This window comes from Ovis aries, chromosome 2 (assembly GCF_016772045.2).
Source record: "Ovis aries strain OAR_USU_Benz2616 breed Rambouillet chromosome 2, ARS-UI_Ramb_v3.0, whole genome shotgun sequence".
Lineage (NCBI taxonomy): Eukaryota > Metazoa > Chordata > Mammalia > Artiodactyla > Bovidae > Ovis > Ovis aries.
This window is the reverse complement of record NC_056055.1, coordinates 67,534,075-68,482,375: the sequence shown is the minus strand read 5'-3', so window position 1 is coordinate 68,482,375 and position 948,301 is coordinate 67,534,075. Positions and strand designations below refer to the sequence as shown.

Sequence of the window (948,301 nt, the reverse complement as noted above, 5' to 3'; positions counted from 1 at the left end):
GTCAGCAAAAATAAGACCGGGAGCTGACTATGGCTCAGATCATGAACTCCTTATTGCAAAGTTCAGACTTAAATTGAAGAAAGTAGGGAAAACCACTAGACCATTTAGCTATGACGCAAATCAAGTCTTTTATGTCTATACAGTGGAAGTGACAAATAGACTCAAGGGATTAGATCTGATAGGGTGCCGGAAGAACTGTGGATAGAGGTTCGTGACATTGTACAGGAAGCAGTGATCAAGACCAATACCATTTAAAAAAAAATGCAAAAAGGAAAAATGATTGTCTGAAGAAGCCTTAGAAATAGCTGAGGAAAGAAGAGAAGCTAAAGGCAAAGGAGAAAAGGAAAGACCCATTTGAATGCAGAGTTCCAAAAGAATAGCAAGGAGAGATAAGAAAGCCTTCCTCAGTGATCAAAGCAAAGAAATAGAGGAAAATAATAGAATGGGAAAAACTAGAGATCTCTTCAGGAAGATTAGAGATACCAAGGGAACATTTCATGCAAAGATGGGCACACTAAAGCACAGAAATGGTATGGACCTAACAGAAGCAGAAGATATTAAAAAGAGGTGGCAAAAATACACAGAAGAACTATACAAAAAAGATCTTCATGACCCAGATAACCAGGATGTTGTGATCACTTACCTAGAGCCAGACATCCTGGAATGTGAAGTCAAGTGGGCCTTAGGAGGCATCACTATGAACAAAGCTAGTGGAGGTGATGGAATTGCAGTTGACCTATTTCAAATCTTAGTAAAAGATGATGCTGTGAAAGTGGTGCACTCAATATGCCAGCAAATTTGGAAAACTCAGCAGTGGCCACAGGACTGGAAAAGGTCAGTTTTCATTCCAATCCCAAAGAAAGGCAATGCCAGAGAATGTTCAAACTACCACACAATTACATTCATTTCACATGCTAGCAAAGTAATGCTCACAATTCTCCAAGCCAGGCTTCAGCAGTATGTGAGCCGTGAGCTTCCAGGTGTTCAAGATGGATTTAAAAAAGGCAGAGGAATCAGAGATCAGATTGCCAACATCTGTTGGCACATAGAAAAAGCAAGAGAATTCCAGAAAAAGCATCTACTTCTGCTTTATTGATTATACCAAAGCCTTTGACTGTGTAGATCACAAGAAACTGTGGAAAATTCTTAAAGAGAAGGGAATACCAGACCACCTTAACTGCATCCTGAGAAATCTGTATGCAGGGCAACAAGCAACAGTTAGAACCGGACATGGAACAACAGACTGGTTCCAAATTGGGAAAGGAGTAAGTCAAGGCTGTATATTGTCACCCTGCTTATTTAACTTATATGCAGAGTACATCATGTGAAATGCCAGGCTGGATGAAGCACAAGCTGTAATCAAGATTGCTGAGAGAAATATCAGTAACCTCAGATATGCAGATGACACCACCCTTATGGCAGAAAGTGAAGAGGAACTAAAGAGCCTCTTGATGAAAGTGAAAGAGGAGAGTGAAAAAGCTGGCTTAAAACTCAACATTCAGAAAACTAAAGATCTTGGCACCTGGTCCCATCACTTCATGGCAAATAGATGGGGGAACAGTGGAAACAGTGAGAAACTTTATTTTGGGGGGCTCCAAAATCACTGCTGTTGGTGATTGCAGCCATGAAATTAAAAGATGCTTGCTTCTTGGAAGAAAAGCTATGACCAACCTAGACAGCATATTAAAAGGCAGAGACATTACTTTACCGGCAAAGGTTGGTCTAGTCAAACCCATGGTTTTTCCAGTAGTCATGTATGGATATGAGAGTTGGACTATAAAGAAAGCTGAGCAACAAAGAATTGATGCTTTTGAACTGTGGTGCTGGGGAAGATTCTTGAGAGTCCCTTGGACTGCAAGGAGATCCAACCAGTCCATCCTAAAAGAAATCAGTCCTGAATGTTCGTTGGAAGGACTGATGCTGAAGCTTACACTCTAATACTTTGGTCACCTGATGTGAAGAACTGACTCATTGGAAAAGACCCTGATGCTGCGAAATTTGAAAGCAGGAGGAGAAGAGAATGACACAGGATGAGATGGTTGGATGGCATCACTGACTTGATAGACATGAGTTTGAGTAAGCTCCCAGAGTTGGTGATGGACAGGGAAGCCTGGCATGCTGCAGTCATGGGATTGCAGAGAGTCAGACACACCCAAACAACTGAACTGAAGTGATAGTTTATTTGGATATCCTTAGTTTGTACTTCGGAGAAGGCAATGGCACCCCACTCCAGTACTCTTGCCTGGAAAATCCCATGGACGGAGGAGCCTGGTAGGCTGCAGTCCATGGGGTCGCTAAGAGTTAGGCACGACTGAGAGACTTCACTTTCACTTTTCACTTTCATGCATTGGAGAAGGAAATGGCAACCCACTCCAGTATTCTTGCCTGGAGAATCCCAGGGACAGAGGAGCCTAGTGGGCTGCCATCTATGGGGGTCACACACAGTCGGACACGACTGAAGTGACTTAGCAGTAGCAGCAGCAGTTTGTACTTAGGAGCTTCTTTGTGTGGCCTTGTGGGTGTGGTGTGCCTGCCTTTCAGGAACATACCATATACAATAGCTAGAACATGGAAGGAACGTAGATATCCATCAACAGAATAATGGATAAAAAGTTGTGGTACAAGATATACAAGCTAGATTTAGAAAAGGCAGAGGAACCAGAGATCAAATTGCCAACATACACTGGATCCTAGAAAAAGCAAGAGAATTCCAAAAAAACTACTTTTGCTAAAGCCTTTGACTGTTGGGCATGGCACAACGGACTAGTTCAAAATTGGGAATGGAGTATGTCAATGCTGTATATTGTCACCCTGCATATTTAACTTATATACAGAGCAAATCATGCAAAATGCCAGGGTGGATGAATCACAAGCTGGAATCAAGATTGCCAGGAGAAATAGCAACAGCCTCAGAAATACAGATGATAGCAGTTTAATGGCAGAAAGTGAAGAGGAACTAAAGAGCCTCTTGATGAAAGTGAAAAGGAGAGTGAAAAAGCTGGCTTAAAACTCAACTTTCAGAAAACGAATATCATGGCATCTGGTCACACCACTTCATGGCAAATAGATGGGGAAAATGTGGAAACAGTGACAGATTTCATTTTCTTGGTCTCCAAAATCAATGCAGATGGTGACTGCAGCCACAAAATTATAAGATTCTTGCTCCTTGGAAGTATAGCTATGACAAACCTAGATAGTGTATTCGGAGAAGGCAATGCCAACCCACTCCAGTGTTCTTGCCTGGAGAATCCCAGGGATAGGGGAGCCTGGTGGGCTGCCATCTATGGGGTTGCACAGAGTCGAACATGACTGAAGCAATTTAGCAGCAGGAGTTTGTACTTAATGTCCTTTTTCTGTTCCAGGATCTCACACAGGATACCACATTACAGTTACTGTTACCTGATATCAAGGGTACATACTGTCAGTGTGATTTGTGATTGTTGATGATGACATTTTTACCTAACACCTGGGTGAAACCTGTTAGGTTTCTCCAAGGTAACTTATTCTCTCTCCCCCCACTTCAAAAGGTTCTGTTTGGAAGGAAGTCATTGTGCACTGCCTACAGTAAAAGATGGGGGTGGGGGGGGTTATGCTCCATCTCCTAAAGGGTGAAATATCTACATAATTTACCTGGAGTTTTTCTGCAAGGGAGATTTGCGTTTTTACCCCCATGTACTGGATAAAGAATCTGCTCTCAATGCAGGAGACACCAGAGACATAGGTTCAGTCCCTGGGTTAGGAAGATCCCCTGGAGGAGGAAATGGCAACCTACTCTAGTACTCTTGCCTGGAAAATCCCATGGACAAAGGATCCTGGCACATTACAGTCCATAGGGTCACAGAGAGTCAGGCACAATTGAACATGCACACATGCTTTCTTCCTTCTGCCCATGTATTACTTTACTCAATCTTCTATTTTTTATACTTTGGTTAACAAGCTTATGCTACTTGCATTTTGTTGCTCAGATTGTCCTGGTTCTGGCCATGGGGAGCTCTTTCTTGTTTCCCAGTGCCCCCTTTAACATACTTTCATCAGTGGGGGTAGTTTTGTTTTGTTTTTAAAGAGTGTCCGTCCTTTTCTCCTTTCGTTTTTAAATAACCGCAGTCCCCATAGAAGTTGACTCTAGGAAAATTAACAATGCTCCCTTTCCCAGGTAATCGGATTCCTGTACTGATGGAGAAAAGTGCCTTACCTGCAGGGGGCTGAGGGGGAGGCATCAGGGAATCAAAGGTTGAATAAGACACCTGTCCCAGCCCTCCTGAATCTTAGCTGAGTAGGTCACACACCTAATTGATTAATTTGGGATTCAAGCACAAATCTGTTAGGCTTGAAAACTTCTGTTATTTGTTCTGTTTTAGACTGCATACAACTGAGAAGACTTAGAGGGTAAACACCTCAGAAGTAGAGGATAAAACTTTAAAAAGACTAGTAAGAACGCTGTTTTCAAAATTTTCTACTGAAGAAACTAACTCCTTTAAGCTATTTTTGGTTATATTAGCCAACTTCTGATTTCTCACTGCAAATTGTCATTTTTCAAATTCTAATAGAGGATTTACTATCTATCAGTAACAATCAGTGGCATAGTACAATATTTTCATTCTGCATTTTTACTAGATGCCACCTCAAATTTTTGAAGGTTAGGGGGTATTAAATTATGAATATATACTATTGCTTGGTATTTTATCATAATGCACATTAAATTATGTTGTACTGAGCACTGCTACTTTATTCTCTGGGCTGATTTAAATGATGCCAATCTAAAAACTATGTTACTCCGAGGGATGGCAAGTGACTGAAACAGAGCATCTCTGTCATCTCGTTTCTCCAGTGTGAGTAGGGAATGATGACCTGGTGATTTAGTTAAAGACAGTGAAACTGCCGCCCTCTTTTGCCTCACTTAAGTTTCAAGATTATAATTTATTATTACAGTAAAAAGTGCTTAATGTTGGTTCTTAAAGAAGAGAAAGACTGAGTCTCAGACTGGGTGTATCCTTTGAAATTGTCAAGCCATTTTGGTAAAAGATATTTCAAACTGGGTTTGTACTAGTCAGTTGGTACAATTTAGTTGGTCATGGCCATTAAAAAAAATCAATGATTACCTGTTTTATGAAACTTACCTCAGTTGTATAAGTCTGTATGCAAGATCATGGTATAAAATATATTTCATACTGAGGTTAAATGTTCAAAGAATTTGAGAATCACTGCTGGAAGGGGACTTCTCTCTAACCCTCCTGCTTTCCCTCCACCCATAACTTCCACAACTTCATGGCAGGATATTTCAATCTTCTGAAAATTTGAGTCATGGAGAACATTTTGGGAAGCTGAGATAGGAGGTAGTAGGGACAAGGCAACACTCTCACACTTCACTCTTGAGCTGGGGAGTGTAGTTAGAACATTAAAAATATTTCAACTCCTTATTTCAGCTCTTATGGAGGACAGAACCCATCAATGAAAACGGGTGACTATGAAACAAAAACATTTATTGTTACACATTCTTTTACAGTTAAAACACTGTATACATTTCAGTGTCCTCTCTGGCTTCTTATTTTTAATCCTTCGAGACAGGTTTGCATATGGATGTAGCCTTAGATTGTTGGGTACATATTTTCCTACACCCCCGCCCCCGCTTTTTCATTTGAGAGGTTTTCAAAGCCGTTAACAGAGTCTATGCAACTCCCGGCCCGATTGGCCGGCTGATCTTGAGGAGTGAAGCACCTTCCGTGCTGGCGGGTGGGTGCAAGAAGGAGGAGGCTGAAGGCTCTTGTGTCGGGTAATGCTCAAAGGACCCTCATCACTGCACTGCGTTGGGAGGCAGGAAGGGCGCTCTGAAGTAGGGAGAGAAAGGGTCTGAAGAGGGGCGGCAGAGTCCATCACACAAGGACCCAGAAACTTCAATAAAAGGCAAAGTGCATCTTTGCCGGACAGTGTGGGAAAGGACAAATCGGCAGAAGTAAAAGACCACCATCTACAAGGGGGACCCCGAGCGTCTCAGCTTCTTGGAACATTCAACACAGGCTTCCAGCCCGGAGCCAGGTAGAGCGGCCGCTACCTCCCCGGCATCTGCAGAACCTGCTCCTCCATGAACTTGCCTAGAGCTGAGCGCCTTCGCCCTACACCTCCGCGCCGCCTCCGGGGCTCCGATGCGGAAGATGGTGAGATCGATATCCTGGGAGAGGGGGAAGATGAAGAGGAGGAGGAAGATGAACCCGAGGGAAGTCAGCGGTTCCCAGAGCCTCTGCACCAGCCGCAGCCGCAGGAGGCGCGGCAGAGGGCTGGCGCGCTTCCCCGAGAGCGCACCGAGAGCAGCGGCGGCCCGAGCAACTCTTCCGAATTCTGCCCCAAGTTCGGGGTTTCGACCGGGTCTACAGCGGTCTCTCGGGACGCCCCGCAGCCGGCGAAGCCCCCCTACTCTTACATCGCGCTCATCACCATGGCCATTCTGCAGAGCCCGCACAAGCGCCTCACGCTCAGCGGCATCTGTGCCTTCATCAGTGGCCGCTTCCCTTATTATCGCCGCAAGTTCCCCGCCTGGCAGAATAGCATTCGCCACAACCTCTCCCTCAATGATTGCTTCGTCAAGATCCCCCGCGAGCCAGGACACCCGGGCAAGGGCAACTACTGGAGCCTGGACCCCGCCTCCCAGGACATGTTTGACAACGGCAGCTTCCTTCGGCGCAGGAAGCGCTTCAAGCGCCACCACCCACCTCCCGGAGCCCACCTGCACCACCCTTTCCCCCTGTCCGCTGCGCCCGCTGCTCTGCACGGCCCCTACCCGGGCATGCTGCTTGGGCCCCCGGCCCCGCCACAGCCTGTCCCTGGGGCCTATCCCGTCTCCACCCCTGGGAGCCGCCAGTGCGCGCTGCTACATCCTCACCCCCTCCGCTACCTGCTGCTCTCCGCCCCGGCCTACGCTGAGGTTCTCAGGAAAGAGCAAGGCGGGGATATGGGGACTCCCGGCGCCCTTCCGGCGCTGCAGCCCACGTTAGACTCCCAGCCTTGGGAAGAGAGCAAGGGGCCAGCGTCGCGGCCAGCTGGCGAATGCACCTCCTTCAGCATCGAGAGTATCATGCAAGGGGTCCAGGGAGCGGGTGCAGGCGCCGCGCAGAGTCTGCCCCCGACCCCGTGGGGTTACTGCCACCTGCTGCAGCGTTCGTCGTGCCTGTTGCATCCTCAGGCCGCTGCCCCCTTGCTCCATGTATCCGCTGCCCGGACAATTTTGAAGCAGCAGCAGCAGGATTGTACTAGCGGCTGCGCTCCCAGCAAGGGCGCTCTGCTGGGCCGTCACCTGTCCGCCACCGCGGCGCTGCTGGGGTGTCAGTCCGGAGCAGAGGGCTCTAGGCTGACGTCTCTGGTCGCCCTTTCGGGCGGAGAGGGGACCTCACCGGCCTTTTGAATAGCACCACCAGTCCCGGAGCTGACTAAGTAAGGCGGACGGTGAGCCAACCAGGAGGGCGGAGCCATCCGAGGTCGTCCTGTCCTCGCCATGGCGCACTTCACTTTGCACACTAGGCTTGCGTGTATCAGAATCCTGCCGCCGGGCAACCACAAATATCGGTTCGCATGGCGTCAGCGTCACCTCGCCATTTCTTTTGCTGCCTCCAGTCCTGACTTCCAAGGCTTTTTCGATTTGCACATTTCCAGAGGAACTATGAGGAGAAGGAAATGGCACCCCACTCCAGTACTCCTGCCTGGAAAATCCCATGGACAGAGGAGCCTGGTAGGCTGCAATCCATGGGGTCGCTAAGAGTCGGACACGACTGAGCGACTTCACTTTCACTTTTCACTTTCATGCATTGGAGAAGGAAATGGCAACCCACTCCAGTGTTCTTGCCTGGAGAATCCCAGGGATGGGGGAGCCTGGTGGGCTGCCGTCTATGGGGTCGCACAGAGTCAGGCACGACTGAAGTGACTTAGCAGCAGCAGCAGCAGCAGCAGCAGCAGCAGAGGACATATGAACGTGAGTGGGGCGTTTTGTTCTGGTGTTAAAAGCAAAACAAAGTAAATCGTCCAATGCACTGTGTTTCCCCCGTCTTCACTCCCGAGGAACTGCAAGTATCATTCCCAAGTCCAGTGCAGAATGCTTGTGCCCTTTATGCCTTCCTGAAATTGATGTGTAATGAGTAGAATTTTAATTGCAGAGGATTTATTCCCTATCCGTGTGTCTGATGTGCCATCTTCCGTGGAACAGTGTTAAAATTAAACCTAACTGTACAGACTAAATAAAGTGCTAAAACATTACACGATATGGTTTATGTTATTTCGCCTTCCAAGTGGAATTTAGAACTCCTTTAAAACTTAGTTCTTTCCTCTCAATTAAACAATTTAGTTTTATAACCCATATTCATTATGGACATAAGAAACAAATCTGTTTTCAAAATGGTTTGTAAAACTTGCGAATATTTGAAGTTGAAAAAATCCTGGTTTTTAAAATGCGGGATTTAGTATTTATGAAATCTATAAATAAAAAATAATTGGAAGCAATCTAACTATATATTCTCCATTTATTTTCCGTCTTTCTAAAGCATTGATTTTTTTTTCTCCCAACTAAACTGAAGGGTGATATGAGGTGAATCTTAAATGTAGTGGCCAAAGTTTATTCAGGAAAAATAAAAGGCAATTTAAAAATAGAAATTTAAAAACTAGAGCCCAGAGAAAAGGGAAATATCAAACGAAGCATTCGGATCCTGGATATTTGCAGTTTTGGAAACTCTTTCTCTGTACCTTCTATAAACTTCTATTCCCTTTCTTTAGAATAGAAAGAAGTTAAAAAAAAAAAATCTGAAAGGACTTTGCCACCAGGAAGGTTTCACTGTATTTGGTTTCAGGGAGGGAGGCAAACAAAACGAAGATGTCCATCAATAAATAACTCTCGCCAGAAAAAAGCGAATTTCTAGACACCCTGCAGCTCTTGCGGTCCTGCGCAGGTCTCAGGTTTCAAAAGAATCGTGTTCCTTGCGGGTTTTGAAGAAGTTCCTCTGTGAATGTAAGCTGGTTCCCCGTCGTCTACTACCCTGCCCCAAGTGAGAATTTCTCTTTCCGGGAGGGAGGGATCACACAGAGACGTTTTTAGAGCTGTGTAATTGACCGTTTTTATCCCAGCTTCTCATTTCCGTCCCATCACTCTATCTAAGATCTCCACTTCCTCCCGGCTTGCAACAGTTTGTTCAGAGGGTGTTCTGGAAAGTTCCCAAGCTCAACCTTGGTAGCCGCCATACGCGTTTCTGCTTCCGATTCTGCCCTCCCTTCAACACCTGCAGCCACCGCCCGCAAGGCAGACACCACCAGTTGACTACGTCTGCTCTTGTTCTCGGCCTTCAGGCGATCCTCAAACCCCCCTACTCCCCCTTCTCCCTCCGTAGACTTTGCCAAATCCTGAACTCAGTCTGCCTCGCCCTCCTCACCTCAGCTTTAAGATCCTTTTCGCAAATTTTGCGGGTCCGGTGTCACCTAAATGCTTGGAAACAAGCGAGAATATAAAGGGAACCTATTTCATGCTAACGACTCACCCGTTCACATTCCAATTTCCCCCTGCCCCTTGTGCGAAAACTCTCCAGGCCTACATTCGTTCATTTGTACGAGCAATAAACGTCAGGGCGCGGGGCACAGCCGCGGAAGAGCCCAGAGCCGGCCGGAGTTTCTCCTGCGCGCCCCGCAGAACACGAGAGATTACGTTCTTCCCGCGGCCCCAGGCCAGAACAGCGGAGCCCGGAGCCCGGCCCAAGCCCGCCCCTCATTGCCTAATTACTACGACGAATCTTCGATTCTGTGGAAGAGTAAGTTAAACGTTCTCCTATCGAACGTGGCTCTCGGGTCACCTGCACGAAGCGCCGCGATCGCGCGGAGAGATCGGGCCTTCTCTGGGGCTTGCCGACCGGACCGGCGCCTGTGCGGCTGCTACAGAGGGCCCACCCACAACACCGAGCCCTGGCGGAGCCCTCGGAGCTCGGCGGCCTGGCTGCGCCAGGCCGGCCTTGTGGCGGCGCAGTTCCTGGGCTGGGCGGCCTGCGGCGGGAACATGCGGAGGGCGCGCCATGCTCTGCGCGGTGAGTCGGCCGGGCCGAGTTCTGGAACGCGCTGAGCGCGAGGCCGCGCCTCTGGTTCCAGGTCCGGCTCCGAGGCCTCTGTACAGGCATCAGGGCTCCTCCCAGGCCCGGAGCTCTGTCCACCCTGCGGCTGACCTGGGCCCAAGGCTTGGGCAAGAACGCGGGCCCTTCTGAGGCAGGACTGATTGGAAGCGTCCAGAGCTGCCGGGGTAGTGGAGCCTCAGGGCTGGAGCTCAGTGAGAAGGATTTGGGAATCACAAAGAGACCAGGGCGAGGTTAGAAGAAAAAACAAGGAAAAGTCACTTTCCCCGGGGTGGTGGTGTAGTCGCTAAGTCGTGTCGGACTCTTTGCGACCCTGTAGACTGTAGCCTGCCCGGCTCCTCTGTCTGGAGTGGGTTGCCATTTCCTTCCCCAGGGGATCTTCCTGACCCAGGGATCGAACACGAGTCTCCTGCATTACAGCCAGATTCTTTACTGACTGAGCCACCAGGCAAACCCTTGGGTCCAGCCCGCTAATAATAACACTAATATTATTAACAATAGTGGCTAATCCTGATCTGCTCCCTGTCTGCGGAGCAATGGATTTCCCTTTAACCTTCCTAGCACCCAATGAAGACGACACAATGAAATCTCCATCATATAAAGAAGAAATCTGGACTTAGAGAAATTAAGAAACTTGCCCGAGGACCTTAGGCGGTGGTACTGGGCTCTGTCGGGTTTCTCAACTACTAACCGCCATGGGCGTCTGTCACTTTATAATACCTGGGCCTCGAGTAGGCCTCTGAGGCTGTGGCGACCCGGGTCCTAGAGCCTACATCCAGGCTCCTGGTCTCTGGCCCCTTGCGTCAGGAGGCGCCTTTCTTTCCTCAAGAGCCAGATGCCCTAAGGACACGCGCCGTGCCATCCCCAGCCCGGCGCCTGGGCTCTGCGTTTCCCTAGGAAGCTAGGAAGCGCCTGGGCGGAGCGGAGGGAAGATCAAGGAGCGGCCCGGCACTGGCCATGCCCGGCCCACGCCAAACTAGAGGACTTAGTTTAACCCAAGGTCGTCAGTGAGGAGTCAGCCGAGAGTCCTTAGTGAGTTTTTCCTCCTCAGCAAGATTTTCGCCCTTTCCCCTCGTGATCTCCAGGAACCCAGGCACCCTCCATGTACGTAACGGGACCCCATCCGTCCGCCTGCCGTCCCGGGGCCGCTGCCTCCTCCCCAGCCGCCCGCCCATCTTGGAGGTGGAGGTACGCCCGCGCTGCCCAGCCAAGCCCCGGTTCTCTTCGGAATCCTGACCCTGCGCTTCACCTCACGCTCCGCGGGGGCCTGGATCCTGACAGCGCGGAAGGGACCCTGATGTGCCCAGGTTGTCAGGCGCGGCCGGCCTGGCGAGAGGCGATGAGGGGTGGGGGCTCCGGGATGAGGAAGGACTAGCCCTTAGTCCCCCGCAGCCGGCAGGAATAGGAGTGCAGGTGGGGCCCCCGCAGAGAAGGAAGGAGGGCGTCTGTGGATTGGGCGGACTGGACCCCAAGGTGGTCCAAGGCTGCTAGCCTGGGGGCCTGCACGCCCCACGTAGGTGCGACGTGGCACCGCGATAACGTGAGTTTCGCCCGGTTCCTGCGTACAGTGGTTGTGCGGTACTGGCTTATTCAAGGGAATGTAGCTAATGATTCAGGAACCTCTCTCGGCTCCTAAACCAGGCATCTGCCTAAACCAGACACTCCCTCTCATTCATTTTGACATGGATGAAATAACGGACTGTAGAATATCTAGAGGTACAGCGGACGCTACGGTAATTAGAATCAAAGCACAATAAGAATTAACAAAGGCTGGGGGAGGGAGATAGAGCACATTTCGTTTTCTAATAATTTGCACCCTGCTTCACATTTTATGGTAGTGTGAGGAACTTCTAGTCCTCATCCCCGCAACTCCCAGCATTTAGGAAGAATGTTCAGAAATGTCTTCCCACGTTAATATATGATTCCAGTCTGAATGGTAAAATTACTCTAATTGCTAATGTCACCTTGTAATTTCTACAAAAATAGGTTAGTCTTAATGGCCATGTTTTCATATCAGCACTGATATTAAGTGGGTTTAAACATTAATTCGGGACTTCCCTGTGGCTCAGACGGTAAAGCGTCTGTCTACAATGCGGAAGACACGAGTTCGATCCCTGGGTTGGGAAGATCCCCTGGAGAAGGAAATGGCAGTCCACTCCAGGACTATTGCCTGGAAAATCCCCTGGACAGAGGAGCCTGGTAGGCTATAGCCCATGGGGTCGCAAAGAGTCGGACACGACTGAGCCGACTTCACTTCAAACATTAATTCGGAGAAGGCGATGGCATCCCACTCCAGTACTCTTGCCTGGAAAATCCCATGGACGGAAAAGCCTGGTAGGCTACAGTCCATGGGGTCGCGAAGAGTCCGACACGACTGAGCGACCTCACTTTCACTTTTCATTTTCATGCATTGGAGAAGAAAATGGCAACCCACTCCAGTGTTCTTGCCTGGAGAATCCCAGGGACAGAGGAGCCTGTGGGCTGCCGTCTGTGGGGTCAGACAGAGTCGGACAGGACTGAGGCGACTTAGCAGCAGCAGCAAACATTAATTGAGTTCATATACACCACCAGGTGTAAAGAACTTAAATAAGTGATAGCTATTAATACCAAAATTTGCCCTTCCCTCAAAAAAAAAAAAAAAACCACCAAACAGAACCCACAGGAAAATTAGGTGTAGGAAAAGGAAAACGATTTGAAGACCCAGTCGAAATTCAGTAACACCAGCTTCCTGTTGCTCAGCTGTTTTAACATAATTAAGGTTTATATGTTAAAATGAATGCTTATAAAAGACGTACTTAGTTATAAACTTCCTTTTCTTATTTGTTCTTAGAATGCAGGGTATGCTTATTGAAATCAGTAATTAAATCTATTTGGGGATAGTTATGATTTATTCTAACAGTGAAGCAGTTTCTGTTCAGGCAAAGAGAACAATGAGATTGAATTAAGCATGATTAAAATTAATTCCTTTTCTTTAGATACTGTCATTTTACTACCAGTAACTATGTCTATATTCAAAGCCATGCTTATGACCAATAGTTCTTAAAATTAAATTGACTGTATTATTATGTTATTCATGGTCTCTGTTGTGTAAGAGACATTGTGCCATATTTCAAGCTGTGTTTATTTTTTCATTTATTAAACTTATTCTATAATGGAAGCTTCCAAACATATAAAGAGATTAACATAATTAACCTCTATATATCTCTTTATTAGGCCAGTTTTGTTTCATATTTACCCTCTGACAGTCCTCTCCCACTGGATTATTTTGAATCAAACCCCAGATATCTTATCATTCCATCTACAAATATTTTTGAAAATTTCTCTAAAAGATAAGAATTACATCGTTGTTACCACAGTGTCATGATCACCATATCTAAATAATTCATTAATAGTGTCAATTTATCCAGGGTATGCTTAAATATCTTCTATTCTCTCAAAACAAATTTTTATTAGTTGGCTGGTCTGAATTTGGATGCAAATAAGGGCTACACATTATATTTGTTTGATATAGTCTCTTCTGTCTCTTTTAGGTTTCATCAATTCTTTTTCTTTAAATTGCATTTTTGTGGAAGAATCTGGACTATCTCCAAGAATTTGACATTTGTGAACTTGCGGTTACAAGCAATGTTTTTATAATATTTAGAGATATTTCCAGGGATAAGATTATTTGGACAATTGAGTATTAGCAAATATTGATAATAATACTGTTTGCAGAGGGGGCAGAGCTTAGTTAAGATACCTTTAAGAGCAGAGCTAACTGTTGAGAAAGTATTATTAGGGTAAGCATGAGTCTGGGAAATGTAATTTTTTTCCTAAATGTAAATATAACATTCTCTTACAACTTTAAAAATGAAATTATTTCCCATGTATTTATAGAAATATAAAATTACCAATCAAATACTTCATCTAAAAATTTAAATCTAGTCTTATTTTGGCATGAATGAAGCTCTTTACACCTTTAAATTTTTAGTTGAAGTTCCAAAGACATTTTATATTTCAAAATTTTATGTTTTAGGGACTTCCCTGGCAGTCCAGTGGTTAAGACTCTGAGCTCCCAATGCAGGGGGCATAGGTTTGATCCCTGGTCTGGGAGCTAAGACCCAACATGCTGCAGGCCCCATCCCACAAATTGTTTTATATTGTTTTGTATTTTAGAATGAAAAGTGGTGACATTAAGTGAGATCAGGGATAGGGTAATTGCATAAATTCTGTGCTCATGAGAAGAAAATTCATTTTAGGATAAGTCTAAATTGAACAGACTTATGAAAGAAATTAGACTAAACAGAAAAAAATTCACTTTAAGAAATATATTTACTAAAAATTATATGCCTACTAAATTCAATTTCCATTTTTCTGTTGTACATTTGGGTTTTGTTATCGTTTGTCTCATTCTGCAGTTCTTTGTAGAAGTTTTGGTGTTCCCAGTCTCTGGAATCCCTATGTAGATAGAGACCAAGTTTTAGTCATCTTAGTATCTCATGAAATTAATTTGATTCTGTTGTATCTGTCATACTGATGTTTGTAAAAATGTGTTACGTATTTTGGGCTCTGATTTGTTTAGATGGATCTAACTATTATCCAAATTATTGTTGTTCAAAAAGTATTATTCACCTAGAACAAATAGAGATTTTAGGTAAAACTAGATTTGGGTATTCTAATACATTAATTAATAGATTACTTTGTTAGTACCTGTTAAGTAAGCAGGTGGTGTTTTATATAATGTTGGGTATTTTTTGCTTATCTGAATTTCCTAATTCACTGCATTTGGCACTTAATCAATATAATATTACATACCATATCACATGGTGTATACAAATATATGTATATATTTTATGTTCAGTAGCTTTCAAACTTTAATCCTGGAATCGATTTCCAATGTTTTCTTAAACCATTTAAATACCTGCTATAGGGAACAGCTTCTGTTTGTTAAAATAAAATGTAGATTCCAGTTTTCTCAGGACTAACCTAGCTTCCAAGAATAGACGGTAGTGAGGAATTGGGTCTCTGGATGAAAAGTGTGTTGGTTTGCATTCCATTTCTGTCTCTTACTAGCTCTGCTGTCTTGGACAAACAGCCTCTCAATTTCCCCATCTATACAATGGTGATAATTTTAGATTTCGTTGTAAAGATCACCTGAAATAATGCATGTGAATGGTTAGTCGGGCAGGTTAAATACTCTAAACATCAGCTGTTAGTTAGTGATGATAATAACCGTGATGTGTCCTTAAATATTGGTGGCATCTTCCCTGATACCTTCTTTCTTGTGTCCTGCTCGGTCTTCACATGGCGGACACTCTTTAGTTCCTGCCCCGTATGGTTGATGTATAGGGCATGCCGTTTCTTTCCTGCCAGACAGTTCCCAGTGCAGATCTCCTGCTAACTTAGCTTAGCCTTCTGGTGTGAGGGACAAGCACGTGCACCATCACTTCCCAAGGACCGGTGTAGTGAAGTACACACCCTTTGGGCGAACTGTTCCTGTTTACAAAGAGAACTGCTTTTGCCTGTCACCAAAGCCTCGGAAAATAAGACGAAGTCACCACAACACCTCTAAAATTAGAATTCACGCTTATAGAATAAAGGAGCATCCTTTCTTTGAATGAACCCCCTGCTTCATTTCTGCTCAGCTTGATTTTCACTTGATATGTTGGTTTATCTTTCATTCATTCATCTAGAAAGTATTCCTTGAGCAATTACTCTGTTAAGTACTGTGCTAGGAGCAACGGATAATACCATGATGAAGATGACTGAAGGAGTCCCCACCACCAGGGCTCAGAGTCCAGCAGAGGACACAGACAAGGAAGCAGGCAACTATAGGATTGTGTGATAGGGGCAATGCAGGGTAAACCCACGGTGTTGTAAGAACATGTAGAGGATGGCACATGTGTGCAGCTCAGTGGCAGAGGGCATCAGCTTCTTCAGGTCATACTTATCAACGATATTGAAGGTGAGGAGAAAGACATGGATTCTAGTTTGTTTTCATGGGTTCCAGTTGGCTCTGGTGGGTTTCCATCTGTCCCTGCTTTTCCCAGCATCATGTGTAGCTTCACTCGAGACAGATGCATTGTCTACCTGCAGTGACCTTTGGCCCCCACCGGGCCCAAAGGCATCAGTCTCCTGTGGACTTCTTCACCAGCTCCTACAGTTACACATTGTCTAATCCTTGTAATAAATCCCTTATTGCATATTACTTGTCATGTTTCTGCTTCTTAGAATGAATCCTAATGTATAAATTCCCCATTAGGTTAAAAACACCTGTGAAAATGGACCATGTGATATCCTTTTCCCTTTGAAGTCTAGACCAAGGATCAGTGAAATATTTTTTGCTCTGTGGGCCACTTATAATCAATCTCTCTCCCTTTATTTCATCTCTTCCTTCTCTTTCTCCTACTATTTTTACTTGTCCTCCTCTTCCTTTTTCTTTTCTTCTCCTCTCTCCTCTTCCTCTTAACAATCTTTAAAAAATGTGAAACTATTTTTTGCTCACAGGCAATACAAATGGGGCCCATAGTTTGCTGGCCCTGATGTGTTGTAGCTCAGTGGCTCTCAGAGAAGCGACACCACATTGTAGGGAGGGATTTTTGAGTTTTCTGTGCAGTGATTGGGAGGCATTACTGACATTTTTGGGGGTGAGATTTAGGGTTGATGAACATCCTGAAATAGTCCCACCCAAGAAAGAAAACCATTCATGGTATATGAATTTGAATCACCTTCTACAATGGTCTACATTTGTAGCTGTTGCGGTCAGGTAATCTGCATGTTTAAATGTAAGCAGGTAACTAGTGACAGTCTTACTTAAGCATTTGGAAAAATTTTAATCTTTATTTCTGTAAGTACTTTTCTGTCCCTTCTTCCCGCAGTGATTCTAAACTCACATAATATTAGGACTTCCCAGGTGGTGCTAGTGGTGAAGAACCTGCCTGCCAATGCAGGAGGGCGTAAAAGACACAGGTTCGATCCCTGGGTTGGGAAGACGCCCTGGAGGAGGGCATGGCAACCCACTCCAGTATTCCTGCCTGGAGAATCCAATGGACTGAAGAGCCTAGCAGGCTGCAGCCCATAGGGACAGAGTCCAACACAACTGAAGTGACTTAGCACAAACACACAAAGTTGTCCCATAGCCCACTGCTACTCTATTAGCCTCTTTTCTCTGTGTTTCATTTTGAGTAATTTGTATTGCTATGTTTTAAAATTTGTCTTTTTTTCCTGTGATGTTTAATTGGTCATTAATCCTATCCAATGTATTTTTTATCTCACACTTCATAATGTTCACCTCTAGAAGTATAATTTGAGTCTTTTCCTAGATTTTTCATGTCTCTGGTTTCAGTCTTTCCTATAGCTTCTGGAACATGTGGAATACAGTTGCAATAACTTCAAATGTATACTAGTTCGGTCATGTCTGTCATTTCTTGGATGGATTTTAATTAACCTTTGTGTCATATTTTCTGACCTCTTGACAGCCTTGATAATTTTTGATTGGATGATGACAGACATTGTGTGTTTTACATTTTTGGGTAAGTGATAGGTTATAATCTCTTTTTTTTCCTATAAATATTCTTAAGCTTTAGTTTCTCATGCCATTAAGCTGCTTGGAAAGAGTCTGATCTTTTCAGATCTTGCTTTATTAAATGATAAGAACAGCATTTAGTGTAGGACTGCTTTGCTCCCTGCAGAGACAAAAACCCCTCTGAGTCCTCTACGCCTGCCTCATGAGTTGAGGTTTTCCGTTTCGGCTGATGGCAGCAGGCACTATTTGTTGCCCCGTGTGAACACCCAGTGCTTTTCCCTAGTGGATGGTTCTTCCTCCAGGTTCAGGTGACTTTCTCACATCGATTCTCTGGTCAATACTGTGCTGGATACATAGGAGGATGAGTATTCGCTGCAGTTTTGTGTAGCGCTTTTCTCCCCAGTACCTTGCTGTGGAAGTTCTAGCCACCTCAGCCTTCCCAGACCCCCAGCTCTGTCCTCTGCCCTCAGAGAAACCTCTGAGCTCTGTCTGCATCCCTCTTCCTGTGCTGTGGCCTGGGAGCCCTGACAATGCAGTAAACCAGAAACAAAGCCCATTTGTTTCCCCAAACAGGGGAATTCAGACTTTTGTTGCTTGATTCCAGTGTCTTCAAGACCATTGTTTCATGCCTTTTGTCCAGTTTTTTAGTTGTTTCTGGTGAGAGCGTAATTTTGGTCTTTGTTACTGTCTTGGCCAAAAGTATGTCATTTCCCCAAGCATTTATACATCAAAATACATATACTTTTATTTTAAGCTACTTTCACTTTAAATCTTCTTTACCTTCTATCTAGGGCATTACATCAGTTATTTGGAAATTTTATTCAGATTATCAGTTTTATTTAAGGAATGGTACACAGGGCCTTCCAGAATAATCATTAGACAAAGGAATCATTGTGTCAGGGTGAGAATCATGGTTCTAATACCTATGGTGACTTTATAATCTATTATGCATGTTGGAGCACTATTAAAAGTAACCGAGAGCACTGTTAATAATTATGTCAGGACCATTGCCTAAACTGGATTGTCCTAGGCGACCTAGGACTTGGTTGTACCCCACCTCTGCTTGGCCCTGTACTCCCAGTTATTTAGTTCTAGAGCCTGTGATGCGACTGAGCGACTTCACTTTCACTTTTCACTTTCATGCATTGGAGAAGGAAATGGCAACCCACTCCAGTGTTCTTGCCTGGAGAATCCCAGGGACTGGGGAGCCTGGTGGGCTGCCGTCTATGGCATTGCACAGAGTTGGACACGACTGAAGCGACTTAGCAGCAGCAGCAGCAGCAGCAGCAGCAGCAGCAGCAGCAGCAGCGCCTGTGATGAGCTGCTTTGTGCCAGGTGCTGGCGTTACCAGAATCAATAAGGCAAAGTCCTTGGCTGAGGAGCTGACTGAGAGGCAGGAGGCAGTTTGTTATGATCCAGTATGATTTGTGCTCTGACAGAGGAACTGATGAGAGCCTGCTGAGGAGCACATCTGACCCCAGTGGAGGGGAGATGCATTTTGAAGCATGTTCCCTAGTTCTTGGGCTGAGAAGGGAGAGGGTAAGGTATTCCAGGCAGTGTGTGTGGAGGCCAGGGGCCAGGGGAACACAAAGAATGATGAGAGAGTGATTCTGGCTGCTGGATAGCAAGGTACATGGGGAACTGGGAGTAAAGGAGGGAGAATGGTTTCCATAGCAACAGCGGTTACTCTTCAGTGCTCACTTCCCACCTGCTGGACACAGTTCCAGCACTTCAAACATATTAGCTCGTTTAATCTTTATAACAACCCAATGAGGTAGTACTGCTATTATCCCCATTTTACAGATAAGAAATCTAATCTGAGGTGCAGAGAGGTTAAGTACCTTGTCCAAGGCCACATAGCAAGCAGCCTTAAAGTGGGATTTGGTAAGGTTTTCCACTAGTCACAGAGATAGTGAGAGCCTGAGGTAGAGCTGCAGCAGCAGCAGGTATGGAAAGAAGAGCATGGAGTCCCCAGACCCTCACAGGCAGCATTCGATGGCCTTGATCGTTACTGTGAAGGGTGCAGTGGGGTACCAAGAAGAGGGCTAGTATTCGACCTGCACCCCTGAGTGGACACGCTGTCTAGAGGAGAAGCAGGTTTGTTTGAGAAGGGAGTTCTAGATGATGACTTCCATCTAAGCCATGTGGTATTTGAGGTGCTTGTATGAGTGCCAGGTGGAAATGGCCAGGAGGCAGTAGGAAATCCAAACTAGAACTCAGGAGAGTAGGTGGGGGTGTGTGGGGGACACAGCTTGGAGATGGTAGGAGAGGGGCTGTTTGGGTGAGATCACAGCAGGGAGTGAATAGAGGAGACAGGGGATGAACCCAGGGACACTGCCCTTCAGTGGGAGGGCTGCGTGTGTAGGAGGCAGGGAGGGTCTCAGAAGGCTGTGGAGGAGAACCATGGGCTAGCGATGTTACAGCCGCAGAAGAGCAACAGGGAATAAATGAGCAACATGAGTCTGAAAGGTTGTTGCTGAACCACGAAAGACACCAGGATTCTTGGCCTCCAGAGAAGAATTCAATCTAGGGCCAGAGACAAGGCTTGATCACTCAGAGCTTTTGTGTAATAGTTTTATTAAAGTATAGAAGGCATAGAGAAGGCCTCTGACATAGACATAAGAAGAGGGCAGAAAGAGTATCCCCTCGCTAGTGTTAGCAATGGAGTTATATACTTTTTAATTACTTATTACAGTGAATCAAAAGAATGTCTGGAGGTTGTAAAGACATTACTAGACTCACTCCATAATTTACATTTTAAGATAACAGGATTAGCCAGAAGGTTTTTTCCAGAGACTGTCCTCAAGCAGGATACATTATTGTTATATAATCCTAAGGAATGTAGAGGAAAAAAAAGTTTGTCCTTTCCTCCTCCTTGAAAATCCCAGAACCCTCTCTCCTTGGGGACCCCTAGACTTCTTATCAACCTGCTTAGGAATTGACTCTCTCAAAGTCCAGGAAGTCAAATAAAATGAAGATTGGATTTGGCTCTAGCAGGTCACATGCAGAGGAATCCTGAAGCCAGAAATAACACTACTGATTTAGGGGTGTACTAGTTTCCTAGGGCTGCCATGACAAAGTGCCTCAAACTGAGTGGCTTAAAATAACAGAAATTCATTTTCTCACAGTTCTGGAGGCTAAAAGCCTGAAGTCAGGTATCAGAAGGGCCATGCTCTCTCTGAAGGCTCTAAGAAAGGATCTGTTCCAGGCCTTTCTGTTAGCTTCTGATGCTTCCAGCAACACTTGGTATTTCTTGGCCTGTGGACACATTACCCAAATCTGTGCCTCCTCTCTCGTATAGGCTTCTCCCTGTGTGCTGTCTGTGCCTCTTCTCCTCTTCTCATAAAGACACCATCATACTGGAGCCTTAATTGATTAAATCTGTAACAACCCTATTTCCAAATAAGATCACATTCTGAGGTTCCTGGGAGAGACATGAATTTTGTGGGGGACACTGGCCCACTCAGTACAGGAGTTAATAAGTAGGAAAAAATATTGGTAGACTTTGCTTTCAAAAGAAGGAACTGTTTCACTGATTTTTAGCATAAACTTAGACAAAGTCCTTTGAGGCTTTTGTATTCCATAGAATTAATGAAATGGTTGTTTGTCCTATAAAAAATGATGTAAGATAGCTAGGAACACCATGTCAAAGCATTCTTAATTAACTTTTTTCTTTTATTTTGAGAATTAAAAATTCTGTCATTTACTATTTAATCGATAGTTAAGTATTTGCTATGATTGCTTCAATATTTCTTTAATAAAATGAATGAAATAAAACAATTTTTAAAAATCTAGAGGACACAGGGATAAAGGAGGATTTTTTTTCCAAGGTGGGAGAGGCTTAAGCATGTTGCTCTGTAGAATAAATGAAGTAGCCCTGAGGATGGAAGGTTAGATTCCTGACTGAGTGCAAGGAATCGATGGTGCAAGCTCCCAAGGGTCTGAGGTCTGGAGCACAGGTGGATGGACCAGTGGTGGGCAGCCTTGTGAGAGGGAGTGGGGTGAGAGGGTAGGTGCGTGCAGACACAGATGTATTTGAGGATGGAGGGGGCAGAAAGCTGAGCAGGATGCAGTGTGAGCAGTGTGACAGTGCTGCGGCTCCATGCGTGCTGGAGGTGTTCAGCAAGCAAGTCAGGAGCAGATGTCGAGTGAGCAGCTGAAACAACAGCTTGTGAAACTGTCCTACTTTGTGGGTAGAGAATTAGTTAAGGATTCTGGCCATGGGAACCAAGAAGGGGAGGGTAATCTGTTTATGCTTATTAGAGAGATTTGGGGAAGCAGTTTCAGCTTGAACCTGGAAAGTGTCCGTGAAGGCCAGAGAGAGAGAAGCCCTGCCATGTAGGGTTCTGGCCCCTGACTTTGAGATGAAGTCTTCCCCTGGCACTGTGGTTGCCCTCCATGTCATGGCCCTAGACTGTGGTAATGTGGAGAAGTCCTTATGGAAAAGGATGGAGGAGTAAGGATGTAGCCCCAGTGCTGAGATACAAAGAGAATTCTCCAAGGTAGTCAGGCAGGGTGGTGTGGTGCAGGCGAATGGAAGGAGCCCTCTGCTGTTTCAATGTCAGATGGAATTCAGTTCATGGAGAGCAGAGCCAATCTCCATTTGGACCCCTGTGTTGGCCATAATTTATTCTCAGACTTGAGGACTGCTTCTCAGTGTGAACTCAAGAAGGGAAACCCAGGAGCACTTCTAAATGACAGAGTCACACACCTACTTGGTGACTGACCCCCCCACCCCATTCTTTTGTTTCAAAATTCCTTTGCCTCTTAGAGTCTGTGAGGAACCAGTAACTTTTAGGAATATTTAGTCCACATAAAATCCCTTCTGCTGCTGCTGCTGCTAAGTCGCTTCAGTCGTGTCCAACTCTGTGCGACCCCATAGACAGCAGCCCACCAGGCTCCCCCGTCCCTGGGATTCTCCAGGCAAGAACACTGGAGTGGGTTGCCATTTCCTTCTCCAGTGCATGAAAATGAAAAGTAAAAGTGAAGTCGCTCAGTCGTGCCCGACTCTTAGCGACCCCATGGACTGGAGCCCACGAGGCTCCTCCATCCATGGTATTTTCCAGGCAAGAGTACTGGAGTGGGGTGCCATTGCCTTCTCCGATAAAATCCCTAGGGTTAATAAAATGAACAGGAAGCTTAAACCAGTGTAAGAATCTCTACTAGGCTTATTTCTATCATGTCGGTTCTGGATCCACAAGGAGGAGCCTTTTCTGGGTCGTTGTGCAGATCCTGGCTGAAAATCAGAGCAGATAAAAACCATTTGAAGAGAAATTCTAGCCCTTAGTGGTGTAAAACAGAGCCCAGCCCTAGCCTTGTGTTTTTGCCCATACATTTCAGTGAGATGCCCCTACAGCCAACAGTGGTTCTCAACCAGAGGTGATTTTGTCCTCCCAGGGATGTGGCAACCATCTGGAGACATTTTCCCCTCCATTAAAAAAAAAAATTGTGGTAAAACATACACGTAACATAGAATGTATCATTTTGACCATTTTTTAAGTGTACAGTTTAGTGGCTTAAAGTCCATTCACACTGTTGTGCTCCCATCAGCATCATCCAGCTCCAGAACTATTTCCATCTTGTGAAACTGGAACTCTGCCCCCATTAAACAGTGACTCCCGTCCCTTCCCTCTCTCCATCCCCTGGAAACTGCCATCTTACTTTCTGCCTCTGTGAGTCTGACCACTCGTACTCAGGTTAAGTGGAATCATACCACCTAGAGACATCTTGGATTGTCACAGCTAGGGAAAGGGTGTCAGGGAAGCTGCTCAGCACCCTCCGCAATACAGGTGTATCCAGTGCCGTTTCAGTTGTGCTGAGGTTTCTCAACGATGAATCAACAGACACTAGTTATGCTGGGCTTTCCAGGTGGCGCAGTGATAAATAATCCACCTGCCAATGCAGGAGGCACAAAAGACCCAGGTTTGGTCCCTGGGTTGGGAAGATCCCCTGGAGGAAGAAATGGCAACCTGCTCTGGTATTCTTCTCTGAAAATCCCATGGAGAGAGGAGCCTGGTGGGCTGTAGTCCATGTGGTCCCAAGAGTCAGACACAACTGAGCAGCTGAGCATCACACACACACACACACACACACACACACACACGCACAATTTATGCCACAATAATAACCAAACTCCAACTGTCTGTGATTTAATACAAAATGTTTAATTTTTGCTCTAACAAGAGGCATCCTTAGTGACTGAGGCGTGGTGAAGTGTGTAATGGCTTTGAAAGCTTCCATCGGAAGCACCTGCTCACTTTTATTCACATCTTATTGGCCAGATCAGATCACATGTGCATACCTCAAAAGGAGGTGAGCAAGTATCTTTGTCCTCTGAGCCTGTTAGAAACGCAGCCGACACACAGCAATTAAAAGCAACCCCCATGGCGGTAGCATCTGCCTGCCACACTGGTATCTGAAGCAGGCCTTCCGGCAGGAGGGCTCAGGCTGCAGGTAAAGAGAAGCTGTGGCTGCATGTGGTGTCCACGGGGTCATCTGGTGGCTACCGCCTCCGCGTCTTCACGGCTTGCTGTCAGATTGGCTTCTGCTCCACTTCCGGATTTCTTGTTGCTTCTGCTCCATCTCCTGTTTGGAGCCTTAGTCTACTTACTTCTTAACTGCAGACTCACTGCTTCTTTCGGGCTCAGATAATGAGGCAGCTATGCCTGGGGCATCCTGGTACTTCCTAGGATCTAGTCTTCACGACTTTGACTCAAAGGCTCTCGCATCAGACTGTTGGTTTCTTTCTGCTTCCTGTTTTAAAAAATCGTTTTTATTTTTAAAGTACATTATTGTTATTTAAATTTTTATTTATTTATTTATTTATTTTTGGTTGTGCTGTGCAAGGGCTTTCTCTGGTTGTGGCGAGTGGGGCTGCTCTCTAATTGAAGTGCAAGGGCTTCTCGTTGCGGTAGCTTCTCTTGTTGGCTGAGAAGGGCTCTAGGCACACAGGCTTCAGTAGTTGCGGTGCACGTGGGCTCATTTGCCCTGAGACATGTGCAATCTTAGTTCCCAGGCCAGGGTCCAGTCCATGTCCCCTGCATTGGCAGGTGGATTCCTAGCCACTGGACCACCAGTGAAGTCTCAGTGGACTTTATTTTTCAAGAGCAGTTTTAGGGTCTCAGCAAAGTTGAGTGGAAGGTACATGTATTCCTCACATACCCTCTCCCCTCACCATGCATATTCTCCTCCATTATCAACATTATCAACATCCCCACCTGAGTGGTACATTTGTTACAGATGATGAACCTACATTGACACGTCATTATTTTCCAAAGTCTGTAGCTTATGTCAGGGATCATTCTTGGTGCTATATATTTTATGGTTTTGGAAAAATGTGTAATGACATGTACTCATGATTATAGTATCATGTGAAATAGTTTCACTGCCTAAAAATCCTCTGTGCTCTGCCTGTTCTTCTCTTCCTCCTGGCAACCGCCAATCTTTTCCTGTCTCCATAGTTTCGCCTTTTACAGAATATCATATAGTTAGAATCATGCAGTACGTGGCCTTTTAGATTAGCTTCTCTCACTTAGTAATATGCATTTAAGATACCTCCTTATTTTTTCATGGCTTGGTACTTCATTTCTTTTTAGTGCTAAGTAATTTTCTATTGTCTGGATGTACCACAGTCTATTTCTCCATCTGCCTTCTGAAGGACATCTTTCTTGATTGCCTCCAGGATTTTGGCCACTTTTCACAAAGTGATTTAGCAGCAATTATGCTGAGACTCAGGTAATTTGGAAGACATTTTAAATATTTAAATGAGTCAATTCTTTCCCTCCTTCCAACAGATCATTAAAAAAAAAAAAAAGCCTGTGGTTGGTAGATTTTCATTCTGGCTGTATTCTAGAGTCACTGGAGGGCTCTTAAAAATACTTTGATGCTGGGATCCATTTCAAGGAATTCTAAATTAATTGTTTGAATTGTTTTATGTGCAGCCAGTATTAAGAATGATTTATCTTTTCTGTTGGAGCACATTTTACATAGAACTCATCCTTGCTGGTACTATGAACACTTCATTTGCCTTAGAAATCATTTGCCTTAGATATTCTGCTCTGATAAGGCCGTTGATTAGTAACTCTTGTTCTTATAACATTTTTATCTTTTCTCTGTGGTAAGAACCAGAAATATAAAAGTGAAAGTGAAGTTGCTCAGTCATGTCTCTTTGCGACCCCATGGACTGTAGCCGACCAAGCTCCTCTGTCCATGGGATTTTCCAGGCAATAGTACTGGAGTGGATTGCCATTTCCTTCTCCAGGGGATCTTCCCGACTCAGGGATCGAACCCAGGTCTCCCGCATTGTAGACAGACGCTTTACCATCTGAGCCACCAGGAAGTCAACCAGAATTATGAGGACCTCAGTTGAATCAAAATTTATTGAAGAGACAATTTTAAGCTATTTTTTTGAGGAAAATCTTGTTGTTAGCAAAGGTATTTTTGAGACTCATGTCCATGTGGAAATAAAATAAGCCTTTGCCCTAGTGAGAATAAAAACATTACTTATCACTTACTGAGGGGCAACTGTGTAATGAGCATCATACAAAACTCTATGACATATATTATTTAAAATTCTTTTCTTTAGAGCTGCAGTCTAAATCTATCATCAGTGTGAGTGTGAGAATTATTTTGAAGAGAGGGAGGGATTCTATTTTGAGGCAGAATAATGAGTAAGAATCAGTGGCTGAGGTCCCAGTAATCACATCATAATTTGTACAGAAGGGAGAAGGGTTTAGAATGGTGATTTTATGTGAAGGGTTGGAGGGTTGGGAGTTGCCTTGGAGCAGTGCTTGCATAGCAACCACAACATTTTCATTTCCATCATGTGTTCATTTGGGGTGACCTTGGCAGTGGGTCCCTGGAGTTTATAGGGGTTTAGAGCCCTTCAGGCACCCAAGACACCATCATTGTGAGAAACAGAGTTAGAAGAAAAAAAAAAAAAACGTAGTCATTGATTATGACATGGAAATGTTTTGGTAGAACAGGTGAAAAGGAAGTTTTTTTTTTGACAACAAGTATCTGATCAAGGTTTTAGTAACTTTTTAGAACATAGAGTTGAAGACATTTTTCCAGCAAATGAAGCAACTGACAAACAACTAATCTCAAAAATATACAAGCAACTTATGCAGCTCAATTCCAGAAAAATAAACGACCCAATCAAAAAATGGGCCAAAGAACTAAATAGACATTTCTCCAAAGAAGACATACGGATGGCTAACAAACACATGAAAAGATGCTCAACATCACTCATTACCAGAGAAATGCAAATCAAAACCACAATGAGGTACCACTTCACACCAGTCAGAATGGCTGCGATCCAAAAATCTGCAAGCAATAAATGCTGGAGAGGGTGTGGAGAAAGGGAACCCTCCTACACTGTTGGTGGGAATGCAAACTAGTACAGCCACTATGGAGAACAGTATGGAGATTCCTTTAAAAATTGCAAATAGAACTACCTTATGACCCAGCAATCCCACTTCTGGGCATACACACCAAGGAAACCAGAATTGAAAGAGACACATGTACCCCAATGTTCATCACAGCACTGTTTATAATAGCCAGGACATGGAAACAACCTAGATGTCCATCAGCAGATGAATGGATAAGAAAGCTGTGGTACATATACACAATGGAGTATTACTCAGCCGTTAAAAAGAATTCATTTGAATCAGTTCTGATGAGATGGATGAAACTGGAGCCAATTATACAGAGTGAAGTAAGCCAGAAAGAAAAACACCAATATAGTATACTAACACATATATATGGAATTTAGAAAGATGGCAATGACGACTCTGTATGCAAGACAGGAAAAAAGACACAGATGTGTATAATGGACTTTTGGACTCAGAGGGAGAGGGAGAGGGTGGGATGATTTGGGAGAATGGCATTTTAACATGTATACTATCATGTAAGAATTGAATCGCCAGTCTATGTCTGACGCAGGATACAGCATGCTTGGGGCTGATGCATGGGGATGACCCAGAGAGATGTTATGGGGAGGGAGGTGGGAGGGGGGTTCATGTTTGGGAACACATGTAAGAATTAAAGATTTTAAAATTAAAAAAAGAAAAAGTGGTAGACACCCCCCCCCCAAAAAAAAGACATTTTTCCATAAAGTCCCCTGATACAGGGCCCATGTAATAAAGTTTTATTTTAGCTCATATTCTTTGGCTGACTAGAATGGCTGTTCATTCATTTTTTGCTGACTTTTCTGCTGCTGATTCTTCTCCAGTTTTCTCTGTCCTTATGGGTTTGTGTCATTAAAAAACTTTCCTCAGTGGTTTTGGGAGGAAGTTGAGACAAAGAGGTGCGTCAGTCTTCCATGTTTCTCCATATGACTTTAGGGTCCTTCACGGTCGTGCTCTGTATCTAGATAATTTGTGTATTTCTCTCTGTTAGCAGAAATGCCATTGTCATGGACGTGAATGAGGCCAGGATGGATTGGCCTGAGCTTGTTACCCGGAGTGGCTGAAAGATGACATATTCTGAGAGGTGAATACACGTTGTAAGAAAGAGGAGCATCCAAGTCACATGAAAAGCAAGAAAACTTAAGGCACAGAAAGAGAGGTCAGGGACAGGTCAGGAATGGATGCCCTAGGAGGGGTCAGGCCAGAGGTTTCAGGGTCCAGTAGACCATAACCAAATCAAGGACCTCAGCAACTTGCTCTGATTGGCCAGAAGATCTAGAGTGATTTAAAAACTCAAAGACTGGCCATTCTGGTTGTCAGCCTTAGGGCTTGTGTATTTATAAATGGAGTGTTTATGAATCCCTAATGGGAAAGGATTTGAGGGGAACCACAATACTCAGCTTAATCAGAGGATCCACCCTAGCAGCCTTTAGGAGGTTATGAAAAAGTTAGCATTGCCTTAGTATTTTTTGGTGAATAATATTTGTTAGAATTAAAGCAAGCACTACCAGTCTTCTGCCTCTGCTTTAGAAGCACCTTGTTAAGAGAGGCAGCAGGGCTCACCTGACCCTGAACAGTGTGATTTGCTGGAGTACAGGACTGGTTGAGTTTGCAGTAATGTATGCCTCCGTGTGGCTAAAGAAAAGGACTTGCTTCAGTGTGAATCATAGGATGTTAAAGCTAAATGGAACCTTATGAGGGAGGGCAGATTGGGTTCATTGTAAGGATCATCTCTGACCAGTTGGCAGAGGCTGCTAAGAACATAGGGTTAGAAAATACTCCCAGGTCTTGTCTAGACTGAAAAAGATCCATGGTCCATTAGAGTGTCTGTTGGGCATGGGATGACACATGGATGAGCGTGGCCATATCTGCAGCAGGATTTTTCCAGGCCCAGTTCTCATCTAATATTTTAATATGTGTGGAAACTGAGGCTCAGAGATGTAGTGATATTTAGAGGTCATCTCCTTATTGCTTTGTGTCAAAATGTTGAGAACTTAAATCTCCTGCCTTCAAGAGGGTTAGCTGTCTCATTACCTTGTCACATGGCTAGGTTTTCCAGTTCATACATATAGTAAATATTTATTGAGGGCCTACTTGGTTTCCAGCCCTGAGAAAGGAGCTGAATATATATCAGTGGGTAACACTAAGTCTGTGTCCTCACTAGCCTTACATTTTGGGAAGGAGCTAGATTACTAATTACTAGGAGAAAGCGGAAGTTTTTGCTTTCTGGGATAGGATACTTGAAGATAAGTCATGATGAAAGGAAATCTGGGGACAAATCCCCAGCATAGGTATACTGTAGGATGGCTGGGGTTGTGTGGTAAAGGGCATAGACTCTCTGGAACAGTTAAGTGAAATGAAAGTCTCTTAGTCATGTCCAACTGTTTGCGACCACATGGACTATACAGTCCATGGAATTCTCCAGGCCAGAATACTGGAGTGGGTAGCCTTTCCCTTCTCCAGGGGATCTTCCCAACCCAGGGATCGAACCCAGGTCTCCATCACTGCAGTCAGGTTCTTTACCAGCTGGGTCATAAAGGAAGCCCCTTGAGCAGTCAAAGGGTACCAGAAATCTCATCTCTTAAGACTCCAAGCTTCCCTTGCTGTCCGCATTCATGTCAAACTCACTTCTTCCTCAGGACCCTTGCACTTGCTGATTCCCTTTGCCTGGATATTCTAATGGCATTCCTTTACTTTCTTCAAGTCTCTGTCAAAAATCCCCTTAGGAGAGAGGCTTTCCCTGGCCTCCATGGTACAGAGAAGCAGAAGGCAGCTGCAAGGGAAGAACTTAGGGCACAGCTTTTATTGGGGTTTCCATTATGACTGGCTAGTTTGAGAAACCGGAACTTTTCAGGTAGAAGGTGGGGTCATGCATGCATTCACCAGGTTCTGCGTCTACATAGACCATCTCAAGTGCTGTGATGAACTCTCATGCTCTATGGGAGGGAAGTGGTTTTCAGCCAGGAAAACTGCTTAGAGGATTGAAGATTTTGGAGCTGACCTGGGACTTTGGCAGGAAAATAATGGAGATAAAGAAGGGAGATTCCTGGCAGAGAAGCACCTCTGGGTTTGTTTCAGGGAGAGGTTGAGAGACCTATAGAGTATTACAGGGGTGAGAGATGCCTGAGGGCAGAGTGAGGGCCATTGCATGCCAGGCTGAAATGTTTTGATTTTCTGTGTTTATGCAGAGGAACTATGCGAGAATGACACACCTAGGAAGGACTCTAGAGATCACTGAGTTCTTGTTCGTTGTGTTATACAGGAGGAAATTGAGGCCTCAGTTCACACAAGTACTAAATGGCCAACATCAGGCAATTGTGGAAGGGGCAAAGTTTGAGGGATTGGCAAGCTCTGTGATAAACACTGGTGGGTCAGGGCTAAGGGTCCCTGGGTGGGGAAGGGAGCTACTCTGGATACAGGCTTCAGTATGGGGCAAGGGAGGTCCTGAGACGCCAGCAGGGACTAAGGAAACAGGCTGAGGCAGGAGCTGTGCTGTGCCCTGTTGCATGAGGTCAGCAAAGGAAGAATTAGCGAAATGGCTCAGAAGACCTGAAAAGAGGCAGGAGAGACTGAGACCATCTAGTGCAGAGAAATCAAGGCAGGAGAGGATTTACAGTAGGCAGGATTTACAAAGGGCAATCAAGGGTTCGAAGAAATTCGTAGTTTGAGTTAGTTGTGGAGCAAGGAAATGGCTTTCTGTATCACTGCTGTGAGAGACACCCAGACTGCAAGAGGGGATGGGCACCCCAGAGAATTCTAGATGTTGGCTGAAGTCAAGGAAGAGAGAGAGAGGATGGGCTCTTGTGGGAGTAACAAGTTAAAGAATATATCTTTAGGAGAAGGGAGATGTATTTTTGGCTTGAGGGAATAAACTAATCTTGCATAATGGGATTAAAGTTTTATTTTTCTTTTATCTCTGAGCTTTAGGTCTTTCATCTTGAAACCAGGGATTAAAAAGAATCTATGTCACACGCTTATGAAGATTAAGTGGGAAAACACACAAAAATGTTTAGCACAGTGCCTGGCACATTATAAACATATAATACATGGTAGTTATTTTTTAATATTTATTTTTATTTATTCACTTATTTGGCTGCTTTGGGTCTTAGTTGTAGCATGTAGGATCTTCAGTCTTTGTTGCGGCATGTGGGATCTAGTTTCCTGACCAGGGATTGAACCCAGACCCTTGTACTGGGAGCTAGGAGTCTTAGCCACTGGACCACCAGGTAAGTCCCCAAGGTAGTTATTTTTAATATTTTATTTCTACAAGCTTGTGAAGGGCTCATCTCAGAATCTTGAGGAAAGTATTACTTGCATTTTAAATCTTGATATCATATATTTATCATTTTATGGAGTCCAGTTGATAAAGAAGTACAATTTCACATATTTTGAAGGACTGAGCTGGAAATAGGCCCAAAGATGATTTCTTTCTCTCTCTCACGTACCTGTGGAAGTTATAGATTTTAATTAAGTGCTATTGTGTGAGCCAAATTGCTGCCTCATGGGTGCTGGTGAGAGTTCATGTCTTGAGGGAGAATTTGGTTTTGAATTTATTACTTACATCTGCAAGAGGAGTAAGTAAGAGTAAGAACAGAACACTCTGATAAGCAACTTAACTATTTTTTCATTTTGATCTGAAACCTGTAATCCAAGATTGAGGCAACTTTTCTCTCTCTCTCTTTTTTTTTTTTAACTTTTCCAAGGCTGGAATGCTCTTATTTAAGCAAGATAAATCATAGATGATGAAGAAAATTTTCTTTTGAAGGATTCCATCTCTATTCTTTTTGATGCAAATTTTGTGAAAAAGAGCCCCCAAAAGTGGGGGACTGCCAGGAAACCAAGGCACAAAATCTTTTTAAAGAAGACACCTGTGATGCCAGCTAGCGAGCAGGGCCGCATGGAGCGGAAAGGAATTAGTTACAGCCCTAAAACAGGGATAAATGCATCTGGTGTCAGATTAACTTCAGCAAACAATCTTGCTTAGCCTGAAGCACTCTGACTCAACAGCATGCTGATTTCAGTGTGAAAAACAGATGTGTAGAGGCGACTTCTCAATAAGCAAAATGTGGTTGGGTGCATCTTACGTGGACATAAAGCAGTGTCTTAAAATCATGATGTTGAGTACAATGATAAGAAAAGAGATTTCTAATACAGTTCCACTATGTTATTTACACTAAAGCCTTTGACTGTGTGGATCACAACAAACTGTGGAAAATTCTTAAAGAGACGGGAATACCAGACCACCTTACCTTCCTCCTGAGAAACCTGTATGCAGGGCAACAAGCAACAGTTGGAAATGGACATGGAATAACGGACTAGTTCAAAATTGGGAAAGGAGTATGTCAAGGCTGTATATTGTCAACTTGCTTATTTAACGTCTATGCAAAGTACATCTATGACATGCCAGGCTGGATGAAGCACAAGCTGGAATCAAGATTGCCAGGAGAAATATCAATAACCTCAGATATTGATAACCGCAGATGACACCACCCTATGTCAGAAAGTGAAAAGGAACTACAAAAAGCCTCTTGATGAGTGTATAAGAGGAGAGTGAAAAAGCTGGCTTAAAATTCAACATTCAAAAAATTAAGATGATGGCATACGGTCCCATCACTTCATGGTAAATAGATGGGGAAACAATAGAAACAGTGAGAGACTTTATTTTCTTGGGCTCCAAAATTACTGCAGATGGTGACTGCAGCCATGAAGTTAAAAGATGCTTGCTCCTTGGAAGAAAAGCTATGACCAACCTAGACAGCATATTAAAAAAGCAGACATTACTTTACTGACAAAGGTTGGTCTAGTCAAACCTATGATTTTTCCATAGTCATGTATGGATGTCAGAGTTGGGCCATAAAGAAGGCTGAGCACTGATGAACTGATGCTTTTGAACTGTGGTATTGGAGAAGACTCTTGAGAGTCCCTTGGACTGCAAGGAGATCCAACCAGTCAACCCTAAAGGAAATCAATCCTGAATATTCATTGGAAGGACTGATGCTGAAGCTGACACTCCAATACTTTGGCCACCTGATGTGAAGAGCTGACCCATTAGAAAAGACCCTGATACTTGGAAAGATTGAAGGCAGGAGGAGAAGGGGATGACAGAAGACAAGATGGTTGGATGGCCTCACCGGCTCAATGGACATGAATCTGAGGAAGCTCCAGGAGTTGGTGATGGACAGGGAGGCCTGGCATGCTGCAGTCCATGGGGTTGCAAATAGTCAGACATGACTGAGCAACTGGACAAAACAAATGTAATTTAAAGCCACATATGCATACAAAGGGGCTTCCCAGGTGGTGCTAATGGTAAAAGAACCAACCTGCCAACGCAGGAGACATAGAAGATGCCGGTTGGATCTTTGGATCTGGAAAATCCCCTGGAGGAGGGCATGGCAACCCACTCCAGTATTTCTGTCTGGAGAATCCCATGTAGGAGGAGCCTGATGAGCTGCAGTCCAGAGAGGTGCAGAGTTGGAGACGACTGAAGCGACCTAGCAGTCTTACATGCACATGCATACAAAGCAGCCCTACTCATTTCTACAGGGATACACGTACATTTAAGGACGTATCTCTAACAGAGAGGCTGCCTAAGGAATAATGCAGTTGAGTGTGGGGATCAGAAATGAGAGGACAAGAAAAAAAGAGAAAAAGAAAACAAAACAAGAGGGGATTTGCACAAACTGATAATGACGATGTGCTGTGAATTGAGTATGAATTTAAAGAGAGAGTTCTTTTAGTTGTTGGTCTTTTCTTTGTTGCTCTATAATAAGTGGTGCAAGGCAAGTGTGTTTGGGAAAACATGCTGTCCTAGAGGTAACATGGCTTTCAAGGGATTCTTCAGAGCAGTTTATGGTGGCTTCCTGAGGTGAAAACAAAGAGACTGTTGCTCAGTTGCTAAGTCTTGCCTGACTCTCTGCGACACATGGAGTGTAGCCCTCCAGGCTCCGCTGTCCATGGAGTTCTCCAGGTAAGAATACTGCAGTGGATTGCCATTGCCTTCTTAGAGATACTTCCCAACCCTGGTCTCCTGCACTGCATGCAATTCTTTACTGTCTGAGCCACCAGGGAAGGGGTGATTTCCACCAAATGTCAGATGCAGGGCACCACCTGCAGCAGCACTCCAGGGGACATTCTTCACACAAAGAGGAATGGCTCCAACCTGCCTACTTGAGCTGAAACCCAGAGCCAGACTCCTTCAGGGGTTTTTCAGGGGCTGTATCCCAAGATATGTTACAACTAATGTTTAGACCTCATTCTTGTGGAAAAGTTATTTTATGAGGATGAAAACAGGCTGAGAACTGGCATTTTTATATTTAGAGAAATATGAATATATGAGGGAACAGATGAAATACTTTAAGTAGTTCATAGTTAAACTTTTTTCATCCTTAAGATGCTTGCTTCAACTTCAGCTTATTTATGGGTCTAGAATAGTTCTTGGCATGAGTTTGAGCTTTGATCTGTATGTATGGTATGGTCTGCCTAACTATCAGGATTCTCAAAATCTGGTCCCTAGACCAGCAGTATCAGCATGGAACTTGTTGGAAATGCAGATATATAGGTCTCACCAGAATCTCCTAAACCAGAAACTCTGGTGCTGGAGCCAAACCATCTGTGGTTTACCAAGCCCTTCAAGTGGTTCTGGGGCAGTTAAAGTTCTAGTACCACTGATCTGGACTCTTCTTCCTTAAACTTGGCTATACAAAGGCTTTAATTTCTTATAACCTGCCAGCCTTTTCTAAGTGGAAGAGTTTTGAAAAAACTGCCTAGGCCCAGATCAAACCCCAGACACTTAACATCAGAATATCTGGGAGGCAGAGCCCAAGCATCAGTATTTCTTAAGTCTCCCTAGATGGTTCTAGTGTGCTGCCAAGTTAGAGAACCATTGATCTAGACTAGGGCTTCTCCAACTTTCACGTGTACCTGAAGCGACTGGGATCTTGTTAAAGTGCAGATTCCCATTGAGTAGGCCTGGGGTGGGGCCTAAGCTTGTGCATTTTTTATAAGCCTCCAGTGTAGACTAATGCTTCTGGGTTGCCAGCCACATTTGGAGAAATAAGATCTGGGGATCAGAGGAAAGAGCATTATCCAAGGGGCCAGTGGACGTGGCTGCCATCTTGCTTGGACTGTCACCTTAATTCTTTGGGCCCAGAATTTGTTCTGTCTGCCTCCTCAGGATGTTGAGAAAACTTAATGAATAATGCAGAATTGTTTTCTTGAACATGTGCACATATCTCATGAATTTAGAACATGTGTGGATAAACATTTAAATTTTTTAACAGTTATGAATTTATTGTTATGAGTACTTTACTTAGATCAAATGTTATTGGCCTTCAGTATATAGTAGCTCTAAAGCTTCCCTTTAAAAGACATATATTTAGAAAGCAAGGCCATTTAAATAAATAACAGTAGAGATAGCTGACAGAGCAAAATTATGAGGATAGGATGAGAGTGACTCACGTTTGAGAAGTGCTGAGAAAGCAGGTGCAAAAGAGGCTGTGAGGGCTAAAAAGAAAAGTAGAGCTTGATTTTGATGAGGTAAATGAGTTGATATGTTAGATCATTAAGGGGGTATGCATTCTGTAGCACTCATGTACTTGGTTGTTAGAATCATTATTTATTCAGAAAATATTGATTTATTGCTGCTTTGCATTCGATATTCTTTTGGTCACTGGTTAGAGAGAGAGAAACAAATCATTTATGTCCCCATGAAAATTAGAGGAGGATCAGAGGATCAGATGAAATAAACAAGTCTGCACTTTTAAATTTAATATTTTACTATAAAATATGAAAAAATAAAGTCTTGCTCACTAACAGCAAGGAAAGCTGTCCTAACAACAATGACTGTTTTATACACAAATCAAAATCCAAGGGAGTTGAAAGTCTCAATTCTGACAGCTTCTAATGGATAGATTTCATTTACTGGATGTGGGGAACAGAGCTAGGCTCTGGTGCCTGGGTTCATTTCTTGAACTTGCTGAATGCTTTTGTGTAGAATGATGCAAGAACATCTTGTGAGAGAGCATGGGGACAGCACTCAGTGAACCTGGAAAAGAAGTCACTGACTCTGACTCAAAATAAGGATTTTCTGAGATTTCTAAATGAGGAGGCAAGAATATAGTACAGTTCATCAATACCTTGCAATCCCAGGCCTCTGCCCTTGGATGTGAGTGGGAATTGTCTACTGATCATCTTCTATTTCACTTACTTAGGGCTTTGGGAATATATAACTTAACTTTCTTTGGGCTTCAGTGTCCTCACCCATCAAATTATAATATTGGGCAGTCACTAGACTCCCTAAAGGCATAACATTTTGGTATCTAGACTTTAAATTTGAGAAGGAGTGTCTATTGGAGTATACATAAAGAAGAGTGGAGGGCTTATTAAAAGTGTAGTTACACACTGAACTATAAGAATTTCATTTTCTATTAATATCTTTGCTCAATCAGGGTTTGTAATCTTACCTGATTATGGCATCTGGAGGAATGAACAGATTAAAAATGAGATAAAACAAGAATTTATTTGAACTTAGAACTTAATAATACTGCTGGTTCTTTGATTTGAGGAGGTTAAAGCTATTGAAAATGTGTCCTGAATTGGGTCTATCCAGACAAAGTAAAGATGGAGTCACTGTGTGATGAATTTAATCAATGTAGCCAATAAAAGGGGCTTCCCAGGTGGCTCCAGTGGTTAAGAACCTGCCTGTCAATGCAGATAGATGTAAGGGATGGGGTTCAATCCCTGGGTTGGGAAGATCCCCTGGAGGAGAGCACGGCCACCCACTCCAGTATTCTCACCTGGAGAATCCCATGGACAGAGGAGCCTTGCGGGCTACAGTCCCACACAAAGTCCAACTCTTTGGGTCACAAAGAGTCCAACTCCACTGAAGTGACTTAGCACGCACATGCATGCATACAGCAAATAAAAAGGAGAGTTTAAACTCCTTCTTTCATCAACACACATATATGAAGGGACAGACAAAATTTTCCAATCCTAATTGTAGGGTTTGGGGAATTGAAATGCATCCACAATTGCTTGCACCTCTCCATGCCAGCTTACTTGCATACAGAAAGCAGAAAGGGCTTTTCCAAGGCAGATCTCCCTAGCCAAGCCTCCCTCGCCTGTAACCTGCCATCTGCAGACAGCAGTCTAAGATTTATCTTACTTTAAACAGGAAAGAGCCAAGGGGAGTATGGAAGGCTGATGACTTTGTTGCTCTGTGTGGAAAGGAAACAGACTTGAGTGAATTTGTATATGATCCCTTAGGAGAAAACATCTTTGTGCTGCATTTCTTTTTGTCCTGGAGATCCTGAAAGTAAGCTAGTTGGAAGAGGCAGTTCATAAAGTTTGGATTTGTTTGAGTTTGGGGGAGAGCCTTGATTACAAAGGAGGAGGTGCTTTATTTATATACACCAGATGTAATACGGGATTCCCTAGTCTATTTTTCCAGAAACTGGGAGCCTCTGGTGAAAATCAGCTTGTCTCAAGTGGGAGTCATTCCTCATTGATCAGCAGAGCCTGATATGAACATTTTCTCCCCAGAATTTGCTAGAATCTTTGTATTAACTTCAAATGATGACAAACTAATTGCACTGGCTTCCTGTCCTGGGCACAGTCTTTCTGTGCCCAGATTTTCACAGATTTCTGGGGAAAAATCAATGTTTCTGATGAGCCAGCTTGCTTTTCTTTGCTGACATGGACCAACAACCTTGCACTTACCAGCTCTTACTGTAAGTGGTGCTGTTGGACCATTTTCCCATGTACACTTTTAGTCAGTACCTAAGTGCATTTAGAGGATGATCAGCAAGATTGTTCCTTTTGACTAGCAGAATAAGCTTTCTTCATTTAATACTTTCTTCCTCCTGAGATATGCGGAGGCTGCTCTGTCTCCTTCTAGTTTGCAATCCTGAGATTTCTCTAGGATGTGATAAAAAAAATTAAATAAACCAGTAGGGATGAGTTAATGGTACCTACTGCATATACCTATCTGTTCTAACCTAAGAGAAAGTAAGGGGTTTGAGGAAACCTAGGAGCTGGCAGACAATACTATAGATAGTGTGGGGGAATGGGGGAGGGCTACAGATTACAGAAAGTTAATTGATCATTTATATATAAAAGAAGTTTTATAAAAGGTGCTCAGAACGGTGCAGGAAAAGGAGAAAAGATTTGCCTTGATGATTAGCCAGGAGAAGTCATTATGGGCTAATTACATGTATATAAGTCATACTTTTGTATATATATAGCTGCATATATGTGTATGTTATTTTTATAATTAGCAAGTGGATTTACTTCTTTTTTCCCTGGCAGGCTCCCTTGCATTTAACAGCTCATCCCTGAACACCGAAGGACAGCTGAGCCTCATAACCCCTGTTCCAGGAGGGTTTGCAATGTAAACATGGCATGTCTAGGTAGCTCACTGTTTAGACAAAATGTGTCACATTTTAAAAACTGTGACTCATTTTTTTTTGTTGCTGTGCTTATTTCATAAACTTAAGAGACATTTGACTTGTTGTTATTTTCATGGAGAAGTGAGTTTAGTGGCTGTTGTAATCGATAAACTTATTTTTGCTCCAGTGCCATCAGCTAAAGTGCTGCACAAGAATGAGAGGATGACCAGTGCCCCTGCAGGGCATATTTGAACTGTTTTTACAGACTGAAAATGCAAGAACTTTAGTCTGGGGCAATCTGGCAGGAGAAGGCTGGTACTTGGTTTCCTTCTGTCACACTTTTGGTGGAATGAATTAGACTTTTAAATCAGGAAATTCAGCAAGATGAGTTAAGTCTTTGCACAAAAGCAGTGGAAGATTTCCAGCTGCTTGGGGGTACAATATGGAAATGTCTTGCTAAATCAGGGTCTGGTGGAATGTTGCTCTCCTGGCAGTCAGGCTTTGTTTCTCAGCAAGCAATCTGTGGGTTGCATGTAGGATGGAGCATGCTGAGAGCATAAGCATCGCCTTGCTCGCGGAAGACTTGGTGGTTCAGATGTTTTCCATTAGAAACTGGGCGTGGGCTTTTTCAATTTAAACTAAAGCAGCAGTTCTAGTAGGAAGAAACTCCCTGATCTGTGTCTTCTGTTTCTGGATGCCGTTCCTCAGAGAGCCAGATTTCAGCAGAAAGAGTTGTTAATGGTGGACTTCGGGCAACTGAAACCCCATGGGAGGAACAAGAAAGATGGAGAAAGAGGGGGTACTGTCATGATCTTCAACACTTTATTAGAGGCTGTTGATGCTAGAATAATAAGTCAAGATGAACAAAGGCACTCACTTTGGATGAAATATTACCTTCTCTTGTAATTTCAGGTAACTGAGTTTTAAGCCTTACAATAACCACACGTTTTCCTAACTGATGGCCGATTTTTCTGGTTATGCAAGCAGTGTCCAAGTGATCAGGTAAATAGCTGGTTCCAGAACAAATATTTTATACTGTACTGAGACAATCACAAGGTAAGGCCTGATCTTTCCTTTCCCTCCATCGTATAATTTTTGTGTGTTAGGTATGAACTTCGTCTTGGTTTGGTGGATTGACTCTGATTTAACCTGAATGAAGCTCTTAATATTCTTTTTCAGACAGGAACACAATTTGACTCATGGTTCCTGAGTTCATATTCCTGTTTCTTTCTGCTGGATACCTGGGACTTTTCTGCCGGAGGGCTAGATGTTGCTGTACTCAAGGCTATGCTGTATCCAGAATTGTGGCCTGGGGGGAGGGGCTGCTGCTCAGAACTCAGGATACAAATGAGCGGGTGTGGAGGTGGGTGATCCTGGGTAACTCAGAACCTGCAGATTCTTGTGTGGGAGAATTAACTGCTCACACTCTTCCTGGCAATGTGTGTGTCTTTGGTCAAAGAAGAGCTAGACGAGAATGTTTGATGAAGGGATGAAACTGATATTCATTATCATATTAAAAACAACTTAGATAACTAGTTTTCAGACGGTGATCAGTCACTGATCCCTTAGTTAGGGCAGGTTGAAGGGAAAACCATGAGGTGAGTTTTCTTTGTCACATCCTATCTTGCCCCTACTCCTCAAGGATGCCCTCTGCTCACCCAATCTGACCCTCCCCTTCAGTGCCTTGCCTTAAGAAGGGGAACCAACAAATTTCCCAGTGTTAGCATATATTTAGTCTTTCAAGATTTTTATTTCTGTTTTAATTAGGGAGCTCTAGGAGAAGAGCTGAGCACTCTAAGCTCTTAAGTAAAAAAATCTGAAATGGTGGACTTTTTTTATAACAAGGAGAGATATTTGGGGGCAAGTTGAGTTTTCCAGATGAGTGGGGAATGTGGGTGCCAACTTCTTTGGTACCTGAAATATGCCTTCATTTTAATAGGGCAGTTCCACTTCCTCTTGGGACAATTTGGGACAATACTTGTAGTGGTTAGGTGATTGGAACCTGAATTTTGCTATTTACCAACTGTGTGACCTTAAATAAGTCACTTAATCAGTTCAAGCTTCAACTTCATCATGTACAATGGTAGTAATAATGATACCTTTTCAATGAGTTTTTGTGAGCTTCAAATGGGTTAATACAAACACACACATATATATAGTTTACATGGGATATTCTTTAAGGATAGTAAAAAATCTAGAAACATTTATTTCTAGATTAACAAGGAGATAAACAAGGGCCGTACTGGAAAACTTCATGGCCCTTTTGTATTTTTTGAATTTTGAACCTTCAGTTCAGTTCAGTTGCTCAGTTGTGTCCGACTCTTTGTGACCCCATGAATCGCAGCACGCCAGGCCTCCCTGTCCATCACCATCTCCTGGAGTTCACTCAGACTCACATCCATCGAGTCCGTGATGCCATCCAGCCATCTCATCCTCGGTCGTCCCCTTCTCCTCCTGCCCCCAATCCCTCCCAGCATCAGAGTCTTTTCCAATGAGTCAACTCTTCACATGAGGTGTCCAAAGTACTGGAGCTTCAGCTTTAGCATCATTCCTTCCAAAGCAATCCCAGGGTTGATCTCCTTCAGAATGGACTGGTTGGATCTCCTTGCTATGAATGTACAGTTTACATAAAGTATTAAAATTAAAATGTCTGTAAGTAACTTACCAGGAATTTGGTTAATGTAAAGTAATGCCATCTAAATGGTGACTGTTTCATCCAGTGCAGGTTACTGATGAGTGCTTCACAGAGCTGGCCTCACTGAATCCTCACAAGTGTGCGGGGGAGCTGTTCTGGAGGGACTCATGACTGGGATATCAAAGTAGGGACTTTGGCAGCTATATTCTGTATGTGTAATAATTTAAAAATATGTTTGTCATAAAATACTTCAAACATACAGGAAAATATGCAGAAGTATATTTCTATTATTATTTAAAGTGTTCTGAAAGGATGGTCATAGAACTTAGTATCCAAAGTGGAATACTCTTAAGAGAGAAGGGGCTGCTGTTGTTAATTATGCTGGGATAACAAATGTAAACTCAACAGCCCCAGGCAAACTGAGTCATATGGTCACCTGGAAATCAAGCATTACCATAACTGTTGAAGTTCCTCTTTAGGCCTCTTCCTGGCCCGTGTCTCCCTTGCTCTCAAGGCAATCATGATCTTGATATAGATGCGCACACTGTTAAACAGTGTGCTCATTCTATGTACGTGTGCATAATAAACTGTACAGAGTATTCCTTTGTGTGTTTCCAAATGTTAGATAAATGGTATCTTATGTTGTCACTTTTTCCTTCTTTTTCTGAAAAATTAGAGGAACTGGGCCAAGGAATAATGATGTATTAGCTAAGGTTCTTCTGACTGAAAGCAGCAGAAACTAATTTTGGCTAGCTTAAACCAGGGAGGGATTTCATGAAGAACACTGGGACGTCTTAAGTACCTCATGACTGGGAAAGAGCATTCAGGCCAAGTTCTGGGATCTAAGCAACAGGTAGATATAGATTCTGTTGCTCCCACACCTGTCATCAATATCAATATGGCCACAGTGGCCCCCAGTTTCTGTTTGTCTGGGTTCCAGTATTCAAGTTCCAGAGACAGTAAAGAGAATCCAGTTGGGCCAGCTGTCCTTCCTAGTCAACATCCTGTATATGGTCAGGAATGCAGGGTGATACAGAAAGGAAATAACCACCAAGAACTTGTCTACGGAATTGGGGCTATTCCCAGAGGAAGAGAAGTTATGAGCAAGCAGGGCATGTAAAGAGGTGACAACCATAGTGAGCAGAGAACATTTGGAGATGAGAAGGAATTCTCTCATGTTCACGGCTTCTTCTGAAAAGGAATATAGGGAAAAACACTTTTCCATTTGGGGATTCCTTTCTGGCATTTCTGAGAGAAATTTAAATGGACTCCAAAATTCTAGATTCTGAAAAAAAGCGGTTGAAAAAAAAAAATGGAAGAAATGTTACAGTTCTTCTGTGAGAATTAAAGCTTAAAAGTCCATTACTTATTTGAAGAAATTCACTGACTTCAAGTTGAAAGCAAGAGCAGGAAATATTGCTGTGCAGGATCAAAGGTCAAGGTCAGCATTTCTGGGAACAAGGACATGAGCAGTGGAAGGGAAGCGTCAGTGAGACTCTGCTGCATCTTCTGCTCTAAGTGTGTTCATGGCTCTGTCCACTGCCAACAGCGCATTATTCTTACAGATAAATATTAGTAAGTTTATAGGTCTAAGATACTTTTTACAAATCCTTTGGTGTTCTAAGACATACCAGGTATTGGAAGCAAGACATACCAGGTATCCTTAAATTGACTATTCTGACATTTGCTTCTCTGTAGTACTCTTGACCTTGCCTTCAAATATTACTTGAATTCTATCGGAAAGAACATTCGATGCTTTGTGGGGTTAAAAATTTCATTTAAAGAATAAGAGTCTTTGATTGTGGAATTATCTTCCAATTTAAAAATTATTTTTATTTAGCACCATTTTGTGTTAATGTTCATTTCTTTTTAATGTTTTCTATTATTTTGTGTGTCTATCGGGTAGAGATCATTTTTACATAGTATTGGATTTTATAATCTCATTGCAATTTATTGGTTAATTATAATGATAATATTTTTTATTTGTTAAATACCAAAATCCATACTTTTGGTATTATATCTTTAAACAGAAGACCATGAAAACTTTTCATACATTCCTATCATGGAAAAATGATTCTCTGCTTGTTATTATGGTCACTTAATATTTTTGCAGAGTACATCATGAGAAACGGTGGGCTGGAAGAAGTACAAGCTGGAATCAAGATTGCCGGGAGAAATATCAATAACCTCAGATATGCAGATGACACCACCCTTATGGCAGAAAGTGAAGAGGAACTAAAAAGCCTCTTGATGAAGGTGAAAGTGGAGAGTGAAAAAGTTGGCTTAAAGCTCAACATTCAGAAAACGAAGATCATGGCGTCTAGTCCCATCACTTCATGGGAAATAGATGGGGAAACAGTGGAAACAGTGTCAGACTTTATTTTTTTGGGCTCCAAAATCACTGCAGATGGTGACTGCAGCCATGAAATTAAAAGATGCTTACTCCTTGGAAGGAAAGTTATGACCAACCTAGATAGCACGTTCAAAAGCAGAGACATTACTTTGCCGACTAAGGTCCGTCTAGTCAAGGCTATGGTTTTTCCTGTGGTCATGTATGGATGTGAGAGTTGGACTGTGAAGAAAGCTGAGCACCAAAGAATTGATGCTTTTGAACTGTGGTGTTGGAGAAGACTCTTGAGAGTCCCTTGGACTGCAAGGAGATCCAACCAGTCCATTCTGAAGATCAGCCCTGGGATTTCTTTGGAAGGAATGATGCTAAAGCTGAAACTCCAGTACTTTGGCCACCTCATGCGAAGAGTTGACTCATTGGAGAAGACTCTGATGCTGGGAGGGATTGGGGGCAGGAGGAGAAGGGGACAACAGAGGATGAGATGGCTGGATGGCATCACTGACTCGATGGACGCAAGTCTGAGTGAACTCCGGGAGTTGGTGATGGACAGGGAGGCCTGGTGTGCTGTGATTCATGGGGTCGCAAAGAGTCGGACACGACTGAGCGACTGAACTGAACTAAACTGAATAGTTTTTGGAAACATGTAAGTACAAGTGCTATGAGAATTACAGAATACTGACATGAATTCTGGAATTTCTAAGAATTCTCAGAAAGTCTATCTCCTCATTCTTGAATCCCAATGATTAATATCTGTCAGAAGTTTGGACACAGTGAAAGGAAATAACACCCTCTGTTGATACCTGGCAGGTCAGTGATGGAAGGTTACTGTTGAGCTCTGAGCTGCTGTTATGAGCAGTGTCCCTGAGTCAGTCATACTTGTTGGGGGATCTCAGATACACGAAGAGAATTGTTGTTAACTACAAACCTCTGGGTTGATCTTGGCTCCTACTGAAAGTTGGAAAGTCAATTCCATGATAAATGAAAAGTGACTACTTTCTGGCTTTCAAGGAAATACTAGAAACAGGGTGAAGAAAAATGCCAGAACAATGAAGATAACCCTTGGGAAGTTGGGAACCATATTTTAGGCTATGAAATGCTAACCACTGACACCACTTTTGGGTTAAAACAGCATGTCCAGAAAACTTTAGGTTAAACTGCAATGATTAAAAAAACAAACAAACAAAAACTGCAATGATCATGGTCATGTACATTGTTTCTCTATTTGGTTGAGTTACTTTTCAGATATGTGTCCGCTGTAGATGTGCTCTGAGGGAATGAGAGAAAGGCTGAAAAAAAATCTCATGGAGAAAACTGACCTGTCAGGGTATATAGAATTATCAGGCACAGTGGTTCCTGGTTAAGTGGGTGAGTAAAACCTGAGTTGAACCTCGGCTGAGCTAGAGGGACTTGAGGATGGCATCAAACTGACGGGTCCTGATAACACAGTACTTCACTATCAGTCATGCAGACTCACCCCTACCTCATGGTTGAGAAAAATTCATTCAGAAGGCTTATATGGCAAGCCATGTTATTTAGCTCCATGAAATAGATGGATATAAAATTGCTTTTTTGAAATGACTACATAGGAATATTAAAATATTTATTCAGAGATTAGCCATATATGGGAGGGGGGTCCCTTTCTAAAACCCAAACATAAAAACCACCAAAGGAATATTTGATATAGGCTGTGATTGCAAACGACTGTTGCAATATAATTTAAGTAAAACTTGGAGTATACATTTTCTTTTTAATAAAGATCTAAATTGTGTTCCTTTTTGAAGACTTTAAAAGCAAAATTCATCTGCTGAAAAGTATTGAGATTCCTCTAGAAAAGTAAGCTTTCTTTTTTTGCCTTTTATAGAATTAAGAACTTTGATAAAATTCTTTCTAAAGTTTTAAATAATCTGTTACTGTAATCATTGTCATTCCTAGATATTAAAGGGGGACACATGGAAATGGTATTTTTATTCTTGGCAGATCAGAGGCCTATTATTTTTAGGTAAAATTGAATTAAAATGAAAACTTTTGCTTTCCCCAAACCACCATTTTTACAAGTTAGTTAACATTAAGTGTTTTTCAAAGTTGAGGCCAGGGCATGCAGCAGTCAAGAGACCACATCTGCATTGGCTGAGCCAGTCACCTTCTTGTGCTGGTCTCAGGAGATTTATAAACAGCATTTCAGTGTTCCTAAGCATGACTGAGAGACTGAACTGAACTGAAGCATCCTTTGGTTACCTCCAAAAACAAACTCCAGAGGAACTGGAGTTCCGTGTATGAGGCTCATGGCTCTTTTTGCACATTTAAGGGTCAATAAGAATAGTTTTTTTCATCCTTAACCCTCGTTTCCTGATTTGCACGTAATCTCGTACAGATACTGTCCTGTAAAGGTTTTCAGACATAGTATATTGTTGCCGCAAAGACAATACTATCTGATACAAAGATTAAAAATTGTTATAGTAATAATAATTGTAGTCGTTATTATAGTAATGATTATAATATCAGTGATAATTACTTTATTGATAGTAATATTAATATAATAATCACAATAATTACATCATGCACTTATTAAGCCCTTAAAATATTCTAGGCCCTGTGCTAAGCAGTTTTTACATATTAGCTTTTTGAGTATGGTAGGTAGTATTGTGTCCATTTTACAGATTCAGAAACTGAGCTTTGGAGAGAGTAAACAACTTGTCCAAGGTCATGTGGGTGGTTGCTAATGAAGGTGGGAAACAGAGTTTTGAAGCCCAAATGTGAGAAATCAGAGACAAGTGCCAAACATTTATAAGGTACACATGTGACATGGACCTTTCCATCACTTGAACATTCATCCACTTAGTGACCTTTTGCTGAAGGAAGTAGAAAAGCAGTAAGTTCTGTTGGAATTAGTATGTGTTATTTCATTTGTTGGGGGACAGAAGGCTTTGGGGAAGGTAGTGTTTTAGGAGAAATGTGTAACTAACTTTCCCCACTCACCAGAAGATGTTTGGGTAGATTTAAAAGGGAACTAGCGCTTTCTTAGAGGACTGCCTCATGACATTTTCCACCTGCTTTTTCTGCCTCTAGTCCTGTACTTTTGGCATTTCTTCTGCTGTTGGAGTCAGTGAGTCTACTGCATGTTTTTAGCATGCCCTGTGTGCACAGAAGCAGACTCAGTAGGAATATAGAACTACCAAGGGCCAGACATGTGTGCCTGCCTTTCCTGTCAGCCAGGAGATTAGGGGTGGGGCAGAAAATAAAATTATATGTAAATGTATATGTGTGTATATATATATATATATGTATGTAAAATTCATTTTAAGTCTCAAAACCATTCAAGGATTTTTTTTTTAACTGGGCAATTTTACCTGCTCCTGTTTGCATATTCTGATAAGTTCCTAAACGGTAGCCTGATAGGAATTAATCTTTTAATGTCTCATAAGTAAAAAAAGCAAATCATAGAATGATATGGCTGGAAGGGACCCCAGAGAGCTAAAGAGTTTCATGGAATATTGATGACCTTGATCTCTTAATAGATGATTTGGAAATGGACCCCAGGGTCAAATAAAATTTAGAAGTGCTGAGTTAAAGTTAAATAGGTTTTTTCCTATGGAACTTCATGGAGTCTTTCATATGCTAATATGCTTTGTGAATCTACAAGAGGGTGGAGAAAGTCTGAAATGTTTCAAGACTGATTTTACTCAAATTCCCTTTTGGGAAAGGCTGAGTGGCTGAGCCGCTAGCATAGTCTCTACAGGAAGATGGCAACTGACACCTTTTTGAGAACAAGGAAATCCCAAGGGGAAGGAAGGATATACCAGTTGCCTCTGTTTCAGGCCAAGAATTCTCAGTGAGAGGACTTTCCCTAGAGACTCAGAGGAGGCTGGAAGGCACCTGCAGGCAAACAGGACACACTTCATTGTGAGACACGTTGTAGAGAAATTGTGAATTCAGCACAAAGGGGTGACCAGCCCCTTTAGAATCAGGACAAAGTATTTATCCCTGACCTAGCCCACTGAGGACACAGGAAGCACAGGAAGGGGGAGGAGATTGTCACCAGCTGCAGTCACAAAGTCTGAGTCTGAGTCCCTTTCCCCAGACAAACTAGTTGTGTGGGTTTAAGTTGCAAAGTGCAGGTTTTTAAAAAAACCAAAACATTAAACTCATATCTCTTTTTGCAGAACTTTTCAGAGGTTTCAATATGAAAACACGCATCAGGAAACTCCAAGAATGAGATACAACATGCAGGATTTTTAAAAGTTACTTCACTGTGAAATGCTTGTTTGTGCAGCATTTGGAAGGCACTCATGTTCTGAGGAAAACCCTTTGGGAAATATTGATCTAATCTGACCTCATTTTACCGGTGGGCAACTATGGGCAGGCATTTCTTACCTGTGAGGCCCTCTCAGCTTCCTTTCTCCATCAGTGACACATTTATTGGAATTAACTTGATCAAAATTGGGGGCAACTTTGAAGAGATTTCTTTAGTTCAAAAGCCCTTTTTTTCTGTTTCAAGGACAAATATTCTATATACCTTGAGTTTCCATTGTCAGAAACTACAGAATAATTCAGCCAAACTTTATATAATATCACCTTTGCTCAAAGATGTTTAAGTACAGTGGTGGTCTATAAAGATATAAACTGTAGTTCTTACTATATAGGACATTAATCATAATGACAAATACATTGCTGGCAATAATATGAATATCTAACATTTATTGAATGCCTTTCTATTTGTCAGGTACTGTACTAATATTTTCATCCTCCCAGCAATTTATGAGGTTGGGATTATGATAATCCCCATTTCACAGTAATGATTCTTAAGTGAGGAGAAGATAAGGAATTATTCCAAGCCACATATAGTTGGAGGAGAGAAAACCTATTGCAAGATTTAGCAGCACATGGAACATTCCTTGTGAATGATACCAAGTGCTATATGAATTCAGGGAAAAGAAAATTTTTGAAAGACTTGATCAGTGGAATTTTCAATTGTGTGGTGGACAATTATGGTTCATTTGCCAATCTCTCCTCCTTTTGGAGACCAGCACCCCGTGACTTTGGAGAAATTTTTTCCCCTTTCACTGTGGGGTTCCTGCTATGTGGCTGGGTGCATTGCCTCAAACTGGACCAGTCAGAGTCTCTGGTCTTTGGGGATTAGACAAGGGAAGAGGCTTTCTTTTAGGCTGGTAAAGCTCTAAAGTCCTGTCTGAGATGTACGTGACTTGCCCTCAGCCCTGGGGAAGGAGCTGGGCTGTGTCAGGAGAGAATGATGGTGATGTCAAAAGAGAGGCATGCCTTGGGAGTGGAGAGATGGAGTCTTGGAGACCTTCTGGTTGTCTGTGAAGCTTGGGGGCCGAGTCGCCAAGTCTCCAAGTCTGAAGGTTGTCTTTTCTGGGACTGAGCACTTAACGACTTTCTCTTGTTCTGGGAATGATGCTGTGCTTCCCTGCAAAATGAAGTGTTATTAGATAGTGATTAAAAGAATCCCACACTGTAATAGAAGGGTTGACATTCTATTTGGTGCTAAGGCTCCCTCAACCATAAAGTCAGGAACTTTAATTTACAGGGGAATGGACTTTTGGGTGCCTGAGGATAGGGTGGACGCAAAACAACAACAATAACCACACCCACAAACACAAAAAATCTTTGCCATCAATAGGATTCAGTTAATGACTTCACACTTTAAAGATATTAATCAAAAGGGGAGGGGCCATATAAGAATTTGGACTGAATGTAGGCCATCTTCTCCACTTCCTTTAACCTCACAGAAAGCCTTTCTTATCTGTAAAATAGGAATGATATGAATGCCATTACTACTAATTTTAGATATTTTGAGTCTCTAAAGACTGATGCAAAGCCTTTTGTAAACTGCAAAACAGCACATAAGTGTGAACTGTTATTCACAGTCATTTTACTATGATCAAATACTTTATAATCCTGTAGCAAATTGAGCTTAGTCCCAGGAAGTGGATGATATTTAGCGAAGAAGCAGCAGCAGGAGATTTTAGTGACTTTACTGGGTGCGAAAATGCTTTGGGGGTGAAAAGAGAAACAAAAATAAGAATTGTTTCTTGGAACTTGCCTGGTGGTCCAGCAGTTAAGACACTGTGCTTCCACTGCAGGGGGCACGAATTTGATCCTTGGTCTGGGGAGCTGCTGCATGGCCGAAAAGTTAAGAAAAAAAAAAAAAAGAATTGTGTCTTCTGTTTTGGGGCTTTATGCTTTTTACCTGTTTTCTCTTCACTCTGATTTTCTACAGGGAATTTCTTGAATTGGGATATTTTGGTGGGCTTTATTGAGAGAAGACCCCCTTCTTTGAGCCCTCTTCCCACCAGAATGCCAGAATGCCTGTGAAAGGAACAAGCCCAGTTCTTGGTACCCAGTCCTTGTTTAGTTTGGGTTTGTTCATTCATTCATCCCTAATAGGACCTTACAAAGGGCTTTACCCTCCTTCCAGTGAAAGCAATGGATCCTGGTGAGAGCTCAGCAGTGTGGACAAGTACAGTGTGGGACAGCCTGTTTTCTAAGCAGGAGAGGGGCTAGGGAGGGTGAGAGGGTGAGAATAAGGAAACGGGCATCTGTGCCTCAGTGTTGCTGCTGTTGCGACCACCACAAAAAAAACAAGCAAAAAACTTTTTTTTCCTTTCTGAGAAGTGTGCTGCCTTCAGACAGCCTGGGGAAAAGTGTGGATAGCTGGGTGGGTCCTGTTGGATTGAAGGGCCTGACAGTATGTGATTCCCTGCAACAAATGGTAGTGGTGGGGGTGTGTGTGTACACACACAGACACATTCGAAGCGCCCAGCCTCCAATTTCAGCGCTGGCAGAAGATAACAATTCTCAGCTCGCCTTTCCAGGGTTATTTTTGGCTGGGGCTGTTCTCTGATGGCAAAAGGTTTCAGCCCCCTCCCAACTCCACCCCTGCCCTTGTTCAAAAGAGAAACTGGTGCTTGCGAACCACTCATTCCCTGGGAGGCCGGAAGACAGGACTGCTAGGTGGAGGGGAGAGGAGCTGCGGGTGCAGGAGAGGACCCCCGATCCTGCTCAAACTCTCCCCACCCCGCCACTGTTTTCTAAAGGAGGGTGTGCGGGAGAGACCCGATCACCCGGGGAAGGCTCAGGTTAGGCCAGCCAGGAGGCGTCCTAGAGTCAGTGAGGGTAGTTGGCACTGGGAAGGGACTTTTGGGACACCCTGAAAGTGAGTCCAGCAGAAAGAAGAAGCTTCGGGCACATTGAGCTCTCCGGCCAGAGAGGAAGTTGGGCGGGAGCAAACTTTCTTGGAAGGTAGAGGCCAAACTCTGCCGGGGCAGCTAGGGGCCGCGCGCAGAGGGAGGAGCGGTCTGCACGGCGGGAGGGCGCCGGGCGCGGACCGGCAGCGGAGGGGGCCGCAGCGCGAGGCGGAGCTCGGGCGCACCGCCAGGCTGGTGGGGGCCCCGTCGGGCTGCAGATTCCCTCCGGCTCCGGGAGCCGCGGCAGGACCGGCCAGGAGGCGCCATGGAGGGGAGCCCCATCCCGGTGCTGACGGTGCCCACGGCCCCCTACGAGGACCAGCGGCCGGCTGGAGGCGGGGGGCTGCGGCGGCCCACCGGGCTCTTTGAGGGCCAGCGCAACTACCTGCCCAACTTCATCCAGAGCGTGCTGTCGTCCATCGACCTGCGCGACCGCCAGGGCTGCACCATGGTGGTGGGCAGTGACGGCAGGTACTTCAGCAGGACGGCCACGGAAATCGTGGTGCAGATGGCTGCGGCCAACGGGGTGAGTGACCCGCTGTCCGTGGAGTCCGCCACCCTCCCCTCCAGCCAGCCCCGACCCCCATCCTGCTCCACAGCTCGGCCGCTCTCCCAGGCCCTTTACCCTTGCCCCACCGCTGTCTCCCCCTCAGCGTCCCCAGCGCACCAGGGACCCCTGGGCTACGTTGTGTTAGCCACTCTGAAAGGCCTTAAGAGTTCCTAGCCTTTCTTTGAGCCCCGCCGGGCATCCCGATGGATGCCACATCGCCCTCACCTCTCCCTGGACTCTGACCATGTTCTGCACCTGCTCGCTGTTCTTTTCAACTTTCTCTTCCTCGGCCCTTTAAAAATATTTGCTCTGATTGCTTTCACTACCCTCCAGCTACCAATATAGTTCTACCCCCACCACTCGTGTATTCTGTTTGCAGTCTTCCACTCTAAATCTTGGCTCTGCCAAATTTAACAGTAGTGTTGGCTCAGAAACACACACACACACACACACACACACACACACACACAGTGTTTATCTCTGACATATTTGGCAAGCGTGAAGGTTTTTAATATCATTGGTTTGTGGAGTTATTTCATAATTGATTTGACGAGGAAAGGGATGGGGCGGGGGTCAACTTGAAATTATACAGACTGGGATCTCAGTTCCCCGGAGGAAAATCTAAATGGTCGGAAATGAGATTTGCCGTGCTTTTCTTAAAGCTATTCCCAATTTCTCTCCTAGATGCCCTTTGACAGTTGACAACATTTCAGGCCCCTTCTCCCTTGCAGTTTTCATTCTGTCCCTTTTCCCACGACCTATGTAATCTCCTTTCCCTGAGTTTTTTTCTTTCTCCCCTTTTTCTTCCTGTCCTACAATTTGATGCACTTTTTGGCATATCCTCATACCCTGATTTCCTCCTTTCCAAAGCCAGCAGCATTTCAAGGGGAATACCTAACTTCAAGAGTCGCTGAGTTTTCTGTGGGAAACATTGTCTAAATGAGGAATTTCAGCCTTTTTAATGCAGTCAGATCCACACCTATAGAACTTTTCTTTAAGGGAAACCTCTGCAGAGGTTTAAATAAATGAGTATAAATGAATATGAACATTTTAAAAAGTGAAACTAAACAATTACCTGGCATTTGAATTTCTTCCCCCCTCCTTTCCAACTCATTTTTAATTTTCTCATGTCTTGCTTAAAAAAAAACAGCTCTAAGGTTGTTTATTCTTTACATTTATCTACTATAATTCCCACTTCTCAGTGTTTCCGGGATAGGGAAAAAGGATTTTTTTTTTTAATAACCAAAAAGCAGTTGGGAAAACAGGGCCTGGTTTGGGTGGAAGTGGGGGTGAGGGGACTGGGAGCCCATTGGGTTGTGGAGTTGTGATCTCTAACCCCAGCAGAGGCTGCTGCTGAAGATACAAGACTTGTATTTCTCTCTGGCTCCTCACTTGGGATTGATGAAAGTTGGCTTGAATCAGACAGTTGGAGAGAGGTTGACAAATAGTCTTTTACTCTTGTCTGACAAAGCTGTTCCCATGGAATGATGGAGAATAATGAGCCTTGGAAGAGCTGTGGCAGCTTTCATACTCCTTCCTGGGCCAGTTTTCCTAAGAAGAGAAACGTAGCCTGTCCAGTATTTATTATGGGTCTGGATAGTTTTGAAGCTACGGTTGGTGATTTGCATGGGCAAATTGTTATTATGCTGTATTATTTATTGGTACACTTTGCCCTAAGGACGCTTCAGTCTCTTACTTCAGTGTGTCTTCTCTGATAAATACACATTAACTTTAAGAATGGAGTTAATTTTAGGAGATAGCATATGTTAATATATATGCCTAAAATAGTCAAGTTTAATCTAGCAGTTATGAAGGAAAGAATGACAAACTAAAGTCCACACAGAAGCACCATCTCTCAAATAATCTGAAAGTATTACTTCTAGGATGGATGGGCATGGGGGAAAGGGATGGTTGACTTTATCAAGATTTCAAACAACCAATTTTTTCCAATCTTTTCCTCGTTTTGTTCACCTTCTTTGGCGCTTTTGATAAAGCAAAATGGAAAATCAGAAGGCTGGCTTCAGGAGAAAGGTTGTTTAAAGGGACCACTGTAAGCAAAATTGGTCTTGTGTGATTGCAAATCGGTGGGGATACGCTTACCTCCTGACTTGACTTGCTGACTATACTCAGGTATAGGGAACTTATGATTCCAAATACTTTGGCCATTTTTTATTTCCCATTGGATATTCATAAACTACCTAGAAAAATAGTAGAATGTAGAATTTATTCTCTTTGAACTGACTTGAATCTGACCAGGTGGGCTGCATTCTCTCTGTCTGGAAAATCTTGATTTTAATAGAAAAAGTTAATTTTACAAAGCACATTTTCTATAAGAAATGATACTTGCTCTTTGATTATATAGTTTCTGGATGAAAACATAAGTTTTCAGAATTTCTAAAATGATAAATGCACTTCTTGTTGTTCAGCTGCTAAGTCATATGTGGCTCTTTGCAACCCCATGAACTGCAGCATGCCAGGCTCCCCTGTCCCTCACTGTCTCCTGGAATTTGCTCAAATTCATGTTCATTGAGTCAGTGATGCCATCTAGCCATCTCATCCTCTGCCATTCCCTTCTCTTTTTGCCTTCAATCTTTCGAAAGTAAAACTACACTGTTAATGTTTTAATATCTCATAGAGTTTGAAATGTATTGGACAAATACCTGTATAATTTGAGATTTAAGGAATTTTTGTAATAAAGCTATTAAAATTTATAAGCTTTCAGCAAAGTGGAGAGAATAGATTACGACATCCACATACTCCTGTCCTGGATTGTTCATGTTTTTCTATATTTGATTCATCTTTTTGAGGGGCTAAAGTATATTTAAAAAAATGAAAATTTACCCACAAGTTCTTCAGTATGAATCTCTAAAAAAGAAGAACATTTTACTTGATAGTTATAATATCGTTAGGGCTTCCCTTGTGACTCACCTGGTAAAGAATCCCACTGCAATGCAGGAGACCTGGCTTTGATCCCTGGGTTGGAAAGATCCCCCGGAGAAGGGAAAAGCTACCCACTCCAGTATTCTGGCCTGGAGAATTCCATGGACTGTATAAGTCCATGGGATTGCAAAGAGTCAGACATGACTGAGTGACTTTCACTTCACTATAATATCATTAACATCCCAAACAAAATTTAAAAAATATTTCTACATATTAGTTATGACCCAATCTACCTTCAGATTTCCTCAGTTATTCTGAAACGTCTTTTATACCTGATTTGTTCAAACTTGTTTCTTATAATCAAGGAACACACATTACATTTGTCTTCAGTTCAGTTCAGTCGCGCTCAGTCGTGTCCAACTCTTTGCGACCCCATGAATTGCAGCATGCCGGGCCTCCCTGTCCATCACCAACTCCTGGAGTTCACTCAGATTCACATCCATCGAGTCAGTGATGCCATCCAGCCGTCTCATCCTCTGTCGTCCCCTTCTCCTCCTGCCCCCAATCCTTCCCAGCATCAAAGTCTTTTCCAATGAGTCAACATAAAGTACCTCCCTCTTTATTTTCATTTTGTTAATGAAATTGACTTGAAGAGACTAGGTCGGTTGTCTTTCTATAAAATGCCTCCTCCACTTCCTTTCTGGAATTTTATGATTAATTCTTTATGGTGTCATTTACCTTTTCATTCCGTTTCCTCTGTGTATGTGTGTGTGTGAGAACTAGAAATCAGTCTAGAGGTTTAATTAGATTCAGGTTTAATATTTTCTTTTTGTAAGATTATTTCATGGCAATGGTGTGTATTCAGTTGCATAATACAAGGAAACATAATCTCTGGTTGCTTCATCATTCGTGATTCCGAGATGATTATAGAGATATGGTGGTATGGTCCATTATTTTCCCCTTTGGGACTAGCAGTAGCCTATGGGGTTAATTCATACCATGTGAATATTCAGTTCCTTATCAACTTTTACCCAATTGTTTTAGCATTCATTAATGTTACTGACTTGAACTGATTATTTCATTAGAGATTTCAAAATGATGAGTTTCAAATTCTCTAATTCCATCTGTATGTTTTAGCTGACATTTTTCTATAAACTGGGTATTTTTCTCACTAATGGGCTCTTTGATTATCCTGTAATATAGTTCCTTATGAAAGACAGAATGTGTGTTTATTTCCCTCTCTTTTTTTTAATTACCAATTTTCAGAGTAAGAGTTCGTTGAAATAGCCACCTCCATTGGTATGAACTTTGTTTTTTTTGTTGTTTTTTTGAATATAATGGAGCTTCCCTGGTGGCTCAGTGGTAAAGTATGTTCCTTCCAATGTAGAAGACGCTGGTTAGATCCCTGGGTCAGGAAGATCCTCTGAAGAAGGAAATAGCAACCCATTCCAGTATTCCTTTTTTTTTTTTTTCATTCCAGTATTCTTAACTGGGAAATCCCATGGACAGAAGAGCCTGGTGGGCTACAGTACATGGTTTGCAATAGAGTCAGATATGACTTAGCAACTAAGCAGTAACATAAATAGATTGTTGGATTTTTATATAATTAATTTGAATAAGTTAATGAAAAATGTAAAGAAACTACCTTTTTACAGTAGTTTTTATGGGGCTATGTGAATTTATCTGAAAATCTCCAGAAGTGTTTAAATCCCCCTTCAAAGATTATGTCCTGCTATATAGAGCAGAAAACAAACTATAGAAAACTAAGTACATGGAGTAAATAGTGTTATTTAAATGAAGTGTGATTAAACTTGGTTTGTAACGAGTTTATTTTTATCCTATTTCTATTTCCAGCTGCTTTAGATACTCCTCAGGGGTTTAGATCCTCTATGTATCAACTTATTCTAATGTCTTAAAGAGTTGAAAAGCTAAATGGATCATAATATTAGGCTATAAGAATGCCTTTGCCCTTCCCTGGGTAGATCCATCAATGGCTAAGACCACCTGTCTATCTTTCTCCTCTTTGTTACATTCTTCTTTTTTAGTCCTAAACTGTCTTTAATATTGAACAGATGACAGCACAGTGCCTGCCTTAAGATGTTTCTGACTTTTTCTAAAGTCTTCTTTCTCTAAGATGATATTGTATATCAGCACTGTGTAATAGAACTTACTGTGAGAATGGGCATGTTCTGAAGTCTGCACTGTCTTAGCCAACTAGGACACTTCACTGTTGAATACTTGAAATGTAGCTGATGCTGCTAAAGAACCAAATTTTAAATTTAATTTAATTAAGATTTCAACTTAGCCACAAGTGGCTAGTAGCTACTGTACTAGACAGCACAGTTCTGTAACTTAGCATTTTAAATGTATGTGTGTGTTTCATGGAGCCAGATTGTTACAGCAACTATTGATTAAATGAAATAAAAGTAGGTCACCAAGTCCTGTGCCGTGCTGTGCTGTGCTTAGTCGCTCAGTCGTGTCTGACTCTTTGCCACCCTGTGGATAGTAGCCCACCAGGCTCCTCTGTCCATGGGGAGTCTCCAGGCAGGAATACTGGAGTGGGTTGCCATGCCCTCCTCCAGGGGATCTTCCCAACCCAGGAATATTACTTCTGCATGGCAAGCGGATTCTTTACCAGCTGAGCTACCAGGGAAGCCCCATCAAATACTACAGATACAGAATTGGCAAACCCAAACCTGATTTCTGCATATGATAACCACACTCTCTTTTGACTTTAGCCCAGGAGGCATGAGGTATGGTAGAGAAAACACTGAATCAGCAGCTGGAAGGCTTGCCTCATTTTCTAGCTCTGCCAAACAAGTTGCAGTCCAAAGCTTGAGCCTCTTGACATACCTAGGAACCATTTGTTTTCTCATCTATAAACTGTGTATGACTGCATTTCTGAATTATCCTGGGAATCAAATGAAGCACTGCTTATGAAAACATTTTGTAACATCTACAAAACTAAGAAATGCAGGGGAGTATTATTATAGTCAACTGAATACATCTCATGTACTAATTTGACTCTATGTATGAACTGAAACAATGTAGAGCTCTGTTACAAGATTTAGCCAAGAGAAAATCCATTTTTTGGCTAGTCATGCACTGTACTGGCCACATGATGATCAGCATTAATGATTGTAATATTGGCCTGCAGTGCAGCTTACAGAATTAAAGAGCTTCTCAATGTCTTGTGAAATCTTTTAGAGGTAGAAAATAAAGTGAATATGAGGAATGCCGGGTCAGCAAGGGACCTGGGTGTGCTCTCTGGATAGATACTGTCACAGATTGTATTTGATTCCAATAGATCCTGAAGAGGTATTTGCTGCAGTGAATAAGAATATATGAACCTTGGCCAATTATGAGAACTGTCTGAGGAACAAATCTTGGTTTGGTGCCAAAGACAAGGAACATTCATTTGGAAGAGAAGCAGATTGGGATGTGGTGGTGGGTGGCAAGTAAGGAGGAAAGAAGCAAGAAGCAAGAGAGGGAAGCATGTGCTTCAACATGAAGGCTTCCTTCCTGAAATGGATCTGGAAATCTGGGCATGGCTGGCTCCAGGTCCTGTCTCTAGAAGGGAAAAGAACTGGACAGCGATTGCTCTGTATTTTCTACTCGTGTCAACTCCAGAATAGGTGAATGGAATGGCCTACTATGGCTCAGACATTAGGAAGGACTGGTGTGTAGTACGTTAGAAAAGCCTAAAGGACCCACCGTAACTTTATCTTGCTTCCCTTCCCAAATCTTCCTCCCAGAATTGTGGAAATAGGAAATCTATTATATAAGCAATAGCAAGTTTTAGGGAGTCCTTGGTTCCACCCATCTCCCTGTTTGGGTCAGTTCATTCTTTACTCTTGTAGCCTTAAGTCCTCATTTACTTTTTTATGAGGAAGTAAAAGGAGTAGGAGAGGTTTTGAGAACAGCTGGGCCCTCCCAGTTGCTGGGGTGGGTTATTTTAAGCTTTGTTTAATGTGTCCAGAGACCCAGATGGCATTTTTAACTAAGCTGCTTTATTAAATCTTGTGAGAAAACATAATGATGTTTGTTGAAAAGACAAATACATATCAGCAGCATTATGCTTGAAACTTGCCCTAAAATTTTTCTGTAAAACATCTGTTCCCTTTGTGAACTCTGGAAGTTTGTTAGTTTCTGTACAGCCTTGAGGAATAGAAGTTGGAACCTATTTTGGGGGAATCTAAGCAGAGGTATTGGCTTTAGCAACCTTAACCTTCATCTTTTGGGCCTTGGCCACTCTTCCATTAGACAACAGTGACATGAATGAACACTGTAATAAGATTTGAATATGATTATTTGAGAATAATAGGCAGCAAAAAAAAAATAACAAAAAAGATCTATATTGCCCAGGGATCTTTAAATTGAAGGTAGAAAGCTAGTACTGCAAAGTCCTTTGTTAGTGTACAGCCTTGACAGCTAATTGCAAATACTCAAGATTTGGCCAGTATGCCTTTACTGTTTATATTTGCATAGCCAAAGGGAAAGTTTTGGGTTCTTTCATCTGACTTGACTCACATTAGTTATGAATAAGAGGATATCTAGGATATACACAAGACTTGTTAAAGCCCACATTTTCTGAGTCTTTAAATATCTTTCATCTCCTACATTGTTAGTGACATCAAATTTTGGAGTAATGCCTGTATTTTTTAGGAATATTAAGTCCCCAAAGACATTTTTTTCTTGGCATAAGGTCACAATTTTCTTTCCTTTTCCAAGTCTCTACTAATAGGTATTTTGTACAAATAGAACAATTATTGCCTTTCAGTTGTTTTCCTCTAGTGAGAATCTGGTTTGCTAACTAGGGCTATCTGGCTTTGTATTTAAGACATTTACAATGGAAAAGAGAGAGGAATTTGAAATCATAGTACCAGAGTTTATCCTACTTGACAAAAGACCCCACAGAATGTTGGGAGGAGAGTTTTACAGCAAATGGCTAGTATCATAATATACGAAATGCTTTCTGAAATTAATAAAAATTCAAACAATTTATAAGAAATATTGTCAACAACTACAAATGTAGGAAAAGATGATTAGTAACCAAAGAAATATAAATAAAAACAATCCATTAATTTGAAAAAAACATAGAAAATACTCAGAGCTGGCATAGATGTTGGAAAATCGTCATGTTTGTTCAGTCTTGGTGGAAGTTGAATTGCTACAACTTCTTTGTTAGGTGGTTGGACAGTATGTATCTAAATTAACAGAATACTTGTCCAATTATCTAGGAATCCCTTAATTTAAGAATCCATCCTGTAAATTTTCTAATACAAATGTGGAAACATTTATGTACAAGAATATTCACTGCAGCATTTTGCTAAGGAAAACTTGAAAACAGTTTATATGTTTAGCAGTAGAGAGCAGGTACATAATTTATGACACAACCATACCAGAAATGCATTAGTATCCATAAATAAAGGAAGTGGGTCTATATGAGACATGAGAAAGATGGGGATTATAGTTTGTTAAAGTGAAATACAGCAATTAATAGAAGATCATGTGTAGCATGATGTAGCATGATCCTACTTATGTGTATATAATTAGGTATATAAAGTAGGGTCGGAGGAACATACTGCCAACAGTTAACAGTGAATATATCTAGGGCATGAAGGTGTGTGTGGTGGGGAGAGAGGAATCCTTTCCCTTTCTACTTCATATATGTCTCTTTATTAAGTAATTACACACATATGTATGCATTGCTTTCATAGTTAAACACATCCCTAAAAAACAGTGAAGAAAGGAGATCCTCTGAATTAGAATTATGGTACTACTATTTGCAACATGTATGACTGTGGGGAAGTTGCCTAGGTTTCTGGGGTTTGTTTCCTCATTTATAAAACTAGGGAATGTCATAATACTTCCTCCCACATCTTCCAGGGGTTTTGGGAGGATTGAATGAGGTAATGGATTATTATCAATTATTTATTGATTCATATGACTCAATTAAAACCAAACTATTCCTCCAGTTAAAATAAAAGAAGGACATGTGCATATGTGCTTTTTATGCTGAGTAGCCTTACTGATTGGAGAAGGAAATGGCAACCCACTCCAGTGTTCTTGCCTGGAGAATCCCAGGGACGGGGGAGCCTGGTGGGCTGCTGTCTATGGGGTCGCGCAGAGTCGGACACAACTGAAGCGACTTAGCAGCAGTAGCAGCAGCAGCCTTACTGATAGAAGGTGCCTGTTGATCACAGTTCCATAGGCAAGGCTTTTGGCATTTCTGCAGGCTGCTGCCTAAGGCTTGGGAGGCAACTGCTCAAGTCATGATCCTCTCCCCGCTCACACACACACACACACACACACACACACACACGCACACAAATACACATGCACATGCATCCTGTCACGGTACTTGAGGTGGCAGCAGCTGCTCTGGCATAGACTGTAACTCAACATACAAGCCTTGTTTTTTGCATGATCTGTGCATTATTTCCTGTTATGAATCAGCTGAGTCAATGCTACGCTTTTCAATCTAAAATCTTTCTGAGGCTTAGACTGTGCTAAGAGCAGACCCACCCCCTCTATCCCTGCTCCACTGAGGCCAGACTTTAATCTGTTCATTTCATGAGGATTTTAAAGCCTAATGGACTGGACCATGTGAGAGATTACTGAGAGGAACAGACTGAGCAGAGGCTAAGAAACTCCATGCTCATCTGCTGAGCCGTCTGAAAACGCACAGCTGCAAGCTCTAGTGATGCTTTAAAGTATTTTGTCAGGATGTTTGTCAGGGTGCCTGTTCCTGCAGTCCTGCTGAATGTTTGGTTAGGAGGCATAATCTTTTTTTGGACAGGATCTCCCAAATGTAAAGTGACAGATGCTAATGTGGAATATAATACAGAAGACCAAGCTTTGCTGTCATAAATAACAGTAAATTGTTTAATCTTGCTGAGTTGTAAATCTATGATTGCCAGAGGTCTTTAGTTCATTGGAAAATAGTAGAACGGATGGAGTCATTTAGCAAATGGACAGTAATTACTTCCCAACCAGATATTGGTCTGATGGAATTTATTTAAAGATCCACATATTTGTACTTTAATTGACTGTGACAACTATTCATAGCTATAAGGAGAGACTAGAGCATAGCTATAAAGAGAGACTGAGGTTTTTCTGGGAAAAAATATATACATATACTGGAATATGTGTAGAATAATACACTATTTATAAAAATGCCAAAATACTGAGTTTTGGGTGAGTATTATATATATGAAATAAATATTTATGTGTATATATATATATGCACACACACACACATATATATGTATTTCTGTCTACCTATAAATGTTCCAAATGGAAAGTATTCTTAAGCATTTATATAGTTTATCAAGTAGCTTATATGTGTGTATATGTGCCTGGGATACCCTATCCCCAAAGATACATCTTCTTCCCTGGGTATATTCAAGGAGAGTGTGGAGCAGAGTCCCAGATGTCAGAAATATCTGAAGACAGCACAGAGTTGAAGGAAGTGACTAAATGTTCCCGAATGCCCTATGTTTCTGTGGTAATAAATAGAATTTGTGCTAGAGCTGGATGGACTGCTAGTAAGAAACATAAGTAATATAAATCTTGCTATTCTAGTCAAGAACTAATCTTGCATGGACAGCTTTCTACTGTGAGCTCAGCAACAGAGGTAGGTTAGCAGCCTGGAATGGGACATACAAGTGGATGGTGCAAGTCAGAGGCATAGATGGGTCAATGAAAGAAGATCTGGGCCAAGACAAGGATACAGACATGGTCCTTTCTCTTCTCGTCATGGACTTCAGCAGTTTTTCAGTGAGGAGGTTTGGTGGTTAAAGAAGAAAGAAGACATTTCACTTGTGCAGATTGTAGACATGTTATAGGGGCTTCCTTGGTGGCTCAGACATTAAAGAATCTGCCTGCAGTACAGGAGACCTGGGTTTAATCCCTGGGTCAAGAAGATCCCCTGGAGAAGGGAATGGCTACCCACTTCAGTATTCTTGCATGGAGAATCCCATTGACACAAATATTTTTCTGTTTAATTAGTGGCAAGCTACTTTCAGTTTAATTTATTCCATAGTGTGAGTTACTCCTCAAACATTTTTTCAGTTCAGTTGCTCAGTGGTGTCCGACTCTGCGACACCATTGAATCGCAGCACGCCAGGCCTCCCTGTCCATCAACAACTCCCGGAGTTCACCCAAACTCATGTCCATCGAGTTGGTGATAACATCCATCCATCCATCTCATCCTCTGTTGTCCCCTTCTCCTCCTGCCCCCAATCCCTCCCAGCATCAGGATCTTTTCCAATGAGTCAACTCTTCACATGAGGTGGCCAAAGTATTTGAGTTTCAGCTTCAGCATCAGTCCTTCCAGTGAACACCCAGGACTGATCTTTAGGATGGACTGGTTGGACGTCCTTGCAGTCCAAGGGACTCTCAAGAGTCTTCTCTAACACCACAGTTCAGAAGCACCAATTCTTCGGTGCTCAGCTTTCTTTATAGTCCAACTCTCACATCCATACATGACTACTGGAAAAACCATAGCCTTGACTAGACGGACCTTTGTTGGCAAAGTAATGTCTCTGCTTTTGAATATGCTATCTAGGTTGGTCATAACTTTCCTTCCAAGGAGAAAGCGTCTTTTAATTTCATGGCTGCAATCACCATCTGCAGTGATTCTGGAGGCAAAAAAAAAAAAAAAAAGTCTGACACTGTTTCCACTGTTTCCCATCTATTTCCCATGAAGTGATGGGACCAGATGCCATGATCTTCGTTTTCTGAATGTTGAGCTTTAAGCCAACTTTTTCACTGTCCTCTTTCACTTTCATCAAGAGGCTTTTTAGTTCCTCTTCACTTTCTGCCATAAGGGTGGTGTCATCTGCATATCTGAAGGTTATTGACATTTCTCCTGGCAATCTTGATTTCAGCTTAGGCTTCTTCCAGCCCAGCATTTCTCATGATGTACTCTGCATATCAGTTAAATAAGCAGAGTGAAATATACAGCCTTAACATACTCTTTTTCCTATTTACATATAAAAACTTAGCTAAAAAAGCACATTTATATTGGTCAGTAAACCATGATACCTTTAAATAATGGAAGACTATACAGCACTATGGAAAAGTATCCAGTGACAGAGAGAGAGAGGCTCCACGGAAGGAGTAGATGCATTAAGTGAAAAATGTTGGCTACGTCTTTCCCTTTTGTAAAAATATATAACTATGTAAATGGAAGAGAGAAGGGGATACACAAAGACAGATGGACAAAAGGTAGACACTGAAATGTTTACTGTAATCACTTTTAGATTTGCAGATGATTTTTATTTTCTTCTAATGAATAATTCCTCAATGTCTTATATTCCACATATGTATTTGTCATATATGTATAAATGTCACATATAAAATATATAAATGTCATATAGGGCTTCCCTTGTGGCTCAGCTGGCAAAGAATATGCCTACATTCAGTCCCTGGGTTGAGAAGATCCCCTGGATAAGGGAATGGCTACCCACTCCCATATTCTGGCCTGGAGAATTCCATGGACTGTATAGCCCGTGGAGTAGCAAAAAGTTAGACGTGACTGAGTGACTTTCACTTCACTTCACTTCTTCAAATGTCATATATATATATATATACATATATATGATTTAAAAATGACTGCAGGTTAGTAAAACATCAAATGTGTTCAATTACTGTGAATTAGAAATTCATAATTAAGAATTAAGAAATGATACCAGCAAGGAAGATGAAGGAAATACATCAAGGATTTTTTGGGTGCCAGACACTGAAGCCACAGAGTTTGGCTTTGTTGCTATCTTTCACCCTACATCTTTTAGATAACAAAACTGAAATACAGAGATTTCAGAATCTTTTCTAAAGTCATATAGTCGGTAGGTGGCAAATCTGTTTTTACATCATTTCCCATTGAATACCAAAATCTCAGTTTATCTCAGGGCGCTCAGCTCTGCCTTCTTGACCTGGATAGATCCAATAGTTCTTATCCAGGTATCCAATTGGCTTGATCACTTTGAAAAGCGGCAGCAGATAGGCCCTTTTTGATTTCAGTGAGCCATGTCCTCTATCTTAAGGTAGAGTTCAGTATCTTCCAAGCACCTAATTACCAGTAGGAACATAAGCTTCCAGTTTCATTGCCCCCATTTTGTACTTAAGGAAAGCTTGCTATCTGCTCAGCGAGACCTTGAGAGTTGGTGGACTAATTGAGGAACAGAACTTGGGCCAAACTTGCAGATACCTGTGACTTTTCTACACCTGTTGAGAGGTTGGGAATTGAATGTGAAACCCATCTTGGTTTGGATCTAATGAGAGCTCATCTCTCCTCTGGCCCCTAGGTGTGTGTCAAGACTTCAGGGCAACAGGCAGCTGAGGATGAGCTCCGTTGCTTCCATCTGGTTTCCCTGTAGCAAAATGTATAACTGTACAATTACCCATGTGCAAATGGAGAAGTCCCTTGATGTTTGGATAACCACATCCATGTCTTGAGTTTGTTATTTCTCAAAATTCCACTTCACCATCTCCTACTTACTCATGTGCAGCACTGGTCAGGGGCTGGCACTCATCTCTGACACCTGGGACAAGAGCCTGAAGCCCTGCCATCCATGGCAGTTTGACTCTGGGTTTCCTTCATGGCTTTTGTTTTTTGTTTAACCAAGAAGATGAGAAACAGGCATCTTTGTGTTTATGACTTTCCATGCACTTCGTAGGTGGATGTCGTGGTGGCTGTGTGGTCCTGAACAGCACTCTCTGTGAACCATCAAGAAAGTTTCTGTTTAGTGTGCTCTTTAACTCTCTCTGATTCACTTTGAGAATTACAGGGATGTGACATAGTGAACAGAGGATACTGAAGAATGTCATGCTTACTTTTTCTTTTCTCTCTCTGGGACTCTTTTTTTTTTTTATGACTCATTTAAAGTTAAAAGGAAATCATAAAGGGGAAGTCTTATTTATGGGAGTTTACACATGAAAACAATCCTGCTTTCATTAGTGTTATGTTGCTGGGGAATAATCATTTGGAATCAAAATTCTGCATCTACTCTGAGATTTCAGCCCCAGGGTTTAAATTATATATTGCTGCTCTCTAGGACTTTAATCTTGAGTTAATTAGAAACTGAACTCGTACTAAATCTAATTTAGAGTAGTTGTTAGTATTCTGAAAAGAGGGAGCCATCAGAAATAAAATGAGTTAAATAATTCGTTGTATATAGCACATGGTGTAAAGTATGGACATGCTGGGAGAAAGCTTAATATAATAAAATTTTCTCTTTCTCAGGACACTGGTCTTTGGTATGTGGAGGGGCATATCGATTCCTGAGGTACTTGCTGTGCCCATTCATGGGTGGAGTAAACAGTGATGTAATCTAGGTGAGATTTAAGAGTTGGTGGAAGACATTGGCATCTAGAAGAATAGACTCAGAGGGATTATAAGTAATTGCATCATGGGATATGATTGATGATAATTGTGCATAGCTGCTGCCTACACCTTCTCTTTCCCAAGCATTTAGAAGACGGGGTGACAGCAAGTTCGTGCTGGCTCTATGCATCTGTGTGTCTGGGGAAGTGTGTACCTCACATGTGTGTCTGCAGGCGCCTGTGTGACAGTGTTCTCATGGCTACCCGTGGATCCTGGGACCTGTGTCTGTGTGCCTTTATGTGCATGTGCAAGTGACAGTGACTCGGGTCTGCTTTGCCCCCTTTTCCTGGTGGAACTGAAAGATGTCTTTCTCAAGGGCAGTAAGGCCCACCCAGGTTGGTGCAGGGCTGGGTGGGATTTCTCTTCTTCCAGCCAAACACAGACATTATCATATACAGTTCAGAGAATCCTCAGTTTACAAGAAACTCTGAAATGTGTTTGATTTCTGAAGAAAAGGCCTCCAAAATTCTTACTAAGATTTAATAATCCATTAAGTGAGGCCTAGAATGTCACTTTAACAATAGGATTTTGCAAATTGAAAGACAAGCCAACCATGTTATTGAAATGCCTCTTCACTTACAGGAACTTGTTAAATGTGTTAAAAAAAGAATTAATGAAAAATGTATCCTGTTAAGTGTCAAGGCTAATCTCAAAATAAAATAAAGCAATATCACTTAACAGGAAAACAAATTCTAGTTGAAGTATATAATTGTTAAGATAGTTGTCCTGGCTGTTTTTTGAGATAGATTTCATCCCTTAAAGAATTCAATTCTTGTACAGAGATTTTAGTAAATAAACTTGTTCAGCATGGGAACATGAAATCATCACGTGGAGCATTGAAGAAGGATGGAATAAAATTGATAACAAAACAAACAAAGAAAAGAAAGACCATATGGTGTGGGCATGCCTGTTCCTCCAGTGCCCCTTTGGGAGGGTCAGTGAGGGGACAGCAGAGTGACACAGCTCAGACCTCCCCAGGTTGCGACTGGATTTCACATGTGAGTGAAAGTCAGCTGTTGCCTACTTCAGTGCTGTAAATAAAACCAAAGCCAGTATTGGAAGTAGACCATCTTTTCCTTGCAAGGTAGCAGTCTGCAACATTGGCAGAGGATAGTACTTCTAAGACTTTCAGAAAGGGAAGTGGTAGTTTAAAGGATTATCAGCGGCTATACTTTGCAGGAGCAGCCATGAAGAGATACCCCACGTCCAAGGTAAGAGAAACCCAAGTAAGACGGTAAGTGTTGCGAGAGGGCATCAGAGGGCAGACACACTGAAACCATAATCATAGAAAACTAGTCAGTCTAATCACATGGACCACAGCCTGGTCTAACTCAATGAAACTAAGCCATGCCCTGTGGGGCCACCCAAGACGGGTGGGTTATGGTGGAGAGGTCTGACAGAATGTGGTCCACTGGAGAAGGGAATGGCAAACCACTTCAGTATTCTTACTTTGAGAACCCCATGATCAGTATGAAAAGGCAAAATGATAGCATACTGAAAGAGGAACTCTCCAGGTCGTGAGTGAACTCTGGGAGTTGGTGATGGACAGGGAGGCCTGGCGTGCTGCAACTCATGGGGTTACAAAGAGTCAGACACGACTGAGTGACTGAACTGAACTGAACTGAACTGAAGGTCTAAAATTAAATTTTAAATGGGGAGGGGAGACAATTTGGGTAAGGCAATAGCATGATTTGTGTCATGTTGAAGCTCATAAAGGGTTTATATAATCCCATCTTAAGTAACTTTTCATGACTCTGAACCTTCTTGACTTTGCAGATGAAGACCCCGAGCCTCAGAGAAATTACATGATTTGCCTTAGATCAGGGGTAGAGCCAAGACTTAAATCTAGATCTTTTAACTTTGGGGGTGCTTTTTCTTTATACAACAGGGCTTCCAAAGGTTATATTTCTTTAACCAGTTATTAGATCTTGAAAGCCATAGCTTTTCTGATGACATTTGCCTTGGTTCCAAATTGGGAAAGGAGTACATCAAAGCTGTATATTGTCACCTTGCTTATTTAACTTATATTCAGAGTACATCATGCAAAATGCTGGACTGGATGAAGCACAAGCTGGAATCAAGAAGAAATATCAATAACCTCAGGTATGAAAATGACACACCCTTATGGCAGAAAGCAGAGGAACTAAAGAGCCTCTGATGAAAGTGAAAGAGGAGAGTGAAAAAGCTGGCTTAAAACTCAACATTCAAAAAACTGAGATCATGGCATCCAATTCTGTCACCTCGTGGCAAGTAGATGGGGACATGATGGAAACATGGCAGACTATTTTCTTGGGCTCCAAAATCACTTTGGATGGTGACTGCAGCCATGAAATTAAAAGATGCTTGCTCCTTGGAAGAAAAGCTATGACAAACCTAGACAGCATATTAAAAACCAGAGACAGTACCTTGCCCACAAAGATCCATCTAGTCAAAGCTATGGTTTTTCCATAGTCATGTGTGGATGTGAGAGTTGGACTATAAAGAAAGCTGAGTGCTGAAGAATTGATGCTTTTGAACTGTGATATTGGAGAAGACTTTCGAGAGTCCCTTGGACTGCAAGGAGATCCGGTCAGTCAATCCTAAAGGAAATCAGTCCCGAATATTTATTGGAAGGACTGATGCTGAAGCTGAAACTCCGATACTTTGGCCACCTGATGAGAAGAACTGACTCCTTTGAAAAGACCCTAATGATGGGAAGGATTGAAGGCAGGAGGAGAAGGGCATGACAGAAGATGATATTGTTGGATGGCATCACCAATGCAGTGGACATGAGTTTGAGCAAGCCTCAGGAGTTGGTGATGGACAGGGAAGCCTGGTGTACTGCACTCCATGTGGTCGCAGAGTTAGACATGACTGAGTGACTGAGCTGAACTGAACTGAATTGGGAGAGGGAGAATTCACAAAAGAGGAGAACACAGACACAAAGAGAAGGTGATATGAACACAGGTGGAGACGGGACTGAGGGTTGGTCTCTGCTGGGGGCAGATGGAGTCCTCAGTGGTAGATGCAGCCATGTTGGCCTCAATGTGTAGAGGTCCATGTGGTAAGCCCATGCTTGACCTCTGTCCTTGCCATCATTGGCCACTGTGTTCACAAGCCCATTGGAAAATGATAGGAGTGGCTGGGGAAAGAGGCTGAGTGGTACTGACGGAGCAGGTCATCTTAGCCCCTTGATTGTTTAAATCCTCTTCTGCTGAGGTCCCCTTTTGGTGAGCACTCCTGTGGTACACAAATATCTTCATGATTTTCCTTTTCTTATCTTAGAAGCCTTATCACTCGTTCTCCTCCGCCTCCTCCAGCACTTGTTTCTTTTTAGAATTCTCTCAACTAGAGTTATCTACAGTGTCCAGCATTACTGCATTTTGGGGGGCATATTGGTGGGTTAATGAGTAGGTCTACACGGGTAGAATTTCCAGTGATAACTAAAATGTTTTAGGTTGAAATTTTATTCAAGTGTATTTTTTCACTTTTAAACAGATTACATGTTATCTTAAAAAATTCAAATTTAATAAGATAAAGATATGTTTATAATCTTTCCTATTTAACAAACTATACATTTTTATTTCTGTGCATATTTATTTATTATTTTTCTAAGTGCCAGCCCCAAAGTGTACATAATTGTACATTTTTGTAATCGCTTAAAAGTTATTTAGATTTCTGCATTTTTGACGAAGCATTAAATTATTGTCTATATTCCTTCTCTACTGCTTAAGAAAATGTAAGTTGTTACAGCAAATACACTTGAAATTTAGGCAACTTTTATTGCCTTAAAACAATAGAAATTATTATCTCACTCACATAATAGTCCAATGTGGATGTTGCTGGTGGGCAAAGACTCTTGTCCATCCAATGAGGAGCTGGGACTCAGGTACTTTCCGTCTTCTAGTGCTGGCATCTCCTAGAGCTTCATGGTCATCTGTGTTGAGCTTTTGAAAGGGGAAATAAACAGTGAGGAGAAAGGTATATTAACGTCTCTTAATGTGTAAGCCAGAACAAACGTCTCTAGCCAGAACAACACGCATTACTTCTGTTCTTTCTCACACTAGTTTTTCCCTTGTTCTGAGATTTGGTCACATGGTCACACGTAGCTACAAGGGTGGGTCTGGAGAATGTAGCTCCTGGCTGGGCATCTGTTGCCCAGCAACAGCTCTGCCCTATGGAAGAGGAGCATAACTCTGTGGATTGTTCACCCAGTCTGCCCAACTGGTCAGTCTTCATGATTACCCTTTTAGATGGCTGAAGAATATTCCATAAGTTCAGACATCACACTTTATTTGACAGGTTCTTCATTCAGTTCAGTTCAGTCGCTCAGTCGTGTCCGACTCTTTGCGACCCCATGAATCATGCATGCCAGGCCTCCTTGTCTATCACCAACTCCCGGAGTTCACTCAGACTCATGTCGATTGAGTCCGTGATGCCATCCAGCCATCTCATCCTCTGTCGTCCCCTTCTCCTCCTGCCCCCAGTCCCTCCCAGCATCAGAGTCTTTTCCAATGAGTGGACTCTTCACATGAGGTGGCCAAAATACTGGAGTTTCAGCTTTAGCATCATACCTTCCAAAGAAATCCCAGGGTTGATCTCCTTCAGAATGGACTGGTTGGATTTCTTTGCAGTCCAAGGGACTCTCAAGAGTCTTCTCCAACACCACAGTTCAAAAGCATCAATTCTTTGGCGCTCAGCCTTCTTCACAGTCCAACTCTCACATCCATACATGACCACAGGAAAAACCATAGCCTTGACTAGACGGACCTTTGTTGGCAAAATAATGTCTCTGCTTTTCAATATACTGTCTAGGTTGGTCATAACTTTTCTTCCAAGGAGTAAGCGTCTTTTAATTTCATGGCTGCAGTCACCATCTGCAGTGATTTTGGAGCCCCCAAAAATAAAGTCTGACCCTGTTTCCACTGTTTCCCCATCTATTTGCCATGAAGTGATGGGACCGGATGCCATGATCTTCGTTTTCTGAATGTTGAGCTTTAAGCCAACTTTTTCACTCTCCATTTTCACTTTCATCAAGAGACTTTTTAGTTCCTCTTCACTTTCTGCCATAAGGGTGGTATCATCTGCATATCTGAGGTGATTGATATTTCTCCCGGCAATCTTGATTCCAGCTTGTGCTTCTTCCAGTCCAGCGTTTCTCATGATGTACTCTGCATATCAGTTAAATAAGCAGGGTGACGGTATACAGCCTTGACGTACTCCTTTTCCTATTAGGAACCAGTCTGTTGTTCCATATCCAGTTCTAACTGTTGCTTCCTGACCTGCATACAGATTTCTCAAGAGGCAGGTCAGGTGGTCTGTATTCCCATCTCTTTCAGAATTTTCCACAGTTTATTGTGATCCACACAGTCAAAGGCTTTGGCATAGTCAATAAAGCAGAAATAGCTGTTTTTCTGAAACTCTCTTGCTTTTTCCATGATCCAGCAGATGTTGGCAATTTGATCTCTGGTTCCTCTGCCTTTTCTAAAATCAGCTTGAACATCAGGAAGTTCATGGTTCACGTATTGCTGAAGCCTGGCTTGGAGAATTTTGAGTATTACTTTACTAGCGTGTGCTGCTGCTACTGCTAAGTCACTTCAGTCGTGTCTGACTCTGTGTGACCCCATAGATAGCAGCCCACCAGGCTCCCCCGTCCCTGGGATTCTCCAGGTGAGAACACTGGAGTGGGTTGCCATTTCCTTCTCCAATGCATGAAAGTGAAAAGTGAAAGTAAAGTCGCTCAGTCGTGTCCGACTCTTAGCCACCCCATGGACTGCAGCCTACCAGGCCCCTCTGTCCATGGGATTTTCCAGGCAAGAGTACTGGAGTGGGGTGCCATTGCCTTTTCCAGTAGCGTGTGAAATGAGTGCAGTTGTGTGGTAGTTTGAGCATTCTTTGGCATTGCCTTTCTTTGGGATTGGAATGAAAATGGACCTGTTCCAGTCCTGTGGCCACTGCTGAGTTTTCCAAATTTGTTGGCATATTGAGTGCAGCACTTTCACAGCATCATCTTTCAGGATTTGAAACAGCTCAGCTGGAATTCCATCACCTCCACTATCTTTGTTCGTAGCGATGCTTTCTAAGGCCCACTTGACTTCACATTCCAGGATGTCTGGCTCTAGATGAGTGATCACACCATCGTGATTATCTGGGTCGTGAAGCTCTTTTTGTACAGTTCTTCTGTGTATTCTTGCCACCTCTTCTTAATATCTTCTGCTTCTGTTAGGTCCTTACCATTTCTGTCCTTTATCGAGCCCATCTTTGCATGAAATGTTCTTTTGGTGTCTCTAATTTTCTTGAGGAGATCTCTAGTCTTTTCCATTCTGTTGTTTTCCTCTATTTCTTTGCATTGATCACTGAGGAAGGGTTTCTTCTCTCTTCTTGCTATTCTTTGGAACTCTGCAGTCAGATGTTTATATCTTTCCTTTTCTCCTTGGCTTTTTGCTTCTCTTCTTTTCACAGCTATTTGTAAGGCCTCCCCAGAGAGCCGTTTTGCTTTTTTGCATTTCTTTTCCATGGGGATGGTCTTGATCCCTGTTTCCTGTACAATGTCATGAACCTCATTCCATAGTTCATCAGGCACTCTATCTATCAGATCTAGGCCCTTAAATCAATTTTTTACTTCCACTGTATAATCATAAAGGATTTGATTTAGGTCATACCTGAATGGTCTAGCGGTTTTCCCTACTTTCTTCAATTTAAGTCTGAATTTGGTAGTAAGGAGTTCATGATCTGAGCCACAGTCAGCCCCTGGTCTTGTTTTTGTTGACTGTCTAGAGCTTCTCCATCTTTGGCTCAAAGAATATAATCAATCTGATTTCGGTGTTGACCAACTAGTGATGTCTGTGTGTAGAGGTTCTTCATTATTAAGCATTTATAGGAATTGTTTAAAATTTTCCACCCCTAATATCTAGATCCCACTGCAGGAAATGTGTACACACACATAACTTTCCACCCTTTGAGAATTATTTCTGTAAGAATAATTCTGAAAAAATGGGAGAGAGAGAAAATAATGAATTTAAGTTACAGATATTTTTCAGGCTTTGGAATATATAAGCTTAGTCCTTGAGAACAGTGTTTAGTTTGTCTTCCTTGCTTCATATGCAAGGTCTTCACCATTGCTTCCGTTCAGTTCAGTCGCTCAGTGGTGTCTGACTCTTTGCAACCCCATGAATCGCAGCACGCCAGGCCTCCCTGTCCATCACCAACTCCTGGAGTTCACTCAGACTCATGTCCATCGAGTCAGTGATGCCATCCAGCCATCTCATCCTCTGTCGTCCCCTTCTCCTCCTGGCCCCATTCCCTCCCAGCATCAGAGTCTTTTCCAATGAGTCACCATTGCTTGTTTCATGGTAATACTCAAAATGAGTTGAATGATGAAATAAAATATAACATAAGCACGTGGAACATGATTTATCACCACTCTGGATAAAATGACTGTAATTTTTGTCCTATATCTTTCTCATCTTAATAAATGGTGCCATCGTTCATCAGATTATTCAAGGTAGAAGCTGGGAGTTGACTCCTTTCCTTACTGTCCCTGTTTTATTTATTTCTGTGTAAGAAATTATGACAGAACTTAGAGGCTTAAAATAGCAATGGATATTTATTGTTGCTCACAGTTTCTATGGGCGTGGAGGTAGGTTGCTTTGACTCAGTCACAGCTGCATATCAGTAGGGTCTAGACGGGCCAGTGCAGGATGGCTCACCTACACACTTACACACAGCTGGAAAGTGATGCTGGCTGTTGGTGGGAGAACTCAGGTGCTCTCGGTCCAGGTGGCTGCACAGGGCCTCCTTGAATGTCCCAGTGACATGACTCTATTTCCCAGAGTGAGCAATCCAAGACAGCAAGGCAGAAGTGGCAGTGTCATTTATTGGGAAGTCACACACCTTCAGTTTTGCAGTGTTCCACTAACCACCCAGATCGTCCTTATTCGCTGTGGGAGGGGGCTGCACCAAGGCATGGATGCCAGAGGCATGGATTGTTGGGGGCCATCTTGAAGGCTGGCTACCATAGTATCTCCATTCCTTCATTATACCCACATATTCTGTTCATTCTCCTTCCAAAGATACATTCAGATATAATCACTTCGCTTCATTTCTACTACTTCTAGTCTAGTCTAAGACAGGGTCCACACTCAGCTCTGCCGTGATAGCGTTCCATCTGACCTTTCTCCTTTTTCTCTTCTACTTCTCGCTCTCTAATGCATTTTTTCACATCGCAGCCGCTCATTCATCATTTATTCATTTTCTATTTGTCAATTCTATTTTTTATTAATGAATATAATTAATTAATAGAAAATCTATTCATCATTCATCTTTTCTATTCTATTAAGTATATTTATTGTGTACTTACTATATGCTAGGTTTGTTCTAGATTCTCAAGAGTATAGCAGTGAAACTTATATATAGTGAGGAAATAAATAAGATGGAAAATATTAAAGGGTAATGTGTGTAACCCAAAGGACTAAACAAGGTAAGGAAAATAGAGGACAACAAGGAAATTAGAGACTTACATGTGCTGTACTATATAGGGCTGTCATGGGTTGTCTTTGATTAGTTGGCATTGAATAGTAACCAAAACACAGGAGGAGGCAGGCAGGAAAGAGCAAGCACAAAGCATGCTTGATGTGTGTGAGGAACAGGAGACCAGCCAGTGTCGTTGAAGCAGAGAGGAAGGGGGGTGGAGAGTGGCAGGTGATGGGGGCAGATCACGGAGGGCCTGGTGGACTGAAGACTTTGACTTTACCTGAGGACATGAGGACAGTCGTTGGAATGTTTTGCTAATATGATATGACTTGCTTTTTAATAAGATCTTTTGGATTGCTCAGCCCATGATCTTTATAACTGATAAGGTCACTTCTAGTGCTTAAAACCCTTCCATGGATTCCTGTAATACCTAGAGTAAAATCTAAGCTCTGTTAGCTATTATTACTATAATTGTTATTGCTGTTATTAAAATTAACACCCCATTATTATCACAGATCCTGCTGATTTTTTTTTTCTGGTATCTATCCAACTAGTAATTACTATTAATACTACTATTACGATTACCACTACTACTAGGTTTATTTGTTTATAATCTACCTCATCCGCTTGAGAATATATACTATGGAGATGTTGTAGCTGAGTGTCTTTCCATACTAAATTATCCCCAAACTGTTTTATTTTTGGAGCTCTTGTGTTTGATCTTTAAGAAAATTTTTTCCCTATATCTTTCCTCATTGTCATATTTGGTCAGTGACCTACTTCCAGGAATGCTGTTATTGGTGCCAGGGTAACTTTGCAATTGTGCTGGACATAAGAGCTGGTCTTGGCTTCAAGGCTATGCCAGTACTTCTCAGACTTTAAAGGACAAGTGAATTATGTGGAAAGGTAGGGATCTTGCTAAGTGTGGGGTGGGCCTTGAGATTTGGCATTTCTCCCAAGTGTTGCCCATGCCACTGGTTTTTTTGAGTAAGGAGAGGGTTTGATCACCAAACTTGACTGGATGTTGGAAAAGCCTGTGGAGCTCAGGCTCCTCCCCTGCCATGCCTGATCCTGAGGCAATCTTAGTACTAAGAATCTTCCAGTTCTCATTAATGATTCTAATTGGTAGCAACATTTGAGAACCACTGCATTGGATGACACTGAGTCCTATTTGAAAACAAAGCACGCACAATAATGCTCTACAGGGTTATGCTGCTTTATTTCTTTTTTAAAACTCAATTTCATGGTTATAGGGAGTCTGGCCACACAGATGGATGACCTCCAGATTGCTGCCTAGCATGGCTGGATTTCTCCAGTGTCCCCAGCACATGCTATCACTTAGTGGCCAGAATAGGACTTCTGCCCTCAGGAAACTGGGGCTTCCAAGTGCAGTTAAAATACACTTGCTGACAACAAGGCTGTAGCAAGTCAGGTCCCTCCTGTGTGAGCTTGTGCTGAGGCAGGGAAGGAAGGTGAAGCAGGGAAGTGCTCTGTTTTTCTTTCTTGTAATTTCCAGAATGTACAGATGCAGTTTCTGAGCCAATAACAAACTAAGAACTTCTTGTATGAGTCAAGCTAACCCTTTGGTCATCAGAAGCAGGTGTTTTAAACTGCTGAAAAGCAATGAGGCATATCTCACTTACAGGTTAATAACTGACTACGACACATGGGTGTCCCAAATGGTCTTGGAGATACTGGGCTGGAGAGCTGCCTCCCTGTGCCCCCACACGTCTCTCCCCACCTGAAGCCCCCTCAGTTCTTTTTGCCAAGTGACCAGTATGTGCTAACAGAGCCTGGGACACTTTCTCATAGAAATGTACTTCAATCCCATGTAACCAGATTGATTTTTTTTTTCTGGCTGATCTAGATTGGTCGACTGATTATTGGACAGAATGGCATCTTGTCGACACCTGCTGTGTCCTGCATTATCAGAAAGATCAAGGCAGCTGGTGGAATCATCCTGACAGCTAGCCACTGCCCTGGAGGACCAGGGGGAGAGTTTGGAGTGAAGTTTAATGTTGCCAATGGAGGTATGTGGTTCAGAATATGCCTTAATTGTCATGGTTTCTTTCCTCTTATATCATGGTCTTACAATGACCCCATGATGTCAGATAAGCAAGGCAGAAAGGGAATGGCTCAGAAAAGTCCAGTGAGGTGCCTGTAGTAGTCAGGGATTTTTAGAGAAGCAGAACCAATAGGACATATAGATTGTCTCCAACTTAACGATGGTTTGATTTAAAGATTTTTTTGACTTTACACTTTATAGTGTAAAAGCAATATGCATTCAGTAGAAACCTTGTTTCACTGGAATTTCAAATTTTGATCTTTTCCTCAGCTGACAATGCTGTATAATTCTGTCTCGTGATGCCGGGCAGGAAGTGCAGCTCCTATCCGATCACAAGGGTAAACAACTAGTACATTTACAACTGCCCTGTACCCATTCAGCTCAGTTGGTAAAGAATCTGTCTGCAATGTAGGAGACCATTGTTTGATTCCTGGGTCGGGATGATCTGCTGGAGAAGGGATAGGCTACCCACTCTAGTATTCTTGGGCTTCCCTTGTGGCTCAGCTGGTAAAGTATCTGCCTGCAGTTTGGGAGACCTGGGTTTGATCCCTGGGTTGGGAAGATCCTCTGGAGAAGGGAAAAGCTACCCACTCCAGTATTCTGGCCTGGAGAATTCTATACAGTCCATGGGGTGATAAAGAGTCAGACACGACTGAATGAGCTTCACTTTCACTTTGCATCTACTCTGTTGCTCTCTTTCAGTACAGTATTTGATACATTAAATGAGATATTCAGCACTTTACTATAAAACAGGCTTCAGGATAGATGATTTTGTACAACTGTAGCCTACCAAGGTGTTCTCAGCATTCTTATGATAGGTTAGGCTAAGCCCTGATGTTAGGTGTATTAAATGCATTTTTGACTTATGATATTTTCAGTTTACAATGGATTAGTCAGAATGTAACTTGTAAGTCCAGGAAGATCTAGAAAGAGATTTATTTTAATGAATTGGGTTATGTGATTACGGAGGCTGTGAAGTCCCAAGATCTTTCTAGGAGAGTGGATGATATAGGTCTAATCTGAGTATGAAGGCCTGAGAAGCAACAGAGCTGATGATATAAGTTCCAGTCTGAGTCCATGTCTGAAAGCAGAGTGGCACCAATGTGTCAGGTGGAAAGTGAATTCTCCCTTCCTCAGTCTTTTTGTTTTGTCCATGCCTTTGATGGGTTGGGTGAGGCCAAGCCATGCTGGGGAGGGCAGTCTGCTTCACTCAATCTGTTAATCTCATCCAGAAACACCCTCACAGACATACTCAGAGCAACATTTAACTGAACATCTGGGCTCTCTGTGACACAAGCAAGCTGACACGTAAAATTAAGCATCATGTTGCCTCAGGTGATGGGACAAGGAAGGGGCACAAGGGGTTTTATACCCATTTGGTCTCTTGGTCCCCTGCACTCCTCAGCACAGTGAAATGGTTGAATATTGATGCTTATCTGACATGGAAGGACCCTGGATTTTAAAGTTGAAGCAGACCCTCAAAGTCATTTAGATCATTCCCATCATTTTACAAATAGACAGATCAAAGCCCTGGGAGGCTGTTTGCTCAAGGTCACATTGTCAGACAGGACTTCTTAGCATAAGTCCTACATTCTCCCTTTCCTATAGTGTTGACTTTCTCTTACTGACATGCTTAGAATTATTTCACTTTTTCTTGTATTTTTAGAAATTTATAGTTTAGAAGGGCTTCCCTGGTGGGCCAATGGTAAAGAATCTGTGCAGTGCAGGAGACTCAGGAGATGCTGGTTTGATCCCTGGGTTGGAAGATCCCCTGAAGGAGGGCATGGCAACCCACTCTAGTATTCTTGCCTGGAGAATCCCATGGGCAAAGGAGCCTGGCAGGCTACAGTCCATGGGACCACAAGAGTCAGACACAACTGTAGTGAATGAGCATGGACAGTTTAGAAGTCCTAGTGGGTGGGATATGTGTATAAGGGTGAATTAAAACATTTTTGAACATATATAAAATGTAGGGTAGGAAGGATAATAATAGATGGATACCATATATTCCTTACTCTGTTTTTCCATTTTGCTTTTTTCCCCTAAAGACTTTTAAGGTAAATTACAACATGACGGCTTGAATATTTCTGACTACATCTCTTTAAAATAAAGATGTATTCCTGTATAACTACATGATCATACCTAACAAAAATCATAGTAATTCTCTAATGTCATCTAAAGTCTAATCTATATTTAAAATTTTCTGAGTGTCCTCCAAATGTTGTTTACATCTGCTTTGTTAAAACCAAGTTTTGTCCCAGAACTATGTGTTGCATTTGGTTTTTAAGTCTCTTAAATCTCTTTTAATCTAGAACACTAAGTCTTCATGTATATGTGGGTGGGAGCTGAATTTTAACCAACAACTGTTGCCATTATGAAGCATTCCTGGCCCAGGCACAGTAGCACATCTTGAAAGGGAAGTACATGATTGCCCCCTCCTTGCAGCCATTTTGGATATTATTCAAAGAAAGAATGTTGCTCAAGCCAAGTGTTTAAAAAAAATAAAAACAACCTTATGAAGAGCCTTATTTTTGAAGGTATGATTCAAGAAACGCTGCTTCACTAAAAAGCACACCTTGGGCCAACATTTAGTCTTGCAGAAGCTACTGAATATTTCAGGAAAAAATATGCAAAGCACAGGTATTCTATATACTTATAGGACATTTCATGTACTCAGAATATGGCAATGAAATGTAATATATAAGTAATATAAAAGTTGCCAAACTAAATAATGTATTTAAACATTTGAATTAATATCTGACTGAATATCTTATAAGAGAATCTCAGTCATCTCTGTGATAATGTGTGAGGAATAAAAGGAAAAGATACTATTTAAATAACCATTTTTTAGACTGAATTGCAGGAGTTTATGAGACTTGCTCAGTCATATCCTGAATAGGTGAAGGGGGTTGAATTTATCATTTAGCCTTTAACTGTATTGAAAGTCCTTCCTTTTACATTTATTTCTTCATGTTTACATGTCTTGGTGTCATTAATGAGACTAACATTCCTGCTAGCATGGAGAGATTGAGTTGGCTTCTTCCTGCTTAGAGTGAGTTTTATCATGACATCTTTCATCCGAAGTTACAAGTTGCTCACAGTCATCTCTTCCATTGAATGTCATACAGATACATCTCATGGAATAAGTTAAAAGGCAAAATGTCTACAGAATTGGTAGGTACATCCAGAGAAATAGGACGCATCTAAAGCTATGTTGCTTTAAAAATTATTTATAGAATAGGACTTTTCTGAGCATGTTTGTAAATAGGGGAGAAGATGCTAGAGGACAAAAGGAATCAATAATGAAAATGCTTTTTAAAATACTTAGAGTGTGCCAAGCTACATACTCAGAACTTTACGTACATGTTCTCATTTAATGCTCATAGCAGCCTGATGAAGTCACTGAGGAATAAAAGTGGCTTAAAAAACTTGACCAGTATCACAGAAGTCATGAGTTGTGGAGCTCATTTGGAACCTAGATTCCAAGAAGTAGGCAGAACTTCTGAGTGAAAAGGCAGAGCTGGGGGGAAAGAAGCATCTAGAAGGGTGTAGAATGGAAACTTTGGGAAATAGTTGCTTATACCTCTTGTAAAGGAAGAGGAGGAAATGTTGCCTGTCAAACTGGTCAATCTAAGGAAAAGGAAATCATTACTGAATAGTCATTGGGAGAACTGATGCTAAAGCTGAAATTCCAATATTTTGGCCACCCGATGCAAAGAACTGACTCCTTGGAAAAGACCCTGATGCTGGGAAAGATTGAAGGCAGGAAGAGAAGGGGATGACAGAGAATAAGATGATTGGATGGCATCACCGACTCAGTGGACATGAGTTTGAGCAAGTTCCCGGAGTTGGTGGTGGACAGGGAAGCCTGGTGTGCTGCAGTCCACGGGGTTGCAAAGAGTCGGACGTGACTGAGCAACTGAACTGAACTGAAGATAATGGAGCAAGGATAGCTAAGGGACTTGGGATAAATGGAGATGTTTTGTTTTGTTCTTTTTTAATATATATTATTTATTTATTATTATTATTATTTTTTTACTTTACAATATTGTATTGGTTTTGCCACACATCAACATGAATCCACCACGGGTGTACACATGTTCCAATCCTGAACCCCCCTCTCACCTCCCCCACAACAATCTCTCCGGGTCATCCCAGTGCACCAGCCCCAAGCATTCTGCACCCTGCATCGAACCTAGACTGGCGATTTGTTTCTTGTATGATATTATACATGTTTCAATGCCATTCTCCCAAATCATCCCACCTTCTCCCTCTCCCACAGAGTCCAAAAGACTGTTCTATACATCTGTGTCTCTTTTGCTGTCTCGCATACAGGGTTATCATTACCATCTTTCTAAATTCCATATATATGTGTTAGTATACTGTATTGGTGTTTTTCTTTCTGGCTTACTTCACTCTGTATAATCGGCTCCAATTTCATCCACCTCAATAGAACGGATTCAAATGTATTCTTTTTAATGACTGAGTAATACTCCATTGTGTATATGTACCACAGCTTTCTTATCCATTCATCTGCTGATGGACATCTAGGTTGCTTCCATGTCCTGGCTATTATAAATAGTGCTGCGATGAACATTGGGGTACCCGTTGGAGACGTTTTCTAAAAGGTCCTCTGGGGAATTTGTTGAGGATATCTAAGGAATTGTGGGGATCAAGGTGAACTTAAGCAGCCTCATTCTTGGGGGTAACCAGTTTGGATTATTTCATGACTGTCTTCAGCAGCACATGGGAGTCTGGTAATGGCAGCAGTGGAGTAGATGATGGCGATGGGGAATGACAGTGTGGGCGCGGCAGAGCAGCAGGAGAGCTGGTAGTTGTTAAGAATGTCTGAGTTGACATTAGACTCTTAGGATTCAAACCCACCCTCTGTTACACCAGTGATGTGACCTTGCTTAAAGTCATCTCTTCTAAGTTCAGTTTCCATATTTGGAAAATGAAGATATTAATAGTTTTTACTTCATATACTTTTTGTGTGTGCTAAATTCTACATAAGGTGTGAAATGTGTTATATGTAAATTTCAACAAATGTTGGCTTGTCTTATTATGCTAACAATGAACAGCAAGGCTCAAATGCTAGACCATAGCATCCTTCTGGGATAAGAAACCAGTGAAATGAGAATGGACCGATAGTCTGGGAGTAATCAAGTGATGATGGGCTTCTGTATAGGAATGAAGAACAGGTTTGGCAGAAGTATGGAGTAAAAGTAGGGTAGATGGAAGATTAGGAATTTGTGGATTGAAGATACTCAAATTTGATATTTTTGAAATAAGAATTTCAAGAGACAATTCCTGGCATGACTGTACTAGGAACTGACTTAATGAAGAAGTCATTGGAGCGGAAAATGTTAAGAACTGGGAGGATGTAAAGAGATACAGTGGAGAAGGAAATGGCAACCCACTCCAGTATTCTTGCCTGGAGAATCCCATGGATGGAAGGGCCTGGTAGGTTACCATCCATGGGGTCACAAAGAGTCGGACACGACTGAGTGACTTCACTCACTCACTCAAAGAGATACAAAGGATTTTGATGACCTCAGAGGTTATCAGCATAGCTGACTGAGCAGCATCTAGCTGGTTACAACTTGTTTTACTTTTGGAAATCGGTATACTGTGGCATAACAAATTCAGACAGAGACTTTTAAAATGTGATAGAAGTATCCCACGAACATAACATGGTACCTGGGAGCCAGAGGGATATTCACATATCATCTGGCAAGCATTAAAAAAAATGTAAAGCTAAGTAACTCTATTTACTTTTTTAAGTTTTGGAGAAGAATGAAAAATGTAAGGTGTGAAGTTGAGAAGGACTTTGTTTATTTCTTTGTGGTTTTCACTCTTCCTGTAGAAGAACATGAGGGTATTAAAATATATTAGGCTTTTTTCCATCCACTGAAATGGTGCTATTACTATTCTTTTCCCCTCTCTCCCGCTTCATTGAGGTGTAATTGATATATTAAAAACCTGTACATATTTAATGTATGCAGCTTGAAGAGTTTGGTAATTATTCCTTTTTATATGTTCGAGGAACCTTTTTTGGGAGGTGATAACAGTGATATGGGCCTCCCTGGTGGCTCAGTGGTAAAGAATTCTCCTGCCAATGCAGGAGACTCATGTTTGATCTCTGGGTCAGGAAGATCCTCTTCAGAAGGAAATGGCAACACAGTCCAGTATTCTTGCCTGGAAAAATCCCATGGGCAGAGGAGCCTGGAGAGCTACAACCCATGGGGTCATGAAGAGTTGGACATAACTTAGTGACTAAAACAGCAACTACTGTGCTATATTCTAAGGCAGCACTGTCTAATAGAAATATATTGTAAGCCATACATGTAATTAAAAATTTTCTAGTAGCCACATAAAATAGTAAAAAGAAGCAGGTGAAATGAATAAAATATTTTAGTTCACTTGATATATCCAAAATATTATCACTTCAACATGTTACTATAAAATTATGAATATAATCTATTCTGGTTTTATACTAACTCTTCAAAATTTGGTGTGTATTTTATAATTATAGCACATGTCAATATAATTAGTCATATTTTAAGTGTTCAAGAGCCACATATGGCTAGAGGCTATTGAATTGAATAGCATAGTTCTGAAGGCTGGGATAGAAAAGAAATCAAGAAACAATTGCAGTTCAATAGAAAATGATAATGTAACTAGTGAGTGAGATCAATACACAAAGCTATCTATCTGTCAATCATTTATATTTTAGATCTTCAGTCTGCTTATTTACTTGATTCCCAAACTTACTGCAAAAAATCCAAAGTAGCTTGCAATAAGATATAAAAATTAAAAAGAAAAAGGAGAACAGCTATTGATTTTACGTTCAATTCATTTAAAGCCTGTCACTTGACCTTAATTGTCAACTTGGCCTTGTGAAGATGTGCGTCAGATATTTTAAACTTCACTTTGGAAACCTGGGAGTCTCTAGAGAGTATGAGTTGGGAAAACTAACGTTCCTGGGTCGACGTATACACCAAATAGGCAGCAGACCTGGGAGTAGGAGTCATACTTTCTTTCCCTAGGTGCGCTTGGGAGGCTGCAGTTTAACTCTGGAGTCCCTCGCTTCTGTCAAATGCATATCCTGTTTGTGACTCACATCCTGAATAAAGCTGATAACATAACCGGGTCTCCCTGGCAGGTGTGCAACTATTTTTAGGGAAGACGTCTCACTGCTTAGAAGTGAATTGACAAAGCAACATGTGGGTTATTGGCTTGCATGAACCAGGTGAGGCTGGCCCCGTTTCCTCCAGAGTGGATGGATAAGAAATACTGCAGTGATTTGAACTGTGAACTGTTGACTGTTGTCTAGAACACAAAGACATCTTCCTCCTGCTTGGTGGAGGAAGAGCTAACATTTCTCTGATTTATTTTTTATGCAGATTTATTTTTGGTGGTGCATTATTTTCCAATTTTAGGTCCTGCTCCAGATGTCGTCTCAGACAAAATCTACCAGATCAGCAAAACAATCGAGGAATATGCTATATGCCCTGATTTGCGAATTGACCTGTCTCGACTAGGAAGACAAGAATTTGACCTGGAGAACAAATTCAAACCATTTAGAGGTAATTGGGAAATTGTATTTTGAAGAAAATTAGAACTCTGTGGATGGAGGTGATATTTTTTTCTTCAGGGGAGAGCATATACAAAAGTGATGGAATTATCAATTTCAGGAGTGGCACTTGATAAATAGATATAAACTGAGTGTGGTACGGAGGGAAACGAGAGCAGCCAAGATATTTGGAACTGGCAACTTTCAACAACTGCTTTCCAAACTATCGTTTTTGACATAGGGAACATTTCACAGCTGACTCTTTTACAGTGTTCCAAGAATAGACTGTGAATTGCCAACACATGTCTTTACTTTTCTAAGCAATTAAGGTGAAGATGCTGAAATGCTTTAGATAATCAAAAAGAGACCTAAAAAGGTAAAGGAGTTATTAAATTTTCCGTGGAAGATAGGTGTTTCTTTTCCAAGCTAGGATCATGCAGTTTATCTTGATTCAATTCACAGTTGACCACCTGCTCTATACCACGCTCCATGATAGAAGATTTTACAAAGGAATTCACTAAGTAACAAGTGAATTTAGGAAAATGGTTCAAAAATTAAAAACCAGGATGAAATTGCCAAAAATATTATCCTGTATGGTAGAGTGAATAACACTTCTAAGTCCTCCAATTATAACCTTTCAATTTATAGATTAAAATTGAACCATGTAATAACATTAATACCAAGTAAATGCATATTATTTTTCACCCTCTATTTTATCCTGTTGCTTTCTCCTAGAAGGCATACAAGTAGCAATAAAACAAACTTCTTTTTTATCTCCTTCAGTGACCCTATCAGCTTAAATCCAGTTTGTATTAAGATGGTATCCTTATTTTACAAGTAATGTATTTAGTTCAAAAGGTAAAATAGCTAGTTCATGGCCACATGGTATTTTAGGGACAGAGAGGAGCTTGAAATGTACTATTTGGAGACAGTGTTGGGCTAACTCTACCAGTTTTCTTGGACGATTTTGAATCAATTGCTTGCTTAGCTAGTGAGCAGAAGTTAATTGAAAGCCATGTGATACTTACAGGATGCAATGATTCCTGATTTTATTAATCTAGGTGGGAGTATTCATACACACAATGGCTTGACAGCTAAAAGCAAGGGATATTTCATGTTAACTAAGTGATTTAGGTATACTTGATTACATATGTTTGGATGTACTGGAAAGTAAGATGACCGGAAAAGCAGGTATTATTATATTACCGGGGAGAAATTTTGCTGGTTGATTGAATCTTCACAGTTGTGTTAGTTGTCCAAGAGACCCAGACCTTTGGTGGCTCGGATTCAGGCCCACTGTTTCAGCTACATTGCTCGCCTGGTAAGTTTTTACAGGGCTGCAGACACCACGAGGTAGAGGGAGACATTCCCTGGTCCCAAGAATTTGAAAATGATTGTTTGGGATAATTTATGTGCTGTGTTCTTGCTATTTAAATGTTGAGCAAGGCTTGAGTTAATTGGAAACAATTTAGTCTTTGGCATTTCATCTTAAAGGATGAAGAGCAAGAACTATGTGATGTGAGCTTTCAGTTTTTCATGGAAATCTACTTGCTTCCTTGTGTTTTACGTTTTTGTTTGGTATTAATGCTATTTACCTGCTATAAATACCAAATGTATTTAGGCAAGTAGTTTGAGAGTTAGACCCAGAATGAAATTGCCAAAAATATTATGCTGTATTGTAGAGAGAGTAAAATTTCAAACATATTCAAGCCATAACCTTTCATTTTGTAGATGGATTTTTATTGTGATAAAATATATGTAACGTATACTATGTTAATAATTTTTAGATGTATTTTGTATAAATTTTTAATTAATTTATTTTATAGATTAGTATGGGCTTCCCTGGTGGCTCAGTGGTAAAGAATCCACCTGCAATATAGGAGACACAAGAGATGCAGGTTTGATCACTGAGTCAGAAAGATCCTTTGGAGGAGGAAATGGAAGCCCACTCCAGGATTTTTTCCTGGAGAAGCCCATGGACAGAGGAGCCTGGTGGGCTACAGTCTATAGGGTTGCAGAGTCAGACACAACTGAGCATAGATTAATATCCTCTTCCTATTAAAGATAATTAAAAACTATCTGTGTTCTTGAAAAAGTTATTATATTTGAACTTGATTTAAGTGCAACAGAAGTATTTTTAGTGTGTATTTGACCAGATGAAGGGATAGTTTCATGTTACATATAAAATCTCACCCACTAAATATTGCACCTGGATTTACTAAAAATTATTAAAGGTGGATTGGTAATATCTTTAGTGCAGGTTTAAATGTTTCAAGGTTCCTAAGTAGTAAGTGTTTGAAAAATTTGAAAAACAGCATATATAAGTTTCAAAATTTAACTACAAATTTCACAAGCAGAGCTCATGGACTAATTTTAGTGCCTAAAATAAAATATTTATTATTTATGGGAAAAATATTTTCTGGGTACTAATTATGTACTGAACACCAACTTTGAAATGTGTGATGTATTCTGGGTTTTATGAATCTGTGAAATAAATGGAAAAGACTTGATTTGGTTGTCTGGTCATTGGGTGGTGCAGGAGAGCACGTATGTTTAATGAAGATTTCTAAATATCTGGCACTCACCCTGAACCTGGTAATAGACTGGGCACATGGGAGACTTTACACAAACTCAGAAAAATGTCCTTTATCACCAATTCAGAACCTGAATCTGCTTGGTACCATGGCATTTAGAAAGTAGGGGGTCACTGCTGAGGTTACTTCTTGATTTGTTTCAGGCCAGCTGAGTCATTTTTTGGCCAGTCCCCACAGGAGAGGCAACCGATTTTGCCAAGATGCCTCTTAGCATTGAGGTGTTTGCAGTTTGTGGGAGGGAGGTGGTGGAATGAAGAGAGTGGGGACAATAGGCATAGTTTTATCTTAACTACTTTATTCTTGTGGTTGATTTTTCACTTGCAAAGAAGAATTGCAACTTGATATTTTTTTATACCATTTGATCACCTGCAAAGTTTGTAGTATCTTGATTGTGCTTTGTGATTTTCTCTGCAAATGGACACTTTGCTTCCCATGAAAATGTGTGGGGTTATGATGGGATTGTGATCAGAATTTGATGCCTTTTTATGCTTCCAAGAATCCCTCATGGATAGTCATTGGTGTCTCCTTTGGCTTTCCTATCCATAGTGGAGATAGTGGACCCAGTGGATATCTATCTCAACCTCCTTCGGACCATTTTTGACTTTAATGCCATTAAGAGTTTGCTGACCGGGCCTGGCCAACTGAAAATCCGAGTTGATGCCATGCATGGAGGTAAGCGTGTGGTCTTCTACCAGGTGGTGAACAAGAAATGGTGAAGGAGACCTCAATGTGTGTTGGGTTTCTGGGATTATGAGGAAGGTTGGATTTGTAGATATTCACATGACGTGTATAAGTTCAGATAAATATGTGGGATACTCTGGAAGGCTTCAGGGCTCTGATCTCTCTTTTTTGATGCAACTGAAAAAAAAGCGTGAGCATATGATTTTCAGGCTATGCCTGTTAGAGTGTGGAGTGGAAATAGCAAAATTGTAAATTAAAAAAAATTTTTGATCACAGTACATAGTTAAAAAAGTCAGATAGTTCATAGCTTGCTATGAAAAAAATCCTTCACAACTCCTTCCCCCAATTTTCTACTTTCCAGGGGCAGTCTTTTTTTTGGGGGGGGTGGTATTTCTCTCTCTATTATTAAATACTATGAATATACTGCTCCTTGTTGATTTTTCAGTTTGAGGCGTTACTGACTTCATACTATGGAAGATGAATCTATAGTTCTTTTTCACTGTCTCCACTCACTAAATCCACACAGTTCCTTAAACAAGTTATATCATCATTTTGGTAAGATCAGTATGAAATGTCTAGATTATTATAGCATGGTTGAGCCAAGCAAAATACTGTAATTATATTTTCCTTTCAACACAACTCTTTTACTTCTTTGGAATTAGTAATCATCTTGTTTTCTCATTATTTAGTTTTTGTGAAGTGTATTTACCACTGTTAACCCTCATACTCTTCTAGTGTCAAAATCTTCTCTCACTTCATTTTCCTGGAGACCTGGAATCTCCTCTGTCTGCACTGGTAGCTCTCTGAGCTGCTGTTGTCCTGAAATCTCCATGTAGCATCATCCTATGATTCCCTTTACCCCTTTCTTATGTTGACTCTCCTATTTCTGGATCCTTTGCCTTTTGCTTTCTTGATTTACTCCTACATTTTGGAGGAGAACATTCTCCAGTTACTCTGTGAGAGAGAACTCATGGGAGGTAAATGTTTTGAGTCATTGCATGGCTGAAAATGCCTGTTGTCTATGCTCATTCTGAATTGGTATTTATCTGAATATAGATATCTAGGTTGGATATTATTTTCCTTCAAAAGTTGAGAGAAATGCTCCATTGTCTTGTAGCCATTCCTACCAAACTTGGGAAATCTGATGCTATTCTGATTTTTAATTCATGTTTTGAAATCTTTCTTTTTTTCCTTTTCTGGAGGCTTTTGGGGCCGTTGATATGTGTTCAGTGTTCCTTCTTTTCACAGTGATGCGTCTTAGCGTGGGACTATATTTCTCTATTGTGCCAGGCACTTGGAGGATCCTCGGAATCTAGAAACGTATGTCCTTTCATTCTGGGAAATTTTCTTGCATTACTTCTTGGATGATTCCTCCGTTATTTTCTCTTTCCTTTCTCCATAATGGCTATTGTTTAGATGTTAACTCTACTGGACAGACCTTTTAATTATACTATTCTTTTCCCAGCACCCATTTTTCTTCTCTTTGTTTTGTGCTACTTTCTGGCAGATTTCCTCAACTTTAGCTCCAAGTCCTTCCATTGTTTTTCAGTTCCACTGTCATATTTTTAATTTCCCAAAACATTTTTTTTGTTTTCCAAATAACTCTTTTTAAAAATAACTTCCTATTAATGTTTCATGAATACCACGTTTTTAAAATAAGTCAGATGTATTCAGGTATAAAATTTACTTGCAGTAAAATTGATACTTTGTTGGTGTACAGTTTAATGAAATTGGACAAACATGTACCGTAATGTAACCACTCTGACAGTCAAGGTATAGAATATTTCCCTTGCTTCCACAAATTCTTTTGCATCCCTTGAAGTTCACCCTCTCCTCTTTCCCCTAGTCCGTGGTAATCACTTATCTGGTTTTTGCCCCATAGTTTTACCTTTTCCAGAAAGCCATATGAATGGAAACATACAATATGTAGCTGTTTTCTTCAGGCTTTTTTCACTCAGCATAAGATTTTAGAGATGCATTCATGGTGTTGTATGTATCAGTGGTTATGTCTTATTACTAATGAGTAGTATTCCTTTAAATAGATGTGCTACATTCTGTTTATCCATTCACCACTTGATACAGTTAGGGTTATTTCTAGGTTTTGGCTATTATAAACTGCTACACACATTTGTGAAAAAGCCTTTATAGGAATATATGATTTCCTCTGTTCTGCATAAATACCTAGGAGTGAGATTGCTAGGTCATATAATATGTATGTTGAACTTAATAAGTAATTGCCAAACTATTTTCCAGAGTGACTACCATTTGCACTAACAGAGTATGAAGGCTCCAGTTTCTCTATGCCCTCACCAACACTTGGTATTCTCAGTCTTCTCAGTTTTATAGCCAGTCTGCCACATCTTGTTGATCTCTATTAGGATATGATGGATACATACTTTAAAAGATTTCTTCTCCCTGTGTAGTTTCTCTTTCTTCCATGTTGTTTTTTACTCTGTTTGGTCTCATGTTAAAGAGTGAATTCAGCTCAGTCACTCAGTCATGTCCAACTCTTTGCAACCCCATGGACTGCAGCATGCCAGACTTCCCTGTCCATCACCATCTCCTGGAGCCTGCTGAAACTCATGTCCGTCATGTTGGTGATGTCATCCAACTGTCTCATCCTCTGTCATCCCCTTCTCCTCCTGTTTGAAGAGTGAGGCACTAAAAATTTTGCTGGGAGCTCTGAGCCGATGTGTGGAATTTATCTTCCAGGGGCTTCACTCTAAGGTTTTCTACCTGGGCTGTTTTGTTCTTTCCTATTCAGTTCAGTTTAGTTCAGTTGCTCAGTCGTGTCCGACTATTTGTGACCCCATGAACCACAGCATGCCTGGCCTCCCTGTCCATCGCCAACTGCCAGAGTTCACCCAAACCCATGTGCATTGAGTCGGTGATGCCATCCAACCATCTCATCCTCTGTCATCCCCTTCTCCTCCTGCCCTCAATCTTTCCCAGCATCAGGGTCTTTTCAAATGAGTCAGCTCTTCGCATCAGGTGGCCAAAGTATTGGAGTTTCAACTTCAACATCAGTCCTTCCAATGAACACCAAGGACTGATCTCCTTTAGGATGGACTGGTTGTATCTACTTGCAGTCCAAGGGACTCTCAAGAGTCTTCTCCAACACCACAGTTCAGAAGCACCAATTCTTCGGCGCTCAGCTTTCTTTATAGTCCAACTCTCACATCTATACATGACCACTGGAAAACTCATAGCCTTGACTAGATGGACCTTTGTTGACAAAGTAGTGTCTCTGCTTTTGAATATGCTATCTAGGTTGGTTATAACTTGCCTTCCAAGGAGTAAGCATCTTTTAATTTCATGGCTGCAGTCACCATCTACAGTGATTTTGGACCCCCCAAAATAAAGTCAGCCACTGTTTCCACTGTTTCCCCATCTATTTGCCATAAAGTGATAGGACCGGATGCCATGATCTTAGTCTTCTGAATGCTGAGCTTTAAGCCAACTTTTTCGCTTTCCTCTTTCACTTTCATCAAGAGACTCTTTAGCTTCTCTTCATTTTCTGCCATAAGGGTGGTGTCATCTGCATATCTGAGGTTATTGATATTTCTCTCGGCAATCTTGATTCCACCTTGTGATTCTTCCAGCCCAGCGTTTCTCGTGATGTACTCTGCATAGAAGTTAAATAAGCAGGGTGACAGTATACAGCCTTGACGTACTCCTTTTCCTATTTGGAACCAGTCTGTTGTTCCATGTCCAGTTCTAACTGTTGCTTCCCGACCTGCGTACAGATTTCTCAAGAGGCAGGTTAGGTGGTCTGGTATTCCCATCTCTTTCAGAATTCTGCACAGTTTATTGTGATCCACACAGTCAAAGGCTTTGGCATAGTCAATAAAGCAGAAATAGATGTTTTTCTGGAACTCTCTTGCTTTTTCCATGATCCAGCGGATGTTGGCAATTTGATCTCTGGTTCCTCTGCCTTTTCCGAAACCAGCTTGAACATCTGGAAGTTCACGGTTCATGTGTTGCTGAAGCCTGGCTTGGAGAATTTTGAGCATTACTTTACTAGCGTGTGAGATGAGTACAATTGTGCAGTAGTTTGAGCATTCTTTGGCATTGCCTTTCTTTAGGATTGGCATGAAAATTTACCTTTTCTAGTCCTGTGGCCACTGCTGAGTTTTCCAAATTTGCTGGCATATTGAGTGCAGCACTTTCACAGCATCATCTTTCAGGATTTGAAATAGCTCCACTGAAATTTTATCACCTCCACTAACCTTGTTTGTAGTGATGCTTCCTAAGGCCCACTTGACTTCACATTCCAAGATGTCTGGCTCTAGGTGAGTGTGAGTGATCACACCATCGTGATTATCTGGCTCGTGAAGATCTTTTTTGTACAGTTCTTCTGTGTATTCTTGCCACCTCTTCTTAATATCTTCTGCTTCTGTAGGTTCATACCATTTCTATCCTTTATTGATTCTATCTTTCCATGAAATGTTCCCTTGGTATGTCTAATTTTCTTGAAGCGATCTCTAGTCTTTCCTGTTCTATTGTTTTCCTCTGTTTCTTTGCATTGATTGCTGAGGAAGGCTTTCTTGTCTCTGCTTGATATTCTTTGGAACTCTGCATTCAAATGGGTATATCTTTCCTTTTCTCCTTTCCTTTTCACTTCTCTTCTTTTCATAGCTATTTGTAATGCTTCCTCAGGCAGCCATTTTGATTTTTTGCATTTCTTTTTCTTGCAGATGGTCTTGATTCCTGTCTCCTGTACAATGTCACGAACCTCCATCCATAGTTCATCTGGCACTCTGTCTATCAGATCTAGTCCCTTAAATCTATTTCTCACGTCCACTGTATAATCATAAGGAATTTGATTTAGGTCATAGCTGAATGGTCTAGTGGTTTTCCTACTTTTTTCAATTTAAGTCTGAATAAGGAACTCATGATCTGAGCCATAGTTAGCTCCTGGTCTTGTTTTTGCTGACTGTATAGAGCTTCTCCATCTTTGGCTACAAAGAATATAATCAATCTGATTTCGATGTTGACCATCTGGTGATGTCCATGTGTACAGTCTTCTCTTATGGAAGAGGGTGTTTGCTATGGCCAGTGTGTTCTCTTGGCAAAACTCTATTAGCCTTTGCCCTGCTTCATTCCTCATTCCAAGGCCAAATTTGCCTGTTACTCCAGGTGTTTCTTGACTTCCTACTTTTGCATTCCAGTTCCCTGTAATGAAAAGGACATCTTTCTTGGGTGTTAGTTCTAAGAGGTCTTGTAGGTCTTCATAAAACCATTCAACTTCAGGCTGGTTATATTCTGCAGAAATATAACTTTGGGCTGGTTATATTCCGTAGAAAAGGCTCTTTCTGTTTCTTGCCTTAGCATTATCTGACCTAGAGGGAAGAGAGTTACTCTTTTCAAGGAGGTTGAAAATTGTTTCTGGATTTGGGCCTCACTGCCTAGCTTGTACCATGTGTTCATCTCTGAATCAGTCACTCTGGTTGTGGATGGAGGACTGGCAGTCCTAGGTCACCTCCCTAGTCTTAGGGGAAGTAGGATTAGCCACACTCAGATTCCATGTACTGAGATGGAAAAAGGATTGGTTCTCTAAAGAAGACCCAGAATACTGCTATCAGAGGAAAGGAGAATTGGTGCTGGGCAGGCAAAATCAAAGTGTGTTCACCGTTTGTGGTTTGTATTCTATTGAAAATAAATGGAAAGTGGTACTATTTCAGCCAACAGGATTACATGCTTGTCCCCAAATGTGCTTATGTTTTACCTCAGGCTCCATTCCCTTGCTCATAGTGTTCTTTTCATTTGGATAGCACCCTTACTCCTGTCAAATTTATATTCTTTCATGTTCTCCCAGAAATGCTGCTCCATTTTGAAGCCTTGCCTATGGTCATTTCTCTTTTAAGTTGTTGGATTTCATTATTTAATAAATACATTATACATTGAATTGAACTAGTCTTACAAGTCCAGTCACTCACCTGCAGATTTGACTCATCCCACTGCCAGACTGAGAGCCCAGACTGAGAGCACTTTGTGTCCCTGTACACCCTCCATTCCTCACATAAGAGTTCTGTGTTAGGCGCTCCATGAATGTGTGTTGAACTGGAAAACACAACTCCTTAGCATTTATTTTGTAAAATGTACTTAGTTGCATATGTTTCAGTGGTTGGCAGTGTTTAATTATACACTTGGCAAAGTTAAAACATCTGTAGAGACAAAGAATATCGCTAGAGCCTTTAAGTGCTTTTGCATATATTTAAGTAATGCTTTTAATATAAAAAGTAACAGCCCATGAATTATTATTAGGTAGTTGATTTCTTTTTGGCAGTATTTTAGGAAAGTTTCGGAGAAAAATTTCATGCAACTGGATTATTGAATACAACTTCTATATGCCTAACATAGTCACTGGCACATAGGTGCTCAATGAGTAGTAATTTAAATACCCATTTTTCTGTGCTTGAAAAAACTTGTAGTATTTATCTTCTTTTTTCTTGTGCTATGAAGTAGCCTTCTTCTTCTAAGAAGAACAAAACACCCTTGGGGGAGGAGTTCTGCAAAGATCTCACATTGCTGTGTATCTTTTTTAAGTTATGGGACCCTATGTGAGAAAAGTTCTGTGTGATGAGCTGGGGGCCCCAGCCAATTCTGCAATCAACTGTGTTCCCCTGGAAGATTTTGGAGGGCAGCATCCTGACCCAAACCTGACATATGCAACCACCCTTTTGGAAGCTATGAAAGGAGGGGAATATGGATTTGGAGCTGCGTTTGATGCTGATGGGGTAAGGAGGAAAGCTTTCTGCCTGCTGATCCTTTTGATGTATAATGAACCAAACACTGGAAACCAGAGAATTATTGAATACCTTTGAGGCTGACACGTATGGGGCATACAAACCTTAACTGGCTTTGCATCTGCCCTTCTCTTTAATGGCCTAGTATTGCATGTGAATAGTTATTACTTTTCTTTTTCCAAGTAGCAGTATGTTATAAAGTTGCTATTTCTTTTAAAAAATTCATGCAGTACATCTTTATTTATGGCTGATCTTGTTGAAATCACCATGTTAAGAAGCCAGCTATTTTAGTAATAATCTCTGTTCTCCATTATGTTTGGGGGAAGTGTGAATGAAGAATGTAGAGGCTACTAAAGCCTGGGGAAGTCATCTACATTTCGACAGGTCGGATATTTTCCTAGTGGTGTCAAGATCCTGGGCCTGCAATATTGAGGGGTTTTAGTTTCCCATGCCCTCTTTGCCCTCCTTCAAGTGGTTTTGCATTGTTTAAATGTGAGGAAGGCAGTAAAGCACCTTGTGATGATGATGGGAATGGACTGCTAGCAGCAGATGCCTTTGCCTGAACATTGTCACGCATTCTTCACCACAGGACCGTTACATGATCCTAGGCCAAAATGGCTTCTTTGTGAGCCCTTCTGACTCCTTGGCCATCATTGCCGCCAACCTCTCTTGCATTCCGTATTTCCGTCAGATGGGAGTCCGAGGGTTTGGAAGGAGTATGCCCACCAGCACGGCCCTCGACAGGTAAGCAAAATGTCACTGTGGAAAACTGCATGACAGGCCTCTGATGTCACTGTTCCCTCCGCTGGTGGCTGTCATTCATTCTCCCCTCGCACTCTGGGAATTGTTGAATTTAGAGATATGGGAATTTAGAGACATGGTATAGTTAATAGAAGTGTGAAAAATCAGGTAGCCTGCGCTGGGTTCTGCTACGTCTTAGCTCTCAGGAACTTAGGAAACTTATTTGATTTCTGTGTCTCTTGTTTTCTTATCTTTAAGATGAGCATGATAATAGTATCATCCGTACATGGATTGTATGAGGTAGGAATGAGGCGATTCTTATAAACCATGTAACAGAACACATGGTTCATAGTAAATACTTCATAAATGTTTGGTAAGAAAACTTACTAAATATGTAAGCAAGGTAGAAAGAACATGAGTCTTAGGATCAGATAATATTATTTTAAAATGTTCACTTATCTCAGGCTTCCCTGGTAGCTCAGCTGGTAAAGAATCCGCCTGCAATCCAGGAGACCCCGGTTGGATTCCTGGGTTGAGAAGATCCCCTGGAGAAGGGATACACAACCCACTCTAGTATTCTGGCCTGGAGAATTTCATGGACAGAGGAGCCTGGCAGGCTACAGTCCATGGGGTTGCAAAGAGTCAGACATGACTGAGCAACATTTACTATATCATCATTAGTTCTGTAAAAACAGGGAAGAGAAGTTTGTTGTAAGAATGAAGCAAGATACACATGGAAAATGCTCAACAGGAAACTCGGTAGATAACAGTCTAAGGTTTCTTTCCCTGGCTCTATCCACCCATTTTTTACCTTATCTTAGAAAACAGTGAATTTCAGAGTCTAATATTTTCAAGCAATGTATATTATTGTGGAAGCAGTATTTGTTCATGCTGGAAAGTTAAAAAAACCAGAAAACTAGGAAAATGTAAGCAACTCTGCCTGAGCTGCTTATGTTAATTGATAAATGTATTTTCCCTACTGAATCTCTTTATATACATATATAATATATATGCATAGTTATAAATAATGTATAACATACATAATATAATACAATATGTATAATATATATTTGCCTTTTTGTGAAACCAAAAAGAGATCTGAAAGTACATACTGCCTTGTAACTTTTTTCCCCCATCAACAATCTCCAAGTTTGTTAATACACTTTGTCTTAATACACTTTTATAAAACCAAGATCATATTCAAATTTCCCGAGTGTCCCTGGAGTGTCTTTAATAGATGATTTTGCCCAAAGCAGCATCCTGTCTAACATCATACATTGCATCTGGTTGTCACATCTCTTAAGTCTTTTAGAATCTAGCACAAGCCTTTTATCTTTTAGTTAATGCTAATGATTTTTGAGGAGACCAGACCAGTTGTCCTGCAGAATCTCATCTTCTGGATGGTGAAGTTATTTCCTCATGGTGTTACCATTCATTCAGTCATTCCTGAAGTAAATTTTATATGCAGGGAAGGAGTTAATCTTAAGGGTACAATTCAATGAGTTTTGGAAAAGATATACATCTGGGTGACAACCAATGAAAGTAAGATATAGAACATTCCCATCACCCCCCAGAGTTCCTCCTTCCAATGCCCCATTGTTGTAATTTCTTCTGCTATATTTAGGCTTTGCCTGTTCTTGAGCTTCACAAAAATAGAATCATATACTACATATTTGTTACTAGTTTTTTCATTTAACATGTTTTTTAAATTCATCCACATTCACTGAATTTGTAACTGGTTAATTCCCCTATGTTACAGTATAGTATATCAGTGTATGAATATATCACAATTTATTTTCCCAGTATCCTGTTGATGAACATTTGGGTTGTTTTCACTTATTAGATACTATAAATCGTGCCATTATAAACATTCTTACACATGTATTTTTGTGTATGCATCTACATTTCTTCAGTTAATATCCAGGAGTAGAATGTTGATTGTAGGATAGATGTATGTTTAATTTAACAAGAAACTGCCAAACTATTTTCCATTTTATACTCTTATTTGCAGTGTGTGAGAGTTTTAGTTGCTTTATATCTTCAACAACATTTGGTGTTATCATTCTTTTTTATTTTAACCAATGTAGTGAGTGCAAAATAGTGTTTCATTTTGGTTTAAATTTGTATTGTTCTAGTGATGTTGAGCTCATTTTCATATGTTCATTGTCAATTTATGAACTTCTTTGTTATGTACCTGTTTGAAATGTATTTGCTCAGTTGAAGGTGCATTATTTGTCTGTTTGTTATTGACTTATTGAAGTTCTTTATATATTCTCGATAATAAGGTTTTTTTTGGCCATACTGCCAGCTTGTGGAATCTTATTTCCCTGACCAAGAATTGAACCCAGGCCCTCAGCCGTGAGAGGCCTAACTGCTGGTCCACTAGGGAATTCCCTGGATAATAAGTCTTTTGTCAGATATATGTATTACAGACATTTTTTCCATGCCTGTCACTTTCCCATTCAAATTCTTAATTGTGTCTTTTGATGAGGGTGAGTTTTAAATTTTGACAATGTCCAGCCTTTTTTATTATATAATTGTTTGCTTAGTCACTCAGTCATGTCTGACTTGTTGCAACCTTATGGACTGTAGCCCACCAGACTCTTCTGTCCATGGGGATTCTCCAGGCAAGAATACTGGAGTGGATTGCCATGCCCTTCTTCAGAGGATTTTCCCAACCCAGGGATCAAACCTAGGTTTCCCGAATTGCAGGTGGATTTTTTACAGTCTGAGCCACCAGGGAAGCCCAAGAATACTGGAATGGGTAGCCTATCCTTTCTCGAGGGGATCTTTCCAACCCAGGAATCAAACCAGGGTCTTCTGCATTGCACGCAGATTCTTTACCACCTGAGCTACCAGGGAAACCCTCATATAATTAATATATACTTTTTTATCTTCTGTAAGAAATCTTTGCTTACCCAAAGGTCAAAAAGATGTTTTTTCCTTTTCTTTCTTTTGGAATCATTGTAGTTTTAATTTTGCATTTAAATCTTTGATGATTTTGAATTAATTTTTCTGTTGATTATAAGGCAGGGGTTGAAGCTCACTTTTTCTCTATATCCACTTGTTATTGAAAAGAATTTACCTTTCCCTTGATGTGTTTGTTAAAAATCAGTTGACCGTATACATGTGAGTCTGTTTCAAGATTATCCCTTCTGCTCCATTGATCTATTGTCTATCCCCATGCCAATATTTCCTTGTCTTGATTATTGAAGTTTTAAAGTAGTTGTTTAAGTCAGATGACTCCCCCAACTCTTATTACCTTTTTCTTCATATAGAAAAAATTATGTGTCTAATGTCCTTTGCATTTCTATGTACATTTTAGAATCAACTTGTTATTTTCTACTAGGGCCAGTTGCAGTTTTGATTGAAATTGTGTTGAGTCCACAGAGCAATTCTGAAAGAATTACATTTCAATACTATTGAGATTTCTAGTCCATGAATGTGATATAGCTCTCATTTTATTTAGTTTTCTTTAATTTCTCTTACATACTTTGTAGGTTAGTTTCTCTTCCGTATATTTTGTAGTTTAGCATGGAAATCTTTACAATTTTTGTTAAATTGATTTCATGAGTATTTTGTATGGGTGAAGAGGAACTAAAAAGCCTCTTGATGAAAGTGAAAATGGAGAGTGAAAAAGTTGGCTTAAAGCTCAACATTCAGAAAATGAAGATCATGGCATCTGGTCCATCACTTCATGGGAAATAGATGGGAAACAGTGGAAACAGTGTCAGACTTTATTTTTGGGGCTCCAAAATCACTGCAGATGGTGACTGCAGCCATGAAATTAAAAGACGCTTACTCCTTGGAAGAAAAGTTATGACCAACCTAGACAGCATATTCAAAAGCAGAGACATTACTTTGCCGACTAAGGTCCGTCTAGTCAAGGCTATGGTTTTTCCAGTGGTCATGTATGGATGTGAGAGTTGGACTGTGAAGAAGGCTGAGTGCTGAAGAATTGATGCTTTTGAACTGTGGTGTTGGAGAAGACTGTTGAGAGTCCCTTGGACTGCAAGGAGATCCAACCAGTGCATTCTGAAGGAGATCAGCCCTGGGATTTCTTTGGAGGGAATGATGCTAAAGCTGAAACTCCAGTACTTTGGCCACCTCATGCGAAGAGTTGACTCACTGGAAAAGACTCTGATGCTGGGAGGGACTGGGGGCAGGAGGAGAAAGGGACGACCAAGGATGAGATGGCTGGATGGCATCACGGACTCGATGGACGTGAGTCTGAGTGAACTCCGAGAATTGGTGATGGACAGGGAGGCCTGGTGTGCTGCGATTAATGGGGTCACAAATAGTTGGACATGACTGAGTGACTGAACTGAACTGAACGCAAATGGAGTAGTTTTATAAGTTTAATTTTCCAGTTGTTTGCCACTAGTAATTAGAAATATAATTGATTTCTGTAAATTGATCTTTTAATCCTCTCCCAGTACAGAGATGAATCAGATGACTTTTGTATACCCGCTATGTTCCTTCTTTCCCTCAGGTGATATTGATGTCAAATCTGTGATAATTAATGAACCACAGTTTAAAATTCTTGCCTAGCAGCTCCAAAGGGTGGGATGTGTAATTCCATTCTTCCCCATTTGCCTTGGTTTATATCTTTCCTTTAAAAAAAAAAAATCAGCAAAACTTGTAGAAAGCAAAGCAAAAACCAGACTGTCTCTAGAAATGGAAAACCCAGAGTCATAGCGGATCCTGAGTTCTATGTAGGTTACCTAATATTCTGGGAGGATACACAAGGTGGCTCAGTGGTTGGTAAAGAATCCGCCTACCAGTGCGGACTTGGGGAGAAATGTGAGTTCAATCACGGTGTCAGAAAGATCCCCTGAAAGAGGAAATGGCAACCCACTCCAGTATTCTCCCCTAGAGGATCACATGGACAGAGGATCCTGGCTGGCTGCCATCCATGGGCTCACAAAGGGTCAGAAAGACCCAGCAACTGGGCATACATGTACTCTTATACATAATCTTACAATTTAGAAAGAACTTTCATTAATTTGAATTCACTTGATCTTTGCAGTAATTTAGAAGTGCATTGGGTAGACATTACTCTCAGCATATTAAAGATGCTGAACCAATTATCAGAGAGATTAAGTGACACAAGGTTACACAGCTAATAAGCAAGTGACCTGGGATTTGAAACGATTGCATCTGCCTAGTAGCTGCAACTTAATCAGGATGGTTTCTGAGAGACCAGTAGCGAATGTTGCTCGGCTCTCCTGTGGGGTAGTCAGCAGCTTCCCAAATCCTGGCCGGGAGGGGCCAGTTTCATTCTGAAAACACAACCCATTTGTGCTCTTTTCTTATGGAAATTTCCCAGTTGTTCTCGGTTTCAGTTTATCCCTCCTGCCCAATGAATCTCTGTTTCAGTCAGAAACCAGAAGCCTTGCTTAGAAAGTTCACAGAGGACCTGTTCTGATATGTAAGTGACCATTTAAAAGGATTATTCACGCTTGCTGGTTGGGATTCAGAATTCTGTGGGCCTCTGAAGTGGTGATTTGTTTTGGGTATTTTGATCTCTTGTGGAGTCCCTGGTGGAGTCTCATGATAGACACTTTATAAGTTTCTTCTTCGTGAAAGAAATGCTGCCTCAAAATTTTATCTTGTCAGTAGTTTCCCACTTAGGTTATTTTTTAATTAATAAAATCATAGGAATGTGCCCCTAAATGCCAGACCCTGGAAGAAAGACAACGAAGTGACAGACACATTCAATGGTGCACTTGCCCAAACTCCTTGGATTGCAGAATAAGGGAGCCCTGCACCCTTGATGCTGATGAATTATTCAGACAAACTTCCATTGTTTCATGGACAATTGTTTTTCCCTGAGGGAAGACTTTCAGTATCTTTTATTTCTACTCTTACAGTATCACTGAAACAAGGATTCCATTTACCCCAGAATAATACCATTTCAGCCTTGAAAATGGCATTCTTTTGGGCTTTGTCATTCTGAATGTGTCTGATTTGTGGTTACAGATGAATCTGTGTTGCTGAAATAATTTTGGTTCAAATTATTTGAGAAGTAAAGCACATTAGAAGTGTATTTGTGGCCGAAGATTTGTCTTTACCCTGTGAGGTGGTATTAAATAATCTGTGTTATCATCCTTCAATAATACTTATGAAGCACCCATCTGTGCTGGGTCCTGTGCTGAATGCTGTGTTAAGCAAGGCAGACACATGCAGACATGAACTCTCCTCATTAAGAGATATTTAGAGCCTCAATCAAGGCTGGCATCCTAGAATACACTGCAAGAGAGCCATATCTAGAAAGTATGTTTTGACTACAGGGAGGCCATATGAGGTCCACCACCCATAAACATGATGGAAAAAGGAATTAATACTCTTCTACTCTCTTTTTGCTTTTTGTGTCACTCCTGTTGTTCACCATTTATTCACTCAAGAAATATTTATTAAGGGCCTTCTATATCCTAGACAGTTGTCCCTTGCCCTGATGGAACTTACTGTCTGATGCAGAAGATGAATAATAACAAGTAAAGAAAAAGCATATAAACCCAAATTGGAATGCATGTTCAGGGAAAATGAACTTGGTATAGTAATAATAGAAAAGTGTGGAATATCCTCCTTGGTTAGATAGATAATGGACTTTCTGAGGAGTTTATGGGTAGGACCAAAGACTAGAAACACGCAGGTAGGCCTGGCTTTGATGCTGAGATTAGAAATGGCCCATAGCACATGTGAAAGTGCTTATTTTTTCAGAATGTGGTCTACAACTGTTTGTTGCCAGTCCTCAATCTGAAATATGTACTGTAGCTTTATCTTGAACCTACCCAGCTGGTCATTGGAATCTAGACAGTGTTAATCCAGCAAGTATGCAACATCTACTGATCTACGATGAACTTGGTCCTTGTTACACACTTTAGATCTGTGTTACTTTGTCTCCAAGATCAGTCAGGATGCACCGTGGTAAGGGAGAGAGAGTGTTGTGAGCTAATGTGTAATTATACAGTCTCCCATACATCCGTTGTGCTATAGAGTGATAGGAATTATTTTGCCTTAGCAGATAAATATGTTCAAGTGTAACCTATATTAAAACAGAAAAGAGAGGAAAAGCTCATTATAATAGTAGTTATTGCCCTAGAACCGTCCATAGCTGTTTAATTCATGGTCAAGGGACAAAGGAAATGGCACCATCAGAAGGGTTTGCTAAAAAGAATTTAGTAATAGTAGCTTTAATAACCTGGTCTACAGAAGTATGAACAAAGATAATGAAGGAAACCAAAAGAAAAAAAAAAAAAAAGCAAGAAGTGATGGAGTAGCATCCCAGGACTCACAGTATCAGAAAGCTAGTAATCCCCCAGGACTGAAGAGTCAGGGAGGTATTGGGTAACCATAGCCTGAGAAGATTTGGAGTTGGCAGGACTGATCTTGTCAGGGAGGTATAAATACCCTAACTTCTCTCTTTTCCCACCCTCCAGTCTCTTGCTGATGCCTCCTCTTGACCAAACCCCACAGGAAGCCGGGGGCAGCCCTTGCAGCTCAGCCTCCTAGGGAAGCCGACAGGGCAGAGATGGGCATTGAATGAAATGGAGGACTCTCAGGTGGAAGGGGCAAGCAAGGAACAGCCAGCACAAGGGCCGATCTTTTTGGTAATCTCTACCTGCTTGTCTCCAGTCTCATCCTCTCCCCAGTTTCTTGGACCTCAGGTGTAGCCAGCTGAGTTAATCATGCTCATCATTGAACAGTCTTTTCATAATGTGTCCAGTGGGAGACTCATTTCTTATTATTAAAAAAATAACGTATTTCTCTTTTCTTTGATTACCCTCCTCCCAGAGACAATCACAAATGTGTATTTGTTGGGTATCCTTTTGTTTGCGTATGTTGTTTTATTTGCATGTACTTCAAATGATTGTGACTAGTACTAAAAATAGACTGGATTTGGTTTCTTATTCTTTTCCACTGAAGACTTTATGTTACAATCCTCTTAGTGGCTAAGTGTGCGTGTAGTGTGTTGCTTCTGACTGCTGCTTAGTAGTCCATGGTGTGCATCCACAGGTTACTTCCATTCTTGATCCTCTGAACACTCAGGCTGCCTCTTACCTCCTGCATCAGTGAATGAGGCTTCATAGTCCCCTTGGGATTTATATGAGAGTTTCTTCAACATGTGTATCCAAGAGGAGAATTGTTGGGTCAGAAGCACTGTGTATACTTAATTTGACCAAATCCTGTGTTAGATTGTACTTCACTAGTCTGCTTCCCTGCTAGTTTCTGCATCTTCAAGTCCAGACCAATACTTTTATTGACTAATGGAAGAGTCAATCAATGAACAGTGGAAGAGATAGAGAGTAATACACCATTGCTGTACTAGATTTTCATTGCTCATATTAATAATGAACATCTCTTCAGATGCTTGAGATTTGGGGGTTTCCTTTCAATTAACTCTGTTGCTAGCCTTTGCCTGATTTTGTATTTAGGATTTTCTCCCCTTTTTTGGTGGATTTCCATGAGCTCATTGTACATTCTATATATTTGTTGCTATCGTTTAGTTGTTAAGTTGTGTCTGACTCTATTGTGACTCCATGGACTGTTGCCCACCAGGCTCCTCTGCCCATGGGATTTCCCAGGTGAGAATACTGGAATGCGTTGCCATTTCTTTCTCCAGGGGATCTTCCCAACCCAGGGATTGAGCCTGCATCTCCTGCTCGGCAGGCAGATTCTTTACCACTGAGCTGCCTGGGAAGCCCCCTTACAGGTTCCAAATTTGATGATCTCTCACACTGATGTACCTTTGCATATCCTGTTCTCTTTCCTTGAAATGTGTTCCCTTAACCTTGTCCACTGCCTACTTTGTCCTTCCTGATCTTTCAAGACTTGAGTCAGTATCACCTTCTTGGTAGTACCCTTTTGATGTCGTATTTCTCCATCCAAAGCAGCACATAGAACTTACTCTTCAGAGGTCTCTTTATCACAGTTGTCACAGACATTAAAAACATGTTTGTCCATTTCCTAATGTCCTGTAAATCCCCCACAAGCAAAGGTTTTGGCCAGTGCCTGGCATAGGATAGGTTCTCAAAAACGCTTACCAAATGAATGAATAAGGTTTTTTTCCCTTTTGGAATATTTTTTTATTTGGGAGAAAAAGTAGCTTGAGCTCCACAGATCTAATCACATAATTCTAAAAGTTAACTGCCATGATATATAAACAAGCTTCTTTGAACTTTTTTGCAAAATAAATTTGTCAATTTATTGGTTGCAGAGGATAATAAATATACCGAGTGATAAGGAGAAAAGGAATGATATATAATTTTTTAGTCTTTTGGGTGTCTGATAAAACTGTGCCTGACTTATGGTTTTCATTTATATTTAGGTAACTTTGAGGTGAGTTGAATTTTAGTTATGCTATGTATTGGTTATAACAATAAAAATGAGATCAAAGGAAGCAATGGCATAGCACTTATTTCTCAGTCAATAGGTAAACACACTTACCAGAGCCTGAACTTAAGCTCAGGTTTCTTTATTCCTTTCCCTGGTAGGTAGGGTGAGTACTGATTTCATCCTAGGTTAGAGGATACCTTCTATGCCTTTTGTGTCTACCTTCTGGAAAGGATGCTGATGGTGATTCAAGCCTGCTTGTCAGTATTTCTATGAGTTGGTGTCAGATGAGAAAGCAATTTCATGCCCACATTAAGTAGAGGGCATTAATAGATTAATTACCTAAAGTGAGAGGAATAAATTGATAACATTTAAGACTAGAATCTGCAAGAACTTTGGAGATGTTGGATAAACCATCTTTTGTTCAGTTGTTCAGAGCTGTCTTGGTTGGGTGTTTGCTCTCTGTGTTGGTCAGTAAAACAATTTTGAATGAGCAATCAGTAATCTGAGTTCCAAAACAGATAGTTATCATCACTGCTACATGTAATCTCGGACAAACCATTTTTAAGAATTGGCTTTCTCTGGCCTGCTATATCTGTAGGGACTCCTGGCCACTCTTGAGTTTTGTTTCTGGAAAGGCATAGTCATTAATAACAGTTCCAATATCCTATCCTCAGTCCTTCCATTCCCATTGGCTTGGCACTTGTTGGCAAATAATTTTGACCACTGGTGAGTTCTGCCAATACTGAAAGAAATTCATTTATACTACCCTAGGTGATTGGGAATTAAAGATCACTTAAGGCTAGGTTCCAATGCCATCTGGTCTAGAGCATATAACTAAGTGGCATGTAGTTCTCCAATGCAAACGTTGACTTCATGGCTTATCTTTACTTATAATCTCAGTTTTGATTTTTGAAGGGTCCATTTGGCTAAATATCCTTCTTTCTTTTTTGTGACTTCAAATACTTATACACTTTAAAAATCAATCCAATTCATTATTGCAAAGAGGTATGATGTAACTTTTTGGGCTGATGAAAATGTTCTGTATCTTAATTATGGTAGCAATATTAATAATACAACTCTATCTGTGTACCTATCTATCAAGATTCATACAATTGTACACTTAAAAACTGGTGAATTTTATTTTATATCAGTAATACCTTGATAAAAGTGATAAAAATAATCAAATCCTATTCATTCGAAAACAAACCAAAGAACTTCTCTTGGGTCTTCCTTTATGATTAAGGTCATGGATCATGACTCTGAGTACCTCTAGTTCCTAGCATCAAGGCTTGCATTTACCAGACTATCAATACAGACTGGCTGGTTTCAAGTGATACCAGTGGTCTTTGGAATTGCTGTCCACTACTTCCTTCTCTCTGGTGAGCCAAAACATCAGTACACTATTTTCAGTCTTGTCTTGGGAAAGATTTACATTTAGAGTTGAAAGTTCTAAGATTTCAAGGTCATTAGTCAAATTTATCGGTGGCATAAAGATATAAAGAAGATAGGATAGCCCAGCATAACTGAACTGTATGCTTTGTCAGGCAGCCAGAGAAGCTTGGCACTTGACAATGATTTTAAATGACGGAGGATAGTGATGAATCATCTCAGGCCTGAAGATCCTTTTGGAGTGAAAGAGCTTTTTGTGCAAAAATGTACTTTTGGTATATGCTTTATATTTTGAAATGAACTTTATAACTTTTACCTAAAAAAAGTTTTTTAATGGATTTTAAACCTCAGCCTCTTAGGGTCTTAAACTGAACCTGTTGGAACACTGGTTAAATTGCCAAGTCTATCAATTTCACTTTCCAGTAGGGCTGAGGTATGAATAGTATCTAAGAAAGATGCACAGGAGAATAAAAAAACCCTCCCCAAATTTTGCCTGCTCAACACAGAGGAAGAGGGTGAATGCATTTTTAATTATAGTGGATTTTGTTACAGTTTCTTATTCAATGGTCACATAAGCCCTCAGAAGTATTTGTGTTGTGTTATTGAAGCTTTATAGGAAAAGTATGATACTGGGAGATTAAGTAATATGTTTCGGTCCATATTAACTGAAGTAGACTTAGCCTCAGGTGAATCTTGACCTAGCAACTCGGTGACACCTGAAAATCCCTCTCTGCTTTGGCCGTTATGATGGCCCACAGTTGCCCATCAAAAAGCAAGCAGTCAAGACTGGTACTAGATTGTCTGATTTCCAATCTCATAACTTCTTTGCTGTTCCTTATTGCTGAGAATAGGAGAAATTCTGATTATATCTTGGGTGAAAGTCATTTGTGTCTATCAGTGTGTGTGTCGAGGGACCTATGTGTGTGGTGGGTGACATCAGACATGCATAATTTATTTTGACCCCAAAATGTCTTATAATTTTGACCTTAAACATCACTCTTGTTTAGTAAAGTTCTGGAAGAAGCAGTTGTTGGCTGTAATTTAAGACTTCCAGGACAGTGTTGACTGGAGTTTAAGGTAGGGTTTGAATTTTATACCCTTACCTCAGGATCGGCTTGAAGTAGTAAGATCAGGAGTGGCTGTATGAAAAAGCCTTTATCACATTTCAGCAGTGTGTCTCCATAACATTCTGTGTAAAGTGGGCTAAACTGATATGATTCCTTTTAAGAGTTTTTAGTCTTAGGCAACACTGATGAGCAGAAACATAAAGATTACCAGTTAAATAAAATGGGATCTTTTAATAAGTAATGTGTTAGTGGTTGGTTATGATATTTGATGCTTATAAAAAGAAAAGAAAAAAAATTGTGTAAGCCCCTGTCTATATGGCTTATACAGGTGAGGGTAGATTTCAGAACTGGGGAGTCATTCATCTCATCTCTGATCAGGTTTCTGCCTGAGGTTTAAATTTGTCATTTGGAATTCCAAGTTCTTTTAGAGTCCCTGGTGGCATCAGTGTTTTATATCCTAGCATAAAAGAAATTGTTTGGTGAGTTGGTGATTGTATTTAAGAATGCACATTCTCTATCCAGGACTCACAGAGAGATTGTATCAGTCAGGATCTTTGCCCTGCAGATGAGAGAACACTAGTTGAAATGGGACCTAAATAATAAAGGGAATGTTTCAGCCCATATTAACTGAAGTAGACTTGGCCTCAGGTGAATCTTGATCCAACAACTTGGTGACACCTGAGACACTCCCTCTCTGCTTTGCCTTAGAAGGTATCACTTTCATCCTCAGGTTCCCTGCCTCTCTCTCTAGGCTGTCTCTTTGAGGGAGCAAGTTTTCAGGCCTCACCTGCTTATATTACCTTGTCTAGGAGGATAAAGTTTTTTTTAATCAAAGTGTATTTGATTTATAGTTGACAATGTTGTGTTGGCTTTAGGTGTACAACACAGTGATTCAGTTATACATATGTATATGTATATATATATTCTTTTTTTTCAGATTCTTTTCCATTACAGGTTATTACAGAATATCATGCATAGTTCCCTGTGTTATACAGTTGGTCCTGTTCTTGTTGGTTATATACTTTATGTATAGTAGTATGTATATATTAATTCCAAACTAGGAGGATAAAGTGTACACATGTGTGTATGTGTTTGAGACAAAGATTTTCTAGAAAGAAGTAATTGAGAACATGCCCTTGAGTCTTGACTTTGTGGGTGTTTTTATCATCTCTGACCTTTTGGCTCACTGAGCATGGAGTGTGGGAGAGACTGAAAGTTTTGAGCCCTTTCTCCTCATTTAGTGGAGTTGGGAGGGCAGTTATTCCTTCCCAAACCAAGTGACAGAGAATGGATGCAGAGCAAGCTTCTTTCTTCCTCCTTCCAGAATTAGTAATGGTAGCAACTTGAGACCCAGTAGGTGGCCAGAGATGTGAACTAGGTGAGTGTACTGTGGTTCAGTTCTGGAATGAGAATTCAGGACCTGGTTAGGAACTCCAGAAGCCCTTCTTGTTACCTCCTCATATCCCTGCTGATCCTCTGCTGCTTCCCAGTAACTGACAACAGTGTTAGAATTTGGATGGTGGTGCTTGCCTCAGATCTCTGCATGTGTTCAGGAATTCATCCGTCTTTCTTTCCCATCCTTTTCTGTCTACCCCTTCCTTCCCTTTCTTCCTCCATTTCTCTTGCTCTTTCCCTCTTTCCTCACTTTATCCTTTGTCCTTCCTTTTTTCTCTGCCTCTATCCTTACCACGCTTCCCAGGTGGCGCTAGTGGTAAAGAACCCACCTACCAGTGCAGGAGACATAAGGGTTCGATCCCTGAGCTGGGAAGATCCTCTGTGGAAGGGCATGGCCACCCATTCCAGTATTCTTGCCTGGAGAATCCCATGGATATAGGAGCCTAGTGGGCTACCATCCATAGGATCACAAAGAGTTGGACACGACTGAAGCGACTTATCATGCATGCATGCATCCTTACCTACCTTCCACTTTGTCAATTTTCAAAAACCATTTTTAGTACCTGCTGTGTGCTGAGCCCACTGCTAGGTGCTGAATACATTGCTGAAGTTTGTCTTCTCTTCCACATTCTTTCTTCCTTTGTCAAACTTCACCATCAACAAGATTTATTAATATTCTCTCTGGAAGGTGTTCTGCTAGATTCAGAAAGGTTCATGACTTCAATCTGAATGTTAACGAGAGATTTGGAGAGTGTTTCCAGATCATGAGGTAGTATCCTGCAGATTGCCTTACACAGATTCTGCTACCTAAATTTAGGAGTGGGAGGGAAAGAGAGAGTGTGTGTGCTGCTGAGAGAGGACATAGGTTAAGGAGTGAAGACATTCCTGCCTGCCAGTACACACAAATGTGTTCATGCATGGAGTGGGACGTGGTACTCTGACTTTCACTGGCTTCTGCGTTCAAACTACCTGGGTTTGAATCCTCTGCTCTCTGGTTGTATGTCTTTGGGCTGGTTCCCTAATCAGGTTCTTTCCTGCTAAATGAGATAATAACGACATCATTCTCACTGGGATTAAAAGAGGTAATGTATGAACAGTGCTTTAACCTCTGAGCCACCTATGCCCTGGGTTTGATCCCTGGGTTGGGAAGATCCCCTGGAGAAGGAAATGGCAACCCACTCCAGTATTCTTGCCTGGAGAATCCCATGGACTGAGGAGCCTGGTGGACTACAGTCCACAGGGTCGCAAAGAGTCGGACACGACTGAGCGACTTCACTTTCACTTTTCACTTTCATGAACAGTGCTTAGAGCAGTGTGTTCACAGTAAGACCTCAAAGAAGGTTAATTGTTATCATCATGATGTTGAAATTTCACGGATAGCAAACTCAAACCAGCCTCAGTTCTTTAACACTAAGGAACTGGGACTAAAAATTTAACCAGTGGCCGCACTTAGACCCAATATCCCCCATGTAGATACTGGTGATTGAGTGGGAGTTCCTTCTATGGGTGCCTCACATTTCATAGCACAACAAGCTTTTAGAAGACTGCTGTTGTGATTCTCAAGTATCTTTATTTGGTAGTTTTTCAGATTACTTCGTAAATAATGATTGTTAATTTTCTTTAGCTCTTCTCTAGCTGTAAATGGAACGTTTCACTAGGGACCCAGGATTAGACCCATTGTTATTTGATCTTTTGCCTTTTTATTAATATTCTTTAAAGTTGTTACAATGAAAAGTTCTTTGTTCATAGAAGTAAGTGGACCCTGAACTATCGAACCCTGATCATCTCATCTCTTTAGAAAAATTGTCTTTCTGGAAAACCATAGCGTTTCTTTTTTTCTTTTAAAACACACCTGTGTCTGTCTGTATTTGGGGCAGAGCAATTAAACCCACATATGTGTGTGTGTGTGTGTATGTATATGTGTGTGTGTGTATGTTAGTTGCTCAGTTGTGTCTGACTCTTTGCGACCCCGTGGACTGTAGCCCACCAGGCTCCTCTGTCCATGGAATTCTCCGGGCGGGAATACTGAAGTGGGTAGCCATTCCCTCCTCCAGGGATCTTCCTGACCCAGAGATCAAACCCAGATCTCCTGCATTGTGAGTGGACTCTTTAGCATCTGAGCCACCAGAGAAGCCCTTTAAATCCCCATACAGAATTCAAATATTTTTCCCCTACTGCTACTTCTGCTGCTAGTATTTTTATATTGTGTTATATGTACATCCAATTAAAACATATAGTGCAATTTGTTTGCATAATATAAGTACTTGCCCATTTCACAATCTGTTCACTATTCAGCCAAAAGCTAAAAAGTAAAATAAGAGAAACACTATGACTAAATTAACTACTCTATGATATACCTGTGTTGGGGGGAGAAGAGGACAGAGGAGACATTTGTGAAAGTGGCTTTCTTTGTTACTAATATAGCGCTAGCTATTCCCTTTCTTAACAGTTAACATCTAAATCCCAATTTCTTGTTGTAATGGTTGTTTCCTGCATTTGTAATGACTTTTTAAAAGTTTATTAGCTCCTCCATAGTCTATTTATATGCAGATTCTTTAGCCAAGTCCTCAGGGGAACGAGGAAGAGGCTTGAGAGGTAGAAGGATGAGTATCCTCCACAAATGAGGTTTATTTTTGTGAATCCCATCAAGCAGGTGGGTGCCAGGAGCATGAGAAATTTGAGAATGAGAGTTGGTTTGCACAAGGCTGTTTGGATTTTTGGAGGAAACTTCCATCTGAAGACCAACTCTTGAATTAGGTCAGATATCAAAGACTGTTGTGGCTCTGGGTGGGCATGACATCAAGCCAGTGTGGGATGACTTGAGTGAGCTCTCAGGGAGATACAGTAGAATAAAACAGAAAAGAAGATATATATGTGAACATGTTGGTACTTCTGATTTTATCAGTGATTCCCATCATTTGTCAAAGCTGACGCACTCTTTCCAGAAGGGAAGTTGTCAGGGCTCGTATAGAGGCTCTTCTCCACAGAGCTCCCAAGGACTCATGTTCCTTCTAGCTTGTTGCTCTGACTCCTGCTGGTGCCGCTCTTACCCTCAGACTTTAAGACTGCAGAACTCCAACAACCATGTCTGCATTTTATGCAGCTACTGGAGTACAGGATAAAGAAGGGCAAAAGGAAGAGCAAAAATAGACACATTATATTTTTAAAGAGGTTAGACATTTGATGCTTTTGCTTATATCCTGCTGGCCAGAACTTAATGATATGGCAACACCTAGCTGCAAAGGAAGCTGGGAAGTGGAAGCTTCACTTTGAATGACCTGTGCACAGCTCAAATTCAAGTGTTTTCTTATCAAGAAAGAAGAGGAGCATAGTTACCATGGAACAACTTACAATTTCTGCCATGGGTTTAGATGATATCCCAAATATTCTGTGCAGAATAGTGTAGTCTATGCAGATATAAAATTTAATCTTTGACATGAATTTTTTTTCTTAGGCTGAAGAAGTTAGAGTGATGACATAATTGATGATGCTATTAATGATGACAATGAGGAAGAGGATAAGATATTCCTTATTAACCAAAGAAAAGATAAAAGATTTTATAAATAAGCAAACTGATGCTTGGAGCAGGAGAAACCCATTAATACCCATCCTTACCTATGGAATTATGATGTAACAACAAAGACTGGAAAGCAGGGTTAGGGGAAAGGAAACAAGGTCATTTTTAGTTTCAAGTAACAGAAACCTGAACTCCAAATAATGTAAACAGTAAGGAAAAACTGTAGCTCAGATGTTAAAATGTCTAGAAGGAACTAGCTCCCAGGTAAGGAGGCTAATTCACTGCCTTGGTCTCATCATTAAGGAGCTGGGTTCTGTCATCCTCAGGGTGTGGTCTTTGTCCTTGGTGAGCTTTCCTCATGGAGCTGCTCCAGAAATTGTAGCTCTTCCCCTATATATGATGTGGTCTTATGGAAGAAAAGAGGCTGCTTTTTATTCATGCATCTTTTGAGAGTCAAAGAAACTTTCCGGGAAACCATTCAGTGCAGTAGTTTTCCTTTTCTATGGTATGTTCACTTTTGCTTAGGATAAATGATAAAGCCATTGTTCTGTTAGTGAGGAAATCAGTGTCAGTGACTTTGGGAGGGGAACTGTCAGTGGCTGCTAACTCATTTAAAGTGTTTGCCCAGCATTAAAAGACATTGTAGAATTATGGGTGTTTCCTGAAAATGCCATTGTGTTGATGTCACTTGCTTATTACAGTTTGTTCACTTACTCATCAGTATACATTTATTGAATAATTTCTCTGGGTCAGATGGTGTTATAAGTGAATACAATTTGTGCTTACCCTAAAAAAAATTATGACTCAGAGAGAGAAACAGATATCCTGAGTAACACTTAAAATGTAGCGTGAGAAATGCTATACCAGGGGCCATGAAGTGCTGAGAGGAAACCATTTATGTTGGCCTAGTCCAGGATCAAGACTTAATGGTTGTTATGGAACTTTCTTCTCTAGGTTATGAATGTCTCTCATGGGAAGCTCTTGAATGAACTTTCTTTTCTTTCTTTTTTAACCCAAATATAATGCTTTGAGCAGAGTATTAATCATTCCTCATGGTGGTAAGCAGGGGTGAGTCAGGTCAGGAAAAGAGAAAATGTTCTGGAGCAAACCATTCATTGTGACCAGAAAAGATGCTACAGCATGACTATAAAGACCTTTAGAGTCACAAAGACCGGAGTTCAAATATGAGATCTGCTGTGACTTAGCTGTGTAAATGCAGGGAAGCTACCTAACCTCCCTGTGCTTGTTTTCTCATCTGTCAAATAAAAAGTAGAGTACTTGACTGCCTCAGATTGTTGTGTAACTCAGTTGGGATAATATATGTAAAATGATCAGCAGAAAATAGGCATTTGTGGATATTGCTGTTATTATTAGTTAATAACAGAGTCTACCTTATTTCTACCTTATTTTTTCCTCCCTCATCTAAATCTTCGATTTTATTGAGTGTTTGTTGAGGAAAATTCTTTCCTTCAATCAGAATGTTTCTGGCAACTGAAAGTAAGCCTTTCACGTACTTCCTGATACTTTAGTTTGAGAGTCATCGGGTTAACAGACATTTATAGTGTGATTCTGACAAATATCACATGCTAATATTTCCTACGTTCTGTTTATTCAGTGTTCTCTATTTCCTAAAATAGGAAAGGGCGCACAGCTGAAGAGTTGCCAAATGTTCTCCACAAGTGGCTGGGTTTTCCTTAATTGATGAAATCACCCTTTGTTGATTGGACCCATTTCCAGGGGAATCTCCAGATCTCAAGGCCCACACTCTGCATCCCCTGTCTATCCCCTAAAGCTGTTAGGTATTTTTAAGCCAAGAGTGTCAACTAGTCATGGCAGCTGCATGTCAGAGACCTATTTACTTTCATTGGCTCTGGGGGCCATTCTCTTAATAGTTTCTCCCTTTTATAAAACTTTGTGCCATGTTCCATTTATGAGAAGAACACGGAATTCCAGAGCACGTTGTTTAGGAATAACTGATCTAGCAAATGGAACAGTGACGTTAAGGAGAAATCCAGTTACATGGAGGCCCCGGTCTTCTGTGTGGCTTGAAGAGATGAAGGATGCTGATGTGTTCTTTAGGGAGAGAGATGCAGTTTGACAGGAAACATCTGCTTTCATCTGCTCCAACATCAACACAAGTGATGTGGTAGGAAACCTGTCATGACTGTGTGTTCCACTTCTCAAGCCAGGGCTGGGCCCGACATCGGGACTGTTTGAACAGGCAGCACAGTGTGGCCCCATCTGTCCAAATGTGGGCACGGCAAGCAGCATTATTTGAGAGTATCCTGAGCTATTTCTTATTTAGAGGGAACTATTACTCCCTTCAGGTACCTCTCTTCTTTATGGTTTCTCTCTCTCGTCACGTTTCTCTTCTAGACTTTGGTGATGAGTGTATACTTTTCAACCTTCGTTTTATGCCACATCCTCACTCACGAGTAAGGATGGCTCCCTGTGGAGGAGGATTCTCCCTAAAAATATCAAAATATCTTGGAAACGAGTACAAATAGAGAGATTCACATCCACTGACACACAATTTAGAGATTGTCGTCTACTCCTTAAGATATGTCTGCCTCCCCCCCCCACCTTCAAGATTACTACCTACAATTAATCACAGGCACTGTTACAGTAGCATTATATAATTGGTTTGCAGGAAAACCTGCTTCGTTTTTCAATATCCAAAAGAGTCAAGTTGGTATCTCATAGTGTTCAAAAATATTCAACATTATTCTAAAGAGTAAAGTCAGTATTTGCCTCTGAAGAGTTCAAAGTGAATGAAACTGCCATCAGGTCCAAAATAAATTGTGCTTACTTCTGGGAAGATGTAAGATCTGAGGAATTCCTTCTACAGATGCTTGGCCTATCTGATTATTACTTAGCCAGTGACTTCCTGCCATTCTCAGAAAACCCCACACTGAAATGGTAAGAAAAAATTAAATGTTAAGTGAGACACTTTGAGTCCAAGGGAGTCCACACAAGGAGTTATGGATGGCTCTGTTGTGACTGCTGCATGAGTGCCTGATGAGAGTTGGCGTATAAATACTCCTGTTCCCTTGCCCTTCAGTGGAAGCCTGAGACATGTATTTTCACAGTTTCCTAGAGCATCTTTGCAGGACTAAATTTCGATCACCCACTGTAACAACTGGTTTGAGAGCTCAGCCTTTATTAACTTTCTTCCGTCCCGTATCTTACTGCTCTTCCCCCCAGTCTATACTCACTCCAGTTGCTTCCCCCTCAGATTGATGTGTGCACCTGAACCCCTACTTCAGGATTCAGATCTGCTCCTGCGGACCTCAAACTAAGGCATCAGAAATACTTATTTTCTTCCTTCTCATTTGGGTTGATACATTTCAACATCCTAATTTTCCCTAAATATGCAGATCCAATTGTTTGTGCCTGGTTTATGAAAAGTAGGTAATGAGAAAATTGAGGCATGCAGAGAAACTGCAGTTATGGTGGGATGACTCAGAAGTGTGCCCAGCTCTAGAACTTTATCTCTGCCTCCTCTGAGCAGGAAATCTCAAGGAGGGGGTGCTTCTAGCTTTCATGATTATGTGTGATTTTGTTGTTTTATGAAATCTACTGCTGTGCGACTCTGTTGAGAAAAGACACTTGATAAAGCTAGAAAAATATACATCTGCCACAGAAGGAATTTTATCTCAAAACCGCTATTTCCTCCTCAGCTCTGAATGTTGACAGATTCTTTCTTTCCTCACGGGGTTCAGCAGGTTGGCTAGAAAGCCAGGATCAAATACCAATGGGAGGTGTGAAAACTGGGCAAGCTCGGCCCCATGAGTAGCCATCCTCTTGCTAGGCTCTCCATCCTGATAACTACCCTCTTGATGGGATACGGGCCTGCTGGTGTCTTTATAGTGTCTGTCACAACGATAGACAAAGTAGATATAGCTTTTAAATTAGGTTTAGCAGAAGGTTCCCTTGAAATAGGGTTTCCTTGTCAAAAAATGGTGAGACATAGTGACAGATTGTTTTCGGAGTCCCTTCACTGACAGTGGCGTGCGCTTTTAACTGGCAGACTACTGCTGAGAAGGGCATGTGGTAGCTCTCCACTCGCTCCTAGGTTTCTGCCAGACCTGGGACCCGGGAAGAAGCAGTTAGACTCAGAGAACCTGGGCTCGTGCTCTCCTGGGCCCTCGGGGGAGAATGAAATGCTGGTGCTTCATCTCCATTTGTGGAGAATTTTGATCAAGTACCTGCATGACCTTTTTTTGTGAACCATTGGGTCAAATATCCTCTCATTCCTGTCATTCAGGGCAATATCCAAAATGGAGGATAGGCATTTTGTAACCACAGAGTTGAATTGAAAAATGAAACAACTGCTAGAACAGGTACGTTATATGCCTAATCAGGCAAGAAGAGGCTAAAAACATATGGTGGTTTAGTCGCTCAGTTATGTCTGATTCTTTGCAACCCCATGGACAGACAGGCTCTTCTGTCCACAGGATTCTCCCAGGCAAGAATACTGCAGTGGGTTGCCATTTCCCTCTCCAGAGGATCTTCCCGAGCCAGGGATTGAACCTGGGTCTCCTGCATTGCAGGCAGATTCTTTATTGTTTGAGCCACCAGGGAAGCATATGGATGCTGCTAAATTCTGGGTCAGAATCTATCTTCAAAACCTGTTCAGTTCAGCTGTAGCCTCTGAGCCTTTCTTTTTTCCTGGCTGTCAAGAAAGATTTTTTTCTTCTGTGTTTCTGGAATTTGATGGCATCTGCCAGAACTTGAGGGAAACTGGGGAAAGTGTCTTAGCTCTGCCTCAGTTGGACTGTGTCTCCAGCCTGCCCCTGGCTTTTTGGGGACTTGAATTTCACTTTCTGTGTTATGGAATCTTGGGCAGTAACTGCTCCCTGCCTGGTTTACACTTCATTTGAGACAGTTGCCAAAGCCCTCTCTGACACCACCAGGGAGAAGGAATTAATTCTCCTGCCTTTGATCTTTCCTTTTTGCTCTGTTTTTGTCTTGACAAGAGCCAGAACTGTTATTCTTGGGGTCACCAAGGGCCTCTCGCTCTGCTTTCTTCTCCTGTCTGTCACCTCCTTGGATTATGGTCTTCTTACCCTTAAACCTGCTTGCAGGATCCTGTGTTTTGTTTGCTGAGTTTGACCAAAGGCACCTCAGGCTTGTTTGAACTCCAGAGTTCAGATCTACCTGCCAACCCCCGTGCCCCATTTCACTGGGCAATCCTGGTAGAATGCTTTTTTATTTACCTCTGTGCACTCAGAGGAAGGAGTCCCCCGAGATTTGCCCTGCTAGGTTTCGGCCGCCTCCCCTGCCACTCTGCTTCAGTTTAGACAAAGGCCTCCTGAGCTCTGAACCCACTCAGCCCCTGTGCTCTTGACAGACAAGTGGTCTTATTTTTAGCTTGCAGACCTTTTAGTTGACATCCTGTCCCGTTGAGGGTGTGAGAGAGAAGCGCTTTAGAAATCAAACCCTGTCACTGATAGCTTGTCCTGAACTCAAAGGGCGATAAAAGAAAGGATGCCTTATATTCAAGAAAGAAAGAGAACTGGGCGCTGCATGGCCACTGCAGGCTGCGTCTGTTCCTCTCACCTCACGCCTGCTCTCTGTCCAGATGACTCACTGCTTCTGATGCGCCTGCCCCACAAGGTGCTGTGCTTAATCCCGTCTGAGCCCCGGGGAGTCGGCTGTTATCAGTGGGCTGGCGGGAATAAGCCAAGGCCAGCACCCCTGTCAGGGTCAGGACCCCTCCCTCCTTACCTGCCTGGACCCCCCTCTTACCAGCACACAGCCTCTTAATTTGGGTGTCTGGGTCTGAGGGAGGAAAGAGGTGTGAGGAGACAAAAGTTGAGAAGGGAGACTGGGACAGCATGAGGCACCAGGCTTATGTGATCTTAATGTCGACTGAGAAAAGAGATTGTGGTAAAGATTTGGTGGACTGTTTTGAAATAGCTGTAACTTTTACTTAATACTTTACCAGCTACCTCCCCCTACCTCCTCTTGGTGCATAGAAATAAACCTCTGCTTTGGGATTCTGACAGAAGAAAATCAGATTAAAGAAATCTTATGAAATTAACATGATTTAATATAATACATAATTTATCTCAATTCCATAGCATATTACTATTTCTTTAATTAGGAGGGAGATACAGGCATTGTGATAAAAGTACACTCTGACATACTTTCAATTGAGACAGAAGATAAACAGAAGGTGATATGTCTTGAGGGCTTTTTTTGAAAGCTTTGAAAGCTTTGTGGCTGCTCATAATTTTCTGTAAACATGTGGAGTACACATCACTGGACATCTTATGGACAAAACACAGATTTTTAAAAACTTAATTACTAGCATATTTTAATTTTTAAATTAATTTATTTTAAATTTTATTTAATTTTTTATTGAAGTGAAAGTGAAGTCGCTCAGTCGTGCCCCGACTCTTTGCGACCCGGTGGACTGTAGCCTACCAGGCTCCTCTGTCCATGGGATTCTCTAGGCAAGAGTGCTGGAGCGAGTTGCCTTAGTATAGCTGATTTACAATGTTGTGTTAGTTTCAGGTATACAGCAAAATGATTCATATGCATATATATTCTTTTTCAGATTCTTTTCCCTTATAAATTGTTACAAAATATTAAGTACAGTTTCTGGTACTATAAAGTAGGTCCTTGTTGGCTGTATATTTTATATATAGTAGTGTGTGTATATTAATCCTAAACTCCTAATTTACCCCTTCCCTACTTTCTGCTTTGGTAACTATAAATTCATTTTCTGTGTCTGAAAACATGCATCGATTTAATGATCAGCTCCCAGACCTCACCTTTATTCCTCCTCCTCCATTTCTATCACCAGTCAGGCATCCAGACGGACAAGGGCACGCTGTTGGGAAGCTGATTGTGGGTGGAGCCTTGTCTGGGGAGATTTGGCCTCAGCTAGAGCCAGAGTGGGTATTGCTCAGACCCAGCTGGCATTTTGAAGCGGAAGTGGGTGAACCCGTACTGGAGAGGAGCTAGGAGAGGAAGCAGGACCCAGGAGCATCCCACAGCTCTTCTGCAAACCATCTCCTCCTTCTGTGACACTCAACTTTGTGTAGAAGCCTTTCATGGGAACCAGTACCCACTGCTCCTTTCACGCAGCACTTCAAAGCTCCCAGTCTGGAAATGTCAGTCACCCGAACTATGCCCTCCGCATATTCTCAGAGTCCAAACAGAACATTTTCATTGTAGAAATAAGAGAACTTTTGGTGTCACAGCTAGGGCATACTTTATGTCTTTTGTGAGATGGCTTTCTTCCCTTCCCCTCTGGTGAGAATTCTGTCAGAGCCCGACATTGTCTAGAAATCCTCATTCTCCTAAGTGCTAGGTCTGCTGGAAGACTGTCACAGTCAGATTCCAATCAGGCTGTGGTGCTCCATCGCCAGTAGTGTGACTGCTTTCGATCTGTAGTCCTGCTTAAGGATAGTTTCCAAAGGCATGGAAAGTGCCTTGATTCCAGTATTTGCAGCTGACACTCCTTGCAGACTCAATCAAGTTACCATCAAGCATTTTATGCAAAGGTAAACCAGGAGGAATACCAGCTATTTAATGCGATCAACCATTCCTGCCTTACTGGTGGCAGGCACAGCCCAGCCCTCCCTCTAGGACTCTGAAGACCCTGAAAGACTCTGTTACTCCCAGGAGCAAACCTCTGATGAATGGTGTGTTCCAGAGTCAAAGCTGCTTTGTCTGTGATTTGGAGGGTCAGGGAAATAGTTGGAAATAGAAATAGGTCGCATCTGAAGAAAAGTCCTCTAATTGGGATATTGAACACAAATGAAGGAGATGGATCCTTTGGAATTCATATAGAAGATCACATAATTCATATTATGTACAAGGAATGCAAAAAAAAAACACCCCACCATCCCCTGACTTGAATTTATTCACTCACAATGCCAGTAAACTAGATATGGGTTAGTTACCATGATGTATTTCAGGAGTATTATTAGATCACATAGGAAAATGAGGAGCACCTTTGTAAGCTGTCATGCACTGTACAAATTATTGCTAACATGAATTTTTCTTAAAATGGGTAACTTGAAGCATAAAGTTAATTAAGAGAGGCCATTGCCTGTGATTAACTTAATATAGCCTCGATTTTAGTCTGTAGCCAGCTGTGGTAACTTAGAGCCTAGAGATCTTACTTTGCTTGCCTGTGACCTTCAGGCATTCATCAGTAGGCAGAAGATAGAGTCTGGTCTTGGTGCCTGGGGAATCCAGGACTCTGGACCTATTTGTGCAGGGCATTAGGTTAGATACCTTAATCTCTCTACAATTGAGAATGTTAATCCACATGTTGCCTCGTGGTGGTTGTCAAAACTAAAAAGTACATGGATGGTTTTGAATGTGGTTTGAAGCAGTGGAATGTTACAGACATGTAAGGTATTATGATGATCATAGAAGATTTGAAAGAAATTAACTTAGGATTCATATTTTGGTCATGGATAATTTCGTCTTTGGAAGACGAGGCTGGGGAAAGATAGATGAATGAATAATGTGATATGTGTATGTGAGTGCATACATACATGTGCTCGCGTGGGTGCCTGTATCCCTGATGGAGAACACAGTGTGACAAGTGTGAGGTTAGGTGTGTCCTGGCCAGCTCCACTTTTACACTAAGATCCATTCCCTGCTTGCCCCCTCCTTTGCCCTGCATCTCAGGGAGCAGTGTTTCCCTAAGGTGTCTGCTGCCAGCTTGCTCCCTTACCCCAGAGGATGGTTGTAGCACCTGGGCTCTTCCTGTTGTCCCTGTAGCCCTGAAGGTTGTGACCATTTCCTGTTATTGCAAATCTTTGTAGGTCTCATTCTCTTCAGTTTGGCTGCTTACTCCTCCATCTCCTGGATTCTCCATTATTAATTTCCTACTGTTTGAAATACCTACTTTCCTGATTGGACCCTGACTGGTACAAGGTATTTGCTTCATAGGTGGATATTAAATTAAGACATGAGTACCAGCAATTTGTAGAGAGGAAAGATTATATAGAATTTTAAATGAATATTTAGCAAACTTATAGGTCTGTCGATTTGGTTATCCTATTTTAAAACAGGGTACTGTGTTGAGTGTACCCTGAATCTGCTTGAAAACTTAATTAGAAAAAGCAGTTTAGCAAAGTTTGTGATCTAATATTCTGGAGCAGATTTTTTGAAGTTTGGTTAACAAAATTTTTTCCCTTTAAAATCCTTTTTTAAAACTTAGAGTAACCAGCCAGATGTTTTATAGTGTCTGAGTTTGCTAGATCTTAGCTTGGATCTAAAAAGTGGGATAAGATCTATATCATCATGCAGTAAACATCAGTTCAGTCCAGTCACTCAATCGTGTCCAATCCTTTGCGACTCCATGGACTGCAGCACACCAGGCTTCCCTGTCTGTTACCGACTCCTGGAGCTTGCTCAAACTCATGTCCATCGAGTCAGTGATGCCATCCAACCATCTCATCCTCTCTCGTTCCCTTCTCCTCTCGCCTTCAATCTTTCCCGGCATCAGGGTCTTTTCCAAGGAATCAGTTCTTTGCATCAGGTGGCCAAAGTATTGGAGTTTCAGCTTTAGCATCAGTCCTTCCAATGAATATTCAGGACTGAGTTCCTTTAGGATGGACTGGTTGGATCGCCTTGCAGTCCAAGGGACACTCAATGGTCTTCTCCAACACCACAGTTCAAAAGCATCAATTCTTTGGCACTCAGCTTTCTTTACGGTCCAGCATGACTATGGAAAAACCATAGCTTTGACTATATGGACCTTTGTTGACAAAGTAATGTCTCTGCTTTTTAATATGCTGTCTAGGTTGGTCATAGCTTTTCTTCCAAGGAGCAAGCATCTTTTAATTTCATGGCTGCAGTCACCATCTGCAATGAATGAAATAAAAACTCAAGCTTGATTTTACAGAAAGAATACTGAAAAAGAGTATAATATAAATCTGAGTTCATTCATATTGTATTTACATATGATTAATTCTGAGTTCTGCTTATATGTTTATCTTATATATTTGAGTCTCTGTGTCTTTATAAAATTAAGAGTAGTATGTAATTTCCCAAGTTCTTAATCGTGGGAGGGACTGGGGATGACTTTAAATGACCACACTGTGCTATGTGATTAATGGACTTTCCAATTTCGGAAGTTGAAACAGCATCTTAAGAATTCTTCGAATCTTAGAAAGTTAGACAGTTCTACATTTTATTTTTTTTGTCCCTAAGATCTTAATGTTTCTTTTACATCTGGGGAGAGACTTAAACATCTGTATTGAGGTTCAGAACAAGTATGAGAATTAGGTGATGAGTTTTAACTTGGTTTCAGTTCAGTTCAGTTCAGTCGCTCAGTCATGTCCAACTCTTTGCGACCCCATGAATCGCAGCACACCAGGCCTCCCTGTCCATCACCAACTCCCGGAGTTCACTCAAACTCACATCCATCGAGTCAGTGATGCCATCCAGCCATCTCATCCTTGGTCGTCCCCTTCTCCTCCTGCCCCTAATCCCTCCCAGCATCAAAGTCTTTTCCAGTGAGTCAACTCTTCGCATGCGGTGGCCAAAGTACTGGAGTTTCAGCTTCAGCATCATTCCTTCCAAAGAAATCCCAGGGTTGATCTCCTTCAGAATGCACTGGTTGGATCTCCTTGCAGTCCAAGGGACTCTCAAGAGTCTTCCCCAACACCACAGTTCAAATGCATCAATTCTTCGGCACTCAGCCTTCTTCACAATCCAACTCTCACATCCGTACATGACTACTGGAAAAACCATAGCCTTGACTAGACGGACCTTTGATGGCAAAGTAATGTCTCTGCTTTTGAATATGCTATCTAGGTTGGTTTACATTATCCATATTAAGAATGGAAATGACCAAGTAAAGGCTGTTGATTAAATGATCAAAATGCCAACCTTTAAAGTATTAGTGTATAAGAGAAGTTACTCCTAACCTTTTTTAAAACATTGCATACTGATTATAATTATTTGAAGTTTAAAGAAGGTTGTATAGAGTCTGCGTGTTGTAAGTACTCAACAAATATGTGTTGAGTGAATAAACCACAAACAGAATTCAGAACAGGATGTACTACTGCTAAATCACTGAAGAAAATATAAGCAGTAAGATTGAGACAGAATTAGCAAACAAGTATAAAGTACAGAAAGTACAGAACAAGAGGACAGAAGGAAGTCTCTGCTTTGTGTCCATGTATGGATTGTAAATGTAAATGAATTAATATATCTTTTTATAGGAAAGAGTCTCAGAATGGAGTTTAAATAGTTAAGTAAAATGTTAAGCAAAAATATATTTTAAAAAATTAGGAGAAAAAAGCAAAAATCAAGGTAATAAAATGTTAAAGTAATGAAGATGGTTTCTATTGTTTTAAATTAATTTTTATGGGTCTCCCTGGGGTTCCATTGCTTGAGAATCTGCCTGCCAATGCAGGGGACATGCGTTCGATTCCTATTCTGGGAGGATCCCCCACATTGCAGGGCAATTAAGCCCATGTGCCACAACTACTGAGCCCATGCGCTGCAGCTTCTGAAGCCCATGGGCTTAGAGCTCTTGCTTCCCAAGGAGAGAAGCCACCACAGTGAGAAGCCCATGCCCCACAACGGTGAGTAGCCCCCACTTGCTGCAACAAGAGAAAAGCCTGTGCAGCGACAAAGACCCCAAAGATCCAACAAACCATAGCCAAAAATTAAGTAAAGAAGAGTTAATTTAAAATAACTTTTATGAATATCTATGTATTAAATAATAGCACCAAAATATATTCTTAAATATGCAATAAACTTAAAAAAAAAAACTATTGAAGTGAGAAAACTCACTGATTCTGCAAACTTTTGACAGAGAAAGTAAAAGGAAAAATCCTCAACAATAATAAAATAGTGATTTAATGACTTAACAAGGTATTTAATAACGTCAGTTAGTTCCACAGTGTCTGTATAGGGAGATTGTAGTCATCATAATTTTCAGAAGAGGTCTTGAAGAGTTGTTTTGAAATTCAGTTTGCATATGAAGAACTCAGTTTTTGTTCACATTTAGTTAAATTATTGGGAGGGATTGAAGGAGATAACAAGAGTGAGACAAAAGCTGCCGCCCCATCTTGGTAGCACAACTGATCCTCAAGATTCTCTCTATTCTCTGGTGCTCCCTCTTCCCCACTTAGGAGAGTGAAAAAGGTAAACACATAGGTGAGATGATTAAAGGCAAGAAAATAAATTAGCATACTAATAGGAAAATCAGTAATAGGAAAAAGCATTCTGCAAAGGCAAAAATACTTTTAAAAACACACACAATAATCTGAATTTAAGAGTAGCAAAGCTCTTAGGATGGCAAAGCTCCTTTGAAGGGAAAACAGCTTAGGAGCAGAGCTGAAAAGCTTTGCACAGTCACAGTTTGAATCGGGACAATATGGGAATGATGACAGTTTCAGGCAGGCCAGTTCTTCCACTCTCCCTTTTCTTTGGGGCCTGAGGTCCTTGAAGATCCGCTAGCCTTCCATGAATGATTAGAGACACCCTCAAATTCCGCAGCACATTTGGAGTGGGCAAATCATGGCGTGCAGATACATAACCCTTCCTCCTCCTCCGCTTCTTTCTCTCCTTACCATGGGAGGAGCAGTGAGTGGATAGGAAAATAGGGCAGCGCTGGGGACACAAAACTAACTCAGATGTAGAAGACGGGGCTGAATTTTAGGGGGCTGAGTGTTATTTTCAAACTCATGCAGATGTCAGTGCTACCATGTCACTTGACAAAATTAGAAGGAGATGCAGTTTGTGGTCATTTGTCTCCTAACATCTTTTCAGAATTCCTCTCCCTCTCCACATCTGCCCTTCAGTCACCCCTGACCTTGTAATGATCAAGAAGGGTGAAGTGTCTGGAAATTTTTCCTGTGAGGAGCTCTTGACAAAACCAGAGATGTTTAGCAAAGAAAAGACTCAGCTCTGGGATTCCCACAGTGTTTCTTAGAACACTACTCCTGAGAAATGTTAATGGGTGTTCCTCAGCAAGGCAGAGGGGTTCCATAGACAAAATATATTTGAAAAGGGATGAAATAAAGGCAGAATAGAGTTTTTCATTTTTTTTAAAAAAACTTTTCACAGCCTTTGATGGTTTCTGTGATTCTCCAACAGAAGAGTATAAAGTGCAATCTCTCCTCAACTTATTTGAGCAAATAATCCCCAACCCAGGTGCACCTGTGAATATCTCTTAAGAACTAGGGTTCCTTGGGAACCATTTGGGGGAAATCTTAACCTAAATGATTAAGTGGAAAAGCAATGGGTTTATTCTGTTTTTAATCAGAGGGCAGATGCTGGTGAAAGTTTTAGGGAGAGAAAAGATTTAATTCTATATAAGAGAAACATTAATTATTAATTCTGCTCTGAAAAGGAACTAAATGGATATCCTTGACATGGAAGTGCTGAAACCCACAGAAACTAGTGGGCTCCATTATCCCCCATTACAGGAGGGAATTTATATTGGGAGGGAGGATGAACTATATTTGATTTTAAAGAACTCTTCCAGAATCTGACACACTGATTTCAAGTTGCTTTCCCTACTCAGACATGTCTTCTGATGTCCAAAACTGGCTTTCTTCCTTCTTTATCTAAAATTAATATCATTATGTGATTAAACACATTTCTGGCAAGGCAAATTTGGTATTAGTCTCTGGATGTTCACTAGCTGTTCATTAAAATAATGAAGTTTCTTATTCCAAATAAAAAAATAATTCAAGAATTATAATGAGAGATTTGTTTTTTGAGAATTTTTCTGTATGTTCTTTGCAATGTGGGTCACCTTATCCTTGTTTCCTGCCCTTTGACAGGCAAAAGGACAAGCTTAGAAACAAACCAAGGTTATCAAAACTTCTATATCAGTGAGGGAAAAAAAGAGCAAGAGAAAGACAAGAGAGGCAACTCCCTTGATGACATGATAGAAACATCCAAATAGCTATGGTGTTTTCAAAAGATGACAAGCAAGGCTCATGGTGAAAGTGTCCCATTTGGTTAATGATATCCTAGCAACCCAATCTACCATAAGAAGGGGAGAGAGAGGTGAAGTGTAGACTAATGCAGATACTACTCCAAGTTACTGTTGCTGGTAAGGGGCGCTGTCAGTTCAGTTCAGCTCAGTTCAGTCGCTCAGTTGTGTGCGACTTTTTGTGACCCCATGAATCGCAGCATGCCAGGCCTCCCTGTGCATCACCAACTCCTGGAGTTCACTCAGACTCACGTCCATCGAGTCGGTGATGCCATCCAGCCATCTCATCCTCTGTCGTTCCCTTCTCCTCCTGCCCCCAATCCCTCCCAGCATCAGAGTCTTTTCCAATGAGTCAGCTCTTCACATGAGGTGGCCAAAGTACTGGAGTTTCAGCTTTAGCATCATTCCTTCCAAAGAACACCCAGGACTGATCTCCTTTAGGATGGACTGGTTGGATGTCCTTGCAGTCCAAGGGACTCTCAAGAGTCTTCTCCAGCACCACAGTTCAAAAGCATCAATTCTTCAGCGCTCGGCTTTCTTCACAGTCCAACTCTCACATCCATACATGACCACTGGAAAAACCGTAGCCTTCACTAGACGGACCTTTGATGGCAAAGTAATGTCTCTGCTTTTCAATATGCTATCTAGGTTGGTCATAACTTTCCTTTCAAGGAGTAAGCATCTTTTAATTTCATGGCTGCAGTCACCATCTGCAGTGATTTTGGAGCCCAAAAAAATAAAGTCTGACACTTTCCACTGTTTCCCCATCTATTTCCCATGAAGTGATGGGACCAGATGTGGAGACTTTTCAATTGTGTGTGTGTCTTAGAGCAAGTAGGCTTGGAATTTTGCAAATGTACATTTGATACTACATTCCTTGTATCAATATAGTATTGATACTATATACATAAGGGAGAGAGAAGGTCAAGAGCATACTCTCAGAGAACGTTGGGGTTGGATCAGATCCTATCCTAAGTATTGTCTTATTTTGCAGTTAAGATACCTAAATTCTAGAAATATCTTTAATACAGTGCAGCATTCAGATGAAATGATTTTTCTGCTTGGCATGTGTGAGGGAAACCATATTGAAGCCATTGTATTCCTTGGTCAGACAGTAGGATAACACATTAGCAACTTTTATTGACTTATAAATTAAAGCAAATTTTTAACTTTCACTGTCAGTAAACCGAGGACACACAAACAATGACAAAGGATGACTAAAGTGACTTTCTACAACTAGGATCAAGAGGAGATTGAATTAAAAGCAGACTAGGATTCTTATTTTCCTGATTTTCAGTTTTAGATAAAAAAGAAGCACCTCCTCAGTTCAGTTCAGTCACTCAGTCATGTCCGACTCTTTGCGACCCCGTGAATCACAGCACGCCAGGTCTCCCTGTCCATCACCATCTCCCAGAGTTCACTCAGACTCACATCCATTGAGTCGGTGATGCCACCCAGCTACCTCATCCTCTGTCGTTCCCTTCTCCTGCCCCCAATCCCTCCCAGCATCAGAGTCTTTTCCAATGAGTCAGCTCTTTGCATCAGGTGGCCAGAGTACTGGAGTTTCAGCTTTAGCATCATTCTTTCCAAAGAACACCCAGGACTGATCTCCTTTAGAATGGACTAGTTGGATCTCCTTGCAGTCCAAGGGACTCTCAAGAGTCTTCTCCAACACCACAGTTCAAAAGCATCAATTCTTTGGCGCTCAGCTTTCTTCACTGTCCAACTCTCACATCCATACATGACCACAGGAAAAACCATAGCCCTGACTAGAAGTACCTCCTAGTTCTCAGCAAAGTTGAGTATCGTTGTTATTTGGTATGTGAAACTCCTCAATGCTACTCTACATATATTTTTTAAGTTAAATGTGCTACTTAAAACACTTTAAATTATTTAAATATCTATTGGGTTAGCCAAAAAGCTTTTTCAGATTTTTCCATAAGCTGTTATGGAAATACCCAAACACAATTTTTGCTTCCCCCAAATATTGGTAATTAAAAACTAGCACATGTTTTGTCTATACTAGCCCAGCAATGATTTTAATTTTCTAGAAACAGAGTAGTATAATGGAAAGGACTTTGAGATTATATGTCTTTCTAGTGTTTAAGCTTTGTATTCTAATCTTCATTTTTTAGACATTGAAAAAATGTGGCTTCATAATCATTCTATTTATTTCCCAGAGTTGTTGTAAAGTATCCCAGAAGAGAATATGTAAAAGCAGCTTGCAATTTTCAAGTTCCTTACATATCCATATAATTACTTTTAGTTCCTTTCTGATCTTTGTTTACATATAAATGGTTCCAATCACAGTACCTTATACAAATTTGTGTTCTATTTTTTACATCTAACATTAGGTTGTGCTGTAATCTACTAGCTTTTTTTCTATTGATGGACATTTAAATGGTTTACAGTTGTTCCCTATTATAATAATATGGTGAAAAACATCTTTTTATATTTAGGCTTGGGTTTTTGGTTTGGTTTTTTTTTTTTTTTTTTTTTTTTTTTTGACCAAATTGCTCTGGGACTAGTTCCAGAGGAGGGATTATGGAGTCAAAGTGAATGAGCAGGTTTTTTGGTTTTTTTAATCTATCCTGTCTTTTGAGCTTTTCCCTTCATCCAACTACTCCTCCCTCTGGTAACTTTCCTAGAATGTCGCAGAATGTTTAAATGCCCTCTTGAAAGCAGCCAGCAGGATTCAGACTCTACATTTGGTGGCCATATTTCCATCTTTAGGCTCTATCAAAATGATTCAACTGTGAGGCCTCCCCCTAGACTACAGGGTCCTTCAGGGCAGGACTGTGTCTTAATCATCTATGCATCCTTGCATGGCCTGGCCTGTCATAAGATCTCAGTGAGTGAGTGTTCACTGGAAATGAACTGAGCAGATGGCTAATGCAGGATAGGCTCCTTACTGTCACCTGACTTGCTGAAACATTCATTCATCAAAGGATTGTTAAAAATGCCAGACACTGGTGCTAGAATCTGGAGCCAGAGAGGCAAATGCAGCACAGGTGGCCTCATTGCCCTAAGAGCAGAATTCCCAGTGGGAGTGGAAGAGTTTGGTCTTCAGTCTGCGAATTCCCCGAGAAAGGGTTGCAGGCTGGAGCTGGCCTGACCCATGTAACATGATTTCAGGGAAGCCTCTTGCTCTGGCCAAACATTTTAATCATCTCCCCTCTAATATCAGTCATTCTGTAAGCAAGATCTTGTTGCAGAGGTTGAGATGACAGAAGGGGTCTCTCCTGTGGTGCTTGAGAACCATATCCTGTGTCCAGAACTCCAGACTGTGCTGTAAGAGCCAGTGAAAACAGAATTCCTTGACAAAGCAGGGCCAGGGAGGATTTACAAATCCCCTCTGGAGCAGAAAATCCCTTTTTGATCCCATTGAGCATCATAAGGCCACCTGCTGTGGGCATGGGTGCTGGGGGGAGTCTCTGGCCAATTCAGGGAAGATCAGAACACTGAGCTTTTGACTTGTGTATAAATAAGTCCTTGTTTAAATATCACGTGTATGCCACTTGCCTATTGCTGGACAGCCTTGATAAGGGGAGTAGAAACTGAGTAAACAGTTCAGAAAAGTTTGCCTTGGCCTCAGACTCTGGGTTGTTTTGCAACCAATTCCTCAGGAGTCTCTCTAATTTATTGAAGGCTGGCTGAAAGCCAATCTTGGGTCTACCCTGAAGCCTCTTATAGTGTTGACTTAGCTTGAACTCTGAGGGCAGAGGTTGTTAAAGAGGACAGCTCTGCTCCAGAATTCTAATTATTCTTGTTTTCTGTGGAAACCCTCAGAGAACTCTGACACATTTTTCAGACCCCAGATTGTTTCATGTTGGACATTGCACGATTGAGCAATGACTTGGAGTTCTCTTTATGAGACAGAACATTGCAGCTTTCCTTTTACCATATTCTATTAAAGAGCTACCCAAATTTGGCTAAAAATTATGCTGCACTTTTTTATGCTTTGTGGTACAATCATCTGTAGAGTTTAGTAAAAATAAATGTATTGGACCTAACATACAGATGAAATACAGTATGATAATATTAATTAATTATTCTAATTTGACCAGAAAGATGTTATTTGCCCAAGATTTTCACTTAACCTGTTGGGACTAAGCAATTTTTCTATGTTTCAGACAGAGTATTAATGATCTGCAAGTTTTAACTGTAAAAAGGGAGATGGATATAGCACAGCTGTCTTGCATGGTGAGTAGGTGGCAGTTTCATATGTGCAGATGTAGTTAGAGGTTTGGTAGGTGTTTGATTTACTTTTGGCTACCCATAGGTGGTTTCATTATCCCAGGTTTATACTGATGAGCAAATGCTTTCAAACTTTTTCATCTCAGCTCCTGTTTCAAAGGTGCCTGTGTGTCTTCTTTTTTTGCCTCTGTTGACTGACTTTCAGGCAGGCACTGTAATTCTTTTTTCCCCTGAGCCAGGATCACATCCTGTGTTTCAGCTGCAAGCTAGCAACCTGTCAGGAGTATGGAAATATAAATCTGGAGTTTGTGATTCTGCATGGAATCAGGATTTCCAGGAATGTCAGTTAGAGGAAACCCTGTTCTGTGCTTGCAGCTGCTGGAGACCCAATTTCCCCTGGAAGTTGCTAGTTTTCACTTTCTGTAATCTCACATACACAGAAATCCAGTGCAACTGATGGAATTTCTAGGAGTATTTGTGTTTTGGAGAACACGCCCTGCAATTTAGATTTTCTGTGTAGATTCTACCACATAACTGGGGAAATGGAATCCATGGTGCCAGGGTGGGTTCCAGTGCCAACTCTATTCTTACTAGCTGGGTAGTCTTGGACAAGTCTTCTAGCCATTCTGTCTCTTGCTTTCCTCATCTACAAAATGAAGAGGAACACTGCCTTGGTTTAGTTTTGTCCAGTGGTTCAAGGCATGTGGGTAAAGCACTCTAGGGTCTGCTTTAGTAATTGTTCTGTTGTAAGGATTATACCAGTCTTGCTGTAAGAATTATATGAAGTAGTACTCTGAAGTTTTTAAAACAGTTCCTAGCACATGGTAGGCTTTTGGTATGCCTTAGTTTCTAGTATCATCTTAAGGATCTCAAGAAATATTAATTCTTTTCCTCTGAAATGAGCACTAATTGAATACATGCCTACTGTGGGGAGTTTACATTTTCTTAATTTCTACAGGAGTAAATACAATCAATGGTTAAAAATAATCAACTAATCAACTAACCAACAAAACCGATTAACAAATCAACTAACAAAACCAGTCAACTAATAAGACCAATCAATTCAGATTCTAAAGCAGTAGAGTGACACTTAACTGTACTTTCTGTTAACACAAGGTTCATAAAACACAATCTTACATCAAAGAATTAATCCAACTGCCAATTAATACTCTCCCTTTAAGAAGTAATTTTGGCTCTTGTGTCCCACAAGAAAACAAAACTCTTTGCCTGACAGTGTTCTTTGCCAGTGTTTTTGGAAGTTAAATGAAATAAGTGCATTTTGGAATGAAATAGTATAAAATATATTTGGCATGAAATGTGGTGAAAATTTTCCCCCAAGTACAGTTTTTCATTGGTTCCTAGGAAATACACTGTCTTGGATTAAAGAGTATTTGTTCTGTTTGTCCCAATATCTGGAGGACAGGGGATAGTTCTTTCTCAGACCTCCATCCTAGAGTTTAATCGCTATCACAGTTCTGAATTCTTTCTGAAAAATAATCTATATTGTTGCAATTCAAGGCAGTTTCCTTTTATTCTATCTTCCACACTGATCCTTTGAACAACTGCCAGGGATGAACTTGAACCTCACCATGCTGTTACATAGGGAAGAATGCCAGTGAGCAAGAACAGGACTTAGTGTTGGTATTGCTGTGAGGAGGAGCAGTGTCTGGGTACCTGGGTACCTGAGGCTGCTTATTATTTGCTTTATTCTCTTAACAAAACCCAATTGAAAAAGTTCCATTGTTATCTTGAGATATATCATTTGAAATGTAGAAATAACCTGAAAAATAGTTCTCAAAAATGAATACTTTGGGAAATATATGGTTTCCTTTTATCTTCTCTATGATTTCAAGTTTAACCTTGAGATATTTGTCCTCATTCTACAGGTTGAATTTTCCAGCCCAGACTAGCGTGGCTGTTATTGTTCTGTCTCATATCCCAGTTCCTGTGCTCGCAGTGGTTGTGCATGAGCATTCCACCAAACAGCTCCATGTCTCATGGATAATCAAATAAAGGCATTTCGTGCTTTTCCTTTTCAGAATGTTTACTCTGTTAAAGTAAATTCTACTTACTGATGTTTTCAGTGTTTGTAATCTCTTCTAGTGTATCACTAGTACAAGAGGTAAATAATTTAGAGAAAAATTAGGAGAGCATTTATGTATATTCCTTTCTGACCTTCACATTTTCTTATTCCCTAATTTAGTCCTGATTTTTTCAAGGCCCAATGACATTAAATTCATCCATCAACTTTTCAGGAATTAAGTTTACTTGGATATTATTTCTATTTGGAGACTTGTAGCCCTCATTACCAGGTGTAGAAATGGCTTCAGCTTTCTCATCTTAAGGGAAATCTCAGATTTCCTTTCCCATATCTGTATGTGTATATACTTGAGTTCTCCATGTCTTGTCTCTTATGAGCAGAAACAAAGACAGAAGGTTTGAAAACTTTTAGGTGATTGTTCTTTTCTGATTAGAGTATTATTTTCTCATTTAAGTCTTTCCTTGAATTCAAGTTCTTTGTCTTTTGAAATTATAAAAATCAGTTATTATATGCATATATGCATCTGATATTCAAATTTTATCAATAAATAATTTTTGTAATGAATTTTGATCTTTTTTCCCTCTAGTTTTATAGAGATATAATTGACACGTTACACTGTGTCAGTTTAAGTTGTACAGTGTGATGATTTGATAGATATATATATTGAGAAATAATCACCGCAATGAGTGCGTTAGCATATCCATCTCCACACATTTACCCTTTTTTATGCTGAGAACTTTTAAGATCTATTCTCTTAGCAACTTATAAGTCTACAATAGAGTATTGTTAACTATAGTCACTGTGCTGTGCATTACATCCTTGGAACTTACTTATAACTGGATGTTTGTACCCTTTGGCTATCTTCACTCATTTCCCTCAACCTTCCCCCCACCTCTGGCAGCCACCAATCTACTCTCTCTTTCAGTGATTTATTTTTTAGCTTTCACACATAATGATTTTTTTCTTTTTGATTCTGTTGTAAATAGATTGTTTATTTTTTTTCAGATAGTTTGTTGTTAGTGTTTAGAAACACAACTGATATTTTCTGTTGATTTTGTATCCTGCAACTTTATTGAATTCATTGATTAGTTCTTAAAGAGAGTTTTTCAGTGGAGTCTTTAGAGTTTTCTATGTATAAGATAATGTTATCTGCAAACAGAGACAATTTTACTTCTTTCTTTCTAATTTGGATACCTTTTATTTATTTTTTGTTTTACCTGATTGCTCTGGTTAGGACTTCAATTACTCTGTTGAATTAGAGTAAGTATTCTTGCCTGGAGAATTCCATGGACAGAGGAGCCTGGCAGCCCATGGTGTCGCAGAGCACGATGTGACTGAGTGACTAACACTTCACTTCGCTTTCTTTTTTTGAGGTGTCCTTATCTGGCTTTGATGTCACAGTAATGCTGGCCTCATAAAATGAGTTTGGGAGTGTGCCTTCCACGTCAGCTTTTTGGAAGACTGTGAAAAGGATCGACATTAATCCTTTAAATGTTTGGTGGAATTCACTAGTAAAACCATCTGGTCTTGGGCTTTTCTTTGTTGGAAGATTTTTGATTACTGACAATCTCCTTACTCATAGGTCTGTTCAGGTTTTATATTTCTTTGTGATTTAGTCTTAGTAGGTTTTATGCTTCTAGGAGTTTATCCATTTCTTCTAATTTGCCCAATTTGTTGGCAAATAATGGTTCCTAGTTGTCTTATGATCCTTTGTATTTCTGTGGTATCAGCTGATAATGCTTCTCTTTCATTTATAGTTTTATTCATTTTATTCCTCTTTTTTTTGGTGAGTCTAGCTAAAAGTTTATCAATTTTGTTGATCTTTTCAAAGAATCAACTCTTAGTTTTATTAATCTCTTCTGTTTTCCTTTTCTCTATTTCACTTATTTCTGACCTAATCTTTATTGTTTTGCTCCTTCTACTAACTTTGGGCTTCATTTTGTTCTAATTTCTTAGGGTGTACTGTTAGGTTGTTTATTTAAGAACTTTTTTTCTTAGTGTATGCCTTATACACTTTCCTCTCAAAATTGCTTTTTCTGCTTCCATTTTCATTTGTCTCAAAATAATTTTCAAAATTTCCTTTTTCATTTCTTCTTTGATTTAGTGTTTGTTCAGAAGTGTGTTGTTTAATTTCCATGGGTTTTTTAATTTTTCAGCTTTCTTCCTGGTATTGATTTCTAATTTTGTACCATTGTAGTTAGAAAAGATATTTGATGTAATTTCTGTTTTCTTAAATTTGTTTAGACTTGTTTTGTGGCCTAACATATGATCTGTCCTGGAAAATATTCCCTGTGCACTTGAGTAGAATGTGTATTCTGTTGGTGTTGGATAGAATGTTCTATATATGTCTATTAGGTTCATTTACTCTATAGTATTGTTTCAATCCTCTGTTTCCCTATTGGTTCTCACTGTGATTCTTTTAAATACAGTTCTATGAATATCATATCTGCCTGTTCCCTTGGAATATTTTGTGACCTGAATAAATTCTGACCTCATGTGACCAAGTTTCAGGGCTGTGTGCCATTCAAAGAAACAACCAAAAGCAAATGAACAGTGGTTCTAAACTTTGCTTACAGTTCTCAGAACATGTTAAAGTGGATCAAATGTACAGAACTTGTCTATGATTCTCATACTGTTCTGCCATTTCCTTATTGTTGGAGGCCGCCTGGAGCCTTCTTCTATACTTTCTCTTTTCCATGTCTCCCCAGTGCTCTCCTCTGTTTTTTCACATCTTGAATTCTTTTGAGTCCTACCTCTTTCTTCCCATTCTTATTCTGTGTCACAGGAAGCCAGCAATTAAGTTGGCAAGATTAAAAAAAAAATTTCTTCAGAGGCTACGCAGAGGAGACAATAAGCAGGCAGAGACAAAATTATCTTTACTGGGGAGCAGAGGCCTCCAGGGTTCAGAGTGAGGCTAGGAATACTCAAATAATAATAAATTTTGTTTCTGTTTCAAAAGCATTTTAAAAAAGAACACAGGGATTTAATATAGCTATTAAAGCTCTTGCTTTACTTAGCTGAGGTTAAGCTTTCCAAAAGAGGCAACTTATCCACAGTTCTTAAGCCTATGGCAATGGAATGCGTGCTCAGAGAAACCTCAGATAATACGTTTACAATCTTCTTCTAGATTTGTAACAGATACAGGGGTAAGATGCACTATTAAGAGTCTTAGTCTATTCCATCTCACAGGGAGGGCTGATTTTCCAGGAGTCTGTGCTGTGGTTTTCCAGAATTTCCCTCTAGGAATAGGTAAAGGGGGCAGCTGGTTGGAAGGGGGCAGTGCTGGGGAGAATGATACTCGGGTTTGAAAAGCACTTTATATAAGATGGAGGGAATATCATTTTTTCATGTCAAAGAATGCATGGAGTGGTGGTGACTGCTGGAGATCAATGCAGTGCCAAAACTACTGCCAAGTCCCACCCAGGGAATTCCTCCTGCTCACATGTGAGCTGTTTACAGCCCAGGAGCCTTTCCTGAGTACGATATGCCTCGGGTTACTAACATATTCTCAGATTATTTGATTATTCTTGTGGGAGACTTTTTGTAATGTTACTTTTTGTTTTTTTAAAATTCCTCCCTCCGTGGTATGTGGCTTTCCAGACGTATGCATACACACACACACGGACTTGTGCACACAGTTTTAATTTGTTTTTTAAACAAAAAAGAAAATGAGGTCATACTCACTCTTTGATCTGAAAATTGCTTTTTTCACTTTACAGGTTTTTATGAATATATGTCAGAATATTTAAATGCACTGTATTATTTTTAACAGCTGTTTTATTTCATTACATGGTAATAGAATCTTGTACTCAATAATTTCCCCATTGTTGCACATGTAGGTTGCTTTCAGCTATTCATTCCACAAACAGTGGTGCAGTGGATGTCCTAGTGTATATGATTTTTGCATATTTGTGCTGGTGTTTCTATACCATGAACTCCTAAAAGTGTAATTTCTAGCTTAAAGAGAGTGTACCTTCAAAATTTCAATTGCAATTGCAAAATTAACACCCGTCTCCAAAGAAAAAACCTTTTGCTCTCAAAGGCGTGGGTTCTAATCTGAATTCTTCTATTACCAAGTTATACACTTGAAGCAGGTTGCTTCTTCTCTCCTCTGTATTGGCTTCCTGTCTGTGAAATGAAAGAATGGAAGGTATTTGATGAGGTTCGTGACGTTGTACAGAAGACGGGGATCAAGACCATCCCCATGGAAAAGAAATGCAAAAAAGCAAAATGGCTGTCTGGGGAAGCCTTACAAATAGCTGTGAAAAGAAGAGAGGTGAAAAGCAAAGGAGAAAAGCAAAGATATAAGCATCTGAATGCAGAGTTCCAAAGAATAGCAAGAAGAGAGAAGAAAGCCTTCTTCAGCGATCAATGCAAAGAAATAGAGGAAAACAACAGAATGGGAAAGACTAGAGATCTCTTCAAGAAAATTAGAGATACCAAGGGAATATTTCATGCAAAGATGGGCTCAATAAAGGACAGAAATGGTATGGACCTAACAGAAGCAGAAGATATTAAGAAGAGGTGGCAAGAACACACTGAAGAACTGTACAAAAAGATCTTCATGACCCAGATAGTCATGATGATGTGATCACTAGTCTAGAGCCAGACATCTTGGAATGTGAAGTCAAGTGGGCCTTAGAAAGCATCACTACGAACAAAGCTAGTAGAGGTGATGGAATTCCAGCTGAGCTGTTTCAAATCCTGAAAGATGATGCTGTGAAAGTGCTGCACTCAATATGCCAGCAAGTTTGGAAAACTCAGCAGTGGCCAGGACTGGAACAGGTCTGTTTTCATTCCAATTCCAAAGAAAGGCAATGCCAAAGAATGCTCAAACTACCGCACAATTACACTCATCTCACATGCTAGTAAGGTAATGCTCGAAATTCTCCAAGCCAGACTTCAGCAATATGTGAACCGTGAACTTCTGATGTTCAAGCTGATTTTAGAAAAGGCAGAGGAACCAGAGATCAAATTGCGAACATCCGCTGGATCATGGAAAAAGCAAGAGAGTTCCAGAAAAACATCTATTTCTGCTTTATTGACTATGCCAAAGCCTTTGACTGTGTGGATCACAATCAACTGTGGAAAATTCTGAAAGAGATGGGAATACCAGACCACCTGACCTGCCTCTTGAGAAATCTGTATGCAGGTCAGGAAGCAACAGTTAGAACTGGACATGGAACAACAGACTGGTTCCAAATAGGAAAAGGAGTACGTCAAGGCTGTATACTGTCACCCTGCTTATTTAACTGATATGCAGAGTACATCATGAGAAACACTGGAGTGGAAGAAACACAAGCTGGAATCAAGATTATCAATCACCTCAGATATGCAGATGACATCACCCTTATGGCAGGAAGTGAAGAGGAGCTAAAAGCCTCTTGATGAAAGTGAAAGAGGAGAGCGAAAAAGTTGGCTTAAAGCTCAACATTCAGAAAACGAAGATCATGGCATCTGGTCCCATCACTTCATGGGAAATAGATGGGAAACAGTGGAAACAGTGTCAGACTTTATTTTTTGGGCTCCAAAATCACTGCAGATGGTGACTGCAGCCATGAAATTAAAAGACGCTTACTCCTTGGAAGGAAAGTTATGACCAACCTAGATAGCGTATTCGAAAGCAGAGACATTACTTTGCCGACTAAGGTCCGTCTAGTCAAGGCTATGGTTTTTCCTGTGGTCATGTATGAATGTGAGAGTTGGACTGTGAAGAAGGCTGAGCGCCAAAGAATTGATGGTTTTGAACTGTGGTGTTGGAGAAGACTCTTGAGAGTCCCTTGGACTGCAAGGAGATCCAACCAGTCCATTCTGAAGGAGATCAACCCTGGGATTTCTTTGGAAGGAATGATGCTAAAGCTGAAGCTCCAGTACTTTGGCCACCTCATGCGAAGAGTTGACTCATTGGAAAAGACTCTGATGCTGGGAGGGATTGGGGGCAGGAGGAGAAGGGCCGACCGAGGATGAAATGGCTGGATGGCATCACGGACTTGATGGACATGAGTCTGAGTGAACTCCGGGAGATGGTGATGGACAGTGAGGCCTGGCGTGCTGCAATTCATGGGGTCGCAAAGAGTCAGACACGACTGAGCGACTGAACTGAACTGAACTGAATTTTCAGTGGCCCATGTATCTTTACATTTACAAACTGATGTTGCCCATTTCAGAGAATTGTTTAGGGCAGTCCCTAACCAGTATGAAAATCTCCTCTTTAAAATATTGTGAAAGCAGAGGTAATTTAAGTTCCTTCTGATTTAGCTTTGATTAATAAACAAATCTGTTAACCCCCTGGAGGATTCTTTTGAGACATTCAAGCTGTGAATTTTTCTTTCAGGGCCTTTTGAAAGCTGAGAGACATAACTGAACAAACTCCCATTTAGACCAGATTTTGTTTATTTTGTCCAGTTCAAATCAGTTTGATGGCTATGTGTTTATGTGTGCTCTTAAACATTCCCCAGTACTTGGAAAGGGCACATTTGACCTGTTGGTCAATGAACAGATTTAGTTTTAATCAAGTTCCAAGTCAGTTATAGCACTCATGTGATGGTAATCTTTCATTTAATGGCTATGTTTTGCTTACTGAACCTTGTAAAAATCAAATACGTAAATAAAATGAAGAGGTTGGGAAAGATGTTGGTTTGGTTTCTTTTAACCTCCTGCTTTTGAAGGGCTTAGAGCCAAAAGAAGTGGAAGGGTAGAATGATGGAGACTTTACTCTTTATTTACTTAGCTGAACAAATCTGTAGATGTCTGGAACTATCTTCTGCAAAATTCAGTATTCACCAGTTCCTAGAAGTCCCTCAAGGAAACAGTCCAGGTTTAATACAGCAAATATCAAAGTGTATTTGAAAGCTATTCAAACCAATACAGGTATGGTTTTGAGTTTGCATTGGTTGATACTTTGACACCTTCTGTGTGAAAGACTATTTGGAAGTTATCCAGGTGCTAGTTATATTAGCTAAAGGTCTGAAATCTAGTGTTAAAATTTTAAATTTCTCTGTGATATTGGAACCTAACCAGAGTGAGTGTGCATCACAGATTTTGCCAATGAATGATATTAATTTGATTTTTAAATGAATTTGAGCCATAACAGATTAGGTCAAAGATGGGCAATTAGCTCAAATGTGGCTTTTTCACAGATTGGTCAGTGTCCTTTGAAATAGAGTGAAAAAGTATTCATAAACAGGAAATTAAAACGATCAGATTCTTTTTTTTTGTAAACTTGAATTTAGTAATATGAATATATAAGAACCAGGTTATAATCCTCCTTAAACAGGAGCAGAAGCTTTTAGGTCATAAGGTATTAATAGAAAGAATCTGGTGGGGCCATGATGGTCGTGAGTGAGTGGGAGTTACAGATAAGTCAGAGTAATGAAAAAACAGAACCTGGAAGATAAAGTAAGAAAAATACACATAGAATGGAATATGTGGCTGCCAGTGAGAAGGGATAGCTGGGTTAGGGTGGTGACAAGCCATATGACAAGTCATATGTCCTCCTTGGATTTTGAACTCCGTTGTATTTCCTGCATATTCAACTTATACGCAGAGTACATCATGAGAAATGCTGGGCTGGACGAAGCACAAGCTAGAATCAAAATTGCTGGGAGAAATATCAATAACCTCAGATATACAGATGACACCACCCTTGTGGCAGAAAGTGAAGAAGAACTAAAGAGCCCCTTGATGAAAATGAAAGAGGAGAGTGAAAAAGTTGACTTAAAACTCAGTATTCAGAAAATGAAAATCATGGCATCTGGTCCCATAACTTCACAGAAAATACATGGGGAAACAGTGGAAACAATGAGAGACTTTATTTTGGGGGGCTCCAAAATCACTGCTGATGGTGACTCCAACCATGAAATCATAAGAAGCTTGCTCCTTGAAAGAAAAGTTATGACCAACCTAGACAGCATGTTAAAAAGCAGAGACATTACTTTGCCAACAAAGGTCCATCTGGTCAAAGCTATGGTTTTTCCAGTAGTCATGTATGGATGGGAGAAGGCAGTGGCAACCCACTTCAGTACTCTTGCCTGGAGAATCCCAGGGACAGAGGAGTCTGGTGGGCTGCTGTCTATGGTGTCACACAGAGGCGGACACGACTGAAGTGACTTAGCAGCAGCAGCAGCATGTATGAATGTGGGAGTTGGGCTATAAAGAAAGCTGAGTGCTGAAGAATTGATGCTTTTGAACTGTGGTGTTGGAGAAGATTCTTGAGAGTCCCTTGGACTGCAAGGAGATCCAACCAGTGCATTGTAAAGGAGATCAGTTCTGGGTGTTCATTGGAAGGACTGATGCTGAAGCTGAAACTCCAATACTTTGGCTACCTGATGCGAAGAGCTAACTCCTTGGAAAAGACTCTGATGCTGGGAAAGATTGAAGGCAGGAGGAGAAGGGGACGACAGAGGATGAGATGGTTTGATGGCATCACCGACTCAATGGACATGAGTTTGGATAAACTCTAGGAGCTGGTGATGGACAGGGAGGCCTGGTGTGCTGTGGTCCATGTGGTTGCAGAGTCAGACATGACTGATCGACTCAAGTGAACTGTATTTCCTGATGTATTCAGGTGCTGAACTTCAGTTTGGATAGCAATGTGCTTCCACCACTTAAGTGAACCAGCTTGGAACTAAGTGTAAATTCTTATTTATTAATGAATTTCTTCACTAAAATTAAAATATGATGTTGTATTTATACATAAGTAACTCCTGATTTTCTATTATTGACAATAACAGAACTAGTATATATATAAAAAGTTTGTAGCATAGATTTCACTTCATTATCCCTGTCAGGTCACATCACTTTGAAATTAAAATCAAATCAGACATGTCACATACCCTTCGGTAACTTGCAAATTAAAAATACTTGGTAACATGTTTGAGATTTTTCTTTCTTTTACAAATTTCCTCCACTTGCTTCATTTCTTCTGGGTTCTGTTGAAAGAAGAGGTTTTGGTGAAAAGATATTCTTAGTGGGAGAAAAAGGAAGCCTGGCAAGTTCCATTTAATGTTTTCCCTTAAAGAAAAAGGAATTCTAAGTAACACCTCAGGGAGCCCAGTTCACAGGCAACCATCTATAAATTGGTAAATAGCTCTTTCCAAAGGGTGTTACACTTTATACATGTTGCTATATCACAAAGTTTCCAAACAATGACTAGTTTGGCTCCATGTAAGAGATCTTTAGGTATTAAAGGACAGAGATCAAATTTTTCAAAGGAACACACACAGACTCACATAAACATGCACACACATATGCACATACTAAACACATGCATAGTTCAGTTCAGTTCAGTTCAGTCGCTCAGTCGTGTCTGACTCTGCGACCCCATGGACTGCAACACGCCAGGCCTCCCTGTCCATCACCAGCTCCCGGAGTTCACCCAAACCCATGTCCATTGAGTCGGTGATGCCATCAAACCATCTCATCCTCTGTCATCCCCTTCTCCTCCTGCCCTCAATCTTTCCCAGCATCAGGGTCTTTTCCAATGAGTCAGCTCTTCACATCAGGTGGCCAAAGTATTGGAGTTTCAGCTTTAGCATCAGTCCTTCTAAAGAACACCCAGGACTGATCTCCTTTAGGATGGACTGGTTGAATCTCCTTGCAGTCCAAGGGACCCTCAAGAGTCTTCTCCAACACCACAGTTCAAAAGCATCAATTCTTTGGCGCTCAGCTTTCTTCACAGTCTGGACAGGAATATGGATTGGCTAATTGAGGACTCTAAAAGTAAGTAGTAGACAGATTGAGGAAGATCATAAATTAAAGCACTACGAAACTGGTAATGAGTTTACCTTTTGTGTGTATCTAGAATCTTCCAGCCTGAACTCATTGCAACCTAAAACTTGGACATGCACATCAGCACAGATAGAACTCCAGATAAGTCTTCTACTTCTGGTTCAAGGAGCCTAACACTTACAGAGTTTGAGTGAGAAAGTTCCCTATTTTTCTTGTTTCCCTCTCTTTTTTCCATTCTCTCATGCCATCGCTCCAAAGAAGTCCAGGGGTAGCAGTAACAGTAGTAGTAAAGTGACTAACTGGGGCCTAAAGCCTAGGGGGAAGGAAACATTCCTCTTACCTGGACAAGTAGTTCCAAGAGAGTGGGAAAAAAGCACTGCTTTGTTTTCCTTCTGTCTTCCCACTGCTTGACTCTCCCTACCCCCAGGAACAGGGGCAGACATGGGAAGTCTATGGTAGAATGGAGTAAATAAAGTGCCAGCTTTCTGGTCAGAGTACCAAAAAGAGCCCTAGGAAAGTTGGAAAGTATCAGGGAGATCAAAAAGAGCTAAGTTGCTTCAGTTGTGTCTGACTTTTTACAACCCTATGGACCATAGCTCGCCAGACTCCTCTGTCCATGGGATTCTCCAGGCAAAAATACTGAAGTGGGTTGCCATGCCCTCCTCAAGGGAAAATTACCAACCCAAGGATTGAACCCATGTCTCTTACTTATGTCTCTGGCATTGGTAAGTGGGTTCTTTTATTATTATTATTATTTATTTTTTATTGAAGGATAATTGCTTTACAGAATTTTGTTGTTTTCTGTCAAACCTCAACATGAATCAGCCATAGGGATACATATATACCCTCCCTCTTGAACCTCCCTCCCATTTCCCACCCTATGCCACCCCTCTAGGTTGATACAGAGCCCCAGTATGAGTTTCCTGAGCTATACAGCAAATTCCCACTGGCTATCTATTTTGAATATGGTAATATAAGTTTCCGTGTTAGTCTTTCCATATATCTCAACCTCTCCTTTCCTCTCACCACGTCCATAAATCTGTTCTCTATGTCTGTTTCTCCATTCAGTCAGTTCAGTTCAGTCGCTTAGTTGTGTCCAACTCTTTGCGACCCCATGAATTGCAGCACGCCAGGCCTCCCTGTCCATCACCAACTCCCGGAGTTCACTCAAACTTACATCCGTCCAGTTGGTCATGCCATGCAGCCATCTCATCCTCTGTCGTCCCCTTCTCCTCCTGCCACCAATCCCTCCCAGCATCAGAGTCTTTTCCAATGAGTCAACTGTGCGCATGAGGTGGCCAAAGTACTGGAGTTTCAGCTTTAGCATCATTCCTTCCAAAAGAACACCCAGGGCTGATCTCCTTTAGAATGAACTGTTTGGATCTCCTTGCAGTCCAAGGGACTCTCAAGAGTCTTCTCCAACACCATAGTTTGAAAGCATCAATTATTCGGCACTCAGCTTTCTTCACAGTCCAACTCTCACATTCATACATGACACTGGAAAAACCATAGCCTTGACTAGATGGACCTTTGTTGGCAAAGTGATATCTCTGTTTTTGAATATGCTATCTAGGTTGGTCATAACTTTCTTTCCAAGGAATAAGCGTCTTTTAATTTCATGGCTGCAGTCACCATCTGCAGTGATTTTGGAGCCCAAAAAATAAAGTCTGACACTGTTTCCACTGTTTCCCCATCTATTTCCCATGAAGTGATGGGACCAGATGCCATGATCTTCATTTTCTGAATGTTGAGCTTTAAGCCAACTTTTTCACTCTCCTCTTTCACTTTCATCAAGAGGCTTTTTAGCTCCTCTTCACTTTCTGCCATAAGGGTGGTGTCATCTGCATATCTGAGGTTATTGATATTTCTCCTGGCAATCTTGATTCTAGCTTGTGCTTCATCCACCCCAGCGTTTCTGATGATGTATTCTGCATATAAGTTAAATAAGCAGGGTGACAACATACAGCCTTGACGTACCAGTATGTTGTTCCATGTCCAGTTCTAACTGTTGCTTCCCGACCTGCATATAGGTTTCTCAAGAGGCAGGTCACATGGTCTGGTATTCCCATCTCTTTCAGAATTCTGCACAGTTTATTGTGGTCCACGCAGTCAAAGGCTTTGGCATAGTCAATAAAGCAGAAATAGATGCTTTTCTGGAACTCTCTTGCTTTTTCCATGATCCAGTGGATGTTGGCAATTTGATCTCTGGTTCCTCTGCCTTTTCTAAAACCAGCTTGAACACCAGGAAGTTCACGGTTCATGTATTGCTGAAGCCTGGCTTGGAGAATTTTGAGCATTTACTAGCGTATGAGATGAGAGCAATTGTGCGGTAGTTTGAGCATTCTTTGGCATTGCCTTTCTTTGAGATTAGAACGAAAACTGACCTTTTCCAGTCCTGTGGCCACTGCTGAGTTTTCCAAACTTGCTGGCATATTGAGTGCAGCACTTTCACAGCATCATCTTTCAGGATTTGAAACAGCTCAACTGGAATTACATCACCTCCACTAGCTTTGTTCGTAGTGATGCTTCCTAAGGCCCAGTTGACTTCACATTCTAGCATGTCTGGCTCTAGGTGATGGATGGATGGATGATCACACCATCATGATTATCTAGGTCCTGAAAATCTTTTTGTACAGTTCTTCTGTGTATTCTTGCCACCTCTTCTTAATATCTTCTGCTTCTGTTAGGTCCATACCATTTCTGTCCTTTATCGAGCCCATCTTTGCATGAAATATTCCCTTGGTATCTCTAATTTTCTTGAAGAGATCTCTAGTCTTTCCCATTCTGTTGTTTTCCTCTATTTCTTTGCATTGATCACTGAGGAAGGCTTTCTTATCTCTTCTTGCTATTCTTTGGAACTCTGCATTCAGATGCTTACATCTTTCCTTTTCTCTTTGCTTTTTGCTTGTCTTCTTTTCACAGCAATTTGTAAGGCCTCCTCAGACAGCCATTTTGCTTTTTTGCATTTCTTTTCCATGGGAATGGTCTTTTGCATTTCTTTTCCCTGGGGGGTTTCTCCATTGCTGCCCTGTAAATAAATTCTTCAGTACTATTTTCCATATATATGTGTTAAAATACAATGTTTATCTTTCTCTTTCAGACTCGCTTCACTCTGTATAATAGGTTCTAGGTTCATCCACCTCATCAGAACTGACTCAAATGCATTCCTTTTTATTTTTTTAATTTATTTATTTTTTTCTTTTGTTTTTATTGCATTCCTTTTTATAGGCGAGTAATATTCCATTGTGTATATACCACAACTTCTTTATCCATTCATCTGTTGATGGACATCTAATTGCTTCCATGTTCTAACTATTGTAATTAGTGCTGCAATGAACAATGGGATCCATGTGTCTTTTTCAATTTTGGTTTCCTCAGGGTATATGCCTAGGATTGGAATTGTTGGGTCATATGGTGGTTTTATTCCTAGTTTTTTAAGGAATCTCCATACTCTCTTCTATAGTGGCTATATCAATTTACATTCCCATCAACAGTGCCAAAGTGTTCGTTTTCTCCACACCCTCTCCAGCATTTATTGCTTGTAGAATTTTTGATGATGGCCATTCTGACTGGTGTGAGGTGATATTTCATTGTGGTTTTGATTTGCATTTCTCTAATAATGTGGAGAAGGAAATGGCAACCCACTCCAGTATTCTTGCCTAGAGAATCCCATGGACAGAGAAGCCTGGTGGGCTACAGTCCATGGGGTTGCAAAGAGTCGGACACGACTGAGAGACTTCACTTTCTTTCACTTTCTCTAATAATAGCGATGTTAAGCATCTTTTCATGTGTCTGTTTGCCATCTGTTGGGCTTCCCTCATAGCTCAGTTGGTAAAGAATCCGGCTGCAATGCAGCAGACACTGGTTCAATTCCTGGGTTGGGAAGATCCACTGGAGAAGCGATAGGCTACCCACTCCAGTATTCTTGGGCTTCCCTTGTGGCTTAGCTGGTAAAGAATCTGGCTGCAATGCGGGATACCTGGGTTTGATCCCTGGGTTGGGAAGATCCCCTGGAGAATGGAAAGACTACCCACTCCAATATTCTGGCCTGGAGATTTCCATGGACTGTATAGTCCATGGGGTCACAGAGAGTTGGACACGACTGAGTGACTTTATTCACATTAGCCATCTGTATGTCTTCTTTGGAGAAATGTCTGTTTAGGTCTTTTTCCCAATTTTTGATTGGGTTGTTTGTTTTTCAGCTATTGAGTTGCATGAGCTGGTTATATGTTTTGGAAATTAATCCTTTGTCAGTTGTTTCATTTGCTATTATTTTCTCCCATTCTGAGGGTTGTCTTTTCACCATGCTTATATTTTTCTTTGCTGTGCAAAAGCTTTTAAGTTTAATCAGGTCCCACTTATTTACTTTTGTTTTTATTTCCATTAGTCTAGGAGGTGGGTCATAGAGACTCTTGCTTTGATTTATGTCATTGAGTGTTCTGCCTATGTTTTCCTTGAAGAGTTTTATAGTTTCTGGTCATGCATTTAGGTCTTTAATCCATTTTGAGTCTATCTTTGTGTGTGGTGTTAGGAAGCGTTCTAATTTTATTCTTTTACATGTAGCTGTCCAGTTTTCGGTAGGTGGGTTCTTTACCATTAGCACCACCTGGGAAGCCCCTAAAAGAGGATGGAGTCAGGTAAAATAACCCTCAAGTTATGTATGAATTACTAGATTCACTCCTGAGCTGAGCATGCATGAATATGACCCTAAACAGTATACACTGGCTTTGAGAACTCAGAAGTACTGCAGAGTCTTTGAAAAACTGAAATTATGTTAGGCCAATTTATTGAAAGAATTTACTAAAAGTACATAATAATCCTAAGTATATTTGCTCCTATAACAGAACTTCAAAGTACATGAAGGAAAAATGGACAAAAGAGGAAGAAAAAATAGAGAATCCCAAAATTCTAGTTGAAGAAATCAACAGTTTTCTCCCAGAAACTTATAGAACAGCAAAATCAGATAGATTAGACAGAAGGTCAGCAAGGGCATGTAAATACTGAACAACACTATCCATCAACTGTGTATTACTGATATTTATAGAATACTCTTACCATCCGTAGAATAAGTATTCTTTTTAAGTACATGGAACATTCTCCAAGGGAGACCATATATCCTGGGTCATTAAGACAAACAGAAATAACAAAATATAGAAGAATTGTATGTTCCCTCACCATAAAGGAATTAGACTAAAGTTTGGTAAGAGAATGATAAAAGGAGAATCTCTAAATATTTGGAATTTAAAGAACAGTCTTCTAAATAACCTGTGGATCAAAGAGAAAGTTTCAAGGAAAGTTTAAAATATTTTGAACTAAATGAAAATAAATATGACACAGAAAAAATTGTGAGAGGCAGATAAAGCATTACAGAAGTGGGAAATTATAGCATCAAATGCCTATATTAAAAAAGCAGACAGTTATCAAACCAATAATGTATCCTTTCACCTTAAAAAACTAGAAAAAAAGAAAAATAAATACAAATCAAGGAAAAGACAGGAAATAATAAATATAAGAGCAGAAATCAATGATATTGAATACAATAAAACAAAAAATAAACATCAAAAAAACTGGTTCTTTGAAAAGATGAATAAAATTGATACTCTTCAATTTAAAATGTTTTTCAGTCTATTAAAGGGCATCTGCAAAGTAACCCACAGCTAAAACTATAGTTAGTGGTATAAAAATGAATGCTTCCCCCCTCAAGATCAGAAACAAGACACAGTTGTCCACTCTCACCACTACTGATCAACATTGTCCTGAAAGTTCTAGCAATGTGATAAGACATCTGAAAAGGAATTAAAAAGCATATAGAGTAGAAATGAAGAAATGAGACTGATCCTATTCACAGGTGACATGATTTGCTACATAGAAAATCCCAAGGAATCCACAAAAAAGTCCCAGATCTATTAAAGGAGGATAATAGGATACAAGTCAATGCTCAAAAATCAGTTTTATTTCCATATACTATCAATGTTCAGTTGGAAACTGAAATGAAAAAATGCAGTGCTAGTTATAGTGTTCAGAAAAATAAAATACTTAGCTATAAATTTAATAAAACAAACAAGGATCTATATGCTAAAAACTACAAAACATTTGTGGAAAATACCTAAATTGGAAGGGATGTATCATGTCCATGGATTGAAAAAAATCAACACAGTAAAGGTGTCATTTATTTTCGAATTGATACGTATATTTAATGGCATTCCAATAAATGTTCCCATAGGGTTTTGGTAGTTATAGACAGATCAACTCAAAATTTATATTTAAAGGAAAAGGAACTAGAATAAGCAAAATAATTTTGAAAAAGAAAAAGCTGGATGAGTCAGATTTACTAATTAGTGGAAAGTGATGTGGTACTGTCAAAGGGATAGACATATATATCATTGAGATGTGATAGAGAGTCCAGAAACAGACCTAAATAAATATGCCCGGTTGATTTTTTACTAAAGTGCTAAAGCAATTCATAGAAAAAGTATAATTTTTCAAATATATTGGAAGAATTGAAACTGTCAATCCAATTAAAAATGAGCAAAACACTTGATCTGAAGAAATGTATGAATGCCAGATAAGCACATTAAAAGATATTCAACATTATTAACCTTGAGGAGATGCAAATTAAAACCGGGATGATCACTTTTTGTCCTTTTGGCTAAAATCAAGTGTAAAACTGGGGTGAGACACCACTACATAATGATTAGAAAGACTAAAATAAAAAATCCTGCTAATACCAGGATGAGGTGCTGATGAGGGTGCACATCTCGAGCCCTTATACACTGTTGGTGGGAATGCAAAAGATATGGCTACTCTGGAAGACAGTTCATCAGTTGCCTATAAAGTTAAACAGATCATTATTATATGCCTCTGTAATCTTACGCCTGTGTACTTATTCTAGAGAATTGAAACTTTAGGTTCACAGAAAAACCTGGACACAAATATTTATAGCAGCTATATTCATAATATCCTCTAAATGGAAATAACCCCAAATCCTTCAACAGATGAATGGATAAATAAACTGTAATATATCCATACAATGGAATACTACTTAGCAATAAAAAGAAACTACTGGTACACATAACAACTTGGATGAATTTCAGGTGGTTGTGCTGAGTAAAAGGAGGCTGACTCAAAATGTCACATACTGTGTGAATCCATTTATATGGTATTCAGAAAGACAAAACTAAAGAAACTAGTGCAGTGGTTACCAGGGGCCAGAGCAGGTGAACGGTGTATAAAGGTGTTTTTTTGTGGGTGATAGCAATGTTTTGTCTCCTGATTGTGGTGCTAGTTACGTGAATCTATACATATGTCAAAATTCATAGAACACAACACATCAAAAATCCCACTTTATTGTTGGGATTTAAAAAACTACATTTAAAAATCTTTCCTTTTAGTGCTAAAGTGCTGTCTGGATTGAATAGCACTTCTCTGGAGCAACTACCCAATGATGGGCCTCTTAAACAACAGAGTTTTAGAACTCTGCTTTAAAAACTTAGATTTGTTTTAGAGAATCACAGTAAATAGTAAATAACCTGCAAAAGGAGACAGGAAGCCATTTCAAAGCAAGAACAGTAAAGAATCTGAAAGTTTGTCTTGCTGCCAAGTCAAACGGAAAACACAAATATTTGTATAACTTTGTAACAAAAGAGCCATATGGGTTTTGGCAGAAAGACCTCTTAATAGCATTTATGGCTTTAAAATAACAAGTCTTGCTCCTATTATGTGGAAATTGCACGCAGATGTCCTGCATGTCAGGGACCATAGTGCTGCCCTGGGGAGAGGACATTAAAGATAAAACCCAGACTGACAAGGAGGAGAATCTGTCTACTTGTGGAGATGTGGTGAGCCCAATGACTTCTTGGCACTGAATCTTGAGATTGCGTGCACCACTTAGAAGAGTCATTTGGATCACTTTGCAGTTATGGGTTCATGATTATTTCTATTTTCAGCTGCACAGATAGTATCTTAAGCCTTTTAGTTTAAGGGTGGAGTGATTGGGGATCAAAGGCAAGATACTAGGCTTTCTGGAAAGAGTAGTGTGGTGGGTATTGATGACAGGGGTTTTCAGTACTGCATCCCCACTCATCCAACTGCAAACTCTTGTATCCTTTCTGCTTCCAACAAAGATATTTAACCCCAATTTCCCTTTCTGTAGGATTGAATCAAATGCTTGCCTGTTTATGGTTTTGGGTTAAGAAAACCAGGGGTCAAGTAGAGTTCTTCGCATATAAACAACAGGCCAATTTTAGGTTACTTAAAAGGAATGCAATGGAAGGATAAGGAGTAACTCTCAGAATCAAAGGAAAAGCTGGTTTCAAAAATAATAGGAACCTGAGGTCAGAGGTCTCCTTTAGCATCAAACCCCTTACCTGCCAGAGATGCTCAGAGGGCTCAAACAAACCTTGTGTGTACCGGGACCCAGAGACCCCACAGAGACTGAGTCAGAACTGTGTTTGAATTGAGTGTCTCCTGCAAAGGTATGGGTCAGCAGTGGCCAGGTGCTCTAGGTGCAGCAGACCTGGGTGTGGCATAAGCCCTCTTGGAGGAGGTCGCCATTAACCCCATCAGAGAGCCACCAGAACTTACACAGGACTGGGGAAACAGAGTCTTGGAGGGCACAAACAGAACCTTGTATGCCCCAGGACCCAGGAGAGAGGAACAGTGACCCCGTGGGAGACTGACCGAGACTTGTCCGTGAGTGTCCAGGAGTCTCTGGCAGAGGCGTGGGTCATTGGTGGCCTGCTGCAGGGTCGGGGGCACTGAGTGAGGCAGTGCCTGCATGGGGCCTTTTGAAGGAGGTCACTGTTATCTTCATTACCTCCACCATAGTTTGGCCTCAGGTCCCACCCATCAACAGAAAATTGGATTAAAGAGTTACTGAGCCTGGCCCCACCCATCAGAACAAGACCCAGTTTCCCCCTCAGTCAGTCTCTCCCACCAGGAAGCTTCCTTATTCATCAGAGAGTAGACAGAATGAAAATCACAACCACAGAAAACTAACCAAACTGATCACATGGACCACAGCCTTGTCTAACTCAGTGAAACTATGAGCCATGCCATGTGTAGGGCTACCCAAGATGGATGGGTCATGGTGGACAGTTCTGACAAAATGTGGTCCACTGGAGAAGGGAATGGCTAATCACTTTAGTATTCTTGCCTTGAGAACCCCATAAAAAGCATGAAAAGGGAAAAAGGACACTGAAAGAGTAGGTCAGTAGGTCCCCAGTATGCTACTAGAGATCAGTGGAGAAACAACTCCAGAAAGAATGAAGAGATGGGGCCAAAGCAAAAACAACACATCCAAGAGTTGTGGATGAGACTGGTGATGGAAGTAAAGTCCGATGCTGTAAAGAGCAATATTGCATAGGAACCTGGAATGTTAGTCCCATGAATCAAGGCAAATTGAAAGTGGTCAAACGAGATGGCAAGCGTGAACATCAGCATCAACATTTTAGGAATCAGCAAACTAAAATGGACTGGAATGGGTGAATTTAAGTCAGATGACCATTATATCTACTACTGTGGGCAAAATCCCTTAGAAGTATAGTAGCCATCACAGTAAACAAAAGAGTTTGAAATGCAGTGGTGGTGGTGGTTTAGTCGATAAGTCATGTTTGACTCTTGCGACCCCATGGACTGTAGCCTGCCAGCCTCCCCTGTCCATGAGGATTCTCTAGGCAAGAATACTGGAGTGGGTTGTGAGTTCTTTCTCCAGGGGATCTTCCCAAACAGGAATCGAACCCAGGTCTCTTGCATTGCCAGCAGATTCTTTACCAACTGAGCTACAATCTCAAAAACGACAGAATGATCTCTGTTCATTTCCAAGGCAAACCATTAATATCACAGTAATCCAAGTCTATGCCCCAACCCAGTAATGCTGAAGAAGCTGAAGTTGAACGGTTCTATGAAGACCTACAAGACCTTCTAGAACTAATACCCAAAAAATACGTCCTTTTCATTATAGGGGACTGGAATGCAAAAGTAGGAAGTCAAGAAACACCTGGAGTAACAGGCAAATTTGGCCTTGGAGTACAAAACAAAGTAGGTCAAAGGCTAACAGAGTTTTGCCAAGAGAACACACTGGTCATAGCAAACACCCTCTTTCACAAGAGAAGACTCTACACATGGACATCACCAGATGGTCAACACCGAAATCAGATTGATTATATTCTTTGCAGCCAAAGATGGAGAAGCTCTATACAGTCAGCAAAAAACAAGACCAGGAGCTGACTGTGGCTCGGATCATGAACTCCTTATTGCCAAATTCAGACTTAAATTGAAAAAAGTAGGGAAAACCACTAGACCATTTAGGTATGACCTAAAGCAAGTCCTTTATGTCTATACAGTGGAAGTGACAAATAGACTCAAGGGATTAGATCTGATAGAGTGCCTAAAGAATTATGGATGGAAGCTCATGATACTGTACAAGAGGCAGTGATCAAGACCATCCCCAAGAAAAAGAAATGCAAAAAGGCAAAATGGTTGTCCGAGGCGGCCTTACAAATAGCTGAGAAAAGAAGAGAAGCTAAAGCCAAAGGAGAAAAACAAAGATATACCCATTTGAATGCAGAGTTCCAAAGAATAGCAAGGAGAGATAAGAAAGCCTTCCTCAGTGATCAAGACAAAGACAGAGGAAAATAATAGAATGGGAAAGACTAGAGATCTCTTCAAGAAAATTAGAGATACCAAGGGAACATTTCATTCAAAGATGGACACAATAAAGGACAGAAATAATATGAACCTAACAGAAGCAGAAGATAAGAGGTGGCAAGAATACGCAGAAGAACTGTACAAAAAAGATCTTCATGACCCAGAAAACCACAATGGTATGATCCAGACATCCTGGAATGCAAAGTCAAGTTGGCCTTAGGAAGCATCACTATGAACAAAGCTAGTGGAGATGATGGAATTCCAGTTGAGCTATTTCAAATCCTAAAAGCTGATGCTGTGAAAGTGTTGCAGTCAATATGCCAGCAAATTTGGAAAACTCAGCAGTGGCCACAGGACTGAAAAAGGTCAGTCCTGTTTTTTGTTTTCATTCCAATCCCCAAGAACGGCATTGCCAAAGAATGTTCAAACTACTGCACAGTTGCACTCATCTCACACGCTAGCTAAATAATGCTCAAAATTCTCAAGCGAGGCTTCAACAGTACGTGAACCAAGAAATTCCAGATGTTTAAGCTGGATTTAGAAAAGGCAGAGGAACCAGAGATCAAGTTGCCAATATCTGTTGGATCATCAAAAAAGCAAGTGATTTCCAGAAAAACATCTATTTCTGCTTTATTGACTATGCCAAAGCCTTTGACTGTGTGGATCACAACAAACTCTGGAAAATTTTTAAAGAGATGGGAACACCAGACCATCTGACCTGCCTCCTGAGAAATCTGTATGCAGGTCAGGAAGCAACAGTTAGAACTGTACATGGAACAACAGACTGGTTCCAAATCAGGAAAGGAGCATGTCAAGGCTGTATACTGTCACCCTGCTTATTTGACTTATATGCAGAGTACATCATGTGAACTGCTGAACTGGATGAAGCACAAGCTGGAATCAAGATTGCCAGCAGAAATATCAATAACCTCAGATATGCAGATGACACCACCCTATGTCAGAAAGTGAAGAGGAACTAAAGAGCCTCTTGACAAAAGTGAAAGAGGAGAGTGAAAAAGTTGGCTTAAAGCTCAACATTCAGAAAACTAAGATCATGGCATCCGGTACCATCACTTCATGGGAAATAGATGGGGAAACAATGAAAACAGTGACAGACTTTATTTTCTTGGGCTCCAAAATCACTGCAGATTGTGTCTGCAGCCATGAAGTTAAAAAATACTTGCTCCTTGGAAGAAAAGCTATGACCAACCTAGACAGTGTATTAAAAAGCAGAGACATTACTTTGCCAACAAAGGTCCATCTAGTCAAAGCTATGGTTTTTCCTGTGGTCATGTATGGATGAGAGAGTTGGACTATAAAAAAAGCTGAGACTGAAGAATTGATGCTTTTGAACTGTGGTGTTGGGGAAGACTCTTGAGAGTCTCTTGGACTGCAATGATATCCAACCAGTCAATCCTAAAAGAAATCAGTCCTGAATATTCATTGGAAGGACTGATGCTGAAGCTGATACTCCAATACTTTGGCCACCTGATGCGAAGAACGGACTCATTGGAAAGATTGGGGGAAAAAAAAAACTGACACTAGGAAAGAGTGAAGGCAGGAGGAGAAGGGAACGACAGAGGATGAGATGGCTGGATGGCATCACCGACTCTGTGGGCATGAGTTTGAGTGAACTCCAGGAGTTGGTGATGGACAGGGAAGCCTGGCGTGCTGCAGTCCATGGGGGCGCAAAGAGTCGGACACAACTGAGCGACTGAACTGAATTGAATAGCGGAAAAAGCAGTGTTCTGAGAACTGGACCAAGACCAGAACTCCCAAAGTACACTGCTAAGAGGTGGCAGCAGGATGCCACAGCGAGTCAGTCACTCTTCCTGGACCTCTGCTTTCCTTATTTACAGAATGAGGAGGCTGAATTAGCTCTTCCCTAAGACCCCTTTTTGATACAGATCTTAAGAGAAGTGTACCTTGGGGCCAGGGTCATGATTGTATACCTAAGCTGTGCATAAGACTTAAATTCAGCAGTTTCCTGAGTGCTTACAGCGTGTGTACTCTGTCGCTCAGTCGTGTTCTACTCTTTGTGGCTCCATGGACTGTAGCCTGCCAGGCTTCTCTCTCCATGAAATTTTCCAGGCAAGAATACTGGAGCAGCTTGCCATTTCCTACTCCAGGGACTCTTCGTGACCCAGGGGTCGAACCCACGTCTCCTGTGTCTTCAACATTGACAGGCAGATTCTTTACCACTGTGTCACCTGATGATTCTTAAATGTTTGCATGCATAGGAGTCTTTGAGGGGTTGGTTGGGGAGAGACATTCTTATTAAAATCCAGATGCCAAAGCCATATAGACAGAAATTCAGATTGAGTCATGCTGAGTGGAGCCCAGAGGTCTACATTTTAAATGAAATGGTCAGGTAGTTCTGATGCAGGTGATCATGCCTCCAGACTTGCCTGCCTGCTGTTCGGTTTTCAGTCAAACAAAAGGAAACCTCCTCAGTTGGAGCTGCAGGTATTTCAAAATGTTTAAAGTAGGGCAACAGGCATGGCCCTGAAAGCTCCCTCCTACGCCCCCTAGATAGTGTGAAGATGCTGGGAAGACAGTGAACACCAGGGTAGCCAGGGGCTCCATCAGTCAAGTATTCAGGCATAAAAGACACAACTGCCCAGGGTTCCTGCATTTTTCCTCATGCCTCTCAACACTTTCTGCCTTAAATGTAGCTGTGTGATAAAGCTGTGCAGTAGAAAGTTGGCCCTGAATACTTTGAGAGCTTCCCTTATCGTGCCAATCCTATGAGGCTATTAAATATACCTTTTTAAATGAAGACATGTTCTTGGGGTCAGCAGAGTTTGATTTCTGAATTTCTAGTTTTAAGAAATTGAAACTCCAGGCTATACTTTCACATTCAACACATCTCATTTGGGGAGTTATACTGAAGGAATCACAGTCCATTGTTTTCTTGAGTCTTATAGTTTGTACTGCACTCTCTGTCTGAGGATCTCCCAAGTGCTTTTTAAGAGTATTTCACCCAAGGTGCTCTATGCACACATCATTTTAAATGATGGAATATGCTTTATGTGTATAAAATGCCTGACTCTTTCTGTGCCTGCTAGCTTGTATGTGTATGCTAAGTTGCTTCAGTTATGTCTAACTCTTTGCGACCCTGTGGACCATAGATAGCCCACCAGGCTCCTCTGTCCATGGGATTCTCCAGGCAAGAATACTGGAGTGGATTGCCATTACAACATGCCATTAAAACCTATAATGGACACCCCAGGGTTCCTTGACTTTTTGAAACATGATAGAAGAGTTTTGTTATTTGGACCAGCCTATGCTTCGAATAGGAGGAGGCAATGGCACCCCACTCCAGCACTCTTGCCTGGAAAATCCCATGGACGGAGGAGCCTGTTGGGCTGCAGTCCATGGGGTCGCTAAGGGTCAGACACGACTGAGCAACTTCACTTTCAGTTTTCACTTTCATACATTGGAGAAGGAAATGGCAACCCACTCCAGTGTTCTTGCCTGGAGAATCCCAGGAACGGGGGAGCCTGGTGGGCTGCCGTCTATGGGGTCACACAGAGTCGGACACGACTGAAGCAACTTAGCAGCAGCATGCTTCGAATAGATTCAGAGTCCTGACCAAATGAAAGTAAAGTATAGTCAAGGTGAAAGTAGTTTAAATAGCAATATAGCTTATGCTTGGTTATAGCCAGGAAACCTACTTGTATATTATATAATACACAAAATAATAGTCACTTAAAAATTATATTACTAGGAGGACACTAACAAGTGTTTGAGTTAACTGTGGATGTCATATGATTTATGATGTACAAAGTACTTTCCTATACATTCCCATTCGATACACCCTCTTGTATTGATTCCTCTCTTAGGAGCAAGTTTGGATGGGAAAACTTAGGCTATAGCTTCCTAACAAAAGAACTAAGACCATTTATAGATAAGAACTCTTTGTTTTTGTAGCTGACTGTTCCTGAATAGGACTTTATCCTGTTTATCTGTTATACTTCAAATGAAATGGTCCTTTCTTTTCAGATGCTTGAGTGGTTGTATGTATGCTGTGTGTGTATGTGTATCTTTGTGTGTACTGAACGGAGAAACAAAGGCTAGAGCTGGAGGGGTAAATATATGAAGAAATCCTACAAATTTTAATTCTTGCTTTCTTTTTCTTTTTCTCTGATACTTGGGGGAGCTCAGCATATTCTTTGGCTTTAAGAAATGTTGATATTTGAGAGGAGCAAAAATGTTTATTCTTCAGAGTTAAAAAAAAACAAAAACGAAAAGAAACCTCAGCAAGTATGCATTCTGATCCACTTGGTCTTGGAAGTCCTTTGCCAGGGAGATGAGCTTTGTATCTTCTCTCTGGTGAAACCTCCCCATGTCTCCTGATGGACATTCCTCCACTCGCGTGCTTCATAAATTAGGAGGGAGGGTGCCATTGTCATACTTGACCATATAAGGGAAAGAGAGGCCCCACGTTATGTGGTCCTGCCCTCATGTCAGAACTGTATGTGCACTCAAGGCCTTTTAAGGGAGCGCGGCGTGTGCAGGCAAAACATCCCCGGGCACTCCATCCATTTTCCTCTTACTGCAGGGCTGCTGCCTGCAGGCTCTGTGTCACTTGGAAGCGTGAATCACAGGGCAGTGCTGGCGCCGAGCTCAGTGGAGGAAAACCTCAGAGGACCACACTCACTGCCTAGTGTTGTTAATCTCTTCACTTTTATTAAAAGCCTGTCTCACAACGTGGCCTTCTGACTTGCAGTGAGAACATCGCAACTTATATATCCATATTCATCTGGACATTCCCCACCCTGCTCCTTGTTATGAATTATTATGACAGCTGCAGCAAGGAGACCATGGCTTCCTTTGTATTTCAGATGAGTCTCGTCTACACTGTAGCATTTGTCTCTGTACAGCATGAGATCTCGAGTTCAGGGAGGCTGGCCTTGAACCACAGAGCTTCCTCTTCCTAGCTCTGAGACCTTGGACATGTTACATAACCTCTCTGAGGCCCAATGTCTTTATCTAAAAATTGGGCATATAAATGTGGTAAAATCCAGTTTAAAGTGTTTAGCACAATGCCTGGTGCATAGGAAATGCTTGATACCTCTTAGCTCTTATTATCATTACTATGGCTGTCTGGAGAGAGCTGTAGTTCTGCTCTTTGAGGCCAGAATTTCCTATAGCTCCCACTGCTCTGATCCAGCACTCTTTTTACAAACATTTTCTTTAAATGCAAAACACATCCAAAAGTATTCTTAGCAGCCCTGAAGAATGTCTTGGCACAGTTCGTTGTTCAGAAAATAGGTTCTGGAATCAGGCAGGTCAGGGCCTGAATCCCCACCCAGCCACTTATCAGTTACGGCACTGGACAAACAACTTAATCTCTTGGTACCTCGGTTTTGTGGTCTGTAGTCTGGTGATAATGGTCATTTACATCCATGCATTTCGGTTGCCAAGAGCCAGGACAGAGAAAGGGTTGATTACAGACCTACTAGAGATTTCATGTAAATAAGCTGCAGTTCTGAGGGCTCTTTACTGCCAATGGTAAGTGAGGTAGGGACGCTTCTGCTGTCTGTGGTCCAGTGTGGCTGCATGTACCTGGCGCACACCTGGTTCAGCCTTGGTTCAATCAGCTCAGATCACCTGTGCCGCAGAGCTTCTGCACTGGGGCACTTTCTCTGGAAGAGGCAGCAAGTAATAGAGCATGGCGAGGAGGATGGTGATACTTCCCTCCTGGGACTGCTGGCCAGAGTCAGTGCATAACCACAGGACACCAAGCACGGTGCCTGGTCCAAGGGCAATGCTCACCAAATGTTCACTCTGTCCCACTGTCTCCATAACTCCCTTCTCCAAGAGGAGACAACTCCACTCCTGGAGCCATAGCACCACAAAAAGGGAGAGGAAACAGACCACTGATGTCAATTCTAGGGTAGAAGTCAAAGGAAAAGAGACAGCTAAGTTTGGGGAGAGAGGAGGGAAAGAGAAGCCTTAAGAGGAGGAGAAGCTTCTTTCTACTTGTAGGCACACAGATCATCTCCTCTGGTTACAGTTAATCCTATACTCGCTTCCTTCTTTGAATTCTACCTGTTTGAGCTACATTTCCCAGGAAACAAAGTCCTTCAGGATAAGTCAGAAGGACAGAAATACGACTGTGTGTCTCCTGCAAACCCTGGTCCAGCATCAGCCAGGGCAACCAAGTTCACCCAAGCCAAGGGGCCATTGGAGGGTGCACTTAGGGAAACCTGCATAGGACATCCCTTCAGTGCAGAGCCCTGGTCCCATTCAGAGGGTTCTATCCAGCACTCCAGAGCCCCCTGCTAATTTCATTAAGAAGCCTCTCTTCTATTCTCAAGTTAGGTCAGAGGTTTTCAAGCTGCTTTTCTGTTCACATTTATAGCCAACTCCCATCAGGAGCACCTGTTGCTCCCTGTAGCAGTTCTCAAGCAGGTAAAGCTTGGGGATTAGAATCTCCCCACCTCTGAGTTTCTGATAATCTTTCCTGACCCTGTTAAAATGTAGCTCAGAAGTTGTTTTTCAATCATCAATATCCCTCAAGCACCTGTTAGTACCTAGCCCTATTCAAAAGTTGGTCTTTAGAGAAAGACACAGCCCTGATCCTCCTGAAGGTGTTGGAGGAGATGGACCAGGACAACGATGTTTTGCACAAAGCTATGGGAGAGCAGAAGAGACACTTGTGGTGGGGTGATCTTGTCACTTTAAGGAACCTCTGTGGGTCTGGAGGTTCTTCCCAGAAGCTGAGACTTAAAGGACATTTAAGAATTGGCTAGCTGAAGTGAGGGAAGATGTATCCCTGAGTCCTGGGGGACAGGAAGCATGGCTTACCTGGAAATTGCAAATATTTGGAGTCACTAGAAGTTAAAATTGGAGAGTATTTCTTCAAGGGAGGACAGGCTCTTTCCTTCAATGCAGAGCTCAGCTATGAGTGCCCTGGGGCCCCCAAGGTCATAGCCTTTTCAGTTCCCATGGCACACCTTCCCAGGAAACACTCTGTGCCGGTCCACAGTGGGGACAAGCAGGGTGGTGGTAGGTCCTGATTCGACATAGCCACCTCTCAGACTCAGACCCCTCTGGCAGTCCCCATTTCCTTTTAGGCTATCACTAATGGCTGAGTCACTTTTCTTGGAAGCCTTCAAAAGACCCGCTTATCCCAGCGAGGATGAGGATTTCTGCCTGTTAAATCATGCTGCTTTTCTGGCATGCTTACTGTGTGTCGTCTCTTCCTTTGAGGACACTGAGACTCACAGAAATCCGGCGACTTACCAAAATGAGTTATTGAAAGATGAAAGATGGATTCAGGATTTGAACCCAGGTTGGCTGATCCAAGAAGCCCAAGCTTGTTCCATTCTGCTGCCCAGTCTCCCTAGAGTGCTATAGGAAAAGTGAGTGGGGAAGTAAACCTATTCCTCTATTGCTGTTATTCAAGTTTCTTGGATGTAAACCCCAAATAAGAGATGATAAATGGCCTGTGAGGTTCACTGGATTAAAAGTGTAAGAGCTGTGCTTTGAACCCAGGCTTGTCAGATTTTCAAAGACAGTACAGTACTTGATGGTTAGGGGTAGTTGTCCTCGCATTTGCTATGGTGAGATGAGAGCTGAATCTCAGCCTTCCAAGGTTTGGTTGCCATCTTCTGTGTCTTCACAAGACAGACTCACATCTAGGCAAACCCTGATGCTCAGTATCAATCTGAGTAATTAATATTCTCTGAGGACTTCTTAAACATTGTGCAATATGTACATAAAATTTTATTAATATTTTGAATATACATACACATGTATATATGTATATCATATATATTTGTCATGTTTTATCCAAATACTTTACTGTATTTATCTTTAAAGGAATACACTAGTTGTAAATAAAGGTTTTTATCTTGCCCAAAGCCTGTAAACATATATAATTAACTTATATATATATAGTTGCATAGGTTAGTTCATCACTACCATTTGTATATATTGATAGTTTGTCTTAACTCACAGCTTTTTTAAACCTTCCTAAAATAAGATTCCTAGAATCTTCTAGAGATAAGAAATACTACTTGTTATAAGTATAAACACCAAGACCTACTAATTCAAGATCTTCTTGGAGAGGCCTAGCAATTTGTATGTTTCCTAAGTACAGATGATGGTTATTATCAAGAAAGACTGGGAGGGAAGCACTGACCTATACTGTGAAGGTGAGTGATTAAGTGCCACCAGCTAGACAAAAGAAGAGGAAAACTTTTCCAAGCTGTGTGCTCGGCGAGGCCTTTAAAAAACACTCTCTAGGTGCCCCATAGAGGTATTTGTACTCCTAGTCCAGGGTCATTGTACTCTACGTTTATAAAAGCTCACATCGTATGAAGTCATTTTGCCACTTCTCTTTGGGCTGAATATGCATGTTTGGTTTCACGAGGGGATAAAACCCCAGTGGTCATATTTCATCAGCTAGAATGTCTGTTACAACTGAATGATGATGTGTTTTTCTGACCCTTGGAGCACTGCCTTGAAATTTTCCAAGAAACTCAGTCAGCAGCCTAGTGCCAGGTTAGTGCGCTGGGCTTGCATTGCATCCATATCTGGCTTTCCAGATGGGCATACTTAACTGCATTGGATATTGGCAGAGAAAGTGGGAGCTGGTTGAAAGAATTCTGGGATGGAATGTTCAGAAATAAATTTGTAAGACCTGCTGAAAATGAGGATAGTATACACAGAACGTGGTAGGGATGAAGTGAAGGAGAAGATGAAGCACTCTCCGTAAAATCTTACTGTCCGAGAAACTACCTAAGGTTCTGACAACATTTATACTACCTTGCCTTGCCCCCAGCACCCACACATTCATCCGCACAATACACGTGCATGCACCCATATGACGGGCATACACATGCCCATCCCCACACACGTTTCACACACACACACACAAGCACGCACACACACACACATGCCCACATGCACTTGGGTCATTTTATTCCTCCTTGGCATTCTTGGCTTTTTGCCTAGGGCCTTTGATATTCATGAACTTAAAAGTAGCCACCTGAAAACAATTATGGTTGACCCTTGAGCAACATGAGTTTGAACTGCACAAGTCCAGTTATACACAGATTTCTGTCACTAAATACCTACTACAATAACACATGATCTGACGTTGGTTGAATCTGTGGATGCAAAACCATGGATACTGAGGGCTGACTGGAAAGTTATACATGGATTTTCAGCTGTGCATGGTAGGTGGCCCTACTCCTACATTGTTCAAGAATCAACTATATTAACTCCAAAATGAAGAAAACTGCAATATCAACATAATTAACTGCCTAGTTTAATGTAAAAAATGTAACATCTTGTCACTCTATTATTAAATTTAGTATCCAAATAATCAACGCTTAGAAATAATCTGTAGTGTATATGTCCTCATTTTGAAAGAATTCCCAAGTGTGCATAATAGATGAGAAATCTTGTCAATAGTTAATTAAATGAGTGACTTGTAGCATCATTTCAAAAACAAAATTATAAAAATCCTTTCAAGATTCTCTTGAAACAGGAAATCAATTTTTATGTGCGATGTGGGTATTTTTTAATATGGCTAGTATGATACGGGTTGAGGCCTTACCCACACGTGCACTACTTCTGAAGGCCGTTGGTCATGGATAAGAAAATGTGCATTTAAAGCTGTGTCTTCAACAATCCAAAGACTGTGAAAGGCTTTAGGGCTCAGCCTGAGTTAAGTGACCACTGGGGAGGGTCCCTCTGCTATGTGGAGTTAAGTGACCACTGGGGAGGGTCCCTCTGCCATGCCAGGAACGTGTTCAAGGGGCTTGAGGGCTGTAGCTCCCACTCTGGCTGCATCCAGGAGGAGCTGATGGAGAGCTGCTGCACCCAGTTGCACAGGCTGTGCACTGTGTAAGGCCCATGCATTCCAAGTGGGTAATGTGCGCACTGAGAACACTTCCATTTAAATATTTACTATGACAGTGTTTCTGCAGTTGGCATTAAAGTTCTCTCTTCTAAGAAAAGCAGTATGCCACAATACCTCTTGAAAGCTGGAAATTATTGGGGTCTAAAAGACACTGTAGTAGCTCTAGCCAAGGGCACTGCTTGGGCTGCAGCTCTAGGCTGACAGAGAGGGTGGTGCTCCTACTGCTCGTCTGTGTCATCCCTTCACCATAGGAAGTGGGATCTTGGCCTGAAGAGAATTGTTCCTCTCACACAAGACTGTTCTCCCACAGTGGCTTTCAACACCCAGAAGTCATCATGTCCTGTCCCGACCCCGTCCCTTCTCTGTAGGCCCCCAATTAGGCTGAGGCAGCATCAGCCTAAAACACAGAATAAATCCATACAGGGGATCTGTGCCTCAGTCTCTGAGAAGGGCGACAGAACAGTTGAGTGGCTTTCTGATTCCCTGTGGAGACTCTGCTTCTTCAATTAATTACCGGAACTGTGTGTTCTCACCAACCTATTTTGGTCCCCGTTCCCCAGAGACCTCTAGGCCCTCAAGAGAGAGTCTGTCCCACTGCAGGGTCACCCTGAATGCAAACAGCTGCTTTCCTCATCTCTTACTTCTTCCCCTACTGCTTCCCAGGACCAGACTTAGACAGTGAAGAGCCCTGCCATCCATCACCCCCACTAGCTGTGACCCTAGGCTGCCTCTCTCTACTGAGCCCAGAACTTCCTGCAGTCTGGGACCTGGTAGAAGGGTATTTGCCTCTCTGGGATGCCCTTCCAGTTAACTCATCTCTCAAACCTCTTTGGGAAAGGCTTCTTCCTGAGAATCCTTGATGTGACTCAAGGCTATTTGACATATTTCTTCTCCCTTGCTTTTCAAAACTGTTCAGTGGGAGTAAAGTCCTCTGAGGCACACCCCTGCCATAATCATATAGGGGATATATTTGGTTTATCTTAACCAGTGTTTTCCAGTATGTTTTGCATGAAACATCAGTCCCTCGAGGTGCTACTTATACACACGAGAAATATGTACCCTCCCCTCTCTATAGGTTTTACAGTGAAGTAAGCATTTACTTCCGAGAAATTCCACCAGAGTAAAGAGAGACCAGTTTTACCATAATCTCTTACCTTTTCATAGTAAACTTATTACAGCACTGGACTTAGTAAACTAACGTACAGTTATCAGTCTTTTTAGCCAACTCTGTGTGTAATTCCATTTGGAAGTTCATCTACCATAACTTAGTTTTATCCTGAGCTTTCAGTGGTCTCATGTACTTCTTCCCTCTGGTATTTGAAATACTTAGTTCTGGAATCTAGATGACATTGGTACCCATGTAGGAGAAGTCTGTGTTCTGATAGACCCTACGATACTTGCATAGAATTAGCAAATGTCACTAAGTACTTGATCTATACCAGTCAATGTCGTTGCCTTCCAGGGGCTCACAGATTAGAGGGGTCAGCTGTCCCAACATCTAATGCAGTACCCTGTTCTGACTGTATCGGGGGAGGTGCTATGGTGGCACAAAGAAGGGACTGGACAGATTAACGTGGACAGTCAAAGTAGCCTGAATCTGGCGGGCCGGATGAAGAGTGCTGGTATCTTCCATTTGCCCCAGGATCCCTGTCCACACTCTCCCTACACTCGGTCCCATAGGCTGACCTCTATGGACTGTCTTCCCTCCTGATTTCAGTTGGGTTTGGAGAATTGGGAGTACTGCAGATACCAGACAGACAGAGGAGAGTGCAGTCAGGAATTGATTCCTCTCCGTAGTGCATTTCTGTGGGCTGGCAACATGCCCCCTCTGAAGGTCGTGGCTCCTGCCAGGCAGCCCTGTCCACCCAGTTCTCTCTCTGATCAAGGGATGAGCCTGGGGGTGAGGTAGTGCTCACCCAGTGTTACTTGCCTGGGGGTCCTATGCTGCATGTTGTGTGCCCCTGCTCCAGTGCCCACCCCTGTGTAGATGGCGCCTGTGTTAAACTCTGCTCAAACTACTCCATGTGCGTGTGTCATCCATTTCTTTTGGGGCTGTAACTGATAGAAGAGCACCCCCATCTGTGTGAGCTCTGTGTGCCAGCGTCTGAAGCTGCGTGGTGCTCGAAGGAGGCTCTGTCATCTCAGTTTGCCCTGGCCAGAGGGCAGAGGGGAATGCAGGAAACAGCCACTGGAGAGGTAACAATGCCGCCAGCTGCTGCGCTGTCCCTCACTGCTTTGGGTGTCTGGGGCTTCCCAAGGATCACCCCATTTAGTCCTCCCCGTATAAGGAAATTCACTGTTATTCCATCTCATAGGTGAAAGAGTCTAAGTAACTTGGCCAGCCAGCCTAGAAGAAGAGTATCTGGGTGGGCACTCAGGCAGTCAGAATTCAGAGTCCGTTCTGTCATCCATGCAGATGTATTTGGACTTAATTCCACAGTAGTGCGTGTCTGCCTGCCTTTCCTGTCTACTCAACTTTGCCTTGTGCTGAGAACATCATTTCCCACAAAAGAGCATCAGCTCTTTCAGTAGTTTCTTTCCTTATAACTATGTCTCATTAGATCAAAACTTTTAAAAAAGATATGTTAATGAGGCGTGCACTTTCTTTATACTTAAAGACATTAAACCCAATCCTTGAGTAAGGATGAGCATCCTGGAAGAGTAAGTGCAGTCTTGAATGTATGGTACCTTTCAGTTGGGGTGACTGCTTCTTTGTCCCTTGATAGATGCTCATTTTCTCAGTGTCCATTTAGGGATGGCTGCCTGATGACTTGAGCTGGCTTCTCAGAAAACAGCAAGCTGGGTCATACATTAAGCCACAGATCTTTCAGAAAACTGATAATGCCCCGATATTTCAGTATTTACCTCTGCTTATGGTATTACCCATTGAGCAGTGATGCAGTAGTATACAAAATACTTGTTTTCCCTGGGCTTTGTTCTTCCTTTAAAATGAGTATGCATTTACAGCTGCTGTATGTTTATTTGCTGTTCCATGCCCAGATGCCCCATCTCTTCTGTTTTATGACACAGGATCAATAAGATTTTTTAATACCATCCAGGAAAAGATGCTAATTGAATCCAGAAGTGGAAGCACAGAAAGAAAGAGAAGCTTTGTGTCGTGAGATGTTTTATCTCCTGGGTTAGAGCTGATACATCATTTCGTATTTATTACTTTTAGTCTATAAGTGTAATTGATTCTAAATCTTCCAAGTGTATATAGGCTTTTTAAAAAGCTTCAGTGAATTGTCATCATACTTTAAAATTTAAAGCAAAACAGAAAAACAAGATGATTCACTTTTTGCTTTTCAGGGAGCAATCTTATGGGAATCTGAAAGACAGCTGACAGTCATCTCTGTCTCTCAGCTTAACTGGAACACTTCGGGCTTAGGGCGGGCTTAGAATTTGCCAGCCCTAGTCCCTCAGCAGTTTTTCTTCTTTGAAAATAAAATTAGAACCAGGAGCAGTTTACATCAAAGTGCTGAAGCATCAAGATGGTAAACATATAAACTTGTTGATTCCGGACATAAGGCTCTAGATTAATTCTAGCTTATGAGAGTGAACCTGTGACTCTTTCAGCTTTACATATTTTTCTCTTGGATCTTTGGTCACTTTCCCCAAGTCAATGTCTTTCTTTTAATAAAGATTCTCAAAAGTATGCGTGCCTTCTGTTTCCTAACAAAATTAAAAATCAAATTGGGAAGGATCCTATTTTCCCTTATAACACCTACCTAAAAGGAAAGTGCCATAGCTTTTCAATAAAGCAACCAAAGCAGCTGGGTTCAAGGTGCACCTTTGTTTTACAGTCACCCCAAATCTAGAATTTTATAGGAAGCATGACACACCCCGTTATATTTTGTTTTTTATTATAAATATTCTTTAAATGATATGTTTATTTCCCTTTGGATTAAGTGAAAGGTTCAGTACTCAGAAGAGTAACAACAAAACACTGCAGGACATTTTGCAGTTATTAGAGCACTTTCTTATCTTTATATACTGTCTCATTTGATCCTTATGACCTCCTTGATAAGGCAGGCAAGGGAGGTGGTATTTAATATGTGAGTTTTATGGTTTAGGCTGAGATATCACAGGTCCCAGGAACAGGCAGGTGTCTGCTAAAGTTTATATATTTGTATAATATATACAATTTGAATAATATAACAAAGATATATAATATATGAATATATAAAAATTTAAATTGGAGGATAATTATTTTACAGTGTTGTGGTGGTCTCTAGCATACATCAATGCAAATTAGTTATATATATATATATATATATATATATATATATGTATGTATGTATGTATATATATCCCTTCCTTCTTGAACCTCTGTGACTGCCCTGTCCCACCCTTCTCGGTCATCACAGAGTGCCAGGCTGGGCTCCGTGTGTTATACAGCAGCTTCCTGCTAGTTATCTGTTTTACATATGATAGTGTATATATGTTGATGCTACTTTCTCAATTTGTCCTGACCTCTCCTTCCCCTCCTGTGTCCGCAAGTCCATTCTCTACATCTGCATCTCCATTTCATCTCTGTAAAGAGGTTCATCAGTACTGTTTTTTTAGATTATATATATATATACATATATATATTCACATTAATATACTGTATTTGGTTTTCTCTGACTTTACAGAAATATATAAAATTTATATATAAACATACATTTATGTAATATATATATTTATAATGTTATATATATTTGCATATAAAATACATTATATATTATCTATATATGTTTGAAAAACTTTTGTGGTCATCTTATTATGACAGCCTCATGTTTTATACTTACTTTACCTAGAAGTATGAGTTGCTATAGAGCTTCCCTGGTGCCTCAATGGTAAAGAATCCGCCTGCCAATGCTGGAGATGTAAGTTTGATCCCTAGTCAGGAATATTCCCTGGAGAAGGAAATGGCAGCGCACTCCAGTATTCTTGCCTGGGAAATCCCATGGAGCCTGGAGAGCTACAGTCCATGGGGTCGCAAGAGTCAGGTCCCACTTAGTGACACTAAATAGCAACAACAGTGAGTTGCTCCATCCAAAAGAGTTGAAGAGTGGACTTTGAGATTTGCTATTGGAGAACAAGGCTTAGCTGAACTCTGGCTAATTTTTACTTATGAGCTGAGAAGGCTGCCTTAGATAGGCTTTTAAACTGCAAACTCACTTAAGCCTTTTACCTCAGAGCAGTTCTAGCCAGTGGTACCAGATATCAAAGAAGGGATCCGGTAGTGAACTCATCAATGTGAAAATACTGAAGGACTGACTTGCCAGCAGCTTTGTTACATGTCTACTAGACCTTAGCCCACTGTATCCAAATGCTATTAAACTCCATCTCCAGTGATTTGTTTGTTGGGATGATGTAAACATTACTAATTCAAACATGTACTTAGTCATAAGTACTACAGAGGGCTTTTTCTTCTAAATAAATGTTTCACTGAAGCATAACGCATATTTTATATGCATGAGGCACACCTGATGCATAGCCCAAGCACTTTCCATAAAGAATATACATTCACGAAACTACCATTGTAGATTAAGAAACAGAACCCATTCCTGAAGCTCTCTTGATCCCCATTCCAATTACTACCTTCCACTCCTCCCCAGAGATAACATCTATCCTGACTTTGTCACCAATGACTAGCTTTTCTGATTATTTTTTTTCTAACTATAGAAAAGTGAAAGTGAAGTCGCTCAGTCATGTCCGACTCTTCGTGACCCCATACACTGTAGCCTACCAGGCTCCTCCATCCATGGGATTTTCCAGGCAAGAGTACTGGAGTGGGCTGCCATTTCCTTCTCCAGGAGATCTTCCCAACCCAGGGATTGAACCCAGGTCTCCCACATTGTAGGCAGACACTTTACCGTCTGAGCCACCAGGGAAGTCAGGGAAGTTTCTAACTATATTGAGGTACAATTGACAGATAAAACTATAATATAAAGTGTACAGCATGATGATTTGATAACTGATACACATTGTGTTGGAGAAGGAAATGGTAACCTACTCCAGTATCCTTGCCTAGAGAATCCCATGGACCGAGGAGCCTGGCAGGCTACAGTCCATAGAGTCTCAAAGAGTCAGACATGACTGAAGTAGCAGCACACACGCACAGTGCAGGTATCTTGTAATCTATGTAGATGGAAGCTTTTTAAAAAGGGGCTGAGAGTTCAGTGTGTAGAAAATAGGACCAAGAAGTCTGCTAAGCTCTTTAGAAAGTGGATGTTTGCAGATAAATCAGAAGAAGAGGGACCTGGGTCTTGTCCTTTTTAAATCTATTGCTACTTTCTTAAAGTAGAATTCCAAGAACAGCTGATTCTGCTTCACATATTTGCTATAATTAGTCATTGTTTATTTGGCTGTTCTATAGCAAGGTAAGAGAGTCATTAATAACCATTGACATTCCAGTAAAATATTATTGCACCCAATGATATAGCACTGTATAATTAGGTTAATAGATATTTTAATACCTACTATGGGCACACACTGTGCTGGATGTGGGAGGCACAAAGATGGATATGCTAGCACCTGTATATGTAGTGAGCTTTTAGGGATTTTTCAGGATACTTTTGTATCTGTTACCTTGTTTGAGCACATGAGGGTAAGGTGACTACCGAGACTGGGAAGATAAAATGATGTGTCTTTCTGCTCTTCAAACCTTTGATGCTCATATATTCACTGCAGTAGTTCTGTTCTGCAGTCTTGACTTTCAGGAAATGCCTTTGTCTTATCCTGATAGCTAGTACTGCTGCTACGTGTGCTGCTCAGTCGCTCAGTCATGTCTGACTCTTTGTGACCCCGTGGACTGTGGCCCACTAGGCTTCTCTGTCCATGGGATTCTCCAGGCAAGAACACTGGAGTGGGTTGCCATTCTCTTCTCCAAAGGATCTTCCCAACCCAGGGATTGAACCCGAGTCTCCTGCATTGCAGGCAGATTCTTTACTTTCTGAGCCACCAGAGAAGCCTCTGTCCTGATAGCCCCACCGATTAATACCTGGAGAAATTCCCTTTGCTCAAAATGATTACGTTATAATCACTTAATTGTATCTTAATATAAGGAGCCTAAACAAATAGACTCATAGATACAAAGAATAAACTAGTGGTTGCTAGAGGAGAGGGAGAAGGAGATGGCAGCCCACTCCAGTGCTCTTGCCTGGAGAATCCTACGGATGGAGAAGCCTGGTGGGCTGCAGTCCATGGGGTCACTACTAGTCGGACGTGACTGAGCGACTTCCCTTTCACTTTTCACTTTCATGCATTGGAGAAGGAAATGGCAACCCACTCCAGTGTTCTTGCCTGGAGAATCCCAGGGACGAGGGAGCCTGGTGGGCTGTCATCTATGGGGTCGCACAGAGTTGGACACGACTGAAGCGACTTAGCAGCAGTAGCAGCAGCAAAATGAGAAAAGATCAAGTAGAGATAATTTCCCCCTTGCTATTCAACAGTATTCCTTAAATAGTAGATATTAGTCAACCAAAATCATATAGACTTTATTGAGGGCAAGTCTGACAAGGTACTTTGTTATCCTTGACATTGAAGAGCTATAAAGATACGCAAGATGTAGCTTCTACCCTCAAAGAACTAACACATTGGTGGTGGTGGTAGTGTCTGTGTGTGGAGGGAAAGTGTTAAGGAGGTAAAAACACATACAATGACCATGTGAACATAAAGACCCCATACCCAGAGAGGAAGCCTAAGGCAGGGAGGGCTACTCTGGGTTGATCATGGCAATGAAAAACAAATTATATTATTATGATAATAGAGCTGCTGCTATAAAACTAATCCCAAAATGTACAATGGCTCAAACACAACAGAAGATTTTTTCTCAGTCATTAAAAGTTAAAAACAAGTGTTTCTGATTGGTGATTAATTTTCTTCCAAATGGTGATTCAGAGATCCAGATTCTTCCAACTTATAGGCCCACCATCTTTAACATGTGGCTTCTAGGATGGCGGGGCTTGTCCATATTAAACTGGCAGAAGGAGAAGGAACAGGGAGGATGGGAAGTTTTAATAGCCATATCTGAAAAGAGTATGCATTATCTCCACTAGAGTTCCACTGGCTAGAACTCTACATGGCCACAGCGAACCTCAGGGGAAGCTAAGAAATGTAGTCTGGCTGAGCGTCCAGGAAAAGATGCATTTATTGACCACTAGCAGTCTTTGCCACAAGATTCATGATGGCGGGACATTTTAGATAGGTTTTGAAGCAACATGAAGTATTCTGAGAGACTGGAAAGGAAGATTAATCCATGTAACATGAAAAGCAGGAAGAAGGACTCAGAAATCAACAACAAAAATGCAACAGCATATCTAAAAAATAAGAGATGATTGGGACTTCCCTGTTGATCCAGTGGTTGAGACTCTGCACTTGCATAGCAGGGGCTCCAGTTTGATCCCTGGTTAGGGAACTAAGGTCCCGCATGCTGCGTGGTGACCCCCACCCCCGCAAAGTAAAAGAAAAAAAGAGAGTTCAGTTTTTTTAAAGGAGCATGTGGGAGGGGTCATGAGAGAAAGTGTTGGATTGGCAGATTGAGGCTATTTCCAACCTGAAGCCACATTTTTAGAGGCTCCTCCACAATGAGGAGCCTGTATCTACCATGTTTCTTTGTTTTCCAGTGTTTTACCTTTTTGCTAGGAGAGCTCACTCCCATTTTTAGGAAAATTTTGGCCCAGATTCACTTTCTTTCTTTTCCTTCTGGTCTTTCCTAGAAAGTGAGGTTTGTTTGTCTCCAGCATGTGATGGTGGGAGTTAAGAAGAGGGGAGCAGACCCTCAGCATGAGCAGCTTCAGTTTTAGCTTTTGTACCAGAGAGTTTCAGAGACTCCACGGGGGCCTCCTGCCAAAAAGAGGCCAGGCTCCTCCAGTCAGCCTGGTATCTGCTGAGTGCTATGTTTGGGATGGATCCCAAGTTCAGTGGAAGGAGAAGGGAGGGGGAATTCCTTTCTGACTTTAGGACCCAATCAACTCATGCTTGGGATCCTGGAATTTAATTACCCATATTGTTATCTTAGCTTGTATAACTGCAACTGTGGCTCATAGTTATAAAAGTATCCAGTCCTTTAAAATCCAGCCTCAGCCTTTAGCCTAATGACCTCCTAAGAGTGATTAACTGAAAAGGGTGGAGTTGGGGAAATCCTTTCTCCTCCCTTAAGTTCTGCCAACTTGGCTTTGAACCGACAAGAAAGTTTTAACCAGAGAATATATATCTCACACCCTCTAGCCTTTTTCTTACCCTCACCTCTGCCCCAGTTGCATTCTATTTTGTGATCATATACATTCATTTTAGCTAAATTAATTTTGAGCCAGCCTTCACTGTGAACTGCCCTTGAAAGCTTCTGTGTGAATGATTTCTTCTTTGTTGAACTTCTGACCATGAAATTAATGGCTTTGAAAACTTTCTCTCTCCAGTTTGGGGAGGATTTATTTCACTATTCCTACCAGGATGTAAGCATGATTGTGTATTTTTCTTGGAATATTTTGAGAATAGGAGAAAATCAACATCTCTAGCAGCTCATAGAAAGAATGTTCCTGTTCTATTGACTCAGTTGGTAGAGAATCTGCCTGCAATGCAGGAGACCCAGGGTTTGATTCTTGGGTCAGGAAGATCCCCTGGAGAAGAAGGAGATGGCAACCTCCTTGAGTAATCTTGCCTGGGAAATCCCATGGACAGAGGAGCCTGGTGGGCTACAGTCCATGGGTTTGCAAGAGTCAGACACAATTTAGTGACTAAACCACCAAAGTGTGTGTGTGTGTGTGTGTGTTGGGGGGTAAAGCTAAGCAGTGTACCACAGTGTCTACTATTTTCTAGGAGTTGAATTGCTTGTTCATGGGATGTGTATATATTCATCTTTAGTATGTGCATGCTAAGTCACTTCAGTCATATCCGACTGTGCAGTCCTATGGTCTATAGCCTACCAGGATCCTCTGTCCTTGGGATTCTCCAGGGAAGAGTACTGGAGTGGGTTGCCATGCCCTCCTCATATGCATCGTTAGTAGATAATGTCGAACAATATTCCAAAGTGTTTGCACCCAAGCACCACCTTAATTTAGATTCTCAGATCCCCAACTGGATCTTACCACAAAGGTTAAGGAATATATATAGAAGGGAAACATAAATGTGAGAATATGCTATCCATAAACTTTCACCTTTGGCTTCACATCTTGAAAACTGTCCACACTGTTCAAGGTGTTCTGAAATATAGTTTATGGCGTAAACAAATCTTAAAGACTTGCTTAGGTGCTGAGAAAAAAAAGAAAAGAGAAATATGGATTGATTGTTGCCTTAAATTCTGTTTTTCAGAGTGGCCAAATCAATGAAGGTCCCTGTGTATGAGACCCCAGCTGGATGGAGATTCTTCTCAAATCTGATGGACTCGGGCAGGTGCTCTCTGTGTGGAGAAGAGAGCTTTGGCACTGGTAGGCTTTATTGGGTTGGTATTACTGGAGAGGGTGGCTGTAGCATGCTGTGACCCCAGTTTGGAAACCTGTGAATCCATTGTGAGTCAAAGGCTAGAGAAGGAGTTAGAGGCAAAAAAAAAAAAAAAAAATTAGAATAATTTTTGGTGGGATACATGCTATGACACACTCCCATCTTATATATATATGTACATATATCTTATCTTTTGGCTTGCATAGTTCCCAAGAAAAGTGAAAGTGAAAGTTGCTCAGTCGTGTCCGACTCTCTGTGACTCCATGGACTGTGCAGTCCATGGAATTCTCCAGGCCAGAATACTGAAGAGGGTAGCCTTCCTTTCTCTAGGGGATCTCTTCCCAACCCAGGGATTGAACCCAGGTCTCCTGCATTGCAGGCAGATTCTTTACCAGCTGAGTCACAAGGGAAGCCCATAGTTCCCAAGAAATCAGCTCTAATTATTACTGTTGCTCTGTATTCAAATTTCCTCTACCTCCCACTTTTGTCTGCCTTTAATAGTTTCTTTTTATCTTTTGTTTTTAACAGTTTAGTTATAGTATCAGCAGTCTTTGAAGCACAAAATGAAATTGTTCTAAAAACAAAAGACAAAAAACACAAAGTATGAGAGTTTGTCTTGAAAACATTTTTTTAGAGGCAGCCAGGGTGCTGAGTTGGAGAAGGCAATGGCACCCCACTCCAGTACTCTTGCCTGGAAAATCCCATGGACGGAGGAGCCTGGTGGGCTGCAGTCCATGGGGTCTCTAAGAGTCGGACACGACTGAGCGACTTCACTTTCACTTTTCACTTTCATGCATTGGAGAAGGGAATGGCAACCCACTCCAGCGTTCTTGCCTAGAGAATCCCAGGGATGGGGGCGCCTGGTGGGCTGCCGTCTATGGGGTCGCACAGAGTCGGACACAACTGAAGCGACTTAGCAGCAGCAGCAGCAGGCACATGTATTTTTAAAATTCTTCTTGGGGTTCTTGGATCTGTTGTTTGTTGTCTTTCATTAATTTTAGAAAATTCTCAGCCATTATCTTTTTTAATATCTCTCTTTCCCTATTCTCTCATCTCCTCTGAGGCTCCAGTTACTCATATATTAGATAATTTGTGTCCATATGTTTGTCTCAGAGCTTTTACAAGCACTACTTGATTTTGTTTACTCTTTTTTCTTTTTGTGTTTCAGTTTAGATAATCTTTATCGGCATATTACTGATTGTTTACTGAGCTCTATCCAGTCTTTTGCTGAGCCTAGTGAAGCGTTTCTTCATCTCTCATACTGTGTTTTTTATTTCTAGCATTTCTTTTTGACTCTTCTTAAATAACTTTCATCTCTTTGATGCATTTCTTGATCTGTTTATGTCTGCTGTTTACCTTTTCCATTAGATTACTGAACATGTTAAACATAGTTATAAACTTTCTGACTGATAATTCCAATATCTGGTTTTTTTCTGGTTCTGGTTCTCTTGATTTCTTTGTCTGTTGATAAAACAGTGGTTTACTCATTCTTGGTTTTTGTATATCCTGTAATTTTTCATTTAATGCTGGACTGTATGTCTATAAAAACAGCAGAGACTAATGTAAGTAATATTTACACAAAGAAAAAGGTGTCATCTTTCTTTCTAAAGAGCATTAGTGTGCAAGGTTAAGCTAAATGTAATTAAGTCTTGAGCTGTGTTTGAGTTTCACTGTTTCTGTTGAAAATCTTTAGTGTATCACAGACTTCAAATTCTCCCAGGAGTGGGATATTTTTACCATGTACTGAAAGTGAGGATGGGTTATGAAAGAGATTTTTCAATGTTTCTGTTTCATTCACAGCTTTCAGCAGTTATTACATGTAGGTGATACAAAATAGACCTCTTATCACCAAGTACTTGACCCTTCTCTAATGGTAGCAGACCTCTACTTAGTATTGGTATAGAATTCTGGGCCCAAGATTTCCTACCCTGTCTCTAAGGTTTTTTACTTCAATTCTTATTTCAGTAGCAGCAAATCTTTGCCTGGGTCCTAGGCATAAGATGGTTTGCAGCTCATTCATCCAGGAACTTTAGCCTTTCATTTCCTATGAAAGAAATGTTTGGGGAACGAGAAGAGTTTCATGCTTATCTCTTGGGCAGAAGTTGATTATATCCTGCATACCAGCAGTAACAAATCTCTCTTTTTCCAGCCTTGCCTGAGTACCCAGTGGAACCTATGGAAAGAACTTACAAGTGTGCCCCTTATATCTGGGACTCTAGGCAATTTTAAAGTAACATGATAAAAGCTATACTTGGCCCTTACAAATTTTTAAACTCTTATGTGACTTCTTATTATTCATTTGTATGGAAGCATCTTCTTTTCCCTGTGGTCTGCCAGAGATGAGATGGTTTTGTGTCCTATCATTCCTTGAAGGGGCTTGAGACTCTTTGGAATCCACTTTATTGCCTGTGACATCAAATCTCTAATCAGTTCCACAAAAGTTGTGATTTTGCAGATTTCCTAATCTTTTCTTATTACTGGAATGGGTGTGGCACTGTCTTGTAGATTTTTACAGTTAGGATCCAAACGACCTTACATTGCAACTGGTTAATATCTCTCTTCAGTTCACCTTAGTTCAGCTGCTCAGTCATGTCCAACTCTTTGCGACCCCATGAATCGCAGCACGCCAGGCCTCCCTGTCCATCACCAACTCCTGGAGTTTACTCAAACTCTTGTCCATCGAGTCAGTGATGCCATCCAGCCATCTCATCCTCTGTCATCCCCTTCTCCTCCTGCCCCCAATCCCTCCCAGCATCAGAGTCTTTTCCAATGAGTCAACTCTTCGCATGAGGTGGCCAAAGTACTGGAGTTTCAGCTTTAGCATCAGTCCTTCCAATGAACACCCAGGACTGATCTCCTTTAGGATGGACTCCTTTAGGATGGACTGGTTGGATGTCCTTGCAGTCCAAGGGACTCTCAAGTGTCTTCTCCAACACCACAGTTCAAAAGCATCAGTTCTTCGGCACTCAGCTTTCTTCACAGTCCAACTCTCACATCCATACATGACCGCTGGAAAAACCATAGCCTTGACTAGACGGACCTTTGTTGGCAAACTAATGTCTCTGCTTTTGAATATGCTATCTAGGTTGGTCATAACTTTCCTTCCAAGGAGTAAGCGTCTTTTAATTTCATGGCTGCAGTCACCATCTGCAGGGATTTTGGAGCCCCCAAAAATAAAGTCCGAGTCTGCTTCTACTGTTTCCCCATCTACTTCCCATTGAAGTGATGGGACCAGATGCCATGATCTTCGTTTTCTGAATGATGAGCTTTAAGCCAACTTTTTCACTCTCCTCTTTCACTTTCATCGAGAGGCTCTTTAACTCCTCTTCACTTTCTGCCATAAGGGTGGTGTCATCTGCATATCTGAGGTGATTGATATTTCTCCTGGCAATCTTGATTCCAGCTTGTGTTTCTTCCAGTCCAGCGTTTCTCATGATGTACTCTGCATAGAAGTTAAATAAGCAGGCTGACAATATACAGCCTTGATGTACTCCTTTTCCTATTTGGAACCAGTCTGTTGTTCCATGTCCAGTTCTAACTGTTGCTTCCTGACATGCATATAGGTTTCTCAAGAGGCAGGTCAGATGGTCTGGTATTTCCATCTCTTTCAAAATTTTCCACAGTTTATTGTGGTCCACACAGTCAAAGGCTTTGGCATAGTCAGTAAAGCAGAAATAGATGTTTTTCTGGAACTCTCTTGCTTTTTCCATGATCCAGCAGATGTTGGCAATTTGATCTCTGGTTCCTCTGCCTTTTTAAAACCAGCTTGAACCTCAGGAAGTTCACGGTTCACGTATTGCTGAAGCCTGGCTTGGAGAATTTTGAGCATTAATTTACTAGCGTATGAGATGAGTGCAATTATGCGGTAGTTTGAGCATTCTTTGGCATTGCCTTTCTTTGAGATTGGAATGAAAACTGACCTTTTCCAGTCCTGTGGCCACTGCTGAGTTTTCCAAATTTGCTGGCATATTGAGTGCAGCACTTTCACAGCATCATCTTTCAGGATTTGAAACAGCTCAACTGGATTCCATCACCTCCACTAGCTTTGTTTGTAGTAATGCTTTCTAAGGCCCACTTGACTTCACATTCCAAGATGTCTGGCTCTAGATTAGTGATCACATCATCATGATTATCTGGGTCGTGAAGATCTTTTTTGTACAGTTCTTCTGTGTATTCTTGCCACCTCTTCTTAATATCTTCTGCTTCTGTTAGGTCCATACCATTTCTGTCCTTTATCGAGCCCATCTTTGCATGAAATGTTCCTTTGGTATCTCTAATTTTCTTGAAGAGATCTCTAGTCTTTCCCATTCTGTTGTTTTCCTCTATTTCTTTGCATTGATCACTGAGGAAGGCTTTCTTCTCTCTTCTTGCTATTCTTTGGAACTCTGCATTCAGATGCTTATATCTTTCCTTTTCTCCTTTGCTTTTCACTTGTCTTCTTTTCACAGCTATTTGTAAGGCCTCCCCAGACAGCCATTTTGCTTTTTGGCATTTCTTTTCCATGGGGATGGTCTTGATCACTGCCTCCCGTACAATGTCATGAACCTCCATCCATAGTTCATCAGGCACTCTATCAGATCTAGTCCCTTAAATCTATTTCTCACTTCCACTGTATAGTCATAAGGGATTTGATAATCTCTCTCTTAAGTCTCTTTTAATCTGCGTTTGTCTCCTCTATATTTTCTCTTTCTAATTTATCCATTGAAGAAACTGAGTCTTATGTCCTATAGAGCTGTTAATAGCCTTGATTTTAACGTTCCTTTCTAATTTGTTTAGTGTTACATAAAGAGAAACTATTAATAATTTTTTTTTCTGGTTTGCAGCCATGATAACGGATTCTGTTATTGACTATGGTATTTTCTTTTGTAACACTTCTACATTTTTGACATTCATTTTAGGTATACAGTATTATAATTTACAATTAAAAGATTTTTTATGTTTTTTCTACTATTTAGACCTTCTGTTTTATAGTCTTATATTAAAGACCTTATATTTTAAAGTCTACAATATTAAAAATAATATTAAAAACCAATTGTGACAGTTCGTGATTTTAATGGAAATTAATTCAATATTTTACCATCTGTTTTGATGACTGCTTTTTAATGTTAGTAAAATCCTTGTCATGCTTATGTAATACCCCCTCCATTCTCATATTACTTAGAATCCTATAATAAATGGCCGCTGGAAGATGTCCTTTCAGAGTCAAGTGATATATTAGTGGTTTTTTCTCCTTTATTATGTGAATGTAATTTTTACCAAAATTAGTTAGATTCTAACAGCATTAATGGCACAAAAGGGTTGGCAGGAAAAGGAGAAAAGGGTTCCAGGAAAAGGGTCTCCTGGAAAAGGAGAGACTGTATTAAGCTCTCTCAATGATTATGTTTGATATCAGAATGTTTGGCTGGCAGGTCTGCTTAGGACAGTTAAAACTGTTACATTTTTTTCTGCTGATGCTTTGAAAAATAAGTGTTCTGTATGTCTAAACCAGTGACTGTGACTCAAAAAACTCAAGAATTGTATATTGTATATAACAATTCTGCCTAAAATTGTTCTGCCCAAATAACACAAATCTAGCAACTGGGATAGAACTGGTAAGTCCAGATTATCTCCTTCTGTCTCTGTTTGTCTTTATAAATATTTACCGAGTGCTTACAATATACCATAAATTTGTAGTCTTTAAAATTAAAGAATAAAATATTATATGTATAAAACCATATTATACCCTTAATAACAAATATTTGCTGACTTCAGTGTAATAAACATTTATTCTGTACTTACAGAGTACAAGGCACTATATTGGATGATATATAGAATACAAAATGCTTAAGTTCATACCTTTAAGAAACTCAAGATCTTTAGGGTACATAGAAAGATGCACAGATAACTTTTCTACAAAACAGAAAATTTGAAGTTCCACAATAGAGGAATAGAAAAAGTACTGTGGCAGATAGGAAAAGGAGAAAGTAGTTTGGAACCGGAGGCTCAAAGCAGACTTCTTGGGAGAGATGGGAGTTGGATAGTTCCTAAAGAATGGGAAGGATTTGCACATATAGAGATGACAGGACAGAGCCTTGTTAGATGGAGACAGCAATGTCAAGAAAGTAATAGAAGTGGGAGATGAGAGGACATGTGTTGTAAGTAGCTAGCTGTTTAGTTTATCTAGAGAAGTGTTTTCCAGATATGAATCAAGGCTAATTTGGGATCATGAGATTGGTACAACTTTTTAAGACAGTAGACTAGAAACTATCAGATGCATTGCATTTAGTAAAGGTAAATGTTATTTTGGGAAATTTTACATACAAATATACATTACTGTATAAATATAAATATGTATAAATATACATATTTATTGTGGATCATGGGCAAAAACTGAAAAAGACTGTTCTATACCAGGGATTGGGAAACTTTTTCTGTAAAGGGCCAGGTAGTGAATATTTTAGACTTTGTGAACTGAGAGGCTATATACGTTCTCTTCCAGAGTTACTCAACTGAATGACCGTAGCACAAAAGCAGCCATAGACACTACATACATGAGTATGGTTGTGTGCCAATGAAAATTTACTTAGAAAAATAGGCCCAAGTCCAAATTTGGCCCATGGGCTGAAGTTTACTAACCTCTGACATATAGGGTAGGATAGAGAAGGGAGTATCAAGAAACAGTTTCTTCCAATCAAGATACTGGAAATACCAATGGCGAGGGGCCCACTGTAGAAGCCCTTTGCCTGCCTAGGTTAGATGTTGAGTGTCCTCAGTTCCCCAGTTGTGTCTGACTCTTTTCTGACCGCATGGACTGTAGCCTGCTAGGCTCCTCTGTCCATGGGATTTCCCAGGCAAGAATACGGGAGTGGGTTGCCATTTCCTTCTCCAGGGGATCTAGGAATCCATCCATGGTCTGCAGGGGAGGAGGGATATCTGTTTGCAGCCACTCTCCAGCAATCTTTGCTTTCAGATTGCTATGCTAGTTGCAGCACGTGGGTTGGACTAGAAGGGAAATTTTTAAAGTCTCTCACTGTTCTGCTTGCCCGTCATTCTCCTTTCAAGGAACACAACAGATTTTTCAGCGTGTAGAACCCAGCCCCACCATTCTTCAGGTTCGGATGACATTAGCCTGATTTGACAGATGAAGCTCCTGAACCCAGGAAGCAGTTAAGTGACTCACCCAGGGCCTCAGAGCCTGGAAAAGGCCTCAACTTGAATTAAATTACAGTTGAACTAACAGCCAGGTCTCCTGCCATAAGGCGCATACTGCTTTCCACTGTGCCAATCAGTCTTTCCCATGAAAGCAATGGCTAATTCTGTCTCTCCAGCACTTAACAGTAGATGACTGTTAGAAGGCCCGAGGAACTGGACCACTCATTCTTGGAAGGAGAAACCGGCTTCATGCTGTTCCTTATTAATGCTGGTTCTTGGAGAGGCATTGAGTTACATATGTTAAGAATCACTTGGGAAGCTTGATAAAAATATAGATTTTCTATCCTACCCTTGTTTGAAATCCCTAGCTCAAGCCTGAGAATCTGCATTTTAAGTAAGTGTCCTTATGTGATTCTGATGTGCAGTCAAGAGCAGGAAACATTCCCCTGGTGAGAACCGGTATTTGTTTTTCATCAGGAATGGTATAACAAGTATCTCTGAGATGTGATGCCAGGTTCAGGTCAGGAAGTCTAGAGGCCCAGAAACAGGAGGTTGTGATCCCCTGCCACTTACAGGCAGACCACATGGGCTCTCTGACCCCCTACAGTTCTCGCCTGTAACAGTCAGCTGCTCACAGGCGCTTCCCACCTACTTAGGTTATAGTTCTCAAAATCAAGTGAGCTAATAAGGGAAGGAAAAAGCAGAGAGATGAAAAGATTCTAAACCTGAGACTGGGAAGACACTTCTAAAGCTTATCAAAGCTTTCTCTAGTGAGTGAAGTAAAAGTCTCTCAGTTATGTTCGACTCTTTGTGACCCCATGGACTACCTAGTCCATGAAATTCTCTAGGCTAGAATGCTGGAGCGGGTACCTTTCCCTTCTCCAGGGGATCTTCCCAACCCAGGGATTGAACCCTGGTTTCCCACATTGCAGCTGGATTCTTTACCAGCTGAGCCACAAGGGAAGCCAAATCTTTCTCTAGTGGTGGCCTTTTTCAATGCCCTTGGGGCATGGAGCTGTGTACCAACTAGGAATGCAGACTTTAGTGCCAGAAAAGCTTGAAAATATGGATCTGTCTCAGGCTCAAGATGCCAAGCTTTTTGTCCAAGATGAGCAAGATATACCCTGAGTGGGAATTTCCCTTACCAGCATCTTGAACTCCCAGAACTTTCCAAGATAACATGCTAGTGGTAAGATCAGAGTCCATGCTTCTTGCCCATGGAAAGGTGTGAGTCTTAGATAATAGGAAACCTGTATTTATTGCTCTGTCAGAGAACCAAGGTCATTTCAGAAGCAAAACCATCTTTTGTGCTAGGAAAAATATTCATCCACTTCCTTGGAAGGGCTTTGGAAAACTCTTTTCAGAGGGAAAGGAGAACATTTTATAAATCCTTAGCTTTAAATAGAAAATAACTGTTCCTCTAAATGGCATTCTGGTTACTTTTCTCAAGTTCCAAATTGGGAAGAATCTGGACTCATTCCCACACACAAAAAGGGATACTAAAATCCTAAAACGAAGAGTTAAAAAACCAACAACTTTGAAGTTTGGGAGCATTTGTTGATGATGTTCTCCTGGTTGCCATCATTGTCATCAGTTTTCTGAGAAGTCATACCATCTGGGGAGTGTATGAATTACCATGCCTAGAACTTGTCCCTTTACAGATAATGCAAAGAATTGCTGGGTTTGTGACGGCCTAGAAGAGCTCCAAGCTGACCACCATCTTGAGTATTACTGTTACTTTTGTTATGTATTTTTAAAAAGCTAATGTCAATAGTATGGTTTCAGTGTGTCTGCCCTCTGATGCCCTCTTGCAACACCTACCATCTTACTTGGGTTTCTGTTACCTTGGGCGTGGGGTATCTCTTCACGGCTGCTCCAGCCAGGCACAGTTGCTGCTCCTTACCTTGGATGAGGGGTATCTCCTTACCGCCGCCATTCCTGACCTTCAATGTGGGATAGCTCCTCTAGGCCCTCCTGTGCCTGCGCAGCCACCACTCCTCGGGTTGCTCCTGCCGGCCACCGGCCCTGGCCTCGGGCATGGGTGGCTCCTCCCAGCTACCGGCCCTGGCCTCAGGCGCGAGGTGGCTTCTCCCGGTCGCCAATGGCCTCAGATGCAGGGTGTCTCCTCCCGGCCGCCAGTGACCTCGGACGCGGGGTAGCTCCTCTCGGCTGTTCCTTCACCGTCGCAGCCTGGCACTCTAGGCCACTGCCCCTGACCTCAGACGTGAGATAGCTCCTTTCGGCCACGCTTAAGTGGACACTAGGACCACAGCCTTGTCTAACTCAATGAAACCAAGCCATGCCTGCAGGGCAACCCAAGACAGGCGGGTCATGGTGGAGAGGTCTGACAGAATGTGGTCCATTGGAGAAGGGAATGGCAAGCCACTTCAGTATTCTTGCCTTGAGAACCCCATGAACAGTATGAAAAGGCAAAATGATAGGATACCAAAAGAGGAACTCCCCAGGTCATTAGGTGCCCAGTATGCTACTGGAGATCAGTGGAGAAATAACTCCAGAAAGAATGAAGAGATGGAGCCAAAGCAAAAACAATACCCAGTTGTGGATGTGACTGGTGATAGAAGCAAGATCTGATGCTATAAAGAGCAATATTGCATAGGAACCTGGAATGTCAAGTCCATAAATCAAGGCAAATTGGAAGTGGTCAAACAAGAGATGGCAAGGGTGAACGTCGACATTCTAGGAATCAGCAAACTAAAATGGACTGGAATGGGTGAATTTAACTCGGATGACCATTAAATCTACCACTGCAGGCAGGAATCCCTCAGAAGAAAAGGAGTAGCCATCATGGTCAACAAAAGGGTCCGAAATGCAGTACTTTGATGCAATCTCAAAAATGACAGAATGATCTCTGTTCGTCTCCAAGGCAAACCATTCAATATCACAGTTATCCAAGTCTATGCCCCAGCCAGTAATGCTGAAGAAACTGAAGTTGAACAGTTTTATGAAGACCTACAAGACCTTTTAGAACCAACACCCAAAAAAGATGTCCTTTTCATTATAGGGGACTGGAATGCAAAAGTAGGAAGTCAAGAAACACCTGGAGTAACAGGCAAATTTGGCCTTGGAATGCAGAATGAAGCAGGGCAAAGACTAATAGAGTTTTGCCAAGAAAATGCACTGGTCATAGCAAACACCCTCTTCCAAAAACACAAGAGAAGACTCTACACATGGACATCACCAGATGGCCAACACCGAAATCAGATTGATTATATTCTTTCCAGCCAAAGATGGAGAAGCTCTATACAGTCAACAAAAACAAGACCAGGAGCTGACTGTGGCTCAGATCATGAACTCCTTATTACCAAATTCAGACTCAAAATGAAGAAAATAGGGAAAACCACTAGACCATTCAGGTATGACCTAAATCAAATCCTTATGATTATACAGTGGAAGTGAGAAATAGATTTAAGGGCCTAGATCTGATAGACAGAATGCCTGATGAACTATGGAATGAGGTTCGTGACATTGTATAGGAGACAGGGATCAAGACCATCCCCATGGAAAAGAAATGCCAAAAAGCAAAATGGCTGTCTGGGGAGGCCTTACAAATAGCTGTGAAAAGAAGACAAGTGAAAAGCAAAGGAGAAAAGGAAAGATACAAGCATCTGAATGCAGAGTTCCAAAGAATAGCAAGAAGAGATAAGAAAGTGTTCTTCAGCGATCAATGCAAAGAAATAGAGGAAAAGAACAGAACGGGAAAGACTAGAGATCTCTTCAAGAAAATTAGAGATACCAAGGGAACATTTCATGCAAAGATGGGCTCGATAAAGGACAGAAATGGTATGGACCTAACAGAAGCAGAAGATATTAAGAAGAGGTGGCAAGAATACACAGAAGAACTGTACAAAAAAGATCTTCACGACCCAGATAATCATGATGATGTGATCACTAATCTAGAGCCAGACATCTTGGAATGTGAAGTCAAGTGGGCCTTAGAAAGCATTACTACAAACAAAGCTAGTGGAGGTGATGGAATCCAGTTGAGCTGTTTCAAATCCTGAAAGATCATGCTGTGAAAGTGCTGCACTCAATATGCCAGCAAATTTGGAAAACTCAGCAGTGGCCACAGGACTGCAAAAGGTCAGTTTTCATTCCAATCCCAAAGAAAGGCAATGCCAAAGAATGCTCAAACTACCGTACAATTGCACTCATCTCACATGCTAGTAAGGTAATGCTCAAAATTCTCCAAGCCAGGCTTCAGCAATATGTGAACCGTGAACTCCCTGATGTTCAAGCTGGTTTTAAAAGGCAGAGGAACCAGAGATCAAATTGCGAACATCCGCTGGATCATGGAAAAAGCAAGAGAGTTCCAGAAAAACATCTATTTCTGCTTTATTGACTATGCCAAAGCCTTTGACTCTGTGGATCACGATAATCTATGGAAAATTCTGAAAGAGATGGGAATACCAGACCACCTAACCTGCCTCTTGAGAAATCTGTACGCAGGTCGGGAAGCAACAGTTAGAACTGGACATGGAACAACAGACTGGTTCCAAATAGGAAAAGGAGTACGTCAAGGCTGTATATTGTCAGCCTGCTTATTTAACTTCTGTGCAGAGTACATCATGAGAAATGCTGGGCTGGAAGAAACACAAGCTGGAATCAAGATTGCTGGGAGAAATATCAATCACCTCAGATATGCAGATGACACCACCCTTATGGCAGAAAGTGAAGAGGAGCTAAAAAGCCTCTTGATGAAAGTGAAAGAGGAGAGTGAAAAAGTTGGCTTAAAGTTCAACATTCAGAAAACGAAGATCATGGCATCTGGTCCCATCACTTCATGGGAAATAGATGGGGAAACAGTGGCAACAGTGGCTGACTTTATTTTTGGGGCTCCAAAATCCCTGCAGATGGTGACTGCAGCCATGAAATTAAAAGACTTACTCCTTGGAAGAAAAGTTATGACCAACCTAGACAGCATATTCAAAAGCAGAGACATCACTTTGCCAACAAAGGTCCATCTAGTCAAGGCTATGGTTTTCCTGTGGTCATGTATGGATGTGAGAGTTGGACTGTGAAGAAGGCTGAGCGCCGAAGAATGGATGCTTTTGAACTGTGGTGTTGGAGAAGACACTTGAGAGTCCCTTGGACTGCAAGGAGATCCAACCAGTCCATTCTGAAGGAGATCAACCCTGGGATTTCTTTGGAAGGAATGATGCTGAAGCTGAAGCTCCAGTACTTTGGCCACCTCATGCGAAGAGTTGACTCATTGGAAAAGACTCTGATGCTGGGAGGGATTGGGGGCAGGAGGAGAAGGGGATGACAGAGGATGAGATGGCTGGATGGCATCACGGACTCGATGGACGTGAGTCTGAGTGAACTCCGGGAGATGGTGATGGACAGGGAGGCCTGGCGTGCTGTGATTTATGGGGTTGCAAAGAGTCGGACATGACTGAGGGACTGAACTGAACTGAACTGAATGTCAATAGTCAAACAAAATAAGGCAATGCAATAATGTTTACTTTGCCCAAGAAAGTGTTCTCTGATAAGTTTTCCACAATAATAATAGTTGTCTTTTACCATTAGCACTTAGTATGTACCAGAGTGTTGCTAAGCCTTTTGTATACAACCATCTCTTTCTGGTAATTTGATGTTGAATCCAGGTCTCCTGACTCCAACATAGCTCTTTCTACTGTGAACTCTGGAGTTCAGCCTGGTGCTAATAAAGTTGGCTCCTTTTATAGGCTGTAGCACAAAAGGAAGAGGCCCACAGTATGTATGTACTTCATGACACAGGAAATTGCAAGTATCTTTCCATTCTTTTGAGATTTTTCTGGATCCCTCTGCTTGCCATGTGACTATAAATGCCCTGAGAATAAAAGCCATGTCTATCTCGCTCAGCTCTATTTTGTTTTGTATATGATAGGCTTTGAGTATTTATGGGGTGGATGGAAGGATAGAAGGAAAGAAGGGAGGGAAGGAGATTGGGAAGATGGATGAAGTAAATGTATAGAAACAAAAAATTTCCATTTTGGTATATTTTCTTTGCATTATTACTAAGTATATTTTTATCACTCTTGAGTGGTTGTATTTCTGGAAATCTAGGCATTAGGGTATCCAAAGATTTGAGAGGATTCATAAAAACAAAACCACATAAACATAGGCCATTTGGAAGGGGGTGAATGAGATGTTATCCCAGGTGGTACTAGTGGTAAAGAACCTGCCTGTCAATGCAGGAAACATAAGAGATGTGAGTTTGATCCTCAGGTCGGGAAGATCCCCTGGAGGAGGGCATGGCAACCCACTCCAGTATTCTTGCCTGGAGAATCTCATGGACAGAGGAGGCTGGCGGGCTACGGTCCATGGGATCACAAAGAGTCGGACACGACTGAAGCGAGCACATGTACATAAGAATTACATAAAATTTCAAGATCAGGTTTTAACATTTTCAGCCATCCTATCATTATTAGCACAAATTAACAGCTAGCAAAGTATTTCTAGGAACACTTCATCCCCACATCTGTGTTAATGAAGCTTTAAAATTTTAAGTACTATTAAGTATTTGTAATTCACGTTGTATTACCTTATTTTCTTCCTGTGGTTGAGTGGTTGAGGGCTACTGACGATTACCTGTAAATAGCCATGTTCAATAGTGCTTGGGTTCTGGCTTTAGTGACTTTATGTATTTACTAAATTCTTACATCATAGACATTCTCTGCTCTACTGTCTTATGGTTTATATTACTGACTTCACTCTCCAGTTGCCTTGTGAATGGACATTTTATTTCCGCTAACAGGTAAAGAGTTTATAATACTTTCAAGTTCCATACCTCTTCCTTTGTTTATATTTCACACATGAACTATGTACATCCTAACTCAAGGTTGGGTTTATAGGAGTGCTGTTAAACAATATTGAGTAGGTTGAACTGTCTCTAATTTATAGATTTATTTTTATTTAATACCAGATTTTTAAAAGGTATGATAAAGGAAATCTTTAGTTCTTTCCCCATTTAGATAATCGTTAGTTCTTATATTTTGCAGTTTTCACATCTATCCAGCCTCTAGGCCAGAGAATGAGACCCATGTATCTGTGAATTTCAGATTATCAAGGTTCTACCACAGCTCTTTCTTTTGTTTGGATAGCAGATGTGACCTGAGGACGCTGTGATGACAGCATTATCAGCACTAGGAGAGCAATTTCTTTCCTGGGCAAGTTGAAACAGGATGTGTGTACATGTGCAATTCAATCTAGGCTGGGCTAGAGCACAGAAATGGTGTGATTGACATGTCCCAAGACACTCCTTGTAAACTCTGAAAACTGAAACTCTCATTTGGACCTCTACAAACTCTCAACCTGTGTGTTGGGAACGAGAACTCCCACCTGGAGTGGTAAGAATGTCTCCATCAGAAAAAAATCTTTTTCCTGATGGCTCCACAGTTCCAGTTCCTCTGACCCTTTAATTCATCCTGCAAGCTGATGAAAAGTGGCAAGAGCGGGTGTTGTGTGAAACTATAGTATGGAGCAGAAAGGAATGGGCCTCCGTCTGAGGCTGTGTCCATGCTTACCAGTGCAGCTTGGGACTGGGAATCCTGGGAAACCATCCTTCAGTCCTTACAGATTGAAGAATTCCAAACAGACTATAAAGGTTTCTTTTCACAATTTCTAGGAGACTTTTGGGCTTCTCTCATAGCTTAGCTGTAAAGAATCTGCCTGCAATGTAGGAGACCTGGGTTTGATCCCTGGGTTGAGAAGATCCTCTGGAGGAGGGCATGGACAATCCCCATGGACCGAGGAGCCTGGTAGCCTACAGTCCATGGGGTCACAAAGAGTTGGACACGACTGAGTGACTAAGCACAGCACAGCACAGCACAGGGGACTTTTAACAAGGGGGCCATCCCTTGGTATTTAAGATGCAATCCCTAACATTGTGCTTTGAGGCTCCCCCCGCCCCGCCCCACACTGTCTTCCAGTTGCCAGGTGGCTCCACTGGGACTAAATGACTAAAGGACTACAATGACTAAAGAGTGACAGGTCCTCACCCCTATGGTGCCGGCATTAAACCCCTTGGAGAGATTTCTGGTTCAGCTAATGACTGCTGCTGCTGCTAAGTCGCTTCAGTCGTGTCCGACTCTGTGCGGCCCCATAGATGGCAGCCCACCAGGCTCCCCTGTCCCTGGGATTCTCCAGGCAAGAACACTGGAGTGGGTTGCCATTTCCTTGTCCAATGTATGAAAGTGAAAAGTGAAAGTGAAGTTGCTTAGTCGTGTCTGACTCTTAGCAACCCCATGGACTGCAGCCCACCAGGCTCCTCCATCCATAGAATTTTCCAGGCCAGAGTACTGGAGTGGGGTGCCACTGCCTTCTCCGACTATTGAGGAACAATTCTTAGAGAATTGTATTGTTCCCACCAGCACTGGCAACAGAGAAGTGGGCTGGGATGTTTACGAGTCAGAAAGGCCCCCTGTCCTGTATGTTGGCGTACTTGTGTAAGGGAAAAGTGTCAGATGGCCGACCCGATGTTAACACTTTCTCCTCCTCTGGGATGGATGGCCCGGCTGCCTTAGGGCCTGTGTTAATGCAACAGTGCTAACACTTATTATTTACTGAGCACCTCCTGAGTGATAAGTATAATGCCTAGGGCCTCCTATATGACATTTCACTGAGACTTTTTGACTCTAAAATGAACTGCTGCTGCTGCTACTAGCAACCATAATAACTCCAATTTTATAGACAAGGTCATGGAGGATTAGGGAGGAATCTCACGTGGCAGAGCCAGGATTCAAAGCCAGTCTCATTGGCCCCACTGTACTCTGCTGCCTCTTTTAAGGACATGCCAAGGGGTCCTTCTCCCTGGTCTGGTTAATTCTTTTGGATGGGGTGAGATGCATGCCAGGAGACGTGGTGTCATGTAAACAGCACAGCACTAGGAAGTGACCCAGTTAGACCTTGACTCCTCCTCTCTGTCGTTGAACTACCCTACACAGATCACTCAACTTCTCTGGGCTTCAGTTTCCTCATTTATAAGATGAATCTGTTCAGTGGGATGATCTATAAAATTTTTTCCCATGTATTTTTTCAGTTCGCTTCCAGCTTTTTGTGAGGAACGAATCTGATGAATTATATCAAACTACATACTAGAGTTTCACCTAAGCATTCATTTATTCATTCAACAAATGTTTACTGTGCACTTTCTATGAGCCAGGGCCAAGATAGAATGATGAGTCATTTCAGATACAGGCCCTTCCCTCATGGAGTTTGCAGTGTGTTGCAACAGTCAGGATATTAGCCAAAAGCCCTGCTGCATTATTGTGTCAAATACCATCACCATCATCAAATTTATTGTTACATCTCATTGGGAGGCAGTATGCCCCCCAGGCATCATGAGCTACACAATCAGTTACTGCTGTCCTTCGTTTCTGAGCTGACAGCTGCCTCCAACCCGCCTATGAGCAGGACAACTTTGTTTTGCAGTTGGTAAACATTTTAGAGCATTAATTAAAAAAAATTTCTTTTTAATCATGGGAAAGTTTTTCCATGAGCCCTGATTTTTGGCCAGATTTGAAGAGCTGAACACAAACAATTTGAGACATGGAAAAAAAAAAATAACCTGTCACAGTTCAGTAACATGTTCTCGAATCTTAGATTCCCTGCAAGGGGTGCCTCCCAGTGTTCCCTCATAACTTCTCTATTTTAAAAGACAGATCCTTGAGTGGATAAAATGAGGATGGGAAGAATTTCACTGCCCATTAATGAAAGCTTCACTGGTAGATGAGAAGAATAAATTTATAAGAAAAGAGAAGTAAAGGGAAATGTAGCATCTTATCCTGAATGTCTAGGGAGGAAAAAATCAATCCATCATGCAGATATTCACAAGGGCTGCCTCAGGTCCAACCACATGCAGCATTTTATCTGCCTCATTGTGGCTCCTGAGGACCACCAGCATTACTGGGCATTTCCAGAGGTGGTTATGTCCACAGACGTTGGAGCCAAACTGTCCAGGTGTGAAGCTTTTCTTCACTTAGTGGCCATGTGACTTCATACAAATGACCTAACCTCAACCTCTTATCTGTAAAAAGAAGCTATCAAATTGTCAAAGTCAGATAATAGATGTGTAAAGTACTGAGTGAAGTGCTTGGTACCTTGCTGTTATTCTTCTAAAAATGTAATTTAACTCGCTGTGTCATTCTGCATCAAGAGCAAGTATATAGAGAAATTTCCCGTCATTTCTGGCTCTAGGAAATATGTGTGCTTAGGTATGTGCTGTATCTGCACATATTCTAAAAACCATCAGGAACCCCTTTAAGCAAGTGACCTTCCTTATCAGATGTCCAACCATTCTGGTGTGCCTGGGATGGAGAAGGTTCCTGGTATGTTGTTCATTTCCTGCTAAAACAGGGAAAGTCCTAGGCACACCAGGATGGGTTGATTACCCCAGATTTGGCAAGGCCCTCAGTAGATTTCCAGGCAAAAAGGAGGAAAACCATGATATTAAAGCTGGCTCCAGTGAGAGGCCCCTACCTGCCTAAGGCCAGGGGCATCCATTGAACTAGAGACCAATGGGTCCTTTCCTTTAGTGCTAAATTTGAGCAAATAGAGGAAGAGGCCTAATTCACTGTCCCTCAGTAATCTGCTGCCAATATTGGACTACTTTGAGTAACCTCTGAAAACAATGGTTCTCAACTCTGGCTGCCCATAAGAATTACTCAATGAATTTTAAAAAATATACTAATGCCTGGCTCCCATTGCCAAAAATTCTGGTTTTATTGTTCTGGGGTGGGGCCTGAGCATTGGTATTTTTTAATAAGTTCTTTAGGAGTTTCCAATGGGCAGCCTGGGTTGAGAAACACTAACTTATTTCTAGCTTGGAGTTGGCAACAGGTGCACCATGATTTGTATTTTCCTGAATGACAAAGTTAGACTTTCCTGATCAGAGTCTCAACTGAGATGACTTGATCTGTTAGTAACGTGTGTGGTGTTTTATTGAGTTGATTTGCCCATGCTGGCATTTCCATTAGAGGAAAATTCCTTTGAGATTGAGTACTCTTCCTTTTTTTCCCCATTTATTTTGTGAGGGCGGTATACTTACTGATATACTGCCTAGCTCAAAGTAATATGGTTTTAAAGCTTGAGAAAACTCAAGTCTAATTTGAGGGAATAGGGAAGTAGGGATGTTTTTGATGAGAAAAAAAATCAACCTGTCTTTGGAGTCAGTTCTTCCCAGAGTTGTGGCCAGAGAGCTGAGCTGGTATCTTGGTGAAGATGGTTGGTTCTCTGTGCTGGTCAGAGTGAGTCTGAGTAGGCTTCAGGCTGTGTTAGCTTGGATAGGGGAAGGGCAGTTGAGTGGTACTTACAGGCTTTGGAAATATGGGTTAAAGCTTCTTGCAGTGTCCCGAACCAGGTGACAAACTCTGGCTGCACTACAAGCCAGGTATCCAGAGAAGCAAACTTCAAAATTTGTGCTGTATTATTTAGTTCTAGGGCTTCCCTGGTGGCTCAGATGGTAAAGAATCTGCCTGTAATGCAGGAGACCTGGGTTGGATCCCTGGGTTAGGAAGATCCCCTGGAGAAGGGAATGGCTACCCACTCCAGTATTCTTGCCTGGAGAATTCCATGGCCGGAAGAGCCTGGCGGATTGCAGTCCATGGGGTCACAAAGAGCTGGACACGACTGATAAGGAGAAATGAGCTATTAAGACATGAGAAGACATCAAGGAAACTTAAATGCATATTACTCAGTGAAAAGAAGCCAAACTAAAAAGGCCATATATTGTGTGAGTCCAATTATGCGATAATCTGGAAGAGACAAAACTGTAAAGATAATAAAAGGCTTACTGGTTGCCCAGGGCTACAAGGGAGGGAAGGATGAATAATCAGAACCCAGAGGATTTTTAAGACAGTGAAACTGTACTGTATGATACTGTAATGATGGGTACATTTGTTAAAGCCCGTAGAAGGTACAACAGCAAGAATGAACACTAATGTGAACTGTGGACTCTAGGTGATAATGTGTCACCAGCATAAGCTCATCATTTGTAACAAGTGTCCCATTCTGGTGCAGGATGTTGATGATGGGGAGGCTGTGTTTGTGGAGACAGGGACTGTTATGAGAACTAGTACTTTTGATTCAATTTTGCTATGAAGCTGAAGCTGCTCTAAAAAAATAAAATCTGTTAAAAAAATTTACTGGCAGTAGTACACTTATATAAATGTTAGTGTCAAAGAATTTTTTCTGGAATCTCATGTCCTAAAGATGGAACAGATGTGAATATATGAAATGAGGAAGTGAAAGAACTATTTTATTTGCTTTTTTTCCCAAACAGCTGTTTGTAGAGTATAGAGATTTTGCCTGGGAACAAAGAGGGTGAAACAGCCTGGATGAATCCCTCTTCATGCCTGGTCAGCAATAGTAGAAACGCCCAGGGGCCTTTGGGGATGAATCTGAAACTTTGGTTTTGAAGGTGGGGTCTCCCTGTGAGGTGAACAAAACCCATCCCCTAAGCTCAGCTTCCCCCAAGGCCAGTGTTAACAGCTCAGCAGTGCACCGCCTTCCCTGTCCTCATTTTCTGTCAAGTCCTACAGCCATCTATTTGCCATGAAGTGATGGGACTAGATGCCATGATCATAGTTTTTTGAATGATGAGTTTTAAGCCAGCTTTTTCACTCTCCTCTTTCACCTTCATCAAAAAGCTCTTTAGTTCCACTCCACTGTCTGCCATTAGAGTGGTATCATCTGCATATCTGAGGTTGTTAATAAGCTGATTTTTTAAACATTTATTAAACTTGGATGAACATCATTACACCCATTACATGTGTTCCCAAAGATTCTTATTCAATATTTTGTATGCACAACAAGCTTTAGTATAGATTTTCCATAATTTCCTATTCTTTAACAATTATTATTAGGACTTCCCTGGTTAAGATTTCACTTTGCAATGCAGGGAGTGTGGGTTCCATCCCTGGTTGGAGAGTCAAGATCCCATATGCCTTGTGGCCAAAAAAGGAAAATATAAAACAGAAGCAATGTTGTAAAAAACTCAAAAAGACTAAAAAAATTTGTATTCATTTTTCAACTTTTCCTCTTCTTTTAAAAAATATTTTTTGTTTGTTATTATTTATTCAACTTTCCCTCTTCTTTTAGCTGCTTTGATGAATTTCCTTTTGACTAAAGGTTAAGAAATAGAATAGCTGGGTCCAAAGCTGGGCACTGTTTTAAGGCTATTGATCATAATTGTTATTCATTCGCTAAGTCATGTCCAGCTCTTTGTGAACCTATGGACTGCAACATGCCACGCTTCCCCCGTCCTTCACTATCTCCTGGAGTTTGCTCAAACTCATGTCCATTGTGTCAGTGATGCATTCAATCGTGTAATCTTCTGTCGCTTCCTTCTCCTCCTGCACTCAATCTTTCCCAGCATCAGTCTTTTCCAGTGAGTCAGCTCTTCGGGTGGCCAAAGTATTGGAGCTTCAGCTTTAACATCAAACCTTCCAATGAATATTCAGGGTTGATTTCCTTTAGGATTGACTAGTTTAATCTCCTTGCTGTCCAAGGAGCTCTCAAGAGTCTTCTCTAGCACCACAATTCAAAAGCATCAGTTCTTTGGCACTCAGCCTTCTTTATGGTTGAACTATCTCATCTGTACATGACTACAGGAAAAACCATAGCTTTGACTATATGGACTTTGTCAGAAAGTGATATCTCTGCTTTTGAATACACTATATAGGTTAGTCATTGCTTTTCTTCTTGTAATTTCATGGCTGCAGTCACTGTTCACATTGATTTTGGAGCCCCCCAAAATAAAATCTGCCACTGTTTCCATTTTTATCCCATTTATTTGCCATGAAGTGATGGGACTGGATACCATGATCATTACTGCCAAATTATTCTACCAAACTGTGCATGTTTACACTGGTACTTTGCTAGTACTAAGTGTTTGCTGCCCCCTTTGCTAATTTGAGAGTCCCAAATGGGATTCCATTTTGTGGACTTTTCTTTGACTGAGGTGAGATTGAACATTTGTTCAAATGTTTTTGACTATTAACATTTTTCTCTCTTGACAGTTGCTCATGGGTGCCTATCCACACAATTTTCTATTTGGGTCCCTCTTTTTTGGATTGACTTATAAAAACATTTTTAATATAAAGTTTAGTGGTCCTGTCATATGTATAGTATAAGGGTACCTTCCCTCCATTTTTCACTCTTTATAGTGGGGTCTTAGGAAATCATTTGATGCCTTTGTTTGTTTAATTTATCTGTCACCGTTATGGCATTATAGTTCACTTGCCTTGAAGTTATTAAAAGGAGAGCTGTTTCCCCAAAACCCCCTCTAAAGTAGACTATGAGAGTTCAGTGGAAGCGTGTGCATGTAGTTGCAAATCATCAGTGTTTCTATCCCCACCTCCAAAAGCTGTAAGGAACATGGTTGATTTTACTTGATCATTGGCCCCTTGTGACTCTTGGCAGTGTTTAACTTGTAAGTGAGGATATCCAGGCCAATTCACAATTTATTATGTGGTTGGCTGCTAACAGTTGAGGTGAGTTTGTATGTTTTTTTATATTTTTGATCATACTAAAATAACTCTGTGTCTCTCTACCCTAAATTATGACATCCTATCAGATGTCAAACTCAACAGCATCTCATGGGTCTATCTCCACGTAATGTAATCCAGCTGGAGATTCAGAGTATGCAAAGCCCATGTTTTAGAACAAAAAGGTATTTCTCTCTACCCAGTAAATGAAAGTGACTTTTTTCAGCTATAAAAGGACAAAGGATTTTGAAGTTATCCCACTGGGCAGGGCTTCCTAGACTTGTTTTTTTGGCACTAGGCCATGGAGCTAACCCAGCATCTTCTAAATTTCTTCCATTTATGTAGCAGTGTGCACAGTTACTTGGATAGGACTAGAGTCACTCCATGCTGTGATGATTAAAAGTCCTAAGTCTTCTCAGGCTAGAGGCAATGACAACCAGACATCTAAAAGTGTCACTAGCAGACCATTGATCGGTGTACGGAGGGGCCAAAGACTTGATCATTTCTCCTTTTAAGTATTTGCATTGACCTCTCAAGGCTGTATATTTTCTTGTTTGAGGAAAAACATGTAACATTGCAAATGTAACAAGAGGTATAAATGGTTCATAGCTTTGGTGAGAAGTTCTCAAAGATGTCTAGCTTAACTAAGGTATTATTTCAGCCTATTTTCAAAGTATAAACAGCTCGATGTCATTGGGTCTTCCTCTCTGAGTTATGTTTCATAACTCTGAACCCCAAGTACCCATTCTCATTACTCTGTTGAAGGAAGAAATGATCCACCCCATGGTCCTCATCCCCTTTCTTGTTGTTGTTGTTCAGTTGCTAACTTGTGTCCCACTCTTTGCAACCCCATGAACTGCAGCACTCCAGGCTTCTTGTCCTTCACTATCTTCTTGAGTTCGCTCAAATTCATGTCCATTGAGTCAGTGATGCCATTCAACCATCTCATCCTCTATCACCCCTTTTTCCTCTTGCCCACAATCTTTCCCAGCATCAGGGTCTTTTCCAATGTGCTGGTCCTTTGTATCAGGTGGCCAAAGTTTTGGAGCTTCAGCTTTAGCATCAATCCTTCCATGAATATTCAGGGTTGATTTCCCTTATGATTGACTAGTTTAATCTCCTTGATGTCCAAGGGACTCCTGAGAGTTTTCTCTAATACCACAGTTTGGAAACATCAGTTCTTCAGCACTCAGTCTTCCTTATAATCCAGCTCTCAGCTTTCTTTATGGTCCAGCTCTCACACATCCATATGTGACTATGGGAAAAATCATAGCTTTAACTATATTGACCTTTGTGGGCAAAGTGATGTCTCTGCATTTTAATATACTGTCTAGGTTTGCCATAGCTTTTCTTCCAAGGAGCAAGCATCTTTTTATTTCATGGCTGTAGTCACTGTCTGTAGTGATTTTGAAGCCCAAGAATATGAAATCTGCCACTGTTTTCACTTTTTCCCCATCTATTTGCCGTGAAGTGATGAGACTGGATGCCATGACCTTTGTTTCTTGAATGTTGAATTTTAAGCCAGCTTTTTCACTCTCCTCTTTCACCTTCATCAAGAGGATCTTTACTTCCTCTTCACTTTCTGTCATTAGAGTGGTATCAGCAGCATATCTGAAGTTGTTATTTCTCCTGGTAATCTTGATTCCAGCCTGTGAGTCATCCATACAGCATTTCACATGACATATTCTGCACAGAAGTTAAATAAGCAGGGTGACAATATACAGCCTTGCCATACTCCTTTCCCAGTTTTGAACTTGTTTGTTGTTCCATGTCCAGTTCTGACTGTTGCATCTTATCCTACATACAGGTTTCTCAGGAGGCAGATAATGTGCTCTAGTATTCCCATCTCTTTAAGAATTTTCTCTACAGTTTGTTGTGATCCACACAGTCAAAGGCTTTAGAGTAGTCAGTGAAGCAAAAGTAGATTTTTTTTTTTTTGAATTCCCTTGCTTTTTCTATGATCCAGTATATGTTGACAATTTGATCTCTGGTACCTCTGCCTCTTCTAAATTGATCTTGTACACATGGAAATTCTTGATCCACGTACTACTGAAGCCTAGCTCAAAGGATTTTGAATATAATCTTGCTAGCATGTGAAATGAGTGCGTTTGTACAGTAATTTGAACATTCTTTGGCATTGTCTTTCTTTGGGACTGAAGTGAAAACTGACCTTTTCCAGTCCTGTGGCCACTGCTGAGTTTTCCAAATTTGCTGCCATAATGGGTGTAGTGCTTTAACAGCATTATCCTTTGGGATTTGAAATAGCTCACCTGGAATTCCATTACTTCCACTAGCTTTATTTGTAGTGATGCTTCCTAAGGCCCACTTGACTTCACACTCCAGAATGTCTGGCTCTAGGTGAGTGACCACACCATCATGGTTATCTAGGTCATTAAAAGCTTTTTTGTACAGTTCTTCTGTGTGTTCTTGCCACCTCTTGTTAATATCTTCCACTTCTCTTAGGCCCTTGCTGTTTTTGTCCTTTATTGTGCCTGTCGTTGCATAAGATGTTCCCTTGGTATCTCCAGTTTTCTTAAAGAGAACTGTTTGTCTTTTCCATTCTATTGTTTCCTTCTATTTCTTTGCATTGTTCACTTAAAAAGGCTTTCTTATCTTTCCTTGCTATTCTCTGGAACTCTGCATTCAATTGGGAATATCTTTCCCTTTCTCCTTTACCTTTCACTTCTCTTCTTTTCTCGGCTATTTGTAAGGTCTCCTCAGACAACCACTTTGCTTTCTTGCACTTCTTTTTCTTGGGGATGGTTTTGGTTACCACCTCCTATATAGTGTTATGAACCTTGGTCCATAGTTGTTTCTTAAGACATTGCTGTTTGCTAAAGTCAGAGGATAAAAAGTATGTGAATAACTGAGAACACTCTGTCTCAAAGTGTGTATTGAATCAGCACCATGTTGGTGCTTTGTGTGAATTACCAATAAGAACAACCACCACCACCACCACCACTTGTGGTAACCCAGTCATTCACCTTAATACCTAGGCATAATCTAGTCACTTCCTCTTGATAGTAACCCATGGGATAAGGGCTGTTCTTTCCCTGTGTTAGAGATGAGGCCAGCAAAGGTCAGTGGCTGAGCCAGAATTTGAACTTCAAACAATTTGACTCCAGAGCCTTCCCTCTGAACTTGATTAAATTCAAAAGACAACCCCTCAAGATGGGCCATGGTGTCCCCATTTTACAAATGAGAACCCTAGACTCAGGTTAACAATTTTTCAGTAACTTCTCACACACCTGAGAAGTAGCAAAGTTTGATTTTAAACCCTGATTCCAAAACCCTCCTCAAGCCTTTCCCGCTGAACCATCTTTCTTATACTACAACGCATTCCTTTGTGTTTAGGACTTTATTCACTTCCAGAAAAAGTTACAGTTGGCCAATAGACAGGTACTTAAATGAGCCTGCAGCACATTCCTCTGGGTTCTTTTTGCACTAGAAGCTACGTGTTTAGCCTGCATGCTTCATTGTGTGAATGCCTCAATACAAGCTACCTCTGTTTGTAAATAGCTGTAGGAATAAGCTTCCCAGTTCCTTCCTCCCTCAGGACTTTGTACTGCTGTCCCTCAGCATGGAAGACTTTGTCCTGAGATCTCTGCAGGGCTGACTCTTCTCAGGTATCAGATCAGATGTCATCACCCCTGTGGGGCTAACCCTGACTCCCTGTATTTGTTTCCTAAGGCTGCCACAAAAATTTACCCAAAACGGGGTGGCTTAGAACAACAGGAATTTATTTTCTTATCATTCCGGAGGCCAAGAGTCTCAAATCAAGGTTTTGGTAGAGCCATGCTTCCTCTGAAGGCTTGAGGGGAAAATCTTTTCTTGCCTCTTTCAGTTTCTAGTGGCTCCATCCATTCCTTGGTTTATAGCAGCATAACTCCACTCTCAATGAAAAAGGTGGTGAAACTTAAAATTAAGAAAACTAAGATCATGACATCTGATCCCATCGCTTTATGGCAAATAGATGGAGAAACAGTGGAAACAGTGAGAAATTCTATTTTGGGGGACTCCAAAATCACTGCAGATGGTGACTGCAGCCATGAAATTAAAAGACTCTTGCTCCTTAGAAGAAAAGCTATGACCAATCTAGACAGCATATTCAAAAGCAGAGACATTTTTGCCAACAAAGGTCCGTCTAGTCAAGGCCATAGTTTTTCCAGTAGTCATGTATGGATGTGAGAGTTGGACTATAAAGAAAGCTGAGCACCGAAGAATTGGTGCTTCTGAACTGTGGTGTTGGAGAAGACTCTTGAGAGTCCCTTGGACTGCAAGGAGATCCAACCTGTCCATCCTAAAGGAAATCAGTCCTGAATATTCATTGGAAGGACTGATGCTAAAGCTGAAACTCAGCACCTGATGCGAAAAACTGATTGCTTGGAAAACACCCTGATGCTGGGAAAGATTGAAGGCAGGAGGAAAAGGGGACAGCAGAGAGTGAGATGGTTGGATGGCATCACCGACTCAATGGACATGAGTTTGAGTAAACTCCGGGAGTTGATGATGGACAGGGAGGCCTGGCGTGTTGCAGTCCATGGAGTCGCAAAGAGCTGGGCTTGACCGAGTGACTGAACTGAACTCCATTCCACTCTCTGCCTCAGTCTTCACATAAACTACTATTTTGTATTTATCCCCTGTCTTTTCTTCTAAGAACACTTGTCATTGCATTTAGGGCCTACCTGGATAATCCAGGCTGATCTCATCTCAGCATCCTTAATTATATCGGCAGGACTGTTTTCCCAAACAAGCTTACCTTCACAGGTTCGTGGTGGGCCACGGGGAGCAGTGGCCTATCTTTGGCAGGGGGAACATAGGATGCCATTCAGCCTGCTCTAGGAAAGTCATGCTGCTCTAATAAAGCAGCCTTTGCTGATGTCATGCTCTGTGGCAGCATTACCCAGTTTAATTTTTGTCACCATCCTTGTGCTTGTTTGATTCATCTTGTTCTTTTGTCTACTTTTCTATTGCTTGTCCCTGCCTACTTGAACTCCAACTTTATGAATAAAGAGCTATCTTTTTCACTGCTGGATCCCTATCACCTCCCCCAATGTTGGTGTAGTGTAAGGATCACCAAATATTTGCTGAATGAACAATACCGTTAGTCAAATGTGACATCAGGTTGGCTCTCTGATCCTTTCAACAATTTCCAGGGTTTTCATTTTTTATATTATTTATTTTATTTGAATTTCACTTGCATATGTTTGGAAATACAGGTATATTATGGGGTATATATTTAACACAATAGATAAATATCAATATATATGCTATCATTTCAATATACCACTCAAGATCTAACTGTCTTAATAGTTCATTTAGCTTTAATTTTTCCCCCATGAGCAAATCTTCAGAATAATATTTCTTTCTCCCATAGGCTCTGATCACCTCCGGGAGAAAGATGGCCTCTGGGCTGTCTTGGTCTGGCTCTCCATTATTGCTGCCCGGAAGCAGAGTGTGGAGGAAATTGTCCGAGATCACTGGGCCAAATTTGGCCGCCACTACTATTGCAGGTGAGAAGGCTAAGGGTCTCCATATGGACCTTAGGAAATTCCTTTTAGAAAAGTTAAAAAAAAAAGGAGCGGGGGGACTAGAATCCTATGAAGGAAGCATCTTTCAGGAAGATCTGAGGAATACAGAGGCTAGAGCGAGATAACCCCTGAGAGGTTGCAGGTGGTATCAAGGTAGTACCAAATTAGAGAATACAACTTTCTCTACCTCTGGTGACTCCTGTCTGTAATCTTTTCATCAGTGCCTATACAGTGGGCAGCCATCCTGAGATGAAATTTGAACTGTAGAACCTCAAAAGGTCCTCTGGCAGCCATTAAGAGTTGTACAGTCAGACCAGGGGTTTTTCTTGTTGGTTTTCCACCCATACTTATCAAGGAAATGGGGGAAGAGACAGAAGCTGCCACAGGTCAGGGTGATTTTTGTAATCCTCTCCCTACCATTCTTTGTCTTACCTCCCTACTAATGGTGCACAAAGTGACTGTTAGTGGGCTGGGAATCTCAACTACCTTCCTGTCCCCTGCAAGCAAGGGGGACAGTCTTTGGCTTGTGGCTGGCAGCTAGATGTGTGTACCTAGAGATGCTATTCATGTATAAATAGTGCCAAACCATGGTTTAGGAGGAGCAGTGGTCTTAAAAGATGTTAACTGTGAGGCTGTGGAATTAGGGCAGATAATCTTTGGGTAGTCTCAGCAGCTCTCAGTGTATTAACAACAGACACTGTACCTCATTTGCTTTGCTTTTGAATAGTTAACTACTTGGAGGTTTGGTTGCATTTCAAGAGCTTAAGGGACAGAAAGAAAGCTTTAGACTTCCCTTATAAGGTGATTGTTTCTTCTCTTAAGAGGTCATTTACTTAGATAAACATCAGAGAATAAGGAGGCTTGCCATATTACTCATTAAAATCCAAGAGGCTGCAGTGCTCTGGGAAATGGAGAGCCTCACATTCTTGGTTCCTATCTAATTAAGAAGGCTAAGAATGTGACAGCCTGCAAATCATCTCGAATTATTCATTGTGTTATAAAATAAAAACTGTAAAGGCAGGTAGGAACTTTTTTATTCACTAGTATTTCTAACAGCCACCCCAAATCCTGATTCTTGTGGGCTCTTTTGGCATACCAGAGGGGCCAGTTGGCACAGAAAATCCTTTTATTGTCTGAAGCTGTGCCATAAAATCCAACCTGATAAAATATATTTTGATTGCCAACCTCTGGCTTAGTGAAAGCACTTTGAGTCGGGGATGTGTTCCTCATAATTTCTGGAATGATTATCTAGCTTTCTGCCAGCATTTTGAAGACATGGTGTTATGATAAGTGTATTTATAATACAGTTCATTTTTTTGTGGCCAAGAGCTTACATGATAATTACTTTTTTCATAACAAATACCATATTAGAGAATATAATACAGTGGAGATATAGATTCTTGTAGGGCATTCAATTATGATTCAGGTTTCTGTCCAAAGAGATCACAGAGATAAAGAAAAAGGGAGGAGGGAGGAGGTAAAATGAAAGCAAACATTTCCTCCAGCCCCCGGGAGAGGTAGGTTGCAATGCTTGTGAAGGAGAAGTATTTATAGCCTGTTTTCTTAGTGGGCAGGAGACAATCAAATTTGGTTTAACTGATACTGAGCCTGAAGTTGTATCTGAGAACCTAGATGATTTTCCCTGTATGAGTGAACCCCAGAAAGAATTCTCCATTTTAAAATTTCTTTCCTTGAACGTGTGTTGGTAGTGGTGATGGTCAGAGGGGCTTGTTTGGGGGAGTGAGGGGAAGTTGTGATAGAACTTGCTCGTGTATGAAGATGAGTGTTGGGGCAGCTGGTCTGATGGTCTCAGCCACGGCTGAACGTGACCTGTCGCGTTCGTGTATTTTCTCAACTTCTAAGACTCTTTCAGAGCCTCTCTGTCTCTTACTAGAGCCTCTTATCTCGTCCTCATGCCCTTTTCTGCTTGGTTGGGTCTTTACCTTCCCAACAAACTACTGATAAAGAGAATCTAGGCTTAGAACACAAGCTGAGAAAGAATGTTCTGAGAGAGTTCCCTGTTTGTTTGTTTGTTTTTTTTCCTCAGGCTGGGAGGACACACCTTCTGTAGGAGGGAGAGAACAGAAGAAAGGGATGTAGGTGCAGGGGACCCATTGGTAGACACGGTATCAGTCCATGTTGGTGAATAACGTGATGTCTACTGAAGTCTCAAAAGATCTTGGGTGGAGAAAAACTGTCAACTATTCAGATCTTCCTTCTTTAGTTCACTCTGAGAACTCACCTTCCCTGTGTTACTTCCGCCCATGGGATTTTCCAGGCAAGAGTACTGGAGTGGGGTGCCATTGCCTTCTCCGTTCCCTGTGTTAAAGAGAGCCCAAATTTGAGATCCCACCACTTGAGCACAGCTGCCCCTTCTAGTATTTCCTTCTTAAACAGACCTCCCTGAGTATGCCATTAGGACTTGGCCAAACCCATCTGACACTGGGAAAGACTCTATAGTTTCTTTATGATAGTGACTAAGAATAAAAGTAAGAGCTTTAAGCACCAGTGTCTGGCATTGTGCCAACTACTTGGTATGTATTATCCTATTTAAACCCAGCAACAACAAATGAGATAGGTGTTATTTTTAGTCTTTTCCCCCCGTCTAATCGCCTCCCAGCCCCATTGTTATATGTGATGTTCTTGGCTAGGAGGACCTTTTTTTTTTTTTTTTTTTTAAAGAAACAATTGTAATATTTCTTCCAAGTTTCCAAGAGAATTTTATGGTACATTGAGTTCCCTTCCCCATCTCTCTTCCCTGCCTTGATTCCTCTCTCTCCTCCCTGCCTTGATTCCTCTCTCTCCTCACTTTCTGCCTTCACCTCCTCCCATATTCATTCCATTGCTTACAAAAACCACTACTTATCGGAAGCAACAGAGAGAACGAAACAGAGTAGATCTCTGCCCTCCTGGGGCTTACAGTCCTCATGAGCAAAGACAAGAAATAAGTAAATTAATATATAAACAAAGTAAATACAGATTGGGATAACTACCAAAAGAAGATGTAAAGGATGATGAGCGACGGGGAGAGACAGAGGGGAGGTGCCTTAGAGGTCTTGTCAGAGAAAGTGTTTCTAGGGGTGACAGTAGATCTGAAAACTGAAGGAAGGAAATGCATCAGCAATTGGAATAGCCTGGAGAAGACTGTACCAGGGAGAGGAAACAGCAAGAGCAAAGGCCCAGAGGGTGGAGCATCTTTGAGGACTGGAGAGGAGGCCTGTATGGCTGGAGCATAGTGAACAAGGGCCAAAGTGAGACACAGCCAAGTCAAGGAGGTGGGCATGTCATATCCCACAGGACTTTATAGACTGTGGTGAGTGTTTTAAATTTTAATCTCAAGATGATGGGCACTTTTAGAGGGATTCAAAGGAAAGGATGGCCATGATTTAATGTTTACAGGATGCTGCTGCTGCTGTGGGAATGAGTGAGGGACCAGGGGAAGAGGTTGACCAGGTATGGGCGCTTTTCTGTGCTGTTCTTCCCAAACAAAACCAGTGATTAGACAACCCGAGAGGCCTGCCTGGCTGCTGTTTCTCCGATTAGATTTGTCTTTAGCCTGTGTCCTGTCCCCCTCACCAGGTTTGACTATGAGGGATTAGAGCCCAAGACGACCTATTACATCATGAGGGACCTGGAGGCCTTGCTCACAGATAAGTCCTTCATCGGCCAGCAGTTTGCTGTGGGGAGCCACGTGTACAGTGTGGCGAAGACAGACAGCTTTGAATATGTGGACCCTGTGGATGGCACCGTGACCAAGAAACAGGTACTTGCTAGGACATTGCCAGAACAGGTTATCAAATGATGAGGCCAGGGGAAGTGCAAAATGTCCTACAACTGGAGAGGTCTTCAGGGGCAGTCTACTGTGATCCCTTCATTTTATAAATGAGAGCCCTGTAGCCAGCAGAGAGGAAAGCCCTTGGTGAAGATTACCTACGTACTTAATGGCAGTGGGCGGATTAGAACATGTGGCCCTGGCTCTCTGTCCAGTCTTCTTTCCCCTGGTAACTGATCGGCCTCAACACCATGAATGGATTTAGACTCAACATTTCTTCCTGAAATATTTGCAGCCTGAGTCTCTCTATGTAGCGGCCACGATGGGTGACAGATTCAGAAAAGTTTCCAACAACTTTTCCTTGGGACCCGCAGGTGCAGGGATGTTTCACCTTTTGTTACCTTATGTCTTTGAGGAATGAAGGGAGCTTAGCCAGATGGGTTTGTTGCTCCTGATAGGGGAAGAAAAAATTGGAAATTTTGCCCCACAACCCCAAAAAGAAAATCTATGGTTGAGAAGTATCATGAAAGATAAGTGGCAAAATCGACCACAATTTCTTCTGTGATCTCATCTCTGTGAATTGTGTAAGAGACATGGAAAGTGATTACAATTATTTTTCTTCTCAATTTTGGCAATGTTGGTCACTCTGGGAACATATTTTATCATTTATAGTCTGAATAAGACATTCTGGGTAATGTTAAGAAAAGTTCCATTATAAAATTCCCCAGTTCTTACCTTCTTATACATGCTTCATCAACTACAGACAACAAAATAAATCAGACGCTGTAGTTTGAGGGGACTAGATATAATGGTAGATATTGCTGTTTTTACTTTGACTAGTGTTTTATACTTAGTCCTTGTCCTAGGGTCCTCTGACTTGCTGATGTTCCAAAGCTCAGTGCCCTCCTGTTACTCTGGTTGTATTCTTAGTCTAGTCCGCTTTAGTTTTACAGTGATCTTTCATCTCTGTCAAAATGTCAGTCTTTCATTCTAGAAGGCCTTCCATAGCTGGACAAGTTCATCACAGTCTTCCTTTAGAAAGGTGTAGGATAGTGGAAAAACTAGTCATGAAGAAGTTTGAAGGCCCAGAATTGAATCCTGCTCCCACCACCTACTAGTTGGGAGAGTTGTTAGATTTCTTTGGTCTCTGGTTTCTTTCTCATCTGTAAAACATCTGGGTCACAGAGTTGTTTTAGAAATAGAATGAAATAACATATACAAAAACTCCTAGCCTTTACACAGGGAGTGTACCGTGCATCTTTCATGGCTCTGATCTGTTTTGCACAAGAATGCTTTCTTGTAGACCGGATTGAATTCTCTCTAAAATAATGCCAGTGAGTCCTGGAGATGTGAAGCCGGGAGCTCAGCACATCTTTGAACCTCCATGCCTCAGATAAAACTCTGTTCCGGTTTGTACCATATTCTAACTTCTATTTCATACAGAGTCCTCAGAACAAACTTCCCTAATCTAAGACTCGTTTTGTTGTTGTTGCTGTAGAACTCAAGAGTCGTAAAATACATGCTTTCTAAAGTATCCCTGAGAAGTTTTTTCTTCCCCGATGAGGCAGTCTTGAAAACGATTCCTTGAAGGGATTGTCTAGTCGTTGGTAGGTTCTGAACTGGATCTCCTTATGCAGAGCTTGAGCTCATTTGTTTTGCTGTTAAATCCACTAACACTCTGCTTTGTGTCTTCTTCAGTGGCCTCAGCATTTGGGTGCTTGTTTCTTGACTCCTCTTTAATCTTTCATAGCAGGCTAATTCTTCAACTGGATTTCAAATGTGGCCTTTGATTTATTCCATGTCCCTCCCCTTCAACCCTGAATATTGGTTTCCATTTTCACTATAGAATTTATTGATTTTTTTCCATATTCTTTCATCTGGATTTCCTTAGTGGCTCAGACGGTAAAGCGTCAGCCTGCAATGCAGGAGACTTGGGTTCAATCCCTGGGTCAGGAAGATCCCCTGGAGAAGGAAATGGCAACCCACTCCAGTACTCTTGCCTGGAAAATTCCACTGATAGAGGAGCCTGGTGGGCTACAGTCCATAGGGTTGCAAAGAGTTGGACACAACTGAGTGACTTCACTTTCACTTTCGTATGAGCTCAAAGGTGACCATAAATACTATCAGAACCTGCTCTTGGGAGTTTCTTTGGTAATGAAGGAAGGGTGGCTGTTCATCTTCCCAGATTCTAGGACCCAAGTGATGCCCTCATCAGCTGGTGTCCCAGAGTCACACTGGAGCTTCCTGCGGGTCTGGGTTGAACTCACTGGGGGTTTTGGGAGATCAGTTAACATTCAGGTTCATACCTAGTGTCAGCAAATCATAGATTGTTCTTTCACCACAGATGGTCCTGTTGGCACACAGGAGAAATTCCTCCACAGGTGGGGCCATTGCTAAGCTTTCACTCCCGAGGCCTATGTCTCAGAATTCCTGGGATGTCAGGATTATCACCATTCACTTCTGGGGACAATTGAGGCTGGGGAAATTGAGGCATGGTTGCAAGATACACTGCTGCTTCTGCTGCTAAGTCACTTCAGTTGTGTCCAACTCTGTGTGATCCCATAGACGGCAGCCCACCAGGCTCCCCTGTCCCTGGAACTCTCCAGGCAAGAACACTGGAGTAGGTTGCCATTGCCTTCTCCAATGCATGAAAGTGAAAAGTGAAAGGGAAATCGCTTAGTCATGTCCAGCTCTTCACGACCCCATGGACTGCAGCCTACCAGGCTCCTCCGTCCATGGGATTTTCCAGGCAAGAGTAATGGAGTGGGGTGCCATCGCCTTCTCCACTATCCATTCCTAAAAGACATATTTGAATTTAAATAAACTGGTATTATTTTAAGATAGCTATAAAATAAAATGCTTTGGTGCATTTATTCAATAGATATTTCTTGTCAGTTCAGTCAGTTCAATCACTCAGTTATGTCCGACTCTTTGTGACACCTTGGACTGCAGCACGCCAGGCCTCCCTGTCCATCACCAACTCCCGGGGCTTGCTCAAACTTATATCCATTGAGTCAGTGATGCCATCCAAGCATCTCATCCTCTGTAATCCCCTTCTCCTCCTGCCTTCAATCTTTCCCAGCAGCAGGGTCTTTTCAGATGAGTCAATTCTTTGTATCAGGTAGCCAAAGTATTGGAGTTTTAGCTTCAGCATCAGTCCTTCCAATGAATATTCAGGACTGATTTCTTTTAGGATGGACTGGTTGGATCTCTTTGCAGTCCAAGGGACTCTCAAGAGTCTTCTCCAACACCACAGTTCAAAAGCATCAATTCTTTGGCGCTCAGCCTTCTTCACAGTCCAACTCTCACATCCATACATGACTACTGGAAAAACCATATTTCTTGAGACGTTTCTTGAGAGCCTATCAAATGCATATAATTGGTTTTTCTCATGGTGCAGTTTTTTTACTGAAGTATAGTTGATTTACAATGTTATATTAATTTCTGCTATACAGCAATTGATTCATTTATACACACATGTACATTCTTTTTTAAAATATTCTTTTCCATTATGATTCATCATAGGATACTAAATAAAGTTCTTTGGGCTATACAGTAGGATCTTGTTATTATCCATTCTGTATATAATAGCTTATATCTCCTAAACCTAGTGGTGCAGTTTTTTAATATAAATTTATGACAGCTTCACTGAGATAAATAATACATGTAACATGCAATTCACCCATTTAAAGTGTACCATTCAGTGGTTTGTAGTACATGGACTTGTGCAGTTGATGCCATGTGCTGGCTGGATGATCTTAGTCAAGTTACTCAGCTTCCTTGTGCCTTTCTATCTTGTCTGTGGAAATAGGAATAGTAATTGTGGCCGCCTCATACAGCCATTGGGAGAATTCAATCAGATAATGCATATAAAGTCCTAGTATATAATACACATTAATAAATGATTAACTTAAATAAGTTATATTAAAAGAACAGCCTTGGGCATTTAATGAACTATGAACTAAGTTGCTTCAGTAGTGTCCAACTCTTTGTGACCCTATGTAGCTTGCCAGGCTTCTCTGTCTGTGGTAAGAAAAGCAGGGGAAAGAATTCAACAACATACAGCTTTGCAGGGTGTCACGTGAAGACATGGGAAAGCCCCTCAGTTTCTGCGTTATCTGTGAATTGATTCAAACTCACATTTCTCTGCTTCCCCCAACATCCTCTGTCCTCTGTCACACACACACTTCGCTTCAAATAGAAAAAGGATTTTTAAGGCAGCTCTGTTTCCTTTTTGTCCTTCATTTGAGGTCAGAGTCAGGGAACAGACCGTGGGAAAATAAAGTTGTTTCACATGTATCTCTAGAGATAAAGAAGAAATGTTTCTCCATCGAAAATGAAATTAAAATCCTGTTCTGGTGATAAGCCACTCCCCCATCCCCCACCCCCGTCCACTCCACTGCTACGAAGAAGTTCAGCAAAGTCTGTCCTGCCTGTGAGATTCTGCGGAGCCTCAGTCAGGGAGCAAGAAGGAGGGACTTCCCTGGTGATCCTGTGGCTAAGACTTTGCATTCCCAATGCAGGGGGCCTGAGTTCAATTCCCCGTCAGGGAACTAGATTCCACATGCTACAACTAAAAGATCCTGGCACAAGCAAATTGGAAAAAAAAAAAAAAGGAGCAAGAGGGAAACCCCTCACATGAATTCCCGGCGACTTCACTGGCCTTACTGTGGCCTGTCAGATCTCATGGAATTTATTATGGCTGCCTCTAAGCGTCTGATATTTTTGTGACTGTGGGCATGAAGAGAAAAGTTGATGTGTGCCTTCCACTAAACAGGACCCAAGAGAGACTCTGATTTAGAAATAGTTGAATGAGGTGTGGTTCAGTAATAGAAGCTCATCCTTCGTGGTCCCAAGAGGATATGTCACTGGTTATTTTCTGGTTGGTAAAATCTAGTAACATGAATGAATGATGATGGTTACTTCAAATGCAAGTGGAAATAGTAGCCAATAGCTAGCTACTCTAAGAATAGGGGTATAGTTGTTGATTAATAGTTGCATAAAGGGTGGCCCAGTCTTTTCTCAAGGATGGACTCATCGTGCAAATATCAATATTTTCCCTGGTGTTTGGCACATTCTCTCTTCCCTCAACAGTCACTATCCTGGGGGGTGTTATGGATACCCAGATTTTCTCTTACCATTGTCCTTCCTCATCCCCTCCTTATACCCCTAACTATGAGACTCTCCTGGCTCTGGGAGAAGGGGTGCTCCAATTCCAGTTCTGTGAAAGAAAGACAACTTGACAGATGGTACCAGCACCAAGTGAAGGCATATTGCCACCAGAATGGACCTCAATCCAGAACTGTGACCTGTAATTTGAAAATTAGCTTTGAAATGAGAAACCTTGATACTTTATGAGCAAAATTTAACCAATTGAGTCTCTCTTTATGACTCATCCAGCTCCCATATTTCTGTTTACCAAGATCAAAATCATTAAATTCTATGAGTGCTGAAGTAATTTGCAAGTAGAAGTTCAGCTGATAATTTAAAAAAAAAAACTGATGTAAATAAATGCATACCAGTTAGCTGATGTGGAAAACCAAATCCAATTTGATTATGTCAGACTAACTCTGAGCTTATTAATACCTCTTCAAGTTATGCAGGCTGTGTGGAAACATTTTGATGTCGTCCTCAACCTGGAAAAAAGAGCCATTTGAAATTAGTTCAGAGAAAAAGTACACTTTGAAGACTGATTCTGAAGTTAATTTGCTTTTAATGTTGTTATTTTAATATGCAGGGAGGTGTCTGTACTTTTTAATTTCAGTGTTTAGAAATAATAAAGATAGCAAATTGGCAATCTTGAAATCACATTTTAGTCTGACATGTGGTGCTTTAATATATACCATGGTATTGCCAACTCCTGGTCAACAGATATAGAGGTTTACTGAGGCCTCATTTCTGGCAGCCTCACATGAAGGCAACTGAATAATGTCAGCTGAAAAATCTAGGGCTCTGGAGGGGCTCTCTATTCAGAGTTAACTGGTCAGCCTTTAACTTCAAGCTTAAACTTTTATTATGTTCCAATCAATGAAGCAACTAAGAGACTGTCATATTAACAGCCCTTGTCCTATAACATGCCATTTGCTGGAGTGTGGTTTGCACACCTAGAAGTAGAATTGAACATATCACTTCAGTCAGACTTCTTCTCCCACCTGTAGATTTAGTTAAATCTGAATGTTAGAACCCATTAATGGTCCTCCTGTATCAAGCGACACACATGTTTAGGGAGTGAAGTGTTATCACTACATATATACTGTGATCAAATCTGGGTTAACAGACTCTCTTTCTGGGCTTCCCTGGTGGTCCAGTGGTTAAAACGCTGCATTTCTAATGCAAGGGTTGCAGATTTGACCCCTCATCATGGAACTAAGATCCCACATGCTACATGGCACAGCCAAAAATTAAATTAAAAAAAAGAAAGAAATCCTTATGCTGTTACAAGTTGTGGTTGTTAAAAAAATTCCTCTTAATAAATATATGTTCCTCTCCTACCTTAATACAACATGGTGAAGGTAGCAGAAGTTTGAGTCGTTCGTGTCTGACTCCATTGAATGACTAGTTTTCAAATATCTACTACATGCCAATCAGCTTGCTGGGCATCGAGGATATAGCAGCACATAGGACTTGCTAGCAGGAAAGACAGACTGCCATGAAACTTGTAATGACTACAGGGTTTACTGAAGAGCATTACAGAGAAATCACTTGTTTGGAAGTGCATAGCAGAAGGAGGGCTTCCCTTGTGGCTCAGACAGGAAAGAATCCGCCTGAAGTGTGGGAGACCTGGGTTTGATCCCAAGGTTGGGAAGATCTCTTGGAGGAGGGCACTCAAGGTATTCTTGCCTGGAGAATCCCCATGAACAGAGGAGCCTGGCAGGCTAGTCATGGAGTCACAAAGAGTCAGACACGACTGAGTAACTAAGCACAGGACAGCAGAAGGAACGAATCTAGGCTGGGGCTCTGGAAAGCTCTCCATGGGAAGGTGATATTTAAGCTGTGCCCTAAAGAGAGGATGGGGGCTGGCTCAGGTGAAACTGTCTTATCAGACTACTGTACATGTTTTTCTTCCATCAACTGTTCTTACACTGTTTAGCTTTCCGGAGAAAGAGCTGAGTTTCCTATGTGCTGTCACATTCCCAGTGGGATGTTACAATGGCTGTGATAATGATTCCAACTCCAGTGCTCATTCTGCAGCACTGTAGTTGTGGGAAATAAAGATAACTGGGCCTCTTGGTAGATACTTTGAAAATTATGGATTAAAAATTGCTTTTCCTGATGGGTACTTTTCCTGTGATTTTGCCTGTTTGCCTTCCGATCACCAAACATGTATTCAGTGCTTTGTGATGACCTGTTGGCTGATTCGGAGAGAGAGAGAGAGACTATTTTTGGTTAGTTGGGGAGTTCTGACTCACCTCCTTCTGATTCATTTGGGTTTTGTTTTGTTGTAATGAATTACCTTTTCCTGACATAACTGATTGCTTTAGGACTATCTTCTAAAATGTTGGTAGTATTGATAGCAACCTGCTAAGATGTGTGATAAGAATCTAAGCATTCTGGAATGGCATCCCAGTAAACTCCCTACTAAAGTACTAACATGTGTGTATAGTCAGGAGGGCAGATGTCCCCAGGAAAATTAACTATTAAAGGAAAAAGCTGCAACTTATCACAGGAACTGAGGGAGGAAACTACCCCTGTTGTCTGGGTAGAGTATGTCTGAATTCAAAATATCCCAGAACCAGGCCTGGTGTTGAGTGAACAGACATCAGCAGCCATCTTGGCTAAAGACACAGGGAAACGGAATGTGTATGACCTAGGTCCATTGTTCCAAACTTGACAGTTGAAATCTGGATGAGGACTGGCTTGCCAGTCTTCAGTTTCCAAGTAGGCTTCTCATCACTAATGTGACTTTTGCTGGATAGGTGTTTTAAAAGTACACTTAAGAAGCCATTTGACCTTGATTTTTTCAAGATGAGCATTTGCAATTGTTGGTTTCCAAGAGTGCTGGTTGTTTATTTAAAAGTCTAGATGAGATTTGCTCCCAAGGGTAGGGCAGCTGGGTACAGCTATGTAGTCAGTGCACTGCACAAAGGCAGGGGCCTAATTGGGGAGGAGAAGCATATGAACCATATGAAACCACTGATAGCCATTCTTGGCTAGTCCAGACCAGCCAAGAGGAAGGATGCTTCTGTGTAATTTGTCCACCCAGAGGGGGCACTGCCTGTAATTTATATAAGGGCATGGATTGGACTAGCAGCTGCCCAGCTCAGCCACTATTGAACTCATGCTCACAGCTAACTCTATGACTTAAACAAAGAAAAGTGGGGTAATTCTAGGTAATTTTTTTCATGGCAAGAAATGTCTATCCAGTCCAAATCTTCTGCTTTCTAGGCTGCATGCTTTCTTCTACAAAATATGGTTCAGATGTTACACAGTGATATTTTCACCTTGAAGCTTTCCAGATAAATCACTGGGATTTCGAATGGGAAGTAACATGTGAGTCAATCTCGCAGAGTCTCTCTCTCCCAAGCCTGCCCTGTCTCCAGGTTCATATGCCTGGGGGGGCCAACGGGCCGGATAGGTGACACTGTATGGATTTCAGGGCCATACGCTGTGTTCCCTTGGAATTCATCCTAAGTCAGTATTTGACTAGGGCAGATGCTGCCAAAGAACTGTTGGTAATGTACAGTTCCTCCTTCCCCGCCTGGCTGCAACATGTCATAGGATCTCCAAACCCACATCTGGCAGCTCTGCTTGTACTTAGCATCTTGCAAATTTCCCTGCATTGATTTACACAGGGCTTAAAAAAAAATCATGTATCAAACATTTATCAGATACCTACTCTATGTAAAGCTCTGTGCCAGTTTAGGGGACCCATACAAAGTCACAGGAGATATTGTTCAAATATTTCACATGAAAGCAAAGAATGGCTATCAGTGGTTTCATATGGTTCAACTAAGATTACAAGCCTGGAGCCAGAAGAAAAAAGGTAGGCTGAAACCCTGGCTCCTCCATTTACTGGTTGTGTGACCTTGAGCAAGTTTTCTAACCTCCCTTTTTTTAGTAAAAGGAGAAAGTGGCCTGGATTACCCTAAGGTCTTCCTTTCAGGACCTTAAAACTCTAAAATTGGCCAACCAGGAAAGAGTATTTTTTTTTTTTTTGTCAAAAAGCCATTCAGTGGGAAGCATGAAGAAGATAAATGTAACATACCTGTGTGTTTAGTAGTGATTTCAGAGGACATGGCAAAGTTTTAAAAGTAAAATTAATTTTAACTGCCCAATTTAAAAATACATATGTAGCATTGCTAGGAGACTCAGGTTTGATTCCTGGGTTGGGAAGATCCCCTGGAGAAGGGCATAGCAACCCACTCCAGTATTCTTGTCTGGGGAATCCCATGGACAGAGCAGCCTGGAGGGTTGCAGTCAACTGGGTCTCAAAAAAGTCAGACATGACTAAGTGACTAACACACATATACACACATGTAGCATTACACCACAAACCGCTGCCATTTTGGCATTATACAGCAATCTTTGGCAAAATCTGGAAAGTTGGACAAATTAGAGCACAGCACCATTTTCACTAAGAGCTTTAACCTAGAAAAAGAGTTCTCTTTACATTCTCTTTACAGCAGCAGGTGCTGCTGCTGCTAAGTCACTTCAGTCATGTCCGACTCTATACGACCCATAGACGGCAGCCCACCAGGCTCCCCCGTCCCTGGGATTCTCCAGGCAAGAACACAGGAGTGGGTTGCCGTTTCCTTCTCCAATGCATGAAAGTGAAAAGTGAAAGGGAAGTCGCTCAGTCGTATCCGCTTTACAGCAGCAGTGATTTGTAATTTTTAAAGCACTTCTCACATTTTCTGATCTGATACAACAGCCCAGTAAGCCAGGGTATATTATTTTCATAAACTTTTTAGGAAACTAAAGGTTGGAGAGCTTAAGTGACTTACTCAAGACCACCGGCTGATAGAGCTAGCCAGGATTCTAGTCCCGTTCTCTCTTTGTCGCTGTTATTCCTGTATCACTTCCACACTGACTCTCCACCAACAGCAAACCAGAAAGGGGCAGATATGGGGAGGAAATGAAATACTATAGAGATAACTGGAAGCAGACTGAAGGATTTCTGGGTGGAGTGGCTCTTTAACAATTCTTTTTCACTGGGACAAAGATAAGGTGGGAAAACCTACCCTGGTCACTGAAGCATATAGCTATGGTCACTCCAAGGGGGAAAAGACCCTAGGCTGGAAGTGCAATGCCCCATCCCATTAATTAACATTATCTTCTAATGGAGGAGGACATCTTTCTCCCTTCTTTGAGTGTGGCTGTTGTGTCATCATGGAAATTTCAGCTGCTATAGCTGCTGTGGTTAGTGGTATCATGGATCCCTTCAGTACTGCTTCAGAAATTCCTTAGGCAATTGTGCTAAAAAGTTGGTGTCAGATGCTCAAGAGGAGATGCTTCCGGTGGTTCTGCTGCTGACAAGGTACAAGGAGGAGGCTTTCAGGACTCAGCAGCAACATGATGTTTCATTAGGCCCCTGTGTTATGGCCTCCTAAGACCCCAGTTTGCTGGTAGTGTATGCCAGAAACCTCAGTTCATAAAGGCATCTTCCTTAAGACTGACATGTAGGATAGTCAGTCACTTGATACATGAAGTAGGTGACCTAGAGAAAAAAAGACTACTAGTCTGGTGTCCACACATGGCTACACATTAGAATTGCCTGGAGGGCTTTTACAGTACCGATGCCCAAGTCACACTCCATACAAACTAAATCACCATGCCTGTATGAAAGCTAGGTACCACTATTTTTAAAGACCCCCTGGCTGATTTTGGTATGTATTAAGTTTTGCAGTTAATGGGCTAGCTAACAATTTTTACAAGATCACACAACTGGGGAAAAGAGCTTACTATGGTTCAACTCCATTGTTTTTAACTGAAACTGACCTTTGCCCTAAAAATGAAGAATGAGCAGACACAGAGTCCTTCACAATTAACCTTCAGAGTGAATACGTTAGCTCCAGTTCGCCAGTGGAGAATATGAGTGTGTTTCCACTTGGCCTTGTAAAATGTGGAAGGAGGCCTTCTGGCGGTATCCATACCAGTTGTGGGGCATGTAATGACAATCACTCAGCAAGTGTCAATGGAGGGCCTACTGTGTACCAGGCTTTTCCTAGGCTGTATTAGTGAATGGTGAGCAAGGACATAAGGGTTTGCCCTCCCAGAGCTTATCAGCTAAAAAAGGACCAAGATATAATTCAGTGATTCCAACACTTTAGGGTTAAGACTTTAAAGGGAACTTATTTTATTCATTTGCTCTAGGCCTTGTTTCTTCAAGAGGATTTGTGGCAGCAAAAACACACATAATGAAATTGTTAGAATATAAATAAGAAACAGAAATCAAGACTAGGGAAAATATAAATAAGAGTAGAGAGTCAAAAACAGAGGAAGAAGAATTCATAATTATGCAAATCATAAGGATCCACTTGGGCTTAACCTCAAATTTGGCATAAAGTATCCTGGCAGCCATATTGAAAAGGGAACCATGGTTAGTTATAAAGGTCTTGTTGTCAGAAAGACAAAAAAAAAAAACAAAACAAAACACAAAACCTAGTTACTCAGCGGAGGAAAGGCTTTCCTAACACTTGGCTCTTGAGGACATGTCTCATGTGGACCTTCATACAGTCTCCTGTAGTGACTGCAAAAAGTAGATTTTATAACTGTGCCATGCAGACCCTGCAATAAAGGTGAGGACATAAAACTAAAATGTAATTTAATAAATCCATTTCTGTTACGAGTAGGTGATCAGAAGTAAGTTGATTGAGGCCAAATATCTGTCCAGATGAACAGTGACTAGAAGTTGGGGTACCTGGAGGACACACTTATAACAGTCCTCATAATTTCTTTCTACTGGGATTTCCATAGACATATAGTTATATTTTCAATTTTCTAGGGTAGAGTTGACAGGGTAGAGTTATTCCATGTTGTGGATAATGGAATGGTTATATGCTGCTGCTGCTGCTGCTACTAAGTCACTTCAGTCATGTCCAACTCTGGGGTTATATGAAGGGTCAGCAAATATTTTCTGTAGAGAGCCAGATAGTAAATATTTTAGCTCTTATGAGCCAGACAGTCTGTTGCAACAGTTCAGCCCTGCAGTTGTCACACAAATCAGTCATAGACAACACAGACATGAACAGGCATGGCTGTGTTTCAGTAAAACTTGATTTATAAGAACAAGTGGCAGGTCAAATTTGGCTGACAAACTATATCACTAAGCCTGAGTTTAACCTAAAAAAATAAGTAAATAAAAAGCAAAGTGTATTGCTGGTATTTTTGGTTGGAATTATGGAACATTTTGAAACTTGGCAAGTCTTGGTCAGTGGTGATTTTGGCCTCATTATTTAGTTGATAGCAGGTGATGATACATGGTGCAGAGAACATGGCTCACGCTGAGGCTACAGATTCCTGAAGTTCACCGGAGCAATGTACAGACCCCAAAACAATCTGGTACAACTCTTCATACATCCAAATGATGCTCAACAGTCATGGAATGATCAGGTTGTTGCAGCACAGAGCTGGACTCGTTCTACATATGTTTTTGGTTCCACGTGGAGAAAGAGAATTGTTATGTTCCTCACTGGGAGGTCTAACAAAGCAACGTGGATTCTCCATTAAGATCTCCTTAGGAAAGAGAGATGACATTGACATTGAGTTATTTCCAGCAGCTTAATGTGTGCTATTCACTCCTTTAACATATTTTCAAGTGCTAAATCTATTTCAAACTACCCAATGTAGATTCTAACCGAACTTCCATGAGTATAACCACACGCAGGGAAAAAAAACAAACAGAAAAAACATCATTTCACTGTGAAGAAAGGGCTTAGCTATGAGCAGATAATAAACCATGTTGATGGTTTATCATGGCCTGAATTCTTAAATACCCTCTGATGCTGGGAAAGATGGAAGACAAAAGGAGAAGGGGGCAGCAGATTATGAGATGATTTGATAACATTGCCAACTCAGTGGACATGAATTTTAGCAAACTCCAGAAGACAGTGAAGGACAGGGAAGCCTGGCATGCTATAGTCCAGAGGGTCACAAAGAGTCGGACAAGACAGCAACTGAACAACAACAACAGTGGCCATAAACTAACTGTGTAATTGTTAGTTGTGTACACAATTGTTAGTTGTGTAATGGAGCTGATTCAACTGATTTAGCATCTGCAACAAAAGATGCTTTAGGGCTTCAGCCTTGAAGTTTTTAAAAACATGGCTATGCATTCAGTGGTGGAACCAACCTTTGGGGTTTCATTATCAGTCTGTACAGAATTTGGTATATCATACTTTCTGGATAGCAGAGAAATTGATTTATTTGCTCCATTCAGAATTTCCTAACTATTCACTTATCCAGCAACACAAGATGGTTAAGAAAATAGTTTTGCTCATTGTAATAGAATATTTTAGGCTCATGGAGAGCACATACTGTCTTTATCTTCATATACCCAGGGCTTAGCCCTGTACCAGATCTACGAGGGTCACTGTAAAATGCATGCCCATGAATGACTCCTGGGCAAAACTATCCTGTTTGCAGAACTTGTGCCACAGAGCAATGGAAGGCACATGCCAGGAAGGGACATGGCTCCTTGTTATTACACAAATTGTGGCAGACATTGAACCACTCAAAAAGAGATTAAGCTTTTTATTTTGCAATTGGAACAAAATGTGCTTACAAACTTAAAAAGCAGAAAACTGCTCAGATGGAATCACAGTGTTTCCCAGCAATATCACCAGATGAGGGTAGGGGTAAGAGATTAGCAATCAGGTTCATGTGGCATGTATGAATATTTTTATTAATGGCTTATTCTTAACAAGCAGAATTTGAGGCCAGAGAAGTTTCTAAGCAAATTTCATAGGGAAAATGTCTGCTATCAATTTGCCTAAGACTTCTACTTTTTCAGAACCAACAAGCAGCCAGACATATTATTTTGTTCCTGCCTCTCTTTCCTCTGGCCCCTGTCAATATGGTTATTTATAATAATAACTTTATCAGTTGTCTCAAGAAAACAAATTTCCTTCAACAGAAGTCACAATGTGATCTCACAGTCATATTTTTTTAAAATGTTGCTGCCACTAATAAGAGATGCATAGAGAATGGATGCTGTTCTGAGCCAAAGTCAAATACTGGGCAGTGTGTGAGGTACTGCTGCAACTCTGCCCCCATCACACACTGGTGGCCAGGTCTTACGCGCAAGAAGGAAAAAGAGAGCCAAGAGGATGAGGCTGCACACAGAAACCCTCAAAACCCGGCAAAAGCTCCAGCCCTGAGCATTGCATTGTAGGACTCCATGGCTCCCAGGGAAGTGTGGGAACATGGGCAGAAGCAGAGAGGAGGTGAAGTTAGAGCCAAGTCTAACATCATGTGGGGGAGCTTTGATGTGGATCATTTGTCTCACTGTAACAGATAAATTGCCTACCTGATTGCATCCAGCAGGTTCCAAAGAGACAAACTTTGGCTCCAGTGACACTAATTAAATATCGCCCCATCCTTGTTACCGCCACCTCTTTCTGATTTCCACATTGCCAGGCCAAGGGAGCTTGAGCATCTGTTGATAGTGTTGCTCCTAATCCCACCCTCCCCAACACTCACCAGAAAGCAACAGAAACAGAATAGAGATGAATAGATAACCTTAGGGAGCATCTGGATTTACCTCACTGTTCCACTGGAGTGAGTGTAGAGAGCCAGTTATAAGTTGTCATGATGGTGAGCATCTTTGGAGTTGAGTTGCTCAGTCGTGTTCGACTCTTTGCAACCCCATGAATCGCAGCATGCCAGGCCTCCCTGTCCATCACCAACTCCTGAAGTTTACCCAAACTCATGTCCATCGAGTCAGTGATGCCATCCAGCCATCTCATCCTCTGTCGTCCCCTTCTCCTCCTGCCCACAATCCCTTCCAGCGTCAGGGTCTTTTCCAATGAGTCAACTCTTTGCGTGAGGTGGCCAAAATATTGGAGTTTCAGCTTCAGCATCAGTTCTTCCAATGAACACCCAGGACTGATCTCCTTTAGGATGGACTGGTTGGATCTCCTTGCAGTCCAAGGAAGTCTCAAGAGTCTTCTCCAACACTACAGTTCAAAAGCATCAATTCTTCGACACTCAGCTTTCTTCACAGTCCAACTCTCACGCCCATACATGACCACTGGAAAAACCATAGCCTGGACTAGATGGACCTTTGTTGGCAAAGTAATGTCTCTGCTTTTGAATATGCTATCTAGGTTGGTCATAACTTTCCTTCCAAGGAGTAAGCGTCTTTTAATTTCATGGCTGCAATCACCATCTGCAGTGATTCTGGAGGCAAAAAAAAAAAAAAGTCTGACACTGTTTCCACTGTTTCCCCATCTATTTCCCATGAAGTGATGGGACCAGATGCCATGATCTTCGTTTTCTGAATGTTGAGCTTTAAGCCAACTTTTTCACTCTCCTCTTTCACTTTCATTAAGAGACTTTTTAGTTCCTCTTCACTTTCTGCCATAAGGGTGGTGTTATCTGCATATCTGAGCATGGAAATATGCTAATCTCCAAAGTCAGTATTCATCATTTTTACATGTATATTTATTTGTTCACTGATCCATCCTCGATATTCTTGCTCTTAGGGTCTGAGGATCATTTTCTCTGATGCATCTCGGCTCATCTTCCGGCTCAGTTCCTCTAGTGGCGTGCGGGCCACCATCAGACTATATGCAGAAAGCTACGAGAGGGATCCCAGCGGTCATGACCAGGAGCCCCAGGTAACAAAACAGAGCTATACTTTCAGCATAGTGTATCTTACGCTCATGGCACATTTCAGGAGCTCCAATGGGCCTGTAGTGAGGGTGATTTTACTTTCTAGAAAGGCATATGGATAGCTACAACCAAAGGCACACTTAGAATGACTCTAAGCAATTTTAACTCTTTCACTCAGTGTTTGAAACAGAAAAATTGCTCTCAAGCATCTACGAGTTTAGACCAGCATTTCCCAAACTACTTGCTTCCCGACTGTCCTGTAGTTTTTGGATTGTAGTGACCTCAAGAGAGGCACCTTGTATAGATAAGTTGAGAAAATTTTGAGTTAGAGTCAAGCTGGTTAAACTCCTCAGAGCCTTGACTATACTCATTTAAATGATCAATTCCCAAGTGTTTGGAAAGCTCCAAGTTGGATGATGACCTTGAGGTGCCAGTACAGGTGCTACCCTGGACTTCCTCCCTGAGGTTGCTGCCTGGCCCAGCATGAGAAGAGGGGCCAGGGATGCTCTGAATTTAAAGTTCAGGGAGGACACTGACAAAGCTGGGCTGGCCTGAGTTTAGCAGAGCCCTCTCAAGTTGTCAAAAAAAGGCTAATTAAAAACTCACTTAGAAGAGCAACAGCACAACCATATCCCCACTCCCAAATTTGTTAAAGCTCCAGGCAACATTAAGTAATACCAGAAAACCCCCCACTCTAATGTTGGGTACTTCCAGCCTCACTGCAGGCTGCCCCTCCCTGCCTTGATCTCTAGTTTAACCTGGGTTTTGAAGCAGAATCCTTGATGAGATGGTTCCTTGCGATGAAAACACTGGTTCGCTCTGCAGCGCTTCTTTTGTGGAGAAGGAGAGGAACAAAGAAAAACTCATTGCTTCTCAGTTGAGTCATGCCCAGAATTTTCAGTTATAATTTGCCAAATTTGTGCCCTAGAAGGAATTAAATACCAGGAAGGGTTATTATTTCTTTGTCAGTAATTTAGTGGTTTTTAATTTTAAAAAATTGCCTCTTTCTTTGGAGAATCTCAAAGAATTTTATAAAAATGATACCATTGATTCTTACACCTGACCCTGTAACCAGTAGATCTGTCTGGAGTAAAATTATCTAAAACAGGAGACTGAGAACTATTGTTAGGATCACTGAGAGTGTGAAGGGGCAGAGCACAGGGCCAGCATTGAGACTCTGGCCTTTCCTTCTCAGGATCCCAGATTTTTCATGCAGGGATGTGCCACAGTCTGCCAACATAATTTGTTAGTGGGTACTTTTCATGCAAGATAGTACCTAATCGTGCAAGAATTGGAGACCATATAAAAATTCCATATAAAACTCTTCTACATTTCATGTTGGGAAGTGAGATTAAAGTGAGGGCCTGAAAGTCCAGAGCTACGTACAGGGTGAGGAATGATATTCCTGGCGTCACCAACTCTGACTCACTCTGACCCGAGGCCTCTGACTCACTCTGACTCAAGGCTATTTTTTCTCAATATTCTTTTCCCTATTTGCTTGGGGTAAGTGGTTATGATATTTGCTTATTTTTATTTACCTCTGCACCATGTGCAGAAGTATGATGTCTAGGCCATTAGACATGTGTAAAAAAATCCTATGCACATATGAGTGTCTCTCTGAAGTAGTCCCACAAAGCCAAGTGGTGTTAGTCTTTTTAAGGCTTCCTTTGAAACTGAAAGCCATCACAGGCCTGCTGCTAGAGGATTGTGGTAAGTATCTACATCAGTCTGTGGGTAAAAGAAAATAAAAACATAAGTAATGCTGGTTATAGTCGCCATGGCTATGTTATTATCCATTCCATTGGTTTAAAAAGTTTGCCATTTTGAATGACTCAGAAATCCTTTCATTGATATGGCTCTTCTCCTCATGACTGCTGTTCCCTTTCTAATCCTAAGTGAGGGCTTTCTCAGTTGTTGCTAGATGGGCCTCAGAATGTTAAACTTACGATCTAGCGAAACATTTTAGCTTAAAAATAGATTTTTTTATTCAAACAACAGACTTCATTGACTCATCAACTTCAGCCATATTGCATGATACAGTTCAGTCAAGATAAAATGTAGAGTAGATTTTCTAATCCCCTGAGGAAAAGGAAACAGCATTTCTCTGCAGGCCCACCTGGCTCAGTTACTGCTGACCTGTCCCTCAGCGTCTGAGTTTAACCGCCGGGGGCCTCCTTCCAGCATTGCTTTCCAGGACCACTTGCCTCTGCCTTCCAAGAGCTCTGGAAGGAAAAGCCTGTAGTTAACTGTTAACAGAGATCAAATATAAGACCTGCTCCAGCTGCTAAGATTATTACTGGTCCAGGGTTGGCCAGGCAACACCAGCTTGTGACGCTTTCTCAGTCACAGAGACCTCTTCCATCCTTCTAGCTTGTTCTCACAGCCTGGAAAGCAGAGAACAGATGCCCCCACCGACCCTCTCCTGGCACTCAGAAGCCTATAAAAGTACCTCTCTAATCTATAGAGGTTCTATTGATACTCTTATTTTAATTCAACAGGTATTTATTTTGATGTTTTACCCACCCTAATTTAATACTATCTCCATTTAAGTTATTTAATAAGAAGACTCCCTTACTGTTGTTATTCAACAAGAGTTCTTCCCAGGTGGCACGGTGGTGAAAAAAAAAAAAAAAAATCCACCTGCCAGTGCAGGAGACGCCAAAGACACAGGTTGGATCCTGGGTCGGGAAGGTCCCCTGGAGTAAGAAATGGCAACCTACTGCAATGTTCTTGCTTGGAAAATCCCATAGACAGAGGAGCCTGGCAGGCTACAGTCCACGGGCTGCAAAGAGTTGGACACGACCGAGTGCACATGCAGCGAGTTCCCTTTAACTAACTTATCAGCATCTGGCTCTTTCACTTTGCATGTGGATAGTTTCTTTTCCAGACGTTTTAAACGCATGTGAACAGAACATGTTTTAAACATTTATGCTGTGGTTGCCTTGTGGAAGTATTCATAACTATCTTGGTGATGCAACTAGGAAAACTTGTGATACAATCTCTATGCACACAAGTCTCTCCTCCTGTGTGTAGCTTTTCCGTTTGGGTCCTTTTGTCTAACAGTAATTATACCATTTGTCTTAAGTTGTGTAAAATGATTTCTTATCTGCATCAGATATAAAAATTCTGTCTATATACACCTGTGAGTTGATAGTAGGGGAGAAGAAGGTGGGGGGGTGCAGCTCTGAGGAGATGAGGAGGCGCTCGCCTTGCCCTCACCCTGTGCCCTTGGTAAATGAGGAGGGAAAGCTTCCAAGCCCTATTTCTGGAAGATTACATACTTTCAAAAATACAAGATTACTTTAATTTTACTGGGAGTCAGTAGGGCTTCAGTGAACCCTCACACCAGCTGGGAATAATTTGGAAAAAGGGATGAGCCAAACTAATTTAAATTCACAGGTAACCAGAAACAGTCCAATTGTTTCCATTTTCTTTCTCATCAAGTTTATTATCAGGGCCACTAAATTAACCTTTTTTTTTTTTTAACTTCTTTCCATGTCCCTTTGAGCCTGAGGGTGGAGTAGCTAATGAACAATTAAAGATCCAAAAGGAAAAGGAAGGAGAAGTTTTGCTAAGGCCTGGGGTAATCACAGGCTGATAATCAGCTCCCTACTAATCAGCAGCTGGCTTTGGTACTTTAATTGCAGGATATAACCATGCCCCACCCCCCCACCCCCCAGTCTCTTGAAGGAGACAGATTTTCTCTAACCCTCCTTACAAATTGAGGGAACGTATGTATGTATTTCTGATAAGCTGTACATAGTATTTTAAAAGCTAATATCTAAGCACCAGAAGTTTCTACACTGAATTTATCTGATATTTTCTTCTACCTGTTCTTATTATGACTTTATAATCTAGAAATATAAAGCCCAGAGCCCTTTTGTATTATGTTGGAAGAACATATAATTTATCATCTAAACTACAATTCTTCTGAGAGTGAAATGGGGGCACTGATAATCACTATGTTGAGACTATCCCCAACACACCAAAACAGATGGCTCCTCTAGCTGCACACCTCCATGCCATCTTAGATCTGCAGGCCTCTTTGCAGACAGGTTCTTAAAAGCATCAGCAATATAAGCCTAGTAGTACAAGGGGAGCAGGCCAGGAAGAGTTAGATCAGTGGTTCTAACCCAGATTGCACATCAGAACCACTTGGGGGCCTCGGTGAAGATACCATGACTGGGCCTATTCCCAGAGACTGACTTTAATTATTCTGTGTAGGCCTCTAATTTTAAAAAGCTTCCTATTAATAGGTGATTCTAATTAGATAAGTGTATTAAATACTTATATATATACTTGTATAGTATACATTAATATTCTTGTGTGTGTGTGTCCATGTGCACATACATGCGTTCCGTCATGTCCAACTCTTTGCAACCCGATGAACTGAAGCCTGCCCCTGAAATTCTCTGTCCGTGAAATTCTCCAGGCAAGAATGCTGGAGTGGGTTGCCATTTCCTACTACAGGAGATCTTCCCAACCCAAGGATCAAACCCACATGTCTTGTGCCTCCTGCATTGGCAGGTAGATTTTTTTTTACCACTGAGCCACCTGGGAAGCCCAAGATGCTTATATACATATACGTATATATTGACATGCATATACTTTGGTATACATATACTTTAATGTGTATAAGAATCACCTGGGGATCTGGCTAAGCTTATGCTGACTCAGGTTTGGGGAAGGCCAGAGTCTATATAGAGTTGGATTACTGTGATATTGAATGGTTTGCCTTGGAAACAGAGATCATTCTGTGGTTTTTGAGACTGCATCTAAGTACTGCATTTCGGACTCTTTTGTTGACCATGATGGCTACTCCATTTCTTCTGAGGGGTTTCTGCCCGCAGTAGTAGATATAATGGTCATCTGAGTTAAATTCACCCATTCCAGTCCATTTTAGTTCGCTGATTCCTAGAATGTCGACGTTCACTCTTGCTATCTCCTGTTTGACCACTTCCAATTTGCCTTGATTCATGGACCTGACATTCCAGGTTCCTATGCAATATTGCTCTTTACGGCATCGGGCCTTGCTACTATCACCAGTCACATCCACAACTGGGCATTGTTGTTGCTTTGGCTCCATCCCTTCATTCTTTCTGGAGTTATTTCTCCACTGATCTCCAGCAGCATATTGGGCACCTGCCAACCTGGGGCGTTCCTCTCTCAGTATCCTATCATTTTGCCTTTTCATACTGTTCATGGGGTTCTCAAGGCAAGAATACTGTAGTGGTTTGCCATTCCCTTCTCCAGTGGACCACATTCCATCAGACCTCTCCACCATGACCCGTCTGTCTTGTGTGGCCCCACACGGCATAGCTTAGTTTCATTGAGTTAGACAAGGCTGTGGTCCTAGTGTGATTAGATTGACTAGTTTTCTGTGATTATGGTTTCAGTGTGTCTGCCCTCTGATGCCCTCTTGCAACACCTACCGTCTTACTTGGGTTTCTCTTACCTTGGACATGGGGTATCTCTTCACGGCTGCTCCAGCAAAGCGCAGCCACTGCTCCTTACCTTGGACGAGGGGTATCTCCTCACGGCCGCCCCTCCTGACCTTGAATGTGGAGTAGATCCTCTCGGCACTCCTGCGCCTGTGCAGCCACTGCTCCTTGGATGTGGGGTTGTTCCTCTCGGCCGCTGCCAAGACCTTTTAGAACTAACATCCAAAAAGATGTCCTTTTCGTTAAGGGGACTGGAATGCAAAAGTAAGAAGTCAAGAAACACCTGGAGTAACAGGCAAATTTGGCCTTGGAATACAAAACAAAGTAGGTCAAAGGCTAACAGAGTTTTGCCAAGAGAACACACTGGTAATAGAAAACACCCACTTCCAACAACGCAAGAGAAGACTCTACACATGGACATCACCAGATGGTCAACACTGAAATCAGATTGAATATATTCTTTGCAGCCAAAGATGGAGAAGCTCTATACAGTCAGCAAAAACAAGACTGGGAGCTGACTGTGGCTCAGATCATGAACTCCTTATTGCCAAATTCAGACTTAAATTGAAGAAAGTAGGGAAAACCACTAGACCATTTAGGTATGACCTAAATCAAATCCCTTATGATTATACAGTAGAAGTGAGAAATAGATTTAAGGGACTAGATTTGATAGATAGAGTGCCTGATGAACTATGGACGGAGGTTCGTGACACTGTACAGGAGACAGGGATCAAGACCATCCCCATGGAAAAGAAAGGCAAAAAAGCAAAATGGCTGTCTGGGGAGACCTTACAAATAGCTGTGAAAAGAAGACAAGTGAAAAGCAAAGGAGAAAAGGAAAGATATAAGCATCTGAATGCACAGTTCCAAAGAATAGCAAGAAGAGAGAAGAAAGCCTTCCTCAGTGATCAATGCAAAGAAATAGAGGAAAACAACAGAATGGGAAAGACTAGAGATCTCTTCAAGAAAATTAGAGATACCAAGGGAACATTTCATGCAAAGATGGGCTCGATAAAGGACAGAAATGGTATGGACCTAACAGAAGCAGAAGATATTAAGAAGAGGTGGCAAGAATACACGGAAGAACTGTACAAAAAGAGCTTCACAACTCAGATAATCACGATGGTGTGATCACTCACCTAGAGCCAAACATCCTGGAATGCAAAGTCAAGTGGGCCTTAGAAAGCATCACTATGAACAAAGCTAGTGGAGGTGATAGAATTCCAGTTGAGCTATTTCAAATCCTGAAAGATGATGCTGTGAAAGTGCTGCACTCATTATGCCAGCAAATTTGGAAAACTCAGCAGTGGCCGCAGGACTGGAAAAGATCAGTTTTCATTCCAATCCCAAAGAAAGGCAATGCCAAAGAATGCTCAAACTACCGCACAATTGCACTCATCTCACACGCTAGTAAAGTAATGCTCAAAATTCTCCAAGCCAGGCTTCAGCAATACATGAACCATGAACTTCCTGATGTTCAAGCTGGTTTTAGAAAAGGCAGAGGAACCAGAGATCAAATTGCCAATATCTGCTGGATCATCAAAAAAGCAAGAGAGTTCCAGAAAAACATCTATTTCTGCTTTATTGACTATGCCAAAGCCTTTGACTGTGTGGATCACAATAAACTGTGGAAAATCCTGAGAGAGATGGGAATACCAGACCACCTGACCTGCCTCTTGAGAAGTCTGTATGCAGGTCAGGAAGCAACAGTTAGAACTGGACATGGAACAACAGACTGGTTCCAAATAGGAAAAGGAGTACATCAAGGCTATATATTGTCAGCCTGCTTATTTAACTTCTATGCAGAGTACATCATGAGAAATGCTGGGCTGGAAGAAGTATAAGCTGGAATCAAGATTGCCAGGAGAAATATCAATAACCTCAGATATGCAGATGACACCACCCTTATGGCAGAAAGTGAAGAGGAACTAAAAAGCCTCTTAATGAAAGTGAAAGAGGAGAGTGAAAAAGTTGGCTTAAAGCTCATCATTCAGAAAACGAAGATCATGGCATCTGGTCCCATCACTTCATGGCAAATAGATGGGGAAACAGTGGAAACAGTGGCTGACTTTATTTTGGGGGGCTCCAAAATCACTGCAGATGGTGATTGCAGCATGAAATTAAAAGACGCTTACTCCTTGGAAGGAAAGTTATGACCAACCTAGATAGCATATTCAAAAGCAGAGGCATTACTTTGCCAACAAAGGTCCGTCTAGTCAAGGCTATGGTTTTCCCAGTGGTCATATACGGATGTGAGAGTTGGACTGTGACGAAAGCTGAGCACCAAAGAATTGATGCTTTTGAACTGTGGTGTTGGAGAAGACTCTTGAGAGTCCCTTGGACTGCAAGGAGATCCAACCAGTCCATTCTAAAGTAGTTCAGCTCTGGGTGTTCTTAGAAGGACTGATGCTAAAGCTGAAACTCCAGTACTTTGGCCACCTCAAGCAAAGAGTTGACTCATTGGAAAAGACTTTGATGCTGGGAGGGATTGAGGGCAGGAGGAGAAGGGGACAACAGAGAATGAGATGGCTGGATGGCATGACCGACTCGATGGGCGTGAGTTTGAGTGAACTCCAGGAGTTGGTGATGGACAGGGATGCCTGGTATGCTGCAGTCCATGGGGTCACAAAGAGTCGGACACGACTGAGCAACTGAACTGAACTGAGAGTCTACATTTCTCACAAGCCCTGAGTCGTGTTGTGCTGCTAGTCCAGGGACCACACTTCGATCAGCAAAGAGTTAGATGAACCATGAAGCCCTAAAAACAATACCTTGAAAAAAATTTTATGGAGGAACTTAATTTTTACTCAAGTTTTTCTCCATTTTCAGAATTCAGAATTTTTTAACAGTGTAGTTCATTGACTTTGAAATTTTAAATGGCAGAAGGGGCAGCATGTGTTTTTAGTGCCCTTCACTGTCATCTAGACTTTCCAGTTGCCCACTGGGTTCCACATGAATGTTTTCTAGACATTTCAACTTGATGTGTGCAAAACTGAAGTTCTGCCAGCACCTCCCTCTCCCCCCCCAACCCCTGCTTCTTTCAGTTTCTTCATCTCAGTAAAGGGCATTTTCATCCTTCTAGTAGGTTTGGTTAGAAATCTAGGATTCATCCTTGACTCCTTTTTTTTTTTTTCCCTTTCCTAATGCACATCCAAGAGCAAGTCCTATCAACATGACCCTCAGAACTCGGCCAGAGTCTGAGTCTGTCTTCTGCCCAAACTGTTGCCACGCTGGGCCAGGGAGCTCTCCTTTGGAGGCCTGCAGTTCTCTCCCCACAGACCTCCTTCCTTCCTCTCTGTCCACTCCTGCGCACACCCTCATCTCAGCACAACCAGAAGAATTGCTTTAAAAAACATGTTAGATCACCTCGTTGCTCTAAAGTCCTTCGGGGCTCCCTGTCTCACTCAAAGAATTGCCAGACCCCTAACTGTGATCTCAGACACTGCTGGAAGCGGCCCCCCTCTCCCTTTCACCTTATCTCCTCCCTCTCATCCTGTTTCTCTCTCCACTCCAGCCATTATTTGATCAATATGCCAAGAACACTCTGCCTCAAGACACTTAACAGTGGCTGTTTCCTCTGTCTGGAATGCTTTTCCCTCTGAAATCTTCATGACCTGCCCCTTATGTCTCCATGAAGGTTCCCCTGGCCACCCTACATAAAATAGCCCTCACAGCTGAGTGCAGCTTAGGTCCCTTGCCCTGCTTTACTTTTCTTTGTAGCTCATAGTCCCATTCATATATATTTAGTTACTTGTTTTATTGTCTGTCTCCACCCAGTTGAAGAAAAGCATCAGGAAGCGAGGGCATAATTGTTTTCACTGCATCCCTAATGCACAGAGTACCACCTGGCATACGGGAAATGTCCAGTACAGTTTTGCCAAATGAACAAAACATACAGTCCCTGACTTATGATGGTGCAACTTGATTTTTCTACTTTTTGATGGTGTGATAGCTATAAACTTTCAGTAGAAACTGTACTTTGATTTTTGACCTTTTCCCAGGCTGAGCCTCACCTCCCAGGCAGCCACACAGTCTCAAAGGTAAACAACCGATACACCCACAACCACTCTGTATCCATAAAACCACTCTGCTTTTCACTTTCAGTACAATATTCAATAAACTAATGAGTTGTTCAACACTTTATTATAAAACAGGAATTGTGTTAGATGAATTTGCCCAACTATCAGCTAATGTAAGTACTCCAAGCATATTTAAGGCAGGCTAGGCTAACTGATGATGTATATGTTAGGTGTGTTAAATGCATTTCTGACTTATGGCATTTTCAGCTTTGTTGTTGTTCCTTGATCAGTCACTAACTAGTGTCTGACTCTTTGCAACCCCATTGACCCCAGGCTTTCCTGTCCTTCACTGTCTCCCAGAGTTTGCTCAAACTCATGACTATTGAGTCAGGTGATACCATCCAACCGTCTCATCTCTGTCACCCCTTTCTCCTCTTGCTTTCAAGCTTTCCCTGCATGAGGGTCTCTTCCAGTGAGTCAGCTCTTTGCATCAGGTGGTGAAGATGAAGTATTGAGTTTTAGTGTCAGTCCTTCCAATGAATATTCAGGGTTGATATCCTTTAGGATTGACTGGTTTGATCTCCTTGTAGTCCAAGGGACTCTCAAGAGTCTTCTCCAGCACCATAATTTGAAAGCATCAGTACAAATTGCTCAGCCTTCTTTATGGTCCAGCTCTCACATCCATTCATGACTACTAGAAATACCATAGCTTTAACTATACAGATCTTTGTCAGCAAAGTGATGACTCTCCTTTTACTACACTATCTAGGTTTGTCATAGCTTTCTTTCCAAGGAGCAGTCATCTTAATTTCATGACTGCAGTCACCATCTGTAGTGATTTTGGAGCCCAAGAAAAGAAAATGTCACTGCTTCCATTTTTTCCCCTTCTACTTTCCATGAAATGATGCGACCAGATGCCATGATCTTCGTTTTTTGAATGTTGAGTTGTAAGTCAGCTTTTTCAGTTTCCTCTTTCAATTCATCAAGAGGCCCTTTAGTTCCTCTTCACTTTCTGCCATTAGAGTGGTATCATGATCTGCATATCTGAGGTTGTTTATGCTTCTCCCAGCAATCTTGATTCCAGCTTGTGATTCATCCAGTCCAGCATTTTGCATGATGTACTCTGCATAGAAGTTAAATAAGCAGAGTGACAATCTACAGCCTTGTCTTACACCTTTCCCTATTTTGAACCAGTGAGTCATTCCATCTCCAGTTCTAACTGTTGCTTCTTGTTCTGCATACAAGTTTCTCAGGAGACAGATAAGGTGGTCTGATAATCCCATTTATTTAAGAATTTTCCACAGATTGTTGTGATCCACACAGTCAAAGGCTTTGGCATAGTCAATAAAGCAAAGATGTATGTTCCTTTGGATTTCCCTTGCTTTCTCTATGATCCAACAGATGCTGGCAATTTGATCTCCTATGCCTTTTCTAAATCCAGCTGGTACATCTGGATGTTCTCGATTCATATACTACTGAAGCCTAGCTTGAAGGATTTTGAGCATAACCTTACTATCATGTGAAATGAGTGCAGTTGTATGGTAATTTGAACATTCTTTGGCATTGCCCTTCCTTGGGATTGGAATGAAAACTGACCTTTTCCAGTCCTGTGGCCACTGTTGAATTTTCCAAATTTGCTGTCATATTGAGTGCAACACTTTAACAGCATCATCTTTTAGGAGCTGAAACAGCTCAGCTGGAATTCCATCCCCTCCACTAGCTTATTTGTAGTAGTGCTTCCTAAGGCCCACTTGACTTCATACTCCAGAATGTCTGAATCTAGGAGTGTGACCACACCATTGTGGTTATCTGGCCCCTTAAGATTTTTTTGTATAGTTCTTCTGTGTATTGCCATATCTTCTTAGTCTCTTCTGCTTCTGTTAGGTCCTACCATTTCTGTCCTTTATCGTACCCATCCGTGCATGAAAAGTTCCCTTGATATGTCCAGTTTTCTTGAAGAGATCTCTAGTCTTTCCCATTCTATTGTTTCCTCCATTTCTTTAAATTGTTCATTCAACAAGGCCTTTTTATCTTTCCTTGCTATTCTCTGGAACTCTGCATTCAGTTGGGAATGTCTTTCCCTTTCTCTCTTCCTTTTTGCTTCTCTTCTTTCCTCAGCTATTTGTAAAATCTCCGCAGACAACCACTTTGCATTCTTGCATTTCTTTTTCTTTAGAATGGTTTTGGTCACCACCTCCTGTACAATGTTCTGAACTTCTGTTCACAGTTCTTCAGGCACTCTGTCTACCAGATCTAATCCCTTGAATTTATTCATCAACTCCACTGTATAATAACAAGGGATTTGATTTAGGTCATACCTAAATGGCCTAGTGGTTTCCCCCACTTTCTTTAGTTTAAGCCTGAATTTTGCAATAAGAAGCTCATGATCTGAACCACAGTCAGCTCCAGGTCTTGTTTCTGCTGACTGTATACAGCTTTTCTCCATCTTTGGCTGCAAAGAATATAATCAGTCTGATTTTGATGTTGACTGTTTGATGAGGTCCATGTATAGAGTCATCTCTTGTTTTGTTGGAAGGGAGTATTTTCTATAACCAGTCTTCTATTGAGAAAACTGTTAGCCTTTGCCCTCCTTCATTTTGTACTCCAAGGTCAAACTTGCCTGTTACTCCAGGTATCTCTTGTCTTCCTACTTTTGCATTCTGATCTCCTATGATGAAAAGGACATCTTTTTTGGTGTTAGTTCTAGAAAGTGTTGCGGATGTTCATTGAACCAGTCAACTTCAGCTTCTTCAGCATTAGTGGTTGGGGTGTACACTTGGGTTACTGTGATGTTGAATGGATTGCCTTGGAAATGAACCAAGATCATTCTGTTGTTTTTGAGATTGCACCCAAGGACTGAATTTTAAATTCTTTTGTTGACTATGAAATGTCTACTCCATTTCTTCTAAAGGATTCTTGCCCACAGTAGTAGATATAATGGTCATCTGAATTAAATTCCCCCATTTCTGTCCATTTTCGTTCACTGATTGCTAAGATTTTGATGTTCACTCTTGCCATCTCCTTGACCACATCCAAATTACCTTGATTCATGGACCTAACGTTCCAGATTCCTATGCAATATTGTTCTTTATAGCATCAGACTTTATTTTCACCACCAGACATATCCACAACAGAATGTTGTTTCCACTTTGGCTCAGCCTCTTCATTCTTTCTGGAGCTGTCTTTCCGCTCTTCCCCAGTCGCGCATTGGACACCTGCTGACCCGGGGGGCTCATCTCCTAGTGCCACAGCTTTTTGCCTTTTCATGATCTTCATGGGGTTCTGGCAGTAAGAGGACTAGATGAGGTTTCCCATTCCCTCCTCCAGTGGGTCACATTTTGTCAGAACTCTTCATGCCCTGTCTGTCTTGGGTGGCCCTGCACAGCATGGCTCATAGCTTCATTGAGTTACACAAGTCCCTTTGCCATGACAAGGCTGTGATCCTTGAAGGGGAATTATCAATGAATAAGTCTTTTTAAAAAATCATTAAAAGAATAACGTTCTAAATACATACCAGTTATGTTTTATACCTAATAGGAAAGTGAGTGGTTAATACTTGGAGAATGAAGTTAGAAATTGAAATAATGTGTGTGATTGTGGAAGTTGGAAATACAATGGAGTTCAGAAGTGACACATAAATGCACACTAACTTAGACATTCATTTTTTATATGAAAGTGTATATATATGTATATTATGGGTACATATGGTACATGTTTGTGTATGTGGTATATACGTATAGGCTCTGCTGTGATTATTTGCTCAGTCGTGTCCAACTCTGCAACTGCGTGGACTGTAGCCCACCAGGCTCCTGTCCATGGGGAGTCTCCAGGTAAGAATACTGCAGTGGGTTGCCATGCCCTCCTCCAGGGAATCTTCCCAGCCCTGGGACTGAACCTAGGTCTCCTGTAATGTAGGCAGATTCTTTACCATCTGTGCCACTAGGGAAGCCCAGATATGCATATACACATCATGTATACATATGGCTTTGGTATCATACTAGGTAAATATGTATCAAAAACACTGTGCTGTATTTAAAAAGAGAGCCAGCACAGGGATGTATTAGTAGGCATACATGCAAGGAAAACCTTGAAATACTTCATTTTTCTCCTCATAGTTTAGCCTGTATTGCTGTAGTCTGAAAGTATAGGGAGGAGGGTGGGGTGATGTAGAGAGAGTTTAGAGAAGAAACACCCGGTTGAAGAGTTGGGATGTACACTTTTGGGCCAAGTTGAAGAGTTGGCTCATTTTGCTTGAGAGAGACAGCCATGACCTGGAGGTATTCAGGAATTTAAAGAATAATATGATGCTGAGAAAGATGACCAGCTGTTCTCCATAACTGATGAATATGTAATTTGAGGAAATAAATTCAAGCTGAATTGGAAGGAATTCAGACTGACTATTAGAACAGTTTCCCAACTATGAGGGCTCCTGCCCAAGTAAGATGGCTGGTTTGTGTTTTTCTGGAAGTCTCCATGACCACATAGATTCAAATAATTTTTAGAAGTGGGCAGGGATGGAAGGGGCAGAAAAGATAACATTTCTATATGTTTTTCAGCCTAAAAATTTTGATTCTGTGATATTCGTTTAAAAAAAGAAGGAAGAAGTCCTAGTTAGATTTAGATTTCCCTCTAGTGGCCTGGAAAGGAATTAAGTACAACTGTGTTCTCACAGATCAGAGTCACTGGGAGCCAAATTAAAATTGAGAAGTAAACATGTATGGGTTTTCTTTATTTTTTTCATTTAGGTGAATTTTCCCCTTAAATAAAACATCAAACAGTCCTTATTTTTCTTATTTGGATATTGAAATCTGGACTCATGTTCTGCCATTACTATGATTATTTTCCCTGGAACTGAGACCCTTTCCTGGGATGGTCATCTGACAGTGTGTGATAAACCCCCTTGGTTTGGTAATTTGGCAGGATTGTGACTAGTGACTGTCACAATCCAGTGCTGTTTAGGATTTTAATGACAATGGGCCTTTCCCTTGGCCTCTGCTGAGATCACAGTTCTCTTCAAGGTACTGAACACATGCTGGCTTGGGGCAGAGACCCACCCTGTCCGCCCGCGCTGTGGTCACTCTAGGACTAGAGGGAAAGTATGCTTCTTGCTGACAGCTTACTCCCACTGTAAGCCACTCATGTCAGTCCCACCAACAGAGCCTGTCTCAAGTCCTCCTTTTTTATATACCATATAACCCCCCCTCCCCCCGCCCTTGTTCCTGATCTCCTAGGGCTGTCTTGGTATTGCTGATTTATCCCAAGAACCTAGTGGTCTTAAAAGGCAGAAGAGCTAAATGTCATGCCTTGATCCTGACTTTGGGTCAATTTTGAATTATTGTTTAGAGACGCATAGCTCTGAACAGAAATTATATTTCCTCTCCCTATGTCCCCATGTGTCAATTCAAAATAAAAAACAAAATTAGCTTTAAAAATAAATGTAAGGAAATCTAACAGCACTTTGACTGTTTTTTCCTTATGAGGCTATTTCTTTTGGTGCTTCTACTTTGCTGTGCCCAAAGCGCATATTTAACCAGCTATTGGTTAACCTGGTGCTGTTTCTGTACACAAACCAGAGCCTTCTGGATCTTGTTTACTCAGCCTGAAAAGGGAGCATGAATGAATTTGCCTTGGTCACACAAGTACAGAGGGTCACTGGCCGTAACTCCTCTCGCCAGATGAATGGATTTGACAGGCTGCAGCCAGCACAATCTGGCTTTCCCAGCATTCTCTTTGTTCCAGCCCTGATGCACAGCACAACCAAGTTTTCATGCCTTTCAGCAAAAAGCTACTGAAGGCTCATTGGCTGGCAGTGATTCAGGGTTTCTTTGAATCAGTGCCCTTCTTTGGTGGATAGTAAAACTTGCGCTCATAAATAAGAGTGTATCTTGGCAAATTAACACTGGTGGTGAACCCAGAGATTGTCTGTGACCTTCAGAAGAAGGCTCAGCAGGAGACCATGTACTCAAGCAGCCTTAGGAGGAGGAGGCATCACCTGGGTTCCCCTCCATGATCACACTTTTTCCCGTGATGAACGCAGGATCTGGGCAGTCAGGTGAGGAACATACCTGTTTCACTCTCTTGTCTGCCCTCAGCTGATTCTAAGTTTGATGCCCTAATCTTCAGAAGAGACACCCTACTGAAGAAGCAGAAGACCCTACTGAAGAAAAGATGGGTTCCTCATCCTTTGTTTCTGCTTCCGGGGAAAGTTGAGAGGTGGGACACACACTTCAGAGAGCTGCGTTTCACTACCTTGAAGAATGCTTAGGCCTTAGGCAGGAGGAAAAGCAATGGAAGGTTTATGAAGCTCTCGTTTTACTATTATTGTTTTTGTTTGGGGGGCAGGAGTGGTGGTTGGTTAGTTTCATTTCTGAGCATTTTTGTTGGTGGAAGTCACTGTGTCAAGGCATTGTTTGGTAAGTATTCCAAACTTAATTATAGGGGGATGGGAGGTAGATGAGGCTATGAGAGTGTCTTAAAATACAGGTTTTATTATTGTTTGGGTATGGTGAGGCCAATAGATTAGGATGTGATTTGTCACTGAGAAGATAGCTTGTTACTCACCATTCCCAAGATGAGGGGCCAAGTCACTCCATGCAAGGCCTCAGGAGGAAGCACCAGGATTGGTTATGAGGCAGAAGGGATACGACAGGGAATGTAGGTAAGAACTTTTATTGTGGTTTCCATGAAAAGGAAGAGGTGAGGCAGGGTTTATAGGCTTAGAATTGGCTAGTCTGAATAATTTCATCAAGTTCTGGGGTACAGGCACTGCTCTTAGTTGTCCAGTACCTGGCCCTGGGGTCATTAGGGCTAGTAGATAGTGGTATGAGTTTGAGAGCCCAACAAAGCAGATGCTTGGGGGGTGTGCTCTGGATTGGTTGATGTGATTATGAAAGGTGTGCTTCCAAGAGAGCTATTTGCTATTTCTAGAAATTAACTAACCCTGAAAGAGCAGTCCCTTCCAACGTCGGCAACATCCTGAGATGTCAAAGCATCAGAATGAAAGACGTATCTAAGACAAAGAAGTAAAAAAACACAGTCACTTTTTCAGATGAATAAAATTGTGAAGGCATCAAGATTTTGTTTTTTTCATATGCCATATTGAGGCCAAATGACCCACTGTTGAAAGATTGAGCTTCAGAATCCTACATCTTTGATCTTGAGCCCTGGTTCTGCCATTTTCCAGTTCTGTAATCTTGGACAATTAGTTTCTGTAAATTTCAGGTACTTTATCAATCACAGAGGAATAAAAATACTTTTTATTTCATAGGATTACTGTGGTGATTATGTGAAATAATTAATATAAAGTGTTTTGGACATGCTTGGCACATAATATTATTGTTCTTGCCATTATTTTTATTAATAGCAATGTAGACCATATTTCTGATCATGTGAGGATCAAAAAGGCCCCAAATAACTAGTAATTTGTTTTGAAAATGAAATTAACCTGTCGTGCCTTATCATCTTCCCTTAAATTCTCTGAGGGCCAACTGGATCTATGGGAGATGTCCCCGGAGAACTGGCAGCCACTAAAAATGTTGGTCTTACAAGAGGGTGCCAGGGCTCTGTGGCACAATCTTTTAGTTACACAGCACTGTTTTGAAAGGTTCAGAAATGAATTTGAAATTCCTTTCCTGTCTCTCCATTCTCCTTTCTTTTTCTCACTTCTCCCATTATTGAGAATTCGTAAATTCACGGAGCTAGTGGAACTAATTTGCCACCTTCCTGGCTTGATGCAAGAGATACTGAGTTGGGTTGTTCAGTACTTCTGTTTTATCCAAGATAATGTGTAATTGGTTGGTTGTTCCCATCTCATTTGCAGGAGGAAAAAGATGATTCTAAAGACTAGAGTAAGTGTGAGATACAGGAAAGATTTCTGGAGTGTCTGTTGCTGGTCGTGAGACATGTGCTTGCTGATCTCAAAGCATTCAATGCAAAAATTAGCCCCATGAATTGGGAGATGGGTAGTGACATGTATACACTACTATATATAACACGTAAGGAGCTACTGTATAGCACAGCGAGCTCTAGTCAATGCTCTGTAATGTCCTACGTGGGAAAAGAGTCTAAAACAGAGTGGATACATGTATACGTATAACTGAGTCACTGTGCTGTACACCTGAAACTAATACAACATTGTAAATCAACTAAACTCCAATTAAATTTTTTAAGTGTTAGCAAGCTTTCTCTGTAAAAGCCACATAGTAAATACTTTGTTTTGCTCACTGTATTAGTTTCCTAGGGCTGCTGTAGCTAACCACAGACTGGGTGTTTCAACAACAGAAATGTATTGTCTCACACAATTCTGGAGACTAGAAGTTCAAGGTCAAGGCATTGGCAGGATTGGCTCCTTCTAAGGGCTGTGAGGGAAGGATCTGTTTCCAGGCTTATCTCCTGGGTTTGTAAATAGCTGCCTTCTGCCGCCATCTCTTTATATGATCTTCCTTCTATGTATGCCTGTGTCCAAATCCTCGTCTTATCAGTAGACCAGGCCTGTTGGAGTAGGGCCTCCCCTAGTGACTTCATTTTAATTTGATTGCCTCTGTAGAGACCTTGTCTCCAAAGATGATCACACTCTGATGTACTTCAGCACGTCAAGACTTCAGTATGTGGATTTGGAGGGGAACGCAGTTCAGCCCCTAACGCTTGTCATACAGTCTGTGTTGCAACTTCTCACCTGCTATTGTAGCAGAAAAGCAGCCACCAACAATACATAAATGAATTAGTAAATTTATTTATTGAATTTCATGTAACTTTCACAAATAACAAAAAACTCTTCTGATTTTTTCCCAACCATTTAAAAACACAAAAACTAGTCTTAGTTCACAGGCTATCCAAAAACCAGGTATACCAGGTTTAGTCTGAGGACCCTAGTTTGCTGATGCTGGCCTTTTTTAACTTTATGCACAATTTCTGATTACATTCACTGAAGTAAGTATACATCCAAATGAGTTTGGCTCAACAATGGATTTTGTAAAAGGTTCAGTTACATCTGTATTCACATTTGTGTTTACATACAGAGGTGAATTCTAATGTTTTCAAAAAAAAGTATCAAATATCCCTGGAAATCTCCAAAATTGGCCTCCTGAGATGGAGCTCCCTGGCTTTTGATTGCTGCAGAACATGAAAGAAAAATGTCTTTGGGCATGTTTGTTTCATGAAACTGAATTCCTTTTTCAAGTGTTTGGTTTCTTCTAGGAAGGACTCCTTCTTTTTCTTATTTAAAGCAATTGCTTATAAATAATTTTCATATGGGCAGCACTAGGACTATGTTGGAAGACAAAGGAAAACTATTCAGGAAGGACTTCATGGATAAATGGAATAAAAGAAGAAAGATATGAGAGAGAGCTCTGGTTGGTACTTAGAATGCATGGGCAGCAAGTGTGGGCTATCTTAGTGCTTGTGCACACCCAGGAGTGCCCTTGTGTGTTCTGGTGTGAATGGGGCTTCCAGGAGTGCCTAACAAGGAGTGATTGCATTTAAGATGCTTTCTGGGTGACCTTCAAATCCACTCCCCACAGAAGCCCCACATCCCTTAGGAAGCCAAGTCTATTGTTGCTTTTTGATCTTGGTTTGCTTTGTTACAAAGTTGCTTTGCTTAGTTACAACCTCAGGAATTACAGTGAAGATGGGCAGTGTAGTATTCCACAGAAGTTATGATACCTTGGTAACTGACTAAGATTTTCCAGTTGTACATTTTGTACTGTCTTTAACCACACGGGCATTTCTCTTCTAGTGAATCCAACTGCTGACCCGGACATATTAACATAGGGTATTTCATTTTGATATTGCTCAGAATTTGCAGTCCTGATGAATTCACCATGCATGTAATGAATAAGATTTACTAAAAAGTTTAAAAGCAGATGTAATTTATACTCTTTCTGTCAGTATTTGAAACTCTTACAACTTAAAGAGCAGTCCTTGGCCTAGCAGCATCAACATCAGTATCACGTGGCTGCTTCTTGGATGCAAAATCTCAGGCCCCACCCCAGACCTGCCAAATCAGATTTTGCATTTTAACAAGCTCCCCCAGGGGATCTGTGTCCACATTCAGGACTAAGCATTCCAGCTGTGGCAATCTTCAGGGTCCTTATCTCCTCCACTTCTGCTTGCAGGATTGACTTTCCCTTCAGACCAGATGGGGCATCCCTGGTGGCTCAGATGATAATCTGCCTGCAATGCAGGATTCACAGGCTTGATCCCTGGGTCTGGGTCAAGAAGATCCCCAGGAGATGGGAATGGCTACCCACTTCTGTGATCTTGCCTGGAGAATTCCATGGACAGAGGACCCTGACAGGCTACAGTCCATGGAGTCACAAAGAATCGAACATGACTGAGCAACTAACACTTTCACTTTCTTCCAGACAAGTCCCTCTAAAGCCCAACTGCTAGGAGGCATGTGTAGGGGTAACTGGCCTCTGCTACTATCTCCTCCTCCTGGAAAATTACCAAAAGTGCAGAAAATAACCTACAGTGTCCCAAGAGCTTTGAAGACCTGCTTCTGCTTCTCAGAACACTTAACAAAAAAAAACGAAACAAGAACAATGCAAGTTTCACTTTGCATCTCCGTAGAAACCCTACCTCAGTATCAGCTCCACAACATTAGACTGTTTTCTTCACACAATTACAGTAGTCAAACTGAGAGATTCAAAATAACCAGAGGATGAAGAAAGTTCTGATTCAGTTTTACCAAGATAGGGAACCTTGCTAAAGTTGTGGCAGACAGTTTAGCACTACTTCAGTTATTCAGTTCAGTTCAGTTCATTTCAGCCTCTCAGTCGGGTCCGACTCTTTGCGAGCCCATGAATCGCAGCATGCTGGGCCTCCCTGTCCATCACCAACTCCCGGAGTTCACCCAGACTCAAGTCCATTGAGTTGGTGAGGCCATCCAGCCATCTCATCCTCTGTCGTCCCCTTCTCCTCCTGCCCCCAATCCCTCCCAGCATCAGGGTCTTTTCTAATGAGTCAGCTCTTCACATGAAGTGGCCAAAGTACTGGAGTTTCAGCTTTAGCATCATTCCTTCCAAAAGAAATCCCAGGGCTGATCTCCTTCAGAATGGACTGGTTGGATCTCCTTGCAGTCCAAGGGACTCTCAAGAGTCTTCTCCAACACCGCAGTTCAAAAGCATCAATTCTTTGGCTCTCAGCCTTCTTCACAGTCCGACTCTCACATCCATACATGACTACTGGAAAAACCATAGCCTTGACTAGACGGACCTTAGTCAGCAAAGTAATGTCTCTGCTTTTGAATATGTTATCTAGGTTGGTCATAACTTTTCTTCCAAGGAATAAGCGTCTTTTAATTTCATGGCTACAGTCACCATCTGCAGTGATTTTGGAGCCCCCAAAAATAAAGTCTGCCACTGTTTCCACTGTTTCCCCATCTATTTCACATGAAGTGATGGGACCAAATGCCATGATCTTCGTTTTCTGAATGTTGAGCTTTAAGCCAACTTTTTCACTCTCCTCTTTTACTTTCATCAAGAGGCTTTTAGTTCCTCTTCACTTTTGGCCATAAGGGTGGTGTCGTCTGCATATCTGAGGTGATTGATATTTCTCCCGGCAATCTTAATTCCAGCTTGTGTTTCTTCCAGTCCAGCATTTCTCATGATGTACTCTGCATAGAAGTTAAATAAGCAGGGTGACAATATACAGCCTTGATGTACTCCTTTTCCTATTAGGAACCAGTCTGTCGTTCCATGTCCAGTTCTAACTGTTGCTTCCTGACCTGCATACAGATTTCTCAAAAGGCAGGTCAGGTGGTCTGTATTCCCATCTCTTTCAGAATTTTCCACAGTTGATTGTGATCCACACAGTCAAAGGCTTTGGCATAGTCAATAAAGCAGAAGTTTTTCTGGAACTCTCTTGCTTTTTCCATGATCCAGCGTTACTTCAATTATTAATACCAGGTAAAAATCATAGTGTACTTCAAGTACCTCAGGGTGATATGGCAGCCCAGTCTCAAAGGCAAAGTCCATAGAATAGCAGATTCTTTTGTTAAAAGCGGAAGACCCTGTCAGTCACTGCGCGCGTTAAATGCATATTCACCGTCCATAAATTCCACTCACAGTCTTTCTGTCTCGAGGAGGACATCCATTAATTCCACTCACACTCCTTGATGTCTCAAGGAGAGGTCGCCCCTACCATCTTAGAGCCTGGAGTTGAGGATTCCTCTCTGTGGCCCAGGCAGCCTCACAGCACAAGTTCTCTTTCTTCTCTCGCTGCTTTTGCTCCTCCTGCTCTGTGTTGTGGTCCTTGCTACCTCACCGCTGTAGACGCAGATACACCCTAAAGGAATGTGTTCCGAGTGCAGCCATGTCTGTTCCTTTGTTTTCAGCTTTGTCTGGTTCACCTGACGTCTAACTGTGTTCATGCTGGCTGGATAGAGGAGCCACGGGTGAACACAAGCAAAAAGGAAGGGATTTCCTGGGGCCCAGAGCATCTCACTGATGCAGAGAGATTTTAGTTCTGACTGGAGTGGCCTTAGGTGTCTTTCATTCAAAGAGCTAAGGATACTTGTGATATTCTTCATCTTCTTTTATCTAAGCTTCTATCAAAAAAAGATCATATGAACTTCACTTTATGGGCAAGGAAGCAGAAAGCAGTGGGGTTATTATGTGTCTACCAAAGGTTAACCTGCTGGGGCTAGAATGCTAGTCTACTCACTTCTGCCATGTTGTTATAGCAAGCCAGGCTTCCTGCTTCAAGAACAACAACAACGATAATAATATTCCTTAGCAAGTATCACATACCTGCCTGTATTCGGCTGGGTGAATGCTGCGTGTTTTGTGTGTGTTATACCTAATTCTCACCACAGTCCAATGGGATAGGTACTCATCCATTCTTATTGTGCAAATGAGAAAACTTTGGCCCTGAAAATTTGAATAACCTACTCTTTCTAAGTGGTATAGCTCTGCACTCATAAAATATATATTCACTGTCCATAAATTCCATCCACAGTCTATCATTTGAGAGCCTGGTGTTGGATATTCTGCTCCACTGTCTATAGAATGAGATGGAGGGTGCTAACAGTATCCTAGGTCTCAAGTTATTTCTGTATGTAATTTTTTCAAACAAAATGGTGTTTAAACAATAAAAGATTATAAAGCACCTGAAGAGACAGCAATGTGCACCACAGTTAATAGAAAATATAGACTAGAAAGAGGGTAAGACATGTGAAGGATATATTGAGGTCTGGCATAATTTAATTGGAGTCTCAAAAGGAGAGGAGAGATTGCAGTATAGGTTAAACTTGAAAACATAATAGCTGAGGATTTCCCAGAACCAATGGAGGAAAACAATTCACTGATTCTAGAAGCCCAAGCAGGATAAATAAAAATAAATTCACACCTAGACACATCAGACTAAAACTGCAAAAAATCGAAGACAAAAAATTAAAATCTAAAAATCAAAGGCAAAGTTGTTTGATTGGCAGCTAATTTTTCAACAACATTGAAAATCAGAAGGCTGAAATAAAATAACTGACAGTCTAGAAACTATCTCTCTAAATTGAAAACAAAATAAAGACATTTTTAGACAAATTAAAAACTGAGAGAATAGGCTACTGGCAGACCCACACAAAAAAAGATTCTCAAAGATATTTTTCAGTTAGGAAGAAAATTATCCCACATAGAACTTAAGTGATGCATCAAAGAATAAAAAGCAAAGTTAATAAGCCTGGTTTATATGAACATTAGCTGTGTAAAACATAAATAGTAATGTCATGATGCTGAAATTTTTATCATTTTCATATTATGCTGCTGCTGCTGCTGCTGCTATGTCGCTTCAGTCGTGTCCAACTCTATGCGACTCCACAGACAGCAGCCCACCAGGCTCCCCTGTCCCTGGGATTCTCCAGGCAAGAACACTGGAGTGGGTTGTCATTTCCTTCTCCAATGCATGAAAGTGAAAAGTGAAAGTGAAGTTGTTCAGTCGTGTCCGACACTTAGCAGCCCCATGGACTGCAGCCTACCAGGCTCCTCCGCCCGTGGGATTTTCCAGGCAAGAGAACTGAAGTGGGTTGCCATTGCCTTCTCCTATTCATATTATAAAGAACTAAAATAATATTATAAAGCCAGTAGGCTTCCCTGGTGGCTCAGTGGTAAAGAATCCACCTGCCAATCAGGAGATGCAGGTTCGATCCCTGGGTTGGGAAGATCCCTTGGAGAAGGAAATGGCTATCCACTCCAGTATTCTTGCCTTGGAAATTTCATTGACAGAGGGACCTGGTGGGCTACAGCCCAGGGCTGGCAGAGACTTGGATATGACTTAGTGTGCACACAAAATGTACAACCACAAGAGTTCGAAGAACCAGTGAGAGTAATCATAGTTAAGGTATATTAATATCCTTGCATATCTTGGGAAAAAGTAAAAATATGAATCGTTATTATACTTTGATAGATCGAGAAATGCTTTTTTAATTTCTAGGTAACCATAACACACACACACAAATAGAAGGGATAGAACTTCTGGTCTAAGAGAGGAAAACAGAGACTAGTTTTAAAAATCAAGACAAGAAAGAAAAACAGAGCAAATAAAAAGCTTGTAAGATGGTAGATTTAAATACAAGGGTATTTGTCATTGCATTAAATGTGGATGAGCTAAATGCTCCAGGGAAAAAACAAAGTCTGGATTTTTTTAAAAAGGCAAAAACTGTTTATAAGAGACCTGTTACACAAAAATACAGAAAATTTGGAAGTTCAAAAAAATGGAGAAAGCTATATACTAATAATAACCAAAAATCTGACTTTATTAGTTTCAGGTTAAAGTCAAAAGTATTGCTAAATATAAAGAGGAACTCTTCAAAATGATCAAAGGTTTAATTCCCCCAGGAAGATCTAACAATTTTATATTTATAAGGCAAAAATTTGATAAAAGATAAGAAGAAATAGAGAAATGTAAAATAGCCTTGGAATATTTCAGTACCGCTATCAGGAATTATTAGAACAAGGTGATAGAAAAATTAATAAGGCTATGGGATAGTTGAACGGCATAGTTAACATGCCTTATTTAGTGACATGCATGGATGCTACACCAAACAACATCCACATGTAAATTCTTTTCATGCCACAGGGAACATGTATGAAAATTAACTATATACTAGGGAATGAAATGATATGGAGTATTATCACAAGGGCAATTGATTTAGAAAATAATAACAAAGTGGATACAGAAAAGCATTTGACAGATGCTCTTTAAAGTCATCTATATTCATGATAAAAAAATTCTGCAAATAGGAATCAAAAGGAAGTCCTTTAATCTCATAGAGTACTGCTAAAGAAAACTCTTGGACATAGGCTATATGTGTTGACAGGATGTCATGCTAATTAGGGAAACAATTTGATGTGTTCATGTAGAACTCAAATCCTCAAGGGCCCCAGAAGCCAAGCATCAGCTTTACTTGTAATTCAGGTATAACTTTTAGTACTTCCCTGTGATTGCTGTATTTCACAGTACTGTGAACAGAGAAACCTTTTACAGCAAGGCATGAAAACATTATTTTAAATACTCATAAAATGGAAACATTTTCTTCAGTAGAAGGGTAGTGTAGGGTAGTGAGATACAGCCCAACTTTGCAGTTAAAATCATGCCAGTGACTGGGTTCAGATCTCAGCCCTGCCATCTACCAGCTGCATGTCTTTGAGCAAGTGATGTAATACTTCTGAGCCTCAGTTTTCTCATTTTTAAAATGGGGTGAATACTACCTACCTCACATAATAGATACATCTATCATAGATTATATAAAGATATAACCATCTACTATAAAGATTAACTCAGTGCATGAATTTGGAATACTGCTTGGCATGCAATACATAGACAGTGTCAGCTATTAAAAGCTGCTAAAGAAGAATCAAAACTTTAGCACCCAAGGCACAAACTATAGATGAAAGCAAGAGAAGGCATTTCATTTTCCCACGACTTTCGCAAGCCAGTAAATCAATTCTCTGTCTTCTTGTATAGCCGATTCTATTGCCTGTGACTTAAACCCAGCCGAGGAACAGAACATCTTCTGGCTTCCAAGACTGCTTAGACAAGAGCAGGAATTATGTGATCTTCATATGTGCAAGCTACATGTTTAGCAGGGTGAGGCCTCCTGGCAGCCTTCAGTGATAGAGCCACAAGTGCAAGTGGGGATGCTGCTGAGGGCCAGGCTGTATCTCATTTCATGCTTACAACAGTTCTGTGGGGCAGGAACTATTCTTAGCATCCCAATTTCAAAATTGATGCGCAGAAAAAACAAAACCAAGGATACACAGAGACATTAAGCATCTTGTCTAGTGAGTGCTGGAGGGGGATTTAAGGCCAAGCCTAATAGATCCAGGCGTGCAACCAACATACTAAAAGTCCTCTCATTGTACTTAAGTCTTAACTTCTTTCCCCACTTCCTGAGTGGTCAAGCAGTGTATCAGCCTAAAACACTGTTTGGATGGTTCATCTTTCGCTCTGATTGGCTACTCTTGCTTCACAAATCACCCTAACATTTGGTGGCAACCTACAACAATGATTTCAGCATGCTCATGGGGCCTGTAGGCTAGGAATTTGGGCATAACAGAGTTGGGTGGCTTGCCTCTGCACCTGAATGTCTTAGAATCTCCAGTGGGAAAACTAAAAAAACTGGGAGTGACTCAGATGGCTGGGAGCTGGAATCTTCTGGAGACCTCTTCACCATTTTGGCCTCGAGATAGTCATCTTCTTACACAGGAGGTTGCTGAGGGCAGTATGGGGAAGCTGCCAGGCATCTGTGACCAAGACTCACAAGTCATAGAACAGCACTCCTGCCAAACTCTATTGGCTGAACAAGCCTGCCAAGTTTTGAGAGAAGAGGGACTAGACTCCACCTCTTAGTGGGAAACTGTTAACATCATTTTTATCCTTTTAATTGGGATAATAATATCAATATTATAAAGATGGTCCTGGGCCTAAAAGCCAATGATGGTTCAGCAGCATGGAGTTCCTAAGACATATTCTCCTTCTCTATAGCTTCTGGTTTGGAAAATGGTTTTGAAATAAGTGTTATAAGTGTTTATACAGCAAACAAAAAAAATTATGTTTAATCACAAATAAGTGTGATTTCAATAGCTGAATGTGCACCAGAATCATTGTGGGAACTTGTTAGAGCTGCACATTCCCTGTCTGGTACCTAGATTCACTGAAACGGCATCTCTGTGATGGGAGCCCAGAGGAGCATCCCCAGGTGATTCCTATCTCATCCTCAGGTAGCCATCTGCTGACCAATCTTTGGGAGACTGCTCTTGATGCTTTTAATCTGTCTCTAAGGAGCAAGGCATTCTGGGATCTACATGCAGAAACCCAAGCTGAATCACATTATTGTTCCAACCCTAGGAATCTGGTTGTCTTAAAATGGCTATGACTACTGATAAGCTAGATCCTGGCTTCAAAAGAGGAGGTGAAAAACTACAAAGAGAGTCCCTTGAGAACATGAACTGGAGAGTGTTTTGTGTGTGTGTGTTTTAAACCTCTGCCTTTAATCTTGGAGTTCAGCTCAGTTGCTCAGTTGTGTCCAACTCTTTGCAAACCCATGAACCGCAGCACGCCAGGCCTCCCTGTCCATCACCAGCTCCCAGAGTTCACCCAAACCCATGTCCATTGAGTCAGTGATGCCATCCAACCATCTCATCCTCTGTCATCCCTTTCGCCTCCTGCCCTCAATCTTTCCCAGCATCAGGGTCTTTTCAGATGAGTCAGCTCTGCATCAGGTGGCCAAAGTATTGGAGTTTCAGCTTCAACATCAGTCCCTCCAATGAACACCCAGGATTGATCTCCTTTAGGATGGACTGGTTGAATCTCCTTGCAGTCCAAGGGATTCTCAAGAGTCTTCTCCAACACAACAGTTCAAAAGCATCAGTTCTTTGGCACTCAGCTTTCTTTATAGTCCAACTCTCACATCCATACATGACCACTGGAAAAACCATAGCCTTGACTAGACAGACCTTTGTTGACAAAGTAACGTCTCTGCTTTTCAATATGCTGTCTGGGTTGGTCATAACTTTCCTTCCAAGGAGTACGCGTCTTTTAATTTCATGGCTGCAGTCACCATCTGCAGTGATTTTGGAGCCCAGAAAAATAAAGTCAGCCACTGTTTTCACTGTTTCCCCATCTATTTGCCATGAAGTGATGGGACCAGATGCCATGATCTTGGAGTTACATTTTGCTAACAGTTTTGCAAGTGGGGAGGTGGGCAATCTATTCCCTTCAAACTGGCAAGTGTATTCTCATCAGGAAAACCTTTGATGTCTATTGTGGAGTTACACCAGTAAAGAGAAACATAAAGACACGCTAGGGACATTGGAGGAGGTAGGCAGAAAGTGTGGCAGTTTGAACCAGTCAGTCATTTCCCATCTTTTGCCCTGTTTTTGGTGGCAGGTAGGGGGATAGAAAGAAGAGAGGAAAGAGGGAAAGGGAGAGAGTGACCGGGGAGCAGTTCTATGAAAGGGAAGCTGTGAACTCTTGCAGGTTGGTCTGTGTTTGCACAACAGGACAATGAAAGGCCCCCAAGATTCTTCTCAGCGCCTTTCAACCATGCCCCCAAATGCTGGCCAGCACGTGTGTGTGTATTCTCTCCTTCTCCAGCCTAACATGATACTTTTGAGTGTGGACCCAAAGGCAGCTCCAGTTTGAATAAGTAGGGAAAATGGCTTCGTGACTCTTCTGCTTGATTTTGGATTTGCGACCTAAGTGCTGCCGTTCGCCTCCTAAAGTCCCAAGTCAATCGTAGTAAAGATGGGGGAGGGGGTAGAAGGAGGCCGAGCAGGCCTGGGCGGTGTGGTTTCTGTTAGGCTCATCACTGAATTCCCAGTACGCTAGTTTAGTTTTTGCTTTGATTGAACTTCTTTGGGAGTCTCTCATCGCTCATCTCCTGAGATGGTTTTCTCCCCCTCAGAAGAGAGCTTTTATGGAGGCCTGTTTTCTTATATTTGCAAGATAGATGGGCACCCTCAGGAAGGGAGCTTGTGCTTGGAATTCAGATTTATCTATAGTCATTTTTCATATTCTGTACTTTGGTTAATTTTAGGTCTATTTTGGATCAAGACACATAGATTTATTACATGAAAGGGGGATTAAATTTAGGAGCATGGTTGTATGCATTGTATTAATAATAAAAGAGCAAAATGTTTGCAGTGTTTAGCATTTTCAGTTAACTTTTATTAGCAAAAGAAATTATTTGATATTTGCTTTCAGTAACAGTTTCTCTTCTAGATGCTTCTCAAATGGATTTGAAATAACTAGTCATCATTGTTAGTTAAAATATTGCCTCCTGGAAACAGGGCAGCATCTAGCCCCTAGGGCTCCTTTTGGGGAATTAGAAAAAGGCCCCCTCAGGAGGAATGCACAGGATAGTGAGGCTGGGAAAGAGCATCTTTGTGAAAAGACAAAGGCAGCCTGTCCTTTGATGGAGCTCCTTGCGAGGACGCCCACCTTGCTGAGAGGAGCTGGCATACACTTCCACACTCACTTACCTCTTTGGGCCAGGCCCTTATAAAGTGGCCCTGACTGTTAGTTACAGATCCCAGGACATGGCTCTCTCTGGTACATTATGTGAGTGTTTGGGATTTGAGGGGCAATGTAATCAAAAACTTTCTCCCTACTGTAGAGCACAGGGAACTATACTCAAACTATAAACAAACTATAAGTATTTTGTAATAACTATAAGGGAAAAGAATCTGAAAAAGAACAGATATAGTGGCCACAGGACTGGAAAAGGTGTTTTCATTCCAATCCCAAAGAAACGCAATGCCAAAGAATGCTCAAACTACTGCAAAGTTGCACTCATCTCACATGCTAGTAAAGTAATGCTCAAAATTCTCCAAGCCAGGCTTCAGCAATATGTGAACCGTGAACTCCCAGATGCAAGCTGGTTTTAGAAAAGGCAGAGGAACCAGAGATCAAATTGCCAACATCCGCTGGATCATCGAAAAAGCAAGAGAGTTCCAGAAAAACATCTATTTCTGCTTTATCAGCTATGCCAAAGCCTTTGACTGTGTGGATCACAATACACTGTGGGAAATTCTGAAAGAGATGGGAATACCAGACCACCTGACCTGCATCTTGAGAAATCTGTATGCAGGTCAGGAAGCAACGTTAGAACTGGACATGGAACAACAGACTGGTTCCAAACAGGAAAAGGAGTACATCAAGGCTGTATATTGTCACCCTGCTTATTTAACTTCTATGCAGAGTACATCATGGGAAACGCTGGACTGGAAGAAGCACAAGCTGGAATCAAGATTGCTGGGAGAAATATCAATAACCTCAGATATGCAGATGACACCACCATTATGGCAGAAAGTGAAGAGAAACTAAAAAGCCTCTTGATGAAAGTGAAAGAGGAGAGTGAAAAAGTTGACTTAAGCTCACCATTCAGAAAACGAAGATCATGGCATCTGGTCCCATCACATCATGGGAAATAGATGGGGAAACAGTGGAAACAGTGTCAGACTTTATTTTGGGGGGCTCCAAAATCACTGCAGATGGTGATTGCAGCCATGAAATTAAAAGACGCTTATTCCTTGGAAGAAAAGTTATGACCAACCTAGATAGCATATTCAAAAGCAGAGACATTACTTTGCCAACAAAGGTCCATCTAGTCAAGGCTTTGTTTTTTCCAGTGGTCATGTATGGATGTGAGAATTGGACTGTGAAGAAAGCTGAACACCAAAGGATTGATGCTTTTGAACTGTGGTGTTGGAGAAGACTCTTGAGAGTCCCTTGGACTGCAAGGAGATCCAACCAGTCCATTCTGAAGGAAATCAGCCCTGGGATTTCTTTGGAGGGAATGATGCTGAAGCTGAAACTCCAATACTTCGGCCACCTCATGTAAAGAATTGACTCATTGGAAAAGACTCTGGTGCTGGGAGGGATTGGGGGCAGGAGGAGAAGGGGACGACCAAGGATGAGATGGCTGGATGGCATCACTGACTCAATGGACGTGAGTTTGAGTGAACTCCGGGAGATGGTGATGGACAGGGATGCCTGGCATGCTGCGATTCATGGGCTCGCAAAGAGTCGTACACGACTGAGCGACTGAACTGAACTGATACATATGTATGTATAACTGAATCACTTTGCTGTACACCTGAAACTAACACAATATTGTAAATCAATTATACTTCAACTTTTAAAAAGTTCAGAAAAAAAAAAAACCCAAGAACCCTTTCTCCAACACTGGAGACAAAGCCAGAGGATGCCTCCAAGTTATAGTCTCAGAATCTCAGCAAGTTGCTCCAAGACTCCTAGGATGCAAGAAATGTCACATTCCTGTATTGTATGGGTCTTTAGCTCCCATTTGAATTGGCAAGAAGCACAGCAGTGGCCATCTGGGGCTCCTTCCCTTTTCCAGATCATATGAAACAGCTCAGAGGAGATGGAACAGGGAGGTGGTGCACACCATCCTGGGGAAGAGTGCAGGCCTCTGTGGTTGCCTTCACCTCTGTCTGCGTGCTGTCCATCCTCTGTCTGGGGCACTGCTCTGGGCAGGGGTGCAGGGTCTTTTCCCTAATAGTCCTTTCCACTGCCCACGGGCCATCCTTTCCTCAGTGTGTCCCTCCCTCCTTGGTGGTGCTGCATCTGAGGGGGCTGAGGCTCCCACCAGTTCCAGAACTCAGAGATTTTTTTCCCTTCACTGCTTTCTTGGATTGGATAGCTTTCCTTTTCTTTGAATTCTGGATTGTGAAGGTTTCACCCAGCTCTAGCTGCACGTTTACACTTAGTGCTGGTTGGAACCACCCAAGTGCCTGTTGACCCTTTATGGGCAGAGCAGTTCCTGGCCTCTGCTTGGCCTGAGGAGGGGGCAGGTGGGGGACTGGATGGACAGTTTCATCTCTTCCTGGTGAATCTTCCTGATGAAGGGGGTGCAAAGCCCAAGGTAGTTTCTCAGTAGATCACCCACTGCATTAAGCACTCAAAACAGTATTCCAAGCCCACCATTTTTGTTTAGCATCTCTCAGAGGCAAGACACGTAGTATTTGCAAGAAAAGAGACACATTTAAGAAAAAGTTTGCCTTTTGTAGCTTAGACTTTGGTCAGAGAATGGAGAGATCCTGCCTGGGAATATCAGACAGACTTCATGAAAAAGGCCTTGAGGGACGGGTGAGATTTCAGCATCAGTCCAAAATGAAAGAACAATACATGTGAAAATGGAGAAGAGAATGTGGGCTACCTGCTCAGAATTCAAGGGGCACAGTGAGGTGAGACAAGGGGCAGGCAGAAGACTGGGGAGGTATTGTGAAAAGGAAGGATGTATTCATTTCTTCTGGCTGTTGTGTAACAAACTACCACAAACTGGGTTACTTAAAACAATAGACGTGTATTCCCTCAGAGTTCAAGAGGCCAGAATTCTGAGCTCATGGTGTCGGTAGGCACACACTCCCTTTGGAGGCTCTGGGAGAGGATCCTTTCCTTGATCTTCCATCTTCTGGTGGCTGCAGGCATTCTTTGGCTTGCGACCACATCCCTACATCGTCTCATCTCTTTCTTCTCTGTGTGTGCATGTGATGCCCCTCTGACTCTCTCCTGTAAGGACTCTTGCCATTGCATTTAGGGCCCAGCTGAAAAATTCAGGATAATCTTCTCATCTCAAAATCTTTCACTTAATCACATCTGTTTTCCAAGCAAGCTCACATTCATAGATTGCATGGAATAGGACATTATATCTTCAGGGATTAAGAGGTACTGTTCTGCTTGGGATGAGGGTGAGGTTAGCATGGTGCAAAATTTAAGGGAGTGCCAAAAAATTCAGTACTCAAGATAAATTTGTAATGCAATATTTTTTTTTAATGCAAAAAAAAATAATCCACAATAAACAAAGTATCCAAATTTTAACTAGAGACAGACTCCATTTCCCTCTTTAGGCTTATTAACTCAAGATAACAGCAGACTCCACTCAACCATCCAAGGTAGAGGAAGAACACTAGAACCATGGTTTGAGCATGGTTGAGTGGATGCCTTGCTGACACAGTTGGCTGCAGAATGAGCACTCACTGTTTCCTACTCGAGTGTAGAAAAACTGTGTCAAGCACTCCAGGAGACACTGGAAACAGAAAAAAAAAAAGAGGCTTTATTTCTAACGGATTGTTGTCTCTCTTAGTTTATTTCCTTTATTCATGAAGAGTCATCTTGGAACTTCTAGTACATTCACAAAATTGGAAATGCTCTTCTCCCCACTGTCCACTGCCCCCCTGTTCTCCCCACTGTCTACATGGCCCCTTATCTGACATGGGACTTGGCTGGTACAGTGGGCTGATGATCCTACTATTTCTCCCATCTTTCCCCTTAGGCTCATCTTGTCCACTCCAGTTTTCCTTGTCATGCACAGGTCTCACGTTCAAAACTGTGTCATAGAAAGAGCAGTAGAGGAGGAACCACTGTTACTTATCCCAGCTTAGCCACCAGACAGACATGTGACGCTGGGCCAATCATATCTCCTCTGTGAACTCCATTTCCGCATCTGTGACGTGAATGAGTCAAAACAGACCATCCCGTGCTCCTTTCTGCTTCTCAGGTGCTGTGTCCAGTAGCTCCTCAGAAATCTCATATCAACAGGCTTCTAATTTTTCATCCCTCTTCTCACTCCCCAATCTGAGAGCCTTTCCAGTTGCCTCAGGAAGATTCAGTTCAGTTCAGTTGCTCAGTCATGTCCTACTCTTTGCAACCCCATGAACCACAGCACGCCAGGCCTCCCTGTCCATCACCAGCTCCCAGAGTCCACCCAAACCCATGTCCATTGAGTCAGTGATGCCATCCAACCATCACATCCTCTGTCGTCCCGTTCTCCTCCTGCCCTCAATCTTTCCCAGCATCAGGGTCTTTTCAAATGAGTCAGCTCTTTGCATCAGGTGGCCAAAGTATTGGAGTTTCAGCTTCAACATCAGTCCCTCCAGTGAACATCCAGGACTGATCTCCTTTAGGATGGACTGGTTGAATCTCCTTGAAGTCCAGGGATTCTCAAGAGTCTTCTCCAACACCACAGTTCAAAAGCATCAATTCTTTGGCACTCAGCTTTCTTTATAGTCCAACTCTCATATCCATACATGACCACTGGAAAAACCATAGCCTTGACTAGACGGACCTCTGTTGGCAAAGTAATGTCTCTGCTTTTGAATATGCTATCTAGGTTGGTCATAACTTTCCTTCCAAGGAGTAAGCATCTCTTAATTTCATGGCTGCAGTCACCCTCTGCAGTGATTTTGGAGCCCCAAAAAATAGAGTCTGACACTGTTTCCACTGTTTCCCCATCTATTTCCCATGAAGTGATGGGACCAGATGCCATGATCTTAGTTTTAGCCCTATCTCTCTTTCATGATGAATGGTAGATGATATGAGAGCAGTATCTGGAGTTCACATATATTAAAGATGTAATTTCTAAAGAAAAACGTGATAGTAAAAATTCTGACCCTCCTGCTCACCCAGAGTGCCCTTCTTGAATAGCCACAGAAGTCTATCAGCCTCATCATGTTCTTTTCATCAAACTGATATAGCCTCCTTTCTGCCACCAACATTTATTCAGCGCCTCCTAAATAGCAGCACTTTTCTAGCCCTAAATAAAACCAAGTTCCTACCCTCTTGGTGTGACCATTCATGCTAGACCATGCATTCTATGTACACACACAAATACACACATTCTCTCTCTCTCTCTCTCTCTCACACACACACACACACACACACTCAAGCAAGAACAAACACACATTACTTTATGATCCTTAATCATGACTTGAAGCTCCCATTTCACAGGGCTGGCATAAAATTCACACTTGGGCATATTGAGGGATCTCAGAATTCCCTAGCTTCCTACAAAATATGTGGAAGGCTCCAAGTAATGTTCACTCCAAGGTGATCATCACGGATGCTCTTCTTCCCAAACCCTCACAGTCTCTTGAGGGGCAAATGGTTCCACAGTTTCTGGGTCAGGTTGACCTGGGGCTCAGAGTGGGGATTCTCATGTTTAAGGTCTTTCTCGTAGGGAGTTTTCAAAAATGTGTTTCCTTCCTTTCAGTTTTCGTAATTACCATGGAAGCCTTCTTCTATGACATGGTCAGGACAAGGGACAAGTGCTTGGTTCATTACAACAAAAAGAGAGTTAAGAGGTAATAGACACATGTACCCCAATGTTCATCGCAGCACTGTTTATAATAGCCAGGACATGGAAACAACCTAGATGTCCATCAGCAGATGAATGGATAAGAAAGCTGTGGTACATATACACAATGAAGTATTACTCAGCCGTAAAAAAGAATTCATTTGAATCAGTTCTGATGAGATGGATGAAACTGGAGCCGATTATACAGAGTGAAGTAAGCCAGAAAGAAAAACACCAATACAGTATACTAACACATATATATGGAATTTAGGAAGATGGCAGTGACGACCCTGTATGCAAGACAGGAAAAAAGACACAGATGTGTATAACGGACTTTTGGACTCAGAGGGAGAGGGAGAGGGTGGGATGATTTGGGAGAATGGCATTCTAACATGTATACTATCATGTAAGAATTGAATCGCCAGTCTATGTCTGACGCAGGATACAGCATGCTTGGGGCTGGTGCATGGGGATGACCCAGAGAGATGTTATGGGGAGGGAGGTGGGAGGGGGATTCATGTTTGGAAACGCATGTAAGAATTAAAGATTAAAAAAAACAAATACATGTAAAAAATAAAATAAAATAAATGCATTTGTATCTTGACCATTGTATTTTTAGCACAAAACAAATTACTTTCAATTTTTCAAACTGACATAGCATTCTTTTATTCTATCAATATTTATTCAGCACCTCCTAAGTAGCAGGCACTTTTCTAGCCTTAAATTAGACAAAGTTCCTGCTTTCTTGATGTGACTGCTTATATATATATATATGCTAGAATTTGGTCCAAGACCTTTTCTTTGAATAGGAAAGGTCTGTACTGTTTGGTGGTGTGATTATCTTTCTTCAAAAGATTCCCACTCATAATTCATCATCTGTAATGTTCACTTTAAATTCTTTATTGTCAGTGAGAACTTAAAGCCACTTATGAGGCAATCTGAAAAAAGAATTTTCTATACTTTAAAAAATTCTCCCCAATATTTTACAGAATCTCAAAGTTACATCTCAAATGTAACTTGACAGGCATAACTAATCACCATTATCTAATTCTTCCCAAAGCACTCAACTTAATTTTCATATAAAGAACTCTTCCTATTTATTCTCACATTTCACTGCCTTACATATAATTTAATAAATTCAAAGTTTCAATAACAAGTACAACAGGTATTAACATGTTTAGGAACAAATGTAACTGACTCCTAATAAGCACATAGCTCAGCTGCTGAGGCAGAAGTAGGTGACTGTGTTAGAGAACAGTGGCATCAGTCAGGATGTTTTACAGAAGAAACGGGGAGGATAGGTTCATCTGTAGAGTTCAGCAGAGATCTGTTAAGAGAACACCTGCAGTGTTTACAGTATTGATTTACAACTGAGTTGCTCTCACCTCTTGCCAATAGGTGCTACCATGTAAAGGTATGGCATAGAAAATCCTTAATCTTGAAACTTACAGTGATGTCAAACAAACTACATCAGTGCTCTCCATGGAAAAAAATAGTATTCCTTGATAAACTCACTTGATAAATAAAAGAGTAATCCCTTGATAAATAAAATTTGCCATAAGAATGAATTCAGTAAAAACATACAGCAGTATTGCCTTCTCTCTCACTGACTCTTGCCTGAGGCATGTTCTGTCTTGATAAATGTGTTAAAGATTGGCAGCAAGTAGATTTTCTCTTTGATGAAATTAGGAAGATTAAAGAAGAATGGAAAACAGTGACTTGCTCAGTGTTCAAGCACCATGTCCAGTGCACCATGGAAAATAATCCCAGCACCCCCTAAAACCATCTTGAACAGTGTGCACTCCTCACTTTGGAAAATATTGCCTGCTTCCCATGAAATGATGAGCAGCTGAAGGGCAAGACACAATTCATACTCCCCTTCATGTCCTTTGCTTTTCCAAGAATCTATCCCCTAGGCCCTCAAAGCTCCCTGCCTCCTCCTAAGGGACACCAAGTTGCCCTGTGAGCCGCCGTGTTACGAGATGGGAGGAGACAAGCTGTTATTTTCTGTTGCACAAGCTGAAGGGTTGGCCTTTCTCGAAAACATCAAGGTTCTTCAGGCCCGTGGACTTAGGATAGAGAATGCATGTTTTTCCTCAAGTTCATGTAGAGGGGGAGGGTGTGTGTTGTGGTGTGTACATGTGGAGGAGGGCACTGTCGCAGAGGAAGACTGGGGGGTTTTCTGAACTTCCTTGAATGACAGCACTCTGATCCTAGAACGCTCCAACGTTCCAGTAGTTGGACTGTGCAAGTTCCTGTCTTCGAGCAGTGTTTGCAGAGCTAGATAAGACTTTGGAGATCATCTTGTCCCTCTCCTCCCTGCCACCCTGCCCACCCCAGCCTCCTCTTACAGAAGAGGAAACCGAGGACCAGAGAAAGGGTGCCCTGTGACGACTGCCTATGCATCGCAAATTGGAACTGAATCCAGATGCTTGGATAGAAACCCATCCTGCGTCCCTCCTGTGACTGACATGAGTTGTTCACAGACTTTCTTCCTTCTTTTTCAGGCAGTGCTGAGCCCTCTCATAGCCATCGCGCTGAAAATATCCCAGATTCACGAGAGAACCGGCCGGAGGGGCCCCACCGTCATCACCTGAATGGAGGAAAGATCACTCACCAGGGCCAAAGAGTGCGCTCGGCGGGGGACACTTCACTCATGCCTTCTTGCTACCTGTTTGTGCCTCTTATGACTTTGAAAAAAAATGATTTGCTGGTTGGGGGGGGCGGGTGGGTGTAGGTGGGGAAAAAAAAATCTGTTTTGTTTGGGTTTTAGTCAGTTTCTGCAATGCAACAGGGTCTTCGGTTGTCTGTGAAAGCCACACTGCCTTTTGATACCTGTGGTTTGTCACAAGAGGGAATCTGCCCTTTGGAGAGAGAATCAGTGGTCCAGGAGCAGTCAGGGCATCTGTGCATCATTGGTGCCAGGTGAGAGAAGGTTCTGGAATAGTGGAGAGGGCAATGCCAGAAGTCAGCTGACCCTAAACCCCAGGTCCCCTCAGGCAGACCTAAGAAGACTCTCCTCCTTTTCATCCCAGGTTATATCTCCCTTGGGCAAAAGTTGTACAACTCCTAGTAGCCCACCTCATGCCCACCAACCACTTTATGGCCACTCACTCTCCTTCCCATCTCCAAAATCCCTGTGCCACCCTCTTCACATCTTCTAGAGCTTTCCACAAACCACAATGGCACACTTTCAACAAAACATATCAAAGGGTGTTTTTTCTCTCTTATTTTATAAATAGTATTAGCTATTAAGCTGGCTGCATTCCTTCAAATTCAGCCATTCATTATGCAGGCGGGAGGCTGTTTCCTGGAAGGATTCTGAGAATGAATGCTGAACATTTTCAGGCCCTTCCTTGATTATATCACATGGGTTGATACATGGGTCGATCTGATTCCCACTGAGACAGCAAAATACCACCACATCGGCTCTCTGACTTTCTCTCTCTGCTGTCTTATCTCCCAGTGAGGGTCTGCACTTGTTTGGACACGGTTCAGATCTTACTTATCGTGGCTGTAAAAGGAGACAGTGACATGCTCCACAAGTAGGAGATGAAGCGGATGCTGGAAGAGAACCTGACTGGTGGCACCGGGTGATGTCCCTAATGAGATGGAGGGGAGGGTGGGGTCCCCTGCTGGAGAGCAGAGGGTCACAATTGGCTTTCTTGGCCCAGAAAAAGGATATTGCAGCCCTGGCAGCCTCCATCAGCCCTCTCAGCCAGAAGCCTGGGTTCACGGGACCTGTTTGCACGTGTTTTGCTTCCTTGGGAACGGCAGTCACTTGCCGTGTCACTGGTGAGATAAGGTGATGCGCTTTGACTGTTCAGCAGTGTGTTATTGCTGTAGTCAAGATTAGGGCAAGCAGGGAAACATCCCCAGCAAGGTATTGTTTCCATTTTCTATCTATGCTTCTGTCAGATACTTGCTAGGACCTTTCTGTATTAGCCAATAAAAGAAATTTCTGATTTCAGCCTTATGCAAGAATTGTGGATTTTGCTTGTTTTGTCATTTGAGAAACTCCAGTAGTGGTCACTCTTCTGATAGGCTTGCCTTTCGGAACTCTTGCAGGGCTGGTTTTCCTTATGAGGACCTTGGGAATTTAGTAAATAGAACAGAGAAGGCACAATGCTCAAAACTGCCTTTAGGCATCAGAAGCATGGTATCTAACCTTTCATCACAAGTATCTTCATTTCAAAATAGCAGGAGAGTGGCTGAGAGTCTAAGGAACTAGTTATAAAGTTCATCAACGATGGAATACAACTTGTCTTGTTGCTTAGATTCTCGGCGTGTTTAAAGTGGAGGTCCATGACGGTCAGCACAACTAGACACACCCTTAGGCTTAACAAAGCCTATGTTTTTCTTCAATTTTTTTTCTCAAGTTTTTGAATTTTTCATCATCTCTAACTTTGAAGTCCCCAGGTAAATCAATCCTCACTTTAAAATTCTGTTTCTTTATTTCAGCATGGAGTCATGTGTGTCCAGCAGCCCAAATATACATTCACTCATTCAGCAAGCACTCCTTGAACAACTACTCTATGTGGCATCCTGGGTTTCTTGGTGTAGCACATGGGTGCATAAAATACTACTCCTGTGAGTCTGTGGTTTGGAAACAGGAGGTTGTGGTAAACATGCTAAAGAATCAGGTAGACATGAACTTCACGGCAGCACAAGCAGCCTGTTTGAGAGTGCACAGAAAGATGGACTCAGAGACGGAAGGCACTAGGCAACCAAGGTGTTTCCCAAAGAGCGGAGTTTCCTGAGCCTGACAATCACTTACAGAATTTCACCAGGGGTGAATGCAGCAAGAACAAGACTGGAAATTGAGAGGTAGGATGACTGGAGAGGAGGCTTGCTCTGGGTCTAGTGAGAGGTTGGCTTGGATGAATGGGATTGAAGCAGACACAGCGTTATGTGTATCAGACAGAGCAAATGCTTGGGTCCAGCTTTGGAAAGCAGCAGCTGCACAGCCACGTATTTTTATGAGCTTTTTCTCAGCAAGGTTGCCAAAGGACCCAGCCTGCCTCTGGATCCTGCTCAAATTCACATTGCCAAAGTATGATTTCTGCTCTTCATAGAATCCAAGCTTCTCTTGCCGAGCTGTATGTGGATGACCTCTTGCTTTAGCCTCAGGAGAGGTGAAGGGCAGGAAATCACCCTTGTGCACATGATGTTCCTCGTCTTCTTAAAGATAGAGCTGCAACTGCCAGTCTTACTTAAGAGTAAATGACTAGAGAGGTCCAAGAATGTTGTGGGGACCAGAGGAGATGATCCTAGAAGGGACAATGAATGTGGCAACTGTCTGGACCACCCTTGTGATCAGCTAGTATTGAGAGATTCACTCACTACACCATATGCCCCCAGGACAGTGGCAAGCAACAGTGTATATAATGCAGTGATTCTCAAATGGGGCAGTGCCACTACCCACCCAGGAGGTGTTTGGAGATGTGTGTGTATGTGTGTCAGGGAGGTATTTACTGGGAGGGGAACAAGGACGTGAAATATCCTGCTTAGTGTCAGCCAGCCCCCTAGATCAAAAAAGTTGTTTTGCCTCATCTGTGATTCTTGAGTTTATTGACTGACCTTGGAAATGGATAGACAGTCATTATTAAAATAAGATCTCTTATCAATTTTACTGATCTGAGATGCAGCCCACATCTACCATATTCACGGGATGAATAGTGCTGAATAACATTGCAGGCTGAAGGGTTTGCCTGTGACCTGAAGGCTTTCTGCACAGGAAGCCTCAGATTGATGACCCGTCCCACGGCGGCATAATGGGCTGACAGTTGGCTGCACTGAGCCAGCGTTCTCCGCATAGGCAATAACAGGGTTAATGGCGTGGTAACTTCTGATTGGCCAGTGTGGCTCAATGCAAGGCGTGGGATTTACCCGACGACATGTCCATCACTTGTGTAGGGCGTGGGGAATTTGAAACGCACCTGTGAAAACTGGTAGGGCTACAACAGGTGCCTCCATTTCATTGGTTGATCACGCACCAGGTACTTGTGAAACACATGGGCGCTGATATTCCAGATACCAGCCTTGAAGAGCGTTCCATTCCTGAGTGGTGAAGGGTTACAGAAATCATGCACCTTTGGAAATGAACTTACTGCTAGTGTTTCAGTCTTTGGCCCTTCAACAGTTACACACAGCAAGAGATTATCCAAGGCAGCAGAGCTTAGCGGAACGCCTGCTCCACTCGCACCGGCTGGAGACTTCAACAGCCGATGGCTCCTGCGGCTGACGGCAGGCCCACTTGGTATGTGAATCAGCCTAAGTTGTCATGGAGCATTATAGAATATGTTGAAGGGCTGCGGTGTAAACCCATGTCTTTTATCGTCTTTCCATGTCTTTGAGCACCTAGTAGGTGTCTTGCAAAATGGATGAGCTGGGGAGATACCTCGCTAAAGACAGCGTGTTTCAGTAAAATCTTAAAGGATGGATAGGATTGTTGGTAAACGTGCTTGTGAGTTTTTGAGTGGAGGGGTCAAAAAGGTGCGCTTGACACCTCGGTTGTGTGAAAGATGCCCCACACTGTCCTAACTGGCCGGGTCATGCTTGTCTTTGGGGGCGGAGGTGGGCACTTTCACTTGCTACTTAGAGAGACCTGATAATGGCGAGGACACCTCTGAGCATTTCCCCTCCCCACTGACACGTGAGCCCTCTGTTCACATTGGAGAGGAGGGGACCAGCAAAGCCTGCACTTTCTCAGTCTCAGCGCCCTCCCTGCCATTCACAAAATCGTGGTTCTCAGTTCATGGTATTAATTTTATTAATTTTATCATAAACTTTAGAAGGAGAAGGGGATAGGTTGTCTACTTCTCCTGAGTGAATCCTCTGGGGAAGTGAGGGGTTGGGCAACGAATTCTTCTTAATCACAACAGGACACTTTTGTTTGATTTGCCCAGTGGGTTTTAATAGCTTCTGAAAGGCAGAATTTGTTGTGGGTAATAATCATGTTCTTGATGCTTGCTTCAGAGTGTATTTGTTTTTGTGTTTTTAAAAGGCAGTTAACACCTGTTAGTCATATGTCCTCTCAAAAAGCACTGGGCTTATTTTCTGAATCAGTAGTTGATGTTCAGTAGTTAGGTTGTTAGGCTTTGCGAGATTAACCCATCTAGATGCTGTTAGTTTCACATGGAGAATAAAACTTTGACTTATGCTCCTCTATTGATTTTTTTTTCTGATACAAAACAGCGAAAAGGGGAAACATTTAAGTACAAAATTTATTGCAGTTAAGAGATTAAGACAATTTTCTCATATAAATGAAAATTACATTTGTCTCAGTAGTATTTGGAAAAAACATCTATTACAAATTCAAATTCTGGACAAAAGCCCAGTGATAGAGCTTGTTCTAGTCAGTGAATGTGCTCAGACCCTAAGGAGAATTCCAGGATCACCGTCTCAGTAGAGGAATAGAAAGAGATGACAAGAGAGAAATTATAAATTGCCTTGCTAATAAATGACCACCTTCCTGTTGGACAACCATGAGTGACCTTCATGTCCAGTTATGCTCTTGATGTCAAGGACTCAAATCACAGATGCCCAAAGTCCTGCTTTGTGTAAAGGAACCAGGATTTCCTCGTATGGCTTCCTGAGTGTCAGGACATGCTTCATCTGAGCGCTCCGCAATAACAGAAGGAGGAGGCCACAGGGTCCCCATCTCATCTCTACAACCCTAGCCTCCTCGAAAGCTCTTCATCTCTCCCTCCAGCGTCCAAAGCCCTCCCGTGCCCTTCACCAAGGCTGTCTGTTATCAGAAGGAGGTATCTTTCATCATGGTATAACAATCAGATGAAAGGAAATTACAACTTGGTGAGGGCCAAGCTCCGCAGAAAAACGGAGGAGGGTTTATTTACATTTTAAAAGAGAAGCCAGCGGTTAACACTAAAGCAACTTTTGCTGCCTCTAAGGGCTTTAAGATAATGCTGCTACCCTGGGGCTCCCCTTCCTGTTAGGGCCTACTTCCTGAGGGGGAGATAAGTCTTAACTTTTCCTTGGAAGGAGGGAAGTAAGACAGGATTAGCACAACCTAACACGGAAGTGTGAAGTCAAGTCTTCCCTGCTCTTCTATGGACCTTTCCTCACCCTCGTGGAAATAACTATGTTGTTGGAAAGGTTTAACTTCTCGAACTCTCAATTTATGCATCTTTGCAATGAGAATAACCACAGCACTTATCTCTAAAGACTATAATGAGGGCTAAATAAAAAGCATAAACAGTTGTAGTAAAGAGCGTGCCTTATAAAAGGTATTCCATAATTGTCATATATTAATCCCAGCATAAAGTCCTCACCTGACAGGGCAGGAAACTGAGGCCCAGAGAGATGAAGTTTCTTTCTCAAGCTCTAAAGCATCAGGCTGTGTATCCTCCCACCACTCTGCCACCTGCCTTGTCCTCATGTATTAAAACTTATAATAAGATCATAAGACATAGTAAAGCTGAAGAGGAAGCATTGGGCTTCAAAATAAATGTATTAAATCTAAAAGTGTCTGGATCTATGTTTTGAGACACAAAGAATTGTCTGTTAATAATTAAGGTACTACACTCTAGTCTCCTTTCTTTCAAATCCTAGAGATTTACAGGGGATTCACTGAAATACATGGGTATTTTAAAGCTTTTCAAGATTTGTGTCTTCTGTATTAATACAACCTATGGGTAGCACAAATTCTTTTTTTCCCCTGAATCCTGTGTATTGTGAATTTTTGAATATTCTCTTTATTCAACTTGAGTCTCTAGGAAATCTTCTATATATGCTTGTAAAACCATCCCATTTTTAAAATACTCATTTAAGACTTTGTGCTTGAACCATTTTGAAAGTAAGTATTGAAGTCACTTTCCTTTCAGACAGAAACAAAATATACATACTTAAAGTCATACAAAGTAACATTCATGGGTTCCAGGGGCAAATCTCTTACAATGTGTGAATTAGCGTGCCACTGGCAGTACGGTAAATGAGGATAACTATGAAACCAGCCAGCAGAACCCACAATTTAAACGATAATGACCGTTGGTGGCCAGCTTGCCTTTTCCCTTTGTGAGTATTTGTAATGCAGTCCATGAAGGTGCATGGTGTCCAAACGGCATCTCTTCCTCTGTGCTGCCGGTCAGGAGATGAGAGAAGTGTTGGGGATGAGCAGAAAGGAGCAGAGCTCTCACAAAACCCTTGCAGTCCAAAAGCTTCCCTGGGTTGGGGTGACTGCGAATCCTTTGAAATGTTTGCCTGGTGCCCCACCGTGCCCTTGCAGGCCAAGCACACATGCGGAATCGCATTGGCCTCACAGGGTCCCGCTGAGAGCTCTCCTCTGGGGTTGCTGATGTGGCTTCTCCTCCCACAGTCCCTGCCTGTGTTTATTATTAGTAGCTGCCTCCCATGAGGGTGCGTCGTGAGGGCTGGCGCACTTCCCCTGCTTCAGCACTCTTGGCTTTGCCTCTGAGCATCCTGCCACGGCCTTGCTGCTGCCACCCCGTCTGCCGCAGACTCGTCATAGGGTGGTGGGTCCTCTGGGTGGGCCCCATCCTCATCCTGAAATTCAAGGCCCATCTCTGTGTACAGAGGTGGAGGAGCACCTGAGATCTCTTGCTCTGTGTGACAGGCTTGCTTGTCAGCAGCAAGACTCTCTTCGTAAGCTGGAGGGTAAAAGCCTGGTCTGGGGGACAAAATGCCACAAACATTCGTGTGTTATTTAAGCAGGTTGTGCCAAGGAGGCGTATGTCCTCCTCTCCCAAATCACACTGTGTGAAGCTAAACTGTTAGAAAACATTGATTCTGAAACAGATGTTCTTCCTCCCTGGCATCCCAGGTTTTTTTTTTTTTTTTCTTTAATGTGCTGCTCATCCAGCAAAACCCTCTTTATCAGCCATGGGATGTATGCCTCTATAGTCATACTTTCCCCAGTGGGTTATTCCACATTATCCCCTCTCTCTTACTCATTGGAACCAGGAAATTTCAGCAGGAGATCCTTAGCAGGGGTATGGGACAGGCCTTGACTGTGGACTGTCTCTCTAACCAGTTATTTAGTTCATTCACATCCTTGTCCCCATTCACACACATCGTCTTCTAGTCAGCTGTACTCATGGTCTCAGAGCCTCACAGCCAACAAAATAATGAATGAAAACCAGCTCCATGAAGATTCCTGAACAATATCAGATGCTTCTCTTCCCTATTACTCACATTTCAAGTATTTTCGCCCCTACCCCATTTCCATGCACACACACAAAATACTGATTTCTCAAACTATTCCAACTGACAGCTTTATATAGATTTCAGTAGCGGCCCTTTCCATGCCAACAGGCTGATGGCTAAAGGAGCCTTTCATGCAAGAGTTGATGTACTCATCAGTAATCCTGCCCAATGTTGCTAATTGCTAAATCCTCTGGCTTCTCCATCATGAATGGGATAGAGGGTGGCACAGAAGTGGAGAAGAGTGAGGGTGAGCTTGATTGAGCTGTGTGATTATAGAGTGAACCCTTCCAGTGCCTGCAGGGAGTGTTTGTGGTGCGTAACCACAACAGAACAAGGACTGCCATTTGCAGCCACAGCTCCATTCCAAACGTTACCAGGCCCAAAGCCAAGGAACTGAAGGAGCCATCTACTGTGCAGCATAAATCTCAGCCTTCACTCAGAATAGCCAAGGCCGTGTCATGGGGCACATATGTAAAAGCGTTGAAGACACCAAGGTGAGCTGTTCCCTGGAGTGATTTGAGAGGCTCCAGGATGACTGCCGCCTGCCCCAGATCCCGTCCACTTCTCCCAGCCCCCGCCCTCCCCACACCACTTCACAGTCCCAGTGTCCTGAGTTCCACCTTTGCAGACCCCTTTGCTTTGAAGTCTCAATCTAGGTACCCCTTTCAAATGAAGATACTTCTGAGAAGTGTGACTTACCATTTACTGACCCCCTAGCCATGCTAAGTGGACTGGGCATCTATGAGATGTACCGGAAAGAGGCAGTAAAATGAGGGTGTTGTGACACCATCGCTTAAAGTGTTTCAGTACAATAGTATGCATGTGCTTAAAAATCTAAGCTACATCTTTAAGGCAATCAGTTACTCTTATCAAGATTCACATTCTAGAGGCAATCATATAACATTTATAGCAAAGGAAAAAAGAGAAAACATCACTCTAGAAGCATCTTCTGCAGTCACTTCACCTTTAATTTCCTTTAGCAAATCCAAAGACTTTGCAGTTAGTATAATAACATTGGAAATAGATTTTGGTCATTGTAGTTAGTATCTTATTAAATATAGTATCATGTATCATAGCATCATGTCAAAAATCAATTGTCATGGCTAATCACTCATATTCAAGATACATGGAGTAGCTAAAATATTTTAGATGAAGAGGACAAAGAGTTTATGGAGTCTCGCTTCCCTGATGGCTCAGATGGTAAAGAATCTGCCTACAATGACAGAGACCTGGATTCAGACCCTGGGTCAGGAAGATCCCCTGGAGGAGGGCATGGCAATCCACTCCAGTATTCTTGCCTGGAGAATTCCGTGGACAGAGGACCCTGGCAGGCTAGAGTCCATGAGATGGCAAAGAGTCAGACACAACTGAAATGACTTAGCAAGCACGCAGGCAGCCTGTCTGTATCTGAAGAATGATGCCTGGGTTTTATCCCTAAATGATTCTGTGTTTAGCCAAAAATTAGGAGATTTTTGGTTGTCTGATACTAATTGTAACTAAAGTTAATCAAAAATTTTTATTGTCATAAAGTATATATAACATAAAATTTACCACTTTAGCTGTTTTAAGTGCACAGTTTAATGGCATTAAATACATTCACATTGTTTTATAACCATCACCATTATTCATCTTCAGAACTTTTCCACCATCCTAAACTCAAACTCAGTACTCATTAAACAGTAACTCTTCATTCCCTCCTTCCCTTGGTACCTGGGAATCACTGTTGTACATTTTGTCTATGAAATTTGACTGCTCTAGGTACCTCATATAAGTGGAATCACATAGTATTTGTTTTGGGGGCCTATTTCTGGCCAGTTTCACTTAGTATAATGTCTTTAAGGTTCATTCATGTTATAGGTGCATCAGTATTTCCTTTCTCTTCAAGGATGAATAATATTCCATCTTTTGTATGTACTGTATGTTGTTTATCCATTCATCTGCTAGATGGATATGTGGGTTGTTTCCACCTTTTCACTATCATGAAGAATGCTGCTGTGAACACTGATATACAAGTATCTGTTCAAAGCCCTGTTTTCACTTCTTTTGTCTGTATACCCAGAAGTGGAATTGCTAGATCAAATGGTGGTTCTACGTTTAACGTTTTGAGGATCCTTCATACCATTTTCCAGAGCAGCTACACTATTTTACATTGCCACTAGCAATGCACAAACGTTCCAATTTCTCCACATCCCTGCTAACCCCATGGGACTTGTAAGTTGCTCCCCAGTAGATTAAAAGTCATTGACCTTTTCCAGAACTCAGCCACACCACAGCCCTCCCCAGTCCTCCGGCTTCTGAGCACATACCTGTCCACTGTGGCCAGGGGCAGGGCCCCCTGAGCACCATACTGTCTGAGCACACGGTTGAAAACCCCTTTGCTTTCACTGGCCTGGTGGTAGGTGCTCCAGAAAATTCCACTCAGAAGGATCACAAACCCCAGAGGCAGAAGCAAATAGGCCAGGGTCAAGTTCCCCTGGCAGTTGAACAGAGAGGCTGAGGAAATGAAGAAGGCCCCCAGGCAGATCATCAGGAAGCCCATCAGGAGGGCAAAGACACAGAGAACTAGACAGGTTCTGTTCTGCATCGCTGCTCCTTTGGAGCCCAGATCCCCGAGCCTGCCACTCCCCTTCTTCCCTTGCTCAGAGAGAATGCTCTCATTAGCCAGCTCACGGCTTTATATGCTCTGGGACCAACTGGCCTTTGGACAATTAAATGAAGCAGGCTCTTAGAAGCTATTCATTAACCATTGAAAATAACTCTAATATCCTTGGACGATTAACCTAAAAACACAGCATTGTGTCCTGCAGGAATGAGTGTCCTGCAGGCACAGCTCTCTTGTTCTTCTGAGCTGGATGGGACCCTAGGCTGACCCCAGTTATTTGAAAGCTCTCTCATCCTTTGATTCAAAGGTCTCTTGATCTCCAGGGCAGGTGATTCCAAATGAATGCTAGAGAAATTAGCATTCCTTGCTGAACTACTTTCTTTGTGGTTTGGCAGGTAGTCCTTTCCTAATTGCTTCTTCCTTTTTCTATCCTGAAAAGATATTTTTAAAGGCTTTTATCATATTTGTCTTGCTTCTCTCAATCTCTCTTTATTGACCTCACAACATGATGTTGGAAAAATTCCAAAAAAAAGCCCAGGGATGAATTCCCTGATTCAAAGAGGAGTGTCAGCAGGAGGGGGAAGAGAGTGCTGGCAAGGATTGTAATAGAGCTTCAGGAATGTGAGGGAATTTCTGAGGGTGGTTGTAAGTGGTAGTGATCTGGTGACTTCTGCTTTGATTCTGTGTCTTTCCCATTTTGGGGGCCCAAATGTTGAAATCCTAGGTCATTTTTATTTAATATATAGGTGTTAGATAAAATTATTTTGCTTACTGCTCACCTACCGGCCACCATACTTTGCTCACTAGAAATATTTAAACCAGATGTCACCCTTCCTCCTCTCAAAAAGGCCACTGATATTTGATAAAAGAGCATCCCCTAAACATTCGTAGCATGTTTCCACCTCCATGCAAAACAGCTACGTATAAGAAGTGCTGCCTGTTCAATCCTTACTCCGCCCCCCGCGACTATGTATCTTAGGGTTTCACAGAGTGCACTAACATATTAAAGGCTCTGAAAAGTCCTGCCTTTTTTTCTTTCATAAAATACATAGTAAATGAAATTTGTTTTGGTAGATGCTACTAAGGGACTTCCCAGGTGGCATAAGTGGTAAAGAATCTACCTGCCAGTGCAGGAGATCTAGATTTGAACCCTGGGTCGGGAAGATCCCGTGGAGAAGGAAATGGCAACCCACTCCAGTATTTTTACCTGGAGAATCCTATGGACAGAGGAGCCTGGTGGGCTGCAGTCCATGGGGTCGCCAAGAGTCTGACACGACTGAAGTGGCTGAGCACAGCACGGATGCTACTAAAAATCGTTCCCCTCCTCTCCCCTGTACCACTGCTCTATGAAGCATTGCCTTAAAAAACCTTTCCAGAACCAGTCTTCTGATTTCTATCTAGAATTTGTTTCTTCTGTCTTGTCTGTCTTTGGTTTGGATGGTGGTGGTGGTAGGTTAATCACTAAGTCGTGTCTAGCTCTTGTGACCCCATGGACTGTAGTCCTATGCCAGATCTGGTTCAGGCTGTGATTCCTTTCTCTTTTATTTGGTGCTCTGGCATATCCCTGGGCTTCTCTGATAGCTCAGTTGATAAAGAATCCACCTGCAATGCAGGAGACCCTGGTTTGATTCCTGGGTTGGGAAGATCCGCTGGAGAAGGGATAGGCTACCCACTCCAGTATTCTTGGGTTTCCTTTGTGGTTCAGCTGGTAACGAATTCGTCTGCAATGCAGGAGACCTGGGTTCAGTCCCTGGGTTGGGAAGATCCCCTAGAGAAGAGAAAGACAACCCACTCCAGTATTCTGACCTGGAGGATAGAGTCTATGGGGTTGCAAAGAGACCTGACTGAGCAACTTTCACCTTCACTTGGCATATTCCTGCCAAAACTCCTTCCCAGGGCGACTCTGTGTCACTTTTGTCCAAACAGATTCTCTTCAGTTCCTCTTTGATATTCCTCTACTCCACTACTGCATTATTGTTATTTTCCATTACTTTCCCAATGGAAACAGTTCTTTGTGCAATGCCCTAGTGGAAGTTCCATGGATACGCTTTAGCTTCATACCTACTATCTCCTCAGCTCTACCTTCATTTGTGGGCTAGGAGAGAGAGAGAGGTTCCTGGATAAAAAATGATACACAGTCTGTCCTCATTTCACCTCCTAACCTCTATCTCTGTTAGCTTCAATCCTTATCTTCAACTAACTTTCATCTTCTGGTCTTGATTTTATCCTTATAATCTTAAAGCAACTCCTCTCTTCTTTTCCAGTTTTTTGTAATATTCAAAATTGTAATCAAATATATGTTTATTTCCCCTATCTAACATGCCAATATAGTCATTATTAGCATAGAGAATGTTGTCCACCTCTCAAGGTACAATTCTTGAGCACTTTCAGTTAAACTTACAGAGGAATTCTTAGATCCAATTGGTCTTGAGGTTGACAGATTTCTAATGTGACCTCCAAAGATCCCTCCCTCCTGGGATCCATGTCCTCTTGAGTGTGGGCTGGACATAATGACCTGACTCCAACCAAGAGAATATGGCAAAGGTGATGGGATGACCCTTCTGAGATTAGGTTACAAAAGACTGACTTCTGTCTTGCTAGCAGACTCTCTCTGTTGCCGTTGTGGCTTGCACTCTTTGAGGATGAAAGTCGCCATATTGGAGAGGGCCGTATGAGAAGGCAGCTTCTGGCTGACAATCAATGAAGAGCTGAGGCCTTGAGTTACCCCAGCCAGGGAGGACAGGAAAAAGTCCTGCCTTTGCAGGACTGCCTTTGCAGTCCTGCTTTTGCATCCTGCAAAGGGCAGGAAAGACTTGCCCAGTTGAGCAGGGAGGTGACCAGACCCTAAGCAACACTTTGATGGAGAGACCTTGAAGCCGAGGACCCAGCTAAGTCATGGCCACATTGCAGACCCACAGAAACTGTGAGATGATAAGCATGTGTTGTTTTAAGCTGCTAAGTTTGGGGGCAAGTTGTTAGGCAGCAGTAGGTAATGAACTGTAGGTAAACAGTTTGTTAGGACTGGGAAACCAGAGGAGACGATCAGTGTTAAATGATGTTCCCAGTGTGGAGCACATAGAAAGTGCCCTATCAAAGTCAGCTATAGTCACCCTCACTATGCTTGTTACCACCATCACTGCTGGAACTCCAGAGAGCTGGAAAAGACCCAGTATTTTCAACTAAAAGTTCTGCACGAGGAGCAGAGTCCCAAGAACAGGTACTAGACAGGTACGAGGTATCAGGCAGTGCCTCCGAGCTATAATCAGGTATTAGAGTAAGGAGGGATTGCCTTCTCTTTGAGAACTGCCCACCCACAGGGTTGGGCTTCTTTGTTTCAAACCAAAACCTGAGGATGATCAGACTGGGCATTATGAAAAGTCAGGCCTAGTTCTTGTGGTCACATGAATATTTGAGCAAGGATGTATTCTCTCCTCCAGTTCCAATAAAGATTAACTGGTGCCTTCTAGTTTATCTGATAGGTCCTTTCTCTCCCACATCCTTTAAAGCGGTGTCTGTCATTTCAGAGCAGTGTATTTTGTTGTGGTGGTTGGTTTTTTGCTTGTTTCGGTGAGAAACTGAAGAGGGAAGAGCAAGATTCAGGAAGGGTGGAAGGTCTTAGTTATTTTGCATAAAATTTATATAAACTAAAGAGTGAGTTCCTGGACTCAGAGTACTTGAGTTTATTGAGGATGAGGTGGAGGCCCAAGGAGAAAGTATGAGAGAATCTGCAGTATAGGAAGAGAACAGATTAGAAAAAAGACAAAAACCAACATAGAAATATGAAGTATTTCTGAGAACTGTGTGTATCCTTCATAGTACTTGAGATATACTAGTTAGGATTTATGTTGAAGCTATTTGTGCATATTATGTTTATTATTATAATTAAATATATAAATTATTAAATAATTGCTTATTTTAGATATTCTGCCTCAGTTCTGAACTACACACATCATTGTTCTATGAGCATCTCCTTGGATGCCTCAAAAGTGACCGTGGCTAACTAAAACCAGTGATTCGTAGTTTTAAACAATCCTAACTGCTGTGGTTTCGCTCTTCTCTGGGCTCTGGTCGGCCCTCTTTCCCCATAATCACTCACAGTGGAAACATTTTTGAAAAGCGAAAAATGAAAGTAGATGTGTTGCTTCTATGATAATGAAGTGGCACAGAGACTGAGAGAAAGCCTCCTGGTCTGCGTCAGCCTCGAAGGGGTGGACAGCCCAGCAGAAGAACAGTTGTGATGATAGGAAAAAAAAGCAGGCCAAATCCTCCGAGCTGGGAAAAAATGAAGCAAATCCAATAAAGAGTCCAGCACCAGAAACATCACCTGAAAGAGTCAGCTTCGGGAGACCCGTGGGCCTCTGGCTGGGCTTTCATGGGCTCAGCCCTGTCTTCTGGTCCTGCCTTCACTCCCAGGGCATCTTTCCTATGCTTGCCCACCTTGCCACCTACCCAGCACTGAGTGCGAGAGGAAGGGGCTGGTGATACTCCTTTTAAGGCAGAGAAACTACAGGGCAAGAGATGTATGACTCACCTAAGTTCATATAGTGAGCATGGGATTGATGAGAAAATGCATATTCCAGGAGGGGCATGGACAGAGACCCACCCTCTATAAACAAACGTTCTGGGACCCAGTGGAAGCCAAGACCCGACACCCATCCTGATTCCCACGCCCTCCACAAGAGATTCACCTACACAGTGATGTCTTCCTTCTAAGCTAGTTTATTTATCATTATCATTCATTAAAATTCACCAATTAGCAGCAGTGCCTGACCTGAGAGCAGGCAGTGCTGGGTTATTTGGTTGCCAGCCAAACTAGTTTAAAACATAATCACACTTTCAACACTCTGTTCCTTTGAGCTGACCCACCAGCGCTGTTCTGAACATCGAGTCCAGCCGAGTTCCAGGTGCTGTCCTCCCTTCTACGTCAGAGCTCCGGAAACCTCACCCTTCTTTCAAACTCTCCCATGTAAGAGGCCTTAGAACTTCAAACAGCCCTCTGCATTCCAGTCTTCATTTCCTGGACACATGGGTCAGCACCCTTCCCTTGAAAGCAGGCAAAGCATGTTGCCCTGGCTGCAAGTGGACGCGGACTTTGGGAGGAAGCTAATGGTGTGTAGAAGTTTTTGTATAGGAGGAGCACGGGGCCAAGAGCTGGGGCAGAGTGGCCAGATTTCCTAAGGTCACTTGGGTTTAGGAAGTGAAGTTCCATGGCTGGTTCGGAAGGTGAGGTGTCTGTGTGGCGAGCGATGTCACCCGGTCTGGTTTCACGGTGGTGCTTACTGAGTGATTTCTGGATTAGCCTTTCACACTTGTGGGTTCACTGGGCACTGGCCACTTCCTCCTCCTGCTCCTTGTTTTCTTTGCTTTTGACCATTTCCCCCCACCTCACTCTTTCCCCCCTCATTCACTCAGGAAGATTTAAATGAAGGCATTAAAGGTTGGCAGAAGACAAACTGCAGCAAATGGGTGGCATTTTGGGTAAGGAGATATGAGACCAGCACACGAGACTCAGCCTCCCTCTGGAATGAACCGAGTGAATCTCCAGGGCAGAGGACCCTGAGCAATGCCAGAATAGGGTGAGGCCCAGGAGGCACTCGACCAGAGTATTCAACTTCTGAGGCCACCAGAAAACTTAGTCATCAAGATAAATCAAAATTTCAAACGTTTTTAAAAAAATCAAATTAGCAAATATGGCTTATGGGGTGCTCCCTCTGTAAGTAAAGGTTTGGTGAGGAAATCAGGTTCTGTCTGTGGATCAAACAAGACAAATTCTGTCCTAGATAGAGCTTAACTTTAATCCAGAAACAAGCCAGAAGAGATTTCATTTCATTATGGATCCTTGGAAAACTGAACGGGGACCATATTTCTGTGGCCAGTTTGGATGGGAGCAGAAACCTCCAGCCAGGGTAGCTTTGACTGCCTAAATTATACCAGTTAGTGTGACGGCCAGTGACTTGTACATATGAAGTGGGTTCTGTGTCCCACCTCATGAAATTTTCTTTAATACTGGTGTTCTATTTCCCACCTCCCTCATTTATAATACTCTTGGATAACTTAAATGATAGTGTAATTATATGATCCTCAAAGATTTGGTAAGAACACACCCATAAAACCACTAGTTCTAAGATATTTTTTCCCCTTTTTTATATCTTGTAGTTTTCTTTTAATTGAATGTCAGATGTTGTATATATGACAGTAGAGACTAAGAGAAGTAACATTTATACTGTACCTCAAAATGGAACTCCTCCTTCTGTGCTCCCCTATCAGTGGAATGGATCAACTGAGTCTAGTCAAGATGTGAGCTGAGTTTGGACTCCATCGTTGCTATGGTTCCCTTCAGCACACTGCTGCTGCTGCTGCTGCTAAGTCGCTTCAGTCGTGTCTGACTCTATGCGACCCCATAGACGGCAGCCCACCAGGCTCCCCAGTCCCTGGGATTCTCCAGGCAAGAATACTGGAGTGGGTTGCCATTTCCTTCTCCAATGAATGAAAGTGAAAAGTGAAAGCGAAGTCGCTCAGTCGTGTCCAACTCTTCGCGACCCCATGGACTGCAGCCTACCAGGCTCCTCCGTCAATGGGATTTTCCAGGCAAGAGTACTCCAGTGGGGTGCCATTGCCTTCTCCCCTTCAGCACACTGCTGCTGCTGCTGCTAAGTCACTTCAGTCATGTCCGACTCTGTGTGACCCCATAGACGGCAGCCCACCAGGCTCCCCTGTCCATGGGATTTTCCAGGCAAGAGTACTAGAGTGGGGTGCCATCGCCTTTTCCCCTTCAGCGCATGACTATTCTCCAATTCTTCTTGTGTTAACTGGTGCTTGGATTGAGGGTTGGGTTGCTTGAGGGCTTTTGTTTTTTCAGTGTTCCTCCTCTGCTCTCAACTGTAGAGCTTCACTGTGTGCCCTCAAGGAGTCTTCACACCCGCCCATTCCTTCAGCACTAGGGTACTGTTGCCTGTGACTTTTGCTTGCTAGCTGGATGCTGGGGTCAGAGGCTTTCTCTGTTATCCTGTCCACCTTAGTCTTAGGTCGGCTCTGTGGTCCTGGGTCTTGGGGGCGAAGGCTTTTGCAGTGGTCCCACCCTTTCTTCAATATGGTATGTGTGTGCTCAGTCGTGTCTGACTCTTTGTGACCCCATGGACTGTAGCCCACCAGGCTCTTTTGTCCATGGGATTCTCCAGGCAAGAATACTGGAGTGGGTTGTTATGCCCTCCTCCAGGGGATCTTCCCGACTCAAAGATTAAACCCATGTCTCGTGTGTCTCCAACGTTAGTCTCCTCTCAAGTTCTGGCCTCAGGATGGTTTCCTGACCCTCCTCTAGAGGTAGAGGGTTTTTTCTTTGCAGTGACCCCAGCTACGTGGGGTCACCTCTGTTCTGGTGGGGGTGGGTGGGGCAGGGGATGGTTGCTGCCCTTCTCTCTCTAAGCTGCTGTTTAACAAAATTTAGGTGGCATTTTGACATTCTTGCTGCAGCTTGGTGATGGTCCACAGAAAAGAACCTAGAAAAGTAGGTGAGAACTCCCTTTGCACCTGCACCTCCCAGTGGTTCTGTTCTCTCAAGTTAGCCCACATTTGACATTAAACAGTTCACTAAAAACGGTAACTGGATTCTCTATACTGGCTTATGTGACACTCCACATCTCTTCTTCCTGGGCTCTGTCACAGGTTAGCCAGACTTCATGCCCAGCTTCCTTTGGGGGTTCCCGCCCTTCCTTTGATTTCATGCTCTTTCCCCTCTAACCTCAGCTCTTCAATGGATTCAAGAAAAGTTATTATTTGCAGGTTTTCAGACATTTTCTTGGCGGGAGAGGGACAATGAAGGTTTTCCCAACTATCTACATTCTAGGCAGAAGCAGAACATTTTCGGCACAATGTTTTCAAGTGGGTCGATTGGGATTACACTTTCAAACTTTCATAGGGATTAGTATAGAGCTATCTCCTTTTCTTGAATCAATTTTTATAATGTACACTTTCCTAGGAAACACACTGACCCCATGGACTGTATCCCACCAGACTCCTCTGTCCATGGGATTCTCTAGGAAAGAGTACTGGAGTGGGTAGCTATGCCCCCTCCAGGGGACCTTCCCCATACCACAGGCAGATTCTTTACCATCTGAGCCACGAGGGAAGCCCAATACATATATAGTTTAAAGTTGCCTCACTCATAATCTTACAGTCTCCTCTGGCTCTGTAGGCATGTCACCGTTCCAGTCCTTGACCATTGCTGTTCGTGTCTTTGCGCTTCTTCCTTGATGAGACAAGTCAAAGCCATTTTGCTAGTCTCTTTTCAAAGCTACTTATTCACATACTGATCTTTTCCAAGAGCCTACACATTTGGTTTTAGGTCTTATCCAAAAGGACTCTGTTTTGCTTTGTAAGTTATTTTTTTCTTTTTACAATTTTTATTGGGGTATAGTTGCTTTGTTTTGTAAGTTTTATATGTCACAATTTTCTGCTCTTATCAAAAGCTCTTTATTGTACTTTAAAAGCATTCTTTGTCATTCTTTTATCTGCAGTGAATTGGGCCTTTACTTTTTTGTTGTTCATCTGAGTTTTATATTTCATCAGTTGCTGCTCTTTAGAATATGCTCTCTAATCTACTTTTAATGGTTGTTTTTGTCATCTTTTTGTAGTGTCTTCCATCAAATGCTTAGATGATTCATTTACCATCTTTATTGCTTTCTAATCAGTATAATTAGGGCTATATATTTTCTCTTGTGTGTCACTTTGGCCTTAGTCCCACAAGTTTTTACATACCATGATCATATTGTCCATCATTTCCAAATAACAAGTAATTTAATCTAACATAGAAATGAGCAAAATATGTAAACATGTAAATGATAGACAAAGAAGTGAAAAATATCACTTAAATAATGAAAAAAATGTTCAACCTTACTTATAATAAGAAAAAGTAAAATATAATTTCTCACCTATTTGGTAAGTCTCGAAGTTTGACAACACATTCTGTTGATAAGGCTTTGGAAAAGACATTCTCATATGTTACTGGTGGAAACACAAAATCTAACAAAATTACGTTTGTATTTTTCTTCTGACCCAGAAATCACGCTTCTGGAAATTCATTCCAAAGATACTCTGGCAAAAACTCAAAAGTTTAAATACATGGATCTGCTCATTACAACAGTACTGTTTGTAATTACCTAAGACTGGAACCACCCCATTGCCTACGAATAATGGTTAGGTAAAAAAAACTAAGGTACATCCACATGACATGATGTTATACAATTATAAAGGAATGACTAATATCTTCATGTTATTATAGAATGTTATCCAGGATATTTTAATAAGATAAAGTCAAAGTAACAGAGTTTAGAGGATAAAAAGATAGTCAAAGGAAACAGTAGAGTTTAGGGTATAAAAAAAGGAGCGGTTGATACCATGATGATAGATACATGCTATTATAAATTTGTCTAAACCCGTAGTATGTACAACACCAAGACTGAATCCAAATATAAACTATGGGCTGTAGATGATAGTAATCTATCACTATAGGTTCAGTAGTTGTGAGGTCTGATAATGGAGGAGGCTCTGCTTGTGAGGGCAGCAAGGGACATACATGGGAAATCTCTGCTCTTCCCTTCAATCTCGTTGTGAACCTAAAATTGTTCTAAAAAATAAAGTCTATTAAATAAAGTCACTTTTAGAAAAGAATGGGATAAAACTATATATGCATACATGCCTATATATTTTAAAAAAGAAACAAAGTATCAAACAAAGTTAATTTTTAAAAATGTTTACCTTTAGGCAGAGGGAGGTAACAGCGTGGGAGGGATAAGATTGGAAGATAGACTGAATGTGCCTTTTAAAAACAGTTTTGAAGGTTTCCAAGTGGCTCAGTGGCTCAGAATCTGCCTGCAGTGCAGGAGACACAGGTTCAGTCCCTGAGCCAGGAAGATCCCCTGGCAAAAGAAATGGCAATCCGCTCCAGTATTCTTGCCTGGAAAATCCCATGGACAGAGCTACAGTCCATGGGGTTACGCAGAGTCTGACATGACTTAGCAACTAAACAACAACAACCAGCAGAAAATCAATCTAGTCCCACATATTCACATCTGACGTTATTTACAGGAAGATCATACACATTTAAAACATTAGTAGGAAATTCACTTCTGGAAGTGCTAACAACTTTCTAAGCAATATAAGTCATCAAGAATAAAAGCAGGTTTGGCTTCATAAAAACGTAAAACATCTGCACGTTTGGAAAACACCTTAAACAGACTATTCATGCAAATTAATGAAAGATATTGAGAAAAAAAATATAGGTTTGACATTGGAACTATCTACATGTTTTACATATTTAAAATTAAAACTAAAAGACAGGGAAATCCCCAAATAATTATTTCAACTAGCCCAAGATGGGACAACCTGAAACCGAAAGTTTCAAAAACTGAAATGAATTGAAACAAATAAATTACATAAAAACCCTTGAGTTAATGTTTCTTCAGCTCTGAAAAATAATCTTCTCTGACTCTGAATGCCCTTCCATCTACTGCCTTTGTTCCTTCCATTACAAAACTCTCTAGACAGATGTAGTAGCTTCTGGAAATCCTTTATATCTTTGTCCTGTTTGGAAAGAGTTCCTCAGCTGAATGTTGCAGCTCATTAAAATAATATTCATCTGTGCCCACGGCTGGCCAGGCCACTCCAGATGGCTGTTTTCTTGCCCTCCGTACATCCCCTGCCTGACCAGTGCCTGTTTCACCTACCCCCTACTCATAGGACTGAACTGCCTACTTGCCCCAGGCCCCAGCTGATGGTTGTTCTTATCAAAGAGGCAGTGAGGGGTGGCCCCTCTGCTGGTCTCCTTGGTAACTAATGAGCCCACCTGACATCAGCCCCCTATCTTCGATGATTTCTAGCTCTGCCCTGGAGTGAAGAAGTTCTCCATATCCTACCCACCCTCAGCCGCAGATGGTGAGGTGCTGCTCCAGGACTTTGCTGCAGAAAAGTGAGTGCCCCCATCCATTAATCAATGTCTCTGTTTCGGACTCCAGGCTCTTTCTTAAAGCCTTGAAGCTGGGCAAGTATAGGCCTTGTAGGCCTTCCAGGTGCAGCCCAACAACTCGTTTGGATATTCAGCCCAATTTTAAGTATACTGATTGTACTTTCAATAAGCCAGAAGTCTGATTATTTCTCTCACCAGCCTCCTTTTCTATTTTATGGCTTCAGTAATCATTATAGTGAATGAAAGTTCTTAAGAGCCAGCTTCTAGGGTGTGCAGGGTAGAATATTGCCACTGTACAGGTAGATTATCCTGCTGTGGGAGGTGGCTGTCCTCAGCAGCTGAGGTCCGGGAACCTCTTTTATCGGAAGCATCTTGTGGTTTCTTGTTGCCTCTTTCTCCTCCAGTTCTGGTTGTGTGAATATAGTCATCAAGTTCCTCCCTATTTCTCCGTCCAGAATCAGCTCTTCTGATGGGAGACCATCCAGGTTCACTGGTTGAAGCAGCTGTTGAGGATTTTTTAAAGAATTGATAATTTATTTACGGCTGCACTAGGTCCTTGTTGCTCCATGCAGGCTTTTCCTAGTTGCGGCAAGCAGGGGCTAACTCTTTGTTTCAGTGTGTGGGTTTCTCATTGCAATGGCCTCTCGGTGTGGAGCACAGGCTCTGCGACTCGTGCTTCAGTAGTTGTGGCACTCTGACTTAGTTATCCCATGGCATGTGGAATCTTCCCAGACCAGGGATTGAACCTGTGTCACCTACTCTGACAGGTGGACTTTTAACTGCTAGCCCACCAGGGGAGTTGAATTGCTGAGGTTGTAACAGAGGAGCAGATACGTTATTGCCAGAACTTCAGTATGTGAAGGGCATGGCAGATTGTGATAAGCCTATCAGTTCATAATACCATCTTTTAATATATTGACCAGATAATTGACAAAGCCCGTCCCTACCCTGTACTGTTAACCCTGAACTTGAAGTTCCTTTAGAAGGTTAGTGTACAAAACAGCTGGTATCTTAGCAGGGTTCTTCTGCTGGCTTTCGAACCGCCCCACCCCGCCTCCGCTTTTATTGTTCTTTCAGTCCAATTCTTCATTCTCTTTTCCAGGGTATCTTCATATTTTCTGATCTTTGATTGTAACTTTTCTTGATTGGCATTTCAGTGGAATTTAGCGGGGGAAGGAAAAGCATACAGATGTGTTCAGCCTGTCAGTTTGATCCTCATATTTTTTCTGAGTGTATGAAGACGTGAGTGGATATTATTTACAAAATTAGAATCACTCTACTTATGTAATTTTATATTTTGCTTTTTTTCCCCACTAGAACAACAACACACGTTGAAAATGTTATTCTGAATGAATGAGCTTTCATAGTTCATCATACTGGAGTATACACACTAACTTTCTTCTGTTTCTTTGCCACTAAATCATAAGGTCCTTGAGGAAAAAGAAAAGTGTCAGCTTTTCAGATCCTTAAGACTAAATGAAATATCTGGCATGTAGCAATTCATCAGCATTCCTGATTCAATCTGATTTTTTTTTTTAATAGTTGAACAGGTAAGAACAAAGGGTAGCAGGTAGAGAGGGAACGCAAAGAGGGAGATTAATTTGGGAACAGAGAACGCTGACTAGTGTGCTCCTGTGGTTTACTTGACTTCCCCTCTCCATTTTTGTACTCTTACAGAAGTTGATCTTTGTGCAGCCACTATGGAAAATAGTATGGATATTTCTCAGAAAATTAAAAATAGAACAACCATATCCAGCTATTCCATTTCTGGGAATATATCCTAAGGGAAAAAACCCACTAATTTGAAAACAATACATGCATTCCTGAGCTCACTGTGGCATTGATTACTATAGCGAAGATATGCAAACAACCTAAGTGGCCACTGGTGGATGAATGAATTTAAAAAATGTGATATATACACACAGACAGTGGACTATTACTCAGTCATAAAAAGGGAAAAGGAAAAAAGAAGGAAATCTTGCCATTTGTGACAACATGAATGGAACGTGAGGGTATTATGCCAAGTGAAATAAGTCAGGCAGGGAAAGATAAATACTGTGTGATATCGCTTGTATGTGACTCTAAAAAAAGAAACAAAACCAACACCCAGATAGAGAACAGATTTGTAGTTATCAGAGGGGAAGGTGGTGGGGGGGTGTAAAATGGTGAGGGGGTCTCTTCTATAGTGATGAATGGCGACTAGACTTACGTGTTGATCACTTTGTAATGTATACAACCCTTGGATTATTATGTTGTACTCCTGATACTAACATAATGTTATATACCAATTTTACCTCCAAAAAAAAAAAAAAAAAAAAAGTTGATCCTTTTAGTTGGTTTGGGAAATATAGAAGAGATTTTCCTCCCTCTGACTAAAACCCAGAAACAAGAACCTATCTCTAAAGAACAATGTTTCTTTCAGCACTTATCAAACAGGTATAAAATGCTTCAGAGGGGATGTGTTTCTAAGTTACTGGTGCAGTAAGAAGTATAAAGATGGTGTTGATCTACCCAAGTTGCTATTCACTGCCTCAGAAGGATGAGTCATTTTCTGTTTACGTTGAGACTGAAGTCATGCCCCCCTCACAGCCAGGAGTGTAATCAAGTTGTGAAAATGCCATGGCAGGACCTGTAAACTCTCCTGGGATTGTGACATTCAGATTGTTAGAAATCTTTACTGAAGCATATTGGGAAGAATAGTTCACTATACTTGAGAAAGTGTTGAAAATTAAACCAAGAAGGCATAAGACAACATATTCAGAAGTTTTATCATTAAACTCAGAATTATTTTTTTGAAATTTATAAGTATAATTGGGAGCCTCAAAAGCTGATGATTCTCATTTTCATCCAGAGTTTTTAAATTTCCCCTCTCTTTCCCTTTTTTCAGTGCATCTATTTATTTAATATGAGTCACTGGTGTCTAGCAAGCACATAAAGTTGAATCACTTATTAAAATGTTTTCTCTCTGAATGAGAAGTTATATTTATACATAAATTATCATCTTTTCACATATCATAGTTTCATAGATTTTTACAGATCAATAGGGACCCAAATTTATTTTTTGAAAGTTGAATGAAAGAAGGTTGCTGGGAACAACTTGTTCCTGATGAATGGAAGGGTAGCAGTGAATACCTTGGTGGGATTTTCTAATTAGTTCGTTTGGCTACCTCAGGTCTTAGTTGTGGCATGTGGAATCTTTAGTTGCGGCATGCGGGATCTAGTTCCGTAATCAGGGGTTGAGTCTCGGCCCCCTGCACGGGGAGCACAGAGTCTTAGCCACTAGATCACCAGGGAAGTCCCAGTATCTTGGTTTAAACTGAAATATGTAGTTTCTCACATCCCACGGTCCAATGTGGAAAACACACCTAAATTGTGATAACGCTTTGCTGAGTACCACCCGTACCAGGTACCACTCATTTACCATTTCTGATGCCTGCAACAGCACCCCGAGGTAAATATGTAAGCTCTCACTGAGGTCAGAGAATGCTGAGTTCTGAGAGCATCAGTGGCCAAGCTCGTTCACAGCTCATTTACAGCCAGTTTGCAGACCCTAATGCGCTCTACATCCTACACTCCTCACAATGCCTCTCCTGACAGTTGAGTTTCAGCCTGGTGATTTTACTTGATCTACAGTTGATATAATTACTGATTACTGCTTCTAATGGATTTTGCAAAAGTTCTAGACTCACAGTACTGCCATTTACAAGTGTATCAGTCAGGATGGGCTAGGCTTTACTTTGTAGCAACCTCCAGAGCTCAGTGACTTTAAATAAGAAAAGTTTATTTCTTGTTCACTCACTATGGTCATCATAGATCAGCTGAGGCTCTGTTATAAGCTGACATTATCCCAGAGGAGTGAGGAACTATTCTCCAGAGCATGAACAGCCACAGTAGCCAAGAAGAAAGATGACCTAAAGGGTCTTGCATTGGGGATTTAGTTTTGGCCCAGGTTGTCACACATCACTTTACTTACACTCATTGGTGGTAATTGGCCACATGTCCCCACAACCTTAAGGGACCGAGCACCGAGAACCTGCTGTAGGTCCAGAAGACTCAAATAGCCAGAAATATTTGCTGAGTGGCAATAACTCTCACCAGGCATGCACCTAGTTGCTGGGGGAACACAAAGAGTAAGCCATAGTCTTTGCTCTTAGAAAACTTACGGTGAGACATGCTAACAAGCAATCATAAGGCAAAGGAAAGTTAAGTGCCACACTAGTATAAGCATCTCATTAGAAGATCACGGAGGAAAAAATTACTAATTTTAAATGGCAAGGGTACAGAAGCCTTTGCAGAGAAGACTACAGATGAGCTTTATAAGCTTGAAGGTATTTCAAAGCATTGAAGGACATTTTTTAGGGAGAAAGGCATTCCAACTAAGGGAACTGCATGAAAGGGTTTGGCATGTTCAGGCAAAGATGGGTAGACCAACAGGATAGGAGAGGCAGGTAGGCGAGATAAGCAAGGAAATAAAGACTGGAAAAGGCATTTTTGCACAAACCATGGAAGTGTAAATGCCACATAAGGAAATAGTGCGTTTATATTGGGGTTGTTACATCTTATCAGAACTATATCAGAGATGTTGTCTCAAATAAAGGAGCATCTTGGCATGTTTACCATTCTTAGAAGGACATGTTTTCATGCCAGTTAGAATAAAATAAGATTGTCAGAGCAGAAGGCCCAGTACATAACAGGTAGTCAATAAATATGAATGAATGAATAGGAAGAAAGTTGAGGAAGACATTTTATGTTAAACTTTTGACAGTTTGTCAAATTCTGAGTCCCACGCCTGATTTTTTTTTTTTTTTTAAGGAAGCAAGGGAGAAGGCGATGGCACCCCACTCCAGTATTCTTGCTGGGAAAATCCCATGGACGGAGGAGCCTGGTGGGCTACAGTCCATGGGGTCGCTAAGAGTCAGACATGACTGAGGGACTTCACTTTCACTTTTCACTTTCATGCATTGGAGAAGGAAATGGTAACCCACTCTAGTGTCTTGCCTGGAGAATCCCAGGGACAGGAGAGCCTGGTGGGCTGCCATCTATGGGGTTGCACAGAGTCAGACACGACTGAAGTGACTTAGCAGCAGCAGCAAGAAAGCAAGAATAAAAATTCCTAAGTTGTTGGGGTGAAGCCTCCTCAGTCATCCAATTTTCCGTGTTTAATTACTTACTCCTCTTTCTTCCTTCCCTCAGCCAGCAAATGTTAATCTTTTACCACTTCCTCTTGGGTTCAGTTCTCCAATTCTTTAACAAAATTTGTTCTTCTCTGAAATTTTTTTTTTAGGTCCTCTCTGTGTCTCTTAAAGTTTCAGAGCCTGAAACACTGGACAAAACTTGCTAAATGAGAGCCTGTCCCAATACTTGAGATTATTTGCTGGAGCTTCAGGGCAAAGATTACCTCATGCTCCCTGCAGAGCCTGCAGTAAAAAGAGACTATACTAAAAAATATTTTTTTATTTTAAAAAGGAAACGAAACCCCTCAATTCTGCCTAGGGCTGTGAAAGAAGACTGAACTTTCTGGCAGCCAAGTTATCAGCCTTGGCTAGGATTTCACACCTTGTCAGAACAGGATGATCTAAAGGAACAGTATTAAAGTGGTGGGCGGAGCACAGCTGGAAGCTTGCTGTGTTTATTCTAAAACCTTGCTCTGCCTCCTTATGCGGAGAGTGAAAAGAGGCCCTGCTAGAATAAATGAAGCAACGCCTTGCAAAGCATGTGTGGCCCTCTGAGATTTGTGACAGCAAATAAGTGAGGGAAGAAATGGACAAAGAGCAGAGCAGGGGGAGGCAACGTGGCAGATACCACGGGCGTCCTCGGTGTTGAGGCCTATGCTTCTCAAACTGCAAGTCCATGTAATCCCGCGAGGAGCCTGAGAACCTGCATGTTCTGATTCAGCAGGTCTGGGGTGGGGCTCGAAATTCTGCAGCTCTAGCAAGTTCCTGCATGATGCTGATGTTGCTGGTCCCTGGACCCCTCTTTAAGCAGCAGAGGCTAGGTGACTGCTTTCCCTAATGGCCAGGTGTTTACAATACCTTGTGCTCAGGGTGAGTAACCCCTGCTTGGTTCCATGGGATGGATATATCAAGCAGCTGAAGCCAATTGTGATAATTCTACTCCTGTAAGCAGTGACTGGCTTGGGCCTAGTGGTGTGATGAATCTTGGCCAGTGAGATAAAAGGGAAGTCTTGTAGATGCTTTTGGGAAGGGCTACTTGGTCTAATAAAGAGACCCAAGGTTGAGACTTGGCACTTTCTGGCTTTGGATATTACAGTAATGTTGTGGTCTTTGAAGCTGCTGTGTTCAACTTCCAAGTGGAAGGAGAAGCCTCGCTGACCGCTTTGGATCTGCCTTTTTTGTAGGTACCAACCTTCTCTAGTTGAGCCCTAACCCATGGATTTCCTCATGGTTCTATTTTGGACCCTCTTTTCTTCCCATCATGTGTTCTCTAAATTAGACTTTTCAAACTGTGGCTAGTAACTCACTGTCGGACCATTAAATCAACATAGACGTTTTGACCAGCATGGGGGAAAGAACAGACAGCCACTGAACATAACACATAGCAAAGGTAAGAATTGTTCAGGGGAACTGCATGTGTGTGTATGATGTAAAATGCATTTCTTATTTTAGTTCCTCATCAAAAAAGTGCAAGGACCAAAAGTATACATGATCTCATTTATTTCTATGACCCTCAAACCTCTATCTTTACTTGTCTATCTGTATCAGTTCCAAGCCCATATCTTCAACTTTCTGCTTGACTTGTCCACTCAGAAAACACAGAGCAATTCAGTCAAAGCTCAGCTCTCCATCATCAGTTTCAGGCCTCCGTCATCCTCACCCCACTGCCAGCTCTTGCTCCTGTGTTTCTTCCATCAGGAACAGACACGGCCATCTACCCACCTGGACAAACTGGAATCCTGGGAGTCATTCTTGGCCCTTCACACTCTGTACTCTCGGTCTCTAAGTTTTATTTTATTCCTATGTACTTTTGTTTTTATTTCTTTATTTATTTTTAATTGAAGGATAATTGCTTTATAGCTTTCGTCCCTGTTCTTTACATGCTACCATCCTGGTGCAATTTACTATCATCTCCCTCCTGGACAAGAGCATTTGCCTCCTTCCTCTCCACAACATCTCCTACACTTTCTAATCCATTCCTCACTCTGCAGACGGAGTGATCTATTTACCATGTCACTTTCGTACTCAAATTGAAGGGTAAAGCCACAAGTCAGTCTAGCTTTTAAGTAGCTCCTTAACTGGTCCCTAACCAACTGCTCCATCTGGCCCTCATCGCTTCCCATGTGGCACTGCTCTCTGCATTTCATAGGTACCATACTGTCTGATGTTTGGGTCTCCAGAGATGCTTTTCTCTCCAGGAGCTCTCGTCTCCCCTTATCTCCTATTGTATCCAACCCTCCCTCATTTGCTGACATCTCAGAAGGCTGTCACCTCCTTAGGAAGGCCTGCCTTGCTTGGCTCCCGAGTAAGATTCAGTCCTTCCAACATGACACATAGCACAACTGTAATTATTTCCTTGTTCTAAGGTCTGTATTCCCCATGAAACTCTAAGCTCCATCAAGTTTTGCCTCTGTGCTTTTGACTCACAGTGCCATGCCCAGGATTTGGTGTACAGAAGTGGCTCAATCATTCCTTTTTGAGTGGACTGAAGCAACTGTGTTTAAGACATTTCTTTTAAGTAATTTCCATGGTCAATTGCAATGTTGCATCCTCAGAAAAACACCTGATTGCCTGAAAGTGCAACACTGCCTTGTGATGTGTTCTGGGAGGTTTGGACTTCTTTAATATTCCAAAGAAGGGCTATCAGGGCTATCAGCTCCAACTGGACTTCATCTAACAGAAGCATGTTCACCCGGATTCCGATTCTGCTGCTCATTTGATATTAAGTTGCTGGCTACTCAGATGCCTATAGTGGCTCATCCTACTCTGACCTCTCTGTCTAAGGATCAGAACACATTCAGAGATGTGACTTAGCGACAGCTGAAGTAGCCTGATCCCCTCTACCTCCTACTTGCCTATCATTTGTCTGTCTCTTCTGCTCCCCTGCCAACCTCAGGCCTACGGAGAGGAGCCAGCAAGACCACTGACTCCTGATAACAGAGGCCTCGCTCGTTTCACCCTTCCTGCCCTTCGACATGGTGCACGTCACGGTGTCCCGAGGGGATACTACAGCAATTCCTTTGGCCTCTCTTTGAAGTTGAAAATTAAAATGAGTTTTCTCCGGTGACTTTAAGTAATATAGTTAAATATTACAGCGTGGTTGACCCCTGCCTCCCCACTTCTCTCCTTTGACGTGATTCTGACCAGCCTGCTGATCAGACGGACATGGGTGAGCTACAGAAGGGGGTTAGCAGGGAAAGGGACGTGTTATACTTTAATAAAAACAACAAAAGAAGCCATTTCGTGTTCCCAGGAAAGCTATCATGGGCCAGGCCTGGAGGTGCACGTACTGGGTTCTGAAGAAACCACGAAGGCCACACCTTGCTCAGGTACATCTTCCCTCCTGCACCAAGCAGTGCAGGGGATGGTGGAAGTGAGCCTCCTTCCTGCTGCAGGTGAAAAGCCTGCACGGCGGTGGGGCCTCTGCTGGCGTCGCCATCACCTGAAGCCCCAGCGCTGTCCCATAGGGAGGAACCTCGGACCTGCTGCTACCTTTGCAAGCTGCTGCCCAGATGCAAATGCAGAGTAGTCACTGGCTCCCCTACGAGGCCACAGGGAGACCTCTGTGGTGGAGCAAGTTCAAGCTGCATTGAGATAATGTCCCTAGCAGTGCTTCCCTGTTCGGTGCACTCGAGACGGAAAAGGCCGAGGTGGCCGCTGTGTCTTCTTGGCTTTGGGGAGTGGTGTCTGCCATGGCTCCCAGAGAAGCTCCAGGGAAGTCTTAATGACCATTTTGCTTCTGGGGACTGTTCACCTCATCTCCACTCTATATTGTACATGGACTCTCCCAATTACTGTCTCTCTCTTTACTTTGCCCTCTTTCCAGTGGGATGCGTCTTGGTGAAGTGTTTCTCTTTCTTCACATGCTTTCTGTGAGTGCAGTGCTCTGCACACCAGACTAATACAGCCTTGGCTTGGTTTGGGTTCCCTGGAAACGGACTCTTGATAGAGAGGCATGCAGGCTCATGGGGGAGCTCTCTAGGGAGCTGTGCCAGTAAGGATGTGAGAAAGGCAGAACTGGGCAAGGCAAGAAGTTGACCCATGATAGGGCTGCAACCCAAAGGCCTCAGCCCGTCCTGCAGGGGCCTCTGAAGCTGGATGGCCCCCAGCAGGTGTTCCAGAAGGAAGCTTGAGGTCAGGTATTTGTTTCTCTCTGTATCACCCGGTCATTGGCCATAGCCTGTCCTTGGGAAGGGGCTCGCTCCTGGACCAGGTCAGGGAGTTCCCTCCAGCAGAAGGAAGTTCTGATGGTGGGGACGGCAGTGAGCCGCCCAGAGCTGATGGTCCCAGCAGCTGGCAAGGAACACAGCAGCCCTCATCTTGAGAGTACCACTGCATTCACTCCCAGGCTGAATTTGGTCTTCAGATACCTGTTTTTCTTTTCACAATATTTTTAAAACTGAATAATTCCATAAAATGATCTACATACTCCACTTCTCCTAATGTCAAAAGAACTGGTAGATCAATCAGAGCTCAGTTAGGTAAACAAAACGTACATTGGGTATTTCAACAGAGATTTAATGTAGAGGCTTCATTAAATAAGTATTGGGGAGGATGAAAAGTAAAAATTGGGGACATTGTGGTAACCACATGTGGCCACTGCAGGAAGGAGCCACCACTCCTGGGTTTGGTGGAATGAAGGGAACAAACAGGGGTATCAAAACCCAGAGACTTAGAGAAGTGAGGTCTGTGGAGCTGAGGGGTAGCTGCTGGTTCCTTTGTGAGGACACAGGCTGGTTCTGAGAGTGGGAAAGGAAGCTGGCATCTGGAAGCAGATGTTGCTGCTGGGATGAAGCTGGTGGTTCCAGCAAGCAAACAGGCCCAAGGGACTTGCCCCCCCCAACTCCTGCCATCCAGGCTCCCTCTAGTGCCCCCTTCTGGCAGAACCTACTAGGAAGGCAGTTAACAAAAGAGAGAGGCTTCATTATCAAAACTGAATGTAGAGTAGATAATAGCTTCCTAACCTATGCATCTGGTGATTCTGCATCCCTGGTCCTGCATGATAACAATCCAAGAACTGCAACTCAGTTGCCTGTTTTAGAAAATAAAGTTCAGTTCAGTTGCTCAATCGTGTCTGACTCTCTGTGACCCCATGAATTGCAGCACGCCAGGCCTCCCTGTCCATCACCAACTCCCGGAGTTTACCCAGATTCACGTCCATCGAGCCAGTGATGCCATCCAGCCATCTCATCCTCTGTCATCCCTTTTTCCTCCTGCCCCCAATCCCTCACAGCATCAGAGTCTTTTCCATTGAGTCAACTCTTCGCATGAGGTGGCCAAAGTACTGGAGTTTCAGCTTTAGCATCAGTCCTTCCAAAAAACACCCAGAACTGATCTTCTTCAGAATGGACTGGCTGGATCTCCTTGCAGTCCATGGGACTCTCAAGAGTCTTCTCTAACACCACAGTTCAAAAGCATCAATTCTTTGGTGCTCAGCTTTCTTCACAGTCCAACTCTCACATCCATATGTGACTACTGGAAAAACCATAGCCCTGACTAGATGGACCTTTGTTGGCAAAGCAATGTCTCTGCTTTTGAATATGCTCTCTAGGTTGGTCATAACTTTCCTTCCAAAGAGTAAACGTCTTTTAATTTCATGACTGTAATCACCATCTGCAGTGATTTTGGAGCCCCCCAAAATAAAGTCTGACACTGTTTTCACTGTTTCCCCATCTATTTCCCATGAAGTGATGGGACCAGATGCCACGATCTTAGTTTTCTGAATGTTGAGCTTTAAGCCAACTTTTTCACTGTCTTCTTTCACTTTCATTAAGAGGCTTTTTAGTTCCTCTTCACTTTCTGCCGTAAGGGTGGTGTCATCTGCATATCTGAGGTGATTGATATTTCTCCCGGCAACCTTGATTCCAGCTTGTGCTTCTTCCAGCCCAGCGTTTCTCATGATGTACTCTGCATAGAAGTTAAATAAGCAGGGTGACAATATACAGCCTTGATGTACTCCTTTTCCTATTTGGAACCAATCTGTTGTTCCATGTCCAGTTCTAATTGTTGCTTCCTGACCTGCATATAGGTTTCTCAAGAGGCAGGTCAGGTGGTCTGTATTCCCATCTCTTTCAGAATTTTCCACAGTTGATTGTGATCCACACAGTCTAGTTGATTTAAAATGTGTTAGTTTCTGATGTACAAGAAAGTGGTTATACACATTTTAAAAATATTTTTCATTTTGGTTTATAATAGGATATTGGATATAGTTTCCTGTGCTTTACAGTAGGACCTTGTTGTTTCTCTATTTTATATATAGTAGTTTGTATCTGCTAATCCCAAACTCCTAATTTATCCCTCCCAGCACCTTTCACCTTTGGTTAACCATAAATTTGTTATCTATGTCTGTGAGTCTGTTTCTCTTTTGTTTCAATATCTAAGTTCATTTGTATCATTTTACTTTCCGTCTAAAGAAGGTGACTCCACTTAGTTTATAATTTATAGATCCATTCATGTTGCTGCAAATGGCATTATTTTCTTCTATTTTATGGCTGAGTAATATTCATACACACACACACACACACACACACACATCTTCTTTATCCATTCCTCTGTCAATGGACATTTAGGTTGCATCTGTGTCCTGACTTTTGTGAATAAGGCCCCCAGCTGCCATTTTAAAGAGAGACAGGTGAGAAGCCCTTCTGGTCGCTGTCCCTCTGGCCAGGGTCTCACTCCTTTACCTTCCCAGCTGGCCCTTGTGGGCTCTTTTTTGCTACCCTTGTACAAAAAACTTAGGCCCCCAAGGGATGCAACTCTTGCGGAGTTCTAGGAGTGGGTATGGCATGGAATTTAATGCTCGATCCATGAATCACAGTCAGCACCACTTCATGATGTTTTTCCCAGGACTAAATTCTCCTCTGTTTTCTCCCCCAAACCATGGACACCCAACACCCAGCCTGTCTGACTGAGAGAAGGTTGGGGGCTTCCTTTTGCTGGTTTTTCGGGAACTTGTTTGCACCACTCAGCGCTGGGTTTGTAACCTGTCTGTCCCGCCTTCTCCTCTTTGGTTCCCCTCACTGTCTTCCTCCTTTGGAAAAGGTGCTGCAAGACTAGGCTGTGTTCCATGGTATGTGACTCAGCAAATGCTGTCTTGAGGGAATCAGAATTGTCTTGAGACAGACCAAAGCTCCAAGTGCAACTATTTCCCTTTGCTGTGGACTTAGTTTGTTTTATCTTTTGAAAATTAATGTAATCAGGATTTGGCAAGAAAGTAAAAAAAGGCTTGGCTTTCTTGAGAAAGACTGCAAGGTTTTTTCAGAAAGGCTACAAATGTTACAGCAAATTACTAGATAGCATTGGAACCAAGGATCATTTTGGAAATTAAGATCCTGACTCTGGAAATATGGGTCTTCAGGGCATGGAGCCCCCTGATCAGCTCAGGAGAAGAGGGCCAATGGGACATCCAGTGGGAAGAGCTCAGTGCTCAGAGGTGCCTGAGAGTCTGGCTGCCTCTCACTACCTAGGGATTACAGGGAAGGGTCCTGCAGTCCAAAAGCTCTGCGTCCTGACCCATGACCTGAGGAGGAGTGGATTCTGTGATCTCCCTTGCTTTCCAACAGTTCTAAGACATTTATGATTGAACTTTCCTGTCTCTCCTTACCATCTATTTGGGACCCCTAGCAGATGAGCAGATTCCTCAGATCAGTAGCCCTCCCAGCTTCTTTACCCTGCCTCTGCTGAATGTGAAATATCACACCCACCCGACCCTTAGCCCACCCCTGCTCTGCTGACACAGGGACAGGAGACAGCCCCACCTGTGTCTCATCTCAAGAGAAATAAGGTGGCATGTCTTTTCAAGAAGTGACCACTGAACACAGTGGTTTTTTGAGTACCTACTGTGTGCCTGGCTTGGTATATATGTGATGTCTGCATCTCTAAGGCGGTTCTCATTTTCAGATAGAAACCTTGGGCTCAGGGCAGTCAGATAACACAGGGCAAAGAAGGGACAATATCAGGTTTGGAATCCAGAGCACATAATAAGAGAACGAAGTTTGAGAGTCTTTTATCTGTTGCAGTTATGTTAAGGAGAAAGTCAACTTTTATAGTGGCATTAATGCATACATTAAATTTTACTTTTTTTTGGTCTTATGTTTTGGTTTTCATGTGTTTTTAACACCTTGGTAACACCTGCTTCTCTTCTCCCGCTCCTTCTCAACAAAGAGAAAGCAAATCTCTGATCTTGGCAGGCCAGAGAATCAAGCTGAAAGTTAGTAACATTGTTTTGCGCTCATTCTATCTGTTTTCATAGTTACCTCCTATTTATGGCAAGTGATGCTGATTTTTCCATCTACAGTTAGAGACATGAAGTTTCCTTTGGAAACAAACTGGAGTTTAAAAAAACTTCAAGTTAAAAAAAATTCAGTACCTGGTAGCCAATGTATATTGGCTATAGCAAATATCATGCAGGTATGACTTTGCATGGGTTTCCCTGGTGGCTCAGACAGTAAAGAATCTGCCTGCAATGCAGGAGATCTAAGTTTGATCCCTGTCTCAGAAAGATCCCCTGAAGAAGGGAGTGGCTACACACTCCAGTATCCTTGCCTGGAAAATTCCATGGACAGAGGAGCCTGGTGGGCTACTTTGCATGGGGTCGCAAAGAGGGGCAGAATGACAGAGGGCAGCACAGCATATGGCCTTGCGTAATGGTTCTGGCCATCTCTGCGCCTCAGTTTCTCCCAGATAACACCTACCTCCCAAGGTGGCTGTGAGGATTAAATGTGTTAACCTATGTCAAGGACATAAAGAAGCACCTGGGACGCAGTAAGCAATCACAGAAGTGAGAGCCAGCATTATTACTATGCAACTGCGTGACATTTAGAGAAGATTTCCATTTGGTTCTTGTGTGTCTCCTGTGGAAAGACAGGCTGGCAAAGCGCTGACAACCAGGGATATCTAAGTTTTAAACACTGATTTATTGGTAAAAGCCTTACCTAGTTGCATACTCTTCTGTAAAACTGCAGAATGTGGGGGAAATTTTACTATAATTTAGTGTTATCAGCATGCAGTTTACCTTTTAAAATATTCAGGTTTTGTTTATGACTGTAAGGGACTTACAGCTTTTGAAGTATTTTATTTTCAACACACTTTCCCTGCAGCCACCCCCACCCCACACCGCCTCCCCCCAACCAAGAAATTGAAAATGGAAGTCAAGTTGTGGAGTCTGCTTCAATAATCATTTACTAAGTACTAAGCGTATTAAGGAAAGTCCAGGGACTTTCACAGCACGTATTTCACTCACATAATGATGATGAGGTAAAACTTTGGCATCTTCTCAAACAACCAAGTGTCTGGAAACACAAAGTGGAATCTGTGTGTAGAGGCAAAACTTTAAAAGAGCTCATGGGGCATATTTCAGTGCTATCATGGAGTTTCAGCAGGAATTATCTTTCAACAACCCGCCTTGTCATTATGGAAGTTAAAGGCTGGCGTGAGGTGTTGGTCATGGGAAACTGAAGTAACGTTTACCTGGGTTCTCAAGTGTGAGCTTTTTTGGTAGTCAGCAACAATTAAGTCCTTAGGATTGAAAGTAAAGGAGCATATTCCATGATATTTAAGATACAAGGATTCTAAAGGAATATACTGTCAAATGAAGAAAAATGTACAACCTGAACGATTCAAATTAAGTTTTATTCAGGGACTTTCTGAGAAGTATAGCCTAGGAGACAGCCTCTCAAATAACTCCAAGGAACTGCTCCAAAGAGGTTAGGGAGGAGCCAGGATATATAGTTTTCGCTGAGAAAAAAACAAAACCATATAGTCAAACATCACAAGATTATTGCTAATCACAAAAGCAGACACCTCAGGTTAGTGATTTTAGAGCTAGTCTGTGTACGGGAAGGTGCAAGAGTCTGGGGTCATTGAAGTCTTTCCTTGGATATGCATCTTAACTGTCTAGGCCCATGTCCTTTTTTTGTCCATCCTGAATTCCCCTCAGTGTACACCATCAGCGGTGGCCGCAGGGGCTGATGGCTTGATGGTGGCAACACCCTTTGTTTATTGAAACGCCAGGTGACCTTGGCCCACACCTTCTTTGGTGAGGGTGTTTCAAGAGGCCAGAGCTGGGCATCTCATCAGTTTTGCCATTGTTCTCACCCTTCATGAATCTACAGCCTGTCTCTCTGCACCTCTGGGCCTCAATATAATAAAAAGAACAGAGATCATGATGGTTTTAGCCTGTTATCACAAAGACAAGGGAACCTGCCTTTCTCCTCCACCACTGTTTCTCCAGGGCCTGTGTGCTACACGTGTGCTGATGTGTTAGTTGCTCAGTCGTGTCCCACTCTTCGTGACGCCATGTAGCCCACAGGCTTCTCTGTCCATGGGGTTCTCCAGACAAGAATACTGGAGTGGATTGCCATTCCCTTCTCCAGAGGTGTGCTACATAGATGATAAATAGTTGAAAAAACAATCAGCGAGGCTGGCAGTAGAGTTTGTTATCAAGATGAAAAGTGGGGCAGAATTTTCTCCCTCAGACAACCAGGCAGAGAAGAGCAAAAGGGAAACACTCATTATAGAGTGCCTTGGTCAATCCAAGGAAGTCAGGGGAAGTGTGAAAGTCCAGAAGGGAGGAATGGGGATGAAAACCGGAGACAGTCAGGGGCCAGGAGTTGGGCAGAACTGAACTTAAATGGGATCAAAGGAAAGAAATGAGATGAGGATAGTCCTGGTATCCATCAGCTGCCTGGTACATGAGTAGGTAATGTTGGCTTAGAGTTACATTAACTAATATTCAATAAATATTAAATCCCTGTTCTGTACCAGATACTAGTCTAAGTGGCACTTACGATTTTGCAGTGAATAGACAAAAACCTTTGCAATCATGGAGCAGATAGCAATTGGCTCTGGAGAGAATGTTAGTAATAGCTACTTAATGACTGATAATAGCAACTAATGATTGCTCACCATGTGCCAGGCATTGTCCCCCAGTAGCTCACTTAGACCTTGCAAATGGCTGATGAAGAAGTAGTTGCTATGTTTATGCCAAGTCTCACTTTTCCAAGACTCAGCCTTGTTTAGACCATCATCCTAGGAGCACAAACTTTAGGAGTAAGGCCAGGTCTTATGGCCTGGAAAGTAGCATTTCAACTCAGTTACTAACATGGAGGCAGGCACATTACTACTGGTTACAAAAGACTAAATAATATGATTGCATTTAATAGAATCATAAGAGGCTTTGGTGGTGTGTTTATATGAATAATAAGTAAGGGAAATGTTTAAAAAAATGAAAAGGAAATGTTTCAAAAGAATGAGCATCAAATGTTTTTATCTCATGGCATGTTGTCAGAAGAACATTAATAATGAACTCTTCTAGAAATTCTCTCCATAATGACCTTATAAAAAATTATACTGTGCAATTGATAAGAGTTTGGTTATAAATTCCAGCCAGATGGTGATTACTTGAAAAATCATCCTTACAAGTTAAACAAACATCCATACTCTTGTGTAAAAAATTTCTATAATATAAATCTAGAAATATCACCTCAAAGTGCCTGTAGAACAAGTGTACTCCTAGGCATCAAATAGGCTTTTCAGAAATTTTCAACTTTATCAAGGGGTTCTCATTGTTCTCATACCTTCCATGCATGGAGTTTGCTTATACTAAATAAATAAATGATGCTAGTTTAACTGATGACTGATTGTGAAGCATCTACGCTGTCCTGTGTGCTAAGGACACACCAGCAAACAGGACAGACAAGGCGATTACCCTCAATGGGAAGACAGATCCTGGACAAGTAAAGCTCAGATGTTGAGAGCTGTTGAGGGGAAAGCAGGATATTACTGTGGACTTTTGCTAGGTCAGGAGACACAGGGATGGGTTTCAAATGAGCCCTATGGATGTTCAGTGGCCACCAGGCAGAGGGGAGAGAGTTGCAGGGAGAAATAGGGGGTTGTGTTGTGCTCAGTTGTGTCTGACTCTTTGTGACCCCATGGACTGCCACCTGCCAGGCTGCCCTGGCCATGGTGTTTCCTAGGCAAGAATGTTGGAGTGGGTTGCCATTTCCTTCTTCAGGGCATCTTCCCATCCCAGGGGTGGAATTTGTGTCTCCTGCATTAGCAGGTGGATCCTTCATCACTGCACCACCTGGGAAGCCCAGGCGGAGCATAACGTATCCCTCCAGAGTCAAAGCTAAGTCCTGTTTCTGGCTGGGCTGATACCCCTTCCAGCTCATTCAGTTGCTTCTTTGTTTTGCTCACAAGACTGTGAGAACATCTTGAGGGCAGGGGCCAAATCTTGCTTGTTCGTGCATCTCTGGCATCCATCACATCTGATACATCTGTATTTAAAGGAGAACTAGCTTCAGCATGTGAGTGAGGCATGTAGCCTGCTTGTCCTGATCATTCCAGTACATGAAGGCACTTTGACTCACAGTTGTCCCAGCCCCCATTTGTTTCCTAGCAGGAAATCTGGCCTTTTGCCACATATACCTCTCCTTGTCTTTTTGGGATTCACCAGGTGAATGCTTTTGTGTGAAAGAGGAGAAAGCATAGCACTTAAAGGCCCACCCTCAGTAGTCAAGACACTTATTAGGTTCAATTTCTGGCACTGCCACTCACTAGCTGTCTGATCATTAAGCAAGTTATTTAATTTCCTCATGTCTCATTTTCTCCATCTATAAAATGGGATGGTAATAGTGCATCATACAGATAAAATGCTCGGTGTGGTCTCTGACACATAGTGGGTTTATGAAGGGAGCTGATCCTGTTCTCTTTTAGTCTGCCAGCCTGTCTTTTGCCCCCTCAGAGAGCCTAGACTGCCCTTTCTTCTGAAGGTTTTCATCTTCTATCCACAGTGTCTTCCTTCACATTGCCGCTGCTATCCAATGTCACCCCTGTAGTTCCCCACAGCGCAGAAGGACCATTAGTGTAGATGAGAGAGAGTGCCGAGGCACACCCTCTGAGACTGGCTTAGGGCTTGGGCCTGGCCTTTTCCACAAACCAGAGACAGTTCTGCTCAACCACTCATTCCAGGTGTCCTACACCTCAGAATATGCCTCTAGGAAATAGAACCCTGTTTTCCCCTCCCCCAGGCTATGGTCCACCCCTGGAGTGTCCTGTCCCTGGACAAACCCCTCTCTAGGATGGCAGAGAGTTGGAGCATCCCTACCCTTCAAGGTAAGCACTACCCCGCTCCACACACACGCAGGGATGTGAGACAGCCTTGAGGCCCCCAGAGCCACTCCCATCAGGGTTTGATTTAGAGATTGTCATGAAGTGCTTTGATAATTGCATACGGGCCCCCATCAGTCAAACCATGCTTTTCAGCTCCCATTCGGCCAATTCCTCCAAATCTAGATTCCAAAAGTCTGTCTTAGGTCACCTGGGGTCACTCTGACCTGGGAGAGCTTGGGGTTCTGAGAGACCCATGGGCTGTTCTAGGACTAAGAGTCCGCTGCTCTATCAAGGACAATTATAGTTAGAGTTTAGGACGAATTTGAGCATCCCCCGGGGACTTAACTCTATTTATAACATTGTTTCTATGGGAAAAGTGTTTCAAGTGACAATTTAGAACAGAATTCTTAGAACACAGTCTTTCTGCTGTTGGAGACTGCAAGTAATTATTTTTTCACATGTAGAGATGATTTTGAAGTTTTTTCTTTAATGCATATAAGTATAAACAAATAGAACAAGAATAAAGCAGGTGTTGCTTCTTGCGTTCTCTGGCAAGTTTTAAAAATTGAGGGATTTTTCTTTTTAAGAAGAAAATATTTTTATTTCAAAAAGTAGCATTTATTGAGTATTTACTATTTGCTAGCCACTGAGTTTAAGTCTGTTTGTGCGTAATTTCATGTAATCTTCATAACAATCATCTGAGGTGGTCTAATAAAGAATCTGACCCCATTTTAACAAATTATTTGTTTATTCATTTTGGCTGGATCAGGTCTCTGTTGCAGCTGATGGTATCCTCCATTGCGGCTTATGGGCTTAGCTGCCCTGGGGCCTGTGAGATCTTAGTTCCCTGGCAGGGACTGAACCCACATCCTCTACGTTGCAAGATGGATTCTTAATCATTGTGCCATTAGGGAAGTCCCTGACCGCATCTTTGATGCTTCGCTGCTGACAGCTGTCAGGCCCCACTTTGCCCTTTTACCCTATATCTTGGTGAGCTTATTAAACAAACAAACAAAACACAAGCACTCCCTACTTTGGTGCTGCTGGGAAATTAAAACCATGTAAACCGCTGTAAGTGGGAACCCTTACCCCAGCCCCACCCCTTCATTATAAAACATCAAAGCCAATGTCCCTCCCTTGTTCCCCTAAACTGTTCTTGGAGTTACTTGGGAAACCACCTTAGAGTTCCCCAGAAAACCTCCTTATGTGAGTCATAAATCTTCCCAGACCCTCTTCGTGTGTCTGTGTGACATCCTTGGTCTCCACATCCAAACCAAATTTTGAGTGAGGGGTCCATTTCATTTCTGCACAGTGACCACAACAGGTGACTACAACATTCTCTGTTTTCCAGAGGAAAAAACTGAGGGTTAGAGACATGAAGCTGCTTCCAAAGGTTACCGAGCCAGATAATAGTGTCATCTTAACCACTCTGTTCTTTCTCTGCTTCAGATCAGATGAGCTTGGTCTTTTGAAAACTAGCGAATAAAGTTGCATTGAGGGCTTATACCTCTTGCTAATAGCCAACATGTATGGAACACCTACCTGTTCCAAACCCTTTCCGTGCCTTAACTCGTGGCATCCTTTTAACAACTCTTTGAGTTACACACCATTATTATTCCTATTTTTATAGATGAGGAAACTGAGAGTCAGTAAACTTAAATATTATGGAGGGTCGATCAACTAAGAAATGGCAATGCTTGGAAATGAAATGGGCAGTCTGGCTCAGAACTCAGATTCTTAGTCATAGGGCTTCAATGCCTCAGACATGGTGTACAAATAAAGAAGCTGCTGTGAACCCAGATTACCAGGATTGTATTCTTGCCACTTCTTATGTAGACAGCACTTGTTTAAATAAAATGCTGTATTAATGACAAATTCACAGATTTCATTAATGCTCTTATCCATATGTATGTCACTCAATATTGTATACTTCTAGAGGGAAAAACCAATAATGTGTTGTCTGACATTCTCCTTCCTTCCCCTCTATAAACAGGAGACTGTTTTTGAGACAATGGAGGCTCAACAAATATCCTTTGAATAGCTTCAAATCCATGGGTGTTGCAGAATGAATCCCATGGGATTTACCTTCACCCTAGATGCTGCACTACACATCATTGCAAACAGGCCACGCCTCTTCTGCAATCACCATGGAAATGCTCTAGAATGCTTGTTCTTTGTCTTGTGCCGTCTGTCTGACTAAAGCTGTAACTTGGAAAATAATGATCTGTAATTTCTTATAGGAAAGTATCCCAAATTCACCAGGAAATATTTTTTTTTTTAAAAAAAAGAACCATCTGCTTTTCCTTCAGGCTTTCCAACAACTTCTCTGCAGCCTAATAAATAAAACTATGCCGTTTTGTGTGTGTGTGTGTGTGTGTGTGTGTGTGTGTGTGACTGGTTCACCCTACATAGCTATTAGGTTTAGAAACCCAGTTTTTGGATGATTAGGATTAAACAAACAAAAACTACAAATCAAAGAATATCAGCATGAATTATAGCACTAGAGTTGAAACAATTGTTAAAACTAGCCTCTTATTCAATCTGGGTACCAGAGACAAGGTTTGCTTCTTTAAAATCTTGGCCCTGACCTTGTCTCTCTCAAAACCCTTGGGCAATAAAGATTTATAATTTGCCCATGAACAAAGCTAGATGAAAAATGGCTTCCATGCAGAACTTTCAGAAGATAAAGTAGGGTGGAAGAGATTATGATGAGTAAACCTTTAGTTAAGTGTCAAGTACATTAATTCCTCTGAAGAAACAGATGAGAGTTAGAGAGTGAAGCATTTGAATCAGAAGGTCTAGTTGCATGCATGGGGGTTGCCCTCCAGCTGCGGTGCTCAGGCTTCTTATGTGGATGGCTTCTCTTATTGCAGAGCTCAGGCTCTGGGGCATGCAAGCGTCAGCAGCTGTGGCTCATGGGCTTAGCAGCTGTGGCTCCCAGGCTCTAGAATATAGGTTCGGTGGTTTGGGCACGTGGGCTTTGTTGCTCCATCGCTTGTGGGATCTTCCCAGATCAGGAATCGAACCTGTGTCTCCTGCCTTGGCAGGCAGATGGACTCTTTACCACTGAGGCACCAGGGAAACCCCATGGTATAATATTTTAATTTTAATTTTGAAATAATTTCACACTTAGAGAAAAGTTGCATTAAGGGTAAAGGATTCACAAATACTTTTTATCCAGATTCACCAATTAACACTTGCTACCTTTGCTTTATCATTCACTCTCTCTCTCCGCACCCCCCATACACATATATAAGTAAGGAAGTGTAAGTAAGTGTTAGTCGCTCGGTCGTGCCCAATTCTTTGTGACCCCATGGACTGCAGCCCACCAGGCTCCTCTGTCCATGAGATTTTCCAGGCAAGGATACTGGAGTGGATTGCCATTTGGTTCTCCAGGGGATCTTCCCAACCTAGGAATTGAACCCAGGTCTTCTGCACTGCTGGCAGATTCTTTACCAACTGAGCTACAAGGGAAGCCCATACATATATGTATATGTATAAAATCACATATGTGTCATATAATGAAAGTCTGTGTGTGTGTGTGTGTGTGTATTCACATATATATACACTAATCTTTAGTTCTTAAAGCGTGGTCCTGGGAATAAGTATCACTTGGGTAGTTGGTAGAAATGTAAATTCCTGGGCCCCACTCAGAACTACTAAATCAGGAATTCTGGGACTGGCACCCAGCCCTCCAGGAGATTTGGAGGTTACCCAGATTTAAGAACCAGTCCTATGGCAGAACACTTGAGGGGAAATTGTTCTGAGCACTTGCTATTTTTCTCATAAAACTAGAGTAGTTGGGAAGTATAGCTTAGTTTTTCTAGGGTTATTGCTCAGTTACCAAGTTGTATCCAACTCTTTGTTACCCCATGGACTGCAGCACACCAGGCTTCCCTGTCCTTCACTTCTAGGGTCGACTGTGACATTAAAGAATCATTGTCAAAATTTTCTCCAGCCCACTGAATTCACATAACAGAACTCCATAGGCTCAGGTAAGTTCTAAGGGCTTACAGCTCTAATAAAGGTTCAAATACAACTTTCCAAATTATTGCTTGGAATGAATTCCTTTCTGTGTACTTAATCCCTCTGAAATTGTTCTAACTTTATTCTCACACTCATACAGGAAAATCTTACGAAAAAATACAATCTTTACTGAGAAGCTTAATGACTCTATACATTACCATGTTCCCCAAAGTGGCTTATTATTTTCAGAGGATGAGAGTTCAAATTGAATCTAGAAAGCAGTTTAATAAGATTGTCAGACCTTGAGATAATCAATGAATTCATCGACTATGTACAATTTCATTAGTCTTCACAATTACAAAATCACATTTCTCCCTTTAAATAAATGATTCACGGTTTCACAACCTGCACAGTGAAGACTCTCAGCTTGAAAGTGTGTGTGCATGTGTGTATTTGAAAATGGAGACTGTCTTACAACCATGTAACAGGTTGACATGGTTACATAATTATTTCTATAGCCTGCTTCAGTTACCAGCCATCATAAAACAGGGGGATCATGGTTGTGTATAAAGAGCAAGGAATTAACTTCCAAAGAAGTAACACAGGAAAGCATTTCTTTGGGCTGTTAAAGTCTGGATTCTTCTCTGTGGGAGTAGTCCTTTCAGAGAAGTTCCTTCATAGTTACGATAGTATAACAGTTGAGTCTTCCCAGGTGCCTCAGTTGGTAGACTCCACCTGACAACGCAGGAGACCCAGGTTTGATCCCTGGATCAGGAAGATCCTCTGGAGTAGGAAGTGGCAACCCACTCCAGTATTCTTGCCTGGGTAAGCCCATTGATTGGCAGGCTACAGTCCATGCGGTCAAAAGAGTCGGACACAGCTGGGCACATACACACTGTAAGTCAAATTACAATAAACAGCTTAAATTTCAGAGCCTAGATAGTGGTACATTTATTTCAGAGAGAAGTCAATAAAGAGGCGGATGGGGAAGGGAGGAGGAGTGGGAAGACGAATAATAGTAATAATCAGGGACAGTTTCTTGGAGTGCTTTAAAATGAAATCCTGTATTTACAATTTTTGTGTGAAGAAGGGAAGGGATTTATAAGCTGTGGGATTTTGATAGTATATTTTGTTTATTTATTCTAAAACTTCAGAGATGCCCATCTTACGATATCTCAGACAACAAAGATGCTAGAACAGATGAATAAAGGACACAACCCTAATATATTTGAGGATTCTTTTTTTTTTTTCTTCACTCCTATCCTACAGGCAAATCGATCTTTTGGAAACTGACCATTCTCAATACTCTCCTTGTAACTTTGATGCTAGGTCTTTTCTCCCCCTCCCAGCAATCCCAGCCATCATTTATATTTAAAAGTCTTCCAACCTCCTGCTCATACCACCCCTGCCCCATTCAGTTCTCTCTCCTTAGGATTCACTTTGACAGCTGGCAACTCTGTCCTGTCCTAATTTCAAGTTCAAGATCTAGCATGTAAAGTCAGATCATGTTTCTGATGTGACCCATGAAAGATTAACAATACATGTTTTATGGCAATGTAATTGCAAGAACTCTGAATTTGGGATCCAGAAACCTAAATTTGGCTGCTAATTAGTTTGTAACCTTGAACTCACACTAAAACTCATTGTCCTCAGCTGTAAAATGAGTTGGTTGGAGTAGGTGAACTAGAAAATACCCTTGACCAGTCAACTCCTGTGATATCTTTTCTCCTCCAGTTTTATTGAGATATAATTGACATATGGCACAGTATAAGTTTAAGGTAAACAGTGTAAAGACTTGTCTATATTGTGAAAAAATTACTACAAGAAGTTTAGTTAAGGGGACTTCCCTTTTTTTAAGACTCCGTGCTTCCAAGGCAGGGGGCTCAGGTTTGATCCCTGGTCAGCAAACTATGATCCCACATGCCATGTGATGTGGCAAAAAAGAAAAAAAGTTTAGTTAACATCCATCATTTCATATAGACACACATACACAAAGGAAACTAAAGGAAAAAGGAAAAAGGAAAAAGAATGTTTATTTACCTTTGCTGAGAATTCTTAGGATCTATCCTCTGAACAGCTTTCAAATCTATCCTATAGCAGTGTTAACTATAGTCATCATGCTGTACATTGCATCCCCAGTACTTATAACTGGAGGTGTGAAACTTTTGACTGCCTTCATCCAGTTCTCTCATCCACTATCTTCTGCCTCTGATAACTACAAATTTATTCTCCTTTTCTATGAGTTTGGGGTTTTTCTTCTTCTTTTTTCAAACTCCACATATGAGATCATCGTTTGTCTTCGTGTGACCTGTTTCACTTATCATAATACCCATCCATGTTGCTGCAAATGGCAGGATTTTCTTCTTTTTATGTCTGAGTACTATTCTTGCGTGTGTGTGTGTGTGTGTGTGTGTGTGTGTGTATGTGTGTGTGTGTGTATGCTGCTGCTGCTGCTAAGTCACTTCAGTCGTGTCCGACTCTGTGCGACTCCATAGACGGCAGCCCACCAGGCTCCCCCGTCCCTAGGATTCTCCAGGCAAGAACACTGGAGTGGGTTGCCATTTCCTTCTCCAATGCAAGAAAGTGAAAAGTGAAAGTGAAGTTGCTCAGTCGAGTCCAACTCTTAGCAACCCCATGGACTGCAGCCCACCAGGCTCCCCCGTCCATGGGATTTTCCAGGCAAGAGTACTGGAGTGGGTTGTATGTGTGTATATATATGTACATATATATACACACATAGTAGAATAGTGTATATATATATATATATTTCACAAGTTATTTATTCATCCACTGATGGATACTTAAGTTGTTCCCATGTCTTAGCTATTGTGAATATCATGTCGCTATGAATGTGGGTATGCATATATCTCATTAATATCATATTTTTATTTCCTTTGTATATATTCCCAAAAGTATAATTTCTGGGTCATATGGTAATGCTATTTCTAGTGTTTGGATGAATCTCTGTACTGTTTTCCACAGTTGCTGCTAAGTCACATCAGTCGTGTCTGACTCTGTGTGACCCCATAGACAGCGCCCAACAGGCTCCTCTGTCCCTGGGATTCTCCAGGCAAGAATACTGGAGTGGGTTGCCATTTCCTTCTCCAATGAATTTCCTTCTCAACAATTTACAACCCAAGCCAACCATGCAAAGGGTTCCCTTTTCTGTACAGACTCTTCAGCATTTATTATTTGTAGACTTTTTGATGATGGCCTTTCTGACTGGTTTGAGGTAATACCTCACTGTAGTTTTGATTTGCATTTATCTGATAATGAGTGATGTTGAACATTTTTTTATGTGCTTTTTGTCCATCTCTATGTCTTCTTTGGATAAATGTCTATCTAGATCTTCTGCCAATTTTTTTTTTTGGAATCCTTGGTGGTTTGTTGGTTTGGTTGAGCTGCACTGGCTATTTCTATTAATAGATTTTGGAGATTAATCCCTTGTTGGTTGCATTCTTTGCAAATATTTTCTCCCATTCTATAAGCTGTCTTTTAATTGTTTATAGTTCTTTTGCTATACAAAAAGTTTTTAAGTTTAATTAAGTCCCATTTGTTTATTTTTGTTTTTATTCGTTACTCTCAGAGGTGGATCCAAAAAGATATTACTGCAATTTATGTCAAAGAGTGTCCTGTCTATGTTTTCCTCTAGGAGTTTTATAGATGTGATCTTACATTTAAGTATTTGATCTATTTGGAGTTAACTTTTCTGTATGGTGTTAGAGAATGTTCTCTTTCTTTTACATGTGGCTGTCCAGTTTCCCCAGCACGACTTATTGAAAGACCATTCTCCATTTGATATTCTTGCTTCCTTTGTCATAGTTTAATTAACTGTAGATTTGTGGGTTTATAACTGGGCTTTCTATCTTGCCCATTCGACTATATTTCTGTTTTTGTGCCAATACCATACTGTTTTGATTGCAAAATATTGACTATATTCCCTATACTGTATGGTGAAAATGAAGTGAAAGTGTGAGTCACTCAGTTGTGTCTGACTCTTTGCAACCCTATGGACTGTAACCCATCAGGATCCTCTGTCCATGGAATTCTCCAGGCAAGCGTACTGGAGCAGATTGCCATGCCCTTCTCTAGAGGATCTTCCCAATCCAGGGATAGAATCTGGGTCTCTTGCATTGCAGGCAGACTCTAACCATCTGAGCCACCAGGGAAGCCCCTATATCCTTGTAGTTTATTTATTTTGTACAGAGTAGTTTGTACCTCTCAATCCCCTACTCCTGTCTTGCTCCTCCTCCTTTCCCTCACCCCACTGGTAATCACTAGTTTGTTCACTGTGAATCTGTTTCTGTTTTGTTATATTCATTCATTTTATTTTTTAGATTATACCTATAAGTCATAAGATACAGTCTTTGTCTTTCTCTGACATTTCACTAAGCACAATACCCTCCAGGTCCATCTAAATTGTTGTAAAGAGCAAAAGTTTTATTCTTTTTCATGGCTGAGTAGTACTCCAGTGGGGTGGGGTGTGTGTGTGTGTAAGTAGCATATCTTCTTTACCCACCTGTTGATGGACAAGGTTGTTCCATATCCTGGCAATTGTAAATAGAGTAGCTGTGAACACTGGAACGTGTGTATCTTTTTGAATTAGTGATTTTGTTTTCTTTAGCTAGATACTCAGGAGTGGAATTGCTGGATCATATGGTAGTTCTAGTTTTAGAACTATTTTAAGGAACCTCAATACTGTTTTCCATAGTGGCTACACCAATTTATATTCCTTCCATCAATATACTAGAGTTCCCTTTTCTCCACATCCTCATCAATGGCTATTATTTGTGGTCTTTTGATGATGGGTGTGAGGTATGAGGTGATAGGGCTTCCCTGGTAGGTTAGATGGTATAGAATCCACCTGAAATGCAGGGGACCTCAGTTCAATTTCTGGGTCATGAAGATCCCCTGGAGAAGGGATAGGCTACCCACTCCAGTATTCTTGGGCTTCCCTGGTGGCACAGATAGTAAAGAATCTGCCTGCAATGGGGGAGACATGGGTTCTATCCTGGGTTGTGCAGATCCTCTGAGAGAAGGCATGGCAACCCACTCCAGTATTTTGGCCTGGAGAATCCCATGGACAGAGGAGTCTGGTGGGCTACAGTCCATGGGGTCACAAAGAGTCAGACATGACTGAGCAACTAAGCACAGCACAGCACAGCATGAGGTGATATCTCATTGTGGCATTGATTTGCAGTTCTCTGATGATTAGCGATCTTGAGCATTTTTCATTTGCCTGTTGGCCATCTGTATATTTTCTATTCAGGTCTTTTTCCCACTCTTAATCAAGTTGTTTGTTTGATTTTTGATATTGAGTTGTATGAGCTGTTTATATATTTTGAATATGAATCCCCTGTTGATCATATCATTTGCTAATATTTTTTCCCATTCAGTAAGTTGTCTTTTCATTTTGTCAATGGTTTACTTTTCTGTGAAAAAACTTTTAACTTTAATTAGATCCTACTAGTCTTGGAGGAACCTGGTGGGCCGCAGTCCATGGGATTGGTAAGAGTCGGACACGACTGAGTGACTTCACTTTCACTTTTCAGTTTCACGCATTGGAGAAGGAAATGGCAACCCACTCCAGTGTTCTTGCCTGGAGAATCCCAGGGACGGGGGAGCCTGGTGGGCTGCCGTCTATGGGGTCGCACAGAGTCGGACACGACTGAAGTGACTTAGCAGCAGCAGCAGCAGCAGTCTATTTTTGTCTTTGTTTCCTTTGCCTTGGGGACAGATAAAAAAATGTGGCTATAAATTATGTCAACGAGTATTTTACCTGTGTTATCTTCTAAGAGTTTTATGGTTTCCAGTCTTAAACTTAAGTCCTTAAGCCATTTTGAGTTTATTTTTTATGTGGTATGAGGAAGTGTTCTTATCTCATTCTTTTACATGTAGCTCTTCAGTTTTCCTGGCACCACGTAATGAAGAAACTGTCTTTTCCTCACTTTAGATTCTTGCCTCCTTTGTCATAGACTGATGGACCCTAGTGTGTAAGTTTGTTTATGGGATCTCCATTCTATTCCACTGATGTATGTATCTGGTTTTGTACCATTATCATACTGATTTTTATTACTGTAGTTATATAGTATAGTCTGATATCAGCAAGCATGATACCTCCAGCTCTGCTCTTTCTCAAGATTGCTTGGATGGTTTAGGGTCTTTTGTGTTTCCATACAAAATTTAGAATTATTTTTGGTCTAATTCTGTGAAAAATGCAATTAGTATTTTGATAGGGATTGCATTGACTCTGTAGATTGCCTAGAGTAATTTGGTCATTTTAACAATATTAATTCTTCTAATCCCTAGAAACAGTGTATCTTTCCATCTGCTGTGTCAACATCAATGTCTCTCATCAGTGTCTTATAGTTTTCCAAGTATAGGTCTTTTACTTTCTTAGATTTATTTCTAGATATCTTATTCTTTTTGATGTGATGGTAAATGAGATCGTTTTATTAATTTCTATTTATGATAATTCATTGTTAATGTATAGAAATGCAACAGATTTCAGGATGCTAATTTTGTATCCTGCAACTTTACCAAATTGATTGAGCTCTAGTAGGTTTTTGGTGGGTCCTTTAGGATTTTTCTGAATTGTGGCATGTCAAATGTAAATAGTGACAGTTTTACTTCTTCCTTTCCAATCTGATTTTCTTTTATTTCTCGTCTTTGTCTGATTATTGTGATATTACAACCAGTTTAGAGACTGATAAACTTGACCCACAAGAAATACATAACTCACTTGAGGATTAATTTTCTGATAGTAAAATTGGAAAGGAAGGTGCAGGGGGCACTCCGCAGAAAGAGAGAGGCAGTGGAACTTCCGTCAGCAGAGCTGAGGGGTCCCGAGGAAAATTGAGCCTGCTGTCCACCAACCCAGCCCCTCGGCGAGCGAGAGACAATCAGATGCGACAGGGGTTCTGTCTAAGCAGTTCCGCTTTATTGTCGTAAGCTCCTGGTTTATATAGGCAAGCAGGGGGGTTTTGCGAGGGACTTTCCATAGTTCTACCAATCAAGTTAAAGGTCAGATTACCATGTGCTTACATCATGACAGGGGTCTATGGTGTCACGCGTTGTCCACGTGCACGGAAATCAAGAAAGCCAATCAAAAATTTTGACAAACAACTTAAGCCACTCCCTCATCTCTTCCGCCAGGCGCCATCTTAGCCCTAAACTGCAAAGCTAGCCCTTCTTTTTAAGGTTTCCCATTTAGGGCCCCACAGGAAGGAATTTTTCCATATGGGTCTTCTGTAGATTTAGAAGTCAGAGATTTCACAGTGGGCATTGTGAAAACTATGTAGCCATAAGCAGTCTTCCAGGGAGAATGACAAAATGTGTCCTCTGAATTAAACTTTTTAAAATTCAAGTAGTTAGTTAACAAGTTGTAAATGTCTGTTTGGTGTCATAGGAGAGATCCTCGTGAGTGATGTGCAAATGCCATAACCTGGGCTGCATGGTTTGGGACATTTATTCAAATGACAAGGCTGATTTGGTCCTGAAGGAAAATAGCCCATTCATTTAAAGAAAGTGAAAATCTATTTTTCCCTAAGATGAGTCAAAAAAATTATGCAAATTCCATCCCACGCAAAGTGAAAGTGAAGCCGCTCAGTCGTGTCCGACCCTGTGACTCCATGGACTGTAGCCCACCACGCTCCTCTGTCCATGGGATTTTCCAGGCAAGAGTACTGGAGTGGGGTACCATTGCCTTCTCCATACAAGGTGTCACCACAAAGGAACAGTGTCAAAGGAAATACTTCTAACGGAAGAATACTGGCCAGTAAAATTTAACTGCCTAACTTTGCTTAAATCCCTGATCTTTGCTAGGATAGAAGTGTTCCTAGTTGGTTAATAAAGTAAACAATTCCATGCTACTGAGTCTACCATTTAGTGCTCTATGCCTGTAGGCAAGAAACATCCTTGGCAATATGTTCAGATCTAATGATTCATAGGCATTCAATATCTGATTATTGAATTATCTCAAGAATAATAAAAATAAAACTTCAGAACTACTGTTCTGAAGAATAGTAGTTTTTAATTTCAGTAGGTATAGGGCTCTGCAACAAACCAACGAAGGAACTATTTGGGGCATTTTTGACTCTCTTTTACAACTGTTCTCTTTAGGGCTGATTCTCTGCTAATTCTACATAGCTACTCAGCCTGCAGTCTAAAGCCTATATTAAATCACCAAGAAACACCAGATCAATACATTTTAAAAATCAGCGTTAACTTTAGGTTCATTGGGCTCTCGTTTTTGGCATAATCAAGTGGAAGTCACCCTTGTAAAATTGTGTTTTGAAACACTTCTTTTCTAATTGTGCTTTTATATACACAGTTGGGTCAGTTGGTAAAGAATCCGCCTGCAATGCAGGAGACCCGGGAAGATCCCCTGGAGGATCCCCTGGAGAAGGGATACGCTACCCAGTACAGTACTCTTGGGCTTCCCTTGCAGCTCAGCTGGTAAAGAATCTGCCTGCAAAGCGGGAGACCTGGGTTCAATCCCTGGGTTGAGAAGACCCTCGGGAGAAGGGAAAGGCTAGCAACTCCAGTATTCTGGCCTGGAGAATTCCATGGACTCTATAGTCCATAGTGTTGCAAAGAGTCGGGCACGACTGAGCAACTTTCATTTATACATAGCTGGACAAAATGTCTATTTCCCTTAGAGAAAGGACCATCAGCATAAACAAAGGTAGTAAAACTACTTCCTTCATTTTGGCCTTTATTTCTTTCATTCACTCATGTATATAATAACTCATTAACTACATAACCTACTGGATGCTGAAAAGTATAAAATGACAGTAATGTAGTTTCTGTCCTCAAGAAGTATGAATTTGATTAGGAAAGATGAATAAGTAAATAATCACTAAAATATGTGATAGAGAAAATTATCTGAGGATAAAAAAATGATTCTGAGCAAATGAGGCAATGTCCCCAAAGTCAGGGAACAGAGAGAGATGAGGGAGCAGTCACAACAATGGGTTGCTTGAGTCTGCCCAGCAGAGACTAGGAAGAGGAGGAGGGATCTTCTGTGGGTTTTCCTACAGGGGACTGAGAGCATGTCTAGAGCCCCTGGCTTTTCTATTTCACATGAGCCTGAGAATCTGTGGGAGAAAGAAGGGGAACTGCTGCTATACTTGGGGGTCAATGTGATGTCCATGCTGAAGAGAGAGAAATGGAGAAGGGAAGCTGCCAGTGAAAGGATAAGCCCCTAGTTGGGTAATAAAGAGCTTAGGAATTAAGAATGAGTATCCAGATTTATGAAGAAAAAATTAAAATGCCTTCAACTTTTTTATCTCGATTTTTAATGATGACTTGGGTGGGATATGATTTTTATCCTTTAATAACAGCAGTTGGTGGGCACCATATTCAGTTGTGTTTTTCTGTGTGTTTTGGTTCAGTCAATTATGTGGTCATTTAGCTACCTTTGGGATTTTGGGTGATGAAGATTTGCTATTTTCTTTCAGATATTTAGTGTCCAAACTGTCCCCCAGCAGGGATGCTCTGTATCATTGACCCACACAGTCTAAGAAGGATATGGCAGACTCTGCATACCCATCTACGGGGAAGAACAGAAGGAATCCTTGTGGTTTATGCATGTGTCTTTTAAGGTCACCCCTACCTCCCACTGGGCTTCGCAGGTGGATCAGTCAGTGAAGGATCTGCCTGCAATGCAGGAGATGCAGGACATGTCGGTTTGATCTCTGGGTCAGGAAGATCCCCTGGAGGAGGGCATGGCAACCCACTTCAGTGTTCTTGCCAGGAACATCCCGTGGACAGAGGAGCCTAATGGATTGTGGTTCATGGGGTCACAGAGAGTCGGACACGACTGAAGCAACTGAGCAACCAATCAACTGCCTCCCAATGTGTGTCCTAGAACAGAGATGAAAACACATCTAGGATGTACAACTCTGGCCAGTTGATGTGGGCCTTACAGAATCTCTATTGGGAAGGATTCTGCTGCTGTACCCAGACTATACTGGCAGAGATGGATGTTTTGACTGTGGATCTTGATACCACGTCTAGCTTTGCCACAAGATAGTTGTGTGATGTTAGAGGAGTCATTCCACCATCCTGGACCTCAGTTTCTTCACATTGGGAAGGATTCTGCTGCTGTACCCAGACTATACTGGCAGAGATGGATGTTTTGACTGTGGATCTTGATACCACATCTAGCTTTGCCACAAGATAGTTGTGTGATGTTAGAGGAGTCATTCCACCATCCTGGACCTCAGTTTCTTCACATCTAAAACACAGAAGTTAGGTTATCATTTCTTTCAGCCTTACCTTCAAATTCAAGATATGAAGAGGACTTTTTCTTTTACAGATTCATTCTCAGCTACTTCTTGTGCAGTCCTCCAAAACAAAAAAACAAAAAACAAACAAACAAAAAAAACCCTGGACACAGCATGTTAAGAAATAATTCATTTTAAACCTTAAGCTAATTTAAAAGTTTGACACTAATACACAATGCATTGTGACCATGTGTGGACATAACATGTGGGACTTTAATGGTCTGAGTTGAAGCTGTGGTTGGGTGAGGCCCTTAGCTCCTACTTAGCCGCGTGTTCCATGTTTTCATTCTTTCCTTATTTGTTGTTCTTTCTGTCTCTCTTCTTTTTGCTCCACTCAACCACCTTCCTTTTGAACCACGTTCCCTGGAGTCATAAGGGGACTGGATTCCTGCCTTGCTGGAGGGCAAGGCCTAGTTCTCAGCATTTGTGTTTTGGTAGTAGGTAGAAATGCTTGAGGATGGGTTGTTAGAGGTGAAGCTTATAGGGGAAGATATACAGATGAAGTTCTCAAGGCTGAGAGCCAGTTCAGTTCAGTCGCTCAGTCATGTCCGGCTGTTTATGACACCATGGACTGCAGCACACCAGGCTTCTCTGTCCATCACCAACTCCCTGAGCTTAGTCAAACTCATGTCCATCGAGTCAGTGATGCCATCCCACCATCTCATCCTCTGTCATCCCCGTCTCCTTCCACCTTCAATCTTTCCCAGCATCGGGGTCTTTTCAAAAGAGTCAGTTCTTCACATTAGGTGCCAAAGTATTGAAATTTCAGCTTCAGCATCTGTTCTTCCAATGAATATTCAGGATTGATATCCTTTAGGATTGATTGGTTTAATCTCCTCACAGTCCAAATGACTCTCAAGAGTCTTCTCCAACACCACAGTTCAAAAGCATCAGTTCCTTGGTGCTCAGCTTTCTTTACAGTCCAAATCTCACATCCATACATGACTACTGGAAAAACCATAGCTTTGACTAGATGGACCTTTGTTGGCAAAATAATGGCTCTGCTTTTTAATATGCTGTCTAGGTTGGTCATAGCTTTTCTTCCAAGGAGTAAGCGTCTTTTAATTTCATGGCTGCAGTCACCATCTGCAGTGATTTTGGAGCCCCCCAAAATAAAGTCTGTCAATGTTTCCATTGTTTACCCATCTATCTGCCATGAAGTGATGGGACCAGATGCTATGGTTTTAGTTTTCTGAATGTTGAGCTTTAAGCCAACTTTTTCACTCTTCTCTTTCACTTTCATCAAGAGGCTCTTTAGTTCTTCACTTTCTGCCATAAATGTGGTGTCATCTGCATATCTGAGGTTATTGATATTTCTCCTGGCAATCTTGACTCCAGCTTGTGCTTTATCCAGCCTGGCATTTCACATGATGTACTCTACATAGATAGTAGCACTGGCCAGGTCTTAATCTCCTTATCTAAGGAGATAAGCCAGGTCTGCAGGAATCTGTAGGAACTACAAGGACCACCACCAACATCCTTGAAAGTGTCTTCTCCAAACTTAGCCTCATCCAAAGTGTATCTGAGGGTGTTCCTATTGGCTTGTTTCTCAGGGCTGTCTCTGCTTCTCTGAGTTTGGAGGAGCAGCAGCAAAGCAGCCTGAAATGATGGTCCTCCAACCTGGCTGCTCAGTAGACTCCTTAAGGAAGCTTTTGAAAAATAGTAATGCCCAGTTCCCACCCCCAAAGATTCTGGATGAATTGGTCTGGTATAGAACCAAGAACTCATTTATGGCTATGTTTTTGTTCTTTAAATATTTATTTTTATTTGGCGGTGCTGAGTCTTAGTTGTGGCATACAAACTCTTAGTTGTGACATGGGGGACCTAGTTCCCTGACCAGGGATCAAAGCTGGGTGGGGCCAGAGTCTTAGTCACTGGATCACAAGGGAAGTCCCTTATGAGTATATTTTTTAAAACTCTTCATGTGATTCAAGTGCACAATTGAGGTTGAGAGAGGACTAGGAGGGTATCATGCCTAGTGACATGAGCCAGGCAGAGAATGAAAAATACTGTATGATATGTGGAATCTAAAAAATACCACAAACTGCTGAATGAGACAAAAAAGAAACAGACTCACAGATACAGAGAATGAGCTAGTGGTTACCAGCGGGAAGGGAGGGAGCTGCAATACAGGGGTAGGGGGTTAAGTGGTACAAATGACTATGTCTAAATAAATAAGCTACAAGGATGTATTGTGCAACACAGGGAATATAGCTAATATTTATTTCATAATAACTTTAAATGGAGTATAACCTTTAAAAATTGTGAATCACTATGTTGTTTACCTGAAACCTACATCATATTATAAATCAACTACACCTCACTAAAATAAGTAAATAAAAAATTTAAAGCTGCTCATGAAAGGAAGAATGGTCCACATCAGAAGTAACCCACTGGTGGCCTGTGAAGCTAGCATATGGACTGTAGATACATTATGTTTGGCCAGAACAATGTTAAAATAAAAATTATCAAACAAACAACCCTGAATTTGAGTACCTTTTCAGGAAGTGTGACACTCAGCTGCTGCTGTTGCTAAGTCGTTTCAGTCGTGTCCGACTCTGTGCGACCCCATAGATGGCAGCCCATGAGGCTCCCCATCCCTGGGATTCACCAGGCAGGAACACTGGAGTGGGTTGCCATTTCCTTCTCCAATGCATGAAAGTGAAAAGTGAAAGTGAAGTTGCTCAGTCATGTCCGACTCTTCGCGACCCCATGGACTGCAGCCCACCAGGCTCCTCCGTCCATGGTATTTTCCAGGCAAGAGTACTGGAGAGGGGTGCCATTGCGTTCTCTGGAGGCTTCTGTAATTTCTTTTATTGAACACTTGCTTGGTGTTTAGTTATACAGCTCCTGGTTTGCTGAGACAAGTGTACAGAAAGCCAGCTGTTGTCCCATCGTGAGAGGAAGAACACTGGTAGAGCGGTAGTGATCATGGTGGGGGTGATGGAGGGACAGTAAGGAGGTCATCAGAAGCTCTCAGGTAATCCACCTGAAATTAAGACTCCTCCCTTCCCTGAGTTCCTACCCATTAGCCACACTATTTTCATGGTTAGAGTAGTGCTCCAGCCCCAATTATGCGACAGGTACTTCCAAGCAGGAAAGAGTCCCGTAGGATGGGTCAGTTTCATGGATGTTAATTGGACCCTGGTGCTAGAGAGTCACGCAGCAGAGGAGCGGCACATGGAGCCCACTCCAAGAAAGCTTCTTTTTAGGAGCCTTGTTTGGTACAGTGAGTTGTGTCTGGGTATGGCTCCAGAAAGACTATTGTTGCAGGCTTCTACCAGCAGCATTGATTGGCAATGGGAAATACTCTTCAAGGTCGGGAGCAGGGCCTTTGCTTATATGTAGACAATCAGGAGGCATAGGATGCACTCAAACACTGTGACTTTCCTGCTCCCTTCAGTATTTCTCAATATATAGGAAATCTCTTTCTAGAAAATTACTAACACCCGTTATCTCAAACTGTCAACACAGATAGTGGTACTAACCCATCTTTTTTCTACCACAGGTATTGACTCATTTTCTTGGCATCAGAGATTCTATCACAGTTTTCAACCTGCTGCCCCTGCTCCCACACTACTCTTCCCAGCTGCAAAGCAAGGCATACTGTAGATGTCAATGAATGGTAAATGGGTTTAGTTCATTCCCTGTTCCATTTTTGTATACAGGTTGGGCTATACAGATCTCACAATTCACTTGGTGATCGCACATTACTACTAGTAGTGAAAGCTCAGAAGTAATCATAATTCCTCAGCCATAAAAAAGAATGAAATAATGCCATTTGCAGCAACATGGATGGACCCAGAGATCATCATACTAAGTGAAAGAAGTCAGAGAAAGACAGATATCACACGCTATCACTTATATGTGCAATCTAAATATGACACAAAAGAATCTATATACAGAACAGAAACAGACTCACAGACACAGAAAACAAACATGGTTACCAGAGGGGAGAGGGCAAGGGGAGTGATAAAGTAGGAGCGCGGGATTAACAGATAGAAGCTGCTATACAGAAAATAGATATGCAACAAGGATTTACTATATAGCTGCTGCTGCTAAGTCACTTCAGTCATGTCCGACTCTGTGCGACCCCATAGATGGCAGCCCACCAGGCTCCCCGTCCCTGGGATTCTCCAGGCAGGAACACTGGAGTGGGTTGCCATTTCCTTCTCCAGTGCATGAAAGTGAAAAGTGAAAGTGAAGTCGCTCAGTCGTGTCCATGTAGTCCACCAGGCTCCTCTGTCCATGGGATTCTCCAGGTAGGAACACTGGAGTGGGTTGCCATCTCCTTCTCCAATGCGTGAAAGTGAAGTCGCTCAGTCATGTCCGACTCCTATCGACCCATGGACTGCAGCCTACCAGACTCCTCCGTCCATGGGATTTTCCAGGCAAGAGTACTGGAGTGGGGTGCCACTGCCTTCTCCGAGCTACCTCCCTACAGGAAGACAAAATTTCTACCAAAGAACTAGATCCATTTCGACTGAAACAAGCCTCACGAATGGAGGTCATTCTGGCTTTAGTCTTCCCTCCTTCCTCTGGGGTAGTGGACGGTGATGCAGTTCTCTGTGAGCAGCTGGGACAGAGCCACTTCCCTGTTTATGAGGTTTTCACACATCTGTGTATTCTCTTCATCATCATGTAAGATATTTATGGGCATAAAAACTTATCTTCTGGGCTGTTTATTGCCACTCCCCACGGGGAGACTGACTTTGATCTCTTCTTTTTCTGTTCTCACATTGGACTCTCAATCACCTCATGTTGCCCTGGGGATGGACTTGCAGGGTCTCATTTGCTCTTTGGTCACTCGCTTAATGAGAGGGGCAGGGTCACATTAAACCCCTTCCTGTCCATTCTAATGCCAGGACCACATCGGTCACATCTTTCTTGAGGTCACACTCATGCACTGGTGATTCCAGTTCTTTGGAAGGTTTGACTCTGGAAACCAACCCAGTTCTGCTGTCTGTCATTGGAGGGGCTTATGCCCAAACCCCAGTGTCCTGGATAAGGAGAACTTAGCTCTCTGGCTGAACAATGTTTCTTTACTAAAATCTAATCCATAGAACACTAGGTAATGGGGATGTAAGTACACGTAATATAAAGCAAAAAATGGTACCATGTGTGTCCTTATGGAGGGGTGGGGGCCTTGTTCTTGTTCATTGATCCACTCATTTATTACATCCTTAGTGAGAACTCGAGGGGACACCCCTGTCACGCTTCCCAGGCCCCAGCTTTTTTGTGCTGCATGGCTAACTACTCACGGCTTCCCCTTTCCTCCAAGCTCTGACTGTGGCTGCTGAAGTCATCTTGTCTGCTTGGAGAGTGGGAGTTTATTACCCAGTGTGCACTCCCTGGCCTCTGCCGTGCAGTGACTGACCTCACTGTGGGAGGGAATATTTGGAATACTGCCTTCCTTGCCTCCCAGAGGGACAAACTCTGAGGTGCAGCTGACTTTCCAGAGCTCCCCTGGGACTCAGAGACCAGGACTTTCTTCTGCCATCGCACCATTTCTTGATGGCATCCCTTCTCTCTCCAGCCTCCCTGCTTCCTTAGCAGTTTCTCCCAGAAGCATGTCCTTAATAAATCACATGCCCTCACATTTCTTGATTCAGGGTCTGTTTCTAAGAAAAAGCCATCTAAGAGAAGCACTTTCTATATGCCAGGCAATGTGACTATGTTCTAGTGTGAGAGACCACAATAGGAAAATTAAAATATAAATCGGTTTTAAAATGTCATTAGACCAACAAGGATCTACTGTCTAGCACAGGGAACCCTGCTCAATGTTATGTGGCAGCCTGAGTGGGAGCGGAGTTTGGGGGAGGATGGACACATGTGTATATATGGCTGAGCTGCTCTGCTGTGCACTTGAAACTATCACAACATTGTTGATCGGCTATACCCCAACATAAAATAAAACACATTTAAATGTCATTAGGCATCTTGGATCTATAATGAAATACATGCTGTGGCAGTCAGTGTCGTTAAAAACTTCAGTTCAGTTCAGTTGCTCAGTCGTGTCCGACTCTTTGCGACTCCATGAATCACAGCACGCCGGGCCTCCCTGTCCATCACCAACTCCCAGAGTTCACTCAGACTCACGTCCATCGAGTCAGTGATGCCATCCAGCCATCTCATCCTCTGTCGTCCCCTTCTCCTCCTGTCCCCAATCCCTCCCATCATCAGAATCTTTTCCAATGAGTCAACTCTTCGCATGAGGTGGCCAAAGTACTGGAGTTTCAGCTTCACCATCATTCCTTCCAAAGAAATCCCAGAGCTGATCTCCTTCAGAATGGACTGGTTGGATCTCCTTGCAGTCCAAGGGACTCTCAAGAGTCTTCTCCAACACCAGAGTTCAAAAGCATCAGTTCTTCGGTGCTCAGCCTTCTTCACAGTCCAACTCTCACATCCATACATGACCACAGGAAAACCATAGCCTTGACTAGATGGACCTTATTCGGCAAAATAATGTCTCTGCTTTTGAATATGCTGTCTACAGGTAAAAGATCTGTTCTCAGAAAGCTATATGACTAATGCTGATGAAATTGAAAATGACACAAACAAACAGATACACTGTGTTCTTGGATTGGAAGAATGTACATTGTTAAAATGACACACTACCCAAGGCAATCTACAGATTCAATGTAATCCCTATCAAAATACCAATGGCATTTTTCAAAGAATTAGAACAAATAATTTTAAAATTTGTATGGAGACACAAAAGACCCTGAATAGCCAAAACAATCTTGAGAAGGAAGAACAAAGCTGGAGGAATCATGCTCCCAGACTTCACTACACTACAAACTACAGGCAGCACACCCCCACTTCATACCTTGTTATTTGTACTCGCAGTCATAGACCCACCTTGCCTCTCCTCACTGTGGTCTTTGCTCCCATCTTGACTCTGGTTCAGATTCTCCTCCAGTTATGCTCCCCTGGCTAATATCTGCTTTTTCTTCCATTACCGCTGGGCTGGAGGAAGCACAAGCTGGAATCAAGATTGCCGGGAGAAATATCAAAAACCTCAGATATGCAGATGACACCACCCTTATGGCAGAAAGTGAAGAGGAGATAAAGAGCCTCTTGATGAAAGTGAAAGAGGAAAGTGGAAAAGTTGACTTAAAACTCAACATTCAGAAAACTAAGATCATGGCATCCGGTCCCATCACCTCATGGCAAGTAGATGGGGAAACAGTGGAAATAGTATTAGACTTTATTTTTTGGGGGCTCCAAAATCACTGTAGATTGTGACTGCAGCCATGAAATTAAAAGATGCTTGCTCCTTGGAAGGAAAGTTATGACCAACCTAGACAGCATATTAAAAAAGCAGAGACATTACTTTGTCACCAAAGGTCTGTCTAGTCAAGGCTATGGTTTTCCAGTAGTCATGTATGGATGTGAGAGTTGGACTATAAAAGAAAGCTGAGGGCCGAAGAATTGATGCTTTTGAACTGCGGTGTTGGAGAAGACTCTTGAGAGTCCCTTGAATGGCAAGGAGATCCAACCAGTCCATCCTAAAGGAGATCAGTCCTGGGTGTTCATTGGAAGGACTAATGTTGAAGCTGAAACTCCAGTACTTTGGCCATCTGATGCGCAGAGCTGACTCATTTGAAAAGACCCTGATGCTGGGAAAGATTGAGGGGAGGAGGAGAAGGGGAAGACAGAGGAGGAGATGGTTGGATGGCATTGCCGACTCAATGGACATGAGTTTGGGTGGACTCCGGGAGTTGATGATGGACAGGGAGGCCTGGAGTGCTGTAGTTCATGGGATCACAAAGAGTTGGACATGACTGAGCGACCGAACTGAACTTCCATTACCAATACCTGCAAGACCATTTTCTGTCAAACAGTAGCCTGCCCTCCCCACCAGTACCCAACCCAACCACTATGGGCCAGTGCTTCCAGGCCAGGGAGTAGAATCCAGCCTTACCCTCCCTCCAAAAATGAGGCAAAAGACAAAATAGGATTTCCTCCAAAGCTCCCCGCTCACATGATCAGCCGCCCATCCTAAAAAGTCTTTTAACACTTCCATTTTTTTAATTTTTATTTTTTAGTTCTTTTCTACTCTTTAGGTTTGGATTCCATGGATCCTAAAAGGCATACATGTATTCAGACAGGAGATTATGTGTTTTGCACAGAGGGAAAGAGTTCAGATGTTCCCGCTGGAGCCTATTTAACCTATGGCATAAAGCAAAATTCTAATGAGCTCTGTTACCTCCTTTCTGAGTCCACAGCAGATTAGAGAGATGGTGGAGTCAACAGTGGTGTTAGAAATGGAGAACAGGTGAAAATGGAAATAGAAGTAAGAACTCAGAATGTAGGACAGGCAGTTCACATGAAGGCCACCAGGTTTGTAGTAGAAAAAAGTTGGATAACCGACTCAGACCTCTGCCACTTCTCAGCTCTTCATTCGGAAAAGGCAATGGCACCCCACTCCAATACTCTTGCCTGGAAAATCCCATGGATGGAGGAGCCTGGTAGGCTGCAGACCACAGGGTCGCTAAGAGTCAGAAACAACTGAGCGAGTTCCCTTTCACTTTTCACTTTCATGTATTGGAGAAGGAGATGGCAACCCACTCCAGTGTTCTTGCCTGGAGAATCCCAGGGATGGGGGAGCCTGGTGGGCTGCCATCTATGGGGTTGCACAGAGTCGGACATGACTGAAGTGACTTAGCAGCAGCAGCAGCTCTTCATTGCCTTATTGATGGGCATAGAGTCATTTTTCACAAGGAGAAATAGGAGTCTCCTAAGAAATGATTAATGTTGGTCATTGTACTTTGTCATAGAAGGCAACAAAGAAAGTAATACACCTTTTAAAAAAATGTTAATCTTCTGGTAAATAGTAATAGCATTTGCTAAGTGCAATGTGCTAATATATTTATTTGCATGCGTCCTCAGTTGTTTCTGACTCACTGTGACCCTGTGGACTGTAACCCAACAGTCTCCTCTGTTCAGCGCATTTCCCAGGCAAGAATACTGGAGTGGGTTGCCATTTCCTACTTCAGGAGATCTTCTAGACCCAGGGATCGAACCTGAGTCTCCTGCAGCTCCTGCATTCGCAGGCCGATTCTTCACCACTGAATTGTCATAACTCTGCAAGGTGGGAACTATCAGCATTCTCATTTTATAGGAAAGTGAGGTTTTTAAAAGTTAAGTCAGGTACCTGCCTGCCATCCAGTTGGCAGAACCAGCACGGGAACTAGGCATCACAGCCCACATCTTTAATCATTATCTTCTATCTGCAAAACCTGTCAAGTTATCATGGTCCATGGGTTGCACTATCAGCTCTTTGGAGCATTCTCTTTATTCATGGACCATGTCTGATAAACAGGGCTATATTCTACTCCTTAAATTGGCTAATTCCAAGAGGACGTTCAAAGTAACAGAATAAATAGAACATTAGCAAGTATTTAATTTAAAAAAAGACAATTAAATCATGAGAATTCATTAGACTCTGCTTCTAAGATATGTCGGTGTGGGGGACACGTCCACAAGCTCTGGAGGAGGTGACTCGTGTTTACCAGTTCCTCAGGTCAAGTTTGTCTTTGCCAATCCACGGGCTTCTCCGCAGTCCAGGTCTCTGCCCTTATGAGAAATGCGGACACCTTCTCCTGCCCTCCACAAGAGGGCGCTGGGCTTCCCAGTACAGGACCCATCCAAGTGCCAAGAGACTCGCTGAAACAGGACATAACCACTAGAGGGAGGCAATGAGGTCCATATACTTCATTCTTCCCTGAGGTTCAAATGTGTAGTATTTGTTTTTGATGTCCTCATTTGAAAGACGCTCGCATCTGAGAGACAAATTTTATAGTACGTGATGGTGCCAGAGAAAACCAGGCTCTGCAAAGCTAGGGGGCACACTTCAGCTCGGCATTTCTGTCTCATCAGGGTGAGTCTGATATCAGCAGTTAACTTCTCAGGAGGCCCCAGGTGCAGCTTACCTGGTAGAAAAGGCATTTTCTTCTGCTCAGTCTCCTCATAAACATTTTGCAGGATCTACTGAACCCATTAATTTTTTCCCCTGTTTCAAGAATGCATCATCAATCACAAAACATCGAATTCTTGTCATTTCTTTTTTGAGGGAGTTGGAGTGAATACAGAAATACAAGACAATAGAAGTCGGGTCAAGTCCGCACAGAAGTAGCCCACACAGTCATCAAATGAGTCAACTGTGTCCTGAAGGAACTGTGCCACCTAATAGCACCACCTGAAGACTCTCTGCCAGTCGGGAGAGTGCTCCATCAGGTATGCAATGAAAAGAGCTTGAAAGTGATTAACACAATGGGGATGATTACTCTGGGTTTGATTTTTCAAGTGCCCTCTTCTGTACATGTGGCTAAGTTCATCGCTTGAATGGATACAGTTAAGATTTTAACACGAATAGAAGTGGGAGATTGAAGACGGTTCAAGGTGTTCTTCAATATGGACTAAAAAATGGCGGTTTAAAATGATGCTGGGGAGTGTATTTACTTATATGGAAAGATAGTCACAAGATATTAAGTTTTCTAAAGTAGGTTCTAAAGCAGTATGAACCCACTTATGTAACATAAATTTATATCCATACATTGACAGAAGTCTGAAAGGCATAATAATATCTCTGGATGGTAGAATTATAAGTGTTATTTCTTTTTTCTTTCTTTTGCTTATCCATGTTTTCAAATTTTTCTACCCCAACCATGTATTACATGTACAATGTAAAGTTCACCAAAATATGCACTTTATACCATTTGCTCTGCAAGGGTTCGCTCAGGTAGAGTATTCTGATCTTTTTCCACAGGATGGTCTCAGAATCACACAAGTTTTATCTGCCTGTACTTATCCAGATCCACAAGGTTGAATTAAGAACAAGCAGGAACAATTGCTGCTTTCACGAGATGTGTTTGTCATCTTGCTTTCAGAAGGCAAGCCCATGTCTCCCAACTGTCTATTCAAGGTCCCTACCGCCAACCCAGCCGTCTGACATGTCCCATCTTACTCTCTTTCCCCAGCTCTGTTCTTACATAGATTTTTTTTCACCCCCTGCATGTTGCGGGGTCCCGGGCCATTGCTCAGTTTACCCATATCCTCTGGCCTCACCCATCGAAATCTCCATCCTCCAAGGTCCATTTCAAATGCCTCTTCACTGGAAGCCTTTCCTGAATTCCCACAGGCTGTGAGCAATTCAGTGTTGCGGGGGTGGGAGTGGGGGTGAGTGAGTGGGGAAGCCAGATGATGCTTCTGTGGTCTCTGCTTTTCATGGGTCCTTCTCAGGAACAGTAACTACACCAGTAAGCAACCAGCAACCCCCATCACCACCTCATCGGTAAAAGCACATTTATAAGGTGAAATGACATAGCTTAACCAAGAACACATACAACAAGAATTGGACTCTTATTAAAATGTTCCATCATAACTCACAGGTTGTTTAGGAGAATTTCAAAAGCATCTCTGAACACACCTCTCCCTCTAGAGTCATAGCATAGGTTTTGGCAGAGATAATTGTGCTGGCTGTTGCTAGTACAGCGCAGCAGGAAAAGGTGGTCTGGGTGCACACAGGGACATAGGAAGCAAGTCCACCCCACAGATCCCAGGGAAATGGGGCGTCTTCTGGCCTGGCACCCGCGGCCTGCCCCAGCAGCTTGTCCTGGCTGATGCACGTGGGCTCCGTGGGGCAGCAGGATGACAACTCCCCAACTCACTGCCTCCTCCTCAGCCCAGCTGAGAATCCTGACAGCCCTGGAGGCCCCCATCCCTGTTTCCTGGCTCTGTCCTGCCCCTGCATCCTGCCCTGAGACACTACTTCCACTTTCCAAGCTCCTCCCAGGCCATCTCTCCCAGGCCTCCCCTCAGCCAGGCAGTGGGGGTCTCACTGGGATGTAGGTGGCCTGGAAGGATAGTCACAGACTCCTGGGTTGGAGAGAGGCAGGTTCTGACCCAGCTGGGCTCAGCTTCCCATGGGGCGCCAAACCCCCCGTGTGCATACACCATGATCTCTGCCTGGAACTTTCTAAATTCCACTCCAGCTCCCACCCAACCTCCAAGGCCAGCTGAGGTCTCTCTTGCCTAGGAACCACCCCCTCCTCCCCCCACAAAGCATCTGTCCCTACATCCTCATAGCACTAGCCTTACTGTCATCTGTCTAGTCTGGGGCACATGTGGGCTTTGCTGTCAGGCTACTAGTTCCCAGGCCAGGGCCAACCACTTGCTGGCTATGTGACTCTGGACAGCTTACTTCCCTGCAGGTTCCTCAGTTTCCTTACCTGTGAAATGGGAATAATCACAGTACCTGCCTTATAGAGTTGTTGTGAGGATTCTATGAACTAAGTCAGAGTTTCTGCTACGTAATAAGAAAATGTTCACTTCCCTCTGCAGAGCACATCTTTCTCAATTTAGCACATTCTTATTTTACTTTCTATCATTTGCATCTTCTTTTCCTAATGAGGCTACAGTTCTTGTTTGTGCTACAGCTGAGGCATTTATCTCTAGTCCTTTTTTGGTAGTCTTCACAGCACAAAACCCATAACCAGTACAGAGTAGGTGCTTAATAATTACTTACCACTCAACTTACAAAGTGGCAAAGGTATTGTCATCAGCAGAATAGACTAAACCAAACTTTCAGTCACCGGTCAGTGTATCCAACTCTGCAAAACAAACCCCCCTAAACACGGTGACCTAAAGCCCCTGATGGCTATTTCTCGTGGTTCTGTGGGTCATCAGGGGGGTTAATGCCTGTTAGTTGGCAGCATTTGACCAGAGGGTCAGTGGGACTGGAAAGTTCAAGAAGGCCTGACTCACGTTTGGCAGTTGGTTCTGGCTGTTGGCTGGGCATCTTGGTTCCTCTCAAGTTTCATTCTCCAATAGGCCAGACTGGGCTGCCCAGCCTGGTGGGGCGGGGGGCGGGGGGCTGTCTCCGGAACCTGAAGTGTTCCAGGGAAAGACGCCTGCATGTTGAGGTCTAAGCTCGCGCTTGCTGTGTCACAGTCACCATATTCTGTGGATCGCAGCAGGTCCCAAGGCCGGCCCAGAGCTTAGGAGTGGAGAAACAGGCTCCCAGTTGATGGGAGGAGTGGCCGAGTCATGTTGCCAAAGGGGTGCAGATAGAGGGGGGCCCAGTCCACTGGGGGCCATTGCTGCGAGCACCTCCCACACATCCCTGCTAAGAGGTTTGGTACACTTGTGAGGTGACAGTCTCAGTACCCTTTCTCTGCTGTGCTTTATGGTTTAACAATGGATTGCACAAGCACTTGCAGTTTTGACCTTCACAACAACCCAGAATTCCTCTGAGGCGAGGAGAAGAGCTATGACCCTCTTTGCAATGTAGTAATAGAATAGAAAGCTGGAGTTGCACACGTTCCCTGGTTCACACAGGGACTATTAACAGAATTGTGCTAGTGTGGCAGTCTCCTTTTTTTTGAAAGTAAAAGTGTAAGTCGCTCAGTTGTGTCCAACTCTTTGCGACCCCGTGGACTATACAGTCCATGAAATTCTCCAGGCTAGAATACTGGAGTACCAGGGTAGCCGTTCCCTTTTCCAGGGGATCTTCCCAACCCAGGGATTGAACCCAGGTCTCCCACATTGCAGGCAGACTCTTTACTAGCTGAGCCACCAGGGAAGCCTTTTTCTATAAGTTGTGAAATAGCTGTCTTACAGAAAGTGTGGCGAGTAATACAAATAGCCACCCATGTGATACCGCCAAGCTTAAAGCTGGGAATGTGAACAATTGACTGGAAGTCTGAGCGTGCGTCTGTCCCCATAACATGCCCTGTTTCTGCATCACCGCTCTCTCTATGATGGCAGCTGTCTTTATTATTTTTATTTTTTAATTATTTATTTTTAATTGGAGGGTAATTGCTTTACAATAACGTGTTGGCTTCTTTCATATATCTACATGAATCAGCCATAGGTATTAATATGTAACCTCCCTCTTGGACCTCGCTCCCACCTCCCACCCCATTCCCATGCCTCTAGGTTGTCACAGAGCACCAGGTTTGAGCTCCCTGCACCATACAGCAGATTTCCACTGGCAGCAGTCTTTAAATGATGTTTATTATTTCTACACATAGTTTTTATGGTTTATAAATATGTCTTTATTCATAAATGACAACTACCATATTTCCTCATTTCTAAAGAACACATTTTTTTTCCCTTATAGTTTATTCCAAGATGTGGAATACAGTTCCCTGCGCTATATACTAGGACCTTGTTGGTCATCTGTTTTATATGTAGTCGTTTGTATCTGCTAATCCTGAATTCCTAATTTATCCCTTTCCCCTCTCTTTCCCCTTTGGTAACCATAAGTTTGTTTTCTGTGTCTGTGAGTCAGTTTCTGTTTTGTAAGTTCATTTGTATCATTTTTTTTAGATTCCACCCATAAGTGACATCAAAATGTTGGTTTCATTACGAAGCTGGATGGGAGGATGTAGCGCGACTGTGAAGGCAAGTGGGTTTGCTAAGACTCTCTTGTTTTGAACTTATCCTCCAAGATGTAAAACACACAACTTTTTCCCCGTTTGAATATCTCTGAAATCGCGATGCTCTTGTAACTGATGGCACCTTCTGATAGCTGGGTGGCAATTGTTCCCTACCGCCTACACATCCAAAAGCAGCAGGAGCAATCTTGCTGAAAATTGTGGAGACATTAGTAGGGGCACTCTTCCCCTTCAGGAATCACGTGATCGTGAGGGGATCGTGGGGGTGATGATAAATCAGAAATGCCCAGCAGTGTCATAGAAGGAGGACTGCAAAGAAGCTTAGTTATGCCTAGCTGCAAAAATAGCTTAAGAGGCCAGTGCCAATGACTGTGAGTTTTCTTATGGATTGCTTAAGAATGCCTTATCACCCATCCTGTAGTTGGAAGGACGATTTATTATTTGGGAAACACAGACATCTGTGACTTTAAGTCAAGAGAATTTAGAAGAGTTAGGATTTATATGTGCAAAAGTTGGGGGAACCCATAACTGATTTATTTCACTTCTATTTCCCCTTTTTATGCATGCATGGGAGTAATATATGGTGTAAAAGATTTTCTAATCAAGTATAAAGTATCTAATAAGTGACAAGAATGCATTTTGTCGGAGTTCAGTTCTCAGCATTTTTTTTTTCTCTCTTAAGGATGTGTAAAGTAATGGTGGACCTTACAAACTTTTGAGTGCAGGATGTCAAGTTGTGCCTGCATTTCTGTATACCCTGGCTCTTTGTTCAGCATTATGCTTTTGAGATTTTTCAGTTTGATAAATCCAGCCCCAGTTCATTCATCTTAACTCCTGCATAAAAATCCATCATATAAATATAGCATGTTTTATGTATCACATTTTATCCATTCTCCTACTCATGGACACCTAAATTGCTTCCATTTTTCATTTCAAAGAATATAGTTATGAGCATCTTCCTCATAACTTCTTGTGATGAAGTTTCTGGATTACAAAGCACACATATCTTTGACTTTACTGCTGCTGCTGCTGCTAAGTCACTTTAGTCGTATCTGACTCTGTGTGACCCAATAGATGGCAGCCCACCAGGCTCCTCTGTCCCTGGGATTCTCCAGCCAAGAACACCGGAGTGGGTTGCCATTTCCTTCTCCAATGCATGCATGCATGCTAAGTTGCTTCAGTCATGTATGACCCTGTGTGACCCCATGGACAGCAGCTCACCAGGCTCCTCCGTCCACTAGACCTTCTCAGACTGTTCTCCAGTGTATTGAATTTACACGCTCAGAAGCAGTGGTATGAGAGGTCCCAGGTGCAAGAGCCTCTTGACTGGATTTGCAGTCTCCTTTCTCATTCCCTCCAATTCACTCCCCTTACATAGTCCAAGTGATCATGGAAACACACAGCAGGTCAAATCACAGCTCAGCTTTAACCCTGCTGTGGGTTCCCTCTGAGTTTACTGACAAGGAGGCCGTGGCTTTCCTGTCTCTCAATGGGCTCTGTAGACTCTTCTCTCGCTAACTGTATATTGCAGCAGAGCCAGCCCTGACACGACAGACAGTCCAGCGACTTCACAATCCTTCTAGTTCCTAGCAAGACACACGCCCCTTCTGTCTCCCAGCCTGGGCATGTGCCGTCTCCGCTCTCTGGAATGCTCTTTCCAACTGAACTAGCCCCACCCCCCCGACACCCTGCTCGGCTAACTCATCCTGCATGTCTAAACGTATCCCTCTCTTTCTCCTCAGAGTCCTCTTTGACCTCTCCTGGACACACACACCACAACTGTTGCAGGAAGGGGACCCCTTCCAGGGCCCAAAAGTGGGCTCCTGTCTAACACTCGGAAATGAACTGTCCGAGGAGACACATGTGCTGAGAAAGCAAGAGATTTTACTGGGAAGGGGCGCCCAGGCAGAGAGCAGTAGGGTGAGGGAAACCGGGAGAACTGCTCTGCCACGTGGTTCCCAGTCTCAGGTTTTATGGTGACGGGGTTAGTTTCTGGGTTGCTCTGCCCATCATTCTGACTCACAGTCCTTCCTGGTGGCGCACACATTGCTCAACCAAGATGGATGCCAGCGAGAGGGATGCTGGAAGGTGGTCAGACAGGCGGTATCTCCTTGTGGCCCTTCCCGAACTCTTCCAGTTGGTGGTGGCTCATTAGTTCCATGTTCCTTACCAGGACCTCCTGGCATAAAGCAGCTCATGCAAATGCCACTCTGGCGCCTGGCCAGGGCGGGCAGTTTCAGTCGGTGCGCTCCCCCTATACAAGCACCGCAGCCTCTTCCACTGCCGCCACTGGCGTGTCCTCCACAGAGTGTCATCGACCCTCCCCACAGCACCTCCTCACGTGGTGCTGAAGTGGCCTCTTTGCTTGTTTGGACCTTGCACTTGACTTTTGTGCTCCCAAAACTGGGAGTGGAGGGGGGCATTGCCAGTCTTGCCCACTGCTGTGTTCTCACCTAGTAGCTAATCTACACAGTCTTCAGCGAATTCTGTGTTTGTTGAGCGAACAAGAACATGCGTCAAGTCAGCCCTGAAACCCAATTATTTGGGCCCAGTTCTTTGCATTTCCCGCTACAGGTTCCCATGCCATCGAGGACAGCTCTTGTTCCTAAACCTACAAATTATTAGCAGAGGGCCAGATGGGCTACAGAAGCCACCATGAGGGGAACATACCAAAGAAATTCAGAATTTGGGTGTCAAACTAAAGAAATGCCTTTTGGTTCAGTGCAACGGAAAGCCATTAAGTGGGCTCCTGGATTGAGACGAGGCGTGTTCACAGGAATGACTGTGTGCTGTCCCCAAAGAGGGCATCAAGGAAGGCGCTAGCAGGGCCAGCCCTGTTCGCAGCACCTGCAGTGTGCATCCTGGGTAACAGAAGGCACCTTTGGAGATGTTCGAGAAGAAACTAGCCATTCTATAAATAGGATGGGAATAGAACGCAAAAGGGTGAAGTTAACATCAAGAGACTGTAGACAGTCTGGGATTATTTTGAAAGAATGTGCTCTAGATGTTCAGTTTGTTTCTTAAGGAATGAAATTGGCAGATCCTGACAGCCCTATCCTACAACTCAAGAAAAAGGCAGAAACATTTTGGTTTTGAAACATTGATGTTGTCACAGGATTTTGGGCAGAATAACAAAATCCTGGATTTAGGAACCCAACAACTGCCTTCTGAGTTAAAGAGCCTGGGCTGACATCTCCTAAATCGGGAGTTCTTAGATACTAGGATGCATTCAAGGAACCAAAAGGCGGCTCAGAGCTTCTCGGGCATTAGGTCTGTGTGAGGCAGGAAATTTACATTTCTAAAAAGTTCCTAGAACTATAGAAATGAATGAAGTGTTAACACATGCTATAACCTGGATGAACCTCAAGAACATCATGCTAAGTGAAAGAAGCCAGCCACAAAATGTCACATATTGCATGACTCCAGTCATGTGGTCATGAAATGAAAAATGAAATATCCAGAATTGGCAAGTCCACAGAGGCAGAAAGTGATCAGTGGTTGCCAGGGGCTGGGGGCTGGGGGTGGGAGGGGAAGAGTGACTGCTTACTGGGCACAGGCTTTCCTTTTGGAATGATGAAAATGTTTTGGGACTAGGTAGAGGGGGGTAGTTGCATAGCACTAAGAAAGTACTACATGAGGATGAGTGGTACTCCTTAAAATGGTCAATTTGATGTTATGTCGTTTTTTTTAACCTCAATTGTAAGAGGGATTCCCAAGTAATGCTGATACTCTGGTCCAGGGACTGCACTCTGAGAGCCACTGTCCTGAGTTACAGCCCAGAGAGGGGAAGAGACTGAAGGAAAATTGATTTGCAAAGTGGATGGAAGTCTTTCCATAAAAGGCCAAACTTGTCTATGGCTGAGAGTTCTGAAAGTCTGAAACAATTTGTTACATTGAAATCTTTGTTCTCAGTTTGGGTGGGGACCCAACAGCTGGTAGCTGCTTTGGTATTTCAGATCTAAGCCCTGGACCACCTAAACCCAGGAGTGGCTGACAACTGGCTTTGCCCTTCTCAACTGATCACTCACCTCTAGCAGCTTATTCTTTATAAGCTTTGTTGGCTTAACGGGATGAGGGAACAGTTGCCAAATGCAGAGAGAATTTCTTTGGATGTAGTCATTGCTGTTCTCTGAATCTGACCACATGACTGGAGAAAGCGTGGGAATTCTTCCCTTTCACCTCATCAACCCTGTCTCCAGACACTCTTTGGTCTCCTTAGAACCATTTGTCTTTGTAAAGAACTTGGAGAAGGTGGAGATGATTTAATCCCCATTGTAATATGTAAAGAAGTGGATTCATATGTAATATGAAGCCAGAAGTACTAAACTCTTCTGAATGCCTTGATCAATTGTTTCCTTTCGCTGTGCTTGTTCCTCAAGGGAAAATGGAGTAAGAATAACCACCTTCATAAGACTCTTGGGAGACCCAAGCAAGATGCTCATAATTATCGTTGCTATTTCCCACGGTTACAGTGTTGCTCCGCTCTTGTCTTCAGGATCCAGTCCTGTGCCTCACATCCTCGGGGTGAGGCCTCTCCTCACAAGCAGGGGCAGTTCTTCATCTTTGTGTCTATGGGGACACATGAAAGATGGCATTTATGTGTGCCACGACATAGTGTGCATTTTTATTGAAGTAGGATTGCTTTGCGATGTCGTGTTAGCTTTTTGCTCTACCGCAAAGTGAGTCGGCTCTCTGTCTACTTTATCCCCTCTCTCTTGAACTTCCCTCGCTCCGCGCCCCATGCTGCTCCTCTGGGCCATCACAGAGCACTGAGCTGAGCTCCTTGTGCTGAACAGGGTCTTCCCACGAGTTACCCGTTTTGCACCTGATAGGCGTATATGTCAGGGCTACTCTGTCAGTTCGTCCTACCCTCTCCTTCCCCCGCTGTGTCCACAAGTCTGTTCTGTATATCTGCATCTCTATTCCTGCCCTTCAAATAGGTTCATCCGTACCATTTTCTAGATTCCATCTATAAGCTCAATAGATGATATTTGTTTTTCTGACTTGCTTCAGTCTTTATGACAGATTCTAAGTCCATCCGTGTTGCCCCAAATGACCCGATTTTGTTCCTTTTATGGCTGAGTCATACTCCATTGTATACATGAACCACATCTTCTTTATCCATAATTCAAAAAGACACATATACCTCATAGTATGCATTTGTGTATTGTTTAAGAAAAATCAGTGCTGCTTTAGAAGACAAGAAAAGCAAATAGGCAGTGTGGATACATAGGTTGGTGGCCCAGGAGACATGATAGGAATACAGAGCATGTAAGTACTGAATAGAGAGAGGAAAGAATGGAGGGACCAAGAGGTACTTAATGTTCATGGTGTTAATATTCATAAGGCTTTGATTATGATGGCTGTTCTGGGCCCAGGAAACCCAGCTGGATACCATAGCTGCTCATCAGGCTAAGGGGCAAAATGCAGCTTTGGCCAAGAGTGCTTACTCCTGGGTTCCTTCAGAGGAGCCAGTGTGTACTGATGACTGTAGACCTTTCATCTGCCAGTCTCCCTTGTTCAAACATCCACTCTGGTCCACATACTCATACTATGGGAAGGAGCAGGATTGATGGTTGCCAGGAGCTAGTGGTTGGCGATGGGAGGCTTGACTACAAGGAGGAATAGAAGAGTTTGGAAGAGGGGGGAGAACTGATCTATATCATGACTGTGGTGATGGTTTCATGAGTGTATTCCCTGGCCAAAATCCACAAAACTGTATGCTAAAAAGTATGAATTTTACTGTATGTAAATTATACCTTAATGAAAAAATACAAAGAAGTACAATTTATCCCCCTCCCCAAATTATAGTTCATTTGTTCTAGAATAAAACCAAGAGACTGTTTTACAAAATTCCCCAGATGGGGAGTATCTGCTTCAGTCTAAGATGGAGTAAGAGGGAGTGGATTTTCCTTCCTACCTGAGACAACTAAATAAACAGGCAAAGTATAGAAAAGTCATTTCCAAGTCAGTGGACTGCAGGCAATACCAAGGATAGTAAGCCTTGCAATTTGGAGTTGATAAATATATTTATTATCTTGATTTTGGTGGTTTCATGGATGTGTATGTATGTTAAAACATAAAATTGCTAACTCTATTTATAATGTATTGAATATCAGTTATATCTCTATAAAAGTTGTGTTTTTATTTAAAAGTCCGCAGATGATTCTAAGTGTATAGCCAGCTTTGAGCACCATCCACCCAAACATATGGCCTTACTTGGATCTAGTCTATATTTTTCAACCATGTTACATTAAATTCAAATTATTAGAATCATATGAGGTTAGATCCTATGATTCTAATAATTTGAATTTAGTGTAACTTGGTTGAAAAATATAAAGTACTAATGTTTATTAGAAGACATATTCTGCATAAACAGAACTCATGTTGGAAAATAAGTTTGCATTTGCAGGAATAATACTTATTGATAATGATTCCTTTGATAGCTCACTGTAAAGAAAGAGAAACCAGAACTTACATGGAGAATTTTTAATTGTTAGTACAAAATATGTTGATAAGGACTGCTAGGCAATTTGGAACATGTGTTAAAAGTCTCAAAAATTTTCAGAACATTTAAACCAGAATTTAAACTAAGGACATAAGAAATGAATGCAAGGATACCACTGAAGCAATATTGGATTTTTTTTTTTTTTTTAAAGAGCAGAGAAACTTTTCCCAGAAGTTCCCTAAAGACTTCCTTCCTGTCTGTTTGGCCAAAATATTGTCACATGTTTATTCCCAAGCCATTCACTGGCAAGATGAGTAGAATTTTTCAGAATGACCTAGACCAGTTAAGTTGCATTTCCTCAGGCCAGAGAAGGTCCCAGTCTTCCCTCGGGCACATGGCTGTCCTATATTTGAACAAAATCAGGGTTGACTTGCCAAGGAGAAAGCAGAGAAGTGGCTGTTAGGTAACATGGTAAATGGGATATGATTTCATTTTTAGAAAGAAAAGTGAACATAGATAGGCAGCCCCCCAAGCAATGGATGAAGTGTTATACATTTTTAAATATCATCTCCAGCTGATGGAATTGCAGTACATACTTATTTTTCTTATTTGTGCTTTTGTTTCCTTTTCTAAATTTTCTGTAAAGCATATGTAATATTTGACCCAAAAATTTTACCCAAGAAATGTCATTTAAAAATAAAACATGTTTAGCCAGGCTTCCCTGCTGGCTCAGCAGGTAAACAATCCGCCTGCAGTGCAGGAGACACAGGAGACTTGGGTTCGATCCCTGGGTGGGGAAGACCCTGGAGGAAGGCATGGCAACCCACTCCAGTATTCTTGCCTGGAGAATCTCATGGACTAGGAAGCCTGATGGGCTACAGTCCAAACAGTCACAAAAAGTGAGACACAATTAAGTACACAAAGAGCTTTTGAAAAAGTCTATTGTAAGAGTAATTACGTAAGATCCAAGCTAGGGCCTTCGGTGGTGGTTGGAAGGGCCTTTGAGTCTACATGACTCACTGGAACCCGGCGGCCCCACAGGGATTTCAGTGCCTCTGCCTGAGGGGCTCCCCCACTGCCTGAGGGGCCCCCCTGCTGCCTGAGGGCTCCCCCGCTGCCTGAGGGGCCCCCCGCCACCTGAGGGCTCCCCCGCCGCCTGAGGGCCCCCCCTGCTGCCTGAGGGGCCCCCCTGCTGCCTGAGGGGCCCGCTTGCTGCCTGAGGGGCCCACCTGCTGCCTGAGGGGCCCCCCTGCTGCCTGAGGGCCCCCCCTGCTGCCTGAGGGCCCCCCCTGCTGCCTGAGGGGCCCACCTGCTGCCTGAGGGGCTCCCCCGCTGCCTGCAAGACTGTGTCTGGTAGTTGTTTTCCCAAACAGAGGGATGGACAGCAGATTCTAAGCCAGTCCTTAGAGCCTGAGGGCAAAGAAGGTGTGTAGACCAGACTAGGAAACAGGGTTAAGCAGAAACCCTTGCCCCTCCCCACCCACCACAAGCCAGAAGACAGGGGTGGAGGAATGGAAATGAAAGGCATGAAAAAGAAGGGCAGTGAGGCCACCCTGTGCCCCCAGACTACGTGTCCAAGAGCTTGACCCATAAGCTCACTGATGCTGTGGCCAAGTCAGAGTGGAATTCTAGCGTGTCCTAAGAGTCACCCTTGACCATTTCTCAGTCTGTACTTGGGATTCAAAGGGATGAAGGAAACCAAGAATGGCCTGAGCTGACCAAAACTGAGGGAAGACAGTCAATAGCCAAGACGTTTCAAGGCTGTCTATATTTAGTCACCAAACCGCTGAGCACATGTCAAACCCAGCCAAATGTGGTCCCTGCATCCAACTCAGTCTCTCTCTCCAGCCTGGTCTTGGGAGATCAGGGCAGGCAGTACCATCAGGGAGATGGAGAGGCAGCCCAAGGGGAAAAGACACTGACTTCAGGGTAACACAACTTCCCTGGTAGCTCAGTTCGTAAAGAATCTGCCTGCAATGCAGGAGACTCCAGTTTGATTCCTGGGTCAGGAAGATCCCCTGGAGGAGGGATAAGCTACCCACTCCAGTATTCATGGAATTCCCTGGTGGCTCAGATGGTAAAAAATCCACTTGCAATGTGGAAGACCTGGGTTCAATCCCTGGGGTGGGAAGATCCCCTGGAGGAGGAAATGGCAACCTTCTCCAGTATTCTTGCCTGGAGAATCCCCATGGACAGAAGAGCCTGGCAGGCTATAATTGATGGGGTCACAAAGAGTCGGACACGACTGAGTGACAAAGTACAGCAGTTCCTATCTGACTCCACCAACCCTTGGCTATGAAAATTTGGGCAAACTGCTTCCCCTTCCTGTGCCTCAGTTTCATCACCTGTAAATGGGGACACAGCTAAGGCACTCAGTGAGCTGGCATATGCAGGGTGTGACAGACCTCATGTCCATAAAACCAAGTGGAGAAGCTGGGGGAGAAGCAGCTGAGTGTGAACGTACCTCTGATGTTTGCCCAAGAGATCCCTCTCTCCCTCACCTTGGACTTGGAGCTTGGAAATTAATCGAGGACCCCACGGCCGGGAGTCTGGAGCTGTCAGATTCACTTCTCTGAATCCAAGTTTTAGTGGAGGCTTATAACAGGGGATTACTGTTGCCCCTCCCCCTCAAAAAAATTTTTTTTTAAATTATACCCAGCTCACTTCACCTGCTCACAGCCAGACCACCTGGTGCTGGTGAAGTGAGCTCTGACTCTGGAAAAGAACAAATTGTGCCCGAGGGACAAAGGGAGAAAGTAAGTTCATATCACCAGAACCTTACCTCTCTGTGAAGGATGTTGTGGGCGGCTGGAAGGAAAGGAGCAGAGAGGGAGTAAAGAAAAAGGAGTGGGAGGCAGACACTGGGGTGAATCCTCTGTCTGGGAGTAGCTGACTTCAATTTATCTTTCCTTTGGAAATGTTGAGCTTTCTGCTGCTCCTTGTTCAGGAGCTTAGCACAGCAAGGGAACCAGTCCATGGGAGCCTGAGGGGAGGTGGAGAAGAAATTCTCTCCAGTGAAAATTTCTGAACCATCTGCTTCATTAGTTCCACCCAAGACATCTTACGCCTGCAAGAAGCACTCAGGGATCTCTCCAAGCGGGGGAAGATTATTTTTAGTGGCTTATCTGGACACTAAATTCTGGTTCAATAACTGTTGAAACTGTCCTGAGGGGAAAAATGTGGCATGTGAAAATGAGAACTCTCAAGGTCATATTTATTTATCTATATTGCATAGACTGAAAATGGATCTTTTACAAAGCTTGTTAGGCTATTAAACATGATCCATGACAAAACAGGGCCAGTATGTCAGAGTCTCAGAGTCTTTGTACTTCTTTCTTTTTTTTTTAACCTAAAATGTTTTGTTGTGTTTTAGTATTTTATCTATGAAAAAGAACTGTGCTTGTGAAAATAAGGAGTGACTTTTTTTTTTAGAGGTTTTGCAAGGTATTCTACAAATTCATGTTTTGATGACAGCATATTTGAGATTTTAAGGATTGTAGATAACAAGTTCAAACCTCCCACCTACAAATGGGGAAACTGAGAGGGGACCCCCAGGGGGCTTAATCCAAGTCACAAAACTTGCTGGTGTGGTTGATCCAGGACTGGAACTCAGGGCTTCATGTTGATATTAATATTCATTAGTTTTTAAATAGTAATGTAATCTTTAAAATATGGACACATACTGCTCTGAAATAGTCAAACAGCACTACCCAATTGTAACTGGAAACAGAAACCATAAAATCAATATAGAGATGTTATTGGTTCAAAGGATTTACTCATGTCCAGTTGAAAGAAAAAACCCAGAAGTGCTGATGTTAAGGTTGCTGTTAAAGTGCTGATGTCAAAGGTCAAGGTTGATATTTCCAGGAACCAGAACAGAGACACACCCCAGAGACCAAAACCATCTGGTCAGGTAGACTTGCTTGCAGCTGTTGCCCACAGTAGTCTCCATCCTTGAATACAGCTCCTCAGAAGAAACCACTTCCAAATCTCTCATGTACTTCATCCAGCACATGCCTCCATGTTTTTAAATAATCTGCTAATACTGATTTCTTGGTTTACCAAATTCAGGCATCATCTACTGATTTCCCAATTTGCAGGATGCAGATTTAACACTTCCCTGATTTTTCCTCCCCTGTTCCACCATGTCTGGCAGTTACTTTAAACTTTCTGATTAGATCAGTCATCAACAGAAAAAATTGTTGCAACCATGTCAATATAATCTTGCCTGCCAAGTCAAGTAATAATTATGATTTCCTTTTTTCAACATTTTCTCAATCTTAGAGTTAACAATTGCCTTATATTTTTATTTTTTTGAATTAAAGACATTTTTTGATCATACCACAAGGCATGCTGGATCTTAATTGCCCAGCCAGGGATCAAACAAACCCTCAGCCCCCTGCAGTGGGAAGCACAGAGTCTTAACCACTGGACCACTAGGGAATTCCCTTGCCTTATATTTTTGTGTGTCCTCAGTTATCCAGGTACTGTCATTAATTCTCAAACTTGCTGCCCTCTGGCACTGTTTTCCAAACACAGTAAGTCTCCTACCAGTTTAATATTGTTCCTGGGCAGGGCTCCCCCACAGCCCTGCCCTCCTGCTCCAAGGCCCTGTCAACAGATTCCCTTGATCTCAGGTTGGATTGCTCTGTTTCCTAACCCTGTGTATTCTTCTTGGATTGAATAACTCACTCATTTGGATGGAGTACCTTCTGTGGAAGGGCCCATAGGCTGCCAAATATATCATGCACATGACCTGTATTCTACCCTTATCCATACTTGATAGTTTGTCTGGGTAAAGACTTTCCTAATTTTGAAGGCATTGCTCCTTGGAAGTCTGATGCCACTTGGACTTCAATTTTTTTTATGTGAGCTATTCCTAGGATATTATTTTTGTGCCTTTGCACAGAAACCATATGTTGAGAATCTACCATACATGAGACTTTGTATTAGGTGCTTTCCATGTACTTATCTTATTTAGTCCTTACCAAAACCAAAAATAAAGCCCTGAAGTAGAAACTTCTCTTTTTATATAAGGGAACTAAGATTCAGAAAAGGCAAAAGGCAAAGCACTTGCTCAGTTGTGTCCGACTCTTTGTGACCCCATGGACTGTAGCCTACCAGGCTCCTCCATCCATGGGATTCTCCAGGCAAGAGTACTGGAGTGGGTTGCCATTTCCTTCTCCAGGAGATCTTCCCAACCCAGGGATCGAACCCGGGTCTCCTGCATTACAGGCAGATGCTTTACCATCTGTGCCACCAGGGATATGAGAGATGTCACTGTAGGTTTTGCTTATGCTGTAGTGACCAGCACAAATCTCACCAAAGTTTCCCATGGATATCACATGAGTGTCAGTGGGCTCTGCTTATCTTAGTCACTCAGAGACCCTGGTTCTGGAGGTTCTAATTCAACATGTGTTTCCATGGTTAGTGCAGCAGAAGGAACGTGGCGAATCTCATCATGATTCTGTTTCTGCCTGGAAGTAACATGTTCCATCCATGAAAGCCTGCACATGCTAGCCCTCACTTTTAAAGGCAGCGGTACTATTTTCATGGTGAAATGCCTTCTGGGTATTTTTCTAGAAATGTATATGTTTTTCCAAATCCCAAGTCCCAGTAAAACTCAATGAAGAAATGGGGAGAATGTGAAAAATTATGATTCTTCTAAAAGCGTTAAACCGTGAAGAATCAACTGGTTCAAGGGATTCACTCATGTCAAGTTGAAAGCAAGACCAAGAAATGCTCTTGTGCAGAATCAAAGGTTAGGGTTGATTTTTCCAGGAACAGGAAGAGGAACACCCCAGAAGCCAAGGTCATCGGATCAGGCAGCCTTGCTGGCACCTGTTGGTATGTTTTAAGTGTGTGTTCATGGCCCTTGCTGCTGGGTGAGCCATTCTTTCAAACAAATATCAATGAATTTTGTGCTTCATGTACTTCATAAGAATCCTTTGAGTGGTGTTCTAAGAAGTACGCTTTGTAAACATTCCGCGCATGTTCCTCTTTAGTGCTATTAACTTTGCTAGATCTGAGTGTGATGTTGTTTGGACATAGTCCCTGGTGGCTCAGCAGTAAAGAACCTGCCTTCCAGAGCAGGAGACACAAGTTAAATCCCTGGGTGGGGAAGATCCCCTTAAGGAGAAAATGTCATCCCCGCTCCAGTATTCTTACCTGGGAAATCCCATGAACAGAGGAGCCTGGCTGGCCCCAGTCCATGGTGTCTCAAAAGAGTCGGACAATGACTTAGCGACTAAACAACAACAGTAACATTCACTGGTGTTTTCCAGTGGTTGAATATTCCCTCTAGGCTACAATTCTTTATAAATACTTTAGCCGAAAGAAATGCAAAGAGCAGATGATGCAACAATTGTTGTGGAACGCTCCAATAGGAAATCAGAAAATGAACAGAAATCTGAATTAGCAAAAGCAATATCAATTTCAACAGCAAAAGCAAAACCAGGGCAAGCAGAAGAGACAAATAATTTTAAATTTTCATCAGTAGAAAAGAAAATGAACTTATGTAATATGTACTCTAGCATTTGACTTGAATTGCTTTTGGATGCTCTCCTAACAACTGGGCAACTGTCAAGGCATAAAGGAAAATTGGTTAGACAATGTTTGGTGTGTTCTAAATTTTCATTTTAATAATAATACCTTATAGAAATATGTACTGGCTTATATTCCATTTTTATAATAATTTTCTTGGATACTTATCTTATGCTACTCTCTCCTTCTTTTAGTATTTTTATTATCAAATGTCTATATAAAGAAGAGATTATTGGTGCCTGTTATTGAAATACATCATCTTGTCACAAGAGATTGATCCATAACAATAATAAACCATGCTTTTATTATTATTATTTTTTTTACAGAAAACCTCTTGCAGTATAATCCTATCTTGGGAAAATGATTTGATGTTAATTATTATGGCTACCTATTATTATTTAGATACATATAAATTGAATGTCATGAAAAATATGGAATAATTCATGATTTCAGAATTCCTGAGAATGCCTGAAAGTCCTGGTCTCTTACTCCCAAATCTCAAAGACTAATGTCTTCTGGGAATTTGGAAACACCTAAGCAGTGTGGGATAGAACTACCAAGTGCCTGAAATGAACATACACAGAAATATTTGGCTAATACTTAGTACTTAAGAACCACTCAAATGAAAGAGCCAGAATTGCAGTCTTGTTTATTCCAGAACTCATCTTCCGTCCTCTACCTGAAACTTCATCTTTTGTCACTAACTGTGTGTTAGTATTCATCCATCCATCCATCCATCCAACAGGCATTTACTGAGCCCCATGTGTGGGAACCATACTGGTCTGGCACAAGAAGTTCAATAATATTTGCTGACTGGCTGACTACCAGGCACAAAACATACTTAGGCATGAAACAGTGGCCCTGCGGGAATGAGACACAAGGCAGTCTACTTTTGATTGGGAGTAGAAGGGAAGGTCCAGGGAACAGTGGGGCAGTTTGGATCTAGAGTACAGTAGATGTCTGCTGCAGTCATACCTGGTCTTGTAAGTGTACTCATGAAGAAAGGAAAGAGGGAAGGTCCTGAAATGGAGACCATGGGATTTTTTTTTTAATTTATGTTTTTATTGAAGAATAATTGCTTTACAGAATTTTGTTGTTTTCTGTCAGGCCTCAACATGAATCAACCATAGGTATACACATATTCCCTCCCCTTTTGAATCTCCCTTCCATCTCCCATCCCATCCTATCCCTCTAGATTGATACAGAGCCCCTGTTTGAGTTTCCTGAGCCATACAGCAAATTCTCGTTGACTGTCTATTTTGCATATGGTAATATAAGTTTCCATGTTGCTCTTTCCATACATCTCACCCTCTTCTCCCCTCTTCCCATGTCCATAAGTCTATTCTCTATGTCTGTTTCTCCATTGCTGCCCGATAAATAAATTATTCAGTACTGTTTTTCTAGTTCCGTATATATGTGTTAGGATACAGTATTTATCTTTCTCTTTCTGACACACTTCACTCTGTATAATAGGTTCTAGGTTCATCCACCTCATCAGAACTTACTCAAATATGTTCCTTTTTATGGCTGAGTAATATTCCATTGTGTATATGCACCACAACTTCTTTATCCATTCATCTGTCGATGGACATCTAGGTTGCTTCAGTGTTCTAGCTATTGCAAATAGTGCTGCAATGAACAATGGGATACATGTGTCTTTTTCAATTTTGGTTTGCTCAGGGTATATGCCTAGCTTTTTAAGGAATCTCCATACTGTCTTCCATAGTTGCTGTATCAATTTACATTCCCACCAACAGTGCAGGAGCATTCCCTTTTCTCCACACCCTCTCCAGCATTTATTTTTTGTAGACTTTTTCATGATGGCCATTCTGACTTGTGTGAGGTGATATCTCATTGTATTTTTGATTTGTATTTCTCCAATAATGAGTGATGTTGAGCAACTTTTCATGTCTTTGTTAGCCATCTGTATATCTTGTTTGGAGAAATGTCTGTTTAGGTCTTTTTCCCACTTTTTGATTGGGTTGTTTGTTTTTCTGGTGTTGAGTTGTATGAGCTGCTTTTGGAAATTAATCATTTGTCAGTTATTTCATTTGCTATTATTTTCTCCCATTCTGAGGGTTGTCTTTTCACCTTGCTTATAGTTTCTTTTGCTGTGCAAAAGCTTTTAACTTTAATCAGGTCCCACTTGTTTACTTTTGTTTTTATTTCCACTACTCTAGGAGGTGGGTCATAGAGGATCTTGCTTTGATTTATGTCATCGAGTGTTCTGCCTATGTTTTCCTCTAAGAGTTTTATAGTTTCTGGTCTTACATTTAGGTCTTGAATCCATTTTGAGTTTATCTTTGTGTATGATGTTAGGAAGTGTTCTAATTTCATTCTTTTATATGTAGCTGTCCAGTTTTCCCAAAACTGTTTATTGAAGAGGCTGTCTTTGCCCCATTGTATATTCTGGCCTCCTTTGTCAGAAATAAGTACCTATAGGTGCATGGGTTTATTTCTGGGCTTTCTATCTTGTTCCATTGGTCTATATTTATGTTTTTATGCCAATATGATACTGTCTTGATGACTGTAGCTTTGTAGTATAATCTGAAGTCAGGAAGGTTGATTCCTCCAACTCCATTCTTTTTTCTCAAGACTGCTTTGGCTATTTGGGGTCTTTTGTGTTTCCATATGAAATGTGAAATTTTTTATTCTAGTTCTGTGAAAAATGCCATTGGATAGGGATCGCATTGAATCTGTAGATTGTGTTTGGTAGTATAGTCATTTTCACAGAATTGATTCTTCCTACCCAGGAACATGGAATATCTCTCCATCTGTTTATGTCATCTTTGATTTCTTTCATTAGTGTCATAATTTTCTGTATACAGTTTTTTTTTTTGTCTCTTTAGGTAAGTTTATTCCTAGATATTTAATTATTTTTGTTGCAATGGTGAATGGGATTGATTCCTTAATTTCTATTTCTTATTTTTTATTGTTAGTATATAGAAATGCAAGTGATTTCTGTGTATTGATTTTGTATCCTGCAACTTTGCTAAATTCACTGATTAGCTCTAGTAATTTTCTGATAATATCTTTAGGGTTTTCTATGTACAGTATCAAGTTATCTGCAAACAGTGAGAGCTTTACTCTTCTTTTCCAATCTAGATTCCTTTTATTTCTTTTTCTTCTCTGATTGCTGTAGCTAGGACTTCCAGAACTATGTTGAATAATAGTGGTGAAAGTGGACACGCTAGTCTTGTTCTTGATCTTAGGGGGAATGCTTTCAGTTTTTCACTGAAAGAATAATGTTTGCTGTAGGCTTATCACATACAGCCTTTACTATGTTGAGGTAGGTTCCTTCTATGCCCATTTTTTGAAGAATTTTAATCATAAATGGCTGCTGAATTTTGTCAAAGGCCTTTTCTGCATCTGTTGAGATGATCATATGGTTTTTATCTTAATTTGTTGATATGGTGTATCACATTGATTGATTTGTATATATTGAAGAATCCTTGCATTCCTGGAATCAAACCAACTTGATCATGGTGTATGAGCTTTTTGATGTGTTGCTGAATTCTGTTTGCTAAAATTTTTTTGAGGATTTTTGCATCTATGTTTATCAATGATACTGGCCTGTAGTTTTCTTTTTTTGTGTTCTTTGTCTGGTTTTGGTATCAGGGTGATGGTGGCCTTGTAGAATGAGTTTGGAAATGTTCCTTCCTCTGCAATTTTTGAAAGAGTTTTAGAAGGATAGGCATTAGCTCTTTTCTAAATGTTTGATAGAATTCTCCTGTGAAGCCATCTGGTCCTGAGCTTTTGTTTTGGGGGAGATTTTTTAAATCACAGCTTCAATTTCAGTGCTTATAATTGGGTTGTTCATAATTTCTATTTCTTCCTGAAGACTGAACTTTTCTAAGAATGGGTCCATTTCTTCACGGTTTTCCATTTTATTGCCATATCATTGTTCATGATGGTCTCATAATACTTTGTATTTCTGCATTGTCTGTTGCAAACATTTTCATCTAATTCTTGATAAGTATGGCTAAAGGCTTGTCAATTTTGTTTATCTTCTCAAAGAACCAGCTTTTAGTTTTATTAATATTTACTATTTTTTCTTTCATTTCTTCTTCATTTATCTCTGCCTGGATCATTATGATTTCTTTCCTTCTACTAATTTTGGGGGTTTTTTTGTTCTTCTTTTTCCAGTTGTTTTAGGTGTAAAGTTAGGTTGTCTATTGACATTTATCTTGTTTCTTGACATAGGATTCTATTGCTATAAACTTCCCTCTTAGAACTGCTTTTGCTGCATCCCATAGGCTTTGAGTTGTGTTTTCATTGTCATTTATTTCTAGAAAATTTTTTGATTTCCCTTTTGATTTCTTCAGTAACCTGTTGGTTATTCAGAAATGTGTTATTTAATCTCCATGTGTTTGTGTTTCTTAGTTTTTTCCCTGTAATTGATATTTAGTCTCATAGTGTTCTGGTTGGAGAACATTGGATATAATTTCAATTGTCTTAAATTTACTGAGGTTTGATTTGTGACCCAAGATGTGGTCTATCCTAGGGAATGTTCTATGTGTACCTGAGAAAAGGTTTATTCTTTTGCATTTGGATGGAATGTCCTGAAGATATCAGTGAGATCCATCTCATCAAATTTATCATTTAAGACTATGTTTGCTCATTAATTTTCTGTTTTGATGATCTGTCCACTGGTGTGATTGGGTGGTAAGGTCTCCTACTATTATTGTGTTACTGTCAATTTCTCCTTTTATGTCTGTTAGTGTTTGTCTTATGTATTGAGGTGCTCCTATGTTGGGTGCATAGATATTGACAATTGTTATGTCTTCCTCTTGAATTGATTTCTTCATCATTATGTAGTGTCCTTCCTTATTTCTTGTAATATACTTTATTTTGAGGTCTATTTTGTCTGATATGAAGATTGCTACTCCAGCTCTCTTTTGCTTCCCATTTGCATGGAATATATTTTTCCATCCTCTCACTTTCAGTCTATATGTGTCTTTAGGTCTGAAGTGGGTTTCTTGTAGACAGTATATATATGGGTCTTGTTTCTGTATCCATTCAGCCAGTCTGTGTCTTTTAGTTGGAGCATTTAATCCATTTACATTTAAAATAATTATTGATATATATATTCCTATTGCCATTTTTTATAATTGTTTGGGGTTGATTTTGTAGATCTTTTTTCTTCTCTTGTATTTCTCAACTATGTAAATCTCTTAAACATTTGTCATAAAGCTGGTTTGGTGGTCCTGAATGCTCTTAACTTTTACTTTAAATTAAATAAAAAGAAAAGCTTTTTATTTCTACATCAGTTTTGAATGAGATTCTTACTGGGTACAGTAATCTTGGTTGTAGATTTTTCCCTTTCAGTACTTTAACTATATCCTGCCCTTCCCTTCTGGCCTGCAGAGTTTCTGCTGAAAGATTGGCTGTTAAGCATATGGTGCTTCCCTTGCATGTTACTTGTTGCTGCCCCCTTGCTGCTTTTAATCTTCTTTCTTCGTGTTTAGTCTTTGTCAGTTTGATTATTATGTGTCTTGGTGTGTTTCTCCTTGGGTTTATCCTGTATGGGACTCTTTGTGCCTCTTGGACTTGATTGACTATTTCCATTCCCATGTTGGGGAAATTTTCAACTATAATCTCTTTAAAATTTTCTCACACACTTTTTTTTTCCCTCTTCTTCTGGGACCCCTATAATTCAAATGTTGTTGTGTTTGATATGGTCCCAGAGATCTCTGAGACTATCTTCAGTTCTTTTCATGCTTTTTACTTTATTCTGTTCTTCAGAAGTTATTTCCACCATTTTATCTTCCAGCTCACTGATTCATTCTGCTTCAGATATTCTGCTATTGATTCCTTCTAGAGAATTCTTAATTTTAGTAATTGTGTTGTTTGTCTCTGTATGTTTATTCTTTGATTCTTCTAGGTCTTTTGTTAATTGATTCTTGCATTTTCTCCATTTTGTTGTCAAGGTTTCTGATCATCTTTACTATGATTATTCTGAATTCTTTTTCAGGTAATTTGCCTATTTCCTCTTCATTTATTTCGACTTCAGTGTTTCTAGTTTGTTCCTTCATTTGTGTAGTATTTCTCTGCCTCTTATATTATTATTTTTTTTAACTTATTGTTTGAGGTCTCCTTTTCCCAGGCTTCAAGGTTGAATTCTTTCTTTTGGTTTCTGCCCTCCTAAGTTTGGTCCAGTGGTTTGTGTAAGCTTTGTATGGGGTGAGATTTGTGCTGAGTTTTGAGGTTTTGTTTGTTTGTTTGTTATTCTTCTGATGGGCAAGGCTGAGTGAGGTGATAATCCTTTCTGCTGTTGACTGGGTGATGCTGGGTCTTGTATTCAAGTGGTTTCCTTTGTGTGAATTCTATCTGATACTCCCTAGGGTTAGTTCTCTGGTAGTCTAGGGCCTTGGAGTCAGTGCTCCCACTCCAAAGGCTCAGGGCTTGATCTCTGGTCAGGAACAAAGATTCCATCATAGTTTGTTATGGCATTAAGTGAGATTAAAACAAATATCCAAAAATGAGAAACCAAAGATAAACCCCAGACAAATGGTAAATAATAATTAAAATAATGTAATGTATACATATACATATACACCCATGAGCAAGATCAAAACAGTCCAACAAAAATAAAGTACAGTAGTAGATTGACCCAGTGAACAAAGAAAATAAAAAATTATATTTACCAGTTAAGGACAAAACTAACTAAAGCACAACCTGGGAAACAAAAAACTAAAGCAAGGTGCCAAATGGGGAATAAAACAATGAAAACAAAACTAACAAGTACATTGAGAGGAAAGGAAAAAAAGAACAGATATGCAAAGTTAAATAGAGGTAGATGAAGAAGATTTATATACATTAAAGATTAACTGCAAGGGGAAAAGAACAGTAGGAAAGGCAAACAAAGAAATAAATGTTGAAAAAATATGATAGGTTAAAAAAATAAAATTATAAGAAAGAGAAAAGAAAAAAAATGGAAGAAGAGAGAAAAAAAAGGTAAACACCACAGAACTGCAAAAGCCCAACATAGAGGCAGAGGTTTATAGCAACAGTAAAAAGTGTGACTGAATATACACATATACATATACTCCTATAAGCAAAATCAAAATCGTCCAACAAAAGTAAAGTGCAATAGATTGACCCAGCAAACAAAGGAAACCAAATATTATGTCTATCAGAACAAAACTAACTAAAGCACAAACTGGAAAACAAAACTAAAGCAAGGTGCCAATTAGGGAATAAAGCAATGAAAATAAAACTAACAAATATGTGGAGAGGAAAGGAGAGAAGGAAAAGAAATAAAGAATAGATATGCAGAGTTAGAGGTAGATAAAGAAGATTTGTATACATTAAAGATTAACTGCAAGGGGAAAAGAACAGTAGGAAAGGCAAACAAAGGAATAAATGTAGAAAAAATAATAGGTTTAAAAAATTAAAAGTTAAAATTAAAAAAAGAGAGGAAAAAAAGGGAAAACTCCACAGAACTGCAAGAGCCCAATGTAAAGTCAGAGGTTTATAACAATAAAAAATGTGACTGAGAAAAAAGTAAAAGCTCAAAAGCTTAATTAGATTTCACAGTGCCAGTAGAATCGACAACTACAACAGAGGAGGATGAAAAAGGAAAAAGAAAAAGAAAAAAAAGTCCAAAAAAAAATCTATAGAACAAGTCAAAATGGAAGAAGAATAAATGTCTTTCTTGTTTCACTGCTGTCAGAGTCCTTTCCAGCGCTGGGAGTCACAGTCCACCTCACCTCCCTAGGATGCCCTCCAACACTGTGCTGATCTCGGGACCTGCTGTGGGGCAGCTCAGATTCTAATCTGGTCCTACTTCTCTGTGTTCTTGCCTCCAATGTCCACAGTTATCAGAATTAGTGTGTTTTCTTTTGTGGGAGTTCTCAATGAACTTTTATATATTCCATAGACACAGAGTCTGCCTAGTTGGTTGTGTGGATTTAATCTGCAGCTTGTACAGCTGGTGGGAAAGTTTGGGGTCTTCTTCCTTAGCCACACTGCCTCTGGGTTTTAATTATGGTTTTATTTCCACCTCTGGCATGTGGGTCATCCATTGGGGTTTCCTCCTGAGGCTGCCCTGGAGGACTTGGGTTTGCCCCTGTGAGGGCCAGGTGTGGAGGTGGTGCAGCTGCTTGGGTCGCAGGGGTTCTGGCAGCACCTGGTATTCAGGGGAGTTGGTGGCTAGGGCAGCAGGAAATTTAGAGCTCTAGAAGGATGTGGCAACCAGTATTGGCCAATACGCTCCAGTATTCTTGCCTAGAGAACCCCCCTCCCTGAGAATCCTGGCAGGCCACAGTCTATAGGGTCACAAAGAGTCAGACACGACCAAAGTGACCCTGCGTGCATAGATGCAAGACTCTTTTTTGCCTGTGTCAGCTCTGCCACAGTGAGAGTTGAGCGTGAAGGTGGCGCAGCTTCTTGGCTTGCAGGGACCCTGGCAGTGCCAAGTATGCTGCAACAGGGACTGCCTCCACCGCAGGAGTTATGGCCTTATCAGAGTCTTTTTTCAAGCCTCTTGTAGCTGTCAATCAGAATGCCTCTTTGGCCAGTCTTTCTCTGTAGCTCCGCCCGTTCAGGCACTTAGATGGCTCCCTTGCCTGGGGTCCTTCTCTGTTGTTCCCTGGCACTTCAGGCATATAGAGAGGCTCTCCTGGCTGGGGTCCTACTCTGTATACTGGCGCATCAGGCACTTAAAGGGGCACCCTGGGTGGGGTCCTGCTTTGTAGTTCAATGTGTCAGGCGTTTGATGGGCAGGCCTCTCTATTGTTCAGCTGCAGATGCTGGCATGTGGGGAAAGAGAGGCTATAGTGATGGCTCCACCCCCTACATGTGACTCAGCAGTACTGCTTTGCTTCCATTGCTGCCCAGCTTTCCTCCACAGGAATTTCCCACCTCAATCTCTTCCCTTAACTCCCCTCGATCGGTCTCTCTCCAGTCATCAGCAGCCCTTGCCCTGGGATTGCTCCACAATCCCTAAACTCCAGCTCCCAGCCACTGCACCTTCCAGGGAACCTGCATTCCATGTCCAGGGTATGCATGGCTGGGGCAAGGACTATCTGTTTCTCATTCCATTTAGACTGCCACAGATCAACTGTTTCACTCTCAGCCTTAAATGTTTCTCCTCTGACTTAGACAATTGCCCTGAGGTGGGGATTGGACCCCTGCTTCAGGGGCCCCACCCACCAAGGGCAAGTCCAGTCCTGCTAACACTCTTGCTTTCCCCATAATTCCTTCATCCTACCGAGTTTTGCGTGGTTCTATATATTCTTATCCGCTGGTCGGGTACTCCTGTCCACTCTCAGCTGGTGTTCTGCACGCACTTCTGAATCTGAAGGTGTATTCCTGATGTATCCATGGAGAGATGTGCTCCACATCCACCTACTCCTCCACCATCTAGTTCTCTCTAAGACTGTGGGATTTTAAGAGAAAGAGGAGAGGCCACCAAGACGCAGAGCTCATTGAGTAGGAACACAGACTTTGATATCTAACAGACTTCCATTTAAATTCCGATTCTGTGATCTTAGACATTACTGAAGTGCTCTGGGGCTCAGTTTTCTTGTTTGCAAAATAGGAATAATACTTATATTTAAAGCTTATTCTGTGAATTGCATACATTTATATTTAGTTAGAATGAATATCAAACTCTTAGCATGATATCTGAAACAGTAAATACTCAATAAGAAGTAGCTGTTAATCATATTTTATTAATATTGTCATTTTGCCTGATCCTCATTATTGTTGAGAAATTTCCAATATTTATGAGTAATGTGCTATAAAGAGTTTTAGATATTTCTTTAGTGAATTAGTTTTAGACGTGTCTTCAGTGCCTAAGGAGAGACTATTTAAAAGGTGGTCTGACTTGTGGAAGAAGAAAACAGCCCAAGCTTTCATATTTCCTTTTCTGTTCAGTGATGGGAAAAGTTTTTCTTGGCATGTTTGTCCTGAAACCATGGATACGGCACAAAAATAAAAGCATGTGGCTGCCCTGGGATTTGGGATGCATATGTTAGTCAGAAAGCATAAATAAATATATGTAATATGTTTCTAATATCTTTTCTTTCAAGATAAATGTGGAACCCAGCCCTCCTCAAGCCTGTTGCAGGGTCATGGTGCGCCCTCTGGTGGCCGCTCTTTCAATCGCCTCACCCGCCCTGTTGAGCAAACTTAAGGAACTCTCTCCTGGTGAGTACTTAATCTCTCTCTTCAAGTAAGGAGGAGGATCCACCGCTGGGGGACGACTTTCTAAAGTCAGAGTCCTGGAAATGGCCAGGTCAGAGCGGCTTCCATGATTTCTTGAGGGAAAGTTGCTTTACATGTGCACATTGAGGAGCTGCATGTGTTTCTTTTCCAAGAATATGTTTCATGTACAGTTATGCCACTTTGTGCCTGTCTTGGTCTGTCTGGCCAGAAGCGAGGTCAGTAAGTCAAGAAGTGGTTCCATGATGAAAAATGTCACTGGTGAAATGGGCCAACTCTAGGCTGCGGTCATTTTATCCCATGGTAGGGAGTTGAGACTTCTCACTTTAGCTAAATGATCCTCACAGGAATGAGGAGCTACCAAAGGGTGTACTGGGGTGAGGGTGGGGAGGGACACGATCAGATTGATACCACAGAAAGGTGACTCTGAATGAAGTGAAATGAATGGATTTGGGTTCACATAATCTTGGAGTTAAGGAGACAGTCAGGAGACTGTTGAAAAAGAGAAGGTGAGAGATAGTGGTAGCCTGAACCAGGTGGTACCGTAGGGCTGGAGAGAAGAGGATGGTTCTTGGAGATGTTTGGAAAGTATCATCACATAGGATGGTTGTTAATTAGATGTGGGGAGTCACAAGGAGTCAGAACTAGAGTGTGCTGCCCAGATTTTGGGCTTGGGCAACTTGGGTAGATAGTGGTGATGTTCACTGAAATCGGAACTCTGAGGGAAGTACAGGTTTGAGGGCATGGCTTCACAAAGGCGTTCAGTTTAGGCTGTGTTCATTTCGAGGAAGCTGTGGACTCTCCAGGTAGAGATGCTAGGCCACGGCTCATCTGCCTCTCAACCTCAGGCTCCGGTTGCTGTACCATGGCTGCCTCATCCTCCAGGCAGAGCTCAGACTTTGGGATGGTGGGGAGAAGGTGCTGTCAGGGACTTTTAGCCATAATGGCCAAAATGGTTTGCCTGGGGCATTCCTTCTGGTGTCAGAGGAGGAATATGGGGAAAGGTGCAAGGAAGAAACCTCGGTATTATTAATACAATATTCCTTTCTCCAGAAGCATCTATGCACCATTGTCATCGATTCAGGCAAGGATTATCAATGGATGCTAAAACCAGTTTGCTTGTAAACAAGCTATTTACATAGCCTAAAAGTAACTCTCCATAGGTTATTTAGTACAACAAAGAGAAAAAATTATCTCGAGTGAAAAGTGCTGGGTGACAATGCCAGTGTATACTCATCAATTATTTGCTGATTATGAAAAGGGAAAGGGTTCTGTAAAGTGGAGAAATCATCTGGGTACCACATGATCAAAAGTCACTGTCACCAATAATGGGGCAAACAGACAGCAAGTGCCTCCTAAGGTGATGTACTGAGAAGGACACAGCAGGTACATAGTTTGAATCTTGTCCAAAGGAAACACCAAATAAACCTAAATCAAAAGACATGCTAGAAAACCACTGGCCTGTACTCTTCAAGAATATCAGCATTATAAAAGACAAAGGCTGAGGAACCATTGAGTTGAAAGAGACTAAAGAAACATGACAACTAAGTGTACATATGCAATCCTAGATTCGAAGAGCATGTTCAGTTCAGTTCAGTTGCTCAGTCGTGTCTGACTCTTTGTGACCCCATGAACTGCAGCACACCAGGCCTCCTTGTCCATCACCAACTCACAGAGTTCACTCAAGCTCATGTCCATCAAGTTGGTGATGCCATCCAGCCATCTCATCCTCTGTCGTCCCCTTCTCCTCCTGCCCCCAATCCCTCCCAGCATCAGAGTCTTTTCCAATGAATCAACTGTTTGCATAAAGTGGCCAAAGTATTGGAGTTTCAGCTTTAGCATCAGTCCTTCCAATGAACTCCTAGGACGAACAATATTAGAAATATGGGCAAATTTGAATATGATTGTGTTCAATAATAGTATTATATTGGAGAGTGCCCTCAATTGGATCATTATACTGTGCCCTGTTCTCAGCAAACACTTGCACATATGTTTAGGTGAGAAGAAGCACAATGTCTAAAACTCAGCTCAAATACCGCCTGCCTTAGTCCATATGGGTTGCTGTAACAGAATACAACAGACTGGATGACTTATAAACTACAGAAAGTATTTCTCAGAGTTCTAGAGACTAGAAGTCCAAGATCATTGTGCATGTCCAAGTGAGGGCCCTCTTCTAGACTGTCTATTCTCTTTGTATCCTCAAAGGGGGAAAGGGTCAAGGGAGCTTTGTAGGCGGGGGGTGGGGGGGTCTCTTTTAAAAAAATTTTGGTAAATACTCTTTTTTTGAATTTTTGTTTTTTATCAGAATATAGTTGATTAACAATGCTGTGTTAGTTTCAGTTGTACAGCAAGATGAATCAGTTATACCATATGTATATGTATTCTTTTTCAAGTTCTTTTCCCATTTAGGTTATTACAGAATGTTGAGCAGAGTTCCCTGGGCTATAAAGTAGGTCCTTGTTGGTTATATATTTTAAGTATAGTGTAGTGTGTACATATCAATTCCAAATTCCTAATCTATCCCTCCCCTCAACCCTCCCCTCTAGTAACCATTAAGTTCATTATTTAAGTCTGTGAGTCTGCTTCTGTTTTGTAAATAAGTTAATTTGTCTCATTCTTTTAGATTCTATATATAAGTGATATCATATGATATTTATCTTTGTCTGACTTCCTTCACTTAGTATGATGATCTGTGGGTCCATCCATGTTGCTGCAGATGTCATTCTTTCATCCTTTTCTATGACTTGAGTAGTATTCCACTAGATATGTGTATGTGTACATATACAGATAGAGATACATCTTCTTTATTCATTCATCTGTTGAGGGACACTTAAGCTGCTTCCACGTCTTGGCTATTGTAAATAGTGCTGCTATGAACATTGGGGTGCATGTGTCTTTTCAAATTAGAGCTTTCATCCTTTCCTTATATACGCCCAGGAATGGGATGGCTAGATCATATGACAACTCTATTTTTTGTTTTTAAAGAAACCTCCTTGATCTTCTCCATAGTGGCTGTATTAATTTATATTCCCACCAACAGTGCAAGAGATTCCCTTTTCTCCACATCCTCTCTAGCATTTATTGTTTCTGATTGGTATGAAGTGGTATCTCATTGTAGTTTTGATTTGCATCATACTTAATGATGCCGAGCATCTTTTCATGTGCCTCTTGGCCATCTGTATGTCTTCTTTGGAGAAATGTCTCTTTAGGTCTTCTTGTAAGGGCACTACTCCTAATCTTGGGTGCTCTGCCTTTATGACCTGATCACCTCCCAAAGGTCCCACCCCAAAACCATCACAATGGGGGTTAGAATTTCAACACATGGATCAAGGGGGGCACAAACATTCAACCTATAGCAGTTCCTGACAATGATATTAATATGTATATTTATATAGACAGAGATAGAGAAGATCTGGTAAAATGTTAATAATTGGTGAATGTACGTATACAGATGTTCAATGTACTTTTTTGCAGTGTGTCTCGGGGTTATTTTTTTAAGGTAAAAAAGAATAGAAATATTTACATTTGTCCACCCCATGAACGAATAAAGGGGATTCTAAATACTGAAAATTCTAACCAATGTCTCTTTTTAAAGATCAACTATAATAATAATATATTTCATAGCCACTAAATTCCATCTTGATGAAATATCAAAATAGGAAACAGGTGAAGGAGTAATTTCCTGTCCTGCCAGGCCCTTAAGAATGTACAGTATTTGCTATCAATTCAGAACCTGCAGTGTTTAGAGAGGAATTTGCTTTCCTTTAAATCAAGGTACCAGATGAAAGCGCCCAAGGTACAAGAGCAGCTGGAACAAGCATTGCTGCCCGCAGGCGTTCCCGTCCACCAGCCACGTGTCAGTGGGCGGCCTCCGGAAGCAGCCCGGCTGTGTACGCTGGCTGTTCCTGGTGGGGGAAGGGAGGTCGGGGCCATTTGGATGCTCCTGTTCAGAGAGCTCCTCCTGAATCTTTCCTACCCCCCAGGGGAGCATGCGCAGGAAGTCAGGGACTCAGCACGTTGAAATAGATCTGGGAAGGCACACAGTCCAAATCTCTGCATCCCTTCCTTCCCATCTGTGGCTTTAATCTCTTTCACAGCATCTCAATGAAGTAGTCATTCACCCTCTGCTTAAACGTAGCCAGTGTCCAAAACTCTTAGAGGCCCCCTCCATTTTCAAACCTCTTAAATCAGTTGAACATTTTTTCCTCTTGGGAATATGTATGCTAAGTCGCTTTAGTTGTGTTCGACTTTGTGAGACCCTATGACTGTAGCCCGCCAGGCGCCCCTATCCATGGGATCATCCAGGCACAAATACTGGAGTGGGTTGCCATGCCCTTCTCCAGGGGATCTTCCCGACCCAGGGTTCAGAACCTGCATCTCATATCTCCTGAACTGGCAGGCGGGTTCTTTACCACTAGTGAACATGTGCCAGGGCAAAATATGGACTTATTTTTCAAGGCACCTACTAAAAGCTTTTAATGAAAAAAAAAAAAAAAAGTCAGAACAGGCTAACTAAAATTGCGGAACACTTCAAATCCTTATAGTCAAGAGTTAAAGTCATGTTTGACGGTTATCAATCCTTTAGCAAGGCATCCCTAGGTCACATCATTCAGAAATCTTTGAAATTTGCATAGGAGGGCCCTTCTTAACCTCCTGAGATATGCCAATTTTATGGCTATACTTTTAAGAATAAAACAAAAATAGAACAAAATCATATGTCAACATAGTATGCATGTGTATATGTGTGGATGGTGTGTTTGCACGTGCACAGATAGGGATGCCGGAGGATAAAGATCTAGAATATTCCTGAGGAATGGGTTTGGGTGGGGGAAGTGGGAACAGGTGGGAAGAGGAAGGCTTTTTAAATTTTCACCTTGTAGGTTTCATTCTCGTTTAAATTTTTTCCAAAGAGCACATGCTATTGTTATCATTAAAACATTTCCCTCAAAATTAAAACAACAACAAAAAGACAAGTCACTTAAATTGAGCCAAAATCTGATTGCCTGGAGTTTGTACCACACTCTGGGCAACTCAGAATAAGCCTATCCCTTCTTGCACACGGCAGTGAGTCAGTCATCTGATTCTACTCCTGGGGTCCCCCATGTTTCCCTACTCCAAGCTATATGTTCCCATTTTCTTCAGCTGTCATTCAGCTGGCAAGGTTTCAAGTCTCCTTGACATCCTGTCACCCTCCACTGAACTACAGCATATCAAGCGAGCTCAGAAAAAAATCCATTTGGATGTTCAGGTGGCAGTTGGTCATCTGTTGAAAATTACCTAGTCCATGTTTTTGTCCGCTAACTTGGCCTAACTTTGTGGGGTGTTCTATTAAGCAGTTGCATCAGTGATGGACAACCATGTCTGCAGGGCTCCCATGCAGGTCTTATCAGAATCCTACCATGAGCTCTCACAGCACTTATAAGACTTGGGTGACTTATCAATGGGCTTCCCTGGTGGCTCAGATGGTAAAGAATCTGCCTGCAAAATGCCAACCCAGGACAAGAATAAGAAAGATGTTACATAATATCCCAGTTGGGCTTATCCAGCATAAAACCTTTGTCATACCTTGAAGATGCTAGTTCTAGGGGGAAGGATAATTTAGGAGTATGGGATTAACAGATACACACATGCACAGAGAAAAGAGGCTAGTTTTAGTTTCATTTATCATTCTTGTCATGATATCGTCTATATGCCAAGTTGAGTCTTGGTTTTAATGCCAACTTGTCCTTGCTTAATTATTATCACTGCCCTCTTTACTCCTAAAAGTATTGCAATTTGTCGGATTAGTTATATGGTCACCCTACTTATCACATACCAATAATAATATCTCCTTCACAGAGAGAAATTTTCTTAGCATTAGAGAAGGAACTTAATTCTGGCTTCAGCCAAATCAAAAACATTTCTGAACATTTCAGATCCATAGATGCTGAAATTCAGGGGGTAAGACAGCTGCTAACATGGTTTTTTCCTCTCTGGAGTTACATAACCAATTTTGAAATGGGAGCTGCTAAACTTCATGTTGGGAAGGCAAACACTAGGTTCCTTGAGACAACCGATTTCAACCATGCATCTGGTCCCATCACTTCATGGGAAATAGATGGGGAAACAGTGGAAACAGTGGCAGACTTTATTTTTTGGGGCTCCAAAATCACTGCAGATGGTGACTGCAGCCATGAAATTAAAAGATGCTTACTCCTTGGAAGAAAAGTTATGACCAACCTAGATAGTATATTCAAAAGCAGAGATATTACTTTGCCGACTAAAGTCCATCTAATCAAGGCTATGGTTTTTCCTGTGGTCATGTATGGATGTGAGAGTTGGACTGTGAAGAAAGCTGAGCGCTGAAGAATTGATGCTTTTGAACTGTGGTGTTGGAGAAGACTCTTGAGAGTCCCTTGGACTGCAAGGAGATCCAACCAGTCCATTCTGAAGGAGATCAGCCCTGGGATTTCTTTGGAAGGAATGATGCTGAAGCTGAAACTCCAGTACTTTGGCCAGCTCATGCGAAGAGTTGACTCACTGGAAAAGACTCTGATGCTGGGAGGGATTGGGGGCAGGAGGAGAAGGGGATTACAGAGGATGAGATGGCTGGATGGCATCACTGACTCGATGGACATGAGTTTGAGTGAACTCCGGGAGTTGGTGATGGACAGGGAGGCCTGGCGTGCTGCAATTCATGGGGTCGCAAAGAGTCAGACCCAACTGAGCGACTGAACTGAACTGAAAGTTAACAGAGTGGCCACGGTATATTTTATCTTTCCCATCTTCCTTAGCAATATGCATTTCCTTGAAACTCCATCCCCACCTCTCCCACCCAGGAAAATTTATTCCCAGAGGAATCAGGAGAATCAGCATTGGTGCAGCCAAGAGGTGCAAATTATACCAGCATTTGTCAAAGATGAGAGCATGCAGCAAGTAGTCCAGGGTATTGAGTCGGTCACTTACTTGGTCAGGTTTCTTAACCACGCTGTGCCTCAGTTATCCCATCTGTAAAATGGGGATTATAGTGGTCCCTCATTCACTTAAAAGGAGGCATAAATTAGTTATTATTTTAAAACAATGTCTGGCATGTAACATGTATACATAGGCATTTGGTAAACAAAATATAAATGAGGTAACTTGACCTTGGTTCCATGGTTCCAAGACTGGAATAGTCAGAGGAAAGAATATAAACAAGAGGTGTGTGAGTGTATCTGCTTGGCAAATTTGAAAATTACACTGGGCTCTGTTTAGGAAACATCACCGAAGAATAGAATTCTATCATTGAAGCATCCCATGTGTTGCAAACACAGAGGAAATTGTCCTTTCATAGATTGGTACTCTGGACACCTGGCTGCCTGCCATTTCCTCCTTGTCAATAAAGACTAAAATACACCAACCTCATTAGTGCCAGATAGATAGAAACAGATTAAGTGGTGGCTACACTGAATCCTATGCCGAGTACACCATGAGAAACGCTGGGCTGGAAGAAGCACAAGCTGGAATCAAGATTGCTGGGAGAAATATCAATAACCTCAGATATGTAGATGACACCACCCTTATGGCAGAAAGTGAAGAGGAGCTAAAAAGCCTCTTGATGAAAGTGAAAGAGGAGGGTGAAAAAGTTGGCTTAAAGCTCAATATTCAGAAAACGAAGATCATGGCATCTAGTCCCATCACTTCATGGGAAATAGATGGAGAAACAGTGGAAACAGTGCCAGACTTTATTTTGGGGGGATCCAAAATCCCTGCAGATGGTGACTGCAGCCATGAAATTAAAAGATGCTTACTCCTTGGAAGAAAAGTTATGACCAACTTAGATAGCATATTGAAAAGCTGAGACATTATTTTGCCAACAAAGGTCCATCTAGTCAAGGCTATGGTTTTTCCTGTGGTCATGTATGGATGTGAGAATTGGACTGTGAAGAAAGCTGAGCGCTGAAGAATTGATGCTTTTGAACTGTGGTGTTAGAGAAGACTCTTGAGGGTCCCTTGGACTGTAAGGAGATCCAACCAGTCCATTCTGAAGGAGATCAGCCCTGGGATTTCTTTGGAAGGAATGATGCTAAAGCTGAAACTCCAAAACTTTGGCCACCTCATGCGAAGAGTTGACTCACTGGAAAAGACCCTGATGCTGGGAGGGATTGGGGGCAGGAGGAGAAGGGGATTACAGAGGATGAGATGGCTGGATGGCATCACTGGCTCAATGGACGTGAGTCTGAGTGAACTCCGGGAGTTGGTGATGGACAGGGAGGCCTGGCGTGCTGCGATTCATGGGGTCGCAAAGAGTTGGACACAACTGAGCGACTGAACTGAACTGAACTGACACTGAATCCTGTTCAAAGGTACAGTGACTGAGGGGGAACATCTGCCATTCCTTCTTTACATGAATCCTCAGTGAGTTTTGAGGATTCTACATTCCACCATTGGGGTACATTTCTCTATAATTTTCTACCTTACTGCACCATCATTATTTGTACCCAAGGCAGATTGGATGTTCAAGGAACTAGAGTTCTCACTATGCTGAACATATTAAGAAAATACAAATGATCCTTGAATCAGGTCTTTCCTAATTCTGAGTTCTTCCCTTTCTCTCCTTAGCTTTCCCTTGCTCCAGCTGGCATCTCCCAGCCAGGTATTTGCCAAGACCTTCCTCTTCAAATCTGCCTCACTTGTGCTCCATAGTTAATTACCCTCTTTCTTATCAAAACTTCCATTCATGTATTTGCTAATGTCGCAAGTTTTCTGGCAGTCATATGGCAGTTCTGGAAGGTTTTGAGTAGATGATGCGTGGATTTCATTAATTCAGCCCTCAGAGTTGAAGTGTTAGTCTTGTTTCCCTGTTTTAGTTTCTGAGGAGACATCTCATTTGGCCTTTCCCATGTACTGCTTATGGTTAACTGTAAATTTTGCTGTTTTAAAAAAGACGTGTGTGTGTGTGTGTGTGTGTGTGTGTGTGTGTGTGTGTGTGTGTGTACTATATATATGTAGAACTTTAGTGAACGAAAAATAAAAAACAAGAAAATAATTACTTTTTCCCTGAATTTAGAACCAGACTCTAATTCCTATTCCAGACTGTCATGACCACAGGAAATGAGGAATATTCTCCCATAAAATGTTTTCCTTCATGATTTCTTTCAGATGCTTCAAAACAGAAGTTTTAGGGTTTTAGCCAAAGTCTGGTTTGGGTTGCATATTTTCTCTGTGCCTGAGGGTGGCATGGTTTTGGAAGAACAAATAACATTGGAAATGTCTTCTAACTGGGATTGCCATATTTAGCAAATGGTAACTGAATTTCTGCTAAAAATGAATACATATTTAAAATCTGCCCCATTCAAAGTGACAATATCTTCAATATATATCTTCAATATATTCCCTGAAGAAGGGACATACTTATACTAACAAGTTATTTCTTGTTTATCTGAAACTGAACTTTAACTGGATGTCATGGGGCAGTGATCCGCAATCTTTCTGGCACCAGGGACCAGTTTCCTGGAAGACAGTGTTTCCATGAACTGGTTGGGGATGGTTTCAGGATAATTCAAGTATGTTATTACATTTATTATACACTTTATTTCTGTTATTATTATATCAGCTCCACTTCAGATCATCAGGCATTAGATCCCAGAGGCTGGACACCCCTGTCCTGGGGGTTTTGTTTCTTTTGTTTTTTGACTACACTAATTCCAACCAACAAGGTCAAAGCCACTTGTCAGTGACTTCTATATGCATGTACTACGACAAAGTTCATCCTCTCCCTCCCTCTCTCTCTCCCCTCTCCCATTAGTGTGTGGGACTTCCCTCATAGCTCAGTTGGTAAAGAATCTGCCTGTAATGCAGAAGACCCGGGTTCAATCACTGGGTTGGGCAGATTCCCTGGAGAAGGAAATAGCAACCCACTCCAGGATTCTTGCCTGGAGAATCTCATGGACAGAGAAGCCTGGCAGGCTACAGTCCATGGGTTGCAAGAGTCGGACACGACTTAGTGACTAAGCCCCCACTGTGGAGAGTGCTGTGCTGTGCTTGGGCACTCAGTCGTGTCTGACTCTGCGACTGCATGGATGCAGCCCACCAGGCTCTCCTGTCCTTGGGATTCTCCAAGCAAGAATCCTGGAGCTGGTCGCCATGTTCTTCTCCAGAGGATCTTCCCAACCCAAGGATCAAACCCACCTCTCTGGCATCTCCTGCATTGCAGGCAAATTCTTTAACTCTGTGCCACCTGGGGGAGGAGGGATACTTTCTGCAGAGACTGCTTTCTGTAAAGCCTGAATCTGGAGCCTTGGCCAGGGATAGGGTAGCTCCTGTTCAACCTCTGTGATCTTCCAGGTGAATGTCATATCTGCATCTGGTAATGGGGATCAAAGAGCGGGACACTGAAGAAAACCTTTCTCTCTCACATGCTTTTAGAACATGTTAAAGTTAAAATATAGTATATTGGAACCAAGAGAAAGTGTCAAATAACATAAAATAATTTAGCTGGTAAGTTATAAGTATGCATTCATCTATTATTCTTGAGTGGAAATGACTTTGGAGACAATCTCTCCTTCTCTCAACAAAACAGTTTCCTTTTGGAATGAGACGGAAGGGGCGTGTGTCTGTGTGTTCACGAATGTAGGGGAAGTGGGGGTAGAAGGAAGGAGAGGAGGAGCAGAGCCGAGGCAAAAATACCTGAAGTCTAAGTACCTTCCTACTGTGCCTGTCTTGCTACAACTTTGTGTTTTTGCAACCTTTTTTATAACGTAGAAGTGCTGCAGTCCATGGGCTCCCAAAGAGTTGGACACGACTGAGCTGAACTGATTACCTAGTACATGTTCCTTAGAGAAACTTAAGAAATATATGCAAACAGAAAAATCTCTTCTGTAAATCCAACGTGTGGGTATTGTCTTACTCCTGTCACTGGTTTGATGCCGAGAGAGCAGGTTGGCGTGGATACCAGCCTCAGTTCCCTTCCTCGGAAAGCCGCACCCATGCTCCGCTCTGAAGAGAGCCACCCAATCATGGAGCATCATTTCTGGTACAAGCGCCAGTCCAGACGTTGTGTCCTCCATGGCCAAAGTAGGTGGCCACGGTGGGATTCCAGGTGATCCCAAGGACTTGAAAATGCTGGAATTCCTTCATCCTGAGAGGAAAACCTTGAGCAGATCACTCACTAGTTGCCATCACAGGCAATTCCCAAGCATCCCTGGGTCCTGGGCCTTCTGAGAACTAAGTCTTCAGCTTTTCCTTCAGTTCTGTTATGATAAACTGATTGCATTGATGGTCCCCACTCGTGGGCTCCATATCCACACCCTTTGACAGAGGTTAGAGCCCTATAAGGAGAAGGCAATGGCACCCCACTCCAGTACTCTTGCCTGGAAAATACCATGGATGGAGGAGCCTGGTGGGCTGTAGTCCATGGGGTCGCTAAGAGTCAGACATGACTGAGCGACTTCACTTTCACTTTTCACTTTCATGCATTGGAGAAGGGAATGGCAACCCACTCCAGTATTCTTGCCTAGAGAATCCCAGGGATGGGGGAGCCTGGTGGGCTGCCGTCTTTGGGGTCGCACAGAGTCGGACATGACTGAAGCGACTTAGCAGCAGCAGCAGCAGCAGCAGCAGCAGCAGAGCCCTATGAAGAGGTGGAGTCTAGTTTCTCACTCCTTGGATCTGGAATGCCTTGTCATTTGCTTTGGCCAAAAGAATACAGCAGAAGTAAGAGTGTGCCAGCTCAGAGCATTGGCTTCAAGAAGCCCTGTGTGCTTCTACTCTCTTTTCTGGAACATTGACTCCACCGTAAGAACCAGACTGGCCTCACCTTGGCCTGTCTGCTGGAGGATGAGAAACCATTTGGAGGAAAGCCCATGGGTCCCAGCCAACTCACAGAAGCATAACTACCTAATGGACCCACAGCCTCAGACAGATGGGGAAGACTAGCCTACATTCCTGGGCTAAATAAATTGATTTTTTTTAAGCGACTAAGTTTAGGGTGGTTTGTTATGCAGCAATAGCTAACTTATACTTCTGTGAACTTCCACATCCTTCCAATAAATACCAGCTCTTGAGAGCCAGAGTGAATTTCTGTGGCTGAAAACCAAGATTCTTTGACCAGAATATGATCATACCACACATCCTCTTTTGTAATCTACCTTATTTCACTTAGCAACTGATTTTGAGCATCTTTCTCCGGCAATAAACTGGGCAGAGTAAAGAATGAAAGACTACCAAATGCTACCTCGGAGCCTCTGCTGAAAGCAGTTTTCATCATGACATCATGGCCATTGGCCAAAGTGCAATTCTTGGATAAGCCTCGCCTGATCCCTTTCATTCAGCAGGAAGTGCCTTTAACCTGTACCTTGGTGAGATTATTTAACAGCATGATGACTTTTCACAGCTCAGTGACCAAGAGGACAGAGCTATGCCTCAGAGGTACTTGAGAACATTAACATTTCCAGTCATTGTTTACTTCTTTGGAAAAGGAAAGCATTCAAAATGTTCAATTCTTTTCAAATGTATAAGACATTTGGATGGAGAAGACAGAAAAAGAGATAGATATTCCCTATAATGATTTTATTTTCTGATCCAAAACTGAGTGATGGAGGTTCTTCAGTCCTTTTCTTTTCGGTCATTTTATTTCCATCATCATTTCTTTCTCACTGAATGGTAGCTTTAATTTGAGATATTGTTTGCTTGGCAGAGTAGGACAAGGGGAGAGTGCAATGCTTGCCTAATAATCTTCATTTTTATGCTGGTGGAAGTACATTAATATTTTTCAAGAAAAATTAATGTCAAAAAATGGTTCCCCTGCAACTCTGCAAATGTTTCTATGGGAGGGAATTTTCTAGATGCATTATCTACATGGATCCTTTCCAATAAGGTGCCCCACTGGAAGTCAATTCTTTTTTTTTTTTTTTTTTTTACTTTATTTTACTTTACAATACTGTATTGGTTTTGCCATACATTGACATGAATCCACCACGGGTGTACATGTGATCCCAAACATGAACCCCCCTCCCACCTCCCTCCCCACAACATCCCTCTGTGTCATCCCTGTGCACCAGCCCCAAGCATGCTGTATCCTGCATCGGACATAGACTGGTGATTCGATTCTTACATGATAGTATAAATGTTTCAATGCCATTCTCCCAAATCATCCCACCCTCTCCCTCTCCCTCTGAGTCCAAAAGTCCGCTATACACATCTGTGTCTTTTTTGCTGTCTTGCATACAGGGTCATCATTGCCATCTTTCTAAATTCCATATATATGTGTTAGTATACTGTATTGGTGTTTTTCTTTCTGGCTTACTTCACTCTCCGACATAAATCACAGCAGGATCCTCTATGATCCACCCTCCAGAATTCTGGAAATAAAAGCAAAAATAAACAAATGGGATCTAATTAAAATTAAAAGCTTCTGTACAACAAAGGAAAATATAAGCAAGGTGAAAAGACAGCCTTCTGAATGGGAGAAAATAATAGCAAATGAAGCAACTGACAAACAACTAATCTCAAAAATATACAAGCAACTTATGCAGCTCAATTCCAGAAAAATAAACGTCCCAATCAAAAAATGGGCCAAGGAACTAAATAGACATTTCTCCAAAGAAGACATACGGATGGCTAACAAACACATGAAAAGATGCTCAGCATCACTCATTATTAGATAAATGCAAATCAAAGCCACAATGAGGTACCATTTCACACCAGTCAGAATGTCTGCGATCCAAAAATCTGCAAGCAATAAATGCTGGAGAGGGTGTGGAGAAAAGGGAACCCTCCTACACTGTTGGTGGGTATGCAAACTAGTACAACCACTATGGAAAACAGTGTGGAGATTCCTTAAAAAATTGCAAATAGAACTGCCATATGACCCAGCAATCCCACTGCTGGGCATACACACCGAGGAAACCAGAATTGAAAGAGACACATGTACCCCAATGTTCATCGCAGCACTATTTATAATAGCCAGGACATGGAAACAACCTAGATGTCCATCAGCAGATGAATGGATAAGAAAGCTGTGGTATATATACACAATGGAGTATTACTCAGCCGTTAAAAAGAATACATTTGAATCAGTTCTGATGAGATGAATGAAACTGGAAGTCAATTCTTAACTTGACTGCTTTTCTTTTGAATTTCTTTTTTTTTTTTGCTGATAATAACAATAGCTAGCATTTATAACATATCCTTGGACATTTATCTCATTTAATCCTCACAAAAACTCCATGAGATAGGTATTATTATGAGTCTCCTTTGAGTAAGTGAAGCTCAAAGAAGGTAAGTAAAGTAAATGGTGCGAGGGCTCACAGGTGACAAGGATCAGAGCTGGAATGTCCACCCCATGTGTCAGGCTCCCAAGTCAGAGTGCTCTACAGTATCTTTATGTTATATTGCCCCAATCACTATGGAATTTTATTTAAACAAAGGCATTACTTTTTTTTTTTTAACCAAAGTATGGGCTAAATACCTCTGATGCTTTTTTTCAAGTAGGAAGCAATAAGTGGTCTTAATGAGTTTCCTTTCAATCCTAAGAGGGTATGATGTTGAAATCATACCTGACCTTTTCTGTCTTTTTCCACCCTAAGCTACTTCCTCAGTCTTCCACAAGCCTGAAGGGGCCAGGAGAACACAGTGTTTCCCTGAATGAGACCACTGGGGACCCTGGTACAGAATACCATTCAAGAACTTGAGAAACATTCTCAATATCACTGCAGGAGACTGGTTAGGTACTAGACAGTGAGAAAGAATATACAGTGTGTAGAACATGCTGTCTTACTTCTGAGGTGGGTTTCACTTTAAAGAGCAAATACAAAAAACATAAGAATCCCTATAAGTAAAACCAGAACTAAGAATTATAGTATATTCTATAGATCTGTTCTGTCCAAGAACTGTTCCACCCAGAATCATAGCCCCTGATGTCATATGGCTATTGAACACCTGAAGTAGTCAATGAAAGGAGTGCATTTTAATTTTTAATTAATCTTAATTAATTATAATGAAATGAAATTTAAATGTAAATAGCCATATGTAACCACATCTGGCTTTTATATATATTGGACAGTACAACTCGAGATGACTACAGAAGTGTGGTGAATGAATGAAATAGGTGAGGCTTATGGGGAAAGGTCTCATCAAGATGTAACTTGAGTAGTTTCTGAAGTGGATTAAGGAGGAGAGAAAATGCAGCTGCATTGAAAAAAGGAGAGAGGAAAGGGGGAAAACAAAAGCTTTGGCCTAAGAGGACACCAGGGTTACAGATTCAAATGCCTACCACAAGGACCATGAAATTAACATAAACAAAAGAAACAGTTTAGGGGCAGGATAAGGACTGCGGGGAATTAGGGACCCTACCCACCTCCAGCACATCAGTCATTAGTCAGCACCAGCCACTGTCATACACAAATACAGATACGATCTTGACTGACTGATTTTTTCAAAAAGTCAGAAATTCAGATTTTTATGTGAAGTCATCTAACTTTAAATGTTGGTACCCAAATCAGTCAGGGCAGGCTGTGTCTTCAGCAGACACTGTTGATGCCCCATTCCTTTCCACTCAGCATTTGCCTGTGCCAGGCTATCTATCCCCCCAAACATGTTATGTATACCTTTGACCTTCATGCTGAGAATCCTGAAAAATTAAGGGTTCTTAGAAGTAGCTCTCTGCCCCTGCCAAACAGAGAGGAAGCCCCTAAACACCCGAGTCTCCCATCTCTCAGTTGGGATGGTTGTGCAGTACCCTCCAAATTGTCTCCCAGAGCTCCCCTGTAAGACAAGCTTTGGCTGCCCACAGCAGAGACTGGCAGAGGTTGGACATCCATTGGTTTCCACACCTTCCCTGTCGTACTGCCTCCCTCGCTTACTCATGTTTTCTGGGGTCACCTTCAAATAAACTGCTTACACACCAATCCATATCTCAGAACATGATTCTAGAAGAGCCTGAACAAAAACACAGTTGTAAGGAAAAGAAAACCAAAAAACTCAATATCTCAGGGGTAAACTCAATGAAGTTTTGCTTTTCACTCCATCACAACCAGTGTCGGTCACTGTGGAGATTCTATCTGGTCCTCGAAGGACCTGGGTTCCTTTCGTCAGGTTTGGCTCTGTGTCCTCTAAGATACTTTTCTTCTCTGCATGCGGCTGCAAATGGAGAAAAAGGGACCCTGCAGCGCTGGGAGAAGGATTTTTATTGGCCAGGCCTAGTGAGGAGCCCCTTTGCCCACTTTTCATTGGCAGAACGCAGTCACGTGGTCCTGCCTCCACGCTGAGGTAGCTGGGAGATGCAGCGTTGCTGTTTCAGCCACCGCACCTTACTTAAATTTTTGTATCACTGTCCAGACCGAATAAACCATGTCTGTGGACCAAATTCAGCTTGTTAGCCACCTGTTTGAAATTTCCTCCCCACATATCATTCCCTAAGATTGAGAAAATGGGCTAGAAAGTCAACCAGCGAGTTCTTAACTTACACATTAATATTACACAGAAACAAGTAAGACGCATTTTACCCAATTGTGCAATAAAATAACTGTATGGAAATTGAATTGGTTCTTCGTTAATTACAATTCTATAATTTCAGTGAGAAAATTACAATTTCGTTTCTGACAGTTCTTACATGGACAGGATCTTCCAAACAGAGTCCCTTTCTCTACTTTCTGTGATCTCTGTGATTATCTATCCATAAATAAAAGATTTAAAGGTGGCCCATGCCCACCTCATCTTTGACTACTCTCCCTCTGGCTCTCTGGACTTCAGCCATACTGTTTATTTCTTGAAGTTGCTGCCTTGGGGTCTTTGCAAATGTTCCCTCTTCTAGGAATATGTTTTCTCTCTTACCTCCTCTTCTTTCCTCACTCTTGACCTAACTGCCCCTGCTTATTCAGGGTCGGTATAAATATTCTTTCCTCAGGGTAGCTTTCACTGAACACTCTAAGTCAAGTCACCTTCTTCTGCCCACTGTTATTCTCTCATTCTGCCTATCACAATCCAGGACAATATTTGTATATTTTATATTGCCTCCTCCAGAGACTGTTTACTTCAGCATCATACACTCAGCACACAGTGTCTGGCACATTGCTGGTGCTCAAAACAGATTTGTTCAATAAATAAATGAATACTGAGAAAAGTCTACTGCTTTAAAGAATTTTGTGGGGATACCACTTACAATTAAAATAGCATTTCCCAATTTGTTTTGAAAGTTTACTTATACTTTATTGGGATTTTAGAAAGAGGAGTGTTTGTGCATTGAATGCTACCTGAAGCAATGAAATAAAATAAGGATTCTTCATCCCAGAAATCCTTGAATTTATTCTTTTCTAAAACTAGTCTAGATAAAACTGCAAGGGATCACTTATGGCAACAGAAGTGGAAACAGGAAAGCTCTTTGAGAAAGTGAAAGAGGCATTACAATGTAAAGGGTTATTTCTTAAGAGCATAACTGGCCTAAATAATCTGCCAAGATGCCTGGGGTCAAGACTAGGGCAGGGTGTGAGGGGGAGGTAGGAGTTCCTCAATTCTTTACTTCACCCTGCACATTTCCAGTCCATCAATCATCATTCTGAGTGGGACTCCCAGATAGAGCCCCTTCCGCCCCAACCCCCCCCCCCCGCCCCCCACGCCAAGTCCCTTTCCACCAGCAGTCAGAGTGGTCCTTCCTGTTTGTAACCTAACCTTTTAAGAACTGGTCTTAGAAGAAAATACAAATTCCTGTCAGGTTCTGCAAGACCTGCTTCTGGGCTGCTTCTCTATCTTCTCTGGTATTCCTCTCCCTGTCTGTCAATCTACTGTAGGATCATTTTATTTTTGTTTCCCAGACTAGCAAGATCTTCCCCCTTTGTGGCTTTGGTGCCCTCTGTTTGGGATGCCGTTTCCTGTCTCTTTGCCTTAGCTGGCACATTCTCAGCTGTCTGGAACATCATCTCTGTAAAGAGGCCCTTCCTGACCACCTCTCTAATGCAGACCCCCCTTTTTTTTTTACCACCAGGTACTATCTCATCACTTTTTATTTTCCCCACAGAACCTATCCCCATCTGCAAGCATCTACTTTGTTATTGTTTGTCTCCCCACTAGGTAATGAGCATAGGAATCATGTCTGTTTCTGTTTGCTACCATATCCCCAGCACTCAGGGCAATGCCTAACAAATAGTAGATGCTTAGTTAAGTGTTTGTTGAATGAATGAATGTCTAAATGTTTAGCTAGCATATTATAATAGAAAGTGTATATTCATACATGTTATATATCAACATTGTTAATTATTGTGTCACTATTACTATTATATTGGGTTGGCCAAAATGTTTGTTCAGGTTTTTCTGTTAAAAACCTGATCAACACACTATCTTTATACAGTTCAGTCCAATCAGTGGTCACTCATATATTCCAGTATTTCAGCAGACATTTCCTGAGTATCCATCAGATGCCAAGCTCTAGGTTACTCTAAGTACTAGCTCTCATTCCTAGCTGGACATTAGAATTACACTGAAATAAATAATTTCACAATGTATACATGTATCAAAATGTCACATTATACACCTTAAGTATATATAATTTTATTTTGTCAAAACTAAATTTGGTCCAATAAACCCTTGCTGTAAGAAGATAAATTTAAAAATAAAATTTTAAATATTTAAAGAGTAATTATGGCTACAGCCAGAGAAAATGACTTCTGCTAATCGTTATATTTTGTATAGAGGAAACCAAACAAGAAGAGAATCAAACTGATGCATACTGGGCCCCACCCCAGCTAAATAAACTGTATTTTCTAATGATAGACCTTGGGAGTCCGAAGGTTTTATAAACTTTGTAGTGTGCACAGTGACAGCTGAGAATCCCTGGCTCTGCAGCTGCACTGCCCAACACAGTAGCCATTAGAAAGATGTGACCATTTAAATTTAAATTAATTAAAATTCAAATCGGTTCCTTAGTTGCATTTTAAGTGCTTAGTAACCACATGTGGCAAGTGGCTACAGTATCAGTGCAAATGTAAGACATTTTTATCCCCTGGAAGTTCTGTTGGACAGTGCTGCTTGAGATACTCAAAGGAAAATAAGACAGTTTCTGCCATGGAAAAGCTCACAGTCTGAAGTAAATTATTCTTGAAGTCTTATCTCTTAGGAAATTTGAACCTGTAGTATTGCCATTAATTACCTTGTATGCCAGTGAAATATCCACAGGAAAGTTTCAAAACCAACCCAAGGTTTAAGAGGTAAACAGTGTCCTCATGGCTAACATATAAATGATGTTAGAGTCTGGCTTGTGATGTGCTCAGGGTCTGAAACAGAGGGGTGCTCAATAGACATCTCATGAATGAATGAAAGAATGAATGAATGAGTGAATGAGTACAGAGCCGTAAATGTATGTGGGTCAAAATGTGGTGTGCTCAATTCCCTTTCCTGCCTTCAGGGTCAAAACTAAAGAGATAGAGTGGCCTGCATGGAAACAAGTTCAGAGCGTTACATGAAAGGACTGCGGAGGTTCTTAAAGACTGTATCCTTCATGTCTGAGCTACATTTTGTCTTCAGTTCTAAAATGGTACTGGGGCTCTAAGATCAGGAGTGAGCTCATCAGAGACGAGGAGTAGGCTAGTCAGACTATCTGATTCCAGGACTGGCACTTGCCAGCTATAATGCTGGACGAGTCACTTAGCTGGGTCTCAGCCCTGATACCTCACGTGTGAAAGGAATGCTGGTATCTCCCTCATAAGGTGATCATGGCAGGGATGCATACTGTAACATGTGGACACTTTAAAAAGAAAGGAAAAGAGAGAGGGGCACTACCTTGAGTCCATTTTGAACTAGCTATATATTTAGGTACCTCGAACTCTCTGGGACACCCCTATATTTTCTAAAGCAAATGAAGGGGTGATGGAGACAGGACTTCTGTTGTGTTTTACCGCTGACATCTTCCAGTTCATGCTAAATGACAGGGACCTGAAGGTTCTGCTTCTGCCCAAGACTGTGTCACTCCGAGTTGCCAAATGCATAACAAAGCTATCTAAGAGGCACAGTTAAACTTTAGTTAGAGACATGATTTTTGGTTTGCAGTTTTTATTTTGGAGGGAGTTGTTGCCAACTGGTGGGATTTGAAAGTGTTTTCCCTGCAGGAGGCAGATTCGGAAGTCTGGCCTGCTAAGACTCTTTTGGAAGCTGAAACTAATTAAAATGTTTATTTTAGCCCCTGTAGCTAAGACACGGCAGGGGAGAAAGTCCAGCATTCGTTTTTATGAAAGTGTAATTATACCAACTAAGCTCTGTGTGACCTGTTCAGCATCTGCCCCAGGGCCACCCCACCTGCTCAAACACCTGCCCTGTATGGGAACATTCAGCAGAACAGTACTTAATGCCAACCTAAGACAACAGGGTTCCCCACCCCCACCCAAGGACCATGGAGCCTGTGTCACCTTCTGTTACCTATAGAGTCACCTCTGAGTGAAGCACAGTCAGCCTTCCTGTTGGCAGATGCAGAATCCAGGGATACAGAGGACCGACCATACTGCGTCACTGTATCTGAGGGCCTTGAGCATCTTGCATTTTGGTATCTGAGGGTGGGGATGATTGCTGGAACAAATGCCCCATGAATATTGAGGAGTGCAAATGACTGGACTGTACTTTCCTGGTTTCACCCTCAATGATATCCATAAAGATACACAAAGAGAAAAAGAGAACGGGAAAGAGAACTAAAAATGAAGTAATTGAGTGTTAGTGTTTTGAGTGTGGTGTCAGAGATTGAGAAAGATATGTGAGTACTTCCTGAGTACTTTCTCTGTACTTTCTGAGTATTTGCAAAATCCTTGAAGAAGTGTAAGACATAAGACAAGCTAATGGCAACATTCACTGCTTTTGAATGAAGACAATTAATGAGGTGACCTCTGAAAAGAGGGTGGCTGCTTCATATCCATTCCTCGTTACTTCTTGGTCTACCCCACTGTAGATGCTGTTATGAATACTTGGCAAATGAGGAACTGAGGCTCCAAGAAGCTCAGTGACTTGCGAAGTATAACTAGTGGGCTAAGGACATAGGGTTGGTGGTCCCATGGATGTGGGATGTAGTCCCAGCTTTGCTAATGACTGGCAGTGTGATCTGGAGCAAGTTATTCATCTCACTAAGCCTGTTTTGCCATCTATAAAGTGGGGGAGCTAATAGTTAGTGGACTATCTTTCTTATGAAGGTTCACTGAATTAGCCCATGCAGAATGCCTGGCATATCACTCATCACAGGAATCATGTCGAAGCAGATTTACCGTCATCCTCCTCTGAGACCACACACAGCTGGGGGGCAGGGTAGAAGGGTGGCGGAACTAGGATACCAACTTTGGGTTGTTTCACTCCACCTGTAAACCTTCCATGTGTTCCGTTTTCAAAAACTAAGTTCAGAGAACATAATAGGAAGTCGAAGAATTAGACAGGGAGAACACCAAAGCGTACTGGAAAGAGGCAGACTCGTCCTTCTGCCTTTGGGACATTCCCTGCAAGTAGGTCCTTTGACTCCCATTCCAGGCCCTAGAGAAAATCTGATTGATGAACTAAGAAGTATTTGTTTTTATCAAGAGCAGAGACAGTAAGCCTCTAGAACTCCCAGCCTTGATGGTGAAGAGTAATTACAATGTACATATTATATGTACGGTTACTGGCCAACTACCTGTTGTCTCCCCACCAAGACTTTTCTCACACCCTTTCCCATCTCCTTCTCCACCTCTTTATATTGGCCGCCTTCTTCAAGGCCAGCTAATATCCCACTACCTTCCCATGATCTGGTCTCCTCTTTCCCTAGATGCTAAAAGATTTATCTTCAGTTTAACATTTAAATTATTTCTCTGTTTCATAAAGACTAATCTCCCTTAAATAGATTTATGTAATTCCTTTGTCTGTGCCAAAGGGTTTGATACTAAGTTGAAAGCCTAGGAGTCTCTAGAGATGTACTTTTTATTCACTCTTGTTGAGAACTGGACTGATAATGCCATTTGTGAAATGCTAATGAGATAATGAGAACAAACTGAGACTTCAGTGCAGAATTTGAAGACATGGGTCTCCATCTGCAAGGTATTTTCATCCCTAAGGAGAACAAAGCTCATGGTATGTGGTAACTGGGAGACACTGTAGCAGAGAGGTTAGAACATGGGTTCTAGAGTTACTGAATTTCCCTTGCTTTTCTAAACAGTAAAATGAAAATTATAGTAGTATCTACTTCATGAGAGTCTTTGTTGAGTTTAAATAAAATAGTGCAAGTCAGCCTCAGTGCAGAGTGTGGCATCTCCTACGAGTTCAAAGTTAGCTATAGGTAGGTTCAGAAATGAGAAAAGCAATTGTTCAAAGGCCAGAGTAGAACAACAAACATCTTATACTCAAGAGGCTTACCTGGACATATTCCAGTTACAGCCCAAGCTGCTGTGAAATTATTTTGAAGGCGTTTAATGCTAAATACACAGCTCACAGTAGGAACAGACACCTGTGCCCATGCCAGTTTCTATGCATGGGGGCAGGGAAGAAGAGGAAAGAGCTGAGGAATAGAAAGGAGCAGGCTTCTAGGCTTGGGAAGACCCAAGTGGAAGTCAAGGCCATTTCTTGACTGACCTGGCCTGGCCTCTCTGACCCAAATCACAGGGGAGTGTAAACTGGAGACCCATGAGGTGACAGAGTTCCAGGTGGTGAACTTGGACTTGTGTTGCTCTGTATTCCACCACGCGGGGAGTGGAGCGCTGGGATGCAGTGGAACTGTGGGATCTCTTCTTTTTCAGCAGAGGTCCCATTTCCACACAGGCAACATTTCCTTTCTCTGAGACTGCTTTGAGGAGAACAAACAGGCAGATTTGATATTGCTGAGCTGGAATCATCCAGCCTCAGAGGCGTCTCTTGGAACAGCAGCCTAGTCCTGGGAGCAATTGTGTCTGATACTGGCACAGAGGAGGGGGTCAGCTTTTGGGGAAATGACTTTGGTGGACATTTTTGTGCTGTCCTTAGGAGAGTGGTAGGAGATCTTGGACGCGGTAGTGATTTGGTTGATGGTCCTGCCAGAAGCACTTAAAATGCAGCTCCCCCGGCCACTGCACTTAGCAGAAAGGTGCCAGGAATAGCTGAGGGTGGGGGGCATTGTTCTGGTTCAAAGGCTTCTGTTCCAATTTAATTGTGTTTTTGGTGAACTTGGTCGTGGGGCGAGGGATGGACATCTGCCGAGAGGATCTCAGGTTGATCCTATTAATATGCATCCCTGCAGCTGGGAAAGTCACACTGCTAAGTTGCACTTGGTTGAGCTTTGGTTTTGAATGTGATCATCCGCCTCGCCTGAATGGAGATAAAAGAGAACTGCCTGCGATTACAGATTCAACGGAAGCGCGTGTTGAAATGCAGAGGAAATGTTGCAGGCTCAGCAATAACAAGCTGAAACTCTCTTAGGAAGGTGGTAAGGTAGACGTCCTGAGATCAACATCAGCTACAGAGACTGTACTTCCTGCCGGCTTCCTCCATGTGCCGCGTCCCAGAGCACACCTGCCCCAGTGATCTCAGACTCCTCGTCATCGTCACTTGTGAGCTTCCTCTTCAGTCAAGGTGCCCAAGGCACTGAGAGGTCAAGCACCTGCCTGGAGCCACACAACCAGAAGGGGCAGAGGCAGCACTTGATTGCAGATTGGCCTGACTCCAAAGGCTCTGTTCTTTCCATAAGGCTGCCACTAATAACAGGCGGAATCGACAGCAACACATATTGAGCACCTGAGGGGTGTACAGGGAGACAGAAAAAAGTATAAAACCAACTGTGCCTGCGAAACAGTTCTGAAAAACCAAAGAAATATTTATGTGTTGGGGTTTCCCAGGTGGCCCAGTGGTAAAGAATCCACCTGCCGACGAAGGAGATGCAGGAGACAAGGGTTCAGTCCCTGGGTTGGGAAGATCCCCTGGAGAAGGAAATGGCAGCCCACTCCAGTATTCTTGCTGGAGAATCCCATGAACAGAGGAGCCTGGCGGCCTACAGTCCACGGGGTCGCAAAAGAGTCAGACACAACCTTAGCCATGGAGTAACAATAATTTGAATGTTGCTAATGAGATGAGAGTAAGAGCCATCTCCCAAAGTAAAGAGTCCTCCTTCCAAGGGGGAGGACGATGTCTGCTTCCTACCTAGAGTCCTTTGCTCAATAGCCTATGTCTAGTAGGCATCAGGTGAGCATTTCCTGGTGCTGAAAGACAAATAATGTCTTGGGGCTGAAGGTCCTGAGTTACTGTCCCAGCGCTACCCCAAACTAGCTCAATGCCCTGGACAAGTTACCTCACCTCTTTTGGGGACTCAGTTTCCTAGTTTACAGAATAGGAATAATAAAGTGAAATTTAATGTATTCCCTGGGTGATGTCACAAGTTCCAGTGGAGAACAAATGAAGTAATTGCATAAATATGCTAGAAAATATTGAGAAATTTCTTTATTGGGCTTTAATTCTGGGAGTATTAGGGAGAGGCAACCGCTGAGGCCTGAGTGCTGGGGATCAGGGGGTGATGGTGATCTCACTGATGAAGAGAATAAAGGGAGCTATAGAGTCTTCTGTATTCTAGAAGCCTTAAACTGGTCACTTCTCCTTTTATGGTGGACCATAATCAGGTTTAGAAGCCAGCAGGTGGAAGATAGGATCCAAAATTCTGTCCAGCTTTAAGATCAACGGTCTCTGTGTTCAGTCCAAGTAGTGTTGCCATCTTTCTTCCCTGTGAGCTTGCTGGCTTCCTCCTCCACATGGCTTTCCACACCCAAGAAGTGACATTTCCTGGGTGCTGTCAAGACCCTGGCTCTGGACTGCAGTTGTTCTTATTAGGACAGATTTCCTCACCACTTTAAACTGTTTCCTCAACAGGAAAGAAGGAAAAAAGAGAAAAAAAAAGATGATAATAGAACCAACCTCATAAAACTATTGTAAATATTTAAATATTGCCCAGTAGCTGGGAAATATAGGCAGTTATTAATATTATTAAAGTATTTATAATTCTAAGTACTATGTGTTCTGATCTTCTACCAGACTCATCCCCTGATATATAACACTCGTTTTCAGCTAAAGTTCAGTATCGTAGATAGAGATTTTAAGGAGCTGAGAAAGGTAGTGAAATCAGTGAACCAAAAGTCACTAAAAAATTATAAGGTAAGAAGCTGGAAGCATCATAGTCCAGGTTTTCATCCAGTAATCTAAACTGAAAAACATAAAGAGATAACCTGCCTTGTAGGATTATGTAACAAATGACATCCAAAGAATTTTGTATTTCATGGCTCCTCAGTTGAGAGTTTTGGGGAGAACAAATCTTTGTGTACAGTAATCACCATCTTTTGCTATGTGTGTCTAGTCACTCAGTCATGTCTGATTCTTTGCAACCCTTTGGACTCTAGCCTGCAAGATCCTCTGACCATGGGATTTCCCAGGCGAGAATACTGGAGTGGGTTGCCATTTCCTCCTCCAGTGGATCTTCCCGACCCAGGGATTGAACCTGTGTCACCTGCATCTTCTATGTTGCGGGTAGATTCTTTACCTGCTAAGCCATCATTTGCTAAGAATTGCCTTAGATTTCCAGGCTCCTCTTACTTCCAAAGCCATTCCCCTAGAAGCCCCAACAAAAACACGATGACTAAATCACAAGTCTGCTAAAGTTTCCTGATTCAACCTCCCAAGGCTGGGAATTCCTTCCAACAAAGAAGGTGAAGGGAAAGAAGAAACTTCAACAAAAATGTCTATTTGTATTATCTCATTAAACATCTTCACAGTTTATAGGTTTGGTGAAAGATTTTCTTTTGGGGTGAAGTAGAAGGAGGGAAGAAAGAGGCTCAAAAGCATTTCGTAGATTTTCAGAAGCAACAGTGGAAAATCCCTACCCTAGAGGCTTCCTTTCTCTCTAGACAAACAATACTCCTGGTTTTCCCCAGGAGTCCGGAGTCTTGCCCCAAACAGATGTCAATTATTGCTGGTGGACTTACTGGAGCTTAAAGATGAGGAAGTAAATCCATGTGCACATCCTGGTAACCTGCAGCCCCAGGTCAAATTTCACTAGCTGTTGTTAGTTGCTCAGTCATGTCTGACTCTTTGCGACCGCATGGACTGTAACCTGTCGGGCTCCTCTGTCCATGGAATTCTCCAGGCAAGAACAATGGAGTGGGTTGCCATGCCCTCCTCCAGGGGATCGTCCCAACCCAGGGATCAAACCCAGGTCTCCCACACTGCAGCAGATTCTTTACCATCTGCGCCACCAGGGAAGCCCACAGCTGAAGCCCCACCCCTAAGGAAAACTTCTAGGCAACCATTTTGTCTCAAGGAGACTGCTCAGATTCAGTATAAAGTCGTTCTGGATACATCTTGGTTGTGTATGGCACTGAAATAAGCAAATTGCTCTGGAAAAGACCACATGACAGAAGAAACTGAAGTTCTCTGTGATGGTGTGGAAACATGTTGCCTTTAAGTCCCCGCAAATATTTGCTCTCAGACTGCTCAGTAAAAGCCTGGAAATCCCAGAGCAGTAACTTGGAAGTCCCACCTGCTACAGATTTGCCTGCACATTGTTATGGTCATATCCACACTTGTCCTTCTGTGTAGTTTAGCCTTAAATACATTTGTTCCCTTTTTTAGGTGGCTTTTTTTTGTTTCATTTCTCCTGATTTTTTCCAATTTCCATTTCATTATCATTTCCATTCCCTCTGTGCAATCTCAAGAAGAGAAAGCCTTTAACTAAGGGATGATGCCTCAGTTGCCTTCAAGCCACAAACACAGGTGTTAATCTTAAGTGGGAAGAACTCTGCCTCCCTGCTCAGACTGGTTATGTCTGAGTTTATTTGTCAATCAGCATCTTTTCTGATGAGGCATGTAGCCCAGCATGGCAAAAAGAACCACTGCAGCAGGCAGATGACGCTTTGAATCCTATAGTTACCACTGGATAGTGCATGATCTCAGGTCACTTACTTAACCCCTCTGCCTTCAGCTCTCTGATCTGTTAAACTGAGACTACAGTAGCATCCTCCTCACAAGGATGTTTGGAGAAGGCAATGGCAATCCACTCCAGTACTCTTGCCTGGAAAATCCCATGGACTGAAGAGACTGGTAGGCTGCCGTCTATGGAGTCACACAGAGTTGGACACGACTGAAGTGACTTAGCAGCAGCAGCACAAAGATATTATGAGGATAACTTGATTTTATAAAGGTTCAGTAAACCCCAACTCCAACTATAGTATTTTATTGAGGTCTCATTGAACTAGATGCTTGAGAGAAAGATAAAATGGAGACACTTAACATTTTATGACAACTTTAACGTGAAATTCACTTTCCCTAAAGATTATACCAGTCCATTCTAAAGGAGATCAGCCCTGGGTGTTCTCTGGAAGGAATGATGCTAAAGCTGAAACTCCAGTACTTTGGCCACCGCATACGAAGAGCTGACTCATTGGAAAAGACTCTGATGCTTGGAGGAATTGGGGGCAGGAGGAAAAGAGGACAACAGAGGATGGGATGGCTGGATGGCATGATCAACTCTATGGACGTGAGTCTGAATGAACTCCAGGAGTTGGTGATGGACAGGGAGGCCTGGTGTGCTGCGATTCATGGGGTCACAGAGAGTCGGACACGACTGAGTGACTGAACTGAACTGAACTCAACTCAAAGATTATAATGCCTGTGCGACTTCGGTTTTCTCAAAATGACCTACCTTGGAGAGGATACGGACAAAATATTGTTCACCTTGAACTACAGTTTCCTACTTTCTGTGCCCAAATCCATATCTATTCTCCAATTTTAATTATACCTTCTCTTCAACCTCTTTAGAGTCAGCACAGGACCTGTGCTTTTCATCCACTATGTTCCTACCCTCTCAGAAACCTTAGAGGCAAGAGGCAACCTTCTTGCCTCTCAACTACGTCTTGTCATCAATATCTAAGACCATAAGGATTAGAAAATAACCACGCTGGCCCATATCCCCACTTTTGCTACTATTCCTTTTCTCTCTTTTCCTTCAGAGCCAGACTTTTATCAAATGATGTATTTATTGCAGTCATCTTTTCATAACTGATTCACTTCTTAGCCCATTATAATCTGGTTTCTAGCCCAAACATTCCTCCAAGAGTCCTCACTAATATCCTTAATGCTTTCTATCTTGTTAACTCCAAAAGACTTTTTCAGTTGTCATCTCACTGAGCCTTCATCAGCATTGGATGTGATCCCTCCTTGACTTCCTAGGCTTTGAGACATTACATCTTGGTTTTCCTTCCTTCTCTCTGGCTACTTCCTCTTTGCGTCCATTTCTGGCTCATTCTCACCACCCTCCTTTCATTAAATGTTAAATTTCCTCAAGTCTCAATCCTAGACTCTCTTTTCACTTTATGCACTATCTCCAGGAAATAATTATCAATTATGATTTCAGTTATCATCTACATGTCAGTGGGTACCAACTTATACCTCCAGCATAGACTACTTCTCTGTGTTCCAGACCCAGATGTCCAACTACGTATTAAATCTCCATTTGGAATACAGTTTTTTCAACATGTCCAAGACCAAGTTCATGATCTTTCTCAGCAAATCTGCTCCCCTTTTTTGTTCTCCATCTCAGTGAATGGCACCAGTATCCAGCCAGTGTGTAGCTTCCCTGCTGCTTTCCTTTCCCTTTCCTCATATGGGAAAGCATATGAAAGTTACCACCAAGGTCTGTCTCTTTCTCTTGCAAAATGTCTTTTCAATCAATCCCGATTCTAATATTTCCATAGACACTACCCTAATCTGTGCTGCCATTCTGTTCTCTCTGTTTTATTATTCTTCTTCCCTCTGTTTTCCCAGATCCATTCCTTCCACACACTATAGTCAATCAAACATGTGACATCTTCCCATGAAACTTGCCAGTGACTTCCTATTGATCACAGGGAAAATAACTAAAATCCTTCATTTGGTGTAACAGAGACTGCGTTTCCATAATATCCCATTTTCCTTCTTTGTCACAAAATGTAGTAAAATGGCAATGTCTCTCTCTTACACACACATACTCACACAAGACATTTCCTAGCCTCCCTTACAGAGAGAGATAACCTATAAGATATAAGCAAAAGTTGTTAACTGGGGTAGCTTGGGAAGCCTCTTTAACCTTGTGTTTTTAGTTCTGCATATCTGGGATGTGGCTGTGATGACTGGAAATCCAGCAGCCATCTTGAGACTTTGAAGGTACAAGTTGGTACTAGAGATAGTAAGGCAGAAAAATTAAAGAAACTTGGGCCCTGATGCTTTTGTGAAACCACCATACAAGACTTGACTGTCTGCTTCTGGGCTTCTTCCCTGTGAGGGAACAAAATCCATATTTGTATGGATTGAATTTGTTTGGATTAAACTCACATCATTGAATTTCTGTCTTTAAGAGTTGAACTAAACTTCTAAACTGATACTTAGAGGATTTATGAGGCCCTGTGGTCTTGTGTCTGTCTACCTCAACAGCTGCTTTCTGCCCCACCTCTCACCCTTATATTCTTCAGTTCATACTGGCCTGAGTTCAGTTGTTCCAATACATCATATGGGCCTTCCTTCATGGGGCCTTTGCATGCTCTTCTCTCTGTAGGACTTTCCTTTCTGACTCTTCATCCTCCAGCCTGACCTAGTCTACCTCTGCTCATCCTTCAGATCTCAGCACAACTTTTTTAGGAAAGCCCTCCCTGAACATCTGTTTTTGTCTTCACATTCCCTCCCTCCACCAATCTAGACCAGGTTCCTCTGTGATGTACTATCCTTGAACTTTATCCTTTTGCTTCAGATTGTTTTCTTAAGTTCAGTGATTACATATTCATTTATGTAATTATTTGATAAATAAGTGCAGAAGAATTGATGCTTTTGAACTGTGGTGTTGGAGAAGACTCTTGAGAGTCCCTTGGACTGCAAGGAGATCCAACCAGTCCATTTTGAAGGAGATCAGCCTTGGGATTTCTTTTGGAAGGAATGATGCTAAAGCTGAAACTCCCATACTTTGGCCACCTCATGCAAAGAGTTGACTCATTGGAAAAGACTCTGATGCTGGGAGGGATTGAGGGCAGGAGGAGAAGGGGACGACCCAGGATAAGATGGCTGGATGGCATCACGGACTCGATGGACGTGAGTCTGAGTGAACTCCGGGAGTTGGTGATGGACAGGGAGGCCTGGCGTGCTGTGATTCATGGGGTCGCAAAGAGTCGGACGTGACTGAGCGACTAAACTGAACTGAATATTAGATAAATATCTATCTCCCTTTTATGAAAGCAAGAAAGGGCCATGTCTTTGTTCAAAATTTTATTCCCAGTACCTGGCACAGCCCTTGGGATGTGTGTGTGTGTGTGTGTGTGTGTGTGTGTGTGTGTATACATATATAGATATTTTCAGGCACAATATATATATAGATATACCTCCTTTTATTGAACTTTGCTTTATTGTACTTTGTATATATTGCATTTTTATACATTGAAGGTTTGTGGCAACACTGTACCAAGCAAGGCTATCAGTGTCCTTTTCCAACAGCATTTTCTCACTTCATGTCCTATGTCCCACTTTGGTGATTATAGCAATGTTTCAAACTTTTTCATTATTATTGTATTTATTGTACTGATCTATGATCAGTGATTTTTGATGCTTCTACTGTGACTCACTAAAGGCTCAAATACTGGTTAGCATTTTTCAGCAACAGGGTATTTTTTAGTTGAGGTATGTGCACTGTTGTTTTAGACAATGCTACTGCACACAGTGCTATTGCTATTGGGAGATACCCCTCGTCCAAGGTAAGGAGCAGCGGCTGTGCTTTGCTGGACCAGGCTTGAAGAGATACCCCATGCCCAAGGTAAGAGAAACCCAAGTAAGATGGTAACTGTTGCAAGAGGGCATCAGAGGGCAGACACACTGAAACCATACTCACAGAAAACTAGGCAATCTAATCACACTAGGACCACAGCCTTGTCTAACTCAATGAAACTAAGCCATGCCTGCGGGGCAACCCAAAATGGGTGGGTCATGGTGGAGAGGTCTGACAGAGGTCCACTGGAGAAGGGAATGGCAAGCCACTTCAGTATTCTTGCCTTGAGAACCCCATGAACAGTATGAAAAGGCAAAATGATAGGATACCAAAGAGGAACTCCCCAGGTCATTAGGTACCCAACATGCTACTGGAGATCAGTGGAGAAATAACTCCAAAAAGAATGAAGGGATGGAGCCAAAGCAAAAACAATGCCCAGTTGTGGATGGGACTGGTGATAGAAGCAAGGTCCGATGCTGTAAAGAGCAATATTGCATAGGAACCTGGAATGTCAGGTCCATGAATCAAGGCAAATTGGAAGTGGTCAAACAAGAGATGGCAAGGGTGAACATCGACATTCTAGGAATCAGCGAACTAAAATGGACTGGAATGGGTGAATTTAACTCAGATGACCATTATATCTACTACTGCGGGGAGAAATCCCTCAGAAGAAATGGAGTAGCCATCATGGTCAAAAGAAGAGTCCAAAATGCAGTACTTGGATGCAATCTCAAAAACAACAGAATGATCTGTGTTCATCTCCAAGGCAAACCATTCAATATCACAGTAATCCAAGTCTATGCCCCAACCAGTAACACTGAAGAAACTGAAGTTGAATGGTTTTATGAAGACCTACAAGACCTTTTAGAACTAACACCCAAAGAAGATGTCCTTTTCATTATAGGGGACTGGAATGCAAAAGTAGGAAGTCAAGAAACACCTGGAGTAACAGGCAAATTTGGCCTTGGAATGCAGAATGAAGCAGGGCAAAGACTAATAGAGTTTTGCCAGGAAAATGCACTGGTCATAGCAAACACCCTCTTCCAACAACACAAGAGAAGACTCTACACATGGACATCACCAGATGGTCAACACCGAAATCAGATTGATTATATTCTTTGCAGCCAAAGATGGAGAAGCTCTATACAGTCAACAAAAACAAGACCAGGAGCTGACTGTGGCTCAGATCATGAACTCCTTATTACCAAATTCAGACTCAAATTGAAGAAAATAGGGAAAACCGCTAGACCATTTAGGTATGACCTTAATCAAATCCCTTATAATTATACAGTGGAAGTGAGAAATAGATTTAAGGGACTACATCTGATAGATAGAGTGCCTGATGAACAATGGAATGAGGTTCGTGACATTGTACAGGAGACAGGGATCAAGACCATCCCCATGGAAAAGAAATGCAAAAAAGCAAAATGGCTGTCTGGGGAGGCCTTACAAATAGCTGTGAAAAGAAGAGAGGCAAAAAGCAAAGGAGAAAAGGAAAGATATAAACATCTGAATGCAGAGTTCCAAAGAATAGCAAGAAGAGATAAGAAAGCGTTCTTCAGCAATCAATGCAAAGAAATAGAGGAAAACAACATAATGGGAAAGAATAGAGATCTCTTCAAGAAAATTAGAGATACCAAGGGAACATTTCATGCAAAGATGGGCTCATTAAAGGACAGAAATGGTATGGACCTAACAGAAGCAAAAGATATTAAGAAGAGGCGGCAAGAATACACGGAAGAACTGTACAAAAAAGAGCTGCACAACCCAGATAATCATGATGATGTGATCACTAATCTAGAGCCAGACATCTTGGAATGTGAAGTCAAGTGGGCCTTAGAAAGCATCGCTACAAAGCAAGCTAGTGGAAGTGATGGAATTCCAGTTGAGGTGATGGAATTCCAGTTGAGCTGTTTCAAATCCTGAAAGATGATGCTGTGAAAGTGCTGTACTCAATATGCCAGCAAATTTGGAAAACTCAGCAGTGGCCACAGGACTGGAACAGGTCTGTTTTCATCCCAATCCCAAAGAAAGGCAATGCCAAAGAATGCTCATACTACCGCACAGTTGCACTCATCTCACATGCTAGTAAAGTAATGCTCAAAATTCTCCAAGCCAGGCTTCAGCAATACGTGAACTGTCCCTGATGTTCAAGCTGGTTTTAGAAAAGGCAGAGGAACCAGAGATCAAATTGCGAACATCCGCTGGATCATGGAAAAGCAAGAGAGTTCCAGGAAAACATCTATTTCTGCCTTATTGACTATGCCAAAGCCTTTGACTGTGTGGATCACAATAAACTGTGGAAAATTTTGAAAGAGATGGAAATACCAGACCACCTAACCTGCCCCTTGAGAAATATGTATGCAGGTCAGGAAGCAATAGTTAGAACTGGTTATGGAACAACAGACTGGTTCCAAATAGGAAAAGCAGTACGTCAAGGCTGTATACTGTCACCCTGCTTATTTAACTTATATGCGGAGTACATCATGAGAAATGCTGGACTGGAAGAAACACAAGCTCAATCAAGATTGCCGGGAGAAATATCAGTAACCTCAGATATGCAGATGACACCACCCTTATGGCAGAAAGTGAAGAGGAGCTAAAAAGCCTCTTGATGAAAGTGAAAGAGGACAGTGAAAAAGTTGGCTTAAAGCTCAACATTCAGAAAACGAAGATCATGGCATCCGGTCCCATCATTTCATGGGAAATAGATGGGGAAACAGTAGAAACAGTGTCAGACTTTATTTTTTGGGGCTCCAAAATCCCTGCAGATGGTGACTGCAGCCATGAAATTCAAAGACGCTTACTCCTTGGAAGAAAAGTTATGACCAACCTAGATAACATATGCAAAAGCAGAGACATTACTTTGCCGACTAAGGTCCGTCTAGTCAAGGCTGTGGTTTTTCCTGTGGTCATGTATGGATGTGAGATTTGGACTGTGAAGAAGGCTGAGTGCCGAAGAATTGATGCTTTTGAACTGTGGTGTTAGAGAAGACTCTTGAGAGTCCCTTGGACTGCAAGGAGATCCAACCAGTCCATGCTGAAGGAGATCAGCCCTGGGATTTCTTTGGAAGGAATGATGCTAAAGCTGAAGCTCCAGTACTTTGGCCACCTCATGCGAAGAGTTGACTCACTGGAAAAGACTCTGATGCTGGGAGGGATTGAGGGCAGGAGGAGAAGGGGACGACCCAGGATGAGATGGCTGGATGGCATCATGCACTTGATGGATATGAGTCTGAGTGAACTCCGTGAGATGGTGATGGACAGGGAGGCCTAGTGTGCTACGACTCATGGGGTTGCAAAGAGTCGGACGCAACTGAACTGACTGATTGCACACTTAATAGACAGCAATGTAGTGTAAACATAACTTTTACATGCACTGGGAAACCAAAAAATTCATGTGACTCACTTTATCGCAATGGTTTGGAACCAAACCCACGCTATCTCCAGTATCTGCTTCTATTTTATGCCTAGTAACTAAGAGTCAAGTGAATGAATGAAGGAAGGAAGGAAGACCTTCAGTCTCTTTTTCATAATCTATCTCAGTTTTCCTCTTTCTCTTTTGCCTCTGCCACTCTTTTGTCAAAATGCTCAGCCACCTTGCACTAACATTTTCATAGACAGGTATCCTCCACTTATTGAAAGTTTGCTTTATGACACTTTGCTTTTACCAAAGACCTATGTTACTACATGTTTTTGCTAACCAAAAGAAATCTGAAGAATTTTGCTTTTACAAAAAAGGCAAGAAGCAAAAACATTGTCATGTTTGTCATGTACACCCTGAGCAGTGAGAGGGGCACTGCCACGCTCCTTCCCTGGGAACTACCCTACACTAAGCCTCTCAGCATCAAGCCTCCATAGCACTGAGCTTCATCAGTGAGCATCTGTGCTTTATACTGGTTTATTTTGTGCATCCACTAGCAAGATGTCCTAGGTGGTCTTCTTGCTAGCAATTCTCGTAGGTAATTACCTCTTCACTTTACATCATTTGACTCATGAAGGGTTTCATAGGAATGCTTTATTTTTGGATAGCAGGGGGCCAACCTGTATTTTATGACGTTAAAACACTTTCATACAAATTATCGCATTGTCAGTCACTCCAACAACTCTATAAGGTACTTAAAGATAGGCAAATCCTTCTTCAAACAAGACTTTCAACATAAAGTCAATTTTTCTAATCCATTTAAATGGTCACCCAAGCTTGTGACCTCATTTCCTTTGATTGAAATCTTGAGCTCAGTAGTGAATTACAATTTTGAGAATTTTTCAACAGGTTTGCACCTATCCAAAATATATATTCTGGCACAAAGACAGAAATATAGATCAATGGAACAAAATAGAAAGCCCAGAGATAAATCCACACACACATGGACACCTTATCTTTGACAAAAGAGGCAAGTATATACAATGGAGTAAAGACAATCTCTTTAACAAGTGGTGCTGGAAAACTGGTCAACCACTTGTAAAAGAATGAAACTGGATCTCTTTCTAACACCACACACAAAAATAAACTCAAAATGGATTAAAGATCTAAATGTAAGAGCAGAAACTATAAAATGCCTAGAGGAGAACATAGGCAAAACACTCTCCGACATAAATCACAGCAGGATCCTCTATGATCCACCTCCCAGAATTCTGGAAATAAAAGCAAAAATAAACAAATGGGATCTAATTAAAATTAAAAGCTTCTGCACAACAAAGGAAAATATAAGCAAGGTGAAAAGACAGCCTTCTGAATGGGAGAAAATAATAGCAAATGAAGTAACTGACAAACAACTAATCTCAAAAATATACAAGCAACTTATGCAGCTCAATTCCAGAAAATAAACGACCCAATCAAAAAATGGGCCAAAGAACTAAATAGACATTTCTCCAAAGAAGACATATGGATGGCTAACAAACACATGAAAGGATGGTCAACATCACTCATTATTAGATAAATGCAAATCAAAACCACAATGAGGTACCACTTCACACCAGTCAGAATGTCTGCAATCCAAAAGTCTGCAAGCAATAAATGCTGGAGAGGGTGTGGAGAAAAGGGAACCCTCCTACACTGTTGGTGGGAATGCAAACTAGTACAGCCACTATGGAGAACAGTGTGGAGATTCCTTAAAAAATTGCAAATAGAACTACCTTATGACCCAGCAATCCCACTGCTGGGCATACACACCGAGGAAACCAGAATTGAAAGAGACACATGTACCCCAATGTTCATCGCAGCACTGTTTATAATAGCCAGGACATGGAAACAACCTAGATGTCCATCAGCAGATGAATGGATAAGCAAGCTGTGGTACATATACACAATGGAGTATTACTCACCCATTAAAAAGAATACATTTGAATCAGTTCTAATGAGGTGGATGAAACTGGAGCCGATTATACAGAGTGAAGTAAGCCAGAAAGAAAAACACCAATACAGTATACTAACACATATATATGGAATTTAGAAAGATGGCAATGATGACCCTGTATGCAAGACAGCAAAAGAGACACAGATGTGTAGAGTGGACTTTTGGACTCAGAGGGAGAGAGAGAGGGTGGGATGATTTGGGAGAATGGCATTGAAACATGTATGCTATCATGTAAGAAATGAATCGCCAGTCTATGTCCGATGAAGGATACAGCATGCTTGGGGCTGGTGCATGGGGATGACCCAGAGAGATGTTATGGATGGGGAAGGAGGTGGGAGGGGGTTCATGTTTGGGAATGCATGTACACCTGTGGTGGATTCATGTCAATATATGGCAAAACCAATACAGTTTTGTAAAGTAAAATAAAGTAAAAATAAAAATTTTAAAAATAATAAAAAATAAAAAAGCAAAGGGGAGAAACTCTTAGCATCACAGAGTGCTCCCCTCCCACGTTTCAAATACTGCTTTCTGTATCCACTTTGATTCTCTTGACCATAAGATTCCAATTCATGCTGATGCTCCTGGTCCAGGCATGCTTTGGGAATCACTGTCTTAGTGATTCCTCGAGGAAAGAGGATGTGTCTCTTTAAAGGAACCCATCAGTGGATACATTTGCTGCTCTGCATGTCTGCAGAACATGACAACTTGGGTATAATTTCTTTCTCATCCGGAACAAAACAGTAGAGTTGTGATGATTCTGAGACCCACTGAGCTGTTGAATATCACCCTGTGGGTGTTGAGGAAGAGAAGCCATAGAACCTCAATGGGAAAACTCTGAGTGGGTGAGTGTCTTGCCCAGAGTCCTGAAACTACCTTCTTCCTATGACTGTAGGTCTTAGGGAGACCACAGCAGCAGTCGTTTGTGCTGACAGGTAGCCAACATTTCAGTCTCCAATTCAGCAGCCCCATTAGCTCAGGCCAACAGGTTCAGGTCTTCAAAATATAAATAGTGTGGAGAAAGCAGGCTGGCATCTCTGACTCCACTTTAACTCCACTGATGGCATATAAAGTGGAATTATTTCCTCTGCCATTCTAGCCATTCACCTGAGTCTGATAACCTTTGCCATCTTAGTATCTGAGCATTTTACAGTTTTTCCCCCACCAAGATACTCATGTCATTTTCATTCTTCACTTCCCAACTAAAATGGTCTGGGAGATTGGTTTGTTCCTAAAGTAAGATTGTATCCACTTTCACGATTAATTTTGAAAACATGTTTTTGGACCAAACTAAAGACTACTAAGATTTAACCATTCCTTTCATTTACTCAACAACTCTTTGTGAAGTTCCAGGCTATGGGAGACACCAAGATAAACACAGATACACAAAGAAAGAAAAAAATGCTTCTTTGCTCTTAGGGATCCTCTCTGAAGTCTCAGTTTCCTCACCTGAAAAATGAAGACAACACATTAACCCCTACCTTACTGGGTTGTTTTAGGAGTTAAGTGCGATAATACATATTAAGTCTTTAGCAGTGTGCCCCGTGCATCACTGATTATTATTAAATTAGATAGTAAAATAACAACACTAGTATTTCAACTCATAGGCAAAAATATATTATGAATTTATTATGATTTGAGTAAGTAAGTACTTAAAGCAAAAAGTGTAAAATTATATTATGTCTCTTGTCATCAACATGATCATCCTAATATTCACTTAGATTGTTACCCATGGTCTTTGTTTAAGGAGAATTGCATGCCTCCTCTAAAACAGTTTAAGTTGTGTCTTTATAGCCTTACCCTCTACCTCATGTACGATGACTGCTACTATCAAGTAATAATAACGCCTAACATTTTTTGAGCACTTACCTCAATGCTTTGCAAGTATGATCTCTTTTAACCCTCAAGACCACATTAGAACACAAACACTGTTTTTATCACCCTTTTACAGATGAGGAAACTGATAACCAGAGAGTTTAAGGAACATAGGAATACTTCCCATGACTCTTACTATAAACATGTATAGTGCTTTCCAGATATGCACATGTTTGTATGTCAGGAGGAAAATGATCAAGCACGTACGTGTCCAGATCTTACAATAAAAACGATTCTGGTTCTACCTGTTGCATTTCCTCTAATGTCTGAGAAAGATTCCAGCTTGTCAGAATTCTATTATGTTAGACCTTTGTGCTGTAAAATGGGTAAAGCCGTTGCAGAGAGAGAAGAATAGGAGAAACCTGAGTTAGGGCTGCTGGGGGAGTTGGAGTGTGGGGAAAGTAAGTGTGGGCTTGCCTCACTGTGTGTCAAACGTGGATGAGAGAGAGAAGAATTTTGAGAGGTACTCAACTCTAATGTTTTCTCAAAAGACAAGTAAATATCCTGAGGCTCTTTTAGACTGATTTGTTTTGTTTTTGGATACCAGGTGGGGTTTCTTTGAGAGACTTTGAAAACTGGATAATGTGGATGAACAACTTTTTTCCCACCCTTTTTTGGTGACTTTTTATTTTGTATTGGGGTATGGCTAATTAGGAGAAGGTGATGGCATCCCACTCCAGTACTCTTGCCTGGAAAATCCCATGGATGGAAAAGCCTGGTAGGCTACAGTCCATGGGGTCGCAGAGAGTCAGACATGACTGGTGACCTCACTTTCACTTTTCATTTTCATGCATTGGAGAAGGAAATGGCAACCCACTCCAATGTTCTTGCCTGGAGAATCCCAGGGACGGCGGAGCCTGGTGAGCTGTTGTCTATGGGGTCGCACAGAGCTGTACACGACTGAAGCGACTGAGCAGCAGCAGCATGGCCAATTAACAATGTTGTGACAGTTTCAGGTGAACAGTGAAGGGACTCAGCCATACATATACATGTATCCATTCTCTCCCAAACTCCCCTCCCATCCAGGCTGCTACATTACATTGAGCAGCGTTCCAGTGCTATACAGTAGGACTTTATTGGTTATCCTTTTTAAATATAGCAGTGTGTGTAAGTCGACCCCAAACTCCCTAACTATCGCTTCCCCACAATCTTCCCCTCCTGCAATCGTAAGTTCATTCCCTAAGTCTGTGAGTCTGTTTCTGTTTTGTAAATCAGTTCAGTTCAGTTCAGTCGCTCAGTCATATCTGACTCTTTGAGACCCCATGGACTGCAGCACACCAGGCCTCCCTGTCCATCACCAACTCCCAGAGTTTACTCAAACTCATGTCCATTGAGATGGTGATGCCATCCAACCATCTCATCCTCTGTCGTCCCCATCTCCTCCCGCCTTCAGTCTTTCCCAGCATCAGGGTCTTTTCAAATGAATCAGTTCTTCACATCAGGTGGCCAAAATTCATTTATTTGGTTTCTTTTTAGATTCACATGTAAGGGATATCATACGATATTTCTCATTCTCTGTCTGACTTATCTCACTCAGTGTGACAATCTCTAAGTACTGGATGAACAACTTTTAAACATCATGAACATATATTTAAAGCTTTATAACTTGATCAAAATTTTCCTGATTTTATGTGTGTGTTTGCATATAATGACTGATGACAACAAATTTTGAAAAACATTGTTCTGGGATAGTGTTTCTGATATTTTTCATGGATCAGAACACCAGTAAGTTACAGTGTCCTTTGCAGAATGCCATGAAATACTGCTATATCTAATTTTCTCACAGAATAATGTTTTAAAAATTATCAGTTGAGCTGAAGCTAGATTAGTGGAATTTGGGAGCTGAAAAAAAGTATTTTTATTAAAGAGATGGAAACACTCAGAATCATAGAAAAGTTTACTTCCAGAAATGAAGACTTGATTACATAAAATCTGTGCAGTTCTCTGCATCTTCATGGGTAAGCATATGTACAATATCCTAAACAAATCAAGTTTATAAGTGTGTCTGCTGTTATAACTTTCCTACTAGTTCATCCATTTTTGAGTAGCTGCCAACAAGTAATTCTCGGTACCTGAGCATTAGAAAAACAATGTGACGAAATTTTTTTTCTCTTACCTAACCCTTCCGTACAATGGTTATTTACAAACATAATATAGTTTTAATCCTAAGTGAATTTTATAATTTTTAAATTTTATATCTGCATGTAGTCGATTAACAATATTGGGGTTAGTTTCAGGTGAACAGCAAAGTAAGCTTCAATTATACATATACTTGTATCTATTCTTTTTCAAATTCTTTTTCCATTTAGGTTTTTACAGACTATTGAGCAGAGTTCCCTGTACTAGCAAGCCCTCGTTGATTATCTGTTTTAAATATAGTAGTGTGCACATGTCAATCCCAAACTCCCAGTTCATCCCTCCTCCCCACCTTTCTCCTTTGGGAACTATAAGTTTGTTTTCTAAGTCTGTAAGTTTGTTTCTGTTTGGTAAATATGTTTGTTTGTATCATTTTCTTTAGATTCTGCTTATAAGTGATATCATATGATATTTGTCTTTCTCTGTCTGACTTACTTCACTTACTAGTATGATAATTTCTAGGTCCATCCATGTTGCTGCAAATGGCATCATTTCACTCTTTTTAACGGCTGAGTAATATACTATTGTATATGTATACTAACATCTTCTTTATCCATTCATCTGTTGACAGACATTTAGGTTGTTTCCTTGTCTTGGCTATTGTAAACAACACTGCAGTGAATGATGGGATGCATGCATCCTTTTGAACTATAGTTTTCTCCAGATATATGCCCACGAATAGGATTGCTAGATCATATGTTAGCTCTATTTTTAGTTTTTTAAGGAAATTTGATAATGTTCTCCATAGTGGCTATACCAATTTACATTCCCACCAACAGTATAGGAGTTCCCTTTTGCTACATATTCTCTCCAGAATTAAATATTTGTGGAGTTTTGATGATGGCCATTCTGACTGGTGTGAGGTGATACCTTATTGTAGTTTTGATTTGCATTTCTCTAATACTTGGTTGAGTGCCAAAGAATTGATGCTTTTGAACTGTGGTGTTGGAGAAGACTCTTGAGAGTCCCTTGGACTGCAAGGAGATCCAACCAATACATTCTAAAGGAGATCAGTCCTGGGTGTTCTTTGGAAGGACTGATGCTAAAGCTGAAACTCCAATACTTTGGCTACCTCATGCGAAGAGTTGACTCATTGGAAAAGACTCTGATGCTGGGAGGGATTGAGGGCAGGAGGAGAAGGGGATGACCGAGGATGAGATGGCTGGATGGCATCACCGACTTGATGGACATGAGTTTGAGTGAACTCCGGAAGTTGGTGATGGACAGGGAGGCATAGTGTGCTGTGATTCATGTGGTAGCAAAGAGTTGGACACGACTGAACTACTGAACTGAACTGAACTGAATACTTAGCTACGTTGAATATCTTTTCATGTGCCCCTTGGCCCTGTATGTCTTATTTGGAGAAATGTCTATTTAGGTCTTCTGCCCATTTTTTGATTGGGCTGTTTGGTTTGTTTTTTTCTTAAAAAATATATATATATATTGGGCTGCCTGAGCTGTTTGTAGATCTTGGAGATCAATCCCTTGTCAGTCTCATTGTTTGCAAATATTTTCTTCCATTCTGTGGGGTGTCTTTTTATTTGTTATGATTTCTTTTGCTGTGTAAAAGTTTTTGGGTTTAATTAGGTTCTATTTGTTTATTTTTGTGTTTATTACTCTGGAAGTCATGCCAAAAAAGATATTTCATGTCAGAGTATTATTCCTGTTTTCCTCAAAGAGTTGTATAGTACCAGGTGTTCCATTTAGGTCTTTAATCCATTTTTATTTTATTTTTGGTTGTGGTGTATAATGTTAAAGAATGTTCTAATTTTATTATTTTACATGTAGTGGTCCAGCTTTCCCATTTATTGAAGATACTGCCCTTTCTCCATTGTATGTTCTTGCCTCTGTTGTGATGGGTTAATCAACCATATGTGCACGGGTTTATTGTTGTAGATTAATTGCCCATATTTGTGTGGGTTTATTTCTGGGCTTTCTACCCTGTTTCACTGATCTATAGTTCTGTTTTGTTCCAGTGCAGTTTTGATGACTGTAGCTTTATAGTGTAGTCTGAAGTCAAGGAGCCTGATACCTCCAGCTCTGTTTTCTTTCTCAAGACTGCTTTAGCTACTTGGGATCTTTTGTGTCACCATACAAATTAAAAAATAAAAAGTTCTAGTTCTGTGAAAATGCCATTGGTAATTTGATAGGGATAACATTGAATCTATATGCTGCCTTGGGTAGTAGGGTCATTTTGACATATTGATTCTTCCATTTCAAGACCATCTAATAGGAGTTTCATAAGAACAGAATAGAGGGTAGGGAGAATCAGTATTCAAGGCAGGACACTTAAACATATCATAGTATAACTGAAGAATACCAAAGGTAAAAATAAAGAAATCAGAGAGACTATTGATGGAAACTGTCAAGAAATGATGATAAAATTCCATCAAAATAAGCATTCTAGCATCCATTTTTTAAAAATGCAAAATATCAGTTTGTACTAAAATAAACCAGTCCGCCTTGGAGACATGGCTAATTCCAGATCTGTCCAGGAAGTCTCCAAAATTAACCTAGAATGTCTTTTTATTACCAACAGCAAGGAAATATCAAAGACTATGAAAGCCACTTTCAAATGACGGGAACCAGCCTGAATAAGCTCCCTTTGGCCAAGATGGAACAATTTGAACAAGAAAAAGAAAGATAGAGTTATAATTAGTCAAATGTGTTAAAAATCCATCACTTTATACTAATACTGGGGGGGGGGGGATCCCTCTATGATCACCTGGGAGGATGCCAAAGTTTTAATATAATAAAAGACACATAGATCAACCACATTATTTTGAAAACTGGTAAGAAAAGAAAAAAAATCTATTATTTATCCTAATTTTCCTATATGATCTCAAAATTCAGGATAACTGAAAGTATTTACAAAGGAATTTATAAAGGAATTTAGCTAGTATAGCAACTGGAAAAGTAATTATAGAATTAGACTATCATTTTACATACCTCAAGGAAATAATGAGTCTAGACAGGCTCACCCAAAATGACTAACATAACAAAAAGACAGGCAGATGTTATGTACTTCCTCATGTAAACATGCAACACCAACTGTGGAGGAGTCTTGCAAAACACAAAATGAAATAAAAACAGAAATCTGGTCAAGCCACTTAGATTAACTATCAACTTACAAGAAATGGAAGGAGCTGGGGAAGTGTTCATACCTTCAGGATGCAATCAGCAAAATCCAGATTGTGGGAAATTCTACAGAGCAAACTAACTAGGTTCTTCAACAAAATATCTCAAAGAAAAAAGAAAAAAAAAGATATATATATCAGTTCAGTCACTCATTCATGTCTGACTCTTTGTGACCACATGAATGGCAGCATGCCAGGCCTCCCTGTCCATCACCAACTCCTGGAGTTTACCCAAACTCATGTCCATCGAGTTGGTGATACCATCCAGCCATCTCATCCTCTGTTGTCCCCTTCTCCTCCTGCCCCCAATCCCTCCCAGCATCAGAGTCTTTTCCAATGAGTTAACTATTTGCATGAGGTGGCCAAAGTATTGGAGTTTCAGCTTCAGGATCAGTCCTTCCAATGAACACCCAGGAATGATCTCCTTTAGGATAGACTGGTTGGATCTCCTTGCAGTCCAAGGGACTCTCAAGAGTCTTCTCCAACACCACAATTCAAAAACATCAATTCTTCAGTGCTCAGCTTTTTTCACAGTCCAACTCTCACATCCATACATGACCACTGGAAAAACCATAGCCTTGACTAGACAGACCTTTGCTGGCAAAGTAATGTCTCTGCTTTTTAATATGCTGTCTAGGTTGGTCATAACTTTTCTTCCAAGGAGTAAGCGTCTTTTATTTTCATGGCCGCAATCACCATCTGCAGTGATTTTGGAGCCCCCCAAAATAAAATCTGACACTGTTTTCATTTTCCCCATCTATTTCCCATGAAGTGATGGGACCGGATGCCATGATCTTAGTTTTCTGAATGTTGAGCTTTAAGCCAGTTTTTTCACTCTCCTCTTTCACTTTCATCAAGAGACTTTTAGTTCCTCTTCAATAATACCTTGATATTAAATATCCTGCTGTGTTAACCTTTTTCTGATTTATGTATATATAATTTATATGTAAATTATATACATATATAAATATTTATATATAATATTTAATATTATATATATTTATATGTAAATTATATATATATAAATCAGAAAAATGTTAGCACAGCAGGATATTTAATATTGAGGTATTATTATTAACTTTAGATATGTTAATTTATCTTGTTTATGGTAAAATATACAAACACACAAATACAGTCCTTAAAATACTCTGGCTAAGCACAATTTGTTGCCGTGTTAATTTAAAAATCAAAGATACCTAGGAAATCTAGGACAAGGCAGTGAGAGTTGATGTGCGAGTATTAATCACACAGAACAACATATGATGACTAGTGAAAGTAGTTATTCTTATGTTCAGGAGCAGCACTGAAGAGCCAGCTTCTACACTATTGGGAACATGATTAGTCGGGGGGAATTCTCTATAACAGAGCTCTTAAGGTTATCAAAACGTGCATCAGGTGGGTTTTAATAAAACTGTGCTTTTTAAAAATGATAGTACATGAGGGATGGGATGGGGAGGGAGGTAGGAGGGGAGTTCAGGATGGGGAACGCATGTACACCCATGGCTGATTCATGTCAATGTATGGCAAAAACCACTACAATATTGTAAAGTATTTAGCCTCCAATTAAAATAAATAAATTAATTAAAAATAAATAAATAAAAATGGTAGTATATAGTATGGAAGTGAACCCTGTGACATTCAAGCTGATATTCTTTTAGTCATGATCAGGGAAGCTATGAAGACATGGTAATAAACCTCTGGAGCTAAGTGAATTGTTTTTTCAGGGGAAATAAGAACATGAGTTTGTTTTGATACATTGAATGAGGTGTCCATTTTAGGTCCATTATATTTACAGTACTGTATAAAATGCTAACTTTAAGAAATTACCACTGATTAAAGTATTACATTAGAGATATAGTGGAAAAGCTTCTCTGGTGGCTCAGAGAGTAAAGAATCTACCTGCAATGCAGGAGACCTGGGTACAACCCCTGGATTGGGAAGATACCTGGAGAATGGAATGGCTACCCACTCTAATAGAATTGCCCGGAGAATTCATGGACAGAGGAGCCTGGCAGGCTACAGTCCATGGCGTTGCAAAGAGTCAGACACAACTGAGTGACTTTCACTCACTTCACTCACTCATAGTAGAAAAATACCATTTTAAAATTATTCAAATAAGCACATGCAAATTGCAGAAATTATGGGACCTAAGGGGAGATTCGGAGATGGCAATGGCACCCCACTCCAGTACTCTTGCCTGGAAAATCCCATGGATGGAGGAGCCTGGTAGGCTGCAGTCCATGGGGTTGCTAGGAGTCAGACGCAACTGAGCAACTTCACTTTCACTTTCATGCATTGGAGAAGGAAATGGCAACCCACTCCAGTATTCTTGCCTGGAGGATCCCAGGGACAGGGGAGCCTGGTGGGCTGCTTTATATGGGGTCACACAGAGTTGGACATGACTGAAGCGAGTTAGCAGCAGCAGGGGAGATTCAGAGTTGGAAAAATATTGAGATTGTCCCTTTAAATTGTTTTGGGTTAATATGTTAAATAGATGTTAAAGTTGTTTTGCTGATTTTTCTTTAAATGCTCGTCTCTTGTAAAGAGTTTTTTCTTTTTGGAATTGAAGGGTTTCTTACAGTCATCAAAAACGCATTCTCATGATGTGTTATTTTTAAGAAATAAAAAATTTTAAAAATCTTTAATAGAACAGATTTGAAATCATGCATGAGTCAAAAAAGAGATTTTGACAGTAATTAGAATTATTTTTGAATTACGTGAAAGTCAATGAAATTAAAAACTTAAGGGAACAGTAATAGGAGTAAATGCAGCTGAAAAATACATGAAATAATCCAAAGAAAGAAGGGACCACATGCAATGAGAAATTGCAGATTAATGAAATTGAAAACAGAAATATTGTTTGTGCTTGAGAGAACCAAATAAATGACTCTGCTGTACTCTGTCACACGCGGTACCCATTGAGAGATCAACAGAGTCACATATGTGAAGATTAGGAGATCACCTTTATTACCGATAAACTACTGGGAGAGGATGGTTTAGAGAAAGAGACAAATGGGTCTACTAACACTCCTAGACTGTCCTGCAGGTGTAGAACTTGGAACCACACAAGAGTGAGAACCAGATGCACTCACTCAGCATCGTTATCTTGTACTTTGAGAACCATCAGAGATGAGCTTTTTATGCAACCCTGAAGACCTCATGTCTGTTTCATGAGATATTCCCCCCGCTGCTTTCTGTCTAGAATTCATCTTTGCAGAGTTCCATTTCTTTAAAGCCTCCTCTCCATTACATGTCATCATTCCTGAGAGGAGTAACACCCTAAGTTATAGAACTGAAACAGATGACAGACTGGGATGAGCTTAATTAAGATGGCATTTTGTAAGGAGTCGGGGGGTAGATGTTCCATTTTATCCTGGACCAGTTACTCCCCTCCAACCCCACAAGGTCCTCAAAGGAGATAAATATAAGCAGTAGACAGAGTGAGAGAAAGTGATGCTTTTGATTAACTTCCTCAGTGAAGAGGTGCTGGTCTGGGCATCAAGGAGGACTTCATTGGATACCCGCTCAACAAATCTGACCTTGACCCTCAGAACCTATCATCCCAGTGAAAAGCCACACACCTCCAGTGCCAGAGAAAAGGAAAAACAGGAATGCTTAGAGCTGACTCCCAACTCCTCACTCCATTCTCCCCAGTCCTCCCACATCTGCCCGCTATAAAAGAAGAGAGACCAGCTAAAGACGGAAAGGTAAAAGGCTAATGCTATCCCAAGATGCCCCATACAATTTGACCATTACAACTGGAAGGGTATTAGTAAAGAGAGACACACACCATTCCATGCACTGTCCCAGAAGCCATCCAGAGTCCCCTAGAATTTCACTGGGTCACTTGCAGGGACTCTGACCAAAACGGATTAGCACACTCTCTCCTTAGAGTGGAATAAAATGGGAGGGTGGAAGGAATGGATAAAGCTTTCTAAAGGTCACAAATTACTTCCTACATTGTTTACACATTAATATGAGTTAATCACAGGAAGTTGACAAAGTAAGCATATATTAAATATGACTGAGAGGAAAGTGTTTACCCATAAGGGATGGGGACAGTGTGAGAGCTCTGCTGTGCTAACAAGTTCGAGGTCCCAAAGCTGGTCAGTAGCAGAGGAAGGATTTCTATCTAATTCTTTAGATTTCAAAGATCATGCTGTCTTTTAGATTTTGAAAATCACCACCTTGTGTACAAAAAAAAAAAAAAAAAAAAAGGATGTCTAAGAAAGGCTTGAAAGTATCTCAACTATCCTAGATAGTATCACACCAAGGAACTACTTGAAAATAAATTCCTGTGTCTGGATCTGACTTAATTCTTCCACAGTATCCATTCTTGAGAAACACTGGAAGAGAGTGAATACATTGCTTTATTTGGTTAAAATAAACATGTCAGAAAAAGACTTGAGAGGACTGTTTTTGAATCCTTCATGCATATTTTCTTTTAAAGAATGGGATCAAAAGAGATGGAATGCACGGTCATACTTTGCAGTTCAACACCACATATTCCGAATGCCTATTAATGATACAAGTTATTCTGTGATACCTGTTGACACCTCAAGGAGATCTCAAGTGGCTATGTTGAGTTCTCAAGAAGCTGCATGTTCTAGGTGTTTTGAATCTCTAAATTAGACAAGCCACCCATGCTATTAAAAAAAGTTTTCATTCTTTGGTTTGTGATGAGATACCAGCAGTGTGTACAAGAGACAGTAAAATGGTACCCTGTGTCATTGATTTTCAAGAGAATGAGGGTTGACATGGACATTTATTGGAGTAAGGAGCCACTGTGTTGCCCTATTGTCAGCTGAGAAATTTGATTCCCAGGACCCCCTCCCCTATATTGATTCTGAGAGTTGGCCAAAAGTGATATTTTCCAAGACCCAGAGGTAAAAAATGGCAGAGCAAAGCAGCTGCCATTATTCACTGAAGGTAGTTGTTGGTTAGAGATGATGAGAGACAGCTTGAAAAGCCCATTGTTAGAGACCCAACCTATTTGAGACAAGTTAGTACCATCTTATTCTAACAGGCACTTGGATTCTAAAACACGATTTCAAAAATGACATAGACTATTAGAAATCACATTGGTTTAAAAGTCAGAAGCTTGTCCTAAGACAATTAATAACAATTGCACACATATCTTCTTTGCCGTCATCCTGCTCTGTGCTTTATGGTAAATGTCTCATTCAGTCTTAATAATGACCCTATGAGGTAGACACTGTAATTATTATCATGTTGCGGATGAGGAAACTGTAGCACTGAGATGTTAAGTAATTTGCTCATGGTTGTATATAGTGTATAAGAGGAAGGACCAGATATTAAAGCTTCACTGAATCTAAATTTCTGGTTATGTGATCGTGGTCCAGTCACTTCAACCCAGAGAGTCTCAGTTTTTTCATCTGTCAAATGAGAGACGCATGCTACATGGCCTCTGACGCTCCTGAGCCAGTTGTTGTATTATTCTACTTCCCTCATATTAGAGAGGTGGTATTCTCTCCAGCAGGAATTTGATGCCAGCAATTTAAAATTCCTTCATCAAAAATCACCTCTTAGGATAGACTGGAAGTTTGGGATTGACTTGTATATACTGCTATATTTAAGATAGAAACCAGGCCTTCCTGATGATCCAGTAGTTAGGAATTCTGCCGCCAGTGCAGGGGACACGGGTTCAGTCCCTGGTCTAGGAGGATCCTGCCGGCCTTGGGGCAACTGAGTCTATATGCCACAATTTTTGAACCCGTGCTCTGCAACAAGAGAAAGTACTGCGATGAGAAGCAGAGGCACCACAACTGGAGAAAGTCCAAGCACAGCAACAAAGACCTAGTGCAGCCTTAAATAAACAAACTGGAATAAATTAACCAATTAATTTAAAAGTATCACCTCTTAGCTGCCAGCCCAGGAAACTTATCCCAGGTGATTTAATCTTATCTTTATCTTTGTATCTTTTCATCCAGTACCACATTCAGTAGAAGTCAATGAGAAAATGATTCTATACATAAGTTTTTATCCGTTTTTACACAGATATTCTCAGCAAATCACCCAGAGTGAATGTCTGAATTTTCTTATTACCTTGAAATGCCTTCTCCCTTCTGAATTCTAGTATGTAACAAAATTCATAGAGTAACACCATTTCCTGTCACTTAGTACCCGTTGTCCAATTTGTTTCTAAAAGCCAGAAGACTCTGGTATCCCTAGTTTTCATTTTAATGCAAAGAACGAGTTGTGAACCTATGCTGAGAACAAAAAGCAAGATCAGCCGGCATTCCAGGCTGCCCTTGGAAATACTCATAAGGCATACAACTTGAGAAATATTTGGAGTCTTTCAAGTTTGGCAGGTTTCACAACCCATCCCTTACCTGGGTTCAAGGATAACAACAGCTCTAGTGAATTCTTTTCCATACACGCTAGTAAAAACCATCAGAAGCTGTTTGCTTTCAGCCGGCAGGCTTAGCAGTAAACCTTCTCCGTCCTTCCCCAGGGCTCTATCTGCTTTCCGATCCTCTGTCAACATCTAGAGTAACATCTAGATACCATTGCCTCTGTATCTTTAGGATGTGACGTTGGTCCTCTGCATGGGTGATACCATGCTGTTCGGAGCTGGGGAGCAGGAGGTAACAATTATCCCAGACAGTGTGGCATGACACACACATGCCAGAGGGTGGGAAACAAATCTAACAGAAATTCAGGTGTCTGCGAGGTTTCCTCCCATAGCCAGGATTTGTGTGTCCTGGAATCAAGGGGTAGAACGAGAGCGGCTTCTTTCTCTATTATCCCTAGTGATCCATTAGTAAAATGTTTGCTTTTTGTCCCTGTAATTTGGTGCTCTCAGTTTAGAGAATCTCAAATTGTAAGGGAAAAAATGTTCCACTGGGAGATACAACAAAGGGGATTTTAGCTGATATCTGACACACTCTGCTGATCATTTTAGGCAACTCAAGCCAATGAACAAACACAAACATATGACTGGTATGATTGATCCTGACCATCAAGGAGAAGTGGGGGCAGGGAAGAGTATGTCTGGAACACAGGAGATCCTTTTAAGCTGTCTCTTAGCCACCTTGTGTCCTATGACAAGTTAATGGAAAACTACAACATCCAGTACAAACAGGATTGTTAGTGGCTAAGAGCCTTCTGGAATGAAGGTTTGCTTTACCCCATCATGCAAGGTTATGATCGGCTACACTGTCTGCTGAGGGAAAAGAATATATAAGATATAGGAGTGTAAGAGAAAAGTAATAAATACCAGTTTTAACCACATGATCAGTTGTAGAAATGGGGGCTGTAGCACTTATGATTATTTCTTCCTCGCTTTGATATGAACATATCTGTAATATATATTAGCCAGTATATTTTTATTTTCCCAGTTGGGTCTCCTGCACTGCAGGCAGATTCTTTACCATCTGAGCCACCAAGAAAGCCCTGGTATCTAACGTAGGGTGTGTTAATAGCAGTCAATAATATGTTTAAGATAAAGGCCATCAGAGTGTAACTCAGCTAGAAGAAGACGAGACTTCATTCAACAGTGGACAAAGGTTACATGTGAATTTCCGAGTAGTCTTTTTTGGGAAAAGGGTTTGCATTTTTCCTGTATGAAGAATGCCTGTATTGTGTTAAAAGGAAGCATGATTTTGCTGTTGTCTTTATTTGAAAATTAAATATTTACAAAGCATGTATATGGCTGCCAGGGTGACAAAGAGTGGGTTGTGGTGGTTTGTGCTATGTCACTTGGGTTAAACTTGGAGTTACATTTCCCAGAGTCACATTTGTGTGTGCTTCCAAGATATAATTGAAGAGGAACTCGTGAAATTCAGGATGCAGAAGTGAGACAGTGGCTCGTGGTCTCTCTTGGCCATTCTGTTGTCCAGTATGGTGACAGATGGATGCAGAGATGTCCAACAGTTTCCAGATGGGACTTACTCTCTTCTCGTGAATGTCCAACTCTTCTTCCCAACTCTTGGCTCTGCTGACCACCCCAGATGTTTGACTGTGGACCCCCAGACATGGCAGCAGCTTCTCATAGATCTTGCCATGAATTCCCCGTTTCCAGCCCCTTCAGCAGCTCAGTGTGCTTGGCTTTCCGAAATGACCTCAAAAGTTGGTGATGCCTTCTCTATCCTCCAACTTTCTGCAGCTTCTCCAAAAATGTAGGGGCTGTTTTTCCATAATACATCCTTTATACTGTAACACTCATCACTGGAACTCTGATGGCTACACGTGAAATCAGAAATGTCATGTGCAACTTCTCAAAGTATCTATAAAAGGAAGAGGCTTTTCCATTCTTTATCCACTCCTTCTTTCTGCTGCCTGGAATGCTGAGGTGATGGCTGGGGCTCTAGTAGCCGTTCTTAGACCGTAAGGGAATCATTACATTCCATGGATGGAGGAAGACGAAAGGGAGAAGCCTAAGTTGATGATTGTTAAACCACAACCTGCTTACTTTTGGCTTCTGTTTAAAAGCCAAAAAGTATATTTCTGTTTGGACAACTCCAACTTTATTTCAGTTACAACCACTCTAACTTCAAATTTTCTCTCACTCATAGCCTAAGCTAATCTTAACTGAAATAGAACCTGAAGATCTTCTTTGTTCTCTTTCATCTGTTACATGTTATTCCATTATATTAATATACTATATTATATTTAATTATTTCTCCCTGTAGATGGGCACTGAGATTTTCTCCAGTTTCCTGATGTTAGAAACAATGAGGCAGTAAATATCTTTGGGAACACACCTTTTCCCTTCTTTATGTACAAGTCTCTCCCTCCTCCCATCTGTAAAGCCCCGAATGGACTTTTGCCGGGCTCGTTCTGTCTCCCTAAGTGCCTGGAACACTGTAGCACTCCAAGCAGGCCTGAGCGTGAATGGACGAAGGCCACGTGGCTCTAGTCGCAGTGCTGCGAGCCCTCCCCAGCTGCTGGTCCTGGTGACCGAGTTCTCACCTAAGAAGCCACATCCTGCAACCACCTTGAGCCCAGAAAATACCTACACAGCCCCAAAATGCAAGCTAATTTTTGTTTTAATGTCAAGCCCATGCTTTTTATGCCTTCACACCTCCATCCATCCATTATTGTCCACTCACTCATTTCTTCAATAAACACTTATTGAGCCTCCCTAAAATGTACCAGGCTAGGGATGCAATAATGAAAAAGAATGAAAACAGTAATGGAAAAGTCCTTATACTTAAAGAGGTCTCAGTCTAGTGGGGAGGCCAATGGGGGAAGAGTTATAAGGCAGAGGGACAAATACTCTGATGGGATAAGGTCAGTGTGTTGTGGGTAGAGAGGAGGCCTTCCAACATCAGGGCAAGGGGGAAAGAGAGCATAGAATTCTTCAAGGGCAGCTCCTCTGGTAGAGGAAGGTGGAGGGTATTTCCAGAAAAAGAGAAAAGGCCAATTCATAGCAACTGACTACCCAGGTTAACGTTCTTGAATCTTGTCCCTGATCTTTGGTGAGTCAGAGACACATTGTGTGATGGTTTAGACTCGTCACTTTCTTCTCTGTTCTTTAACTCTATTATGTTCTTTATCCCCTCTCACTGCCCCAAGTTTCTCCCCAAGCTTGAGCTTCAGTTTGTTTCCCTACTTGGAGCCTCTATTAGTTTTCCTGTTGTAACAAATTACCACAAACTGGGGGCTTAAACCAGAGAAATGTATTGTCTCCCAAGTCTGGAGGCTGGAAATCCATGATCAAGGTGTCAGCATGGTTGACTGCTTCTGAAGGCTTTGAGGAAGAATCTGTTCCTAGGCTTTCTTTGGCTTGTAGCTGGTGTTCTCCCTGTGTCTTCACATTTTCTTCCTTCTGTGAGTCTCTCTGTCTACATTTCCCATCTTTATAAGGACACTAGCCATACGACTGAGTGACTTCACTTTCACTTTTCACTTTCATGCATTGGAGAAGGAAATGGCAACCCACTCCAGTGTTCTTGCCTGGAGAATCCCAGGGACGGGGGAGCCTGGTGGGCTGCCGTCTATGGGGTCGCATACTGGCATCAGGTCATGGCATCCAGTCCCATCACTTCATGGCAAATAGATGAGGAAATGTTGGAAACAATGACAGACTCTATTTTCTTGGGCTTCAAAATCACTGTAGATGGTGACTACAGCTGTGAAATTCAAAGATGCATACTCCTTGGAAGAAAAGCTATGGCCGACCTAGACAGCATATTAAAGGGCAGAGGCATTACTTGTCTGACAAAGGTCCATATAGTCAAAGCTATGGTTTTCCCAGTAACCAGTAAGGATGAGAGTTAGACCATAAAGAATGCTGAGCGCTGAAGAATTGATGCTTTCGAACTGTGGTGTTGTATAAGACTCTTGAGAGTTCTTTGGACTGCAAGGAGATCAAACCAGTCAATCCTAAAGGAAATCAACCCTGAATATTCACCAGAAGGACTGATGCTGAAGCTCCAATACTTTGGCCACCTGATGCAAAGAGCCGACTCATTAGGAAAGACTGTGATGCTGGGAAAGATTGAACACAGCAGGAGAAAGGGACAACGGAAGATGAGTTGGTTGGATGCCATCACTGACTCAATGGACATGAGATTGAGCAAAATTCTGGGATATGGTGAAGGACAGGTAGGCCTGGCATGCTGCAGTCCCTGGGGTCACAAAGAGTTGGACACGACTGAGAGACTGAACAAAGTCATATTGCATTAGGGCCCATGCTAATGACCTCATCTTAACTCATCTGCAAAGACTCTGTTACCTGAAAACTGGGTTTCACCTCTTGGTGAGTGTTGAGCCAAAAGATACGACTAAGTTAAAGATAAGGAGAAAAAGGAATTTATTACTTGCAGCAAGTAAGGAGAACACTGGGAGTCTTTCCCAAGGCAATGTCTTCTTGAACAGCAAAATTGGGGAACTTTTAAGTTAAGGGTATATGCATATTCATGAAGGGGTCTGGGTAGTGAATGCAGGAAGGGGCTTGAGCAGAGAATTCAACACAGAGTGGGGCCAAGGTTAAGAGAGTCCAGGCTTTCGTTGATTGAAGTCATGAGGGTCAGAAAAGGTCAACATCATCATTCCTTACGGTTTGACCAGTCCAGGGATCTTAGCATATAGTTACCATTCTCCACCTGGTTGGGGGCCTTAGTTCCTAAAGAAAAGCTTAAGGGCATGTATCAGATTGTTACATATATCCCTTGAGGAGGAGTTAGGACTCTGTTTTATTGCTGAACTATTGTTTCTTGACTGCTTTTCCTCTGTTCCTGCATTCCTTTGTCCTCTTGTTGTTTAGTCGCTAAGTCATGTCCAACTCTTTGTTACCCCACGAACTGCAGCACGCCAGGCCTTCCTGTCCTTTACTGTCTCCCAGAGTTTGCTCAAATTCATATCCATTGTGTTGACTGTTATCTTAAGATCAGTAATTACAGAGACCTGTTCAAGGGCAAGCATTGCAGCCAGGCTTAGATCACAAAATGGCTTAGGCCAAAAATGGCTTCATTTATGTCGAGAAAACCGAACCTGATTTTCTTTCTCGGAGGACCCCTACTTTATCTGCTTACAACTCTACTTCCAAATAAGGTCACATTCGGAGGTGCTGAGAGTTTGGACTTCAACATCTTTAGGGGAGGTTCATGATTCAACCCTCAACAGAGTTGTTTCTGCTCTGTTCTCACCTCCTCCAATGTAACCATTAGGAAAGCCATCACCGAAAAGTCCTGATGCTTATGCTTGGGATTTTTTTTTAAAAAACTGTATTTCATTATAAGATCCCTGTGTTTGCTGCTTTACTACTTAATGAAACTGACCACCTCCTTTGTGGGTTTGAATTATAAGGCAGAGGAAATGAATAACAGAGCATCCAATCTGAGGTGGCAGTGAGGCCATTTCCATTTAGGTTTTTTGCAGATCTCCACTGTGTGCATTGTTCTCATAAACCATGGAGTTAAGCACATGAGTCCACAAGTCGGGCCTTGCTGTTCCTGACTGTCAGAAAGGATGTCTGGAGTAAATAGTGATAGCTGGGTCACATGCACAGATGGGGCTGTGGTAAGCTGAGCAGGCGGGTCAGCCTCATCATGGATGTCTATTGCAGGCTGCCTGGGAGAGGGCTCACTTGAATATCTGTTCTAAAAATGATGCCTAAGAGGATAAGCAAGTTATCTACAGCTAAACAGAACAATAGGATCTTACGACTGGAAGAGATGCTAGTAAACCTCTTCCAAAGACTTTTAACCCATGTGTGCGGATGAGTTTCCCAGGATCCATGGCAGTGTTAAAGCCCCACCCACATCCGCGCTTAGCCCACCCAGAACTTACCTTCAGCTTCAGTGAACAATTCCCATACACCCAGAAGCCTTTTTCTCAAACACCTGTTTTCTTTACCTGAGGGCTTTCTTGGCTGCACGAACGTGCTTGCCCCAGATAGAGAGGGCTGGAATAGCTGGGGAGTTAATGCTATAGTTCAAAGGTATGTTCTGCACTTTGTCTCAGAGGACCTGTGGCAAAACAGAGCCTCCATTACCACTAGTGGTACCCATAGGCTAGGTCCTTTATTGGGTTTCTTCCCTTCTCTGTTTTCCTTCCCCATCATATTCCTTGGCATCACCTCCCAAAGAAGCTACTGACATCCAAGTCCTTATCTCAGGGTCTATTTCTGAAGGAACCCAAATTAAACCAGAGTTTATAAACCCTCCGAAACTGTGGCAAAAGTCTGTGTGCCTGTGCATTTTTCTGGGAAAGGGACATAGCTTTCATCAAGTCCTCAAAAGCTTCCCAAACCCCCCAAAAAGTAAGAACCACTGCTCGTCATGGCATGGATGAGAATGGTTGTTTCTTTCAGATCTAATCTAATCACCTTCAGTTTGGGAAACCAAAGGAACAGAGTCAACATTTCAACTTGTTGACAGTTCAGTCTGATGGGAACCAGGGTGGCCGGGAGAGCAACACTGTGTGCGAGAAATCAGAACAAGAAGTCTTGACGTACAGAGCGCAAGTGCTATTTCCAAGGCCTGTGATTTTTTTAAATGTGTGGGTGTTTTACATTCAAATAGAAGGGCAGGTCACAAAAAGACAAAAACTATATTATTCCACTTATTTGAAGAACCTAGAGTAGTCTTATTCATGGAGATAGAAGTTAAAAGGTGGTTGCCCAGGGGCTAGGGAGAGGGGGGAATGGGGAGTTATTGTTTAATGGGTACAGAGGCTCAGATCTGCAAGATGATAAGAATTCTGGAGATTGGTTACATAACAGTGTGAATATATTTAACGCTATTGAACTGTACACTTAAAAACTGTCAAGATGGTAAGTTTTATGTTAAGTGTGTTTTATCACAATTGTAAAAGAAAATGTATAAAATTCACTGATCTCAATAACAACAAAAATGTAGAAGCAAATATGCCCCCCATGTTGGCACTATCTCTTTTCAGGAATGAGTACTCACAGCATATGGTAATGACTTTAAAGACAGAAGAGATTCTTTGGATCCTTAATGCTCAGTAAGAATATTTTAATGTAGTTTTCTCCATCATGATGATAAAAAACAATTTAAGCATATTCTGCTTGATATGGCATTTGAGTATGTGCGATTGCCCAACAGTCCCCTCACATTAGTGACTTTGACTTCTGTTGACTTTGAGTACTCGCCACGGTGAGAAGGGTACAGTGTCCTGTCAGACAGTAAGAGTGCTGTGTCTGCCACTGGCCTCATGTCACGGTCCTGTACAGTGATAATTTTCCATTGGAAAGTCTTTTTTTCCAGGAAAAGATTTTAGTCTCTCTGTTATTTAATAAATTGAGACTTGAATTTGCCATCATGACAATGACAGAGATTTGCAGTAATGTACCACTCTGATTGCCACAGGGGATGTCAGATGTAAGTGAGATGCCAGAGCCAGCAGCCACCAAAGGACATGTGACTTCTCGGTATGAACAGAGGCTTCATAGGAGTTTAGACATTCCTAGTGTGAAGTCAAAGAGACGATGATGTAAACAAAACTTGGCTTAAGATCAGGTCGTTAAAAAATATTCTGTTTCCAATATTTATAGGACTCTGTCAACATTCTAATAGTTAACTCTTTAATAAAGCCAGATATTTGTTTTTGGTTCAGTTCAGTCCCTCAGTTGTGTCCGACTCTTTGCGACCCCATGGACTGCAGCATGCTATACTTCCCTGTCCATCACAAACTCCCAGAGCTTGCTCAAATCCATGTCCATTGAGTCGGTGATGCCATCCAACCATCTCATCCTCTATTGTCCCCTTCTCCTCTTGCCTTCAATCTTGCCCTGCATCAGGGTCTTTTACAATGAGTCAGTTCTTTGCATCAGGTGGCCAAAGTGTTGGAGCTACAGCTTCAGCATCAGCCCTTCCAATGCATATTTAGGACTTATTTCTTTTAGGATGGACTGGTTGGATATCCTTGTACTCCAAGGGACTCTCAAGAGTCTTCTCCAACACCACAGTTCAAAAGCATCAATTCTTTGGCACTCAGCTTTCTTTATAGTCCAACTCTCCCATCCATACATGACTACTGGAAAAACCACAGCTTTGACTATATGGACCTTTGTTGGTAAAGTAATGTCTCTGCTTTTTAATATGCTGTCTACTTTGGTCATAACTTTTTTCCAAGGAGCAAGCATCTTTTAATTTCATGGCTGCAGTTACCATCTGCAGTGATTTTGGAGCCCAAGAAAACAAAGTCTGTCACTGTTTCTATTGTTTCTCCATCTATTTGCCATGAAGTGATGGGACCAGATGCCATGATCTCAGTTTTTTGAATGTTGAGTTTTAGGCCAGCTTTTTCACTCTCTTCTTTACTTTTATCAAGAAGCTCTTTAGTTATTCTTCATTTTCTGCCGTAAGGGTGGTATCATCTGTGTATCTGAAGTTATTGATATTTCTCCTGGCAATCTTGATTCTAGCTTGTGTTCAAGCCTGGTATTGATTCAGCCTGGTATTTTGCATGATGTACTCTGCATTTGAGTTAAATAGGCAGGGTGACAATATACAGCCTTGACATACTCCTTTCCTGATTAGGAAGGAACCAGTCTGTTGTTCCAGGTCCAGTTCCAACTGTTGCTTCTTGACCTACATACAGATTTCTCAGGAGGCAGGTCACGTGGTCTGGTATTCCATCTCTTGAAGAATTTTCCATAGTTTGTTGTCATCTACACAGTCAAAGGCTTTGGCATAGTCAGTAAAGCAGAAGTAGATGTTTTTCTGGAACTCTTGCTTTTTCAATGATCCAACAGATGTTGGCAATTTGATCTCTGGTTCCTCTGCCTTTTCTAAATCCAGCTTGAACATTTGGAAATCCATGATCCATGTTCTGTTGAACTCTGGCTTGGAGTATTTTGAGCAGAACTTTGCTGGCATGTGAGACGAGTGCAATTTTGTGGTAGTTTGAACATTCTATTTTATTGCCCTTCTTTGGGATTGGAATGAAAGCTGACCTTTTCCAGTCCTGTGGCCACTGTTGAGTTTTCCAAATTTGCTGACATATTGAGTGCAACGCTTTCACAGCATCATCTTTTAGGATTTGGAATAGCTCAACTGGAATTCCATCACCTCCACTAGCTTTGTTCGTAGTGATGCTTCTTAAAGCCCACTTGACTTCGCATTCCATGATGTCTGGCTCTATATAACCACCATCGTGGCTAGGTCATGAAGATCTTTTTTTGTATCATTCTTCTATGTATTCTTGCCACCTCTTCTTAATATCTTCTGCTTCTGTTAGGTTCATATCATTTCTGTCTTTTATTGTGCCCATCTTTCCATGAAATGTTCCCTTGATATCTCTAGTTTTCCTGAAAAGATCTCTAGTCTTTCCTATTCTATTGTTTTCCTCTATTTCTTTGCATTGATCACTAAGGAAGGCTTTCTTATCTCTCCTTGCTATCCTTTGGAACTCTGCATTCAAATGGGTATATCTTTCTTTTTCTCCATTGCCTTTTGCTTCTCTTCTTTTCTCAGCTATTTGTAAGGCCTCCTCAGACAACCATTTTGCCTTTTTGCATTTCTTTTTCTTGGGGATGGTCTTGATCCCTGCCTCCTGTATGATGTCACAAACCTCCATCCATAATTCTTCAGGCACTCTATCAGATCTAATTTCTTGAATCTATTTCTCATTTCTACTGTATAGTCATAAGTGATTTGATTTAGGTCATTCATAACTAAATGGTCTAGTGGTTTTTCCTACTTTCTTCAGTGTAAGTCTGAATTTTGCAATAATGAGTTCATGATCTGAGCCACAGTCAGCTCCCAGTCTTTTTGTTGTTGTTGTTGACTGTATAGAGCTTCTCCATCTTTGGCTGCAAAGAATATAATCAATCTGATTGTGGTATTGGCCATCTGGTGATGTCCATGTGTAGAGTCTTCTCTTGTGTTGTTGGAAGAGGGTGTTTGCTATGACCAGTGCATTCTCTTGGCAAAACTCTGTTAGCCTCTGCCCTGCTTCATTTTGTACTCCAAGGCCAAATTTCCCCGTTACTCCAGGTATCTCTTGACTTCCTACTTTTGCATTCCAGTCCCCTATGATGAAAAGGACATCTTTTTTTGGGTGTTAGATCTAGAAGGTCTTGTAGGTCTTCATGCTAAGTCGCCTCAGTCGTGTCCGACTCCATGCAACCCCATAGACAGCAGCCCACTAGGGTTACCCCCGTCCCTGGGATTCTCCAGGCAAGAACACTGGAGTGGGTTGCTATTTCCTTCTCCAATGCATGAAAGTGAAAAGTGAAAGTGAAGTCACTCAGTTGGGTAGGTCTTCATAGAGCCATTCAATTTCAGCTTCTTCAGCGTTACTGGTTGCGTATCTTCTAGGAAATAAACTTTGGATGTTATTTTCATATACTGATGCCACCAATAATTAGATTAAAAAACACATTTGGTCCAGATTTTGGTAATTCAGTAGAACTAACAACTTTTAAGTGAATATGATAACTTTTCAGAGTTCATAAAGCAATGCAACATTAAAGTTGCCTTTTAACTTTGTTTCAATATAAGGTATAAATATTCTGAATTAGAAAACAAAACATCATCATTAATATAATTTTGTTCAGAATATTTTACAAATAGGTATTATTCATATTGATATTCAGTTCAGTTCAGTCGCTCAGTTGTGTCTGACTCTGCGATCCCATGGACCACATTATGCCAGGCCTCCCTGTCCATCACCAATTCCCGGAGTCTACTCAAACTCATCTCCATTGAGTCAGTGATGCCATCCAACCATCTAATCCTATGTTGTCCCCTTCTCCTCCCATCTTCAATCTTTCCCAGCATCAGGGTCTTTTCAAATGAGTCAGCTCTTCGCATCAGATGGCCAAAGTATTGGAGTTTCAGCTTCAGCATCAGTCCTTCCAATGAATACTCAGGACTGATCTCCACATTGATATTAATAGAAATCAAAAAGAAACAGAGCAGGGTAAATGTAGAGCTGGACTTTTTATGTTTACCAGTATATTATAAAGGATACAGAAGACTAGCCAATTGAAGGGGGACACAAGGGTCTGAAGCACAACAGCTTCTGTCCTTGTGGAACTGGGGTACATCCACCTTCCAGGCATGCAAATGCATTTACCAACTCAGAACCTCTTTGAAACCCATCCTTTTATATTTTTATGGAGCTCTCATTACAGAGGCATGATTAATTCAATCATTGGCCACTGGCGATTGATTCATCCCAGCTGGTCTCTCCTCCCCACAGGTCAGGGAGTGGAGCTGAAAATTGTTTACCATGTTAACATTAAAACTTGCATCACAATTTAGTTTTAGCCAAGTAATAATTTGTAGACATTAGTTTCATATTATAAATATCAAATCAGTTGGTCTTTTTGTTTTAGGTTGCATTTAATTTATACATTTTTCCATTTGCCTAGTGTGTAAGAGCTATAGCAAAATTAAAGTATGCCTAGGTCTGCTGCTGCTGCTGCTGCTGCTGCTAAGTCGCTTCAGTCGTGTCCGACTCTGTGTGACCCAATAAACGGCAGCTCACCAGGCTCCCCTGTCCCTGGGATTCTCCAGGCAAGAACACTGGAGTGGGTTGGCATTGCCTTCTCCATGCCTAGGTCTAGTTGTACTTAAATGATGTTACAATAGAAGTGTGTAAGCTAACCTCAGGAAGTCTGTGGAACTTTGTTTTTTCAGAAGGGCTTTGTTTATCACTCAAGTTAGAGAGATACTGCCTAGAGACTCAGAAAAAGGCAATATCAATGTAGCCTGAGCTGTCAGTGTTGGGAGACCATTCTCCATGGAATTCTCATATTTCTAAATATCTAGACAGCATATTAAAAAACAGAGACATTACTTTGCCAACAAAGGTCTGTCTAGTCAAAGCTATGGTTTTTCTAGTAGTCATAAATGGATATAAGAGCTGGACTATAAAGAAAGCTGATCACCGAAGAATTGATGCTTTTGAACTGTGGTGCTGGAGAAGACTCTTGAGAGTCCCTTGGACTGCAAGGAGATCCAACCAGTCCATCCTAAAGGAGATCAGTCCTGAATATTCATTGGAAGGGCTGATGCTGAAGCTGAAACTCCAGTACTTTGGCCATCTGATGCAAAGAACTGACTCATTGGAAAAGACCCTGATGCTGGGAAAAATTGAAGGCAGGAGAAGAAGGGGATGACAGAGGATGAGATGGTTGGATGGCATCACCGACTCAATGGACATGAGTTTGAATAAACTTTGGGAGTTGGCAATGGACAGGGAGGCCTAGTGTGTTGCAGTCCATGGAGTCGTAAAGAGTTGGACACGACTGAGCGACTGAACTTAACTGAACTGAACTGTAAGGAGAGACACTAAATGCCTTTGTTCTGGACTGTATCTCTAAACATGTTTGTACTGTGAACAACATTGGCAGATAGAGACAAAATCTCTATGAAGCAAAGTGCAGATTTGGTTACAGCATTGGAAGATAAAGATAGTAAAAGGGGACCATGCTTACTGCCCATTATAAAAGATTTGGGTTCTCTAGGCTCTGTGTTCCTCTCCTGCAATGCAGCCTACAGTGTATGCAGGTCACCTGATCCTCTTCACGTTACCCTACGGGCATCAGGACTTGGGAAACTGGCACAAAATGCTAATACTCTGGCTATTACTATTACTGTTGCTAAAAAAACAGACAAACAAAAGACTATCCTTTGTCTTCGACACAGGAGTTTCATGGCTTCTGCCTTGAAAATTCTTGAAAATCCATGAAATTGTAGCTTGTTAAATTGTCATCTTGCCAGTGGGGTGAAATCTCACACCCTTTTTAGTTCTAGACAGTTAGGTTGGCCCTGTGGAGGAAGTAAAGTTTGAGATATGAGCTGAAGAATAGGTACAAATAGACTGGGTAGATATGAAGCTGGCATTCCAACTGGGTAAGTGTCACAAGATTCATAATGGGTATTGTCTGTGGTCTGTAGTGGGATGGTGAGTAGATTAATCTGATGAGAATGGAGGATTGGAACTAAGAAGCAATCACAGTTAGATGATAAAATTAATTTGGGGCTATATTGTTGCGTGTTTAAACATTCAGTTCAGTTCAGTTTATTCACTCAGTCATGTCCAACTCTTTGTGACCCCATGAATCGCAGCAGACCAGGCCTCCCTGTCCATCACCATCTCCTGGAGTTCACTCAGACTCACGTCCATCGAGTCCGTGATGCCATTCAGTCATCTCATCCTCGGTTGTCCCTTTCTCCTCCTGCCCCCAATCCCTCCCAGCATCAGAGTCTTTTTCAAAGAGTCAACTCTTTGCGTGAGGTGGCCAAAGTACTGGAGCTTCAGCTTTAGCATCATTCCTTCCAAAGAAATCCCAGGGTTGATCTCCTTCAGAATGTTAAAATAAATTCTGTATGTAGTAGAAAACCTTTAAAGTTTCTAGTCTCTGTCCTTTGAGTGACTGATTTGCTTATTAAGTTTCTAAGCAGGGAGATGACATGTTGAATCTTTAAGTATGATGTCAGAGTAAGGTGTGGTGTAATAAAAGAAGATCACTAGGTTTCTTATCCTGACTCTTCCATTTACTAGCTGTGTGACCTTAAGCAAGCTATAATACTTCTCTGATTCCAGTGTTTCCATCTGTAAAGGAAGAAGTAATATTCACCATAGGGAGGTATTGCAGAGGTTATAGATAATGTCTCTAAAATGCTTAATGAAGTGCCTAGTACATAGGGGATCAATAAATGGGGAATAGTTTTAACTAGCTGAGTGAAGAATGTAGAAGGGAAAGCACTGGTTTCCTCTGTTTGAAACTATTACAGTTATATAAGGATAAAACCATTAGGATCTGGACTAAGATAGTGATGGTGGTGATAGAAAGGACCCCGAATACGTGAAAATCTACTTGAACCTGGAGATTGATTGGATATGACAGCTAACATTTACTGGGTGCCTACTATGTGCGAGGTGCTATTCTAAGCACTTTAGTAGCAATTCTCCTAAAAATGCTCTAAGAATGTACTATTATTTTTTTTATTTTTTTATTTTACAATACTGTATTGGTTTTGCCATACCAGTTGAGTAAGCTGAAGTTCACTGAGATGAAATAACTTGCCTGAAATGAAATAACCGAGAAAAAGCCAACAGAGACTCAAACCCAGTCAGTACAGTACCGAGCCTATGTGCTCAAATAAGCATGCTACACTCTCCCTGGCCATCAGAGAAGCAAAGAAACAGCCAGTGAGACTTGCTGGGCTGATCATCCCAACACCCCTGCCGTGTCTGGCTCTGATTCTTTCCCTATCTCTTCACACTGTGTGTTTTGCATTTTAGTATGACTTATATTTTTTTCTTGAGAGCTAGATATGGTGTACCAGGTAACAGGAACTGCTGAAAATAGGCCTGTGGTAATGTGGTGGTGAGGTGTGGCAGAGGGGAAACATATTATAGTCCTATGATTAGGTCTCAGTCTTTGCCTATGCCCCTGGACAGTGAGCTTTACAAATGTTTCTCATTCTTTTCTTCCCACCTTAGATGGGACAGGATGGTGAGAGTTGGGATGGAATTGGGCATTTCCCTTTCCCTAGGTTATTTAGGCTCTGATAATATCCCAGCAGGTTAGGTTCCTGTTAACTAGTTTCCCCCTGAGGGCAGGCCTTGTTAAGAATAGAGTGCTCTGGAATATTTCACAATATTGGTGAAATTGTGAAATATTTCATAAGAAGATTTTTTTCCCCCAATATTTATTATGGGAACCTAGTTGAGTTCCTGAAGGGAGATTTCACAGTATTGTGAGAGCTCCAGCTGGGCCTCCCTGAAGTTTTTGACTCTCAGAGTTGTCCCTGCTGAGTCCCTAGCAGTTTGTCAATTACAGTGCAGGTTTTCCTCCCCCAGTGTTGAGGCACTGGTTACTGTGGCAGTTTCTGCTCTGTGAGTTCCAGCTCCCTCTATTTGCCTGTCTCTCCAATCTCAGAGGCAGTGGTTTGCCTTGCGTCCTCCCTCTGCTACATATGGAAGAAGAGTTGTTTACTTTTCAGTCTGTTCAACTTTTTACTTGTTGGATGGAGTTATGGCCTCCAAGCTTGGTACCTGCAGGATCAGGAACTGGAAGCCTTCCTCACCAGCCTGGGGATAGAGAGCAGGAGGAGCAGGAGCTTGCACTGGGAAAATGATGTTTGTGTTCTGACATGCTGAATCCGTGGTGGGGGAACATCAGAGTGGAGGTGGCCTGTACCTACCGGTGTGAGAGGCTGAGTCGAAAAGCACAGGTATGAGAGTAGCCTACTACACAGGAGACGGTTGAGCAGCTTCATCAACATTACCCTCTTCGACTTTCAAAGGTGTGTGACCTTGGGCAGAGACTGCCTGGCACAGCTGATCAGCAACTGGAGAACAGATAGGACATCTGGCATCTCCTAAACTGGGCTTGCAGGAGGTGGTGTCACACCTTGGTACACTTTCTTAGAAGGACACTGGGCCCCTCCTGCCACCAATGCCTCTGTTCCCCAAGAGTAACACAGTAAGACCATGGTCTTTTCCCTTTAAGCCCTTATAGCCCCCATCATTATACTGTCTGCCGTAGGTGACTCTTCTCCTTTCTCTATGATAGACTCATGGTATAATTGGCATAAGCTCTGGATTTGAAATAAGATGGGTCTGGGTTGAAATCCCAACTCTCTAACTCACTAGCTCAGGCACTTTGTGTAAGTCAGTTATAAGTTATTTAATTTTTGTACGTGTGAATTTTTTAAAACTGTAAAATGGAAACAATAACATCTTTCTCATGAGGTTTTGAAATACGATGTAAAGTCTTTAGTAAATGTTGGTCGCCTGCCCCAATGATTTCCTGACCCCCAGCTGGTTGTAAGCCATGACCACAAACTCTTTGATACTCTTCCTATTGAAAGGTAGGTATCTGTGTTCCCTCTCCTTGAATCTAGGCAAGTTCATGACTGCTTCAACCAACAGAGTATGGTGAATGGTCATTATGTGACTTCTGTGGCTAGGTCAAAAAACACACTGTAGTTTTTGCCTTATTCACTGGTACACTTGCTCTTGGAGCCCTGAGCTGCCATGTAAGAAGTCTAATTCCACTGAAACTCCAAGGCTGAAAAGGCCATGTGTAGACATGGTGGACAATCACAGCTGATCTCAGTTTTATAACCACTCTACCAAGGCACCAGACAAGTAATACAGCTGAATTGGACCTTTAGCCTAACTGCCAGCTAAATACAACCAGTGATCTCCATTGATGCCACATGGAACAGAAGGGTCAGCCAGCCAACCACTGTCTTCAGAATTATGGAATAGAATCAAATAGTTGTTTTAAGCCATTAAGTTTGGAGTAGCTTGTAATCCAGCAATAATTACCTAAAACAACCCCTTTAATCCCATGCCCTTCAATCTCCCAGTCTCCTTATTTGAAATTGCCAGTCCTGAGTATATTCTGATTTCAATCTCATTCTTCCTCATATCTCATCATGTGAAATGTGAATGGGGGAGGGTCATTTGTTCTATCTCCCTATCCTCTTTCCATCCTTCCTTCCTTCAATAAGAATTTCCTAAAAAAAAAAAAAAAAAGAAGAATTTCCTAAATGTTTCCCCTGCATCAGATGCTAGATTGGGCATGATGGCTTTCCTCTAGGTCAGGGGATCAGCAACTTTGTTGAAACTACCAGAGAGTACATAATTCAAGCTCTGCAAGCTCTGCTGCAAAAAGCAGCCATAATATAGGTATGGCCTTATTTTAATAAAATAGGTGGTAGGTTTGATTGGACCACAAGGCCATGGTTTGCTGACACTCTTCCCATTGAAAAGTAGAGCACATTACATAGGCAGGGGCTATAGTGGAAACATCAGGAAGAGAAAATTTAAAACATGTTTTATTTTCTTATTTTTAGCAAAATGTGGCTAACTACCTTTGACGATGGCATGGAAAGCCTGCAAAATCCATCCTATATAAATGGTACTCAGCACCTGGCTGGGGACGTTACCTGTGCAGATGTCTTTCTGGGCAGCATGTGGTACATGCCAGGACTAGTAGCTCAAGAAAGATTCTCCCTCTACCCCAATTCAGATAGGATCTGGGGTGTAAGCTGAGTCTTGGCTGATGGAAGGATGGAGGTTCAGATGCAGAGATTGTGGCACAAAAGCAGTAGCCCCAAAGTGCCAATGAGGATGTCAGAGAGGCTGATTGAGATGGTGATAATAGGCCTTGAGGAAGTGTAGGAGACAGGGCCGAATGCTGGATAATTTCATTCTCTGAAATTAAGAGAAGGCCTCTTTGGCTCACTCACTCTTGTCTCCCGAGGTGTTGTAAGCAAATCAGATAAGGTAAAATGACCACAAGCTCTGAAGATGACTGCCAGGCATGACTGAGGCGAGGCAATCAGCTCTGCTCTTCAGGAAAATAGCTCCTTTCAGGAGAATATCTTCAGAACACAGTGTAAACCTTTCCCCTCCCTCCAACAGAGCTGGCATCCATGGGAGGGAATCAGAATAGCATATCGTGTTCTAACAGCTCTTCCAGCAGTGAGACTAAATATACATAAACTATTCCAAATTTGTATCTGCTGTGAACATGAACAATGACACAGTGTCATTCCGCTATGAGATTTGTCTGGACAAATTATATGCAAAGAAGGATACGCACACTCTATCACCTTTCCTGATTTTTCCAACTTCAAACTTTGTGAGCATAAAAAAAAAAAAACCTTTGGCTCCATTTTTATTCTCCTTTATTTGGTAGCTCTGTCACGAAGATAGTGAATCCAGATTGAGATAGAAATATGAAATTTACAGGAGATTAATTGCATGTTTTTCTGGCTATCTCAGCTTTGTATCTTTAAATTAGCTCAGTTTATCTCAGTTAACAGAGTTTACTGGAGGGTTAGAGCTTCCCCAGTCGCTCAGACAGTAAAGAATCCACCTGCAATGTGGGAGACCTGGGTTCGATCCCTGGATTGGGAAGATCCCCTGGAAGAGGGCATGGAAACTCACTCCAGTATTCTTGCCTGGAGAATCCCATGGGCAGAGGAGCCTGTTGGGTTATAGTCCATAGGGTTGAAAAGAGTCAGTCATGACTGAGTGACGCTTTCACTGTCATCTGCTTACTCACACTTTCTAGGTCTCTCATTAACACTCCGTACGAGAAAGGGTATGACAAGGGTAATCAGTCCCATTAGGAGGAGGACAGTGGGAAGAGCACTGCAGGACCATTAAACAGCCTGTGACAGCTCAGGATCACCCTTGCTTACTCACCCTTGGTTCCATGAGCTGGGGCAGGGGAGTTGGGGTCAGGTGGGGGTCTCCTTGCTCATAGACTCCTTTCCTGACCTAAGTCAATACACCTCAGCCCCAGTGTCAAGTCATTGACACCAAAAGACAATGCACCATCCCCTAAGTATGGTGCTCCCACTCTCGTCCTGTGTCCACCAGTTTCCTGACTCTGAATTCTCTCCTAATCTTGATCCCACGTGGCCACTCATGTTTGTATCTGTCTCTCTGGAGTCTGAGTCTTCAGTATCCTTCGAAGACTTTGACTCAGCCTTCTTCTGCCCACTCTCTCCATTGCAAATTGCCTCCCAAATAAATCCTGACCCAGTCAGCCCACTGACAGTCAAGGATACAGGCTAAGCTGCTGTAACAAAAGACCCTCAAAGGACAGAGGCTTCAGCAAATATGAACTTAGAGGTCTCAAGTACAATCCAGAAGTATGTGGTCTACCTGGATCCAAGAGAGCTGCTCTATGAATGCCTGTATTCTAGCCAGCCGAAAAGGGGGAAAGAGAAAAAGGAAAGGGGATATCCTTGGCATTCCTCACATTCCTTGTGCTCATACTCCCCTGACAAAATCCTAGTCACATGGCCCTCCTTGTCTTCTCATATGACTGGGAAATATTGTTTCTGGGTGCGAAGTCACACCCAGCTAAAACATGGAGTGGGAGTGGGTGGTTGAGTCATTGAAAGGAAAGGGGGGGGCGGGTAAATGAATTCTGTAGAACAACTAGTGGGACTCAACCATAGGGAACAACTTCTGCTCTTGACCAGGGACCCTTCGGGATTTTATGAGGCCTGAAGCTTATGCAACTTTTGGGCTCCTCTTTAAAGAATGCAAACTGATAACCACAAAATAATGAACTCACGACTTTGGAACTAGCCCAAGCTAGTGAGGGGCTGGAAAGCTTAAATTTCGTCAGCTTCATGATAAACCTACCCCTGCTCAGGTCTGTTAGTCAATGTCCCAGTCAAGTTCGCACAACTCTGCAAAGGGTACATTCCTATAGGATGAGTTTTGTAGAGTTTCCATGCCAGTGCCATAAGTGGTAGCAACATCTTGTTAATTAATAAGAAAACAAAACATGTCTTAAATTTTCTCTTCCTGATGCTTTCGCTGAGGCCCCTGCCTATGTAATGTTTGCTAGTGGGCTATCCCCAGGAAAGATTGAAAAATGTTCTGCTGCTAATGGTGTAACTGGGCTATAGTCTTCAAACTTGCTGCTGTGATTTCTCCTTGGGTACAGTCTACTTCCCAGTCCCTGACTGGTAGAGAGACCTCCTTATTTATGGGCAATTATTCTGTGCAGACAGGATACCATAAGAAGCCCTTTGGGCAGCTGCTCACGGAAACTCTTACTGTGTCTTCATTTTCGTATCAGTAAGCATGCTGTAGGAGATGAAGAACAGTGAGGAGGACAGAATTATCCTGCATGCAGCCAATCAAGGCCAGGCTAATTAGATTTTTCAGGTGCTTGGATACTGTGGGACTGCATATTACATAAATGCATAGATAAACACTCCTAGCCATGAGAGCCAAAGAATTACTGCAGAAGGCTACAAAATAAGTCTTTAAGAAAAGCTTCAGTGTTCTTGCTTACATGCTCTCCCTCGCTCTTTTAGAAAACATAATAAAACTTCAACACAATTGAAATGCTAGGACTTGTGTACTATTAATGTTTCACAGGATATAGCAGTGTTCCTCAAAAAGTGAAAATCTGAAAATATATATACTGGAGGTTAGATGAAATCAAATAGATAAATACTTAGCAAGTTAGGGAAATAGTCAATAACAGTTTGCTGTAAGGGATAATGATTGCTTCCATATCTGTGTTCATACTGTCCCTCAACTACATTTAATCTCCCTGACTTTATATCAGAGATTTAAAAAAAATCATGTCCTCCATTCATTAGAGCTATAGCCTTGGTAAAGATTGCTTTTGGCCATTGAGAAGCCATGGGTTTAGTGGTGAGCCGACTGATTGTGTACAGCAAACCTGCCTTAACATGTCTCTCCCTGCCCCCCAAATACCAGTATCTATGTATCTAACAGCACTGTGACTTTGTGACTTCTGTGAATATGGACATCTGAGCATTTGCACTTCACTAGCATTTCCTCTGATGCCTTGCATGAATATTCTTCAGGAATTCATCCTTAGTCCTTCCCCTCTCCTTTATTTGTTTATTTTTGTTGAAGTATAGTTGATTTACAATGTTTGTTTCAAGTGTACAACATAGAGGTTCAAAATTTTTATAGATCATACTCCATTTAAACTTGTTATACAATAATGGATATATTTTTCTGTGCTATACAATATATTCTTGTCATTTATTTATTTTATGGTTGGTAGTTTGTATCTCTTCATCTCTTAACCCTGGTCTTGCCCCTCCCCTCTTCCTTTCCCCTCAGTAGCCTACCAATGCAAGAGATGCAGGTTCGATCGCTGGGTCAGGAAGATCCCCTGGAAAAGGAAATGGCAACCCATTCCAGTATTCTTGCCTGGGAAATCCCATAGACAGAGAACCTGGTGGGCTACAGTCCATGGGGTCACAAAGTCCTACACAACTTAGCAACTGAACAACAATCACCACTAGTTTGCTCTTTTAATCTCCCCCTTCTTTAACACTTATATGTTGATGGTTTTTCATGCTTTATCTCCAACTCAGAACTCTTTTTCCTCCCTGAATTTAACTTCTCTAATTAAATGTAGCACTAGCTCTGTATAATTCGCAAACCAGAACTCACTTTCTTCCCCAACCAATGTGAACCTCTTCTCATTTGCCATAGCTGTATGCACGGCTCTGTCATCCCACCAGTGTGGGAGCCAGACTTGACTCCTTTCTTTCATTTTTCTCACTCTGCATGTTCAGTCACAGTTTGTATTGATTCTATGTCACTAATTTATTTCACATTTGCCTACGGCCCATTCTCCACTGCAGAGGTGTCCAACCAGAATCTCACTCTCCCTTACCTGCATTTCTGGACAGCTTTTTATTCCTCTGCTTCCAATTGCCAGGGTAATTTTTCTAAATGCACGTATCAGTTCTATTACTGCCTGGTCTAAAACCTTTCACAACTCCCCGTAACTTTCAGGATAAAGCCAAAGGTCCTTAGCATGCCATACAAAGCCCTTCTTCTGTCTCTTGCTTACCCTATTTGGCAAAATTGAGTTACATCAGAACTCAGAAAAGTCAGTGCTTTCTTTGTCCTCTAGAATTTTAGTGTCCTACCCTTCTTCACATGAAGGTCTTGCCACTACTCTGGTCCTCCCACCACACTGGCTTTGAAACCTCTTCTTTGTGCTCTTACAGCCCACTATGTCTTCTTACATACTGTATGGATACTGCCTGTCCCTTTTTGACTTAGACTAAGCCCTTGAAGGGAGAAGGCAATGGCACCACACTCCAGTACTCCTGCCTGGAAAATCCCAGGGACAGAGGAGCCTGATGGGCTGCAGTCCATGGGGTCGCTGAGGATTGGACACGACTGAACGACTTCACTTTCACTTTTCACTTTCATGCACTGGAGAAGGAAATGGCAACCCACTCCAGTGTTCTTGCCTGGAGAATCCCAGGGATGGGGGAGCCTGGTGGGCCACCGTCTATAGAGTCACACAGAGTCAGACATGGCTGAAGTGACTTAGCAGTAGCAGCGTCAAGCCCTTGAAAAGATTTGTTCTTCTTATAAATAGACTCTGTGTCTTGTTCTTCTCTGTGTTGCCTTCATCTTAGCACGGTACTGACTCTTAATAGACACTCAAGAGATGTGTATTGAATGAGTGAATTTGGTAGAAGAGAATCAAGTATTAGATGGGTGATTAGAAATTTCTAAGAATTATGTATATAAAATTCTTTGGGTAGATTCTACTCTAATGTTTAAGCTCATATTCTCAGATCCATGTTTCTTACCCCTTAAACCATAGCTAAGTGCTTGATGAATACCTACTATGTGTTAGAAACTGTATAGACACCAGATAATGTCTGGCATGTAAACTAGTCTGTAGCATTGTCACTCCCTCAAGAATCTCACAGTCCAGGTTACAGACAAAGGTTACTAGCAGATAGTGATATTGCAATGAGATAATTTCTATTAAAATGATACAGGTCGTAAGGGAAGTCAAAGAAATGATCACTTTATTTTTTAGAAAAGGAAATAAGGAAAGGGTGATATTTGAATCTTGAAGGCTAGATTGATGTTTACCAGGATGATAAAGGGATTGGGTGTGGCTGTATAAGTACATTACAGAAGGAAAGGTCAGCCCCTAGATTATATCTATGACTGAGCTACAGGGGTGGGGCTCAGAGAGCTCACCCAGACAGCATTATGAAGGGCAAAGCAGGTCATGCATGCCAAGAAGTCTGGACTTTGCCTTAGAGAAGATGAGGAACCACTGAATGGGTGAAGCAAGTGTAATCCAATTTGCATTATTGAGGGATACTTTGTGTGGCTATGTGAAAGGTCTTTAGGAGGAGACAGAAGAAGCAGCAGGAATAGTTAGGAGATGATTGTAGGATTCCAGGTTAGACTGTGGAGACTGCATGCCCAGTTGCTCAGTTGTATCTGGCTCTTTGCAACCCCATGGGCTATATATAGCCCCTCAGGCCTCTCTATCCATGGGATGTTTCAGGCAAGAATACTGGAGTGGGTTGCCGTTTCCTACTCCAGGAGAGCTTCCTGACCCAGGGACCAAACTCGCATCTCATGTGTCTCCTGCACTGCCGGCAGGTTCTTTTCCACTGCACCACCTAGGAAGCCTCAAAGTTAGGTCGCTCAGTCGCGTCTGACTCTTTGCAATACCATGGGCTAGCCTACTAGGCTCCTCTGTCCATGGGATTTTCCAGGCAAGAGTACTGGAGTGGATTGCCATTTCCTTCTCCAATGAAGCCCCAAGGAGGCTGCATATCCAATAGTTAACATGGATTCCTGCACTCAAAGCCCAGTTCTGTTCATTACTAGCTTCAGGAAGTTACTCAACTTCTCTGTACCTCATTCTCATTCAGTGGAGTTGTAATAATAATGACTGATGAGATAGTTGGGCAGGATTAAGTAGAAACTTACACAAATGTTTAGAACAGCACTCATCTAAAGTTTAAAAAATATTTGCTCTTTTTATTATCTGAGACTGGACAAAAGAAGAAAACATAAACTAGTGGAGATAAGTCTAAGAAACATTTCACAAGGAAAATTTAAAGTGTTTGGAGTGTGATAAGATGTGGGGGTAAAGAAGATGGATAGGTGGGGTGTGATCCCCAGGTTTCAGGGTTGAGCAACTGGTGAGTAATGGTTCCTTTCATAGGAAGGGGAGCAGGAATTTCTTTGAAGGTTAAGGATTGTTAGTGAGTTTGATCTTATAAATGTCAAGTTTAATTTGATTGTAGAAAATTCAGGAGAATGTATTCACTAGGCTGGTGGGAAAATAGATCTTTGGCTTAAGGGGAGATTCCCAGGCTGGAGAATTGGGCTGGGTCCTATAAGCAGCCAGGTGGGGATTGAAGCAATGAAACTGTGCAGCCAGAGAGCTTATGGAGAAAGTAGAGATGGAGAAGCAAGTAGAGGGCAGAGCTCTAGAAGACACCAACATCAAACCTGTACGGGGAGAAATAGGTCCTGAAAAGGAGGCAAAGCAAGACAACACAAAGGAATATGAAGAGAATCACAGCAGAACCAACTAAAGAAATGACAAGGTCACCTGTTGCTTAGCAATGGCACAAAACAGTGAGTGCCTGATAATACACTGTACCAGGGCAGTGACTCCAAATCCCAAAATTTTATAAAATTAGTTTAGTAAATTCTCTTTTGTTGAGTCCAGCCTCAATTCTTTGAAGCTGCAGATTTGTGCTAATTTGCATGGATAGTTTGTATCCCAGAATGAAAGCAAAACTATGATATCGAAGCTGAAATTCTTTAATTTTCCATTTCAGGAAGCAGGCTATCAGTAAGTCAGTTTCAAACGAACATTCACTGTTTGTTAAACCAAAAGTTAAAACACCTACAAGGATTTTTGACAAGTGACGGGAAAAGAGCCATGTGATACTTTGGTCTGCCTGTTTAGCAGTTTAGAATTTCAGAACAAATTACCCATTGTGATTGATTTGAATCAAAACCTTATTTGTCATTCATGAAAAATATAGATATATCAGTAGGTGACACTTATTCATGAGGAAATCAGTAAATATTATCCCATAGGATTCTCATAATTAGAAATTAACCTAGAAGGTCTATTGGTCTAGAAGGCAGAATTAAAATTCCTCTGTATAGAAATGCATCTACCTGGAATTTTAAGGCTTCAAGAAATGTCGATTCTGTGTTAGAATGTGCAGTGTGATACCGTGTGTGTAATCTGACTTCATTTGCTCCTCATGTATATACTGAGTTTCTGTTTTTGTCAGCCACTATGCAGAGTGCAGGGCACACAGTGGCATCCAAGGCAGATGCCCCCATCCCTTCACAGAGCTCACACAAGTGCAAGGACATCAACTCAAAAAGTAACAGAAAAACAAAAGCTGCTTTAATTTGTAATAAATACTGTGGTAGAAAGCAGGAGCTGAGCAGGAGGATTTCAGGAAGAACCTACTTTAGTTAGGATAGTTGAACTGGAGTCTACGAGGTGGCTTTCAGACTGAGCTTAGAGATAAGAAGGAGCAAATCTGGGGAGAAAATATTTGCAAAAATGTGACCGATAAGGACTTAGTTTCCAAAATAGACAAATAATTCATACAACTTAATATCCAAACAACCAACCCAATAAAAAAATAGGCAGGTGATCTAAATAGATATATCTCCACAGAAAATATACATAAGGCCATTTAATGGCCAAAAGGCTCATGAAAAGATGCTCCACACTGCTCATTATTGGGGAAATGCAAGTCAAAACTACAATGAAGTACCACTTCACACTGGTCAGAATGGTTATCCAAAAAATCTACAAACAATAAAGGCTGGAGAGGATGTAGAGAAAAGGGAACACTCTTATACTGTTGGTGGGAATGTAAATTGGTATAGCCGCTATGGAGAACAGTATGGAGAGTCCTTTAAAAACTAGGACTAAAACAACCATATGACCCAGCAATCCCATCCCTGGGCATATATCCAGAAAAAGGCAAAAACTCTAATTCAAATAGATACATGCAATGCTCATTGCAACACTATTTACAGTAGCCAAGACATGGAAGTAACCTAAGTGCCCATTGACCAAAGAATGGATAAAGAAGATGTAGTGCATGTACAGAATGGAATATTATCCAGCCATAAAAAAGGAGGAGATAATGCAATTTGCACCAACATGGATGAACCTAGAGATTACCACTCTAAATGAAGTCAGACAGAGAAAGACAAATATATGATATCATTTATATGTGGGACCCAAAAAATGATACAGATAAACTTACTTACAAAAAAGAAATAGACTCACAAACATAGAAAACAAACTTAAGCTTACCAAAGGGAAGGAGTGGGGAGGGATAAATTAGGAACATGGGATTAACATATACACACTACCATATATAAAATAAACACCAAGGATTTACTGTATAGTACAGAAAACTATAGTCAATATTTTGTAATAACCTATAGTGGAAAATAATTGAAAATATGTGTGTGTGTGTGCCAAATCATTTTGCTGTACATCTGAAACTAACACAGTATTGTAAATCAACTATACTTCAGTTTTAAAAAAGATGCTCATGGTAGCCCTTAAAAAGAAAAAAAAAAAAGGAGTAACCCAGGAAAGAGCTGGGGGAAAGCTTTTCAAGAAGCAGTAATAGCACCTGCAAACCTACTTGGGAATTCAAGAAAGAGTCCAGTGTAACTGGAGCTTTGTAAACAGAATTGGTAGATGAGAGCTTCAGGAAATATCTAGAGGTTCAGGAAACATCATGATAAAGATCTAGATGTTTCCCTGAATGCATTGGGAAAGGAAGGGGTGGGACTTGTTATTGTTCAGTTGCTAAGTCATGTCTGACTGTTTGCAACCCCATGGATTGCACACGCCACTATCTCCTTCACTGTCTCCCCGAGTTTGCTCAAATTCATGTCCATGGAGTCAGTGATGTGACTGAGATGTTGAAATTCTTCATGTTTTTGAAGTTTGACCCAGGAACTTGCTGAATTGCTGTTCCTGTCCATATCCTTCAATGCATAATGGGCTGTCATCACATGGCTGCTATTATGAGGGGCATTGGAGACAGTTGGTTATGAATTGAAATAGCAGCTAAGGGTACTAAGCACTCCTTTGGATCCCTGGAACACTTCTTACCGTTGGAGGGATGTTATTTCTACTCTTGACTGGTGGGTGGCAGATTCCATCAGTCTGAAGGACAGCTTCCCTGACCTAATTTGTGAGCTGATGTATAAGTCAGGAAGGCTTTCCTGCTGCTGCTGCTGCGAAGTCGCTTCAGTCGTGTCCAACTCTGTGCGACCCCATAGACGGGAGCCCACCAGGCTCCCCCATCCTTGGGATTCTCCAGGCAAGAACCCTGGAGTGGGGTGCCATCGCCTTCTCCGAAGGCTTTCTTGAGCCTCTGTCAACTCACACAGCGAAGACATCAAAGAACTGGAGTGGTGCTAGCAGTCCCATAAACAAGATTTTCAGAAAGTAAATGGATTTTAAAAGAAAGTAGGGATCTCTGCCACTTGGTGACAAATATTTTTTTTGCCATTTTTAGCATGCAGCTTAGCAGTTTGTAGGTAGTAGGGGGCTGGCTGGCTGAGTCAGTGGGTAACGTGGCATGAATCGGGAGGCAGTGTGGTGTGATGAGAGGCAGCTGGACTCTAGAAGCATGCAGACTGTGCCACACTGGACCCCTGGGACCCTCTGCTTTTGCATGTGTATTATGGGAGTGATGATGCTTTGCTGGGAGGCTGGATAAAGATTGGAGATAATGGATTGAAGCACCTGGCATGCTAATTACCATTGATTATTCAGTTGCTGTTTTTATTATCATCATCTCAGGCTCCTTGCTTGGTGCCTTTGGCTCTCATTCATCTCCTAAGTCACCCCAATTCGGGTTTTGTCCCCTCTCCTCTTGTTGCCTCTAGTCATCTAGGTTGACTTGTCTCACTTATCCCTTGCCAACCACTGCTCACTCTCCACCACAGCTCACAAACCCACCCTCATCCTTCAGACCTTCCGATTTTTCTGACAGTTCTTTCTAGCCTGGAACCCTCTTTCTTTCTTTCTCCACCTTCTCATCTTTCAAGACTGGCTGATACTTGCAGGGCAATAAGTTGAAGTCTAACAACTGAGTCTTGAATGAAATCAAGGAAGCAAACCCAAGGTGGCCTCATTCCTCATCCTGTTTGCCAAAGGTGTTGCTGAAAGCCTCTGGTTACCTAAGATATTTTCATGGTTAGTGACTCTCTGCATAGAGTCACATTAGGTTTGGTTATTTTTCAGATTCTTCCTCATAAAGCCATGTTTCAGAGCCCAGAGTTAGAGGGGAGGTGGAGGGAATATTCCTTCTGGGAAATTGGAGGGATCCCTGACGAGTGTTGGGGAAATAAGGTTCTGTGAGTCACGTGCTTTGTTAATCTGAGACACATCAATAGTAAATAGATTTGGTGCACCTCACCTGCTCACAATAAGTGGGCATGAAGTTTTAAAAGCATAAGACATGCACTTACAGCTTCTAAAAAGTGGAGAGCTTAGTCATATAAGAAACCTCTAGTGCTGGATTTTTAAGGTTGCCAAGTGAAGCCGAAGAGAGATGATTCAGGAGAGGCGTCCGCTAGACACCGTGTAAGCCTAACCCTTCTTCCTCTGTCTCAGCTTCCCTGAGCTCTATAAAGGTGATTTCTGTATGTGCTGTCTCTTCATGGAGAAAGATTTGTAACTTATCCAGTAAACAAATTCCTTTTCTCTTTAAAGTAAGATTGGGAACCATGTCGATAATGAGGAAATAAGTGACTGCCAAGTGTACTGAGTACTTCACAGGGACCTCCAGAACATTGGTGTCTAGACATTTACCTCTAGGCTGGGGACTTGAAGGACTTCCTCTTCTAGGAAGCAGGGGCTGGGGCTGGGGAGATCTGGCCAGCTTAGGAGGAATGACTCTAGAATACTAGCACCAAAGTCCCCCCCAAAACTTACTTAGATAACCCTAGAGGGATGTTCAAAGTTAATAAGCACTAACCATGCCCTCAGAGAATCCATCAGCATTTTAGCTCCCCCATCATGAGCAGACAACCAAGATTCCCAGACAGCTTACAAATGCCTTCAGTAATCATGATTAGCAAATAATAACAGAACTAGGAAGAAACAGACTATTCAAGGAGAAAACAACTTCATCGCCATAAACTGTAATAAATATCTGGAGAGAGATAGAAATACTGCATCCTTGAAGTCAGAGCAGGATGCAGTAATAAAGGACAATTTAGAAAATAGAAAGTGCTTTTGGAAAAAGAGCTTTTAACAGAAGAAATAAAAATAATGCAAAAGAGAAGTTAGGAGATAAAGCTGAGAAAATCTCCCAGGTAGTGGAGCAAAATGACAGAGGTAAAAGATAAGAAAATAGAGGAGCAGTCCAGAAAGACGTTGATAAGTCCATGATAAGACATTGTGAATAAGAAGATTTTTTTTAAAAAAGAGGTAAATCAGTGATAAAACAGGTCACTAAAATTTTCCAGAACCGAAGGAGAGGAACCACTAGATTCAAAGGATACACAGTCTAATGAATGAGAGTAAACTCACACTAATGCACATCACAATGTTTCCAAAAACACTGAAGGCAAATATAAGATCTTAAAAACCTACAGAGAGAGAGAGAAAATAGGTCACCCAGAAAAGAGCAGTCAAAATAGGTGTAGACTTTTTTTTTTAACTTTTTATTTTGTAATGGGCCATAGCTGATTAACAATGTGATAGTTTCAGGTGAACAGTGAAGGGTTTCAGCCATAAATATACATTCTCCCTCAAACTCCCCTCCCCTCTCATCAAGCTGCCACATAACATTGAGCAGAGTTTCATGCACTAAATACAGTAGGTCCTTGTCGGTTGTCCCTTCTTAACAGCAAGACCGGAACCAAGAAGGTATGGAGCCCTTCCTTCAGAATTCTGAAGAGAAATGATGCTGCTCTAGAATTCCATACTTAGCCAAGCTATCTTTGTGTACGAGGGAGGAAGAAGGCTTTTTTCTGGAATGTATGAACTCAAGAAAGAAATCTCCCAGGCATGCCCCAATGAAAGAGGGCATACGCCTAGAAAAAAGATACAGAACAGGTGAGATACCATCACCGACTCAAAAATAAATGAGTTTGAACAAGCTCTGGGAGATGGTGAAGGACAGGGAAGCCTGGCATGCTACAGCCCATGGGGTCACAAAGAGTCGGATATGACTAAGTGACTGGACAGCAGCAACGACCAAAAAAGCAGGAGATCCAACACGGGAAATAGTGAAAGTATTCCTCAAGGAAGTGGCAAAGAGAGCGTTCAGGGGACAGCTCTGCAGCAGATGCAAGGGTTACTGGTTCAGATGGAACAATGTGGCAGGAAGAGAGAGCTGTCACTGTCGTGATGCTTGTGGCCACTGTCCTCTCTTAAACTAAATGCAACACGTCTGGGTGAAACTGGCCCAGTCTTTTCTGCACTTGGCCTGACTCCCCTCCATGCCCTGCTCCCTAGGTCAGCAGAGACATCTATCATAACCCCACAGATGAGTCTGCTTTGCCCTTTTTCTTCTTTAAAAAAACTGTGGTAAAATAGACACAACATCAAATTTACTGTTTTAGCTAACTATTTTTCATGACCAGGCTGGACTCGGCAGGATGGCATGAGATTTCCTCACCTACTCAGAATGAGGTGCAGTTTAAAATATATGGATTGTTTATTTCTAGAATTTTTCATTTAATGTTTTCATCCTGTGGTTGATCAGGGATAACTGACAATATGGAAAATGAAACCATGGGTAAGTTGTGACTACTGTATGTATCTAAACAAGGATACATCTTAGTTTTAAAACACTGGGTAGCAAGCACAAGCTAGTTATATAAGGACAGGGTGATTTTACCTATATTAGATGAAGACTCTCAGGAAAAGATAAGCTTAAGATTGGTACTTTTTGGAGACAGGGGTTTCATATCCTTTGGCTACATACTGAGAATTGGAGTTGATGGCTCAAAGAGCAGTCCTATTGTTAGATTTTTGAGCATCCTGCATATTGTTTTCCATAGTGACTATCCCAATTTACATTTCTACCAACAATGCAGAAAGGGTTCCAACTTTTCCACATCCCTGTAAACACTTGCTATTTGGCTATATTCTGTTTTTGTATTTTATAGTAGCCATCCAAATGTGTGTGAAGTGTTATCCCATGGTAGTTTACCTTGCTTTTGAGAGCTAAGGGAGTCCGTGGTAAACTCAGAGACACAAATTAGAGGACAACTCCTGATCACATTTCTGGTTGACATCTAATATCTGGGTAATTCTACAATATCGCCAAATGCCCCTACTATGGTGACTATAACAAGTTCACACAAAATGTCAGTCTTTCAAATGGGATGATAAGAATCCTAGATTTTACAGCAACAAACTACAAATGATTAAAAGGATACAGGCAAGCAACAGATACAACACAGAACATTCTTTTCCTGGAGGGCTCTAAAACTGCCAGTTTCCAAGTGTCCCTTTCTGCTATGTCAGGACATATTTTGGTGTCAGAGATACATATGAGTTTTGAGCTAGGTATGCAATTGCTCTCAAAGAAAGCTGTATTATACTTTATTTATATGTTATGTATTTATGCAGGTAGGAAATAATTATATAGGAAATGCCCTGCCCTTCCCAGTCTCCAGCCAGTTACGCTTCTTAAGCCACAAATCCAACATTTATTTGCAATGATCCGTCTAAACAGAGCAGATAATTCCTGTTAAAAACACATTATAAGTTCAGTTCAGTTCAGTCGTGTTCCACTCTTTGCGACCCCATGAATCGCAGCACGCCAGGCCTCCCTGTCCATCACCAACTCCCGGAGTTCACTCAGACTCACGTCCATCGAGTCCGTGATGCCATCCAGCCATCTCATCCTCTGTTGCCCCCTTCTCCTCCTGCCACCAATCCCTCCCAACATCAGAGTCTTTTCCAATGAGTCAGCTCTTCGCATGAGGTGGCCAAAGTACTGGAGTTTCAGCTTTAGCATCATTCCTTCCAAAAGAAATCCCAGGGCTGATCTCCTTCAGAATGGACTGGTTATAGACCCTCCTAAATCTTTCTCCTTAATACCACTGGCAAAATTATAGCAATGGTCTGACAAAGACATTCTCTAGTGGGAAAGGGGTGAGTTACAGACCTCTTTATCTGGGGGAGGGGTTAGTTGCTTTTCAATGTTCTGTTAGTTTCTGCTATACAGTGAAGAAAATCAGCTATATGTATACATATTCCCTTCTTTTTTGGATTTCCTTCCCAGTTAGGCCACCACAGAGCATTTAGAGTTCCCTGTGCTCTATAGCAGGTTTTCATTAGTTATCTATTTTATGTACTAGTGTATATAAGTCGATCCCAATCTCTCAGTTCACTCCACCACCACGCCATTTCCCCCTTGGTGTCCTTATATTTGTTCTCTACCTGTGGCCTTTTATTTCTGCCTTGCAAATGGGTTCCTCTGTACCATTTTTCTAGATTCCACCTATATGTGTTGATATGAAATATTTGTTTTTTTCTTCCTGACTTACTGCAAGACCTGTGTTAACGCTTTTCCTTTCCTTTTTTCCCCAGGACTCAGATGTGACCTTGCCCACTGACTCCCAGGGAACCTAAAAGCTGACTCTGGCTCTGAGAATTTTCAGCTTACCTTTCCCTGGGAGTCTTCATCTAACAGAGGTAAGATCACCTGTCCTTACATAGCTAGGTATGTGCTTGCTACTTAGTGTTTTAAAACTAAAATATATTTTGTTTAGATGCATACAGTAATCACCACTTTTCCATGGTTTTGCTTTGCATATTTTCCATTACCCTTGGTCAAAACATTAAATGAAAAATTCCAGAAATAAACAGCCCATAAGTTTGAACCATGCCCCATTCTGAGTAGATGAGGAAATCTTGCACCATCGCACTGGGTCCAGCCCAGGTTGTGAATTATCTCTTTGTCATGTGTATCCTGCTAACTGGTCATTCAGTAGCCTTTTGGTTTTTTAGATGACTATTGGTGATATCACAAGGCTTGTGTGCAAGTCACACTTATGGTGAAGAATCTGCCTCCAATGAAGGAGATGCAAAAGACACAAGTTCAGTCCCTGGGTTGGGAAGATCCACTGGATCTTGGCAACCCACTCCAGTATTCTTGCCTGGGAAATCCCATGGATAGAGGAACCTGGTGGGCTATAGCCTGTGGCGTCACAAAGAGTTGGACTTGACTGAGCACATGAGCCACAGAGAGCCACTGTGCACAATTTGAATCCAACAAAGAGAAATAGTAAGGTACTTCCTTTGAGTGAAAAAAAGTTAAAGTTCTTGATTTAATGAGGAAAGGAAAAAAAAATGTATCTGAGGTCGCTAAGATCTATGGAATGAATCTTCTATCAGTGAAATTGCAAAGAAGAAAAATGAAATTCATGCTAGTTTTGCTGTTGCAACTCAAACTGCAAAAGTTACGAGCACAGTGCGTGAAGAGTGCTTAGTTGAGATAGAAAAGGCAGTAGGTTGTACAATAGGTATTTTGAGAGAGAAAGATCACATTTACATAACTGTTACTATAGTAGATTGTTACAGTTCTATTTTATCATTATTTATTGTTAATCTCTTATGGCAATTTATAAATTAAACTGTATCATGGGTATGTATGTATGTGTAGGAAAAAACATAGTGTATACAGTGTCTGGTACTATCCATGCTCTCAACTGAGCTTCCCTGGTGGCTCACACAGTAAAGAAACTGCCTCTAATGCAGGAGACCTGGGTTCAATCCCTGGGTTGGGAAAATCCCCTGGAGAAGGGAATGGCTACCCACTCCAGTATTCTTGCCTGGAAAATTCCATGGACCAAAGAGCCTGATGGGCTACAGTCCATGGAGTTGCAAAGAGTCAGACATGACTGAGTGACCAGAACTTTCCCTTTCTTTCTTTTTTGTTTTTTTGTTTTTTTTCATGATCTCAGACATCCACTAGGGGTCTTGTGGTGTACCACCTTCAGAAAAGGCAGACTATTGTGTACACCAGTAGGAATGCTGTAAGAACAGCAAGGGACTGATTAACCCAAATTAAGGGAAATGTGTACCTGGAGGAGGGGGTGGGGGTGGGGAATGTGGTTAAGGAGGAATGTACAAGTGGCCTCTCAAGAGTGGGCAATGATCTGCTTCTTAACCGGGATATACGTACATGGATCTTTACTATTTCTCAAACTGTACAATTTTATACTTTCTAGATGTTTGACATATTTTACAATAAAAACCATTGAGTAAGTTATAATATTCTGGAAGTATCTGTGGTTAGAAGATATACTAGTGAATTCATACAGAAGCCAGCCCATCATTTTGACCTCTGTATTCTTTGGCATATTCCCCAAAGACAAGTGAGGATAGGGAGATAGTAAAGGAAAAAAAAAAAACCCTAACCTAAGAAAAGGCAGGCTGCTAGAATCTGACCTTCTCCCCTTACGCCAGAGCTGTGCTTCATTGGACAATAAAGCTCAGCTGCTGCTTTCATGGAACATGAAGACTGGTGGGACAAACAAGTAAATTTAGGCTCTGCAGGTGGGGCAGTGGAGCACATAGAAGGGATCTCTACCTACTAATCACAATGTGAAAATAAGATACTACCATATATTTTATACACACAAATATGTGTGTGTGTGTGTATTATTTTTACGGGAATTTTTCTACTTTGGGGCTTAAATAGAAGGCTATAGAAATTCTATCTCAAAAAATATGAATAAAGGATCATTCTTGCCTCTTTCTTGTCTCCCACCTCCAACCCTCCTACACATCTACCTCAGTTACAGTGTTTTGAGCATTCTATTCCGTCCGTTCTGTGTTTGCCTCTACCATTGATCATAGCCTCTCGAAGGCTGGGCTCTGTCTTACCTTTGTGTCAGATGTACTTGACTCAGGCACTGCTATTTTTCAAGGACTGAGAATCAAGTCTGTCTTATCACATCCTCTCCCTGCCTGCAGCCCCTTTGGCCCCTTTTGTCTCTTTTGTACCACTGTCTCTTGCTTAATGAAACCCCAGACACTCTGGACCCCTTCCTGTGCCTCAGTCATGCTGAGCTCATTCTCACCCCAGGGCCTTTGCATATGCTGTTTCTTCCTGGCAGGTTCTTGCCTCAGTTTGTTCTCCTTACTCAGGTCTTGGCTTAAATGATGCCCTTTGGGAGAGGTCTTCCACAACCACTGTATTTAATGCCACCTTTTTCTCTGTCTTCTCGCCTGTCCCCTCCATCCTATTAACCTTGACTTATTTTCTCCAAAACATTTTCACTACCTGAAATTTGCTTATGTATTTAGTTGTTTATTTATTGTCTCTCTTCTCCATTACAGCAGGGCTCTTCCTTTGTGTGTGTGTTTGTTTCTCTTGTTTGTTTTTGTGCTATATCTCTAGTAGCTAAACTATTACCTGGCCTACAGTAGGCACTCAACCTAGTTTTTGAATAAGTAAATTAATGGATGGTACTATGTTAAGTATTTGTGTAACTGAGATGCATAACTGCATCTTGAAGAATTTGTTAATGAACAAAGGTGACTCAAGATTAGTGTGCTAATATAGTATCTAACACATAGCAGGAACTCAATAAATATTTGTCCAATGAATAAATATACAGAATATGTAAAGGATTCTTGAAATAAATTTTAAAATCCCACAAACCAATATATAAGCTGGCAAAGGAAAAACCCCTAGAGGTAATGGGTTGAGCAGAGTTGCAGGATTTGAGGTCAATATATAAAACTCAATTTTATTTCTGTATACTAGCAATTGAAAAGCAATCTTTTTTATTTTTAAAAAAATTTAGTATATTTATTTCCCCTTTTTCTTTTTTTTTAAATCAGAGTATAATTGCTTTACAATATTGCATAGTTTCTGCTATACATTGAAAGTCAATCAGCTGCATGTATACATATATTTCCTCCCTCCCACCCCTACTCCCATTCTACCCATCTAGGTCATCACACAACACTGAGCTGAACTTTAACACATATATTTTAAAATATTTTTAAATTGAAGTATAGTTGATTTGCAATGTGTTAATTTCTGATATCCAGCAAAGTCACTCAGTTATACACATATATGCATTCTTTTTTGTATTCTTTTACTTTATGGTTTATCCCAGGATATTGAATATAGTAAGCTTCCCTCATGGCTCAGATAGTAGAGAATCTGCCTATAATATAGGAGACGTGGGTCTGATCCCTGGGTCAGGAAGATCCCCTGGAGAAGGAAATGGCTAACCACTCCAATATTCCTACCCGAAGAATTCCATGGACAGAGGAGCCTGGCAGGCTACAGTCAATGGGATCACAAAGAGTCGTACATGACTGAAGCGACTGAGCAGGCAAAAATTGCATACATACATGTGTATGCATGCTCAGTCACTTCAATCATGTTCTACCTCATGGACTGTAGACCACCAGGCTCCTCTGTCCATGGGACTCTCCAGGCAAGAATACTGGAGTGGGTTGCCATGCCCTCCTCCAGATGATCTTCCTGACCCACGGATCCAAATGGGATCTCATGCATTGGCAGGCAGGTTCTTTACCACTAGCGCCACCTGGGAAGCCCTCCAAAAAAGAATACTTCGGTATAAATCTAACAAAATATGTGTAGGATTTGTATGGTAAAAACTGGAAAACACTGATAAAACAAACAATGAACTGTGTATATATATATTAAAAGACACAAAGCCTTAGGAGAAGGCAATGGCACCCCACTCCAGTACTCTTGCCTAGAAAATCCCATGGATGGAGGAGCCTGGTGGGCTGCAGTCCATGGGGTCGCTAAAGAGTCAGACACGACTGAGCAACTTCACTTTCACTTTTCACTTTCATGCATTGGAGAAGGAAATGGCAACCCACTTCAGCGTTCTTGCCTGGAGAATCCCAGGGACGGGGGAGCCTGGTGGGCTGCCGTCTATGGGGTCGCACAGAGTCGGACATGACTGAAGCGACTTAGCAGCAGCAGCAGCAGCCTTGGGATAAACCATGATGGAAAATAATATAGAAAAGAATGTGTGCAATTTCCCTGGTGGCTCAGTGACAAAGAATCTGCCTGCCAAGATAAGAGACATGAATTTGATCCCTGGTCCGGGAAAATCTCACATGCCGCAGAGCAACTAAGGCCGTGTGCCACAACCATTGAAGCTGTGCTCTAGAGCCTGGGAATCACAACTACTGAGCCCTCAGGCTGCAACTGCTGAAGCTCATACACCCTAGAGCCCGTGCTCTGCAACAAGAAGGCCCCTCAGTGAGAACTCATGCACTGCAACTAGAGAGCATCCCCAGGCCCACTCACCACAACTAGAGAGAAGGAAGACCCAGCACAGCCATAAATAAATAAATAAAAAACTAAAAAGTATAAAAAAGAATCTGTTTATATATAAAATTGAGTCATTTTGCTGTAGAGCAGATATTAACATAACATTATAAATCAATTATACGTCAATAAATTTTTTTTTGCTTTTTAGTTTATATTGCGGTATAGGTGATTAAAAATGTTATGATAGTTTCAGGTGAACAGCAAAGGGACTCAGCCATTTACATACATGTATCCATTCTCCCCCAAACTCCCCTGCCATCCAGGCTGCCACAAACATTGAGCAGAGTTCCACGTGCTATATGTACAGTAGGTCCTTGTTATTCATTTTAAATATAACAGTGTGTACATGATCATCCCAAACTCCATAACTATCCTTCCCCCCCATTCCCATCCCCATAACCATAAATTCATTCTCTAAGTCTGAGTCTCTTTCTGAAAAAATAAAAAATTTTTTTAAGACAGATAGGCATGTTCATTGTTAAAATGTCAATTTTCCCCCAAATTAACTTATAGAGCTGACATAATCCTAATCAAAATCTCAGCAGATTTTTTTGTAGATATCAATAAACTGATTCTAAAACTGATATAAGAGACAAAGGAATTAGATTAGTCAATACAACTTTGCAAAAGAGGAACCAATTTGAAGAGTCATGCCATCTGATTGCGAGAATTACTATAAATCTCCAGTAATCAAGACAATGTGGTATTGACAAAAGGAAAGACCTATAGATCAATGAAATAGAACAGAGAACCTAGACATTGACCCACATATGTATATGTGGGTCATAGATTTTTGACAAAGATGCCAAATAGTCTTTTCAACAAAATAGTGCTAGAACAACTGGACATCCATAAGCACACACACACACACACACACACACACACACACAATCCAAACCAACAACAACCTTCAACTCATATCCTGTACTGTATATAACAATTACCCGCTTCCCTGGTGGCTCAGAGGTTAAAGCATCTGCCTGGAATGTTGGAGACCCGGGTTCAATTCCTGGGTTGGGAAGATCCCCTGGAGAAGGAAATGGCAACCCACTCCAGTACTCTTGTCTGGAGAATCCCATAGAGGGAGGAGCCTGGTAGGCTACAGTTCATGGGGTCGCAAAGAGTCGGACATGACTGAGCAACTTCTCACTCACTCATACAAAATGCATTATAGATGCACCATAGACCTAACTGTAAAACCTAAAAATATAAAACTTCTAGAAGATAAAATTGGAAAATCCTTGTAACCTTGGTTTAAACAAAGATTTCTTTGCTTAACCTTGGTTTTAACCTTGGGTTAAGCAAAAGATACGTTACCTGAAACAAAATCCATAAAAAACAAACTGATGAACTTGACTTCATCAAAATTTAAAACTTGTGCTCTGTAAAAGACACTTCAGAGTGTGAGAAGACAAGCCACAGACTGGGAGAAAAGATTTGCAAATCATATATATCCAACAAAGGACTTGTGTCTATGATATATAAGAGTTTACAAAACTCAATAGTAAGAGAACAAAATCCAGCTTTTTATTTATTCATTTTTTTCTTTCTTATTTTTTTTACTTTACAATACTGTATTGGTTTTGCCATACATTGACATGAATCTGCCATGGGTATACATGAGTTCCCAATCCTGAATCCCCCTCCCACCACCCTCCCCATATCATCTCTCTGGGTCATCCCAGGGCACCAGCCCCAAGCATCCTGTGAAACCCAGCTTTTTAAAAAAGAGCTGGTAAGAGTTTATTTAGACACAACTGACAAGAAAATTTGCAAAACCCAGTTTTTTACATGGGCAAAAGATTTGCACCAACACTTTACCAAAGAGAATATACGGAGAGAAAGTATCACATGAAAAGATGCTTCTCGCTATTACTCATTAGAGAAATATAAATGAAAACTACAATGAAGTACAATTTTGCATCCACCAGATTGTAAATATGTCTTTACAACTCCAAGTAGTGTGGAAGATGTAGAAAAATGAAACTTCTCATGGCCTATTGATAGGACTATAAATCTGAACAGTTTCTTTAGCAGGCAGTTTGGCCTTTATCTAGTTGGGTTGAACACTTACATACCCCGAGGACCCAGTATTCCACTCCTAGAATGAGAAAATTTTGAACATGTACACAAAGAAAATAATGTGTACAAGAATGTTAGGTACAACATTTCATAGTAACAGCAGAAAATGTAGAAAAATGTCCATCACAGGTGAACAGACAAACTGAAATTGCTACAGTGTCAAATAATACAGCAGGGGTTAGCAGACTGTGCAGCCCATGAGTCAAATCCATCCCAACACTCTGTGTAAATAAACCTTTATTGAAACACAGCCACCTGCAGTCCTTGATGTACTGTCTATGGATGCTTTCCTGCTACAATGACATCATTGAGTAGCTGCAACAAAAACTACATAGCCCACAAAGCCTAAAATATTGACTGTCTGTTTTCCACAAGAAAGCAACACCAATGAATGAATCAGAGGTGTGTATCAGGGTTCAACCCAGAGAAACAAACCATCAGTCAGGGTTCAACCAGAGGGAAAAACCAGTGGGAGATATATGGTGAGAGGTTTATTGCAAGAAATTGGCTTACATGATTGCAGACTTGGCTAGTTTAAGTCCAAAATCCACAGGGTAGGCCATCAGGAAGGGCAATCTGGAACTGTCAAGCAGGAGGTGAAGCTGCTGTCCACAGGATAATGTTTTTCTTCTTCAGAGAAGCCTCAGCTCTGCTCTTGATACCTTTCAACTGATTGAATCTTGTTCATCCAAATTATGTAGGATGATCTCCCTTACCTGAAATCAACTGGTCAAGGGCTTTAATCACATCTACAGAATACATTCACAATAATATCTAGATTAGCGTTTCATGGAATGACTGGACACTATAGTCAAGTTGACAAATAAAACTGACCAACACATGTATTAATAAAGATAGATCTTGTAAATATAATACTGAACAACAACAAGTTACAAAATGAGAACTTAAAATAATCATAGGAATTTAATGCCATTGATTGATACATGGATATATAAAACTATGTGGAACACTGATAAACAGCTACTGTATGATACTGTTTGACACTGGGGAGGAAGAAAAGGAATAGAATTGAGGGTGGGTGTTCTGTAGCTGTAAATTTTTTTTTTTAATGGCAAGAGACTCCAAAGCAAGGGAGGCATGTAGGAATCTTATTAAGCTTGACCCTTTATTACAATTTTCAAAATATATCATTGTTAACACTTGTATGTATGTTTGTAATTCTACACAATCATTAGATTTTTAAAAAATCATAATGATTGGGCTTCCCTGGTGGCTCAGTGGTAAAGAATCCACCTACTAGTGCAGGAGAGTCAGGTTTGACCTCTGATCTGGGAAGATCCCTCATGCCACAGAGCATAAGGCCAAGCGCCACAACTTTTGAGACTGTGCTCTAGAGCCTGGTAGTCGCAACTACTGAGCCCATGTGCCGAAACTACTGAAGCCCGAACACCCTGGAGATCATGCTCCGCAACGAGAAGCCCAAGCATCACAACCTGAGAGTAGCTTCTGCTCTCCACAGCTAGAGAAAGCCCACACAGCAGCAAAGACCCAACACAGCTGATAAGTAAATAAACTTTTTAAAAAATTGTAATGATTGCCCTCCTTTGGACAAACCTAAAAAGCATGTTCACACTGGGCAGTCAACTTTGAATCAGAACCACCTTTTTTTCCCCCCTAAATTCCAAACACCTCTTTGGAGGCTACATCAGACTTTTTTTCAGGGATCTGTATTTCAGGGACTGAGCCTCACATCCTGGGAGCCAAGCGTGGAAAATCAGTGTTCACTGTGCTGCAGCCTGTGTGCAGAGGAGAGCAGGGAGCAAGCTGTGAGTTATTCTTGCTGGAGCCCTGACCTTGGCTGACCTCCATGATGTCAAGCTCTGTAGCCAAACGGACCTCCTGACTTAAGGAGCTAGAGATAAAGAGGCAGGTGGCCAGTCACATGGCACGTGGCTGCTGATGGAATGAGACTTGTCAGACCTCCCAGGGGGCTCTCACCAGGGTCCACATGTGTGTTCACACACTAAGGAACAGCATTGAGCATGCTTCCTGAAGAAAGTCAGATGACTTCTGACTTAAGAGGTGTTAAGCCTGGATCCAGAGGTGGCAACCTTCAGTATGCCTGCAGAAATCAATCAACTGACATTTCCTACAGCAAAGCAACGTAACTCCTTTTGCAAAAAATTAACTTTTTTATGATTTGGAAAAGTACATGTTCTTTGTAAAAATTTAGAATATCTGAAAAGTTAGAGAGACGAAAACAAAAATTCCCCTATGTAGAGTTATTAGTGGTTATCATTTATTCTTTTCTTTGTCATATATATTTTTTTCTATAGCTAATTCATCTTTTTAGCAATGGTTATTGAGTGCCTACTATGTGCCAGGCTTTATTCTAGGCGCTAGAGATATATGAATAAACAAAACAGAACATCAAGTTTCCTACCTTATGGAGCTCACAGCGAGGAAGGTAAACTGATCATGGAAAAGTAAACACAAAAATATGCAAGATAAATTTAGACCATATGTACTATAGTGGAAAAAACAATACCTAAAAATACTGGAGACTTACCATGTGTTGTTCTAAGCCCTTCACCTCATATACTATTAATACATTGAGTAAATCTGGCATATGTGGGGGGTGTGTGTGTGTGTGTGTGTGTGTGTGTGTGTGTGTGCGCGCGCGCATGTGTATGTGTTTTAGATGGAAGATCATTACCATAAATCTTCTGTACAGTGGTCAGGGAAGTCTTGCAGGAAATGACACAGGAGTCAAGGTTTGTGTGAACGGAAGAAGACAACCAGAGAAGATCCAGGTTAAGGGCTTTCCTGGCAAAAGGAACAGCAAGTTTAAGTTCCCTGAGTACAAACTAGTTTTAACATGTTCATGAAACAGAAGGAAGAAGACAAGCATAGCTGAAACTCTGGGGCGCAAGGGGCAGAGTGGTCTGCAATGACACTAAAGATGTATGTTTTGTGATTAGGCCATGTAGGATCTTAAAGGCCACAGTAGAGAGTTTAACTTTTATTCTAAGACATTACAAAGCCTTTTGATTTTAAGCAGCAGAGTGACAAGATCTGATTTCCACTGGTTTAGAGATCATGCTGCACAGTGTTTGGCAAATGAATTTTAAGGATGCAAACCAGAATCTGGAAGACGAGCTGAAAGTTTCCTGAGGTCATCCAAGTGAAAGGCAATGGCCCGTTGGACCAGGCTAACAGCAGAATAGATGAACAGAAGTGGGGAGAGTTAGGATTCTATTAAAGTGACATTGGTTTTATAGTTTTATGTAGGCCCTGTTCATTTTCCTTCATTTTATAAAATAAAAAGGATTTAGAAAATTCTTCTAAAACAGAATTTTAAAATATATCAGCCACACTTCAGGAGACCCAAATTGGAAAACAAGCAGGGAAGCCTAAGAATGATAGATCCTAAGAAGATGGAAGGCTAACCCTGGACTGTGATTGGAGGCTCCAGGGAGCTCTTAAGTACAGCAGATCAAGGCAATGTTTTTTCCAGCTGTTTCATTCTCTCCTCATCCCACCTCTGTCTTCACACTCTCCTTGAAAGTGAAGGTGAAATCGCTCAGTCGTGTCCGACTCTTGCGACCCCATGGACTGTAGCCTACCAGGCTTCTCCGTCCGTGGGATTCTCTAGGTAAGAATACTGGAGTGGGTTACCATTTCCTTCTCCAGGGGATCTTCCCAACCCAGGGATCGAACCCGGGTCTCCTGCATTGGAGGCAGACGCTTTAACCTCTGAGCCACCAGGGAAGCCCTTCCTTAAGTATAATTAAAGGCTTGAACTTTTGCCACAGCTGAGACTCATGGAAAAATTGACACCACTCACTGACACAGTGCCTGTGCCTGACTTACCAACATCCTACAGTTGGAATTTGAAGCGTGGGGGCCCTCTTTGCTAAAACCCTGCCCACAATGCAAAGTTGAAGACAGTTGCAGATGGGGTTTTACCAAAGGCTATGGAGCCCATATTATTGATTACTGCACAAAGTCACTCTCTAACAGTTCTTCTTCCCCTGAGAGCCTGCCCTTTACTATAAAGAGTGATAGTGCCAGATATTTTCCCCAGTCTCCCTTGAGCTGGGCTTCCCTGGTTGCTCAGCTGGTAAAGAATCTGCCTGCAATGCAGGAGACCCTGGTTTGATTCCTGAGTCAGGAAGATCCCCTGAAGAAGGGACAGGCTTCCCACTTCAGTATTCTTGGGCTTCTCTGATAGTTCAGATGGTAAAGAATCCTCTGGAGAAGACATAGGCTTCCCACTCTGGGATTCTTGGGCTTCCCTGGTAGCTCCGATGGTAAAGAATCCACCTGTAATGCAAGAGACCTGGGTTCACTTCCTGGGTTGGGAAGATCCCCTGGAGGAGGGCATGGCAATCCAATCCAGTATTCTTGCCTGGAGAATCAAATTGACAGAGGAGCCTGGTGGGCTACAATCCAAGTGGTTGCAAAGAGCTGGACACGACTAAGCAACTCAACAACAGAACATCCCTTGCAGCCAGACCTCAAATCTCAGAGTATTGTCTTGGTTCTCAGATTTACTCCCTGATGACTCCAGGATGGCTGCCTCCGTTTTCTAACTAGAGTTTCCTACAGCCTAGATTTTGCTGATTGAATTCTTATGATGTCATTTAATGTGGCCCTCTGTTCTCTGCATTTCCTAGAAAATGATAGTTGTAAACCTCAACACATATAAACCTTGCAACAACCCAGTGAGGCAGGGCTATTAAATGTCCCCATTTTACAGAGGAATAATCAGCTAAGGCATAGAAAGTTTCTGTACTAGAGGTCACGTGGCCAGAATTTGCATCTAAGCAGATGCTTCTAACCTCTGTGCTGCACACGAGGAAATATATAAGCAAGACATTCATGCAGCTCACTTTGCTTGAACATTCTCCAGGAGCAGATGATTGGTTGGCTTGATTTCTAATCAATTAAGTCAATTAGCAGCAGCTAGTGAGCATCTACAGCGTGTCTGGGCTAAGCTGTGGGATGCAGAGTGACAAGATGATGTTGAAGATGATGATAGCTGCCCTACTGAGCACTTCCTGTGTATCAGACCCCGGGCTCAGTGCTATGAATACAGCACTGATCATCACAGTCAAAACGAGTTTCACTATGTATCAGTCTTATGAGAGAAGAACCACAGTGTGTTAAGTGCTATAATGGGGATTGTTGAGAGCTGTGTAAGTCCAATCCAATGGTCACTAGCCCCATGGGGCTATTTCACTTTAAATTAATTACAATTAAATAACATTTAAAATTCAATCTGTCAGTCTCTGTAGCTGCTTTTAAAATGCTCAATAACCACTTGTGGCTCAGTTCAGTTCAGTTCAGTCGCTCAGTCGTGTCTGACTCTTTGTGACCCCATGAATTGCAGCACGCCAGACCTCCCTGTCCATCACCAACTCCCGGAGTTCACTCAAACTCACATGCACCGAGTCAGTGATGCCATCCAGCCATCTCATCCTCAGTCGTCCCCTTCTCCTCCTGCACCCAAACCCTCCCAGCATCAGAGTCTTGTTCAATGAGCCAACTCTTCGCATGAGGTGGCCAAAGTACTGGAGTTTCTTCAGTGCTCAGCTTTCATCCATACATGACCACTGGAAAAACCATAGCCTTGACTAGACAGACCTTTGTTGGCAAAGTAATGTCTCTGCTTTTGAATATGCTGTCTAGATTGGTCATAACTTTCCTTCCAAGGAGCAAGCATCTTTTAATTTCATGGCTGCAGTCACCATTTGCAGTGATTTTGGAGCCCAAAAAAATAAAGTCTGACACTGTCTCCACTGTTTCCCCATCCATTTCCCATGAAGTGATGGGACCAGATGCCATGATCTTCGTTTTCTGAATGTAGCGACTACCTATTGGATAGCACAGATTACAGAATGGAATCATTGTGCTAAGTTCTATGGGGTAGTGCTGATTTAGATAATTGGGAAAGCACAGAGAAGAAACACCACCCTATCTGGACTTGGAGGTGAGGTGAGGGGTGAGGGAAGGGGTCCCAAACAAATGATATTATATTTAAGCTGAGACTTGAAGAATGAGTAATTTTAGTCCTGACTGTACTCCTATCACAGAGAAGGCAATGGCAACCCACTCCAGTGTTCTTGCCTGGAGAATCCCAGGGACGGGGGAGCCTGGTGGGCTGCCGTCTGTGGGGTCGCACAGAGTCGGACACGACTGAAGCAACTTAGCAGCAGCAGCAGCAGTACTCCTATCAGATGTCTTTGTTGTTGTTTAGTCACTAAGTGACTGAACTAATCTGACTCTTTGCAACCCCATGTACTGTAGCCCACTAGGCTCCTCTTGTTCAGGCAAGAATACTGGAGTGGGTGTCCATTTCCTTCTCCAGGGATCTTCCCAACCCAGGGATCGAACCCACGTCTCCTGCACTGTAGGCAGATTCTTTACTGCTGAGCCATCAGGTATGTCTTATATACCTGTGTAATGAATGAGGAAATGGACTTTGAAAATTTACAAAATTTGCCCAAAATCTCAAGAAAAAATGTGAGCATGAACATTTGATCCCAAATCTATAAAAAGGAAAAGAAAGTGAAGTTGCTCAGTCATGTCTGACTTTGCGACTCCACGGACTGTAGCCTACCAGACTCCTCTGTCCATGGAATTTTCCAGGCAAGAGTACTGGAGTGGGTTGGCATCCCCTTTCTCCAGGGGATTTTCCAGTGATTGAACGTGGGTCTCCCTCATTGCAGGCAGACACTTTACCATCTGAGCCACCAGGGAAGCCCAGATTTATCTGTCTGCTCAAAACACTAATGCTTGAAATGCTAATTCGAGAGGTAAAGGAACCCTGGGCAAAAGAGACCTGTTTTAGAAGAAGCGGGTGACATCTTCACAGATACTGATTGAACACTTTGTGCTATATTTCAAAGCACTCTGTTGGCACTGATGTCATGTGAGCAGTTTACAAAAACTGGGGCCTCTAACTACATGGAGTTTGTCATCTTACTGTGGAATGAGTGCAGAAAAGTGAGTGTACTCTAAGGGAATCCCAAGGGGTAGTGATGGCTTCCTGTGAAGACTCTTTGGAAAGAGAAAGAATTAAAGGGGTCTTGAAAGACACATTGGATGTGACTAGCTGGAGCATTCCAGGATGGAGGAGAGGCTTGTGGGAAAGCATAGGGTAAAGTGTACAATGCCAGTGCCAAGACTACAGGTAATACCTCCACCAGGTTAGAGATTTATTAAGATGAGATGACTCGATCCTTTCTGCAGACATGGAACTTCATTGAAAATTCTTCTTGAACAACATTTATGGGTATGTCTATGAACCAATCAATTCAGGGGCAGACCCAATACTTTGCTGATTTCTGCCTGACCTCTGAGAGCATCAAAGACATCACAGCAGAGTTTGTCTCTTTCCATTAGGAAAGTCTTTGGGAACATGCAAAAGAGGTTTGGAGGGTGATGCGTCATTGTTTTCAGAAAAATTGTGGTGCTTCCCCTGTCTCTCACCCTCATCTTCAAACTCTCAAATGGACACCAGCTCCAGAGAGGGAAGGACGTTTAATCATAGGGTGCAAAATTAATTTGGGGAATTTTATATTAATTTGTTTTTATTTCTTTGACTGTTCCAGGTCTTAGTTGTGGCATGTGGGATCTATTAACAATTCCCCAATCAGGGATCAAACCTGGACCCTCTGTATTGTGATCATGGGATCTTAGCCCCTGGACCACCAGAGAAGTCCCAGGGAATTTTAAATCAATATATTACTATGCACATCACTTTATGGGAAAAACAATTAACAAAAAAATATGAATTGACTTGTGAATGGTATAGATATATCAGTGCCGTACAAACATTTTATATAGTAGCGTTCACTATTCACAAACTGCCTATTGTTCCATTTTTTGTCTTAAATTATTTCATGTACATTTTTTTGCACATCAATATAGTCCAAATAGGACTTCTGTATTTGGGAAGCTCAGGCAGCAAAGAATCTGCATGCAATGGGGGAGACCTGGGTTCAATCCCTGGGTTGGGAAGATCCCCTGGAGGAGGGCATGACAACTCATTCCAGAATTCTTGCCTGGAGACCCATACTGACAGAGGAGCCTGGCGGGCTACAGTCCATGGGATTGTGAAGAGTCAGACATGACTAAGAAACTAAGCACAGCACAGCATAGTCCAAATAATACTTCCTTTTGGTGATAGTCTATAACATAATCAGTCTTCAGTTGTTGACTGTTGAATTTATTTCCTGCCACTATTAATATCAATGCACTGAATAGTTTTGTATAATCATTATTTAAGCTATATAATGTTTTAGAATATATTCCCCAAAGTAGGATGGCTGGGACATAGGTAATAATAATTGCATATTTCTTGTTAGCTGCTCTCTAAAAAGACTCTGCCAGTGTTCATTTGGTGTATTTATTCCCTCAAAGTGTCATCAACATTAGGTTTTGAATTATTCCTTTGCTTTCAATAATTTAAGGGATTTGGAGTCTTGGAAAATCTCAGCCTGTTAGGGACTTGACTTATCCGTTCTGCCTCAACTGCTTCATTGTGGAACATAAGTAATCTGACTACTTTTCTGGATTGGGATTGGATGAGATAGTTCAGATGAAGCAGCTGGCACAGTACACAGGCAGCCAGTGTCTACTCCACGTGCCTTAGGGAATTGGAGGTACCTTGGATAGAGCTAAGAGTCAGACACAACTGAGCAACTTCACTTTCACTTTTCACTTTCATGCACTGGAGAAGGAAATGGCAGCCCACTCCAGTATTCTTGCCTGAGAATCCCAGGGATGGGGGAGCCTACTGGGCTGCCATCTACGGGGTCACAGAGAGTCTGACACGACTGAAGCAACTTAGCAGCAGCAGCAGTAGTAGAGCTCTCACTCTGCATTTTCCTTTAACTGCTGCTGAGGTTATGCATTTTGTGGGGGTAATTATATATCATGGGAATACCCCTAGAATATTTAAGACCCCCAGTCCCCTCCTGTGCTCATGCTAAATTACTCCAGTCGTATCTGACTCTTTGCGACTTTTTGTGACCCTATGGACTATAGCCTGTGGGGCTCCTCTGCCCATGGGATTCTTCAGGCAAGAATACTGGAGTGGGTTCCCATTTCCTTCCTACTCTTCACCATCTCCTCTGTCTCACGGGATGCTTCAGTCTTGAACTAGAGTCCTTTCTATCATGCTTTCTTTGCCACCTGGTTCAAGGTGATATTTGCTATCACCATGGCATCCAGATTTGAGGTCCAGTGTTAACAGGATATAGCCTAGCATCCTCCTTACAAACCCAGAGTCCCAGACTTACAGACTCTCTGAGTTTAAAAGAAGCCACAATGGTTATCATCCAATTTTCCCTTGGGCACTCGACAGTTTCCAATCAGCAGAAATGGTCTTCTTAAAACTGATTAAATGATACCAATTGGATAAATGGGCTTCCCTGGTGGCTCAGTGGTAAAGAATCTGCCTGCAATGCAGGAGACCTGGGTTCAATCCCTGGGTCAGGAAGATCCCGTGGAGGAGGGCATGGCAACAAATTCCAATATTCTTACCTGGAAAATGCCATGGACAGAGGAGCCTGGCAGGCTACAGTCCATAGGATCACAAAGAGCTGGATGCGACTGAAGCAACTGAGCAGTAGCAGCATTGGATAAATACTATGATGAATTTAAGGTGAGGCTAGAATTTGGTCTCTCTGTTCTTGGCCCCCCAGGCAACACAGCATTCTCATCCACTATAGTCAATTCTCAAATAAATTATATTATCACTTAGCCAATTTATGAAACATCTTTGAGAAACATTTTAAGTTCTGAATGTCATAATTAAACAGGATAGACAGCAGGCTTTTGTTGATAGAACTCAGTATTTTATTTAATTGATTTTTTCCCATGTAGTTTATATAGTTATGAAACATCTAAAGTCTACTTCCTTCTAGTTAATAGATGGTGTCTAAAACCAATAAATCAAGAAATACAGATGAGTATATTATAAAAATGGAAACTATTACAAAAATAAGAAACACAAAAATTGGGAGGCAAAAAGGAGGAGAGGATGGGGAATTAGATTAAGAAAAGCAGAACTGTATTATTTAATGTTAAAATGAGAGTCAGATGAAAAACAAAAAACCAGAAACTTAAAAATGGTATTCTCTAGAACTAGAGGTTGGATGGTGAGTAGGAAGAAAAATCTTACTTTTAACTTTAAACTCTTATATGGTTTGAAATTGTTTGACATATGTATGTTGCTTTTTCCTTTTTAAAAACTGCTTTATTGAGATTAATTTACATACCATTCCATTCACCCACTTAAAATGTACAATTCAGTGTTTTCCAGCATATTCACAGAGTTGTACATCCATCACAGCTATCCACTTCAGAACATTCTCATTATCTCCCCCTAAATCTACCACCTAAATCTATTTTACCTATTCCCTGGTGGCTCAGATGGTAAAAGACTCCTCCTGCAATGTGGGAAATCTAGGTTCGATCCCTGGGTTGGGAAGATTCCCTGGAGAAGGGAACGGCTACCCAATCCACTCCACTGGCCTGGAGAATTCCATGGACAGAGGAGCCTGGCAGGTCACAAAGAGTCGGACATGACTGAACAACTTTCACTTTCACTTTCAGATCGCTTACTTATTAGCACTCACACCTCATTTCCCCAGGAAGTCCTTCTCTCCCTAGCTCTAGAGAACCTCTAATCTATTTTCAGTCTCTATAGATTTGCTCATTTTGAATATTTAATATAAATGAAGTCAAACAACTTATGGGACTTTTGTATCTGGCTTTTTTTCAGTTAGTGTAATGTTTTCAAAGTTCATCCATGTAATAGCAAGTACCAGTACTTCACTCTTTTATTGCTGAATAATCTTCCATTGTTTGGATATACTACATTTGTTTATCAGTTCATCAGTTACTGGAGAGTTGGGCTGTTTTTATGAATTTTCTTGTGAATGCTTGTTTTCGTTTCTCTCAGGCGTATACCTGGCAGTGAAATTGCTGAGTTATATGGTAACTATGTTTAACCTTTTGAGGAACTGTCAGAGCATTTTCTAAAGTAACTGCATCATTTTATATTCCCACCAGCAACACGTGAGGTTCCCTTCTCCACATCTTCACCAATACTTGCTATGATATCTTTCTAATTTTAGCCATCCTAGTGGGCCTGAGGTGGCATTTCATTGTGGTTGTGATTTACATTTTCCTACTAGCTCATTGGAAAAGACTCTGATGGTGGGAGGAATTGGGGGCAGGAGGAGAAGGGGACGACAGAGGATGAGATGGCTGGATGGCATCACTGACTCGATGGATGTGAGTCTGAGTGAACTCTGGGATTTGGTGATGGACAGGGAGGCCTGGCATACTGTGATTCATGGGATCGCAAAGAGTCAGACACGACTGAGCGATTGAACTGAACTGAATAGCTAATAATGTTGAGTATCTTTTCATATTCTTATTGGCTGTTTGTATTTCTTTGGAGAAATGTCTATTCAGTTCCTTTCTCCAATGCACATGTTATTTTCACCATTAAAAAATAGTATAAAATATCCTAACGCCTAGTAAGCAAACACTAAATGTTTAAGATGATAGTCTCTGAATGAAGAAAATTGAGCTATTTCTTTTTTTCTTTTCCATTTTTTCTAAAATTTTAAAACAAACATAACTTTTAATCATCAAATATTAATGTTTCCTTTTTCTTTATCTTTTTCTGATATAAAAAAGTAACACAAGGAATTTTTTTAAAGGAGACACAATATTAATTGAAAAGCAATAATAGTTAATATTTTAGCAGATTTCCCTCCAAGGTATTTTACTAGACCGTCTACAATTTTTGAGGTTGTATTATATGCACAAATTTAAATTATGCCTTTTGTTTTTATTCTAATGTAGTAAAGAAGCCCTTGCATTTTAAACAAAGTTCTTTAGCCATTTCTTCTGAGAGTTTCTAAAGAAAATGCCACTATATCTTTTGGTGTGCAGAATGGTCGTGAGAGAAGGCTCCTTTCTCACAGTTGTTGCTTTAAAATTGAAAAACAGTGAAAGTTGCTCAGTCATGTCCAACTCTTTGTGACCCCATGGACTAGTCCATGGAATTTTCCAGGCCAGAATACTGGAGTGGGTAGCCTTTCCCTTCTCCAGGGGATCCTCCCAACCCAGGGATCAAACCTTTAAAATTAAGGGGAAAAATTAGGTTGCACATGTACATACTGTCCCTTAACCTGCGGAAAACACAAACCTAGTAGAACTTGGAGAGGACATAGCCTGGTCCTTTACTTCCGTCTGATGCTCTGTCCCCACTTAAAACAGGAAAAAAAAGAAAGGAGTCTTGTGCAGTAGGAAGAAGCTGGGCCGCTCTCCAACCTCTTCTAACTTATATCTTCATGGTGTGGCTTTGCCTTTGGTTTAAAATATTTGCAAATCCCCATGGTACCACCAATTCCTGTATTTTTCCTTACAGAGTATTTGTACTAAAAAAAAAAAAAAAAGTATACTTTTCTTGTTTTCCCCATCCTCTTTCTCTTTCCCTCATTATAACTCTTTCTCCTGAAATCACTCATGCCATTAGGACAGGCTGACTGCAGACAGAGCTATGACTTAACATTTCTTCTCATGTTTTTTTTTGTTTTTTTTTCCTCCCAAAGCCTCCAAAGTTGCCAATTGCAGCCACTTCAAATGGAATCTGATTGCACAGATTCCATTTCCTCCCATGATGATGGAATCAATAGACCTCTCCTTGTGGTAAGAGCTCGGGAAAGGTACTTTTTATATACTTGCTTCAAATGTTCAATTTTCTATTACAATATAGGCTGTTGACTCTTTATGTTCCCATGTATGTCCACAAACACTTCCCAGACCACAATACCATCCCAAACTACATACACATAACAGGCTGTTTCTAGTCTAAAAATGTAGGGAAAACACCCAGACACAAGCATAAGGGAATAAATCTGACTACCAACAACTCTCCCCAGGTCCCCAATCACAGCTGTGCAAAAATAAACTTAAGATGAATGATTCATCTTTAATTCAGCACATTGGGAAGAAAATACATTGCTCACAGACACCCATGCTCCCCTCTTCTTCCTAAGGACAGCACTTAAACATAGCTTTCTAGGCTTCATGCTGGTAGGTGGGACCATGGACTAAGTTCTGCCCATTGGAATATGGGTGGATGCGATATTTGCCATTTCCATAGAGCCTGGATCTTAACTCTTCTGCCCTCTCTCCCAGTTTAGTAGGGATTTTGGAGGCCAGTTGTTGAAGATAAGATGCCACCAGATGGAAGCACCCAAGGTCCCTGAATGCAGGAAGCCAGTCTCACTACCATATTGAACAGAATCATGAATAAGAAATGAACCTTTATTATAGTAGTCCACATTACCTGAGGACTGGGGCTTGTATCTTACATCATTTGCCTACTCTGATTAACACATTTCCTTTTTCTACCTCCCACCCCAGCAAAATATTCTAGGTTGCTGTGATAGCTTGTAGACAAAGTCTTTAGAAAGGCATCACTATAAGGGCTCCATTTTGCTAGCCACGCATTCAAATTCAAATATTACCAAGAGGAGACACTTGCTAGTAAGGTTCTGCCTAAATGGTTTCAAGTCTGGGAAAGTCCAAACTTTTGGGGAGGGGGCAGGGAATAAAAGCAAAAATCAATACTGCCTTCCTGGTGGATTCACATGGTGAGGTGTTGTGGGAATCTGAGAAATCTTAGTGGGGGCTTCACTGGTTGACTGAAGTTAATGTTCGCTTTTGTCATCAGCATCTTGGCCCTGCCAGCTGCCCTTCCACACAGGGTGCAAGCTCATCTCACTCAACTGTTAGTACCCGAGCCCTTCCTGAAATGGCTACAGGAAGGCGTCACTTACACCAAGGGCATCTTGGGTGGCCAGTCGTTGCCTCTATTTAGGAAACTCAGATGACTTTGTTGATTTCATTACTTTTCCTTCTTTTTCAACCTTATTTGTAGATTCCATTGTTTCTTGGTATTGTTTCTAGACCTGTCACTCTTTTTGATACACTTTCATTTATTTATTTATTTTTGGCTGGGCTGGGTCTTCACTGCTGTGTGCAGGCTTTCTCTAGTTGCAGTGAGCAGGGGCCACGCTGTAGTTGTGACTCACAGGCTTCTCGCTGTGACGGCTTCTCTTTTCACAGATGGGCTCTAGAGTATGAGGGCTTCAGGAGTTGCAGTGTGTGGGCTCAGTACTTGCTGTTTGAAGGCTCTAGAGTGTGGGCTCAGTAGTTGTGGTGTGCGGGCTTAGTTGTTCTGAAGTATGTGGGATCTTCCTGGACCAGGAATTGAACCCATGTCCCCTGCATTGGCAGGCAGATTCTCAACCACTGGACCATCAGGAATGTCAACCTGTCATTCTTTTATTGTGTCCCATTTCAAGTGTGCTCATTATTGATGAGAAACTTGAATGTTTCAAGAAGGTAGACCCCAAACTGAGTATTTTAGAACAAAGCAGACTTTGACATGAAAAACTGGTGCTTAGTCATGAAAAGTCCAGAGCCCATGCTGTTGGCCACTTCCTAATGTAGGGATAAGATGGCAACCCTAGCTTTTGTCCCTGGTTCTGTAGCTGGTTTTTGTGACTTTAGATAGACTATTCTAACACACTGTTCTTGGGGTATAATCACTGCAATAGATTTTGTGAAGTTTTGAGGAACACCGCTAATTCATTTCTATCTTCTTCCTCTACTTTAAGCTTTTCAATCAGTATCTCCAACCAAAGGGGGATTTCTTTCTCTCTTATGACTTATGAAGACCTTGTCTTTCAGGTTCTTTAAAACCCAAGTTTGGACTTGATACACAAACTGTGGGTATAAATTTTACATGCCTTTAGTATGCTTTCTCAAAGGCAGCTGAATTCTCTGTGCCAGCCATCCTACCAACTCTCTATCTCTCCTTCTTTATTCCCTTCATTCTGCTATTGTTTTGTTTCTTGTTCAGGCTTCACATTGAATACTATTAAGTTTACGTTGTTTTTGCAACTTCTGGGCAAGGTGAACATTAGAAAAGGTATGTGTGTGAGGTCTGTAACAAGGAAAAAAACTATTGAAGAGAAAAAGAGTAACTGAACTCCACAGAAAACAGACTGTAGAAATTAGAAGAATTTCCACCTAGCAGAAATTAGAAGTTGAAGAGGCATATGTATTTTTTAAATGTAAAAACAGCGTAACATCAAAACATTTTTTAATCTTAGAATTCCCCTACCCTAGCACAGGCACTTTTCTTTTTAATTGCTTTCTTTTAGTAGTTGTTCATGTGCACATTTTCCCATATAATTATCATCTCAATGCATGTAATTTTGTATTTTGGTATGAATTTGTTACAGAAATCTTTCTTAACTCTTTTTCATAGTTTTTAGATGAGTTATCAGATATTTACGCAAACATTTTTAGGGTCAGACCTGAACGCCTGCTAACAGTGGGCCTCCGGTTTTCAAATTGTTTCTGGCCAAAGGACGGAAACAGTAGCTGGTGTCTTGAGAGGATGATACCAACATCCAGGCAAGGAGTAATGAATTAAATAGGGCTTGTAGGTGCTGGAGTTGCGTGTTTTCCAATAGAAAAAATAAATAAATAAAACACCTTAGGAGAAAGTACCTAGATGTTGGGAATTGCTTGAGAAGGACTGAGACACAAGTGTACCTCTTCTAAAGAGTTCTGAGTCCTTAATATTCACCCCCTTCAAGTCTTGAACTGTTTATGTGTTGCTCAAGGCATATAAGGATCATGTCTATCAGGCTTGTAAGTGACCTTTCCCAGAGCATCTCATGATACACCCTCATGATACACACATGAATCTGAATTCAAAGAATCTGGAGCCAAGAGAGAATGCAGACTTCACTGCCGCTGGAACAGAGGTGGGATGAGAAAGTAGGCCTAGGGCTCCTAGTTCAGTGCTGTAGGATTAAGGAAGAAAGGCTGCAGCAGGACAAGAAAACAAAGCTAGAGGAAAGGAAGATGGCACAGGGAGAAAGAAGAGATGGAAGGGATTTGGGGGTGAGGTTTTCAAGTCTCTGCTAATTTTAAGAGCAATCCTGAAATTAGAGAGTATAAGGTCCCCTGGGAAAATGCACCCTCTGAAATGAGCATCTCAAGTTATACAGGGGAGTCAGCTAAGCATTTAACTTACCTGCTTAGAAACGAAGTTTCTAGACAGAGAGGACAATGTGATGGAAGACAACTCTTCAGGAGTCGTGAGGGATGCAACTTCCTACTTTACTGTTCGATGTCCGTGGAGGCAGTGCCTGTCTTTCATGTGGCTTCTTGAGAATTTTTCCTTGAAAAATAAGTAACAGATGAAATGCTAGAACTACCCATCGTTGGCCAATGTGCCCCAAATTCCCTCTAACACCCTTCTAGGTATTTATTGGACTTCAGTTTGCCCTTGAGAGATCATCAAAGAAAAGGTTAAATATGCATTAGCAATATGGATAAACTTAACTCCCCTCATTTCATAGAGAAATTTTGAAAGGACTTGTAACTAGTCCAAAGTCCCATAACTTAGTCATGCAGAAAGAGAAAGGTCGTGAGAGGCAGACGGAGGTATCTGATGTATGAGTGAAGACTTCTCAGACCTTCTAATTTGGCCCAGCTGCCAGAGGCCACCTGCCAAGTTGCTTCAGTCGTGTCCGACTCTGTGCGACCCCATAGACGGCAGCCCAGCAGGCCCCCCCATCCCTGGGATTCTCCAGGCAAGAACACTGGAGTGGGTTGCCATTTCCTTCTCCAGTGCATGAAAGTGAAAAGTGAAAGTGAAGTCGCTCAGTCATGTCTGACTCTTAGCGACCCCAAGGACTGCAGCCCACTAGGCTCCTCCGTCCATGGGATTTTCCAGGCAAGAGTACTGAAGTGGGGTGCCATCGCCCTCTCTGAGAGGCCACCTAAATGCAGCCAATTGAGTGACTCTAGCCAAGGCCCAGCTGAGCCCAGTTGACTCACAGACTCATGAGAAATAGTAAATGGTGATTGTTTTGGCTATGAGTTTAGAAGTGGTTTGCCATGCAGCAACAGATAATTAATTGAACTCATAACTTAGAACAGCAACCATGTTTTATTTCTCCCGAATCTTTGATTTGCTTCTGTTGATCTGGACCAAGCTTGGCAGATCTCATTTGAACTTGTTTGTACCTCTGCGGCCAACTGAGGGCTGGCTGGTCAAGGATGACCTCAACTGCAATGAGTCAGCTCTGTTCCACAGGGTCTTTCATCCTTCAGTGGGCTTGTTCTCCTGGTGATGGCAGAATTCCAAGAACAGAAGCAGAAAAGCATACAATTAAAAAAAAAAATAGACTTCATTTTTTAGAGCAGTTTTGGTTCATAGCGAGATTGAAGGGAGGTTCAGAGATTTCCCATATACCACCTTCCCCTACACATGCATAGCCCCCTCTGTGATCAACATCCCCCACCTGAGGGGCACATTTGCCTCACCTGGTGAACCTACACAGACACCATCATTATCATCAAAGACCGTTAGGTTTTTACATTAGGATTTACATTAGGATTTATTTCACAGCAGGATTTAGTTTATATTAGGATTCATTCTTAATGAATTTTAAGGTTTTGGACAAATGTATAATGACATCTTCATTGTTAAAGTATCATACAGAGTAGTTTTTCTGCCCTAAAAATCCTCTGTGCTCTGCCTATTCATCCCTCCCTCCCCCTAACTCTGTCAGCCACTGATCTTTTTACTGTCTCCATAGTTTTCTCCAGAATATCATGTAGTTGGAATCATACCATATGTAGCCCTTTCAGACAGAGTTATTTCACTTAGTAATGTGCATTTAAGTTTCTTCCATTTGTTTTTGTGGCTTAATAGCTCTTTTTTTAAAAAAAGAGCACTGAATAATATTCCGTTTTACCACAGTTTATCCATTCACCTACCAAGCAAGACTTGGTTTACTTCCAAGTTTTTGCGATTTTGAATAAAGCTGCTATAAACATCCACATGCAGGTTTTTGTATGGACATAAGTTTTCAGCTCCTTAGGGTATATACTAAGGAATATGATTGCCAAATTACATGGTAAGAGTATGTTTAGTTTTGTAAGGAAGTGAAAAACTGTTGTTCAAAGTGGCCATTAAATTTTGCATTCCCACCAGTGATGAATGAAAGTTCCTTTTGCTCTATATTCTTGCCAGCATTTGGTTTTGTCAGTGTTCTGGGATTTTGAAAATTTTAACAGATGTGTAGTGGTATTTCCTTGTTGAAAAACATTTTTCAAACCTCCATTTACATCAAGTCTGCTACTGTTCCACTGATCAAAGTAAAGCATATGAGTGAACACAGAGTGGGAGGGTACTACAAAGTTAGAAAAAAAGGACATGGCTAAAGGGAGGTCATTAACTGGAGCCATTAATGCTATTAAATCTGTTATAAGAAATCTATGCCTGTTTCTCACAGGGGAGTACTAAATAGCATTATTAAGATTTTGGACTAAGATCTGAAATCAGTTGGAAAAGTTATACTCAAAATCAAGTAAAACAATTAGATAAGCATTATCTGATTTTTAAATATTTCCAGAGTTTATGGCCAAGCCACTATTGCTAACAGTTCAGTTCAGTTCAGTCACTCAGTCTTGTCTGATTCTTTGTGACCCCATGGACTGCAGCACGCCAGGACTCCCTGTCCATCACCAACTCCCAGAGTTTACTCAAACTCATGTCCATTGAGTCGGTGATGCCATCCAACCATTTCATCCTCTGTCGTCACCTTCTCCTGCTCCCTTCAATCTTTCCCAGCATCAGGGTCTTTTCAAATGAGCCAGTTCTTCGCATCAGGTGGCCAAAGTACTGAAGCTTTGCAAAGCTTCAGCCTCAGCCCTTTCAATGAATATTCAGAACCGATTTCCTTTAGGATGGACTGGTTGGATCTCCTTGCTGTTCAAGAAATGTCAAGAGTCTTCTCCAACACCACAGTTCAAAAGCATAAATTCTTTGGCACTCAGCTTTCTTGATTGTCCAACTCTCACATCCATACATGACTACTGGAAAAATCAGAGCACCTAGAATCCTGTTTAATGGTGTTAGCTCTCTAAATAGCCAGTGGGCATTCTGCTTTGTGAATTCGCTCTGCAAACTGAAGGCTGTTGGCCTCTGTGCTTTACAGAAGGGAATCAAACAGGCTTTTAATGGAAAAGGTGTGTACACGTGTGTGTGTGTCCATTTGTAAGTAGCATAGGTGACCACATCTGAGCCATTATTTTAATTTTAATTTTATCTGTTTTTGTCTCCTCTGTATTCCCAGGAAATATCGAGAACTAACTTTGTATTTTCACTTATTATTACCTCTCTGGGAAGCAGATTTGTTTACCACTCCTTGGATTTCAGAACAAATATCTGAGAAGCAGAGGAGAAACTGGGATTACCATCCCCAGATCCCAGCAGTCTGCTACTTACAGCGGTATGCTGCTGCCCTCTACACGGTGATTCACACCAGGCAGATGAACGGTTCTTTGATCTGTGTCTTTTTCCTCCACCCAGGCCTCTTTAGACCCAAACTGAACTTTGTTAGTCCAGCATTTCTGGGAATCAAGGAACCTGTGTTCTGGCCTGTGGGTCACTTAATATTTTGGGGTCTCAGTTTTTACTTCTGTGAAGTGATCATGCTGGTCTAGATTTGTATTCCTGCTCTTAGGCTTTGAAGAGCCTAGGGTGCTAAAACCAGACACAAGTCACAGGGTCCTAAACAAGTGATGCCCTAAAACTCCCAGGGGTGGCCTGACACATCTGGAAGAGGTATGCTAGAAAAAGTTCAACAGATATGTGTTACCAAGGAATTACTGCCCTCCGTTCTGAACTGGGAAGTACAAGATTTCAACTCAAAAAAGAGGTTTTTTCATTTGCTGAGAACTAACAGAGTATCCTTTCAAACAATTCATTTTGGCTCACCCATTAGGCGGTATCTGAGGATAAGGACATGAAAGGTTGGTTTTCTTGGGGCAGAATGTATCCCACATTTCCCACGAATGTGTTTGTTTTCAAAATAAGGGTAAAGGGGAAGCATCCGCCTGCAATGCAGGAGACGCAGGTTCGATCCCTGAATGGGGAAGATCCCCTGGAGAAGGAAATGGCAACCCACTCCAGTATTCTTGCCTGGAGAATCCCAGGGACGGAGGAGCCCGGTGGGCTGCCGTCTATGGGGTCGCAGAGAGTCGGACACAACTGAAGCGACTTAGCAGCAGTAGCAGCAGGTATAGCTTCCATGATAGCAGCTCCCTCCCCCTCCCCCAGACCCAAGAGAGTCCTTTAGACCTGGCCGGTGTCCTCTCCGTTGCTGGACTGAACGTCGGGTGAGATTACGAGGGCCCCACGCCCACTCAGCGCTGTCAGTAAGATTTGGCCCGGACCCTCATCACCGACCATCAGTGCCTGACGTCCCTCCAGCCTTCTCTCTCCCAGGACCCCTTTTCCTACCTATTTCTTTCTGTTGGGTAGGTCTTACTTCCTGGGAACACGTGCTGACTGCCTTGCCCCTTCCTGGTTAAAGTGGGGGGTTCGGCGCAAGCAGAGTCCAGCGGGCAGGAGACCAGGTGTCGAAGAGTTTGGTGGCCTGAGGAAGCGGGAGCCCTGTCCCAAACACAGCCCTGTTTTCCGGGGCTGCAAGACTTTGAGCACAGCCGAGAAGCCCTTGGCTAGCCCTGCAGGAAGCGGCTGGGTCTAGGGGCCCACTCCACCCCCGCTCTCTGTCTTAGGCACGCGGCGGCGGGACCAAGCGCCTTGTCCCCAGCGTCGACTCGGACGCCCAGTCCTACTGCGGTACAGGCTCCCGCCGCCGCAGCTGCAAACCGGTCTGGCTTCCCTGCAGGGCGTGCGGGGATGGAGCGAGGGGGTGGAGAGAAAAGGGGAAGAGCCTGGGCGGCCGGCGGGCGGGGCCTGCAGCCTTTCAGAGCTGCGGCCGCCGCCGCGCAGCCAGCTCTCTCCGCGCCTCGCTCCGACTCCAGCGCGCTCTGCGCAGGAACCTGCGCCCAAGCCCGGGGGCGCCCTGCTCCTCAGTCCCCGGCCCCCGACCCCGAACGCGCCGCGGCCAGAGTGCGCCCGGCGGTGGAGCCGCTCAGAGCACTGGGGGCTTCGGCGGGCGCTCGGGGCTCAGTCTGGCCGCAGGACCGGCGGGGAAGGAAGGGGAAAGCGGGGACACACTCTGGCCGCGGCGCGCGCGCATTGCACACTCGCAGCCGCGCGCCCCCGCTGAGGCGCGTCCGGGGCGAGTTTGGTCCCGCGGCTGGGGCCCCGGCACCTGCCCGCGCCGCGCCCGGGCCCGGGCCCCGCCCCGCTGACCACCCCCGCCCCTTGCCTGCACGGCTCTCCCTTCGACCCGGGGAAGAGACAACGTCCCGATAACTTGCACGCTGTGGCGCAACTGGTCTCGACACCGGAGGTGCCCGAAGGCTGTCCCGGTGAGGTAAGTTTCCTGCGCGTCCACTGCTCCTCCTCCCGCGACCCTCCTTTTGGACTCGAGCTTGGGGGCTCTGATGAATCCTGGCGATCTCTCGACGCTGACTTTGTCCGTCTGGTGCTGGAGGTAGGGTGGAGGGGGTTCTCGTGGCCACCGAAGCGGGACCTTCATTCCTCCGGGCCACGGCTGCGCGCTCCCCGCGGGCACCCAGTCCGCTTACTACCCGGATCCCCGGGGCCGCAGTGACACTGGGGATCACTCTGGGTTCACTTGAGCCGGAGCCCCCTTCCCTTTTTCTGGGTAGCCAGCTGAGTTTGGCTGCAAAAAGAGAGCTCTCCCACTACCGTCTCCGGATATTAAACAGCGGCGAACTTGTTAGGCGCCCCTGGGATCTCAAAAGGGGCTTACGAGTCGGTGTTCTGGTCTCTGGCGTCGGAGCCGGATTGAACAGGTGCGGCGTGGTTTCAGCCTAAATGCAGCAATATACAGACTTGTGCGTTTCACCTGCTTCTCTTCCCCAGCCGGGTCAACGTGACGCTTCAACAGCTGGGACAGGGGGGTGGGAGTGTGGGGGCACCGGAGAGGGAGAACTCCGGGGTTTGATTTGCCAAGCTGGTGCCAAGAGTCACCAAAACAGAAGACAACAAATGGCAGCTTATCGTTCATCTATGCAGATGAGCCTGTTGTCAGTTCTTACCCCCCCACCCAGCCTCAGCTCACTTGTCTCTGGTGCCCGGCGTGGCTGGATGGAAACCTGTTCCAGAGTTGTTTGGATAGGCTGATGAGTTTTTCCTTCTGATCAACTGACATCTGGGTTCTCAGCAAAGAAATGCTAGTTACTCTGATTTTTTTTTTTTTAAGGTAGCTAGCATGTTGCAGACCAAAAATGCTGCGCACCCCCACTCCCCCACCCTTCTATTTTTCTATCATATTCTCAGCCTGCCAGGGGCCCTAGCTCTAAGGTGAGTGACCCTTGAGAGGCCGGTTGGGCCTAAGAATGTGCTAGTCATCCGCAAAGAAGCAGCAGTCTCCCCATCAGTACTACCAAGCATGGGTTTGGGTAACCCTTGTTGCCCTTCCGGTGAAAAGCATCCACCCAGGCTTCTGTCTCTTCTATGTAAAGGCTGAGTGCTGGGAGTGGAGAAAAGCCAAAGGGTTGGATTCCTTTCCACTTTTAATGTGATGAAGTATAAGAGTGTTCATGGAAGCTTTTGTCAGGGCATTTCCAGTCGAAAGGAGGCCCTAGCAATAAGCCTTTCTCAGATAAGTCCTTGCCAGTGGGAAGCTGAGTAAGCAGCAAGCACAATCTCTGAGCTGAGGGGAATGGTGCCTTCTGTGGAGACTTAGGAAAACTGATGAGAAAGCTGGTGAGACTGAGACTGATGCATAACGACGTCTCAGTTGAGGAGGAACACTTCAAAAAATGAAAAAAATCTCGTCATATCTTTGTCCAAATAAGACTAGAGGGATTTGGTAATACCTCACATTTGCATCAATGCCTTGCTTTGTAAATGCTTTTTCATATTCTCTGAAGGGCTGTCCTGGTGGCTCAATGGTAAAGAACCTGCCTGCCAATGTAGGAGGCTCAGGTTCAATCCCTGGGTCTGGAAGATTCCCCAGATAAGGAAATGGCAACCCGCTCCAGTCTTGTTCACTGGAAAATCCTATGGATAGAGGAATCCCATGGGCTATATAGTCCATGGGGTTCCAAGAGTCAGATTTGAGTTAGCAACTGAAACAATAACAACAGTCTCTTAAAAACTTTTAATTCTGACCATTTCTGTGGGAGGCAGGGCAAAAATTATTAACCAGATATTCACAAGAGGAATGTGAGGCTCACAGGTTTAATGACTTATCAAGGTAACAAGTGGCTGGAATTAAAGTTGAAGCCAGGTTGTCTGAAGGAGAAGGCAACGGCAACCCACTCCAGTACTCTTGCCTGGAAAATCCCATGGACAGAGGAGCCTGGTAGGCTGCCGTCTATGGGGTCACACAGAGTCGGACACGACTGAGCGACTTCACTTTCCCTTTTCACTTTCATGCATTGGAGAAGGAAATGGCAACCCACTCCAGGGTTCTTGCCTGGAGAATCCCAGGGACGGCAGAGCCTGGTGGGCTGCCGTCTGTGGGGTCACACAGAGTCGGACACGACTGAAGCGACTTAGCAGCAGCAACAGGTTGTCTGAAATCATCACCACCACTATTATCATCCACCCAGTGCTACTTCTGTGCTTGTATAAGGTTTTTACAATGGCCAGACATTTCTGCATTTATTGTGGTTTGCACTGTCTCACTGTGAATTACTGTTCAAATTTCAACAGTTGAGAAAACTGAGGTTTAGACAAGTGATTAGTTTTGTATAGTATCATGTCTAATCTAGTAGAGTTTACAAGACTAGAACTCAAAGCTCTTGGTGTCTAGTCCTTTGCTTTGTAGATTGTGACATTGTTTCACTTCTGACAACAATGTGGAGGCATCATGGGATGCAAAACATCAGGGACTGTGAAGCCTGCTTGCTGGTGACCTGGGTTCTAGCTCTGGCAGTATACTTGACTGTGTGTTTTTCTTTAGTCTCTAAGTTGTGTGACTCTTTTGTGACCCCATGGACTGTAGCCGACAAGGCTCCTCTGTTCATGGGATTTTCCAGGCAAAAACATATAGGAGTGGGTTGCCGTTTTCTCCTCCAGGGATTTAGCTGTATAACTTGGACCAAATTCTACCACCTTTGAACCTCAAGTCTCTCACATATAAAACAAGAAGTTTGTATTATTTTTCTCTTTCTGGTTTTAGCATTCTATAATGCTTATCAATATATTTGTAATCCAATAAAATCATTTCTCTAGGGGAAAGAAAATTTTTCACCCTGTATTAACTGAGGTAATCCGAGTTACCTATTCCACTTGTAATTTACTTCCCCTTCATTACATACCACTTAATGAGGTGGTTCAGATGGTAAAGAATCTGCCTGCAGTGCAGGAGACTTGGGTTTGATCCTTGGGTTGGGAAGATTCCCTTGAGAACAGCATGGCTACTCACTCCAGTGCTCTTCCCTAGAGAATGCTGTGGACAAAGGGAGCCTGGTGGGCTACAGTCCATGGGATCACAAAGAGTCGGACATGACTGAGCGATTAACACACACTTCCCCTTCATCACATACCACTTAATGAAGGGAAAGAAAATTCCAAGGGCACTTTAGCTTAGCATCTATATTGTTTAGTATTATTGTTTTGTTTGGAAATATTCTCAGGGGCTGAACTACTCTAAAATAAATGTCAAGGTTTACATGAATATTATAGACTGTCAGTTCATACCTTCATTTATTTTTTTGGCTTTGGGATTTGATATAGTAAGTAGCCAATGAAGAGTTGAATGAAGGAGGAAAGCAAAGCATCTTATCCTTAGAGAGCATCTCATCATGTAAACTCCCAGCATCTGCTGACCCATAAGGTAATTTACCTGTGAGAGGTGTGTCTCCTGGAGCTGGCAGGCGCATGTTGTATCTTTCCTTCCTGATTACATCATACAAAGATGAGTGTTTATTTCTCAGTGTAGACCATAAATTGACATCTATGTCATTCTCTTTTGCTTGCCTCTTGCCTGCCTTAGTTGTTAGTAAAGTGCAACTGGCTGAAATATACATTCGTAGAAATTGACTTGTGCCCTTTCCTGAAAGAATATGTCTTGAGATGAAGATACCAACCATTCTTATATTTGGGTAAATTTCAGTATATGCTAATACTGACTCGTGGTTTCAGAGGAGGAACCTAATTAACAAAACCAGCCTCGCTTCTGTTCCCTCTAAGAATCCTCTTCTCTTTCCAGCCATCCTTCCTATATGCACAAAAGAGTGTTTTAACTTTTAGAAGAATGATGACAAATAATTAGAATGGTCTTACTAACCCATGGGGGATTGAGGGTAGATTTCTTTCTGATAAAGAATTCAAATATTAACTAGTTCAGAAACTTGGGCCTTTTATGGGTAAAATAGCTGAGGCTTGGAGTGGTGAATTGCCTTGTAGTCTCACAGATGTTTAGCAGGAGGACTACGGCTAGTGTGGAATTCTTGATTCTTACTCAAGGTTTTACTAGGGATTCTATGGTGAGAGCGCATTTTTGACTTCTAGAAATCATAGAGAGTAACAGAAAAATTCTGTTTACTAGTAATTGTTCATGAGGTTTCACATTTTTAATGGTTTCGTATTTATATTTTTACATCTTCTTGTCCAAACAGATAATAAAGGAGACAATGTCCATTTTCATCCGTTCACTATGATTCTCTTGGCTTATATATATCACTAGACTCAGAATTAGTACTTTGTTTCAACCAGTGCTTGGGGAGAAGGAACTATTTGAATAGAAATACAAATGTATGGTAGTTTTCCAGGTTTTTCTTCCTGGTTAATAAAACCAGAAGCCATAGGCCTTGTCATACATGGATAAAGTCATAAATATGTATACATTTAATTTGCATATTCATTTAAGTTGTACTTCTGTTAAATGGTGAGTCAGAACATTTAATATCCTGGAAAAATAATTCTTTTCCCCTATGGCTGGAGCCTTCATTAGTTACTCTGTAAAAATCAAGCCTGAAATATATTTGTTGCAGAAACATGTTCTTTTTGTATCAAGCACATTAACGGGCGTTGGAAGGAGTCCTTTTATTTTTCTAGAAGCTGCCCAGTTAGAACTGTACATTATGTAGCTCAGCTGTTCATTTGTGGACTTATCTAAATGCCAGGAAAATGGAGGAGGGAAGAAACCTAGCCTTTTGTTTTATTTAGTATTTTTCTTTTTTTTTTTTTTAACATTAAGCTTAATCTCTTGATGACATTTTTGAAGTCAAAATTGGCTCCTATTGATGAAGCATTTTATTCAGTCAGGTTCCTTTCAGGATAAAAGATTAGGCCAGAGAAACCAGGCTTAATTTTATGTATTCCATTGTATCTACTGTGTCTAACTTCATTAGAGGGGTGGGTGTGTGTGTGTGTGTGTGTGTGCGCGCGCGCGCGCGCGCGTGCTTGTGTTATTCACTTGGTCATGTCCAACTCTTTGTGACCCCATGGACTATAGCCTGACAGGCTTCTCTGTCCATGGAATTTTCCAGGCAAGAATACTGGACTGGGCAGCCATTCTTTTCCCCAGGGGATCTTCGCAACCCAGGGGTCGAACCCAGGTCTTCCACATTGCAGGCAGATTCTTTACCATCTCGGCCACCAGGGAAGTCCATCCGAGGTGTGTAAGGAGATAATATAGGAAAACACGGGAGCCCTACCCAAATTAGGTTACTCTTGGGAAGATTTGAAACATAATAACTGAGATGTCTTTACATGTCTAGTCAACTGACCGTTCTTAGGTATTGTCATTTTAAGTTAAAACAAACCTGTGTTTGAAAGACAACTCCATGAGGTGTGTATTCTTCTTTTAGAAAGTCTTCTGCATTGTTCACGGGATGAATTAACAGTAGGTGTGCAGTATGTTTGGAGGAGTTCACTAATGGGTGAGCAAGTTCTTGAGATCTGTTTCTCTAAAGGTTTTTGAAAGTCAGTTATAAAATTGTATATTGAACTACACAGCATTTGTGGGTAGTATTGCTCTCACTAAAAACGGGCTTGTGTCTTTCAGTAGAGTTTCTTCAGGCAAGGATGGAGCTTGCAAGTACTGCAGGCCCAAGAAGTACAATATAATTACCTTGAATTGGAACTAAAATCCCAGGACTAAAGACACAAGACTGTAGAAAATTCCTCTGTTTTGTAAGAGAAAGGTAATACTTAAGCCATTGCTATCCAATAATGTTGAGCAAGGGGTTTAGGAGGAAATTATAGCTGGCCATAAAAATGTGTTTCTTTGCTTCATAGATTTGCACAAGAAATTCAGTAGATTCTACTTACTGAGTAGTGAATTTTCTTTCTTTCTTTCTTTTTTTTTGCTTAAGGATAGTTGATTTCCAAAGTTATTGATTTCTGAGGTACAGCAAAGTTGTACATATATCTATATATATATATACACATACACACATACATTCTTTTAAAAATTCTTTCCTTTATGGTTTATCAGAGGATATTGTATATAGTTCCCTGTGCTGTACAATAGGACCTTGTTATTTATCCAGGATTTTCAGCATTTAAAGCATACTTTACAAAATACTACGATCAGCATAATTATCTCTTGATCATTTGGTCATAGCATTTACTGATAAAGTAAGGAAACAAAACAACAATAAAAAGAAGCAAAACTGTGACCAGCTTGAGGAAGTGGTAAGTGCATCATAGGTGTTTAGCTAATGTTTGTCAGTGGGAATGGTTAGGCATCACATTTTATTTTTGTATTCTTGGAACTTAGCATTATGTATGGGAAAAGATGGGGATTTAATAAATATATACCAAACAGCTTATGAATTTACATGAAGATTACTCTTCAAAACCTTGAGACATTTCATGATTATTCTGATTTCATTATTTTCCAGACCCTCTTAGAAATGGCAGACAGACTGATAAACACTAGTTTCAATAGTTTATTGTAGTCCTTCTTTTTACATCATAAATGGTATTTATTCACCAGACTGCCAACTTCAATGGTTCCTAGGAATGATTTTTTTCTCTTCCTTAACAGAAATAATAATCTAAATAGGAAATCTGTTCTTTCTACTGTTTATAATTATCAGGTAAACATTTTTAAAGCTCCTAGAGTGGCATATGAGTGAATTTGGTTCAGGATACACAGAAAAGAATGGACTTTAAGCCTCTCTAAGTTAATCAATTTAAATGTCGCCTCCTCTAGAGACTTTCTCTGATCATCTAACCTAAAGGGGACCTTCTTCCTATGTTTTCTTCACCTATCACAGTAGATACTTATACATCTCTGTATTTTACTTATTTTTTTTATCACCTCTACTCAAACTCACACTCAACTTAAGATTATAAACTCCTTAAGGGTGGATGTCATGGTTCCTTAACATTGCTTATCAAGAAAATGCTTGACATATACTAGGTGCCCAGTAAACAGTAAGTCAGTGAATGAATAGGTCCCATTCATCCTGTCAGGATGAATTGGGCCACCACTGAGGTTTCTCAAGCCAAATAGTTTGAGGTGTGAAGATTGTTCTTAAAGGCTGGCTATGACAACTCCATGAAAATGACAACTAGGTCCTCCAGAAGAAGGTAACAGTGATGGTTTAGGTTCTGGCATCAGTATGAAGAGGTATCTCTATATAAAGAGTTCTTGCTTTTTCTTTTTCAAAAATAACAGAACAAATAAGTAGAAATTATGAAGCATAAGACAAAACATTAGGAAACTATTAAAATAAGGTCTGAAAGTACAAAAATCCCAAACATATATAACTCTTAAGTGAGATACCACAGTGATAATATACAGGGCAACTTCCTATGACACTCCAGGTAAACCTTCCCAACTTCAGCTGGTTTCTTTTTAAATGTTAGTTAGAAATTGCCATTACCCAGTCTCAGGAAGAAGCCAGGTTCTTGGGTGTTGTCCCTAGAACTGAGGACTTGTTAGAAATGCAGATTCTTATACTGTACCCCAGGCTAACTGAGTCAGAAACTCTGGGGATGGGGATCAAGAATCTGAGTGACAGGTGATTCTGATGCGCACTCGATATCGGTGTGTGTGTGCATGCATGCGTGCTCAGTTGCTTCAGTCACGTCTCTTTGCAGCCCCATGGACTATAGCCCACGAGGGTCCTCTGTCCATGGGGATTCTCCAGGCAAGAATACTGAAGTGGTTTGCCATGCCTTCCTCCAGGGGATCTTCACAACTTAGGGATCGAACCCACTTACGCTGCGTGTCCTGCATTACAGGTGGATTCTTCTGAGCCACTTGGGAAATCCCAATATTGGCAGGAAATGGTAAATCCATTGCTCAAAATCTAAGCCTCCTGAAATGCTTGGTATTCCCAGATGAATTTCAGGGTGTATGGAGAGGGTGCCATCTGCCTGCTCTAGAAATACCAGAGAAGAGATAGAGCCAGTCTTGGCTTTTCTCGCATCCTTGTAGACCACAGGAGAACAACTTCATATGACCGGATTGGGTATCAAGGACTTTAGATAGTACAAACAAGCTGTGGATAGTCACTGGCCCCTGCCAAGTGGTGGGTACTCCCAGGGCTGGGAGATGCACCAGGGTATGTGGGTGATGGAGGAAGACATGCTCCATGCATAGCTTATGTTTGAGTGTTGCTTCAGTAGGGTGCCAGGTGGAGGAATGATTTTGAGAGCTAGTGGTTATCTAGGAAATAGTGGTTTGCTGACAATTCTGAGTATTTCAACAACTAAATTTAGTATTTCATACTAAATGTTGATGGAATCCTTAGCCAGGACAGTATCAAGTGCTAGGGGGTATACAAAAAAGCCCAGCATGGATCTGGCTCCCCTGTGCTGAGAACCTGCTCTGTTCCAGGCACTTCTCAAGTGCTGTTTCTCCTCATCTTCACCATGCTCCTGACGGTGGGCTGCAGCTTTCTTACTGATAAAGGGGAAATTGGAAACCTGATTGGGCTAGGTGCAGGCTTGTGAACACAGTCAGTAAGAGACAGTTTCATCTCTGGATTTTCTGATTTTAAAGCCCTCATTCTTTTCTGTTTCAAACACTTGTGTCTCAAAATGTAATTTTGAAGAAAAAATTTAAAAAGAAAGATATAAGTGAATCTAAAATTTACATCTCCAACCTAGGCCTCTCTGTGAGCACTAGATTACATAATTGACATTGCACTTGGCTATCTCAAAGGCACCTGAAACTTTTCATGCCCAAGACCATAATCCTGATCTTTTCCTGCCTTGTCCTCTTGCTTAGATCTGTGATGGGCATCACTAGCCACTGCCTCATAGGAAACAGAAACTTGGAGCTATCCTTGACCCCATCTTTCTCATTCACCACATCTAACCCATCACCTATTTCTGTCAATCTTACTTGTATTTCTGTCAATCTTGCTTGCTGAATATCTCCCTCTTCCATCTGGTTCTCATAGTTTCTGCTGATTCTGCCCTAGTCCAACTTCACATTTCTCTGCTGAATTCTAACCATCACCTCCCTGGGCTCCTGAGTCCACGCTGGCCCTCCTCTAATCCATCATCCATACTGCAGCCAGAGCAATTGAAGTGGCTGGAAAGGACCCTAGGTGTGCTGGCTGGATCCTTACCTCTCACACCCTGGCAGGCCCTTCAGGAAGCAGACATATTTTGGCCCCTGGGGCTCTCCAGATCTGTAGCTTTAGAACTCTTGCACAAGTCTGAGGACTTGCTCTTCCAAACAACATACTTTGATGGTTTTTCTCCCTGGAATGTGGTCAGGCCATGGTCATAACTATAGTTGGTTGCTCTTACAGCCACAGGATGAAGACTCCAGTGTGATCCTAGGGTCTTGCCCAAGCCTCACCAAATACCAAGATTTTATGGTTCACTTGGGCTTTCCTGGTGGCTCAGCAGTAAAGAATCCAACTGCCAGTGCAGGAAATGCAAGAGAAATCCAGGGGTTCGACCCTGGGTGGGAAGATCCCCTGGAGAAGAAAATGGCAACCCACTCTAGTTTTCTTGCCTGGAAGATTCCAAGGACAGAGGAGCCTGGTGGGCTATAGTCCGTAGGATCACAGAGTTGGCCATGACTGAGCAGCTGAGCACATAGGCGATATTCTAACAGGAACCAAAGACTGCTGTTTAGATAAGAGAAAAGCAGTTGTTGAGTAAGGAGTTAAAGGCTGAAAACGTTATCTTTGATCTTCTAGGTATTTTTAGGATGAATAGGAAACGGGATTGTAGGATCCTTTAGAGATCAGTTAACAGAAATTAGCTTATGCTAAGCTTGCTTTGGAGAAGGAAATGGCAACCCACTGCAGTATTCTTGCCTGGAAAATCCCATGGATGGGGCCTGGTAGGCTACATACAGTCCATGAGGTCGCAAAGAGTTGGACAGGACTGAGCGACTTCACTTCAAGCTTGCTTTTAATCTTCGCACATGGCCTTTTCAGTTACTCAGTGTCCCTTGAACTGTAAATAATAGAGAAGTACCAAACTGTGTTAATCAGTTTGGGCTGCTAAAACAAAGTAACACAGACTGGGTGGCTTGCAAACAACAGAAACTTATTTCTTACAGTTCTGGAGGCTGTTCATCTGAGATCAGGATGCCACCATGGTCCGGTTCTGGTGAGAACCCTCTTCTAGGTTGCAGACTGCTGACTTCTCATTGTCATCAAATGGTGGAAAGAGAGCAAGAACCCTCCCTGGGGTCTCTTTCATAAGAGCACTAAACCCATTCATAAAGGAACCCCCTTCATAGCCAGGCCACCTCCCAAAGGCTCCATCTTCTAATACCATCACACTGGGGTTAGGATTTCAAAATATGAATTTGGGGGGGTGGAGGGGGGTGTGTTAACCCTTTGTGGCCAACTCAGTGCCCTTTAAGAAGCACATTCTATATTGAAAGCCAGGACAGACATAGACATATAAATGATATATTCAAAACAAAGATTCATGGAACAATACTTAGCCTAGACTGTGTGAGATGTGCTCTTGTTGTTGTCCAGTTGCTAAGTCATGTCCCTTCTTTACAACCCCATGGACTGCAGCCCGCCAGGCTTCCTTGTCCTTCACTGTTTCCTGGAGTTTGTTCAAGCTCATGTCCATTGAGTCTATGATGCCATCCAACCATCTCAGTATTTTCTGATCAGTTCCGTCCCACCTCCAAGCTCTACCAAATACTGATCGTGATCTGCCATGTTGGTTTTACTCCCTGTTGATGGGCTGAGACCTGCAGTTTGGAAGACATGAATCTATTCTATTGTCCCCTCCAGTGCTGCCTTTGCAGAAGCTCAGTCCAGAGGTGTACATTTATTGAGGGCCTCTCTGTCATTCCCCATCCACTGCTCTTTCCACCTTTGGGGGTTCAGGGAGGGTTGTGAGTTAACAACCCTATCAGACTCTCCCTGCAAAATTTTAATTTCTGTCAAAAAACATTGTGAGATTGGAGAGTAGGCATCTAATAGAACTTGGTGTTGGGGAAAATTAACTCATAAAACCACTTTGTCTGCTATACAGGGTAAATCACCTACAGTGATGAAATATGACCTTTAAACTGGGGCATGGCTACATTTTTTCATAGAATGCTCATTCAAAAGTTCCTAATAATTTATTTTAGTAAGAACCTAAGGTACTATAAGAAGAAAAATGAAACTAACCTAAAAAATATGTCAAGAACAGTTTGACAGCATGTTTTTTTTCTGACTGAAATTCATTGAGACATCAAGTCTGCCAATTTTAATTGGCCATTCAAGCATAAAATGAAAGGAGCTTAAAACAGGGAACTCTTATTTTTTTAAATAATTTATTTATTTTTTTATTGAAGGATAATTGCTTTAGAGAATTTTCATTGTCAAACCTCAACATGAATCAGCCATAGGGATACATATATCCCCTCCCTTTTGAACTTCCCTCCCATCTTCCTTCCCATCCCATCCCTCTAGATTAATACAGAGCCCCTGTTTGAGTTTCCTGAGCCATACAGCAAATTCCCGTTGGCTATCTATGTTGCATATGGTAATGTAAGTTTCCATGTTACTCTTTCCATGCATCTCACCCTCTCCTCCCCTCTCCCCATGTCCATGAGTCTATTCTCTCTGTCTGTTTCTCCACTGCTGCCCTGTAAGTAAATTCTTCAGTACCATTTTTCTAGATTCCATATATATGCGTTAGAGTATGGTATTTATCTTTCTCTTTCTGACTTGCTTGACTCTGTATAATAGGTTCTATGTTCATCCACTTTATTAGGATTGACTCAAAGGTGTTCCTTTTAATGGCTGAGTAATATTCCATTGTGTATATGTACCACAACTTCTTTATCCATTCATCTGTTGATGGACATCTAGGTTCCTCCCATGTTCTAGGTACTGTGTATAGTGCTGCAGTGAAAAATGGGATACATGTGTGTTTTTCAATTTTGGTTTCCTCAGGGTATATGCCTAGGAGTGGGATTGCTGGGTCATATGGTGGTTTTATTCCTAGTTTTTTAAGGCATCTCCATACTGTCTTCCATAGTGGCTGTATCAATTTACATTCCCACCAACAGTGCAAGAGTGTTCCCTTTTCTCCACACCCTCTCTAGCATTTATTGCTTGTGGACTTCTTGATGATGGCTGTTCTGACTGGTGTGAGGTGATACCTCATTATAGTTTTGATTTGCATTTCTCTAACAATGAGCGATGTTGAGCATCTTTTCATGTGTTTTACAACAGGGAACTCTTGACTACTCAGAACTTTGGGGCAGGCTGTTTACTTCTAAAACAAAGTTCTTGATTGCTAAGGGTTTGCTTACTTAAGAATCCAAATTTATTATAGCCAATTTTTGTATAGAAAATTTCCCCAACGTTGCCACTACCTTCCCTGATTCTTTAAAAGATTTTACAGCATGGAGTATATCTCATTTGTTATAATAAAGTGATAACTTCCAGATTCATTCAGGGATATAAGGCTCTTTGCTCTTGTACGCAGTGACCCCACTTTGCTAATTTTGAAAATCTTACCTGCCTTTTAAAAAATATTTTTTGACCCCATTTCTGTGACTTTCAACAGTGATAACCCTTCCACTCACTGTTGGCTACTGAGAATATGTTGTGATCTTGGGAGCCAGATAACACCTATTTATCTGAATTGTTTCCCAAACAGACTCATCTTACTCATTGACTTGAAACTTATTTTAAGAAAGAAAAAGTGGCTTTTTTAGGGAAAATCTCAAGCAAGCAAGCTTTAGTTTTTCTCATTCATTTAGTTCTTTGGCCAATAAAGAGTATGGTTTTCTTATCTATTGTTTTTGGGCTAAGATAAAGTGCTACCTTTTTAGGCTGAGATATTCATGCTTTCTTTTTCATTTGTTTAAAATATTTGTGTGTGTTTACTACATTATGGTCTAAAGCATACTTTCATAGGCTTTTTTCTTTCCCATTTAATTTAAACAGTGGTAATTTATGGGTGTAATGGTGAGACTTTCATTTTTAATATTTTATGCCTTTGGAGGTTATAGATTACCAAAGGTAACTCATGTTCCATTGGAAAAATTGCATAGAAACTTCTCCAGTCTCTCTGATGTCCATCTTCTACTGGAAAAAATAACTTTAATACCTACAATAAAACAAGTGAGGTGAATATGAAAATTTTAACTTATTTTTAAGTGGTGAGAGCTAGACTGTCCTTAGGCCTATGCATTCATGTATGGAAACAGTAGTGTCATTGCTTTGGCAAGCTCTATTTAAACGCTCTTTATTGTTTTCCCCAAGACAGGTAGTTTAGGCAGAGTGGCAAAGATTTCTGGAAAATGAGAAATCAGTCTCTCACGCTAAGGGTTAAGAGAGAAACATGCCTTTGCTTATGTTTGTTTATAAAGGATTGAATGGAAATAGAACCTTTAAGATTTGTGTGGAGGTGGGCTTCACTGTTTTGCAGTTTCTCAGAAACTTCCTCTCCTACATGGCAATTTATATTGTAAACATGATGCATCATTTCATTTCATGCAAACCGTATATAAAGAACAGTCACTCTCCACATATGTCAGAAGACTTCTGGCAGCTTTTTAGAACTGAGCCTGAAGTGTCCTCCCCACGCACTTAGCAGCTTTAGAGATGGTCACAAGCACTTCCTGATATTCTGTTTTTGTTGTTTTCATCACTGTCCGCCTCTCACACTGGGAGGTGAACTTCTACAAGGGGAGGGACTGTGTGTGTTGGCTCCTGTATGCCCAGCACCTAGAAAAGTGTTTAGCACAGATAGCTCTCAGTGGATGTTTGTTGAATGAATGAATGATTTTCTTAAGCCACAATTGTCTTTTCTTCCTCTTCTTAGGTCCTCCTCCTTTCTAAAATGTTAACAAGTCTAGCTGCTAGTCTTCCAACTGATTTCAAGTTCCTTTCCCAATGAGCAGCCTTGTTTTACTCTTTTTGTCCACCTCTTGCTTTTTGGCCTGTAACATTTAGAACTATTTAATAATTCATGCTTCACTCTCTTAGTCACTTATCTGCTCTTGTGAGCCCAACTCTTACCCCTATGAAAAATACTTATAAAATCTATACTTGTACCTTTTAAAAACATGAATTGATCTGCATCCCTAAATTCTAGATTTTCATCAGATACCTTTCTTTTTAACCTGCTCTTGAAATTTTAGCAGTCTTTTTATTTTGCTCATCGTTATTTCTGTGCAGCTACCAAGTCACGAGGAATTTTTTTTTAAATTTTCTTCCATTTTCACGTATATTTGCTATATTAAACACCTCCTACCTGGACTATCATAGCAGCTTCCCAAATGGTTCCAATACCTCCCCCCTCTCCCTTTTTAGTCAGTTATAATACCTGTTACCAGAGATTATAATTTTATCAGTACCATGCCCCCAAATCCTTAGATGCTTTGTTATGCTCCAAATCTAAATGCTTTGGTCTTGTCCATAAGACCATAGTTGACCATTCATCATCATCATCATCAGTGTTGTTCTCATTGTCATCCTTGTAGTAGTGATACCAACTACCATTTCTTAAACTCTTCCTCTGTACCAAGCACAACACAGAAGACATAAAGCCATAAAGTTTCCTGGTATGTTTGGGAGCTATATAATCTGATAATGAGTAGGATATGTGTGGGTGGAAGGAAATCGGGCTGGAGGGGTGTGTTGGAGCCAGACCATGGACATCTTATCACATGTGCTGAGGAGTTTGAACTTTCTTCTGTTGGCAGTGAGGCAACACCTAGGAGATTTTCATAGACAAGTGATGACTCATGCTTTGTGCTAGATCAGCAGCCTGGGCTATGGTTTGGAAGGTGAATGAGATGGGAAAGGGACTGAAGACAGAAAGGCTAGTTACAGCAGATGATACAGCTACAGTAGAGATGAGGAGGACCTGAACGCGGTAGTGAGGATGGGGAAGCATGAGCAGATTTGAGATTGAAGAGAACTGATGCGACTTGGTGACCACTTGCATGTGGATTTTGAGGGAATGGAAGAGGTAGATGATGATGATTCTCTAGTTCTGGCTTGAGTAGCTGAGGAGATGGGAGAATGATGGTCCACTGAGAGTATGGAGAAGAGGCAGCACACATGTGGTGGCAGAGGCGGGAGGGCCGGGGTGATGAGTCCAGTTTTGCCCATTTGTTTGCGGTCCCTGTGGGATGTGTAGGTGGAGTGTGGCTGTAAGGAGAGGGGCTCATGATGGAGACACTAGCCGTGTTATGGTCATGGGTCTCTGAGCAGCAATTCAGACCAGCAGGACATTCAGTGTACAAGCGTGGAGGTGAGGAGAGAGGCCCATGATGCAGACAGTGATATGGTCTCCTGCCGGTGATCAAAGCCATGGAATTAGATGAAACTTCCCTGGAAGGGTTTGCAAACTAAGAAGAGAGCGTGCCTAAGAACCAACATCATTCCCTGATCTTCACTTGCAATTTCATGTCTTTATACCTTCCTCATTCTATTTCTTAAAAACTGAATCTTCTTCTATTTTCTTCTCTGTTGAAGGAAATGGTATCAGATTTTCATGATACCACCACATACGTCCCAGTTCTGATCCCCACATGTGCCCAAGAGTGATTTCTCAGGCATACACTCCCTTTGGCATTCTTGCTCTTACTACTGTCTTGGAACTTTCCCTGGAGGCTGACTTTTCTTTTGTTCTCAGCTTCTCTGTCCTTGCAGGCCCAGTCCTGACAGCCAGGTCCATGTCGTCTCCTGCTTTATCTTTCCCACACAGCCTGACAGCTCCAGTGTCTTCCTACACACTGGCTGCTGCTTCTGCTTTTTGTTTATTGTTATTCTCCTTTAGAGGAACCAGGTAAAAAGGTGAACAACTCAAAGTTCTTTAAGGATTTAGAGCAGTTGAGGCCTCTTGAACCAAATTGAAAATGCCTGCTTACAATGAATTTGTGACTAAAAGGTTCTATTTCTTATTAAACAAAAAAGAAACTAGCAAAACAAGTCCATGAAACCAGTGTAAAATTCTTGTCATCTGTTATTCTCACTATTTGAAACTTTCAGAGGAAGGGAATTTAGCTGCTTCCCTACACCTACCATTGCTTATTGCAAGCAGAGTTCATCTCCAGGTTTCATTGGATTGTACTTCCTCTATTTTTATTCCATGGACAGAGGCACCTGGCGGGCTACAGTCCATGGGGTCACAAAGACTCAGACACGACTGAGCAAGCACGCATACCTCATAGGTCTTCACTGGTGGCTTAGCTGGTAAAGAACCCACCTGCCAGTGCAGGACATGCAAGAGACATGAGTTCGATCCCTGGGTTGAAAAGATCCTTTGGAGAAGGAAATGGCAACCCACTCCAGTATTCTTGCCTGGAAAATTCGGTGGACAGAGGAGCCTTGCGGGCTCCAGTCCATGGGGTCACAAAGAGTCGGACATGACTGAGCAAGCATGCATACATCCCATACATTTGCCTAGGCTGAATCTGGGTTCAGTGAGAGATCTGGCCCTAAAAGCAGAGATTCTGGCTCATCCGGATCCATCTCCTGACATTTTGGTGACCTCTGGTCAGGGGTTTGACCCCTTTGCACCTTTTTATTCTCTTCTATTGGGCTTCCCTTGTGGCTGAGATGGTAAAGAATCCACCTGCAATGCGGGAGACCTGGGTTTGATCCCTGGGCTAGGAAGATCCCTTGGAGAAGGGAATGGCACCCCACTCCAGTACTCTTGCCTGGAAAATCCCATGGACGGAGGAGCCTGGTGGGCTGCAGTCCATGGGGTCGCTAAGAGTCAGACACAACTGAGCGACTTCACTTTCACTTTTCACTTTCATGCATTGGAGAAGGAAATGGCAACCCACTCCAGTGTTCTTGCCTGGAGAATCCCAGGGATGGAGGAGCCTGGTGGGCCACCACCTATGGGGTCATACAGAGTCAGACATGACTGAAGCGACTTACCAATCCACTCCAGTATTCTGGCCTGGAAAATTCCATGGACTGTATAGTCCATGGGGTTGCAAAGAGTCAGACATGACTGAGCAGGCTTCACTAGATTATTCTCATCTATGGAATAAGAATATATACACGGGCTCCTGGCCTAGTTCAAAGGTATGCTATGAGGTCAAATGGAATGATGGCCTCTGAATTCCATAGAGAAAAATCATGCACATTAGAGAATTTATTTCATAAGAATTACAGGAGGAGGCCAGGCTCCAAACAACCACCTCTATAGCCCATGGGTAAAGAGGTCTGAAGTAAAGGTTGTATTAATAGCAACTACTGTAATGGGGTCCCATAAAAGAAGTCTGCTCCCCAGTCTGAGACACCATAGGACTCTGCTAAAGTCTGCCTGATCAGAGTTCCAGAACTTAAATGTACCCTTAACATGAATGAGGAGAGCAGCATAGTTTTATCTTTAAAAAGAGGTGAATTTTGGACATGGAGATTTGTTGAAGAAAGTGAAACGTCTGTTTACTTGTTAAAGAAGAAGAATACTCTCCAATCTATAACAAAGAAGGTAAGCATATACAATGGAGAAAAGACTTCAGTAAGTGGTATTGGGAAAGCTGGACAGATACATGTGAAAGAATGAGATTAGACCATTTCCTCACACTGTGTACAAAAATAAGTGAATGACCTAAATGTAAGACCTGAAACTGTAAATCTTCTAGAAGAGAAAATAGAACATTCTTTCAACATAAATTGTAGCCGTATTCTTTTGGATCTGTTTCATAAGGCAAAAGAAAGGTGAAAATAAACAAATGTGACCTAATTAAATTTAAGAGCTTTTGCACAGCAGAGGACACCATCAACAAAATGAAAACAGCCTACTGGATGGGAGAAAATATTTACAGATGATAGGAAAGAGAAGGGGTTAATATCCAAAATATACATAAATAAACAACAGCCTGGTTAAAAATGGGCAGAAGACCTGAATAGACATGTTTCCAAAGGAGACATACAGATGGCCAACAGGCACATGAACTGATGCTCATCAGCTCTAATCATCAGTGAAATGCAAATCAAAGCCATCTGAGATAGCACTTTACATTTTACAGATACACTTTACAGACAGATAGCTATTGACAGATTAGTCAGAATAGCTATCATCAAAAAGTCTAGCAGATGTGGGTGAGGATGTGGAGAAAAGAGAACACTCATACACTCGCCCTCATGCACAGTGTTGGTGGGAATGTAAATTAAGGCAGCCACTATGGACAACAGTATGGAGGTTCCTCAAAAAACTTTAAACTACCATATGATCTGGCAATTCCACCCCTGGGTATATTTCTGGAAAAAACAGAAGCATTAATTTGAAAAGATACATATATCACAATGTTTATTAAGCAGCATTATTTGTAATAGCCAAGATATGGAAGCAACCCAATTGTCCAACAGATGAATGGATAAAAATGTTGTGTGTGTGTGTATATATATGTGTGTGTATGTGTGAACATATATATGTATATATATAGTGAAACATTACTTAACCATAAAAATGAAATTCTGTCATTTGCAACAAAGTGAATAAACTTAGAGAGTATTATGCTTGATGAAATAAATCAGAGAAAAGTACTGTATGTTATCACTTATATGTAGAATATAAAAAATAAAACATATGTAACAATAGACTCACAGATATAGAAAACAAACTAGTAATTACCAGTGGGGAGAGGGAGATGCAAGATAGGGGCATGGGATTAAGCAATACAAAGTACTCAGTGTAAAATAGATAAGCAATACGGATATATTGTACACCTCAGGGGAATATAGCCATTATTTTGTGATAATGTTAAATGGAGTATAATTTATAAAAATATTGACTCACTGTGCTGCATATCTGAAACCAATATGTAAATAAACCATATTTCAGTTGAAAATATAAGGAATGCTGATGGGCAGTAAATAGTTTATGATAGAGTCCAAACTAGGATATGATGCTCAGTGTATTTTTAAAATTCATTGCTTATTCAGTTTAGATTGAATGGTATGTGGTGGTCATTATCACCCCAGTGCTGTCCCTCACATATAGAATGGTCAGTGTTTGTTAGTGCATAATTAGATAGAGTAGGAGAAGCTCCTAGAAGTCATTCAGAAAGCATTTTTGATACCTGTGGAGTCCTTAAAGCTGCGTGAGGTTAACTAGACATTCCTCAAATGCTAATGAAGCTTCAATTAATAATATAAATATTTATAGTTCAGTACTTGTATCAGATGGCAGGGGGGTGACTGCGGTTACTGACATAGGTAAGTAATACTGGATCAAAAGTGAGGGGAACTCATAGAGTTTAACATCTTTGGCGCAGGGAAACACCATTGGATCTGTAATCATGACTTGGGATCTCTGGTAAGAGACTGAAGTCTTAATTCCTTCCTTAGCCTGGCTGTGAGGATAGTGGTATTATCATAATTATATAGGTGCTTTTCTTGGTTTTCTGTCCTTAATAGTTGATTATGGACTAAGTATGATGGACTTGGTTATGTTTATAGGCTAGATTACAAAGTGCAGCAACCTCAACAGAGCAAAACTGTAGCTGACAGAAGGTGGAATGGGAAACAGAAGAAAGGGCTAAATGTGCTACGATTCTCACCTCCTAAAATGAAGAGTAAGATGTGGTTGTTAAAAGTTGGTGGAATTCCACCAGCTGGAGATGGCATTGTGCCAGCTCATTTCCCACTGGTGGCATATGAGTGTTCCAGTTGCTCCGCATCTTCAGTTTCACTTGGTGTGCTTAGTCTTTTTCATTTTAGAGATTTGAATAGGTGTATAGTGGTAGCTCACTGTGGCTTTAAATTGTATTTTCCTAGTGGCTAATGGTGTTGAGCATTTTCTCATATGTTTATTTGCCATCCATATAAGTTCTTTGGTGAGCTGTTAAACTCAATGTATTGATTCTAACTTATTTTTTTGTAGTATGCATAGAATTTTATAGGGACAATCATGTCTGTGAATAAAGACAGAGTCACTTAAAAAAAATTGATGGAAACACAAGTGAAGACCTGAGTACTTGAAATTGCAATGATAATGAACAGAGAGGGGAAAAATGATATATGTTAAACTTTGGATGGAAACCAGAGCAGTAGAGGAAAGTACTTGCTATGAGTCAAGAACAAGATATTTAAGCCTGTTATCAAGAGTTACGCAGATAACCACCAGGAGACCAAAACAGAAAATTTTAAGAATGATTATCTTCAGAGAATGGAACTAATAGCAGGAATAGGGAAATCAAGGTTTATTCTCATGAGATCCTCTGTGTCACTTAATATATTACCTTGTACCTGCATTTTGTTGATAACAGTAAATCGTTGGTATGTTGGATCATAAAGATAAAAAACATGAAATAACTAAAGCAGGTAGAGGGTAAGAGCTGGATATTATAAAATAAACACTGGAGAAATAATCTGTGTTCGGAAGGCTGTGTAAAGGAAGGAGGGATCCTAAAATGACAGTCATTGCTGATCTGTACCTAACACTTTGTCGTCGTTTAGTAGCTAAGTCATGGACTGTAGCCTACCAGGCTCCTCTGTCCATGGAGATTTTCCAAGCAAAAATACTGGAAAGGGTTGCCATTCCCTTCTCCATGGGATCTTCCCGACCTAGGGATCAAACCAGTGTCTCCCCCATTGGCAGGTGGATTCTTTACCATTGAGCCACCAGGGAAACCACTGGGCACTTACTATATTCCAGGTATTTTTCAAACAGTAGACATGCATTAATTTGTTTAATATTTACAGCAACCTGTGAGGTCGGTACTGTTGTTGTCATTTTATAAGTGAGGCAGCCATGAAGCCGAGATTTAAGTATGTTACTTAAGGCCACAGTCAGGTTTCAAAGCCAGGTGGTCCAGCTCCAGAACCATCTTTCTTAGCTGTGATAGTGTGTGATGTCTCATGGTAGAAAGAAGGGTATAACATCCCACAGCACACACAGTGCATGCTCATTGATTCTGAGGTGACTTAGTCTTTGAAGATGTCTCCTAAAGAAATATTGAACTTGACTTTATAGTTCACTAATCATTCAACAGATGAGTGTCTAGTGACATGGTTTTAGGTTACTAGGATTATTCTATTCTAGTGGGGGAAGCCAATGATGACGATGGAGAACTTATATCCACAAAAAATACATGTAGAATTTAATGTAAGATGCTGCAGAGGAAAATAAAGCAGACTAAGGAGGAGAGTGATGGTAGTGGTTCAGAAAGCAAGGTCAAGGAAGACCTCTGTGAGGGACTGTACTTGAACATTGTCTTAGCTCAGGTTGCTCTAGCAAATATACCAAAGGCTGCATGGCTTAAACAGCAAACATTTCTGAAGATCCCAACAGATATGTCTGGTGAGAGGCTGCTTCCAGGTTTGCAAATGGCCTTCCTTCTTCTCATGGTATCCTCATATGGGGGAGAGCAGAGAGATGAGGGGAGCAGGCACTCTCATGTCTTCTGATAAGGGCACTAAGCACATTTATGAGGACTCTCTCTTCTTAAACCAATTACCTTGCACAGGCTCTACCTCATAATATCATACTAGGGGTTAGAATTTCAACATGAGAATTTTGAAGGGATACAAACATTCATTCCATAACAAGCATAGATCTAAATTAAATAGAGAAGGGAAATATCCAATATCAGTTAATTATACTGGAAAAAGCATTCCAGGCAGAAAGAATAGTCAGTGCAAAGCTCCTTTGGTTTGTTTGAGGATCTGTACAAATGGCCAGAGCTGAGGGAGTGGAGGGGAGTACTTGGTGCCCAGACAAGTAGAGCCTCATAAACCTGGTAGTGACTTTTATATTTAGTGTGATGAAAAGTTCTTTAGAGGGTTGAAAGAAGGGAAGGAAAAGGACATTGTTAAAAACTTCCTGCATTGTAAAAGGTGATCCAGGTTTTCTGTAATATCTTATGGGAAAATTGGAATGAACTTACTGGCCAACCCAGTATCTCTTGAAGAGGCAGTATTTCGAGAAGAGTGTTGAAGCTGAGAGCATTCTGCTGGTCAATGAAGGCAGGAATGAATGAACTGCTAGGGAAGTCAAGTCCTCTGTGAGCAAGGGAAAATGTTTGTGTTTACCATATTAATACGTACCTGGCTTAAAGGTGATTTGTTGGCTGGGACAGTAGTTAAGTTGTGTCTCCTTAGAGATGCTGATTCATGCACTGTTACTGATTGCTTCCTGTGTTTAATGAAGTTCATATGTTTAACAACCATTAAAACATTGTCTTTCTTAACTATAAACGGTTGCGGGGATATACATTAGGGGACTGTTTGGGGTGGTGCAAAAAGAGAGATTAGGAATTTCAAAGGAAGAGTTTAACTTGAATTCAAAATATTTGGACAAATGGAGATACTGAATACCTAAACATATTCATCTTTTATAATACTTTTCTTTTTTACTGAAGTATACTTAGTACTCTTGCCTGGAAAATCCCATGGATGGAGGAGCCTGGTAGGCTGTAGTCCATGGGGTCACCAAGAGTTGGGCTCGACTGGGCGACTTCACTTTCAGTTTTCAGTTTCATGCATTGGAGAAGGAAATGGCAACCCATTCCCGTGTTCTTGCCTGGAGAATCCCAGGGACGGGGGAGCCTGGTGGGCTGTAGTCTATGGGGTCGCACAGAGTCGGACACGACTGAAGCGACTTAGCAGCAGCAGCATACTTGATGTATAATGTTTCAGGTGTACAGCAAAGTTATTCAATTATTCATATATGTATTATTTATATAGTTTATATATATATATATATATTTTAGGTTCTTTTCCGTTAAAGTTTTCTACATAGTATTTTTCCTGTAAGAACTATTTTTATTTACTTACTCAAGGTATTTAAATTTTTAAATACATATTCACCAAAGAATAAGTATAAATCCTTAATCTCTATTTTATAGGACAAATTGTATCTTGGTTATTTCTGGAAGATATAAAAAATCTCATCTAATTTACTTATCCAAAATATGAAAGAAAGAATTTCTTAATATGTTCTATTGTTTAAAAAAATTATAAAATGAATGCTTTTTAAAAAGCAATGAAATAGGTAAAAAATATGTATCTATACAAATGCACACATATACACACATATAAAGGTTAATATTCAGAATGTATAAGGCATGTATATGTTACAACTAGTCTTTATTTTGATAAATGGCCAAAGGTTAAGTACTATCATTTTTACAACATGAAAAAGACCAATGTGTGCAAAAATTCATAGTAGATAATGAAGGAAAGGCAACCTGAGGTAACTGCAATTTTAAAAATTGATTAAGCTACAGTGTTGGTGGGACTTTAAAACTGGAAATATTTGCACATGATTGGTCGTATTTGAAGTAGTATACTTCCTATAGGGTGTTAACAATATTTAACAAAAGCTGTAATAGTGAATATACCCTTTGATTCAGTAATTTCTCTTTTCAGGGGAAGAAAAAGGATAAAAACATCTTTTTCAAACAGTGTTATTTTTAATAATGGAAAGCTAAAAATAACTTCATTATCTAACATTTGGGGAAATGATTAAATGAACTATAATAGCTCATAATGATGTTCTATCACTTGTACAAAGTGATGTCTATCACAAATACTATGAAAAAGCCTATGTAAGATGACTGGGAAAATACAATATTATGAAAGACAGTTTGTAACCAAGCACACTGATAAGGATGACTTTGTACAATTTGCTTTGATTTTGCTTTTCTATTGTATATTTGGTTGAATCTATATGAATATGATGTGAAGAATGTAAAAGAATATAATTCACATAAGAAAGGGTATCATAAGATGTAGAAAATAACATGTAGGGTTAAGAAGACTTGGAGCACTGATACCAGTGCTCTGATACCCAGCCAAGAACTGGGACAGAGTTTACTCTGTGCTCCAGTGAAGCTGAGGATGAGACAAGGAGGAAATACTCCTCAAGGCTAATTGAACATCAGATCCCAAAAAGTGACTCATATCAGCAGATGAGATTTACTTTGGGGTTAAAAATGTACTGCAGAGAAGGTTTTAGATCTATTATCATAACTTGTATCTAATTATATTTTTAAAGTTCCACTGCTATATTTAAAATTGATAACCAACAAGGACCTACTACACAGCACAAGGAGCTCTGCTCAACATTCTGTAATAACCTAAATGGGCAAAGATTTTGTAAAAGAATAGATGCAAGTATATGTATAACTGAGTCACTCTGTTGCAGACCTGAAGGTAACACAACATTGTTAGTCAACTGTACTCCAATATAAAGTAAAACGTTAAAGAAAAAAATTCCATAAATAAAAGTGAATTTCTCAATGGTTGACCCACTGATCCCTGATTATGATCACAGTTTATGATGTACAACTAAATTCCAGAAAACCAGAGAATATCAGTCATTGTAATGGAATTTGACCTTGACTACACCAAGAAATAAAACTCTAGAGGTTGTCTCATTAGGTTATATTGGAACTGGGCAATAAATTTAAAGGATTAAATTGGGTCCTTAAAGTGGGCCCCACCCACTTTATATAGACACTAACTGTCAATACAAATCAACTAGAATAAAAACAGAAAAAAATAATGGATTTCCTGATTGTTTTGAACTCAGGATGTTGCTCCAGTATGTCTTCTCTTTTCAGCAAAAATGGTTATCCCTGAGATTGGGCCTGAGTGGGGCACTTGTATAGTCGAAAGCTGGTTGTGCCTTACTCATCCTTCAATCATTAACAGATAAATAGATATGACTTCCATAGTCATCACTCTTAAGGAAAGTTACCTTTAGCACAAGCCTTTGGATCCTTTTTAATATGTGTTCAGTTTCAATATGTTCAGTTTCAAGGGTCATGGGTCATGTTTGAGTGCTGCTTTAGAATCTTAGAGGCCGTTCTAGAACTCTGGATGTCTAAAACTTGTAGCATTTTGGTGTATGAGTATCTGTCTGAAATGATTAGGTTCTCCTGATGTCTGGGTAGGAGTATGATGTGTATGTTTTGCAGAAGAAGGTGAGGTGAGGGGAACCTGACATTGTGTTGTGTATAGTGGACGAGGTCTGAAAGAATTCAATCTGTCTTCCTAACAAGAACAGTCTGTAAAATTAGCTAATGGTGCCCACTTCAATGGATTCTTGAGATAATTAATATAAAGGGATGAGTCACATGTACTTGGTTCCTCAAGCACATGTGACTTCCTTTCACTTCTGGTGTGCAAAGCCGTCTGTAAGGTGCTAAGGACAAAGGGGTAGCAGATTGAGGGGGTGGGGTGAGGAGGCAATAGTGAAAACAGTTGAGTGGTCCTTGCCCTCTCAACTTGACAATAAATGGGGAATTTACAATAGGTGGGGAAGCCAGGCAGAAGGCATCCTTAATTAGGTGAAAGCAATGCAGTTAAACCTGGAAAAGGGAACAGCTACCCACTCCAGTATTCTGGCCTGGAGAATTCCATGGACTCTACAGTCCATGGGGTCACAAAGAGTCAGACACGACTGAGCAACTTTCACTTCACTACAATGCAGTTAAAAGAAGGGTGGCAAAAGTGCTGAGTGTGGTTTGAGCTTGGGTAAAAGCCAGCCTCAGGGTTCCAAATTAAGCCTCTGAAGTTGTAGTGTGTGGTGATAGTTCTCTCCAGGTTCCAAAACAGGCTGGTGCCCAGGGCTAATGCAGCTATGATATTACTCTGAGAGAGTCACACTTTATTTAAAAGAGTAATAATACTAGAATTATGCTCTTTGCTTTTGAAAGTTGCCTCTTTTTCACTGTATTTCAGGAAGTACTTCATAATAAGCAAATTGAAGTCCTTTTTATTACGTGGATGAAAGGAGGCTGGGAAGAGAAGACTTTCAGCTCATCTTCCTCTTCCAGAGGCTTCTGTTACCTAGTCCCAAGGTAGAATTCTTCCAGAAGGTCCTGAAACCTTTGTGACGCTGGAGTAGACAGGGAGGTCAAGGAGATAAGCATTTTATTTATACTTCTCTGATGGGACTTACCACCTTTCAGTGTGTATTTTCAATTATTTGCAGGCGTGTCTTATCTTCCCTGCTGAATTGAAAGTTCCTTGAGGGCAGAAAGGTCTCTTGTCTATTTTTTAATAAATAAACTTGTTCAAAGCAGTTCCCTTTATCCCAGAGTCTTGCTGACAGATTGAATTACCTGGGTCACTTTTGCTTTATATTAGGGCTGTTCAAGAAGTATCTGGAACTCTGTATTCATTTGGTTTTTGGCATATTTGGAATTCAAAGGAAATTCATTCCCTCACCATTTCTGACTTAATCCTCTGCTAGCATTTTCCCTTCCTTCTACTTAGGAATCAGCTGGAGTATGTTTTAGTCTTCATTCAGCGTTGGTTTTTTTTTTTTTTTTCTAAGACTCAGAACTCTAGGTGCGTACTATTTGCAAAAGGACATCACAAGAGAAGGCACTGGTCCCAAATCTGAAAGCTAAACCAGACATGTGTCTGGTAAACAGAAGCTCCTCCGACCCTACAGAGGAGTAATTAACACATGCAACAGATGTAGGAAGGGCAGTATTGTCCCTGGCAAGGCTTTCTGGGAGTGCTCAGAGCTAAGGAGCCGCTGGCGCGAGAGTGACGGCAGGAACCAGGCAGAGCATAGAGGTCTGCCTATCCCTTAGGCTTAGCCTGATAATTCTTGATTGTGTGGAGTGGGTTTTACAATTGAATGCTGGCACAGTGCACTGGCATCCTTTCAAAGCGCATCGTCTGGTGGTGGTGCTAGTGGTGATGATGATGCTGGTGAAATGGGAGCCCAACACCAATTTTGAAGCTTTACACCTGCTGAGGAGTTCAGCATCATCTTCATCTCATAGAAAGTACAGTGGTTTAATTTAGCTGTGAGCTTATAACTGTAAATACTTATGTACTTGTGTAATTGAGTTGGTGGTAATTTATTTTTTGAACTCTTCTAAGAGGCTGATCATCCAAGCACAAAATTGCCAGTAGGAAATGAGAAGCAGATGGCTGAAGAGGACCTCGCTGTGTTGTCCGTGCCCATATGGGATGGCATTGGGTGCTGGGTGCTTTGTCTCTGCCCAGTTTCTTCAAAGCGTATGAGCCAGCCTGGCACTGCAGTCCAAACTGCCCAGGCTTGCATATTTTATTTTCCTCTCTTGGTTCATTCTGTGTCCGTCAGTCCTCCTAACTGGTTTGTGTGCAAAGAATGATGGCTAACCACAGTGCTTCCTAGAGAACTGGGTTTTGAAACTGCTTTATTGAGGTAAACTTTATATACTGAAATTTCACCCCTTTTAAGTGTGTAATTGGAAGACTTCTAGTAAATTTATACAGTTGTGCAACCATCATTACTATCCAGTTTTATAACATTTCTGTCACCCCCAAAGTTATCTGGTACCCCTTTTGCAACCAGTTCACACTTTGTCATTAAGCCTGAGGCAACCACTGAAAATAATTTATTTTTCAGTAAAAGCACAAATAAGGATTTTACTGATGCTCAATGTCAGAATATATACAATGGAATTACTAAATTCCACAGAGAGAAATTTACACAAATAATGGAGTATATAAAATGCTATCTCCTAAAGACTTTTTAAAAAGTACTGTCTCCCGTGAGTCCTATTGCCTGTGCTATACGTAAACTCTAACTTTTAGGGTTTTGGGGGAGGGACAATTGAAAAAAAGAAACGTTCCCAGTCAATTTGGAATCCATAGACCAAGGGTTTTTAAACTTTCCTTCTAAGATTACCACCTAATACCTAGACTCTGTGAAGGATCACTTATCTAGTAAGTATGAATTAGGAGGCAATAGAATGTACTATGGAGAAGGCAATGGCCGCCCACTCCAGTACTCTTGCCTGGAAAGTCCCATGGGCGGAGGAGTCTGGTAGGCTGCAGTCCATGGGGCCGCAAAGAGTCGGACACGACTGAGCGACTTCACTTTCATGCATTGGAGAAGGAAATGGCAACTCACTCCAGTGTTCTTGCCTGGAGAATCCCAGGAACAGGGGAGCCTGGTGGGCTGCCATCTATGGGGTCGCACAGTCGGACACGACTGAAGCGACTTAGCAGCAGCAGCAGCAGAATGTACTATGGTGATTAAGAGCTTGAATTTGGGTTCAAATTCAGGTGGGTGCTGTAACTTCCATGTGACCCTAGTAAAGTCATTCAGATCCTTTATTCCTCAGTGTTTTCAGCTCTGAAGTGGAGGTCATTATATGCCTACTTCATTGTTGGCAGATTAAACATTCAGTGGCAAGTGCTCAAGTATTTGTTGGTGTTTTCGAGGCAATTTGAATGATCAATGCACAAAGTGTCTACAGAAAAGTAGAGAAAGTTCTCCCCAGTGAGGAGCTTGAAGTGTAGTTGAGATAACGCTTATGAAATCAATGGTGCTAAGAATGCAGTGACTAAGGTGGGATTTAGGAGGGTTCAGAGAAGGGGAAAATCACTCCTGTGTGGGAGGCATATTGGATTAATGAAGCTGCAAGAAAGGAGAATAGGGAAATAGCCTCTGGGAAGGCTTAATAGGGAGATGGGAGTGAAGGACAGCAAGAACAAGGGCCTAAGCTACACCATGCCAAGTGGGCAGTGCCGAGTAGACCAGTCGTGCTTCTTTTCTCCATACTTTAACATGGGGCTGATGCTTGCTCCCAGGGCTTCCTGCCCATGAGGTCCTGAGACTCACAGGGATGGGACTGTCTCTCCCATCAACAGAAGATAAGAGGAGAAACAGGATTGATAAACAAGCATAGCTATAAATCTAGTCTGCTGGAGGAACCATTCTGCAGAGCATTAGGTGAAGTTAAAAGGGAACAACACGAAAAAAAAAAAAAAAAAGTTGTTAGCCTTAACACTAACCACTAAGCAAGAGTTACTTTATGAGGTGGAAGTTGGAGGAGCCTTTGAAGGCAGTGATCAGGATGTCTTAAAATGATTTTTAGCACATTTTTAATTTTAAATATTCTTAGAGAACTCCCAAGAAGATAGTATAGAAGACTCATATACTTCACGCAGAGATTTTTTTCCCCTTTCATTGTCTTGCATGAGTGTGGTATATTGGTCCCAATTCATGATCCAACACTGATATATTATTGTGTTAAGTCCATACTCCATTCAGATTTACTGCTTCACCCTATTTGTTGTTGTTCGTCTCATCTGGGACACCACGTTACATCTAGTTGTCCTGTCTCCCTGGTCTCCTGTTGGTTGTGATAGTTTCTCAGATTTTCCTTGTTTTTGGTGACCTTAATTAACAGTTCTGAGAATTACTCTCAGATGGTTTATAGAATGTCCTTAAATTGGGGTTTACCTGTTTTTTCTCATGATTAAAGTGGGTAGTGTGTTTTGGGGGAGATGAGTGACATTCTCATATCAAGGGGATATACTATTCATATGACATCACTGTTGCAGTTGATTTGGATTGCCTGGCTGATGCAGTGTTTGCAAGTTTCTTCACAGTAACGTCATTCTTATTTTCCCTCTCTCTTCCTATACTGTACTGTTTGCAGCCCACGCTGCAAGAGTGGGGAGTTACGTTTCTCTTCTTTTAAGGAGGTGTCTCTATAAAAATTACGTGAAATTCTTCTGCATGAGAGATTTGTCTGTTCTCCATTTGTTTACTTATTCTGTCATTTATTTATATCACTATGAACTCATATTAATTATACTTTGAGTTACAATCCTGTGCTACTATTATGTTTTACTCAGATTGCTCTTTGACTCCTTCTTTTGTTTGCTCTTGCAGTCAACTCCTGTATCCATTGATGTACCCCCTTACTTTGTGAACATTACAAGATGGTCCTGACTCATTTGATGTATTACTGTCTTAGATATCTGGGAATTTGTAACCATAAAGAAAAAAAACCAAACTATTGTCATAGACATGTTGCCAGAGCTTTAGCAGAGCAGATTTTAAAACATCCAGTGGAAGTACATTGAATTTCATGGCTTTTGAGGAACATGTGACCCAAAGGAGATGAAGGTTTCTGAAAAAATGAAATTCTCATCATACAAATATCATGAAACTGCATGAGAGAGATGGGGAGACAGCATCTAAAGCCACTAGTCTGGCTTCAGAGGATACTTTATGATTAATTTGGATTTTAAAGAGGTATGCACAGAAGACTTGTGATTGAACTGTTTCTAAAAATAGCATCATCAGAATTGACCTAGCAGCTAGTTTGTTTAAACAATGCTATGAGTGCAGTAAATGAAGTTATTTAGCGTAGGTTCCCCTTGAAAACAGTTCTATTAAAATGGGAGTTCTTTTCATTTCTTTGAAGTCATCTCTACTCTTAAATCATTCCCTCAACAAATATGTATTAAATGCAGAACACATGCACTTGTTTAGATTTTGTGGATACATCATAAACAAAGCTGGGGAAGTCTGTGCTCTTGTGGAATTTACATTCTAAGTCAGAAAGATAGGTAAAAGTAGGTATTGTTTAATATAACAGGTGGTAATAGACGCTGTAGAGAAAAGTGAAGCAGAAATAGGGGACTGAGGGATTCTGGGGCTAGGTAATGAAATTGTTACTCAGTATAAGGTGGCCAAGGAAAGCCTTTTCATAAGGTGGCAGCGTGAGAGTGGAGGGAAGCAAGATAATGAATCATCAACATTCAAATGACACACTACAGATGCTACATACTAGACGCACAGGCACACACACTTCCAGGGAAAAGGTTCAACTTAGCCAGTGAAGAGGTGAACACAGCAAAATGTCATAACAAACCTAGGAGACACACCTTTTAAGAAATAAAAAGCAGTTCTTCTGAGGTTGTAGGGAAAGAAACATGCTCAGGTATTTACTGATGATGTAGCTCTGTGTTTGGAGAGCAAATATATAAGATGTTCATGCCCTTTGTTCCAGGAAACCTGTACCTAGACATTAAGTGCTTAGGGCATTAGGAACAGTGAATGCAAAAAGTACGGAGGAGTGTGCTTCATATGTGCTAGAAATAGTGAGCTGGCTGGTGAGGCTGCAGTGGTGTCAACAAGACAGAGGAAGCGTGAAGGTGAGGGAGATGGGGTGAATGTGGGCAAACCCACGCCGGAGAAGGGGGTGTCTTGCACACTTCCAGGATGCTGGTCATATTAAATATGTGTGAGTGCCTCTCCCCAGAGCATGCACTGCTGTGGACCTGGGCTTTGTAGGTCCTTCTCAGGACTTGGGCTTTTTCTTTGAGAAGATTGGAGCCATTGGGGGATTTTGAGCAGTGGAATCTGATTTTGTATTTGAAGAGGACCACTCAGACTGTTCTGGGTGTTAGGGGCCCAAGAGCAGAAGCAAGGAGACCAGCTTAGAAGTCTTTTACTCTATTAGCAGGTTTTAATCTATGAATCTTGATCTATTTGTAGGTATATTTTACATATTAGATTATGCAATAATTTTAAATAATTATGTACATACAATTTTCAGTTTGCATATGTTAATATTTTTCATTTGTTGCTATACAGTCCTCATATTCATAATATCTATGCTTAGTTGCTCAGTCATGTCCCAATTCCTTGTGACCCCATGGACTGCAGCCCGCCAGACTCCTCTATCCGTGGGGATTCTCCAGGCAAGAATACTGAAGTGAGTTGCCATGCCTCCCTCCAGGGGATCTTCCCAACCCAGGGATCAAAGCCAGGTCTCCCACACTGCAGGTGGATTCTTTACCATCTGAGCCACCAGGGAAGCCCATTTATCTAGTGGCTGCTTAATAGTTAGTGTGTTAGTTCTTTAGTGTGTTAGTTCTTTATTATTGCTGTAAAAAAAATTGCCTCAAATTTAGTGACTTGGAAGGACACAATATTAAAGTTCTAGATATCAGAATTCTTGAAATTGAGATGCTGTAGGGCTGTGTTCCTTCTAGAGGCGATAGGGGAGAATCTCTTGCCTTTTCCAGCCTCTAGGGGCCCCTTTCTTCTGGGTTTTTTTTCCCCCCCCTTTGGCTGTGCCATGCAGCGTGCAGGATCTCAGTTCCCCTCATGCCCCCTGCAACGGAATCTTAACCTCTGGACCACCAGGGAATTCCCCCTTGCTCTGTCTTTAAAGCCATAGCATCTTTGTCTCTCTCTCCACCCTCCATCCCCCGTCCATCTCTCTGTCTCTCACCTCTGCTACTGTCATCACATCTCTGATTTTAACCCTCCTGCCTCCCTCTTATGTGGACACATGATTACACTGGATTCACCTATATACTTCAGAATAATCTCCCCGTCTAAAAATTCACAATTTGTTCACATCTGGAAAGGTCCTTTTACCACGTAAGGTAGTATATTCTGAGGTTCTGGGATTAGGAGGTGAATGTCTTTGCTGTGGGGCTGGGATGACCACAGTTGGTATTTTGTGGTTTATCTAGCCATTGTCGTGTTGGACACTTAGACTGAATCCAGTTTGGGCTACTGTGAGATTCCTAAAGATGTATTTGTATACTTGGACCTTCTTTTCTTTTTGTGATGTGTTCTTTAAGTTAAATGTGCAGGTGTAGGGTTCCTGGAGGAAAGGTCATGAGCATCTTGTATTTGCTCTCCAAATAGTTACATTATCCGTAAATATAAGTCTGTTCATTTACTTACAACCTCATCAGCATTACTTTGGTTACTTAAAAGGTATGTTTCTGTGGTTTGTTACTAAACTACATTTAATTGTTGTGCTCATTTAATTTCTTTGCTGGCTAAGTTGAACATTTTTGGTGCATGTGAGTGTGTAAAAGTGTGTAATATGCTTATTATGTCATTTTTATTCTGAAAGCAGTATTTTAGCTTGTTTTTCTTTTTAGTTGTATGTGGAGCTAGAAGCATGGAGATAGAGATAGACTCTTGCTTAAGTGAGTAAGGCCAGTATCAGTAGATGGCATATGCAGAACTGCTTTCCATTAAAGAGAATGATCTGCAAAATGAAAAATAATTAAGGATTTAGAAGACAGTGAAAGATCATCTAGGTAGTTTGAATGAGTTCACATCTCTAGGGTACCCTAGATTGTATCTCAGGGTGTTGAAAGAGTTAGCAGATATCATCTCTGAGTCACTGCCAGTGATTGTTGAGTAAATCTTGGAGAGTGGGCAAGCTTCCAGAAGACCAGAGACATGTAGATGTTCTGTGTAGCTTTTGAAAAAGCCCAGTTCCTGAAACTGTTAATGTAGAAATGCTCTCTTCAAAAATTCTATATTATCATCTTACAAATGGTGATGAGCCTGTAGAAGGCACTGCATTGATCCCTGGGAACCAGTGTAATGTCACATTTTTTTAAAGTGACAGTTTTAGACTGGTAGAGGAAGAAAATGCCAAACACATTAAGCAGTTGACAAAAATCTCCCACAGGTCTCCTTATGTACCTAGTAGAGAAAAGTTGGGGGGATGATGGAATAATGACATTCACAACGATTCTTTTCATAAGCCATAGCATAATGGCTGAGCGTCAGCCTGAAAAGAAGTTTCTAGTGTCAGAACTTCAAATTTTTCTTTGACCCCAACTTAAGAAAGCACCTTAGGACTTGGATAGAAATCCTAAAAAGTCATATTTTGTGTGATTAATTTGCTTCATAAAATAAAGATTCACACTGTGAAATAGATGTTCACCAATGATTGCAAATGCCTCAAAACCAACTAAATAGATTTAATAGAAATGATGAGAATTTTTAAAAGCTGAGGTTTTAAAAATCAAAATTGCAGTTCATTCTCCTCCTTTTTTTTCGGCTTTCTTAGACTTCCTCCAGTTGAAAATGAAAGCAGTAGTACTTGTCTGGTGAAAATGATTCTTTTGAGTTTAATTCATGTATGATGGGAGAATGGTGGGTTCATGGTTGATATTTGAGCAAGGTGTAACATAAAAATGGACGGAATAAGAGGAAAAGATCTGGATGCCAACTCTGGCATTGCTGTGTACTAGTTGTCATCCTGGCATCAGTTGGCATCATCTTTCTTATCCGAAAGTTGGGGATGGCAAAGGGTGGAGTGAAGCTGATTGCTTTGCCTTATTCCCACTCTCAGGTTCTGTCAGACTACTACAAGTTCATCCTCATGTTCCTCGGTAAATTTGGCTAAATTTCTAGACTAAATGGAAACTTTCAGAGTTTTTGGATTAAATAGACCCTTTGAGGCCATCTCTGAAAGAGGCTTGAGTTTCTTTTAATCTGTAAGCTCTTTCAGATCCCCTCCCTTCAAGGTTCTGTTGATGTTGTTGAGCCACTAAGTTGCGTCCACCTCTGGGACCTCATGTATTGTAGCATGCGGCTTCCCTGTCCTCCACGCTCTCCCAGAGTTCGCTCAGATTCATGTCCATTGAGTCAGTGATGCTGCCTAACCATCTCATCCTCTGTTGCCCCCTTCTTCTTTTCCTTCAGCATCAGGGTCTTTCCATTGAGTCGGCTCTTCACATCAGGTGGCCAAAGTATTGGAGCTTTAGCAACAGCCTTTTAGAGCTTTAGCAACAGCCTTTCCGATGAATATTCAGGGTTGATTTCCTTTAGGATTCACTGTTTTGATCTCCTTGCTGTCCAAGGGACTCTTCAAGACATCTTTTCTAGCACCACAGTTCAAAGCATAAATTCTTTGGCACTCAGCCTTCTTTACGGTCCAAATCTCACATCCTTACATGCCTACAAGAAAAACCATGGCTTTAACTCTATGGATTTTTGTCCACAAAGTGATATCTCTGCTTTTTAATAAACTGTCTAGGTTTGTCATAGCTTTCCTTTAATTTCTTTCCTTTAATAAAATCTGTCACTGCTTTCACTTTTGCCCCTTCTGTTTGCCAAGAAGTGATGAGACCAGATGTCATAATCTTTGTTTTTTGAATGTTGAGTTTCAAGCTAGCTTTTTCACCCTCCTCTTTCATCCTCAGCAAGAGGGTCTTTAGTTCCTCTTCACTTTCTGCTGTTAGAGTGATATCATCTCCATATCTGAGGTTGTTGTTATTTCTCCTGGCAATCTTGATTCCAGTTTGTGAATCCTCCAGCCTGGCACTTCACATGATGTATGCTGCATAAAAGTTAAATAAGCAGTTTGACAATATACAGCCTTGTCATACTCCTTTCCAAACTTTGAACCAGTCAGTTTTATGTCTGATTCTAACTGTCGCATGGGAAATGATAACAATTGTATGGTAGTGTGAACATTCTCTGATATTGCCCTTCTTTGGAATTGGAATGAAAACCTTTCCCAGTTCTGCGGTCACTGCTGTTTTCCAAATTTGCTGACATACTGAGTGCAGCACTGTAACAGCATCATCTTTGGGGATTTTAAATATCTCAACTGGAATTCCATCACCTCCACTAGCTTTGTTCATAGTAATGCTTTCTAAGGCCCACTTGACTTCACACTCCAGGATGTCTGTCTCTAAGTGAGTGATCACACTATCATGGTTATCTGGGGCATTAAGACCTTTTATGTATAGTTCTTCTACATATACTTGCCACCTCCTCTTAATGTCTTCTACTTCTGTTAGGTCCTTACCATTATCTGTCCTTTATCCTGCCCATCCTTGCATGAAATGTTCCCTTAGTATCTCTAATTTTCTTGAAGAGATCGCTAGTCTTACCCATTCTATTGTTTTCCTCTATTTCTTAGCATTGTTCATTTAAGAAGGCCTTTTTGTTTTTCCTTGCTATTCTCTGGAATTCTGCATTCAGTTGGCTGTGTCTTTCCCTTTTCCCATTGCCTTTTGCTTCTCTTCTTTCCTCAACTATTTGTAAGGCCTCCCCAGACAACCACTTTGCCTTCATGGCATTTCTTTTTTCTTTGGGATGGTTTCAGTCTCTGCCTCCTATACAATGTTATAAACTTCCATCTATAGTTTTTCAGGCACTCTATCAGATTTAATCACTTGAATTTACTCATTACCTCCACTGTATAATCATAAGGGATTTGATTTAGACCACACGTGAATTGCCTAGTGGTTTTCCCCACTTTCTTCAGTTTAAGACTGAATTTTGCAATAAGGAGCTCATGATCTGAGCCACAGTCAGCTCTAGGTCTTATTTTCACCAGCTGTATGGAACTTCCCATCCTTGGCTGCAAAGAACATAATCAGTCTGACTTCAGTATTGTAGAGTCATCTCTTGGGTTGTTGGAAAAGGGTGTTTGCTATGACCAGTGTGCTCTCTTGACAAAACTCTGTTAGCTTGTGCTCTGCTTCATTCTGTACTCCAAGGCCAAACTTGCCTGTTATTCTGGGATCTCTTGACTTCTTCTTGCATTCCAATCCCCTATGATGAAAAGGATTTTTTGTTGTTGTTGTTGTTGTTAGTTCTAGAAGGTCTTGTAGGTCTTCATAGAATTGATCAACTTCAGCTTCTTTGGCATCAGTGGTTGGGGCATAGACTTGGATTACTGTGATGTTGGATGGTTTGCCTTTGAAACGAACTGAGATCATTCTGTCATTTTTTGAGAATGCACCAGAGTTCTGCATTTCTGAGTCTTGTTGACTATGAGAGCTATTCCATTTCTTCTATGGGATTCTTGCCTGCAGGTAGATATAATGGTCATTTGCATTAAATTCACCTTTCCTGTCCATTTTAGTTCACTGATTACCAAGTTGTCAATGTTCACTCATGCCATCTCCTTTTTGACCACTTCCAATTTACCTTGATTCATGGACCTAACATCAGGTTCCTATGTAATATTGTTCTTTACAGCATACAACATTACATTTACCACCAGACATATCCGCAAGGATATCGGCCCATCCTTTTCTTAACCCTTACATCCAAGAGTAATGAAGCACTGTACTTGGGCCCCCTTTAATGTTAGGAAGACCAATTTTTTTGTTTGTTTGTTTGTTTAGGGCTCAAGCCCATCCCTTGGGATTTCTGGATGAGATTGGAGCCTCTGGTTCACCACTCCAAAAAGCTTTCCATGGCTTTACCCAAGGAGTACTTGCCTACAGCACCTCTATGCCCCATCCAGTCTACCCTGAACCATCTTGTCCTGTTCCTTGGCCTTCCTCCTAGCTCTCTGCCTAACACCACTGCAGTATTTTGATTTAGTTGTAGCCGTAATGAATGTTTAATTTTGAATTTTAAACTTCATATTGTTTCTCATTTGTATCTTCATGTTATCGTTTTTAAAGTGGTTGAGACTATTTCATGTGTCTTAATTTACTCTTGTCTGATGTTCCCCATCATTAGTCATCAAATAGGATCTAGTGTTTTTAAATCTGCTCTTAGAGAATACAATGTATTATGCATCTTCATACAGCCTAACCTTTTGTACCATTTGTCTTCTTGACTTAGATTCTCAGGGTTGACTTTTTTTTTTTTAAGTTTTTTATTTTTTAAATTTTAAAATCTTTAATTCTTACATGCATTCCCAAACATGAACCCCCCTCCCACCTCCCTCCCCATAACATCTCTCTGGGTCATCCCCATGCACCAGCCCCAAGCATGCTGCATCCTGCGTCAGACATAGACTGGCGATTTAATTCTTACATGATAGTATACATGTTAGAATGCCATTCTCCCAAATCATCCCACCCTCTCCCTCTCCCTCTGAGTCCAAAAGTCCGTTATATACATCTGTGTCTTTTTTACTGTCTTGCATACAGGGTCGTCATTGCCATCTTCCTAAATTCCATATATATGTGTTAGTATACTGTATTGGTGTTTTTCTTTCTGGCTTACTTCACTCTGAATAATCGGCTCCAGTTTCATCCATCTCATCAGAACTGATTCAAATGAATTCTTTTTAACGGCTGAGTAATACTCCATTGTGTATATGTACCACAGCTTCCTTATCCATTCATCTGCTGATGGACATCTAGGTTGTTTCCATGTCCTGGCTATTATAAACAGTGCTGCGATGAACATTGGGGTACATGTGTCTCTTTCAGTTCTGGTTTCCTCGGTGTGTATGCCCAGCAGCAGGATTGCTGGGTCATAAGGTAGTTCTATTTGCAATTTTTTAAGGAATCTCCACACTGTTCTCCATAGTGGCTGTACTAGTTTGCATTCCCACCAACAGTGTAGGAGGGTTCCCTTTTCTCCACACCCTCTCCAGCATTTATTGCTTGCAGATTTTTGGATTGCAGCCATTCTGACTGGTGTGAAGTGGTACCTCATTGTGGTTTTGATTTGACTTATTTTTTTATTGAAGTTTAGTTGAATTACAGTGTTCAGTTTTTGCTATACAGCAAAGTGATTCAGCCATGTATTTATGTGTATATATACACATTTTTATATTCTTTTCCATTATGGTTTATCATAGAATATTGAGTACAGTCCCCTGTGTTATGCAGTAGGACCTTGTTTATCCATTCTGTATGTAATATCTTACATGTGCTAACCCCAGACTCCTACTCCACCCCTCCTCAAGCCCCCTCCCTCTTGGCAACCACAAGTCTATATCCACGAGTCTGTTTCTGTTTTGTAGATAGGTTCATTCAAATTCTCAGAATTGGGAGTCTGATTAAGCGGTACTTTGGTAGTATCCTTGTTCCATTTTAGATGTGGTTTTTGTTTTTTTTTTTGACAAAATAAGGAGATCACTTTAGCCCATTACATTCTATCCTTAAAATTTACAAATATTTAAGAATTTAGCACCTATAGTTAAACATATGAATGTTAGTCTCTTCCTAGGGCTCCCCTCAGTACTGAAATAATTTTGGTGGGAGGAATATTTTGCAACCTGAAATATCTCGGGTTGCAGTACTTTTCAGCCAGCTCTTACCTAAATTTCTCCATGGATTCTTCTACCGTAAAGTCTTATAATGTAAGCATTTTCACATTTTTGTAGCCCATCTTAGGTGCTTCCTGCTCTGCTATGCCTATGCATGCTCTAGGATTTGCTTTCTTTCATATGATGTGCACAGCTAACTTCAGGTTCTAAGTCTAAATTAATTACTACGTAACCCAGACAACTGGTATATTGTTCAGATTCCTGCATGCTCTTTGCCCACCATAAGTATATCTTGGGTTCCCTATTATGTTTCTGGTTAGCACACTGGGCAAGAAATGAGCTAGCCGCTGTACCTGTGACCAGGGTTAGAGTCTCTCTGCTTATCTGAAAAAACAGTTCTTTGACTTGCCAGTTATGGCCAGAACTCTGCTACAGCGTCCTTGGAGGCCACCTCCCCACCTCTTGCCCCAAAAGCTTCCCCAGTCCAACCAGCTCAAGATAAGCAGGACAAAATAGGAAACTGCTTCTATGAGGCCCAGGGCTGCTCTCTACCTGTGTTTGTATCAGATGTCTGAATTTTCTCCCTGTAGAAATGAAAGAGGTTGAAACCATGCTTTTTGTCAGATTTAGATGGTACTTTGCACCTAACAAGGCTTCATGTTTATAAATAGGAAGTACTTAAAGTGAGAGCTACTAAAGAAGCTTTTCGATCTGTTTTCTCTACCTGTTTGGGAGGTGGATAAATGTTAAGTAGTTCTCATACAGTATGATATGGTGGAATGGAAGTTAAGTGGCAGTTATACGTGATGTTAAGCAACAGTGGAAGACCACATATAAGACATGCCTTCTCCACTGTCACCTAGGACACCTAGATGGGTAACCTAAGGACAGAGGTGCCTTTCGATGTATTTTCATCTTGAAAGTCTCTGAAGGTGAACTTCTGTGCAACACAGGAGTAAAAATGTTGAAACAGGATGCTGCTGCAGTAGCCCCAATGAAGTCACCAGAGCTCCTGTAGCAATTGTTTGCAGGTCATAAAATTATGATATGACTCCTGGCAAATATTTATTTAGTGAGAAGTGTAGGTGTGCACAGACAGACTTGCTCCTTCATTGTGGAGTATTTCCTTCTGAAGTTCATTAGTCCCTGACTCCAGGACACACCGTCATCTCATGGGAGTGGCACAGACCATAAATATCATAGGGTCTGAGTTCAAGCCACAGTTTGGCTAGTTCTCTACTAGTTGGAGGACTTTAGGCACATAAGTCGCCTGTGGGACCAGAGAGTGTTCTGCCTATATAATTAAAAAGAGTTGGAGGAAGTGTGGATTGGGTAATTTATAAGGATCCTTTTAGCTTTAAAATCTCGGATTAGGGTTTCTAAATTCCATTTTACCTCTTTTGATATTCAGTTAACCAGACTTTTTAGAAAATTTAAATGAATTCGTACACACACACGTGTGCATACATAAACACACTCTATTTCTGTAACACAAACAAAATAATTATTCATGTTTTGGAGTCTTTTTCCTTCATAGATATGTAAGGATGTATAAACATGGCATGTACAAGTTCTTCAAAATTGAAATCATGCTGTATATACATTTTCATAAAACAACTTTGTTTCATTTAGCATTGTATCATAATTGTTGTCCCATGTTGTCTGAGTAGTGCTTAGAGCTTTTATGCAAAACCAGATTCCCTTGGTCATTTCTGCAGTTTCTGCTGAATTTTCCATATTGGAGGCAATATTATAGACGCTCGCCAAGCTAAATACACTTAGCTTATGAACATCCTGTAACTATAAACAGCCATTCTCTGCCAATCCAAAGACAAATAGCTTGGAATACCCCAGAGCGCTCTGTGCCTTTTTGCTGCCCACTGCATGAAGTCAGAGTGGGCATAGCCAGGGCTCAGACTGAGGTTGACAGATAACCCCTGAAATACTGCATATGCATGCTGACCCCTCGGGGTTTCAGATGACCTCCACAAATAGTTTTAATTTGTGCACAACCAGGTGAAATAGGGCTGTTGCTGGGCAGAGTGGTAAAGGAGGTGAACTTGGCAACCAAGGTCGTCTTTCCTGTGCCCTGCTCCACACCCGCATCTCTTTCCCTTTGACGGCCCCTTCTCCTCCCTCAACTGTCTCTGTCTCCTCTGTGGGGCTGCTGCATTTTGTTCCTGCTGCAGATAAGTTCCTGTCTCGTTATAACTGTAAGTTTATCATGGTAGTTGTTGGGTGTGGGGAGGGGCAGAGTGGGTTTTCAGAAGTAAGAAATTGTCTCCCTACTTTCTACATGGATGAATTTCCAAGTAGGAAGATAATCTTAGCTATGGTTAGAAGAACATGTGAAGATAAACTACTGCTCAACACTTGAAAATCATATTCTGCTATTTTTTGTGTGCTTACAGGTAGTATTTCAGCCATATGATACATCATGTAAGTTTTGATGGATTTACCTGAAACTTAAACCCCAGGGAGACTATGTTAGGAGATACTCCATTTTGTGGAAAGTTTTATTACATCACTAGACAAGCTTTGAGGCCGCTTCTAATTCTGAAATTCTGTGATTTATACCATTGTTCCTATGGGAGAATGCATTCCAAGTTCCAAACAGCTGAGTCTTGGACCTCAGATCCTTTAAGAGTTGTGGACACTCATACATAAAATCATCTTTAAATATGCAGGTAGGTGTATGTAGTTCAGTTTATGTGTAGATAATGGTAGTAGAACTTTCGTTTGAGCCCATATTGTATGCCAGATACTATAATCAGAGCCTCCTTATACGTTCCTTTGTTCTCCACACAGTGGTTCTTTGAGGTGGGCCTTATGATTTCCATTGTACAGATGGAGAAGCTGAGGCCCAGCAGAGCCAAGATGTGACTGGCTGCAGACCTGTCCAACTCTAAACCTTGTGACCTTTCTTCTTTGGTGCCTGATGCCTCCCCACTATCTGCTAGTGAACTGCTCCTCTTTCTGCTTCGCCCCCAAGATCCTTCCACAAGAAAGATGAAAGTCAGTTCTTTTCAGTGTATCTATTTTAAAGCAGTATTATTCCCTTTGAGAGACCCAAAATATGGATTCCCTTAGATGGAGTCGTATACCATGCCGGATCTTTGCGGTTGCCTAGTGAGGGTGAGTGGCCAGTTGATCTGGTCTCAGGGGCCTGTTGAAAGAGTAGCCTTAGAACATTTTTAAAAATACTTGTTTGTTTGTTTATTTGACTGCACTAAGTCTTAGTTGTAGCATGCGAATCTTTAGTTGCAGCATGTGAACTCTTAGTTGTAGCCTGTGGAATCTAGTACCCTGAGCAGGATTGAACCCCAGGTCCCTTGCATTGGGAGTGCAGAGTCTTGGCCACTGGACCACCAGTGAAGTCCAAGAAAAATCTTTTATACAGAGTAAAAGATTAAACTATCCAATTATAAGATTCAAATGCACACACTAAAATTGGTAGAGAGAATGGAGTAGTCAAAAATGATGGATAGCTGGTCTATCCCTTTTTAAAAACATATTTATTCAATTACACTGTTAACATAGATCTATCTTGAAACGGAAGCCAGCATATTCATTTGTTTGTTCATTCACTTATCAGCCTTAGGACTTTATTGAACTCTCTATGTACCAGATTCTATGCTAGGCCCCAAGGGACACAAAAGCAAATGAGACATAGTCTCTGCCTTCATGGAGCTTGAAACTTAGTGGATGCAGACCCAGAAACATCTTTAAAAATTATCTTGATTTTAAATGAACTCTTATCAATGTAGGGCATATAAATATCTTGTATAGCATGTATTTGGTAGCAGTATTTCCAGTAACATAAAGATTCGGCCTGTGTGTATCGATTTGCTAACACTTACACACGGATAATGATGCTGAAACTGTTGACTTTGCACATTTGCTTGACCAAAGTGCCAGTTTATTACAGATGAGCTCTGTTTCATGTTTTACTACTCTGCATTCTATCATATCCTTCTCGTGACCCAAGACACAGGGAGAATGAATGGGAGGGAGTTAATAGGCTGCCATCTTGGGACTGATATCCTTGGTTTACTGCTGGGTGTGAGTTGAGGCTCTGGCTTCACAGCTCGGTCTCAGTGGAAGGAATCCTATTAGAGTGATGTCTCAGGAGAAGACTTGTGAGGCTCCAAGTTGGGAACTCAGTCAGAGCTTATTTTATGTGGATTAACGCTGAGCACGGTGGGGGCTCCTGATATCAGACATCCCTTCCTGACCCACGTGTGTGTCTGGAAGAGGAGAAAGATGTAAGGAGATGGTCAGCAGATCAGTAGCCTCAGTTGCTGTAGCTGCTGCAGACTCTTTATGGGCCTGCCAAGGACGTAGGGTATTCAAAGGGGAGCCCAGAACCCATAGGGACCTTCATGTTCAAGTTGGGACACAGTGGGCTTCTTTTGTGGAAAGTGTATTTGCTATGAGCTGTGCTGCCACAAAGTGGTTTCATGTGTAATGTGCCTGCAACAAGTAGATTTCACTGGCTACTGTCAAAAACCAACTTGTATCAGTGGAAAGCATTTCCCCTGTTTCTGGATGAAAACATATCCCATGACTATTACGATTACTCTTACATAATAAAAAAGTTTCAGTGTAATGTGCCAAATACTGGAAATGTCTAGTATCAGGTCACAGTCCAAGCTCCCAACTTCCAACTTTATTTCTACTTACACCCACTCTCCTACTTCCAGCAAGGGCCTGTTGGAGGGAGAAGGGGCTGGAGTTAGATACGTTCCCCTTGCTTACTCAGTAGCTCTTGCATCTGGCTTTGGGAGAAGAGTGGACAGGACAGGAAGGGGTGTAGGAAAATTTTGACTGGCAGGCAGCATCACAGGAGAGCTGTCTTTTGTGCTGTGAGTGTTTAGAATTGATTCTTTCTCTGGGAGGACCCTTTGTGGGTTCGTCAGAAATATCTTCAGAAATATCCCCTCTATCTCTGGGAGCCTCTCCCCTCCATCTTCCTTGATGTGACCACCTGTCCTTTCATAGTCTCCCTGGTCCATGTGGACTCCATCTGCTGGGTTCCTCTGCTGTGCAGGAGATGGTCCTTGTTGGGCAGAAGGTGAGAAGATGGTGCCAGACATGTTCTCAGAGTGTGGTCCACATCTGGTCCTTGGGAAAGACTCACACATCTTGGCTCCCGCAAACTTGAGACCTGCAGGCTCATCCCAGGGCAACTGTTATTTCCTCTGGCTTGTCCATCAACATCTCACCAGCCTACTTCTTGTCCTTTTTCTTAGGCAGAAGTCACCAACAAGATCACTGTGTCTCCCATGTCGCAGGAGTCTTCTGCCCTCCTGCTAGTCCTGTGAGGCCCCTCACTAGACTAGCAAGAGGAGGGCCCAGACTCCTGCCTCTTCCAGAGAAGAACTGCAGCCTTCTTGTTTTAACTGTTCCCTCCTTAATTTAGCCGCCAACAGCCTGACCCATTTGTGCCCTCGCTATGGGTGAGGAGCTCAAGATTGGTGACAGTGGTTTGGGGCCACTGTCCTTTGAAGGATTGCATCCAGGGCTGGCACTTCATTTTGGAGTCTAGTATCTAGTCTATCTTAGTGGTTGCCATGTCCATCTTGACATCCTGTTAACGCTCTTTTGGAAGGTACTGCTTACCATACCGGAGAAGGTGATGGCACCCTACTCCAGTACTCTTGCCTGGAAAATCCCATTGGTGGAGGAGCCTGGTGGGCTGCAGTCCATGGGGTCGCTAGGAGTCAGACACGACTGAGCGACTTCACTTTCACTTTTCACTTTCATGCATTGGAGAAGGAAATGGCAACCCACTCCAGTGTTCTTGCCTGGAGAATCCCAGGGATGGGGGAGCCTGGTGGGCTGCCATCTCTGGGGTCGCACAGAGTCGGACACAACTGAAGTGACTTAGCAGCAGCAGCAGCCTACCATACTCCGCATTTTGCTGTAGTCTCTTCCTCTCTCTCTTTTTCCTCAAAAATTTTATTGACGAGAAATAACAGTAGATGGACAAGTGGATTGTAGCGTACAACAAATTCTTCAGATACGTAGTTCAGTGTTTCAGTGTCTCAGCTTGTGTCTTTACATTCTAGTTAATCAAAGTGCTCATAACAGATTCTCAGTGCAGAGAAGGTCAGTTCTACTGGGTTCTCTCTCTTTCTCACCAACCCCCCCACCCCCACCACCACCTTTCTCTCTTTTTTCTCCCTTGCCTTCTCCCCCTACCGCACTCTTTTTTTTTTTCTTCTTTTTTGTAGTTATTTGGCATAAACAAAGGGATTTTCTAAGCCATTTATTTATGTGGATCGAGTGACTAACACTTTCACTTACTTAAATAAAATAGGTAAGGACTGTTGTCCTTTATGGAACTTCAAATTTGATGGGAGTGAAGTGAAAGTTGCTCAGTCATGTCCGACTCTTTGTGACCCCCATGGACTATGTAGTCCGTGGAATTCTCCAGGCCATTATACTAAAGTGGGTATTCAAAGAAGTTCCCTTCTCCCACCAGGCTTCTCTATCAATATATGTCTGTGTCTGCTAAGTTGTGTCTGACTCTGTGACCTTTTGGACTGTAGCCCACCTGGATCCTCTCTCCATGGGATTCTCCAGGCAAGAATACTGGAATGGGTTGCCATTCCCTTCTCCAGGGGATCTTCCTGACCCAGGGGTCAAACCCAGGTCTCCCACATTTCAGGCAGATTCTTTACTGTTTGAGCCACCAGGGAAGCCCCCCGCCACAACTCCATTTATTTAGTTCAGTTCCGTTCAGTCTCTCAGTCATGTCTGACTCTTTGCAACCCCATGACTGCAGTACGCCACACTTCTCTGTCCATCACCAACTCTCGGAGCTTGCTCAAACTCACGTCCATTGAGCTGGTGATGCCATTCAGCCATCTCATCCTCTGTTGTCCCCTTCTCCTCCTGCCTTCGATCTTTCCTAGCATCAAGTTCTTTTCCAATGTGTCAGTTCCTTGCATCAGGTGGCTGAAGTATTGGAGCTTCAGTTGGTGTTCACTAAATATTTGTTGGATAAATGAGTGAAGGCACAGATAATCAAGCCAACTAAATCCTTTCCCAAAGCTTCTCTTCTTTTGTGTGAACTCTTAGCATCCAGGGACTTGGTGGCATGGTATGCATGGTGGAGTTTACCAAGTGCTGATGGCTTTACTTTTGGTCTGCTTTTCACTGCTGTCCCCTTCACTCCCACTTTTATTCTCTTTTCCAACAGAACTTTGAGGCAGGCAGGGCTGAGTGGGGCTACCTCCCCATTTTACAGATAGCCACACGAAGGAGGAGGTGTTGCTGGGAGGTCACTGAAGGGGTTACTGGCCAGCATGGCCAGAGATCAGCCCTGCCAGCTCTCTCCTGGGCTTGTCCCTGTCATCACTGCTGTGGCCTGGCTCCCCACTTCTCAGTCACATGGAGGTGTCGGGAGCCCAGCTGCCATTTGAAATGGAAATACTAGTTCCCTGTGCAGAGTCTGTCCTGCAGGGTGCAGAGCAAGAGAATCTAAGAGTGAGTGCTATGAATGTGGCACTGAAAGATGGCCTGTCCCCTGCCCAACCTCAGCCCACACAGTTGGAGCCTCCTGGGCCGGCCTCCCCCAGGGAACAGGAGCAACTGGACTCTGAAGGATGGTGGTGGGCTTGAACTAGGCTTGGCGATTGCCTTAGTTTTCATCCTTTCCCTGGCTGCTCAATAGACTGCCCTGACCCTGGCCACAGTCAGAGAGCTTTACATTCTTCCTTTGACAAGTTTTCCGACGCACAGGGCCCCTGGGGCAATCCAGACTCCCTGAGGCAACAACCTTGAGTTGCTCACTTCAGGAGGAGGAAGGCTTATCTCCTGCGAGCACATTCTTCTAGTCTGTCCTAGCTGGTTATTATCACATCAGAACTGCAGCTTTTGACATTTGCTGCTTAATTACTGTCTGTTGACTGAACAGTAATGGACCACCAGTTTCTTTGGTTAGTTATTACTGCCATGTCATGTTTTTTTAAAGCACACACTGCAACATGGCAGTATTTTACTTGATGCTGTCTTTTATGAATATCATTATGTACACTAACAATAATGTCTTGCATGTGAAAGGTGCTTCCGAGTTAGAGCATTTTCATTTTATTATCTCATTTATCTTTTTTTATAGGAAAATCCAAGTAGGCAACTTATTTTAGGAGATTGGGAGGTAAAGTTTTTATTCTAGCTATTACTTTACTATGAATTTTGGCATAATTATTTTTACACTAGTAGTAAAAAAAAAGTGAATTAAAAATTTTTATGACCTCTAGTTCTGGAAGACTTCTTATCAAAGTCTAAAAGGTAGAGTAGTAGAAGACAGCATCTGTCCAGGGTCATAAAAAAATCGATCATAGTTTTTTTTGGCTAGGAATTGAACCAGAATATGGTTTAACACTATATCATAAAGAAATGAGTTGTCTCCTCCAGAGTTTGCTTAGCATAGAGGTCTCTGATTATTCTTTGTTCATACTGAAGTGAAATTCACATAACAGAAAATTAACCATATTAAAGTGAAAAACAGAGGCAACCACTCTATTTAATTGTAAAGCATTTTCACCACTTTACAATAAAACCTCATATCACTGAGCAGTCAGTCCCCATTCTCCACTGTCTGTACCCTAGACAACCAGTAATTTGCTCTCTGTTTCTATGGATTTAACTATTCTGGATGTTTCATACAAATGGAATCATACAGTATGTTTCCTTTTGTGTCTGGCTTCGTTCACTTAGCCTGTTTTTAAGGTTCATCCATGTTGTAGCATGTATACATGCTTCATTCCTTTTAAAGGCTGCTGCTGCTGCTGCTGCTAAGTCACTTCAGTCGTGTCCGACTCTGTGTGACCCCATAGACGGTAGCCTACCAGGCTCCTCTGTCCCTGGGATTCTCCAGGCAAGAACACTGGAGTGGGTTGCCATTTCCTTCTCCAATGCATGAAAGTGAAAAGTGAAAGTGAAGCTGCTCAGTCGTGTCCGACTCTTTGTGACCCCATGGACTGCAGCCTACCAGGCTCCTCTGCCCATGGGATTTCCCAGGCAGGAGTACTGGAGTGGGGTGCCATTGCCTTCTCCGTTTTAAAGGCTATATACCCAGTATTTTTAATATGAAAAAATTTCCGGGGTTACAAAAACGAAAGTATCCACCCACATGTAGACCCACCATATCCTTCCCTCCATGGGCAATAACTTCCTCTCACCGTAAGCTTGGCATTTTAGTCCAGAATTACAAATCCTGAAGGAACATGTGCCGTTAAAACTTTAATCATTGCTTGTTACTTAAGATTTGGGGGAAAAGACTGTAGGCTGTTCTATGAAAGGATTATGGGTAGTTCTTTGTACAATAAGATACCTCCAAAGAGGATAAGAAATGATCACTAAATGATGTAAAGAAAATAATGAGTTAATGCAAATACTTTAGAGACCTTCACATCATGGAAGTTTGTGCTTTCATGATTTTCACTGATTGTGCCTGGAGCATATGTGGAATTTTAGTCTTTTTTGCATTATTTGCTACTTGGAGCTTGAGACTTGCTAGTTTAAGATTTTTTCTTCAGGTTTCCTAAGTGGCATAAAGATAAGAAATTGAGTTCCTGAGATGAATAGAGTTGGGTTCAAGTCCCACCTCGACTGCTCGATAGCCTTTTGTCCTTGGGCACATGATTTAAAAGTCAATCATGGATAAAATGTGAGTGTAGTATCTACTTGTGGTAGGCTGGAAAATGGCCCTCCAAAGATGCTCATGCCTTCATCCCTACAACCTATAAATGCTGCTTTACTCAGAAGACAGGAGTCTCTGCAGATGTGACTAAGGATCTGCTTTTTTTGGGCTGCACTGAGTCTTCCTCTGGGCTCTCTGTGGTGCACAGGCTTAGTTGCCCTGCAGCATGTGGGATCTTAGTTCCCCGACCAGGGATCAACCCCATGTCCCCTGCATTACAAGGTGAATTCTTAACCACTGGACCACTAGGGAAATCCTTAAATTAAAGATCTTCAGATGAGGATTTTCATCATCTGGATTATGCTGGATTTCCTAGGCCCTGGATGTCATCGCAGTGGCCTAATTAATAAGAGAGAAAGGCAGGGGAGGCTACACATAGAGAAGCAGAAGACTATAATGTGAGGATGGAGGCAGAGACTGAAATGTGGCCACCAGCCAAGGAGTGCCAGTGCTGGCTGCAACCAGAAGCTGGGAGCAGCAAGGGATGGATTCTCCCCGAGCGCCTCCTGAGGGAGTCTGGCCCTGCCAACACCTTGATTTCAGCACAGGTATACTAGTTTTGGACTTGGATTTTCAGAACTGTGAAGGAATAAATTTCTGTAATTTTAAGCCAGTGAGTTTGTGGTCATCTGTTACAACCTTCTAAGCAAACAAATATACTTCTTTTATGTGGTAACTTCTACCTGCCTATTATTGGCATGTTCTACATAATTGTCCCCCTTTAGTCCTTGTGTCAGTGGTGGTTTTTCTAAAACTTTGAGAACAGTGGCTAAGAGTTGGAGCTGTACAGCAAGGTTTCTCAGCCTTGGCACTGTTGACATTTTGGGCCAGATAATTCTCTGTTGTGGGGCTGTCTTCTGCATTGTAGGAAGTTTTGTATCATTTCTACCCACTAGATGCCATCAGCACCTTCCCTCCAGTTGTGACAACAAAAAACATCTCCAGACATTGACAAATAGTACCTGGGAAACAGAACCACTCCCTGTTGGGAACCACTCACCTGGAGTATGACTCCTGGGTTTGATCCCAGCTCCATCACTATGTAACTTTGTAATCCCAAGCAGGTTAGGCAGCCCCACTGAGCCTCAGTTTCATTATCTATAAAATATTGGGTTGGCCAAAATATTTGTGTTTTTCTGTAAGATGTTATGAAATACTCAAATGAACTTTTTGGCCAACCCAATAGTAATAGTGCCTACACCACAGGATGGTTATGAGGTTACTCAACTGATGTGACATATGCGAAGGCCTCGAAACAGTGCCTGGTACCTAGCAGGTGGGTAGGTGGTTGTGCTCAGTTGTGTCTGACCCTTTGCAACTCCATGACTGTAGCCCACCAGGCTCCTCTGTCCATGGAGTTTTCCAGGCAAAAACACCGAAGTGGGTTGCCATTTCCTTCTCTAGGGGATCTTCCCAACCCAGGGATCAAGCCCGTGTCTCTTATGTCTCCTGCATTTGCAGGTACATTCTTTACCCTCTGAGCCATTGATACCTAGTAAAATGTTTAATAATTAAAACACCTATTAACCATGCTCTGCAATACTAATGTATTATACAGTTTTCTCTAGTTTCCTTTGCAGAAATGAGTATTTTAAAACATTTCCAAACATGTAGTAACTTCTGTTATAAAGATCAGTGTTTGAAATTAAACACCCATCTTTCATTGCTTCCGCCTTCCATGGCACTACTCCTCTTCCTTGTTCCTAAGTGTTGAGGAATCAAGGCTTGATTCGCATGCTCTGATCATCTGTCAGTCATGCTAACTCAGAACTCTTCATATAATTCCGTGGATAAGCTGTAGCAACAGGAAAAACCCCCTTCCATCTGTCAGTGATATTTCTATTATTCCATAATTACAGCTTTCTTCTCAGTGACGTAGCTGTGGAATTCACTTATGAATGTGTCAGTGTCTCCATGCAAACGTACGAAATATTTAGCAGCATTTAGCGGATTTTGGTGAAATGTTAGAAAGTGTTTTGAATAAATACCGTCTACTTTTGTAAGGAATAGGAATGAATGTGTTCCAACTGTGGTTTAGGCCATTGTGTTTCTTAGCACAGGGACACAGCAGTGAATAAAACAAAGATTCCCCCATTCTCAGCGAGCTTGCATTCCAGTGCAGAAGAAAAATAATATGCACAGTCCATAAGTCAACTGTGTAGTGTATTAGATGGTGATGAGAACTGTGGGAAAATAGTCTAGGCTGAGGGGGTTGGGAGTGCTGGAGATGGCCCCCAGGGAAAAGATGCGGTCTTGTGTAGGGCAGAACTATTTCTGAATATTTTCACAGGGATAAATGAAAATGTCTTTGACGTGGATTGAAATCACTGTTGGCGAATGTATTTCTGCTGATGAACAGCCTCTGCTCCTTCTCCACAGCACTGCCTGGGAGTGTCTTTGAGAGTTAAGCCATGTGGCTTTTGGTTTATCCCAATTGCCGTGGGAATTTTTGATAGAAATGGTTCAGGGACAGTTATTGGCAGTGCAGGCTCAGGGAAGGACTGTGCCTAGCCAATCAGAGCACTTTTTTTTTTCCTTCTCTTACGTCCTTCCCTTACACCTTTTAAATTCTAGCCCTTCACATCTAGAGTGGATGGTTTGGGGGCAAGTCACTTAATCAAGGCAGGGACTAAATGAAATAACATACTGAAAGTAAATAGACCTGTGTCAGGAGCATGAGAAACTCTCAGAAGATGCTGGCACAGGCATACCTTGTTTCATTGCACTTCACTTTATTGTAATTCAAAGATACTGCCTTTTTTTTTTTAATGAACTGAAAGTTGGTGGCAGTCCTGCGTCGAACAAATCTAGAGGTCATTTTTTCAGTGGCATTTGCTCATTTTATGTCTTGTGTCACATTTTGGTAATTCTTGCAATATTTCACACCTCTAGCAAAAGGATTAAAACTGACTGGAGGCTCAGGTGATGGTTAGCATTTTTTAGCAATAAAATATTGGAAAATTAAGGTATGTATATTGTATTTTTGTTTTTACGCATAATGCTACTGCACACTTAATGGACTACAGTATAATGTAAGTGTAACTCTTATATGCACTGGGAAGCCAAAAAATTCATGTGGCTTTATTGCAGTATTCATTTTGTTGTGGTGTTCTGGGACCGAACCTGTACCGTCTCTGAGTGCCTATAGTTGTAATTTTACAGCTAGTACAATAAATATTTCTAAGATAATATGTAGATATATTCATAGTAACTGTAGTGTGTACCTGCATTCAAACATTTCTCTCAAACTCTGTCTGCAAAGTGGAGGTCCTACCTAAAGTGCCTGTGCACTGGCCTCTTGTGAACCTAGGCCCCAAACAGACTCGCGTCCAGGGAGCCTGAAATGAGAGCATAGATGCAGTGAATAATTCAGATAATAAACATCCAGCTGTTGAAAAGATAATGAATTAGTTCTGAAGGATGGTTCTATTGATTGGCTTTTCTAAGTAATTATATGGCTTGACACTACTGATCGAGACTTAGATCGGCATTTGTTAAATGATTTTGGAGTTGAATAAGTTGTCCGCTTTTGCTGAATGATGTCAGAAGTCCCTCCAGAAATCAAAGGGTGTACCAGGGAAAGGTCCGGGTCAGGAATGGGGTGTGTCTAGGATGTGCTGCTGCACTGCAGAAGTTTTGAGACTAGCAGAAGTGGTGGCTGCACAACATTGTGACTGTGCTAAGTGCCACCGAGTTGTTCACTTTAAAATGGTTACTTTTGTGTTATCTAAATCTACCTCAGTAAGTGAAGGTGAAAAAATGAAGCTCACCGCCAAATTCCCCATCTCTTTGTCTAGTCTTCAAAAGTTATTAAAGAATACGATAGTCTGATATATATATACACACATATAAATATTTTTATATATAATATGGGCTTCCCTGGTACCTCAGATGGTAAAGAATCCCATTGCAATGCAGGAGACCTGGGTTAGATCCCTGGGTTGGGAAGATCCCCTGGAGAAGGGAATGGCAACCAAATCCAGTATTCTTGCCTAGAGAATTCCATGGACAGAGGAGCCTGGCAGGTTACAGTCCATGGGGTCGCAAAGAGTTAGATACGACTGAGTGACTTTCACATATGTATATATATTTATATTTTATATATACATAAATACATATATATAATGAAATATTGTGCCTGTTTGCTAGTTTATAAAATTCAGCTCTTTCTAGCTGTAAAATTTTATGTTGCTATATTGCTTATTTAGAGGCCAAACCGTATCCCTACAGTATCTGTCATGGTATTGAATATCTTGCCCATAGTAGGTACCCAGTATCTATTCACTGAATTGAATATATATTGTTTTCTGTGTTGCTCATAGCTTGTAATGTCACCGTTTAAAGTTACTGGAGTTAAACTGTACAGTATTAGAGATCTGCAGATTCAGTTTGCTGTAAGATAAGTAACCTAGGCACAGAGAGGTTAGATCCCTCCTGGAGCTAGGGAGCGGCCAGGAAGATTCCTGCCACCACTTTTATTAAGATCTGATTGACATACAGCAGTGTATAAATTGAAGATGAACAGCATAATGTTTTGACTTACTGTGAAATGGTTACTGTGGTAAGCTTATGTCCATTATTCCATACAGATATAAAAAGAAAAAGAAAAAGAAAATTTTTTTCCTTGTGACTAGAGCTCTTAAGATCTACTCTTAACAGTTTTCAAATATAACACATTTGAAACACATTTCAAATATAATACGTAGCAGTGTTAACTATAATCATTATGCTGTACGTTATATCCAGTACTTATTTATCTTATAACTGGATGTGTGTACCTTTTGACCAGCTTCACCCAATCCCTCCTTCTCCTGTCCCCTACCTCTGATAAACACAAATATCATGTTTTTCTTTGTTTTTTTTTCTTTTAGATTCCATATATATGTAAGATCTATAGTACTTGTCTGTCTCTGTCTGACTTTTCACTTGGCATAAAGCCTTCAAGGCTCATTCATGCTGACACAAATGGCAGGATTGCTTCCATTTTTATGGTTGAATAATATTCCATCGTATGTATGTGTGATGTGTATCACAAGTTCTTTATCCATTCGTCCATCAATTGACTCTTTAGGTTGTTATCATGTTTTGGCTACTGTGAATAATGCTTCTGTGAGCACAGGGGTGCAGATACATCCTCACCATTGTGGGATTTTTAAAATTTAACTTTTTATTTTATATTGGAGTATCATTGACTTACAATATTGTGTTAGCTTCAAGTGTACAGCAAAGTGATTTAGCTATATATATGTACATATATCCATTCTTTCTCAGATTCTTTTCCCATATATGTTATTGCAGAATATTGAGTAGAGTTCTCTGTGCTATACAGTAGGTTCTTGTTGGTTGTCTGTTTTCTATATAGTAGTATGTATATACTACTATGGAGCTCCAAACTTCTAATTTATCCCTCCCCTCTACCTTTCCCCTTTGATAACCATAAGTTTGTTTTCAGTCTGTAGGTCTGTTTCTGATTTGTAAATAAGTTCATTTGTATCATTCTTTTAGAGTCCACATATGAATGATATCATATGGTATTTGTTTTTCTCTGACTAATTTCATTTAGTGTGATCATCTCTAGGTCCATCCATGTTGCTGCAAATGGCGCTATTTCATTCATTTTTATACCCCATTCCTCTGTTGATTGATATTTGGGTTGCTTCCATGTCTTGACTATTATGAATAGTGCTGCAGTAAACATTGAGATGCATGTATCTTTTTGAATTATGGGGTTTTTTTGCATATATATGCTCAGGAATTGCTGGTGAACATAGTGTTTTCATTTCCTTCAGTTATATTCCTGGAAGTGGGATTGCTGGATCATGTGGTAATTGTTTTTAATTTTTTGAGGAACCTCCATACTGTTTTCCATAATGGGTACAACAATTTGCAATCCTATCAACAGCGTATGCGGACTCTCTTTTCTCTCAGGATGTTGTACTTCAACTTAACACTTATAAAAATCATATGTAGGTAATTCATTCAGCCATAAACATTGGAATATGGTTTGGTTTCCTTTTTTTTTTTTCCTTTTCTCTTCCCTCTTTTCCTCCTTCCTTCCCCTCTTCCTCTCTCCTTTTGTAAAAGATTCATGTGACCTGATACTGTAGAAGAATTGTTCCCATGTACATAACACCCAGCTTTCATTCTTTCCTTTTGCTTCTAGTCACCAGTGAGTGTTATCACCAGTCCGTCTTCCCTGGGTTTCTCTTACCTCACCTACCCAATGGGGAGAATAGTGCTTTTCCTGCTCTAAGGGTCAGGGACCAGACTCTGTGTGCTTTTGAAGCTTTGTTTGATTTTAAAAGATGAGGGACTTTTTGCTGATTCAAAATATGAGGGACTGTTGCAGGTTCTGTTTATAACTAGTCTTCATACTATTCTTAACCATTTTTCATACTGTTTTCATGATATTACTTGAGAAAGAATATAGAAGGAATGGATTTTGCTGTGGGAAGGGTAGAAAGGGTCCTATCTGAGTGCAGACAAAGATTCTATTGTATGTTAATTTGAGTGTAATGAAGTGTGGTTGGCTGAGATTAGAAAGTTGGAAAGGGGTGTTTATAAGAAGCAGGATCATAGGCCCGTGGGACACAAAAATGAGGCTGGCAAACTGTGTCCAAAACAAACAAGGTAGTTTTTTTTTTTTTTTTTTTTTGGTTTGGTTTGCTTTTGGCTTTTAGTGAAAATAAAGGAGGAAACAGACATTTTTTTAAAAAGTGAAATAGCCCCGGAGAGCAGGCAGAAGGAGACAATGTGGAAAAGCAAATGGGCAGTAAAAGAAGATAAAACCTCTAGTAACCTCACAATTTAGAATAACCAATTTTAATAATTTTGGTATATAACCTTCAATCTTTTCTACTTCCAATCACTGCAGACCTTCAAAACATAATCATAGCAGGTATTCTGCTTTAGAATATGCTTTTTAAAAAGTTAGGATGAAGACAGAATAAAAGAACCAAACAACAACAAAAGTTCAGCTGACTTGAAATATATTTTCTGTCTCTAAATAGTCTCTAATAATATTTTAATGAATATAGCATAATGTATACAAATTACTAGTGTCAGAAATGTATTTTAGTCATTATATAAGTATGCTTTAAACATCCACAGTCATTTCTGTGGGATAAATTCCTGGAAATGAAATTACTGGATCAGTGAGTGTTGCAGAACGTTAGGGTTTTAAAATATGCATTGCCAAATTCCTCTCTTGGAAGATGATAGAGAGGTGTGAATCTATAGATTCAGCAGTGGGAGTGGCCAACACCCTCCTTCTTGAAAACATTGGATGTGATCACTTTTTTAAAGTCTTTTAATACATTAATGTTGATACATTAATACATTAATACATTAATGCTGATACATTAATGTTGAAAACATGGTATTATGTTTTAATTTGCACATATTTGCTTTTGTATATGTTTGACTTTTTTGTATGATTGTTTTTTGTAAATTGTTTTATGTCTCTTGCCTATTTTTAAAAGCAAGATTTTTAATCAGTTCTCAAGAACGCTCTTGGTTAAGGTTATTAACTCCCTTTCTGCCATTTTCTGTTGTTCAGTCTCTAAGTCATGTCTGACTCTTTCCAGTCCCATGGTTGGCTCCAATCCCAGAGGACCAGGCTCCTCTGACCTTCACTGTCTCCCAGTTTGCTCAAGTTCATGTTCATTGAGTCGGTGATGCTATCTAACCATCTCATCCTCTGCTGCCTGCTTCTCCTTTTGCCTTCCATCTTTCCCAGCTTCAGGGTCTTTTCCAATGAGTTTCCACGCATCAGGGGGCTGAAGTATTGGAACTTCAGCTTTAATTGACTGGTTTGATCCCCTTATAGTCCAAGGGACTCTTAAGAACCTTCGCCAGCACCACAATTTGAAAGCATCAGTTCCTCGATGCTCAAACTTCTTCTGTCACATTCTGCAAATATTTTAAGTCACTTTCCTTTCAGTTTTGTGCTTGGTGGTTTTATTTTTCTTAAAGATTAACATTTTTATGCTATCAAATCTAATATTTTTCTGTGATTTTGGTCTAGGTATTAGGCTTAGACAGTTCTTTCCCACCCCATTATTATAAAAATATTATCTTATTTTTCTTTTGTGATTTCCTTTTTCATATTTAAATTTTATTGCATCCAAAATTTATTTTTTTGCAAGGTAAGAGATGGAGGTCCAACTTAATCTTTTCCAAAAGTGAATAACTGGTGGCTGAATCTGATTTAATAATCCATCCTTTTTGAATTAATTTGAAATGTCATTTTATTGTATGCTGAATTTTAGACTATATTTGGACATTCTTGTAAGATTAAAACAGGTTTCAATTCCTATAGCTTATAACACATTTTGATAATATTTGATATCTGATAATGCAAGCTTTATCTAGTTACTCATCCCTATTTCTCCAAATTTTTGTAAATATTCTTGACTGTTCTTCTAAATGAACTCTAGATTATTTTTGTCAAGTTAAAGACCATTTCTAATGAAGTATTAATTGTAACCATATTACATTTCTAAATTTATTTGGCGGGAAATTCTAATCTTTGCAATTAAGCTTTCACATTCAGCAGGATAATACCTCGTTTCATTAATTCAGATCTTCTTTTGTGCCCCACAGTAAAGTTATGTGGCTTTCTTTATACTGGCTCTGTACACCTCCCTTTAAATATATTACTATTTGTTTACTATCTTTTCTTCCTTTATGAATGTGACTTTTACCATGTTTTATTTTCCTGCTAGTTATTTCTGGAAATTTGGGAAGCTGTGGATTTTGTATAGTGACTCTTGAATTGTTTTCAAACATTTCTACTGGGTTATATCAGTGAACTACCATTTCATTTCCAAATAATGTTAGTTACATTTTTCAGTTTCCATTATCTATTATTTTTTGCCACTTTGGTGGTAAAATAGATGTGTTGTTTTGGTAAAAGAATATTAAAATGACAGAGCTAATAGGAGGCATCCTTGTCTGGTTTCTGACTTTATAAGGAGTGTCACTAGACTTTCACTATCATGCATGCTTTGTGGATCTGTTCCAGAGTACTTTGGCAGTGCCAGTTTTCCTCTCCAATTAAGGTAATTTTGATAATTTATTATTTGTGTATGATCTTCTTGATGTATAGGCATTAAACTCTATGAAAATAGTACCTATATTTGCCTGGAGCCTAGTGGTAAAGAACCTGCCTGCCAGAGCAGGAGATGCAAGAGATGTGGGTTTGATCCCTAGATTGGGAAGATCTCCTGGAAAAGGGCATGGCAACCCACTCCGGTATTTTTGCCTGGAGAATCCCATGGACAGAGGAGCCTGGTGGGCTACAGTCCATAGGATTGCAAGGAGTCGGACACGACTGAAGCAACTTAGCACGCACGCACTATGACAAAAAGGTGACATATCAATCAAATAAGTACTTTTTGTATTAGGTTAATTTATTAATACAGTAAATGCCCCTCTGCTCTGCTGAACTTTTAAAAAGCTACAAGAAAGAACTTGAAATATATCATACTCTAACTTGAGAAGTGGGTCAAAAATTCGTGTAATGTAGTGTCCTAATTTTTCATGCAGTATTATCATGACCTTAGATGTACAATGCAAATGAATGATTGAGGTGTACATTCATACTTCAGAGAAGAAATGTTTTAGTCTTATGTCTTACTTTTGAGAGTACTTTCCTAAAGGAATGCTTTTAGTACTGATCCTGTTTTTTGGATCAGCAGAGTGGCACACTGAAAGTACACTTATAAGTACTTTTGTTGTTTAGTCACTAAGTCATGTCTGACTCTTGCAACCCTGTGGACTATAGCCCGCCAGGCTCCTCTTTCCATGGGATTTTGCAGACAGGAATACTGGAGTGGGTTGCCATTTCCTTCTCTAGGGGATCTTTCTGACACAGGAATCAAACTTGCATCTTCTGCATTGGCAGGCAAATTCTTTACCCCTGAGCCACCCAAGTATATCTGTGCTTAATGATGTTACAAGCAGTTTGCAAAATGTATTAGGTGCTAATGTCAAAGGAGCATGCTAACTCAAAATATATTCAAGTACCTTAGGAATATGAGTGTTACTTTGTTAACAGTCCCCTGTACGGAAAAAACAAAACAAAACAAAAACCCAAGGAAAATCAGCCTGTATGAGTAATACAGGTCCTCCACCCTGCCCCCAAATGTAGAAAATATTGAAAAGTATAAAGAATATTATCCTTACAGTAGAGATACTACTGCTGGTATTTGCATTTCTTTTTCCTGTGTTTGTGTAATTGCTGTCACTCTGCATATATAGATTTGTATATTGTCATTTTATCTGAATATTATAATCACGTGTGTTTTGCTTAGAGGTGGCGCTTTTAAATAGGAAAGCTGGACTGCTGGGTGGTGAAAATGGAGAATGAGGTGATCCGTGCAGCCTTACAGGCCAGAGTCCTGGGGATGAATCCCAGGATGAGCTCAGCAAAGTCCACCAGGGTCCTCAAACAATCACTGACCCAAGTGTCCTCACAGAGGCTGGAAAACAAAGCTGAGACTATTCTGCATGACCCTGGGAAGCTTAGGGTCACCTGAACAAATTACCCCTTTTCTTGAGGAACCAGGTGGCCTCTGAAAGCTGGCCTCCTCTGAACTGCAGTGTAAACTGCTGTGACTTGCTGGTCAGTCATCTGTCACATGGGGATATTTCCAGTGTAGACTCACTCCTGTCGTGCACATAGAATTGCATGAAAAAGGAAGTCAGATGAATTGGTTTACTGTGCTGTGCTCAGTCATGTCCTACTCTTTGTGACCCTATGGACTGAAGCCTGCCAGGCTCCTCCATCCGTGGAATTTTCCAGGCCAAAATACTGGAGCGGGTTGCTATTTCCTACTCCAGGGGATCTTCCTAATCCAGGGATTGAACGTGCGTCTCTTGCGTCTCCTGCTTGGCAGGTGGATTCTTTGCCACATATCCTAAGGCCAAATTCTATGAATTTTTGTAGGCCCTTTGGCCATGTGGTATTTTTACACAAACATTTTTTGAGACCCTTGTCTGATAGATCAGCATATCTCTCTCTGTGGTGTATTAATAGTATTAGTTCTGAAAACTTATAGCTGATCCATTACCAAGGCCAAAAAAAGGGAGAGCTTGGATTAAAAATTTCATGCAGAGAATTTGTGAATCACTTGTCAGCTTGACACATTTGTAGAAAAAATAGATTTCTAAAAATGTATAGTGACTGCTATGCAGTCTGTATGCTCATTCTTAGTTTATAGTTTTATTTTACAATGTTATTTGTAAATTAAGAGCCTACTAACAAGGTATGTTTTAAGAAGAGCGATTTTTATTCTAATCATTTTTGTATTCCAATTGATTAAAAATAAAATTTAAAAAATTTTCTTCTACTGTGACCTTGTTACAGAGTTTGAGGATTCTTACCATATATGTGTATTTTTCTTTCACATGTTCCCTCTATAATTTCTTCTTTGCATCAAACAAATTCCTGGTATTTTTTTGTTGTTTGCATTTTCTAGAATGTCAGATTAAAATGCATGTGAATCATTTTATATTAATAGTATAATTTATAATAGTAAATATATTTATATATTATATATATAATATATATAATTTTATATATTTATAAATTTAAATTTTATAGTAATATAATTTATAATAGTAAATGTATTTTTATTTTATATAATATATATAATTATATTTATATGTATTAAATTATAATTTATAATAGTAAAATTTTATATTCATAGTAATAGCTGCATTTAAACTTCTTAATAATACATCAAAACTACTTTCATTTCAATATCTAATCATATGAAAAATTAAGGATAGATTTTATATTTTTTTCTTCAGACTGGATCTTCTAAATCCAGTGTGTATTTTACAGTTTCAGTGCATTCAGACACTGGATTTTCATCAGAAATACTTGAGCTATTTTTAGATCTCAGAAGCTTTATAGTTGAAAAAGTAGACTCACATTCCCAGATTGTTCCAAGCATTCCCAGTAACAGAAAAACTGGTTTTTAAAAAAAATTTTTTAATTAAAATGAAATAAAATTTAAAATTTACCTCCTTAGTTACCTACTGCTCAAGTAAGTGCCATCTTAGTTGTATGTACAGCATTTCATTTTAGTTACTAGTAGCATAGGGCAGTGGAAGACAGGAAAGGAGAGAGAATGAGAGAGGATGTGTATGGCTTTGTGATTAACTAGCTGTGTAACTTGGAGAATAGTGCTACCCACAGCCTTCTGGCCTGGATATCTTCGCTTATAAATTAATTATAAGGAATGGACCAGATGTTCTTCTCTGAGGTCCCTCTGGTGCTCATAAAATGTTATGAAACTAACATGTACAAAGCCTCAAAGCACCACACCAACTTGAATGTATTTCAGACCATGTATGTAAAATAGATGGGTGTGAAGTGTTCTGATTCATGATAAGTTTTAGGTGAGGGCAGAGAAGGGAAGGGCCACATCAGGCCTGGTCGTCTGCAGGAGCTTCTGGCTCTCCTCTTGGGGGATGGTGGGGTGGGGTGGAATAGATGTTCATGTGCTATAGAAATTACATAAATCATATATCTCTTCTCTCAAATGAAATTCCATTTATTCCTTTCCTATTGCTCCTGTTACAAATTCCCACAGGGTTAATGGCTGAGACATAACACAACTCTTATAGTTCTTGAGGTCAGAAGCCCAAAATTGGTCTCACTGGGAAAAAGTTATGGTATCCGCATGGCTCCCTGCTTTCTGGAGGCTCCAGTGGAGAATTTGTCATCCTGGCATCTTGCAGATTCTGGAGGCCAGCAGCAGTCCTTGGCTCATGTCCTCCTCCTACCATCAAAGCCAGCAATTTCCAGTTCAGCCTCTCTCACTTTGTATCACTCAGTCAGCAAGTCTTCTGCCTCCCTCTTCCCTTTTAACATCAGCTGATTAGCAACCTTAAATTCCACCTGCAACTTTAATTCCCCCATGCCACAGTCACACATAGTTACAGGTGTAGAGGATCAGGACTTGGGCATCTCCTGAAGAGCATTTTTCTGCCTACCACATTGATATGTCTCTGAGGTTTCATAGCTTTTATGAATCATTTCAGAGTGAGTTGTTTTCGTCTCTCTGTTACCCCCCCACACACACACACTGAGTTAGGCACAGTCAGCCAGTAGTAGGCAGAAGTCAAGTGAAGGGATTAGGCTGAGTAGTGGCCTTGAATCGGAGAAGGCAATGGCACCCCACTCCAGTACTCTGGCCTGGAAAATCCCATGGATGGAGGAGCCTGGTGGGCTGCAGTCCATGGGATCGCTAAGAGTCAGACACAACTGAGCGTCTTCACTTTCACTTTTCACTTTCATGCACTGGAGAAGGAAATGGCAACCCACTTCAGTGTTCTTGCCTGGAGAATCCCAGGGACGGGGGAGCCTGGTGGGCTGCCGTCTATGGGGTCGCACAGAGTTGGACATGACTGAAGTGACTTAGCAGTAGCAGTGGCCTTGAATGACTGAAGAATTGCTCTTCAGCAAAGCCTGCCTCTAGCTGTTTCTTGAAGCTATTTGTGTGTGGAAAGTTCTTTGACCAAAGCCCATGTTCCCACCCATGGAAAAATAAAACTGTGTCCTTTTAACGAAAATAAGACCTCAATCAAATCCCTTATGATTATACAGTGAAAGTGAGAAATAGATTTAAGGGCCTAGATCTGATAGATAGAGTGCCTGATGAACTATGGAATGAGGTTCGTGACATTGTATAGGAGACAGGGATCAAGACCATCCCCACGGAAAAGAAATGCAAAAAAGCAAAATGGCTGTCTGGGGAAGCCTTACAAATAGCTGTGAAAAGAAGAAAAGCAAAAAGCCAAGGAGAAAAGGAAAGATATAAACATCTGACTGCAGAGTTTCAAAGAATAGCAAGAAGAGATAAAAAACCCTTCTTCAGTGATCAATGCAAAGAAATAGAGGAAAAGAACAGAATGGGAAAGACTAGAGATCTCTTCAAGAAAATTAGAGATACCAAGGGAACATTTCATGCAAAGATGGGCTCGATAAAGGACAGAAATGGTATGGACCTAACAGAAGAAGAAGATATTAAGAAGAGGTGGCAAGAATACACAGAAGAACTGTACAAAAAGGATCATCACGACCCAGATAATCACAATGGTGTGATCACTCATCTAGAGCCAGACATCCTGGAATGTGAAGTCAAGTGGGCCTTAGAAAGCATCACTACGAACCAAGCTAGTGGAGGTGATGGAATTCCAGTGGCGCTATTTCAAATCCTGAAAGATGATGCTGTGAAAGTGCTGCACTCAATATGCCAGCAAGTTTGGAAAACTCAGCAGTGGCCACAGGACTGGAAAAGGTCAGTTTTCATTCCAATCCCTAAGAAAGGCAATGCCAAACAATGCTCAAACTACCGCACAATTGCAGTCATCTCACATGCTAGTAAAGTAATGCTCAAAATTCTCCAAGCCAGACTTCAGTAATATCTGAATCATGAACTCCCTGATGTTCAAGCTGGTTTTAGAAAAGGCAGAGGAACTAGAGATCAAATTGCGAACATCCACTGGATCATGGAAAAGCAAGAGAGTTCCAGAAAAACATCTGTTTCTGCTTTATTCACTATGCCAAAGCCTTTGACTGTGTGGATCACAATAAACTGTGGAAAATTCTGAAAGAGATGGGAATACCAGACCACCTAACCTGCCCCTTGAGAAATCTGTATGCAGGCCAGGAAGCAACAGTTAGAACTGGACATGGAACAACAGACTGGTTCCAAATAGGAAAAGGAGTACGTCAAGGCTGTATATTGTCACCCTGCTTATTTAACTTCTATGCAGAGTACATCATGAGAAATGCTGGACTGGAAGAAACACAAGCTGGAATCAAGATTGCTGGGAGAAATATCAATAACCTCAGATATGCAGATGACACCACCCTTATGGCAGAAAGTGAAGAGGAACTAACAAGCCTCTTGATGAAAGTAAAAGAGGAGAGCGAAAAAGTTGGCTTAAAGCTCAACATTCAGAAAATGAAGATCATGGCATCTGGTCCCATCACTCCATGGGAAATAGATGGGGAAACAGTGGAAACAGTGTCAGACTTTATTTTTTGGGCTCCAAAATCACTGCAGATGGTGATTGCAGCCATGAAATTAAAAGATGCTTACTCCTTGGAAGAAAAGTTATGAGCAACCTAGATGCATATTCAAAAGCAGAGACGTTACTTTGCCGACTAAGGTCCGTCTAGTCAAGGCTGTGGTTTTTCCTGTGGTCATGTATGGATGTGAGAGTTGGACTGTGAAGAACGCTGAGCGCCGAAGAATTGATGCTTTTGAACTGTGGTGTTGGAGGAGACTCTTGAGAGTCCCTTGGACTGCAAGGAGATCCAACCAGTCCATTCTGAAGGAGATCAGCCCTGGGATTTCTTTGGAGGGAATGATGCTAAAGCTGAAACTCCAGTACTTTGGCCACCTCATGTGAAGAGTTGACTCATTGGAAAAGACCCTGATGCTGAGAGGGATTGGAGGCAAGAGGAGAAGGGGACGACAGAGGATGAGATGGCTGGATGGCATCACCGACTCGATGGGTATGAGTCTGAGTGAACTCTGGGAGTTGGTGATGGACAGGGAGGCCTGGCGTGCTGCGATTCATGGGGTCGCAAAGAGTCAGACACGACTGAGCAACTGAACTGAACTGACCCAGTCCTGGAGTCTATAGGTTTCTGTAGTAGTACTATTGGTGACCTCCAAGAGGGTGTAGAGTGTCCATGTCTCCATGGCAGGCCACTGCCAGCCCATGCTTCTACAGGAGACCCTCAGACACCCACAGATAGGTCTGACTCAGTCTTCTGTGGAGTCACTCCTCCTTTCCTTTGGGACCTGGTGTGCACAATATTTTGTTTGTGCCCTCCAAGAATCTCTTGTTTCCCCAGTCCTACGGGCACTCTGTGATTCATGGGGTCACAAAGAGTCGGACACGACTGAGCAACTGAACTGAACTGAAGAATGTATTGCCTAAGCTTTGTCTTTTTTTCACCTCTAATCAAAGATATCATAAATGTTTGCCAAAGTTCAGTGTGTAATTTTTTCTCTCTGCTAAATAAGTGGTTGGAAGTTGTGGACTGTTGTTTTTCTGAATTTAGAATCATACTGTCCTTGTGAATGTGCTCAATAAATAGCAAAATTGAACTGTATTGGTTTACATTTTAGTTTGCTCTTTTGGATAGACTTTTATAACTGGCTCTCACCACCATTATTTGAGTCTGTGACACTAATCTTTAGGTTGATTGATGTTTAGATATTACTTAATGAAGTGTTGGTTTAGAGGGTAATGAACTGATTGGGAGACTTCAGTAGTTGAGCACCATTTCACAATTATTGTGAGCTCTGGTTTGGCCATTCAGTTACTTAGAAATGTGCCAAATTCTTTGGAAGGCAATGGGGATACTGTCTTTAGAGCTGCTATATTGTACAAGCCCAAGAGTCACCATTTACATCACTGTTTGTGAATGGCGCCCCCTGGATATGTGCATTGAAAGACTATGAGGCCTTATCAGTGACCCTGACATTGCCTATGAGAAAGCATGGGGGACAGATTTTCATACAGACTCTTAAAATCTTCATGTTATGTGTGAGTGGATACATATTGGTAATAGGGGTACAGAAGAGGGAGCATCTAATTTATCTTAGGAAGGTCAGGGTATTTAGAAATGTTTCTTGGAGGAGGCCCTGCTTAACCTGAGTCTTGAAGAATCAATAGGAAATGGTTAGATAAGAAAGAGTGGAATGGTTTTCTGGACAAAGCCAATTGTATGCGAAAACATACGGCATTTTGCAAGACCTGCAAATATTTCAGTATGACTGAAGTGTGAGATTCATGTTGGAATGTGATGAGGAAAAGCGTTTAACCTTTCTGTGCTTTAATTCCCCATTTAATAAAACAAAGAAAATAACACCGGCTACCTTGTGGGGTTTTATGAGTGAAATCTCATAAGTAAAATGCTTAGAACAGGGCCTTAGATATAAAAAAAATCTCTTAACAAAAGTCAGCTGTTGATATTGATCACAGTCATATTACATGAGATTGAAAAAAGGAGGCAAGGTCTGCATAGCCTGTGCTGAGGAGTTTCAGCATCATACTGTTGTGGAAATTGTTAATTTTTTAAAAATATCATTTGATCTTTGTGGATTTATAAACTCTGTCATTATTTTGCAAGGCTGATTAGACCATGATGATTCAATTCATACTACTCAAAATTATCAGAGAGACTGATGAAGAAAAATGCCACTTGTATCAATTTATACTCAAAATGGAAACCTCTCAGCATCATGTGACAGTTATGGCAATGAGGTGTTGTATCTTCTTCCCATGAGCTGGTAAACTTTCTTGAGCTCCTGTGTTAACATCAAATGGTCTCATAAGTGAGGATGAAGAGTTGGAGCAAATGCAGATGAATGTTTTGAAGGGCTGGTTTCAACAGATGATGCCAACCCAGTGTATCAGCTTTGCTCACTTATTCCATGTCTGCCAGACAAATGAGAATTCTCAAAGCATTTGGCTCAGAGCACCATCTCTCTGGAAATACCAGAGACACTCTGATTTTTTCTTTTGTCTCCTTTTACAGATAACTCTTTTTTGGGGGGGACATATTCCTCCCCTGATTTTTTTTAAAATCATCACCTTTGTTTCAGCATGCTTTGAGATGTCAAGATTTTTCGGTTTACCTTGACTTTCTTTAAAGTTGGTTGCTTTTTTATATTAATCTCAGCAATAAACTTTCCATAGTAGTCATTTTTTTCATTGCATTTAGGAGCTAAGGGGTGGGTTGCTTCTGGGAATATTTAGTTGGTTAAGTTCATCCATTGTGGGTGAATTCACAGTACTATTAATTCCATAGAATGGTCTTTCCTTTTTTTTTTTTTAGTGTCATCTTATTTTCCTAACCTGTTGCTTTAATCATCTCTTATACTAGATTTTAGAATCTGTTAATATTTGGGGGCCTATAGCTCAATGAATGAGTTATGAGGATAATATTTGTCTCCTGAAGTTGCTATGTTTGTCTAGTAATTCTTTGATCAAAGTACTATTGAAAGACGTTAGAATTTTAGTATTTTCTACTGAATGCTTTAGGAATATAAACTATTTTTTTTTTTTTTTTACTGAATTTTCATTTAATGCTCAAGTTACTTTACACATTATATCAAGCATTCCAAGGTCAGACAGATTAGGCAGTACTTTGTCAAAACAGAAAATAAGAATGGTAAAAAGACAGAAAATTTATTTTAATTACACTTGATAAAGTAAACCTTTTCTTGTCCTTACCTTTATTATATGATCTCGTGATCATAAATGTCAGTGTTTCCCTCTCTAAAAAAAGATTTTATGTTTCAAATAATAACTACTTTGATTTCTTTAATGATAGTTATTAATAACACTAAAGCATTTCACACATTTGGCATGTGCATTTTAAAATAAAACTTTAAAAAAAAAAGTGGAGAAGGCCTATCTAAATTTGCTGCCTTTGGAATATGTATTCTGAATCTTGTTTTTCAACATTTAAACAAAAATGCTTTGATGGAATGCTACAATCACTGCCCATTATCTTGAATTCACTTGCAGGTCATTTGTTCTTAACTGTTTTTTAAAAATGTGAATGTTCACTAAGTTAATGCTCCAAAGGAAATCAGTCACAATTGTTTATAATGGGTGGTTATTTAAAAATGAAAGCTCTGAGAAAAATGACACTCCTTATTTTTAATGCTTTGAACATTACAGATGTTGACAATGTGATGAAATGTGGCCTGCCTTTAGATTCTTTCAGCAGTCTGTTCCATGGAGCAGTTAGAGATGAGGCTGTATTATACTGAAATAGCTATCAAAATTATTATACTATGTTGGAAAGTTGGATGTGTACCTGTGCTACACTGAATTCTGTGCTCCAACAAAACATTTTATAATGTTCTGGTACCCATTTATGTTACTACAACAAGGAGAAAATGGCACCTCTCCCTTACTTGGAATAAACTTAGAGCAAAATTCCAAGAAGAGCACCGGAGCTATTTCTAAAAGTACAGGGCATGTTTTTCTTTCTTTCTTTTTTTTTAATTCTCCAGAATAGTACTGAAGATTTTAAGAAATAAGGATGATTTATTATGACAACTTTGTTTATAGATAGATGCTAGATCATATAAAATGATTTGGCAATTTATTGTGAAGGGACAAAAAGTACATTAAAGAAGTGTCAAATTTATTAATAATTTTTTAAATGCAAAAAACAGCAAATCCAAGTGCCACTGTTTGTTGTCTAAGTTTAAGGACAGAAATACCGAGATTGAGGTGGAGAAAAAGCACACAGTGGAAATGCTGACTGATGCAGACCTTCTCAGGGGTCTTGTGTTCATGAGAAGCCTTGAAGTACATATCCTTTGATCTAGCAGTTCCACCTCTGAAAACTTAGCCTAAGGAAGTCATTGAACAATGGAGGCCAAACTAAAGAAAACAATACTCATTGCATTGGGTTGGCCAAGAAGTTCATTGCGGATTCTCTGTAAAATCCTGTGGAAAAACCAGAATGAACCTTTTGACCAACCCAGTACCATTGTTGATAGTAGCAAAAATTGGAAACATCTCACATTTCCATCAGCAGATAATTAAAGTATGATTATTTTATCCATTGAACATCTTATAGCTGTCTAGAATGATGCTGTGCAGGAAAAGACAGTATAATATGGAAAGTAAGCTGCAAACTAGTATGTATACTATGGTCGCATTTATAGTTAAAAAAGAAGTGCACACTAAGACTCGGTGGCTATTTCCCTACATAATGTGAACAGAAGTTTCACTGGAGAATGAATTGCTGGACATCTTTACTTTGTCCTTTGCTGATTTTTCCTTTGTGGATTATTTTTTATAAGAAATATAAACTTTGTAATCAAAGAATTGTTTTTAAACATGTATGTCTTTGACTAGAACTTTTACTTTAAATAGTCTGGATGAGCATGCAAAGATGTTGGATAATGTGCAACATCACATGGTTTAAAATAATTTAAAAAAATAACTTATCTATCCCTTTTTGTTAGGAATTTAAATAGGAAAGTCATATATAACAATCATGCTTTGTTGCCATTGAAGTTGAAGGTGTAAATATGTATTTATTGATGTGGAAAAGACGTTCACATCGTTTAACATGGAAGAGGCAGGTTATTGAACACTGTGTGTGGGGAAGTAGGAAGGTAGGTCTGTGGACAGCTAAAAGTGTGAAATGCTTCACATGACATAATCAGTAGTAATTCTGATTAATGGGGCTATAGGTAATTTTAAACTTTTTCTTTGTATATGTTTTTATTTAAAAAATTTTGTACAGTGAACAAATATTTCTTTTGTTACCAGAGAAAATTAAAAAATATCAGCAAAATTAGAGACCAAAAAGAGAAAATAACCAAAAAAATATTGTGAGGTACTATATGAAATTCCATAGAGAAATTCCATAGGTGGTATTTCTAGGAAAATTTACAGTATCAAAGTGGTTCCTAGAAGAGAGAGCTTAAGTCAGTCACCATGGAAGAAATGAAAAAAGCTATCAAAAGGTGCTTTCTAAAAGTGCAAGCTCCAGATGGCCTCAGTAAATTCTTCCAACATGCGAGGCTATTGATGATATTAAGTAGGGTGACTGTATAATTTATTTATTTTTAAGTGTTTTGGGTTGCACCGGGTCTTTGTTGCTGTGAGTGGACTTTCTCTAGGTGCAGAGAGTGGGGGCTACTCTCTAGTTGCGGTGCTCCGGCTTCTCGTTGCAGTGGCTCCTCTTGTTATGGAGCATAGGCTCTAGGGTGTGTGGGCTTCAGCAGCTGTGGTGTATCGGCCTAGTTGCTTTGCAGCGTGTGGGATCTTCCTGGACAAGTGATTGAACCTGTGTCCCCTGCCTTGGCAGGTGAATTCTTAGCCACTGGACCACCAGGAAAGTCCACCGTATAACTTAATAAATGGGGTTTTACTAGGGACAATGCATATAAACTCCGTGAATGTTCACATTATTATGTGGTTTTTATTATTATTAGGTTTTTCTAAGCAAAGAGCCAAAGGAAAACTTCCAAGTTTATTTTATTCCTAAATGATCTTTGTATCAGAACTTCACAAAGACAGTGTGTGTGGACATGTACAGTCACACACACGGAAAATCAGTCTGGCTTATGAATACTGATGCAAAACTCTTCAATAAAATGCCATCAATAAAGTTCTCAGTACTGACTGGTCAAGTGGAGTGCATCACAGGAATGTGGGCTTGGTTCAGTATTAGAGAAACTAGTCTCCATGATCAATCAAAAAAGAAAAATCTGTCATCTTAACAGGTACCAAAATGCTTTGCTAAAATTCAGCATCCAGTGATATATCAATTGTGGCAATGGTTATGTGCCTACACACATTTATCGCAATTCACTGAACTATATTCTTTACAAGGATGAATTTTATGAAATATAAATTATTTGTCGATAAACCTAACTTCATAAGAACAAATAAAATCAGTCTTTAGTAACAGAAAAAAAAATCTGACAACACATTCTAGATCATAAAGAAATATTTTAAACTTAGTAAAATTAAAATAAGTGGATTTGTCACCTTTGTCATTTTATTTTAAATACCACATAGTCTCATGACAAAACAGTGTCATATCACGTGAAACATAAGAAACATTCCCAGTTAACTCAAATGTATAAGAATGCTCACTTTCTTTGAAATAACAAACCTGACTCAGAAAGTACCAGCCAGGAGATAAGAGAAAGTTGTAACAGATATAAACATTGAAGTGGAAGTTGCAAACGTCGTTATTTGTAGATACTTGAAATATGTACCTAGAAAAAATGGAGAAGGAAATGGCAACCGACTCCAGTATTCTTCCTGGAAAATTCCATGGAGGAACCTGGTGGGCTACAGTCCATGGGGTCGCAAAGAGTTGGCCACGACTGAGCATGTCATCACCTAGAAGGAAGAGAATCAACTGGGAAATTATTAGAAACAATAAGAGAAGTCAATAAGACACATGGCTAGCTATAACTGGTACTCGTAGGGACAGAGGTAGGAAGAAAAGGAAAAACTGGATGTACTCATCACCCACTAGGGGAGGTTTCAGTCACATCACCCACCATCATTCGCATGCCCCCGCCCTCAGGCCGAGCACTACAAGGCATCACTTTAGCTCTGAAACATGGTGCTGCTGTCTCTTACCCTGGCCAGAGACCAGGCTGAGTATAAAGAAAAATGACAAAGGATATTATGGAAGGACATGTCACTGGGCAGCAGAACCAGAATGACAGTCCTGGGGAAAGAAGGCTGAGACTATCAAATAAGGAGGGAAAGAATGGGTTTCCAGAGGTCATAACTTGTGCCCCATAGCCTAAAGCAGCACCATTTTTATCAGAGTCACCATGTGTTAGGTTTTTTTTTTTTTTTTTTTGGTAACATTTACAAATTGTGAGACTCCACGTTTTAAAAAATCTGAATGTTCAGCATGTCTTGAAAAATTAGAAGCTGAAGCATTGCATGATAGCCTTTCTGCAAAGGGCAGCAGTTGGCTGGAATTGTGCAGTGGCTATCTGTCTCCTTTAGATGCCCCCCGGGCTCTCCAGTCTGCTGAGTGCAAATGCTCTTTCTCTTGTAGCATTATCACTCCTCTGTCTGCCCTGGGAAGCATTTCAGTGATTGATAGGAAACCAAAGAGTGATACTGGGTACATGTATAGACAGTTGACTTGTCATGCTATTGGGAAAAGCGGTGAAATCATTTTAATAAATTAGGAAATATTTGCTTCTTTACACAACTTCTTCAAAACCAGTAATACATCTCTGTTTCCCTCACCTTATTTCTACAATTGAAAATTGCTAATTTTAAAAATTCAAGGATTGATTATGGCAGTTCTGACTGGAGCGAAGTGATATCTCACAACAAATGCTGGAGGGGGTGTGGAGAAAATGGAACCCTCCTATACTGCTGGTGGGAATGTAAATTGATACAGCCATTATGGAAGACAATATGGAAATTCCTTAAATAACTAGGAATAAAACCACCATATAACCCAGCAATACCACTTCTAGGCATATACCCTGAAGAAACCAGAACTGAAAAAGACACATGTACCCCAGTGTTCATTGAAGCACTATTTACAATAGCCAAGACATTGAAGCTACCTAGATATCCATTGACAGATGAATGGATAAAGGAGCTGTGGTACATATATACAATGGAATACTTAGTTCAGCTCAGTTCAGTCACTCAGTCATGTCCGACTCTTTGCGACCCCATGAATCGCAGCACGCCAGGCCTCCCTGTCCATCACCAACTCTCAGTTCACCCAAACTCTTGTCCATCGAGTCGGTGATGCCATCCAGCCATCCATCCTCTGTCGTCCCTTCTCCTCCTGCCCCCAATCCCTCCCAGTATCAGAGTCTTTTACAATGAGTCAACTCTTCGCATGAGGTGGCCAAAGTATTGGAGTTTCAGCTTTAGCATCATTCCTTCCAAAGAAATCCCAGGGCGGATCTCCTTTAGAATGGACTGGTTGGATCTCCTTGCAGTCCACGGGACTCTCAAGAGTCTTCTCCAACACCACAGTTCAAAAGCATCAATTCTTCGGCACTCAGCTTTCTTCACAGTCCAACTCTCACATCCATCCATACATGACTGCTGGAAAAACCATAGCCTTGACTAGACGGACCTTTATTGGCAAAGTAATGTCTCTGCTTTTGAGTATGCTTTGTAGGTTGGTCATAACTTTCCTTCCAAGGAGTAAGCATCTTTTAATTTCATGGCTGCAGTCACCATCTGCAGTGATTTTGGAGCCCCCAAAATAAAAGTCTGACACTGTTTTCACTGTTTCCCCATCTATTTCCCATGAAGTGATAGGACCGGATGCCATGATCTTCGTTTTCTGAATGTTGAGCTTTAAGCCAACCTTTTCACTCTCCTCTTTCACTTTCATCAAGAGGCTTTTTAGTTCCTTTTCACTTTGTGCCATAAGGGTGGTGGTATCTGCATATCTGAGGTTATTGATATTTCTCCCAGCAATCTTGGTATTCAACCATAAAAAGGAACACATTTTAGTCGGTTGTAATGAGGTGGATGAACCTAGAGTCTATTATACAGAGTAATGTAAGTCAGAAAGAGAATAACAGATATTGTATATTGATGCAAATATATGAAATCTGGTTAGATGGTGCTGACAAACTTGTTTGCAGAGCAGCAATGGAGATGCAAACATAAAGAACAGACTTATGGACAAGCGGGGGGAAGAAGAGAGAGAGGGTGAGATAAATGGAGAGAGTAGCATGGGAACATATACACTAATGTATGTATATAGATAGCCAGTGGGAATTTGCTGTGTGAGTTAAGGAACTCAAACTAGGCCTCTATAATAACCTAGAGGGTTGGGAATGGGCGGGAGGTGGGAGGGAGATTCAGGAGAGAGGAGCCATATGTACCTATTGTTAATTCATGTTGATTTATGACAGAAACCAAACCAATACGGTAAGCCAATGATCAATCAATTAAAAATAAATATTTAAAAAATTCCAAGATTGAGGGCCCATCTTTGCAGAGAAGTAGCCATTGCCTATATTTTCCTCGATGCATTGTTTCTGAATTCTGCAACACATGCAGAATTCATTTTGGCCCAGGGAAATTTTTGTTCTGTGTCATGTCATTAGGATTATGAATTGAACCTTTAGATTTTACACATTCTATAAGCACATTAGGTGGGAAAGATGGGACAGGCTTTCACTGTCATTTAGGCTGTGGTTTTTTCCCTAGCCTATATCAGCCTGTATCAGGCTCCCAGATGAGCTAAGTATAGTAGAAGCATGCATTTTCCTTTCATTTTTGCTGAAGAAAGGTGGATGATTTTGTCAGTGAGGAAGCAGATCAAGTGTAAGCAGCCCTTTGAGACTGTAACTAGCTGTTGTTGATGAAGCAAACAACAATTTGATTTGACTTAAAGCTAAAGTTTATTTTATAGGCTTTAAATAAATTTTATAACCTATTGCTTGTGCCCCCAATTCCATTTCTTCCATTCACTCCAGGACTTTTTGTCCCAATTATCTTTCCTTTTGTATCACTGGTATTTCTGTTACCACTAGTCACTTCTCAGGAAAGGAAAAGAGCTTAAGAAAATCCCTAAGAACCCTTCTGTGACCTGCCACAGTGACATTTAATTTCTTGTTTTCCTTTAAGCCTTATGTGGAAGCACCTGGCACTCCATCAGAAATTGAAAATGTTTTCTCAATTTGAATCAGCCACATTTCCCGAAACAGAGTCTACTGGCTGCCTCAGTTTCTGACTGTCCATTTAGTGTGTAGCTCCTCCCAGTCTGAATTCATCATACACATTCCTCTGTCTCTGGTGGGGTCCTCTCTCTAAGACCCCCAGGTATCTCCTGTACATCATCCTCCATGCTCCCCAAACAAAACCAACCCACAGCCCTAACATTCTTCAACATTTCTGCCATATTTCACATGTGTCAGATGTCCTTCTGAGTGTAAGGCAGCACTCATGGGATGTAACTAGAACTCTGTTTTTGCCTCTCTGTAAATTTTTCCAGTGAGGAAAAGTCTACTCTTACGTCTGAAGGGAAGCTCAGGATCCTTTGTGTTCACTCGCAGGCAATAGATGTCGTTGTTGTCGTCGTCATTTAGTCACTTAGTACTGTCCGACTTTCCAACCCCATGGACTGCAGCACACCAGGCTTCCCTGCCCTTCACCTTCTTTTGGAGTTTGCTCAAACTCATGTCCATTGAGTTGATGATGCCATCTGATCAACGCATCTTTTGTTGTCCCCTTCTCCTCCTGCCCTCAATTTTCTCCAGCATCAGGGTCTTTTCCAGTGGGTTGGCTCTTTGCATCAGGTGGCTGAAGTATTGGAGCTTTAACTTCAGTATCAGTCCTTCCAATGAGTATTCAGAGTTGATTTCGTTTGGGATTGACTAGTTTGATCTTCTTGCTGTCCAAAGGACTCTGAAGAGTTTTCTCTAGCACCACAATTTGAAAGCATCAGTTCTTCAGTGGTCAGCCTTCTTCATGGTCCAACTCTTCCATCTGTACATGACTACTGGAAAAAACCATAGCTTTGACTGTACAGACCTTTGCAGCAAAGTGATGTCTCTGCTTTTTAATATGCTGTCTAGATTTGTCATAGCTTTTCTTCCAAGGAGCAAGCATCTTTTAATTTCATGGTTGCAGTCACTATCCACAGTGATTCTGGAGCCCAAGAAGGTAATATCAGTCACTGTTTCCATTTCTTCCCCATCTATTTGCCATGAAGTGAAGGGACTGAATGCCATGATCTTAGTTTTTTGAATGTTGAGTTTTAAGCCAGCTTTTTTACTCTCCTCTTTCACTTTCATCAAGAAGTGTTTTAGTTCCTCTTTGTTTTCTGCCATTAGGGTGATGTCATCTGCATATCTGAGGTTTATGATATTTCTCCTGGGATTCTTGATTCCAGTTTGAGCTTCATTCAGCCTGGCATTTCGCATGGTGTACTCTGCATATAAGTTAAATAAGCAGGGTGACGATAAACAGCCTTGATGCACTCCTTTCCCTATTTGCAACCAGTACATTGTTCTATGCCTGGTTCTAACTGTTGCTTCTTGACCTGCATACAGATTTCTCAAGAGGCAGGTAAGGTGATGCGGTATTCCCATCTCTTTCAGAATTTTGCACACTTTGTTGTGATCCACATAGTCAAAGGCTTTAGCATAGTCAATGAAGCAGAAGTAGATGTTTTCCTGAAATTCCCTTGCTTTTTCTATGATCCAGCGGATGATGGCAATATGATCTCTGGTTCTTCTGTTTTTTCCTAAATCCAGCTTGTACATCTGGAAGTTCTCAGTTAAAATGTTCTACTGTTACTTTTTAGATTATGTATTTATTATTTTTGGCTGCCCTGGTCCTTCGTTGCTGCGTGTGGACTTTCTTTTGTTGCAGAGCACAGGCTGTAGAGCCTAGCCTCAGTAGTGTGGCACATGAACTTAGTTGGCCTGTGGCCTGTGCAATATCCCCAGAACAGGGATCGAATCCGTGTTCCTGTATTGGCAGGTGGATTCTTAACCACTAAATCACCAGGGAGGTCTACTAGTTTCACTTTAAATCACTGATTTCAGCCAGTGTCTCCAGTCTGATTGGAAGAGCCTCTAGCTTCATGTCAGCTCTTCTCTTCTTTGGTAAGACTTGCTGCAGGAAAAAAAAGCCTCAGCTCCTTCTCCTTTTTCCTGGCCTTTGGCCATCTTGCTGAGGTTCTGTCCTTTCCATACCAAAACATGAATAAGAAGAAGTCCAGATAGCAGAAAAACAAACACTCTCACTTGAAGATTTTACTCAACTAGTGTTATTAGAAGACGGCTTTTCATGCTCCAAATGAAACAGACTAAAACAGACACCCTTGGGTTCCTTTTTTCAAGAATTCTTCGTAGACCTCTGTTCTTCCCCTCAATCAGCTAAAAGCAACCTCCTCAGATGTTAATACTTTAGTTAGTACTTATGAGCAGTAGAGTTGATTTTCATTCCAGTCATTTCCAACCTTTGGAGCACATCAGATTCACCTGGGAAAAATTTTTTTCAATAAAAATGCCAATATCAAGCCCCAGTCCTATTGAGTGAGAATCTCTATGCTGGGGCTCTGTTCTGTTTGTTTTTAAAATCCCATAGATGATTATGATGCTCACTTAAGGCTGAGGACATGAGGTCTAACCTAGTTTATAGTTAATACTGTGCTGCTTACCTCCTCCCTGGACTCTCAACTTCCCTGAGGTTGTTTTCATTTTGATTATACCCTCTACAGTGCGATGTAGGAGACCCTGTTCAATTCCTGGGTTGGAAAGATCTGCTGGAGAAGGGATAGACTACCCACTCTAGTATTCTTGGGCTTTTCTGGTGGCTCAACCGGTGAAGAATCCACCTGCAATGTGGGAAACCTGGGTTCAATCCCTGGTTTGGGAAGATCCCCTGGAGAAGGGAAAGGCTACCTACTCTAGTATTCTCGCCTGCAAAGAGTCAGATGTGACTGAGCGACTTTCACTTTTTATAGATCCTTAATCATACGAGATTTTGAGTGTTTTATGATTTGAAGGAATTCAAAATCTCAGGGTTCTAGCAGAAAAGCTTTCTCACGAGTATTTATTTAGTTTTCAAACTGAACTGCATATAGAGTCGGCACTCAGTAAATTTTGCAGAAAGAGTTGGCTGGCTGGGTGGTGCCTAGGAAGGAGAGGTGAGGCAACAGTCTAGTTAAATAAGATGCACTATTTATGGTTCCAGGATTTGTTTTGAGATATTTCATGTCTGGCTGTGAAAGAGCTTCCTTCATTTAACCTCAATTCATGTTCAGGACATTCAATAGTGGGACTGTTTACCCTCAATTTTAGATGAGGAAAAGGACTTCTCTGGTGGCTCAGATGGTAAAGCATCTGCCTACAATGTGGGAGACCCAGGTTTCATCCCTGGGTCAGGAAGATTCCCTGGAGAAGGAAATGGCAACCCACTCTAGTATTCTTGCCTGGAAAATCCCATGGATGGAGGAGCCTGATAGGCTACAGTCCACGGGGTCACAAAGAGTCGGACGCGACTGAGCGACTTCAGTTTCACTTAGATGAGGAAACTGAGTCTCAGGGAAGGAAAGTAACTTGACTCTCAAGACCACACACCTGTAAGTTACACAGTCAAGATTTAAACCCAGTTTCTGTGACTTTACAATGCAGATTTCTTAAATACTATTGAAGCAGCACTTTTCAAAGAGAGTAGAGCTTTAGAGCAATTTGGGCACATGCTTGGGTTTGCCACTTCCCTTGCCCCTTCCAACGCCTTCCTTCTTTTTGCTGTCTTCCTCTCTGTAGTCTGTTTACCTGCTCTCCTAGCATACCGGGTGCAGTAATGGAAGGATTTTAGTGAAAGGAAGGGGCTGCACCCTGATGAGATTATTTCAGAAAGTTCACTCTGGCGGTATTTATGCAAATTGTGTAGGACTGGAGCCATCCTAACATGTCCCAAACGTATTGAAGCTATTGAAGTAGTTACGGACACACAGAATGCTTTAGTAATAGAGGCAGAAAGAAAGGAGAGGCTGTCAATTGTTAAGCAAGTGAAGTTGAAGAGACTTAGTGATGGGTTAGATGGGAGATATGAAGGGCTGGAGAGATTCAGAATCTATGGAGTGTTGCTGTGTTGTCTGGAGAGATTGCTGTGAATTCATTCTCAAGAGAAGTAGTAGATTTGGGGTAAGGAGAAGTGAGTTTGTTCGCAAATGAGTTTGATGGACCTGTGAAACATAAAGTATGGAATTGTCTTGTAGGTGCTTATATATTACAGTCTAGAGATAGGTCAGCCCTATTTAGGGATACAAATCTGAGACATCAGCATATTGGTCACAGTTGAAACCGTAGAAGTGAATACTGTTGTTTAGAGAAAGAGTTGAAAGGGAACCCAGAGAGTACTGAGGAAGTGATATCTGTGACTTTAATAAAGCATACTGAAGGCCTTTTTGACCTTGAAAAAATTTTTGGCTCTCTGAACCGATGTCCTTGCTGATAAAGGTTAGTGTAGGGGATGTCTAAAGCCCCATTTGCAGCTGACATTCTGTGGTACTAATCCTTTACATTAGTACTGCTTTGGGACAATATGACATTTATTAATTGCTTGATTTTGTAACCTTGCAAGTTATCAGTAAATCCATGCAATCACATTGGTCCCTCATCTGTCTGATTTGCAGAATGACTGTCCTGTACATGTCAAGTCCTCTATCATTCTTTTTTAAAATTATTTTATTTTTGGCTGTGATGGGTCTTTGTTGTTACCTGAGGGGTTTCTCTAGTTTGATCAGCAGGGGCTACTTTCTTGGTGCGATGCATGGTGGCTCATTGTGGTGGCTTCTCTTATTGTGGAGCATAGGCTTAGGGCACATGGTTTCAACAGTGGTGGCACTTGGGTTTAGTAGTCGTGGCACATGGACTTAGTTGCCCCGTGTGGAATCTTTCCGGATCAGGGACCGAACTTGTGTCCCCTGCATTGGCAGGTGTATTCTTAACCACTGGATCACCAGGGAAGCCCCTCCATCATTCTTTGAAAATAGCCCGGAACACCATGATCATGGCAGGTTTGAGGAATCCACCTGTGTTTCATGATTTGAGCCTCTGAAGCCAGACCCCTGGGCTTAAATTCCTCTACCCCTTAACTGGTTATGTCATCTCAAGCACCTTTTTTTTTTACCTCTGTTTCTCTTTCCCCTCATCTATAAACTGAGGATAATAATCCTAGAAATGGTGTAGAGATTAAATGAGTTGATATCTCCATGGTACTTAGAAGTGTACTTGGCACATATGCCCTCAGTAAATGTAAGCTCTAAGTGGATGATGATAATGATAATGACAGTATTGTCTGGTAAAAAGTGTCATAACCATAAAAGCTGAAAAAGTCTCCTCTCTTAACTTTCAGTTTTCAAATGGAGAGTGGAAAAGAAACATCTGTACCACTTCCTAATAATTGGGACTTTCAGATGATTGAACTCCATCGGTGGTAAAAATTAATTTCCTACCAACAAATTGAGCTGCAGGTAAAAAAAGGCATGCAGATGCTGAATTATGGTTGCATTTAGTTTATAAATTAGTATGAGATAGGAGAAAATAGAGCACCTCTCCCGCTATTTAATACTCTGTTTTTTGTTGCATTTACTAGTCATATTAGCTTGAAGCTGGATAAAAGCAAAAGGGCAAATTAGGACCTTCCCCCTTTCTCAGTAACAGCACTCACTGTCATCAAGCGTCTTAGAGGTTAGGGAACTCTTGCCCATGCACCTGTCATCTTCTAAAGCTAAAAATTTCTCCCTAAAGCATGTAGTTTATAAATCTTTAGATTTGAGGCAGCAGCTTCAAGCTTCTGCAGATCATTTGACCTGGTCCTCAAAATATACCTACAAGGTATCAGCTACCTGGAGGGAAAGATGCATCTAGAGGAATGGTAACCCTTGAACCTTCTTGAGTCTTTTTCTGATCTCTTCTCCTTTTCCTCTAATAATTTTGAGAGGGACTGGATTCATGGTGTTTATCACGCTCAGCCAAATGTGTGTCTGTGCATTTTATTATATGCCAGGAAGGACAGTAGCATGACAGCAGGAATTCAAAATGGGGTTTACAATGAATAAATGAGAATAAGCCTCTGGGATTAGTCCCGACTGAAAAGTTCAGCGCGATCAGGGAAGGTTGCTACTGCTGTTGGGATGGGCAAATGGTTTGCTGCAGGGAATAGGAGTCACCGATCCAGCTACATTTTTAGTTCCTGATGGCCTCTCCACCCCCATGGGGTTCATCTCTCCTCAGACAGAGTGAAATTCTTAGAAATGTGTTTTTTCTTATTTTGCTGCCTTAGAAGTTGTCTACTTGATTGCAGATGAACTTCTCAGTTCATACCGTTTAGACCACAGAAACTGTCTCTCTCTAAAAATTGCTACAGTCTTAGAGAAGAAGATGAGAGAATTTTCTTCCACAGAATCAAATTAAAAAACAAGAAAACAAAGGAAGCTTTTTGATGAAGGTAGTGGAAGGGTTTAGTTCAGTTCAGTCACACAGTCATGTCCAACTCTTCGCTACCTCATGGACTGCAGCATGCCAGGCTTCCCTGTCCATCACCAACTCCCAGAGCTTGCTCAAACTCATGTCCACCAAGTCGGTGATGCCATCCATCCATCTTATTGTCTGTCATCCTCTTCTTCTCCTGCCATCAATCTTTCCCAGCAACAGGGTCTTTTCCAAGGAGTCAGTTCTTCACATCAGGTGGCCAAAGTATTGGAGTTTCAGCTTCAGGATCAGGCCTTGCAATGAATGTTCAGGACTGATTTCCTTAAGGATTGACTGGTTGGATCTCCTTGCAGTCCAAGGAACTCTCAAGAGTCTTCTCCAGCACCACAGTTCAAAAGTATCAATTCTTTGGTGCTCAGCTTTCTTTATGGGCCAACTCTCCCACCCATACATGACTATTGGAAAAACCATAGCTTTGCTAGATGGACCTTTGTCACAAAGCAATGTCTCTGCTTTTTAATATGCTGTCTAGGTTGGTCATGGCTTTTCTTCAGGGAGCAAGAATCTTTAAATTTCATGGCTGCAGTCACCATCCGCAGTGATTTTGGAGCCCAAAAAATAAAGTCTGTCACTGTTTCTATTGTTTCCCCATCTATTTGCCATGAAATGATGGGACCAGATGCCATGATCTTCGTTTTTTGGATGTTGAGTTTTAAACCAGCTTTTTGACTCTCCTCTTTAATTTTCATCAATAGGCTCTTTAGTTCCTCTTCACTTTTTACCATAAGGATTGTGTTATCTGCATATCTGAGGTTATTGATATTTCTCCTGGCAATCTTGATTCCAGCTTGTGCTTCATCCAGCCCGGCATTTTGCATGATGTACTCTGCATATAAGTTAAATAAGCAGGGTGACAATATATAACCTTGACATACTCCTTTCCCAATTTGGAACCAGTTTCAGCATCAGAAAAGGCATTTAGAAAAGGCAGAGGAACCAAAGATAAAATTGCCGACATCCGTTGAATCATAGAAAAATCAAGAGAGTTCTGGAAAAACATCTATTTCTGCTTTATTGACTACACCAAAGCCTTTGACTGTGTGGATCATAGAAAACTGTGGAAAATTCTTAAAGAGATAAGAATACCAGACCACCTTACATGACTCCTGAGAAATCTGTATGCAGTTCAAGAAGCAATGGTTAGAACTGGACATGGAACAGTGGACTGGTTCCAAATCAGGAGAGGAGTGGAAGGGTAGGCAGACTCATTTTGCAGTCATAGCATGGAGTATTTTCATTGAGAGAAGCCTGTGTGTTTGGAGTCTTTACTGCTTACAAGGCCTATTATGGACATCATTTGATGTTTACAACAAAGACATTGTGTCTCTACTTTATAAATGAGTAAAGCAAGCCCAGAGAAGCTGACAAACTTGTCTAAGGTCACTGTGCTGGAAGTACAATTGTCTGACTCCAGGTATGGAACTTTTTTTTTTTTTTTTGCTATAGTCCTACTGGCACTAATATGTTAAACACTTTTAGAAGTTTCCCAGGTACCCAACTGGAAGGCCCAGGTATATAAATGCAACTATATTTGCAACTTTTGCATGTTTTAAAATTAACTTTATACATTATCCATAAAGCCATCAGTTCTTTTTCCCCCGCTTGCTGATTGGGTTAATCCTTTAGGAGAAAGATAGCAAACAGGCAGAGAGAAACATGTAACATGTAAACAGTAAAGAACAACAATCAAAACCCTGGTTTATGGCTTAAAAGAAGGCATTAAAAAATGGGTGCTGCCTAAAATGTATGAAAGTGGTGAAGAACAACAAAGAATGATACCAACTCATTGTTCTTTTCTGTTTGAAGGACTTAGAGAGTGGGGACTGGATGGCTATTTTTAATATCTTCCCTGATATTCTCTCTTGAAAAAAAAATTAAAATAACTACAATTCACATTTATTTGTCTGAACTTTGCTGAGGCCCTAGGCCGTAAGGTTCTTCTGTCTGACCTTTGAAGTCCCCATTTTGCCTTTTTACTTCCTCCATTTAAAGACTGTGGCTTCATGCAAGTGACATGATAGCCTTTTAGCTGTTATCAAAGACGAAAGGTGAGGGGGTCAAAAGCCCTTCAGTAAACTTGTGCTTTGATTTTTTAATCCTTGGTGCTGCTTTTAAGTTTTAAGGATTAGATTCACTGCCCTCGAGGTATATGCTATGAAGAGTCTGTACTTACTGGCTCTCAGAAACTGTCCAGTAAAGGATTGATCACAGTTCCTGAGATCATCTATTTTTCTTTCATTATGATAACAAAGTAAGATCCTTGCAGCCAGAATCGCATCCTCAAGCACATTTTTCATTCCTTCCATATGTAATAACAGCCCCTGCTGAGTTTCTTTGATGTTACTTTTGTCTCATTTGATGAATTATGCTTCGGAGGAAATGGCAGAACCAACTGGGCAGAATACACAGACTGCAGTTGAGAAAGTCAAAGCCTATGAAATGAGCTTCATTTCCTTGACTTCATGCCGTCTCAGAAATAAATAACTTTGAGGGCTCTTTGGGAACAGTGCCAAGGAGAACCAATGGTTCTGTCGGTGATCTGTAACTCACCTCAGACAAGTGTCCAGTGTTTGTGTGAGGCTGCTGGAGACTTATTGGTGTTTAGGGCCCCAGTGAAATGTAGCTTGAGCGGGGTGTGTATATGTTTCTGTCTCCTTTCTTTGTCCTGTCAAGGCCACTGATAATGTTGTGTGTCAAAGAGATTTGGAAGCTTAGCATTCCAGTTTAGACTCATGGTTAGCATTTAAACAAAGGATCTTCATTCTTATTCTGTTTTGTCTTCCATTTAGATTCCAGTTCCCATTCTATTTTTCTCTATATTGATACATTTTGAGGACTAACTTTATATGCAATAAAGTGTGTACATTTTAATTAATTTTAAAATGATTTTTTTACATATGTTTATGCCTGTGTCAGCAGCACCCAGAGCAGGATATTAGTCCCAAGGGTAGCCACTGTTTTGACTTCTACCTTTGTAGATTGCTTTTGGCTGTTCTGGAACCTCATAAAGAGGAAGTCATAAAGTATGTACTCTTTCGTGTTTGATTTTTTCATTCAACATTATACATGCACATGTTGTTGAGTAAAGAATTCACTGTATAGTGCTCTTCTGTTCATGGACATTTGGGTTGTTTCCAGTTTGGGGCTATTGTAAGTAATAATGCAAGGAACATTCTTGTACATGGCTTTTAATAGACATAAACACTAATTTTCTTTTGGCTGTATACCCCAAAGTGGAATTTCTTAATCGTAGAACATGTATATATATTTTCTTTTAGTAGGTAGTACGATGTACTACCAAACATTTCCCCTAAGTTATTGTACCAATAAACACTCCTGAGTTCCTATACTTTGAAAGTACACTTTTCCTCTGCAATATTTTTGTTCTAGATTGGTGATATTAGTTAATGTGGGATATGGAGACATTTTCAGTTCATCTCGGATTGTACATGTACACATTTTTGTATTTCACATTCAGTATGGATTCAGAAATGCATATTTGCCTTGTCATATGCTTGAAGATTTAATTTTAAATTGCTCCTAGGAATTAAAAGGCAGCTATGTGTTAGTTTGAAAAAAATATTAAGCACAGTAAAGTTTATTAAGTAGGTGTTTGATTTTTATGATTTACTTTTAAGTTTGGTATTTACTTCATACCCAGAGTTAAAACCAGAAGGGTGAATTGATTCAGGGAAGAGCTAGATCCTGCATCTGGTGTTATTTCTGCAACAGGCTGAATTGCATTTTTGCCTTTTATTTAATAGCTGAATTGCTGTTTTCTCCATTTATTCTTTATTCCTTTGAGAGGAAGCAGTAACACTGCTTAGAATTCTCAGCTCTGAGCATTTTCATTCTGTCAAGTGTATATCAGCAGATGGTTAAAAAAGAATGGAAACTTAGAACTTAAATGTCTTAGTTCACATCTTGGATTCATTCAGGTAACCTACCTGCATGGGCTGGAGGGCACTGTAACTAATGATAGTCTTGATATGAGAAGAATTATCAGAGTAAAGAGCACACAGAATCAGTCTAGAAAGGCCTATTAGGCTGGATTTTCAAAAACTAGAGTTCTCTTCCCTTTTGGACAGAGCTATATTAGTCCGTGTATTCATTCATCATTCACTTATACAATGATTCAACACTTGCTTATTGAGTGCTATATGCCAGGCCTTGTTCTGGATACTGGGTTTATAGCAGGGAGCCCCCATGGAGTTTGCATTCTTGAGGACAAAGAGGCAAGAAAACATTATATACGTATTGTCGTGTGGTGCCCTGGAGGATAAATGAAAACAGTGAGGGGATAGGAGTGTAGGCTTGGTGGTGGATTCTGCTGTTGCTTTTTATAAGGAAAGGTCAAGGAAAACCTTAGTCAATGAAATTTGTACAGAGAGCTGAAGGGATGGAACAGTGTAGATGTCCACTGGAAGGAAGAGTAAGCTGAGTGGAGGGGGAGCATGCCTGGTGGGCCAAAGGACAGTAAGAAGGCCCCTGCAGTTGGAGGTAAAGCAGTGAGCGGGGAGAGCAGTTGGAGGTGGGTAGGCAGAGGGATGGCAGGGACCCAGACAGAGCACTATAGGTCATTGTAATGACTTCAGCTTTTTTCCTGAGTGGGAATCCACCAAAGGGTTTTGAACAGGGAAGTGACTATTCACATTTTATTTTAAAGATGACCTTGAAGGTTGGGTGGACAAGTGACAAGGGTAGAAACAGGGAAATGGGTGAAGATCTCTAATAGGTATGTTCAGGTAAGAACCAAATAGCATAGATGTTTGATTTTGTGGTTATCACTATCTCTGATCTTTATTAGTGAAGATAATTATTGTTTATCCAGACATACATGAACAATGTTGCACATTTGAGTCATGCTAGAATTAATTTAGTAATATGCAAATTAGCAACATGCTATAGATTGTGGTTAATACTTTTTTCCTACTCATCTAATATTGATTTTCTTCTGGAAGCTCTTCCTCTCTCGCCTGTTCTTATTCAATACTGTTGTACCATTTGTTCAGCTGTACATGCTCGAACTTAAGTTGTCTGTGATTCCTCTCTCTTCGTCCCCTGTATATCCAGACAGTCAGGATCTGGGTTGTTACCTTCCAGTCTCCACATCCATCTCCTTTTCCTGCCATTCCCAACTTTAGTTTAGATTCTACTTTCATCAAATGGCAACCCACTCCAGTATTCTTGCCTGGAAAATCCCATGTATGGAGGAGCATGGGGGGCTACAGTCCATGGGGTTGCAGAGTCGGACACGACTGAGCAACTTCACTCATCTCAGAGTTAGCTATCAAATTCTCCATCTTTAATTCATGGAGAAAGCATCAAAAAGAATATGGGTTTTGAAGTGACATCTTGATTCAGATTCATTCAGATCTTTGTTCTTCCATGTAGCTATAGGGCCTTTTGCAATTTTTGAACCTCAATTGTCCCTTTTACAAGATGAGCATAACAGTATCTGCTTTATAGGATTATAAGGAAAATTAAATGATAAATGTTTAAAGTAACTGGCAGCCCTGGGCACATAGAACATGTTGGTTCTTTCCACCTTCCATTCTTCCATTTCTCTTCTCTATGATCCATAGGGCCACCTGGAAGGCCCTAAAGTAAAGCTCTCATTGTGTTGTTCCTCTTGTTAAAAACCTTCAACCGTTCCCTATTGCCCCACACATTGAATACAAGCACTTTTTCCTGGCATTCAGAGCTCCAATACTGATTTCAACTTTAATTTCCATCTTTTCCCCATTACCTATTCTTCTCCATGTACTTCATGTATTAGCCAAGTTCACTATATTATACCCATGCTGCCAAATCTATATAAAATATTGTCTATTAAAATCCTACCTGTCCTTCAAATTCTCTCTCAAATGCCATTGCACTTGCAAAGGTGTAGACAATCTGGAAATGGTTTCTCCCTGTCTGAAGTGTTACTGCACATGGAGGAGGCAGCATTGTGCCCGTGCTCTGGAGCCAGAAGGATGAGGTCCCCTGCTTCCTGTCATCCTGGGCACATTACTTAATCCTTGCATCTCAGTTTCCCCTGAAAAATGGAATAATGATACTTCCTTTACAGTTACTGTGAGGATTAAATGAGGTTCTACATGTGATGCACTTTAAATAGTGTCAGGCACCTGGAACACTTAAATCAGTTCCTAGAATTATAAGTATGCATGCTGCTGCTGTCGCTTCAGTCGTGTCCGACTCTGTGCGACCCCATAGATGGCAGCCCACCAGGCTTCCCTTTCCCTGGGATTCTCCAAGCAAGAATACTAGAGTGGGTTGCTATTTCCTTCTCCAATAAGTATGCATAATCAACATTATTTCATTAGCTGGATGACTAAATGAAATAGGGGGATTTCAAATTAAAAGCTGTTTGAGAGACAGTGGAAAAGGTATGGTCTAGTATTTTCACACTGGATTCTAGTACTGGTTCCCATTACTAAACAAGCTGTGTGATGTTGACTATGCCAGCCTCTGGATCTTACTTTCTTCAAGTGCAAAAAGGAGACCAAACAAAAATCACTAAGCTCTCTTTCAGTTCAAATTAGGCACATGGATATCTGACACCTCCAAATCAAATCAACCAAAACAGAACTCAGTTTCTACTCTAAAAGAACTCTTTCCCTGCCTCTGTAAATGATGCTGCCATTTACCCAGTTTAAGTAAAACATCTCTGAGTTGCCTTTGGATTATTTATTTCTTTCACCATGTAAATCTAATCCATCTACACATCCTATTGGTTCTACTTACAAAATGTATCCTGAATCCATCTACTTCTCCCCCATCACCATTGACAAAACCCTAGTCCAATAATCTCTTGTCTGCCCTGTTGCCATGGTTCCTAATCCATCTTTCTATCTGCACTCTTAGTCTCTTTCAGCCTGTTTTGCAAAAGTGATATAAAACATAAACCAGATAATATCATTCTCCTGCTCAAAACTCGCAGTGAGTTTTCATCATACTTAGACTAAGATCGAAACTCTCTTACTCCTCATATCACTCTCTCCCTTATGCTTCAGCTGCATGGCCCTTTTGTTTTGCCAGTTCACCACACTTATGTTTGCCTTGGTCCTTTGCATCTACTATCCTCTGTGGCTGGAATATTCATTCCCCAGATGTCAGCAGGACTTGTTTCTTGTCATTTTGATCCCAGCTCTGTCTAATTGCACCCTCCCTTCTCCCAGTAGTGCCCCCATCACAACGCCCTATTTTATTTTTTTCCTGAGGCTTACCACTATCTAAAAAATAGCTCATGTATTTATCTCTCCCCCCTACCCTGCCCCAAGTAGAATGTTTTCATAGGGCCTGATTCCTACCACAGTGCCTGGCACATAGTTAGCACACAGAAGAAAAAAAGAATCTGACTGAATACACTAAAGAATAAGTATAAACTGATTTTTAATGAGATATGAAAGTTTATATTAATTACATGAGCCATGTATTGTGTTTTTAAAGTTCGAGGTCCTGTTTGTTTTTCCTTCATCTAATCCCTCATAGTGAATGAACACGATTGAGCACATATGCTTGTGTTAGATATATGATTGTACATAAAACAATAGTAACACAATTACAGGTTGGTTTTTTCCTTCTTGACCTGCATAGTGTCCAGATTTACCACTCTCTCCAACTCCTTTCCTACAGTACCACTTTACTTGAAATTCCCATCATTCTGGTCCAGAGGATTGCCTCCTCTCTGTCTTTTCCTGTCTGTTCTAATCTCCCAGTAACGCATTCTCCGGAATGCAGCCGGAGACCTTTTCAGTCGCTATTATACCTTTGCTGAAAAACCTTCTGAGTTTTTATTGTTCTCAGGATAAAGGTCCACCACCTCACATCCCGCTAGCTCACTGTCCACTCCAGGCCATACTCACTCCCTCCCTTCCTGGTTCCTGCCTGCCACAGGGCTGGCAGTCCTCGCTTCCCGGGGAGTTATATACCGCATCCTTTTGGCCTGCTTTTCAGGATCTCCAGAGATTGGCCCTTCCTCAGAGAAGGCCTGTCGGGTTAAGACCAACTCCTCTCCTCATCATATAACCCAAAGTCGCAAAGTGCTTCTTTTTCAGAGCTGTAACTTTATAAACATATACTCCTGAATATGGTAACCTTATTAACATGTGTTAAAGGAAGTTTGCGCTCAAAGCTATTTGCGGAAGAAACATTGACTGCCTTACCAACCACTCCTCGCCCCTCCCCCTAGGGCTGCGGCGCAGCTATTACGCTTTCAGCCGGCGCCAGGAAGAGACATTGCAGAGCGCTTGCGCGGAGGGGCACGCATGCGCAGAGGGACGAGCCCGCTGACAGATTCTCGGTGGCGGTGGCGGCGGCGGCGGCCGCGGCCCTGGACTGCGGGGAATGGGAATCCTAGGTCTGTGACTGAGCACCGCCCCCTCCTCCGTGCCCGCGACATGGCCCAGGAGAAGATGGAGCTAGACCTGGAGCTCCCTCCGGGCTCAGGTGGGAACCCGGCGGAGGGCAGCAGCAGTGGCGGCGGCGGGGGCCTCAGGAGATCTAACAGCGCCCCCCTGATCCACGGCCTCAGTGACACTTCTCCGGTGTTCCAGGCCGAGGCGCCGAGCGCCAGGCGAAACAGCACAACGTTCCCGAACCGCCACGGCCTGCTTCTGCCGGCCTCCCCAGTCCGCATGCACAGCAGCCGCTTGCACCAGATCAAACAGGAGGAGGGCATGGACTTGATCAATCGAGAGACTGTCCACGAGCGCGAGGTGCAGAACGCAATGCAGATAAGCCACTCCTGGGAGGAAAGTTTCAGCCTGAGCGACAACGACGTGGAGAAATCTGCCTCCCCGAAACGCATCGATTTCATTCCGGTGTCGCCAGCACCGTCGCCTACCCGGGGAATTGGAAAGCAGTGTTTTTCACCATCCTTGCAAAGTTTTGTGAGTAGCAATGGATTGCCTCCAAGTCCTATTCCCAGCCCAACGACCCGATTTACTACCCGGAGAAGCCAGAGTCCCATTAATTGCATTAGACCAAGTGTTCTTGGACCATTGAAAAGAAAATGTGAAATGGAAACTGAATATCAGCCAAAGAGATTTTTCCAAGGCATCACCAACATGCTTTCTTCTGACGTTGCGCAGCTGTCAGATCCGGGTGTGTGTGTATCTTCCGATACCCTTGATGGAAACAGCAGCAGCGCCGGATCTTCTTGTAACTCACCAGCGAAAGTCAGCACTACCACCGACTCTCCTGTGTCGCCTGCCCAAGCGGCCTCTCCATTTATTCCAGTAGATGAACTTTCATCTAAGTGATTCACCCCCCCCTTCCTGAGACTCGGTTTTGTTTTTGCAATGGAGAGAAAAATCAAGTTGGAACAAGCACTGAACTTTGTCGATTAATTTGAGGCTATTTCCTATTTGACCCTTTTCCTTTTTTGGAATTTCCTGAAATATTGTTATTCTAGAGAACTTTTATGCCAGATTCCTGCAGATGCCCTTGAATTCAGTGTAGTAATATTTTCAGACGTTTTCCCAATAAGTGTGTTGAAGCATACATCTTTACGCTGCTAATATGTCTAAATACATATGTTATCCCTTGATTTTTTAAAAAACTGAGAGCTCTATTTATTTATGGGATTATTAAGTTCTGATGCAAATATAAATGTTGAATTAATCAGCATAGTAAACTGATGTTTTAAAATTCCATACTTCATGCCCACGCTAATTTTTAACGTTATTGTCAGTGATTGCTAACTTCTATTTGATGAAGAACAATAATTTACCTTTGTACAGCTATTTTTAAAGTGTTAGTTTTATCCATCCAGTGGTTGTGAGTTTTACCCAGGAGTTCTTGATTATTTAATTTTCTGGGTATAGAAGTGGAGGGGGGGGGGGCGAGAAGCTGATAAAAGAGCAAAATATGAAAGTTTGCAACAGATCTTTTAAATATACAAACATAAACGTTTAAACATTTTCTAATGAAATTTTAATAGTAATTTAATATGTCATACAAATATAACTACTATACCGAATTTCTTCGTCTTTTTTTAACCAGATAGTGCATTCCTGTGGGTATATTCCTGAAGTTAAATGGGACAGTGCCTTGCAGTCTTAACCCACTGTACATAGGCTGAGGCCAAGTTCTTTGCACCACTGCAGACTTTATCAATTGTAGAAAATGTGTGGGAAGCCCTGTTGAACTTGAGCAGAGCACCTAGGCAGATGAAACTCTCTCAGTCATCGATATGCTTTAATAAGATATTCAGTCATGCCTCAGTGAAAATTCTTGCCAACAAGGAGCTCAAGAAACTTTTGGCTGCTTTTCCACTTGGTCCATCTGTCACCTTCTTGGTTTTCCCTGGCTCAAGAAGGAAGCAGCTGTTTCCTTGCCAACAGGTCCTTCCTCTCCACCTCCCAAGAAACTAGGGCATCATCAGTTAGACAAAGGTACAGTGTGACTCAAATTTCTCACAGTAAGCAACAACAGGACTGTGGGATTGTTTCAGGAACCTCTGTGGTTAAAGCTACAGCTGGAGTTGACTGCCTGGGGGATGTCAGTTAATTAAGGGGCAGTGACTTGCCAGAGAAAATCAGGGGAGAGTCACCTAGGTAAATCATTATTTAATTTAGGTTTTAGTAAAGGTAGAATTATGAAATGTTCTTTTCTTTGCCTTTTACAATTAAGACAAAGTATGAAAATATTTAATGACAGATTTTTTTTTAATATGATACATTCTTATTTCCTGTATCTTCCTTACTAGATAACTAGGTAGATAGAAAGAATGGCAAACAAAAGGGAAAGGGGAAAAAAATAAGAGAGACCAAGAAACCAAGGGAAAAAAGTTCCGGCTCACTTTAAGTTATTGCCTACAGAGACGTTACAATTATATGGAATTTTTACAACTATGAGAATAAATGGAACCAGTCAACTCAAGAATTCAGTGAATTACAGCAAGGGTAAGATTGTGTCCACAGGCTTAAAGTTCTCTATTCTGGGTAACAGTGTTAATGTGCTCCAGTTCTGACCTTGTCGCTCAAATTCACATGTATATATCCAACTTCCTGTTGGGCGCTTTGACCTACTCCCAAAGGTTCTTTAACCTCAGCATCTCCAGAGCAAAATTTAGTATCTTTTCTTTTAACCTGTTCTTGGATAACCTGAAATTATGTCATCCTATCTAATTTCCTAAACGCAAAACCGTGGGCAGCATCTTTGACTTTCCCTGTTACTGTGGTGCCACATCCAGCTCAATCACCATGTCCTGTCTGCTTGTGAACTGAGTCTCATATCTCCTTTTCTCTATCTCTGTTGCCCCTGAATTTAGCTTAAGTCCCGGCCTAAGTGATTTCCCAGCTTATTTTCTTACCTCCCTTTTGATCCAGGCTTCGTACTGCCTCTAAAGTGAACTTTCTAAAATACTTGATTTTGTCATCTTCCTGCCTAAAAACTTTATATGCGTCACCATTTTGTACATCTTAGTGAATGCTTTCTTCAGCTTGACATAGAAGGTCCTTCATAAACTGCCTATACACTAACACAGTATAGGCATCCTCTTCATCCTGTCCCAATTACATGTCCTTCCTTCTTTGTAAACCCTAGACCAGTTCGTAATCTTTAAATAGGCCTTGTACTTTCATGTGTTTGTACCTTTGATTAAATTGTTTCTTTCCCTAAAATGGCATTCCTGTCCTTTTCACCCAGGAAAATGCTGTTTCTTTTTATTGCATTTAAATTTAACTGTGAAATAATGTATACCTTCTACTTATAAAAATATTTAAACAATGCAGGTATCTATATAGTAAAAAGTGAAAATCTGTCTTTATCTACTATGTAAAATTCGTCTTCTTTTCCTATAGGTAATTTCTGTTAATAATTCAGCTTATATTGTACAAGATATTACTCTGCATTCCGTGTATATAGGTATATAAATTTCAGAAAACCAGCATCTCACTGACATCTCTTCTTTCCCTCATATCTAATCATTCACCAAATCTTATTGATCTTGTCTTCTAGAATCTGTCTTCTTTTCATCTCAGCTGCCACCCAGATCCAGCCTATCATCATGTCCTGCTTAGGCCTCGTGATTCCCACTTGTCCCTTCACACTCTCTATTTGGCTACCTGTTCATCTTCCATAGATCAACCAGAGTAATCCTTTTACAGTTGCAGATCAGATCCTTACATCTCTCAGCTTAAAGCTTTTCATCTGCTTCCTGTTCTTGTGGTATACCAAAAGGTATTCATTCTAGCTCAGGAGGCCCTGTGCAATCTGGCCCTTTCCTCTCCCTCCGCTTGTTTGCATTCCACCCTTACTGGCTTGCTTCTCATTCAGTACATCTTGTTCTCTCCTGTCTTACCACTTTTTACCAGATCTTCTTCCCTGAAGGTATAGAGAAACTTTTATTTCTGTAAGTTTGTTTTTCTATATTGGTGGTAAGTTTTAAATCCAATAAGCCTCTAAGTTTTTATAGGCAATTTACATTATTGTTCATAACTTCAGTCATTACTCTGTAGAATGTAAGAGGCTAGCTGATATAAGAATTATCCTTCAAAAAACATTTTTAAGGTATTAGTATTGCTAATCTATAAACTTGGTGCTAGAAACCGCAAAGCACATATCAACATTGAGTTAAAGTGCAGTTCATCATATGTAACAAAACTCTGTTCTATATTTTCCTTTGTTATTATGTTTGTTAAAAACAGCAGTGTAAGTGGAAAAAATAATTAGTAGTCACCAAATCTGTGACTGCAGGATGTCAGAACCTCATACTTAAAAGATTGAGTGTAATCAAGAATAATCGGTATGGGGTTGCCTTCCAGTGGTTCTCATTTATCTGTTCAGCCGGCTACATACCTACAAGAGACCTCTCAGATATTTGGCATATAATGGGGAAAGGGTCAAGGCTTATGAGGGAAACAGGACTGAAAATTGTTTTCTTATTGGCATGTTTTTAGGTCAGTAGAAAAAGTCTGAAGGTCCAAGAGAAAAGTGTGATACCGGGGGTGGTGGGCGGGGGGGGGGGGGGGAGAGGGGAGGGAACAGTTGCCAAAGCAACAAACCAAAGATGGTGATGTAACTGACATTTCCTGAGTAGCATCAGAAAATAGAAGAACGAGTTGGTCTTGGAAAGCACTTTTTTTTCCCCCCTTTTGCAATAGGAAGGAGAGTGAAAAGGCTAGACAACAAAAGCAGTAAATGTTGATTCATGTTGCAGGAGTTTAGGGGTATGGAGGAAGGCATATGAAAATTGAAAGAATTTCTGATTGCTTCTATTTTCCAATTTTTAAAGAGTGTAGGATATTTGAGGGTAGGGCAGGAGGACCTTTGGAAGCTTGAGTGAGGTGGAGGTTTAATGCTGCCTCTGAGAACCTTTAAAGGAGTGACAAGGGTGAGTAGGAGTTTTGTTAGGCTGCATTAGATGGCAGGTGCAAAAGAAGTAGATTGGATTAACGTAGGTTTGGAAGTTGGTTACGCAGGTACTTGGTAAAGCCCAGTGTGTGAAGCAATTAAGAGTTCTGCTGAAAGTGGAATTGAGTGATTGGCCAAGATCTTGAAGATGTTACAAGAAGTCAGCTGTGGGTCATGGACTAGGCTGTTTTTTCAAGATCTTACATTCCATTTGACCATGACAAAGAATATGGAGAGTCTGATCTCACTGCAGAACTCAGTTTATCAGTTTTGCCCATGTTTTTTCATGTTCATTTTATTCAGAGAATCAATCCTAAATCAGCAAGCCTTGAATTCCATTTAGATGATAAAAAACACACACACAAAAAAAACCTTTTTTGAGTCAGATTACTCACTGTAGCCAAGACAGTTCTTTATGCCTTCCCTACCTTGCCATCCAACTAAAAAAGTTTTCTTAAAAGTTAGTATGACCTTTATATTAAAATATCTATTATAGAGTACTTAACTGCATGTCAGGCTCTGTTCTAGCTGCTAAACATATGTATTATTTCATTTAATCTTCATCACTGTCCTCTGAGTAAATGAGTGCTATTATTATTCTCGTTTTATTAGTGAGGAAATGAAGTCACAGAGAGATGAGGTAACCTGCTCAGGATTCAAAGTAGGAGGCAGGCAACATACTGTAGTGGTTAAAAACAGGCTGTGGAGCTGGGTGGCTGAGGTAGGGATTAAGTGGGTCTCTGTATGTCAAGTTCTTAAGCAATGCTGGCAATTTCTGTAGAAGTATCAACTATCAATTACTATCCTTGTGGGGATGGTTGTTGTCATTATATTATTGTTGTCATCTAGTGTGGACTTGCTGATGAATCTTTTATCATCCTTGACTGGTGAAAGTCCTCCTTTCACACTCAGTAAGAACATATCCTTTACTCCTTTAGGCAGCCTGTCCTTTTATAAGATGAGTGTTTTCAGCATCAGTCTTCTTACAGTAAGCAGACATTTCCCTCTGTAAGTTCCACCATTTAATTCATGTCCAATTCTCTGGAAAATGCAGAACAAGTCTTATCTCTTATTTTTATGGTAACCTTCCCTTCACAAATCAGAAACACTGATCCCTCAGTAATTACCTCTTCTTCTGGATTTGGGAACTCCTGAGGAGTTTTTTCACTGTGCTTTCTTCATAAAGTAGAGGTATCCTTGCTTGGCAGGTAGGATTTTCACGAGACAGTGATCCCTTTAAGACTGTTTGCTTTCCCTCATAGAAAAACAGGATATGGTCTAATAACTTGAATCGTTGCCAGTAGTAATAATAATTGGCACTAATGTTTATTGAGTATTCAGTATGGGCCTAGACACTATTTTCTGTGCTTCAATCCTCATGGCAACCCTATGAGGTAAATGCAATGGTTATTCCCATTTATCATGAGAAAGCCAAATACATTTTCTCAAGTCTCTCTTACTTTCTTATTTTCTTCTCCTTTTGAATTTAAGTCTTTTTGTCATTTCCTATGAACAAACTTTTGGTTTTGTTTTTGAGATGAAGCCTATTTTCCAGCTTGCTAGTGTTACCACTTCTGTTTTGAATCAAATGATATGTTTACTTAAAATGGTGGCTCTAGACATTATTATCATATTAGAGGAAGCAATCAGGAGGATTGTTTTCTTTACTAAGAGGTTAAGAAAAAGTAGAATAAAAAAAAGTAGAATAGAAGGAAATCATAGTTTATGTATTTTAAAACTGATTTGCTATTTGAAATAAATCCCAAACTACAAATTTTAGATTGTTTAAAAAAAAACATGTATAAATAAAAAATACATATATATGTTATATATGCTTTGTTATACTTGAGTTATACAATATCCGTGGTTGTCCTTAGATTATACTCCTAGGGAAACAAGCAAGAACCACTTGATCCCTCCTCCTTCAAATAAACTCTATATGGTAAAAATGTATCATTTTTAGAGGAAAAGCAACAGGATTTAAATGAGTGGTAGTTGCTCGGTCATGTCTGACTCTACAACCCCGCAGAATGGAGTCTGCCAGGCTCCTCGGTCCATGGAATTCTCCAGACAAGAATACTGGAGTGGGTTGCCATTTCAGTATTTAAACAGCAGGATTTAAAGAGTGATCCAAAAACCTTTTATTACCTACATAACAAATTTGCCTTCTTTCTCTATAAGAAGCTGTCCCCAGAGGTTAGAGATTTAAATTTAGAACAATCAAACAATCCCTGAGAAACTTTTCTTTTTAACCTTTACTTCATAAAAAAATCACTTCACTGTTCAGCCAAAGGACCCAAAAAAGGAAAACTTGGAGTGCATTTAGTTGGTGGTCAGACTTCAAATTTCAGTGTCACATCCCTGCATTAGGTACTTGGAAATGAACCATTGAAAGCCACAGTTTATTCTAAAAGGTTGCTGTCATTTTGGGAAGTTCAATAAATATTTTAAAATCCCCTGAAAAGTGACTTTGGGTCCTACCTGTAAGAGAAAAGAATCTGAAGAAGCATAGGTAGATAGAGATAATTGAGTCACTGTACTGTACGCCTGAAACTAACACAGCATTGTAAATCAACCACACTTAAATTTAAAAATAAGGAAATTAGCTTTAGGGAGGGTAAGTGATTTACCCAAACTCACAGAAATAGTAAGTGGATGCAGATAAAATTTGTACATATGTAGCTTGTTAGTGAAAATAGTTTTATAACAAGTTAGAGAACATCAGATACTCCAATCTTGTGCATGTCCAACTAAATGTACACTCACATTTGCACATGTACACACCTGACCTACTTTATGAGTCTTGTTCTATATGCTTGGAGCCATATTTACCTTTATTTCCATTTTAGATTTCTTCTCCTTAGTTTTCAGATAAGTAGGTTAGATTTTGTAAATTATACACACATATACATATATAGGTACTGTTGGCAAGAGTGTTTGGTGCCTTGATTTTGCATCAACTTTCCAAATTCCAGTTGCTGCCCTTAAAGAGAAATAGGTATTTTGTTCTCATACATAGGGTTTCTTTGTGCCTGATTTCTATTTCTCTTGTTTGAACTTTTGGAATAAATACTTGGGTAGATGTGAAAATCACTCATTAACAAATTCTCAGACAGCATGACTGAGGCTAGAGAGCAGAGAACATATCGCTTTTATTTACCTGTGAAAGTTCAGTTCTGTATCAATGCCAGGGGTAGTTCTGGTTCTTTTCCAATTGCCTACAACGGTCTTCCAAAGCAAACTGACATCTAAGGCTTGGCTAGCAAGGCAGGTTGTGAAAGAAGACAATTGAAAAAGATCTTTTGTGCCCTTGCAAAGTAAAATGATTGGTTGAGGCAACCATTCCTGTGATTCAGACAATCCCTTCCCCTTACTTTCAGGACAAATAATGATTTTACTGTTGCAGTGCCAGGAGGATGACTGGAACTTCAGTGACGAGTAGCTCTTGAGTGTTGCTGTCTTTTGGACAGAAGAATGAGAGCTGTTGAGAAGGGGATGGGAGTGAGGAGATGATGAGTGGATTGGATATACCTTTTGGCACCCGAGCCCTCGGACTACATTGTGAACTCCCTGTGGTCTAGAGAGTGACATTGATGGTGGTTTTCTTCATGAATGCTTGTTTTTCCTTTGTTCCACTTCATTTGGGATTTGGGGTTGAATCAGTGTGTTTAAAATTTTTTTTCAAGCATCTTTCCCTTTAAGGTCTCATCTTTTATGTCTTCTAAAAAATGGTGAATAATAATACAGTGATACTGATAATTATCTTTTGTTATTATCAAAGATTACTTTGAGTCAGGAATAAAAGTTCTTGGAACTCTTTACCACTTTATACTAGGTTTAAAACTCAGTTAAAATAGTCTTTCTCAGGGCCCCATTTTACCACACTACTCGCTACCTGAATTTCTAAAATGCATGCCTGAAATCAACTTTAATGGCTACCCCTTTACTTCAGGATTAAGTCCAGTTACACAGTATAATCTGCATGTCTCCACAGACCCCCTGAACCCCCTAGCTACACTGCACTGCCTGGGGTTCCCCCAGCTTCCTGCTCCCATGCACTAGCTGCGCTATGACAAGCTCTGTCCTTACTTAGAACCGCACCTTCTTCCTCTGCACTCCCTACCAACCTTCTTTCCTTAACTTAGACCCAGGGGATACAGCTTCTGAGAAGCCTTTCCTGATGATTCTGCCTCTCCAGCCCTGGTCAGTTAGATAGCTTTCCTCTGTGATCTTGTTATACTCTGGCCTTGCTTCTATAAAGGCACTTAACAGGCTGACATGTATCTTTAACCAGCACAAAAGCAAAGCCTCTACCTTTTACTTCTGCCCCTAATGCCTGTGCATAGAACGTTATAGTTACTCAAATTTTATATTGAGTAGATGATTAATGGATGGATAAGTGGGTGCAAAAATGGCACAGATTGTTTTAAAGAGAAAGGAATGTAGTAAGATTCTTAGTGGAACAAGCTCAGTCACATGGTTGGGTTCTTTATAGTTTGCTAGGAGACTAGAACAGAGAAGGCGATGGCACCCCACTCCAATACTCTTGCCTGGAGAATCCCATGGATGGAGGAGCTTGGTAGGCTGTAGTCCCATGTGGTCGCGAAGAGTCAGACACGACTGAGTGACTTCACTTTCACTTTTCATTTTCATGCATTGGAGAAGGAAATGGCAACCCACTCCAGTGTTCTTGCCTGGAGAATCCCAGGGATGGGAGCCTGGTGGGCTGCCGTTTATGGGGTTGCACAGAGTCGGACACGACTGAAGTGGCTTAGCAGCAGGAGACTAGAAATTCATTCATTAAGTAATTTTGATTTGAGTACCTGCCTCACATTGGCTAGTCCCTTAGGATACATCAGTGTACAAAACAAAGATTCCCATCCACATTTTGCTTATATTCTAACAGGGTGGAGGGAGAGCAACTAAACATAATAAATTAAGTAAATTATTATACATAATATATATAGTGAGGAACAAGGACGTCAGGGTGGCAGAAGCAGAGTTATTGAAGGGAAAGATAGTTGGAGGGGCTTAGAGAGGTGGGCAAGGGTGGGAACTGTTGCAGGTACAGGTGGCATAAGGTCTTGTGTGCCATTAAAGGACACCGACTTTGTATATGAAAGATGGAGAGTTTTTGCAGGGGGTTGAGCATAGAAATGGCATGACCTATCTTAGGTTTTAAAAGAAACACTCTTGCTGTCTTGACAGTAGACTATGAGCAGCAGGGGCGAAAGCCAGTAAAGACAGAGGGTAGGGACTACTCCCGTTATGGGGACCAATTAAGAGGCTTTCCAACATCTAGTAAAAGATCATTGTGGCTTAAATGAGGGTGGTAACATTGGAGATGAGGAGAAGTAGTTAAATTCTAGATTGTATTTTGAAGGTAGACCCAATAGATTTTGCTCTACGTTCAAAGAAGATAGAGCTGACAGATTTAAGGTGGCTGTGAGATGCCAGGTAGAGGAGAGAGAAACCAGAAGGATGGAGTTGCCATCAACCGAGATGTGGAAATCTATGTGTGAGGTAGGATTTTTTGTTCTGGCGGTTTGGTTTGTTTGCTGCCGCTGTTTGGCGGGGGGTGGGCAAGGGAGGTATGGGGACAAGAAGTATTAGGAGCTCAGTCTGGTTATATTGAGTAAAAGAACCTTATTAGACATTCAAGTGGAGGTGTCAAGTAAGCAGTTAGATATCCGAGTCTAGAGTTCAGAAAAGAGGACTGGGCTGGAAATACACAGCTGGGAGCCTTGTGCCTGTGATGATATTTAGAGTGGAGAATACATGAGATCACTACAGGTCACATGAATGTGTGCAAAGAATAGAAGAATAGGAACTAACCTGGGAATACTCTGTAACACTGAGAGGTCAGGAAAAACAGACTGAGAAGAAACAACCAGGGAGGTAAGAAAACTGCAAGTGTGGTGTCCTGGAAACCATGTGAAGAAAACGTATGAAAGAGGATGGAGTGACCAAATGTTATCAGTTGCAGCTGATCTAATAAGTGAGGGAGGACCAAGTGTTGAGCCCTGGATTTAGTAATGTGTAAGTTACAGGTCACCTTGGTGAGAGTCATTTCATTGGAATGGTGGAGTAAAAGCCTGATTAGAGGAGGTTTAAGAGAGAATAGGATGAGCAGAATTGGAGACAGCCAGATGGCTGAAGAAAGAGATTGAGTTCTTCTAGCTCCTTGAGGATAAAGAAGAACTAAAGTGAAAAGGTCACTCCCTTCCCCTTCTTATGGGTAAAATGTTTTTAAGCATTTCAAATATCTCTTTACATATGTATGATTATAATTTGAGAAAAAAGCAAAGTCTAGTAAAATTGTTTTCTGTCCTTTTTTTTTTCTTTCTGGGACTATTATGAGGAGAAAGATCTATAAGTAAATGCTTTTACTCCAAACATGAGTAGACTGTTCAAGCAAAAGGTTTACAGATTCACTTCCTTCATGAATTCATCTGGTTCATTTTATTCCCTTGTCATCTATTTCTCTTAATGGCTTTTTTTCCACTTATAAATTGAAATTTAGTTCTACACTGTGACACAATTATTTCTGTCTGCAAGTTTGGCCCAGTTTCTTAACCCAGAGACGTTTTCCTCTTCAGTGAGTACTGTGAATTTTTTTTTTAAAGTAGTTCATTGTCCTCTTAGGTTTTATTTAGGGATAGATTTTTTTTTCCTTATTCCTTTTCGAAATTGTTGCTGATGAGTGAGAGAGGAGAGTGCCAGTTATGATAAGGAAGGAAGAATGCTTTCCTCACTTTGAATTGCTATGATTTCATTCTGATTGTAAAATATTGTCACATTCATTCTTGTGGGTTGGGGAGTCTGTCCCAGTCTTTGATACAAGAGGACTCAAGGACATCCAAGCCATATTTGTACTCAGGAGGGTAGAATGCTTTCTCCTGGAATTCCCTCTCTCTCCTGATACTGCGTTTCTGCCTTTCAAGACTCCAATCAAGTCCCCTTTACTCCATGGAAACTTCTCTGCTTCTCCTGGCTCTGGGTAGTATTGGTTTCCTCTTAATTGCTATACTTACTGCTTGTAGCCCTTACTTTGTTGGTTGGTTTGGGGTTTTTTGTTGTTTTGAGAGAATAGGAATGGGAGGTGGGCAGTGGAGGGGGTTAAAAGCACTGCATCTGCAGACTAGTAGAACTGCTTTCCCAACCTAGCCCACCTCCCTGCTTTGTGCAAATTAGTTAATCTTTATGTACCTCAGTCTTTTTACCTGTGAAATGGGAGTAGTTGCTACCTCAAAAAAGAGTTGTTAGAGGAGAGAAAGCATTAAATTTATTTAGCAGAAAACTTATTTGATTAAATGCAAACCTGAAGAATATATATATTATATGTAATAACCCCCTATCTTTATGGAAGATTTCCTGAAAGAAAGAGACAAAGGCTTATATATCTTTCCTAACAACCAGTTCTTCTCTATAGAAAGAACTCAGTTCTTAATAGGAGCTTAGGAAATGTGATGTGTTTGCGTCTGGAAATCTGTGATATAGATGTCATAATGTATTTCATTGTTGCACATTAGTGCTTCAGGCTTTAGGAACTCTTCCAGACTAAAACCCTTTCAGTGCACAGGCTAGAGATGATGGTGCAACTTTGATGGTGTGTGAAGTCAATATGCTCTTCTTTCAGTTTTCCTAACACTCATGAAAATTGCTGGGTTTTTTCCTCTCATTCACATTTTCACAGACCAGAATTCAGAGATCTGCTTTAATTTTAACACAATCAAATTCTGTATAATTGGGAGAAGAGTTTAGATGACATTTTCTTTTAAGCAACCTGTCATAAGCTGCATATTTTAATAATGTGAAAAAAGATTAAAAAGAAAGAACCAGATAGGCTAAAATAAGCAGATACTGTCTGATGATAAAAGCAATATAGATTCATTTCAAAATTAAAAGAATTCTGGTAAGCGAAAACAAGTATACTTCACTGAGATGCTGCTGTTAACCTTCTCATGAATGTTGTTCCAGGCTTTTTCTTTGGTTAAATATGCATGTGTAATTTTTACTCAAAAATGGCATCTACCGTATTGGTAGCTCCACAGACTGCTTTTTTCCATATAACATGCAGTGAATGTTTTAAGTATACTTTTGCATCATTTTGCTCTCTGTAGCTATACCATGTAATAGGTAACCAACTGATTTTGGCTCCCTAGGATGTTTCTAATTTTTTTTTTTTTCACTTGCAATGTTCTGATGTACACATGAACAACTTCTACAATTTAAAGACCACAGAACTTTCTTGGACTTGTCAACATGAAATAGTTGGTATGTTAATTTCAATTCAATTTTGTCCAATTCTAAAGCATTCTTTTCCAAGTCAGTTTTGAGTGATTTATTTGATATTCATGTTTGGAGATCCCATGTGTGACTAGGAAAAAAAAAAAAAGAGTATAGTTTTCTGAAAATAATCTATATTGCAGTTTAAAAAAAATTAATATGAGATAGGCTTTTCTTTAATCCAGGCTAGAATGTTTTGATAATGGCATTTAGGAATATGTGGTTCTGAGGTTTTTATTGCTATCCTATACCTGACTTAACTGTAATTCAGTTAGTGAGGTAGGCAGGAGGTCAGTTATTACTGTTCCATCATTTTAGTGGGAGAAAGGCTGAACCTTGTGGAGGTGAAGAGGGTGCAGAGATTGTGTGGCTGGGTGGTGATGGAGGAGGAGGCCAGGATTAGACAGATATCTGCCTCACAGACTTTAGGGTCCCCACTGTTTTCATCTTTCACAGCTATGGCAACTTGAGATCTCATATTTTCTAAGTTAGTCATTAGTCAAGATATCAAATATTGCCTCCAGCTGCCCATTGAAATGTATCAGAAATCTTGACATTAAAATTGGTATTTTTCTGTTTTATGCATCTAGAAATGACATGAAAATCCTTTGTGATATATGTTTGTCAGTATTAAGGTTATAAAATATGACTACCAAACTTATAGATTTTAGCAGAAAGAATAATAGAGATGACTTACTCATTTTTGCAGTAAATGTTCAGTGAATACCTGCTGTGTTCCAGGCTCTGTGCTGGGGTTGGGGATTCAAAGGGGTGGACAAGTCTTTAAGCTGCTCTTGGTGGGGATACAAACATTAAAAATTAAAAAAGGACAGGACTTTGTAGTGCTTTGCTGTGATATATAATAGACATATTTTCATATTTGCTGCTATAAGACTATAGAGGAAAGAATACACAGGTGTTTACAAAAGAAGCAACTTTTTTTTTAACTTTTTATTTCGTATTGGAGTACAGCCTATTAACAAACAATGTTGTGATAGTTTCAGGTGAACAGTGAAGGGACTCAGCCATCCATACACGTGTATCCATTCTCCCCTAAACTCCTCCCACCTCATCCAGGCTGCCATATAACACTGAGCAGAGTTCCATGTGCTATACAATAGGTCCTTGTTGGTTATCCATTTTAAAGCAGTGTGTATGTGTCCATCCCAAACTCCCTAACTATCCCGTCCCTCCATCCAAAAGAAGCAACTCTTTAGCAAATTGATAAGTGAAGAGTATCCTCCAAGGGGAAAATGAAGAGAGTCATATAACATATGCAAAGAGCAAAGTATATTCTAGCAATTTCGAGCCAACAAGAATTGCAATGTTCATTCAAAGCAAATAATTAATTCTTAAGTTTAAAAAATTTTTTTTACTTAATGTTTTCTTATTTCTCTACTTCTGGCTTTTAAGAACCTAATTATTTGTTTCTTTATTCCATTTTAGGAAGTTCTTAAATTGATCCTAGAAGAGTAAATGAAATGATCTCGGCTTAATAAGGTGTCCTTGTAACTACTTGTGTCTCAGTGACATTCTTTTTCTCTTGCTTTGAATTTAATAGCTTAGAAATTATGGCTGTAGATGCATAAGGAGATTGAAAGGTAAAATAGACAGTATGTAGGTCAAATTATCTGTGAATTTTTCATGTTGTTAGTAAGGCTCCAAAATGTGATCAGGAGCACTGTGCGCATCTGTTGGTCTTAGCATTAGAAAAGCCTTCACCTACATCCTGAGACTTCAGATAAGGTGGATTAATAGTGGAAAGGAACCAGAGAGTTAGACTAAATAGATATGTTGTAAGAGAGCCATAATAATCTTATTTAAATATTTTCCACATTAAAATAAGGCATGTAGTACTGCTGTGTTACTGCCAAGATTTTTTAAAATAAATGAATTTGCATCCATGACATTTTTTTTTAAATTCTCCATGCTGCTGCTGCTGCTAAGTCACTTCAGTCGTGTCCATGGAGTACCACAAAATAACTAATGTGAATACTTGAATAAAATAATCTGTTGAAGCTCAGATTTGAATTAAGCTTCCTCAAAACATAATGATTCCCTTATTAGTTTTAATCTTGTTTAATAAGCAATAATTTTTTTTTTTATTTAGGAAGCCTAATTAACAATATTCTGGAGAGTGATAATTGGGGTGAATTTCTAGTATGGTTGTAATACTGTTTACTTGGTAAATATTTCTCAAGTACTTACTCTAGGCTAGAGACTCACCTTTCATGAACAGTTTTATCACAGTTGTCTAAAAGACACATTAATTCTCTTGCTTCATGGAATTTATATTATAGTAAAAGGAAATTTTTTTAAAAAAGACAGAAACAATGGAATCCTTGCCAATTGCAATAAAGATTAGGGACATCTTGTGTATAGGGGAAGCAGGGGGTCTGCTTTCCTTGAGCCAAGACACAGTTGTCCTGATATAGTGATGAAAACTGCTCAGGTAGGGCTATTCAAGGGGAAATGACAAGCCTGGGCGGCACAGAACTTAAAATTCCAGGGAGACTTAGTGGTATTAACACTAGGGAAAGGGCACATGTTTTTCCATGGATCACTAATAATGACAAGAATGTTCAACCCTTCCTGAATTGCATATGATTGGGCTGAATTTAAGCATCATAGTTTATCCTTTTCCTTGATGATACAAGGTTATGTTCAATACTGAGATACCAGCATGGTGGTGAGCTTTGAGGCAGCCTGCCAGGTGTGTGGGATTTGAAATAAATCCTAAAGCTGAAGATGGGAGATTTCCCACCCACCCCCCTACTTTCAAAGGAATTGAAATAGGTTAATAATAAGATTAAAAGTTACTCCTGTGAGCTTAATACCCCACTTGAAAAAAAGTCTTTGCCAGAGTAAACTGAGTTTCATCCAACAGATAAGTGAAAATCTAGACAGTTTTCACTTAAAAGCAAGGTTATTTTGCAGCATAGATATACCCTAGTAGGGTGTGAAGATGAAGCCCAATCTCAGGTTGAAGTTCACTCCTTAGAGCGTCTGCTATACAGTCTTCGTATTTTGTCCTGTGACTAATGCTGTGTTGAATTCTGTTGGAATGAATGAAGTAGGCTTGCCTCAGGGTATCCCAGCCCACTTCAGCCTCTGTGCCATTCTAGAAGCAGTGAGGGGATGGAGAGCAAGGCAGTGTGTGAGCATCACAGAAAGCAGATTAGAAGAGACTCTGAAGGAGCAACAGTGGGTGTCTCTGGGCAGTGAGATTGCTGACCACTTGTATTCTCTTTGTGATTTTCTATGCTTACCCATTATTTCTATAATAGTTATGAGTTGCATTTATAGCCATATTTTAAATGCGTAAAAGAGATTCATTTGAAGAAAATGAGATGGAGGGAAGGATAAGTCAGGAGTTTAGAATTAACAGATGCACACTACTGTATATGGAGCCTCCAAGGTGGCGCTAGTGGTAAATAACCCACCTGCCAATGCAGGAGACGTAAGAGACGTGGGTTCGACCACTGGGTGAGGAAGATCCCCTGGAGGAGGGCATGGCAACTCACTCCAGTATTCTTGCCTGCAGAATCCCTTGGACAGAGCCACCTGGTTGGCTACTGTCGTAGGGTTGCAAAGAGTCAGACACAACTGAAGCAACTTAGCATGTGCACACTACTATATATAAATTAGATAAATAATAAAGCCCTTCTATATAACACAAGGAACTATATTCAATATCTTGTAATAACCTACAATGCAAAAGAATCAAAAAAGTATACACACACACTGGATCCCTTTGTTATAATCCTGAAACCAACACAACATTGTAAATCAACTATTCCTAATTAAAAAGAAAATGAAATAAACTTGTGTGAAATAAACCTAAAACAGGGAAGGAGGTAAGGGAGGAGAGAAGGAGGGAGGTAGGAGGAAGGTAGAAAGAGATAGACTTCTTATAGAAGTATTTGGGATGCTAAATCACCATCCTAGTTTTTCATATTGTTTTCTCACTCTGAAAACCAAACCTTCATTTATTACCAGTGATAAAAGGAAAAGTAAAACATTTATGAAGCATTGACTTCACTGATAAGACCTCATTTCTGCACTCAAGGTAACTTATCTGATGGTGACAGACATTTTCATATGTACATTCATTATACTTTCAACTTTTAAGTCTGTTCAGGTGCCAAGCACTGTGCTAGTTTCTGTGATTTACAGAGAAATACATAGAAGCCCAGAAAAGGCTTATAGTATAGTAGAAAGAAAAGAAATTTAAACTGATAATTATAATCAGAAAGTGTCACAATGGGGGCAGGACCAGGGCACCCTGGGAACTCAGGGAGGCACAGAGCCCTGACCTGGCAGGAGTGAGGGTGGATTGGAAGAAGGAAGTGATACATTAGATGCATCTTGCAGGATAAGGAAGGCCTAGCGGGGGAGGGGGAGGAGGAACAGAGGCATGTCAGGCTCCAGAGGGTATACAAAGGAAGGAGCAGGAGAGTGGTGTGGCTTCTGGGAACTCCAAGTCATCCCATATGGTGGCAACCATGTGGGCAGCATGGAGAGATGAGTTGAAGAGGCCAGGTCATATGTGACTCTTAAATTCTGCCCTGAAGAAGTGTGAAGCCAGCAGAGGATTTAAAAGGAGAGTGGCACAGACAGATTTGCATTATAGAAGGATTCTTTTAGCAATAGTGTGCCCCAGTGAGGCAGACTAATTAGGAGACTGAGACAGTAATCTGTGCAAGAAAAGAAGTCTCAATTAAGATTGTAACTGGGAAAATGCCAATAAAGAATCAAAGAACATTAAGGAGATTGATTCAAGAGAACTTGATTGATGGACTATGGGAGAGCAGTAAGGAGGAGTCAGGATGGCCCCTTGACTTCTGGCTTCAACAACTAGATGAATGCTGGTAGCATCCTCTGAATGGGGAGAAGTATGGTGAACTGTAGAGTTTATAGTGCCCCTAAGATGCTATGGGACTTCCCCGGTGGGTTAGACCATAAAGAATCTTCATGCAATGCTGGAGACCCGGGTTTGATCCCTGGGTTGGATGATCCCCTGGAGAAGGGAAAGGCAAGTCACTACTTGCCTGGAGAATTCCATGAACAGAGGAGCCTGGCAGGCTACCTTACATGAGATCGTAAAGAGTCGGACACGACTGAGTAACTAACAGTTCATAAGATGCTATATAAAAACCCTGAAATCAATTGAAAATACTGATTTGTGCAGGTACATGCTCAGTCGTGTCTGCCTCTTTTCGACCCTGTGGATTATAGCATGCCAGGCTACTCTGTCCATGAGATTTCCCAGGCAAGAATATTGGAGTGGGTTGTCATTTTCTCCTCTGGGGGATCTTCTCAACCCAGAGGTCGAACCCGCATCTCCTGCATTGGCAGGCAGATTCTTTACCACTTGAGCCATGGGGGACGCCCTGAAAATGTGGATTTAGAGCTCAGGAAAGATGTAGGCTCAAGAGTTCCTGTAGGGGACTCATCCGAATTAGGGGAACCCTTTGGTAATGGAGGGCATTATGCAGAGGGAGTAAGAAGAATAGAATACGGGGCATGAAGAACATGAATTTTAAGAGGCAGCCAAAGAAGAGGGAGCCTGCCAAAAAGACCAAGATATGTTCAGAGAGGTAGGGGGAAAGCCAGACGTGTGAGGAAGGGAAAGTCGGGTATGTATGGAATCCTGGTTCGGGTTTATTCTGAAGCCTGCTGCCCATGAAAGGAAGGGCAAAGAGCACATGGCAAGTGCAGAAATGCCCACACCAACTGACTTTGCCTCTAACAAGTCTCCCTGGACATAAACATCTGCCAACATTTCATTTCTAAAATGTCTGGGAATAGAAGTTTTGTTTAACTGGGCATATTGGCTCCCCACACAAAATCAGGGTTCTGTTAGTAAAGACCAAGGGAAAAAGGATTTAGGGTAAGCAGATGACAGTGTTGGCCATGTGGAGTAGCCATGGGAAGAGGGACTGTTGGTGAAGGAGGGTCTGGTCATCAGCTCAGCAAAGGTTTCAGAGTCCACCAGGGAAGCCTGCATTCAGGCTACCTAAGGTCAATGCTTCAAAGAAGTCCAGAAAGGTGATAAATGAAACTTCATAGGTGAAGCAACCAGGATTCCACTTGTGAACTTGGAGTGGTTGTGGGGGAAGCTGGATTGCTGGTGCATCCGGAAGTGAATGGGCAGGGAAGTGGAAGTGAAGGCCGAGAGTGTACACTAGTCTTTGGAGGATTTGAACCTGAGTGTGAGGAAAGTGAGATGAGATTGCAACCAGAACAGAGCATCAGGGTAAAGAAGAGATGTCAGGAGGAAGGGTCTTGGGAAAGGAATTAACATGCTCATATTTCCAAGATAAAGAGCCGTATGAGAGAATGAGGTAGAAGATCCAGGTCAAAGAATAACTGGTGAAGAGAGGGCTCCAGACAGGTGTGTGTTGGGGGAGGGGACACAAAACATGCCCTAGCTGTGCACTAGAGAGGAGGAGAGAGCCCCAGAGCAGAGAGAAGATGGGAATCCGTGTGCAGGATTGCACAGGAGGGAGGGCAGTAAACGAAGGGACCTTTCATCTGTCTGTGAAGCAGAAGGCAAGAAGCAGAGATCATCAGGCAGGGCATTTAAGGCAATAAGTGAAGTCTTAGAGCAGGCAGTATTCACAGAGTGGTTAGGAGCCCCTCTTTGGAATTGGACAGTCTTCATGCTTACACAGTCTGGTGTTAATCCTGGTTGTGCCCCTTAGCTAACTGTGAATTCGGACAAGTTATTTAACTTCTCTGTGCCTTAGTTTTCTCAGTTGCAAAATGAGGGTAATAACAGAAGGCTGTTACTTGGAGTTGCTGAGAGAATTAAATGTGTTAATATAAGTGTGCCTGGCGCACACACAAAAAAGTGTTCTGTATATATTAACTATACTAAGTACTGTTAGCAAGACTGAGGGCAAATGCAGTCTGGGCTCACATAAACACCAAAATGTTAAGTGGTTAATGGAGAGATTCTGTGAGCCCAGCCAAGGAAGCTCTGTGTCTTCTGGGATAGAAGGAGTCGAGGTCCTCAGAGGTGAGAGACTCTTGACTGATGCATGGGCCATGGAGAACAACACTGGGCTTCGGCGAGAGGCTGGGGAAGAGCATGCGCTCTCTTGAGACTTGAGAGGGAGCAGGTGAGGTGCAGGAAGCTGTGTGTGTGTGTAAAGGCTCCTCCCGCCTCCAGTGTGGGAGTGAGCCGGCGGAGTGGAGCCATGAGCCGCAGACATCGCAGAACCTTGAATGCTGGGTGTCTGCCCTGTGCCCATTTAAACTTTGGAGGCAGAACAGTGACAAGACCTGCCCCGCCTCACAGGATTCCTGCTGGTGAGAGAGCTGATGAGGAGGAGGAGGATGGTGGTGATAACGACATTAGATATGGAGTGTGTGCCGTATGCCTGGGACACTGTCTCCTCACCTCTGCTCTGTGAGAGAGGTACTGCCGCTTCCCCCATTTCTCAGATGAGGAGGCAAAGTCACTTGAGGAAGCCAGACAGCTGGTAAAGCCTGGCAGTCTGACTCCACCCTCATTCCCATGACTGCCTCGTTGTCACCACTCGACAGGTGGAGGATGGGGTGATGACCTCAGCTAAGCCTGTGGTGGTGTACAGATAGTAGATTTTCTGTCTTAGTCAGGCAGACTTTGGCCTTAGAGATTAGAACCCCCTGCAGAGAGCTCAGGGGAATGGTGGGCATGTTACGAAGATGCAGGACTCTCCCAGTAGACAGCTTCTAGCTAGGGAGTGTGGCTAGATTCAAGGACTGGGTGTCTGCAGGCAGTAGTACTATCTCTGTCTGGAAACACAGGGCTTTGTCTGTCCGTCTTTCTGCAGTCTGATTAAATTGCCAAGTTCTTAGTTTTACTCTCCTGTGACTTTGGCCGGCCCTGGACCAACCCCACTTGACGGTTCAGTCGCTGCGTTGTCAGAACGTTCTCGATTTGGATAATCCAGTGGCTTGGCCCAGGCCCAGTGTGCCCCCTTGGTTCATTCCAAGGCTGAGGTGGAGGTGGGGAGGGTACCGCAGGCAGGGAGACAGCTGCTCTTAGAGCTCCCATGAACTGGCCACAGTTAGTGAGGCTCAAAAACTCCGTCACCCTGACTGACCCTCATACTCCCACAGACCCTGGCAACGCCTGTGTTCTGACCATGTTTTTGTTGTCAGCACCACACAGGGCTCCATCTGTTCAGTCTCCAGCTCAGCCCTGGCCTTCTAGGTTCTCACCACCATGACCACTGTGGCAGCTGCTACGTTCACTCTTTCAATCCTCTCTTCCCTTCCCATTCCATCCTGTCTCCTCTTAAGCAATATTATTATTATTTTTAATCTTACTGGCCTCCCACTCAGAAGCCTTCAACAGGTGTTCATATCTGATTTGTCATATCTGTGGTGGACTCCCAAGGCCATCTAGCCTGGGACTAACCACTGGCTTCAGCTTGATTGCCCGCTATTAAGTCAGGATGGTTGTCTTCTCTCACTGATAGTTTTCCCGTATCTACCAGCCATAGTCACCTGCCAGCTCCTGCATTTGCAGGGACTGCTTACTTTAGACCCTGTCACCTGCTCTTCCCAGAACCAACTCCTTTGGTCTTGACTCTCCAATTAAACAGTTGGTTTATTGAAAACAGCTCCATGTCAGGATGTCTCAAAACTGTACACAACCGAGTACATATTCAAACTTGGGAAATTTAATATTTAGGGATTAGCAGCTGATTTATGATCTCATGGACTTGGGTTTGGGGGTTAGGTTTTTTTGTTTTGGTCTTTAAGTTTTAATTGCATTTTTTAGAACATTCCATGTAAGCCCTCTGACTCTGATAATTGAATACTTGTTAGAGGCAAAGCCAAGTATGGGGTATTAGCTCCTAATCCTGTTAAAGACTTGCCCATTATTCCTGTGCTTTTGTTTTGGCCTCTTTTTTAAGCACTGTGACAACAGGGACCATATTATTCCTTGTTGTTTCCCTCCGAGTACTTTCCATAGAAGTTCTGGAATCAATGTTAATGTCATAAGTGGTCATCTCACCAGTTTTCCCTCTATCTCGATTTTTATATTTGTGCCTTGTTTGAAACTTCTTTTATTACTTGTTGATTTATTAAGGTGTATGGTGGGCTGCCCTCTATGGGGTCACACAGAGTTGGACACGACTGAAGCGACTTAGCAGCAGCAGCAGCCTAGAATTCTAGAAAATTTTCTGTTGGACAAAATTTTTCTCCTGCTCAGTCTCTTTTTACTATTCAGAGCATTCCTCATCCCCTTGAGCAGTGTGTTTCTTTTAGGGTCCTATCTATCCCCACTTTTTGTCCTTTCAGACTTCCCCTAGACACACAGCACCGAAACACTGGTAAAAAGAAAGTGCTTTGGGGGAAACTACTAGCTATCCTTTGTTTCTCTGGTTTTCTCTAAAAAAAGATGAAATAAACCCAGAAATGCCATGCACATTGTGGCAGGAGCAGAACCCAGTTGATTTTGGTTATTTTGTTTGGGCTGCTTCTGAGTCCAAACATTTTTCTACCAATCACCACTGCTTTTGTTCACATTTGGTTTACACAATTATTATTACTGTAATAATTGATTAATTTCTGAGGCATATATTCTTGGGAGGAGAGGAAAAATAGCTTAGAAATAAAATGTGGACAGAAAACATAATCTAGTAAAAAAAAATAAAATTTACAGTGCAGTGAGAATATACTATTGTGAAATCTACCCAATATCAGATGTCTAGTAAAAACTGGGAAAGAAAAAATTTAAGCATTATGCAGAAGTATAAAGTTCAACTATGTGAAATTCTTACTGATAATTCCAGATGTTTCTGGAAAGAGACAAAAGTAACAATGATTATAAAGACTTCATGGAGGCTTTTCAGAAGTGTAAGTGTCATGCCCATATATGAATTTGCTCTCCTGACTCTCAGCCTTTTTGTCTGTTTGTTTGGCTGTGCCAAGCCGTGGCTGTGGCAGGTAGGCACTTAGTTGTGCACGCGGGATCTAGTTTCCTGACCAAGGACTGAAGCAGGCCCCCTGCACTGGGAGGGCAAAGTCTTAAGGGAAGTCCCTGACCTTCTGCTCTGCCCCCCCCCACCCCACCCTCTTATGCTACACACAAACACACAGTAAGTCTTTGTGTATTTAACATGAAAATCAAGGCAGGAGAGGACTGTGCAATAATGTTTTAAAGAAAGGCTGTGAGTTATACTTGTCTGGAACCAACACATCCTTCACAGTTGTTTCCATGGGCTACTTTCTTCCATCTAATGTTTGCAGTGAAGGCTTGGTTAGAAAAGATGTATGAATTCTTTGAGCACCTTTGTTGGGAAAATGAATTACAAGGGGTTTGTTTTATGCTGAGCCTTTTGTCGATGCCATTTATAGCTATTCTCTGTATTCACTTGGTAAGAGCCACTCTGAGAGTGGATGAATGTGTTTTATGAGAGACTATAAGAGCTCTGCACTTTGTTTTGGTTGGTCTCCATTTGGATTCATAGCGAGCAACTGCCATCATTTGGAATCAGTTTTGATACATGAAATACAACCTCATTTAAATTATTTTCATCAGTAGGAATAGGGGAGCCTCATATTGACTACAAGAGCACCACAATTCTATTTTTATGGCTTCTGAGCTTACAAATGGGCAACATATCATATGTCTGAACATATGTGTAAATAGGTGGTCTCCGTTGCACAAATACTTAACATGCTGATCTTCTGCATTTTGTTGAGTTTATGCAAATATTCTGCTGCTGCTGCTGCTGCTAAGTCGCTTCAGTCGTGTCCAACCCCACAGATATGAGCCTCTGATTTCTTAATATAACAGAACTTTTTTTTCTGATCAATCCTTGGTGTACTTTGGAAAATACATCAAGGATTGTTTTCAGTTTGATGTGTTTTTGTTGCTTATATTTAAGCCTTGGAAAATAACCTGTCACGTTTTTAAGCTTTTGATTTTTCTTGTCTGTTCTGTTATTATTTGTTGCCAAAACCACATTAAAAGAGTGTCAAACCTCTTCTTAAGTGCCTGGGTAATACTCATTACCTCCCCAGCAAACTATTTACAAAGCTGACATTTTCCTAAGAATGACTTTCGAGGTTTTCATGAATCCATATACATTTTTACAAATGTATTTTTATGCAGGGAAAAGATTGAACAGGGACCTGTGATCATAGGTGAAATGAGCAATCCGGATGTTTGTAACCCTTTAAGTAACATCCTAAGCCTGCTCCTGGGTATATTCTTAAAATGCAAGATTCAAGATCCTTGAGCACATCCAGGAAAATGTGTTAAATATGCTTCATGCTACTGGGGCTTTCTTTAAGCCGCCATGGCAACTGGTGTCTTCCTCACCCTCTACTTCCCAACCTTGTGTCCCCCCAAAACTGCTCAGTTTCAGTGTTCCTCATAAGTGAAATTTTCCATGGTCCCTGCAGGCTGACTCAGGCATTTCTTTCTCCAACAACCCTAGCAAAGCACATGCCATGTTGTATTGTACCTGTCCCCATGTCTGTCTCTCTGCTGATGTGACTCAAAATGACTGAAAGCATAGAATTGTAGAAGACTCTGAAATAGTATAAATTATCTATTTCTTACACTAACAGGATCCAGATACCAAAATACCAGAAAGGATAGATAAGTCATCAGCTAGTTACAAAAAATTTCGTTGCATGGCGTGTATGATTGTTAGCTGAACTGGTATCTTAATTGGATCATGTGACACCATAAATTGGCTCTGTTTTATGTCAGAAATACTTTAAGAAAATAAATTCTAACTGGGAGTCTTGTGTCAGATTACATAGTAACATATCTCCTAAGGAGACCTGAGTCTTATGATTATGCCCTTGCTTGGTCATTAGAATTTCTGCATTCCGAGCTCTTGCCAGGGACTATAATTTTGAATGCTCGCCTGTCCAATTCTTATCAAAAGGTTGGTTATGAGAAATAATATTCATAGAGCACTGCCTGAAGGATATGAGTCCATTCATTCATCAACTAGATAGCCTACATATTATTCATGAGTTATCAGATCCCTGTGTAATATCTTCTTGTTGATTTCCCTTCACTGGGCAGGACTGACAGAAAAAGAAATATCTGTCCTTACAGAATTTTTGAACTATATGTTGAAAGAGAAAACTCTCATAGGTTTCCAGAGAAAACTAACAAGTTGCTAGGACAGGAGCATCAGACTAGCTTCAGAACTACTCATCTGTAAGCCAGGAAGATGGCAGGATCGTATCAACAGAGGCATGAAAAAAAAGGGCTGGGAGTTAAGAATCCAAGAGATCTAGTTACAAATAAAGACAAAAGAAAGACATTTCTGGACAAGGAGTGACACAGAGTGGACCGTCCATGTGCCGCTTCTGAGTAATTATTTGAGAAGCGTTCCAACTGAATGAAAATTGAATCAGAGCACGGGTGTGCAGATAGCAGGAGATGAAGAGCCAAAGAAACAATGATGAGCAACAAACCTTATAAGAATTATGGTCAAAGTCTAAATAAATGAAGATAATGTGACGATGAACTATAAACTGTTCATTAAGAAGAGCTGTCTCCAACATCACTCATTATTAGAGAAATGCAAATCAAAACCACAATGAGGTACCACTTCACACCAGTCAGAATGGCTGCAATCCAAAAATCTGCAAGCAATAAATGCTGGAGAGGGTGTGGAGAAAAGGGAACCCTCCTACACTGTTGGTGGGAATGCAAACTAATACAGCCACTATGGAGAACAGTGTGGAGATTCCTTAAAAAATTGCAAATAGAACTACCTTATGACCCAGCAATCCCACTGCTGGGCATACACACCGAGGAAACCAGAATTGAAAGAGACACATGTACCCCAATGTTCATCGCAGCACTGTTTATAATAGCCAGGACATGGAAACAACCTAGATGTCCATCAGCAGATGAATGGATAAGAAAGCTGTGGTACATATACACAATGGAGTATTACTCGGCCGTTAAAAAGAATTCATTTGAATCAGTTCTGATGAGATGGATGAAACTGGAGCCAATTATACAGAGTGAAGTAAGCCAGAAAGAAAAACACCAATACAGTATACTAACACATATATATGGAATTTAGGAAGATGGCAATGACGACCCTGTATGCAAGACAGGAAAAAAGACACAGATGTGTAAACGGACTTTTGGACTCAGAGGGAGAGGGAGAGGGTGGGATGATTTGGGAGAATGGGAATTCTAACATGTATACTATCATGTAAGAATTGAATCGCCAGTCCATGTCTGACGTAGGGTGCAGCATGCTTGGGGCTGGTGCATGGGGATGACCCAGAGCGATGTTGTGGGGAGGGAGGTGGGAGGGGGGTCATGTTTGGGAACGCATGTAAGAATTAAAGATTTTAAAATTTAAAAAAATAAATAAAAAATAAAAAATAAACAGCTGTCTCAACAAAGAGGAGACAGTTCAAAATGGAGCAATCATTGAGACTCAAGTTTTCTCATATATCTTGTCTTAGGGATGAGGAAGAAATGTCATGGGCTGGACTCTCTGGAAGCAGGTACTGGGATGGAGTTTGGGGTGCAAGATGTTTTTAGGGATCAAAAAACAGATGTTGAAGTCCTAACCCCCAGTACCTGTGAACACTGACCTTATTTGAAAATAGTCTTTGCAGATATAATCATCATTGTGTGAAAACTCTTCAATTAGTTTAAACTCCCCCCAAATCTAGTTTTAAGCTACATGTCAGGAACACAGTTGAAACCAAATGACAAATAAAAAAGTTGAAGTTAAAGAAATGGAAGAGGAGATACCCGCCATGTACAAATAAAAGAAAGCAGATGAGGCTATTACTGTCAACTAAGATGGAACCCAAGACCAAAAATATTAAATAAGAAAAAAAGATAACTTTACAGATAAGGGTGCAGATCAATGGGGACAGTATTATTCGCATATCCTTTGTACACTGGCCAGCATAGTTTTAGAAATCTTAAGGCAAAAAAAAAGAAGTTAAAATATATGAGAATATATAACCATATCAGAACTTTAATATATTTTTTTCATAATTTGATAGACAGTATTATAAGATATAGTGTTTTTATACCCTATAAGCAGAAAATGCACGCTTTTCTCTTGTGTCTTTGGAACATTTTCAAAAAGTTATTCAATGGCCATAGGAAAAAGCATATTTTTGGGGGCCAGGGGTAGCTTTTATTCATTCCATATTTTGATCCCAGTGCAGTAAGCAAGAATGTGGCAGTGAATGAAAGAATAGTACTAATAATGAAAATATAAATGCTTAGCACTAAGAAACCCTGTTACAGATGATTCCTAGATCAAGTGGAAAATCAAATCAAATTAAATAAAAATCAAATTAAAAATGACAAAGTTATTTGGAAATAAACTATACAGAATACTTCATCAAAATTGATGGGGGAATCATTAATATATTTAAGAGTACTTTTAGCCTAAGTGATTTTAATACTCTTTTTTAAAAGAGTGAAAATAGACTAAGCAGTGTATCTAAGAAATTCTTAAAAAGCCTGAAGAAGATATTATTAATAGTAAAATATTATTAATAGTATTAGTTATAGTATATTATATTATATAAATATTAAATTATAATATATAAAATATATATTATATATATATTATAATTATACTATAATATTATAGTATAATATTATTAATAGTAAAAGTTAAAATTAGTGGAAGTGGCCACAAAAAAACAATAGAAAAGAGAAGTCTGACTAAAAGATACATATTCATGACATATATATGTAATATATAATCTATATTTTTAAATATATGCATACATGCACACACACATTCTATCAGGAATAAAGAAGACATTAAAGGAATTCAATAACAATATTATGTTTAACTATATGACAATAAATTTTACAATCTAAAGGAAATTGATGATTTTTTCTAACAATATAAATTATAGAAATTTGATTCAAAGAAAGGTTATAAATTTCAAGAAATGAATAATCCAGAAAACTGAGTGCACATAGAGAGAAAGCCTTTCAATTTTAGAAAGTATTCATTTTTTATTAAAAAATCTGATAAAGATGAAAGAAAAAATCATTCAATTTCAATTATAAAAATATCCTTTAAAAAATAGTAGCAAATCAAATCCAAGTTAGAGTTTTTCTAGAAATATATAATTTTTCATTGTGAAATTTCTCAATGTTTTATTTGTCATAGCAGAACAAAAGATAACGATTATATCAACTGATGTTGAAAATGCACTTGATGTAATTCAGTAGACATTCCTAATAAAAAGTAAAGGGGAATATAGCAGAAAGAAGCTACCATGCTACCAAGCAAACAAAAACATTATGGCGGATAGTGACTACTGTAGGATTATATTATAAATATCAAGCACTACTGCTGTTACTCAACCACTATTATTCAGTGTTTTTTTAAAGAAGTATAGTGAATGCAATAAGAAAAGAAATAGAAATAAGATGTATAAATATTGCACGTGATGAAATTGAGACTCTACTTAGAATCTTTTTTTTTTTTTTTTGAGACTCTACTTAAAATCTTTTAAAATTCTGTAAGAGGATTGGTAAAATGACTAGGTGAAAGATAATAGATGAAACCCAATCATTTTCTTTCTGTGAATTAATAACTGGATAGAAATACAAATAGAAGAAATTAAATTGTCACCCTATTTAAAAGAGTGACAAGCTAAAATATCTGGGGATGAATTTAGTAAGATGTAAGACAAATGCAAAAATAAGGATGTAGTAAAAGATATAAAATAACATTTGAAGACAGAACTGGACCATGTTTTTGAATAAAAAAACTTAAAAATTCCTAAAATATTAATGCTTCCAAAATTAGTATATAAATTTAATATAACTCCGGTCAGAATGCCAAGTTGACAGGGGGTGAATGGGGTGGGCATGTTTTCAGGTCAAGCAATGTGATTTTAAAGTCCATATAAAAATATAAACTTGGAAGAAAAATAGTATGGGAACATCTAGCAGCAGATATCACAAGCATGCTGTCTTATTACTGCATTTAAGACAACATGTTACTTTAGAAATGTCAAAAAGTTTGACTCAAAGAGTCCAGAAATATATTAAAGTATATAGGAAAACTTAATATTTGCTAAAGGAGGCATGTCTTTCCAGTGAGAAGAAGATAGGTTATAAAGTAAATGATACTGGGCAAATTAGCTACCCATCTGGAAGAAGATGAGGTTAGTTAAATTCCATCTGAAGTGAAGATCAAATGTTAAAAATGAACTATAAAGATGTTTGATGAAAATGTAGGAGAATACATGCAGTATAATACCAGACTTGGAAAAACTCTGCCAAGTAAGACAGTAAATACATAGTCCATATAGGAAAAATGAGTAGATTTGACTATGTAAATATTTAAAATGTCTACCTGACAAGACAGCATAGCAGAACCAAAAGATGAATAATACCTGCAGCTCATGAGACAGAGTTAATGTTTAATATACCAGGAGATCTTACAGATTGATTATAAAAGAAAAGTATAAAAGCACAGTATAAAAATAAGCCAAGGACATGAACTGAAGATGGAAATCATCAGTAAGCCTGTGAAGAGAATAGGCCTCATTAGTGGTGTGTGTGCTAAATCACTATAGTCATGTCTGACTCTTTGCAACCCTATGGACTGTAGCCCACCAGACTCCTCTGTCCATGGGATTCTCCAGGCATGAATACTGGAGTGAGTTGCCATCCCCTCCTCCAGGGGTTCTTCCCAAGCCAGGGATTGAACCCACGTCTCTTACGTCTCCTGCATTGGTAGGCGGATTCCTTACCGCTAGCACCACCTGGAAGCCCATTAGTGGTAAGAGAACATGAATTAAAATGACTGAGGTGTCATTTTAAAGGTGTCATTCTCTGCCCGTCACATTGGCAAACATTTTAAATATGGCAAACATCCAGTGCTGATTAGTATGTCAATAAGCAGATACTCATGCATCATGGAACTGATTTGCTTCACCCTTTTTATACAAAGGAATGTAACAAAGATCCTTCAAATACTTAATGCACTTATCAAGTTGGGATTGATTGCCAGAATTCTTTCCCACAGAAATAAAAGCACTAGAACATTAAAGATGTTTATGTAAGTCTGTTTATTCCTTCTTTGGCTATAGTAGCCCATCCTGGAAATAGACTGAATGTTCTCCAAGAAGGGAGTGTTTGTTTCAATGATGATACACCCATTTTGTGGAAACAATGTGGTTATTTATAAATGAGATAAATATGTAATCTTGAAATATATTTAAAGTGCCAATAAAAGTAAATGGCTGAAATAAGTGTGTGCATGTGTGTATATAGGATAGGGAAGATTTGGGGAGGATAGTCAACAAACTGTTCCCATTGGTTAACTCATTGGAGAGATACTGGTGGAACCTTATTCACTTTTACTTTCTGTGTGTGAGAGGTGCTCAGTCCTGTCCGACTCTTTGTGACCCATTGATGGTAGCCCACCAGGCTCCTCTGTCCTGGAGTGAGTTGCCATTCCCTTCTCCAGGGGATCCTTTTGACCCAGGGATTGAACTCAGGTCTCCTGCCTGGCAGGTGGATGCTTCACCATCTGAGCCACCAGGGAAGCCCATTTTTATTTTAAACTCTGTACTTTTAAAAATTGGTTACCATGAGCAAGTATCTCTTTTGTATAAAAACATAGCAAGAGAAAAGTTTTGTTGTGTTATTGAAACAACCCTCATGAAAATCACATGATTTATCACAGGGATAATAGTGAAAAATTATCCACACATCATGTGGGGTCTCTTTTATGTAGACCCACAGGAGAAATGATCACTCCAGCCTCAATCCGCAGTGTGGTTTGTTTGAGCAACTGACTTGTTTTTATCTTATGAGCATTGGGCATTTATGTAACTGATTATGTCTTCCTCTGCTAACACCACTAGGAATCTCAGAGTCAGCTGAAGACTGACCAGGGTATTCAGTGACTGTTCAGGATTACATAGTGCACATTCTTTGTACAGCCCATACTGCTGGCACCGCCTTGTTCCTCACCTTTATCTTCCCTTTATTTATACACACATTGCTTCCTTTGTTTCAATTTTGAGTGAGTGAGTGAAAAGTTGCTCAGTCATGTCCGACTCTTTGGGATCCCATGTAGCCTGCCAGGCTCTTCTGTCCATGGAATTCTCCAGGCAGGAATACTGGAGTGGGTAGCCTTTCACTTCTCCGGGGATCTTACCAACCCAGGGTTCGAACCCAGGTCTCCCGCATTGCAGGAGGCTTCTCTACCGTCTGAGTCAGCAGGGAGGCCCCTTAGCTGACTACAGTGTGTGTATATATATGTGTGTATATATATATATAACCCTGTAGCCACCTCTTATCCTTTCTGGGAGATGAAAGAGAGGTATGAATAAATAATGACCAGTGATTTCTATTTTAACAGCAACCTGGGAAGGGAAACAGTCTCAACAATGAATAGGCCACTCAGCACAACCAACTACAGATGACTGGCCATTTCATTTACAAAGGTAAGGAAGTACAGTCTATATTTTAATTATTTCCAGTGGATTCATTATGTTTACAAATACTATAAATCATGTATTTAGTTCATGGCCTTTAACTTTGACATTATCAGATTAAAAACAGAAAATAACCAAATTGGAAGAGGAAATTTTGTGGATGTTGTTATGCTGAAAAGGGCAGAACCCAGGAGATATGGTCTCTGCTGTTAATTACTAAGTGTGGTTAAATATCTGACAAGTGTTAATGTTTTCATTACTTTTAAATATAGCAGCACTTACTGCAGAATACTTGGAGAAAATAGCAAAAAAATAACATGAAAACACAAAGCATTCACCATCTCATCATCTATAGATACTTACCAGTACTTCTGTGAATGTCTTTCCTCCTTCCTTGTACACATATATAAAAATATATGATTATAATGTTTTTAAAAACTATTTTTAATCCATACTTATCTTGGCTTCCATAGTTATTATATAAGTGATGTACCTTGACTAGTGCAGAACGTTGGAAGTCAAGGAACAAACAGTAATTATCACATGCGTGCTAAGTCGCTTCACTTGTGTCCGACTCTTTGCAAGCCTAGCACTATAGCCCACCAGGCTCTCTGTCCATGGGATTCTCCAGGCAAGAATACTGAAATGGGTTGAAATAGGTTACCATGCCCTCCTCCAGGGGATCTTCCCAACCTAGGGATTGAACCCACTTCTCCTGAATCTTGGCAGGTGGATTATTTTACCACTGAGACACCTGGGAAGCCCGAGTAATTATCACTGTGACCATTTTAATAGCCATTTACAGTTAACTAGGGCATCCCCAAGCATCTCATTTGCCTCTCCTACATGGATGTCCTGGTGAATAGGTCCACATGGGCTTTGTTAAACATCATCCTACAGGGGGAAAAAAAAGAAAAAACCTTTGAACCCAGATGATATCTCATGGCCTCTCTTTAACATTATTATCTTTTTTGTGCTCCCTAAAAGGAATTGTTATTTTGTTTTTTTAAAATATATAAGTATACATATTTCTCTCCTCTGTCCTACTATCCAGTAAGGAATGATTTACAAAATAATGAAAACCATCTAATCATCTGTCCTTCATTCATGCCATTTGTCCACCCCTCATTAAGGTTGTATTTTCAAGCCCTTTCAACTATGCTCTTGAAGTTTTTCAGTTTTAAAAGCTGCAAAGGCTTAGATAAAGTGAAATTACTGAAATGGCATTCTTTATGGAGATCTTCATTCTGTGGGCTCTATTAAACAGTTGAAGATTAAAGAAAATCCTACTTTTACTTATTATTAGTAGTATGTGCTAAATTACACTAACATACCTTAATATAGAAATTGGGATCAAATATTTGATTACTTCCTGAATATTCTTAAAGTGATTATGTAATTTGAGCTTTCAAGAGGGATGATACAAGATTGGATTTGGTTTTTACCCTGAGCCTTCTATTATAAAACATATCAGATATTCTAATTCTACTAATATATTATTCACATCTCACCAAAATATCATGAACAGACTAGAAAAGTCAATTATTCGTTTAATAAATTAAGCACATAGAGAGTGGGAAGCAGTAGTATATGAAACATCTGTCCTTGAAAACTTTATATTCTAATATGGACAGATTCAATGGAACTGAAAGTTTATCTAACAGAGTGCTTGGATTGGTAGGCATCACAGGTCTGGTGAGATTGGCTTGCCACAGCCCATTCTTCCATTTTCTTGGATGGTTTTTAGTCACATCCAGCTCGTGGCAGTCATTTTGTTCCAGTATAGAGAAATGGCTGGCAGGTTCTTAGGCTTCACCCACACTGTTTATTAAAAGCCCAGGATTTAAAATGTGCTTCAAAAGGCTTATGAGAAAGTCAGAAGTTTCTCCTCCATGGTGTATAGAATGCTCTTCATTGCAATTTAAGATGCGGCCCTTAAATATCAGGGCTCCCTGATTATGTCGTTACCCTTATTTACCACATAAGTAACTGACTTTAAGAAGTCAGATGAATTAGAGTATACAAAAGTCTTATTATTAAAAGATGAGAGGAACACATGTTTAAATATCTGATACCTTGCAATGAAAAAGTTTTTATCGAAAAGCATTGGAATAAATCACAAAGATAGTCAATAGTTTTAAGTATAAAAATATAAAACTTCTCCATGTCGTAATTATAAACCAAATTAAAAGAAAGGAGCATGGAAGATACTAATAATATGCTGTAAACAGCTTAATAACCTTAATACATTAAAAACTAATAAGGAAACACTAATATTACTGACCATAATAGGTAAAAAATCAATACCTAAGACACTAAACACCAATAGACCATTGAGCAAAATAATAGAAAAGCTGAAAGAAGAAATACAGAGAGCTAAAAAAAGACATATAAACAGTGTTAACCTTCACTAACAATTTTCAAAGAGGCAAATTAAAATCAGAAGGTACTTTCTTTTACCTGTCAAATTAGCAAAGATAGTTAAAATGATCATAGTCGTTGCTAAGCGTGTAATGAAACCAGCTCCCACTCACTGCTGATAGTGTGAATGGGTGTATTCTTCTAGGAAAGAAATTTAGCAATATGTGATAAGAGCTTTCAGTTTTTTAATGATCTAGTAATTCTAGAAAACTAGTTTGATAAAACATTGAAGTTGGACAAAGATAGAAGCCCAGAATCATTACTGTTACGTTATTTGTAGAAACAAAACCCCTGAACCACATCAACAGTTCTTCAATATTGGCATTGTTAACTAAAGTATTAACACACATTCATGTTCACACAGTGGTGTCTCTTGCAGCTAATAAAAACTATTCTTACAATGAGGTTTTCATAATCAAGTGGGAAAATGCTCATTACATAAATGTTCAGTGAGAAATGCTGGATTAAGATGGTATCATAATATTTTTCATATGAAAGTACATGGAACAAAAGGTGGAAACAAATATACCAAAATGTGAGTGGTAGAGTTGCCCAAGGGCAGTAGAACTGAGTAATTGTTTTGTTGTGATTCATATTTTTTGGTACTTTCCAGATATTTTTTTAGGAGACATCATATATAACCAGAAGGAAAGGGTCTAAGAGTTTGTAGAAAGAAGCTTATACACATAATCTGGGCTTGGACTTCCATGGCACCTTTCTTAGAGTGTATGGAGTAGAGCATGCTACCAAAATGGTTTATAAGTGAAGCATTATTTTGGAAAGATTGGGGAACACAGAATTTGTTTTTTCTTAGTATTTTAAGAAATGTCTTCCTTTTTTAGAGACCACAGCCATAACAACGAAAATGTAATTAACCGAAACAGATTCTCTAGGTAACAATATTATTAGCCTATTGTATTTCAGTGTAGAACTTCTAAATTCAAATAGGTCCACTTCTTTTTACAGATGTCGTCTGCTGCTGAGAATGGAGACACGGCACCTGGGAAACAAAACGAAGAGAAAACCTACAAAAAGGTGAATGAGTGTGTTGTTTTCTTTTTTTCAGCTCAAAAAAAGGAACTGTTTTATTGCTTAGAATGCTAATATTGCCATAAGCCTTTGCTTCCTCCAAAGCATTTGTATGGAAGTTACTGCCTTAGCTTCCTGTTTCTGTAACAAATGACCAGAAAGTTAGTGGCTTAAACAACATAAATGTATTATCTTACAGTTCTGTAGGTCACCAGTCTGACATAGGTCTCACTGGGTCGAGAGCCAGGTGTCCACAGGACTGCCTTCCTTTCTGGAGGCTCCAGGGAAGAATTCGTTTTCTTGTCGTTTCCAGCTTCTTGAGGTTGCCTGTTTTCTCTGAGTCATGATTTCCTTCGCAGCCAGGAAAGGCCAATTGAGTCTTCACCAGGCCCTATCATTCTGACACTTTTTAAAGGTCTTCACTGAATTTGTTGCACTGTTGCTTCTCTTTTATGTTTTGCTTTTCGGGGAGCTGCCGAGGCATATGGGATCCTAGCTCTCTGAGCATGGATTGAACCTGCGCCCCCTGCATTAGAAGATAAGTCTTAACCTCTGGACTGCCAGGAAAGTTCCAGTTCTGATATTTTAAATTCTAAGTCCCTAACTTGTGGGATCTAATGCCTGATGATCTGAGCTAGAACTGATGTAATAATAATAGAAATGAAGTGCACGGTAAATGTAATGCTTTTAATGGTAGTTTGCTCACTCAGTCATGCCATCCGACTCTTTGTGACCCTGTGAACTGTAGCCCACCAGGCTCTTCCGTCCAAGGGATTTTCCAGGCAAGAATACTGGAGTGGTTGCCATGTCCCTCTCCAGGGGAACTTCCTGACCTAAGGATCAAACCCGGGACTCCTATACTGCAGGCAGTCTCTTGCATTGCAAGTAGATTCTTTTACCAACTAAGTCACCAAGGCAGCTGCTTTGCTTGAGTTATCCTGAAATCACCCCCTCACCCACCCAGTTCTTGGAAAAAATTGCTTACACAAACCACTGCTGTAAAGGATGCCTGTGATTATATTGAGCCCCCCTGGGTAATCCAGAATACTCCCTTTATTTTAAAGTCATCTGATTAGGAACCTTAATTTCTTCTCCGCCCTTACTCCGTGTTGTCATGTACTGTAACATATTCACAGATCCCAAGAATTTGGGTGTGGACATCTTGGGGTGGGGGTGGGGGACATTTTCTGCCCACCACAGTTACTGTGATAGATCAACAGAAGGTAGTTATTTGAAAACCCTTCCTAGGAAGAAGGCCCTATGTGTGTGAAATGTTGTGTGTCTACCATAAGAATCTTTTAATTGACTTGCTACTTACCACCAAAATTTTAAACATTTTCCACCCTTAAAAAAGATTTTTAACATGAAATTTCATCCCACCCCTTACTAAGCCTCTCAGATTCCATGTCTTCAGCCCATTTCACAAAAATCTCTTTCCACACTTCCCAATATCCCTCGCCTGACTACTCTTTGACTTCAATAAATTCTTGGTTCCTGGCAACCAAGCTGATGTTCAGAAGCATAATATATGTCCCCAAGCACCACTGTTCCTGATTTTAAATTGACTATACATTTTACCTTTTAAAAGACCTTGCTCTCCTTCTCTCTTGGGAGTAGATGGTTTGTGTATCATAGGTTTATTATACCTAACATTTCCTTTTGCGTTTCACTCTGTAATGGATAGCTAGCAAGAAGTTCTGTCATAAAGTACATGAGCCATGTGATCTACCCACAGATTCAGGTCATGGAACTAACATGATATATTTCCTGTTCCATTTTCATGTGGAATAATATGTGCTTTTTCCTGGCATATATTTTCTTCTGACTTTTCTCCTCAGCCAAACCTAGAAGAATAAACAGAGTGGTTGCCACCCAAAGTGGTGATGTGTATGGGGAAGAGTAGGGTAAATATTCACAAGCTCTCACGTGTCGTGTTGTAGCTTATAAAATTTGTACATCTGAACAGAGGCAGCAATACATTGTTATTTATTTTTAAGCACAGGTAGAAAATGAAATCCTACCTGATATACCCAAGGCTTTTTGTAAGTTCGGTCAAACATGAGACCAACACAGAGATGGTCAAACTGCCAGCTTGACATTGCTTCAGATCACTTTCAGGCAGTTTTCTCAGTCAGCATCAAGATGCACTGTGATTCTTGACTCTGTTCTGCTTTACAGGAGCTCTCTAGTGATGCATAAGTGATAGAAGGAATGTGACCAAGCGATCTTGGAGTCTGCTAAATGTGTCTAGCCCAAGAAGTAGTAAAGTAGGTTTTCAATAATACTATAGGTATGATTCTATGATGAATGTCTCTAACAAGAAATTTGGCTCAGCATATTGCGAAGGTTATAAAAACTAAAAATGACATTGTAGGACTGCAGATGATTCTGATAAATAAGAGAAGATGCAGGAAACTTGAGGACAAAAACAATGATGTCTTTTCATGTGTGATGACATAGCTTTTTAATGATCTCTGATTTTAAAAGGAAGATTAACAAGAGAAGAGGTGTTTAGCCTTTTTATAAGAAAAGCACCACAGCACAACACAATGCCTAGAACAGTAGCCCTCAGTTAATATGCTGTTGATGTACAAAGCAAGAAGGGATCACGTAGAGAAAAAGTGTTGCTTTGCTAACAGGTAATGGCTCAGCTAAACTATTCAATTTAATTGTTCTCCATTTAGCAAAAGGTCTTTAAACTGGAGGTGCTAATGGTGGACTTAGAAGAGTTGATAGCAGGAGTTACATTAGCTGCCAGAGATGTGTTTGTCTCTAGGCCCAGTTAAACCATTTCCCAGATAAAAGAACTTGAAGCTAGAATAGGGAAACCACTGAATGAACTTTGAAAAATTAGGAGACTGGAAGACTTACCAAAAGTCAGGAGATGAGCAAATATCATCCCTGTTTTCAAAAATGAGGGAAACCATTCTGGAGACCAGACATGAAACTGTTCCTCAGCGTAATCTGAACATGGATTAGTATAGCTATATACATTTAGAGAAGAAACACGTGTCTTTTACAAAGCTGCAGAGGTTCATAAAGATGGAGTTTATGTTAAATTAACTGCACTTCCTGTTATGAAAGAATCATTAAATTGGTTGCAGATAAGAATTCTCAATTTTAATGAATCTTGATTTAAAGATAGCTGGCATATTCTTGTTGCATCCTTTCAGACAAGGTGGAAAAGTATGGATAAAGTATTATAATTAGTAGGTTGTACCTGGTTAGACTAATGTTCCCAAAGAGTAGAAGTTTTGTTCCTTATTCACTTAGTATTTACTGACAAGATGCATAAGCTGTCCCTGTGTAGCTTCGTATTTTTACCTATGACCTTCATGAAGACATCTAATTTATAGTCTGCAAATGTGCAGATGGCAGAAAGCTGGGAGTAATAACAGACTAGATTGGTGTCATCAAACCCACTATACATTTCATAGCTATTACCCCTTTTATAAATACCTTAAAATTAAATTTCTTTCCCAGTCTTGAAACCTTGACCATGGGGTGTGCTCTTTTAAATGACCGTTTGGATTTTGCCTGTGACTGAAGCCAGTTCAGGTTAAGAATATCCTGATCTTGGGTGCTAGGTGTGAGAAGAATATCAAAAGAGTTTATAAGGAACTTACAATTGAGTGGGAGCACCAAGACATGAAAACAATTTTAAAACACAGTAGTCTGTAACAAAGGTTCAAAAGAGGAGAAATCGATATGGGGTTAGAGTTAATGAGAGGGTTTAGGTTTTTTGTATCAAGGTTCACTGGGCAGCTGCCAGCAACACTCAGCATCATAAGTGCTGTGATGCCCACGTGTTTTTAGGGAACACTCAGAGTTCATGGAACATGGTTATGCTCTCTGAGTCTCAATTATTTTCATGTGACTATTTAGGCTGACTGCTTTTTGTTCCTATGGTTGACCATTTCTCTAATCCATTATCAGTTCCTGGCAAGCCCAGGAAGAATAGTTAAAATCAGTTGGGAAGGTTAATGTCTTTAGCTAATGACTGAGATAAGAATTTTGATTTTAGCTGCTTAAAACAAACACGTTGCCCATGAAGACAGGTATTAAGAGCTGCCTGGCTTTCTTAAGGAGTGTGGTTGTTTCTGTTCTCAGTTCATTATTGGGTATCTTCTGCAAGAATTGTAAATGCACAGGCCTCAGGGGCCAGGCAGATAATAAGGGAATAAAACAAGCAGAGAGAAAGTGGTGAACAAGAGAATACATTCCTTTTATAAAGGGGACATATGGCCTTAAGCACTAGCTAATAAACCTTTGTGTGAGGCCTTACCCAGGTTGCCAGAAAACTGATTTTTCATGAAATAAAGAATGTGGATTCTGATGTAAAACTCCTAATTGTTGAAAGATTGGCAACTGATTCAAAATTATTCAATATTACACTCAGGAAGTCTGTACACAGTGGAAGATAACAAAGACTCTGACCCTTTCCCTGAATGATTTTCCCTTTAAAAACCTTCATGGTCTGGCAGAATTTCACAGTTGGTTTCTGGACAGGAATTCACTGTTTCCCCAGGTGCTGGTCTCCTAAATAAAGCAAACTTTCTGCTTCTACCAAAAAAAAAAAAAAGCCCCCCAAAACAAAACAGAGAAAACCACTCTGAAAAAAAGCAACAAACTGTATCAATTGTATCTTGTCCTCACATGGGGCCAGTTTGCAATCTCTGCACTGTTTGGGTAAGGAGGTGAGAGAGGAGAGGAAGATGCAAAAGAAATGCATGTAAGGCCTGGTCCCTTCTTCCTATATCCATACAACTTATTTAAGAGAAAAGAAAGAGGAGACCCACATGAAAAAAATAAATAAGTCAAACTGGTATTAAGTGCCAATACAAGTGGCATTTTACTTAATCGTCTAGCAAATCCTGACAAGTACAAAGCTCATTACAGTCTTCTGGGAAAATGTCCTTTTTTTGGACTTGTTTGTTAGCAGAACATTTTGCTGGGATAAAAATTTCTTAGATGCCTCATTGCTTTTTGTCATGGCAGAAAATCCCACTCGTTCAGGGACTGTGTGTTGATTGATCTACTCATTTGTCTCAGGGACGGGGAATCGAATCGGCACAGGCACAGAATCATCGGGGGTGAACGTAATTTGTTGGAGGGACAGGAATCTGGTCTAAACAAAGCTAAGTGTCATTGTTTGGAGAAAGCAGAGGAAATTTTGAAAGTGTGGCCTGGCTGTATGTGACTGCTAGCTTTGAGTGCTGGTTGGAGGCCTTTGGATTTCATATTCTGAGCCAGCACCATCCATTAGAACTTTTGGCAGTGATGGAAATGTTCTATGATCTATACTAATACAGTAGTTACAAGCTGTATGTGGCTGTTGGACTTTTGAAATGTGACCCATGTGTTTGAGGAAGGAATTTTTAAAATTCTAGTTAAATCAACACATATGGCTAGCGGCTACCATATTAGATAGCACAATTCTAGGCAGTGAGGTACTGTGACATTGGTTTGGTGGTTAGTGACATGATGAAATGACAGTACAAATTACAATGAAGGTTGGCCTGAAAATTTTCCATCATAATAATGATAGAAATTTTCTACCATTGGTGGAACTAGAGAAGTTTGAAGATGAGATTTTTTTTTAACAAGGTCATAATGAAGGAAGAAGGAAGCAGAAAACAGGACATCAGTGCACTTTATAAGTGGTTTAAACTTGAATAAAATACCAGTGCTGGAGGCCTGAGTTTTCTTTCTTTGGGATGTGAGGAAATTGCCCACATCTACTCCCACCCTTCCAAAATAAATATGTCATTGTGGCTCAATGGCTTATGCCAGGTCACCTAGAAATTCTTTATCAGGAACATGAAAAGTTGCAGCCTTAGGATGTCCTAGTTTTGTGACTTTTCCGTCAGAATCAGTGTCTGCAGGTTGGCTGGCTGTGGGCAGGCATGGGAAATTTGTCGTGCTGCCCTTTGCTTCCCTCCCTCTCTCACCTCCCCAGGCAAAAGTCGTCATTCCAGGCCTGTCACCCTCCCTCCTCTACTCCTCCTTCCATCCTGGGCCTGCCCACAGCAGAGCCTCCTCGCCCCAGGAGAGTCTGGTTTTGATGACTTCCACAGGCTGCTGTAGGTCTGGAGGGTCCATCTTCAGCACCAATACCTCGACTGCAGGTGATCTCTTCATCATGTTAGCCAATTCCCACTAGGATGGGCATGCTTAGTGAGAGCACTCACAGTGACCTAGTAGGAAACTGACCACTCTAGCTATAAACGGTCCTTGACCCAAATTCCCCAGGGTCTTTTTTTTGTTTTTTTGTTTTTTTGTTTTCATTTTTGATTTTTAAGACCTAGGTTGTCATGTAAATCCATTGTCTCAGCCTGTGTCCCTCTCAGTGGAGGCAGGCAGGGAGAGATGGGAGGAGCCCTGCCTTCCTCAGTCCACACTGTCAGTGAAGATGTCCTTGATGACTTTTTAAAAATGAATTATTTATTTTAATTGGAGGCTAATTATTTTACAATATCATAGTGGTTCTTGCCATACATTGACATGAATCGGCCATGGGTGTTCATCTGTCCCCCATCCTGAACCCCGCGCCCACCTCCCTCCCCATCCCATCCCTCAGGGTTGTGCCAGTGCGCCAGCTTTGCGTGCCCTGTTTCATGCACTTGATGACTTTTGAAACATGAGTGAACTCATGACTCAGCAATACTTCTAACTAAGAGGAAATATTTATTTAAATACAAGCTCTTTTATAAGACATCCATGGGAAGATACACAGGCAGATGTCAACATCGCCTGCCCCTGGGGAGAACTGGATGGTGGGAATCTTGGGTCGAAGGAAGCTTTTCTGTATGTACTTTTGATGCATATTTACCTTTGAACCATATAAATGTTTTGCTTATTCAAAAATTGAAAAAATAACATTTTGAGATGGGAACAAGGGAGAGCTGGCATGTGTCCCAGCACTAACTGCTCTTCTTCCCTTTAGCCTCCACTTCCAGAAATAAGACCTTTGCCTTCTGCCCTGATGGAGGTACACTCTATAGCTGAGCAGAGACAACCTTGTAAACCTCCACTGGTCTATAGGAAGAGTGATCCTGTGGCATTCCGAGTGTTAGTGTTAATATAAGTTCATGATCCCACACACAGTGAGGTGGAGCAGAGAAAGGTTTATTACAGGGCCATGCAAGGAGGCTCAGGTGCTGAAAACTCTTGAGCTCCCTGAAGGGTTTGGCAAAGCGTTTTTTGGGATTTTTTTTTATGACTTTATTTTTTTAATTGAAGGATAATTGCTTTACAGAATTTTGTGGTTTTCTGTCACACATCAACAAGAATAAGCCACAGGTACACCCATGTCCCCTCCCTCCTGAACCTTCCTCCCACCTTCCTCCCCATCCCACCCTTCTAGATTGTCACAGAGCCCCTGTTTGGCAAAGCATTTTAAAAAGCCAGGCAAGAGAGCTGGAGAGTCACAGGATACCTGATCAGATTGTAAACAATCCTCTGATTGGCTGATGCTGAGGGAGCAGGGTGGTGTCATGGGGGTTACCTTCATCAGTCCTTAGGCTCAAGGAGACCTGGGGCTGTTTGCTCATGGACATCAAGTAGTTAACATCTTGCATTTGGTGGAGCATTTTCATATCTGCAAAACAACTCAGGAAATTTGCATCAAGTACCATTTTCTATGTACTTTAGAGAAGAGCTGAAGCAGAGCATGGAGGGGGAAGGCCTGTCCTGGGAAGGCACCACAGGGTCCTGCTAGGTTACATTATTCCTAAATCCACCTTAATCCACAACACCCTAACCCAGTGGTTCTCAATCAGTGACCAGGGAACATTCAGCAATGTCTGGATACGTTTTGTTTGTCACAGTTGGAGGGTGGTCCTATTGACATCAAGGAGGTAGAAGCCAGTGATGCTGCGTCCTACTATGGCCAGAGCAGAGCTCACAGCAAAGAACTATTAAAATGTTAGTAGTGAGAAGGTTTTTCAATCAAACCCAACTACCCTTTCAAGTGGAGGATAGATGTCAGTGACTGAGCACAGGCTCACAGATATGAGTCCAGCTCTTTTAGATACTAGTTGTATCATCAGTTGTATCATCTTGGCTTCCCAGGTGACTCAGTGGTAAAGAATCTGCCTGCCAGTGCAAGAGACACAGGAGACGTGGGTTCAATCTCTGCATTGGGAAGATCCCTTGGCAATGGCAACCCACTCCAGTATTCTTGCCTGGGAAATCTCATGAACAGAGGAGCTTGGCAGGCTACACCCCGTGGGGTCATGAAGAGTTGGATATGACTGAGCATGCACACACTGTATCATCTTAGGCACTTTCCCTAATTGATTTGACTCTTAATTTTTCTCACTGATGAAATGTACTTAATACCTGCCTTTACCAGCTCACAGCACTGTGAGAATCAAATGATTTAACAATGTGAACAAGTCCTGGGAAAAATGGAATGCCAAAGAGTGAAGACTCTGTTGAATTAGCAAAAGCAGGATCTCTCAGCCTCTGATTTCTAATCAGATTAGTTCTGTTAGAACTGAGCATGGCAGGCAGTGCAACTACCTCCTCCAGTGCTGGGCTCAGGGGGAGAAATGTCACTTAGCATTCTCGAGCTGCCCTGGTCTGGCCTGGGCATCAGAGAGTAGATGGAGCTGAAAGAAGACAGTCTTTCCTTCCCAACAGCAGGGGTTTCAGAAATAAGAGAGAAAGGTGTGCTTCTAGTGGTGGGCTTCCTTGGCACTTTTAAAATTAAGCAACAAGAAAATGAGCTCCCCCATTCACAGATGGGGAGTTCTAATCTCATTCAATGCAGAAGCATGTATAATCGTCTATCATTGCCATCCACCCCTTTGTACAGATCTTCCCTCCAGGTCCGTCAGCTTTCATAGAGGATCACCTGCCCTTCTGACTTCTTTCTCGAAAAGTCCTCAAGCAAGTGATTTGAAATCTTCCTTGATGACTTTCAAGCAAGATGTGGCAGGTAATTAAGCGAAAACGATCTGCAACTTCTAAATAGGAGGAGAAGCCCCCTTATCCTACCCCAGGGATTACCTGATTACCTGAGCTGTTCATTCCTGCTGCTGCTAAGTCACTTCAGTCATGTCCGACTCTGTGTGACCCCACAGATGGCAGCCCAGCAGGCTCCCCGTCCCTGGGATTCTCCAGGTAAGAACATTGGAGTGGGTTGCCATTTCCTTCTCCAACACATGAAAGTGAAAAGTGAAAGTGAAATCTCTCAGTTGTGCCCGACCCTCAGCAACCCCATGGACTGCAGCCTTCCAGGCTCCTCTGTCCATGGGATTTCCAGGCAGAAGTACTGAAGTGGGGTGCCATTGCCTTCTCCGTGTTCATTCTTAAGTGACCTCTTTTAGCACTCATATGGCCCTGATCCTGTTTGTTAAGCCACCCAAGTTTGTTATGCTTCTGCATCCTGGTTAACCATGGAAACTCCCCCAAACGTTGACTCCAGGGGATAATAGGCTACACCCAAACTTACTGCACAGCTTCCTTCTGGGGCAACAAGAAACACTGCATTGTTACATTTGGTGTTCATGGCAGGCTGGGAGGCTGGAGTTTCCAGTGTTTCTACAGCCAGTTGGGCCATCTGAGCTGGAGCTCCTGCTCCCAGGGCACAAGGGCGCTTTTGTTTTCAAGTTAAAAGGGTTAATATCTACAGGCCATCTGCATGCCTCCCTGCACAGCTTGGCCAATGGGGTTCTGGTCTGGTCAGCCAGCCCCTGTCCCAATGCTCAGGGCTTAACCATTTTTATCACTGCCACCCCACTTCCCTCTCCTCGTGTGCTTAAGGATTTTTAAAGGCAGCTCTTAAGATATTGCATGAGATCATAGAATTTTAATATTCTGAAATTCTTCATTCTGGATTCCAAAAAATATGATAGACAATGTGTGTTAGGTTCTAGGTGTTTATCTACTCAACAGATGCTAATAGGACATATGCCATGTGCTTATTCAGGACTTTTCATATTTGATGACGTTAGGATCATTGGTTGCTGGAAGCATCTTATTTCTCAAATTCAAGTGGGTTTATTCTACCCTGAAATCTATTTCATCAAGTTAAAGTGTAATTATTATCAACTGAAAGCACTTTCAAAGCTATGCTGGTAATAAGACCTAACATTAAGTGCTTAACGTATGCTAGGCACCATTTTAAGCAGTTTAGAATTATTAACTCACTCTTACGACAACCCTATGAATTAGGACAGAGGAGAAAACGAGGTACTGAGAGGTTAAGTAACCTACTCTGGGCCACAGAACCAGTAAGTGGCAAGAAAAACTGGGATTCTAACCCCAACTATCTCTATCTAGGGTCCGTCAGATCCTAGCAATCTGTTACCCCCTCCCACACTGTGGTGCCTACGACAGACATTAAAATGGAAAAACGCTCCATTATCCAGTAGAACAGTGGGGGCCAGCGGCACAGACAAACTCAGCCATCTTTAGAATGGGAAAAATGAACAAAATTCAACAATTTTAAAGCATGATTTTCCTAATTTGGTGGTCCAGAAGCCAGAGTTTCTCCTCCAAAGTGTTTCATCTCTGAATATAGAATCTGAACTGTAGCCTCAAAAATACTTTTCTCTAGGAAGTACATTATTGTTCAGTCACTAAGTCATGTCTGACTCTTTGCGACCCTATGGACTGCAACACACCAGGCTTCTCTGTCCTTCACCATCTCCTGAAGTTTGCTCAAATTCATGTCCACTGAGTTGACAAAAGTACATAGTCATTTTGAAATGAAAAAACAAATTGATCCCATGGGCACTGGCCAGAACATGGGAAATAAAATGAGAAAGTCGTAACTTCAAAAATCATTCTTGACCACAGCACTCCAAATTGACAGGGAGGGTTGAGATCTACTTGGAGGGGTGGCATTTTCTGGGCTGTTTTAAAAGCTAACCTTTCCGTAGACTGTCACAAGGGGAGTAATGACTCACTAAAAATCTGCTCAGTGGCTAAAAGATCTGATAAAGGAAGTACTGGGTCCAAGGGTGACTATTTTAGAAGTTATTTTCCCCTATGGGAATCAAGTTCCCCCAAAAAGCACACCTGCCTTTTCTGGCGAGTGCAGTTCACTGTGTCTGATGCTCTTGTTATGAAAGGATGATCATTTCTGGTGAGTTCAGTTCACTGTGTCTGAGACTTTTGATATGAAAGGACAATGAAGAGGCTCACTCTCTGCTTGGAAGCCTTCACCCCGAAGGCACACAATACATCTCTAAGGAGAGGTAAAAAAGAGGGTGGATGTGATCTCTGGAGACTGTAATGATAAGATATTCTATCCTCCTAAATCTGTTTTGTTCAACTCCCAATATATATATATACACACACACACACCTAGACACCAGAGATATAAATTGGGTGTAATTATCAGCATTCAGAAAACGAAGATCATGGCATATGGTCCCATCATTTCATGGGAAATGGATGGGGGAACAGTGGAAACAGTGTCAGACTTTATTTTTTTGGGCTCCAAAATCACTGCAGATGGTAACTGCAGCCATGAAATTAAAAGACGCTTACTCCTTGGAAAAAAAGTTATGACCAACCTAGATAGCATATTCAAAAGCAGAGACATTACTTTGCTGACTAAAGTCTGTCTAGTCAAGGCTATGGGTTTTCCTGTGGTCATGTATGGATGTGAGAGTTGGACTGTGAAGAAGGCTGAGCACTGAAAATTGAGGCTTTTGAACTGTGATGTTGGAGAAGACTCTTGAGAGTCCCTTGGACTGCAAGGAGATCCAACCAGTCCATCCTAAAGGAGATCAACCCTGGGATTTCTTTGGAGGGAATGATGCTAAAGCTGAAACTCCAGTACTTTGGCTACCTCATGTAAAGAGTTGACTCTTTGGAAAAGACTTTGATGCTGGGAGGAAGATTGGGGGCAGGAGGAGAAGTGGACAGCAGAAAATGAGATGGCTGGATGGCATCATGGACTCGATGAACGTGAGTCTGAGTGAACTCCGGGAGTTGGTGATGGACAGGGAGGCTTGGCGTGCTGAGATTCATGGGGTCGCAAAGAGTCGGACATGACTGAGCGACTGAACTGATAAGGAAAATAAAGAGTTATGAGGAATTGGGTTCAATCATAGGGTCTAGCTGTACTTCTTTCCCGGTGGAGAGAACATGAGCCACTCTTACCATCATGCCAGAGCTTTCTCTTCATCCAAGGTGTGCTGTCATCTACTTTGCGTTATGGACCAGGCTGCATTTGGTTATTGAGCGCAGAGCTAATATATAGACTGTCTCAGTGACATTCTAGTTCTCCTGAGCTAATTTTTCATATTGTGGGTTTGTTGTTTTTAAGGGTGTGGTCAGTGCCTGGGCTGTAAAACATACCTTTGAATGTATGATACATCTGTGGATTCACTCATTTATTTAGCTGGCAAATATTTATTTAGCTTGGTACTGAGCTAGGCCTTGGAGGTAAGACAGAGGCAAGATAGACATAATCCAGCCCTGACCCTGCTTTTGTACTTGTGGTAGAGACGGACCAGAAAAAGTAGACATAATAAATGGATTACTGCCTTTAAAAGTGTTATGAAGAAAATCACCACAGGTAGGGCTGCTACCTTTTAGACAAGGTAGACAGGGGATTCTGAGGAGGTGACCCAGGGCTGGGATCACAAGCTTGAAAAGGAGCCAGCTAACAGAAGAATGGAATTGAGAACTTTCTTGATAGAACAGCTTCCTCTGAGCCCTGGGGGCAGGAAGGGGTGCATGAATTCGAGCACCTAAAGGCGGGGCCAGTGTAATGAAGGGTTCCAAGCCTGGAAGAGAGAGAGACAGAGTGAAGTGAGAGCAGTAGCTTTCGACTGGGGCTGGTGTTCTCCCCCAGGGCCATTAGACAATGCTGTCACATCTAGGGGGAGGGGATGCAACTCATGTCCAGTGACTAGACCCAGAGATACTGCTTCACATCCTGCGATGCACAGGACAGTCCCCTGAAACAACTGTCTGCCCACAAATGTCAGCAGTACGGAAACCCTGGCTTAGAGAAATAGGCGGAAGCTTAAGCTTAAGGTGGTAGTCTAGGAAGAGAGAAAGGAATAAATTCAAGGTATATTTCAGAGTTAGGATGGACTGGACTGGTTTGTGGTTGCAAGTGGGGGTGAGGGCATGACCGGAATGATCGATGAGCCAGCATTCTAACTTGAGCACTTGGGTGGCTTTTGTGACTATTTATCAAGGTGGAAAAGAATGGTATGGGGGAAGGGTTGTGAGGGAAAATCAAGGTCTCCGATCTGGACATGTCAGTTTCAGGGTGTCAGTGAGCCACTGAAGGAGAGAATCAAGTAGGTAGCTGGAAGTGTGGATTTAGAACTCAGGGAAGAGGTCAGGGTTCTGCTTCAGTTTGTCAAACTGTAGATTCACAGTGAGATAGATGGAAAAGTGAGGCCCCCAGACTAAGGAACACCTACATTTTGGTTTTACCTCCATATACCCTCCTCCAGAGTGTCAAATTTTGAAAATAAACAAAATTGGCCAAGTCCTTCCCTTAGGATCTTCCACTGGCCTTCTGTTACCTACCCATGCTCCACAGCGCACAAATCCTGTACAGTCTTCCCCTCACTGGGCGTGTCCGAGCCCACCTCCTGCGGCTACCTTGAACACACCTGACTCCAGCCACACTGGGGTGTCTATCCCAGGTCCTCTGTGCCCGTGCTGATCGCTGTGACCGCCTTCATTCTAGAAACAGCTCTCTTTTGGCCCTTCCCCATGCTCCAGGCTGTGACTGTTAGTCACTGCTTCCCAGGCTGCCCTCAGTCTCCTGCACTTACCTCTGTTATATCATGGATGACCTTGTTTTGTAATAATCGCGTGCAGTAACGTCCTGACTACTGTACTGGGAGCAGCTAGAGAGCAGGGGCCTTGCAATCATCCAGACATCCACAGGGCCCCACACAGTGCCTGGCACATATTGTTCAAGAGATGTATCACTTTTTTCTTCTTAATTCTAAGATTATTATAGACTTTCCGGAGAGATATGTTCTTGAACCTACAGTTCAGGATCTGCAATTAGAGGTGAGATATGTTGGGGGAAGGGAAGTGGGGAACGCAGGAGTGGGCTTATCTATTTTTTTGGCTGCGCTGCGTTTTAGTCGCAGCATGTGGGATCTACTTCCCTGACCAGGGATTGAATCCCAGCCCCCTGCTTTGGGAGTTTGGAGTCTTAGCCGCTGGACCACCAGGGAAGTCACAACAATGAATTTTAAAAGGTATTCTTTTTCAATTTTGGTTTCCTCAGGGTATAATGCCTAGGAGTGGGATTAGTTTTTTAAGGAATCCCCATACCATCTTCCATAGTCGCTGTTATCAATTTATATTCCCACCAACAGTGCAAGAGTGTTCCCTTTTCTCCACACCTTCTCCAGCATTTATTGTTTGTCGATTTTTTGATGATGGCCGTTCTGACCGGTGTGAGGTATCATCTTATTGTAGTTTTGATTTGCGTTTCTCTAATAATGAGCAATGCTGAAGTAAGTCAGAAGGAAAAAGATAAATATCATATTCTAACACATATATACAGAATCTAGAAAAATGGTACTGAAGAATTTACTTACAGGGCAACAGTGGAGAAACAGACATAGAGACTTATGGACATGGGGAGAGGGGAGGAGAGGGTGAGATGCATGGAAAGAGTAACATGGAAACTTACATTACCATATGTAAAATGGAGAGCCAATGGGAATTTGCTGTATGGCTCAGGAAACTCAAACAGGGGCTCTGTATCAACCTAGAGGGGTGGGGTGGGGAGGGAGATGGGAGGGAAGTTCAAAAGGGAGGGAATATACGTATACCTATGGCTGATTCATGTTGAGGTTTAACGGAAAACAACAAAATTCTGTAAAGCAATTATCCTTCAACAACAAAAAAAATTAATTTTTTTAAAAAAGGTACTCTTTTTCCAACTCTGTCACATAAAGGTTCTATTCTTTCCAGATGTTGGCCCAATTAAAAGCTGCCCTAGATAGATGCCAGGAATTGTCAGGGGAATCAGGATCTGGAGTTGGTTGGCAGTCTTTCTCTAGCACAGCAGCATAGTAAACACCCTTTTTTTGTTGTTACATAAAAGAAACAGGATGGACAGTTTTTCAGGTTTGCTGTTTCAAAGAGAAAGAGAGGAAATAATAATTAAGCAGTTTTAAAAGCAGCTACATTGCTCATAAAATCATGGAGAGTGCAGGCCTTAAAGCTGTACTCAGGACCCCAAAACAGACAGTGATGTGAGTGCCAGCCCTTCCAGCCTTGCTTCCTCACCAGCATGGGTGAGAGTGGGTGGGGCCAGGCAGGCAAGCTGGCTCTGCCATTTATGAACTCGACCTTGTGCAGGACAGTGAATGTCTGAGCCCAGCAGTACCAGTGTGGTTTAAGCATTAGATCTGAGGATGTATGAGAAAGTGTTTCGAAGACAGTAGTTAGGTGTACAAATATTAAATCTGTTATTGTTGCTGGATTCCCAGTCACCTCCTATGGAACTTAAGCCATGTGAGAGCAAGGACTTGGCAAGCTGGGAAGAACTCAGTTCTTAGTGAAGGAACAGACACCAATCCCCCTACTGGGGCCCTGCTTAAATTCAGAATTCCAAATAACCTGGGACTCTGACCTTTCCTGATGGTAGTTCCTACTATTGACAGGTCATTTTCAAAAGGCAGTGGGATTCTGCAAAAGAATCTCACTGTAAAAAAAGGCAAAAGGAAATCTAACTTTTGTCTATTAAAGAAACCTTAAAAACAAACAAACAAACAAACAAAAACCTATGTCCAGAAAGGGGTAATGTTGTCTTTGCTTTCCAGCATATTAAATAAAAATTTGAAGATTTTTGTTGTAGCTTTACTATCTCCTAGGGTCTGAAATAGTTTGCAGAAACTATACTGGGTTTCTTAGGAGTCCTTTCCCCTCATCTATTTCTTCCTTTATATGTTTTATCTGCTTGTCTTGGGGCAGTGGAATTCTCCTGGGGAAATGAGAAGTCCTTCTCTCCAAGGACACAGAGTGCAGTAGCATGGGGTGAAGGTGCGTCACTGAAGATAGCAGGAGAGGGGAAGTCGGGGTGGGCAGGGAAACTCCAGCTTTGCATTACCTGCATTTTCAAGAAAATCATGGAAAAACGAAGCCGTGCAATCAGCACAGTCCTCCTCCTGCAAGATTATTGCCTTATTTTTAACTTAAAGACAGATCTGTTCCCTCACTCACTATATTCCGTCAAACACTGAAAGTGGATATAGCTGTGATATTATAAATTAGGAGTGTCTTAAAGTTGTAAATAGGAAAGAGATTTTGAAGCAGTGAAGCTGTATTTGTGAACAACATCAAAGGATGAAGTCTTCTGAAATTTCGCATAGTAAGAGGAAATTCTGTTTTTCAAGGGTGTTTACATATGCAAATATCCTAAGATTCCGTTTCCTTTTGGAATTTGGAATAAGCCTACCCAAGCCACCTTGATGTTCCTCTTCACGCTTCTTATTCATTCATTCATTTAATTTTAAGCAGGCTTTTAAAAGCATATTGAGTGCTTTCACTGGCATATTGCTAATTAAAAAAATTTTTTTATTATGGAGGCTCTAAAATGCTTCAGGCAAGTTTAGAAATGGGTGAGAAAAAACTGCACAGAATGAAAAAGCTCCTGGTTGCTCTAGCCAAGGGAAAAACAAACAGCTGCAGAGAGCAGAAGCAGATGGAGTATATGGCAGTTCGGCATCTCTTGGCCCTCAGAATCCTTTTAGGTACACACAAGGCAAAGTCTGGCCAAATGTGGGGTGCCAGGCATAACCTTTTACCCTCAGGCCTTTAGCCCAATGTAGGAGGAATTTAAAATAGCAGTCTATTCTTAAATAGCAAATATTACAGCCATCCACACCCATCCTGCTTTATTGACCTATACACATCCTCAGCAGTCAACCTGGAGTAGAAAGGCCCCCAGTGACCCCAGCAGGAGAGCATCTTTGTTCTCAGCTTTCCAAGGCCTTAGAATACTTGTTTCCTGATGTGTTCTTACTCAGTAGATAAATCTGGGTACTTACTGGTGTTAGGCAGCAGGAATATAGCAACAAATAGAAGAGACCTGGCCCCTTACCCACGGAACCATGTTAAATGGTCTGGACATTTTAGCACTATTACTGAATTACTTTTCAAAAAGTTATCCCACTTTAGACTCCCTCAGAGGTTTTGAGTTGCATTTCTCTGATAATGAGTGATGTTGAGCTTCTTTTCATGTGTTTGTTAGCCATCTGTATGTCTTTTTTGGAGAATTGTCTGTTTAGTTCTTTGGCCCATTTTTTGATTGGGTTGTTCCCATGGCATTTTTAATTTTCAAAAATTTCCTAGTTGATGCTTTTATATTTATCCCTTTAATTGAACTTTGACTTCTAAGGTCATTTCCTCTAAAAAGATTTCTATTGTGATATTTGTTGAAATTGTTTATTAATGAATTTAGGAAGAAATAGCATCTTTAACTATTCTACCCTTTTAAGAATGAACTCATCTCACATGCTAGTAAAGTAATGCTCAAAATTCTCCAAGCCAGGCTTCAACAATACCTGAACCATGAACTTCCTGATGTTCAAACTGGTTTTAGAAAAGACAGGGGAACCAGAGATCAAATTGCCAACTTCCGCTGGATCATGGAAAAAGCAAGAGAGTTCCAGAAAAATGTCTATTTCTGCTTTATTGACTATGCCAAAGCCTTTGACTGTGTGGATCACAATAAAATGTAGAAAATTCTGAGAGAGATGGGAATACCAGACCATCTGACCTGCCTCTTGAGAAACCTGTATGCAGGTCAGGAAGCAACAGTTAGAACTGGACATGGAACAACAGACTGGTTCCAAATAGGAAAAGGAGTGCATCAAGGCTGTATATTGTCACCCTGCTTATTTAACTTCTATGCAGAGTACATCATGAGAAATGCTGGACTGGAAGAAACACAAGCTGGAATCAAGATTGCCGGGAGAAATATCAGTAACCTCAGATATGCAGATGACACCACCCTTATGGCAGAAAGTGAAGAGGAGCTAAAAAGCCTCTTGATGAAAGTGAAAGAGGAGAGTGAAAAAGTTGGCTTAAAGCTCAACATTCAGAAAACGAAGATCATGGCATCCAGTCCCATCACTTCATGGGAAATAGATGGGGAAACAGTGTCAGACTTTATTTTTGGGGGCTCCAAAATCACTGCAGATGGTGACTGCAGCCATGAAATAAAAAGACGCTTACTCCTTGGAAGAAAAGTTATGACCAACCTAGATAGCATATTCAAAAGCAGAGACATTACTTTGCCGACTAAGGTCCATCTAGTCAAGGCTACGATTTTTCCTGTGGTCATGTATGGATGTGAGAGTTGGACTGTGAAGAAGGCTGAGCGCCGAAGAATTGATGCTTTTGAACTGTGGTGTTGGAGAAGACTCTTGAGAGTCCCTTGGACTGCAAGGAGATCCAACCGGTCCATTCTGAAGGAGATCAGCCCTGGAATTTCTTTGGAGGGAATGATGCTAAAGCTGAAACTCCAGTACTTTGGCCACCTCATGCAAAGAGTTGACTCATTGGAAAGGACTCTGATGCTGGGAGGGATTGGGGGCAGGAGGAGAAGGGGACGACAGAGGATGAGATGGCTGGATGGCATCACTGACTCGATGGACATGAGTTTGAGTGAACTCCCGCTGAACTGAAGAATGAAATGTCTATATATTTATTGTCTTTTCCATTCCTCAGTAAATTTTTATTCAAAGTTTCTACCTATTTTTGGTTAAATATACTTCTAAGTAAATTATGTGGGATTTTTGTTACTGTTTTGGATTTTTTTTCCCTACTGTGAACAGGATTCTTTTTTTTCCCAATTGCATTTTCTAGCTAGAAATGTAAAAGATCTAGATTTGTCTGAGTACATTTTATAAACTGCCAACTTGATCTTTTGAAACTACTCCACTAGGTCCATGATTGATTCTTGGATATTACAGGTAATAATCATATTATCTGTGAGTTATCATTTTTCTCCTTGTAATCAGCATTTTGTACTTGGTTTCCTTGTCTTACTTTACTAGCTGGATCTTACAAAATCATATCAAAGAATTTTTATGATAAAAGGACAGCCTTGTTTTGTGCGTGACTTTAAAGGGCAAATGGCTCTTGCACCGTTCCTCAAACTGCATTCTTTAACACACACACATCATTAGTAGATACATAAATGCAAATCCGTTGGTCAAATGCATTTGGGAAGTGTCCCTCTAGTGCTTCCAATAGTATAATGTTGTCACTTAGTTCAATAATTGTTTTCCATATTAAGAAAGTTTCTTCCTGACTCTAGCTTTACTAAAAGATTTTTTGTAAACTTTAATTGGATATTGACTTTTTTATAAAATTGATTCAAGCAGACAATGAAAAGGCAGTCATTGGAAACACAGTTCTCTTTTTGATATACTCTAAGTACTTGAAAATAATAAAACCGTATTTTTCAGAAAATATTGTTTAATTTAGATTTGGTATCAGTCCAGATGAACAGGGTAATTGTATTATTTCTTTATAGATTGGGATGATTTTTAGAATTTCTTCCTATAGGCATGCTGATCTTTCTCCCATATTAGAGTAATCTGTATGGAAATTATACTAAGATTTAGTTCTTTCTGCAAGCTATCCTGGGGTAGACAGATTGCTGAAATCATTCTCAGAAATTGTGTTTGGGGGAAAAAAAGGTGGGGACTTATTTTTCCACCTGAATAGTGTTTATTCAACTCAGTTTTACTTTTGTTTGTAATTTTGTATTTGGGCTTCTCTTTCTTCATTTGTTAAATTGGGAATGTGAATGACAACCAAACGCGCTTTAAGTTGCTTGGGGTTTTAATGTTGTTTTATTTGTTGTTTGTGATTCTCTGATCATGCCCTGCAGCTGCTGATTTGTTAAGTGCATGCAGGATGCTCTGGAAGAGCAAAAGAGAAAGAAAGAGGTGAAAGGTGGGCGAGAGGTTACATTTTATTCTTCAACTGTTTTAAGAAAGTCTGTGCTAGTTTTCCTTTGGTACAAAGGCGATTATTTCTTGCATATTTTCCCAGCCTTTCTTCAATACTCTGTGGATTAGAAACTCAGATGACTCTGGGTTTGGAAAGACTAATCCTCTATGGGAAAATGTGGAGATTTCCCCCCTTTTCTATGGTCCAGGGAACATTAATACACCAGAAAAGGATCAAAAGTCTGTCATGACACTTAAAAGACAATCTTGTAAGAAAATAAACTGAAGTATGTATAAACTTAAAATAAATGTGTATAAAGCATGGCACTGTGACCCAACCTCACTTGCTCTTCAAGCCTTGGGGATTCCTGACGTAACCAGAATGTAACATACAAAAGTGGTCTCATGGAAAGAAAGGGAGAAAGACCAGAGCACCGTATTCCTGTAGGGTCCATATTCCTGTTGGCTATCGCTAGTCCGCAGAGGTCCAGTAAAGACCATTTCTCATCCAGAAGGACAGTGTGTACTCTTCCATGTCAGACTCATCACTTGCATTCATTCAACAAGTGGCTATTGAGAGCCCATTTTATACCATTTGCTGGTACCGCAGAGATACAAACCCATCTCCTTAATTTTAGCCCAGAGCAAATTGGATAAGAAGAGTGCCTTGGAAATAATTGTTTTTGCAAATACTGAGTTTAGAGAAGGAGATAAAAGGACAGTTAGTCCCCTTGGTCTGACTTTGGTGTATTTAAACTTACTGTGTGCCAACAGCAAGTGTGACTTTTGCCTTTTAAATAAATAGATAAACCACTCCAGACAGGTCCCAGTAGAACATTTTCTTCATAAATAGATCCATCCTTTGGGGCCTGATGGAATGAAAAGGTTGGGTTGCCTCAAAAAGACAGGACCTAAAAGTATTGAGAGTGCTTTAAAATTAATATACGCATTAGTTTCCCTGCTGCAGTAAGTTTCCACCATCTTAGTGTCTTAAAACAGCGCAGATTTATTATCTTTAAGTTTTGTATGATGGCCATCCGGTACCATCTCCCTGAGCTAAAAATCAAGGTGTCCAGAAGGTCTACATTCCTTTCTGGAAGCTTTGGAGAAGAAACTGTTTCCTCACCTTTTCCAGCTTCTAGAGGTTCTTACATTTTTTTATTTGTTGGCACTTCCTCCATCTTCAAAGCCAGCAACGGCAGTTGTATCCTTTTCACATCTCACTTACTCTTCTTTTTGCCTCTTCTTTTTTCACTTTTCAGGATCCATATTATTACATTAAGCTCATCTGGATAATTTAGAACAATCTCCCCACCCCACATTCAACTGATTAGCATCCTTAATTGCATCTGCAACCTTGTAGGGTAACATTTTGCCTTCTTAGATAACATTCTGTTAGGTTTCAAGGTTCTAAGTGTTTAGGACATGGACATATGTAAGGGTCAACCTTTAATATAACTTACCAGCATCCTCCTTTGTGTACTAGAGCACTTTGCCATCCCTTTATCACATGCTATTAGTCTGTCCAGGACTGTCAGTAGATCTTGGTAGGGGTTCCTGAGGTATAGACTGTCTCCTGTCTGTGTTTTTTTCTCTTCCTCTGTTTCCCCTGTTGCTTCTATTTAACTCCCTCCAATCAATAAGCATAATAAACTTAACTTCAGGACCTAAATCTTTCTGTAATAAATGTACATAAATAAGAGATCCTTTTACAAGTTGTGATCATGAAACTGGGCTTCTAATATTATTCCATATGACTGAAAAGCAAGTATAGCTCCTGTTTTCAAAGATGGACAGTTTCATGTTACAGTGGTAACATGAGCCATGTTTGCTTTTCTTTTTTTTTTTTTTCCGTAAATAACATTATTTAGTAGGTAAGTTTACAGTTCACTTTTGACCTTATTTTACTTAATTGAGCTACACACCTCCCCCCATATTTATGAACCATTACGATGTCACTTAAGTATATGTGAATATATGTATAATATTAAATTTTAATACCTGCTAAAGGATTTCACATCCTCCATTTACCATGAACAACTTTCTACAACTATAGTACCTTACTTTTTTTTCAATCTTTGAACACAGTTTTGAAAATCAAAATGCTGAGCTCACTGCTGGAGATAGTACAGAGGGTGTCCTTCATTTCCTGTATTATTATGCATCTCCCACAGAACCGTTCGCCATGTGATTTCTTTGGTGTTTACAGAAGCAGGTCATGTTTATGAAGCATGTCTGGAAGAAGGAAATAATATATGGAAAATCTCTCCATGGGGTGTAGAGTCAAGTGATCCTGAGGCTGGAATCAAGGGCTGTAAATACTTTCGGTGATTTCATATGCTCCGTGGGACTGGTATTTTCCATCTTTTAGCACAAAGTTTGGATTAACTTGAATGGAGTTTTTAGTACTTCTTTGAAAATGGAATATTAACTGTCCACAGAGATTTAATCTTGGGCAAAAAGAAAAAAAAAAGAATAAGGTCATCACCTCTAGTGACAGGATTAGTCCTTTCTCTTGAAAGTAATTGGATATCTCTTTCATTTTTTGCTATTTCTGTTTAATTGAGAATACTCATTATCACTCAAGGTGGAAGTAACAGAAATGATTAATTTAGAAAGGAGAAGGATTGTGAGGTGGGTGGAAGTGACATTTGTCTGCATTATATTCTTAGAAACTTCAACTGTTAAGAGTTGGAAATGCCTCTGATAAAATTGTTCATTAACATACAAGAAAATAGAAGCCCAAATCCTTCTCTCTGGCCAAGAGTGTGCTGAGTCCAGAAGCAGAGCTGCAGCCTAAGTGGCAAGTTTCTGAGTCCTCAGTCTTTCTCAGAGCACGGCACTCATCGCTAGTGCCTTTGACGGCTGCACTGGGGTGGCCAGACCGAGCCATCTGCCCCAGAGAGGCCCTTCACATCAATTTCCAAGGGGGCATTTCTCCTGAACAGATGGCCAAAATACTTCCTGTGCCTTTTACCCTGAAGAACTGGAGAGTCATCTGCTCTGGGCTGCAGCATCCGCTGCTTGTGTGCACATGTGCAAGTAGACGGGGAAGGCAGGGAGAGGCGCGCACACTATGCCAGCTACGTTTTTAAGGACCAAAATCATGACGAAGGTGAACTGGGTGTACTTTCTTGTTCTGCTTCTCCATCATTGACTTTTTGTTTGTAAACAACTTCAGTACTTGGGTTTTGCACGTGGTTTGGTGCAACAAAACGCAAGTTAAAACAACTGTGAAGCTTTAAGACTTTGTTCTTGATAAACTTAACATATAAGGTATATCCTGTTGACATAAGCACTGCGTATGCGGACAACAAAGTAAGGCATCCATGTGGCACATGCAGCTGCAGTTTGGAGGCTGATTTGTCTCGATGTATGTTATGAGAATTGTGGTTTTCAACCAGGGCTGTTTGTCCCTCTCTGCTCAGTCACCATTTGGCAATATATGGAGACATTTTTGGTTGTCTCACTTGGAAGAAGTGCTATTGGCATCTAGTGGGAAGAGGCCAAGGATGCTGCTGAACACCGTATATCATTGTACACGGGATAGACCCCCACTTATATAACAAAGAATTATCCAGTCTAAAATGTCAGTGGCGCCAAGGTTGAGAAACCCTGGCCTCAGGGAATGTATGACTTAACTAATACTTGGCTTTAGAAGCCTATGTAAAGAGTTGGTTAATTTGGAAACAGCTTAGCTTGTGGAATAAACATGTCAGTCTAATATATGACTTGAGGAAGTTTCTGTAGTCTGGTTGGGTAAAGGAGTAAGTTTGCCCCACAGTCCCAGAACTGCCCCTGTGTGCTCACGTTCAGCCCTCTATTCTCAGTGACTCTTAATTGAAAGTTAGCCTCCCTCTGTTCTTCACAACCGTGAATTCTGTTGTTGACAGTTTTGATGTGTTGTTTTTGTTTGGGGATCATGATATAATTTGCATAAGCAGATACAGTATTAAAGAAGATAGTTAAGAATATAAAGACTAATGAATGCTGTACTCTTATCCATTCTGTACAAAAACAGCCCATTCAGGGGACCCTATGGCTGGTAAGGGCCTCAGCATTGTCGAGTCTTGGCAAAGTCTACGATGGCAGCAATAGTTGAAAAGGGAGAAGAGTCCAAGGGGGGGAAGAAGTGATGAAAAGGCTGCTGGAACCCTGCCTGTATACTATGCTCTACTCGAGCATTGAGTGTAATAAGAATGACTTGTATTTCCTTGTTCCTTCTTGAATCTTTAGCAATTTCCATATTGTTAGGTTTTTCCCCATTACCAGGTGGCTAAATTCCAAACAAATTAAATCACAAGATAGAGGCAGGTATTTCCAATCATGCTCATTTTGTAGGCCTGGTGGCAGGCGGTTCCCCTCCCATGAAATGGATACTGCTTGGTGATGCAGACTCATCAGTATGTGTAACTGTGGTGCTTGGCATCAGGACCCCCTGTACTTTTGTCTAGCAGACCTGGTTAGTGGTGGCTGATTGAAGAGACTGAGGCTGCTTTCATCCCCTTCAATTCACAGTGAAACACTGCTCCTCTTGGGAAAAGCTATTTTCTTACCCAGCTGGTAAATTTCCCCCACAAGCCACATACTATACCAGGTATGTTTATTTCACAAGCCAAGCTGTTTCTAAGCAACCCTCCACAGAGCTGCCTAAAGTCAAATGTGAGATATTGGTGCTGGAAAAAAGGGTGAAAGGATTGTACACAGGACCAGGTTGTTTCAAAGTTGACTTGGAAGAGCCAACATTGTAGGTGTGGGTCAGGACAAGGTCAGGAATAAGCCAGAGAATCTGCTTTTCTATAGCAGATTCAAGGAACACAGAATCTGCTATAACACAGAACATCACACAAATTTCTAGACAGGAAACTGGCTTCCTTATTTGCATCCTGAGAGTAAGCTACTGCGGAGCCTAAAGAGGGAGAACCCCCACATTAGGCTTGATGTTTCCATGGCATCATAGACTCTTAGTGTTGAGATGGTCTTTATCCATCTGACCTCATCTGCCCAGTCATTGAGCAAGGCACTGTGGTTAGATGGCAGACAGGTTAGCATAGTTGGGGAGAGAGAGAGAATGGGGTTAGAGGTTTAGGCTGCAGAAACCCACTGCAGTTTCCTCTAACTGTTACCAAGAAAGAGGGAAGGAACCAGCCCTCTATTGAGCAATGGCCTGTGGGTCAGTTAACTTTCTTTGTAATAGCCCGTCATCCACCAGCTGGGGCCATCAGTGATCCATCTTGAGCTGGGCCACTGGAAGGCTGGTTTGTTAGGATCAAATCAAGAGCTTCTAAGAAACCTGCTGAGAACAGTCACATTACCTGATGATCCAGAAAGTTTTCTGAATCTGGTGGCAAGCTCCTGTAGGAAGAATCCTGAACTAGGTGTTTATCTGTTGTTAACTCTGACACCAACTTTTATGACCTTAGGCAACATCACAATCAATTTAATAACACTCTGAGCTCAAAAGAAAAGAACCAAACATGTAAGCAGCATCTTCAGCCTTTACCCAGCTGGGGCTTCTGGAAATTGCATGTGGGTGAAGCAAGGTTGCTTCCTCCTCCTCCTGTTGTGAGAAATGACTACCCTGTTCTCCTTTCTCAGTATCAGTCTTACTTACATGAAGGGTTGTAATCTAAAGTAGCCAAGATGCAATTACCTATGTTGTTTTTTAAGGAGCAACTGTAATGGGTGGAAAAAGCAGAAAATGTTGGAATGCAATACGTTAAACCTTGCAAAACAAGTGACTTCGGGTTGGTGACTGCATAGACTGCAAAATGAATGCAATTAGAAAGTAGACTTAGAGAATATTATGTGGGTAAGAGATTCTGGCTATCGTTTAGTCAAATGCCTTCGTTTTACAGAGGCAGAAACTGATGCTCAGTTATATCACTAACTTTCTCAGTCTCCAGCCACCCTGGTAGCAGAGGGGGCCCCAAACTCAGGTTTTTCTCCCTATTGCTGATCCCAAATGTCTGTTCATGTTCAGTTGTTAATATGGTGGGCTTTATGAAATGAGGGCAGTAATCATTGTCTGTGAATATTTTTTTTTTCCATCTGTTTTTCTACATGTGGTGAAAAGGGTGGTAGAGCTAGGAACCTCCAGTCTGGACTTTTCACGTGTCTGGACTTTGCCCTGCATTCCAGTGTCCAGCTCTAGGTGAGAGGAGGGAGGAGACGGCCTGGGACAGTAGATGGTGGCATGGTGCCATGGAAAGGATCTGGGAGAAGCTTTTCCAGCAACCCGGAGTGTGGTGAATACAGAAACATCTTAAGCAGGCAGGGCCCCACGGTAGAGCTTCTCAGGGATGCAGGGAGACATACTGGCTGCTGTCAGTCCATCACATTTGCCTCAGTGACCAGCAGTCCCCTGGCCAGGGACTCTCCCATTCCATCGCTGTTGCAGCCTTGGTGTCCAGCTGGGTTTTGATAATGTTTCTATTCTAGAGACCTAAGGAGTTTTTCTGGCAGAAGGAACTAATCCTAGCTCCTGGGATGAGGAAAACCACAGTTATTTGAAAGCCCTTGATGGGAGGGATCCAGAGGCAAGGGAGGAAAAGCCATCAGACATGAATTGAGGGAGCTGTCAACAGATGGGAAAGTCCTGAGCTCCTAAAATGGCTATGGTTTTGTTGTTGTTCAAATGTATGAGGTTCTAAGAGAATTTTGGAAATGCTTCCATGATTCTAAAAGAGATTGCAATGTAATCCTAGATCTTGAAACAGAGAGATTAATTACATGGGCAAAAAATGTTAAATCCCTACTTGAAACTGCACAGTGGTTTAGACTATCCCCTAACTTTAACCTGATGATTGAGGTTCTTGAAAGATACATAAATAACCTCAGATATTTATGTCTGTACATTTTAATTGTATAGTCTTTGTGAAAAATGACCTAGAATTTATCTTTCAGATATCTAGTGTTTCTGAACTTCAGTTTATTTACCTATAAAAGGGAAGTAACAGAGTTATGGTGAGAAATCAATAATGCAAATAACTTGGCCTGTAATAAACACTTAAAAGCAGAATCTAAGGCAGTAATTTAGAAATATGTGTTCATATTTATCTCATGAAAGAAAATTTTATATTAGGGCTTTTAAATACTTAGAACCAACCTTTTTGTATTAAGGAAACACCTAAATTCCAAATTGTAAAGCTCCGTCAAGTAAATACTAGTGTTAACATTTCAGATCTCTTTGTTAAAAACTCTCTTGGCACTGTTCTTCTGTGGTTTACCAAAAATACAGGCAGCACTACCAAGCAAGTAGTAATAACATTGTTAACAATTACTGTTACAATCATTTAACTTAATTGTGAAAGGAGGAAGAGCTTCATTCTTTCTTTCAGAAAAGAGCTTGATCATAGCAATTTAAAGAGCAGCCTTTTTTTTTTTAATCCTTTGTCAGCATCCATCATTCCTTAGTTCTGATAGCTGCTGGTTCTGTTCTGTAAGGAGTGTTCAGCTCAGTTCAGTCGCTCAGTCGTATCCGACTCTGTGACCCCATGAATCGCAGCACGCCAGGCCTCCCTGTCCATCACCAACTCCTGGAGTTCACTCAGACTCATACCCATCGAGTCCGTGATGCCATCCAGCCATCTCATCCTCTGTCGTCCCTTTCTCCTCCTGCCCCCAATCCCTCCCAGCATCAGAGTCTTTTCCAATGAGTCAACTCTTCGCATGAGGTGGCCAAAGTACTGGAGCTTCAGCTTTAGCATCATTCCTTCCAAAGAAATCCCAGGGCTGATCTCCTTCAGAATGGACCGGTTGGATCTCCTTGCAGTCCAAGGGACTCTCAAGAGTCTTCTCCAACACCGCAGTTCAAAAGCATCAATTCTTCAGCGCTCAGCCTTCTTCACAGTCCAACTCTCACATCCATACATGACCACAGGAAAAATCGTAGCCTTGACTAGACGGACCTTTGTCAGCAAAGTAATGTCTCTGCTTTTGAATATGCTATCTAGGTTGGTCATAACTTTCCTTCCAAGGACTAAGCGTCTTTTAATTTCATGGCTACAATCACCGTAAGGAGTGTTAGGGGCTACCTATAGCAGAGAGGTAGAAGATTGACAAACAACACATCTCTAGCAAATGATGCTTTTCATTATCTGTCTATAGAGATTACTGTATTTTCAGTTTGTAAAATTATTTTTGTTTTGTATATTATTCCATCTCATTCAACTTCCCCTTCCTTTCTTATAAATCTGAGCTTTGCCTTTCTATTTCATGAATATTATTTATTTCTGTAAAAAGCATATATATGCATGAGTATTATTTTCCATAAATATTATTTATTCCTGTAACACATGTTGGGATATGTTATGTATATATTATGAGATCATATGCTATTATGTATGTGTATGTGTGTATATATATATATTCATAAAAGTCCCCTCTGGCCCACTGAAAAGTTTATCCTGAAAATTAAACTAAGGGGGAAAAAATAAGCTGGAAGAGATTTGAAAGAAGCAAAGCTATTTTTACTTCTTCTAGGCCTGCTTCTATACCATCTATTATTTTTCTCATTTAATCATTTTTTACAGATCAGCAAACTTAGTTATTAAAAACATTATGACTAATACAAATTGAAGCAAAAATGGAAAAAAAAAAAAAAGCCAGTGACTCCCACTCCTGCCACCACCCTAGGAAGAAGTTTCATTTCTGTTTTTGTTCTGTTGATTCAAGTAAAGATGCAGCAGTTAAGCCCTCCTGTTTTATGAAGTTAGAGAATTTCCTTCCTGAGTTAATTAACTGTGGAATAGTGACCAATGGCCCTGCCTACACTTCTGAGCATTGAGAGATAGTGGATTATTTCTCCTCCTTAATACAGTCTTCTTTTAAAAGCTGAAGAAGTCAGTGGAGTGAAAGGAAAGGTTTGAGGTCTCTTGAAGCTGATGATAAAAGATGGAGCAACAATCTCTTATATACCGCTGGTAGTTCCAAAAGTATATTAAATTTCCCTGCAGGTCTTCGCCTCCCTTAAGAAGTTGCAATTATCCCCTCCCATCCCCTGAAACAGCAACAACAGCAGTGCGTGTGTATGCGTGCATGTCCTATCTGTCTTCATATGCAGCAAGAGCATAAAAGGGTAGGAGTGTAAGTGGGGCAGGAGTTGATATCCTCTCGGTGTAGATGGGTCTAATAGAAGGCTGGGAAGGATGTATGAGAGAGTGGAGGTTCCTCAAGGGTTTCTTTTTGCAGGGAAGTAGTTGGTGGTTTGTCCTCTAGCTGTCCTATGGAAAGCTGGTAGACAAGCCTAGATTTTAATTCCATTTCTAAAGATTCCAAAATGCCAATACTGCAGTGAAACTTTTCTGCTTTGGCCCTATCTAGGAAGCCTTTCCTTCAGGTGCCCATGTCTCTATGTACCTGAACTGGCAGAGTTCTGTGAAACTCCTGGGAACTCTGGAGGAGTGAGGCTTGGCTTGGCTTGGCCCTGGCCCACCTCCACACCTCTGGGCACAGAGTGTTAACCATGACCTCGCTGGTCAGTGGAAAATACAAATAAGAGTAGAAGCTGGCTTGATATTGTCTGGAAATAGGCCCGCAGAGCCAAGAAGCAAATAGTTAGACTAACCATAGAATTTAGCTGAGCCTGTGGTGAATTGAAAGACCAAGTAGGCAAAGCTGATATCTCTATTTCTAGGTCCAGTTATGATGTCAGATGTGGCGATTATGAACATGAACTCAGGTTGAGATCTGGGTTTAAAAGCTGTATCACTTCCTCACTGCGTGGCTCTGAATACTTCTTTGTCTTTCTGAACCAGTTTGATCTTAGGTAAATCATTACCTTCTATGTTGAGCTGTTCTGATGATACATGCACCTAAAGGAGAAAATGGCTCTGACACACTCAGGAGAAAGCCCAGATGACAGTGAACTCCCAGAAAAATGCCAGCTAGCTAATAGAGTGGTGAAATAGCCTCAGTGTGCCCCATTTATTCCTCCCTAAATGGAATGAAGCAGAGATTTGGTCAGAAAGATACTACCCTAATGTGCATACAATTCCAGTTTGAGAGACCTGATTGCATCTCACAACAGGGATGTAAGACTCTGAAGGAACAGTTAAACATGCACCTTTACAGTTTCTCTGTATCTCTCTCTGAACAGGTGTGTTTCTCAACCTCCCAAGCAGCCCCCAGGCTGCTGGTATATATTCCTCCAAAAGAATCCCTTGTCCCTATGAGCTGATTATAGAGTACATCTCTTATTTGTTACTGCAAAGAAACATTTTTAAAATTGTGAATATGGGCATAAATTCTTCTGAAGTACTACTTCAAATTGGAAAAGCTAGAGAAGTGCAAAATTTTGTTACAGTAAAAAGGAACAAAGAAGAACTATTTGGTAGATGACAAAGAACAGCAGTAGTTGTTGCCCTGTGAGAGCCTGAAGTTCAACAATGAAAATACTGAAGAGCAGGCATGGAATCTTATTCTTTTTAGAGTTTCCAGGGAGATTATTTTGTAAATGTAGTTTAACTGATATAAAATAATTGGGCATGTTATTAGCGTGTAGTGTGTAACCTAAAACAGAAAGAAGAGTATGACATTAAAAGTGCATAATACAAGGAACTCACAAAGAGGGTCTCCCGCAGTAATGATCAGGAAGATGGAAACTAAAACAGCAAGATTCACAAAAACTAGCAATATTAATGATAACAGTGTTGGTGAAGGTTTGATGCCAAATTCATTCTTCTGTTGATGAGTATACAAACTGATGAAGTCTTTTTTTTTTTTTTTAATGAAATTTCTTTTGGAGGGCATTTTGGCAGTACCAACAAAAGTATAAATGTGTATATCCTTTAACTCAGCAGTTCTTTTTCTAGGAATCAATGCTGCAGAAATCTGCAAGAAAGAAATGTTCAAAGTTATTTGAGCAAGGATGTTCATTACAGAATATTTTACCATTAAAAAGAGAGAATAAGAACCCCAATGTCTACCAATAGAGTAGTTGAAGCAGTTGTGTTTACATACAAACTATGAAAACCTGTGTAAATATTAAAAATGAGAATATGTATAGATAGACATGGAAGGATATTGTGTAAAAAAATGTGATAGAGCATGAATAATAAGATCCCATTTAAAACTTTTTAATATATATACATATGCTTATATTAATGTTTTCAATGTGTTATTATAACAAAAAGATGGGTGGAAGGGATACACACCCAAAAAGGGACAGTAGTTAACTCTGAAGAAGGAGTTTGAGAAAGGGTACTTTTGTGTTTTACTTTCTATAGTTAAGAGTTGTCTGACTTTTCCTCAGTGAGTGTGGGCTACAATTTTATTTTTTTTAATTAAGCAATACTATCTTTGCAGACATTTCTCTTTCAGTTTGAGTTATCTCTGAGTCTGCATCACTTTTCAGCTAACGAGCATTTGGTCATTGTTCATTGATAAGCACTTGGATTATAGTTTCAGCTATGTGTAAAAGCAAGAACCTGAGTAACTGTGACTTAAGCAAAGTTGAAGTTTCTCTCTCAAGTAATAGCTCAGAGGTAATTTACCACCTCTTCAGAGTCACAGGTGCCCAGGTTTCAATCTTGTTTTTCTGCTGTCCTCAATGTACAGCTTCCAAATAAGATCAGTCGGGGCTGCTTAGGCTCTGGCCATTGCAGCTGCAGAGAACATGCTCCTCCTTGTTAACTATGTGACTGGGAAGTTGGTCACATCATTTTCTCTCACATATCAATGGTCAGAAATTAGACACGTGACTACACCTAGCCACAAGAGAACCTAACAACTACCTGATCCAAGTTTCTTGTACCATATAACAGGGGTTCTCAATCTTATCACTATTGGCGTTTGGGACTGACTAACTCTTTGTTGTGGGGACTCTCCAGTGCATTGTAGGACCAGTATCCCTGGCCTCTATCCAATAGATGTCAGTAACACTCCCTAGTTGTGACAGCTAAAATTGTCTCCAGACACTGTTCCATGTCTTCTGGAGGACGAAAATCAACCGTTACTGAGAAAAACTTCTAAACAAGAGGGGTGAACAGATATTGGGGACAACTAGCAACATCTGCCGTAAGCATTGTGTTGTTCTCCCACAAACAGTGCTTAGCGCTGATGTAATAGTTTCTCTTTAAAAGTGACACCCCCCCCCCCTTACCAGGAAATATAATACTCAAGACCCGAGGTGTTTCTGATTCTAGGAGGATGAAAATCCAATCCTTTGTTATTTTTATTTATTGAACCTAAATTTGTATTTGCATCAAGTAAATACTGTTTTTGTTTGAATATACAAACAAACGAAGCTTTTTTTCCCTAGTGTTCAGTGTAGCATTAAGGGTACTTGCATTGTGTCACATTTATGATGAATCTCAGTCTAAAGGACAGAAATGGTCTGGACCTAACAGAAGCAGAAGATATTAAGAAGAGGTGCAAGAATACACAGAAGAACTGTACAAAAAAGATCTTCATGACCCAGATAATCATGATGATGTGATCACTAATCTAGAGACAGACATCTTGGAATGTGAAGTCAAGTGGGCCTTAGAAAGCATCACTACAAACAAAGCTAGTGGAGGTGATGGAATTCCAGTGGAGCTATTTCAAATCCTGAAAGATGATGCTGTGAAAGTGCTGCACTCAATATGCCAGCAAGTTTGGAAAACTCAGCAGTGGCCACAGGACTGGAAAAGGTCAGTTTTCATTCCAATCCCAAAGAAAGGCAATGCCAAAGAATGCTCAAACTACCGCACAATTGCAGTCATCTCACATGCTAGTAAAGTAATGCTCGAAATTCTCCAAGCCAGACTTCAGCAATACGTGAACCGTGAACTCCCTGATGTTCAAGCTGGTTTCAGAAAAGGCAGAGGAACCAGAGATCAAATTGCCAACATCTACTGAATCATGGAAAAAGCAAGAGAGTTCCAGAAAAACATCTATTTCTGCTTTATTCACTATACCAAAGCCTTTGACTGTGTGGATCACAATAAACTGTGGAAAATTCTGAAAGAGATGGGAATACCAGACCACTTAACCTGCCTCTTGAGAAATCTGTATGCAGGTCAGGAAGGAACAGTTAGAACTGGACACGGAACAACAGACTGGTTCCAAATAGGTAAAGGAGTACGTCAAGGCTGTATATTGTCACCCTGCTTCTTTAACTTCTATGCAGAGTACATCATGAGAAACGCTGGACTGGAAGAAACACGAGCTGGAATCAAGATTGCCGGGAGAAATATCAATAACCTCAGATATGCAGATGACACCACCCTTATGGCAGAAAGTGAAGAGGAGCTAAAAAGCCTCTTGATGAAAGTGAAAGAGGAGAGTGAAAAAGTTGGCTTAAACTCAATGTTCAGAAAACGAAGATCATGGCATCTGGTCCCATCACTTCATGGGAAATAGATGGGAAACAGTAGAAACAGTGTCAGACTTTATTTTTGGGGGCTCCAAAATCACTGCAGATGGTGACTGCAGCCATGAAATTAAAAGACGTTTACTCCTTGGAAGAAAAGTTATGACCAACTTAGACAGTATATTCAAAAGCAGAGACATTACTTTGCTGACTAAGGTTTGTCTAGTCAAGGCTATGGATTTTCCTGTGGTCATGTATGGATGTGAGAGTTGGACTGTGAAGAAAGCTGAGTGCTGAAGAATTGATGCGTTTCAACTGTGGTGTTGGAGAAGACTCTTGAGGGTCCCTTGGACTGCAAGGAGATCCAACCAGTCCATTCTGAAGGAGATCAGCCCTGGGATTTCTTTGGAAGGAATGATGCTAAAGCTGAAGCTCCAGTACTTTGGCCACATCATGCGAAGAGTTGACTCATCAGAAAAGACTCTGATGCTGGGAGAGATTGCAGGCAGGAGGAGAAGTGGACGACAGAGGATGAGATGGCTGGATGGCATCACGGACTCGATGGATGTGAGTCTGAGTGAACTCCGGGAGTTGGTGATGGACAGGGAGGCCTGGCGTGCTGCGGTTCATGGGGTCGCAAAGAGTCGGACACGACTGAGCGACTGAATTGAACTGAACTGAACACTGTAATATTTCTGAAAGACTAATATAGCAGTATTCAGAATGCCATTCTGTCCTAAATCAAAAGTTTCATCTACAGTTGATGGCATGTCTCTTTTAAGGGCAATTAAGTGTGCATAATTTGCCACTGCTGAACACCTTGAGTATAGTATTTTTCTGTTAATGAGAAATGTTTGCTTAATATGCTTTTCCATTCCAGTGAGAGTATGTGCTTCACTGCCAGTCTTATAAATGAGGGGAAGATCATTTACAAGAGATCACGAAATTAAGTGCTCTTTGTTCTGCCTTTTCTAGCATATTTGGAGAATCGAATCTTTCTTCAAACAGGTGAATACACTGGGAGCTTGTTATGACGGCTGCTTAGCAATAAGGAAAAATTACACAGAAAGTGCATCTGTCTTGGGCTTCTTCCAAAGTTGTTGAGTGCCTAATGTGTCAGAATGACCTTGTTATAAGGCAGTTTCACCACTTAGAAGGTCCATGCAGGCACAGTGGAGGACATCATTATAATGGTGCTGCAACATTCTTGTTTTTGACAATGTCAATGACTGCAGAAATTGTATCAGAAAAGTAGTTGCCAGCCATGAAAGTAACGGTACCCCCAAAGTATGAAACCACTCGTACTGGGAGAGGAGAGTAGTCGTGTCTAGCTGCTGGGCGAGCAGACACTTGTGCAGAGACTAATGGAGAACTGGACCTGGAAGACTCAACGGGGAGCAAAGGAAGATGGGGACAGCACTGAAGTTGAGGATCAGCATGAGTGGAGACCAGGAATCACATGGCAGGTTAGCAGGAGAATTTGACTGAAGGTGTGGATTTGTGCAAAGACTGTCAAGACTGTGTTGTGCAGCCTAAACAGCAAATTGTCCACCGGAATTTGTGGTCCCTCTTCCATGGCAAAGCAGGACCTGGAAAGCAGCTGCAAAGCCAGCTCTTCTTGTGTCTTAGTGAAGCCATGTGGTTCATCCTTGCTAATCAACTATGAGTGGCTCATTATCTTGGGGCTTCCCTGATGGCTCAGTGGTAAAGAATCCACCTGCCAAACAGGAGACTTGGGTTTGATCCCTGAGTTGGGAAGATCCCCTGGAGAAGGAAATGACAACTCACTCCAGTATTCTTGCCTAGGAGATCCCATGGACAGAGAAGGCTGGCAGGCTACAGTCCATGGGGTCGCAAAGAGTTGGGCACTACTTTTAGTGACTCCACAACAACAAAGTGTGCATGTGTGCGCACTCACTCATGTCCAACTCTTTGCGGCCCCTGGACTGTAGCCCGCCAGGCTGCTGTGTTCTTGGGATTTCCCAGGCAACAATACTGGAGTGGGTTGCCATTTCCTCCCCCAGGGGTTCTTCCTGACCCAGGGATCGAACTCAGGTCTCCTGCTTGGCAGGCGGATTCTTTTCCACTGAGCCACCTGGGAAGCCCATCTTTAGCTAGAGGATCTGATAATAAATGGATGGAAGACTCCTGTTAGATCATTTGAAGGGAGTTTAAGAAAGGCACTGTTTGCCAAGATACAGGAGTAAGGAAACTAGAAGGGATAGTGTAGTATCATAAGGCCCATCTCTACCCTGTAAGCTCTCTTAGGCCTGAGAAAGAAGGGTACAGTTTCTCGGAGTTAGAATAGAAGCCATATGGAGAGGTCCACAAGAAAAGAGAGGAGCCATAACCTTCAGAAGAACACACCAGTCTGAGTCAAACCCTGACATCACTCTCTAGCCTCTCCAAAATTCTGTGGAAGCATCCCATTGGCCAAATCCAATTAGAAGCCAGAAGGGTAGGAAGTGCTTTAATGCAGTTGAACAGGGAATGTCCCAGGACACAGAGTTGAATGAAGAAAGGCTGAGGAGCAGACCTGGGGTAAATATCCTGCATGATGACCTCTGGCAAAGGTAGTCAGAAGTGGAGAGTGGGTGTTCCTTCACCATTCCTGCTTCTCCTGTCAGCTAGCTGGAGGATTTGGAGACCCTAGGGGAGGACAGGGCCATAGGAATGCAGGATACCACTCAACAGAGGGAAGCAGAGCCCCAGTCAGGGACATACCCAGTAGACTGTGCCTGACTGAGGAATCAACTCGTGTTGAATGAAGACACCAGATTTCAGGGGTGTGTTTGCTTGTTTGTTTTACTGACATTAGCATCTGGGAGTTTATGTATTTTGCAATTAGCATTAGTAGGAATTAGATTGTAGAAAATTTTTGAAGACCAAACAAGGAATCAAGGTCCACTTCTACACATAGTGGTGGGGGGTAGGGAATGAAGGTTTTTATGCTGGGGGTGGTAATAAAAACAAACAAAAAAAAGCTCAAGAATGATGACTCTGACTGTCTTATGACAAGTGGAAAGGAACACAGAAACCAGTTGAGGCCACTGACCACAACCTCACTTTTTAAAAAATTAATTGCTTACTCATTTATTTTTGACTGTGCTGGGTCTTTGTTGCTGCTCTCTAGTTGCAGAGAGTAGGGGGCCACTCTCTGGTTGTGGTGCTCGGGCCTCTCATTTCAGTGACTTCTCTTGTTGCAGGTGGAGCACAGGCTCTGGAGCCCATGGGCTTCAGTAGTTGGGGCACCTTGGCTCAGGAGTTGCAGCTCCTGGGCTCCAGAGCACGGGATCAATAGTTGTGCACAGACCTAGTTGCTTTGTGGCTTGTGGGGTCCTCTCAGGTCAGGGAACAAATCGTGTCTCCTGCATTGGCAGGCAGATTCTTAGATTCTTTACCACTGAGCCACCAGGGAAACCCCCACCCTTTATCAGCAGGATCTGTGAATTAGTTGATATTACAGGCTGAAGGGGTGCAGGCTTTTTAATTACATTGCAAGGTCAGTGCCAGTCCACCATAAGGAACTTGGGGAAGGAAGTGGTCTAAGACCAGTTCAGTAATCCCCACAGTCTGTGAAAGAGCTTAGCTGGCCCACGCGAAATGCAGAGACTGGAAAAGGAATTTTGGAGTGATTGTTGATATGTCATGAGTTACTCTCACAGTGGGGCAGGTATTAGGGGAGGGTTGTCCCGTCATCTTATGCCTAAGTGCAAGGGGCTTCAGTGAGACCCCATGCATGTAATACAACCCCTGCAGCCTGGAGGATGCGGTGGGCTGTCATATTTTCTGGGGGATTGAAAGAACAAGATAATTGTTGGTCAGCTAATCTGATGATAGCAAAGCTACGATAGGGTTCTTAGGGAGGGTGGGGGACTGTTGATTCCCTTGGTTTCAGGGTAAGTGATATGTGACCAGTTGAGGGCACTGAACTAGAGATAAAGCTGCTGTGTGGTGGTCACTGAGCCTGTTCACGTAAGGCCCGGAGGAACAATGTGGACCCAGCAGCCAGAGGAGATGAGTTCTTCCCCTGAAGGGGAAGTGCAGCTGCAGTTTGGAGGGTGATTGTCGATCCTATGAAAGCAACCCACAATAGAGAGAGAGCTGCATATGTAATTGGTGAGCCTCGAATGCCTGGGGCGTCTTAGAACTGTACCCCTCTCCTCAAGTAAGACCTTTTCTGCTTCCTCTGGCAATCAGTCAGAATAGAGAAAAAGCTCCCACTACCTTTCCCACTGCTGGTGACCAGCTTATGCCAGGGCAGGTGAGGGAAGGGGAGATGGTTACTAACAGTATACTTAAGGCTTTTATTAATGAGTGGGCTAGACATACCAAGTATCTGCATGAGACCACTTTTTACTGATCTGTGAATATATATGAACAAAGTACAGATGATTTTATTCTGGGAGTCACCAGAGGGGTCATGGACTTGCCTGAAAATTCATACTTAGGGCAAGGGAAGACCTGACCCCAGAATAAATTTAGAGGGACAGTGGGTGACAAAAACAAAATTGATTACGATTACACTTCGTAAGAATATGGGCTTCCCTGGTAGCTCAGACAGTAAAGAATCCACCTGCAGTGCAGGGGACCTGGGTTTGATCCTGGGTTGGGAAGATCATCTGGAGGAGGGCATGGCAACCCACTCCAGTATTCTTGCCTGGAGAATCCCCATGGACAGAGGAGCCTGGTGGGCTACAGTCCATGGGGTCGCAAAGAGTCAGACACAACTGAGTGACTAACACACAGCACACAAAGTTATTATGAAGTACTGGTTTTTCCTGTGCTGAATATTGCCATGGGCTTCCCTGGTAGCTCAGCTGGTAAAGAACCTGCCTGCAATGCAGGAAACCCTGGTTTGATTCCTGGGTCGGGAAGATCCACTGGAAAAGGAATAGGCCACTCACTCCAATATTCTTGGGCTTCCCTGGTGGCTCAGCTGGTAATGAATCTGCCTGCAAGGTGGGAGTCCTAGATTCAATCCCTGTGTTGGGAAGATCTCCTGGAGAAGGGAAAGGCTACCCACTGCAGTATTCTGATCTGGAGAGTTCCATAGACTGTACAGTCCATGGAGTCACAGAGAGTCAGACACGACTGAGCGACTTTCCCTTTCACTTTCATAAGAGTATAATAGTTACATGGGTTTCTAGCATGAAGGCTTTGTCCTAAAGAAAATAAGATTTTAAAAAATGTTGTCACTAAGTCATGTTTGACTTTTTTATGACCCCACAAGGTTCCTCTGTCTATGGGATTTACCAGGCAAGAATACTTAAGTGGGTTGCCATTTTCTAATCCAGGAGATCTTCCCAGTGCAGGAATCAAACCCATTTTCTGCACTGGCAGTAAATTCTTTACCACTGAGCCACCAGGGGAGAAGCCATCAATGTATGGCAAAACCAATACAGTATTGTAAAGTAAAATAAAGTAAATAAATAAATAAAACTCAAAAAATAAAAATAAAAATTAGCAAATCCCAAACATACCTTTGTCATCATTCAAAATGTATTTATAAACATAGTAAAGATGCTTTCATGGAAGGACATTTCCATTCTTACCTGTAACACAAAATTTAGAAAATCTGAGAAGTACAAGACTTGAAAGTAAATCACCCAACATCCTTCCTGTCTTACTTTCCTCTGTGGATGTGTATAAAACATTTGTGAGTTTTTCAGATTTTGTTGTATGTATTTTATATCTTGCTTTCTTAATGTAATATTTTTTTAAGTTATAGAACATTTTTTAAAATATGGTTTAAATAAAGGCATAAGTTGACTAGAGTTTATCAAATAATTTTGTCAAATATTCTTGACCTGTACTTGGACTTTTTTTTTTTCATAATTTTTTAAATTCATTTTTCACGGTGCTGAGTCTTTGTTGCTGGGCCAGCTTTTCTCTACTTGCAGTGAGCAAGGTGGTTGTAGTTCATGGGCTTCAAGTTGCGGTGGCAAGTTGCTCTTCTCTCTCCCAAGGTTATTCATTCAGCCCTTTGGGTTTCAATACCATTTATATGCTGAAAACACTCAAATTCAAAATTTCAGCCCAAACCTCTGTTCTAAGCTCCAGACTTGCACCTTGACATCATTTGGATGTCTCACCGGCATCTCAAGTGGAACTCAATCTGCCCCCCAAAGTGTTCCTCCCTCAGTCTTCCCAACTCAGTAAAGCAACCTCAGTCCTCTCCACTGCTCAAGGAAAACACTAGAAGGCATTCCAGTACTCTTCTCTCCCTCATTTCTAGCTTATGGCAAGTTCTCTTTATTTCCCTCCAAAATATATACAAATTCAGCTCTTCTTTCCGTCATCTTGTTCATCACCCTACTCTTAAGACATCCACATCTCAATGTGAACCATGACACATGTATGTGTGCTAAGTTGTTTCAATCGTATCCAACTCTTCATGACCCCTCCCAGGCTCTTCTGCCCATGGGATTCTCCAGGCAAGAATACTGGAGTGGGTTGTCATGCCCTCCTCCAGGGGATCTTCCCGACCCAGCAATCAAACCCATGAACCGTGACACTTGCCTCCTAATCACTTTTCCTCATATATTCTCTCTAGTCTGTCCTCCACATGGCAGCCGGGGTGAAGTTTTTCAGCTTAGACGATAACTCTTTCCTTGTGGAAATACATCAGATCCTTAGAAGGATCAATGAGGCTCAGCGCTAGATTCAGCTCATCTTTGCAGCCTCCAATTCTGATGCTCTCTCTGATGCTCATCTTAATTCATCTACAGTGATTTGCTTTCAGTTTCTTGAACTGCTGTTTCTGTATGCCTGGAAATTGATTCCCTTGACCTCCTAATGTGACTTTCAATTCCTTGAGGGCAAGCACCCAGGCCAGGTCATTTCTGTATCCCCAGTTTGTAGATGAGTGCCTGGCACGTGATGGGCATACAGCCAGTGTCTGTTGATATGAACTGCCAGCTGGCTCTCACCTTTCATGTCTCAGACTGTGTATGCTTCCTGTTAGACCTTTCCTAGCTCTCCCCCATTCTAAAGTGAATCTCCTCACTTTCGGCCTGATCACATCACCCTGGTATTTGTATCACTGCCTATTATGAATGCATATCTTTAATATCTCTTTCACTCACTAACCTAGAAACTCTCATGAGAGCAAGAACAGGACCTTTTTTTTTTTTTTTTCATATGCTTTCCCCAACATCTAGCACAGTGCTTAGGTCACAGAAAATTCTCAGATATTTGAGAATGAAGATCTAAATGAATGAACAGCATGTGACTGAATGGAGTTCTAAGGGGAGCTCTTCTCTTTACCTATGCACTACTGGAAAAAATTCTGAAGTCTATCTTGAAATAGAGGGTAGAATATAGAATCATGGGTCCCCAAAAGACAGCCATGCGCTAATCCCTAGAGCCTGTGATATGTTACTTTATATGGCAAAGGAGACTTGATTGGCAAAGGTGTGATTAAGCTAAAGGTCTTGTTGGGGAAATGATCTTGAACTATCCAGATGGGCCCAATGCAATCACAGAGGTTCTTGTAAGAGAGAGGCTAGAGAGTCAGAATCAGAGGAGGAGATGTGAGACAAAAGCAGAGGGGAGACAGAGAGAGATTAAGAGAGATTTGAAGATGCTGCTGTTATGAAGATGGACGAGGGGACCACAAGGCAAGGAAGAAGGGACACAGCCCTCCCAACAACTTGATTTTAGGACTTCTGGTCTCCTAAACTGTGAGATAACACATTGTGTTGTTGGAAGACATGAAGTTTGTGGTCATTTATACAGCAGCAGTAGAAAACCAAATCAAGGAGGAACTGGAGAAACGGGTTGAGGAACCCATAGCAAGAGGTGGTCCCATCTCCTTTCAGAAGACATTTCGCTTGCCTGTCCACAAACTATCCCATTTCCATAGTCAGTAGTTGTGGCGCATGGGGTTAGTTGCCCTACAGTATGTGGAATCTTAGTTCCCTAACCAGGGATTGAACTCATGTCCCCTGCATTGCAAGGTGGATTCTTAACCACTGGACCACGAGGAAAGTCCCTAGAATCTTTTATGTGTTAGGATGCAGGACTCAGTATGAGGCTGGGAAGGAGGTTTCCATGTCAAGCTAAGATATTTGGAGTTAATCCTGTGGTAAGGATACTACACACCTGTTAGTTTTCAAGCAAGGTGGTGATAAGATTAGATCTGTACTTAAAAATAAAATTACTCTGAGTTAGTTAGGGACTTTGGGAAGGTCATGTACACACTGCTATATTTAAAACGGATAACCAGCAAGGACCTACTGTATAGTACAGGGAACTCTGCTCAATGTTATGTGGCAACTTGGATGGGAGAGGGGTTTAGGGGACTTCCCTGATGGCTTCCACGGTAAAGAGTCTGCCTGCAATGGGGGAGACCCAGGTTCATTTCCTGGGTTGGGAAGATCCCCTGGAGAAGGAAATGGCAATCCACTCCAGCACTTTTGCCTGGAAAATCCCATGGACAGAGGAGCCTGATAGGCTACAGTCTATGGGGTCGCAAAGAGTCGGACACGACTGGGCGACTTCACTTTTTTATGGCTGAGTCCCTTCACTGTTTACCTGAAACTTACAACATTGTTAAATGGCTATACCCCAATACAACACAAAATAAAAAGTTTGAACTTTGGGAGAGAAAAAATCACTCTGGCATCATGTATATTGTCTATAATCCTATAATTAGGCCATCAGATCACCTGAGGTAGGGAGAAATGTTGTTGACTTGAGATGTTTTAGTACTTGCTTTTAAAACCAGTGATATTAGATTGCATATTAAGTGATCTAATTTCATAGACAATATGCTGTAGAAAGCAGTTTCCTGTAACCAATGTAAAATCATTAAAATCTTACTGTTGTCAGATCATTGCTCCCCTAATAGCAGGTTTACATGGACATTTAGTCTCATTGATAGTAATCATCATTATTGTCTCTTTGTTCAAGTACTTCTCAGCTTCAGTCAGATCCATCTCCTGCACAGAGAATGGAGGCCAGTAAAGCAGTACATACTGGTAGGACACTGAACTGGTGGTGCCTTGTAGACCAGAGTATCACGCGTGGCATTATCACATATTTGGCCAAAGGATTTAGGTCAAGTTAATCTCCCAGAGTCAAAGTTTCTTTATAAAATGGGCATTAAAATCCCACCTACCTACATAACAATTGTGACAATCAAATGCAGTCATTAGAAGGTAGTGAAAACCATAGCATATTATCTAAATGCAAGCTGACATTAATTTTCCTTTTAGTATTACCATCATCCCTGAACAAATTTGGGTAGTAAAGAGCCATGAATGGTAATAGATGTGATTTGCTTTTGTGGTATTAGCTTATTCTTTCTTCAAATATCACATGCTTTAGAGGTGTTTGTAATATCCATACAATATGTTGCCTCTACTTAGCCCTTGAAAAGTCCTGAATTGAATGTAGACTCTGTTTGGCTGTATTCCGAAATCTGAACCTATGTGCTAGTAGGAAAGAATCCACCTGCCAGTGCAGGGGTTGCAAGGGATGTGAGTTCGATCCCTGTGTTGGGAAGATCCCCTGGAGGAGGAAATGGCACCCCATTCCACTATTCTTGCTTGGAGAATCCCATGGACAGAGGAGCCTGGCGGTCTACAGTCTATGAGGCTGCAAAGAGTCAGATACCACCGAGCACAGAGGGGAAATGGTTATGTATCAATGTGTTTAGAGCATATGCAAAGCCACACAGAAAACTGGAAGGACCACGTGTGTGTGTGTGTTTGAAGCTGCTAACTCATCGAGTTTACAAGGAAAGAACTGCTGGTTCTAGAAGAAGAGAAACCTGCAGTACACAGAGCAGGTTCTTGGTCATCATGATTTACTGGTCTGCTAATCAGAAACTCTCCCATTAGCATTTCTGAGTGTTTTTGTAACTTTAAAACACATCTTGCTCAAGAGTGACTGTGTCAGAAAAGACTAGGGTTTCTCCCATCCTGGTCCCTGTGCCTAAGGTCCAGTAGGAAAATGTCAGGTGGTGCGGCCTTTACTGCTGGTGACTTAGAAAACCACATGCCACAGTGCAATCAGACATATCCATGAAATAGTCAAGATGCTTTTTAATTATACCCAATGCATCTATGCTAAAGCATTTAATTTTACAGAGATGCAGAGGAAGAAACCCTGAGGTAGCCAGAGGTAGCCATCCTCCCTTGGCAGCAAAATATCTCCTTTTGTTTGTACCTCCCCGTGTTATTAGTAGTGACTTTAACAGAGGTGTTCATACCGGTTTACCAGGTGGTTTACAGGTTTCTTTTAGGCTCACCCATGACTGAGTATGATTAGTAGCAAATAAAATATTTTATCCCTATTTCATCAAAAGGCATAGCTCCCACACAGCTGCTTCCTTTGCTGAGGTCAAACAGCCAGGCTTAAAAGAGAGCTTCTGACTTTGATTCTAGACTCATTTTGGGAAAAAAAAAGAGACAGGGAAGCGGCATGGGCTTTGCAGGCAGACTCTGCCATGTGCTAACAATGTGAGAGAGGCAGTCATATAACCTTGCTGAGCTTTATTTTTTTTTTTTTCCCTCTGAGGCATTTTATTTGTATGTATTACATCCCTAGAAAAAGAATCCAAGGATTTTCCCTCCTGTATGTTTTCGTCTTGCTTCTTCATGGTCCATGATGCCAGCTGAGGTTGTCAGTACAATGAAACCAAACTGACGGGATGGGAGCAGGTTATTCTGCCATTTTTCTAGATCTTTGAGTTGTACATCAAATCTGGGGCTGATCACTCCACACTTATTTAGCCTGCCTGTGAGGTTCACAACAATTTTCCCAGCCCTGTGATCATCAATGATTTCAAATTCGCCAATGTAACCATGCTTCATCATCACTGTTAGAAACCTGACGATGACTTTGGAGCATGGCCTAATAAGGACCTGGCGTTTGCCTCTCTTCTCGGCATTGTTGATACTCTTGAGAGCATCAGCCAGGACATTCATGCGCACCATTATGGCGGCACGGAAAGATGGCTGAAAGAGCCTTGCTGAGCTTTAAATGCCCACCTGTAAAATGGGTGTGATTCTCCCTCTCTTTGGTGTCCTTGAAAAGGTTAAATGAGGTTAGAGATTCTGATGTTAGAGGCAGCAGAGTGCTTGTTTATAACCTGGATCTGGACTGTGGAGCCAAACTTGCCAGGTACAAGTCCCAGCTCCACCTCTTTGCTAGCCACGTGACCTCGTGTAAGTAACTAAACATACTTGAGTCAGTAAAATGAAGATAATAATAGTACCTACCTCACAGGGTTATTGTGAGGATAGAAGAGTTAATATAACCGAAAGCACTTAGAATAGTGATTGCCTCATAGAGTGTTTTCAGTAAACGCTCTTAAAGTATATGCCATAATTATGATTGATTGTGATTATTATTATTTTTATCCATATGTCAAGTCCCTGGCACAAACAGTTGATTAAAAAGTTCACTTTTATTAAGATTTCTCTTATTTCTGTCTTCAGAGCACTTGAATGTCAAGGAGTATGAAAAGAAAGTAATAGTATTATTATAAGTCTGATTTTTTTTTTATTTAAACAGATGTCAATGAGCTCCTTTCCAAAATCTTATTCCTTCAGGAACTCAAAATTCAATCTTATACCATAGGAAAAAAAAGTTTCTTGATGCTCCTTAGAGCAAGAGCATATTTTTGAGCCTCACTGCAGACTTTCCTAGTCAAACTCTGGAGATGCAATCCATAAGTCACTTTGGTTCTTGTTTTTCAGTGCTTGCTGACATTTTTTTTTTAAGATTTGTTCTTTAGAGCAGTTGTAGGTTAACAAACAAATTGAGAGGAAGATACAGAAATTTCCCATCACCCCCTGTACCCACACATGCACAGCCTGCCCATTGTCAACATCCCCCACCAGAGTGGTTCACTGTTACAAATGATGAACCTACATGGACACATCATAATCACCCAAAGTCCACAGTTTATATTCCGGCTCACTCTTGATGGAGTACCTTCTATGGGTTTAGACAAATTCATAATTGTGTATTTATCATAAAAGTGGACTTCCCAGGTGGCTCAGTGGTAAAGAATCTGCCTGACAATGCAGGAGACTCAAGGGATGTGGGTTTGAGAAGAGCTCTTCTGGGTCAGGAAGAGCCCCTGGAGAAGGAAATGGCGACCCACTCCAGTGTTCTTGCCTGGAGAATCCCAGGGACGGGGGAGCCTGGCGGGCTACAGTCCACGGGGTCGCACAGAGACACGAAGGAGCATGCATGACACACCATCAGAGAGGACTTGTGCAGGGTGTTTTCCCTGCCCTGGAAACCCTCCCTGCTCTGCCTCCCTCCTCAACCCCCTGGCAAGCGCTGACCTTCTTGCGGTCTCCATAGCTGTGCTTTTGGTCTGTTTCAACAAATGACCCAGTGACTCTCAGACTTTCTAAAGTTGGCAAATACCAGATATAGACTGCTGCAACTTTGACCACCTTCTGTTGCTGGGGATGGGATAAGACTGCTGTTGCTGAGTCGCTTCAGTCATGTCCAACTCTGTGCGACCCCATAGCCGGCAGCCCACCAGGCTCCCCCGTCCCTGGGATTCTCCAGGCAAGAACACTGGAGTGGGGTGCCATTTCCTTCTCCAGTGCATGAAAGTGAAAAGTGAACGTGAAGATGCTCAGTCGTGTCCGACTCTTAGTGACCCCATGGACCGCAGCCTACCAGGCTCCTCTGTCCATGGGATTTTCCAGGCAAGAGTACTGGAGTGGGGTGCCATTGCCTTCTCTGGGATAAGACAGAAGGGTGGTTAACAAGGAATTGGGCATTCCATGTTTCACATGTGTTCCAGTCCAAGAAGCACACTAAATGACTGAATTAAGCAGAAATACAGATATTTCTGGAAGCAGAGTCAGGTGTGTGGTAAAGGGAAGGAAAAATAGTTTGAGAGTGTGTGCGTCTGTTGATAGATCTGGAATAGAAAGTTTCAGACTGTAGGTGTCTTCTGGAAAATGCTGATGTCACGTCCTGTCCCATTTTGCCCTGTGTGATGGATAGGAGAAGAGAAACCTTTTGAATTTTTATGTGAGGTTTAAATGAGAAAAATTCATTTCAGCCTTCAGAAGTCAGAGCTGTCGGTACAAAAGGTCACTGATGCCAACTGGTGGCATTGCTGAGCTCGCAGTGGGAAGATTAAAATAGCAGCTTTTTGTTTTTGAAGCACTAGTTGCACTATTTGGGCTTGACTCTCAGTCTTTTGCCATCTTGCTGCTCTGGGATCGTGAGTAAAAAGGCATATGTAAAGAAGAAAAGCCCCAGGATGTTTCTCTTAACTGCACAGAAGGGGATAGATATTATAGCTGTCCTCACACTAAGGCTGATGTAATATTTGCAGTGAAATAAGCAGGGCGATTGAATGATGATTCCATGGGATAGTGAGGGTTACTGATTGTATAGTGGGAGTGACTAAGCCGTATGAATGATCGTGACCATTTCAGGCCCAGTCAGCAAATATTTCCTGGGGACCCAGCCCTGCGCAAGGTGTGGTTTGCTTGGGGCTCACCCTTCAGTGACAGGATTACAGAGCTTAGGGAGAGGAACACCAGGCTTGGAGGTAGGGGGGTTGGTTGTAAGATAATGGTTTGGTGCCACGTGTACTGTGTTTGTGATGATAAAAGTGTCCAAGTAGGTTCTGAGAGTCATATGCATGGAGCCAGGATTTGAAACCATTAGGAATGGATTGATCATCTGCATAACTAAGGAAATTTGAGAATCAAGGATCCAACTTTTAGGGACACAGCAATTATAGCAAACAAAATATGAGAATTTAGTGAAGAAATGAGAGACCATCAGAAAAGGTAGACATGGACACAGGACTGTGTTCTAGCATAGAAATCGAGAGGATACATTTTTCAAGAAGAGAGATATTTTTTGATGTTAAAAGCATTAAGAAAACTTTTTGAAAAAGCAGCATCTGGGAAGATGGAGATGGGTCTTGGACTTACTAAGTGAAAATGTTATCTCAAAAAGAATATTTTTTTATTAAGCAGGTGATCTTTATTACATTCATTTTAAGGCATGGTTTCTCAGCCTCAGCACTAATGTTTGGGGCTTGATAATTTGTTGTTACGAGAAGCTGTCCTGTGCATTGTAGGATGTTGTAACAGCATTCCTGACCTCTACCCACTAGATGCCAGTAGCTCTACCACCACTGGTTGCTGCTGCTGCTGCTGCTAAGTCGCTTCAGTCGTGTCCGACTCTGTGTGACCCTATAGATGGCAGCCCACTAGGCTCCTCTGTCCCTGGGATTCTCCAGGCAAGAATACTGGAATGGGTTGCCATTTCCTTCTCCAATGCACGAAAGTGAAAATTGAAAGTGAAGTCGCTCAGTCGTGCCCGACTCCCAGCGACCCCATGGACTGCAGCCCACCAGGCTTCCCAGTCCATGGGATCCTCCAGGCAAGAGCACTGGAGTAGGTTGCCATTGCCTTCTATAACTAAAAAATGTCTCCAATGTCAGATGTCCCTGGCTGAGAACCAGTGATTTAAGTATTTATGTAGTTCCCACTGTCTGAGTGAGAGTGATAATCGCTCTGTTGTGTCAGACTCTATGCAACCAATAGGCTGTAACCTGCCAGGCTCTTCTGTCCCAGTGGGTACTATATTAAACATTGCAAGGAGTGAAAAAACATGCCACACTTGCACCATTAAGAAGAATGTATTCTGATTTTCCTAAATTAAGTTATTCTATTTCTCCTATTATGTTACATAATAGGTTAAAACTTGTTTATATATATATGCACACGTGTACGCACACACAAATATATATGTCATTCCTCCAAGTTAACATTATGTCAGTTTAACTGTGGAAAAATATTAGAAAAGCAGTAAATTTGAAATATTGAGGTTCCAAAACTGTGTTTTATTATAGATCAGTGAAGGAAATTTTGATTATGGACCCTTGTAAGCAATTTTCAAATTAAATTCTATGTATTCCAAAGGCTGAAATTATTTTTTACTCTCTCATTTCTTCTGAAGCCAAAATACTCTTCCTGGTCCATAGGTATGTTATAGAACTTCTGATTTTTAAAAAATGTGACTGTGCCGATTATCCTTTGGTGGAAATTACAATGCTATATATTGAAAGTTTCTCAGTTCTTAATAAAAGAAAGATGGAGATTTTGGACGGTAATTTGACCTTAGGAACATTTATAGGAAAGATAACCACCAAAATGATTTCATGGAAGGAAGGGTCCTTGATGTTTGGAAAGGATTCTCCATCAAAAGAAGCATCCTGTCATCTTTCTAAACCTAGCTTTCTTGTTGCTTAGGAACAAGAGAAGAAATCTAACCTCACTCTCCTGTTTTTGCTACTTGTGATATTGAACAAGGTCCCGACTATCGAGGCTAACGCTGAAATCCTTGTTTTCCCTGCAGACTGCATCATCTGCCATCAAGGGTGCTATTCAGCTGGGAATAGGATACACAGTGGGTAATCTCACCTCCAAGCCAGACCGAGATGTTCTCATGCAAGATTTTTATGTGGTGGAAAGTGTGTTCCTGCCCAGGTAAGAACATTGTTTATTGTGATGATTTCCATGCTGAGGAACCTTTCTTGTGACATCCCCATATTGAAGACTTTTCTACCAGTGCATGTGTGCATTATGTACTGATGCTCATGTTGGACCTTTGGTGTGCCCAAAAGTAATCCAAGTAATTATTACTTTTGGTTGCATTAAATGGCTTGCATTTTTTTTAACATGGCTTGCATTTTTATAGCAGATGGTAAATAGAGTTTGTCCTATGGGTCAGCTGTAATTAATTAGTTGTAATAATGCCTGAAAGACCGTATGGAGAAAGACTTTGAAATTCAGTGGGAAGGAGTACAGTAATCAGAGTGATGTCTGCATAGCTTTAGAAAAAGAGGGCACCTGAGACACAGCAGATGGTGCCAAGTTTTTGCTGTAGCCCTAATTTAAGAAATGAGTTGGGGAACCCGTAGTTGGTTCTGCTATCTGAATATTCTCATGTGTTTCCTCTTTTAACTCTCCTCCAGAAAACTTAAGGGAGTTCCCCTATTTTGACAGCATATTTGAAAAGACACCCAAGTTACCCATACATGTCACCTCTAACTTTATCATGTGCATGCTAACATGCCAAGTCACTTCAGTTGTGTCTGATTCTTTGTGAATTTACAGACTATAGCCCACCAGGCTCCTCTGTGCATAGGATTTCCCAGGCAAGAATACTGAAGTAGGTTGCTATGCCCTCCTCCAAGGGATTTTCCCGACCAAGGGAACAAACTCACACCTCTTAATGTCTCCTGTGTTGGCAGTTGAGTTTCTTTTTTTTTTTTTTTTTTTACCACTAGTGCCACCTGGGAAGCCCCATACTGGGGGGGATAAATCAATTAAATAAATCTGAGATGGATGATAGTGATGGTTGCACAACAGTGTGAATGGACATAATGCCACATGAGTATATGTTTAAAAATGTGTAAGATGGCAAATTTATATTATGCGTGCTATACCAAAATAAAACAAATAATTTAAAGGTCTAATGCTCAGTTAATATAAGAAGAGAAGTACTCACTATTAAACTGGAAATGTCACTACCACTGACGGGACTTTTCAAAGAAAGAAAATAGATACTCAACTTAGGGGTTTGGAAGCAATTATATTGTCTTTGTGGCTATAAGGATTGACTTGTCATTTATTTTAAAGTAAATGTTTCTCTCTAAAATAAGCCAATTTTATTATCAATTATTGCTAGGCTTGAGTGAGAATGATTGGGTGACACTTTTCCTCTCCATGTTTTCATTGTCTTTAAAAATCTTCAGGGAAATGGTACTTAAATTTATTTCTCTGTCCAGGCATCAACTTCCTAGAAATAAAACCTTTAGATGAGTGTGTCCATGTAGTCACAACAGAGCACATAAATAATAAGAAAGTCAGCTAGAAACCTAGACAGCCTCATTCTTTTAAAATGTATCATCTCAGCATTATTTTTTAAATTGGAGTATAATTGCTTTACCAATGTTTTGTTACTTTCTACTGTACAGTAAAGTTTGTCAGCTATCTCTATATATACATCCCCTCCCACGCACCCGCCGCCACCCTTCTGGGTCATCACAGAGCGCTGAGCTGAGCGTCCTGTGCTCTGCAGTGGGTTCCTGCTAGCTAGCTGTTTCACACGTGCTGGTGTATACATGTCAATCCCGGTTTCCCAATCCATCCCCCCTTCCCTTCTCCCCGTGTCCGCGTGTCCGTTCTCTACATCTGCATCTCTATTCTTGCCCTGCAAATAGGTTCATCTTCATAGACACTTTTAGGGGGCTTCTCTGGTAGCTTAGACTGTCAAGAATCTGCCTGCAATGTGGACGATCCAGGTTCGATTCCTGGGTCAGGAAGATCTCCTGGAGAAGGAAATGGCTACCCACTCCAGTAGTCTTGCCTGGAGAATTCCATGGACAGAGGCTATAGGCCATGGGGTCGCAAAGAGTCGGACACAGCTGAGCAACTAACACTGTTTTCAGGCCCTTCTGAGTGTTTTGATTCCTTTTGTTCATGGACAGTTTATCATAAGCATACTGCATTTTTATGATTAAGACAAAATGAGATTTTTTTCTTCAGGAATAGAGAACCAAAGTTGTACCTATCTGGATTTTGCGTCTTTGACCTTAACTCTGTATCCCAAGAAAGCAGCAGCAGCCACTGAATGACACGCATGTCTCTGGAGAAGGGAGCATCCAGCTAACTGATCCTATTGAGAAGAGTCCACTGTCACATTCAAATATATCATTCAGAGTTTATATAGCTTTTAAATGTCAATATGACATGAAACATTTGATTCAGACTAAAATTTAAGCAAATACTGTATTGCTTGTTTAAAGAACACACAGTACAAGGAACTCTATTTGGTGCTCTGTGGTAAACTAAACAGGACAGAAATCCAAAAAAGAAGGATTATGTATATATCTAATTCTCTTTACTCTATAGCCACAACTGACACATCAGTGTAAAGCAGCTATTGTTGTTCAGTCAGTCAGTCGTGTCCGACTCTTTACAACCCCATGGACTGCAGCACACCAGGCTTCCCTGTCCTTCACCATCTCCCGGAGCTTGCTTAAACTCATGTCCATTGAGTCTCTGATGCCATCCAACCATCTTGTCCTCTGTCGTCCCCTTCTCCTCCTGCCTTCAATCTTTCCCAGCATCAGGGTCTTTTCCAATGAGTCAGCTCTTCACATCAGGTGGCCTAAATATTGGAGCTTCAGCTTCAGCATCAGTCCCTCCGATGAATATTCAGGACTGATTTCCTTTAGTATTGACTAGTTTAATCTCCTTGCAGTCCATGAGACTCAAGAGTCTTCTCCAACACCACAGTTCAAAAGCATCAATTCTTCGGCACTCAGTCCGCTTTATGGTCCAACTTGCACATTCATAGCTGACTACTGGAACAACCCTAGCTTTGATTATATGGACCTTTGTCAGCCAAGTAACGTCTCTGCTTTTTAATATTCTGCCTAGGTTTGTCATAGCTTTTCTTCCAAGGAGCAAGCGTCTTTTAATTTCATGGCTGCAGTCACCATCTGCAGTGATTTTGGAGCCCAAGAAAATAAAGTCTGTCACTGTTTCCATTGTTTCCCCATCTATTTGCCACTAAGTGATGGGACTGGATGCCATAATCTTTATTTTTGGGGCATTGAGTTTTAAGCCAGCTTTATTACTCTCCTCTTTCACCCTCATTAAGGGGCTCTTTAGTTCGTTTCTGTCATAAGGGCGATGTCATCTGTGTATCTGCGATTATTGATATTTCTCCCAGAAGTCTTGATTCCTACTTGTGCTTCATCCAGCCTGGCATGTCATATGATGTACTCTGCATATAAGTTAAATAAACAGGGTGACAATATACTGCCTTGATGTACTCCTTTCCCAATTTTGAACCAGTCAATTGTTCCATGTCCGGTTCTAACTGTTGCTTCTTGAGCTGCATACAGGCTTCTCAGGAGGCAGGCAAGGTGGTCTGGTATTCCCTATCTCTTGAAGAATTTTCCACAGTTTTTTGTAATCCACACAGTCAAAGCCTTTAGCATAGTCAGAAGTAGATGTTTTTCTGGAGCAACTATATTCCAATAATAATTGGAAAGATAATTATTACTCCAATAATAATAATTTGAAAAGAACATATATGCTCCAGATGCATTTACATGAAAACAAGAAACTCACATGGGGGGGTCTTGCCTCAGTTTCCTCATCTGGGCTCAGTTTCTTCTTTGGTTTAGCAAAGGGATCGGTCCCAGTATTTCTCAACAAATGTGCTTTTGACTTTTTTTAGATGAGCTAATTCGTTGTGCAAGACTGAACATTTGTCATCCCCAGGCCATGCCAGTAATATCTCATTACTATAATGATCAAAACCCTTCCCACAAAGTGATGGATAAATTCAGTTTCTTGATTCTGGTGGTGGTTTCATAGGTATACACATACGTGAGAACTAACAAACTGTACATTTTATTGTATGTCAGTTACAACTTGGTAAAGGAGCCAAAATATGCTCCCTCCCTACCCATCCATATTTCTCTACCTGCCTAGGGGTGAGAGGCCCTTGTTGCAAGCAATTGAAACATTCTGAAGTCCCTGGTGGCTCTAAAATCCAATGCATTTATCTGGGTCATAGAACTAATTGCTTAGGGTGCCTTGAGATGTTTTAATTTACTACTGCTCTGAGACTGCAGAATCTGTTTCCCTTAGCAACGAAGTGCACTGTGTTATTTTTTATTTCTTTATTTTAAAGTGGCTTGAAGTTATTTTTAGATATTATGTATTTGCACCGCGGATTATTTCATTTTGTAGATGGAAAAGAGCCCTAGACCTGTGTACTCTGCATATAAGTTAAATAAACAGGGTGACAATATACTGCCTTGATGTACTCCTTTCCCAATTTTGAACCAGTCCATTGTTCCATTGTGTAAGATTTTAAGGATGATATAAAATTCTTTTTAACTGTCTGGTTCCATGATCTTCCAAAATGACAAAATAGATGAGTAAGAGAACCATGACCATATCTTAATCTTTTGACCCCAGATTCTGTACCACCCAGAACTCAAGGCTGTAGATTTTTCATGTGTAAAGGGGAATAGGAAGATAGAGAATGTTTTATCATGTTTCTACCATGTAAACATGAACCAGAGGCAGCAACAGGAGGCAGAGTTTAAGTACCAACTATGAGCTAAGTATAGTCTTATTAATAATATTTGTATGTTCTACAATATAATTGTTATTACTTTTCATCTTTACCATTAAGAAAAAACTATTTTATATATGAAGTAACTAAGGCCCTGAGGTATTAGATGTCTTAACCCAAAGTGATAAACCAGTAAATGGTATAGCCAGGATTTGAACTCAGCAGTGGCTGGGTCCACAGTTTTATTTCTCCCTATACTATGGTGATGAAACACAGGAACGGTATTTCTTTTGAATTAAAAAAAGAACAAAACTTCTAGAATTATGAAACTATATCTATCTGGCCCCTTGACAGCCAGCTTGAATCCATCCCTCTGTTCCTCTGTAGGAGACACCATCACTGCCTTCTCTGGAATGGAAAATACGGTTTGAAAGCTGGCAATAAATATTCCATATTCAAGAATAATTATCTAATTGAAGAATTTGTTAAAAAAAAAAAGAAAGAAAGAAATCGCCTGTATTTTCATCTGCTCACTGGAGTTTAGCTTGATGTGAATATCATTACAGACTGCCCTTAGGTTTAATGGATTTTCTTCTTCAGGATTTATTTGAATCACCAAGTGAAAGTCACTCAGTCGTGTCCGACTCTTTGTGACCCTGTGGACTATACAGTCCATGGAATTTTCCAGGCCAGAATACTGGAGTGGGTAGCCTTTCCCTTATCCAGAGGATCTTCCCAACCCAGAGATTGAACCCAGGTCTCCCGCATTGCAGGCAGATTCTTTACCAGCTGAGCTGCCAGGGAAGCCCAAGAGTACTGGAGTGGGTAGCCTATCCCTTCTCCAGGGGATCTTCCTGGCCCAGGAATCGAACTGGGGTCTCCTGCATTGCAGGCAGATTCTTTACCAACTGAGCTATGATATTATTCTAAATGACAACCAAACATGTATGTCAAAGATGCATATAAGCATTGCCAAATATCAGTGGTACATTTAGGGTTTTGACAGACTAGCTAACCACCTGCATTTCAAGTTTCACTGACATAAACTCATCCAAGAATCCATGTGTACCATGGGTCAGCACACTACAGCTCATGAGAAAAAGCCGGCCCCATGCTTCTTTTTTTTTTTTTTTTTTTTAATAAAGTTTAATCGTAACAGCCACGTCTATTCACTTACATATTGTTTAGGGTTCCTTTTCCACTACAACAGTAGAGTTGAGTAGTTGTAACAAAGACTCTAAAAGGTTTGCCAACCCTTGATCTATACCTGTTTTTTTCCATACAAGGTTTTATGTAGATGCGGATAGAATACAAAGCTACCGGAATATTCTTCTCAGGATTAAATGAGAGGTGTGACTGTTGCTGGTAAAGCTGATAATACAAGGTCCCTTCAAGTCAAAACTTTTCAAATATTTATTCAATATTTGTGTAGTGGGGATGTGGGAAAGATAATTTCCTATCAATAAGGATTATATACCTCTTCCTTTAATTCAAAAGTGAAACATTTGTTGCATGCACTGAATATTACATAACATTTTAACTTATTTGAAATTGTCTTGTAAACATAATTTTTCAGTGTGCTAATAACTTCTTTAGAAGTTTAGCATTTAGGTGATGAATGACGATATCACACTTTCCCAGTAAATGACACCCTGGAATATGTTCTTTGGTTTTGGAATTTAAGCTGTCTTCAGCTACTCACTTTTAAAGACTGGCTGTTAGCTTGTTCGCCTCAAAAGATGGTGCAGCCTTGTGTTCCAGAAGGCAGCTCAGGGGTACCTGTCATAGATGTGTTCAGCAGAAGGAGGCTGGCACCTTCAGGGAGTGTGTCTTTTGTTTCATTATGTTGGTTTTGTTTTTCCTTCAGGAGAATGGAAAAACACTGTCACTGTCTGATTTGGCGAGAGAGAGAACCAATTTCTATTACCTAGGTTAAATAGTTGTATGTGAAAACTAAGCAATCTCCACGTTGCCTGACTTGGCAGAGGCAATTAGTAATGCTTAATGCTGCTTCTGCATACCCTGCAGTACACAGGTTCACTTTGAAGACTGGGTACCACCACTAGTTTGTTACTGGACTGTGGTGTCACTGGTCCAATTGTATTACACTTAAGTTTTCTTTGTCTCAGTATCACCATCTGTATATAAGGATAAAGTCACTTATCCTGCCTCGTGGGAGGTGTGATGGTTAAGTTGATGTGTCAACTTGACTGGCTAAGAGATGCCCAGATAGCTGATAAGACATTTTTTCTGGGTGTGTCTGTGAGGGTATTTCTAGAAGAAATTAGCATTTGAGTCAGTAGACTGAGTAAAACAAGATCACCTCACAGTTTGGGTGGGCATCACCCTGAATAGAACAAAAAGGTGGCAAAAGGGCTGATTCACTCCCTACTTGAGATGGGACATCTCCTGCTGATGCTGAAAGCTCAGCTTCTCGGTACACTGGGGGTGAATTACAACTTGAAGACAGAGTTTTGGGTGAAGTAGAAAAGGATAGCTTGATTGCTTTGCCAGGCAAAGGGGGACACAGTGGGCAAATGCCCTTAAACCATGTGTCCCCACTTGGGGAGGATAGTGAGAAGTTTTATAGTAGTTGTTCAAAGAGGGTGTGATCAGTCCGTGGACATTCTTCTGACGGGTTGGTGGTGAAGTAAGTGGGAGTCTGCCTTCAGGTCTAACTGGTCTGGGGTCTTCGTGCTTGTGGGCAGCATACCACGATTAATCATTAACTCCTTCCACCTGGAGGGGGCTTCAGTATCTGCAGAATAGCTCAAAGATATTTTTGTGTGTATCCACTGATGGGAAAACAGGACTTTGCCCCAAGGCTGCTCTTGACTGTTTCTCCCTGGCCTCACATCCCCTCCGTTCCCTAGTTAACTACTTGAATCTGCCCATTGGAACTCAGGGAAGGTCAGGGAGACTGAACGAAGGCTGTTTCTTATAATCAAAGAAATGGAAGACACAGAAAGGGCTTATATCCAGGAGCCCCACAGGCCCTGGACATTATCACTGCCCTGGAACATCAGTGTTGCTGATTCTTGGGCCTTCAGGCTTAGACTGGGACTTATACCATTGGCTTCCCTGACTCTCAGACCTTTGGGTTTGGATTAGAATTACACTACCAGCTTTCCTGGGCCGCCAGCTCACATGTGGCAGATCGTTGGACTTCTTAGCCTCCATGACCACATGAGCTAACCCCTTATAATAAATCTGTCACCCAGGAGTTGCTGACCCACTCGTTTTGCCAAGAGGCCACTAACTAACAATTACAGTTTGAAATCAAGGAAGCTCACCATATATAAAATGTTGCCTCTACATACATAAGATGTTGCCTCTAAAACATCAAAGCTCTGGGCCTCAGCTCCGAAACTGGACCTCTTAAGAGTCCTGGAGATACTAAATCAATTTCACCCCGTTGCTGAGCATCAGATCTCTCCACTCGGTGCCACTCAAAATAGTGCTTGGTTATCAGGCTCTGATACCACACATGCAAAGTAGAGTGTTCATGGTACATACAAATGAGAACCCCTAAATGGCTAATCAAATTCAGCCCACCTGATCCTGCAGCATGATTAGGGATGGGGGGAGCATGGGGGTGGGGAGATAATTGGGGTATTTGGGGAGGTTGTACTCTGAAACCTTCAATAGGATCCTGAAAAGGAAGACTAACCGAGGAACATCAAGTTGAAATTAAGGCCAGCCTAATTGCTGCTGACTGTTCCACTGCCTTGGTATAGATCTAATCTCCTCCTCTTGTTTGTTCCTGACTAACTTAGGTCATTACTTTCCCTCCCTAGGCTCTGACTTCCTTATCTGCTAAATGGGAAATTCCAGATGCTGGCTACTGCTTCCTCAAGCTTCAGCATTGTAACCCTAAACATTTACTGCCATTGAGAAATAACATACTTTTGGACTGAAGACAAGCACTAATTAAGTTCAGTTAAACTGAACACTGAACCCACCTCCGAAGAGTAAATATCAAAATCCCAGAGCTGATCCATAATAAACTCTAACTGCTTCTTGATGAAATAAGGGAGAAAAGAACAAGATAGAGAAAGTACTATTTTTTATTTGAAGTTTCTTCCTCCTTTGGTGAGGTGAACAAACCCTTTCTTTAGTAACTTGATAAGGTAGAACTGTATGTTGGCTGACTTATTTAGGTTCTTACTTGGCAAAATAAAATTGGAGATCCTACGTAGGCCTCAAGATTTTTTAAAGATTTTTTTCTTAATATATTAATTTTATTGAAATATAGTTGACTTACAATGTTTCAGGTGAACAACAAGATGATTCAGTTATACATATACACATATATTATTTTTGAAATTATTTTCCATTATAGGTCATTATAAATATTGACTATCGTTTCCTGTGCTATACAGTAAAACTTTGTTGCATGTTTCATATCTATTTTTTAAAATTAGAAACTAACATTCTGTTCATACTAAGTCAGACAACTAAAAATATATGACATTTTGGTCTCCAGATTTTTACTGTTGAAATTTTACCAGCTCATGGGATCCAAACATCTCGAATCACTGCTGAAAACATCGTAGCTGAAATTTCCAAAGCCTCAATTTTATGCTGAGATAGGAAACTGGGGTCTTTTAAAAATGGGTTGAAGAGACCTAAGTCTTAAATTGTGAAGAAGTCTTCTCTTCGGCAGACTTCAATTTTGCTGAGTCTAGATGCCTGACCGGCTCCTGATGGCTGCCACCGGCTCAGGCCTGGAAAGCCCGCAGGGGTCTTTGGTGGAGCTCTCCCACTGGCCAGGGGACGAATGCTGGTTGCAGTTGTGTTTGCTGCCTTGGCTCAGCGTTTCCTGCATGTGCAGAGGTGTCTCTGTGCTGGACATCAGTGGACTAGCATGTACTGGTACTCCGTAGGTCCTGTAGGTACCCTGTAGGTCCCCCATAGGTCTGCTGGCTGATCCTCGCTGCACCTGCTGTGTGGTGTGGCTCTTGTGCCCTGTACCTCCTGACAACCTCCAGCTGGGGCCAACAGTCCAGTAATTTGCATTTCTTTCAGTAGAGCTTCATTCATGTCAGGTTGCTATTTGTTATTCACTGGAGCAGCTTACTAAGCAGAAGGGTTACTGAATCTTTCTGCTGTGTGGTACCCAGCGTGCAGAGCTTTGTTTTGGGCTTATGGCTTTTATCCCCAGCTTAAAAAAAATAATTAATGTTGTAAATGGTAATACATAGAAGGGTTAATACTCAGGATGCTTTTAAAAGAAATACTGTGAATAGTGCCCCTTTCATTCCTGTCCCTTTTGTACCCAGTGTCTAGCTCTACTGACCCCTGTTACTAGGGATCTGTACATCCTTCAGGGGTTTTTCTATGCAGATACATACCAAAAATATAGTTTTTTGGTTTTGTATACAGGTGTTGGAATGCTGTACACAGTATTTTGTATCAACCTTCTTTCACTTAATTTGTCTCAGATCTTACCATGTCAGTGCATTTTGGTCTCTAAGTCACGTCCAACTCTTTGTGACCTCATGGACTGCAGCATGCCAGGCTCACCTGTCCTTCACTCTCAGAATCTGCTCAAATTCCTGTCCATTGAGTCTGTGATGCTATCTTACCATCTCATCCTCTGTTCCCTCCTCCTCCTGTCCTCAGTCTTTCCCAGCATCAGAGTCTTTTCCAGTGAATCTACTCTTCACATCAGATGGCCACAGTACTGGAGCTTCAGCTTTGGCATCAGTCCTTCCAATGACTATTCAGGGTTGCTTTAGTGTAGGATTGACTGATTTGATCTCCTTGCTGTCTCAGGGACTCTCAAGAGTCTTCTCCAACACCACAGTTTGAAAGCATCAATTCTTTGATGCTCAGCCACCTTTATGGTCCAACTGTCACATCCATACATGGCTACTAGAAAAACCACAGCTTTGACTTTATGAACCTTTGTCCACAAAGTGACTTCTATGCTTTTTAATTAAGCTATCTAGGTTTGTCACAGCTTTCCTTTCAAGGAGTAAGTGTCTTTTAATTTCATGGCTGCAGTCACTGTCTGCAGTGATTTTGGAGCCCAGGAAAATAAAATCTGTTACTGCTTCCATTTTTTCCCCATCTATTTGCCATGAAGTGATGGAACCAGATGCCACGATCTTAGTTTTTTGAATGTTGAGTTTTAAGCCAGCTTTTTAACTCTCCTCTTTCACCCTCATCAAAATGCACTTTAGTTCCTCTTCACTTTCGGCCATTAGAGTGGTATTATCTGCATAACTGAGGTTACATAAGCTTCCTCATTCTTTTGTAATAATTGCATAATATTCCATTGTGTGACTGAACCTTAATTGACTGCTTCCCTTCTGAGAGACATCTAAGTTGCTTCAATCTTTCATCCTTATAAACAGTGCCACAATGAATAACCAGGTACACATATGTCATTTTATACGAACACTAGTTTAGCATATAGTAATGCATTTGCTAAATCAAGAGTTATATATATACATTTGTAATTTTGACAGTTGTAAAAAATGTCCTCCAAAGAAAAAGTATCAATTTACTTTCCCACTAGTAGTGTCTCAGGGTGCTAGTCTCCCTTGAGCTATGGCAAAGTTTTAAATGTTTACTTATCTGAGAGAGAAAATGATCTCTTGGTGACAGTTAATTTGCATGTATTCTATGACAAATGAGGTTGAACATCTTTCCATATGTGTAAGTCATTTGTACTTCCATTTCTGTGAACCACCTGATTTTAACTTTGGCTATTTAAAAAAATATTAATATATAACTTTTTTGGTCTTTGCTATATCTTAGAGCTCTTTATATTGGGAGGTTAGCTTTTTGTGAAATGAGTTGCACATGTTGGGGTAGCCAAAAAGTTCATTTGCGTTTTTCAGCGCAATGCTATGGAAAAACCCAAGTGGACTTTTTAGCTAACCCAGTATTTTCTCATTTTGTCACTTTTTCTTTTTCCTGATTTTTAAAATAAACAAACGAAAAAAACATTTAGCCACCTCATTCTTCATGTGACATGTTCAACTCTGGGCTATCTCTTGTTTCCATGCAACTTCAATTATCCAAACTCACTGAGGGCTCCACATGTGCTGGGGCATGGCCTTTCTTTCACATTTTCACCCACTCTGCCATGTCATTTCTAGAGGCTTGGTACTAGGTCTCAGCACAGCTTGTCAGTGGCAGAGATGGAATTTGAACGCAAGTCTCCCTAACTACAGGGAGTTAGGAGCATCTCAGCTCCCACATAGGGGGTCCAGTGTGATTTGAGAGAATGCAAAATCTTAATATTTGTCAAAGGAAAGCAGAATTCATGAACTATAATCTACTAGGAGAAAAACAAATGAAAAGTGGTCTTGTATTATGATTCACTATTAGGGAACATTCCTCTCCATTCAGGCAAGTGGAGAAGTTCAAGATTGTATAACCTCAGCAGTTAATTATTAATATCTGTTAATTATGCTGTGAAGAAATTACCACTTCCTGTAATGCCTCTGTTAAGTATATCCTTGTTCTCTGTTCATTGTCTCCATTATACAAATGTAATTTATTGATGACTCCATACAGGCAAGCCTCTATCATAGTTGATCCATACCTTTCTTTATATCTTAATGTGGCCCAAAGCTAGCTATTAATAGATTCAATTTATTTTTTTCATTTTTAGTGATGTAATGGCTTTTTATACCAGCCGTCAGGGGTCAGGGTGGATATGTAAAGAAATAAAGGTTCCCTTTCTTTAACTAGAGATGTTCTCTGTATGTGTGTGTGCACACATGTGTCTGCCTATCTCGTCTCCAGGGAAACCTAACACTATCCTTTTCACACCTTTTCTGAATGAAGCACAGTAGTCAGGGGGATGTGACTCCAAGGAAAGCTGTTGTAATTAGTGGTAGATTCAGGGAAAGGTGAACAACTCAAGAAGCTCTGAGTAAAATGATAGTGATATATACTGTATCCTCTCTGATAAAATATTGGGTCCCCAACTTCATGGGAATAAATCATTTAAAGAATAATTCCATGTAAGTGGAACGAGTGTTTTATTTTACTCTTAAATGTTGAAGGTGATCTGTATTAGAATGAATTATTTTGAATGCATGAGATAGAAAGGAGATAAGAGTGGGAGAAAATAAAAAATTGGCAACACTCTTGGCCCACTGAAAGTAGCCTGCTTCAAATTATTATTACTTGCTTGCAACAGTGAGAAAAGATGTCAGAGGTCTCTATGAGCCTCTTTGCTCTTAATCTCTTATTTCTACACAGCCCATGTTTTCAAGTTATAATTATGTAAGTTCCGAAATCATTCCTTTTGGCGGTCCCATAAGACATAACTGAGTGCATGTCTCATAAATCCCAAAATATGGGATGAGGAAATGTTTGGACACCATGCCTGGGTATCATACAAGCATTATGAATATTCAACTGTGCTTGCTTAGGGCAACAATAGCCATTTCAGTGAGCAGATATTCTGGTCATATGTGACTTCTTCTCCCAAGCAGCCTCCATTCCTGTGTCACTCCCGTCCTGTATGTGCCTTGCTGCTGCCTGAGTGCAGCCCTGGCCTTCCCAGAAAAGATTGGTTGTTATACGATGGCCCCTAACAACACAAGCCTACTACTTCTTTTGGAAGTCACCAAAAGAAACAGTCATCTGTAGCCATGCAGGGGGAAAACTGGCCACACGATATATTGAACAGGTCATTTCCTAAATAGTTTTTAAGGATGATTTTGGACTATGTAGTTTTTTTTTTTTCCTTTTATGTTGTCTTTAGAACCTAAGCTTCATCTAAGAATCAAGTTTACTGAGTTAGCATTATCTTAAACTCATTTTTTCATTCAAAAAATACTTATTGTCTACCATGTGTCAGGTACTGATGGAAAAAATCTGACAGACCTCAGCAAACTTAAATTGTAGTAGATTCTAAGTACTTGTTGTATGCTGAAAGCCTTTTTATTTGCACAATGTATTTGTGTAATATCCATGAAAGACCGGCCTCAGTGTCACACCTAGAATGTGTTGAAAAAGGATTCTGAACCTCTAAATAAAAAAATTTTTTGCAATAAAAAATTAGGTAATGTCATGTGAAATATATTGCTGTATGTAGTCAAAGGATAAAATGGATGGTAAAATCATAAAAATTCAGAGTAGTGGATGTCTCTAAGGAGAAGGATGAGTATATGATCCATAAAAGTACTAAAGGCAATTGAACTACATGAATAATATTTTATTTCTTAAGCAACAGTTTAGGTGCATGAGTATTTGCTGATCTCCTTATACGTTATGCTTGTCATAGATTTTGTACAAAAATTTTCAAAGATGAACCCAGAAGAGGAAAAAAATCATGATATGTATGGGAATAGAAAATAGGTTTTAAAATCCCTAAATATTTAAGGTCTTTTCCCTGTAACTGTGGATATAAGAAAGAGTTTAGATTCAACACCCATCTATTTCCACTGTGTTGATTCTTTGTTGGTGAGACATTTTCTAAGTTATTTTATTTATTCCTAGTTTAAAATGTTTATGCAATATTCAAAATCCATGGCTAAAAAAATGCATTTTTGAAATTGCTCCAAACACTGGATCTTATACCTAAAGCATTACAGCAGTGGTTTCATTGGAGAGAATGGAGTGATTTTCCCAGAAAGGAGACACAGGGGGATGAAGAATTTTCAGGCTGACGACACATTGTGACTGGCAGGGGACGTGAGCTTGGAGTGGCCCTTGCTGCATTAGCAGCTGTTTTTCCCTGATGGCCGTTGGCCTTTGTGACACTAGCTTAGAGAGACTCAGTATCAAGGGATGTTTTACTAGAGGGGAAATTGGTATGGGATTAATAGAGCTAGAATTTGAAGTCAAAATTGTCTTTGCTGATGTTCTTTCTCTCTCTCTCTCTCTCTCGTTTTTTTTGTTTGTTTGTTTGTTTGTTTGTTTAACATTTTAACTGCAGTGAAGGGAGCAATCTGACTCCAGCACATCACTACCCAGACTTCAGATTTAAGACGTATGCTCCACTAGCATTCCGATATTTCAGAGAACTTTTTGGTATCAAGCCTGATGATTACTTGGTAAGGACTTATCATTTTCCTTCCTTCTCCAGAAATGTGTGACGTCAACATTTGTCTCCTGGCAATAGCAACAAGTGTCTCATAGCAACAGCAACAAATGGCCTGGGTCTCTTACTTTACAAAACTCTGGAGCATAGCAAAAGGATCAAGTTTTATAACGATTATAAATTTAGCTTCAGGAAATGTGGTTTGACTCTAAGTTTTACCTGATAGCTATAGAATCTACTGCGGTAATTGATATTTAAATAAGTGGAATTCAGTTGCTACTTTAGATAATTCTTCTAAGAGATATGATTAGCTATAAATACTCCTGTGAGTTTTGCTGATCGGGTTCTCTTTGAAAGTCTTCCTATTTTAATTGCCTTATTTGTACCATTCATCTCAAACCTGCCACGGCCCATGGCCATGTTTACCTTGACCAACAATTTGAATATGATTTTAGAGAAGCTGGATAGTTTTGTCCTAAACAGCTCTTCATGTGGGCTCTTTCTGAAGGTATTTTTTATTTGGTATGAGGGCATGTTTTATCCTTAAGTCTGTCTTTTCTCCCTGTCTGCCTTTTGGCACACAGCCAGTACAAACACAGCAGGCTTTTTGTGAGAAAGTCTGATGTGACCTCAGAGTTTTACCTTATTCCTGTTCAAGAAGCCAAGAAGTTTCTTTCTGTTTCAAGAGAAAAATGGTTTATCTTATAATTTGATCACTGTTAACACCCTGGGGCTCTTGAAAATTGGTTTTCAAGAAGCTTTAGGAAGGATACCATCAAGTATTTATTGTTCATTCCATTCTGAATGATCTTAGTAAGACTTGAGCCAGACCTGAGAATAATCCTTCGCAGAAGAAGTACAGCAACATGTGTTACTTAATAACAGAGAATATTTAAAGTCTGTTTTATAGTTTGAATATTGTACAAATGATTAAATTCAAAGCTGATTCTGTTCTGAGCTGATAAAACCCATGAATGACCCTCTCCCTCAGTTGAGCGCTATGGAAAACTTCTTCCTGATGAATGAAAGAGTATACTGGTTGCTCAAGGAAGTAATAGTAAGTCTTCACAGAGCATGAGAACTGTGTAGAACTGTGGGCATCCTGCTGCCTTAAATGTGCACTCATACGACTCACATTTGGGTTTCCCTGGTAGCTCAGCTGGTAAAGAATCCACTTGCAATGAAGGAGACCCCGGTTCAATCCCTGGGTTGGGAGGATCTGCTGGAGAAGGGATAGGCTACCCACTCCAGTACTCTTGGGCTTTCCTGGTGGCTCAGTTGGTAAAGAATCTACCTGCAGTGTGGGAGACCTGGGCTCGATCTCTGGATTGGGAGGATCCCTGGAGAAGGGAACGGCTACCCACTCCAGTATTCTGGCCTGGAGAATTCCCTGAGCTGTATAGTCCATGGAGTCGCAAAGAGTCAGACACAACTGAGTGACTTTCACACACAACTCAACATCAAAAATAAATAAACAACCTGATTTAAAAATAAGCAGAGGCTGTGAATAGACATTTCCCCCCCAAAAGGCATATAGATGGCCAACAGGTACGTGAAAAGATGCTTAGTATCACTAGTAACAGAGGGATGCAAATCAAAACCACACAAGCTGTCACTTCACATCTGTCAGATGGCTGTGCCGCTCTCTGCTTCCCCACACCCCACACCTCTACCTCTCCACACCCCGCTGGTGGAGAGATTAGGTGCTTCCACAGCAATGTCAACCCTGCCCTGTTAACCGCACAAGTACATGAACACAGGCATTTGCAGGATGTGGGGCAGGATTTACATTAGGGAAGATCCTTTAGTTTCTGGCCATTTGGTAGTTACTGAGGGTCACTGTTATTCAGGAAACATGTTTGGAGAACCCAATGAGGTCTTGATACTGTGTTATTGAAAACAAGATTGATGATAGCTCATCTTCTGCCATATGTTACAAGTTAATGGATTCTCTCTTTCTGACTTACCTGGAGCTTCTGCCAATCAAGGTGATGCCCCAGACTTGCATTTCATAACACAGATTCAATCATTGTAATGAGTTGGCTGTCTACCCTGACAGGTCTCCGTTTAGTGGGCCAATGGCCATCAACTTGCAGGCTAGGAAGCCCATTCTTTAGTCAGTCTGCCTCACAGGATTTCTTTCCTTGGGAAGGCCTTTCTCTAAGCAACAAGTCACACAGCTTATACAGTTTCCTAATGAGCCTTTAAGCTGGAAAAATTACCTTCATAATGGGGTCAGAATGTTTACAAAGGAGCAGGAGGCTATGCTGATGGCTTCTCAAAGCAGAAGTCCTCCTTCATGTACCTGGCAGAAAGTTGTTAATTGATTATTGGGTACTTTGAACAGCAACTGTAACTAAAACACTTTGCTAATAATTATGGAGAGATTCAAAAAAATTATGAGTCATGACACTCAAAGAACTTAGAATCCAATTGGGATGATGATTGGTGTGGGAAAACCACCTCTTCTACCAGGCAGTAAATAAAAAGAGGAAGAGAAACAATAAATGCTCGAAGATTTCAAAGGAGGGAGAAATTGCTCTCTCTTGGGTCGATGATTAGGAAGGCTTCTTATGGGTATGGCATGGTTTAACCATGACCTAGAAATTACAGTTAAATTTGAGTAGGTGGGGGAAAAGGGAAAGATGTTGGAATGGCATGTAAGGATGAGGAGCAGTGTTAGGACTATGAGACCAGATATGCAAGTGCATTAGATAGGACTTTGAATGGTATAGCAGGAAAGGAAGTGCATTAGATAGGACTTTGAATGGTATAGCAGGAAAGGAAGGTTTTGATCAAGAATATTAGAAAGATCAGTTCAGTTCAGTTGCTCATTCGTGTCCAACTCTTTGCGACCCTGTGGTCTGCAGCATACCAGGCCCCCTGTCCATCACCAACTCCCAGAGTTTATTCAAACTCATGTCCATTGAGTTGGTGATGCCATCCAGCCATCTCATCCTCTGTCGTCCCCTTCTCCTCCTGCCTTCGATCTTTCCCAGCATCAGGGTCTTTTCCAATGAGTCAGTCTTCGCATCAGGTGGCCAAAGTACTGGAGTTTCAAAGTATTAGAGTTGTATCTTCAGGTTAGCCCTTAGAAAGACAGGGACAAATAATTCGAATAACCAGTTATTTTTTTTTAATTCTAGGAAATTAGTGAAATGTAAAGACTCACTAGATGTTTGATTACATGGAAGATATTTTTTGTAAAGGGATGGGATAAGGGTATTGTGGTTCTCTTTTATAAGAGGAATCCCCATCCTTTAGAGACAAATAGTAGCTTACCTGGTAAAGAATCCACCTGCAATGCAGGAGACCCCAGCTCAATTCCTGGGTTGGGAAGATCCACTGGAGAAGAGATGGGCTACCCACTCCAATATTCTTGGGCTCCCCTGGTGGCTCAGCTGGTAAAGAATCTGCCTGCAGTGCAGGAGACCTGGGTTCAATACTTGGGTTGGAAAGATCCCCTGGAGAAGGGAAGGGCTACCCACTCCAGTATTCTGGCCTGGAAAATTCCATGGACTGTATAGTCCATGGGGTCACAAAGAGTCGGACACAACTGAACAACAGTAAAATATTTATTGGAGAAATGATTTAATGTCTGTGATTTGCTTTAAAGAATCTGAAGAAAGCAGGCAGGGGAAGGATTAAGGATATAAAGAGACAAGATAGGCTATGAGCTGATAGCTGTGAAACCGGAAGATAGACACATGAATGTTAATTGCACAGTTCTCTACTTTTATGTATATTTGAAATTTTTGTGATAAAAAGCTGGGGGTGGGGTGTGGCGCAGATAAAACCGGGCAGGTTAATGTGCTTTTGTTTGATTGCATTCCACCTTCCTTGTTAATTGTACACGCAGTTCCATAACCGGACCCATCTCTGGGAACTGCAGAAGACAGAACAAGGGCCATGGGCCTCTAACTACGTGGCTACCTTGTCCCCAGTGGCAGGACCTCCCCCTGCCCAGGCTCAGGCAGCTCCCCTTATTGGTCTTGGAGCTCCTGGAGGCTCACCTCCAAAGCACTGTATCTGAGGACCCTACCCAGTGATCTGGAGTGTGATAGATGAAGAAGGGGTCTTTTGCCTGAGGCATTATACTTCAGAGAGTCAGATAGAACCTCAGAGACTTTTTAGCCCAACTCTTCACTGTAGATGAGGAATCTGACACTGGTGAAGGGAAGTGCCCAAGGTTACCCATGCTGAGGGGTGGAGGCACAGCCCAAGCCAGAACCATAGTCTCACATGCTTCCAACCACTGAGTCTTAGACCTGTTATTGCTGCTGCTGCTAAGTCGCCTCAGTTGTGTCCGACTCTCCGTGACCCCATAGATGGCAGCCCACCAGGCTCCTCCGTCTCTGGGATTCTCCAGGCAAAACACTGCAGTGGGTTGCCATTTCCTTCTCCAATGCATGAAAGTGAAAAGTGAAAGGGAAGTCACTCAGTCGTGTCTGACTCTTAGCAACCCCATGGACTGTAGCCTACCAGGCTCCTCCATCCATGGGATTTTCCATGCAAGAGTACTGGAGTGGGGTGCCATTGCCTTCTCCAGACCTGTCATTAGATGGTAGGAATTCCCTGGACTCCGGTTCAATCCTTGGTTGGGGAACTGAGATTCCACAAACTGCACAGCACGGCCCCCACAAAAAACCCAAAAGGTATGGTCTCAAGGTGGTCACTCCCTAGCCACCAAACTGTGAACTGTGGTTATCCATTCTGAAAAATGAGACAAAGAGGTCAAATACACCTAACAAAGCATATTTTGGAATGGTTAAGCCCAAAAAACAGAAGAATGAAATAAGATGTCCCTTGAAACACCACGTGAAGGAGAAAAAAGGATAAGGCATACATCACAAATACATCCTGGCATCCATCAAACTAGGGCTATCTAAACCCAAATTTGTGAAGATATACTGATCTAAACCGAAGGGGAAAGGCGAAGATGTAGGGATTGGTCACTATAGATAGATTTGATATCAGATCCCTGTGATATGTGTGTATTTCTGCTTAGTCTTACGCTGTTGCATCTGGATTTCAGCCTGAATTACTCTGATTACATTCTCAGTACTATTAAAATTCACCAAGTGCGTGCTGATTACAAATTCATGTTGAAACGTGCACAATTGGATGTGAGACTGCGTGGTGAGCGTGCATCCACATATACTACAAAGCAACGCAAATGCTCCTTCTTCCTTATTTGTTCCTAAATAAAGACCTCCCAGGGGAAGGGGCCCCAGAGCATTTTTGCCCCATTTCTGCTTAGGCAGCAAGCCTTTGGTTAATTTCCTTCTTTTCCAGGTGCCTGGGTATTCCCAAGTCCAGGGTGATTTAGGTTTATTGACACCCATAAGAAAGAGAGCAGGGTAAATAATTAAACACCATTGAGGGGAAGAAGTGGCAGCAAAAATGATCTCCACCTCACTGTGCAAGTTTACAGCGTTGATTTGCCTTGGCAGAGCCCAGCTGGACTGTGCTTTGCATTCTTTCCAGGGTACATAAGGAGGCCCTGCAGGAAATAGAAGGCAGGGAATGAGCACCCTGCAACAGCTTACACAGTGCGGGTGCCAGGAAGGTGCATCAAGGTGCACACAGGGATCACAGCTAATTAAAATGTTCCCATAGCTCCTCTTTATTTGCTCTGAAAAGGCAACATTTTGAAGAGGCTAGCTTAGCAGAGAACACTAACAGAGTTCCCAGGTGAAAAGCCATAGAATCAGAGGTGATAATGGTAGAAGGGGTTCTGCATCCTAATGCCAACTTATTGTAGACTGACACTGTGCTAGAAGTGACCCCAAAATGGTTATTGAAAGAGGGCAAAACAACTGATTTCTCCATTCATATTCATCCGTAAATTGCATAATAAAGGAGTATTTGGCAGTTAGTAACCAATGAGAGTCTCCAGTTCATGTCACTGCTTCTGGAAGAATCTGAGACTTTAATTGGAAGCAGATGTTCACATCTGAATCCAGTTTTCCCTAGACAGCTCTTCCTGAATCACCCCCTAATTTCTCTATTTGCAGCCCCTAATTTCTGCATTCTTTGTTGTTTTTGTACTTTCACAACATTTACTCCTACCCACAAGAGGATTCTAGAAATGGATGCCAGAAATCCAAAACCCATGGAATAAAGAATCAAAATCCTAAGAGAGTCTGGGATCTGCCTTCATTTTTTATGAGAATGGGGTTTACACCTGTATTTTCCTGAGTCTCAGATTCGTCATTACACATATCACCCACTTTTTCTTTAAAAAAGAAAAATATTAAAAAGTTAATTTCTTTAGTTGAAGTGTAGTTACCTTGCAGTGTTGTATTGGTTTCGAGTATACTGCAAAGTGATTCAGATATATAGATATGTGTATGAATATATACTCTTTTTCAGATCCTTTTCCATTATAGATTATTATAAGATATTGAGTGGAGTCCCCTGTGCTATACAGTGGGTCCTTGTTGCTGTTTATCTATTTTATGTAGAGTAGTATGTCTTAATCCCAAACTCCTAACTTATCACCCCCCACCCATCTCTTTTCTTGCTTCACCAAGATCATCTTAGTGTATACTTTGAGTAGCCTTCTTGTCATGGGAGTTAGGCTGAAACTCTCAGTACATCCTAGGGCACTGCTGAGCATGTAGTGAAAAATGGCAACAGCAGTGCCTAAGTGGTCACTCTTGCCAGGGATTTCAAAAACATTTATTTTTAACACTCTGAGATGCTATCAAGTATATATCACCATCTTTATTTTAGAGATGAGGTTTCTAAGACTCTAAGATGCTAAATTACTCAAGGTCACGTGACTAGCCACTGGCAGAGTCATGATTTTACAAACTGTCAGTTGATTCCAAACCCAGGCCTTTCCTTCCACATGGACTCTGCCCAGAGCAGGAAAGGTTCCCTCTGCTTCCTCTTGGCTTTTACAGCATCCTATGTGGAGGCTGATGACTGTTTTTATTTTCCTTGCGTATCCTCAATTCATTCTTAAGGGCTTAGGTTGCAGTGCTGTTTAGCAGGAGAGCTTCAGGAAGCAAGGCTGGAGGAAAAAGGAGAAGGTAGGGGATGGAAGTTACCAGTGATCTTAAGAAAGGCAATGAACTCTTGCTTCTTTTTATTCCTGGAGAATTCTGTTTCCCTTACTCACAGTACTGCCAAAGCAGGATTGTTTAAAAGGTAACATCTAGACACTGCCTTTTAATCATTTTTCTCCCAGTTTCTCTGTTTCTTCTCCTCCGTCCTTCCCTTCTTCCTCATATCCTCATATCCTCTCAGATGTTTCTTTGATAAGGACTTACATATTCACAAACCCAGATAAAACACTTTGAAGGATGTTCAGCCCTGGTGATTTCAAATGCCTCCATCCTCAAAATATAGTTCCTTAAATCCCTGCTATTGCCTCTCAGCAGGGCTGGGCTGGTCTCACACATTAGCTTCCTAACCTTTTTCTCTGCCCACAGTGTTTCTATAAGTCAGTAATAGGGATTATTAACTAATAAACACTAAACTCATAAACCTAAAATTGCCTGTTCTGCTGGTTTGGAGCACTACTTGGGGAGACTGACAGCCCTTCAGTTGTTGGTAAATTTCAGTCATTTATTTGACAAAAATTTATTGAGTCCCTTCTGTGTACAAGGCACAGATCCTGAACCATATCAGAATTTAAGAGTCATGGTTTCTGCCCTCATAGAGTTTTGTAGTCTAGAGGGAACTTGGAATAAGTAAACAGGCAATTAAGGTATTTTGTGGTACTCAAATGGTAACGAATCTGCCTGCAATGCAGGAGACCTGGGTTCAATCCCTGGGTTGGGGAAATCCCCTGTAGAAGGGAATAGCAACCCACTCCAGTCTTACCTGGAGAATTCCATCGGCAGAAGGGTCTGGCGGACTGCAATCCATGAGTTGTAAAGAGTCAGACATGACTGAGCAACTAACACGTTCACATGGTGTCTTCTGTGATGAGAGCATCCAGTGCCAGGAAGCAGGTGATGTGGACCCACAGAACCAGGCAGAGTTTTCCGGAGCAAGTGCCTCCAGCCGACACTGGAGGCCAGCGTCACTACACCAGCCTCCTTACTGTGTCTTCCTTCTGTCCTCCTCCTGGGGCCTCTCAGCACAGCAGAGGGAGTGTGTGGTCCTCTGCTCCAGACCCTCCAGTGGCTTTCAGCTCCCCTAAAGAAAAGGCCACATTCCGTATATAGCCTATATATTTGTCTGTCCCACCAGACCCTTCTGGCTTCTTCCCCTTCAGCTGTCCTCTCTGCTCCCTCTGCTTCAGCCGTGGCCTCCTTGCTGTGCCGTGAACTCTCCAGGTCTCAAGATCTTAGCATTTGCCCTTCTTTCTGCCTTTAGTACGCTTTCTCCAGATATCCCCAGGCCTCTCCTCAAATGCCACCTTCCCAATAAGGCTTTTAGTGGCCACCTTGTCTCCATCGTTGGTGCTACTCCCATCCCCCTTTCCCTGTGTCCTTTCTCTCAACAGCAATTAAGCACATTCTGATGTGTAAGTTATTTACTTTTTTGTTGGCTGTTTCCTCCTACTACTATATAAGCTTCTTAAGTGCCTGGGGCAGTGCATCTATCTGCACTCAGTAGGTACTTTTTAAATGTTGAATGAACATGGATAATGCATTTCTGACATAGAACTAGAATCATATGTGATATTAACCAAATCATCCTAAGGGTTTTCATGAAGAATTAGCAAGCCAAGTGGATGATAAAATCCATATGTCAAGTGTTTAAGTGCATATATATCCTACCAAAGATAATTTGTTGTCATATAATGGTAGTCCAGTGTCTGTTGTCAAGAAAATAAGGTTTTGTTTTTTTTTTAAGGAAGTTTTTTTTTTTTTTTGGTGGTATTCAGCCAGATGAAGGTAGCATGAAGGTGGTTTCTGATAGAAGAAAATGCAGTCAATAATCAAGAGTGTGTGACACGCGTGAGAAACTGAGAGATAGTTCTCTGGAGTTAGAGGTACAATTTAAGGAGGAAAGGGATGAGAGAGAAGGTTGAAGAGCAGAGCTTTGTCATCTGTGGAGTTGAACGCTCTTGGATGAAGAAACTTGGATATAATTGTCTCTGTTAACAGTGGAACCCACAGAAAGGTTTGAAGGCATGGAAGGCTGTGCAGTTTGGAAAGATCTCTGGTTTCCTTGTGGAGGATGCTCAGGAGGAGTCAAGAGTGGATAGCTTAGAACAGGTGGAGCTTGCCACATAATCAAGGTATAGAATGATGAAACCACTGAATTTCAGGAATTTGAAAAAGAGATGTCATGAATGGGGCAGATATTAGCAGTAGACTGGATATGGAAGATGAACAAATGTGAAACATCAAGGATGATGTCCCAGTTTCTGGTTTGGAGAACAGTGAATGATGCTTCCTTTCTATAAGAGAGGGGGTATGAACGATGCTTCCTTTTTATAAGATAGGGAGAAAGAGAGAAGATGCAGGATGGGGGAGGAAAAGATGATCTAGTCAGCATGTATAGTTGTACAGGGTGTGTACCACCCACGAATACCTGGCTAAGGTGAAGGAGTGAAGACTGGAATCTATCCTTTATCTGTTCACCAACCTGTTTATGGCTCAGAGCTGTATATACCAGGGGGAAAACGAGTTCCTTCTTTCTAATCACTACCAAGGCACCGCATGGGCTAACCACAGGCTGAGATGAACTTACTTTTGAAATTGTTACATATGAAGTGTTTGTGGTATAACTAAGTAGAAATGTCTGTTACATAGGTAGGCATACAGCTCTGAATCGCACAAGGGAGATCTTGGCTGGAGATGCAGATGTTAGAGTCATCTCTTTGTTGAAATCCTGAGTGAATGACCTCTCTTAGGAGAGTAAGCAGTGAGACAAGAATATGTGTTGGTGTCAAGTGATGAATACACAGTGGGGCCCACACCTTCCATTCTTATTTTGTGGGCACATGCTAGAAACAAAGTGCCTTGGTCAACACCACTCTGGAGTTATTGAACAAATATGGTGATTCCTGATTCTTTTATTAAGGTAAATGGATCAGCTAAATTTTTAGAAATCTCGTAAGAGCCATTTTAGTATACTTAGAGTCTCCTCTTCAAGCTCTTGGAGAGGGCTTCCTGTTTTAGCATGGGTAAGACATGTAATGCTCGGATTTTCTTCACTGGACGCATCATACACATTAATGTATTTTTACTGCTTATGTATTTGTTCTTGTAGTATTCCATATGCAGTGAACCTCTAATAGAGCTGTCTAACCCTGGAGCCAGTGGATCCTTGTTTTTTGTGACCAGTGATGATGAATTTATCATCAAAACAGTTCAGCATAAAGAAGCAGAGTTCCTTCAGAAGCTACTACCAGGCTATTACATGGTAAGTGCACATAATTAAAGCTTCTACTTAAGATTTAACTACTTTCCTCCACAGTTTTTTTTTTAATGTTTTTTTTTTTCAGTGACTCTGACATGTTTCTTTCTCTTTGATGAGGTTTAATTTGCATTTAGAGTATACTATGAAATTGATTGAATAGATTTTGAGAAGTAAGTAGAACTATGTAGTAGAGCATAGCTTTTGACTGACTCAGTCCTGGGCTCATATCCCACTCAGCCATCAACTAACTTGTGTGACCAGGAGTAAATAAGGTAAGCTCTGAGCCTCAGTCTTTGAAGGCTGGGAGACACCTGTCTTCCATGGTGGTTGTAATAAAGACAGGATCCAGGATGCAGGATAAAGGAAACAATGTATTGCAGAGCTCTTTGTATGTAGTAGTAATATGAGTAGTTAACATTCATTGAGGACTAAGCTGTAAAACTGATGAGGCAATTGAGACAAAGATAAATGGAATCACTTGCCAAGGGTTATTTAGCTAATGGGCTATAGATCCGGGGGCTTGAACACAAGCAGTGGGGGTCCAGAGGGTGCATCTTTAACTCCTGCACCTTATAGGAACACACATTCATTATTAGCCACTTTTAGCCATCACACTTCAGAATTTAGGATATCATAGGTCAAATACAACATGAAAATCACCTTCCATGTAACATTTTAGAGACAAAGAAACTATAACCTAGCCCAGGATTTGGATTTATTTGCTAAACATTTAGACCAGATTTTAAAAAATAAACATTTTCCTCAGTAGTTTTGTTGCTTTCAAACCTCTGATTTCTTTGTACTTTCATGGCAGTTATTAATTTTCTGTGATTAGAATGGTAGCAGGATTTCAAAAGCCACAGTTCTGCTATTCATTTGCTATGAGAGGTGATAACTGTCATCTTTGTTTCAAAACAAAATTGATGATACGCCATATAGCTCATTAGACTGTAAAAATATTTTTTAATTCCAAAGTCTGCTCAAGATAACAGTAACTGCCCTAAGTTAGTCTCACATATAAATATAGGAATTGAAAATCTAAACAAAAATCTTAGTGGGCAGCATACGCAGATTTTAAAGGATTTTGATCCTGAACAAAACTGGGAAATTTTTTTTAGCACAAATTACCTACTTTATATTAGGGAAAATAGAAAATACAGAAAAGGAAAAAAGGCAACCAACTGTATTTATTTTCTCAGAGATACACATTGCTAGCATTTGGTATATATCCTTTCAAATGTATCCTAGTCATATACACATTTTTAAATAATTTAAAATTGCAGTCAAACTCACATAGCACTCTTTGTTAATCTAATTGAGTAAATCTTAAACTTCTCTATTTCTAAGCTTAGGTAGATTAGTCTCTTATTGTAGAACCGCACTGTCCAATATGGTAGCCATTAGCCATATGTGGCTATTAAATTAAGTAAAATTTTAAAATTTAGCCTAACCAAGTAATTTTATCCCAACCATGTAAGCTAGTATAACAAATAATATAATTCATCTTATTAACAAGAAAAAATGTGAGCATTATGTGGTTATCCATCTAGATATCAGAGAGAATTCTTAAAATTGGAAAGTTTTACATAATAGGCAAATAAACCAGTAGGCATAAAAACCAACATTTATCAATCTCCCAGAGTTCACATAACTTCATGGAGAAGAACAAAAGCTCTTTCACTGAAAGTAGTAGAAAAAGATAAGGATGCTTTCCATCAATGATCTTTTCTAACGTATTTGCTAGAATTTCCAGCAGTAACTTTTTGAATATTCAGTTCAGTTCAGTTCAGTCACTCAGTCGTGTCCAACTCTTTGCGACCCCATGAATCACAGCACGCCAGGCCTCCCTGTCCATCACCAACTCCCAGAGTTCACTCAGACTCACGTCCATTGAGTCAGTGATGCCATCCAGCCATCTCACCCTCTGTTGTCCCCTTCTCCTCCTGCCCCCAATCCCTCCCAGCATCAAAGTCTTCTCCAGTGAGTCAACTCGTCGCATGAGGTGGCCAAAGTACTGGAGTTTCAGCTTTAGCATCATTCCTTCCAAAGAAATCCCCGTGTTGATCTCCTTCAGAATGGACTGGTTGGATCTCCTTGCAGTCCACGGGACTCTCAAGAGTCTTCTCCAACACCACAGTTCAAAAGCATCTATTCTTCAGTGCTCAGCCTTCCTCGCAGTCCAACTCTCACATCCATACATGACCACAGGAAAAACCATAGCCTTGACTAGACGGACCTTAGTCGGCAAAGTAATGTCTCTGCTTTTCAATATGCTATCTAGGTTGGTCATAACTTTTCTTCCAAGGAGCAAGCGTCTTTTAATTTCATGGCTGCAATCACCATCTGCAGTGATTTTGAGTATAACTACTCAAAATATATACCCTGTATGCGAGACAGCAAAAGAAACACAGATATATAGAACAGTCCTTTGAACTCTGTGGAAGAGGGAGAAGGTGGGATGGTTTGGGAAAATGGCATTGAAACATGTTTAATATCATACATGAAACGAATCACCAATCCAGGTTCAATGCATGATACTGGATGCTTGGGGCTGGTGCACTGAGATGACCCAGAGGGATGGTATGGAGAGGGAGGTGGGAGGGGTGTTCAGGATGGGGAATATGTGTATACCTGTGGTGGATGCATGCTGATGTATGGCAAAACCAATACAATATTACAAAAGAAAAAAAAAAAAAACAAGGAAAAATAAAAACAAACAGGAAAGCAAGCCTATAGAAATGGACAATACATTTTGGCAAAGGAGAAAATGTTAGGCCTGCCAGAACATACACCAGAAATGTGTAAATCTATACTAGCATTAAAGTGGTGGCATTTGTACAGATCTAGACAAAAAGATCTGTACAAATGGACTGGTAGGCGACCCCGTGGACTATAGCCTACCAGGCTCCTCCATCCATGGGATTTTCCAGATAAGAGTACTGGAGTGGGTTGCCATTTCCTTCTCCAGAGGATCTTCCCAACCCAGGGATCGAATCTGGGTCTCCTGCATTGTAGGCAGATGCTTTACTGTCTGAGCCACCAGGGAAATCCAGACAAAAAGATCAATGGATTCAAATAAAGTGTCTAGAAATAGACCCATGTGTATTTGACAACTTATTGCATGATATAGGAGGGACTTAAATTCAATTGAGAAAGGACAGACCGTTTAATAAATGGTTATCCATTTGAAAAAAAAAAATCCTCTATTTCAGATCTTTCACATACAGTTACTTCCAGACAAGGGAAACAAAAGCAAAAAATAAATAAATGGGACTGCATCAGACTAAAACACTTTGCACAATAAAGGGAAACTATCAATGAAATGAAAATATCACCTACTAAATTGGAAAAAATATTCATAAATGATATACATGATAAGGGGTTAATATCCAAAACGTATAAAAAAAACTCATAAAACTCAACTTGGAAAGTAAATAATAAACAACTCACTTAAAATATCTTTTAAAAATGTCAAAAACAGGCACATGAAAAGATGCAAATCAAATTAGAGAAATACAAATCAAAACTCCAATGAGTGGGGGGGCGGTCCTAAGATGGCAGAGGAATAGGATGGGGAGACCACTTTCTCCCACACAAATTCATCAAAAGAACATTTCAACACTGAGTAAATTCTGCAAAACAACTTCTGAATGCTGGCAGAGGACATCAGGCACCCAGAAAAGCAGATCATTGTCTTCAAAAACAGGTAGGAAAAATTATAAAAGATGAAAAAAGAGACAAAGGAGGTAGGGAGGGAGCTCCGTCCTGGGAAGGGAGTCCCGTCCTGGGAAGGGAGTCTTAAAAAGAGAGAAGTTTCCAAACACCAGGAAACACTCTCGCTGCTGAGTCTGTGGTGAGCCTTGGAAGCACAGAGGGCAACATAACAGAGAAGAAAAATAAATAAATAATTAAAAGCAACAGATTACGAGCCCAATGGTAACTTCCCCAGTGGAGAAGCAGCACAGACGCCTGCATCCACCACTAGCAACTGGGGGCTGGGCAGGGAGGTGTGGGCTACAGTGCTTTTTAAGAATCGGGCCGGAATGCCCCGAGTGTAACCAGAGCAAACTAACTTGGGCTAGCAAACCAGACTGTGGGATAGCTACCACGCGAAAAGCTCTAAAATAGGACACCGCCAGGACCACGCACAGAACAAAGGATGGAACAGAAATAGCTGGCTGCAGACCATCCCCCTCTGGTGACAGGCAGCCAGAGCCATAAGGGCTGGAAGAGGGCAATTACAGCCCCGGAGAGACTTTACCTACCAAACTGCAAGCAGGCTTTCTTGCTAAGACTTCTTGGGGTCCTGGACAGTCACCATCCACCTGACAAGGGGCACCAGCAGTACACCCAGAAAACTGAGCAGCAGGGACAGGAAAGGTGATAAGTTGCAGCGACCACGCTTGCCAAACACCTGAGCTACTCAGTCCTGGGAAGGGCACAAAACGCAGGCCCAACCGGATCTGTGCCTCTGAGGGCTACCTGAGAGCCGAGCCTGGGCGGCTTAGACTGGGGAGGTGCATGCAGCCTAGGGCCGGCCTCAGACAGTTCCCGGCGGAGCAACATAGAGCCTAAACAGTGTGTGCCGTGTGCAGGGGCATGCCCAGCGTGGCTGAGACACTGCAAACACACACCAGTGTTATTTGTTTGCAGCATCCCTCCCTCCCCACAGCACAGCGTGACTGAACAAGTGAGCCTTAAAAAAAAAAAAAATGTCCACCACCGCCCCCCTTGTGTCAGGGCGGAAATCAGACACTGAAGAGACCAGCAAACAGAAGAAGCTAGACAGAGGGAAACGCCTTGGAAGTGACTCCACACTGCCCACAACACCAGAGAAAGTCCCAGATATATCTTTACTATTTTTATGACCATTCTCTTTTGCTGTTGTTGATGTTGTTTGATTGTTTTTTCTTTTCTTTTTCTCCTTTTTCTTAATTTTAAAAAATTTTTAAGTCCTCTATTTCTCCTTTAATTTTAATTTTTATAACCTACTATTACTTTTCAAAAAAAAGACCCTATTTTTAAAGCAAACACCATATATATTTTTTTTTGTGGTGGTTGTTGTTTAATAATTCTTGTGACTTTGTTTTTTTTCTTCTTCTTGTTCTTTTCTTTAATATTGTATTTTTGAAAATCCAACCTCTACTCTAGATTTTTAATCTTTGCTTTTTGATATTTGTTGTCAATTTTGTACTTTAAAAAACCCAATCTTCAGTACCCAATTTTACCTGAGAGTGAGATCACTGGCTTGACCACTCTCTCCTCCTTTGGACTCTCCTTTTTCTCCACCAGGTTGTCTCTGTCTCCTCCCTCCCCCTTCTCTTCTCTACCCAACTCTGTGAATCTCTGTGTTCCAGATGATGGAGAACACTTAGGGAACTGGTTACTGGCTGGATCTGTCTCTCTCCTTTTCATTTCCCTCTTTTATCCTCCTGGCCACCTCTGTCTACTTCCTCCCTCTCCTTTTCCCTGTATAACTCCGTGAACATCTCTGAGCAGTCCAGACTGTGGAGTGCACATAAGGAAGTGATTACTGGCTAGCTGCTCTCTCCTCTTTTGATCCCACCTCATCTCATTCCAGTCACCTCTAACTACCCCCTCCCTCTTCTCTTCTCCATGTAACTCAGTGAACCTCTCTGGGTGTCCCTCAGTGTGGAGAAACTTTTCATCTTTAACCAAGATGTTTTATCATTGGTGCTGTGTAAATGGAGAAGTCTTGAGGCTACTGTAAAAATAAAACTGAAAACCAGAAGCAGGAGGCTTAAGTCCAAATCCTGAGAACATCAGAGAACTCCTGAATCCACGGAACATTAATCAATAGGAGCTCATCAAACGCCTCCATACCTGCACTGAAACCAAACACCACCCAAGAGCCAACAAGGTCCAGAGCAAGACATACCACGCAAATTCTCCAGCAACACAGGAACACACCCCTGAGCTTCAATATACAGGCAGCTCAAAGTTACTCCAAAACCATAGACATCTCATAACTCATTACCAGACACTTCATTGTGCTCCAGAGACAAGAAATCCAGCTCCACCCATCAGAACGCTGACACAAGCTTCCCTAACCAAGAAACCTTGACAAGCCACTGATACAACCTCACCCACAGTGAGGAAACTCCATAATAAAGAGAACTCCACAAATTGCCAGAATACAGAAAGGCCACCCCAAACGCAGCAATATAACCAAGATGAAGAGACAGAAGAATACCCAGCAGGTAAAGGAACAGGAGAAATGCCCACCAAACCAAACAAAAGAGGAAGAGATAGGGAATCTACCTGAGAAAGAATTCCAAATAATGATAGTGAAAATGATCCAAAATCTTGGAATCAATATGGAATCACAGATAAATAGCCTGGAGATAAGGACTGAGAAGATGCAAGAAAGGGTTACCAAGGACCTAGAAGAAATAAAAAAGAGTCAATATATAATGAATAATGCAATAAATGAGATCAGAAACACTCTGGAGGCAACAAATAGTAGAATAACGGAGGCAGAAGATAGGATTAGTGAAATAGAAGATAGAATGGTAGAAATAAATGAATCAGAGAGGAAAAAGAAAAACAAATTAAAAGAAATGAAGGACAATCTCAGAGACCTCCAGGACAATATAAAATGCTCCAACATTCGAATTATAGGAGTCCCAGAAGAAGAAGACAAAAAGAAAGACCATGAGAAAATCCTTGAGGAGATAATAGTTGAAAATTTCCCTAAAATGGGGAAGGAAATAATCACCCAAGTCCAAGAAACCCAGAGAGTTCCAAACAGGATAAACCCAAGGCGAAACACCCCCAAGACTCATATTAATCAAATTAACAAAGATCAAACACAAAGAACAAATATTAAAAGCAGCAAGGGAAAAACAACAAATAACACACAAGGGGATTCCCGTAAGGATAACTGCAGATCTTTCAATAGAAACGCTTCAGGCCAGGAGGGAATGGCAAGACATACTTAAAGTAATAAAAGAAAATAACCTACAGCCCAGATTACTGTACCCAGCAAGGATCTCATTCAAATATGAAGGAGAAATCAAAAGTTTTACAGACAAGCAAAAGCTGAGAGAATTCAGCTCCACCAAACCAGCTCTCTATCAATTGCTACAGGATATTCTCTAGACAGGAGACACAAAAAGGGTGTATAAACCCGAACCCAAAACAATAAAGTAAATGGCAGTGGGATCATACTTATCAGTAATTACCTTAAACGTAAATGGGTTGAATGCCCCGACCAAAAGGCAAAGACTGGCTGAATGGATACAGAAACAAGACCCCTATATATGCTGCCTACAAGAGACCCACCTCAAAACAAGGGGCACATACAGAGTGAAAGTGAAGGGCTGGAAAAGATATTCCACACAAATGGAGACCAAAAGAAAGCAGGAGTAGCAATACTCATATCTGATAAAATAGACTTTAAAGCAAAGGCTGTGAAAAGAGACAAAGAAGGCTACTACATAATGATTAAAGGATCAATCCAAGAAGAAGATATAACAATTATAAATAGATATGCACCCAACATAGGAGCACCACAATATGTAAGACAAATGCTAACAAGTATGAAAGGGGAAATTAACAATAACACAATAATAGTGGGAGACTTTAATACCCCACTCACATCTATGGACTGATCAACTAAACAGAAAATTAACAAAGAAATGCAAACTTCAAATGATGCAATAGACCAGTTAGACCTAATTGATATCTGTAGGACATTGCACCCCAAAACAAGGAATTTCACCTTTTTCTCAAGTGCTCACAGACCTTCTCCAGGATAGATCACATCCTGGGCCATAAATCTAACCTTGATAAATTCAAAAAATCGAAATCATTCCAAGCATCTTTTCTGACCATAATGCATTAAGATTAGATCTCAATTACAGGAGAAAAACTATTTAAAATTCCAACATACGGAGGCTGAACAACACACTTCTGAATAACCAACAAATCACAGAAGAAATCAAAAAAGAAATCAAAATATGCATAGAATCAAATGAAAACACAACAACCCAAAACCTGTGGGACACTATAAAAGCAGTGCTAAGAGGAAAGTTCACAGCAATACAGGCATACCTCAAGAAACAAGAAAAAAGTCAAATAAATAACCTAACTCTACACCTAAAGCAACTAAAAAAGGAAGAAATGGAGAACCCCAGAGTTAGTAGAAGGAAAGAAATCTTAAAAATTAGGGCAGAAATAAATGCAAAAGAAACAAAAGAGACCATAGCAAAAATCAACAAAGCCAAAAGCTGGTTCTTTGAAAGGGAAAATAAGATTGACAAACCATTAGCAAGACTCATCAAGAGAGAAAGGGAGAAAAATCAAATCAATAAAATTAGAAATGAAAATGGAGAGATCACAACAGACAACACAGAAATACAAAGGATCATAAGAGACTACTATCAGCAATTATATACCAATAAAATGGACAAATTCTTAGAAAAGTACAGCTTTCCAAAACTGAACCAGGAAGAAATAGAAAACCTTAACAGACCCATCACAAGCATGGAAATTGAAACTGTAATCAGAAATCTTCCAGCAAACAAAAGCCCAGTTCCAGATGGCTTCACAGCTGAATTCTACCAAAAATTTCGAAAAGAGCTAACACCGACCCTACTCAAACTCTTCCAGAAAATTGCAGAGGAAGGTAAACTTCCAAACTGATTCTGTGAGGCCACCATCACCCTAATACCAAAACCTGACAAAGATGCCACAAAAAAAGAAAACTACGCAGGCCAATATCACTGATGAACATAGATGCAAAAATCCTTAACAAGATTCTAGCAGTCAAAATCCAACAACACATTAAAAGGTCATACACCATGACCAAGTGGGCTTTATCCCAGGGATGCAAGAATTCTTCAATATCCGCAAATCAATCAATGTAATTCACCACATTAACAAATTGAAAAATAAAAGCCATATGATTATCTCAATAGATGCAGAGAAGGCCTTTGACAAAATTCAACACCCATTTTTGTAAAAGCTCTCCAGAAAGCAGGAATAGAAGGAACATACCTCAACATAATAAAAGCTATATATGACAAACCCACAGCAAACATTATCCTCAATGGTGAAAAATGGAAAGCATTTCCCCTAAAGTCAGGAACAAGACAAGGGTGCCCACTTTCATCGCTACTATTCAACATAGTTCTGGAAGTTTTGGCCACAGCAATCAGAGCAGAAAAAGAAATAAAAGGAATCCAAATTGGAAAAGACATAAAACTCTCACTGTTTGCAGATGACATGATCCTCTACATAGAAAACCCTAAAGACTCCACCAGAAAATTACTAGAGCTAATCAGTGAATATAGTAAAGTGGCAGGATAAAAAATCAACACACAGAAATCCCTTGCATTCCTATAAACTAATAAGGAGAAAGTAGAAAAAGAAATTAAGGAAACAATTCCATTCACCATTGCAACGAAAAGAATAAAATACTTAGGAATATACCTACTTGAAGAAACTAAAGACCTATATATAGAAAATTATAAAACACTGCTGAAAGAAATCAAAGAGGACACTAATAGATGGAGAAATATACCTTGTTCATGGATTGGAAGAATCAATATAGTGAAAATGAGTATACTACCCAAAGCAATCTACAGATTCAATGCAATCCCTATCAAGCTACCAGCGGTATTTTTCACAGAGCTAGAACAAATAATTTCACAGTTTGTATGGAAATACAGAAAACCTCGAATAGCCAAAGCAATCTTGAAAAAGAAGAATGGAAGTAGAGGAATCAATCTGCCTAACTTTAGGCTCTACTACAAAGCCACAGTCATCAAGACAGTATGGTACTGGCACAAAGACAGAAATATAGATCAATGGAACAAAATAGAAAGCCCAGAGATAAATCCACACACCTATGGACACCTTATCTTCGACAAAGGAGGCAAGAATATACAATGGATTAAAGACAGTCTCTTTAACAAGTGGTGCTGGGAAAACTGGTCAACCACTTGTAAAAGAATGAAACTAGATCACTTTCTAACACCACACACAAATATAAACTCAAAATGGATTAAAGATCTAAACCTAAGACCAGAAACTATAAATCTCCTAGAGGAGAACATAGGCAAAACACTCTCCGACATAAATCACAGCAGGATCCTCTATGATCCACCTCCCAGAATTCTGGAAATAAAAGCAAAAATAAACAAATGGGATCTAATTAAAATTAAAAGCTTCTGCACAACAAAGGAAACTATAAGCAAGGTGAAAAGACACCCTTCTGAATGGGAGAAAATAATAGCAAATGAAGCAACTGACAAACAACTAATCTCAAAAATATACAAGCAACTTCTGCAGCTCAATTCCAGAAAAATAAACGACCCAATCAAAAAATGGGCCAAAGAACCAAATAGACATTTCTCCAAAGAAGACATATGGATGGCTAACAAACACATGAAAAGATGGTCAACATCACTCATAATTAGAGAAATGCAAATCAAAACCACAATGAGGTACCATTTTACACCAGTCAGAATGGCTGCAATCCAAAAGTCTACAAGCAATAAATGCTGGAGAGGGTGTGGAGAAAAGGGAACCCTCTTACACTGTTGGTGGGAATGCAAACTAGTACAGCCACTATGGAGAACAGTGTGGAGATTCCTTAAAATATTGCAAATAGAACTACCTTATGACCCAGCAATCCCACTGCTGGGCATACACACCGAGGAAACCAGAGTTGAAAGAGAGACGTGTACCCCAATGTTCATCGCAGCACTGTTTATAATAGCCAGGACATGGAAGCAACCTAGATGTCCATCAGCAGATGAATGGATAAGAAAGCTGTGGTACATATACACAATGGAGTATTACTCAGCCATCAAAAAGAATACATTTGAATCAGTTCTAATGAGGTGGATGAAACTGGAGCCGATTATACAGAGTGAAGTAAGCCAGAAAGAAAAACACCAATACAGTATACTAACACATATATATGGAATTTAGAAAGATGGCAATGATAACCCTGTATTTGAGACTGCAAAAGAGACACAGATGTATAGAATGGACTTTTGGACTCTGTGGGAGAGGGAGAGGGTGGGATGATTTGGGAGAATGGCACTGAAACATGTATACTATCATGTAAGAAATGAATCACCAGTCTATGTTCGATACAGGATACAGGATGCTTGGGGCTGGTGCATGGGGATGATCCAGAGAGATGATATGGGGTGGAAGTGGGGTTCAGGATTGGGAACTCATGTACACCCATGGCTGATTCATGTCAATGTATGGCAAAACCAATACAGTATTGTAAAGCAAAATAAAGTAAAAATAAAAATTAAAAAATAAATAAAATTGTGAAATATTAAAAAAAAAACACAACTCCAATGAGGTATCACCTCACACCCATCAGAATGGCCATCTTTAAAAAGTCTATAAATAATAAATACTGGACAGGATGTGCAGAAAAAGAAGCCCTCCTACACTATTGGTGGGAATGTGAATTGGTGTAGCCACTGGGGAGAACAGTATGGAAATTCCTTGAAAAACTAAAAATATTTCTACCATATGATTTTACAGTCCCACTTTTAGGCATATAGGTGGAGAAACTCTAATTTGAAAAGATGCACCCCAGTGTTCATAGCACTATTTACAATAACCAAGACATGGAAGCAACCTTAGCATCCCTCAACAGGTGAATGGATAAAGAAGATATGGTACATATATAAATAATGGAATATTAATCATCCATAAAATTTAAATAATGCCAATTGCAGCAACATGGATGGACCTAGAGATTCTCTTACTAAGGGAAATTAAGTCAGATAAAGAAATATGTGGTATCATTTATATGTGGAACCAAGAAAATGCAAATGAACTTAATTTCAAAACAGTGAGAGTCTCACAGACATAGAAAACAGACTTACACTTACCAAAAGGGAAAGAGGTAGAGAGATAAATTAGGAATTTGGAATTAATAGATATACTACTTTATATAAAATTGATTAACAACAGGGTCTACTGTATAGCACAAGGAACTATATTCAGTATCTTCTAAAAACTATAATGGAAAAGAATCTGAAAAAGTTACTTATATATGTATAAAGTTATACATACATGTATATATATGTATGTGTATGTGTGTATATATATAACTGAATCATTCTGCTGTACACCAGAAGCTAACACATTATAAATCAAATATACTTCAACAAAAAAAATGAAAATAAATTGGGCACACTGTGTGACTAGACATTTTCCCAAAGAAGATATACAGATGGCACAGGAAAAGATGCTTAATATAACTAATCATCAGAGAGATGCAGATCTAAGCCACAGTGAGATATCACCTCACATCTGTCAGAGTAGGTATTATCAAAAAGACAACAAATAGAAAGTGTTGGCAAGGATGTAGAGAAAAGGGAACCCTCATGCCCATTGATGGGAATGTAAACTACTTTACTATGGAAAACAGTATGGAGATTCCTCAAAAAATTAAAAACAGAACTATGTATGATCCAGAAATACCACTCCTGGTACTTATTCAAAGGAAACCAAAACACTGATTTGAAAAGACATATGCACCCCTATGTTCACTGCACCATTATTTTACAAAAGCCAAGATATGGAAGCAACTCAAGTGCCCATCATTAAATGAATGGAAAAAGAAGATATGATATACATATGTAATGAAGTATTACTCAACCAGAAAAAAAAGAATGAAATCTTGCCATTTGTGACAATAAGCCATACAGAGAAAGACAAATACAGTATTGTTTTACTTACATGTGGAATCTAAAAACAAATAAATGATCAAACATAAAACAGAAACAGCATCATAGACACAGAGAACAAAAGAGGTGGTTGTCAGAGGGAAGAAGGGTCAGGGGAGGAGAGAAACAGGTGAGGGAAATTAGGTACAAACTTCCAGTTGCAAAATAAATAAGTCATAGCTATGAAATGGACGGTGTGGGGACTATATGTAGTATCTTTGTGTTGATAGGTTTTAACTAGACCTACTGTGGTGATCAGTTTGAAATGTATAGAAATATCTAATCACTATGTTGTCTAACAGGAACTAGCATAGTTATGTAGGTCAATTTTACTTCAAAAACAAGCACATAGAAAAGGAGATCAGATTTGTGGTTACCAGAGGTGGAAAGTGGGGGGAAGGGGTAGTTAGAGGAAGGTAGTCAAAAGGTACAAGCTTCCAGTTACAAGATAAATAACTATTAGGGATGTTAATGTAAACATGATAAATATAATGAAAACTGCTGCATGTTATATATCAGGGGTCCCCAAACCCTGGGCTACAGACTGGTACTGTTAGGGACCAGGCTGCACAGCAGGAGGTGAGCAGGTGAAGCTTCATCTGTACTTACAGTCACACTCTGTGTCACTCACGTTACGGCCTGTGCTCCGCCACCTGTCAGATCAGTGGTGGCCTTAGATTCTCGCAGGAGTGCAAACCCTACTGTGAACTGCATATGCACAGGATCTAGGTTGCATACTCCTAATGCGAATCCAATGGCTGATGATATGAGGTGGAGCTGAGGCAGTGATGCTGGCCCTGGAGAGCAGCTGTAAATACAGTTATCACTAGCACAATAAATGTAATGTACTTGAGTCACCTAAAACCATCTCCTCCAAAACCCCTGGGTCCATGCATGGAAAAATTGTCTTCCGTGAAACCGGTCCCTGGTGCCAAAAAGATTTGGGACTGCTGTTACACATGAAAGTTGTTAAGAGAGTAAATCCTAGGAACTCTCTTCTAAACTTACTGTGATACTCATTTTATGATGTATATAAGTCAGATCAGTGCTCTATGCAAACTTACACACTGCTGTATGTCAGTTATGTCTCAGTAAAACTGAAAGAAAAAAATTAATCCCATACAGAGTAAAAACCAAATGTAACCACCGAAACTATTAAAAACTTGTAAGAAGAAGGAAGAAATTTATAACCTTGGGGTATAAAAAGTCTTGCTAAATAAGAAACAAAAAAAGCATGAGAAACAAGTTCATAAATATAACTACATGAAAAGGCAAAACATCTATAAAACCAAAAATAATGCCAGATATCAAATTAACATAAGCACATAGAATATTTCCAGAATGATAGAAAGAGGAACATTTTCCAGAAAAGCTGGGAAATGGGGGAAGGATTAAGGATAGAAGAGAGAGTTTTCATTATATAAATGCCTTTTTTTTTTTAAATTTATTTATAAATGCCTTTTAGTAAACTATTTTTGGTGCTTCCCTGTGGGCTCAGTGGTTAAGAATCTGCCCACCTATGGAAGAGACATGGGTTTGATCCTGCGGTTGGAAAGATCCTCTGGAGAAGGAAATGTCAACCCACCCCAGTATTCTTGCCTGGAAAATCCCATGGACAGAGGAGCCTGGTTGGCTATAGTTCATGGAGTCTCAAAGCAGCTGGATGTGATTTAACGACTAAGCAACAACAACCCCAAAAATTATTTTTCAGTTTTCCCATACTTTTAAAGTGAAACAAAACCAGACACATATTCCTTATTTTTATAGCCCAGTGGTCTGATGCTTAAGACTTGGTGCTTCCAGTGAAGGGGGGGCGTGGGTCCCATCTCTGGTTGGGGAAATTCTGCATGCTCTGTGAGGCAGCCAAAAAACAAAGTTAGATTGTCTATTTTTGTAACAAAAAAGACAACATACTGGAAGAAAATATTTACCCCAAGTAGAAGAGGAAAGTAATAAATATCCAGAATATATCAAGAACTCCAACAATGACAAAAACCTAAGGAAAAATAAGCAAAGGAGAATAACACAAAATTATCTTTAAGAGGTGGCTAAAAATACATAAGAATATTAAATTTCTCTAGTTCTCTGTGTTATTCACATTTAAAGTAACTTGAAAACACATTTTCATTTTTCACCAACCTTGCTTCCAGAGATTGTAAAGTAGGATAATACTCAGCATTGGTAAGGGTGGTGGTATATATGTAACCTAATGAAATGTGGTTGTAAACTGGTCTGGTCATTTTGGAAGACAGTTTCTCAGGAGCTATTAAAATTTTAAATGTCCACCCTTGTACCCCAGCAATTAATTTTCTCTTGAGCTGCCTTAAAGAATAATCACACATGGCACTAATCACATCTCTGTCTGTTTTTAGTTGTAACTAATTAAAGAAGGAAATTCTGTCCATTTTCAGTTCTGCTACTGCTAAGTCGCTTCAGTCATGTCCGACTCTGTGCAATCCCATAGATGGCAGCTCATCAGGCTCTGCCATCCCTGGGATTCTCCAAGCAAGAACACTGGATTGGGTTGCCATTTCCTTCTCCAATGCATGAAAGTGGAAAGTGAAGTCGCTCAGTGGTGTCCGACTCTTCGCCACTTTTAACACCCTGAGTTCAGAATGATAAAGTTGCAGTTCCCATATGCTGACTTAGAAACTAGATTTGGAAGAGCAAAATTTTAGCAATGACTATTAACAAGAGTAATCACATTCCATTTCTATTATCATTTTACATGAAAACGCATCATAGTGGAGTGTTGCTTTGTAAAAGTACATTTTAAACATTTTTTTTTTCTTTTTCTCTTTTTAGAATTTAAACCAGAATCCAAGAACTCTTTTGCCAAAATTTTATGGACTGTATTGCATGCAATCAGGGGGCATTAACATCAGGATTGTCGTGATGAACAATGTTTTACCACGCTCCATGAGAATGCACTTTACATATGACTTGAAAGGCTCAACCTATAAGCGAAGAGCATCCCGAAAAGAGAGAGAGAAATCTAGCCCCACGTTTAAGGACTTAGATTTCCTGCAGGACATGCATGAAGGATTGTATTTTGATACAGAAACATACAATGCACTCATGAAGACACTTCAGAGAGACTGCCGGGTAAGGAAATGTCATTGTTTTGAATGCCTTTGCAAAATTGTCTGTGGTAATGTACTTTTTTAAGGAAGGTCCAAAGGCCAACACATGGAATCCCCTCATTCCCAATCCTTGTGCTGATCCATGCTTCCCTGTTGTTGAAGGAACTGGTGGATGACAACGCGGTCGTCTGGAATCTATTAATTTTACTAATAAGCGAAGTCAGCCTTCTTTGATCAAATGACACAAAGATTTTTGTTTCTTTTCATCCTCTGTGGGAAAGATAAAGTGAAAGGAAAAGAAATTTGGGTTTAACACAGTGATTATTGAGAAAAGCCACATATTAATACAAAACTTAGATGAAGTAAGATTCCAACAGGGGAGAGAGGCTTAGAGAAAATGCGCTTAATGCAATTGATAAATGGATCCCTAGAAATCCGTTGTAGATGCCAAACCATGGGATGGGTTCATTTACTGAAACTGCTTTATATGATCTGCATAGGAGGCAATCAGGAGTGAGATTTGACAGAGCAAAGGCCTTTCCATGCAAAGTAGCCAAATCCTTTATCAAAAGGATGCGAGTTATCAGCCGGCAATGTGCAAGAAAAAAAACTAAAACCAAAGTTGAGGATAAATGTTTCTGACATGGTAAATTTACAGAAAGTAGGTAAAAGCCCTTTTGGAGAAATAGAAGAGAATGCAATGAGAATGTAACTCTGCTGGGTTCTGAAGGGTAATGATCATTTGGTCAAAAGATTGTCAGGGATGTTATTTCTTGGTCCAGATGAACTTTTGAGAACCACTCAGTTCTCAGCTGAGTTGAACATGTTGGAAACGGGCCGAAGGAATGATGATGAGGGTTTGGGTCCAGGCCTGATCAGGGTTTTCTAGAAGAGAGGACAGGATTCATGGGGCCTGATCACTGGGAAATATGCAGTGTGTCTTGGCTTCCTGGGCCTTCTGTGGACCTGGTCAGATGACCCACATTGTTGCTGGGGAGGGAAGATCCCTTCTCTGCCAGGCTTGAGCTCACCTGAAGGTGAAGAAGGCAGTCTTGACCTCCCCATGTAATGTATAAAGTAGGGGATCCTCCCCGAGAAGCACAACCCCAGTGTTGCCACGTTTTGTCTTTCTGTGTGTTAGAACATTTATGAAAACACAGAAAGATGCATTCTTGGAATCATTTCTTTCATTGGTAGAGGATTTATCCCATGGTTCCTGTTCTTTAGCTGCCATTCATTGAATGCTTCAAGTTTGCCAGGCTAGCCTAAGATTTTCTATTTTTAAAAAATATTGAAGTATAATTGATTTACCATTACAGTATTGTGATAGTTTCAAGTAGTCAGCAGAGTGATTCAGTTATACATGTGTATGTGTGTGTATATATATATATATATCTCCTTTTTCAGATTCTTTTCCATTATAGTTATTACAAGATACTGAATGTCTTGTGTATATATATATATATATATGATATATATACAATATACCTTGTGCTATATAGTAGGTTCATGTTGGTAATCTATTTTATATATAGTACTGTGTATATGTTAATCCCAAACTCCTAATTTATCCCTCTCCTTCCTTTCCCTTTGGTAACCATAACTTTGTTTTCTATGTCCATGAGTCTGTTTGTTTTGTAAGTTCATTTGTATCGATATTATTTTTTTATATTCCACATAGAAGTGATACCATATATTTGTCTTTCTTTGTCTGACTTACTTCACTTAATATCCTAACTGCATTATTTCATTTCATTATCTCAGCCACCATGTGACATCAGTACCATTCACACTCCCATTTTTCTCTCTCTTTTTTTTTAATTTGGAAGATCATACTCCTATTTTAATTGGTGAATAGTTAAGTTCCTAAAAAGATTAAGAAACTTGTCCAGCATCACCTAGCCAGTCAGTGGCAGAGCCCACCCTGTTTAGGGACAAAGCATGTGTTCTTAACAACTGAAATTTACAGACTCAAATGTAAGGATTTTTTTAAAACTATCTTTTGAGAAATCATGGGAAGAACAGTGAGAACCAAGCAAACAAAAATATCCAGCTGAGCTGTTCAGATATCTGGGTGCATATGAGTGACTCATATTTTTCTTTAAAAAAAGAATAAAACATACATACATTTTAGTAGAAACCTTTCTCTATGCTTTTCAACTCTGACAGGATGTGGGTGAAAAGTGACTCTCAGTTCCCCAGAGTTTAGTACAGTTTTAGATTTGCTCTCTGCGTGTGCGTGTGCACGCGTGTGCTTGCATATATTTCTTGCCTCTTTAATATGGAAAGCCTTTTTCTTGCTGTCTTCTAAGGCTCCTATGCCAGGAAAAAAAAAAAAAGGAAAGGTCAAATGTAAAAAGCCATTGCACAGGATTTGTCTGTTTATTAGCATTTCCTGAGCCCAGCCCTGATAGAACGAGGTCAAACATGACTCTTCTTCAGCAATGAGTCCCTGGAGATTTGCCTTTTTATTTTTTGAGGATTTGTTGTGCTGAGGAACATAAAGGTCAAAGTAGAGTCATCCTAAGCCTAACTCTCTCTCTTTCATTGCATTTGAACCTGTAAATGACACAGATAATGAAACTTCCTTAAATTGCACATGTGTCTTCAAAAAGGCTCTTCTTGGGGTGGGGTTAGGCATGTGAGCGGGATGCTATGGAGGAACCTGAGTCCCTTCTGTGATCTTCCTTGGTGAAGACCAAGGCCTCTCTAATCTGGAGTCAGCAGCTGATTCTCAGATCAGAGCTGCCCGGAGGAGGGCACGTTTCTAGAACGGTAGGTCTTAATATTTAAAGGTCAGGGACCTCTTTGCAAAACTGATGAAAGCTGTGAACTGTTTCCCCAGAAAAATGCCTATCCACACACCAGTTCATGAATCCCTTGGAGCCCATCATCCCCCACCTCTACCCTACCCCACCGCAGGCAGAAGACTCCCATCCTAGAGCCGGGCAGACCCATCTCTCTCTTTCTTCAGGTCATCCGCTGAAGGGCTAGAATAAGTTGTGTGGTTGGCACTGCCTGCAGCGTCTCTGACCCTGACATTTCCCTCGCTTTGTAGAAAACTGACTTTAGTGCCAGACAAGGTGCTATGGAGATCCAGGGAGCACGTGAGATCACCCTGGGGCTGGTTCCAGCCCCAAAGGATGGAGAATCTCTGCTATTAACATTCCTCTGAGTGAGGCAGTATCGCTAGGGCTCTAGAAACGAAGTGGGGGACTGCACTACTGTGTCAGCAGCCCAGCCAAAGAAAGGTGAGGTAGACCCCTATTCAGATACATCCTTCCACGCACGTATCAGACACATGTATTGCGGGCCTACTGTGTGCCAACATGGGGTAAATGACCTCTATTTTTAATCAATTGCCATTCTGTGTATTAGTGCCAGGATGATATTCTAAGGCATTTATAGGGATTAGAGTAGGTAACATCATAGTTTGGTTTTGAAGAAGAGGAGTTCTCCAGGCAAAGAAGTAGAAGCATATTTCTAGGCAGAGAAAATAATATGAGTTAAGCATGAAATGGCATAGCATGTTCCTAGAACTAGAATTGTTTGGTGTTGTGACAGTTAATAGTAAAGGAACATGTGAGGTAGGAGAGAAAAGCAGTCAGGAGCCAAATAATGTCAAAAGCCCCTTTCTGGGGGTGCCAGGTCCTCTTACGGGCTTAGAAGTAGTAAAGCCAGGAATCCCAGACCTTTGGACCCCAGCTTTTCTGCTGTTCCCAGATAGAAAAGATAAGCCTCCTAACCTCTTCCTGCCGTCACTCCTCCTTCCTGCCCCCACCTCTTTCATATTTCAGCTTGACATCTCAGAACTCAGGGCTCCATTTCCCCTGCAGGACTGCTGACTGGAAGATACCTTCCTGACTCACTGACCCAGCTTGACCCACATGCATCGTGCCCTGTTCCCCACAGACTACTTACTTCCCTGACTCCCCATCAGAGCTGCTTCTGGACTCTGCATCTGAAACGGCCTGAACTACCTTAACCCGCACTGAGTCCTCTTGACAAGGGCCATCTTCCCCTGCACCCCCTGAGCACCCCTGAGTCCCCTTCCTCAGCTTTCCCAGCCCAGCCTCAGGCCCTTGCCTATAAACCTGCCCCCACCCCACTTCTGGTCCATCCCTATCAACTCCTCCACATGGCACTCTGGCTGCTTGGCAGTCCTCTAGAAAACAGAATGCACTTTATCCTTCAACCTTGCTGAACCCACTTCCCCACAGAATTCAGAAAAAGGACTCTTTCCAGAAGCAGGAATCCAGATCTTGATTCTCCTTGACTCCCACACTGCTGTTCCCTATAGGCTATGTCTAGGGGAAATGTACATGGAAATAATGGGGTTCCCTTTCTGGAAGCGTTATCTCTTCCTTAGCCTCACCCTCTGCCTGCTATGACAGCCATCTACACCCATAAGAAAACTTGGCCTGGGGTAAGAGTCATGTCAGTAGAAAGTACCACCAGGACAGCACAGGTCACTTGTCATCAAAAACAAAAGGTAGGATTTATTCAAACCGTCCCCTGTGGTCCCTCTGTGGCAGACAAGCTGCGAGGCGCATCCTGTGTGAACACTGCTCTTCCCAGGGGCTCCGCTGTCTTCCCCTAGCCTGATCTGCCTGTCTTCTCTGACCTGGGGAATGTGGTCAGCATGAAGCCAGTTGCCCACTTCAGTTCCCTGCAGCTGCGCTTCCCATCCTCCTTTCTATCCTCTTTCTCCACACTCAGTAAATCACCACATCCTGTCCAATCTGCCTCCTAAATAACTCTTGGCTGCCCGCTCCCTCCAGACGCACAGCCTCTGCCCTTGCAGAGACCCTTCCTTGCCTGGTGTTTTCACTAGCATTGTCTTTCAGTATATTTCCAGCGCTGTCCCCAAAGTCATCCTAAGTTCGGAAGACCAACAGCTCTTGAAGCCATACATACTTCATAGCTTGAAACTTTCGACCCCTCTTGATTTGATCCCTGCTGCTTCCCCAGATGCTCCTTCAGCGTCCTGTTTCAGCCTTGTCTCTCCCCTTTCCCTAGAGCATCCTTGCTCCCCAGCCATTCTGATCGGCTGGATACATTCTCTAAAGGTTTTGCTCTTTTCAGGCATGTCTCACCCCGAAGGTTCATTCTCCCCGTCTCTCCTTCACCTGGCCCCTGCCTACTCATCTCAGGACTGCCTTCCCCCAAGACCACCATGCTGTGGGTCGCCCAAGCCTCCAGGGTTAACCTCTTTTGTGAGATTTAACACGTGTAGTTCCTTGAGCCTGAGGATCAAACCTGCCTTCGTTGCCTGGTGCTTAGTCAGTACTTAGTAACAGTTCATTGAAATACATATTTGAACAAAGGAATAAATTATCTGATGATAGAGGGAGACAGGTTTAGGCACACCTCCAAAAAAAATCTATCTTTGGTGACTTTTACATATTTAGCTGTTTTTTAGGTTCTGTCTCTTTTGGAAGAGGCATCCAGTTTCACTGCCATGCCTGCCAGATATAGCCCTGAGAATTAATAAAGCAGATGAGTTCCCTTTTGAATCACTTGGGTTTTTTTGAAAAACTGAACTGATTGTCCCCACGTTCAAAGTCATTTGTGCAACAAAAGTTTTTTTATCTTTCAATTATTTTCCCATAGAAACAGTATTATAGTCATTTGAATTTATTTGATGCTGATTCTTGTTTCCTTTAGGTACATGTCCTGTCTCCGTAGCCAGACTAAATGTCTCAAAGCCTAAAGCTCATTGCTTATACCTCTCTACAACTGTGTACCTGGCTTATTGTGTACATTCAGTACATATAAGATGATGAAATTTAAAATGACTTAAAGTTTATGTATTAATTTTGAAAGAACAATTAGTAACTATTTGGTATTCATTTTTTTAATTTACTATAATTCATGAAAAAATCTAAAAAGTCTCATATCATTTAATTAGTTTGATACATTACTACATCCTATGGTATTTATTGATAACTCTGGGGATGTGGCGAGAATTCATGTTTGCAATTCAAATAGTTTATTCCTTCATGTGGGAGTCATATCAGACAGTCTTGATAATTAATAACCTAAATGACTTGTTTTGCATTTATTATTTTTTTGTTTAGCAGCAAACATTAATTTTTATTTAGTGTGGAACCAATTTACTTTTTTTACACAAACATCTGTTGCCATAAATATTAATATTAATGAAATATTCATGAAACTAGTCTTAATATTGAGACTTTTTTTTTTGCAAACTGGGGTTTCTTTCTGCGTATGGCAAGTTCTAAATTTGTAGATTACATTCTTCTCAGCTCTGGACATGTTTGTATGGGTTACAATGTAGGTTATTTTCTATAATACTTAATTTAGCATAATGTTAGTGCTCACTACATAGCTATAATTTTGTTTAGCAATTTTTTTGCATTAGTTTAGACAGGTTCTTTTCTTTTTTAATATGTATTGGTTGCCTTCCAATTATCTTTAAGGGGGAAAAAATGCCTCAGACCTAATAGAAAAAAGATGTATATCTTTTACTGATGACAACACTTAACATTTAGGCTATTTTCTTTATCAGTGAGGAATTGAACTTTGTTTTTAGACTTCAGCTAAATCATGGGAAGAGATATCATTAACTCCGCATCTCTGTTCCAGAGATGAAAGATTACTTCCCTGAAAAGATATAGATGAATGCACTGTTTGGCAAATTAGGTCTTAATAACACTATAATCTCATGATATATTTATTTGCATTGTTTTAAATTATGAGTTTTGCTATCTCTTATTAGCTATATTGATAACATTGTAATACCTACATAAAGCAAAGATAAAGTTGGTGAAAAAATAAGTAAATTAAACCAACTTATAGACTCAGATTCTTTGAGCAAGAAAAAAAAAATTATAAAGTTTCTGAGAAACAGTGAAGCAATGCCTTCTGTGCTCTGCTCTAAGAGAAAATGATCTTGGACATAGATCTCTATATCTAGCCAGGCCAGATTTCCTTGTGAAACTGCAAATAAAAACGTTGTCATATATGCAAGGACTTTAAAAGCTTCCTACCTGTAAATCTTTTATTAAAAGAAGAAATTTTGAAGTAAGCCAGAAAGAAAAACACCAATACAGTATACTAACACATATATATGGAATTTAGGAAGATGGCAATGACGACCCTGTATGCAAGACAGGAAAAAAGACACAGATGTGTATAACGGACTTTTGGACTCAGAGGGAGAGGGAGAGGGTGGGATGATTTGGGAGAATGGGAATTCTAACATGTAAACTATCATGTAAGAATTGAATCGTCAGTCCATGTCTGACATAGGGTGCAGCATGCTTGGGGCTGGTGCATGGGGATGACCCAGAGAGTTGATGTGGGGAGGGAGGTGGGAGGGGGGGGTCATGTTTGGGAACGCATGTAAGAATTAAAGATTTTAAAATTAAAAAAATAATAATAATAAATTTAAAAAAAAAAGAAGAAATTTTAAAAATAATTGTAGATTTGCATGCATTTGGAAGAAAAAGTACAGAGAGATCTCATATACTCTTTACCTAGCTTTCCCAATGGTAACATCTCATAGCACTTTTGTACAATATTACAACTAGGAAATAGATATGGGTACAGTGCAGGGATCTTTTTCAGATTTCACCAGTTTTATGTGCACTCATTTGTCTGTGTGCATGGGTATGTATCTAACAGAAGCAGAAGATATTAAGAAGAGGTGGCAAGAATACATGGAAGAACTGTACAAAAAAGATCTTCATGACCCAGATAATCATGATGATGTGATCACTAATCTAGAGCCAGACATCTTGGAATGTGAAGTCAAGTGGGCTTTAGAAAGCATCACTACGAACAAAGCTAGTGGAGGTGATGGAATTCCAGTTGAGCTGTTTCAAATTGTAAAAGATGATGATGTGAAAGTGCTGCACTCAATATGCCAGCAAGTTTGGAAAACTCAGCAGTGGCCACAGGACTGGAAAAGGTCAGTTTTCATTCCAATTCCAAAGAAAGGCAATGCAAAAGAATGCTCAAACTACCGCACAATTGCACTCATCTCACATGCTAGTAAAGTAATGCTCAAAATTCTCCAAGCCAGACTTCAGCAATACGTGAACTGTGAACTCCCAGATGTTCAAACTGGTTTCAGAAAAGGCAGAGGAACCAGAGATCAAATTGCCAACATCCGCTGGATCATGGAAAAGCAAGAGAGTTCCAGAAAAACATTTATTTCTGCTTTATTGACTATGCCAAAGCCTTTGACTGTGTGGATCACAATAAACTGTGGAAAATTCTGAAAGAGATGGGAATACCAGACCACCTGACCTGCCTCTGGAGAAATCTGTATGCAGGTCAGGAAGCAACAGTTAGAACTGGACACGGAACAACAGACTGGTTCCAAATAGGAAAAGGAGTATGTCAAGGCTGTATGTATATTGTCACCCTGCTTATTTAACTTCTATGCAGAGTACATCATGAGAAACGTTGGACTGGAAAAAACACAAGCTGGAATCAAGATTGCCGGGAGAAATATCAATAACCTCAGATATGCAGATGACACCACCCTTATGGCAGAAAGTGAAGAGGAACTAAAAAGCCTCTTGATGAAAGTGAAAGAGGAGAGTGAAAAAGTTGGCTTAAAGCTCAATGTTCAGAAAACAAAGATCATGGCATCTGGTCCCATCACTTCATGGGAAATAGATGGGGAAACAGTGGAAACAGTGTCAGACTTTATTTTGGGGGGGCTCCAAAATCACTGCAGATGGTGACTGCAGCCATGAAATAAAAAGATGCTTACTCCTTGGAAGAAAAGTTATGACCAACCTAGACAGTATATTCCAAAGCAGAGACATTACTTTGCCAGCAAAGGTCCATCTAGTCAAGGCTATGGTTTTTCCTGTGGTTATGTATGGATGTGAGATTTGGACTGTGAAGAAGGCTGAGTGCCGAAGAATGGATGCTTTTGAACTGTGGTGTTGGAGAAGACTCTTGAGGGTCCCTTGGACTGCAAGGAGATCCAACCAGTCCATTCTGAAGGAGATCAGAATTTCTTTGGAAGGAGTGGGATTTCTTTGGAAGGAATGATGCTAAAGCTGAAGCTCCAGTACTTTAGACACCTCATGCGAAGAATTGACTCATTGGAAAAGACTCTGATGGTGGGAGGGATTGGGGACAGGAGGAGAAGTGGATGACCGAGGATGAGATGGCTGGATGGCATCACGGACTCGATGGATGTGAGTCTGGGTGAACTCCGGGAGTTGGTGATGGACAGGGAGGCCTGGCGTGCTGTGATTCATGGGGTTGCAAAGAGTCGGACACGGTTGAGTGACTGAGCTGAACTGAATGAACAATGCCGTGTGATGCATATATGTATTTCTTAAACCAACATAGTCAAGTACTTGACAAGCAGCAAGTGACAATTCTGGACACAAATTCTTCCTGCCCCTGTATTATACATAGCCACGCACACAGCTTCCTCATCCTGCCCCTCCCCAGTCTATTGCAGCCATCATTGTTTTCTGTCCCTGCAATTTTGTCAATTGAAGAATCATACAGGTGCAACCTCTGAGTTGGGCTTTTTTCACTCAGCATAATAACCTTGTGATCCATTCAAGTTATTTTGTGTATTGATGGTTTGCCCTTTTTTATTGCTGAGTTTCACGGTATGGATATACCACTTGCTGAATAACATGTAGTTTTCTTTAGTTTTTGACTGTTACAAATAAAGCTGCTATTAATATTTGCATGAAGATTTCTGCATAAGCACAAGTTTTCATTTCTCTGCATAAATGCCCAAGTGCAGCTTCTGTGTTGTATGGTAAGCACGTGTTTACTTGGGAAGAAATTGCTAAACTTTTTCAGAGCAGCTGTACGATTTTGCATTCCCACCAGCAGTGTATGAGTGATCTAGTTTCTTTTCACTCCCACCAACATTTGCTGTTGTCTCTATATTTTATTTTAGCCATTCTTATAGGTGTTTATATAAGTCTATTGTTAAAAAATTTCTTAAGTATATACTTCAACAAAGCAAAAGGTCAATAAAGAAGTAGTTTGGGGATATAGGAAAGAAGGGTGAAACAGAAGAACTTACGATTAAGTCTAAAGGCTAATCATACATCCCATGTACACACATTAATGTAATTGCTAGAGATTTCTGAGGAGAGGCCCAAGGTATAGGACTTTAGCACTAATAATATGCTGTGACTTTGGTGCTCATAGCACTTGATCTAACTCTGTTCTATAGCCTTTGGTATTTCTACATTATATTGTGATACCATGGGTACATGTTTCGTTTGCCTACTAAAATCTGCTCTCTAGGAGAATAGGAGTTGTATGATTTCACTTTCCCACCCTTCAAATCACTTAGCAGAATAGCAGTTGTCTTAGTGTTAGTCTTTTTTTTTAACTGCTTTCTATAGTTTTTTTCTTTACTAGGCTATTCAGTCGGAGAACATTTTTTATAGTTAGAAAAATTATTATCACTTATTTGGCTGTGTTGGGATCTTTGTTGTGGCACACAGGCTTAGTTGCTCCATAGCATGTGGGACTTGATTTCCCCAACCAGGGATCAAACATCCCCTAAATTGGAAGGTGGATTCTTTTTTGTTTTTTTTTTTTTTCAGTGTTAGTCTTTTGATGTCCGTGGGTCACAAAGAGTCAGACACGACTGAGTGACTAAGCACAAGATGAAACAATATTTTTGAAATGATAACTCTTACCTAATTGATAAATATAATAAGAGCAAGCTTTGATAATAGTGTACCAATGGTCTGATATGGAATAGACCTAGAGTTAATCATCATATCAGTGTTGTGGGCTGGAAAGTAATTGAAGTACATTTATATTGCTCATTTGTCCAATGTCTATTGTTGTTTAGTCACTAAGTCGTGTCTGACTCTTATGCAGCTCTGTGGTCTGTGGTCCTCCAGGCTCCACTGTCCTTGGGATTTCCAAGGTGAGAATACTGGAATGGATGGACTTTCCAGGTGACTCAAATGGTAAAGAATATGCATGTCTCTCCCTGCAAGGCCAGAGACCAGGTTTGATCCCTGAGTCAGGAAGATCTGCTGGTGAAGGAGATGGCAACCCGCTCCAGTATTCTTGCCTGGAGAATCCCTTGGACAGAGGAGCCTGGTAAACTAGAGCCCACAGGGTCACAAAGAGTTGGACATGACTGAGCAACTAACACACTTTTTGTCCAGCTGTGGCACTGGCTGCATTTCAGCTTTCATGCAGGTGTGTGATAGAAAGGGGCTCCAATTGCAGTAACACACGGGGCAAGATGGTCAATACCAGAGAATTTCAGGGTAGCTGCAAAAATCAAAATACTCATCTATGTTGCTGTTCATACCTGACTTTCTACTCAGCAAGAGATACCTCAGTTTGAGGCAGACAACTAATTCTCGGTATTTCAAAACCAGCTATTCCAGTTTTGGGTAGAGGGAGAGTTCTGTCTTAGAAATAACCTGTAGGTAGATAACAAAGTAGCTTAATACCCAGTGCATGATTTTGTGGACAGTAAGGACAACTTCCAAGGCCCAGTTCATCTCTAGATTGTTTCCATTAACATTTATTATGGACTTGCTCTGAGCCAGGCAGTGCTTGACATCACAGATAGATTGTCCCATTAATCCTCACAACAGCCCTTCAGAGTGAGTGCCATGATTCCGTTTTGACAGATGAAGTGGGGACTCAGGAGAGGTTCAGCTTCCCCAAGCCTGCAGAGCTTACATTGCTGGAGCCAGGTCTCTTTGGTTCTAAAATCCAGGTCCTTTCATCTGTACATTCTCTGTAATAGGAGTAATGGAGGAAAGTCTGTGGGAATGAAAGTGTTTAATTGATAACTTGGATGCAGACAGGATGGATTGGAAGTGCCTGATAATGGGTTTTCTAGCTCTCACACAGAGCTGGTGAGGATTTGATGTAGGAGGTAAGAAAGGGCTCCATCAAAATAGAGAACTTGGTTTGGACAGCGCAGTGAATTAATGAAGTGTCTCACAACCTACTTCAAGGAAGGAGGCAAAGAGGAACATAATGCCAAGTGACTGAGAACCACAAAGTCAAATTAGTAATCCAAGCATTTAATTTTGAAAGTTTAATGGAAAACATAATCAAGCCCATTGACACTTGCCAACTGTTGCCAACATGTGTGCACGTGAAATCCTATTAACTTAAAAGCAAAACTTCTTTCTGAGAGATGTGATGGTTTACAGTAGAGTTGATTGTTTTTCCAGTCTGGCAGAGAGGGAGATCAGGAACACAAAGTATGTTGTTGAATCCTGTGTGGCAGCTTTTAAGAACCTCATTAACTCCAGAATTGGAAGGATTATCAAGCCAGTAGGTTTGTTTTTTTTTTAACCCTCACTTCAAACCAAGAGGAACATTATAAGAATTTCTACAGTAAAGAATAGAAATGGGACACTGAAAATATCTTCCTCAACTCCTTTAAACTCCTTTACCTTTTCTTCCTAAAAGAGATATGACCTAAGGATTAGAGAGCTCACCTATATCCTGAGGTGTGGCAGTGGTGGTGCTATATCTACCTAACTTGTATTATAAGTAAATTGTCACATGTAAATAAATATAAATAAGAATAATGCCCATTCAAGGAAGCTAAAGTCTTCAGGCTTTATGAAATAAGTATAGTATGTGAGGGTTTCCTGCTTTTGTGAGAAAAGGACCTACCTGTCTTTGATTTTGTTGATGACCTTAGGTCTAGAGGTGAGGTCAATGGAGGCCCCAAGTGGGAAGACTCACAGAGAATCTGAGGGCAGGGAGCAAAGGGAAGGAAATGTCCCCGCGACCATATCCTCCTCCACTGGGGAAATCCTGGGAAACCAGAGCACAGAGAGCAGGAAGAGGAAGTGGCCACGGAGGGGTGGGTGGCGTGATGGTAACATCCTTGACTTTGAAGATGTGTCTGGAAGGGCTGTGAAGTTGGCCAGGGCGGATCTGGTGTGGATGCCAGGGCAAGTCTGTCACACAGATGACCATGTACATTCGAGTCAAGTTGTAAATACTCCAGCTCAGGGAGACAGAGGGGTGGCGAACCCCAGCAACTAACAAAATGGAGTTGAGCTTCCATCGTTTTGGAGAAGTTTCTGGAATCTGGTAAGAGACTGAGTTCCAGAGACTTAGGAAGTATTTGAGAGTTTTCAGGGCCTGGGAGAATGTTACAAAGTTTAAAAACTGGTTCAGAAATGTGCCCTGTGGAAACGCTTTTTTTTTGAATTAATTTTTTATTATTATTATTATTTTTTTAATTTTAAAATCTTTAATTCTTACATGCATTCCCAAACATGAACCCCCCTCCCACCCCCCTCCCCAAAACATCTCTCTGGGTCATCCCCATGCACCAGCCCCAAGCATGCTGCATCCTGCGTCAGACATAGACTGGCGATTCAATTCACATGATAGTATACATGTTAGAATGTCATTCTCCCAAATCATCCCACCCTCTCCCTCTCCCTCTGAGTCCAAAGGTCCGTTATACACATCTGTGTCTCTTTCCCTGTCTTGCATACAGGGTCGTCATTGCCATCTTCCTAAATTCCATATATATGTGTTAGTATACTGTATTGGTGTTTTTCTTTCTGGCTTACTTCACTCTGTATAATCGGCTCCAGTTTCATCCATCTCATCAGAACTGATTCAAATGAATTCTTTTTAACGGCTGAGTAATACTCCATTGTGTATATGTACCACAGCTTTCTTATCCATTCATCTGCTGATGGACATCTAGGTTGTTTCCATGTCCTGGCTATTATAAACAGTGCTGCGATGAACATTGGGGTACATGTGTCTCTTTCAATTCTGGTTTCCTCGGTGTGTATGCCCAGAAGTGGGATTGCTGGGTCATAAGGTAGTTCTATTTGCAATTTTTTAAGGAATCTCCACACTGTTCTCCGTAGTGGCTGTACTAGTTTGCATTCCCATCAACAGTGTAGGAGGGTTCCTTTTCTCCACACCCTCTCCAGCATTTATTGCTTGCAGATTTTTGGATCGCAGCCATTCTGACTGGTGTGAAGTGGTACCTCATTGTGGTTTTGATTTGCATTTCTCTAATAATGAGTGATGTTGATTTATGATAAAAACTCTCCAGAAAGCAGGAATAGAAGGAACATACCTCAACATAATAAAAGCTATCTATGACAAACCCACAGCAAACATTATCCTCAATGGTGAAAAATTGAAAGCATTTCCCCTAAAGTCAGGAACAAGACAAGGGTGTCCACTTTCACCGCTACTATTCAACATAGTTCTGGAAGTTTTGGCCACAGCAATCAGAGCAGAAAAAGAAATAAAAGGAATCCAAATTGGAAAAGAAGAAGTCAAACTCTCACTGTTTGCAGATGACATGATCCTCTACATGGAAAACCCTAAAGACTCCACCAGAAAATTACTAGAGCTAATCAATGAATATAGTAAAGTTGCAGGATATAAAATCAACACACAGAAATCCCTTGCATTCCTATACACGAATAATGAGAAAGTAGAAAAGAAATTAAGGAAACAATTCCATTCACCATTGCAACGAAAAGAATAAAATACTTAGGAATATATCTACCTAAAGAAACTAAAGACCTATATACAGAAAATTATAAAACACTGATGAAAGAAATCAAAGAGGACACTAATAGATGGAGAAATATACCATGTTCATGGATTGGAAGAATCAATATAGTGAAAATGAGTATACTACCCAAAGCAATTTACAAATTCAATGGAAACGCTTTTAAAGGGTGAAATCAGTTTGATTTTTATAGGGCTTTATTTTATTCATTCAGTATTCAGTGCACATTTACTCAAACACTCATATTCTGGAAAAATAGGGCTTCCTTGACTGTCTTGGAAAGGCAGGGTACTTCTTGGGCCACACTTTGGTTCTAGTTCTTTCCCAAAAGATCAGCACTTACTGGCATCTGAGAGGCTTTGGCTCATGTACATGGCTCTTTGTCCCTGTCCCCATCAGCCAGCACATTTTATATGCCTCCCCTCTCCTGCAAGTGACTGTCCCTTTGATGTCACCAGTGTTCCTCCTTCGAAGACATTTTTAAATTGAGTATTTCAACCCAGCAAGTGTAACACTTCTCTCCTCATTTCTGTTCCTCAAAATTCTACCCTATACATTGTGAGGTAAAAAATCTCCACGGGAGAATTTCTTCCTCCCCTCTTAACAGTGAAATGGCCAAGGACAGTCTGTTTTTAATGAATTTATTAAATTTCAGCTTTTTATAAAAGATGCATCTGTGCATTTGTCTACACGTACACTTGGGGAAAAAATATTTTAAAAGGAATGCATAGTCCACTAGATGTATATCAGTTGTCCTTAGGTAGTAGGGGTGCCGGGAGGTTAAAACCTAATCTTTATTTAAAGTGTCTTCATCCACCCTGAAAGTGAGCCTACCTGGAGTCTGATCTTGTTAACGTCCTCTCTTCATTTCTCCACATGAAGACCTCATTTTTAAACTTCATCTGTGTTCAGTCAACTCCAGCTGTTCCAAAAACAAACCATTCTAGATGCCATCTCATTGTTTGCTGCATTTTCACCTGATAATCTGGCTTCAGATGATACAGACATTCTCTGTAGGTGGAGATTCACCAGACTCTGATATTTCTGTTTATGAAAGAGCTATATAACTTTTTCTAGATTATTAGCAATTAGAGAAAATATGTCAACCACTTCATTCTCCAGGAGCAGAGAAACCAGTGATTTGGGATTGGAAATTTACTTTGTCTGCACTCAGATGTGTAGGAAAATTAGACTCTCTTAATTTTTCCATGACTACTCATTTTTTTTCCTTTTTTTCATTTTTTTAATTTCTTTGGCTGTGCCAGGTCTTAGCTGTGACACCCGGGATCTTCAATGCTCATTGCTGCATGTGGGATCTTTAGCTGTGGCATGCAAACTCTTGGTTGCGGCATGTGGGATCTAGTTCCCTGACCAGGGATTGAACCCAGTCCCCTGGCATTGGGAGCATAGAGTCTTAACCACTGGACAACCAAGGACCACTGAACTTTTCCTGACTACTCTTGCTCACTAAAATCCACAGTCTTCTACTTACCAATTAATATTTGTCTCTTCAAATTTGAACATTCGTGTCTGAATTTAAATAATAATCTTACTCAAAATTGAACTCCCTCTCAGGACTGGTATAGACTGACCTTTTATCACTCCATTTTGTTAGGTAAACATCATCAAAAATGTAGAGTGTAGATCACGTCTTGACACAGGAACTAGAATATTGCACGAGAGCCCTGCACTTACTATATTCCACTTTCACCTCAAACCATCACCCTCATGCTCTGTGGGACGTAGCACTGAGCTGCCATCTTGTACTTCCCTTAATTTTGACCGTGTACATATATAGTTGTTTCTTAATTAAAATGCCTCCAAACCCCAGAGAATTCATTTCTAGTGATGCCTCCCACAATCTGGGTTTCCTGTCACTTCTTAAAACTTACCCTATGGGTAGCTACTTACTGTTCTTCATAAACTGTAAGCTTTTCAGTACAAATGGTGACTTTCCCACACCTGAGATTCTGCCTGCCCTGTGGAATCTTGAATGATCTCAGAGCATGGCTTGGCTTGCTTTCTCTGGCTTCAAACCATCACTGGAATCTCGGTTGACAAGATTCCTGGTAAATTAACTACATGTCATTCAACAAATAGTTTCAAATTCTTGTTCTGCGTAAGGCTCTGTGCTAAGTTTGTGGGAGAGAGAAAAGTGAATAGGGTATGGCCCTTGCCTCAAACCTTAAGGCCACACAATTGAGGTTTGATTTATTGTGGACAGATTCTCCCATTCTTTGCTCTCTTTGTTTATTAAAGTGAAGAGGTGAGAGAGGAGGACTTTTTCCCTCTTTACTCAGAGACAGTTCACTGCAGGGAGTGGACTGTAGTAGGCGGTGAGAAGATGTCAGGAATTGTACCTCGTACATTGCAGTGGGCATGGAAACTTGGGCCATAAGTGGCCTCTGAGTCTCACTGGACAGCTTACCAGCCCAGTTTCTCAACTGTCCCATCACTTAAGCCACAGTGAAGCAAGTTACTTCTAGTGATGGCAACTAGAAGATAGAATGGGAAGTACTTGACAGTTTTAATGTTACTTTTAAATATGTTTATAAAATAATTTATTAAGATATATTAATGTGTAAAAATAGTCTCTATAAAGAAAAGATCCATAATCCATCTAATATAGAAGCTGAAGAATATATTCATTCATACATTCATATACGTATTAATAGATTGATACGGCTTTTAAAATAATAGATGATTTTCTAGTGCTATAAGGTATGCTTCTATTTCTTTAAGCTTTTTAAGTGAGCAAAAAGACCTTTTTACATGTTTATCAAGCACAGCTTGATATTCTAAGTCACCACATTAGACAGTGAAAAACCACAGTATTGCCATCACTAAATTAGAGATTGAATATTTATTTCAGTCTGCTCTACCAGTCAAAATTGCTTGGCTTGTCACAGCCTGTTTTTTTCTCTTTATCATATTAGCAAAGAACACTCTGAGCTGTATTGAGGAAATTAAATTAAATTTAAAAGACAACTTTCGGCTTTAACTGAACTTGCACATGCGAGTAATTTGGGGCTGTATTCCAAGGAGCCTACTTGGGGAGGAATGGCATACCCTTGCATTCATTTGACCCTAAGCCAGTGGGTCCAGGAGTGTCTGCTTGCATAAAATCTTCAGGATACTGTTTTGTCTTACTGAATTAACATAAATGTTTCTGCCAATCATTTTGCCCAAAGAATCCCTAGTTACTAAAGACTCCTTTTTAAAAAAGTAACTACAACCTCTTCATCATACTTGTAGAAAATTAATAATTCTTACTAGTCAGAGTTCAAATTTCTAGTTGTATCAGGGGGAAAAAAAACCCTTTTTTAATAGTTTGCACCAAGGTTTAAATAGGGTCTACTGGTTAACCACTTCCCTTTAACTGGTCATTTATTATTTCATTGAAGAAATTGGTTTGTATAGTCCATTGTCCAGATTCTACTGGTTATGTTTCCCATAATTTCTTTCAGTATACACCTCTTTCCCCTTTCATTTCCTGTAGATTGGTTGTTGGATCTAGATGTTTGACCACTAACTAGATGCTTTAATTCATTCAGTTCAGTTCAGTTCAGTTGCTCAGTTGTGTCCGACTCTTTGCAACCCCATGAATCGCAGCACGCCAGGCCTCCCTGTCCATCACCAACTCCTGGAGTCCACTCAAACTCACTAGGGGTTGTAAAATGGTGGTGTTCTTATTTTATCACACATTAGCTAGACTGCTTAAAGGATTTCTGAACGAGAGTGCCAAGCACATAGTTGTTCAGTTGCTAAGTAATGGCCAATTCTTTGTGACCCCACAGACTGCAGCACACCAGGCATCCCTGTCCTTCACCATCTCCCTGAGTTTGCTCAAACTCATGTCCATTGAGTCGGTGATGCCATCCACCCATCTCACCCTCTGTTGTCCCCTTCTCCTCCTGCCTTCAATCTTTCCAAGCATCAGGGTCTTTTCTAGGGAGTTGACTCTTTGCATCAAGTGGCCAAAGTGTTGGAACTTTAGCTTCAGCATAAGTCCTTCCAATGAATATTCAGGGTTAATTTCTTTAGGATTGACTGGTTGGATCTCCTTGCAGTCCAAGGGACTCTCAAGAGTCTTCTCCAACACCACAGTTCAAAAGCATCAATTCTTCAGTGCTCAGCCTTCTTTATAGTCCATCTCTCACATCCATACATGACAACTGGAAAAACCATAGCCTTGACTATATGCACCTTTGTTAGCAAAGTAATGTCTCTGCTTTTTAATATGGTGTCTAGGTTTGTCATAGCTTTTCTTTCAAGGAGCAAGCGTCTTTTCATTTCATGGCTACAGTTGTCATCAAGCACATAATAGGTGCTCAATAAAATATTTAATGACTTGATTAATTTCCATAAGCGCCCTCCTGACATGGAAAATTATTAGAAACTCTACTTGCATAAAATCTGATTAAAGAGCATCTTTTTCCTCCTAGAATCATCATCCTCCACTTTGCATAAGGCATGGTTTACAGATGAATTCTATTATATTGCCCCTGTGAATATCTCCTGGTGCTGGGAACCATTTTTTAAAAGATTTATTTATTTTTTTGGCTGTGGTAGGTCTTCGCTGCTGCACACCGACTTTCTCTAGTGGTGAGAGGAGCATACCCGTTGTTGCCATGTGCAGGCTTCTCTTTGCAGTGGTTTCTCTTGTTGTGGAGCACAGGCTCTAAGCTCATGGGCTTCAGTTGTTGCAGTGCAGTCTCAGTAGTTGTGGCTTGCTGACTTAGTTGCTCTGTGGCATGTGGGATCGTCCTGGATGAGGGGTCAAACCGGTATCCCTCCATTGCAAGGCAGATTCCTAACCACTGAACTGCAGGGAAGCCCAGGTCCCATTTTTAAAATGGAGCCTTTTTTCAGCAATCTTTTGGACTTACCTGATTATCATCCTTTCTAAGTCTTGTACCAACTTAACTTCACATATCTTACCAATTGGAAGAGTAGAGAAATAGAGGACAGGAAAGCTAAGGAAGCCCTGAAATGTGTTTCAGACCAGAGCCTCCAACCTAAACTCAGCACCAAGCACTCTTGGATGTTTAATCGGTCTTTGAAGTTGACCCAGCCTGTGACATGCCCTTTTTGCAAATGCTTCCGTAAAAGAAATGTGATACTCTTACCAGATTCCAAGCTCAGCCTAGTTTATAGAAAACAAGCTTGCCTTTTATCTGCCATTTAGTTGTGTGCCTACAAAACAGTAAATTAAGAGTCTCTAAATAACAGCTTGATTTTTGTCCTTGACAAAGTAGATATAAGTACTTCTGGTGTGGGAAGGTTTGAAAATACTGTAGGCTATTATCTTTTTTTTTTTTTTCCTGACAACATAGAGCACAGAATCACAGTAAATGTTCTCAGCGCTGAAGATTTTTCACAAGCATTGTAATTGTGAAGCGCAATATCCAAGTTCTTATATTGGAGATATTAATGTAAGATGTATTGCTATACATTCTTTGCTGCTGATTATTTTGTTTTTCCCTTACTTTTTCATATGGAAAGCAGTATAAAATGCATATTTCTGCTGTGATCAGAGTGCAAGCAGGGAGCACAAAGTAAAACAAGTCTTTGGTGAGTGGAGCAGCCTTATATATATGATAGGAAAAGCATAGATAAACAGATAGTCTATTTTATTCCATAGAGGGGTACTAATAATGTGCTTGAATTTTCAGAGGGCAGATGTGTTCCTGATATTTTGTGTAGATCGTGAGTCCAGTCTTTACGGAGGCAAGAATTGAGATAGGCTTTGAAAAAACAGTAAGGTTTGAACTGAGGACCTTTAAGAAGAAACAGCCTGAGCGTATTTAGGGGTAATTATGGGATTTCAGTTTGACTAGCCTGGGAGGTGTCTCTAGACAGGTGTTAAATAGCAGATGTTGGCTGGGGCCACAGTAGCAAGGACCTCAGTGTCACCTGAGCAATGGTGAGAGACCGCAGGCTTTGAGGAGGGATGTGAAGTGACCTGGTCAAATGAAGGGATCAAGAATGAATCAGAAAAAGAAAGGGAAGTTGAAATCAAAGTATTAGCAAGGAGGATGATTTTGATTATAGAAGCTGAAGGATTGGGAAACTTAATGAAAGGAAAAGGAGTCGTGGAGTCCAAAATCCACATTAGGATGATTTCAGAGAAAAAGTGAGAAAGAAGAGTTGGAGCTTGCATGAAGCCGGTGCTCTGTGACAACCTGGAGGGGTGAGATGGGGAGGGAGGTGGGAGGAGGGTTCAAGAAGGAGGAGACACATGTATATCTATGGCTGACTCATGCTGATGTGTGGCAGAAACCATCACAATATTGTAAAGTAATTATCCTCCAATTAAAAAATAAACAAGTTTGGGGTTGCAGCAGGACAGTTGTACAGAAATGTCCAGCAGAAGCCTATGGGAAATATACAGGACTAGAACTTAGGCATTCAGTTCAGATTAAAGATAGCATCTTAGGAATTGTCTGGGGACCAGTGATAGTTGGAATCAACCCCTAAAGTATTCTTAAGTCCGTCCATGTCTCCCTTGAGCTCCCCTGCTGCTATGTCATTCCAGTACTATCATTTCTTACCTGCTCTATTGCTACTTTCCCATAGTTAAAAGTAGGTCACCATTTTGTGGGGTATCTCCACAGCACCCTTATTTTTCCTTCCAAGCCTTACTTCAACCTGTGATGCAAAGCTTGTGTAATTTTGAGGATGGTGTAGTTGTCTGTTTTACTTACCCCTGAAGATCTGGCAACTTCCGTGGGGCCTGGCACAGACTAGACACTCAACTTATTTTTTTTTCCAGGGTACTAAATGAATGTCACTATAGAAAAGTAGAAAAAGAGGAGTTGAAGTGAGAACTCTGGTGAATATTCTTAGTGCATAGAGGAAAATACTGGGAAAAACAAATAGGAAGGCAGAGAACCAGGAGAAGGTGTATCTTAAGCTAAGGATGAGTAGAGATTCCAGTGGGGGTGGTTTATTCTGCAGGTGGTGGAGAGCAAGGGCAATAAGAAGAACCAGCATGTACTGGATGCTTTCTGTATGTCATGACTGTCCTGACTTCACGTGGATGAACTAATCTTCACACTAACTCTGTGACGTAGGTGTCCCTATTATTTCTATTTTATGAACGAGCATACTAGGCCCAGAGAGGTTACATACTCTGCTCAAAGACAAAGCAATGGGGGAAGCCATGAGTCAAACCAGGCCACCTGGCTCTCAGGCATGGAGTCTTTTCACCATGCAGTCATTCTGGTTCCATCTAGCTGAGGAGCAGAAAGCAGTGTGCAGTGGGCTAAGGGCTATGGCACAGAGGATGGAAAAGGAAAAAGAACACCCCTCTTTCTGACCTTTGTTTGTGAAAGGAGCATAGCGTTGCCTGCCGTTCTAAGCTGTGGCATCTCCCATGTTAGGTCACCAAGTCTACAGAGATTGTATGTGAATGAGAGCCACCCCTGATGCAGCGCCAGCCGTGAGAGCCTAGAGGATATGCTTTATCTTAGAAGAAGTGGTTTTGAGCACGTCTTCAGGATAGTATAGCAGCTGCTTTGACGTTGCCTTTTTTTTTTTTTTTCCTAAACCACATTCCAGTATTATTACTGACTTAAAATAGTCCTTGAGAAAAGAGAAAAAAATAATCTGGCTCTAAGGATAAAAAAAAAAAACCACTGTGGTATTTCAGCTTACTCTCAGTTTTGCATATGTCTGTGAATCCTTCCTGCTTTCTCTTTTTCACAGGTGAGGGAGTAAGGTCTGGCCCAAGCTGGATGGGAAAGCACCTGTGTTTTCCTTGCAGCTGTTTTGCAAAGCAAATGCACAGGTACAGGATCCACCAGCAACAGTGAGGTCAGGACAACATTCTGGGGAAAAAACGTGCCCCTGAGTGACCGACCAGACTGATGTCTGTCGTGTTGCAGGATGTTGCTCCCTCTTAACGCTCACACGTTAAGGTTCTGGCAGATTTATTGATTCCTTTCATTAATGATCTGGGAAGATATGAATAGCAACTATTTTGTTCCTAATTGATGCACATCTGCTGTGCACATGACTAAAATCATTCCCAAAATTTTTCATTGCACAAGTTTGGGAATTTCATTTAAAATATGTGTCTATATATTTATCTTTTTCTTTCTTAACATTTGTTATGGATGGTGACTTTCCCTAAGCCCAAATCCAACTATCATGCTCAGATTTCCACACAAGAGGAAGATAATTTATCTTTTTTTTTTTTTTCAAGACTTTCATTTGAAAAGTAGAAACCTGACCTCTTGAGGACAATACAGACTCTTCAGGGATGCTGGCAATCCAATTAAAAAGTACAGAGAAATCTAATCTCTGTCTCAAATTTATTTGTAGCTTTTTCTTAGTTAATTCTCTCTAAGTTTTGGCTTGTATGTTTTTTTTTAATAAACCCAGCCTGATATTTGACCACAAAAAGCATTGAAATTGCTTCTTGCTTTGTCCAGCCTGACTTCACATCACTTATAAAATACACATGTTCTCTGTGGCCTGTCCTTGAGCAAGAAAGGAGACTACAAGTACAGATAAAACCATTGTTTGAATAGTACATTAATTATTGTAAGAAACTTTAAGAAAAATTGTTGTATAAAGAAAGCTTATTTATAAGCAGAATTAATACTTGGGTGCTTTGCAGAGAAAAATGAAACAAATATGATGTTGTCCAGGAGTGCCTTTCAGTTTTTACTCTGGAGGCCTATGAGAAACGTGTACAACACTGTCCCAGAGACTGACTAGAATTTGCACTTGAAGCCAGGTCACTGCTTTGGGGGAAAAGTTTACCAGTGGACACTTGGGGCTGTCCAGAGCACAAGGCTGCGATTTACACCCACTGAACACAGGACTGTTCGCTCAGGCAGATTGCGAGGCCATTATTTTATAGCCCATTGGCAGAATTGCTGGGTCAGCCGACCTTTTCCTGTTGAACATCCACGCAGTGCTCCTGGGTGCCGTGAACCGAAAACTTCTAGAGGAATTGGGACACACCAAAGGGATACTAGCAAGCAGGCTGGAAGTGCAGTCATATTTTTGTTGGCTTTTTATGAATGTCTGTTTTCAGAAGTATAACCCCAGGGTGTCTGCTTCCAGGTGACACCTCACATGTGAGCAATGAGTTGTAACCATGATGATAACCAACAATGAACTGAGCACTTTCTTTGTGTTAGGAATTTCTCTAACCACCTTACCTGCAACCATATTTAGTTTTCACAAGCACCCTGTGCAGTAGCTAATGTTATTGCCACCATTTATACTGAGGAGGAAACTGAAGCCTGGGGCGGTGACATAATCTACCTAGGGTCACAGAGTTTGTGCACTGTATCCTGCGTATCCATCTCCAACATTCTTTCTAAGAAGGGACATGCCAGCACTGATACACGAGAGCAGGAAAACTGGTATCTGCAGACAGTGATGATTGTGCAGGGTCGCATTGTCTCTGGATGGGCACTATTCCCAAGCCTTTCTTTCAGGATGGTGGGGAATTGGAAAGGCTAAGATCCATCTATGCTTGTTTCTATCTGAAGAAATCATCCAGTGTCTGTTAGTGTTTTCTTTTAAGAGGCTGGGTCCTTGGCAACCCTGATGCAGGCCCGTCTTCTCCAGCTCTGTGTTGTGTTCCAGAGGGGCAAGTCATGGGTGCACCTCCACAGGGAACCAGCCTGTGGGTCTAAGGCTGCAGCACTGGGTCATTGGTGAGGAGCTTTTCCTGTCGCCCTTCTTTCTTCCTCCAGTCTTAGAGTCCCTCTTCCTCAGGTTGGAGAAACTGGTTCCACTTTGCTGTCAAGCCAGTCTGTGATATCCTGGCTTAGAAAGTTCCAGGGCCTATACTGCTTAAATAATAAGATTCTACTCTTATCTCTTGCCTGCCTCCTTCTGAAAGTATTCAACTCAGTTTCAGTTCAGTTCAGTTCAGTCAGTCAGTCGTGTCTGACTCTTTGCAACCCCATGAATCGCAGCACGCCAGGCCTGCCTATCCATCACCAACTCCCGGAGTTCACTCACACTCGCGTCCATCGAGTGAGTGATGCCATCCAGCCATCTCATCCTCTGTCATCCCCTTCTCCTCCTGCCCCTAATCCCTCCCAGCATCAGAGTCTTTTCCAATGAGTCAACTCTTCGCATGAGATGGCCAAAGTACTGGAGTTTCAGCTTTAGCATCATTCCTTCCAAAGAAATCCCAAGGCTGATCTCCTTCAGAATGCACTGGTTGGATCTCCTTGCAGTCCAAGAGACTTCTCCAACACCACAGTTCAAAAGCATCAATTCTTCAGCGTTCAGCTTTCTTTACAGTCCAACTCTCACATCCATACATGACCACTGGAAAAACCATGGCCTTGACTAGACAGACCTTTGTTGGCAAAGTAATGTCTCTGTTTTTGAATATGCTATCTAGGTTGGTCGTAACTTTCCTTCCAAGGAGTAAGCGTCTTTTAATTTCATGGCTGCAGTCACCATCTGCAGTGATTTTGGAGCCAAAATAAATAAAGTCTGCCACTGTTTCCACTGTTTCTCCATCTATTTCCCATGAAGTGATGGGACCAGATGCCATGATCTTTGTTTTCTGAACATTGAGCTTTAAGCCAACTTTTTCACTCTCCTCTTTCACTTTCATCAAGAGGCTTTTAGCTCCTCTTCACTTTCTGCCATAAGGGTGGTGTCATCTGCATATCTGAGGTGATTGATATTTCTCCCAGCAGTCTTGATTCCAGCTTGTGTTTCTTCCAGTCCAGCGTATCTCATGATGTACTCTGCATATAAGTTAAATAAGCAGGGTGACAATATATAGCCCTGACGTACTCCTTTTCCTATTTGGAACCAGTCTGTTGTTCCATGTCCAGTTCTAACTATTACTTCCTGACCTGCATATAGGTTTCTCAAGAGGCAGGTCAGGTGGTCTGTATTCCCATCTCTCTCAGAATTTTCCACATTTTATTGTGATCCACAGAGTCAAAGGCTTTGGCATAGCCAATAAAGCAGAAATAGATGTTTTTCTGCTCTGATGTTTTTCAACTCAGTTTCAGTTCAGTTCAGTCGTTCAGTTGTGTCCAACTGTTTGTGACCCCATGAATCGCAGCACGTCAGGCCTCCCTGTCCATCACCAACTCTCGGAGTTCACTCAGACTTACGTCCATTGAGTGAGTGATGCCATCCAGCCATCTCATCCTCTGTCGTCCCCTTCTCCTCCTGCCCCCAATCCCTCCCAGCATCAGAGTCTTTTCCAATGAGTCAGCTCTTCGCATGAGGTGGCCAAAGTACTGGAATTTCAGCTTTAGCATCATTCCTTCCAAAAGAAATCCCAAGGCTGATCTCCTTCAGAATGGACTGGTTGGATCTCCTTGCAGTCCAAGGGATTCTCATCAGTCTTCTCCAACACCGTAGTTCAAAAGCATCAATTCTTCGGTGCTCAGCCTTCTGAAAGGTAAATGGTGAGCACTCAGAATTAAGTAATACTTCCAACCCACTTAAAGTTTCCTAATTGCCAACAAAGATACATAAGACTAGGAATAACCATATTTTCTAAAGGCCATATATGTCATTGTTCACAAAAATGAAAAGTGAAAGTCACTCAGTCATGTCCAACTCTTTGTGACCCCATGGACTATACAGTCTATGGAATTCTCCAGGCCAGAATATTGGAGTGGGTAGCCTTTCCCTTCTCCAGGGGATCTTCCCAACCAAAGGACTGAACCCAGGTCTCCCCCATCACAGGTGGATTTTTTTTACCAGCTGAGCCACAAGGGAAGCCCGCAAAAAATAGTTCACAAAGCCTGCCATTAAGTGACACCCAGTAAGTGGCAGCCACAAGTATTTGAATCCTCAGGCCTGGCCCCTCTTTGTTGTTGTTTTAGTTATTCAGTCGGGTCCGACTCTTTGTGACCCCATGGACTGTAGCCCGCCAGGCTCCTCTGTCCATGGGATTTCCCAGGCACAAGATGCTGGAGTGGGTTACCATTTCCTTCTCCAGGAGATCTTCCCAAGCCAGGGCTCAAACCTGTGTCACTGTATTGGCAGATGGGTTTTTTACCACTGAGCCACCAGGGAAGCCTTGACCATTCTTTAGTATGTCATAAGTGTCTGATCAAAAGCAGTTGACTGAGGGAGAAGGAGAAGTGTAAGATATACACTTGAAGTTCAAGTGTATACAAGTTCAAGATATACACTTGAACAGAATTCAGTGTAATGCATATGTGTTCAATCCCTGGTTAAACAATTATCTATAGACTCTGATCTCTAACGACATGTCCTACCTAGGGTACAGAGATACATTGTTGGTTCAGGGGTAGCTATCCACCATCAGGCTGTTCTTTCTGGGCTGTTTTGATTTCCTGAGCAGCTTTGTGTGAGAAATGCCAGGTGTCAAAAAAATCTGTTATAGAGGAGAATCATAGACAAACCATTAGGAAAAAACTTTATTATATAATAGAGAATATCCCGTTTTCCTGAACTCCCCCTGAACACTCTTCCTCAGTTGAAGGGTCCTGAGTATCAGACTTACCCATACTCAAGAGCCATGTTGCTGCCCGCCTCATGTCTCGACCACATCTCCATTTTCTTTTCTTTTTTCCCCCCCATCTCCTTTTTCTGGCTAACTCTAGCTACTTTTAATTCCTTCTCTTCCCCACTGTTTGCTGAGTGGATAATTAAACAGTAAGTCCTGTTCTTTGTTGAGACCATACTTTTAAAAAAAGACTTCCTGCAGGGAACTGGCAGAAGGCAATGGCACCCCACTCCAGTGCTCTTGCCTGGAAAATCCCATGGGTGGAGGAGCCTGGTGGGCTGCAGTCCATGGGGTCGCTAGGAGTCGGACACAACTGAGCAACTTCACTTTCACTTTTCACTTTCATGCATTGGAGAAGGAAATGGCACCCCACTCCAGTGTTCTTGCCTGGAGAATCCCAGGGACAGGGGAGCCTGGTGGGCTGCCGTCTATGGGGTTGCACAGAGTCGGACACGGCTGAAGTGACTTAGCAGCAGCAGCAGCAGCAGGGAACTGATGGTAACTTTGAAAGACAAGCTTTGAAAAGGGGCCCCTGAATTTTAGGAAGATGAAAGTTTTGAGAATAGAATTCAGGTAAAAGCCCATTCCAGCTGAGTCTTCATGCTCAGGAGAGTACAGGTTTTTAGAGACCATTGATTGTTGGTTTCTGTCCTCTAGTACTTAAGGTGCTGGAGTTGACCACCTGGGTTCAGATCCCAGCAGTGCCACTTATGAGCTGTCTGATACTGAGCAAATTACTTCCTGTGTGTGTCTCAATTTTTTTCATCTGTGAAACAGAGACAATAATAGCACCTGGCTTAAAGAGTTGTGAGGACTGAATCAAAATGAACCACTTAGCACCTGGACACATGGAAAGTATTCAATAAATGCTTAGTAAAACATTCATGGAGTGCCAAAGAAAGATATACTTACTCTAGATTTGTGTAAAATTATCGTCTTGAAACCATGGTGACAATGGTTACTGCACTTGACCTAATAATAACCTCCAATGTTTTTACTTTGATTTTTCCTCTGTCAGCCACCTCCCTGGGAGGGAAGCAGGAGCTGCTTGTCTACAGATCTCTCTGATCCTGGGCAGATGAGAATTATAAGCCATTGGAGTGATGGGCCTCCTGGTTCTTTTTCTTACTTAGGTGCTGGAAAGCTTCAAGATCATGGACTATAGCCTTTTGCTGGGAATCCACATCTTGGACCATACCCTCAAAGAAAAAGAAGAGGAAATTTCCCAAAATGTACCTGATGCTAAGCGGCCTGGGACGCAAAAGGTTCTCTACTCAACAGCAATGGAATCCATCCAGGGTCCAGGGAAATCGGGAGATGGAATCATCACAGAGAACCCAGACACGTAAGTGCAGCCATCTGCCCACACGCTTCTTGGTCATGGCAGCCGACATCATTGGGTAATTAAATGCAGTCATATTCCCTTCATGGTGGCTCTTTAGGAAGAGATTCCTACCTGGTAGTAAAATGGATCAAGCCAGCCTAATTTCCTCTCATCCACGGATAACTGAATGAATGGCAATTTTTTGAGTCGCTATGCTTTCACTCTCATGGTTTCTTTTTTCAAATGGCTCCATAATTAAACAATGGCTAAAAATGTTTTTATTCCTATTTACTACATATTGAAAACATCCTTCACAAACAAGGGGGAAATATTTTGAATTTGAATAAGCGTGCATTTAAGCAAATACTTGCTAGAAGTGATGTCTGCAATTCAGAACTTTTTATCTATGTAAGAGGATTCTGTTGTCCTCGTCCTACATCCTGACAGATGTGATCACTTGCTTCAGCCAGATGTGCAGCATTAGTTTGCATGTACAAACTGCTTATTGACTAACAGAAACAGTTACAACCAAAGAAAATTATTGAATTGGTTGACTGTATCACATGTGTGTACTAGCCGAGCAAAAAGACTGAAAGAAAGAAACCATTTTCCTTGACTATATAAAGTGCCTGTCTTGTAAGCTTCTCCAACGGTGACTAAGCCACAGACATATTTTACTTTTATGAAGGAAATTCATACAAACTAAAATTTTTAATCCTTCCTATAAATCGATCTAGATGTCCAATAATTGATTAAACAAATTATTCTATGTCAGCATACTGAAGTACTGCACAGTACTACACAATAGCATACTGAAGTACTACACAGCCATTAAAAGCACATTAACATTGAATATGAAGAAATGTTCATCATTTAGCAAGTGAAAAATTCAGGTTATAAAACATAAGTAATAACTTATGCAGATGAATAAATACAGAGGAAAGATGTTAATAGTAGTTATCTTTGCATCCTTGAAATGGATTCTTTATATATTTTTTCCTTTGTGCTCACCTATATTTTATTTTAAAATTTCACAGTAAACATATAAAAGTGTTGCATTTTTGATGGGCAGTATTTTGAAATACTTGCTCATGGTTTTAAAATCAGAATAATTTTTTAATTGAATTCTTCCCATCCAACTCTTCAGAACTGACAACTGTGGTATTATTCTCCTTCTCGGGAAGTACATCTTTCTTGATTCCCAGGAAGACTTCAGCTGAAGCCAAAAATAAAAATAAAAATAAAGATGAGAGTCCATGATTTTTAGAGACTAACCATTTTCATTTACAGTCTATTTATTAGAAATTATTTTTAACTTCCTGTTCACATAAAATGATTTCTCTTTTGCTCTGTTCACAGAATGGGAGGCATTCCAGCTAAAAGCCATAAGGGAGAAAAGCTACTTTTGTTTATGGGCATTATTGACATTCTGCAATCATATAGGTAAAAAATTGGGGGAAATAGTCTTTTATTATTTCAAAATAATTCAATGAAAGGTTCTGAGAACTCACCAAATGGGGTTGATTTTACATTCTTACTTTTGTTTTTCTGTATGTGTACATTTAGATTAATGAAGAAATTGGAACATTCCTGGAAAGCTCTTGTTTATGATGGGGTGAGTTGATTTATCATGCTCCTCGTTAAACTGGATTATTTTTCTGATTTCTCAGAGACCTCAGTGTATGTCTAGGAAGCTGTGTCACTTGAAAAGGAGAGGAAACAAAGATCTTTATAAACTCAGAGTCTCAGGCTTAGCAGATCAGTTCAAATCTAAGAATAAAGACAACATAACTGTGAATGGCTCTTCCAATAGAGGCCATCCAGGTGGGTGAACAGATAGAGGCCAGGAAAACAAAATGATGTCTTATTTTGATGTGCAATCTAAAGGACCCAATTAGGAGATGATGAGAAAAAGCAAAAGGCTTTTCATAGGCACTGGAAAGACCAGTAAGACAGTTGAAGTTCTCCCAAAACTAAGCTTCAGAGGGGTTTGAACCTGAATTTGATGGTAGACAGCTATAGGCTGGAACCCTGCATTTAAACCATGTTACTAACCATGTGACCCAGACACATTGCTTGCTTCTCATCTCTTAGTGTAGTTTCCCATTTATAGCAGGAAGCTAGTAATAGTACCTGTACCTCAGAATATTTCCCTGGTGGCATAGTGGTAAAAAATTCACCTCCAAGCAGGAGATGCAGGTTCAGTCCCTGGGTTGGGAAGATCCTCTGGAGGAGGAAATGGCAACCCACTACAGTATTCTTGCCTGGAAAATTCCACAGACGCAGGAGCCTGGCGGACTCCAGTCCATGGGGTCGCAAAGTGTCTGACACAACTTAGTCCATACACTACTACACTACCTGCCTCATAGGCTGACTGGAGGGTTAAGTTAAATAATGCCCTTTGGTGTTCAACACAATGCATAACACATAATAAGGACATGGGAAGGGAACACTTTTAAATTGTGTTGGATTTAAATATAACAAAGGTTAACTGATACGAGAATGTGTTTTGCACCCAGAAATGGCATGACTGAAAAAACAATTATCAAAGAGCAGTCTGTCCACACACACACACACACACACACACACACACACACACACACACACACACACACACACACACACACACACACACACACACACACACACACACACACACACACACACACACACACACACACACACACACACACACACACACACACACACACACACACACACACACACACACACACACACACTTCCTATCTAGAGTTAAATTTGAACTTCCTGCCACTTGACAGAACATTTATGGCCTCAGCCTCACTCAGTTAATAACTCAGAGTGACACTTCCAAAGATTGTATTGGTCAAAGATTTGCTCACGTATTTTTTTTAAGATGTTAGCAGATGCTTTCCTTTGAAAAAAGATAAATTATAGATGCTATTCTTCTCCATTCCTGGAAAAGAATACTCGCTGTCTCAGTTCTGTGGAAGACTGGTAATAACCTCTCAGCATGTCAGATCTGCATTTTGTCCACAGGCTATGGAAATGACCTTTGTCAAAATGCTCTTTTAAACGACAGGTTCACAAGTTTGTTTCTGAGAATCAAACTTAGGCTTCTTATTTAAATCAAAGATTATTTTTTAAGAAAAGGCCAAGATGGAAGGTTAATTTTTTTTCCTTCTAGCTGAGAAAAGTACCATCTACATAATGCCTTGAACATGGAAGGGAGAGAGAGTAAATACTCACTTTCATTCTCCTCCTGTTTATTGACAGTTTCAATTCCCTGTTACCAAATGAGACTTCTGCTCCAAATAGTATCCTCTATCTGTCGGATACTTCTAAGGAGCCCATACCTTTGCTGAAATAAAATATGTCTTCTGTTCTTCAGTGTCCTTTTTTAGAAAAAAAAAAAAGAAAATCTGTGCTGATTATATATTTATGTAATTATAAGCAATAGTTAAGAATTTATTTTTTTGTCTTTTTACAATTGTCCTCTCCTTTAAACAATGCTTCCTCATACCAAAAAGAGCCACAGTTTAACCTCTCTTAGAAGGCAAGGGCTGACTCAATCATCTTACATCCTGCTGCTGCTGCTGCTAAGTCACTTCAGTCATGTCCAATTCTATGTGACCCGATAGACGGCAGCCCACCAGGCTCCCCCGTCCCCGGGATTCTCCAGGCAAGAACACTGGAGTGGGTTGCCATTTCCTTCTCCAATGTGTGAAAGTGAAAAGTGAAAGTGAAGTCGCTCAGTTGGGTCCAACTCCTAGTGACCCCATGGACTGCAGCCCACCAGGCTCCTCCATCCATGGGATTCTCCAGGCAAGAGTACTGGAGTGGGGTGCCATTGCCTTCTCCAATCTTACATCCTATGTGTTTCTAAATGACTGACTTGTGAATCCATGTCCACTTCCAGCCCAAACTGACAGAACACTGGGGAAAGTGCATGTCAGACCAGTGGGAAGTTTTCCATCACATCTGCAGGATCACTGATAGTCTAGAGAACATTATCACTTGGCAGAGGATTCCTCCATGCTGTGTCCTTCATAAAACACTGATTACAGAATTCTCTTATGCTTCATGTAACACCCAATTTCACAGATGAAAGGACTGAGGCACTGAGATACTGTCTTTACCCAGGATCACAGAGCTCTTGAAAATTAGAGCTAACACGAGAACTGGGTCTCTGGATTCTGGTCCAATGTGTATTTTTTCTTCCAAACCCACTGCAGATGATATTATCTAGATATAAATTTTTAGAAGTTTCCCTTTTGGAATCCATGAACCTCAAATCAAAATGGAACACTAAATTACCAAATTTACTATTTTTAGGAATGTCTATCTTAGATAGCAAATAAATGACTGCTGAATAAATATATGGAATTAGCTCCTTCATCTGTCTTCTTTCCTGGACTTGTGATAAAATGCCCCCTCAGTCCTAAAGAATCCTACCAAGCATGAGAGAATTGAGCTGATGATTTAATTCAATTCAGCTGTATCTAATTCGTAGCTAATTGAACATAACAGGGATCGTCAATCAGCCTTGTCTCCTAGGAATCTTCATGGTGTTTACATACCTTATTACTGGAAAGTGAAACCAGCAAACTTTTTCTTTCTCTCTCTCTCAACTTTACTTTCGGGTTATTTTGCTTGTCCCGGTTTTGTTCTGACTAAAAGTGATTATGTCTTTGTTCCAGATGACACTTGAGGCACTGGTTGCCTTATATGTTAAAAAACAGAATTTAAAAGCCCCTCGTGGTGGACAGTGGATCAAGGATTAGCTGTTTGGGTTTATAAAGCAGAGTCTTTGCTATCTCAGCCCTGCCGCTCTTCATAATCTGTTTCACCATGAGTATCTGGAATCTTTACCCAGATTGGTCCTTGTGCTTTTTGCCCCAGCCCAGCTCCTGTGCACACAGCCCACAGGCATCACTCATGTCTGGCTCCTAACATCCACACCTTCTGGTTAAGGACATTGGCTAACAGCCAGCCAGTTGCATAGAGCTTTCTTCTGGCTCAAAACAAACTGTGTGAGAGGTAAACCTGTTGTACTTGATTTATCTTTTCAGGACACTGTTTCGGTTCATAGACCCAGCTTTTATGCAGATAGATTTCTAAAATTTATGAATTCCAGAGTTTTCAAGAAAATTCAAGGTAAGATTTTTATGAATTTCTTTTTTTTTTTTTACCTTTAGCACTTACTGACTGGCTTCACTTTGTAAGATTTTTATTGAAAGAGTTTGAACTATTTATCTCCCCAAAGCAGCAATCAGTAATTATAGTTAAGTATCTTGCTGCTCCTGCTGCTAAGTCACTTCAGTTGTGTCCGACTCTGTGCGACCCCATAGACGGCAGCCGACCAGGCTCCCCTGTCCCTGGGATTCTCCAGGCAAGAACACTGGAGTGGGTTGCCATTTCCTTCTCCAATGCATGAAAGTGAAAAGTGAAAGTGAAGTCACTCAGTTGTGTCTGACCCTCAGAGACCCCATGGACATTGATGCCATAATCATTAGAGTCCAATTTTGTGCTGGAAAAAAAATATTAAACCATATAATATATTGGCTAAATACACTATGATATAATTAAATAATGGGATAATATGAAACAAAAATGATATATTAAAAGCACATTTAGTCCTTATAGCTTCATTCACATGTATATAGTTATTGGCCTGCATACCTAAATGGACAACAAAATTCTAGTGGGGTATATAAAAATGTAGTTAGTCCATGGAATATTCTCCAGAATAGACCATATGTGAGTCCTCAAAATATATTTCAATAGATTTTAAAAGATTGAAGTCATGCAAATGTCTTTTCTGATCACAACAGAATAAATAAAGAGCAAAAACTAGAAAATTCACAAATATGTGAAAACACATGCTCACATATTCAGAAATGTATGAAAATTAAACAGCTACCAATGGGTCAAAGAAAAAAGTACAGAGAAATTAGAAAAAAGTTAAATGGAAATGAAAATACGCATTCCAAAAAATTATCAGTTCAGTTGCTCAGTCATGTCTGACTCTGTGCAACCCCATGGACTGCAGCACGCCAGCCTTCCCTGTCCATCACCAACTCCTGGAGCTTACTCAAACTCATGTCCATTGAGTCGGTGATGCCATCCAACCATCTCATCCTCTGTCATCCCCTTCTCCTCCTGCCCTCAATCTTTCCCAGCATCAGGGTCTTTTCCAATGATTCAGTTCTTCACATCAGGTGGCCAAGGTTTTGGAGTTTCATCATCAGCATCAGTCCTTCCAATGAATATTCAGGACTGATTTCCTTTAGGATGGACTGGCTGGATCTCCTTGCAGTCCAAGGAACTCTCAAGAGTCTTCTCCAACACCACAGTTCAAAAGCATCAATTCTTCAGTCCTCAGCTTTCTTTATAGTCCAGCTCTCACAATAGCTTTGACCAGACAGACCTTTGTTGGCAAAGTAATGTCTCTGCTTTTTAATATGGTGTCTAGGTTTGTCATGGCTTTTCTTTTTTGTCTTTTTTTAAATTATTATTATTAGTAACTTTACAATATTGCATTGGTTTTACCACACATCAGCATGAATCCGCCACGGGTGTACACGCGTCATGGCTTTTCTTCCAAGGAGCGTCTTTTAATTTCATGGCTGCAGTCACCATCTGCAGTGAGTTTGGAGCCCAAGAAAATCAACTCTGTGCTGTTTCCATTATTTCCCCATCTATTTGCCATGAAATGATGGGACTGGATGCCATAATCTTAGTTTTTTTGAATGTTGAGTTTTAAGCCAGCTTTTTCACTTTCCAAAAACTTACAGGATGCTGCAAAGTCAGTGCTGGGAGGGAAATATATAGCTATAAATGCCTATGTTCAAAAAGCAGAAAGATCACAAATCGGTACCCTAACTTTAAACCATAAGGAATTAAAAAAGGAAGAGCAGACTAAACCCATAGTTAACAATGGTTATTCTGACCCCTGAGGTTGTGTGGTATTTTCTATTTCTTTACATGAATATTTATTAAATTTTCTACAACAGGTGTGTATAATTTATGTAGAAATGTTTTTAACTATATTAAAAGAAAAAAATATTGTTCCTTATGTTATCATTTAGGTATTTCGAGGTTCAGTTTCGTAACAATTTAAAGTGAAAGTCACTCAGTCATGTCTGACTGTTTGCGACTCCATGGACTATACAGTGCATGGAATTCTCCAGACCAGAATACTAGAGTGGGTAGCCATTCCCTTCTCCAGGAGATCTTCCCAACCCAAGGATTAAATCCAGGTCTCCCTCATTGCAGGCGGATTCTTTACCAGCTGAGCTACAAGGGAATCCCCATAACAATTTAGCCACACACAAAAAGCTGAAAAAGTGGAAAATTCGTAGTTTTTATTTATATAAGACAGATTTTTAAAATATTATTTTTACTTTATTTTACTTTACAATACTGTATTGGTTTTGCCAATCCCACTGCTGGGCATACACACCGAGGAAACCAGAATTGAAAGAGACACATGTACTCCAATGTTCATTGCAGCACTGTTTATAATAGCTAGGACATGGAAACAACCTAGATGTCCATCAGCAGATGAATGGATAAGACAGATTTTTAAAATAATATTTGTTGGAGTTTTTTGTTAATGAAAGTGAAGCACTTTCTTTTTTAAGGCTTCTTCCCCCTAATGTTACATATAGCATTCACATAATGTTACATATAACATTATGTAAGTTTAAGGTGTAATGATGTGACGATGTTACATATAACATTTACATGTTATATATAGCATTTTCCATAACTTTATGCATAGCATTATGTAAATTTAAGGTATAAAATGTGATGATGTGATACATATATATATTGCAGATGATTATCACAGGTTACTTTGTACCTTCACCATCCTATGTAATTACCAATTGTGATTGTGTATGTGTATCATGAAAATATTTAAGACCTACCCTCTTAGCAACTCTCCAGTGGAAAAGACAGAATTCTTAACTGTAGTCACCCTGCTGTATATTAGATTTCTAAGACTTATTCATCTTACAAAATGCAAGTTGGTGCTCTTTGACCAATATATCCCCATTTCACCCATCTGTCAGCCCCCAGTAACAATTCTTCTACTCTCTGTGTCTATGAATTCAGCTTCTTTAGCACATGCAAATGAGCTCATACAGTATTCGTCTTTCTCTTTCTGGCTTATTTCACTTAACATAACACTGTCATGGTCCATCTATATTGTCACAAGTGACACGATTTCCTAATTTTTAACAGCTGAATAATATTCATATATGTGTCAGTTTTCTTATCCATTCATCTGTCAGTGGACATTTGGGTTGTTTCCATGTCTTGGCTATTGGGAATAATGCCTCACATACAGTGGAAATGCAGATCTCTCTTTGAGATGGTGATTTCATTTCATCAGATACATACCCAGAAGTGGGGACTGCTAGATCATATGATAGTTCTATTTTTAACTTTTGAGGAATCCCCATACTATTTTCCATAGTGGTTGATCATTTTACCTTCCCACCAACAGTACCTAAGCGTTCCCTTCTTTCCGTATCTTCACCAAAACTTGTTACCTGCTGTCTTTCTGATAATAGCTGTTCTGGTTGGCAGCTGTATGTCATCTTTGAAAAAATGTCTGTTAAGATCCTCCACACTAATATTTTGACATACTTCCTACCCATCTTTATTTCTGTACTTTGTGTATTTGTATAAAAATAGTAGCACAGTGGTGTACAGTTTTATGTCTGTGTCCTCTGTTTTTTACATGAGTAATTTCCCATATCATTGTATAATAAACAAAGAAGCTGTTTAAAATTGTGAAACAACATTAAAATTATATGGGTATGCCATAATCTATTTAATGATTCTGTCATTATTGGACATTTACATTATTTCTCCCTTTTCTAATTAGTATTTTTATGAGCATCATTTTAGATAAATATTGTTTCCAAGCTTATGATTATTTCTCTAGGATAGATTCCAAGAGAAGTACCGAGTGTTTAAAATGCACATTATTGCACAGAATGATTATGCCATTCTAGACTTCCACAAGTGCCTATATTCTTCTAGCCTTTAGCCAGAATTATTCTTTTTAATTATGCTACTTTGATAAGGAAAAATGTTATCTGATTGTTTTATTTTGCCTGTCTTAAGTACTGGTAAAGTTCAACCATTATTCATGTTTATTAACCATTTTAGTTCCTTTGAGAATTGAGCTTCGAAATATTTGCTCATTTATATTAGTGTTTACTATTTATCCAAGTGATTTGTGTGAACTCTACATACTAAATATATCAGTCCCTTTTTTAAACCTTATTTCATTCTAAGAAAAACTTTTATTTCACATTTGACTATCTCAGTGGTATCTTAAAATTGGTCTAAAACTGAGACCACTACAAATTAAATTCTCTGATTGTCTTTTCTGCCTAAGATAGAGCATAACATAGTATTTATTCAGCCTGAAAATCCTGTCTGAACACCAGCTTGTGGTTCAGATTTTCTGCCTCTCTTCACCCTTTGCTGTGGTTAAAAACATGCATTTCTTTGTGGCCCCTGGTAGATTTATGGAGGAGATAGTCCTTGGGACCCCAGCTTCAGTGAGTCTCCTTCATGAGATTCCCCATCTTCAGAGCTTTTGCTTTCTTAACAGTGTATAAATTCATAGTACAGTCAGTGGCATCCTCAGTTCCATGACATATGGTGTGAGTTGTGACTCTTTCTAATTTGTATAGTTTATCATGTTTTTAATATTACAGGTCTTTTACTCCTCAGGTGGTCGGATCTATTTTTTTTTCTCATTTTTCTCTACATTTTACAACATCTTTATTCAGATATAATTCACATACTGGGAAATTCACCTTTCCAAAGTATGTGATTTGGTGATTCTTAATATATTCACAAAGTTGTGTAAATATTACCACTATCTAATTTTAGAAGATTTTCATTACCTCTAAAAGAAACCTACATACCCATTAGCAGTTACTTTTCATTCCTTCCTCTTCCTAGCCCCTGGCAACTACTCATTTATTTTCTCTCTCTCTGGATTTGCCTATTATGGATATGCCATATAGATGGAAGTATCCAATATGTGGCCTTTTGTGTTTGGTTTTTTCACTTAACATGATGTTTTCAAAGTTTAGTCATCTTATAGTACTTTACTTTTTTATTGTTGAATAATATTCCATTGTATGGAAAAAATACATTTTGTTTATTGATTCACTGGTTGATGGATTTTGTGTTGTTTACATTTTTGGCTATTATGCTGCTATGAAAATTCATACACAAGATTTCTGTGGACATAAGTTTTCACCTTTTAGGAGTGGAATTGGTAGGTCAGATGGTAATTCTATTTAACATTTTGAGGGACTGCCAAACTCTTTTCTAAAGCAGCTACACAATTTTGCAGTCTCACTAGCAATGTATGAGAGATCCAGTTTTCCACATCCTCACCAATGTTTGTTACTGTCTTTTTTTATTTTAGACATCCTAGTGAGTATAAAGTAGTATCTCAATGTGGTTTTGACTTGTATTTTTTCTAATGACTAATGATGTTCAACATCTTTTTTTGTGCTTATTGACTTACTCATATCTTCCTTGGAGAAATCTCTATTCAAATACTTTGCCTATTTTTAGTTATTCGTCTTTTTATTGTTGAGTTATAGAGAGTTCTTTATATATTCTTGACAGAAGTTTCTGTTAGCAGATATATTATTTACAGATATTGATTTAATTTATACTAGATGGTGTGAGGTAGGGTATAGCTTCATTCTTTTGCATATGGATATCCAGTTGTCCTAGCATCATTTGTTAGCCTGTTCTTTCCCCCATTGGATTATCTTGGTTTTCTTGTTGAAAATCAGTTGTCCACAAATTAGGACTAATTTCTGGATTGCCCCCAGGTTGCTCAAGAACCTGCCACACATCCCGAGTCCACATGTCACTGAAGGCCACCACAATTTACTCAGTTATCCAGACCAGACACGTTGGCATCAAGCTTTGTAAAGGCCACTGACTTCCAGTCACTCACCAATACCTAGTTGTACCTAGAAATAGCAAATGTCCATCGCTTCTTCCACAGTGCCTTTCCTGTTTTAACTGTGTTTCTCATGGTTTGGGTTTGTTTTGGTTTGTTTGTTTTTACATAAAGTTGTGGCCCTCACATTGCCTTCTTAGCTCCAGTCATAGTCACCTTGTTCAGTTCAGTTCAGTCGCTCAGTCGTGTCCGACTCTGCAACCCCATGAATCGCAGCACGCCAGGCCTCCCTGTCCATCACCAACTCCCGGAGTTCATTCAAACTCATGTCCATCAAGTCAGTGATCCATCCAGCCATCTCATCCTCGGTTGTCCCCTTCTCCTCCTGCCCTCAATCTTTCCCAGCATCAGGGTCTTTTCCAATGATTCAGTTCTTCACATCAGGTGGCCAAGGTTTTGGAGTTTCAGCATCAGCATCATTCCTTCCAAAGAAATCCCAGGGTTGATCCCCTTCAGAATGCACTGGTTGGATCTCCTTGCAGTCCAAGGGACTCTCAAGAGTCTTCTCCAACACCACAGTTCAAAAGCATCAATTCTTCAGCGCTCAGCTTTCTTCACAGTCCAACTCTCACATCCATACATGACCACAGGAAAAACCATAGCCTTGACCAGACAGACCTTTGTTGGCAAAGGAATGTCTCTGCTTTTGAATATGCTATCTAGGTTGGTCATAACTTTCCTTCCAAGGAGTAAGCGTCTTTTAAATTCATGGCTGCAGTCACCATCTGCAGTGATTTTGGAGCCAAAAGAATAAAGTCTGACACTGTTTCCCGTCTATTTGCCATGAAGTGATGGGACTGGATGCCATGATCTTCGTTTTCTGAATGTTGAGCTTTAAGCCAACTTTTTTACTCTTCTCTTTCACTTTCATCAAGAGGCTTTTTAGTTCCTCTTCACTTTCTGCCATAAGGGTGGTGTCATCTGCATATCTGAGGTTATTGATATTTCTCCTGGCAATCTTGATTCCAGCTTGTGTTTCTTCCAGCCCAGCGTTTCTCATGATGTACTCTGCATAGAAGTTAAATAAGCAGGGTGACAATATACAGCCTTGACATACTCCTTTTCCTGTTTGGAACCAGTCTATTGTTCCATGTCCAGTTCTAACTGTTCCTTCCTGACCTGCATATAGGTTTCTTAAGAGGCAGGTCAGGTGGTCTGTATTCCCATTTCTTTCAGAATTTTCCACAGTTTATTGTGATCCACACAGTCAAAGGCTTTGGTATAGTCAATAAAGCAGAAATAGATGTTTTTTTCTGGAACTCTGTTGCTTTTTTGATGACCCAGCGGATGTTGGTAGTTTGATCTCTGGTTCCTCTGCCTTTTGTGGCACTTTACTTTGTACTGCTGAATAATATTCCACTGTATGGATATAACCCATCCAATCCAGTGTCACCCCACCCCAGCTACAGGGATCAATTTAATCGCCTCTTGCTGATTTCCATGCTTAAAAAGAAAACCCTCTCAAGTTTCAGAAGTTTTTTCTTGTTAAGAACTTCAATGTATTACCTAGTATGCAAAATCCTTAACTCTGCTCTGAGTCCAGTGTGAGGCAGCCTCTCTTTCCCTCCCCTGTGATTTCCCTTCCACATTACATGCTCTACTCTATCCTCTAGGCTCCAGCAGCTTTGAGCACCCTACAGTTACCCCTACATTCAAGGCTGCCTATACATCTGTACAGCCCTTGTCCCTTTGCCTATAATAGTCTCCATCCCTTCCTGGTCTTCCTTCACTTCTCAGCTCAGACAATGCTTCTTTCGTAGAACTTAACTATACTTTGCCATAGCGAGCTGTTGTCCTATTTCCCCACTTGACTTTGTGTTCCTGAAAAGTGGGGACCATGTTTGGTTCTCATATATTTTCCCAGACCCTAGCACATTTCCTGGCACATTGTAGGTAATGATTATTTGATGAATAATTGAATGAATGAATGGAATTTAATTTAAAGTACTTAGGGTCACAATTTAATTAGTAATGTTGACACTTCAAAATGCATCTTCCACATCTTTTATTAACTATGATTAAGTTAAAGCGCTTAGTTCCTACGGGCATACTTTCTTTGTAGGTGAAAACTTCCCTTCCTTACCCCTAACCTCAAGAAAACAGTACCTGGTCTTCAGGTGTTTTTTTTTTAATCAAATTTTTTAATCTTCTTAAATCCATTTATCCCACCCCAGAATTGAGTCCTGCTGTCAATGTAACAATGTTTGAAAAATCCAATAATACTTTCTGGAAATATTAGTCACTGTAATGTTGAAACCTCACTGAAATTCTCTACCCAGATAATGTGTCTAAAGTACTAAAACTTAAGTTTTCTGAAAGGAGTAGAATAATACATTAATTAGTTAAAAATCAACTGTCGTAAAATTTTGGAATAGTTAATTCATTCAAGCAACATTTGAGCACGTATTATGCACCTAGCACTATGCTAAACATTAATAATATAGAAAGCTTTTTTGAAAAAAATTAATTCCCTTGGTAATTTCATAGCCTGTTTTGGGTCAGGGATTGGAACATGAAACAGATTTATAATGTAATAAAGCAGCTGTTAGTCGAGCTTTTGCACAGGCCACTTACTGTAGGTACACAGAGAGAAATAAAATTGATCTTCCCCAAAAGAACTACACAGTGAAAAGAATATTTAAGCCCTAAAATGCAAGCCAGCATTTCAAGTTAGAGGCAAGAAAGACATCTCGTGTAGGAGGAGCAGCATGTACAAAGGCCCAGGGGTAGGAATGAACAGAAGAGTTTCAGGGGTGGCAGATGAGCGAGCTAAAGACAAGTTCAGGAGTTTCTGTGGCACAAAAGAAAGTAACCAGCCAAAACGATCCTTTGAGATTCTCTCATCAAAACGAGTCCCTGAGGTATTCAATTTCTGCAAGATTCAAGTCCTTATCCACTGAGAGCGTCTCAGATAATTCCTTTAAGGAAGAGTCACCATTTATGACAAAAGTAAAGGCTTTCTTTAGGTGCTGTGTGGCCCTTGCAGGAATTGTTTGAGGTCTTTTCTGCTCCACATTGCATGTATGCTGATAATGAGCCAAGAGTTATTTCTTTACTGGGGCTCTTGGCCTTTGGTCCATTATATATCACAAGTACAGACCGTTCTCTGAGCATCTTCCCCTCATTCACCCTTCCATGTCACTGCCAGCTTTCTTCTGATCCTAGCTCTTCCTCAGTTTAGGAGATGAGCATTGGCCTAGAATGATGCAAGTCTCAAATCTTTTGGTCTCAGGGCCACACTGCATTATTAAAAATGACTTAGGATCCCAAAGATCCTTTATTCATGTCATTATATCTCTTAATATCTATATTTAACCTATTAGAATTTCAAATTGAGGGAAATTTTAAATATTCATTAGTTCTTATAAGATAAAAGCAAAAAACTGCATGTCAACATAAGTCAATATTAACAAAAAAGTAATTTTGAAAAATATTTTCCAAAATAAATAATTGTATGAGAAAAGTGGCATTATTTTATATTTTTTCAAATCCCTAATTCTAGCTTAATAGAAGACATGTAGATTCTCATGTCTGCTTCTGAATTCAATCTGTGATTATAAGCACAGGTCATATAGAAAACTCAGGAGAGAATAGGAGTGAGAAAGATAAACGACTTATTGATATTATTAGGAAAATTATTTTAGCATCACAGACCTTCTAAGAGAATTTCAGGGTTTCCTAGCAGTCCCTGAACCACACTGAGATCTTCTGACTTAGAAATTTTAAAATACAGTTGACCCTTGAATATCAATGGGAGGAGTGGCTAAGAGCACCAACCCCCTGCATGATTAAAAATTCTTGTGTAACTTAGTCGGCCATCCTTCTGTGTGCTTCCTCAGCATCTGATGATTTAACCAACCCCAGATTATGTGAAACTGTTGTATTTAGTATTGAATTCAAACCTGTGTTGTTCAAGAGTCAACTCTACTATATTGAAAGATGAGAGTTGAAGGTTTTCAAAAGTTAGCAGATAGAATGTTAAAGCAAAAGCCAGCATATGGATAATTACTTCAAGCAAGTGTGACCACTGGTTTGATGGGATGATGAGTTTTAAAAAATGTGACTTACTTGTTCCACTTATTTACCATTAAAATCCACTTCAATCAGTCTTTAAACATTCAAAATCTTCCTCCTCAAAGAAAAACAAACTCTAGTTTCATCTTTCCCACCCCTCACTTTAATCAGAAGATAGAATGCCAAAGAGCTAGGAAGTGAGCCACCAATTAAACAACTTCAAAGAAAGACACCTGGGGTTTCATGCTTTCTAGCTCTGTGACCTTGAGCAGGTCACAACTTTTCTACTCTCGGTTTCTAGACCCATAAAAGGGCTTACCTCCCTCACATGACCATCTGGATAATTTGAGATGCGGAATGTTAGTGTCGGCTTCCAAACTCTCAAGCCCTCTACACATGTTATTGATTATAATTATGTTATTATCATTATAATACTACTCATAGGACACATAAACCTCCCCTTCTCTTTAAGTGGAGAGATTGCCCTCTATGCTTTCCTCATTTGTGTGTCCCAGAGCCCTTCTCCAGCTAAATTCTTGCAAGCTGCCGATGGGAAAGCCCCTGATGAGCTGTATAATCTAAGCTCTGAGATTCCCAAGGCCAAACACAATCAGTCTAATGCATCAGCTGTCAGATTACCCCTACATGCAAACCTCCAAAGGAAGAGAGACACTGCCAAGACCAAGTTCAGGGAGAAGTATAAACAGGCCTCAGGTAGGTAGGCTTTCCTCTACCTTCCAAGGAAATGCTCTCACAATGTTCAGACAAGAAGAATAATTAAAGAGAATATAAATGAAGATCATCTGGCTGCAGCTGAAGCAGCTCCCATTGACATATCAAAAGTAAAGTCACAGCCTTCAGTGAGCATGATTGATGGTGAAGTACACTTGCCTTGGTACAGGTTTCCAACACACTTCAGAAGTCATAGAATGCTGTTTGGACAAAGATCAGGAGTGAATTATACATCTAATGTAACCATGACCTAGAAAAGACTGAAAGGGTCGGAAATTTCAGTGGAAAGTCACGGAAAGAAAAAAGCGAACCAGAAGTAACTTGGCTAAATTGGGTAACATAAGTATAAGATTAAACACTGGCATGTTTAGAAATTCCCAGTCCCAAGTTAATAAAACTGGGGTCATGAGAATTCTCCTTACTTTACCATCTGTGTTTATCAACCCACTCAGCCTCCTCTCAGCACTAGAAAAACATTGCTCAGAGGAGGAAAAATAATTCTTTAGCAATAAACATTTGAATTTCACCTCAAGTAAGACTACATTTCAACATCTGAAAAGACAGCTCAACCTGGATTTATTCTAAGACATTCTGATTTAAGTCGCTTTGGACAAATAATATTGTCTCCCTTTCCTTGTGTATGTAAAACAAAGCTCCTTGCACCCTACTCAGATAATGACTAAGATGTTAATAAATCATGAGTAAAATTTTAATTAAAAAATATTATTAATGTGGTTTTACAATAATTATCAATTTTTTTCTTTTTCTAGCTTTGAAGGCATCACCTTCTAAGAAACGGTGCAACTCCATCGCCGCCCTGAAGGCAACCTCACAGGAGATTGTGTCCTCAATTAGCCAGGAATGGAAGGATGAGAAGCATGATTTGCTGACTGAAGGGCAGAGTTTTAGCAGCCTTGATGAAGAAGGTAAAGGCACAGAACTTAAACCACAAGAATTTTTTCTTTCTTTTCTTCTTTTTTTCATTCACACAAGTAATGTAAACTCACAGTAGAAAAATTAGAAAATAGTTTCTCTAAGAAACAAAGTCTCTTAACTGACTTTTTTTTTTTTTTTAAGTCGTACAGGTACCGTGCTGGTGTCATAACAAGGTTTGCAGGGAGGCACATGTCACGCAGCATCGTGAACACCCAATCATCACACTCATGAACTACAAAAGGATCTTCTTAACTGATTTTTTAAAAGATATTTATAGTATGACACAGTTAATGTAAAATTTTTGAAACACATAAACAATCCCGAATTGGTTTATGGTAAAAAAAATTAGAACATACTAAAATATTCAGAAACAAAGATCTATAATCCCACTACCTAAAGGTACCAAATCTGAAGGTTTTGGTATTTTCACTAGTAGACCTTGGTCTGTGCTTTTATTTATATATATATATATATATATAAACTTTTTTTTTTCAAACACACATAGACATTATATACCTATACGAGGCAGGAAGAAAAGGGGACAACAGAGGATCAGATGATTGGATGGCATCACGGACTCTGTGGACATGAGTTTGAGTTGCTGATGGACAGGGAAACTTGGCGTACCGCAGTTCATGGGGCTGCAAAGAGTCAGACATGACTGAGCGACTGAACTGACCAACAGCATAGCAGTGAATTACCAATTTATTTTGGTCCTTTTTAATGAGTTTAATAGAAGTTTTATAATTTTCTCCTGGCATGTCATGTTCCTACCTTTTGTTAGATTTATTTCTTAAATGGTTCTAGAGATAAAGACAGATAAATGTTTTCTGTCTTTTCAGGTAGTGTATCTTTAAGATTTGGTTTTTCTGGCTATTTGTTGCTACTGCATAGAGCTCACATCTTTCTTACTTGCTGACTAGGGCTTCTGGTACAATGATGAATAGAAGTAGTGCTTGTGGGCAGCCTTGCCTCATCCTGATTTTAAAAGGGAATTCTTCTAATGTTTCACTTCTGAGAAAGTAGTTTGATGTATCAGATACCCATAGTCAAGTCAAGGGTGTTCCTTTTTATTCCTAGTTTCTAAAATTTTTATCAAGAATGAGTGTTGCATTTTATTAAATGTTTTTCTCTATCTATTGAGTTAACCATTTGGATTTTCTCTTCTAATCCTGTAAGAGGAAGTAACATTTTAGATTTTATTATCAGTTTATTCTTTTTGGGAATCCCAGCATTTCCTGAAAATTTCTTTTACTTCCTGTAGAATATTAGATCTCTCTTTGGGGTTTTATTTTCCTCAGAGTCTTTAAAATAGTGTGTTCATCCTTGGCCCTTTTGCAGCACTTACCCATATGTGACAAGTTGGATTTCTTTAACTTTTACCCAGATTTAGCAATTTTAGCAAGAGTTACTGAATTGTCCTTGCTCCTCACTCTGAGTTAATGGCTCTAGTTTCTGACATCCATGCTCTTTCCCTAGCTTCCTTGCGTTGGTATCTCCCTACCACACTGCTTAATTCTCTACAATTAACTCTTTTTCTTCAAGTTTTTTTTTTTAATTTTTATTTTTACTTTATTTTGCTTTACAATACTGTATTGGTTTTGCCATACATTGACATGAATCTGCCACGGGTGTACATGAGTTCCCAATCCTGAACCCCCCTCCCACTTCCCACCCCATATCATCTCTCTGGATCATCCCTGTGCACCAGCCCCAAGCATCTTGTATCCTGTATCGGACATAGACTGGCAATTCGTTTCTTACCTGATAATATACATGTTTCAATGCCATTCTCCCGAATCATCCCACCCTCTCCCTCTCCCACAGAGTCCAAAAGTCTGTTCTATACATCTGTGTCTCTTTTGCTGTCTCGCATACAGGGTTATCATTACCATCTTTCTAAATTCCATATATATGTGTTAGTATACTGTATTGGTGTTTTTCTTTCTGGCTTACCTCACACTGTATAATCGGCTCCAGTTTCATCCACCTCATTAGAACTGATTCAAATGTATTCTTTTTGATGGCTGAATAATACTCCATTGTGTATATGTACCACAGCTTTCTTATCCATTCATCTGCTGATGGACATCTAGGTTGCTTCCATGTCCTGGCTATTATAAACAGTGCTGCGATGAACATTGGGGTACATGTGTCTCTTTCAGTTCTGGTTTCCTCTGTGTGTATGCCCAGCAGTCGGATTGCTGGGTCGTAAGGTAGTTCTATTTGCAATTTTTTAAGGAATCTCCATACTGTTCTCCATAGTGGCTGTACTAGTTTGCATTCCCACCAACAGTGTAAGAGGGTTCCCTTTTCTCCACACCCTCTCCAGCATTTATTGCTTGTAGACTTTTGGATTGCAGCCATTCTGACTGGTGTGAAATGGTGCCTCATTGTGGTTTTGATTTGCATTTATCTGATTATGAGTGATGTTGAGCATCTTTTCATGTGTTTGTTAGCCATCCGTATGTCTTCTTTGGAGAAATGTCTATTTGGTTCTTTGGCCCATTTTTTGATTGGGTTGTTTATTTTTCTGGAATTGAGCTGCATAAGTTGCTTGTATATTTTTGAGATTAGTTGTTTGTCAGTTGCTTCATTTGCTATTATTTTCTCCCATTCAGAAGGGTGTCTTTTCACCTTGCTTATAGTTTCCTTTGTTGTGCAGAAGCTTTTAATTTTAATTAGATCCCATTTGTTTATTTTTGCTTTTATTTCCAGTATTCTGGGAGGTGGATCATAGAGGATCCTGCTGTGATTTATGTCGGAGCATGTTTTGCCTATGTTCTCCTCTAGGAGATTTATAGTTTCTGGTCTTAGGTTTAGATCTTTAATCCATTTTGAGTTTATATTTGTGTGTGGTGTTAGAAAGTGATCTAGTTTCATTCTTTTACAAGTGGTTGACCAGTTTTCCCAGTACCACTTGTTAAAGAGACTGTCTTTAATCCATTGTATATTCTTGCCTCCTTTGTCAAAGATAAGGTGTCCATAGGTGTGTGGATTTATCTCTGGGCTTTCTATTTTGTTCCATTGATCTATATTTCTGTCTTTGTGCCAGTACCATACTGTCTTGATGACTGTGGCTTTGTAGTAGAACCTGAAGTCAGGCAGGTTGATCCTCCACTTCCATTCTTCTTTCTCAAGATTACTTTGGCTATTTGAGGGTTTTTTGTATTTCCATACAAACTGTGAAATTATTTGCTCTAGCTCTGTGAAAAGTACCGCTGGTAGCTTGATAGGGATTGCATTGAATCTGTAGATTGCTTTGGGTAGTATACTCATTTTCACTATATTGATTCTTCCGATCCACGAACATGGTATATTTCTCCATCTATTAGTGTCCTCTTTGATTTCTTTCAGCAGTGTTTTATAATTTTCTATATATAGGTCTTTAGTTTCTTTCTGAGTCTGAAGTCGCTCAGTCGTGTCCAACTCTTTGCGACCCCATGGACTGTAGCCTATCAGGCTCCTCCACCCATGGGATTTTCCAGGCAAGAGTGCTAGAGTGGATTGCCATTTCCTTCTCCAGGGGATCTTCTCGACCCAGGAAACGAACCTGGGTCTCCCGCATTGCAGGCAGACGCTTTACTGTCTGAGCCACCAGGGAAGCCCAAGGTATATTCCTAAATATTTTATTCTTTTCATTGCGATGGTGAATGGAATTGTTTCCTTAATTTCTTTTTCTACTTTCTCATTATTAGTGTATAGGAATGCAAGGGATTTCTGTGTGTTGATTTTATATCCTGCAACTTTACTATATTTATTGATTAGCTCTAGTAATTTTCTGGTGGAGTCTTTAGGGTTTTCTATGTAGAGGATCATGTCATCTGCAAACAGTGAGAGTTTTACTTTTTCTTTTCCAATTTGGATTCCTTTTATTTCTTTTTCTGCTCTGATTGCTGTGGCCAAAACTTCCAGAACTATGTTGAATAGTAGCGATGAAAGTGGGCACCCTTGTCTTGTTCCTGACTTTAGGGGAAATGCTTTCCATTTTTCACCATTGAGGATAATGTTTGCTGTGGGTTTGTCATATATAGCTTTTATTATGTTGAGGTATGTTCCTTCTATTCCTGCTTTCTGGAGAGTTTTTATCATAAATGGATGTTGAATTTTGTCAAAGGCCTTCTCTGTATCTATTGAGATAATCTTATGGCTTTTATTTTTCAATTTGTTAATGTGGTGAATTACAGTGATTGATTTGCAGATATTGAAGAATCCTTGCATCCCTGGGATAAAGCCCCCTTGGTCATGGTGTATGATCTTTTTAATGTGTTGTTGGATTCTGATTGCTAGAATTTTGTTAAGGATTTTTGCATCTATGTTCATCAGTGATATTGGCCTGTAGTTTTCTTTTTTTGTGGCATCTTTGTCAGGTTTTGGTATTAGGGTGATGGTGGCCTCATAGAATGAGTTTGGAAGTTTACCTTCCTCTGCAATTTTCTGGAAGAGTTTGAGTAGGATAGGTGTTAGCTCTTCTCTAAATTCTTGGTAGAATTCAGCTGTGAAGCCATCTGGAACTGGGCTTTTGTTTGCTGAAAGATTTCTGATTACAGTTTCAATTTACTTCAAAACCATAGATGTCTCATAACTCATTACTGGACACTTCACTGCACTCCAGAGAGAAAAAATCCAGCTCTACCCACCAGAACTCCGACAGAAGTTTTCCTAACCAAGAAACCTTGACAAGCCACTGATACAACCCCACCCACAGTGAGAAAACTCCATAATAAAGAGAACTCCACAAATTGCCAGAATACAGAGAGGCCACCCCGAATGCAGCAATATAACCAAGATGAAGAGACAGAGGAATACCCAGCAGGTAAAGGAACAGGAGAAATGCCCACCAAACCAAACAAAAGAAGAAGAAATAGGGAATCTACCTGAGAAAGAATTCCAAATAATGATAGTGAAAATGATCCAAAATCTTGAAATCAATATGGAATCACAGATAAATAGCCTGGAGACAAGGACTGAGAAGATGCAAGAAAAAAGTTTAACAAGGACCTAGAAGAAATAAAAAAAGAGTCAATATATAATGAATAATGCAATAAATGAGATCAGAAACACTCTGGAGGCAACAAATAGAATATTGGAGGCAGAAGATAGAATTAGTGAAATAGAAGATAGAATGGTAGAAATAAATGAATCAGAGAGAAAAAAGAGAAATGAATTAAAAGAAATGAGGACAATCTCAGAGACCTCTAAAACAATATAAAACGCTCCAACATTTGAATTATAGGAGTCCCAGAAGAAGACAAAAAGAAAGACCATGAGAAAATACTTGAGGAGATAATAGTTGAAAATTTCCCTAAAATGGGGAAGGAAATAATCACCCAAGTCCAAGAAACCCAGAGAGTCCCAAACAGGATAAACCCAAGGCGAAACACCCCAAGACACATATTAATCAAATTAACAAAGATCAAACACAAAGAACAAATATTAAAAGCAGCAAGGGAAAAACAACAAATAACACACAAGGGGATTCCCGTAAGGATAACTGCAGATCTTTCAATAGAAATGCTTCAGGCCAGGAGGGAATGGCAAGACATACTTAAAGTGATGAAAGAAAATAACCTACAGCCCAGATTACTGTACCCAGCAAGGATCTCATTCAGATATGAAGGAGAAATCAAAAGTTTTACAGACAAGCAAAAGCTGAGTGAATTTAGCACCACCAAACCAGCTCTCTATCAAATGCTAAAGGATATTCTCTAGAAAGGAAACACAAAAAGGGTATATAAACCCAAACCCAAAACAGTAGAGTAAATGGCAACGGGATCATACTTATCAATAATTACCTTAAACGTAAATGGGTTGAGTGCCCCGACCAAAAGGCCAAGACTGGCTGAATGGATACATAAACAAGACCTCTGTATATGCTGCCTACAAGAGACCCACCTCAAAACAAGGGACACATACAGAGTGAAAGTGAAGGGCTGGAAAAAGATATTCCATGCAAATAGAGACCAAAAGAAAGCAGGAGTAGCAATACTCATATCTGATAAAAATAGACTTTAAAGCAAAGGCTGTGAAAAGAGACAAAGAAGGCTACTACATAATGATTAAAGGATCAATCCAAGAAGAAGATATAACAATTATAAATAGATATGCACCCAACATAGGAGCACCACAATATGTAAGACAAATGCTAACAAGTATGAAAGGGGAAATTAACAATAACACAATAATAGTGGGAGACTTTAATACCCCACTCACATCTATGGGTAGATCAACTAAGCAGAAAATTAACAAAGAAATGCAAACTTCAAATGATACAATAGACCAGTTAGCCCTAATTGATATCTATAGGACATTGCACCCCAAAACAATGAATTTCACCTTTTTCTCTAGAATTAACTCATTTTTAAACTGTGATAAACTTTCAGATAGTGTGCTCAATACGGCTTCTGTCAGCTATGCTTATTTAAACGTGTATATATTGCTTCTAAAGTATAAGCTGTGAGTCCAGTTGTTAATCTAAGGGGATAAGTATAATAAATACACTACATGGCATCTAGAAAGTCTGGAAACAGGAAGTAGTGCACAAATCGTGCATTTTTTTCAAATGAACTATTGATTGGACCTATTGCTTTAAATCGAAAGGCACTTCACCAGAAAAGGTCTGCTGAAGGTTGAAGAACCTGTTGAGCATATTCTTTGAAACTGTTGACATATTATTTTTAAATGAATTTATCTGGACAATTCTCTGCATCTACAAAGTTTGCTGCAATATTCAGTCTTTTTATAATACTCTGCATTTGGGGACTTCCCTTTCAGAGTGCACCAAGTCATACCAAATGCCCCTCTAGTTTTTAATCATGTGTTTTCTGTCATTCTCAGTATGTGTGGGTTGTATTCATTTTCTTTTGCCATGTGACAAATTACCAGAAGGTTAGCAGCTTCAGTTCAGTTCAGTCACTCAGTCATGTCCGACTCTTTGCAACCCCATGAATCGCAGCATGCCAGGCCTCCCTGTCCATCACCAACTCCCGGAGTTCACTCAGACTCACGTCCATCGAGTCAGTGATGCCATCCAGCCATCTCATCCTTGGTCGTCCCCTTCTCCTCCTGCCCCCAATCCCTCCCAGCATCAGAGTCTTTTCCAGTGAGTCAACTCTTCGCATGCGGTGGCCAAAGTACTGGAGTTTCAGCTTTAGCATCATTCCTTCCAAAGAACAGCCAGGGCTGATCTCCTTCAGAATGGACTGGTTGGATCTCCTTGCAGTCCAAGGGACTCTCAAGAGTCTTCTCCAACACCACAGTTCAAAAGCATCAATTCTTTGGCGCTCAGCCTTCTTCACAGTTCAACTCTCACATCCATACATGACTACTGGAAAAACCATAGCCTTGACTAGATGGACCTTAGTTGGCAAAGTAATGTCTCTGCTTTTGAATATGCTATCTAGGTTGGTCATAACTTTCCTTCCAAGGAGTAAGCGTCTTTTAAATTCATGGCTGCAGTCACCATCTGCAGTGATTTTGGAGCCCCAAAAAATAAAGTTTGACACTGTTTCCACGTTTCCCCATCTATTTCCCATGGAGTGATGGGACCGGATGCCATGATCTTCATTTTCTACCTCCACTTATTATCTCCTAGTTCTGTAAGTCAGAAGACTAGCAAGGTTTACCTGGTCCTCTGGACACAACTTTATTGGGATCACCTCAGAAACGGGTCATCAAGGTGTCGGCTAGGCTGAGTTCTCATCTGGAGGTTCTGGAGAAGACCCCTCCTCCAAGCACTTCCTGTTGTTGGCAGAATTCACTTCCTCACAGTCGTAGGGCTGAAGTACTCATGTCTTTGCTATCTGACAGGTGTGGGCCAGGCTCATCCCTAGAGACCATCCTTGTTCCTTGCCATGCAGCCCCCTCCATCTTCAGACAGAGAATTTCCTGCAAGTCAGTGCCTCTCACACTTGCAATCTCTGCCATGACCATGTCTGACCCTTTAATATAGTTAAAGGGTTCACATGATTAGGCCAGGCCTACCTGGATAAAGGGAAGGCCCTCTGACTAACTCAGGGTTAACTGATTAGTAGCCTTAATTGAATCTGCTCGATTCCTTTTGCCACATAAGATAAAATAATCACAAGAGTAATATCTCATCATTCTCCCAGCTTCTACCCACACTCAAAGGGAGATTATATAAGGGTGCAGGTCACTAGGGAACATTCTAGAATTCTACCCACCACACTAGTTAGTTTTTTAAAAAGTGAAGGGTATGGGCTCATAAGGAAACAGTTCTCTGGTTCATTGAGCTGCTCCTAAGAGTCAGCTACCTGGCGTTTGGGTGCTGTCTGACCCAGGCCCAAGTCACTGGACAAGTAGTGTTTTTCTATAATCTATCACTCAGGAAGCCTCTGGTTTATGGAGTCAAGCTGAGTATGCTCAAGACCCAAGTCTGTATTAGTTGTTCTCAGTCCAGCTCCATCCACTTTATATTTAATAGTGATTCATTGGATTCTGATGTGAGGTTGTGTTTCAGATACATTTTTCTATATTCTTCAGAATTTTCATATTTTTCTGTGTATTTAATGAGAATGTGGAATCAAGTATGTTGAAGATTGCCAGCCATTTGTCAACTGCTAGACTTGTTGATTTTTGAATGTTGAGTACTTGTGTAATTTTTTATGCTTATCCATTAGTCATCATGGCAATTCTTTATTTTGATCTGACTCAGAGGCAAAACTGCACCATCTCCTACACTTTAATGTGTATCTAGTCTCCTAGTCCAGAGTCCAGGCCTTCTGTGCCTGCCCCCTTTTCCCTCCATTACCCCACCTCTCCATCTATATCCCTCCACATCCAAAGTCCAAAACCTCACACTCATGTAATTGTGCCAATTAGGGTCAATTTCCATTCATACACTTATGACAGTACATAATTCTGAGCCTATGGTACCTATAAAGGAATACCACAAACACCTTAAGGCTATATTGTATTTATTATCATCTGTTTTAGCTTACTTTGGGGAAAGGATCAAAAAGATTCCACAGTACAGCATAGTGATTCAAGTTAATAGTAACTGTATTGCATATTTGAAAGTTGCTAAGAGAGGAGATCTTAAAAGTGCTCATCACCAGAAAAAAATGCTAATAGTGTGTGTGGTGAAGGGATGTTAACTCAACTTATTGTGATGATCATTTTATAATATATATCGGGTTAGCCAAAAAGTTCACTTGGGTTTTTCATACCATCTTAGAGACAAAAACCCAAACGAACTTTTTGGCCAACCCAATAAACATATCAAATCACTATGTTATATACCTAAAACTGATCCTGTGTTATTGAATATGTGTCAGCTGTAGTTCCATAAAATTAAAAAATAATGTATCTCCATGAGGGGAAAAAAGGTCCAACTATGGAATGATAAAAACAAGATTCATTCACAGTATTCTATCTCTGGGAATTTATATGTCCCTTTTTAAAGGAACTCTGATCTTTGTGGTTGGTCCTTTAAGCAAAATACTATCTCTTGACAGGCTGACCAGTAATTGATGTGAATTTGTCCATTGGGAGAGGATGATTTAAAATGATCCAGATTCAACTGTCCAAAAAAAAAAAAAAAAAATCCACGTAGACTCAGAGTGAGCATAGACTGTTCTACTTTTCTGATGGGGGATACTCTTGCATGAGAATTTCCATAGGTACCTACATTTTAAAGAAAAATGAGTTCTCATTTAAAAAAAAAAAAAGCAGTCTTGCTTGTTAAAATATAATATCAAGAAGAGCTGTGAATAATATTCACAGATGCCCACATGGGCTCAAACAGGGTTACGGTCTAGCTGGCTGTTAGTCTCTGAAGCATTTGTTTCTGGCTCTTAGCAATCTGAGTTCTTAGATCTGCACTGAGAATCACAGATGTGAGCATAGCCTCACAAGGGGGATCAGGTTCACTGTTTATACATTTGCCAATCATCCTTTTCATCTCTGTCGAATTATCTCTTCAAGCTCCTAGGAGTTTTTTATGTCATCTTTTGAAACAGTAAATCACTTTATTAGGTTTGAAAAAGAACATTCATAATGTCATTTCCATTAGCCATTTGTAATTAGTCCAATTTCCTTTCTGTTTAACATGTTTGCAAGAAGCTATTTACATTTCTGCTGCAGTTCAGAAGAGCACAATTAATTCACAATTTAATTTGCAGCCTGATATGTAAAATGAATGCTTTTGACTCATTTAGATTATCATAGACACTGAAACAACATTTATTAGTGAGATTCATGAGGGCTTGTTTTGCTTTTTGTCACCCAGCACTGGGATCCCGACATAGGCCAGATCTGGTGCCTAGTACTCCATCGCTGTTTGAAGCCGCTTCCTTGGCGACCACAATTTCATCTTCTTCCTTGTTTGTCAATGAACATTATCCACATGACAGGACTACGCTTTATTCAAACAGGTAATACTTAGTACAATCAAATTACCAATCAGCTATTACCATGTTAATGTCACAGCTAAACCAGCGCCTCTGAATGAGTCATCCAGTCATCCGTGACATCCAGGTTGTAACCATTGCCTGCCCTGTAAGATAAAAAGAAAATCTGGATTTTTACTGTGGTAGGAGGGAAAACTCTCCTGATTTTTATTCATAGTTAATCATTATGTCCTGTAGAAAGTATATATACTTGATTCTGTGGGAAAAAAAATGTGAATCTTTCATCATTTTTGTTTTAACAATCTTACGAATTTTTGTAAAGTGAGCACTCTTGGTTAATATTTTCACAAATAGCTGCAAAGATATTTGAATATTTTCTTTTCATATGAGTGATCTTAGTAGCCATGATAAACAGAATAACAGCCCTCCAAAATTGTCTATGTCCTAATCCCCAGCACCTGTGATGCTCTACCCTTATATAGTGAAAGGGGCTTTGCCAATATGACTAAGTTAAAGATCTGGAAATGGGAAGAGTATCCTGAATTGTCCAGATAGACCCAGCACAATCACAGGGTCCACATAAGAGGAAATCAGGAAAGATTAGAGTCAGACAAAGAGGTGTGATGGCAGAAGCAGAGATAAGAGAGAGAGGAAGATTTGAAGATGCTACATTTTTGGCTTTGAAGGTATACAGAGGGACATGAGCCAAGGAATGCAGGCAGAGTCTAAATGCCAGAACAGGCAAGGAAACAGTCTGCCTTAGAGCATCCACAGAGGAACACAGTTCTTCCGACCCTTTTAATTTTAGGACTCTGACTGCTAGAGCTATAAAACAATAAATCTCTCTTATTTTAAGCCATGAAGTTTATGACCGTTTGCCACAGAAGCAATAGGAAACTAATACAGTGACTCTCAAACATTTACTGTGAATCTGAATGTTGGGGTGGGTTACTGAAATTTCTTGGATAAAAAGCTAATTTTTGTTAGATATTTTTCTAATAAAAAATTAGATAAAATGTTCTCAAACACTGGTTCTAGTAATAGAAAATATCATTACAAAAAGACCACAACATTGTGAGATTAGCTATTTTTTCTGTTTTTATATAGGCATTTTTGTAACTAGCTTCAATTACAGGGTCGGGATGACTGTGTATACCTTCTCAATAATTATCTGTTAAATGTTGAACTGGTTCTTGTTAAAATTCACCTCTCAAGAATCAAGACCAAATTTGTACAAGTGCTTTTTATACAGTAAGTCATTTTCCCCCTCCAACCTAGCAACTTGGTTCACCTCCAGAAAGAGGACTCAATATGATAGATTCATTTTTAATGTGTTCATCCTTGTAAATCCTAACTTGGTCCTCAGCAGGTTAAGATTTGGTAGTTGAAGCTTCTGTAGAAATTCCTTTTTGTTGCTGCTCCCTTCTCTCTCAGCTAGATACAGGTTAGGTGGTAGCAGGTGAGACAGTCTGAAAAAGAGGAAGGAAGGACAAGGTGAATCACAAATCTTGCCTGGGCTTCCATTTGGATCACTACTCTAGGAAAATAATCTTCCGTTGTAACTTATTCAACTCATCTGAACTGTAAAAGTAATTTGGGTAGCTTCTTCAGATTAGAAAAATTGAAAGTAATTTATACCATGAATGTGTACCTTGAATGTTCAAATTTGTTATGTAAATTAGTCAAGCAACAGTCTTTCCTGTTCATACAGTACAGCTGTGAAGACTGTTCTTTTGCTCTCAAATGTAAATAGCAGCTCAAAAAATGGGAAGTCACAGGAAGTTCTTTGAAAGGTCAAAATCAATTCTCATGTGAAGCTGTGGTGGTTTCTTTACCATTGGATAGTTGGATGTGCTGTTAAATTACGTATTAGAATTTTAAGCACAAAAAATACAAGGGTTTTGTATGTTTGTTTTTGGTGGAAGTGGTTGTGGTTCAGTCTCTTGACCAGAGGTTTTCAACTCTTGGGTATTTATAAGGTTCCTTGAGGATCTGAATCAGAGTTCCTTCTAACTTCCTATCCTTTCTGGCCAGCTTGGGAGATACCTTGCCTGCTCCAGGGCTGTGGTATACAACTCTTGATACCTTTATTTATGCTGATACAGGTTATCATTTAGATGGGAAAAGCATCAGTGTTGTCTATATTTTCCCCTTTCTCTCTCTTTTTTTAAGTGAATTGTTTGAAAAAAATCTTCTGTGGCATTGTATCTCCAACTTGCAATTTGATATATTTAGCTATCCATCTGGGTTCAGTTGCAAGAACAAGAAACCACTCCGTCTTAAGCAGAAAGGGATTTGATACAGAGAATTCACAAAGTCTTTAAAAAGGCTTGGGGGTGCATTATGCTGTGGATGGGACCTTAGAAAACCCACTCCAGATATACACCCCCGAGCTGGCCCACCAGTAGCCTTGCAGCCTTTGTCACAGTCAAGTGGAGGCTCTGCCCGGGGGATGCAAGCCAGAGAAAAGCATGTTGTGAACCAAGAATATTTTTAAAAGAAACCAACATTTTAAAATCATATCACTAAATCATCACTAAGTAATCATATTATATTTCACTAGGGAAATTATAAGGAAAAGGTGCAAGAAAGGCACAGAGGTGCTGAAGAACCCTGAAGAGAAATAATGGTGATTCACCGCCCTGGGAATCAATATGCCGATTTCCCCACCCCCCATGCCCACCCCTAATTACTCAGCAGGGAAGCCTTACCAGCCAGTTGAAAAGAAGTTGTCATATTTTGTTCCTATCATTTTTTTTCCTTTAGAGTCCTAGTCCTACATGGTGTCTCTTGAGGCAATACACAGACAATATTCTGATTCTCTTCAGGCCCACTAAAGTTTAACACCTAATCCAGACAGCCTATAAAGAAAATTGATGTTGTAATTCATGTTAGGTTTTTCCTTTTCTTTATGAATCATTTTTATGTTAAGGCAGAGTGGTCTGTTTTCCCACTTCCACATTATACTATACATATCTGTACTTAGATATGCTGTAAATATTTCAACTAGCTGTTGTTATTGTGTCCATCCTTTTAGAATCTTTTAAGTTTGAAAAGTATCAGTTAGTGCCTAGATATTTCCAGTCCTGAATTATATACTGTAGTGGGCTGCTGCTATCTCTTAGAATTACTACTTTTCTTTTTTTAAAAAAGATTATTCTTTGTGACTTCAAAAATTCCAGTAGCAGTTTATTCTTTCTTTTAAGTGTACTCCAAAATTTGACTAGGAAACAAAAAAAAAACTATCATTTTTAAAGTATATATTTGACCTGAACTGGGAGTATGTATTTTCAAGTTCTACTCAACAGTCCTATGTTCAGTTCAGTTCAGTCGCTCAATCGTGTCCGACTCTTTGTGACCCCATGACACAGCACGCCAGGCCTCCCTGTCCATCACCAACTCCAGGAGTTCACTCAGACTCACGTCCATTGAGTCCATGATGCCATCCAGCCATCTCATCCTCGTTCGTCCCCTTCTCCTCCTGCCCCCAATCCCTCCCAGCATCAGAGTTTTTTTCCAATGAGTCAACTCTTCGCATGAGGTGGCCAAAGTACTGGTGTTTCAGTTTTAGCATCATTCCTTCCAAAGAACACCCAGGGCTGATCTCCTTCAGAATGGACTGGTTGGATCTCCTTGCAGTCCAAGGGACTCTCAAGAGTCTTCTCCAACACTACAGTTCAAAAGCATCAATTCTTCGGCATGCAGCCTTCTTCACAGTCCAACTCTGACATCCATACATGACCACAGGAAAAACCATAGCCTTGACTAGTCTGCAAAGTAATGTCTCCACTTTTGAATATGCTATCTAGGTTGGTCATAACTTTTCTTCCAAGGAGTAAGCGTCTTTTTATTTCATGGCTGCAGTCACCATCTGCAGTGATTTTGGAGCCCCCAAAAATAAAGTTTGACACTGTTTCCACTGTTTCCGCATCTATTTCCCGTGAAGTGATGGGACCGGATGCCATGATCTTCGTTTTCTGAATGTTGAACTTTAAGCCAACTTTTTCACTCTCCTCTTTCACTTTCATCAAGAGGCTTTTAGCTCCTCTTCACTTTCTGCCATAAGGGTGGTGTCATCTGCATATCTGAGGTGATTGATATTTCTCCCAGCAATCTTGATTCCAGCTTGTGTTTCTTCCAGTCCAGCGTTTCTCATGATGTACTCTGCATAGAAGTTAAAGAAGCAGGGTGACAATATACAGCCTTGACGTACTCCTTTTCCTATTTGGAACCAGTCTGTTGTTCCATGTCCAGTTCTAACTATTGCTTCCTGACCTGCATACAGATTTCTCAAGAGGCAGGTCAGGTGGTCTGTATTCCCATCTCTTTCAGAATTTTCCATAGTTTATTGTGATCCACATAGTCAAAGGCTTTGGCATAGTCAATAAAGCAGAAATAAATGTTTTTCTGGAACTCTCTTGCTTTTTCCATGATCCAGCGGATATTGGCAATTTGATCTCTGGTTCCTCTGCCTTTTCTAAAACCAGCTTGAACATCAGGAAGTTCATGATTCACGTATTACTGAAGCCTGGCTTGGAGAGTTTTGAGCATTACTTAACTAGCATGTGAGATTAGTGCAATTGTGCGGTAGTTTGAGCATTCTTTTGCTTTGCCTTTCTTTGCAATTGAGATGAAAACTGACCTTTTCCAGTCCTGTGACCACTGCTGAGTTTTCCAAACTTGCCAGCATATTGAGTGCAGCAGCACTTTCACAGCATCATCTTTCAGGATTTGAAACAGCTCAACTGGAATTCCATCACCTCCACTAGCTTTGTTCGTAGTGATGCTTTCTAAGGCCCACTTGACTTCACATTCCAGGATGTCTGGCTCTAGATTAGTGATCACATCATCATGATTATCTGGGTCATGAAGATCTTTTTTGTACAGTTCTTCCGTGTATTCTTGCCACCTCTTCTTAATATCTTCTGCTTCTGTTAGGTCCATACCATTTCTGTCCTTTATCAAGCCCATCTTTGCATGATATGTTCCCTTGGTATCTCTGATTTTCTTGCAGAGATCTCTAGTCTTTCCCATTCTGTTCTTTTCCTCTATTTCTTTGCATTGATCACTGAAAAAGGCTTTCTTATCTCTTCTTGCTATTCTTTGGAACTCTGCATTCAGATGCTTATATCTTTCCTGTTCTCCTTGGCTTTTCGCTTCTCTTCCTTTCACAGCTATTTGTAAGGCTTCCCCAGACAGCCATTTTGCTTTTTTGCATTTGTTTTCCATGGGGATGGTCTTGATCCTTGTCTCCCTTGTCTCCTGTACAATGTCACGAACCTCATTCCATAGTTCATCAGGCACTCTATCTATCAGATCTAGGCCCTTAAATTTATTTCTCACTTCCACTGTATAATCATAAGAGATTTGATTTAGGTCATACCTGAATGGTCTAGCGGGTCATGGTGGAGAGGTCTGACAGAGCGTGATCCACTGGAGAAAGGAATGGCAAGCTACTTCAGTATTCTTGCCTTGAGAACCCCACGAACAGTATGAAAATGCAAAATGATAGGATACCAAAAGAGGAATTCCCTAGGTCATTAGGTCCCCAATATGCTACTGGAGATCAGTGGAGAAATAACTCCAGAAAGAATGAAGGGATGGAGCCAAAGCAAAAACAGTCCTATGTTAGAGCATGCAATTCATAAGAATATAAAGAAACTGTTATAAGCTCTTGCTTCCCAGTCAAATGGTGGGATTTTAATTCTGAAGTTTTGATGCTTGAATTTTTCTTTCCTAATAAGAATTCTATTTTTTGAGATATAAATTGAGCACTAAGGAATATAGAGGCAAACGTGTTTTACCTCAAAGTTAAGAACAGTTTAGTGTTGTGGAAGTTGGATGCACACATGAATGTTAATTCTTTTTGTGATTTCCTGCACAGTTGGTAGCAAACGTGAAGCTCTTATTATGCATAAGGATCAAAAGCCCTACTGCATTCCAGTATGTTTATCCTTTCCTCACTAAAGATCTCTTTACCAACGTCACCACTCTGTCTAGTCTTGTGTTTTGCTAGTGGCTATTTCTAATAGCTGGCTCAGACTGAAGATATTTGAAATATTGTGAGAAGGAAGGATAGGTCAGAGGAAAACCACTGGCCATTCATTCACGGAGGGACAGCTGGCAAAGGCTCCCTAAAAGTGGAGTCCAACATTTGAGGCCTCAAAGGCTGACTCCGTGGTTCCAAGCACAGTTCTGTGCCCTTTCTTCCTGCCAGTAGAGAATGGTAAACCTCAGAGAGGGTGGAACATGTGTCTCTATCTACAAGCTCCTCCCCACTAATTGCTTATCATTCAAGTTTAAAGACATACAGGTAGAGCCATCCCAAAGAATGTTGGAGACCCATTATTTTACAGATGTCTAAAAGATAAAGGAAGAGAAATACAGAGACATGCTCTATATGACATATCCAAAGTCACAGAGCCTGCTAACAGGATTTAAATTGGAACACAGGTCTCTGGGGTCCAAGCCTCATGGTCTTTCCACTGTGCCACCTTTCTCATTATGGTCTCTGAAGACCTCTGGTCTTATCCTTGATGTATATGTTATGCACAGATGGTCAGTTGGGGGTTTTTTCCTTAATGTGAATTCTGGCCCTCTGAGCATTTTTTTTTCACTACTTAATAACTAAAGTATTTCCAGTTGGCAAAGTAGTGGGCTTATGTTAACATCTACCTATGAGGTTTATTCTAGAAGTCACTGAGCTAAGTTTGCTTACTAAAAACATGATAGTTATGGGAACTTTTCTATCATAGTACTAGTTATACTTCAAACCATCAATAATAATCCAATAATAACTACAAAATATCTAGTTATTGGGCCTTATTAAGGATCTGTGTTAGGTTCTTGACTCAAGTCACTTCATTCTCATTGTTGTTCATTCTCTCAGTCATGTCCTACTTTTTACCACCCCATGGACTACACAGCACACCAGGTTTCCCCCTCCCTCACCATCTCCCAGAGCCCACTCAAACCCATGTTCATTGAGTCAGCGATGCCATCCAGCCATCTCATCCTCTGTCGTCCCCTTCTCCTCCTGCCTTCAATCTTTCCCAGCATCAGGGTCTTTTCTAATGAGTTGGCTCTTCACATCAGGTGGCCAACGTATTGGAGCTTCAGCATCAGTCCTTCCAATGAGTAATCAGGGCTGATTTCCTTTAGTAATTCTCACAGCAACCCTATCTTATCTCCAGTTTACAGATGAGGGATGCTTAGCAGTTTAGCTAACTTTCCTGAGGTCAAGTGGCTAAAAAATAGAGCCACGTTATCCACACACAGCACTGACGGAGAGTGTATTAAGGCACAGCCTCAGCTATTCAACAGGTGTCCTCACCCATCTTGTCACGTCTCCGACAAGATGGCTTTTAGATGATGCTTTTAATGGAAATTCAGTAACATCCACACATGTTCTCTTCTTCCCTGTTTCGCCTTTTCTTTTTCCATGTGATTTTGAGTAAGGGTTTTCACTTTCAAAAATGTTAATTTTGGTTTTCAAACACTAAAAATATGACATATTAGTTTAAATTCACAAGAAACCTAAAATAGCTGTTTCCTTACGTTTTTATTTTCAGTTCTCCAGATACACGTCAAATTGTTACATGATCATTGAGAGACTTTTTAAATTGAATTATAGTTAATTTATATATTGTATTATAATATATTATAGTTAATATATTAGTTTTATGTGTACTACATAGTGATTCAATACTTTTGTAGATTATACTCCACTGAAAGTTATTATAAAGTATTGGTCAGATTCCCTATAACCTTGTTGCTTATATTTATTTTGTACATGGTAGTTGGTATCGTTTACTCTCCTGCCCCTAACTTGCCCCTCCCATCCTCTCTCCCCACTGGTAATCACTAGTTTGTTCTCTGTATCTGTGAATCTGTTTCTATACTTGTCATATTCATTCATTTGTTTTATTTTTAAGATTTCACATATAAGTGTTAAAATACAGTTTTTGCCTTTCTCTGTCTGACTTTTTGCTAAGCATAATAATAACCCTGTACATAATACTCGTTACACGGTCATAAATGGCAGAAGTTCACTGAGAAGTGACTTGTTAGGTATGTTTCTGCTTGATTTAGAAAACCCTGAATCCTCTGTTGACATAGTAAGGTTCAAAGGAATCTTTATTACCTACAAAACAAAGGGAGAAAAAGTTGGGGGCACAAACTTGCTAGTAATTCCGGTTCTGTAACCATAACCTCCAGAGAGGGATAGTGCATGCCTGCAGTATCTGCTGTGGCCGTGGCAGCTCCTTGCTGTACCTAGATGCCAGCTGGGGGCTCTGCCAGCCCATCAGAAGGTCTCTGTAGCCCTTCTGTTGTTGCTAGATTTTGAACCTGACCTCGACAGACTCTGTGCTTTTAGGCCTCTTCATCTCAGTACTCCTGCCTGCAGATGGACCTTCTTGCCACCATCAACCCCAGTCAGGTTTTTCTCTTTCACTTTCATTATTATAAATCATCAGTTAGGGCATTGGTCCTCCAACTGCCGCTTCTACTTCTCGACCGTTGGGCAGGTCACCTTAACTTTGTGTGCCTCAGTTCCTCATTTATAAAATGTGGATTATTATGCTACTGCGCCAGAGCATTGTTACAGAGATTAAATGTAATAATCTTTGGAGAGTACTTATCATGCCTCTTGGCACATAGTAAGCAGCCTCAAAATACTTGTTAAAATAAGTGATTCCAGACCCTGACACTTTGCGGCTTCCCCATAAGTCCCACTCTAAGGGGCAAGATATAGTTATTTTTGGCAAAAAGCCCTCATGGAGTACTCTATTAGTCAGAGTCCTGTCGAAGAAACAGAAAACACACTTAGAATTTCAGAGAGAATTTAGGAAAGGGTTACAGAGTGTGGGAGGCTGAAAGAGTGAAAGCAGGGAGTTGAAGAAACCCAACTAAATAACTGCAGGAAACAGCTCCTAGCAGGAGCCCTGCCGTGTCACCAGAACCTCAAACTCAGGAAGGAGGCCACACCTGGGGACCAGATGCCCCCCCTGAGGAACAGGAACAATAGAAAAGGATGTCACCTACAGAGCTGGGAGAGTGGCAGGGACACGATCAGCTCCAAAGATATCACCCAAAGAAGAAAGAAAGAAAACTGTAGGAAGAGACCCAAGCCTTCTCTCTTCCTCTCGCCTCATTTCCTGGCAGTGTCCTCAACTGGCAGAACCTGGCCAAGGAACCTGAGGAACGTGGTTTGCCCACTCTTGGCCCCAGCTTTGCAAAGGAGAGTTGAGATAGAATATTAATAACAGCCTCAGCACACAAAGGGAAAACTGAGATAGATATAAAATCTTTCACACAAAAGAATTACAAAAATCAAAGTTTTACAAAGATTGAGTGTATGCAAGAACAAAAATCAATTTAGACTCTTAAAGGGAATCAGAGCCAATTTATTACTGTGCCAAGATAATAATAGAATGTAAGATAGCTATAATTTTTTTAATAATGTGGGCAATTAGAGACTTCAGTATTTACCAATAAGTCTGATAGCCAATAATGCTTTCCCTGGTACTATACTAGAGTAGATGCTGCTTTTAAATACTCAAAGAAATGTCTTAGCTAATTCCAGGTACATGGGATAGAAAAGAAAGGTTCTTGAGCTCAAGTATTCCACAAACAGGTTTGTAAACCTGGGGAATCCAGCTGATAGAGCAGGAGATAGCCTTTGAAGACAAGGTAGCCATCACCCCTGCCCTAGGCAATGCACTTTATTGTGAAGACCCCAGTCTACCCCATCTTATCAACTGAATATAACTCAGTTTAGAGCAAACACACATTTGAGGGAGTGGAGAGATGTAACGTCATTTCCATTCTCCTTAGAGTTAAGAGAAGGGTTTAGTGTCAGGAAAGCAGGTCACCAAGCAAATGATGATACATGTTTGGGGAGAATAGCAGTCCTGAGAATCCTGAGGCAAAGCCTGCTTTGTTACCCAGCCTCCCAAGAGAAGATGTCTTATTTTAGAAATTAGAACCTTTTTAGGCATGCTGTGTTACAGGCGAACCTAAGAACCATGTTCATATCCTTTTCCAGTTGTGATTGGGGCCCCTGCAGAGAAAATTGGAGCCTGATAGTAGCATCACAGTATGCCTGTTAGTTAGCTTCCTCTCCACAAACCCAGGCCAAAAGAAACCCAGATTTACATCATATACTCTATGCCTGGATTTTGTTAGATGACACTGTTCTTTTTTTTTTTTTTGACAAATTATAAAATTACTTCTGAAGTGATTAGCTTTTCAAATGATCCCTCATATGTTTCAGCCTAGGCAGGAAATTGAAGTGACTTTTTCAGATATCTGACATTTATGAAGAATAATTTAGGATTCAGCATTAATGCAAAGAACACTCACATTTTTTGATGAATTGTTACATGGTAATATTTCTAGGTGCTTTTCATGCATTATTAAAAATTTTTAATGGATCCAATTGGTGAGTAAGCCATGTGAGGGAAAAAAAATGTGGAAAAATGTTGGCCAGCCCTTGGATTTCTTAACTGATCAAAAATAACCTCTTCAGTCTATTTTCTACATTGTAGTTCTGGGACCAAACCATCATGTCTCTATCTGCTTGACTTCAGCCACTAATGCAGTCTGTCTGGAAGAACGTCTTGCTGGTGGTGGGTGTACCTCTGTAGACCCTCCCCAACCCCCTTCACTGAACCTCTAGAGAAATGCATCTCAGAATGTGATTGATTCTTCCATCTAGGTTTTCCACACTCCTCAAGGAATTCTTCAATTCATGCTAGAGTTGAAGAAAAAAGTTCTTTGAAAGATAACTCCTCTCCTTCTCTATTTTTTCTGAGGTATGAAACAATTTCTTTGCCTTGTGGTTAAGCTGATACACAGATGGGCTCATTCAGGGACTTAAGAGGATATAATATGTGATGCCTGCCATGCAAAGTGGAAGGGGTTTCAGATGATACTGGGGAGACAGGACCTCAATGCCTTTCTTGTACTTCAACTTTACCTGGACATATCCTAAGCAAAGGTTCCCTTGCCTTAAAGGAATTTTAGGTTAGCAATACCTCTGGAAGATTCCAGCCTGCCCTAGACTGGCTTCCCAATTCAGCCTCTGTGACCTTTGGCCAGACTACATTTCTGCTCTTCTGGACTTGACTAAATCTACAGAGACCCTTGACTCAGTGGCCAAGCAAGCCATCTGTTTAAGATCCCATGAGCTTGATGACTGTCTTGGTCTACTTAGAGATCAGTTTGATCCTTCTGGGCCCCTAGAAGTCACCCTCTCGATCCTGACCATCACCCTGTGTCTGCCTGACTTGTCCGCATCACACTCTAATTCCAACCTTCGGTTTAGCCAGTCTTATGAAGTTGGTGTCTTCCCCTAGATAACTCCTGTCCAAGTGACCCCATACAGAGCAGTGCCACGGGTTTGTCCTTATCACTTCAGCTGTCAACAGCCTCTCTTTGGGGTACCCTCTTTTAGTGCATCTTCTGTGTACCCATTTTCCTTCTCATCTAGTTCTGATAACCACAATACAAAGTAATGTCAACTGCCTGGGCCTGAGACAGTGATACATGAACTCCTTCCAGGTTCTCGCTACTAGCTCCCTCCCTTCTTCCTCCATCCAGGGACCCCCAGGTGCCAGGCTCTGCCAGAATCCTGAGTTTGATTTTGCAACTCTGATATACCTAATATACACAAAGTAACAAACATCATTTCTTCCAAGGCTCTAGAAGGAAGTTGATCCTCAACATCCTCTGTTTAATCATGTTATTTATGGAATTATCTCCCAAGTAGCCAGCTTTATCTCCTTGTAATTTAGATGAGTTGGTGATCTTTGAGGGTACAATTTCACTGTGGAAGTCCATAAATGTAAACCTGCTACTGAGGACTCTTTAACTTCAGAGAAACCTGACAGACCACCCCCCTCCACCCCCACCCCACAGGCCAACTAAACACACCTACACAACAGCCTTTTGCTTGAAGCTCATGATACTGGGTGTCAGGAGAATTAGGTAAGTGTAATGAAGGAATTAGGAGGCATTGATAAAATCTCAAATCAGAATAATACTAATCCAAAATGTGATTATTTAATAACCTGCTTTCAAAGATAAAGTAATAAAGATGAAATATAATGATATAAAGGAGTTTATTAGTTAATTTTCTGGCCAGCCATATTAAGAATTAGTGTTTGGAAGGTCACAGAAGAACTTAAAAACAACCAGACTTGTTTTCTCAACAAAGGATTTGGCTAAAATGAAAATTCATCATGATGGCTACTTTATAAAATATGGGTTAATTTCTCTGTCTTTTGTTGTTTCTCATCACATTGGAAGAATATTTCTACGTATTCAGTCACTGAAGTGAAGCGCAGTGAAGTTGCTCAGTCATGTCCGACTCTTTGCAATCCCATGGACTATAGCCCACAGGCTTCTCCATCCATGGAATTTTCCAGGCATGAGTACTGGAGTGGGTTGCCATTTCCTTCTCCAGGGGATCTTCCTGACCCAGGGATCGAACCCAGGTCTCCTGCATTGCAGGCAGACACTTTACCCTCTGAGCCACCAGGGAAGCCCATTCAGGCACTAAGTCTGGGCAAAAGTGTTTTATCTTTTATTTATATGTAAGTGCATCTGAAGAAAGCTGAGTGCCGAAGAATTGATGCTTTTGAACTGTGGTGTTGGAGAAGACTCTTGAGAGTCCCTTGGACTGCAAGGAGATCCAACCAGACCATTCTGAAGGAGGTCAGCCCTGGGATTTCTTTGGAAGGAATGATGCTGAAACTGAAACTCCAGTACTTTGGCCACCTCATGGGGAGAGTTGACTCATTGGAGAAGACTTTGATGCTGGGAGGGATTGGGGGCAGGAGGAGAAGGGGACGACCGAGGATGAGATGGCTGGATGGCATCACTGACTCGATGGATGTGAGTCTGAGTGAACTCCGGGAGTTGGTGATGGACAGGGAGGCCTGGCGTGCTGCGATTCATGGGGTCGCAAAGAGTCGGACATGACTGAGTGACTGAACTGAACTGAAGTGCATCTGGGTTCATTTCCTAATAATTCTAACTCCCAAAACTGGCCGTTTTCTTTGTTGTCACTGGATTGTGACAGGAGAGAAGTCAGACATGTTAATAAGTGAGCCAAGTTAATAAGTGAGTTTCCCTGCTCACCTTCCTGATGTGTTTCCAGTCCTAGTAGCTAAACTTGCCCTAAAAGAATCATGGAGCTTTGGAAATAGAAGAGTCCTTTTGACATCATAGGAGAGGGACATGGCACCCCACTCCAGTATTCTTGCCTGGAGAATCCCATGGACAGAGGAGCCTGGTGGGCTAGAGTCCATGGGATCACAAAGAGTCGGACATGACTGAGTGACTGACACAAACACTTTGACATCATATCATCCAATTCCTTTATTCTTTGATATCAAAATTCTATATAAGTTAAACAATCAAATGGTTGTATAAAGTTAATTAGGAAAAAGAGCCAGTCCTTGTTCACCTCCCCTTACACTTTACTGTCCCCAGATGTAATCACTTTCAGCTCTTCTACCTGATTCATTTGGCAGTTAATTCTGTATCTCTAAATAGCATGCTTGAATTGCTGTTTCTCGACATTAGGTTTGGACATTAGCTAATAATTTCCCACTATAGAAGATGAATATTTAGCTGTCTTTTCGCCCTATACATGCACCCTTCCCACCCACCCTTCCAGTCTCCCAGTATAGTTACATCATGATTGTGCTTAGATCTATATCGAGTGTTTTATTATAACTATGTAAATACTGTGCTTCAGTTTCCTTTTCTGTATGACTTTTTGTTTTCTCTGTAATAAATAATTATCTTGTCGTTTTATTTCCTTAGCTTTCTATGTATTTGTATTTAACAGAAGCCTAAACTCTTCACCAGTTGTCTTAATCGCTCCCCAAACTATTTAGATGCATCCAGTTCTGTTAATTTCATTGTTTTACAGAAGTGTCCCCAAAGTCTTCTGACCTGTTCCCGTCTGGGTTAGACTGCCCTCTGGGGCCTGAAGTTCATATGTTACCGTGGAGTTTCCCTTCTCCACCATCCTGGGATCCTAATCACCTCTTGTCTGTGTTGATTCCCCTGTTTATCATGTCCTGTATCTGCCTCTTTTTTGGTTTACTCCTTCATTTTTGTGGAGCACATCCTCTAATGTCTTCCTCAGGATTCATCACAGGTAAAATATTCAAGGCCTTGTATGTCCAAACAAATCTTTATCCTTAACCCTAACACTTGATTGATAGATTATCTGATATAGAACTCTGCACTCTAAATCTTTCTTGTTTTTAATTGTGGAGGTTTTGCTCTGTTATCTTCTAGTTTCCAGTTACTGTTGAGAAATGCAGTGCTATTCTGATTCCTGATCTTCTGTATGTGGCCTGTGTTTTTTTCTAGAAGCTTATTATCTCTTCAGCTTCCCCCTTGTATCTCAGTGGTTCATGGTGATAGGCTTTATTGCAGGTCTATTTTCCGCCATTATGTTGAACACTCAGAGGGCCTTTTTGATCTACAAATGCATGCTTTTGAGTTTGGGGAAATTTTTGTAACTAATTTTTTTTTTAAATTTCCTTCCTCCACTTTCTTTTTTCTTCTTACAGCTCCTTTTATGCATATGAAATCTTCTGAATTTGTCCTCCAGTTTCCTTTCCTCTCTTTATTTCCTTCTATTTGTCTTCCTATTTTACTCTCTGAGAGAGTTCCTCCACTTTTATCTCCTAACCCTTCCACTGAGGTTTTCATTTCTGTTGCCATATTTTGTGATAATCTTTTTTAGTAATCTTTCCTTCTTTCACAGTTGAAATTTCTTCTCTTTTCTTTTTGAAGAGAGCAGGATTTTTTTTGTTGTTTCGCTCTGATTTTTGTCTCTCCTTATCTTTTGGTCTCAATTTTTACGTGGGTTGTCTTTTTCTGTTTGTTTTGGTCTGCATCTTTCATATTCACAGTTTTCCTCAAATTTCTGAAAAACCTTGCTTGTTGCTCAACCACATGTTTGAATGGGAAATTAAAAGTCTGACTGGAGGCTTCAGTGTTTGAGTTGCCCAAGCTTCACTAAAAGGCATCGGTTGGATTCTTTGATGTGAAACCAGTGTTAGTCACCACCAGTCTTTACTTTGACCTAGTTTGATTCCTTACAGAAGATGCTTCTAGTTTCCTACTTGACAGAGAAAGGCCTGGCTGTAAGCTTTGTGGGACCTGTGGCTGGGAAGAGCGCTGGGTGTCTCAGCGTCTATTATAATAGGCACACATTCAACCTCATCACACTGTTTTCCTTCAGCTGCCTCTGGTGTCCCTGGGTCTATATGTCCCCTGTTCTGTGTGCTCATCAGTGGGGGGAAAAGTCTTCCAGTTTTCTGCCAAAATGGGCCTGAGTATTTGGCTGGCTGTGTGTGTATCTCTGCTTTCCCACCGGTGACTTAGGATTCAGCTCTTTTGGGTTTACAATCAGTTCTACCTATGTGTGCCTTCTAGGCTGGTAAAGAATCTGCCTGCAATGCTGGAAACACGGGTTCAGTTCCGGGGTTGGGAAGTTCCCCTGGAGAAGGGAATGGCAACCCACTCCAGTATTTTGCCTGGAGAATTCCATGGACATAGGAGCCTGGTGGGCTACATTTATGGCATCACAAAGAGTCAGGCGTGACTGAGCAACTAACACTTCCTTGTATGTCTGCTTTCCTCACTGGTGGCTTAGGATTCAGCTCTCTTGGGTTTGCAATCAGTTACTACCTGTCTGCATGCCTTCTAGGCTCCAAAATAATCATGTCTGTTATCCTCTCCCCATCTTCTGCTCTTTTTAAGTTTATGTCTTTTTTAACCCTTTGTTGTCAATTTAAGGAGCTTGTGGTGACAGTACAATTAGATAGGATGAGTTCTGTCTGGCTCTGCTTCTTTGTCTGTATGTTAATAGAGGCCCAGAGAGTTGCCAAGTAAGAAGTCTGAGGTTGCAACGTAACTTAATAGCAAAACTGGTACTGAGACCTGTACTATCTGACTCCTTGTTCAGGGCATCCTTTTTCAAAACAGAGAAAACCATCGATAATGGATTCATCCATAACAAGTGTGTGTCTGGCTGGGTGTGCATGAGTTTAAGAGTCTATTTTGCCACAAGTACTTTGTATTTTTGCTTTAAATTATAGCTTATCACCATGCTGGAAATCAGGAAGCATACCCCACTCTGTGACTTTCTCTATGTCTCTAGCCCTGTGAATAAAGCATGAGTCCTTAGGGTTAGCCTACCACTAACTAGACATACCCTCTAATATTTAAGACATAATTCAGTTCATCTGCTTTCTTAGATCTCCCTCAACCCTTAGCAAATAGACTTGCACTGGGCCTGTCCCAGTAGCCTATCAGATCTAAATCCTAAAAATGGACATTGCCCCATCTCGGTGTCTCAAGCTAGTATCTTACCACATCTATTAACATAGATAATACACATTCTTACATACTTTAATTCAGTATCTCCCAACATTTAGGAAGGACCTTCTAGTCACAGGATATTATTATATAAGATTCTAGGGAGGGTGGAAATATGGAAAATCTTTACTCTTAAGAAACCATCATATTTGCATGAATAGATAAAATGGAAGGTGAGCGGTATTCAGAAGTTCAGTGAAAGATCTAGGCAAAGTGAGTTAGGAAAATGAAGTTAGGAAAGATGACTCGTCAAGAACTATCTATGATGCCTACAGCAAAGGAAATGTGCTAGAGTAAAAACTCCATGTCCCTAATGGTAGTGTCTGTTTCTCTGGCTCAGAAAATATTTCTTCATTATCCAAATGCAATATTTGAGGTGCATATTCTTAGTTGAACTAAGAAGGGATCTCCAAAAGGGAAATGCCATTTTATTAAAAAGCTTAATTCCAGGAAGATGTGTACTGATCACTTGCTTCTGGCCATATTTGTAACAGTAATTAATATATCTACCTTTTCAAGTACAGACAGATGCCTTCAGCTCATCATCCCAGACACTGTGAGAGAGCAGAGTTCCCCGGTTTGCCCCTGATTGTCATTCAGTCCCATGTGTCATTCTATGGCTGAGATAGATTCAAAATTCATTTCCTTGCCTTAGTGACATAAAAGCAATTCTTAATAAACAAGGGGCTCCCACATAAAGCCCTCTCAGTCTGTTCTCTAGAGAACTGGGGAACTCAATATTTTTGCTGAAGAGCACACAGCTCTCAGCCATAACTGAAGCATGATGCCTGTTTCCCAAGACAGGAAGGCAGGTCACCTGGGAGCTGGCCCAAGACTGAAGTAATTACATGAATTCTTGGGGGTGGTGAGAGCTGCATATTTTATAGCACTTATCTAATAATATTTAGAAAGTCTTTTGCTAAATATGGAAGATAATTTTTGAAAACTGATGAGTTGTATGGCTACCATTGTTGCTTAGTCACTAAGTTGTGTCTGACCCTTTGTGACCCCATGGAGTGTAGCACGCTAGGCTCCTCTGTCCATAGGATTTCCCAAGCAATAATACTGGAGTGGGTTGCCATTTCCTCTGCCAACCCAAGGATCCTTCCCAGCCCAAGGTTTGAACCTGTATCTCCTGCTTGGCAAGCGGGTTCTTTACCACTGAGCCACCTGGGAAGCCCATGGCAATTAATTAAGGCATAATTTTAAAATTTCTTGTTGTGAAAATAATCTTAAGAACATGTATTGGATGCCTATTCTATACCATATATTCTGCTAGGTACTGTACAGGTATTGTTTTATTTAATGCTTCTGTCAGCCCTATAGGGTAAGCTAGTGGAATTGGTTAAAGAGAATTAGAAACATACATGACAGGAATATAGAAAAGCCAGTTATTACCAAGGCCCTGTGTACCCAAACCTAAGACTGTATAAAAAAATATAATAACTTGACCCATAAAATGGACTTCTAGATACTAATGAATTTTATTCCTCCTAAGATTGACAGTTCTTCAATCATGACTATATTTTCAATTGAGTTGTTTGAAAGCTTTCCTATTTGAAGTGAAAAGTGAAAGTTGCTCAGTTGTGTCCAACTCTTCGCAACCTCATGGACTATACAGTCCATGGAATTCTCCAAGTCAGAATACTGGAGTAGGTAGCCTTTCCCTTCTCTAGGGGATCTTCCCAATCCAGGGATCGAACTCAGCATTGCAGGCAGATTCTTTACCAGCTGAGCCACAAGGCAAGCCCTTCCTATTTGAAAATCTCATGAAACATGACCTTTGTCAGTTGGGAAGTGGACCCATAACTGACGAAAAAGAACACAAGTTAAATAACGTAGTCCAGTCAGTAGAAGCTTGTGATATGATTTAGGCTTGAATCATTGTTTCTTATGTATTATATGTTGCTAGAGAATGTAGAGGATATCTTATGAAATCTTGTCACTTTGCATTAAGAAGTAAAAGTGAGTCCAGTATTAGTTGGAAGTGCTTTCAGCCGAAGTAACAGAATATATATTGATAAACACAGCTTAAACTAGAATGATCTAACTTGTATAGTGAGGCCCACTGGTGAACCACAAAAAGATGAGCAGAGGTATTTATCTCCTCGGTCTTCAGGGTGGTGAAGGGGATGTAGGGCAGCCAAAGCACCCAGGGCTATTCACCTCAGGTGCCAGCAATCTCCTCCATGTTCCCCACAAGCAGTACAAATATTATCATGTCCTATGAATGTCATGACACTAAAAAAATGTTGAGCAATACTTGCTTTAAAATATAATTAAAAATATTTGTCATTTATTTGAATAAAGTCTGAAAGTGTGAAGTCCAGGATGGTTGCAGCTGCCCAGTGACAGTCTCAGGGATCCAGGCTCTTTCCATATTGTTGCCGCAGAGTCACAAAGTGACTGCCACAGCCTCAGACCTTGTGTCCTCACTCCAGGGAATGCATTCAAGAAGGAAACAAAAAGAGCAAAGAAAAAAAATGTGAGGGTGTTTCATAATTGTGATGGTCTGTTCTTTTATCCAATGGGTGGGGGAGCTGGGGGGAGCTTTCCCAGTCATGCCTCCAACAGCATCTTCTTAATAACTCATGGCCAGAAGTAGATCACATGACCACTTCTTGTTGCAGAGGACTCTGGGAAGAACTTTACTTGCCTTGTGACTACTGTTCTCCATCCACTACCTAAACTCAAAATTTCAGGGTTCTGTTCACAAAGAGAGAGAACTATGGCAGTTGTGCACGGCACCAGTGGTAGTGCCAAACACAGCCTGTAAGGAAAAAGCTAAAGATTTTCTTTTTTTTAATGAGATAGATTTTCTGCTTCTTAAGTAACTGTTTAGACTGTTTCAACCAAAAAAACTACCCACAGGATCATTTGCCCCTGAAACTAAAAACTTCCTCTGTGGAAGTGAGTTGTCAACAGAGCATCCTACAAATAAGAGAAGGGTTTGTACAAATACTAGTCAAAGAAATTCTCAGTGTTCATTTTCATTCAGAGATATCCAAGCAGCATTTATGATTTTGTAGCTTTGAGTTGTGGACCTAGGTATGATTTTTATACTTTTTTCTCCTGTTTGATAGTTTACTAAATTTCATTGTGTATCATATTTGCAATGAAAAGGCATTAGTGTTTTTAATTACTTGTTAAATCTGATGGGATCTTCGAAATGTTGTATGGAGTGTCTTCATGGTTAGACCACAGAGCTGCTTTTGTTTCATTTCTTAAACATTAAACATCATTTTAATGCAAATGTCTCACACAACAAACTTTAAAACATTAACTTTTCTTTATTCAAGCAGTATTAACTTTGAATATTTGAAGATACTTTTTCTCATTCCCTCAGAATTGACAGAGCAATTGTTTTTATTGTGTTGCAAACGCTATAACTGAGACACATGGCAATGAGTAGAGAAGCTAAATACAAACATTACTTCTGATTAATTGACAATTTTTAGAAAGTTGGTTCATAATGTTCCTGATACTGACTTGGAAGGAAAAAAGAATAAGAGAGAGGAAACAGCAGCCACCCAGGATCTCTCCTTGGTAACTTGATCTTGGATTTGGAAAATAGAACTAATTCTAAACCAATTTTCAGTCCATGATAAGGAATATACATTTTCAGCTTTATGAACTCACTTTCTGATTATCAAGTTATATAAGCACTTTATAGTGTCAGGAATTTGGAAAAGAAAGCAGTTATCCTTAATCCTACCACCATAATACAATTGTTAATGCCTTTGTAAATCCCAGTCAAGCCCTTTTCAGATTTGTTATATGATTGTAATCAGAGCATGAATGCTACTTTGTATCATACATATAATTCATACATATCGTATATTCTGTGGCACTGTTGTCATACTTTTTTTTCATGTTTAAGTTTTATTTTTATCAAAGATATACTTCAGAATCAAATAGTTATACCACCCGCCCATCTACCCGTCACCCTCCTTTCCTCCTTCCCACAGGCAATCACTTTCACCATTTTTGTCTGATCTTTTGGCTGTTTCTCTCCTCTCTATATACAAGATGTTTGTGTTGCTACTTCATGTTGTCATTTTGGGAAAGGATAGTATAACTCTCTTTTATTACCCCTACCTCTTCACTAACCCTTCTCTGCACCGCTGTCCCCCTAGTGGAAATGTATCACAATTTTTTACCTTATTGTGTCATCACGACTATTCATAACTGTGCGTGCATTGTGTTCTAAGTTGCTTCAGTCATGTCTGACCCTTTGCAACCCCATGAACTATAGCCGGCCAGCCTCCTCTCCTCTGTCCATGGGATTCTCCAGGCAAGAATACTAAGTGGGTTATCATGCCCTCCTGCAGGGGATCTTCCTGACCCAGGGATCAAACGCGCATCTCTTATGTCTCCTGCATTGGAGGTGGGTTCTTTACCACTAGCACCACCTGGGAAGCCCCATTCACAACTGTGCCATATTGTAAAATCTCATTACCTTTCCTTGTATTTTCCCCCCAAATAAATGATGTTCTATTCTTTTTTTGTTTGTTTACTTAGTTGTATAATACTTCTTACTAATTGAATATTGAGCTGTTCACCCTGTGTAATTTGTTCAGATACATCAGAGATTGCATCACTGTCATCACCTGAATTCTCTCTCCCATGAACCTTCTGACCTGACTTAGTCTGCCCTCTAAGCCTGGAACACAGCTGTCATACTGAGAACTTCCTTCACCTTTGTTTCTGATAGTGGCTCCCCTGCTTCATAGTTCTCAAATCTTCTTCTTTAAGGGATTGTTCCCTTGTTTTTCTGGCACACATCCTCTGGTATCATTTTGAGAAAAAAGACTTGTAGAGAGCACTTTTTGTTTTTTGAGGTCATGCATGTCTGAAAATATCTTTGTGCTAAGTTCACTCACAAGTAATAGTTTGGCAGGATGTAAGATTTTATTCTGGGAATAATTTCCTTTAGGTTTTTAAAGGCGTTATTCCATTGTTTCAGGCTTCCCAGGTTTTGTTGAGAAGTTCAAAGTCGTTCTGCTTCCTGATCCTTTACATGCTACTTGCTTGTTTTCCCTATATGAAAGTTTAAAGATCTTCACTTTCTTCTTATAAAGTACACTGGAGTGGGTCTTATTTTATCCATTCTCCAGGCAAGAATACTGGAGTGGGTTGCCATGCCCTCCTCCAGGGAATATTCCCAACCTAGGGATTGAACCCACTCTAGTACTCTTGTCTGGAAAATCCCATGGGTGGAGGAGCCTGGGAGGCTGCAGTCCTTGGGGTCACTAAGAGTTGGACACGACTGAGCAACTTCACTTTCACTCTTCACTTTCATGCATTGGAGAAGGACATGGCAACCCACTCCAGTGTTCTTGCCTGGAGAATCGCAGAGACCGGGGAGCCTGGTGGGCTGCCATCTATGCGGTCACACAGAGTTGGACACGACTGAAGCGACTTAGCAGCAGCAGCAGCAGGGATCGAACCCAGGTCTCCCGCATTGCAGGCAGATTACCATCCGAGCCATCAGGGAAGCTCAAGAATACTGGAGTGGGTAGCCTATCCCTTCTCCAGGGGGTCTTCCTGACCCAGGAATCGAACCAGGGTGTCCTCCATTGCAGGTGGATTCTTCACCAGCTGAGCTACCAGCTGGTAGCTATATATATATAGTCTATTCAATGGATCTTTTCAGTCTGCACGCTCATGACTTTCAGATCTAGGAAATTTTCTTTTCTCCTTTTTTGCTTTGTTTTTTTGACCTGGGACATTTTCTGTTTTTATTGAAGTATAGTTGATTTTTTGTTGTTGTTTAGTCCCTAAGACGTATCTGATTCTTTTGCAACCCCAGGGACTATAGCCCACCAGGCTCCTCTGTCCATGATTTTTCCCAGGCAAGAATACTGGAGTGGGTCTGTTTGCCAATGCAGGAGATATGAGTTTGATCCCTGGATCAGAAAACTTCCCTGGAGAAGTAAATGGCAGCCCATTCCAGTATATTCACATATATACCAATCTTGTTTATTCATTCATCTGTCAGTGAACACTTTGGTTGCTTCCATGTGTTGGCTATTGTAAATAGTGCTGCTGTGAACATTGGGGTACATGTGTCTTTTTAAATTATGGGTTTTGTCTTTTCCAGATATACGCCAGGAGTGTGATTACTGGATCATGTGGTAACTCTAGTTTTAGTTTTTCAAGGAACCTCCATACTGTTTGCCATAGTAGCTGTACCATTTTACATTTCTACCAACGGTGTAGGAGAGTTTCATTTCTAGGACTTTTTTTGATGACTTCTTTGCCTCTGTTTTCTCTTTTCTCTCTGTATTTCTTCATCTGAAAATCAGAACTGCTGGACTGGCCGTCTGTGTTTCTCTTATTTTCTCTGTCTCACATCTCTTTGTTTCTTTTTTTGATTAATTAATTTTAATTGGAGAATAAATACTTTACAATATTGTGATGGCTTTTGCTGTACGTCAGCATGAATCAGCCACAGGTATACTTGTGTCCCACCACCATCCTGAAACCCCCTCCCACGTCCCTTCCCACCCTATCCCTCTGGGTTGTCTCAGAGCACTGGCTTTGGGTGCCCTGCTTCATGCATCAAACTTGCACTGGTCATCTGTTTTACATATGGTAATGTACATGTTTCAATGGTATTCTATCAAATCATCCCACCCTCTTCTCCCACTGAATCCAAAAGTCTGTTCTTTATATCTGTGTCTCCTTTGCTGCCCTGTATGTAGGATCATTGGTACTGTGTTTCTAAATTCCATATGTATGTATTAATATACAGTATTTGTCTTTCTCTTTCTGACTTACTTCACTTTGTATAATAGGCTCCAGGTTCATCCACCTCATTAAAAGTGACTCAAACGTGTTTCTTTTTATAGCTGAGTAATATTTCATTGTGTATATGTACCACAACTTTCATATCCATTCATCTGCCGATGGACATTCCATGCCCTAGCTATTGTAAATAATGCTTCAGTGAATATAGGGGTACATGTGTGTCTTTCAATTCTGGCTTCTTCAGGGTGTATGCCCAGCAGTAGGATTGCTAGGTCATATGACAGTTCTATTCCTAGTTTTTAAAGGAATATCCACATGTTCTCCATAGTGACTGTACAAGTTTGCAACCTTACCAACAATGTAAGAGGGTTCCCTTTTCTCCACACCCTCTCCAGTAGTTATTGTTTGTAGACTTTTTGATGAATGCCATTCTGATCAGCATGAGATGGTACCTCATTGTGGTTTTGATTTGCATTTCTCTAATAATGAGCAGTGTTGAGCATCTTTTCATGTTTTTATTATCCATCTGTATGTCTTTGGAGAAGTCTGTTTAGGTCTCTTGCCCTCTTTTTAATTGGATTGTTTGTTTTTCTGGTATTGAGCTGCTTGTATATTTTAGAGATTAATTCTTTTTCAGTTTCATCTGCTATTATTTTCCCCTATTCTGAGGGCTGTCTTTTCACCTTTCTTACAGTTTCCTTTATTGTTCAAAAGCTTTTAATTAGGTCCCATTTGTGTATTTTTGTTTTTATTTCCATTACTCTGGGAGGTGGGTCATAGCAGATCCTGCTGTGATTTATGCCATAGTGTGTTCTGCCTATGTTTTCCTCTGAGTTTTATACTTGGTTTCTGGTCTTATATTTAGGTCTTTAATCCATTTTGAGTTTATTTTTTGTGTGTGGTGTTAGAAAGTGTTCTAGTTTCAATTTTTCACACCTAGTTGACCAGTTTTCCCAGCACCACTTGTTGAATAAACTGTCCTTTGTCCATTGTATATTTTTGCCTCCTTTGTCAAAGATAAGGTGTCCATAGGTGCATGGATTTAATCTGGACGCTCTATTTTGTTCCATTGATCTATATTTCTGTCTTTGTGCCAGTACCATACTATCCTGATGACTGTAGCTTTGTAGTGTAATATGAAGTCAGGAAGGTTCGTTCTTCCAGTTCCATTCTTCTTTCTCAGTTGCTTTAGCTATTCAGAGTCTTTGGTGTTTCCATACAAATTTTGAAATTATTTGTTCTAGTTCTGTGAACAATACCATTGGTAATTTGATAATGACTGCATGGAATCTATAGATTGCTTTGGGTAGTTCCCTCATATTTACTATATTGATTCTTCCAATCCAAGAACGTGTTGTATTTCTCCATCTACTTGTGTCATCTTTGATTTTTTTCATCAGTGTTTTATAGTTTTCTGTATACAGGTCTTTTGTTTCTTTAGGTAAATTTATTCCTAAGTAGTTTATTCTTTTCATTATGATGGTGAATGGAATTGTTTCCTTAATTTCCCTTTCTTATTTTTCATTGTTAGTGTATAGGAATGCAGGAGATTTTTTATAAAAATATTAATTTATTTATTTTAATTGGAGGCTACTTTCCAGTATTGTAGTGGTTTTTGCCATACATTGACATGAATCAGCCATGGTTGTACATGTTTTCCCCATTCTGAACCTCCCTCCCACCTCCCTCCCCATCCCATCCCTCAGGGTCATCCCAGGGCACCAGCCCTGAGCACCCTGTCTCATGCATCAAACCTGGACTGGCGCTCTGTTTCACATATGATAATATACATGTTTCAGTGCTATTTTCTCAAATCCTCCCACCCTCCCCCTCTCCCTCAGAGTCCAGAAGACTGTTCTTTACATCTGCGTCTCTTTTGCTGTCTTGCATATAGGGTCATCATTACCATCTTTCTAAATTCCATATATATGTGTTAGTATACTGTATTGGTGTTTTTCTTTCTGGCTTACTTCACTCTGTATAATAGGCTCGTTTCATCCACCTCATTAGAACTGATTCAAATGTATTCTTTTTAATGGCTGAGTAATACTCCATTGTGTATATGTACCACAGCTTTCTTATCCATTCATCTGCCAATGGACATCTAGATTGCTTCCAGGTCCTGGCTATTATAAACAGTGCTGTGATGAATACTGGGGTACACATGTCTCTTTCAATTCTGGTTTCCTCGGTGTGTATGCCCAGCAGTGGGATTGCTGGGTCATATGGCAGTTCTGTTTCCAGTTTTTTAAGGAATCTCCACACTGTTCTCCATAGTGGCTGTACTAGTTTGCATTCCCACCAACAGTGTAAAGAGGGTTCCCTTTTCTCCACATCCTCTCCAGCATTTACTGCTTGCAGACTTTTGGATTGCAGCCATTCTGACCAGCATGACATGGTACCTCATTGTGGTTTTGATTTGCATTTCTCTGATAATGAGTGATGTTGAGCATCTTTTCATGTGTTTGTTAGCCAGCTGTATGTCTTCTCTGGAGAAATGTCTGTTTAGTTCTTTGGCCCATTTTTTGATTGGGTCATTTTTTTTTTTTTTTTTTGGTATTGAGCTGCATGAGCTGCTTGTATATTTTTGAGATTAATTCTTTGTTGGTTGCTTCATATGCTATTGTTTTCTTCCGTTCTGAAAGCTGTCTTTTCACCTTGCTTATAGTTTCCTTCGTTGTGCAAAAGCTTTTAATTTTAATTAGGTCCCATTTGTTTACTTTTGCTTTTATTTCCCTTACTCTGGGAGGTGGGTCATAGAGGATCCTGCTATGATTTATGTCAGAGAGTGTTTTGCCTATGTTCTCCTCTAGGAGTTTTATAGTTTCTAGTCTTAGGTTTAGATCTTTAATCCATTTGAGTTTAATTTTGTTAGAGTTAAGTGTTAAAAAGTGTTCTGCTGCTGTTGCTGCTAAGTCACTGCAGTCATGTCCGACTCAGTGCAACTCCATAGATGACAGCCCTCCAGGCTACTCTGTGCCTGGGATTCTCCAGGCAAGAATACCAGAGTAGGTTGCCATTTCCTCCTCCAATGCATGCATGCATGCATGCTAAGTCACTTCAGACATGTCCGACCCTGTGCGACCCTATAGACAGCAGCCCACCAGGCTCCTCTGTCCACAGGATTCTCTAGGCAAGAATACTGGAGTGGATTGCCATTTCCTTCTCCAAGAAAGTGATCTAGTTTCATTCTTTTAGAAGTGATTGACCAGTTTTCCCAGCACCAAGTGTTAAATAGATTGTCTTTTCTCCATTGTATATTCTTATCTCCTTTGTCAAAGATAAGGTGTCCATAGGTACATGGATTTATCTCTGGGCTTTTTATTTTTTTCCATTGATCTATATTTCTGTCTTTGTGCCAGCACCATACTGTCTTGATGACTGTAGCTTTGTAGTATAGTCTGAAGTCAGGCAGGTTGATTGCTCCAATTCCACTCTTCTTTCTCAACATTGCTTTGGCTATTTGAGATTTTTTTGTATTTCCATACAAATTATGAAATTATTTGTTCTAGTTCTCTGAAAAATACCGTTGGTAGCTTGATAGGTATTGCCTTGAATCTATAGATTGCTTTGGGTAGTATAGTCATTTTCACTATATTGATTCTTCCAATCCATGAACACGGTATACTCTCCATCTATTTGTGTCATATTTGATTTCTTTCATCAATGTTTTATAGTTTTCTATATATAGGTCTTTTGTTTCTTTAGGTAGATATATTCCTAAGTATTTTATTATTTTCATTGCAATGGTGAATGGAATTGTTTCCTTAATTTCTCTGTTTTCTCATTGTTAGTATATAGGAATGCATTTCTTTGTATTAATTTTATATCCTGAAACTACTGTATTGATTGATTAGGTCTAGTAATTTTCTAGTGGCATCTTTAAGGTTTTCTATGTAGAGCGTCATGTCATCTGCAAACAGTGAGAATTTTACTTCTTTAGAATCTGGATTCCTTTTATTTCTTTTTCTTCTCTGATTGCTGTGGCTAGGGCTTCCAAAACTATATTGAATAGTAGTGGTCAGAACGGCCATCCTTGACTTGTTCCTAATTTCAGAGGAAGTGTTTTCAGGTTTTCACCATTGAGGATGTTTTCTGTGGGTTTGTCATATATGGCTTTTATTCAGTTCAGTTCAGTCTCTCAGCCATGTCTGACTCTTTGTGACCCCATGGACTACAGCACTACAGGCTTCCCTGCCCATCACCAACTCACAGAGTTTACTCAAACTGATGTCCATCAAGTCAGTGATGCCATCCAACAATCTCCTCCTCTGTCATCCGCTTCTCCTCCCACCTTCAATCTTTCCCAGCATCAGGGTCTTTTCCAGTGAGTCAGTTCTTCACATTAGATGGCCAAAGTACTGGAGTTTCAGCTACAGCTTCAGTCCTTCCAATGAACACCCAGGGTTGATCTACTTCAAAATGGACTGGTTGGATTTCCTTGTAGTCCAAGGGACTGTCAAGAGTCTTCTGCAGCATCACAGTTCAAAAGCATCAATTCTTTGGTGCTCAGCTCTCTTTACAGGCCCACTCTCACATCCATACATGACTACTGGAAGAAAGCATAGCTTTGACTAGATGGACCTTTGTCAGCAAAGTGATGTTTCTGCTTTTTAATATGCTGTCTACGTTGGTCATAACTTTTCTTCCAAGGAGCAACTGTCCTTTAATTTCATGGTTTCAATCACCATCTGCAGTGATTTTGAAGCCCCCAAAAATAGTCCGTCACTGTTTCCACTGTTTCCCCACCTATTTGCCATGAACTGATGGGACTGGATGCTGTGATCTTAGTTTTCTGAATGTTGAGTTTCAAGCCAACTTTTTCACTCTCCTCTTTCACTTTCATCAAGAGGCTTTTTAGTTCCTCTTCACTTTCTGCCATAAGGATGGTATCATCTGCATATCTGAGGTTATTGATATTTCTCCCGGCAATCTTGATTCCAGTTTGTGCTTCCTGCAACCCAGCATTTCTCGTGATGTTGTCGGCATATAAGTTAAATAAGCAGGGTGACAATATACAGCCTTGACGTACTTCTTTTCCTCTTTGGAACCAGTCTGTTGTTCCATGTCCAGTTCTAACTGTTGCTTCCTGACCTGGGTGCATATATATTTATAATTATTGTACCTTCTTGGATTGATCCCTTGATCATTATGTAGTGTCCATTGTCTCTTATAATGGTCTTTATTTTAAAGTCTATTAAAAAAAAGTCTATTTTATCTGAGTATTGCTACTCCTGCTTTCTTTTGGTTTCTATATGCATGAAATATTTTTTTCTAGCCCTTCACTTTCAGTCTGTATATGTTCCTAGGTTTGAGGTGGGCTTCTTTTAGACAGCATATATTGGGGTGGTGTTCTTGTATCCGTTCTGCCAGTCTTTGTCTTTTGGTTGGAGCATTTAGCCCACTTACATTTAAGGTAATTGTTGATGAGTATGATCCTGTTACCATTTACCATATTATTTTGAGTTAGTTTTTATAAACCTTTCTGTCTAGAGAAGATCCTTTAACGTTTGTTGAAGAGCTAGTTTAGTGGTGCTGAATTATCTCAGCTTTTGCTTGTCTGTAAACCCTTTGATTTCTCCATTGAATCTGAATGAGATCCTTGCTGGGTAGAGTAATCTTGATTGTAGGTTTTTCCCTTTCATCACTTTCAGTATATCCTGCTATTCCCTTCTGGCCTGCAGTTTCTGTTGAAAGATCAGCTGTTATCCATATGGGGATCCCATTGTATGTTGTTTGTTGCTTTTCCCTTGCTGCTTTTAATATTTGCTCTTTGTGTTTAATTTTTGTTAGTTTGATTAATATGTGTCTTAGCATGTTTCCCCTTGGGTTTCATTGTTTCTGGGCTCTGCTTTTATGTGTGAGAGTTCCTCAAATTTTCATCCAACCCTATTATTGAGTCATTTCTACTATTATATTTTTGGTTTCCTGGACCTCTTTCTTGTCGTTATTATTTTTAAAGTGTCATATTTTTAATTTCATAGTTACAGTTACTTATCTGAGGATATGAAAGATAGTTAATGTGGATATCTTGGCATTTTCTTCTCCCTGCATAACCTCAGCTTCCCTCTAATTAGTTTTTTGTGTATTTTCCAACTCTGTCTTTAAAAATAGTGACTTTTCTCAGGCTTGTAGTAGTCTTTGCTTGTCTCTTCATACTTAAAAGGGTACCACTACAAATCTATAGAAACAGAAAGTTGATTAGTAGTCACCTAGTGCTAAGGAATTAGAAGGTGTCCTGCTCATAGGTAGAATTTTCTTTTGGGGGCTTCTCACTAAAATTGGTTGTGGTGATAGTTGCACAACTCTAAATATACTAAAAACATTGGATTATACACTTTAAATGGATTAATTGTATGGGATATGTATAATACCACAATAAAACCATTTCAGATAAATAGTGGGATGCTGCTGCTGCTGCTAAGTCACTTCAGTTGTGTCCAACTCTGTGCGACCCCATAGACGGCATCCCACCAGGCTCCCCCATCCCTGGGATTCTCCAGGCAAGAACACTGGAGTGGGTTGCCATTTCCTTCTCCAATGCATGAAAGTGAAAAGTGAAAGTGAAGAGGCTCAGTCGTGTCTGACTCTTCGCAACCCCATGGACTGCAGCCTCCCAGGCTCCTCCATCCATGGGATTTTCCAGGCAAGAGTGCCGCCCATGGGATTTTCCAGGCAAGAGTACTGGAGTGGGGTGCCATCGCCGTCTCCAGTGGGATGCTAGCAAGATAATTAAAAGCTCCATGTATGTGGCTGGTGACTATCATCTGTGGGTTTTACTGTACGGTGATCTGGCTGGGGTATCCTTGTCTTCCTAGTTGATTAGATTCCCCAGGAAAGACTCTGTCAGTCTCTCCAGGCTGAAAAATAAAAGCTGGCTACTAGCATTCTGGAGCTTGACTGAGGTAAGAAGGCTGGTTCTGAATCCAGGAAGCTAATGCCCACCTAATCTTCTCATTTCTAGGCCTCTTAGCCTTCCATGGTACTTGGTGGACTCCAGTCCTGAGACCTTCTCTTCTATTCACTGTAGAATTTGAATCTCCGTGTGTGTGTGTGTGTGTGTGTGTGTGTGTGTGTGCATGCATGCACCAGAATTGAGAAAGGGCAATTGCCCCATGATATGGAGTGGGAGAGATGCTCTGCCTGCTTCTTAATCAGACTTGCAGCCAAATGTTCTGATGTTAGTCGCCCCCCCCCCACACACCACATACTTGGCTTTGTTGTTTTTAGTCACTCAGTCATGTCCAACTCTGTAACCCCTGAACTGCAGCACGCCAGGCTTCCCTTTCCTTCACTATCTCCTAGAGTTTGCGCAGACTTACGTCCATTGAGTCAATGATGCCATCCAACCATCTCATCTTCTGTTGCCACTTTCTCCTCCTGCCCTCAGTCTTTCTCAGCATCAGGGTCTTTTCCAGTGAATCAGCTGTTTGCATCAGGTGGCCGAAGTATTGGAGCTTCAGCTTCAGCATCAGTCCTTCCAATGAATATTCTGGGTTGATTTAATTTAGGGTTGATTGGTTTGATCTCCTTTCTGTCCAAGTGACTCTCGAGTCTTCTCTATCACCACAGTTTTAAAGCATCAGTTCTTTGGCACTCAGCCTTTTTTATGGTCTGGTTCTCACATCTGTATATGACTACTGGAAAAACCATAGCTTTGACTATTGTACCTTTGTCAGCAAAGTGATACTTGCCTTAAAGACCCCAATAATCATTTACCTTGGTTCAGTCATTACAAGGCTGACATTCCTCTTCTCAGGGAGCTTTACTATGAAAGCAATTGGAGCTTTCATTATACAGTCTTTGCCTAAAACTCTGCATTTCAGGCATATACTGGAGTTCAGTCACACAGCAGTTACAGTTCAGACTTTAGTTCCTTAGGCTGCACGCTTTCCATCATGGGTGTTCAGTAATTGGTGGTGGTAATTTTCAGGTGCTTTCTTCCTGCTCTGACAGTAGCTTTCAGTGCATCAAGTTCTTCAAGCTAAATTAAATTAAAACACGAGATTTGATCCCCAAGGGGAAAAGAACTTGAATAAAAATATATTTTCTGTTTCTCAGCTCCTGGCAGTTGGTAGAGCTACTTGTTTTTCCGCATCTCACTTGTTTTTCAGCTCAGTGTCTCTGAGCACCTGCTATTCATATCAGAAGGAAATGAAATGTCACATTTTTCTTTCCCATTGGCAGTCTTGAAACTTCCTTCTCTTTTGCCAGTAAGTCATCATTCTTCTTTGAGATTGCTTTTATATTCAGGCACGTCCAAGATTTCCTTGACTTGTTTGTTTGAACTGTGAATCTGATAGACACTTAGAAATGCATGTGGTTGCACCCTCACCCGTAGAGGCACTTAACATGAACACAGTGGACTAAATGCCTCTTAAGGGTTTGCCTAGGGATGATTGTGATCCCATTAAGAGAAGTGAAGGTCCTAAGGGAAGTGCAGAGCTAATAGTTATTCAACATGAGTGACAGCCAATCTTTGCTATCTCAGAAGAGGGGCATATGTTAATACAGTAACTTGGGATAAATTGGCATCTTGGGTCTGTGGTTGTCTTGCTTTGAAGGATGCTCTCTTGGATCCACCACAGAATAAGCAGTGCCTGACCTGGGGCTAACCCAACTCCCCACACAGTCCAGGAAGCTGATGGTGCTGGCATGTGGAAGCTGACTGAGAGCTCGTCTTCCCAAGGTGGGGTCAGAAACCCAGCCTAGAAGTTACAAAGAGACGATTGTTCTGGAGAATGAAGAGTTTAATAGTGTGGTTAAAGAAGAAATAGCCTACCTCAGAAAATGCTGAGCCTTTCAGTGAAGCTGAACAACCATCTGGGAGAGGTACTGGGGAGGGGAAAGAAATGTCACACAGCACTTTTAGCTAGAATGCCTTTCGTTTCCTTCTAACCTTGCAGTTCTGGGTTTCTCTTAAGGTAACTCCCAAGAGAAGAATGCTTGATTTCAACCAATACAGAGCCTCGTGAGAGGAAATCTAACCCCTCTTCGCCCTTTCTTATGAACAGAACAAAACCAAACCAGCAAGAATGTGGCCTTAAATAGACCTGAGGCTTACACTGCCCACGCTTGGCACAGCAGGCTTCCTTTGAGGAAACAGTAAGATTATATGGCCGTAATTTCCAGTCTGAAGGGGTAAGCTAGCATAGAGACTTTTGAATTGGAATGCCACTCTGCCATTCACCAGTTCTATGGCTTAACCTCCCAGGCCCCAATCTCTGTAACAAGAGAATAATGATATCTTCCTACAAGATAATTATGAGGAGGTGAGAAAATATATATGACTGTCTTAGTGCCTAGAATCTCATGTATTCTCACATATCCAGTTTTTTAGTAAGACAGCCCTTCAGACATTTTTGTAGACATACTGCATGCTCAGGACTATGCCCAACTAGCATAATTAGAGGACGCCTGGGTCTCCAAGGATAAATTATTCCATATTCTGTCCACATTACTGCAGGACCTCCAACCGGGAAACTGGTTCCAACCTGTGGTAACAGTGGACTGCTTCTAACTGGTGATAAGCAGTAGGCTGGTCCTAACCAGTGACTGTGAAGATGTGATTTAATTTGAAAGTACAAGATGAAGTCTGTACAAAGGAGCAGAGGGTCTCTCAGGAAAGGCTGAAGTTCCAGTACAGTTTACTTCACCACCTCTGATGGACAGCCTAGTTCTGAAAGACCTAGCCTCTCAACGTGAATTAATACCAGTCATGCACTGGGAATGATTTAAGGAAACTAACCTTCTGAACCCCTGTACAAAGTTTGTCCCATAAATGAATGATGAAGTATTGAGGTCAGTCTTAACCCTTTGAATTAACTGTAAAGTGATACTAGAACTCAATATTTACTAAGGATTAAATGATTGAGCCTAGTCTCTCAGTGGATCCATATATAAGCCGTCCAAAAATACAGATGCCTATCCTTCCCTATTAAAAAAGAAAAAGTAATTGGTGTTCAAAGAGCAAAACAACGGGGACATGTCAGAGGGCATGGGAGCCAACTGAAAGAAATCTCAGTGGGTAAAACTGGAACAGTTCAAGTAATAAAATAACACAGTATTGAGTTATAAGTCAAAGAATAAATAAATATACAAGTCCATACTGATATTGCTATATGCTGTGCTCAGTTGCAGCTGACTCTCTGTGACCCCATGGACTGTAGCCCGCCTGACTCCTCTGCCCATGACATTCTTTAGGCAAGAATACAGGAGTGGGTTGCCATTTCCTTCTCTAGAGATTACTATATGACTGAATAAATAAGTAAATGTGGGAGAAGAAACAAATCTCCCATCTGAAGAATTTCAAATAATTTATGTAGCTACTCTGCCCTCTAAGAGGTGGACCATAACTCCCCATACCTTGCTGTTGTGGCTAAGTCACCTCAGCCTTGTTCGACTCTGTGCGACCCCATAGACCCTTAAGTGTGGGCTATACCTAGTGGCTTGCTTCCAAAGAACACAGGATGGGAAGGGAAGTCAGGGTAACTTTAAGTGGAGCAACCTGATAGCCACCACCTTGACCAGGTTATCAAGGTTAACGTCATAGTGATCACTCATGTTAATATACTGTATACCCTTGATATGATGTGATGAGAATGGTACTTTACCTCTGTGATCTTCCTCCCAAAATACTGTCAAACAATGAGAAAAACATCAACCAAACCAAGATAGTGGGACATTCTAAAAAATATCTAGTAAATATTCCTGAAAATTATCAAGGTCTTCAAAAATAAGAAAAGTTTAAGAAACCATCACAGTCTTTAAGAATCCAGGGAAATATGATGACTAAATGTAATGTGATAGCCTGATGGGGACCCTGGAACAGAAAAAGAGCATTAGGGAAAACCTACAAAATCCAACTATTGTGTGAAGTTTCATTTTCTTTTTTGAAAATGATTGGCATTTATTCCCTCAAAGTGACATCACCAGAATCTACACAACAATCATGCATTAGCGTATTGAATGGTGCTTTTCAATTTGATTGAGTTATTTTTGTCTGTGCTGGATCTTCATGCTACATGGGCTTTTCTCAGTTATGGAGAGGGGGGCTACTCTCTAGTTGCGGTGCATGCGCTTCTCGTTGCCGTGACTTCTCTTGTTGCAGAGCATAGGCTCTAGCTCATGGGCTTCAGCAGTTACAGCACATGAGCTCAATAGTTGCAGCTCCCAGACTCTAGAGCACAGGCTCAATAACCGAGATAGTGGAACATTCTACAAAATATCTAATAAATACTCCTGAAAATTATCAAGGTCTTCAAAAATAAGAAAAGTTTCAGAAACCATCACAGTCTCTAGGAATCCAGGGAAATATGATGACTAAATGTGGCACATGTGCTTAGTTGCTTCGAGACATGGGATCTTCCCAGATGAGGGATTGAACCTGTGTCTCCTGCATTTGCAGGTGGATTCTTTACCACTGAGCCACCAGGGAAGCCCCGAGGATCATCTTTTAAAACTACCTCTGAGGCTTTACTTGAAATTAGGTTTATTCAGTATATGTGTTATACACACAGGGACACAAGTAACCTGCTGAGTAGTATAGGACTTTTTGAAGCCAGCCTTAACCATGATTAATGTATTACATAGATTATATTTAATCTGCCATGGAACCTTGACTCATACAAGGCTGCTGTGGACAGCTTTGGCCGTTAGAGCTCGAATTTGCCAGTTTCCAAAATTTGGGGTTGAATCAAAGAAGTTTTCCATGTGTATGTGTCCAGGGTAAGGAAAAGTTTCTTGCTTATATTTAGCTGCCCATATTGGACATACAAACCATAATTTCTTTATGTCCCAAATATAGAAAACCAGCCTGTGCCAGTCCTATGGAAAGGTGCGTGTAGTCAGACTATGTCCCATTCACTGCAGGCTTAGGAACTTCACTCAGAGATTGTTGACTTTGCAACAATTACCATCATCATTATTCTAATGTACTCTTTTTACATCAACTCCAACCCTTTCCACTGTGAAGAAGATGAAAATCAAAGCAAAAAGGCATATGATTTCTTTGAAAAGGCTACTATGCACACTATTGGTTTTTATATTTTAATATAATTGCTCAAAACCAATCAACCCATCTCTTCCTGAGAAGATGTTAATATTTCCTATGAATTCATATGCTGTTTGCATTGATTTCCTTTTCATAACTACCTGGATAAATGTATGAAAGTTGGTCCAAGTTTCAGTTCAGTTCAGTCACTCAGTCGTGTCCAGCTGTTTGCAACCCCATGAATCACAGCACGCCAGGCCTCCCTGTCCATCATCAACTCCCGGAGCCTACCCAAAACATGTCCATTGAGTCAGTGATGCCATCCAGCCATCTCATCCTCTGTCATCCCCTTCTCCTCCTGCCCCCAATCCTTCCCAGCATCACGGTCTTTTCCAGTGAGTCAGCTCTTTGCATAACGTGGCCAAAGTATTGGAGTTTCAGCTTCAGCATCATTCCCTCCAAAGAAATCGCAGGGCTGATCTCCTTCAGAATGGACTGGTTGGATCTCCTTGCAGTCCAAGGGACTCTCAAGAGTCTTCCCCAACACCACAGTTCAAAAGCATCAGTTCTTTGGTGCTCAGCTTTCTTCACAGTCCAACTCTCACATCCATACATGACCACAGGAAAAACCATAGCCTTGACTAGACAGACCTTTGTTGGCAAAGTAATGTCTCTGCTTTTGAATAGGCTGTCTAGGTTGGTCATAACTTTCCTTCCAAGGAGTAAGCGTCTTTTAATTTCATGGCTGCAGTCACCATCTGCAGTGATTTTGGAGCCCCCAAAAATAAAGTCTGCCACTGTTTCCACTGTTTCCCCATCTATTTCCCATGAAGTGATGGGACCGGATGCCATGATCTTCGTTTTCTGAATGTTGAGCTTTAAGTCAACTTTTTCACTCTCCTCTTTCACTTTCATCAAGAGGCTTTTAGTTCCTCTTTACTTTCTGCCATAAGCGTTGTGCCATCTGCATATCTGAGGTTATTGCTGTTTCTCCCGGTCCAAGTTTAGGATGAATCAAATGCAGTGTTGAAATAAACTACTTCCTCACATATTGTACATGGTCTTTTTCACATGGATCTGTATGGCACTTAATAAACTATCTCTCCTATGATACTGTATAGTTCCTTGATGGTGCAGTTCAAGAATTTTCTATCAACATCCTTATTTGGGGTTGACAATAGTACAGAAAATGCATTGCTATAGAAGAACAGATCCCCACAGGACTGTATTCTCAAATATTATGGCACGTGTGACAGTGCTGGAAATAAAACTCTGATAGGGTTCTTTGCTTGCAAGCACGAGAAGCTGGCATTGCAAAAGAAAGGGAAATCTGGCATTGCACTGGGAAAATAGCAATTAGTTTACATAACATAAAGAAAAAGCTAAACTGTCCAGCCAAGGGAAGAACATGAAATGCAACAGTCAGAGGATTCATTCATACATTGAGCGATATTTAATATTTACTGAGAGTCTGTGACATCACAGGCACTGTGTCCAGGGTGAGGATAGAGCAGTCTGTGGAATCTGTCATGCTTGTGCTTCCATTGAGCTTGCTTTCAGAGGATATCAAACCTACAGACAGCTTCACATTTGGCTGCTTCTGGTGTTATTACTGAGCTCCTCTAGTCTTCATTGATTATTCATCACACAGTCCAAGGTTCAGGTCCCTTACAGTGTCCAGTGAGCATAGGCGAGTCAAACGCTGCCCCTGTCACGGGGTAAGGTGTTGTCATGGGCGTTCCCCATAGGACCACGTGGAATGAGGGGAGGCTAAGTGGGATGCTTTGACCAGCAGTGGAAAGGTATGCTGAGTGGGCAAAAAAAAAAAAAAAAAAAAGAAGAAGTCACTATATTTAATACTAATATTGTGAAGAAAGGAATGAGGAGACTCAGATCTGGGTTAAAATTCTGGCTAAAGCCACTTATAACTAAATAAGTATAATGTAGGCTGTGTTTTCATAACCTCTCTAAAAGTCCCTTTTTCATCTGTATAAAGTGAGAATAATAATCCCTACCTGATATTAATAGAATTGTGTTTGTTGTTGCTGTTTTTCTCAGATGCCCTCTCCAGGCCCTTTGCAACCACTCCCCTCTTCTTCCCAAATGCCTCCACCCTCCAGACTTCTAACACTGTACATTAGTTTCACTTGATTTTGAACATTCCATAAACAGAATCACTGTATACTCTTGTACCTAGCTCCATATAATGTTTGTGGGTCTCATCCATGTTGTGTGGTGTGGCTATATTTATTGATTCTCTGCTAAATAGTATCCACTGTATACCAATATTTATTTATTCATTCTATTGATAATGGACATTTATGTTGATTTTGGTTTAGGACTACTATATAAAGCTTCTAAAGGCATTCTCATACATGACTTTGGCATCCTGTGAAAGCATTTCTGTGGGGTGTGTACCTAGGACTGGAATTGCTGGGTGAGGATGCTTTTCTTCATAGTAGTTTTCAACATACATTGACCCCAGCAATGTACAGCAGTCTTATTTGTGTCACCACCTTGCCAGTGTTTGGCATTATCATAAAATCATGTTGATGTTTACATCTGGACCACATTTAGTAACCAGTTGGGAACTTGTGATTGTTGAGTAATAAAGTTAGTTGCATCCTCATGGCGTCGTGATATATACATAGCATGTATATAATTTTCCCATGCTTTTCTAACAAAAGATATTTCAGTACATTTGCAAGTATGGCTTTTAGCTTAGCATTGAAAAGACCTTACAGGATTGCACAATATGTTGGATAGACCTTAATGGACCTTTTTTTTGCAAGTGTTGAAGTAAAGCTTTGCTTGGAAAAGTGTCACTTTCACTTCAAAATGGGCATTCTATCCCATTAATAGCGAAACTGCCAAGCACAAAATCTCATAGAGCTGTTCCACTGCTGTCTTCCCCATTCAAAACCAAGACAGGCACCAGCCTACTTGGGTCATGCTGGTTTTGATTGCAGTGGCAGGTGCTGTGAGGGAGGCCATACACTTTCGTTTGGTCACTAAGTCATATCTGACTCTGCAACTGCAATGGATTGCAGCAACCAGGCCTCCCTGTCCCTCACCATCTCTGAGTTTGCCCAAGTTCATGTCCACTGAACTGGTGATGCCATCTAACCATCTCATCCTCTGTTGCCCTCTTCTCCTTCTGCCTTCAATCTTTCCCAGCATCAGGGTCTTTATCTCTTCGCATCAGGTGGCCAAAGCTTTGGAGCTTCAGCATCACTCATTCAGTGAGTATTCAAGGTTGATTTCTTTTAGGATTGAATAGTTTGATCTCCTTGCTGTCCAAGGGACTCCCAAGAGTCTTCTCAAACACATAAATTCTTTAGTACTCTGCCTTCTTTATTGTCCATATCTCACATCCTTACATCACTACTGGAAAGACCATAGCCTTGACTATATAGACCTTTGTCAGCAAAGTGATGTCTTTGGTCTCTAACACACTGTCTATGTTTGTCATAGCTTTCCTTCCACAGAGCAATTGCCTTCTAATTTCATGGCTGCAGTCACCATCGCCAATCACAAACAACTAGCCAATCTGATCACACAGACCAAAGCCTAGTCTAACTCAATGAAACTAAGCCGTGCTGTGTGGGGCCACCCAAGATGGACAGGTCATAGTGGAGAGGTCTGACAGAATGTGGTCCACTGGAGAAGGGAATGGCAAACCATTTCAGTATTCTTGCCTTGAGAACCCCATGAAAAGGCAAAAGGATAGGACACTGAAAGATGAACTTCCCAGGTCAGTAGGTGCCCAGTATACTACTGGAGATCGGTGGAGAAATAATTCCAGAAAGAATGAAGGAATGAAGCCAAAGCAAAAACAAAACCCAGACGTGGATGTGACTGGTGATAGAAGCAAGGTCCGATTCTGTAGAGAGCAATATTGCATAGGAACCTGGAATGTTAAGTCCATGAATCAAAGTAAATTGGAAGTGGTCAAACAAGAGATGACAAGAGTGAATGTTAACATTCTAGGAATCAGCAAACTAAAATGGACTGGAATGGGTGAATTTAACTCAGATGACCATTATATCTACCACTTTGGGCAGGAATCCCTTAGAAGAAATGGAGTAGCCATCATAATCAACAAGAGAGTCTGAAATGCAGTACTTGGATGCAATCTCAAAAATGACAAAATGATCTCTGTTCCTTTCCAAGGCAAGCCATTCAATATCATGGTAATCCAAGTCTAGCCCCTACCAGTAATGCTGAAGAAGCTGAAGTTGAATGGTTCTACGAAGACCTATAAGACCTTCTAGAATTAACACCCAAAAAGATGTCCTTTCATTATAGTTGACTGGAATGCAAAAGTAGGAAGTCAAGAAACACCTGGAGTAACAGGCACATTTGGCCTTGGAGTACAGAATGAAGCAGGGCAAAGGCTAATAGAGTTCTGCCAAGAGAATGCACTGGTCATAGCAAACACCCTTTTCCAACAATACAAGAGAAGACTCTACACATGGACATCACCAGATAGACAGCACCAAAATCAGATTGATTATATTCTTTGCAGCCAAAGATGGAGAAGCCCTATACAGTCAGCAAAAACAAGACCAGGAGCTGACTGTCGCTCAGATCATGAAATCCTTATCCAAATTCAGACTTGAATTGAAGAAAGTAGGGAAAACCACTAGACCATTCAGGTATGACCTAAATCAAATCCCCTACAACTACACAGTGGAAGTGAGAAATAGATTTAAGTGAATAGATCTGATAGAGTGCCTGAAGAACTATGGATGGAGGTTCGTGACATCATACAGGAGACAGGGATCAAGACCATCCCCATGGAAAAGAAATGCAAAAAAGCAAAATGGCTGTCTGAGGAGGCCTTACAAATAGCTGTGAAGAGAAGAGAAGCAAAAGCAAAGGAGAAAAGGAAAGATATACCCATTTGAATGCAGAGTTCCAAAGAATAGCAAGGAGAGATAAGAAAGCCTTCCTCGATGATCAATGCAAAGAAATCTAGGAAGACAATAGAATGGGAAAGATTAGAGATCTCTGGAAGAAAATTAGAGATACCAAGGGAACATTTCATGCAAAGACGGGCTCGATAAAGGACAGCAATGGTATGGACCTAACAGAAGCAGAAGTATTAAGAAGAGGTGGCAAGAATACACAGAAAGTGAAAGTGAAGTTGCTCAGTAGTGTCCGACTCTTTGCGACCCTATGGGCTGTAGCCTACCATGCTCCTCCATCTGTACGAAAAAGATCTTCACGACCCAGATAATCACGATGGTGTGATCACTCACCGAGAGCCAGATATCCTGGAAAGTGAAGTTAAGTGGGCCTTAGGAAGCATCACTATGAACAAAGCTAGTGGAGGTGATGGAATTCCAGTTGAGCTATTTCAAGTACTAAAAGATGATGCTGTGAAAGTGCTGCACTCAATACGTCAGCAAATTAGAAAACTCAGCAGTGGCCACAGGCCTGGAAAAGGTCAGTTTTCATTCCAGTCCCTAAGAAAGGCAATGCCATAGAATGCTCAAACTACCACACAATTGCACTCATCTCACACGCTAGCAAAGTAATGCTCAAAATTCTCCAAGCCAGGCTTCAGCAATACATGAACTGTGAACTTCCAGATGTTCAAGCTGGCTTTAGAAAAGGCAGAGGAACCAGAGATCAAATAGCCAAAATCTGCTGGATCATCGAAAAAGCAAGAGAGTTCAAAAAAAAGCGTTTATTTCTGCTTTATTGACCATGCCAAAGCCTTTGACTGTGTGGATCACAATAAACTGTGGAAAATTCTGAAAGAGATGGGAATACAGACCACCTGACCTGCCTCTTGAGAAATCTGTATGCAGGTCAGGAAACAACAGTTAGAACTGGACATGGAACAACAGACTGGTTCCAGATAGGAAAAGGAGTACATCAAGGCTGTATATTGTCACCCTGCTTATTTAACTTATATGAAGAGTAGATCATGAGAAATGCTGGGCTGGAGGAAGCACAAGCTGGAATCAAGATCGCCGGGAGAAATATCAATAAGCTCAGATATGCAGATAACACCACCCTTATGGCAGAAAGTGAAGATGAACTAAAGAGCCTCTTGATGAAAGTGAGAGGAGAGTGAAAAAGCTGGCTTGAAGCTCAACATTCAGAAAACCAAGATCACAGCATCCAGTCCCATCACTTCATGGCAAATAGATAGGGAAACAGTGGCTGACTTTATTTTCTGGGTCTCCAGAATCACTGCAGATAGTGATTGCAGCCATGAAATTAAAAGACGCTTACTCCTTGGAAGGAAAGTTATGACCAACCTAGACAGCATATTCAAAAGCAGAGATACTGCTTTGGCAACAAAGGTCCATCTAGTCAAGGCTGTTTTATCCACTAGTTATGTATGGATGTGAGAGTTGTACTATAAAGAAAGCTGAGCACCAAAGAATTGATGCTTTTGAACTATGGTGTTGGAGAAGACTCTTGAGAGTCCCTTGGACTGCAAGGAGGTCCAACCAGTCCATCCTAAAGGAGATCAGTCCTGAATGTTCATTGGAAGGACTGATGTTTAAGCTGAAACTCCAATACTTTGGCCACCTGATGTGAAGAGCTGACTCATTTAAAAAGACTCCAATCCTGGAAAGATTGGTGGGAGGAGAAGGGGATGACAGAGGATGAAATGGCTGGATGGCATCACCGACTCAATGGACATAAGTTTGAGTAAACTTCGGGAGTTGGTGGTGGACAGGGAGGCCTGGCATACTGCAGTTCATGGGTTCACAAAGAGTTAGACAGGACTGAGCAACTGAACTGACTGAGTCACCATCGCACTGATTTTAGAGCCTAAGCAGAGAAAATCTGTCACGCTTCCACTTTCTCCCCTTCTATTTGCCATAAAGTGATGAGATGGGATGCCAAGATCTTTGTATTTTGAATGTTGAGTTTTAAGCTGGCCTTTTCACCCTCCTCTTTCTCCCCTGTCAAGAGGCTCTTTTAGTTCCTCTCTGCTTTCTACCATTCTACCATGGTATCATCTGCATATCTGAGGTTGTTGATATTTCTCCCGGCAATCTTGATTCCAGCTTATAACTCATCTACCCCAGCATCTCTCATGATGTACTCTGCATATAAGTTAAACAGGGTGACAGTATGCAGCCTTGTCATACTCCTTTCTCAGTTCTGAACCAGTCAGTTGTTCCATATAAGGTTCTAAGTGTTGCTTCTTGACCCACATACTTCTTGACTCCAGGTTTCTCAGGAGATAGGTAAGGTGGTCTGGTATTTCCATCTCAAGAGTTTTCTACAGTTCGTTGTGATCCACACAGTCAAAGACTTTAGTATAGTCAATGAAACAGAAGTAGCTGTTTTTCTGGAATTCCCTTGCTTTCTCTATGATCCAGTGAATGTTGGCAATTTGATCTCTGGTTCCTCTGCCTTTCCTAAATCCAGCTCATACATCTGAAAAGTTCTTAATTCAAGTACTGCTGAAGCCTAGCTTGAAGGATTTTGAGAATAACCTTACTAGCATGTGCAACTGTTCGGCAGTTTGAACATTCTTTCCTACTGCCCTTCTTGGGAATTGGGGTGAAAATTGACCTTTTCCAGCCCTGTGGCCAGTTCTGCATTTTCCAAATTTGCTGATAGGTTGAGTGTAAAACTTTAACAGTGTCATGTTTTCGGATTTTATATAGCTCAGCTGGAATTCCATCACCTCCACTAGCTTCACTGGCAGCAATGCTTCCTGAGGCCTACTTGACTTCACACTCCAGGATGTCTGGCTCTAGGTGGGTGACCACACCATTGTGGTTATCTGAGTCATTAAGGCCTTTTTTGTACAGTTCTTCTGCGTAGTCTTGCCATACACTGTGTGTTCTTGTCATACTCTTACTTGCCTGCTAAACCTGGGCACAATACTTAGCTTCTTCGGGCTTCATTTGTGTCATGTATGAAACTTGATAATACCCACTTTGATGGGTTGGTAAAATTGTAAATGAGATAATATATGTAAAGCACCAAGTCCAGTGCCTCAATAAAGGGCAAGTATTACTATTCTCAGGTGTGATGGTTACGGTCTTTGTTTAGTCTCAGGCACAATATGCTTAAAACTACAAAAAATTTTAATTGGACAGTTCTGAGAAAAGACCACAGACTCAGAATTTTTAAATTATGGTTTAGCCATTTTTAAGAACTGCAGTGAGAGAAGATAGAACAATATTCCCCAGCCTGGGGGCTGAGACCACCACACCTTGTTTTCTTAATACATTGACATTATGTCTTTTGTACCTGGGTATGACTGACACCTCACACCCTAGCCCTTTCTGGGAATTGCTTGCTGATCTACCGGATAAAGAGAGCCTTGTTCTCACAAGTAAACAAGTTTCAATAGGGAAAACTGAGAATACACATTTGAAAGATCAAATGTACATTTAGAAACGAGAGGAATCACAGTGTGTGTCTGCAAGAACAAAGAGGAGTGCGACATTGAAAATCTGCAAGAGGGCTTAACTGTCGTTCAAGAGAGCTACATGGAGGATATATTGGTTGCATTTTTAATTCATATGGGTTTTTTAAGCAGTAGGAAATGCTTTTGATTATGGAGGTTGATCTCCTCATTTTTAAAAACTGGCCATTATTTAGCCCAACACTTTTACTTTAAAAATTAGCAAACTAAGGTAAATAGAGGTAACATTACTTACTCAGCATCACTCGAGATACGTAGTAGCAGAATCAAAACCAGAATCTAGGTCCTTCTTCAACTCTGAATCCACTGACCTTTCCATTGATCTTTTCCATTGATTATAAGGGATGAGGCTGACTTTCTACAATCATAAACAAATTTAGACATTACTGTTTAAAGGAGCATTTGTTTTCCCTGAAATTGTTTTTCACTGAAACTCTGTGACATCTAGAGTTATAGCCAGGGTTAATTATAGGTTGTCAACAGCAGGCACTGTGCAAGTCTTTTAGATGCTTATTCATAATGTACTTGTAATGGGACAGGACTGAGCTTTGACAATTACCGCTGGTGTTTGGTTGTTCCCAGCAATTGGTAGGAAAGCAGTATTGCATCCGGGGATCATCTGAGATCATGTTTCCCACAATGTGAGGGAAAGTGTTGGTTAAACAAAGTAGGTCATTAGTACCAAGATAGACAAACTTTTGTCTATCCAAGCATTATAGATTTTATTCCCTTAATATATATTATTTTTAATTTAAGAAGGTAGTAGACTCCTTTTTTAGTCTGTACTTTTTGAACTGAAAGAAGTGGGCTAAAACTCTTTGAAGTCTAAAGTTCATGTAATTGTGTTTTCAATGTCTACTGATTAAGAAATTGCATATGGATGCATGGACTGGAATTATTCGAAAATCCTACCAGCCTCTATTGTTCACTGGTAACATTTTGCCAGCAGTCATGAAATCACTGTGATTCCAATGGACGCAGGAACTCTGATAAATTGTGTCCAAATAAGTTTTTTCTTTAGTGTTTGTCCAGTGGTGACCTAGAGCCCACTCTTTATAGCTTTTGAGATTCACTTGTCAAATTTTGGGAGCCAGTTGTTAAGCACAGCCATTTTTAGAAATTAGTTCAGTTCTGTTCAGTCATTCAGTCATGTCCGACTCTTTGTGACTCCCATGGACTGCAGCACACCAGGCCTCCTTGTCCATCACCAACTCCCAGAGTCTACCCAAACCCATGTCCATCGAGTTGGTGATGCCATCCAGCCATCTCATCCTTTGTCGTCCCCTTCTCCTTCCCTCAATATTTCCCAGCATCAGGGTCTTTTCAAATGAGTCAGCTCTTCATATCAGGTGGCCAAAGTATTGCAGTTTCAGCTTCAACATCAGTCCTTCCAATGAACACCCAGGACTGATCTCCTTTAGGATGGACTGGTTGGATCTCCTTGCAGTCCAAGGGACTCTCAAGAGTCTTCTCCAACACCACAGTTCAAAAGCATCAATTCTTCGGTGCTCAGCTTTCTTCACAGTCCAACTCTTACATCCGTACATGACTATTAGAAAAACCAAAGCCTTGAATAGACGGACCTTTGTTGGCAAAGGAATGTCTCTGCTTTTTAATATGCTCTCTAACTTTACTTCCAATGAGTAAGTATCTTTTTATTTCATGGCTGCAGTCACCATCTGTAATGATTTTGGAGCCCAGAAAAATAAAGTCTGTCACTCTTTCCACTTTTTTCCCATCTTTTTCCCATGAAGTGATGGGACCGGATGCCATGATCTTCGTTTCCTGAATGTTGAACTTTAAGCCAACTTTTTCACTCTCCTCTTTCACTTTCATCAAGAGGCTCTTTAGTTCATCTTCACTTTCTGCCATAAGGGTGGTGTCATCTGCATATCTGAGATTATTGATATTTCTCCCAGCAATCTTGATTCCAGCTTGTGCTTCTTCCAGCCCAGGGTTTCTCATGATGTACTCTGCATAGAAGTTAAAGAAGCAGGGTGACAATATACAGCCTTGACGTACTCCTTTTCCTATTTGGAACCAGTCTGTTGTTCCCTGTCCAGTTCTAATTATTGCTTCCTGACCTGCATACAGATTTCTCAAGAGGCAGGTCAGGTGGTCTAGTATTCCCATCTCTTTCAGAATTTTCCACAGTTTATGTGATCCACACAGTCAAAGGCTTTGGCATAGTCAATAAAGCAGAAATAGATGTTTTTCTGGAACTCTCTTGCTTTTTCGATGATCCAGCAGATTTTGGCCATTTGATCTCTGGTTCCTCTGCCTTTTCTAAAGCCAGCTTGAAATTCTAGAAGTTCACGGTTCACGTATTGCTGAAGCCTGGCTTGGAGAATTTTTAGCATTACTTTATTAGCGTGTGAGATGAGTGCAATTGCGTGGTAGTTTGAGCATTCTATGGCATTGCCTTTCTAAGGGATTGGAATGAAACTGACCTTTTCCAGGCCTGTGGCCACTGCTGAGTTTTCTAATTTGCTGACATATTGAGTGCAGCACTTTCACAGCATCATCTTTTAGTACTTGAAATAGCTCAACTGGAATTCCATCACCTCCACTAGCTTTGTTCATAGTAATGCTTCCTAAGGCCCGCTTGACTTCACTTTCCAGGATGTCTGGCTCTAGATGAGTGATCACATCATCATGATTACCTGGGTCATGAAGATATTTTTTTGTACAGTTCTTCTGTGTATTCTTGCCACCTCTTCTTAATATCTTCTGCTTCTGTTAGGTCCATACCATTTCTGTCCTTTATCGAGCCCGTCTTTGCATGAAATGTTCCCTTGGTATCTCTAATTTTCTTCCAGAGATCTCTAATCTTTCCCATTCTGTTGTTTTCCTCTATTTCTTTGCATTGATCACCGAGGAAGGCTTTCTTATCTCTCCTTGCTATTCTTTGGAACTCTGCATTCAAATGGGTATATCGTTCCTTTTCTCCTTTGCTTTTCACTTCTCTTCTTTTCACAGCTATTTGTAAGGCCTCCTCAGACAGCCATTTTGCTTTTTTGCATTTCTTTTCCATGGGGATGGTCTTGATCCCTGTCTCCTGTATGATGTCACGAACCTCCATCCATAGTTCTTCAGGCACTCTATCAGATCTATTCACTTAAATCTATTTCTCACCTCCACTGTGTAATCGTAAGGGATTTGATTTAGGTCATACCTGAATGGTCTAGTGGTTTTCCCTACTTTCTTCAATTTGAGTCTGAATTTGGCAATGAGGATTTCATGATCTGAGCGACAGTCAGCTCCTAGTCTTGTTTTTGCTGACTGTATAGGGCTTCTCCATCTTTGGCTACGAAGAATATAATCAATCTGATTTTGGTGCTGTCTATCTGGTGATGTCCATGTGTAGAGTCTTCTCTTGTGTTGTTGGAAGAGGGTGTTTGCTATGACCAGTGCATTCTCTTGGCAGAACTCTATTAGCCTTTGCCCTGCTTCATTCTGTACTCCAAGGCCAAATTTGCCTGTTACTCCGGGTGTTTCTTGACTTCCTACTTTTACATTGCAGTCAACTATAATGAAAGGACATCTTTTTTGGGTATTAATTCCAGAAGGTATTGTAGGTCTTCACAGAACCGTTCAACTTCAGCTTCTTCAACATTACTGTTAGCGGCATGGACTTGGATTACCATGATATTGAATGGTTTGCCTTGGGAACGAAGAGATCATTCTGTCGTTTTGAGACTGCATCCAAGTACTGCATTTCAGACTCTCTTGTTGATTATGATGGCTACTCCATTTCTTCTAAGGGATTCTTGACCATAGTAGTAAATTTAATTTAGAAATTAAATTAGACAAATTTAGAAGTAAATCAAGTTGTATATTTTAAAAGGTAATACTCAAAAGTGATCCCCTTCTAATTGCTACATGCCTATTGTTATTTAACCTTAAGGTTTTTTATGTAGGTTGGATGTGTATGGTGGGAATGCTAGGTAGTCACCTACAGTGCATTTCATTCCAACTCCTCATTCAGTGACATCACATTGGTAAACTAAAGCAGAAGTACTTATTCCACAACAGTTGTCAAGCAGTGTAAGTTAGGACTAGATTTGTTTTATTGATTATCTCCTTTTAAGCCTTCAAGGTTGTCATATCTATAGCCTTTGCATTGTCAATAGCATAAAAATTGAAGTAGTCTTCCATTATTTGAAAACTATTTTTCCATTCATCAGAGAAGTAGCTCATATCATTGACAAATGAGTGAACTTCTTACAGATGTCTTTATTTCATTTTTGTCTTATTAATGTGAAGGAAAATACCAACCAACATCATGTTAAAAATACATGGTCATCAGTTGCAGTCACAAAGTGACTGTGGATGTAGAAGTTCTACAAAAATCAACAAAAAATTATGTTACCATCAATTGCTTATATGGAGTTTACAGGAAAGACTACTGCATATTATATTATTATTTTTACACTCTGTTATACATTTTTTGTCAGTAAAGTTTAATACAAACATATATACACATACACTTTTCCCCAAAATTCTAGTTGTTAAACATTTACCAGTACACCACTCCTTCAGTTCAGTTCAGTCGCTCAGTTGTGTCCGACTCTTTGCCACCCCATGAATCACAGCACGCCAGGCCTCCCTGTCCATCACCAACTCCCAGAGTTCACTCAGACTCATGTCCATCGAGTCCATGATGCCATCCAGCCATCTCATCCTCTGTCGTCCCCTTCTCCTCCTGCCTTCAATCCCTCCCAGCATCAGAGTCTTTTCCAATGAGTCAACTCTTCGCATGAGGTGGCCAAAGTACTAGAGCTTCAGCTTCAGCATCATTCCCTCCAAAGAAATCCCAGGGCTGATCTTCAGAATGGACTGGTTGGTTGTCCTTGCAGTCCAAGGGACTCTCAAGAGTCTTCTCCAAAACCACAGTTCAAAAGCATCAATTCTTCAGCGCTCAGCTTTCTTCATAGTCCAACTCTCACATCCATACATGAGCACTGGAAAAACCGTAGCCTTGACTAGACAGACCTTTGTTGGCAAAGTAATGTCTCTGCTTTTGAATATACTATCTAGGTTGGTCATAACTTTCCTTCCAAGGAGTAAGCGTCTTTTAATTTCATGGCTGCAGTCACCATCTGCATTGGTTTTGGAGCCCAAAAAAATGAAGTCCATAAAAATACATAATTATCTTTAGTGATCATATTAATAACAGCTAATATGTATTCAACACAAGTGACAGACTTTATAATTTCTGAGACTGAATTCTCAGAAATGCTTTTATTGTTAGAGACAGGGGGACATGAGGAAGTGTATTTAGGCCCCTCCAGCTTTATTGGAGCAGAGGACCTTCCAAGGGCAAGGAGCAGAGTAGACATTTGCATATAAATTATTCACATCAACCTGTGATAAATAAGGAAAGTTATTATATGGATAAAGAATAATCTCAGATGGAATAAATGCCCAAGTTGCAGCTAAATGACACTGGTTAGAAAGGGAAACCACAAGGGGAGAATCAAAGCTTTCAGGTACGTCTTCCTAAATCAACTCACATGTCATATAACTACATCATCTAAGGAAATGGTGTGGGGGACTCTAAATGGTAAGTACTTTGAGAGCATTTTTATTAATAGCCACTGAGAAATTTCATGTTTAATAGGATGTAGTCATGCCATATGAAAGATAGGCATTATCCAAAATAACTAGAGCTTAAATCAAACCCCTAAAGTGGATAATATAGACTTCTCCAGAGTAGGCAGAATAAATGGGAAAGGGTGTACGTTCAGTGACAGCTTTTAAACATTATTATTTGCATTTGCAGACTGCAAAGCACATTTACACATAATAAAGAGTCAAGTATATGAACAGTGTGAAATAATGGGTTACCTTTCTATGATGTTTTGGAAAGTGCCTAATCATTTATTAGTTGACTTATGTGTGCTTTCTGGAAGGTAGGATTTCTTGTGTGTGACACGTGGTAAATGCCTCATATCTGATCCAGTAAAGTCAGTCACATTCAGAGTCCCTGAACATCAATTAGGTCCAGCCTACAGAGCCAACCCTTCCAGGCACTCTCAATACCAGCTGCAGGGCAATGCCAGTGTCAGTCCTTGAAGGTGTAGGTAAGGCCCTTCAGCAGTGACCTACATCCTCCTCATGCTTTGCCAGGCTCCCCAGGATGGGCCATTCTTGTCCAGTCATTCGCAGACACACACCACACCACACCACGTCTGGACTGTACATCTCCACTGCCGTACCATTCTGTTAAGCCAGTTTGAGGGTTTTTTTTCTTTTCGGGGGGATTTTAGTATGTATTTATGACTATCTGATACATTAATTTGAATGCCGATGACCAATTTCTCTAAAATAGTAGTTTCCCAAGACTTGAATAGGACATGATACACATGCAATTCATCAAAGTTTTATCATGCTAAATATATTTGGAACTTATATATTTCCTGTTTTGCATGGGTGATTACAAACTGGTAGAACTGGTTTTACAGTATATATCTTTAATAAAAATGGTATATATTTAAGGCATACAACATAATTTGCTGTACATAGTGAAATGATTACTGTATCAAGCAAATTAATTTGTTGCCTCACATAGTTACTTTTGGTTTTGCTTTTTGTGTGTGTGTGTGAAGCTGAGTTGGTTTTATTTACTAAAGGTAGGGACCATGTTTGTGTCTATTTTAGTTAGTTTGATTTGTTTTTAAGATCTACTCTCTGCAACTTTAAGGCATAACAGTTTTGTTGTTGCTAAGTCGCTAAGTTCTATTCAACTCTTTGCAACTCTGTGAACTGTAGTACAGCAGGCTTCCCTGTCCTTCATTATCTCCAGTCACCATGCTATCCACTCTATCCTCATCCTCAGGACTGACTTATCTTATAAGTGGAGGGGGGAGCGGGGGTGGGGTGTGTGCGTGTGTGTGTGTGTGTGTGTGGCAATATTTCTTAAACTATAGGTTCTAGGAGCAACTGCTGCAGAACAGCGGGTTGGTAAAACAGCAGCTTCCTGGTCCTGTACATTCTAGTGCCTGGTCATTGGAGAGCCACTGTGGTAACTACCGGGGTGTCCTGACCTTTGATTCTAAAGCACCTAGTTTATACCTTAACTTACAGGAAAGGCTTTGGTGTATGAAAGGACCACTGTCAGAAATAATTAAACCTGAGCCATGGTTTGAGGTAGAATGAGTCCCAGTTCTTCTCAGAGAGGCCAGTACTCATTTACCTCCCCCATCTCAGCCAGTCACCTCCCATCTTTTGCAAACTAGGGCTCTTCTCTCTCCCTAAACTGCTTATGTTCCTAATGACTCAAGACAGGGTACTGACCTATCCAGTAGAGGCCAGTAGTTTCTGTGACATTTTCCGATTATTCAAGTCAGAGCTTATAATTAATTTGGCATTGGCCTGGCCACGTATGAGAAACCTTCCAGTCATTCTGCACCTCTCTGAAGCTAGCAGGCCCACTAAAAATCAATGGTGCTTATGGTTTTCCAATAGCCCTGAACAGTGCTAATTACAGTGTACATCTGTGATTGTAAAGCTACCTTCTAATCTTTTCTCATATTCTTTCCAGTAGCTTCTGCAGACTGGTAGTAATATGGGTTTGGACTGAATGATGCCACTTACTTGCTAACAGTGGTCATTTCCACCCTGTACATGTTTAGCATACTGACATAAGGAGGACCTGAGTGAAGTCCGATAGCTAAGTCACAAATGCTATATGAAGATTCCTGGTTAGATAATACAGGCTTAACAAATACTTGGTTACTTGCTTTTTAAAAATAGGAAATGTGGTGTTTAGAAAAGACGAGGAATGGTAAATACTCTTTTCAGGTACCCAAATTATAAATTTCCTGAAGGTTGAGGTTACTGGTGGTTCTTCCCAGGTGGAGCTAGTGGTAAAGAACTCACCTGCCAATGCAGGAGGCGTAAGAGACTCGGGTTCGATCCCTGGGTCAGGAAGATCCCCTGGAGGAGGGCATGGCAACCCACTCCAGTATTCTTGCCTGGAGAATTCCATGGACAGAGGAGCCTGGCTGGCTGTGGTCCATGGGGTTGCAAAGAGTCAGACGTGACTGAAGCGACTTATCACCAGTAACCTTGCTCTGCTGTGCTATGGGCTAAGGAACAGGAGAGAAAGCTAGTGAGCCAGCCCCCTGGCCAGGCAGGGCTGTCCTTTAAGCATTTATAACACCTGTACTAATTTGCTAGCACCATACGCCATGTGGCTTAAACAACAAAAGTGTGTTTTCTCACCATTGTGGAGGCCAGGAGTCTGAGATGTTCACAGCGCTGCTTGCTTCTGAGGACCATGGGGATGAATCTGTTTCATGCTTGTCCCCTGGCTTCTGGTGATTCCCTGTCAGTCTCTGACATTCCTTGGCTTAGAGAGGCTTCACCTGATCTCTGCCTTCATCTTCACATGTCAATGTCCTTCTCCCTGTGTGCATGTCTGTTAAATCTCCTCTTATGACCTCATCTTAATTACATCTGCAATTGCCCTTTGCCCAAATAAGGTCACATTCTGAGCTACTGGGGGCTAGGTTGTCAACATACAAACTTTAGAGGCACACAGTTTAACCTATAGTATCATCTCTGAATAAGGCTTACTTTTTCTGGATTTGTTTTCTCCAATCCTGATAGGAAGCAAGTGTAAAGAGACTGCAGAATATCTGACTACAGACCCCATCTGTGGGAGTTATGTCATTGAGGTGCAGTGCAGAGGTTAAGGGTGCTGTGGTTGAGAATTATTGGTTCACTTTATCTTAAACCCTTAGTGGTTCCATTAGCTTATACAGCATGGGCATCTCCATTTCTGCATACTGTATTCCTGATAGACTGCTGTGACCTCAGGCTTGGTTTTCTGAGGAAGTTGAATGAGGGCCAACTAGGCTAAGGATCAAAGCTTTCGAAAGCTGGAAGGACCTCACCAAGTTCAAAGCCCTGATTTTTACAGAGGAGGAAACTGGGACTCCAGGCAGCTAAACAGCTTACCCGAAGAGAGCACACACCACACTTACTGCTGAGTTAGTACCGGAATTCATCTGCCCTGCCTCCTGTTCTAGCTTATTCTTCCACATTCCATGGAAGCTGTGAGTCTCTTGTGAATTAAAGGGTTTCCAGTTCCTGCTGCCTTTGTGATGTGTTTCTCTAGCTAGAGAACAGTTTTCAGTGCAAGCCACTCACCTCGGGGTTTTGTGGACTACTCATATTAGAGTCTTTTTTATCCCCCTAAGCATTACCTCTGTGTGTATGTTAGCGGCTCAGTCATGTCTGACTCTTTGGATCCCATGGACTGTAGCCCTCCAGGCTCCTCTGTTCATGGGATTCTCCAGGTCTGGAGTAGGTTGCCAGTTCCTTCTCCAGGGGATCTTCCCAACCCAGGGATTGAACCTGGGTCTCCACATTGCAGGCAGATTCTTTACCATCTGAGCCACCAAGGAAGCCCTAAGCCTTACCTCTGGGACCTACTTAACTATATTCTCTCTCAACTTCATAGACAAGAGCTCTGCGGAGAGAACCAATTCTGGTTTTAGACTCTACGAAATATGAACAGGAAAAGACGTCTTACAAGAAGAATGGAAACTGTTCAGTTTTATGAAGTCCACTAGAAATTACTTTGTCAAGGTTTTTCATTTTTTGTTGTTTTGAGTGGGGATCTTCTTGTGTTTTTGATGATAATGATACATATAAGTAATTTCTTCTTTTTTAATATAAATTTATTTATTTTAATTGGAGGCTAATTACTTTACAATATTGTAGTGGTTTTGCCATACATCAGCATGAATCTGCCATGGATATACACGTGTTCCCCATCCTGAACCCCCCCCTCCCATCTCCCTCCCCATACCATCCCTCTGGGTCATCCCAGTGCACCAGCCCCAAGCATTCTGTATCATGCATCAAACCTGGACTGGCAATTCATTTCATATATTATACATGTTTCAATGCCATTCTCCCAAATCATCCCACCCTCTCCCTCCCTGAGTCTAAAAGACTGTTCTATACATCTGTGTCTCTTTTGCTATCTCACATACAGGGTTATTATTACCATCTTTCTAAATTCCATATATATGCTTTAGTATACTGTATTGGTATTTTTCTTTCTGGCTTACTTCACTCTGTATAATAGGCTCCAGTTTCATCCACTTCATTAGAATGGATTCAAATGTATTCTTTTTAATGGCTGAGTAATACTCCATTGTGTATATATACCACAGCTTTCTTATCCATTCATCTGCTGAGGGACATCTAGGTTGCTTCCATGTCCTGGCTATTATAAACAGTGCTGTGATGAACATTGGGGTACACATGTCTCTTTCAATTCTGGTTTCCTTGGTATGTATGCCTCACCAACTTTCTTGAAAGCTCCTTAAGTCAGTGATTCAGCCATGTGTGAACTGTTTACCAACTTTTCACTTTTAGCACAGTAAGTGGGTGAAGTCAGCACTTGGTGTATGTTTGAATGGATGATTTATAGTTTTGTAAATAGAAAAGCAGATAGTTTTTTGATGTGGACAGTTCACTGTTGAAATATGATTTGTATATAGCAAAATGCACAGATCTTATGTAATTCCATAAATTTTGACAAATGTGTACATTCCAGTAACCATCTCCCAGATCTAGATAAAGAAAATTCCTGTCCTACCAGAAGTTCCCTTCTGCCCCTTCCTAGTCATGACTACCCAAGGTCAAGGCAACATTCCCCTTTGTTTTATTCTAGAAGCTTAATGGTGTTAGCCTTCACATTTATTTTTGTTTTTGGCTGTGCTGAGTCTTCATTGCTGTGTGAGCTTGTCTCTAGTTGTGTCAAACAGTGGCTGCTCTCTAGCTGTGGTTTATTGGCTTCTCATTAGGGTGGCTTCCCTTGTTGAGAAGCACAGGCTGTAGGCACACAGGCTTCAGTAGTTATGGCACGTGGACTCGGTGGTTGTGGCTCTCAGGTCTGGAGCACAGACTCTGTAGTTGTGGCCCATGGACTTAGCTGTCCCATGCAGCATGTGGAATCTTCCTGGTTCAGGGATCAAGCCTGTCTCCTACACTGGCAGGCAGATTCTTGACCACTGAGCCACCAGAGAAGCATTAGCTTTCACATTTTGTCTGTGGTCCATCTCAAATTAATTTCTGTGTATAAGGTATCCAGGGGCTTCCCCAGAGGCTAAGTGGTTAAAAAAAAAAATCCACCTGCAGTGCAGGAGATGTGGGTGCAATCCCTGGGTTGGGAAGATCCTCTGGAGGAGGGCATGACCACCCGCTCCAGTATTCTTACCTGGAGAATCCCATGGACACAGGAGCCTGGTGGGCTACAGTCCATGGGGTTGCAAAGAGTCGGGCACAACTGAAGTGACTGAACCCATGGGGGGCTATCAAAAATTCTTTTTGCTCTTCTTTCATATCTATTCCTGCCTCTCAAGTCAGGTAATCAAGACTGATTTATGATAATAGATTTGTCATTTGGAAACAGATTTATATATCTCTTTTTTTCTTTTATAACTGAATCATTATTGCTGGAGATAGCCTAGGAGCACAGCAAAGGACTAATTCTCCTCAGTGCTTAGACAGCTTGAGGCAACATGTATAGGACATGGCATAGCTCCCCAATCAGGCCTGGTTCAAATCCAGTACCACCATTTATTAACTGTGGTTAGACACGTTAGCCTTAAAACTCACATGTACAAAATAACTAGGAAGAGACCCAGCCTAACAGGGTGATCTCTGATGATTAAATGAAATAATGCCTGTAATGCAGTCATCACAGTATAAACATCACCATTTGAGGAGGACTGCTAGCTTTAAAATGTGTGTGGGAGGATGTTGAAAAGAAAAATAAAATCTCCTAGAGATAGATGGTGGAAAAGTTCCTTGAACTTGGATGGGGGTTCTTTCTTGAAAGCATTCTCCCTCCAGCCACCACCCACAGATGCACACATGCTTCCCTCAAAGGGAGGGCCCTGCCTCCTTCCTCTGCCTGCTTCTGAGGCTGCTGGTGGCAGGAGCTCAGCTGTTTCAGCTCTCCCAGCAGCTGTGGCTTCCTGTCCCCAGAACTAATAGACCAGGCAGCACACTGTTTGCTGCTCTCTTCCCCTGCCGGTTCAAAGCGCAGCTTTCTGCACTGGGTCTCCAGAGGTCTCTGTGCCTCGGGCGACACTTAACGCAGGGACAGAGGAGAGTTAAGCCCCAGCACTAGACCTATAGGTGGCCGTCATTCGATTCCAGAGAGAGAGCCTGCCGCTCTGCTTGCCTTCATTAGATACAGGCAGCCTCCCTATCTAAAAATAGCCAAAGTGGGAGAGCGTGGAAGAGCAGCAGCCATGCTCCTGGCTGAAAAGGAGAAAAGACAGACAGCAGCAGATCCTGCTGAAAGCCTGGCAGGGCAGGTTAGGAAGATGGGTGGTGTTCTGTATGCAGTAGCCATGGCCAAGGGCTTCCCCGTGCTCTGGGTCCACACCAGGGATCTTGCAGATGTGCCTGTACAATCAACCCAGGAGGTCGTGTAAAGGAGATGCTCATCCTGGCAAGGACATGAGATTTGCTGCAGGCCGACACTCTCCCAGCTGTAGCTGGGAACCCCGTGCCAGGGCTTCGGAACTCTACACCCTGGAGCAGCCTCCGCCCCCGAGCCACGCCAGCCAGAAGTGAGCTTTTCTAAGACACGCACATGACCTTGGCTTGACCATCACATCAGAAGTGCCTGAGTCCTTCAGGGAGCGACCTGCTCCTAAGCACATGTGTCTCTAGGACTGAACAAGTATTTGTAGCCTTTACGTGAGACTAGGCTGTACTTGTGGGTTTTCTCTGCAAGAACTTTCCTGTCCACATTTCTTATCATCAGTCAGTATTCTGGTAGGTAGCTAAACTTAGCCTAGCAGAAAAAGAATTCTTCCCCAGTGTTACAATAAAGCCGACCTCCTCAGACATACCTACCGTCCCCCAGGAAGCAAGCAGAGTCCCAGAGGTAGAAGTCACAGTGGCGCCCTGGGTCATTGAGACAGAAGAGCATCAACCTCTGTCGGCCTTTCTCTCACTTGCAGGGTCTGACTCAGTCCTCTTGATTGACAGCCCTGGGAGGTGGGCTCGGTGGGAACTGCATTCTCACTTGAAGAGGAGGAGCTGGGAGCTCAGGGTCATGCTTGCCCAGTATTGTAACTATTAATCGAAGAAGCAGGGCTTGTATTCAGGCCTTCACCCTTAGTCCAGATACTCCCTAGGTTTACCCCCATGGCACTCAGTCCATTTCTAAAGGGCAAAAACCTCCAAACATGAAGCAGCCTAAAACAGGGTATAAATTTAAGCAAAGATTTTAAAAGACTCCATTTAACCTTGATGTTGGAAACATGTTTCTTCGCATGGCCCAGCAATCATGATTTTGAATCTAGAGAGGAAAATGTAACCCTAACTCAGTGTTGCCTAGGCATTAACAAGATTTTCAGTAGTCATAATAATAAACTCTATGGAGCGATTTTCTATTTTTAGAATCAATCCATGGACAAAGCACAGAAAAATTGGTTATAGCTATAAGATAAGAATAAAGGAATATAAATATTAATAGCTATGACACAGTGGGAAGGCAAGGACAAAGATTAAATAATGTGGGAAATTAAAGATATATGGTATATGGTTGATGGAGTAGAAAAGGTTATTAAGTATATGATTTACAGTTACACAATAAATAAAATAGAAATAGTAAATGTTGGGAGGAAGTGCAGAGTAGGAGGCGGCAAACATCCTTTGTATTGAATCAATAGATGCTGCCTTGGGTTGATAATATATTTTATTCCCTGATTCATCAAAAGATATGAAGGAAACCACCAGAAGGGCTAAAAAGAGAAACGGTGAAAGGCGCTGCCCTTGGGGAGATGACTGAGGTACGGGCGGGAGCAGGAGGTTGTTTATCATAAGTCATCTGTATCAAATGATATATTATGTTATTACTTTGACAAAAAAAGGCAGTGAGGGGATAACTTTTGAAAGACAAAAACTGTGCTTTGTACCATATGTTCTCTGAGCAAGTGCCCCCATGAGAATCAGCTATAAAACACTCATTAGGTCTGCAAAAAGAAATCAGAGTGTTCCAGGCTATAAAATTACCTATGCCTGTTTTCAGCAGTCCAGCCAGGCTAATGTTCTCCAATGAAGCCAAACTAATGTTGCTGGTAAAAGAAAGGAACATTTTTGTAAATGACAGAGAGGCCTGAGCAGCATCAGAGAGCCACTAACGTCAGCTCCCAGGGGGAGCTAGGACATAAAATTCCCCCTCCTTATCCTGCTTAACCTGTGACAAGTTTGTGACGTGTCCAGAGACCAGAGCAGCCGAAGAATGTTGGCAGTGCCTCTGCTTTTACGAGGGAGGAAAAAAACTAGATAAACAGTTTCCTGAGTGCCTTGCTGCAAATTAGGTGCAATTAGCCCTCAGACCATCTAAATTGAGGGAATTGTGGCAAAACTTGATGGTGCAGAACCCAGGCAGCCAGCCCGACTCAAACCTGTTCACATAAAATTGCTTCTAGAAATGGATCTTGCCAAGCTGTGAGGCTGAAAAATGGCAGGGCTTCTGACTAGATTGCTCAGTTTTGAAGGCACTCCTCCCAAGAGAGTGTGACCCCTAAAATGGAATCTGGAAAACTCAGGCAGAGACATTAGAAATCAATTCCAAATAGGCTTGTGCCCGAGAAGTCAACAGTGACGTAAGGAAACCGAGCAATAGCAAGACTATTACCAGTGTCAGAACTGGAGAGAAACAAACATGAAATCGATCAGTGACATAAACATTTAAGTGAAAATCCCTTTTAGAACATATTTTACCTTTCTACTTGGGGCATCTTCAAGGGAAGAGGAATTTGCTGTAGGCTGCGGATGTGTTTATTTACATTGGATGGTTTATTCTTGCATTATCTCCCTACTCTTTTATGGATTGTACTTCATTAATTTTTTAAGTAGCAATGGACAAACACATCCACATTCAAGTATACAGTATAAAGATTCTTAAAGCCCAGATAATACTTTATGTCCTTGTGTGAAGCATTTTCATGTATAACCTTTACTAACCTCTTTGCTAAAAAACAACAGCAGAATGTTAAAATGAAGTATTTTGACTATCAGTTTCAGCAGAGACCCAAAACAAAAGCAAGGTGTGAGACTTCAGGACATGCAAAGGAAGTGGTCAGAAACCATTTAGCTGACTACTTACAGTCTTTGAGCAAAGTTAGAGAAGCCAGGAAGAGTTGGCAGTTTGAATGTGATCTTTAGAGAGAGCTGTAAGGGAGTTGGGGTGCCTGTGCCTGCTGGGATGAGGCTTCAGAGACCTTGATAGTGCCCCATGGGACATAGGGGACCTGGCTGTGTCCCCTGGTTTCTGACTCATGCCTAAGGCCCTGAAAACTCCAGTGGCAGAGCAGGGAAACTGTGCTGCTTGGGAATGGTCTGTGCTGCTCACTCACCTCTCTCTCCTTATTTTTCTCCTTAGTGCTTTTGACCAACATACTATATATTTTAAGTATTTTCCTCTCATTACCTTTTCCTCAATGCTATGTAAGTTCCATGAGTCAGAGATCTTTGTTTAATCTCTACTGCATCCTGGCGCCTAGAATACAATGTGCAAAAATGGGTATTTGTGTTGGACGTTTGCTGTAACTCCAGTAATCCTGCATGTTCAGTGTTGTTGCTCTCATTCTACATGTAGGAAACTGGAGTTTCCAGTAACTGGAGGGGTTAAGAACCGCATCCAGTATTGCATATACAGCTAAGAGGAAAAGCCAGAATTCAAAGCAAAGATGGTGAAAGTGAAAGTCGCTCAGTCGTGTCTGACTCTGCGACCCAGAATTCTCCAGGCCAGAATACTGGAGTGGGTAGCCTTTCCCTTCTCCAGGGATCTTCCCAACCCAGGTCTCTCGCATTGCAGGTGGATTTTTTCCCAGCTGAGCCATGCCTGTAATGCCTTATCGGCTGAGGTATCTGTTTCTCTGAAGTGTATTCTCATCCTTTCTTGGGCAGCAGATAGGACCTAATCTTTTTAGGGAAGCAAAATGCCAGTTCTATACTTGCATATCACTCAGTACATACTGAATAATGAAGACAACAAATATTTTTTTAAAGATTAATTGATTACATAGCTTTTGCTATTTAATGTCAGATTATTCCAAGAGCATTTAATGTGACTTTATAAATGCCCAATTGTTTACACAGGGCTAAATGTTTATATGTGTTTTTTAAGTGTTTAAACAGTAGAAGCTTATATACCTCTATTCTTGTTAACTATCAGATATTCATTTTTAATATGTTACTTTTTTTTAATTGTGGTAACATACCCACAACACAAAATTTACCATCTTAACCATTTTTAAGTGAACAGTTCAACAGTCAAACTATATTCACATTGTTGTGCAACCAGTCTCCAGAACTTTTTCATCTTGAAAAACTGAAACTCTTTGCCTACTAAACAACTCCCCACTTCCCCCTCCCCTCAGCACCTGGCAACCACCCTTCTACTTTCTTCTTTGAATTTGACTACTTACAAGAGGAAGTTGGTGAAATTATACCATCTGTTGGCTACTATGAATAAGACTGCTGTGAAATTGATGTATTAATTTTAGGGCTGTCATAACAAAGTACCACAGACTAAATGGCTTAAACAACAGAAATTTATTTTCTCACAGTTCTGGAGGCTAGAGGTCCAAGATCAAGGTGTCAGTCAGGTTGGTTTTCTCTGAGGCGGCTCTCCTTGGCTTGCAGATGGCCGTCTTCTTCCTCTTCACATGGTCTTTCCTCTGTGTATCCAAGTCCTAATCCCTTCCTCCTCTTCTTGTAAGGACACAAATCATACTGAATTAGAGCCATCCCAATTATGTCACTTAACCTTAATTATACCTCGTTAAGGAGCCTATCTCCAAATACCAACACATACTAAAGTACTGGGGGTTAGGACTTTAAGATATAAATGGAGGCTGGAGGGAAGCCCACAGTTCAGCCCATAACACTGAGGGAACAAACATCTGAGACCCTGTTTTCCATTCTTTGGGGTATATATGAGATAGCTGCCTCGTGTGGTAATTCTATTTTAACTTTTTTGAGAAAGATAAATATGTTGCTTTGTATAGCATATTTTGCCTACTTACTTTTCCTCAAACCTCTCTGGCCATAACTCTTCTCAAACAAAAGATCTCCACAGCTCACATCAAGCATCAAATCCGCATTTGTTTTTGCTGGCTTATGGGATGATCCTCAAGCTCCTAGGCACATTGGTCTCAGCTCCCTCAATTTCTGCAGTGGCAAATTTCTAAAATTTCATCAGGGGTGACCACAGAAAAGGTGTTTAATTGGAAAACAAAGTTCATATTCTAGCTCTATTCAACTCTAGTGTGACCTTGAGCAAGTTACTATGCCTCTCAAGCCTCAGCTGCTTCATACAGTGCAGTAAGGATGTTGGGCTGACATACACACAGAGGGACCAGGCAGAGATGATGCCAATGGCGAGAACAGGCCCAGTGTGTGATGCAGAAGACAGCAGTAGGGACGCTGGAACAATGGAGAGGACATGCCTCAGCCTCATCGCTACTCACAAATGTGGGCTTGGAGTTGCCTGCCCATCTCATTTCTCATTAGAATCTGTGGAAGACTGGATTTTGTAGGAATTTCCTGTTACTTAATTTAGCAATCATTCAAATTTTTAAAAAAATCTCTTTGGGCCCCAAACATACTTCTCCCAGCCAGCCTGGGTCCGTGGGCCAGCAGTTTGCATTTTCTAGGCAGACCTTCCTCCAGGATAGAGGTCCCCTTACCTCTGCTCCTGCATCAGCAGCACTAGCTAGCCCTGGGACTCTGCAGATGGTCCCCAGCTTCCCCAGCCTGCAGTATAGCATCTCTCCACCATTCTATATGAGTTCCTTTATGACCAGCATTTTTTCACTTACCAAGGTCCACCTATATTGCTGCATAGATAATACTTTTACTATATTTATTGCCAAGTAATATTCCATTGTATGAATTACTTATCCATTCATCAACTGGTGGACTTTTGGGTTATTTCCGCTTGTTGGCTATTATGAGTAATGCTGCTGTGTATGTTCATGTGCAATTCTTTGCGTAGGCATATATTTTTCCATTTTCCTTACATATATACCAAGGAGTGGAACTGCTGAGTTGTATGGTTTTGAAGATTCACCAAAATGTTTTCCAAACTAGCTTCATCATTTTACATGCCTATCAGCAATGTAGGAGGGCTCCAGTTTTTCCATACCATCTGTCTTTTTTATTAGAGCCATCCTAGTATCTGTGAAGTGGTGGTATCTCATTGTGCTTTTGATTTGCATTTTCCTAATGACTAATAATGTTGAGCATCTTGACATGCATTTATTGGCCATTTGTATATCTTTGGAGAAATGTCTATTCATATCCTATGACCATTTTTAATTGAGTTGTCTTTTTACTGTTGTACTACAAGAGTTTTTTATATACTCTGGATATCACATTTTTGTCCCCCAAATTTAAGGATGCTCAGAATATTCTTCTTACTAAGATAGGATATTATTCTAACATGTGTAAAACAGGGTAAATTAACAGAAGGTCTTTTCTTTTAATATGCTTGATGGATGTTATTAAATTTGACCATATGGTATTAAGGAAATATAGTATTTTCTCTGTAATCTATTATATTTTAGCTAAAATAGCTGCAGAAACAAATGGCAACCCACTCCAGTATTCTTGCTGAGAAAATCCCACAGACAGAGGAATCTGGTGAGCTGCAGTCCATAGGGTTGCAAAGAGTCAGACACAACTGAGCAAGTGACCATAAGCTGATAAATGTACCTGTTAAACCCCAAAGAAAACTAATTGTTTTTATATTTGTATTTGGTTTTAACCATGGTAGTAACTCATTCATATTTTCCAAAAGTAAAACAAATATTAGGTTGAAAAATACTTACAAAAAGGATTTACTCCTAGGGAGGTGAACTCTGAATCACAGAAGGACCAAAAAAAAGGAGGAGGATTACTTTTTGCTATATTTTATACTACAGGTGGTATGCTATTAAAAAATTAAATTTTAAAAAGAAAAAGCACTTCTAGAACATCTTGGTTATACCCTTAATCTTAGGATGGAAATAATTTAAAATCATGACCAAAAACTCAGACAAGATGAGAGAAGCTTAGATTTGAACCTCATCAAGTGAATTATGGTTACAAAATACCCCAGAAGCCATTAGAGATTTTTGCATTGTATTAAATGTGAACTATACATATTTTGCAACCACTTTGTTTCCTGGTTTAATGTTTAAGTAGATAAAGCATTCATCTTTCTTCTAAGGCTTAACCAGGCAGGACTGCTCCCTACCCATGGGATTAGTGAGTGGCATCTTAGCAGTCAAAAGGCAAAAGCCAATTCAAGCCCATCACAGCATCCTTGTTTTTGATCCAGAAAATAACCTGAGCAACATTCATTACCATGCAGTGCCTCTCCAAGCAGCATCCCTTGAAACCTGATGGTTTATTTAACCCAAGAAATCTGTAAAGGTTTATAATATAAAGTCAACAGCTCGGTGGAAAGAGGCCACATTCACCTTGATCTTTAGAAATCAATCAAAACACACAGTTTCCCACCTTGTATAACCCATCTTGGGTTTTTGAAAAGCAGGAGGACTTTTTTTTCTGTGTCTAGAATTTCAAGAGAAATTTTATCAAGCCAAAGTGAAGTGGCTTTCACCCCTGAGTTTCCAAATTCTCAAATATCACCAAATGGATAACCTATGGGAGATTCCCTGCTTCCCTTTCCTCTTACTACTAGTCTGGATTCTCACAATTTTGTGTTATGTGTTCTACAAATGAACCTGATTTCGTAAGATCCATATAATTCTTTTGAGAAAACTTTTTTAATATTGAAGAGCTCAGAATTCTATTTCATGTATCTTCAATTAACAAGTATGTACAGAAGTAGAATTATGTGTCATGCCCAGAAGACGGAGGACTGAGGAGTACAATGACCTCAATAAGTCACCTATCTGGGAAGCTCAGACAAGAAGCCCAGGGGGTGACTTTAGGTGGGAGTTTTCAATGGAGTGAGCTGAGAGCTCAGCCTCCAGGGGTGATGGGTCCTGGTGATGGGGAGGTGAGTGAGGAGGCCAGACTTCTCTCCTGCTCTCAGCCTTGGTGTCCAGGCAAAGCCCCAGCTAGGTCTGTCCCACATGGCTGCCAGCCAGACCCCCTAGCCCACCACTTCTAACACCAACATCAGACTCTTCCACCATTGTGTGTAGATATTTTGTTCCTGAAAACCACATGGAAAATTTCCACAGGTTAAAAATATAACTAACTTTTATTTCAGTAGGGGGGAAGACTGTGCACTCCTGAGTCACTAAATTCCCAATTTAAACACTGTCAGTGTTAGCTGCAGGCCATGGGATCGCAAAGAGTCAGACGCGACTGAACTGAACTGAATGTTAGTGTATGCGTGCGCTTAGTCATTTCTGACTCTTCAGGACCCCATGGACTTAGCCCACCAGGCTCCTCTGTTCATGGAATTCTCCAGGCAAGAATACTGGAGTAGGTTTCCATTTCCTACTCCAGGGGATCTTCCCAACCCAGCACTGGAACCTGTGTCTCTTGTATCTCCCGCATAGACAGGCAGATTCTTTACACTAATGGACCATTTACTTAACACTGGTTATCATATCATGACAAAACAAGCTGGCTTCCCTTCCATAAAGGACTCCAGAACTGTCTACCTGAATTCCTTCGGCTTTTGTTGTTATCCTTGTTAGGAAGGGTCCATCTCAACTGTCCTCACAAAGCACATGACACAGAGCTCTGTATTTATGTGATTCATTATTACTCCAACTGTCGGCCTTGAATCAGCAGCAAGAGCATCACCGGGGAACTTGTTACCATGGGCTCCATGTCAGACCCAGTCAAACTCTGGGGGTGGGGCCCAGGAGTTTGGGCTATCACAAGCCCCCCTCCCCAAGGGGATTCTGCTGCACTTTCAGGTTTGAAGAAAGAAATCATCAATGCTAATGAGGGATCAGGTTATCTTCTATAAGCTAGAAAAAACATCAATACTGTTGAGAAAAGGAGTTAAGCAGTGAGAGCTAACTATTCAGAGCTGGAGATGGGCCTCTAGATTGCCAGAAGTCCACCCTCTCAAGGTGTGGGGCCCACAGATCACCTCTCAGAAATACAGAGTGTCTCATGCACTGAAGTTGACAGAGAAAAGGCACGGCCCATAAAGCCAGATTCTTCAGACATCATAAGCGCATATACCTCTAGGTGTGACCGTATCTCCTTCAAACACCCCACATTTTTCTTTCCCCCAAAGCTTACCCACCTCAGCCACCACTTGGGAGGGGTCCTTGGATTTTGTTCTGAAGGCCACATGCTCATCATTCTTCCTTATTTTTCCAGTAAAGGGTTACCTTCCAGTTCCACCTTTACCTTGGAAGAGGGGACCATCTACTTGACTTCTGAGCCAAATGCTCTGGAAATGCAAGATGATGCCTCCGTGCTTGATGTCTATTTAGTAAGTAATATCTGGTTTCTTCCCCGTCTTTCCCCCTCATTTACAAATGGATCCAGGCCATAGCTCATACAAGAACAAGTTCTGTAAGGTAAGGCATATTTGAGTTTAAAAAAAACAATGGCACCCCATCACTTCTACAAACAGTGCGTCTTTTCACAAATTTTATGTTATCCCACAGTTCTTATAGAACAGCACACGGAAGAATATTGAGGATAAAATCCTAAAGCACCATATGTAATGAGAGCAAATCCCCTATTGTTGAAGCCAACTGGGGCACCTTGGTGTCATTCTTCACAAACTAACATCTATTTTGACTCAATTGTATCCACTTGTGTGGGGGCATGTGGGTTCATGTAGCCAAATAATGAAGCCAAAGCTGAGATCAGTGCAGTGCAAACCTTGTTCAATGGCAGAAGAATGGAGAGGTGAGAATATAGTTCACAGGTCAGCCTCTCACCCGTGTGGTGAGAAGGGTTTGATTTTAAAGAGTAAAGACAAAAGGAGGAGGGATGAGATGAAGCTGAGTGGAGGCATGTGCAATAGTCTATGTGGGAAGGGACAGGGATTTCTGAGGGAGTAGGGTGCCACTCTTGTTATCCTTTTTGGTCCTTAATTTCCAGTTGTGACCACCAGTGGGTATGTCACTTAACTCACTAATGTAGTAAAATCAGTGTTTAATGAGATTCAGGGTCTGTCTGAGGTCAGATTTATCATCATCTTGGTCCCTGCTGGTTCCATCTGGGTTTTTGGTTTTTGCTTCTCTCCTTATAACTTCCTTTCTTATCTCTTCATCCTGTGACTTAAAAGATTTATGTTAACTCCTACTGAAGGTAGAGGTTGGCAGGTTTTGAGCAAGGACTCGGTGTAGCTCTGGCAACTCTTTGTGTTCTTATTGACCAAAAGAGGGAATTAACACCTACCTCACAAGGCTGCTTGATAACAGCCATTCTGACAGGTGTGTGGTTTTGATTTGCATTCTCCTGACGATTAGTGACGTTGAGTCTCTTTTCATATGCCTGTTGGCCATCTATAGGTCTTTGGAAAAATGCTTATTCTGGCCCTCTGCCTATTTTTTTAACCTGGTTGCTTATATATATAAACAATCAGGTTGTTTATATGTATATTCACATATAACATAATGTATATATAAATAATCAGGTTTATCATATATATATATTGAGTTGTATGACTTATTTATATATTTTGGATATTAACCCATTATCAGACATATCATTTGCAGATGCCTTCTCCCATTCAGTAGGTTTTCATAGCATAGTATTTTGAACAATAATTATAACGGCCAAATTGGGTACATACCATAGGCAGGCATTATGCCAATGCTTTTCTTACACTAACCCTTTCATAAGATAGGTGTTCTACTTGCCTCCATTCATGCAGATGAGGAACCTGGGGCTTAACGGATCAGTTCTCAGAACTTTTAAGTGGCAGAGCCAAAATTCAAATCCAGCTCCTACCTAAGCCCCCATCATTGTAATATTACCCATGAAGCCCCCTATCACTGCAGTTGTTCCTGGTTGATGTATCCATCTCACTGGAATCGTGCTCCTAACGAAGGCAAGAAGTGGATCCAAAAAGGAAGGAGTGAGGATTTTTAGTTTTTCTAAAATTCCTCTTTCATCCTTTCTATTTCTTCAAGTTTTTGTTGCCTCAGTTCTTAAACCTTTTGATCTCTGGATCCCTTCATATTCTGAAAGTTGAGGATCCCAGATAGCTTTTGTATATGTGGATTATATCTATCAATATTTTGTATTTTTAAAATTAAAATGAGAAATTTCAAAAATGTTGATTTGAAACAACTATTAAAATGTTAAATATATTTTTATGAAAGTTTCTATTTTTCAGAACGAAAATAAGCTTAGTGAAAAGAGTGGCATTATTTTATGTTTTTGCAATCCCTCTTGTAAGAAGCTGGATGTCTGCTTCTGCATTGATCTGGCATGATATGGCATGTGACTGTACTCCACTGTGCACCCATGAGAGGGAATGAGAAAGGCAAATAACATCTTAGTATTAACAGGAAAATAGTTTGACCTCATGGATCCCCAGAACTGGTCTCCCACACCGTTGTTCTAGTACTTTATCTTATTCCCTTCTACTTGTGCAGAACCAAATGAGACAGGAATTAATTAGAAATAGGCACTGAGATTCTATGCTTATCTCTGCCTCTCATTAATCACTGATGGTGAATTAATCACCCTTTTTGGTCCTTAGTTTTCTCATCTATGAAATGGATCATTAAATCACCTCTTAAGACCCCTTCCAGCTCTGACTGCCCATGGCCTATTCTAAATTACAAGAAGTTCCAGAAATAAGGTGTGTTTTTTTTCCCTCAGAATAGCTATAAGCTGTTTTTTCATACTGCAGTTTCATCACACATTCTACCGTCAACCTTCACAGTATTTCAACTTTTGTGGCAACACATTCAGAAAATCCTGCACCATTAACTTATATTTCTAGGGTGTGTTTTCACTCTGGAGATTATTTTGCATGCTCTTCCAGTCTGAGAGGACACAATTAACTGCCCTCCCTTCAATATTTTCTTTTTTTTTTTCCTTCAATATTTTCATTTGCCTCCACACTATGAAAAGAATGGATGGCGAAGAAAAGCATCAGAAAGGAAAACCAATCTTGCCAACGTCTTTGTCTCTCCTTCCTCTTGACCTGATTAGAATCCTCTTAATCATAGCCATCTTTACTGAAAGGGCAGTTGAACGTTTTTGTGGTGATATTATACTAGGTGTTGTAACCAAACATGAATTTTTCTTATAATGTTTCTCCTCCTTTAAGAGTTATTGGTTGTGCTACCACTTGCTAGTGCTACTATTTCTATACTAATGGACAATACTGTTTATATCTCTTTAAAATATAATTTAAACTCAAATGATTTATGCACACCAGACAACATAAGAAATTTCCCTTTTAAAGATGCATTTATAAATATCACTCATTATTAGAGAAATGCAAATCAAAACTACAATGAGGTATCACCTCACATTGCTCAAAATGGCCATCATCAAAAAAATATACAAACAATAAACGCTGGAGAGGATGTGGAGAAACGGGAACCCTCTTGTCCTGTTGGTGGGAATGTAAATTGATACAGCCACTATGGAGAAGACTATAGAGGTTCCTTAAAATATTAGGACTAAATCTACCATATGATCCTGCAATACCAATATTGAGTATATACCCTGAGAAAACCATAATTCAAAGACACATATAAGCCAGTGTTTGTTGCAGCACTATCTGCAACAGTTAGGACGTGGAAGCAACCTAGATGTCTAGATTCTATCAATAAATGAATGGATAAAGAAGTTGTGGTACATATATACAGTAGTATATTAATCATTAAAAGGAATGAATTTGAGTGAGTTGTGCTTAGGTGGATGAATGTAGAGCCTGTTATACAGAGTGAAGTTAAGTCAGAAAGAGAAAAATGTATATTAACACATATATCCGGAATCTAGAAAAATGATACTCATGAACCTGTTTGCAGGCAGTAGCACTGATGTATATGCCACCACGTGTAGAAAGCTAGCGGGAAGCAGCTATAGAGCACAGGGAGCTGAGATCAGTGCTCTGGGACAACCTGCTCAGGTGGGATGGGGTCAGGGTTGGAGGGAGGCTCAAGAGGGAGGGGATATATGTATACTTATGTCTGATTCACGCTGTTGCACAGCAGAGCCCACCACAACACTGTAAAGCAATTATCCTCAAATTAAAAAGATCCATCCCATTATGTGCATGTAAATTAGGCTAGCTATTCTGCTTTTTCCAGTAGTTTGACATAAAATTAAAAGGATAGGTTACCTTAAATGGCTGCTAGTTGTTCCATTATCCGTATTCAAGCATTTGGTTCAGGTTCCATGTTCCTAGTTATTTCTTGGAAAGAGGCCGTTCACCTTCACGCTGTAGTTCCAGGCTATCTGATTCATTGTCAAATTACATCATTGTGTTTTTTAAGATTCTGTCCAATGACCAAAGAGATGTTTTCCCCTGAATTTTGAGTTGATGACACAGATTGGAGTATTTAAAAGAATACAGCAGAGATGAACAGGCGCTTGATTTTAAATGGCCAATCATGCCGTCTTCATAATAGGGCCCGATTCTGCTTTTTGAATCATCCGATATTCTAAGGCAACTGATCATGGTAGCTGTTATTTGGTGTTAGTGCAAAGAGGAACAACCAACGAAGGCAGTGCAGCTGAAAAATGTTGTGGGTGAGAGTGTCCTTTCTTATGACTAACTGGGAATGGATGGGTAGGTAGGAGATAATGGAACTGCTTTATTAAATAGAGAAGTGAAAGAGGGCTACCACAAAATAACATTTTTCTTGCTTCTGTTATTCAGTCTTCATGCCCTTTTTGCTTTGCACCTTACGTATTAACAGCCTCCCAGTAATATATCCTATCATCCAGATGTGTGTTTCTGCACGATGGCTGATGTGCAAAAACAGCTGAGGGCAAAGAAACAGTTAAGCCATTTTTTTTAGCCATGCCACTATTGGCAATTAGTGTTCTGATATGCAGCTGTCAGACAGCTTGGTTATTTAATGTGTCTTCAGGGTGGTTAATACTCTTTAATCATGGGACGAAGGGTGGCAGAGAAGCGAAAATGATTGAATTAACAGCTTATCATACTATTATCTATAAAAAAAAAAAAGCTTGAGGAAAAAAAGACATTTTAAATTAGGTCACAGGTGTCCTAGAAAACTCAGTGGAACTTTTTGGCAAGAGACACTGCATTTCTGGACTTGACTTTCCTGACGCTGACGTTAATGACTTGTATGTGAAGCGTCGGCTCTCTGGAATCATTCCTTGCCTGAGCCAGCACTGGCTGCAAAGGACGTTTATTTGAAATGGTGGCAATTCTGTTGGCTTCTCAGCAGAGAGCTAGCATCCCCACCAACCAGAGATGCCGCAACATTTCTGGTAGGTCTTAGTGTGATCGAAATAGGAAGAGAGAGGCAGTGGCTGCCTTTGGTTTATAAGATGTTTGACCAGAATGCCAGTTTCTTCTACCGTCTGACCACAAGGTTGAGAAAGGAAGAGATTTCAGAAAGGGCAAAAAATAGGACCCTTTTCAAAGAGGGTTTGATCCTTTTAAGTCACTGACCAAATAATATTTCTGAGACAGGTGGAAAAGCTGACAAAATGGATCTGACTGCCTGCACCCCACGGCCCCTAGAAAGGATTCGTCCTCAAACAAGAGTGACGCCAGCTTCAAATTAATGAGGCAACCCGTCAGTCTGGATTAGGTCTCTGTAGGATTCTTTTTTTTTAGCAAACAGCGTTAAACTGCTGTTTAAGGATTAGCTTAGGGAATTGGAGTTATGAAGGCATACTGGCTTTCCAGTTAAATTAGGCCCACAGTTAATTGGATGACAGATTGCAGAGCTCTGGTAGTTGTTTTCTTTTTGTCCTGGCTTTATAGTGAATTGTGGCCTTACAGGCCAGCTTGATTTCCACCTTTCTCAAGGCTGGTTTTGCTCTCAAGCTCACCTAAGGTTGCTATTCATCCAGGCCCTCATTGGGCACCCCCGTTATTCTGTGTCTTTACCTCTCAACACCAGGCTCTCTCTCCTTCCCCTCTCCCTCCAGAATCTTCTTGTTGCTTCTCTGCTTTCAATTTCCATCTTCTCCCTCATCATAGGAAACCAGTGTTTGCTAGTCTCCTAATAAGCCTTTTCAATTCTTGGGAAGAGTGTGTTTGTAGAACAGATTCTAATGGTATGAACCTGGGGTCTACCAGGCCCTGAGCCTTCTGGAAACAAAAAAAGCAAATTCAAAAGGAGAATTTAGGAAATGAAAATTTTAGGGAAAGTAAGTTTAAATCATATCTGTGGGACCTCATGAGCTGGGCTGTCCCTCATACCATTCGCACTCCTGGGACCTGAGGAGGAATGGGAAAAGTGAGCAGAAGGGAGGAAATGGCAACCCACTCCAGTGTTGTTGCCTGGAGAATCCCAGGGATGGGGGAGCCTGGTGGGCTGCCGTCTATGGGGTCACACAGAGTCGGATACAACTGAAGCGACTTAGCAGTAGCAGCTAATACCAGATGACCTCATCTTAACTAGTTATATCTGCTAAGACCGTATTTCTGAATATGATCACATTTCAAGGCTCCACGTGGATGTGAATTTTCAGGGGACAGTAGTCAACCAACTACACCACCTTCCTGAGGACATGTGAAAGGGCACACATGCCGTGTGTGTGTGTGTCAGTCACTCAGTCGTGTCTGACTCTCCGTGACCCCATGGAATGTAGCCCACCAGGCTTCTCTGTCCATGGAATTCTCCAGGCAGGAATACTGGAGTGGGTTGCCATTCCCTTGTCCAGGGGATCTTCCCAACTCAGCAATCAAACCCAGGTTTCCTGTCCTGCAAGCAGATTCTTTACCATCTGAGCCACCAGGGAAGTAAGGTTGGATATATGTTTCCAAATTATTGTGGACTGCTCGCAAAAGGTATCAGGTGAGTGAATGTATTGACAGATACAGTCACATGTTGGGGACATACTGTGTGTTAGAAATAAAATCGCTGAGGATGGAGCAGGGCACTGGTATTTTTAAAAGCTCCCCACATATCCAGGGCTGAGACCAGTCAGCTTGTCGACAGGGACCTTCAGCTCTGAACACCCTATAATCCTTCTGTGCTAAACGGAAGGGAAAGCTTCCCCCCAAAAGCGCCCCTAAGATGGTTGGCCAGTTAGGAAAAATGCACTTGATTCTAAGGTGAACCTTCATTTATGAACTGGATATGGGACTGGGTTCCTGCAGCAGACACTACTGCCACCTAGTGGTAGGAAGGTGCCTCTGACCAACCCGGATAAGGAGTGATTGAGGTCCTGGAATTAAAATCTAAGTGCGAGTGTGAGGCTCGGAGGACTGTCTCCACTCCGTGTACTTACTTTATTTATGGCAGCCTCTCGGCACTGTGAACCCACGTTTGGCAGGGGTACATCCTTCAAACAGCAAAGGCATTTCCCTCTGACAGACATCTACCACCTTTCAAGTTGGAGTGGAGGCTGCATTACAATCAGACAGAAAAATGAAGGTGCTAATTTTCCCTAGGATCCTAGCATGCCCTTCTCATCCATCAAGGCCAGATACACTTGAGCCTCTTTGTAAGCCCTATGGCAATCTGGGGGTTAAACACAGAAAAATCCTTTTCACTGCTTAGGCAGCATCTTTAATGAAGTATCAACAAACATGGGGTGAAAAAAAGCCTTTTTTCCATTTTCAGTCTTGGACAGGCTGTTCTTTACAGCCACTCTACCCGCAGAGGACTATAGCTTTTGTGGTAGCTCCCAATACGGTTAAGTACGTGTGAGTGCTAAGTCACTTTAGTCGTGTCTGACTCTGTGTGACCTTATGGAGTATAACCCACCAGGCTCCTCTGTCCATGGAATTCTCTAAGCAAGAATACTGGAGTGGGTTGCCATTTCCTCCTCCAGGGGATCTTCCCAACCCAGGGATTGAACTCGTGTCTCTTATGAGTCTCCTGATTTGGCAGGCAGGTTCTTTACCACTAGCACCACCATAATAAAATTCAAATATAGGTCCTTATTTAAAAAACAAAAACAAGTTTCTGAATCCCAGTGATAGTACTGTATGTGCTTCCTAGGGCTGCCATAACGAAGTACTATAAACTGGGTGGTATAAACAACAGAACTGCAGGTGTTGTTTCACAGTTCTGGAGGCTAGAAGTTCAAGGTCAAGGTGTTGGCAGGGTTCATCCCTTCTGAGGGCTGTAAAAGGATGAGCTCTTTCTGGCTTCTCTTCTTGGCCTGTGGATGGCCATTTTCTCCCTGTGTCTTCCTTCTGTGTGCCTGTATATTCAAATTTCCCCCTTTTTATAAGCGTCTCAGTTATATCTGATCAGGGGCAGTCCTAATGACCTTACTTTAACTCCCTTACTCCTGTAGTACTGGGGGTTAAAGCTTGAACATATGAATAGGCCAAGGGGAACTGGGAGAGACAATGCAATCCATGCCGGCCACTGTGTTTTTGTGAAGAAAAAAATGGTACCAAGAAAAGTGATGGAAGGGAAAGGCCTGATAGAGATGCAGCCTCTGGCTATGGCGTCTCTGGCAGCTCACCCTCGTCTTCTACACAGGGAGAAAAACCAGTGGCCTCGTCCCAAGGCAGTGCTCCCTTTTGAATGAAGCTAGTCCCCACATTCTCCAGAGTGAATTCAGTTGCAGCCCCAGGGCTATGTGATACAGTAGATAATAAGATAACCATTTCGATTTACAATTAGCAACAGTCACTGTAAAGTCCAATGTAGAACTGTCAGCCACATAAATCACTGATGCCCTCCAGCTTCTCTTAGGTCTTTGGAAAACAAATCCATCAGGCCGGGAACTGTGTTAAAATATTGCTGCTGTACTAACAGTTTTGAAATGAGAGGCCATAATCCTAAATCCATCCCTCGAGACACCCGTAATCAGTGCCAGGTTTATCTTGGGTCTGTTCTCATCTTATCAGTAATCTATCTGCTGGCTGGTGTGGAACACTTTGATAGGGCATTGGAGGCTGGCAGAAGGCCTGGGACTCCATGTGCTGCCAGCACTCAGGATTCAACAAACATTCTACATGATCGGCACAACGTGCTAGTTTTCTTCCAAATTGTACGTACCCTCCAAGGTCATTCCAAGTCCACTTTTTGCCTCAAGGCTTCTCAATTAAGGCCCTTTAGTCCCTGGTTCTTGGGAAAGAATCATTTCACCCCTGAGTCTGAGTCTAAATTTTTTTTTTTTAAGTACTAAGGTAAGAAACAGCTGGGAGGAAGCTTCCTACCTATAAAAACCCCATACCAGTGGATTGGATTCCACACATAGACTGTGTCCTGATTCCTACAGCACTGGTGTCTGTACTTGTTCACCTCCTTAAAAAAATGGTGAGCTTTTGGACACCCGCTGCTGCTGTTCAAAGAGAAATCTCCTACTCCAATCTATTTCCAAGTGATCACACCTTGTGAAGTATCCTAACACGAGGCAGATATGAATATGATAAAAACACAGAACCTGATGTTTGAAGAAAAATTCCAGAGTACACGGTGGCTCCTCAGAAACTCGAGCGTCTTTGAGAAGGCAATCCTGTGAACCCAGAGAAGGAGGGGACACCGGGCCCCAGGGGATGAGAGGGGTGAGACCCTGTGGAGCTTCTTGTGTGTTTGTGGCAATGCAGAGTTTGGACTCAGATGAAGGGCGTGAGGCAGAATGCGTTGGTAGGTGCTCCCATGGCAACAGAGATTACACTGGCCAAAAGAAGAACAATGTGAAATAGGAACAGAAGGAAGCTGGGCTGGGGAAGAGGGGCTTGGAACAGGAAAAGGAAATAAGGGACTTGCCACCTATGATAGCCTGCAGAGGAAATCAGTTTTTTCCTCAGGGGTATTTTGGCCAAGAGTTTCAATTTAAAATCAGAATGGGGCTGCCCTTGGACCCCAGAGAGGAAAAAATCATGCTTCCGTGGGACCCTGGGGCTGAACTGTAAGGCAACTGTAGTTAAAAAAGAACATCATCCACGAAGGTCAGGAGCTCATGGAACAGTGAGACCTCAGGGACTATTTAGTGTGGTCATCTTAGCCAGTCTGACAGTCCTGAAACTCTGCCTTGTTTCAGCTCTGCCCTTAAATCCCCTCACAGCACATTCCAGATCTTACGAAATTCTCTTGGCTAAATATGCCTTTTAAACAGTAGGCTGAGGGTGTGTATGTGTTTCTTTCAGGAAAAAAGGGAGGGATGGAAATGAGCCGAGAAGTGAGACCTCAGAAGAGGAACGTCTCACTCCTGACAGCCTCGGCACAGCACTCTAAAAAGTCACCCTCCAAAAACTTAGCCCATCATGAAGTGATCTACTTCAGGGGGACCCCTGGGGTAACCTGGCTGCCCCACAGTGGGGTCCACCCTCAGAAGGGGCTTTGTGTTTAGCAGACAGACTACTTTTGTTTTGCTGTGTTCCTCTGTGTGCGCTGTACAGTTTCAGCCATAGAAGTACCTGAGCTTAAGTGGAAATAAACACATGAACCTCTCACACACCCACATATGTGGATAAATAACGCTAAGGACTTAGGCCACGGAAAGACCTGAATACTCCTTTCACACCAGCCATTAGCACACCCGTTCCTTCAGGGCTCAGAATTTAAAACGTCGCGGTTTCTCAGAGTGTCACATGCTTAGGGAACCCTGGCATCTGTGGACAGATGACGACGCACACGTGCACACGAGCAGGTGATGGCCAGAGCTCAGTGTCATTCTCTCTGTCCCTGCTTCCCTGAGATATGGCTGGTTCTCCCACCAAAGCACCAGTTCCTGTTGCTACTTCCAAAGCCATCAGGTGAGGAGAGGGTTGAGTTCTAGTACCTCAGAAGAAGTTGCTAGTGTTTGGGGAAGTAATACCTGAAGAGCCCATCTCTCTGTTGGAGAGCTGGAGGGGATCCTACACGTACCATATTTTGAAGAATAAACTCAAGCTATGAGTTTCTTCCCAGTGTAGATAGACAGCTGATACTTTGTCTCTCCACTGATGGCTAATAAAGGATCTGTGGATTATAATTTGGAGAAAAGAAAATTGTTGCACACTTCATACTAAATATGAGATAACAAAATCACCTTCTTCTCACTTCTCACTTCTCACTTCTCACTTCTCACTTGTGGCCAAGTTTATAATCAGGGAGATACTGCTTATGACCTAAAGACCTTTCAGGCCACCTTGTTTTATTAGGGTTATAAATGGATACTTTCAGGTAACCAAACATGTCATTCCAGGATTACATTACAACATGGGTATAGAACTGGCAGTTCTCACCAACTTTGACATCCTTGTACCCTGGGGGTGAGAGTGGGTGTTTAATGAAGTTTACAGAAACTGCAACAAGACCCTCCAGTTAAAAAAAAAAAAAAAATCCAAGGCAGAGTAGAAGGGCTTGCTCGCCTTCCCTCATGAAAACACCGAGATCACACCTACCTGCTGGACAACAGCCACTGACGAAAAAGACTTGAATCCACCAAAAAATATATTCTACACCAAGAGATAAAGAAGCAGCTACTGTGAGATAGTAGGAGGGGCACATTAGCAACAAAATCAAACCACATACCAGTGAGTGATCCACAGACTGGAAAATAAATAGATCGTAGAGGTTCTCCCACAGGAGTGAGAGTTCTAAGCCCCACGTCAGACTGCCCTGCCTGGGGTTCTGGCAGCGGGAGGAGGAGCCCCCAGGGCATTTGTCTTTAAAGGCTGGTGGGGCTTTAGTGCAGGATCTCCAGAGTTCTGGGGGAAACAGACTCTGCTCTTGAAGGGTGCACACAGGTTTCACATCAACTGGGACCCTGGGCAAAGCAGTGAGTCCATAAGAGCCTAGGCCAGACCTACTTGTGGGTCTTGGAGGGTCTCCTCAGGGCCTGGGGGTCAGCTTTGACTCACTGGGGGGCAAGGACACTGGTGGAGGCCCCAGGGAATACTCATTAGTGTGAGCTCTTGGGCAGCAAAAGCAGTTCTAAGAGGAAGTTTATAGCCACACAGTCTTACCTCAGGAAACAAGGAAAAGCACCTCAAACAACCTGACCTTACATATAAAGCAACTAGAGAAAGAATAAACAAAATCCAAATTAATTAGAAGGAAAAAATTATAAAGATTACAGCAGAAATAAATGAAATAGAAACAAAGAAAATAGAAAACATCAATGAAACTAAAAGCTGTTTCTTTGGAAAGATAAATTGATAAACCTAAAAAAAAAATAAATAAAAAATAAATAAATAAATTGATAAACCTTTAGTTAGACTCATCAAAAAAAGAGCTCAAATCAATAAAATCAGAAATTAAAGTTAAATCTGACACCACATAAATACAGATGATCATATGAGACCACTACAAGCGACTATATGCCAATAAAATAGACAACCGAGACAAAATGGAAAAATTCTTATTAGAAAGGCACAATCTTCCAAGACTGAACCGGGAAGAAATAGGAGATATGAACAGACCAGTCACAAGTAAAAACTTTCAACAGACAAAAGTCCGGGACCAGATGGCTTCACATGTGAATTCTATCAGACATTTAGAGATGATGTAATACCTATCCTTCTGAAACTATTCCAAAAAATTGAAGAGGAAGAAACACTCCCAAACTCATTCTAGAAGGCCACCATCACCTTGATACCAAAACCAGACAAAGACACTACAAAGAAGAAAATTGCAGACCAGTATCACTGATGAATGTAGATGCAGAAATTCTTAACAAAATACTAGCAAACAGAATACAACAATACATTAAAAGGATCATACACCATGATTAAGTGGGATTTATCCCAGGGATGCAGAGATTCTTCAATATCCACAAATCAATCAGTGTGATATACCACATGAACAAATTGAAGAATAAAAACCATATGATCATCTCAATAGATGCAAAAAAAGCTTTTGACAAAATTCTATGCTCATTTATGGTAAAAACTCTCCAGAAAGTGGGCACAGAGGGAACCTACATCAATATAATAAAGGTCATATATGACAGAGTCACAGCTAACATCATACTCAACAGTGAAAAGCTGAAAGCAGTTTCCTCTAAGGTTAGGAATAAGACACGAACGTCCACTCTTACCTCTTTTATTAAACACAGTTTTGAAAGTCCTAGCCATGGCAATCAGAGAAGAAAAAAGGAATCCAAATTGGAAGAGAAGTTAGCAGATAAAATGATACTATACACAGAAAATCCAAAAGATGGTACCAGATAACTATGAGAGTTCATCAGTAATTTCAGTAAGGCTGCAAGATACAAAATTAATACACAGAAACCTGTTGCATTTTCAAATTTAAAAAATGACATATCACCTCACAGCAGTCATAACAGCCATCATCATCAACAATAAATGCTGGAGAGGGTGTGGAGAAAAGGGAACCTTCCTACGCTGTTGGTAGGAATGTAAATTGGTACTATCACTTTGGAGAACAGTATGGAGGTTCCTTAAAAAACTAAAAATAGAGCTACCATATAACCCAGCAATCCCACTCCTGGGCATATATCCAGAGAAAACCATAATCTGAAAGGATGCAGGCACTGTGATGTTCATTGCAGCGCTATTTACAATAGCCAGGACATGGAAGCAACCTAAAAGTCCATTGACAGGAATGGGTAAAGATGTGATACATATACACAATGGAATAGTACTTACCATTAAAAAGAATGAAATACATTTACAGAGATGTGCATGGACCTGAAGCTGTCAGGCAGAGTAAAGTAAGTCAGAAAATGAAGCACAAACACTGTATAATATCACTTATATGTGGAATCTAGAAAAATAGTAGAGATGAACTTATTTGCAAAGCAGAAGTAGAGTCACAGATGAAGAGAACAAACTTACGGTTACCAAGAGGGGAAGGTGGGTGGGGTGAATTCAGAGATTGGAACTGACATATATACACTATGATTTATAAAATACATAACTAATGAGACTCTGCCGTATAGCACAGGGAACTCCACTCAGTGCTCTGTGGTGACCTATATGGGAAGAAAATCTGGAAAAGAGGGGATCTGTGTATACATAGGACTAATTCATTTTGCTGTACAGCAAGAAACTAACAAAACATCATAAAGTAATTGTGTGTTAGTCACTCAGTCATGTACACCTCTTTGCAACCCCAAGGACTATAGCCCATCAGGCTCCTCTGTTCATGGAATTCTCCAGGCAAGAATACCGGAGTGGGTTGCTATTTCCTTCTCCAGGGGATCTTTCTGACCCAGGGATCGAACCTGGGGTCTCCTGTATTGTAGGCAGATTCTTTACCATCTGAGCCACCAGGGAAAGCAATTATACTCCAGTAAAAATTAATTTTAAATATTTGTTCCATTTCTATACACTTGCAATGAAAGGTCAGAAAGAGAAATTAACAAAATAATCCCATTTACCATAGCATCAAAAAGAATAAAATACCTAGGAATAAACCTACCTAAGGAGGCAAATTCATGGGGTCGCAGAGTCAGACACGACCGAGTGACTGAACTGAACTGAAAGGAGATAAAAGACCTGTATTCTGAAAACTGAGATGTTGATGAAAGAAATTGTTCAGTCGCTCAGTTGTGTCTGACTCTTTGCGACCCCATGGACTGCAGCACACCAGACTTCCCTGTCCTTGACAATCTCCCTGAGTTTGCTCAAACTCATCTCCATTGAGTTGGTGATGCCATCCAACCATCTCATAAGATGACACAAACAGATGGGAAGATATACCATGTTCTTGAATTGGAAGAATCAATATTGTCAAAATGACTATAATACTCCAGGCAACCTACAGGTTCAGTGGAATCCCAGTCAAATTACCAATGACATTTTTCACAGAACTGAAACAAAAAATTTTTTAAGTTTTATGGAAACACAAAAGACCCTGAATAGCCAAAGCAATCCTGAGAAAGAAAAACGGAGCTGGAGGAATCAGGCTCCCTGACTTCAGACTATACTATTAAGGCTACAGTGATCAAAAAAGTATAGTACTGGCACAAAAACAGAAATATGTTAATAGATCAATGGAACAAGATAGAAAGCCCAGAAATAAACACTTGCACCCATGTCAATTAATCTATGACAAAGGAGGAAAAACTATACAATAGAAAAGAGACAGTTTCTTCAATAAGTGGTCCTGGGAAAATTGCAGCACGTGGGTATAACCTTAAAAATGAAAGAGATTTTGGTCATTTCCAAGGAAAACCATTCAACATCACAGTAATCCAAGGCTGTGCCCCAACCACTGATGCTGAAGAAGCTGATCAGTTCTAAGAAGACCTACAAGACCTAGAACTGACACCAAAAAAAAATGTGCTACTTATCATAGGGAACTGGAATGCAAAAGTAGGAAGTCAGGAGATACCTGGAGTAACAGGCAAGTTTGTCCTTGGAGTATAAAATGCATCAGGGCAAAGGCTAACAGAATTCTGTCAACAGAATGCACTGGTCATAGCAAATTCCCATTTTCAACAACATAAGAGCCAACTTTACACCTGGACGTCACCCAATGGCCAATACCAAAATCAGACTGATTATATTCTTTGTAGCCAAAGATGGGAAAGCTGTATATAGTCAGCAAAAACAATACTGGTGCTGACTGTGATCATCAGCTCCTCATAGCAAAATTCAGGCTTAAACTAAAGAAATCGAGGAAAGCTATTAGGCCATCAGGAATCAATTCCCCTAGGAATATACAGTGGAGGTCACAAATAGATTCAAGGAATTCGATCTAGTAAACTGTGCCTGAAGAACTGTGGACAAAGGTCCATAATATTGTATAGCAGGCAGCAAACAAAACCATCCCAAAGAAAATGAAATGTAAGAAGGCAAAGTGGTCGTCTGAGGAGGCATTACAAATAATAGAGGAAAGAAGAGAAGCAAAAAGCAGAGGAGAAAATGAAAGTTACACCCAACTAAATGCAGAGTTCCAGAGAATAGCAAGAGAGAAAAGAAGGCCTTCTTCAATGAACAATGCAAAGAAATGAAAACAACAGAAAGGGCAAGACTAGAGATCTCTTCAAGAAAATTGGAAATATCAAAGAAATATTTCTGCCAAAGATGGACACAAGAAAGGACAAAAATAGTAAAGACTTAATAGAGGCAGAGAGAACAAAAAGAGATGGAAAGAATACATCAAATAACTGTACAAAAAAGATCTTAATAACCTGGATAACCACAATGGTGTAGTCTCTCAGAGCTAGACATTCTGGAGTGTGAAGTCAAGTGGGCCTTAAGAAGCACAGCTGCCAATAAAGCTAGTGGAGGTGATGGAATTCCAGTTGAGCTATTTAAAAATCTTAAAAAGATGATGCTATTAAAGTGAGACACTCAATATGTCAGCAAATTTGGAAAACCCAGCAGAACTGGAAAAGGTCATCCCTCCAAGGTCATTGCTCCAAGAGGAGCAATACTAAGGAATGTTTAGTACCAGACAGTTGGCACTCATCTCCCATGCTAGTAAGGTTATGCTCAAAATCCTCCAAGCTAGGCTTCATCATTATGTGAACCTAGAACTTCTAGATGTTCAAGCTGGGTTTAGAAAAGGCAGAGGAACCAGACAGAAAATTGCCAACATTTGCTGGATCATAGAGAAAGCAAGAGAATTCCAGAAAAACATCAACCTCTGTTTCACTGACTATGCAAAAGCCTTTGACAGTGTGGACCATAACAAACTGTGGAAAACTCTTAAAGAGATGAGAATACCTGTTTTCTGAGAAACCTTTATGTAGGTCAAGAAGCAATAGTTAGAACCCTGTATGGAACAACTGACTGGTTCAGAATTGAGAAAGGAGTATGACAAGGCTGTTGATTGTCACCCTGTTTAACTTATACACAGAGCACATCATATGAGGTGCTGCATGGATGAGTTACAAACTGGAATCCAGACTGCTGGGAAAAATATCAACCACCTCAGATATACAGATGATACCACCCTAATGTCAGAAAGTGAAGAGGAACTAAAGAGCCTCTTGATGAGAGTGACAGAAGAAAGTGAAAAAGCTGGCTTAAAACTCAATAGTAAAAAAATTAAGATCATGGCATCCAGTTCCATCACTTCATGACAAATAGAGGCGGAAAAGGTAGAAGCAGGGATAGGTTTCCTCTTCTTGGGCTCTTAAATCACTGTGATGGTGACTGCAGCCATGAAATTAGAAGATGATTGCTTCTTGGCAGGAAGCTATGACAAGCCTAGACAGTGTGTTAGAAAGCAAGGACATCACTTTGCCAACAAAGGTCCATTCAGTCAAGGTTATGGTCTTTCCAGTAGTCATGTATGTATGTGAGATGTGGACAATAAAGAAGGCAGAGCACTGAAGAATTGATGCTTTTGAACTGTGATGCTGGAGAAGACTCTTGAGAGTCTCTTGGAAAGCAAGGTCAAATCAGTCAATCTTAAAGGAAATCAACCCTGAATACTCTTTGGAAGGACTTAGACTGAAGCTGAAGCTCCAGTACTTTGACCAGCTGATATGAATAGCTGACTCATTGGAAAATACCCTACTGCTGGGAAAGATTGAAGGCATAAGGAGAAGAGGGAGACAGAGGATGAGATGGTTGGATGGCATCACCGATTCAGTGGACATGAACTTGGGCAAACGCCAGGAGATGGTGAGCAATAGTTACAGAGTTGGACATGACTTGGTGAACATGAACAACAACATGTAAAAGGATGAAACTAGAACATTATCTGTCCCCATACACAAAAGTAAACTCAAAATGGCTTAGATCTAAAGTAAAACAAGCTACTATAAAGCTCTTCAGTTCAGTACAGTTCAGTTGCTAAGTTGTGTCCAACTCTTTGTGACCCCATGGACGGCAGCATGCCAGGCTTCCCTGTCCATCACCAACTCCCAGAGTTTACTCAAACTCATATCCATCTAGTCGGTGATGCTATCCAACCACCTTATCCTTTGTCATCCCCTTCTCCTCCTGCCTTCAATCTTTCCCAGCATCAGGGTCTTTTCCAATGAATCAGTTCTTCGCATCAGGTGGCCAAAGTATTGGAGTTTCAGCTTCAGCATCAGTCCTTCCAATGAATATTCAGGGTTGATTTCCTTTAGGATATACTGGTTGGATCTCCTTGCTGTCCAGGGGACTCTCAAGAGTCTTCTCCAACACCACAGTTCAAAAGCATCAATTCTTCGGCACTCAGCTTTCTTTATATAGTCCAACTCTCACATCCATACACAACTACTGGAAAAAACCATAGCTTTGACTAGACTGACCTTTGTTGGCAAAGTAATGTCTCTGCTTTTTAATATGCTGTCAAGGTTGGTCATACCTTTTCTTCCAAGGAACAAGCATCTTTTAATTTCATGGCAGCACTCACCATCTGCACTGATTTTGGAACCCAAAAAAATAAACTCTGTCACTGCTTCCATTGTTTCCCCATCTATTTCCCATGAAGTGATGGGACCAGATGCCATGATCTTAGTTTTCTGAATGTTGAGTTTTAAGCCAACGTTTTCACTCTCCTCTTTCACTTTCATCAAGAGGCTCTTTAGTTCTTCTTCGTTTTCTGCCATAAGGGTGGTATCATCTGCATATCTGAGGTTTTGATTTTTCTCCAGCAATCTTGATTCCAGCTTGTGCTTTATCCAGTCCAGCATTTCTCATGATGTACTCTGCATATAAATTAAATAAGCAGGGTGAAAGGATACAGCCTTGACATATTCCTTTCCCAATTTGGAACAGTCTGTTGTTTCATGTCCAGTTCTAACTGTTGCTTCTTGACCTTCAAACAGATTTCTCAGGAGGCAGGTCAGGTGGTCTGGTGTTCCCATCTCTTGAAGAATTTTCCACAGTTCGTTGTGATCACACACAGTCAAAGGCTTTGGCATAGTCAATAAAGCAGAAGTAGATGTTTTTATGGAACTCTCTCCATTTTTCATGATGCAACAGATGTTGGCTATTTGATCTCTGGTTCCTCTGCCTTTTCTAAATCCAGTTTGAACATCTGGAAGTTCATGGTTCACATACTGTTTAAGCCTGGCTTGGACAATTTTGAGCATTACCTTACCAGCATGTGAGATGAGTGCAGTTGTGCAATAGTTTGAGCATTCTTTGGCATTGCCTTTGTTTGGGATTGGAATGAAAACTGACCTTTTCCAGTGTTATGGCCACTGCTGAGTTTTCCAAATTTGCTGGCATGTTGAGTGCAGCATTTTCACAGCATCGTCTTTTAGGATTTGAAATAGCTCAACTGCAATTCTGTCACCTCCACTAGCTTTGTTCATAGTGATGCTTCATAAGGCCCACTTGACTTTGCATTCCAGGATGTCTGGGTCTAGGTGAGTGATCACACCATCGTGATTATCTGGGTCGTGAAGATCTTTTTTGTTTAGTTCCTCTGTGTATTCTTGCCACCACTTCTTATTATCTTCTGCTTCTGTTAGGTCCATACCATTTCTGTCTTTTATTGTGCCCATTTTTGCATGAAATGTTCCCCTGGTATCTCTTAATTTTCTTGAAGAGATCTCTAGTCTTAGAGGAAAATATAGGAAGAACATTCTTTGATGTAAATTGCTACAGTCCTTTTGGAATCACCTCCTAGTGTAATGAAAATAAAAACAAAAATAAACAAATGAGACCTAATTAAGCTTAAAAGCTTCTGCACAGCAAAGGAAACCATAAACAATACGAAGAGACAATGCACAGAATGGGGAAAAAAGACACACAAGGAATTAATCTCCACATTATACAAACAGCTGATGTAGCTCAATATCAATCAATCAATAAAAACCCAATCAAAAGATGGGCAGAAGATCTAGATAAACATTTCTCCAAAGAAGACATACAGATGGTGAAAAAGCACATGAAAAGCTCAACATCACTAATTGTTAGAGAAATGCAAATCAAAACTACAATGAGGTATCACCTTTCTGACCATCAAAACGAAATGCTAGAAAGGGTGTGAAGAATAGGGAACCCTCCAACACTGTTGGTGGGAATGTAAATTGGTACAACCATTATGGCAAACAGTATGGAGTTTCCTTAGAAAAACTAAAAATAAAATTATCATATGACCCAGCCATCCTATTCCTGGGCATATATCTAGAGAAAACTGTAATTTGAAAACATACATACACCCCAATGTTCACTGCAGCTCTAATTACAGTAACCAAGACAAGGAGGCAACCTAAGTGTTCACTGACGGATGAATGGACAAAGAAGACATAGTACAATATACAGTGGAATATTGTAGTATATATTATAGTAGAATATTGCTCAGTCATAAAAAAGAAATAATGCCATTTGCAGCAACAAAGGCAATTCTATAGATTATCATACTAAGTGAAATAAATCAGAAAGAGACAAATATCATATATTACATATATGTGGACTATTAAATGAAACAAATGAACTTATTTACAAAATACAAACAGATGCCAGGGTTTGAAAACAAACTAATGGTTACCAAAGGGGAAAGGATAAATTAGGGGTTTTGGATTAACATATACACACTCCTATATAGAAAATCCACAAGGACCTACTATATACTACAGGGAGCTCCTCTACTCAACAATCTGTAAAAACCTATTTGGGAGAAGAATCTGAAAAAGAACAGATTCATGTATAACTGAGTCCCTCTGCTGTATACCTGGAACTAACACAACATTGTAAATATAAACTATTCACGTATGTGTGTGTGCTCAGTCATGTCCGACTGGGACCCATGGACTTTAGTCCCCCAGGCTCCTCTCTCCATGGAATTCTCCAGGCAAGACTACTGGAGTGGGTTGCTATTTCCTCCTCCAGGGGATCTTCCTGACCCAGGGATTGAACCAGCATCTCTTGTGTCTACTGCATTGGCCGGTATATTCTTTACCACTAGCACCACCTGGGAAGCCCCTAAATTTTAAAAAGTAAAAATTTGGTGAACATACAGGAGTTTTAATGACCAGAGCTGGTAATGATTCATTATTTTTAATACTAAGGAAATTATATTTCATTATAATAGTGTTTGATTTTTTTTTACTGAATTACAAATTTCTCATAAAATTGGTTAAACACAATATTACATTTCTTTTCATGTAGTTTTTATTATATAAACCAGTAACTATTTTTAATATTCTAAGTTATTTGATGGTATACATTTTACAAACAGTATTTAGTAGAGTCTTGTGGTTGTAATGGAACTTTGTGATCATCTGACCCAGGACTGCCCCCCGTGACTGCCCGAGCCCTTGTCACTGGCCACCGGTCATCGAGTGCCTCCCTGCTGCCCTGGGTCCACTGCCTCAGCTCCACCCAGAGGCCAGTTCACCTGGCCTCCTCCCTCAGAGACCACTCATTTCTTTAGTTAGAAAACATTTCCACATTGAAGCAAAACTGGCTTCTACAAATTTGTCCCAGTTCTAGGGAGTCATTTTTTCTCACCCTCAGCTTCCCCGGTGGCTCAGATGGTAAAGAATCTGCAGGAGCCCCAGGTTCGATTCCTAGGTCGGGAAGATACCCTGGAGAAGGGAATGGCTACCCACTCCAGTATTCTTGCCTGGAGAATTCCATGGCCTCAAAGAGCCAGATATGACTGAGTGACTAACACGCTCACTGGAGTCTCAACAGGTGACAGATTGGGTTCCTAGGGTGGGGGGCAGTGTGCGCATCACAGCAGCTGATGGAAGGGGATTGAAAGGGTGACCCTTTTGCCAGTCTACTCACTTCACACACTCTGGTGCTCCTGCGCCTGCCCCGAGGATCACGGCCACCTGTGCCAGTGCTGTTGATGACAGTGCCACACTGGCAGTGACATTTCAGCTAGTACCTCTTTCTTCCCCAGAGTGAGTCTTCAGATATTCAAAGACAGCTGTTATGTTCTCTCTTTAAATCTCTGTATTCTCTAGACCCAAAAGTCCAGGTCTTAACCAGTTCCATGGGGTCCTGGATTTGGAGACCTTCAACTGATGGTTCTTTCAGGCAGGGCTCAGATTGGTCAGTGTCCGCCTCAATTTAGAAACCAGACACGGAACCCCAGCTGGGATCTATCGGATAAGTAGAGCTCAACTATCACCTCCCTTTGGTTTTAAAGAAAGCAGGACTCAGATCTAATTAGAAGAAACTTGTAGTTTTATGTGGGTGTTTTTATGCCACTGGTCAAGCCTAAATGAAGTCGACCTTACAGACATCTGTCCTGAGAAAGGGAGCAACTTCCTCTTTGCCCACTGCTAAAGCGCACACCACCTAACACTCAAATAATCTTTCAGATACAGCTTGAGTAGCAGTGTGAACGTGTTGTAGACTTAGGCAGGAGAACCGTTCCAATTTTGATTAATAAGAGGGAGCAGTCTCAACTATGAAACAGTGGTATATAAAAGTTACAACTCACGAAAGGCAAGAGGAAATATTCACTTTCAAACAAAATCCTGTTTGACACAGTTTCTTTCCTAATAATTTTCAGTCATTTCAAACTTTGGACTCAAGTTTTTTCAGTCTCCAGATGACTGTGTTGGGCCATACAATGTCTGTGGTCCCAGCTACAACCTTCTTAACCATTATATTGGGGACACTAACATATGCCAGGCACTAAATGATATATATATAATTTGCGTGTACCCTGTATATGTGTATATTTCTACCCAGACACTATTTTCCTAAGAAAAAAAAAGTTTATCACTTATAAAGCAAGATTTATTACTCTCATTTTACAGATAGAACAAATGAGGTACAAAGATGGTAACTTGGATACTGTCCTGTAGCTGTAATAATTAGAGGATCAACAGATGTGAGCTGTCACATCTGCCTGAACATGGTACCACTCCTCATAAATATATCCTAGTACAACTGTCAGAGGCTGAATTAGCTGCCTCTGAGCTTAAGTGGCTACCATTTTAGGTCTGATATTTGCTGGACATATTTTTTATTCCCCAGCCACAGGGACAGTGTGCGAAAATGAGCACAGGGTCCATGAGTCCCAGACTATGTTCAGGTTGCTCTGATGTACTTCAGGACCGATATACCACAGCACAACCCCAAAGCACTGTGCCCTTGGAGGGCTTAGTCAGTGTTATTTCCTTCCAAGTCCCTAGCCCTGAGCTGTGACGTGGTAGAACTTGATAAATCTTGGTGGACTTTACACATTGCGGAAGTTAGATGCTTATTATTGCAAAAGAATCAATCCCAGGGACTTCCCTGGTGGTCCAGTGGCTAAAACACCACACTCCCAGTGCAGGGGACCAGGCTTGATCCCTAGTCAGGGAACTAGATAGACATGCCACAACTGAAAGATCCCACGTACCTCAACTGAAACCAAGGGCAGCCAAATTAATTAATTAAAATATCTTTAAAAAGAAAAAAAAGAATCCATCCCAGGCCTGTTGCCCTCCCACTTCTACCTGCATGTTTCTCAGGGACGAGTCACCGAGAGAATGAATGAACTTGTGTTCCTACTCATCAGGCACCATTATAAATCAACGCCAAAACTTAGCCTTACATCTCCTTTCCTTTTTCCCCACCCAGTAAGTGAAAATGATGACCACCTTGGCAGATGGAGGACACATGAACACAGTTGTGGGAAAGAAGTTCCTCCACTCCAGAATTACCCAAAGGAAACGGCCGAACCCCACTACACACAGAATCATAATCAACTGGACTTGGAGTTTGCAAGATGTCAGGGGAGCCTTGGCGGAAAGGCTGATCAGCAGATGTGAAAAACACCACAGTCTTCTGGCATTTGCTGTTGCTTGCTGAACTGTGAAGAACTGCATGAACTCTGTTTAAGCTGCTTTCTATACCATTGCCAATCACCTTTTTGGACCTGGAAGTGCTATTTTCCTATTGACACTTGCATTATTTCATTTTGCATGCATCTAGTGATTATCCATAAGCAACATATGTAATCTGCACATATATTTTTTAAAGATCCATCCATGCAAAATGGTAAATAAAGTCTAAATTCTATTGTTTTTTGCAAAGTTATAATCATAGCCCATGTCATTAAAAGTTTAAATTGGTTTCATATAAAGATCAGTGTAATAGGTCTGCATATACTTTATAGAAAATTAGCTTCTATAAAGATTCTTTCACTGTTTACTAGTGAAATGAGATAAGCAAAGCTATTTATAAAAGGCCTTATGTCGTGTACATACATTGTCTTTGAAATATTTGTGATTTAGTTTATTGCTTGTAAAAGAGAAATTATATAATTTATTTAGTAAATACTATTGTAAACTATAGTTTTATTGAGAGAAATAAAATATTTTGTTCTCAATTGTGGTTTATGGTCTTTATATTTTTTCCTTTTGTTAATAAAAAAGAAGTAACTTTGACATCCTCATTTTTACATATTCTAGACTGCTAAATAAACTGACTCTCATAATAGATGAAAATTGAGAGAAAATTCTCCAGGCCCTGAGAAAAGACTCAATAACAGATTCTGCTGTTTGCTCAAGATTTTTCCCTAAATGTCCTGGTGTTAGTCAGCTTTCACTATGTTATATTGTGGTAACAATCCCCAAATCTGTGGACTGGGGGTGGGGGGATCCAAAGCATTCTCTAGGACATGCCACTTTTATGGCAGAAGAAAAAAAGTGATCATGGAACCACAGAGCTCATAAAGGTAGTGCTTAAATATGGTTTATAGAACTTCTGCTCACATTCCACTGGCCAAAGCAAAAGACATTGACAAGTCAGATGTCAAAGAATTGGGAAATATACTTTTCATATAGGCATAGACACAGCAGAGGGGGACAATGAATATTTTAAGCAGTTAATACATCTGTAGGGGCTTCCCTGGTGACTCAGTGGTAAAGAATCCACCTGCAAGAGACACAGGTTCAAACCCTGGTCCAGGAAGATCCCATGCCATGGAGCCACTAAGCCCATGCACTGCATCTTTTGGGCGTGTACTCTAGAACCCGTGCTCCATAACAAGAGGAGCCATGGCAACGAGAAGCCTGTACAGCATAACAAGAGAGTAGCCCCTGCAGCATCAAAGACCCAGCACAGCCAAACATGAAATTATTTTTTTTTAATATTCACTGAAAGGACTGATGCTGAAGCTGAAGCTCCACACTTAGGCTACCTGATGCAAAGAGCCAACTCATTGAAAAAGAACCTGATGCTGGGAAAGACTGAGGGCAGGAGAAGGGGGCGACAGAGGATGAGATGGTTCGATGGCATCACCAACTCAGTGGACATGAGTTTGAGCAAAATCCAGGAGATAGTGAAGGACAGGGAAGCCTGGTGTGCTGCAGTTCATAGGGTCACAAAAAGTCGGACACAACGCTGACAGAAGAACAACACTGATTTAAAAAAAAAAAAACATCCAAAACATCTCTTGAGTGTCCCAAGCGGCAGAAGCTTAAGAGGCTGTGTACTCATACACTGTGGAAAAAATCATTAGAAAGCAAAGACATTCCTGGTAAATACTCAATGTAAAATATTAATGCCGCTACTGCTAAGTCACTTCAGTTGTGTCCGACTCTGTGCAACCCCATAGACGGCAGCCCACCAGGCTGCGCCGTCCTTGGGATTCTCCAGGGAAGAACACTGGAGTGGGTTGCCATTGCCTTCTCCAATGCATGAAAGTGAAAGTGAAAGTGAAAGTGAAGTCGTCTCCGACTCTTAGCGACCCCATGGACTACAGCCCGCCAGGCTCCTCTGTCCATGGGATTTTCCAGGCAAGAGTACTGGAGTGGCAAACTGATTCTCATAAGCAAACACAGTATTAGCTTTTGTAAATAGACCTTGGAGCTATGGTGTAAGTAGTAACTTCACTTGCAGAGTTGTTGCTGGGACTCAGTCCTGGGTCGAGCTGTCAATGGGCAATTCTACTGAGATGGACTGTGGAGGATACTTGCTGTCTCTTGCCTTGCTGTCTCTAGTAGCCACATGCGCTAGCAGATGCCCCTTCTTCCTAGAGGGTTTTTCTTAACTGGAATGCCACTCTTATCCCCTCCCATTTGTAAATCTACCCATTTATCTAAGCATGGTTCCTTGAGCGCAGGACCCATTGACTGTATAAGGGTCACAGATGTATATCACTAGGGACATGAAATAATATGCACAAGTTGAGTATGCCTTTGTGTAGATGGGGGCTTTTTTTGTGAAGAAAAAGGCTATAATTTCCATCAAATTTACAGTGACAGATTCAAGAACTGTTAGGAACCACTATTTTGAGGCTTAACTCAAATACTACTTTAGTGCCATAAAGCTGTCTATGATCCCCAACTCCCTCCCCCCACCATCATCACCCCTGGTCAGCCTGTGATCGTCTCACTTGTCTCAGAAAATCTCAACACTTTGTACCTTTTTTCAATGTTGGAAGTATAACTTAAATATAATAAAGTATACAGTTACTAATTGCATAGTTCAGTGAATTTCTGCATATAAATGCACCCTCAATCTCTATCAAATTACCAATGGCATTTTTCACAGAATTAGAACCAAAAAAAATTTAATTTGTATGAAGACAGAAAAGACCCTGAATAGCCAAAGCAATCTTGAGAAAGAAAAATGAATCAGGAGGAATCAGGCTCCCTGATTTCAGACTATATTACAAAACAACAGTAAGACACTATGGTACCGGCACAAAAACAGAAAAATCAATGGAACAAGATAGAAAGCCCAGAGACAAACTCATGCTTCTAAGGCCACCTAATCTATGACAAAGGAAACAAAAATATACAATGGAGAAAAGATAATCTCTTAATAAGCGGTGCTGGGAAACTGGACAGTCACATATAAAAGAATAAAATGGGAACACTCTCTAACACTGTACACAAAAATAAAATCAAAATGGACTAAAGACCTAAATGTAAGGCCAGATACTATAAAACTCTCAGAGGAAAACAAAGGCAGAACACTCTTTGAAATAAACTGCAGCAAGATCATTTTTCACCCACCTCCTAATGAAAATAAAAAAACAAATGGGACCTAGTTAAATTTAAAAGCTTTTGAAGAGCAAAAGAAACCATAAACAAAACAAAGACAACTTCAGAATGGGTGAAAATGTTTACAAATAAAGCAACTAACAAGGGATTAATCTCCAAAATATACAGACAACCCATGCAACTCATTATCAAAAAGACAACCCAGTTGAAAAATAAGCAAAAGACCTAAATAGACATTTTTCCAAAGAAAACATACAAATGCCCAAGAGGCACATGAAAAGATGCTCAGTAAAGCTAATTATTAGAGACATAAAAACCAAAACTACAATGAGATATCACTTCACACCAGTCAAAATGATTATTATAAAAAAATCCACAAACAATAAATGCTAAAGAGTATGTGGAGAGATGGGAACATTGTTGGTGGGAATATAAATTAGTACAGCTACTATGGAGAACAGTGTGCAAGGTCCTCAAAAAATTACAACTAGAACTATCATATGACCCAGCAATCCCACTCCTGGGTATATACCCAGAGAATAAAGGGTACATGCACTCTGATGTTCACTCACTGCAGCACTGTTTACAATAGCTAAGACATGGAGGCACCTAAATGTCCATCCACAGAGGAATGGGTAAAGAAGATATGGTACATATATACAATGGAATATTGCTCAGCCATTAAAAAGAATGAAATAATGCCATTTGCAGCAACATGGATGAACCTAGAGAGGACCATACTGGGTGAAGAAAGTCAGATAGAAAAGGAGAAATCTTATATGACATCCCTTATATGTGGAATCTAAGAAGAAATGATACAAACAAACTGACTTACAAAACAGAAAGAGACTCATAGACTTAGAGAATGAAATTATGGTTGCCAAGGTGGGTAGAACAGGGTAAAAGATAGCTAGGGAGTTTGGGATCAATGCATACACACTACTATATTTAAAATGGATAACCAACAAGGTCCTACTGTATAGCACAGGGAACTCTGCTCAATGTTATATGGCAGCCTAAATCAGAGGGGTGTATATGTACACCCCTCTGAGACATGGATACATGTATATGTATGGTTCAGTCCCTTTGCTGTCCAACTGAAACGATCACAGCACTGTTAATCAGCTATATTCCAATGTAAAATTTAAAAAAAATTAAAAAGACATAGAGATGGCCAAGAGATGCAAGAAAAGTTGGTCAACATAGATAATTATTAGAAAAAGCAAATCAAAACTATAATTCCTTACATAGGTTGGAATGGCCATCATCACAAAATCTATAAACAATAAATGCTGGAGAGGGTGTAGAGAAAAGGGAACCCTCCTACACTGTTGGTGGGAGTGTAAATTGGTACAGCCACTATGGAAAACAGTATGGAGGTTCCTTAAAAAAACAAAAAATAGAGCTACCATATGACCCAGCAATCCCACTCCTAAACGTATATCTGAGAAAAACATAATTTGAAAGGATACATGCACTCCAATGTTTACTGCAGCCCCGTTGACAATAGCCAAGACATGGAAGCAAGGTAAATGTCCACTGTGAGATGAACAGATAAAGAAAATGTGGTACATATATACAATAAAGTATTACTTAGCCATAGGACAGTGTTAGTTGCTCAGTTGTGTCTGACTCTTTGCCACCCCATGGACTGTAGCCCACCAGGCTCCTCTCTCTCAGGACCTTTCCAGGCAAGAATACTGGAGTGGGATGCCACTTCCTTCTCCAGGGGATCTTCCCAATCCAGGGATCAAACCCAGGTTTCTTGCATTGCAGGCAGATTCTGAGCCACCAGGGAAGCAAAAAGGTACAAAATAGTAACATTTGCAGAGGCATGGATGGACCTAGAGACTGTTATACAGAGTGAAGTAAGTCGGAAAAATAAATATCATATATTAACGCATATATGTGGAATCTAGAAAAACTGTACAGATAAACCTGTTTGCAAAGCAGAATTATAGACAGAGACATAGAGAAGAAACATATGGACACCAAAAGGTGGGTAGGATGGGTTGGAAAACTGGGACTGATGTTTGTACACTACTATGTAAAAAGATCTTCACGACCAAGATAATCACGATGGTGTGATCACTCATCTAGAGCCAGACATCCTGGAATGTAAAGTCAAGTGGGCCTTAGAAAGCCTTATTACGAACAAAGCTAGTGGAGGTGATGGAATTCCAGTTGAGCTACTTCAAATCCTGAAAGACGGTGCTGTTAAAGTGCTGCACTCAATGTGCCAGCAAATTTGGAAAACTCAGCAGTGGCCACAGGACTGGAAAAGGTGAGTTTTCATTCCAATCCCAAAGAAAGGCAATGCCAAAGAATGCTCAAACTACCGCACCATTGCACTCATCTCACACGAAAACTGAGCGCCGAAGAATTGATGCTTTTGAACTGTGGTGTTGGAGAAGACTCTTGAGAGTCCCTTGGACTGCATGGAGATCCAACCAGTCCATTCTGAAGGAGATCAGCCCTGGGATTTCTTTGGAAGGAATGATGCTAAAGCTGAAACTCCAGTACTTTGGCCACCTCATGCAAAGAGCTGACTCACTGGAAAAGACTCTGATGCTGGAAGGGATTGAGGGCAGGAGGAGAAGGGGACGACAGAGGATGAGATGGCTGGATGGCATCACGGACTCAATGGACATGAGTCTAAGTGAACTCCAGGAGTTGGTGATGGACAGGGAGGTCTGGCGTGCTGCGATTCGTGGGGTCACAGAGTTGGACACGACTGAACTGAACTGAACTGATGTATGAAGTAGATGGCTGGTGAGGGCCTACTGTATAGCACAGGGAAGAAAAAAATAGAATATACAATCTGTTTGTAGGCTATATTAAGTTAACCTTCAAAATGCATTCCAATATACAGAAATTAGGTGCAGAAATAATACTGTTTGATCCCACTTATATGAGGTGCCTAGAACAGTCAAATTCAGAGAGTCAGAAAGTACACTGGTAGATGCCAGGGGCCGAGTGGTGGGGAGGGTGGATGGGGAAGGGCGATGGGAGTTAAGTGTTTAAAGGGAACAGAGGTTCAGTTTAGGAAGGTGAAAAATTCAGGAAATGGATGATGGTGACAGCTGTATAACAATGTGAACATACATAGTGCTACTTAACTGTATAGTTAAATATGGTTAAAATAGTATGTTTCCATATTATGAGACTTTTACCACAATAAAAAAATTTTAATTTCCCACACATCTTCAAAGATAATAAATTATATGGCACTCAGGAGACATAATCAGAATGCTGTGACAAAAATGAACATTCTTATAGATGGCCAAAAAGCACATGAAAAGATGATCAACATCACTAATTATTAAAGAAATGCAACTCTAAACTACACGCACCCCAGTGTTCACTGCAGCACGATTTACAATAGCCAGGACATGGAAGCAACCAAAACGTCCGTCAACAGAGGAATGGATAACGAAGACGCGGTACACATATATACAATGGAATATTACCCAACCATCAAGAAGAACAAAATAATGCCATTTGCATGAGTGGACCTGGAGACTGTCACACTGAGTGAAGGCAGATAGAGAAAGACAAATATTGTAAGATAATGCTTATGTGTGGAATCTGAAAAAAAGCGTACAAATGAACTTATGTACAAAACTGAGTCACAGATGTAGAAAACAAACTTATGGTTACCAGAGGGTAAGGGAGGAGGTATGAACTGGGAAATTGGAATTGACATACACATACTACTATTAAAATAGATAACTAATAAGGACTTACTGTATAGCACAGAGAACTCTACTCAATACTCTGTAATGGCCTATATGGGAAAGAATCCAAAAAAAGAGGGGATACCCTCTGCATCATGTTAGACTTAGTAAATAGGTACGGTAGTCTTGAGCAAACATAATCTAATAACCTATATTATATATAAATAATAAAATGTATAAAGCCTCAAAATTTTTCTAAAACCTAGACCTAGACAGTGTCTTATTGAGTGAAGTGAGTCAGACAGAGAAGGAGAAAAATTGTTTGACATCCCTTATATGTGGACTCTAGAAAGAAATGATACAAATGAACTTACTTACAAAATAGAAAGAGACTCAGAATACAAACTTATGGTTGCCCCAGGGAAGAAATAGTTAGGGAGTTTAGGATCAACGTGTACACACTTCTGTATTTAAAATGGATAACCAACAAAGACCTACTGTATAGCACATGGAACTCTGCTCAATGTAATGTAGCAGCCTGGATGGGAGGAGGGTTTGGGGGAGAATGGATACATGTGTATGTATAGCTGAGTCCCTTCACTGTTCACCTGAAATTATCATAATATTGATAATCAGCTATACTCCAGTACAAAATAAAAAGTTCAGAAAAAAATTAAAGTGAATATGTGTGTTAGTCGCTCAGTTGTGTCCAACTCTTTGCAACCCCATGGACTGTAACCTGCCAGGCTCCTCTGGCCATGGAATTCTCCAGACAAGAATACTGGAGTGGGTTGCCATTTCCCTCTCCAAGGGATCTTCCTGACCCAAGAAGCAAGCCTGGTCTCCTGCATTGCAGGTGAATGCTTTACCATCTGAGCTGTTACGGAAGCCCTTTTGAATATGCGTATATGTATGGCTGACTCACGTTGCTGTGTACCTGAAACTAACACAACATTGTAAATCAACTATATTTCAATAAAATTTTTAAGTTAAATAAATAAACGTAGGGAGGCTAGCCAACTTAAAGAGCCCACACTTCTAACCCCTTATGCTATATAACCACCTACATATGTATATAACCTGTATGTATTATATAACCTCATATATGAAGGCTCTATACAGATGAATAAAGCAGTGACAAAGGAAGAGATTTATGCAGGGAAAAAGTAGGAAACAAAAAAAAGATAGTTGGATTTTGTATAAGAACTTAAGAGCTGCATGTGTTAAATGAGAATAAGAAAGTATGAAAACAGTAGATGTTAAAATTACAAGGTTACATACTGAATTGAAACATCTTGGCATGTTAGTATACCCAGGGAAACAGACCTGTGTTATATTTTAGGGTTAACTAGTATTAGTGTAACAGTTAAGAAAAATGAGATAGCATACCCAAATGTTTGCATAAATAGATGAAATTAAATGCAAAAATAATCAGTAAAAACAGCATCTACGCATTGGAAACACATTCAAGGACATGTGTTATACTTCAAACAAAACAAGGCATTTCCATAATGTGAGCATCATATAAACATTTATTTAAACTGTTATTAAATACTAACTAGGGATATCAATACTTACAGAATTTTCTTTTAAGTTTCTAATAGGTGAAACAAAATTTAAATGGTAACATTCAAACTTTTGTGTCACGCATTTGCATTGCTAAATTTTTTTTCTTTTAAACTTTTTATTTTGTATTGGGGTATAGCCAAATAACAATATTGCAATAAGTTCAGGTGAATAGTGAAGGGATTCAGCCATACATCTACATGCATCCATTCTTTCCAAAACCCTCCTCCCATCCAATCAGCCACACAACATTGAGCAGAGTTCCATGTGCTATACAATAGGTCTTTGTTGGTTATCCATTTTAAACACAGCAGTGTATAAATGTTGATCCCAAATTCCCCGTCTCTTTCCTCCAGCAACCGTAAGTTCATTTTATAGGTCTGTGAGTCTCTTTCTGTTTTGTAAGTTCATTTGTATCATTTCTTTTTAGATTCCACATATAAGGACTGTCATACAAGATTTCTCTTTCTCTGACTTATTTCACTCATATGACACTCTCTAGGTCCACCCATGTTACAGTAAATGGCATTATTTCATTCTTTTCATGGCTGACTAATATTCCACTGTTTATGTATATACACACCACGTATTCTCTATCCACTCCTCTGTCCATGGACACTGAGGCTGCTTCCATGTCATGGATAGTGTAAACAGTGCCGCAGTGACTACTGGGGTGCATGTATCCTTATGGATCATGTTTCTCTCCAGATATACGTCCAGGAGTGGGACTGCAGGGTCATGTGGTAGTTCTGTTTTCAGTTATTTAAGGAACCTCCATACTGTTTTCCATAGCAGCTGTACCAATCTACATTCCCACCAACAGTGCACGAGGCTTCCCTTCTCTCCACACCCTCTCCAGCATTTATTATTTCTGGATTTTTTGATGATAGCCACTCTGGCTGGTATGAAGTGATATCTCATTGTAGTTTTGATTTGCATTTCCCTAATAATTAGGGATGGTGAACATCTTTTCATGTATCTGTTGGACATCTGTATGTCTTTGGAAAAATGTCTATTTAGGTCATCTGCCTATCACGAAAACTGGACAGCCACATGTTTAAAAAAAAAGATCATTCTTTAACTTCATAAACAAAAATAATCTCAGAATGGATTAAAGACATAACGTGAGACCAGACACTATAAATCTCCTAGAGGAAAACATAGACAGAACACTCTGACACAAATCACGGCAACATCTTTTTTGATCCATTTCCCAGAATAGTGGAAATAAAAACAAAAATAATAAACTCAACAGTTTTTGCATAGCAAAGGAAATAATAAACAAAATGAAATGACAACCCACAGATTGGGAGAAAATGTTTGCAAGTGACATATAAGGAATTATTCTCCAAAATTTACAAACAGCTTATGATGTATAACAGCATGAAAACAAACATCTATGCATTACTAAATTTTATAGACCAAATATTCTAGAAACCATGCAAATTTAACTTTCAGTTTTTATATTTATAACAAAGAAAATGGTAATTTATAATATTCATTGTTTGGGGGATATAGATAAAGATTTCAATATATATTTTAGTTTTTAAGTGAGTAAATAAATATATGGAAAAAGAATGAATATTCTGGAAACATAAAAGAGCTCTTAGAAATTAAAAGCAAGATGGTATAAACTAGAAACTAAGAGAGAGAGAGTCATTAGGAGATAAGGTTGAAGAAATATCCCCAAAAGATTAAAAATAGGTAAAATGGAATAAGAAAACTTGAAGACCATTAGATCCAATATCCAAACAACAGGACTTCTGGAAAGAGAAAATATAGACAATGGATGTAAGAAAACTCTCAAACGAGTCAAGAAAAATTTCCAGAGCTAAAGGATATGAGTTTGTTTCCAGATTGAAAGGGACTCTGAGTGCCCAGCACAATGGATGAAAATGAACCTGACCATGCAACTTCAGACCACCAAGGATGATGACTAGATTCGACAAGGTTTCAGACAGAAAATTTATTTTATATAAAAGCTCAAGTCTCAAAATTGTTTCAGATTTCTCAATAGCATTCTGATAGCTAGAAACTAGTGGAACTATGCCTTTAAAATTCTGAGAGAAATTAATTGCCAACCTATAATTCAATATGGGCTTCCCTGTGGTTCAGCTGGTAAAGATTCCACCTACAATGTGGGAGACCTGGGTTTGATCGCTGGGTTGGGACTATCCCCTGGAGAAGGGAAAGGCAAGCTACTCCGGTATTCTGGCCTAGAGAATTCCATGGACTGTATAATTCGTGGGGTTGCAGAATCAGACAGGACTGAGCAACTTTCACTTATAATTCTATAAACCCTGTATAGTAGTCAGTGTTCTCTAGAGAAATAGGATGGGGGAGACATAGACATAGATGACAGGTTTATTTTCAGAAATTGGCTCACACAACTGTGGGGAAAGGCAATTCTGAAATTCATAGGGCAGATTGCCAGTCTGGAAACACAGGCAAGGGTTAATGGAGTAATCCTGAGACAAAATCTCTTCCTTTCCAGGAAACTTCAGTTTTTGCTATAAGGCCTTAACTTGATTTATTTAATCACTTAAAAACTAAAATATATATTGAAATCCTTGTCGAGCTACCCTTTACCTTGAAAGGGTAATCTCCTTTAAAATCAACTGATTAAAGATCTTAATTATGGGACTTCCCTGTCAGTCTAGTGGTTAAGAGTCCATGCTTCCAATGAAGGGGGTGTGGGTTCGATCCCTGGTTGGGGAACTAAGATCCCACATGCCTCGAACTAAGATCCCACATGCCTCTTGGGGTGGCCAAAAAAAAAAAAAAGAAAGATTAAAAAATAATAAAGATCTTAATTAGAGCCACAAGATATTTTCAGTGTTTCAAATATTAGTGTTTGATTAAATAGGTGCTCTACCACTAGCCCAGTTGATACATAAAATTAATTAAAAATGAAGGTAGAATAAGTTATCTATGCAAAAATCTTTTCCATCTTTCCTTTATCTAAAGACTTCCAAAAGATACCTTGAACCAAAGTGAGATAGTAAACAAAGAAAAAGAAAGGTGTGAACTAGAGAAATCACTGGATCCAAAAAGAAGAGGTCAAACTCAAAGGGAGGTGAAAGGAATCCCCAGGATAAATGTAAAGGGAAATCCCAACATGGCAACAATGGAGATCTATAAATATATCAGTCCAGATGGGAGCAGGTAAGACGGCTCCAGACACAACTTCTCCAAAAAGGTGAAAATACCCAAAGACTTATTAAATGAGGACAGAAAATTAATTCTAGGTATCCTGGATCTAAGCCTGGAACAGGGAGCAAGGGAAGGCTATTAACAGAAAAAAATCTGGTTATAATATGGAATTTTGTTAATAGTAAACGTAAGAATAAAATCTGGAACTTAGTTAATAGTATGGATAGCACTGGTGATAGAAGCAAGGTTCAATGCTGTAAAGAGCAATACTGCGTAGGAACCTGGAATGTTAGGTCCATGAATCAAGGCAAATTGGAAGTGGTCACACAGGAGATGGCAAGAGTGAACATTGACATTCTAGGAATCAGCGAACTAAGATGGACTGGAATGGGTGAATTTAACTCAGATGACCATTATATCTACTACTGTGGGCAGGAATCCCTTAGAAGAAATGGAGTAGCCATCACAGTCAACAAAAGAGTCAAAAATGCGGTACTTGGATGCAATCTCAAAAATGACAGAATGATCTCTGTTCGTTTCCAAGGCAAACCATTCAATATCATGGTAATCCAAGTCTATGCCCCGAACAGTATTGCTGAAGAAGCTGAAGTTAAACAGTTCTATGAAGACCTACAAGACCTTCTAGAATTAACACCCAAAAGAGATGTCCTTTTCATTATAGGGGACTGGAATGTAAAAGTAGGAAGTCAAGAAACACCTGGAGTAACAGGCAAATTTGGCCTTGGAGTACAGAATGAAGCAGGGCAAAGACTAATAGAGTTCTGCCAAGAGAAGGCACTGGTTATAGCAAACACCCTCTTCCAACAGCACAAGAGAAGACTCTACACCTGGACATCATCAGATGGTCGACACCAAAATCAGACTGATTGTATTCTTTGCAGCCAAAGATGAAGAAGCTCTATACAGTTAGCAAAAACAAGACCAGGAGCTGACTGTGACTCAGATCATGAACTCCTTATTGCCAAATTAAGACTGAAATTGAAGAAAGTGGAGAAAACCACTAGGCCATTCAGGTATAATCTAAATCAAATCCCTGATGACTATACAGTGGAAGTGAGAAATAGATTTAAGGGACTAGATCTGATAGAGTGCCTGAAGAACTATGGATGGAAGTTCGTGACATTGTACAGGAGACAGGAATCAAGACCATCCCCAAGAAAAAGAAATGCAAGAAAGCAAAATGGCTGTCTGAGGAGGCCTTACTGCCGGGAGGCAGCACGAGGAATCCCGCCGGTGACAAGGTCATGAGGAAGGAAGCCTGACAAAACACAAGGACGTGATCAGGCTTCAGGGGTTCCCCCTGGAATTTCCTGAGCATGTACCCCAAAAACCAAAAAATCTACTGGCTTTTGTACTCTGCTCTTCTGATATTCTCTGAGAAAGTCAAATCAGGGCTTTAGTCTTCTGCATTTGAAAAGGATGTTTCAGTTAAACCCCTCTGATAGCTCTCTAGCTTGCTAACAGGTTCCCTGGACCTTACAGCTTGTGAATTGTCTTCTGGTTGACAAACCCTTACCAGAAAAAAGACTGTAAAATGTTAATTGGCCCTTTTGATCGGAAGATGATGTAAATTACCTAAGACTTGTGTATACAATTAGGTATGCAGAGAGAAAAGCCTGGTTTTGATAAGAGTCCGGGCTGCTAACGCTGCATAATTTTGTGTTACCCACTGATCTCTATGTATAATCAAAAAGTATAAAAGGCCTTCTGAACAATAGAGGATGGGGCCAGTCGCTGGACTGGTTTCCCCGTGTCTCCTCTCTAATTTCTGGCTGAATTCCCATCTGGGGCATGGAGGCTCACCATGTCTACTTACTTGTCCCAGCTTTTAAGATCCAAGTAAGGGGGAGCCCAAGGCGGGGCACGCCCCGATATTCAAGAGGACACCAGTGGCCTAACATAGATGGTGCAAGCTCCTTGTCTGGAACTTTACTGGCTTCCCATGTAAACCAAGTTATTCAGCCTTCTTTCTCCACTTAATTTTCCTACTACACTATTTCTCCCTAATCTAATCTTATATTCCTATATTAATAAACAAATAAGTTTTCCTCGCCTACGCCGTCCACGCTTCGAATTTCCCTGGATCCACCGGGGCTGGAACCCAGCATCTTACAAATAGCTGTGAAAAGAAGAGAAGTGAAAAGCAAAGGAGAAAAGGAAAATACACCCATCTGAATGCAGAGTTCCAAAGAATAGCAAGGAGAGATGAGAAAGCCTTCCTCGGGGATCAATGCAAAGAAATTGAGGAAAACAATAGAATGGGAAAGACTAGAGATCTCTTCAAGAAAATTAGAGATACCAAGGGAACATTTCATGCAAACATGGGCTCAATAAAGGACAGATATGGTATGGACCTAACAGAAGCAGAAAATGTTAAGAAGTGGCAAGAATACACAGAAGAACTGTACAAAAAAGATATTTACAACCCAGATAATCACAATGGTGTGATCACTCACCTAGAGCCAGATAACCTGGAATGTGAAGTCAAATGGGCCTTAGGAAGCATCACAAGCAGTGGAGGTCATGGAATTCCAGTTGAGTTACTTCAAATCTTGAAAAATGATGCTGTGAAAATGCTGCAGTAAGTATGCCAGCAAATTTGGAAAACTCAGCAGTGGCCAAAAGACTGGAAAAGGTCAGTTTTCATTTCAATCCCAAAGAAAGGCAATGCCAAAGAATGCTCAAACTATCACACAACTACACTCATCTCACACGCTGGTAAAGTAATGCTTAAAATTCTCCAAGCCAGGCTTCAGCAATACGTGAACTGTGAACTTCCAGTTGTTCAAGCTGGTTTTAGAAAAGGCAGAGGAATCAGAGATCAAATGGCCAACATCCACTGGATCATCGAAAAAGCAAGAGAGTTCCAGAAAAACATCTATTTCTGCTTTATTGACTGTGCCAAAGCCTTTGACTCTGTGGATCACAATAAACTGTGGAAAATTCTGAGAGAGATGGGAATACCAGACCACCTGACCTGCCTCTTGAGAAATCTGTATGCAGTTCAGGAAGCAACAGTTAGAACTGGACATGGAACAACAGACTGGTTCCAAATAGGAAAATGAGTATGTCAAGGCTGTATATTGTCACCCTGCTTATTTAACTTATATGCAGAGTACATCATGAGAAACACTGGGCTGGAGGAAGCAAAAGCTAAAATCAAGATTGCCAGGAGAAATCTCAATAACCTCAGATATGCAGATGACACCACCCTTATGGCAGAAAGTGAAGAACTAAAGAGCCTTTTGATGAAAGTGAAAGAGAATCATGTCATCTGCAAACAGTGAGAGTTTTACTTCTTCTTTTCCAATTTGGATTCCTTTTATTTCTTTTTCTGCTCTGATTGCTGTGGCCAAAACTTCCAGAACTATGTTGAATAGTAGCGGTGAAAGTGGACACCCTTGTCTTGTTCCTGACTTTAGGGGAAATGCTTTCAATTTTTCACCATTGAGGATAATGTTTGCTGTGGGTTTGTCATAGATAGCTTTTATTATGTTGAGGTATGTTCCTTCTATTCCTGCTTTCTGGAGAGTTTTTATCATAAATGGATGTTGAATTTTATCAAAGGCCTTCTCTGCATCTATTGAGATAATCATATGGTTTTCATTTTTCAATTTGTTAATGTGGTGAATTACATTGATTGATTTGCGGATATTGAAGAATCCTTAACCCTAAAGACTCCACCAGAAAATTACTAGAGCTAATCAGTGAATATAGTAAAGTTGCAGGATATAAAATCAACACACAGAAATCCCTTGCATTCCTATACACAAATAATGAGAAAGTAGAAAAAGAAATTAAGGAAACAATTCCATTCACCATTGCAATGAAAAGAATAAAATACTTAGGAATATATCTACCTAAAGAAACTAAAGACCTATATATAGAAAACTATAAAACACTGATGAAAGAAATCAAAGAGGACACTAATAGATGGAGAAATATACCATGTTCATGGATCAGAAGAATCAATATAGTGAAAATGAGTATACTACCCAAAGCAATTTACAAATTCAATGCAATCCCTATCAAGCTACCAGCCACATTTTTCACAGAACTAGAACAAATAATTTCAAGATTTGTATGGAAATACAAAAAACCTCGAATAGCCAAAGCAATCTTGAGAAAGAAGAATGGAACTGGAGGAATCAACTTGCCTGACTTCAGGCTCTACTACAAAGCCACAGTCATCAAGACAGTATGGTACTGGCACAAAGACAGACATATAGATCAATGGAACAAAATAGAAAGCCCAGAGATAAATCCACACACCTATGGACACCTTATCTTTGACAAAGGAGGCAAGAATATACAATGGAGTAAAGACAATCTCTTTAACAAGTGGTGCTGGGAAAACTGGTCAACCACTTGTAAAAGAATGAAACTAGATCACTTTCTAACACCGCACACAAAAATAAACTCAAAATGGATTAAAGATCTAAATGTAAGATCAGAAACTATAAAACTCCTAGAGGAGAACATAGGCAAAACACTCTCAGACATAAATCACAGCAGGATCCTCTATGATCCACCTCCCAGAATTCTGGAAATAAAAGCAAAAATAAACAAATGGGATCTAATTAAAATTAAAAGCTTCTGCACAACAAAGGAAAATATAAGCAAGGTGAAAAGACAGCCTTCTGAATGGGAGAAAATCATAGCAAATGAAGCAACTGACAAACAACTAATCTCAAAAATATACAAGCAACTTATGCAGCTCAATTCCAGAAAAATAAATGACCCAATCAAAAAATGGGCCAAAGAACTAAATAGACATTTCTCCAAAGAAGACATACGGATGGCTAACAAACACATGAAAAGATGCTCAACATCACTCATTATTAGAGAAATGCAAATCAAAACCACAATGAGGTACCACTTCACACCAGTCAGAATGGCTGCGATCCAAAAATCTGCAAGCAATAAATGCTGGAGAGGGTGTGGAGAAAAGGGAACCCTCCTACACTGTTGGTGGGAATGCAAACTAGTACAGCCACTATGGAGAACAGTGTGGAGATTCCTTAAAAAATTGCAAATAGAACTACCTTATGACCCAGCAATCCCACTGCTGGGCATACACACTGAGGAAACCAGAATTGAAAGAGACACGTGTACCCCAATGTTCATTGCAGCACTGTTTATAATAGCCAGGACATGGAAACAACCTAGATGTCCATCAGCAGATGAATGGATAAGAAAGCTGTGGTACATATACACAATGGAGTATTACTCAGCCGTTAAAAAGAATTCATTTGAATCAGTTCTGATGAGATGGATGAAACTGGAGCCAATTATACAGAGTGAAGCAAGCCAGAAAGAAAAACACCAATACAGTATACTAACACATATATATGGAATTTAGGAAGATGGCAATGATGACCCTGTATGCAAGACAGGGAAAGAGACACAGATGTGTATAACGGACCTTTGGACTCAGAGGGAGAGGGTGGGATGATTTGGGAGAATGGGAATTCTAACATGTATACTATCATGTAAGAATTGAATCGCCAGTCTATGTCTGACGCAGGGTGCAGCATGCTTGGGGCTGGTGCATGGGGATGACCCAGAGAGATGTTATGGGGAGGGAGGTGGGAGGGGGGTTCATGTTTGGGAACGCATGTAAGAATTAAAGATATTTTAAAAAAATAAAAAATTAAAAAAAAAAAGAAAGTGAAAGAGAAGAGCAAAAAAGTTGGCTTAAAGCTCAACATTCAGAAAACTAAGATCATGGCATCTGGTCCCATCACTTCATGGCAAATAGATGGGGAAATAGTGGAAACAATGGCTGACTTTATTTGGGGGGGCTCCAAAATCACTGCAGATGGTGATTACAGCCATGAAATTAAAAGATGCTTACTCCTTGAAAGCAAAGTTACGACCAACCTTGACAGCATATTAAAAAGCAGAGACATTACTTTGCCAAAAAACATCCATCTAGTCAAGGCTATAATTTTTCCAGTAGTCATGTATGGATGTGAGAGTTAGACTATAAAGAAAGCTGAATGCTGAAGAATTGATGTTTTTGAAGTGTGATATTGGAGAAGACTCTTGAGAGTCCCTTGGACTGCAAGGAGATCCAATCAGTCAATCCTAAAGGAGATCAGTCCTGAATGTTCATTGGAAGGACTGATTTTGAAGTTGAAACTGCAATACTTTGGCCACCTGATGTAAAGGAGCTGACTCATTGGAAAAGACCCTGATGCTGGGCAAGATTTAGGGCAGGAGGAGAAGGGGACAACAGAGGATGAGATGGTTGGATGGTATTACCGACTCGAGGGACATGGGTTTGGGTAGACTCCGGGAGTTAGTAATGGACAGGGAGGCCTGGTGTACTGAGGTTCATGGGGTCACAAAGAGTGGGACACGACTGAGTGACTGAACTGAACTGTACGAAAGTCAACAATTAGTTTGTAAAAAATAATGTTAACATCGTATGTAAGTATGACTCAAGAGAAACTAGGTAAATGGTATGTAGAAACTCTGTTCTAGGGAATTCCGTGACAGTCCAGTGGTTAGGACTTGGCATTTTCACTGCCATGGCCTGGGTTCAATCCCTGGTTGGGGAACTAAGATCCCATGAGCCACACGGTGTGGCAGAAAAAAAGAAAGAAACTCTGCTCTATCTTTGCACATTTTCTGTAAATCTAACATTACTCTCAAAAAAAAAAAAGTTAATTAAAACTGAAGAAATAGGGAAAAGATTTAAACAGACATTGCAAAAGAAAATATATGGCTGAGGCCTTCCCTGGTGGTACAGTGGATAAGAATTGGCCTGTCAATTCAGGGGACGGAGGTTTGATCTCTGGTCCAGGAAGATTCCACATGCCGTGGAGCAACTAAGCGCGTGAGCCACAGCTACTGAGGCTCAGTGCTGCAACTACTGAAGCTTGTGTGCCTACAGCCTGTGCTCTGCAACAAGAGAAACCACCACAATGAGAAGCCCATGCACCACAACGAAGAGTAGCCCCACTCACCACTAGAGAAAGCCTGTGCACAGCAACGAAGACCCAGCACAACTAAATGAATTTAGAAAAGAAAATATATGGCTGACTAATAAGAACAAAAAAGATGCTCAACATCATCAGTCTTTAGGGAAACGCAAATTAAAACTATAAGGACATGCAAATACACCAAACTGGCTTTTTGTAATTGACAATACCAAGTGCTGGTGAGAATGCAAAGTAATTCTGTCATACTTTGCTGTTGGAAATGCAAAATGGTACAGTCACTATGGAAAAATTTGTCCGTTTCTAATAAAGTAAATCAGATGCCTTTATATGACTCAGCAATTCAACTCCAAGAATTTACCCTAGAAAATAGAAAAGTTCTATTTTCATAAGCACTTTTTCCTTTTTTTTCATAAGCACTTTTATGTGGATACATATAACAGCTTTATAAATAATCACCAAACTCTGAAAACAACCCAAATGTCCCACAATGTATAAATGGATAAATAAACTGTGGCTCATTCATACAATGAAATGACATACAGCAATAAAAAGAAAAGAATTACTGAAACACTCAAAAATATGGATGAATCTAAAAGGCATTATGCTGAGTGAAAGAAGCTAGACTCTAAAGGTCAATTACTGTATAAATTCATTTATACGACATTCTAGAAAAAGCAAAATAATAGGTTAAGAGAACAGGTCAGTGACTGCCAACTAAAATGGGAACAGCAGAGGAAATTTGCTTCCCAGATGGCTCTAGTGGTAAAGAGCCCACCTGCCAAGGCAGCATACCCGGCTTCCATCCCTGGGTGGGGAAGGCTCCCCTGGAGGAAGGCATGGCAACCCACGCCAGTATTCTTGCCTGGAGAATCCAATGGACAGAGGATCTGGCAGGCTATAGTCCATAGTGTTGCAAAGAGTTAGACAAGACTAAATATTAACAGACTTAAAGGGAGAAATAGACAATAATACAATAATGGTAGAGAACTTCAACACCTCACTTTCACTGAGGAAAGATCATAAAGATAGAAAATCTATAAGGTAACATTGGACTTAAACTACATATAAGACCAGATGGACTGGAAATTTTCAGATCATTCTATCCAAAAGCAGCTGTATACACATTTTTCTCAAATGCACAGTGAACATTCTCCAAGATATGTCATATGTTAGGCCATAAAATTAGAAAAGGTCAGTTTTCATCCCAATCCCAAAGAAAGGCAATGCCAAAGAATGCTCAAACTATCACACAACTACACTCATCTCACATGCTGGTAAAGTAATGCTCAAAATCCTCCAAGCCAGGCTTCAACAGTACATGAACCATGAACTTCCAGATGTTCAAGCTGGTTTTAGAAAAGGCAGAGGAACCAGAGATCAAATGGCCAACATCCGCAGGATCACTGAAAAAGAGAGTTCCAGAAAAACATCTATTTCTGCTTTATTGACTATGCCAAAGCCTTTGACTCTGTGGATCACCACAAACTGTGGAAAATTCTGAAGGAGATGGGAATACCAGACCACCTGACCTGCCTCTTGAGAAATCTGTATGCAGTTCAGGAAGCGACAGTTAGAACTGGACATGGAACAACAGACTGGTTCCTAATAGGAAAAGGAGTATGTCAAGGCTGTATATAGTCACCCTGCTTATTTAACTTATATGCAGAGTACATCATGAGAAACACTGGGCTGGATGAAGCACAAGCTGGAATCAAGATTGCTGGAGAAATATCAAAATCTCAAATATGCAGATGACACCACCCTTATGGCAGAAAGCGAAGAACTAAAGAGCCTCTTGATGAAAGTGAAAGAATAGAGTGAAAAAGTTGGCTTAAAACTCAACATTCAGAAAACTAAGATCATGGCATCCGGTCCCATCACTTCCTGGGAAATAGATGGGGAAACACTGGAAACAGTGACAGGCTTTATTTTGGGGGGGCTCCAAAATACTGCAGATGGTGATTGCAGCCATGAAATAAAAGGACGCTTACTCCTTGGAAGAAAAGCTATGACTAACCTTGATAGCATATTCAAAAGCAGAGACATTACTTTGCCAACAAAGGTCCGTCTAGTCAACGCTATGGTTTTTTCCAGTGGTCATGCATGGATGTGAGAGTTGGACTGTGAAGAAAGCTGAGCACTGAAGAAATGATGCTTTTGAACTATGGTGTTGGAGAAGACTCTTGAAAGTCCCTTGGACTGCAAGGAGATCCATCCAGTCCATCCTAAAGGAGATCAGTCCTGAATGTTCATTGGAAGGACTGATGTTGAAGCTGAAACCGCAATACTTTGGCCACCTGATGCAAAGAGCTGACTCATTTGAAAAGACCCTGCTGCTGGGAAAGATTGAGGGCAGGAGGAGAAGGGGATGACAGAGGATTAGATGGCTGGATGGCATCACCAACTCAATGGACATGAGTTTGAGTAAACTCTGGGAGTTGGTGATGGACAGGGAGGCCTGGCATGCTGCAGTCCATGGGGTTGCAAAGAATTGGACACAACTGAGCAACTGAACTGTACTGAGGCCATAAAACAATTCAATAATCTTAAGACTAAAAAACTGTCATGCATCTTTTCCAACCACAGTGGTATGAAATTAGAAATCAATGAAAAGAAAACTGGAAAATTCTCAGAAACATGGAGATGAAACAATATGTTCCTGACCAAACAATGGATCAAAGAAGAAATTAAGAGAAATCAAGAAATATCTTGAGACAAATGAAAATAAAACATATTCAAGCTTATGGCATGCAGCAAAAGCAATTCCAAGCCAGACATTCACAGTGATAAGTGCCTACATTAAGAAATGAAAAAGATCTTAAACAGCCTAACTTTATATCTTAAGGAACTAGAAAATTAAAAACTAAGCCCAAAGTTAGTAATAGGAAAGCAATAACAAAGATCAGAACAAAAATGAATGAAATAGAGACCAGAAAGATGATAGAAAAGATCAATGAAACCAAAGGTAGTTTTTTGAAACAACAAATGAAATAGACAATCCTTTAGTTCAATTTTTCCAAGAAAGGAAAAAGAAGAGTCAAAAAAAAGATAAAATAGGAAATAAAAGAGGTGTTACAACTAATACCATGGAAATGCAAAGGATCATAACACACTAGTATATATAATTGTATGCCAACAAATTATACAACCTAGAAAAAATGGATAAATTCCTAGAAACTTACAACCTATTAATACTGAATCATTAAGAAACAGAAAATTTAAACAGATCAATTACTAGTAAGGAGATTCTATCAGTATCCAAAAAAACTCCCAACAAAACAAAATTCCAAGCTTTTGTTCACTGGCTTTACTAATGAATTTGACCAAAAACTTAAAAAAAAACATACCAATCCTTCCCAAACTCTTTCCAATATATGTAAGAGGAAGAAAAACACATTTATTTTATGATGTCAGCTTTAGCCTGATACCAAAACCAGACAAGGAGTCTACAAGCAAATTACAGGCCAATACCCCTGATGAACAAAGAGCAAAAATCCTCAACAAAATATTAGCAAACCAAATTCAGCAGTATATTAAAAGTATCATAATACCATGGTCAAGTGGGATTTATCCCAATGATGCAAAAATGGTTCGACATTAGTAAACTGATATGATATACCACATTAACAAAATAAAGCATAAAGATGATATGATCTCAAGAAGTGTAGAAGAAGCAAATATTTTTCTTTCTTCAAATGAAAATTTCAATATCCATTTATGATAAGAGCTCTCAACAAAGTGAATATACAGGGACATTACTGTTGGTTTGTAGCCATAGGCGTTCTCCAGGTAAAATTCAGAACAATCTTCCATTCATAGAGGGAAAGGAGAAATAAGGAAAGAGACCAGATTGGTAGGTTGAAGCTTTAATAAGCAAGGGAACTTACATGCTATGCTTGTCTTGGACAGTCACAAGATGAGCAGATCTCCACACCTGCACGCCGGGAATGCAAAAAAGTTTATATTCAGGCCTTCAAAGAGTTTAGTCACGTATACAGGCCAGATGTTCTCAACAACACATTATTGTCTCAAGGCTCCATTCTTTAAATGGATCTTAGTGCAGAAACAATTGACAGAGTACATTTCAAGGATGGGGTAAGAGAGGAGCCTCCTATTGCATAGGTCCAGCCCACAGGTCAACCACAGTCATCTTCTCAACAACCACCTCCACTACTTAACTCAATGTATTAAAGGTCATATATGACGAGCCCACAGGTAACTCAAATGGTGATAAGCTGAAAAGTTTTCCTCTAAGACCAGGAACAGGACAAGAATGCCCATTCTCACCACTTTTATTCAACGTAATATTGAAAGTCCTAACTAGGGCAATTATGCAAGAAAAAGAAAAAAAGACATCTAAAATGGAAAGGAAGAAGTAAAGCTGATAGAATATTATATATAGAAAACCCTAAAGACTCCACCAAAAAATTTTTTTACGAATTCAGGAAAGCTGCGAGATCCTAGAGTTCAGTTCAATTCAGTTGCTCAGTCATGTCCAACTCTTTGCAACCCTATGGACTGCAGCACACCAGGCTTCCTTGTCCATCACCAATTCCCGGAGCTTGCTCAAACTCATGTCCATCAAGTCAGTGATGCCATCCAACCATCTCATCCTCTGTTATCCCCTCCTCCTCCTGCCTTCAGTCTTTCCCAGCATCAGAGTCTTTTCCAATGCGCCAGTTCTTCACATCAGGTGGCCAATGTATTGGAGCTTCTGCTTCAGCATCATTCCTTCCAGTAAATATTCAGGGTTGATTTTCTTTAGGATTGACTGGTTGGATCTCCTTGAAGTCCATGGGACTCTCAAGAGTCTTCTCCAGTACCACAGTTCAAAAGCATCAATTCTCCAATGCTCAACCTTCTTTATGGTCCAACTCTCACATCTGTACATGCCTATTGGAAAAAACCATAGCTTTCACTAGACAGACCTTTGTCAGCAAAGTGATGTCTCTGCTTTTCAATATGGTGTCTAAGTATGTCATAGCTTTTCTTCCAAGGAGCAAGCATCTTTTAATTTCATAGCTGCAATCACTGTCTGCAGTGACTTTGGAGCCCAAGAAAATAAAATCTGTCATTGTTTCCATTGTTTCGCCATCCATTTGCCATGAAGTGATTGACATGATCTTAGTTTTTCAAATGAAGTTTTAAGCCAGCTTTTCACTCTCCTCTTTCACTTTCCTCAAGAGACTCCTTAGTTCCTTTTCTCTTCCTACCATTAAAGTGGTATCATCTGCATATCTGAAATTGTTGCTATTTCTCCTTGTAATCTTTATTCTAACTTGTGAGTCATCCAGCCCAGCATCTTGCACGATGTTCTCTGCATATAAGTTAAATAAGCAGACTGACAATATACAACCTTGTCGTACTCCTTTCCCAATTTTGAATCAGTTTGTTGTTCCATGTCCAGTTCTAACTGTCGCTTCTTGACCCACATACAGGTTTCTCAGAAGACAGGTAAGGTAGTCTGATATTCCCTTCATTTTAAGAATTTTCCACAGTTTGTTGTGAGCCACACAGTCACAGGCTTTAGAGTAGTCAATGAAATAGATGTTTTTGTGGAATTCCTTGCTTTTTCTATGATCCAGCAGATGTTGGCAATTTGATCTTTGGTTCCTCTGCCTTTTCTAAATCCAACTTGTACCATTGGGAAGTTCTTGGTTCATGAACTGCTGAAGCTTAGCTTGAAGGATTTTGAGCATAACCTTGCTAGCATGTGAAATGAATGCAATTGTACAGCAGTTTGAACATTCTTTGGCATTATCTTCCTTTGGGATTGGAATGAAAACTAACCTTTTCCAGTCCTGTGGCCACTGCTGAGTTTTCCAAATTTGCTGGTATATTGAGTGCAGCACTTTAGCACCAGCACATTTTAGGATTTTAAATAGCTCAGCTAGAATTCCATCACCTCCACCAGCTTTGTTCATAGTAATGCTTCCTAAGGTCCACTTGATGTCACACTCCAGGATGTCTGGCTCTAGGTGAGTTACCACACAACTGTGGTTATCTGAGTCATTAGAAAATCAAAACACAAATACAGTTGCATTTCTACACACTAACAAGGAGCTATCAGGGGAAAAGAAAAAAAGAAAATAACCCCACTTACAACTGTAACAAAGAGAAAAAAATACCTAGGAATCAATTTAACCAAGGAGATGAAAGACATGTACTCTGAAAACTATAAGACATTGATGAAAGAAACTGAAGAAGACACGAACAAGTGGAAAGGTAGACCATGCCCATGCATTATACTATGCAGAGCAATCTACAGAATCAACGCAATCTCTACTAACGTTCTAATGGCATTTTAAAACAGGACTAGAACAAACAATTCTAAAAGTACAGAATGACGAAAGGCCACAAATAGCCAAAGCACTCTTGAGCAAGAAGGACATATCTGGAGGTATCACACTTCTTGATTTCAAACTTTATTACAAAGCTATAGTAATTGAAACAGTATAGTATTTGCATAAAATTAACACATAGACCAATGGGACAAAATTGAGGGCCCAGGCATAAATCTATGTATACATGTTCAATTCATTTATGACAAAGTAGTCAAAAACACACAATGTGGGAAAAATAGTCTCTTCAATAAATGGTTTTGAGAAAACCAGACAGCCACATGCAAAAGAATGAAACTGGACTACTCTCTTACACCAAATACACAAGAACCAACTCATTTGGATTAAAGACTTGAATATAAGACCTGAAGCCAGAAAACACCTAGGAAAAAAACAAAGCAGGTAAGCTCTGTGACATCAGTCTTGGCAACAGTTGTTTTTTTTTTTTTTTGGATTTCACACTAAAAGCAAAGGCAACAAAAACAAACATGTGGGACTACATCAAAGTTAAAAATTTCTGGGGGTTATGTCAGCATTGTGACAGCATAAGATGTTCTTCCTTTCTTAAACAACTAATTATAAATCCATCCAGGAACAAAGGTGCCTTGGTGGAGAATGTGGGACACAGTATCTGTCATATGCCAAGGCTCCAGGAGGACTCTCATCTACTGGTATATTCAAAAATAGATAGAACAATCATGGAAAAGGCCGTGGAGTGCGCAAACCTGGCTTACTTTGTCTCAGTGCAGTGGGGGAAAAAATATCTATAATACGCTGTCCCTGGTGGCTCAGACTGTAAAGAATCTTCCTGCAATATGGGAGACCTGGGTTCAGTTCCTGGGTTGGGAAGATCCTCTGGAGGAGGGCATGGCAACCCACTCCAGTATTCTTGCCTGGAGAATCCAATGGACAGAGGAGCCTGGCAGGCTACAGTCCATGGGGTTGCAAAGAGTCAGACATGGCTGAGCGACTAAGCGCAGCACAGGGAAAATTTCCACAGGCAAAAGAATTAATAGAATTCCAGTCTGCCTGAGGAGAGATTCCAGCACACTATTGGAGTGGGTCAAATGGATCACAGCCTTCTCATGGCGAAGGGGCTTGCACAACTCAATGAATCTATGGGCCATGCCCTGCAGGGCCACCAAAGATGGACAGGTCATAGTGAAGAGTTCTGACAAAACATGGCCCCCTGGAGGAGGAAATGGCAAACCACTCCAGTATTCTTGCTGCAAGAACCCCATGAACCATATGAAAAAGCAGAAAGATATGACACTGGAAGATGAGCCCCACGGTGTCTAATATGAGACTGGGGAAGAATGGAGGGCAATTACTAATAGCTCCAGAAAGAATGAAGTGGTTGGGCCAAAGCAAAAATGATGCCCAGTTGTGGATGTATCTGGTGGTGAAAGTAAAGTCCAATGCTGTAAAGAACAACACTGCATAGGAACCTGAAATGTTTGGTCCATGAATCAAGGAATTGCATGTGGTCAAGCAGGAAATGGGAAGACTGAACATCAAAATCTTAGGAATCAGTGAACTTAAATGGACAGGACTGGGTGAATTTAATTCAGATAACCATTATATCTACTCCTGTGGGCAAAAATCCCTTAGAAGAAATGGAGTAGCCCTCATAGCCAACAAAAGAATCCAAAATACAGTACTTGGGTGCAACCTCAAAACAACAGAATGATCTTGGTTCATCTCCAAGGAAAACCATTCAACATCACAGTAAACCAAGTCTATGCTCCAACCACTGATGCTGAAGCAGCTGAACTTGAGTTGTTCTATGAAGACCTACAAGATCTTCTAGAACTAACACAAAAATAAAGATGTCCTTCTCATCATAGGGGATTGGATTACAAAAGTAATAAGTCAAGAAATACCTGGAATGACAGGCAGGTTGGCATAGGAGTACAAAATGAAGTAGGGAAAAGGCTAATAGAGATTTGTCAAGAGAACATGCTGGTCATAGCAAACACTCTTTTCCAACAACCCAAGAGATGACTCTACACACAGACATCACCAGATGGTCAATAACAAAATCAGATGATGTTCTTTGCAGCCAAAGATGGAAAGCTCTATATTTTCAGGAAAAACAAGACCTGGAGCTGATTGTGGCTCAGATCATGAGCTCCTTATTGCAAAATTCAGGTTTAAATTGAGGTAGGGAAAACCACTAGGCCATTCAAGTATGACCTAAATCAGATCCCTTATGGTTATACAATGGAGATGATGAATAGATTCAAGGGATTAAATCTGGTAGACAGAGTGCCTGAAGAACTATGGACAGAAGTTTGTAACATTGTACAGGAGGCAGTGACCAAAACCATCCCAAAGAAATGCAAGAAGGCAAGGTGGTTGTCTGAGGACACTGTACAAATAGGGGAAAGAAGAGAAGTGAGAGGTAAGGGAGAAAGGGAAAGATATAACCAGCTGAATTCTGAGTTCCAGAGAAGAGCAAGGAGAAATAAGAAGGCCTCCTTAAGTGAACAATGCAAAGAAATAGAGAATAATAGAATGGGAAAGACTAGAGATCTCTTCAAGAAAACTGGAGATATCAAGGGAACATTTCATGCAAGAATGCATACGATAAAGAACAGAAATGGTAAGGACCAAATCAAAGAGAAGAATAAAATATTAAAAAGAGGTTGTAAGTATACACAGAGGATCTATACAAAAAAACTCTTAATGACCTGAATAACCACAGCCAGACATGCTGGAGTGTGATGTGGGCCTTACAAACATTACTATGAACAATGCTAGTGGAGGTGATGGAATTCCAGCTGACCTATTTAAAATCCTAAAAGATGCTGCTTAAAAAGTGCTGCACTCAATAGGCCAGAAAAATCTGGAAAACTCAGCAGTGGCCACAGGATTGGAAAAGGTCCATTTTCATTCCAATCCCAAAGAAGGGAAATTCCAAAGAATGTTCAAACTACTGTACAATTGCACTCATTTCACATGCTAGCAAAGTTATGCTTAAAATCCTTCAAGCTAGGCTTCAACAGTATGTGAACCAAGAACTTCCAGATGTACAAGATGGATTTAGAAAAGGAAAGGAACCAGAGATCAAATTGCCAACATCTGCTGGATCATAGAAAAAGCAAGGGAATTCCACAAAAACATCTATTTCTCCTTCATTGACCATGGTAAAGCCTTTACTGTGTGGTTCACAACAAACTGTGGAAAATTCCTAAGAAAGATGGGAATACCAGACCACCTTACCTGTCTCCTGAGAAACCTGTATGCACATCAAGAAGCAATAGAACCAGACATGGAACAACAGACTGGTTCAAAATTGGGAAAAGAGTATAACAAGGATGTATATTGTTACCCTGCTTAAGTTATATGCAGAGTACATCATATCATGTGAAATGCCAGTCTGGATGAATCACAACCTGAAATAAAGACTGCAAGGAGAAATACCAACAACCTCACATACACAGATCATATCACGCTAATGGCAGAAAGTAAAGAGGAACTAAAGAGCCTCTTGATGAAGGTGAGGGAGAAGGGTGAAAAAGCTGGCTTAAAACTCAATATGAAAAAAGAAAACTAAAATTATGGCATCTGGTCCTATCACTTCATGGCAAACAGAAGGGGAAAAAGTGGAAGCAGTGACTGATTTTATTATCCTGGGCTCCAAACTCACTGTTGATGGTGACGGCAGCCATGAAGTTAAAGATGCTTGCTCCGTGAAAGAAAAGCTATGACAAAATTAGACAATGTATTAAAAAGCAGAGACATCACTTTGCCAACAAAGGTCTGTACAGTCAAAGATGTGGTTTTTCCGTATCTTTGAATGTGAAGTCGCTCAGTCATGTCCAACTCTTTGTGACCCCATGGACTGTAGTATACCACGCTCCTCCATCCATGGGATTTTCCAGGCAAGGGTACTGTTGTGAGTTACCATTTCCTTCTCCAGAGGATCTTCCCGACCCAGGGATTGATCCCAGATCTCCCACATTGTAGGCAGACGCTTTACCATCTGAACCACCAGGGAAGTCGTGTACAAATGTGAGTTGGACCATAAAGAAAGCTGAACACTGAGGAATTGATGCTTTCCAATTGTGGTACTGCAGAAGACTCTTGAGAGTCCCTTGGACTGTAAGTAGATCAAACCAGTCAATCCTAAATGAAATCAACCCTGAATGTTCAGTGGAAGGACTGATGCTGAAGCTCCAATACTTTGGCTACCTGATGCGAAGAGCCAACTCACTGGAAAATACCCTGATGCTGGGAAAGATCAAAGGCAAAAGGATAAGGGGGTGGCAGAGGATGAGATGATTAGATAACATCAGCGACTCAATGGACATGAATTTGAGCAAACTCTGGGAGATAATGGAGGACAGAGGACCCTGGCACAGGGTTGCAATCCATGGGGTCCCAAAGAGTCGGACAAGACTTAGCAACTAAACAACCACAGCTGGAGCGTGAAGGTTACAAATATGAACATAATGGAGAGGAGAAGCACCTCTGCCAAACCTTCCCCCTCAACAGCAATACCATATAGGGATAACTGTCTGGCAATAATGGAGACCTCTCCTATGATGGAGGTGCAAAGTGGTCCATGCATGCTCAGCTATCTCAGTTGTGTGGGACATGGATGGAGAAACCCTTTTCTCTCTAGTAATAGAGTTCTGAGGTGGGACCTCCATAACTGCAGAGAGTAAGGACAAAGTTTAAGAAACCGAGAAGAATGTCAAGGGGACATAGTTCCTCCTTCTGCTTCAGAACTTCAGCATGAAGTCCACCTGTAAGCTCTGGGAGTACCCCAACCCGAAGGTCTCCCCACTGGGTCCATGGTGTTCCCAACACCCTAAGTGCTAAGCCTATGCCTCCATCTACTCTGTTGTCAGATGCTTGTGCATCCTCCCAAGTGAGGCCATGAGAATAGGTCCAGTAATTGGACTGCTCTCAGAAAAAGCAGACAAGGGTCTGTGGGCTAGTGAGAAAACAAGCTAGAGTTACAGTGCCTTTTCTTGGAAAACGAAACAGGTTTTCTGCAGGCAGCCTGGTGAAACATAAGAATTCTGCCACAAGAGGGAGCAAAAAGAGTGGGGCAAGTCTATCCATTCAAAAGCGGAGGAATCACAGGTATAACACCACCAGTGAACAGTACCCCATCTGAAGGCAACCAATAAAGACTTGAGTAGGTGTCTGCTACTTCAAATCTGAAAAGAGCAAAGAACATAAAATAAATGTTTTATCCCCCAAGATATCAATCATTCTGAAACAACAAAGCTCAAAGGAACAAACATCATAATCTAGCTGATAAAGAATTTCAAATAGCTCATTTGAAGAAATTCAATGAGCTACAAGAAATCTCAGAATGACAACTCAGTAAAGTCTCAAAAAAAAAAAAAAGAAAAGATCAAAATGAGTTCTTTACCAAAGAGAGAGAACTGTTTAAAAAGGAACCAAACAGAAATTGTGGAGTTGCATAATTTAGTGAATAAGACACAAAATGCAGTAGAGAGCATCTGTAGTAAAGCACATGGAAGACAGAATAAGTGACTTAGAGGATAAATAAATTTGAAATAATACAAAACAGAAAAAAAAATAGTACACATGGAAAAAGCCTGCATAATCTATGGGAATCTGTCCAAAATAAATCAGAACAACTGGGGTTCCAGAAGAAGAGAGTAAAGAGTGTATAGATAGCTTCCTTAAAAAATAGTAGCTGAGACCTCGGAAACCTGGGAACACACAAGTTCATAAAGCTAACAAATCACCCTGTTACCTCAACGCCAAAGACTTTCTCCAAGACACATCTTAATGAAACTATCAAAAACAAAAGAGAACCTAATGGCAGTCAGGGGTGGGGCGGGGCAGGGAGAGTAGTAATGCACAAAGAAGTCCCCATTAGGCTGTCAACAAATCTCTCAGCAGAAATTTCACAAGCCAGGAGAGAATTAAATAATATATTCAAAGTGTTGAAAGAAAAAATGCCAGTCAAAAATCCTCTATTTGGCAAAGTTATTCCTTAGATATGAAGGAGAAATAGATTTTCTCATACAAACAAAAGCTGAGAGAGTTACTGCTAGACCTGCTGTGCAGGAAATGCTATAGGAGTTCTTCAGACTGAAATGAAATGACTACAGTAATCAGTAACATTAAAATAAAAAAGATAATACATTGGTACAGGTGACTATATAGATTTAGAAAAATCTAATTCTATAATAGGATGATGAACCATTTAAATTAAAATGTTGACAGGAGAGGAAAAGATGGCGGAGGAATAGGACGGGAAGACCACTTTCTCCCTCACAAATTCCTCAAAAGAACATTTCAACGCCGAGCAAACTCCACAAAACAACTTCTGTAGGCTGGCAGAGGACATCAGGCAACCAGAAAAGCAGACCATTGTCTTCAAAAACTGATTTTTAATCTTTGCTCTTAGGTTTTTGTTGTCAATTTTGTACATTTAAAAACTCAAACTTCACTACCCCAGTTTACCTGAGAGCGAGATTACTGGCTTGATCACTCTCTCCTCCTCTGGACTCTCCTTTTTCTCCACCAGGTGGCCTCTGTCTCTTTTCTCCCCCATCTCTACTCTATCCAACTCTGTGAATCTCTGTGTGTTCCAGACAGTGGAGAACACCTAAGGAACTGGTTACTGGCAGGATTTGTCTCTCTCCTACTCATTCCTCTCTCTGATCCTCCTGGTCACCTCTGTCTACTTCCTCCCTCTCCTCTTCCCCGTATAACTCTGTAAATACCTCTGAGCAGTCCAGACTATAGAGCGCACATAAGGAAGTGACTACTGGCTAGCTTGCTCTCTTCTCTTTTGATCTCACCGCATCTCATTCCAGTTACCTCTAACTACCCCCTCCATCTTCTCTTCTCCTTGTAACTCAGTGAACCTCTCTGAGTGTCCCTCAATGTGGAGAAACTTTTCATCTTTAACCTAGATGTTTTATCATCGGTGCTGTATAGATGGAGAAGTCTAGAGGCTACTGTAAAAATAAAACTGAAAACCAGAAGCAGGAGGCTTAAATCCAAAGCCTGAAAACATTAGAGAACTCTTGAATTCAGGGAACATTAAGCAATAGGAGCCCATCAAATGCCTTCATACCTACACCGAAACCAAGCTCCACCCAAGGGCCAACAAGTTCCAAAACAAGACATACCAAGCAAATTCTCCAGCAACACAGGAACACTCCCCTGAGCTTCAATATACAGGCAGCTCAAAATTATCCCCAAACCTTTGATGTCTCGTAACCCATTACGGGTCACTCCACTGCACTCCAGAGAGAAGAAACCCAGCTCCACCCACCAAAACTCCAACACAAGCCTCCCTAACCAGGAAACCTTGACAAGCCACTGATAGAACCCCACCCAAAGTGACGAAGCTCCATAATAAAGAGAACTCCACAAATTACCAGAATATAAGAAGGCCACCCCAAACGCAGCAATATAACCAAGATGAAGAGACAGAGGAATACTCAGCAGGTAAAGGAACAGGAGAGTTGCCCACCAAACCAAACAAAAGAGGAGGAAGTAGGGAATCTACCGGAGAAGGAATTCCGAATATTGATAGTGAAAATGATCCAAAATCTTGAAATCAAAATGGAATCACAGATAAATAGCCTAGAGACAAGGATTGAGAAGATGCAAGGAAGGTTTAACAAGGACCTAGAAGAAATAAAAAAGAGTCAAAATATAACAAATAACGCAATAAATGAGATCAGAAACACTCTGGAGGCAACAAATAGTAGAATAACGGAGGCAGAAGATAGGATTAGTGAAATAGAAGATAGAATGGTAGAAATAAATGAATCAGAGAGGAAACAAGAAAAACAACTTAAAAGAAATGAGGACAATCTCAGAGACCTCCAGGACAATATGAAATGCTCGAACATTCGAATTATAGGGGTCCCAGAAGAAAAAGACAGAAAGAAAGATCATGAGAAAATCCTTGAGGAGATCATAGTTGAAAACTTCCCTAAAATGGGGAAGGAAATAATCACCCAAGTCCAAGAAACACAGAGAGTTCCAAATAGGATAAACCCAAGGCGAAACACCCCAAGACACATATTAATCAAATTAACAAAGATCAAACACAAAGAACAAATATTAAAAGCAGCAAGGGAAAAACAACAAATAACACACAAGGGGATTCCCATAAGGATAATAGCTGATCTTTCAATAGAAACTCTTCAGGCCAGGAGGGAATGGCAAGACATACTTAAAGTGATGAAAGACCATAACCTACAGCCCAGATTACTGTACCCAGCAAGGATCTCATTCAAATATGAAGGAGAAATCAAAAGCTTTACAGACAAGCAAAAGCTGAGAGAATTCAGCACCACCAAACCAGCTCTCCAACAAATTCTAAAGGATATTCTCTAGACAGGAAACACGAAAAGGGTATATAAACCCGAACCCAAAACAATAAAGTAAATGGTAACGGGATCATACTTATCAATAATTACCTTAAACGTAAATGGGTTGAACGCCCCAACCAAAAAGACAAAGACTGGCCGAATGGATACAAAACAAGACCCCTCTATATGCTGCTTACAAGAGACCCACCTCAAAACAAGGGACACATACAGAGTGAAAGTGAAGGGCTGGAAAAAGATATACCACGCAAATAGAGACCAAAAGAAAGCAGGAGTGGCAATACTCATATCCGATAAAATAGACTTTAAAACAAAGGCTGTGAAAAGAGACAAAGAAGGCAACTACATAATGATCAAAGGAACAATCCAAGAAGAAGATATAACAATTATAAATATATATGCACCCAATATAGGAGCACCGCACTATGTAAGACAAATGCTAACAAGTATGAAAGGGGAAATCAACAATAACACAATAATAGTGGGAGACTTTAATACCCCACTCACATCTATGGACAGATCAACTAAACAGAAAATTAACAAAGAAATGCAAACTTTAAATGATACATTAGATCAGTTAGACCTAATTGATATCTATAGGACATTTCACCCCAAAACAATGAATTTCACCTTTTTTTCAAGTGCTCATGGAGCCTTCTCCAGGATAGATCACATCCTGGGCCATAAATCTAAACTTGATAAATTCAAAAAATCGAAATCATTCCAAGCATCTTTTCTGACCATAATGCATTAAGATTAGATCTCAATTACAGGAGAAAAACTATTAAAAATTCCAACATATGGAGGTTGAACAACACACTTCTGAATAACCAACAAATCACAGAAGAAATCACAGAAGAAATCAAAATATGCATAGAAACTAATGAAAATGAAAACACAACAACCCAAAACCTGTGGGACACTATAAAAGCAGTGCTAAGAGGAAAGTTCATAGCAATACAGGCATACCTCAAGAAACAAGAAAAAAGTCAAATAAATAACCTAACTTTACAGCTAAAGCAACTAGAAAAGGAAGAAATGGAGAACCCCAGAGTTAGTTGAAGGAAAGAAATCTTAAAAATTAGGGCAGAAATAAATGCAAAAGAAACAAAAGAGACCATAGCAAAAATCAACAAAGCCAAAAGCTGGTTCTTTGAAAGGATAAATAAAATTGACAAACCATTAGCCAGACTCATCAAGAAGCAAAGAGAGAAAAATCAAATCAATAAAATTAGAAATGAAAATGGAGAGATCACAACAGACAACACAGAAATACAAAGGATCATGAGACTACTATGAGCAGTTGTATGCCAATAAAATGGACAACGTGGAAGAAATGGACAAATTCTTAGAAAAGTACAATTTTCCAAAACTGAACCAGGAAGAAATAGAAAATCTTAACAGACCCATCACAAGCACGGAAATTGAAACTGTAATCAGAAATCTTCCAGCAAACAAAAGCCCAGGTCCAGACAGCTTCACAGCTGAATTCTACCAAAAATTTCGAAAAGAGCTAACACCTATCCTCCTCAAACTCTTCCAGAAAATTGCAGAGGAAGGTAAACTTCCAAACTCATTCTATGAGGCCACCATCACCCTAATACCAAAACCTGACAAAGATGCCACAAAAAAAGAAAACTACAGGCCAATATCACTGATGAACATAGATGCAAAAATCCTCAACAAAATTCTAGCAATCAGAATCCAACAACACATTAAAAAGATCATATTCCATGACCAAGGGGGCTTTATCCCAGGGATGCAAGGATTCGTCAATATCTGCAAATCAATCAATGTAATTCACCACATTAACAAATTGAAAAATAAAAACCATATGATTATCTCAATAGATGCAGAGAAGGCCTTTGACAAAATTCAACATCCATTTATGATAAAAACTCTCCAGAAAGCAGGAATAGAAGGAACATACCTCAACATAATAAAAGCTATATATGACAAACCCACAGCAAACATTATCCTCAATGGTGAAAAATGGAAAGCATTTCCCCTAAAGTCAGGAACAAGACAAGGGTGTCCACTTTCACCGCTATTATTCAACATAGTTCTGGAAGTTTTGGCCACAGCAATCAGAGCAGAAAAAGAAATAAAAGGAATCCAAATTGGAAAAGAAGAAGTAAAGCTCTCACTGTTTGCAGATGACATGATCCTCTACATGGAAAACCCTAAAGACTCCACCAGAAAATTACTAGAGCTAATCAATGAATATAGTAAAGTTGCAGGATATAAAATCAACACACAGAAATCCCTTGCATTCCTATACACGAATAATGAGAAAGCAGAAAAAGAAGTAAGGAAACAATTCCATTCACCATTGCAACGAAAAGAATAAAATACTTAGGAATATATCTACCTAAAGAAACTAAAGACCTATATATAGAAAACTATAAAACACTGATGAAAGAAATCAAAGAGGACACTAATAGATGGAGAAATACACCATGTTCATGGATCGGAAAAATCAATATAGTAAAAATGAGTATACTACCCAAAGCAATTTACAAATTCAATGCAATCCCTATCAAGCTACCAGCCACATTTTTCACAGAACTAGAACAAATAATTTCAAGATTTGTATGGAAATACAAAAAACCTCGAATAGCCAAAGCAATCTTGAGAAAGAAGAATGGAACTGGAGGAATCAACTTGCCTGACTTCAGGCTCTACTACAAAGCCACAGTCATCAAGACAGTATGGTACTGGCACAAAGACAGACATATAGATCAATGGAACAAAATAGAAAGCCCAGAGATAAATCCACACACCTATGGACACCTTATCTTTGACAAAGGAGGCAAGAATATACAATGGAGTAAAGACAATCTCTTTAACAAGTGGTGCTGGGAAAACTGGTCAACCACTTGTAAAAGAATGAAACTAGATCACTTTCTAACACCGCACACAAAAATAAACTCAAAATGGATTAAAGATCTAAATGTAAGATCAGAAACTATAAAACTCCTAGAGGAGAACATAGGCAAAACACTCTCAGACATAAATCACAGCAGGATCCTCTATGATCCACCTCCCAGAATTCTGGAAATAAAAGCAAAGATAAATGGGATCTAATGAAAATTAAAAGCTTCTGCACAACAAAGGAAAATATAAGCAAGGTGAAAAGACAGCCTTCTGAATGGGAGAAAATAATAGCAAATGAAGCAACTGACAAACAATTAATCTCAAAAATATACAAGCAACTTCTGCAGCTCAATTCCAGAAAAATAAATGACCCAATCAAAAAATGGGCCAAAGAACTAAATAGACATTTCTCCAAAGAAGACATACGGATGGCTAACAAACACATGAAAAGATGCTCAACATCACTCATTATTAGAGAAATGCAAATCAAAACCACAATGAGGTACCACTTCACACCAGTCAGAATGGCTGCGATCCAAAAATCTGCAAGCAATAAATGCTGGAGAGGGTGTGGAGAAAAGGGAACCCTCCTACACTGTTGGTGGGAATGCAAACTAGTACAGCCACTATGGAGAACAGTGTGGAGATTCCTTAAAAAATTGCAAATAGAACTACCTTATGACCCAGCAATCCCACTGCTGGGCATACACACCGAGGAAACCAGAATTGAAAGAGACACATGTACCCCAATGTTCATCGCAGCACTGTTTATAATAGCCAGGACATGGAAACAACCTAGATGTCCATCAGCAGATGAATGGATAAGAAAGCTGTGGTACATATACACAATGGAGTATTACTCAGCCATAAAAAAGAATTCATTTGAATCAGTTCTGATGAGATGGATGAAACTGGAGCCAATTATACAGAGTGAAGTAAGCCAGAAAGAAAAACACCAATACAGTATACTAACACATATATATATGGAATTTAGAAAGATGGCAATGACAACCCTGTATGCAAGACAGGAAAAAAGACACAGATGTGTATAACGGACTTTTGGACTCAGAGGGAGAGGGAGAGGGTGGGATGATTTGGGAGAATGGGAATTCTAACATGTATACTATCATGTAAGAATTGAATCGCCAGTCTATGTCTGACGCAGGGTGCAGCATGCTTGGGGCTGGTGCATGGGGATGACCCAGAGAGATGTTGTAGGGAGGGAGGTTCATGTTTGGGAACGCATGTAAGAATTAAAGATTTTAAAATTTAAAAAATAAAAAACTAAAATGAAAAATTAAAAAAAAAATAAAAATGTTAACAGCTTAACTATAAGTTAAAGAGTATCAAAAATATACTATAACTGGTTAATGAATATATGATATAAAACGAGGCAACTGTGACATCAAAAATATAAAGGGAGAGAGTAAAAGGGTATATCATTTTTGTAGGTGATCAAAGACAAATTGCTATCATTAGAAAATGGCTGTTTTATCTAGAAGATCTGTTATATAAGCCTCATAGTAACCACACAACAAAAATCTAGAGTAGATTCACAATAGGAGAAAGGATTTGTCGGGAGGGGAACAAAGCATACCATCATAAAAAAATCAGCAACTTACAAAGGCAGGCAGAAACAGCAGGAAAAAAAAAATACAAAGCAACCAGAATGCAATCAATAAAATGCCACTATTAAGTCCTTACATATTAATAATTATTCTAAAGAGAAGTGAAACTGAATTCACCTCAAAAGACACATATGGCTAGGTGGATCAAAAAAAAAAAAAGAAAGATCCAACTATATACCACCGACAAGAGTTACTCACTTCAGTTTTAAGGACACGTATACATTCCAAGGAGAAGGAAATGGCAACCCACTCCAGTGTTCTTGCCTGGAGGATCCCAGGGACAGGGAAGCCTGGTGGGCTGCCGTCTATGAGGTTGCACAGAGTCGGACACAAGTGAAACGACTTAGCAGCAGCAGCATATGTTCCAAGTATATAGGAATGAATGAAGATATTCCATGCAAATGGAAACCAAGAAAAAGAAGGATTACTATATTTATATCAGACAAAATAGACTTTCATTCAAAAGTTTAAAAAGACAAAAAGGTCAGTATACAATGATAAAGGGATGAATTCATCAAAATGACGTATTTTTAAAAAATATATATATATACATCTGAAATGGGAGCACACAAATATATTAAGCAAATTTTAACAATCTGAAGGAAGAAATAGGTAACAATACAGCAATAGTAGGCTACTTCAATACCCTCGCTTTTAGCAATGAATAGATCACTCAAAAAATATAAAAAACCAACAAGGACTTCCTGGGTGGTCCAGGGGTTAAGAATCCACCAGCCAATGCAGGAGATGAGGGTTCAATTCCTAGTCCAGGAAGATTCCATATTTTGGGGGGCACCTAAAGTCATGCACAACTACTGTGCCCTGGAGCCCACACTCCACAACACGAGAAGCCAACACATTGAGAAGCTCATGTACTGCAACTAGAGAAAGCCCCAGTGCAGCCAAAAAATAACCCAAAAATGAACCAAGAAAGAGAACCAATGAGGAGGACTTGAGCCATATGCTAGACCAAATAAACCTAACAGACATATACAGAACATCCCATCTAACAAGAGCAGAATACACTTTCTCAAGTGTACCCGGAATATTCACTAGTACAGATCACGTGACAGACACAAACCAAGTTTCAGCAAATTTAAGAGGACTGAAATCATACCAAGTATCTTTTCTGAACACAATGGTGAAAGTGAAAGTGAAGTCGTGTCCCACTCTTTGCAACCCCATGGGCTGTAGCCTACCAGGCTCCTCTGTCCGTGGGATTTTCCAGGCAATAGTCCTGGAGTGGATTGCCATTTCCTTCTCCAGGGGATCTTCCCAACCCAGGGATCGAACCTGGGTCTCCCGCATTGTAGACAGACGCTTTACCGTCTGAACCACCAGGGCAGTCACATACACAAATGGTATGAAACAAGAAATCAACAAGAAGAAAGCTAGAGAGTCTACTCCTTATCTTGTTAACAAACCCTTTGAACCTGACACGAAAGTAAGAACTCTTAGCAAAACAACAGCCTTACCTAATTTAGGTCCCAATGAGCTGTATAAACCCTGGGCCCTGTCCTGCCAGGGCATAGAAGTTGATTCACAGTCCCATCTACTGGCTGAGCATAGTACCCAGTCCCAACGACATAGTAAGTACGACCAGAGAAATCAGGAAACTGCAGAGTCCCCTTTACAGCCTGTTGGGTAGGGGGCCAAGCCAGCAGTCCTAGCCAACTGTTCTCAGCCACTTCATACCACTTCAGAGTTCAGGCACAAGCCCCAACCAAGAGCAGCCCCAGAGAGTAATTCCCCACCTACCAAAGGATGTTACTAGCAGACACGTCCAGCTACTGAAACTCAGCTGACTGCTGGGCCAAAATGAACCTGTTAAGTCTGGAAGAGGAGACCACTTATTCAAATACACAGATACCAACGTAAGGAAACAAGGATCATGAAAAATCGGGGAAACATAACATGAAGAGAAACTCATAAATCCCCAATAACTGACCCTAAAGAAATGGAGATCTGTGAACTGTCAGACAAAGAATTCAGAGTAATACTCTTCATAAAAATTTTTCATTTTACTAATTTAAGAAAAAATATCTGGCCACACACGTAGCATGTGGGATCTTAGTTCCCCAGCCAGGGATAGAACCTGTGCTTCCTGCAGTGGCAAGCAAACAATCTTAACCACCCCTGCTAGGGAAGTCCTCCAAGTAACACTCTTAAAAGAAGTTTAGTGAACTGCAGGAACACACAGACAACTAAAGAAAAGTGGGAAAACAATGCATGAACAAAAGAAGGTCAACAAAGAAATAGAAACCATAAAAATTGAAATCCAAGAGTTGGAAAATAGACAGCTTCAAAAGCAGACTCAACCATACTTCCCTGATGATCCAATGGTTAAGAATCCACCTTCCAGGCAGGCGACATGTGTCTGATCCCTGGGAAGATTCCACATGCTGTGGGGCAACTAAACCCACAGTTACTGAGGTCTGTGCTCTAGAGCCCAAGAGCCACAACTATCAAGCCCACGTGCTGCAGCTGCTGAAGCCCACTGCACCTTAGAGCCTGCTCACTATACCAAAAGGAGCCACCGCAATGAGAAGCCCATGGACTGCAACGAGAGCTTCTTGCCACAACTAGAGAACACCTGTTGGCAGCAACAAAGACCCAGCACAACCAGGAATAAATATTTTTTATTAAACTTGAAAAAAAAAGCACACTCAACTACGTGTAGGTGAGAATTAATGACCTAGAAGACAGGATATTTGAAATTATCAATCAGAGGGGCAAAACAAAAAAGAATGAAGAGGAAAGAAAAAAAGGGGGATGGGATAAATTGGGATAAATGGGACTGACATATATACACTGGGGTTCCCTAGTGGCTCAGTTGGTAAAGAATCTGCCTGCAATGCAGGAGACTTGGGTTCAATTCCTGGATTGGAAAGATCTTCTTTGATCCATAGGCTACTTTAAAATGTATTATTTAGTTTGCAACCCACTCCAGTACTTTTGCCTGAAGAACTCTATGGACAGAGAAGCCAGGCAGGCTACAGTCCCTGGGATCGCAAAGAATTGAACACAACTGCAACTTCCTTTTTTTACATACACTCCTATGTATAAAATAGATAACTAAGGAGAACCTATTATATATAGCACACGGAGCTCTAATGAATGTTCAGTTCAGTTGCTCAGTCATGTCCAATTCTTTGTGACCCCATGGACTGAGCACACCAGGCCTCCCTGTCCATTACCAACTCACCAAGCTTACTTAAACTCATGTCCATTAAGTCGGTGATGCCATCCAACCATCTCATCCTCTGTTGTCCCCTTCTCCTCCTGCCTTCAATCTTTCCCAGCATCAGGGTCTTTTCCAATGAGTCAGCTCTTCACATTAGGTGGCCAAAGTTTTGGAGTTTTGGCTTCAGCATCAGTCCTTCCAATGAATATTCAGGACTGATTTCCTTTAGGATGGACTGGTTGGATCTCCTTGCAGTCCAAGGAACTCTTAAGAGTCTTCTCCAACACCATAGTTCAAAAGCATCAGTTCTTTGGCACTCAGCTTTCTTTATAGTCCAACTCTCTCATCCATACATGACTACTAGAAAAACCACAGCTTTGACTAGACAGACCTTTGTTGGCAAAGTAATGTCTCTGCTTTTTAATATGCTGTCAAGGTTAGTCATAGCTTTTCTTCCAAAGAGCAAGCATCTTTTTATTTCATGGCTACAGTCACCATCTGCAGTGATTTTGGAGCCCAAAAAAATAAAGTCTGTCACTGTTTCATTGTTTCCCCATCTATTTGCCATGAAGTGATGGGACCAGATGCCATGATCTTAGTTTTCTGAATGCTGAGTTTTAAGCCAACTTTTCACTCTCACTTTCATCAAGAGGCTCTTTCGTTCCTTGCTTTCTGCCATAAGGATAGTGTCATCTGCATATCTGAAGTTACTGATATTTCTCCCAGCAATCTTGATTTCAGCTTGTGCTTCATCCAGCCCAGCATTTCTCATGATGTACTCTGCATACAAGTTAAATAAGCAGGGTGACAATATACAGCCTTGACATACTCCTTTCCTGATCTGAAACCAGTCTGTTGTTTCATGTCCAGTTCTAACTGTTGCTTCTTGACCTGCATACAGATTTCTCAGGAGGCAGGTAAGGTGATCTGGTATTCCCATCTCTTTCAGAATTTTCCAAAGTTTATTGTGATCCACACAGTCAAAGGCTTTGGCATAGTTAATAAAGCAGAAGTAGATGTTTTTCTGGAACTCTCTTGCTTTTATGATGATCCAGTGGATGTTGGCAATTTGATCTCTGGTTCCTCTGCCTTTTCTAAATCCAGCTTAAATATCTGAAGTTCACAGTTCGTTTACTGTTGAAGCCTGGCTTGGAGAATTTTGAGCATTACTTTACTAGAGTGTGAGATGAGTGCAATTGTGCGGTAGTTTGAGCATTCTTTGGCATTGCCTTTCTTAGGGATTGGAATAAAAACTGACCTTTTCCAGTGCTGTGACCACTGCTAAGTTTTCCAAATTTGCTGACATGTTCATGGTGACCCAAATGGGAAGGAAATCCAAAAAAGAGGGGATATGTGTAAACATACAGCTGATTCACTTTGTTATACAGCAGAAACTAACATAACATTGTAAAGCAGCTATACGCCAATAAAAATTCTTTACCAAAAAACAAACCAAAAACAAACAAACAAACAAACAAAAACTATGGAAAACACAAATTTGACAACATAGAAGTAGACAAGTTTCTAGAAACATACAGCCCACCAAAATTCAGTCAAAAAGAAACAGATAATTTGAATAGATGGATCATTAGAGGTGAAATAGAATCTGTAATTTTAAAACTCCCCACAAATAAAACAGGCCCAGATAGCTTCACAGGAGATTTCTACCAAATACACAAAGAATCCTTCTCGAACTCTTCCCAAAAACTGAAGAGGAGGAAGCACTCCAAAAGATATTTTATGAAGCCACTATCACCCTGATACCAAAACCAGACAAAGAAAACTATAGACCAATATCTTTGATGAATGCAAGTACAATCTGAACAAAATATTAGCAAACTGAATCCAACAACAGATAAAAAAGATCATGCACCACAACCAAATGGGATTCATCCAAAGTTGACAAGGATGGTTCAACATATTCAAAGTCAGTCAGTCACCACATAAACAAAAGAAAAGACAAAAATACATGGTCATCTCAATAGAGGCAGAAAAAACATTTGACAAAATTCAGTATCTATTCAGGACAAAAATTCTTACCAAAGTGGGTATAAAAGGGATATATCTCAACATAGTAAAAAGCCATTTATGACAAACCCACAGCCAATATAATACTCAACAGTGAGAGGCTGAAAGCTTTCCCTCTATATCTGGAACAAGACTAGGATGCCCACTCTTACCTCTTCTATTCAACATAGTCTTGAAAGTCTTAGCCATAGCAATCAGATAAAGAAAGAAAATTGAAGGTATTGAAACTGGAAGGGAAGACATAAAAATGTCATTATATGCAGATGATGTGATTCCATATATATAAAACCATGAATACTCCACACAAAAAATACTAGAATTGATACAATAAATGAAGTCAGCAAAGTAGCAGGAAACAAGATTAATATACAGAAATTGGCTGCATTTCTTTATACTAACAATGAAATATTAGAAAGGGCATGTAAAAAACAATACCTTTCAAAGCTTCCCTGGTGGCTCAGCAGTAAAGAATTTACCTGCCAATGCAGGACACACATGTTTGACCCCTAGTCCAGAAGATCCCACATGCTGCAGAGCAACTAAGCCTGTGTACAACTATTGACCCTGTGCTCTACAGCCCAGGAACTGCAACTATTGAACCCATGCACCACAACTACTGACGCCTGTACACCCTAGAGCACATGCTCCACAACACGAGAAGCCACTGCAGTGAGAAGCCAACACACTTCAATGACAAGCAGCCCTCACTGCAACTAGAGGAAAGCCTGTGTAGCAACAAAGACCCAGCACATTCAAAAACAAACAAATATATACATTTTAAAAAGAGAGAGAATCTGAACAGGAACATAAGAGGCTACACACTGTGGAGAAATAGACTTAGCAAGATTAGTTCAGCCAGGTTAAACAAATAAACAACAAAGCAAATAAAACAATACTTTCAAAATTGCAACTCCCAAAATAAAATACTTAGGAATAAACTCCTGACCAAGGAGGTGAAATACTTATACACTGAGAACTATAAAACATTAATTTAAAAAAGTACAAATGATTCAAAAAATGGAAATATATTTGACATCCTTGGATGGGAAGAATTAATATTTTTAAAATGGCCATACTACCCAAAGCAACCTACAGACTTAATGCAATCCCTATCAAATTACCCATGTCACTTTTCACTGACCGAGAACAAATAATCCAAAAACTTATATGGACCCATGCTGCTGCTGCTGAGTCGCTTCAGTCGTGTCCGACTCTGTGAGACCCCATAGACGGCAGCCCACCAGGCTCCCCCATCCCTGGGATTCTCAAGGCAAGAACACTGGAGTGGGTTGCCATTTCCTTCTCCAATGCATGAAAATGAAAAGTGAAAGTGAAGTCGCTCAGTCATGTCCGCCTCTTAGCGACCCCATGGACTGCAGCCTACCAGGCCCCTCCATTCATGGGGTTTTCCAGGCAAGAATACTGGAGTGGGGTGCCATTGCCTCCTCCATATGGACCCATAAAAGACCCCAAACTGCCAAAGCAATCCTGCAGGAAAAAAAAAAAATAAAGCTAGAGGTATAACCCTCCCAAACTTCAGACTATACTACAAAGTTACAGTAATCCAAACAGCATGGTACTGGCACAGAAAAGACTCATAGATCAATGGAACAGAATAGAGAACCCCAAAATAAATCCACTCCACCTACAGTCAATTAATCTATGATCATGGAGGCAAGAATATACAATGAAAAAAAGATACTCTCTTCAACAAGTAGTATTAGGAAAACTGGACAACTTCATGTAAAACAATGAAATTAGAAAATCCCTTCATACCATATACAAAAATAAACTCAAAATGGTTTGAAAGACTAAAATATAAGACATGACACCATAAAACTCCTAGAAGAAAACAAATATAAAACACTCTTCAACATAAATCGTAACTATATTTTCTTGGATTCCCCCGCCCCCAACAGCAAAAGAAACAAAAGCAAAAATAAACAAATAGGACTGAATTGAACTTAAAGGTTTTTGCATAGCAAAGGAGACAAATGGCAAGATGAAAAGACAACTTAAGAAATGAGGGGATGTATTTCCAAACAATGTAACTAACAAGGTTTTAATCCAAGATAGAGATAGACAACTCATACAACTCAGTATCAAAAAAAATCAATCCAATCAAAAGATGAACAGAAGAACTGAATAGACAGTTTTCTAAGGAAGACATACAGCTGGCTAATAAGCACATGAAAAGATGCTTAACATCACTAATTATTAGAGAAATGCCATTCAAAACAACAAGATGTCATCTCACATCTATTAGAATGACTATATCAAAAAGTCTAAAATAACAAATGTTGGCAGAGATGTGAAGAAAAGGGAACTCTTGAACACTACTGCTGGGAATGTAAATTGGAGCAGCCACTATGGAAAACAGTATGGGAGTTTCCTGGTGTTATAGGGGATAGGGATCCGTGTGCCAAGGCAGAGGACACAGGTTCAATCCCCGGCCCAGGAAGGTTCCACATGCTACAGAGCGTCTAAACCATGCACCACGACTACTGAGCCCGCATGCTGCAACTGAAGCCTGTGTGCCAAGAGCCTGTGCTTCACAACAAGAGACGGCCCCATGATGAGACGCCCGTGCCCCACAACGAAGAGGAGCCCCCACCCACCACAGCTAGAGAAAGCCTGCATGCAGCAAAGACCCAGTGCAATCAAAAACATAAATTCATTAAAAAATAAAAAATATTAAAAAGAAAACAGTACGGAGGTTCCTCAGAAAACCAAAAATTGATTTACTATATGATCCAGCAACTCCAATCCTGAGTGTATCTTCAGAAAATCAAAAACATGCCTCCCCTAATAATGCATACATCCCAATGTTCACAGAAGCATTATTTATAATAGCCAAGCTATGAAAGCACCCCAAGGACCTATCAACATACAACTGGGTTAAAAAGATGTATGAGATTTTATATATATAGTGAAAGTGAAAGTTGCTCAGTCATGTCTGACACATTGGGACCTCAGGGACTGTACAGTCCATGGAATTCTCCAGGCCAGAATACTGGAGTGGGTAGCCTTTCCCTTCTCCAGGGCATCTTCCCAACCCAGGGATCAAACCCAGGTCTCCCTCATTGCAGGCAGATTATCTACCAGCTGGGGAAGCCTGAGAATACTGGAGTGGGTAGCCTATCCCTTCCCCAGTGGATCTTCCTGACCCATGAATCAAACTAGGGTCTGCTGCATTACAGGAGGATTCTTCACCAGCTGAGCTACCAGAGAGAGAGAGAGAGAGAGAGAGAGAGAGAGATGCCATAAAAAAGAATGAAAGTACTGCCATTTGTAGCAACATGAAGGGAATTAGAGAGTATGCTTAGTGAAATAAATTATATAGAAAAAGACAAGTACTATATGATATTCCTTATATGTGGTATCTAAAAAATAACACAAATGAATGTATATACAAAACAGACTCACAGACAGAGAAGACAAACTGTGGTTACCAAAGAGTGGGGAGGGACAAACTACACATAGGAGATAAATAGATACAAAGTGCTATTTATAAAATAATAAGCAAAAAGGATTTTCTGTGTAGCACAGGAAATTATCTGTAATAAAATTAGCCCATTAACTGTAATAACTTTTAATGGAATATAACCTGCTAAAATATTGAATTGCTATGCTGTACAACTGAAACCAACCCTAAAGTTTAAAGCAACTATGCTTCAATTTTTAAAAATCAAAGACAATGAAAGAATTTTGAAGAGAGAAGTTACATACAAGGGAATCCCAATAAGACTATTTCTCCACAAAAGCTTTTCTGACCAGGAGATAGCGGAATGACATATTCAAAATACTGAAGAAAAAAATTGTCAACAACAAAAATCTATACCGAGTAAAACTGTCCTTCAGAAATGAAGGGGATATAAAGACTTCCCCAAATAAATAAAAGTTGAGGGACATTATCCTCATTATACCTGTCTTACAAGAAAAGCTAAAGGGACTTTTTGAATGGAAGTTAAACTGACAAATAAACATCATAAAAATTTAAGAAAGCAGCCTAAAACTCACTGGTATAGCAAATATATAGTCAAAGTTAGATTCTATAATATGGTAATAGTGGTATATAATTCATTTACTACTCTATAATTTAAAAGCTAAAAACAAATGTAAAGATGACCACAGCTACAACAATTTGCAATTACTATACTATACAATATACAGGAGAAGGCGATGGCACAGCACTCCAGTACCTTTGCCTGGAAAATCCCACGGACGGAGGAGCCTGGTGGGCTGCAGTCCATGGGGTCGTGAAGAGTTGCCCACGGCTGAGCAAATCCACTTTCACTTTTCACTTTCATGCATTGCAGAAGGAAATGGCAACCCACTCCAGTGTTCTTGCCTGGAGAATCCCAGGGACGGGGGAGCCTGGTGGGCTGCCGTCTATCGGGTCGCACAGAGTCTGACACTACTGAAGCAACTTAGCAGCAGCAGCAGCAACATACAATACAAAAAATACATAATATTAATGACTGAAAATGTGATGGGGAGAAATAAAACTGTAAACTTTAGGAACTCTATTCAAGTAAACGTTTTATCAGTTTAAAATAGGATATTAGGAAAATAGGATAATTTTAAGATATTCTATGCAAGTTTCATGATAATGAGGGGAAAACCCGTAATAATTATACAAAAGAACGTGATAAAGAAGTAAAAGAAGACTGACACCAAAAGACTTCAAAATTATTTTTTTAAAAAGCAGAATAAGTAACTAAGAAAAAATGGATTTACAAAATAGCAAGTGAACAATTAACAAAATGACAATAGTATTAATAATTCTTTATCAATATTTACTTGAAATGGAAATGGTTTAAACTCTGATCAAAAGACATAAAATGTCTGAATGCATCTAAACACAAAAATAAAAAACAAGATCCAATGATACTCTGCCAACAACAGACTCACTTTAACCTTAAAGACATAGATAAACTGAGAATGAAGGGATAAAAAAAGATATTGCAAATAAATGGTAACCATCCCAAACAAAAATAGAGGTTGCTAGGTATACTTTTATTAGACAAAACAGGCTTTAAAAAACAGGAAAGAGAGAAAGATGGTCACTGTATGATGATAAAGGTGCCAATTCATCAAGAAGATTTAACAATTGTAAATTGTGTGTATCCAACATAGGAGCACCCATATCAATAAAGCAAAAATTAACAGAGCTAAAAGTAGAAATAAGCAGCAATACAATAATAATTGGGGACTTTAATACCCCACTTTCAACAATAAACACATCATCCAGACAGAGACTCAATAATGAAATAGTGAATTTCAGCACTATAGACTGATGAGCTTAGCACACTTACATAGAACATTCTGATGACAGCAAAATACACATTCACGTCAAGCTCATTTGGGACATTTTATAAGATAGAGACCATATTTTAGGCCACAAAAGAAGCCTTAGCAAATTCAGGAAGACTGAAACCATACAAAGTATCTTCTCTGATCACAAAAATATAAAGCTAGATATCACGAGCAACAGTACAACTGGAAGATGTGTGAATCTGTGGAAGTTAAAGAACTTTTTCCTGAACGAAAAATGAATCAAAAAAGTAATTAAAGGGAAAATATATAAGTATCTTGAGGTAAATAAACATGGAAAAACAAAGCTTACATATGTAGCCAGAACAGTTCAAGGAGAAAAATATTATATCACTAAACATCCACATGGAGAAACAAGATCCCAAACAACCTAACTACACCTTAAGGAGCTAGAAAAACACAAATTAAGCCCAAAGTTAACAGAAGGCAATAAATGATAGAGATTAAAGCAAAAATAAATAAAACGCAGGAAGGAAAAAACCACTAACAACTATGTAACAGACCGATTACTAGCAAGGAGACAATCAATAGTCAAAAATCTCACAATGAAGAAAAGCCCAGGTCCACATGGCTTCATTGGCATGTCTTACCAACATTTAAAACCAATCCTAATACTTCCAAACTCTCCCCACAAAAATCAATGAGGTGGAAATACTCCCAAACCCAGTTAACAAGGTAAACCTCATTCTAATACTAAAGCCAGGAAAGGACACTACCAGAAAACTACAGGCCAATATCCATGGTGAATATAGATGCAAACAGTCTCAACAAAATACTAACAAACTGAATTCAGTAGCTTATGAAAAGGATCATACACAATGATCAAGACAGATTTATCCACGGGATGCAAAGATGGTTCAACATGCACAAAATCAATGAGATACATCACAATAATAGAATCAAAGAAAAAAAATCACATAATTATGCTAAGTGAAATAAGTCAGAGAAATACAAATACTGTATGATATATCACTAGCATGTGGAATCTAAAAAAAAGCTAAACTAGGGACTTCCTGGTGGTCCAGTGGCTAACTCTGAACTCCCAATGCAGGGGGTCAGGGCTCAATCCCTGGTCGTTGAATTAGATCCTGCATGCCTCAACTAAAGATCCCGCGTGCCACAGTTAAAAACTGAAGATGCTGCATGCTGCAAATAAGCCCAGCACAGAAAATTATCAGTTCAGTTCAGTCGCTCAGTCGTGTCCAACTCTTTGCGACCCCATGAATTGCAGCACGCCAGGCCTCCCTGTCCATCACCAACCTATATATATTTTAAAGCCAAAGTTGAAAAAACAGCATAGAATAATGCTTACCAGAAGCTGGGGGGTGGAAGTAGGGTGGTGTCAGGGAAAAGGAGAGATGTTATTTAGGTGTACAAACTCATATATAAATAAGTCCTGGAGATCTAATGTACAATACAGTGATTATAGACAATTATATTAAGATAATATTATATTATAGATATCAAACTTGATAGGAGACTAGATCTTAAGTATACTCACCACAGAAAAGATAATTATGTGATATAATAAAGGTGTTAGCTAATGTTAAACTTATGCATTGTAATATGATTACCATTGTACCAATTCAACATTTTTTATACCTTAAATTTACATAATCTCAATTAAAATAATAAAAATGAAAAGCTTGTGTAGAGCAAAGGAAACCATTAATAGTATGAAAAAGCAACATACAGAATGTGAGAAGATATTTGCAAACCACATATCTTAAGGGATTAATAACCAAAATAAATAAGGAACTCTATAATTGAATTTTTAGAAATCTGATTTTAAAAATGGATGGAAGAACCAAATAAATGCTTTTATGAAGATATACAAATGGCCAACAGGTTTATGAAAATGTGCACAAATATCAGTAATCAGGAAAATGAAAGTCAAAACTACAATGAAGTATCGCCTCATATCCTGGAATGGCTAGTCTCAAAAAGACAAACGATAACAAATACTGGTGAGGATATATAAAAAATGGAACCTCTGTTCACAGATAGCAGAATTAATATTGTTAAAATAGCCATACTGCCAAAGCCATCTAGAGACAGCTCCAACACAAACTCCATCAAAATAACAAAGGCATTCTTCACAGACATAGAAGAGACAATCCTAAACTGTGTGGAACCACAAAGACCTTGAAAAACCAGAGCAATGCTGAGAGGGAAAAAAAACAAAAAATAAAACCACACACCACACTGCAAAGTCTTAATGATAAAACAGTATAAGATGCACTGACACTACAGTAGCCAGAGAGACCCATGGAACAGAATAAAGAGCTCAGAATTTAATCTTGGCCTGTATGGTCACATAATGTTCAACAAGGGAGCCAAGGATACCCAGTGGGGAAAGGATAGGGTCTCGAACAAATGGTATTAGAAAAACTGGAGAAACATATGCAGAACAATGAAATTGAACCCCTAATATAACTCACAAAAATTAACTGAAAACGGATCAAAAATATAAACGTAAGACCAAATATCATATAACTCCAGGAAGAAAATATAGGGAAGAATCTCATCAATGCTGTTCTTGATGAGAATTTTTTTTAACATAACACCAAAAGCATAAACATCAAAAGCAAAAATTAACAAGTGGGACCACATCAAAAGCAAAACTTTGCATAGCAAAGACACTATTAACAAAATGAACAGGCAGTCTTTAGAATAGAAGAAAATTTTTGCAAATCATATATTGGGTAAGGGTTAATATCCAAAATATATAAAGAACCAACACAACTTAATAACAAACAATAAAACTATTTTATTTAAAAATTGGGCACAAGAACTAAATAGTCATTTTTCCAAAGAGAACATCAGAATGACCATCAGGCCAAAATGGCCGTGAACACCATGAAGTGTTCAACATCGATTATCATCAAAAATGTAATTCAAAACAACTATAAGATATCACCTCATGCTCGGTAGAATGGTTAACATGAAGAAGACAAGTGACCACAGTTGCTGGGGAAGATGTGGTGAAAAGGAAACTCTTATACACTGTTGATGGGAATGTAAATTGGTCCCACCACTCAAGAAAACAAGATAGAAGTTCCTCAAGAAATTAAAAATAGATCAACCACACAATCCAGCAATTCCACTTCTGGGAATATACCCAAGGGAAATGAAAACCCAAAGGAATTTCAAGAGATGTGTCTATGTCCTGGCGTATTGCAGCCTTATTTATAGTATCTCATTGTGAAACATATGGAAACAATACAAATACCCATCAGTGGATGAATGGATTAAAAAAGATGTGATGTATATACAATATAGCATTATTTAGCCATGAAAAAGCAGGATATCCTGCTTTTGTGACTACATAGATGGACCTCGAGCACATTTTGTTAAGTGAGATAAGCCAGACAGAGAAAGACAAGTACATATTATATAATATCACATACATGTGGAATGGGAAAAAAAAAAAAAACCTTAAAAAAAAGAGAGTAAAACAGTAGCTACCAGGGGATCAGAGGGTAGTGGGATAAAAGTTAGGATGTTTAAGGGTACAAACTTGTAATAAGTACTAATATAGCCATAGAGATTTAAATTACAGTACACAAAACATAGTAATATTGCACTATAAGTTTGCAATCTGATAAGTATTATTACAATGAAACCATATTGTAATATGTAGGACTTCCCTCACAGCTCAGTCGGTAAAGAATCTGCCTGCAATGCAGGAGACCTGGGTTCGATTCCTGGGTTGGGAAGATCCCCTGGAGAGGGAAATGGCAATCCACTCCAGTATTCTTGCCTGGAAAATCCCACGGACAGACGAGCCTGGTGGGCTATAGTCCACGGGGTTGCAAAGAGTCAGACTCGACTTAGCGACTAAACCAAACCAACTGTATCAAAGTAACATGATTAAATTTATATAATGTTACATGTTAAATTTATCCAATTAAAAAGAAATGATACAGTGATCTAGTACACACTCAGGATTTCATAAAGGTGTTTTGATCAGTATCATTATTTTTCACCTTAACAAAATATACTTTATATAATTAGAAAAAAATTTTTGAAGTGCATAAATTTTAAATAAAATTGTGATAGGAATAACAAAATTATTCTGATCATGAGAGAATATGGATAAAAAGAAAGAAAAAGGAATGCTTTTACACTGGTGGTGTGAATATAAATTGGTATAGGTACTAGGGAAAACAGAATGAAGATTCTTCAAAAATTAAAAATAAAACTACTATATGATCCAGCCATTTCATTTCTGGGTTTTTATCCAAAGGAAACAAAATCACTATTTTGACAAGGTATCTGTACCATTGTATTTATTGCATCATCATTGTAAGACATGGAAACAACCTACGTATCCACTGATGGATAAATGGGCACAGGAAATGTGGTGTACACACACACACACACACACACACACAGAACATTATTCAGCCATAAAAAAGGACACCCTGCCATTGGCAACAACATGGATGAAACCTGAGAGCATTATGCTCAGTGAAATAAGTCGGACACAGAAAAACAAATAACTGTATGAGCTCACCTTATGTGGTATTTTAAAAAATCATAGATAAGGAGGATTGGTGGTTGCTAGAGGATGGGGAAAAGAGGGGTGAGGGCAGGCTATCAGTGAAATGGGTAGAGGGCGTCAAAAGGTATAAACTTCCAGTTATAAGACAAACACTATCACACTCTCTGAGGATGTAATGTGCAGCATGGTAACTACAGTTTCCAATACTATAAAGTACATTCGAAAGTTGCAAAGAAATTAGATTTAAAACTTCTATCAAAAGGAAAAGAAATGGTAACTGTCTGAGTGATAGGTATCAACATATAGTGGTAATTATTTCACAATATTAATATATATCAAACTATGTTGGATACCTAACACAAAAATGTTACATGTTAATTACATCTCAATAAAAAATAAAGATTTTAAAATGCATATTAATTTCTTTTTTCTGCTTGCTTTGGTTTTAATGTGCTCTTCTTTTGGTTTCTTAAGGTAGAAACTAAGGTCCTTGATTTGAAATTTTTTCTAATATAGACTCTTAGTACTATAAATTTTTTCTAGATATTGCTTTAGTAGCATCCCATAAATTTTGATATGGAGTGATTTCCTTTTAATTCATTTCAAAATATTTTGTTCCCTTTTGATTTCTTCTTTGATCCATAGAATACTTTAAAATGTATTATTTAGTTTGCAAATGTTTGAGGACTTTCAAATTTTTCCTTTAGTTGAATTCTAATTTAATTCCACTGTGATCAGAGAATATACTTTGTATAACATGAATTCTTTCAAATTTATTGGGACTTGTTTCATGGCCCAGAATATGGTCCATCTTGGTAGATGTTCCATGCACACTTGAGAATGTTTATTCTGCTGTTGTTGGGTAGAATATTCTAAAAATGTCAATTCGGTCTGGCTGGTTAATAGTACTGTCCAGGGCTTCTGTATTCTTATTTTCTATCTATTCTATGAATTATTAAAAAACATACCATAGAAATTTATGAGAAGTCAGTGTGTGTAAGTGATGGGCCCTTGAGGACTCCCTCAGGCCACCAGGTCAGAACACCCACTAAAAGAGAGTCCTGACTGTCCGCCCCTCTCAATTCCTTACAATAGATTGTATCCCCCATCACAAATGCCTGGCTATAGACATATGCACTTACCCTCCCAATTTCTCTTCATCCTGCCCTTAAGTTTGATGGTCAGTTCTGTGTACCTGCGGTTCTGATTTTACATCTTGGCTACATCACTTTGAGCTACTACAAGTAAACACAACACCCTTTCACCCAGCCCTGCAGGCTGGAACCAAACAAAATAAAGAGGAATTCCCAATTGCTTGACTCCAAGTAGCGGGTTTCTACCGTTAACTGTGAATTCTTCTTAGTTAATTCAGCAAATGGTTAAGCAAGTGTATACTATGTGCAATGCCCAGTTTTGAGCTTATGTTTTAACCGTGGGCCAATGAATGGGGATTTACTACATATACAGAGAGGGTCTGATTGGAAGGGAGGTGAAGGGCGAATAGACCTAGTGTTGATAGCAAGAGGAGCCCAATTTCCACAAAAGGGAAACTCAAATTCCCTCAAGAAGAACGTAGCAAGGGTATTTAGGTGTCCCAGAGCCAGCACAGAATAATTATACTCTTGAACTTCCCTGTTGGTGCAGTGGTTAAGAATCCAGCTGCAGGGAACAAGGGTTTGATCCCTGGTCAGGGAACTAAGATCCTATACTCCAAGAGGCAACCCAGCCTGTGTGCCGCAACTCCTGAGCCTGCGCTCTAGAGCCTGCATACCACAGTGGAAGATCCTGCAAGCTGTGACCACGAAGCCCATGTTCTCTAGAGCCTGTGCTCCTCAACAAAGCCACTGCGGTGAGATGCCTACGCGCCACAACTAGAGGCAGTCTGTGCACAGCAATGAGGACTCAGCGCAGCCATAGATTAATTAAACTTTTAAAAGGGATAATTACACTTTTTACTTATCTCCACTTTCCTTCTGCTTCTCATGATCTCAGGAAGCAAAGGAGTTCTTAGCATGCCTAGGGGAATGGGGATCCCTCTGCATTCTCAGAATTCCTTTCATTAGATTGAAAAAGATCCAAGAAGCAGGCCACAGTGTGTCCAGAATGTTCTGCGTGGAGCTCAGTGAATAGGTAAGAGCTGCCCTGCCTGGTGTGCCCAGCTGACGACAATCAACACAAGCTTTCGCTCCCAAAATTGCTTACCAGCCATCACAGCAGCTGACGCTCCTCTTTACAGCTGATGTAGCTGTTTCCAAACGGTCGACGATGTAAGAAGGTTGTAGCAATCAAACCTAACGTCCCCTCTATCTGTAAAATATTTTATGAGAACAAAGAATTACCCCAGAATTCAAACAGAAAAAAACCTGCAAATGTCTTTCTCCCTAAGATATCTTCATGTAATACTGCATGTTCTGGTCCAAAGAGAGATACTTATCTAACTGGATTTTGACAAACCAGTTCTAGTTTATTTCCGGCAACCCACTCCAGTGTTCTTGCCTGGAGAATCCCAGGGACGGGGGAGCCTGGTGGGCTGCTGTCTATGGGGTCACACAGAGTCGGACACAACTGAAGTGACTTAGCAGCAGAATGAAGATCTTTGAACACCGGTTTCTATGTCAGATTTATAAGCAGCAAGGATATCTATAAAATGTTGATTTAAAAATTGGCCTGGGCCCTGTTACACGAAAAAGATATATTTGGGGAGTCAGGAAGTTAGAAGAGGGAGAAAGTTTACTGACAGTAACTTAACAAATACTACATTTTGTAACAAAAATGTTGGCAGTCATCCATCCATTGATACTATTGATTTTGCTCTATTTATGGAAATGGGCTGATAAACATAACTGACATTATAATGTTGGTCTATAGAAACGGAGCAGTCCTAGGAGGCCCTGCTTACTTGTTTACCTTACAGTATTTCTTCTGATATAAAAGAAACTTGCCAGTGGTTACTTCAGGGGAATAGCACTAGGAATTTATGAAAATGTGGATTAGAAGAAAGGAAATTTACACTTTTCATTTTATTAACTTCTGAACTGTTTAAATTAATGTTGACCATGAATTACTTGTTAAAATACATATGAAGTAGAGCTGTAAGTTTTAAAATGGTAAAGGTCTGTAAATTAAGTGAAGGCAGTACATCATATTCATTTTGAAACAGTTATATTATTGTGTATATACATATAAGTTTACAGATAAATTTACAGTAGCTAAATGTATCCAAAAAATCTATAAAGAGACACCATAAATTGGTAGTACTTACCTCTAGGGGTGAGAGTAAGGTAAGAAGTAAGGTATTATTCTATACTCTTCATTATTTGGTTTTTCACAAGTGCATTCGCTTACTTGCTACCTGCATAATGTTTAAATCAATAAGATGAGGACGGTTTTTATAAAATCCTTTTTCTGCTCCTTGGAAGTTCTTTCCCTTCTCCTAGTAACAGCACCCAGCCTGTTTTGTCTGATTCTGGTGGGTCTTCAACCACAGAGGTTAAAGTCAGGGGTGGCACATGACCAAAGAAACACCAATCAGTTCATCTTGCTCAGGAATCTGAATCTGAGCAGAAACACATGTGTGCTGGAGGTAGCTGTGAATGAGTCATCCAAAGGCAGCTTCTTGAAAGGCTATCCATGTGTATCTGAGACTCTGAATCCACAAGCGTCCTGGGCTCCTCTCCTTAGTTCTGGTTTATCAGTTCTTCTCTTGTGTGTCCTTTCAGTAAATTCCTTTAGAAAAAAGCAAATGGAGAGAGAAAGAGTAACAAATTTACTAAAAATAATAATAAATTCAGGATCGATCACCTTGAGTCCACAGTTCCTATAAGACATTCAGGTGAAAGCCTAAGGGCTTGGAACTCAGCAAAGACTAAGAATTGCTGGCACAGATTTAAGAGGTATGAGAGTGCAAGCCAAAGTGTGTGATACACGAGAGATGAGACAACAAGAGTCAAGGAAGTGACTGAGAACTACCACTGTTACAACCTCACCAGAGCCATGACAGGCTCAGAGAGGTGCACTAGGCCAAAAATAATCCCTGAGTCATGCTTCCAGGGTTTCCGAGGATTGTAACTCTGGCCAATCAGAGAGATGGTAACTCTGGCCAATCAGAGGGATGATAACTCTGGCCAATCAGAGGGATGATGACTGGCCAATCAGTAAATACCAGGAAACCCCTGCAGCCAATCAACCCTTGCCAACTCCTGTCTTTGTTCTAAACTTATAAATACTGCTGTAAATCTAGGCTCGGGGCTCTCCTCTAAACTCCACTGCGCTGGATGAGACAGGAGCCCTGGCTCGAGCTGGCAATAAAACCCCTTTATGCTTTTGCATTGCTGTGGATGTCTTATTCTCTCAGTTTTGGGGACTCGGACTCTGGGCATAACACCACCACCCGAGGATGGGGAAGGAATATCAGGCACTGCTATTTGCCCACCGTGGTTACCACCACCATCAGGCCATGGTACCTGGGGAGACCCGCTGTACTCAGTCTTAAGACCTTGAAGATGATTTTGTGTGTATACCTACCCAATGGGCATCGTCACATAGTTGCAAGCTGACGGAAGGTGCGTGATGTCTAGTCATTATAACACAGAGACAGTGTAGCCAGGTGACTGAATAAGAAATTGTACCCATGGGACTTCTCCAGTAGTCCAGGAGTTAAGATGCTGCCTTCCAGGTGGATCCCTGGTCTGGGAACTAAGACCCCACATGCTACACAGTGTGGCCAAAAGAAAAAGAGCAAACAAAAAGGAAGAAATTCTATCCAGGTGTGTGTGTGTTAGACACTCAGTCATGTCTGACTCTTTGTGACCCCATGGGCTATAGCCCACCAGGCTCCTCTGTCCATGGAATTCTCCAGGCAAGAATACTGACTGGAGTGGGCTGCCGTTCCCTTCTCCAGAAGATCTTCCCAAACCAGGAACTGAACCTGGATCTCAGTTGCAGGTGGATTCTTTACTGTCTGAGCCACCAGGGAGGCCCTTGTATCCAGAACAAGATGCTAAATCAGATAGTGTGCACCATGAGAGGAGCCTTTGCTATCATTTAAGGTGAAACAACTTGTGAGTTTCTCAGGAACTGCCATCACCATGAAAACCCACATTTCATGACAAAGTTGGAGACCTCAAGAGAAACAGAAAGGGAGAGCACCTGATGCCTTCCTTTGGAGGCCTCACCCAGGGCACCTGACACCTGGTGACCTGGCACCCCTGCCAATTAACGTCAGAAAAAGCCCAGGCAGAATAGAAAACCCACAGCTCCTGCTGAAACAGGCCCTTAGAAACCAGAGGTCACAGACCGATGGTCATCAGGCCTAGTAGCTCTCAGTCTTAACTGCACTTTGAAATCACCTGGGACATTTAAAAAAATATTGATGACTGATCCTGCCTGCGAAGAGGCTGACTTAATTGACTCAGTGTGATTTGGTATCAGCACTTTTAAAGGCTCCCCACAAGATCCTGATGTGCAGCCAAGGTTTAGGACCCCAAATAAGCCCACAGACATTTTGTTTGACTTGCACTATACCGGCCTGAAAAGTATTTTTTAATTATTTTTCAATAATAAAAAAGTCAGTCAATTTTCATAGAAAACAAACCTGTGATTACCAAAGAAGAAAGGGCAGTGGGGATAAATGAGGAGTGTGGGATTAACAGATACACACTACTATACTAAACAACAAGGATTTACTGTATAGCACAGGGAACTATATTCAATATCTTGTAATAACCTATAATGGAAAACAATCTGAAAAACTACATATATAATTGAATCACTTTGCTGTACACCTGAAACTAACAGAACACAATATTGTAAATCAGCAATATTTCAAAAAACAAAAAAGACAGTCAATTTCATACACCCAAATCACCCAGACTGCTGTCGTCTGTTGGAATATCTTAACAGTAGACCTGCATTCCCATGGGACACTATTCAGCAGTTCTGAGTTTCAGCCACAACTTATGCAAGCATTTCTCAGCATTCCACAGTCCTCCCTGGCCCACCCCACTTATCACCACAGCACAGAGCCCATGACAGTTGCTGCTTATCATCCTGCTTGTATTGTGGGACTTTCATGTCAGTGTTGAAAGAAGTGAAATAGCGCTTATCTTTGTGTCTCCAGCAGAACAGGAAATAGAAAGGCAGTCCATGGGGGCTGTGTCCTCCATGGGGCCTGCTGCTCATTTTCAGTGACTGCCTGGCTCTTAATGGCATTTGGGTATGTGTCCTAGATTGAAATCTGTTTTCCCAGCAGGAAGACCAATATGCCCCATAACCTGTGGATCAAAGACCTGAGATGTGAGAGACCCCACCTCTCGTTATCTTAATAATTAGTTGCATCTCATACAAAAGAAAACTACATAAAAGAAGCAAGAGGCAGCCAATGGCACCAGAGATCAAGTTCCAGAATTAAGGCAATGCAGGAAGTTTGTGGGCTTCCCTGGTGGTTCAGCAGTAAAAGAATCTGCCTGCCAATGGAAGAGATTTGGTTTGATCCCTGGGTTGGGAAGACCCTCTGGAGAAGGAAATGGCAACCCACTCCAGTATTCTTGCTTGGGAAATCCATGGACAGAAGAGCCTGGTGGGCTACAGTCCACACGGTCGCAAAAGAATTGGACACGACTTAGAAATTAAACAACACAAAACAAGAAGTTTGTATCCTTTGTAGGGGACAAAGGAGGCCAGAGACAAACCTGACCTGTAAGGAGGAAGTGGGGAGTCACTATTCAACAGGCATATAGTGCCAGCTACGCAAGATCAACAAGTTCCCAAGACCTGCTGTGATTGTAATTAACAATATTGTATCCTGCACTTCCCTGGTAGCTCAGTTGGTAAAGAATCTGCCTGCACTGCAGGAGACCCGGGTTCGATCCCTGGGTTGGGAAAATCCTCTGGAGAAGGCAATGGCAACCCACTCCAGTATTCTCACCTAGAAAATCCCAGGGACAGAGGAAACTTGCAGACTACAGTCCATGGAGTCCCAAGAGTCAGACACAACTTAGCAACTAAACCACCACCATCATGTACTTAAGCTTTGTCAAGAGGGTACATCTCCAGTTAATTGTTCTTACAAGATTCCAGAACCATGAACCTGGAGTGGGATAGACTATCATCCTTGTGAATATTGAAGCTGCCCTTTGATATTCCAGAGGTGAAGTAGAGGGAAAAGTATGGCCTGGGGATCACAGAGCTCAATAAATGTCAATATTTAGGAGTGACCTGGAGGACAAGGAAGGGAAAAGTGCATCAGTGTTACATCACAAGCCTTATTTGAAAAGAGCAAAGAAGGGGAGGAATATCATGGCAGCTTAGAGGCCCAAGTGTGAGTCCCAGCTCAGACATGTCCTAGCTGAAGGATCTGTGCACTAATGAATTAGCCTCTGAGCCTCGATCTGTAAAATGGATGTAATAATAGCGTACCACATAAGGCTGTTAGGAGAATTAGGTGTGAAAACTGTAAGTGCTAACAAAGCACTTAGCACAGGGCCTAGTGATGGGAGCCACGCAGAAAATACATCCTCAGCTCCAGAACACTGAAGACAAGGCTTCCTCCAAGCTCTGGTTCAGAGTCTCTCATGAGGTTGCGGTCGGTTGGCAAGCTCCTTTCCTCCACAGCTTCTGATGGGGTACCTCAGCTCCTTACATGTGGACCTCATCATAGGCTGCCTATCCCCAAAGTATGGCAACCAGCTTCCCCTAGAGGGAAAGACCAGAAAGCGAGCCCAAGAAGGAAGCCACTGTCTTCTAAAACCTAATCTAACACGTGACATTCCATCACTTTTACCATATCCTATTGGTCACACAGACTAACCCCGGTATAATGTGGTACATTGTGGAGGGAACCACACAAGAGTATGAATGCCTGAGGGGATTCTTAGGGGGGCCTTTGGGGGGGCCACTACACTTCCCCTCCTTCTTCCTTGCTTTATTTTTCTCCATACCACCTATCACCAACTAACACATCATTACCTTATTTCGCTTATCATCAGCCTCGACACAATAGAATACAAGATGATAGAGATTTCTGCTTGCTTTGCTTGCTGTTGTATCATCAGCCCCTAGAACAGTGCTGGCGTACAGTGGGGCTTCATTCAATGGTGAACAGTGGGCCACCCAGCTGCACCATTTTTACAAGAAATGAGCCTGAATTCCCTGCTAGAAAATCACTGCTCATGTGATTGTCACTTTTTTTTTTTTTTTTTTGTATAGATGATTTTATTTGCAAAGCAGTAGAGACACAGATGTAAAGAACAAATGTATGGAAGCAAAAGGGGAAGGGCAAGGTGGAAGGAACTGGGAGGTTCGGATTGACACATATACACTATAGATATTATGTATAAAATAGGTAACTAACGAAAACCTACTGTATAATACAGGGAACTCTACTCAGTGCTCTGTGGTGACCTAAATTGGAAGAAAATCCAAAAAAGAGGGGATATATATATATATATATATAGCTGATTCACTTTGCTATATAGCAGAAACTAACACGACATTGTAAAGCAACTGCTGCTGCCATTTAGTAACGAAGTTATGTCCAACTCTATTTTTAACACAAACTCAGCATATATTTGTATGAGAATTTTGACATTAGCTTTTTTTTAAATTTTTTTAAATTATTCTTTGAAAACGTATCTAAGTCCACAGTTTACATGTTTCTACTATATCAGGAGTAGCCTTTAAGGGCTATTGTTGCAGGCATGCTCAGTTGTGTCTGACTCTTTGTGACCCTATGAACTGTAGCCTGCCAGGGATGTAGCTCTGTCCATGGGATTCTCCAGGCAAGAATACTGAAGTAGGTGGCCCCTCTCCAGGGGATCCTCCTGACCCAGGGATCGAACCCCCATCTCCTGTGCCTCCTGCATTGCAGGCAGATTCTTTACCCACTGAGCCGCTTAGGAAGCCCTGACACAAATTCAACAAGAACGACTGTCTCAGAGTGATATTTCAGATCTATCCTATGCTTCTCTCCTCCAGTCCTCTCAGCCAGACTCCCTTAGGACTTTTTTGTGGCATGAGAGTCCTCTGCCCAAGGCTTTCCACATCTATCAGATCAAGGACCCAGCACTACCACACTTGTCCCCGAGGGATCCTGCAGGGACTCTTCCTCAGCAAATAAATCCAACCTCTTTTGTTCTGTCCACTGGAGGTTTCACTATTTACCATACTATTTATATAATCCACATGTTTTGTGTTTATTGTCAAAAACACTTTGGGATTACTGATTGATTAATTTGCTGAGTATCTTATGAACTCGATCTACATTATATTCAAAGTCACGTATTAAATTGCATTCCAGACCTGGGATTCAGATTCTGGCCCCATAATCAGTCTCCTGGGACAAATTGTTATTTCACATCCACCCACGCACCCCACTTTTATGAAACTTCGCCCCTGGCAAACGTCAAAGAAGAACATCCTCAGTAATTTCTCTTATCAATTGATCCAAGCAAACACAATGGGCTTGTTTTTCCCCAGAGCTGAAGTCACCTCCTGGTCAGAAGTTAAGTGTTAGGCACTGAGTTGAAACCCAAGGCCAAGCAAGAATGAGCGAGAATGTGGAGCTATCAGTTTTTATCACCTAAGGTGAACTGGGACAGCACTCATTTTTGGAAGGATAGAGAAAGGTTTGCAAATCAGAAGAAACGCTATCCCCAGGCAGGTGGGGCCCCTGGATGTTTTCGCCACCTGTGCTGCTCCCCTCCCCCCAGCCCCTCTCAAGGCCCTCTGGGCAGAAGGCTCTGCTGGCAGTCAGCCAACTCCTCCAGTTGTGATGTGCTTTCAGAGGGGATATCTTCAGATCCCATGCCCTAGCTAGCAAACTCACTTTCAAACAGGCACAGTTGGAGGAGATCTGCCAAACCATCACAGAAAGCCAGTTCTCGTCCCCTCCTCCAGGCAAAACCCAGCCAGGTAATTCCAGTGCCTAAGTGACACAGGATATCAGAGAAAGTGTTTAGACCACCAGACATCTTGGAATGTAAGTCCCAAGAGAGCAGGGATTTATATTATCACCATATTTCCAGCACTAGAACAGTATGTAGGCACTCAATAAACTCTGACAGCCCAGGAGCTTCTGTGATTAGCTCAAGTTTGCCCAAGCAGGGTCAGAGTTCAGCCAAGAACTCAGAAACAAAGAAAGAAAAGAATAATTGTTGAGTCTTACTATGTGCAGATAACCATTTCTTTAAATGTATTCCTTACTTCATCTAACTCTTACACCACTATGTGGTGGCTACCACTATCATCCTCATTCCACAGAAAGTTTATCCAACAGGTCACAGAGCAGCAGTGTTCATCCATCCATTTGGCAAACAGTTACTAAATATCTGCTACTTATCTGACCCCATACCCAGCAAGGGGGATACAGGAGTGAGCAGGAGAGACATGGAGCTGATATTCTAGGGTGGGCGACATCCAATGAGCCAGCAAGACCCAGACTGACAATGCACTTGCCAGTTAGAATACATTCTACAAAGGAAGTCAATGGAGGGAGGTGACAGAGAGAGATGGGGTAGAGGGAAAGGTCTCTGTTAGGTAGAGTGGTCTGAGAAAGGCTTTTTAAGAGGGGAACATGTAGACTGAGGACTGAAGGATGAGAAGGGTACCCCTGTGATGAGCCTGAGGAAGAGCATTCAGAAAGAAAAGCAAGTGCAAAGGCCTGAGGGACAGAAGGGCATGGCGAGTGGAAGGACCAGGAAGGGAGCAGACAGAACGGTGAAGAGGGGGCCTGGGCTGGGTTCCAGGGACAAGCAAAGGTCAGCTCTGTTCCCCAGGAAAACCTAGGGATGCTTTCCCTCTCCAAACACTTTCTTAGAATGTTTCTGGAGCTTGTTCTCTATCCAAACAAGGAAGTAACCCCAGAGAAAGGAAGGCATGGAATTCAGATGGGGAATTTCAGGATGGAATTGTGCGCCCAGGCCGCTGGAGCTTAAAGAGAATTATTCCAGGCTGAAGCAGGAGGGAACAACCTCCCTGAGACAGGATGTTCCAGGGATTTCACACAATCCTGGGGAAGCTGAGGAAGGGAAGAATACAGTCAAGGCAGACAACACAAGTGAAGGGGAGGCAGTTAAAACTCCATGAAAAAACACACCTAACTCTCCATGAAATAAAATGTATCAAATATAAAAATTGGTTGCGGGACTTGCCTGGTGGTAAAGTGGTTGAGAATCTACCTTGCGAAGTAGGGGACATGGGTTCAATCCCTGATCAGGGAACTAAGATCTCACATGCTACCGGGCAACTAAGTCCTTGGGCCACAAGTACTGAGCCTGTGCAGTCTGGAGCCTGGGGACCACAACTTAGAACGTTGGTGTGCCACAAGGAAAAGCTCCCACATGACGTAACAAAGATCCAATGTACTGCAACTAAGATCTGATGCAGCCAAATAAATAAGAAAATGTAAACCTTAAAAAAAATTGATTGTACCATGGGTAATATTTGCATAGTAATAATTTATTCAACAAATATTTATTGAGGATCTTTTCTATGCCAGGCCCTTTTCTGGCTCTGGGGACATATCAGGGAACAAAGGTAAGCTGCTTCCTGTCATGTAACTCATGTTCTAGTTGGGTAGACTCCTGTATTTAAAAAAGAATGAGGTTAGTTTCGTCTCGCATCCTTCTTCAACAGACCAAATAAATACACCTCCTGCATTGTCTGGAAGAATGCTCACTACATGTTTACTGTGGTTATTCCAAGGGGCGATTTCTTGCTCTCTTTTGAGTATATTTTTTCAATTCTCCTAACACTGTATAAAGTATATATGATTTGTGCAAAACATTAAATCACTGCTTTGTAAAGAGAAATCACACTGCTTTCTGTGTAAAGCAGAAAGCACTAACTGGGGTGGGAGCTTAAGTCATGTTTATGACTTAAACATGAAAATCATCTCTTACCTGGTGTGCCCAATTCTCTTTTACCACCTTCCAGGACCTGGAGAAGCACAGATTTCTGGGAGCCCTTAATATTTTCTGTTCTGCTATGTTGAGTCTGTTTCCTTGACTCAAAAGATAGGGCAGGGATACCAGCTTTGCTGGGAGTTGGAGCAGGTGCCCTTCTATGCCAGAACGTGCTAAGCACATTGGTTGATAAGGCTACAGCTCTCTAAGTATATAACTGCATTCTGAGTGTGTGAGGAAGGGCCTCACTGTCAGTGCAGTGGGTTCAGGGCAAAGGTCAACAACCAACACAATTCCCTTTGCCTCAGATGGATTCTTCCAGTGTGGCTTCATGAGTGCTTCTCAGATTTAGCATCTCTGCCATTTTGGACTGTATGATTCTGCGTTGTGGGTGGCCTTCCTGTTCATAATAGGATGTCTAACAGCATTCCCCGGCATATATGTAGCAGGTCCTCTATAAATGGCTACTTAGAATTAACTGAATGCAGGAGAACATCTCTCATCCAGAAAAATGCCCTGTCAGATAGCCAGTCAGATCCCATCTCCTCTACCCTATTTTTCCAGGTCCTGTGCAAATGCCACTTCCTCCATGAAGACTTCCTTGATTGCCCCCAACTCTAGTTATAAATACTCTCCCATGCAACTCTGCCACTCTTTAACATTTGTCATTGTCCTAAGTATTTATATATATGTCTTATCTCCACTATTCACAAAGTACCAAGGTGGCCACTAGCTTACCCATAAAAATTATATTCTCTAGCATGCATATTTGACATTTTCTGAAGCATGTACAAAATATGAAAGAACTTTCACAATTTGTATTACTTTGAAATATACTACCAAAGTAAAATTTTATTTTAAAATGTATTAACAATATTTCTTGGAGACTTAACAGGATCCAGGGCCTGTCCGAGAAAAAACTTTACAGATTAACTCATTTTATCCTTACAACAACCCTGTGAAGTAGAAACTTTTCTACCCCATTTTACAGAGAAGGCACAGAGAGGTTAATTAACTTGCCGACTGGTCACACTGGGCTTCCTGGCTGGCTCAACGGTAAAGAATTCGCTTGCAATGCAGGAAACCAGCTTCAATCCCTGGGTGGGAAAGATCCCCTAGAGAAGGGAATGGCAACCCACTCCAGTATTCTTGCCTGGAGAATCCCATGGACAAAGGAACCTGGAGGGCTACAGTCCAGCAGGTCGCAAAGAGTCGGACACGACTGAAGCGACTTAGCACTCACTGGTCACACAGGTATGAAGTGGGCAGAGGTCAGATTTAAACCAGGGAGGCAGTCTCCTGTCTGTACTCTCCTAGCTGCTTTAATCTATACTGGCTTTCAAGCAACTTCAAGACCTGCATCCCACTCAGTTCACAGCAGAAATGCAGCTCCCAAAGCTTTCCTGTATAGAATTCTCCAGCAACGGGCCACTAAGCTGAAGTCTCCGACGTCAGGGGCCTAGGTGATGCTTTCACTACGTTGCCCAAGGGTTAAGCCTCGTGCTTTTCATTAAACAAGCTTTCTATTTCTGCTAGAAGCAAGAGATAGAGCAATGCAGGGAAGTTCTTCCTAAAGTCTAACTTCTAGTCATTTCCCAAGCCAACAGAAAAGGGGAATCTGCGGCTGTGGCTGCAATCCGTGACCACCAGGTGGCGCCCGGCATTCCCTGATCAGGAGGGCGGAGCCGCCGCAGATCGCAAAGAGCATGTGGACGCTCGGGCGCCGCTCGGTTGCCAGTTTCCTGCCCCGCTCCGCGCTCCCGGGCTTTGCCCCTAACAGTGCCGGGCCCCCGCGGCCGGCGAAGGACCTCTCGCTCTCCGGCCTCCAAGGCCTGCGCATCGGAACCGCCGCGGCCCCGGCGCGCAGCCAGTCCGTAAGTATCCGCACCGGAGGCTGCGCAGGCCGCACGCCCGGAGGGAGGCCGCGCACGCCGAGGACGCGCCGGGCAAGCGCACCCGCCCCAGCTCCGGCGGGGCCGCGCTTGGGCGGGGAAAGTGCGGCGGCGCACGGCCGAGCAGTGCCCAGTCTCCTTTCTCCCGGTGACTTCCGCTTTCTGGCGAAAAAGGGCGATTGTATCCTGCGGTGCAATTGCGGGAAAAGCAGGAAAGGTGGGCGGGGACTGGCTCCTAGGGACCAGTGACAGTTCTAAGCTTGTCACTTCTCTTTTCGAGAACTTAAATTTAAGTAACAATATATGCTAGGTACTATAATATACATATAAGAATTCTACGTATATTATTAGCATGCTATGAATATAGAACTACTTCGGTAAAATAGTGTATATATCAGTATAATGATATAAATGTGTACTATCAGAGCGATGCTTTCAAGCATGGGCTTTTATGAACGAAATGCTGTCATCTAGCGAGGTGAAGATGTCAGAGTTGCGGAGCACTGCAGCTAGAGCAGCAAGGCTTTTTGGATCGGGCCTGGGTTCCAAATTCTGGCTCCTGGACTCAGCAGAGGTACCTCAAGGAATCGCGGAACCCCTCTGAGGCCTGGCTTGTTTTTCTGGGAAGAGATTACCGCTGACATGAGGTTTAATTAACATATATAAAGTCTTCAGCATTTAATTTCCCTTCTCTCCCCCGGGTTACAAAGAAATGCCTGACCCAGTTACTCCACGACTTGGAAGCCCAAAGGACTGTGGGATTAAGGAGGTTACACGGGAGGATAGAGGTGATGTTTAATCAGGGTCTGCAGATCGCAGGAGGCGGTGAGCGGCCTTCAGGAGAGAAGTGAATGGGCAAAGGCGGGAAGGCAGGCAGGCAGAGATCAGCTCTGAGTGCCTGGTCCACTGGATGGACTGTGGGTGCTGAAGGAGGCAGGTGAAATCCGATTCAAATTGTTCATGGAGCTCTGGAAGTTGACTTTAGGCTTACCCCTTCCACTGAGGTGTGCTATTTGACTGTGTTGGAAATATTCCTGGGATTGGTTGCCTACGCTCAAAGTTGGAATCACCGACTTCTCTTCTTGGGAAAACCCGGCAGTCAGGACCACGCTGGTCGCAGGAGCCCCTCGCACATGTTCATCACCCTGTCCCTTCTGCGCTGCTCTTGCCTGGCATGGAGCTGCTCACAGTGGTGCTGCAGTGGGCGTTTCTGTGTGTGTGAACAGAGTCTTGTCTTGGGTGAAGTCCTCAGGCTGGCCTTGCTGAGTGAGGAACCATCTGACACTCAACTCATTTGATGCCAAGAGTGGTTGTGCCCGTTTGTCCTCCGAGCAGCGGATGAGAACTGACTCACTCTTCAAGCTTGTGGTTTGACATAGCCCAGGGTGACAAAGGGACCCTGGGCTGGCCTCCCTGCTGGCCACCAGGCCAAGCCTCACCAGAGTGGCCTAGGTTGAGTCATGTCCAGGGTCTGAGCTGGAGCCTGTGGAACTATCTAGTATGTCCTCCAGCGTCTCCCCTTAGCCGGCCTTGTGCTGAGCTCACGAAGTCACTGAGCCCTGGACACTCGAGTGGGCAGACCTACCAGAGACACATGGTCCAAGGGCTCCAGCAGGAGGGGTGGCCTAAGGGGGAGCACTTATAACAGAGCCCTCCCCACCCTGAAGTCCATCTGCAGCCCACAGTCAGAGTGGGGCGGCTTCTTCCTTGGGCAAAGGCTAGATTTCCCCCACTGAGGTCCTGTCTCTCCACACTGTCCTGACACGCTTCAAAACAAACTGATTGATCACCATCAGGCCCCAAGTTTGGGGTATTGCAGTCCTCTTGTTGAAGCCTCATAACCAGTCTGCAAGGTGGTACCATGACCGCTGCCTTCAGAGGAGGAAGTAGAGGTCTGAAAGGTTAAGCAGTTATCCAGGGAATGTCGGGCTTCCCTGATCGCTCAATCAGTAAAGAATCTGCAATGCAAGAGGCCTGGGTTCGATCCCTGGGTCGATCCCTAAGATCCCACATGCTGTGGAGCAACTGAGCCTGCTTGCCACAACTAGAGAGCCCACGTGCTACAATGAAAGACTTGTATGACATAACACGAAGGTTCCTCATGCTGCAACTAAGACCTGACATCGCCAAATTTCCATTCATTCATTTAAAAAAAAAGAAACTTGAACAGAACAGCTGAATAAAGTCTTCTATTCTGGCTGTGAATGAGTACCTTGCTTGAGACCAGCTCTCCCATCAGAACCATCGAAGATACACAATTAAAGGACAAAAGAGAAACACGCTGTGTGATGGTAGCAGAGAGACTAAGACAGCTAGGATTTGAGAGGCCAAGATCCGCAAGAGAAGGGAAATCGACTCACCTGAGCCCGGAGTTCTCAAACCCCTCCCCTCTGTGTCTGGAGCCCTGTATTGTTCCCAGGATGCGATTTTTGCCTTTGAGGCCAGACAGCATGGGTTCAGATCCCAGCTCCCCCTACTTTGTATCTGTGTGTTTGTGTGACTTCAGGCAAGTGACCCTGCTGTGCCTCAAATTCCTCGTCTGTAAAATACAAGTACAGTCGACCTTCCTTATTCCTGGATCCTATACTTGTGCTCCCACCTCCTCACTGTAGTGTATCTGCAGCCCCGAAGTCAATACTCAGGGGCCCTTTCAGGGTCGTGCTAGGATGTGCCCAGAGCAGCAGAAAGCCTGAGTCACCCACACTCGCATGACCCTGGCTGAGGTCACAGCAAGCCCTGCCCTCTTGTTTCAGCTCCCACACTGGAAATGAGGGTCTTTTTCACAGCCTGTCTGTGGCATATTCTTCATGGTTTAGTTTTGTGGCAGTTTTGTGCTTTTTTTTTTTTTTTTTCCTGGTTAATTTCACTGTTTAAAGTGGCCCCAAGCATAGTGCTGTCTGGTGTTGCTCTGTGCAGGAAGGCTGTGAGGGACCTTAGGGAGGAAACCGGTGGGCTGGATAAGCTTTGTTCAAAATGTGAGTTTTAGTGCTGTTGGCTGTGAGTCCAGGGTCAGTGAATCGACAACATATATGGTAAAGGCGTCTTTAAACAGAAACACGTGTAAAACCAGGCTGTGCCTTGATCATTCGGTGAAAATGAGACCAGAGGCTCACAGGAACCTCTGCCTGATTCCCTCAGGAGCAACTCGCTCATCCACCAACTTTACAGGGTATCTCTGTCATGAATGACGACTGTCACAGTCCAACCCTCCCCTCCTAGGCAGGCAGTGAGGACTGAATCACCCAGCTGATGGTGAACACTCCAACGTGCTGTGGGATGCTGTGCTTTTCACAGCCACTCTCTCACTTCTCCTTCAGAGCCAGTGTTTTTAAATGGCCATCTGTGTCCTACACCCCCATTTCCTCCTCCTCCCTCACATCTCAGCCTTAGTCTTTCTCAGCTTGCCCAGGGCCCCGATGGCCCAAGAGAGTGACCACAGCCTCTGTCCCCTCCTCTTAGTGGCAGCCACGGTGCCCTTTGGAGAAGGTGAACCTTGCCGCCAACCTCTGTAGGCCCCTCGGCGTCTTCCCCAGAAGAAGCCCTGCAGCCCGCCTCTCCGTCACTCCCCTGCCGCCTCTCCATTCTGCTGGACCACTTCTCTCTCCTTTCGGGCCTCCATCCCCTCTGACAGCTCTCTGGCTGGTCATAGGTCAGACCCCACTGCTCCGAGGTAGCAGTTAGGTATTGAAAGAAATCAGTGTGTCACAGAGTCCCCTGCAGATCGTGTTATTAAGATCTGTCAGGCAGCAGTCTGGCCATCCAGCTATTTGTGCTTGCTCGTTTTAGTCACATTCTAAGACTTTGCTGACGCTCCTCACCCTGCCTGTGTGCACCACTCCATCCCAGCTAGCAGCACTTCCGGTGATGGTAGGTATGTCCTGAGTCTGTGCCACATGACACCCGACAGGTAGCTAGTGAGACCGAGGAACTGACTTTGCAGTTTTGATCTTACTTCAGTAAATTTACATTTGAACAGGTGCACGTAGTGAGTGGCTACTGCCCTGGGGAGCACAGCCTTGAGAGAGCCTGGGCTAGTGCAGTGTATTGCACTAAAAGAAGGCAAAAAAATTGCCGAGGAAGAAATAGTCTGGAAAACTTTAACCTGGTTACTCCTGAGTGTACGCGTAATAATATTTAAACTGGGCATTAATGGACTGTAATGTAGTGGAAAATGGTAATGTTCTTCACTTTGGCTTTTAGAGTTTGAGCCTCCGCTGCCTCAACCAGACCCTGGACGTCAAAAAGCAAAGTGTCTGCTGGATAAATTTGAGGACAGCAGGAACTTTGGGTGATGCTGGGTAAGACAAAGCATCTTCCGTGTCAGAGATCACTTCCTCTTTCCACCACCAACCCTCCATGTATAACATATGCACACATACATATACTTGTCTTTTTCTTTCCTTTTCACTTTTTTTTTTAACAACAACAAAAAAACCTCAAAACCCATCCCACAGAAAACTTGTCTTCTCCCTAAGCAGCAACGCTCATAAGCATCTTCCCACATCACTAACTATCCACTATACTCTTTTTAGTGAAATAGTACTCAGTTTTATGGATGTGCCATAATTCATTTAACGCATTCCCTATTGCTGGACATTGAGTCTGTTTCCAGAGTTTTGTTGTTATTCTCTTTGATATCTTAGTCTTAAGGGCCGGCCAAGTTTCTGTAGCAAGTAGACCCAAAATTGAAATGGCTCCAACCTGGCCCCCTTCTCTGTTGGAGCAGGGTGGCTGTACCTCTGTGAAGTGGTTCAGGGAGCCGGACTCCTTCCACCTTCCTGTCTCCTGTCTGTACCATCTGCCCTCTGCAGGTCAAGCCTGGGTCATCCCGTCCACGGTACACTCCACAGGAATGGACGAGAGCATGGCAGGCCTAGCAATGGTGTTTGTCCCTCACTCACATTTTAGTGGGAAGGACTTGGTCCCAGGGCCCCAGCTAAGAGGAGGGGAGGCCAGTAAGGTCGTTTAGTGGGTGTCCTGCAGGGAGGAGGTGATGGGGTCTGGGAGAAAGCTGCTGGGCACTGGTGCAGCCCAGCCCTTTATGAATCTGCATGACATCACTCCCGCCTCCGCTCCCGCAACCTTCTACACACATCCTGGGGCCGCAACCACAGGCCCACAGTCCCTCATCCGCCTTGAAGGCTGAGATGCCCAGATGACATGCAGTCCTATCTCCAGGTCTAGGAATTGCTTCTCTGACCTACACACACACACACACGGAGAGGGGCAAGATAACCAGTACATCAATAGCTCATGTTCAAGTAAAAGATGACATTTTATTTGAAGGGGGCAGCAATGGAGCCCCCTGGGCTGCCCTGGGACAACCTCTACCCTGGTTGTAGGGGACATCCCTCTAAGAAACCCCAGTTCTGCCCCCAGAAGGCTCCTCACTGGCTGTCCCTCCCCATGGCCTCAGGGGACACAGGCAGTGGAACATGTCCCTCCTTGGGGGTGAGCAGTCTTCACAGCCCTCTCTCCCTGCTGATGGTAACAGTTTCTGCAGGCTGTCATAAGGCTCCAGTCAGCCAGACTAATTTTTCTTTGATAACAGGATTTTCTCAGAAACCTAGTAGGCATCTGATCTCTTAAGACCTACTCAGTCTCACAGACCAGCCACCTGGATGGGAGCTTCCTGCATGTGCTAAGTCACTTCACTCACGTCCAACTCTGCGACCCTATGGACTGTAGCCCACCAGGCTCCTCTGTCCATGGATTCTCCAGGCGAGAATACTGGAGTGGGTTGCCTTGCCCTCCTCCAGGGGATCTTCCCGACCCAGGGACTGAACCTGCGTCTCTTACGTCTCCTGCATGGGCAGGGGGTCCTTTTCCACTAGTGCCACCCGGGATGGGCGCCTCCGACTGACTTATTTTTGGCATCCTCACTCCCACAGCCACCTGTCTCAACCTAAGAGCATTTACCTTGAGGTCATAACACTAAAGACGACTCTTAACCTGCTTTTTGCAACAGAATTAAATCCCCTTTTTTTTGCTTAATGAGAGGCTTTAGCTTCTCCCCTTGGCTCATCCATCTCGGTACTGCTTTCAGCTCCCCAGTGTAGACCAGCTAGTCTTCTCCTGGCTCACCATTTCTGTGTTCATCAGCTAATGGCAGCAGGGAGCCAGCCACATGCAGGAGCATTCTAACTGTCCCCAGAGCTGCAGCTCAGCAGGCCAGTATGGGCCTCCAGGTTATCACAGGCAGCAGGTGACAGAGGACCTACAGGCTCCGGGCTCCCCTGTCTGTGTTGCTGGCCCCTCCCTGCAGCCTCTGAACAGGTGCTGCGTCTGCATGGGTTAGGTTTTCGCCTCGGGGGCACCATTGCCAGCCCCTCCTTGCACAGACTCTCTGCTACTGTTTCCCCCCCATCCCTCCACACAGCCCTCTGAGGTTGGGTGGGACCCTGGCAGAATGCCCCATGCCCAGCTCCCTTCTTCAGGGTCTACTTCTGGCCTCTGGGAAGCATACCTTGACCTGCCACATGTAGGATAGCCCACTTTTGCCATGGCCTGCCTTCCACTGCCAGGTAGCACCTGCTAAGCTCTTGACTTTGGACTTCATCCAAGCTCCTCCGGGCACCTATCAGTCTGTCCTGCTTCTCTTTAGATCTCCTTCGATCAGCGTTAACTGAGGCAAGGGAGAGGGAAATGCCCACCCTCAAGGCCCACCACTCACTATCAGCCCCGTAGCCTTCCCCACATTGTGCCCTTGAGGCGAGTGAAACAGACACATATAGGAATGACATGTTGAGTTAGGGGATTTCACCTATATGCACAGGCTTCCCTGGTGGCTCAGACAGTAAAGGATCTGACTGCAATACGGAAGACCCGGGTCCAATTCCTGGGTTGGGAAGATCCCCTCAAGAAGGGAATGACAACCCACTCCAGTATTCTTGCCTGGAGAATCCCATGGACAGAGGAGCTTGATGGGCTACAGTCCATGGAATGTCTTACTTTGGGCTTCCTAGAAACTCTCCAATGATGGAGTTTTCCAAGACACCTCTTGTAACCTATAGATACGTTCTATACAGGGAGGTTTCTGGCAGTTTTCATTGTCATAATTTACATACCATAAAGTTCACCATTTAAAAATGTACCACTGGGAACTTCCCTTGTAATCCAGTAAAGACTCTGTGTGCCCAGTGCAGAGAGCTCAGGTTCGATCCCTGGTTAAGGAACTAGAATCCCACCGTGCCACAACTAAGCCCGCATGAGGCAACGAAGATCCCCTTCATGATGCAACTAAGACCTGGTGCAGCCAGAAACAAAACAAAACCCAGCCAACCAATTTATGTAAAAAGTAAAATGTACCGCTCAGTGGTTTTTAGCATCCGCAAAATTATGCAATTTTCACTATCTAATTCCAGAACATTGTCATCACTCCAGAAAGAGACCCCATAGCCATTAGTAATCACTCCCCATTCCTCCTTGCCCCAGACCCCCGACAACCACTTTCTGTCTCTATAGATTTATAGCATTTTTTAAATAAAAAATAATATCTATGTAGAATATCTCCAAGTATTCAGCTTGATAAATTTTTAAAAACTGAACATAGCCTGTAACTCAAGAACTAGCTCAAGAAATAGAATGTTACCAACCCCTTGAGAGCAGGCCTTCTGCTCACTTCTAATTATTAACCCCTCTTTGTCCCACAGTAGCTACCATTCTGATTTCAAATAGCATGGATTAGTTTCGCCTGCCTTTTAAATTTATATAAATGGTATTAAGATAAGTATGTCTGTGTGTGGCTTCTTTCAGTCACCATTTATTGTGGGATTCATCCATATTGTTATTTTTGTAGACAATTCTGTTTTGTACTGTAGTATTTCATGGTATGAAGGTATCACAGTTTATTTATCTACTGTATTATGTCTGGATACTTGGGCAGCCTCTAATTTGGGCTATTGGATAGTTCTACTGTGAACATTCTAGCGTGGTGTGTGTCTCTTGATGAACCTGGGTATACATTTCTGTTGAGTATATACCCAAGAGTTTCACTGATGGTCACAGCACCTGAATGTATTCAACTCTTGTAGAAGTATCAACAGTTTTCCAAAATGCTTGTCTAATTTATTTGCCCATCGGCAGTATCTGAAAGCTCTGGTTACTGCATTTCCTGACTGACTCTTCATATTATCTCTTTCGTTTTAACCTTTCTGGTGGTATCTCATTGTGTTTTTTCAATTTTCATTTTCCTGAAGATTAGCAAGGTTGAGCACCTTTGCATATGTTCATTGACCATCTGGATATCTTTTTTTTTTTTTTTTTTTAATGAAACCTGTTCAAATATTTTGCATATTTTCCTGTTGGGTTTTCTTATTGATTTGTAAGAGTTCTTTACATCTTTACATATCTTGGAAATAAGTCCTTTTTCAGATACATGGAATGCAAGTATTTTCTCCCACTTTGTGATTTGCCCAACAAATGTTAATAACAAAAGCAATGGAAACCACCTCAATGGCCAGTTGAAAGGCACAAGCCGAATGAATAACATAAGATAAAATACTGTGAAAATCCATATGTGCTAATATGGAACATGTCTAAGACATATGAAATGAAAACTGCAAGGCGCTTCATTTGTACATTAAAAAAATATAAAAATTCTAGAAGGATACAGAAGAGCCTGCTCACACACAGACTGCCTGTCTGGGAAGAAAGGCTTACTTTTTTCATGCTGTTTAAATTTTTACTCTGTGTATGTTGGGCTTCCCTGGTGGCTCAGTTGGTAAAGAATTGGTCTGCAGTGCAGGAGACTCGGGTTCAATCCCTGGGTGAGAGAGATCCCCTGGAGAAGAGAATGGCAACCCACTGCAGTACTCTTGACTGGAGAATCCCATGTACAGTGGAGCCTGGTGGGCTACAGTCTAGGGGGGGTAGAAGGATACAGAAGAGATTGCTCATCATAGTTTAGCCTGTTTGGGAAGAAAGGCTTACTTCTCTAAACTCTTTCATGCTCTTTAAATTTTTACTCTGTATATGTTAGATATTTTCCATCTATTTAAAAAAATTAAGTAAGAAACAACTAGCAATTGACGCTAATAAAATGCAGCAGTTTGGTGATTGCATGACTGGCGTTGTTTCTGTTCCCCCTGCAGCACTTTGGACGATACCACCTACGAAAGACTGGCCGAGGAGACGCTGGACTCCTTAGCAGAGTTTTTTGAAGATCTTGCAGACAAACCGTACACGTCTGAAGACTATGATGTCTCCTTTGGGGTACCTCTTTTCTCCTCTTCATTCTTCTATATCCTCCCTAAGAATTTTAGCTCACTGAGATAGAGAATTCCTTTCCGGTAGCGTGCAGTTGTGGATGGGGCCAAAAAGCTGGGGTTCTGGTTTCAGCTGCACCAGTCTTGTGACCTCAGGCATCACTCAGCCTCTCTGAGCCCTCATTTTTCCTAAAAATTCAGACTTTGAACCTTCACTCAATACCCATGAAGGTAAATCAGGGAGGAACCCAGGCATGTGTTTGTATAGCAAGACAGCCCTCATCATGCAGGCATGGAGAACACTGAACTAGACTGCTAGTTCTTAAGCCGGGTGAGAGATTGCCCAAGATGTATTCAGACTAGACACGTGCCTCACTCCCTGGAAATTCAGGGTGCAGTCCTAGGAAGCCTGTTTTTGAAAAGCTCATCTGAGATTCTAAAGAGCACCTTTGGGTCGCACCTCTAGGAATATTTGATTGGTCTAGGGTGTGGCCCAAGCCAGGAATTGAGGTTTTTGAAGTTTGTAGAGTAACTCCCCAGATGCTTCATCCAGGGCTGGATGAAACTTAAACCTCAGATCCTAGAAGCCCAGGTAGTGCTGGTGTGTATCAGCGGGCCACCAGGTGGCAGACTCGAGTTAGGGTCAGCCTTTGAATTTATGGAGAATTATTGCCTAGGCCTTAGGGAGCAGCTCTTTTTGGCCAGTGGGAGCAAATCCCCTGCAGAAGTTAATCCTCTTGACAGCAATTAATTAATACCAGGAAATGTCATGAAGTGTGCATTTGGGATTAAATCATGGGGTTATTTAGGACAACCAGCTGTCAGGCTAAAGTGATAGAAATGGTATTGGATATTGCTGTTAGGGGTGCTGGATAGAAAAAGGACTCCATCAGATGGAGCAGGTGTCAAGCCTGGTTGTAAGGACAGTAAGGGACTTGGCAGTAATGGGGCAGGGCAGGAAAGGATTAAATGCCTTCCAGGTGGATTCGTTGGAAGCTGTCAGCACCAGAAAATGCAGCAGTGCCCAGGCTGGGCTGTGGACGTGCTTATGCAGGCAGTCTCAGAAGGGAGAGATACCAGGGAACCCATACACACTGGTCCCTCCAACCTGACCATCTGTGGGATGATTAGAGCTAGGGGAAGCTACAGGTCTCATCTCGCCCAGCCTCCTTCCTGGGTGCGGTAACTATAGGGAAACCAAGTCTCAGGCTAAGCTCTGCCACACTTGCAGACACCACAGAAGCAGTCACCCTACCTGTTCCTGTAGGATTAGTGAAGCACTTCCCTGCTTGACTCAAATACCTTACCCGACAGTTTCCTTAGAAGCGAAGGTGCCAGTATTGTAGCAGCTGGATTCTGCTTCCCTCACGAGGCAGGCAGCAAAAGCTTGTGCTCAGTGCGGGGTCAGGACCTTCCCTATCTTCACAGGGTCTCTCTGAAGAGTGACTCAGCTGCTGCTCTTGCCCATTCGTACAAGGGAAGAGGCACCTGAGTTTTTCCAGCCAATCCATACACTGTGTCTTGAGTGCCATTCTCCTCATTAGAGAAGTATATCTAGTAAATCATTTACTAATTAGGAAAATCTCTAGTGTAGATGCAGAAGGCTAATGGCATTTAGTAGCTCCCTCTGTTGCTGGGCTACCTCAGTGTGAATTTCTGATCAGAGTCCTCCAGGTGCTCACTAACTTATGTATTTCACATTTAAGATAAGTTCGTTGACATTACATTATAGACGGTAGAACACCTGTAACACCATTAGTTGGTTGGAGCACAGCCTTTCCCTGCCCTGAGTCAGCTGTCACCTCCTCTGCAGGCCTTGTAGATGCTCCAGGCAGACACCACCAGCCCTCCTTGCCCATCACTCTTGAGTTTGATACTGACACCCTCTGCTGTAACTGTCTCTTTACATACCAGCTCCCATGGCTACAGTGAGCTCCTTGGCAGCTGGGACACTGTCCACTCCTGGTCTTCCAATGCCCAGAACATTGCCAGGTACATAGCAGGGACTTAAGAAATGTCGATTCACGGTATAAATGAAATGAGACTCACCTCCTTTTCCAGAACATACTGTCAGTGATGGCACTCAGCATGTAGAACTGTTTTATCAACTATTGGCCAAATAGGCAAATGAAAGCAATACTCTAGATAAGCCTGTTCCCTTCTGTTCACTTCTGTGGACTGGGAGACATGGGCAGCGTCGTGGCTCTTGTGTTGTCCTGGTGGGGCAGGTCATGTGGTTGTCAGTGTCTGGGTCCAGGCCTCATCCCTTACTGGTTATGGTTATCAGAGGGAACTGCCTGCAGGAGCCAAAGCCCCACCCATGGCTAGGTAACCATGGAGTCGCTGCACTTGACCCAGGAAACTGCGACAAGCACCATGCTATTTAAAGAGTTACCTCCAAGCTGCCTTGTTTTCTTTCCAGGTGGAGCCCTAGCTTCTTAGTCACTTTAAATAGAATTTACCGGTTGCCATGCCCTTCATTCACTGAGTTTTCTGCGTATTATTGCCATAGACAGAGGCTTCTTTCTTAACCATTTGGGGATCAGGGCACCCTGTGAGACTCTGACTGCTCTGGATCCTCTCCTGAGCAAAACTTCTGTGTATCCCTAGGAGTTTCTGCTTCCAGGGCTGTGCTGCTTGCAGAGCCCTGAAGACCACCTCTGGGTCCTAGGTCATGCACCCCTGCTCGGAGGTAGCACTTTATTGGATATGGTGACAGAGGGCCTGGCCTAGCATCCTGCGTTTGTACTTTTTTCCTAGAATGCTCAAGTGAATTATCTAACCATGAGGGCAGGTCCTTTAGCTGTAAAGTGGGCGACAGTAACCTCCTCTTCTCCAGGTGTAGTTTAGGATTAAGTGAAACAATGTAGGTAAAAGCGCTGTATATTCATTATTCCTTAAGGGGAAGTCAGTGTCTGTTTTAGGAGTGGGGGAAGTCACATGCATATAGGTGCGTGTTAGTCGTTCAGTCGTGTCCGACTCTTTGCGATCCCATGGACTGTAGCCTGCCAGGCTCCTCTGTCCATGGGATTCTCCAGGCAAGCCTACTGAAGGAGGTTGCCGTTCCCTTCTCCCAGGTATCAAACCCAGGTCTCCCACATTGCAGTCAGATTCTTTACTGCTTCCCTGAGCCACCAGGGAAGCCTATTCATATAGGTGAAATCCCCTAACTCAACATGTCATTCCCATACGTGTCTGTTTCTACAAATGAGCTGGTAACAACGGAAATGACTATTTTTGCTTCCACTGATGCTGCCAGTCGGAATCAAGCCTCACCTCCTGTGACTGGGGGCTGCTTCCACTGGTCACTGTCTGGATGTCAGGAGCTAAGTACTGCCCCTCTCTCCCACTGCCCCATATTGATATCTGCCCACTCTCCCCGAGCAGACACTCAGATTGCTCCTTAAGGAATAACATTAATGAACACAAAGGTCTTTTATCTGGGTTACTTGCAGACGGTTCCAAAAGCATTAAGAATTCCTGGGGAACCAGTAATGCAGCTAGTTTCCTTTGGAAATGGAAGAAGTTATAACAAATCTGGTCAGCGTATTAAAAAGCAAAGACATCACTTTGCCAACAAAAGTCCATCTAGTCAAAGCTATGGTTTTTCCAGTAGTCACATATGGATGTGAGAGTTGGACCATAAAGAAGGTTAAGTGCCAAAGAATTGATGCTTTCCAACTGTGGTGTTGGAGAGGACTCTTAAGAGTCCCTTGGACTGCAAGGAGATTGAACCAGTCAATCCTAAAGGAAATCAACCCTGAATATTCATTGAAAGAACTGATGCTAAAGCTGAAGCTCCAATACTTTGGCCAACTGATGGCAAAGAGCCAACTCTATGGAAAAGACCCTGATGATGGGAAAGATTGAGGGCACGAGGAGAAAAAGGCGACAGAGGATGAGATTGTTGGATGGCATCACCAACTGGATGGACATGAGTTTGAGCAAGCTCTGGGAGATAGTGAATGACAAGGAAGCCTGGCGAGCTGTAGTTCATGGGGTTGCAAAGAGTCAGACACGACTTAGCAACTGAACCACCTCAGTAGAAAACTCTAATTGCGCACAATGAACAGGAGGGGGCATAGTTGAGCGTTGCCTTGTGTGACCTTGCCCTTCATGTTCCAGGGGTTATCACAGTGCCTGGTTATCATCCACGTGGTTCACTCATCACGTTTTTTAAAATCCATGTTTTTCGCACAAATATTGAAAATGCTAGGATGAAAAGACAAATCTGCTCTCAGGGGGCTTAAAGTAGTGGAGGAAAGGAGCAGGTGAGCAGCAAGGTGGCAGCTGAGATACAGTGAGGAAAACACACACAGGCCACAGTCCCGGCTGAGGGGTGTGAGGGTAACCTTCCCAGAATGGCCTCAGTTCTCCCATCAGCCCCTGCTCCGCAAACTGTCTCTGAAGGGGGCGGAGCAGCTGTTGCCCTAAGGAAGCTGGGAGACCGTTCACTCCTAGACTTGGTGCCCTGCCTTTTCCGCTGCATCAAGTACCGCCTGGGTGTAGCGTCACAACAGGACATTTAAGGGCCGCAAATAGGTCAAATTCGAAGAAATTATGTCTTGATTCCTTGAGTCTATTATATGGAAAAATAAGCCATAAACTGTATATATGGAGGGCGAAACGAGTGACTGTGATGGGTACAGACCTTCTCTTTGAGGTGATGGAAATAGCCTGGAATTAGATAGTGAGGATGTTTGCACACTTTATGAAAACACTGTGACATGCTGCTGCTGCTGCTAAGTCACCTCAGTCGTGTCCGACTCTGTGCGACCCCATAGATGGCAGCCCACCAGGCTCCCCCATCCCTGGGATTCTCCAAGCAAGAACACTGGAGTGGGTTGCCATTTCCTTCTCCAATGCATGAAAGTGAAAAGTGAAAGTGAAGTCGCTCAGTCATGTCTGACTCTTAAAAACTACCAAATTATACAGTTGTAAGAAACTGTGAAATATAAGTGAAAGATAGTCCTAACAAAATAATACAGATAGGTTTCAGGGGAAAAAAAAAAAAAAGAAAATTTAAAGCAAACTTGCGTGATCATAGCCCTGCATTTTAAAACTGGCAGCTGAACACTACCCTGGTGGTCCACGGCTTGACACTCTGCATTCCCAGTGCAGGAGCTTGGTTTGATCCCTGGTCAGGGAACTAGATCCTGCATGTCATAACTAAGACCTAGTACAGCTAAATTAAAAACAAACGAACTGGCAGCAGATGCCTGAGCTGATATCACTGATTAACAGGACTGAGAGAGCACTTGTGTTGTGGGAAGAACAGCATATTCTGGGCTGGAACAGACCTGGATTTGAGATCAGCTTTCCCAGTTGCTAAGTTTTCTTTGTTACCCCGTCCCTTTGTTGTCCTCATCTGTAAAACTGGGATAATGATTTCCACCTCCCGATGGTTATGATCCTGATCGTAGAGGAAACAGTTTTACACAGAGTGCACAGCAGTGCCTGGCACAGAGCAGGTACTGAAAAATATAGATGCCATTTCTGTGGATGTCTTCATTTTGTTTACAACATTTATATTTCCAATGTCTCTATAATTTTGCTACATTTCTTTTTCACTGAAAAAAAATCATTAAAAATATAACCCACTAGTGTCCTCCCCATCCCCTGCCTATCAGTTATATTATTATTGGCACTCTCTCCACCTTTTCAATAGCGCTTTGTGTTTGCAAACCAAACACAAAACGGTCTCAGAACCACTGGGGACCCGCTGGTGGACAGGGACTCTGAAAGGCTGCCTGTCAGAGGGCCGTGCAGGAGTTAGGGAGCAGCAAGGCTTAGCCATGGAGCTGTTTCTTGAATATCCTGTGCAGTCTAGAGAGATCTCAGGCCTAAGAAGTAACAGGCTCCTTTGTTGAAAGAGGGTTTTCAAATTTAAATGAGCATTTATTGGGCAAAGATAAGACCAACCGGCCTTTTGAAGAATTCAAGGCTCCTGGAGAGGAATATAAAGCTGGAGAGGGGCATCTGAAAAACTTGTGAGCTGCTTTGGTGGGGGCGAGGGGGGTGGGGTGCAGTGGATAAGAGCCCCGGTATGCAGAGGGTCTGCTTTCTGCCAGAGGAGCTGAGGCTGCTGCTGGGTGGCGGCTGGATGGCTTCCTTCTCTCTTGCCTTTTCTTCCTTTCTTCGGTCATGAACTTGGTCTGTCCGGTGTTTGTGCTGACTGGGACTGCAGCAGAGTTGGTGCCTGCGTCTTTTAACGTCTCTAGTATGTTCTGGCCCGTCGTTGAGAAACCAAGGCAGCAGTCAGGATGCTGATCCTTTCCTTTGTCGGCTGTAGTAGAGCCATTGAGCACTCCTGTCTTCTTACCTCAGGAAGGGAATAAGGATATTCTTTGCCTTGTCCACCTCAAAGGGAATGAGGGAAAACACTCTGACATATGTGTCGTTGTGATTACTCATCATCTGATTCCAAGAGCAGTGCTCTTTCTGCGTGATCTAATTCCGAAAACTAAATTAAAGACAGTTCCTTTTTGGTGTATGTTGTGCTCTGGTGTAAACGCAGTGATGAGATGTAACAGAAGAGGAGGCAGCTATGACACAGTGATAACCCTGTCTTGTTTTGCTTCCTCATGCTTTTCTCCACCTGATGCACCAGAGTGGTGTTCTAACAGTTAAACTGGGTGGAGATCTAGGTACCTACGTGATCAACAAGCAGACTCCAAACAAGCAAATCTGGTTATCTTCACCATCCAGGTATGTCCGGAAGTCAAAGTCTCTCACAGTTTAGCTTGTTTGAAACATGACCTGGTAGACTGCTTAAGAAGTGTCACCCTCGTGTATTAGCACCTATGTAAGGCAACCTTTCCTGAGGTTTTACAGCATGTCTCAGGCTCAGTAGGAAGGTTTATTCTGATGATTATGTGGCTGCTATAAGCAGATATCAGGATAGTAACAAGATTGGAAGTGAAAACCTTTCGGAACCCACCTTGCCATTTCTTCTCTATGAAAAAGCCACCTTTGCTATTACAGCACGTGAACAAGCTGCACTTTGTCTTCAAAGCGCGTTCAGGTTTGACCTCTGGTCGGTTTTGAGCACCTCAGTTAAAAGTTAGTTGAATTCCACTTGCAGAACTGGGCTGTGTGCTCTGTGGAGGCTGGAGAGTGTTTTAAACTGTACTTCCAGGGCATCCCATCCCTCCTACCTTTTTTACTGATGTGCTTTCAATCTAGCAGAATAAAAGACTGTTTTGGAGACCTTCTGTGCTGCGTTTCACGGCCTGAGAATGTGCACGGAGAGCGGGTCCCTCGTCCCTCGAGCTGCTGTTGAAGTGGTTGTAAGAAAGTAAAAAGAGAGACGCCCACAAAGAGCTCTCAGAACAACCTTCCGGTCCTTCGTTAGCACTGCCAAAGAGAACACTCAGACTGTGAATTGGGAAAGGCCCAGATACAGCTAGCATGGAATTCTTTGAAAGCCTCACAGTGCTTGCATTTTTTTAAAGAAAAGCATTTAACTCTTTCCCTGCCTCAGTATTGACATCACTTTTAGGTAGTTAATATTAACTGTTTATGGTGCTGTAATGTGTGATTCTTTGTTCAAACTAAATCAAGCACTGGGCTTCCTTCATCCCAGCCTCATCTAGGAAGAATGCTATCATTCAAGAAAAACCAATTCCAAGGAAGCGCTCATTTCTAGCCAGGTGCTTATTCACAGACTGTCTTGCTTTTAGACCCAACTCACTTGAAGCTGAGGGAGACTTTACCCTGTGTGGGCCAATTAGCCTGTTCTCTTTGGTCTCAAACAGCCACCTCGACCCTTCCTGTGGCCATGCATCAGGGCTGCAGTCTTATCCTTCGTCTCCAGAGGAATCAGGGCGAGAAACTGGGTGCACCAGCTCAAATCCAGCCATCAGCTTTGGGGATCAGTGGCTCTGAAAATAGCAGGCAGAGCACCAGAACCAACTGTGCTGTCTCCACTAAAAGAATTCCCTCGTGTTGTATCTTGAGACTGAAAAGTCCTTATCACATCTGGACACGCCTACCAGCAACAGGATCCTACCTCAGGCATGTTTAGAAAATACTCTTCTGGATGATAACAAATTTTGAGAAATCCTAAGTTTTTTTGTGTTTTGTTTTTTTTTTAAATTCACAGTGGGAATCTGGAAAGAAAATATGCCACGCAGCCTTTTACTATCATGAAAATACTATGTTCCTCATAAAAAAACAAAGTTATTTTCTACTCAATTTTTCACATTGGCCCAAAATAACCTTTCCTAGGGCTGCTTTTCTGATATTATAGGGCTTTTTATTTTATTTTATGGCATGTGGGATCTCAGAGAAGGCGATAGCACCCCACTCCAGTACTCTTGCCTGGAAAATCCCGTGGACGGAGGAGCCTGGTAGGCTGCACTCCATGGGGTTACGAAGAGTCAGACACGACTAAGCAACTTCCCTTTCACTTTTCACTTTCATGCACTGGAGAAGGAGATGGCAACCCACTCCAGTGTTCTTGCCTGGAGAATCCCAGGGACGGGGGAGCCTGGTGGGCTGCCATCCATGGGGTCGCACAGAGTCGGAGACGACTGAAGCGACTTAGCAGCAGCAGCAGCAGCATGTGATATCTTAGCTCCCCAACCAGGGATCAAACCCATGTCCCCTGCATTAGAAGCACAGAGTCTTAACCCCTGAACTGCCAGGGAAGTCCGGGAGCTTTTTAATTGACAACATTTCAGGTCAGAAGAAACACTGGCTTTGCCTCAATACCTTGCTTGAGGACGTTAAAGGATGGAATAAAGGAGAGGTCTGAGTGGACAGCTGGGTGTCCGTGGCTGAGCGCAGAGCCCTGGGCAGGGTGGAGGTACCTGGACGTTCTCATGCTTGCCTGGTATCCTGGCAGCAAATCAGAGTCCAGAGCCAAGAAACCTGGCTTTGGTCCAGGTTATTATGCCTCTGTGTTTGGCTGTTTGTACATGGTAAAAGCCCAGTGCTTTTGGTTTGTCCCTTATATCCCATTAAGAAAGTGCCTTTGGTTGACAATACAGAAATCCTTGATGTTTTCATGACCCTCAAAAGATGCTTCCCTTCTGAACTTTCCTCCTCCCTGGCAAAGCTGGCCCAATGCTGCACTTTGGAGAAGCTCCCATGAGCGCAGTTCGACTTGGCAGCCCCTTGCTTCCCGTGGGCTCCCAGTGTCCTCTGCTCCTTCCTCCATCAAGGCGTCACCCTGCAGTGCCATCAGTTGCTGGCACGTCCCCTCCTCCGTTAGACCCTGAGGAAGTAGAATTAATGGGCACAGGTTGTGTTGGTCTGGAATAATAAGACACTGTGAAACCTAGTCACACTGGGCCACACGGACACAGTGTTCCCAGCATGAAGTGCATGGGCTGTTCTTGTTCACTAGATGAGCCTGAGATGGATGAACTAGCCCATCAGACTCTCACCTTCATGGATTTCAAATTGAATTAAGCAAATTGTTTTTAAAAAGATCAGTAGAGATGGTTACCAGGAGCTGGGAAGAGGAGTGAATAGACAGTAACCGCTTAATGGATATGGAATTTCCTTTGGGTGATGAAAATGTTTTGAAACTAGATAGAGATAGTGGATGCCCAATGTTATGAAATGTACTGAAATGATGATAATACCATAGGTAAGGGGCAGATCATGCCAGTAGTGCATGAATGGCCGTCATCCAAAAGACACTGTCCTGATATTTCACATGGACACATGACTCTACACATGGACATCACCAGATGGTCGACACCGAAATCAGATTGATTATATTCTCTGCAGCCAAAGATGGAGAAGCTCTATACAGTCAGCAGAAACAAGACCGGGAGCTGACTCCTTAATGCCAAATTCAGACTGAAATTGAAGAAAGTGGAGAAAACCACTAGACCATTCAGGTAGGACCTAAATCAAATCCCTTATGACTGTACAGTGGAAGTGAGAAATAGATTTAAGAGACTAGATCTGATAGACAGAATGCCTGATGAACTATGGATGGAGGTGACATTGTATAGGAGACAGGAATCAAGACCATCCCCAAGAAAAAGAAATGCAAAAAAGCAAAATGGATGTCTGAAGAGGCCTTACAAATGCTGTGAAAAGACAGGAAGTGAAGAGCAAAGGAGAAGAGGAAAGACAATTCCATTTGAATGCAGAGTTCCAAAGAATAGCAAGGAAAGATAAGAAACCCTTCCTCAGCGATCAATGCAAAGAAATCCAGGAAAACAATAGAATGGGAAAGACTAGAGATCTCTTCAAGAAAATTAGAGATACCAAGGGAACATTTCATGCAAACATGGGCTCAATAAAGGACAGAAATGGTATGGATCTAACAGAAGCAGAAGATATTAAGAAGAGGTGACAAGAATACAAAGAAGAACTGTACAAAAAAAATCTTAATGACCCAGATAATCATGATGGTGTGATCACTCACCTAGAGCCAGACATCCTGGAATGTGAAGTCAAGTGGGCCTTAGAAAGCATCACTACGAACAAAGCTAACGGAGGTGATGGAATTCCAGTTGAGCTATTTCAAATCCTGAAAGATGATGCTGTGAAAGTGCTCCACATAGTATGTCAGCAAATATGGAAAACTCAGCAGTGCCCACAGGACTGGAAAGAGTCAGTTTTCATTCCAATCCCAAAGAAAGGCAATGCCAAAGAATGCTCAAACTACCGCACAAGTGCACTCATTTCACACGCTAGTAATGCTCAAAATTCTCCAAGCCAGGCTTCAGCAATACGTGAACCGTGAACTTCCAGATGTTCAAGCTGGTTTTAGAAAAGGCAGAGGAACCAGAGATCAAATGGCCAACATCCGCTGGATCATGGAAAAAGCAAGAGAGTTCCAGAAAAACATCTATTTCTGCTTTATTGACTATGCCAAGGCCTTTGACTGTGTGGATCACAATAAAACTGTGGAAAATTCTGAAAGAGATGGGAATATCAGACCACCTGATCTGCCTCTTGAGAAATCTGTATGCAGGTCAGGAAGCAACAGTTAGAACTGGACATGGAATAGACTGGTTCCAAATAGGAAAAGGAGTACGTCAAGGCTGTATATTGTCACCCTGCTTATTTAACTTCTATGCAGAGTACATCATGAGAAACGCTGGACTGGAGGAAGCACAAGCTGGAATCAAGATTGCCAGGAGAAATATCAATAACCTCAGATATGGAGATGACACCACCCTTATGGCAGAAAGTGAAGAAGAACTAAAGAGCCTCTTGATGAAAGTGAAAGAGGAGAGTGAAAAAGTTGGTTTAAAGCTCAACATTCAGAAAATGAAGATCATGGCATCCGGTCCCATCACTTCATGGCAGGTAGATGTGGAAACAATCCTGACTTTATTTTTCTGGGCTCCAAAATCACTGCAGATGGTGACTGCAGCCATGAAATTAAAAGACGCTTTCTCCTTGAAGGAAAGTTATGACTAACCTAGACAGCATATTAAAAAGCAGAGACATTACTTTGCCAACAAAGGTCCATCTAGTCAAGGCTATGGTTTTCCCAGTGGTCATGTATGGATGTGAGAGTTGGGAGTATAAAGAAAGCTGAGCACCGAAAAATTGATGCTTTTGAACTGAGGTGTTGGAGAAGACTCTTGAGAGTCCCTTGGACTGCAAGGAGATCCAACCAGCCCATCCTAAAGGAGATCAGTCCTGGGTGTTCATTGAAAGGACTAATGTTGAAGCTGAAACTCCAATACTTTGGCCACCTAATGCAAAGAGCTGACTCATTGGAAAAGACCCTGATGCTGAAAAGATTGAGGGCAGGAGGAGAAGGGGAAGACAGAGGATGAGATGGTTGGATGGCATCATCAACTAGATGGACATGGGTTTGGGTGGACTCCGGAGTTGGTGATGGACAGGGAGGCCTGGCGTGCTGCAGTTCATTGGGTCACAAAGAGTCGGACACAACTGAGCTGTGATATTTCAGGTTATCATATGTGACTTAGGAAAAGCAAAAGATCAGAATATGATAAATGGAGACTCATCAATAGGGTTGAAATGTTTTCAGGTCTTGAGCATTGTTCTATGAATTGTTCTTGAGGATAATGATGTAATTCTGCTTTTTTAAAAATTAGACTTGATTTCACAATGTTGTGTTCATTTCATGTGTACAGCAAAATGACTCAGTTATATTAAATCAAGCCTAAGACTAGAAGTCAAATACATGCCTTGTTTATTGCCTTTTAGATCTTCACTACAGTCAATTTCTTGGTGACAGTTTCTTTGGAAGCACAGTTGCCGTGAACTTACTCTGACTGTTGTTTCGTCTTGCAGTGGCCCCAAGCGTTACGACTGGACTGGGAGAAACTGGGTATATTCCCACGATGGCATGTCCCTCCATGAGTTGCTGGCCACAGAGCTGACTCAAGCCTTAAAGACCAAGATGGACTTATCTGCTCTGGCCTACTCTGGAAAAGACACGTCCTGCCCAGCCCAATGCTAAAGACATGAAAAGCTCTAAAGACAAGACCCCAGCCTTGTTCTGCAGCTGAATGGCTAGCTTTTTCCATTCCTGCCTTTGAGGACAGTTGCACTGTATGTAACAGCTCTGTGAAAAGATTGTGTCGCCTTCCACCCTGCCTCCTGAGTTTAGATTTTTAATTTCTGATTTCCTCCCTCACATGATAGCCTTTATGTTTCATAATGTCTGTATGCCCATACCTTTATATATAACCTCACAACTAAGAAAAACAAGAAGGATAAGTTCTAGGAGGAGAAATTAATGGGCTTGACCATTCATTCTTTGAAGGACTTACTACAAAAACTGCATGAAGAGTATTTGGCCAATCTCATCATGCTATCTCAAAATGAGACTTATTAAAGGGAAGCCTAAAATGTTCCTCCTCCTCTTGAAAGTGTAAACACTTCTAAGCCCTTTAGTACTGAAGCATCAGTGGCAACTCGGGAACTGTCAAACAAAGACTATTTTCTCTTTGTGTTTTGTGACCCAGGGTGTGATGGGGCAACGCAGAAGTGTCTTCCATATGTGCATATATACGTACATATACATTTATGTATGTGTATACATATTTTTTTAAGGATTGGTATAGAAAAAGCTACTGAAACACAGGTCTGAGTATGCAAAAAGTCTCCCAAAGACCAGGGGGTGGGGAGCCATCTCCCTAATCTCTTGGATATAGTATAATAAACGAGGTCATGAAGCTAAGGAGGTGCTTGACAAATTGTGAAAGCCCACATAAATGAAAAGATGTTGGTGTAGCAGAATAAAAGTTAACTCTCAACTTTTAGGTTGTGAATAATTTTTTAATTCCACACCCCTTTCCTGTTTCCCCATTTCTATTCCCCTCCTACCTTAAAAGAACCTAATTATAAGAATGTGATCACTAAGCAAATGAAACTAACTCCTGAGCTTTGCTCTCCTGAATGTACACCATGCTTTGTCTAACCTGCTGATTCTTTTCTTAGATCAAAAGAAGTCAGACTAGCTCTCTACACCCAGAAGTTCCCCCAAAGCAATCCTGCAGGCAGATCACTCAGGCAAGGTAACTGACAAGAGAGCCAGGCAGTCTGCACTCAGTGGCGATGCAGAGCCCAGCCTCCTGCCTCGGTGATTCACTGAGCTGCTTCCCCCTCCATTTTTCCCATTAAAACTGTCCTGGCTGAGCAGAATCTTGGGAGTTGATCTCCGGACACAGATCCACTATCTCCCCAGACTGCCAGCTCTTCTAATTAAAGCACCTTTCTTTTCTTTAAAAACAAACAAACAAAAATATCTTGGTGTTAATGAAAGGAACCCTGGTGCTACACCTCGTTTAGGTGCTGAGACTTGGCTCAGCCCCAAAAGCAGCCTGTCTCTGGGCAAGTTTCTCAGCCTCTCTGGACCTCTGTGTCCCCGCCTTAACAGAGAGGATAAAACTGGATAGAACAGAGTCGACTCCCAAGTCAGACACGCAGTAGTCCCATCAGGCAACTTTCCAGGCTAGCTTTAATTCCCTCTAGCAGAGGAGAAGACAGTGGACACTTTTTATAAGCTCCAGAGTGAGTATATGTTTCTGGGTTTAAGTCCACTTGAATTTCAGTTGAATTCATGTTCATATAATCATCTTTTATTGTGCCATTACTGGCTAAGCCTGTGCTGAAGGCAGAATGTTTAGGTGTTATCTCTAACCCCCAATCACAGGCCTCATAAATGAGATTAGTGCTCTTTTACGAGAGACCCCAGGGAGCTGCCTTGTCCCTTGCAACATGCGCAGACACGGGGAGAAGACAGCTGTCTGTGAACCAGGAAGCAGGTCTTCACCTGCCACCCAGTCTGCTCTTGATCATGGACTTCCTGGCCCCCAGAACTATGAAATAAATCTTCATAAGCCGCCCAGTCTCTGGTACTGTTGCCACAGCCTTGGTGGACTAAGACAGCCTGCTACACCATCTGAACTGTTACAGCCTTGCATTTCACACATGCAGAAACCAGGGCTTGGGAACATTAAAACCCACTCAAAGTTAGGCTCCTTTTCTGCTACTCCCTTACTAAAGAAAGATTTATTAGTGACTAGTCTATGCAAAGATGTAGCAAAGACTTTTTGCACTGGGAAAAGGAAAAACATTCTTTGTGGGGAAAGAAAACCCCTCATAACAATAGAACAATACAGACAAATGCTAAATGAGTATTTAAAATACAATCTTTCTTTAAAAATAAGTTATTTTTTAGTCCAGTGAAAATTTTTAAGTGGGTCAGTGCCAGTGAAAAAATAAATAAAATCGTGTGTTTGAGTGCATCTTTGTGTACACTTGTATCTGTTTCTTGCTTCTAATGAAAGTTTCCTTGTCCTTCATTTACCTGGAACTATACGTTGCGCCCTCTCCTACCTGGGAAACAACATAAAATTTAAAGATGTATTTAATTGGGCTGAGGTAACAGGAAAATAGAAATTAGGAACTGTGCTCTTAATGCTTTTCCTTGCACATCCTTTCAGGCCTATTTACTTTCACTTTATGTATAATTCTAACTGGTTTAATTATTTAGATCCTAAGACTCTGGCAGATTGCCATTTAAGGCTGTGAAAAGACTGCAAGCACAAGAACAGAATGGGGACAGGAATAAAAATCACTCTGACCAGCAGACTGGAAAAGCACCAGGACATGGGGCCAGTGCCCCTCATACCTCGGACCCTGGGAGCACCATCTCATTTATTGCATCACCCATACTAAAGACGAATTCTGGACTTCCCTGGTGGCCTAGTGGTTAAGAATCTTCCTGCCAGTGTAGGGGACACAAGATCTCTGGCTCTGGAAGATTCCACATGCCTCAGGGCAACTAAACCCACAAGGCAGAATTCCTAAAGCCCAAGCTCCCTAGGGCAAGTGCTCCACAAGAGTCGTCATTCAGTCGCTCAGTTGTGTCTGACTCTTTGTGATCCCACGGACTGCAGCACGCCAGGCATCCCTGTCCACCATCTCCCAGAGTTTGCTCAAACTCATGTCCACTGAGTAGGTGATGCCATCCAACCATCTCATCCTCTGTCGTCCCCTTCTCCTCCTGCCTTCAGTCTTTCCCAGCATCAGGGTCTTTTCTAATGAGTCAGCTCTTCACATCAAGAGAGGCTACCACGATGAGAAGCCCATGCACCGTAGCTAGAGGAGGCCCTGATCTTTGCTTCTAGAGAAAGACCACGTGCAGCAAACAAGACCCAGCACAAGCAAAAATAAATAGATAATAAAAATGTTTTTAAAAATTAAGGATGGATTCTCAGGAACACATTGTAAATGTTCAGTATAAGTTCAAGGGGGAGAAAGAAAATGCATTACATAATTTTAGAAAGCTTTCTCTTATGTCTCTCTTCCTGAGTGAATAGACCCTTTGCCACCGGAAAATAAAACTATCCAGAATGATTTAGTTACCTCTTTCTGAAGATACAGAGACACACTGGGGTATGTAAAAGAATTTTTTTTTTTTAATCAAAGTTTAAAAAATTTTATCCAAAGTCTGCCACTTATTTGTTAACACGAGCCTCAGTTTTCTGGTCTGTAAAATGGGGACTCTAACCTGTGACACCTGGGCCACATGTAAAGCAAACACATGACTAACACATGGCACAACGAAATCGTGTAGATGAACGCGAGGCTTTCCCGGGACTTCCCTGGTGGTCCAGTGGCGAAGACTCTGCGCTTCCAATGCAGAGGGCCTGGGGTGTGATCCCTGGTCAGGGAAACAGGCCCCATGTGCTGCAACTAAGAATTTAAATGCTGCAACAAAAAATCCTGCATGTTGCAACCGAAGATTTCACATGCCACTATGAAGATGGAATATTCCACATGTGGTGACTAAGACCTAGTGCAGCCAAATTAATTACTTATTTTTTTAAATAATAAAAATTTCAGAAATAAAAATTAAAAGATAAATTTGAGATTTTTCTCCAAAGTAATGATTTATGACATCCTGTCCTCCTCTCAACCTCAAACAGTTAAAACACTTATTTTGCTTATGTTGGTGATGGATTCTGAATTGCTGGAACAGTTTTTCTTGACCCCTATGGTACTTATGTTTCACTCCATCTTCTGCATAGCTTCTAAATCTAATAAGCCATCCTTATGTCTGATAGTTTGTATTAAATAATAGGTTTACAATATGTTTCTCAAGCTACACTTGACCCCATATTCTAAAAAGCCTCATTGCTACTTCTAATGATAGAATCTTGTTCATGAATGTAAAGTTTGTATGGATTGGCTCTACAAGGTTGCCAAAGAAAGCATACCTTCCAGTACACACTGAGATTAAAGTAATTTTAGGTTGTATCCAGTTGAATTCTTGGCATGGATTTATCTTTTGAAAATGAAAATAGCTACATACCAGAAGAGGAAGGAGAGGGACAGGTATGAAATTTCATACAAATCCTCCTTGCTATTCAAAACCATGATTCACGACTGTCTTTCAGCATATAGCTACTGTTAAAGTAAGAAATGGCTTCAAAGTTTTGGTTTTACCTAGTCATGACATTTTAAATACTAATGGCCCCTTGGGAATTTGAAAAACTGACCTCACGTATATCCTGATGTTTGCTCCAAAACCAATTTGAGCTCACATGATCCATTTTCTCTGGAAAATGTTTTAACTTTCAACAAACTGGGGGTATGGTAAGTGTACCTCAACATAATAAAGGCCGTATATGACAAGCCCACAGCTAACATACACATAAGAGCTTTTCCTTAAGATAAGGATCAAGACAAGGATGCCCACTCTCACCACTTTAATTCAACATAATATTAGAAGTCCTAGTCAGAACAATTAGGCAAGAAAAAATAAAAGGTACCTGAATCAGAAAAGAAGTAAAGCTGTCACTATTTGCAGATGGCTTGATATTATATACACAAAACCCTAAAGACTCCACCAAAAAACTGTTAGAACTAATATACCATTTCATTAAAGCTGCAGGGTACAAAGTCATTATAAAAAAATCAAGACAAACAATGAAATATCAGAAAGAGAAATTAGGAAAGCATGCCCATTTATAATTATATCAAATAAATAAATAAAGTGCTTAGGAATAAACTGAACCAAGGTGAAAAATCTAAAACTGAAAACTATAACACACTGGTGAAACAAATTGAAGAAGATACACATACATGAAAACTTATTTTATGTTCATGGATTGGATGAATTCAGCTCAGTCATCCGACTCTTTGCAACCCCATGGACTGCAGCACACCAGGCCTCCTGGAGTTTACTCAAACTCATGTCCATTGAGTCGGCGGTGCCATCCAACCATCTCAGCCTCTGTTGTCCCCTTCTCCTCCTGCCTTCAATCTTTTCCAGCATCCGGGTCTTTTCCAGTGAGTCAGTTCTTCGCATCAGGTGGCCAAAAAGTATTGGAGTTTCAGCTTCAGCATCAATCCTTCCAATGAATATTCAGGACTGATTTCCTTTAGGATGGACTGGTTGGATCTCCTTGCTATCCAAGGGACTCTCAAGAGTCTTCTCCAACACCACAGTTCAAAAGCATCAATTCTTTGGATGAATTAATACTATTAAAATGTCCATAATACTCAAAATGACCTACAGGTTCAATGCAATCCCTATCAAAATTTCAATGGCATTTTCACACAAATAGAATAAACAACTCTTAAACATGTATGGAACCACAAAAGACCCTGAGTAGCCAAAGCAATCTTGAGTAAAAAGAACAAAGCAAGAGGCATAACACTTCCTAATTTCAAACTATATTAAAAAGCAATCAAAACAGTATAGTATTGATATAACATAGACACATAGATCAATGGAACAGGATTGAGAGCCCAGAAATAAACCAGCACTTACATGGTCAACTAATTTACAAGAAAAGACTCAAGAACAGAGGAAAGCGACAGTCTCTTCAATAAATGGTATTGGAAAAAGGGGACAATCACATGCAGAAGAACAAAAGTGTACCACTGTCTTACACCATACACAAAAACAACTCAAAATGAATTAAACAGAAATTAAGACTTCAAACTCTAAGACTCCTAGAAGAAAACATAGGCAGTAAACTCCTTGACATTAATCTTGGTGATGATTTTTTGGATTTGATACTAAAAGAAAGGTAACAAAAGTAAAACTAAGCAAGTGGGACAAAACCTTCACCTTAAATACCATCTTCAGCTTAAGACACAAAGGATGTTGGGGGTAGTGTTTTGGGATTTCCAAAGGGAGGAAAGCAATTCACATGGAAATAATAGAAAAGCCAGTATTTTAAGGGCTAACCACAGACAATGGGACAAAGACAGGAATTTCAACATGGACTGCTAGGTTCCTCCTTGTCTACCACACCTGGTTCTTATAAAACTACAGTTATTTATAGTGATAGTTTCATTCCTGGAACAGGCTCTCTATAAATTATTTTAGGCAGTTAGGAATTCTTCCTGAGGTTTTCAGCCAAAGAGACACATTTGGGGTGACAAATTTTGCCCTCTTACATCTTCAGATTTCCCATCTGTTCTTCTAAGTGTCCATTCATCTTCTCTAAAAGTCATTTGCTTTTCTCTAAACCGGTTTCTTTCTCTAAACCAGCTCAGTTGGTAAAGAATCCGCCTGCAGTGTGGGAGACCTGGGTTCGATCCCTGGATTGGGAAGATCCCCTGGAGGAGGGAACAGCTACCCACTCCAGTATTCTGGCCTGGAGAATCCCACTGACTGTATAGTCCCTGGGGTTGCAAAGAGTCGGACATGACTGAACAACTTTCACCTCACTTTCTCTAAATAGCCTACATCCTTCTCCTCTGCCCAATAATGTTGTTTTATAAACCTTGCCGACTAAGGTCCGTCTAGTCAAGGCTATGGTTTTTCCAGCAGTCATGTATGGATGTGAGAGTTGGACTGTGAAGAAGGCTGAGCGCCGAAGAATTGATGCTTTTGACCTGTGGTGTTGGAGAAGACTCTTGAGAGTCCCTTGGACTGCAAGGAGATCCAACCAGTCCATTCTGAAGGAGATCAGTCCTGGGATTTCTTTGGAAGGAATGATGCTAAAGCTGAAACTCCAGTACTTTGGCCACCTCATGCGAAGAGCTGACTCATTGGAGAAGACTTTGATGCTGGGAGGGATTGGGGCAGGAGGAGAAGGGGACGACCGAGGATGAAATGGCTGGATAGCATCAAGGACTCGATGGACGCGACTCTGAGTGAACTCCGGGAGTTGGTGATGGACAGGGAGGCCTGGCATGATGTGATTCATGGGGTCGCAAAGAGTCGGACACGACTGAATGACTGAACTGAACTGAACTAAACTGTGGGGGTATTCATTTCTTCCTGTGATGCCTCTGTGCACATGATGCTAAAAATTAATAAACTTGTTTACCTCTTCTCTTGTTTATCTGCCTGTTGTCAGCTTTCATAGACCCAGCTCTTGAACCTAGGATGACAAGAGGAAAGTCTTTCCTCACCTGTATCAGTTTCATTCAGGGTAGCTGTTGTCGTGGTCCGGGCGCAGGTTGGAAAAGAATTTCCAGACATGAGACAGAATGAGAGAGAAATTAAGTTTATTAGAGTGAGAGACACTGTTAGAACAGCGAACCAGCTCAAGGGAGAACCACCGTTGAACAGGGGTCCTTATTCCACTTTTATACCCGGGGTACAAGGAGTGGGATGAGGATCTTGCAGGTCATTTGCTGATTGGATGAGGCATGTATACTGGGTGGGGGAAGAGTAGGGCAAATACCTTCTCCCTGTGGGGTAGGAGGAGAGACAGGTTGTACTGTTCCATTAATAGTTACAACATGGGGGAGGGAAGGACGATAAAGGTCTGGTTTTTCTCTTCCTGCATTCCAAGACCCTCTTTGGTTTTATCTGCTCTTTTGTCCTTAGGTCACCACAGTTATGAGACCTTTTATCTCAGACTGAGTCTTGAACCCACGTGGCCAGGACTTGAACCTTCCCAAAACCCTGCTAGGGACTCAGCCAAAACCCATGGTCTTCCAACTGAGATCACAGACCCAGTTTTAGGATCTAATGAACCTCTGGTTCTTGATGTCTCATCACAGAAAGAATTCAGTGAGAGATAAAGTGATAGGTAAAAAGGAGATTTATTTAAAGACAAACACACTCCACAGAGTGTGGCCTATTGCAGGTGGTGAGTGTGACCTCGAAGTATGGTACAGTTAGCTTTTATGGGCTGGACAATTTCATACGCTAATGAGTGAGAGGATTATTCTAACCATTTGGGGAAAGGGTGAAGAGTTCCAGGACTTGGGTCACTGCCTACTTCAAATTCTTAAAGAGACAGGAATACTAGACCACCTTATGTGCCTCCTTAGAAAATTGTATGCAGGACAAGAAGCAACAGTTAGAAGCAGACATGGAACAACAGATTGGTTCCAAATTGGGAAAGGAGTAAGTCAAGGGTATATATTGTCATTCTGGTTATTTAACTTATATGCAGAGTACATCATGCAAAATGCTGGGCTGGATAAAGCACAAGCTGGAACCAAGATTTCTGGGAGAAATAGCAACAACCTCAGACATGCAGATGATACCACTTTAATGGTAGAAAGTGAGGAGGAACGAAAGAGCCTTTTGAAAAAAAAAAAAAAACCAGAGAGCCTCTTGATGAAGGTGAAAGAGGATAGTGAAAAAGCTGGCTTAAAACTCGACATTCAAAAATGAAGATCATCGCTTGGTGGCAAATAGATGGGGGAAAAGAAGGAACAGTGACAGATTTCATTTTCTTGGCCTCCAAAATCACTGCAGATGGTGACTACAGCCACAAAATGAACAGACATTTTCTCCTTGGAAGAAAAGCTATGACAAACCTAGACAGCATATTAAAAAGCAGTGGCATCACTTTATCTACAAAGGGCTGTATAGACAAAGCTACGGTTTTTCCAGTAGTCAGGTGCAGATGTGAGAGTTGGACCATAAAGAAGGCTGAGCGCTGAAGAATTGATGCTTTCGAACTGTGGTGTTAGGGAAGACTCTTGAGAGTCCCTCCGACTGCAAAGAGATCAAACCAGTCCATCCTAAAGGAAATCAGTCCTGAATATTCATTGAAAGGACTGAAACTGAACCTGAAGCTCCAATACTCTGGCCACCTGATGCAAAGAGCTGACTCAGTGTAAAAGACCTGATGCTGGGAAAGGTCAGGAGGAGAAGGGAGCAGCAGAGGATGAGATGGTTGGATGGCATCACCAACTAAATGGACATGAGTTTGAGTAAACTCTGGGAGATGCTGTGTGACTCAGTAGAAGAACTCCAGTTTTGGTCTGGCTGTTCTTTCCTCCCTGAGTATTTTTCACCCCTATTTACACAAGTTTTGCTCAGATCACCGCATGCTCAAGGTAAAACGTGGAACCCACACTACAAGGTGAAATCATCTGACTCCCAGGGACAGTTCTGTTCACCAAGCAAACTGCAGGACAAACTCCATGGGCAGAGCAGAGATATGCATGTTTGACCAACTCCACAGGGGGATTCTTGTGTAAACTGCAATCTGAGCACAGAAGGGGAGAAATTAAGGGCTTTAGAGATGCTAAGAGGGGTTATTTGGAAAACCTTAGAAGGGGGGAAGAGGGTGGCAGAGGATGAGATGGTTAGATATCATCACCAACTCAATGGACATGAATTCAAGTAAACTCCTGGAGATAGTGAAGAACAGGGTTGCATGCTACAGTCCATGGGGCCGCAAAGAATCGTACAGCACTTAGCAACTGAACAAATGAAAAGAATAGGGGAGATTCCAAAAAGGAGGAGAATCCTAACCTTCCCTTTCTTTCTGCTCAAGAGGAGGCTGAAGAGGGCAATTATTCCCTGGAGTGGTAGCCAACTCTGGTGGTAGGAAGGGGCAGGGCTGGGAAGGGAGAGAGGAGGCTGGAAGTGGGGATTATTAATGTCCTCTGCCTGACCTCTCGTCTCTTCCTCTCTTCCTATCTCCAAGACTGGTGCCTGGACCCAGAGAGTCAGAGAGGTGGCAGGCTGTGCAGGGGGACATGTTTGCTGCCCGGCTCTAGGGGTGCCAGTGACAAGAAGCCAAGAAAGGAAAAGGATCCCAAGGGCAGCTTGAAAAGATAGAGGAGCTTCCTAGGGGTTGTAGGAAGCAAGTCAATATCGGGAAAGCAAAGACTGCCAGCAGAAAGCATTCAGGACTGCATTTGGCTGCAATCCTAGAAATACATTCTTCTCTCCGATCGGAAACACAAGTCTAGAAGACTGGCCATTAAAAAAATAAACAGTATTAATGATATTAATAATCATGAGTGCCAGTAGTGTTGAAATGTTTCTGAAACCCTTTCCGAGTTGCCTAATGCATAGAGCAGGAAAATAACAGTGTTTAGTAGACATAAATTATAGGATCACTGCATGTAGCTATCAGTGTGCAGAGATGATGAGCCAAGACTTGTAAGTTGGTTTTGTTTTGGTCTAATTAGATGTTTGTGGTGTGTGTGTGTGTGTGTTTAATTTCAAAACTTTTTTTTTAATGCCTCTGACTCTTCCTGATTCACACATACCAAAAAAAAAAAAAAAAAAAACCCAACTTTAAAATGGTAGGAAGGGACTTACACCTTTGATGGACCTGTGTTTATGTTACAATACTGGCTTAGTAAATTTAACTAAGAAAAGGAAACTGTTAAAGGCAGCGTTTCTGCCTGTATTTAATGATTCCTTTCTTCAACTGACTTTTATTGATTGCTTATTTGATCCAAGCCACGTGCTAGGATACAAAAGTCAGTGAAGGAATTCCTTCCCCTCAAGGAAGTCACGGTCTCCTGGAAGAAACAGAAAAGTACATGGATAAGATGCATTGTGAAGAGTGTGTACTTTAGGCATAGAATCCACCCTGTATTTATCCAAGCATAGTTACGACTGCTTTTTAAAATTATAAAAAGAAAAAAATTTTAATTAAATTATGAAAGATACCATACTGTACCGACTGTCCAGCACCTTGCTTTTTTCTCCTTTTGATTGATCCATTCTTTTAACTCAAGTACAGTTGATCTGAGGGTTTTGTGTGTGTAAGCACAAGCATGCTCTGTTTTTTACTGTACAATATACCCGGGAGATCGTTCTACGGTAAAGAAAAAAATGTTGCCTGCCAGTAAGTTCTATAAGGATCAAGCCATTATCCACTGCAGTGCACCTTGGGGGATTTCATAATTGAGAAAAAGAGGAAGCATTCCCTGCTTTGGATATGCCAGCCCCTAGATATTTAAGATAGGTATCTAAGGAAATTATTTAATGAACCCAGATTCTTGCATGTTTCCATACACAGAAAAGCACCAAAAAAAGAATGAAATAATGCCATCTGCAGCAACACGGATACAACTAGAGAGCATCATACTCAGTGAAGTAAGTCAAAACAGGAAAACAAATACCATATGACATCATGTATACGGGGCATCTAAAATACGACACAAATGAGCCTATCGACAAAACAGAAACAGACATGCGGATATAGAGAGCAGACTTGTGGTTCCCAAGGAGAAGGGAACTGGAGGAAGGATGAGACAGTGGGAGGCTGGCGTGAGCAGTGGACGCTATTATACAAGATGAAGTGAAGTGACGTGAAAGTCGCTCAGTCATGTCCGACTCTTCATGTCCTCATGGACTACACAGTCCATGGAATTCTCCAGGCCACAATATTGGAGTGGGTGCCTTTCCCTTCTCCAAGGGATCCTTCCAACCCAGGGACCGAACCCAGGTCTCTCGCATTGCAGGTGGATTCTTTACCAGATGAGCCACAGGGGAAGCCCAAGAATATCCCTTTTCCAGCAGATCTTCCTGACCCAAGAATTGAACCAGGGTCTCCTGCATTGCAGGCAGATTCTTTACCAACTGAGCTATCAGGGAAGCCCAAGCTATTATATAAGTGAAAGTGAAAGCCCCTCAGTCGTGTCCGACTCTTTGCGAGCCCATGGACTATACAGTCCATGGAATTCTCCAGGCTAGAATACTGGAGTGGGTAGGCTTTCCCTTCTCCAGGGCATCTTCCCAACCCTGGGATCAAACCCAGGTCTCCCGCATTGCAGGCCGATTCTTTATGCTATTATATAAAAACCAAGCTCCTACTGTATAGCACAGGGAACTATATTCAATATTTTGTGGCAAACCATAATGGAAAATTATTATAAAAGAATGAATATATATATATGTATGCATGTATGTATATTAGTCACTCAATCGTGTCTGACTATTTTGTGACCCCATGGACTGTAGCCCACAAGGCTCCTCTGTTCATGGAATTCCCCAGGCAAGAATACTACAATCGGTTGCCATTCCCTTCTCCAGAGGATCTTCCCTACCCAGGGACTGAACCTGGGTCTTCTGCATTGCAGGCAGATTCTTTACCATCTGAGCCAGCAGGAAAGTCCTATATATCAACTATACTTCAAAAATAAATAAGGAATCACTTTTTTCTCCAATAGACAGAAAAAAAGCACTAAAGTAAGTAACTTGAGATGTCTGTTCTTATGATTAGTAACAATATTCTCTGCTTGACTACACGTTTTTCTCAGCAAAAAAGTTCTTATATATCATATATGTCCTGATTTTTCCCTTACCTCTTCAGAACAGTTTCCCCAGGCTGAATACATTCTACTTACACTATTGTGCAGTGCATTTTTTTTCCTCCAGGAGAACACTCTCTCGTAGGTGTGCATTTGAAACACATCTTCCGGCCCTAGACAAGTAGTAGGTAGGAGGACCTAGGGCAGTGGAGAGTGAACCAGAGAGAAGAGTTTAGGAACAGAAGGGCTGTTGTGGCATTTTCATGGTTTGATGCCTGGTTGGGAATGGAAGGTGTCCGGGTTGGTGCTTCATCTAATGGACATTTCACTCACCCTGCTGTATTACTTTATGGTTTCTCTAGTGGGAGAGGAAGGTGGTGTAACTGCTAGGGCGAGACTGAGAAGCTATTTTATTTACAATGTAGACATGGTGGGCTCGGAGAAGGCAATGGCACCCCACTCCAGTACTCTTGCCTGGAAAATCTCATGGGTGGAGGAGCCTGGTGGGCTGCAGTCCATGAGGTTACGAAGAGTCGGACACGACTGAGAGACTTCACTTTCACTTTTCACTTTCATGTATTGGAGAAGGAAATGGCAGCCCACTCCAGTGTTCTTGCCTGGAGAATCGCAGGGACAGAGGAGTCTGGTTGGCTGCAGTCTATGGGGTTGCACAGAGTCGGACACAACTGAAGTGACTTAGCAGCAGCAGCAGCAGACAAGGTGGGCTAAGTGCTGTGCTATGCTCAATAATTATTGTGGTTAAGTACAATTTACTGTAAGGCTTAAGATCTCCATAAGTCCATTGGAGGATGTTAAGCATCTCTAATTCTGTCATGTGGTTCTTAGGAAAAAAAATTGTCATGTTGTGTTCAACTCTATAATTATATGTATCCACTAGGGAACAACTTTGATTTTGGTAGTTCAATAAGTAAATGACACAAAAATAAACTATTGATTTTGAAGAGAACATAAAATTTGAGGAGAAGGCATCTCTTAACTTCAAATTTTTAAGTGCTTTGTCAATGTGATTCATAATGCTAGGGTTGTTACTATACAATTTACCTAGCAAAGGCTTCCATTTTCAACTGAAAGGATAACTTCTCAGGTCCTCACCCCTGCCAATAACTGCTGCACAATCCCGTAAATCTGATGAAGAGCTATAGGGAGAGCTTCAGGTAACCAGTGCTATATTCACCATGCAAATAAAAGGAGCAACGCTGGGGAACCAAACCTGGAATAGTAACGTGCTGGTGCATATTTCACGAGCAGATCTCTAAGGAGGCAATGCTCTGATCTGTAAGATTTGCCAAGTTCTATGGTATAAACACTCCTCCCATGACTGATAGTGTAACTACTTTGGTCCAGTTTGCCTGGAACTTTCCCAGCTTTAGCATGGAAAGTCCTGAACCTCAGGACACCCTTCATCCCTCCAGAAACAAGGCGGTTGCTTACCAGAATGGCCCATTTCAAGCTCACAACATGACATCACTGAAAAGGAAGAGGTGTGCATGGCACAGGCCTTGTAAGGAACAGCCTCCAGCATGCCAGTGCTTGGCGGAGGCTGTGGATGGGATATCTTTGCCCACCAGAGGGGTGTTAATGTGGCCAGGTTGTTGTTCAAAACCTCCCTCAATTTACCACCACCCTTGTATTTATTTCCTGGACTACCAGGACAAAGCACCACAAAGTGGGTGCCTCAAACACGGACGTTTATTGTCTTGTGGTTCTAGAAGCCAGAAATCCAAAGACAAGGTGTGGGCAAGACAATATTCTTTCCTTAAAAAATTTTATTGAAGAATATTTGATTGACAATGTTGTGTTAATTTCTGCTGTATAGCAAAGTTATCTCTATATATGGGCTTCCCTGATAGCTCAGTTGGTAAAGAATTTGCCTGCAGTGCAGGAGACCTGAGTTCGATCCCTGAGTTGGGAAGATCCCCTGGAGAAGGAAACAGCTACCCACTCCAGTATTTTGGCCTAGAGAATTCCATGGACTATACAATCCATGGTGTCACAAGAGTCGGACACGACTGAGCAACTTTCACATTTTATATATATATGCTTCCCTGGTGGCTCAGTGGTAAAGAATCTGTCTTCAATGCAGGAGACACAGGTTTGATCCCTGGATCAGGAAGATCCCCTGGAGAAGGAAATGGCTACGCACTCCAGTATTCTTGCCTGGGAAATCCCATGGACAGAGGAGCTTGGTGGGCTACAGTTCATGGGGTTGCAAAGAGTCAAACGTGACTTACTGGCTCAACAACCACAAAATATATATATGTATATATTCTTTTGCAAAAGGGTCATACTCTTTTGAAGGCTCTAGGGAAGAATCTGGCCCATGCCTTTCAGTTTCCAACGCAGTCCATGACTTGCAGCCGCAAGACTCCAATCTCTACCTCTGCTGTCACCTGACATGCCTCCCTCTATGTCTCTGGGTCTTCACATGACCATTTTTTTGTAAGTACATTAGTCACAGTGGATTAGGTGCCCTCCCTACTAGCTCACCATGATCAATCTTAATTGCAACCACTTCTGCAATGACCTTGCTTCCAAACAAGTTTACATTATGAGGAACTAGGGGTTAGGGCTTCAACATATTTTGTGGGGAGGACATACTTCAAGCTGTAACAACCCCTCCACCCATATCTGAACAACTCTAATTATTAAATCTATTTCAGACATACAGGAGTTCAAAAACTTCAATTGATTTAAAATATTTTTCCATATACATTTGTAATTGAAGCATTAAATAAAATTCTGCCAATTGTAGAATCTTCTGGCACAACTGAAAAATGCTTTGTTAGAATTACTTCTGGGTGATTAGAATTGGGGGTGAATTTTAATTTTCTTTACTTATACTTTCCTGTAGTGCATTTTTTTCAAACAGTCATATCATTTTTATATCTTGACAATGACATATCTAGATTTTCAGAGAAATGAAGAAAAGCATGTGACTCTGTTCACTCTGAGAGGATGATCACTGGGAGACGAGCTGATGGGACAAAATGAGACAAAGTAGGACTCACGTAAAAGAAGGTATAGCATGGCCAGAGATGTCACAGTGAGGCCAGCCACGGGAAGGGCATCTAAGCTCTGAAAGGGAACTTAGAAGATTCTCCATTGTAGCACCTACCCAAGTGAGTCTTAAGAGTTCTATGGGCACAAAAGAATTCAGTGGCCAAGAAAATCTGGGCTATCCAGCACTATGCTTCCTCTTGAAAAGTTACAATGCACACGAGAGGTCCTGCAGTACAGACGCAAGTTCAGCCCAGAACTTCCCAGACATCCGGATTTAAAACCCTTTTGGGGAAAGCCTAGTCAAGTGGGCCTTAGAAAACATTACTATGAACAAAGCTAGTGGAGGTGATGGAATTCCAGTTGAGCTATTGCAAATCCTGAAAGATGACACTGTGAAAGTGCTGCACTCAATATGCCAGCAAATATGGAAAACTCAGCAGTGCCCACAGGAATGGAAAGGGTCAGTTTTCATTCCAATCCCAAAGAAAGGCAATGCCAAAGAATGCTCAAACTACCGCACAATTGCACTCATCACACACGTTACCTAGTAAAGTAATTCTCACAATTCTCCAAGCCAGGCTTCAGCAATATGTGAACCGTGAACTTCCAGATGTTCAAGCTGATTTTAGAAAAGGCAGAGGAACCAGAGATCAAATGGCCAACATCCGCTGGATCATGAAAAAAGCAAGAGTTCCAGAAAAACATCTATTTCTGCTTTATTGACTATGCCAAAGCCTTTGACTGTGTGGATCACAAAAAACTGGAAAATTCTGAAAGAGATGGGAGTATCAGACCACCTGACCTGCTTCTTGAGAAAGCTATATGCAGGTCAGGAAGCAACAGTTAGAACTGGACATGGAACAACAGACTGGTTCCAAAGAGGAAAAGGAGTACATCAAGGCAGTATATTGTCACCCTGCTTATTTAACTTCTATGCAGAGTACATCATGAGAAACGCTGGGCTAGAAGAAGCACAAGCTGGAATCAAGATTGCCGAGAGAAATATCAATAACCTCAGATATGCAGATGACACCACCCTTATGGCAGAAAGTGAAGAAGAACTAAAAAGCCTCTTGATGAAAGTGAAAGAGGAGAGTGAAAAAGTTGGTTTAAAGCTCAACATTCAGAAAACGAAGATCATGGCATCTGGTCCCATCACTTCATGGCAAATAGATGGGGAAACAGTGGAAACGGTGTCAGACGTTATTTTGGGAGGCTCCAAAATCACTGCAGATGGTGACTGCAGCCATGAAATTAAAAGACGCTTATTCCTTGGAAGGAAAGTTATGACCAACCTAGATAGCATGTTAAAAAGCAGAGACATTTCTTTCCCAACAATGGTTCATCTAGTCAAGGCTATGGTTTTTCCAGTGGTCATATATGCATGTGAGAGTTGGACTGTGAAGAAAGCTGAGCGCTGAAGAATTGATGCTTTTGAACTGTGGTGCTAGAGAAGACTGTTGAGAGTCCCTTGGACTGCAAGGAGATCCAACCAGTCCATCCTAAAGGAGATCAGTCCTGGGTGTTCATTGGAAAGACTGATGCTAAAGCTGAAACTCAATACTTTGGCCACCTCATGCGAAGAGTTGTCTCACTGGAAAAGACTCTGATGCTGGGAGGGATTGGGGGACAGGAGGAGAAGGGGACAACCGAGGATGAGATGGCTGGATGGCATCACTGACTTGATGGATGTGAGTCTGGGTGAACTGCAGGAGTTGGTGATGAACAGGGAGGCCTGGCGTGCTGCAGTTCATGGGGTCGCAAAGCGTCGGACACAGCTGAGCGACTGAACTGAACTACGTCTACTGGGCTTCCTAGGTGGCTTAGTGGTAAAGAATCCACCAGCCAATGCAAAAGACACAGGAGATGTGGCGGGTTCAATCCCTGGGTCAGGAAGATTCCCTGGAGACGGAAATGGCAACCTACTCCAGTATTCTTGTCTAGAGAATCCTATGGCTGAGGAACCTGGCTGGCTACAGTCCATGGAGTTGCAAGAGTGCGACTGAGCGACTAAACCACCGCCATCCCCGCCGTGCCTGCATTTCTTCCTGCTCAGGGTTGGTGAAGCTATGTCAGGAATCCTGGACAAGAGAAAAATGAGTAGGACATTTCCATCAGATTTAGGAAAGACAGAGTCAGGCTGGTGCTAGAGCAATAGAAGTGTATTTGTCTGGAACAGTTGTGCTGGTTTTTCTTCACTTGTTTGCTCCATCTACTCTCTATCAAGTAACTTAAAACTTTAAAAAAATGTTTTATTCTCTTAGTTCACACTTCAGAAATCAGCCAAGTTTTGCCCATGATATTTGCAGCTTGCACACTGAGTCTCCACTTTATTTCCCTCTAATCTCCCCCCTGGCCCTGGGTTGGACCCTCCCATGAGAGAAACATTCATGGTGACCTGACAGACAGTGGGGTTTCCCGCAGGTCAGCAGGGATCTCTCCCTCCAGGCTGACTCAGAGGCAGAGCCTGACAGAGCTTAGCATTCCACAGTTTCAGGATCAGGAGCCCTGGTGTTCTTGTGATGACTCACAAGTAAACATCTGCCCTGGTGACTCCCTCAGAAACTCCAACAGGTCTCAGGGCTCAGTCAGGTGGACACAGACATGACCGGCTCTTCTCTCTGCCAGGAAGTCACGCCCGGCATGCCCATATTTGGGAATGACACAGCCGCCAGCACCCACGCCTGAAGCTGACGGACAACAGCCTCCATGGAGTGTCTGACTGGAGAGGGCAATGTCCTGGAGGCACACGTGATGAGGACTCAGTTCTCACAGATATGCTTTAAGCACCTGTGTGTACACGGCCACACTCCTCTGCACCTTTACAGTCTGCTCAGGAAGAGAGGCAGAGGCGTAAAGGACTTCGACCCAACACCCACAGCAGTGCTCGACGCAGAGACTTAACATGCCATGTGAGACTGGGATGGACCCATATACACTAAAATGTATAAGGCAGGTAATTAGTGAGAACCTGATGTACAGCACAGGGAACTCAACCTAACGTTTTGTGGTGATCTAATGGGAAGGAAATCCAAAAAAGCAGAGGTGTATGTATACGTTTAGCTAATTCACTTCAACGTATAGCAGAAACTAATACAACATTGTAAAGCAACTATAATAAAATTTTTCTTAAAAATTTTTTTAAAAAGAGAATGCTTTCCTTATTAAAAAGTTATACTGTTTTATTATTCTTAGCCTGCTGCTAAGTCACTTCAGTTGACTACTAGGAAGTCGCTTCAGTTAAGAACACTGCCATTTCCTTCTCCAATGCATGAAAACTAAAAGTGAAAGTGAAGTCGCTCAGTCGTGTCCAACTCTTCGTGACCGCATGGACTGCAGCCTACCAGGCTCCTCCGTCCATGGGATTTCCAGGCAAGAGTGCTGCAGTGTGTTGCCATTGCCTTCTCTGATTATTAGCCTCGGGGATAATATTTTTAAATACAATTTACAATGAGCTAGGCTTCAGCAGTACATGAACCAAGAACTTCCATATGTACAAGGTGGATTTAGAAACGGCAAAGGAACCAGAGATCAAATTGCCAGCATCTGCTGGATCATAGAAAAAAGCAAGGGAATTCCAAACAAACATCTACTTCTGTTTCACTGACTATGCTAAAGCCTTTGACTGTGTGAATCACCACAAACTGTGGAAAATTTTCACAGAAATAGGAATACCAGACCACCTTACCTGTCTCCTGAGAAACCTGTATGCAGGACAAGAAGCAACAATTAGAACTGGACATGGAACAATGGACTGGTTCAAAATTAGGAAAGGAGTAAGTCAAGGCTGTATATTGTCACCCAGCTTATTTAACTTCTATAAAGAGTACATCATGAGAAAAGCTGGGCTGGATGAATTATAAGCTCAAATCAAGACTGATGATTGATGGGAAAAATATCAACAACCTCAGATATGTGGATGATACCACTCTAAAGGCAGAAAGTGAAGAGGAATTAAAGAACCTCTTGATAAGGATAAAGAAGGAGAGTGAAAAAGCTGGCTTAAAACTAAATATTAAAAAAATAAAGACCATAACATCCAGCTGCATCACTTCAGGGTAAATAGAAAGGGAAAAGTTAAAAGCAATGACAGAGTTCCTCTTCCTGGGCTCTAAAATCACTGCAGATGGTGACCGCAGCCATGAAATTAGAAGATGCTTCTTGGCAGCAAAGCTTTGACAAACATAGACAGTATGTTAAAAAGCAAAGATATCAATTTGCCAACAAAGGTCCTTATAGTCAAGGCTATGGTCTTCCTAGTAGTCATGTACCGTTGTGATAGCTGGACCACAAAGAAGGGTGAGCACAGAAAATTGATGCTTTTGAACTGTGGTACTCTCCTTGGAGAACAAGGAGATCAAACCAGTCAGTCTTAAAAGAAGTCAACCTTGAATATTCATTGGAAAGACTGATGATAAAGGTGAAGATGCAATATTTTGGTCACCAGATGTGAACAGCTGACTCACTGGAAAAGACCCTGATGCTGGGGAAGATTGAAGGCAGGAGAATAGGGTGTCAGAGGATAAGACGGCTCAATGGCTTCACCAAGTGCAACAGACACGAACTTCGGCAAACTCCAGGAGATGGCAAAGGACAGGAAGGCCTGGTGTGCTGCAGTCCATGGGGTCACAAAGAGTCAAACACGACTGGGAAACTGAACAACAATAACCACTTTAATGGCAGAAAGTGAAGAGGAACTAAAGAGATTCTTTCTGAAGGTGAAAGAGGAGAGTGAAAAAGCTGGCTTAAAACTCAACATTCAAAAAACAAAGATCTCCTCACTTCATGGCAAGTAGGAAAAAAGTGGAAATGGTGACAGATGTTATTTTCTTGGGCTCCAAAATCACTGCAGATGGTGACTGCAGCCATGAAATTAAAAGACGCTTACTTCTTGGAAGGAAAGTTATGACCAACCCAGACAGCATATTAAAAAGCAGAGACATCACTTTGCTGACAAATGTTCGTCTAGTCAAAGCTATGATTTTTCCAGTAGTCATGTATGGATGTAAGAGTTGGACCATAATGAAGGCTGAATGCCACAGAACTGATGTGTTTGAACTGTGGTGCTGGAGAAGACTCTTGAGAGAGTCCCTTGGACAGCAAGATTAAACCAGTTAAAACCAAGGGAAACCAACCCTGAATATTTATTGGAAGGACTGATAACTGAAACTCCAATACTTTGGCCACCTGATGCAAAGAGCTGACTCATTTGAAAAGACCCCGATGCTGGAAAAGATTGAGGACAGGAGGAGAAGGGGATGACAGGATGAGATGGTTGGATGGCAGCATCTACTTAATGGACATGAGTTTGAGCCAACTCCAGGAGATAGTGAAGGACAGCACTTCACAAAGAGTTAAACACGACTAAGTGACTGAACAACAACAACTGTATTAACACTTAGGGGATAATATTTTTGAATTAAATATTTTAAAATAACAATTTACAATGAAAGAAGTAGGGGAAGATCCCCACTTCCCATAATCAGGGAGACAGTGAAGGAAAGGGAAGCCTAGCGCGCTACAGTCCATGGGGTGGCAAAGAGCTGGACACAACTGAGTGAATGAACAGCAACGACAGGGTTCCTATGATCAGATAGTGAATGAAGCACATCTACTTCTGCTTTATTGACCATGCCAAAGCCTTTGACTGTGTGGATCACAATAAACTGTGGAAAATCCCAAGAGATGGGAATACCAGACCACCTGACCTGCCTCCTGAGAAACCTGTATGGAGGTCAGGAAGCAACAGTTAGAACTGGATATGAACACATAAGAATTGATGCTTTGGAACTGTGGTGTTGGAGAGGACTCTTGAGAGTCCCTTGAACTGCAAGGAGATCCAACCAGTCCATCCTGAAGGAGATCAGTCCTGGGTGTTCACTGGAAGGTCTGATGCTGAAGCTGAAACATGAGTTTGGGTGGGCTCTGGGAGTTGGTAATGGACATAGAGGCCTTGCGTACTGCAGCTCATGGGGTTGCAGAGTTGGACACGACTGAGCGACTGAACTGAAATGAACTGAAGCACCCCAGGGAACTTGTACCTGGGATTTAAAACAAAGAAAGAATAAATGACACATAAAGAAAAAATAATAATAATAAATAAAATGTCTCAGGGAAACTGGCAATTACTTTTGATTTAAGGGAAGGATGGAGGAGAAGGCCTTAAAGGATAAACACAACTGTGGCAGGTGGAGAAGGGAAAGGGGCGCTAAGGGGTCAACTGGAAGGGGAGGTGGGGGCCTTCTGGATAGGGGAGAGCTTTGAGCAGAGGCAGGCAGGGAAGAACATGGATGTGCATAAAGTGAGCAGAAAAGCCTACTCTTGCTGGAGTGCAGGGAGCAGTGTGGGGGAGGAAGACTATTTCCTCTACCCTTGTAAGTTTTTCTGGCTGCTCTAAGAATTAAATTGACATGAGGCAGATGGACAAGAGAAAAATCAAACAAAAGTTTAATAACATGTATACCTGGGAGAAACCCAGGAAAACTGAGTAACCGCCAAAATGGCCAAACCCCTCTCCTTAAATATCATCTTCCGCTGAAAACAGACGAGGTTGTTGCGGGTGGTGTTTTGGGACGTCAAAGAGGAGGAAGGTGATGCATGTGAAGACGGAAAAGCAGACGTTTGATAAAGAAGTATCTGCTGAGCATGCAGTAACAATGGGGCAGGAGTGGACTTCGATCTCTAGGCGCTGCCAAGTTACTCCCACCACGCCTGGCCCATATTCTCTACAGATATCTCTGGAGATCCCTCTATTCTAGGGACGGCTTTTCATGGAAAATCATTTAGGCAGTTAAGCGGAAGGTAAGAAGATGTCCTTTACATTATAGAGGACTGGAATGCAAAAGTAGGAAGTCAAGAGATACCTGGACTAACAGGCAAATTTGGCTTTGAAGTACAAAATGAAGCAGGGCAAAGTCTAACACAGTTTTGCCAAGAAAACACACTGATAGCAAACACCCTCCTCCAACAACACAAGAGAAGACTCTACACATGGACTTCCCCAGATGATCAATACCGAAGTCAAAACAATTATATCCTTTGCAGCCAAAGATGGAGAAGCTCTATACAGTCAGCAAAACCAAGACTGGCAGCTGACTGTAGCTCAGATCATGAACTTCTTATTGCCAAATTCAGACTTAAGTGGAAGAAAGCAGGGAGAATCACTAGGCCATTCAGGTATGACCTAAATCAATCACTTATGATTATACAGTGGAAGTGACAAATAGATTCAAGGGAAAACATCTGATAGACAGAGTGCCTGAAGAACTATGGATGGAGGTTCGTGACATTGTACAGGAGGCACTGCTCAAGACCATCCTTATGAAAAAGAAATGCAAAAAGGCAAAGAGGTGTCTGAGGAGGCCTTACAAATAGCTGAAAAGAGAAGAGAAACAAAAAGCAAAGGAGAAAAGGAAAGATATACCCATTTGAAAGCAGAGTTCCAAAGAATAGCAAGGAGAAAGCCTTCCTCAGTGATCAGTGCAAAGAAATAGAGGAAAACAATAGAATGGGAAAGACTAGAGATCTCTTCAAGAAAATTAGAGATACCAAGGGAACATTTCATGCAAACATGGGCTCAATAAAGGATAGATATGGTATGGACCTAAAAGAAGCAGAAGATATTAAGAAGAGGTGGCAAGAATACATAGAAGAACTGTACAAAAAAGATCTTCACGACCCAGATAATCATGATGGTGTGATCAGTCATCTAGAGCCAGACATCCTGGAATGTGAAGTCGCATGAGGTGGCCAAAGTACTGGAGTTTCAGCTTTAGCATTATTCCTTCCAAAGAAATCCCAGGGCTGATCTCCTTCAGAATGGACTGGTTGGATCTCCTTGCTTTGGCCACCTCATGCAAAGAGTTGACTCATTGGAAAAGACTCTGATGCTGGGAGGGATTGGGGGCAGGAGGAGAAGGGGACGACCGAGGATGAGATGGCTGGATGGCATCACTGACTCGATGGACGTGAGTCTGAGTGAACTCCGGGAGTTGGTGATGGACAGGGAGGCCTGGCGTGCTGCGATTCATGGGGTCACAAAGAGTCGGACACGACTGAGCGACTGAACTGAACTGATAATAATAAGACCAAATATATGTTTTAAAAAGAAAACCCAGGTAACTCTAGGATCAGTGGCTAGGCTGGATTGGATTAGAGGGAGAGAAACTAGAGGTAGGAATACTAGTTTCAGGCCTACCTTGCTCACTTTTATTCATTAATTTGGAAAATCTCTAGACGTACCTACAGTGTGCCAGATACTGTTCTGGGCATGGCAAATAAAGGCGTGAAGAAAACAAATGAAATGCCAGCTCTCTTGGATGTTCCTTTCATTTGGGGGAGTACAGATAATAGACAAATAAATCTACGGAGTTGGGTACTGATGTGCTAAGAAGGAAAAAGAAGCAGGTGAAAAGGATGGAGTGTGCTGGGGGGCACTATTGTTTTTTTTCCTTCCTTTTATTCCCCTTCTCACTGTGGTAAATGTGCATAACATAAAATTTACCATGTTAATCATTTTTAAGTTAAAGTTCATGGCATTGAATACATCCACATTGCTATATAACTAAAACAGCTGTTGAGGACACAACATAAACTGTTTAGAACCAACTAGACCCAAGATGGTCGAAGAGTTGACTTCCAGAAGACCTAGAGCTTCATTACACACTCCCTCTAACACATCAGCGTGCTAAATGACACACCCACCAGCGCCATGACAGTTCCAAGGCTGACCGTAAAAGGCCGAAAGCGGGCAGGGGCCCACTTCCTGGAAATTCCCACCCTTCCTCAAAATAGTTGGACTAATTCTCCCCACTTACTCGTTAGCCTATGAAATTACCCAGTCCATAAAAACTAGTCACTCCATACTTTGGGGCCATCTCACCTTTTGAGACAGACTTTGTTCTTTCTATGGCATGTATATCTCTCAAAAATAAACCTACTTCTTACCTGTCACTTGGTCTCTCACTGAATTCCTTCTGCACTGAGACATAAAGAACCTGAGTTTTATAAAGTCCTGAAACCAGGTGTGCAAGATTTCAATGAAAAGGCACGTCAAGTCCCCATCTGAGCCTTGGCTGGGTTCAAGTCCCAGTTGGAGTTGTGTGGTTTCACAATCATCACCACCATCCACCTCCAGAACTGTTTTGGGGGAATTCAGATTGACAGAGTGGTTGAAGACTTCTCCAGATACACTAGCAACTGAGTAGACACCTGAACAGAATGAGAACAAGCTTAGGGTAGTGTGTTTCACACCATGGAAACAGTTAAGACGACATCAGTAGCCCAGGTGACAGCTGATATAATAGGGTTTGGTGTAGCTGAAACCCTGCTTCAAAAGCGTGGAGGAGGGAATTGGGAGTCACTTTTCCCTTGGAAGTGATGCAATTAGCAGAGATTTCAAACCAGAACCATGAGAGACAAACAATTCACTGCTAAGCACAAGCTCTTTCATCATAGAGAGGATCTTCATATTTGTCCTGGGGTTCTGCATCAAAGAGCATGAGGTGGTTGTGAATGCAAATTTACGAGGCTGTGAAATTTACTGAGTTTCCTTATTGAGTCATAGCCTTTCTTCCATCAAATATGATCGAGGAGTCATGAGTTTCCTTCAGAATGTCCTTTAGCTTGTTGGTACAAGTTTCTCCGCAACAGGAGCAATTAGTCATACATTATTGGGTACTTTCCAGTTTTCTAGGTACAGAGGAAAACAGGGACACGCCTATATCTCCTCGACTTGGTCACCAGAAATACGTTTAGACCTTAATCTGTTCAGCTAACCTAATAATTTGTCATCCATGAATCCTCCATGTGCTCTGCATTCTGCATCTGATTCCTCATCTTCAATGAAAGATCCAAATCATGATTTTTGACTTAGTGGGATATTTGAAAGATTAACTTGTTGTGCTAATATCATACAGGAGTCACAACACCATGTCTTGTGTCAAAGCCACACAAAGGAAATTTAGGGATGCACAAAAGAAACTAAACATGTTGTCCTCCTTTGAGCTGCTCTTCAAATTTGCTTTCCTTAAAAACTTGTTGTCGTGGCTGTTTTAGTTGCTAAGTCGTGGCCAATTCTTTTGTGACCCCATGAACTGTAGTCTACAAGGGTCCTCTGTCCATGGGAGTTCCAAGACAAGAATACTGGAGTGGGTTGCCATTTCCTTCTCCAGGGGATCTTCCCAACACAGGGAGGAACCTGTGTCTCCTGCATTGGCAGGCTGATTCTTTAACACTGAGCCACCTGAGAAGCCCCTTGGAAACTTGTAGAGAAACTTAAATATGTTTGCCCAAGGAAGGTGCTTGTTTCTTTAATGAAAAGCAATAAGAGGAAATGGAGTTGTTTGGCCTGTAAGGAGGAGCAGTCCTTGTAAACAGAGGCAGAGCCAGTGCAAATTCACAGTGTGAGAATTTGGGGGGTGTGTATAACAAGTCTGCAAAATTTTCTGCAGAACTGCTACAGCTTGCAATAGTTAGGGTTAGATACATGGTGTGTTTGGACAGGGAAAGCAGAGATTCCACCATTTATAAAGAGGATTCAAGTACAATGTGATGTGTTGAATAACCCATCACTAACTACACATCTCCCTGGGGTTTAATTTTAGATGTTCACAAAACTTTATCTGAAACTCTTGGGCCATATGTTTTGGAATTCAAAATTTTTTCAGAAACATGGTACATATATTACCTAGCATTAATTACGTGGTACTTCCAGCAGAGTCCGTAATTAATTAAACCCATCAATATATTCCCAGTGAACTGTATGATTATTTGTACCAAGTAGGATAAATAAGGATCATGAATAGACTTATCTCATCAGTTGAGCTCAGATTTTGCTGCCAAATGAGTTTGAGCACCAAACTTGTGGTTTCAGAGACAAAACTCTGAAATTTCAGAATTGTGGCTAAGGGACTGTGGATTTACTAATACGATAACCTTTCTCTGTGCAATTCCAAAAAGCAAGCAATTGCTTAAACCAATCTCATGAGTAGTTAGGGTGCTATGAATCAAGAATCTGGGTCCGGGCAAAAAAGAATTACTCAACACCACATCCTTCTACACACAGTGTATGTGACTGTAACAGGAGGTCCTTTGTTGGGGATTAACTGATATATATCAGTAGGACCTGAAAATACACAAGAACTGATAGACTTTGCAGGGTGCTTTTTTCGGCTCACCAGAAGGCAGAAACCAATGGATCATATCCAGCTAGGCAGGTGCAGGCCACAGACAGTTGATACATCCCAAGTGTATTTTGAAAGGATCTTATTACCTAAGATCCTAAGGGGGTTGTTGCCTCGTTGCCTTAGGAACCACAGGTAAGGATAATTAACTCAGCTACTCATTTTAGCCACTCTTCAGTTCTCAATACACTTTCTCACAGACATGGCTGCCTAACAGTTGCCAGACCTGCACTCAGGACATATTTCTTCTCCTGGAAGGTTCACTTGGCACCTGTGGCTGCTCCATCCCTAGGTGGGCTCACGTACCATGCTCTCCCAACAGGCCACACACTGGACAGCCTCTGGTTTCCGTCTCCTGGGTTTCAGGTTAACTAGCCCAAAGCAAAGCAACCTGGACAATGTGGGTCACAGGATGGCTTGGGAGCCAGGTGAGTAGCTTTTTACTTTTTCCTTACTGTGGGTATTTCCTAGTCAAGGAACATATAGAACTTTCTTGACAGGAGCCTTACTCCTATCAGGTCAAGAAATTAATATTTTACTTTTGATTTAGTATTCATATAGAAAATCATACCTTAATGAGGAGACAATTTTTCAACACAGTATTTACTAAGCATGTATTATGTGTCACTGTATCAGGTATAAGCTGTATCTGCAAAGAGTTTAGAGGCTAGAGTGTGTGTGAGGGGGGGTATATGTGAGTGTGGAGCTAAGAATAGCCTTGTTGTTGTTTAGTAGCTCAGTCGTGTCTGACTCTTTGCGACCCCGTGGACCGTAGCCTGCCAGGCACTTTTGTCCACAGGATTTTCCGCGGAAGAACACTGGAGTGGGTTGCCATTTCCTTCTCCAGGGGATCTTTACTGCTGAGTCACCTGGGAAGCCCAAGAATAGCCTTAGGACCCCAGTTTGGCTAATGTAAGCAGAGATGCTTACCGGAAAGCTCATGGGCAGACTCAGCTTGAGCGGGTCTTGCTCATACTATACACGAGATGCCTGACGGTGGGGGAGCCATCTTGAACCTATGAGGATGAAAACCACAGGGAGATGGCAGAGCAGAAAGAATGGAAAACCTTGTCCCCTGTACTGGAGGTGGCTTCTCTTGTCTCCTGCTTTAACCTTAGAATGCTATACAAAGCAAAAAAAGTTCTGAACAGTCTGCCTCCAGATATTTTGTGATGTGAAATAAAATAAAGGTCTATCTTGTTTGGCTATTGTAGTTGAGATTCTATCATCTATAGCCAATTGTAATCCTGATAAAATATTCTAGTTTTCCCTCTGTCTATGTAGATATATGGGCTTCCCTGGTAGCTCACCTGGTAAAGAATCCAAATGCAGGAGACCCAGGTTCAACCCCTGGGCTGGGAAGATCCCCTGGAGAAGGAAATGGCTTCCCACTCCAGTATTCCAGCCTGGAAAATTCCATGGACTGTACAGTTCATGGGGTCACAAACAGTCAGACATGACTGAATGACTTTCACTTTCATCTAGATAGATAAATTCTAACACTGACAACAATATGAAGCAGGTAATATTAGCCTTCAGCTCAGTTCAGTTGCTCAGCCATGTCCAACTCTTTGCAACCCCATGCACTGCAGCACACCAGGCCTCCTTGTCTATCGCCAGCTCCCCAAGTTTGCTCAAACTCATGTCTATCAAGTCAGTGATGCCATCCAACCATCTCATCCTCTGTCGTCCCCTTCCCCTCTTGTCTTCAATCTTTCCCAGCATCAGGGTCTTTTTGAATGAGTCAGCTCTTCACATCAAGTGGCCAAAGTACTGGAGCTTCAGCTTCAACATCAGTCCTTCCAATGAATATTCAGGGTTGATTTCCTTTAAGATGGACTGGTTGGATCTCCTTGCAGTTCAAGGGACTCTCAAGAGTCTTCTCCAACACCACAGTTCAAAAGCATCAATTCTTTGGTGCTCAGCTCTTTATATTCCAACTCTCTCACCCATACATGACTACTGGAAAAACCACAGCCTTGACTAGACAGACCTTTGTTGTCAAAATAATGTCTCTGCTTTTTAATATGCTGTCTAGGTTGGTCATAACTTTCCTTCCAAGGAGTAAGCGTATTTTAATTTCGTGGCTGTTGTCACCATCTGCAGTGATTTTGGAGCCCCCAAAATAAAGTCTGCCACTGTTTCCACTGTTTCCCTATCTATTTGCCATGAACTGATGGGACTGGATGCCATGATCTTCATTTTCTGAATGTTGAGCTTTAAGCCAACTTTTTCACTCTCCTCTTTCACTTTCATCAAGAGGTTCTTTAGTTCTTCTTCACTTTCTGCCATAAGGGTGGTGTCATCTGCATATCTGAGGTTATTAATATTTCTCCCAGCAATCTTGATTCCAGCTTGTGCTTCATCCAGTCCAGTGTTTCTCATGATGTACTCAGTTCAGTTGCTCAGTCGTGTCCGACTCTTTGTGACCCCATGAATCGCAGCACGCCAGGCCTCCCTGTCCAGCACCAACTCCCAGAGTTCACTCAGATTCACATCCATCGAGTCAGTGATGCCATCCAGCAATCTCATCCTCTGTCATCCCCTTCTCCTCCTGCCCCCAATCCCTCCCAGCATTAGAGTCTTTTCCAATGAGTCAACTCTTCGCATGTGCATATAAGTTAAATAACCAGGGTGGCAATATACAGCCTTGATGTACTCCTTTCCTGATTTGGAACCAGTCTGTTGTTCCATGTCCAGTTCTAACTGGTTGGTTCCTGACCTGCATACAGATTTCTCAGGAGGCAGGTCAGGTGGTCTGGTACTCCCATCTCTTGAAGAATTTTCCACAGTTTGTGGTGAACCACACAGTCAAAGGCTTTGGCATAGTCAGTAAAGCAGAAATAGATGTTTTTCTGGAACTCTCTTGCTTTTTCAATGATCCAGCAGATGTTGGCCATTTGATCTCTGGTTCCTCTGCCTTTTCTAAAACCAGCTTGAACATCTGGAAGTTCACAGATCCAGGTTCAACACGTATTGATGAAGCCTGGCTTGGAGAATTTTGAGCATTACTTTACTCGAGTGTGAGATGAGTGCAATTGTGTGGTAGGTTGAACATTCTTTGGCAGTGCCTTTCTTTGGGATTGGAATGAAAACTGACATTTTCCAGTCCTGTGGCCACAGCTGAGTTTTCCAAATTTGTTGGCATATTGAGTGCAGCACTTTCACAGCATTGTCTTTTAGGATTTGAAATAGCTCAACTGGAATTCCATCACACAGCCGCCAAATACTAGCCTTATTTTAGCTTAAAAAGACGTATTTATTTGACTGTGCCGGGTCTTAGTTGCAGCACATGGGATCTTTACTTGCAGCATGTAAGCTCTTGGTGTAGCATGGGGGATCTTCTTCCCTGACCAGGGATTGAACCTGAGCCCTCTGCATTGGGTGCATGGAGTCTTAGCCACTGGACCACCAGGGAGGTCGCTAGTCTTGTTTTTAAAAGAGAAAATAGGTTCAAGTAGATAAAGTGGGCTTACCTTGGTCACTCCATTGGAAAGTGACCTGGGATGTATGCTGAGGTCTGGGTCAGTCAAATGCCCAATGCTCTTTTTCCTGTACCATGTGTCTTTCTCTAGAGCTCTTGGACTGACAAGGGAAATGCTCCTCCAAGTCTCTTTTTAAAGCATACATTGTTATAAGACTTGAAGCAGTAGCATTAACACCCACTTGTTAAAAAGAAAAATGAGTTAGCTCAGATTCTATCCCTCTTCCTGATACTTTTCCTTTTTGAACAATTGTTTTCAATCTCTGTCCATCTGCATACAGAGCTGCAGCTATTCTATCTGTATTATTATTGTTTTTTTTTTTCAGCTAACAACAATATTTCTTGATCTTTCTTTATATCTCATATTATGTGAAACAAAAAAAATACATTCTCTAAAATGATGCAGGGGGAGGGGAATCATATGTGCTATGAAAACCCCATAAAGTTTGTATTTTGGTTTTTCATTTTTGCATTGGGGTAATCACAGCATGTGAATTTTATAGACTGTCATTTACAGTGAAAATTATATTGTGTTATCCACAAGCTCCATGAAGACAAAACTTTCTCCATGTTTTTGTTCACCCTCGTATCACTTGTGCTTAGTGTGCTAATAGTAAAGCTGACTCAATAAATATTTGTTGGCTGAAAAACTATTTCTAAATACTCTTCATACTTAATATACATATGCCCAGATAGTGTTCCTTTTAGTGGACATGCCTCAATTTACCTTTCTCATAATTATTGGCTACTTACGCTGTTTTTATTTTCTTGCTCTTATGAAAAATATGTTGATGAAAAGTTTTATGCATGTGGTTTTCTCTGCATTTGTACTACTGGCTTAAGATAACAGAATCTGTGCCCAGGGTAAAATCACAGGGTCAATTATTATTTTTTTTTAACAAGTCTTTATATGCATTTTCTGAAAATACTTTTTAAAAGAGAGCAGTTTACAAAGGCAGTAGCAAGGCAGCAGTGTCACCACACCCTCACCTGCCCTGGTTTTTGTGGTGGCTATTGACTTAAGTAGAAGAATCCCTCAATCAATTAACATGCTTATATAACCTTGGTTTAGTGTCACAGGCATTCTATGCCAAATAAATACTCATTAAAATAATTTTGGTCATGTCTTTTTTATTATCTGATGCATAAGAAGCACAGGTGCAATTCAACTGTATCTCAGCCTCTAGCTTCTATGATTGAGCTATACATGTAAATATCAGTTGTAATTATCACAAAACTATTATTTTATTGTGTAGCTTTTTTGAGCATCATAATGAGAAAGATGATTTTTACATGAGACACTATAACACATCCTTGTTTTCATACTAAGTTGTTCAGTGAATTTATCCATATCTCTATATATTTCTATCTCCCTGGAGATTCCATTCCCAAGGAAAGTATGTTTTTCATGCATATTTAAAATCAATATAGACCAGAGGCTTAACTAAAACTACAGTGATCTCTGGAACAAACAAGTAATCAAGACAAAGTACTGTACCTTTATGAGCTATTTGTCAAAGTCCAAATAATTAACATGGTTAAATGTTCTAAAGTAGGCACTGTGTCAGGTACTTGAACTGGTATTTTCTTAGAAAAACTTCCTAAGCTCTGGCCATAGGAACAGTGTATCTAGAGGTAACCCCTGGCTCTAAACAGAATTATAAATTAAGTGACTTAAGGTATCATTCTAAAGTAGAAGTATGAAGGGTGTTAAAGGAGATCAAAGTACTCTTCAGCCCAGTGGTTGTTAAGCATGGCTCTCGCCTTTCTTCTCAATATTGTGACTGGTAGCTACACGTGGGGTGTTTACCTGCCCCATATCTGCCTTTGCCCAGGAAGAAGGAGGGGCTGCTGCCTACTGTGACCCCATGGAGGGGGTACTTAGCTCTGGAGCAATCCTGCTTTCAGGTGTAGCTGGGATGAGGACAGTCAAGAGTGTTGAAAAAGCACTTAGCAGTCCCTTGAGCCATGCAATCCTGGCCTGTTCTAGGAGCTGCAACTGGTCCCATTCAATGTTCAGAGGGCACCCCATTACCATGACCTCCCAAGTCCCCTTTAAGACAGCTGTGCTCCATGCCCCTAGGGCCACTGCAAGTGTCAGCTGGGAGACACCTGGCAGGCCTTCTAGCCCACCCCGTGCATTTACTTTACTTTTGCTTTTAATTAAATTCAAAACAGTACCCCAAAAGTACAGATCTAGCTTCACCACCATTTTCCTCTCCCCCTAAGTCACAGGGTCTCCCACTCACTTTCCGAGTTAACCACTGTGGCCAAGATGCGAGTATTCTTCCAGCCCCTTTTCTCCTCATTTGCAGACAGATACACATGTATGTACTGCATAAACAGTTTCATACCATGTGTATTGTTCTTCGACTTGCCTTTCTTTAGCAACATATCTTGAAGAACTTTCTATGTTGGTTTATACAGATTAGCTTACTGCTTTTAACCTAACTGATGGAAAACATCCTCAGAGGCGGTCAGCAGAAATAGCTAAAAAAGTTGTGACCCTCAAATCAGGCAGTCAAGACAGACATCAGAATTCAATTCAATCCCCCTCCCTTAATTTTTATACAGGAAACATTTCAAACATACAAAACAGTGGAAACCACAGGAAACACACACATAACATTCCACTAGATTCAACAACTGTTACCACTTTCATTGGCTGTTGTTTTAATATCTGCTGGAGTTATGTGGCTCTAAGTTGAGATGTATATGAAAAGAAGCAGGATTCATGAAGTCCAAAGGTCTTAAGAATTATGAAGAAAAGACATTTACAAATTATAAGAGCCAAAGAAATATAAAATTATCTCAAAAGTACATATAAGATGTAGATTTTCCATTAGTAGAAGGAAGAATTAGTAACCCAGGGATGTGGGCTAGAAGGCTACCCCTTCTTGGAATTAGGGAGTGACTAGCATAAGTATCTCGGAGAAGGCAAAGGCACCCCACTCCAGTACTCTTGCCTGGAAAATCCCGTGGACGGAGGAGCCTGGTAGGCTGCAGTCCATGAGGTCGCTAAGAGTCGGACATGACTGAGCAACTTCACTTTCACTTTTCACTTTCATGCATTGGAGAAGGAAATGGCAACCCACTCCAGTGTTCTTGCCTGGAGAATCCCAGGGACTGGGGAGCCTGGAGGGCTGCCGTCTATGGGGTCTAACAGAGTCACAACTGAAGCGACTTAGCAGCAGCAGCAGCAGCGTAAGTATAAACAACGTTTAGTGAGTTCCATCCAGATACATTTTTCTGGGAGCTATGTGTCTTCTGATATACTAGGCAAAACCCCAAAGACATGGGATGATATATGCATTTTCTTGATATGTAAAAAGAAGAATCACTCTTCCTGTCTACAAATTCTGATCTTGTGATGGTCTTGAAATCTTTCCCTTAAAGTTCACTAAGAAAGTAATCATCTGTCTAGAGGGCAGGCATCTTTTAAAAAAAGTTTTATTGGAGTATAGGTGCTTCATAATGTTGTGTTAGTTTTTACTGAATAGCAAAATGAAACAGATATACATACATCTCCTCTTTTTTTGCATTTCCTTCCCATTTACATCACCACAGAGCATCAAGTAAAATTCTCTGTGCTATACAATAGGTTATCATTATTTATCTATCTCATACAGAGTGTCAATAGCATAGATACGTCAATCTCAATCTCCCAATTCCTCCCACTCCCCACCATGGGTATCTTTTTATAAAAAGAAAAACTTAAAATTAGAGAAATGGAATATTACACAGGAATAAAATTGGATGAAATATAGCTATACTCAGCAATCTGAATAAATTTTAGAAATGTAATTTGTAGTGAAAAAGAGCTGGTTGCAGAAGACTACATAGAGTGTGACTCTATTCTTATAAAGCTCAAAAGCTAGCAAATCCAAACAATATATTGTTTAGGAAGATGTACATGTCTGGTTAAAAAAAAAAACAGCAACTTTTTAAACAAATGCATGATTTAGGACAGTGATTACCTTGAAATGGTTGGGGGATGGGGTTAGGATTTGGAAGCCTGTGGCATCATCAAAACTATTTGTAATGTTCTACTGATTAATAATGTGGTGGATTCATGTATTCATTTTACTATATGCTCCCAAGTTTACACAGATGTTACTTACACGATTTTGTATGTATCAAATATAACATAAAAAATTTTAAGTGAAAACAAAAACCAGACTTACAAAACAGAATAATAAAATGTGTAAAGTTAAAGCCTAAAGAAGAACTAGAGTTTTAAATTTATAACTTTAATTAACTGAATACTCATTTTGGACATGCAAATCTCTGAATAGTTTATAGAAAAAACTACCTTGAAAGGCGTCAAACTACATTTAGCACATCATCCAAATGTACTATTCATATAGTCATTCCTTTCGCAGCATTTAATTTTAATTTTTTGCCAGTCTAGCACACAAGAATAAGCATTCTTAAATGTATTTCTTTCAATATGTGTGCAAGTATATGTGGGGGATGGGTAGATACCTAAAAGTGGAGTTGCCAGGTCAAAGAGTAAAAGATAGAAGTTGAGAGTCAGAGAAGTTAAATATAAACTTGTGTTGTGGGGGAGGAGGGAAGAGGGAGAAATTAGAGGAAGATGATCAAAAGGTAAACTTCCAATTATATCATTATAAGACATTATAAAATAAACATTACAAGATAAATATTAGGGATGTAATGTACAACATGCTAACCACAGCTACCACTGCCATACGATATACAGAAAAGTTGTTAAAAGGATAAATCCTAAGAGTTCTCATCACAAGGAGAACATTATTTCTCATTTTCCTTTTGTTGTAAGATGACGCCTATTAGCTGAACCTGTTGTAGTAATCATTTCCCAGTATGTGTAAATGAAACTGTCATGCTGTATGCCTTAAACTTATACAGGGATCTATGACAATTATTTCTCAATGAAACTACAAAACATGCAAAACTCAGACTCACATAGGCAGCAAGTAGCAAAGTCAAAACTAGAAACAAGGCTCTTTTCAGGGGCTCAATGATACACCTACTGCCTGTAGAGGAAACACCTGTCTCGCCAAGGCAAGTGCCCCATTTTAGACTGAGATTTGACTCTTTCCCCATCCTATTTATCCAGCTTGCAGGTGAAGCACAGTATTGATTTCAGAACCTCAGAATACAAGCACTCCCTGTCACAAGAGGCACAGAATAGGGCTTTGTTTCCCAGGAAGGCAAGATGGTTTCTATGGGACTGACTTAGTGCCAGTGGCAGGAAAGAGAACCTCTGCTGAGCTGAGTCAGAGCCCAGAGTTCTTGTCCCATTTTTCAGAGTACTGTCCCTATGGCCCACAGAAGTGTCTCTTTATTTCTAAGAGCAGATTTTGCAATGTTTAGTGTTCAGAATGGAAATAATTATGTTACTGAAAATGCTGTTTGCTGTTTACAGGAAAGCACAAAGGCACACATAGAGCCCGTACCCAAAATGAAAAGAATGGATGGGAGAAATAGAAAATGTCAATAACCAACTGTGCCAGTCAGAGTCCTTTTCTTCCTACCTGAAATGTTCTCTGAAATTAAATTTATATATAATAAATACGCCACCCAAACCACAGGTAGTAGCAACACCAACCACATGTATTCAATTAGAGCATGTGATTAAAATATTAAAAACATTTCCTAAAATTTTTCTACCTTAGGGGCTATCAAGTTTCCCCAAATATCTCCTCATTTTGAATCAGAAACCAAACGAGAAATACATGTTGTATTTCACTGATACGGAGAAGGCAATGGCACCCCACTCCAGTATTCTTGCCTGGAAAATCCCATGGACGGAGGAGCCTGGTGGGCTGTAGTCCGTGGGATCGCGAAGAGTCGGACACGACTGAGCGAATTCCCTTTCACTTTTCACTTTCATGCATTGGAGAAGGAAATGGCGACCCACGCCAGTGTTCTTGCCTGGAGAATCCCAGGGACGGGAGAGCCTGGTGGGCTGCCGTCTATGGGGTCGCACAGAGTCAGACACGACTGAAGCGACTTAGCAGGAGCAGCAGCAGCAGCAGCACTTAAGTCTTTTAATCTATGTTTTCTTCCCTCATCATTTTTAATGCCTGCCAGTTTTTGAGGAAACTGGGTCATTTGTCTTTTAGAGTTTCTCACATACGATTTTGTTCACATGCCCCTAGTAGTGTTAACACATTCCTCTATTCCAATAGTTTCCCTAAACTGGTAGTTCGGTTTAGAAGCTTGATCAGATTCAGGTTTGCTCTTTTTTGGCAAAAATGTGTCATTTGCAGTGTTGTGTATTTCTAGCAATTGCATACAATGTCTAGTGGTCTTTTCTATATTAGTAGCCATTGATGACCATTGCCTTGATACAATTTTATTCGAGTTTTGGAAAATGCTGATGTTCAAATTTTGTCATTTCATTTGCTAGAATAATTTTCTCCTCAATTATTTAGTTATCCTGAGATACAGTTTGTACAGCTCATAGCTTGGGTTTCCCAGGAAGCAGAGTCCTTGAGACATGAGCTGTTTGTGTATTAGTCGTTCAGTGTGTTTGACTCTTTGTGACCCCAGGGACTGTAACCTGCTAAGCTCCTCAGCCCACGGAATTCTCCAGGTGAGAATTCTCCAGGCAGACTTTCCAATCCAGGGATCGAACCCGGGTCTTGAACCTGGGTCTCCTGCATTACAGGCAGATTCTTCACCAGCTGAACCACCTGGGGAGCCCCACTGAAAGCATGGTTCTAGGGAAAGCTAGTGGTGGGGGAACCTGAGACAGCCAGTTCAAGGGAGCCTCATCCAGTAGTCCTGCAGCTACAAACATCTGATTAAGTGATTCACTGTGACTTGATTTCCGAGAACTGATATGGACTGAGCCTCAAAATAGTTTATCCTGGGAGAAAAAGAGGGAATATTTAGTTATCAGCTTCTATTCCCCCGACTGGTCCACAGTTAGATCATGAAATGCTAACTCACTCACCCCTCAGGGTGCTGTGAAAAGTGAAGTCGCTCAGTCATGTCCAACTCTTTGTGACCCCATGGACTGTAGTCTACCAGGCTCCTCTGTCCATGGGATTTTCCAGGCAATAGTCCTGGAGTAGATTGACATTTCCTTCTCCAGGGGATCTTCCCAACCCAGGGCTCAAACCCGGGTCTCCCGCACTATAGACAGACGCTTTACCGTCTGAGCCACCAGGGAAGCAACATAGGCAACAAGATAGTTTCCATGGATTCTCACACTGGTATTAACAGGGAAGCACTGGAGTGGGAGGTAGGAGATGGGTCATCTGGGTCATTTCCAGCTTCCTCCATGAATAGAGGAAGAATAGCAGACAAGAATATGAGACAAGTGAGGGATAAAAGATCTAAAATGGTACATATCAAGTGTTAGATACAGTCCAAAAGAGCCAGATAAAATATGTAATTCTCTCTAACAACTTACCAGCTCTCAAAATAATGAATTAGTTCCACTGAATCTGCAAGGTAACCAATTAGGGCTTTTTGGGTTTTTATAAAGTATTATGACATATATATATATACATACACACACACACATATACATGTATGTATATATATGATATGTCTCAATTCATTGCAGTCATTTTTGTTATTAATGCTCAAATTTATCCCACTTTGGCCAGTGGGTGCTTCTGTAAGTTGGCTTCTTATCCGATTTAATGTAAGTCTATTAGTTTTTGATAGCTTCCTTGCTTTCTGAGTTGACAAGATACTCCCAGTCTTATTTTGGGTGCTTCTTGCCTTTAATCTAAAATAAGTCACTTCTCCAAATAGGTCTAGTTCCTTTCAAAGAAAAATGGTATTTAGAGACCACAATCTGGAATCTAAGAGTGCTTAATCCTGCCAGATTGGTCACTGTTCAGTGAACATTTTGAACAACAGATCTTGGGAAAAAAATTTAAGAAAATGTAAGTTCTAAATGACAATTTTAGTTCAAATTTAATATTGCTTAGCTTTGATTTTATATTTATCTTTTATATTAAAATAAGATTTGTAAGAACATTAACATAAATTATTGCTAACATTATGATTACTAAAAAGCAGTTGCATTCTCTTCATCCTTAAGATATATTCCTAAGGCATGTAGAACCAAACAATTGTGTTTTAAAGTTACTTGACATAATTCCCCTTTATATGGTTAAGCCACCAACTTGATATCTGTATTCATTTGTTGCATTCTGCTTTTTAAATGTTTAATTTTTCATAATCATAAAAATTAATGGCATCCCAGTCAAATCTACAAAACAAGATAGTCAGAGAAGTTTAGCTTCCATCCTTGTACTTTCCAACTTGCTCCATCTCTCCCAAATTTAATAATTTATCTTTCCACTTAGGAAATATAAAATGTATGTGTTCCTGCTTTCTTAGATTAACAGCAAGACCCCATGCTGCTGCTGCTGCTAAATCACTTCAGCCATGTCCGACTGCGACCCCATAGACAGCAGCCCACCAGGCTTCCCCATCCCTGGGATTCTCCAGGCAAGTACACTGGAGTGGGTTGCCATTTCCTTCTCCAATGCATGAGTGAAAAGTGAAAGTGAAGTCGCTGAGTCGTGTCCGACCCTCAGCGACCCCATGGACTGCAGGCTTCCAGGCTCCTCCGTCCATGGGATTTTCCAGGCAAGAGTACTGGAGTGGGTGCCACTGCCTTCTCCAGCAAGACACCATATTCACCTTTATTCATCTTGCCAGCACTATGTTCCTGACAAACTACTGTTCATCTTTTTTAAAACTGTATTGTCCTGTAGATGCAACATACTCACTTCTTGGAATAACTTGATTGGTACCCCCCAAAGACTAAAGGGTAAAGAATCCGCCAGCAATGTGGGAGACCTGGGTTCCATCCCTGAACTGGGAAGATCCTCTGGAGGAGGGCATGACAATCCACTCCAGTATTCTTGTCTGGAGAATCCTCATGGACAGAGGAGCCTGGCCAGCTAAAGAAAATGGGGTCTTAAAGTCAGACAAGGAGATCCAACCAGTTCATCCTAAAGGAGATCAGTCCTGGGTGTTCACTGGAAGAGCTGATTTTGAAGCTGAAACTCCAGTACTTTGGCCACCTCATGCGAAGAGCTGACTCATTGGAAAAGACCCTGATGCTGGGAGGGATTGGGGGCAGGAGGAGAAGGGGACGACAGAGGATGAGGTGGCTGGATGGCATCACCGACTCGATGGACATGAGATTGACTGAACTCCGGGAGTTGGTGATGGCCAGGGAGGCCTGGCGTGCTGCGATTCATGGGGTCGCAAAGAGTCAGACACGACTGAACGACTGAACTGAAAGTCAGACAAGACTGAGCGCGCGCGCACACACACATACACAGTAAACTAAATGAACTGTAGTTTTACTTATTCCGCTACTTCTGGCAAAGGTTCGTGTAAGGGAGGAGGGAATGGGAGCTTGCCAATCATAAGCAAATCTGTCTTGACTGAATGAAGGTATCATCTTCCCATGAATTTTTTTTTTTTTGGTGGTAAAATACACATAAAAAATTGACCATTTAAACCATTAAGTTGTGCAACCAGCATTTTTCAGAGTTCCAAATTGAAACTCTTCACCCATTAAACGAGTCCCCAAAACCATCCCAGGACCTTTAACAAGACTAAATGAAGACGCACCTGCTCGCCAGTTGCAGGCTTGGGCACTAGGAGGATTCTGCCTTCCCATCCGAGCAGGGATTCCAGCGGAGACCAAGCTAGCTCTCGGTTAACGCTCCCGCCCTCACCTATTGTCCCAGCGGGAGGAACCGGTATTTCCGGACTGGGGCCCCAGATCTAGTGATCCCGGGTAAGGGTGAGGTTAGTGGAGGAGGGGAACGGAAGCTGACCGTAAAAGTTAACTTTCCATCAAAATAATTAACCTGTTTTCCCATCCCCCTCCCAACAAAAACAAAAATCCCCACCCCTCCGCCGCCTCCAGCAAAAGTTGCCAATGGAACACCCACAATGGCTCCCAACCATTGTCCGGTGGTTTTTGAAAAAGTAGAGACGCTGACCAGTTCCTTGCCCACACCCATGGAGAGGATCGAAAAGCCGACCAGGTCAAGAATAAAGAAAATAGCACAGCGAATTCCACTCGCCCTTGGGCGGGAAGAAAGCTCAGCGGTAGTTTTGCAAAGAAGAAAAAAGCCAGACCGGTGAGCGCGCGGGCTGGAGTGACCAGGCAGGCAGTCCCTGCGGCCGTAGTCCCTACCCCACCGCTGGGTGGCGTGTGTGAACCTCCCCCCACTCCGCCTCGGTCCTTCCAGATACCCCAAAGTAAAGCTGCAAGAAACTGCGTTTCTCTCCCCCCGGCTCGCAAGCTTGGCACCCTTGGGGGCTCGAAGGAGACAGGCGACAGCCTCTGGCCACCCGAAGCCCCTCCGGGCCGCCGCTCTCTCCGGTCGCCGCCGCCCCAACCCCTCTGCCCCCACCCTGGATTTTTTTTTTTTTTTCCTCCCAAACCTCCAAACAGGAAATAGCTTGAGTCACAATAATACACGGGAGCGGCGGCCGAGGCCACTCGCACCCGCCCATTCCCCAGGCCGCCTCCAGTACTCCGGCTCCGCCAGGCGCCGCCGGCGACGCGCGGGGAGCGCAGGGGACATCGGCCCAGCCGCCGGCGTCGTGTCGGAGGCGCCCAAGCGCCGGCCAGAGCCGCCTTCACCCTGAGCCCGACCCCGACTGCGCGAACTTCGGCCGCCACCAGCTTCCAGGCGAGTCCCCTCCTCCCCTCTCCCTTCAGACCACCGAGCGCCCGCGGGCGTCCCGGCACGGCCCTCTGCGAGGCTGGAAGAGAGCCGCCCCCAGCGCCGCAGCCGCGCTCCGGCGGCGCGAGGACACCTTGCTCGGGTCTCGACTTCGGCTGCGGAGGGCTTTGCGGGGTGCTGGGGAGTGCTCTCTGGTTCATCGTGCGGGCGGAGGTGGAGGGGTAGCGCGAGTAAACGCGAGCTGATGTCAGCCCACGTCCCTGTAGATTCGGAGTATACTTTCTTGGACAGTAACTTTTTTCTCCCCTTTCTGGGGATCCTTAACTGACTTTTGCCTCCCCGCTCCCTCCAGGGGATGACAGTCACGGTTCTCCTGCGGAATCGTCTAGAAGCGGGGCGGCTACAGGTGCCTGCGACCCACTTTCTTTCTCCTACCTGGCCTGGAGTTCTCGCCTCCAAGGGACGGGAAATGTTTCACTTTCTGTTGAGCTTCTCTTTAACCAGATTAAAAGGGCCTCTGAGTTTGTGTTGGAGCGGTCACCATTCGCAGCGTCCAGAGGAGGCTTTACTCGGGCCGAGGGAGGCGCGGGCTCGTTGAGAGCAGGTGGGGGCTGCCTGCGGAATCTCCGCCGCACACCTGAGAGCCCGGGAGATGCTCTTTAGCCCGGGAGCCCCGAGCTCCCACCTCCGCAGAATCTTGGAGAATTGTTTTTCCCCACTTTCTGACCCATTTGTAAGGGAGGGGCCGAGTTCGTCAATGTGCTGGGCGTTGTCAGTCTTCAAGGGGTACATTGCAAGGTTCTGCTATAGGGAGCTCGGTCAAAATTGGATATCTTTGTGTTGGAGAAAGGCCACTGAATTCCAGGCATTCTTGGAGGTTGAGAAGGGTGTTTTCAAGACCGTTCTGAAGTCGGCTTGAGGGCTTTCTGCGAAACTACCGCTCTGTCAGCTCTCCTTATCGCCTGTGGTTGCTTTCTAGTCCCGGGGTGGGTGCGTACGAAGGTACGCTAGGTGCAGTGAGACCTTCCAGCCTGGTTTCTCAGCGCATTTTTACGAAGGTTGTGAATAACCCTCCGCGTTTCCTGGTGAGAGGACCGTGGTTCTAGAGCGGTTGGATTAATAGGGTGGCTGCGTTACTTCAAGCGCTCTGGGGCCTTGTTGCTGTGAACAACAGGAACATCGGCATCACCTAGGGGCATGTTGAAATATGGGATTTCAGAGTTACCCTGGCCTGCTCAATCAAGGTCCTCAGGGGATCCTTTGAGTATTATCGCTTAAGAAACACTGGCAGAGGGTTTGTTGGGCTGAAACTTTTTTGTCCAGTTTAAAGAAGTAATTTACAGTATATTTCCCAACATTTCCATCCAGTCCTGTATTTGAACCTTCATTTTGCCAGACCAGGACAAACACACTTAACAGCTTTATGGGCCCAGCCCCTCCGCCCCAGGAAGCTAGGCACCTTAAGCAAGATTTGGATATGTGGTTAGTATACTAGCTATGTGTTTTTTGTTTCTAGATACTTTTATTATTGTGATAAAATACAACGTAAAATTTGTCATTTTAATTTTTTTTTTCTTCTTTTTTTTCACCACACTGTGTGGCTTCCCGGTTGTTAGTTCCCTGACCAGGGACTGAACCCAGGCCCCAGGCAATGAAAGCACAGAATCCTCACCCACCACCAGGGAATTCCTAACCGTTTTTAAGAGGACTGAAAGTGACATTAAGCACTGTCACCTTGTTGTACAACCATCACTGCTCTCTTTTTCCAGAACTTTTTCCTTGTCCCAAACAGAAACTCTGTACTTATTAAGAATACCCTCTTACCCCCTCTTCCCAGCCCCTGAGCTTCTGGCTACTGTTCATGACATTTTCTGTAGGGTACAGAGAAGGTTGAATAGGAATACAGAGTAAAAGTAAAATCATGTTTACAGAACATGGATAAACATTTGGAAATTCCTGGGTTGTTGGTCTGATGGACTTGGCACCGAAACTCCAGGTTTTTAAAATGCATGTGCTTTCTTTGAAGGGAGACAGCCTGAACCTATGAGGCCTTCCTTATTGGTTTGACTGGAGCACTTCATTTAACTGGCTTTATTTGGGGTGTCCTGTTTATATTGGGCTTAGTTTTTTTGTTTTTTAATAGGGACTCAAACTCATTTTTGAAAGTAGTTGGAATAAACCTTAAGAAAAAGTATTGTTGCTTAGGGTATATATAGGAGGAGATCATAGCAAGACTTCAGAAAGATTTGAAATGATTTTCTAAAAGAGCCCAAACTGTTTCGATTCTGCTTTAATGTTAAGTGAGTCTAATGGTCCAAGGACATTGCTTCTGGTTCTAAAAATATTTGTATATAATTTAGAAAAGCTTTGTTGTTTTAATTGAAGTATAGTTGATTTACAATGTTGTATTCGTTTCAGGTATATAGCAAAGTGATTCAGTTACACACATATATTCTTTTGCAGATTTTTTTTTCCATTATAGGTTATTGCAAAATATTGAATATAGTTCACTGTGCTGTACAGTGGGTCCTTTTTGTTTATTTTGTACACAGTAGTATATATCTGTTAATCCCAAACTCATAATTTATAGAAAAGCTTTGTAATAATGAATGTCATCCTCTTGCATCTGCTTAAAATTGTCCAGGTTGCGATTTGAGGACATGCTTTTCAGTGAGAACAAAAATGTGAATTAGCAAACTAATAAAAATGGTTTCATTCATGATCTAACAAAGACACTGTTATAGATCAAGAATGTGGTTCAGAATACATAAGTGATCAGAGATATTGGGAAGATTTAATACTACACGGTCTAGACTTTGAAGCAAATAAAAAGATGAGCCCAAACTGAAATAAACTCCAAAAGAGCAAAGAAATCAACAGCAAAGGATTCTTTCTATGAAACTACAAGACCTCTGATCAGTTAGATTATACTTGGCTTGATTTTAGGCATTAGGATAATTGGTCCAGCTCCCAGGAAAGTCTAGTCTTGAGCAATCTCCTTTTTGAGACCAGTCAGCAGTGCTGCCTCTGTATATCAACCAGATGGTCTCTACTCAGTACCCCAAATGCTACCGTGTGGAAGGAAGGGCACAGGGTTCAGGTGCAGAACTGAAATTATCCTGACCAACTGACTGAGCAGGAGTAAGCCTCATAAACTCAGAGGCACCATGTCCCTAAATATAAAATTAGGGAGACAGTTGTCTCTCTCTAAGATTATGTAGTAAGGATTCAAAAGGACCTTACTTATAAAAGTGCTTGTAAAGTGATAATAAAAATTTCTTACCTTCATTTGGGAGAAATTTATAGTGCAAAAGAGACAGAAGAAGTCACATATTTGGGGTACCTAACACTTTTTAGTTGACTGAGTTTGTTTGTAATTTTCTTCTAGCTTTGAGGTCATCTTTTTTTTTTTTTGGCCATGCTGTAAAGCTTGTGGGATCTTAGTTCCCCAAGCCAGGGACTGAACCCATACCCTCTGCAGTGGAAGCACAGTATCTTAACCATTGAATCACCAGGGAAGTCCTCCTCGAGGTCATTTTTAAAAAAACAGTTTTATTGAGATGTAATTCATATACCATACAATTCACCAATAAAGTGTACAATTCATTGATATTGGGTATATTCACCAAGTTGTGCAACCATCACCGTAATCAATTTCAGGACATTTTTATTGCCCTAAAAATAGTACTACCCCTTCCACCCCTTAGCTGACCCCTTCTAATCTCCTGCCTCCCCCACTAAATAACCACTAATCTACTTTCTGTCTATAGATTTGCCTATGCTGGACATTCAATATAAATGGAATCATACAATAGGTGGCTTTGTATTCTGACTTCTTTCATTTAGCATAATGTTTTCAAAATTTATCTACATTGCCTCATGTGTCAGAGCTTTCTTTTTATTGCCAAATAATGTTCTATTGTAAGTGTATACCACATTTTGTTTATCCATTCATCTGTTGATGGACATTTGTGGTGTTTCTACCTTTTGCCTGTTATAAATAATGCTGCTCTGAACATTCATGTTTTTATGTGGACATATGTTTTCATTTTTGGGGGGTACATACCTACAAGTGAAAAACATACGTTAGTTCTATATTTTACATTTTCAGGAACTGCCAGACTGTTTTCCAAAGTGACTGCACCATTTACAATCCCATCAGCAATGTGTGAGTTTCAGTTTCTCTAGTTTTTTTTTCTTGGCCATCCTAGTCAGTGTGAAGTAGTTTTAATTCACACTCTTCTGATGGCCAATGATGGTAAACATCTTTTCATGGGCTTGTTTATTAAGCCATTCTTTTTTTTTTTTTTTAATCATTTTCTAAGGAAAACTAGATAGAGGAAGAGGAAAATCAGTTCTGTATCGATTCCCTAGTTTCAGTGGTCTAGGAAAATACTGAAAATGTAAACTGAGTACTTTGCTCTTTTCAAATTTATTTTGGTTTTGACTCATCTTTTTATTTGCCTTGAGGCCTAGTACCTGTAGTACCTAATGTTCCAAAGGATTTGAGTGAAGAATTAATACATAGATTCTTGGAGGTGAAGGGGAGTAAATAGACAGGGATTTAGTATTCTATATGCCAATACAATGCCCCCTAAAAAATCATGCACCACTCAAATGTTAATAATGCACCAAAAAATAAATGTGCTGATAGTGAACATTTTAAACACGTGAACTAAAATATTGTTTGATAGTCTGTTGATTAACATCTGTCCATTCTACTTAATATATAAGAATATACAGCTCATATTCATAGATTGTAGCTTTTATTAGGCTGTCTTTTAAAAAATCTTTTGAAATCTTTATTCATTTTTTTGTGGCTGTGTTGGGTTTTCATTGCTTTGCGCATGTTTTCTGTAGTCACAGCGAGCAGGGGCTATTCTTCATTGCGGTGTATGGGCTTCTCTTATTGTGGAGCAGGCTCCAGGCTCCGGGCTTCAGCACTTGTAGCAAAGGGGCTCAGTGGTTGTGGTTCACAGGCTATGGAATCTTACCAGACCAGGGATCAAACCAGTTTTCTCTGCATTAGCAGACTATTGATTTTATTTTCACATACTCCGAGTGCTGGTGGACGTTTTGGCATGAGTTTGTGCATTTCCGTTCTTTCTTTCTCTGGCTGCATGGCAGTGTGTTTTCTCTATAGCCATGTGGAGAATCATCTTCATGATCTACAGTTACAAATGGATCATGAATTTTTAAAATGCCTGTAGGCATTTTAGAGGCCCATTATATTGAACTTGGGTTGTATGTTTGGATCTTATATTACTGGTGAATGTAGAGAGCATAAGGAAAATAGAAAAATCAGCCAGATTTAGAAAATTACTTCCATTTCCTTATTCCTTAGAATAAAAGCAAATGAAAGTGTGTGGTTCAGCGGTCCTCACACACTGGGCTGTATCTGAATCACCTGGAAGCTTGATAAACACATTGCTGACCACCCCCCACCCCAAATTTGGTTCCTGAGTTAGTCAGTCTGGAATGGGACCCTGACAATCTGCATCTCCAACAAGTACCCAGGTGATGCTGATGCTGCTGGTCTGGGGGCCTCACTTAGAGACCCAGTGGATTGGAGGCATTTAGATATGGACTGGAATAAGAGTGAGGGAAGGGGACAAGGCTAGTGGTGGGCTCCTGCATTCTGTGCGTACAGGAACTTGATAGAGCTGAGGAGGCAGGTGTGACTCAGGAAGGGCATAGACAGGTGCTGGGAACTGGGACAGAGGGATTAGTAGGGAGGGGTAGCTGGAAGAGAAGCCTCTGATATGGGGAAGGAGTGGAGAGAGGGTTCTGAGGAGACCAAGGCCACTGAGGACCCCAACTCCATGTAAACAGGGGAGTGAGGACACAGCTCTTCACTGCTTCCAGAAAGGCCAGCGTTAGCAGGTCGTGGGATGGGCTGCTTGGGGACAGAGCCAAGTGTGAACTTGCCTTCATAAGATAAGGGATCCCTGTAGTCCTTCAGGCAAAGTCCTGAAGTCATGACTGGCCCCTCCCCATCTTGACTATTACTGTTAATCATAGTCAACCTAGAATCTGGGGAGCTTTGTAAGCCAGAGCAAGAGTCCCTTGTGCAAGGAGTAGCCATCAAGTTTTAGTTTCCCTCCTCTCACGCCTTTGCCAGCTCAGCTTAATGGCTTAAAAATCTGTGCTACCAGGTGTCTAGTCTCCTTAGCATAACTTGGCCTAAGCGGATTCTGAGA

The 948,301-nt window shown here is 41.3% G+C and overlaps 8 protein-coding genes, 3 long non-coding RNA genes and 2 other non-coding genes across 29 annotated transcripts; 6 read left to right on the top strand and 7 right to left on the bottom strand.

Moving 5' to 3' along the window:
- The first annotated feature begins 1,956 nt into the window (after positions 1 to 1,956).
- On the top strand, positions 1,957 to 16,272 carry FOXD4 (forkhead box D4). The gene has a single exon (XM_060409399.1). The coding sequence runs from the start codon at positions 6,080 to 6,082 to the stop codon at positions 7,391 to 7,393; it is 1,314 nt and encodes a 437-aa protein (XP_060265382.1). The 5' UTR covers positions 1,957 to 6,079; the 3' UTR covers positions 7,394 to 16,272.
- On the top strand, positions 7,484 to 16,272 carry LOC132659122 (uncharacterized). Its single transcript, XM_060408813.1, has 3 exons — positions 7,484 to 7,554; positions 8,877 to 8,983; positions 9,555 to 16,272. Exons 1-3 carry the CDS (start codon positions 7,484 to 7,486, stop codon positions 10,076 to 10,078), a joined length of 702 nt encoding a protein of 233 aa, XP_060264796.1. The 3' UTR covers positions 10,079 to 16,272.
- A 34,509-nt stretch (positions 16,273 to 50,781) lies between these two features.
- Positions 50,782 to 257,034, top strand: PGM5 (phosphoglucomutase 5). Of its 2 annotated transcripts, XM_004004337.5 has the most exons (11): positions 50,782 to 51,096; positions 75,711 to 75,873; positions 83,351 to 83,497; positions 86,625 to 86,750; positions 93,309 to 93,499; positions 94,098 to 94,252; positions 171,686 to 171,801; positions 198,809 to 198,944; positions 202,542 to 202,725; positions 218,379 to 218,513; positions 255,566 to 257,034. In XM_004004337.5, exons 1-11 carry the CDS (start codon positions 50,836 to 50,838, stop codon positions 255,653 to 255,655), a joined length of 1,704 nt encoding a protein of 567 aa, XP_004004386.1. In that variant the 5' UTR covers positions 50,782 to 50,835; the 3' UTR covers positions 255,656 to 257,034. The 2 variants fall into 2 exon arrangements, with proteins under 2 accessions (XP_004004386.1, XP_060265369.1); XM_060409386.1 differs by lacking the exon at positions 255,566 to 257,034 and having other exon boundaries at positions 218,379 to 237,299.
- Positions 257,035 to 259,089: 2,055 nt separating this feature from the next.
- Positions 259,090 to 813,611, top strand: PIP5K1B (phosphatidylinositol-4-phosphate 5-kinase type 1 beta). Of its 14 annotated transcripts, none has more exons than XM_060409390.1 (20): positions 259,090 to 259,317; positions 319,426 to 319,589; positions 323,685 to 323,759; positions 346,781 to 346,898; positions 428,439 to 428,543; positions 447,873 to 447,969; positions 576,419 to 576,503; positions 579,882 to 579,950; positions 628,530 to 628,660; positions 643,189 to 643,306; positions 653,476 to 653,628; positions 669,162 to 669,461; positions 697,584 to 697,795; positions 699,134 to 699,217; positions 699,341 to 699,389; positions 702,829 to 702,913; positions 714,293 to 714,448; positions 724,708 to 724,852; positions 789,763 to 789,877; positions 812,861 to 813,611. In XM_060409390.1, the coding sequence occupies exons 8-20, from the start codon at positions 579,882 to 579,884 to the stop codon at positions 812,861 to 812,863; spliced, it is 1,620 nt and encodes a 539-aa protein (XP_060265373.1). In that variant the 5' UTR covers positions 259,090 to 259,317; positions 319,426 to 319,589; positions 323,685 to 323,759; positions 346,781 to 346,898; positions 428,439 to 428,543; positions 447,873 to 447,969; positions 576,419 to 576,503; the 3' UTR covers positions 812,864 to 813,611. The 14 variants fall into 14 exon arrangements, with proteins under 14 accessions (XP_060265373.1, XP_060265376.1, XP_060265381.1 ...); XM_060409394.1 differs by lacking the exon at positions 259,090 to 259,317 and adding an exon at positions 276,742 to 276,808 and having other exon boundaries at positions 323,685 to 323,763; XM_060409396.1 differs by lacking the exons at positions 259,090 to 259,317; positions 428,439 to 428,543 and adding an exon at positions 276,742 to 276,808.
- Positions 260,267 to 265,896, bottom strand: TMEM252 (transmembrane protein 252). Its single transcript, XM_004004336.5, has 2 exons — positions 265,550 to 265,896; positions 260,267 to 262,707 (listed from the first exon to the last, which is right to left on the bottom strand). Exons 1-2 carry the CDS (start codon positions 265,825 to 265,827, stop codon positions 262,470 to 262,472), a joined length of 516 nt encoding a protein of 171 aa, XP_004004385.1. The 5' UTR covers positions 265,828 to 265,896; the 3' UTR covers positions 260,267 to 262,469.
- TRNAW-CCA (transfer RNA tryptophan (anticodon CCA)) lies at positions 438,928 to 438,999 on the bottom strand. Its single transcript has one exon. It is a non-coding gene; the product is annotated as a tRNA-Trp (tRNA).
- Positions 445,076 to 456,043, bottom strand: LOC121818639 (uncharacterized). Its single transcript, XR_006058662.2, has 3 exons — positions 455,666 to 456,043; positions 452,380 to 452,479; positions 445,076 to 451,528 (listed from the first exon to the last, which is right to left on the bottom strand). It is a non-coding gene; the product is annotated as an uncharacterized LOC121818639 (long non-coding RNA).
- Positions 544,671 to 551,586, top strand: PABIR1 (PP2A Aalpha (PPP2R1A) and B55A (PPP2R2A) interacting phosphatase regulator 1). Its single transcript, XM_004004335.6, has one exon. The coding sequence runs from the start codon at positions 544,799 to 544,801 to the stop codon at positions 545,660 to 545,662; it is 864 nt and encodes a 287-aa protein (XP_004004384.3). The 5' UTR covers positions 544,671 to 544,798; the 3' UTR covers positions 545,663 to 551,586.
- Positions 623,690 to 624,148, bottom strand: LOC114112986 (small ribosomal subunit protein uS8). Its single transcript, XM_027964516.3, has one exon. It carries the CDS (start codon positions 624,107 to 624,109, stop codon positions 623,717 to 623,719), a length of 393 nt encoding a protein of 130 aa, XP_027820317.1. The 5' UTR covers positions 624,110 to 624,148; the 3' UTR covers positions 623,690 to 623,716.
- On the bottom strand, positions 714,598 to 714,702 carry LOC114113440 (small nucleolar RNA U13). Its single transcript, XR_003588474.2, has one exon. It is a non-coding gene; the product is annotated as a small nucleolar RNA U13 (small nucleolar RNA).
- Positions 758,873 to 778,322, bottom strand: LOC132659175 (uncharacterized). The gene is made up of 2 exons (XR_009599230.1): positions 768,638 to 778,322; positions 758,873 to 761,793 (listed from the first exon to the last, which is right to left on the bottom strand). It is a non-coding gene; the product is annotated as an uncharacterized LOC132659175 (long non-coding RNA).
- Positions 784,995 to 941,175, bottom strand: LOC105607911 (uncharacterized). Of its 3 annotated transcripts, XR_009599229.1 has the most exons (7): positions 941,032 to 941,175; positions 869,114 to 869,577; positions 868,054 to 868,158; positions 860,210 to 860,436; positions 796,807 to 796,923; positions 793,709 to 795,790; positions 784,995 to 789,958 (listed from the first exon to the last, which is right to left on the bottom strand). It is a non-coding gene; the product is annotated as an uncharacterized LOC105607911 (long non-coding RNA). The 3 variants fall into 3 exon arrangements; XR_006058660.2 differs by lacking the exon at positions 860,210 to 860,436 and having other exon boundaries at positions 793,709 to 796,923; XR_006058661.2 differs by lacking the exons at positions 860,210 to 860,436; positions 868,054 to 868,158; positions 869,114 to 869,577; positions 941,032 to 941,175 and having other exon boundaries at positions 793,709 to 795,661; positions 796,807 to 799,647.
- FXN (frataxin) lies at positions 879,425 to 902,060 on the top strand. Its single transcript, XM_004004332.4, has 5 exons — positions 879,425 to 879,625; positions 883,844 to 883,941; positions 888,736 to 888,856; positions 895,460 to 895,557; positions 901,093 to 902,060. Exons 1-5 carry the CDS (start codon positions 879,458 to 879,460, stop codon positions 901,259 to 901,261), a joined length of 654 nt encoding a protein of 217 aa, XP_004004381.2. The 5' UTR covers positions 879,425 to 879,457; the 3' UTR covers positions 901,262 to 902,060.
- Positions 941,176 to 948,301: the final 7,126 nt, after the last annotated feature.

What these genes read in the sequence shown, in the direction of transcription:
- LOC132659122 (XM_060408813.1), top strand. Translation starts at nt 7,484, where the DNA reads ATGGCGCACTTCACTTTGCACACTAGGCTTGCGTGTATCAGAATCCTG. An exon ending in CCGGGCAACCACAAATATCG is followed by an intron (nt 7,555 to 8,876) that starts GTTCGCATGGCG and finishes AACTCTCGCCAG; the next exon opens with AAAAAAGCGAATTTCTAGAC. An exon ending in GAAGAAGTTCCTCTGTGAAT is followed by an intron (nt 8,984 to 9,554) that starts GTAAGCTGGTTC and finishes AAAACTCTCCAG; the next exon opens with GCCTACATTCGTTCATTTGT.
- PABIR1 (XM_004004335.6), top strand. Translation starts at nt 544,799, where the DNA reads ATGGCCCAGGAGAAGATGGAGCTAGACCTGGAGCTCCCTCCGGGCTCA.
- PGM5 (XM_060409386.1), top strand. Translation starts at nt 50,836, where the DNA reads ATGGAGGGGAGCCCCATCCCGGTGCTGACGGTGCCCACGGCCCCCTAC. An exon ending in CAAATTCAAACCATTTAGAG is followed by an intron (nt 83,498 to 86,624) that starts GTAATTGGGAAA and finishes TCCTATCCATAG; the next exon opens with TGGAGATAGTGGACCCAGTG. An exon ending in GCACCGTGACCAAGAAACAG is followed by an intron (nt 202,726 to 218,378) that starts GTACTTGCTAGG and finishes TCTTGCTCTTAG; the next exon opens with GGTCTGAGGATCATTTTCTC.
- PIP5K1B (XM_060409387.1), top strand. Translation starts at nt 579,882, where the DNA reads ATGTCGTCTGCTGCTGAGAATGGAGACACGGCACCTGGGAAACAAAAC. An exon ending in AGTTTTCAAGAAAATTCAAG is followed by an intron (nt 702,914 to 714,292) that starts GTAAGATTTTTA and finishes TTCTTTTTCTAG; the next exon opens with CTTTGAAGGCATCACCTTCT. An exon ending in ACTACGCTTTATTCAAACAG is followed by an intron (nt 724,853 to 789,762) that starts GTAATACTTAGT and finishes TTATTTTTCCAG; the next exon opens with TAAAGGGTTACCTTCCAGTT.
- FXN (XM_004004332.4), top strand. Translation starts at nt 879,458, where the DNA reads ATGTGGACGCTCGGGCGCCGCTCGGTTGCCAGTTTCCTGCCCCGCTCC. An exon ending in GGAACTTTGGGTGATGCTGG is followed by an intron (nt 883,942 to 888,735) that starts GTAAGACAAAGC and finishes TTCCCCCTGCAG; the next exon opens with CACTTTGGACGATACCACCT. An exon ending in TGGTTATCTTCACCATCCAG is followed by an intron (nt 895,558 to 901,092) that starts GTATGTCCGGAA and finishes TTCGTCTTGCAG; the next exon opens with TGGCCCCAAGCGTTACGACT.
- FOXD4 (XM_060409399.1), top strand. Translation starts at nt 6,080, where the DNA reads ATGAACTTGCCTAGAGCTGAGCGCCTTCGCCCTACACCTCCGCGCCGC.
- LOC114112986 (XM_027964516.3), bottom strand. Translation starts at nt 624,109, where the DNA reads ATGGTGCGCATGAATGTCCTGGCTGATGCTCTCAAGAGTATCAACAAT.
- TMEM252 (XM_004004336.5), bottom strand. Translation starts at nt 265,827, where the DNA reads ATGCAGAACAGAACCTGTCTAGTTCTCTGTGTCTTTGCCCTCCTGATG. An exon ending in CCCCTGGCCACAGTGGACAG is followed by an intron (nt 262,708 to 265,549) that starts GTATGTGCTCAG and finishes TTTGTCCCCCAG; the next exon opens with ACCAGGCTTTTACCCTCCAG.